This window comes from Phacochoerus africanus, chromosome 10, assembly GCF_016906955.1.
Source record: "Phacochoerus africanus isolate WHEZ1 chromosome 10, ROS_Pafr_v1, whole genome shotgun sequence".
Classification (NCBI taxonomy): Eukaryota; Metazoa; Chordata; class Mammalia; order Artiodactyla; family Suidae; genus Phacochoerus; species Phacochoerus africanus.
Genome location: NC_062553.1, coordinates 100,685,269 through 101,681,279, shown reverse-complemented (window position 1 = coordinate 101,681,279; position 996,011 = coordinate 100,685,269). Strand labels below are relative to the sequence as shown.

The 996,011-nt window shown below is 37.9% G+C and overlaps 9 protein-coding genes, 2 non-coding genes and 1 pseudogene across 29 annotated transcripts; 6 read left to right on the top strand and 6 right to left on the bottom strand.

The window, feature by feature from the left end:
• The first annotated feature begins 21,541 nt into the window (after window positions 1-21,541).
• On the top strand, window positions 21,542-61,576 carry ADAD1 (adenosine deaminase domain containing 1). Of its 2 annotated transcripts, none has more exons than XM_047799051.1 (11): window positions 21,542-21,721; window positions 22,455-22,643; window positions 25,417-25,584; window positions 30,831-30,899; window positions 35,162-35,287; window positions 43,038-43,161; window positions 45,177-45,347; window positions 46,645-46,874; window positions 51,069-51,306; window positions 53,776-53,908; window positions 61,420-61,576. In XM_047799051.1, exons 1-11 carry the CDS (start codon window positions 21,550-21,552, stop codon window positions 61,531-61,533), a joined length of 1,734 nt encoding a protein of 577 aa, XP_047655007.1. In that variant the 5' UTR covers window positions 21,542-21,549; the 3' UTR covers window positions 61,534-61,576. The 2 variants fall into 2 exon arrangements, with proteins under 2 accessions (XP_047655007.1, XP_047655009.1); XM_047799053.1 differs by having other exon boundaries at window positions 21,550-21,721; window positions 45,210-45,347; window positions 61,420-61,533.
• A 28,018-nt stretch (window positions 61,577-89,594) lies between these two features.
• IL2 (interleukin 2) lies at window positions 89,595-94,802 on the bottom strand. Its single transcript, XM_047798828.1, has 4 exons — window positions 94,374-94,802; window positions 94,224-94,283; window positions 91,812-91,958; window positions 89,595-89,985 (listed from the first exon to the last, which is right to left on the bottom strand). The coding sequence occupies exons 1-4, from the start codon at window positions 94,518-94,520 to the stop codon at window positions 89,875-89,877; spliced, it is 465 nt and encodes a 154-aa protein (XP_047654784.1). The 5' UTR covers window positions 94,521-94,802; the 3' UTR covers window positions 89,595-89,874.
• Window positions 94,803-193,753: 98,951 nt separating this feature from the next.
• On the bottom strand, window positions 193,754-203,319 carry IL21 (interleukin 21). Its single transcript, XM_047798773.1, has 5 exons — window positions 202,876-203,319; window positions 202,732-202,767; window positions 198,216-198,371; window positions 195,208-195,285; window positions 193,754-195,111 (listed from the first exon to the last, which is right to left on the bottom strand). Exons 1-5 carry the CDS (start codon window positions 203,041-203,043, stop codon window positions 195,088-195,090), a joined length of 462 nt encoding a protein of 153 aa, XP_047654729.1. The 5' UTR covers window positions 203,044-203,319; the 3' UTR covers window positions 193,754-195,087.
• A 64,555-nt stretch (window positions 203,320-267,874) lies between these two features.
• Window positions 267,875-267,978, bottom strand: LOC125110472 (U6 spliceosomal RNA). The gene has a single exon (XR_007130645.1). It is a non-coding gene; the product is annotated as a U6 spliceosomal RNA (small nuclear RNA).
• A 33,261-nt stretch (window positions 267,979-301,239) lies between these two features.
• Window positions 301,240-305,038, bottom strand: LOC125137660 (centrin-4). Its single transcript, XM_047798577.1, has 5 exons — window positions 304,901-305,038; window positions 303,270-303,416; window positions 302,754-302,882; window positions 301,973-302,110; window positions 301,240-301,777 (listed from the first exon to the last, which is right to left on the bottom strand). The coding sequence occupies exons 1-5, from the start codon at window positions 304,901-304,903 to the stop codon at window positions 301,688-301,690; spliced, it is 507 nt and encodes a 168-aa protein (XP_047654533.1). The 5' UTR covers window positions 304,904-305,038; the 3' UTR covers window positions 301,240-301,687.
• Window positions 305,039-305,235: 197 nt separating this feature from the next.
• BBS12 (Bardet-Biedl syndrome 12) lies at window positions 305,236-382,571 on the top strand. 9 transcript variants are annotated; one of them, XR_007137512.1, is made up of 7 exons: window positions 305,236-305,370; window positions 310,211-310,273; window positions 358,433-358,617; window positions 372,407-372,765; window positions 373,577-373,746; window positions 375,499-375,581; window positions 381,291-382,571. XR_007137512.1 is itself a non-coding variant. In XM_047798921.1 (3 exons), exon 3 carries the CDS (start codon window positions 312,110-312,112, stop codon window positions 314,252-314,254), a length of 2,145 nt encoding a protein of 714 aa, XP_047654877.1. In that variant the 5' UTR covers window positions 305,236-305,370; window positions 310,211-310,273; window positions 312,100-312,109; the 3' UTR covers window positions 314,255-318,561. The 9 variants fall into 9 exon arrangements, 1 of the variants encoding a protein (XP_047654877.1); XR_007137513.1 differs by lacking the exon at window positions 372,407-372,765; XR_007137519.1 differs by lacking the exon at window positions 375,499-375,581.
• An 8,482-nt stretch (window positions 382,572-391,053) lies between these two features.
• On the top strand, window positions 391,054-456,174 carry FGF2 (fibroblast growth factor 2). Its single transcript, XM_047798614.1, has 3 exons — window positions 391,054-391,589; window positions 436,441-436,544; window positions 450,492-456,174. Exons 1-3 carry the CDS (start codon window positions 391,412-391,414, stop codon window positions 450,675-450,677), a joined length of 468 nt encoding a protein of 155 aa, XP_047654570.1. The 5' UTR covers window positions 391,054-391,411; the 3' UTR covers window positions 450,678-456,174.
• On the bottom strand, window positions 443,470-493,722 carry NUDT6 (nudix hydrolase 6). 6 transcript variants are annotated; one of them, XR_007137478.1, is made up of 8 exons: window positions 493,307-493,621; window positions 488,887-489,090; window positions 483,392-483,447; window positions 455,559-455,613; window positions 451,091-451,514; window positions 450,555-450,692; window positions 450,243-450,346; window positions 443,470-446,776 (listed from the first exon to the last, which is right to left on the bottom strand). XR_007137478.1 is itself a non-coding variant. In XM_047798609.1 (6 exons), exons 2-6 carry the CDS (start codon window positions 493,533-493,535, stop codon window positions 451,117-451,119), a joined length of 942 nt encoding a protein of 313 aa, XP_047654565.1. In that variant the 5' UTR covers window positions 493,536-493,593; window positions 493,666-493,722; the 3' UTR covers window positions 450,850-451,116. The 6 variants fall into 6 exon arrangements, 5 of the variants coding, with proteins under 5 accessions (XP_047654565.1, XP_047654566.1, XP_047654567.1 ...); XM_047798609.1 differs by lacking the exons at window positions 443,470-446,776; window positions 450,243-450,346; window positions 450,555-450,692 and adding an exon at window positions 493,666-493,722 and having other exon boundaries at window positions 450,850-451,514; window positions 493,307-493,593; XM_047798610.1 differs by lacking the exons at window positions 443,470-446,776; window positions 450,243-450,346; window positions 450,555-450,692 and adding an exon at window positions 492,993-493,021 and having other exon boundaries at window positions 450,850-451,514; window positions 493,307-493,439.
• A 209-nt stretch (window positions 493,723-493,931) lies between these two features.
• Window positions 493,932-814,500, top strand: SPATA5 (spermatogenesis associated 5). 3 transcript variants are annotated; one of them, XM_047798608.1, is made up of 16 exons: window positions 493,932-494,232; window positions 502,033-502,154; window positions 503,177-503,334; window positions 507,365-507,423; window positions 508,069-508,713; window positions 510,175-510,304; window positions 510,749-510,805; window positions 512,604-512,727; window positions 515,249-515,504; window positions 537,830-537,984; window positions 554,601-554,810; window positions 572,967-573,020; window positions 574,928-575,007; window positions 595,413-595,539; window positions 746,799-746,963; window positions 804,310-804,821. In XM_047798608.1, exons 1-16 carry the CDS (start codon window positions 494,088-494,090, stop codon window positions 804,361-804,363), a joined length of 2,541 nt encoding a protein of 846 aa, XP_047654564.1. In that variant the 5' UTR covers window positions 493,932-494,087; the 3' UTR covers window positions 804,364-804,821. The 3 variants fall into 3 exon arrangements, 2 of the variants coding, with proteins under 2 accessions (XP_047654564.1, XP_047654563.1); XM_047798607.1 differs by lacking the exon at window positions 804,310-804,821 and adding an exon at window positions 813,294-814,500 and having other exon boundaries at window positions 493,935-494,232; XR_007137477.1 differs by lacking the exons at window positions 574,928-575,007; window positions 804,310-804,821 and having other exon boundaries at window positions 746,799-746,909.
• Window positions 814,501-871,041: 56,541 nt separating this feature from the next.
• Window positions 871,042-876,215, top strand: SPRY1 (sprouty RTK signaling antagonist 1). 3 transcript variants are annotated; one of them, XM_047798903.1, is made up of 2 exons: window positions 871,042-871,180; window positions 873,965-876,215. In XM_047798903.1, exon 2 carries the CDS (start codon window positions 874,020-874,022, stop codon window positions 874,977-874,979), a length of 960 nt encoding a protein of 319 aa, XP_047654859.1. In that variant the 5' UTR covers window positions 871,042-871,180; window positions 873,965-874,019; the 3' UTR covers window positions 874,980-876,215. The 3 variants fall into 3 exon arrangements, with proteins under 3 accessions (XP_047654859.1, XP_047654861.1, XP_047654860.1); XM_047798905.1 differs by lacking the exon at window positions 871,042-871,180 and adding an exon at window positions 871,404-871,501; XM_047798904.1 differs by lacking the exon at window positions 871,042-871,180 and adding an exon at window positions 871,589-872,157.
• Window positions 876,216-888,800: 12,585 nt separating this feature from the next.
• On the bottom strand, window positions 888,801-888,904 carry LOC125110434 (small nucleolar RNA U13). Its single transcript, XR_007130618.1, has one exon. It is a non-coding gene; the product is annotated as a small nucleolar RNA U13 (small nucleolar RNA).
• A 50,209-nt stretch (window positions 888,905-939,113) lies between these two features.
• On the top strand, window positions 939,114-943,053 carry LOC125137473 (60S ribosomal protein L35a-like; annotated as a pseudogene).
• The last annotated feature ends 52,958 nt before the right edge of the window (window positions 943,054-996,011 follow it).

Below are 996,011 nucleotides of genomic sequence, written 5' to 3'. Positions count from 1 at the left end.
AGGAACTCCAGGTACTGTTCTATTTCTTAAGCTACTGGTGAGAACACAGCTCTGTTTTATTACACTATATTCTTTGAGTATATGCAAACTGTAAATAAATTAAAAATTTTTGAAGAATAAGAAAATCTAAAATAATATTCAAAGGTAGCTATAATACTGTTAATCACAACTCAGGTCTGAAATCTAGCCAAGTCAAAACAGTTTAAAGGTGGGTGAAACAGAACTAAAGAACCATGAGCTAGAAAACACCTCAAGAAAGCCTCTGGTGCAAACTTTTGCACTTATGATCTCTGACAGATTAAAAACAATTCAAGATCAAGATACTTAGCCAAGGGTGTGTGTGTAAAGTAAATTTGGGTAGGAGAATTAACAATTGCTATCTATGTAAAGTCACAAAACAATTCAGTTATACAAATTAAAACTAAACCTAAAACCCTAGTCATAATTTTGTATTCTGCTAGACCATCTTATCCATCATCTGCCTGGTCTCTGTATTCCCCCGCCTAGTCATCCCTACAATTGGGAGCTATATGTACATTATTTCTATTAGTCACTTACCAGAGAAATAGCTAAGATAGTTACTTCATAAAACAAAATAACTAAAAACTTAATTCCTTGAGTTGTAACTCAGGTATTAATTCTCTGCTTCAAAGAAACAGTGTGCTAGTATATTCTAATTGTTAAAATTTTCCTATGGTTTTAAATATTACTGATATAAGATATGACCAAAAAATGACATAGGTATAAACTTAGCTACTTCTGACACATTGTGATATGCTATAAAAAGAAAAGGGCAATTTAAAATAAATCTGTTAAATGTTCAAAATTTAGGTGGCTTTACTGAACAAAGCTATGAAAATGAAAAAACCACATTTGTGCCGTGGTGGTAAGAATGTAAACTGACACAATTCCCATGGAGGACAATTAAGCAAGAGCTATTAAAATGACGAAGGGGAATTCCCATTGTGGCTCAGTGGTAAGGAATCCCGCTGGTATCCATAAGGATGTGGGTTTGATCCCTGGCCTCACTCAGTGGGTTAAGGATCTGGTGTTGCCATGAGCTGTGGTGTAGGTTGCAGACTCGGCTAGGATCCCGCGTTGCTGTGGCTGTGGCGCAGGCCAGTGCCTGCAGCTCTGACTGGACTCCTAGCGTGGCAAATTCCATATGCCACAGGTACAGCCCTAAAAAAAAAATTCTGAGGCAGTTTAATAAAAATCAATACATAAGCAACACCCATATAGTTTTGAAATATAAGATCATTTAAAGTACACTGAGATTTCTTAAACACTAAATTACTTAAACTTTATATTTAACTGTATAATTCTTTGGGAATTTTATGCATATTATATGTGTAATATGCCCCAGAGCCTAAATTAGGACCTAATTTACCTCTGGCTGTGTCAAAGTTTTAATCACTTAAAAATATAACAGAGCTTAAAGGCTGGGGGAAAAATGTAATTGTAATGTATACATGTAAGGATAACCTGACCCCCTTGCTGTACAGTGGGGAAAAAACAAACAAACAAACAAAAAAAACAAAAAAACAGAGCTTAAAACACCACGGTGTATCTCTATATGGTCAAATGCTAAACATGCTGATTTTGGCTGAAAGAAAAAGAAAATGCCAACAGGTATTTGGCAAACTGAGTAAACTTTGGTAATTATAAAATGGTCATTCCCTTTCTAACTTGCAGCAGGGCCAGAATCAGCATAGTTGGGTGTTACAGCACTCTTTTAAAATGTATCCAAGATATATACTAGGAGTTCAAGGCTCAAAATTACTCATTTAAAAATACATAATCTGGAGTTCCCGTCGTGGCGCAGTGGTTAATGAATCCGACTAGGAACCAGGAGGTGGCGGGTTTGATCCCTGCCCTTGCTCAATGGGTTAACGATCCGGTGTTGCCGTGAGCTGTGGTGTAGGTCACAGACGCGGCTCAGATCCCACATTGCTATGGCTCTGGCGTAGGCCTGTGGCTACAGCTCCAATTAGACCCCTAGCCTGGGAACCTCTATATGCCGTGGGAGCGGCCCAAGAAATGGCAAAAAGACAAAAAAAAAAAAAAACCATAATCAGAGAACTTAAAATTTCAACCTTAAAGAAGCAGAGACCTGGAAAAAGGCATTGTGCTCACCCTTAAACAGAAAAGTTGGACACAATATAAATGAATGATTTTTCTTGAACCCATCATAAAACTGAGGTCATAGTGTAAACAACCAACACAAAATTTGAGGAGACAGGCATAAGGACAAACAGGACCTGAGCATTTGCTTACTCAGGTCAAATGCTCTAACAAACGCTAATAATAAGATTATTAATAATAAGATTCAGCTAATAATTTGTAAATAATTGTACAGGCTGAGCATAGGCTTGAATAACATGTTGAGGCCTTTGCAGACTTAGAGGATTTTGTGCCTTCCTGCAAGCTTTCTCTCCAGGAATCCCACAAGATGTTCACAGGGTAAAATCAAGGTGAATCCTGGAAAAGCTTCCCCCATAGTGCTGGCTAGAGACTGAGAACAGCCACCACTGAACCTCTGCCCAGCCCCTTGTCCTCCGTATCTCCTAAGGAATACAAATCTAATCCGCAGAGCGAAAGGCAACAAAATTATTAGCCTGAGGAAACTGGTGGAAACCCACTGAAGCTGGAAGAGAATAAAACGAGAAAAAGTTCTGCTGGGAAAAGCAGCCCAAACACTACATCTGAAAAAGGGGCAGAAACACTTATGAATGAATTTGATACAATCAGAAACTTGGATCTAAATAAACAATGAATGTAAATGAGGGTAACAAATACCTTTTTTGTTTCTAATTGTTGTAAAAGATCATTACTCCGTAAAGTTACACTACACCTACACTTCAAAATACATTAGGCTGGAGTTCCCACTGTGGTACAGTGGTTAACGAATCCGATTAGGAACCATGGGGTTGGGGGTTCAATCCCTGGCCTCGCTGAGTGGGTTAAGAATCTGGCATTGCCTTGAGCTGTGGTGTAGGTCGCAGATGCGGCTCGGATCCCACGTTGCTGTGGGTCTGGTGTAGGCCGGCGGCTACAGCTCCGAATAGACCACTAGCCTGGGAACCTCCATATGCAATGGGTCCAGCCCTAGAAAAGACAAAAAAAAAAAAAACATGAGACAAAAACGAAAATAAAAGATAGATATATCCACAATTATAGTTGGAGATATCAACATGCTTCTCTTGGTAATTAACAAAACAGATTGGAGGGAGAAGGAAGATCAATAAAAATATGGATGAGTTAAATAACACTAAAAGCCAACCTGACCTAATGGGTATTTATAAAACAGTCTTCCAAACAACAGAGAATAGATTCTTCCCAAGTTCGACTGGAATGTTCACCAGGACAGACATACTCAGCCCAAAGACAAACCTTAACAAATCTAAAATAGAAATCAAAGGTGTTCTCTTGTGGCACAGCAGGTTAAGGATCTGGCATCACTGCAGTAGCTCAGGTTCCTGCTGTGGTGCAAGTTGTTGGCCTGGAAACTTATGCATGTCATGGATGCAGCCAAATAAGTAAAAGTTTAAAGAATTAAAAATTAGAAAAACTGGAGTTCCCGTCGTGGGGCAGTGGTTAACGAATCCGACTAGGAACCATGAGGTTGCGGGTTCGGTCCCTGCGCTTGCTCAGTGGGTTAACGATCCGGCGTTGCCGTGAGCTGTGGTGTAGGTTGCAGACGCGGCTCGGATCCCGCGTTGCTGTGGCTCTGGCGTAGGCTCTGGCTGGAGCTCCGATTCGACCCCTAGCCTGGGAACCTCCATATGCCGTGGGAGCGGCCCAAGAAATAGCAAAAAGGCAAAAAATAAATAAATACATAAATAAATTGTTACAAAAAAACTTTCTAAAAAATTAGAAAAACTGAAATCACACTATGTATATAGTCTCAACCATAATAGAATTAAACCAGATATCAGAAAAATTCTGAAACATTTCAAAGTTAAACAACACACTTCTAAGTAAGCCATGAATCAAAGAGAAAGTTCCAAGGGAAATTATAAAATATTTTAAACTAAATGAAAATATAATGTAGCAAAATTTGTAGGATGCAGCCAAAGCAGTACTTAGAGGGAAACTTAAAGAATGAAGATAATTAGAAGAAATCTGAAAACAGTAAACTATGCTTGAAACTAAAGAAGTTAGAATAGCAAATTAACTCCAAAGCAAGAAGAAGGCAAGGCATCATAAAGATTAGAGCAGGAATAAATTTCAAACAGAAAAATAACAGAAAAAAAATCCATAAAACCAAAAGCTGCTTCTTTGAAAATATCAACAAAATTTACTAACCTCTAGTCTGGCTGAAGAAGACACAAATTACCAATATTAGAACTAAAAGAGGATGTATCACTACTTATCCCACAGACATTAATTAAAAAAGGAGTTGCTGTTGTGGCTCAATGGAAACAAACCCGACTAGTATCCACGAGGGTGCAGGTTTGAACCCTGGCCTCACTCAGGGGGTTAAGGATGTGCTGCCACCCTGAACTGTGGTGTAGAGTGCTGTGGCTGTGGTTATAGGCCAGCAGCTGTAGGTCCTATTTGACCCCTAGCCTGGGAACTTCCATATGCTGCAACTGCAGCCCAGGAAAAAACAAACAAAAAAACCCCAAAAACTTATACAGGCATATATTTGACACAATCACAATTACACAAAACTTGGATGAAACAGACTCTTAAAAGGTACAAAATACCAAAAGTCATCTTAGAAATAGATAACTAGAGTTCTATATTGATTAAAGAAATTGAACTTATAGTTTAAAACCTTCCAAAACAAACAAACCAAAAAACCTCCTGGCCCAGACAGTTTTACTGAGAAAATCCTGAAAAATTTACTGGAAAATATAAAACATTTAAGGAAGAAATAAGATCAATTCTACCTAATCTCTCTGAAAGCAGAATACTGAACACTTCCCAACTAACTGTATGAGTAATCATCCTAATACTAAACCAAAGACATTACAAGAAAGGAACACTATAGTCCAATATTCCTCAGGAGCACAAATGCAAAAATCCTCAACAAAACAGTAGCTAATTGAACTCGGCAACATATTAAAAGGCTAATACATAACACCCAAGTGAAGCTCACCTCCAGAAATTCAAAAGGATGGTTCAGCAATTAAAAATCAATAAACATAGTTAATTGAATTAACAAACTAAATTTTAAAAGATCTCAAAAGGTACAAAAAAGAAAATTCAACAAAATTCAACAACCATTAATGATTTTTAAAAATCTTCATCAAATTAGAAACAGAGGAGAATTTCTTAAGCTTAAAAAGGGCTATCTATAAAAAACCTAGAGCTAACAGCATACTTAATGGTGAGACAATGAGGTCTTTCTCTTCAAAATCCAGAACAAGGCAATGTTTCACAGCTCAAAGGAAGCATACCATACTGGAAGTTCTAACGTGTGTTTTACGGAAAAAGAGTCTTCACATAAATACGCCAAATTATGTTTTTGACAAAGGTGCAAAAGCAACTCAATAGAGAAAAAATAGCCTTCTCAAATGGTGCTGGAATGGATGTTCACAGGCCAACAACAACAACAAAAAACCATAAAAAAGTCATTTCAACACAATCCTAACACCTTATGCAAAAAATTAACCCAAAGTGGAAAAATACATCATACACCTAATGTAAAAATTAAAATTATAAAATTGGTCTGGAAGAAAACATATGGGTAAATATGTGACGCTGGGTTTGTGATGAGTTTCTAGATACAATGTCAATAGCATGATCCATTAAAAAAAACAATACCCTGCTTTATTTTGCTTTATTGTGCTTCACATATACTGAGGGTTTTTTTTTTCTGTAACAAATTGAAATATTTATGGCAACCCTGCATTGTCAGACGATTTGTCAGAATTTTTCACCAAAAAAGTATTTTTTTTATTTTTTAATTCAAGTACAGTTGATTGACAATGTTCTGCCAATTTCTGCTGCACAGCAAAGTGACCAGTCATACATATACTTGAATACATTCCTTTTCTTATATTATCGTCCATCATGTTCTATCCCAAAAAACTGGATATAGTTCCCTGGGCTATTCAGTAGGACCTCATCACTTACACATTCTAAATGTAATAGTTTGCATCTACTAATGCCAAACTCCCTCTCCATCCCACTTCTCCTCCCATCCCCTTGGCAACAAGTCTGCTCTCCACATCTGTGAGTCTGTTTCTGTTTTGTAAATAGGTTCATTTGTGCCTATTTTATTTATTTATTTATTTATTGTCTTTTTGCCTTTTCTAGGGCCGTTCCTGCAGCATATCGAGGTTCCCAGGCTAGGGGTCGAATCGGAGCTGTAGCTGCCGGCCTATACCAGAGCCACAGCAATGCGGACTCCGAGCCACGTCTGTGACCTACACCACAGCTCATAGCAACACTGGATCCCCAACCCACTGAGCAAGGGCAGGGATCGAACCCGCAACCTCATGGTTCCTAGTCGGATTTGTTAACCACTGCGCCACGACGGGAACTCCATGTGCCATATTTTAAATTCCACATATAAGTGATATGATATGATATTTGCCTCTTTCTGACTTGAGACTCTCTAGTTGCAAGCATGTTGTTGCAAATGGCGTTATTTTGTTCTTTTTTATGGCTGACTAGTATTCTACTTAATATATGCACCACATCTTCTTAATCCATTCATCAGTTGATGGACATTTAGGTTATTCCCATATCTTGGCTATTGTGAATAGTGCTGCAATGAACACAGGGGTGCGTGTACCTTTTTGAATTACAGTTTCTTCCAGATATATGCCCAGGTGTGGGACTGCTGGATCATATGGTAGTTCTATATTTAGTTTTCTGAGGAACCTCCATACTGTTTTCCATAGTGATTTTACCAATTAACATTCCCTCCAACAATATAAGAGGGTTCCCTTTTCTCCATACCCTCTCCAGCATTTGTTATTTGTAACAAGATTTAATAATGATGGCCATTCTGACTGGTGTGAGGTGGTAACTCATCATAGTTTTGATTTGCATTTCTCTAACAATTAGTGATGTTGAACATTTTTTTCATGTGCCTACTGGCCATTCATACATCTTCACCAATAAAGTATTTTTTTTTCAAAAAAAGTATTTTTAAATTAAGATATGTACATTTTTAAAGACAAAATGCTATTGCACACCTAATAGACTTTAGTACACTGTAAATGTAACTTTCATAACCACTGTGAAACAAATTGTGTATCTCACTTTAATGTAATATCTGCTTTATTTCAGCAGTTAATAAACAAACCTACAATATCTCTGAGGTATGCTTGTAAGTTAGACTTTATCAAACTTAAAAACTTCTGGTCTACAAAGACACTGTTAAGAGAATAAATACTCAGCCACAGACTTGGAGAACGTATTTGCAAACCACATATCCAATGAAGGATTTGTATAAAGAATACTCTTCAAACTTAATAAGAGAGGAAAATTTCCAATTAGAAAATAGGCAAAGGACTTCAACAGACAATTAAGGAATGGCAAAGATATATGAAAAAAATACTCAATGTCATTAGTCATTAGGGAAATACATATTAAAACCACAATTAGATACCACTATATACCTACTATAATGGCTAAAATAAAAGTTAAAAAACTAACAATACCAAATGCTGGTAAGAATGAAAAGCAACAGAAAGTATCATTTATTGTTGCTGAGAATGCCAAAATGTAACAGTTACTCTGGCAAGTTCTAGCAGTTTTTTCTAAATTTAAGTATGGACTGCTATGGACTGAAGGTTTGTGTCTCCCTAAAACTCGTATGTTGACATCTAATTCCCAATGTGAGGATAACTGGAGGTGGGGCCTCTGGGAGGTGATTAGATAAAGAGCCCTTGGAAATGGGATGATGCCCTTATAAAAGAAACTCCAGATGGCTTTCTTGCTGCTGCTGCCAAGTGAAGACACAGAAAGAAGATGGCCACCTATGAATCAAGAAGCAGGCTCACACCAGACACGGAATCTGCCAGCACTTGACCTTGGACTTACAAGCCTCCAGAACTATAAGAAATATTTGTTGTTTAAGCCATCTAGCCTATGGCATTTTTGTTATAGCAGCCCAAACAGACTAAGACATTAACTTTATGACCCAGAATCCTACTTAGAATTAGTAGCTATATTCATAATTACCCCAAACTAGAAATAACCAAAATGTCCTTCGATAGGTGAACAGTGTTATATCCATACAATGGAATGCTACTCTGCAACAAAAAGGAATAAGCTAAATATTCACATAGGTGAATCTTAAATGTGCTTTTCTAAGTAAGAGAAGCCAGATTCAAAAGGTTATGTACTGTATGGCACTACAGAAAAGGAAAAAACTATACTGAAAACAGGCCACGGATTGCCTGGAGTAAAAGGAAAGAAGAGGAAATTACCACAAAAGGGCCACATGTGGACATTTTATGGTGATGAAACCATTCTGTGTAGAGCTGAGATGGTAAATATACAACTATGTATTTGTCAAGAACCATAGAACTGTATTTGCCAAAAGTAAACTTAATTTAAAAAACCAACAGGGATGTCAGGGAATCCTAGGATGAAGTGCAGACTGTAACAAATAAATATAACTGTGTTATAAAATTATGACATGATCTCACTGAAGGGGGTGGTAAACAACTGACTTAAGTAACTTTGGAAAACTGTTTTGACCAGATAATGTAAGACTACAGGGGGAAAAAAAAAGAGGCACTGTGCTCTAGCTGGTAAGTTGTTTCCCACAGTGATACAGTTAACAAACGTGCAAATACTTTATACTGTGAACAAATAAATTGTACACTTAGCCAGATTTCTGTCAGAGAAAGAAGTCACACATAAGCAAAGAGGAAAGCTAGAATGAATGCTGTGGTATTTCATTACAGACAAAGGGATAAATACAAATTCATCTTTATGTGCAGATACCAAAATACAAATGTGTCTGTATGTATCAATTAGTATACATAAATATTCTTACTAGCTCTGTTCTCTGTGTAGGCACAGAAGCAATGACACTTCAACAGCAACAAGTACAACTTGCTCCAAGATCTTAGTTTCTCACCTTTATCCAGAAAAAATAACCAGGGCTTCCTGGAGAAAGGGTAAGTTTTAGGTCCAGGGCATGGAAAATACAAGTATCTTTAGTCTCAGAAAATAAGGAAATGCTTTTATAAAAATGGGAAGATATCAAAAGGGCAGAGGAGGCACCAATGAAACAGCATCCAATGCTGGAATGATTTGAGCAACAAAATAATGACAGTATGGGATCACCCCCAAATAATAAAATAAATACTGATGAATCCACATTGGTATAAATGATCGAGTACATGTCAGGGAGGGGGATAAATTTTTCCTACAATGAATTCCAAATAATAAACATAAAAGGAATGAGGAAAATAGAAAATTGCCAGTAGAACACCACAGTAGAAATTCTGGTTCAAGATGGTGAAGAAGGAAGATCCCAAACTCAGCCTCCTCCCACAGACATACCAAATATACAGCTACGTACAGAACAATTTCCTCTGAAAGAAACCACAAAACTAACTGAGCATCTCCTACGCAACAGGCAACCAAAAAACCCCACATCAAAACAGGTAGGAGAGGCTGAGACATGATCTCGCCGTAAACCCCACCCCTAGCGTGGTGACCTACAATCTGTAGGAAACTTCCAACTCCAAGCTTCTACTGAGGAACAAAGGGTTTGATCTCCACATCTGGAAACTTTTAAGACCTGTACCTCAAAGATGAGCCCCCCAAAATCCAGCTATGGGCGCCAATAGGACTTGCATCCACAAAACACACAAGGCGATGGTGAACTAACAGTTCTGAGGACATCCAGGGCCCAGCACTGAGAGGGCCAACTGAAATACCCAGTCTTTCTGCAAAAGATGTCTATTTTCTTATCTTATAGATTTAGCCTAATGGACAGGTATTTAATTTAACACAAGTCTAGGGACCTCCTCGCCAAAGATCACAGAGGCCTTCAGGCACCACCTTTCTATTCTCCCCCTCCCTCACTCTAGGTCATAAGTTTCTCCCAGAAAAGAATTTGTGCACATGTCTGGTGTCCCCAGTTTTTGTGCATACCACCCAGGGGGCACTCCTTTATTACCTGGCTCTGGTGGAGAGAAGAACTTATGTTCACAGGTCCTACAGGTTTGTAACAGAATTCTTAATTGACTATCCCCCGGGGCATGGTAGAGAAGCAGCAGACTGAAATGCCCAATCTTTCTCAGAAAGAAGCCTATTAGTTTATCTTCATACCTGAGGGCCACGGGGAAGGCTTCTTCCTAAACACACATATAAGGGACCACTGCAAACCTCTCCAGAGACCAGACAGTCTGGTAATGCTATCGTCATGTCTTGCCTCTGCCCTACACCATGCCACCAGTGTCTCTTTGAAAAAGGAGCTTGCATACATGTCTTGCACTCCAGCTTTTGTAGATGCCACCCAGAGGACCCATCTTTCTGACTCTGGTGGCTAGTGAGGGTTGGGCTCAAGGGGTAAATGGGACGGTGACAAATAAAGAAAGAGTTCTTAAATGGCTATCACCCCAGGACCCAATGCAGAGGGAACATATAAAAATGCCCATTGCTGGAGTTCCCATTGTGGCGTAGTGGTTAACAAATCCAACTAGGAACCATGAGGTTGCAGGTTAGATCCCTGGCCTTGCTCAGTAAGTTAAGGATCTGGCGTTGCTGTGAGCTGTGGTGTAGGTTGCAGCTACAGCTCCGACTAGACCCCTAAGCTGGGAACCTCCATATGTCTCGGGAGCGGCTCAAGAAAACTCAAAAAGACCAAAAAAAAAGCCCATTGCTGAATCTTCCCCTGAAAGAAGTATATCTGCATTCTTTAAAAGCTGCTGCCTGGTCTGGCTTCCAATCAGTCTGGATGTAAGTAATGACTGAAATCTTCCCCTTTTGGACACTGAAAGATCTTGGCACACCCTCAACTACGTGGATGCACTAAGAAAAGCACAGACTACTTAGACAACCACAAAGGTCTGAGAGATAACCAAGAGGTAGGGCAGGGTTGAACAATAAGGTTTATCTGCTACATGAGGCCAACACTTCAAGACATGTAGCTGTTCTTTCTAATGCACAGAAATCAGAGTCAAGAAAAATGAAGAAACAAAAGGATATGTTTTAAATGAAAGAACAAAAGAAAACCTTAGAAAAAATTCTTAATAAAATGAAGATAAGTGATTTATCTGATACGCAATACAAAATAACAGTCGTAAATAGAAAAAAGCATGGGAGAGGTCTGTAAGTTAATGATAACTCAAGAACGCAGGATTGCTTAACAACAAAAACATGCAACAGAAGCACAAGACATGCCCCAAAACACTAAAACAATGGTGAAATGAGACCTGCATCCTGCCAGTAAGTTAATGATTCCTAGGACATGCTCCTCTGTATGCACTGAAAACAAAAATACAGAGGAAGGTAACATTATACTGAAACTGTCATAGTGGGCAGATAGCTAGGTATGAGGAGAGAAAGGCAGACATAGGCCAGGTGGCAAGAAACCAGGCGTTTTGTACACAATGAGGGGTCCATAGGCAGCCAAAGAAAACTAGGAACCTCCAGACTGATGGAAAACTAGCATTTTGGGGTAATAAGTGTCCTGGAAGCAGACAGAGAAAGGTGGGAAAAGGCACCAATCTCAAGCTTCTGAAGCAATCTATTACTCATTAAACCCTCATCACGATAAAACCAGTCTTGTAGATAAGAAGTTCCCATCATGCACTGACAACATGACACTTCCACTCAAGGCCAAATAAGAAGAAAAATCCTTCCTCCCTTCGGGAAAGGGAAACTAAAATGAAAATCAGGGAATGTGACCCTCCCCCCCACCCAACGCCTCCTTCTCAGTGAATATTCTGTCTATTCATTAGTATGCCCTTCATAACAGGCCAAATAAACACAAGCCAGATGCTCACCTGTCCGCCCACCTTCCCCTCTGGAGGCATATCTCTCACTTAAATAAATCCTCACTTAAATAAATTCTCACTTTACTTTCTCAATTTCCATCTCATTTCTGAATTCCTTTTGTGATGAGACAAAGAACCTTTGAGCAGGAACAAAATCTGAGATGATTTATCATATTTCAGTATATGATACCACATTATAACAATCTCGACCATGTAGGGACAAGAAAATTCTCCTGCCCAACCTGGAGGAGGAGTTGATGATAGAAGCCTGATGTCTACTCAAGAATGAGAAAGAAAAGTGGTCTTCTTCCCCTCCCCACTTTTTCTTTGGTTATAAAATCATAGCCCACTAAGTTCTTAGGGCGGCACTCCTATCCCTGCCCACTAGTCTCCCTCACAAGCACCTTATACTACTAGGCTCTTTCCTTGCCTGTCACTCTGCTTCTTGCTGAATACTTTCTGCATTGAGACAGAAGAACCTATACTCTACTATGTCCTCAAATGCGTTCTGCAGTTTCAAGCTCAGAAGAATAGATTTAAAATGTGAGAATTTTAACAAAGAACACATAATAAAGTACTGAATAGAAATCAGAGCTGAAGAATACAAAAAGTGAACTGAAAAATACAATAGAGGGGTTCATCATACAACAGAAATCAGCACAAAAAAAATCAGTCAACCTCTACCTGAAGACAGGGCAGTGGGATTCACCTAATCAGAGCAGCAGAAACAAAAAAAAGAATGAAAAGGGTGAAGATTGCTTAAGTGACTTACAGGACAACAACAAGTGGACCGATTTGCATTATAGGAGTCCCAGAAGGAAAAAAGAAAGAGAAAGGGACAGAAAACTTATTTGAAAAAATATGGTTGCAAATTTCTCTAACCTAGGGAAATAAGTGGACATCCAGCTCCAAGAAGCCCAGAGTTGGCAAAAGGAAGGAAATAACAAAGACCAGAAGAGAAACAAATAAGAGAGACTATACAGCTACAGATGACACCACAGAAATATAAAGGATCATAAGATATTGCTATAAAAATTTTATACCAATAAAATGGACAACCCAGAAGAAATGGAAAAATTACTATAATCTCCCATGAATGAGCCAGGAATAAAAAGAAAATATGAAAAGACCAATTACCAGTAATAAAATTGAATCAGTAATTTTAAAACTCCAAAGAAAAGTACAGGACCAGATGTCTTCAGAGGTGAATTCTACTAAACATTTAGAGAAGACGTACCATCTATACTTCTCAAATTATTTCAAAAAATTGCAGAGGAAGGAACACTTTCAAACTCATTCTATGAGATATTATCTGATACCAAAAGAGATAACCAAAAAAGTAAACTACAAGCCTAGTGAACAAAGAAGCAAAAATCCAGGGGTTCCCGTTGTGGCGCAGTGGTTAACAAATCCGACTAGGAACCATGAGGTTGCGGGTTCAATCCCTGCCCTTGCTCAGTGGGTTAACGATCCGGCGTTGCCGTGAGCTGTGGTGTAGGTTGCAGACTCGGCTCGGATCCCGCGTTGTTGTGGCTCTGGCATAGGCCTGTGGCTACAGCTCTGATTCGACCCCTAGCCTGGGAACCTCCATATGCCGCGGGAGTGGCCCAAGAAATAGCAAAAAAAAAAAAAAAGCAAAAATCTGCAATAGAATATTAACAAAGCTAATTCAACAAACATTAAAAGAATCATACACCATGATCGACTGGAATTTTACCAGGGGAGTGGGGATGCTTCAATATCTGCAAATAAATCAATGTGATACACCACATTGACAAATTAAGGGATAAAAATCATATGATCAGAGTTCCTGTCATGGTGCAGCAGAAATGAATCCAACTAGGAACCATGAGGTTGCAGGTTCGGTCCCTGGCTTTGCTCAGTGGGTTAAGGAGCCGGTGTTACCGTGAGCTATGGTATAGATTGCAGACATGGCTCAGATCTGGTGTTGCTGTGGCTGTGGTATAGGCCCTTAACTGTAGCTCCAACTGGAACCCTAGCCTGGGAACTTCCATACGCCCACAGGTGCTGCCCAAAAATAAAAGAAAATACAAAAAAGTAAGTAAATTAAAAAAAAAATTTTTAATCATATGATCATCTCAACAGCTGCAAAAAAATCCTTTTCAAAATTCAACATTCATTTATAATAAAAACAACTTCCAACAAAATGGGTATAGAGGAAACATACATTAACATAATAAAGGCCATATATGACAAGCCCACAGCTCACATCATACCCAATGGTAAAAAGTTCAATGCATTTTCTTTAAGATAAGGAACAAGACAAAGATGACCACTCTCACCACTTTTTTCAACATAGTTTTGGAAATCCTAGCCATAGCAATGAGAAAAGGAAAAGAAATAAAAGCACTTCAAATTGGAAATGAAGAAATAAAACTATCACTGTTTGCAGATGATAGACTACATAGAAATACATAGAAAATACTCAAGATAACATCAAAAAACTAGAACATATCAATAAAAATTGCATGATATGATGTTAACATGAATACAGTGCCTTTATAGACACTAATAATGAACTATCAGAAAGACAAATTAACAATCACATCATTTATAGTCACATCAAAAAGAATAAAATACCTAGGAATAAATCTAACAAAATAAAAGCCCTGTATTCAGAACTTAAATCTAAGATTAGAACCATACACAGTAAGCTCTTTGACATCAATGTTAGTAATATTCTTTTGGATATGTATCCTCAGGCAAGAGCCACAAAAGCAAAAATAAACAAATGGGACTACATCAAACTAAAGAGCTTTTGCACAGCAAAGAAAACTATCAACAAAATGAAAGGCCATATATTGAATGGGAGAAGATATTTGCAAATGACATATCTGATAGGTGGTTGAGCTCCAAAATATAAGATAACTCATTCATGTCAATGTCAAAAAAAAAAAAACCCAAAAAACCAACAACCCTATCAAAAACCGACAAAGGACCTAAGTAGACATTTTTCCAAAGAAGACATACAGATGGCCAAAAAGCAAGTGAAAAGCTACTCAACACCATTAATTATCAAATAAATACAAATCAAAACCATAATGAAATATCACCTCACACCTATCAGAATGGATATAATAAAAAAAAAAACAAGTAACAAATATTGGCAAGGGTGTGGAAAAGGAAACCTTCACACATTGCCAGTAGGAATGCAAATTCATGCAGCCACTACAAAAACAGTAAGAATATTCCTCAAAAAATTAAAAATGGAACTTCCACAGAATCCAGTAATTTCACTCCTGAGTATTTGCCCAAAGAAAGACATATGTTCACAGCAGCATCATTTATAAAAGCTAAAAACCTAAATGCCCATCAATAGATGAAAAGATAAAGATGTGGACTATATATATATATACACACACACATATACATATATACATATATATATACATATATACATATATATATATACACATATTGTCCACATATGTATACACACACATGCAGACACACACGTAATGGAATATTACTCAGCCAGAAAAAAAGAATAAAATCATTTGTGACAACATGGATGAAGAGAATATTATGCTAACTGAAATAAGTCAGGTAGAGAAAGAAAATACATGATTTTTCTCATATGAAATCTAAAAAACAAAATAAACATAAGAAAACAGAAAAAAGAATGTACAACCAGCCCATTTAAGATGGCAGTTCTTTTGCTCTCTGTACATCCTTTGCTCAACCGATCAGTACCTGCTTTAGTTACTCAAATAAATGACTTTTTTCATAATCGGACTCTAATCAGTAACTGCCTACATGCTTCCCACCCTACCCCTAGTTTCAGCTAGTGACTGATCTAATCTTTAGATCAGAACAGTTCCACCCTGCTAGTCTACCAAAGGGACTCTGAGGGACTAGCCCCTCTGCTGGTTTCCCTTGTAATCAATGAGCCAACCTGATGTCAATTCCCCCTTTCCTCAGTAAGGAAGACTGCTGCTGTGACTTGCCTGCTGTCTGCAGTACTCAATGGGATGTTACTCCAGGACCTCCTTGCTTCCACAGGTAAGATCCTCTATCCAATAAACCACTGATGTCTCTATCACTGTCTCTGGGCTCTTTCTTCAATCTTGAGGCTAGGCAACTACAAGGCTTGCAGGCCTGTGGGATGCAGCCCAACAAAGAGTTATATATACTTGAGAACAAACAGGTAATTACCAGATGGGAAGGAGTCCAGGGAGTGGAAAGAAATATGAAGGAGATTAAGAAGTAAAAACTTCCAGTTGCACAATAAATGATTCACAGGTATGAATATATAGTGTGGGGAATATAGTCAATAACTACACAATGTCTTCATATGGTGACAGGCTATAACTAGATTTATCCCGGTAATCATTTTGAAATGTGCAGAAGTATCAAATCACTATGTTATGCAACAGAAGCAAAATGACGGAGGTCAATTATACTTCAAAAACAAACAAACTCATAGAAAAAGAGACCAGACTCATGGTTGCCAAAAGTGGGTGGGCGGGTGGGGGGACTGGATGAAGGCAGTCAAAAGAAACCTCCAGTTACAAAACAAACACTAGGAATGTAATGTACAAGACGATAAATACAATTAAAACTACTGCTCGTTGCCTACCAAAGTTGTTAAGAGAGTAAATCCTAAGAGTTCTCATCACAAGGAAAATATATTTTTTTCTATGTCTTTAATTGAACTGAATTTCATTTTATTTTTTGGCTTTTTAGGGCTGCACCCACGGCATATGGAGGTTCCCAGGCTAGGAGTCAAACTGGAGCTATGCTGGCCTACACCACAGCCACAGCAATGCTGGACCCAAGCCACATCTGCAACCTACACCACAGCTCACAGCAATGCTGGATCCTTAACCTACTGCATGAGACCAGGGATGGAACCTGCACCCTCATGGATACTAGTTGGATCCATTTCCACTGCACCATGACGGGGATTCCTTTAATTTTATATCTATATGAGATGATGGATGTTCAACTCATAGCATATGTAAGTTCCCAGGCCAGGGGTCAAATAAGAGCTGCAGCTGCCAGCCTAGGCCACAGTAATAGCCATAATAACACCAGATCCAAGCCGCACCTGCGACCTATCCCACAGCTTGAGGCAACGCCAGATCCTTAACCCACTGAGGAGACCAGGGGTCAAACCCACATCCTCACAGAGACTATGTTGGGTTCTTAACTCACTGAGCCACAATGGGAACTCCTGTTCACCAAACTTATAGTGATAGTCAGTAGACCACTATCTCATACCATACACAAAAATAAGCTCAAAATGGATTAAAGACTTCAATGTAAGACCTGAAACCATAAAACTTCTAGTAGAAAATTTAGGTGGATAGCCCCTTAATTTCAGTCTTGGCAATGATTTTTTGAATTTGACACCAAAAGCAAATGCAACAAAATAAAAAATAAGCACGTGGGACTATATTAAACTAAAAAGTTTCTGCATAGGAAAGGAAACCACTAACAAAATGAAAAAGCAATCTATGGATTGGAGAAAATACTTGCAAATCTTTGCCAAGAGCTCATAAAACACAACACCAAAAGAAAAGAAAACAAACAAACAAAAACAAAAAAACAAAAAAAAAATCTTATTTTAAAAATATGGAGATCCCGTTGTGGCCCAGCAGGTTAAGAATCTGACTAGTATCCATGAGGATGCAGGTTCAATCCCTGGCCTGTTCAGTGGGTTAAGGATCCGGCATTGCTGCGAGCTGCAGTGTAGGTGGAAGATGCAGCTCAGATGTGGTGTTGCTGTGTCTGTGGCGTACGCCGGCAGTGACAACTTGGATTCAACCCCTAGCTTGGGAACTTCCGTATGTTGCAGGTGAGGCCCTAAAAAGAAAAAAAAAAAATGGGAAAAGGATCTGAACACACATTTTCCCAAAGAAGATTTATGAATGGCCAACAGGTACATGAAAACCCGCTCAACATCACTGATGATCAGGGAACCACAATGAGAGACTACTTCACATCTGATAGAGCAGCTATTATCAAAAAGACAAGAAATAGCAAGTGTTGGCCAGGATGTTGAGAAAAGGGGAACCCTCATATACTGTTGATTAAGAATGTAAATTTGCTCAGTGGTAATGAAAAACAATATAGAGGTTCCACAAAAAATTAAAAATAGAATACCATATGATCCAACATGTCCACCACTAAGTTATTCATCGTAAGGAAATGAAAATACTAACTGGAAAAGATAACTGTGCCCCCATGTTCACTGTAGCATTACTTACAACAACCAAGATATGGAACAACCTAAATGTCCATCAATGGAGAAAAGGATAAAGATGTGGTCTATAGATACAACTCATACTATTCATCCATAAAAAGAAGGAAATACATGGATTGACTTTGAGGGCATTATGCTAAGTGAAATAAGAAAGAGCAATAAAAATACTGTTATGATCTCATTTATATATGAAATTTTAAAAAATGAAGTCATCGTTACAGAGATTAGTTACCAGAGGCAAAGGGTGGGGATATCAAAAGGTACAAACTTCCAGTTATAAAATAAATAAATCCTAGGGATATTATGTATAATATTTGTGAAGATAACAGATCTTTAAAGTTCTTATTACAAGAAAAAAAAAGTGTACTGTATGTGGTGATGAATGTTAACTAGACTTGCAGAGATCAATGTGCACTATATACACATACCACCTGTTTCATACCTGAAACCAATACAATATTATATGCCAATTATATTTTAATTAAAAAGAAGAAATCGAACATAACTAAAAAAAAAGGACACCACAGTAATAACTGCTTTAGGGAAAATGAAAATTAGTGAGTCAAATTCTGGGGTGAAATAGGATATCTGCAGAGCCTCAAAATATTTACTAATATGCTGGTTTTAACAGATGTTCACAAACTCTGTGATACTCTTCTCTCTAGGTGAACCTCTCTTTCCCTCTCCTTTGTGTGCTGGACTTCCTTCTGAGTATAGAAACAGGAAAATAGTAGCTTCCTCGTGGGGAAACCTGGCAGACAACCTTAACCAGGTCATTAAGGTTAACACCATCACTAACAGCTGTTATCATGAAGCCCAGATAGGCCACAAGATGCACCTTTCGCCTTTGTAGTAGTCTTTGCAAATATCCTTAACTCTTGCATAACCATGGGAAAACATGAGGTATACGTAAATTGAAGACCCCAGTGTACAAAATATCCAACCAATACTCTTCTCTTCAAAACTATCAAGGTCATGAAAAACAAGGAAAGCTGAAAAACTATCATAGACAACAGAAGACTAAGGAGATGTGATTGCTAGGTGCAATGTGGTATCCTGGATTTAATCTGGAATAGAAAATGGACATTACTCAAAAAACGGGTGAAATCTGAATAAAGTATATTGTATAGTTAGTAGTATTGTATCAGGTGTGAATTTCTTAATTTGATAAATGTACTATGATATGTAAGACGTTAGCATTAGGGGAAGCTGGACGGAGGAGTACAGAGGAACTCTATCCTTACAATTCTTCTGCAAATACAAAATGGGTATTTCAAAATAAAACATTACATGTATATAAGCTTTAAGAGTAATTTTTAACCATTCCTTTTACGTCTTGAGCTTCTCTTTCCATTCCATGTTTCTACTCACATTTGATCCTAATGTAATTATATATATTTTTTTTACTTAGTTTTATTTACCATCCTTGGAGCACCTAGCAACAACATTTGAATTTAATGCCCTGTAAGCAAAAGTTTTAAATGTTAAGAAAAAGAATCCCTGGAGTTCCCGTCATGGCGCAGTGGTTAATGAATCCGACTAGGAACCATGAGGTTGCGGGTTCGGTCCCTGCCCTTCCTCAGTGGGTTAACCATCCGGCGTTGCCATGAGCTGTGGTGTAGGTTGCAGACGCGGCTCGGATCCCGCGTTGCTGTGGCTCTGGCGTAGGCCTGTGGCTACAGCTCCGATTTGACCCCTAGCCTGGGAACCTCCATATGCCACGGGAACGGCCCTAGAAATGGCAAAAAGACACACACAAACACACAAAAAAGAATCCCTAGACTAAGTTATCATTACAATTATTAATGAGGACTTGATCAAAGCATCATAATCAAGATATTCTGATAGCCACTAAAGAAAAATATGCTGCTTTTACTGAAAATGCATTGCTTTATGTGAAAAATGAGGCAGGTTTTTTTCGCTCAATTAGCCCATGTATTTGTGGATGGCTATTATTCTTGCTATAATGAGGTACAGTACCATCAATTCGGCTGTTATTTTTCCATTTTCTCTAAAGCCATTTAATCCTTGAGAAACCTTTCCCACATAAAAAAGTAGAAGGGCATTTAAATTTTGTCACAACAATGCCACTCAATTCCTTTAAGTCATTGTGGGCTCCAAGCCAAAACTTGTTCAGTAATTTACAATTTAAAATAGTTTCAATATCTATCTTCTATTACCTCCATTAGCCTTTGCTTCAACTTTCAGAGGAGCCAAGAACTGAGAACACCCACACAGTCTGTCGTGCATATATCATAGCTATTAGCTTTCAAAGCCCCCACCTGTTTTCATGATTCCCTGCGTGGCTCCAGGTGAGGCTTCAGCAAGAGTCCAGAGTGGTTTTTCGTAAACACGAAAGACACCGTGAGGTCAAACCTTGTCCACAGGCGCCTCTTCAAAATATACATGGGGACAAAGCGAAAGGTTTCCTTGAAACCACCCCCACACAGGTACCCCAGCAACACCTCCAGGCGCCCTAGATAAAGAGGCCCCATTACAGTGCTCTGTCGGGAAGGCGGTGGCTGCGGCGGGGGAACGGAGGGCAGCAGCCAAGAGGGTGAAGAAGCACATAATTGCACGAATTTACCTATCTACACCCCCAGGGAAGGCGGCCAATGGGCCTGGGTACCACGCTCAGTGAACTAGGGTAACATCACACGGCCTTGAACGTGTGCTACGTTCGGCGGCGTCAGCCGCGGGGCTTCGCAGGCGGTGGGGTGCGGTGGGCACGCGCTGGCTCAGGCGCAGGCGCAGGCCTGGCGCGGGCCTGGCGCGGGCGGGGGGCGGGGCACAGGCCACGAAGACGGTTGGCGATTGGATGAGGTAGAGCGCCTGGACAGTCGCGAGGCCATTTTTGAAAGAAGCGGACCCGGGCGCGTGGCTCTCAGGCTGAGCGGTCTGAAGTGGGAGGTTGAGGCCGGGAGGAAGAAGCAACGGCGTCGTCGGCGGCTGGCCGGCGAGCCCCCGGCCTGCGGCCAGGCCTGCGACTCGGCCAGAGCTGCCCGGCAGAGGCATCAGGCCAGCAGGGCAAGAAGGCCGATATTGGTGGGTGGGAGTTGGGCTGTGACTCTGGAGGCCGCCCACGGGCCACTGTGCGTCTCATGCTTCTGTTTTTTCTCTTTTTTCCTGACTTCCGAGTAAATGTAGGGGCTTTTTCCTACTGACCACCTCGTCCCTTCTTTCCTCTTTGTAGTAGTGCTTAGGGGAGGGATTCAGGACAGACTTCTGTTGCCCATAAAACTCTGGCCAAAAAGCCGTCATGACACATTAGAGATTTAGTGCTTGTTATGTGAATGTATGTGTAAATTTATGGGAATGTGGTGGTGTTTTTTAAATTATTATTGTATTTTTACTGCCCTTTTTTTTTTTTTAAAACAATTTGTAGGTGAGAAAATGTCTGGCAGCAATGACTGGTTTCAGAGTTCCCGGGTCCCTAGCTTTGCTCAGATGCTGAAAAAGAACTTGCCAGTTCAGACATCAGCCCAGACAGTAACTACACCCACAGGATATTCCTCGGAAAGTTACAGCATGTCGAACATGGCATCCAAGGTTACGCAAGTGACGGGTACAAACTTATATTTGTAATAATGCCTAAGCTCTTGAAGATTCTGGGTCAGCCAATGGGTTTTGTTGAGCCTCTGGTTTAAATGTTTCCTGGATATATATCCATTCACCTGTGGATGTCCCAGCTGAAACTTGGATTGGATGCCCAACACAGTAGAAATCCTTCCACTGGCTGCTCACTTAATTGTTGTTTACCACTTGAGTAGTCAACCACTTCCACTGTGTCTTGCCTTTTTTGATAATGAGGCTGTATTATCCCCTTAAGAGAAGGACTGGATTTATACTGGTTTGTATTCCACATATCATTTGGCATAGTGTTAAGTGCAAAGCAGGGATAGACAGCCTAAAAATTTGAACTCAGTGAGAAAGGTTATATAAAATAGTTAATTGGAAGCAGGAATTAAGTTCTAGTCCCAAATTTGTCTTACCACTTTCTAGGCCTTAGTGACATCATATGTAAAAATGGCTTAGAGTCTCTGAAGACTTGATTTTGCTAAAATTCTATGATTCTTTAATGTCACTTAATGACTTTACAAAATAGTTTTAGTACTCCAAAAGATATATGAAATAATATGAAATAATAGGTTACACTTCTTTAGAAGTAGAAACTTTTAATGAAAAGCTCATGACTATGTGTATCTGGGACAATCTTACATTTTAGGGAAGGGCTTGGTGCTTTTGCTTATTATTCTTTTAATTTAACCAGATTGACAAGTATAAAAATTTATTTTTAGGTAATTTTCCAGAACCATTGCTTTCCAAAGGTCTTTCATCGATTTCAAATCCTGTCCTTCCTCCGAAAAAAATACCAAAGGAATTTATAATGAAATACAAACGTGGAGAGATAAATCCTGTATCAGCCTTGCACCAGTTTGCACAGATGCAGCGGGTTCAACTTGACCTTAAGGAAACAGTAACAACAGGTAAGTGCAAAGTTGTATCTGGTTACCGTATTACTAGAAAATCTTTTTCCTGTTAAAAGCAGAGTATATAAATGGTATTAAATTTGATTAATTTTTTGTTTACCTAATGTTCTAATTGAATTTCTACTATTGACAATTATATTTCAATTTATTTATATATATATATATAGTTTTTTGGTTTTTTGAGGCTCTACATTTAACTTATATAAAATTTTTACAGTCACCAAATTTTAATTTTTGTGTATAGCTAGTTGAATGTAAATCTCGTCAGCTTTGCAGATTGTTTTCTGGTATGGATGAGTACTTTTGTAGTGTAAAGGTACTTTTGTAGTCATGGTAAATATTTGGACTATGATTATTTTATGAGTATTCTGTGATGATGACTCCCAACAAAAGTTTTAGTCAAATTTGGCTCATGGAATTTAAAAATTAGAAGTGAAAGTAGCACTTACATCCTTGATTCTCTCTCTGCAGACTTGTCCATGACTGTTTTCTCCATTTTCTTAAACTGCCCCTCTTCCCCTGCCAGCAGAAGAATCTGTTACACCATTCATTGGGCCTGTGTAAGGCTACAGGAGTACAGATTAGTAAAAGATAGAAAGAAGCTTCTGATAGCCTTACCTTATGACTAGTCTTTAGGAAAGTATAGGGATAAGAGGATAAAGTGCTTTTAAGAGGCATTAACAGGTTAAAGGCGTGGGAGTCACAGGAGCACAATCTTTAAAAATTTTGGAGTTCCTGTTGTGGCTCAGTGGGTTAAGAACCTGGCTAGTATCCATGAGGATGTGGGATTGATCCCTGGCCTCAGTGGGTTAAGGATCCAGTGTTGCTGCAAGCTATAGTGTGGGTCACAGATGTGGCTGCAGCTTTGGCCAGCAGCTGCACCTCTGATTCGCCCCCTAGCTTGGTAATTTCCCATATGCCTCGGGTGCAGTCCTTAAAAAAAAACAAAACAAAACAAAAACCCTTAACATGCATGTATATGTTTGTACACACACACATTATCAAGTAGTTTGGTTTCTTTAATTCTCTCTTCCTTATGTTAACTGTTGCCAATAGGGGCCTCAGAGATAGTATCTTTACAAAAGAATTTAAATCTGTTGAGATTTTAGTAAAAATGTCATAATGAAGCCAAGTTTCTAGTCACTATTTTGGATAAAATAACAGTAACAGGTGGTAAAAGTAAGGTCTTAATATCGAAGGTGGAATTTTTTTAGGTCCTGTCACTGTAGGTTGGATAACTTTTGTGGTGAATACTCCAGACTGAATTTCTGTGTTAACTAGTTAACTTTCCTCCATTCTTCTCAAACTCCTCATAGAAAATGTAAACTATTGGTTACAGTAAGAGAAAACTTATCAGGCTACGTCTCCACTGAAATGAGCAAAAACTGCTCAAAAACACAACCCAATGATTGTTAGTGGTATTCATTTTATGTGCATAGTACTAGTTGAATAATCTAGTTCAGTATATTAGGTAGAAAAACCAGTCTCGGTATTTATTTTAACAAGCTCTTTAGTATGGATTTAGATGATAAGTTTGAGAACCTGGGTTATAAACATGATGAAGCTTAAGTCTTAGTATTCTGACACAGAGTACTTGTTAACAAATTTGATGCATAATATCTCACAAGAATCATCTGGGCCACTTGTTAATATATTCTCAGGTCCATTAAATTTAGATTGGAACTCAGGTGATCATGAAGGAAGGAACTTGGGAAACTGAGGTCATATATGCTGGGAGGAAAGCAGTTTACCCTGATGCAATCTGGAGTTGCTTGTGAAATCTTAATGTACAGCTTAAAAGAAAAACCCAGAAGTTAATGTAATATGTGAGAAGATAATACAATAATGAAGCTTGGTACTCTTTAATCTGAGTACCAACAAATAAAACTTGTACCAGAAAAATCTTTGAACAGTAAATTTATGAGATGATTCCATTTCATTTTTCATCAGGTAAATATGAAAACTAGGTAAATGTAATTGTGTGAAGATAACTTTTCTGGGAATTTTGTCTGACTGGATGTTCAGATATTGGCATGTCTTTTTTTTTTTTTTTTTTTTGCTGTGCCTGTGTCACTCAGAAGTTCCTGAGCCAGAGATTGAACTCCAGCCAGTGATGTCAAATCCTTAACTACTAGGCCACAAGGGAACGCTAGCATATCTTTTTGATTATCATTTATGTTTTGATTTTCCTCTTGAATCTCCCCTGCTCCCCCCACCCCTGTCATCTCTGCCACACCAGCTACACCCCACCCCTGCCAAGGCCATGATGGGTTGGATTGCTTATCTTGACTCCCTGATAGAAGCACAAGGATATCTTCAAAGGAATTCCTTCTGTTCTGGAGCTTACAAGAGTATCAGGACACTCAGAGGATAGGAGAAATTCAACTGTATTGGTATTGAAATTTGAAGGAAGGGAGTTGTTGCCACATGCTGCACATTTTCCTTCTTGATGGTCCTTATATATTTGAATAATTATCATTGCCAGGCATTATGCGAGACACTGTCACTCCGGGTGTGACATGTACTCTAAAGCTGGAACTACTGTTCATGCTGAATCTGGGAAACCAGCTGCTTGAACGGTTCCTCGGAACTGGTTCAAGGGCCCACAGGCTTTACTTTTAACCAGTATAAGCCCTCAAAAAAAAAAACTGGTAGGCTAAGATGGTTTTCTACAGTTGTCCTGGGATGTTTTCTTATATAACAGACATTTTTTTTTTTTTTGCAAGATACACTGAAGTATTATAGTATTCATTCTGAGTTATTTTTCAAGGTAATGTTATGGGACCATATTTTGCTTTTTGTGCTGTGGTTGATGGAATTCAATACAAGACTGGACTGGGACAAAATAAAAAGGAGTCTAGATCCAATGCAGCAAAATTAGCTCTTGATGAGCTTCTACAGTTGGATGAACCTGAACCAAGAATTTCAGAAACATCAGGTAAATATTCTTGCTTATAAAGTAATGTTTATAAAATATGTCATTTTCCAGAAAGGATTACCTTAAAGATGTGTATTAATGAAGAGTTGCTTGGCAACTATAAGAAGTAGCAAAATTTGAATAATTTCCTTCCTGATTGCTGATTGCTGACTTACTAATAGCAGTTAAAATGCTCTTGTATGTTTCAGCATCACAGATGTAAACATGTTGCTAATCTCTGATAATTTGTCAGATTGTCATTGGGTTTGTGTCCTAAAACTTAGTTTTCTCTGTAATTTATTGAACTCTTATTATGTACTTAACATAGTGCGTTTAATACATAGATGTTTTTAACACAATTTTTATGAACTTACCCCATGTTAAATTCGGTAATGGTAGGGTTATTTGAGAAAATAAGGGCCTAAGATAGCAAATAGGTTGAGAGTATAAACTTTGGAATTAGATTGCTCAGGACTGAGTATTATTCCTGGACAGACAAGTTTTTTGCCTTCTAAACCTAAAGTTTCATCATTTGAAAAAATAAAGACAAGGATAGATACCTCCTGTGGCTGTCATTAGGATTAAATGAGCAAGGCATGCAAAGCCTTTAACCAGTGCCTGGTGAAGTGTAGCATAATCAAATGGCAGTGGTTCTTATTAAATATTAATCAATTTGAGGAGTATATATGTTAGTATAGTAAACAGTTTTGTCAATATTCATTTCATGTTAGATTACATTTTGGCTTACTTATAAATGAGGCAACTTTAATTAAAATACTTAAATTTGATTTAAACAGTGACAGTAACTTCTTTTAAAATTCACATCATCAATTTATTTCACTACAGGACTTTTCTTGTTTGTAGCCTATTCATTTCTTTTGTAATACTTTTCTTGATGTCATTTGTTCTTTCTCTAAGTTCAGTTCTTGTTTTATATATTTTAATTTGTCTGGTGTTTAATTAAAACTATTATTTAATAATTAAAAGTGATTTATTATGCCACATTTCTCTTTAATGTGTAGTCTTATTGTTTTTAAATAGCTTGTCATACTTTGTATTTAATAAGTACTTAGGAAATTATTTTGTTAATTTTCATGTTTCTGTTCACTGTTTTTTCTGATTAATTTTTAGGCCTATTTATGATGATTTTGGTATCTCATACATGCTGGCAGTTAATTAATGGAAATTCTTTATATATGATTATTTTATGAGCTATTAATCCACCTAGATATGTCCCCAGCAATGTTTTCCCAGTTTTCTTCCAACCATAACATGCATTCAAATCTGTAAATCTATGTTTTGAGGATATGCTTTGTTCCAGGGACTGTGGTAAATACTGGGAATCTAGAATCAAATAAAGCCCACCTTCTACCCTCAAGGAACTAAAATGCTTTGTTGAAATCAAGTTAAAACATAGCTGGAGAATTTTCCAAGCATCTTATTTAATTATTAGAAAAGGATATTTATGATTGACATCTCATGATAAATGCATTTTTTTCTAAGGGTTTTTGAAATGTTTTATGTAAGGCTAGCAAGTGTTTTCCTCTGTGGGCTACAATTTTTTTGTTCTAAACATTTTTTCTTTTTTTGTGAAAATTAAGGTAACATTTTCCCACCTCCACTGGCACCACTCCTTCACCATTGTTTTCTCAAAAAGTGCCAGTAATGCCTCAATTATAACTGAAAGTTATTTCATAAAACATTTTCTCTTGGCATAGAGCCTGATTCTTCTGTAAAATGTTTGTCCTAGTCTTTTTAGGGCTGAACTCACAACATATGGAGGTTCCCAGGCTAGGGATCTAATTAGAGTATAGCTGCCAGCCTACACCAGAGCCACAGCAACGCCAGATTCAAGCCGCGTCTGCAGCCTACACCACAGCTCACAGCAACGCTGGATCCCTAACCCACTGAGCGAGGCCAGGGATCAAAGACGCAGCCTCATGGTTCCTAGTCGGATTTGTTTCCACTGTGCCATAACAGGACCTCCGACAACTACATTTATTTACTTGTAAAGAGATGTGGAAGATAAATGTTGAGGACTTCTTTTCTTTGCTGTTAACATTACATTTGTTTTTCTAGTCTCCTCCCCTTTTACAATGTAAAATTTTAAAAACTTAATTTTTTCAAAATTCTGAACCCATAAGTACTTCTCATTATATTTTCTTTCATATTTTGTGCATGTTTTTAAAAGTATAGTCTTATCATTTTATTAATGATAAACTTTTTGCTCTGACTTTTTTTCAAGAGCAGTATGATTAATGGTGCTATGTTAGGTTTTGAAAATCTAACACTTTTTGACACAGTGATTAAAGAATCTGACTCTTCATTTTATTTCAGTACCTCTTAAGTCATTTAATACTGTGGTAAAAGAAACATGAACTTTTTATAATGCATGTGTTAAAACATAAAATTTACCAAGTTAACCATTTTAAGTGTACCATTCAGTAGTGTTAAGTACATTGACTTTTGCACATCTGATATCCAGAACTCTTGATCTTGCAAAACTGAAATTCTATACTCATTAAATAATTACTCCAGATCCCACCCAAACCCCCCACCAAGCCCGTGGCACTTAGCGTTCTACTTTCTATCTATGTGAACTTGGCTAGGCTAGGTAGTACCTCATATAAGTAGAATCATATAGCATGTATCTTTTTGTAACTGGCATATTTCTCTTAGCTTGATGTCTGCAAAGTTTACCCATGTTGTGGCATATGTCAGAATTTCCTTCCTTTTAAAGACTGAATAATAATTCTATTATATGGATATACCACCACATTTTGTTTATCCATTCATCTGTTGATGGACATTTGGATTGCTTCAGCTTTTGGCTATTGTGAATAATGCTGCTGTGAAGATGGGTGTACAATACAAGTACCTCTTTAGAACCCTGCTTTCACTTGTTTGATTCCAGAAGTGGAATCACTAGATCCTATGGTAATTTTATATTAAATTTTTTTGAAGAATTGCCATTTTATTTTCCATAATGGCTGTACCATTTTACATTCCACCCAGAGTGCACAAGGGTTCTAATTTTCCACATCCTTGTCAACATTTGCTATTTTTCATTTTTTCAGTCACCATCCTAATAGATGTGATATCATATTTCATTGTGATTTTGATTTGCTTTCCCTAATTATTAGTTACGTTGAACATTTTTGCATGTGTTTGTTGTCCATTTGTATATCTTCTTTAGAGAAATGTCATAATCAAGCCCTTTGCTCATTTTTTTTTTGTCTTTTTGCTGTTTCTTGGGCCACTCCCGCAGCATATGGAGGTTCCCAGGCTAGGGGTTGAATCAGAGCTGTAGCCACCGGCCTACGCCAGAGCCACAGCAACACCAGATCCGAGCCGTGTCTGCGACCTACACCCCAGCTCACGGCAACGCCGGATCGTTAACCCACTGAGCAAGCGAGGGACCGAACCCGCAACCTCATGGTTCCTAGTCGGATTCGTTATCCACTGCGCCACGACGGGAACTCCCTGATGTGCATTTTTATTCTGCTAATAGTGGTCTTTGATGCACAGAAGTTTGTACTTTTGAAAAAGTCCAATTTCTCTATTTTTTTGTTTCCTATGTCTTTGGTGTCATAGCCAAGACATCATTGCCAAGTCCAATGTCTTGAAGCTTTTTGCCCATGTTTTCTTCTAAAAGTTTTATAGGTTTAACTCTTATGTTTGGTTCTTCGATCCATATCAAGTTAATTTTTGTATATAGGGTTAACCAAGGGTCTAACTTCATTTTTTTGCGTGTAGATACTCAGTTTTCCTAGTATCATTTGTAGAAAAGGCAGTCCTTTCCCCCAGTGAACATATTGGCACTCTTGTTGAGAATTGTTTGACCATATACATAAGGATTTATTTCTGCCCTTTCTATTCTACTTCATTGGTCTGTTTGTCTGTTCGCCATTACCACATGGTTTTCATTATTGTCACTTTTGCACTAAGTTTTGAAATCAGGAAGTGTGAGTTCTCCAACTTTGTTCTTCTCAGCATTATTTTACGTGTTTGTATGTGATGTTTCTTATACACTCACATTTTCTAATTTATGAAAAGTATTTGCACTTGATGAACAGTTTTCATTATGTTTACTTTTCATTCCACTTGAGATCCTTACTGATTCACTGAGTAAAAGGAAAAAATCCATCTTTGTGTGAGTTTTTAAAGTTATGCTTTTTTGAAGTTCAGAGTATATATATCTAACTAGAGTCAATATTTGCTTAACTAATGTGAACTCCAAGATGACTTTGTCAGTCTTCCTTTGCTAATTTTTGTGTATTCAACTGGTTTCTCATTTTACTCAAAATGAAGTCCAGAGTGGCAGTTGTATTTACTTTCTTTGTCTTTATGGATGTTTCTTGAGAAATATTTGCTACTTTAGTTGACACTTTGCTCATGGAGTCTCTCTCTCTCTTTTTTTTTTTCTTTTTGGGGCCACACACATGGCATATGGAAGTTCCCAGGCTAGGGATAGAATTGGAGCTGGCAGCTGCTGGCCTATGCCACAGCCATACAATGCTGGATCCAAGCCACGTCTGCAACCTACACTGCAGCTCATGGCAACGCCAGTTCTTAACCCACTGAGTGAGGCCAGGGGTAGAACACGCATTCCCAGGATATTAGCCAGGCTCATACCTCTGAGCCATGACAGGAACTCTTGTTTTTTTCCTCCCCTGCAGTCTCTTAATTTAAGCTTACCTGATCTTTTTTTGTCTCTTTGGTTTATTGTCATGTTCTTTTATTGTTTTTCCTGGATTCCCTACTTTGGAAAGCCATTGCAAAAAATGGGAATTAAAAGCTTGGAAAATTTTGAAGTATTCGCCTGCAAAATACCTGGCAAAATAGCATTAAAATAGTTGTTTTTACTTGTTAACTTAAATTCTTGGTGGAATATTAAGTTTAAACATTTTTCCTAGTAATACTATACATATAAAACATTTTACCTAGTAATACTATAAATATAAAACTGTTCATAAGCATTTAAAACAGGGTTTCATTTTAATCAACTTTCAGAATGTTGTATCTACTACAAAGCAAGCTATATAGTAGCCTAAGAATAGGGAACCCAGAAATATGTTTGGTATTTGTATAGTTGACTTTAATATTTAGCACGGCTGAGCTAATGGATAATTGATGACCTAGAGTTGGCAGAAGTATACAGGAAAAAATAATCATTTTTGGATTGCTGTTTTATTACAGAATAGTATGATACCTGCTCTTTGGCATTTTGAAACTTCATTTTTTCTTATGTTTTGTTTTAATTACAGGTCCTCCTCCTATCCCTGCAGAACCTATTGTTTCACCTGAACCAGTATATGTTTCAAAAGTACATTATGGTAGGAAAGTCCTTTATGATAATTTTTAAAGAAGATTAACCCAATTAAAAATAACAGCATATAATTAAAATATGCATAGGTATGAAAATATACCTTAGTATTTCATTATTTAAACCTGTCACACTTCTACAGAAATGAGTGTTTCCTTCCATATATGCTAAAAATTAGAGAAATAATAAAGTTGGAGAGGAATGATTAAAGAAATGGCCTTTTTCCTATAAAGAGATGATTCATTGATATCATATAACTGCTTTTTTGACAATTCTTCGCTTTTGTGGGTGTCTCATGAATGAAAGCCAGTGGCTTTCTGGTGCTTGATGGTTGGGGAATGCATTTCATATAATTTATTCACTTTATTTTAATGTTAGTTATTTGTCACTCAAGCCCAAGAAAACTATAACTGCAGTTGAAGTTACTAGTGGTGTGAACTAGGACCAGTTACTTCTCTATGCACCTTCATTGCTCTGTCTGTAAAATAGCTGTAATAATAATTACCTCATGGGGTTAGTGTGAGGATTAAATTAATTTATACATCTAAAAAACTTAGATCATAGCCCAGCACACAATAAGTGCTTACTAAATAGTAACTACTCTTCCTGTAACATTTTATTATATTCAACATTATGTAGTGATTATTGTATGCTTTTCTCATTAGACTGAATCTTCCGAAAGGCAGGAAATCATCCTTAATTTCTACATTACAACATAGTAGTAACACTTTAGGCTTTCTAGTTTAGAGTGTCTGTAGAAGTAAAATGAAAAAGAACATTTCTTTTCCAAGTCCGAGGATCAGGATTTGAAAATACTTTCATGCCTATTCAGGTTTGGTTTCCATTGTCTTTCTGAGACAGAAAAAAACTGTACATTTGTGTGCTTGTTTGGTAAAAGGACCAAACCAGGGAATATTGGAACATTCAAAAGACAAAGTATAACAATAGTTAAATATAGTCAAATATAGTCACTTGACCTAACAGTAATAGGAACTGATTGAACAGAAGGGCAGTGAATGATCAGTCTAAGAGCAATTATCTCTTAATATGGAAAGTATCTCTAGTATTTCTTTTTAGCTTATGTGGACATCTTTAATGAATGATGAGATATTCATTGAGGTGAGTGTTTCACAAATAATATAGATTACTATCACCCTAAGAAAACGGATCAATTTATGAGAAGAAAGAAAATGTGGTTATTAGTATTTTTGAAGAAATATATGAGTAGAGTCATATTTGGTAGGTTCAGGTAAGGAGTTAAAAAGTTAAAAACTAACAGTTTTCTGTTAGAAAAAGTAGAACAATCATTACTCCCTGGGCTTATGGGTAAACACAGGAGTTGGATATTATCATTTTTTAAGGAAAGAAAGATCTGAGACACAAAAATCTCTGGAACAATTCTTGTTGGGCCAGTTATGGAGGGTGTCACTATTTCACAGCCTCTCTACTTTGTTATGTTCCTTCTGGACTGTATCTTCATTTAATATAGTGATATTTTGGCTCTGAAGATAGGTTCAGGATACTAAAGATCACTTGAAATTAGCAACTGGAAATAAAAGTGGTATTAATCAGTATTAAGTATTCTATGTTTTATCTTTCACTTCCAATAATTTGTGAGAACATTTTATTTCCTCAGCAACATACATATCTAGGAAAAATGGTATTGCACTTTGTTCCTTATTCCTTCGTATGCATGCTAATGAGATGCATTTAGTAACTAAGATTTGATCATAGTCACGATATTCATTATTTCCTTCAACGCACCGAAACATTCTCTTGCCAATTACATAATTCTTATTGTCAGTATTAATTGCTGTGTATTTTCCTATTCTATATCACTGCACAAAATAATTGCTAAGTATGCTAACTATAAATAGGACATGATTAAATAAATTATAGAACATTCATTCTGTGGAAGGATTAAGAGAGAAGGAGGTAGCACTAATGTCTACCCTTGAATGATGCCCAAGACCAAGTAAGTGCAAAGTGGTTTTTCTCATGCCTCAGTTTTTATTTTTTAAAGTGGTATATGTTTGTGTTTATTTGTTTAATTTTTTTGTGTATCAAAATGTCCTTGTAATCGTTGCATTTGCAGAGGGAGACTTCTGAAAGTTTATCTCTTGTTTTGCTGTTTCAGTGGGGAAAAAGTCTGATTTTAAAATACCATTAAATGATATGCTTCTTCTGTATCAAAAGTTTTTGGTGAAAGGGAGTTCCTATTGTGGCACAGCAGACGCAAATCCATGAGGATGCAGGTTGGATTCCTGGCCTTGCTCAGTGGCTGGGGGATCCAGCATTGCCATGAGTTGTGGTGCAGGTCACAGATGTGGCTTGGATTCTGCATTGCTGTTGGCAGAGGCTGGTGGCTCTAGCTCCAATTAGACCCCAAACCTGGGAACTTCCATATGCTGTGGGTGTAGCCCTAAAAAGGAAAAAAATGTTTTTGGTGATAAGCAGAGGCAAGTTGTTGAGTACTTCGTAGTTTTACCACAGAAACACCTAAAATTCATTTTTATACCACATGTTGATGGTTTTACCAATTTAAGTGAAATACATGCTAGCATGCAGTTCTAATAATTTGCACCTTCACATCATATGCTTTGGGGTTACATAAAAGAATATAGCCAGTAGTTCATTCTTCTTTTCCTCAGAGTTTCATTTTGTGATTAGATTTATGATAGTCTTTAAATTTTTGATAATGTGACTTCACCTGTTTTTGCCAAGAAGAGAAAGTTAACTATTAACAAAGAGAAATTCAGGTTTGGCAAAAACTTGGAAATGGTCGACCTAAATGGAATTTTATTAGCTGGGTCTATAAACATTAAATTTTTATCATTTGTGTGCCTTTTTAATGTAATTATTAAGCAGGTAAAAAGAATTTTATAAAAATATAGTTATTTCATATATATGCAACACATGAAAGCAAAATTATTTCATTACTTTTTTCCTCTGAAGATACAATGAACTATGACCCACCTGATAGACTACTTGGCAACCATCATCAAGAGCTATCAGTGGTTTAGTAAAAAACTAAACTCTGAGAAATATTGTATTAAATGATTCCACAACCTCTCATTTTCTACAATAATGGTTTTTCCATGGGGATATACAAACATACATACACAAAGCAACAGATGGCCAGGGCCCTATCTCAGACCTCAAGCTCTTGACATATTTTTTAATTCAATATGTAACTTTTGGTGTATATTCTTTTTTGGGAGGGTGTGGGGAGGTGCAGGTGTGGCATATGGAAGTTCCCAGGCTAAGAGTCGAATCAGAGCTACAGCTGCTGGCCTACACCACAGCCACAGCAATGCCAGATCTGAGTCACATCTGTGACCTACAATACACCACAGCTCATGGCAATGCCAGATCCTTAACCCACTGAGTGGGGCCAGGGATCAAACCCGCATTCTCATGGATACTGGTCCAATTCCTTTCCACTGAGCCATCATGGGAACTCCTTGATGTATATTCCTGGTTAAAACTATTCTATGGTAATCCTGATTACTTAAAACAATCTTTATCTCCTTTCAAAGTTTGGGATTTTTTTTTTTTTTAGGGGAACACCAAACTATATCAAGAGTGTAAGAATTTACAGCTTTGCAGTGGTTCTTAATGGGGCAGATACTAAAGAATGTTTGCATTTTTTTTTTTTCTTTTTATGGCCTTACCTGCCACATATGGAAGTTCCTGGGCCAGGGATTGAATCAGAGCTGCCAAGGCAACATCAGAACTGAGCTGTGTTTGCAGTCTATGATGTAGCTTATGGCAACACTAGATCCTTAACCCATTGATCCAGGCCAAGGGTCAAACCTGCATCCTCATAGAGTCACTGTTGGGTCCTTAACCCATTGAGTCATGACAGGAACTCCTTTAAGAGTGTATTTTGATTGTCCCAAGGACTGGAGAAGACTACAAGCATTCACTGAAATGTTGCTTATCAGGCAGTGTGGGACAGTCCTATACAACAGAGAAGTGTCTTGGGTCCTGTATGACTTTTAAATAGATTCATCAAGTAGGAATTAGTAATTCTCAAATATGTAATACCTAATACATCTTTTTACAGTATATCCAAAAAGCTTAATAACTTGTGTCCTTTTAGAATGGAATCTTTTAAAATCTTAGTCATGATGTAAAATAAATTTACTTACATATCTCTGTGAATTATTAACTCATTCACTTGAAAGGTTATAAGAGGAATAATAGAGGCCTCTGGGAGAAGGCACACAGTGTTCTTCAAATTCATATTGCATTTGATTTTTTTTCTAGAAGGGAGACATATTCAGTTTGCAAAGATTTCACAGATTGTTAAAGAAACATTTAATCAACTAATTTCTAATCATTCAGAGTACCTGAAATGTAGCAACTCATTAGCTGCTTTTGTAATTGAAAGAGGTAAGTGCGAGTATTTGGAATGTGTTAGTTTGTGGAAAACCTATTAAATTACTTAATGATCTGAACTGTACAAAGTAGCATTTTAATTAATTGTCTTCCCCCCTCTTGACAATGCTCTGGCATTGATTTGAGGTGGTCTTTTCTAGTAGGTGTGGGTCATTAAACACAGATTCTCAGAGGTCTCTAGAAGTAAAGTATACTGATGAGGAACAACAGAAAATTTCAGAATGGTAAAACATCTGGTAATTAAAAAAATAACTGTGTTAGAAACACTACCAACCTGAAATCCAACCCCCTCATGACAAACATTGAGAAGAATGCTATATAAAAATTAACTTATTTTCTTCATTTTTTAAGAAAGAGAAGATTAAAAAATGAAAAATCACGAATCAAGTTTTTCTTGTAAATATGTGATTTCAATTATATTTTATCTTTTATTTATCATTTACGGTTCTATATTCATCATTAATTAAAAGCATTTGAATTTTATATTAATCTCTGAGTAAAATTATAAATGATATAAAAAATTTGGTATTTTGTTCCTTAAGGATTTTTTGTGACATAAGTGTGAAGAGAAGATATATATGATTGTTCAAGGGTCAACTTTAGTTTGAAATCATGGAGCATGATACCTCCATGCTTTTTTGTTCTCTCTCAAGATTGCTTTAGCTAGTTGGGTGTTTTTGTGTTTTCATTTAAATTGTACAATTATCTGTTCCAGTTCTATGAAAAACACTGTCGATACTTTGATAGCAGTTGCATTGAATCTGTAGATTGCCTTGGGTAGTATAGTCATTTTAAGACTATTATTTATTCTGATCTGTGAGCACAGATATGCTGTCATCTTCAATTCTTTCATCAGTGTCTTCACAGTTTTCCTTTCTTTTCTTTTTCTTTTCTCTTTTTTTTGTTAGGGCCACACATATGGAAGTTCCCAGGCTAGGGGTTGAATCACAGCTGCAGCTGCTAGCCTGCACCACAGCCACAGCAACGCAGGATCCAAGTTGTGTCTGTGACCTATACCACGTCTTAACGGCAACTCCGGATCCTTAACCTACTGAGCAAGGCGAGGGATCCAGCCCACATGCCTATGGATACTAGTCGGGTTCATAACCCACAGAGCCACAACGAGAACTGCACAATTTTCTAAGTCTTTTAGCTCCTTGGTTGAATTTATTCCTGTGTATCTTACTCTTTCTGATGCAATTTTAAATGGGATTGCTTTCTTAATTTGTGGTTCCGATAATTCATTATTAGTGTATAGAAATGAAACAGACTTCTGTGTATTAATTTTATATTATGCAACTTTCCTGAATTCATTTAATAGTTGTAATCATTTTTCAGTGGTGTCTTTATGGATTTCTATGTATAGTATGTCATCTGTAAACAGTGACAATTTTACTTTTCTATCCAATTTGTTTTCCTTTTATTACTTTTTCTTATCTGATTACTGTGGCTAAGACTTCCAGTACTGTGTTGAATAAAAGTACTGATGGTGAGTATCCTTGTCTTATTAATTCTTAATATAAGAAGAAATGCTTTTAGCTTTCCAGCATTGACTATGATATTGGCTGAGGATTTTTCATATGACCTTTATTATGTTGAGGTATGTTTCATCTATCCCCACTTTTGTTGTGAGTTTTTTTCCTATCATAAACACATGTTAAATTTTGCCAAAAGCTTTCGGTGTGTTTTGAAATGATCATATGCTTTTTAGTATTCAGTTTGTTAATATCATATATAACGTTAAGTTATGAATATTAAACAATCCTTGCATCCCTGGAATAAATCCCACTTGGTTATGGTATATGATCCTTCTTTTAATGTATTGTTGCATTTGATGTGCTAATATTTTGTTGAAGATTTCTTCTTACATCCATGTTCTTTGTGGATATATGTGTGTAATTTTCTTTGGTATCTTTGTCTGGTTTTGGTATCAGGGAAATGCTGGCCTTATAGAATGAGTTTGGAAGTGATCCCTACTCTTCAGTTTTTTGGAGTAGTTTAAGAAGACTAGGTATTAACTCTTCTCTAAATGTTTGGCGGAAGTCAACTGTGAAGCTCTCTGGTCCTGGACTTTTGTTTGTTGGGAGTTTTTAAATTATAGATCCAATTTCATTACTGGTAATTGATCTGTTTATGTTTTCTATTTGCTCCTGGTTCAGTCTTGGGAGATTATATGTTTCCAGGAATTCCTTCCTTCCTTCTTTCCCTTCTTTCTTTGTCTGTTTCTGTCTGTCTATCTGTCATTTAGGGCTGCAACTGCTGCATATGGAATTTCCCTGCCTAGGGGTTGAATCGGAGCTGTACCTGCCCGCCTACGCCACAGCAACACTAGATTCAAGCTGCATCTGCTACCTGCACTGCAGCTTACTGCAACTCTGGATCCTTAACCCCTAAGCAAGGCCAGGGGTGGAACCGGCATCCTCATCCTCATGGACACTAGTTGGGTTTGTTACCTTTAAGCAAGAATGGAAACTCGTGGAATTTACCTTTTTCTTATAGGTTGTCCTTTTTACTGGCATATAATTGTTCATAGTAATCTCCTGTGACTCTTTGTATTTCTGTGGTGTCAGTTGTAACTTTCATTTGTGATTTTATTTATGTAGATCCTCTCTCTTTTCCTTGATATGTCTTGAGGGCTTATCAATTTTGTTTATCTTTTCAATAAACCAACTGTTAGTTTCATTGATCTTTTCTATTTTTTTTTTAGTCTTTATTTCATTTATTTCTGCTCTAATCTTTATCATTTCTTCTAACTTTTAGGTTTTGTTTCATTTATTTCTGCTATAATCGTCATCATTTCTTCTAACTTTTGGTTTTTATTTTTCTAGTTCCTTTAGGTATAAGATTAGATGTTTTATTTTAGATTTTCCTTGTTTCCTGAAGTAGACTTGTATTACTTTAATTTCCTTCTTATATTTGCTTTTACCATGTCCCATAGATTTTTTTTTAATTGTTTATTTATTTATTTGTCTTTTTGCCATTTCTAGGGCCGCTCCCGCGGCATATGGAGGTTCCCAGGCTAGGGGTCGAATCGGAGCTGTAGCCGCCGGGCCTACGCCAGAGCCACAGCAACGCGGGATCTGAACCGCATCTGCGATCTATACCACAGCTCACGGCAACGCCAGATGGTTAACCCACTGAGCAAGGGCAGGGACCGAACCCACAACCTCATGGTTCCTAGTCTGATTCGTTAACCACTGCGCCACGACGGGAACTCCCATGTCCCATAGATTTTGAGTTGTGCTTGCATTTTCATGTTTTTTGATTTCCTCTTTGCTTTCTTCAGTGATCCATTAATTGTTTAGTAGCATGTTGTTTAGACTCCACTGTTTATGTTTTCTATGCCTTTTTCTTGTATTTGATTTCCACTCTTATAATGTTGTGGTCAGAAAAGATACTTTATATGATTGTATTCTTCATAAATTTATTGAGATTTATTTTTGGCATAGCATGTGATCTGTCCTGGAGAATGTACCACAGACCCTTGAAAAGAATGTGTCTTTTGCTATTTTGGTTGAAATGTTCAATATAGGTTTAATTCCATCTGGTCCGGTGTATCATCTAAAATCAGTATTTTCTAATTGATCTTATTTCTGGATGGTTTGGCCATTGATGTAAGTGAGGTGTTAAAGTCCTCTACTATTATTGTATCATTGTCAGTTTCTCCTGTTATGTTTATTACTATTTACTTTATGTATTTAGGTGCTTCTATGTCGAGTGCTTTAAAATTATATATTCTTTTCAGATTGATCCCTTTATTGTTGGGTAATGGGCTTTTTTGTCTCTTGTTACCATTCGAAAGTCCATTTTGTTTCAAAGTCTATTTTGTCTGATAATAAGTATTGCTACTGCAGCTTTTTTTTTTTTTTTGATTTGCATGGAATACCTTTGTCCCCTTCACTTTAGTCTCTGTGTGTCTTTAGATCTGAAGTAAGTCTCTTCTAGGCTGAATATGTGGATCATGTTTTCTTACTCATTCAGCTACTTTATGTCATTGGATTGGATTCATTTACATTTAAAGTAATTATTGATAAGTATGTACTTATTGCCATCTCGTTAATTGTTTTCAGGTTGTTCTTGCAGGTTTTTTTTGTTTGGTTGGTTGGTTGTTTTTTTTTTTAATCCTTCTTTTGCTCTCTTCCCTTGTGATTTGATGACTGTCTTTAATAGATGTGTGTGTACGTGTGTGCATCTGTATTAAAGGTTTTTGGTTTATGTCTACCATGAGGTTCATATATAATATATGTGTATTTATGTATGTATGTGATTTTTTTAAGTTGACGATCTCTCAAGTTCAGATGCATTCAAACCACCCTATATTTTACAACCATCCCCCAAGTTTAATGTTTTTGGTATCTCATTTTTCATCTTTTTGGTATGTGTATTCCTTAACTACTTTATGGCTATTGATGATTTTACTGCTTTTGTTTTTTAACCTTCCTACTAGCTTTATTTTTTTTATTTATTTTATTTTTTATTATTTTTTGTATTACTCAAATGAATTTATCACATCTGTAGTTGTATAACGATCATAACAATCTGATTTCACAGCATTTCCCTTCCTACTAGCTTTATAAATGGCTGGTCTCTCGCCTTAACTGTATGTTTGCCTTTACCACTGAAAATTTTCCTTTCATAATTTTCATATTTGTGGTTGTGATCTTTTCTATTTAGAGCAGTCCCTTTAATGTTTTTTGTAAAGTTGGTTTTGTGGTGCTGAACTCTTTTAGCTTTTGCTTGGCTGTAAAATCTTTATCTTCAAATCTGAATGATAAACTTGTTAGGTAGAATATTTTCTACTGTAGGTTTGTTTCTTTCATTGCTTTGAATATACTGTCTCTCTCCCATCTGGCCTGCAAAGTTCCTTCTGAAAAGTCAGGTGAAAGTCTTACAGGAGTTCTCTTGTATGTAACTAGTTACTTTTTCTTTCTGACATTCTTTATTTTTATTTAATATTTGCCTTTTTAATTATAATGTGTCTTGGTTTGAACCTCTTTAGATTCATCTTGTTGGGATTCTGTGATTCCTGGACCTGGATTTCTCTTTTCTTCCCCAGGTTAGGGAAGTTTGCAGTTATTATCTCTTCGAGAAAATTCTCTGCCCCTTTCTCACTTCTCTTTCTGGGACCCCTACAATGCAAATAATAATTTGCTTGATGTTTCAGAGGTGTCTTAAACTATCCTCATTTTTTTTCTTTTTTTTTTTTTTCTGTTTGGCTTAGGTGATTTCCACTACTCTGTCTTCCAGATCTCTGATTTATTCCTCTGTACTAGTTAAACTACTATTTACTTTTTTCTAGTGTATTTTTAAATTTCAGTTATTATATTCATCAGCTATGTTTATTGGTTCTTTATGTTTTCTACCTATGTTGAAGTTCATACTGTGTTCATTCATTTTCCCATTTACGGTGAGCATCTTTATGATCATTATCTTGAACTTTATCAAATTTATTGGTTATCTCCTCTTCATTTAGTTCTTCTTGTGAAGTTATATGTTGTTCCTTGGTTTGAAATATAATTCTCTGTTTCCTCATATTGTCCAGTTCTCTGCATTTATATCTGTGTGTTAGGTAGTTCAGTTACATTTCCCCCTCTTGGAGAAGTAACCTTATGTAGAAGATGTCCTATGGGACCCGGCAACACATTCTTCTCTGGTCACTAGGAGTATTTGTTGTAGGGGTGCCTGCCCCTTATCTAATTGTACTCTTCCACCTTTCTTTATCTCAGTAAATGACATCCAGCCAGTTGCTAAAAATTTAAGTCTGTTATTTAGTGCTTTCCTTAACATCTTATTTATCATCAAGTCCTGTTTAATATATCCCCAAACGCTATTTCAGATCTGATCTTTTTTTTTTTTTTTCATTTAACTTTGGTCATTTGAGTCTTACATCATTGTCTATTACCTAGACTATTGCAGCAGGCCCCTAATTCAGCTTTTTGACTCTACAAAAAGTGTTTTCCACTTAGAGGAGTGAGCTTAAAAGGTAACCCAGTATGGTTTTTGCCCCCTTACTTTTCAGTAGCTTCACCATAGCTCTTGGGTAGAATCCATAAACTATTTCGCAGGTTTTGTCATACCTTTCTTTAACCTCATCTTATGCCTTTCCCTACATTCCCCTTTATTAGAGCAGCTACACCAGTCTCTCTTTGCCCAGAATCTGCCCAAATTATTTCTTTTGATTGTATACCTTTCATTTCACTCCTTATACTACTAACTCCTCATAATGACACTTAAATTTCAGTTTCACAGGGAGATATTCTGGAACTAATCTGCATGAGGCAATCTTTCCTTTTGTTACTCTTTAACCCTGTATTTGATTCCCTCAAAGCTCTTATCACAGTTTGTGGTTTGTTTGGTCTTTTCTTTTTCTCTCCCATTAGAAGCTCGGAAAGGGCATGTCTTATTCATTGTTTCATTCCTAGCATCTGCTTAAGTGTCTAGTGTTTGGTAGGACCTCAACAATTTTGTTGGATTAGTGGAAGTCCTTTCTTATATAGCTCCAAATGTGGAACTAAACTTTGAAAGACTAAGTCCAGAAATATTCTGAATCTCTAGCCTTAAAGGTAAAATATAAAATGAGATATTCAGAGAATATTTTTTAAAAAATGAGCAATGATCTAGCAACTAGGCTATATAAAGGCCACATAGTTAGAACATAAAAGGAAAAAAGAAATATCTTCTAAATATAGAATTTCAGGAGTTCCTGTTGTGGTTCAGTAGTTAACGAATCTAACTAGGAACCATGAGGTTACGGGTTTGATCCCTGGCCTCACTCAGTGGGTTAAGGATCCATCGTTGCCATGAGCTGTGGTGTAGGTCACAGACGCTCAGATCTGGTGTTGCTGTGGCTGTGGCGTAGGCTGATGGCTACAGCTCCAGTTAGACCCCTAGCCTGGGAACCTCCATATGCCGTGGGTGCAGCCCTAGAAAATCCAAAAAATAAAAATAAGAATTTCGATGAAATCTCACATGGAGTATAGCAAAAAAGTAAAAGAAGAAAAAGTAAGCATACAGTGCTAGTTTCTTTCTTTTTTTTTTTTTAATTTTTTTTGTCCTTTTGCCATTTCTTGGGCCGCTCTCGCGGCATATGGAGATTCCTAGGCTAGGAGTCTAATCGGGGCTTTAGCCCACTGGCCTACGCCTGAGCCACAGCAACACGGGATCAGAGCCGCGTCTGCAACCTACACCACAGCTCATGGCAATGCCAGATCGTTAACCCACTGAGCAAGGCCAGGGATCGAACCTGCAACCTCTTGGTTCCTAGTCGGATTCATTAACCACTGAGCCATGATGGGAACTCCAACAGTGCTAGTTTCTTAAGAAGAGCTGTCTCAGTAGAACAGAGAAAGAAACTATAATCTGGTTTGCAGAGCGTTTGAGTGGATTTCAAAAAATTAGGGACATTATATATAGATAGAAGTAGAATGGCAAGTCTTTTAGCATGGCAGATAAATCTAGATGTAGAAGAAATCAATCCATATTTGTAAACTAGTGCTATCTGTTGATTCTGTTGATTATAATAAAAATTTGAAGTATAATATTTAAAAAGCTTTTCAAATTGAGATGTTATTTAAGTACTTAAAAAATTTTGCTTTTAAGATTTTCAAACTCTTGGAATTATGGAATTATTTTTCAATCTTTTTGTTTAATACATTTTACTAAGTTTAAGATGTTAAGATAGAGATGGAGATGCAACATAGGGAAGAAGTTGGTGAGAATAACCTGCTTCTGTTAACCTTTTCAGCTGGACAGCATGAAGTTGTAGCTATAGGCACAGGTGAATACAATTACAGTCAGTGTATTAAGCTGAATGGAAGAGTGTTGCATGATACTCATGCTGTTGTTACTGCAAGGAGGTCTCTCCTTAGGTAAGTAACTATCAATAATTGTGCTCTTAGTCTAAAGTAATCATATATGTATTTATGTCTTTTATTTACCAATGAAATTTTACCCATTATTTTACCAAGGATGTGACCATCTCTTACTTATCCAAGCCCTCTGATTATTTCCGTGTTACTTTTGGAAACCTTATAGTAATTGCAATGTCTGTGAAATTTAGTGGCTTCTATGATCAAGACCTTATTAACTCAGCTTTAAAAGTCATATCTTTTTAAGATAAAAAAAAAAACCTGTCTTTTTTACTCATTAAATAATCAGAGAGTATAGCTTTATACCAAGTAGTCTTGATAATAATTCACCCCTGAATTAGCCATACATAACCAAAGGCAGTAATCAGTGGGTTTCTGTAACAGCAGAATGTCAGTAAAGTATTCTTTAGATCTCAGAAAGAAAGGGGCTGAGGTGAGCAAGCCTAGTTTTTTTCCAAACTTATCAGTCACTCTGCTCCTTAAAAGAGGCGTGAGTAGCAGCTAGTGGAGAGAGAAATCAGGACAGTTACTCTTTTGAAGTCCCTTTCTATTAAAAACATGAAAAATAGGAAATAAGCATTTCCTATTGTATCAGCTTTTGGTTATTTTAAATTATCGAGTTTACTTTTTATAAAACCTTTTCTTTAATTTTTCATATGTTCATAAATCAGATAAATAGTGCCATCATTTAGTTATCAGCATTCTGATACCAATATCCAGTGATTGTAGACAATTATTATTATATCCAGTTACTAGGATTCTTTTCTTATTTAATCTATGCATTGTCACTTTTTGTCGGTGGTGTTTTCTTTGCTGGAGTATTTTTTTTTTTAATTTAAACATTTTATCTGAATAATATTTTATCTCTAATAATAAGGATAGAATCCTATAATCTTGAAAGCTTTTGGGAAGTCTTTGAAGATAATACATCTTGATATCCTCCCATCCTCCTTGGTTCTTACTGAATTATTTGTCCTGTTGCAAGATACCTTTTTTGTATTTATTTCTTCCCATGCTTGAAACTATTGTATGTTACTGGTGCTTAATTTTTTATTACATATTTCTGACAATAGGATTAAAATCATGTTTTTTAAATAAACAGTATTTAGGGCAGCACATCTCAGAAAGAGAAAGAGGCTGGGGTGAGCATGCCTATTTTCTTTTTCTAGACTTATCATTTACTCTGCTTCATATCAGAGGTGTGAGTAGCAGATAGTAGAGACTACATCTGACTTGATAGTAGTTATCTTTCAGGAAGTCTGTTTCACTTCTCAATACAGCTTATGGGCTTAATTATATTATTCCTGTGTTCTTATATTTTTGTCTTCAGAACCAGTAAGTAGCAAGAAACAGTTGTTGTTTTTCAGCCTGTTTTAACAGGGAAGGGAAAATCGAAGTAAAGTAGAAAATAGACACTTTAGTTTGAAGGCTGGAAGCAGAACTGTCTGAGAAAGAAGGGAAGAATTAGAGAAGTGAGTCTTTTGCAGGAAGTGATAGTTGAGGACTTGAATGTGAAATGGGAATGGAATGGTAGTTGAAGAATGATTCTTTAAGGCAGGTCACAGGGCAGATTGGGATCTAGTTAAAAACTTCTCAGGGGACTTAATTCTTGATTAAGTAGGGCTAAGGTCATTTTAGAAGTTCCTAGGAATATCAAAACTTCTGACCTAAAGGAACATTAGTCATGACTGTTAAAAATACTTCGTTTTCAGGACGTTACTGTCGTGGCTCAGCCAAAATGAATCTGACTAGTAACCATGAGGATGTAGGTTCGATCCCTGGCCTCACTCAGTGGGTTGAGGATCTGGCATTGCCATGAACTTTGGTGTAGGTCACAGACGTGGCTCGGATCTGGCACAGGCCAGTAGCTACAGCTCCGATTGGACCTCTAGCTGGAAACTTCCATATACCACAGATGCTGCCCTAAATAGACCAAAAAAAAAAAAAATATATATATATATATATACTTTATTTTCAAATTTTCTTACTTGATAAAATTATATCATTTATTTTAGGTACTTTTATAGACAACTTCTACTCTTCTACAGCAAAAATCCTGCTATGATGGAAAAATCAATATTTTGTACAGAACCAGCCTCTAATCTACTCACTCTCAAGCAGAATATCAACATTTACCTCTATATGAACCAGGTGCCTAAAGGATCAGCCCAAATTAAATCACAATTGTAAGTATTATGAAGCTATTTTTTATTTTTTTATTTTTTATTTATTTATTTATTTTTTTGTCTTTTTGCCATTTCTTGGGCCGCTCCCATGGCATATGGAGGTTCCCAGGCTAGGGGTCCAATCAGAGCTGTAGCCACCAGCCTACACCAGAGCCGCAGCAACACAGGATCCGAGCTGCATCTGTGACCGACACCACAGCTCACAGCAACACTGGATCCTTAACTCACTGAGCAGGGCCAGGGATGGAACCCTCAACCTCATAGTTCCTAGTCGAATTCGTTAACCACTGAACCACGACGGGAACTCCATGAAGCTTTTTAAAAAAGTAACTAGGATGGTCATGTCATACATTCTGAATCCATACAGCAAAAGAATAAATAAATTCCTGTCTATCTATATTCTCCTTCTAGCCTTTAGGTGTTATTTGTAGGCTGTAAGAAGCCACATATTCTTCCTCTCTCCCCTCCATTCAGTCTGATCTGTTACTGCTACTCAAAGATCCCATGTTCTTCACCACTTTCTTTTCTATTCTGTTGAAAATCTTCTACTCCTTTTTTAGTTGTAAGACTATAAAATTTAGTAAGTATGAATTTATACACTCTTCACCTACTAACACAGGAGTTAAGAAATGCAGTCTATTCTTCTAGTCAGTCTGTGGCCAGACTTCATTATATTGATGAATGAGTAGCATCAGTTAGCATGAAATTTGAGTAACACAGACAAGCACAAAAAGAAAGTAAAATTCACTTCAATTCTAACCGTCTGGAGATAACTGTGCTTTACCGTACTTTGTTAAAAGTCCTTCCAGTAACACCTTTGAAAACCAGGGTAATGAGTGTTCCTAGAGAAAAAACTTAAGAAAAGTAATTTTAGATTCTGTTGTTTTCACATATTTTACTGTAAATGAATCTTGAATACAAATTTTTGCTTTTCTTTATTTCATTCCCTCATTTTGTAGTCTAAATTTTTTTTATATGGAGAAAGGAAATAATTCACAAACTATGATAGGGACAAAAATTAGATTTCCCTTTGATTTCAAGGAATGTAAAGAATGATAATAATATGAAATTTATTCTTGCCAAACACTCTAAATGTTGTTGTTAATTTCTCTTTGTTTTTAATCTTGTGGAATGAAGTCACTCCATCTTACCTTGCTTTGGGTTTGCATCCATTTCTGTTACTGAAATTAAATGTATACTGCTGAGTTAAATATGCTTGAGAACAATTCTTAGGTACATGTAGATTTTACTTTGTCAGCTTTGTTTTTTAAAGGAAGAAACTATTTTCTTTCTCTAGACGTCTTAATCCACATTCTGTATCTGCATTTGAAGCCAATGAAGAACTGAGTCTCCACGTGGCTGTTGAAGGCAAAATTTATCTGACTGTCTACTGTCCTACAGATGTTGTTAATAGAATAAGCAGTATGTCCTCAAGTGACAAATTGACAAGATGGGAAGTGCTTGGTGTGCAGGGAGCATTGCTGAGTCACTTTATACAACCAGTTTATATCAACAGTATGCTTGTTGGTGAGTGGAATTTCAGTACCTCTTGGCCTCTTTCAATAATTATGCTTTATCAGCATAAAATCAGATTTTGCATGCGTGAAGCTTTATATAATGTAAAATTCCGATCCACTGTTTTGTTGAGGTTTTTGTTGTATGGGTAACTTGTAATCACAGTTGGTATAATATGACTTTTGTCATCTCGTCAGGAGCCCGAGAATTAATGTTTTAAGTCAGGCAATTCACTTACATGTATTCTGTCTTGAACTTACACCTTTGTTTGCACAATATTCAGTTTGTCCTCTTTCTTTTGGAAGATGTTTATTTGAACTTGTCAAATTTAAAAGTTTATAGGAGTTCCCGTCGTGGCGCAGTGGTTAACGAATCCGACTAGGAACCATGAGGTTGCGGGTTCGATCCCTGCCCTTGCTCAGTGGGTTAGGGATCTGGCGTTGCCGTGAGCTGTGGTGTAGGTTGCAGACGCGGCTCGGATCCCGTGTTGCTGTGGCTCTGTTGTAGGCCAGCGGCTACAGCTCCGATTCGACCCCTAGCCTGGGAACCTCCATATGCCGCGGGAGCAGCCCAAAGAAATAGCAAAAAGACCAAAAATAAATAATTAAATAAATAAAATAAAAGTTTATAATATATTTAGTTATTCCTGAATTAATAAAAATATTAAATGCCCATTTTGGTTCTTTCCTAGTTTTATGCTTTTTTTGTACATTTGGTTATGATTTAGATCCTTTGGATTTGTGAAGTGAGTAGGAAATAATTAGAGCACTGTATCTGTTAAACTTGACACTCTTGAAAGGAGGTGCTTTGCCACACTTGGTCTGGTTTGTACTAGGAGATGAGTAAATGTATGAATAAATGCTTTGAGTCAGCATGTTTACTTTTGAAAATGCTTTTATTTTTCTTCTTAAACTAATTCTGCTGACTAGAACACTTCAAAAATAAATTTTAACTATTATTCTTTACTCTTGTTGCACTTCATGCTCAGCTAGAGAGTGTTTAACATAATGTGGGCAGTTCCCATCATGGTGCAGCAGAAACGAACCCGACTAGGAACCATGAGGTTGCAGGTTCAATCCCTGGCCTCACTCAGTGAGTTAAGGATCCAGCATTGCCGTGAGCTGTGGTATATAGGTCACTGACATAGCTCAGATCCTGCATTGCTATGGCTGTGGCGTTGGCTGGCAGTTGTAGCTCCAATTTGACCCCTAGCCTAGGAACTGCCATGTGTTGTGGGTGCGGCCTTAAAAAGCAAAAATAATAATAATAGTAATATGGAAATGGAATTGGTACTAATGGCCCAATTCCTAATGCTTCTAATGTGCATCCAAAGTTGATAATTACTGTTCTCTGATGATCTAGTCTTTTATATTCCTTTTTCATCAGGTGTTTATTGAGCCACTTACTATATGCTAGGTTCTGTGCCATGTTATTACATAACTCTCAGGGGCACCATTCATATAAAATACAGAATGAACATAAGGAATACAAAGATGAGATGATTCTTGCCTTTATGTCCTCTCCCATCTAGACATCATTTGTGTTTCATAGGCGCATGATTTGTTTTCTCCAGATATTCTGCAATATATGGGTGATAGTGTTAAAATGTAATGCCTCAGATCAAATATATGTTCCACATGTGATATGAGCAGTGCATTGTTCTACAATAATGTTGTATTCTTTTATTATTATTTTGCTTTTAGGGCCGCACCCATGGCATATGGAGGTTCCCAGGCCTAGTGGTCTAATTGGAGCTACAGCTGCCAGCCAATGCCATAGCCCACAGCAACACAGGATCCAAGCCGCCTCTGTGACCTATACCAGAGCTCACGGTAATGTCAGATCCTTAACCCACTGAGTGAGGCCAGGGGTTAAACCTGCAACTTCATGGTTTCTAGTCAGATTTGTTTCTGCCACACCACGATGGGAACTCCAATAATGTTGTATTCTTTGATTTAGACACTTTATTTTTATTAATGCAGCCTCAGTTTATATGGGCACACTTCAAAGATATTGTGGGTTCAGTTCAAGACTAGTACAATAAATTGAACATTATAATAAATGAATCACATGAATTTTTTGGTTTACCAATGCATATAAAAGTTATGTTTATGCAATATCTGTTAAGTGTGCAGCAATATTATATCTTAAAAAAGCAGTGTACATACCTGAATTAAAAAGAACTTTATTGCTAAAAAGTGCTGTCATCTGACAATGCAGGATTGCCACTAACCTTCAGTTCGTGAAAACCATAATATTAGTGAAGTGCAGTGAAACAAAATACAATAAATTGAGGTATGCCAATATTATGTGTTTCAGCAACTGTTTCTGTTGACTTCTATTAATTTATGATACACTAAGGTCCTGAGATGATCTCTGCATGAAAACCTCTCAGGTCAGGTTTGCAAAAGTCTTTGATAAGATTTAACCTTTGATTTAGTCTTTGACAAGATTTAACGTTTGATTTGGTCTTTGACTTTCATGTCATTATTTCAAATCATTTTAGATGAATCAAATAGAAATTATATGATATAATTTTAGAGATATATTTTTCTAGAAACAAGATTTATCCTCAAAATATAATCAGAATCATACCTCAGATATAGTTAAAAATTAAAGCATATACATAAAAATGAAAAAAGTAAAATTTCTAGTATAATATTAGCATACCTGATTTATTCTATTAAATTAACTTTTCTACCACCATGTTAAAACATCTAGGTGAAATAGTTTGATGTTTAGGGAGTCTTAACATGGAGTTTTACTGATAGGGTCTCTTTCTTTTTCCAAATGTGGTTTTGCTATTTTAGGCACAACTAGTGTCATTATCTTATTACAGTATTCCTTAGTCTGTTTGGGCTGCTACCAAAAAAAAAAAAAAAAACCATAGAGTGGCTGGATTAAATAATAAACATTTCCAATAGTTCTGAGAGATAGGAAGTCCATGATCAAGGGCCGACAGATTCAGTGTCTGCCAAGGGCTTGCTCTCTGGTTCAAAGTTAACTGTCTTTTCAGTGTGTCCTCATATGGTGGAGTAAGGGTCTCTTTTATTGTAAGGGCAACAATCCCATTCACGAGAGCTTGAACCTTCATGACCTAATCACTTTACAGTGACCACCTCCAAATACAATCACATTGGGGATTAGGTTTCAGTGTATGAATTTTGTGAGGACAAGTTTAGTCTATAGCACAGTGTGTAATACATGACATTTTCTTTTGAATCCATGTCTTCTGTTCATTATAGATACAATGACTAATCCTCAGACCTTATTTCTTACCTTTTTTCTGTGTCTATCTTTAATTTAACTAGCCTTCATTTGTCAGTATCTCTCGATTTGGAATGTTCAACAGAGTGCTTAGAAAAAAAGTGTTAAAAGCAAATCATATTCTTTTTACATCATTTTATAGTTCCCAAATAATCATAATGAATGTAAGCTATGTAACCATCTCAACAATTCCAATAATGTAAACACAAAACTTTGTGAAATGTATCTAGTGACATTATAAAGAGTTGCTTGTTAGAACTTCAGACCCTCTGAAGAGGAAAGAGATCTGCTTTGGAATTACTAATTTTTAAATAGGAATTGACTATTCTCTAACTTCTGTTTCAAGTTTGATGCAGCCTATTATTTTATACTAATGACACTGCATTTTTTTTTTTAGCTCTCTTCAATAGTTTAAACTGAGAACTCAAAGTTTTTGGCATTGGCCACAATTTTAATCAGAAATAGTCATTCTTTAGTTTGTGTTATGAAACTGTAATATTTGGTACTAGAACAGTTGCAATATGTGGCTCTCAGATGTGGAAAAATAACATACTTTAATCAGCTATCTCTGAGCCACATATATCTGCTACAGTATGTGTTGGTTTCATGCTGTAATTTCAGAAATCAAGACTGAAAGCCAATTCTCCTTGGCAGAACCCTGTAAAAGTATTGATTTGTTTCTGGTCAGCTCTGGCTTTTTTCTTTTTTATTCACTGGAATATCAATTCATTATTTTCTGTAGAAGATTCTTTTTCGAATGGAAGTTCTGTTATTACCTTGTCTTGGTTCTGGTAAAAATTCTAGAAGTGGCTAATAAGAGAATAGAAATAAGAAAGAAAAGCTTACCGGGTAAAGAAGAATATTTACAATTATTTATTTATTATCATATTGTGTAGTCTTTGATATTGAACTTCTGAGTATTTTGTTTTTGCTCTCTAGGTGATGGGAATTGCAGTGATACCAGAGGCTTAGAAATTGCTATAAAGCAACGTGTTGATGATGCACTCACTTCAAAACTTCCGATGTTTTACTTGGTCAACAGACCTCATATTAGTTTAGTACCTTCTGCGTATCAATTGCAAACAAACTTGGAATATAAATCCCTGAGTGTGAATTGGGCACAAGGGGACATTTCTTTGGAGATTGTGGATGGCCTAAGTGGAAAGATCACTGAAAGGTGAGCATTACTCATTTCTTCAGAAATCACATATTACTTAAGAACACATTTTAATACAATTTTTTAAAAAACTTTTAATTTTTTAATACAATTTTTTGAATTCTGAGTAAATAATAATAGTTATAATTGAGTATGACTATGTTGCAGGCATTATAAACTTTTTTTCTGTTAAGATGACAGGCCTGCAGAAGTTATATAACTTATCAAAGTTACATAGAAAGTGATGGAGCCAACATTGAACATCGGTCTCCAGCACCTTTGTTTCTCAAATGATCATTAGCATTAGAATTATATAATTTATTTGTTTTAAAAATTAAGTTTTTCCTACTGAATCTGTATGTCTGAATTTATGGTTTAGAAATCTGTATTTTGGATAACTTTTCCCAAATATTGTTTATGTGCACTTGAGTATGAGAACTGTTGTACTATGTTATACTACCTTCTTATTAAAAACCCTGTAGGTTAGGTGATACTGTTGTGTTTTTATAGAAAAAGAAATTGAGATTTAAGCTAGGTTAAATGTCTTAAAGTTACCCAACTATTAAGTGACACAGCTAGGATTCTAATCTGGGCATTTTATTTCCAAACCCTTTGTTCTTGTCCATAGTATGTTGTGCCTTTTAGACCTTTTTTTTGTAATATATCTGGCATTGATTATCAAGTAAAACTAAAATCCTTCTTTTAGCGTGAACATCTCTTTATAATGGAATAATGAATAATGTTAAAAATTTAAATGCCTGGAAATTCAAGGAAAATACCATAATAAAAATAATACCAAATTAGAAACTCTTACTAATATAATTGGTCTTATTAATTGATCTAGGGGAAAACACCATATATTCATCTCAGTAAATTCTAAGAAGGCATATAATACAACTCTACAACTATTCTAAATAAAAATACTCAATAAAAAAAGGAATAGATATTTTTGTAAAGGGTAAAATGTATCTTTATTAGTCCAAAAGCGTCATCATGATGAATGGTGAAATCTCAGTCATTTATACTAACATTTGGAACAAGGAATGATTGTTTACTGTTATTGCCATTAACATTTAATGCACTTCAACAAGAGAAAGAAATTAGAGAAAATATTGGAAAGGAGAAGGTGAAATATGACCCTTTATATATGGTATCATTTTATTTGTGAAAAATGCAAATTATGACTCTTTACACATGGTATCATTTTTTTGTGAAAAATTTCTGAAAAACCACCACCACAAAAAAAGTCATGATGGAAAATTGATATACAGAGATCAGAACCTTTCATTACAGGAGTGTTATGTTAACTATTGCTGCCGATAAACTATCTCAAAACTTAGCAGCTTTAAACAACAACCATAGGTCAGCTGAGCTGGATTTGGTCTGGCTCTCTCATGTGTCTGGAGTCAACTCTAGATCATCTAAAGGGCATCTTGGCTGGTCTTAGAGAGACAGCTGGGCTCTGGTCCATGTGTTCTCTCATCTTCTAGTATACCAGTCTCAACTGGCCCGACATGGCAGAAAAAGGGTCCTAAAAAAATGAGGACACAAAGCCTCTTGAGGGCCAAGCTTGGAACTGGCTTGGCATCTATTTTGTTCACCAAAACAAGTCACAAAAGCAGCCCAAATTCAAGGGGAGGAGGAATCAACTATAGTTAGTGATAGGAGAATCTGAAAAAATACATTCTAAAGAGCATGGAGACAGGGAGTGATACAGGATTTGGCAATTTTTGTCATCTGTCACAGGAACAACTAGCGAAAAGATATAATAAAGGGATAGAGTTAAAATAGCAAGAAAGCTCATGATCTGTGGACTTTTATTAGAAACATAAAAACTCAAGTTCCCTGGTGGCTCAGTAGGTTAAGGATCTGGTGTTTTCACTGCTTGTGGCACTGGTTGCTGCTGTGGCATGGGTTTGATACCTGGCCAGATAACTTCTGCATGCTATGGACGGAACCAAAAAAAAAAAAAGAAAATGTATATCTACATGCACGTACATACACATATATATATGGTGGGCAATGAGGTGAGTGTATATATTTTACTTTTTGTAGTGAGTCAGAATTTACATACAATTAAATGCACTGTATAATTTAATGAGTTTTTGATGTATTTATATACCTTTGTAACCATATACCTTTCTTCATCTCAGAAAATATTTCTGTGCCCTCTTCTGGTCAAGCCCTGTTAGAACCACTCTTTTAATTTGGATCACCATGGATTAATTTTGCCTCAAACAATAGAATTGTTCCAAATATCCATTTCTACTTTAATTTTAATGCAATATTTTGATAAATTATAATTTTATAAAAGAAATTAGCTTAGAAAGCAGTTAAATATTCAGAATAATTTTTTGTAAAGAACTTCATTATATGCACTGCACATAATTGAGAAATATTTGTAGATTCTGTGCTGATTTTAATCCCTGCAATTGCCAACATAAATCATTGAATAATGATTAGTGAATGTTTCATTCCTTTCTACTTTAGTTCCCCATTTAAAAGTGGTGTGTCAATGGCAAGTCGGCTTTGTAAGGCTGCAATGCTAAGTCGATTTAACCTGCTTGCCAAAGAAGCTAAAAAAGAAGATTTACTTGAAGCTAGTTCATATCATGCAGCTAAGGTAAGTCTCTAAAGAAATGAAGTTGATCATTGAAATAAAAATTTAAGAATAATAATGTAATATGATGATGATACATAGCAAAAGTTGGTTAAATAGTTGCTGAAAATAAGACACTGCCATGTAGTGATAAAATCAATTTTTAAATGAATATGCCAGAAATTGGATATGTTTTGCCACTTAAAGTAACTACCTCAGTATGGTATGTACCTTTTTTGACAATACTGCTCAAAATCTACTGTTATACCCAGAGAGACAAAATGGTAGTAAGATTTCTTCTGTGCATGAAACTGACTATGCTAATTGTAGCACTAAAGTATTCTAAAATAATACATTAGTATATTCATACATATTAATTTGCTTATTTTAAAATTGTGAAACACCTTTAATTTGCATATATGATTTGGGATTAATTGAGCGATGTAAATAGCCTTTTACTATCTTTAAAAATATTTTTATTCTTTTGTCAGTATTAAAAACATAATGCTTAAGTAGAAAATTCAGAATTTTTTAAAAGTACAGAAGGGAGGAGTTCCTGTCGTGGCACAGCGGTTAACGAATCCGACTAGGAACCATGAGGTTGCAGGTTCGATCCCTGGCCTCACTCAGTGGGTTAAGGATCCAGCATTGCCTTAAGCTGTGGTGTAGGTTGCAGATGCGGCTTGGCTCCTGCGTTGCTGTGGCTCTGGCGTAGGCTGGCAGCTACAGCTCCGATTCGACCCCTAGCCTGGGAACCTCCATGTGCCACGGGAGCGGCCCAAGAAATGCAAAAAGACAAAAAAAAAAAGTACAGAAGGGAAATAATATAATGTTACGTACTATTCAAATATAATACTCCTAATTTTGTAATGTAAGCATGTTATTTCAGTTTCTTGTCATGTTTTTTTGTATATGCATATATTTTAAAATATTAAGCTCATATTAGATGCTTTTAATCTGTCTTTTTTCATTCAACATACTATGACCTGAGCCATGTCATAAGATGATATATCCATGTTATCAAGTTATTAAATACAAATTGTTTCTGATAACCTAATTTCAGTTCCAGTAAACAGTATAATGTTGTATGAAAATCTCTTAATTTAACCAATATCTGAATGTTCAAACTGTATAATTCCAGCCTCTAAAGCAAGTGATATCACATACAGGTTTGTTTGTATGTATACATGTTTTTAAGTATAAAAGCTTATCTAAGCAATCTCTGGTTTTGATGACATAAAGAGGTTTCAAAGTCATCTCTGTAAAAAAAAAAAGTATACAGTTGGAAAAAATGTCAAAAAAAAAAAAACCCAAAAAACCTTTCCACAACTCTGGAAAACACATTGAAAAAACATATATTCTTGGGAGTCTTCTGGTGACCTAGTGGTTAAGGACTCAGTGTTGTCATTGCTGTGGCTCTGGTTGCTATTGTGGCTTGGGTTAGATCCTTGGCCCAGGAACTTGTGTATGCCATGGGTGCAGCCAAAAAAAAAAAAAAAAAAGTGTCTATTCTTGGAAAACTTGAAGAACTTGAGGTAAGAACAATAGGAGTTTCTGGCATCTTTGCCCAACGTTGTTCCTATTTTCTCTCCTTCCTCTCAGCTACTTCAAATGGCAGGAACTGTAGTTTTATCAGATTGGGGATACCACCAAAAGTAGTATATTTCCTACTACAGGGTTGAACTGAATTTGGGGGCAGAGGGTGAGAAATTATGGCTTTTTTAGCCAAATGTGCCAAATCAGGTAGGGAGATAAATGGGGGAAACAGTAACTTTGCCAGCCTAAAGTTTCAGTCCTCTTTGGGGCAAATGGTATACCAAATAGTAACTGAACATGTAGGTTTTGGAAATGAAAGAGCCATGGAAGAGGTGAGAGAAATTCTCGTTGTATCCTTGGTTGACTGAGAAATTGCATTGATGTGCAAGGGAGCCCAGTAAAGAGTGAAAGTGTGAAATAGAACTATCTGCAACATTAAATACACTCTACCACCTACCCTTTCCCAAACGAATTGATCAGAAGAAGGTGGAAGGTTTATAGCTATAAGGTGTTTGAGCATAATGTCTACTGAAATTATTTTCCTATCACTAAGCTACTTGCTTTATCACTATGTTATGCAGATATGTGGGGTAACCAATAGGAAGCCAGGCTAAAACATTAAAAAACTGGGAAAAGACAATGCACATCATAGGGAAAACAGAGGTCACAGTTTTAGCAAGCTAAAAAAAAAAAAAAAACTTAGAAAAATAAAACAGAATCCAGAGTTGCTATATCATCTTAAAAGTCATTTTCAACCAAAAATTATGGGATACTTAAAAAACAGGAAAGTAAAATCTCTACTTAAATGATAAAATTCAGTAGAACCTGGTTCTGAATAGATTCCAATCTTGACTACAGGAAAGTCTTCAAAGCAGCTGTTATAAATATGTTCACTAGTTAAAGGAAAATATAACAGTGTTTCAGTAAATAGGTAATCTCAGTAAAGAAATAGAAACTACAAAAAAAAAAAAAAGCCAAATGAATATTCTAGGATTGAAACAACATGTAATAACTAAAGTGAATAATTCTCTAAATGGGTTCAGTAGTACCTTTGAGATTGCAGAAAAATATCAATGGACTTTGAAGATGGTAAGAAGAAATTATTTTAAAGGACACAATGCAAACAAATTAAAGAAGAATTAACAGAGCTTCAGAGATTTCTGGAATAGCATTAAGTGTACCAACTAATGTATACTAGGAATCCTAGAGGAAAAGGAGAGAGAAAAAGCACCAGAAAAAAATATTTGAAGAAATCATTGAAAAAAATCCACATATTAGGTGAAAACCTTTAATAGATCCAAAAAGCTCAGGAAACCTCAAGAAATAAAATAAATAAATAAAGATTCACACCTAGATACATCATATCAAACTACTTAAGACAAAAAGAAAATCTTGAGAGCAGCCAGAGTGAAAACATCAACCATGCCCTATGCATTTGAAGACTGATTTCTCATTAGCAATAATCGAAGCCAAACCAAAATAGCCAAAACAATCTTGAAAGAGAACAAAGTTGGAGAATTCATACTTTCTGATTTCAGAGCATACTGCAAAGCCATAATAATCAAGATAGTATTATACCAGTATTAACATAAACATGTTTGTAGATCAATGAAATATAATTGACAGTCCAAAAATAAACTCTGGCACTTAAGATCAATTGATTTTTAACAAAATGCCATGATTATTCAGTAGGAAAAAAGTCTTTTTCAGTAGATAGTTCTAGGACAACTGAATATCTCTATGGAAAATAATGAACTTGGACCTCTGTGTCATACCATATACAAAAATTAGCTCAAAATAGATAGACCTGAATAAAAGCTAAAACTGTAAAACTCGGGGGGAAACAGGGGAGGAAATATTTGTATTTCTAAGTTAGGAAAAGTTTTCTTAGATCTGATAACACAATCCATTAGAGAAATATTTTAAACTTTATTAAAATTAAAAATTTTATATTTCAAAAACTATCATTAAGAAATCTGCAAATCAGATATTTAATAAGGGACTTGTATCCAGAGAATACAAAAAATTTTTGCAACTCAGTAATAAAAAGGCATTACCAAATTTTTTGAATGAGCAAAGGTTTTGAACAGACATTTCTACAACATTTTAAAATAGCCAATAAGCATATGATATTCAATATATCACTCATTATAGAAAGGTAAGTGAAGACCTCAATGATATACTTCTTTACCCACATTAGTATATTCCATAATAAATAATGGCACTTAAAAGTATTGTCAAGAATGTGAAAAAATTGAAAATACCATGCATTGCTAGTAGGAATGGTACAGCTCCTTTGGAACATAATTTAACAGTTCCTCGAAAAGTTAAATATGAGTTTATTTGTAACCTAAGGATTTCACTCCTAGGTATAGGCATAAAAGAATTGAAAACATTTATCCAACCAAAACTTGTACATAAATGTTCATAACAGTATTCATAATACAGAAAAGGAAGAAACAATCCAAATGTTCATCAACTGATGAATGGATAAACAAAATGTGTCATGTCCATACTGTGGACTGTCATTTATCCATGAAAGGAACTCTGAAGTACTGTTAGGTTCTGCAACATAGATCAACCTTGAAAACATTAAGTGAAATTAAGTTACATTAGGTGAAAGAAGCCAGACACAAAAGGCTGCATATATAATATAGAATAGGTTTGAAGTTAGACAGAAAACAGGGAAATCAGTAGAAAAATCTGTGAAATCAAAAGTTGATTCATTCAGAAAATTCAACAAAATATATAATCCCTTAGCTATACTGAGAAATGAGACAACACAAATGATAAAAATTTAGAATGAGAGAGAAGCCCCCAAAGAGCTAAACAAATTATAAGAAAATATTACAAACAACCTTTTGTCAATAAATTAGTCAAGTTAGCTGAAATGGACTCATTCCTTGAAAGACAAATTATAGAATTTGACTAAATAGAACATCTGAATTGTGCTCAAGTAAAGAAATTCAATTATTAAAATTATCTATATAAGGAAAAGCACAGGTGCAGTTATGGCTTCACTGATGAATTCTATCAAACATGAAAGCAAAAGTTAATAAAAATCCTAAAAATAACTCTTTAAAAAGAAGGAGAGAACGCTTTCCAACTCATTTTATGAAGCCGGTATAATAACCCTGATGCCAAAATTGGGCAGAAACATAGCAAGAATTAAAAACTACAAATCACTATCTCTCAGGAACCTAAGTGCAAAATTTTATTAAGAAATTGACAAAGCAAATCCAGCAACATATAAAAGGGATTATACACCATGGAATACAAGGTTGATTTAACATCAGAAAATCATTCGATATATTATGTGAATATATTCAAGTTCAGAAATGATATACTTATCTCAATAGATTAACATAATGTGTTTAACAAAATCTAACACCTATCCATAATAAAACACTGAACAAATAAGAAACAGAAGTGAACTTCCTCAACCAGATAAAGGGTATCAATGAAAACTTGCAGTTGACATGACAGTGCTGAAAGGCTTCTCCTTCCTCAGAGTTTGGGCAAGAAATTCTGCTCTTAACACATCTAGTCAGCTTTAGTCTGTAAGTCCTAGCCAGTCCAGCAAGGCAAGAAAAAGAAATAAAAGGCATCTGCACTAGAAAGAAAGTAGAAAAACTCTTCTTATTTCTAAGTGATCTTGTATGTACAATATCCTATGGAATCCTGCCAAAAACTACATCTTGTGTGAATTTAGCACACAGTTTTAAGAGTAATACAGAAAAATAAATTGTATATCTGCATACTAGGACTGAACACTCCAAAATTAAAATTGGGAAAGCAGTTTCATCCACAAGAGCATAAGAATAAATTTAGGAATAAATTTAACAAAAGAAGTCTAAGATATATACACCAAAAATGATGAAATATTGCTGGAAAAATTCATAGATTGGGAAAGTCAATATTTTTAGAACGTCACTTGTCTCAATAATCTGTGAATTCAGTGAAAACTCCTATCAAAATCCCTATAAGGTTTTATGTAGAAATTGACAAACTCATTTTAAAATCGATGTGTAAATCCAAATGACATAGAAGAACCAAAACAATTTTTCAAAAGAAGAAAATTGGTAAGAGTTACCCTACCTAGTTTCAACAAGTTATAAAGTCACAGTAATCAAGACAATGTATTGATATGATAATAGACAACTAAATCAATGGAACAGAGTAAGAATCTAGAAATAAACCCACACACTTATGGTCAATTGATTTTGTGCAAAGGTGCCAAAGTAATTTAATGGGAGGTCAAAACATCTTTTCAACAAAGTGTGCTGGAAGACTTGAGTATCTGTGGGCAAGCTAAAAAAATAACTTAGACTTGTATCAGTCATACAAAACTTCAAAATGGATCATCAAACTTAAGGAGCTAAAAACAATAAAACTTCCAATGATAATGGAGGAAGAATTTGTTTTCTTAGGCAAATTTTTCTTAGATATCACACCAAAAGCACAATCCATAAAAGAAAAATTGACAGACTCCAAATTTTAAAACTTGGATTTCAAAAGTCATGTTAAAAAAAGTGAAAATACAAGCCACATAATGAAAGAAAATATTTGCAAATCATACATTTGACAAAAATCTTGAATCTAGTATAAAGAACTCTTACAACTCATTAAGTGGGCAAACAGCCCAATTTTTCAAAGTAGTAAAGAATATGTACAAATGACTGATACACATAGAAAAGGTGCTCAGGAGATAAAAACTTAAAATCAAACCACAGTAAAATACTACAGTAGGATACCACTGCACACCTAAAATCCAAGAGCCTAACTGTACCAAGTGTTGTGAAGAAACTAGAAACCTCTCATGCTGTTGACAGGAATGTATAAATAGTATAAGGTGCTTGGGAAAGCAGTTTGAATGTTTGTTTCAGAGATAAACTTATGCTTACCATGTGATCCAGCACTTCACCTGGTATCTATCCAGGGGAAACAAACTTAGGTTCATACAAGACTGATTTATTAATGTTTACAGCATTATTATTTATAGTAGCCAAAACCTGGAACCAGTTCTGATGTTCAGCAGCCAGGAAAGCATAAACATTACGATATAGCCATATGATGAAATACTAATCAACAATAAAGAGGAAATAACTGGTAATCAAATAACATGAAAGAATCTGAAAATGTTATGCTAACTGAAAGAAACCTGATAAAAAAAGAGTACATGCTAGAGTTCCCATCGTGGCTCAGTGGCTAAAGAATCCGACTAGGAACCATGAGGTTGTGGGTTCCATCCCTGCCCTTGCTCAGTGGGTTAAGGTTCCGGTGGTGGTGTAGGTCGCAGACGTGGCTTGGATCCCGCGTTGGCTGTGGCTCTGGCATAGGCCAGCGGCTACAGCTCTGATTAGACCCCTAGCCTGGGAACCTCCCTATGCCGCGGGAGCGGCTCTAGAAATGGCAGAAAGACAAACAAGGAGTACATGCTGTGTTAATCACTTTTTATAAAATTTTTAGGAAAAGCAAAACTCTAGAGACAGAAAGTAGATTCATGATTGCCTGGGGCTGGGGCTAAGAATCCATAATGACAATATATGAGTGCAGAGGAACTTTTTGCAGGTGATGGTTGCAGACCTATATAAATTTAGTTTTAAAATATCAAACTAAATACTTTGCAGTGGGTGAATTTATGGTATACAAATTATACCTGAATAAACCTGTTTTTTTAAAGTTCATCAGTATGTTCATTTATTAAAATATGAAAGAGAATAAACCAAAATATTAATGTTGGTTATCTGTAGTTTGGGGATTACAGTGATTTTTATTTCTATTTTCTTCATTTTTCAAGTTTTCTGTAATGAGTATGATTAGTCTTTAATTTTAAATCTTTTTAAAAGAATAAAAATTATCTTTTAGAAGTATTGGGGAAAATGGGAATTCAAAAGAATTTTTATTAGTTTTTAACATTAAAGAAGATTAGGGTTACTTACTTTTCATAAGCCAAATTCTGCCTATATTCTATAATTTAATATTTTTTCTTTCTGTAGCATATGTCTGGATCCTATCAAGAAGCTAAAACTTTGTTGAAATCCTACTTACAGCAACATGGCTATGGCTCCTGGATTGTGAAATCTCCCTGTATAGAGCAATTTAGTATGTGAATTAAGCAATCCATTGTCATATTAAAAACCTTTTTTTTTCGTGTGTTTTGACTGCTAAAAGTGTTTTTTAAATATTAGTGTTTTCAGCTCTCAATATCAGATTCTTGCAACAACTGTTCAGAGATTGCTGAAAATTTGTAAATATGACAATTTACATTGAAACATTAGGGTTTTAAATTTTTTTATTTTTTCAAAAACTAATTACCTGCTTCATTTTGTAGTCATTTTGTATATATATTCTTATAGACATTATAAAGCTATTACTCTTGTAATTTAAAAAAATTCATTTTCTTTTAAGTTTTTGCTTTAGAGTTATTTGTTCAGCAAAGATACTCAAAATTGTGTCTTGGTATCTCAAGTTTTTTGTTTTTTGGTTTTTTTTAATTAAAAATTGGAATCTAAGGAGTTCCTGTCTTGGCTCAGTGGTTAATGAACACAGCTAGTATCCATGAGGACACAAGTTTGATCCCTGGCCTTGCCCAGTGGGTTAAGGATCTGACGTTGCCACAAGCTCTGGTGTAGGTTGCAGATGCGGCTCAGGTCCAGTGCTGCTATGGCTGTGGCATAGGCCTGGAGCTATAGCTCCTATTCGAACCCTACCTGGGAACCTCCATATGCCATGGGTGCGGCCCTAAAAAGAGAAAAAAAAAAAAAATGGAATCCAAGAATACAAATAATAATTCTTGCTCATTTGTTGATTAAATCAACAGACAGTTGATTTAATGCCTAATATTTTCCAATGATGATAGTAAAAAATAGTAATTAAAACATAATTTCTTTTTTTAAACATCGTTTCTTCTGTCATATAAGCTCATGAATGCAGACTGAACATTATAAATGAAAAAAATGATAACCATGTTAGGGAATAACTTGATAAATTAGTTTTTCTGATTAATAGAGGATTATAAATGCTTTAAGATTGCCTGTTTTCAGGTATTCTGTAAGAAGCATTCAAATGTTATTCCTTATAATTTACATTAATCAGTAGGGATTTCTAATAATAGATCAATAAAAGATTATTGACCTTGATATTTTGGTTTATACAGTTAGATGAAAAGGGAAAGTTTAGTTATTCTTGAATTGGGATAAATATCTTTAGTGAAATTGTGAGTCTGTTCATACTTTAGCCACTTCAGTCTTTTCCTTAGTTTCAGTCACAGGTGAACTAAACATTGGCTGTCTGACTTTGTCCCTATTAGCTTGGATCTTTTTTAAATTAATAAGTCTTACTCCAACTTCAACCCTTTTGAACTATTATAATCTCTAATAAGGTTAATTTAGGGTTTTTGTTTTGTTTGGGGGTTTGTTTTTTGTCTGTTTTATTTTTAGATTTTATTGGGGTATAGTTGATATACAGTGTTGTATTTGTGTCATGTTGACAGCAGAGTGGGTCAGTTATACATGTATCCATTCTTCCCCCCCCACCAATAGGTTATTGAGAACCTTGAGTAAACTTCCTGCACTGTGTAGTAGGACCTTGTTAGTTATTTATTTTATATATAGTAGTGTGTGGATGTTAATCCCATCCTCCCAGTTTATCCCTCCTCCCTGCCCATGGTTTCCCCTTTGGTAATCCTAAATTTAATTTTGAAATCTGTGTGTTAATTTGTGTTTTCTAAATAAGTTATTTTATATAATTTTTATTAAATTCCACATGTAAGTGATACCATATGATATTTGTCTGGCTTACTTAAATATGATAATCTCTAGGTCCATCCATGTTGCTGCACATGGCATTATTTCATTCTTTTTGTGGCTGAGTAATAATCCATTGCATATATATACCACATCTTCTTTATCCAGTCCTCTGTCAGTGGACATTTAGTTTTTTTCCCTGTCTTGGCTATTATAAATAGTGTGACAATGAAGTCTTTGAATAATTATTTTCTCTAGATGTATACGCAGAAGTAAGATTGCTGTATTATATGGTAGTTCTGTATTTGGTTTTTTAAGGAAACTCCATATTGTTCTTCATAATGGTTGTACCAGTTTACATTTTCACCAACAGTAGGAGGCTTCCCTTTTCTCCACACCCTCCCCAGCATTTATTGTTTGTAGAGTTTGTGATGATGGCCATTCTGACTGATATAGGGTGATACCTCATAGTAGTTTTGATTTGCATTTCTCTAATAATTAGTGATGTTGAGCATCTTTTCATGTGCTTTATGGTCATCTGTCTGCTTTGGAGAAATGTCTGTTTAAATATTCTGCCCTTTTGTTTGATTGGCCTGTTTGTTTATTTGATATAAACCTGCATGAGATATTGGTACATTTTGGAGATTAATCACTTGTTGGTTGCTTCATTTGCAATGATAGATTGTTGCTTTCTTTTGCTTATGGTTTCCTTTGCTGTGCAAAAGCTATGAAGTTTACTTAGGCCCCATTTGTTTATTTTTGTTTTTATTTTCATTATTCTAGGAGGAGGGTCAAAAAAGATATTGCTGTGATTTATATCAAAGAGTGTTTTGCCTATGTTTTCCTCTGGGAGTTTTACAGTATCTGGCCTTATGTTTAGGTTTTTGATTCATTTTGAGTTTATTTTTATATATGATATTAGAAAATGTTCTAATTTCACTTTTTTTACATGTAGCTGTCCAGTTTTCCCAGTACCACTTACTTGAGAGACCTTTTTCCATTGTATATTCTTACCTCCATTGTCATAGATTAGTTGGCCATAGGTGCATAGGTTTATTTCTGGGCTTTCTATCCTGTTCCACTGATCTATGTTTCTGTTTTTATGCCAATACCAAACTGTTTTTGTTTTTTTTTTGTCTTTGTTGTTGTTGTTGTTGTTGTTGTTGCTATTTCTCGGGCCGCTCCCGCGGCATATGGAGGTTCCCAGGCTAGGGGTTGAATCGGAGCTGTAGCCGCCAGCCTATGCCAGAGCCACAGCAACGCGGGATCCGAGCCGTATCTGCAACCTACACCACAGCTCACGGCAACGCCGGATCATTAATCCACTGAGCAAGCGCAGGGACCGAACCCGCAACCTCATGGTTCCTAGTCGGATTCGTTAACCACTGCGCCACGATGGGAACTCCCCAAACTGTTTTGATGACTGTAGCTTTGTATTAAAGTGTGAGGTCTGGGAGCCTGATTCTTCCAGTTCCATTTTTCTTTTTCAAAATTGCTTCGGCCGTTTGAAATCATTTATGTTTCCGTACAAATTATAAAATTTTTTGTTCTAGTTCTGTGAAAAATGCTATTGGTTATTTGATAGTGAATTACATTGAATCTCTAGATTACCTTGGGTAGTATAGTGATTTTGACAATATCAGTTCTTCCAATTCAAGAATATACATATTTCATCTGTTTGTGTCATTCTTGATTTCTTGTATCAGTATCTTGTAGTTTTCAGAGCACAGGTCCTTTTGCCCTAGGTAGATTTATTCCTAGGTATTTTATTCTTTTTGATGTGATGGTAAATGCAATTGTTTCCTTAATTTCTATCTCTCTTTGATCTTTCATTGTTAGTATATAGGAATGCAAGAGATTTCTGTGTATTAATTTTGAATCCTCCAGCTTTATTGATTTTGTTGATGAACTCTAGTAGTTTTCTGATAGCAAAAGTATGGTGAATTTAGTTGATGGAACATTGAGGTCATTCTGGAAAGACACACATGTCTTTCAGTAGACTAGATTCTACACTTATTAATAGGTTGAACTGTGTGAAGTTGCTATGGGGGTAGGATAAAAATGGTCAAATATGGGCAGTTTCCTATGGGTCAACATAAATATGCCATTATTAACAACTTCCGTTTCCATTAATTAGATGAAATTTATTGCTGTTCCTCTAAATTGGTATTTCCTTGTTAAATCATTTTAGTGTCTTTTCTGGATTGTTTCCTTCTGAAGCTAATTTCCATCCTTTATTTCTATTACTTTACGTCTCTTTGTAAATTTCCTTTGAAAATATAAGATCTTTCATATTCTCTTGTCTCTTCATATTTTAGATATTTTGCTTTTGGCTGACACAGAATAAAAAAAATCACCAGGTGGTCAATTTTGCCTAAATACTCAAAGGTCATATGTTAAGGCATAATTTATTGCCTCAGGAAATTTTTTGTTTTAAAAGTAATATAAAACAACTATACTGAACTATTTTACAGGCAGAGTCTACTATGTGCCATTTATTTATTCAACAGGTGTTCACTAAATGTCTCTGTGTAGTATGTCTAATTATATATGGTGTTTTAATTTAAAGAAAGGTTTTATCTAGAAGGAGATAAGCTATATAAAGGATAAAGGAGATGAAATTTAGTAGAGGTAGTCATTTTAGTAGAAGGGGCAGACTATAAATTTGAAACCCAACATTGGCTATTTAACTGTGTCAGTTGTAAATGTTTATTCTCTTTTAGCTTAGTTTTTTTATCTTTGCAAGGGTGAAATTGGTACTTGGGGTTGTTATTCTCTGTTCAGGGATGGAAGCTTGATAGAAAGGGCTCTGGGTTGCCTTCATCAAAAGTGGCAGTGCGGAGTTCCCGTCGTGGCGCAGTGGTTAACGAATCCGACTAGGAACCATGAGGTTGCGGGTTTGGTCCCTGCGCTTGCTCAGTGGGTTAATGATCCGGCGTTGCCGTGAGCTGTGGTGTAGGTTGCAGATACGGCTCGGATCCCGCGTTGCTGTGGCTCTGGCATAGGCTGGCGGCTACAGCTCCGATTCAACCCCTAGCCTGGGAACCTCCATATGCCGCGGGAGCGGCCCGAGAAATAGCAACAACAACAACAACAGACAAAAGACAAAAAGACAAAAAAAAAGTGGCAGTGCTTATTATTTCTTCTACATATGATTTATTGGGGTTGTACAAGATATTTTGCTTGAGGAAAAGAAAACTTCTTTTTCTTACCATGTAACATTTACTTTATAAGCATACTGAACGCATTATTTAATTTGTAAATAACATATATTTATGGCAAATATTTGTCAAAGATTTTTATAAGAAAGGTTGATAATTATGAAATACTTCATGGAGAAGGATCATGGGGTAAGGTGTTTTTCGATACGTAAAAAAACATTTTTTTGCAAAGTTCTATTTATTTTTAAATTTATGTTGTGGGAAAAGCAAAATTCTAAATTTAGACTTCCAAAGCTCTACTTCTGAAGTTGTTCAAAACCCATGAAACTAGTTGCATCTAAATTTAAGTCCTCTTTTAGCTCTAAAGTTCTGTTCTCTGAAGTAAGCATTGAATGATGGGTAAAATTTAGAAGACTGCAATGGGAGAGAGAATGCATTCCACTTGGAACTAATAAAGCAAAGGTTAGAGGGGAAACATTACAATGTTTGAGGCTAGAGTATAAAACACTGGATGGAAAATTTGACAGTTGGAGTCTTAACAGATGTTCGCAATTTAGTAGGCAGAAGGGAGTTCTTAAAGAATTTTGTATAAGGAAGTGACCAACCTTAAAACATGATTTTACAGCATTTTCTTTGTTTGCTTATTATGGAAATTTTCCAACATAGAAAGGTAGAGAGCAGAGTAAATGAATCCCCATGTATCTGTCATACTAGCTTATTTAACGTGGCGATTGCATTTGCATACATACCTCCCCAAAGTGGGTTATGTTAGAGCAAATATCAGATGGGTTCTTTTATTTGGAAGTACTTTGATACGTATCTATAAAATATGAGGACTCTTTAATACACATTTGTGTGTAACCATAATTTAGTTAATATACTTTAAAATTATAGTAATTTTCTCATCTCATAAATGTTATATACATTGTTGGGAAACAAGGTAAAAATTACAACCATATATAGGAATTTGAATTTTGTGAAGTATCTGTTAATCTGTAAATTTCCTCTCATTTTTTTCTTTTAATTTAGTTCTTGAAAAAACTGCATCATTTCCCACAATCTCATTTCGCTGCTTACATCTGTCTCCATGACATCTAACATGTTTGTCTGTCCTCTATATTTCCAGAAAATAGTAGATAATCTAGAGCTTTCAAATTTAGGTTCAGTTTTTTAGCAAAAATACTTCATAGGCAGTATTGTGCGTTTCTGGGTTGTCTTTCTTTTTGGGATATAGCAGTCATTGATGATTATTGCCTAAATCCATTATTTTATTAGGGGTTGCAAGTGATAGTCAGATTTTCTCATTAGCTGGAATGCTTCTATTAAAATAAGTGTTCACTTACAAATTAGTTGATTATCCGGAGTATAGTTGGGACAGAAAAACCTGGGTTATTTCTGTTCATGTTTTTGAAATGATTGATTCTGGGTAATCCTTTAACATTGACTAATGAGGATTTATTGTAGTGTCATCATGAATTTAAACATATTTGTGTTTCAGTAATTACAATTCATATTCAGATTTTTCTCTTTCACCGATAGGCACCTTTTCTAAATATATCTTAGTATTTTTCCCCAAGTTCAAGTCTTTGATGCTAATTTAAGTAATATCATTTTGTATATTTTATTTTGTCTGTTGCTGATATATAGGCACACAACTGATTTTTTTTACATTGACTTTATATCCAGTGACCTTTCTGAATTAATCTAATAGTTAATCTGTGGAGCTTTGGGGGTTTTCTTCATACACAGGCAAATCATATGTGAATTATTTAATCGGTCCCAATGTTTTTCTTCTAATTTCACTTTTTTTTTCCACTGGCTATGACTTTCCAATTCAGTGTGAATAGAAATAATGAGTGTGTACTTGTCTCATGTGGGAGCTTTGTAGTATTGGTGCCTGTGTCTTTTCAACATGATCCCAATAGTCTTTGTTGGCTCCTTTTTTTCTCTTAGGATGGAATGTTCTTGCCTCATCTTGTGCATTTGTCCCCCCATACTTGGAATTGGCCATTTCTCTCAAGACACCTCGTTCCTTTTTATGGAAGGTTGTGTTTGAAAACCATGGACTTCCCATTATGGCTCAGTGGTAACGAACCTGACACGTATCCATGAGGATGCGGGTTCGATCACTGGCACCCTGCTCAGTGAGATAAAGATCCAGCATTGCCATTAACTGCAGTATAGGTCGCAGAGGCACATTGATCCTGCATTGCTGTGGCTGTGGTGTAGGCCAGCAGCTACAGATCTGACTCCACTCTTAGCCTGAGAACTTCCATATGGCATGGGTATGGCCTTGAAAAGAAAAAAAAAAAAAAAAGAAAGAAAGAAAAGAAACCGTAACTCAGATGCTGAGGGTACCTGTTACTGGCTTGGTTATTTTTCCCTAGGTCTTTTAAGAGAAAAGAGCTTGGAAATATATGTATTAATTTAAGATAAAAATATATTTACTTTGTATTAATATTTCTGTTTCCAATTCAGGTCCACGGGGTTTTAGTTGATTCCTATTTATACCAACATAATTTCTTTTTTTTTTTTTTTTTGAGGACATGTTCCACATTTTATTTACAATTTCAGACTAACTTTAATCTCAGAATCACATATCCATACACCTATTTCCTTTTTGTTGATTTCACTTAAACATAAATGAACAGAAATTCATTCACCTCCCCCACAACATTTTTTTATTATAAATACAGGTATCAAAACAATCTTGAACATATTTTTTATATTATTAGTAGTCAGCACCCATACCGCTTCAAAACTTAACAGTTTGTGACAATATTCATTGTACCTGGTACTTTAGACAATTTTAAATAAAGCTCTTTCACTAAGCAAGATGGATAAAGCATGCCAATTCAGTTTTTACCCACTTGAGATTTTTTACTTTTCAGAAACACACATGCTTCCACAGCCATCTGATACTTCTTGCCATGCTTTCATGTATAAACCTGAGTTCTATTTGGAGTACTCCAGGTTTATGCTTAAATGACAGTGCCTTAAGAAAACAAATGTGCTTCATCTTCCTTCTATTACCTGAAAACATAATGGGTGTACCTATATTAAATATAATCTTAAAAATGTCCAGGTCATGTTTACCAGCTGGAATTATCTTAATGTGTGGGTATTTTGCATCGTGATACTTAAGACATTAACATGAGTAGAAGGTTATTGATTTAACAATAATTTAACAATATTGATTTAACAAGTTTGAGATCCGCTGAAATTAATTGTTGTATGTTTGTCCTTCTGGTGGCTGTGGAAGCTTCATATTTTCTTTGGACCTCATTAGATGTCTTAGCTCTTGAAGTACAACTTTAATACTATGTGAATTTTGTCACTTTGCTAAAACTGGTATGCTCTATGCAACCGCAATTCCACTGGAATTATTTATTCCATTCATGCTAATTTTAGTTACAAATCTAACTGATGGAGGAGCTTCTGGGTACTTAGGTCCACATTCTATTTTCAGGCTATATTCTGTTTTCATAATTTATGTATGGAGACCACCATTTTCTCTTGCAGCCCGATGCACCACCTGAACATAATTTCTTATTTACATTTTTTTAAATGGTTGCACCCTGGGTCAGGGATTGAATCTGAGCCACAGCTGCAACCTACACTGTAGCTATGACAATGCCAGATCTTTTAACCCACTGTGCCAGGCCAGAGATCTGACCCGCACCTCTGCAGTGACCCTAGCCACTACAGTTGGATTCATCACCCACTGCACCACAGTGGGAACTCCTTTATATATATTTTTTTAAATTATTATTATTTTTTTTTGCTTTCTTTTTTTTTTTTTTTTTTTTTTTTTTGCTTTCCAGGGCTGCACCTACGGCATACAGAAGTTACTAGGCTGGGGGTCGAATCAGAGCTACAGCCACCAGCCTACACCACAGCCACAGCAACGTGGGATCCAAGCCTCATCTGCGACCCACACCACAGCCCACGGCAACACCAGATCCTTAACCCACTGAGCAAGGCCAGGGATCAAACCCTTATATTCAAGGATCCTAGTCAGATTCGTTAACTGCTGAGTCACGAAGGGAACTCCCTAAAAAAATTATTTTTTCAATTGAAGTGTTAGTTGATGTACTTTATATTTTACATGTGTAAAATATAGTGAGTCATAATTTTTAAAGGTTATACTCCATTTATAGTTATAAAATATTGGCTACCTTGTGTTGTATACTGTATACTTGAAGCTTATTTTATACACAGTAGTTTGTACTTCTTAATCCCCTAAACCTCTATTGCCCTTCCCCATTTCCCTCTCCTCACTGATAACTACTGGTTTGTTCTCTATATCTGTAAGTCTTCTTCCTTTTTTATTATATCACTGGTTTTATTATTTAGACTCCACATATAAATGATAATGATACAGTTTTTATCTTTATCTGACTTATTTCACTTGGCATAATACCCTCAAAGTCCATCTGCATTGTTCCAAATAGTAAATTTCATTCTTTTTTTTTTAGTATTCTACTGGATGTATATATCACATCTTCTTTATCCATTTATCTATTGATGGACATTTAGGTTGCTTCCATATCTTGGCAATTATGAATAATCCTGCTGTGAACATAGGGGTGCATGTCTCCACACTGTCTTCTATAGTAGCTATTACCAATTCATAGCTACTGTGAGGAATCACACTCCCTGATTCAGTTTTATTACTGGTAATTAGTATGTTCATATTTTCTGTTTCTTCTTGGTTTAGTCTTGGGAAATTGTACATTTTTAAGAATTTTTCCATTTCTTCTAGACTGTCCATTTCATTGGCATTTAATCGTTCATAGGTAGTAGTCTTTTATGATCTTTTGTATTTCTCTTGTGTTGGTTGTAGTTTCTCTCCTTTTTTCAATTTTCGATTTTATTCATTTGAGCCTTCTCTCCTTTTTTTTGACAAGTCTGGCTAAAGTTTTATCAGTTTTGTTTATCCTTTCTTCTTTTTTCTTTTCACAGCTACACCTGTGGTATATGGAAGTTCCCAAGCTAGGGGTTGAATTGGAGCCACAGCCACAGGCCTGTGCCACAGGCATGGCGACACTAGATCCAAGTTGCAGATGTGACCTACACAACAGCTTCCAACAAAGTGGGATCCTTAACCCACTGAGTGAGGCCAGGCATCAAACCTGTATCTTCATGGAGATTATGTTAGCTTATTAACCACTGATACACAATGGGAACCCTCTTGTTTATCTTTTCAAAGAATCAGCTTTCAGTTTTATTAATCTTTTCTGTTGCTTATTGGGGTCTCTGTTTCATGTTTTTCTCCTCTGGCCTTTTAAGATTTCTTCTGCTAATTTTGGGGGTTTTATCTGTTATTCTTGCTGTAGTTCCTTTAAGGTGTAAGGAGATTTTTCTTGTTTCCTAAGATAAATTTGTATCACTATAAACTTTCCTCTAAAAGCTGTGTCCTATAGGTTTTAGGTCATTGTGTTTTTGTTCTCATTTGTTTCTTGGTGTTTTTTGATTTCTTCAGTGAATCATTGGGGTGTTGAGTAGCATATGGTTTAACCTCCATGTGTTTGTGTTTTATGTAGTTTTTTTTCCTTGCAGTTGATTTCTAGTTTCATAGCATTATGGTCAGAAAAGATACTTTTTTTTTGTCTTTTTGCCTTTTTTTTCTAAGGCCACCCCTGTAGCATATGGAGGTTTCCAGGCTAGGGGTCCAATAGGGGCTGTAGCTGCCAGCCGATACCAGAGCCACAGAATGGGGGACCCTCAGCATAGCTCACAGCAATGGTGGATCCCCAACCCACTGAGCAAGGCAAGGAATTGAACCCGCAGCCTCATGGTCTCTAGTCGGATTTGTTAACCACTGAGCCATGATGGGGACTTCAAGAAAAGATACTTAGTATGATGTCACTTTACTTAAATTTACCTACGCTTAAATGTTTTTTGGCTTAGCATGTGATCTGTCCTTGAGAATGTTCTACATGCACTTGAAAAGAATGTGTGTTCTGCTATTTTTAGATGAAATTGTTCTGTTTATATCTACCAAGTCCATTTGGTATCATGTGTCATTTAGGCCAACATTTGCTTATTGATTTTCTCTGTATGGTTTGTAAGTGGGATGTTAAAGTCTCCTACTATTATTGTGTTACTGTCAGTTTCTCTCTTTATGTCTGTTAATATTTGCTTTATGTATTTAGGTGCTCATCATCTTCTTGGATTGATCCATTGATCATTTATGTGCTGTCCTTCTTGGTCTCTTGTAATACCCTCATTTTCAGTCTATGTATGTCTTTAAATCTGAAGTGAGTTTCTTGTAGGCAGCATATAAACAGATCTTGTTTTTGGATCCTTTCAGCCACTATGTGTCTTTTTATTGGAGCATGTATTCCATTTACATTTAAGGTAATTACTGATATATGTCTTCTTATTGCCATTTTGTTAATTGTTTTGGAGTTGTTTTGTAGGTCTTTTGTTTTCCTTTTTTCTTCTTTTGTTTTCTTGTGATTTGATGACTATCTTTAGTGCTATGTTTGGATTCCTTTTGTGTGTGTGTGTGTGTGTGTGTGTGTATCTGTTTTAGATTTTTGGTGTGTGGTTATATAGTTTTAAGTTGCTCATCTCTTCATTTCAAATTCATTTCGATAACCTTGTATTTGTACTCTCCTCCACCACAATTTTACAGTTTTTTATATCATATTTTGCATCTGTTTTATGTATCCCTTAACCACTTATTTGTGGGTGTAGATGATTTTATGACTATTGTCTTTTAACTTTTCTATTAGGTTTGTAAGTGGATGATTTCCTGCCTTTACTGTATGTTTGCCTTTATGGGTGAACTTTTTAATTTCTTAATTTTCATGATTCTAGTTGTGGCCTTTCTTTTGTGCTTAGAGAAGTTCCTTTAATAATTCTTGTAAATCTGTTTTGGTGGTGCTGAATTCTTACAACTTTTTCTTGTCTATAAAACTTTTGATCTATCAAATCTGAATGAGAGCCTTGCCAAGTATTCTTGGTCATGGGTTCTTTCCTTGCATCACTTTAAACATATCATGCCCCTCCCTTCAGGCCTGCAGAGTTTCTGCTAAAAAATCAACTGATAGCTTTATGAGAGTTCCCTTGCTGCTTTTAATATTCTCTTTATAGCTTTAATTTTTGCCATTTTAATTACAGTGTTTCTTAGTATGTTAACTCTTTGGGTAAATCCCGTGTGGGACACTCTGTGTCTGGACTTGGATGTCTGTTTCCTGTCCCAAGTTAGGGAAATTTTCAGCCATTATGTCTTTAAATATATTCTCAGCACCTATCTCTTCCTTGTCTCCTTTTGGAACCTTTGTAATGCAAATATTAGTGTTCCCAATGTGATCCCAGAGGTCTCTTAAAGTGTTCTTGTTCCTTTTCATTCTTTTTTTTTTTTCTATTCAACATCAGTGATTTTTACTACTATTTTCTAGCTCTCTGATGCATTCCACTACATCATTTAGTCTAGTGTTGATTCCTTCTAATGTATTTTTCATTTCAGTTATTGTATTCTTCATCCTTTTTGGGTGTTCTTTATATTTTCTAAATCTTTTTTTGAAACTTCTAACTTCTTGCTCTATACAAACATTCTTACATACATCCCAAGTTCTTTGATCATCTTTATGGTCATTGTCCCTAACTTTTTCTCAAGTAGGTTGCCTAACTCCACTTCACTTAGTTCTTCTTCTGGACTTTTATCTTGTTCCATGTGGAACATGTTCCCTGTCACCTCATTTTACTCATGTTGCTGTTTGTATTTTTATGTATCTGGTAGGTTAATTATGTTTTCTGACCTTGGAAAGTGTGCTTTTGTGTGAGACGTCCTGTGCATCGCAGCAGCACACTCCTCTCTCATCACTCGAACTGTGTGTTCCAGGGGTTCCCCTGTGGGGGGATGCAGGTCCCCAGTCCAGTTGGTGTCCAGGTCTTGTCTTTTAATAACCTGACAGCTCCTAATTGTGGGGGATGGGTCACAAGGCAGCAACTGCAGAAGGCCAGGGAGCCACAGGGTCAGTGCTGGCTTACTGGTGGGCAGCATCAGGATCCAGAAGACACTTGAGGCAGTTGTCTGCCCACTGGTGGGTGAAACCAAGTCTTAGGGTTAGAGCCAGACTATGGAAAGCAGAGCCAGTTCCTGGAGTCTGGTCATAGGACCTAGGGGTCCCAGTGATGGTGTCAGATCACTGGCTGAGGGAACTGGTTCCTGTGACACAGCTGGATATAGGACCCAGGGTGTCCCAAAGCTTGTGCTGGCCAGTTAGTGGGCAGGGCTGTTGCCCAGCTGTTCGCAGGGAAATGTCTGGTCTGCTGATGGGTAGGCTGAGGCTGCAGGATTGTGTTTTTCTTGCCTCTGGTTTCTGCTACCTGGTGAGTGAGAATGGTCCAGAGGCTATAGCAGGTTTCCTGGGGGCAGGACTGGGGCTCAAGGGATTTAGGCCTGGTGCCTGCCCACTGGTAAGTGGAGCTGGGTCCTGGGCCTTCTGGTAGACAGGGCCATGACGGAGTAGCTATAGGTTCAACAGATCTTAAGGAAGCCTATCTGCTGATGGGTGGGGCTGTGTCCCTGCCCACTTAGCTGCTTGGCCTGAGGCATCCCAGCAGTGGCACCTATAGGCTATTGGAACAAGGCAGCTGGGTACTGGGGCTAATGATCTAGAAGGATGATTCTACAATGGCATCCACCAGCACCTGTGTTCACTGATAGGGCAAGCTTCCAAGCATGGCTGTTGTCAGCATCTGTGTCCCCATGGTGAGCTGCAGCTTCCTGCATCTCCAGGAGACCCTCTAAGAGCAGCAGGTAGGTTCCTTTCAAATTACTGCTTTTTTCCTGGGTCTCGGAATGTGTGAAATTTTGTGGGTGCCCTTTAAGAGTGAAATCTCTATTTCCCTCAGTCCTTTCAGTCTCTCTAAATTAAGTCCTGCTCCCTTCAAAGCCAAATGCTTTGGGGGGCTTATCCTTCTGGTACAGAACTCCTGGGTTGTGGTGTTTGATGTGGGGCTCAGACCTCTCACTGCTGTGGGAGAACCTCTGCAATGTAATTACTCTCCAGTTTGTCAGTTGCCCACCTGGGGTGTAGGACTTGACTATATATATCATGCATCCACATGTCCTATCCATCTTACTGTGGTTCCTTCTTAATGTCTTATGTGGTATAAGATCTTTTCTAGTAGGTTCTGGTCTTTTTTTCAATGATTTTTCTGCAAATAGTTATGGTTTTGGTGTACTCATGAGAGGAGGTGAGCTCAGGGTCTTTCTACTCCACCATCTTGGTTAATCTTGTCTTCTTTCTCTTATTTACTTGTTTCCACAACACACAGGCAGCAGTCTCAGAATAATAATAGCATCACTACCATCAATAATATGATTTACTCAAAACAGTTTTAAAATTGTTTTCGTCTTTAGGATATAGCCTGCCAAATATGTAACTTTTTTCTGTGAGATATGCCTCCACCCGCAAGACATATTTCAGATTGTTCATTTAATTTGAACTTTAGTATTTAAAAATTGCAATTTAAAAATTACTGTATAAAATAATAACATTTATAGTACATGCTATATGCAGAGAAGTCTAGCTATTATATTTCTTCCTTAGAATGTGTGTCTCTATCCATACAGACACATACTTAAGTACATATACTTTGCATGTATGTATATAAAATTATTTAGGTTTTGCATTTGTCCTTCCATTATTCTTAGTGTAATACTCTAAACATACACACACTCACACACACAGATATACATATCAACATGGGATTTTTCTCTTTTGATTTTTATTTTTTGCTTTTTTAGTGCCATACCTGCGGCATATGGAAGTTCCCAGGCTAGGGGTCGATTCGAGCTACAGCTGCTGGCCTACACCACAGCCGTAGCAGCACCAGATCCGAGCCACGTCTGTGACCTACACCACAACTCATGGGAATGCCAAATCTTTAACCCTCTGTGCAAGGCCAGGCATCCAACCTTCATCCTCTTGGATATTAGTCAGATTTGTTTCCACAGAGCGACAATGGGAACTCCGGGGGTTTTCCCTTTTCTTAATGTTATAAGGAGTATTCTGGCCGCAGTGTTTTTAGGTTGTTTAAAGAGGAGATTGGAAAGTCAGAAGACTATGACAGTAGCCTGAGCAAGAAGTTGTGGTAATTCTAACCTGGGTTGTGACCCATTATTAGGGAGAAGGTAAATTCAAGCAGTGGTGGGAAGGTAGGACTAGAAAATACAATATATGAGACAAAGGACGTGTATAAGTCACAGATGACTCAATGGATAACTATAGGTACTTTTTATTTTTTTATTTTTTTGTCTTTTTGCCATTTCTTGGGCCACTCTCGAGGCATATGGAGGTTCCCAGGCTAGGGGTCCAATCAGAGCTGTAGCCACCAGCCTACACCACAGCAACGCAGGATCCGAGCTGCATCTGCGACCTACACCACAGCTCACAGCCACGACGGATCCCTAACCCACTGAAGAAGGCCAGGGATCGAACCGAAACCTCATGTTCCCAGTCAGATTTGTTAACCACTGAGCCACGATGGGAACTCCAACTATAGATAGTTTAAATAGAAGTACAGGAGTCAAGAATTGAGTCTGATTTGTCTGAAAAGATTTCAGGCTTTGACATTTTTTAAGGTGTTGGTAAGATTGTCAAGTGGAGATACTCAGCAATTGTGAGAAAACATTCGCCTCTTCTAGTGTAAAGAGACATTAGGAGACATTAGGGTTAGAATCTGAAGGAACACTTATATTTTGAATTTGGAAAAAAAAGAGGAAACATGGAATTATTAGATAGGTGAAGAGTGAGGATAACAAAAAGAGGAATTTCAAAAATAGAATAAGCATTTTCAAGTGCTGCCACAGGGTCAATGAGAATAAAGACTACAAAAATGTTGGATTTGGCACCCAGGAGTCTGCAAAACTGCTGTAACTAAAACAGCAGCCCCCAAACCTGGTTGCTTAGTAGAGGCACCACTCCAAGTTACTTTGATTCAGCAGAATTGATAAAAGGCCCCAAATCTACATTTTAACAAGTTACTACAGATAATTTTATGTGTGTTGTACTTTGACATCACTTTAAAAAAATACCACCATACAGAATGAAAAATTGGTGGGATCAGGGATAAAATTGGCTACAGTCAAGAAGTAAATGGGAGTTGAGGATTTGAAGGCCATGACTGAATTCTGTTCTTTAATAGCTTGATGGTGAGAATAATATGGCTTTGGTTAGGTGGTTTTTCTTTGTTTATAAGACTGAGGAGATTTCATCAATATGCACTCATTTTATTTATTTATTTATTTATTTATTTAGTCTTTTTGCCTTTTCTAGGGCTGCACCCGTGGCATATGGAGGTTCCCAGCTAGGGGTCTAATCGGAGCTGTAGCCACCAGCCTACGCCAGAGCCACAGCAACACGGGATCCAAGCCACGTCTGTGACCCACACTACAGCTCACAGCAATGCCAGATCCTTAACCCACTGAACAAGGCCAGGGATGGAACCCGCAACTTCATGGTTCCTAGTCGGATTCGTTAACCACTGCGCCATGACAGGAACTCCAATATGCACAGATTTATAGTGGAGCCACCTAATGTTATATTTTTGGCTTGTTTAAGGGGATGGTGAGTGTTAGGTCAGAGAATTTTCCCAGTTGCATTTGGGTCAGATCTGCTTAGGGAACCTTGGGTGATGCACATGCATTGCTTGAAATGACTTAAGCCAAAATGGAGGAGAGAGAAAAGAAAGGAATTGAGTAGAAGTAAAGCAATTTCACTGAATAAGGGACAGATATGAGAGAACAAGAGATTGTGTTTAGAGTATTTTCAAAGTTCGAATTCTTAGGAAGTTTAACTCTGGCTTATATTTTGTCATGCTCTTCTCACCCTCACTCTAACTCAGTTATTAGTAGAAATAGTACAGTAGTTCAAATGTAGGCATAAATGGTGGATTATAAATGGAGATTCAGTGTTCAGTCTCTTCAGCCTTTGAGGAGTCTTTGTGGACCCAGAGACAGGTAGAGGCCTGGATAGTCAACTCTATACTTAGGCACCCTGTTATTCACCTTCATATTCAGTAATGCTAGTTTCTTATCTGTGCCATGATATGAAAAAGCTAGAAAGCAGTATTCTAAACTTTTTAACAAAAATATTAGGTGGTGTTGATTGTGAATTAAGTCATTGCCTATTGAAGTGGAACAGACAATTATAGCTGTTATAAGAACTTAGAGATTTTTAGTTGGGAGGTATTTTTAGATAGTTACATTTCATTTTGCACATGAGGTAAAGTGACATGACTGAGCATTATTTTAAGAGAGCCTTGGATGAAACTTAAAAATAATTTGAGAGGAATGTATATATGAAATAGGGAAAAAATGCTTTAAAAATAATAATGAGGGCTGGATATGAGTATTGTCAAGCTTCATGATAACAGTTAATGAAGGATCATTGTGACTCTCAAAAGTGAGTTTATTTTCTTTGAGAATGAACTGAAATTGATGGTTCCTAGATAAAGATATCTGTACTTTGATGTGAGAAAGGAGAAAGAATATTGTTAAGTAAACAGGAAGCATGAGAATTTCCTCTTTAGAAATCTTTTGATCCTGATACCATCATCCTATATATTAAGTTGATTTAAAATACAACTTACTACTCTGTTACTTCTTATGTTTTAGTAGATGTCAAAAATATTTTTCTTTAGTTTAATAGTTTTAATAGTACCAAAGGAGCATACTAACTACCAAAACAGTATTTGTTCCTAGAAATAATATACATGCTTCTATTGTTAAAAATTCTGCTGAGCATGAATTCCCTTTCTTTATGTATTTTAAATCTGGATTATTTTCTTATAAGCTATACTTTTTATGTGTTACATAGTGGTAGAGGTTAAAAAGGTATACTCCTACTAGAATGTCAGTATTACCATTTAAAATCTTTAAATGGGTTATTTCCTGAGAGTTGTAAATTGTTCTACATGTATTAATACGTTTGTCAGAGTTTTGATCTTGGTCATCCAAGCAGCCTTTTTTATTTTGTTAATTTTTTATTTTTATTTTTGTCTTATTAGAGCCACACCCATAGCATATGGAGGTTCCCAGGCTAGGGGTCTAATCGGAGCTATAGCCGCCAGCCTACGCCAGAGCCACGGCAACATGGGATCCGAGCCACATCTGTGACCTACAGCACAGCTCACAGCAAGGTCAGAAACTTAACCCACTGAGCAAGGCCAGGGATCAGAGCCGCAACCTCCATGGTTCCTAGTCAGGTTCAGTAACCACTGCACCACGACGGGAACTCCACCTTTTTTATTTTGAATAGCTTGCAGTGGTGTTCCAAGACCAGTTTATATCCAAAAGGGGAAGATCTTAGCATCTAGAATCTAGACTGATTAAAAGCCAGACTAGCAACTATGGAAGTATGCAAATATATATTGTCCTGTGGGACCTCAAGCCTTAAGCCCCAGTGGCTTCCAGAGCCAGACAATCTGGAGGTGTCCCCTGGGCAGCAGTCACAAAAATCAGGACTCCGGACAAGTGTATAAGCTCCTTTCTGTGAGATATCATTGAGCTGAAGTGAGACAGAGGGAGAGTTCAAAGATGGTATCCCCTGGCCTATGTTCCCTGAGAGCACCTTTGTATCCTTTAGATGTATGCCAAACCTGAAGCCTGCCCCTAAGGCCAAAGATCCAGGACTATCAAGTAGGCCTCATTCACAGAATGTCTGGGGATACTACTCTGCTCTCTGTGTAGTACCCTGGGGAGTGACCTGCCAAGAATTATCTTTTCAGTGTTACAGTTCCATGGTACCTAAGAATACAAGTTCCCTTGGTCATTAGAGCCAGGCATTCAAGGGCAGCAACTACTAAAACCAGAGCATCACATCAGAGAAGGGTATAAGCTCCTTTCTGTGAGACACCACCAGCAAGCTGAAGTGAGTCAGAGTCAGAAAGCATAAAGATTGTATCCACTGACATTCCCTGAGAGCACCTCTTTAGGTCCCTGTAAGTCTGACAAATCAGAAGCCCCCTCCTCAGACCAAAGCTCATGAATAAGGAAATAGACCTCTTAGAAAGCCTGGAGGTGTGTTTCAGTCGACAACCTGTACAGTGCCTGAGTGTGATAGACTTCCAAGAACCATCTTTCTGATTGTTACAGTCCCTTCAGACCAAGGAGTATAGGCTTCTGGTTTCTCTAGAGCCAGGTGATCAAGGGCCATCCCCTGGGGGGCAGCCACAAAAACTGGGTATAAAAAAGCAGAGCACCAGATATAAAAAAGCAGGGCACCAGGTGTGCGTAGAAACTCCCTCCAGGAGGTACTGGTCTTCCGAAGCAAAGCAGAGGAAAATGTGAGGTGAAGATGGTGCCCTCTGGCTTTAGCAAAGCAGTGCGAAAGCAAGATGGCACCCACCAGCCTCTATTCCTGGAGTGTGTCCCAACAGGCCCCTTCCCCTCAGACCAGTGCTTTAAAATTAGAACATGCATCTCCTTTATGTAAATTCTGGCACTTTTCAAAGGACTGCTTCTACACTGGGCCCTGGGACAGATAGGTCTGTGCACAAGCCCTCATTTTACCACAGCTCCACAAATCTCATGGGTGTGACCTGCACTGGTCTTCAAAGTCAGATGTTTGGAGGGCTGATTCCTCAGGTGCTGGCCTTAAGAGTTGAAGGTTCCTGTGTGGGGTATGATCTCTCTGCCACTCAGTGGAAAACTCTATGTTTTGAGTTTCCTCCCAGTTGTGGGTCACCTCGCAGAGGATGGGGTTTATGGTGTATTAGCCTTTCCTATCCACTTTGGTGTGGTATCCCGCTCATTTGCCCAATGTGAAGGGACAGACTGGTTTTGGTGGTTTTTAGTTTTGTTTCCAGAGCAATTATTCCTTATATAGCTATAGATTAGGTGTGCCCATGGGAGGATATGAGTTCAGGAGCTTCCTACATAGCCATAGCCTCTTGAATTAGAGCCTTTCCACTCTATCTTTTTCCAAATTCTCTCTATTTTAAGGATAGCTCCATTATAACTTTTCCATGAAATTTTTTCTGAAACCACCTAGTTTTAAATATTCTTCCTATCTCTGAACTCATACATCCCATCCCTCTCAATACATTTATTTTTCACTGTTATTAAATTGTTAATGTATTCATTTTTTACTTAATGTTTCCTGGGCAATGACTTTCCTAGTAATTAGTTAATAAATATTTACTTATTGAAAATTTACCAAGTTTTTATATTTTTCCCCAAGAATGAAAGATAGACACGTATGTAGGCACGTGTGGAAACAGCTAAATTTACCGCTACAGAATTTGGAGTATCTCTGTATCCTTAGATATATATTGTTATAGATAAATTATATTATTTGGTCATTTACTGTTAAAATTTTAATGATTTTACCTCACTTATAACTTCACTTATCAAGATGACTGGTAATTTTAAAAGCCAAGAACTTTCTGAATTAAGAAAGTATATGAAGGAGTTGCTGTTGTGGCTCATTGGGTTAAGAACATGATGTGTCCGTGAGGATGAAGGTTCAATCCCTTGCCTTGCTCAGTGGGTTAAGGATCTGGCATTACCACAAACTGCAGCATATGTCACAGATGTGGTTGAGATCTGGTTTTACTGTGGCCATAGTGTTGGCTGGCAGCTGCAGCTCCAATTTGACTCCTAGCCCGGGAACTTCCACATGCCTGCCACAAGTGGGCCCCCCCCCCCCAAAAAAAGTATATGATAGCAAATTTAATGTTTTTTGTGTATAAACTAGAAGTTTTATTTTTAATTTTTTATTATAGTTGATTTACAATGTTCTATCAATTTCTGCTGTACAACAAAGTGACCCAGTTATACATATATATATTCTTTTTCTCATATTATCTTCCATCATGTTCTATCACAAGTAATTGGATATAGTTCCCTGTGCTATACAGCAGGATCTCATTGCTTATTCACTCCAAATGCAATAGTTTGCATCTACTAACTGCAAACTCCCACTCCATCCCACTCCCTCCTCCTCCCCCTTGGCAACCACAAGTCCATGAGTTTGTTTCTTTTCTGTAGATAGGTTCATTTGTGCCGTATTTTAGATTCCACATATAAATGATATCATTTGGTATTTGTCTTTCTCTCTGACTTCACTTAGTATGAGAATCTCTAGTTCCATCCATGTTGGTGCAAATGGCATTATTTTGTTTTTTTTTTTTTTATGGTTGAATAGTATTCCAGTGTGTATATGTACCATATTTTTTTAATCCATTTATCTGTCAGTGAACATTTAGGTTGTTTTCACGTCTTGGCTATTGCGATAGTGCTGCAGTGAACATAGGGGTGCATGTGTCTTTTTGAATGAAAGTTTTGTCTGGATATATGCCCAGGAGTAGGATGTGTTTTTTACTAAAAAAAAAAAAATTTCTCTCAAGAATTTTAAAAACCTTTTATTTTGAAATAAGAGCCTATTTCTTATAGGCTTATAAGAAATTGCAGAAATAGCACAGAGAGGTCCTTGTGAACCCATCACCCATCTTCCTTCAGTTGTACATTTACATAATTAACATTATGAAAACCAGGAAATTGGCATAAGCCCAATAAAATTAACTAGACCACAGAACTTATATTTCAACAGTTTTCGTATGTGCTCCTTTTATGTGTGTACGATTTTATGAAATGTTTTCATATGTATGCATGAAAATAAATACCATCACAAAGGAACTCTCTCAGGCTTTATAGTCAAACCTTTTCCTCCAACATCGGGCACTCTGCTCTCTCTGTATATAAAATCTTGGCATTTTTAAGTATTATATTAATGGAATCTCATAGTATGATATTTGAATATTGGCTTTTTTTCACTCATTTATAATGACCTTGAGATAAGTCCAGCTTGTTGAAGGTTATCAATAGTCCTTTTTAAATTGCTGAATAATACTTCACTTCATATATTACCACAATTTGTTTATCCCTTTATCTATTAAGGTGAACCCATTTGGGTTGTTTCCAGTTTTGGCTATTATAAATAAAACTGCAGTGAACATTCATGCATTTGAATTGTGATAAAATATACATAACAAAATTTGCTGTTTTAATCATATTTAGGTGTACAATTCAGTGGTATTAAGTATATTTACAGTGTTTTGCAACCATCACAATTTATCTATTTCCAGAACTTTTGTATCATTCCAAACAAAAACTCCGTACTCATTAAACAATAATTCCCTGCTCCCTTCTCCCAGCCACCAGATAAGCATGAATCTGTTTTCTGTCTCTATGAATTTGCCTATTCTAGATACCTCATCTAAGTGGAATCATAACTATTTGTACTGTTGTGTCTGATTCATTCCACTTAGAATAGTGTTTGAGAGGTTCATTCATGCTGTATTATACGAGTTTCCTTTGTAGACATGAGTATTATTCCATTTCAGGGTATACTGCATTTTTGTTGTTGTTTGTCTGCTCATCTGTTGATGGATATTTGGCTTATTACTACCTTTGGGCTATTGTGATTCACGCTGCTATGAACATGCATATACAAGTATGTTTGAGTTCCTGCTTTCAATTCTTTTGGACATACATCTAGAAGAGTAATTGTTAGATTATATGGTAATTCTGTGTTTAACTTTGTGAAGTTAAACCACTGTGGCTACATCATTTCACGTTCCCACAGCAATGCATAAGGGTATCAGTTTCTTCACATTCTATCAACACTTGTTATTTCCCTTTGGGAGATGGGAGACGGAATGCTCAAGGATTTAAAAAACATATATCCAATTGTCCTGGCAGAATTTATTGAAAAGACTATTTTTTTTCCCACTGAATTATTTACAGTTGTATATCTGATGTAACTTTATATATGTTGGTCTTTTTCTTTGCCACTGTTCTGTCCTAATGTCAATACCACACTTAATTATTACGTAGCTTCTTACTGCTATTTGGTAAATATGAGCCCTCCGTTTTGTTTTCTTCAAGAATATCTTGGCTATTTTACATTCTTTATCTTAACATACAAATTTAAGCTTCATTTTTTTTATTTCATTCCACCCTTCCATCACAAACATATACACATTTAAAATCTACTGAAATTTTGGGAGTTCCCATCATGGCTCAGCAGAAACAAATCTGATGAGTATCCATGAGGACATGGGTTCAATCCCTGGCCTTGCTCAGTGGGTTAAGGATCCAGCATTGCTCTGAGCTGTGGTGTAGGTGGAAGACAAGGCTGGGATGCAGTGTGGCTGTGGCTGTGGCGGGCAACTGTAGCTCCAATTCGGGCCCCTAGCCTGGAAATTTCCTTATGCCACAGGTGTGGCCCTAAAACAAAAAAAAAAACTCATGAAATGTCAAATAGATTGCATTAACTCTATTGATCAGTTTAGGAAGAACTAAGTCTTAAGTCTTAAATTCACAAATGTAGTAGATACTTTCATTTATCTAGGTCTTTTTTTTTTTTTTTTTTTTTGCTTTATAGGGCCACACCCAAGCATATAGAGGTTTCCAGACTAGGGGTCCAATCAGAGCTACAGCTGCTGGACTTCACCACAGCCACAGCAACGTCAGATCTGAGCCGTGTCTGCGGCCTACACCACAGCTCACGGCAAGGCCGGATCCTTAACCCACTGAGCGAGGCCAGAGATCAAACCCACAACCTCATGGTTCCTAGTCAGATTCATTTCCACTGTGCCACAACAGGAACTCCTTATTTATCTAGGTCTTAATTTCTCTCAGTAATGTTTCTTTTCAAGATAGAGATATGTATATTTAATGAAATTTATTCCCAGTTTTGATGTTTTTTGGCACTATTGCAAATAATATTGTTTTAAAATATTCTCTGTTTGATTCTGGCATATAAAAATAGTTAACATTTTTGTATTTTTATCTTGTTACTAGTAATCTTACTATGCTCACCCATTAATTCTAATAGTTTGTAGTTGCAAATCCTTTTGGGTGTTCTATTTTGTACAATCACATCTGTGAAAAATGATAATTTTATTTCTTCCTTTCTAATCTTTTGCTTCTTTTCCTCATTAAATGGTGATGTATACCCTTATTTTAGTCTTAATTTCCATACTTCATCTTTAACGTATTGGCTGTGGTTTTGTGACAGAGATACTCAGATTAAGATAATTTCCCTCTATTCTAAATTTTATGCACTGTTAATTTTTATTTTATTTTTCTTAACAGGTTTTTATACACTAATTGATTCTGTAGTCTATATAGATTAGTTGATTCATGCAGTCAACAGTGTCAGTAGCCAGATCAGCATTTGTGAGTGAAAGGCCATGATGATGGGCTCAGACATATCTCTCTATACTTGCTACCATAGCCATTTTGTTCCTGGACCTATGGAATAAACATTGGACTGGCCAAGGAAAAGGCTTGCTAGCATCCTCAGGAAGGGTCATCATTTCAACCTTAATAATGAGAGCCTCCTTTGCTATGGGGCATTAATATCTTCAGATTCTCTCTGCCCATTCAAAGAGGCCCATTTGCTTACCTGTTCTCCAGACCTCCTTGTCTCCAGTTTTACATTTTCTTTTTCAGGTCCCCAATCATCTGGCAAACTCATTTGCCACCTCCCAAATCTGTGTCCATTTCTCCTTCAGTATGAAATGAACAACCAAATGTACAAATTTCAATAGAGTTGTTCTGAGATCATTCATTCTGGCTGGTACCAGCATCTGGTGCAGATCTCTTTGTGAACCAGACTCTTACTTTCCTCTCTAAATTTGTCATAGGAAACTCCTCAAGAAGCCAAAGGAGTGGGCTAAGGAAGAGGGGTTAAAAGGAGATATTGTGAGAATCTAAACTGTCTCCTTATGCAGTTGAATTGTCTTTCTTGGACCTGATTAGACCTACTCAACTTGCATTTTATAGTGAAATGCTGCTCTTTTGTCCAATATTGTGTTTCAGTACATCAGTTAATAACTCGTTCATGATGGGCAGTTCAGATTGCATAATCATTTGGTGTCCTATAGCCAGGCATTTTTCTCTACTAGGATTTTGTCACAAGTCAGGAACTGCTTTTAAATGGAGAATTATTTGCAGGGTAGAGCATGCTATTTTCTAAAAACTTAGGACTCTGTGGTCATTAACTTGCAGGGGCTTTGTAGAGGCTTTTAACAATATCCTTATCACAAACACTTTGAATGCCACTGGATTGGCTGGATCATATATCTCACGTGGCTGATGAATTTCAGTTGAGGCCTGGACCTGCTATATTGCCCCTTCTTGCTTCAGGCCTCATTGAAAACTGACAGCCTTATGCACTACCCCTCAAAAAAGTGTAAGAGTAGTATATGTAGTGTACTTTCAAATTCCAGAGGTCTCACCAAGATTTATACCCCTTCGTAGATTAGTTTCAAGGCACAGCATCTTGTGCTCCACTCTAAAGGAATCTCCTAAAATCCATGAAACTGCTGGACCCTTAGAAACTTCATTTTTGTGACACATCCCTAAACGTATCTCCCTTCTTCTGTCCCACATTTGCCTTACTCAGGCATGACTCCTACTTGTTACTTCTCAACAAATCCAGTACCATAACATCATCAATGTAATGGACCAGCTTGATCCTCTGTGAAATAGTAAAATGATTAAGTATCCTCCAGACTTATTAAGCAGAGAGCAGTAGAATTGATATATCAATAGGACAAGACTTTAAGGTATTCTGTTGCCCATGTCATGTAATTGCAAATTACAACTTAGAGACTGTCAGTCAACTATGCTTCCTGGAGATATGTTTTCTTGAAGGGCGTCTGAACAGAGCACCTCCCTGGCCACTATAGGGTAGGCTACCGGAGAGTCTGTGATCGCTTTGGGCTCTCCTGAGAGGGACTCAGGCTAATACGCCATTTGGGCTAAGTCCGCATTCTGACTGGTGGCTCACAGTGGAGTTTGAGAATTATAGGGTCCTTTAGAGCCATTATCTAATAGCCCTCAGAACATCTAGATATTTCCCATTCCTGAGTGAATGGTCTCCCTTGTAAATAGCTCTTCCAAAGTGTCTTGAGAAAATATTTACAGTATATATCTCTGGCTATATTACAGGATCTTTCCTTAAAGGAATCCAACATCCTCCACCTGAGGCAGGGATACCAGGTCTATGAAGTGGCTTAAATCCAGAAACTGTTAACAGGTCATGAATTCCAATTTTGTTGACTTTCACTCATTTCTACCCAACAGAATTAGAGCCTTCTAAGTTTTAGGGATCTTAGCCATCATTTAGGATCTTTTCAGATAAAATACTTTGATTAGCACTCTGCCCTCTGGTTTATTACGGTGATTGCTTCCACTTTGTCTTTGAGGGGTAAGTGCTGCCACCTTGCCTTTATCATTACAGGTTTATGTTATTCCTGGGGAGATTAGGGAAACCAGTTCCATTGCAGCAGCATCTATCATTTCTGGCCTAATGAAATATCCACCACAGAACTCTGTTGGATGCTAGTGTCCCCCTTACCCATGCATTTCTCAATATCTTCCTGGGCTAAATGAAAAGACTGCACATAATGGATCTATTTCAACACTTCCATTTCCCTTGTCCTCTGGACTCCCTCTTCCATAGGGAAGCTCTGGCATCCATTTCAACATCATTTAAAGAGGCCATGGTAGAGTCCAAGTATTTACTGAGCCTATTAATGCCATTTGCAATATCTCATTAAATTTGGAATATCAGGGAGTTGTATTCATCACAATTAGAGTAACCCAGACATGACTTATTTTTCACCCCATTGGTCTAAACACTTTTTATCTCATCACCCCAACAATGTTGAGATCTTAACTGCCATTTTAGTGTGTTTAAGAATTTTTTTTTTCCTCAGAAGGGATAATATTAATGAAAAGGAGATGCTTCTGTCAACAGGAAAGACAGATGTTTAAGGTTCTCAGCTTCTATGTCTGACAGAATATCCACATCCTATATCTCAGAGCCACTCCTTCCCTTCCTTAGTGTAAGACCCGGAAGGCTTAAGGTTGTAATTGGCACTACATCTTTGCAAACCTTACATCAGACCCTTGGCTTTGCCCTCTTCATATATGCCTTTTGACTACAAGAGATAAGGAATCCCTTCAGAACTGCCCATGTAGACTTCTGGTTGTCTGTGAATATTTCTAATTGTATATTCATAACTTCAATTTTTTTGCCTTTGTTCTCTTCCTGGACCACAAGAACAATCCAGGTAATAATCACAATTTTTATAACTACTATTGCTATAGCAATTAAATGTCACAGTCATTTCATCTCACAACATCTTGCTCTCCATCTGCATTTTATTCTATGATACCATCGGTGATAATTTGAATAATCAGGTTACTACTACATCCCATAGGTTTCTCATGTCCTAATTTCGTTGTGCTCCTTAAATATATGAACTACTTAGGCCCAGAATTCTATTCTGAGGATCTATTTCTTAGAGCTATTTCTAATACAATCACTGTGTCTGACTCAGAAACAGATGCATACTCAATTAAACTCAAGGAGAATCTAATAAAGAGACAAATTACAAAACTGTGATCAGGATACAGGGAAGCTTCAAGGGATAGTATAGTATCCTGGAGTTGCTAATATTACAAATGTTGCCATCTTTAGGCTAGAAGGGAGGAGTGGAAGGAAAGTGTAGCAGAACCCAGAAGGGAAAAGTCCAAAGAGAGCCACCTTGAGAGAAACTGGGTTCTTCGGTCAAGAGGCACAGCCATCAAGTGGCTACTCCACAGGGAGAGTCAGGGGAATATGTATACCAGTTTCCCTAATGCAGGACCCAATGGAAAGCCAGAAGGCTGTCATGCAGGTGAGCTGTCTAAGGTCAGAGTGTGATACAAGATGTTGGAGAATGGATAGAGAGAGACACCAATTAAATAAAGGGTTTCAAGAATGTTTTTGTTTTGCCATCTCGTGTAAATTTTAAGGCATGACCTAAAGAAACAAAATAGTATAATTTGATGGGGTTTTCTAAGATTAGAATTAAGAATCTAATTGGAACAACATTGTAAATCAACTGTACTTAAATAAAAAAAAAAATTAATCTGTTCAACTCATGAAAGAAGAAAGCAAGGACTTTGGAGAAGCCCGTTTCCCTATTCCTTATCTCTCTTCAGGGAAAGAGTGACTTTTGTAAGCATCTTAACCATCTTATGAGTTTACATTAGTAAATCAGAAATATTTTATTGCTTACTCTATGCTGTTCCCAGAGTAACAGACATTTGGGCTTTGAGTTTCCTGGTGGCCTAATGGTTAAGGATTTGGTGTTGTCACTGCTGTGGTTCTGGTTTGATCCCTGACCCAGGAACTTTTCATGCTGTGGGTGCAGCCAAAAAAACACCTGGACTTGTTTTTATTCATCAATTTTATTAAATACTTTTATTAACTGACCTACATAGACATTATATTTAATAATTCAATATAAAAATAAATACTTCAGGATAAATAATTTAAGTGAGTTTTTTAGAGCCCGTAGGGCTTACAGAAAGAATCTTAAAACGATCCATATTTATCATCTGAAGACTAGTATTACAAAAGTTAGAACACCATGCATCAAAAAATAAATATAAAATTTAAATATTTAAATAAATAGAAAGCCTGATACATTTAACATGAGAGGCACTTAATTATCAAGTCAGTGTTGAGTAGATGCTTTGACAAAAGGTAATCCATTTGTTCAGAAATTCAACAGCAGTTACTGTCTCATCATCATATTCACATTTGAAACTTGTTTCAGATCCCTGTAAAAGAAAACATTTTAATTTTGTTTAGTTCAGGGTAGTTTACCTTATATCTAATTATTATCAACTGCAGTCTTAAAGACTTAATGGCCCTTATTTTCAGTTGTGTTAAACATATTAATCATTTACATTTTCTTGAAATTGATCAAAATAACATGCCAGAATTGTTATGATACCCAGTGATAATGACATGCAAGCTGAACTTTTCCTCATTTGTTAATTCTGTCAGTCTCAGTGAACATTTTAAAACAGAGACAAGTACTTCATTAAGTGCTGCATGCAAAATTAAAGTTGTTAAACCTCTTTTCCTCTGGGAATGTGTATTATATATATATATATATATATATATATATATATATATATATATATGTAAGTTACATGTATGTAGTGATAAGCACATTATAATTTCTTCATTTCTAAACCTAAATCTCCTATTATTCTGCTTGAGTGAACCTCAAATTTTCCCCAAAACAGGATAGAACCAGCCCAGAGTAAGTTAGCATAAGCATTTGTTTGGGGAATAATTTGAACGTTTTCATAAATACTCATACCCACTCCCATCCCACCTAAGTATCAATGCAGTTAAGTTTACCAGCTTTTAAAAGTCTAAACATTAGACTGTGATTCTAAACCAGTGTTTAAACGTCTAAACATTAGTTCACTGTAAAATTCTGTGAACTAACTTTTTAGATGTTAACGTCCTCTGCTGATAGGAACTATTTCAACTATCCTTCTAGCTAATAAGCTAACAAGAAAATATTTTGATATGTAATGAGATTAAAAGAGAGGGCTTTTTTAAATTTGAAGTAATTCCTGTCCTGAAAACATAATTCAAGTGAGATAAAGTGTTTAATGAAATAAGCTATTGCCGTGTTATATACCCTCTTATAGATAATCATTTAAAAATTATAACCTCTTGGAGATTTAGATTTTTTAAAGTATCAGCTTTTGAAACACATTTTCTGATTTTCACGTTATTTTATCCTGATTTTGCATCTAGAATTTAGAATGAGTTTTTCTGATGTTGACTCGACATAGATGATAAAATGAGTCCATCAACAGCTAGATGACATTGATCTCAATGTATTTTTTAAATTAAGGGGAAAGAGACAGTCTACTAATAAAGAGGCTCTTATTTGGAATCAACTAGAGTTACATACTTTTAGAAACTTGGTTCCTCTGTAATTAAAATTATGCTGTTTATTTAGGATATCTATTAATTCATGAACTTTGTACTTTGGCAGATGGATGAAAAAATAGAGCCATGAATCTTTCACATCACCTGAGTTCCTTGTATATTTCACACTTCCTATGCGTTTAAAAATACTTACGTCCTGAAAGTGAGTATTATGTCTAAATAAAAAGTTAATTATCTGGTCCATTGACCATTTTACTTGTTGCCATTTCTTTTAGTCAAATCTCTTTAGTCCTTCCGTCAAATGATAGGAAACCCCATTTTAAAAAGCTTTCAGGTAATCAGAATTAGCTATTCTGGAAAATGATCTGAAGGAATTTAAAAAAATATAATGAAACTTGTCTGTTTTCTGTGGAATTCAATTCAGTGTCTTCTTCCACCCCCCAGTTTTGTGTTAATGTGAGAGGTGACAGAGTACAGGGGTGGGGGCTTGTCCCTGAGTAGATGGTAGGTGGAAACTCTCTAAAACACTTCCCAGCTCCACAATTTATCACCTAACATAAAAATAACTTAATGTTCACAGTGCGCTTAGAATACATGAGTACTTCACAAATACCAAAAATTTTATACCTCCTTGAAATGCCCTTCCATTTATTTTATTTCCAGGAGAGCAAATAAAGTAATATCTTACCTTTAGTTCCAAAACTGTTACGTTGATATTGTTCATTGATTCCTTGATATTTGCTGAGTCAGAGTTTTTGCTTTGACCTAAATTTAGCACTCCCTCCAGAGCTTTGAGTTCTTCTACTAAACACTGAAGGTGTTTCAATTCTGTAGCCTTGAATAGTAATAAAAATAATTAGCAAATTTATTAATAGTGGCAGTTCTCAGTATTCTTGGCACTATTATAAAAATAGACCAATATGGTTTACATTATACAACTGGAAAAACTAGAGTTTAGCTGCCCATAGTTAGCATTAACTATTAATTAACAAATAATGAGTCATTAATTTCAGCTTAATTTGGCCTTACAAAGTTAACGTTTCCACACCCAAATGCAGATCACCAATAGAGATTGAATTCTTTTCTAGTCTGCATAGAAATTATTAGAACCAGAGTAGCCATGTGGAAGTATAGGATCACATTTTATGATTCTAATATTGAATAATCTAAGAGTTGAGAATCATAGACTGTTAGAGACAGAGGGAGCTCTTGGATGCCATCTGTCACAATCCCAATATTTTATAGATTAGATCATTGTATCTATTTGGTAAGGGTTCAATATAGCAAGTCACATCTTAATTTTCTTACTTTCCTGTTATAAGTACATTAAGATGCATTTTAAAAAATTATTTGTCCCAGTTAAATAAAAACAAAATATATGAAGCATTTGGGGATGGGCCTCCTGATTTAGACCTACACACAAACACACGTGCACACTCATATATAATGATAATATTCCATACTAGTATGGTACATTATAATTTCAAAATAATTATAATTTTGTCCTAAACAAGCCCATTTTAGCCACTTTGGAGATAGATACTGCAGTGTGTTACCTACGTTTTACAAATAAGGAAACGAAATCTCAGAGTTTAGTGTCTTCCTCAAGACCACATGACTAGGTGGAGCCAGGACTAAATTTCAGTTCTTTTTTTTTTTTTAATATCATTAACATAACAATTTAAAGTAAATGTTTTTAGCTCTCCAAATTCTTTTGCAAACATAGGATGGTTGTAAAATGAACAAATGAATGGAGTTTATCACATTACTTTTGGTTTCAAATAGATTTTGCATTGTCATTTAGAAACTGGTTTCAAAGAATTCCACCACCCTTTAAATTATGTACATAATCTCATTATCTAACAGTTTTTAGAGGGAGAGGTAAGACTATGCCACATACTTCTTAGGACATTTTCATCTAATACCCTTTCAACTTGCTTCTACAAATTCAGGGTTTATGGTTTTGGCATGAACAACTTAAAGTTATTTCCCTCAAAAAAACAATCTAGTGTCTTTATGATTATGTTGGAGGAGCATCTGATTTCCTTGTTATCTTTCAGAAGGGCAGTTTGAAGCATAACTTCCTTGAATTTATAAGAGTTGGATCAGCAGGATTACATCCATGACCCATAAATCCCAATTTTTTCTGGGCTATTCATCCTGGGACATGCTCTTTCTAGCACCAAAGTTTTGCACATTATCTGTTGACTGGCACAACCACTAGGAAAATTTACATGCCTAAGGTAGCTCTGGGAGCTTGGATGATGCTTATCTAACTATCTGAATCCCCAAATGACCAAATGAAGTTTTTAGTCTTGAAACATAAATCACATCAGAAGCCTCTAGATCTTTTGACGTAAGAGATGTTTGTGAGTCCGAAGTTTTACTTTATACTCTCCAGGGGGAGTTTTGTCTTTATTATTACTACTCATACCTAATGCTTTATGGTATTTACCATATGCCATATACCAGACGCTGTTTTGAGTACTTTGCATTTACTCACTAAAGCTCACAAAAGTATAAACAATTATCATTTACATAAGGAGGTAAAACTGAGTCACAAAGAGAATAGGTAACTTGCCCAAGGTTACAAGAGCTCAGACATGGCAGAGCTGAGATTTCAGTTCAGATAATTGGGCCCTAGAATCTGTGCTGTCAATTACTGCTATGCTCCCTCTTGAAGACAGATCCTTAGGAATCTTTCCTAAAACAGTAAAGGATTTTTTTAAATGGGGCTTCTGAAATCAGTTTTGCTAATTTGAATGGTAAAGTGATAAAATCAGATATCTCTTTGTTTTACATATTTTAATTAAACAGTAAGTCAACACAATCTTTTTAAAAACTGTCCCAGCAGTAAAGTGAGAATACTATTCTTCCCACTTCCTCTACCCCTAAACACACACAAGTACATATAAAAAAAAATATTGGCAAAGGCATTTTTCAGAAGCCTCATTATCAAACTTGGGTTTTTTAAAAAAGATGCTGAAGTTAATAATTCTCTTCAGATGAGTGCTGTGCTGTTAATTCAGCCAGTGTGCATATTTTCATATTATTTTCAATTTTATTAAAATGTAAATTGAACATAAAAAGTTGTACTTACCTGCTTGGGCATGTAAAATTTAAATGTGAGCATCCTGGAGAGATCAGCATTCTCGTAATTCTGAGAAAGCATAACAGATGTTATTTTAAAAAAAGCTCCAGTTAGAAAAATTAAATGTAATAATTTTAGTAAGAAAGGAAATAAACTTACCTTAACTTCCTTCAAAAGCAACTGTAAATCCAGCAGCAATGGCTCCAGTTGTTTCTTTGTGTTCTTTGTAGAGCTTGAAGTAGGTGCACCGTTTGCCATGAGTGCAAGGGTTAGTGCAATGCAACACAAGAGCTGCATCTTATACATTGTGGCAGGAGTTGAGGTTACTGTGAGTAGTGATTAGAGAGGCTGATAGGAAGCATTTGAACAAGAGAAGCAATTTATACTGTTAATTCTGGAAAAATATCATGGGGGTGTCAAATGTTTTACATATTACACATATTTTCAAAGATTCTACCTGTGTGGCAAAAAGCATTACCTTTATTTTTCCTCTTCTGATGACTCTTTGGAATTTCTTTAAACCCCCATAAACTGACTGAATGGATGTAGGTGAAATCCCTCTTGGTTACATTAGCCCACACTTAGGTGGCAGTTCTAATTCATACAACTAACGCCTTCTGTATGAAACAGTTTTTCCTCCCTCTTTCTTTAAGGGGGTGGGGATACAAAAGTGGCTCATGAAAAATTTCTTTTGTCACAAACTATGGGGAACATGTGGAGCATCATGTTGTGGCGGACAAGAGCAAGAGTAAATAGTTGAAAAAAAATAAATGTTTAGATTTGTTGATTAAACAGGAAGAGTGTTGGTTTCCTGTTTCAGGATGGCTTTGCCTTTTTATCTCCACAATGACTGAGCTAATGAGTACAATCTGATAGATTATTTCTTACACAATCAGCTAGAGATATTGAGATTAGAATATATAGAATGCCCACTGAGCTTGAGGTACTATTTTATGCTATTTTAACATCTGTTTAAAATCTCTTAATGTCTGATTATATATATATACAATGTCTTAATGTCTGATTATGTATATATATATATCATATATTAGGATATGGTGTTTAACAACCCTTAAAAACCCAGAAAAGGCTTTGCATAGGAAGGACTACTAATGCTAGATTTGATGGGGTTTTGTCTCTTTTTTTGACAGATTTTTTTTTGGGGGGGTGCGGGGGGGCTCCTTTATTATTTTTGCTGGGCATCAGGTGGCTATAATGAGAGTTGAAATGTTGCCAGAACCGATAATGCTTTTTCTTCTCAGTCTCTCAGGAGCCGTCTGAGCTATGAGAGCTTTCTCCCTCTTCATGTCCATTTCATTTATTCTCTTTATTGGACAGATTGCTTTTATTTCTTTAAGTAAAGGCAGAAAATGACCATTACAGTAAGCACCCTCAAGTTTATTTGTTTATAGGAAGCTTACTGACTGGAATTTCCGGAATACCACTTGTATATTCTTTAGGAGAAAGATAATATGGCCAGCTTGAGGAGTACCAGTACTGGCCTAATTATTGTGAGCAGGGGTGAGAAAAGCAGGGTAGTAAGCAGTCCAGAAGGTCACAGTGAGCCGCAGTATGTTTGTGTGAGTATGTTTTGTGGAGTGAGAGCAGTTCTCTAAGCTGAAGTATTTGAGCTCAGTTCTTCCAAGATTACTCTTACAATTCAGAGACCAGAACTCAATCAACAGAAGTTACTAAGAGGGTTATCCATTGTACGTCTTAGAACATCGTTATGAAAAAATGAATAAAATACTACAAAAAACTTGTGACAGATACTCAGAGAAGGGTTTAAATCCAAGGGTAGTGATGCTAGTTTTATAATAGGCTTCATGTGTGTATCATTTATAGACCAATCCATAAGTTTCTAGTTTTTATGTTATTACTTTTTAACACAGCCTCTGGAGCACCTGCAACACTATGAATGTAACAATAATAATAATATTACATATGTATGAAATAATAATCAGATCAGTATTTTTCAGTCATTGGATCAGGTAGAACATTTAGGATTGTGTTCATTTTTTTCTTACTATGATGCCTGAATGATGGTATACATATATCTAATTTAAACTAGGAGGAATTGGGGAAATCCTTTTTCAAAGATATTTCTTGTAACTTCTCTGTTGTTACTGCCTTATTCATTTCTTGTCTGTTTTTTAAACAGATATTTACCTAGTACCTATGAAGCCATCAGGTATAGAGAAAGAAAAAAGTCTGAGCAGGCACAGTCTAGTTTAAGCCATACCTGTTAAGTCATAGTACCATTTTGTAGGTTAGAAAACTGAAGCTCAGGGAAGTTAAGTAATTTATTCTGGGTTGTTTGGCCCTTACTGCCAGTTTAGGGCAGAACAAGGATTTGAAATCAAAATATTCTGTCTCCAAAGTCCACACTCTGATCATTTGTATTCTTACTCAAAGAACCTTGTATGTAATAGAGGAGACATACATATAGACAAGTGTAATCCCGGGTAAAAGGTGATTGCTGCATCAAGAAAGGTGGTTATAAAGAATTTTGAAGGAGTATGTCTTTCAACTGAATTTTGACAACATGGTTTAAATGTTGATGTGTAATTTTAGAATTAAGATGAGGGTGGGTAGGCAGGAAAGGTTACACATTCTAGGGAACACTTAATTGTACTTAAAAAGAACGGAGAAAAATGGTTCATTGCTTTTTATCCATGCATTAGGGAATACTCTGAAGAATATAAAACATCTTCGTAAAATTTTAAAATAAGTATACAGTTCCTCAAGGGGAAGAAATGAAGAAAAAGCCTGATTAGAGGCAAATATTTTTTTTCTTTTAGAAATAGAGACAGACGCAAATGATCATGGTCTTTTCCCTTTTTTACTAAAAAATACAGAATGTCTCTCTGTACCTTTCAAATCAAAACCACAAATTTAGCATTAGTTCTAAGGGAAAGGCTATTTGGTAATCCGTGTGTCAACTTTATTATGCTTGTTTCGCTTCTCTAAAGCCTTCAGTGTCTCATCCCAGCATCATCAGCTCAGGCCTTTACCCTTCCAGAATGGAAGAATTCACACCCACACATTTTTCTGTGTGGGGGCTTTTCCAGTGAGGCCTTTGATGTTCTCATAGTCTTGATATTTATATTTCTCCAGCTAGTTCCATTAGAGAATGGGTCAGTATATGGCTATATTGATGGGACCCTCTAGAAAACTGAATTCCTAGGCCCCTGGCTTGTCCTTATTGTTGTGTAACAGGCATAATTATGGAAGTTGGCCTTATAATTTCTTTCTTGAAATACCTGAGGAGAAAGCTGCATGCACCGTGGCAAACTTTCACTTTTTAACATGTCTGACACGTCAGCAGGCTTTTCTGGCTATGGTGGTGTGATAGAGTCAGTAGTAGGCTGCTAACTACCATGTCTGTCACACCCCCTACTTCCCCTTTGAAAATTAATTTTACTCTTCAATAAGAAGCTATTTTAGTTGCTTAGCATTGTTTGTGAGTCAGCCTCTTAGACGCAGAAATAGCCCAAGTCCATTAAAAAGAAAAGCCCTAGTCCCTGAAGCTGCTTCCCAGAAGAGGTTGGTCAATCAGTTGCATAATTGTCTATCCATCAAATCCATCAAAGCTGGCTTTCAAGGATTCTACCTTCTGCAAGAATTTCTTCTTTCTGGGCCTCTTTCACAGCTTTGGGAGACTTTAATTTGGTCTGGAGCTTGAAGCCTGAGTTAATGCATCTCTTGTTGGTTTCTCTAAAGGCCTCTTCACTTTTCAAGATACAGTTCTTTCCCTTTGAAGTTAGGACATATTGTTGGATAATTTTCATACCACCTAAACAGAATTTAACTAGGAGCTCTGTGTTTCCTGTGAAAATAGAGCTTTTTTCAGGCATAGGTTGGTGTCCATTCTTTGTCTTTTTTCGACCTGTGATTCTCCGTAATATGATACCATTTCTGTATATCTGTCCATGGATCATAGTTAGGTCTCTGTGTGAGCTCTTCCATGTGGTAAATTTTAATGATGTTCATAACCCTTGGGGGTGGAAGAATTATTTCCTTGGAACTTTTAATTTTGCAGTGTTTCTTCAAATTCATTATCTTATTGAGTCACATTTTGCTGACAAAAAATTTGGCATATGTAGAGGTTTAAGTGACTTGCGCAAGATTACATTCTTAAATTAGTAGTGAAGTTAGAACAATACAAAACTCAATACTTTCTGATCTCTAATCTCATATATTTCCCATGTTAAATAGTCATGCCATGTTCTAGGCCCATTATACTATATAGAAAAATTTCAATTAAATTGTGCCCATCTTCCATCTCAGTTCACTCTTGTCAGTGATAGCTGATGAGTAAAAAGCACTGGAGCAGTTGGTATTTCCTGACATTTCTCCCATACCTAAAGTAAGAAAATGATGGTATCCCATGTGGATTTGAGCAGCATTGTACTTTTAGGAGTGCAGTGCTCTACAGTTGACATGCTATCACACAAGGCAGTTGTCTGCATTTGTCAACCAAGAAATGGGGTGAGAATGAAAGTATCTTCAGAATCTTTGGAAGTTTACTTTTTGTGTAATATCAGATCCCTGTGACAAGTCACATAGCAGTTTCTAGAGGTAAGTAGAACATGACAATTGTCTGATGGTTATAGTAATGGATTAGTAAAGCACTTCCACACCCATTTCACAGCAAAATTAAGGAAAGAAATTTTCTGGCTCGTATATATTTCATGAAGACATTTATTTTCTCTGTACATTAAGAATTAATTCGTACAACTTACAAATAAATATTAGCGTTCTTCTCTGCCAGGATAAATAATTGTGAAAATAAAGTTATTTACATTCACTTAAGCTCATCTTCATCTAATTACTTTTCCTCCCTAACTTTGTTTCTAAGTTCTCTGTGAACTATTTGTTCTGTTTTCTCCTACAGTGGTTTTGGATATATCATCGACAGTCCATTGTTCCATCATTCCCGATGTTGGAATATAAACTGTGGCATACTAAAAATTTTAAGAGTTTATTTGCCCAAAAGTCAATTTGAATCAGGCAATATCTAATCTAGCAGTTAGAAGGGAACTCTGGGGAGTTGTACAAAATGAAAAATTTTTATAGCTGGAAGGGAATGAGAATAAAGTTAAACTAGTGGTTTGGTTATTGTAGTGTTACTTTCCTTTAGGATTTCAGGGGTCTATCAGACAGATTAATTAATGCTAATTAGGCAATTCCTGACTGGAATTTCTGGGAAAGCCAAAACTGTAATTAAGTCTTGATTTAGTGATAAGTGACTCCATTTGGGGCCCGTTATTACTGTTTTTAATACAAATACATTTTTTAAAGGTTATAACCTGATTTTTTTGTTTAAAAGCTATAACATTATCTAATTACAAAATAATACATATTTATTATAGAAAATTTGGAAAATACAAAGAAACTGAAAAAAATTGAGAATCAGCTGTAATGTTACTAGGTAGATTTAACTATTATTATCACATACTGGTATTTATGTCCATCCAACCTTTTTTCTGTGGATCATGTGTTATAAATATCTCATATTAAGTGTTCTTCTAAAACATTTTTAATAGCTATATAGAATTATATTGTGTGACTGTATTCTGTTATTGGAATTTACATTAATTCCAATCATTCACAATTATGGATAGTGCTGTAATTCACTAAGATATTTTGCACATAGATATTTGTGCCAGTCTTTTAATTATTATTATTAATAAAATAATATGCAAAAGTTCCCAGGCCAGGGATCAGACTTGTACCATAGGAATGACAACACCAGATCCTTAACCAGCTGAGCCACCAGGGAATTCCTGTGCAAATTTCTGATTCTTCTCTTAGGATAAAAATCTTAGAATTGGAATTATCGGTTCAAAGAACATGAATATTTTAAGCCTTTTGATACTTATTCAAAGTTCTTAACGACGTAGCACCTCTTATCAGTGGGATAAACCTGTATTTCTGTATCAATTACATAGTTCCCATATTATCAAATAAGGGTGGAGCAAGAGGGAAAAAGGAGTGGGAATGATGAAATGTATGTCAGTTGGCATTTATATTAATACACTCGGGTCCATATTTAGAATTGGAATCAGGTAGACCTAAGTGCCAATCTTCTTTATCACTCACTGGCTATGTGACCTTGTACAAATTATCCTCCCTGAACCTGTTTTTTCATTTCTAAAATGACAGTATGGACCTAAGTGGACTCTTGTGTGAATGACAAAGTAGCATAAAAGAAAGCACACAACACTTACCTTTGAATGAATGAGTAATCCCATGACCTGTGTCTGATATGCTACACCCTCTCCCTTTTCCACTAAGTTATTTTTTTAAGTGACGGCATTTGCTTTGCAAACTTTTTTATATCATCCACATTTACCAATCTGCCTAACATGAAGGTTGAAAAAGAACCAAGTGGGGAGTTCCTGTCGTGACTCAGCAGAGACGAATCTGACTAGGAACAATGAGGTTGAGGGTTTGATCCCTGGCCTCACTCAGTGGGTTAAGGATCTGGCGTTGCCGTGAGCTGTGGTGTAGGTTGCAGATGCAGCTCAGATCTGGCATTGCTGTGGCTGTGGCCTAGGCTAGCAGCTATAGCTCCGATTATACCCCCTAGCCTGGGAACCTCCATATGCTGCGGGTGCGGCCCTAAAAAGACGAAAAGACAAAAAAAGAAAAGAAAAAAAAAAAAGAACAGGTGGAAATTTTTACCATGACAGCATTACCCAGATTAAATGCAGGTAAAATCTAATTTACCGAATATTTTTTAATCATTCCATTACTGGAGTTAAAGTATAACAGATATTATTCCATAATATGTCAGTCCCATCTAAGGAGATTTTTGTTCATTATAGAGGAGGAACAATCATGTTCCCTCCATCCTTCTCTTTGAGAGCCCTCCTCACCCTATAATAAAAGAGTAACAGGAGAAAAAATAAACAATTTTAAGTACACACACACACCTACAGGAGCCCTAAAAAGATCTGAGACTCAAGAGGCAGCCAGATGACATGCTTAGATACTATCCTTTTTTTTTTTTTTTTTTTTTCCCCACTGTACAGCAAGGGGGTCAGGTTATCCTTACATGTATACATTACAATTACATTTTTCCCCCAGCCTTTCTTCTGTTGCAACATGAGTATCTAGACAAAGTTCTCAATGCTATTCAGCAGGATCTCCTTGTAAATCTATTCTAAGTTGTGTCTGATAAGCCCAAGCTCCCGATCCCTCCCACTCCCTCCCCCTCCCATCAGGCAGCCACAAGTCTCTTCTCCAAGTCCATGATTTTCTTTTCTAAGGAGATGTTCATTTGTGCTGGATATTAGATTCCAGTTATAAGTGTTATCATATGGTATTTGTCTTTGTCTTTCTGGCTCATTTCACTCAGGATGAGGTTCTCTAGTTCCATCCATGTTGCTGCAAATGGCATTATGTCATTCTTTTTTATGGCTGAGTAGTATTCCATTGTGTATATATACCACCTCTTCCGAATCCAATCATCTGTCGATGGACATTTGGGTTGTTTCCATGTCCTGGCTATTGTGAATAGTGCTGCAATGAACATGCGGGTGCACGTGTCTCTTTTAAGTAGAGTTTTGTCCGGATAGATGCCCAAGAGTGGGATTGCAGGGTCATATGGAAGGTCTATGTATAGATTTCTAAGGTATCTCCAAACTGTTCTCCATAGTGGCTGTACCAGTTGACATTCCCACCAACAGTGCAGGAGGGTTCCCTTTTCTCCACAGCCCCTCCAGCACTCGTTATTTGTGGACTTATTAATGAGGGCCATTCTGACTGGTGTGAGGTGATATCTCCTGGTAGTTTTGATTTGCATTTCTCTTATAACCAGCGATGTTGAGCATTTTTTCATGTGTTTGCTGGCCATCTGTATATCTTCTTTGGAGAACAGTCTATTCAGGTCTTTTGCCCATTTTTCCATTGGGTTGTTGGCTTTTTTGCTGTTGGGTTGTATAAGTTGTTTATATATTCTAGAGATTAAGCCCTTGTCGGTTGCATCATTTGAAACTATTTTCTCCCATTCTGTAAGTTGTCTTTTTGTTTTCTTTTGGGTTTCCTTTGCTGTGCCAAAGCTTTTTAGTTTGATGAGGTCCCATGGGTTTATTTTTGCTCTAATTTCTATTGCTTTGGGAGACTGCCCTGAGAAAATATTCATGATGTTGATGTCAGAGAGTGTTTTGCCTATGTTTTCTTCTAGGAGTTTGATGGTGTCCTGTCTTCTATTTAAATCTTTGAGCCATTTGGAGTGTATTTTTGTGCATGGTGTGAGGGTGTGTTCTAGTTTCATTGCTTTGCATGCAGCTGTCCAGGTTTCGCAGCAATGCTTGCTGAATAGACTTTCTTTTTCCCATTTTATGTTCTTGCTTCCCTTGTCAAAGATTAATTGACCATAGGTGTCAGGGTTTATTTCCGGGTTCTCTATTCTGTTCCATTGGTCTGTCTGTCTGTTTTGATACCAGTACCACACTGTTTTGATGACTGTGGCTTTGTAGTATTTCTTGAAGTCTGGGAGAGTTATGCCTCCTGCTTGGTTTTTGCTTCTCAGGATTGCTTTGGCGATTCTGGGTCTTTCGTGGTTCCATATAAATTTTTGGATTGTTTGTCCTAGTTCTGTGAAAAATGTCCTGGGTAATTTGATAGGGATTGCATTGAATCTGAAGGCTGCTCTGGGTAGTATGGCCATTTTTACAATATTGATTTTCCCAATCCAGGAACATGGAATATCTTTCCATTTCTTTACTTCTTTGATTTCTTTGATTAAAGTTTTATAGTTCTCGGCATATAGGTCCTTTACCTCCTTGGTCAGGTGTATTCCGAGGTATTTGATTTTGTGAGGTGCAATTTTAAAAGGTATTATATTTTTGTATTCCTTTTCTAATATTTCATTGCTGGTATACAGAAATGCAACTGAGTTCTGAATGTTCATCTTATATCCTGCTACTTTGCTGAATTTATTAATCAGTTCAAGTAGTTTTTGGGTTGAGTCCTTAGGGTTTTCTATGTATAGTATCATGTCATCTGCATACAGTGACAGTTTGATCTCTTCTCTTCCTATATGGATGCCTTTTATTTCTTTTGTTTCTCTAATTGCTGTGGCTAGGACTTCCAAAACTATGTTGAAGAGCTTAGATACTATCCTAAGCTAAGGAAAGGGATCTAGGGGTCTGAAGCTTCAAAGAGGGGGAGGTGTTTCTTGAGAAGGTGAGAAGAGGAGACTTATGGTAAGCAAATGTTGCACTGCCATGCAGAGAAGTCTCTCAGGTAAAGTTGTCTTTGGTAATGGCTTTCTTCCTGATACAGACCCCTCTCTCATGTAAATTTCCTTTATCAATATAGGTTTCTCTTACAAAAGAGTAACTTCCACTCTGTTTTCAGAGATGCTCCTGTGTCTGCAGTTTCTCAAAATGATTAGCTAAAAATAGTCCTTAGGGCCAAGGCATATTTTGTGGTGACTTATCATGGTATGAATTGAACACAACCTCATTTCTCTAAAACAACTAAAATCCTGAAAGTTAATTTTTAAAAAGTCCTTTCATGTGCTGAATTTTTAGCAGTGTCTGCTTGGAGTGCTATATTGAGAATAATTCTGTGTTCAGTGGAGAAGTACATATGGATATTTAGTCCCAGCCCCTTGGATGTGGAGTTTTTAACATTTCTGTTCTGCTTATAATTTCTTTAGGCCTAATTCTATATGTTACTTGTTTTCAATACCAGGATAGATTTTAGAAGCAATTGTGGAAATTGGGCCGTCTGCAGAATAAACAATTATTGATAGTTTAAAAGGATGAGGCATAGGAGGTAAATATAAAAATAGAAAACAAGTGTTAAAAAGTTGCAGGGGAGTTCCCATCGAGGCTCAGTGATTAACGAATCCGACTAGGAACCATGAGGTTGCGGGTTCGATCCCTGGCCTTGCTCAGTGGGTTAAGGATCTGGCGTTGCTGTGAGCTGTGGTGTAGGTTGCAGACATGGCTCGGATCCCGTGTTGCAGTGGCTCTGGCGTGGGCCAGTGGCTACAGCTCCGATTAGACCCCTAGCCTGGGAACCTCCATATGCCATAGAAGCAGCCCTAGAAATGGCAAAAAAAAAAATCTGTCTTTGGAGTTCCCGTCGTGGCACAGTGGTTAATGAATCCGACTAGGAATCATGAGGTTACGGGTTCGATCCCTGCCCTTGCTCAGTGGGTTAACAATCCGGCGTTGCCGTGAGCTGTGGTGTAGGTTGCAGAGGCGGCTGGGATCCCACGTTGCTGTGGCTCTGGCGTAGGCCCGAGGCTGCAGCTCCGATTCGACCCCTAGCCTGGGAACCTCCATATGCTGTGGGAGCGGCCCAAGAAATGGCAAAAAGACCAAAAAAAAAAAAAAAAGTTGCAGGAAATATGAGGGAAGGGAGTGGATGGACTGGGAGTCTGGGGTTAATAGATGCAGACTATATAACATTTAGAATGGGTGAGCAGTGAGGTTATACTGCACAGCACAGGGAATTGGAATAGACCATGATGGGAAATAATGTTTTAAAAATAAGAGTGTTAAAAAAAAAAACCACTTTGCCTATGCAAAGTTAACCTCGAGAAACTGAGATTCTCATGTTTTAGATTTCTCACATTGTAAGTCTGCAAAATAAGGCATTCTTACAAAACAATTGAGCTAATATTGAAATATGCAACATACTAGAAAACCTAAGTATTTCTGGTATCCCTTCTTTTCTAAGGGGAGGGAGTGAACACTTGGTGCAACCCATGTACCACTTGACAGGCATCCTAGATGTGGGTATAATGAATGTCCTTAAAAGTTTTATTATTCTGAGTTTGGGTATGTTTTAGGAGAAGCAACACCATGAAAAATTCTCAGAGTTAACTACTCAGTTAAGATGCAGGTACAGTTCCTAAAAAGAGTAGCTGCAGGTTGGCTTCCTCATGGCCCAGAGTTATGAAGAAATGTTTTGAATGTAACAGGTGATAACATAATAATGTTCAAGAATTTTACTTCTTCTGGAAGTGAGGAATCATTGTTGTTTCACTTAGAACTACCTATAAACATGGTAAGAGGCAGTAAAGAAGTTCAAAAAAATATTCTTGAGATGAGGCAAAAGTGACTTATGTTTTCTGTGTAGAATATATAGAAGACAAAAATTTTTTTGTTGCCTCACATTGAAGGCAAACTGTGTAATCCAAGACAATATATATTCTTCTCCTCCAAAATTCTCCCTCTGATTGATTGTGTTGGCTGTGGTGGTTAAAATCCCAACTATTAGAAATAATTTTGTGTGGCTAAAACATCACAGAAAGTTCTGTGAACATGCTCATATACTACTTAGAAGAATAAATATAATAGAGCCCTAGTATCCTTTAGATTTCAAGATATTAATTCATTGTTCTCCACATGCGAGTAGGTTTGGGGGAAATGGAAATTTAATTTAATTTGACTAGGTATTTAGGGATGATTTTTATTTAGATTTTATGGTACTATTTCTTAGGGAATATAAATTCAAGTGCCAAATCACAATGGTGAGGATAGGACCGCATGAGCATCCCACACAGCTAGGGCATGAGAGCCTAAAAAATGAAGAGAAGTTTCATATCCATTCCAGGCTCATCTCAGTTTAGTCCTAGTGGGGCAACTATGAGACTCTGAAACACTTTGGCGTTTCCTAAATACGTCACTTTCTTCAGACACAAAGGGATTTTTTAAAAGTTACTCCACTATTTTTGTTGTAGAGAATGCTAATTTCCTCCTAATATCTAGTCTTCCTTCCTGCATGGAATAAGAATCCTGAGTTTTAGCTGGATGCAGTGCCATTCCCTGGTAGAGACCACATTCCCTAGTTTTCCTTTGCAAAGAAAGAGATGTCGTCATGCAGATATAATGGTGGCGCTCTAGCAAATACTTCTGGACCTAAAGACAGGACACCACACTCTAGGGATATTAGAGCTGAGAGCTAGGATACCAATATTTTCATGGAGCTGCCAAATCAGCTCTGATTTTGTCCTAAATTGTTTTATGAGCGAGAAATAAATTTCTTGTTTAAGCCACTGATATTTTGGGTTTCTCACTGTATCCCCTAATAGTACTGTATGAGTACATACATTATGCCTTGTTCTTTTTAGAGAATCCTATTTGGTTTTTTGACTGTGAAATATTTAAGGTACATTATTGACTATCATCATGGGCTATGAGAGTACAAAAAATAGTTTCTATCCCTAGCCTATTATAGAATTTTTATATTCTAGAGGGAGTGGGATGGATTAGGAGCTTGGAATTAATAGATGCAAACTTTTGCCTTTGGAATGGATTAGCAATGAGATCCTGCTTTGTAGCACTGAGAACTATGTCTAGTCACTTATGATGGAACCTGGTAATGGGAGAAAAAAGAATGTATATGTGTGTGTAACTGGGTCACCATGCTGTACAGTAGAAAAAAAATTGTATTGGGGAAATAACAATAAAAAAATTTTTAAAGAATTTTATATTCTATCAGGAAAAACAGACATATATAGGGATGCTACAATATAAAACTGTAAGTGCAAGGGGATGAGTAAGTAGTTAATTGCTAAGTATAAAATTTTCTAGCATCTACTGGCATAAGAATAGATAAAGAGATCAATGGAATAGAACTGAGAATCCAGAAATAATATTCTTTTTGTTGTTGTTGTTGTTGTTGTTGTTGCTATTTCTTGGGCTGCTCCCGTGGCATATGGAGGTTCCCAGGCTAGGGGTTGAATCAGAGTTGTAGCCACCGGCCTACGCCAGAGCCACAGCAACGCAGGATCCGAGCCATGTCTGCAACCTACACCACAGCTCACGGCAACGCCGGATCGTTAACCCACTGAGCAAGGGCAGGGACCGAACCCGCAACCTCATGGTTCCTAGTCGGATTCGTTAACCACTGCGCCACGACGGACACTCCAATAATATTCTTAATTTATGGTCAATTGATTTTTGACAAGAACGCCAAGACAATTCAATGGAGGAAGAATGGTCTTTTCAACAGCTGGTGCTGAAACTACTAGACACCTACATGTGAAAGAATGAAGTTGCACCTCTACTACATACCATATACAACCAGTAACTCAAAATGGACCATAAACCTACATTTTAGAGCTAAAATTATAAAACTCATAAAATATAGGAGTAAATATTCTTAACTGAATTAGGCAGTGGTTTCTTAGATATATCCCTAAAAACATAATCAACAAAAGAAAAAATAAATTATGCTTCTTCAAAATTTAAGACTTTTGCATTTCAAAGGATACCATAAAGAACGTGCAAAGATGACTTACAGAATGGGAGAAAATATTTACAAATCATGTATCTTTATAAGTGACTTATATCCAGAATGTATTAAGAACAATGAAAAGACAAATAACCCAACTTAAAAGTGGCCAAATGATTTGAATAAATGTTTCTCAAAAAAAAGCGTTTGTACATGGCCAAAAAGAATATGAAAAGTTGCTCAATATAATCATTAGGAAAAAGGAAACCCAAATCACAATGAGATGCCTCTTCATGCCAATTAGGGTAACTTAAAATTTTAAAAAATGCTAACAGTGTTGGCAAGGACATGAAGAAATTGGAAACATTATGTCTTGCTGGTGGGAATGTAAAATAATGGTCAGGTTTTTTGGGAAAAGTTTGGCAGTTCCTCAAAATATGAAAGAGAGTACTGTATGACCCAACAATTCCATTCCTAGGTATACTGTCAAGAAAACTGAAAACATATTCACATAAAAACTTGTACACAAATGTTCATAGGAGCATTAATCAAAATAGCCAAAAAGTGGAAGCAGCCTAAATTCCAATCAGCTGATGAATGGATAAATAAGATATGGCATCCCATATGATGAAACATTATTTGCCAATAATTACTGAAGTACTAGTACATTCTTCTACATAGATGAACCTTGAAAACATTATGCTAATTCCAAGCAACTGGTCGCAAAAAGTCGAATATTGTATGATCCCATTTACGTAAAATGTTCAGAAAAAGCAAATCTGTCATTGCAGAAAGTAGATTAATAGTTTCTAGAGGTTGGAATAAGGGAGATTGGGGAGTGACTGCGAGTGGGTTATAGGGTTTCTTTTGGGGGGTGATGAAAATGTTCTAAAATTAGGTAGTGGTGATGGTTTCACAACTTTGTGAATATACTGAAAACCACTAAAAACATACAGTATGTAAATTATGTCTCAAAGCTGTTAAAATTTTTTTTCTAGCTTCACAATTGTGGTTGAAACATATGCAATATGCTTTTGACTTGTGGCTAAACCGAAATAATATCCCCAAGTAAAACTTTTTATCTCTAAGAACATCATATATAACCAACATATATAAAGCAACTATATTATTACAATTAAGAATGAAATGGGTTAAAGTTTTATATCATCTTTATTGTTAAATAGAAAAGATATGACATGGTATTCAATCGTTACTCCTATTGCCAGTTATCATAACCTAATTAAGTTCCAAACAATGTAGAAGTGGTATGGCTTTCACTTTGAGTAGTAAATGAAAATGGTATCCTCCAACACATCAGTATATTTGAATATTGAAAAATACATTTTAAATAACTGCACAAATACTAAAGAAATGTGGCGGTAGTTTCAGAAAAGATGTTTGCATTTTTTTCCCTATCACTGTCTGTTCAAAACAACAACAAAAACAATGCAGTTATCTTTGTCTTCTTTCTTTCTCTTGTACCCCACATTCAGTCTTACAAAAAGTCTTGTTGGTTCTGTCCTCTGAATGTATCCTTATCCTTGATCCACCACTTATCACCACAGCTGGGCCACCACAGAGACAATGCAAGGTCATTAACTCACTACTGCAGAGGGAACTCATTTGCTTCGTATTTTAATCAGGTTATTCATTTTGTTTTGTTACTGAGTAGTAGGAGTTCCTTATATATTTTGAATATTAACTCCTTATCAGATATGAGGTTTGTAGATCTTTTCTGTCATTCTGTGTGTTGCCTTTCATTCTGTTGATTCTGATGCAGAAGCTTTTTAGTTTTGATTTAATGCTATTAATGTCATGTGCAAAAATCATTGCCAAGACTAACATTAAGAAGCTTCTCTTCTATGTTTTCTTCTTGAAGTTTTACATTTTCAGGCCTCATATTTGAGTTTAATCCATTTTGAGTTGATTTTTGCATATGTCTTAAGGGTCCAATTTCATTCTTTTGCATGTAGATATTCAGTTTTCCCTACATAATTTATTGAAGAGATTATTCTTCCCCATTGTGTATTATTGGTAGCTTTGCTGAAAAGTAATTGACTGTATTTGGATGGGTTTATTTCTGTGCTTTCTGTTGTGTTCTGCTGGTTTATATGTCTGTCTTCATACCAGTATCGTATTGTTTTAATTACCAGCAGGAGAGTGAAACTAGCTCCTTTTCCCAGAATCTCAAGTAGTCCTTGACCTAAATTGGCTTAGGCCTGCCTGGTCCCTAATTAACCAATTCCAAAGGTGCTAGTCTCATCAGGATTGGCTTACACTGACCTCAGACAGAGCAGAAATTAGAACATTAGCTTCAATATCCTCTAGCCAAGCCTTTTCTAATGTGCATTTATAAGCAAATGGGGTTTCTAACTTCCTAATACCTCTTCTCTCAATGCTAGCCAAGTTTCTCCCTGTGTTCTCCTACACCTGAGATCTTAGAGAAGATTGTATTGTGTATATGAGTAACATTAGCAGAAAAATTGATTGACAAAGCTATGCATTTGTCATTTCACTTTTGGCTTAAGTTACTATCAACAACCAACACTCTAGTCAGTAACACTAGCTGGACTCCCTGAATCATTTAGGAAAGCTTTAAGGTTGAAAGTACATAACCCCAATATAGTGCTTAAACAAACAGGCTATCATTAGTGTTATATAAGAAATCTGGTTATATGTTCTTGCTTATGTTGGCTCGGTAGCTTGACAATGTCAAGGTTAATATCTGATTCTAAGCCTTTTTTACATATATCCATCACCTTATGGTGACAAAATAGTTGCTGCGATTCCAGATATCACCTTTAAACAGAAGAGGGAAGGGTGATTTTACTTATATATTATCAGCAGGCTCTAATGACCCATGGCTACCCCGAGCTGGTAGGTGACTGTGAAGAAGGGGTCTGGGTAAGCCAAACACAATGTCTGCCACACACTGACAACTGGATAAAGTATGTAAGCATTTATAATTTAATGTAGAGTAATTTACTTTCTTCCAGAAGCTAGAAATGAGTTTATAGCTGGTGATACTCATAAGGATCTAGATATGCCCAATCCAGCTGCCTCATCCTGTCATGTAACTTCAGGCTGTCTACCCATGGTGGCTCTCCTGGACTTGGGAGGATATATGCTGTCCATAGCCCCTGCCACTTTGTAGTTTTCAGCTCATCTTCCTGAGTGCCTGTCCATAGGAGTCCAGTTGATTGGGAAATTTAGTTGCAACTGATACTACAGGAAGCTGTGGTGGACCTTGTTCTTGTTACCCCACAAATAGCCTACATGATCTATTTTTGTAATTCCTCACAGTGTCCATGTCTTGAATAAGGGATTCCTTGAGGCTCTTTTTCTTCCCATGCCCCCCAAAATAGCCTTTGTTCTTTTAGGACTGGTAAGCTCTGACAGACTATGGAGAGGACTTTGCCTCCTTGCCTAAGCCTCAAGAGTTGCTCTCTTCTTTCCTTCAACTGTCTTGTTTTCTCTATTGTTATCTTTATATCTCACTGTATAGAGGCTTCAGTAGAGGGAAAAAGGATTATAGCAAGGGGGACTTCATTTTGGCCTTCATTAAGTCCTGCTTTGTTCCTACAGCATCTGGGAGCTGGATGCTGAATAGGGTAAGACTGGAAGGCCTACTTCCCATATCTCCACCATTCCCAAGCTAGCCCTACTCTGAGCAGAGGAAAGGTTGAAACCTCCCTGATAATGTAAAAAAAGGTAAGCCCCCTTAGAATCCCAGAGCTACTTGGAACCAAGGCAGCAAATAGGAGGCAAATGTCTTCTGTTGCCTTCAGTTCCTATTCTCTGTCAGAACAGAGCATCACTCTATGAGCTTTTCTTCTGAGCCTGCTAAGTAAATTTTGTCATGAAATTCTGTCCCCTCCCACTACCACCACATGCACACACTAGTCCTATTCTACAGAAAACAGAAGTAAAAAATTATTCTAGATATCTGAATCTAAGGAACTGACTTATGGTTTTTCACAATTGTAGCCTGAGGGAAAATGGTGTTTTATTTGTTTGCTGAAACTGGACATTCATACAGAGAAGTGATGACAGCCTTTTTTATGTATCCAGGACTCCCTGTGCTCTTCTGCAAACTCTTCAGATTAAGAGGTGTAGGTTTAAAATAGGTATAGATTTTTGAAAGGGTAGAATTCTTATAAGAGTTTGTTGTTGTTTTCATCCCAGTGCTGAAATATATCTGTTTTGCTATACTCAGAAGCAGCCCTGTGTTTTCTGGATCCTTCAACAATTGTTGGTGTTCTAACAGTCTCCCAGTACTTGCTATTATAGGAGAGAAAAATTTAAGGGTCCTTGATTTTTTTTTTTTTTTTTTTTGATTTTTAGGGCCTCACCCTTGACACATGGAGGATCCCAGGCTATGGGGTCTAATGAGAGCTACAGCTGCCAGCCTATGTCCACAGCCACAGCAACATCAGATCCAATCCTCATCTGCGAGCTACACCACAGCTCATGGCAATGCCAGATCCCTACCTAACCCACTGAGCAAGGCCAGGGATCAAACCCACAACCTCATGGTTCTTAGTGGGATTCGTTTCCGCTGTGCTGCAATGGGAAGTCCCAAATATCCTTGATTTTAAAACAGACCCCTGATTCCCTGAATAGGTAATTAGCTGCTTAGGAATGAAGCTTAAAGACTTCATAAAGGTTAAGGGGAAGGAACTCTTAAAAGTCATTTAGTTTATTTTTGCTATTTCTGGAAAGAGACAGCCCAGATCTTTTCACACATGTGGACCTCCGAACCCCATATGTCCAGCAGTAGAGTCCAGAGCTTTTGTTTTCAAAGTGATTTTTTTCTCCTGATAAAAAAATATTGCATGTTCATTATAGAATATAGAAAGTACAAAGAAGACAAAAATTATGTGCAGTCCCATATGGCCAGCAGTTATCAACCCTGACAATTTGATGCATTCTTTCCAGTCTCCCACTTCTTTCTCTGTCTCTCTCAACTTATATGTGTTCATGCCCCTTATAAAATTGGGATGATAATCATATACATGATTTTATATTTTACTTTTTTTTCACCCAACATTGTAAGTATTTTCTCAGGCAAATAATTTTTAAAATCATTTTGTACTACTTCATCAAATGACTATCAAATTTATTTAATCATTCTCTTGATAATCTCTTTTCTGAGATCTAAATGTTGAAAGTACTTATAGCATTTAAATAGCAGGTATATTAAAATCAACAGAATTAAGCATATAAAGTGTTCAGTGTCCTCTGCTAAATGCTATAAAGCATATAAAGAATTTATTTTAAGGCCGGTTCTCTGCTCTAAATGAGGATTTAGGTTTATCATGGTGTGATTTTTTAAAAAATAAAGACTACCATGTAGCTTAATACTTAATACATATAGATTACAATTAAAAATAATCAGTATTTTAAATTAATTATTTTTATTATAGTTGATTTGCAATGTTCTGCCAATTTCTGTTAAATTATTTATTTTAAAACACTATGTATTTTACATTAACTTCACTTTCCAAAACTCTACAAGGCAACTTATAAAAGAACAGCTACGATAAAAGTGAAAATCATCATATGTAGAGAAAAAAGTTAAGAACCAAGACATAAAGGAAGGTAAAGGAAGAAAGGAGAAAGAGACTAATGAAGTCAGCCTAATCTAAGAAAAATTACTGTGTGGGCTGAGAGGCACCCAGCTTTTATCATCTAATTCATTTATTCATTTGTTCTTTCAGCTCAAAAATATTTATTTAGCACTTCCCATATGTCAGGCACTGAGCTAGGAGCTGGGAACAATGAGGAACAAAATAGACTTCTTATTCCGTTTTGTGAACCTATATTTCACAAAGAGAGACAAACTTTCTCCTAATTCCTAATGACAGTATCCTCAGCAGAAATTTCAAAGATCTTCCATACTTCTTCATCTCTTAAAGGTCCTCAGAAGAAGCAATGGACACTACATCAAAATGTTCAATATAGTTTGAAAAATATAGTCCATCAATGCAAGATTTGCAATAGAAATAATAAAGCTTGAATCATCTAGAATGTGAATGTTGAGTACATTCTTTAAGAGATTTCTTATGTATATTAATTATTCTAGCTAGTGTTTTGATAATGATAATACAGTTGACCTTTTAAAATGTTTCCTGTTGTGGAGTTCCTGTCGTGGCGCAGTGGTTAACGAATCCGACTGGGAACCATGAGGTTGCGGGTTCGGTCCCTGCCCTTGTTCAGTGGGACTGGTGTAACAAAATACCACCCATTTGTTGGCTTAAAACAGTAAAAGTTTTATTATTTTGGAGTTTAGATGTCTAAAATAAAAATTTTGGATGAGTTAGACCTGAGGAAGAATCCATTCCTTGCCTCTCTTCTAGCTTCTGATGGTTGCTGACTGTCCTAGGTGTTTCTTGGCTTAAGGATACATTACTCCAGTCCCTACCTCTGAAGTTATGTGGTACTTTCTTCTCTGTGTCCTCATAGGGCCTTCTTGTAGGAACCAGTCATCGGATTTAGGGCCCTCCCTGATCCAGTATGGTGTCGTCTTAACTAATTACATCTGCAGAGGTCCTAATTCCAAATAAGGTCACATTCACAGGTACCAGTGTTAGGACTTCAACATATCTTTCTAGGGGGACACAATTCAACCCATGGCAGGGTGTCTGGCTATTCCTGATAGATAGTGTCAAACTGTACTCTGAAGGTCTGTATTTATTTAAAATATGCCAGTAGGAGAGTTCCCATCGTGGCGCAGTGGAACAAATCCAACTAGGAACCAGGTTCCTAGGATCAAGGTTGCAGGTTCAATCCCTGGGTTAAGGATCTGGCATTGCCATAAGCTGTGGTGTAGGTCACAGACGCAGCTCGGATCTGATGTTGCTGTGGCTGTGGCACAGGCTGGCAGCTGTAGCTCAGAGTAGACCCCTAGCCTGCGAACCTCCATATGCCGCAGGTGCAGCCCTAAAAAGACAAAAAGACCAAAAAAATAAAATATGCCAATAAGGTATGAGAGTAATTTTGTTATATCTTACCAATGATTTGACTCTTTTATCATTTTTGTAAATAACACTTTGTCTCTCAAGTAAGCATTTTTGGCTGGGGCCAGAACTGCTGACAGTATTCTTGTGGTAGAAAAATGTGTAGGCTCTCACAGGCTATTCAGAGTGCTAGAATAGCCAGCAAAAAAGTTCTAGGTTACTCCAGCCCTTCCAAGTTGCAAGGAATGTGTGTAGGTTACCTCAGGGGGTAAGGGCATGCAGCAGATCAGGAGTAATTGGGCAGTCTAATGAAGACTTGAACATCATTCTGGAAAAAACTGCAGCTACTCAGTCAAACCTCAAGAAGTGGCATGGAATGCTCATTCAGGGTACAGTGCTTGCTCCAGTGGTTGGCAGTTTTAATTTTCTCTTGGTAGCATCTGTCCAATGCTCCATGGTAAAATAAGCTCCATCTAGTAGGTGACTTTTTGTCTGTGTTTGTGTGTCTTCTGCTGCTTAATTTCCTTACAGGTTCTGTTCTGTTATGGCTTATATTCTACCATAGCTTCTATTTTTTTGCCCCCTCTTGGTATCTCTTGCTTCCATCCATACTGTTTTCCCACTGATTCTCATGCTGAGTATTCTGAATTCAAACTCCCAAGAGAGAGGTTCCCGTCATGACTCGGGTAATGAATCTGACTACTATCCATGAAGATGCGGGTTGGATTCCTGACCTCGCTCAGTGGGTTAAGGATCCAACTTTGCCATGAGCTGTGGTGTAGGTTGCAGATGCTGCTCAGATCCCACATTGCTGTGGCTGTGGTGTAGGCTGGTAGCTGTAGTGCTGATTGAATCCCTAGCCTGGCAACTTCCATATATTGCAGGTATGGCCCTTAAAAAAAAGACCCTCCAAGAGAGTGATTCAGATTAGGTTGGTCCATCCTCACTCCTGTTGAGCACAGTTCTAAGTAGAGCTCATATGATAGGCTTCATGGGTAAGGGCCAGTCTGTTGGTGACTGTTTGAATCTGCTGGCTGTCCCTAGTGCAGTAAACCATGAATATGGTGGTTAATCCTGTATTTATAAATACGGTGACCCAGGCCAAGAAGCCCCTCTCCAAAGGGGTATCAAACACTGAGCTTTCCCAGTAGGATTAGTGCAATTATCAGGTTGTCGGCATGGTCTGTCCACTTGACAAGTAGCTCAAATCAATAGCTCTACATATGTGCATGGTTTGGGATAATTAACTCTTAGGTGATTGGAAGTCCTCTAGAGAAGACTTCCTTGAAGAGATGACAATAGAGCAGAGTCTTAAAGGATAGTTAGAGTTGTTTAAGGAGCGAAGAAAATACCAGGCAGGGAGTATATATTGAAGAAAGGCATAGACAGGAAACATTACGCCATGTGCAAGAAACCAAGTAGTTCAGTGTTACTAGAATACAAATATTGAGACAAGACAGTGTAGGCTGTATTGGACCCGATTAATGAAAACCCTGTTTACCAAGTTATAGAGCTTGGACTTTTGGTAAAAGGAAGTAACTGTAACGTTTTAAGCAGGTAAATATAATAGCTTTTTTCTACTTCAAGTGTAAAATATAGGTTTAAAGGGAGCAGAACTAACAGCATATTAACTGGTTAGGAAGCTATCAAAATAGCCATGCAAGAGATAGCAAGGGCAGTGGAAGTACGGTTGGATAAAAGGGTACAGATTTGGGAAATGTTCAGAAGATAAAAATGGCAAAAGTTAATAACTGAAATGATCCAGAGACCAAGTGTCAGGAATGAGTTCAGAATGCCTCCCAGGTTTCTAGCATGGACAACCTATGAGTAGTATCCCTTTAACTGAAGTTTAAGGAATTAGGACAAAAAACAGTTTGAGGGGAGGAGATGAAAGGTACATACTGTGTTCAGTTTTGGACATTTTGAGTTTTGAGTACACTAAGTACATATATATGGATATATACATCCAAGTTAAAATGCCATTTCTTCAAAGTTTTCTCACTAGTTATAGGGTCCAGATCTCTATCTCATTCTCTGCTTTTCTGTTGTGCCAATCAAAATTTAAGTGAAGCAGCAGAAACGAATCTGACTAGGAACCATGAGGTTGCAGGTTTGATCCCTGGCCTCACTCAGTGGGTTAAGGATCCGGCATTGCCGTGAGCTGTGGTGTAGGTCGCAGATGCAGCTCAGATCTGGAGTTGCTGTGGCTGTGGTGTAGGCTAGCAGCTACAACTCTAATTAGACCCCTAGCCTGGGAACCTTCCATAGGCCACGGGTGAGGCCCTAAAAGGACAAAAAGAAAAAAAAAATTAAGCAACCAATTGGGTGGCTAACTGTTCAATGTAATCTTTAGGAGGATGGGCTCCATCTCCCTGGTCTAAGCCAGAACTCTCTCCACAGTAGGCAGTCAATAAATATCTACTGAATGAATGCTAGGTGCATCTTTGTCACCTAAGAGTTATTGTTATCCTGTACCTTACATATATAGATCTGGAGATTCTGAGAAATAAAGCAGCTTGTGCATTGTCATACAGTGAATGAGTGAGTGTAGGGTAGCAAGATTTAGCAAATAAAAATACAGGATGACCAGTTAAAATTTGCATTTCAGATAAACAAGTACTTATTAGTCCCAAATATTACATAAGATAGACTTTCATAATTCAAAGTGAGTAGTGTTTGACTTGGAACTGTGTGACCCCAGCGTCTAACTCTTTCCCCTCTGCCCCTAAGAGTGAACACCACTCTCATGCTGAAAGCTTTGCTGGGGATTATACCAGCACCAGTCCTCTTCCCTGTTGATAAAAGTTTTGTTTTGCTTTGTTTCATCTTGTTTTGTTTTTTAATTCCTGCTTGGATGAAAAGTGAGTGAGTTTGTCCTGGATGCAAACCAGCAACCAGTGGATTCCAAAAGTTTTATTAGGGCTTTTCTGGGATGTCTTCTCCAAATGCAAAGGTAAACTAAAACAATTTGGACATTCTGTAGTATCAGATGTGGGGGAAATGAGTTAAAGGACTCTCCTGAGTAGAAGTGTTCCCCACCCACTTCTGTGATATTTTGAGCCACTTAGGGGCTGTGGCTCCTATCAGATGATTATGTACGTCAAAGACAATGCTTTATACTTTATGAGTTTCCTCACAGATTTTCTGAATTGTTCTGGAAACAAGATAACAATGTGGTTCTGGCAATTTTCCTGAGCGATCTTTAGGGCTGTCCTGTGTGGTTAATTTGATCTGTGAAGCTGCTGCGTTATGGGTAATTTTGAAACACGGGGTTTGCTTATCTCTCTCTCCTAGGTGACAGTGTTTAGGCATTGGTTCAAAAGACAATATCAGGCTTTTCTTGAAGGACCTGGAAAGTCTTTTGTGCCCTCTCTCTCCTTCTCTGTCTGTATCTACATAGAGAGACGCATGTAGATCATTTACTAGAACATTAATAGTGGTTATCTTCTGAATAGTGAATTTTTACTTTTCTTTTATATCTATTGTTTGAATTTTTGACATAAGTATTACCTTTATAGTAACAACAGCAATAAAGACTATTCTCCTTTGGGGAGAAAGATAATTTCAGCATTCCTTTTACGGGCCATTGGTTGGTCCTCATAGCTGATACTCTTCTGTTTCTTCTTCCTCTTTTCTACTTACAAAAGAAAGAGAAGAGAGAAATGAGGTAAATAAAAGGTAGAGAATCTTCTAAAACATTGTTCAATAAAAAGGAAAAATCAAAACAAACAGCTTTTTGAAAAGGAAAGTATAATATTGGTCAAAACCATTGCAAAGATACGTACATTCTTTGATTTTTCTGTTTTTTGTGGGGTTTTTCTCCTTTTTTTAAATGGCCATACCTACAGCATATGGGAGGTTTTGCGCCTTGGGTCTAAGAGGAGCTATAGCTGAGGCCTACGCTACAGCTACGGCAACACTGAATCCAAGCCTCTTTTGTGACCTATGCCGCAGCTTGAGGCAACACTGGATCCTTAACCCACCAAGTCAGGCCAGGGATCAAACCCGCATCCTCATAATGATAATGTTGGGTCCTTAACCAGCTGAGCCACGGTAGGAACTCCCATTCTTTGGTTTAATATAAGCAGTGAACACATGTAAGCTCGGGACTTGATGCAAAGGCTCTTTTCAAGAAAAGTTTATAAGCAAATATTCCCAGAAATTGACATTTTCACGTGGTAAAAAAAAATTTCCAAGCTGAGAGCACCTATTAGAACCTTGAGCCTCAAGCATGAATACATATTATCATGGACAAAACAACTTTCAGTTCCTAATGCTTGGGTTTTACCCAGAAATACAGGCCCATTTTCCCGATTGATTTCTCCTCGCTCAAGCCCCCAAGAAGCTGCTACCATTTATAAAGATTCCTGTCAAACCGTTTTGAAACATTTTATCCATAGAAAGCAAATGGAATACAGAAGACCTGGCAGGTTTCCATAGAGCACATTTTTATGCTTCAACTATATTTTAGGCTTTGTGTCCTCAACCCAGACTGGGATACAAGCAGAATCACAGTAACAGTCACAAAACAGTATTTCTTTTTCTATATTTCTACCTGCTGCACAGAAATTCCTCCCAGCTGATTCTGAAAGGCCGGGAGCAGGATCACTTGTGTTTGCTGACTTATACTCTGTGCATCACATGGAACAATTTTCCATTCCTACCCTCTTTTCCAGCTCACTGTGCTGATATCCTAAAGCTGCCAGTATTGTCAGGGTCATAGTGGCTTTGACCTAAACCCTGATTGTCGTCTGCAAAACACTGCCTAGAGTTTCTTAAGGTTTAAAAAGTTCAGTGAAATAACTCTTTTTGTTTTTATTCACACTTACTTCAGGATTACATCCATAGGAGTTGGATTGAAGGACAGTCTGGTCTACTCCCTCTCTTGACTTTCTTCCCTCCCCATTGCCAACTATGATCTTTTGTTCTTGGACCAAACTTGAGGATGTTCGGATGAGTTCTTGTGTATGTTTGGATGAGTTTTTTCTCTCCCAGAAGTCTCTTTAGTCCTTTGGGCCAATGTGCCCATTGTGGGCCCCCCTGCCAGCCTCTAGACATGCTCAAACATACTTGACTTCCAAGATAAATGTGGCTTAAGGCACCAAACCTACTCTGCTTCCCATGAATTTAGATCTGGGGTTCCAGCTGTAACAAAAGTGCTTTTTAGGGTAGAAGTATAAGAACTCCAGCCAGCACTTAAAGGCGACAGCAGTTCCCTGGCATAAGTGGCCACAGTGGGTCTTCTTTTTCAGGACAGTCATTTGAATGATCCCAAATGGTTATGCAAACAAAAGGTACACAGGAACGCATTGTTCTAGGAGGTGGATTCAAACAGAATCTCAATATAAGACATCTCTCAGGACTCCTTGGTGTGTATTGCCGGTTGCTGGAGAAGAGGTAGCAATTTGCACAGATGCCAAGATAGATAGCCTTTTACATGATCTATGCCAAAGTATAAAGCCATTTAAATTTCAGTTCGTTAGAAATTTTCTGATGGATTGGAATGGTACTGACTGAGATTTTCCTGCAGTTTGAAAGGATAATGGCTGAGAAGAGAGCATACCATAAGGGATGAGGATCCTAGGCTGATGGATTTATGGGGCAAAGGGGAGATCTATTCACACAGATCTTTGGAATTAATCCAGATTGTCTCCTCTTTGACTTGTGCCACCAGTTCTTGCCCAGTGATTCCTGGTACTTTGATTTGATTCCATCTGAATACCTCAGCTTTCCATGCCTAGTCTTCTTGGACTGTTCTGGGCTAAATTTTCTAGTCTGGCAGAGATACTCTTTTTCCAGCCAAGCCTTTGGCAAATGTTCACCTTTTTCCTGCTCTTGGCTCCCACAACTGATCTGCCTCCTTGTTAGTGGAGGAGGAGAAGTGCAAACTGGGAAACAGAGTTCACTCCAGTGCCCTGTATCTCTGTGCTGGGCACTAGCCTTTTCGAGCTATTCCACACTCTGCTGCCTCACCTGTGGAACGTAGGGTTTAACTAGATGGTCTCACTGTGCATTATAAATTAAGAAACAAACATTAATTTTTGTGCCAGTAGTATTCATAATAATTTTGAGATACATATACAAAAAATGTTTACTTCACATCAGATGTGAATTGTTGCACTTGGGTATTCGTACTTGAGTATTCATGCATTCAGAGCTCTCAGTTTTTGACAGGATCAAGATGACATGGTATTTTTCAAAAGTTAAACCCTTGAAAAAGTGGATTTAAAAAAAAAAACTGTATTTCCCCTTCTAAAGAGGGAAAGATGGAGGTTGATTAGGGGTTGATATAATGGAAAGAAATGCTGAAATCCTGGTATTAATTTTACCTTAAAAATCTGGAGTTTTTCACATCAACTTGGTAATATAAGCAAAAGTAATGGAGAAATTTGCCCAAGACTTGGTCTTCCCACCTTTATTCAAATTACTGTCTTTATTACTTTCCATATCTTAACAAGGGAAAAACTGAAAGTAAGGGAGGTGTGTGCACCACAGTGACTGCACTCATACCTTCCATCACTGAAAATGAGAATGAGCAAGCAATTTGTTTTTCCACATCCAGAATCATATTTAAAAAAAAGAAGAAGAAAAAACCCACCTCAGTTTTTAATGGCATTAAGATTAGAAGCAATCGGCAAAGGTAAGTAAATTCACTGTGGAGGAAAAGAAATTCCATCTTAAATCTCAAACCCAAGAAGGCATAGTCTACTGGTTTGATCATATCAGCAATCCCCTGCTTATACCTGAAAACAGTCCCTTCCCTGTAACAGATCGTTTTAGTCATGCGAGAAGGTGTGTCTCAGGCATATAGTCATCAAGGTATTTTTTTAAAGAAAATTTTAAGAGACTTGTTAAGTCAGAACTGCTTGTATCTATCTTACTTTGAGGTTGTTTTGACAAGAATTATCAACTAGAAAAACTTTCTAAGATTTCAAACCTGAAAAGATTGTGTTTAATTTTTCTTTGGGTGGCTCAGGGGGAGGCTAGTAGATAAACACAGGTCTACTTTTTATCTTTAGTGAAATCACAATGAGTAAACTGAAAGGAAGATTGGGTTGGGGTTTATGCAAACTCAGTTTCTTCCTCTCTACCCCTCTGCAGCTCTGCCTGCAGAGAGATTTACCTTTGCATCTCTACATTCCAGCTCTTCACTCTCAGAGCACTGCTAGTCAGTCCTGGGCAATTCTAGCATTTCTGCTATGAAGTCTTAGGTTGAATGAACAAGGTCAGCATTTCTTAGGATCAGCCTATAAAACCAGAGTCTCCAAACTGAAAAATATAACAAGACTCACTGTTCATTCAAATTGACATGAACAGGAATCATTTGGAGCTGTACAGCCATAACTGTCAAGAAATATTTTAGATCCCCATTTATGTATAAAACTGAATGAAATAAAATGTACGGTGAATACGATAGGCACAGTCCTGACCCTAAGAGGCACAACTTGATAATAACAGTGATGTTAAGAGAAATTAATACTTAGCAGGTACTCACCATATGCCAGACTTTTTTATTCTCATGTAATCCCTATAGTGAAATGGCTCTGATAATTAGATACTATTATGACTCTTTTATGGAGAAAGAAACTGAGGTTAGGAAACATAAAGCAATTTCCCCAAGGTTGCATGACATACACTATTCTCTCTGAAGAACACACCTACTGAATTGTATTTCCCTTGGGCCTAAGTGAAGATTGAGCATGTAGGACTGGAGATAGCCTCTTCCCCCCAGCTGTTTGCTGGATCATAAGTATTTAAGTGCATGGGGTCCTTGGATGGAGAGAGAAATAGAAAAAATAACAGAATTTCTTCCCCACGTGGCCTGATACAGGCCTCCTGGAATGACTCCCTAGAGAGAAACCAGGAGGAAGCAAGGTTCCTGTGGCCCTGCAGGTTAAGGATTCAGCATTGTCACTGCAGCAGCATGTTGCTCTTGTGGTTTGAGTGTGATGCCTGGCCTGGGGAACTTCCACATGCCGTGGGCATGGCCATAAAATATCTATATAAGGTTTTTTGGCGGGGAGGAGGAAGTTTACACAAGAAATATATCCTAGTTAAAAATTCAAACAATACAGGAATGTATAAAATAAAACCTCACCAGAAAAGATTGCTATTAATGGTTTATGTATATTCCTCTAGATTTTTCCCACATACGTAATTATTTAAAATAGGATCATAATAGACATTTCATCTAATAAGATGCTTTATAATTTGTCTCATATCTTTACCTCCTTTTTCCCCAGAAATACTTAGTATTTCACTGTATGGCCATACAAAAATTTATTTATCTAATAATTCTATTTATTTGGACAGTTAAATTTGTGTACAAAATAGCCGATAATAAATGTTTTTATGCACACATCTTTGCAATGTGTGTAAATCACTGGAAGCAGAATTGCCAAGCAAAGGAGAAGCATATTAAAAAACTTTAGGGATTATTGTCAAATGCCTTCCAATAAGATGGTATCATTTTGTATGTCAACTATCACTGTAGGGAGTGCCTGTTTCCCACACTTTTGTCAGTACTGAGTATTACTAATCTTTTTAACGTGTGCCAATGTGATGGTTGAAAATTATATCTTGTTATTTTTATTTGAATTTCTCTCATTGTTATTAAGTTTTAGCGTCTTTTCATATGTTTATTTAGCTGCTTGTATTTGTCTTCTGTGAATTCCTAATTCTGTCTTCTTTTGATGTTGGGGATTTAATGATTTTCATATTGATTTTGACAAATTTCTTCTATATTGGGGTAGTTTAGCATTCACTTGCTATACAGATTGCAAATTTTGTTTCCTAGTTTGTCTTTTGTCCTCATTTTCTTCTTCTTCTCCTCTTCCTCTTTCTCCCTCTCTTGTACTCTTTCCCATACAGATGTTTTACATTTTTATGTCAAAAGTTTTTCTAATCTTTGGACTTCAGATATTTATTAGAAAGCCCTTCACAGTTACAGGAGTATGCAAGTATCAATTCATGTTTTCTTCTAGTACCTTAATTTTTTTTGGTATTCAAATACTTGATCTAACCTTAATTCATTCAGATTTAGTTAGGAAAGTAGATATTCAGGTAAAATCATTTGCTTTAAAATGTGTATATTTTCAGTGTATGAGCTAAATAAAACTACCTCAGTGGCCAGATTTGGCTGTGGACTGCCATTTTGTGACTTCTAGTTACAGAGATTCCACATAAGAAATTAAACAAGGGCATTCCCATGGTGGCTCAGCAGTTAACGAACCCAACCAGTGGCTACAGCTCCAATTGGACCCCTAGCCTGGAAACATCCATATGCCTTGGGTATGGCCTCAAAAAGACCAAAAAAAAGAAAGAAAAGAGAAATTAAACAAGACCAGACTCTTCCTGTTATACCAGATGGATAAAAGGAGTATATATAGCATTAAATGCAGGGAAAAACTGTATAATTACCTGTTTGAAGAGAGATAGATAGATCTTCACCCTCTGTCTCCTGAGGAAGATTACTTAGTGTCTCTCAGTTTCTCCATCTGCAAAATGAAGACAGTAATAGATTTAAGGGAGCATTAATTGTGTCTGGCCTTGTATAGGATCTGGCACATGGGATAAGTCATTAAGTGGTGGTTATTATGAGATGTTTCAGTGAATTGCAAATATGATCTCAACCATTCCTGTAACCGTCTTTATGGCATGTTCTAAACTTGTTTCAGAAAGAACTGACTCAAGTAGAGATTCAATTCAAGTAGTGCTTATGGGTTCCAAGGTGTGTATCTTATAGTGATGGACTCTGTTGGCAATAGGGAAGAAGCATTAGATATAGTCTCCTCTCAGAAAGTCTCCAATTTGGTTAGGAAAATAAGGTTTTCATTCAGAGAACAAAAACTCAAATAAGGATACTATAAATAAACACCAAATTGATATAGGTATGTTTTAGCTCAAGAAGATAAAGTCGTAGGGGCAATGGAATTGAAGGCATTGAAGAATGAAGGATTTATGCGTCCTGAGAAAAGAGCATTCCAGCTTGGGGAACAGCATGAACAAAGACATAGATTGGGGGTTGCATATGTCATTGTGCTCCACTGCAGATGGTGGGGGGCAGGGAGAGGAGGTATGAATGGGGACAGAGAGGAAGGCGTCCTGGCCAGGGCAGAATTGTGGCAGTATGCTGGGGCAGACATGCTGAACTCAGTATACAGAGAGGGTCACAGTTGTGAACTGAGTATTTGGGAGGAAGAGGCACAAGAGTCTGTAACCATACAAAGTTTGTTCACAGGGCTGATCAGTACTTGGAAATTATGGGCATTTACATGGAAGTTGAAGTTGTGACTATGGGTGAGAATGTAAAATTAATAGCATTTATGTCACTAACATAGTCAATAAGTCACTAACATAAAAATGGTTTCAAGAGTTTTATCTTATTTAAGCTTATCACTTAACCATTGCAACAACTGTAATGAGTTGGGTGATATTATTCTCATTTTACAGATGAAAACATTAAGATGTAGAGAGGTTAAGAGAATTTCTCTGGAAGAGACAGATGTCCTCAGTAAAAGTGAATGAGATGATCTTTGGGATCATCTTTGGAAAAGCCACTCAGAAAATCAAGCCAGACAGAGGCCACATTTCAAAGGATGGATGTCAAGTTCTCATCCTTTTTTGAATGCACTTAGGACATAAGTTAAGATGTGGATGAGGTCACAGTATCTTGGTGACATCTGTATCCTCAGTATATGATATATCCAACAGCCTTTCAGAGGATTAGAAGTGTGAAACAAGGTTCACAGAGCATAAAAAGTCTGTTCAGGTGAGAAAGTGTTCATTTTTGACTCAGTGATTTTCTCTGGTCATTGAGTCATGATTGCTTAATGCTGTCAGGTGTTTCAATAATTCCCTTTTTCCTTTTTTGACTATTAGGTACTTTCTCTTACTTTTCCTCTTCAGTTTTGGGGATTTTTCATATTGTAATTTACTACAGGAGAGAAAACCATTGATTTTTATAATTATGTAACATTTAAGTAAATCAAGTCAAAGAATAACCAAAAAACTTGCCCTAAACAAAAGAGTTAAAGTTTATCAATAGGACTAAAATGTCTTAACATTCCTCCTTGGATTTTTATTAACCAAGCACATTTAAATATCACCTTCTGGGGTATTGTGCTAATTTCTTTCCTGAGAACCAATAAATGCAGCTTTTATAATTCTCAAGTTCCTAAAAGCAAAGCAAGTCACTTTTTTAATATCCATAGGCCAGTTAATTGACCATGTGGTTAAAAAAATTTAGAAGACAAGTATGACAGATCATTTGCCTAAAGTTTACCTCCTCAAAGGCAATCATGAGAAAATTCTTTCCTAAAATGAGCAGAAATCTGTTTTCTGAGAATATTGACTTGTGAATCTAAGGCTGAACCAAATCTAGTATTTAATAATGTGAACCCAAGATGAGCCTGGGATCCACTGTTCTACTCCAGGAGCAGAAGAGCATAGCTTCCATGACTATTTTGGATTGCACTTCTTTTCATCCATGTTTTCACAATAGATGGTACCAGATATTCCAAATCTGGAATATGAATGGCCACTTTCTGCCAATGCAAACAGAAACCCAGCTACATATTGTTTGGTTTTTTGTTTGTTTGCTTGTTTTTTTAAAGATGACAATAAATCAATTTATTTATTTGATGTGCCCATGGTTTCATGAAAATACCCCTTTTTGGTTTGTTAGAATTCATTAGTAGATGCATATTTTTGATAGGACATGAGCAAACTGTTGTTTGGACCTCCATAACATATATCAAATTTATCAACTTATCTTCAGCCCCACTACAAGCCACCCAGGTCCGAGCCACTCACTAGCAACTCTTGCCTAGAGCACTATAGTTGCCTCCTGGCTGGGTTTCCAGCAGCCAGAATATTTTTTAAATTAAAGCCACTTCTTAATTCTGTCTTGCTCAAAACCTCCATGACTTAACCGGGTCTTTGCCTACCTTTCCAGTCTGACCTTGTTCTGCTCTCGCCCCAGCCTTTGGCCTCCATTTGGTTTTAAAACTTAACCAAGATCTTCCTCCCTAACACTCTTTCACAATTGGTTTCCTCTTCCTGGAAGACTACTCTCACTTGGTACAGCAGTCTCTTTCTCCTTTTTCAGATCTCAAATGAATATCAGCGCCACAGGGAAATCTTCTCTCACTGCTCTAAGGGGAGCTCACTCTTTTTTACCCCATTTCTTAGTAATTTGTTATTTGTTTGTTTCCTTTTAATTATATGTTTTTCTTTATGGAAAAATTGAAAGCTCTTTGATCACAGGGGCTATCTATGTTAGTTCACCACCATACATTTAGCACCTGGTATCATGCAGGAACATAGTGGATTCTTCTACGTGTTGATTTCCATGTGTTCCAAAAAGGAACTGCAGTGCATCTTTGCTAGTCATTTTTTTGATAATAATAGTTTCAGATCTGCTTGTTGTTAACAAGCTCTACTTTGAGAAGACAACCAGGTTTGGGTTGATAATATTGGTAACTAAGACATGCCTATGTGTCATTTGAGACACTGGTCTCTAGGCTAAAATGTTAAAGTGTCCCAATTAATCAACAGATACTCTCATTGGTGATATTGCAGTGATACTTCCATATTCAGTTACCAAAGACTGTGGCAAACTCAAACGTGTTCAGAATAAAACAGCTAAGTTGAGGAAGAGTGTGCAGACCATGGAGATGTAGTAGAGGCTATACAGAGAAGGAAGAACAGAAAATGAGAATTTTAATGTTATCTAGGGATAGATTGTAAAAAAAAAAAAAGAGAGAGAGAGAGAGATGAACATTAAAGTGCTAGTATATGGAAGAGGTATCTGATTTACCCTAAGTTGTTCAGAGGAGACTAAGATCAGAAAAACATACTTCATACCATCATAAAGAAAAACTCTCATGGTTGCCCAAAAATGAACTTTCTTGTTTAAGAACTAAGCTTTTTGTCATGACAAATGTTCAGGCAAGACCAATAACATCATTGAATATATTGGTGTGAAAATTCTTACACATAATAACTTGTACAAAATAAATATCAATTCATGTTGATAAATAATTGCGACTAATGAAGTGATGAACATGTTAATTAGCTTGATTGTGGTAATTTCACAATTTATGCATATGTCAAAACATCACATTATGCACCATAAACATACACGATTTTTGTCAATTATAATTTCAGTCAAGCTAGAAAAAAATTCATGTTCGGTAAATGAATGAGTGTATTACTGTGCAAACTTACACCCGGTATACAAGGAAGTCTAGATGAACGCTGACACTCCTTGAGGTGTATCGTATCCACTCTGTACCATGTGGGAGATGCAGAGAGAGAGAAATCATCCCTTGTTCGTTGCCTTAACAGAGGGTTTTAGAGAAGGTAAAAACTCTTTAGCTGTTGTAGAAGTTTTCTTAGAGGTTTTGTATGAGTTGGTTCTCAAAGGATTAAGAACAGAAAAGAGCCGTAGCATTTTAGAGAATCAGTACAAAGGATCAGAGATAAAATTGAGCATGACATAAAGGACAGTGAGCAGACAAGCTTGTTTGAATGATGTGTCCCTCTGGGGCAGGAAGAAATGATGCAGGCCGGAGGCATATTGGAGCCAGACTGGGGAGTTTGAGCTTGATGCGGGTCACACAGGAAAGTTATGTAAATTATTGAGTAGAGGATGTACATCATTAGAATGCATTCGAGACACATTTGCCTGAGAGATGCTCCTCAGATAAAATAGAGCTGTGCTTTGTAAACTGGGTACACTTCCCTCACAACACACACCAAATTGTTCATTGAGCATTCATTTTACTCGAAGATTTGGGGGTAAAAGATAATGTAGCTGTAATTATTGAAGACATTGTCTTGTATTAAACAAATACAATAAAACCAAAGACTTCAGAGAAATGACATTCTCTGCATGTTGCAAAATGGCTATAGGTTCTGGTCCAGAAGCTAGCTAGCTCTCCTAGGCTCTCTGTGGCTGCTGGCCCTTGGATGGGAAAGTATGAACAGCCTATGAGAGGAGTTGAAAGAGAAGAGGACAGTTCCTGATTAATAAATACTGAGAATGAGCTGCTCTGGGCACTATGCTAAGTGTATGGGGCGGGGGGGAGGGTTGAGAGATGAAAGCAGTGCTTCCCTGGAGTAGCTGTCCATCTGTGGGAGGAGACAGCTAAATAGACAGATAACTTCACTATATTTTGGAAACCAATAAAAACCAATTATGCATAGGATGGGGCCTGAGGTATGTTAAAAGAAACAACTAGAGAATATAGTGGCACACTGCATGCACAGGCTCTAAGGGGGTGAAACAAAGACCAGACCAAGATTTCTCTTCTGAACAAATAATGAAGCTGCTTCTAACAGAAAAGATAGAGATGTGATTATTAAGTGCCCAAAGTAGTATCTGTTACTAAACAACTTCTGTATAGTATGAGAATTCATGTCTGGGAAGAAAACAGCAGATGAGAAAGACAAACACCCACTTAGAGAACATGTTTGCACCCACACTGTCTAACCTTGCTCTGCAGCTCTCCCACCTACCTGTGTACGAGAGCTCATTTCCATTATTGGTCCTAAGACCCAAGTTCTGATACTTTCCAATGTTTAACTTACCTTGCCTGTTGAGAAAGAAAGCCAGTTTGAAAACTCCAGAATAACCTTTTCAATAAAAAACCCAGAGGCCTGCAGGTCTTGATAAGAATTAGAATAAAGATTTAATATGTAGAAATGGAATATTTCTCGCTGAGGTTGGTATTTGAACTATATACATGACTTAGATTTACAGGTTTTTTTCAAAGAAAGAATTGTAATAAATTCAAAATACAGTTGCTACTTTTTTTATAGAGCAGTGTTTTACATTCACTGAATTGAACTGAGTTGAAAACCAGTGGCACACTGGTGTATGAAGTCATTTCTTACTAATAATAGTTTTCAAGTAATAACCACAAGTAAACAGCTATTGCTACTAGCTAAAACTTATTGAATGTTTAGTGCTTGCTATGGACTCTTCTAGCTCACCAGTGGTGCAAGAGATGAATTCATTTAATTATCATGCAGCAAAATTTAGGGGCTATCATTATTACCTGTGTTTTATAGATAAGATAAAGGAAGCAGGAGAGATGAAGATATCTGTCCAAAACAGTGTAGTTAAAAAATGTCAGAATCTGGATTCAGAACTCCACAGCGTAAATGCTTAAATCCTGTACTTGGCTCCCCTAACAATACTAATAATTTTTGCAAATGATTTATATTTTTTAAAAAAATGCTTCCCTGTGTGAGTCTCTCAGTAGACATTCCCTTGGCTAGGAAAGAGAGGGAGAGAATGAGCCTGTTACCTTGAGGACACGAGGAGTTGCACCCCATCTCAGGTAAACCTATGGGAGTATATGATACCCAGGTATGTCATGTTGGTATGCATCTCAGTGTGAGGGGGAGTTTCAGACTTCTGACATAGAGAATGAATTGATGTTCATTTAAATGCTGTGCTGTGCAGAATTTTCAAAAACTCAGCAACGTTTTATGTCCGTTGCCAGTACACAGCAGTGGATGCCGTATGTTTGAGAACATTTATCTCAAAGGATTTGAGAAATTATGAGCCAACTTTAGGTAGGTATCTCAAGCTATCAGCAGGTCACCCTCAGCAATCAGTCCTTTGGTGACTGCATCAGACCTGGTTTACCTTCCTCCCAGATTTACCCCACCCACTCACCCCCAGCCTCAGGGTTCTCACTGGTCAGTGGAGTGCCCTGGCCACCATTATGGTCACCCCATCACCTTGCACCAGGCTGTCACTGCCTCCCCAGAGTGATTGTTGGTCTCTCTGTTAGGCCTGTTGGGAACATAGATGAGATCTGCCCAGACCTACAGAAACTCTGGCCTCTCTGATCACACAGGTTGCAAATGAGGCATCTTACTGCAAGGTGTGGTATCCACCTTCTCCAGCAGCTGCCTGGACAAACCAGGGCTGAACAGCCAAGAACTGCAGGGGTGTGCATGTTACCTGTGGCAAACTTTGACCATTGAGGCATGGGAAATGGAAAGGGTTGGCTGATAATTCCTTTCCTTAATGTACTGTTTGAAATATTGTTCCAAAGAGCCTGTTTGAAATATACCCTTTGCAACCAAGCAGTCAATTATGTTTTCTTCTGAAACTAGCCAACTTGCTAATACAAAAACTTGTATTGGTTGTCTGTCCGTTCCTGACTCATGTCCTTTTCCCCTCACTTTTGCTGCCCTAAGATTGTACTACCTAACAAAGCCTTCACACTCTGGTTTCTGGGAAACTTGGACTAAGTCGCTTTAATTATCCACTATGTAAATGGCTGTTGATCTTATGGATACATGTGCCTTCAGATAATCCCTCTCTTCAATAAACTTCTTGCTCCTGAAATTCTATTTTTTTGTTTGTTTGTTTTTCTATTTTAGCCATTCCTAAAGTATTGGTTGTATAGGAGTTTTAAATATATAACATGAATTTTTGAGATAGCTGGGTAATGAATGAAGTTTGAGAAACATTTAGGCCTTTAGAAATCTGCTAGATTAAGAAATAAAAATGGTAAAAGTGGACATCCTTGCTTTGTTCAGGTCTTAGGGGGAAGGTATTTAGTCTTTTACTTTTGAGCATGTATGACATTAGATGTAAGTTTTTCATAGGTGTCTTTCATCAATATGAGGATGTTCTCATTTATTCCTAATTATGTAAGAGTTTTTATCATGAATAGGTGTTGAATTATGTCACATGTTTTTTCTGTATCGAGATTATCATTTGATTTATTCCTTTGGTCTATTAATGTGGTGACTTAATTAATTTTTGAATGTTAAACCAACCTTGCACTCATAGGTTAAATGCATTTGGTCATACGTATTGTCATTTTTATATCCTTCAGGATTTCATTTGTAAATATTGTATTCAGAGTTTTTGCATTCATATTCATGAGAGATATTGATGTGTAGTTTTTCTTTTCTTGCGATGCCTGTCTTTGATTTTGGTACCAGAACAATACTGGCTATATAAAATGCATGTGGAAGTATTCTTTCCTCCTCAGTTTTCTGATAGATATATTAATAAATATTTAATAGAATTCCCCAGTGAAGAAAGTATGCTTGAAATTTTCTCTATGGGAAGGTTTATAGTTATGAATTCAATTTCTTGTGTAGACTACTCAGTTTCCTATTTCTTCTTATAAGGGTTTTGGTAATTTGTGTCTTTCAAGGAATTTATCTCTTTCATCTAGTTGTCAAAGTTTTCGGCATGAAGTTGTTTATAACATTTCCTAATTACTCTTTAACATCTGTAAGATCTGCATTGTTGTTTCCTTTTACATTTTTGAATTTGGTAATTTGAATTTTCCCTTTTTTGTCTTGATTCTTATAGCTAGAGGTTTATGAAATTTGTTGGTTTTTAAAGAACTATCTCTTTGTTTCATTGATTTTTATCTATAGTTTCTTTATTATATATTTAAGTGATTTCTGCTCTTGTATTTATTACTTTCTTCCTTGTACTTACTAGCCAGTGAGGACACAGTTTTCAAAAGGGAGACTGGAGAACTCATTCACATCTCTAAGGAAAGTCCACCAGACTGTCTCTAATACTGCTTGGGTTTTCGTGATAAAAACTCGTATAGTTTTTTTTTTTTTTAAATAACCTAAGAAATTGCTTTTGATTACCTGATGGACTAGTATTCTGATTACTTTAACAGCTGTATGGAAGCTATTTTCTGATGTCTGTTTTTAATTTTTTTCCAGCTTTACTGAGATATAATTGACATATAACATCGTGTAGATTTAAGGTGTACAACATAATAATTATATATGATTACTACAATAAGGTTAGTTATCATATCCATCACCTCACATAGTTACCGTGTGTGTGTCTGTGTCATGAGAACATTTAAAATCTGCTCATTTCAAGTATACATTACAGAATTGTTAACTATAGTCACCATGCTGTTCATTAGGTTAAATGCTTTAAAGGTTAGAATTAGAGGACATGAGAAGAATTAGTGTGGAAGGGAGGGAGACTTAGGCAAATAATTTTCACTGGTGAAAACTGTCTCTAAATGAATTCTTTCTTATTTTTAAGTCCTACCAAAAAATGGTGCAATGGGAGTTCCCCTCATGGCTCAGTGGTTAACAAGTCCGACTCATATCCATGAGGATGCAGGTTCAATCCCTGGCCTTGTGCAGTGGGTTAAGGACCCGGCATTGCTGTGGCTGTGGTGCAGGCTGGCAGCTACAGCTCCAATTCAACCCCTAGCCTGGGAACCTCCATATGCCACGGGTGTGGCCCTAAAAAGACGAAAAAGACCCCAAAAATGGTACAACTATAAATATAAAAAAAATTCGTTGAGTTAAAAAAAATTGGCCTGTGAAAAATTAACAGTACTCCCCCTAAAAGTCCTGTATTTATCAGAGGAAAGATCCTACGTCACTTTCTCTGTTATTGTTACTTGCTAGAAAAATCACTTGACTATATCACATTTAATTGAAGTATCTTTTGGATATATAGTTTGTTTCCTCTAGCTACCCTTTCCCTCACAACCATTTTTGGCCAATAAGGAGAAATAGAAATTTACTAACAATAACATCAGGGTTAAAGGAGACATCTCCAACATGTACCCTGTGGCATTTTAGAAAATATGCTTATGACATGTTGTCAAAGGGAGATGTTGGTATTAAACGGTCTTCAAAGCCTAGCTCTAGGTCAATGGTCTTGGCCAAAATAAATGTCCTCAACTACAAAAAGGAAAAGATAATACCCACCTCAAGGTTATTGTGAGTTCATATATATAAAGTGCTTAATATAGTGATCACAGGGAATTCCTCTAGAGGCTGTAAATGCAGTCTGGAAGGGAGACATCAGTGTGGCAGAAGCAGAAGCCACAGATATTTAAGTACTTCTCACTTGCTTGTGTCTTCAGGGCCTGCTCAGATTTGATCCGTTTTGTACCACTTTCATTTGATAATGGAGTGCTGTTGTGCATGCCCAACTTAATAGTTTGGTGATTCAGAGAAAACCCAGTTCATGAGAGGCAGCCCAAATCACATGGTAGCTTGGTGTCACATGGTTAATCATTTAGTCCCTACTAAAGCCAAGAAGCAGGCCTAGGTCTGTTTCTCAGAAGAGTAGTTGTTATCTGCAGAGATTGGCAGGGTTTGCTCCCAAATAGAAGGGCCTGGGCTGTAATTCACCAATAGGGGCCTGGCAAAGGCTCCAGAAAGCATCCCTATTTGCCACCAACACTTTAAGCACCATTGGACATCTGCTGGGTCATGTGGCTCAAGTGGTAGAGCAGCTTGCACAGCAGCCTGGACCTGGTGCAGAGCCTTCTATTCTGGGACCCACTCAAAACTACCAACCTTTTGGGTCACCTGGTAAATAGGCCAAAGTAACAAATCCAGGTGAGTAGTATGTGGCCTCTAAAATTCAAAGGGGCTCATCAAGCACTGTGCTTCTCTTTCAGCTGTAGGAAGAGCCAGATCCAACAACTTATCCTTTACCTTAGATATGATAATGTGGACATGTCCTACACCACTGAACCTCTAGAAATATCATTAAGGCCCCTTAACTTTTGTCAGATTTATTTCTCACACTCTGGCATGCAAATGACTTACCAATAAGACTAGAGTAGTTGCTAGTTCTTGCTCGCTAGGTCCAATCAGCATTGTGTCATCAATCTAATGGACCAGTGTGATATCTTGTGGAAGGGAAATGTGATCAAGATTCCTGCAAACTAAACTGAGACATGGGGCTGGAGAGTTAATATACCCCTGAGGTAGGACAGAGAAGGTATATTTCTGGCCTTGCCAGCTGAAGGCAGTGTGGTCCTTATTGACAGAGATGGAGTAAAAGGCATTTCCAGATCACTAGCTGCATACCAGTTACCAGAGGATATGTTAATTTGCTCAAGCAATGAAGCTACATCTGGTTCAGAACCTTCAATTGGAGTCAACGTGGAAGCTTATGGTAGTCCACTATCATTCTCCAAATCTTCTAGAGGCCAGATAGGCTAGCTGAACGGGAATGTGGTAGAAATCACCACCCCTGTATCTCTCAATTCCTTGATGGCACTAATCTCTGCAATCCCTCCAGCAAAGCAGTATTGCTTTGGCTTACTATTTTCCTAGGTAGAGATAGTTCTGGTGGATTCCTCTTGGCCTTTCCCACAATATTAGTCCTCACTCCACAAGTTAAGGAATCAGTGTGGGGATTCTGTCAACTGCTGACTATGTCTACTCCAATTATGCATTCTGGAACTGGGGAAATAAACATTAGATGAGTTCAGGGACCCAAAGGGCTCACTGTGAGACAGACCTGAGCTAAAACTCCAATCATCACCTGACCTCTGTAATCCTCTGGTCTGACTAGTGGACGACAATGATGTTTTGAGTCTTCTAGAATTAATATCAGTTCAGAGCCAGTGTGCATTAGTCTCCAAAATGTTTGATTATTTTCTTTTCTTCAATGCAATTACTCAGGTAAAAGGCTATAGATCCCTTTGGGGAAGGCTAGGAGAAAGACTGACAGTGTAAGTTCTTGGCAATGTACCAGGGTCCTTCCTTAGGGGACCCAGCCTTCTCTTCATCCAAGGAGTTCTGAGTAACTAAACTTGCCCAAGTTTAGGAGTTGATTGAGGGTCTGTGACTCTCTGTTTTTATAATTCAGGTGAGACTTTTGTTCACCTGACCTAGAACTTTTCTGCTTATACAGATCAAGTTAGAATTTTGTTTGTTTTATTGGAGTATGGTTGCTTTACAATAAATACCATGTTAGTTTCAGGTGTACAGAATAGTGATTCAGTACTTTGGTGGATTATACTCTGTTATGGGTTATTACAAGATAATGGGTAGAATTCCCTGTGCTATACAGTATATCCATGTTGCTTGTCTATTTTAAATACAGTAGTTTTTATCTGTTAAGTCTAAACATTTTAAAATGTTCTTAGTCTGTGTGGAAGGGAAAAAAATAGAGAATATCTTCAATTTAACTTGAAGTTTAAATTGAATATCTTCAATTTAACTTAGTTTTACTCCAAACAATTGCTCGAAAAGTAATTCACCATTTGAGGGCAAAAAACTCCCTTTTGAAAATAGTACTTTGGGGTTTGTTGGGATTTTTGCATGACTTTTTTTCGGGCTTTGAAAAATGCTAAAAATATAACTTACTGAACTCATGGGAAAAGTGAACCACTATGATCAGATAGAGCCTGCTCAATCCATGAATGCTCTGGAAACATTTCTTAATTTGACAGGAAATAGAAAGTTTTTCAGTAGAGTCTCTCAGGGCTAATTATAATCAACTTATAGAACTGAAGGACTGGTAGGGACTTTGGGAGATCAATTTATCTATTCTCTGTCTTCTAGCAGGCACAATGTTTAAACCATCCCAAGAGATAATAATCTATTCTATTTTAAAAAGGTCTGTAAAATACTGGAAATCTTAAATCCTAAATACTTTTATAGACACTAATAGTATATCCCCCACAGGGATTTCCAGTAGCACAATTAATCTAACATATCAAGAGCCTGGGACATAAGTGGTCAATAATTATCAGCTATAATTATTTTTACATAATTAAGATGGCTAGAAAAACTAAGCATCTTCCTAAGGCTAAGAAAAAAATTAGCTTCTCTTAATTTAAAAAAGCAAATTGGGCTTACTTGCCTATGTAATTATTTTGTAACTGCATATTACACATGAAACACTGGAAAACGTATAAGCTATAGAGCCCCTTGTAGATGTGGGTTTAAATTCTATCTCCTGTAACTGCCATTTTTTTAAATGGGGACATTTATACAAACCTACCTTGCGAGACTGTTGTAGAGATTAAATATATTATTTGTAAAGTGTTTTCTACAGCACCTGCCCATTTGGTCCTTCCAAATATTTCCTGTTAATAGGGCAGGTACTCACTTAAGCATTAACAAATGCTTGCAGAAAGATTGAATGATGAAGTTACTATAAGATCAGTCTGTGAAGTTATAAGCGTCAGTCTGTGAAGTTATAAGCGTGACTACAGAGAAGGTCTCATTTCTTAAACTGTTCCGACAAAAGCTGGATGTTCACAAGACGAGAATGTTAGATATTCTTCCATCTGAAGGGAGAGGGAACTATATCACTGGATCAGACAGCTAATCCTCTGAATCACCTAGGGAAACTTCTAAAAGTACAGATTCTTGAACTCTGTACTAGTCAGAGCTAGAAAATCAGCCTCTCTGGGAGTGGGAAGAAGAAGGAAGGAATCCTTTATTAAAAAAAAAAAAAAAAAAAACAAGCTAGGTGATTCCCATGATAAGTCAGTGAGATGACCTCTCTATTCCCTTCAAGATTTAGATTCTGTGATTCTAATCACACCTTCTAAGTGAGTCAGAGCTCAGAATTATTGTGCAGAATGAGGTAATTTGTGGTTTCCTGTCTTTAGATTATGGTAGAGGGAAGAATCACATAATGGACATTATCTGATAAATTAATGAAGATTTGTTATAACAGAAAAATGAAAAATTGCCTGATCAAACTCCTAAGCTTTAGATCCCTAATATTCTGATGAATAAAATGAACAAAGCAAACTGGATTTGAACATGATATATTCTGTGCCACAAAAAACCATGACACAAAAAGGAAAATACCCAGGGAATACTCAAGCAAGCCACAGTCACAGGAGCAATGGAGAAATAAGCTGAAGGTAATGACAGACAGACGGACACCTAGTTTTACCTTATAACTGAAAAACTGCAGTCTCTAGGCTGAATCCATGAAGGAAAAGAATAAGCCTTCATTGAACCAGATCAATAGTTCATATAAAACTATGGAGCACGATTGCTGTCTGAGACCCACACGGTCAAGGGAAACATCGTTAAATTAGAGGTCACAAATGTATTTACTTCGATCAAAGGAAGAAATTTCCAGATTTGTAATGTGTCACAGACAAATGCAGTATATCATGACCCTCAGGATAAATCACTCTTCTAAGAGTGGACTGAGAACAAGCTTTTGTATTTCCAGCGCCGTGTCTGGCTTCCAGAAAGAAACTAGTATTTATCATGGCTCTTGGTTTCCAGAAAGCAGATAAAGTTCTTGGTTTAGTCTCCTTACTCTGGGAAAGAAACGAGAGAGTTGCCTTTCACTCCTGAATTGATACAGACAGAACTAAGATATGGGCAATTGAGGACACCACCCCTCAGAAAAATTTGCCAACTGCATTGACTTACATGGAGTCAGCTCCTTTGTGCCTGGGGGGGGGGAGGGTGCTGGTCACTCCATACACTGACCTTGGGAGAAAGTGGTACCCGAAAGACTCCAAGTCTCAGCAAAGCAGTAGAACCACATCATTCTTTCAACCAGGTGTGTAATTTTTTTAAATTCTCATTAGTTTTTATAATAGCTAAGTTTCCAGCTGCAGGGGTATTAACATATTCAGAAAAGGCAAGTACCCATGTAGTGCCATCTCCAGGGCCTAGATCAGAAAAATCAGTCATTCACAAGGTGAAAAGGAATCTGATTCTTAGATTCTGGCTATAACTCTCAAGCGCATTCTAACTTTCTAGTTGTACACAGTCTCATAGCTAGAAAACCCTCTCCTGTCACTTGCTAGTCCACATTATGATGATCTTCATCCACGTTGATAAAACTGAGGTCTGAAGGCCAACAGTGACTTCTTTACAGGAAGGGAGTTCTCGAGGACTCTATATCTTGTCCTGTTTTTAACTCTCTGAAATGTATTAACCTATTCACCCCTTGTGTAGGTGACACAAAAAAAGGAAACGATCAGGTTTTATAACTATTTATAACTTTCTGATTCATTCTTGGTCTCAGAAATCTGTGGGTGTTTACTACAGCTTAGCAACTTTCTCTCATAAAGTAATGCCCAGTAAACCTCCTTTTGGACCACAGCCAGGTACAAATTGTCCCAGAGCCCTATTTTGCATCAGTGTACTTGATTGCCTCCAAAAAGCTGAGAAGCACGCGAAGAGAAATTCCTCCCCCGGAGAGAACCCCTAACTAACTGGAAAGGAGTGTTGATTGCTAATGAATATTTTCGGTTTCAATTCCTAGATTCAGGGCTGTATTTAAAGTGGCCCACTTCATGGAAGAATTTAAGTTTACTTTTTGAGTGATTTAGGAAAGCTCTTTGCTTTCCTGAGTGTCATGTCTGAGGCAACAAGGAAAGAGGGAAAAACTGGCTTCCTTGGAGCTCTGTCTTTGGAACAGGTGCTGAGTTTTAAAATAGTCACAAAGTACTTGAATCAGCAATTCTAGCAGTATTTCCTCTCTACAATGAAATTAAGAGAGTTTGTCTTAGAGGCTTTCCTCACTTTCTCTTTCTTTTTTGCACTTACAGTACGTCCCCTTGCTTCACTGAATTTCCCTTTTCTGCTTCTTACCCATTCCTGCTTTCTTTTCTCCCTCATCCTTTAAGAATTTCACAGATGTGGTACAAATGGGAATGGCAGAAAAAACACGTACGTCTCACCTAAAAGCCAGATGGGAAATAATCAGGTAGATTCAGGGATTTCTGTTAGTTTTGTAAATTCAGGATCTCTAAGCATGTGAGGGGATTGTGGCCGCAGAAACCTAGTCAAATCAGCTGAACTACACAGAAATCATCCCCACAGGCTCACTGATGTTCTCGTCCATAGTCTGCCATTAGTTTGAGATTGGTTTGGGGTTGAACTAAATAAGACACCTGGCAGATGAAGGAGTAAAGAGCTAGGTAGACAGAAGCCCTGAAGGTGATTTGTATAGAATTGTAAAAACCTGATTTTTTTTCATACAAATGGCAGAAAAATCAGTCGGAAACAATGGTTTAGAATTTTACAGCATGTATGAGGATTTCATTGGAGGCTGAGTCTTAATGGTTGGCAAATGGTATAGAAATCCTTGTTTCACAACTAGGATCCTAAGGTGGCCTGTAGCATGGTTTTACTACCAAAGGACAGGTTAATGTCTTTTGTGTTTAAATTATAACAGAGCACTTGATTGCTTGACCCACGGCTTGTGCACTGCTGACATAAAACGTCTTCTTTTATCTTACCCCCTCCACTGTCAGCACCAATGTGTACATCCATGGAAAAGACAAGCGAATTTGGAATGGAGAATGAGGGAAAAGTTTTTCAGGGTCAAAGCCACAGTAGAATAAAGAAATTGGGGAAAATGGAATGATGGTATAGCATCTGTCCCCTGTCCAGCTCCTAGAACTGGTTTTGAGCCTAGGTGATGAAAAGGACTTGCCCTCCACTACTCTTTGGACTGAGGAAGAGGAGAATGCAAGTGGGCAGAGGGCTATACTTTGGATTGATTGAGTGACAGAGTACACTAAGTTAGGGCTGTTCCCCTCATGGAGCCCAGCATGGCTGTGGTGTCTTGAAGATTGTCAGCTTATGGAACACTAGATAAGCACCCTTGGCATGGGCCTTGATATTCTCACCAGGGACTTCAGTGATGCTCCTTCCAATGGTCCTTTGAACTTCAGACACCATGGAAGAGTGTACCAGACCCAAGACAGACCCACGTGAAGTACGCCCTTTGTACTTGTACTCACTGTGCTCAACTGCAGGAGATTTTGAGGGAGAGTTGAAACCTTCGATCAAGGATAGGGACATAGTAATTTGGAAATTTCTGATTAAGCCAGATGCGTGCCTGCCAAGGAAATCAGAAATGCCCTCTGGGTGACTCGTGTGTGTGTGTGTGTGTGTGTGTGTGTGTGTCTGTATGTGTGTGGGTATGTTAAAAGAGGTCTGAATTTAATACCTAGTGATATACAGTGAGGGGCATATTTATTTTATATTAGTAGATCTTCTTTCTGGCCTTCTTGTACTTATATAATATTTTAAACTTCCTTAGTCCTTGGTGATTAAAAATTGGTGGAAAAGACTAGGTCTAATTATTGTGTACTCTAGAGAAGATTTTTTTGCCAAAATCCATTTTTAGGAAAAATTCTAGTACCAGAGATACCTGTTTTTCTCCCTTAAAGCCTGTAATTAATGTATCCTTGTTTTGCTTTAGATACTTTACTCCTTTTTCTGGTGAAATAAAATGAATTATAACACATTTGAAATTATGGAAATTTTGAAAGAAGGAAAAATATCACAAATCATATACTGCCATAGGCCTATTCTGGAAAACACTAGCAGTATGTGCATGATCAGAGAAATGGTATCCAATCCACTCAGAGACAAGGACCAAATTTACCCCTCAGTCTGCCTATTAATGGCAGAAACAGGATTAAAGCAAGATTCTAACTTGCTTCTAACTACATTTTAATATTTAAAAATGTTAGTGGACTTCTAAAAACAATAACGATTTTGCTTTTATTATGTAAGCCTTGTAGTGCAGCTACCCTTGGGGATTTCAGACCACATAATAGGAAGGGCAACACAGCAAGTATTGGAGAAACACTGTAGATTGACTGAAGCCCTGCTGTGATTTGGACCTACATAACAGGCTCTATTGTTACGTGTATATTCTGGACCCTCCCAACCATATGTTTCTGCTCCTATTTCTGGTAGGCAAAGATGATATTTTTCTTTTCTATCACATTCAATCCAAAGGAAAATATCAGAAATGTCAACTTACTCCAATCTACATGTAATACCTCTTCCAGAGACAGCTTCAATTTTAAAGAAGGACTAAAGGTTTAAGTTAAGGAAATTAATTTCTAAATGTGAAGTTTCCGGTGTCACTAAATGTAGAAGCATTGACAGAGCATTATATTACACGGAAAAGGTAACTACCTGAGAAGATATCCTACATATTGAGTCCAGGGCAGTCTTTGGGCATTCTAAACCCTAAATGAGTCTTACTGAAGCAAGTTCAGAGTACTGCCATGGATTTTATTTTAGATACCAGAAACAAGCCCAAGAATGGCTTAGATTGAAGATATTGAATTTGCTCATTCAATATACATTCACTGAGCACATATATAAGGCTCAATCTTAGAATTTGGAGGAATTAAAAATATGTTTAAATTTTTAATTCTGGTCTTAAGTAGTCTTTATTGTAGTATAGGACCTAAAACATGTACAAATAACTTTAATACAAGGTTAAAAAGTGGTGTCATGAGAAAGTTTCTTCTTTTTTAAGACTGGAAGGTGCTAGAGCACCTTATTGAAAGGAGAAAATATGACAGAGTGAGGGGATGATTAAAGAGTCAAGAGAAAGAAATCTTTTGGGGAGAATGGTGCTCTTGGAGTGAAATGTGATAAGATTAACATGACAGAGGGGCTGGGAAAGAGACATAAAGGAAAGAAGAAAGAGCTCGTGTGTGTGTGCGTTTGTGTGTGTGTACGAGAGAGAGAGAGAGAGAGAGAGAGAGAGAGAGAGAGAGAGAGAGAGAGAGAGAATGTAATTTGAAATGTAATTGAGTAGGAAGAATGTTAGGGGGTTTATATGGAATGGTCTGTGTACACATTATCTTAAGGCAGGAAACTGTTTAATAAATGCGATTGTGGCAACAGTAATGTTGGGGCTTGATAGGAAGATTTAAGTAAGTGTCCTGAGACTTCTCTTGGTTCCTCTGTTAATGAGAGAGCCCTGTCAGGTAGAAGTGATGGCCCAAGCAGGTCGTGTCGCATGATTTTATTATGGCTACATATGGCCTAGGTTTATGTCTTTAAGGTTGAAAGCAAGTATTGAAACAGTGGATGGGGACTTTAACCTAATGGGGTTTGGCAAAGAAGGCACAAGTGGAGGAAAGAAAGGAATGGATGGAGAATGCCCACAGGAACATCACGAAGGGGATGGATTGGGGGGGGGGGTGTGGCAGCAAGAATGCACATGGAGCTAGAAGAGCCGGAGGATCTGAGAAGACGGGTGCCAGTACACTCATCTCAGCTCCACCTACTGATCTCCTCCACTCTGCCCTGCGGGTGAGTCCCTTTAAATCTAAATTGCTTCAGTGGGAGAGGAAGTGGGTGAGTGTGGGGCCAGCACTCCGAAGGGCAGAATCTTAATAATGCAGTGGCTGAATTTGAATGCAGTTAGACTTCCTGTAGATATAATTCATGGAAAAAAATCCTCTCCCACTTACATTTTTTAAAATGTGAATAAGACTTCCCTTGTGGTGCAGCAGGTTAAGGATCTGGCGTTAACCGCTGCAGTGGCTTAGGTTGCTGATGTGGTGCAGGTTTGATTCCCTGACCTGGGAACTTCCGCATGCCACAGGCACCACCGGGAAAAAAAAAAAAAAAAAAAAAAAAATTGAAATAAATGGTGAACAAACACTACAAAGCAAAAACATGTACCTATACAACAATAAGTTGTGTTGTTAAAAAATATAGAAAATGTAATATTAACCAAAAAACACTTTGGAACAGTGATGCATTTACAAATTCTGAGCTCTCATCAATCATTTAATCTTACTTTGTTTTCCCTGGGCTTGTGTGGATTTTTTTTCTCTTAACTTTAAATCTTTACACTTAGAACCAAAAACCACTTCAGAATTAAAAAATCTATACTAGGAGTCAATTATATCTTTGGCTGTTATTTTGCTATAGGCTTTAACTTCCCTGAAATGAGGATTTTCAGTTTTTATTTTTTTACTCTCATTTGGTTCTTTCTTTGGGTAAATGAAGAAAAAACTGTTTTTCTTCATTGCACTTCTGAAAGAGAACAGATGAAGTCACTAAGTAAAACCCTCTCTTCTCCCCAGTCAAGGTTTCTAGTTACTTTTTTCTTCTTGGAAAGAACATACTTCTGACTCCACCTCCCAGTCAACATCCTTTAATAATTATCCCCTAATGACCACGGTAGCTTCACATACATGGGTGAATTCTAAGTGGAATAATTTTTTTTCTTTTTAGGGCCACACCTGTGGCATATGGAGATTCCCAGGCTAGGGGTCTAATCGGAGCTACAGCTGCCAGCCTACGCCACAGTCATGGCAATGCCAGATCTGAGCTGTGTCTGTGACCTACACCACAGCTCATGGCAACACCAGATCCTTAACCCACTGTGAGAGGCCAGGGATTGAACCCACAACCTCATGGTTCCTAGTCCACTGCGCCACAATGGGAACACCCTAAGTGGAATTCTGGCTGTAAAATTAGACCTATCAGAACTTGAATTTTAAAGAGAGAATTCACCAAGTTCTTAAGTAGACTTGTCTTGGTGGAGGTATCCCTTCCACAGCTCTGGGCCCTTTAGGAATCAAAGGCTCTGGGACCACCTGGGATAGAACTTGTAGTGTGTTGCCCTTGGCACTACCTCCTCTTGGCTGATTTAACAGCGGTGGCCCTCACATTGCCCAAACCTGTGGTACCCATCACACTGTGGCAGGCCCCACTGAGGTCTCCTCTGTTACACCCTCAGTGCTCAGACTGATTGTGTAGTGACATTTAGAGGGAAAAAATCTTTATTTAAAAATTCATTTGAGAAAGTAACAAGGATAAGGATCACAACTGAAACCATGACTTTTCCGAGATAGCCCCAAGCTTGGATCCTTCATTCCTCACTTACTCTGCAAACCAGGGCTGGGTGCCAGGCTCATGGGAGTTCTCAACTCTGTCAGCAGCTCGTTTGCTTTTCTTCTTGGTGCCATCTTTGGAGGGAAAAGTGAGTAAAGCCCTGAGCATGCCAGCTTTGTGAAGTGAAATCACTTTGAGGGAAGGGAGGCAGAGAAGACTTTGTGCTCCACCCCTTGCTTTCCTCTTTCAGTCTCGAGGCAGGAGTCACCTAACTGTGGGGGACCCTCCCAGGGGCATGGAATTGCTGTTATGGTAAAGGCTCCTCCAGAAAGTGGCCGGGCTTCTCCAGGGCCCTGACCTGCTGAAGCTGGGGCGGCAGAAACTGAAGGATTAGAGTTGGGTTTCAAATGAGCTTTAGGAGAGGAAAGGTATAAAATAGCATTGGCTGGAGCTTGAGATGTGTTTAGTGCAGTGTCTCAACCCTGTCTGTACTTTAGAATCAACTTGGGGGCTTTTGAGAAAATGCCAATGGCTGGCCTGTCTCAGACTAATTGAGTCATTATCTTGGTAATGGGGTCTAAGCACTAGCATTTTTTTTTTTAATAGTTTCTCAGGCAATTCTAATGCAGAGACATGGTTGACAGCCACTGGCCTAGAGTCTTTCCTAGTCTCCCCTTCTTATCTTTGGGGCCTGCAGCTACAGACCCATCTCTTGAGAGAGGCCTCAGAGGAAGAAGAGGTTATCCTTTATTTGGGATGTGGTCACTAATGCCCCAAATGTTCTCCAGACTATTTCCCTCCGTTTCATTGTAAACCTCAGTTCATCAGTTATTGAAGGGTTATTTGATTAATTTTGTTTTTACAAATTCATATATTGTTTGTTTAGAGGCAGGAAGTATGGATAAAAGCATAGGCTCTGAAGTCAGCCTGCTGGGTTTCAGTTCCAATCCCCCCATTCACTAATTACTAGCTTTGTGATCTCTCAGTGCTTAAGTAACTATAAGATTGGGTAATGACAGTATCTTCCTTTAGTTCACGCTGTGTGTGTAGTATGTATTTAGTACGTTGCTATATATAAAGTACTTAGAATAGTGCTTGATGTAATGCTCTCTTAATATCGTTAGCTGGATTTTTTTTTTTTTTTAATTTTATGCCCTCACCCGTGGCACATGGAACTTCCCAGGCCAGGGACTGAATCTGAGCCGCAGCTGGGACCTATGCTGTAGCTGTGACAACAGCAGTTCCTTTTACCCACTGCTCTGGGCTGGGAATTGAACTTGTGCCTCTGCAGCAACCTGAGCTGCTAAAGTCAGATTTTTTTTTTTTTTTTTAGGGCCGCACCCAGGGCATATGGAAGTTCCCAGGCCAGGGGTTGAATCAGAGCTGCAGCTGCTGGCCTACACCACAGCCACAGCAACACTGGATCAGAGCCACATCTGTGACCTATACCATAGCTCACCTGGATAAGATAGTCATTAAATGTGAGATCGCTTTACTACCAAGCCCTACTAGTTAGAAGCAAGAGCCCACATTTAATAACTACCTTATCCAGAGAAGCGTTATTACTAAAACATTTTTGTAGCTTACATTTGCTGAGAAGCACATTTTTCCCCCTCAGTTATACATAGAAAACCATATATCTTTTTTTTTGTTTTTTGGGGGGTTTTTTTGTTTGTTTGTTTTTGTCTTCTTAGGGCCACACCCATGACATATGGAGGTTCCCAGGCTAGGGGTCTAATCAGAGCTACAGCTGCTGGCGTACACCACAGCCACAGCAACATGGGATACAAGCCACATCTGCGACCTACATCACAGCTCATGGCAACACCGGATCTTTAACCCACTGTGCAAGGCCAGGGATCGAACCCACAACCTCATGGTTCCTAGTCAGACTCACTTCTGCTGGGCCATCACGGGAACTCCAGAAAACCATGTTTCTTAAGTATATCCATTTTTGCTGCTTAAATCCAAATACACTGAATGTGATTTCAATTTCCTAGGAGGGATTTCAAGGAAATTGAAATAGAGAAAGATCACATGGCACAAGGAAATGGCCAGGCTGATATGACTCAGTTTTGATCCACATGGGATGTAGAATGTCAGGTCTTATGAGTTGTACCGCATCCCATACCCCTGCACCCACAAGCCAAGGAAGAATTCACCTACAGGTTTCAGAGGAAGCACTTAATGACATCTTGGCTTTAGACTTCTAGCCTCCAGAAATGTGTTCTCTTAAGCCTCCTAGTTTGTGGCACTTTGTTATGATTGTCCTAAGAAACTAAATAGTCAAAGATGTCAGAAGTTAATCAGTAGGTGTGAACAAACATTATCCAGTCACTTGCAATAATTGTTTTAGCTGGTAAGGGATTAACACTCGAATGTCGTGGACATGGCACTTACTACACATTATCTGTGCCCAGGGTATATGTATAACTGCATAAATTATTAGAGCTCTAACCAGTTTTCAGTCATAAGTTCATGGATTCTCATCGGAGCCTTTGCTATAAGTACTATCATCAATCTCCACTTTATAGGTGAGAAAACTTAAGCACTGAGAGTTTAAGTAAGGCCTCATGGCTGCTGAGTGACAGAGTCAGGAGTTAAGCTCCAGGGTTCATGCTCCTAATCATAGCCATCTTTCAATATTAGCAGAAATATGGAATTCCCATCATGGAGTTCCCATGAATCCAACTATGAACCATGAGGTTGTGGGTTCGATCCCTGGCCTCACTCAGTGGGTTAAGGATCCGGTGTTGGTGTGAGCTGTGGTGTAGGTCGCAGATGCGGCTCAGATCTGGCGTTGCTGTGGCTGTGGCATAGGCTGGCAGAAACAGCTCCAGTTAGAACCCTAGCCTGGGAACCTCCATATGCCACAGGTGAGGCCCTAAAAAGACAAAAAAGACTGAAAAAAAAAAATTAGCAGAAAGAGCAGCTTTGGAAGGGGAGGAGCAGTCGCCTAAGTTGCTTGTCTGCGGAGTTGGGCAGGGGCAGTCCATCTTGCTCCTTCTGGGAGTGAGAGGTGAAGGCACCTTCTGGGAGTGGGAGGTGAAGGCACAAGACTCAGCGAAGACAATGATGTGGGTTCCATCCTTCCTCCACCAGCTGTGAGAGGCTTCAGTTAATCAGGAAAGGAGTAGAAGTAAAGGCAATGACAGCCACATTGGGTTTTTGAAATTTTCGCTCTACTGAGAAAGTTAAAAGATAATTCAGACATTCTGTAGTATGGATGATTGAATTTTATTTTTTATGATTGATAGTCAAATATCTAAAACACGGAACTTACCGTGTTCACACAGGCATGCTTACTACATTTAGTATATTATAGGTGCAGTTCCACAAACAGGGATTCTGACCATTTCTGTTTGGTCCCTATAAAAATGTATGGTTATTTGTAATTATATATGTTCCTTTATCATGATAAGGAGAACTTCCATTTTTGGTTTAGTGTCTGTGCAAACTGAACCCTTCACTTATACATGTGAAGATTCTGGTGATGAGAAGAATATTTCATAGAGCAGCTTCTAACTTTGTACATTTCAAATACTTTTTCTCCTGTGCACCCCATATTTTCTGGTGCTGGACATGGCAGGACACATCCACATTATGATGCAACCTCTAGCCCTTTCTCTTCATGTCATTACACAGATAAGTTGGCACAGGGGGGTGGTAGGAGCATTCCTGGAGGCCATTCCTACAATAGCTTATTTGTAAACAAAAAGGTTACAAACTATATTAAGTATATGCCACTAAACCTAAATTAAATATATTTCCAGTGTAATTCCCCCTCAGCCCAGTGTTTCTCAACCTTATTTTTTCCCACTTACCACCTGCCTCCAAGGACCATTCTTAGGCATCTCTTAATTGCCTCCTCCATGATATTTGAATACCAAAGATACACTGTATATACAATTATGTATGGAGTTCCCATCATGGTGCTGCGGAAATGAATCCAACTAGGAACCATGAGGTTGCGGGTTCGATCCCTGGCCTCACATGGTGGGTTAAGGATCTGGCGTTACCATGAGCTGTGGTGTAGGTCACAGATGTGGCTTGGATCTGGCGTTGCTGTGGCTCTGGCGTAGGCTGGAGCTATAGCTTCGATTAGACCCCTAGCCTGGGAACCTCCATATGCTGTGGGTGTGCCCCTAAAAAGCAAATATATATATATATATATATTTATACATAAAAAGAGTAAGACGTTTTGCATCTGTGGGGAATACTGTCACCCCATTGAGAAAGCATGCCTTGGCCAAAATCCCCCAAATGTTATGCCATTCTCATGCTACTCAGCCCAAGGGGAGATGTGACAGAGGGTAAATTGGAAGAATAAGAAACATATGACTATATGATGAACACTTTGAGAGGAAACCTCCAGCACCCCAGAGATGAGTTCAAGTGAGGAGACCCAAGATATAACCTCCTTTTTCTTCATGATTAATACACCCCTGCCAACATATGTGACTTTTGTAGCACGGTAGGAAAATAAGAAAATCACAGGGAAAAATCAGAACATGCCCTTCCTTCAGAAAACTAGGTAAATGTCCTATTAGGGCTGCTTATCCCTTGGGAAACTATGCTTACTCTATGCCTGAAAAAGCAAAGAAACAGACTGATAAAAGTTCCCAGAAAAGATTGTGAGAAATCTGCAGATAAACTAATCTCTCCTATTATTTCAAAACCAAGTGGCTTCTCGGGCATAGTAACAATTGATTTCATGATATAACTGTGTATTTTTGAAAGATAAACTTTTATTGTAAAGAGTCCGTTGATTTAGCAATGATGACCGAAAACATTTAAAATAATTGAAATACTCATACATGTCAATATATTATTCTAATTCTCGGTTTTAAAAAACAAACAAGTTCAATTTAAAAATGTTTCTCTTGATAAGCAATAGGAAAATATTGAAACTGTAACTAGTATGTATAGGAGTTCCTGTTGTGGCACAGTGGAAGCGAATCCAACTAGTATCCATGAAGATGTGGATTCCATCCCTGGCCTCTCTCAGTGGCTTAAGGACCAGCATTGCTGTGGCTGTGGCGTAGGCCAGCAGCTACAGCCCCGATTCGACCCCTAGCCTGGCAACTCTATATGCCTCAGGTGCAGCCCTAAAAAGCAAAAAAAGAAAAAACTAGTATGTATAAATACTGGACATATTCTTATGTCGTGCACTGTGGTACTACTAGTAGAAGTCACTGATTTTCACATTTCTTTATCCTTTGAAGGAAAAGTTAATTTGAAGGATGTATATATTGATATTACTATGGTTATAAAATGTTGTGTTTTGAGAATCAGTAGAGTCTCGTATAGCTAGTTATTTAATCTCCACTGGGCCGTAAGGTGCTCCTTGATGCGGCTGTTTGCCTGAGAATACTAACTGCAGTGTAAAGGATCATTCAACATGTTTTTACAGACTTAAAATAGAAAGACAGGTTTTACTTTTTTCCCATGTAGGAGAGAGTGGAACATTTTAAAATTGAGACACTTAAAAAGAATTCCAAGATAAAAGAAAGTGAGACTTGAAATTTCTAAGTAGTTCTGGGTCTTTTAGTCACAGTCCCCAAGTCATTTCTCATAAGGTGCTTTTATTTTTGGTAAGTTGCGCACCTGTTTGTGTAAGAAGAATCCTTATTTACAATGTTTATGAATATAGGGTCTTAATTTAGAAAATGATAATAATTATCAAACAACACTCAGTACAGAAGATCCCCCTGTTAAGAGACCCATGCGCTATTGTCACTCAAACGTGAAAGTACTCCTTCAGAGAGACTTAGCTTCCCTAAGCCACAGGTTCCTCTTCTGTAAAGGATTGTAATAAAATCATTTTCAAAATGTTGCTATATGGATTAAACAAGATAATATGTCACGATGGTTTAGAACCTGTCCAGTGCTTTGCAAGTATGAAGAACTGTTGACATTATTATTGTTGTTTTGAGTTGGAATGTCAAGAAAAACACTCAACTTCTTGACAAAGCTCTTCTGATTACTGTGTGGTAGTCTACTTAGAGGTTATCATTCTCTTTTTTTTAAATATAAGGATTCCATAGGATTTGTTTTAACTCCACTTTACATAGTTGTCTATTAATTATATTGTGATTGAACTCTATTAATATTTCCTGTTTATTTGTCAGTATCTACTACTAGACTCTAAATTAGAAAGCCAGCTTTTCTATCTCATTCATTCATCATTCACCCCAATGTCTAGCATATATGTGGCATAGTATCCAGTAGGTGCTTAATTATGTGTTGAATAAATGCCAGAGTAGATGGTGACGATGTCATGATAGATAGTTATATACTTCAATTTCCTCAGGTGAAATGTTTTTCCCATGTGGTTTTTAAACCTGCCTCAATTATAACCTGAGGCCTCCATGACTCATTCAGCCTCCTAACCAAAAACACCAGGAGTGCCAGTTACTGTAAAAGGCAAATGTCTTCACAAAGAAAAGTTGTCTACCTACAGTAACTAAACAGAAACCACCTACCATCTAATTTCATGTTAGCCCATGAACCACCAAAGAGTAGGAATTTTCCATCCTCACCGAAGACGACTACTATTTAACAAGCGGCCTAAATCACCTTGGAAGGTGTTTGGATTAGAGTAAAGAAAGTGACCTACATACACTCATTAAAGCTGTCTTGAGTCTACAGTGTGAACTACAGTGTACTAGGTTCCCCATGGGTTACACGATGTCAAGGAGTGTCTCAAGGGACAACAGGCATAGAAATTATTGGCTCTTGTCTTGAGATTTCTGGGGACATTCTTGTGGAAGAAAAACAATAAGTCTGTGTTGATTTGGGAGAGAAATTTTAGCCTTAGAATTAAGAATTATTTCACTCTTAGTGGTATCTGTACAGGTGCAACATAAAACAGTTGGGATAGTTTCAGGAAAAAAAGCCTAGTAAACTTATTTATACCCCTTTTTGTATGGATTTTGCTTCTTCTACATAGGAACATAGCTGAGAACAACCTTTGGTCCAGGGTTCTTCCTGTTCCTTTGTGAATGTTTGTAAACATAATGCTGGCTACAAAAAGCCAATGTATGACCTCATTCTGGCCAGAGCTTGAGGTGGGGGAAATGGAACTGGGTCCTCTCGTGCTTTTCAGTGCTTTCTTTCCCCGTGGTGCTGTCTCTGTCCTATGTGAGCAGAACAGGGTAAGGCAAGTAGGATCAACAGATAGCAGTGTGGCCGACTGCAACAAGATGGCAAGGTAAGGGCGGGCTGGGAGCTACTGAGTGGGGACACCACTGAAAGGTGTAGGACCTGAAACAAAGTAGCTTCTGGAAGCAGTAAGATGATGAAGAGAACATGGATAGGTGGAGATCAAGTGATGGGTGCTTCAAATTCAAGCTAAGTTGAAAACAAGGTGTTGCCGGTAGGACTGTCCTGTAGGACTGGAGCTTGGCTTGAGCATTTTCCTTGAACTGGTCACCTGTTCATAAAGAAAATGTTTAGGTGGAGCAGAGGCTGGGGCCTCATGCACAGCCCAGGCTTAAAGGGAGCCAGTCCTGTTGGGATTTGCTTTGCCTCTCTCTTTCTTCCTTATGTGTCACTTACAAGATAGTGCAGCTCTGAACATCACATCCATGTTCATTCAAGACAGAAGGAAAGGGGGTGGAAGAGAGGCTTAATGTCAATAGATTTTCTTTGATGTCTTGTCAGGACAGTATCACTTGTTAATGCCTGGGAATTCTAGCAAGGAAGATTGGAAAACAAACTGTTTAGCTTTTGCACCCTCTCAAAAAGTCAATAGAGAACTGGATCTGGGTGTGGGGGAACCAGCATATGATGTCTGTCACTGGCTTTGAAACACTCCTCACCACTCGCTCGCTTACCACTGGAAACATCCATGAGTGTTTTCTACATAAAAAAATATTGTAATGAGTAGTATTTTTTTATGTAGAGAACACTCATGGATGTTTCCAGTGGAAATAGTCATCAGACTCACTTCAGTCCTCATCTTGCATCCACTCAGTCTGCTCAGATACCAAGGAAACCTGTTTCCCTTATCACCTTGCAGTCTTGTAGTGATGTTTTCTCTCAGCCCATCTCTGAGTTCAATTGCAGTCATGGTACACAGTTCTTTTCATGCCATTAATCCTCCACCTCAGACACCCACCATAGGACTTGGTGATTGATGAAGTAGGGGATGGAAACAAAAGTGATGTAGGGATCCTGGATGACTCCAAACTTCCCAGCCTTGAATGGGAGGATAGGACATCATTAACCAAGACAGAAAATGCAGGGAAATAGATGATTGGAAGAGAAAGGTAATATGTTAAGTTTTAAATATCTGTAGGTTGTTCAGGTAGAGATATCTAGTAGACAGAAGCATGTGGCTAGAGATAGAGAAATCAATGTTGGAATGTAGATTTGGAAGTTATTGATGTATAAATTTAACACTATGGGAATAAATTAGATCAGTAAAAAAAGAGAAGAAAAGCAAGCGGAGGATTAATCCCAGGAGACAGTGGGACTAGTAAATGGCCTAACAAACAAGAACCAGCAATGCGACTGAGGAGGACTGACCACAGGGGTAGAAGAATCAGATGGGAGTGTTTTTCAATCCTCTTAAAAGCCAAGGAAGGATATATAAAGAGAAGCTGAAATTTATAGTGACTCATGCTATATATGGAGAGGTCAGGTTGGATGGATAAAGACAAGAACCTTTAGCATCAACGAACTCAGAGATATCAATCTCAGTAGAGGGGTAGACCAAGGACATCCGGTACATTGCTTTACTCACCTCAACCTGTGTCTCCTTAGCAGCCATGAAAGTAGAACAATACCTTCTTGCACCTCTATTTATAATATCAGCTTCTGCGGACAACCAGCAGCAGATTTCTTCACTTTCCCTTTTTTTTTCTCCTGTCTCCTCCCTAAACATATTGAGATTTATCTTCCTTGTATGTGAAGTATTATTCTCTCCTCCCTCACAATATTGTTTACCATATAGAAGATACTTCTGTTTCTTGGCTTATTTGCACAGCAAATTCTGGTTAAAAAAAAATGCTCTAATTTTATCTGAACAGAAGCTTTCTGGACAGCTTCATTTGTATTAATGAAACAGCACCCCCATTGGACCATCATTCCACCAACAAGGCCATGTGGCACAAGCCAGATGATCTGATTAAAAATACTTTGATTGAAAAGACAAATTTGTAGAAACCCAGAACTGGTTACAAACTCATATTTCCAGTCACATGTTTTGCATCCTTTGTGTTTTGATGCTTATTTTATTTTATAAGAACGGCTCACATGAAGAGATTAGTGCTACATCTATGGGAGGCTTTGCTCAGTGCAGATAAATTACACCAAAAAAGGAAAGAAAACCCACTAAAAAAAATTTTTTTTTTTTTTACAAAATGGTTATAAGAATCATATAAAGTCAGAAGTAGATTGTGATGTGAAGAATGATACAGGTCACAGCAAGCTGTTTAGCCCAAGGCAGTAAACACTAGGAGACTAGAAAACTGTTTCTTGTGGTATGAGCTGGATCAATGTAGGCTTCAATCTTCAGAGAACTCTGTGCAAGTTGGTTGGGGACTTAGAAAGATGATTATAAATTTGGTCCTAGACATATTGAATTTGAGATTCTAATCTAGAGAAGTCTGGATGGAAAAGCTTGCCAAGAATGTGTAAATGGGGAAGGGAAAGCTGAAGAGAAATCGAGGCTGGAAGAGATTTGAGAGTCCATCCATGCAACTGTAGGGATTACAGGATTACCAAGGTAGAATACAGGGTGAGATAAAAGAAGGTTTGATGAGACTGTTAGCTACCTTCCCATTTTACTTAGTAATAGAATGCAAACTGCTAGCTGAGTACATCACCTCCTGAAAGCAAAGACCACATTTCTCAGCTCGCCATATAGCTGTTGGCCACATGACCAAGCTCTGGCCAATTACGTGTTGACAGAAGTGTTGTATGGGACTTCTAGGACAGAGCATTCCTAGCATTCCTCTTTTTCCTTCCCTGTGCTTGGAATGCAGAGGCAGTGGCTCACTCTGGCAGTCGTGCTGGCCATGGGGTGCCCTTGAGGAAGTCACATGAAGGGGCCAAACAGTGGAAGAACCTGAATTTTTATTGATTTCATGAGGCTGTTATAAACCAGACATTCTGTAAATTAGACTTTCTTTTATTGGAGAGAATAAACGCTTGTGTGTGGAAGCTACTGTGGTTGGATCTTTGTTACTTTCAACTGAACATCATCTAATAAAACTCAGGGTATAAAAAGGAAGAGGCGCTAAAGAAAAGACAAGGCAAAATCAGAGAGGTGATAGGAGGATTAGGAGGGTGTATCAGAGAACCAACAGGGAAGATGGAAGACTATGAAAGTATTAAATACTGAAGAGAGAATGATTATATTTCTGTATAAGCACATTAAACTTGTGGTGAGGAAGGCAAATCCATTTTTTAATCATAATTGATTATGCATCATTTATTTAGTGTTGCAAAACATCTAGGGCTTACAATTTTCTGTTATTCTAAAATACTTTATAATTCACTTTATATCTCTTAATTCTCTTTCAACTGAGGCTAATCTGAGCCATGGATCTTCACAAATTGTATTTCATGTTTCAGTGTGACAATACTGACTATATTATACAATAGACAGTAGCAAAGAGGCAACAAAAATTCTGTATGTGCATATATTTTGGATACTAACTCCTTATTGGTCATATCATTTGCAAATATTTCCTCCCATTCAATAGTTTGTCTTTTCATTTTATTGATGGTTTCTTTTGCTGTGCAAATGCTTTTAAGTTTAATTAGGTCCCATTTGTTTATCTTTGCTTTTGTTTCCTTGGCTGTAGGAGACAGATCCAAAAAAATATTGCTATGATTTATATCAAAGTGTGTTCTGCCTATGTTTTCTTCTAGGAGTGTTATGGCTTGGGGGTCTTACATTGAGGTCTTTATCTTGAGCTTATTTTTGTATATGATGTGAGAAAATATGTTCTAATTTCATTCTTTTGCATGTAGCTGTCCAGTTTCCCCATTGAAACTGGACAGCTTCATTTATTGAAGTGACTGTTTTTCCCCATTGTATATTCTTGCCTCCTTTGTCATAAAGTGATAATGAGTGCATGAGTATATTTCTGGGCTCTCTGTTCTGTTCCACTGACCTATGTGTTTGTTTTTGTGTCAGAACCATACTGTGTTGATGACTTTGTAGTATAGACTGAAGTCAGGGCATTACCTCTAGCTTTGTTTTTCTTTCTCAGGGTTGCTTTGGCTATTCAGAGTCTTTTGCTGTTCTGTGTAGATTTTAAGATTATTCTGATTCTGTGAAAAATGTCATGGGTATTTTGATAGGTATTGCATTAAATCTGTAGATTGCTTTGGGGCAGCTCATACAACTCAACATCAAAAAAAAAAAAGAAAACTAAAAAACCCAATTAAAAAATGAGCAGAAGACCTGAATAGACATTTTCCCAAAGAAGACATGCAGATGGCTAACAGGCACATGAAAAGATGTTCAATATCACTAGTCATCAGAGAAATATGAATCAAAACCACAATGAGATATCATCTCATACCTGTCAGAATGGCTATCATCAAAAAGACCACAAATAATAAAGGTTTATAAGGATGTAGAGAAAGAGAACCTTGTACACTGTTGGTGGGAATGTGAATTGGTACAGCCACTGTGAAAAACAGTATGGAGGTTCCTCAAAACTAAAAATAGAACTACCATATGATCCAGCAATTCCACTCCCGGGTATATATCCAAAGGAAAAAAAGCACCATTTGGAAAAGATATATGTACTTCAGTGTTCATGGAAGCACTATTTATAATAGCAAAGATAAGGAAGCAGCTTAAGTGTCCATCAACAGATGGTTGAATTAGGATGTGGCACATACATTCATACAGGAATATTACTCAGCTGTAAAAAAAAAAAAAAAAAAAAAAGAATAAAATTTTGCCATTTGCAACAACATGAGTGGATCTGGAGGGTATTATGCTCAGTGAAATAAGTCAAAAAAAAGAAAAATACTACATGTTATCACTTAAATATGGAATCAAATGAATGAATATAACAAAACAAAATCAGACTCACAGATACAGAGAACACACTAGTGGTTACCAATGGGGAGAGGGAAGGGAGGAAGGACAAGATAGGAGTAGAGAATTAAGAGGTACAAACTACTATGTATAAAATAAATAAGCTACATGGGGGGTGGAGGGATGATCTGGGGGTTTTGGATGGAAATGCTATAAAATTGAGTTTTAATGATTGTTGTCAACTATAAATGTAATAAAATTCATTGAGTAATTAAAAAAATAAAATTTAAAAGTAAGCTATAGCACAGGGAATATAGCCAATATTTTATAATAATTTAAATGGAGTATAGTATATAAAATATTGAATGACTATTTGTTTATACCCGAAGCTAGTATATAATATTTTAAATCAGCTATACTTCAATAAAAAATCTCTATGTCAGCAAGATGAAATTTATATGCTTCCATAAAAGTTAATGGTAGTGATTTCTATTGGATTCTGAATGACACAATAGAACTGGATTTTTTGTTTGTTTAGTTTTCACTGTCTTTGCTCTGAGACAGGAAATTTATATCCATCTTATTGAAAATGTTCATATCATAAAATGAGGATACTGACTAGAATAGAATTTTATTAAAAGTGAGTTTTCTAGCACTGGAAACTATGTCTGATCACTTGATGGAGCATAATAATGTGAGAAAAAAATGTATACATGTATGTATAACTGGGTCACCATACTGTGCAGTAGAAAATTGACAGAACACTGTAAACCAGCTATAATATAAAAAAATTAAAATCACTATACAAAAAGAGAGAGAGTTTGCAATCACTTAAAATCCAAAGTTGGATAAAAATTTCATGCAGACAGAGCAATGAAGTTTAAAAGATTTTTCAAATCAGCAAGAATGTTCCATAAAAGCATGATTTCATATTATTACTTGCCTTATTTTTTATTGAAATATAGTTGACTTAAAGTATTGTGTTAGTTTTAGGTATACAAGACAGTAGTTTGATATTTCTATACATTACACACAATAGAAAGTTATTTCAATATTATTGACTATATCTCCCGTGCTGTACATTAGAGTCCTGTGACTTATTTATTTTATAACTCATAGTTTGTGCCTCTTACTCCCCTTGACCTACTTTACCCATATGTGTTGTTTTTTATATTAATTTTATATTAATTACCATATTTTAAGTCCATTACACTAATAATGACCTGCTTCTAAATATGTATTAAACTTAATCAGCATATCCAAAAAGTAGAATATTATACTTATCTGAATTTTATGGACAACCCAGGATTAAATAAAAGGTTTTGATTTCAGTTACTACCTTTGAAGGGGTCATTTTATATGTGTATATTTTCTAGTCTTTGTAATTAGGGTAAAATATACTGCAACTGTAGTTGCATATTTTGATGCTTAATTTTCAATGCCTCATGAATAGCTTGTTTGGATAGCTGTAGAAAGAATGGGGATCATATCCTGGAATGCAAAGCTTTATATTATAGATAAGGAACTGAGGCTCTGAAAGTCAAAGGCATATGCACATGCATGCTTCCACATATGCATTCATAATAAGACATAGATTTATCCAATTATCAAATTAAACCACTGTTATCTTTTACAAGATCTCAAGGAGAATTCAAACCACCAAAATACAAGAATTTTAATTTTTAACAAACATGATCATCATGAATTTTTCCCTACACATACAAACAAGAGTCATACTCATTCTTTTTTACATAATATACTCAAAATTATCCACAGGTTGATCATTGTAAAACTGGATGTTCTAACCTGTAATATTTTGAAGTCTCTAAAGAACCTTCTTAGCAGGCAGAAAGGAGGAGTGACTGAGCAAGCCAAAGTCAGAGTTACTTCTGAGAGGACACTCTGTGGTAATAATGTTGGTACCTCAAAGCTGAATCTTAACCTATCCTTTTGGCAGGGAGGCGTCTCTGCCAGAGGTTTATACTTATCTCTCTTTTAATAAAGTAGTGTTATCAGTAGATTGCTCTATTTAACTATGATTACCAATTAGTAGAATGTTAAATCTTCAGCTTGAATTTGATCTGCTATTGTTTCTGCCTCAAAATGCACAACATTGTTGTATAGTGGTTTATATTTATGATAAAAGAGTTACTGATTTCTTTAGCAGGTGAAACAGCATTATTCTTCTCTTATCACTTCCCCTGGTTCTCCATTCTCCACATCTGGATACTAAGTAAGGCAGATTCCAATCTTTTCCAGTCATTGTGGGACATTAAAACAAAACATCCTATTTTCAGCTATAGAAGGACATTCAACCTAATATCAAAATTTAAATATTTTATCCAATTAAACCTTCCCCTTTCCCCTACCTGCCAGCTTGGTATTGACCCCTGGCTTTACACCAGCTGTGAGGAAAGAGGGAGTGGGGTACTCCACTCTTTTGCTTTCCTTTCTCTCTCCCTGCAAACACACATCTTTGCTACTCTTGCTCCTTCAGGGTCGTGGCAGAGGAGAGACAAGAAAGAAAGGATGGTGCTTTAACTAGTTGGTGCTGAATCTGCTCTCTCACATTAAGATTCCAAAGCTGGCTCCTTCATGGTACACACTGGTGAATTCCGCAGAGCTATCCACTTGCCTGGGTTCTTGACTTAGGTGATTCTACCTCCAGATGAGGTACCGCATCAGCTCCTGTCCCTGGTGGTAATCCCACACAGCCTTTTCTGGCAGGACTCCCTCATCCCAGTGGACAGCCTTTTGGGTTGGAGCCAAAAGGACTGGGTCTTCCGTGGCGTCCTTACTCTGCTCCATCCCACTGCTGTCCTCTTCCCTTGCCCTGCCATCTTGGGCTACTCTGGTTTCTTCCTCAAATATGCTCCTAAGTTCCTAAAAGTACACATGAGCTTGACCCCGAAACTCATCTGTGTGCATTCTGGTGGTGACAGGGCATTGTGAGTGATGCGGGTCAGCCCTTGACCTGGCCAACAACCCCAGTCTCTAGGAGGACTTCTCTTGGTGCCTCCTTCATGCACTTAGGGGAGGGTAAGGGAAATCCTTTCTCTACTATGAACTCTGAGCAAGAGCTCCTCTTTCCAGGGAATCCTAGTTTGCTTTTATACAGTGTGTTGGGATGAAGGTCACTGGGTTAGTTTGGATACTTCCCAGCAAGGCGTGACTTTAGGGTGTAGAAGGACTCCCCATCATTTTCCACTTTGTGCTTAAGCTGAAATTTCAAGACAATAGAAAAAAGTTCTGTTCCACCTGTGTTTAAAGATAGGCAGCAATTTTCATGAATTACATATACAGTTAAGAAGTTGAAGTAGTTCATCGTTCTAAGGTCTCCTCTTGGTAAAAAAAAATGCTAGGATTTATCCTGAATTCCTTTCTTTGCTGGTCCAGCTTCTTGAGAACAAAAATCAGGAAGTAAACACTAAAGGCCTCAGAGCAAGTAAAAATGGTACGTAAATCTTCCTTCTCTCCAACACACTTGGGGGAGTAGCTTGAGGACTTATTTAGCTTGAGTACTTATTTATTTAGCAGTACATTCCCTTGGATGTCTCCTCAGTACCTACTTACTCTGACCTTCATATACTGCTCAGATTTAAGTCTCTGAATACTACAAAGTTAGTATTCTTTTGTTAAAAGTGACAGAAATCACCTTAAAAGTGCTTATCACTTAGAGTTCTGTCAGTTGCAAGCAACCAAAAACATAACTCAAATTGCCCTTTAAAAGTAAAAGAAATGTGAGAAAAGAATCTGAGAGAGAATAGGTGTGTGTATATGTATGACTGGGTCACTTTGTTGTATAGCAGAAATTATCACAACCTTTAAATCAACTGTACTTCAATAAAACTTTTTTTAAAAAAGGAACCACAAAAAAGTAAAGGAAATGTATACCATCCATGACATATCTAGAGGCCTCAGGCAAAATTTGATCCAGGTTCTCACCAAGAAACCAGTTTTTGGGTTTTTTTCTGCATGATTTTGGCTTTATCTTAAATTCAGTTTTCCTTGTAGTTGTAAAATGCTTGTCAGAAGCACCTGACACTTAAAATCCTCTTTTTTATTTCCACTGAGCATCTTTTTTTTTGCTAACTCCTAAGAGCAATAAAGGAAACTTTCTTAGAAGCTCCCAGAAAAGTCTCTTAATAGCTCAGTCAGGACAAACTAGGTCATGTGTTTCATCTCTGCATCAATAACCCTGTCCAGGATGATGAGGTGTGCCAAGTAGTTTTAAGCTGGGGCCACTCTAGAACTGAGATTTAGGGTCAATTCTACTGAAAAAAAAAATATGATTGGAAATTTGGGGAACTGTTAGGAAGGAGAGAGTAAAGAGTGGGTGCTGGGGAAGCATCAACAAATGTCCACTCCATCAACATAAGGGGTAAAATGGGATTTATTATCAGAGTATGAACATGTCTTATAGACCCTAAGGACAGGAATGTTCTGGGCCTTAAAGAGGAATCAAACTGGTAATAACTCCATTATGGGGAGTTCCCATCATGGTGCAGCAGAAACAAATCAGACTAGGAACCACGAGGTTGCGGGTTTGATCCCTGGCCTCGCTCAGTGGGTTAAGGATCTGGTGTTGCTGTGAGCTGTGGTATAAATCACAGGTGCAGCTCAGATCCTGCATTGCTGTGGCTGTGATGTAGGCTAGCAGCTATAACTTCAATTCAGCCCCTAGCCTGGGAACTTCCATATGCCACAGGTGCGGCCCTAAAATGCAAAAAAAAAAAAAAAAAGAAGAAGAAGAAGAAGAAAAGGCCCATCCATTATGAATCCTTGCACACATGCACCCAAGGCATATAGAAGTTCCAGCCTAGGGGTCGCATTGGAGCTACAGCTGCCAGCCTACATTGCAGCCACAGCAACACAGGATCCGAGACGGGTCTGCGACCTACACCACAGCTCACAGCAACACTGGATCCTTAACCTACTGAGCGAGGTCAGGGATTGAATGCACATCATGGATCCTAGTTGGGTTCGTTAACTACTGAGCCATGACAGGAACTCCCTACTCCTTGTCTTTAAGCACCTACTTTACAGAGGGCCTAGAGGACAGGCTATATGATGGCTTAGATGATAGCTTCTCGGTTCATGTATGACAATTACAGACATACAGAGGAATGTAACATTCATTCTAGCTCCAAAATCCACATTACTGGGAAGGACCCCTGATTACCTACCTAGTCAGGTGCCTGGTCTTCATGCAGTCAGCTGTTACCAGGCACCAGATCACTATAGAGGACTTGGCTTCTTCTAGAAACCTGCTCCAGTGTATCAGGGAGGAGTTAAGGGAACCACAGGGAGCTTGGCAGCCTTTACACAAAGAGTCTACCACAGGCAGTAACCACTCGAGACAGACACTCACTGCACCCTGTATGCAATGAAAGAAAGAAAGGGAATTTACAAATCAGACACAAGAATCAAGACAGTTCCACATGGCACAATGGTTCATATTCGTGATAATTCCCTGTCATTTAATGTTACATTAGGTTCACTCTATTCTAGTTAAGTAGAGACTCTACTCTTGTGGAGTAAGTTCTGGCCATTACTATACTAGTTAGCATAACCTACAGCCACCCTATTCGGTCTTTTGTGATTTCCTTAACCTCTGTATTTTGCCCCCATTAATTAAGATTCCTTTCTTTATATGTATCTGCAGTTATTTCTGATACCAATTCTGAATCACTACCATTGTTTCTAGCATGAATTCTTTCCACAGATATTTCCCTCTCACTGAACAGTATGCTTGCCTCCTCCCATAATGTATGCTATTTTTTAAATATAATTTTGGCTGAACTGTTGAAGGTGGGGGTTATTTATCTTAGTTCCCAGAGGTGGACTTGCCATCAAACTCTTTATAGATTTCCTTATTCCCAAGTTTTGGTCACAAAATTCAATGTATTTACTGAATAATTTCTCTATGCTAAAGTCTGAGAAGTATTACTTGAGAAGTAATGCCATGTCTGTACTGAAGGACCCTCAAGCACACAGTACTGGAATAAAGAAACAGAGATTTATTATCAGAGAAATGGAAATAAATTATACTCATCCATCAGTGTGGCAGGAATGCTAAGAAGCTAGACCCAGGATTGCCTCCCTTGAGCCTTTGCCCTGCCTTTCCTTAACTTGTTCTAGATTCACAGACCCTTCTGGGGAGAAGACAGCAGCATGGTGAAGAATGCAGACTCTGGGCTCAGGAAGCATGGTAGCAATTAAGAACATGGGCTGGACTAGAAGCCCTTCTGTTTCTCCGAAAAACTGAGAAATTACTTACCTTCTCTCACTCAGTTTCCTTCTTTATACAAGGGAAATCATAATCATGATTATGATCATATAGCCTAGGATGGCTATCTAAGTCCAAGTTGAGCTTAGTACAGTGTCCATATTCTGTACACTCCCCTCTCTGAATTTCTTTTCCTTTCATATTCTTTCCTACCCTGTTGTCCTTTCTTTTAGAAAAAGGAAACAGCTTTATTACTGAATAAGCATTGAATTTGAACTTGATGCATATCACAGGCAATCTGCTAAGACAGAACTGCAAAGACAGAAAGAAATCTCACCCCCTTATATGGCCACACAGATAAAACCAATTACATACATGTTTACAAAATAAACAACAACTAGTCCTCAGGTAAGACAATCTAATAGCATTATTTGTCACATATAGTTGATTCTAACCTCACCTGGTACTCAGGGTGACCACCAATGTTAGCTAATAGACTTTATCTGGAGGGGGGAAAAAAAACTTCTTATCTCTTTATGACAGGAAGCAGCTTTTGTAACTTGGAGTAAGATACCATCTGAGCTAGGTTCCTACCCTTCTCTAAAAACTGAGAGACAGCAGTGCTATCTCCCTTGATCTTAACCTATTTTGTTGTTCTGCTTTAAATTCCCTAGCAGTTAATCCTTTCTTTTCCGCTTTTTTTTTTTTTTTTTTTTTAAGGAAGGTCAACATTTAAAAAAAATTGAGACATAATTGACATTATGAGTTTCAGGTGTACAATGTAATGATTTGATATCTGTGAATATCACAAAATATTTGATCACCACAGTAAGACTAGTTTTTTTTCAGTCTTAATGAGTCTTTGTATACCAATATAAGAAAATCCCACCATGCTTGACTATCAAATCATACATACACTTTCCTGGGACCCACGTATCTTAGTGAAATCATAAGTCTCTTGGCCAGTTCAGGTTCCTTTCTAAAGAGCAAAGGCCACATTCCTGAGTGACGACTGTTGCCTTCTTGTAATCTAGAGATGTGACTGCAAGCCTAGTCCTTCTCTCTGTTTTCTAGAACATATCTAGTAACCCTCTGGTGCTAATTAAGAATTAAATAGCCATTGGTTTCAATTAATGACTGAACAGTGACTGTGTGTGTCATAATCCATACCGTCTTCTAGCAATACCTATATTTATAGTTAGAAATTCTTATAATCAAAGCAGAGAAAATACTATATCCACATTGTAAAAACAGACACTTAGGGATAATAGGATAAAGCAGCTGCCCCTGAGGCCAGGCCTGGGGGTCACCATGTCCCACACAGCAACTAGAGCCTGTCAGAGCTGGCTTAGGGGGTCCGACTCACACTAACCAAACTCACAGCACACAGATAAAATACCCAAGAGCCTTTGTTTATAGTAAAGAGGAAAATCAATCAGAAGTCTCTGTTTTTGTAGGTAATTCTCAGCTTCCTTTCCAGTTCAGAGACCCCCTTATTCTGCAGTGCTCTCACAATGCTGTCTGATAGTTCAGTTCTAAGAAATACCTCAGCATCATAACTTTGTGGTTTGTGCCAAAGGAGGCCCTAGTCTAATGTAATGACCTCTAGGTCTCTGTTTTATTTGATATACATATCGCATCACTATGTATTAAGTGGCATCTTAAAGCAAAGAGGACTCTGACAGAATTTAAGACAACTAATTTATGAGAACATTGATGTAAATATAGATTTATAATGTGCATCTCACCAGAATGTGAGTTTAAACGTGGAGAGGGGATAGAAATTCATGGAGAAAGACAAGTTTCGGAAGCACAATGGATAGACCAAAACCTCAGTCTAGAGCAGCAAGGCCAGTTGGAATCATAGTTTCTTTAACTGCACTGCCCTCTTCTGGTAAAATGGCTCAGTCCATTGGCAAAAAGAGGCAGGTAGGAAATGAAGGAGACAGATGAGAGGCTGGAACAAAGCAAGGGCAAGAGGTCAGACAAGAAATAATATAGAAAAGAAGTCTCCTGAAAGAGTGGAGATCAGGGGATTCTGCCATTGAGAATGTTGGGAAGAGCTCCTGGCACCTGTAGAGTGCCTAACTATGATGGTCAGCTCTCCTAAATTCCTTAGGAAGACAAAGTTTTGCTTCGTTTTGTTTTGCTTGGAAGCCCTGTGTAGAGCTCGTGTTGTGATACTGAGCCATGTGGCTCATCCACCACTGTTCCCTGCACTCATCATCTTGGAGAAGTGTAGCCTAGGAACTTAAATGACCCTAGTCCACAGGCATACACTTGGCAGAGGAGATGGCATAGTAGCTCAGTGGCCCAGAGGAAGGCCCTGTGCAGGGGCATTTTACCCTTAACTATCTTGAAGGCTCACAACCAAAGGAGGAGCCTAGTGCTTGTTTCTAATTTATGCCCATCTAACTCCAGTGAGGTGGGGAGGCCTACAATGAATATGACATTCAGAGAGATGTTTGAAAAATAAAGGGGAAGACTCAAAGCAATGTTGAGGAAGGAGCAGAAAGTGCAGCAACTATGGCACCAGGTGGCTGCCACAACCAAGCATTACATTTAGTTCTAAATTTCCTCGTAGCCAAGGAAAAACTAGAAATACAAGGAATTATGTACTTTGCATTGCCTGGAAAGAGAAAAGATAATCTCCCTTTAGAAATACATAGTTTCTGTGATGAGATGGAGGTGTTAGCTAAGGTTGTGATAGTAATCATTTTGCAACATATATCAAATCAACATGTTGTGTACCTTAAGCTTAAACAATGTTATATGTCAATTATATCTCAAGGAAGCTGGACAAAAATGTTTAAGTGATTTTAAAGAGAAAGAGAGAGAATTTGGCATTGCATTCTAAGAGGAATTTGTCCCAGTAATTCAAAACCCATAAATAAGCACTGAATTAAAAATGCCCAAATGCATAGTCAATTCACTTCCAGGGAAGTTTGCAGATGTGTTAAGTACTAGACTTGAAGAGTAGTTCCCATTAATCACATGTTCCCAGTCTCTGGTGAGACCTCTAGTGAGCCATGCTGTTATTGCAAAGGGTTTGTGAATCTAGATTTCAGATACGTCATTTCAGGAGTGAAAAAATAATGTTTTTGTGCAAACATACCGACATTTTTCATAAACATGAGGATAACCAGCACTAGCAAAATATAAATATGTATGAAAGGACTACTGAACTCACACTAGCTTTTAGTTATCATATATTTTTAGTTACATTCTATTAACATTGCAATTATTAAAAAGTTGATATTACAGGTAGGTCCTTGGGCATGAAAAAGCTGTCACCTATTACTGGTACAGTCTATCTATTTGGTGTACTTATCTGAGCTGAGAGATCTCAACACACACACACACACACCCCCACACCAACCCAGTCACTATTCTCAACAACTGTTTTTAATGTTCTGAGATGAGCTCCAAGGAAGACACTCCTGTGCTCACGCTGTGGAGCTTGTTCAGTAATCAGCTTTGTGGTTTCAGGAGGCCCGAAAGTATTTCAGGGCTTTCCACTCTAAGTACTTTGTTCAGGAAGCTTGAGAGACTTGTTGTGGTTTCAGAAATGACGTGCTTGAAGTTCTGGAGTTGGCACAAAGTACTGCTCCTGCTCAAAGGTAGGAAGAAAAGCAGCCAGAGGGGCTGGTGGCCCAAAAAACAAAGCTGTGGTTGTCTCCACAGACAACTACTCATAAGCAAGCTTGCAACTTCTCCACACTCCTTTCATGCAGGCAAACAAAGAACTTTATCAGGCAGAATGTCTCTAGTTCTCTTCAAGTGTTGGGGTGAGAGTTGAGGAAGTTAGGTGGTAAATCAGGGCAGAATTTACAACAGTGAAAACCATGTTTTTGGTGAGTTCCCCCCATCACACAGGCGACCAGATGTCTCCTAGATGCTTGTGTGCTGGCTAAGGCTCCAACTGTAACCTGAGGCCCTCAGAGAGGGGAAGGCATGGCTCCTTGCAGCATGCCTGAGGTCTCAAGCCTCTGCACTCTGGATTACCTGGCTCATCTTGGACATTGAGGACAGAGGCCAATGGTAGCAAGATTCCAAAGTTAAAATGGGCATTGCAAAGCCTTGTGAGAGAAGCTGTCATACAGTATTTCAGCTTCTCCCATTGCAACAATGCCAATAAGCAAGACACCCAATTACCACCCAAGGACAGACTGGCACATCTGTTAAGGAAAGTACCAGGGTCACAGATTGTTTTTGTTTGTTTGTTTGTTTTATCTTTTTAGGGCCCCAGGTGAGGCATATGGAAGTTTCCCAGGCTAGGGGTCGAAACAGAGCTGCATCTGCCAGCCTACACCACAGCCACAGCAATGCGGGATCCAAGCCGCATCTGCAACCTACACCACAGCTTATGGCAATGCCGGATGCTTAACCCTCTGAATGAGGCCAGGGATTGAACCTCCGTCCTCATGGATACTAGTCGAGTTCATTACCAGTGAGCCATGACAGAAACTCCACAAATTGTTTTTTGTTATAACTCAAAGGATACATGTAGGCACACGCATATATGACTGTCTAGCCAAAAATGTCAATCCTACTGTCTATTGCGGTTCCTCAGTACTACTGGAAATTTATTTCCTCAAATCCAAGAGTCTTTTTGATCTCTCTTAGAATGCAAATATCTTGGTGGTTGTATCTTGTAGAAATGGGGGAAATGATAGGTATCTGAAGGTGGGGTAGGATACTGGGAAAGATAAAAGAGAGTAAAAAGTCAAGACAGATTGTTCTTATAGCTTGGAATGTTTGGAATAGAATCTGGAATATATGGTCAGAAACAAGGTGGCTGAAGGCTAAATCACAATCTGGGTAGAGTCTGCCTGGCTGTGGCCCAGGTTCTGTCCCCACCAGGCCCTCCTCTCCTCTGGCTGATCTGACTTCAAACTTCACACTCTTACCCACTATGCTCCAGCAAGCCAGTCATATAAAGAGTACTGAACCAAGGAAATATGTGTCCATACCTTGATACTTTGGGTAAGGCATTTCACTTCTTTCTCTTTTCTCAGGTAAAATGAGAGCTAGTGTTGTCATGGTTCCCCAATGCTAAAAAAATATTTTTTTTTCTTGCATTTCTGAAATCTGGAAACATTTTAAAATGTATGCATTTAACATGGTAGTGTTTTTTCTATAATCCCCCAAAACTTTTACTAAATAAATGGTGTACCTTTTAACTAATGACTTCATAGAATTAACAAATAATAGTATTTTTTGCTCTTTCTCACAAGCTAATGTGAGGGACAGATGTAATAGTTCTTGTAAAAACTTGGCACTGTATAAAGATAGAGAGTAAAATTCCATGGATTTTTCCTAGAGGGGCTGCTGTCTATTGAATTATGGTTCAAATGATTCCCAGTGACATCCTAACAGGTTCTTGCACAACAGACTCATGAAGCCCTTTTCCTAAAGGCACAGTGTTATAATGTTGAGTTCTGTTACTTGAAAACAATTTTCCATCATTAAAATGCCCTGATCATTAAAATAAAAGAGGAAAAAGAGAGAATGAAAATGTATGTTCTTATAAACATTAAAAGTAAACACAATATAACTATTGTATATACTGTATACCTGAATTATATACATGGTAAAAGAAGCATTACAAACATTCCTTTCGGGATTTTTCTGCATGGTCCGTATTGACCAAGGCTTCTTAAAATATGAATCCAATGAGATTTTGGTAGAAAACATCTTTTTGTTTTTCTAAATATCCCCTAGAAAACAAGAGTTGTTGATTACTCTAAGACTTGTTAAAGTACAAGGTTGCTATAAGATGAATTTGGGGCTTCTGGAAGATCAAGAAAGGAAGGTTTGGGGACAGGCTAGCCACATGGTACCTCTCGGTGATACCAGGTAGATGGCCTCTGCTCTCCTTCCCAGTCCAATCTTCAGCAAATTTTTACATAAGAGCTATTCCCTCTGAAGTATTGGACTGGGGGATGCATGAACTCAGGCCTGCTGAGGGTCTGACTGCCATCAGCATCTTCAGATTCTGAGCATTTGATTTTCCAAAGTTAGATAGAAAATTCTTGGTAGTCAAGACTGAAACTTAGAATGCCTGGCTTGTGGGAAGAAACATATCTTTGCAGCCAATGAGTAGGGATTCAACATATTTTTATTGAGTAACTACTGCATGTGAGGTTCTATACTAGGTATCAGATTTACAAAGATGAATACAAGCTCTTACAATTGACGCCAAAATATGCTAAGGACATGAACTAGAAATTCACAAAAGAAAATTTCAAATGGTCAATAAACATTTAAATGTGTAATTTACTAGCAATTAAATATAAATAAAATAAGTCTTTTTTTTATGTTAAAAGCAATGGCTATATCCACGGTTAGAGAGTGTGTGGGTGACTTTTCTATACTATTGGATAAAATAACACCTTTCTAGAGGAGTTTTGTATTATGTATCAAAATAAAAATGCTCATGTTTAACCTGGAAATTCCCATTTTAGGAATTTAAACAAAAGAAATAGTAGAAAAGGGACTCAAAGACATAGATACAGAGATTTTCATTAAAATATTGCCCACAGTAATAGTTTCAAATAAATATCATTTAACAGTATTTTGGTGTATCCTTTCAGTGGATTGCTGTGCAGTTGATGATGTATGCTTGTGTTAGTATAGCTACCCACAATATATCAAACTTTAATTCTATTTCTGTGTTGTTTTTAAAAGTACATATACTTATATATACAGAAAGAAATTGAGATCGTCCAAGATGATTAACAGGGACTGATCTTTCATTTCTTATGTGTACTTCTCTGTATTTCTTTCTTTATTTATTTTTTGCAATGAGCTTTAACTACTTTTACTGTCTGAGGAAAAGTATTAAAATATAAATATCAAGCACTCTGTACTCAAGGATATCACATTTTGTATAATGAGCATGTTTTTTGAGCTGACATATGAGTTGCTGACTCATTCTAGAATTTAAGGAATTGGCAGCATAAAGGAAGCTCTGAGTCTGAAGCCCAGTCCCAGGAAGATGGCTAAGGATTCAGACAAGTCCTGCCTCCCTTTGCTCCAGTGAGCAAGCCACTCCAGTCCTTTTCTCAGCCTTTTCCTGCTTGTGATAAATCAAATCTACATGATGACATCTCTCCTGAGCAGGAAGGGACCTTGGCATGGACATAACTCAAATTTAGTTCTCTGATTCCAAAACCCATATTATTTCCATGGATTCTTTAGTGTCTGCTTTTGTACATTTGTGTGTTCACCAAAATATAGATCCCCGCATTAGTGTAAATTAGGTTGCGCCCCCCAAATTTGCACTTAATTGTGTCTTCCTTACCAGAGGCCTAGAGTGGGTGCATTTTTCTCATGTTTTAGCCATTTTTCTTTTCTTTCTTTCTTTTTTTTTTTGTTTTTGTTTTTGCTTTTGTTTTTGTTTTGCTTTTAGGGCAACATCCATGGCATATGGGAAGTTCCCAGGATAGGGGAGCTAGAGCTGTTGGACACAGCCACAGCCACAGCAACACCAGATCCAAGCCACATCTGCACAGCTCACGGCAACACCAAATCCTTAAAGCACTGAGCGAGGCCAGGGATTGAATCTGCATCCTCATAGTTACTGGTTAGGTTTGTAACCTGCAGAGCCTCAATGGGAACTCCTGTCCTAGCCTTCTTTAACTGGCTATAGACATGCACACTCATCCACCCATCCATCCTTGCATATAGCACCTCCATTCATTCTTCCATCTAGTATTTGTTAAGAGCAACATTGTTTTTGTTTGTTTATTGTATCAAAGTATAATTGATTTACAATGTTGTGTTAATTTCTGCAGTATAACAAAGTGATTCAAAAAAAGTATATATATATAAAACACATTCTTTTCATATTCTTTTCCATTATGGTTTAATCATAGGATTTTGAATATAGTTCCCTATGCTGTGTGGTAGGACTTTGTTGTTATTCATTCCGTATATAATAGTGTGTACCTGCTGAACCAAACTCCCAACCCATCCCTCCCCCACCTCCTCTCCTTGGCAACCACAAGTCTGTTCTCTATGTCTATGAGTCTGTTTCTGTTTTGTAGGTAAGTTCATTTGTGTCATATTTTAGATACCATATGTAAGTGATATCATATGCCATTTGTCTTTCTGAGTTACTTCACTTAGTACAGTAATCGCTTGGTCCATCCATGTTGCTACAAATGGCATTATGTCATTCTTTTTTATGGCAAATATTCCATTACACATACATATACCACATCTTCTTTATCCATTTGTCTGTCACTGAACATTTAGGTTGCTTCTATGTCTTGGCTATTGTTGATAGTGCTGCTGTGAACATAGGGGTACATTTATCTTTTTGAATGAAAGTTTTGTCTGGGTATATGCCCAGTAGTGGGATTGCTGGATCATATGGTAACTCTAGTCTTTTGAAGAACCTCCCTACTATTTTTCCATAGTAGGTAGACCAACTTACATTTAATGATTTACCTTTAATGATGGCCATTTTGATCAGTGTGAGATGGTACCTCGTTGTAGCATTTCTCTAATAATTAGTGGTGTTGAGCATCTTTTCATGAAGTGTGACATAGTTTAATTGAGGGTTATGATCTGTAGAACCAAATTGGCCAGGTGTAAATCTGTGCTCCACTGATTACCAACTATGAGGCCATGGACTGTTCACTTAAATCCCTTGTTCCTGTGTTTTCTGTAAAATGGGGATAATAACAGCACTTAACTCATAATGTTGTTGTAAACATTAAATGAGTGAATCAGTGTGACGTAGTTAGAGTAGTGCCTGGAGTGTGATAAGTTCATCTCTATCATGATTAATACCATGCTCCAGGCGCTGGACTAGATGCTGAAATTTCAAAGTGGAACAAAACAGGGTTTCTTCCTTCAAGAGCTTACGGTTTAGAGGAAGAGACACATATACCTGTGACGGTAAGCGCAGAGTGCTGTGGCGGGGGGGGCAGTACTGAGAGCATGGGGGTCAAGGAGGCTTCCCAAGGAAGAGACTGTTTAATCTGATTGGAACTAGCCTATGATGGGAAGGGCAGGGACAGAGGCCTGGAAGCCAAGATGTGTGGTGAGTTTGAAGCCCCAGGATGGTTCTGAATGACTGCAATGCAGAATGTCTGGGGGGCAGGAGAGGGAGGAGAGATGGAACTAGAGAGATGAGATCATCTGCCTCTTGTTCTTTGGCAACTTTTATAAACGTCTCCTACATTTAGTGGAATACACCCCTCTCCTTTTACCTGCATTTAAAGCTTTCTATTATAATTATAACTGCCCTTAGTTACTAACAAGGCATCTGACCTAAAAGATAAGATTGGGGGTTGTTTTGTTTTTGTTTTTTGGGGTTTTTTTTAAGGCTGCACCCACGGCATATGGGAGTTCCCAGGCTAGGGGTCAGATTGGAACTGTAGCCTACACCACAGCTCACGGCAACACCAGATCCTTAACCCACTGAGTAAGGCCAGGGATCGAACTTGCATCCTCATGATACTCGCCACAGCGGGAACTCCAAGGTTGAGGGTTGTGGGTGAAAACTCTCCTTGCATTATCCTTGCTTTTTCTGGAATAGAATGACCAAGTGTTTCACCTGTGTCTGTGTCTGGAAACTTCACCATATTTAGATTCTCAGACTGTGGAAGTGTGATGCAGAGTGTCCCCAGCTTTGGGAAAAACTGACTTTCCCAGCCATCTGGGTTTGGCAGACTCTTCTGGTTGGACCAACTGCCTCCCAGCTCAGAGAGTGGGGCCATAGCCACGGCCCACACCCTGGCCTTCAGCGGAAATCACAGAGTATCGGTGGGGTGGGCTGACCAGCCTAGGTGGGCAGGTTTATTTTAAAGTCCAAGGATAGAACTTGAGTGCTGCAACTCCCACGGATGAGGAGTTTTATGACTGTCTTGACTATTCTCAAGAACTACTCACCTTGTTTCTTTGTTTACCTTTAAAGTATCAAGTATTAAAGTGTTTTCTGATCAGTGAGATTTAACTAATGCCTCATTCATTCTTATTCATTATTCCTCACAAAAATCGTGCATTCTTATTTTTTGTCTTCAATCAGTGCATTCCATAAGTTTTTATGAAATATATATCTTTGTACCAAAAAAGTCTTACTCTATTTTGAGATTCCCTTTGAGAGTAAAGGAAAGATGCTCACTGAGCTGATTGCTATTTTCCAAAGAAGGTTCAAACTCTATTACCTATATTTATCTTCAAAGGGATTTCTGTAGGTCTGTCATAACACCCTCTGTGTTTTTCTGTTGGCTTCTGCTTACTTTCTGTTATTTTAGTGTAACATCCTTCATAGGGTATTTTTGGCAACAGACCTTGCCTGAATCGGTCTCCTTTTCATTTGTGAGGCAAATTAGTGATTCATCTTTAGTACAGAGAGACTTTCACAACCATGGCCATTACTGTTTTGTTTCACTGGAGTTTGAGTTAGAGAGACAGATGGAGGAAGTTGTCTCAACAGGTTTTCAACTTTCCAATTAGTTCTGCACATTTGCTCCTGTCAACACCACCAGGAAGAGTGTGAGTGTAAGTTAAGATCTTCTTGGACTGCTTTTGACACCATCCCTGCTGGGAAGGTGGGTGGGATGGGTAGAGGGCAAAAGGCTGGGAGTTGAAGCTGCGAGTGCATTAAAGAGTAATAAAATCACATGTCTTCCAACGTGCTATTCTGAGAAGAGCTGAGCATCATCTATTATTGTATTCTTGCCAAAACATTTAATCTGAATTTAACAGTGAGGAAACAACTAGGTACATTGAAATTGAGATATTTTGCAATACACTTGGCTCGGGCTCTTCAAAAACATCACTTTAAATTTTTTTAAAAGCAAAAGATTGGAGAATTATCCTATATTGGCTCTCTAAATGTGGTCCCAAGGCGAACAGTATCAGCATCACCTACAAGCCTATTGGAAATGCAGATTCTTAGATCCACCCTAGACTCAGAATCCGCATTTTAAGAGTCCCTGGGTAATTTCTGTGCACATTTAATTTTGAGGGAATCTGATCACATTCAAATTTCCCAACTGGTCCCATCCCAGTAACGGCCCATCTAGCCATCCCCCACCCTATCTCCACCCCAAATTTAAATCTAGTCAAGTATCTCACATTGCATTCGGTTGTCAAGTCCCTCAGTCTCTTTAAATCTAGACCCTTGGCTCTCAAATTTTATCAGGAATCAGAATCACTTTGAGGTTTTGTTAAAACACAAATTCCCCCTTTCCCAATGCACACACTGTATGAAAGTTCCTAGAGGTGAAATCAGATGCTGCTGGACCTTGAACCACACTTTGAGTAGCATGATATTAAATAACAGTATTAGTTGAGTGTTTTTAAGTTTGATAATCATATTTGTATAGGAAAAAGCCTTTGGTTTTGGAGAGTCTTTTTTTTTTTTTTTTGTCTTTTTGCCATTTCTAGGGCCACTTTTGCAGCATATGGAGGTTCCCAGGCTAGGGGTCTAATCGGAGCAACAGCTGCCAGCCTACACCACAGCCACGGCAACTCGGGATCTGAGCCGCATGTGCAACCTACACCACAGCTCACGGCAATGCCGGATCCTTAGCCCACTGAGCAAGGTCAGGGATCGAACCCACGACTTCATGGTTCCTAGTCAGATTGGTTAACCACTGAGCCACGACAGGAACTCCCCAGGTTTTGGAGAGTCTTGATGGGCTGTTTAGAGATGAAGCATTATGATATCTACAAGTAACTCTCACATGATTCAGTAAAATAAATACTTGGCTAAAGGATGGATGAACCATGGATAATGGATAGAGGGACGAGTGGATAGAGCAAACTGTTAATAATCAGTGAACATAGATGAACAATGAACATAATGAACAAAATAAATAGTGAAGTAACATATAAACAAACATACTTCAGGGGAGGGAAACTAGAGCCTTGCAAATTAGACTGACAAGAGACAGATTTACAGAATAAAAGGCAAGCAAATTTTATCGTATGTTAATTTTTTATGACACATAGAGATCTTCCTAGAAAAGAAGTGAGGACCCAAATAAGTGGATAGTCCTGAGAGCTTATATACCAATTTTAGTAAAGAATAGTAAATTATGGATTTGTGGCAAGTCAAAGGAAAAGGGTTTGGGGCTTTCAAGTATGAAAAATTCTGGGAAGATAAATATAAGGGGGCAGTATTAAGAGATAAGGACTATCATTACTATCATAGCAAAGTTTATTCAAGCAGGTGCATTTCAGTACCAATGTTCCACCTTCTTCAGGGCCATAAAAGTTCTCTGGGATAGAAGATTTATGGCAGTCTTTATTTCTTAGGAATTTCTGCTTTCAGTCCAATAAGGGGAGATCTGGATAGCTTCCTTCTACAGCTGTTGAATCTCAACTGTCTTCTGTTCAAAATAATGTTTTTGCCAAAATGGATAATGAGTTCAGGACATACTACCTCAGAATATGGCACCTTGACACAAGATAAAGGAATTTGAGAAAATGGCAGGTGCAGGAAGGACTCTTTTACCTCTCTTGTCTCCCCTAAAGCAGGTTTTGAGACCCTCAGGTAAGCCACCCTCCCTCTATTTGGAGAAGAGGAATATCCTTATCACTGAAGACAGAGGCGTGCCAAGAGGAATCCAAATCAGCAGGCCTTGCTAAGTTTCCCCCAGGTTCCTACCCTTAGCTTTTTTTTTTTTTTTTCTTTTGTCCCACATTTTCCCATGACTTCCCACTTCATCAAACCTAGTATAAAAATGATCAGGCTTATCTACTTCTTCAGATCTTCATTTCCTTACGAAGGCTCCCATGTTATATAAAACTTATGTTACATAAGTTTATACAATATTCTTTTCTCTTGTCAGGCTGTCTTTTGTCAGTCTAATTTACAGGATCCTAGCCAGTAAACCTGTGAAGGAGAGGGAAAAGCACATTTTTTTCCTCTCCTACAGTGGCCTATTTTGGGGTGGCACAGTCTGATCTCCTTCAAAACAAAGTTTCTACCTAGAGATTACAGCTTTTATTGTCCCTATTAACAATATACCAGTGTGGAATGTGGAAAGAGTAGTCTTTGGGTGGATCTAATGTGCATCTCCAAGGCTGCTGGCTGAGCAGAGTATGATGCATGGCTCTATAACTGGCCCTCATGATTTTAACCTGAAAAGCTGAGTGAGAGAAGGTCTCATAGGTACTCGTGTTTCATGCCATCGTGACCAAAGGGAGTGGTGACCATTTGAACTGATTTCTTTTCATTGTCTTCAGCCGACATCATTTACAATTTCTATGTGTTACTGAACCAAACTCATTGTGCCTGCCAGTGTGCAATAAAGCCAATCTACTACATTGAGTTGTGGTAAAGGGAAGTGCAGCATTTATTGCAGGTATCAGGCAGGGAGTCTAGGCAGGTAATGCTAAAAAAACCTCTAACTCCCTGATGACTTTCAGGGAAAGGTTTAGAAACACAGGGAATGGGAGGGAGGTTGTAAGGTCCACGATCAGCTTGTGAACACACTTCTAATTGGTTGGTGGTGAGGTAAAATTATCAACCCTCTGATTCCAACCCATCTGTCTGGGGTCTCTGTGCAAATGAGCGGCATACAGTTAACTTCTTCCACCTGGTGGAGGTTCCAGTATCTGCAAAATAGCACAAAAGACATGGCTCAGAATATTATCTATAGCCTTAGAAAGGGAACTAAAGTCCTTGATTTTGATTAATGGCTAAACTATAATTTGTCTTGCTTCACTGTTTTCCTTTGTTTCTGTGTTTTTTCTTCTCTGATTAAATTCACTCTTTGGGATTTGGAGAAGTAAATTTTTCTACAAACCAGAGGCAGGCAGAGGACATGAGCCCAGGGGTGGGGAGGATCCTGACCCTGGAAGGGCCCATAGGGTCTTATTCAGTTACATATATGATGTCAGAAATATTTGACCCTTGCCTTCTGGATCCAACCAGTGGCTATCCCCAGGGACCTGGAGAAGAAAATATTTTAATCTTTGGGAGGGATGGTTCAAGTCACCCTGGACTAGATGAGAAAGGAATGCAGATTCTGGTTCAGGCAGTGTCAGTCTAGACATCTGTGGCCTGGGCAGGTCACTTAGGCCCTTTGGGCTTCTGTTTTCTTATCCATAGCCTGACCATTGGACTAGAGCAGGGATTTTCAAATTGTGCTACTCTGTGGTACCTTCAGAAATTCCCTGAACAGATCTTGGGCTGCTGAAAAGAGTGGGGAACATCCTTCGGATAGCCATGGGGGATGGGGGAGCTTCCTACCTAGCTCCAACCACACACATGTGAACCATCCACCCCTGCTCAGCAAACAGCAAAGTCCTGAGGGGCCTTGTAGGATCTCCAGTGAAAGGTGGGAATGGGCTGGTGGGTTGGGAACAGAAGACAAAGGAAAGCACAGTCCTCCCTCAGGACCAGGAAATGCACAAGAAAACCCCATTCTCATCAACATTTGTTGAGTGCCTACTCAGCAGGAGGAGGTGTTAGTTTGTTGTTCAGGCCAGGTATGCTACATAAGGGCTGAGGAAAGGGTAAAGGCAGCACTGGGTCCAACATGGTCAATACAGAGCTTCTTAGAGGAGGTGTTTTTCAGTCAACTTCCAAAAAGGCTGGCACTTGTCCTGCCTTTACCCTCCACAGAAATAAAAGAGGCCTCTTTTCCTATTGCCATTGTCAGTGCCCTGTGGAGCTCTGAGCCCCAGTAGGAAATCCCTGGCACCAGGCGATATTTGCCATAAGTTGTGAATGTAAAAAAAACAAGTCACCTTTGCTACATCATTTCACTGTTGCTTTCATTTAGATATAATTCTAAGCAAACAAGTTTGCCAGCAAGCTGTGACATTTATACTGACCATTACTTAGTCCCCACATGTCCAAGTGATTTCTTAGCAGCACCTCCTTCCACAGTAGACTGTCCCAGCAGCCAGGCACAGGTCTACAGGCTGCTTCCCCATCACAGTACACAATGGCAGTGCTAGCTACCATTTATCAAGTTTGGCACCTGCCCATGCCAGACACCTGCATGCACAGTCAACTGGCTAATTATTTGTTACCAAGGCATAAATCTTAGACTCTTTCTTTGAGAAATGAAAATAGACATCAGATTCTCGATCATTTCAGGTTAACTTCAGCAGTGAGTTCTAGTTTACCACACCAGGAGTAGGAAATAAACTCTTAGCACATTTGACTCACAGTCTCAAATGCTGCAATAGAAAAGAGCTTGGTATTATTTTTTCTTTAAAAAATACAAAAATAAGCCTCATGTGAAGACTTCTTCTGGATTTGCATTTGTCCCCATCACTTCCACTGTTGCACCAGTTTCTTATTAACACTGACCAGCTCACAGTCTAGCATGAGATGTTGAGCTTTCCCAAGCCTTAGTTTCTCTATTTATAGGGCTACATGGAGGGCGTAGCCTCCTGAATGGCCATGCTGTCTTTGATCAAGTTTCATGCTGTGGCCTCTTCCTAGAAGCCTGTACCCACCTTCTAGACCAACTGGATTCATACTTCCTCTGTCAGTCTTATCATCTCCCTCTCACACACCCTAGCATCCTCTCCTGCGTTAAACGTATAGATGCTATTTCCTTACTCTCTTAAAGGTTTCTGTTTTCCTACAGGTCTCTCTCTGCCTTACTGAGGCCCTCACCACTTCTTGTGTGGGGGCTTTTGAGAACCTGAATTCCCTGACCCTGGATAATGTCCCTTCCCAGCCATACCCTACTCTGCCCTTAGTTTGATCTTACCAAGATAAAATGCCTCAGTGGCTTTCTGTAGCTTTCAGGGTGAACTTTAACTTCTTATTCCTCAAGGCCCCTTCTGATTTGACCCTACGTCCTTTTCTAGACTCTGCTCTCCTAGACCCTCTTCGTAAAGGTGCTGTGCCATTTCACACTTCCATCCCTTTCCACCTTTATACTCTCTACTTCAAATTCCTTCCTCCAACTCTCACCTCACCAGCTCCTACTTGCTCTTCATACATCTACCTCTTCCAGGAAGCCATCTTTACATTCTAGACTTCAATTGTAGCTTCCATTTATTCAGAAAAATTTGTATGCAGTGAACACAGATCTTTATAATTCAAGGAGTTTTAATAAACTTATACATGTCCATGTAGCCTCTACTGTAATCAGGATGGAGAAAATTCCCTTCTTTTCCCTCCCAGTCCAAATCTACTTGCCCTTCCCATGCCAAATAGGCAATTATCATTCTAATTTCTATCATCACAGATTTGTTTGGCTGTTTTTGAATTTCGTTTAATGGAATCATATGGTACATACTCTTTTTTCCATATATGCCTGGGTCTATTTTTGGACTCTAGTCTGTTTCTTTAATCTATTTGTCTATCTTTAAACCAATACTATCCTGTCTTAATTATTATATCTTTATGGAATTCTTGAATTCAGATTATATGAGACCTTCAACTTTATTTTCAAGAACATTTTGGCTAAACTAGGTGTTTCGCATTTCCATATAAATTTTAGAATCAACTTGCCAACTTCTAGCAAAAAAAGAAAAATTCAGTTGGGATTGTAAATTTAATTGTAATTGCATTGAATTCATAGATCAATTTTGGGAAAAATTGACTGCAAAGAATATTCATTCTTCCAATCATGAGCATAATATTGTTCTCCATTTATTGAGATTTTAAATTTCTCTCAATATTGTTTTGTAGCTTTTAATTTAGAGGTTTAACATGTCTTTTATTAAATATGTTGCTAAGCATTTTATAATTTTGATATTATTATGAATGAGATTTAAAAATTTTCACTTCTCAGTTTTTGCTGCTGGTATATACAGAATTGATTTTATTATCCTCGTGTATTGAGACCTTGATAAATTTACTTATTAGCTCTAGTAGAGTTTTTTTTTTAATATTCCATGGAATTTTCTATGTAATCAGTCATTTCAATATGTAAATAGAAAGTTTTGATTTTCATTTCCAATATTTATACTTTCTATGTCTTTTGTTGCTTTATTACGCTTGTTTGGACTTCTAAAACATCTTTGAATGAAAATGAGAGTAGACGTCTTTGCCTTGCTTCTGATGCAAAATGTAAAGAGTTTAATAGTTCATCATTAAGTTTGTTGTTAGCATTTATCTAACTGTTCTGGGCGTTCCCGTTATGGCTCAGTGGATTACAAACCCAAATAGTATCCACAAGGATGCGGGTTCCATCCCTGGCTTTGCTCAGTGGGTTAAGGATCCTGCATTGCCCTGAGCTGTGGTGTAGGTTGCAGATGCAGCTCAGATCTGACGTTGCTGTGACTGTGGCATAAGGCCGGCAGCTACAGCTCCGATTGGACCCCTAGCCTGGGAACTTTTGTATGCCACAGGAGTGGCCCTAAAAAGAAAAAAGAAAAACAAAAAACAAAAAAACTGACCTTTATCAGAATAAGGAACTTTACTTCTATTTCAGTTTTCAGAGATGTTGTTGTTTTTGCTTTTTTAGGGCTGCACCTTCGCAGCATATGGAAGTTCCAGGTTAGGGATCCAATCAGAACTGCAGCTGCCAGTCTACACCACAGCCACAGCAGCTCAGGCTCCCAGCAGAGTCTGCTGAAGCTCACAGCAATGCTGGATCCTAAACCCACAGAGTGAGGCCAGGGGTGAAACTCATGTCCTCGTGGATACTAGTCTGGTTCTTTACTGCTGAACCACAATGGAAACTCCTGTTGTTATTTTTAAATCAAGAAAAATGTCCACTGTTATCACTTGCTTTGTTTGCACCTACTGAAATAATGATTTGCTTTTTCTTCTCTAAATCTGTTAATATGGTGAATTATATTGATTTATTTTTGAATATTAAACAATCTTTGCATTATTTGTACGAACTGATCATAGTCTAATGAACATATATATTGCTGGATAAAATACACCAATTTTAAATTATTTTTGCATTTATGTTTATGAAGAATATTGGTCCGTGGTTTATTTTCTCAAAAGATTTCTCAGGTTTTGGCATTAGAATTATGCTGACCTCATAAAATGAGTTTGAAAGTGTTCTTTCATCTTCTGTTTTCTGAGAGTTTGTATAAACTTGATATAACTTCCATAAATAATTGGTAGAATTCACTAGGGAAGCCATATGGGCCTGGAGTGTTCCCTGTGAGACATTTTTTTTTAATTATGAAATCCATTTCTTTAATGGATGTAGTTTTTCAGTATTCTATATCTTTTTGTGTCCATTTTGTTAAATTTATCTTTTAAGGAATTTTTCCATTTCATCTAATTTTAAAAGTTTATTGATATAAAGTTTTTAAAATAATATTTACTTGTTATGATAATGTCTGTAGACTCTTGTAATATCTCCTCTTCTATCTGTGTTGGTTATCTATACTTTCTTTTTTTATTCATCAGTCTTGGTAGAGATTTGTCAATTTTACTAATCTTTTCAAGGAACAAGTTCTTGGCTCTTCTTGGTTTTCTCTATTTATCTAGTTTCTATTTTATTGATTCTACTCTCCTATTTTCTTCCTTCTACTAACTTTGGATTTATTTTTCTCCTCTTGATTGAGCTTCTTAAGGTAGAATCTTAGATAAGTGATTTTAAACCTTTTCCCCTTAATATATGTAATGCTACAGATTTCCTTCTACACATTGCTTTAACTATGTGCCACAGTTTTGATATATTGTATTATTAATTCAATAATTAATATGACTATTGATATTTTCTAGTATTTCTTGTGATTTCTTCCTTAACTCATGGGTTATTTAGATGTCTGTTTCTTAATTTCCAAATATTTGGAGCTTATCTAGATATCTTAGTAGTAATGATTTCTAATTTTATTTCATTGAAGTTTTGAGATTCATTTCTTTTGAAATTTATTGAGATTTATATTAAGGCTGAGGATGTGGCCCATCTTAGTGACTGTTTCATGCACACTTAAAAAAGTATCTACTTTGAAGTTATTGGATGTATATTTTGTAAACAGCAGCCAGATCAGGTTGGTAGATAGTGTCGTTCCAATCTTCTGCATACTCAGTGTTTTATCAATTGCTGAGAGTGGTGTGTTAAAATATCCACTTAGAACTGTGGATTTGTCTATTTGTCTCTTTAGTTTTGTCAGTATTTGCTTTGCCTATTTCGAAACTCTAAACTAGATGAATACACACTTCTAACTGTTATACATTCTTGATGAAGTGATCTTTTTATTACTATGAAATAGTCATCTTTCACTGGTATTACTTTTTTAAAATCAATTTTTATATTAACATAGGCCCAACACTTTTCTTATACTTATTGTTGTTGTCACTTAGCTTTTTCCATTCCTTTACTTTGAACCTATCTGTTTCTATATTTACAGTATGTCTCTTGAAAGCATATAGTCTAATAGCCTCTGCTTTAAAATGTAAGGTTTAGTCCTTTTTCATTTAGTATAATTAGTTATAGATTGGTGAATTTAAGTCTGGCATTTTCCTGTGTGTTTTCTCTCTGTTCCATTTGATTTTTGTTCTTGTTTTCCTTCTTTCCAGCTTTTTCTTAGGTTAATTAAATATTTCTACTATTACATTTTAATTCTCCCAATTTTGGCTATTTTTAGTCCTTTTTAGTTGCTACTAAGATTGCAATGTGCATCCTCAACTTATCATAGTCCGTGTAGAATTAATATTGCACTAAATTTAAGAACTCTGAAACAATGCAATGTAATTCATTTTGCCACTGTACCATCTTGTGTGCTGTTGCTGTCATATATTTTCTATAATATCCACCATACGATGTTATATTTTTCTCATTAAACAAGTATTTGTCTTTGAAAAAAAAATTATAAGAAGAAAAATGTATTATTTTGTTACTCACTTATCTGTTAGTTCCAATGGTCTTTATTCCTTCCTGTATATCTGAGTTTCCATCTGCTATCATTTCTTTAATTTGAAGAATTTTTTTTAATCATTCTTGTAGGAATTCTCTAGACTTTGTTTATTTGGGAATGCATTTTTGCCTTCATTTTTGATAAAACATGAAAAACCACCATTTGTAGCTTGCTAAAAATCAAAAGCAGGCCAAAGTGAAGAAGTTTGACTCTTGAAAGAAGGAAACTACACTGAGTGAGAGCTATGTTTATATGGCATTTACTTGGAGGGTTCCTTCAATCCCTAAGTTGTGGTGCAACCAAAATTCATTCAGAAGACTTCAGTCTTTTGATCTGAGTTGTCAGAAGATATAATTTAGGGTGTTAGATTATCTGGGAACTGAGGGAGGGAAGCTCAAAAATGGGGGAGCCACAAGAATGAAACCTCTAAATTGGCACATAAACTGCCTCAAATCCTTGTTGGACGGCCTCTGAAATACCCACTGGGCTCTTGAAATCTCCTCTATGCGTGACAGTTCAGGAGCTATCCAAGGACTTGAGATAGTTATCTGTGGGAGGGTTTGTCAAGTAAAAACTACTCCACCATTCCCAGAACCAGAGCTTTCCCATTGTATTTTGAACATTCCCCTATCACAGAATTTGTCATCTTGAACTATAATTAATGAATTTAATGATATATCTCTCCCACTAGATTTTAAACTCTCTAGGGTATGACCTACTTATTCAAGTAGCCCTAATGTCTATTGCTGTGTCTGGCACATTGTACTCAATAAATGTTAAATGAATAAACCTAATACAATGTTAAGTTTGACAACCAGGATGAGAAGACCTGCCTCTTTGGCAGTTCTCATGTGGAACATTGGTTTTCTCAGAGCAGTTATTTGAAGAATGTCTATCCTGAGGTGTATAGGAGAAAAATTATCCTCCTCTTTTCTCTAGCCTTCATCATTTTGCCATTAATTTATAGTGATGTCAAAAATAAAAACCAGTTCTTTGGCAATTAGTCCCAGATTACGAATTACCATAGTAAATAGGAAGATGATGACACATTATTTCTTTTTTTTTCATTTTTAAAATTTTTATTGAAGTATAGTTGATTTACAATTTGGTGATAATTTCTGCTGTACAACAAAGGGATTCAGTTATACATATACACATTCTTTTTCAGATTCTTTCCCCATACAGATTATCACAGAATATTGGGTAGAATTCCCTATACTGTATGGAAATAGGGATACATTATTTCTTATTTTGTTTTATTTTTTACCTGATTAGAATAAACCCCTGACATGAAACAGCAGATGTGGTGGCCATGGCCCTTCTCACTCATGCAGGAGGGAACAAGGAAAAATAACATTCAGTCCAGCTCAAGTACATTTCCTGGCTCTATAGAACAGCAGTGGATTCCAGGCCAGAAAAAAAATGGAAGGTATGACCCCAGATTCTGTTCATTATAATATGCTGACCATCACTTGACAAAATAGTGTATCCTGATTGTCAAAGGAAACATAAACAGTGCAAATAATTGTAGGGTCTCAGAACCTCTTACTCAGTGTAACTTTTCTACATGGTTATTGTCCTTTCTGCTATTTATGTGGTGGTGTAACCTTTACTACAAGGCATGTATGGGCTGAGGGCTGGGGACAAACTCCACATTGGGCTCTGTGACCTGCGAGGGACCATCCTACTGTCAAGGGCTAGTGCTGACTGGCAGCCTTCATAACCTGACCAGACTTGTTTTCCAAAGTTAAGAGACAGGGTTTCTACATTTTTGTTTTCCACAGACGGTTAGCCAGAGGGAGTGAGGTTGGAGGGAGTTTCACACCTCAATTTCATCTAATGAGGGAGGGGGGGTGGGGGGGAGTTGGTGAAGATCAGGATACTATCCTTTATGAAGGCTATTTTTAAGGTAATTTAAAATGCTGGGATTCAGGAGCCTATTAATTTAAGGTTCTTCCAGTCATAAATGGCAAAAATACAACTGAAACTAATTTAAATATAAAAGAGGATTTGGTTTCGAGCTAAACCTTCAAGGAATATCTATCTCCCTCTTTTTCACTCTGCTTTTCTCTGTGCTCAGAAAGCACAGAGAAAAGCAGAGTGGCAAAGACAGCAATTGGCAGCTCCAGCCTAAATCCTGGAGCTCAACAACCCCAGTAGGCAGAGAACATTTCTCTCTAAATAATTACAGCAGAAGTCATGGGAAGGCTTCTCCACTCTCTGGCTTATGTTAGGTTCCCCCTCATGGAGCTGGAGAGGAGGTGTGACCAGCACCAAGTGATCAGAAGGACTGAGGGTTGGTCAAGGAAGGATTCCCCCTTCATAGAAGAGGAGGGTTCTAAGGCCAGAGGAAGGAGAATAGATGCTAGACAGACAAAAACAAAGGGCTGTGGTCTTCGTTGGTTGGTTTGTTGTTCCTCAACAGGGAGAAAGAAGTTTCAGCATTAAAAGTAGAAGCAAAAGAAGCCAGAATTTGTGAACCATTACTAGACTAGACCTGATAAATGGAACAGAAATAGGAGATGAGAAAAGCTTAGTAATACAGAATTGGTTGGAACACTGTATTGAGAAAGGCTATATTACACAGAACATGCTGATAAACTTTCAGAAGGAGGAGGCATGACCAGAGGCAGCTTAAAAAATTATTTAATTATTGTGTTTAATTAATGTCCTGCCACCTCAAATCTTCCTTGGCAACCACTGGGAACACTTTTCAACTTATTAAACAACTGTGAATTAAAATACCATTTGGTGAGGCCAAGGTTGTGGAAAAAAGGGTTCCGCCCTGAGCTACTCATCCTGGAGAAGTCCCCTGAGTAGTCTGAGGTACATGGGAATTCAGCACAAGCCAATTGTCGCTAGCAGCAGAACACATCGGAAAACAATCTCCTAGATCATCATATGTGTACACACGTTACAAGACACTTCCCTTCACCTTATTTGTTTTATCTTTGTGAGCAGTCTATGATGTTAGAGGTGCTGGAATTATTACAACTATTTCACAGGTGACAAAATCTGCAGTGTGTTTCTCACATCATCCTAAATGAAGGATAGGGATAACTGTGTCCTGGTTAAAGGACCTCTAAAGGCGCCCCCAGCTGGATCTTTTTCTTCTTTTTGTCTTTTGTCTTTTGTTTTTCCATTTTTGGCTGCCCCAGCGTCTGGATTTCCCAGGCCAGGGATCAGATTGGAGCTGCATTTGCAACCTACACTGTGGCTGTGGCAATACGATATCCTTTAACCCACTGTGCCAGGCCAAGGATCAAACCTCCCTCCCAGTGCTGCTGATCCTCATTGAGCCAAGTGGGAACTCCTCCCTAACTGAATTAAGGTCATTTTCCCAAGAGCCAGTGACCAGGCATACTGCCTATTTAAGGACCCTGCCAGCTCTCCTCTCAGCTGCTGTGTGTGAGCAGGACAGTGGCTAATGGCACCAGAGAAGGTTTCAAACACTCTTGTTCTTATTCACACTGAGTTCTGGAGGTCTAAGGAGAGAAATAGTCTTCCTGGTCCTGAAGCTCCTTTTAGAAATGCTCGCAAGAGTGAAAATCTTTGTCAAGTCCAGGACTGAAAGAGCTGGGAAAATGTTTCAGAGGTTATACCATTTGCTTTTGTGTGGGATGGGGTGACAAGGTCCTGACATTTTAAAATCTGGTTATCTGTATGTACTTGCATTGCTTCGATAGGTGGCAGCATGTCCTCTCATTTAAAAGGTAACCTTTTTAAAAGGACACACTAGGTGGAAAGCTCTGTGAGGAAATGAAGAGGTGCTAATAATCATACAGGCAAATAGAAAATGTTCCCTGCAACCCACCACGAATACATTGTTCATAGTCATGATTCAAGTCATTGATTAGGCTTTGATCCACCGGCAATAACTTCAGAGCAAAAGTTGTATAATACACTACCTTGAATTCTAATGCTATTTAGTTCTCTCCTCATCAGGCACTTAGCATTTCAGAAAAGATTTGCCAGATGACACTGAATTCTTTCCCACCAGCCATGTGGTGAATGATTGTTTCCATCCTGGTCACACCAGCCCTTCTCCACCCTTCTAAGTGACCAGCTCCAAATTCTTCTCTCTTTTCAGAAGTAGATTTATCCATCAACAGATATAAATATTTTAATTCCATTCATAATGGCATTTCTCCCAAGGGACCATGCAAGGATAGGATGATTTCAACTGAGTCAGAAAAGAAAGAGGGAGGCTGATTAGAAGCTGGGAATCCACCAAGTTTCCTACATTCTAAGAATAAGAATATCCTTATCAGGGAAAATCTATTCTGTTTTTGGCATGGAGTGATGGCTGTCCTGGGGCAGGGGTAGGTTGTAAGGAGGGGTAGCAGGTCCTCCAAGGATGTATGATGACTTGGGGTGCCCATCAGTAGTGTCAAAATCTTGCACTTGAGAGGTCACTCTTTGTGTTGCAAATCCATTTATCTCCAAAACTGGGCTCCTTCGGTTAAGTGGGCTTTTGAAATTTGAATTGTGCCCCCCTCAAAAGGAGATGTAAAATATATACCATAAATTTTTATAATTATATATAATTGCATATGGACACATGTACCCTAACTTTCCTGAAACTACCTCATTTTAATAATAAAATTAATCTTTGCCCTAAGTCTTCTTCTTACTTAAAAATAATTTTTCAAAAGAGGAAAAAAAAATCACCCTTACTGTAGTAGACACAGTTGGTGCTGCCCAGATGCCCTTGGATATCCTTTTCATCAGCTCCAAGTGCCCATCCCTTCTGTGCCCTTTGATGACATGGACAGAGAATGGTCCTTGGGCATTGGAGCAGCCTCACCTGTGTCCTCAAGCTCCACAGACATAATGAGTGGTTGCAGGAGTACAAAAACCCAGTCCCTTGTATTTCAGGAAAAATAACTCTGAGGCATAGTAGTTTATGCTCCAGGGCACATTGTAGAATTAAGCTAAATTTATTCCCAGGCCTCAACTTCACCTTCCCAATCCTCCTTTCCCCATTCCCTTCCTGATTTTTCTCATATTTCCTTAGTAAACCACCTTACTGGAATCTATGGCTCAGGGTCTCCTTCTGGGAAAACCTGATCAAGTATACTTAATCTTTTTTCTTTTCTCTCTCTCAGGCTATCTTTACTTCTCTTTCTCTCTTTCCCTCTCTCATGCTTTCTTTTTTCTTTTGTAATTTAGGTCTGGGAATTTTATGGAAGTCCCCAGACTAGGGGTCACATTGGAGCTGCAGCTGCTGACCTACACCACAGCCACAGAAACACCAGATGAGCCGCGTCTGCGACCTGCACCACAGCTCACAGCAACTCCAGATCCTTAATCCACTGAGCAAGGCCAGGGATTGAACCTGCATCCTCAAAAATACTAGTCAGGCTTTTAACCCATTGAGCCACAGCGGGAATTCCAGATCTTGGAATTTTCTTGAATTAAGATTATAGGGAAAAAACATGGAGCAACACAAAATTTTCTCCTCTAAACAGATTGTCTCTCAGCCCAGTAGGAAGATGGTAACATGATCAGAGTTAGTTTAAAAAGATAATTTTAAAGATGTTGTTTTAACTGAGGTACCACAAACTAGAGTCTTCCTTTGCAGCTGGATTTTTCCTTCACTTTCCTCCCTATTTAAAATTGCTCTCAGAGTTCCCTTTGTGGCTCAGGGGTTAATGAACCTGACAAGAATCCATGAGGATGCATGTTCGATCCCTGGCCTCACTCAGTGGGTTAAGGATCGAGCATTGCCATGAGCTGTGGTGTAGGTCATAGAGCAGCTCAGCTGTGGCTGTGGCTTAGGTCAGCAGCTGTAGCTCCAATTTGACCCCTAGCCTGGGAATTTCCACATGCCACAGGTGCGACCCTAAAAAGCAAAATAAAATAAAATACTCTCTCATCTGTCTCACACATGCCCTACCCACTTCTCCCCAGTCCTTCTCTGCTTATGTTTCTCCACAGCATTTCTCCACATTTTACCATCTCATTCAAGATGTACGAAAGAAAACTAAAGAAGGTGAGAAAAATAAAATAATTTGTATCATGCAAGGAAGCCTTCTTGAAAAGAATAATATTTCATTATGAATGGGAAGGTAGAAAAAGACATCTTTAGGAATCCACAAGTGGGTATATGAATGCTTGAATTTTCTATTTTTGTGAAGGAAAGAGTGTCATATGGAAGAGTTTCAGTTATATGATTTGAAATCATCAAGATGTTTTATCTACCAGCAAAAGAACTCTAGACATCAAAACTCTAGAAGCTTTCTTTAGAAAAATATTCTTGCTAAAATGTTCATGTTAAGTATGGATGTTTCCATTTTTATCTTCCAAATTTTGGATTGCTAAAGACCAATTTCAAAAATAAAGAAGAGGTTTGGTTATATCTGATAAGAGAATGGGTAAAATTTGTAGAAAATATGTGATACCCAGAGATCAGGAAGCTAAAGGGAGAAACAAAAGTTAACACACTTTAACTTTTGTGTTGGGAATTAAAACCCCATGGGAAACTCTAATGCCAACCATCACAGAACGCACGAATTCCTTCCAGAAATACTAAATGAATTCTTTCTATGTTCAAGGCATAGTTCCAGGTGCCAGATATATAGCAGTGAACAAAACCGAACAAATCTCTGTAGAATTGAGCTTACATTCTGGTGGAGGACAGAGACAATAAACATATAAATTATTAAAATATATGTCCAGGGAGTTCCTGTCGTGGCTCAGTGGAAATGAATCTGAATAGCATCCATGAGGACACAGGTTAGATCCCTGGCCTCGCTCAGTGGGTTAAAAATCCAGCATTGCCATGAGCTATGGTGTAGGTCGCAGACGTGGCTCTGAACTGGTGTTGCTGTGGCTGTGGTGTAGGCCAGCAGCTATAGCTCTGATTCGACCTCTAGCCTGGGAACCTCTATATACCACAAATGTAGCCCTAAAAAGACAAATAAATAAAATGAATGTCCAGGGTAGTGGTAAGTGCTATAGAGAAAAATAAAGCAAGAGTTCTTTGAGGGGGTGCAATTTAAAATACAGTGGTGGTCAGTAGATGATGACAGCTGAAGAGGACTGAAGGAGGTGAGGCAGTGGACCACATGGACCTTTGGCAGGAAAACCTTCCAAACTGAAGGAATGCAAAGTGCAGATGGCTTGGGCAGGAATGTGCCTACAGTGTTCGTGAAAGGAGAGTGCCAGTGTGGCAAGAATTGAGTGAGGAATGTGAAAATGAAGCTAGAGAGATGAAGGGTAGAGGGCACACAACCACGTAGATGCTGTTGTAGCACAGGTTTTCCCCTGAATGAAGTGGGATCCACTGGAAGGTTTTGAGCTGAAGGATAACATATTCTGATTAGCTTTTAAAAGACTCACTCAGGTTGCTTGGTTGCAGATGGATTTTGGTGAGGGGCAAGGACAAAAGCAGGAAGGAATTTAGGAAGGTATTACAATCATCTGGGTGAGAGATTATGGTGGCCTCAACAAAGTGGGAGCAACAAAAATGGTGACAAGTAGTTGGAGTCTAGAGATATTTTGAAAATAGCATCACTGGCTTTGGTGACTGAATTCAACATGGAAGAGAAAGAGAAACATCAAAGAAAATTTCAATGCATGAGTGTATATTTGTATTTAGTTCAATTTAGTTATATAAATATTTGTTTTCTGCTGTAGGTTATCTAGCACGTATGAGGCACTATGCTAGTGAAATTCAGTTCCATCTGCCAAATCTTTATATTCTAGAAAGGGAAACAGACATAAATCAACAAATTTGTGTATGCACATTAAATTTAATAATCAGCAAATGCTCAATTTCTCAAAGTAAGGAGAGACTAACACTGTCAGAGACAAAGATGATTGGAATTCTTCTAGAGGAAGTGATGATGACATTGAATGTTGATGGACACAGGAGGGGTTTTCTGGGTATTAAGAGGGGGTGGCGGAGAAGTAATATCCCAGGGAGAGTTCACTGCAAGTACAAAGGCACAAAGGAATAAAATGAATGTGGTGTGTCTAGGGAAGCAGAAGTAGATTGGATTGGCTGGAATGGGAAGTTCAATGTGAGGAGAGATTGAGAGCTGAGGAGAGCATAGGATAAAGAGTTTTACATGCCCTGCTTCATGGCTGGGCTATCCAAAGGAAAGCCAGTGAAAAATTTTAAATAAGGGAGAATTGTGATCAGACTTAAGCTTTAAAAAATATCACTCTGGTGGCCATGCAGAGACTGGAAAAGGGCTAGAAACCAAAACAGATGTTATTACAACCATTGCTGAGAACCTGAATTAAGGCAGTGGCAGACGGAGTGAAAAAGAAAGGATGGACTTAGGAGGTAGAAATAGCAAAACCCAGTGGTGAATTGGCTATATTGTATGAGAGAGAAGGCAGGGTCTTGGCTGCTGGGAGATCCATTCCCCTCAATTAAGATTAGAGAACCTACCATCATTACTTTGTTTATAATAACCAAAATATGGAAACAACCTAAGTGCCTGTCAACAGATGCGCGGATAAAGAAGATAAGGTATACAATGGAATACCACTCAGCCATAAAAAAGATGGAATCCTTTTTTTTTTTCTGCAACAACATAGGTGGACATTGAGGATATTATGCAAAGTGGAATAAGTCAACAGAGAAAGACAAATAACATATGACTTCACTCAGATATGGACTATAAATAATAAACAAGCAAACCAAAACCAAAATAAATGAGCAAATCAAACCAAACACACAGATACAGAAAACAGAATAGTGGTTACTGGAGGAGAAAGGGCAGGAGGGAGAGCGCAAAATGAGTAAAGGGGATCAACTGTATGGTGTCAGATGGAAGCTAAATTTTTTGTGGTGAGCATGCTATAGGATATACAGAAGTAGAAGTATATTATTGTATACATGAAACTTATAAACTCATTAAAAAGTAAATCAAAGGAAAATAAGATTAAGAAAACGATAGAAATAATAAAGACTAGGGAAACAAAGAAGGTCATGGAAGTAAGGGAAAGTGATGAGATCAATTTCTGTATGTGAAATAAAGGTGAAAGGCCTGGAGGATAAAGATGAAAATATCTAAGGAGAAGTTGGATCTATGGGTCTGGAAATAGCAGAGGGGAATAGCCTTTATGTGTAGATTTAGGGGTCCATTATGTGTACAGGCATATTTAAAACAAACGTAATTTATTGGATTATTGAAGGAAAAGGTTTCAAGTGAAAAGGTAGCCAAGGATGGAATTCTCAAGAGCATCATCTTCTAAGGGAGGCACAGGAAAGCAAACCAACAACTGACAATGACAATGTGTGGTCAGAGAGGTAGGACAAGAAGCAGGAGAGAGAGTAGCCTCCAAAGTCAAAGAGGGAAAAGAAAGGGTGTACTCAAAGGTAGCAAGGGTCATAATAAGATCAAATAAGATTAAGATTTAGACACATTTGTGAGTTGGGTAGTTTGGAGGTCATTGTTGACCAGAGAAGGGACAATTTTAATGATCCAGTGGTAGAGTGTGGGAGGGTTAGAAATCAGATTATAGTGGTTTGAAGTGGATAGGAGGTGAGGGAGTGTACACACACATATACACTATTCTTCCAATGAGCTTGACTTCACGTGAACATTCAAACCTCTTCCCTCTGCATGAGGTGAGGCCATGCCCACACTAACCTGTGGACTGGAATATACAGAGGCAGATGTTGAAAGCAGGTGAATGTTTAGACCTGAGACTGAAGTGGGGAAGTGACTCCAGTAAGTCAGATGAGGGAGTTTGGAAGTGTCCCCAAAGATAAGAGGCAGAACTAGCATCTGAAGCTGAATCAAGGGAGCAAGACAGACATCTAGGTAGGCAGTTTGTGGGCACATCCTCGAGAAGAATGGGATTGGGTCTGTGCCGGGTCTGTAGTTTAAGAGATTGATCAGGGACCCAGGCTCTGTGCAGGAGGGAAGGAATTTAATAAACTGGGAGAAAGGGAATGGGGAAGGCCTGGCTGTTGTGATGAAATGTCAGGATAGATGTAGTAGAAGGAGGGCAGTTTGAGAGCAAAGATCTTACAGGTGGGTTTTATTATATATGTAAAGATTTCAGGCAGAGAATGGTTCCAGGTGATAAAGTCTGGTGTACCACCATGAGAGTGATCTGATGAGGAGGTAAAAGATGCAGGTGTTTGAAACTGAAGCACTCGAGGTTCTGAGAAGCTATCATTTTGGCAGAATCCTCCTCATGGTCCTTGAAGTCACCCAGGCTGTTAGCAGAACTTGGACTCAAAGAAAAGAACATGCTTAAGTTTTCAATTAACATAGAAGAATGTTCAGGAGATAACAACCATCAGTAAGAAGTAAGGGGACAGCAAAGCTAGGTGGATTAAGCTTCAAAGCAGGAATGAATTTTGCACAAGATGTGCAGGTAATGGGCATTGATTAAAGGTATCTTCAACTCCTCTTGGGCCTACCATACATTTGGGAGGATGAAAAGAAAGTGGTGCCCTTGAAATAGGGACAGGAAATAAAAAGTTCCATTTTAGTGAAAGTATGTAAGGAGAAAAGGCCATCTTTACTTTACACATGTAAAAACTATATGCGTTCAGAAACTAAGGATCATCTTTTATTTTCTGCTAAAATTAATGAATTAAGAGTTTCCAGGGAATCACAAAAGACAGTTGTACTGACTGCATAGTATTTAATGTGATGAGGTCTTAAATAAGAAGCCATGAACATAAACATTTAAAATCAAATATATAATAAATAATAATTAAGTTATAAAGTACATAGTTCATATTAAAACTAAATTCTCAGATGCAAATGTAAATACAACAGACCAAAATGTAGAATAATAATGCTATAATTTTATATGTGTCCAGAGAAGAAACTTTCAGCTAAAACAGTAAAAATCATGATTAATTTTCCCTGAACTCTTATGACCTTTCTTCCAATCTTTCTTTTCTTTCTTCCTTTCTTTTCTTTCTTCCTTCCTTCCTTCCTTTCTCTCTTTCTTTCTTTTTCTTTCTTTCTTTCTTTCTTTCTTTCTTTCTTTCTTTCTTTCTTTCTTTCTTTCTTTCTTTCTTTCTTTCTTTCTTTCTTTCTTTCTCCCTTCTTTCTTTTTTCCTTCCTTCCTTTTTTTTTGGAGGGGGGGACATTTCCCTTGTTCCTGCAGTGAGTCTTGCTACAAATGCTATTGAAATAATGTTGATCAAAGGAACATCAGATTCAGTAGAAAGTTTTACTCAGAAGTACGGTCAGATGTTCCTATAAGAGCATCCAGAACTTTAGAAATTCATAGACACATAAATCTCAAAAAAAAAAAGGCATAATATTCTTTAGAGATTAAGTCCAACATCATCATTCTACAGATAAAGAAATGGAAACCCCCAAATTTAAGCAAGTGACCATGAATTTACAGCCAGCGAGATTTCGGGTCTCTTGTGTCAGAGTCTATTGATGAACGGCAATGTTTATGGGTCAGCCTCATACCCTTTTGGAGGGCTGGCCAAGTCTTGAATACAGAGTATTAAGATGGAGTAGTTTGAGTCTCATGTCTTCATCTTGTTTATTCTGATGCATTGCTTTCCTTGAGATGTGCTAGGATCTATACCCAAGTCTTTAAGCTCAGTTTAGTGAAGGTTCTTAGCCAACACCCCATTAAATTAATTTTACTTTTAAAATAGAATCTCTGGTCAAAAAGACCATAACAGATTTTTAACAGTAAACACGCCAAAATAAATACATTATTTTAAATATAAAATCACAGTGTCAAGTCAACAACTAAAAGCCAGGAACAAGAAATAAGGACTCTATCTTTCCCAAGTCAGCCTCATGCCTGCTTTCCACTTTTTTCCCAACAACCTGGTCCAACACCAAAGGCAGGCATTAGATGCATGTTATCATCATAATGCACATGTTTACGTGATTCCTTTGTAATGACATTTAAAATTTTTTAAATAAAATACATTTTTTCTGATAAACATTTCATTGGGATTTGACAAAAAAAGATTCCAAATATATATTTTAGAATCATAAATTAATCAGTATTGTTTTAAAAATATTCATAAGTAGATCATTTTTCTTTTCAGAGCATATAGCATTTTCCATTCAACATCCTCTTGCACACTCACAGCCATTTTAACAATAAGAAATTCTCAAATAGCTTATAATATTCTAGTGAAAATTTTATTTTTCTAGCGTTTTTAACTTTATATTTAAATAGACTGCTGGAGCTGATATGAAACGGCAGTTAGAGCAGGTTGCTTGTTTTCCTACCCATGGTTGAAAGATTGGGATGCTTCTGCAAAAGTCTGTTTTCTACTAGGACAGGAGTCCCGGACTCCTGATTTGTCTCCTGATTTTGATTTCATATAGGTGATGAATTTGCCTTATACAAAGCATGAAAACACAAAGTGTCTGTCAAAAAAGAATTTTTAAAAAGGAAAGGAAGAAAGAAGGAAATAGACATTTGGTGTTATTGGCTCGCTCCCATACAATAATTATAACAATTTGAGACGAGAGCTACAAGACTTTTTAAAATTCTGTTTGATTCCAGAAGACCATCTAATATATGACCCTCTACAGGTTTCAGCTGCCATTTCCACAGGCTTAGAATGTTAGCTTTTAAAGAAACTTGAATTGGGAAAGGTACACCACTTAGAGGAAAAAACAGGACTAAAAGAGTCTATTCCATAAATACATTCATATCTATAGGATTTAAATATTTGATAAAGCTCAATAAAGTCAGTCTTTTTGGAGACATTTGGTAAAGCTATTCCCCTGGTACATAAATAAACCACAGATTTATATGTTAGACATTCTGAGATAAGAACCTCTTCCTCTTCAGATACAGGTTTTAAGCACTCAGTTTTCATTTCCTTAAAAGAATAAAGGCTTCAACTTTGATTTTGACCCCATGCTTCTATATTTTTCAGGTCGAGTAAAGCTTTACAACTTTTAAGTTTTGATCAGCAGAAACCTCACTCTTGTCATATCAAGATCAAGGTTAATATAAGATCAATAAATTCCCAGTCTGTGTTTTTGCTTAATACTTTTGAGCTTCTCCAAGAAATTTCATAGTTGAGAAGTAAGATGAAGTAAAAACTTTAGAAGTCATAGAAATCTATCACACAGGAAATTAGACTCTAATTGAGGAGAAAGATTTTTCAAGTTGACCAAGCAGAGCCTGTGGATCAAACTGAAGTACTGCATAGTGATTTTGGAGAAATAACCCTGGCTTTGAACACTTATCTGAGTTTTTCCCCATCACCAAAATATTGTACTCCTCCATTTGGAATACCAAGAAGTGAGTTTCACTGCTGTGTTAGAGTGTATGATATAGTGTCCAGCTTCAAGTGAGATCTTCAGGAACCTTCATATTCCTTGTATTCTAGGAGAGACGCTGATGAATCATCTGCGGAAACAGGATACCGTGAGTAACCTCAACATAAGAAAGAATCTGGACAGATAAAAATGAAATAGAAAGTCAATTATAATTTAAGTAATATACCTTTTGGATGAGCGATTTCAGTCTTTCTAGGAATTCTTTGATTGGTTTTTTCTCATACGAATCACATGTAGGACATGTCTAGAAATCAATGAAAGAATAATATTCTTCTTTAAAACTTTTTTCCTGTTTAATCAAATATTCATTCAAATTTTATTTTTTCCAATTAGAGACATAAATCATGTTCACTGAAAAACTCTGAGAAGTGCATAAAATTGTTCAGAAAATAATATTGAAAAAAATCGTTTGTAATCCCCTCAGAGATAACCACTGCAATGTTTTAATTTATATCCTTTCAGAAATGTTTTCTTTGCATTTATGTTATCTATTTTGGTTATTAATTTCTCTTTTTTCTTTACACTTAACATATCACAAGAATTTCCCATGTATTCAATAGTCTTTAAAAATATGACCCATTAGGGTTGCTTTGTACTCCTACATAGGATTGAAGTATTACTGTTTTTGGACACATAGATTGATGCTAACTTTTCCCTATCATATACAATGCTCGATGAACATTTCTGAATAATTTTTCATATACATATCAAATTACTAAAAGTAGAGTTACTCAATTAAATTAAAGGGGATAAAAATATTAAGGTTTTTGATATACATTAAACTATTTTTCTTCTATTCACAGCATTACTGGGTATTGTTAAAAATTTTAATGGAAAAAAATAGGATTTCCTGTCTTAATTTACATTTATTTGGTTATGAGATTAAACAATGTTGCATCTGTGTATTGTCCTCTTGTATTTCTTTTTTAAAAAAATCCTTGGTTTATGTTCTTTATCCTTATTCTTGTTGAGAGACCAAAAACCAGGCCATTACTTGCTGTTCAGCAGCGCTAATGCCAGTTTGATGTTGTGGTGAGAGATATTTGACTGACAGGTAAGAGATATAAGTTCTAATTCTCATTCTGGCATTTAATATTTGTGGGGCTTGGGACAAGTTACTTAACATCTTTGACCTCGCTTTCCTATCTATCAAATGAAGGTGTTTAACTGAGTAGATATAAGTTCAGTGCCAATACTACCATTTCATGGATCTTTGATATTTGGTTTCAAAGGCACACTCAGCTCCTTTCTTCCTGAGGAAAATTTTAGAGGGATACTTTTACATTACAAGCTGGCCAAGCACTCAATGGAAATAAAAATCACTTTGATATTATAATTAAGACAATTTGAATCACATGTACAATTCCTTGGAGGAGAAATAACTGATTTTTAAAATGTTTAGTAATTTATCATATGTGTTTATCCACTGGTTTTGATTAATGCTTGAATTACTCGTGAGATTATCCACATTGCTCATGAGTTGGCATTAAAGGAGGTAAACAGGAGGGTCTCAGGGCCCCCTAGACTAGAGAATATTGAAATTCCTCAGACAAATAAAGGGGTCTACCCATTTAAATGTAGTACTGACTATGTAATTGCACAGGACAGTAATATTCTTTAAGAAAGGAAGGCAGTTTGAAATTTATCCTAGTGTCTTGTAGGCTGTTTTCTTGTAGGAAAACTAGGATCTAGCTCCTGTTAATCAGATCACAAGTTACTTATATATTTTGGAGATTAATCCCTCCAAAATATACAAGTAACTTATACAGTTCGATATCAAAACAAAACAAAACAAAAACCAAACAATCCAATCAATAAATGAGTGTAAGATCTAAATAGACATTTCTCCAGAGAAGACACACAGATAGCCAAAAACCACATGAAAAGATTTTCAGCATTTGCTAATTATTAGAGAAATGAAAATCAAAACTACTGTGAGGTACCACCTTACACCAGCCAGAATGGCCATCATCAAAAAGTCTACAAACAATAAATGCTGGAGAGGGTGCAGAGAGAAGGGAACCCTCCTACACTGTTGGTAGGAATGTAAATTGGTACAACCACTATAGAAAACAGTATGGAGTTTCCTCAAAAGACTAAAACTAAACTCGAACTACTGAATGATCCAACAGTCCCACTCCTGGGCGTCTATCCAGAGAAAACCGTAATTCAAAAAGATATCCGTTGGTACAGCCCTAAAAAGACAAAAAAAAAAAAAAAGATACACACACCCATCTTCATTGCAGCACTATTTACAATAGCCAAGACATAGAAGCAACCTAAATGTCCATAAACAGATGAATGGATAAAGAAGATGCGGTACAAATACAATGGAATATTACTCAGCCATAGAAAAGAATGAAATAATGTCATTTGCAGCAACATGAATGAACCTAGAGATTTTCATATTAAGTGAAGTCAGATAGAAAAAGAGAAATATCATATGATATCACTTACTTGTGGAATCTAAAAAAAAAATATGCATGCACTTATCTGCATAATAGACTCACAGACTTTGAAAACAAATTAATGGTTACCAAAGGGGACAGGTGTGGGGGAGAGATGGACTGAGGGTTTGGGACTGGCATATGCACACTAAAGTATATGAAATGATTGATCAACAGGGACCTGTTGTATGGCAGAGAGAACTCTACCCAATACTCTGTGATTATCTATGTAAGAATTTGAAAAAGTATGGATGTATGTATATGTATAACTGAATCACTTTGTTGCACAGCAGAAATTATCACAACATTGTAAATCAACTATACTTCTTATTCCTTTAAAAAATGAAAAAAATACAAGTTATATATGATCGTAAAATGAGAGACAATTTTTTTAACTCTTTAAATCGCAATTGAATTTTCTGCGAAATGATTTCCTCACTTTGAAAAGCTATATTAACTTATTCCAGCTACTGGGGACTGTTAGCAAATTCTAATTGGGTTTCCGGGCACTTTCAAGTCTGTGGACTTAGAAGAGATTACCTCACTTTTCAAAACACACTCTATGCAATAAGGTGTAACATGTAACTGGAAGGAAGGCACTGGAGGCTCTTGACTCTCTCTCTCTCTCTCTCTCTCTCTCTGTGTGTGTGTGTGTGTGTGTGTGTGTATAATGTAATAGACATAGTTAATAAGTACAAATAAGATAGATGACAAATGACAATCTTACTATCCCATGTTTCTGTCTTCTCCCTGCATTTGTGGGAGGTAGTTTCCTCTTCAGCTGTTTAATTAATACATTGATTATATTTTCATTGTCTCCCGTATTTGCTGACTTTAGTTCGACCTTCTGAAAACATGAAAAAGCTGACTGCTCACAGTGTCTCTGAAAGAGAAATAATTTGTATACATGTTAATGAAAGTTATTCAGAAAGACCTTCCCATTTCTCTTTCTACTTCTACTATAGCATCTTGGATCACATTCATTTCAGCAGACAAATGAGGAATGGTTTCATGCAGTACTTAATCTTTGCATTGAAGGGGAAGCTCTTGCAATGTACAATTTCCCTAAGTTAGGGAAGAGAAGATGTCTCCTTGTCTCACAGATAAGAGAAGGGAGCCTTGCTTTGCCACAGTTCTTTATTCCTAATGTTATTTTGAGGTCTGGGTGTGGGGCAGAACCTTAGTGTTTCATGAGGGAGAGTTATTTGGGTTATAGAACACACTTTATGAATTTTGAGACTCTAAGAGATATGCTATGACTGATGGCAGCTTTGGGTGAGTTACGCTATAGTCTGATTAGGAATCTTTCATTGTTTTGTATTTCTCTCTGCAGTGTTCACAGGAACATCCAACAGTGAGAATCACGTCTTGAACAGGACTTCTTCCTGTATAATACCTGGCATAATGTCTTGTTACTAGTGAGTGCTCAACAAATATTTGTGGAGTGGACCAATGACGTAAGTGAGTTAAAGCCCCTTCTTTGGGGCAAGTGGGAACCTACCTCTAGTGGCACATTCCACATTAGGATTCAGGACACCTGCCATAGACTAAGCATGACATTTCTAACATCCTATTCACACTCTCAGGTCGGTTAGGGTGGGATCTGCCTGAATCAAGCAGTCGAGGAACATAATTTGAGACGCGCCCCACCCAAGGGAGGGAAGACTGTCCCTTCAAAGTAAGAGTACTATCTCAAAGAATGGAGAAGCAGACAGAACAAGGATCAAGACTCAACTCTTGCTTTACTCAAATAACCAGTGACTAATGAATAAATCTTAGAAATTGTGCTGAAAATGAAATGGAATTTATTGGAAGAACAAAACTCATATTGACCTGTTGAAAACATTTTAATTCTGGTCTAAGAACTTGTATCTGGGTTACCTTTTCCTTTTAGCAAATGTGAGTATACGATGCTGCTTTTCCTCCCCTCAAATTTGCTATATCTTCATTTTGCCAAAATGTATAGAAGGACTCCACTGAGGACTGATGCCTCAATTTCTCTTGGTTCCTGCAAGGCCTATCCCATGAATAACGATATTACCTGAGTCTTCCCGTGGACAATCAGCTGAAAATAGCATTTGGCCTGCTTTGCATTTTCCAACCTATATGCTTACCCCATATGAATGTTGATTAATAACATGCATCTTTAAGACACAACCCTATCAGGTTTGCTTTGCATATGTAGCCACAAGCCGAGAACCAGCTTATCTGGTTTCCTTATATCAGAGCAGCTTGCCTCTTATAAGGGCGAGATAGTGTCCTTTACATATGTTTGCCAAAATGCTTATTTAATAGAAACTATTTATAAATGTTAATTATAGCACTTTTTTTTCCTTGAAAACCACATGTTCATATTTGTTGAAGTTTTTTCTTTTCTCTTCTTTTTGACCACAACCGGCTTAACTTACTGGAAAAAAATAATATTCATATTTAAAGAGGTAAATTTTCCAGCTGAAACTGAAAACACTAACTGCTTCATCCGTGATGATCTGAGAAACCAGCATTTCTCACAGAGGCCCATTTTGCTGAGTTAACATTTACATGTGTATGTTGAAAGAAAATTAGGTTCTGAAGAAGTATAGGGGCCTGTCAAGTGAACTCCCTTAAGACAGTATTGCCAAGAGTGGTTAAGACAATGAGCAGAGATTTTACACCTGGGAAAGCCTTTCTGAAAGCCTCTGAAAGACATCTGGATACTGATGCCACGTTGATGGGGCTGTGCTATCTCTCCTGCCCTTCCTTGCTCATCTGTGTCAATAGACAATAGAAATTTGCTCTATGCTTTCTGCAAGCAGCAGAGCTCTCTCTGGCAATCTGTGGTCCAGGGCAAATAACTCTTGCATTTGGCTTCAGATGCACATCAAAGGCAGCCTTAAAGAAAGAAAGAAGCAGTGGAGCTCTCCTTCTAACTGCCTTAGGATGTGTTGAGTAGAGGAGTGGAGAGATTAACCTCAATTCAGGTGGCTGCAGGTGCCCTGTCAGTCAGGATGCACCCAAGTTCATGTGCAGCACCATCATCTGGGAGCAGAACCATTGCTTTCTTTTGCTATGCCTTGCAGATTCAGAGGGTAAGGCTTTGTTTCCTTCATCCTTCAACACCTGGAAATCTGAGGAGTTAATCTGTTCTGCATTAGTTTTGTAGAGTAAAGGGAGCTTACAAACTACTCTTCTCTTTAGCCAGAGAACAGTCAAGTGCTGCTTCTTCAGGGAGGTGCACTTGGCTTTGTTGATTTGCAATTGAATATTTGAAAATAATTTGCCTTCTTCAACTTATTTTTGACCTACTTAATTTTTTTTTTTCAAAGAAAACCCTAGGCATTCACACTAAGCCTTGCTAACTAGGTAAAATTACCTTTGTGCTACATACAAGGTTTATATTAGGGTCTCTCAAAAGTGGCACTATTGACATTTTGGGCTAGATAACTCTTTGTTATCAGGGCTGTTTAGTAGCATCCCCAGCCTCTACCTACTAAATGTCAATAGAAACTACCCACCCCCCCACACACACACAATTATGGAAACAGATAAATTTTCCAGACAATGCCAAATGTTCTCAGAGGGCAAGATCCCCATCCAATGAGGACCACTGGATACATGATTAGAAAGAGAAAGAAGTACACCTGGTGAGGCCAGTTAGTCTTAGATAATCACTGTATATCAGCATTTATATGCAATGCTTAATCGAGTTCATTTTCATTAAACTTTTTAATCTCTTAAAATCTCTAATAGACTCTGCTTCTATGCTAGCCCTGAAGAGCTTATTATAATGCTACCATGGCCTTGAACTATTTTCTTCACTCCTGAGTTTGCCTGCCAGAATAGCTTAAATTTATGCCGTATTCACTTGTATCATAGCCAGCTAGCTAGTGTTGTTTGATCAGATACAGTGTCACCAAGACAAAATCCTGTCATTACAATATAAGATAAAAAATAGCTCTCTTTAACAAAGCATTCAAAGGAAGTACCCACTAGATCAACACAAGTTAGAAAATGGGCTATCTTTTCATATTTTGCAAGTTATAGACTGTAGCTAAGAAACTCCCAAAATGACTCTAACCACAGCAATTAGACAAAGAGCATGAGATACTAAAAAACATGTGTTTTGATAATTAGGACATTAAGAAATAGTCTAACTTATTGGAAAAGTCTTTCCAATAAGCTGAATGTGCTACTTTCATTTTAGATGCTGCTTATTAGAAAAGGACCCAGTAAATGAGAGTGGTTAGATTTAGAACTAGAGAGTGAGTTTTAAAGAAAAGCAATAGTTGTGACTCATTCACTTTCTAAACTTTTGCACATAGTCATTTACGATAATTGTTTTCTTTGCAATGTATCTTCCTAAGTCTCCCCTTTTGTAGTGTCCTAATTACTGGTAGCACTTCTATAGTTATTCTAATTTATGCACTTAAAAGTCTGTAACAGTGAAAACATTTCCCCCAATTGCGTTTATATCCTCAGGGTACCAAACCTGAAGACTAGATCGAAGTTACCAAGGAACAGATCAGCACACTGCACTCTTGAACTACCTGCTAGGCCTCTTCTTCCTGGGACCTAATGGATTTAAATGGCTTAAGAGGACGGGATGAGTTGTTGAAAACAGTCCTTTCAAAAGACTTCACGGAAGGCGAAAGACAAGACTCAATGAAGCCAAGGTATATGGGAATTATATTCTAAAGGACAGCCTTGAGTTCCACACTACCATTCCTCCATGCTGTTGTGTAGTCTGTTCTTTTTCTTTCCTTCTTTCTTTATTACTTCCTTTCTCTTTCTCTCCCTTCCTTCCTTTCGTTTTTTCTCTTCCTTTTTTCTCTCTTCTTTTCTGGTTACTAAAAGGTAAATTCTGCTTCTTATTGTATATGTCGATGTTTCTTAGATAGATCTACAAAGAGGGCTTAAGAACTTTAATGCACAAGGACTCAAAAATGTAATTAGTTGGTCATTGTTCAGAAAAATGATCATAGTATAGATTCATTTTCTAGTTTTATTATTCTATCTGAACAGTACTACTTAGGAATACTCAGAAATATTTGGTGATAGAAATATATCTTATAAGGTATGTAGTGTTTTATTGATTGGCTTGATGGTAAATCAATGAATATTTGAGAAAAAAAGAAATAACTATTTTACCAATTATTAAACCTTGAAACTAAGCATATTTCTAAATAATCATATTAATACCTTTCTTAATTGGATTTTAAAACTTATTAAAATATATTTTCACAAATAAATTCAATTGGTCTTACCTGTACATCTTCTGGAGCTGGCAGCAATTCAGGGTCCTAGAGCAAAATAAAATTAGTTCTGAGTTATTTTTATAAGTCAAAAAGCTCCTTTTGTAGTAATTGAAGAATATTATTTAAATTTTGTTGTGACAAGGATGGCCTTACCAAGTCATGAACATAATTTTTCAGCTGATCAACAGTGTCTATAAGTTGACGCAGTCTAATCAAGAGGCGATCTTGTCCTTGGAAGCTTGATTTATGGGCCACTGTGCCTGAGAAGATGACCATCAGGCAGATGACTATTTTCTCCATGTTGCCAGGACTGGATCTCATAAGTGCCAGTAGGGCAAGACCTTGGTCTTGGTTTTCACTTCAGTTTGTGAACAGGTTGTCAGTAAAGCTACCTATTTATTCATCCTTCAGGGAGAGGTAAAACCCTCCCATTGCAGCCTGGAAATCTTTGTAAAATGGATGAATGTGAGTAACTCTTTTTTCTTTTCCACTGGCTAGGTATACGTGTGCATGTGCTAATGCGTGGGGGCAGGGATTGATGGAGTCAACGAAATATGCCCCATCTGCATCTTAGACAGGAAAAGAGAGAAATGGGTGAATTCCAATTTTCAGCATGAATCAAGAAGGGTGCACAGTAAATAGTAGGTACTACAAGACTTCAAAGAAGTAAACAAAAACTTTGATCTCTCTTTCTCTGCCTCCCCTAGCATCTTACCTGTTCCCTCTGACAGTCATAAGGGCACTTCAATAATGAGTAAAGTGGCAATGTGTGCTTTCTTGCAGAAATTTTTTTAATGGTTGTAACTAGGCTTTTTGACTGAAATCATCCAGTATTCCATCATAAAGGTAGGAGGAGAGCTACCTTTTAGGAAATTTTAAATATCAGGGGTATTTTATAAATTAACAAGAATATTTTATAGTCTTATCAGGTTAAACAGTTTAAAGTAGAATTTGCTTCCAGCTCTTCTCCAAAGCATCTTTAAATAACATTAATCTCAGCTTCTAATGTTTTACTTAACAATCTGATTTACACATATTATCCCAGCATCCCAATCAAGATCTCACTCTACCTTCATTAAAAAAACAAAACTCTCTAATGTCTATCTCCTCTATGTAATGCATCAATTAAGTGAATGAGAAGTGCTAATACTAGTTTGCATCTACGGATAAGCAGTGAGGTCCTACTGTACAGCACAGGGAACTTATATCTTGGGGTAGAATATGAGAGAAGATAGTAAGAGAAAAAGAATAGGTGTATGTATGACTGGGTGAGTATGCTGTATAGCAGAAATTGACACAACATTTTAAATCAACTATACTGTAATTTTTAAAAACTGCTAGCTCTTATTCCTCTCCAAACCAAAATTTTATTTCAAACAGGAAAATCCAAAAATATCCATAAGTGACTCTTCTTCTCTTCGGTAGTGTTAACCTATTTCTGTTAGATATTATTTTCTCTGGGTATGAACATCTCTAACTATGACCAGGCAGAGGTTCATAAAAGACTGACAGTCATAAGTGGTTTTATCATCCTCATCTCTGCTGCTTCTCCTGTCCCTGCTACTCTACTCATTTGGGAAAGCTGAATATGATGTTCTAGTGTCATAGAAGAAGTATTGTACCACAGTCAACAAGGTCTTAACAAATAAAACACCTGTCTGTATATTTTATCTATCCATTTATTTTTTCATCTAGTTAATCACATGCTTACAGTCATACATTTTTCTAACATGTTAAGTGGCTAAGATAAATTGGACTTTGCACTTGATTTGCTTTGAACACTGTCGTCTTTTTTTTTACCATAGAGTATCTATTCAAGAATATTAAGATTTGATCTTACAGAAAACATAAAAATTCCTCCCATATGATCAAGAAGTCCTCCCTATAATCATAAAATTCTATAGGGGAGGTTACCTATGGACTTGGGGTTGCCATTTGGCTCCTCAACATTGCTCACATCAATCTTTGTACATGCTTTCTTTATTTGCTAAAGAGATGTGAGCCTCCTTGAAGACACTAACTACAGTGGTTAAGAGCTCCATTTCTAAAGCAAAGTGCTTGAATTCAAACCCAGGACCTCATAATTAATTGTACATATGACCCTGGATATGTTATGCAAAAGGAAGATAAGTATAGAATCTAATCATAGAGTTGTGGTGAAGCTTAATTAGATATCCCAGGTAAAAGGGCCAAGTACAACACATGATCCAATCCCAGGAGATTTGTGTGCTGACCACAGATAAGTGTGAAGAGAATTTATAGAAGCCTAGAGAGCCTCACTGAGCCATGGAGGGACAAGCACAAGCAGGTCAGCACACAGGGTCAAATGTCGAAGGTAAAATGTCTTTGATGCTGCTTAAAGAGAATCACTCATCCCAACTCTGGAGTATCTCACCACCACCCGATACACCCTAGTCTCCTCCCTGAGACATTCCAGCCCTCTGTGGTCCATCAGCCAGCACTCCAGGATCTCCATGGTCCACTCTAGCATCAGGACCCAAGACCTTTCTGAGAGTCAGATCCCCTGCTTTAAGGGGCATTTCGGTTGTTAAGTATTTTGAATATCACTGCTGAAGTGATAGTCTGAAAAATGGATCCTGAAGATGTCCACACGCAAATCCCTGGACCCTATGAATATGTACCATCACAGGTAACAAAAGGGCTTTAACAGATGTGCTTAAATTAAGGATCTTGCAATGAGAGATTACCCTGGATTACCCAAGTGGCCCAATAATCACCAGAGGAATGTCAGAGTCAAGGAAGATGTAATGACAGTATCAGAGTGATATGGAGCTAGAAGCTCAAAACTTCGGGTAGCCTATAGCAACTGAGAAAGACAAGGAACAGATTCTTCCCTAGAGCCTCCAGAAGGGAGGCAGCTGACACCTTGATTTTAGCCCCATAAAGCTCATTTTTGGCTCCTGGCATCCAGAACTGTAAAATAATGAATTTGTGTTGTTTTAAGCACTGACTTTTGTGGTAATTTATTGCAAAAGCAAGAGGAAAGTAACACACCTGGGTATGGAATTTTTGCTCCTGAGGAAAGGGTGGGAAAGAGAGAAATGGGTGATAAGGAGAGAACTAATAAAGACTAGAATTTGGTTGGTTGGGCTTTGGGGGATGCAGGTAGAGGGGACAAGGAATCATGAAGAGAGGGAAGGAAGATTAGAGTAGCTACTCTGGGATTTGAGATATTAGGGATAAGAACATATGATGAGGACTTTCCAGGAAGTCTGGGGTGTGTTGTAACAATTTTTTTCTGGTGCTGAGAAGGCTTGCTCAGGAGTGTTCCAAATTTATGGAGACCAATTTGCATTTCACCTGAATTTATCACTATTTTGAGATAGACCTTAGGGCGTATTTACCTGAGTTATGTGTTCTCTGTATAGAAATACTAACTTATCGCTACATTTACAGCATCATTTCATTGGGGTCTTAATGGCTTTTTATTTTTTTAATTGTAATATTTTTTATTATTTAGACTCAGTCCTACCATAACACTTGTACTGAAAATAAGAATTTATTTCACTGTGACTAATATACTAGGGCACAGTTAGAGTATAACAAGAATTTTGTGTTTCTTTTTGTATTATTTTGTCTGCGAGAAATGCTAGGTGAATGTAGAAAATGGCATCCAGCTGAACTGAGCCATATAGAAATGCACAAAATGCACACATGCCTCAAACACCTCAGTTCACTGTGTGTGTGATGAACCCCGCTTATCCACATCTGGTGGTAAAACGTTGCCATTTCCCAACAGCTCACAGCTGCAGCCCTTCCAACACTCACCTCCTCGAACAAACCTCAAATCTTTTTCTAGGTAAAAGTACCATATTTATTGTAGTATTTATGTACTTCTTAACCATTTAAAATGTGTAAGACTGCTGTCTTTTTTTATTATTTTTTATGATCTTTTTTATGTGTCATTGATGAAGTTTTAGAGTTGCGCCCCTAACCCCATTTTCCTCATGAGCTCTGTGGTTGTTATTGTGTGATCTTATGTAGCGCAGTTGATTTTTAGAAAAGCAAATGTGACATTATAGAAGAACTGACCATATTTTGTCTGAAAATGTCACACTTAAGCCTCAACGGCATCTTTTTACATCCAGGTAAAGAGCAAGACTATGATAAAGGACTGTTCCTAGAGAGAGAGGAAAAGGGGGGGATGATAGAGGAAGGGAGAGAGAACGAAGAACAATTTCTTATTTTTACCCATGGCCCATCTGAGCTCTGATGTTGACAAATGCTGGTGCCACTTCTCCCCTGGCCCTACCCCATTACCACAGGGGAGCTCATCTTGGCCCCCATAAGCCTCCTGAAATTACCTGTAAGATTTTGTGTCTATATTTGTGGGAGGAAGAAAACGTTAAATTTCATCCGCTTCTCTCAGGAAATGTCAGGCAGCTGCTATTTTTATTTTCTAGGCTCGCGAGTCTTCTGTGGAGGGCAGTGCGATCCATGCTCTTCAGCACACCCACCACACTGGGCACCAGAGTGGCAGCCCCAGACTTTGTGTTTAGGATAAAGTAAGGGGCTTCTGCTTAGCTTGTGTGTGGTACCTCGGAGTAAGGTGGTGGTTCTGCTAAGATACATTCTTTCCAAGAAGATAAGCCGTCTTATCACCATGAAAGCATGAAACTTCAGTCACTCCCCAAGGAGATTCAAGGACATATTTCTACAATTTTCTCAAATGCACTGTGGTTCTAGACCACCTTGTCAGGCCAGGGAACTTAAGAAAGACTTCCAGCCAGGGAGAGCAGGCTGAGGGTGAGAGGAATAAAGGGAAGGAGAAGTTGAAATCTGAAAATGAACACTACACATTCATGAGGATGGATGTGCCAGGTCTAAAACGGTGCTGGTGACTCTTTGTACTCAACTACTTTGCCCTGCCTTTATAGCTCTTCTTTGTGACAACTGGGGGTCAAATACTCCCTTTCTGCTTTCCCTGGCTTTGGCCCCTCATGGGTCGAATTAGATATCCCACCTGGCAGACTCTGCAAAGAAAGATCTCTTGTTTTTAGCATGATAGAGCTTATTATAATATGTGCCACTCCAGCATGACAAAAGTATTCAGACAAGTGGCCTATCTCTAGGCTGATTTCTAGGTGACTTTGACACCCATCATCGAAGCTAGAGATCTAGGATGTCCATCATACCATGACCTTCAGGCATAAAGGATGGAGAAAAAGAACTGGAGGATCCATATTATTCAACCAAGTTCCATCCTGACCCCACAGGATGAGGTGTGACAAGTTATACCAGCTTTCCTAGCCTCCTGTCCAACTTCTCTGATCAGAGAAATCCTGCTGTCTCTGGACTCAAGACCTGCACCTGTTTCCTTTCCTAGGGTGAGGAGCAGCTATAAATACCTTCTGTCTTGGCCTTGCACCTCCCAACACACTGTCATGAAAATAAAGAAGTACAACATTGACCTTTGCTGTGTCCTCTTCCTAAGGTGTCTACTGAGTTCTTCATTCATAGAAACCTCCTCCCCATGTTCTCCAAGGGGTGGGGGTGGGGGGCCCTCAGGATCTCAGAGAGAGGAGTCTGCATGCTGAATACAGCCCTCACTTGGGGCAGTTATTTCTGTTTCTAAGGATAAGGATAATTTGTGGAAAAGTACTGCTTTTCATCTTTGTATTTTAAAAAGTAATATGTGTGTCATAAAACTAAGAATTTGAAGAAAATGTAATCATGTAAAGTAAAATATAAAATTATTCCTTTTTATTCCCTAACTTTCACTTCCTGCGGGCACTCTTGAGAGTTTACACAGTATCATTACAGACCTTTTCCTACATACTTAAAACAGTATAGGGGAATATATAGAGAGATACATAGAGATTGAAGAAAATAGAATTATAGATGGAGACAAGGACATATAGAAAAAGAAACAAAGATACAGACATAGGAAAAATGTGCTTTTTTTTACATAAAAATTTGATCTTACCAGACATAGTCTACAAATTTCCTTTTTCACTCAATAATATTTTAGGGAGAGCAATCCATAAAGTATTCATGCATAGTGCTATCTCATTTAAATAGATGGATTGATATTCCATTGTATGGCTGTACCATAATTTATCCATTCATAACCCTGCTGAGAGACATTTAGATTGTTTCCAATTTTTATCTCTTACAAACAGTGCTGTAATGAATATCCTTAAACATCTATGTTTTTAAGCATATGTGAACTATATTTATTTTAGATACATGTCCCACATTTCATTTCCTGAGTGGAAAGATTATATCCTTTTAAAAATTTGATAGAAACTGCCAAGTTGCCCTTCAGCATGTCACACCAGTTTATACTCCCGCCAACAATAGTTTCCTTTCCTCCTCAATTCTCATAAACACTTTATATTGTGAATATTTTAAGTGTATGCCATTTTGCTAAGGCAAAAAAATTAGTATCCTATCATTGGTTTGTCTTTTTTGATCAATAATTAAGTGTGGAATATTTTCATATTTTTATATCAGTGGGTTTTTTTCTTCTATGAACAGCCTTGCTCATATTCTTTTCCCATCTATTGGGTTATTTCATACCTATAAAGGCTCTTTTTCTATTAAATATATGTTAAACATGTTTAAATTTTTTTCTCTATGATGTCTTTTGCCATGCAGAGATTTTACTGATCTGAAAATCTTGTGTTTTATGACATGAGCTCCTATTGAATCTCAAAACTGTCTTACCTTCCCTAACAGTAAATGGTAAAGTGTTTTAGTCTTCTTGCTTAAGGAATTGTAATGCCAGGGAGTCACTCTGAATTCAAGGATGCTTTTAAATGAATTTGTATGTAATTCATCTCAAGACCAGCTACATACTTTTTTGAAAGTATGAATAATACATATATGGTTGAAAATGATTTAGTCAGTTTATAAACAGTGGCTCACACATCGATGGATTCATGGGTCCCCTGAAAACCATTGTTTTAGAACAAACTTGTGTATGATATAAAATTATTATATACATATAAATCCAATCTTATACTACAGTCAGAGGGACAAGGCACTGCAGAATCCTAAAATGGCATCCAAGCCATCAGTTGTCAATTGCTACGGTTTTAGTGCTGAATGTTTTATTTTACTTGCACTCTGAATATGAATTCTCTGCATATAGTGTGTATGGTAACTCCATGAACAAAACTGACTGAATAACGAAGTGGAGAACAGCAAAGTACAGACTCTGGGAGCTTGGCCCAGGGAGCTCAAAGGGTGCCCTGAAATCAGCCTTTAAACTGAAAAAGTTATACCTGAGAGCCACTTCTGTCATTAACGAAGGGGGTGGGGTGTCACTTTCTGGAACAAAACTTTGGACCAGTCAAAAAGATAATAATATTGACACTTATTACAGCAAACACTTATATAGTTAAGTGCTTTACAAACTTTATTTAAAGCAACAATGTGAGATATAGGTACTATGATTATGCCTCCTTACAGGTGAGGAAACCAAGGCAGAAAAAAGCTGAGTAGCACACTGAAGGGATTGGAGGATAATGACTGCAGAGCTTGACCACTTCTCTCCATAAAAGGAAACTGCCTCTGGTGCCAGTGCCATTGGGCTATAACAGAATAGCTTCTGCCATTCTCAAGGCCCCATAATGGAATTAAACCACAGTGGTGATGCTTCTAACATGTGGATTTGGAGTGAGGTGAGGAATCCTTTTGCAAAATTATTCTTGGTGGTATCCAGAATATAAATGTTTATCTTGTTGGAATTAATTAAATAATCACCTTCCAATCTGGGTTGGAATATGCAATTATCTGTCTTTCGTTTATTTTACTCAGTGACACCCTGGTCCAGTGTAAGATTCAATACTCTTCTGGCATTTTACATCCATACAAGGAGAGAAAATTAAATCTATTAACCCTTCCAATCATTTGGATCATGAATAGCATAGACAACAATCAATCAGGAAATCAGCTACCTTGACAATTTAATGACCTAAAAATATGTGATTAACTTATTTACATTTAATCAGTTATTATTCATTTGCCATGTTTTTTAAGCCTTCTCATGCTAAATGAGATGGCCAGAACACTTATCTCCTGCTGCATTTAGCTCCCAGAACTTTAAAATAGACACTGGGGGGAACTCAGTACAGAAAGACAAAAGAAATATGCTTAGAAAGAGATCCAACAAAAATGAGATCATCATGACATTAAGGGATGGATGGCTCAGTGTTTTGGCATGTCCACAGTTAAGTCATCTCATGTCACATCAGTGTATCTAGCAAAAGTTGTCTTGTAACTTCTGCCATCTGAGTATGTATCAACTGGAAGCTTTAATGACATTACCAGGATGAGGGACTCCAGCCCTTGACCTAATTTTCACCGAGCTCTCAGAACCACTGCTCTGATCTTTGCTAATTTATTCAGAGAATATCTCTTAATGCAGTTAGTGATTCCCTCAACCTTTGGGATAGAGACCTTAGAAATGTAGGATTAAGGTGCCTGGAGGAGGTCGACTGTAGTCATGGAGAACAAGGAGCCCAGCAGCCCACAATCCAAATGAACCACAGAAGCTGTGAAAGCTGGGTACCCACCTCTTGCTCTTTGGTCTCCTCCTGGCTTTCTCTGTGGATCTCCCTGTTCCCCCTTGCTCTTTTGTTGCTCATTAACTCCAGATTTTATCTCCTTCTTTTCTCTCCCTAGCTTTTCTTTCTTTCACCCCAGTTTGTTTCTTGTTCAAATCCTCACATCATGAAATCAAAATATTTTTAATTCTGTTTTATTAAATAAGAATTTCTAGTCTCTACTTCAAATACCATTGGCCCTCTGTGTCCAAGAGTTTCCAATCCAAAGATGAGGAAGGCTGACTTTATTCATTGTACTGCACCTTTTTATATAAAGGACTTGAGCATCCAGGTGTTTTGCTATACTCCAGGGCTCCTGGAACCAAGTCTCCAGTGGATACTGAGGGGTGACTGTATTAATTTCAAGTAAAATGAATTTGAAATCCCCTTGTGGCACAGTGATTTAAGGGTCCAGTGTTGCCACAGCTTTGGTGCAGGCTGGATCCTTGACCCCGGGGAACTTCTACATGCCACAGATGCAGCCAAAAAAAAAAAAAAAAAAAACGTGAAATGAATTAAACAATATATTCTCTCTAAGGAGTGCAGAGAGTCCTTTTTAAATGGTCTTTCCTATTAGATCTTTGGGGTTCTTTTTTCCTTCTCATGAGCCAATGATCCTTTTTCAGAAAAAAAGACAATACTTTTGCTTTTTCCTGATTTATGGAAATGTAGGTCAGGGGAAAAGGTTAAAAAAAGGTAATATCTGCTTTGTATCTGGGAAAAAGATAATTTGGGAATGTCCTGTGTTTACTTTCCAAACTTCTACGGAGCTACAATTGTTATCACATGGGTTTTCTGTGGTTGGTTGAAGCTGGGGATGCAAAACCACAGATATGGAGGAATTGATTATAAATTGTAAGTGGAATTTTGACTCTGAGGAAGGTGCTTCCCCTAACCCATGCATTGTTCAAGGGCCAAATGTATTTTACTTTAGAAAGAGCTCTCTTGCCTCTTTTTTCTTTGTTTGTTTTTTGTTTTGCTTTGTTTTTAGGGCCACACCTACGGCATATGGAAATTCCCAGGCTAGGGGTCAAGTCGGAGCTACATCCGCCGGCCTACACCACAGCCACAGCAACACGGGATCTGAGCCACATCTGTGCCTACACCACAGCTCACAGCAATGCCAGATCCTTAACCCAATGAGTGAGGCCAGGGATTGAACCCGCATCCTCATGGATACTAGTTGGGTTCATTGCCACTGAGCCACAAGAGAACTCCATCTCTTACCTGTTTTAATTGTTGTCAGTGTTCAAAACTCTCCAAGCTGCCACAACCATGAACCTGTGTGGAAGCTTCCACTCAGTTCTTACTTTGCGTGTAACATGTACCAAACCTGGGTACTTTACATAGGTGCACACACACACACACACACATCCAACAGGTACCACCGGAAAGGAAACACTTTGAATAACTTTGTATGGGATATTGAATATTTCTACTTTCATTTGTTTCCTTTGTTGCTAAGTTTTATGTGGATAATCCAAGATGAGAAGGTTGTTGGAAATGTCTATGTTTCTCCTATATTCATAACTGGAACACAAGTTAAATTTCACTTATTATTGGGTAGAGGCTTTCTTTTTCTATTTTTTAATGATTTTTTTTTCCATTATAGCTGGTTTACAGTGTTGTGTCGGTTTTCTACTGTACAGCAAGGTGACCCCGTCACACATACATGTATGCATTCCATTGCGTGGAGGCTTTCTAAGACAGAACTCGAAGAGAGTTTCAAGGAAAAGACATTAGAATTGATAGTCCTTGATATCAGAAAGCTTTATGTGGAACAAAAGTGAGTCGTCCTTTATGGTCTGTCCTCTGAGAGCATTGAACTATGTCTGAGAAGGGTCATGAGGTGATTTGGTTGAGATGGAAGGACGGTGTCAGTCTCATGTGACAGACTGGAAGGAGTTTGAAGACTAACATGGAGGAAGACGGACAAGTACATTGAAAATGTGTTCTGTACTGTGCATGTGTTGGGCATTGAATAATGCCCAATAATAAGGTGGCATTTGGTGAAATGCTACAAATAAGGTGATATTTCAGTAAAATGAAATTTGACAGGGTTTGAAGTGGTTAACAAACATCCCATAGACGTTTTAGGAGACTTACTTTCTCGATTATGACAAGAATGAGATATTGCTGCCTTGAAAGGTCTCCTTGGCAGGGGCTACCCTGCGGCTACAGGGGGAGGGAAGGTGGGCAGAGTTTTGTGCCTCTCCACCCCTGCTTCACTCAGAGAAAACCTTCTTTTATTTGTTTTATACATGGGGTCCTGTGTAAATTTGAAGAAAATGTTTACCCACTCGGAAAGACACAGTTTTAAAATGACGATGGAATTCCCTATTGGAGAGCCCAGGGCAGTGGAGTCACCTTATTATGCCTAGGTCTTCTGCCTTGGATAAGGAAACCATGCCATGGTCCATGGCGGGTGAGGAAAGCCCAGTTTTGCAGTGTGATTCATGGGTTCCTAATAGATATTTACAGTTAATATTTATTGGGCACATACTACGTGCCAGACATTATTCTAATTTTTATACCTGTTCTATCTTTTAGCTATAACTATATAATCAATTCTTGAACAGCATCTATATATATTAATATCATAGGAGCCAGGCTGCCTCTTACAATTAATGAAAACTTAGAGTTAATGAAGTACAGTAACCCTCACATTTGTGAGGTAACTGCTATTGCCATCCATTTTAGAGATGCAAAAACTGAGGCACAGAGAGTTGAAGAAATTTCCCAAAGGAGCACTTAAAAGAGTGATGTGATGGCTACTGCTAAACAGGTTGCTATTGACTAGATAATAAAATAGCCCAGGATTTTACCTGTTAGTGCTGGGAATAAATGATTTGATTTGGGAACCACAAAGAGGGTGGCAATAAATCACAGCCATAACATAAAATTGTGTATAACTCTTTGGGAAAAAGAAGCCTAAGTCTTACGTTTCTGTATATTTTCTATTAACTCTGCCCCCTCTAACTTCATTATTCACAGTAAAAAATCATCTATTAATGAAAAATATGGCAAGAAGGTTTTTTTTGCCTTGAAAGGATATAATTTATATAAGTCCATCAAAACTGTTCCTTGCACATAACAGAGACTCATTAAATGAGAGTTCCCTGCTTTTTTTCCAGGGGTCAAAAAGTCTTTCTTGTGGGTCATACTTTTAAAATGTCATAGTGGTGGCCGCCACCTCTGATATTAAATTTATTTGCTAAATAGAAGTGTGAGCATTGGGGAATATTGTGGTTAGAGCTTTGTTGATTGCTAAGCAGATTTACAATGTGTAAAACAATTTTCCTGACTATTCAAGAAACAAGAAAAGCTTTGGGGCAAAAAAGGACCATCTGTAATTGTTTGCTGTTAAGTTCACTGGAGGACCAGGAAGTCAAGGCACATAGAATTAAAGTTAGTAGCTGTGATCAGGGGCAGAATGTCTTGATTGTTAGAAACGTGAATAAGAACAAGACCATCGGGGGTAGCTTGGTATGCTTCTGCTTTGTGTGTGCATGAGGTGGGGAAAATACACGGTTTCGCTGTCACCTAGTGAGAGCAAATGGGCAAGTGACGTGAATTTAGCACACGTCACCTAAGAAGTCTGTGGCTTAGGAACATGCTGAGTCAATTTGCTACTTGAGAATTTACATCACCTTGACAGTGGACTTCCCCAAAAGTGGAATTCTAAGCAAGCTCATATCCCTACCTGGGGAGAGCAGAGATTTCCTTTTTCCTCTGTCTCTGACAGTCCAAAGCATGAGATGGATACAAACCAGACCTCATTCCCTCCACCCACATTCTCCTTTACATCATAGCACAGAAAGATTTTTTCCTACAGCTTAGTCATTGGTAGGTAAGATAGCATTCTGAAAATTAGGAGGCAAAGAGACAGAACTGCTTTCAAGGAATTTTTTTAGTCTCTAAATTGAGGATTCTTAATTCATTATTCAGCAGTTACCATAAGAAGGTACTAATCTGAAAGATAAAATGGCTTGTGATTTAAAACAATAAATAGGAAGCATTACATCATCAGAAAACATTTATTGAGCTGGTGTGTATCTGATGTTCTCCTTGATGCTATCAGGTCACTGCTCTACAAAGACACAAGGCAAACCTTAATTATACACATGCTTGAGGAAATGAAAGCAAGCTGGGCTTTATGTGTGAAAATGACACTAAATATGATTAGACAAATGTGCGTTTGAGGTTTGTTTTTCAGTTGCACTGAGTTTTCTTTCCATAATTTCTGTAGCACATTTACTGCTGGTGACCTGTGTCATGATTCTAAGATGATTAGCACGCATTAGAAGTATAGTCTTTGCTCATAATATGGTTTTTGTCTTTGAGAATTTGATAGTAACTAAAACCATGAGCAAGTACTTATCATCATCTTTTGACTGATGCTTCAGTGAGAATCTAGACATATGAATTCAGGAAAAGTTTGTAAAACCTACTAACTAGTAGTAAAACACTAGTAAGCTATGAAAACTATAAAAGTACTAGTTACATATGAATTCATCTGTCAAAAACAATTAATTGGGGGAATTGAATAAGAACTTCAGCCACATTATATACTGGTGGGATTCCTTTATTCAGCTTTGCATTAGAATTCATCTTGATAATATTAGGTTAAATTGTTTGGTTGTTTTTTTGCCTTTTTAGACAGGAGAACCCCTGTTAACTGTCTCCTGCCACAGTGGAATATAAAGACCCCATGTGACTGTGTTGCCCACTGCTATTTTTCCAGGGCCTGGCACAATGCCTGGCACAGAAAGGCACTTAACATATTTGTTTCCTGAATACATGAATGGTTTATTGATTAAATGAATGAATTAATACATTCATTAACTGATTTTTGGCATGTACAAGAAATACAATTGGATACAGTAGGACACCAGTCATCAGCTCGGCCCGATTCTTGCAAACAGAATGAGACTTAGTGGGCAGCAAAATGGGAGGAGACCACCCACAGTCCATTTGACTGAGCATATCATGAAAACAGATAACTCAGGTTCCAGAAAATGATGCTGACTTCCCTGCAGTTACATCCACAGAAAAAAGCCAGCAAGTGCACCCTAGATAAGACAGACTCTTTCCACTCGTGAAACAGAGGCATTTGTTAATTAACAAAGAAGCGGTCACTTGAGCAGAGACAAATGCCTTGAGCAGTTAAAACAAATTTCCTGCAGAAAAGCATTTCTTTTTGATGATGACTTAAAAAAATAATATATGTAGTTTCTTTTTCAGTCGCTGTGCTCTATCTGTAACGTGCAGCACTATTAGCATTTGTTCACAACAGAAGTGGTAAGGAAATTACTCACCAAGATTGTTAGACCGGGTTATTAGAGGCAGAGAGTAGCCTTCATGGGTACTCAGTTCAGATGCTGCAGTCAGCAGAGGTGTGGGCCACCGTGGGGGAGGATGTGAGAATGGAGGAGGGAACCAGCTTGCCTAAGTTTCTGGTGAAACATTAAAATTTGTAATGCAAGCCACCCAGCCTGGCAAGCATGATTGGCTTCTTTTGTTCTAAAAGAGAAGTGTTGCTGGGGATAAATTCAGATGAATAAATGTGGCTCTCAATTTTTTTGAATGTGAATTTCATAAAGGCTCATTTATGACATCTCAGGAAATAAGTACATATACTGTTTTTATTTTTTTAAGTGTGCAAAATTAGTGAAATATATCCATCATTTCTCATGAATGATCTGGTGTCATGGATTCGGTCTTCAGTTGTGAATTTGCTTGCCACAGGCACTTTGGTCCCTCTATGTCTGTGTATAATGAAGCCATCTTTGTTCATTTAAAATTCATTCAACAAGTATTTGGTGAGCACCAACTAGTCACACTTTCTCTATTTTTTTCCATGTATGAAAAAAATAGGATGATCTTTAGCTATTTTATTGGGCACAACTTGCAAATGGTTTAGCTGGGACTTCCTAGCATATGTGGTACTTTTGTGGGAAAAAAAAAAAAAAAAAACCTCTCCCTCTGTGTGCAAAAGATAATTTTCGAAAGTATCTCTTCCTCTGGGAAGATGAAGCCCTATGCCACAGCACAGGGCTTGATGAAGTGGGCACTTGATGAAGTACACAAAAGGCATACCTTAGATAAAGCTCACCTTAGATAAAGCCGCACAAAAACAGACTGGGTTTTGTTCAGCTCTTTGTTGGTGACTTGGACCAAGAGTGGGGAGAGTTCCTTCAATCCATTTAGTCAAAGATTCTCTATACCAAAGACTCTATTCTTAATAATCCATCTGCTAAATGACAAAGTTAAACTAAGTGCATTTTTCCCCCTTAAAATATATATATAGTAGAGAGGTCAAAAGTGTGGGCTTTGGAGTCGGGCAGCTTGACTTTGAATCCTAGCTCTGTGATTTAAGGACAGTTTGACCTTAAAGAATGTCTCTGAGCCTCAGTTTCTTTATTTGTTTTTTTTTTTTAATTTTTTAAAATTTTTTATTGTTATTTCCCCCAACATGCTTTTTTTTTTCCCCCACTGTACAGCATGGGGACCCAGTTACACATACATGTATACAAAATTTTTTCTCCCATTTGTCGTGTTCTGTTGTAAAATGGAAATGATACTACCTAGTTTCTAGTTAGTTCCTGGAGTTATTATGAGAATTAAATGAGATAAGGAATGTAAAGTATGTTGTACAATATCTGGAGTAAGTGCTCAGTAATCTTTAGTTATGATTATTATTTAGTCACTGTGATTCCATATCTTCAGGATATCAAGCGTAGACAATCCCCATCTACCCAGCATCAGTTATCTCACTAACACTCAATAGTTTCTCCACATTTGCCACTCAGCCAGTTACAACACCTTTTGGGTCACTTAGCTGTAGTAAATAAGAGTACTCATTTGGTAGGCTTTGACAAAGCCACTGCCCTCTATCTCCTAATACTCCTGTAATAATACCCCTATAGACATTTTCAATCTTTCTAGGGGAGCACCAAGTGGCAAACGGTTTTTCCTAATTAAATAATGAGTATTTGTACTGACATTTCCACATGCTCCTAAAAGCAGCCTCTGAAGACTCTTAATAAGTAATCCAAGAGTGGGATTGCTGGGTCATATGGTAGTTCTATGTATAGTTTTCTAAAGTACCTCCATAGTGGTTGTACCAGCTTATATTCCCACCAACAGTACAGGAGGGTTCCCTTTTCTCCACACCCCCTCCAGCAACTGTTATTCATGGACTTATTAATGATGGCCAATCTGACTGGTGTGAGATGGTATCTCATGGTAGTTTTGATTTGCATTTCTCTAATAATCAGGGATGTTGAGCATTTTTTCATATGCCTGTTGGCCATCTGTATATCTTCCTTGGAGAAATGTCTATTCAGGTCTTTTGCCCATTTTTCAAGTGGGTTGTGGGCTTTTTTGCTGTTGAGCTGTATAAGTTCCTTGTATAATTTAGAGATGAAGTCCTTGTCAGTTGCATCATTTGGAACTATTTTCTCCCATTCTGTAAGTTGTCTTTTTGTTTTCTTTTTGGTTTCCTTTGCTGTGCAAAAGCTTGTCAGTTTGATTAGGTCCCATTGGTTTATTTTTTCTCTATTTTCTGTTGCTTTGGGAGACTGGCCTGAGAAAATATTTGTAAGATTGATGTCAGAGAATGTTTTGCCTATATTCCCTTCCAGGAGTTTGATAGTGTCTTGTCTTATATTTAAGTCTTTCAGCCATTTTGAGTTTATTTTGGTGCATGCAGCTGTCCAGTTTTCCCAGCAATACTTGCTGAGAAGACTGTCTTTTTCTCATTTTATATTCTTGCCTCCTTTGTCAAAGATTAATGGACCATAGATGTCTGGCTTTATTTCTGGGTTCTCTATTCTGTTCCATTGGTCTGTATGTCTGTTTTGGTACCAGTACCACACTGTCTTATGACTGTGGCTTTGTAATATTGCCTGCAGTCTGGGAGAGTGATGCCTCCTGCTTGGTTTTTGTTCCTCAGAATTGCTGTGGCAATTCTGGGTCTTTTGTGGTTCCATATGAATTTTTGGATCATTTGTTCTAGTTCTATGAAAAATGTCATGGGTAATTTGATGGGGATTGCATTGAATATGTAGATCGCTTTGGGTGCTATGGCCATTTTTTACAATATTAATTTTTACAACCCAGGAGCATGGGATATCTTTCCATTTCTTTACATCTTCTTTAATTTCCTTGATTAATGTTTTATACTTCTCAGCATATAAGTCTTTCACCTCCTTGGTCAGGTGTATACCCAGGTATTTGATTTTTGGGGGTGCAATTTTAAAAGGTATTGTATTTTTGTGTTCCTTTTCTAATATTTCATTGTTAATATAGGGAAATGCAACTGATTTCTAAATGTTAATCTTATATCCTGCTACTATGCTGAATTTGTTGATCAGTTCAAGTAGTTTTTGTGTTGAGTCCTTAGGGCTTTCTATATATAGTATTATGTCATCTGCATACAGTGACAGTTTTACCTCTTCTCTTCCTATTTGGATGCCTTTTATTTCTTTTATTTGTCTGATTGCTGTGGCTAGGACTTCCAGTACTACCATATGACCCAGCAACCGCACTTTTGGGCGTATATCTGGACAAAACTTTCCTTAAAAAAGACACATGCACACACATGTTCATTGCAGCACTATTCACAACAGCCAAGACATGGAAACAACTTAAATGTCCATCGACAGATGATTGGATTAGGAAGATGTGGTATATATACACAATGGAATATTATTCAGCCATAAAAAAGAAGGCTTTTTTATTACTTTAATATTACTCAGCCTTAATAAAGAACAAAATAATGCCATTTGCAGCAACATGGATGGAACTAGAGACTCTCATCCTGAGTGACGTAAGTCAAAAAGAGAAAGACAAATATCATATGATATCACTTATAACTGGAATCTAATATACAGCACAAATGAAGCACAAATGAATCTTACCACAGAAAAGAAAATCATGGACTTGGAGAATAGACTTGTGGTTGCACAGGGGCAGGGGGAGGGAGTGGGATGGATTGAGAACTTGGGTATAATGGTTGCAAACTATTGCTTTTGGTATGGATTAGCAATGAGATCCTGCTGTGTAGCACTGAGTACTATGTCTAATCACTTATGATGGGGCATGATAATGGGAGAAAAAAGAATGTACACATGTATGTGGAACTGGGTCACTATGGTATACAGTTAAAAAAAAATGTATTGGGGAAATAACAATTAAAAAAATTAAAATAGGAGTTCCCGTCGTGGCACAGTGGTTAACGAATCCGACTAGGAACCATGAGGTTGCGGGTTCAGTCCCTGCCCTTGCTCAGTGGGTTAACGATCCGGCGTTGCCGTGAGCTGTGGTGTAGGTTGCAGACGCGGCTCGGATCCCGCGTTGCTGTGGCTCTGGCGTAAGCCGGTGGCTACAGCTCTGATTCAACCCCTAGCCTGGGAGCCTCCATATGCCGCGGGAGCGGCCCAAGAAATAGCAAAAAGACAAAAAAAAAAATTAAAATTAAAATAACAACCAAAAAAAAAAAAGAAGTAATCCCCTCAGATAGATGAATTCCTGAAGTCCCTAAGTACAATGTACAGTTAGCCATTGCTATGTAACCAACAACCCCAAAACATGGTGGTTTAAAAACAACCACCATTTATTATTTCTCATGAGTTTATGAGATGGCTTAATACCTCTACTGACCTGGGGTAGGCTTGACTGATCTTGGCTGGTCTTGATCATGTGTCTGTGGTTGATGGCAGGTTGACCTTAGCCCAGACAACTAAGTTCTCCATAATGTGGCTCTCACATCCCTTTAGCCTAGGAGTATTCTGATCATGGTGGCAAGGGTCCAAGGGAAAAAGTGGAAACAGCAAATCTTTTTCAAAGTCTTTGCTTCTGTCAAGTTGACAACTGTCTCATTAGCCAAAGTAAGTCATATGGCCAAGCCCCTCATCAGCATGTAAAGATACAGGTAGGGGAAAGCATGAAAAATTGGGGCCAGATCCACTATCTACCACACCCAGTAAATATTATTTTAAGGGTTTCTAGGAGTTTCCATTGTGGCTTAATGGTAACAAACCCAACTAGTATCGACGAGGATAAGTGGGTTAAGAATCTGGTGTTGCCGTGACCTGTTGTAACTCAGATCCTATGTTGCCATGGCTGTGGTGTAGACCGCCAACTGCAACTCCAATTCAACCCACAGCCTGGGAACTTCCATATGCAACAGGTGTGTCCCTAAAATCTAATAGCTTCATTGTTTTAATATTCATTTCTAATATGTATACACATATATATATGTATATGCATATATATATGTATAATACTAGTATATATTATGTGTATACATGTATATATAGTTTTTTCTTGTTTTAGTCACAGGAAATATCTTGAAAAGCAATACAAAGTCCAGTAATAAGTTGCTAGTTTTCAATTAAATGATGAGATCATGTCTGAAATGTTCTGTTTGGCTTTTTATTCCCCTGAGTGGCTCAGTCAGGGTGTTCAGGGAAGTGGTCACCACAAATGTAATTGCCACCAGCCAGAGCAGCTGAAATACTTCCCTATGTCCCAAGCCATGTCTTATGGAGGCCTCCAAGAGCCCTGTCTGCTCTGAACATGAACAATGTAGTCAAAAACCAGAAAGAAAGCAGACAGGCATTTAAGGAATGTTAATGATTGGATGAAATATTGATAGTTCTCTTCATGAACTTCTACTTTGTTCTTTTAGAAATCAGTTGGCAAAGTCCTTCTAAGGTAGATTAAAAATTAAAAGGTAGGCTGAATTTATCCCTATTAAGACTAAAGCATTGAATTCTGTAGTTAAGTCACATGCTAGGGGATGCCACCTAGGATGGTGTAAAAGACAGAGCTCCCTTTTCATAACAGTTGGTTGTCCTAGCTGCATCAAAGAGCTGGTTCCAAATAGTTCACAGAACTACAGTTATTATGACGTGCAAGTCCTCCAAGATATAAGTTGTCTATGGAAATATTCATTTGGACCTTAACTTTAGGATCTGGAAAAAATCTCAAAATTGGCAAATACACCTTCTTATTTATTTATTTATTTTCCACGGTACAGCATGGGGACCAAGTTACACATACATGTATACATACTTTTCTAATTTAGCTTATATCCTCAAATTCTGCCACAGCAACACAATGGCTCACACCCTGAAATAAATTTCCACATATTTGAAGACTCCATGGCATCTTCTTTTCTCTCACTTATTAACCAAACCGGTTTAATATTTTCCTATAAGACCTAGTTTCCAACAATACTGTCACTTTGTTCCCTGTTTTTCTTTAGACGTTGCAGCTCTTTGCCACACCTGCTTTTAAATGTGGTGACAGTGCTGTCCCAGGTATAGTAAATTGGGACAGTTCCCAGGCCCTATACTTTGTTTCCCCTCGCAACCCCCCCAACCCGACCAGCACACACGTTATAACGACAGGTGGCTAGGAAATGACTCAGGAGGTGTTGTACGGAGGAACCAGAGGAGGCTTCCAGCACAAGTGTGGAAAAAAACCCTGACAGTTTCGTACATAAGTGTACTCAGTTGATAAACTCATCCTTCCTCACTATAGTGGATGGTTGTTGACTCCATCCCTCTTTCCACAGGCTCTTCAGGATGCATGGGTAGGATTCAGGCTCCTGTCTCCTTCCAAGTTTATCCTTGATACTCACTGGAATAAGAGGTTGCCTGTAAATGAGCAATCAGCACGAAACGTGATTTACCCTTACCTGGCTCACTGCACCCATCACAGTAACCCCAAGTGGTGACCAAAATCTATTGTAATTCTAATAACAACAACCCCCCCCAAAAAAACTCCAGCTTTTATGTCATTCTTCTAACAGTGCCACCTGATAGGTGTTTCTCTCTTCACCAGTACGCCAGTCTTCACTATATTCAGTTTGAACTACAACTCCCTGGGCTTTTGTCCTCCTTGTTCCTTTTTTTCCCCCTTGTTCCTTTTTTCTATCTTAACTACTCAAACCTTTGTATTTTCTCACAAAAATAACTGCAGTGGGTTGGCCAAATGTGTGAAGAGGAGAGTTACCCCCCAGGGTTCTGCTTTACATACTTGCCTCCAGTACTTCATGCTACCCTAATTGGAGTTTCTACAAATGTATTTCAAGTAAATAGTAAGGAGTTATGAACAAAAGTTTTCTGTGATAAAAATGCATGGGCAAAGTATTAAGCCAGGCTCCTTGATGGCAGGACTTTGCTGACCATTGCATACGCTGACAAATCTGTGACTTTCCAGCAGTGTGCACGTGACCGTGGAGACCCTTCCTGTGGAACATCAAGTGAGACAAGTAGTATAGGATCAACTCCGGTCTACCTGGTGAAGGAACATCCCCCAAACAGAGGTGGAGCATCCCTCCCAAGGGAGGCAGCTGACCAGAACAAGCCTCCCACCCAGGTTTAGTCACTGGGTCTCAATGGGATAAATTCAGCTGCCACCATGCAGAGGTAAACAGAGTGGAGGGGGGAGCTCTATAAAATACCCTTAAATTTCTCTGTTAGTGATCTAGCATGCAAGTAGGGATAATCTCCCGCTGCTGATTTTCGGAGTATAGAATTTTGGACCCTTCATTCAGTCAAGAAATATGTACTGAGTTCACATGGTGGCTCAGCAGGTTAAGGACCCAACATAGTGTCTATAAGGATGCATGTTCAATCCTTGGCCAGGCTCAGTGGGTTAAGGATCCCGTATTGTTGTGGCTATAGCGGAGGCTGGCAGCTGCAGCTCCAATTCAACTCCTAGCCTGGGAACTTCCATATGCCGCAGGTGGGGGTGGAAAGAAAGAAAGAAAGAAAGATGGAAGGAAGGAAAGAAAGAAAGAAGGAAGGAAGGAAGGAAAGAAAGAGAGAGAGAGAGAAAGAAGAGAGAGAGAGAAAGGAAGGAAGGAAGACAGATGTATTGAATACACAGTTTGTGCCAGCCGGACCAAGAACCCCAGCCTTTATAGAGATTATATTCTTATGGTAGAGACAGGTAATGAATGGGTAATAACATAAAATATAAGATATATCAGATACTGAGAATTGCTTAGGAGAGAAAAAGAGAAATATGGGGAATGTGGGGGTTGGGAGTAGGAGTTACTTTTCATCATGTGTCCAAAGAAGACCCCATGAATGAAGAAGGGAGGAAGTAAACCCTTTGAATACCTGCTGGAAGAACATGTCAGGCAGAGGTAATAGCCAGTGGAGTTAAGTCTGGAGTTTTGGGAGGGAGTTCAGGGCTGGAAATCTGAATTTGGTGTAACCAGCATACATGTTATTTATTTATTTATTTATTTATTTTGTATTTTTGCCTTTTCTAGTGCCGCTCCTGCAGCATATGGAGATTCCCAGGCTTAGGGGTCCAATCGGAGCTGTAGCTGCCGGCCTGTATCAGAGCCACAGCAACGTGGGATCTGAGCCGCGTCTGCAACCTACACCACAGCTCACAGCAACACCGGATCCTTAACCCGCTGAGCAAGGCCATGGATCGAACCTGCAACCTCATGGTTCCTAGTCAGATTCGTTAACCACTGAGCCATGACTGGAACTCCGCATATGTTATTTAAAACTAAAAATCTGGTTGAGCTCACCAAGGGAGTTAGTATAGATGAAGAAAGGGGAGGTATGAGAATTAAGTCACAAAGTTGAAATGCTTCAAAGGTTCAAAGTTTGGGGTGGTGAGGAGAAATCAGCAAAGGAAAATGAGATGGAGTGGACACTGCCAAGGGAGGAAACCCAAGAGAGTGGAAGCCAGGTGAAGAAAGAGGGAATGAGGGCCCAGTGAAATGATGATAAGTAAGATGTAGATGCACATTGACCTGGACAGAGCAATGCAGGAATAGCTGGTCAACCTGAAAAAAAAAAAAAAAGGCTGTCTTTCAGTTAATTAGTGGGAACAAAGACCTGGGGAAAAGTGGGCCGGAGAGAGAACAGGAGTAAAGAAAATAGAGTAAGTAGGAAGAGATTGTTATTTCAAAAAGTTTTGCTGTAAGGGGGGGCAGAGAAATGAAGTAGTAGGTGGAGGGGGTAAACAGTCAAAACTGCTTTTAAGGTGGGAAAAATAATAGCTTGTTTTTATGCTACCATAAATGATTCATTAGAAATAACATCAAAGATAATAGAGAAGAGGGAGAATGGCTGCAGTGGTGTCCTTGAGTGGTCAAGTGAAGCTGGGACCTGGTGTCCATGAGAGGACTTGTCCGTAGATGGGAGCACAGACTGTTCTTCCAGGACCACAGTAGGGCAGGCTGATTATATGGACACAGATTCACCAAGTGGATCAGTACAGCGCTGAGATCAGGGAGAAACTCTCTTCTGATTGCGTCCATTTCTTAGGGAAAATGTAAGCAAGGTCATTACCTGAGAATGCAGATGGGGGAGGAGGTATTAGAAGAAAAGACAAGATGTGAAACAATCACCTGGGGGAGTTCCTGCTGTGGTGCAGTGGATGAAGAATTCAACTGCAGTGGCTCAGGTCACTAGGGAAGCCCATATTTGGTTAAAGGATCTTGTGTTGGCCATAGATGTGGAGTAGTTTCCAACTGCAGCTCAGATATGATCCCTGGCCTGGGAACTCCATATGCCATGGGGCAGCAAAGAAAGGAAGGAAGGGAGGGAGGGAAGAAGGAACGAAGGAGAAAGAAAGGAGAAAAGAAAAGAGAGAGAGAGAGAAAGAAAGAGAAGAAAGAAAGAAGGAAGGAAGGAAAGAAAAAAATAAAGAAAGAAAAGAGGGAAAGGGGGAAAGGAAGAAAGAAAAGGAAAGAAAGAAAATCATATGGGATCATATGGGAGTAGAAGTAGTGAATGGACTAGGGAATTTAGTGAGATTATCGGGCAACTTAAGGTTCATAATCATGCATTTTTAGTGAGACCAGTTATCACAGAGGCATACTTTTCTCCAGCCCAGCTCAGCTGTGTGCATATTAGCACAGAGTAGGTGAAGAGGTGGATTTCACCATGGTTGTACTTTTGACAGCTGAAGACACTGAAATGAGGAAGAGAGTAATAATTGTAATGAATAAGGATGGAAGTGATGACATAGAAGGGAGTAAGGGACAATCCAAAGTTAGTAGGAGCAGTAAATTGTAAATGGTGAAATGAAGGATTGTTGGAGTTGGGTCACTAGAGAGAATAAGCTAGAAAGATAGGAGGTGGTCATCCAAGTGTGGGATGCTTGGAATTGAAGTTGTAAAGGGGTTGAAATGCTTGATAATGACAAGGTTTTGGTCTTGACGACCTAAATTCATGTGCACCACAAACACAGCTGCTAAAAGAATGGAAATGTCAGAGTTTGGAGCAGAGAAAGTGCATTGCATGGCAGAGCAAGGAGACAGGCAACTTATGCTCAAGAAGCCTCAACTCCACGGTTTTCAGGGAAAAGTGTCTATATATATACACACATATATACATATATATAGAGAGAGTTGATTTACAGTGTTCTGTCCATTTCTGCTGTACAGCAATGGGCCCCACTTTTACATGTCTATGTACATTCTTTTTTCACATTATCCTCCATCGTGTTCCATCATAAATGATTAGATATAGTTCCCTGTGTTATACAGCAGGATCTCATTGCTTATCCACTCCAAAGGCAATAGTTTGCACCTACTAACCACAAATGCCCAGTCCATCCCACTTCCTCCCCCTGCCCCTTGACAACCATAAGTCTTTTCTCCATGTCCATGAGTTTATTTTCTGTGGATAGGTTCATTTGTGCCATATGTTAGATGTCAGATATGAGTGATATAATATGGTATTTGTCTTTCTCTTTCCGACTTACTTCACTTAGTATGAGAGTTTCTAGTTCCATCCATGTTGCTGCAAGTGGCATTATTTTGTTCTTTTTTATGGCTGAGTAGTATTCCATTGTGGGGGGGCTACAGGATGTGTGACCTTTCTCTGATTGGTTGGTAGTAAGGGCACAGAGTTGTGTTCCAGGAATCTCAATCATCAGTCTTCTAGTTCCAGCCAGTCTGGGGTCCACATCCATGTGCTCAGCCAAAGTTACCAGCCTCCACCTGGGGCGGGGGATGGACTTAGTTCCCAGAGAAGAACTCAGAAATGTATTGTTATGTTGACCCCTTTGAGGAGGAACATGCTTTATTGCTGCTCTGGTTTCCTGACAGCTCCTCCTTTTTTCTGCATTCCCTCCCTTCCCTACTTAGTAACCATTTGAATCTGCCCTTTGAAACTCAGGGAGAGTAGGAGACTGAAGCCTTTTTCCCTACAGACAAGAAATGGGGGACATGGGACACGGAAAGTCTTTTGTACCCAGGGGGCCCCACAGGGTCCTGTATGGTTCCACTAGTAGGGTGTGACCATAGAAGTGAGTGGCAGAGGAATGGCGTAGGCAAGATCTTTGAAACAAATGAGGTTGAGGAACTGATGCAATAACTTAAATCACCAGGAATTATCCGGAGCAATATTGGAGGAAGTGAGTGACAGTTAACTAAGAGTTAAATTTTAAGGAAGGAGGGAAGGGACCTTGGTGGTGGGGGAGTGTCAAAGACTAAAACAAGGACACTGGCTAGTGGTATGTGCCTTATGGCCAGCAATTCAAAGCAGTGTTTTGTTTTGAAGGTGAAGGAAGCCGGAATAATGTGGAGTTCAAAATGAGGGGCAAGTCACTTGCCATCTTGACTCCTTTTCCGCTTCATCTCTTGTACCTTCTCTAGCCCATCCTACTAGTTAGATATTTTAGAGGCTTTTTATTGCTGTGTGGTTTTCTTTTCTCCTAAACTTGATCTCTTCTTGTGTTCACTTTGTGTCCCCAGGGCTCTAATCCTCAGCTCTTCCTGTACATCAGAATCACCTGAAGAGGTTTTTAGCCTTATACCATATTCGGGCCCTTCTGAGAGCCAGACTGATTTAATCCTTCTAGGGGGGGGGCTCAGGCATCTGTTTGGTTTTTTGTTTTTGAGATTTTAAGTTCCCCAAATGGTTCTAATGGACTGGCAAGTTGAGAAGCACTGCCCTAGGGTGCTTGAAAATTTGAAAAGATTTTGGGTCTTTTGAGGCATAAGCCTTGTTATGGAGAATTGTCCATAATTTTCCTTATATCCTGACTCAAGAAGATTAAGTCTAAGTCCTTTGTTTTTCTGATGAGAAAACTTAACCTGAATTGATTTTTTTTTTTTTTAACTTTTTCACTGGAGATGGTGATAGGAATTGGGCAAAAGGATTTTGTTAAAACCTTGGAAGAACAAGATCATATTAAGTAAAATGAGGGTGTCTTTTCCAAAACATCAGCAGGGCTCTGAAGCCTCCATTAAGTGGAATCCTTGAGGCTAGCCCATCACCCTGTGCATCCAGGATCCTCTGCATCTCCTTTCCTGCCCTCTAAAAATGCAAACGGTACCCGGGTAACCGATTCCGGGGCTCTCTCTCACTGCTGGTTTCTGCGTAGGAGTGTTGCACACAGCAGGCTCACTTAACACCTGCGTTTCATGCGGTGAAAACTGCACATCCATCATATGAGCATTACCTCAAATTGTATAATTTTTTCTCACAAAGTGGAAAAAAGAAGTTTCATAATATGCATTCAACCTCTTCTGACCTCCTGAAAGAACAAGGCAGGTTAAGAATGGGGTCATGAAGTTGGAGAGCCCTGGAGGCAGAAGCCCTCTCTGAGAGGCCGTGGCCCCCACTGTGCTCTGCCAGGCTCTCGGTCCTTCCCTGCTGCGGTAAGGCCAGCTGCCAGTGCACTCGATTTTGTGGATATACTCGTTTATGTATTAAAATGCTTGCCAAAGATAATTCAGTGGTCCTGGTTCCTTCATTGTAGACCTTAGTCCTTTGATAGGGAAGGCAGGAAAGTCATGGGATCATGCACTTTAATTATAGCTGTCATCTTTACTTAGCCATTCTTTATCAATTCAGTTGGGATTCTGAGATGCCCCAAATTAAGACATGGCATTTTTAAAATTTTTTTTCCTTTTTTTATACAATTTTTAAAGGTTACACTTCATTTACAGTTATTACAAAATATTAGCTATATTCCCTGTGTTGTACAGCACATCCTTGAGCCTACCTTACACCCAGTAGCTTGTACCTCCCACTCAACCACCATCATATTGCCCCCCTCACCCACACCCTTGTAACACTAGCTTGCTCTCTATATCAGTGAGTCTACCTCTTTTTTGTTATATTCACTAGTCTGTTGTATATTTTAGATTGCATATGTAAGTGGTATCATACACTATTTAAGACATGACATTTCTAAGCTGTTAGCACAAAGATAATAGGAAACAACTTATAACTTGTTAGGACAGAAAAGTCAGACGAAAGCCGTAGCCAGAAGAAATTCCTGAATGAACCTGCCTTGGCCATGTAACTGCCCATCTCTGGCCTAAGGAGTGTTAACACCTGCTCACCCCTGCACTCACTGGGGAAGATACACATTGGCAGATAGAGCACGTCTGCGAATGCACTGGGTGAAAGTGCATGTGGCTGCTCCCTTCTCTCTCCCTCTCTGCCTTCCTGCTACCATTGGCTGGCACCCTCCTCCCTCTACTCTTTTTGCTTATAGACTCACATGCATGCCTGCCTCACACCCCCACGTGTCATCCACTGACTCACGTTCTCACAGTCACCCACGCAGTTGCTTGCTTGTGCTCCTTCCACGTCCATTTCTGTTCAGATGCCTTGGTGGTAAGCTTTTGCCTGATTCTCAACAGCAGTAACCTATAGGTCTGCAGGCCTCTTGAAGTCCAAGCAGCCACACCAGCCACAGGTTGACCTGTGACACTCCCCACTCCTCTAGTATTTGGATCAACTTTTGGAGAACTCTGTGAGGACACACATAAATCCAGAGATTTTGACCTGAGATCTCCAGGGAAGGCTGCACGTTAGCTGTCCTTTGGTGCCTCTGATCAGTGTTCGGTTTAGTGCACATGTGATCTTAAAACTACTGGGGTTTTTTTTGTTGTTTTGTTTTGTTTTGTTTTTGCTTTTTCCAGGCCATACCTGCGACATATGGAAGTTCCCAGGCTAGGGGTTGAATCAGAGCTGTCGCTGCCGGCCTACACCACAGCCACAGCAATGCCAGACCTGAGCCTTGTCTGCAGCCCACACCACAGCTTACAGCAATACCGGATCCTTAACTCACTGAGCGAGGCCAGAAATCAAGCCCAAGTCCTCGTGGACACTAGTCGGGTTTGTTATCACTAAGCCACGATGTGAACTCCCTTAAAATTACTGTCGAGGCCACATTATCATTAACAAAAATACTGAGTCAACATTTAAAGCTGGGAGACACCATAACTTCTTTTATATAACACTGGCAATCACTGGCTGGAGTTGATTAACTCCTGCAACCCTTCAACAGGGTATCTCCCATTTGCCACAGCCCCCACTACTCCTCAGCCATCCCAGCTTCCTGCCTCTTCATGCATTTTACCATTCTTGGTCTGGTTCATGGAGGCACTTGTGCTGGTTACCTGCTCTACAGCTACCACAAATGGAATCCAACCTAGTCTGACAGGAACCCAAACCCAAAAAGATAAACTACAATTTATCTTTATTTTGGGTTGGGATCACCCAAAAGAGAGGGGCAGCCCAAGGGGCAAGGCTTCCCTAATAAAATACCTAGCCCAGTAAGTGCTATCTCCTATTATCATCTACTCTTCTTCTTTCTGGCCCATACATGTTCTTTTTTTTTTTTTTTTGTCTTTTTAGGGCCACACCTGCGGCATGTGGAAGTTCCCAGGCTAAGGGCCGAATGGAGCTGTAGCCACTGGCCTATGCCACAACAATGCCAGATCCAAGCAGCATTTGTGACCTACACCACAGCTCATGGAAATGCCAGATCCTTAACCCACTGAGTGAGGGCAGGGATCGAACCTGCGTCCTCATGGATACTAGTCAGATTCATTTCTGCTGAGCCACAACAGGAACTCCCCCATGCACCTTCTGAGTACTAGTGAGTACACATACACAGTACTAATGAGCATATGTCACTCCTCTGTACAAATTCCCTGGTGGTTTGGTTTTCCCTCAGGGTGAGAGCTAAAGCGTTTTGCAATGGCCAAAAAGACCCCGCATCCTCTGCCCTCCTTTAAATCTCTGACTCTCACTCTCCTTCAAATACACTGGCTTCCTTACTATTCCTTGAATATGCATGCATACTGCCTCACCAGGGCCTTTGCACTAACTGTTCCCTTTGCTTGAAACATTTGGCCAGCTTTCTCATTTCTTCAAGATTTTGTGCAGATCTTACCTTCTCTATGAGCCCTGCTGACTGCCTTATTAAATAGCAAACTGTCACCTACTGCCTCATTTCTGATCCATCCTACTCTGCTTTTTCTTTTCTCATTGTCATTATCACTTTTTAATATCCTACATAACTTACGTAAATGCTACAATTATCGTTTACTTTCTGTATCTTCCCCCTAGACTGTAAGCGCCATGTGGCAGGTATCTTTGACTTTTTTGTACATTGATGCAACCAAAGTACCTAGAATTGTTGCATATCATAGGGGCTCAAAAAATAGTTGTGGGGTTAATTGAATGCTCATAGTGGATAATGAGATTCAACAGTGGTAGTATAATGGAATTTATTATATGTACAGTTGACCCTTAAACAACAACACTGGATTGAACTGTGTGGATCACTTATAGGTGGATTTTTTCAATAAATAGGTACTGCAGTACTACACAATCGGTGATTGGTTGAACCCTTGAATGTGGTATCCAGGTTACGGAGGGCTGACTATTCAACTGTACATAGATTTTCCACTGGGCAGAGGGTTGGTGCCCCTAACACCCAAATTATTCAGGTATTAACTGTTCAGAATCAGAAGCGAGTATGCAGGAAGATTTATTTTAAAAAATGTGGTCGTAGAAGTGGCCCATCACATACAGCATGATATAAATCAGAATTAAAGTGCTTGTGGCTTTTATGTCCAGAGATAGTGGATGTTATTCAATGTCACACCAACACCAGAGCCACCCTGTTGTCCTAGCAATGATAGAAGCTGTCTCAAAATATCAATAGGCCAACAAAGTATGTTTAGGAGAGATACTCAAATACTAGCATCTGAAGTCGGTTACCCTTTGGGCAAGAAATTTCCTATAATTTAGATGTAGTAGCTTTTATAGCTTTTGAACACTTCCAACGTGGTTGGCACTACGTGAGGCGCCTTGTGTGCTTTAGGTCACTTAACCCTTTCACAAGCTGGCAAGTAGATATTATGATTTGGCAGATGAGGAAACTGAGACAGAGAAATGCTGCCCAACATTCCCAGAGTCACACAGAGAGTAAGTGGACTCGCCTGAACCAAGACTGCCTCCTGAGACTGGTTTCTTTGCTGAACATACATATTTTAAAAATGGCAAGGAATGTGTGAATTTGTTTGCTTATTTGTGATTGCAGCATAGACACTCTCACTCTCTCTTCCATGCTCTTCCCCTCTAAGAGGGGATTCTTTCCTTTCAGGATGACTCTTGGGTGTCCTTTTGTTGTAAAGAATGCAAATAATGAGAAGATGGGAAGCTGAACAGAGAGAGATTAATATAGAGCCACATCATAAAATAAAACACTGACGGAAGAAGAGAGTGGCAAAAGCCTACTTAGCTTAAGCTTATGGCATCAATTTTTGAGAAGAAATTAAAGATAAATTTTGGAACTAATTTGTATGAAAGCAATATTGAGGATAAGATAGGGAAGTGAGATTTTTTAAGAAATTTACCTCCTAAGTATGTACTTTGAAAGTAATCTCCCCATGGCACGTTTGGGAGGTACTATCATAAAAGATTAAATTGTGTTTATCTACTTTCCGGTTGCCAGACCGTTGTTTCTTTGAATGAAATTCCATGTGGGATTATATCACAAAGTGGCTTGCTTATGTGGGTTACATTTTGAAAGGAAGGAAAATGGATAATTAGCTCCACCATCACCCAAGCTTAAAAATCACAAAGTAATCTGATGCCTCCTCTATTAGGTATATGTTACTATACAGTAAATCACCCCAAAATTGAGTGGCTGAAAACCACAATAAGCTCTTATTATATCTCACAGGTTCATCCCCATGGGGACCTCCCTATAGGACCTCTGGGTCTCATGACCCAGTGGCTGGCTTCCCACAGAGTGGCCAACCGAGGGAAAGGAAGTGGCATGGCCTTTTATGACCCAGCCTTGCAAGTCACTCACCATTGCTTCCACCATGTCCCACCGGTCACACAGGTCAGTTCCAATGTGAGAGGGACTCACCAAGGCAGGAATACCAGGAGGTAAGAAAGGATCACTGTGGGGAGGGGGTCATCTTAGAGACTGGCAGCCAAACCTCCCTTTTCTTTCTCCCCAAACCCAAGTGGGCCCTGAATACTGACTATTCTTCCTTTATGGTGTGAACTAGAGACTGGCACTTGCCATCTGCTTCTACATGAGTTGAATCATGAGCCACTGCAGCTGCTGACCCTCCACACCCCCTGAAAGGAGCTCAGGGTGGAGATCAGGAGTGAGGCACTCTGTGCTCTGGGAAAACTGGCAGAACAGGTCTTCAAAGAGTTAGATTTGTTCAGGAGAAGATTTTATGAGCCCAATTCTTGCATCTCCTTGTATCTAGAAAAGGACTAAAATCCTTCATGGTGTCATCTGTTCCTTGTGACCAGCAGTAACCTTCATGAGACTAGCAGCAAACTTCTTTAAAATGTGTGCTTGATTGCATGACCTCCCCTTCACCAAAATCACATATTTCCTGACAATCCCCCTTACCTCTTTGGAGTGATATTTCAGTGCTATTCAAAATACTGCCTCCTGGGCAGTAGTCCTCATTTTGCCTCAAATAAAACTTAACTTTCAACTTTAAGGTTCTACATATTTTTCTACATATTTTTCAGTTGACAGTGGCTTCTTCTATTTCGGCCATCTCACTGTTGAATTCCCATGCCCCGTCTCAGTTATGCCCTGACTAATGTAATGGCCAGAAGGCCCTGACTCTCGAAGTTCTCTCTCTTCCACTTCCAGGGACCGTGTATAGGGTTCTAGAGCAGCACTGTCCAGTAGAACTCTCTGTGCTGTTTAGTAGGGTAGCCACTCAGCACATGTGGCTATTGAGCTTTTGAAATGTGGTTAGTGGCAGGAAGTGTGTTTTTAATTGTATTTCCTTTTAATTCATCCAAATTTAAAGAGCCACATGTGGTGAGTGGCTACCCAGAGTATTCAGGACGGTTCTGCAGTCTGAAGTTCTATAGTGTTATGGCACACGGTAGGCACCCCACTAGGCAGACCTTCTTTCCCTCTCCTCTCTGGGCAGCTGTGATGCCATAAAAGCTGCACTGTGAAAATCTGAAGTTGAACGCTTAGAGATAGAGCAAGGAGAGTGTGATAAGTCCCTTACTCGAGGAGCACAGACTGACTTGCACTCCTTCTGTGCCCATGAACCCTGCATGCTGGAGAATAAAAAGATGTGACTTCTGTCTTGAGGAAGGTAAGATGATCTAGGGAATTCAAGCTGCATAGACCCCAGAAAACATATTGGGTTAATATGCTAAGTGAGAGAAAATAATTAACATATAACTTCTATTTATGATTTTATTGTCAACTGAAAGCATTTTAATGTAACCCCATGTACATCATCCCACTGTCGTGAGCCCATCCCCAGGCCCTCTGGCTCATGTTGCATTTAATCCTCACAAAGTCTATGGACCCTCCCTACTTTTTTTTTTTTTTTTTGTCTTTTGTCTTTATAGGGCCACACCTGTAGCACATGGAAGTTCCCAGGCTAGGGGTCTAAATTGGAGCTGTTGCCACCGGCCTGCACCAGAGCCACAGCAACACCAGATCCGAGCTGCATCTGAGAACTACACCACAGTTCACGCCAACACTGGATCCTTAACCCACTGAGCAAGGCTGGGGATTGAACCTGCAACCTCATGGTTCCTAGTCTGATCATTTCCAATGTGCCATGACGGGAACTCCCTTACTTTTTTATAGATGGGAAAACTGAGGCTCTAGAAGCCTGAGAAACTCACCTAAGGCCCACACTATGAGTGAGTGGTCAGAAAGGGTTATAACCCAGGACTGTTATGATCCTCCAAATCTTGTTTTGTCAACCATTCTTCTCTACTGCCTCCGTCTTTATAACATGTCCTTCACGTTGCTTGTTTGGTTTGAATGTCTATGTGTGTGATTCCTTTTTCTCAATATGATTTTAATTATACAGTTACCTGAATAAATACAATTTGAATTTGGCATTAGCTGTAATGTGGTTTTCCCATTGGTGAGCATAATCACAGAACATAATTGACTGCCCAGCCTGTCTCCTTTAGGGACAGAGGGACAGCCCAGTGTGAACTGTATGTTTAACATTTCTTTACAGGGTCAGCTCCTTGTATTTGCTCACATGTACACAATGAAATGGCAGAGTCTGAGGGAATATATTGATTATCAAGGGATTCTAGACCAACTTTCTCATTTTCAGAAGATAGAATTGGAAGGCCCATGAGTTTAAATAACTTGCAATAATAACTCTCAAGAAGGTAAAATTGTCTCTCACTAGAGGAAAGGCTGTAGAACTTTTAGAAATCTGTCAATGCACATATGGATTATATTTCATTTTATGATATTCCTAAATCCATGTGTTCATATATTCAGTGACACCCTATAGGCAGCCGCTACTGCCATCTGTTGGTGATGAACAGAGCTGATGCATAAAATGGTTCCTTTCCATGAAAGTTCTTAAGTTAAAACTTCATTGCAGGAACTTCTGTATTCATTTAAGAAAAAAAAAAAAGTAAGGCATGTGGAATCAGATATACCTGGGTTCAAATCTTGGCTGTGTTTCATGCAAGAAGTGTAACCACTTTCATCCATGATTTTCCATTTGTAAAGTGGGGATAATATACAGTTCATAGGGATGCTGTAAGAATTAAGAAACAAATGTGTATTAGTTTGAGTAAATGCTAGCCAAAATCTCAGCAGCTCAACACAGTCTCCTGTTAACATCGCAGTTTCTTGCTCATGTCATGGTTCAAAGTGGGTGCTCCATATGTGTCACGACCAAGATACTTCCATCTTATGACTCTACCGTCTTCAACTCTGGCCTCCAATGTCCACCAGCAAAGAAAGAGGAGAGGGCATGGAGGTGAGCAAGTTTTCATGGGCCGGGCCTGGAACTGCACAGATTATTTCCATATCTATTCCGCTGGTCGGGGCTCCATCCCATGGTCACATCTCACAGCTGGGAAGACTGGGAAACATGATCCAATAATGCCTGCATAATTTTTAGTGATGGAAACATAAGCATCATTTTATGCAGTTGTAATTTTTCTTTGTGTAATATGTAACACTATTTTTCTCAGTTTTTAGTATAACATAGATCTGAAACTAAAAAGCAGCTGCTATGCTGAAATAAGCAGTGCTCTTGAAGATGTGGCTTTGAATCCTTTGTGATCTTGGATATATCACTCAGCCAATGTGAACCCTAGTCCTTATCTAGAGAAGAATGGGGGTAAAGCCAGCTAGTATCTGTGTAGTCTGTCTGTTCTAAAGGTTTACAGCTTTGTACACAAAGATAATGTGAAGCAAAACAAAACAAAACAGGCAGTGACTCTCAAGTAGACAGTGGTAGAACTCAAGTCTTGGATGTGCTTAGATGGGAAGATTTCTAAAAGAGAAATCACTCTAAGCCCATTCTTGGAGGATGTAGTGGTCCTGAATAGAAGGAATGAGATAAAGGATGCTATGCAAGGAAGACATGAAGAGGACCACAAATAGAAACTAGGGGGGAGAGCATGGTGAGGAGGAGCACCTGGCTGAGAAGGGGGAATGTGCCAGAGTGGGACTGGGGTGCATTAAAGATGTAGTTTTGTTTTGTTTTTTTCACTTTTTATTAGAGTATAATTGACTTATAATGTGTTAGTTTCAGGTGTACAGCAAAGTGAATCAGTTGTACCTATACATATAGCCATTTCTCTTCAGATTCTTTTCCCATATAGGTCACTACGGAGTATTGAATAGGTTTCCCTGTGCTATGCAGTAGGTCACTGTTACTCATCCATTCCATATATAGTAGTGTGTATGTGTCAATTCCACCTCCCAATTTATCCCTCCTCCCAGCATTTCCCCTTTGGTAACAATAAGTTTGGTTTTAAAGTCTTTGAGACTCTTTCTGTTTTGTGAATAAATTATTTTGTGTAATTTTTATTAGACATCTCATATTAGTCGTCTCATATATTTGTCTTTCTCTGACTTACTTGAAGGTGTAGTCTGGTAGGAGAGGGAAAGAAAACGTTAATGATGGGCTGCCAGATGCAGTGGTCGTATTGAATCCTAAAGGATCCCAATAGGAAGCCAGTTATGGTTTTTGTACAGGTAAGTGACATCACAAAAACCTGCTAGTCTAATCTGCAATCTGATCAGACCATAGCTTGGCTGTGACATAGCACTTGATGTGACAGTACCACTTACCAAATTGCTGAACTTCTAATGTCTAAATGCTCCATAAATAGTCTCTCAAATATGTTAGTTATCTGAATTATATACTCATTTCATGGAAAAAGAAGGAGTTTCACCTGGTAATAAAGAAAAGATGAGGATGTGGGAAAAATCAAGTAGTTTACATTGAAAAAAAGCCCTCATTTCTCTGCTTTATTTTTATTTTATTTTTAATCAAGGCTAAATATGTAGGTAAGACATGAGTCAGAACAGACTCAGAAAGTACCTAGAAGCCTGCAGCATTTGAAGCATGCTAGCTAGTTTCATGTGGGTGAAGTTTGGTTTTCAGGAAGACGAATTGAAAACAGAACTTGTTTGTTTAGAATTGCCACTCTTTAGGGGACAGACAGTCAAGGATGTTCTATGAATCAAGAGGGAAAAGGATTTCTTCTTGGGAACTGCTGCAGAGCCTTGTCTGGAGAGAGTCTGGCCCCAGGGCATCCCCTGAACACATTTCGGCCTTTCTTTGGTCCAGGTTTAGGAAGATGTGATCTTGGCGAAGTTTGAGTGGAAATTCAGTTCAGCCCTCCAACCAGGTCTCCAATAAAGGCCTCTGTCACCCTCTCAAGAAAGACTAGAAGATAGAAACATTCCATGGGAAAGCTCTTGATGATGTTCTTGACTCTCCTTCAGATCTTATAAACTCTCGGGAAGCACTATTTGTAGTTTTTGCTTTTAAGAAAAAGGTTAAATTTCAGATGGGTAACTCTTTGTTATTTACTACCTATGAATTTTTTTACACAAGTGAAATAGTACACTATTAAGTAACCACATGACCTTGGCAAGTCACAAGGTTTTTCTGGGCTTTGGGCTTTGGTTTTCTTTGTTAAACACAGAGACTAGGTTATATAATCTCCGAAGACTCTTCCTGATCTGAAATGATAAATTCTAATTCAAACAACTTCCTTTTTCTGGTGAAGTAACATGAAGCCTGAGGTTACTTTATCACATTGTTCTAAATCTCTGTCACTCTTGAAATGTACAGGAAAAAGACTGGCAGCCCATTGAGTGTGTAAGGTGGAAAGGCTCCTCGGTTCAGCGCAGCACCACGTTGATGGGAGATTGAGCTCAGAGCTGCTTGCCTCCCACCCCCACAACAGGGGGGTGTTCACACCTTCACGCTTCTTAGAAACACCAGTGTTTTTATTGTGGCTGTGCAATAGATTGTCTGATGGAGTGCACTTTCCAGTTCGACAGTACTTTATATACTTTCTACTCTTATTCTTTATCCCCTTTCATATTTTAAAATGAGTTCTACTTCTTTCACAAGAGGTAATTTCTCCTACAGCAAGACCATATCCTAAATAGAGCAATTTTATATACAGTGGTCAGAACAGAGGATGTAATGATAATATGATAGTCAATGATGAGAGCTAGAAAAATATCATAGGATTTTAGTGCTGGGCTAATCTGGGCTAATTTAACTACATAAAATTAACTAGAATTAAATTAAAATTTTAGTCTCTCTGTCATGCTAGACACATTTCAAGTGCTCAATACTAGCTCAATTTCAAGTGCACATGTGGCGAGAACTGTTTTAGGTTCCTTTTGTTTGTTCGTTTGTTTGTTTCTTTCTTTTGGCCACACGCATGGCATGTGCACGGCCCCTGGGCAAGGATCCAAGGGGAGCCACAGCAGCAGCCCAAGCCACTGTGCCACCACACCAGATCTTTAACCTGCTATGCCACAAGAGAACTCTAAATTCCTTTTTTATTATTATTTAAATATAATTTATTTACAATGTTGTGTTAATTTCTGCTGTATAGCAAGTAATTCAGTTACACATGTATATACACTTTTAAATATTCTTACCCATTATGGCTTATATGAAGGACATATATAGGAATATGGAATAGGAATATAGTTCCCTATAAGACCTTGTAGTTTATCCCCTCCACCTATAATAGTTTACTTCTGCTAAGCCCAGCCTCCCAGTCCATCCCTCTCCCAACCTCCTACCCTTGGCAACCACAAGTCTGTTCTCCGTGTAGGAACTACCACTTCGGACAATCTGGATATGGCACATTCTCATCACTACAGAAAGTTCAACTGGACAGTGCTGCCTTAGAGATCAATTAGTCATAGAATCATGTTCTTAAGAGATGCCAGGGAACTTGAAAATCACATAATACATTCTTCTATCCAGGACAGTTCAAATCTTTCCAGTACCAAAGAATTTGTCATCTTACAGAGTGGTCCATTCCATTTTGGGAAAACTTTATACTAGAAAGTTCTTCCTTAAATTTGGTCAAAATCCATATCCCTGTAACTTCTGCTCTCTTTCTATATACACAAAATAAGTATAATAATTCTTCTCCTTGGAACTTCACCAGAACATCAGTGCCATTATTGTTTCTACCTGAACTCTTCTTTTCCAGTTAACCCATGCCACTGGGGAGGAGGCTGAGGCTTGGTGCAGTTCTGCCTCACACCTTGTAACTCCACAACACAGCTGGGACTGAATCCAGGTTTCCATTTGGTATGTTCCAGTGAAATCTTACTGCTTCCAAGTCTAGCAACTATACCATTAAAAATGTGTATATATGAGTTTATAGAGTTGAAATTCTTGTTCTTTTATCTTTCTTTCCATTGTCTTGGTGTCATTCTCCCATTGCTTTATTCTCATTTTTCACTGCATAGTTCCGAAGAGACTCTAGGTTATTTCTCCCCCTGTGGAACAAAGATTACTGGAACTCTGCATGAATATTTCAGAACATAAAACAGTTGCTTCCCTGCCCCTAATAACCCCAGCTACCAGGCAAAGAAATCACATTGAAGGCTTGCTTCCGTCTGCGAGTTTGAAAGCAGTATGAGGACATAAGAGGGAGCTCGAAGGACTCGAGGTAAATGATCTACTTCCACATGGTGTCTAGAGGAGAGGATGTGCTTGATAACTTCAGTAAGAAAGGTCATCTACATCTGCACAGGCTTCTGTGGAGACTTTGCAGGTGAGATAAGGGTTAGTGCCATTTGTAGCTTCAGATCTGTTTGACAAATGCTTTTCAAAGTGTGGTGTTTTTGCTGGGGCAACAAAGATGATTAACACAGGGTCTTTACCCTCCAGTCACTGGCAGGGGGCCAGGTGGAGTCAATGAACACTCAAGGACCACTCTAGGCAACCCCACTGAGCCCTTGGATGTGTTATTGCAAAGAAACCAGCAGGACCTTAAATGGTCACAAGCAGTTGTCACAGCAAAACAACTTCTGAGAATCATTAGGTAAAGGAATCTTATAGACCAAGCTTTCTAGGGAAGAAGACTCTGACCAAACCAGCCAGGGCCCAGCAGGAGATCTGGCACTGCATAAACAGCTATCTTCCCTACCAACAAAAACTGCTACCTGATTCATTTCATTGAATTCTGCATACCATCAGAAATAATAATAATGTCACCAGACTCCACCACTAGCCATGCCCCTTAACATCCAGTTCTAGGTCCATGGTTGACTCTATATATGTATGTATACATTCTTATTATTATTCCTACATATATGTATTATTTGTGTATATGTACACACACATATGCAAATAATACACATAGGTAGGATTTTATATAGATGTTTTTAATGTATATGTATACATATATAGGCATAATTTTGTTATGTTTTATATTTTCATGGTCTTACAAATGTGTGTATGTGCACAAATGTATATTTATATAATCTTTCTAGTTGTGACACAAATATATACTTCTATGTAACACATACTATGTATGTGTATGATACATACACACTAAGGACATTTCTAAAGGGATACCCAAGAAATTTTTCGTGGTGGTTTCCTTGGGAAAGTAGGAATGGGGACCTTGTGGCTGGAATAGAGAAGTACACATTTACATTTCATTTTATAGCCTTTCCATGTTTTAATTTTTTACTGTCTCTTTATTACTCTTAGAACAACAAAAACATTTTTCTTAATACTGGGTTACACTAAAGACAACATCATCTATCTTTGCTTTGTTTTCCAACATGAGCTCCAAAATGAGATAGAGGTAAAAAGCCTTATTCCAAGCTGGGCTCCTCCAGGCATCTTACCTTAGATGATTGCAGTGGCTATTTTTTTTTTTTCCAATATGCTAGCCTGAGATAACTTGGCCCAAGTTAAGGTCAAATGAGATGATATATGTACTTATGTGAAAGTGCTCTGCAAACTGTGAATTTCTACATGCAGGTCCAAATATTGGATCCTCAAAGAATACTCCGAACTACCCAGCTTGACTAAAATCATCTAGGTCCTGGTCCTCTTCACCAGCCTATTTTTGAAAAGGGATGTGCACAGCATGGGGTGGGGCTTGGGGTGGGAGCTGTGATATAATGTGATGTAATGACAGGGAAAGTAGTGGGAGCATGAAGAAAAGAAAGGAGAGGGACAGTAGTACAGGCACCTTAGGCAGAGGGTGGGAGAAAAAGCCTCTAGGAGCCCTGATGTAATTCTGGCCTCTTTGTGGAAGGGTGCTCTGCTCTGGCCTGAAACCTGGGCTACCATAACTTGCCCCGGTTCCCAGCGGATGTGTGAAGGTCTTTGCTGGGACAACAGGTATCATTCTAAGTAGTTTCATGCGAATATGCTGAAGTCGTGTCTCTTCGTCCAAAAGCTGAGCTGCCTCTCACTGTCCTCTGCCAGAGGCCTTCATTGACTCTGCTGAATCCTCTTATTTCATTATTAATTCAACCACCATCTATTGAGTCTCTCCTCTGTGCTCAGTCCTGTGGATATGGGAAGAATATGCTAATAACCCAGCTTTCTAGATAGTCTCTGTTTGTAGTGGGTAAGGACATGGATTAACACTTGCAGTGCAGTGTGTTAACTGTGATAGCAGAGAGATATACGGAGTGCTATGATGCTGATCAACTATGAAAGGGACAGGGAAGAGACACTGAAGGGTAGGTAGGAGTTTACTACACAGGAGGTATTGAACAGAGAAGCTTGAAAATTCCTAAGAAATTCAGCGGAAAGTGAGTAATTGAGGTTAGCTGAAATATAGAGTAAGGGCAAAGTGACAGACAAATCTGAGAAGGCCAGGCAGGGTCACCTTGCAAATTTGTGTCATGCTAAGGAGTTTGCACTCTGTCCAGTAGACCAGAAAGGACTAGGGAAGATAGGATCCCATTCATTTGATATTACATCTTTTGTGAAGGAAAACTTATATAAGTACACAGTTATTTATATTTAACCAATTAATAATTTATTCAAAATAAGAACTTTTCAATCTACTTATGGTGTGGTCGCAAAGTGCAATTTGTCAATTATATTCAGTTTCTCTCAAATAGCTGATTGGCCACTCAATAGTAGCAATAGTAGAATAAATTCTAAACCTGCTTGGGAATCAAAATCCCCAGTTTGATGACCTGATGAAAGTTATAATTTTTCTCCCATAAAAATGTAGACACAAAATATTGCGTGTAATTCCAGGGACTTCTTGGAACTGTCAAAAAGTTCCTGAGTTCAGTGTTGTATAGACAATCAAATACCAGTTTTGTTGTGACAGTTTTGTTTTTAATAAGTGAATTATGTGCAGAGTCTTAGGTACTTACCTAAAGCCTCATACTGGGTTCAAAATAATGAATTCTAAATCTGATTTCAGTGATAAATATCTGAGATCATCTCTCAAATACAGTGTGGAATATTGAAGTATTTTGAAACCTTTTTGATTAAAAGAACTGTGACTCATATTTTATTAAAATGGAAAGGGTCATTAAGCTATTTTAGGATGCCCAAACAAGAAATAAAATAAGTAATAATCCTATAAAATAAAGTGAAAAACAATAATTCCATCAGATGTCAAATTTTCAGGTCTTTTATTTTGCTGCCATATAAATGCTAGAATGAGTTCATGACCATAAATAAAGATCTCTTCAATTTAAGGCTTGCTAATTTTCAGAGTAAAATGTAATTCTTTTATTGATTTATTAACCCAAGAGGCCCTTGAAATTCCATTCCCTTTTTCACGTGAAACAAGGATAACAGATTTGGAAGTGTATTACTGAGTTTTCCTGTTTAGGACCTGCAGAGAAGGGGTGGGTAGGGGGTGTGGGGGTGTATTGGAACTTTTTGTGGCAGAGCACAAAGAAAAAGATTCACTGTTTAGCTTCTGAAAACCAAAATAGGATTTGTGTGTGTGTGTGTGTGTGTGTGTGTGTGTGTGTGTGTGTGTGTGTAGACCAAAAACCTGGTTTCATTGAAAAAAAAGAGCGATTAATTCCTATTTGTCCTATTTATATGGGAAGAACCTGATCTGGTGATTTGGTCTTGAGGTCTGGTATAAGGAAGGAGGATTTGGAAGCTGGTGAAGGAATGTGGAAAGAACCTACGAAGGGGTCAGGGTGGGAGAAGAGAGACAGCTGAGGAGGGACTGAGCTCTGGCTTCCTCCCCTCTGCTGAGGTCCCAACAGACAGTACTGCTGGATCAGCTGAGCAGCTCTACTCCTCTTGGTAAAGGTGGGAGAGACTGGTTTGCAGTGCAGTGGGCTGCCACGCGCTTAGGCGGAGTCTGGGCTGGCCCTCTTGGCTCTCAGACAATGCAGCGAGTTCAGAAATTCCTGCTGGCAAGAGGAGGGCTGAGGAGGGAAGCAGATGGTGTTGGCTGTCCAACTGGGCAGAAGTCACCAGGCAAGAACAAAGTGGCTCTAGAGGCAGGTTGCAACCAACCTTCAGGGGCCAAGCCACCAGAGAGGAGCCTTGGACTCAGGCCAAGCTGAGAGACCACAGTCCAGTCACACTGGCCTCAGACTTCAGGAGCCGTCACCAGCTACAAGTCCAGGGGCAGGAGCAGAGCCACCAGAGCTCAGGGGACACCAGCCAGCACGTGGCCAAGGATGCTGCAAAGAGCACAGCAAAGCCCCTCACATACCCAGTGGCTACCCAAAAAGGAGAGAAGGAGAATTCTGAAAGTCTAAGCATTTCGTGAAGGACTGATTCACCCAAAAGAAACCATTTGAGCCAATTCTAATTCATGATATCATATCATAATTGAGTAGGTTGAAATTTAGACTGAAATAATGCTGTTTAAATCATCAGTTTTTTGTCATCTAAATGTTCCCTTCATCAGGAGGATGGGAATTCAAAAGAAGGATGAAATGTGCCATAAAGAAACAAAGAAACTACATTTTCTTTACACCATGTCAGTCTGCTCTGAGTGACTTTGGAATCCTGACCCATCGTTTTTCTGCTATACAGAACTACCACAAATTTAGGATTACATTATAATTACTTTTTTGAAAAATGAGGGAAAAAATCCAAATTTAATTAGCAAGGTGTATAATTGTAAACACATTTTGCAAATATAATGTTTACTACATTTGTGACTTTTCTGTCATGTAGAACATGTATTTTGTGTATGTGTGTGTGATACATACATGTATATATCTTAATATTCTCTATTTCCTTTTTTTTTGTTGTTACATTTCCTGTGTGCTGAGCTGGGGTATTTATTCTTCTGAATGATGCAATGGGTTAACAAGATAGTCTATCAGGAAGGAAATCTTTTAAGGTACAAGGACCTTGACACTACACTTTGTTTCGGTTTGATTAAACAGATGGAATTCCACGCAAGTGGAAAGTTGTGAAGGCGGACACCTCTAGCACATACAACATCAGTGAACAAAAGTGGTAGGAAGCCACTGAAATGAAAGGCGACAGAATGGTTTCTAGTATCTCACCTTTTACCAGCAACACTATGCTGCTTTGAGCCTTCATGTTCAAAATCCATGTTTTGTAACAATAAGAAAAAGTGATGTTTTTACCCGTGAAAAGCTAAAACTTCTAACCATCAGAGAATGGAGTGGGTGATTGCCTGGAACATTTCTCTCAAAAAGCAATTCTTTTATGAACGGGTAGAGAAAGCACTGGGAACTACAGTTAAGGTGGGAGTTTTTTTCTGAATAAAAACTACTGAAATTTATGATGAGGATTATTCTTCATTTTGCGCATGGTTGTTAGAGAGACGTCAAAAATCAACCAAAATTTTAAATGTAATATTTTGGAAAGCTTGGTATGACCTAATTTTAGTTAACTGGAAAATTTTCTGATTAAAGATGATATGTTCAAAGTGACACAATGCTTAAAGGACACATTCTTTCCAATTAATTCTGTAATGTTGAAACAAGAATTAATGAAAAACAATGATATGAAGATCCAAATTTAACTTTATTTTTCAAAAGGATATAAATCTTGCCAATTTAACCAGAATCTATTTTTTCCTGCCCAGTTACATTTTTACAGCACATGGAGTTGGAAAAATTATCAGGACTACACTAAGTATTTTAACAGCATATTAAGTTTAGATTCATTATTTCAAATGAAGAAAAAATGTCCAGTTTATAGCAGAGAATATATGCTCAATGTTTGCGGGTGCTGGAGGGGTGATGGTCTGCAAAGAAAACAACAAAGGGAGAGCATGTGTTTTAGCCGAGTATCCACCAGTCAGATAAACAAAGAAATTCTGATTTTTGGCATTTAGCACGTGTATCATTGTTATATACTTGATTTCCTTTTGTTCCTTCTTCTGTTTAGTGATACAAGTGGTTTGTGGCCAAAGAAAGTGCAGAATGCTTGATTACGTGCCATCACCCATATTCCCCAGCACCCTGAGAAACAACAAGCTACACAGCGATGGTAAACAACGCTCCCGAGGAAACCACTTCAAAAAACTCAGGTCAGTGTCCCCAAGAGGACAGTTTTACTGCAAAGCACTGTGTAGAATAAACATTGCTTCTAAGCAGAGAAACGCTTAGGAGATAAGGCTGTCAAGGAAGGGAGGGCACGAGTGCACTGAGTTGATGGGGCAGAAAAGGCAGGGATTCCAAGGACTGACAGCCCTGGGTTTCAATCCCAGATTCAGTTCCAGCTGCGTAGAGTCACTTAGGTTCTCTGCTCCTGTGTCTTTTCCTATATCCAATGGGAGTAAGGTTACAAACCTCTAAGATTGTTACGAATACTGGGTCAGTATAAAGTGCTGGGCATGGTGATTGCCTTTCTGGGGGATTTATTCGTTCTGTTCCTGCTAGTTCTACTTAGAACAAATTAGTGAATAAGTATGTGCAGAGTAAATGCCCTAAATGATCATCTCCTCTTTTCTGTGAGCACACGTGTCCACTGGTGAACATGGATGGATGTGGGGAGTCATCAGTTCCAAGCCTCTGGCAGCTCTAGAAGCCTCGCATCTCAAGGCTTCCCCACCCTACCCCCGGTTACCGTTCAGATAATTTGTGTGAATTCTCTGAGCTATGTCAGGTTTATGAGCAAGTGTTTTCTAATCCTTTCTAGAATAACTCAGACATAATCTACAGAGAGTCCTCCTTTCCCCGGGGCTTTAATTTCCTTCACCTTCTCTCATTTAATGTTAATAACAATGGTAACAGTAACCATAATGACAGCTGTCTTTAGTGAGTGCCTGCTATGTACCAGCCCTGTGCTAGGTCCTTTAAGTATATTAGCCTTCCAACAATTTAGAGAGCTATGTATTTTTATCCACATATGGGTTTCTTTTTATCAGGGACTATCCCTTATAAGACAACATTTCTGAATTATCTGGGACTCCCCTAGAAGCAAGGTTTCTGAAGTTTTAGTTCTATAGGCCAGACGTCCCCTTTGAAGTGATCGCTTTTGCCACCTGCCATCATAGAGACCCCGTAGGCCACATGGCCTTGTCCAGTGGTAACTTCTCATTCTGTTGACCCACACTGTAAGGCTATCCTTCCCACCCCTCCCTGACCCAGGGCGTGGGGGGGGGCGCAGGGAAACTCTGCTGGTCCAATGAGAGCCCTTCTTTTAGCCACGTGGGATCACTTAGTTCTTCAACTTAGTCACTCATTCTTAGCCCAGAGCTCCTGCGAAAGACTCTTGAATATCCTCTTGAGTCTCTCACCTCCTTCCACCATGCATTTTCTTTTTTTTTTTTTTTAATTTCCCCAGTACATTATTTTCTTTTTCTACTATACAGCATGGTGACCCAGTTACACATACATGTATACATTCTTCTTCCTCACATTATCATGTCCCATCCTAAGTGACTAGACATAGTTTCTGGTGCTACACAGCAGGATCTCATTGCTAATCCATTTCAAAGGCAATAGTCTGCATCTATTGACCCCAAGCTCCCAATCAATCCCTCCCCCTCCCTGTCTCCCTTGGCAACTACAAGTCTATTCTCCAAGTCCATGATTATCTGACGCAAATGAAGCTTTCCACTATGCATTTTCACTGTGTACAACATTATCAATTACACAGCTCCCTAAACTGCACTGTATGAAAAACCTCCCTCTGTACAAAGCATTTTCACAGAAAACAATCTCTCTCCCTATAATACTCATAATAATGTTCAGATATTGTGGATAAAGTCATAACGGAGGTTCTGAGAGATCAAATAGCTTTGCCTACGGTGACCCTGGTACTAGGATCTAGGTCTTTTGACTGCAAGTTTAGGACTTTTTATACTATACTAGTCTGCTTCCTGATCTTGTCAACGGTTGATGTATTTGTAGGAATGTCAGAAATAAGACAGTCTCCAGTCATATCTCATTTAAATACTCATTCAATTCCATGGAAAATGATGCTTTTATAGTGTTATTTATGATCATCCACATATAATATCATTTAGCACATTTATTAAGTGTTGAGTGCCAAAGGAACATTAAGTACTTAAAAATTTTTGAGTGATTCACTACCATTACTAAGAAAATGTGATGAGGATGATTCACTATAGAAAGTTTAAATGAGACTTTGAAAGAGACAATGTACAAATCACATATAAAATTTTTTTTTAAGAGAGAGAGAAGAAAAAAAAAAACCCTTTGTGGTTGCTTTTCTTACAACGAAATATCATTTTACTAGAAAAGGGCTTAGCCAATCTATTGATTCATCCTGGACGGATGCTGTTTTTTTGTTTTAGATTTTTTTTAAAAGACCCATTGTTCATTTTAATAATTTCATTTCTCTTTCTTCTTTTGCTCATTCTTGTTCTCCTCTGCCCCTCCTTCTCTTTCCCTCCCTCCTCTACTACCTCCTCATTTTTCTTTTTTTTCCATTTCTTTGAGTATTAAAGTTAGTTCATACAAAGAAATCACATATTTAATATCTATCACAAAGTGCAATATCTAATCACAAGATAAATGAATGTTATATTCAGCTTTATTTTTTTTCTCCTTATCTATAGATAATGCCTATTTTTCTTCAAGAGATAAAGGTATTAAAAAGTCTCCCTCAGAGTCCCGTCGTGGCTCAGTGGTTGGTTAATGAATCCAACTAGGAACCATGAGGTTGTGGGTTCAATCCCTGGCCTTGCTCAGTGGGTTAAGGATCCGGCATTGCCATGAGCTGTGGTGTAGGTCACAGACGTGGCTTGGATCCCACGTTGCTGTGGCTGTAGTGTAGGCTGGTGGCTAGAGCTCCAATTAGACCCTTAGCCTGGGAACCTCCATATGCCATGGGAGCGGCCCAAGAAATGGCAAAAAGGCAAAAAAAAAAAAAAGAAAAAAAAAAGAGGTCTCCCTCTAAGGGTAGAATAGAGAAAAAGTCAGTGTTGAGATGTTATGAACTCACTTGTTGGGGAAATTTCTAAGCTTATGTTAATGTATTGTCAGGATTCTTCAGAGAAACAGAATCAATAGGAGATCTATCTACCTATCTATCCATCTAACTATGAGAAAGGTTTATTTTAAGGAATTGGCTCACATGCACATTACTGTGGAGGCTAGCAATTCCAAGAGCTGGAGGGTGGGCTGGCAGGCTAGAGAAATGGAGAAGAGTCAATGTTGCACCTTAAGTGCAAAGTTAGTATGCTGGCAGAATTCCCTCTTCTTCAGGGGAAGTTGATTTTCTTCTATTTAAGTCTTCAGCTGCTTACATGAGGCCCACTCACATTATGGAGCGTCATCTGCTTTACTCAAAGTCAGCCAATGTCATCTAAAAAATACTTTCACAGAAATATCTAGAATAATGTTTGACCAAATCTCTGGGTACTATGGCCCAGCCAAGTTGATATGTAAAATTAACCAAAACAGATGGCCAGATACTCCCTGAAGAGAGATCACTGGCCCATGTCCTGCTTTCAACCTTATCAGAATAAGTAGACAGGTCCTTTAACTGTGCCAGACTTAGCCAGAAATGTTTATGTTTTTTACCAACTAAAGCCTGATTCCCTAGGTTTATAAGCATCTAGAAGAGAAATTGTTGCCTCAACTCCACTGTGTTGTCACAAATAGCGATTTTCATTACTAGCAAAGCTGGAGAGAAGCTTTCCTCCAGGCTCTAAAGATCTGACCGTTCCTTCCCTACTAGTCACTGAACAAGGGGACAAGTCTATTGTCACTACAGTCATTCTTCCAGAATGACCTAAGAATTAAAGTTCTCCAGTTGCTTTCTTCTAACTTCTAATGACTCATCCCCTACTCTGTCCGCCCCCCCCCCCAATTCTGTCTTATAGATGTAAGAATATCCAAGCAGCAGTTGAGTCAGAGCTGGGGAAAGCAGGGGAAGTTGTGGATCTTGACTCCCCATAGTCCTAAGTAATCCCATCCTCCCCATGGGTTTCCAGTTGAGAAAGTTGCTTGTGTGTGTGTGTATGTGTGCGTGCGCACGCGCGCGCGCGTGTGTGTGTGTGTGTGTGCGCGTGCGTGCACGCGCTCAAGCACAGGCAAGCATGTGCACACATTTATCCTTGAGGGCTGGAGAGCAAGAATTGAGAGAAGGATTCAGAGGACAGAAAGAGAGGATTGGAATTTTCTTTTTCTTTTTTTAAGTTTTTTCATTAGTTGCCCCTAACTGCTTAAAAAATTAGGATTGAGAAGGTATAATTACATTTAGAAAAGAGATGCTTGCTGTCATGTAAAAAATTCATCTAAGTTGTTCTTCATCAGGATCAGCTGGTTCTATGAAGAAAGGGGTACAGAACGTGGAGATGGAGGAAGAAAGGGGCATCCTGGGCTGGAGGTGTGTAGGAGTGTTGAGAGTTTGTGGGAAAGTGGGCTGACTAGACTGGACAGCAATAAGAAATGAGATTGGATAAGGAGCATAAAGCCACATTTTGGAGGGTCTTGGAAACCCCACTGAGATGAGACTTGTTACAATTGTGCTGTGACAAGTAGAGAAAGAGACCTGATGGACCCGGGCTGGTGAGAAGGAATGAACAGAGGGTCCAGGGGTGAGCTTTGGGAAAGCCCCACTCCTAGAGGGTGAAAGGAGAAGTGTGGAGGTGTGTGTATCTTGTCCCATTGTTACCTAACCGAACTTGGGTCTGCTTGCCAGATACACAGCAAAGCCAAGCTACTGACCCTGAGTTGTGGTGAAGGAAAGTACAGCATTTATTGCAGGCACTAAACTCAGAGAACATGTGGCTGGTGCTCAAAAGACCTGAACTTCCTGATGGCTTTCAGGGGAGAGTTTTTAAAGGCAATAGTATAGGTGTGGGTTGCAAGGTACCTGATCAGCTCATGGACACTCTTCTGCTTGGTTGGCAGTGAGGCTAACAGGGTGATGTCTCAGGAGTTAATATCATCAATCTTCTATTTTTTCTTTTTTTTTGTTTTTTGCTTTTTAGGATTGCACCTGCTGCATATGGAAGTTCTCAGGCTAGGGGTCAAATCAGAGCTGCAGTTGACAGCCTATTCCACAGCCAAAGTCACAGCAACATGGGATCTGAGCCATGTCTGTGACCTACACCACATCTCATGGCAATGCTGGATTCTTAACCCACCAAATGAGGCCAGGAATCAAACCCACATCCTCGCTGAACCACAATGGGAACTCCAACATCATCAGTTTTCTAATCCCAATTTGTCTGGGCTCCATGTGGTTATAGTCAGCAGTGTCCATCTGGTAGGAGTCTTGTTTCTGTAAAAACAATTTAGGAATATGCATCAGAAATGTGCATAGATGTTTTATCTATGTACTTCAGGGAGGAACAAAAGGTCCTATGACTCTGTTATATGGCTGATATATTGCTTAAATTTTTACCAGTTTCCTGGCCTAACAGCTCTTCTTTGTTTCCACATGTTCACATTTTCCTCATCATTAACGCTTGAGCCAGCCTTCTGAGAGCTGGAGGAGGCCTAAAGCAAAGACTTTTGCTTCAATAAACAGAGGAACTGTGGTGGAGGTGGGGCTCATATAGCCAAGAGGGTCCCAAAGGGTCCTGCTTGGTCTCACCACCATTGATTTCCTTCCTAAAGTTATAAAGGAGGTCATCTGCTGATGGAAAAGGCAAGAGGTTAGGATTGAGGGCTTGAGAGAAGGTCGTTCAGTTCAATTCTGCAAGCCATTTTAAGCTTCTTCTCTGGACTGGCCACAGTGCTAGGTGTTAGCACTATAGAGGTGGATAAAATACAGCCTCTCTCTTCAAGAAGATGCCAATCTTCTAGAAATCAATAAGAAAAAAATCATTTTTTTAATGAGCCAGCAGCACAAGTCAGGCTTGGTCTCCTACTTGACTCTGAGAATTGAGACCTAGCAGCCCAGTGTGGGATGAGGACAGTGTACCATGGAACCCAAGGCTGGTGTGGCCATGTCATGTCGTAGTGAGCTAATGACTGCAGCTGGATGATTAGAAGTGCCGGGGGGAGAGCAAGTTCCATACCTACAGGGGTGGGGAGAGGCATGCATGTTAGGGGTTATGGCTTGAGATTCAGTGTAGATTCTGAGACCTCATGGTGCAGGGAGTGAGCGTGCAGATGTGGGGCTGCTCTAAATAGGGATGGAGGTCAAGAACCAGAGCAGATGAAGAGCCTTGAGATCCAAGGGTGGGATGAGTTGTTAATGGACAGTAACATTTTGTGCACTTGTGACAAGGTAAAATTGCTCCTACACTCAGATTGGGCTTCGAACCTGTTTCTTTGTATCTCCATAAATCATCTCCATTTATTCATGACCCTCGAAATAATAAGGAAAAAAACCTAAATGTTAGTTTAGTCTCTAATCTTCATACATTGTAGTGAGAAGAATCAGCTATTTAATTTGCAGGGCTCCAGGCAAAAAGGAAAGATGGTCCCCCTTATTTAAAAATTAAGAATTTCTCAGCTAAGTCATGGGAGTTCCCATATAGCTCAGTGGTTAATGAATCCGACTAGGGACCACGAAGTTGTGGGTTCGATCCCTGGCCTTGCTCAGCAGGTTAAGGATCCGGCATTGCCGGACCTACATGTGGTGTAGGTCGCAGATGAGGCTCAGATCCTGCGTTGCTGTGGCTGTGGTGTAGGCTGGCGTCTACAGCTCTGATTAGACCCCTAGCCTGGGAACCTCCATATGCTGCAGGTGCAGCCCTAAAAAAACAAAAGACAAAATAAATAAATAAAATAAAATAAAAATTAAGAATTTCTGTCTAGTCACTTATGATGGAGCATGATAATGTAAGAAAAAAGAATCTATTCATGTATGTGTAACTGGGTCACCATGCTGTACAGTAAAAAATTGACAGAACACTGTAAACCAGCTATGATGAAAAAAATGAAAATCATTATATGGACAAAAAAAAAGAAGACTTTCAAGAGGGCAGCATTGGAGTATTAAAGCAAGACTGGGGCCCTTCTGGTCACACACCCATGAGGCTAGCCCTGGTAATAGATTCTACAGTCCATTTATTTATTTATTTATTTATTTATTTATTTATTATTTTTAATTCAGGGTTGCCACAAGCCTTTAATTTGTAAAAAAAATACAACATCTGGAGTTCCCATGGTGGCTCAGTGGTTAACGAATCTGACTAGAAACCATGAAGTTGCAGGTTCAATCCCTGGCCTCGCTCAGTGGGTTAAGGATCTGGTGTTGCCGTGAGCTGTGGTGTAGGTTGCGGACGCAGCTCGGATCCCACATTGCTGTGGCTCTAGTGTAGGCCAGCGGCCACAGCTCCTATTCGACCCCTAGCCTGGGAACCTCCATATGCTGCGGGAGCAGCCCTAGAAAAGGCAAAAAGACAAAATAATAATAATAATTATAATAATAATAATAATACATCTGTGAAGCACGGTAAAGTGAAGCACAAAGTGATGGCTCCATCTCTTTAAAGTGCTGAAAGTCTTTGTTTCCTCTTCCTCAGCCTGCTCCTGTGCAGGCAGGTACAGGGTATGGCTTACTCACCCACTCAGCAGGATGGAGACTGGGGGAAAGGACATGTTCCTAGCACTGCCACCTCTACCCTCACTATAGACAAATAGTTGGAGTTTGAGCTTCCTATACTGGTGCCCACTGAGGTGCGACTGCCTCATCTGGTTTTAAGGAGTGAAGTGCTAGCCCACCTGCTAAAGTCTGTGATTCCAACCCCTGCCCTTTTAAGTTAAAATCTAGGCTCCAAGCAGCCTCCTTACCCTGGCCCTGGGCTTAGCTGGGCCACCAGCACTTTTGGTGCCTCTGTGGTTTTGCATCAGGATACTTTGGAAATATCTAGGCCCCTGAATTCCGAGCCATCTGTGGGGCACCATCAGCCCTGCTAAGGTCCTCTGCCTCTATCCTTCTCACACTCTTCACTGAATCACCATCGCCCAGCATTGATGCGTGCTCTCTCCCATTCACCTGAGAAGGTATCATGTGCCCTGATGTTCATGAACTTCCTCAAACCTACTCGAATGTTGCTAGAGCTTCCACCAGGTTCTTTTAAAGGAGGTGCAAAGACCTGCCTATCTGGCCCATACCCATCTCCACCCACAGCTTCTGGATTTCTCCTTCCCAACATTTCTCTAGCTGAAAAAGAGATGGGTTGATCTTTTTGATATTCTCTATGTCATATCTCACTTTTCTTTAATGATCCTTAGGTGTACAGAATTGGATTAACTGGAATTTGGGGTTTATAGTGCATCATTTTCATTGATTTCTTATATATCCCTAGGCGTTTAAACACTGGGTCCTCTGGGTTGGCACAGGCAGGTCTGTGACTCTTTCTGATGTATTGTACATGCTGGAAGATCTTATAACTTTTTGTGGAAGTGAAAGATTAATCTTGATATTTTATGTATCTTTAAATGACTCTACAATCTTAGTTTTTCCTATACCCTCCCTCATTGGCAGAAAGAATCCTATGTGTTTCATTTTCTTCTTCCCTGGCATATAGGACTATATTGCCTACCTCTCTTGGAGCTGGGTTTGAGCCATGTGACTGGGTTTTGATTAATGGAAATAAAACCTGGCTATTCAACATCTACAACTAACCGTGTTCTCTGCTCCTTTTGCACTTGCCATCACTTGTTCAAGGTGGCAGTGTAAAAGGTGCTAGATCACTGACTCACCACGTGGAGGAGAGCCCTGAAGGGGAGTCTCCCAACCCATATTAATAAAACATGTTGGCTTAAGCCCCTGAGATTTGGTACTTGTTATTGCAGCCTAGTCAGTCCTATCCTGATTCTTATCTCAGGAACAACCTTACAAGTCCTAGGATTCATTCTGCTTGAACATTCATGGGTCATATACCCATCCCTGAAAAAAATATTATGGCCAAGGAAGAGTTGGCACATTGATTGTCCAAGTTTGAGTCACATGTTGTACTCCTAGAGTTGAACGTAGAACCTTGGCAGAAAAATTGATTGATGGTGGGGTAAGTTTATATGCCAGAAAGAAATCAGAAAAAAAAAATTAAGTGAAGGAGGCAGAGAAAGACAGGGAGTAGATGCTAGAGTCTAAGAACATCATGGGCTTTTAGGAATTTTGAATAGGATGTTTTATGTTAATAAACATTAGTGTCAAGAAGTAGTTGTAGACAAGTCTAAACTGGCAAATTAAATCCAGTTTTGGAAACTCAAACTGTAATATCCAGGTAGGTTGCCTATTTGCCTATAAAATTTACAAGTCAGTATGTTTTTGAGGTGGGCAGTTATTTGATGTTTGATGAGAGCAGAATTTTAAAGGATAGTAATTTGGTAGCAGTATGCAGACTAGATTGAGATCAAAGAAAGCAAGAGTTGAGAAGATTATAAATCTAACACTGCAGTGGTAAGTGACAGTAGCAATTATGGAGGGAGTGAAAAGGAGTCAACACTTGAGTTACATGCGAAAGGAAGAATCAACAGGTCTTCATGTCTCTCTGATTTGATGTGGGGAAATAAGGAGGAATCAAAGATGATCTAAAGGTTTGAAACTTGCACATGCGATTCTATTTGAGGAGGATGATGTTGAGTCTGAGATGCCTCCTAGATGGAAATTAAGCAATTTTACAGGTGGAATCTGGTGAACAATCTGATCTGAAAAGAAAAAGTGGGGAGGCATTTATATAAAGACATTTGTTAATAAAATTGCTCAGTGAGAGTGGAGACTATGTAAAGCAGAGGTCTGAGGACAGCTCCTTGGAGAGTAACCACTATAGGGACAGAGTTGAGGTAGGAGAAATTGAATGAAGAAACAGAGGAGTAGGAGGACAAGAAAGTAGCGTGTGACAAGGAGGGGGAATCCTCAATATCTCTTAAAATTGCCGAGCACTGCGAAGACTGACACTGAGTCACTGGGGATCTTTGAGTTTCGATAGAGTGAAGATAAAGTTGCTGGAGCGCCAAATTTTGAAGTGTTACTAAGATGGCCAATGGTAAGGAAATAGCGTTAGAAAGCAGGTCAGAAATAAAATGGTAGATTGAAGGCACATCATAGTCGCACCAAGGTCTCTCCAGAACCAAGGAGACCTGTGCATTTTTAAAATCAGAGGAGAAGAAAGCCAGGCAAGAAGAAAGGTTTTTGTTGTTGTTGTTTTGTCTCTTTGTTTGTTGGCTGTTTTTAAAGAAACTTAGTAACAATAATTAATAGCAACTTTTATTGCCACCTAATGTGTGTCAGGCACTGTGATAGGTACTTTTCAGTTGTTTTTTTCCAGTTACCATTTTATAGAAGAGAACATGAAAAGCGAGAGGATAAGTAACCTGGCAAGATCAGTTAAGAGGCCAAGCAGGAGTTCCTGTCATAGCACAGTGGAAACGAATCCGACTAGGAACCATGAGATTGTGGGCTCGATCCCTGGCCTCATTCAGTGGGTTAAGGATCTGGCATTGCTGTGACCTGTGGTGTAGGTCTCAGACGCGGCTCGGATCCTGCGTTGCTATGGCTGTGGCTTAGGCAGGCAGCTGTAGCTCTGATAACACCCTCTAGCCTGGGAACCTCCATATGCCTGCGGGGGTGGCCCTAAAAAGCAAAAAAACAAAAACAAAAAGAAAAGAAGCAGAGCAGAATCAGTCTCACATGATGTGAATTCAGTTTCAATGCTGCCCCACAGTCTCTGAAGTGCCCACAGTGCTGGCATGAGATGGTCACAGAGTTCTCAGTGAGTGGCAGGTGTTGTCTGAGAGCCTGGATAGAATATGAAAAGACTTCCTGGGATTTCTAGCAAGAGCCCCAGGAATTTATCTCAGCAAAGCAATCAAGCCCTGTTTCTGGAGGCCTCTCTTCTGTGCCCATTTAATAAATGTGATGACGTGGTTTGAATTATGTATTAAGAATGAATTGGTCTTTGAAGGTAAACAAGCTTACTTTCTTTTATCAGGTTAAAAAGAAAAAAGATATACTCTTTTTGCCTTTTAAATCAGGGAAAGCCAAGAAACAAAATAAAAACTCTGCTGAAGCCATCAACCCAAATACTTGAACAGATATATTCCCTCACAAACTTTTTTTCTTTCAGTTGTTCTTTTCTATTATTTTGAATTTTTTTCAAGTTGTTTGGGGGTCCTTTGGGAAAGTCAATGATATATATGTGGATTTAGGCTGTACATGCTCTTGAGAGATCTGAAGGATGGGTAGGTTTTAAGCAGGAACACGTGCTGGTGAGAAGGACATTCGGAAAATATCTGGGTCTTGTAGCACAGGGTATGTTGATGCTTCTGACTGGAGAGGAGTAAACATGGTCTCCGTCCATGGTTCCTATGACATATGCAGGGGAGTAGGAGGGAGCCTGGGGGGAAGGCAAGTGTGAGGACCACGAATGCCAGACTGAGAAATCTGAACAGCAAAAGCTCTCTTCTTGGAAGTCCAGTCAATCATCTCTGTAGATAATCGATGCTTCTTGTTCCCTCTGTAAAACTTGTTTGCTGATGCCTCCTGTGCCTGGACTTGGGAGGTAGTTGCTTCTCTGCACAGCTCCTGGCACTTCTGCTTCTGCCATCTGAGTTCAAGGCTTATCAAGAATTACCTTTGGTCCTAAGTCTGTTGATGCCTTCTTTATTTTACAACTGAAATAACCTAATTTAACTAAATGCCGTATGGCCTGATGAAATATGAATGTGAGGGGATCTTTCCTATGATGGCTGAATAGAATGCTTTGGAAAGAACTGATAAAGTGAAGACCTAACTTCTTCTTTTTTGGCTGCTCCACGGCACATGGAGTTCCCAGGTCAGAAATCAGATCCGAGCCGCAGTTTCATCCTAAGCCACGCCTGAGGCAACGCCAGATCCTTAACCCACTGTGCCAGGCTGGGGATTAAACCCACATCCCAGAGCTCCCAAAATGCCACTGATCCCGTTGCACCACAGCTAAGAACTAACACTTTTGATGTTAAATTAGCTGCGGGGGAGAAAGTTATTTTAAAAACTGGAGAAAATGTATAAAACTCCAGAAAGGTTCTGGGCTCAGGTTGCCTCACAGATGTCTGCTCAAGATCTGCCAACATTTCATGTTAAACTTAAAATATTATGATGTGTTTACAGCATCTTCCTCATTTTAATTGACTTCTTCAGTGGATCGCTTAAGGATCACTTAGGTATGAGTCAACAGGGACTGGAGATTTCAAAGAAAGGAAGTGACATGTTCAACACAATTATAGTAGAATTTGTTGCATTTAATAAGCATTTTAATCTACCTCTCAAACATGAAGTATTTTAATACACCTGCATGAAAAAAAAATCTATTAGTTTGAAGTATGAGTTTAACAGAATTCTCTCCATAACTTGATTTGAGATCAAGGTACAAATGCAATATGATGTCATAGGTCTGGAAGAAGACTAATGGTGTCAAGTCCTGGCTTTACCAACTGCTGATGGTAGGAATAGAGCCTATCTGAGAGGAATGAGATGTATATTGGCAATATTATCATTAAAGAAAGTTTAGGATGGGTACCTCTGCTGGCTTCAGAGTGGGCTGAGATTAGAGATATCCATGCCAGAGGCTCAGAAGTATAGGATAGTTTGCCTACTTGGGAAGATAAGGACTTTGGTGAATTTGTACTGTACCTTTCTAAAATATTATTAGAAAATAACTCTACAAATTGAACCTAAAATCCCTGCTTTATCCTCTTGCTGCTTTGTTATATACCAACCTGGCCAGTTGTCAGCTCCTCTGAGCATCTTCATGTATAAGGATGATCGAGGAGTTCCCTTGTGGCTCAGTGGGTCAGGAACCTGACTAGTGTCCATGAGCATGCGGGTTCAATCCCTGGCCTCGCTCATTGGGTTAATGATCTTGCATTGCTGCAAGATGTGGTGTAGGTCACAAATGTGGCTCAGATCTGGTGTTGCTGTGGCTGTGGCATAGGCCGGCAGCTCCAATTCGACCTTAGCCTGACAAGTTGCATGTGCCCCAGGTGGAGCCCCCTGCCCTTCCCCCAAAAAAGGATGATCCAGTCACTTGGGAGTCTCCTCTGTGACAAGTGAAACCTCAGCCTTCCCTTAGCTTCTTCTACTGCATCCAGTTTTCTCTCTAGTGCTATTTAGATACAACATGTTCTACGTAAACTTTAGCACAGAAAAAAGACTGAATAAGTCAAAAGCAGTTATAATCATCTCCCATTGATAGAAGATCATATTACAAATAAAAAGCAAAATTTGCCACTGTGCTACAGCTTTTGACAAGGCAGAGTGAATATCAGTTACGTCTTTAGTGAAGATGATAAGTACAATGAGGAGTTCCCTTTGTTGTGAAGCGGAAACAAATCCGACTAGCATCCATGAGGATGCATGTTTGATCCCTGGCCTTGCTCAGTGGGTGGGGGATCTGGCGTTGCTATGAGCTATGGTGTGGGTCGCAGACACATCTTGGATTCTGCAATGCTGTGGCTGTGGCGTAGGCTGGCAGCTGTAGCTCCAATTCGACTCCTAACCTGGGAACCTCTGTATGCCATGGATGCAGCCCTAAAAAGAAAAAAAAAAAAGTGCAATGATACTATATCAAAATACCAACTTTTCTGAGGACCCAATCTTGCTATCATTCTCTCCACAACTTGATTTGACATCAAGGTACAAATGCAATATGATGTCATGGATCTGGAAGAAGACTAATGAAAAGACTCAGAAAAAAAAAAAATTTGTTGTGTGTGTGTGTGTGTGTGTGCGCGCGCGCGCGCGCACACACACATACCCAAAATAAGACACATACTAAACTCAGAATTCTTCACACACTTGAGAAGATATTCTAAGTCACACTTCTTGCAGCTTTCATGGTTAAAATGGCTTTTGTGACTGTCCCTGAGCTGTGTGGGTGCCCATCCCGTTCAATCATAGTAGTTTTTACTAAGTTTCACAGTGAATAACAATGAGGAATTTCAAAGGAAAGAAGAAGCAGAGAGGGAAGGAAAGAAGAAGGAGAAAGAGAAAAAGGAGTGAGAGACAGAGAGACTCATTGCCAGTTGTTTCCATACGTGAAAAGGATGAGAAACCGTAGGTGGGGTTGGTCTCTCTGGGACATTCCTGCATAGAGTCCCCCACATACCAGCAGCCCACTTTGGGCACTTCTCCTTCCCTCTGGCTCCCTGCTAGCGGAGCTGGAGCTCAGCGCTAGGAAAGCCCCACAGAGGCAGGGCAGAAAAGGTGTGAGGCAGCCGGCATTTCCATTTCCCCTGTTGGGCTCTGTTTTTCCACCATACAGTTTGACCTGATTCAGAATGAAAAGGTGAAAACCTGCAAAGGGAGATGGCACCAGCCCCCTTCCCCACTGTAACCAGATCACACAACAGCCAAGCTTTGACACCAAGAAGTCCAGGAAACCAAGGCCCGGCCAATCAAGACAGGCTCATTTCAACCCCTGGTCGGGTTTTGCTCCATGAATGTTCAACTTTCCCAAAGGGAAGTTTGGAGAGGCTATTGGGCAAACTTCCTGGCAGCAGCAGACCCTGGATTCTGTAGTACACAGTCACAGCCTGCCTTCACAGACCCTGCCTCCCTTTGCCCTGCCTCCCCTGTCTCATGAGCCACTGCCAGTAACTCAGCAGGCCTCGTTTGCCTTTTACTCGTCAGCACCCAAATCCATTGGCTTGTGATGGATTAGCAGCCTATCTCATAAATAAGGAGCTGGTTAGCCCTGTGGCTGCAAAAACAAAATGAACCATGGTTAGAGATATTTATCTCCCCCTTCTCTTGGTATATATGATGCCATCATTTAAACCACCTAAATATAGAAGAATCTCTCCAATTCGTAAAACCCTGAAGAGAAAAGCTGAGTTTGAATCTTTCCTGAATTATGCCAGTTAACCATAAACTTTGCAGTCTTACCTCAGGGCCCAGTATATTCACTGACTTTCTTTTTTACATCAAGAGAAAAATACGTTTAAACTTCAAGTAAACTTTCATTAATAATGCCAAGGCTTAATGAAAATATAGATGTAATCTAAAAGTCTAGAATTGGAAGTTCCCATTGTGGCTCAGTGGTAATGAGCCTGACTAGTGTCCGTGAGGATGTGGGTTCCATCTCTGGCTTCACTCAGTGGGTTAAGGATCTGGCGTTGCTGTGAGCTGTGGTATAGGTCGCAAACATGGCAAAGATCCATATTTTTTTTTTGTCTTTTGTTGTTGTTGTTGTTGTTGTTGTTGCTATTTCTTGGGCCGCTCCCGCGGCATATGGCGGTTCCCAGGCTAGGGGTTGAATCGGAGCTGTAGCCTCCAGCCTACGCCAGAGCCACAGCAACGCGGGATCCGAGCCGCGTCTGCAACCTACACCACAGCTGCATAACGGCAACGCTGGATCGTTAACCCACTGAGCAAGGGCAGGGACCGAACACGAAACCTCATGGTTCCTAGTCAGATTCGTTAACCACTGCGCCACGACGGGAACTCCGGCAAAGATCCATATTGCTGTGGCTGTGATGTAGGCTGGCAGCCACAGCTCTGATTAGACTTCTAGCTCAGGGACCGCCATATGCCACAGGTGCAGCCCTAAAAAGGAAAAAATTTTTTTAATTTTTTAAAAAAGTCTAGAATCACTTAATATATTTACTGATTGTGTTTTTAAAGATTAAAAGATATAATTATAAGCAGAAAGTAATGTTATTAGAATTAATGTTGCTTTCTGCAATTGTCTGAAATTACTACTCAGGGGTGATAGGAATCTTTTATTTTAAAGTATTAAAGTTTGTGGGGTGAATGGGAAGGGTAGACACTTCTCCCTCACTCCTGATATTCCTTTCCATTTTCAGAGGGGCCCATTCCCATGGTTCTGCTGGCCTTTCTCTGCCACTTTACTGTCCCAGGAGAGGAAGTGGCCTTTGGGGAAGACAGTTTGCAAAGGTGGACACAGTTACTCTTCCCTCCCCAGTGTAATGTCCTTTGTAATGTGACATAGCCACTTCTGCCACTAAGAGGTGGAATTAACTTCCCCACCCCTTCCATCTGGGTTGGCCTTATGGTTTCCTTTCACCAACAGAATGCAGTGCAAGTGATGGGTTGTGGCTTCTGAACTTCTCCACTTCCAGTGGCCTTTCAGCTTCTGCACTAGGCCTCTTGAATGCCACTGTGTAAAGAAACCCAGACTAGACTTCTTAACAATGAGAGAACGCCTGAGAGAAAGGCCCAACCAACAGCCAAAACCAACCACCAGCTGTGTAAGAGGGCTCATCTCCTGATGACTGCGTGACCCAGACAAAAGCAGCACATAGTCCTCCTTCTGGGTCCAGTGCAAATTGATGACCCACAGTATTTTTTGAGATATAATTTATGTAAAACTTTGTGTAAGTTTAAGGTATACAATGTGTTGGTTTGATTCATTTATATATTGCAGTGTGATTAGAATCATAGCTTAAGCTAATGATTAAGCTATATGTCACATAATATTTCTTTTTTTTGTGGTGGGAACATTTAAGATCGAGTCTCTTAGCAATAAAGTATATAATACAATACATTTGATTATAATGGCTGTGCTCTGCATTAGCTCTCCAGGACTTTGGAGAGCTAATTCATCTTCTAGTTGCAAGTTTGTACGCTTTAACATCTCCCCAGTTTACCCAACCTCCCAGCCCTTAGTTACCACCATTCTGTGCTGTTTCTACAAATTCTGCCTTTTTAGATTCGAATATAGATGATATCATACAATATTTGTCTTTCTCTGTCTGGCTTATTTCACTAAGTATAATGACTTCAAGTCTATCCATATTGTGGCCAGTGGCAGGATTTCCTTCTTCCTTGTGGCTGAATAATATTCAGAGACAGTGTGTGTGTGTGTGTGTGTGTGTGTGTGTGTGTGTGTGTGTGTGTACCACAACTTCTTAAACCATTCTTCATGGACAGTCACTTACACTGTTTCCATATCTTGGCTATTGTGAGTAAACATGGGAGTGCAGATATTTTTTCAATATCCTGTTTTCATTTCCTTTGAATACATATCCAGAAGTGATTGATGGATCTTATGTTCATTGTATTTAGAATTTTTTGAGGAAGCTCCACACTGTTTTTCATAGAGGCTGAACCAATTTACATTCCTATCAACAGTGCACAAGGGCTCACTTTTCTCCACATTCTCACCAACAATTGTTATCTCTTGTCTTCTTTTTTTAAAAGTTTTGTTGAAATATAGTTGAGTTACAATGTTGTGATCATTTCTACTCTACAACAAAGTGATCCAGTTATACATGTACATATATCCATTCTCTTTCAAATTCTTGTCCTACATAGATTGTCACAGAATAGTGGGTAGAGTTCTCTGTGCTATACAACAGGTCCCCTGTTGACCAATCATTCCATATACCTCAGTGAACATATGCCAATCCCAAACCTCCAGTCCATCCCTCCTCCTACCACCTGTCCCCTTATTGGTTTGGCTATTCAGGGTCTGTTGTGGTTCTAAACAACCAAAAGTTTGTTTTCAAAGCCTGTGGGTCTGTTTCTCTTCTGCAAATAAGTTTATTTGTATTTACATGTAGAATCTCCTGTCTTCTTGAAGATTGCCGTTCTGATGGGTATGAGCTGATATCTTATTGTGGTTTTGATTTGCGTTTCTCTGATGATTAGTGATGTTGAGCATCTTTTCACATACATGTTGCCTATTTGAATATCTCTTTGGTCAAATGTCTGCTCAATTCCTCAGCTCATTTTTGATCAGTTTGTTGTTTTTATTAAGGTATATGAGTCTTTTATATATTTTTTATATTAACCCCTTATTCAGTATATGGATTGCAGATATTTTCTCCCAGTCCATATTTTGCCTTTTCATTTTCTTTCTTTTTTTTTTTTGGTCTTTTTTTGCTATTTCTTGGGCCGCTCCCGCAGCATATGGCGGTTCCCAGGCTAGGGGTTGAATCGGAGCTGTAGCCTCCAGCCTACGCCAGAGCCACAGCAACGCGGGATCCGAGCCACATCTGCAACCTACACCACAGCTCACGGCAACGCCGGATCATTAACCCACTGAGCAAGGGCAGGGACCGAACCCGCAACCTTATGGTTCCTAGTCGGATTCGTTAACCACTGCGCCACAACGGGAACTCCCTGCCTTTTCATTTTGTTGATTGTTTCTTTTAATGCACAAACTTTAGTTTGACATGCTCCCACTTGTTGATTTTTGCTTTTGTTGCTGGAGTTTGGGGTGTCATATCATATCCAAAAAATCATTGCCAAGACCAATGTCAAAGAGCTTCTTCTCTATTTTTTCTTGTAGGAGTTTTACAGTATCAGGTCTTATATTTAATTTTTTAATCCATTTCAAGTTAATTTTTGTGAGTGATGTAAGATATGGGCCCAAGTTCATTTTTCTTCTTGTGATTATCCAATTTTCCCAACACCATGTATTGAAGAGAATATCCTTTCCCCTTTCTCAGGATTGCTTTAGCTATTCAGGGTCTATTGTAGTTCTATACGAATTTTAGGATTGTTTTTGCTATTACTGTGGAAAATGTATTGGATTTTTGGAGTTCCCATTATGGCTCAGTGGATTAAGGACCCAAAGTAATTTCTGTGAGAATGCAGGTTCATCCCTGACCATACTCAGTGGATGAAAGATCCGGTGTTGCTGCAAGCTGTGGTGTAGGTTGCAGATGCAGCTTAGATCCAGTGTGGCTGTGACTGTGGCTGTGGTTAGGCCTCAGCTATAACTCAGATTCAACCCCTAGCCTAGGAACTTCCATATGCCACAGGTGTGGACTTAAAAAAAAAGAAAAAAGAAAAAAAATAGAAAAATATATTGGATTTTTGGTAGAGATTATGCTGAATCTATACTCTAGATGATTTTGGATAGTCTGGACATTTTAACAATGTTGATTATTATCCATGAACATAAGATATCTTTCCATGTATGTTTTTTTCAGTTGCTTTCATTAAGGTCTTGTAGTTTTCATTGTACAAGTTTCCTTGGTTAAACTTATTCCAAAGTATTTTATTGTTTTTGATACTATTGTAAATGGAAGAGTTTAACTTTTTTTCGGAGAGTTCATTGTTAGTGTTTAGAAACAACTGATTTCTGTATGTTGATTTTATATCCTGAAACTTTACTGAATTCATTTATTAGTTTCTGCAGTTTTTTGGTTGAGTCTTTAAGATTTTCCACATCAGACCATATCATTTGGAAAAAATGACAATTTTACTTGTTCCTTTCTGAACTGGATGCCTTTATTTTATTTTATTTTATTTTATTTTATTTTATTTTATTTTATTGTGTTTTTCTATGGCCACACCCACAGCACATGGAGATTCCCAGGCTAGGGGTCCAAACGCAGCTGTAGCCACCGGCCTATGCCAGAGCCACAGCAACTTGGGATCCGAGCTGCGTCTGTGACCTACACCACAGCTCATGGCAATGCCAGATCCTTAACCCACTGAGCAAGGCCAGGGATCAAACTGAAACCTCATGGTTCCTAGTCAGATTCATTAACCGCTGAGCCATGACAGGGACTCCAAGGATGCCTTCTATTTTTATGCCTTGCCTAATTACTCCAGTCAGGATTTCCAGTACTATTTTGAATGGGAGTCATGAGAGTAGGCACCCTTATCTTCTGTCTGATCTTAGAGGAAAAGTTTTCAATCTTTCGCCTTTGAGTATGACGTTAGCTGTGGTTTTGTCATAGATAACCTTCATCATGTTGAGGTATATTCCTTCTATACCCAATTTGCCAATGGTTTTTCTCATGAAAGGGCGTTGTATTTTGTCAAGTGCTTTTTCTGCATCTATCAAGATGATGATTTTTATCTTTCATTTTATTAATGTGGTGTACAACTTTTTTTTTTTTGGCTTTTTAGGGCTGCACTTGTAGCATATGGAGGTTCCCAGGCTAGGGGTCGAATCGGAGCTACAGCTGCCAGCCTATGCCACAGCCATAGCAATGCAGGATCAGAGCTGCATCTGTGACTTACACCACAGCTCACGGCAATGCCAGATCCTTAACCCACTGAGCAAGGGATCGAAACTCTGACCTCATGGTTCCTAGTCAGATTCATTTCTGCTGTGCCACAACAGGAACTCCAGCATTTATTGATTTGCATTATGTTGAGCCATTCTTACATCCCAGGGATAAATCTTATTTGGGCATAGCGTATGATACTTTTAATGTGTTGTTGGATTCAATTCGCTAATATTTTTTCAGAATTTTTGCATTTATCAGAGATATAGTTTTCCTTTCTTGTCCTTAATTGGCTTTGTTATCAGGGTAATACTGGCTTCGCGAAGCAAAGAAGCTTAAAACAGTTCCCTCCCCTTTAGTTTTTTGGAAGAGTTTGAGAAGGATTGGTGTTAATTCTTCCTTCAGTGTTTTGTAGAATTCACCAGTAAAGACATCTGCCTTGGGTTTTTCTGTGTTGGAAGGTTCTTATTTACTGATTCAATCTCACTCATTATTGATATGTTAAAATTTTCTATTTCTTCCAGATTCAGCCTTGGTATGTTATGCACTTCTACGATTTTATCCATTTTTTCTAGTTTAGCCAATCATTGGTCTTTAATAGTTATGGTAGTCTCTTATGGTACCATGTATTTCTCTGATATCATTTATAATGTCTCTTCTTTCATCTCTGATTTTGAATCTTTTCTTTTTTTTCTTAGTCTAGCTAAAAGCTTGTCAATTTTATCTTTTTGAAAAACCAGATCTTAGTTCCATTGATCTTTTGTATTGTTTTTCTGGTCTATATTTCATTTATTTTTACTCTGATCCTTGTCATTTCCTTTCTTTTGCTAACTTTGGTCTTAGTTTATTCTTTCTTTAATTCTTTGAGATTTTTCTATTTTCTTAATACACGTGTTTATTGCTGTAACCTTGCCTCTCAGAATTGCTTTCGCAACATCCCATAGGTTTTGGTGTGCTGTTTCTATTTTCATTGTTTTGAGGTTTGGGGTTTTTTTGTTTGTTTTGTTTTGTTTTTGTCTTTTTAGGGCTGCAGCTGCAGCATATGGAGGTTCCCAGGCTAAGGGCTGTAGCTGCTGGCCTATACCACAGCCACAGCAACGCCAGATACAAGCCGATGTCTGCAACTTACACCACAGCTCACAGCAATGCCAGATCCTCAACCCATTGAGCAAGACCAGGGATTGAACCGGCATCCTCATGGACGCTAGTCAGATTCATTTCCTCTGAGCCATGAAGGGAACTCCTGTTTTGAGATTTTTTTTTTAATTTCCCTTTTTGTTTCTCCTCAAACTACTCATTGTTTAGGAGTGTGTTGTTTAGTTTCCACAAGCTTGTAAATTTTCCACCTTTCCTCTTTTTGTTGATTTCAAGTTATATCATTGTGGTATAAAAAGATTTCAATCTTTTAAAATTCACTAAGACTCCCTTTGTGGCCTATAACATAATCTACCCTGGAGAATGTTCTGTGTGCACTTCAGAAGAATATGTGTTCTGCTGCTGATGGATGGAATGCTCTGTAAATGTTTGTTAGGTCCATTTAGTGTAGGATTCAAATCCAACATTTCCTTTTTGATTTTCTGTCTGGATGAGCTATCCATTGTTGAAAGTGAGGTATTGAAGTCCCTTAGTATTATTGTATAACTGTCTATTTCTCTTTTTAGATCTATTACTATTTGCTGAATATATTTAGGTGCTCTGATGTTGAGTGTATATGTATTTACACCTGTTATATCTTCTTGAAGAATTAACCCCTTAGAAATATGGAGCACTTCTTGAATTTGCATGTCTTCTTTGCTCCAGGGACATGTTAATCTTCTCTGTATTATTCCAATTTTAGTGTATGTGATGCTGAAACAACAAGGACTAATGGTACTGTGAACATTTAAAATTGTTGTTGCTTTATGTTACTAAGTCTCTTTTTAAATTTATTTTTAAGATTAGAGTATAGTTGATTTACAATATTGTGTTAGCTTCAGGAATACAAGTAAGTTATTTTTTATACACACACACACACATACACACACACACTTTTTCAGATTATTTTCCATTATAGATTATTACAAGATATTGAATCTGGTTCCCTGTGTTATACAGTAAATCCCTGTTGCTTATCTGTTAACAGATAATCCCAAACTCCTAATTTATCCTTCCACCCTCACCCTTTAGTAACCATAACTTCGTATTTTATGTCCATGAGTCTATTTCTGCTTTGTATATAGATTCATTTGTATTATTTTTTAGATTCCACATATAAGTGGTATATAGTATTGCCTTTCTCTGTCTGATTTACTTCACTTAGTATGATAATCTCTAGGTCCATCCATGTTGCTGCAAATGGCAATATTTCATTCTTTCTATGGCTGAGTAATTTTCCATTGTTTATATACACCGCATCTTCTTAAACCAGTTGTCTGTTGATGGGCACTTGGGTTGTTTCCATGTCTTGGCTACTTTGAATAGTGCTGCTGTGAACATTGGAATGCACGAATCTTTTTAAATTAGTTTTTGGGTGGTTTTTAAACAATAATAGATAATTGATAAATACTTAACCTGATTAAAGAGTCTAGAAAGTGACATTGAGGGTGCACAGCCCAACACCTTCCTCTCATTGTTCTTTTGGGAGGGAGCAGCCCATTGAGAATCCATGTTGTCTTTCTGTCATCTGGGCCATAAATCCTACAGAATTGAAATGCACTGATATATATTTTTCCAAAATGTGAAGCGGCCAGGGGTCAAAGTCAGTATTTGGCTGAAATCAAGTTAAAAACCAAATATTGCCACAAGAGAAAGAACTAGGAATCAGTAATAAACCTGTAAAATAATTTTAAAATGTAGAATTTTTATAATAATTTTAGTAATCACAGTTTAAAAGTTGATCAAGAAATTAAAATGATTTAAATATTTTTTCTAACAATGTATTCAGTTTCCCTTCTCTTCACATTCTGTATTATGTCAAAATTGAATGTAGTTTATCCAGATTTTGAATTTTTCTTCCTTCTTATATTTTACGGTGGCAAAAAGGATAATTTAATTCATCCTGATAAGCTGCGAAAATTTCTCAAGCAGGACTTTTTATTGAAAACACATGGGATCTTTGTATGGGATTTGGCTTGACACTTTTCTGTTGCACATTTTACTGTGAATTTAGTTTTCCTGACTATCAGAAAGATATTTTGTGCTAACAGCTCCTTTTGTTTCCATGTGGTATTAAGTATACATATTTTTTTAATTTAAAGGTGATTTTTCTGAGTATTTTTTGCTCTGTTTGCCTGCCCCAGTTTTATCTGGACCTTCTCTTTCCTTCACCTCTTTTGTTCTTTTCCAATCAATTTTAATTCAGCTCCGACCATTTTGCCTGAGTGTAGAGCCCTATGAAAGGTAGGAAGGGCATGCTGCTAAGCCCATCAGCCCCACTTACTGAAGGCCATTTGCCTCACCTGCTAAGCAAGAGGCAAACCCCTCTCCTGCTTGCTGCTGCCCTCAGTGGCCCACCTCCTCCTGAGTATCTGGCCATTTTGGTGCCTCCTATTGACAGGCTGTTGGTCATCCTGTGGCTTCTGTCTGCTTTCTCCTGAACACTTGCTGATTACATGAGGATCTTGTGGCTCTTGCTGGTTTGCAGTTTGGGGTTCACAGAATTCCTCATCACCTAGTTGTGTTGTAAATATTGTCCACTGATTTTTAAAATTTCACTGTCTTTCTTTCTATTGGGATTTAGGAAGAACCCAAAGCTCGCCATTCCCACCGCTGTCATCTTCCCAGAATTTGATAATAAGGGTTTTAATACAAGTTCTGTCTTGACTACTTGAACATTATTTGAAAGGGATTGCCCAGATACCTATTCAGATCAATGATAAATCCAAATGACATCCCTCGTTCACATCTGTTGTTTGCATTACTGTCACTGTTACCCTGATTGGCTATGATGATTACAATCACTCTCAAGTTTTAGGATGTGAGAAATGCTGTGAAAGTAGACATATGTCTGGGTCTTTTGGCAAAAATAGCAGGGCCAAGGTCACACACGGGTACATTTTTATTACATCAGTGACATGTGTTCTGGCTGCCCTGCCACTGTAAATCAGATTCTGGATGGAAGCCTACCTGCATAGAGACAGAAACCATGTCTCCAGCCCAACCCTTACCAATTCAAAAAATATACATATATATTCTTTTTTAAAAAAATTTGTTTTGTTTTTTATGGTTGCACCTGTGGCACATGGAGATTCCCAGGCCAGGGACTGAATCCTAGCCTCAGCTGCAATGTATGCTGCAGCTGTGGCCATACCAGATCCTTTAACCCACTACTCTGGACTGGGGTTGAATCTGCACCTCTGCTGGGACCCAAGCTGCTACAGTCAGATTCTTAACCCACTGTGCTACACTGGGAACTCCTTTTTGTCTTTTTCTTTTTAAGTTTTACTTCCAAATGCCAACCAACTCCTTATATCAGTTTTTATTTCCTCAGAACTTAGATGGGGAGAATTTTTCTCTTTATTGATTGAAAAATAAACTAAGAGTAGAATATTTGAGAACATCTTAAACACATGAAGCTCGAGACATCTGGCAGGGCCAGGGAGGGCAACTTTATGTGTTGGTGACTCTTACTATGTGTTATGCATTGAATTGTGTCCTCTCAAATTAGGTATGTTAAAATCCACCCCTCTGAGCCTCAGAGTGGAATCTTATTTGGAAATAGGGTGCTTGCAGATGTAATTAGTTAAGAAGTCATACTAGAATGGGATGGGGACCTATTTCAGTGTGACTGGTGTTCTTACCAGAATATGGCCTCAAAGACAGAGAGAGAACACCATGTGACGATGAAGGCAGAGATTGGAATTATGTAGCTTCAGTGTCAAAGATTTCCCACAAACCACCAGAAGCTAAGAAGAGGCAAGAAAGGATTCCTTTACAGGTTTCAGAGGGAGTGCAGGCCTGCTGACACCTTGATTTCAGACTTTTAGCCTTCAGAACTATTAGACAATAAATTTCTGTTGTTTCCAGCCACCCAGGCAATGAATACTCTAAGTATAAAGCTTTGGGAGGTTCTTATCTTTGAGTTCTACAGCCTGTATTGAGCAATGGAGCTGGGTTTTGCACTCACAAAAAGATATAGTACAAAGAATCTCGCTGAATCTACAGTGAACACAGAACACAACACTCAAGAATTTGAAAGTAATGTCAATTAACATCTCTCCGCAGGAAACCCTTTACTTCCATTGAATCTTTTCTTGAGCCACACCAAGAAAAAGCACCATTTAGGTAATTCAATATCAAATTAGAACAGTCTGTTACTTGCAGCAGAGAATACACTAAGTAATGTGATATAAATGAGTTGAAGGACAATGTTGTGGAAATCGAAACTTTAAAAATCTCCTGCAAACCAAGAAATTTTTTCCACAAAAGTAGGGGAGAAAGAAAACAGTTTTATTGTTGAATAAGCATTAAACCAAACAGTGATGTGCGTCACAGGCAATCCACTGAGAGATTGCCAAAACAGAAACAAACCTCACTCTTTTACATAGTGAGGCAGGTAAAACCCATTTCATACATGTTCTCAAGATAAGCAGTAATGGGTCCCCAAGAGGACTGGATGGCACCATTTATCACACATAATCTAAATGCATTTGGTAACTGGGGTGACCCTCTGCATTAGCTAATTGGCTTTATCCAGAGGAAAAACAAATTTCTCATTATCTTTATCAAAAGAGGTCCTTTTGTAATTTGGAGCAAGGTGCCCACTCAAGTTAGGCTTCTACTTTCCCACAGAACCTGAGAGATAAGTGTTCTGTCTTATGATTACATTTTTAAAAGATGCCTTCCCAGTGCTTGAGGAAACATTTTGCTTTCAAATGAATTACTGCAATCACTAGATGAAAATGAAATAACATTGATTATCCCTTTCATGCCTCTGGTTCCTGTTAGAATGCCTTGGTAAATCAGTTTGCCAGTCCTGGTTCTCTGGTTCTTCCAGTGAATTGCCTTGGATGTTGATTCTTAGCAGTTAAGAAAATACTGTGAAAAGTAGTTAAGTTACATCAACATTTCCACACCTTTATTTTGTGAAGTGCTCCATGAAATGAAAGTTTCATGGTTGTGGTAGAGACTGTTCCAGGTCCCCTCCTCTTCTTCCATGAAATAGAATTTTTAAGCAGGCATGTGGCTGCAGGGAGTAAAGACTAGCTTTTCAGTCCTCTTTTTCAGGTGGATGTGGTCATAGAATTAAGTTCTGATCAGCAGAATGTAATCTAAAGTCACTTTTCAACCTCTAGAAAGTGTCCTTAAAGGAAAAGGGGTTTCTCTTCTCTTTCCCATTTCCTCCCTCCTGCCAGATGGAATATGCAAGTATAGGTTGGAGCTGGAGCAGCCATGTGGGACCATGAGGTTGTCTTAACAATGAAAGCCTGAGTCATGACACCTTAAAGAGCCAAAGCACCTCTGTACTATCTATCTCTGAAATTTTACTTAAGAAAGAAACTTTTATCTAGTTTAAGACATTAAGACACTGATATTTTATATTTTTTTCTATCATTAAGATTAGTTGAACTTAATCTTAATTGGTACCATAGTCAAACATACCTGGAAAATTCTGCATATGTTACCTCCTGCACTGCTAGGAAATATTGGCATATAAAGACTTTTAAGAGACCGCCAGTAAAATAATATTTTGAATTGTGTTTAATCCTCCACTCCCCAGTGTTTTCTTTTTTTATTAATACACTGCAAGGAGATTTGATTTCCATCTTATTATTACACAATAAAGGATCCTGCCGTAAATCTAGTAGACTTTCATAACAATACAACTTTGCTAGCTTTACTGCCATTTGAACAACTAAGATCTCAATATCCCTGAGCTGTACTATGATGAATATTTAATGCCATACTTTGTTCAGAGAGGTCTTTCAGATCCGCATTATGCCCCTTGAACCCTAAGAGTAAAAACAGGTGGTTGGTAATGCTCCCGTAGCCTGAGTTAAGTCATTGCTTAAGTGATTAAGTAACTGATAGACATTTTCAGGCATTATGTACTGAATTCTTCTAACTCTGGTATCAAAAGCTTATACTGGGTTTATATTCATTCACTTCTATTACAAGTAGACTCACTGTCTAGGGTCTGTTCTTGGGTCAAGTTTGGTTCACTCAAGGGGAGTCACTGGAGGGCTTTATCATGAGCTACAGCTATAAGCCAACCTTATAATATTGTTTAAGAGGTACTCAAATTACAGTGTTAAGACTTAACCTCATTTCTTTAGTAAACATAGCTTTATATGTAGCTTTAGCCAGACCCACAAAGTGGAATTTTAACATCTGGTGTTACTGAGAAGAGTGTCTTCAATAATTCTACAAACTCTTCAATATTACTGTTAAACTAATGTGAAAGCTCCTTGAGGGCTATGACTTATTTTTCTTTTCAGCCCCTTCAGTGACAAACAGGAGACACATAGGGATTCACTTATTGTTAAGTGGGATGTAGTGAAAGTGTCTGGGTTACCTTAATGAGCACAAAGGCGGTTTTGCAGAAGCTGTTTCGATACTTTGCTTCAACAGTGCCTCCTTTTCTTGGCTTCTTGTGAAATGGTTAAGGTATTTTTTTAACACTGTTTCCCAGTATTTGAATTAGTCTTGATGCTCATATGCAGACATGAGAGACAGGAGTGTTTTGAATTATGCTTCTGTAATCTATTTAATTTTTCTGTAATCTAATTAATTTTGTTACTGGTGTTTTTAGATCCACTAAATCTAGAGGTGCGTTCAAAGTGTTCTACTAAGTCTATTGGGGCCCAAGCCCCAGAACAGCCCTGAGCCCTGACACAGTTTGCCTCCCTGCATTCTTCTGTAAGGATAACATTATTTTCTGCCATAGAAAAGTTTGCTTGGCTTCTGCAGCCTGGGTGAATTGGGGGTATCTTCTCTCCTAGAAATAGCATTTTATGTTTAAGTTCTGAATTACCAAAAAAAAAAAAAAAACAGATAAAATCTCAAAGAATAACAGTTTTTATTCATTAATTGTAAAAATGAGCTCATTCCCATTAGAGAAGGATCCTGACTTTAATTTTTCCCTACAGAGGGCTGCTTAGGGGCACACTGCAGCTATCATTAGAAAAATCATTGAAAATAAGGCCTTTTCGGGCTTGGAAAACCATATGAAAACACCCTCTGATAGTTTCTGGAAGTGAAATAGATGACAATCTTGCCCAAACTATCCTGACGTTTGAAGCCGTATACCATTAGACCTAGGGTATAGTTGTCTATGTATGGGTTACTCCCCATGAAAATTTGAACTAGAGTGGATTTGATGGGCTTTCTTTTCTTGCCTCATTTAATTCATGTTTTCCCTCCCTTTTTATAGTCTCAAACTTTTTCTTTGACTCTGGAACAGTCATTTTCAACCTGAGCATGCATGAATCTCATTTTCAAAGAATTGATTCGGTAGAACTGGGCTGGGTTCAAGAAACAACATGTATAATAAGACCCGGATCAATCCATCAATCAAACTATCATCTATCATCTATCTATCTATGTATCTATATATCTATTTATCTGTCCATCTATCCTTCCTCCCTTCCTTCCATCCTTCCTTCCCTCCCTTTCTCTCTCTCCTTTTCTTTCTTTCTTTCTTTCTTGCTTGCTTGCTTGCTTGCTTGCCTTCCTTCCTGCCTTCTTTCTTTCTTTTCCTATAACTGGCAGTGGGACCTGCTTTGGACTGTTGCTGCTGCTATCTTTCTACTTTGCCCACAATCATCTCGGGACAGAAAAAGGAAGTTCCCCTCCTTCCCCTTCATATCTGGACCTCGATAAAGTAAAACCCTAGAATCCATTTGGCCAAGTCTGCCCCTTGATATGCTAAATTGGGAGCTAAGATGAGAGCTGTGATTTTATTTAATACATTCGCTAATGAGGGAACCAGTAAGATAATACAGCCAGTTCAAAAGCACGCACATATTGGTCATTAGGAATGCCGAAAGGAATTTGCAAACATGTAGAAGACTAATCATTATCCACATGGCCATAATCAATTGTGTTTCTTGTGAAGATATTAATTTGATTTCCTATATACAAGAATTATTTGAATTACTGTATGTTTTCTAAGACTTACTGGGTTATAAAATAGTTCAAAGACTGGTCTCAGACCCCTGCGGGACTAGATGACTTGGAAAGATGTACTAGACAGGACACCCAGCAATTTTTTTTCCTGTTTAAGTATCTTTCAAATTTTTCCTGACACAAAGACCTAAATTTCCTTACCAGTAAAATGAGATTGGACTGGTGATTTCTGAGACCCTTCAATTCCAGCATCCTGTTATTCTGATTCCTTGACCATTGTCTATGTGTGGAAATAAAACTCATGGAATTTTTTGGTTGGTATGTCAGCACTACTGCAGTCATGTGTATTCGTCAAAATCAGCTGTAGTTATGAGTGCGTCTTTGTGCAGTCTCTGTCTAAAAATAGAGTCAAATACAAATTCTGCCTCTCTCCCAAATACTTTTAAGGTGTGTGTGTGTGTGCGCGCGTGTGTGTGTATGTGTGTGTGTGCGTGCACACTTGTAAATGAAAGCAGAACCTGAGCATAGGTATTCTAGGTATATTTTTTCACTGTCTTTACCAAATGCTGCTGAGAGAATACCCCAGTAACTTGCTCCGTGTGATAAGTCAAGACAATAGTGTACAGATTTTGCAGAGATTTGAGAAACAAGGAATCAAGTTTTCTTGTATTCTTATAGACATTCCTGTAGGGCAAATTTAGCAGATCATTTTAGGATTGTTTGTGATGGTGGAGGTGGTCATAGTACTGTTGTGGGTCAAAAATTGGTGGAGCTGGGGCGTCCAGTGTTAGGCGGCGGAGAATAGGAAGATGCCAAAGTGTGATTTGTAAGATGTACTTCATTTCTCCTGTATTAGACTAAGCTCTAAACTTTAAAGCAATGGAGAAAAGGGGCAGAGCCTCTTTAGCTTTGGACTTTAACAAATGTTTATTGAATGAGTAATTGAACTACCTTTCCTTTCTCTAAACATAGAGCCCAGGTATCCTAAAAAGCTCTCCACCTATTGAGCTTTTTAAAAATCTACCCTATTTGAAGGAATGAAAGTATGAGTAATGATTATGTGCAGTTGATATTTTTGGAGAATAAATATTCTGCTTTGTAGATTTTATCAGGTAAAACCCCATTCAGTTTAGAAATCATCATCAAAACTTCTTTTTTATTTAAATTTGTTTATTCTCATTTGAATGGTCTCATTTGAACTCAAATGATATTCTTGATGGTAAAACATAAAAACAATCACATTTCTTTGTTTCAGTCTTTCTTTTCTTTCATCCTAGTCATTTCTGTAGAAACAGAGACTGAAATGACTTGTAGCGTTATGGAGGGTTTCTGGTAAGAATACACCTACACAAATGTGCTGCAGGAAGTAGAAGTCCATGCCTGATACCCTCGTAACTTATGACGTGATGAGTCATATAAGAACTTAGGACTGCTGCTACTGAATGTTGAAAATTGACGTCCGAAATATATTTTTCTGCACCAATAACATAACATGGATTCAAGAGGCAAAAATATCAAAGGCCTAATTTTTATACACACACTCACACACATACATTTGTATTTGTATACACGTGGATAGAGCTGGTTGCAAGTAAGGTGAAGGAAGTGGACACGGACGATGAGATGATGAGAAAAGATAACTCATATTTTTTAACTCCTTTTATGTGTGAGCCAAATGACATTCATTCATTAATTTTATCATCACAGCAACCCTGAGAAGTAGTTTCTAGTAACATCACTTTACAAATGAAGAAAATGAGACTCAATCATAAGCAGCAGAGCCCAGTTTTGAAACAAGTTTTGCCTGATTCCAAAGCTAATAGGACATATAGTAAGACTCTCTTTTCTGTTGTCTCTGAATTGCAGTGGGGGTCTCAGACTAAAGCCAAAAATCAGTAAAAATGTCCACATTTTAAAATCAGAAAGCTGCCAGCACCTGGAGCCATCCACTTCCTGCTGGAGCTTCAAGTAGCAGAATTGCTCCCACCACCCATCCTATACTCCCCCCACCTCTGTTTCCCCCCACCACACACTCCAAGTACTGAGAGGAAAGAGATGTCATTTTCCTTGCCCCAAAGTTAATGGAAAGGGAAAGGGAAAAAAGAAGAGAATTTCTCCTAAAGATTGTATGCCTACAGGAAGATAGGCCCACATTTTTATCCCCATAATGGGATTTAGTTTAATAGTGGATGTGTTACGTGCCCCCCCCCCATGTGATCTGATTAGGGGCAGAGAGATTTGGAGAGAGAGGGCATGATGATATCCAAGGACTACTCTGCCAGTGATCTGTCAGTTCCCTTTAGAAGTTCCTATGTGTGCCTGCTGACCTGAAGTTTGCTGAAAGGTGAGACCTGAGGCTGAAGTTTGGAGCAATGTAAGCAATGTGTGTGCACGTGTGTGTTGGGAAGGCACATGTGTTGCCAGGTAAATGCCACAGCTGGAGGTCACCTAGAATAGAGAGACCTGGCAAATAGATAGCTAGAGCTGGCAAAGCTCCTAAGGGAGCTTCACCAGAATAAGCTCCCTCCCCATCACATCTGCAGAAGACACTGGGGCCTCCTCATCAGCCCAGGTAGACCTTGAACATAAGTGTAGTCATGGTCAACCAAGAAGAGGTAGTCTGCAACTCTGTCCCTCCTTCCCCATCCCTACCTGAAATACAGCTGGAAATGGGAGGAGGAGATGGATACAGAAGCAACCGTGGTCCCTTCAGGCAGATCTAGCCTAAGCTGAAGTAAGGAGAAGATGAAGTGTGAATCAAGTTTGAGAACAAGACTAAATCTTAAATGCCAGAATTAGACTGTTCTGTTAACAAAAATGGGCTGAAAATTGTTTTAAACTAGCCACGATGCTGTTAAAGATGCTAAGGGAGTTCCTATTGCTGCTCAGCAGGTTAAGAACCCCACATTGTCTCTGTGAGGTTGAGGGTTTGGTCTCTGGCCTTACTCAGTGGGTTTAGGATCTGGTGTTGCCACAAGCTGCCATGTAGGTCGCAGATACAGCTTGGTTCTGGTGTTTCTGTGGCTGAAGCGTAGGCCAGCAACTGTAGGACCAATTCAACCCCCAGCGTGGGAATTTCCATATGCTGCAGGTGTGGCCCTAAAAAGAAAAAGAAAAAGGTGCTAATACTCAAGGAAAAGGTTGGGGAGACAGGGCCATTTAGTACAACTGCCAAGAGAGTTATTGGAAAACATAACTTTTATATTTATACAGCCCCCCAACAAAAGTTAGAATAATCACCAAACCAATTACTCTATCATTTTCTCCTTTAAGTAATCCTCATTAGGATAGTGACCCAGAGGCATATTTCTAGCCCCTCAGAACCCCTCTTAAGACTTCCCCAAATAACTGGGGCTCTTCAAAGCTGGTAAGAAAGAGTATAAATTTCCCATAATTACTTACCCCTTAGGTGTTCCTGTCTCTGTTGCACATCTCCTTCCCACTAACCTTACTTGATGGGAAAGTTCCTGCCTGGCTCTATTTGTCACAGCTCTGGATGGAGAAAGAGGCCCCCAGTTTCTCTGCAGGACCAGCAGATTAAATACTTTAAAATACTCTTAGATTCAGGGAGTCTTGAATCTTTAAATGGCAGGTTTAGGCATTGTGCCTTTGCATTCAAAAGCCCGCCCTGCTCTCCTGTCCCTGATCCTTGGCCCCCACATACTCACAGAGACACCTGCATCTTCAAGGAGCAGTATCCATGTCTAATTTCAGTTTTTTGGCTCAGTGATCACTGTGGTAGCTTGCATCACTGCCTTCAATGCTCTGCCCCTTCCTGTGTCCACGCCTTTTGCCAGGGATCTTGCAATTCTTACCACTAAGGGAGCAGAATATATTTCCCCACCCCTTGACCTTGAGTTTAGCTATGTACTTGCCTGGGCAATAGAATGGAAAGGAAATGAAATTGTATCATTATGAGCACAGGCCTTAAGAGGCCTTGACTATTGCCTCTCACAAACATGTGAGTCATGTAGTATTTGTTTTAAGCCACTGAATTTTGGGGTGGGGTTTATAATGCACTAAAAGCTAACCAACACTGTCATTTTTATAGTAGGGTAAAGGAATGTGGTAGAATTTAAACAGAAGTGCTGTATTGAAAGATAATAGAGTAAGACAGGCCACTGTCTTTCAGCCCTGTCTCCTCCCACACGATTGTTTGGCTTCATGGACTTGGACCTTGCTCTGTAGTTTCTCTCTTTCTCTCTCTCCTTCCCAAACATACTTGAATCTACAGTTCCCATGTTTCATATATGCAAAGGCAACTGGAAATTCCACTTTAGTCTCAGTCCTAAGATGGGTTTTCCATCAGAAAGTACCCCAAATCCTTTAACGAGGGAATTTTTTTTTTTAATGCTTGTGCAGAATTCCCTGGTGGCCTATTGGTGAAGGGTTCAGTATTGTCACTGCTGTGGTCCGGATTTGATCCCTGGCCTGGGAACTTCTATGTGCCTCAGGGGCAGCCAAAATAAAATGCTTGTGCAGATGAATAAATGAGTGCTTACTTTCTCTCTTTTAGGTGGTGATCCCTCCTGAATACATCATCAGTCAGAAAGTTGGGGATACCAAGGATAGCTGGCATTTAGAAGTCCTAAGACACAACCCCTTTTGTTCATTATTCATTTTAGAAAATTCTTCCTGTATTCCAGTGAGGAAGCTTGGACACATCTTGAGTGCAACTTCCTTTCATATCTTGAAAAAGAGGCCCTTTCATTTCATAATGACTTAAGTTTTGGAAGAATCTCCAGTTCTTTCATGGAACAGGAAGAGTTATATTTTGTTAGAATAGGGACATAAAAGTTGATTTTGGAGAAACTAAGAGAAGTAGTTTAAAAGTGCATTGGGTTGCATTTCTTTAAAAATCACATAAAAATGCATTAACTTCTCAGTTCAGAGATTTAATTGTTCTCTGACCTTCCTGTCAAATGATACAAACTTATTCTAATACAAACTCTTAACATCATTTTCTGAAAAAACTCTGACATTCTTTGATCACTATTTTAAACTAACATTAGTCTTTTCTTCAGCTAAAACTCTGTGTTAATTTTGTCTCATATTTTTAAAAAAATCAAACTACTTAGAAGAGATATATGACCTTTCTGTTTATTACTAGAATTTTCTTCTTAAATTCATCAAAACTATTTCTCTCGGAGTTCCCGTCGTGGCGCAGTGGTTAACGAATCCGACTAGGAACCATGAGGTTGTGGGTTCGGTCCCTGCCCTTGCTCAGTGGGTTAACGATCCGGCGTTGCCGTGAGCTGTGGTATAGGTTGCAGACGCGGCTCGGATCCCACGTTGCTGTGGCTCTGGCGTAGGCCGGTGGCTACAGCTCCGATTCAACCCCTGGCCTGGGAACCTCCATATGCCGTGGGAGCGGCCCAAGAAATAGCAACAACAACAACAACAACAAAAAAGACAAAAGACAAAAGACAAAAAAAAAACTATTTCTCTCCATAGTCTATGTCTCGTAAGAGCCTCTCATGTGCTCTAAAAAAATATCATGCAAGTTATCATTTAACTATCTTCCCTATAAGTTTTATGGCCAGTAAGACATATTATTGTTAATCGTATATTTTAACTATAAAAATTTTATTAAGATTTTTTAAACTATGAGATTTTCCAGGCTTCCTTTAATATAGCTGGTATTTTTTTAAATGAGTTTAAATCTATGTATTAGGCCTTGCATACTGTCCAAATACTTGTTCAGGACATCATGAGATCTCACCTCTAGGTAAGATGTGTCTTGAGCCAAGGGCTTCAAGACTAAGTGAGGCCACCTTGTGAATCGACTGAGTTCCTCCCAAAAGCACTTTAAAAACCCCCTCAGGAATGTCATGCTCCTACACACTCTTGAGTGGATCAGGATTAACAACTCCGCCGCAGTGGACCAATGGAAGCCACCACCACTAGCCAGGCCAACCGCACTGGTCCTGGCCCTTCTCTGTGGTAGGGAGAGATGGGTGGCTTTGGTGCAGTGGGCAGCTGAGCTCCCCTGTGTGGAAGCAGCTCTCTGCTCTGCTGTGGAAGAGCACAAGCATTCCAAAAGAAGCAGGGACTGGTGAGCTCTGGTAGAATTTGATCCTGGCTCCATATACTTCCCTGCATCACCACAATTACTGGAGTGACTGGATTCTCTTCTTTTTTTTTTTAAATTAACTTATTCTGTTTTAAGTCTGGAGCAAGTTTGCTCTTGGGCCAGGGGTAGAGTCTGAAAGGGCATGAGGGCTCCTGGAGGCCAGGTCTATCCCCTTTCTTGATCAAAGTCCTGGTTAGTACGTGTGCTCAGTTGTGAAAAGTCGACTAGCTGTACTTATGTGCACTTTTCTGAACCTATGTAGTACTTCAATAAAAATCTTACTCAAAAAAAAATGCAATTGCCAGGTTAGTTGTTAACATAAGATTACGTATTTATTGTAACAGTAACTACTCTATAACACTTGGAGTCGGCTTATTAGTAAAGTTGGCAGAAAAAAATACTGGACACCCAGTTAACTTTGAATTTCAAGTGAACAATAAGTAATTTAAAAACATAAGTATGATCCCAAATGTCACCTGGAAACATATACTGAAAATATATACGTTGCTTCTCTGAAAATTGAAAATTTAACTGAGTGATTTCACAAATAAAAATATGGACACTCAATTATCTTTAAAACAGATCAAAATACTCTCTTTGGATCACAGAAATGAGGATGCGTACAGCGCCTGGTCCACTCCAGTATCATGAGCCACCAGCTGTCAGGACGCCAGGGAGGACGGGCTCCTAGGGTCAGGCATCCCCTAGAGAACAGGCACCAGCACACACTCTCTGAGATGTCTGTCCTTCTAAGCTTTGGGAGAGTAGGGGATGCTATCCTGGCCCAAGCACCCCTCAACTTTTCACCTGTTTCTTTTTCTGAGAAATCATAGCAAAACTACTATAGTGGTAGTTTACAAGTCATAGGAAAATCTCTTTTACATCATATAGAATTTGAGATGTAGTATTATGAATGTAAAGAAACCATCAACTTATAAATATTTCACCATTAAACTAAGACTTTCTTATTGTTTAACCATCGACAATATTAATAAACAAAAGTAAATCACTTTGCTGTTTGGGGTCTATGGACAAAGAAACATGAAACCAAGCTAGCAAAATAAAACCAAGAAAACATAGATCCAAATGATTTGTTTCATAAGTGTGTGTGTGTATATATTTGCGTGCGTGCACATGCGCATATATACATGTACACACGCAAATATACACACACACTAAACAACACAAATGTAATGTAGGGATTGTATACATATAATTCCTTTTTAATGTTTGAGCACTTAAGAAGGTGGTTTTTCATATTAGCAGCTTGATTGAGGACAACTTGGGGAGGAATTTTGCAACAATATTAGTAGGATTTCATGTTTTTGTAGGAGCTTATGTAGGAGCTTCCTTCAAAGACTTATTTCATGAGAAATAATTTTAGCAGTTATTCAGTGTTTTAAAAAAAGCACTTTAAATTGTGAGAAATGAAATATAGTCATCCCTCAGTATCTATGGGGCATTGGTTCCAGGATCCTTCTTGGATACCAAACTCTGCAGATGCTCAAGACCTATACATAAAATGGCATTAGTAGAGTTTGTATATAACCCGTGCACACCCTCCCTTTATACTTTAAATCATCTCTAGATGACTTATAATATCTAATATAATATAAATACTATGTAAAGGTAAGGCTACTTGAAACTTTCTAGAATTCTTTTTCCCCGATATTTTCTTTCTTTCTTCTTTCTTCTTCTTCTTTTTTTTTTTTTTTTTTTTTTTTTTTTGACACCCTGTAGCATATGGAGTTCCTGGGCCAGGGCAGGGATCAGATCCTAGCCACAGTTGCAACCTACACTCTAGTTGTGACCTCTGCCACAGCTGTGGCAACAGTGTATCCTTAACCCACTGTGCCAGATCAAACTGCGTCCCAGCTGCTACAGAGACACAAACTGTTCTCATTGTTCCACAGCACAAACTCCTCCCTAATATTTTCAATATGCACTTGGCTGTATCAACAAGTATAGAACCCACAGATATGGAGGGCTGACTATAAAGTAACTTGGTAAACAGGCACTAAGAAATAATAATGGGAGTTAAAAACATAGGTCAAATAGACAACTGTGTTGCAATAGTATACAGAGTTTCATTCTAACTGGATAACTGCCTTAATTCTCTGTCTCTCTTTGACCCTGATAAAGGAGTTGATGAATGACATGGATTCTAACAGGTTATTTAGCGACTTCAGAAGAGATGTCCTCATGGTGATCATACTAGTGCCTTGATTTAATTTCTAGCTAAAAAAAGTGATGCTTATTTGCCATATTATATATAATAATATAGATTATATGTTTACGAATATAGAAATAAAGCTCTAAGGTCCTTTTTACATAAAACAGCTCCTAGGGAATAAAAATTAAGACTGTGGCCATCAAAAGCCAAATGACCTGCTATACAGAAATGTTCAGGTTTTCCTTTGAAGGTGGCAACACCTTTAAACTCAAGACTTTTTTCATATGTATTATGTGTTTTGCCCAACAGGGTGGTATTGACACATTCATTCCTTCCTTCAAAAAGGGAGGCATTACAGTGATTTCTGCTAAAATAATGGTAGCTTATCTTTTAAAAATCTTATTTGAATATGAGAGAAATGCTCTAAAAATTCACATTCTTGAGATTAAATAGTAAATTCTAAGTTAGTTAGGAGAAACTGGAAAACTGTTCAACTGCCGCCATGATGACTCTTGCTCAGAGAACTTTCTTATTCCCCAGATAATGCAGGGAATCTGCGTAGCACTCCTTAGACAGGAATTTATGGTTCAACACTTGGAGAGCTATACATATGGATGAGATTATTCTTAACTGGTCACATGCATCACTGTTTAAGCATTTTTCCAGTCCCTGCTAAGTTAAAAAGGCATTACATTACAGTGGAAAGAACATAGAGTGGATAGACTGACAGACACGGAAAGAAGGAGCCAGGGACAGAGAAGGGGAAATGGATTCATTATGACACACAGATGTAAAATTCCCTAGTTAAGAACAATGCAGCTGAATTAAAAATACATATGTAAAGGTATGGTTTGGTACTTTTCCATTAATTTTTCAAAGGTCTTGACCTCCAAAATTTTCTGACTAAAAGGGGTTTTCCTCACCACTCAGTTCCTTCTTCTGGGTCCTACAGCAAAACAGCGATCCTGTATTTGGCCCTTCAGACAGTTGCCATGGAAATGAGAGCGGCAAACACTTTCAGCTTTCTGGCTTCACTGTGGGATCCAGCATAGAACATGATTGAGCTGTCAGAGAACCTCCTTAAGTCAAGTTTTACCTGATAACTAAGAGTTTCCAGAAAAATGGTGACACATACGGGAAGGAAAATAGATTGCTTAACTCACTCTGAAAAATCCCTTTTGATTCATAGACTGTCTAAGTGATTGAAACGTAAGAAACCATCTCTTTCTCTAATCAGACTCTTCTTAAGTCACAGACTAGTCCCTCAGGAGGCAAATAAAACTTGGTTGTGTTTGGTGAGGAGAGATCACATTAACAAAAGGAAAATTGGGCTTCTGGGTGCTGAAGAAATGAAAAGATGCTAAACTAGAAGAGAGGCAGTAACAGAGCAAATGAGAGGGAGGGAATCAAATGCTATTTAAACAGTTTTTAAGGAAAATTAGGATATCTTATTTGCAAAAAAAGAAATCACTGTGGAGGTCAAAGAACACTGACTTGTCCCAGATGAAACCAGAGACCACTGGGATCTTGAGGGGCTGTACTGGAATGGACTTGAAACTTTGCTTGTACCACTGTCCCCAGCAAACGAGACCTGGCTTTTCTGAGGAAACACTAGCTATTACTTTGAATCCACTGGGAAGTTCTCTTCTACATCACTGGCCCTTAATAAGCTCTTTTGGATTGTGTAAGGTCAGTGGTTTTCATATTGGATTAAAGAGAACAGACCCGCTCCATTTAGTACCATGGCTACAAAATAAAGAACTAATTGGCAGAAGCCAATTTTAGACAGCTATTTGGAAGATGTTCTAGACATTGGTGGGACAGGAAAAAGAAGTTGAGTTTGAAAAGGCTTTACCCTCTATCTATCATTTGGAATTGTTTAGTTTTTGTAGTTAAAAATATACTATCATCTATATACTCGCTGGTGAGTGTGTAAATTATTACAAGCACTTTGGAAATCAATTGGGAATTATCTAGAAAAGCCAAAGACGCAGATTTCACACAAAGTAGCAATTTTACTACTAGACTGCTACTAGGGACTGAATTGTGTCCCCGCAAAATTCATATGTTGAAGACTTAACCCGTCTGCTCACTGCAACCTAATGTGACTGTATCTGGAGATAGGACGTTAGTAGGTAATTAAGGTTAAATGAGATCATAAGGGTGGGGCCCCAAACTGATATGATAAGAGGCCAAAAAACAAAAAACAAAAAACAAAAACAAAAACACCTCTCTCCTCTCTGCCTTCAGAGCTAGAAGGTGACCACATATAAGTCAGCAAAAGAGTTTTCACCAAAATCCAACCATCCTGACACCCTGATCTTGGACTTCCAGCCTCTAGTATTGTGAGAAAATGATTTTTTTTCTTGCTTAAATCACCCAATCTATGGTATTTTTTTATGGTAGCCAAAACCAAGACAGTAGTGTAAACCTAACCCTAACCCTAACCCTAATTTTTCTATCCTAGAAAAGCTGTTAGCCATAGGTATGAAAGAAATGTAAGGATGTTCATTATAGTGTTATTCCTAATAGTAAAAATGTGAAACAATCTGACTTCCTATAGAGAAATAAATAAACTGTTCACATAACAGAACTCTACAGAGCAGTTGAAATGAAGTGACAGTATTAGCATGTGTCAATGTAAATAAATCTCAAAAATGTAATGTCAAGTAAAAAATTCAGGCTGTCAAAGGATATTTATACATACTATCAGAAATAATATTTGAAATGCCCAAGCCTATGAGTGTTTGTAATTTTTTAAATGTATATTATATAAAAATTTAAAGTTTATAATTTTAGAGATACATAACTTGTATAGTAAAGGCACAAACATGCCTGGGAAGTATACACACCAACTACTTCTGAGAAAGGAGGTGAAAATAATACTGGGAGCAAGGGAATGACTTTTGCTATGTTTGTAATTTTTTGTTTTGTTTCATTTTGGTTTTTTTGGCTTTTGTCTTTTGTTTCATTAGAGCCGCACACTTGGCATATGGAGGTTCCCAGGCTAGGGGTCTAATCAGAGCTGTTGCTGCCAGCCTATGCCAGAGCCACAGCAACACTAGATCCGAGCCACATCTGCGACTTATACCACAGCTCATGGCAATGCAGGATCCTCAACCCACTGAGCGAAGCCAGGGATTGAACTCACAACTTCATAGTTCCTAGTCAGATTCGTTTCTGCAGAACTACGACAGGAACTCCTGTAATGTTTTATTCTTTAATACAGAATGATATTTATGCCAGTTTCAGCAGATTGTCCACATCTTTTAAATCTAGTTGGTAAATGCATGGTACCTGTTAATTAATTTTCTGTAGGTTTCACATATTTCGTAAATAAAAGATGTTTTCCCTTATCATTTGGGTTTTCAGATAGTACAATAGTACTTTTTAGACAAATAGTGCGATAGCACGTTTTAGACAAATAGTTTTCTTATCTACCTTTTATATCTGCTGCTATAGAAAGCCCAGAGAATTTAGGTAACATGGCCAAAGTGTTCAATCTAGTTAAACAGTAATTTGAGGATTAGAAACTAGTTGTCTGCCTTTTTCCATAGCATCCTCAATATGTCTGTTAATTATGTGCTATATTGATACAGAGATTAGGACTCCAACTTTACCATCTAATCCAGAAATAATCTAAATCATGCCTAACTATGGAAGAGCATGTTTGAAGTTGTTGTATCTTTCCTGTACCCCCAAATCATACTCCATGGTTGATGGGTTACCTATTTGATTTACTCATAGCATCGGCCCTGCATAGGAGTGGTCACATTTTCCAGTTTTGAAAAAAAAAAAAAAAAAAAAAGGATAGAAGGAAGCAAGACTACTGATCTAGAAATTTTCTGAAACAGTTGAAAAGTTGGCAGAAGCTCTAAATGGAAGCTTTACTGAATATAATTTTGGCAACGAGGTTTTAATTAGAACATTTAAAGTCTTTGCAAGATAGTTTAGATTTACAGCATGAGAATGAGCAGTCATTTATACTGAATTTCCAAATTAATCTAAATAATTGGATTTTTAAATAATAGATGACACGAAGGATTCCACAATATGATACTGAAACAATAAGTAGAAAATACTCAGGGACATTAGAATAAGTTTCGTTTCTGCAACACCTAATATATCCAGACCAAAATATATATATATATAGTTTATCAGATATTCTTTATGTTTTACATAGTTAGGGTAAGGAATTTTGACTATGTTAATTAGGTAGTGTAAACCCACTTCAGACACCTGGTGGTGTTCTTTAATCTACATTTCATGAAAAATAAATAAGTAAATAAAAATGACTTGAAGGAAGACTGGACTTATTTTGAAAAATGGTGACTAAATATGCAACTTATGCATAGTTTCATACTACAAACATTTACCAAAAATACACAGTTGGGAGAGAGGCTGTATTATTCACATACAATGGCTGGTACACACAGACACCAGAGGCTTAGCCAGCCTAAGGTAAGAAAATGGTCTCTACTCTTGCTCAAATCAGATTGCTGATTTTTTTTTTTTTCATTATCTGGATTTTGCTGATTTTCCAAAGTGTGTCTCATCTGTACTTCCATCGTCAGACCAGCTTAGCTTCCTGCTTATCTAATTGTTCAGAATTTATTTTAAATTTTATCTTGATAATTAGTATTCCTAAAACACTCTCTCCTTTCCACATGCTTTGTAAAACTTCTGTATGTTCTGTGTCTTCTGGCTAGATGCCTCTGTCATAGACTCTTCTGGGTTGGTGGAGGTGATGTTTTAACCTTAGTCCTTTGGGCAGGAAGAGGACCCTTTTCACTGGCTTAGCAGTGAAGACATGAAGCCCTGACACTTCTTCCACCCACTATCGGACACTTCTCAGGGCATAGAAATTCAGGAGTGTTTAGTCAGTGATAGTATGGGGTTGCTACTTGCATTTATAGGTTTTTACTTCTTAATTTGTATATGGTTTGATATTGACTTATCTACAATATATTTCCTCTTTTCTTTCCGTTTTTTCCCTTTTTTAGGGACACGTGCAGCATATGGAAGTTCCCAGGCTAGAGGTCAAATCAGAGCTGTAGCCACTGGCCTATACCACAGCCACAGCAACGTGGAATCAGAGCCACATCTGTGACCTACACCACAGCCCACAGCAATGCCAGATCCTTAACCCACTGAGCGAGGCCGGGGACTGAACCGTCATCCTCATGGTTACTAGTCAGGTTCACTACCACTGAGCCACAAAGGGGACTCCTACAATATATTTCTAAGAGAAGTAAAAGGTACTTACATATTTCTAATAAAAATGCAGAAAGAAATGATGTAATCAGCGCACCTGTATCTTTTTCCAACAGGTTAAGGTTAATTGAAAGGACCTTGTTCCAGAACATAATTTATTTTGGCTGTGTATTTCTTTATTTATATATAGTTAGTTCTTTTGTATGTCACGTTTCCCAAACTGAATGTTACAGAACTGTGTTATTAACTCTTTTGCTAAGTGTGAAGAAAAAAAAAAGTGCTTTGTTCTCAACTAAAGTGGAGCTAGAAAAAATTAAGTGTTTTATCTTTGAAGATTTCAGAGCCTGATGTGACTATCCATTATGCAACCCAAGAAATGCTAAAGGATACAGTGTAACAACACCTTTCCTTCCTTTTTGCTGTTATAGTGTGGAATGCTTATTAATATTACTCGGTTACTATATTTATAAATACTTAAGATATATAAACTTAGGCCTGTATTTCTATTTTTTCTTTTTTCTTTTTTCTTATTTCTTTTTTGGCTGTGCCCACATGAGGGAGTTCCTAGCCAGGGATCAAACCCATGCCACAGTAGTGACAATACCGGATCCTTAACCTAATAGGCCACCAGGGAACTCCTCTAATTCATATTTATAGTAGCTTCCTAACCCAGTTTTAAATGCAATTGAATTTTTTTACTTTTTATTTAAATTGTAAAATTTATGTTTATAAAAATTCAAACCACGCATAGGTATGGTAAAGCAAATATCTTTACTGTTTCCCAAATCACACTCTCCTCTCCCAGAAGTAACCATTGTCAACAGTTTAGTGAGTCCCATTTTAGTCATTTGTACATGAAATAATTGAATTCTTGCTTCAATTGTCATAGGAAAATGCCAAACATCTTCAAAATTAGGTTGGAGGGGAAAAAATCTTTTAAATGGCTTAAATTTTGAATAGTGTGAGATTTGGTTTTAAGTGAAACGACTTTCCATTTTCATAAGTAATTTGTTACCAAGGAAGTGGGTTAAGAATAATACAATTTATATAAATTTTTTCCCAAATTGTACTAGATAAGTTATGTCTTTAACTGTGATCTTTCTTTAAATCCTTTACTAATTTAGGTCAAACTATCAGAATAAGCATAAATCAAACCACACCTCGCTCATCAAACTGAAATAAGACCTCAACGCCCTCTAGTGGAGGAACCTCCATGCTCCATCATGTGTGACCAACCCTCTGATTCCAGTGTGTGAATTGATATGATAGGAGCTCTAAATATTAGACTTTTACTTCCTTCTTTCATTTACTTAACAAATATTTAAACACATATTTAAATTTTTCTTGTATAAATTAAATCATCACCAAGAACACAAGGGAAAATATTGGGGGAGAAATGACCATATATAAAATATTAAGTAATAATGTCCAGTACTATAATTCGTTTCTAATCTCCCAAGTTATCTGCTTGTCTTGACTGCCTATTCATAGCCATATCGTGACTCTCTACTACTGAATCTACAAAGACTTAAGCCTATTGCTTTTTTTAAAAAATTATATTTTTCTTTCTTTCATTTCTCCAGATTCACCACTTCCCTTAAGTATAACTTCACTCACTTTCCAAACAATAACAAAAATACCACTGATCTCATTTTTCTGCCTTTCTCCCTCTGAGAATATGAGTTATCCACCTCTCCCACTTAAAAGATAACACCTATTCCAATGAATGATGAGAGCAGCCAAGCATGGTGGTTAGAAGCAGCGGGTAGAGCTAGAAGCCCTGACTTCACCCAGAGGAGCCATTTACTGTCCACATGATGTTGAGCTAGTCACTTAAACCCTCACAGTATCTCAGTTTCCTCATCTGTAAAACCCGAATGATGATAACAGTATCCAATAAGCATAGGACTTAAGTAAGAAAATCCATGTAAAGGAGGTAGAACAGTGCCTAACACATAGTAAGCCTTCAATGACTGTTACTTAATAGTGCTATTTCATCAGTCCTGTGAATAAAGAATAAGGTAGCATGAATAAAAAAATTGAATCTGGAAACATTGTAAATCAACTATAATTTGATAAAACAAGTTTTAAAAGCATGATATCACACACACACACACACACACACACACACACACACAAAGATTTGAATCCAACCTCTTCCCAAATGCAGCTGTTCACTATCTTATTACTCTTCAGGCTCTCACCATCTCTCGTTTACATGACTGCAGTAGCCTCCTATCAGTGTTTTCAGCCAGTAGTCTCTCCCAATTCCAGTCTACTGTCATTGGTCAGGTTACAGACCTGAACTTGGGTCTGCTCACCCACTGCACAGCAGATCCAATTTACTTAGTATGAGAATATCTAGTTCCATCCATGTTGCTGCAAATGGTATTATTTTGTTCTTTTTATGGCTGAGTAGTATTCCATTGTATCTATGTTTCGCATCTTCTTAATCCATTTATCTGTCGATGGACATTTGGGTTGTTTCCATGCGTTGACTATTGTGAATAGTGCTGCAATGAACATAGGGGTGCACGTATCTTTTCGAATTGTGGTTTTCTCTGGATTGATGCCCAGGAATGGAATTGCTGGATCATACGATAGTTCCATATTTAGTTTTCTAAAGATTCTTCATGCTGTTTTCCATTGTGGTTGTACCAATTTACATTTCCGCCAACAGTGAAGAAGGGTTCCCTTTTCTCCACACCCTCTCCAGCATTTGTTATTTATAACTTTGTTAATGATCACCATTCTGACCAGAGTGAGGTGGTACCTCATTGTACTTTTATTGGCATTTCTCTAATAATTAGTGGTGTTGAGGATTTTTTCATCTGCCTGTTACCTATCCATATGTCTTTTTTGGAGAAATGTCTCTTTAGGTGTTCTGCCCATTTTTCAGTTGGCTTGTTTGTTTTTTGTTGTTGAGTTATATAAGTTGTTTGTATATTTTGGAGATTACATCCTTGTAGGTTACATCATTTGCAAATATTTTCTCCCATTCTTCTTGTCTTTTTGGTTTTATTTTTTAATGGTTTTCTTTGCTGTGAAAATGCTTTTGAGTTTAATTAGGTTCCATTGGTTTATTTTTGTTTTCATTGTCATTATTCTAGGAGGTGGATCAAACAAGATATGATTTATGTCCAAGAGTGTTCTGTCTACATTTTCCTCAAGGAGTTTTATAGCATCTGGCCTTATATTTAGGTCTTTAATCCATTTTGAGTATTCTATCGTTACTTGACAAACCACCCTCAGAGTTTACCAGTTCAAAACAATCACAGCTTTTATTTTGCTTAAAAATCTGCAGTATAGGCAGGATTCATTGGTGACATCTTGTCTTTATTCAGAATCAGCTAAGATGGCTCAAAGGCTGGATGCTGGAACCATCTGAAGTTTTGCTAACTTGCCTGTCTGGTTAGTTGATGCTAGCTATTGGCTGGAACCTCCACAGGGCTATGCCCAGAACACCTACATGTGGTTGTTCCATGTGGCTGCCTGACATAGCATGGTGGGTGGCTGGTTGGATGCTTAGAAACAGAGCCAGGCAGAAACTACATCACTTTTTCTAATCTATCTTCAGAACTCATGCAGTGTCACTTCCATTATATTCTACTGGTTCGAAGCAAGTCACTGGGGACAACTCATATTCCCTGTTGATAAGAGGAATATCAAAGAATTTGTGGGTAGGTTTTAAAAGCACAAGAGCAAGTTTCAACAATTTTCAAGTAATTGATATTATACAGATGATATTCTCTGACAACAATGCAATTCAATTATTAATCATTATCAAAGAGCAGCATTTTAAAATTCCTCCTATATTTGGAAAATAAAGAACACACATGCATTAATAACCCATTGATCAAATAATGAATCAATGAAAATTTAAAGCTACTTCGGATGAAATCACAGTAAGCCTAATGCATATTCAAATGTACACTTAGAGGAGATATATTGAGGAAAAAATTTACACTTAGTAAAAAGAAAAAAGATTGAACATTAGTAAGAGAAAGAACCAACTTCAAAAGTAAAAAACAAAATGAAACAACAAAAAGAGAAAGAAACAGGAAATAATAAGGACAAAACTAAAATTAATGAAATAGGAAACAAAAATACAATAGGATAAACAAATTCAAGTTTGTTCTTTGAAAATTCTAATAAAACTGAGAAATCTCTAGCAAGATTGATTAAGGAAGAAATGGGGAATAAATAATGTTTGTGTTGAAAAAAAGGACGGAGTTCCCATCGTGGCTCAGTGGTTAACGAATCCAACTAGGAACCACGAGGTTGCAGGTTTGATCCCTGGCCTTGCTCAGTGGGTTAAGGATCCAGCATTGCCATGAGCTGTGGTGTAGGTCGCAGGTGCTGCTCGGATCCACTGTTGATGTGGCTCTGGTGTAGGCCAGCGGCTACAGCTCCAATTGGATCCCTACCCTGGGAACCTCCTTATGCCAAGGGTGTGGCCCTAGAAAAGGCAAAAAGACAAAAAAAAAAGAAAAATGAAAAAAAGGACATAACTAAGATGCATCAGAGATGTATTTAGGTGAAAAGGTTTTCATATTCATTACAAACACAGTTTCTTTCCAGTGTTGGCTCTGATGATAAATTAACAAGGTTCACTACCTCCTCTTGCACCTGAATGCTTGGCAGCCCTCTCTAGTCTAGTCTTGGCAGAGCCATCAGTGTGTTGGCTGATCAACTTCCCCCACCCCAGGACTATCTCCACATTACTGGCATAAATGACACAAAATTATGATGCCTAACAGTGTAGACATGAAGGTTTTTTTCAACTTTCTTTTATTGAAGTATAATGCTCACTCAAAAGCACAAGCCACATGAATAGCTCAATGGGTTAAGAGAGTGTAAACACTTATGTAATTACTACACAAACCAAGATGTATGAAGTTACCGACACTTCAGAAATCCCCTGCAAGCCCCCTCCTAACTGCTTCTTCCTCCCTTTTCCCCAAGGTAGACACTATCATGACCTCAAACTCCATAGTTTAGATATGCCTGGGCTTTGAATTTGAGAAAAATGGCATTGGTGCAGAACATATACTTTTGTTCCTGGCTTCTTTCAGTCAATGCCATGTTGGCAATTCATATATATTGCTGCATGTGGGTAATTTTCGTTTTTCATTACTTTATGCATTACACTAATATAAAAATATAACAATTTGTTTATATATTCTACTGTTGATGGACATTGAATGTTTTCAGTTTGGGGCTATAATATATACCGCTGCCATGAACACTTCTTATATGTCTCATGACCCACATATGCACACATTCCTGTTGGATCTGTACCTGGGGATATATGATGGTCATAGCATATGCGCATTCCTCATTGTTGAATAATGCCAACTGTTTTCAAAGTAGTTGAATTGATTTACGCTGCAAGCAGAGGTAACTGAGAATTCTCGTTTCACGTTCTTAGCGACACTTTGAATGATTGGCTATTTCCAATCTCTGTCTCCCTGGTTACATTGTTTCTCTTCTTCTATGTGGCAAATGTCTTTCTGACCATGTCTTATATGGACACTGGTGATTGTATTTAGGGCCTACCAGGTAATCTAGGAAACTGATCTCCTAATCCTTTACCTTCCCATATCTGCAGAGTCCTTTTTTATCTGATAACATTCACAGGTTCCAGGGATTAGAACATGGTCATCTCCAGGGAGACCACTACTCAGCCTTATTTTGATTAATTTTCACTTGTTTTTGATCATTTGAATATCCTCTTTTATGAAGTGTCTGCTTAAGCCTTTTGCTTATTTTTAAAAATTGGACTTTTTCTTACTGATTTTTAGGTTATTTTTATATATTCTACATGAAAGCATTTAGTCAGGTGTTGAAAATATCTTTTTTAACAAACAAAAACTATGTAAATCATTGAATTAGACTCTGTATCAACTGTAAACCAAAGGTAAATAAAGTACAATCTCCAAAAAAAAAAAGAAAATATCTTTTTCTACTTAATTGCTTATACCTTTAAGTTCTTAGTTATAGTCCATTTTGTCCATGTTTTCCTATAAAGTTAGTGCTTTTTTTTATCCTAATTAAGTCTGAGTCCAAGATCATGATAATATTTTCCTAAGCTACCTCCTGGAAGCTTTCTGTTCTTACCTTTCATGTATAGATCAGTAATCATTTAGAATTAATTTTAATGTGCAGTGTGAGTTTGGGTCATGTTTTCTTTTATTCCTTATGTCTTATTGACTTGGAATCATTTATTATAATGAAAATGTCCCACTGCTCTGCACAGTCACCATTATCTTTTTTTTTTTTTTTTTTGTCTTTTTGCCATTTCTTGGGCCGCTCCCACGGTATGTGGACGTTCCCAGGCTAGGGGTTGAATCGGAGCTGCAGCCACCGGCCTACGCCAGAGCCACAGCAACGCAGAATCCGAGCCGCGTCTGCAACCTACACCACAGCTCACGGCAATGCCGGATGGTTAACCCACTGAGCAAGGGCAGGGACCGAACCCACAACCTCATGGTTCCTAGTCGGATTCGTTAACCACTGCGCCACGACGGGAACTCCTCGATATATTTTTATAGTTTTTGGTGTAGAAGAGCCATGTATATTCGTTAAGTTTAGCCATAGACTTTTTATATTTTTAATACTCATAATTAGTCTCTTAAATTTTTCATTTTCCAATTACTTGTATGTGATATGTAAAAATACAATTGTATTTATATTTGCATTTGCACAACAACCTTGTATCCAGCAATCCATAAGTTCTTTGGAGGTATTCTTTGTATACATCATGTTATCTGCAAATAAGAATTTAATTTCTCCCTCTTTGGAGAAATATGCCTTTTTTTTTTGTTCCTGTTCCTTGCCTTATCGGATTGGCTGGCTCTTCAGTACAGTATTGAATAGAAGTAATGATAAAGGACATTCTGTTTTTATTCCTTATCTCAGAGAAAAATATTTGAATGTTTTGCAATGAGGATGATATTTGTAGGATTTGAAGATACTTTTATGCAGTTAATAGACATTCTCTTCCATCCCTAGTTTGGCACAAGTTTTTATAATGAATGGAGGTTAAATTTTATCTTGTGAGATTTTTTTTCCCTACTGAAATTGTATGATTTTTTTTTGTTTTTATTCTATAAAATGTGATACATTAATTACATTGATCCAAATTTCAAACGCTAAACAAATCTTGTTTTTCTGGAACAGACTTGGTTAACAATGCGTTATCCTTGTAGCTTCTGGTAACAAAGTTTTGCCAATCTCATAAATCCAGTTTGGAAGAGTTACCTCTTTGTCTATTCTCTGGAAGAATTAAAGATGCTCCTTTTTTTTTTTTTTTTGCTTTTTGAGATTTTTATTTTCTGTTGCAGTTGATGTACAATATTCTGTCAATTTCTGCTGTACAGCAAAGTGACCCTGCCATGTGATATATACATTCTTTTTCTCACATTATCCTCCATCATGTAAGAGCCTCTTTTTAAATGGCAGAAATCACCAATGAGCTATTTGGACCAGGGGTTTTCTTTGTAGAAACAGTTCAATTTCTTTAATAATTAAAGAATTAAGTTTTGCTACATATTCTTGTATCCTTGGCTTTCTGCTTATTCCTAGGTCTGACTGTGATCCATCCAATATGTATTTTCATCCATTTTGATATATTTGTCAGTCTGCTTTAGTAGTTGCCAAGATTCTATCAGCACTAACCTTGTACTCACCCCGCTTCTAATGCTGCCTGAATCCCTGTAATTTGTTACTTTCACTGCCAACAATCTGCTTGTTAACAACTAAAATATCAATCAGAACTCCAAGATGTTTATTCCAACCAATGGCTCTGTAGAATGGGTCACTTGAGTGCCGACTTCAGGGTTGCAGGAACTGCAAAATGGAACTTTAACAGAAGGTTTTACAAGTCCTCTCACTGGTGGGCTGAAGTCCCCATGACATCCAAGTGGTATGGTCTGAATGTTTACATGTTCCCACTCCTGCCAAATTCCTATGTTGAAATCCTCACCCCCCAAATTCATACTAGTATTAGTAGGTGGGGCCTTTGGGAATTGATCAGGTCATAAGGTTGGAGCCCTCATGAATGGGATTTGTGCTCTTCTAAAAGAGATCCTCTCTTTTTAGAGGGCCCTTCCAACATATGAGGACACAACAAAAAGTCTACAATCCAGAAGATAGCCCTTACTTGACCATGCTGTCACCCTGATCTCAGACTTCCAGACTTCATAGCTGTAAGAAATAAATTTCTATTATTCATTATGTGGTATTCTGTTATAGCACTGAAACAGACTAAGACACCAAGCTGCAGAGATCAGTCAGAAACCTTGCTGAGTTTCAGGTGTCTGAAAATAAATAGTCAGAGAACAGCAGCACCCTAATAAATGGTATTGCTGTTCAGCTGTATTCTCATGTGATAAGTCTACTTCATCTCCTCTTTATTTAGTATGGATAGTTGGAATTGTTACTTGGTTACTTGCATATCAAGCAACTCAACAGGTAAGAAAACACAAGTTTCAAGATGGTGTGGACTGTATGTTATCTATTGCTGCCTAACTAATTACGCTAAGATGTAGTAGCTAAAAATAACCTTTATTTCACAGTTTCTATGAAGACAATTTAAAAGTATTAGTGATTGAAGTGACTTTTCTTTTCCACCTTTATGGCATCTTCTTAAATTGTCCATATAAGGTTGGATTTGATCTTGCTCTGAAGAGAGAAAGGAAAATGTGGAAAACTAGACCAGTTTGAATTTATTTTAGGATTAAAGTGACTTCTGAGATATTTGGCTAAAATGATCCAAGTTTTATAAAATGATCCAAGCTTATCTGCCTTTATCTGTGAGGCCATGAAATAGTCATAATTTTCTGTTTTCTAATGAAAATTTTAAATCTCAAAAAGAATTTTAGTAGGAAAACATTTTGAGATGCAATTACCTCAACAAATTTCACCACATCTTAAGGAGTTAATTTCTGCCACAGCAGTTATAGAAGCCTGAATATATTCGAGAATAGCTCAAGAATTGTGGCCTGGTCCTGAATTTTTCCATTCCAGCCATATTCTTGGGGCCATTCTTACAGTTTGAAGCATTTTGGTTGGATTCAGTCAATCACAGAACTCAAAATAGATCTAATGCTTCTAAAACTTTTTTCCTCCAGTATTGGATTAAATCCAAATCATCTCAACTATGAAGTAAAGATGATTGTTTCTAATGGAAAGTTTGATGGCTTGATAAAGAACCACCCTCTCCCCTACTTTTTAACTCTCAGAATTAGACTGCAGTCTGGTACGACCAATATAGTTTTATGAGAAATACTATTAAAAGACAGATCATTGCCATCTTACTGTCACATAGTTTGAACATCTGTCGAAATGTCATAAAGTAAACTTTTTAAAATTTGAGGCTGAATCATAATCAAAAACAGATAACAGGAAAATGATTGCAACACATATGACAAAGATTAATTTCCTTTATAAATAAAGAGCTCCTACAAATCGATGCATTGTTAAAATCCAACAGAATATGCAAAGGACATGGATAGACAAAATACAGAAAGGTAGAAATAAATCCTAAATATGAAAATATGCTCAATACCTCTCAAACTAGGTGAACATTAAAACTACAATGAGGTATGACTTAGAACTTGTCAGATTGGAAGAAGTCAAAAAGTTTGGGAGTTCCCATCATGATGCAGCAGCAACAAACCCGACTAGGAATCATGAAGTTGTGGGTTTGATCCCTGGCCTCGCACAGTGGGTTAAGTATCTGGCCGTGAACTGTGGTGTAGGTTGCAGATGCAGCTTGGATCCCGCCTTGCTGTGGCTGTGGCATAGGCGGGCAGCTATAGCTCTGATTAGACCTCTAGCCTGGGAACCTCCACATGCCCCAAGTGCGACCCTAAAAGCGGAAAAAAAAAAATTAGTAATATTTTATCAAAAAATGGGTTATTTTCATACGCTATTAAAATTGTAATTCAGCAAAAATATTTTTAGAAACCAGTATCTATCAAAATAAAAATGTTTAAGTTAAATTGCATATAGCTTTTGACCCAACTATTTCAATTATAAGAATTAATTCTACAAATAATTTATATCTACAGATTCATATATATATTAATTTAAGGAAAGATTAGACATAAGTAAATATCCTTCAGTGATAGACTGTTAAATGAAATATAATCAGAGTTCCTATAGTGGTGCAGTGAAAACTAATCAGACTAGGAACCATGAGGTTGTGGGTTTGATCCCTTGCCTCTCTCAGTGGGTTGAGGATTTGGCGTTGCTGTGAGCTGTGGTGTAGGTTGCAGACATGGCTCGGATCCTGTATTGTGATATGGTGTAGGCAGGCAGGTGTAGCTCTGATTTGACCCCTAGTCTGGAAACTTCCATATGCCTTGGGTGTGGCCCTAAAAAAAAAGCAAAAAAAATAAAATAAAATCTATGCAATAGAATATTATATAGCCATTAGAATGAGTTGTTTTCTTTGTATGGCTCTGGAACTTTCTATAAAATATATTAAGTGAAAAACATAAGATATATATATAGTACGCTATCATTTGTGGAAAAAATATATTAATAAATATATTAATATGCATATGTATATATCCTCTGCAATGATTTCTTAGAAACTGGTAAAAATAATTATCCATGAGGATAACTGGGGTGTGAATGGTAAGGAGACTTATTTAGAACTTTTCAAACTTGTTCATGTGTATTTTTAAGTGTATTTCCCACTTAAAAATATGAATCTTTTAACAACTTAAAGGCCATAATTTTCACATATGAAGCATATTTAGTAGGTATACTTTTGCTTTAGCCTAGGAGGAAATGCTACATAATTAGAAATTAATACTATGAAACACTAAAGAATGTTCATAAGTATATGCTAATCTAGCTTCAGAGAACAAAAACCTCTCTTGTGCTGACAAAATACTTTAGTCTTCATTTCATTTGAGCTAAAAATAAATCAGCTGGGGCAACTAAAGTTACATTTTCTACCAGCTCTTCTTCCTCTAAAGATCATTGGTTTTAGGAAGAGTTTATGCCTGGCAAGTGGCGTCTATTGCCTATTACGAGGAGCCCAAGTCTGAACACTTCTGCCCACAGTATCTTGGTAACAAAGTGGCTGAGGAAAACACATTGTAGGTAAGTACTGGCTGGAATAATGCTTCAGGCATAGAGAGAAGAGACAAAAAAAAAGGGAGGGGGAGTTCCCTGGTGGCCTAGTAGTTAAGGATCCAGTGTTGTCACTGCTATGGCTCGGGTTCAGTCCCTGGCCTCAGGACTTCTGGATGCCACGGGCGTGGCCAGAAAAAAAGAAAAAAAATAAGGGAGTTCCCATTGTGGCACAGTGGAAACGAATCTGACTAGGAACCATGAGATTGCAGGTTCGATCCCTGGCCTCGCTCAGTGGGTTAAGGACCCGGCATTGCTGTGAGCCGTGGTGTAGGTTGCAGATGTGGCTTGAATCCTGCATTGCTGTGACTGTGGAGTAGGTTGGCAGCTGCAGCTCCAATTTGACCCCTAGCCTGGGAACTTCCATATGCCACAGTGCAGCCCTAAAAAGCAAAAAAGGAAAAGGAAAAGGAAAAAAAAAATGAGAAGAGACAGAATAAGATCAGATCCAGCAGAGAGCGTCAGTTTCCTATGGCCAACAGGTCCTTCCCAGGAACCAACAAGGGGCAACTGTCCTTCTTATGCAACAGACGGACCCCATCCTCTCCCCAAAGGGAACAGATAAAGCAATGAGGTTGGCCAGGTGCCATATATCACACATGCTTAAGCAGAATCAAGAAATACAAATTGAGTCTGTAACAGGGAGAGATATTCAAAGACAAGGCGACAAATCAGAAGCAGCTATAAGGATTCTTTCTCTGGGTAAGGAAGTATTCCAGGCCAGAGGCCCATTCTTATGCAGCCCAGTGGGGGTCAAAACACTGCATGCTGGAGACTGATTTTCCCATCAGTTTGGCTCTTTCATAGAAACAAAGTTAAATTATAAGAGGAATTATATGAGTTAGAAGATATACAATTATCCTGAGAGTTTTTATCCACAGGGAAACAGTATAATGAAGAGTAAAGTTATAAGATTTAGAACCCATATTTTATTTATCCATCTGTGGGCAACTAAGCAATTTTTAAATTTAAGCTCTCTGAACTTTGGTTTTCTTATATGTATTAAGATGGAGCTCACACCACCACTTCCAAGTTGTAATACAGTAACTGAGATAACATACGTAGAATCCCTAGCACCTGTCCTAGCACACAGGTATTAAATACCAACTTGCAGGGTCAAATGTATGGGAAATTTGGGTGATATCAGTGCTGCTTTGAATTTCTTTATAAGAAAATTAGCCCTGGGGAGTTCCCGTCGTGTCTCAGTGGTTAATGAATCTGACTAGGAACCATGAGGTTGTGGGTTCGATCCCTGGCCTTGCTCAGTGGGTTGAGAATCTGGAGTTGCCGTGTGCTGTGGTGTAGGTTGCAGATGCGGCTGGGATCCCATGTTGCTGTGGCTCTGGCGTAGGCAGTTGGCTACAGCTCTGATTCGACCCCTAGCCTGGGAACTTCCATATGCTGCGGGAGCAGCCCAAGAAATGGCAGAAAGACAAAAGAAGAAAAAGAAAATTAGCCCATAATGAAGTTGTTAGATAATTTATTTAATACTTTACATATCTGGATAACTGGTTAAAAAACAAATGTTCATCAGTTTTTAAAGGGTTGCACAAAAGTAAAATAATACAGAAAGTAATGGCTTGCTTGCCAAATTCATTTGATATGGAGCCAATTTCCTTAAATTAAAAAAAAAACTAAGTCTTTGGACCCTGGGGCTCTAAAAATAACATGTGGGATTAATACTGTTCTTGGATTCTTGCTTCAAGAAAATTATTACATTTGCTTTGTTTCTTGATGCTGTAGATTTAACAACATATTGTAGAGATATGTAAATTCTCACATGGATTAGATATCAAGAAACCAATTTGTGCATTTACATTAAAAACTGAAAATGAATCCATTCAAATTATTATGGAACTTCTAACAAATACAAATTTGTTAACAACTTTCCAGAGGGAACAAAAAACAGTATTAATAAAGAGTAGTCTTTTTCATCATTCTCAAAAATTCTTCCTCGTTTATTTCTCCATCCCCATCGCGATCAGCTTCATCAAGCATTTCCTGTAAAATGAAATTTAAATATATGTGAAGTCCATTAAAAAAGAATAGTAATATAAATGAACAAATACATACTCTAAACCAAATTTTCTTTAAAATATATTAATAAACTAAAGCAGGAATATAACTAAAAAATATATAAAAATTATACAAATTATAATTGTATATGTGTAAATTATATTTACAAATAAAATTTACCTGAAGTTCATCATCTGTTAAATTTTCTCCTAGTTCCTTAGCAACCCTCTTGATATTGTTTAGTGATATGCTTCCTGTATCATCATCATCAAATAATTTGAAAGTCTTCAGTATTTCTTCTTTTTCATCTTTTTCACTCTTTAAAAGCAGAAACAACTAAATATCATTAGTCTTTCATTTCTTTAGTCAGTCAGGCTGGATGTGTAGGTCTTTGAGGTCTAGAGCAGCAATTATAGCAGGTAGTTGAGCTCTGACTTTATTTACAGCTCTGACTTTTAATCATTATTCCGCTTTACTCACATCTGCCCTCAAGGCATTGAAACTCAGGGTTTATTGAAGTAGAAGAGCCACAAGGTGGTAAAGAAAACGTGTCTCTTATTAACCTCCGTAATTGAGATCTATTATCAAAAATGTAAGCTCCAAGAGAACAGAGGGGTTGCCTCATTTATGCTCCCTAGGATAGTGCCTAGCAAAAATAGGCACTCAATAAATTGTTTGCTGATTTCAAGTCTTAAAAATGCTGGCCCCATTCTCTCTATCCAGACATATATCCTTATTATTTCCTAACAACAACAACCACAAAAAGCTTCTTCTCCACACTGGACAGTCCTTTTTATATCTTGAAGACATCTTTAATCTTGTTATTCCTATCTATCTAAATCCTACCCATCTTTAAAGACCTAGTTCCAACTCTTCCTCTATGATTGCTGCAGCCAAAAAAAAAAAAAAATGTAGAAGGCTATTGCTTATATTTCATGGAAAAACAAAATCACTACTATACCATTTTTACACTCATTATGGCAAAAAAATCTTCAAAACTAATGGTGCCGATTCCTTCTTTGTCAATTTCAGCTATCAATTTTTTAATTTCTTCTTTCTTTGGTTCAAATCCTAAAGCCCTCATTGCAATCTGAAATAGAAAACATAAATTATAATACACCACAATCTCATTCCTAGTTCTCAAATTACCTACTAATTGCCTGATTCTTTTTTACTATGGACTAGGCTTAAACCTAGAAAGTCAAGTCAGCAGGCTTAGGTTCCAATCCTCCTGTACCATAAGACATCACTGTCACATTCTGGGCTTTGGCCCGTTCACTCATAAAACAAGAATAAAATGCTTAAGGATATATTGTTTTGTTAGTGCAGGCCAGGTATGTATACGGAAGGGGTAAGTGTCTGCCCTAAAGAGACTTTAAATCAAGCTTCCAGAAAGCTACTGTTAAATATTTAAAGATTGCCACAAATCAATGATAGGGTTTTTCAAATGTTTCAGAATTAGAAGTAATTTCAGAACCTTCAATTCTTTCACATCTATAGTTCCAGACCCATCAACATCGAATAAATCAAAGGCCTCTTTAATTTCTTGCTTTTGGGTTTCATTCAATTCAACTTTTGCTGCCCTTTTCTTCCATTGGTCTGAACTTGTGGGGTAGTTGGATGCCTGTAATAAATACACATGTGGGTGAAAGATAAACTGTGAAACTAGAAAAGATACCAGAACCAGAAGAATTAATGATGAACTAATTAAATATAATAAACATATTCAAGTATCCTATTCCCTACCATATAAAGACCTTCAAGAATTTCCCCCCTTCCCTTTTCTAACATTGGTGCTTTTAGTTATTAATATCTTGCTAGAAAGCGTGGTTCTTTTTTTTACCACGTAGGTTTTACCTTCAGATTCAGACAGTGCCTTCTGAGAGGGAGAAGAGGCAAAGAAGACATGCTAGAACAATAGATGTTATGTTGGAAAACTTGGCCTTACTTGGTATATCTGAAACGCAGTGTTTAAGGCATATTTACTTTCATCTATGCCTATATGTTTCATAATAAGATCTGTTTATTTTGTGAGATATGGTTGACATAATATCCTTTCCCGCTTTCTCTCATACTTTTCTATATTGCAGAGATTGAGAAATGAAAAAAATACATTTTCCAGGTGAAAAATTACTCCAGGGATCTGGTTAAGAATAAATATTAGACCAATTTACAGTATCCAGGGAAGATGGAGGTCATCTTCCCGCTATTTGCCATTTTCTGCTGGCAAGCAAGGTCATAGAGTTAGTCTTGGAATTCTTCTGAGGCCTCATCTCAGCATCTTGTCTCCAGCTCTGGGGTTGAGAAGTAGTGGCGACAGGGACTCCACGTTCCTGTGTGTCCAGACGCCAGCCTCACGGGTGTTAAGAGTTGGCTGTGGGGGCGGCAGATTCTTCATCTCTGGACTTTCAGATACACTGGTGCAGTCCGCAACGCCATAGTTCCAGGCACAGAGGTCTTGGCACCCCCCTCCCCCCGTCAGGTTTTCACAGTTCTGTATGTCTGTCCTAGAGGCCCAGGCCCTCCAACAGTTTTCAAGCATCTTACCCTCCATTTCTGGGTGAAGAGTGGTTTCTCCTTCCAACACCGAACTGTAAGTAGACCGTTGGTATTAGCAGTTGATGGGGTTGAGGAGGGAAAAAATGAGTGGCTGCCTGATGGGAGGGGGAGGGAGTGGGAGGGATCGGGAGCTTGGGCTTATCAGACACAACTTAGAACAGATGTACAAGGAGAGCCTGCTGAATAGCATTGAGAACTTTGTCTTGATACTCATGTTGCAACAGAAGAAAGGCTGGGGGAAAAATGTAATTGTAATGTATACATGTAAGGATAACCTGACCCCCTTGCTGTACAGTGGGAAAATAAAAAAAAAAATTAAAAAAAATGAGCTGGAAAACAGTTTTTCTGGCCCTAGAGCCACGAACAGTGCGCCTCTATTCAGCGACAAAAGGAGGGTAGTAATATACTCGAGGGTCATGATGAAAAGGCGAGTAATACATTTCATAAACTAAAATCAACTATATTTCCATTTTAAAAATAAAGTGCTTTCTTGCTCCGAGGATAAACTTCATCCCCAGCCCTAGTAAGGTGTTACAGCCCCGCACTCACCATGTCCCCAACCGCCGCCCTCAGGGGACCTCCCGGCTTCACCCGCCTGCTGCGCAACCCAACTCCAGCAGTAGCCTTCACAGCCAGCCAGCCGTTGCTATGGCAGCCTTCGCAGAGCTCGCATTCAGCCCTGCCCGCTTAGGCTTGCCCCACTGATTGACAGTCGTTCCATCCAATGGTCAGAAAAGAAGCCCTTAAGGCCGGCCCCCTCCTCTCTCTAGTCTTTACCAATAGCTTAACGCTCTTCCTTTCCCAGCCTACTGTTAAGCGGAAATTTTCCCTCTGGTTTCTTAGCGACCAAACCCACTGGCCCGCCCCACTCGCCCCGCCTTGCGCTTGCGCAAAATCCTGGCCTGGGAAGGAGGAGCTTTGGCCACAGTTGCTTGGGCGTCCTAGCGCCAGACAGAGCTTCACCTGGTGTTGAGAAGCCGGGGACTGGAGCGTCCCATAGGGATGGAGAAAAGAGCGAGGTTAGTAGCGAGGTGCTTCCACCAACTTCTAAGTCTTGAATGGAGACATTAGGAGACCTTGTTTGCTTTTCTAACCTCTTAGGGCCGGGGAGAAGAATGAGACTTTGGGACCTGGGGGCTTAGTGAATTGGTACAGCTTTGGTTTACCTTCCGGCTGGATTACCAGAGGCGGAGGAGACTGCCCTTTCCTTGCCCCGCTGGACATCCCTCAGGCTCCACAATTCCTGGGGCTTGGCCTTTAGCCGTGGTTCGCCGGGATTCTGGCAGGGTAGGCAGCATTTATTTATAGGAGGGGGCGTGGGGCGGCGCTGTGATCAGAAGGCAGTGGGCTTGGGGGCAGGACCCGTCTTGGAATGCACATGAAGTCTCCCTGCATAGAAAGTTTTTACCGTGTTGTAGCGTTTATTTGCGGGGTTGGACTTTGGAGCCACCCATAATCACTATCAGTCTTTTCTAACCCCCAGCCATTCCATTGCCTTGATCCCAAAATTTGGTCCGTTTCTCAACCATATCCAGCATAGATCCGAACTTTAGTAGCCTCATAATCCAGTAGAGATTTAGATGCGCATTTAACTGCTGCAAATCAGAGCAAATTCTTGTCCAGAGGGCCAGACTTGCTGGTTCTGCCCAGTGGTGCATCTGGTCAGGGACCAACTAAAGGATCAGGGAGAAGGACTGGGATAGCAAGAATGAAGAGGTAATAGTCTCTAATGCTTAGTTGCTTAAATATCAGGACTTTTTTTTTTTTTTTTTAATGCCTCTTAGGGTGCCTTCTCTAGAGTAAGTGCTTAGTTTTCGAAACAAATATTATACTGTGTTCTCCAACAATGGATTCAGGAAGAACATTAATTTTTGCCTAGTCTTTTCCCTCTCTCCCACTTATCTCCTTGAAGGTAAGGCAGGAAAAAATGTGCAGAGTACATTCTTGAAGAAGTGTCCCAAATCACTTTTCTTCCTTTAGTAAGTAGAAACATGGCACATTTTTCAAAACCATCATCCTTTCTGGTTCACATTATATCCCAGGGAGACACTCAAGCATTGCAAACATTGATTAAAACAAAAACAAAACAGGAGTTCCTGTTGTCGCACAGCGGAAATGAATCTGACTAGGAATCATGAGGTTGTGGATTTCATCCCTGGCCTCGATCAGTGGGTTAAGGATCCGGCATTGCCATGAACTGTGGTGTATGTCGCAGATGCGGCTCAGATCTGGTGTTGCTTTGGCTGTAGTGTAGGCTGGCAGGTATAGCTTAAATTCCACCCCTGGCCTGGGAACCTCCATATACTATGGGTGCGGCCCTTAAAGAAAATAAATAAATAAATAAATGAAGAAGAAGTAAACAAAACAAAACTCATTAGGGTTCTGGAAGATAGGTGAGGTCATTGTAACATTAGAAGTGATTTTTTTTTTTAATATAAAGTTACCTCAGTAGAAATTAAAATGATGCAAATTCAGGAAATTCCTTTTGTGGTTCAACAGTAACCAGCCTGACTCTTATCCATGAGGATGTAGGACCAATCCTTGACCTTGCTGAGTGGGTTAAGTCAGGATCCAGTGTTGCCATGAGCTGTGGTGTATGTCATGGCCATGGCCTGGATCCCTCCCTCATTGCTGTGGCTGTAGCTGTGGCCACCAGCTGTAGCTCAGATTTGGCCCCTAGCCTGGGAGCTTCCATATGCCACAGGTGCGGCCCTACAAAGCAAAAAAAAAAAAAAAAAAAGAGCAAATTCAAGATAGTTTGTGAATTAAGTAAAGTATTCAGTCATTTGATTATAGTATATTGATTTTTCAGGCCATTAATCTCACTGAGAAAGTTGCTTTTGATTAGTTTCTAGGACATATACTTAATCTTTGTTACTAATATTAAAGGGAATTGGAGACCAGAAATGAATAATGGCCAAATATGTATAAACAATTCTAATGTTTAGGCACTTGTGGCAATTAAAGAGCTGAATAGTGTGTTATGCCTTTACATCACTCTATGATTTAGGCGTTTGTGTTTTGGGATATTAGCTTATAGTGAAAATGATTTTTTAAACTACAGACTCAGATTGAAGTTTCTAGGTCTTGGGTAGAAAGTACTCAGTCTTTACAAAAATATGAAATAAAAAAAAGAAAGAAAGTACTCAGTCTTGAAAAATAGCTGTTACTAATCTAGTTTTACTGTAGAACATTAATAATAATGATCTGGAAAAATATTAAGCCCATTAGCACTTTTTTTTTTAGCACTCTTAAATCCACTAAATTTATTTAATGCTTTCTACATATCATGTACCATGCCAACTTTTGGGTGAGTTCAAAGGGAACTGAGTGTAGAATTATAAAGATGAATGAAAGCAAGGAACCCGCAGAGTAGTGGGAGAGATAGGCACAGACATAAATGCAGTGTTTTTAATTGAGGGTGCTAAGGGCTTCAGTAGTACTCTCTGGGGCATTGGATGAGGCCATATCAAAAATGTGGCATTTGCCTTCGGTCATAAATATAGCATTTGCCAGGGTGAAGAAAGGATAGTATATTAAAATTACACTAATTTTATAGCATGTGTATATGGCATGTGCCAAAATTAAATACAGACGAAGTTTGAAATAGCCCAAGACTTTTTCCTTTTGCTCTAAATTCTCTCTAACTTCTCCACTCATGTAGTGATATCTTGTGATTGATTGATTGATTGATTTTGTCTTTCATCTTTTTAGGGCCACACCTGTGACACATGGAGGTTCCCAGGCTAGGGGTCTAATCAGAGTTATTGCTGCCGGCCTACTCCACAGCCACAGCAACGCCAGAACCGATCCACGTCTGCAACCTACACCACAGCTCAGGGCAACACCGGATCCTTAACCCACTGATCAAGGCCAGGGATCGAACCTGCAACCTCATGGTTCCTAGTTGGATTCGTTTCTACTGCACCACATCAGGAACTCTGATATCTTATGATTTAAATATAGTATAGAAAGGAAATCATAAACAGAGACTCTGACACCTGAAAAAAAAAATGGGCATATCCGTATTAAGAGTATAAACAAAGCTCAAAAGAAAGCAGAAAGGCTTAGATGTGGGCAATGAATTGGAAGGTTCTGTAAAAGAGAGTGTGGATTATTATCATGCTGGATAGAGGGGCAGCCAAAAGGCAATATAGTATAGTAGTTAATAACATGGGACTATGGCATTAAATAAACATGAGTTTTAGTTCCTAACCTTTTACTTACTAGTCATGAGATTTTTTTACTCAATTATTCTTAATTTTCTATGTAATTAAAATAGGTTAATTATACATAGTTGTGTTAATTATAGTACAATGATGGGTTACTCATATTTTTGTTGCAAGGACTATATTACATAATGCATGTAAGCTTCCTCTTATTTAGTAAGCTCCCCAAATATGTTAGAAATTAAAAAACCAAGGAGTTCCCACCATGGCTCAGCAGTGAACAAACCCAGCTAGTATCTATGAAGACGCAGGTTTGATCCCTGGCCTCGCTCAGTGGGTTAAGGATTCATTGTTGCCATAAGCTGTGGTGTAGGTCGAAGATGCAGCTCAGGTCTGACATTGCTGTGGCTCTGGTGTAAGCCAAACGGTAACAGCTCTTATTCGATGCCTAGCCTGGGAACCTCCATATGCTGTGGGTTGTGGCCCTAAAAAGACCAAAAAAAAAAAAAAGAAAAGAAAAGAAAAAACAAAGGCAAAAACCAGTCTTGTCTTTTCGCGCTTATCTTTTCAAGAAATTATTCTGGAGCAACTGGCTATGCAAGAGAGAAAAAACAAGCCTTACTTCACACCATTTACAGGCATCAGCTTAAGAAGAATTAAACATAATAGTTAAAACTAAAACAAAAAGAGCAAAGTTAGAGGACTCACACTTTCTGACCTCAAAACTTACTACAAAGAGTAATCAAAACAGTATGGTCCTAGCTTAAGGATGGACATATAAATTAATGAAATAATAATGAAAGTCCAGAAATAAACCCGTACATGTGTTGCCAAATGATTTTTGACAAGGTGTCAAGACCAGTCAATGGGGGAAAGAATAGTCTCTTCACTGAATCCAAATTTGATATCCAAATGCAAAAAAAAAAATCAAGTTGGAATCCTACCTCATACCATATACAAGAATCAACTCAAAATGTATCAATTAATTTAAGATATGAAAAGATAAAACTCTTTGAAGAAGACATTGGGTTAAATCTTTATAACTTTTTTTGTTGTGTATTTTCTAGGGCCACACCCATGGTATATGGTGGTTCCCAGGCTAGGGGTCTAATCGGAGCTGTAGCTGCCAACCTACACCACAGCCACAGCAACATGGGATCCCAGCTGCATCTGTGACCTACACCACAGCTCATGGCAACGCCGGATCCTCAACCCACTGAGCAAGGCCAGGAATCGAACCCGCAACCTCGTGGCTCCTAGTTGGATTCATTAACCACTGAGCCACGACGGGAACTCCAACTTTTAGAAAAAATAAAGAGGAGTTCCAGCTGTGGCACAGCAGGTTAAGCATCCGGTGTTATGTCATTGGTGGCATGGGTTCAATCCCTGGCCAAGGTAAAAGATCTGGCATTGCCACAGTTGTGGTGTGGGTTGAAACTCAGATATGATCTCTGGCCTTGGAACTTTCATGTACTGTGGGTACAGCCGAAAAAGTATAGAATACCCTTTGTACTAAGGGGTAGACAAAACTTTAAAACATAGAACCCAGTAACCATTGGGGGAGGGGGAGGCAAATGAACTGGGAAAATAGATTGCCAGGCATTATTAAGGGCACTTGCAGTTAAGAGTCCTAAACATAAAATGACACCAGTCAGCATGGCTGAGTGTTTTTTTTTCTGTTTATTTTCAGCTGCCCCAGGGTAAGCATGAAATAGACAGAGCTGAATTTCATCAGGAGTAGTGGCTTTGCAAGGTGAGTAAGACGAACCAAAAGAGACAAGGGTCTTGAAGGTGTATGTGCAAGAGAGTGATTGTAATAATTGTCAACGGGAATTTAAACTGGATAAGTAGAGAATTGATACTATGGGGTGAAGGACAACAAAGGTAAGATGAGATCAGAGAGCCTTAAGACTCGTTGGGTCTCAGGATTGTTGGAATCTAGAGTATATGGTGATCTTGTCTAGGTGGTATGCCTGAATATATCAAGAATTTTTATTTTACAGAATTGAACATTTCGCAAAAGAGGTTTTGAAGCTGTGTTCAAATAATTTGTTGTATGTTTTCCTAGACTGTACTGGCTTTTCTCCATAGTCCTTGAAATCCTTTGGGAAGCTACTCTTGAGCACTAGTTGTGCTATAGCTTCCTGCTGATGCTAAGGTGTGTCTCGAACTGTGGTACTCTTCAGCTTCAAGGATGAGTCTAGGTATTATTGAAACAAATTTACCATTGCTGTGGTCGGTATTAGAGGAAAAGCAGAACTGTGAGAGTCGTTTGCTCTTTGATATTTTGAATTTAAAGGTTGTGATACAAATATACTTGAATAATTATAAAGCCTTAGAGTTGGAATAAAAGCATACATTGTCTTCAGTTTTAATTCTAGTACCTTAAGAGCTCATATCTCACAAGACAGGTTATTTTATTATAGAGAGCTTTTCATTTAGTGGGTACTTTGTTTAAAAGTTCTTTTTATTGGGCTAAGGCCTTTCTCTTATAACTTCCTCCTGTTAGTTTTAAAGGTGAATTCTGAAATATTATGTGGAAAAGTCTAATTTCTCATGAGCTTCCTTTTAAGTAATACATCCCCCCCTTTATATTTTGATCAATAACCAAATCCATCCTTTTAACCTTCATCCTCTACCACACTTCTCATATAGAAACCATGGGCTCTCTGCCTCCAGTGAAGCACTCATCCAATCAGTTCTCTACACTGTTATCATAGTGGTAATATATCCAAAATACTGCTACTAATAATAATTTTAATATTATTTAATTTTATATTATAAATTGATTATTATTATTACAAGTACTGATAAAGCACTATCAATGTATGAGGCACTGTTCTAAACAGTGTACTCATTTACTCCTTACAATAACCCTATGAAGTAGATTCTGTTATTATCCTCATTTTTCAGGTGTGGAAACAAGGCAAAGAAGTTAAGAAACTTGCTGAAGTCTGCACAGCTAGTAAGCATTAGAGACAAGTTCAAACCCAGACCTCTAGATTCAGAGTATGTGCTATCAAACACTACACCAAGCTGTTTCTTCTTCATATCTCCCACCCCCCATAAAAACCCTTCCATGGTTCCCATTATAGATAGGATCAGGCTCAACATGGCACATCCTGCCCTTCTTGATCCAACTCCTTTCCTCTTCTAAAGCTTCATCCGCTACTATTCCTCACTACTTGCTTTATAGTCCCATGAAACTAAATGACTTGTATTACCCTAATATACTGTGGGTTTTTTCACATATGTGTATTTACTACTGCCTCCTTCAACTTGCTCATTGTTTCAAATTATTCTTCAAGATTCATTTCGGATGTCGCATTCCTCTGGAAATACTGCTTTCCTGGGTGATCCACTTCCCCTGTTGGATGAAGTGTTCCTCCTGCACACACCCATATCTTTATCATTAATACCGTTATAATACTGTATCACTGCCCTGACCATATGTAATGGAAACTACATATACCAGAAGCTTCTCAAAGGCAGGAACTATATCTTATTTGTCTTTTCTAAGCATCTTTTATAACCATGAATTACCCTGAATAAAGTTCCAAGTTTTAATTTTATTTGCAGATGATGATTCATGGTGATGGCTTGCAGGGTCATAAACAAAAGAAGGCACATGGGACTTCAACAACTTTCATCATTTGCAGAAACAGGAAGAACTTTCCTAGGCCCAGTAAAATCCTCCAAATTTATTCGAGATGAAGAGTGTCACGAAAGTGTGTTAATCAGTTCAGCAGTAAGGCTTCTTGAAAATTTGGATTTAACCAATGCAGTGGGACAACTTCTCAATGAAGCAGTTCAAGCACAAAATAACACGTACAGAACTGGAACCAGTACTCTCTTGTTTCTTGTTGGTGCATGGAGCCGTGCTGCTGAAGAGTGTCTTCATTTGGGTGTCCCCATTTCATTGGTAGTGTCTGTAATGTCAGAAGGCTTGAACTCTTGCATTGAAGAGGTCGTTTCCCTTCACGTGCCTATCCGCAATGTATTTGACCTTACAGACAACACGAAGACATTTTCTGGTCTTGAAACATCCAATGTCAGCTTGTTCCCTTTTCTACAAATCCCTTCAGGTACTGGCTTGAGGCAGGAAGAGCATGATCTCAAAGATGTTACCTCTCAGTCCTTGGCTGTCTGCAGTCTTTCTGGGAGACCTGTTAAATCACCTAAACTCTTTAGGCCTCAGGCTAAGGTCGAAACAGATAAAAACACATCACAAACTCCTCAGGTTCTGAAAAACAGTCTGCTTGCTGACACCCGCTGCAGAAAGTCAGTCCTAACCCACAGTAGACATTTTAGTAGCAGAGATGATAATCATTGGATAAGCAAACCAGATGGATTTCTAGAGCAACGTGGTGCAGCTGCTCCTAAGACTTACAGATGTGATGAGTTGGTAGAGTTGGAGGTGGGTTTGAGTCACGGAGATCACAGCAGCATGAAACTGGTGGATGAAGCAGTACGGCTGCAGTGTCAGAGCTCAGGAATGCAGCATGGCAGCAGTTCAGGGCCATTTCTGTTGGACATTTCAAGACTCTTCACTTGGTGCTTACCAGGTTTACCTGAAACTTTTTCTTGCGTCTGTCCAGGATATATCACTGTTGTATCAATAACTAGTACCGCTGTGATCAAGGAATTGCAGCATCAGCCTACCCGGGTAGTTCTCATTGAGGGTGACCTCACAGAGAATTATCGTCACCTAGGATTTAACCAGTCTACAAATATTGTCACAGTATCAGAAAGCACAAAGTTTCAGCAAGAGAGTCTAGAAGAACTGTGGACAAGTCATGTTTTACAGGTATTAATTAGGTTCAACGTGAACCTTGTCCTGGCACAAGGAAGTGTATCTGAGCGCTTAATTGAAAAATGCACACAAAGTAAGCGGCTGGTAATTGGGTCAGTGAACAGCAATGTGATGCAGGCTTTTGCAGAGGCTTCAGGAGCAGTGCCAGTGGCCTACGTTACACAAGTGAAGGAAAACTGTGTGGGCAGTGGGGTCTATGTGACCTTCTGGAGAAACTTTCCCTTCGATGCTGCAGTGCAGATCCAAAGAATAGCAATCATGTTAAAAACAGAGGGAATGAATTTGGTGACAGTAGTGCTGACTAGCCCAATCCCTGCCCAGATGCAAGCCAAAGAAGATAGGTTCTGGACTTGTGCCTATCGCCTGCATTGTGCTCTAAAAGAGCAGAAGGTCTTCCTCGGAGGGGGCACAGTTGAATTTTTATGTCTTAGCCATCTTCAAATTCTTGCAGAGCGATCTCTGCATAAAGGAAACCAAGGCTGTTCAGAATGGCTTCGTAATACTTCCTCTTGGCTGGCCTCATCTGTGGCACTATACAGACCAACTGTGCTTAAATGCCTGGCAAATGGATGGCACAGGTACCTTTCAACTCTCCTGTGTAATACTGCCAGTTACTCATCAGAATGTGAAGCCAGCACATTCATTCAGCAGCATCTGCAAAATGCAGTAGACTCTGGCTCTCCTTTGTCTTACATCTTGAATGAATATAGTAAACTAAATAGTGGAATTTTTAATTCAGGCATTTCAGATAAACTAGAAGAGATTCCAAGAGTTTATGACATTGTTACACCAAAGATTGAGGCATGGCGCCGAGCTTTGGATTTAGTACTGTTAGTACTTCAGACAGACAGTGAAATTATTAGTGGACTTGGACATACACAGATAAATTCACAGGAATCAGAGGGCTTTTTATTTTTGTAGTATTACTGGCTAAGACTTCGGAAAATAATCTTGATAACTTATCATGCTAACAATAAGTTTTCTAGTAGCCAGGTCGTAGTATATAAAATGCCAGCTTTTACCAAGAAGAAAATAATTGATATTTGTCAAATAACTGTACAGTGTCTGAGATTTCACCCTACTTGTAATCTAGCAAGTTAGCCTGTTACTGTTTCATGGAGTGCTGAAGAATATTCAAGATGCTTGGATCAGAGACAAAAGACTTTCATTATTCTCAGCAAAAGCAGTAGCCAGAGCTTCAGGTTGCTTTGTATCAGTTCCCCATTTCTCTGAGTCCTACAAGAGCAACGCCAAGGGCCAATGATGGAAGCCTACACATGCTGTGTGTTGTGTTCCAGAAGAGGAACACTGAGCTTTGGGTACCCTCTGCTTCTCTCGTAAGCAGAAACAATCTGGTTCTTTGTTCAGGGTAGTTGTTACCTCATGCCTCAGGGTTGCTCAGTACATGCAACCCAGAGGCACAGACTGGGTAAAGATAGGTCATGGCTTACTGAGAAGATGCCATGACTGAGATAGGTCATGACATGCAGTGTCACTCACAGCCCATAATGGATAGCCTCTTCTGGCAGTTTATTCCTCAGCCTGCCATGTTCTTGACCAGTCTTGAATGTTCATGTGAGTATGCCACTCTATTGGCCACTGTAATTAATCTGGCAAGCAGTTTGCTTAGTCAGTTCCAAGTCCATTCGGTTGGTCTCATATTGCAACTAAATTAAGGCTACTGAAGCAGACTCTGAGCAGCAGGATGAAGCCAGTCTGCAGTGACTCTCAGTCAGGTCCCCCAGTGTCCTAAATTTAGTCACATGTAAATTCCAGGAGAGGATCAATAGGTCTGTTTATTAGCCAAAATGTAGTCCAACAGCAATTTATTATCCATTATGAATCATGCAAGGGAGCTTTGACTGACTTGCTAATCTTTGGTGTCATTGGCAAAATTATAGGAGGCAGTAGATGGGCCAAAATGCAACTCCCGTCTGTAGTGGAGAGAACTTTGTGGCCCATTTTCCCTACATACAGACACATAACCCCAACAGGCCCAGGTCACTGTATCTCAGGATTTGTTGTTAAGTCTGATTTGAATCACCATTGTATCAATTTGATTAAGTCCCATAGGTCGTGTCATCCAGTAGTTGCAGCCTCAGTTTCCATACATGGCCAAATGCAAGACCACACCAACACTAGGAGAAGCATATCAGTTGGGTTGAAACAAAGTTGTCCTGCTTCCTATGTATGTGCATGTTCACATCTGGGAGCTGCCATTAATGGCACATCCTGCTTCCAATGCTGGAAATGAGTCTTACTAAGTATTCAGCCTCCTTTATGATGGTGGGTAGTCAGGGAAACAGCATCTCTTTTTTTGACTTCCAGAAGGACTGAGTGCTATGAATCTCTCCAGATGGTCTCAAGGAACTTTACTTGGCAAACAGTGTTGTGAATTTTGTTTGGGTTTATGAGTCACTCCTGTTGGTAGAGGTAGATAACACTACAGCCAGGAAACTAATGGTCCCAGTCAGGGTCATTGAGACAGGCTACTAACTTGTCAACCACCAGAACATCTGCTTGTCATCTCTATAGCGAACATTTGAGGCATCAGCGCATAGAGGCGCTCACTCTAAATCCTAGCCTCTGAATGGGTTAGGATAGCTTAGGGCACGGTGGTGGATGGTATGAAGTTTGTCTCATTTCTCTCCTTATAGCAATACCCTGAGAAAGAGGATCACTTCTGGCACTTTGTGAGCATTTAAGTTTAAGCATACAACCACCTTGATACCAGTTTATATTTTCATAGCAAGAGTTCATTGAATTGGGCCATTGGGCCCCACACACAGGGTCACTTTTTTTCTTTATCACACGATTTGCTCCAATCCTGTTCGTTTACTTTAGTCACTCCTCCCCGCACCTCCCTCCCCGTGGAAACATGGACCAAGAAACTTAATACTTTCACAGTAGGGGCTTTAATAGCCACTGAGGCATGGTCTTCCTGGCTGGTAGCTAGGAAGGAGCAGAGGGAGAGAAGCAGGCAAGGAGGGGCTTAGTTTTTTTGGTTCTTCATTTCAGTATTGATGCCATCTTCTCCCCTCCCATCCCAGTATCTAGAGACCACCCAGGCTCCAGGGATTTTTCTTTTTGCCCTCCACACACCACTGTGTCTCCTCAGCCCTGCAGTCCTGGGTACCTTTGGCCACCCTCTGGTCAGTGCCCACTTCCCTGGGTGGGATGGTCACTTGGGCACCTGTATCTAGCAGAACTATAAAAGTGAGTCACTTTGTTCTCCCAAGTGCCCCATCACGCTTGGCTTTTTCCTTCCAGCAGCTGAGGTCAGGGGGGAGGATGAAGGAGGTATTAAGTGTAGGGGGAGAGAATGGCTCCGTCCCAGCAAGCAGCGCTTGTGTTAACTTTTGGTTTTGATCAGCTGCCCAACTATTGCCCAAAAAAACTTGTATTTATGGTCTACTCAGAGTTGTATTTCCTCATCGCTGACAGCATTTCTTTCTGCTTTGGGGACCTCTTGTCTTAGCAGCCACAGCTAGTTTCTCCTCAGCTAGTGCAGGGGGGCACACCGCCTTGCTGTCGTGTTCCGTCTTCCTCCCCCAACCCGAGGCAAGTGAGCAACAACCAAGGCACTGTTTGGGTGGCTTGTTTTAATGCTATGGCACCGTTTGGGTGGCTTGTTTTAATGCTGTCTTTCATACTTAGTCTCCAAGTGTTCATTAGCAGGTAAACAGTAGGAGACCTGCATCCCCTCCCGTCTTCCCGCTACTTGAGCGAAAGCCCAAGTGAAAGCTCTTGGAGCCAGCAAGTCATATCTCTTAACCCAGCCTACCAGGGCTCTCATCTTCTCCAGAGAACCATGGCTCTCTCAAGTCAAAACTGGCAAGAACTAGGCAGGCTCTCAGGTGTTGGCCAGTTTACAAGCTCACAAGTTAGCCTGTTAAAATTTCATGAGATATTGGCAGAAGACTCAAGACAAAGACTTTATAAAAGTAACCAGAGCTTCCTGTTGGTTTATGTTGGTCCCCGGTGTTCCCAAGTCCCACAGGGCTGACATAAAAAGCCCATGATGAATGCCTGCACAGACAGTAAGTTTGTGTTACAGGAGAGGAACACTAAGCTTAGGCAATACCCAGCTTTTATAATAAGCACGAGCAAGCCTATTCTTTATCTGGAGAAAGATGGAACATCATCATCATTCAAGGGTGCTCACTGCAAACAGAGCCTTGAGAAATGCCCTGGAAAAGAGAACTCAGTACCCACCAAGAACATGCAGGGATTCCTGAGCCAAAAATTAAACATTATAGGGCCTCAATTATGTGTGAAGTTTTGGGAATTGAATATTAGCAGAGCTCTGATAAATTAATAGTTGTATGTAAGTTACTGATTACCTACCATGTTCCAGGTAACATTCAAAATTCTTTATGTGTTTAATTTGTTAAGAGTCACCACAACAAAGTACCACATACTGGGTGGCTTAAACAACAAAAATTGATTTTCTCACAATTCTGGAAGCTAGAAGTCTGAGATCAAGATGTGGGTAGGGCTGGTTTCTTCTGAGGCCTCTTTCCTTAACTTGAAGATGACTGTCTTCTCCCTGTGTCTTCACAAGGTCTTTCTCTGTACCTTTGTCCAAATTCCCTCTTCTTGTAAGGACACCAGTCATATTGGATTAAGGCTCACCCTAATGACCTCGTTTTAACTTAATTGCCTTTTAAAGGACCCTTTCTCCAAATACAGTCACATTTTGAGGTGCTAGGGTTTAGGACTTCAACAAATGAATTGGCAGAGGGACGCAATTCAGCCACTAACACATATGTAGTCTCAGTCTTTGCAACATCTATTCCCTCCACTCTGTAGATGAGGAAATGAGCTTAGTAAAGTTAAGAAACTTGCCCAAAGTCTCAAAGATACTAGGTAGTAGAGCTGGCATTTGAACTAAGGTTTTATCTAGCTCCAAAGTCTGTATTTCTAAACAATAATTGTTATGTGAAGCACTTTCTTCCTGCAAGGTAACAACAAAACAAGAAAAGAGAATGCCTGGTTTATTTACAAGACTAATTTAAATGTATTAGAAAATATAATTTTATTATCCTCATGTTTGGGTAAAAGAATATCATTTTGGGGTTTGTCTTCTATGTGATAACCTGAGAACTTTGCACAGATGTCATTTCAATTGTACATACTGTCATTGTTCAAAGAATAACAAAGTTGAGTGTAGAACTGTTTTTAAAAATATTTTCTTTTACTTGAGTAGATACTGATATTTTTTTCTCCCTCTGTATACTATTAACACTTAGTTTTTGTTAAAATATTTTGAAGATTATGAATGCCATTGATATTAACATAGGTGTTCAGCTCACTATATAGATTTTTTTTTTTTGCTAAGCTAGTATTTGCATGTATTTGTACTCTTAAGTACTGAGTACATCTTGTAATTTTACTTTGAATATTTTACTTTGAAACTAGAAGTCTCACTCTAATAGAGGTTTTGTAAGTTTGTTTTGTTTCCAGATTAAAAAAAAAACAAAACAAAACTTTGTATTATCATGTGGTTTATCAGCTATTTTTCTAAATCTTATAATCATAAATATCTTTAAATTTTAATTACTCAAGAAACTCTTCTGTCCTTGTAAACTGAGGACAGTCCCTCGGATAAACTCAGTTCATCTAAGTAAGTGAAGTTTTTAAGAAACCCTATCTACAAGCAGGTATAGACATTTTTTAAAAGACCAGTGTTGACATCTTTGTAAGACCAGTCTACCTCTTGAAAAATTGTAGATTACAAAGAGATTTGTAGTTACCCTGCATCCATATTATAGCTCATTTTCCCAAAGATAAATAACTTCTCCTGGACCAGGGGTTAACTAGTTCTTCAAAAAATAATACTTAATTCTAGGAATTCCTGTTGTGGCTCAGCAGTAATAAATCCGACTAGTATCCATGAGGATGTGGGTTCAATCTCTGGCCTTGCTCAGTGGGTTAAGGATCAGGCGTTGCTGAGAGCTGTTGTATAGGTCGCAGAAGCAGCTTGGATCCCAAGTTGCTGTGGCTATGGCATAGGCCAGCACCTGTAGCTCTGATTTGACCCCTAACCTGGGGAACTTCCATATGCTGCAGTTGCAGCCCTAAAAAGCAAAAAAAAAAAAAAAGGAAATTCTGGCAATGGAATTCCTACATATTCCAGAATATGGGCAGGTGTGCCTCCCCACCTAGAGGCTGGATTGATGAAGGATCAGCAGAAAAGCAGTGGGAAGCAGGAAGGGTGAAGGGGTTACTGTGAGGGGTCATTGTGAGCTACAGTCCCCCAAGTTGCTAATAAGTACTTCCAAAGGAAATGAAAAATAAATGGAAAAAAGTGTAATCCAGTTTGAGAACTAGCCTTATAGGTATCACATTCTGGGTGAGTGTAAAATAACCAACAAAAAAACAAAACCTAACCCCAAATCTATGTGTTTATGTTGTCAATCTGAAATAAACAGATATTTATCAGCAAAGATGTGTTTATTCAGATCAGCAGAGAACTGCAGTTCAGGGTCTGCAACCATGGCGAGCCACGTGCAAGTCCGTCCCCACATGGCAAGGGTAAGAGAGGACTTCCATAGGGAGGAGAACAAAGTTGGGAGGGTTATAGAAAAACAACCCATGGCTTTTCATTGCTGAGTCCTTGCCAGGAAAGAAGTTGAGAGAAGAAGAGTTTCTCAACTCTATTTAATTGAGAATTCTGTATTAATTTTTTTTTTTTACATAGTGGATGTAGGACAATTGATATTCCTGTGATGATCTAAACTGCTCTGAAGAATAATCAGAAATATTCAGCATGTGCTGTTAACCAAGCAAAGAGCTTGTGTGCCTGTGGCACACAAAGCCAAACTGGCAATAAGAGTTTTCAGCAAAGTAAGGATTTCTTGCAGGGCACCAAACAAGGCAGTGGGAGGCAAGCCTCAGATCCTCTCCAGCTTGGTCTTTGAGTTAGTTTTTAAAGGGGTAGAACAAAGATATTGGGATTAATTATTGTCTTCTGTCTTTTTTTTTTTTTTTTTTGTCTTTTTAGGGCCACACCCATGGCACATGGAGGGGCCCAGGCTAGGGACTGAATCAGAGCCGTAGCCCCCAGCCTATGCCACAACCACAGCAATGCCAGATCAGAGCTGCATCCATGACTTATGCTGTAGCTCGTGGCAACGCCAGATCCTTAACCCACTAAGTAAGGCCAGGGATTGAACCTGCATCCTCATGGGTACTAGTCAAGTTCTTAACCTGCTGAGCCACAGTGGGAACTCCTCTATGACATTCCTTAATTAATAATTTGGGGAGTCTAGATGTCTCTGGTTTACGATTCTCTGGCCAGGTGGCTTGGGGGTCTGTTAGCTTGTCTTGTCCTGGAGAAACAACCTGAGTTTGCACATTAATGATGGTAACTAGAGTTCCTGCTGTAGTGCAGAGGAAATGAATCCGGCTAGTGTCCATGAGGATGTAGATTCAATTCCTGGCTCTGTTCAGTGGGTTCAGGATCCGGCATTGCCGTGAGCTATAGGTCACAACTCACGATGTAGGTCACAGATGCGGCTCAGATCCATCATTGCTGTGGCTGTGGTGTAGGCCAGCTGCTGTAGCTCTGATTTGACATCTGGCCTGGGAACTTCCATATGCCACGGGTGTGGCCCTTAAAAAAAAAGATGATATCTATAATAGTGAGTTTAAGTCCATTTAGTGATATTATCAACAATAGTAATTTTAGTCATCTGACTCTGGTTGATTAATGTTCAGTTAGCACAGGATTGAGATCAGAGGGCATAAGAACAGGAATAAAGTTTTAGAGAGATTAATCTTAAACCTAGTACCCTTACTTTGTTTTAGGGGCGCTCAGTTTCAATGCTTTCTTCCAGGAAAACTGAGTTACACTCTGAGGGGAAAAAATGTTGGATGCAAGTAAAACAAAACAAAGCAAAGCAGGCAACATCTGGAATAAGGGAGAGGGAAGAGTTACATTGGGAATGGTAAAACAATGTCATTTTGTATTAGACTGGGTGGTCGGTAGACTCAGAGGAATAAGCTCTGAAAATAAATGTGACCTTGAAGGCAAGGTCCATAGACCTTTCGGAAACAGCTGGAGGTCGAAAATCTTCTGAACCAGATTTAGCTTTGACAGGCAGAGAAGGGCTACACAGAAAGGCTGTGCCAACAACTAGAATGCCAATCTAGTACAACCTTGCTTAATTTGGGGTTCGAAGGGAAAAGTAGAAACTCATACTTTCTTAGCATCTTTCTTGACCATGTTCCTCCTCCCTGGTCCAGTTTAGTTGCCCCCTCCTATGTTTTCTCAGCAACCTATTTATAGACCTACCACATACCTTGCTCTGTCGCCTACTTACTGTCTCCCTCAGTGGACTGACTAGGCTCCTTGCAGGTATAGCCCTTGTCGGATCATTTTGTATCTCCAGGTTCAGGGGAATCAGGCGTTGGTATTTTGAAGGGCTCCCCACTGACTGGAATGTACAGCCAGGATTGAGAACACTGACATAACAGCGTGATTTTTTTCCCCTTATTCAGTGGCCCTCAATCCCTGGCTGCACACTATTATCACCTGGAGAGCTTTTGGACAACTCAGAAGCGCTATAGTTGAGGCTGCGTATCTGGACTTTTAAGGCTCCACATATCATTATTGCGAGCAGCTAGGATTGATCATCACTTCTGTAACTTAAACAGAATATGAAGATATTAGATAGATTATGAAAATGTCTTTTTCATACAAATTAACTCGAGCTTTCCATGGGAAAACTATGAATTCATATGTTCAGGGGGAATACACAGTTGCAACTTTGCAAAAAACTTTAAAAATCATGCACTTAGCTCCAGGCTGTGGAGGATAAAGTAGGAAAAAGGCACAGTATTAAGAAGGAATAAGGGGAGTTCCCGTTGTGGCGCAGCAGAAAAGAATCCGACTAGGAAACCATGAGGTTGTGGGTGCGATCCCCGGCCTTTGCTCATTGGGTTAAGGATCCGGCATTGCTGTAAGCTGTGGTGTGGGTTGCAGATGTGGCTCGGATCCCGCATTGCTGTGGCTCTGGTGTAGGCTGGCAGCTACAGCTCTGATTTGACCCTAGCCTGGGAACCTCCATATGCCTCAGGTGCGGCCCTGAAAAGACAAAAAGACAAAAAAAAATAGTGGAATAAGGGAAAGTGGCAGATCTTCATACATTATTGTATATGAAACAGCTGGAATTCCTACAATATCAGATATAACTTTAACTCTGCAATCATCTAAAGAAGGATTGCTCCTTGCAAAGCATTGATCATAGATCATGGGTACCATTAGAGAGCATTTTTTCATGCCAAGTGATGGGGAACACTTTACAGGCACTAGCTTGCTTAATCATCACGGCAGTTCTGTGGGTCAAGCTCTGTTATTATCTTCTTTTTACAGATAAACTGAGACACAGAGTTTTGCCCAAAGTACACAGCTTTTTAGCGATTACAGTCTGGCAGTGGGACTCCAAAAACCCTACTGACCTCCAGTGGACTCTGAAGAGGGGCAGATGCAAAGAAAAGGAGGTCCATTGGGGTAGAAGAAGAGTGTATTAGAATTTCTACTTTTGCTTGTTTTTATCTTCTGTAGTTTTAATGTTTATGTTTATAATTTACATATCAGTTTAGTAGGGTGTATATTATTTATAAATAAGTAAATGTGCATAAATTGGGTCATATGATCAGAAAAATTTGAAGACCATTTCTCTAGAAGCTAGTGGGCACACAGATAACACTTGGCAGAATAAGAGTCTGCTTTAGGGGGATTTCTAGTGGTGCAGCAAATTAAGGATTCGATGTTGTCACTGCAGCAGCTTGGGTTGCTGCTGTGGCACGAGTTCAATCCCTGGTCTAGAAACTTCCACATGCCGAGGGTGCAGCCAAAAATAAGAAAAAATTTTAAAAATTAAAATAAAAAAAAATTAAACGAGTCGAAAGTAACCTAGGAGCAAATCTTCACTAAAAGGTTAAAATCAGATGGGTTTTGGTTAGCTCTGTCTTCTTTGGTAGGTAATAACATTGAGACTTAAAAATGTGATATATTTTAGTGACATACTCTCAGATATTTCGAAATACTTTTCAGCCTAGTTTCTTTCTTACTTTCAAATGAGTTTTCACTTGTGACCACCTAGCAGGGTGGTTTTGTGGAGCTTTTTAAACAGCGTGGATCTTTATTTAGACTAAGGAATTTATTAACTCTGTTAGATTGACTCCTAGGGTAACAAAATCCCCTCCGTACAAAGCAGTGGGCATGCCTATTTGCCTGTGCTGCTGTGGCCTCAGTTCCAGGATCCTGGATCACATCGTACAAACTCTAACTTTGCATCTGACTTTATCCTTGGCCAATTTGATTACATGTTCTGGCACCTCCCTTCTTCCTAAATACTTTTATTATTCTCCTTATATCCAGGCCCCATTCTTTTTTATCTTTAACTATGGTTTGTCTTTTCTTCTGCCCCATATTCACACTTTTATGCTGGGATTTTTTATTCTTAACATGAAATTATTTTTTCCATTATTCTTCAAGAGCATGTTTAAAAGGAAACTCTTAGTCTCTTTTTTCCTACACACCAAGGTAACCATTATTAATATTTGGAGTTTGGTTTTTCCCACACCCCTTTTGTATGGATGGATATAGACATGTTTTTCATAATCCATTGGTGGAATCATATGAAATACATTGCCATATAACCTACTTCTGTCAAGTAATATATCAAGAAATTTCCCCAGTATTAAGTAAAGTTCAGTAAAATAGTTTCAATGGCATCGTTATTCTAGCACAACAACCTACTATAATTTATTTAACCCATATCCAATCAGATATTTAGTTCATTTCCTGCTTGGGTACTATTATAAACAAGGCTATAAAAATGTATTTATAGCTGCATTTTTCCTCTTCATGATTATATCATTTGAATAATTCTTAAAGGTGGATATTGGCTCAGGAGGTAGATGGACATTTTGGCTTTTCTTACATATTTTTGCCAAATCGTTCTTCCAAAAGGCTCTGTAAGTGACAATGTCATTTCCACAGCCGTTGTCAACACTGGATATTATTATTAAATCTTTGTTTGACTAATTTGGGTGAAAATCCAATCTCAGTTAACTTGATTATTACTATGGAAGAAAGAACAGTGATTTTTCTTTATATTTTTTAATGTTTGTAAAATGTTTATATTTTCTTTTGATTTTCTTCCTTTGGTGTTAACATTTAGAAAGGTCTTCCCACCACGCAATTACTTTATGATCGTCTGTATAAACTTATAGTAATTTTAAGGTCTTATTCATCTTTTATATTTAAATATTTAATCCCTCTTGAATTTACGGTATTAGGTGATACAAGATTCTAAAAGAAATTTTTCTAAATTTCTAAATTTATCCAGTTGTCCCAACATCATTATAGGGTTTTTGTTGTCCACTCAGATATTTCTTAGCAGTGAAGAAGACATACCAACAGAAGAGGAAGATACCATGTTCTCAGTTGCTATAAAACATTTTCATGCCCTTTGTGATTATGGATTCAGTGTTCCATCTTTCTTTTCTGCTACTGTAGCACCATATACTACTGAAAAAAGAGTAGAAACTTGCACATTAACCTTGATGAGAATGAAGGCAGGATCCCCTTATAAAAGTCCTTCTGTGCCATATGGAGAGCTTCTCAAAGAATTATTTTTAAAACACTTTTGCTTCATCAGGGTCATCAGAGCTTTACTCTAAAAACTCTAAAACATTTCTTTCTTTTGACCTGTAGGTGGCAAACTTCCACTCTTATGCTCTTTCAAATCTTGGACCTGCCTGTTTAAAGTTCTCGAAAAGAAAATTGAGATTGTTTTGGTTTGGGTTAGCGTAGATATAAAGGTAAGGAGATTTAAAGTAAAAGAGCAGTAAACGTAGAAGGCAGTTGTTTGGAAATTATTACCTGTTTTGAGATGGTTAGCCAACACCTCAGTCAGAGTCTTGGCTTTTCCATTAACTAGCTGGGACTAGGGAAGGTGAGTCAAGTTCTCTTAGCCTCTGTGACCTCACCTTTAAATCTCAGAGTTCAGTGAGCTTGTCCCTATTATACTTTCAAACTCTAAAATGTATGGTTCTCATTACAAATTTAAATCCCTGACCAAATTTGAATGATAGCGAAACTCATTTGAAAGGGGGCTAGAATGTCCAAAATTGCTCCTTAAGAGATAATGAGAAAGACAGACATTTAATATGTGATGTATATAACACTGGGCCTTCAAAAATGGGCTAATAGATTCAAACCATTGTAGTGACTTATCTTATTGCAAACCAGGAATAATACAATAGAGTGAGATGATTTTTACAATGATATGAAAACAAATTAACTTAGATCTATTGTCAGTGCAGCAAAATCAGTAAATTACAATGAGTTCACAAGTAGAATGTAAAATATAAATCTGGAAGAAACCAGAATATAAAATATAAAACCCAAAGAAGCCAGAATAGTACAGGTATCCATTTTGCGGATAGGAGATAAATTAGTGGATATTGAAAAAAAGAACATCATGACAAGAAGTAAATGTGACACACCATTACAGGCTTACTATTTTAAATGTATGAATATGTATAACCTGGGCAGCAGTTATGATATCCCTAAGTTAAATCTAGTAAGTGATATCAGAAGGTCCTCTGAAAATTTTGTTGTGCCCCCCAAACACTGAGTCTTTGCTTGTATTTTTTCTTTCTTTTCACCACCATTTACTTCTCCAGTCATATCGTCTGCAGCTGATCTACTCATTCATATTAAGCACTTTATGGGCTTTTTAAAGTATTTTGTAAAGATCTGAATAAGTTACAGAGGACAGGCTTCAGAACATGGAGTGCTGACCTTTCACTGTGTCCTCATTACGACTGACTTTCTTGCTTTTCCCCTTTCTCCCTCCCCTCTTCCTTAATCAATAAAATCATCCCAAGTTTCAGGAAGAGTTCTCACATTCACCCTTGGCTGCAAACTTCCATTGTCCCCAAGGGGCAGTTCTTCCCAAAAGGCATATTAGTAAATAAAATTTTCTTCATCTAATTTCATCTCTAAGTTTGGCATTTAAATTCCACTTAAAAAAAGGTGAAACAATTTACACAAGAATATGTGACAAAGGCACAACTTGCTTCTATAATGTGGTATACAGCAAGGCCACTTTAAAACAGCATTGCACACTAGTTAGAACGGAAAATATGTGAAAGATAAAGCTCTATTGATGAACATGTGGGAAAGCATGCATTTATATACATTGCTAGAGAAAATGCAAATTGGCCCTATTTTAAATTGTTCCTGTACAAAAATGTTAATAGTGGTATGATAAAAAATGGAAACCAAAAATTCCACAGTGGGAAATATTTAGACAAGTGTATTAATATGATGGAATGAGTACAGTACTGCTTTTTTTTTAGTATCGAAAATGCATTTTCCTGGAGTTCCCGTCGTGGCTCAGTGGTTAACGTATCCGACTAGAAACCATGAGGTTGCAGGTTCGATCCCTGGCCTTGCTCAATGAGTTAAGGATCTGGTGTTGCCATGAGCTGTGATGTAGGTCGCAGACTCGGCTCGGATCCCGTGTTGCTGTGGCTCTGGCATAGGCCAACAGCAACAACTCCGATTCGACCCCTAGCCTGGGAACCTCCATATGCCGCGGGTGTGGCCCTGGAAAAGGCAAAAAAAAACAAAACAAAAAAAGAAGAAGAAGAAGAAAATGCATTTTCTTTCAACACATATACAAGTTTATAAACAGTGACAAATTAAACAGAACTCAAGCTAATATTAACTATATGACTGTGAAAAGAATAACAATGATTGGAACTCAGAAGAATGTAAATAATTTCAATTCTTATTGTGTAGTTCCAATTTTTAGAAATGACTGTAATTCTAACTTCTATTCATAGTTATGCCTTTTTTTTTTTTTTGTCTTTTTAGGGCTGTGCCTGTGGCATATGGAGGTTCCCAGGCTAGGGGTCTAATCAGAGCTGTTGCTGCCAGCCTACTCCAGAGCCACAGCAATGCCAGATGTGAGCCTCGTCTGTGACCTACACCATAGCTCACGGCAACGCCAGATCCTCAACCCACTGAGTGAGACCAGGGATCGAACCCACAACCTCATGGTTCCTAGTCAGATGAGCTTCCACTGCGCCAAGATGGAAACTCCTATTATAGTTATTCTATCTTGTGTTATATCTCTTTATACACTAAGACTAGTTATTCACATCTACTTGAGTTGATTCTAATAGTTTGAACCTCCTCCCAAAGATTTTTTCCTTTTAATATTTCTGTAAGTCCATTTTTTCCTAGTACATTAATTCTGTATAGGAATAAATTAGGTATCTTTAAAACTCTATTAGTGTGTGACAGTCTAAAAAAATTTCTGACCAGAACTGCTCAGAACAGTCCAGGTTATGACAAAACAAGGAAAATCTGAGAAATAGGCATAGAGGAGCATCAGGAGACATGACGACTGACAGTAATGTGCTGTCCTGACTGGAACCCTGGAAGAGAAAAAAGGACATTAGGTGAAAACTCAGGAAATCAGAGGAAAGTATGACCTCAACAATTATGTATCAATATTGGTTCACTAATTTTAATAAATGTACCATACCAAAATAAGATGTTAATAATAGGGGAAACTAGATGTGGGGTGAATGGGAATTTTCTGGGCTATTTTCGCAATTTTTCTATATCCAAAAATTAATTTTTTATTTAAAAAATATGTTAATACATTCAGACAACTTTAACATAATCTCATGTATTGAACTCATGCAATAAATAATAGAACCTCTTTTCTGTGAGTGCCCCGCTGATAAAATGAACAATTATGTAGTCAGTATCTATAATCAGGTGGTAGATTCAGAGAACACTTTAATAACAGAATAAAAAGAAGATACATTATTAAGAGCTGAGGAGGCAGAAAGTACTGTATAAAGCACCCAAGTATACGAGTGTGTATAAGCCGTCTCCCACAGGAGCAAAGGATAGGAATACATTACAAAAGCCCAATGCAAACTCTAGTTTTCTAACAAAATGTTCTTACCAACCTATGAAGTTGTCGCTATTACACTTCAATATATAATGAAGTCTATTTCAAACTGTTTTGAGGTTTCTTGCATGATTTTTTTTTTCCTTTTCTATTTCGTTTGCCATTCTTCTTGGCAATTGCATCTTTTAAATTCCTCAATGTGTTTATCTGGTGATGTGAAGAAGATTCTTTGTACTCTGTCCACTACGAATGAAAAGCAAATTGGGAGTTTCACAGTCTGTTGACAACATTGAGACTGGTTTGATGCCTAAAAAAAGTAGACCTGTTTTCCTGTGTTAACCTCAGAACAGGAGGTAGAAAAGGCTACTTCCCAATAGATTTACATTTTGGACTAGTAGCAAAATAAAAGAAATGAGACAGATGTAATACATTTTTCTGCTCATCACTTTAATTAAATTATACATTAGTTTCTTTTTTAAATATTAAAATGTTTTAAACTAGCGTCTGTGTTTTCTTGTTTAAGGCAGTAGAAACTAGTGTTGATGAAGTCGTTTATTTGCTTAGAAATAATTATTGGTTTCCTGCAGCATTTCTTAAACTGTCTTGAAAGAATTACATGGGCTACTTGTCAAAATGCAGATTCCCAGACCCGCCCTCTCAAGATACTAATTCATTGTGCCTGAGGGCTCAAGAGAATCTGTTTTTGTTGTTGTTGTTGCTTTTGCTTTTTAGGGCCGTTCTCATGGCACATGGAAGTTCCCAGGCCAGAGGCGAATCAGAGCTGCAGCTTCTGGCCTATGCCACAGATCCAACCAGATCCAAGCCAAGTGTCTTTAACCTACACCACAGCTCATGGCAACGCCAGATCCTTAACCCACTGAGCAAGGTAAGGGATTGAACCCACATCCTCAGGGATACTAGTCAGGCTCATTACTCCTGAGCCATAGAGGGAACTTCTGAGAATCTGTCTTTTTAACTAGAGCCTACTTCTGGTCAGGTGAAGTCTTCTGATTAGTCACATAGTTGTAGTAGTCCTTAACCCTGGCTATACGACAGAATCATCTAGAAAACTTCTAAAACTCCTAATGCCCAATCTACCCCTTCTACACCCTCAGATCATCATTTATTTATTTGGGATGAGGCCTACACATCCATGATTTTTAACTCTCCCTGGTTGATTCCAGTGTGCAACCAGAGTTGAAACCACTAGGCATTATATGGAACCGAAACTAATTTTTAAAAAAACTGAGTTGTCAAGAGAAGATTAAAAGATACAGGAGTTCCCTGGTGGCTCAGTGAGTTAAGGATCTGGTGTTGTCACTTCGCTGGTCCCTGCACCAGTTCGATCCCTGGCCCAGGAACTTCCACATGACATAAGCACAGCCAAAAAAAAAGATACAGGAAATAAAATAGAGGAAATGTTGACTACAAATCTGTCTTAACCTATGAGAAAAGCAAATCTGATGAGACATAAAGATAATGTTTGACAGTAGAGGTCTTTTAATATTGTAATTGTTTACCAAAGACGGCTATAAAATCTCTGTCCTCAGAACTCTTTGAAAAACACCCTTGCTGTAAAATCAGTTCTATTTTGAGATGGTATCTTGTAGTAATTGGCCAGATAATTTACTGAGACTTAAGCCAGTTCTTTCAGTCTACCTTTAGTTTATATTTACTTTTTATTCTGGGAAATTTGAATTCCAACAATAGGATACTTGCCAAAGAGAATTAGCTAATTCATGTATTTTTAGTTAGAACAAACCGTATTGCGATGTTTCACTAGTTATCAACCTCAGTTTACCTAAGCTCAGTTTTGTTTTCTTTTATACTGTTGCCAAAATAATTTTTTCTTAATTGCTATTGATATACTGACAATTCTAGACTCTCCTTCCCTTTTTTTTTATTTGTATGCCCCAGAGTTTCATACCTCTTTTTATATTTTTTTAGCGCTACTCATAATTCTAAGACCTTTGGTTTCCAGAAATGACTACAATACTGTGAGGTTCTGGAAAATTTCACTTCCTTTTGCAATAATGTTTGTAGGCTAAAACAATATGGTTCACCACTGACTCCTCCAGTTCCAGGATTACTTCTTTAGAATTGAGTCAATTTAACATTGCCACTAATTTCATAAGCTCTGTTTTGCATGCAATATACTTCCTTTGAAACCTTTTGATGAATTTCCAGAACTACTTCTTATTCCATTAGCCACTTGTAGACTATGCCTTTGTGTTCTTACATCTAAGGTTTTGTTTATTTTACAAAGAAAACAAACATCATCTCAAATTTACTTTGTTCTTAATTGTCTGAGGACATATTATAAGCACTTGTGATATTAGCCAGATTCAGAGACAATTTTTTGTTTTGTTTTGTTTTTTAGGCCTGCACCCGAGACACATGGAGGTTCCCAGTCTAGGGGTCCAGTCGGAGCTGTAGCTGTCAGCCTATGCCACAGCCACAGCAATACAGGATCTGAGCTGCTTCTGCGAACTACACCACAGCTCACAGCAACACTGGAGCCTTAACCCACTGAGTGAGGCCAGGGATCCAACCTGCATCTTCATGGGTGCTAGTCAGATTCATTTCTGCTGTGCTACAACAGAAACTCCAAGGTTTTTTTTTCTAATTCTAATTTTTCTAAGTTTTTCTTTATTGACTCTCATATCTTATATCAACTCCTTATTAATCATGTTATTTGTTTGACTTAATAAAATCACAAAAAGAAGAGTACATCTTATTTCTTAACTGCTAAGCAAATATATTAAAAACATATTAAATATGTATATATCTATATCTATAAGTATAGATATAGATATATTCCCCTTTTTGAGAACCAAGTCCCTGGGATAGCCATAGATAATTTTCTGGCTAGAAGGAATTTTCTAAATTCTTCTCCAATCTTCTTCTTTTATAGACGAGGAAACTGAGGCCCAGAGAAATCTATATAATTGCTAATAAAGCCGTTTTTCTTCTACAGTCTTATTGTTTCATTTTACTTAACTTACATCTTTTTTTCAAAGCAGTATTTTAACATGTGGGCACACTGAGACGTTTTCGCTTTTATTCTCTTGCTTCATGTATTTAAAACTTTTTCTTAAATCATTTAGCTTCTCTTTAGTATGAGGTGTGCAAGCTATTTCAGCACCATTTAATACGTTATTATAAATATCTTAGCACAATTTTAACAACTTCCTCAGAGCAAAGTATTTTTCTTTATCTTTTTCCTCAGAGCAAAGTATTTTTCTTGGTGGGTTTTCATGTATTTTTTTCCTCCATCCTTATTAAATTTTCAAAATGTAACTAGTCAAGAAAACATCCATCCCTTTACATCCTCATTCCCTATTTCCTTCTTTAGAGACCCCTTGGATAATGATAACAGCTGATAGATGCTGAACTCCATGTTGATTGTTCCCATTGTACTGACAAGATAACTGAGGCACAGAGATGTTCTTCACAGTAGGGAGGGATGAGACTTAGGCTTCCTCATTTCTCATTAGATCTTGTATTTAACTTGTTATGTATTGCTTTAATAAGTTCTACTTCTAGGTGTTCCCTAATATTCATTGTGTGCTTGCATGTAGTACTTGTGTATAATTTATAAATTTATAAAGCTAAAGAATTATCCTCATCTAAAGAGAGGCCTGGCCTTTTCTCTCAGCAACTGGGAGATGATCTCTGAACCCTTGGAATATCCTGTCTGGTGAGAGTGTCTTTGTTTACTGGGGGACCTTTGGTTACACTTGGTGGTTTAACAGTGTGACTTAACAGTAGGGACTTTAAGCAGAGTCATATCAGCTTGACCTTCAAAGGGTCTAGAAACAAAAGACAGGACCAAGCTCTAGTAAAAACTCTGGGCACCAAGGCTCGGGTGAGCTCCCCTAGTTGGCAGTACTCCATGTGTAGTATGACACATCCTTGCCAGAAGTTAAGCAGCATTTATGACCCTATAGGGAGAGGACAGTTGGAAGCTCCACCCATGGGTCCTTCCTGGATTCTGCCCTATATGCCTCTTCCCTTGGCTGATTTTATTTATTTATTTATTTATTTATTTTGTCTTTTGTTGTTGTTGTTGTTGTTGTTATTGTTGCTATTTCTTGGGCTGCTCCCGCGGCATATGGAGGTTCCCAGGCTAGGGGTTGAATCGGAGCTGTAGCCACCGGCCTACGCCAGAGCCACAGCAACACGGGATCCAAGCCGTGTCTGCAACCTACACCACAGCTCACGGCAATGCCGGATCGTTAACCCACTGAGCAAGGCCAGGGACCGAACCCACAACCTCACGGTTCCTAGTCGGATTCATTAACCACTGCGCCACGACAGGAACTCCCCCTTGGCTGATTTTAATCTATAGCCTTTCACTGTAATAAATCATAACTGTGAGTATAACAGCATTTAGTGAAATCTACACATCCTTTTAGTGAAATCTACACAATCCTTTCAATTAGCAAACCCTCTGAGAGTGGCCTTGGAGACCACCTAAACGTGCACTGTCACAAGTGAGTATGGTCCTTGAGGACCCTCAAACATGTGGTCAGAAAAGTTTGGAGCCCATTAGTGTAGGCCACATTAGCAAATCATTATCCATTATCTTCTTAAACATCTATGGAAATGTACATTTCTTCAGTGATGTATATTATGTTTATGGTATAGATGTAAAACCACTTATGGCAGTAACCAATAAAGGTCAAATTTAACCTGCTCTAAAATTGTGAGTGCCTTCCTTTTTTTTTTTTTTTTTTTTTAATCTCTGTGGATTATTTTGTTCTCATCTTTCTGCTTCTTCTGACTGCATTAGAAATTGTTGATGGCTCCATCCCTCTTTAAAAAAAAACTTTCTCCTGGCTGATCCCATACAGTCAAAGGCCCCTGAGGGCTGAGACCATAATTTAATCATTTTTTAGTCCCACACTTAACATAATGCTTGTGTTTGTCCTAGTTAGGAGAAAAAACAAAATCGTGTCTCTAATGTAGAGACAGTATTAGAGAAAAAGCCTGATTTCTAGTCCATATATATATATATTTTTTTTTTTTTGCTTTTGCTTTGTCAACAGTGAGCAAGTCACCTTCTCTGAACCTCTTTTATCATCTGTTAAACAAAGAATATGGTTCTCTTTTCAAATGAAATCTGACGCAGAAGCCCAGTTGAAATCCAGACAGGTTGAAGAAACTGTAGGAAGCCACCTGGGCCTTTCTTTCCAGAATCCACCCTCGCCTTCCCTACTATGGCCCCCAAGCCCTTCAGGACCTTATTGGCCTTTAGAACAGCACCAGAAGCTCACTGGGGTAGTCAGTTTCCATAGTCCTCACAGACTCTAAAGTGCAGTATTGCAAAAGCAGTATCAATATTTTTTTTTACAGCATTATCACCTCAAATGTTTAATGACAGTGGAAATTTTGTTTGATGCAGTTTTGCTTTGTATTTTTAACATGATGTTTACATTATAAAACAGATTCAAGGTGAACTCTTAAAGAGATGGAACAAAGAATAAGGTAAATTGGAAGCCAAATTTGTCCTTTTCCTTCTTTTCCAACTTAAGTCCAGTAACACTCAACAGATGGTAAGTAGCTGACAAGGCCAGAAATCTTCAATGACATGGGTGCTTAATCTTGTCAGGAGGCTGCCATTCTTGGTCTGCTGGGAGAAAAAGAAATCATTAAATGAGAGGCAGTTTTGCAAAGCTGAGTACTAAACTTTCCAAATGCTTTGGGAGTTGTCATGCTCCATCACAAGGGACTAGATATAGCTCCCAGATCTATACAGCAGGATCTCATTGCTTAACCATTCCAAATGCAATAGTTTGCATCTATTAACTTGGATATTCCAAGTCCATCCCATTCCCTCCTCCACCCCCTTGGCAACCACAAGTCTGTTCTTCAAGTTCATGAGTTTCTTTTCTGTGGAAAGGTTTATTTGTGCCGATTTCAGATATGAGTAGTATCATATGGTTTTTGTCTTTCTCTTTCTGACTTACTTAACTTAGTATGAGAGTCTCTCATTCCATTCATGTTGCTGAAGACATGTTCTTTATTTCTTGGTTTCTTTTTTCTTTTTGGCCGCCTCATAGTATATGGAGTTCCCAGCCACAGTTGCACCCTATACCACAGTTGCAACAATGCCAAATCGTCTTAACCTAAGTCCTTTTAACCCACTGTGCCAGGCTGGGGATGGAATCTGCATCCTGGTGCTGCAGAGATCCTGTTGCACCACATTGGGAACTCCTCTTTTCTTTTTTTTAAACTGAGGTGTGGTTAATGTACAATATTAACTAAGTTTCAGTGTGATTTCATAGTGATTTGCAGTTTCTAAAGGTTGTATTCCATTTATAGTTATTATAAAATATTGGCTATATTCTGTGTTGTTCTATATATTCTTGTAGCTTATTTATTTTATACATAGTAATTTGTACCTCTTAATCCCCTACCCTCTGGTGCCTCTCCCCTCTCCTCACTGGTAACCACTGTTTTTTCTTTTTTGTTATATTCATTAGTTATACTTTTTAGATTCCACATATAAGTGATATCATATACTACTTGTCTTTCCAAGTCCAACCATGTTGTTGCAAATAGCAAAATTTCATTCTTTTTGTGACATAGTATTCCTTTGTATACACACACCACATATTCTTTGTCCATTCATCTCTTATTGGATATCTAGGTTGCTTCCAAATCTTGGCAATTGTAAATAATGCTGCTGTGAACATTGGGGTGCATGTATTCTTTCAAATTAGTGTTTAGGTGGTTTTTTGGATAAATATCTAGGAGTGGCATTGCTAAATCATGTGGTAGTTCTGTTTTTTGAGAGACCTCCATACTGTTTTTCATAATGGCAGCACCAATTTACAATCTCACCAACAGTATAAAAGGGTTCCCTTTTCTCCACATCCTCACCAACATTTGTTATTTGTGTTCTTTTTGATGCTAGCCATTATGTTCTGACACATGTAAGGTGATAGCTCGTTGTGGTTTGATTTGCACTTCTCTAATGATTAATGATGTTGAGCATCTTTTCATGTGCCTGCTGGCCATCTGCATGTCTTATTTGGGAAAATGTCTATTCGGTTCTTCTACTCTATTTTAAATCTGTTTTTTTGTTTTGTTTTGTTTTTTTGTTTTTGGTTTTGGTTTTTTTTTTTTTGGTGTTGAGTTGTATGAGCTACTTATATGTGTTGGATATTAACCCTTTATCGGTCATATCATTTGCAGATGTCTTCTTCCATTCAGTACATTGTCTTTTTGTTTTGTTGATGGTTTCCTTTGCTATGCAATAGCTTTTAAGTTTAATTAAGTCCTGATTGTTTATTTTTGCTTTCACTTTCTTTGCTTAGGAGACAGATCCAAAAAACTGTTGCTACAATTTATGTGAAAGAGTGTTATACTATATTTTCCTCTAGAAGTTTTATGGTTTCTAGCCTTACATTTAGGTCTTTACTGAATTTTGATTTTATTTTGTATATGGCTTTAGAGAATGTTGGAAATTTATTCTTTTACAGGTAATAGTCCAGTTTTCCCAGCACCACTTATTGAGGAGACACTCTTTTCTCCATAGTATATTCTTGCTCCCTTTGTCATAGATTAATTGACCAGAGGTGCATGGGTTTTTTTCTGGACTCTATGCTGTTTCATTGATGTCCCTTTTTGTGTCAGTTCCAAACTCTTTTGATTACTATAGCTGTGTAGTATAGTCTGAAGTCAGAAAGCCTAATTCCTCTAATTTTGTTCTTCTTTTTCAAGATTTTGTTTTGTTTTGCTTTGCTTTTCAGGGCCGCACTCGAGGCACCTGGAGGTTCCCAGGTTAGGGGTCTAATCAGAGCTGTAGCTGCCAGCCTACACCACAGCCACAGCAACACAGGATCTGAGCCATGTTTCTGACCTACATCACAGCTCACAGCCACACTGGATCCTTAACCCACTGAGCAAGGCCAGGGATCAAACCTGTGATTTCATGGATGCTAGTCAGATTTGTTTCCACTGAGCCATGACGGGAACTCCTCTCAAGACTTTTTGGCTATTTAAGGTCTTTTGTGTTTCCATACAGATTTTAAAATTATTTTTTCTAGGTCTGTGAAAAATGCCCTAGCTATTTATATAAGGATTGCACTGAATCTATAAATTGCTTGGGATAGTATGGTCATTTTAACAGTATTAATTCTTATTTTCTTCTTTACTATCCATCACCAACCTACTAGAAAAGGAAAGTTAACACATTATTCCTATTTGTTTGAATGGTTAATCTTAAATTTTAAATGTGTACTAATTTAATAAAGTTTAGTCAATATACAATCCTTCTACCAAACAAAAAGATCCTTAATATGCAATGGGCTTTCTTCCACGGTTAGATGTTTGAGTTTTCTGGGCCTCGTTTTATGGCTAAACAGTCATCTCTGAGTCTTTCGGGCCCCTAGTTTGTGAAGGAACTTCTGTGTAGCACATAACATGCGTGGGGCCATACATATATTAACTTGTTTCTTCCTATTATTAGATTCTCTAGCCCTTTAGTTGTACATCTTGTTCTAATGCTCCTGTGAGTGTTTTTAGCTCTTTCTCCCCCTCTCTGTCCTGGATTCTTGTTTCCTCTTCATTTCATTATTTGGAGAATAATTTCTTACATTCAAGCCTGTTTTAAAACGTCGTGGAACAAGCAGATCTCCATGATTGGTCCAATCACCGTAATAACTGGAAGTCTCAGAGACACTTTATTAACTTATTTCAGATGTGGAAGCAAGCATAGAGAAGTTATGACTAGCCTATGCCAGTACCAAAAAAGGATTAGCAGACTTCAGATCCAAGCCCTGTATTATTTCCATGATATTGGGGTTCTCTCTTTTTCCCTTTCCTCCTTACTTATCCCGTAAAGTCATTCCTAGGATCCTACTGACTCTTAGCACCTCAGTCTGTTTTTATCTTTCCAAAGAAAGCCCTGTGCATTCATATTGTCCTAGAAGCTCTAGCCCCATCTTTGCCAGTATAATTTTTTAAAGTGACATTAAGCATTTTTTTTGCCAAGCTTGATATATCAGGAAAAAACTAGAGCACTAAGGCCTTAGGTGAATCATGGAAACTAAGATTTCCTCGAGTCCTCTGGCTTTTGCCTCTCTTAGACTAATACAAAACCATGTGAACCTTGTCCTCTTTATTTGTAAGTCCATACTTTCTTTTACCCTCACAAGTAAGAACCAGTCTCTGGATTCCTGTGAACCATGTATGAGAGAGTTTGCATTTATAACCATCAGTGTAGTTGACTTTTGAAATATTATACCTCCATGCCATTTTAAAAACTGTATTCTTTCTCTGAAGAATTATTCTCATCTTTACTATAACAAATATTTCCACTACAAATATAGCTCACTGTATATGAACACTTATTTTAATGTTCACTATTCATTCAGTAAACATTTTTGGCATATTCTGTGCTAAGCACTAGAATGACAAAGATGAAAGAGAGAGAAGTTACACAGTGAAATCAGTACTATATAGAAATGTGTAGATCATGCTATGGCTATGTAAAGAAGAAACAGTTACTCCCTGGAGATGGAACAGGTACTGTGGATAGAAAGAGGCTACAGCATGTGTGAAGGCATCAAAGTCAGGGTACTTTGGGAACCTGCAAATCTGTCTGGGGCTGGGAATCTAAGATAGGAAGGAAGACCGGTGGGGAGGCTAGCCAGGGGCTGGGCTGTGTGCCCCTGATACACAGAATTTCATTTTGGAGGCACTGGGTAAACTTGGGATAATTTTAAGCAGAGAAATGGATTAAAGTAGGGAGAGCTGGCCCCAGAGAAGCACATGGGATAGCCACAGTGCCTGGCTCGTGGTTAGCACTCAGTGAATGTCAGTTAAATTGGTATGTTTTTATTCATGAATGAGTACTCCATCCTCCACATTGGCCTGCACAAATTTAAAAAGCATTCACTGTGGAAGAATGAATGATGTCTACATAAGGTAGAAACTAGTTTGGCTAGACCACTTTCATTGTTGACATTCCAATTGTGATAATATCCTCTTGATAAAAATGGCCCTGGAGTTCCCTGGCAGCTCAGAGGGTTAAGGATCCGGTGTTGTCACTGCTGTGGTATGGGTTCATTCGCTGGACTGGGAACTTCCGCATGCCTGAAGCACGGCCAAAAAAAAATAAATTCATTAAAAAACGAGCTCATTTAGTTTGCTGTTTACTTGGAGCAGAAGTAGAACTCTGTGTTTTCAGAGTGGACAGAATCCTTGCCTAGATTTTGAACATAGGATGTGCTCACAAGTACTTTTTGGTTACTCAGTACCTCTGTTATTCTATTTATAATTCAGGTCCTTTGCTTTTCTAATGTCCAGTATTTTGCTTTTTAAGGATTTTGTTCACATTCAGATAGTGGGGAGAATGAAAGAAGAATTTAAGTTTATTTTTATAAACATTTTTAGAATAGCAATTTTCATAGTAAGTTTCCCTAAATTCTGTGTGCTTCCCTAAAGACCTTAATGATATCAGAGGTGTATTTATGCACTTCTGAAAATCAGGTTCTTTTGTAGAGAAAATACCTGTTTCACCCAAATTTTGTTTATATGGAAAAATATTTATATAGTAGTGAAATTAAATTGCTAGTATTACTGATTTATTTTTATTAATTTTTTTTTCTTTGTGGACAGTTAACAATGACCAGAAAAAAAAAAAGAACCCATGAATTTTGTCTTAAATATTTCAACAACTTACTTCAATTTATGCCCACATATTTACTTTCACTGACATACGAGTTAAAGTTTCAAATATTTACTGTACCTTTACATCTGAGCCAACCCAAGGGATTTTTCAAAGCATAGGTTTTTCATTTACTGAGATGCATTTATTGGTGGTACAAATGAACTTGTAAAGGTCAATTAGGGACATAGAGAGCAAATAATTGAAGTGTTGATTCCATGTGTTCATTACTGGAGATGAGATTTGGGATAGTGTGGGCGACAGAGAGTCTCCTAATGGTAAATATACTTTTTAAGTTTATAAAATTATAGTATTTAAAACAATATGATACTGGAATTGGATTATCAAATAGATAAAGTAGTAGCAAATGAATCAATGGTGCAGGAAAACAGCTTAACAATAGGCCCTATCATATTACAAAAATCAAATGTGATGAGGCATTAAAATTCAACAAACAGGAGTTCCCGTTGTGGCGCAGTGGTTAACGAATCCGACTAGGAACCATGAGGTTGCGGGTTCGGTCCCTGCCCTTGCTCAGTGGGTTAACGATGCGGCATTGCCGTGAGCTGTGGTGTAGGTTGCAGACGCGGCTCGGATCCCACGTTGCTGTGGCTCTGGCGTAGGCCGGTGGCTACAGCTCCGATTCAACCCCTAGCCTGGGAACCTCCATATGCTGTGGGAGCGGCCCAAGAAATAGCAACAACAACAATAACAACAACAACAAAAAGACAAAAAAAAAATTCAACAAACAGTGGACATTCATATTGGAAAAAATGAACCTTGATGTATACTTCACACCTTTTATAGAAATTAGCCAAAAATGGACCACTGGCCTAAATATAAGGGATAAAACTATAAAAACCTTTAGAAGAAAACATAGAAATCATTATGTGTGTGGATTATGCAAAGAATTCTTAGATTTGATACCAAAAGTGATATCATTTTTTAAAAAGTGATAATTGGACTTTCAAATTTACAAGGTTTTGTTTTGAATGTTTCGTTGAGAGTGAAAAGACAAGGCACAAGTTACAAAAATGTTTTTAAATCCCATATTTGTATTGAGAATACTCAAAACTCAACATAATTAATTTGTGTGGTGACCATTACACACCTCTTTGAGTAATAGTAAAAACCATCGAGTTACACACTTTGAGTGGAGAGTTGCATGGTATGTAAATTGTATCTCATTTAAAATGTTATTAAGAGGCAGAGTAAGAGTTTGCACAAGGGATAGCACAGGAAAACTTTTTTTAGGGTGATAAAACTTGATCCTGGTGGTGATTACATAATTCTCTGCCTTTGTCAGACTGCACACTAAAAGAGTGAATTGTAATGCATGTAAATTTGATAATTTTAAAACTTTAAAAAAATTCAATGGAGAAGTTAAGGTTTAAGAAATAAATGGTCCTGGGACAATTCATTACCTAGTTAGGAAAAAATGTTAAGAGGCTGACCTTGCACAATCTACAGAGACGCATTCTGGAAGGATGAAGAACTAAAATTTTTGTCAAAGAAAACAAAGACGGTATTTATCAAGACTTTGGAGTAGGGAGAATTTTTTAAATTAAAAAAAAATGAAGGAACAAAAAGATTTATGAATTTGGCTATACAAAAACGTGGAAATCTAGATATCAGAACTACCCCAAAGTAAATGAATTGGGAAAACATATATATTCAACAAATATGACAAAGTAGTGTCTACTATATCAAGAACTCATACAAATCAATCAAGAAATGACTTAAACCTAAATTGGTAAAACATAAAATTCCTATTTAATTCTTCAGTGACTATTTTTATTTTCCTCAACTATACCTGCCATATTATGCTCTGTACATTTTGAAGAAGATTGAAGGAGGAAAATGTAACCTACTTACTCATACCTCAGAAATGTGTCAAATCTTCATCCAATGTCAACTACAGAAATGAAAGGAGTTCCTGTTGTGGCTCAGCAGGTTACAAACCCGACTAGTATCCATGAGGATACCAGTTTGATCCCTGGCCTCACTCAGCAGGTTAAGGATCTGGCATTGCCTTGAGCTGTGGTGTAGGTCGCAGACAGCTTGGATCCGGTGTTGCTGTGGCTGTGGTGTAGGCCAGCAGCTGCAACTCTGATTCCACCCCTAGCCTGGGAACTTCCATGTAACATGGGTGCATCCCTGTAAAGAAAGAGAAAAAAAAAAAGGAGCTGCTAATAAAGAGAATAAAATCAATTAAATACATACATATATATATATATACACATACATATATACATATATATATACACACATACATATATAGATATATATATATATATACACATACATATATAGATATATATACAGTTTGGGTTTTTTTATTCTTTATGACAAGTTCTTTTGATTTCATTACTCACCCCATGTCCAGTACATAGAAAGTGAGGTCAAGGCCTACCAGATTTGGCCATTAAAGACAAAATGAGCCATTATTAGCTTTAGACGGTTTATTACTTACATAGACAATGAAAAGAAGAGTAGACAAAAGTGTCAGCTCCCCTATGGTCCTTGTTTCACAGACCAAAAAGAAGGACCCTGAAATAAAAGCCAGATGATAGCAAAGCCAAGTCGCAGTACACTGGTGCTAAGCAGAGACTTCTAGATTGCATCTCAATGTTTTGTAGCCTGCCCTTTGTCTAATGGGGCGAGGCAGAAAGCCTCCCACTTTCTCAGAAGCCAGGAGGCAAGTCCAAGAGAACCTCTCTCCTGTCGGTGTCCCTGACCAGTAGGGAAGTGAGTGGGAAGTGTCCTGGGAGCAACTCCTCGCAAGCCTCCATGCCAGCATGTTCCAGGAAGGCCGTGAGGAGGATCAGCCAGACTCAGGATAGGCTGCAGTCCAAACCTGGCCTGTTGGGATGTGTGAGGTCACCAGGGCGCCATGGCAGAGTCACCCCCTACATCTTGCAGCATACCTCCCCATTGGCAGTCACTCAACTCTTCCAATATGCAATGATACTTTCTTCATTTCCCCCTTTCTTGTCTATGAAGCAAAGCTATGTGATCCATCTTCATAGAACTTACAGCCTGTTTGCCTTAGTTCACTACCTTTCTCCAAATTATCTAATATTTTCCACTATGATATCAGGAAAAAGAAGAAAAACTATGAGTGGTGTATTTCTGTGTAATAAACTGCTCCAAACCTTAGTGGCTTAAACCAACAGCCATTTATTATTTTCATGATTCTGTGCATTGGCTGGGTGCTGCTCTGCTGGCTTTGCCTGGGCTTGCAGCTGGAGGTCAGCTGGGCTGGAAGGTCCAAGAAGGCCACAGGCACATATCTGGCAGTGGGTGCTGGCTAGCAGTAGGGGGCACTTGGTTCCCCAGTAGCCTCTCATCCTCAGTAAGCTAGACTGGCTGTCTCTGTGTCAGTCGCAGGGCAGCACTCTCAGAGGACCAAGATGGAAGCTGCTTAAGGTCTAGTTTGGCAGTCACACAGCTTCACTTCTATCACCTTGTTTTGATCAAAGCAAATGATGAGAACAGCTTAGGCTCAGGGGATGGGGAATAGACTCCTCTTCTTGATAGGATGTGTTACAAAGAGAGCACCCAGGTTTTTCAATCTACAGCAATGCAGAAAGTCAAGACTAAGTGCCTTCAAGTGGATAGGTTCTTTGAAACCCAAACAAAACATGACTTTACTTTTCCTTCAGGTAAGTAAGAATGACAATTGGCTAAACATCTTCACTTCTGGTCACTGCAATAAAAACATTGAAACACTGACAAGTCACGAGGATAGACATTTAAGGAAACTACTAAAAACTATCATAGGCCCAGAAAATGTTTGTAAGAGGAAGTAGAGGTACGAAGTCTTATTTCTGCAGGCAAACTGACCCGACAAGTGTTCTTTCCAGACCTTAGAAAGTTGCGCCAACTTGATTCTGAGCCTCTTTAGTTAATAATAGAATGGAGAATACTAGCCAAAGGTTTTGTTACTTAAAGAAATTTACAAATTAACTCTTTTAAGTAACTTTTGGTTGTCCAACATTTACTATCTACCTTGTGTAACTGATGAAAGTAAAATGAGATAATTAATGTAATGTGCCTAGTGTAATAACTGGCTCATGTTTGCCTCTAAAAAAATAACTGCTACTATTATTTTATTCAAGACTTTACCAAGAATTTGCATTGTATAATGATAGTCATTCTATTAGTGCTTTCTTAATATATTTTTATGGCCAATATGAATGTTTGATAAACTTGCCTCAAGTTTTTCCAAGCCAAAATTATCATTGCTATATTCCACGTGGTAAAATTTAGAACCTCCATTTTCTTTTCTTTTTTTCCCAGGCTAGGGGTTGAATCAGAGCTGCAGCTGCTGGCCTGCGCCACAGCCACAGCAACACTGGATCTGAGCCATGTCTGCGACCTACACCACAGCTCACGGCAATGCTGGATCCTTAATCCACTGAGCAGGGCCAGGGATTGAACCTGTGTCCTCATAGATACTAGTTGGGTCCATTACCACTGAGCCACAATGGGAACTCCTTTTTTTTTTTCTAGGACTGCACCAGTTGCACATGGAAGTTCCTAGGCTAGGAGTCGAATTGCAGCTGCAGCTGCTGGCTTATACTACAGCAATGCCAGATCCAAGCTACTTCTGCGACATATACCCCAGCTTGTGGTATCACCGGATCCTTAACCCACTGAGCAAGGCCAGGGATCGAACCTGCATCCTCATGGATACTAATTGGGTTCTTAACCCACTGAGCCACAACAGGAACTCCCAGAACCTCCATTTTCTATTTGTTCATATATTGGAAACTGATCTAGCACTATTGCAACAGTCAGCTATTGCTGTGTAACCTCAGAAATCCCAGTGGTATTTAATAAATGCATTTATTTTGCTCATGGATCTAGGAAATGGCTAGGGCAGTTATGCCTCTGCCTGCAGCCCCTGGCTCTGCCTCAGGCTGCAAGCTTGCTATAGGCTGGACCAGCTCTTCTCAATGCATGTTTATTCTGAGGCCCAGACTAAAAGGGCAGCAGCTACCCGAAGTAAGTTCATCTCACAGTGCTAGCATAGGTACAAGAGAACAGCAAAAATATATAGGATTTCTTAAGGTCCAGATTCAGAATTTACATACTATTACTTCTGCCCAAGCCAGGGGGATAGCAAACTTCACATTTAGTAGGAGGAACTTCTTACTAAGTCATGAGGCAAGCTCCAAGTTACAATAAGAGATGAAGAGCTGATGCCAATAGTATAGTCCTCCACAATAGTGATTTGAGAATCTTGGCCTGTTCCCAGGCAGTCCTCAATCCTGCCTCCATAAAGAGGCATTTTGGGGCACTAGGGTTCTCATACTGTCTCAATAGGATAAAAATCCCCTGCCTGGCTAACCTCTGATGGTTATGATTGTTTCCTCAAATAATAATGTGGGCTGTCTGCCTGTTCGTTACCTAGCAGTGTATACCTGTGAATTCTATGCTGGCTCATAATTATAAAATCTCAGTTTGGAAAATCATCAGGATTTCCTCACAGATTACTCATCCCTCAGAGTAAGCTAAATTTCATATCTTGAGCAAGACAGGTTACAGAAAATTTCTCTGTATAGCATGGGATGTCGGCCTCTTGTAAAATTGCTTTTACCTAACTAGGCTTTGGTGTTAAGTGCTCTGCTTACATTGTAGGAAGTTATAAGGAAATAGTTTATAGATCTAATTATTAGTTAAGTTTGACATTGGTGTGATCTATGCATTCTTTTTTTTTTTTTTTTTGGTAATCATTCTTGGCTCACAGAAACAAGAATTTTCCATACTCTTCCTGACAAATCGGCTTATTTTTATCTTGCAGTCACTGTGATGTAACTGATCATCTTTCCATTTTTACAGTGGCCAGTAGGAGGAGGTTCTGATGCAGGCGTACAAGCCATTTTTGTTGGATCACAGAGCCTTATGCTTAGCACAGCCGTAGTGTGTCAGGCTTTAACACATGTGAAGTCCTTACAAGTGTTTGTCACGTGGAAAGTGCCATATGTATTTGTTATTTTAATTATTTTCACATAATGGAATAATTTTGACATAAATAAGAGAATGGGACCCTAATATTTGACCTTCTACATCATTTTTGAATAAAAAGTCCAGAATTTATCTGTTCCTTTTCAAGACTTTTGTAATCAAATTACCTAATAGATAAGCAGACCAAGTATTGGATGGCGAAATTTTCTTCTCCTTCCGCTTAACTAATATTTTACTGATTGAGTTTGTACTGTTTGGACCAAAATAAATTTTCACATCTTGCCAAGAACACTTAGAATGGAATAACTCAAAGTTTCAGCAAAGTATACAATAAGTAATATTAAAGGCTGGACTAGAGATTGAAACTCTCTCTTATTGTTTGGTGGGATGGGGATTAGGAAGGATAAGAAGTCCATCCAATAAGGAAATCTCTTCTTCACAACAGCTAGTTTTTGGTCTAAGCTGAGCCACTAGAATTTCACTCTGCTCCCTCGTTCTGTGGTCTAGGTGGAAGTAAAGGGCCCTGTTAGGATTGATAATTTCTTTAGCAAAGGCACTGTTTCCCCAGGATCTTCTGTGGGAGGAACAGACGGGAACTGCAGTGTTCTCTCCATTGAGTTTGATGCACCCAGCAAGTGTGATGCACAGTCTAACAACACAGAGAAAGAAAACAGCTGTTTTGCCTACACCCAACGGGCAAAACAACACAAACTGTCAACCCCTAGCCCTCAAACTCTTGACCACCAGACGGAAGGGCTCAGATAGTCTCCTGCTAAATAGAACAAGGAGTCAGGGATAAATTTTCCCCACCCACTTGGGGCTAATTCTTTTTTTCAAAAGAACAGCATTTCACAAAAACAGACACATAAATCAACAGAACAAAATAGAGAGTCCAGAAATGAACCCGCACTTATATATGCAAATGATTGATGACAAAGGAGGCAAGAACATACAATGGGTTAAAAACGGCCTCTTCAATAAATAATGCTGGGAAAACCGGACAGCTGCATGCAAAAAAAAAAAAAAAAATTAAACTGGACTATCAAAATCCTACCATATAAAAAATAAGTTCAAAATGTATTAGACTTAAATTTAAGCTCTGAAACCATAAAACTCCTGGAAGAAAACAGGCAGTACACACTTGACATCGATATTAGCAATATTTTTTGAATCTGTCTCCTCAGGCATGAGAAACAAGAACAAAAATCAAGGCAAGCACATCAAAATAAGTTTTGCATAGTGAAAGAAACCATCCACAAAATGAAAAGGTTGCCTATTGAATGGGAGAAGATATTTACAAACAATGTGTCCAACAAGGGTTTAATATCCAAAATACATAAAGAGCTCATACATACAACTCAACATAAAAAAAAAATCAAACAAGCTAAATAAAAAATGGGCAGAAAACCCGAACAGACATTTTTCCAAAGAAGGCCAACATGCTCATGAACAGAGGCTCAACATCACTATAAAGGAAATGCAAATCAAAGCCATGATGAAATATCACCCCACCCTTGTCAGAATCACTGTTATCAAAAGGACAACAGATATCAAGTGTTGGTGAGGGGGAGTTCCCCTTGTGTCACAGCAGAAATGAATCCTACTAGTATCCATGAGGATGCCAATTTGATCCTTGGCCTTGCTCAGTGGGTCAGGGAGCGTTGCTGTCAGCTGTGGTGTAGATTGCAGATGTGGCTTGGATCCTGCATTTCTGTGGCTGTGATGTAGGCCAGCAGCTGTAGCCCTATTCAACCCCTAGCCTGGGAACTTCTATAAGCTGCAGGTACATTCCTTTAAAAAAAAAAAGCAATAATAATAATAAGAAGAAGAAAAAGTGTTGGCGAGGATGTGGAGAAAAGGGAACACTGGTAAGCTGTTGGTGGCAATGTAAATTGGTAAAGCCACTATGGAAAACAATATGGAGATCCCACAAAAAATTAAAAATTGAGCTATGATTCAGCAGTTCCAGACATAGGTATTTATCCTAAGACAACAAAAAAACTAATTGAAAAGATATATGCACCCCTATGTTCATTGCAGCATTTTTTACAATAGCCACGATATGGAAACAAGTGCCCATCAACAGATGAATGGATAAGAGTACCCTTTGTGGTTCAGTGGATTAAGGACTCAACATTATCTCTGTGAGGACGTGGGTTTGATCCCGGCCTTGCTCAGTGGATTTAAGATCTGGTATTGCCGCAAGCTGCCACATAGGTTGCAGATGTGGCTCAGACCCAGTGTTGTTGTGGCTGTGGTGTAGTCTGCAGCTGCAGCTCCAATTTGACCCCTGGCCTGTGAACTTATGTAGCTGCAGGTGTAGCTGTAAAAAGAAAAAAAAAGATAGATGAATGGGTAAAAAAATGTGTATATACACATACACACACACAGGGATATTACTTGGCAATAAAAAAAGAATGAAATATTGCCATTTGCAAGAGGGCAGTATGCTAAGCAAAGGAAGTCAGAGAAAGACAAATACTATATGATTTCACTTCTATGTGGAATCTAGAAAAACAAACAAATGAATAAACATAACTAAACAGAAATAAAGTCATAAATACAGAGAATAAACAGGAGGTTACTAGAGGGAAAGGGTAGGGAGAGGAGAGAAGTAACTGGGAGAGATTAAGAGGTACAAACTTTTGAGGTTCCCATTGTGCAACAGAAACAAAACCAAGTAGTAACCATGAGGTTGCGGGTTTGATCCCTGGCCTCACTCAGTGGGTTAAGGACCTGGTGTTGCCATGAGCTGTGGTGTAGGTCGCAGATGCGGCTCGGATCTAGCATTGCTGTGGCTGTGGTGTAGGCTGGAAGCTACAGCTCCAAATCGACCCCTAGCCTGGGAACCTCCATATGCCACAGTTGTGGCCCTAAAAAAAAAAAAAGGTACAAACCTTCAGTTATAAAATAAATGAGTTACAGGTATGAAATGTACAGTGTAGGGAATATAGTCAGTAATTCTGTAATATCTTTGTATGGTGACAGATGGTAACCAGACTTATGGTGATCATTTTGAAGTGTATAGAAATATCGATTCACTGTGTTGTATACCAGGAAGTAACATGGTGTTATAGGTCAATTATGCTTCAAAAACAAACAAATTTATAGAAAAGGAGATCAGATTTGTGGCTGCAAGAAGTGGGGTAAGAGAGAACGGGAAATTGAATGAAAGTAGTCAAAAGTATAAACTTCCAGTTATAAGATAAACAAGTACTAGGGTTGTAATGACAACATGATAAAGAGAGTTAACACTGCTGTACATTATGTGTGAAAATTGGTAAGAGAGTAAATCCTAGAAGTTCTCATTGCAAGGATTATTTTTTCTATTTCTTTAACATGGTACCCATATGAAATGATGGATGTTCATTAAACCTATTATGGTAGTTGCTTCCTGATGGATATAAGTCAATCTTTATGCTATATACAAACTTATATAGTGCTGTTATGTCAGTTATATCTCAATAAAACTGGAAGGAAAAAAAGAAAAGCCTTTAGTCAAAGAAACAAAGCTGAATAAAAAATTTTAAAGAGAATAGACTAGAAAGTAATATGCAAAAGACCTATGAAAAAGTCTATATGAGAAGAAGACATTCAAGACACAATTTCCAGGTAATAAGTTAGAAAGATTTTATACCCTCAAGTAAAGAGTGTATCTATAGTGAGAAGTCATCAAGTATTTTATACCCCAATGAAGAGAGTATAGGGAAAAAGCAGTTAAAGTATTAGATATTAAAATATACACTAATTGAATTGTAAATAAATTAGTTTAATTGTAGAGAGTTTGTTTTTTAACAGACAAAAATAATACCATGCAGGTTTTGCGGAAATCAATTTGACAATATCTATAAAAATAGCAAATGCCAGTCAGAGGACTTTATCCTCTGTGTCATGTGTGTGTAAAATACTTGTAGAATCATATGAGTATAAAACAATGTAAGCGTGACATTATTTACTGCAAGATTGATAGTAAATTATTGGAGATGACATAAATACCCATTTGTTGGAGACTGGCTAAATAAATTATGACAATTCCCATACACTGCAATATGCAGCCATTAACAGGAATGAGGCAGATATTTATATCATGATAATGCAAGTTCTCCAAGGTTTATTGTGAGGACCATGTGGAGGAAATGCAATAGAATAGTAATGTTCATATAATAATATTTATTTGCATTTACTCGTTTTCACATTCGTATCTCTGGAAGGATCCACAAGAAGATGGCAAAAGTGCTAGTTCCCGCTAGGCAGGAACCGGGTGTCAAGTGCAAGGGAGTTTTGCTTGATACGTTTGAGTTCCATTGCAGTCGATGTCATTCACATTTAAGTTCATTAAAAATGATATCATTAAAGAAATAATCGGAGTTCCCTGGTGGCCTAGTGGTTAAGGATTGAGCGTGGTCACTTCTGTGGCTTGAGTTTGATCCCTTGCCTAGGCACTTGTACATGAATTCATCTGAAACAACAAGGAGCAGAATTGACACAGGTGCAAGCAATCTGTGATGTGGTGGTAAAGCTTGGGAAAAATCCTACAGAATGCAGAGAAGAAAGTCGGAGACTGTCCAAAGAGGTATGGAGGACACATCACAAAGGTTCAACCTATAAACAATCAGTATCACCATAGTCTGTGTACTGTGATCCTAACTTTGTAAAGAAAAAGCTACACCTAGAGATTCAATGTCTGGTGAGACTTGCTTCTGGTCCACAGACTGCCATCCTCTCACTGTGTCCTCTCCCGGCAGAAGGGGCAAGATACGCCTCTGGTGTTTCTTTTTTATAAGGGCGCTAATGCAATTCGTGGGCTTCACCTTCATGACCTAATCACCTCCTAAAGGCCTTACCGCCTAATACCATCACACTGGGGATTAGGACTGCAGTTTATACATTTTGGAGAGTTAGAAACATTTAGTTTAAAGCAGGCAGCATAGCAGATTTATGGAAATGAGCCTTATGATAGCAATTGCAACACTTACAATAACCCCAGACTTTGGAGACGTTCCAGATTAAAAACAATTCTGTAAATAACCTTTTCCTGCTTACAATTTCTATACTATAATGTAATTTTATAATACTTTAATTCCTAAAATAATATACTATACTATTATAAATGTACTGATATATAATATATATTATATAACACGTAATATATATGTACTGATATATATTATATATAATATTTATATGAGTGTATATACATAATAGTATGTACTGTTGTTGCCTATACTTGGCCTGTGTCCACCAGTGCCTAGTAGAAACATGGAGACAAAGTTTTGGATGAAGGAGAAAGAATAGCTTTTATTGCTTTGCCAGGCAAAGGAGGCCACAGCAGGCTAATGCCTTCAAGTCTATGTCCTCCACTGGGAAGAATTTCAGAGAGTTTTATAGTAAAAAGGAGAAAAACAGGATTTCAGATAAGAATCATGATTGGGACAAACATGCATTCTTCTTTCTTTGCGGGAATCTTAGTCATCAAAGCTGATGTCAGGAGATTTCAGCTGAATCAAGGTGCTAGTCTTCTGGGCTATTGCCCAGAATAACAGTACTTGCAAAAAGGGCATATTGATCAGAGATTAGAACAAACTAGGAAAGTTCCTGAAAAACATTGTGTGTTAATAATCTTTAACCCATAGGCATTTGTGCTCAGGGTGCCTAATCTGTAGCTTACAGGTGATTGTGTTTAGGGTGCAGTTGAGACAGGGATAAGCACAAGGAAGGACTCTAAGCTGTTCAGTTTTAAAGTATTCGTTTCTAAAAGAAGCGTAAGGAATATAACTCTTCTCTTAGTTGTATAAGATGCCTACATCATTATGTGTATCCCTCAAGGGAACCAGGATCCTGCCCAAGGCCGTGTGCTATTGTTTCTTAACTGCTCCTCCCTGGTCTCTGAATCTCCCTCCTTCCCTGATCAACCACTGTCTGAACCTGCCCCTTAGAACTCAGGCAAGTCCATGGAGGCTGAATGTGGCCTGTTCCTAAAAACAAGAAATGGGAGACACAGAAAGGCTTTTGTGCCCAGCAGCCCCACAGGGCCCTGCCTGGTTACACACACACACACACTCGATAATTGAGTCTATTTGAAATTTAGCCTTTCACCAGGACATTGTTGGAATAGCTGTGTTCCTTGTATCTTTTTTTTTTTTTTTTTTTTGTCTTTTTAGGGCCTCACCCACAGCATATGGAAGTTTCCAGGCTAGGGGTCGAATCAGAGCTGTAGGCGCAGGCCTACAGCAGAGCCACAGCAACACCAGATTCCCAGCGCTGTCTGTGACTTACACCAGAGCTCACGGCAATGCTGGACCCTTAACCCACTGATTGAGGCCAGGAATCAAACCTGCTTCTTCCTCATGGATACAAGTCGGGTTCATTAACCTCTGAGCCACAACGGGAACTCCCTCCTTGTATCTTAAGACTTCTAGTGCTGATGGCATTTTCTCTTTCATGACAATGAGGTATATTGAGTAAGAAGCTAAGGCTTATATATAACATTTAAAATTATTAAGAATAAGCAATTATAAAATATTAAGAGCATCTTTCCCACTGAAGAATCTAGATATCTGTCAAAAGCTTATATTGCCTTAACAGTGAAGATGATCATGGAATTAACAACTTGTTCCTAGTCTCTGTCAGGTTTATTTAGATATAATAACTCCTATACATGGGCATACAGTGAGAAATAGATACGACAAGATGTAGTTGTAATAAATGTAGGTATAATAACAGCTTCTATATATCTGTGTGGAGTGGGGATCCCAGCTTGAACTTAAAGCATGTCTGCAGTTTTATTGACAATTCCGACCCTCTTCCAGCTTGGGATCGCCAGGAGTCTTGGAACAAAACCAGTCTCCTAAACATGCCCAGACATGTTGGAACGACGTGTGCTGCTAAGAGATTAGAAATCATGAAAGTCTATGGGACAGAAAATAGACCTAGTATTTCAGACTAATGAGTTAATCCTGTATTCCATCTTTTTAATTTATTGTTCTAACTTTGGAATCTAGTGCTTACTTAACCATCTGACTACTAGGAATTACTTTTGAAGTATAATATTACAAGAAGACAAAGACCAGAAGAAAGTATTACACACAGGATTTCCTGTCTATAGATTTGCAAAATACTTTAGGACCCTGATTAAATGATTAATGAGGGGGAATGGAATATATCTAAACAATGTACTCACTAAAAGTTCCTGCATAAATGCCATGGATAGGTTGCTCCAATGTCTGACTCAGCGGAAAACATTCTAGTGCTCTCATGTCCACAGAGAAGAAATCTGACAATAGCAGTGTTACCAGAAAAATGTTACCGGAATCCACGTTCTTGTTCACAGAGCCGAAAATTGAACTTCTCAAGAATACACAGGTGGCAAGCAAGCCAAAGTCTTTATTACAGGAAAGCAAATAGTTCCCAGCACAGACACTGGGAAGGGAAGGAAGAATCCCCCTTCCCTAGTTTTCTAAGGAGGTTTTATCTCTTAAAGATGGGGTACCAACATGAGGTCCTGTTATCATTCCTTTTCCCCATTGGCACTGTCCAGTCACCTACATCAGGCCTTATCCATAGGGGTCTTAGAGATGGATATGCCCCATAAGTTTCATGGTTGCTTTGTTCTTCTTTCCCCTAGACTGGGAGTTGCCACTCTTTACATTCTTTCGCTAACAATCAAATGCATAGGTCAGGGGTTAATGTCCACCTTGACATAAAACAAATATACTTTCAATAGTTAATCTTCCAACAAGCAAGGCCTGTTCATCTAGATTTGTCTTTACCAATCTTAAACGATGGATGTTAATCAGGAAATATATCGAAGCCCCCATTTCTACACTAACTAAATCATTATTCATTACTCTGCCTCAGGAGGATGCAATTGTTGGTGTCTGTTGGGAATGAAGTGGCAGGATTAATACTTTATTTAAAAGACCACATCCAAAATATAATACAAGGATGCTGAATTTTTTAATGACAGCATATTCTGCTGTCAAATTGTCCAATGACACTATTCAGTTTCTTTCCTTATAATTCAAAGTCTCTATTCTGGGAGTTCCTGCTGTGGCTCAGTGTGTTAAGAACCCAGCATAGTGTCCATGAGGATGTGGGTTTGATCCCTGGCCTTGCTCTATTTGGTTTTTCCACCAGTTTTTGAAAATAAATATGCAAGAAAATCACAAAAAATAAACTGACATCATTTTCATCTTTTTAACCTCCAATAGTGCTGACTCTGCTCCCCCATTCCACAGTAATTCTGATGTGTGGAGAAAAGGGATTTTCTGATTCTTAACAGAAGTAATAATACTTGAAATCTCAGCACTTTGAGGTTTTTTTTGTCTAAAGCACAAATTAATCTTTTGTATTTTCTCCAAGAATTACTATGATAGTTTCTAATCTGATTGAGACTGTTCTATCAGAGCAAAAGGAAGCCTACATTTTTCCCCCATATTTACAGCAAATATAGCAAGAAGTTTCTCAAGGCATTTAAAGAAAAAGGAAGCATTTTTTTAAAGGAAAACAAATAGCAAGGTGAGGCTGTTATTGGAGCTAATTCCTGCTTTTAGAGCAAATCAAAAAATCATCCGTTACCAGTCCCTTACCTAACCTGCTCTATTCCAACTTCAGTTTTGTGGTATATCCCAGATAAAAAAGCTATCATCAAATGAACATTAGATATACTATTTCCCAACTAATTTTTTTTCTTTTTGCCCAGTTCCAAGGATAAACAAGTTGTTTCTTCTGAGTTCCATGTCTGAAAGTCTTTTTCATAGGTGATATTATTATAAAGCTCAGAAAGACACCGTATATGAAAGTGCTTTAAAATATATGAAGAATCATATAAATGTAAGTCAACATCATTACAAAATCACTTTGTGATATGTCCATTTTTTTCTTTCGTTTTTACTTTTATCCCATCGTTATTTTCTAAATAATCAAAACTGCTATATTGGAATTATAATTTTTGGTTTTACTTTTCAGTAAAACTCATAAAAATACATTTCAAATTTTTATTTTAGATTGAGGGTGATATGTTTTAAAAGTTTGGAAAACACAATCTTAAGAAGTCATTTTCTAAAAAGTAGCCATAAAACTTATGGTTAACCAGCTGCTTTGGTTGTTGTTGTCATCAAAACTGCCATGGAAGTCAAATTTCATAGCCTGGGTATGCAGCCCTCAGAAATCTCGTCTTATACTTCAAGGTAATACAAACTGTTACAAAAGTCATTTAGGGGAAAAAGATTAATAGTCCTAATAAGTTAGCTCTTTCTTTTCCTAGTGATTATAAACAAAGATCTCCTCTGAGAAAGAGAATGCATGCAAAAGAAGGCAAAGAAACCAAGAGCAAATTCTTAGATGGCTCCAAACAGAGGGAGAATGCTCTGTTTGGCCCATGTCCTGTTCCTAGGGGTTCTGCTTAGACCAGTACTACAGCAAGCACACATTTTGTGTATTAAACATGCAAGAAGGAAAAACTAAAACCTGAAATGCCGTCTGCTTCCAGTAAACTGCATGCTTTTTTTTTTTTTTTTTTTTTCTGGTTTATCGCAGATGGAAGATCTGGCTTCCTTCTCTGCTGCTTCCCCTGACTATTGCTTTAGTGTTTACTCTAGTATCATAACTTAATTTTTTTTATTAGCCCAAGTAAAAATAAGAAGGAAAGGAGTAAGCCCATTCATTAAAAACAGTATAAAATAATGCATTGCAAAGAAAAAAATGGGATTTGAGTGTTAGCTACAGTTCATTCTCTAGAATGGATAATTTTAGGGGCTCTCAGGTCAGTGAACACTAACCAGAGCAGAGACCTGTGCATGAAACTGTCCTACTTCACTGTTATTGGTCCTTAGTTCATCTTCCCTCAGTTTTCGCTCATCTAGAGACTAGCATTAAAGAGTCAACTCCAATAAAAGAATGTTCTACATTCTCAATATGCCTTCTTTAAAAGTGTCCCCCTTGGGCCACACCCACAGCATGTGGCAGTTCCGGGCCAGGGATCAAACCTGCACCCCATCTACAACCCAAACCACAGCAGTGACAATCCCAAATCCTTAACCACTAGGCCACCAAGGAACTCCTAAAAGCTCTTTTTTACTGAAGCTTGGTCATTTTGCTCTCTTCATCTTTTAAAACCCTCAAGATGTGGATTGAGCCTGAAGACTGGCAGGATATACCTCCCCAAATATGCCACTGGACATAAAGATAATTCCTATCTAAAGGAGCTTGAAAAACAGCAGATTCAAGAAGGGTGCTCTAGTCACCTCTTTTCTTCCTGAAAGCAGAAGATAAAACAGCCTTGTCAAAGATGCCCTCCCTGTACCAGGAGGAAAAGCATAGTCTTACCACCAGAGACGAGGAATGAAGGCCGAGAGAATGTACAAGCGAAGCTTGTTAAAGTCACTCATCTTCTTTTTTTCTCCCCATATATTTTAGTTACTGTTCCACAACTTTCTCTCTTTGTTCAACCAGGGGCCTTAAGCCTGGCCCCTTCTCTGGGGCTTCATTTTCCTGTAAAGGCTCCCATATACATGTAAAATTAAAATGTGTATGCTTTCTCCTATTAATTTGTTTTATGTCCACTTAATTCTCTGGCCCAGCGAGAGACCATAAGCAAGGAGGGGAGAAGTTTTGCTCCCCTTCAAGGCTGAGTATGTTATACACAATGGCTCAGATTCTTTTAAACTGCTTTTCATTAGAGCTTGCTGTTCCTCTCGTCCATGTGGAATGAGTATTCTTGGGACTGGAGTTGTGGTCGTCATAAAGTTCATCTTCCAAAGATTCTACTTACTTTCCAGTTTCTTGCTTTTTACTTGAACTGTCTGCCTTGGGTAGACATTAAAGAGGGAGGCACTTCGGCAGGAAATGAGATAAAGATTTCCAAATGGCACACCTCCATAAAATGAAATACACACATGTTTTCCCATAGGGACGTTGTATATTTTGATAGTTAAAATTTTTGTTAGTAACTCCTGATGACCTGCTTAATATTTTTTGCTATGCAGAAGCTTTTCCTCTTGAAAAATAACTGAATAAAAAGGGAAAATACTATATTATCCATATATTTTAAGCAAAAATTTTTATTTTGTGAGCAATTATTTTTAGCAATATTAAAAATTTTGTGGAATACCAATACTTACTTACTTTTTAAAAATGATTATTTAAAGGATCAGGTTATCCGGAAATATGTTTCAAAGGGGAAATAGATTCATTGAAAAAGTAAGTAACGCATGTACTGTATAAAACTCTGAATTTCTAGTCATCACTTGATAATTAAATTGAGTATGCAATCAGCTAAGCTAATACGAAACATGGTTTGAAACTTTATTGATTTTGACTAAAAGCAGATTACATTGTTAAGAACTGTATATAATCCAAAAAAGTATGCTTTAGATTACCTTTTTAGGTTGGAGATTGAGTTATAAATTCATAATACTTTTTTTTTTTTTTTTTTTTTTGCTTATTGGGGCCGTACTTGTGGCACATGGAGGTTCCCAGGCTAGGGGTCCAGTCAAAGCTACAGCTGCTGGCCTATGCCACAGCCACAGCAATGCAGGATCTGATCTGCATTTGCAAACTACAGCACAGCTCACGGCAACACCAGATACTTAACCCACTGAGTGAGGCCAGGGATAGAACCCACAATCTCATGGTTCCTAGTCAGATTCGTTTCTGCTGTGCCACGAAGGGAACTCCATAAAATCATAATACTTAATAAATATAGAAAACATAGAGTCTTAGAGAAGAATTATATGGACTATAAACTATGGTTAAAAAAAATTTTAATCTGGAGTTCCCTTGATGGCTCAGTGGTTAATGAACCCGACTAGGATCTGTGAGGATGCAGGTTCAATTCCTGGCCTCAAGCAGTGGGTTAATGATCCGGCATTGCCATGAACTGTGGTGTATATTGCAGATGCGGCTTGGCTTGGCTCCTGCGTTGCTGTAGCTGCGGTATAGGCCGGCAGCTGAAGCTCTGACTCAACCCCTAGCCTGGGAACTTCCATATGCCATGGATGTGCCCCTAAAAATAGCAAAAAAAAAAAAAAAAAAAATTAAATCGGTTTGCCATAGTAACAAACAGAAATAGCAATACCAGGCAAAATTGGCATCACTGGCCAAATTGTATGCATCTTGAATTCATTTGTGGTGTAGAAGTTAATCCTGTTCTTCAGATATGTCTTTCTCTCTCTCTGTCTCTCCCAACACATGCATGTGCACACACATAGACACATACATTCAACTTCTTTGTCCCCAGTCTATCAGAGAACATTATTTCTTGATTCATTTATCTTTAAAAAACGTATTATGCCTCTACATAGTAGCATGGCATAGTAGTAGCTATGTAGTTGCAAGTTAAGTAGACACTGGTCTTACAGTTGCTGATAGTCAAATGGAAGAAATAAATTCTGACACAAACAATTACAGTAGAAAATAGAGTCACACATCATAAAATGAGCATTCGATGGTTCAACAGATGTCATTTTGCTTTGGGGAAGCCAGAAAAGTCTTATGAAAAAGAATATCATTTAGCACAGACTCTGCAGGATGATGAGGTTTTTTATAGAAATAATGGCAGAAAAGCTGAGAGGGCTGATGGAAACCAGCAGCATTCGCAATGACACAGAGAAGGGACCCTGAGCATGTCGTTCTATTTAGCTGTAATGTAAAAAGTGGCAAGTAGCTGGCAGGGCACTGAGTGGAGAGAAGCCTGAAAAGGTAAGTAAAACCACCAGTGAAAAATATCCTTTATTGAGAAGAAAGTGCAGATCCCTTGGGGTTCTGGAGGAAGAGCATGGTTAGACTGTAGCTAGAGATTGATGAGCAGGTTTCACAGGACCCAGAAAAACAAAGGGGGCAGTGGAAATGGACAAGAGATCCAAGCCAGGGATAGTTCTGTATCTTTAGGACCTGGTAATCCGAAGAACTTGGGAGCTAAAGATGTTAGTTACTCTTGGTTACAGCCAAGTAACAGCAGGTTAAATTGAACTAACTTAGGCAGAAAGAGTTCACAAAACCCAAGGAGGGGCTGAAACCCAGCCATGGGAGTAGTTAGAGCCGTAGACGCAGGGACCCAAATGCTTGCCTGTCTCTTATCTGTCCTTCCTGTGAGCTGCTGCCAAGCTTCCCTCCTATAGAAGAAACATGGCAAACGCGGTTGTTAATATCTCCTGAGGTTTGTATCTTTTACCTTCTACCACTGAGAGGAAATGACAGATAGGCATTGCTTTTTCTTCTCAAATCCAAACCTCCCAGGAAATACCTATAACATTTTAAAGTGCTTCCTGTGTACCAGGCACTGTGCTAAGCAATTTACATGTTTTATCTCACTTGATGCTCATGTTTAACCGTCCAATGAAATAGGTCCTCTTATTAACCTGGCTGTATCATTCAAGAAACCATGCCACCTAGCTCGAGGAGAGTGGAGGCTAGTAACCCAGTGATTGAAATCCTGCTATTTACTCCAGAGTAAAGCTCTTAACCACAGTACACTGCCACTCTCCACAGGCACACTCTGTGTGTGGCTCGCCCTCGAGCCAGTCATCTGAGGCCAGAGAAGGTAGACCTATGAGACCGTGGCCACATAGTCAGGATGGAACAGTTCTTGAAGAAACAGGACTGGCAGAGAAAAAAGCCTCTAGAAAGCTACTGAACAAAGAGAAATCCAATGGATGGAGCTAGTGTGCTGACAGGTAAGTCATCAGGAAGTAATCATTTGCAAGAGAGCATAATGAGTTTGCTAAGTTTAGTCTGGGCTGGCTGATCATGTAGATACATATAGCCACCAGGTAAGTGGGAATGAGTCAGCTCTGCACTCAGAGACTAAGTTTATAATTTAGGAGTCACACTCAAAGCCGTGGTAATGGGAGTTCTTCCCGTCGTGCCTCAGCAGTAACGAACGCGACTAGTAGCCATGAGGACTCAGGTTCAGTCCCTGGCCTCGCTCAGTGGGTTAAGGATCTGGCGTTGCTGTGAGCTGTGGTGTAGGTCGCAGATGTGGCTCAGATCTCGCATTGCGGTGGCTGTGATGTTGGCCGGCAGCTGCAGCTCCTATTCGACCCTTAGCCTGGGAACCTCCACAGGCTGGGTGCGGCCCTAAAAAGCAAAAACAAACAAACAAACAAACGAAACGTGGTAATTTAAGCAAAGGGAGTGGATGTTTGTTGAGGAAAAAGTATGGAGAGGGTTCTAAAAATGAAAGAGAGAGTGGGATATCCTGGTGGAGGAGCAGGGGAAAGGAACTTGGGAAGTACCTCCATGTTTGGTGAGCAGGAAAAGGAAAAGGTAGTAATGATGGAAGCAGAGAAGCAGCCACCAGGAAAAGAGGAAAAGGATGAGAGAGAAGAATCCAAAGATAAGAACATTGCAAGATGATATAATGACAGTGTCATCTCACAACAGAGAAGGAAGGCCTAAAACAATCTAATTAGACAGCAATCACCAGTGTCCACTTTTCAGCAATGCATGGGAGGAAATATTTAAACTAATAATAATGGTTTAAGGAGTGGAGAGAGCAATGGGTCACAAAGTGGGTCGCAGGTGTAGACAAGTCTTTCCTTCATCTTTGGGGGGTGACGGAAAGAAGAGAAGTAGGATGGAAAAAAGTGTTTTATGACATGGGAGCCCCAGGTCTGCTGTAGGCCCAGGGGACAGAGCCAGTAGAAAAGGAAGAATCACACATGAGCAGCTCTGGGAAGGAAGGCCTTGTAGCACCTCATCTATCTGGAACCTAGTGAACCAGCCACCTCCACTATCCAGAATACAACCAAACAAGCAACAAGCAAAAATGGTCTCAACAGCCTAAATCAGTACCATTATATTTTTTAATTAAGTTCACAGGTTTCAAGTAAAAGAAAACTCTGATTCTTTTGCAAAACCGAATTAGTCTTGGTCTCCTCTAGGTCCAAGATGGAGAAATGTTTCTCCTGGGCTCCAGTCTGATGGTAGGAAACCTACCCACATAGACATGTGATAAAAAGTTAAATTCCCATTTAATTAGCTGAGGATACGCAATCCCACAGGACATTAGGAGGCCACAGAGCAGGAACAGATGGAGTATATTTCCTCTACCCAGGGTCCTTGGGGACAGAGTTGGGATAGGGACAAGAAGATAAAACTGACACCGTCTGTCGGGAGTAAGGTTTTTCTACCTGGAAAAGGAATTCTAGCTAAAATCCTGTTCTCATGCTAGGCGTTAAATCCCCACTCTACACTGATACCACTTGTCATTCTATTTAATGGAAGGCTTACAAATACAGGTTCTCCTGGTCCTTGAACCATTCTCAGCATCAGCAGGACACATCAGTGTGTAGTCAATGCCCAGGTATCCTCACATAATAGCTGTGCTTGCAGTTCTTCAATGCCCCGGAAAGTTCATTTTCCCTCTGGGCCACAGATCCTCTGGTGCCTCTTACATCCCTTCCCCACCCATCTGCATCCTGCCCTGTGCCCCAAGAGGGGCATCTCTAGGAACTGCATCAAGGAGATCTACCTTACCTTGCAGGTTCCAGTTGTAGTTAGCCAATAAGAAGCACTGGAAGGACACTGGGCTATAGGAGGTAAGTGAGGTCCGGGTTTATTCTCACGCCTCCCTCCCAGCAGGGTCTTTGTAAGTTAGCTGCAGCCTCCCACCCAGCAGTTAGATCGAGACCCTAGTAGCTGCTCCCCCTGCTTGTTCCTCGAACCTAGAGGTTATAATGGCTCCCACTGTTATAACTCAGGGTTAGCAACACAGGGTGTAGCCAGGTACAGCTTATTTAAACCCTACTTAACCTCCGTAAATAGAGTATTAAACTCTCTTCAAATCACCCAGTTCGAGGTGCCATTTATTTCTTGCAGGACCTGACTGCTACCACCATCCCATGGCAGATAGTTTTCAGCTCCCAGGCTGATTCTGTCGATTGGAAGGAGCTACTTGGAGCATTTTTTGTGAAATATCCTAAGACCTCATCCAGGGGTTTGGTGATTGGTGGGTTGTGATTGACTGGGTGCATGATGGAGAAGAGTCATTCTCAAACTAAGTGTTGGCAATCCCTCTTCTAGTTTTTAACCATCATCCCATGCCCAGATTCTTGGAAGATTTAAAACCAAGCAGAGGAGTTCCCGTCGTGGCGCAGTGGTTAACGAATCCGACTAGGAACCATGAGGTTGCGGGTTCAGTCCCTGCCCTTGCTCAGTGGGTTAACGATCCGGCGTTGCCGTGAGCTGTGGTGTAGGTTGCAGACGCGGCTCGGATCCCGCGTTGCTGTGGCTCCGGCGTAGGCCAGTGGCTACAGCTCCGATTCGACCCCTAGCCTGGGAACCTCCATATGCCGCGGGAGCGGCCCAAAGAAATAGCAAAAAGACAAAAAAATAAAAATAAAAATAAAACAAAGCAGAGAGAGATTTGTTACAAGTGGGCAGTCTGACAACAGGACAGAATTGTGGTTGACAGACTAGCAGAGAGGAGCCTGAAAGGAAAGCTTGAAAAGAAAGTGAACATACAAGCAAACAGAAGCCACACTGTGTAAATGATAGCAAACTTCAGGCCAGTCTAGTGTTCGATCTGCCCAGATAATAAAGGTGGTCTTCAATTTAAAAAGGCTGGGAGGGAGTTCCCATTGTGGCACAGTGGAAACAAATCCAACTAGGAACCATGAGATTGTGGGTTTGATCCCTGCCCTCGCTCAGTGGGTTAAGGATCCGGCATTGTCGTAAGCTGTGATGTAGGTGGTAGACACGACTCGGATCCTGAGTTGCTGTGGCTGTGGTGTAGGCTGGCAGCTGTAGCTCCGATTTGACCCCTAGCCTGGGAATCTCCATATGCTGTGGGTTCAGCCCTAAAAAGCAAAAAAGTAAAAATAAAAAGATAAAAATGTTAGAAGCTCCTGTTGTGGCTCAGTGGTTAATAAACCCGACTAGTATCCATGAGGACATGGGTTTGATCCCTGGCCTTGCTCAGTGGGTTAAGGATCCAGTGTTGCCTTGAGCTGTGGTGTAGGTCGCAGACACAGCTTGGATCTGGAATTGCTGTGGCTGTGGTGTAGGCCAGCAGTGGAGTTCCTATTTGACCCCTAGCCTGGGAACCTGCATATGCTGTGGGTGCAGCCCTAAATAAACAAAAGACAAAATAATTTTAAGAATTGAAAAAAAAGGAGTTCCCGTCGTGGCGCAGTGGTTAAGGAATCTGACTAGGAACCATGAGGTTGCGGGTTCGGTCCCTGCCCTTGCTCAGTGGGTTAACGATCCGGCGTTGCCGTGAGCTGTGGTGTAGGTTGCAGACGCGGCTCGGATCCCGCGTTGCTGTGGCTCTGGCGTAGGCCGGTGGCTACAGCTCCGATTCGACCCCTAGCCTGGGAACCTCCATATGCCGCGGGAGCAGCCCAAGAAATAGCAACAACAACAACAACAACAATAACAACAACAAAAAGACAAAAAAAAAAGAATTGAAAAAAAAAATAAAAAGGCTAGATATGTTTGCCCTACTTTCTTTTAAAAAGGCAGAAAGTGTTTCATACATTTTAGAAAGATTTCCAACCCAAAGGGCTAGAGTGGATATTAATGATCTGAAAAAACTGTCCCATAGCTTGCTGGCCAGTTCATATCCCACGTCAGTTCATCAGTATCTGGAGAGACTGCATAATAGGTCAGTTACCCACTGCTGCCATTGCCAGAATTCCTAAAATTCCTGTCTGTCACAATAGGCAGTGACAGCTAATGACTGCAACCCTCTTAAAGATCAAGAGCCAATGATGTCAAATGAGGGCCAGGGGTGGGGGTGGTGGGCATGTCTGTTTCTGCCCTGGCCTTGCTGTACTGGGCCCTTGCCTTCTCTGTGCCTCCCAGGTCTGGTTGCTACCCTTTTCCACTGCAATGGAACTTACTCCTTGTCTAGACTCTGTTTTGAACAGTGTAACACTGATCATTTCTCCAGGGTTTACAAGCTAATGGGAAAAGCCATGTGAGCCTTCCTCTGACCCCAGAGAACAGAGGCCCCAATTCATAGCAACTTTCTGGGGCCACGTGGCAGCCACTGCTGAATCTGTGTCACGCACAGACTAAACAGCTAATGAGCGATTCAGCAGCTTCCTGTGAACAGACCACTGTGCTGAGCTTTGTAGGGGGACATGAAGGGGTGTGAGGAGTTGGGGCCCATCTGAATAAGCTCCCAGTCTGGTGAAGAAGGCAAGCATGAGCACTACTAACTGCTGTTATAGAAAACATTTTGCCAAACTAGTCTGGCCACCATGCAACCTGAGCACGCTAGAAAGGTGCTCTGGACCTGGGCCTCTCGGAGAGTTGTGAGGGCTCCGGACACTGGACCCCGCTTCCCATCCAATGTGATGACCAGCTGGAAAGAAGAGTTATACTCTTGCCTTGTCAGCCAGCTAGATATGTGCACCCAGAATCTGGCTTCATTTGGTGACTCTCCTCTATCATGCCCTGTATCCAGCTCTTATCTAAATTCCTGCTCAGAGGATTTCCCACTGTGGATCAACGGAAATGAGTCTGACTAGGCTCCATGAGGATGCAGGTTCAATCTCGGGCCTCCCTCAGTGGGTTAAGGATCCGGCCTTGCTGTGAGCAGTGGTGTAGGTCACAGACACAGCTTGGGATCCCAAGTTACTGTGGCTATGGTGTAGGCCGGCAGCTGTAGCTCTGATTCAACCTCCGGCCTGGGAACTTCCATATGTCCCAGGTGCAGCCCTAAAAAGACAAAACAAAACAAAACAAAACAAAAAAAACTAAATTCCTGCTCAGAGAGACCTGCTGAGAGCATTTCTTGAGCGACATAGCTCTTCCTCATTTGGCAAGGAATACACTCAGTTTTGTTTTGTATTGCTTTTGCCCAGCTCTCCTGGTGTTTGTACTTTGGCACTAGAAACAATGCCAATAAATGGATGCTGTGAAGAAGTATCTGCTGATCTGGACTTAAGAACGAGAGGGTTCTGACAGGCCAAGCAAGTAGAACAGTCATCTTATGCTCAAAAAGCACCCACTCCCTGATGGTTTTCTGAGAAGAGTTTTTAACAGGTGGGAGGTCGGTAGGGTGTGTGGTCTTCCTCTGATTGGCTGGTGGTGAGGTAAGAAGGTGGTGTTCCAGGAATCTCAGTTGTCAGCCTCTGGTTCCAACCAGTCTGTGGTCCCTCTGATTGTGTTCCAACGTTATCCTTCTTCACTTGGGTGGAGGCCTTATTTCCTGCAGAAGACGTCAGAGGTATGTAACAGATGGTTAAATGTATATCTTGAGAAGGACACAGGACCCTGCCCCATCACTGCAGCTACTGTTTTTTTGATTGCCTTTCCGTTGTTTCTGCGTTCCTTTCCTTCCCTAATTAGTAACTGTTTAAATCAACTCTTTGGAACTCAGGGGAGGTCTAGGAGGCTGAAAGCCTTTTACCTACAAACAAAAAACTGGGAACACAGAAAGGGTTTTATATTCTGGAGGGGACCCCACAGGGTCCAGCTCAGATTTGCCTCTTTCTGTGATGCCCCCATGCACATAAAATTAAAAATTAACAAATGTGTATGCATATTCTCCTCTTAATCTGTCTGTTGTCAGTTTAATTTCACAAGTACCTGCCGCTAAACCTTAGAGGGTGGAGGAAAAGATTTTCCTCCCCTACGTCTGTCATCTGATCTATCAAAACATAATCTAATTGGCCCCAGTCAATTCGGTTATTTCAGTGAGTTTCAAATGTCAAGTTTAAACTTGGTCAGTCATTCAAGAATTTTCCCCAACTTCTCAATTCTCCCAAAGTGGCACCTGTGTTTGGGGGAATGTCTTTGATTCCCTAGAAGCAGAGCCTGAGGCAGGTAATCTTTGGCAAGTGATTGATTGAAGAGATGCTTTCAGAAAAAAAGCTGTAAAAAGACAATGAGGGGGAAAGGATACTGCAGGAAAAAAGCTAAATACAGTGAGATTGCTGCTGAAATCTAGCCTCAGCTTGCTGGGGAGCCCTGGTGTCTGAATGGCACCACAAAGTCGATGTTCCTTGTAACTGCAGAACCAATCCAAACTGGCCTTATCCGGTTTCTAAAAAAAAAAATACTGAGTTGTTTTTAGAAACAGCAGTAACAGGTCATGTGGCCAAAGCATGTCCAGAAGAGGAAATTTTAACTAAAATAACACCTGCAACCAAAGTTCCTCACCACGGAACCAAAGGTCTAGACACGAACGGAACCTGAAGCCAGAACCCTTTCAGAAGCCAAGGGTCCAAGAAGTTCCAGTGCTGAAGCCCCTTTATCATGCCTTATAAATGGCCAAGTTCCAAGGCCCTCCAATGGAAAGCTGCCCTGCCAGTGCTTCCACGTGACAGCCCTCCTCCTCTAACTCATAAAAGCTAGACTGAACACCCTATGGGGGGGACAGATCTGAGCTTTGCCCCTGTCTCCTTGCTTGGCAGCCCTGCAATAAAGCCTCTTCTGTCTGCCAAAGACCATTGCTTCGGTAGTTGGTCTTTCCGTTACCCAGCAGCCAACAAGCCCACTTGCTCTGTTAAACCCTGAGGCAAGGAGCATAGGTTTTTGTCAGTCAATCATTGGTTCCCTGGTTGGGGTGAGGTGAGTTAAATTCCCGGGTAGCTGTGGGCAGTTCCCTGGTGAGGACAAGTCTCTGGAAAAGGGTCGATCCACAAGCTACCATCTGACGACAGTCACAACAGCTGAGGGTGGCATCCTGGTCAAACCAACAATGTCTCCTGGAGGGAGCTTCCCAGGTATCCAGGCACTGGGCCCGTGTCCTGGGTACTTGTCTTCTACCACTGTCATCCGGTGGTCTCCACTTATCAGCACTTGCTGATACGGGTGGCGTACAGGTGTGCCAGCCCCTGGGGTCTTCAGGTGGCCACCATCAACTGAGCTCTGAGAAAGCATCTGATCCCCATGTGTAGCTGATGCTGTAGCCCTTCGGCATCCCAGCCCTGAGAGCCCTATAGCCCTCCTCTCTTCCTTTCTCTCTCTCATTCTTACCCTCTCCTCCCTCCCAGGGCTGGGGAGCACTGCCTGAGCTCTGCACCTTCTGAGATGAGCAAGGGGGGTGAGGCTGCCCCAGGATCTGTGTGGGTCTTAGTAGACTCGGTGACATCCTGGACATCAGACCCCCTTGTCTTGGCATTTTGAGAACTTTTCAGGAGATCTCTTCAGCTACTTCCGGGTTTCAACCCTGAGAAAGCAGGATGAGCTCCTTCCCTGACCCACACGCCAGCCCCTTGCTCTAGGCGCCTTCCTTCCCTCTGCTGCAGCAACGCTGCTGCTCTCGTCTCTGGCCTGGTAGGTTCTTCATCTACTTTCTTTACAAGGTACTTTTTCTGTTAAACTTCACTGGGGGATTTTTCTGTTGCTATTTAAAAGTAAGCTTTTGGAACTCAAAAAACCTCTCTCCCTCAAAAAGCTCTGACTTTTTCTTTTTTTTCTTTCATAACTATTGTCTCAGCTCTGGGTTTCAAAAGTCTATTCTTGAACTAAAGCTGGACGATAATTTTTTTCTTTGTTTTTCATTCCTGCCTTAATAATGCTTATCCTCCCTAAGGCAACGGATGCCTCCCACTAAATAATAAGGCTTTTGAAACAAGGAGGATTTCAGATGAGAGGGCACAACCTCACCACCGCCGTAAGGGAATAATAAGACCACAGGCATTGAAAAGTTGGGGGCCAGTCTTGGAGGTACAGGAAGGACAAGAATTTTGCTAAAGAGGAGGAAGCGTGCCAGAAAGGCAAATGGAAAGAAATGTGGGAAGAAATCAAGATGAGTTTTTAGAGGTTTCAGTTTCAGGCTCAGTAGGGGAATCCCGAGATCATTTGATTTCTTTGCCTCTCCTGGGGCTCGAAGGCATGTCCAGACTTGCAGGATCTTGACCCTGCAGAAGAGGCTAAAATGGAAGAGAATAGGAAGAGAAGCCCCTTTGAGTCTGTTTAAGATATTTAAGTAGGCAGCAATGAATATTTGGCCTTGGTCCAGATATGCCAACAAACATCCCCAATGTCTGCTCTTAGAGAAGAATTTAAAAGACACAAGATTTTAGTTCAACATTATGTCTAAGAGCTAACTAAAAAGAGTAATATGGAACTAGTAAAGGGGGAAATATTAGTTTTCTTCATTTTAGGAAACACAGATGAAGAGGGAATATTGTTCTGGTTTAAAAATTAGAATTAGTGGTGTGGAGTCTGGGTCAGCTGGCCCCAAGTATGCCAAAGTGGCATATTGATTATTTTGAATTAAAGTTACTTAAGAAATAGCCAGTACAGGAAGGACACTCTGACTCTCCTTCGTCTCTCTGAAAGCAGGAAATAAATCCCCCGTGTGAAAGGTGCCCTTCCTGTGCCAGGAGGTCAGGAGATGTTCTTATCATCAGAGAAAGGGAGGGCTGTGTAAGCAACACTTGTGACTCTACAGTTTTACTAGCCCAAGCCCAAACTTCTTTGTCTTGTCACTTCATAAAGGTATTGTTTCTTGGTCTAAAAACTATAAAAGCTGCCTGTTTTGGGTCATTTCTTTAGGTTCCCTATCCATGTGAGACCTCTGTACATACAAAATTAAATTTGCTTCTCTCCTGTTAATCTGTCTTGTGTTAGTTAGACCAACCAAAAGAACCCAGAAGTATAGGAGGAAAATTTTCCCCTCTTCAACAATGGCCTGGTTGAAAACAGGCCTAGTAATTTCAATAAAATGTACAGCTATCCAATGAGTTCCAGCAACTTACCAGAGTAAACTAAGGCTTGGCCACATAATTCCTCTTGGTTTCAGATATTTGGGTCAAAAAAACATTTGCAAACTTTTTAAAAAAGTATTTTTGTCCATTTATAAATAACTATTGAGAGTTTGTTTTTTTCACTTTTGGGTCTTTTAGTTGATAATTTATAATCAGTCATCATCTCTGAATTGGTTTATAGTTGATAAATCATAATGACATTTACTGAGAATTTATTAGATGCACTTTACATATAGTGTCTCATTTAATCCTCATTTAACCATGTGAGATGGAGTCCCCTTTTATAACTGGAAAAATTATTAAGAAAACACTATACACAGGTGCTAAGTACTTTGGTTTTATTTGCTTCTGTTTTCATTGTATTGGAGTATAGTTGACTTATAATGTTCTACATATACATATATCTATTTTTTTCACGTATAGGTTATTACGGACTATTGAGTAGATTTCCATGTGCTGTACAATAGGTCTTTGTTAATTATCTGTTTTATATACAGTAGTGTGTATGTGTTAATCCCATCCTCCTAATTTATCTCTCCCCCAGACGGTTTCCACTATGATAACCACAAATTTGATTTTGAAATCTGAAGCACTAACTGTTTTGTATGTGGCATCTCATTTAATCCTTTAATAAAATATATCTAGTATTATTGGGATTTGGGTCCACCTGCCTGCCGTGCAACAAAGCCATCTACTAACACCATGTTGTGGTGAAGGAAAGTACAGTGTTTATTTGTGAGGTGCCAAGCAAGGGGAACAGGTAGCACACACTCAAAAGACTGAAACTTCCTGATAGCTTTCAGGCGAGGGGTTTTTAAAGGCAACATTTGATGAGGGTTATATCTCATGAACTTTCTTCTAATTGGTTGGTGGTGAGATAACAGGGTGATGTAGGAATCTTAATCATGAACTTTCTGGTTCTGGTTGGTCTAGGGTCAACCTGCTTGTGTTCAGCAAGTAGTCACCATCCTCCACCTGGACAGGGATCTCAGTTTCTACAGAACAACTCAAAGACATGCATCAAATTATTATGTATATCTCCTGATGAGGAACTGGGACTCTGTTTTATTACTACCTATTGCTTTCTTGACCACTTTCCCTTTGTTTCTGAATTAATTCCCTTATTTCCCTAATTAGTAACTGCTTGAGTCTTCTCTTTGAAACTCAGGGAAGGCCTAGGAGACTGAAACCTCTTTCTTTTCTCTCTTTTTTAAATTTATTTTTTATATTTTTTGGCCATACTGTGACATGCAGAAGTTCCTGGGCCAGGGATCAAACCCACTCCACAGTAGTGACAATGCCAGATCTTTAACCTGCTAGGCCATCAGGGAACACCCAGCCTTTTCCTTTAAACAAAAATGGAGTTCCCGTTGTGGTTCAGTGGTTAACGAATCCGACTAGGAACCACGAGGTTGCAGGTTCGAACCCTGGCCTTGCTCAGTGGGTTGAGGAGCTGGCGTTGCCGTGAGCTGTGGTGTAGGTTGCAGACGTGGCTCGGATCCCACATTGCTGTGGCTGTGGCATAGGCCAGTGGCTACAGCTCCGATTAGACCCCTAGCCTGGGAACCTCCATATGCCACAGGAGTGGCCCAAAAAATGGCAAAAAGACCAATAAATAAATAAATAAATAAAAATAAACAAAAATGGGGCACATGGAGGAGCTTTTGTACCCTGAGGGCCCTGCAGGGTCCTGCTTGGTTTCAGTCCCCTCTTGTCTTTGATACTCCTCAATCCAGAGGGAAATAAGAGTGTGATAAGTAAGGGGGTAAAGTTTCAGATAGAGAGATGAATTATAAACTTGGCAGGGGACCTTAATTTTGGAGGGACTCAGTTTCACTCTGAGGTTCTATTATTTTCCCCATTTTATAGATGAGGACATCGAGATTCAGATAGATGACTTTTAAGGTGATAAAACTAGTATGTGATGCAAGAAGTGTTTAAACACAAGCCTATCTATTAACCCAATGTAATGTAAAAGATAGAAATAATCTGTATGTTCAATAATAAGTAATCAGTTAAATAAGTTAGTGATACATTCCTGTAATTGAATATAATGCAGCCATCAAAAATGATGCTGAACATATACCACAGTGACTTATTAAAAAAAAAACTTCAGCTAAAAAAAGCAGGTAACACATTATGTACATTGTGATTTCATTTTAAAATATGTAAAAATATAAACATACGCATACTTTCTTAGGAATTACAGAAGCAAAATGAAAATGCAGGGACTCTTGTGAAGGGTAGCAAAATATGCCCTCCACCCACCCCCAAATATTCCTCTTTGGCATAGGATTATTATGCTTAAGGCAGTTATTTTAAGAACTTAGCAGAAACAGGAGAAGCTCTAAAATAGAGAAGCTACCCTTTTATAAGGGGCATTTACATTTATAAGGGAAATCTCTGTTTGTGTCTCTCAGTACCAGGAATGTCAGGATGACTAAATAACAAGAGAGTCTTACTAATAGAGAAGGCACAGACTTCAATCTGTGTAACAAACTTTACCCTTGTTTACTATGCTTTTCCCAGTAACCTCCCCTAACTAGTATATCCCCGATATCTTTCTTTTGTCTTTAACCGAAGATGGTATTTAAGGTTGTGTCTTGGCCATCTGGAGAGTTATTCATTTTCTTTGGGTATCTTCCATGTATACATGAGGTACACATGTTAATAAACTTCTGTTTGTTTTTTTTCTCTTGTTAATCTGTTTTTTATTATAGGAGGCCTCAGCCAATGCCTCAAAAGGGTAGAGGGAAATTTCTTTTTCCTCCCCTACTCTTGTTCAACAATTACTAAGAATTTCAAGATGGTGACAGCAGAGCATAGAACCAAGTACAAGATCCTTGTGAGTGTAGGGCTCTGCATGACTGCACAGGTCACATGCCCAAGCAGCTGGCCAGTTATAAGCACTTTTTATTTTCTTCTTTTTGCTTGTGAAGGAGATCAGAACATACCACCCACTTTGGCATAAGGATTATTTTGAGCTGAAGGCAGTTGAGAAGAAGCTGACATAGGAGCCACTCTCTGCCTCCCTCTTTCTGCCTAAAAGCAAGACATGAATTTCCATTTGTAAATGTGCCCCTCTGTCCAGGAAGAGGAGAACTATGGCTCTTCTCTGTGTAACAAACCTTACTAATCAAGTCTTATCTCCCATATATTTCCTAGTCATCTTTCCACAATTTACTACCCATAGGAACTCCAACCTCCTTTTCCCTTTGCTGACTTCTCCCGTGTTCATTATCCTTTGTTAAAATCCATGCATAAGTCCACAGGTTTAGCTGCTTCTTTGGGTTTTTACTTCTTTTCTATGAAGCCCTTGTGCATGTGAAAATATTAACAGCTATAAAGAAACACATGGTTTTTCTCCTGTTAATCTGTCTCTTGTCAGTTTAATTGTAGGCTCCCAGATACAGAACCTGAGAAGGTATAAGAAAAAGTTTTTTCCTTCCCTACACTTATCAGTATTGTATTACTTGTATGTTTTTCTTTGGTAATATGGGGGAAAATGATAAAACAATAGAAGGGCATTGAGTATGGTGATGGGAGTTTTAGATTATATGCATATAAATATAGGTGTTCATATACATACATATATAGAAAGATCTTTTTTTTTTTCTAATTGCCTACTTCCTTCCATCTGCCTTGCTTAAATAATTTAATCCTAAGGCTAGTAGATAGAATTGAGCAAGAGGAAGCATCCACACTGGAAAGTGGGTGCTAGTGGCCCAGCACAAGGTGGAACCCAAGAGGAATGAGAAAGGCATTTGCATGGGGTGGGGGTGGTAGCAGTGGTCTGGCGTGTGAGCCCAAGCAAGATAAGGACAGCCTCCTACATGGGGGCAGCTGCTGGCCATGGGATGTTGGAAGCAAAATGGGTGTGGAGGATGCCCATTCAGGGGGCAGTGATGATGAGAAGAGACTGATTATACTGGGATTTGATCCAACAAGCAAATATATTGAGGTAATGGGGGCCAGGCTTCTCACTGTTAGAAAAAGGAGTTACAGATATGGAAAGGGAGAAAACTAAAATAAACCCTGTGGTTCATAAAACTAGATTTGGATATATCCATGATTTTGTGTTTTCAATAGTAAATGCGTGTGCGTGGATATCTCTATGTGTGCACATGCACATATGGAGTTATATATTCCCTAGCTCATTCCATTGAGAAAACCTAAGAGCAATGTCATTGCAACAACATTACCTACTATTCAGATCTAACTAGGATTCTCTACAGAAAATAACAAAAGAAAAACAAACAAACAAAAAACCCCAGAGCTCCTTGAAGAAGTACTTAATTCCAGGGCAGGGGCTGAAAAAGTATAAGATAAGCCTGAAAGATTTTTGTGTGTGTGCTGGAAGGTAAAGAAATAGTCAAAGAATGATGGGAATATGTCATAAGAATATAAAAGCCAGCCTGAAAGACCTCCCACTAGCCAAATCTGGAAAAATTTGAGCATCAGTAAACAATAGTAGAAGCAGATATTGCCTACAGAATAAAACAAGCATCCACAAGTTCATACTAATATACATAAATGAATAAATGAATGAAAGAGGAGAAGAAAAAGCTTTACCTTATGTAGCATACATTATATTCCTCAGCGCTGTATATATAATGCAGAAGGAATGACAGGTTTAGGAAATCACTCCTCAGCATCATAGTAGAAAATTTTATAAGGCTTCTAGACACAGAATAGAACTTTCAAAGGCAACTAATAAAAGATAACTAGACTAGTAATAGACTTGTTATCTACAACGTTGGTTGACTCAGACAATTTGCATTTGTATTTACAGACCACTGGCACTACCCCTCTACAAAGGAAAGTTCTCATCCTCATGTGAGAGCAAAGTAAAGAAGTTTTGGCCTGTCGTCAGGGCTCTGAAAATTCTGTATACCTTTCGAGAAAATTCTGTAACCAAGTGAAAATCAAACCTCATGATAGGGAAGATGAAAAGTTCAAGAAACATTGGTGAACAATAAATGTCATAATATTTACAATTAAATCTAAGTGGATAATGACGGTTAACTGGAGATTATACTCTGTTAAGAATTTTGAAACAGGAGAGAAACTGTGAGGAAAACCTTGATAACTGTCTGGGATTGAAATCCTATAATCATCTCTTACAAGTTGAAGATTTGGGCACTAGGGAAGGTAAGGGCTGTTAAATGTTCTAAAGGTTTTATTTCAGTGGAAGGGGTGCAGAAGGATTAAACTAGTAACACAGCACGTAGAAAGGCAAAATTGTTACTTATTTTTTGATGTATCAATGGAAAGATTTAATTTTGACAGCTGGGAAGACAAATGTTAGTAAAATAGAAAGATCTATGTCTGATGGGGAATGAGCAAGTTGGAGGACATTATTTAATTTTTACTTATCCATAGAAATAGTAATATAACTGTTAATATTAGGAAGGTTATGAGTAGCGGAATGGAGATGCATAATGAAAATTCCAGTTTATGAGTAGAAAAGGAAAAGATAAAAAGAAACCTTATTAATTTAGTAAGAGTAAGAAAAAGAGAAAAGCAGGTACAAAAAATGTACAATTAAGTGCAAGAAAAAAATTAAATATGTAAATTTTCACTACAACTGTAAAATTGTCCCATCAAAAAGCAAAAACTCTCACATGGAGTTTCAGAATTAAATTCAATTGTATTCTGTATGAGGCAAGGCCTCAGTAAGATGACACATTCAAAATAGGAGAATTTGAGAAAGGTTTACTTAGGAAGTTGTGGGTGGGGAGTAAAGAATTACAAGGCATCGTGTTATACTGGGAGAATACCAGCAGGGCTCATGCCACTCCCAGGCCCAAAAGGGTGAAGGGAGGATAGGGTTAGCAGAACCCAGAAAGAAAGAATCATGTAGAGAATGACACCCAGAGAGGAGCAGTGACTCTCACTTGAAGGTCACTGTGGTGATATCATAGGAAGAATTAACTACAGTCTCCTCCTTTCCTTGCTTTAGCCAGAGAGCAAGAGGAGAAGTTGGTGTGGTCCATACAGGTCAGCCTCTTTGCAAGGGCTGGAAGAATGAATGGTGGATGCAGAGAAGCCAGCAAACAAGGTACCTGCCACACGTACTGTTTACAACAGCTGCACCTAATTCAAAGCAACAAAACTTCAAAGAAAGGAAAGGTATGTAATTGGAACAGGAAGTATGGGGCATGCCAGAACATGGACACTGTGTCTACTTCCAGCCTAGAAAGTCTTGAAGATAGAGGCCACCGAATGGTCTGTGCCTCAGGGCTTGAGGGCACAGTGGTGAAGCACAACTAGGAAGAAGATGAGGCAACCATCCTCCCATCCAGGTCCAACTTGATGTTACCCTATATTATGGGGGATCTCAAATTTTTCCCATAGTAGATAGAATATGAGCCACTATATCATAGACAGTTATGACGCACTTTAAATGGCCCCTCTACAATATACATGGACAAACAATTCACACTAGCTCTTAATAAATTATGGAGTTCCCGTCGTGGCACAGCAGAAATGAATCCGACTAGGAACCATGAGGTTGCTGGTTCGATGCCTGGCCTCGCTCAGTGGGTTAGGAATCCAGTGTTGCTGTGAGCTCTGGTGTAGGTTACAGACACAGCTCAGATCTGGCATTGCTGTGGCTATGGCCGGCAGCTGTAGCTTTGATTAGACCCCTAGCCTGGGAACCTCCATATGCTATGGGTATGGCCCTAAAAAGAAAAAAAAAAAAAAAAGCTCTTGGTAAATTAGGTACCTGAAGTGCTTAACCACAGCAGTAACAGTGGTAAAAACCATCTAAATGGCCCAAACAGTGAATGGTGAAATGAATTATATGCATATCAACTAGATGAAATTCCTAAAATACAAATTCTCTAAATGGTGTAGCAAGATAGGAAATTAGAATATCAAGCAAGGAGAATAGCATAGAAAAATATTCCTAGTCTATGATCACAACAGTGTGAAAAAGGACATTCACCAATGAGCAAATACAAGAAGGGAGCACAAGTAAAACAAGAAGAATTGATGTCTTAGGCTAGTGGAATGTGGGTGAAGTCTTTTTTGTAGTCATTACTTTTGTTGTCATGCAGTTGCTTAAGCAATAAATGAAATCGAAGGTTTGAAGCAGAGAAACAAATGGGTGGAAGTAGAAGAGACAGCAATTAGGCAACTGTTGAGGAATTTTGCTTTAGAGGGAAGCAGAAAATGGAGTGGTATCTGGAAAGGGCTGTGGGGTCAAGGGAGGGGAAGGGCTTTTTTGAAGATAGGAAAGAACCACATATTTTTATGCTGATGGGAATGATCTACTAGGAAGGAGCAAAATGAATGCTGGAGATGGCCCTTCGGCAAGGGAAAGGAAATGTGACCCCTGTCCCTGCTCGGGTCGGGGTGGGCAGAGGGCAGGTCAGGGGCCTCGTGAGCATGTGAGAGCGGATGCAGGTAGGCTGGCTGTTTGATGGTGGAAAGCTGAGGAAATTCTATCCTGATGGACTCCATTACCGTCAGTGAAACAAGCACAACAAGGAGTCAACCAAGAATGGGGATTGTTGGAAGGTGCAGATAAAAGGAGAAAGTGTGAAATGGTCTCAGAGACTGAAAGAGTTGAGGAACCAAGGCAATATGGTAGAAATTCCTGAGAAAACTGAGGGTCCACTTGAGGTTTGAGCGGTAACAGGTCTTGTTGACATATCCTATGTAAGACATCCTGTCTTGGTTATTTAGCGTCAATACCCTGATCACACTGTCCTTTTTTTCCCGTGTCTTCTAAGAAAGAGTTCAGTTCCATAAATTGCCAGTAGCCTCCCTTTTCATTTTATGTGTGAACAGTGATGTTGAAAGTACACTTGCGAGAGCAACTGTTTTGAAATATCAGCTTACGTTTATACTTTGAATGTTTTATTGTTGTACCAGAACATCTTCTGGAAACATCAGGATGATCTGACTCCAGGCACTGACACCATCATCCATCAGAAGTCATGACCTGTGATTTGAGGGTATGAATTAGATCTTAGATTCTCAAGAGAATTGATGCCCTTTGGCAACTGTAAAATGAAGAACTCTGTATCATTTTGTTGAGGATGAGTGACGTAGTTTTTTGGTTTTTTTTTTTTAATACGATGGCTTTAAGTAAAGACAGGGCCACACAAATTGCAAGACTAACTCCTCTCAAAAGTTAGATATCTTTTGCAGCCTACACACTGAAGTCATTTACAGTTCTTAATACCAGCGAAGTGGATATAATTGCACAGTGGGATTTATTCTAGATGAATCAGGATATGGGGGAGAAAAATGAACACATTAAGAAGAAAAATTAAATTGAGCACTTAAAATAATTGACCAAAGAAAATGGTCAATGTATGTTTTATCTTTTCTTCCTTTAAAAATACATGTTGTGTGGAAATTGTGATGAGAAAAAAAAAAAAAAAAACCCACACGCAATTAAAAGGGACAGGTACCTGACTGGGTTTTCCCATCTCTTCCCCCAAATGTCCAGCTCACAGGAACTCCTGTGGTCCACCTCTGTGCAGAGATGAAAATCTTTCCTTTCCAGACTCAAAGTCAGCTCTCTGAATGTTTATAGCCTAAAATTAGTGTCTGTGAAGCTGGTAAGACTGTTGCTTTGAACATTGGTGTTTTAGGCAGTTTCCAGATAACACTGAAATGACAGTTTCTTAGCACTTGCCAAACCTATGAACAATTTTTAACATCTAAATTAAACCCATATTAAACTGACTTTTTTTTTTTTTTTGACATCAAAGTGATGCCAAGATACCTGATATGATACCCAGAGTGAGTATGGAAAAGAGGGACTCTCATTACGCTTTTGGGAAAAGTGTAAATTGACACAACTTTTTCAAACAAACTTGATAAAATGTACTTCCAAGTCTTAAAGCAGTCATTTATTTAATCAAGAGTATTTATTGAGTGTCTTCTATATCATGGGCTGGCACTTATATTCTATCAGTGAGTGAATAGACATTACACAGATAATTACAAGTGCAATGAGCCCCATGAAAGGAAAATCAAAAGGACCTGAGAGAGAGGCATCAGTCCTGCGAAAGTAATTAGTCTACAGTAAGGTATAAACAGTGAGAACTACCTAAATGTCCCCAGGCACTGGATTAAATAAATGGTGGTATATCCATGCAATGGAATAACATGATGGCGTTAAGAATAAAGTTATAGAAAAATACTTAACAGCATGAAGAAATGTTCACAATGTACTGGGTAGTCGAAAATAACTGGGTAGTGGTAGTTATAAAAGTGTGTCCAGTTTGACCCCATTTGGTAAAAACTAAACAAAACAAAAACTATTTATTTCTAGATCTCTATCTGTATCCATCATCTATGAAGGATATACCAGAAAATGCCTCCAGTGATAATTGCTGGTTGGGGATATTACAAGCAATACCTTCTTCTTTGTGCATATCTTCATGAACATTCTTGTAGTTGTAAGAAATAATAATAATAATTAAGGGAGTGGTTTCCTCAGGGTTCCCTGAGATGCTGCCTCCAAAGCTTAAGTCCTCATTTTGCCCCAAATAAAACTTAACTCTCAAAAAAAAAAATAAATAAATAAAAAGCATATAACTAGGCATAGAATAACTGACTTTTGAGAGAGAAGACCTAAAGAGTATATTAATCAACCATTTCTAATTTATTTAAAATCTGTTCTTGTCTTAAATTAGATCAGCAGAATACAATGTTCCTGAAAAATATTTTTAAAATCCCCCGCAGAAGTGCTTTCACAAAGTTATAACTGAACGTTGAACTCAGCTTTATTAAGGCAATCTGAAGAATATTTTCTTAATCTTTGGCAAAGTTACAGTTCAGGATGTTGGCTTTTATGTTACTTACTGCTCCTTTTATAAAGAGCCACTTAACGGGTTTCTAACAGAATTGACGCCAGGAAAGGGCATCAATTACTTTTCATTGAGCTCGTATCAAACAGTACACATTTTGGAACACACCTTATTTTCCTTACTGCCTTGTCTGCCAGGTTTAGAGCTAAATTTAGTGATCAGTTAATGTAAAGATCTAGCTCTTGGTACAATGAGTTCTATCCTTTTAAGTGAAATGAACTACTCATTTTTATAATTTTTAATTCTTCTGTCTTTAAATAGGCAAGTCACCTCAAATTGTGTTTCTAAATAGATATACAAGGAGAGCCATGTCCAGATGCTCTATAATAAATAAATATGAGAAACTGGAAATAACTATTTTTCTGCTATTTTATAAAAAAGTAATGTTAAAGTTTTAAAATAGTTGTCCTTTTAATAATCAGTGTTTTCCTAACTTGTTTAGCCTTTTACATGGATAGTGAATACATTTATTTTATCTCAGCCTTCTTAAACTACAGTGGTTTTAAATATAATCTTTACTATAACTTCAGTATTCTATTCGTAAACTTCTGGTCAAAACATTAGCTTTTCAGACAACATATTGTTTTGGAGAGTTTAAACTGATGAAATGCATTTTCCTATCATAGAAGGAATTATTGAGAGAACATCTGAAATTTTCAACTACTCAATTGCAGTTCCAGCTTTTTTTAAAAAATCAACACTCATTCTTTCTGTATTACTTTTGTGAGAAGACCTTAACCTTAAGAACACTAATTTGAGATGAAGTTTTGTATTTGCCTAATGACTAGGGGCTGAAGTGTTTAAATGACCTTTTTTATCCTCAGGGGGTGATTGCTTTGGGGCAGGTTTGAGGTCATTGGCTGAAGAGTTACGAAGAATGTCATAATTTTGGCAGAAGGTGTAGTAAACTTGGACTACAGACAAAGCTGAGGCTTCCTCTGTGATGAAAGAAAAAAATATTCAGTCTTCTCTGAACACAAATAAACACTGGCCATAATCCGCCAGTTTTGATGGGTTGGAGTTTAAAATATTTCTAAATTTAGTACACATTATCATATATGGTCAAGTTGAAGGGAATATTTCTGGGGAAATAGGAGTATTTCCAAGGAAAGGTAAAGATCATAGAACTGTAGGGATGGAGGCAGCCTGTGGAGGTCCATTTTCTGATGAAATGCATTTTCCTATCATAGAAGGAATTATCTAGAAAGGCTAACAAAGTGTCCATAGTAAGTAGACACTCTCTTTGGAGAGCTGAAAAAAGTGTTTCTGTAACTTTCTGCTGTAATGAGCTTTTATTCAGTCTTTGCATAAAAGAACCTAATGAAAATTGGGAATTTACATGATTACCGCAATACATGATTATGGTAATAAGCATTGCCCTATCTTAAAAACTGTCTTGTCAATGTCCCCTTAAGATATGAATGTTCCATATGTGGTCTGTTCAAAGTTCAGAGAAATTTTACACTCTTAGCATCTGCTCACTAAACATCTGTTAATGAAGTCTAGTCATGGTAGCTTCCTGAGCAATTACTTACCCTATTGGTTTCTACTAACCATGTGATCTCTCATTTTTATTTTTCAGGATGCCAGCAAAAATTACCTCCTTTATTTTCTAGAGGTATAGATTTACATGGGAATTTTAGGCCTGGGATTAGGCCATTGAATTTTTAACTTTCATGTGATCTTTTTTACATGACTTTTTTTCTAAGCCAGATTTTGCAATGCTATACTTGCTCAATTTATTCTTTTTTTTTAACTTAGAACTTTATTTGGATCTAATAATTTTATCCTGATCCAACTTGTAGAAAGTCTTTTAAATTTTAATTTCATCATCTGTGCTACTAATTAGCATTCCCAGCTTTATGATGCTAGAATTTTGGCAAGAATGGCACCTCTGTGAAGGTATGAGCACTGCTGGTCAGAATATAACTCAGTACAGTTACTTGGGAAGTGAATTTGGCAACATCTTTTAAAATTGAAAATGCAGAAGCCCAACAAACAAATCCATCACTAGGTAACAACTTGGAGCACACAGAGGCAAAGATAGTCACCGCAGCACTGTTTGTAATGGCCAAGACCTGTGTACAAACTAAATGTATGCCAGTCAGGGAATGGTTAAGTAGTATGGCTATATTACCAGGGAATACTCTGTAGCCATTAAAATGAACAAGGTAGATCCGTGCTTAATTAACATGGAAAGAATTCTAAGACATACCATGAGTGAAAATACATTACTGGAAGCTAAGGACAACATAATACCATTTATGTAAAGACACATATGAACACTCATACAAAACAATACTATCTTTTCTATGGGCACACATGTGTATGTAAATACACAAAGAAAAATCTGAAATGATACACACCAAACCAAGAAAAATGATTTCATCTGTGGAGAAAAGGGAAGTGACTGAGCTTCCAAGTGGAGTCCAAAGGATACTTTCATCCTTGTCTGTAATGCTTTCATTTTAAACAAAAATACTCTATATGATTACACAAAGTTAATTTTTTAACTAATTAAAAACCAGTAACAAAAAATGAAAAGAAACAATTCAAGTTGCCAGTAAAAATGTTTAAAAGGAAAGCATCCTTAAGCTCATAATAAAAAATATTCCTCCAGTTAACAGAAATGCTAAGTTAAGAAATAAGAAACTAGGTGTTCTCGTCTTGGCTCAGTGGTTAACGAATCCGACTAGGAACCATGAGGTTAAGGGTTCGATCCCTGGCCTTGCTCAGTGGGTTAAGGATCCGCCGTTGCAGTGAGCTATGGTGTAGGTCGCAGACGTGGCTCAGATCCCGTGTTGCTGTGGCTCTGGTGTAGGCCAGCGGCTACAGCTCCGATTAGACCCCTAGCCTGGGAACCTCCATATGCTGAGGGAGCAGCCCAAGAAATGGCAAAGAAAAACAAAAAAAGAAAAGAAAAGAAAGAAAGAAACTAATTATAAGGCTTTAGCTGCATGAGAAAGTCCAGGAACATCTCATTGGAAGATTTTCAGTGTGCCTTGTAGATGTCTGGGGAAATGTTCACTACATCAGTCCACGCTCTCTCCTGTGTGATGCGGCTCCTTTCTGGGCCCTCATCCCTTCATATTCAGTGTGACCATTGGTTTTAATTCTTATGATGGAATCAAAAATGAAAATATCTGAGAGTCCAATGTTGAGAAGCAAGGCAATAAGTGGATGAAGGGATACTTACAGAGATCTTCTCTCAAACTATACCTGCAGCCACTTTCCAGCAGGGTCATAAAATGGATTGCAGAAGTCATCAGAGAGCTGGCCCCGGAGTCCCCACAGGCCATAGCCAGAGATGACACGTGGTGTCTTTACCTATGGACCCTCGGCATTTACTTTCTATTTTTTATTGAAAAATCATGCCTCAAATTATCATATTTTTCTCACTATATGCTTTTTAAAATAAGTTAAGTAGGAAAACGTAGTACATGCATATTGTTAAAAAAAAAAGCAAGTAGTGCAAAAACTATACATTGAAATGTCTTCCTTAACTGCAGATTCCTGTCCCCAGAGGCAGACATTTCTGAATTATCCTATGTCTAAAAAGACACAAAGGCAGGTGTGTATGCATGTTTTCCTTTCATGAAAATGCACCATGCTATACACCCTGCCATATGCCTTACATTTTTCACTTGTTTCCACTTTTTCAGTATATCTAGATCATTCCATAGCCATACCCAGAGATCGACTTCATTTTTAAAAAACTGCAATAGCTCATTATAAAATTGCATATGATAATGTTAGGCTCTCAAAAAAGTTTAAATGAATGACTCTACATAATTTCTTCTGCAAGCCTTGACTAATAACTATTTTATTGTTTATTTCTAGTCTTTTGCAAGCACAAGCAAAGCTGAAGTATACCTGTCCATACATCTTTGTGCACGTGTGACTATGACTACAGGATAAATTCCTAGAAAAGAAATTGCTGAATTAAAAGACACATTTATCTCAAATATTGAATGTTATTAGTGATTGATCTCCCACCAGCAGTGAAAGAGAGTAGGTTTCCTTCTACTTTAATTGTATGTTATACTTTTTGACTAAGCTCATCTGAGAAATAGAACAATGTATCTGCTTCTAGGTTTGATTTGTATTTCTTTTACTCATATGTTTTATATTTTATATATTCTAAAAGTTTTCTTTATGTAAATACTATGTATTTATCTATATATTTTATTTATATTTCTTTTTCTATGAACTACTTGTTCATGTTTCTTTGCCTGAGATTCTTTTCTTACTGATATTTAAGCTCTCTTTATTTTTTTTTAGATTAACTTTCATGTCATAGACACTGTGCGATTTCCCAGTTTGTCATTTATCTTTTGACTTGGTTTAGAGCAGGGAGAGGCAACACTGGTGGTGGGTACTTGCCTTAAATTTATATAATCAAAGGGTTCATTCATACAGCTTTCCGCAAACCAAAGAGCAGTCTGTCCCAAAGGTAAATTCAGCTTCCCACTTCTTGCACAGTTGCTTTAGAAAGACAGGGGTTTTGTTTGCCCTGTATTTTGCACCTAAAAAAAAGTGCCTTGAACTGAGGATCAGGATGCCACCTTTCAACTAATGTCAACTAAGAACAGATGGACAAGGAGATTTGAATCTTTCTAATCTGAGCAGACTGCACAGAAGATAAAGAATAACCAGGCCTTTCTGTAAGGGGCTATCTTTGAAATGTATTCATTATTAACAATAATTTATTTGAATGAAATTAATATAAGGAAAGCCGAGCTCCTCTGACTCAACAGTTTTTCCCATCCAACTCTTACTACAGTGTTGAGCTAATTAAAAAAATACAGAATATATGAATAAACCTAATTACTTCCAGCATCCCTTTCTTTAAAAGGTAAAAGAATGGTTTCTGGTGGTTGTCCAGTGACCCTCAGGGAAGCCTCAAAGATAATTTAAGGGTAAAAGACCTCATGAAGTTTTCATATTTTTCTGAATTTAGGAGTTGATCTTAGGAAGGCAAAATCAGAGAGTCTATAAGAGGAGACTGATCACTTGATTAATGCAGATGCCTGAAAACAGTGCATGATTGTAGCTTGACTATCAATTTAGACTGACAGTACAATATTTTAAAATAAAATGCCCAAATGTGACATAATTAAACCTTGGCTATTTTATAAATTCTGTGTTTGTTGTTTATGTGTTTTTAAAAGTCAAGGAAACACAGTCAACATAAAGTACAGATGTTATTTTGGGTGAAACCAAGATCTGCATAGATGCATAGAAGGTGTATAGAAGGCTTAGGAGGTAAACGGTAATTTTTTACTACCTCTCACGGAGATAAACTAGAGGCACTGCTCTATTATATTACAGCTCATGGGCATAATGATGACTTGAGAACTAATTAGATGATTTTTGATGTACTAGTCTTTCTGTATCTTTTAGGGTCGCCCTTGTGGCATATGGAGGTTCCCAGGGTAGGGGTCAAATCGGAGCTGTAGCCACCTGCTTATGACAGAGCCACAGCAATGCATGATCCAAGCTGTATCTGTGAACTACACCATAGCTCACGGCATTATTGGATCCTTAACCCACTGAGTGAGGCCAGGGATCAAACCTGCTGTCCTCATGTATGCTGAGCCACAACAGGAACCCCAGACGTACTAGTCTTTAGAAGAAAGTGATTTGTTTATGGGCTTAGTGTGATTTCATTAAAAATGTTAACATTTAGGGTTCCACAGTCATTGGCCTTGCCCATATATAATGTAGACGAGTTTGGTTTTCAAAAGCAACTTTCTAAAATGAAATTAGTGCATGTATTCATTTTAAAAAATTACCTTTCCTCCTTTGTCAAAGATTAATTGACCATAGGTGTCAGGGTTTATTTCTGGGTTCTCTATTCTATTCCATGTGTCTGTCTGTCTGTTTTGGTACCAGTACCACACTGTTTCGATGATTGTGGCTTTGTAATATTGCTTGAAGTCTGGAAGAGTTATGCCTCCTGCTTGGTTTTTGTTTCTCAGGATTGCTTTGGCAATTTTGGGTCTTTTGTGGTTCCATATAAATTTTTGGATTGTTTGTTCTAGTTCTGTGAAAAATATCATGGGTAATTTGATAGGGATTGCATTGAATCTATAGATTACTTTGGGTAGTATGGCCATTTTTACAATATTGATTTTTCCAATCCAGGAACATGGAATATCTTTCCATTTCTTTACATCTTCTTTATTTCCTTGATTAATGTTTTATAGTTATTGGCATATAAGTCCTTTACCTCCTTGGTCAGGTGTGTTCCCAGGTATTTGATTTTTTGGGTGGATTTTAAAAGGTATTAGTATTTTTGTATTCCTTTTCTAATATTTCATTGTTAGTATACAGAAATGTGACTGATTTCTGAATGTTAATCTTATATCCTGCTACTTTGCTGAATTTGTTAATCAGTTCTAGTAGTTTTTGGGTTGAGTCCTTAGGGTTTTCTATGTATAGTATCATGTCTTCTGCATAGAGTGACAGTTTTTTCTCTCCTCTTCCTATTTGGATGCCTTTATTTCTTTCGTTTGTCTAATTATACTCTCAAGGCAACAGATATAAGAGCAAAAATAAACCAGTAAGACCTAATCAAACTGACAAGCTTTTGCACAGCAAAGGAAACCAAAAAGAAAACAAAAGGACAACTTTCAGAATGGGAGGAAATAGTTTCAAATGATGCAATGGACAACAGACATTAATCTCTAGAATATGCAAGCAACTTATACAACTCAACAGCAAAAAAGCCAACCACCCAATGGAAAAATGGGCAAAAGACCTGAATAAACTGTTCTCCAAGGAAGATGTACAGATGGCCAACAAGCACATGAAAAAATGCTCAACATCCCTGATTATTAGAGAAATGCAAACCAAAACTACCATGAGATACCATCTCACACCAGTCAGAATTGCCATCATTAATAAGTCCACAAATAACAAATGCTAGAGGGGGTGTGGAGAAAAGGGCACCCTCCTGCACTGTTGGTGGGAATGTAAACTGGTACAGCCACTGTGGAGAACAGTATGGAGGTACCTTAGAAATCTATACATAGAACTACCATATGACCCAGGAGTCCCACTCTTGGGCTTATATCCAGACAAAACTCTAAAAAAGACACATGCACCCACATGTTCATTGCAGCACTATTCACAATAGCCAAGACATGGAAACAACCCAAATGTCCATTGACAGATGATTGGATTAGGAAGAAGTGGTACATATACATGATGGAATACTACTCAGCCATAAAAAAGAATGACATAATGCCATTTGCAGCAACATGGATGGAACTAGAGACTCTCATACTGAGTGAAATGTCAGAAAGAGAAAGACAAATATCATATGATATCACTTACAACCGGAATCTAATATAGGGCACAAATGAAACTTTCCACAGAAAAGAAAATCATGGACATGGACAATAGACTTGTAGCTGCCCAGGGGGAGAGGGAGGGAGTGGGAGGGATTGGGAGCGTGGGGTTATCGGATGCAAACTATTGCTCTTGGAATGGATTTAAAATGAGATCCTGCTGTGTAGCATTGAGAACTATGTCTAGACACTTACATTGCAACACAACAATGTGAGGAAAATTATGTATACATGTATGTGTAACCTGGTCCCCATGCTTTACAGTGGGAAAAAAAATTACCTTTGTTCACACTGCTTAGTGACACTAAGTCCAAAGATACAGCCATGTTTAGGGCAAAAAGATCTCTCCTTCCAGGGACTTTGTATTATATTTGAGTGAGGGGACTTATAATAAATAAGGAAACAAGTAAATAGAGAAGATAGAATTTTGGATACTAAGTTTTATGTAATAGTAGCCAGAGGTTATTTTTATAAAAAAATTTTGATCATCCAAAGTGATCAATATTAACATTTTAATATATCTCATTTTAATATCTGTTTGGGAGTGTATTTAACAAACAGGATATTACTCTACAGTTTTCTAAACTGCTTCTTTAAATTAACAATATATTGCAAGTATTTTTCCATGTTACGCATTCTCCCACAAAACTATCTATGGAACACATTAGTTTGTATAAATATAACATGCTTTATTCAAATTAATTTGCTCACCTTTATTTAGATTATCTTTCATTCTTTCCTCAGTGTAACCAATGTTGTAATGAACACCAAGGTCACTAAATATATTTGTCTGCAGTTTTTTTTCTTTACAGTAAATTTCTTGCTCAAAAACTATTGGCTTAAATGACATTTAATTTCAAAAATTTAAGGACTTGATGCACATGTTTTTAAACTGCCCTTTCAAAATGTTGCAGTAATTTATCCTCTTTCTGGCAGTTCCTGTAATCTCCAGTTCTCCTTGTCCTTGATACTGGGCAGTATCATTTCTTTTTTTCTCTCAACTTTAGAGGAGAAAACTTTCATTTTTAGTTCAGCATGCATTTCTTTATTTTTTCTAAGATATAATTCACATACCATAAAATTCACCATTTTCAAGTGTACAATTTAGTGGTTCTTTACCATATTCACAAATCTAATTTCAGAGCTTTTTCATCACTCCCCAAAAAACCCTACACCCACTAGCAGTCACCCCTCCAGTCCTCTCTTCTTCCAGCCCTTGGCAACCACTCATCTGCTTTGTATTTCTATGGATTTGTCTCTTCTGGACATTTTGTATAAATGGAATCATGCTTTTCTATCTGGCTTCCGTGACTACGCATACTTTTTCAGGGTTCATCTATGTTTCAGCATGTGTCAGTACTTCATTTCTTTTTACTGCCAAATAATATTTCATTGTATGGATATACCACATTTTGTTTACCATTCATCAGTTGATAGACATTTGGGTTGTTTCTACTTTTTGGCTATTATGAATAATGCTGCTATGAGAATATTCATTGACATGTTTTGTGTAAACATAATTTTCATTTCTTTCATATATATGTATGAATGGAATTGCTAAGTCATGTGGTGACTATGTTTAATTTTTTTTTTGAAATGCCAGATTATTCTCTATATTGGCTGTACTATTTATGTTCCCACCAGCAATGTATGAAGGTTACAGTTATTCCGCACCCTTGACAAACCTCATTATTCTTTTTTTTAATCTTTTTTTTTTTTTTTAGGGCCATACCCAGGGCATATGGAGGTTCCCAAGCTAGGGGCTGAATCAGAGCTGTAGCTGCCGGCCTATGCCAGGGCCACAGCAACATGGGATCCAAGCCGTGTCTGTGACCTACACCACAGCTCACCAGCAACGCCAGATCCTTAACCTGCTGAGTGAGGCCAGGGATGGAATTCACATCCTAATGGGTGCTAGTCAGGTTCATTAACCACTGAGCCACAATGACAACTCCTGTCTCCTGTCTTTTTTTTTTTAATTATAGGAATCTTAGTGGGTGTGCAGTGATAGCTCATTGTGGTTTTGATTTACACTTTCCTAATGACTAGTTATATTGAACATCTTTTCACGTACTTACTAGCTGTTTTTATAGCTTCTTTGGAGAAATACCTATAATAATTTGCCCACTTTTAAACTGGGTTGTCTATTACTATTGAGTTGTGACAGTTCTTTATATATTTTAGAGACTAGACTTATCTTATATATGATTTACAGATATTTTCTTCCTTTTTCTGAGTACCTTTCATTTTCTTGATACTGTGATTTGATGCACAAAAGTTTTTAATCTGGATGAAGTACAGTTTACCTATTTTTTCTTCTTGCCTTTAGTGCCCTTATCTAAGAAACCATTGCCTAATCCAAGGTCACAAAGATTTACATTTAACGTTTTCTTCTAAGAGGGTTTATTGTTTTAGTTCATACACTTAAGTTTATGATCTATGTTGAATTAATTTTTTGATAAGGTCCAAATTCATTCTTTTTCATGTGAATATTTAGTTGTGCCAACTAAATTTGTTGGAAAGACTATTCTTTCTTCATTGAATAGTCTTAGCACCCTTGTTGAAAATCAATTGATCCTAAATGTCGGTTTGTTTTTTAACTCTCAGTTCTGTTCCATTGATTTATATGCTTATCCTTAATTCTGTACCACACTGTCCTATACACTATAGCTTTGTAGAAAGTTTTGAAATTGTCTTCGATTTCTCTTCTTCTTATTCAAGATTGGAGTTCTTTGCCTATCCATATGAATTTTAGAATTAGCTTGTCATTTTCTTCAAAAAAAGGAAGTTGGAATTTTGACAGAGAATGCATTGAATCTGTAGATCAACTTTAGTATTAGTTACCATCATAACAATATTGTCTTCAAATCCATGAATATAGATATCTCTCCATTTATTTATACTTCCTTTAATTCTTCCAAATAATGTTTTGTAGTTTTCAGTATACAAGTCTTGAACTTCTTTGGTTAAATTTATTCCTAAGTATTTTATTTATTTTGATGCTATTGTAAGTGGAATTGTTTGCTTTCTTTCTCTCTTTGAATTTTTCTTTTTTAAATTGGCTGCGCTGGCTAGGAACCGAACCCATGCCACAGCAGCTCCCCAAGCTACAGTGACAATGCCAAATCCTTAACCTCTGCATATAAGAGGACTCCCAGAATTGTTTTTTTAATTTCATTTTTGGATTGTACTTTGCTAGTGTAAAGAAATGCAACTCATTTTAATATACTGATCTTGTATCCAGCAATCTTGCTGAAATCATTTATTAGCTCTTATAGTTGTATGCATGTGTACATATGTTCTTTAGGATTTTCTATATTTAAGATTGTGTCAGAGTTCCCATCGTGGCTCAGTGGTTAATGAATCCAGCTAGGAACCATGAGGTTGCAAGTTGGATCCCTAGCCTCGCTCAGTGGGTTAAGGATCCAGCATTGCCATGAGCTGAGGCGTAGGTTGCAGACGCAGCTCGGATCCCGAGTTGCTGTGGTTCTGGCGTAGGCTGGTGGCTACAGCTCCGATTCGACCCCTAGCCTGGGAACCTCCATATGCCTTGGGTGCTGCCCTAGAAAAAGACAAAAAAAAATTGTGTGTCATCTGCAAATACAGATAGATTTACTTCTACATCTACAATGTGGATCCCTTTATTTCACTTCTGGCCTAATTATTCCATTGTAAGACTCCACCCTTACGATCTCATTTAAATTTAATTGCCTCCTGTAAAGGTCCTGTCTCCAAATACAGTCACATTGGAGGTTAGAGCCTCAACAAATGAATCTGAAGGTCACACACTTCATTCCATGACAGTTACCTACAACTTACACGAGTTGTAAAGTTGCTCAAAGATACTGGGACCCCATAGAATCAGCTAATTTAGTTCTACTAACTCCTATTCCATTGAAGATATTTAGTAATCAATTTTTTCTTTTCGATTTAAAAGTCTTTCACATTTTCCCCTACATTAAAAAAAGTATTTGCTATTCTTATATATTTATCCAAATGAATTTTACATATTGTTAAATAGTTTTAAAAACTGTGCTAACATTTTGATTATTGTTTAAAAATTTTAAATATGGTTAGAGGAATTTGACACTGTTATTTTACTGTATGTTTCCATCCAGGAACATTTGAGATTTTTTTTTTTAAGCTCTCATTAAGTCTTTGTACTTTTCATCATTTATATTCCGAACAATTCTTATTAATTCCAAGGTAATTTATCTTGGTATTGTGAGGAAGTTCTCCTTCTGTTATAGTTTCTAAAGCATTATCTAAAGATATCTAAGGTATCTAAAGCATTGAGGAGTAAGTCCTTCTTTTATAGTTTCCAAAGCATTCTCACTGGAACCTAATGGTTTTTAAAATTAATGTTTTCAATTCATCATCTTATAGAATTCTACCGTTGATTCTAGTTATTTTTCAAAATTATTTTTTTATTTTCATCCTTATAGTTGGGTGAATTGAGAATTCAAGTAAGTCAAGTGCTCCTGGTGCAGCTGAGACCAAAATGATTGTATGGAAGAATATTGTCTGTCTCTCTGTGTCCATACAAGTGTGTGTTGAAAAGGCTCTGGGTAGGAACTTGAGACAACTTTCTTAATGATGTCTTCTTGGAATTAACACTATTTGCCTTGGAGACCTAGATTCCTAGAACTGGCTTAACCATTTCTTGTGATATCCTGACTTTGAAGGAATTAGAAAACAATCAGTTATTGTACATGGGATGCAATTCTACAAGACCTGTGGTCTATTAGCATACAAATTACTTAACTGCTTGTAGCTGTTCCCCAAATTTCTGGATACTACTATTTAAAAATATTTTGACTTAGCTTTTATCCCTTTGGTCTTGGAACACAGGTTTCTGTGACAGAGTTCAAGACTTACTCAAATCTAACTTGATTTCAAAGTAAGGGGCAACCTGAAGAGTGCTGCGGTAGCTTCAGGCATTCCCTGGGATACCTACAGAGATCATCTGAAAGGGAGCTCTTTGTTATAACAAATTTTCGGTGCAGACTAAACCTGTCCATTTTGGAGAGAGATGTCAGAGAACCGGAACTGGCCCAGATTAAGCCTGGTTTTAAAGCTCCAAAGAATTGATGCACACTCTTATTTAACAGCTTAGAAATGCACCTGGAGTTAAACCTCTCTTGGAGACATGAACAAATGCACTCATGGATAATCTTTCAAAAGCAAACATGTTCTTAAACAGAGGAACTTCTGTATTCTCACCTCTTCCTAGAAGCTTTCCCTAGCCCTGACTACCCTCAAGCTGATTTTGTTTGTGTTGTTCATGCTCCCCATTGTCGCCTTCACTGTGCCAGAAGATCCCATGCAATGAGGCTTTTCTCACTGCATTTACTGAAATGCTTTGCACACAGTAGGCGCTCAGTATATGAATTTTATGGACCAGTATTTTCCTTATCTGTAGTACCTGTTATATTCTACTGAAAGTTAGCGAAGTGCAATTAACTTTAATTTTGTAGTTTGGGATTTTCAGAAAACTACCCTCCTTCCAAGAAATGCCTAACAGTTTAGCTAGAAAAAGACATTAACATGCTTCTAACGTGATAAGGATTTGAGACCCATCTTCATCTTTACACGTTGTCTAATTCAAGTTAAGTTAGTAAAAGGAAAACTCTTTCCTTTTAGCAACCCAATCCTCTCCCCTTCTCTGGCCTCTTTCTTTCCTTCTGTTAGTAAACTACTTCAGCCTCTGCCTTCAATTTTAGCAATTTGTGCCTTGCGGGTACCCCTCATCTTTCGGTGATTAGAGAGGTTCAAAACCTACTGTGACACACAATCCTCCCTCGCTTCCGATTCCTCTTTTTTTTTCCGGGATGGAAATAGTTTCTCAGCTTTGAAGAGCTGGCAGGGAAAAAGAATGGGGGAGAAAATTGCATTTAAACTTTGAAAAGTTGAGTCACGACTGGTTGCACAGCAAAAGCTCCTCACTGTGGAGAAAGACTAAATGTCGTTTGGGTGGCGCGGGGTTGGGCTGGGGCGCCTTCTGGGGAACCGGCGGGGTCGAGGGCTCTGGAGCTGCGGAGGCCTTGGCTTTGGCCTCCTGCCGCGCCCCCGCATCTCCCCCGCCCGCGACTGCCTTCCAACTCCCTTTGGATGTCGCGCGCTTGCGTGAGGCAGCCGGAGCGGCGGACCCAGAGGCCGGCCCCAGAAAACCCGAGCGAGTAGGGGGCGGCGCGCTGGAAGGGAGGAGGGCCGGGGGCGTGGGGGTTGGTGGGCGTTTGGGGGTGGAGATGTAGAAGATGTGACGCCGCGCGGCTCGGCCGGTGCCAGACCAGCGGACTCAGAGCCGCAGTTGCAAGCCGATCCCGGGCGCTGCAGTTTGGGGAGGCGGCCCTGCCGAGAGTGGCAGCCGCCGAGAAACCCAGCCCTAACCCGCAGCTCCAGGGCCGGCAGAGAGCGAAGCGGCCAAACAGCACGAGGCTGGGGGCCCGCGGGCGCGGCCGCGTGCCGCGGGGCGGGAGGCTGGGGGGCCGGGGCCGGGGCCGCGCTCCGGAGCGCGTCGGAGGCCGGGGCCGGGGGTCGGTGGCGGCGGCGGCTCCCCGCGCGGCTCCAGGGGCTCGGGGACCCCGGCAGAGCCCTGGTGGGGCCATGGCAGCCGGGAGCATCACCACGCTGCCCGCCCTGCCGGAGGACGGCGGCAGCGGCGCCTTCCCGCCCGGCCACTTCAAGGATCCTAAGCGGCTGTACTGCAAAAACGGAGGCTTCTTTCTGCGCATCCACCCCGACGGCCGAGTGGATGGGGTCCGGGAGAAGAGCGACCCTCACAGTGAGTACTGGCCCGCTGGTCCTCCCCAGCGCGGTCTCCATCTCGCGCGGTTCTCTTGCCTGCCTTCCAGTCCCCGCTCTCCTTCTCTCCACTCCGACCCCAGTGGGACTTGTGGTTTCTCTCCGCGCTGCCCTCGGCGGTTTCAGGTTCACCGCTCGCCCCCTCCTCCCCCGAGCTGCGGTGGCGGGTAGAAGCTCCCCTACGCTTTGGAGTGTGCCGCTTTCCCCTGGTAAACCAGTCCTCTGGGCCCGGAGCCGCAGGGCGCCCCGGCCTTGCCGGCGGCTTGCTGAGCGCTGACAACCTGTCGTATCCGGGATACCCCGCGGCGGAGCGGAGGTGAGCCGCCCGCCAGGTGCCGCCCGCGCCCCCAGGCTTGAGTTTCGACCCCTTCTCTCTGGGATGCACGCAGCCCACTCCCCGCCCCCGCAAAGCCGACCGCAGCCGAATTAAAAGGGAAAATACTATAAGAGCCATGCCTTTAAATTCCAATTCGGTAGGATCCGAGGTGGCTGGCACACTGCTCTCGTCCACCCACTTCTGTTTTTTCCTCCGAATTTTCGAAAGCTGAAAGAAAAAAACGAATGGGCTTTGTGCTGTAGATTTTCGTTTCAGTTCTGAAAAGAACTGCAAAAACTTTAATTTTCCGTTTGCAGTTATTAGGTTTGGGACCTCGAGAGATACTTAACTTGTGAACCCGTTTCCTCTTCCCGAAAGTGGGGATATTATTTACCTTGCATCGGGTTTGAGGATCAAATAAGAATTTATATAAAGTTATATAAAGTGCTCAGAGGATTCAGTTTACTAGTCTACACTTTGGTTTACTGTAAAAAAAAAAAAAAGAAAGTGTTTGTGGTTATAGAAATAAGTCTGGCCTGAGTTACTAGTTCTCAAACTTTAGGAGTGCCTTAGAATCACATGGATAGTTTGTTAGCAGGCATGGAAGAACTATCTCCCACAGTTTGATTCCTTAGGTCTGGAGTGGGGTCTGATAATTTGCGTTCCCTGGTGATGTTGAGGCGGAGCACACTTTGAGACCCACTGGTCTAGAGAAAAGGGAAGAAAAGGGCATAAAATGAGCTGGTTAAAAAACATTGATGAATTTTAAGTGAAAGAAAGAGGATCAGATGTATTTTTAACTGTCATCCTGTAAGTGTAGCTAAAACATCTGTTTTAAAAGCTGTTCTGCCAGGCCTTTCTCTATGGGTTTCAGGTGGAAATCTCATCCTCTTTTTGCATTAGACCCACAGGAGTTTACCTTTTGATGCTAATGGTATGTCCTTCACCTGTGAGGGAGGGGTTAGGAAGAGGAGAAAGTTCTGCAGCCAAACCTGAGTTGACAAATTCTAGAATGGGAAATGTCCTTTTGTAAAAGTTGGGTCTTAATTGATTCCGAAACAGCAAACGATGCAGGTCTGTAATTTTTTTTTCAGGTCTGCCATAATTTAAAAATTTTACCAGCTGCTTACCTTATCCAGTAAAAACTGAAAAGATGCTTGTAGCCCAACATATGGGTTAATGCTCTTACTCTTTTTTTTTTTTTTTTTGTAGCTTAAGTAGGTTTCACAAATTATCTTTGGAGTTTGTTCTTCAGTTGGCTGCCAGACTAGCCCAGCTGATTAGGGCAGGGTGCATGCATATATACCAGTTAATTTTGCTCTTTTCTAGGAGTTTAAGAAAGACCATGTTGTTGTGAGTAGAAGACAGAACTCTTCTCCAGATCAGATTCATGTTGGGGCTTCCCCTAGTACTCTTTTTTATTTTTTTTCCAGTTATCTTATTACATTTTTTCCACTTTGAAGCTTCAATACCCTATTTCCTTTAGAATAAAAGTGTATAGGGACTAGCAAGTGAGGATAATTCTGAACTGCACACCACATTACCATCCTTGTAAAGACAGCCATTAACGTTAATTCTCAATTCTGGATTGAGTTGTCATTTTTGTAATCTGATTTTAACCCAGTGGTAATCAAATGGGGTTGATACCCATCCCCATTCCTACTCCCCCCATTTGGCAATGCCTGGAAGGGTGCTGCTGGCATATAAGTAGAGGCCGGGGATGTTGTTAAACATCCTACAGGACACACAGTACCTCCTGCATCCCTCAGCAAAAAATTTTCTGACCCAGGTGTTAATGGTGCTAAGGCTGAGAAACTCTGCCAACTTGATAACCAGCTAAAGACAAGATGTTAAAAGTGAAGAGTTTATGGAGATGATTGATTTTTTTAAATCACCTTTTACCAGGCAATAGACTGACAGGAATGTAAATCTAAAAATGATGAATTTGGACTACTTTTATGTATCCCAAGCTGGACATAAGTTTTAATTGCAATATTTTTTTCCCGGCATATGGAATGTGTCCTGATGGTTGACCAAACCAAGAGGAAACTTAGGGGAAAGAGATAAGAAAAAAATGAATATGGACATGACATAACAATATACTTTCAACCACATCCTCTCCATTCTTCACAACAAACAAAACTGATCCGCAAACTTGGAGAAATAAAGCAGAGTTAATGGTTGCTACAACTTCCCACTGAATTAAGGCTTAGGTGTCTGGACTGGTTTGAAATGCTGACAAACCTAAGGCCCCATTCCTCAAGCTGTTTTGCTCAATGGACCTGAAAAATCTACCATTTGAGGGTTATTCCTTTGGTGTTAACACCTTCTGTCCAGCTGTTTCTAACATGCAAACACAGTCTGTGCCCCATATCCGAGGGTTCCCCATCTATGTATGGAGATGGAGGGCCAACAGCTATGCCATTTTTCATGAGGGACTCGAGCCTCCACTACTGTTGGTATCTGCTGGGGATCCTGGAACCAAACCCCCATGGATACCAGGGGAAGACTGTACCTCTGAAGAGTTCAACCATTATTGGATTTTACCACTTGGTTTGAGTTAAGTTGTGTGCAATTTCTTCCCCGAAATCTGACCAGAAGGACTGAAGTTGAGGGAGGGAAGCTTTGAAGATGGCGGCATAAATGTGGGGCACTGGTTAGGTGTGGGGGACTTGGCTCAGGTTGTGAAAAGATGTAGGGCAGGAGGAAAGTGGGAGAAAGGAAAGGGAATGTAAGGTAAGGTGACTGAATCCCAACTACTCAGTATTGCCAAAGATCACCTGTGCTTCTCATGTGGGTTCTTGCTTGAGTTTTCCCTTGAAAAGCACTGTTTTCAGAGTTCCTGTTTGGGCTCAGCAGTAACAAACCCAACCAGTATCCATGAAGACATGGATTCTGTCCCTGGCTTTGATCAGTGGGTTAAGGATCTGGAGTTGCCGTGAGCTGTGGTGTAGGTTACATACAGATGCTGCTTGGATCTGGTGTTGCTGTGACTGTGGGTTAGGCCAGCAGCTGCAGCTCTGATTTGACCCCTAGCCTGGGAACTTCCATATGCTGTGGGTAAAGCCCTAAAAAGAAAGAAAAGGGGCGGGGGGAGGAAGGAAGGAAGGAAAGAAAGGAAAGAAAAAGGAAGGAAAGAAAGGAAAGAAAAAGAAAAGGCCCATTTTCCTGCCCTTGTTTCATGATCCTGGAATAACCTTCATTTGACATGAGGTCTTGATAAAAGCAAGGTAAAAACAGAGTCTGCTTCCCCAGTGTGTGTGCCGCACCCTCACCTTCCTTTTGGCATCCTGGTTACTTTGCCAGCCCCCTTCCAAAGGTCCATGGGACTGTGTAACATTAAGTATATGCTCCAAAGTAGTGAACTATGTGGAAACATTCAGAAGAGAGAACATTTTCTCCCAAGTAGCATGTACAACAAGTGGTGGAGTATAGCAAGGGAAAAGTATGCTGCTTGTGTACATTTTAGCATTAAATATATTCCAGATGTTCTTATTTTGGAAAAAATGAAGGTAGTTAGAAGTGCTGGATCTCCTCCTTGGGCTTCTCCCAGAAGGTGACTGCCTGCTTGCCACACTGCTCTGCTTCCAGGCTCCAGACAGAGAATGCTGAGCCTTGAGGAGTCAGGGGGACCTGTCCACTCCTCTGTGGAGCAGGGATGGGATCCCCATCTGCTTCCTGTCCCCTTTGCTACGGCACAGACTCCATGCAAGCCCCATCATTAAAAACACAAACTTGTGAAATTGAGAGGGAGGCATCAGAACATTGAGTCCACCAGTCTCATTTGGCAGAAGATATTGAGGTTCAGAAAAGTAATTGAATGTCTGTCTTTACCTGCCGATTCTTGCCCACCTGGCCCCTTGCCTCCTATCCCTGCTGTCCCTCAGCCTCCTGGATGGATCTCTTCTGTTCAGTCACAGAGAGCCTTCTGGGTCTTCTTTTTAGGCTTCCTCTCTTTCTGGGTATTGACAGAACCTGCCCCTCTGAGGAGTTCTTATCAGTTCATAGGCTGCCCCTGATTGTTTTCCTGGAGGTGTTGGAGGAAAACACCTTTCCTTCTCTTCCTTTAAGTAAGTGGAACTTTTGATTGAATGATACCAGATTCTCTCCTCACCCACCCTTTTTGAGTAAGATCTGGCAAGTGGATGCCACCAATTTACCTTAATAAGCATGCTCTTTACTGTAATGCTATTTGTGTGCAGTAAACAAATGAAGTAAGAGTCTAATAGCTCATTTAATTGTGGAAGTCATGTAGTTGGTACCGCAATGAAAGGACAATTCATGAGTCATCGGTATTACAACACCTTAGTAGCCTTTTAAGATGCACTTGATGCCAAGTGACTTCAGCCTAGAAAAGGCAATAGCCTCTGTGACAGGCCCTGAGGGCCTCAGTTGTGTTTATAAAATGGTCATCGTGTAATTAGACGTTGACAGTGGTGTAACAAGTAGGTTCTAAGTATTCTTGTTCTGATTTATGATGGATGCTATTTTAAATAGATGGCCATGATTTGTAGGTTTAATTTGAACATAAAATGTTTCAGATGTAATAACACCAGAATCATTCTTTATACATTAGCATTATAAAATGACTTTACTCATCTATACATTGATTCTTAGAAATCACTGTCCATGATACTGAAAAAGGCTGTTAAAGGTCTCACATTGTAAGAATTGTTATTTTCAAGCCACAAGATAATCTGTATAGCAGGATAGTAACTATGCATGTGCCATTGCTTTTGCTTGTTTTTCCAATTCCAGTGCTGATTTTTGAAACACCCCGCTTGGCCCCCTCTGTCCTATAACACACATCTGTAAGAAGGCTGGGCTAACAGTGCATGACAGAGAACAAGACAAATCGGCACATTTGGGGAACAAACCCCATGACCTCATCACCATATTCAGTCCAAACAAATATACTTAATTTTGTTTTCTTTTTTTTTCTTTTTTTTTTTTTGTCCTTTTAGGGCAGCACCCGAGGGATATGGAGGTTCCCAGGCTAGAGGTCGAATTGGAGCCATAGCTGCTGGCCTGCACCACAGCCACAGCAACACAGGTATCTGAGCCAATTCTGCCACCGACACCACAGCTCACAACAACACCGGATCTGTAACCCACTGAGAGAGGCCAAGGATCGAACCCACATCCTCATGGATACTGGTTGGGTTAACCTGCTGAGCCACAAAGAACTCCTTTGTTTTGTTTTTGAGCTTGTCATTTTCCACACTTTTAAATCAGGGGTCTGGTCTTAACTTGCATGTTGTCAGTGTTTAGTTGTTTCCAAAATAATTCAGAATAACCACTATCAATGTAGAATTTTCTGTGTATCATTGGGAAATGGAGTAGTGGCACCATGATTTTCATTGTTTCCTTGTTGTATCCATTGTTAGGGGTTAGCTATTGCATTCTCCCTCTAAGCTAGGTTATTTATAGCCACAGGAATTTAGGAGAGGACTAAGCCTAAAGTGGTGACTCCTGGGAACCTCACCCATTGACCTGTAGACTGTACTTTTTAGAAGCTGGCTTAGTCCCATTCTGAATTCCTATGGGATCTTTTTAATTTAAAGAAGTTTGAGGGGTCTGGCGGCAACAGATAGCCAGTATTATTCAGTGTTTAATTTATGTCTCATCCTAGCTGTCCTCGGTCACTCTCCCTGCATGGGGTGACTTTGAGTTGGTCATTGCATCCTTAATGCTTAATCATTCATTTATAGAAATCAGGTGTGTGGAGTTCCCGTCGTGGCGCAGTGGTTAACGAATCCGACTAGGAACCATGAGGTTGCGGGTTCGGTCCCTGGCCTTGCTCAGTGGGTTAACGATCCGGCGTTGCCGTGAGCTGTGGTGTAGGTTGCAGACTCGGCTCGGATCCCACGTTGCTGTGGCTCTGGCGTAGGCCAGTGGCTACAGCTCCGATTCGACCCCTAGCCTGGGAACCTCCATATGCCGCGGGAGCGGCCCAAGAAATAGCAAAAAGCCAAATAAATAAATAAATAAATAAATAAAATAAATAAAAAATAAAAAAAAGAAATCAGGTGTGTGTGTGTGTGTGTGTGTGTGTGTTGACATTTCTGTTTTTAAAGTGCTACTTACTTCCTCATATTAACTTACCCTCTGAATTATTCCACGGAATTCTTAAGAATAAGGTTCACAGATTTTTTTTAAGGTATTTGAGGGGAAAGGGTTTTTTTTTTTTTTTTTTTTAAGGGGAATTTGTATAGTGTAGTAATGAATTGGCTAGATTCTGTGAGTAGATTATTCTCTAGTCATGACTTAGGCACTTTGAAAAGATGATGGTACCTTAATGTAGGAACAATGACTTTTCTACAAATAAACATCATAAAAGGTTTGTACCGCTTACTCTGGGAAGTGTTCAACTGCTGAAGAAAACAATCTTTGTGGACCTTCCTATGGAATAACTACACATGCTCTATAAAACCTGGTCGAGGTCCGTAGTTCTCCATGTTTAGACACATGGTCAATGTCTTAATGAAAATGATTATGTGTAAAAAAAATTGTATTTGGAAAATATTTTGTAATCTCAAAAGCTGACTGTTAGCATTTTTTAGGATAATCCATAGGTTATCCTCTCTATACAAGTTCCATAGAAAGATGAATCATTTCTCAGGATAATTAGTCTAAAGCTCTCATTACAAATTCTGCTTTCTTTCAAAAGTACTCAAGATTTTTTATCATATACGGTATGTTATAAAATTCCTCAGGTATGCTGTATATTGTTTGTTCATTCTTTTGTGGCCATTATCCTAGAATCCTGTGCCATCCTCGTCTACTTCTTCTCCTTTCCTCTTTTTAACTCTGGATTCTGTCCCCAGGTTCTCATTCTGGGCCCCAGCAGTCCTCCTGTTCAAGCACCTGGACTTGTACGATTTGTCACCCTACTTGTAACACTGGACACCAATGACTGTCTCTGTCTTCTTGAAAATTCCTTGGCTCCTGGTATACCCTATCAACCTGGTTTGCTCTCACCTACTCAGCTGTCTTCTCTGGTCTCCGCTTTTGCTCTTGTGCTCTCATATTCCCCAAGGCTCTTGTTTTGGTCCTCTCCCCTTCTTGCCATGTACTTATGCTCCTGCAGCGGATCATTTAGAGTCTTGTTTCTGATTTCCCATCTCAGTGTTAGTACTGTGTCTCCTCCTGTCCAAAGGATGGATGTGCTGCCACAGCCTCAGCTCAGTCCAGCCCCCATAAAGCATAACATCATTTTCCAGACTAGCACCCTTCCTACCAAATGTCTGTTTGGAGTGAAATTCTTCTAAGTCTCCAAAGCTAGACACTTTGGAGTCTTCCCTGCCTCAGTGACTTTTCTCTACGCTGTCTCCTGATTTCCTCTGCCCTTTACTCACCTAGAACCATACCTCCCAGACTCCCCGTCTCAAATATGGGCTGCTTGATCAATCTTAACTCCGTCTTTACCACCCACCCTCCCCTGTTGCCACTGTGCAGAGCTTTAATCAGTTTCTAATCTGACAGAACCCATCACTAATACAATGATTGGCTTTTCTGCTTGTGATGCTTATTTTTGAAAAATCGTGGGGCTTTTTTTGTTTTTTGTTTTTTGTTTTTTTTTTTTAAATCAATTCCTTTCTTAAACCTTGTTCCCATTCCTGCCTTTCTCTGGAAAAATCTTTTAAGAGCCAGCTGAACAGTCTTCGCCTTTATGAAGCTTTCCGCTACTGTCCCAGGGAGAAGTCAGTGTTTCTACCTCTGTTTTCGCCAAGGACTTGGTACGTATTCTTCTACCGACTTAGTGATTTTTGTTGTTATTAATTGTGTACATGTTTGTCTCCTGCACTGGGACTCTGAGCTCTGTCTTCATGCAGTGTCCCCTCAAAGAATGTGTGTTAAGTTTGATGTGTACCCAACAAGTTAGCCAAGTCCTCTAACTTCCTTTCCAACTGTCTCCACATATCCTTCTCATCCTCTTAGCCTTTAATTGGGCTGTTTCCCTGAGCTGGAAGGTCCTCTCAATCCTCTTACCTTACCCCAGTCCTAGGCCCATTTCTTTCATACCATACTGTACTCATCTTTCCTCTCCTGAATGCGATCCAAAAATTCTAATACCTTGGTGTGTTTTAACTTCTTGTCCCTCAGTTTTATTGGAAATTCCTAATCAGAAAGATTTTTCAAAATTCAGGCAATATGGCTTAGCAATCCTTTACTCTCTTTTCTACTCAGAAGTCTGGGACTGAATTTACTGATCCCAGAATCCCCTTGGCCCCATTGTGAAATGAATGAACAGGTTCATTCATCCCCTTGGCCCCGTTGTGAAATGAATGAAGAGGTTCAATCGGTATTGTCCTATGACCTAGAACTTTAAGTAAATGAGCATAAGCACTTCGACATGAGGCATGTAAAATGGATAAATCGAATGTAGCATCACTGTATTTCCTGCTGCAGACACCTTTCACATTATTCAAAGGGAGCAATAAAGGTAAAACACAATCATTTGTTAGGATTAATTTTTATTATGAAAGGTTTTCTTTGCAGCTGTTGAATAACATGTGAACATTTCTAGCCAATTCAAGAACTAGTTATAATCCTCTAATTAAAGAGTGCAGACCTGAGAATTCATACTTGAATCAGATATTTTAAGGCTTAAATGTCTCAAGTCTGAAACCAGTGAATCATTTTATAAATTAGGATTAATAACTGTCTGGTACCATTGTTTATATCCCTTTTGGCTGTGAGGAAATGGCACAAATAGTTTCATCCTAATATTCATTCAGATTTATGAGCCAGTATTCATCACAACAATCTTAAAACTCCTTAAAGGATAGAAACTGTATGACAAAGTGAGTCATAGTCTTTGTGATGTGATGTCTGCAAGGGTGGGTGGGAGAGATTGCTGAATGACCAGTCTCCTTCTACTCCTTTCTGAGCTGAATCATTTTGCACACAGAAAACAATTCATAGCTTTTTAGGGAATCGTAACATAAATAGAAAGTGGAAGAGAGTAACAGAGTCAAATAATACCTCCATTTAAAAAAGTACTTTTTGAAATACAACACTTGATCAACAACCTTTGTTTTGAATTAGAAATGAAATTAATCTACTACCTAATAACATATCTTTTAATCTAACACCTGTTACATGTCTTCTTTATATATTTTGATTTTTTCTATTACGTTTCTTCCCTTGCCTAGTTTTTTTGTTTGTTTGTTTTTAATTCTCCTGTGTCATTTGACCTTTCTCTCATAGCTTTTTCTAGCTTTGGCTCATTTGGAGATTGTGTGTGTGTGTGTGTGTGTGTGTGTGTGTGTTAGAAGAGGTGTCATTTATTCATAGCTGGATGACTACTTGAATTGGATGAGGACTCAAGAGAAAAAGGTTCCATTCATCTTGGAAATTCTGATTCTGAGATGGTATAAATTGCATTTTGCATGGTGGGTCCTCTTTTGTTACTTTGCGTCTTAACTAGAATCAGAAATCTGGAGAGCCTATCTAATTTAATCTTTAAATGTAAGATTGATTAACTTTATTTCCTTATCTTTGAGGCAAGGTGAAAACAGTTATGTGAAAGGGAAACATTTGATTTTTAGTATATTTCCTAGTTCTAGAAGTTCTTCTTATATACTTAAATTTATACACTACTCTAAACTCAGGAGTTTAATAATGGGAATATAATGGAGATACAGTTGTCAAGTCATTCTTGCTAACTGGTTTTGTGGAAGACACATACATTAGGAATTGGGTTAAAAAATAATGAATTATAGGAGTTTACATCGTGGCTCAGCGGAAATGAATCTGACTAGGAAACGGAAATGAATCTGACTAGGAACCGTGAGGTTGAGGGTTAAATACCTGGCCTTGCTCAGTGGGTAAAGGATCTGGTGATGCCGTGAACTGTGGTGTAGGTCACAGACATGGCTCAGTCCCGCGTTGCTGTGGCTGTGGTGTAGGCCGGCAGCTACAGCTCCGATTCACCCCTTAGCCTGGGAACTTCCGTATGCTGCAGGTGCAACCCTAAAAAGCAAAAAAAAGAAAAAAAGCAGATGTTCTTGGACCTATTTTAAACTTCTTCACCAAGCAAGGTTGTCAGTCAAACAATAATTGTTTGTCTACTATAATAATTGATTTATATGTAATAATTTGTCTGCTATAATTGAGTGTCTACTATGTGAGCAAATAAAGTCCAAGATAGACAAAGAGATATGAAGAAAGTGCTTAGCTGCACATCTAAGAAATGTATTTAAATGAAATGCCTCTTTCCCTGAAGCCACTTGCCTCTCCTTTTTAAAAAAATATAAAATACATTCGGTTTCTCAACAACCAGGCCCATCTCTTGGAGTAAATTTCTGCTTATCCTCTTCCTCAATCCCCCCATCACAATCTCAGGTCCTGTTCAGTTTGGTTCTGCAATATTTTTACACTCACACTGGTTTCCAGTTGTTGCCCAGCTGCATTAGTTTTGTCCCTGAATTGCAGCTGCCTTGTAACCAATCCCACCTTAACAAGTTTGCTAGGACTGCCACCACAAAACATTGTGGATTGAGTGGCTCAAACAATAGAATTTAATTTTGTCATGGTTTTGAAGGCTAGAAGACCAAGATTAAGGTATCTGTATGTTTGGTCTTTCTGAGGCCTCTCCTTGCTTGCAGACAGCTGCCTTCTTGCTGCCCTTTCGTGTGGTCATCTCCCAGTGCACACATATGAATGAGCTCTTCTTGTGAGGACACCATCAAGACTGGGTTAGGGCCCACCTGCAATGGCCTCGTTTTAACTTAGATACCTCTTCAGAGTCCCTGTCTCCAAACACAAAGATACAGTTCAGCCTATAACACCATCTAATCAGCTGGATATTGTTCTTTGGCAGAGCAATCTTTCCAAAGAGCAGCTCTGATCTCATTATTCCTCTCCTCAGAAAAACATTATGGACTTAAGAGTCTAGTGCCCTGGTACCCACATTGCTTACAGATGTGGACGCTGTTGAAAGTCTGTGAGAACCTGAGAACAGTGAGGTTACCAGCAGGTGGGTGGTTGTCTTAGATATCAAAATGTGGAATAAAGATATTTTTCTGGAAACTCTAGACAGGTAGTAAACTTGAGGTAGGTCTTGGGAAAAAAAAATTCCAAGAGACTTGAGAATACTGAGAAAAGAAAATAATTCAGAAAGTAGTAAATAGAGTCCTATATATAATGGAATGAGGGTGATATATAAATAGAGTAATATATAATGGAAGGGTTGAAACATACATAGGCTGATTTGTTGATTTCAGTGGAATGTCTGACCAAATTTCTCATAACTTCTATAAAAGAAGTACATTTACTTCAGAAGAGGATCTAGAGTTTTTCCAGTTTTGGGCTTCCTAGGCCAAGACCCAAGGAACAGTATCACATTTCATGAACTGGAAGTATGCTCTCTCTCTAAAAGGTAGAACACTGATGGTAACTAAAATCAGTGATGTGGGAGTTCCCGTCGTGACGCAGTGGTTAACGAATCCGACTAGGAACCATGAGGTTGCGGGTTCGGTCCCTGGCCTTGCTCAGTGGGTTAACGATCCGGCGTTGCCGTGAGCTGTGGTGTAGGTTGCAGACGCGGCTCGGATCCCGCGTTGCTGTGGCTCTGGCGTAGGCCGGTGGCTACAGCTCCGATTCAACCCCTAGCCTGGGAACCTCCATATGCCGCGGGAGCGGCCCAAGAAATAGCAACAACAACAACAAAAAAAAGACAAAAGACAAAAAAAAAATAAATAAAATCAGTGATGTGTATTAATTATCATGATCTAAAAGTATTTTTAATAGACAGCTAACTCTTGGCTAATTATCCACCCAACAGTGAAGCTTTAGATTCTTATTCTAATTCAAAGTTATAATTTTTTGCTAGACCCTGTACCCAACTTCAAACAGCAAGGTAGCTAAAATCCTCCTATAGCAAGTGAGTTATTCATTTAGTAATTTACATGTATGTTTTGCAGCTCAACAAATTTTTCTTGGAAGGTGTTGGAGGAAGTTACATTCCTCAAAAAGTAGATAGTCTTTGAGTGTTTTAACGAGATTAGGAGAAAAAGCATTTGGGATATCTGTTTGGCTACACTTATGTTGAATATTTTCCAGACTTAAATTATTTTTGGCCATGCTCAATGATGTAGAACTGTAGAGCTTTTATGTTATAGAATCGTGGAGAGCTTTGCTTTGCCCAAGCCATCACCTCCTGATGTGGGAAATAATATCTCTGAAAGCCTGACTCAAGGATGTAGAGTACATCTTTCTTCCAGGTTGAGGATTTTAACCTGGGTGGTCCAGACAAGCTTTAGGTTTCCATAATCCCTTGAAAATTGATGCAAAATATTATGTTGGGGTGTTTTTCTGAGGAGAGGAAATGTCCATGGTCCAAAGTATGTTAAAGTCACTACCACTAATAACTAAAGTATATCTTCTCATTAACCTGACTGACAGTGAGGACAGTGAGAGAACCAACTTGCATGTGTTGGTGTGAGTGAGCCTGTGGTTTATGTCAGTGATTTATCTCTGGAAACTCATGTCTCTGTTAATTCTAAGAAATATTTAAGGTCGTTTATTTTATTATATAGTGTCCACTTTGAAGTCTTTTGAGAGACATTTCTCTCTGGTAACCATGTCAGGACTAGTTATGCTTCTCCTTAGCAGCCAGTTTGTTTTAGCCTGTGGACTCTGGGAAACTTGTTATTGCTACTGGCTTGTGGAAAGCAAAATACATGGTTTCTTTCTAGCAGATGTAATAATCTCGGTCCTGGCTTCACCAATTTTCAGCTCTTAATTTCTAATTGCCTTATTTAAAAGCCATTAGGAAATTTTTTTGACTTGGTATATTGTTTGTTTTTTTTTTTTTTTCCCCACTGTACAGCAAGGGGATCAAGTTATCCTTACGTGTATACATTACAATTACATTTTTCCCCCCACCCTTTGTTCTGTTGCAACATGAGTATCTAGACATAGTTCTCAATGCTACTCAGCAAGATCTCCTTGTAAATCTATTCTAAGTTGTGTCTGATAAGCCCAAGCTCCCGATCCCTCCCCCTCCCTCCCCCTCCCATCAGGCAGCCACAAGTCTCTTCTCCAAGTCCATGATTTTCTTTTCTGAGGAGATGTTCATTTGTGCTGGATATTAGATTCCAGTTATAAGTGATATCATATGGTATTTGTCTTTGTCTTTCTGGTATATTGTTAATATCATTGTGACTCATCTTAAATATTTGGGAACAGATAAGTCGTACCTTAATAAAAACATCGTACTTACTGATTGGTTATTTTAACCACAAAATGCCTACTGTGGTGTCATATATAGCATTGGGTACTGGGTATTAAAAGTCAAATAATATATGCACATAACACCTGAAACTACCACAATTTTATAATTCTACAATACTATAATTAAAAAAAAAAAAAGATAGGTGCTTGCCCCTTAAGATGTATGTTGTCTGGCAGGACAGGAAGAGATGTGAATCAATAAAGGTGCTGAAATGTTGTGGCTGTTTTGCTTATGTTGTGTCCTGGGGGAAGAGTGGGGTCATATCAAGGACAGCTGATTCTAACAGGAAAATCAGGAAAGGCTTCAACAGGAGTGACTGCTGCGGATGTTGGGAGGCAACTAAATTGGTTTGCTGGACAGCTGACTCTGTTATCTTAATTACCACCAAAAGTGATGCTTTAGGTTCTTATTCTAAACAATATTCTAATTTTTGCTAGACTCTGTACACAAATTTTAACAGCAGTGTAGCTAATATCCTCATACAGCAGGAGAATTCATTTGATTATCTATATGTATGTTTTGCAACTCAACTAATTTTTCTTGGAATGCTAATAAGGGCATGAAGGTCAAGGAAGCAGCAGCAGGTTTGGTGTGCTTTGGGAACTGCAAATGGTTTGGCATGGCTGGGGTGTAGGGTTATGGTAAGAAGTAAGCTCAGCCACACAGGATTCTGGTGGGACTTGTAAACCATACTAAACAAGGCAGTGGAGAGTCAATGAAAAATTTTAATCAGGGGAATAAGAGTATCAATGTAAGAGATTTGGGCTTTTGTAAAATCCCTCAGGAAGGTATGTGGAATGGATTGAAGGGTATAAGGCTGGGAGTAGGGAGGACAGTTAGGAAATTACTGCAGGAGTCCAACTGAGAAATATAAACCCCATTGCCTGGCACATTGTAAGTGATGTGCGTGCACTAGAAAGGAACGGTCTCCATTTTGACAAGAGAAAAAAGGAAATGATTGGAATAATACTAAAAATATTACCCCATTTATAAAAAAGCACAAAAAGAACACTAATGGAGTATATTAATGGAGTTAAGATACAGACTAAGATCTGAAAAGGATATATGCCAAACTGCTAACAAATGCTTATAACTTTGGAGAAGGGGATAGAATTAAGAGACAAGAAATGAAGGGGAATTTTCACTTCTTTACCTATGTATTTGGAAAGAAAATTTTAGAAACTATATACCATATATTATTTCCATAAAAATTTCTGAGAAGAATGAATGGGAATGGGGAGCAGAGGCAGATGTTGGATACTGTTCTCTGAGGTACATGTGTATGAAGGGACAGAGAGAGATGAGATAGTAACTGTATGTTCCTGTACTGGCTGGATGGAACTGTGGGTGGGTCTTTGGCTATTGGTGGACACCACACCTAGTTGACTGATTGTTGGTGAGTAGTGCTCAGGCCTATTCCTGCCCGTTAGAAGGAACCCACTTCTCACTCTTTCATCCCCTGGCTTATTTCCTCAAAAATTCTACTCAGAGATGCATGGCCTTGATCATTATTAGTGCATTTGCTTTACTTGGCTTTGGGAAATGTTGCCTAGTTAGTACCTGAAAGTAGAACTATTAGAATTATTTCTAGTTAGACTTATTTCTAATTCACTATATATTCTAAGTCAAAACACACTGAAAATCTAAACCTAAACATATTCTGCATAATGTATTTACTTTCCTAAGGTGAATCATAACCATGTTCTTTGGGAAACTCCTATACTGGTGGAACAGTGGCTTGAGAAAGAAATGAGGGGACTGGATCAGATCACAGAGGGATGGGTTAAGTTTAATGGAAGCAAAGAAATTAGGTTGGGAAGAGACCAGTGTGGGCGTAGTTTGCACTGATCTTGTTGGCTGGGTCTGATATAAGAGCAGCAGCACTCACTGAAGGTCAACCTGACTTTGGAGTCTTTTCACAGAGGCTAGCCCTTCTGTGTGATGATGCTGCCTAAGGAAGCAACTAAACAGATGCTTATCTCCATATGACCTAGCAATTTAACTTTTAGGAGGACTGTATTAGTCATGGTTCTCCAGAGAAAAAGAACTATTAAGAGATACATACAGGATGGAGAAGGTAGGAGAGGGAGTGGGGGAGAGGAAGGAGAGATTTATTTTAAGAAACTGCTTTAGAAAACACAGCCATTCGAAATCTATGGGATGCTGCAAAAGCCATGATGAGAGGGAACTTCATAGCTATACAGGTCTTCTCAGAAAAGAAGAAAAGTCTCAAATCAACAACTTGACTTACCACCTAAATGAATTAGAAAAAGAAAAACAAACAAAACCTAAAGTCAGCAGAAGGAAGGAAATCATAAAAATCAGAGAGGAAATCAATAAAATAGATATTCAAAAAACAAAAGAAAAAAATCACTAAAACCAAGAACTGGTTCTTTGGAAGGGTAAATAAAGTTGACAAACTTCTGGCCAAACTCACCAAGAAGAAGAGAGAACCCAAATAAACAAAATAAGAAATGAAAAAGGAAAAAAATCTCAATGGATACTGAAGACAAAAAAATCCATATAATTATGATCAATTATATGCCAACAAATTTGACAATCTAGAAGAAATGGACGAGCTTTCTAGAGACATACAGCCTGCCAAAACTGGATCAAGAAGAAATAGAACAATTGAAAAGATTGATCACTGGAAGTGAAATTGAACATGTAGTAAAAACATTCCCTGCAAACAAAAGTCCAGAACCAGGTGGCTTCACAGATGAATCCCACCAAGCATACAAAGATGAACTTGTACTCCATCCTTCTTAAACTTTTCCAAAAAGGTTGAAGAAGGAACCCTCTCAAAGACCTTCTTTGAAGCTACCATCATGCCAGTACCAAAACCCGACAAAGATAAATTATATCTTTAATGAATATAGATGCAAAAATTCTCAACAAAATTTTAGCCAATCGAATCCAACATCACATAAAAAAACATCATACACCATGACCAAATGTGATTCATCCCAAGTTCACAAGGATGGTTCAACATTCACAAATCAATTAATGCCATACACCATGTTAACAAAAGTCAAAAACCACATGATCATCTCAATAGATGCAGAAAAAGCATTTGACAAATCCAACATCCATTCATGATCAAAACTCTTACCAAAGTGGGTATAGAGGGAACATAACATAATAAAAGCCACTTATGACAAACTACAGCCAATATAATACTCAGTGGAGGAAACCTGAAAGTCTTCCCACTAAAATCAGGGACAAGACGAGGATGCCCACTATCATCACTTTCATTCAACATAGTATTCAGGGTCATTGCCACAGCCGCCAGACAAGAAAAAGAAATAAAATGTATCCAAATTGGAAGAGAAGAGGTAAAACTGTCACTCTGTGCAGATGACATGATACTATATAGAAAATCTAAGGAATCCACATAGAAACTACTTGATGTGATCAACAAATTCAGCAAAGTAGCAGGATTCAAGATTAACATTCAGAAGTAAATTGCATTCATGCATACTAACAATGAAATATTAGAAAAGGAATATAAAAAAATACCTTTTAAAATTGCACCCCTAAAAATTAAATACCTAGGAATAAACCTGACCAATGAGGTGAAAGACTTATAGACTAAGAACTTTAAAAGTTAGTCAAGGAAATTAAAGAGGATTCAAAGAAATGGAAAGATATTCCATGCTCCCAGATTGGAAGAATTAATATTGTTAAAATGGCTGTACTACCCAAAGCAATCCATAGATTTAATGCAATCCCTGTCAAATTGTCCATGACATTTTTCACAGAACTACAGCAAATAATCCAAAAATTTATATGGAACCACAAAAGACCCAGAATTGCCAAAGCAATCCTGAAGAAAAAAAGAAGCAAGCAGGAGGCATAACTTTCCCAGACTGTAGATAATATTACAAAGCTATAGTAATCAAGACAGCGTGTTACTGGCACAAAAGCAGACTTATGGACCAAGGGAACAGAATGGAGATCCCAGAAATAAACTCAGAGACCTATGGTCAATTAATCTTTGACAAAGGAGGCAAGAATATAAAATGGGAAAAAGACAGTCTCTTCAGCAGGTGTTGCTGGGAAAACTGGACAGCTGCATGTAAATTAATGAAACTAGAACACACCCTCACTCCATGCACAAAAATAGAGTCAAAGTGTCCAGGACACCATCAAACTCCTAGAAGAGGACATAGGCAAAACATTCTCTGAAATCAACCATACAAATGTTTTCCTAGGTCTGTCTCTCAGGGCAATAAAAGTAAAACCAAAAATAAACCAATGCGACCTAAGCAAACTTACAAGCTTTTTGCACAGCAAGGGAAACCATGAAAAAAAAAAAAAAAAAAAAAGAAAGAAAAGATAACCTCCAGAATGGGAGAAAATAGTTGCAAACGATGCAACTAACAAGGCCTAATCTACAAAATAATACAATTCATGCAACTCAAAAGCAAAAAAACCAACAACCCAATTGAAAAATTGGCCGAAGACCTAAACAGACATTTCTCCAAAGAAGATACATGGATGGCCAGCAGGCACATGAAAAAATGTTCAATGTCATTAATTATTAGAGAAATGCAAATCAAAACTACAGTGAGGTGTCACCTCACACCAGTCAGAATGGTTATCATTAATAAGTCAACAAATAACAAATGCTGGAGAGGGTTTAGAGAAAAGAGAATCCTTCTACACTGTTGGTGGGAATGTAAATTGGTAGAACCACTGTGGAAAACAGTATGGAGTTTCCTCAGAAAGCTAGATATAGAACTACCATATGATCTAGGAATTCCACTCCTGGGCATGTATCCAGATAAAATTTTGATTCAAAAAGGTACCCCTATGTTCATTGTAACACTAGTCACAACACCCAAGACATGGAAACAATCTAAATGTCCATTGACAAAGGAATGGATTAAAAAGATGTGGTACATATACACAATGGAATACAACTCAGCCATAAAAACAAAATAATGCCTTTGCAGCAACATGGATAGAACTAGATATTCTCATACTAAGTGAAGTAAGTCAGAAAGACACATACTGTATAATATCTCTTAATGTGGAATCTAAAATATGGCACAGATGAACCTACATACAGAACACAAATAGACTCGCAGATTTGTGGCTATGGGGGAGTGGGATGGACTGGGAGTTTGGGGTTAATTAGGTGCAAAACTATTACATTTAGAATGGATAAGCAATGAGGTCCTGCTATATAGCACAGGGAGCTATATCCAATCTTTGTGATAGAACATGATGGAAGAAAATATGAGAAAAAGAATGTGTGTATATATATGTGTATATATATATATATGAGAATGTATACATATATATATATATGACTAGGTTACTTTGGTGTATAGCAGAAATTGTTATAGTAAATCAACTATAATAACAAAAGTGAAAAAAAAAACTGGTTCATGTGATTTTGGATGCTGGCAACCTGTCTGACTGGAGACCCAGAGAAGAGCCCATATATGTGGTTCAAGTTCAAAAGGCTGTCTGCTGGCAGAATTCCTCTTACTCAGGGAAGACAAGTCTTTTATTCTACTCAGGTCTTCAGGTGATTGGATGTAGCCACCCACAATATGAAGTTCAGTCCTCTTTATTCAAAGTCTACCAGTTTAAATATAATTCTCATTCAAAAATACCCCCATGGAAACATCCAGAATAATGTTTGACCAAAAGTCTGGGCACTGTGACCCAGCCAAGAAACACATGAAATTAACAATCACTGGGCCCTAATTGGCCTAAGTCCTAGACTGGCCCGCATGTCCAGTCCTGGCTTGGTTAGGACCACATTATTCACAGCAGTAGCCCATGATATTGGGTGAAGGGTCTTGATAGAGAGGCTGGGCTGGGCCCCTATTATTTTTGAGGTTTGCTCTGGTCCCCAGCTCACCACTGAGACCCCAGGGAGGCTCCTCCTTCCATGACTGGTGCTGGCCAGGAAACATGGAAGGTAGATTCTGCCTTTTCCTCTAAATGGAGCTGTAGTTGACATATGGCATTGTATCAGTTTTAGTTACACAGTGTAAGGGTTTGATATATTTTGTGAAATGATCACTACAGTAAGTTTAGTTAACATACATCTTCTCACATAATTATAGTTTTTTTTTAATTTTAATTTTTTTTAACAGTGGGAACTTTTAAGATCTACACTCATAGCAACTTTCAGTTATATAACACATTATTGTTAACTGCAGTCACCAGGCTATACATTACATCCCTAGAACTTATTTATCTTATACTTGGAAATTTGTACATTTAGACCACCTTTACCCATTTTGTCCACTCCCAGCCTCCCGCCTCTGGCAATTGGTCAATCAGTCAATCAATTCTCTGTATCTATAGGTTCAGTCTGGTCTTGTCCGACTTACTTCGCTTAGCATAATGCCATAAGGTCCATCCTTAAGGATGTTATCACAAATTGCAGGATTTTCTCCTTTTTAATTGTTGAATAATATTCCTGTATGTGTGTATTTCTCATTTTCTTTATCCATTCATCCATCCATGATGGGCACTTAAGTTGTTTCCATGTCTTGGATATTGTAAATAATGCTGCAGTGAGCATGGGTACAGATTTTTTCAAGTTAGTAAATTTGTTTTGGTATAAATACCCACAAGTGGAATTGTTGGATCATATGGTAATTTTATTTTTAATTTTCTGAGGAACCTCTGTACTGTTTTTCATTAGCATTTTTCTTCTGGTTCTTTTTCCTTCTCCCAGCATGTGTGGGTTAGTTTTGCTTCTTTAGGATTCCTGAAAACAAAAATATTGATCCTATTCCAGAAGGAAGGGTATTATTAAATTAAGCAAATAAACAAAAAAGGATTCCCAACAAGATTACAGTAATACTTACATGTGGAGATGCTTCAGGCTGCTGATGCCTGTGGCCACAGACAGGGTTACTGCTGTCCCTGGTCTCTGTCAACTTCCATCTGCTCCAAAGGCTTCTCTGCTTGTCCCTCATCCCAGGAGGGAACTGGGCCTCAGATGCCTGTTCCTGAGGATCGATCAGCAGAGGGGAGTTGAAGCTGCAATCTGATAAGGAAGAATAGGTACTGTTTGTTTTTTTTTTTTTTTAAGTCATATTCTAGTCTGTGTTTGCAGATGTTTATTGCTTCTGTCATAGTGTCACCCTCTTTTCCTTGTGGAGGAAAATCAACACTGATTAGAAGCAGAGATAGTAGCATAATTAGAGGCACTTATGGTGCAAGTTGTCTGTGCCTCCTAAGTCCAGCATGACACAGAAGTAAGGGAAAGGGGAAATCAGGTGCCCTTCTATTTAACAGAATAAGTCCCTGGCAGTGCTGGGAGAGAGGTGGGTGTGTGATGGGGTACGATTAGGTGGTGGGCCAAGAGCAGGGGAGTTTTCCAAGTACTGCTGGTCTCCTGGTCCTGTACCCTGGACAGTTGGGTCCCCTTGAGTGGCTCTCTTATCTTTATGTCCTCAGGGACCAGGTACAGAGACTAAAAGGCCATGCCAGACATTATCATCAGATACACAGAGATTTCAGTGTGCTGATTTGGTGGCAAAATGGAGCAAAATGACAAACCCTCTTTGGTGGTTTAGTTGCTATTTAAAAAAAAAGACAAACATGTCCACTAAATGGTGAGCTTGGCTTGGCCAGCACAGTGTGAGTGAATGATTTTTTTTTTTTTTTGGGGGGGGGGGCTATGGGAACACTGAGGGACTTTATGTCTGTGATAGTTGTTTTTTTCTTTGAAGTAAGAGGCAGGTTTATTTGTATCGGAGAGAGGAGTGTGGCAGTGGGCTTGGGCCTGTAGAACGTGGTGGAAGTTTCATGGCTGTTGTAGGGAGTGGGAGAGGACAGAGGCCGGGGATACGCCCACTGTTGCTGAACACTTGCTGTAGGCTAGAGACCCACCTTCCTAATGACACCAGTCTGGGTGGTTGTGTTACTTCCAGGTACGTTTCCATTGTGTGTGTTCAACAGTGCAGGTGCCAGAATGGAGAAGCCAGTTGGTTATATTGATCCAAAAAAGTGCTAGAAAGAAAAAGCAGAACTAATTGATGCCCCACAGAGTTTAGAGTGATAAGGAAGGGAAGCCCAAGAGGCTGTGGATGGGTAGATAAATGTGGAGTCAGTTTCTGTTAAGTCAATGAGGCTGAAAAACCATCTGAAGGAAAGGGGGTTACCCCATTTTGGAGTTTGATTACCCCATTTTGGTGACATGGCCATGAGAGGGGTGAATGCAGGTTACTAGACTCAATAAGCCAAGGATTTTTGAGGCTGGGTTGTTGGACAGTGAAGTCTTTCTGGATGATGGCAAGATCTGTGGGGTGCCAAATTCCAAGGTCGACAGTGGCCACTCAGTAGATAGCACTGACAAGGAGGAAGAGAGAGTATGGACCTTGGAGGAGGAAAGACTTGAGTGTGGTGACGGGAAATTAATAGTGTAGATGGTAGGGAGCCAGAAAAAGGCTTCATACACTAAGAGGGGAAAGGCCTGATCCCAAATGAAAATGGCTGGACCCCGGTGTGCGTAGCTCCCAGTGGTGTTCTAGTGGCCTGTGATATCCAGCAGGCCTTAGGATTTCAGTGTTGCAAGGAGGGAAGTCTGGATGGGGTAAGGAAAACATCTTTTGGTCAAGGCAACCATTTTCTCTTTTTTAAAACTTCATTGTTGGAATAGGTGATCTATAAAGCACCTTCCTGGTTTAGAAGTACTTTCCATGAATCTGAAAAAATGTAAATCAGGAATACGATTCCCTTGTATTGCCCAGCTGGAAGAACATGGCTAGAGTCTGAATAATCTTTTTTCCATGTGAAAATCACCATTCCCATAGAGATAAAAAATAGAATACTTTAGATATTCTTGGGGAAGAGTAGACAGTTACAGTAAAAGGTGTGAGCTGAGCAAAGTGAGATATATTTTGCGTCTGGTCTTGGAACAGTTTATTTGCTGGGTGACTCCCTTCGATGCCTGAGATAAAAGGTTTCAGTTCAGAGCATCTCAAGCAGTGCCTAAAAGCTTTCTTTATACATCCAAAAATAATGCTAGGACAGTCTTGGAGGACTTTATAGATGTCTGATTTTTTTTTTCTTTTCTTTTACGTAGCCTCACATATCTTTTGGAGGAAGCAGAAAGAATAAATCAAATCAAGGGAGCAGACAGGGTAAAGAGGGGAAGGAAGAAAGAGAAGAAATAAACACACATCCGAGAATATGAAAGAGAAGATTTAGGCTGAAACAGACGTTCATATTAAAAACTTTTGAGTAATTAGTAGTATGAGGCTCTTGGCATTCTCTCCAGAGAGTGGTTTCAAATCTGAGAAGCAGAAAGGAGCAAAAGAAAACAAAATGACGACTTTCCGTGGCACAGGGGAAGGAAATAGGTTTAGTAATTGTGATTTTAGGCTTCTTTTTTGGGATGGATGTGTGAATGCTAGAGCCAGATGGTATTTGCTTTGCTATTTGTGTACTTTTGTGACTTTTTTTTTTTTTTTATAACTTTAAACTGTAGCAATTAACCCTTTTTCTTAAAAGGAATAACAAGACGTAGTATAAGATTTTCTTTGGAAAGATAAATCCCCTTCTTGCCATTTTCCTCCGTCTGCCTTCTTTCCCCCACTCTTTCCATCCTCACACAACGAATTGCTTGGAACAAGGCACAGTTTCAGCATGATTTCAACCACCTATTCCTTGAAGAATGGCAGATGAGGGAATGGTAGAGTGACACAGGGCAGTGATGCTCAGCAAGAGAGGAGGATTGGGTCTGCTGACCTTTGACCCTGGGCCATTAGGTACCCTCTGGCAAAAGCAATTCAGCAACCTTGGACTTTGCTTCCTTATCTTTATTTGTTTATTTATTTAGGGATGCACCTGTGGCATATGGAGAGTCCCACGCTAGGGGTCAAATCAGAGCTACAACTGCCCACCTATACCACAGCCATAGCAATGTCAGATCCAAGCCACGTCTGTGACCTACACCATGGCTCACGGCAATGCCAGATCCTTAATCCACTCAGCGAGGCCAGGGATTGAACCTGGAACCTCATGGTTCCTAGTCAGATTTGTTTCCACTGTGCCATGACCGGTACTCCTGTCCTTATCTTTGACTGAAAAGTCTGCACTAGGTGATTTCTAATGGCTGAGCTCTAAGGATTTTTGACCCAAATTCTGCTGGAGGGTCAAAGAATGAGTTTGGGAGAAGGGCTGACAATGTCCTCAGAAATAGGTCTGGCCAAAGGGAGAGTGTACGAGCCCAGAAAAGAGAGCACCTCATTATGGAGATGGCCTGACAGTGATGATCCTGGAGTGAAGGATGTGTGAGGCCAACAGGTGACTCGAAATATGGCTGTAGGAGATGCTGCTGTAATCAGGGTTGAAGTACACAGGTAGATCGACAGGCAGGAACTGCCTTTCTCACTAGGGGCTAGTCCTTAACCAGAATGTGGTGAACAGCTGTTCTTGAAATTAGAGAAAAATGCAAAGCTGTAATCAAGTCATTCTTTCTGGCCCAGCTCTGTCCTCAGCCCCCATTCCCTTTTATTCTCACTCCTCCATGGAGGTCATTCTCATGGCTTCATCTTTCACACTTGTACAGGTAAAAGGTAGACCCGAGTTTAATGTCTCAGCTGTACCTTGCTCGTTTTTTTTTTTCTTTTCTTTTCTTTTTTTCTGTTTTGGCCACCCCCATAGCATGTGGAGATCCCCAGTCAGGGATCAGATCCAAGTCACAGTTGCAACCTACACTACAGCAGTGCCGGATCCTTAACCCTCTGTGCTGGGGATCGAACCCATATCCCAGTGCTCCAGAGATGCTGCCGATTCCATTGCGCCACAACCAGAACTCCTGTATCTTTCCAGTCATACGATCTTGGGTAAATTACTTCATTTCTTTGAGTATCAATTTCTTCATCTGCCAAGTAGGAATACTAGCTAATAATAGCTACTGTGTTAATATTGTTGTATTAATATGGCTGATAGTAAGCCCTTAATGGATGTTAGCAGTGACTATCGTTATTCTTCCTAAAGCTTCTTTTGCAGACTTCTATCTCATTTGTCCTACAGAGCTTCAGTTATCTCTTGCTGTGTAACAAACATCTCAAAATTGAGTGGCCTAAAATTATTATTTTATTATTTCTTATGATGCTGTGGATTGAGTGTAGTTCAGCTGGATGGTTCTTCTGTTAGTGTGGTTTGGGATTCCTCATGCAACTGCAGTTAAATGGTGGCTGGAACAGAAATATGTAAAATGACTTTACTTACATGTCAGTGCCTTGGCAGGGGAACTGGAACCCCAGTGATCTCTTTCTTTCTTCATGTGGTCTCTCCATGAGACCAACTTGGACTTCTTTACATATTGCTGGATTGTAAGAGCAAAGCTCCAATGTGTAAGCACTGTTTACATCATGTTTGCTAATATCCCATGGACCAAATTCAGTCAACGCGGCCCAAGACTAGAGTCAATATGGGAGGGGCTACACAAGGTATGACCATCAAGAGGTGTGGTTCATTGGAGGCACCCAAATAAGTCTCTACCACATCCAGTTTCCAAACCCCAACTGTCTGGAAAACATCTTCACTTGGATGTCACTCTCTTAGCTTGAACCTAAGTAATTCACTTCCAATCAAATAAGCAATTCATTGTTCCCCTTGATGAGCATGGAGCTGGTGCTGGGTCATTGTACCAACTTTCCCCCCACATTATTCCATCAGTTTTCATATTTCCGAGTTGAAAACTTAGACAGCTTTTCCCCCTTTGTTGTTTTTGTTTTTTAACCAAAATCCAGACTTCATGAAACCCTGACATTTATTCCTTTATTCTCCACCCTCACTTCCACTGTGGAAGTCCACAGCCTTATTATCTCACACATAAACTGTTGCACTAGTCTTTCAGTTAGATTTTCTTTAAACACTGCTTTCAGTCAGATACCTTTCTTTCTAAGAACATACAATGTATTTGTAGTTCTTAATGCATTAAATCTAACCTATTGCATTAAACCTGCTTGTTTTTCTGAAGCCCTTATCTATCTGACCCCACTTCATTTATACAACTCTTTTTTCCACAATTGTATGTTTATCTATCTTTGAGAATCAGATAGGGAAGGAGGGAAGGTACTTAATGAAAGAGTTTAAGTCAAACTCTCAGATAAATATCTTTGAGCACAGAGAACGATGGAAGAGGTAATGTGGAGACAGAACAGAAATCCTGAAGATAAAATGTACAGTGGAAGGGATTTTATTGTTGGTGTTTGTGTTTTTCAGAATTAAGTAGAAGGACAAGGAAGAAATAGGTATTTCAGGAGGTTGGAAATTAGATCCCTTATAATGGATCTTAAGTTTCCTTAAGTTGAAAAAATCTGGAACTTTTTGTTGCACTACTCCTGGCTCAATTGAGTTTTATATCCATGCAGTCAGATTTGATTGTTCAAAGTGGTGCTAGATGTATGTCTAATGCTGTGCTTGGCACACACTGAGTGCCTTATAAAGGTTTGTTTGTTGAAGAATGTAAGCAAAAGGAGTTCCCATTGTGGTTTGGCAGTAAGGAACCGGAGTAGCATCAACGAGGTTGCCGTTTCAATCCCTGGCCTTGCTCAGTGGGTTAAGGATCTGGCATTGCCATGAGTGTGTGGTGTAGGTCACAGACGAGGCTCAGATCTCACCTTGCTGTGGCTGTGGTGTAGGCCAGCAGCTATAGCTCTGATTTGACCCTAGCCTGGGAACTTGCATATGCCATGGGTGCAGCTCTAAAAAAACAAAATAAATACATACATACATACAAACACATTGGTTAAGCACTCAGTGCATGTGCTCTGGATGCTGACCAAGGCTTAGCTGACTTCACTGTACAGTGAAAGCACCTGTTTCTTCTGTAGATGGAGCATACAAAATGTGTCAGGAACATGGGAAGAAAAACTCATTATAATTTTTTCTTTGTTAGCTTTATAAGCCTATTGGATCAGATAAAATTTAAAAAATAGGACATTGGAAGAATAGCTTTCTGTTCACATGAGGAAACAACATTTTGAAGGTATAAACATAGAAAGGCATTAACCTAGTGGAAGTTGAACAAGCCTATTCAGTTAGTCCCTGATATTATTCTGACACCATTCATTTTCATTCCGAAGGCCTGTATTTTTGTGAGACCAGTGATAGTACTGAATGAACATCAGTAATGGAGCTGCCGTGTAAGGAAAAGGCTAACTTTTGGGAAGAATCTCTCCCGCTCCACCAACTTTCAACCACAGTTTCAAATACCGTATTTTAAAGAACTTAACTCCAGAGTATCCACTTAACTTTATTAACTTGGACTTCAAGGCAGCTGCATTCTTTGGGGCGGAGCCATGCTCATCTTTTACTGTGACCCTCTTTTATTCCTTTAACTTCTCACCACAGCCGGAGGGGCCTTGTTCCTTCCTGGAGACTTTGAGGCCGAGGAACCGTTTCCAATTTCCTCCTAAATCCACCCAGCGATGTCATGCAGGGGATGCAGTGGAGAGTTTTCCTTGGGAGGGCCTCCTCAGTTTTGGAGATGGGCCTCGAGCTCTTGGCTGCAAGCAGGGTTTTCCAAAGTGGAGGCCGCAGAAATGCTCGTCATTGAATGAGAGACGTGCCGCCCAGGCTATTTTCATGAAGGTCAAAGAAAACTCTCTTGTCTTAAGCCTGCTTTGAAAGGTGTTTTCCTAATGATTTTACCAGTCAAATAGAATGACTGTGTGGGAGAGTGTAGTTAAATAACTGGAACACTCTGGGCAGCTTCCCTTCTCCACCCTGTGCCCCTACTTGCCTTTCCCCCGAAGCTCCTCCTTTCCCAGACACACACTTGCTGCTCTGTTTTCTGTTCTGGAGCTGCCTGAATTGTGTGATTTTTGTAGATGAATGTGAACTCTTCAATCCAGAAAGAAGTGCCAGGAACACAAACAGCTAATTGGCATTCACCCCTAGGGGAGGCGCATGACCAGCCAAGCTGGTTGCATTATCTCCGTGGGGCACGTAGCTTTGAGAGAGACCTCAGATCTCTCAAATCAGCCGAGAAGCATTTTCGAAAGGTAGACAGAACTGCCAGAAAAGGCTGTAATCGGGAGGTGCTCTATCTTTTGCGTATGTTGGACTGGTTGCGAAAATACTTGCCTGAGACAGTTTGTATTTTTGCCATTAATCTGAGTTAATTTGCTGTTTATCTGAGCTGCTTGTGACTTCAGGGTAGTCTGGCCAGGTCAATAGTCTTTGAAAGAGGGATTTCAGATGGGTGATCCACAGGCCAATTTCCAATGACAGCAAACTGAGTGTGTGTATGTGTGTATGTGAGAGAGAGAGAGAAAGAAAGAGAGCGAGAGAGCGCACTTGGCTGGTGCTGAGTATTGGCTGCCCCATCACTTCGGGGTGTATGTTCTCTGGTTTATCAGTCCCCACTATTCCCTTCTCCTCCTAGTCTTTCTTATCACCAGGCTGCTTCTCTCTAGTATGGTATTCATACGGCCCCTAAGCCTTTGAGTTTGCTACTCTGCTTTTAGTATAAGTATTTTCAGTGGTCCTTGAATACTGAACTCCATTTACTCTGAGACAAACCAAAGGAGTTGATAAGCATTTTTCAAGAATTGATTTGTATAAAATTTAGAAATATCAACTCTTGTTTTTTAGTAAAAATATTTCTTAGCTTCTAGCAGGGGCCAACCCTGACCGAAGGCCTGTCTGAGTTTCAACAGTTTGGTCCATATTAGGCTGTGGACTCCCCCAGGGGCCTGTCTGCTGTCCATCTCCTCCGACAACAGAACAGCTCTCCTGAAACTTGGTGTTTCCACCTCCAGCTTTGGAAGGCCTCTGTTGGAAGACGTCTTCTCATAAGTAGCACAGATGCCTGCTCCAGGAGCCCATGTGCTTCCTGTTTAGTCGGTAAACATTAGAAGAAATATGAAGAAATGTGAAGGGACCACATGTTTTGGAGTTACCAGCGCAGTTCTTAGCATTCTTTTACTGATGAAAATTATGAGAATCTCTAGTATTCAGCTGTCTGAGGCATAAAAAATCTTTTTGTCTTGCCTTTACATAACCCCTTTCTGCCGCCTAACTTTTTAATATGGCAACAAATAGCAAAAGTGATATTTGAACATCATCCTTCTCTCCTCTGCCTCTTGTACCTTCACCATCTAGTGGAAGTATTCAGAGGCTATGAATAGAAACTGGAAGAACTTGAGAACCCTTGGAGGCAGAATAGCCCATAGACCATGTAATGAGCCTCTGAATAACTGCGAATTTGATGAGTATAATAAGCCATCAAAAAAGAAGAATTTCCAGGGAGTTCTCGTTGTGGCTCAGCAGTAACAAACCTGACTAGTATACATGAAAATGAGGATTCCATCCCTGGCCTTGCTCAGTGGGTTAAGGATCCGGCATGGCTGTGAGCTGTAGTGTAGGTCACAGACATGGCTTGGATCCTGTGTTGCTGTGGCTGTGGTACAGGCCAGTAGCTGCAGCTCTGATTTGACCCCTAGCCTGGAAACTTCCAGATGCTGCAGGTGCAGCCTTAAAAAAAGCAAAAAATTTAAAAAAAGGCAAAACAAAAAGAATTTTCAAATAATGATTCATCTTAGAATCATTTCATATTTTCCTCATGATTATTACAGTAAAATCGTTAAATTATAGTGTTAACTGAAATTGTGCATCAGATTTGATACTGTATTGTAATGTGTTTCATTCCACATACCCAGATAGGACTGAGCACATAGTGAGCCCACAACAAGCTGTAGAATAGAAAAACCTACATACATCGGAAGCTAATTATTTGGTCTGTGGTCTATTCTACCTGTGGATTCTTAATTCTGTCTATTCTGTTCTACCGTGGAAAGGGAAGGTACAGTAAAAATAATGTCTAGAGGAGTCTATCTTCTTCACATTTCTTGCTTTGATTTTTTTCTCTTAATTTTTTGTATCTTAAAGCACATATTTCTAGTCTTAGTATTAAGCCAGATGATTTGAACTAGTTGGCTGACATTTTTAAAAATAATTTTTTTAAAAATGTGAGGTAATTGGAGTTCTCATTGTGGCTCAGTGGTTAATGAACCCAACTAGTATTCATGAGGATGCAGGTTTGATCCCTGGCACTGCTCAGTGGGTTAAGGATCCGGCGTTGCCGTGAGCTGTGGTGTAGGTTGCAGACACAGCTCAGATCACAAGTTTCTGTGGCTGTGGTGTAGGCTGGCAGCTGCAGCTCTGATTTGACCCCTAGCCTGGGAACCTCCATATGCCACGGGTGCAGCCCTAAAAAGACAAAAGAAAGAATGTGAGGTAATGGTAGATTCACATGGAGTTTTCCCCAAGTGTAACATCTTGCAGCTCCTTTTACGATATCACACCAGGGTATGGACACTGACACAGCTGAGACCCAGAACACTTCCATCATCACAAGGGTTCCTCAGGTTGTCTTTTTATAGCCACATTATTCCCCCCAGCCCCTCCTCTGGCAACTACAAGTCTATTCTCCATTCTACAATTTTGTGGCCAACTTATTTTTAGAAGCATTTCTCCAACACTTGGCTTCCGGGAAGAAAATAGCCTTGAACACTTATATAGCGTTGATGACTTTTGTAGGTGGGAGCTGGTATTTATCCATGCATACTCCCAGTGCTGCTTTGGGTTGCTGTGCCAAGAGACAGTGTTGGGTCCTGAAATCCAGATCACTGACATGTTGGTACTGCAACTATTCCTGCCAGAAAATGCCCCTGCCAAAAGTTGATGGAATTTTCCCTCCTGAATTACACACCTCCACCACGCAGGCTGAGAAATGCCCTGGGTGGCAGGCCTTTCTGGCCTCTTCCTATCACTAGAATAGTCAGATGCTGTCTGGGATCCCTGGTAGCTGTGGAAAGGATGAGGGAAAGTGTTTTCTCTCCCTGTCAACCTGTGGTGATTGTTTACTGCTGAGTGTTGAGGCTTTGAATGCTTTCTTTTTCTTTTCATCTGTGAAATTATGTTTGCTGCTGTGCAGCTCTGCATTAACCCCAGTTGTGCTTAGAGATTCTGGAATGCCACAAGGTGCCGAGTACTCTTTCCCCCTTTCTTGCTATCAGTCTGACTTCATTATCTGATGCCACTATAAAGTGAAAGCCATTGCCATTCTCTCTTTCTTTTTTTGTGTCTTTTTAGGGCCACAACCATGGCATATGGAAGTTCCCAGGCTAGGGGTCGAATCGGAGCTATAGCTGCCAGTCTATGCCACAGCCACAGAAACACCAGATCAGAGCTGCATCTGCAACCTACACCATAGCTCACAGCAATGCTGGATCCTTAACCCTCTGAGTAAGGCCAGGGATCAAACCTGGGTCCTCAGGGATGCTGGTCGGAATTCTTTCCACTGAGCCACAACAGGAACTCTGCCATTGCCTTTCTTAAACAGCTGTGTTGCTAGAAGAAGCAGGAATCACCTATGTCTACAGCTTTTCAAGCCTGTGTTACACTTGTTCTTATCTGTAGCCCACCTTGCTCAAACAAGTCCACTTTAGGATTTGAAGTATGAGACCCAGTAGGGGAGATAGTACAGAGAATTGATTTTTGTAGGTTTTTATGGTTTGGAATTCCTGTCATAAATCAGATGTACACTTTCACTTTTTTTAATTGAAGAAAGTAAATGATACGGCTTAGATGTAAATGGCAAGAAACTTGGTATTTCAGACATTATATTATACTTACTTTGATATGAACAGTTTCGAATATTTTGAGTTTTGTAACCCTAATGCCTAGCATAGCATCTAGTACACTGTATACTTGAAAAGTGTTGGCTATTCTTGAAGAGGATTCTAAAATTTATTCAGTTACAAAAAGGAGTGAGCACGACTACACCCAGAGTTGTTAATTATCCTGCAAAAATCACATAACATAAGTATATCTATGTCAGATAATCAGATGGTTAAATATTCTTCAAGTCTTAAGTCCCTTAATTTAAGTAGACACAATTTCTACTTTGTGGATGTAAGAATTGATACAGAGGAAGCTTTAATGGACTCCTAAAGTCATGTCCTGTGGAGTAGTATGAAGGAATTGATGGATTTCAATGGACCCTTCTCTCTTTTGCTTTCTTCCTTCCTATTTTTTCTCTCCTTCATAGTATGTCCAATATTAACCTTTTTTTTTGTAAACTGAGGAGTTGCTAAGAATTTTAATGAATTACCTTTCAGTTGTTCTTATGTATTAACTTTAACCAGCCACTTGAGTTGTGAAGAGAAGGGAATGCGTGGTTTTTGGGTTCTGGGTTGATATATGGAAGGAAATAAAAAAAAATGAGGGTTTAATGACAGGGACTGTGTCAAACTTGTTAGTCAAATTTGTGTTTTGTCCTCACAAAAAAGGAACGAAGGAATAAATAAATTTAGGTTGGTGTTCTTTGTTATCTGATTATTACCTCTGGTATTTCATATACATATGGAGATTTAAAGTTTTTCATTTTCAGCAGATGAGTTTCCTTTGCTATGTAGGTTCTTTTGTCAGTTATCTGTGCATTAAAAAGTTTTCAGTGCCTCATCTTCAGCATTACCTTGGACGATTCCTGATAGAAGACTAGGAATGAGTGGGTTATGCCTTGGAATTCAGTTATCAGTTACTCGTGAATTCTGGTTCCAAGAAGACTCCTGAACCTGACTCAGTTACTTTTTAGCTCCCAAACATAATTTTATTGGAAAGTTGACACCCTCTATCACTAAGTTTTAAATTAATATATTTGTTTTGAATGAGTCAGTAAGAAATTAAAATGTGTGCTATGTTTTAGATGAGGCTATCAGGAAGATGAGTACTTGTCATCTGTAAACCTATATAGTGAACACTGAAATATAGTATTAGCTGCTTTCCGGCTATTTTCATATACTAAATTAAGTTTCTCTTTGCTTCGGCTTCAGATTATTTAAATGAGAAGTAACAGTAATGCTGGCCCAACTAAAGAACCACCATGCAGTTATCGCCAAGATGTAAGCTCCATGAGGACAGAGACTTTGTTGATCTTGGTTACTCTTGTATTTCTGTCTTTTAGAGGAGTTCCTGACGCATAAGGCAACCAATACCGTTTTGTTGAACAAATGAATGAACAGAGGATAATGTATTGAGAAACTGTACTCTTAGTTTTCACTCTCCCCTAGTTTTCTACTTCTGACCACTCTCTTAGGGAGTCATTAAATTTATAGACTATTCGGAAGGAGAAGTGACATCTTAACTATATTGAGTCTTCCCATTTGTATTCATGCACACCTCCCCTTCTAAGTCTTTTCAAAATGACTTTCAGTAAAGTTTTATAATTTTGTCCAAAAAGACCTAGTTACCTCTATTTATTATATCAAATGGTATCTTTTAAAAGATATTAATTACATGTTCTACCAGTTTGTTGTAGGTTATAGAAACTCATTTGATTTTTATGTATTCTTTTATCAAGCAACCTTGCTGAAGTATTTCTAGAAGTTCATTTGTATTTTATTTTGATTTTTAGAAAACTTTTTTATTTAGGAATAATTATAAATTTATAGAAGAGTTGCCAAGATTTTACAAGATCCCCCTGTACCTTTCGCACAACTTTTTTTTTTTTTTAGGGCTGCACCTGTGGCATATGGAGGCGCCCAGGCTCGGGGTCATATCATAGCTACAGCTGCTGGCCTACGCCACAGCAACGCCAGATCCAAGCCGTGCCTGTGACCTACAACCGCAACTCATGGTAACGCCGGATCCTTAACCCACTGAGCAAGGCCAGGGATCAAACCTGCAAACTCATGGATCCTAGGCAGATTTGTTTCCACTGCGCCGCAACGGGAACTCCCACTCAACTTTTCCTAAGTTTAGCTTCTTATATAATTGTGGCACTTTTGTCAAAAATTAAAAAACAGAACAAAACAAAAAGACACCCGAAAAACCAATACTAGTACATTACTGTTACTATAGACTTTATTTGGATTTCACCACTTTTTCCAGAATCGTCCTTTTTCTGTTCCAGGATCGAATCCAGAATATTAGGTTGCATTTAGTATCTTGATTTTTAATGTAGAAAATTGTACCATCTGCAAAGAACAACAGTGTTGTCCCTTAGTTTCCAAATCTGTGTGTGCCTCTGAGTGTGGTGTTGGTAATAGGTGTGTCTATAGTACGTAGCTGCTGGAGCTGGCGTGGACTGACCACTGCTTTGCAGGCTCTCCTTGCTGTGCCCCCGCTACTCTTCCTGTTAAGTGATGCTGCTTCCCAGGATTCCATCCTTTGCCATTTAATTTGTGCCTGCTACACACTGTTCTGGAACTCATTTTCTATCTCCCTGAGTGGGTGAGGGGCAGGGCAGCCTGTGTGCCCAAGATAGCCACTGTTTGCTAGGACTACCACATCTTTATTTCTAGAATAGATTTCCTTTTGAGCCCCGGATTTGTACAGCTGCCTATCTTCTGGATGTCTGTCTGGATTTTCCACAGGCTTTCAGTGTCCTAAGGGGACATATCTTATTGTCTTCTCTCACCAACTTGTCCTTCTTCCGTATTTCTCATAAGAATCACCCAGTTATCCAAGGCAGAGAAACCCATGGCTGAGAGAGAAACCATTCTTTCCTTCCTTCCCTCTTTTTTACCTCTATTACTTTCATTCTCATCTCTACTTTTGTTGCTTTCCTTCATTTCTCACATTGATCAACTTCTCTCCATCTCAACTATTTCATTGAAAACTCTCATTCTTCCGTCATATTTTTTTTTGTCTTAAAATTTTTTTTTTTCACTTTTTAGGGTCACACCTGCAGCATTTCAAGTTCCCAGGCTACTAGGGGTTGAACAGAAGCTGCAGCTGCTGGCTGACACCACAGCCACAGCAACATGGGATCTGAGCCTCACCTGCAACCTCTGCTGCAGCTTGTGGCAACGCTGGATCCTTAACCCATTGAGTGAGGCCAGGGGTAGAACCTGCATCCTCATGGATGCTAGTTGAATTCTTAACCTGGTGAGCCACGATGGGAATTCCTCATCATTTTTCATACTATTGAACTCCTTAACATAATTTTCCGAGCCTCTGGCCTCATTTTGCCCTTGATGCCCTCTCCCACAGCACACACAACACCCTCACCTGTGCTGGCTGCACCCGTGTCCTTGATGTGTCTTGGCTGTGCCATTCTTTCTCTTTCTCCTCTGCCAGTTTTGTCAGAATGCTTTGGTGGTGGTTGTTTTCTCTTTTCCTAACTCCTGCCAATTCCTTAGGTCTCCATTCATTTGTCATCGCTTCCAGGAAGTCTTTTCATCTCTCAGGCTGGGTTAGGTGTACCTTCTCAGGGAGCTTCCGTATATTTCTCTCATGGCACAGTATTAAGCTTGTTTAGTTATTTATCTGTGTACCATCCCTCTTCTCCTTGATTAATACTGTATGTTCTTCCAGGTCAAAGACTGATGTATTTTCCTTTGTGCTTCCTATTGCTTATCACAGTACCTGGCACATAGCAGTTACTAATAAATGTATATTGAATGAATGAATAAATGTATTCACCATTCTCAGAAACACTTACTTGTCTGTTTCCAAAAACCATATTCTTTTACCAGGAACAAACCTTTCTAAGTGTCAGCTTCCTTATTTATAAAAGAGAAGAGTATACTGGGTGATCTCTGAAGTCCTTTACAGTTTTAACGAATTGTATTTATAATTTTAAGATTTATTGTCCTTGAGCCTATTCAAAAGAAAATGATGCAAATTCTGGATGCAAAACTGAGTTGCAAAATATTTTGAGCTATGCTAGACACGCTGAAATAATAATTTGGCTTTTTGGTTATACGGTGTAACTACATGTGTCAGGTTCTAATGGTCTGAGCACTTGAACATTTGAGTAGTTTACTTTGATCAGTTTCTGTCCCTTTGCTTATATATCTAAATCATTGTAGAAATACTGTAAATTCTCCTTTGCTAAATATTTTTAGGTAAAAATTAGACAGCTGTGTCTAGTGGATATTGTAGATAGGATTTAAGATGTGATTATATAATGGTGGAACCCAGTTGACCACTAAGATCTTGCCTAGTAATGAGGTTTCTTCAATTTTGTGGTTTACAGTTTTTGTTTTTATACAACAGAGAAAAAAAGTTGGCTTTTAAGCTTAGATAACACACATTTATTTTTCCAAGTTCATCTCTTAACTGGATTTCATGTCAACATTAGAAAGCCACCACAAGTCTATGTTTATCAAAATTGTTGACTTTTGTGCATCCAAAAACTATATATAGTGGGTGTTCTCCATCTTGCTAAAATGACTTGGGCTGCGTCAGTGTCCATGGCCCAATAAAGAAAGATCTTCACCCTCATGAGGGTGTAGACCTTTTTTTTTTTTAAATTTTAACAACTTTTAAACTGTAAAATATGACAGAGGTACGGAGAACCACGTAAAACAAATTTGTACTTCAATGGATTATTAACAGGTAAACATTCTTGTAACTGTCACTCAGGTCAGAAAAAAGAACTTTTCCAGTCACCCTAGAAGCCTCTCTTGTGTTGTCTGTCCCAGTCACAGCCCCCTGCCTCCCCAATAAGTGTACAGAGTTTATTTTAATCACTTCTTTGCATTTCTCAATAGTTTCATCACACTGATAGACATCCTTAAGTATCTATTCTAAATAAATAGAAATTAGTATTTTTCTATTTCCAGAGACTAGAGGATAATAGCTTCCCTAATTAGGCACAGAAGGGAATTGACCATTTTTATGGTTCTGAAGAGTTGATGATAAAGTTATTCTTCATTTTTCAGAACAACCTTTTTGCTATCCTGTTTATCTTGTTTCATTTCCTGAAAAGCATGGGAAATTTCGCACGGGAAATTTCACTTTGTACTCTTTAGGTGGACATTTAATTTCTTTCCCTATCTTGAAGTACTTGATACTTAAAACTACTCCTTTAAAGAACCTACTCTTCCCTCTCTTCTCCTAGCAAACGAAATGTGTCTTTGGCTTAGACTTTTCGAATGTTGTAAGATCCAGTGGCTTTGCTTATTAAGAATGTTAATGGAAATCCTGTGAAATTGGACTGTGATGATCATTATACAACTACAAATGTGATAAATTCATTTGAGTAATAAAAAAAAGAATCTTCTAAATCTTAGGTATGGTTATTTTATTGTGTTTTTCCTCCCTGTGAAGGCAGCCTAACATGAAACAGGGACAACGAAAAGGCTGACTGTTATGTAACTAGATTTAATTTCACTGGCCTGGACTGTCCGGTATACCTGAGTACCGGCTGATATTGTGTAGGATCTACAAGTATCTGAAAGACTCTCTCTAGAACATTAACACAGTTTTTGAACTTGTTATGGACTGAATATTTGTGTTTCTCCCAAATTAATATGTGGAAATCCTAATGCTCAGTGTAATGGTATTAGAAGGTGGGGCCTTTGGGAGATGATTAGGTCATGAGGGTGGAGCCCTTTATGAGTAGGATCAGTGTCTCTGCAAGAGACCCCACAGAGCTCCCTAACCCCTTCATGTGAGCACAATGAGAAGTTTGGCTTTTATGAACCAGAAAAAGAGCTCTCACTGGACTCCAGATCTAACACCACCTTGACCTTGGATTCCTTAGCCTTCAGAACTGAAAGAGATAAACATTTGTCACTTTAGTTACGCAGTCTATGGTGTAAGACAGTACTCTTTAATAAACTGCATCTCAAATTTAACATTAATTGCCCAGTGATTGTCTTGGTTACCTTTTGTTCTTTTATAGTCCTCAAAAAACTTTTATTTTTGGCCATGCTTTAGGCACGTGGAAGTTCATCAACCAGGGATTGAACCTGGGCCACAGTAGCAACCCAAGCCACAGCAATGACACCAGATCCTTAACCCACTGAACCATCAGGGAACTCCCCCCCAAAATTATTAGAGTTTCAAATATATACAATAAAAGAGAAGGACCAGTTTATTTATTTTTAAATTTTTACAGCTGCACCTGCAGCATTTCTGGGCTAGGGGTTGGATCAGAGCTGCAGATGCCAGCCTACACTACAGCCACAGCCACATTGGATCCAAGCTGCATCCGTGACCTACATCACAGCTTATGGCAATGCTGGATCCTTAACCCACTGATCAAGGCCAGGGGTTGAACCTGCATCCTTAGGGAGACTGTGTCAGGTTCTTAATCTGCTAAACCACAATGGGAACTCCTAGAAGGATCAGTTTAATGAACCCCATGTACCCATCTGAGCTTCAGCATCACATGACTAATCTTGTTTCATCTAAACCTGCCTTAGCTCTTTCCCCCACCTCCCTACTACCCTACTACTGGACTGTTTTGTTTCCTAGACATCATATCATCAAATCATTTAATAAATGATTACACAATTTTTACATAAGCGAGAAGTATGTATTAGTACATGCTAGATATATATCTCTAAAAGATTCTTTAAAAATAAATACCATTCCATTCCCATGCATAAAAATTAAAGAATTCCTATAGAAGCATAAAATATTTGGTTAGTGCTAAAATTTCCCCTATGGTCTTATAATTTTTATAGCTGGTTTGCTTTCATCAGGATTCAAACAAGGTTTACACATTGCTTTTGACTGATATGTTTCTTATGTGTTACTGATATGTTTCTGATACGTTTCTTTTTTTTCTTTTTCTTTTTCTTTTTTTTGGTATTTTCAGGGCTGTACCTGTGGCGGTACCTAGGCTAGGGGTTGAATCAGAGCTGTAGCTGCTGGCCTATGCCACAGCCACAGAAACGCCAGATCTGAGCCGCATCTGTGACCTACACCACAGCTCACAGCAATGCTGGATCTTTAACTCACTGAGCGAGGCCAGAGATTGAACCTGCGTCCTCATGGATGCTAGTCAGATTCATTTTTGCTGAGCCAAGATGGGAACGCCATGTTTCATACAGCTCGCTCTCTCTCTCTCTCTTTTGTTTTTGTTTTTGTCTTTTTAGGGCTGCATCCATAGCATATGGAGATTGCCAGGCTAGGGGTTGAATCAGAGCTGTAGCTGCCAGCCTACATCACAGTCGAACTGCATCTGCGACCTACGACTTACACCACAGCTCACGGCAACGCCGGACCCTTAACTCACTGAGCTAGGCCAGGGATCAAACCTGTGTCCTCATGGATACCAGTCAGATTTGTTTCCACTGAGCCACAACAGGAACTCCCTTTTCTTTCTTTCTTTTTTTTTTTTTTTATATCTCTTGAGAAATTTCCTCTCCCTTCATGGAACTCACAATTCTTTTCATAGTCATGTTTAATATGGCGTACACTTGGTATTTCAGTCTACAGTATTTAAAAATTCTGACAATGCTAACTTTTTATGTTCTTGTTATAAAAATAATTAACATATGTTCAACCAAGGAAACAATTTAAATATCAAACAGTATGTGAAATTATTATTTTTGTTTAATCACCCTGAAAATAACTGTTAACTCTACTGATCTGTTAATTCAGGTGTACAGTTTTTACATAGTAACTTTAGGCTTTACTTTAGGCTTAATTTGCTTTTTTCCCCCCCCAGTTCCTAAGGTAGAAGCTTAATTAGGCTTTCCTAATTTTTGCTTTTCTAGCATAAATATTTAAAGCTTTAACTTTTCCTTTAAACATGTTGAGGATTATTATACAACTGTATTTTCTAATTTTCCCTTGTGATTTATCTGTGTTTTGTTAGAAATGTATTGCCTGATTTCCAACTCCTTGGAGGATTTTCTAGATTATCGTATTGTTACTAATTTTGTTGTTGTTGTTGTTGTTATTGTTGTTGTTGCTATTTCTTGGGCCGCTCCCACGGCATATGGAGGTTCCCAGGCTAGGGGTTGAATCGGAGCTGTAGCCACCGGCCTACGCCAGAGCCACAGCAACGCGGGATCCGAGCCGCGTCTGCAACCTGCACCACAGCTCACGGCAACGCCGGATCGTTAACCCACTGAGCAAGGGCAGGGACCGAACCTGCAACCTCATGGTTCCTAGTCGGATTCGTTAACCACTGCGCCACGACGGGAACTCCACTAATTTTTAATATAATACTCTGTATGATTTTAGTCCTTTTGTTGTTCCCATCGTGGCTCAGTGGAAACAAATCTGACTAGCATCCATGAGGATGCAGGTTCAATCCTTGGCCTGACTCAGTGGGTTAAGGGTTTGGCCTTGCCACGAGCTGTGGGGCAGGTCGCAGATGCAGCTTGGATCCTGCGTTGCTCTGGCTGCGGCTGTCAGGCAGAGGCTACAGTTCTGATTCAGCCCCTGGCCCAGGAACCTCCATATACCATGGGTGAGGCCCTTAAAAAATTTTTTATTTTCAATCCTTTTAAATGTATTAAGACTTGATTTTTGGCCAGTATATAATTTATTCTTGAGAGTAATCTTTAAAAAGAATATATATTCTTGAGATGTGGGTGTAGTAATCTTTAAGTGTCAATATAGGTGTATCTACATGTAAGAGATGCATATAAAAACTCAAAATGGACCAAAACCTCAATGGATGAGGTAAAACTAAAACTCTTTAGAGAAAAGGTATAAATCTTCATTACCTTGGATTAGGCAATAGTTTCTCAGATATCATAACAAAAGCATAAGCAATCAAAGAACAAAATGGATAAAGTAGATGTCATAAGAATTAAAAATGTTTGAGCTTTAAACATCAAAAAAGTGACAAAAACAATAGCATGGGAGAAAATATTTGCAGATCAGATATTTGATGAGAGGTTTGTGTCTAGAATATATGAAAAACCCTTACAGTGATCAAAAGACAACCTAATTAAAGAATGAGTCAAAAATCTAGACATTTCTCTAAAGAAAATAGCCAATAATCATATGGAAAGATGCTACCTACACATCATTACAAGCAGAAAAACGAAAATCAGAACTATAGAGGTATCACTTCACACCGAGTTAGGATGGCTATAATGAAAAAAACACATTATTACAGCAATGGTTTGAATGTGGAGAAACCAGAACCCGCAGTTTCTAATATGAAAATGGTTACTTTGGAAAATAGTCTGACAGTTCTTCAAATGATTAAAATTTACTATATGACTCAGTAATTTGATTTCTTGGTATATACCCAAGAGAAATGAAAACATGTCTACATAAAATCTTGTATGTGAATGTTTATTCATAATAGCCAAAAATTTGAACCCAAGTGTCTATCACCTGATAGATGGGTAAATTAAATGTGGCCTATCTATTCAATGGACTGTCATTAGGTAATAAAAAGGAATGAAGTACTGATACATAGCTGTAACATGGATGAACCTTGAAAACATTATGCTGAGTAAAGGAAACCAGTTATAAAAGACCGTATAATGTTTGATCCTATTTTTATGAAATATCGAGAATAGGCAAATCTACAGAGATAAGAAGTGGTTTAGCAGTAGCCTAGGATTGGGAATGGTGTTACCAAGGACACGGGATGTGTGTGCTAAAGGGTATGGGAAGATGAAAATATAAATGGATTGTGGTGATGGTTACACAGCTCTGCATAAACCAAAAAACCCACTGAATTGTATGTACACTTTGAATGAATTGTGTTGTACGTGAATTATATCTCAGTGATAAAAACAAACAAAGGAACCGGGACACCAGCCGTTTAGGACAAGAACTCTTGATGTTAAACATCATGGCGATTTTGGAAAAAGAACTTCTCAGCTGGAGTTAACTGATTTAAAAATTTAAATCCACTAGGCAAGTAAGTATAGGATGGCTTACTATGCTGGCGGTCAATTTTTTTTGCACAGTCTTTAAATGACTGTGGTGTTAAGAGTGAAATGAAAAGTCTCAGGTAAATGAAACCTGGGTTGCCAGGAAAAAAAAAAAAAGTCACGTTGCTTGACGATGTTATTCATATATGCTGTATTCTTATGGATGTTTATTTCTTTTGTCAGTTTTTGCTCTAGGTGTTTTAGAGTTCTATTCACTGCTATACGTTTAAGCTTGTGATGTCTTTTTGGTGTATGTGACCCACTTATCCTTATGAAATAACCTTGTTTATCTCTAAGTTATACTATGTGCCTTCAAGTCCACATCATCAGACATTCCTGTAGCTATACCAGCATTCTTACAGGATATATTTTTTCCCACATTTTTACTTTCAACGTGGCTGTATGTTTGTATTTAAAGCAATTTTCCTGTAAACAGTATGGTTAGGTTTTTTCTATCGTGTTGACAATTTTTTCCCTTAAGCGGAATGTTTAGTTCATTTACCTTTAGTGTAATTATTGATATGTTTAAGTTTAATCTCCCACTTTGGAATTTATTTTATTTCCCCATCTGTTCTTTGTCCTTTTGTTCTCCTTTCCTGCCTTCTTTTGGATTGATTAGTTTTTTGTATTCCAATTTGCCTTATAGTCCAGCTGTTAACTATTTGGGTAGGTCAGAAGAAAACCTTGCTCTTGAACTCTGCCCTTTGGTTTCCTTGTCTTGGAAGATCTCTGTTCATCTGCTTTGTATTTAGTGAAGGCTCAGTGCTTCTCAGAGGGCTTTCTCAGCTCTCTCCTGTTCCCAGCCTTCAGTGGACTGCTGCTCAGCAAAGCCTTAGGACCTTCGGGAGGGTTTCTCAGCCCTTTTGTTCTGTCCCTTGCTTGTGGTGTATGGTGGCTGTGTACTCAGTGCAAGCTCTGTAGGAAAGATCCGACAGGTGGGTATGGAGTTGCTCTTAGGGCTCCTCAGGGTTCTAATTCCTCACATTGGCAGCTATTAAAAGTTTGTAAAAGTTCAGCTGATTTCTCCAAACTCCTCTTTTGTGGCAGGTTTAGTCTAACACCTGTCAGAAATGAAAGCAGCTGTTTGTGACTTTTTTGGGATCATCTGTATGTGGAATTAGTTCATTTAGATCTCGTTAAATCACAGCTCTGATTTTTTTTTTTCAAGAAAGTTTATGATTTTGTAGTGTATGTATCTACCTTATTTTAGGTTCTGGATATTTTTAAAGTTTATATTTTTATAATTTTTCAGCAATGGAAATATTTTCAAGCATCTGCTATTAATGCTTTTTTAAAGTGACTTATTGAATGATGATATCCTAATGTGGAATAGCCAAGAAATCTTTAGAAATCTGTCAATGAATAAGACAGACATTTACTTTGGGTGTTGTCAATGGTATTTGTCACATGTAAATATTCAATCTACCTTATGACCAGTAATACATATTTACAAGATGGTGGGCTAGAGCTGGGCAGCATTTATTGATAAAGCACCAAAAGAAAGTATAGTGATTGATGGAGTTCCCTGGTGGCCTAGTGGTTTAGGATTAAGCATTGTAACTGCTACTGTGGCTTGAGTTTGATCCCTGGCCTGGAGGTTTCTGCATGCTGCAAGGGTGGCCAAAAAAAAAAAAAGTGATTGATCATGCAGTATTGGCTCACGAGCATTTATATAGCCTCATGAATTGAAAAGAGATGTAAATGGCTTATCTAGATCACTTTAGAGCTATATACAAGGATTTTATTCATAATCATTAAGAGAATTTTGGTTATTTGTTAAAAACAAAGCTGATTTTCTACATTCTCCTATAATGTGAAAAAGACTATGCCCTTCTTTGTTTAGTTTTCTTATATCAATTATATTCCTTTAGCTTTGTATTACCTTTTAAGACCCAAGAAATTATAGAATTTGACCTGGGGCGACTGGTACATGCGAGAGTCAGATATTAATTTAAGTGTCCCGACAAATATCTTTTTAAAAAAGTGTGAATTGTGAAACATTCATAAAGCAGTGAGAATAATGAACTTTCATGCTTCTAATAACTACTGACCTAAGTTTAATCAATCTCATTTTTTTTCTCCTGACGACAATATAAAAAAATAAAAATCAACTGATTGCTGGAGTATCTTTTTTTTTTTTTTTTTTAAATTTTATGGCCACATCTGTGGCATATAGAAGTTCCTAGGCCAGGGAAATAATCCTGGCTGTAGCCATGACCTGTGACGCAGCTGCAGCAACACTGGATCCTTTAATCCATTGGCCAGGGCATTGAACCCTCACTTCCACAGCCACTGGAGCCACTGCAGTTGGGACTGTGCCACAGCAGGAATTCCTCTTGCTGAAATATTTTAAAGCTGGTCCCAGATGTATGTCTCATTTTACCTGTATGTTGCTCTTCCTGATAGGAAAAAATTTAAGCATCATTACTATAATTGTATCTAACAATGTTAGTAATTCCCAGAATCTTTCAAACATTGCTTTTTCTTGCCATGTTGCCTAGGTACCTGGAGATTGCTGGGATAATTATATTTACTTTAGAATGTTATCCAAATAATGTTATGCTGATTTCTAAAGTTTTTGGATATTCATTGCTTTTCTTCTGTTATACTCAAGAATGTCCTAGATATGCTCATAGGCCATAAAATGGCCTTGTTCTGGGACCAAGCACATTTTACAAACACTGTATACTTGATCCCCTTATGGTGATTTACAATGCAGGCAGGTTATGAGAAGCAGAGTTCTGAAAAGTTTGACCATAAAGGGTTAGCTTTGCTTAATCAAGAATTTCCTAAATTTATTTGGCCTCAGAACCTGTTCTTTTTTAGTGATCTTTGTTAGCCAGAGTATATTTTGTGGAGTGCTATTCTAGGCAGGAGAATGCTGCCTGTGAATAGTGAAAGAGAAATTTTAAACTCTTTTTAACTGAACTAATCAGATAATCATTTGTCCATATGGTATTATGGTCACGATCATATAATGTCTATTTTTTTGTTTTCTGACAGTCTGCTTGATGTTGATAATGTAGTGTAACATACAGGTTATCCTCTTTAGGATCTTACATTCTGAAAGTATTTCTTCACACTGTATAAGAAAATTAAGTATAAGCAATTTGTTTTTCCACTAGATAGATAATTGCAAAAAACCCTATGCATCACAATTCCTCCATAAAAAATAAATGAATTGGTGGGAAGCTAGAAATAATATGTGTAGAAATTCAAGGAAATTCAAACTAAAAGGTAATAGTGAGCAATTAATTTTATTTGTGAAGAAATGGTTAAAAATAACTTTTAGAGAGCATAAACTTGGGCAGTACTGTAGAAATTCTCACAAGTGGTTTACCTATGTATGGACTATTGAAAAATTTAAGTAGTTAACAGGACCAAGTGGAGGCTAATAACACATTAAAGGAAAAGGGTTCCTCATCTCTCACTCTTCTCTGCTGACACTAGAGTAGAAGGGAGTCTAGTGGCACTTAAACTCCAATAGGTCTGCCTCCCAGCTTCTGGAATAGAATTTAACTGATAGCTGGCCCCTGTCCCCCAGCCTGCTCCTTGCCATTCTACGTGAGCTGGTTGCTTACGTGTCTCTTATCTTCTTTACCCTGTATATTGCATAAGTGTGTAGATGGCTCTTTTTTCTATGATGCTACAAAGGTAATTTTTTCCTCATTACTTATAGTCAAACTACAACTTCAAGCAGAAGAGAGAGGGGTTGTGTCTATCAAAGGAGTGTGTGCAAACCGTTATCTTGCTATGAAGGAAGATGGAAGATTACTGGCTTCTGTAAGTAATGCTTTCTGTTTTTGTAGTTTTTTTTGTTAGCTTCTATTGCTGTGAATTTACTGTTATTGGTATTTATTAAATCCCTTTTTTTTTTTTTTGCCTTTTTAGGGCTGCACCTGTGGCACATGGAGTTTACCCAGGCTGGGGGTCAAATCAGAGCTACAGCTGCCAGCCTACACCACAGCCACAGCAATGCCATATCTGAGCTGTGTCTGTGACCTCACCGCAGCTCATGGCAATGCCAGATCCTTAACCCATTGAATGAGGCCAGGGATCAAACCTGCATCCTCAAGGATACTAGTCAGATTTGTTTCCACTGAGCCATTACGGGAACTCCTATTAAATCTTTACTAAGGGTTTTACAGGTATTATATTACTCAATCTTCATACTCACCCTATAAATAGAGTATTAAACTCTATTTCACAGATGCAAAAACTGAAGTTGTGAGGGATTTAGAACTCCCTCAGAAAGTCACCAAGAAAACACTGCTTATAATGAAGCACAGCCTGCGTGGCACCTCAGGCAGTCCTGACTCTAGAGTAGGAACTCTAACTCACTGAAAAGCTATTAAACTATAGTTTTAAAAAGTCCTTATATTATGCAGCTGTCTGAAGATCACTGGGGTGGAAATATAAGAATCCTGAGTGTGAGTTTTTAAGCTTCTTTCATATTTGACATACAAAAAACACCTGCTGTATTTATAGAACACTAGTTGAGAATATGGGCTCTTAGGTACAAATGCTGTCTCTTCCTCTTATCAGTCTTGTGTTCCAGGTTAGTTCTCCTACCTATAAAATAGAGACAGTAATGATCCTATCTCATAAAGGTTTTGTGTGGATTAAATTAGGTAATTTATATCAAGTACCAAAATCAGGGACTTATACATAAATACTCAAGTTGTTACTTCCCATTTATATATAAAGTCATTAAGGACAAGGACTTTTTTTTTACTTTTTATCATAGCTAGTCAGGGGTCCTCATTCCAGGTTCTCTGTCACTGTCACCATTATTACTACAGTTGGGACTATATGTTTCTGGAGCAGAGAGGGTGTGTGGGGAACGATGCGCAGAAAGAGAACAGTATGAAAGACCAGACCCTTCTTCTTTCTCATTGGGACAGTAGGTGATGGCGTGTACCTGAAGTGTGTGTAGATACATCTACAAACCACAGCCATAACACCAGTACCAGGAGCCAGTTATAAGTACTTTCTCTTTCCTCACAGAAGGGATCTAGATCTAATAGTGCTTAGCAGCTGTGGTGTTCTGAGCTATATGGATAGTTTTGGAAATTTTTTTTCTGAGTTGAAGATCTTTGGATTTCTGAAGGGAATGAAACAGACTTAGGAGAAACGGCATATTCAACCACCTGACCATCTGACAAAGATACATTTATAATATTTATGTGATTTCTGCAGGATAAATAGTAAGTCTGGGAGTGGTGGTACTCACTTGCTTCTCCTTTTACAAATGACTAAATTTTAGAATCCTCAAGAATAGTCAGCATTTTTGAGTGTACAGTATACTAGATGCTATACTAAGCATTAAGAGCTACGAAATTCAAATAATGGCCCATGCCTTTAATGAGTGACAGTCCTGGGGAGACAGAAGTGTAAATAATAATGTTTCTAATAACGTGTATGGGGTTTGATGTGTTCCTTCTGTATCTTGCATTCATGTATAGTAATATAGGAAAGGAAAGTAAAATGTATTATGATATAGGAAGTAATATAGGAAAGGAAATGATTAAACTTGTTTAGATTGGGGATTCCCCATAATGGGGGATTTTAGATAAAGTAGAGGAAAGAGTTTATCAGGTGGTTCCGAAGTAGAAGAATGGACATGGGAATGTAGATAATTCTAGGATGTAGCATAAGTAAAGGCATGGATGCAGAAGGCTTACTAGGAGTTTCTCTAGGATTACAAGTAATTCACTACTGCTGGAGTGTAAAATGCAGAGATTCAAGGTCGAAGGGGAAAGATGAGGCTGGAGAAGCAGAGAGACTGCCTGCCGAAGTGCCTTATACGTCATGCTGCTGTCAGGTGGGAAGCCCTGAAGAGTTTTAAAAAGAGACACAATCAGATTTGAACTCGAAAGAGATCTCTCTGGCAGCAGTGGAGAGTCTGGATTTGAGGGGGCCAAGGCTCCTCAAAAGTGTAGAAATAGTCTAAGCAAGCGATGAGAACCTGGCACTAACAGGATGGAGAGGAAGGGGTGAAGTGTTAGCACTGAGGTTGATCAGATTTACGAGTAGAGTAGAAGGAAAAGTCAAAGATGGCACATAGGTTTCCAGTGTGGAAACCAGATGAAAAAGGGGGAAGAGGAAAAGAGCCAGTGCTAGGAAAAGGTGATACAGATTCAAATGTAGCCTTCTCTAGTTTGAGCTGCCTAAGAGAAATTCAGGTGAAGACCTTCACTACATAGTTGGAATTATGGGTGTGGAGTTTAGAGAGGTCTGTGTTGATATATAGATTTGGGTGTCACCAGCATATAGGTATAGTGCGTATAATGGGAATGAATAAGATTTCCTAGGTAAAACATACAGCTCTGAAAGACCAATTACTTGAAACTTGCACTTCTTCCCTGTCCCTGTCTTTTTTTCTACCAGTCTGTTGTCAACTCAAGGGGTGATGTAATACTCTGGGAATCTACTGAAGTAGCATTTAAAATATTTCCAGGACAATGAATCAATAGGTAATTTTGGATGACCTTGATCTTATAGTCAGAGGAAGGGTTGACCCTACTCTTACCTCAGGATGTGACAAAACATATACAGTATGAATCACACTGTCTTCTGCAATGGTTTGATGTGGCTACTGTCAGACAATAAAGGTGATGGAGAAAAGAAAGGAGATACAACATTTGCTTCTATCATAACTATGAAACACCACCAGTCAAAAATGACACTAGTGAGAATGGTTTTAAACCTCTAGATTCTTCTGTCTTGATTTGACTCAGTGAGTATATTGAGATCGTTATCCTGTGGTATCCACTTACTGAGATTAGGAGATCCAGTAACCTGGTAATCGTAGTGGATCTGTAAGATAGTCATTAGAGGGGTTATTTATCTTGAGAACACAGGCTGGAATATAGTTTCACTTGTAATGACCAAAAGCTCCATAACTGTCAAAAATGATGAAAACAGAAGCTACTCTAGTTAAAAAAAAAAATTTTTTTTTTTTTTGGCTATCCCCATGCCGTGCAGAAATTCCTGGGCCAGGGATTGAACCTGTGCCACAGCAGTGACAATCTGGATCCTTAACCTGCTGAGCTACCAGGAAACTTTTTTTTTTTGTCTTTTTGCCTTTTTTTCTAGGGCCGCATCCTCGGCATATGGATGTTCCCAGGCTAGGGGTCTATTAGGAGCTACAGCCACCGGCCTATGCCACAGCTACAGCAACGTGGGATCTGACCTGCGTCTGCAACCTACACCACAGCTCATGGCAATGCCGGATCCTTAACCCACTGAGTGAGGCCAGGGATTGAACCCACAACCTTGTGGTTCCTAGTTGGATTCGTTAACCACTGAGCCCCGAAAGGAACTCCTAAATTTTTTTTTTTTTTACTGAAGTAGAAGTTGTATAAGTTGATTAATAATGTGTTAGTTTCTGATATATAGCAAAGTGATTCAGTTATATATACACATATATTCTTTTCATATCTTTTCCATTGTAGGTTATTACAAGATATTGAATATAGATAGCTCCCTGTGCTATACAGTAGGATCCTGTTATCTATTCTTTAACAGCAGTTAGTATCTATAATCTCCAACTCCTAATTTACCCCTCCCTCCCCTACCCCCCTTCGGTAACCATAAGTTTGTTTTTTATATCAGTGAGCCTGTTTTGTAAGTTCATTTATATCGGTTTTTAGAGTGGTACTTGTTTTTCTCTGATTTACTTCGTTTAGTTATGAAAATCTCTGAGTCCATCTATGTTGATGCAAATAGCATTATTTCATTCTTTTTTATGGCTAATGCTCCATTATATACAGCACATCTTCTTTATCCATTCATCTATGTTGACAGACATTTATTTGAGAAGCTACTCTACTTTTGCATCTCTGAAATTACTGGGGTCTGTAAAAGAGGAGGCAACTTAAGATACTAGACCTAAAAACTGAGCTTTCTTCTTACTCTTCCAGAATTCTCTACAAGTTAGAATTCAGAGAATCCTGACCTCTTCTCTTGATACATAGGTACCAGACCTTCCAAACTATTGATTCTGTACCATGAAAAGAAAAGGGGCTTTAAAATAAGCAATGTTTTGGAGTTCCCGTCGTGGCGCAGTGGTTAACAAATCCGACTAGGAACCATGAGGTTGCGGGTTCGATCCCTGCCCTTGCTCAGTGGGTTAACGATCCGGCGTTGCCGTGAGCTGTGGTGTAGGTTGCAGATGTGGCTCGGATCCCGCGTTGCTGTGGCTCTGGTGTAGGCCGGTGGCTACAGCTCTGATTTGACCCCTAGCCTGGCAACGTCCATATGCTGCGGGAGCGGCCCATGAAATAGCAAAAAGACAAAAAAAAAAAAATCAGTGTTTTATAGTTTCTTCCCTAGCAGGACCTTTGGTAAGATTAAGGTCATAGCATTTTATTTAGTCTTAAATATATTCCTTTTCCCTTGGATGTGTATTGATTCTTTCTGACTGCATCAGCTTGAAAGAAATCTGTTGTATAAGAGTTAATTTAGCAATGCTCAAAAATTTATCACAAACACTTAGGGACAAAGCAACAGCTGTTCCACATAAATGGAAAAGTCAGGATTTATCAGTTTCCTTTGAGGAATGGCACCAGCCAAGATCCCGTTGTTCCAGCTCCCATCATAGAATCTATTCCTGCCAAGTTCACGAGTTAATCTCTAGTCTTACCATTAAATTTGTGTCGCTTGCTGCCTTGACTTTTCAGCAGCAGTCCTCTTTCACATTAGTTTGGGTGGGCTGTGTTAATTTTCAGATGAAAAAGTAGTGTTCCTACCCCAAAAACAAGGAGGCAGTGTTGGTGGTTGGTAAGTGGCATATTTCTGAGTCAGATCCATAGGTATCAGACTGTCAACAACAGCAACTTTTAGGAAGAAACTCAAAATCTTGACCCTTGGCTTTTAATATCATCTGCCAACATTTAATGCGTTGAAATGAATCACTGATGGTGAAAGACATCGTAGCGGGGATATCAGCAGGGACCTCACTGAGGTGACAATGAGAAGGGACAACTGGCATGTAAAAGAAAAAACAAACAAAACCCATAGTAACTTTTGGTATAAGTCCAATGTTGTGATCATTTGGGGATGTGGGGGGTTCCTTATTACCTGGAGAAACTGGGGTGTATGAACCTGCATTTGCCAAAGGCATAATTCTCCCCACTCTATTTCAGACTGCTGTGTTATGGCACTTCCCTGGGTTCTTCTGCATTTTTACCTTGTGTGCAATTCCCACTTTATAGGAAAACATTATAATTTCTCCTCAGAAAGAAGAGTAATCTAGACATATAACCAATTTTGGTTTCTAATAGTCGATTACTAGTTGAGAGTATAAGTTGTGTACCTTTTTTTTTTTTTTTTTTTCCTCCAACAGCTTCACATATTAATGGAAGAAATGCATTCAGGCTAAGCATTTCTCACTGAAACATTTAAGGGTCTTTTCCCCTCTTTGAAGCTAGAAAATATGAAAGTTCAAAGAGTAACTATATTTATCTGCCAAAGCCTAAATTTAGAGGCTAAAGTTGAGTAGTTTTTTAATATGCAACAGACTCCTTATTTCATTCCACAGCAAGATAAATTTTGTTGCTATGAGCAACAGAACCCCAGAACAAAATATTAGGATTTATGATTTCTTCAGTGTTCAAAAATTGCATATAGTGAGGTTAACTATAGTTTTAAGTTTAAATCACTATATAACCTTTTTTCTTTCTTTCTTTTTTTTGGTAAAGCTTTTTAGGGCCTCACCCACGGCATATGGAGGTTCCCAGGCTAGGGGTCTAATCGGAGCTACAGCTGCCAGCCTCCATCACAGCCACAGTAATGCAGGATCTGAGCTGCGTCTGTGACCTACACCACAGTTCATGGCAAAGCTGGATCCTTAATCCTCTGAGTGAGGCCAGAGATCGAGCCTGCAACCTCATGGTTCCTAGTCGGATTCATTTCCACCGTGCCACGAAGGGAACTCCACTACATAACCTTAATAGTAGCACTGGTATGAAAAAATCTGCCTGGTCTCTATCTGCTAGAAAGTTACATGTTGTTTTCTATGTTATGTGATAGATTATGATAACTTGAACAAAATATCTTAGCATTAGAATTGTGTGTGATTTGTGTTGACCCATAAGAGTGAAATACAAAAAATTATTCATATTCTGAGGATATACAGTTACTGTAAAATACTTTTTAAATTTACCAAATAGGTTTCTTAGTTGAGGGGCCTTTAAAAGTGAAACACACATTAAGTAGGGAAAAATTGATTTTTGAGGGTTCACTTAATTCAGACTGGCAATATATGCCGATCAAATTTGTCAGAAAAAGGTAGCAATCACAGAGGAATGTTTTTCATTTTTAAGAGACATAATTCTAGATTAAATGCTAAAGTTACTGCTTAATAGGAATTACTGCTTTCATAAATCAATCTTAAATTTTATGCAACTTATATATATTACAATATTAAGATTAAATTAATTTTTCAAAATCTGTATGTCTTTGTTTTGAAATAGTCAACACTGATACTTACGTCATGTCTGTTTTTAATTCTCAGAAGTGGTGTAAGCAAAAGCATTTTTGGATTCATGTTGAGCAAACTCCCTCATAAGCCAAAACTGCAAAATCAAAGTACTGTAAAAGAAACAAACAATCCAAAAAGCAGAGCATGGGGGAATGGCCATAAGGGTCAATCTAACATTTAGCAGTGCATGAGAATTTTGAGACCAGTGCAAAAGGAGGGGAGTTGGGGGCAGGGAGAATTTATTCAAGTTCTTTTTTCCGTATAATATGCTAGGGCTTAAAAAGATTATTTTATAGGCTTTCAAACCTTAAAAACTGTTAAGATTGTGAGGAATCTTAAAGATCTAATCCAATCTTATTTTACAGGTGAGAAAAATAAGGCTCAGAGGTTAAGATACTTGCTCAAAGATAACAAGTTAGTTAAGGATCAAGACAAGAGTGGAACCCAGTTTCCTGGCTCATCAAAGATCCTCACAGATGTTGTTAGGACAGTCAGATTCTTGGAGTGGTCCAGCTGGCTTAGTTTCCTCAGGGACTAAAGAGTCCATAAAGTTATTCTGTATTTCAAAAGTTAGTCTGGGTTTTCCTTGGTCTTAGTTCTCCAGTTCTTATTTAGATTTTGCAATGCCAATGAATGGTATTTTTACTGTAGCCTATCTAAAACAGTTTCATTTATTCATATAATTTAGTATATTTTACTCATCACATACTATGTGCCAGGCATTGATGCAACAACAGAAGAAAATCTCCACCCACATGACATTTATAGTCTAGTGAAATAAAGTGGATATGTATATATAAATAAATGATCTGTATTTGGATGTCATAGAGCACAAAAATAAATGTTTTTGTGGTCAAATCTGTAGCCAGAGGTCTTTTTTTTTTTTTTTTAAATTTTGATTTCAGAATAGTTTTAGGTTTACAGGAAGGTTGTGAAGATGGTACAGAGTTTCTATATACTCCACACCCAGCTTCTCCCATTAGCATGTTACATTAGTATGGTACAGTTGTCATGACCAACAAGCCAATACTGAAGCATCAATATTAGCTAAAGCCCAACTTTATTCCTATTTCCTTAGTTTTTACCTCATGTCCTTTTTTGTTCTAGGATCTCATTCAGGATACCACATTTAGTCATCGTGTCTCTGTAGTCTCCTTCAGACTGTGACATTTCCTTAGATTTTCCTTTCTTGGATTACTTTGACAGAATACTGGTCAGGTATTTCTCAGAATGTTCTTCAATCTGGGTTTGCCTGATGTTTTTCACTCATTACACAAGTAATGAGTGTTTGGGAAGTAGATAACCTTGGGAGAATAAAGTACTGCTTTCATCCCATCATTAAGGGAACATGCTTTTCACCCTTATTAACCCTCATCACCTGGCTGAGGTAGTGTTGTCTCCACTGTCAAGTTACTCCTATCTCCCCTTCCCATACTCTATTCTTTGTTCCATCTCCTTGAGGAGGAAGTATGCACATAAATATGCGGAATTCTTTTGTATGAAAATGTCTATCCTCCATTTATTTATTTAATCATGTATATCAGTATATACACATGGATATTTATTTTATACTTGGGGTTGTAATCCAAAACTGCGGTGTTTGTTATTCAGATTGTTTCAGCTTTGGCCACTGGGAGCTTTTTCAGTTGTCTCCTGTACTCTTTGACATAAACCAGTCAGTACGGGGTGTTTTGAGTACTTCCTTACTTTATAGCCTCTAAGAATGCGCCAGGTTTACCCTGTATATTCCTTATGCCAGCCTAAAATGAGCCATTTCTCTAAGGAGCCTTGGTTCCTTCTATTGGAAAACGGTGTTAGAAAACAAGATCTGCGTGTACGTACTGCTACTGAGGTGTGTTTGCTTCTAGGCCCTCTTACCTGAGAGGGCAAGGAATATAGACATATAGCAACCTGGGTATGTACACATTTCTATAAATATTTCTATACTTAACCATCTGTATTAATTAAGCTAAAAATGAGTACACACCGATGAATCCAACCCTAATCCACCAATATCACATGAGCCATTTTAGCCTTCCCTGCTGGCTTGTCTATAACCACCCACTGCAACAGTGTTCTCACTGGTTCGTACCATCTCCTAGGATCAGTTTTTTTATTATGTATAAAGGTATCACATCAGTGTACTTTCTTTTTGAAATTTCAAAGTAATTGTCTAGACAAAAATACAAATTCAACTATTGAAAATGTTGATTATGCTTTTTCAAACTTTGATTCTTTCCTATTCAGATATCCCACTGAGGGGTCAAACTCCCAGCACCATCTTTAAAATCATTAGCATCATTGTTACCAGTTTCAGCAAATGGTTACTGGGCCCCCTACAGAGAACCCTGAACTAATAAGCTGGTTCAGATGTATGGCTTTCAAGGAGATCTTTAGGTGTGGCCCACCACTGGTACACAACATATTTATATTACTCTCATATATGTAAATCTATATTTGTTAGATTCCATACCTATTAGAATTGTGAATAATGGCTTAATGGAATTAGTGCAGCTTAACACATTTTCTAGCAGTGCAAATAAATTAGTACTTTTCAAATTCCAATTCTCTGGTTATTAGCATTAGTGGGAGGGAAGAAAGCTTAAGTGATGTGTCTGTTGCACAGGACATGCTTAGTAAATACTCATTATCTCCATTAGGATATTGTTCATCTCAAACTCAGAAATGTCCAAAATTGAATTTCTAACCTATTACCCATAACACCTGTTTGCATTCATAGCCTTCTCCATCTCAGTATGTCTATCACCTGGAACATAAACTCGTGTCATCCTCCATTCCTTTATTTTTCTCACACTGCACATCTGACCTGTCAGCAGACTTTGTCAACACATCCTTCAAAATATATCCAGAAGCAGACAGCTTCTTACCATCTCTGTGACTGTCACTGGCTCTGAGTCTCCATTCTCTGCTTAGGTTACTAAGCAAGCCTTTAATGGGTGTGTCTGCCTCTGCCTTTGGCCCAGAGTAATCTCGGCAGCCAGAATAATCCTGGAAAAGTGTATCAGATCATGCCACTTAATCTGCTCAAAAGCCTACAATGGCTTTTCATTATCTCAGGATAGAAGCCAAATATTTACAATAGCCTACAAATCTCTAATCTCATTACTTCTCTGACCTCATTTCCTACCTCTTTCCCCTTCAGATTCTCTGCTTCATCCACACTAGCCTTCTTGCTGCCCTTCACACACTCTGGCCTGATCCTGTTGTGGCTTACCCTCCCTTTGCCTGGAAGCTCTTCCCTGAAATCTGGACGGTTAACTCCTTCACCTCCTTCGAGGTCTGGTTAAATTGTTACTTGCTCAGTGAAGCCTGTGGTGCCTATACTATTTAATACTGCAACCTAATCTGTACCCCCACCATTCCCGATCCCTCAGCTTTACTTTTTTCCATAGGATTTACTATGTTTTAGCATAATAGAATTTACTCAATCATGCTTATTGTTGCATCTTCTCCCGTGAGAATTTGAGCGGAAAGGCAGGGATCCTTGTTCAGTGATATATCCCAGTGCCTAGAAGAAAAAACATACATAAAAATGAATAAATGCGTTAGTTGAACTGTGTGCTTTCCTTATCACCAAATTATTAAATTTAAAAAAAAAGGAAAATTTAAAAGGTGTCAGATACATGGGCAAAGGGTGCTCACAGTATGAAATAAAGTAATTTAGAGCCTAGAGTTTTAAACCCCTCATTTGTTAATGGGTATATGATAATTATGTCACAGGATTATTGTGGTATTTAAATAATGTGCATAATGCATCAGTAACTGTGAGTTAAGAGTTTTCCCAGCTCCTGGGCTTAAGCTGTTGAAGGCAAGGTACAGGTCATTATAAGCCACTTCTTCTGTGGCTTTTTCCTCTGAAGATCCCCTTTTAAGTCTACAATGATGGGCAGTTAAAACACTGAGAATAAGAAAAAAAGCTCTTAATAAAAATTACATTGCATCAATAGTTAACAGAACATTGAGATCACAGGCAATGAAGATGAATGTAAACCCAGAATAGGGAGATGGACACAGTACTTAGAACAGGCTGTTAAATGCCTGCTTTTATTGAGACTGAATTTTGACCTTACTATCAGTTTAAAAAAATTCAGTTTGTTTTCAAGGGCATAATAGCTATTTAGTCAGTTTACATGTTTGAACATTCACCACAGATACATGGTTTCCTTTTCTCCCCTCTCTTTGTATAAAGGTACAAGTAACTTTAAAAAAAAAAAAAAAAAGTGGGTTCCATGATATCTTATCCACTTAACCCCTACTTCTTTTCTCTAAAATATTAGCAATTGGCTGAGAAGGCAAATATTATAGGCATGGTATGGATTCCAGTTGGCTAAGCATTGTAGGAAGTGTCAGCTAGCAAAGTGGGGCACCCTGGAGGCTGACTGAGGGTGGCTGAATGGTGTGGTTTAGGTCTCCTTCTGGGGAATTAGCCCATGAAGCTCTCTGCCAACCTTTCATGTTATCTTATGATTCCATGACTTTTCCTTTCACTCTTTACTCTTCTACTCCTGATCTTAAACATGGACTAGGGAAAGAGGAAGATTTTTATTGGTGGCTGAAAAATGACCAGATAAAGTATTACAGGTTAACTTCAGTTAAAGACAAGAAGCACAATATTCACCAAAGGTAAAGAGAAAGTATTGGCTATAGAATTTACATTATAATGTACATTATGCATTTTGTACAGACATTACCTAGTATTAGTGTTCCACTTTTAGCACATTTGAATCTTTTTGAAAGCCACAAGATAGTCCTGAGTATCATACAGCTGGGTCCTTGTGCAATGAATGCTTATCTGTAAGGCTACCTGTGATATATTTGCATTAGAAAGTCTGAAGCTGCTTTCCAGTTTAAAAAAAAAAAAGAGCAAATTAGGTAAGTTTGCATTTCAGTTTTTATTTTATTTTTTTCATTCTTGTTTTTTCTTTTTAGGGCCACATCCATGGCATATGGAGGTTCCCAGGCTAGGGGTCCAATCAGAGCTATAGCTGCCGGCCTATGCCAGAGCCACAGCAATGCGGGATCCGAGCCACATCTGCAACCTACACCACAGCTCACGGGAATGCCAGATCCTTAACCCACTGGGCAAGGATCGAACCCACTACATCATGGTTCTCAACTGGATTTGTTTCCTTTGTGTCACGATAGGAACTCCTCCTGCATTTAGTTTTTTTTTTGTCTTTTGTCTTTTTTGTTGTTGTTGTTGTTGCCATTTCTTGGGCCGCTCCCGCGGCATATGGAGGTTCCCAGGCTAGGGGTCCAATTGGAGCTGTAGCCGCCAGCCTTCACCAGAGCCATAGCAACGCAGGATCCGAGCTGCGTCTGCAACCTACACCACAGCTCACGGCAACGCCGCATCGTTAACCCACTGAGCAAGAGCAGGGACCAAACCCGCGACCTCATGGTTCCTAGTCGGATTCGTTAACCACTGCGCCACGACGGGAATCCTGCATTTAGTTTTTAAAAGTTAACAGTGGTCAAAACATTAAAGCCACGTAAACATCCTGTAATACTTGTATCCCAAAAAGCCAATGGCAGGAACACCACATCCTTACTTTAGATGACTGAGACACATGTTACTCGCTTTTAGGTCTTTCTCAGTCCTTTAAAAAAGAATGTATACATGTATGTGTAACTGGGTCACCATGCTGTACAGTAGAAAAAAAACTGTATTGTGGAAATAACAATAAAAAAATAAAAAAACCCACTTTGGTTATTATGCCAGCTCTTTTCATTATTTTGCTTACCGATTTATGTTTTTCTCACACTTTGTGCCATTATTTATCTTAGAACCAAAGTATCTGGGAAAAGATTCACATCTTTTGAATGTGGATTTCCCCAAACCTGAAGTTTCGTAGACTTGAGTATTTAAAAGTTAGCTGAAATCTGGTATGCTTGTTAATACAGAATCATAGGTTTATGTCCTATATCTACGTATACATGTACATATAAAGATATATGTGTGTAATTTATAAGGTTTTCTATATGAGCTTATCATTCCACTCTACTTACCTACCTACCTATCTAATTGTAACAAAAAAAATTTTTGCTTTTTTTTTTGTTTTTTTGTTTTTTTTTTTGGCTTTTCAGGGCTGCAATAGTAGCCTGAGAATTCCCAGGCTAGGGGTTGAATTGGAGCTGCAGCTGCTCTCCTATGCCACAGCCACAGCCATGTGGGATCTAAGCCATGCCTGTGCTGAGCCACAATGGGAACTCCTCCTCTCTTTTCTTAAAGTAAGCCACTGCTGACTTTCACCACAGTGGTCAATAAGTGACACTAGTACTACCCTGTGAAGTAGTTTATCTGAAATAATATGACTGCCTAATGGACTCCGTAACTTGGAATAGCAAGTTAAACATTTATCTGAAATAATATGACTGCCTAATGGACTCCATAACTTGGAGTAGCATTTCCAGGTCTGGCTATTTGTAAGGCTAGCTATTTCCCCGACTCTGATAAATAGTTCAATTAAAGTAAAACAGCAGAGTAGTTTCCCTGCCCACAAGAAAGAGACTGCCAAAAATCAATGTGGTCTACACTGCTAACTACTTACTATCAGTGTTTTGAGAATGTAAACCATTTATAGTGTTCCAGTATAATTTTTTGACATTATATACATCAGCTATTTTTTTGTACAATAATGCCTTAGAATTAATGTCAGTTACTACAAAACATTTGTTATAATTTGAGGAATTATTTCTGTTTCTGTGAGTAAAGTACTAAAATAAAGCCCATCTCCTTCTTTTTGGGAAGATTACCCCGGGTTGTAATTCCAGCACTGTTTCACTGGACTGCAAAGAGATGGAGGGACCATACCTACTAGAAGCCCTGCTTTCGCTTTCCCCAAGTGCAGTGTGCTTCTTGTTACTGGATGTGTACCTCTTTGTGGGAACCATTGAAATCTACGTTCATGGGATGGTTCAAGTCTGAGCCAGCGTGGTTCCTACACCACCTGTGTGCTCTTGCTGCCTGATACCTGATCTGTCCATTGTGGAGCTGGAGAGTGGTTTTCGGGCTGTTCCTTTGAAGAGATGTGCTTCAAGTTGTCCCACTGCTGCTGTGTTCCTGTCCTGCGTCTTTCTGCAGAAATTAGATTTCGACAGATTTTAGCCTGAGTCATGCTAGTCTGATTGTCCTGCTAACCCAAAGCACTGTGCACTGTTGTTAATTATTTAATATGAAAAGTGTTACAACCACCACCACTAATTTTCCTTTTATTTTTCAGAAATGTGTTACAGACGAGTGTTTCTTTTTTGAACGACTGGAATCTAATAACTACAATACTTACCGGTCGAGGAAATACTCCAGTTGGTATGTGGCACTGAAACGAACGGGGCAGTATAAACTTGGACCCAAAACAGGACCTGGGCAGAAAGCTATACTTTTTCTTCCAATGTCTGCTAAGAGCTGATCTTAACGGCAGCATCTGATCTCATGTCACATGAAAGAAGAGGTTTATTTTAGAAACTTGTTAATGAAAGAAAAATATATACAGCTATCTGCTCAGTTTGGTAACTGGTCAGATAATCTTTTATCTAATAATAAAATATTTAACCATTGCCTTAGTAAATAACAAACAAAAATTCCTGGAAAATGTATATACTTCTGCTTTTTATATAGCATTTACCATTATCCAGTAAAGCTTACTTAGAGCTATAATCTTTTCCATACATTTGAAGAGAGGCTTTTAAAATGTGCACACTTACAAACAAGTTTTCTTCATGAAAATCACAGGCATTAGAAAATTAACATCAGACATACAGTTAACCCAAATGTCTACTACTTATTATGGCAAACATTAATCTACGTGTACAATGTACTAACATTTTTTTAGACATGTAAGTATGAATTTAATCCATTCCTGTCACAGTTTTGTAATTGTCTGGCAGTTCCTTGTGATAGAGTTTATAGGACAAGCCTGTGTAAACTGCTGGAAGTTCTTCCATGGTCAGATCAATCTTGTCAAACCCTTCCCTGTACCCATAGAGCAGCAGCCGAGCAACCCTGCTAGTGATGGGAGTCGTATTTTCACTCTTGACCAGGTCACTGAGATCCATCCACTCACACCTTAAACATTCATGCTGGCAAAAATTTATGGTGAATGAACGTGGCTTTAAGCGGCATATAATATACATATCTGACTTCCCAAAAGCTCCAGGATTGGTGTGCTGTTGCCGAATACTCAGGAGGGACATGAATTCTGACTTTATACCAGTCTCTTCAAAAACTTCTCGAACTGCTGTATCTCCTACATTAAAAAAATTATACAGACGCTAATCAATAAGATCATCTTTTTGAAATTTAATTGAAGATTTTCAGATGAAGTAGCATTATCTAAAGGTTCAAAAGCAGAACTCTACCCTAAGAAATGAAGTTTTCAATGTAAATTCGTTGCCTTCTGGATATCCTGAAATATCAAAGTATTTTCTTACCACCATATATCTAAGGCTGCTCTTTGTGTAGGCTTACCCATCTGTTTATTTTGGGAGTCACATATTTTTAAACTCTTCCTGCTGTATATCCCAAAAGGTGAAAACATACGTTGTAATGTTGTAGTTAATATTCCTACATATTTTTTCATAATTATCCTGTTTCTGATCATCAAACCTGCCTAAATTTATACACATTAGTATTGAGGAAAAAGTGATACATTTGTCTTTATAAAGTGTGTAGAGCTAGAGACTCTACTGAACTATGAAAAGATGCAAATTTCCCCTGGTTTCTCCTGGGACTGTCAAGCCTCTGAAGTCAGAACAGATTTCTTCTGAGTCATTTTGTTATGCTCTTCTAGTTATCCTGTTAATGGAACCCTAGCATGGTAATTTTTGGCATTTTCTTTTGTTTCTTGCAATTTCAAAGAACTTGGATTCATTTCCCCAGCACCAATACGCTGTAATCATCTCATACGAAGTTTTCAAAAAGCTTGTTGGAATTTGCAGAATTTTATAATACGACCAGGGTTTTCACATTTTACAAGGGTGATTTTTTATTAATATGTAAACTTCTGGGACAGGATTTTTATTGCCATTAACTTATTTTTGTGGCTGCTTTTTCTAAATATCCAGATGAGCCTCCTAGGTGAGATTTCCCTAATTTTGTGTTGCTCTGTCATTGTCTCCCAAAGTGTTTATGAGAAGCCCTTTAAAAAGCCGCCTTCCTTGCCTATTTACAGAGAAGTTTCACAACTGCCACAGGTATAGATTTCTGTTCAACTACCCTTAAATGCCTCCACTTATTTGTCTGTCAAATTGTAGATTATATTTGCCTTCTCAGTAGCCCTCCTTGTGAGGTACAGGCAAGGAAAATAAAGTGAAGGAAAAAGTCTCAATGTTTTTCTCATACAGAGTTCTGGAAATGTGCACAGGAAGAGAGGAAAGTGTTAAAATGTAAGACATTTGTTTGCCATTTTTGAATTACATGCTGACTTTCCTTGCCATAGAGTAAACATGGTTAGAAATTATATTTTTTAAACCAAAAAGATGAAAAAAGAATTTATGTGTTAAGGAAAACTTGCCTTAATAAGAAAAATAACATGGTTGTTGTTAAACTTGTTAAAGTGGCACTAGTCATAAATTTTACATGTTATTTGTTGATCGGACTTAAAAATTGTTTAAATGTTAATTTTTATTTTGAAACACTTTGAAAAATGACCATGGGGTCTTGTTTAGCTTTTAGTGACACTAACCAAGAATTTGGCATTTAGTTTACCTGAGTCTTGTTTGTATTTTATGGATGCACAGACCCGGCTAGTGAGCTAATCTGTCCTGCTCATTAGTCACCACAGTAGTTGATTCAAAATAAGTGTTACATGAGTAGTTTGATCAGTTTAATTTGAATCATGACATCGTTGACTTGACTAAAAATTGAATGGGCAAATAAGTGCTTTTATATCTAAAGGAACCCCTTCTATCTCAAGATTGAAATCTCTTGCCCAAGGATTTTACTATGAATTTAAAATTTTTATCTAAAGTGCTTTTTTCTTGTACCTTTCCTATTTTAATGTACTGTAAGCTAAACTGAAATAACATTTACTGTTTTATAGGTTTGAAGAATATAGGAAAAACCAAGAGGGTTTTGTTTTTATTTTTGCTGGTTGAAAGATAATGTTTAAATAAGTCAATGAAATGGAGTTTATATTTGTTAATTCTATTTTGTAATATTTAATAATAGGATTAGGTTGAAATAAAATAAAATAATAGGAAAAACTGCAGAATGTGGGTTTTCCTGGTGTTCCCCTCTGACTTGGATATACTGATGAACTTTGGTCAGACCCCAACTGCTTTACAGTCCTTTAAAACTATGCAGGGAGATTCTCTTCTAGTCAGTGGAAATGAGATTTTTTTTGAGGAAGGCCGCTCCTGCATTTTTAACCTTGTAGATACCTTTGTATAGGGTATTATATTAGAGCTTGAGGATTGCATTATATTTTGTATATGCCCCCTTAATGTTTTTTAAAACATTATGGACAATAATGCTTCATTTACCTAGTATTATCAAAGAATGAGGAATTCCAAACAAATGTGCTTCTCAGTCAACTAGTGTTTACTACTTAAGAGCCAATATGAATGTTTGCACACACTTCCCTAAAAACAGCCTAAAGAAAATAATTTAAATAATTCTTGGATGATTAGGCTTCATCATTAAGAATAATCTGTTATTGTACTGTGTTACAAAACAGAAATGCCCTTGTATAGACAGTCTTTCAGATTTCTACTGTCAGTTATCATTTCTAGCTGCTTTTAGGGTTTTATCATTTCTAAAGCAAAGCTCCAATTTTTATTACTCTTAGGCAGTATAGATAATGCCAGTTGCTGTTTTTTTCTTAATTCCACATAGCTGAGGTGTGTATGTGACCTCTGAATAGGTGGGTTGTGACAACCAAAGATTTAAAAAAAATGTAGTGAATTTCTTACTTATGTGGACTTGGAGGTTCTGGAGTACAATCAGACCTACAGTTTATACTATTTGGCTTGGAAATGTGTTTCTTCCTTTATGTTTAAATATATCTGAAATTCAGAAGATCCATAAAAACACGAATGAAAACATCAATTCATTTGAGAAGGCAAGACTCGGAAGCAGAAGCTACATAAACCTTTTCCTATAAATTGTTGTTTATATGGATTGGCTAAGGATATAAAACCTAGACTTAACTAGTTCAAATGACCTCATATCACATAAGGATAGTGTGAGATAATCAGATGTTCTAGAATAAATGGCCTTCTCTTTTAGCACTCCCACCACTACAAAATCCTCTTATTTCAACAGAAGACCTAGCAGACTCTGAGCAAAAGGTCAGTAAGTTTAAGTACCTAAAACCCAAAATTTGCTATGTATATATCTGAATGTAGTAAATTTACTTATAAGTTGTTAGGCGTTGGCTCTGTACTATGTATAGGACATTTTAATCTGTGGAACATTAAAAGAAAAGTTGAGTATATATATATATTCAAAATTTTAAAAAATGATTTAGGAAATTGCCTTCATATAAATGATGGCTAAAGAGAAATAAGGGACATACACTTTGAGGAAAAAGTCAGAGAAATAGTATTGGTATCAAATGAGTTACCTCTTGATTTATTATGGTGGGGACTGCATGCATCTGACCTTAAGGAATAGGTAGGAAAACTCAATTTCTATTCCTTCCTCTATTTCCTGTAAAATTGGTGACATAAGAAATTCTTAGCTTATTTTGTATTTCTCTGTCTTAAACAATGAGCTCAGTAAATCGTTTCAGAAAGTTATATCTAATTTGATACTTTTTCATGAGGCATTTTACTATAAAATACAGGCTTTCTGACTATCCCAAATAAAATAGTAGATAAAATTTTCATAAAAAGAACAATGTCACCATTGCTCTGTAACTGACTTTATAAATAACACTTCTCAGTTCATTTAAATATTATTATTATTTATCCTTGTGTGGTAAAATAGTCAAAAATTTTCTCACAGTTTAGTTACAGTAATTTTGGTTATATTCCAAATAACCTTTAATGATAAACTTGACTGATGTATATCCAAAGCTTTTCATTTTCAAACAAATTAATATAGAAGCAGTCCTAAGCAGAAAAACAGGTGTTATACTCCTAAGGGTATACCTTATATTAATGGGATAAGTTGTAATGTTATAAGATTTGCCACTAATTTTATATCAGCCCTGAAGTAACTTCACTGAAATTTTCTGACTTAGTAGAAAAGTTGAAAATCCTATTCTCGGCTCTATAGCAAGAAAAGTAATAAACACATGAATTTCCTCAACATTTTCAAGCCAGTTAAAGATATGTAAGATACACACCAATATCTTCTCCAGGCTCTGACAGGCCTCCTGGAAACTTCCACATATTTTTCAACTGCAGAATAAAAATCAGAAAATACAGTTAATACGGCTTTTATTCATTAACACACAAACATGGAGATGCCACAAAATCTACTCAAAATTTGTCAAGTTGTTTGAGAATTTATTTTTTGGTAACTGCACCCCAAGTTTTTCCAGCTTCCTTCCTCTCACTCCTTTTTTGGAGAAATTGGTGATTTGTGAAGTCTTTTCCCACCTTTTTCTTCAGGAATATAAGTGGTTTTGTTTGGTTAATGGGTTAATGTGATAAATTCTGTATGAATAAAAACAGTAGGGAAAGGGGACATCTACTGAATTTGTATAGTTTAAAAAATCTTGCTGCTACTTTATTAAAAAAATAGAGGAATCTTACTGATGCTGCTATAAGTAAATAGAAAATATAGTATAATTTTAATCACTAAAATATGCTATTTTTAATTTTCACTTATTTTCTATATTGTGTGTCTAATCAGATATATTAACCTTAAGATTTCTCTTGTTCTCTGTGTTAAAGATCTTATGTAAAAATGTAATTGCTTTTCATGAGAAGTTGTGAATAAAACTGATACAGTTTTAAGTTTGTGACTTTTTGTATACCATTTCCTTTTTTGGTGGGAAGGGACAGTTGGGAAGATCTGATCTTGAAATGGGGATGAATATGGAAAAAGATGATTTAAAATAATTCTGGAATGGAATGGGACAATATTCTTATGGCTGCATGATTCTTTTTCTTGTTAAGAGTTCTGTTGCATCAATCCATCACCATGATAAAAACTGAAGAATGACTGAGAAATTATGACATACTCATAAAGGTGCTGCAGCTTGGAGCCAGTATACCTCATACTATTTTTTCATTCATAAAACAAGTTTATGGACCTTTTACTGCTGTGCTTTGTGACCCACTCATTTCCTGGACAAGAGCTTCTTAAAGAATGTGTCATTTCCCAGCTATGCTAGGTTGGAGACCAGTGGCATGGTTCCCAGAGTTTCCACAGACTGTTGATTATGTGGGTACAGAATTCAGGCTTTCCGCCCTTCCGTGTCTGGCTCACACTTGAGATTAATTTATGAAGCATATTATGTTTTACTTTAATGTAGAAATATCTCTACCTCTACATTAATGTACTGTCTTTGGGGTTGCATTTTGAAAATTTTCCAGAAGCTATGTTTCTCCAGAATCTATGCAGTCTTTTGTCTGCTAGGATATTAAACTTTACCACCATAAATTCTATTTCTAACAAAAGAAATGTTATAATGGAGCAAACAAATGCTTCTCCAAAACAATAAAAATATTTACCTAGAGTTGATTATAAGTGATTGGAAATTGTTGATTAAATCTGGAGATATGAATTTATTAGAAGGGGAAAAATGCTAGATATAAGGGAAAAGCTCACACAAACTTGATTTTATTTTATAAACTTAGGGAAAGATGAAGTACATTTTTTTTTATGCTGGGGAGTACTCTGTGATATTTTATGGCATCACTTAGATTTAAAGAGCTTATTTTAAAAAAGCTTCCCCCCCCTCCCCCCACAAGCCTTGAGGTTACAGTTAGTTCTAAGTGGTAGAATGTCTAAGTTACGGGATTTGAAAAACCTGGTTAATGTTGTGGATATGATGATCAATGGAGGGACAGGTATGTCTTCTCACTTTTTATATTAAAAAATACTCCCATTAGCTGGGTTTAGCAATATGATAAGTAATAGTAAAAAATACTAGGCAATATATATTGAAATGTCCAGTATTTTCTAGATGCTCTAAATGTTTTAGTAATTATACCCATTTAAACTTTATAGTAATCCCATGTGCAACTATTACTATTCCCATTTTAGATGTGATGAAAGCAAGGGCAAAAAGATTTAATAACTTGCCTAGAGTGACAAAGCTAGTGTGAACTCTAGGTTAAAATCCAGGCAATTTGATGCTAATCATCTAAGATACGTAAAAAATTAAGTTGCTATTTTCGTGCTAATCCTTTACTTCTATTTGTTGCTTTTTCATATACATCTTGATCTTTTCTTCAGATCTCACTGGAACATTCTATATAAACCCAACCAGAATCTGTATCTTAGTCTTACACCTCTCCAGGGTTGGTGAATTGGAACTAAAACTTAGTTTGGTATCAAACATCCTTCTATCTCACATTGCCTAGAATGTTATGATTAGCATGAGATTTATTACTTTGCTAATGATTATTACTCTAATATTTCTAGTACAGTGTTTCATAGGGAAAAATTACTGAGGAAGGAGTAAGGCTGAGTTTTGAATATTTCGCCTTTTTTGTTTATCACTGTTTTCATCATTGTTCTCCCTTCCAATAAAAGACCAAACATCTCCATGCTTCCAGTGAAAAATTCCTTGATCCTTTTTCCCAATCATAAAAAAAAGAACTTTCCACTCTCTTCTAAAAGAAATATTCTGCTCAAAACATTCTCATGCCTCCTTGGTTGTTGGGTGCTACCCAACATTCGCATATATGACCCCTCCCTACTTTGAGTTAGTAACATCATCTAGTTCCTGAAGCATATCTGATTTTTAATACTACAAAAGGGAAATTACCCTAAGTGATAAAAATGTGATTTTAAACCATATTTAGAGTAATTCTGTCATACTGTAGAATGGTGATTGTGATGACAAATTTTTCCTATACATTTGCCAATTATAAATCTAAATGTCTGTGTGTGTGTGCCAGGACGTGCATGTCGGGATGAAAGGAAAACAGAGTGAAGATTATATGCAGTGGTCCATCGATCAATGGAACCTCTCTCCTTCCTCACTGTTAGGAATTGCTAAGGACATTTTAAAATAGCATTTTAGTTTTGAGTTTGTGCATTTGCACATGGTGAGGGTTAAATGTTCCTCTGCCAGAAATACTTGACACTAAAGCCTGGGAGAAGTGAATCACTTAAAGGAGAAAAACTGGCTCAGATGTCTGAAAATAATGCCAATTTATTATTTACTGTTAGTAGCTATCACTTATGCTTAAATTCCACCTAACACCAAAATAATTACAGAAATTAAATATGGTTAACTGTCTCACTTATACTATTACGACATTGAGCTATGCACTAATACTCAGTTTTCATATTTTATTGTTCCTTTACATATCTATTTATAACTTAAAGTCAAAACCGTTTAGTAGTAGTATCGCTTTTATTTACTCCATAAAGAAACCAGAGTCTTATATAATTGTTGAGGAGCATCTACAGAGTTAGAGTCCTCAGGCCTGGGGTGGGGCAGAGGTGTGAGAATGTGAGAATTTCTAAGAAGAGGATGCTATTACTGTCTCTGAGCTTTGGACTTGCCCTGTGTGCTCTGTCTAGTGATGCTGGAGCTGGGACTGCTAACCAATTTATGCTTTGTCAGCTGACTCCCTTTTAGACTCCACCAACAGACTGCAAGGCTGGAGGAGGAAGAAGGGACCAGCTCCTCTTGTCTGCTTACTGTGGGCTTTCCATGTACTTCTGGTTTCCGTATTGCCTCAGTATGCTACTTCATTTTGGCAGCAGCAGTTCCTTCTCATAGCAACAGCCAAATCCAGTCTCCACTTTTTTTAACATTTCCAACATAAGTATCACTGTACTCCTCCCCAAAGACACCAGGCAGCAGATGGCTCATTTTCAGAGCTCTAGGTGCGAGGCTCTCTCAATTCTGAGACATCAGCAGCAGCTGAACAGCATTTATTGGAGATCTGATTAACTATGTGCAGTCACAAATGAAGGGGTGCACAACCTACCAGAAAGGCATAGAAATGACATTAAACTGAAGATATTTGAGATATGAGATGCAGAAAGAAGCCGTTTTTGAGATTCCCTTTATTTGATTAAAGGTAGAGCTGAGAATGAAGTTGCCAGAAGTCCCTTCCGAGGGAGCTTCCAACCAGGAAGGAAATTAACCTTCAGCACCTGGTGAAAAACTGCATACACAAACTATCTGAAGCTGCTATACTTCCCCCCTCCCCCATACCTTCTATAATTACTCTTTATCTCCTTCACTTAATCATCTCCTTTTACTCCATCATACCTATTTTTATTTCACACTTTTGTTCTAACTGCTTTTTTTAGGCCATCAAATATATACTTAGTATTACTGCTGGAATCTGCACTGAATGAATTGTTAACCTCAGTAAAAGACAGTAACATTTATACATGTATTTTAAAAAAGCAAAAAACTCTACCTCCCTAAAAACAAACCCCATTCAAGTGACATGTTTTCCTATGCAACTTATGTATAGGCATTGCCACACAAAAGTGGGGAGTGGGCGTGGCCCACTGCTGCTGGGGGCTCTGCAACAGGCCCTGACACCCTGGGGAGCACCTGTGTGGGCTGCTGCCACTGCTGTTGCCGAAGAGGTCCCAGCCCTACATTTGCCCTCGCTTGTGGCCCACAGCTACCACCTAAGGGGCTGTAACCAGGTGCCAACCACTGGTTGTTGCTGGGCTCTAGGAGGGGTTGCACAAGCCACTGCCATCTCTCTGTAGCCTCATCCCTAACTGCTACCCAGCTCGAAGTGCCCATATGAGCCACTACCACTACAGAAAATTCCAGGACTGGAACCAGGTTTGGCATCTGCACACCTACTATCAAGGGGATAATATCCACGAGCTGAGGAAAGAAATGACAGGCAGCCATACTAAAAACAGCCCTGCAACTTAGGAGGAAGAACTCTCCTTCCAACTGCAGAAATCACATATTTACATCTCCACTGCCAGCCTTATGAATCCAGCGCTGGTGGAACATCTGAATGAGTAATGAGTGCTCCCACACCTAAGATGGGTCTGGTTTTAGCAACTGTGAGCTTTGTGGGCATGTATATACAAGGGTTGGACCAGGCCCAAGTCTGCACTGCCTCCATAAAGCCCACAGCAGGCTCGGGGGCATGAATACTGCAGTCCTGAGTTCTGGCCTCAGTGGATCTGCACTGGTGACCTGGTGAAAACAACGCCTGAGAGATACCAGGGCCAATTACAGACATATGGATGGTTAAGGTGGTGCCAAGAGCAATGCCAAGAACAGTATAATCTGTGATCACACACTGATGAAAAGGTGACACAAAAGAGCACACTCACAGGTGAACAGATCTAGAGGAGGAATGAATACTGAGTGGCTCCTCTCCTAATGGGAGTGCTGCAAACCTGCCTACCTCGTACTGCAGATCAAAAACCACAGCTCAGAAACAGATCTGGGGGAGGGAGAGGATCAAGATGCCTGAGGAGTAAGATGTGGTGTTCACATTCTCCCCCGAACACATTAAAAAAAAAAATCTGCATGTATAACAATTTTCACAGAACATTTACTGAATGCTGGCAGAAAACCTTAAATCTCCAAAAATGGCAAGAAACCATTTCTTTTACCACATATCTGGGTAAAAGAAAATGAAAAAAAAAAGAAAAAAAATCAGAGTAGGACTAACACTTTTGAGAGGGAGCTATGAAAGAAGAAAGGAATCTGCATTCTGGCAGGCCACCTGAGATCAGCTAGGATGGAGGGACCTCAAACCCTCTGGGAAAAAAAGTGCTGCAGCCATACTGAGGAGGGCAAAGCAGAGAGAGCGCCACATAGACCATCAGTACCACTGCCTGGGGGCTGAGACTCAGGTGCTGGAGGTCAGTTCTGGGAAGAGGACTATGGTTGGCTGCATGGAGACAGCTAGGGAGCAGTGCACTAAGGGGAGGGAGATAAGCACCACAGCTGAAGGAACCCAGCAGGAGGTCTGGGCCCTCAAGAGAAACAAGGCGCCATTGTTGGGGAGGGCAAGAGGAGGAGGGGTAGATCACCATAAGAATGTTTTTCTCTGTACACACACAGACTCTCACAGGGCAGTGCTATGGGTGGCAAGGTACCCCTTGTGTGGGCTATGGGCAATGGGTCACAGGGGCTTCTTGGGCGGGTGGTCTATGGGCAGTGGTGACTTGTGTGCAGGCTAAGCACGATGGGGTGTCTCTTGCACGGTCTACAGGTGGAAGGGACAAACTCAGTCATCTCAGACTCCAGAGATGGGTGTGTTTCCCCACCACTAGGGGTCTGTGAACAGGCACCACCCAGGGCCCCCACCTGTCACTTTGGAGGTCGGCACAGAGAAGGGCACTGCAACTAAGCACCATCCATTTTGGCTCTCACTCCCCTGGGAATCCACATGCCCTGCCCTGCTGCTGTCAGTGCCAAATGCTCTGGGCACCACCTACAACTGGCCTGAGGGTCACTGCCACTTCCCAGGGCCCTGCAATTAGAAGCAGCCTGTGCCAACTTCCTTGTGGGTCCTTGCTACTGCTAATGGCTTAGCAACCGGGCACTTGCTACTAGTCCTGCCCATTGCCTCCATCTCCCAGGAAACATGTGCAGCACCCTATCAAGGGGATAAGAGCCTGCACACACTAGGAAAGAGGACAGCAAACATCTGAAAAAGCAGCCCTCATGCCAGAAATAAATAGTAAGCCCTCACAAAATACCCAGGGGGCTCTGTTGCATATAAATAGCCCTCCAAGAATACAGCAGTTGTTTTCCCTAAACTCACAGAATAAGAAAAATATAAGCTAAATAAAGAAGCTCAGGAATCATTTGCAGTTAAAAGAATAGGAGAAATCCCATGAAGGAGCAAACAATGAAACAGACCTCTGCAGTCTAATAAGACACCGAGTTTAAAAAGGAGATGGTGCAAATACTGAAGGAATTAAGAGAGGATATGAACAGTAAAATATATTACTTTAGAAAGGAACTAGAAAATATGAGGAGCCAAGAAAAATTAGGAAATTCATTTAAAGAGTCACAAGCTGAGTTAAAGGCACTGAAGAGCAGAAAGAATAATGCAGAAGAATGAATTAGTGACTTGAAGGATAGAGAAATGGAAATCACCCAAACAGGACAGCAGACAGAAAACCAAATGAACAAACATGAAAGCAATACACGAGATCTATGGGAAAATATAAAGTGGGCCAATCTATGCATAATAGGGATTCCAGAAAGAGAAGGAAAAGAAAAGGGGGGTAGAAAATATATTTGAAGAAATTATGGCTGAAAATTTTCCAAAGGAAACAGATATCAAGATACAGGAAGAACAGAGGGCGCCAAACAAGTTAAACACAAACAGGCCCACACCAAGACCAACATTTTATCATAATAAAAATGGCAAAGGTCTAAAAAATAGAGGATTCTAAAGGCAGCAAGAGAAAAACAACGAAATTTAATTATAAGGGAATCCCCATAAGGCTGTCAGCTGATTTCTCTACAGAAACAATGCAGGCCAGAAGAGAGAGCCAAGATATATTCCAAGTTCTAAAAGGAAACAATCTGTATGCTAGAATATTCTACCCTGCAAGAATTTCATTTAAAATAGAAGGAGAAATAAAGATTTTCTTCAACAAACAAAAACTTTCTGAAAGAGTACAGCAATACTAAACCCATTCTCAAAGAAATACTGAAAGGGCTCCTCTAAATAAAAAAGAAATAAGAAACAGGATGGAGGAAGTCACAATTGGAAAGCAATCCCTTAAATAAGACAGTATACAGAACTAAAAGGGGGGTAAAAACTATTGTAAAAGAGATGATAAAAACAAGGAATAGCAAAAGGCTAAACATGAAGTTAAAAAAGGACATCAAAATCATAAAATGAGGAAAGAAAGTAAGAAAATCTCTTTTTTTTTTCTAGAATGTGATTGAGCCTATATGACTATCAGGCTAAAGCAAGCAGATACAGGAAGGGGACAAGATACTTGAAAAACAGGGGAATTACAAATCAAAATAAAACAGTACAGTCAAAAAAAAAAAAAACTAAAAAGAAGAGGACACAAGCATAAAATAAAAGTAAATCATCCAACCAATGAAAAAAAGAAAGGGTCAAAGGAGAAACAGAATCAACTGGAAAACAAGACTTAAAATGGCAATAAATACACATTTATCAATAATTACCTTAGGTCAATGGACTGAACGCTCCAATCAAAAGACACAGAGTGGCAGACTTGATTAAAAAACAAGAGCCTACAATATGCTGCCTACAAGAGACCCACCTTAGGGCAAAGGACACATATAAATCGAAAGTGAAGGGATGGAAAAAGTTATTTCATGTGAATGGAAATAACAGGAAAGTGGGAGCTGCAATACTCATATCAGACAAAACAGACTTTAAAATGAAGGCCATAAAATAATACATAGAAGGACACTATTTAATGATAAAAGGATCCCTTCAAGAAGAGGCTATTACACTCGTCAATAAATACGCTCTCATATAGGAACACCCAAATATACACACCAAATACTAACAGACATAAAAGGAGAAAGTGATGGGAATACAACAATAGTAGGAAACTTTAACACCCCACTCACACCAATGGACACATCCTCTAGGCAAAAAATCCATAAGGCAACAGAGATCCTAAATGACACAATATAAAAGTTAGACTTAATTGATATTTTCAGGACATTACATCCAAAAATATCAGAATATACATTTTTTTTTTCAAGTGCACATGGAACATTCTCAAGGACTGACCACATACTGAGGCACAAAACTAACCTCAAATTTAAGGGTACAGAAATTATTTCAAGCATCTTCTCCGACCACAATGGCATGAAACTAGAAACCAACCACAGCAAAAGAAATGAGAAAAACTGTCTACATGGAGACTAAACAACATGCTACTAAAAAACCAATACGTCAACAAGGAAATTAAAAAATACCTCAAGACAAATGATAATGAAAACACAACCACTGAAAATCTATGGGATGCCACAAAAGTGGTGCTTATAGGGAAGTTCATAGCAATATAGGCTTTCCTCAAAAAAGAAGAAAAATCTCAAACTGACAACTTATCCTATCACCTAAAAGAATTAGAAAAAGAATGAACAAAACCTAAGTTCAGCAGGAGGAGGGAAATCATAAAGATGAGAGGAAATCAATAGAGATTTGAAAATAATAGGAAAAAAAATCAATAAAACCAAGAGCTGGTTCTTTAAAATGGTAAACAAAATTGACAAACCTCTGGCCTGACTCACCAAGAAGAGGAGAGAAAAAACTGAAATAAAATAAAGAAATGAAAAAGGAGAAATTTCATTGCATACTGCAGAAATAAAAAAAAAACATAAGAGAATACTAAGAAAAATTACATGCCAACAACTTCAACAACCTAGAAGAAATGGACAACTTTCTAGAAACATACAGCCCATCAAAATTGAATCAAGAAGAAACAGGTCAACTGAATAGACTGATCACTAGACATGAAATTCAATATGCAATAAAAACACTCCCTATAAACAAAAGTCCAGGACCAGATGGCTTAACAGGTAAATGCTACCAAAAATACAAAGAACTTATACCCATCCTTCTTAAACTCTTCCAAAATGTTGAAGAAGAAACACTCCCAAAGACATTCTATGAAGCTCACCCTTATACCAAAACCAGACAAAGATACTATTAAAAAAACAAAAAAACAAAAAACACTATAGACCAATACTTTGATGAAAAAAGACCAAAAAATTCTCAACAAAATTTTAGCCAACAGAATCCAACAACAAATAAAAAAGATCACACACCACAACCTGGATTCATCCCAGGTTCAACAGGTTGGTTCAACATATGCAAGTCAATCAATGTCATACACCGCATTAGCAAAAGAAAAATCAAAAAGCACAAGATCATCTCAATAGATGCAGAAAAAGCATTTGATGAAGTCCAACATGCATTCATGATAAAATATTCTCTGACATCAACTGTAAAAATGTTTTCTCAGGTCAGCCTCCCAAAGGAATAGAAATAAAAACAAAAATAAACCAGTGGTACCTAATCAAAATTACAAGTTTTTGCATAACAAAGGAAACCATAAAAAAAAAAAAAGGCAGCCTAAGGAATGGGAGAAAATAATAGCAAATGATGCAAATGACAATAGGTCTAATCTCCAAAATATACAAATAACTCATACAACTCAACAGCAAAAACAACAAACAATCCAACTGGAAAATGGGTAGAAGACCTGAATAGACATTTCTCTAAAGAAGACATAAGTATGGCCAACAGGCATATGAAAAAATGCTCAACATCACTAATTATCAGAGAACTGCAAATCAAAACTACAATGAAGTACATCACACCAGTCAGAATGGCCATCATGAATAAGTCCACAAATAACAAATGCTGGAGAGGTTGTGGAGAAAAGGGAAACTTCCTACAGTGTTGGTGGGACTATAAATAGGTACAACCTCTATGGAAAACAGTATGGAGGTAACTCAGAAAATAAAATATAGAACTAACATATGATCCAGCAATCCCACTCCTGGGCATATATCTGGATAAAGCTTTCATTGAAAAAGGATACATGCACCCCTACTTTCACTGCAGCACTATTTACAATAGCCAAGACATGGAAACAACCTAAATATCCATCAACAGATGAATGGATTCAGAAAATGTGGAACACGCACATAATGGAATACTACTCAGCCATAAAAAAATAAAATAATGCCATTTGTAGCAACATGGATGAAACCAAAGACTCTCATGCTAAAGTGAAGTGAGTCAGAAAGACAAATACCATATGACATCACTTGTATATGGAATCTAATATATGGCACAAATGAATCTATCTATAGTAAAGAAACAAAATCATGGACATGGAGAATAGACTTGTGGTTGCCAAGGGGGAGGGAGTGTGATGGACTGGTAATTTAGGTTACTGGACATAAACTATTGCATTTGGAGTGGATAAGCAATAAGATTCTGCTGTAGAGCATGGGGAACTATATCTAATCACTTGTGATGAATCGTAATGGAGGATAATGTGGGAAAAAGAATGTATATATGTATATGTATATCTGGGTCACTGTGTGGTGTAGCAGAAAATGAAAGAACATTGTAAATCAACTATAATTGAAAAATTAAAAAAAACCAAACAAACCACAAAGTCTTTCTCACGGAGGTTGCCAATTCACCAAGCTCTTTTCCTGGAATTTTTCCTTCTTCCTTCATCTAGGTCATATTTCTCTCTCTCTCTCTTTTTATTAGGGCCATACCCATGGCATATGGAGGTTCCCAGGCTAGGGGTCCAATCGGAGCTTCAGCTGCCTGGCTACAGCACAGCCACAACACCAGATCCGAGCCGTGTCTGCGACCTACACCACAGCTCACGGCACTGCCAGATCCTTAACCGACTGAGCGAAGCCAGGGATTAAACCCACAGTCTCATGGTTTCTAGTTAGATTCATTTCTGGTGCACCATGACAGGAACTCCTGTCTTTTCATTCTGTATAGCTTTTTTGTGTGGTCTCCCTTTTTGTAGGCTACAGAGTTGCTGCCTCCCTTCCTTCTGGTGTCTGCCCCCTGTGGATGAAGTTGATAGAGGGGCTTGTGGCCAGCTTCAAAATGGGGGGGCCTGATGCCTGCCCACTCAAGATGGAGCTGAGTCTTGTCCCTCTGGTGGCAGGGGCTTAGTCTCTGCATGTGATTAGAGGTGGGTAAGTGCCTAGGACTTTAGGAAGCCTGTTTGCTGATGGATGGGGCTATGTTTCCATCCTGTTTGTTGTTTGGTCTGGGGCTTCTTGGCCCTGGTGGGTGGGGCTAGATTTTTCAAAAATGGCAGCCTTCAAGGGAGCTCATGCCAATGAATACATTCCAGGACCTCTGGTTTCAATGTCCTGCCTGCACAGCAAGCCACAGCCATTTTCATCTTTCCCAACAATGGCATCCTGCGAAAGACCATCCCAACTTTATAAAGTATGGACAGAACTACAGGGAACATGGGAAACTGAACATAATTAACAGAGACAAGATTCCAGAGAAGGACTCAAGATCAACAAAATAGAATGGAAGCTACCAAAAAAGATATCCTATATCCAAGGACAAAGAAGAAGTCACATCAAGACAGTAGGAAGGGTGCTTTCATGATATACACAATCCCATAACTGCCAGGTGGGTGACCCACGGATGGGATGCTCTCCCACAGGAGTGAGAGTTTAGAGCTCCATGTCAGGTTCCCATGCCTGGGAGTCTGGCACTGGCAGGAAGAGCCCCTGGAGCATTTGGCATTGAAGGCCAATAGGCTTAAGTGCAGAAGCTCCACAGGACTGGGGGAAAGAGAGACTTCACTCTAGGAGGGCACATGCAGGGTTTCATGTGCACTGGGTCACAGGGCAAAGCAGAGACTTTATAAGAATCTGGATCAAGCCCACTGGCAGGTCTTGGAGGGTCTCCTGGGTGAGGGTGGGTGTGGCTCACTGTGGGGGCAGGACATTGGACAAAGAGGTCCCAGGAATAATCATCAGTGTGAGCTCCCTGGAGGCTGCCATTATGGAAAAATCTGGCCCTATCCATCAGGGCTGAGAAGCTCCAAGCCAGACAACAAACAGGGTGGGAACACAGCTCCACACATTGGCAAATAGGCTGCCTCTAATCACACCCAGAGACAAAGTCCCACCCACCAGAGGGATAAGAATCAGCTCCACCTACCAGTGGGCAGGCACCAGTCCCATCAGGAACCCTATAACAAGCCCCTGTATCAACTTCACCCACATGGGGGCAGACACCAGAATAAAGAGAGGCTACAACCCTCTAGCATGCATAAAGGAGACCACACAAAAGCTATACAAAGATAAAAGTAAGAGAAATATGAGTCGGATGAAGGAACAAGACAAAGCCCCAGAAGATCAGCTGAGTGAAGTGGAAATAGGAAATCTGTTTGAAAAAGACTTTAGAGTAATGCTAGTAAAGGTGATCCAAGATCTTAGAAAAAAAATGAGGAAAAGATCTATGAATGAGAAGAAACATTTAACGAAGGAATACAAGACTTAAAGATTTAACAAGCAGAGATGATGAACACACAATAGCAGAAATAAAAAATTCACTAGAAGGAACCAATAGCATAATACAGGAGGCAGAAGAACAAAAAAGAGAGGTGGAAGACAGACTGGTGGAAATCACTAATGTGGAACAGAATAAAGAAAAAGAATGAAAAGAACTTAGGACAGTCTAAGAAAACTGTGGGACAACTTTAAACACACCAACATTTTCCTACTAGGGGTGCCAGAAGGAAAAGAGAGAGATAAAGGGCCAGAGAAAATATTTGAAGAGATAATAGCTAAAAACTTCCCTAACATGGGAAAGGAATCACTCACTCAAATCCAGGAAGCACAGTGAATACCATATAGAATAAACCCAAGGAGGAACACACCAAGACACATATTAATCAAACTGACCAACATTAACGTCAAAGGGTGAATACTGAAAGCAGCTTGGGAAAAGCAGCAAATAACATACAAGGGAACCCTGATAAGGTTATCAGCTGATTTTTCAGCAGAAACTCTGCAGGCCAGAAGGCAGTGGTATAATATACTTAAAGTGATGAAAGGAAAAAACCTGCAACCAAGAACACTATCCAGCAAGGCTTTCATTCAGATTTGAAGGAGAAATCAAAACCTTTACAGACAAGCAAAAGCTAAGAGAATTTAGTATTACCAAACCAGCTTTACAACAAATACTAAAGGAACTTCTCTAGGCGGAAAGAAAGGGCCACAACTAGAAACAAGAAAATTACAAATAAGGAGGTTCACCAGTAAAGGCAAACAATAGTAACGGTAGGAAATCATCCATACACAAACATGCCACCAAAACCAGCAATTGTGAGAAGAGGATTGTACAAATGCAGGATCCTGGAAATGCATTTGCAATTAAGAGACCAGCAACTTAAAGCAATCTTGTGTGTATATATAGACTTCTATATCAAAACCTCATGGTTATCACAAACCAAAAAATCTACAATAGATTCACATACAAATAATAAAAGCAATTCAAACACAACACTAAAGATAGTCATCAAACCACAAGAAAAGAGAACAAAAGGGAAGAAAAAAGGCCAAGAGATAATAAAGGGCCAGAGAAAATCAACAAAAATAAATCTAAAACAATTTACAAAAGGGCAATAAGACTATACGTATCAATAATTACCTTTAAGTGTAAATGGACTAAATGCTCCAACCAAAAGACATAGACTGGCTGAATGGATACAAAAACAAGACCCATATATATGCTATATAAAGAAGATGTGATATATATGTGTGTGTGTATGTGTGTGTGTGTATTACTCAAGCCATAAAAAATAAAATAATGCCATTTGAAGCAACATGGATGGGACCTAGAGATTATACTAAGTTGAGTTAGTGAAAAACAAACAATGGAACATTACTCAAGCTTAAAAAATAAAATAACGCCATTTGCAGCAACATGGATGGGACCCAGAGATTATTATACTAAGTGAAGTTAGTGAAAAACTAACATCATATGATATCACTTATATGTAGAATCTAAATAAAAGATACAAATGAACTTATTGCAGAACAGAAACAGACTCATAGACTTTGTACACAAACTTATGGTTACCAAAGGAGATAGGTGGGGTTGGAGGAGGGATGAACTGGGGATTTGAGATTGGCACATGCACACTGTGGTATATTGAATGAATGGCCAGTGGGGACCTGCTGTACAGCACAGGGAACTCTACCCAACCAATATTCTGTAATAATCTACACGGGAAACGAATCTGAAAAAGAATGGATGTGTGTAATGTGTAACTGAGTCACTTGGTTGTATAGCAGAAATTTTCACAACTTGTAAATCAACTATACTTCAATAAAGTTTTTTAAAATGGGGGAAAAAAGAATCAGTTCTAACTGTTCTGAATTATTGGGATAGTTATCCATTTAAATAGAGACAAATTACAAGATGATTAAGTAGGTTAATTTAATTAAGCTAAAGGACATAATTCCTTAGATATAAGGATTTTTAAAAAAGTGATGCTCAGTCTAGGATCAAGAAGGTGGTAGAGTAGGATGTGGAGCTCACCTTCCCCCAAAAATACATCCAAAAAACCCTATCTACATGTAGAATGATGTGCACAGAATGTCTATTGAAAGCTGGCAGAAGACCTTGGACTTCCAAAAGAGGCAAGAAAACCTCCACATTACTTGGCAGAACAAAGGAAAAATGGAAAAGAGAGCGAGAGGGAAGAGAAACAAAGGAATCAGGATGGGACCAGCACTACTGAGAGGAAGCTGTCAAAGAAGAAAGGAATCTAGACACTAGAAGGACACCCAAAGGACTGAAAGATCAGCCGGGATGGAGGGGGAGCCTCAAAGTATCAAAAAAAAAAAAAAAAAACACAGAAGCATGTTTGAGGAGGGAAGTACCACCATCCCTGCACACCAGGGCCTGAGACACTTGGGCAGGTCTGGGTACTGAGAGGGAGGGTGCTCAGGTCCAGGAAGAGGACCAGGGTTTGCTATGCAGAAACAGCCTTAGGGACTAAGGAGCAATGCACCACAGTGAGGAAGTGTGGGAGGAGGCCTGGGCCACCCAGAGAGGCAAAGCACCATTGTGGTGGAGTGTGAGAGGAGGGAGAGGGGGCAGGGGCACCATAATAACTTCTTTCTCCACACATGTGTGGGATTCTCAGGACGCAAGGGGCCTCTTGTGTGGGCTACAGGGGTAGCTACAAACTGTCAGGGCCATCTCAGACTCCAGAGATGGGCACATGGCACATGGCCTACCACCACTGATGGTCCTATGAACAAGCACCACCTGCCAGTCACCCCAGAGGTCACCACCACAGAGTGCCCTGCAATTGAGCACTGCATGTTGCTCCCACCTCCCTGGGAAGGCATACGCCCTGTTGTCTCTGCCAAGGGCCCTGGACACCACCCCCACCTACCTGGAGGTCACTGCCACTGCCGAAGGCCCTGCAACCAGGCATAGCCTGCAACCCCCAACTCCCTCCATTGCCAAGGGCCCAGTGACCAGGCACCACCCTTGCCCTACCTGCCCTGAAGCATGGGCACGCCATGCACACCTGTATACCTCCTATTAAGGGGAAAATGGCCTGCATACACTGAAGACAGAGACAGCAAGCATCCAAACAAAAAGCAACCTTCGCACCAAAAAAATTGTAAACCCACAAACTACCCATGGACATATAAATAAACCATCAAAGACTACAACACACAATTGTTTCCTCTAAACTCAGAGTAAGAGAAATATAAACAAAACAAAAAAGCACAGGTACCATTCCAGGTTAAAAGAGGATAATTCACCTGAAGAAGTAAACAATGAAACAGACCTCTGTGATCTAAAAGACACTGAGTTAAAAAAGGAGGTAACTGAGAGAAAACAAACAAATGGGATCTAATCAAATTTATGAGCTACCCCACAACAAAAGAAACCATAAGAAAAACAAAAAGCCAACCCATGGAATGGGAAAAAAATAATTATGAATGATGCAAGCAACAACATATTCAAATTTAATTAACATATACATATACTTAATCTCCAAAATATACAAACAACTCATACAACCACCAAAAACCCCCCACAAACAAACAAACAAAAAAACCAATAAAAAAAATGGACAGAAGACCTAAATAGATATTTCTGCAAAGACAAAACAGTATGGAGGCTCCTAAAAAAACTAAATATAGAACTACAATATCATCCAGAAATCCCACTCTTGGGCATCTATCTGGACAAAAGTACAGAGTACAAAATTCAAAAAGATACATGCACCTGTATGTTCACAGCAGGAAAAAAAAAAAGAAAGAAAAAAACAAGAGCTATTTCTTTAGAAAGGTAAACAAAATTGACTAACTTCTAGCCAGACTAAGAAGAGAGAAAACCCAAATAAACAAAATAAGAAATGACAAAGGGGAAATCTCAATGGATACTGCAGAAGTCCAAAAAAAACAAAAACAAAAAAAGCATAAGAGAATACTACCAACAATTCTATCCCAACAAATCTGACAAGCTGGAAGAAATGAGTAAATTTCTAGAAATATACAGTCAATGAAAACTGAATCAAGAAATAGATCATTTGAACAGATCAATCACTAGAAATGAAATTGAACATATAATTTAAAAACTCCCTATAACAGTCTAGGACCAGATGACTTCACAGGCAAATTCTACCAGACATACAAAGAAGAACTTATATGGATCCTTCATAAATGCTTTCAAAAGACTGAAAAAGGAACACTCCCAAAGGCAGTCTATGAGGCCACCATCACCCTAATACCCAAATCAGAAAAAGTACAAAAAAGAAAATTACAGACCAATATCTTTGATGAATATAGATGCAAAAATTCTCAACAAAATCTTAGCAAACCAAATCCAACAACACATAGAAAAGATCATACACTACCACCACACAGGATTCCTCTCAAGATCCCAAGGATGGTTCAACATATGCAAATCAATGTCATACACCACATTAACAAAAGAAAAGTCAAAAACCACAGGATCATCTCAATGGACGCAGAAAAAGCATTTGACAAAATCCAAAATCCATTAATGATAAAAACCTATGCAGATGATATAATACTACATAGAGAAAACCCTAAGGACTCCACACTACTACTACTTGATCTGATCAACAAGTTCAGCAAAGTAGCACGATAAAAGACTAACATTCAAAATTCTCTGCATTTCAGTATACCAACAATGAAATATTAGAAAAGGAATATAAAAATACAATACCTTTTAAAATTGCAACAAAAAGAATAAATACCTAGGTACAAACCTGACCAAGGAGTTGAAAGACTTATATGCTGAGAATTATAAAACATTCATCAAGGAAATTAAAGAGGATTCAAAGAAATGGAAAGATAACACATGCTCCTGGATTGGAAGAATTAATACTGTTAAAATGGCCATACTACACAGAGTAATCTACAGTAATCTACAGATTTAATGCAATACCTATCAAATTATCTATGGCATTTTTCACAGGCCTAGAATAAATTATCCTAAAATTTATAATTATCCCAGAAATGTCAAAGTAATCCTAAGGAGAAAAAGCAAACAAACAAACAAAAACAAGCAAGAGGCATAATGTTCCCCAAATTCAGACAATATTACAAAGCTATAGTAATTAAGACAGTGTGGTACTGGCACAAAAGGTGACACATGGACCAATGAAACAGAATAAAGAGCTCAAAATAACTCAGACAACTATGGTCAATTAATCTTTGACAAAGGAGGCAAGAATGAAAAAGGAGAAAAAAGACAGTCTCTTCAACAAGTGATGCTGGCAAAACAGGACAGCTGCATATAAATCAATGAAACTAGAACTTACCCTCACACCATACACAGAAATAAACTCAAAATAGCTTAAAGACATAAATATAAGACACCATAAAACTCCTAGAAGAGAACACAGGCAAAACATTCCTTGGCATAAATCGCACAAATGTCTTCTTGGATCAGTCAATAGAAATAAAAGCAAAAATAAAGTGGTATCTAACCAAACTTACAAGCTTTTGCATAGCAAAGCAAAGCATAAAAATACAAACAAAACAGAAAAAAACCCCGAAAGGACAACCTATAAAATGGGAGTAGATGTTGCAAACGATGCAACTGACAAGGACTTAATCCCCAAAATACACAAACAACTCATATAACTCAACAACATAAGAACAAACAGCACAATCAAAAAATGAGAAGACTTAAGTAGGCATTTATCCAAACAAGACACACAAGTCAGAACGGCCATCGTGAATAAGTCTACAAATAACAAGTGCTGGAGAGGCTGTGGAGAAAAGGGTACCCTCCTTCACTGTTGGTGGGAATGTAAATTGGTAAAACCACTACGGAAAACAGTAGGGAGGGACCTCAGAAAACAAAACATAGAACTACCATATGATCCAGCATTCCACTCCTGGACATATATCCATACAAAACTTTCCTTGAAAAAGATACATGCACCCCTATGCTGATAGCAGCACTATTCACAATAACCAATACATGGAAACAACCTAAATGCCCATTGACAGATGAATGGATTAAGAAGATGTGGTACATATACACAATGTAATACTACTCGGCCATAAATAAGAATAAAATAATGCCATCTACAGCAACATGGATGGACCTAGGGGACCTCATATTAAGTAACTCAGAAAGAGAAAGACAAATAACATATGGTATCACTTATATCTGGAATCTAAAATATGGCACAAATGAACCTATCTACAGAAAAGAAACACACTAATGGACATGGAGAACAGACTTATGGTTGTCAAGGGGCAGGTGGAAGGAGTGGGATGGACTGGGAGTTTGGGGTTAGTAGATGCAAACTATAGCATCTGGAGTGGATAAGCAATGAGATGCTGCGGTATAGCAAGGGGAACTATATTTAATCACTAGTGATGGAACATGATGGAGGATAATGTGAGAAAAATAATGTAAATATATGTATGACTGGGTCACTTTGCTGTACAGCAGAAATTGACAAAACATTGTAAATTGACAATAACAAAAAATGGTTAATTGATAAAAAAAATCTTTGACAAAGGAGGCAAGAATATAGAATGGGGAAAAGACAGTCTCTTAACCAAATGGTACTAGGGAAACTGGAGAGCTACATATAAATCAATGAAACTAGAACACACTCTCACACCATGCACAAAAATAAACTCAAAATGGCTTAAAGGCTTAAACATAAGACAAGATTCCATAAAGCTCCTAGAAGAGAACATAGGCAACACATTCTCAGACATCAATCATACAAATGTTTTCTTAGGTCAGTCTCCCAAAGCAATATAAATAAAAAGAAAAATAAACCAATGGGACCTAATCAAATTTACAAGTTTTGCAGAGCAGAGGAAATCATAAATGTGGAATCTAAACTATGGCACAAATGAATCTATCTACAAAATGGAGATAGATTGACAGACATAGAGAATGCACTTGTGTTGCTGTAGGGGACGGGGGAGGGAGTGGGATGGAAGGGGAGTTTGGGGTTGGTAGATGCAAACTATTACATTTAGAATGGATAAACAATGAGGTCCTAGTGTATAGAACAAAGTATATCCATTCTCCTGGGATAGATCATGATTTAAAAAAATATTTTAAAACAGTTATAGACTGGGCTGGTCTGGAGTGGGATAGAGCTTTTAAGGAAAAATAAAAAATATGAATCCTTCATATTAAATAAAAACATACCATCAAGGATCAGAGACTTTGTCAAGGTGGAAGTGATGACTCAGATGAGTCTGACTCTTGTCCATTTTGTTTATACCATCATTCTCATTCAACATATTGTTCAGATTAATCTGCATTTTGTTATTAATCCTGTCCATATATCATCTTCATAATTTTGTCATCTCCATAAAAATCTTTCATTAATTGGTGTTGTTTCTATGTCAAATCTAAACTCTTGCTGATTCTCTGGCCCCCTTATAAGTAGACCTTATTTTTAACATTTAATCTTGCTTCCCACACTCAGTTTTATCACATACATATGTTTTTTATTTTTATCCTATATATGTAAGTTTTTTATTTGAACTGGAGAGGAGAGAGTATGTGTGTGAGATTTTATATAATTATTATATTGTTATATATATATAAAATCTCACACACATACTCTCTCCTCTCCAGTTCAAATAAAAAACTTATTGGAATTCCTGCTGTGGGGCAGTGAGTCAAGAATTTGACTGTAGCAGCATGGGTTGCTGTGGAGGTGCAGGTTCAATCTCTGGCTGGGTGCAGTGGGTTAAAGGATCCAGTATCATTACAGCTGTGGAATAGGATGTAGTTGCAGCTCAGATTCAATGTCTGGCCTGGGAAATTCCATATGCTGAGGATGCAACCATAAAAACAAACAAACAAAAAACACCCCCTCCAAAAAACAACCAAATATAAAACTTACTAATGGCTAGGCACAATTCTATTTTAGGTACTCAGTAAAATTATGTTGCAGATAAACTTTAGTTTGAGTCAGAGTTCCCACCTTAACGAAAACTTTAAAAGTTTTTTTAGACTATGAGGATGCTTTTATTTTAGATAGATTTCTGAGAATGTTTGATACCACTTTCAGCTATCAGTATGAATGTTATTACTATTACTGTTATTTTGCCTTGTAGGGCTGCACCTGCATCATATGGAAGTTCCCAGGCTAGGGGCTGAATCTGAGCTACAGCTGCCAGGCCACACAACCAGAGCAAGGCAAGATCTGAGCCATGTCCGCAACCTACACCACAGTTCATGGCAACGGGAGATCCTTAACCCACTGAGTGAGGCCAGGGATCAAACCCACATCCTGATGGATCCTAGTTGGGTTCATTACCCCTGAGCAATGACAGGAACTCCAGTATGAATATTATTTTAAAATTAAAAAAAAAAGTATGATAGGGAAAATGTTTGATTCCATCCACCAGTATTTATTGAAGTTTCAGAAAGTATCAAAATGATTATTCTCGTTCATTTTTAGTTATACTCCTGAGCATAAAAACATCTGATTTCTAATCAAGGTACTCCTCTTAAAAATCTTCCTTGCTTCTAGCTGCACATTATTTCTTATTTGGGTACATGAAGCTCTTTAATTCCGTTCCAAATTTAGCTCTCAGATCAACTATTTTACCACTCCCATGGCTAAAGGAGAGAAGGTCCATACAGGCAGTACCTTGCCCTGGAGAGCTCTCCTGCCTGTGGCTTAGGTCACAACTGCAGCTTGGATTTGCTCCCTGGCCAGGGAACTCCACATGTCACAGAGTGGCAAAAAAAAAAAAAAAAAAACAAAACTAATCACAACTAGACGATTCAAATGCTGTTATAAAAACCAATCTAGAAGTTATGGATAGCAGACTAAATGACAGAGGAGGAATAAGTGATCTAGAAGAGAGAATAATGCAAAGCATGCAATCAAAACAGCAGAAAGACAAATGAAAGAAAAAAAAAGAAAGAAAGCAACATACAAGTTCTACAAGATAATATAAAATATGCCCACCTGTATTTAGTAGGGATTCCAGAAAGAGAAAAGAGAGAAAAGGGGACCAAAATATATTTGAAGAAATTATGCCTGAAAACTTTCCAAAACAAAAGAATAAAACAGGTATCCAGAAAGAAGCAGCACAGAGGATCCCAAACAAGATGAACCCACACCAAGACACTTCATGATTAAAATGGCAAAAGTTAAAAATAAAGAGAGGATTCTAAAAGCAGCAAGAGAAAAACAGAGAGTCAGTTACAAGGGAACCCTTATAAGGCCATCAGCTGATTTCTATGCAGAAACCTTGAAGTCAGAAAGGAGTGGCAAGATATATTCAATGTCCTGAAAGGGAAAAATCTATAACCTACGAAAAGCAATCATTTAGAATAGAAGGAGATATAAACAATCTCTCAGCCACACAAAAACTAAAAGAATACAGCAATACTAACGCTATCCTAATGGAAAGATCTTCTCTAAATAGAAAAGATGCAAGAATCTACAGGAAAGGGAAGATCATAATAGGATAGGCAAATATATAAAAGGGTTGAAGATCATTTAAATAAGCCAATACAGAGATTAAAAAAAATAAAAATTTGTAAAAGTGATTATAATTACAACAAACTGTAAAATAATAAGTATAAAGATGTTAAATAGGGCATCAAAATCACAAAATGTGCGGAAGGGCAGTATAAAAATGTACATCTTGTCAAACATGTTTGAACCTGTATGACTATCAGTTTAAAGCAAGCAGACATAGATATGAGTAACTATACTTGAAAATAGGGTAACCACAAATCAAAAACATAAAACAGATTCACAAAAAAGAAAAAAAGAAAGGATCTCAAGCATACTATAAAGGAAAACCATCAAACCACAAAAGGAAAAACAAAACCAAGAATTGAACAAAGAAGTACTACAAAAACAACCAGAAAGCAAGTTTTAAAACGGCAGTAAGTGCATACCTATCAATAATTACTTTAAATGTCAAAGGACTAAAATGCTCCAATCAAAAGACAGAGTGGCATATTGGATTAAAAAACAAGAACCTACATTATGCTGCCTACAAGAAACTCACTTCAGTGTGAAATACACACACAGATTGAAAGTGAGGGGATGGAAAAAGATATTTCATGCAAAAGGAAATACCAAGAAAATGGTATTATCATATCAGACAATATAAACTTAAAAAAATTCATAAAGACAAAGGACAATATATAATGATAAAGGAATCAATACAAGAATAGGATATTATACTCATTAACATATATGCACCCAATAAATGAGCACCTAAATATATAAAAGTAACAGACATAAAGGGAGAAATTGACAGGAATACAATAATGGTAGGAGACTTTAACACTATATTGACATCAATGGACGGATCATCAATAAGGCAGCAGAGGTCCTAAAGGACACACAGACCAGCTGGACTTAATTGATAGTTTCAAGATACTACATTGGAAAAGAACCCAGAATACATAGTCTTCTCAAGGACACATACAACACGCTCTAAGACTGATCACATACTAGGTCACAAAACAAGCCTCAACAAATTTAACAGAATAGAAATTATTTTGGGCATCTTTTCTAACCACAACAGTATTAAAGTAGAAATTAACTGCAAAAGAAGAACGGGAAAAGAATGAACACATGGAGACTAAACAATTTGCTATTAAAAACAATGGGTCAATGATGGAATTAGCAGAGGCAAACTGGTATTTTGTAAATGCGATGGACAAACAACAGGGTCCTACTGTATAGCACAGGGAAGTTTATTAAATATTCTGTGACAAACTGTAACGGAAAAGAATAAGAATACACACACGCACAAACATATTAAGTGAATCACTTTGCTCTATAGAAGAAACACAAAAATGTAAATCAATTATTCTTTAATAAAACATACTATAAAAATAAAATACATAAATAAAAGTTAAAGAAACTTTTTTCAAAAGTTTAAAATAATTAAAATGACTGAAATATAATATTGGAGAGAATATAAAACAATGAGCTCTTTCATATATAGAAACTGATACAACCACTTTGAAAGTGCAAATTGAAGTTGAAAATATGCTATGACATAGAAACTTTACTCCAACTTTTATACTCCAGAAATGGATACATTTTTGCTCTAAAAGACATGTAAGAGGAATGTTTATAAACAATATTTTTCTTTTTTCTTTTTAGGGCAGCATCTGCGGCATATGGAGGTTCCCAGATAGGGGGCGAATCAGAGCTATAGCTGCTGGCCTACACCACAGCCACAGCAATACCAGATCTGAGCAGTGTCTGCAACCTACACCATAGCTCATGTCAATGCCAGAGCCTTAACCCACTAAATGAGGTCAGGAATGGAGCCCACAACCTCATGGTTCCTAGTCAGATTCATTTCCACTGTGCCACGATGGGAACTCCAACAATATTTTTCTTAATAGATAGATGAGAATGGAAACAACCCAAGTGTCCATTAATAAAAATCAATAAATTATGACATTCTCATGCAATGGAATCATATATAGAAAAGATTATGAACAACTAATGCTCCAACATAATGAGCTTCAAATAAAAATAATGCTTAAGACTGGGGAATGGAAAAAGGGTGGTGATTAAGATGGACACAATGGAGAGTTTTGGGCTGCTGGAAGAGTTCTATTTCTTGAGTTGGGAGGTGTTTCCTGGGTATACTTATTTTTCTGTGGCTTATCAAGCTATGCACATATAATTTCTGCATTTTTATATGTGTGTTATGCCTAAATTACCATTTTCTTAATGAAAAGTATATATGCATAACAACATTCATTGCGGCATTGTCTATAATGTCACTGGATTCATCAGTTATGGTATCAGTTAAATAAATTGGGGTATATTGAGAAAAAAAAAAAAAAGAAACCATAACCTTACAAAAATCTATGGGATGCAGCAAAAGCTGTACTTGGGAAGTTCATAGTGATACAGGCTTTCCTCAAGAAACAAGAAAAATCTTAAACCACCACGCCTACCACCTAAAATAATAATTAAAAAAAGAACAACAACAGAAAAACCCCCAAAATTAGCAGTAGGCTTGGATTGCTGCAGAGGCATAGGTTTGACCTGCAGCCTGGCACAGTGGGTTAAAGGATCCAGTGTTGCCGAAGCTGTAGCATAGGTTGGAGCTGTGGCTCAGATTCAATTCCTGGCTGGGAACTTCCATATGCTACCCGGGTGGACATAAACAAAACAAAAAGCAAAAAAAAAAAAAAAACAAAACCAACCAACCAAAAAACACCCCATAATATAGATCAATGGAACAGAAACAGAGACCCCAGAATTAAACCCATATGTATGGTCACTTAATTTATGAAAAAGGAGGCAAGAATGTTCAGTGGAGAAAAGACAATCTCTTCAACAGGTTGTGTTGGGAAAGCTGGACAGGTAAATGTAAATCAGTGAAATTAGAGCACTGCTTCATACCATATGCAAAAATCAACTCAAAGTGGTTTAAAGGATTAAATATATAAGATATGACCTCATAAAACTCCTAGAAGAGAACATATGCAAAACATTCTCTGACATAAATCACAGCAATATTTTCTTAGACCATCCTACCAAGGCAAAAGAAATAAAAGAAAAAAATAGGCCAACTGAGACCTAATCAAACTTAAAACCTTTTGCACAGCAAAGGAAATCATAAACAAAATGAAAAGACAACCCACAACACAGGAGAAAATATCTGCCAACAATGTTACTAACAATGGGTTAAAAATGTTCAAGCAGCTCATATAACTCAATATTAGAAAACAAATAACCCACCTAAAAAATGGTGGGCACAAGACCTGAACAGATATTTTTCCAAAGAAGACATTTAGATGGCCAACAGGCACATATAAAGATGCTCTTCAATGCTAATTATTGGAGAAATGCAAATGAAAACTACAGTGAGGTAGCACCTCACACATCAGAATAACCATCTTTAAAAAGTCTATAAATAACAGGGAGTTCCCGTCTGGCACAGTGGTTAATGGATCTGACTAGGAACCATGAGGTTGCAGGTTCGATCCCCGGCCTTGCTCAGTGGGTTAAGGATCCGGTGTTGCCGTGAGCTGTGGTGTAGGTTGCAGACACAGCTTGGATTCTGCGTTGCTGTGGTGGCATAGGCCAGTGGCTACAGCTCCGATTAGACCCCTAGCCTGGGAACCTCCATATGCCGCAGGAGCGGCCCTAGAAAAGGCAAAAAGACAAAAAATAAAATAAAATAAAATAAAAAGTATATAAATAACAAATGCTGAAGAGGGTGTGGAGAAAAGGGAACCCTCCTATATTGTTTGTGGGACTGTAAATTGGTGCAGCCATTATGGAAAACTGTATGGAGGTTCCTTAAAAAAGGTAAAAACAGAGTTGCCATGTGATCCAGCAATCTTACTCCTGGGCCTATATCTGGAGAAAACTAATTTAAAAAGATACATGCCCCTCAATATTATAGCCAAGTTTTTGCCCATCAATAGATAAATGGATAAAGAAGATGTGGTATGTGTACACACACACACAATGGAATATTAGCCACAAAAAAGAATGAAATACTGTCATTTGCAGCAACATGGTTGGACCTAGAGAATATTAGTGAGGTAAGTCAGACAAAGACAAATATTTTAAGATACCATCTGTATATGGAATCTAAAAAATAATAGAAATATATCTATATACAAACAGAAACAGACTCAGAGACATGGGGGAAAGGGGGAGGGATAAATTAGAGGTATGAGATTAACATACACAAAATAGCTACAGAAGAGAGATAAACAACAAGAACCTACTGAAGAGCACAGTGAACTACACTCAGTATCTTATAATAACCTATAATGGGAAGTAATCTGAAAAAAAATACATAGAACAATTCCTTTGCTATATACTTGAAACTAACAAAATACTGTAAATCAACCATGCTTCTATAGGAAAATACTAGAAAAAAAAATTGTGCCACTCCCCGCACTCCTGGCCACAATGAATTTTTACATTATTTCTACTCTATGTAGAATGGGCTGAATGTCCCCCACTTCTGTTGCTCCCCCATCCACCCCCCTGCCACTACCAGTTTTTATGTTGAATTCTAATCTCCAATGTGATGATATTATGAAGTGGGGCCTTTGGGAGGTCATCATGTCATGTGAATGCCTTAGGAGTGGGAGTAGGGCTCTTATATAAAGATCTCAGAGTTCCCTTGGCCTTTCTACCAAAGGACACAGGGAGATGGACCTCTACAAACCAGGAAGTAGGACATCACCAGACACCAAATCTGTCAGTGCCTTCATATTGGTCTTCAGAGCCTCCAGAACTATGATAAATAAATGTTTCTTTGCTTTAGCTACCCTGTCTATGGTTATTTTTGTTAGAGCAGGCAGAATGGACTAAGACATCATGTCTGCCCTTCTGAACTCCGTGCCTTTATATATACAATTCTAATTTTCTCAGTCTGTTTTTCTACTTCCCCACCCTGTCTTGTTTTGTCTTTTGCCTGGAAGCTCCAATTCATTGTTCAAAACCCTGTTTAAATGTTACCTGCAAAGAGACATCTTTAGGGGCTTTTTAAAGGCAAAGTTAATTGCTACCCATCTGTTGTACGACTGCTTTCCCAAATGCGTAAGTCACAGGACATCAGGAATACTGTCTTACTAATCTTTGTATTCTCAACACTGAGATCAGACTAGGAAGGAGTTTAATGAATGCTCAATGAATGGAAAAATATCTTTTTTTGGGGGGGGGGGGCAAACTTGTGGCATATGGAGGTTCCCATGCTAGAAGAATATCCTGATGGCCTGTTAGAAACAAAGTTGTCTTCCCAATTAAATACAGCCAATTATAATTTTCCTGTAGTCAAAAATGATAGATAGTGAGCATCGCTGAGGTTACTCTGACATTTTCAAGGCCCGAGTAAGTGCTTTTTGGATTAAGTATCCATATGATCTATAACTGCTTAGAAAATGACTTTCAAAATATCTTTCTGTAATCCTTGAAGCATATCCAAATTTCTACATTTTTCTCTAGAGAGAACTAAACATTTAGAAAGCAATTTATAAAGCAGAGGCAACTTACTTTATTTCGATCTTGTACAACCAGTATTTTTTTAGTATTTTCATCGAATACAGCTCCTGTAAGGGGAAAAAAAAGATAATTAAGAATCATGAATTTCATTCACCTTAGACTCCTCCTACACTATTATCATTGGTCATCAAAATCCTACCCATCCTCGAAGGCCTAGTTCAAATAAACATCTCATCCATGAAGAGTTGTAAAACCTCTACAGCAAGAAGCTGGTTGCTCAGTTGTAGAGGTTCTTTTAATGACTTAAGTGTACCAATGATGGTGCTAGCATGTGCTAACTTGTAGGATAATCACCTGTATCTCCTTCTTCAGAACATCTATTCCTGATGATACAGTTAATTAATTTATCCTTTTTTAGTACTTAAGTGTCCAATTTTAAGTGTTTAAAAATATTTACTGAATGATTTTTCCATTCTCATTTTTATTTCTTGAATCACAATGTTTAAAACATGGATTGTGCTCCCTGTTGATCCTAATCTCAAATATCTTAATATTCAGTTCCCTAAAGCCACTTCAATTTCTTTACCATTTTAACTTTTTAAACACACAACTTTGTAACTTACTAATATATTGCTTTGGAATACTTATGTTATATTTTTAAAGTTCTAGCCTATTCTTTCATTTATTCATTCATTATATACATTGCCCAGCCCAGTAGGCATTTTACTATATGTTAGGGGCTCAAAAATAAACTTTTTTTTCTCTTTGGGTAATCCTGGGTCAAAAGCATAAATGATACTTCAATGATTTATATTGGGCTCCTTCAAATGCTACAATTTAAAAATATTTGTGGGAGTTCCCATTGTGGCTCAGTGGGTTAAAACCCGACTAGTATCCATGAGGATATGGTTCAATCCCTGGCCTCGCTCAGTGGGTTAAGAATCTGGCGTTGCCATGAGTCGTGGTACAGGTCACAGACATGGCTCAGATCTAACATTGCTGTGGGTGTGATGAAGGCTGGCAGCTGGAGCTCCGATTCGAATTCCAGCCTGGGAACTTCCCTTTGCCACAGATGTAGCCCTACAAAATCAAGAAAATAAATAAATGAAAGAAAAATATTTGTATCCACGTAATGTGGGAAGATATTGTCGAAAAGATATTTTTTTACTTATTCAGCCATTCTTTTAATATTAATTGATCTCCTTATATAATACATGTAGGTTTTATATATAGTATATTAACTGAGATCCTATTACTCATTAGTGGTGAACAAAACGAAATTCCCTATCCTTTTGTGGCTCACATTCTGGTGTATGTTTGAGGAGGCGACAAGCAAATAAAAAATAAATGATATAGAACAATGAGATGATGAATGCTACGTAGAGACAAAATTTAGAAGGGAATAGATATGTGCAACACAAGGAAAAATAACTTTCTCTAAAATTAAAACACATTTTAGTATTTCAAAGCAGGAAGGAAAACCACAAAGTGAAATATAATTAACATTAATGTTGGCTTCTATCAGAAAATAAAAACTATAATAGAATTTACAAGGGATAGAATGGATAGCATGCCAAGGAAATGCCAAGGAAACCTACTCCTAAATTTTAACAATTTGAACTTTTCCCTAATTCAGTATAAACATGAGCCAAAATCAACTGTTAAACACAATATGAGCGACCCCTGCTGGTCACACCATAAAAGTTAAATAAACCCAAAGAAATCAGGGCTAATATTACAGGTATTGTACTAAGTGCCTTCTCTGCATTATCTCAGCTATTCCTCGTCATAATCCTATGAGTGGTATAATTTTGAGCACCCAAATTCACACAGCCCTAAAACTGACATCTCGTCTGGCTGGATCCCAAGCAGGCATTCTTCTCACTGTACAACACTACACTTGCCTTTTCAGAGGCTGTTTCTACTTGAAGATCTATCCCAGCATTCATTCAAGAGATATTTATTGAGCACCTACTTTATACCAGACACTATGTTTAGCCTGAGGATAAAGTGGTCGACAAATCAAATAATTGCCTTCAGGGAGTTTACATTACTGTGGGAGAAATTAAGTACATTATTTAATTTCAGATTGTGGTAAGTGCTATTAAAGAAAAACAGAGCTGGCCAAAGGATGATGGGATTGGCATGTGGGAAGACCCTATTTTAAGCAGGAAGGTTAGGGGCCTTCCTTTTTTTTTTTGTCTTTTACCTTTTCTAGGCTGTACCTGCGGCATATGGAGGTTCCCAGCAATGCGGGATCTGAGCTGTGTCTGCGACCTACAGGACAGCTCATGGCAATGCCAGATCCTTAACCCACTGAGCAAGACCAGGGACTGAACTCACAACCTCATGGTTCCTAGTTGGATTTGTAAACCATTGAGCCACCATAGGAGCTCTGTGAGGGACTTTTCTGAGGTGGAAATATTTGAGTAAAAACCTCAGCTCTAAAGAGCTAGATAAATAAAGCCCTGGGGAGGGGCACTGAGGAGGAGGAGCCAATAGTTTAAAGGCTCTGAGATAAATGCTTGCTGTTTGAAGAACAGAAAGCAAGCCACTATATTCCCATGTAAGGGAGGAAATATTTTTTTCCTCTATCCATTTAGGTTCTGTCTGAGACCTGTGAGTTGAAATGACAAAAAACACATTAATGGATAAACTGTATATAAATTTTATTTGATGTTAATGTTTTCACGTGGTCCAGTGTAGGGGTGGAGGGCTCTATAGAAAGAAGTGAAAATCCTCCTAAAGTAGTTAGGGGCTTATGTATCACTTTAACAAGGAGGGATAAATTGTGGAGAAAGGACAAAATAAAAAGAGATATATGGGGAAAAAAATAGAATATAAGGGTTGTTTTATTTATTTATTAATTTGGAGGGGGTATTTTTAGGGGCACACCCAAGGCACATGGAGGTTCCCAGGCTAGGGGTCAAATCGGAGCTGTAGTTGCTGGCCAACACCACAGCCACAGCAATGTGGGACCAGAGCTGGATCTGCGACCTACACCACAGCTCATGGCGATGACAGATCCTTAACCCACTGAGCGAGGCCAGGGATTGAACCTGTGTCCTCATGGATGCTAGTCAGATTCATTTCCGCTGAGCCATGACAGGAACTCCATGTGATTGTTTTAAAAAAGTTTGTACAGACTCATCTCAGTGTCAACTCCCCATCTCCAGTGGTAAAGAATGTTCTCCTCTTCATGGTACAACAAATTTATGCCCCGCTTTTAGGTAGAAACAGGGAAGCAGAGAGCCTTTCCTGCATTTGCTGTTTCCCGTTGTCTTCAGGTCAAAATAATCGATATGCCAAAGTGGCATGATTTGGGGTATAATGTTCTGACTTACTTCATCAGCCACACCTACCTTCTGTTCCTAATAACAACAAATGTCAACTATTTTTTCTTCACCTAAAAAAACTCCTGAAACTTTCCAGAACAATTTCTTACATTATCTTCCCAGTCCAACAGCCACTTCAAATCTTAGTTATTCTTCAAGACTCTGGTCATAGTTCCAGATCTCTCATTCCCTGAACTCCTATGGTATATCTTAACTGTAATATAAAATACAGTACTTAGGAGTTCCCCTAGTGGCTCAGTGGTTAACAAACCCGTCTAGTATCCATGAGATTGTGGGTTCGATTCCTGGTCTCACTCACTGGGCTAAGGATCCGGTATTGATGTGAGCTGTGTGTAGGTCACAGACGCGGCTAGGATCTCGAGTTGCTGTGGCTGTGGTGGAGGCCTGAAGCTATAGCTCCAATTCAACCCCTAGCCTGAGAATTACCATGTGCCACAGGTGTGGCCCTAAAAAAGACAAAAAATAAAAAATAAAATAAAATACAGTATTTAGTTATAAACTAAATAGCCCTAGTCCTACATAGGACACTCTTTATGCATATATTACTAATTCTGTAGTAATAACGTGGAACTCAAATTTCAAAGTCTATACCAATGAATTGATAATTATTTGGATGACTTTCCAATGAAGTGGGAGGCTGTCATCAAATTATCAAGTTGCCTTCTGAGGTAGAGCTGAATGGAAAGTTTCCCAAATGCCTCTACTTGCTATAGGGGAGTGAGCCCACAAAGAAAACATTGGAAAACAATGTTTTCTAATCCCTGAACAACTTTTTTTTTTTCTGTCTTTTTTAGGGCCACACCCATGGCACATGGAGAGTCCCAGGCTAGAGATCTAATCGGAGCTGTTGCTGCCAGCCTATGCCAGAGCCACAGCAATGCCAGATCTGAGCCACATTTGCGACCTGCACCACAGCTCACAGCAACGCCAGATCCTTAACCCACTGAGTGAGGCCAGGGATCGAACCTGCAACTTCATGGTTCCTAGTTGGATTTGTTTCTGCTGCTCCACAACGGGAACTCCTGAACAACTTCTTTAAAAGATTTCAAAGATGCAAACTACCTTTTAAAACTCTTGTAAATTACATAAAGGCAAATAATAGTGTTATTATTAAATTACTAATTGATACATATTACTGCTCTAAGTTATTTAAAATCATAAAGATTCTTTCCCATTTTTGTTTTTCTGGAAATCTAGGTATTTGCTTAACCTCGTTCTCAAACAGTAGTCCTAGGACAAGCTGTAAGCAGAGAACTTGTTAGAAATGCAATTCTTGAGCCCCATTCCAGACCATCTGAATAAGAAACTCTTGGGGCTGGGGCTCACCAATTTGCTTTAACAAGCCCTCCAGGTGATTTTGATGCACTCTACAAATTGATATCTCCTATCTTAACGTAAAGCAAATCTCTCAAGACTATGTCTCTGAAACTAATCGGTGTTCTCAAAAATTCTATATTTAAATTAAGCTATTTTAAACAACTGTTTGGCACAATGACTTAATGTAAATGTCTAACGAGTGATGTTCAAATCACTGAAAAACTGGTTTGCTTTACATTAAAAGTTCTTTTATTAATTCATATAATTAGGACTAACATGTTTTACCGTAATGAAATGAATCTATTCCCTGATTCCAAATTGGTGTTACTATTTCAGTAGTTAAATTCACATATCTGTGTAAAACATAGTCAAACATATTTTTTGGAAAACTGAACACTAAACTTGCTTGTTCTCTGTGATTCCCTCTGCTGACTCATAATGCAAACTTCATCTATTTGAAAATACTGTGTTAGGAGTTCCCGTCGGGGCTCAGTGGTTAACGAATCCGACTACGAACCATGAGGGTGCGGGTTCGATCCCTGGCCTTGCTTAGTGGGTTAAGGATCCGGCATTGCTGTGAGCTGTGGTATAGGTCGCAGACGCGGCTTGGATCCTTCGTTGCTGTGGCTCTGGCGTAGGCCAGCGGCTGCAGCTCCGATTCGACCCCTCACCTAGGAATCTCCATATGCCACAGGAGCAGCCCTAGAAAAAGGCAAACAAACAAACAAACAAACAAACAAAAAATACTGTGTTAGAGTTCCATGGAGGAGAATAATTTAATCAAATTGTTCATTCTACGTAACACTGCTCAGCTGTAAAAAGAAATTGGGTGAATCTCTAAGTTATTTTTGTTTATCATTAGTTTGAACTGACCTGCAACTCCCACTTGATGTGTAGCATATCCTGGTAACCTGCTGGGCCCTTTTCCCAGCCACAGGGTCAGGGTAGATGAATCTGATTCTGCGTGGTGAAAGCAGAAGCCCAGGGAAGCGGCAGGGGCAATAAATCGGCTTTGGAAGATGGGAATATGCAGCCATACCGCTACCCTACCTTCCGATCTCCATTTCTGTATTGCAGCTAAAACACAGAAGATAAACATTTGTGAATATTTTCCAGTGAGAGAAGATTAAATTAAGACTTATCTTCCTCCTCTAGGAAGCCATCTTTAAGCTCCATTTCCCTTATTAATTCTTTTGGGGCTGGGGAAATCCCCCATGTTTTATAATATTTAGTATTTTGTTCATTTGTTTTTCCACCAGACTGAATTCCTTGAAAATAAATATACTGATGATCTTCATATTCACATCATCTGACACAATACTTGGCACATAATTGGTACTAACTGTAGAATGAACAAACGGATTTAAATAAAATACCAGTTCAATGCTGTTCCTTTTAATAATCTTAGTTTTAATCTTTACAAATGACTTACGTGCTTCTATTTTTTTTTTTAAAGTCCTGTCATTCATATATATGCATGCGTGTGTGTGTGTGTCTATGCATACACATTTATTTTCTTTTATATATTTCAAGGTAGTTAAAAATATACCTTTGTTTTTAAACAATGTATGGTAGTTCAAGAAAATTTTGAAAGCAAAGTATAATGAATAAGTCAAAATTTCACATTAGGACACAGTAATAAAATTTAAAATTTTGATGTTTTTCCATAAATATAATTTTGGAATTGAAATAAATCCAAATAAATCATATTGTATTTAATTTACATATTATATTGTAAACATTTTACTGTCATTAAAATTCTTTAATGGGAGTTCCCGTCGTGGCGCAGTGGTTAACGAATCCGACTAGGAACCATGAGGTTGCGGGTTTGGTCCCTGCCCTTGCTCAGTGGATTCATGATCCGGCGTTGCCGTGAGCTGTGGTGTAGGTTGCAGACGCGGCTCGGATCCCGCGTTGCTGTGGCTCTGGCGTAGGCCAGTGGCTACAGCTCCGATTCAACCCCTAGCCTGGGAACCTCCATATGCCGCGAGAGCGGCCCAAGAAATAGCAACAACAACGACAACAACAACAACGAAAGACAAAAGACAAAAAAAAAAAAACTTTAATGAACATTTTTAATGACTGCATAATATTCCTTATATAGATATATCATAATTTACTTAACCAACCTCCTACCCTTGGATATTTAGACTGTTCCTAATTTTTATTTATCATAAATAATACCATGATGAACATGAAGTAGACTTTGTCTTTGACTTTAAATTCTCTTACTCTGTCAATTAAGATTGAGCCAGGAAAAAGGACGCTAGTATTTATCTGACCCTTACTAAATTCCAGACATTTTAGATACACTAGTTCATTAAATTATCACAATAAAAAAGGGTAAGTATTATCATCTAATTTATAGGTGAAGAAATGAATACTTCACAGTTTTAGAAAAACTTTTCAGACCACTGTCTCTATCTAGCATCTCACCTAATCTTAACAATAACCCTAAAAAGTATGTGTAGAGAGATGGGGAAAGATTTGATTATTTACTTATTAGATTCCTTTCTCTTGTGTTTTACATCCTCTGCAGTAAGCACCTTCCTGTTAAGGACCATGTTTCTCTACCTGACAAGTCGGTGTGCCTAACACAGTGACAGACAAGTTGGGAGCCTTAATTTAACAGACTTCTTAATTTGGGCCTATGGCATCTCCTCAGATCCTTCTCACCTGGATCTTTCTCTGATCAAATCTGTTTTAAAATTGACATAGAATTACATAAAGTGAAATGGACAAGTCTTAAGCAAACATCTGATGAGTTTGGACATATGCATACACCTCTGTGACCCACACTCATGATTACAGAGTATCTCTATTATTCCAGGGAGTTGCCATGTCCTCCTTCCCAATCATGATAATCAAAAAACTTGAAGTTCTGAACCTACAGTCACTTTTTTACTGTTTTTTAACTTTACACTGATTGACTCCATCCGCTCCCACTGTTTCAGTTAACAACTATTCAAGGATGTTTGCCCAATCCTGACTTCACTGAACACTGAATTTTTCTGCTCTCCAGCTGCCCTCAGACATTACTTGAAGGCTGCCATTGCAAACTTCATGCCTATGTTCAAGACTGACTCCTACACACTCCACCCCAACCTCATTTTATTTATAGGCATATTTCTGGCACCAATGCTTCAAGTCTCAGAATCATTCTTTTAATTCATTTTCTTTCTCTGATAAACTTCTAATACTTTTTCCTTCTCTATCCCTCACTTCTTTGATAAGCTTTCCCTACATGCTCTCCACAGAGAACCTAAGGATTCTGCTCTAGATTTACTAGAGCTTATTATACATTTCCTAATGATATCTCTTGTTATCTATTTCTAATCCTAATTAATATTTTGTGTATTTGCAATCCTGAAGGTTAACATAAGATTACACACTGGGGCTCAATTCATATTTATTAATGACTGGGTTTGTTTAAAGCCACACAGCTAATGAGTGACATAGCAAGGAGCAGAACCAAGGTTATTTCCTCACTTATGCAGATGTATATGAAGCTCAACAACATATTACCTGTTCATTCATCTAACTTTACAGTTATCAATAACAGGAACAATAAAGCAACAGACTTCATGTGTAAAGGTACTTAACAACTCTTGCTATTATATACAATCAGTCCAATTTACTCAAATAGACTTAGATTTAATGGGCTTTCTTCTCAGGTTATTTTAGTTTATTTTTATAGGCAATACGATTCAGTTTTGTTTGACTCAATGACAACTAGCAATGGCACTTAACGGTGCTGTAAGAACACATTCTAGAGCCAGGGGAAGTTAATCTGTCTCAGTACCATCATCTCTGAAATGAGGATAATAGTACATACCACACAAGTTGTTATGAGAATTAAATGAATCTGTATTCATGAAGTTTTAAAAAGTGTCTAGCACTTAGAGCAATTGCATTAAAAAGTTACAAAAACATATGGTACTTCAAAGTTTATAAATTAGTTTCATATAATTTATCTCTGATCACATCTATCCAATAAAGTAATTAGAGCTAGCATTATTCACATAAGCAACCTAAGATAAAAATATTTTCAGTGGTGATTTGCCTAATGGCTGGCTAGCTGTGTGGCAGAATCTGGGACTTGAAACTTGGGTGTGGGACTCCAAACCCAACCCACTTTCTGCTTTACCTTCCTGAGATAGTGCTTTGATCACTTGTTTGGCCACTTACGAGTAACAAGTGTGTGCAATAAACACCTGTGTCTACCCACACATATGACACACATTAGAGGATGAACACCGATTTGATCTGCTGGAGTTAGCAACTGTCCCAAGTAGGAGAGAAAACAGGTGAAGAGATAAGTAGCTTGGAAATGAGGATGCTTAAAGATTAAACTAACTAGCTCTACTCTATTTCCATAGATGCTCACTTGCCATATGCTGCACAGAATAAAGATTATTTGAAGTTTCCTCTTAGTGTGAGAGGATATTTTTCCATGGCTAAATATCCTCTCTCTGCTTTCAATTTGATTATGAAGACCCTCAAGGGCAGTTTGAAAAACAGGTTGCTCCACCAAATCGAGGGCTCTCAAAGTGAAGGCTCCTCTTCACAAGCTTTCTTTTTTTTAATCATTGAATTCAAGGTTCAAAGAGAATAAAGAGAATGGTGAGTTTTGCTCCTGAAGACTGAAACCATTCACCAATCTCCCCCGCTAATTATAAAGGGAGTGTTGCTTTATAAGTAGAAGAAACTCTCTAGTTCTGGGCACCAGAGCTCCTGACCCCACTTGTGTACAAATACGACCACTCGGAGCCTCTTCGGCCCACTTACGGTCCACCACCTGTATCAGAAAACGCGATAGGGTTTTTTTTGTTTTTTGTTTGTTTTGCCTTGGGCAAAGTGCCGGGCAGAACCAAGTCTCGGTAAACGGCAGTAAATAATTATGAAATAATATTAAACGCGGAGCACTAAGTACGTGGCAGATATAACGCTAAGCACTTAATAAGCATTGTCCAACTTACCCCTTAACAATCCCATGAGTTCCTGTTACCTGGTTTTACAGATGAAAAAAAGGTGATTTACAAAACTTGCCCAAGGTCACACACTAGAAAGAGGACCAGAAAGTAGGGCTGCAGACCTAAAGTTTGAGCTCGTCACCATTTCACCCAACAGCCTCGGAAACCTCCCAGCCAAGGGCACGAGAACGAAAGGCAGAAAACGGGTGCGGGTCACACACGCCCTCTCTCCTTCCCTCCAGAGCGACTAGGGAGTGGGAACCGCAGTTACTTGGTAGAAAGGTCGGGAGCCCGGGGAGCCTTGATCCAAGCGCACTTGCCCTGCAAAGCTCTCTGGAAGGCGACGGTGTCCAGGCGGTCCAGAGCGTCTAGTTTCAGCGAGACGCCCCCGAATCTGTCCAGCTCACCCCTCAGCTCGCCAGCTACGGAAGGGGGATCCCGAGAGCAACCCAGGAAACTCGAGGCCCCACGGAGCCCTGCATAAAGCATTGCGTGGCGCACCCGAGCCAGCACAGTGAGCCAGTAGCGCCCGCTCCGCAGCTGCGGCATTTCCACGCAGGCTCTCGTGGCCTCAAGCCTCTGCTTCCAAATTACCCTGCGGGTTTGCCTTAGAACGGAGAATGCTACCGTAAGTTTTAGAAGAGTACCACCCACCCCCTCAGGGTTGAGCAGACATTACCTCTTTGCAGCTCTAGGTAGAGGAAACGGCAGTCCTGTTGACTGACTCCTCTCAGAAGTTTGCCTGGCTCCCGCCAAGCGGGGAGAAACTCCCACAGCTCTCCACCCTCCCGGAGTTCCCCCCACCCATTTTAATATTAAAGGGACGTTTGTTCAGGGATGGAGAATGCGGTGGAGATAAGAAAAATTCCTGTTTTTCAGGAATTTACAATCTAAAGGACAGTTCTGTCCACCTAATCCTTGGCAGAAGTCAGAACCTCTTCAACGAAGGATCCTCGGTTCTCCCGCTCCGGCTGCGCTCCACTCCGGGGATTACGGCGCGGAACAGAGCCTTGCTGGCCTCTGCCCCGGAAGTTTTTCTCTCAGTGAAGCGCGCACGTTGAGCCGGCTTCACCGCTGCTTCTCTCAGGCAGCCTTGAGATCATGTCTTCCAAGAAGAACAGAAAACGCCTGAACCAAAGCACCGAGAATAGTTCGCCCTCGGCCTCCGCTGCTTCCTTTCCTGAGGGGGCCACAGCTTCAGCCGTGGCGGCCGGGACTTTGGTGGTGATCAACTTCCTAGAAAAGGGTAAAGAGTTCTGAGAGGGAGGTCCGAGGCCAAGGGGGTGCTGCCTGAGAGGACGAAAGCCTAGCGGTTCTACCTTGAGGGGAAGAGGTTTTTAAAAAGTTGGTCGAGGCAGCGATATGAGCGCGCCACAGAAGTCCTAAAACACCTGAAGCTGCGCCTGCATTGGAAACGTGAGGCAGAAATGACTTAACCATGGCCAAGTCAAGCTGCATTTTTTGTAAATTACTTTGAATTTCTAAGTTTCACTTGAAACAGCCTAGGCTTGTTTAAGATTAATGGCATATATAAGTGTAAAATCGCTCATATCTAGCGAACTTTGTATACAATCACCCAGTTCGGTGACCATGTGGACCCGTCCTTCTTGAGAGAGAGGTCGATGTGCCTTTAAGATTGATCAGTGGCTTTTCCCCTGTTACGCCAGTTCTTGTATTTAATAACAGCTGTTAATTGTACACTGGCGTTAGCAGTAGTTTGCGCATTTCACTTACGTCTCTCATTTACTCTTCTCAGAGCCTTGGGAGATGGTATTGTGTTATGCCCATTTTACAGAGGAAGAAAAGTTAACGTGATCGCCCCAGGTTACACAGCCTACTAAATAAATAACAAAGGCTTATTTGAGGCCAGAAGTATTTGACTCTAAAGCCATTGTTTTAGATCAGGGCAACCTTGACTTGAGAGAACGGATTTAACCGAAACGCATTTAGTTGGTAAAGCTTCTAACAGTCTTGATGTTTTGTGGCTTTTAAAAATGGTTCATATTAACCTTAGCGGCAAGATTTTTATTTCTCTATTGCAGACCCTAAAGACTATCTTCAAGTTAACATTGTGTTTTCAGTCTCTTTTGGGGATCAGAGGGCAACTAGTTGGGTCTTGCTGTCTTGCACAATCTCTTTTTCTTTCTTTCTTTTTTTTTGCTTTTTATGGCCGAACTCTGGGCGTATGGAGGTTCCCAGGCTAGGGGTCCAATTGGAGCCACAGCTGCTGGCCTACACCACAGCCAAACAACAAGGCAGGATCCAAGCCAAGTCTGTGACCTACACCACAGCTCAGGGCAACGCCAGATCCTTAACCCACTGAACCAAGTCAGGGATAGAACCCACGTCCTGGTGGATGCTAGTCAGGTTCCTTAACCACTGAGCCAGGATGGGAACTTCTCTCCAAACTATTTAAGTGGGGCAGTCTTTGCCTGCTCTTCTCTCACTCCTCAGCCTCTTCCTATTTGACATCCACCCTATTATTCCATCAAAATGGCACCTGCCCTGGTGGCTGATTGTGGATGTGGATAAATCCAATGGATGGTATTTCATTATTTGACCCCTCAGCAGCTTTTGGTATTGTCAGCCATTTCTACCTTCTTTAAACAGTTTTCTTCTTGACTTATGTATCATCACTTTCCCAGAGTTTTCCCCTTCTTTGGTTGCTACTTAATCAGTTTGTTTTGCAGGCTCACCCTTATCTACCTAACTGTCCAAAGTAGAAGCTTCTTAATCCTTAGTCCTAAACCCTCTTTTTCTCTATATGAACTTTCTTCAGCAAGTTCATCCACTTCCCAGAGTTTCCCATTTATACCCTTATTTTCCAGATTTGTATGTGTAATTTATATTGTTTCTGAGTGGATTCAATTGTCTTCTAGACCAATGCGTTTCAAACTCTGTAGGGAAGATTTTGAAATTAATGATGTGGCACAGTAAGTAACACTGTTGTAAAATAAAATAGAAGTAAATTACTGGCAAATAAGTTAGAGATTTTTATTAGATTCAACATATGTAAAATTACTTTGTCAAAATGCGATAAAAGCTTCTAAATGCATATCATTTTTTTGTTCTTACCTCATCATGAACAGTAACAAATAGTTTGTGGACTACATTTTTTTTAAATTGGAATATAGTTGATGAACAATATTATGTTAGTTTCAGGTGTATGTCATTGTGATTCCTTTTTTTTTTTTCTTTTTAGGGCTGCATTGGTGGCATGTGGAAGTTTCAGACTAGGGGTCCAATCAGAGCTGCAGCTGCTGCCCTACACCACAACCTACACCACAGCCATAGAAATGCAGGATCCGAGCCTTTTTTGCCACCTACACCACAGCTCACAGCAACGCCATATCCCTGATTGAGGTCTGGGAGCCTGGGATTGAACCACATCCAATGGATACTAGTTGGGTTTGATTACACTGCACAACAATGGGAATTCCCCACTTTTACTGCACCTGTTGAGATGATCATATGGTTTTTGACTTTTGTTAATGTGGTATATGATGTTGATTGATTTGTGTATGTTGAACCATCCCCACTTTTAAATACATTAAATGATTACCATGATAAGTCTAGTAACCATCTATCACCATACAAAATTAATACAGTATTATTGACTATATTCATTATACTGTACTTCTCTGTGACTTTTTAATCGGAAGTTTGTACCTCTTAATCCCTTTCACCTGTTTTGCCCAACCCCCTCCACCCTTCTCCCAGCTAGCAACCATCCCTTTGTTCTTTGTATCCATTTGTCTGTTTCTATTTGTTTTGTTTTTTAGATTCCACATATAAGCGAAACCATATATTTGTCTTTTTCTGACTTACTTCACTTATAATATCCTCTAGATCCATCCGTGTTTTTGCAAATGGCAAGATTTCATTCTTTTTATGGCTGAATAATATTCCATTTTACTATATCCATTATATATGTATAAAAGTTCTCTATATATTTTGGATATTAATCCCTTATCAGATATATCATTTGCAGAAGTCTTCTCTCATTTAGTAGGCTGCCTTTTTGTTTTGATAGTTTCCTTCACTGTGCAAGAGCTTTTTATTTTGATGTAGATTCATTTTTTTTATTTTTGCTTCTGTTGCCCTTGCCTTAAGAGACAGATCCAAAGGGAGTTCCCATCATGGCGCAGTGGTTAACGAATCCAACTAGGAACCATGAGGTTGTGGGTTCGCTCCCTGGCCTTGCTCAGTGAGTTAAGGATCTGGCGTTGCCATGAGCTGTGGTGTAGGTCGCAGGCACTTCGGATCCCTTGTTGCTGTGGCTCTGGTGTAGGCCACCGGCTACAGTTCCAATTGGAACCCCTAGCCTGGGAATCTCCATATGCCGTGGGAGTGGCCCTGGAAAAGACAAAAAAAAAAAAAAAAGAGAGACAGGTCCAAAAATATATTGCTAAGACCAAATTCAAAGAGTTTATGTGTGTACTTTCTTCTAGCATTTTTATGGTTTCAGGTCTTATATTTATAAGTCTTTAATCCATTTTGAGTTTATTTTGTACATGGTGTAAGAAAGAGATCTAGTTTGATTCTTTTGCTTGTAGCTGTCCAGTTTTTCCCAGCACCATTTATTAGAGAGGCTGTCTTTTTTTTCCCCTTATATATGTCGTAGATTAATTGCCCAGATAGATGTGGATTTATTTCTGTGTTCTTTATTCTGTTCCATTGATTTATGGAACTGTTTTTGTGTCAGTACCATATTGTTTTGATTACTGTAGCTTTCAGTGTAGTTTGTGCTACCTCCAGCTCTGTTCTTCTTTCTCAAGATTACTTTGGCTATTTGGGGACTTTTGTGGTTTTATACATATTTTAGGATTACTAGTTCTAGTTCTGTGAAAAATGTCATTGGTATTTGTTAGGCATTGCGTTGAATCTATGTTTCAGGTAATATGGGCATTTTAACTATTCTTCCAATCCATGAGCAGAGTATATCTTTTCATTTATTTCTGGGTTTTTTTTTTTTTTTTTTTTTGCTTTATATTAATGGTTTTTATTTTTTTTCATTACAGCTAGTTTACAGTATTCTGGGTCACCATGCTAATCCCGTATACAGCATGGTGACCCAGTTACACATACAAGTATACAGTCTTTTTTTTTTTTTTTTTTGTCTTTTTAGGACTGCACCCGTGGCACATGGAGGCTCCCAGGCTGGGGATCTAATCAGAACTGTAGCTGCTGGCCCATGCCAGAGCCACAGCAACTTGGGATCCGAGCCACATCTGTGACCCACACCACAGCCCATGGTGGCACCAGATCCTCAACCTACTGAGCAAGGCCAGGGATAGGGATGGAACCCGAAACCCCATGGTTCCTAGTCAGATTCGTTAACCACTGCACCACGATGGGAACTCCAAGTATACATTCTTTTTCTTACATTATCATTCTCCATCATAAGTGGCTAGACATAATTCCCAGTGCTACACAGCAGTATCTCATTGCTAATCCATTCCAAAGGCAATGGTATGCATCTATTAACCCCAAGTTCCCAATCCATCCCACTCCCTCCCCCTCCCCCTTGGCAACCACAAGTCTATTCTCCAAGTGCATGATTTTCTTTTCTGTGAAAAGGTTCATTTGTGCCATATATTAGATTCCAGATATGTGATATCATGGTATATGTCTTTCTCTTTCTGACTTACTGCACTGAATATGAGAGTCTCTAGTTCCTTCCATGTTGCTGCTAATGGCATTATTTTGTTCTTTTTTATGGCTGAGTAGTAGTCCACTGTGTGTATATACCACATCTTCCTAATCCAATCATGTGTTGATGGGCATTTAGGTTCTTTCCATGTCTTGGCTATTGTGAATAGAGCTGCAATGAACATGTAGGTGCATATATCTTTTTCAAGGAAAATTTTGTCTGGATATATGCCCAAGAGTAGGATTGCTGGATCATATGGTAGTTTTATGTATAGTTTTCTAAGGTACCTCCATACTGTTCTCCATAGTGGTTGTACCAGCTTACATTCCCACCAACAGTGCAGGAGGGTGCCCTTTTCTCCACACCCCCTCTAGCATTTGTTATTTGTGGACTTATTAATGATGGCCATCTTTGTGTTGTTTTAATTTTTTTCATCAGTGTCTTATAGGTTTCAGAGCATAGGTCTTTCATCCCCTTGGTTATTCCTAGGTATTTTATAAAATTTGATGCAGTTGAAAATGGGATTGTTTTCTCAATATGTGCTCCACACGTTGAATATAGCACTGCAAAATACCTCTTCTTTTGGATTTTTCAAAGGTACTTCAAGACTGACCTCAAGAACTCGTATTTCCTCCAACAAAACAAATGACCTGTGTTAGTTTTTCCCATCATAAAATTCAGAAATCTAGGATCCATCAATGATACTTGTCTCTTATATCACATGTTGTCCAATCCACCACCAACTTCTGTTTAATACCTAAATGTTTCCCATATTCCACTTCTGCAGTCTGTCCCCACTGCTTCAGCCTTAATCTTAGACACAGTCCTCTTTCACCTGGACTGCTACACTAGCTGCTCCCTTCCAATTCCTTTTCCACTCTCCAGACAGAATGATCTTTTAAAATAAAAACCATGATCCTGCTTTTCACCATTAACTTGCCTGCAATCACTGTCAGATTAAAGACCAGGAGCTTGATACATCTCCACTGCCCTGGGTGGTCTTGACCTTTCTTTTGTAGCTCTTTCTTGTCTTCCACCACTCTGTACTTTTATCCTTAGATGCACAATGCTTTCTTCTGTCAAGGATCTCTGTACATGCTCTTCACTTTGTTGAAAATTGTCTTTTTTTCCCCTTTTCATGTAGTTGATTTTACTCTTCCTTCAGCTATGAATTTAAGCATTATTTCTTGGAGAAGTGTGCTTTGATTTGTCTAAATTAGATCCTGCATTATAGGTTCTCCTAGCACTCTTAGTTGTTCTTTCATTGTATTAATCTTAAACAATCACTAAATAACTGCATAATGATAATAAACTAATACTTCTCTTTATTAAGTCATAAGCTTTGTGAGGCCAAAGACTGTGTCAGCTTTTATCTACTTTGTATCCCCAGTATCATATCTGCCATGTAGTATACATAGGAAATGTTTGCTGAATGAACAAATGAAGGGTGGATGGTTGTTTTAAAGTACCTTTACTATGTCATTAATTAATCTGGTACATAGCATGCTCAATAAATGTGAAGTTAGGTGTTCCTACAGTAGCACTGTGGGTTAAGAATCTGGCTTTGTCTCTGCAGCAGCATGGGTTTGATCACTGGCCAGGTGCAGTGGGTTAAGGATCCGGCGTTGCCACAGCTGAAGAAAGGTCACAGCTATGGCTTGGATTCGATACCTGGCCAGGGAACTTCCATATGATGCAGGTGCGGCCAAAAGAAATGTGTAGTTAATTGGCAAGTGGATGTAGAGATAACATGTTTTTAAAATATTGGAGGATTGAGGTCTGGTGAGGGGAATTGTGCAGAAGACAGCTTGAGTAGATTTAGATGTGTAAGCAGGGACAACAATGGAAATGTATTAGGAAATAAGGCCCGTGAATGGGAATTTGAACGTGATCTCCATTGGTGATAGGGAGAAAATGGAGGTATTTTGAGAAGTCTGTGAATTATCAAATCTCAGTGCAAGATAAGATGGAGGGAAGAGAGGAAGAAAATCTTGTGAAGATTTTCATGTACACCTGTGAGGTAATTATCAAGAGGGAAGTGTAATTCATTGAGGTTTCCTTCATTAGGAAGAAAGAAATGACAGAAACTAAACATTATGAGGTAATCAAACACACTTTGCTGTTATTGATGGGCACCTTATGTAAGAGACCTGCTGCTCATAGGAATGTTGAATTTCTTTTAAGCCTCTCACATTATACGATATGCTTATTTTATATTCAGTCCTGCTAATCCTAGTCTTGCGAAATGCTTTATTTTTCTGGATTTATTCATCTGATGACAGGGAAAATAAATTTGTTGGGAAATTATTTTGTGGTAGAGACTGATGTAAGTCAGACATACCTTATAGTTTTGTTTAGTTCCTTTTTAATTACAATAGATGTTTTTTTCGAATTATGAAGCAATACTAAGATCAGTCAGAGTTCTTTGGTTATGGTATATGTGGCTATAATACATTTTATAATAAAGTTTATGAAAGACATAAGTGTTACATAGATTTTGTTTTGGAAAAGAAAAGTATTGGGTACTCATCTACTGCATTCATTCATTTCATGGGTATTTATTATGCAACTGCTGTATTTAATGCACTCCTAGGCATTGGAGTTATGAAGATGAATATGACCCGATTCCTGCTCCAAAGCAGTATACAGTTTAAAGGAAAGTATAGTAAAACAAGTGAATATTATGGTGATAAATGCTAGTATTTGGCAACATGGCGTGCTGAGAATCAGAGGAGGGATACTAAGGACATGTAGAGCTCAAGGTGGCGGGGGATGGGGGTGGAGATGTTAGCACATCATTTTCAGAGGTTTTGTAGCTGGACTGAATTCTGGGCTCCTTTGGCCAAAAGTTGAAAGTGCTAATGGTCATTTGAGTCAGTGTATGTTTGCCTAAGGAATAAGACCTGTGTTACTGTTATCCATGTATTCTTGGGAGTAGAAAGGAAAAATGTCTGATTGCCATCATGTGAGTCAAAAGTGGAAACATAATCCTATAAAACCAGATGATGTCCCATTTCCCCAGTTCAATACTTTGAATACTAATAGCCAACTCAAACTAGAATCTATAATATGAAATTTCAGAATGTGAGCACGAAAAGCCCTCTCGCAGCTATGTTCAGTTAGCCATGGTATTAGGGATTTAAAAAAAAAAAGACAGAAAACCAATACCTACCCCATAACACATGCTTTTTTAGTTTGCATTCACAATGTCAGTCGACTCTCCAAAAGGTTTGGTTTGCTAAAATAAGGAGGGCTAGAACAGTAGTGTCTCCATTGTATGGCAAGCATACTCATGTGGTCATGTGATTAGAGGATTTTTATTTACTTCAAAAGAAAGCATGCTTTAATTTTAGTTACAAAATAGTGTTAAAATTTTCTTTTCCTTCTTGGTAGATGACAGAGTTCCTAAAACATTCCAGAATTCCCTTGTTCAACTTGGACTCAACACCATGAAGTCTGCAAATATATGTATTGGTCGACCAGTGTTGCTTACCAGTTTGGATGGAAAGCAAGAAGTAAGAGTCCTTTCTATCTCCTTACTTTAGAAAGATTTGACATGTTTGTGGTTTTAATTTTCAACACAAGCAGTAATAAATGAAGAACTGTATTTTATGAGTCACATCTATATAAACTTTTCCTTCCTTTGATACCCTGGGATTTATAGCCCCTAAATGTCCTAATGTAGAGAGAAGCCTTTCCTCCAGTGGTAGTGACCCACACACTAATAGCCCTGTTTCTCCCAGTTTGTTAGTTGTATTTCTCCATAGAAATGTTATTTTAGGGTTATGAAGGTCATCTCTTTTTGTACATAAATTTTTGATTATTCTCCCTATTTTTAGCTGTTTATCCCTCTGCCATTCAGTATACCTGAGACTCTCAGCCCAGAGTCTTTCCTGGATCATTTTTGGTAGCTTGGCTTTCTTCCTCTGCCTCTGCCATGTCTTCTGCTGTGCTCAGTCAGTGTTCTCTCATCAAGTGGGGTCCTCTGGAACTGTTTTGCAGTCACATCTGCTGATGACATGCCTCCATTCTTTTAATTGTTCTGGGTTTTATACTGTAAAAAATCCTTTACTGTGTCTTGTGGAAGAGAAGACTATAAATGTGCAAATTCAGCCCGCTATCTAGAGCTAGAAATCTTCACATTGCTCCCTGAGCACTTAAGCCTGGTGAGATCCCTCACTACTTCCTGGTTGTTGTTTATGCTCCAAACAGAATTGCCTTACAGTTAGTTTGTCTTTAGTATTTTTTTCTTGTTTTCCTCTTGTCACCTGTTAATGCCTTTTTCTCTATTCTTAAATCTTCCTTTCAGCCTTTTTACCATTTTCACTGTGGGATTGTTCCTAATCTTCACAAAAAAGATGTAATATTAAATTTTTTTTTTTTTTTTGTAACTTGTGTGAGGTCATAACTCTTTTGGGGTAAGGACTGTGTTTTGCAGATCCATGTACCTGACTGTACTTAGTTTTCTTCCTTATAAATTAGTAATATACTATGAATATTTTTTTCCTTATGTTTTAATTTTCTATTTTCTGGACAGGTCTATACGGCTTGGCCTGTGGCAGGATTTCCTGGAGGGAAGGTTGGCCTGAGTGAAATGGCACAGAAGAATGTGGGTGTGAGAGTTGGTGATGCCATCCACGTCCAGCCTGTTTTGGGTGCTGTGCTGCAAGCTGAGGAGATGGACGTGGCACTCAGGTTTGACTCTTTGGTGACTGTCTAGATCAGTGTTGCCCAGTAGAAATGTAATGAAAGTCACAAATGTGAACCACACATGTAATTTTGCATTTTCTAGTAGCCACATTTAAAAAGCAAAGACAAAGGAAAATTAATTGTAATAGTATATATGTATTTTTTGCTTTTTAGGGCTACACTTGTGGCATATGGAAGTTCCCAGGCTAGGGGTTGAATCAGAGCTGTAGCCGCTGGCCTACGCCACAGCCACTGCAACGCAGGATCTGAGCCATGTCTGCAACCTACACCACAGTTCATGGCAATGCCAGATCCTTAACCCACTGAGCAAGGCCAGGGATCAAACCTGCGTCCACATGGATGCTAGTCAGATTCGTTAACTGCTGAACCATGACGGGAGCACCTGTAATAGTATATTTTATTTAACCAATACATATAATAAAAATCTTATTTGAACTTAAAATGACTACAGAAAACTATTAATAAAATTTTTCATCTATTTTTCAAACTAAGTCTTCAAAATCCAGTGTTTGATAGTACACTTGTAGCATATCTCAATTTGGACTAGCCACATTTTAAGCACTTGATAGCCACATGTGGTGAGTGGCTAGTAGCCTGCTGTATTAGCACCAGCTAGACCAGTGCTAGGTATTTATGGACTAGACACTCTCATGTCCTATGATAAGAGTATGCTCTAACATTTTAGGTGAGAGGAATTATTATTGATGGCTATTTAACAATAATTTTTGTCTTGGTTTGCAGTGTAATCAGGGCTTCTTGTCTTTTTTACTGTCGTAAAGAGGAGCAGGCAAGAAACAAGTTTTAATTTAATTAAGATTGCTTAAGCAAAGTACCTGATTATGTATTTAAACTCATTGATTATTCAATGTAATAAAAGTTGTATCTATCAGATTTTTAAATAGTTCCCTTTCACCAATGACTGTCAATATGGTTAAAGTATAGTGCCTATCCTCTTGGATGTTCTATATCTAATACCGTATTTACTGAGTTTGGATCTATGAGTCTTGGCAAAATTTGTTTTAAAGTTTTTGGTTTTTTTTTCTTTTTCTTTTTCTTTTTTTGTCTTTTTGCTATTTCTTGGGCCTCTCCTGCGGCATATGGAGATTCCCAGGCTAGGGGTCTAATCAGAGCTGTAGGCTATGGCCTACACCACAGCCACAGCAATGCGGGATCCGAGCCACATCTGCGACTTACACCACAGCTTATGGCAACACCGGATCGTTAACCCACTGAGCAAAGGCAGGGATCGAACCCGCAACTTCATGGTTCCTAGTTGGATTCGTTAACCACTGTGTCACAACGGGAACTCCTGTTTTAAAGTTTTTTGATACTTTAATGTCATATTTATAACAGTTGGGCATTTTACCTTATATACAAGAATCACAAAACATTTTCTAATCCTTAACTTGATTTTAAGATATTTTCTTCACTATTGGTACTGTTTTTAGATTCCAAGCTTGAGCTTTGGCGTGTTTTTTCTTTTAAAAACAGGAAATGTTCTTAGTGCATTTAATAACAGTTTAATGAGCAACAAACTAAATGGCAGAAAGGAAAAGAGAACACATTATAGGTTGAGCACCAGCTGTGTACTAACATGCACAAGCACACAGTTTCCCCTTTTTCTTCTCTCGTTTAATCCTCTCAACATTGGTATCCATATTTAGTCCTTTTTTACAAGTGAGGAAATGGGCTCAGTGAGGAGAAGTAACTTGCCGATTATTTTATGGGTTAGTTAGTGGTACTGCTTGGGTTAAATCTTCAGACTATTTTAAAACTGGGGCAGGTAGCGGTGATCAGTTGATAATTTACTACCTACTGTGACCTCTTGAGGGCGCAGCAGACTTAGATGATGACTACCTACTGTAGAGGGACTATGTATATTTTAAATGGAAGCTTGGTTTATTTTAAAGAACACTGTGATTTAAATGTGGCAACAGAGCTTAGATAAGAACTTTAATTTCCAGTAAGAAAAATTAGTAATTTTAGTCTGCTGCTTAAATCCTTTAGTTGTAGCTGAAAAATTTTATTAGTAATGTTAGAGCTCCTTCTAGTGGAAATGATTTTATGTGTACACATTCTTTTTTATAGCAGAGTTTGTTATTTTTATGTATTTGTGCCTATTTGCAAATGTCTTCTATTTGAAGTTTAATAAATAAAAACAGTTTAAGTAGTTTCAGAGTTCTATAAACAAATAAATTTAAGTATTTAAGGAAATATGTAGACTTTTCTCTTTATATACATGCTAGATTCATGAAATTTTCTTTTTTCTTTTTTTTTCTGTTTTATATGACTTCACAGTCGATTCTCATTATTTGTGGTAATATTCTATGAAGTTATATTCTATGAATTTGCCATGAACACTGAATTAACAAATGCTGAACTGTTGCTTCTAGGGGATGTGTGTGTGTGTATATATATGTATGTATATATTAATATGTATATATGGAAAATACATCTTACATAGATTATAATCTTAAGTTCTTAAAACAACTCATTTTGGTAGATTCTTTTTTTCTTTATTTTGCAAAAATTAAGAGGTGGCTCAGAAGTATTAAAGGATTTGTTTGAGGCCATCCCACTAACAGATGCTAAAGTTAGAATTCAAACTTTCTCCGTCTGGTCCCAGAGCTGAAACTTTTCACTCAGTACTGTTTTGCCCCCTACCAACTCCCAACCTCTGATCACTTCTGTTTGAGTGTTGAAATAAGAGGCCTTTTTCACCCTCAGCTGGCAAAGTGTTGGGTGACTCACATTTTTTTGCCCACTCTGCACACATCCACAAATGACTAGGGAAGCTCTGCTAGTATTGATTTTGGGGTTTACAAATACATTTTAACAAGTAGGTGAATTTGCATATGGTAACCTCAGTTAATGAAATTTGACCGTATTGGTTTTGTTACTGATTAAGTGATTGGGAACAAAGCTTAGGTTTGGACCAGATGGTCTTGGTAACACACCTTTACCCGACCTAAACCATTCTCCCTCTGTGATCTCTGGCAGAGCTCACAACTGTAGGCCTCCTTTGTGATATGGGCTGCTTATACATTGAGGAAGAGGGAAAACACACATTCTGAGAACTCTCCAAGAACATATTTCTTTAAAAGTGTAATTTTTAGGTGTGCATACTTCCTGTAGTAAGAGAAGCAGTATTCCTGGAAGACACAGTTACTGGTCAGAAGAAGGCTTTTTCATTTTTTCATAGGTGTACTCTTTTCTCTTTTTCTTTTTTTTTGGGCCACACACACAGCATATGGAAGTTCCTGGGCCAAAAGATCAAATCTGAGCCACAGATGCAACCCATGCCACAGCTACTACCATAATGCTGGATCCTTAACCCACTTCACTGGGCTGAGGATTGAACCCACACCTCAGCAGTGACCCAAGCCACTGCAGAGACAATGCCTGGTCCTTAGCCTGCCACACCACAGAGGGAGCTCCTTAGACATGCCCTTTCTCTTGAATGAACTTCCATTGTACCAGTACCCTGCTTCCTTTTTCCTGTCTCTTCAGATAACATACTCTATAGGATTTAATTTTCTTTTTGTGTAAATTGTACAAAGAGAATAAAGTAAGCGATTACTAAAAGCCATTTTTCAAGCTGGGCAAGTTCAGAAAGGGAATGATTAATTGAAACCATTGTTTTTCAAATCTTTTTGACTGAGATGATAAAAAATACTTTATTTGTTATGGTTTATTGCACCCACAGATGTATTGCTAAATGCACATGTGTTTACCTGTATACACCTGAGCATATAGGTCTGTGTGTATATGTGTATAAGATAGTAAAGAATATTGATTTAGGCCACTAGGACACCAAATTGCAAATATTTTTATGGCTGTAAAAAGTATCTGAGAAGTATATAAATTATTTCAAAATTGTATAAATAATTTCCAGATTGTAAACTAAGGATTCATTTGATTAGGTATACATTACAACTGTGTTCATGTGACTTTATATTACATTTTAGTTTCTGGTATATTTAATACTGGTTTTTATTTCTCCCACCCTTCACAGTGACAAAAATGCAGATATTAATGAAGAACAGTTGACTGGTTGTCTTCTGAGAAAACTAGGTGAGATTGTATTTTAAATAATTTTCTAAATTTTAAAAAGCAAGGAAGCTGCAAATAAAATAATGTGTCTTTTAGGTTTTATATACGTAGTAGTCTACCTTAAAATGGTATAGAGAATACTCTCCTCAGTGAATTAACGTCCTTATAAGATAGGTATGTAGCATCCTTATCCCAGCCCCAGCCGTGGGCCCACAACTGCCCAGTAATTGATTGGCATTTCAGCAGTGGAGCGGATTTATGACTTACCTATGAACAGAGTCAGTGGTAGAACTGAGACTTTTAACCCTTGAACCCTTGCTCCTTCCAGTGAGAAGTGTCATCTTGGAGTGTTGATCTAGGTGTGCTATTTTAGGTTAGTTCATTATTGAACATGAAATGTCTGACTGTGGATAAAATTGATAGAATCCTAAGTGTGTTGAGTGTAGAGAATTTCAGAGAATCATCTTGTCCTTCTGTCTCCAGATAGTCCTATATCGTAGAGGACTATTACATCCTCTGTTTTTTAGGATAGTTATTTATTAATACTTCAATCTTTGATTTAATCTTTTCAGTCAGTTTTGTTGCTAAATGAAATAAATTGCTATTTAAACTTAAAAATTGGTGGAAAATTGTGCTAATGTATATATTTAATAAATTGTCTTCCAGATGGCAAGATTGTTTTACCAGGCAATTTTCTGTACTGTACATTCTATGGACGACCATGCAAGTTGCAAGTGTTGGGAATAAAAGGGGCAGATGGCATGATGTTGAGAAAGTCTCAGAATGGCCCTGACACTGATGCCGGTGGAATGGCTTCTGAGCCATCCAGCATAACAACCAGTACCCTGGATTTATCCTTACAGCTAAGTCAGTTAGATCTGGAAGTGCCCCAAAACCCAACATCAAGCAGTACTCCTTATAAACTAGTAGATGACAGAATGATCAATAAAGCTGGTGACATTTTGTCAGATGTTACACAGAGTCCTGGGAATGGCAGTGGACTTGGATTAGAGGAAGTCACAGGTCTTAAATGTAGTTTTGAGTCTGCCAGAGAAGTAAATGAGCAACCTGTTAATGAAGAGAGATTGCTAAAGTCACCCAGCGTGGGAGCAAAATGCAACACTGATACCTTCTATTTTATTTCTTCAACAACAAGAGTTAATTTTACAAAAATTTGCACAAAATCAAAAGATCAAGACAACCAATTAAAAGTGACTTATGATATGATCGGTGGCTTAAATAGTCAGCTGAAAGAAATTAGAGAAATAATTGAATTACCTCTCAAACAGCCTGAACTTTTCAAGAGTTATGGTATGATTTCTTCAGTATGTTACAATCAGAATATTATGTTCAGACTAAAATGCTGTTGGTTCATCCCACTTATCTAATAACTGTTCACCCTCTGTTTCTGTTTTACTTTCCTGCGTGGGAGGTATCATGGGAGGTGTGAGTTGCTTTGGGAGATGCCAGTTAAGTGAGCCTTTTTCTGTGCTTAAATCTCTTTAGGTGTAATATGAGTTAGTTGCATACTGTCTCTTCCAATTGCACACTTCCAGTTGTTTATACTGGATCTGGAAGAAGAATCTTGTCATGCTAGATTGACTGTGACAACTAAAGAAATAAACCAAATATTTAAATAGGTTGGATAGAACTTCTTTGTTAGGAAATATAGCTGGATGCAGATCTCTTTGCTTTGAAACAAGTGGTTAAGGGAGTGACTCGGTGCTTAGGAAACTCAGGGCTTCCTCTGCATTGTTACTGCTCAGATCCTCTGCATATATTTGGTGCATTCCATCTCTTCTGTTTTCTCCTTTTTCATGAATCTTTATATATAAAAAGTTCCTGTTGTGGCTCAGCGGATCGACAATCTGACTAGCATCAGTGAGTATGTGAGTTTGATCCCTGGCCTTGCTCAGTTAAGGATCTGGCATAGCTGTGAGCTGTGATGTAGGTCGCAGACATGGCATGGATCTGGCATTGCTGTGACTCTGGCATAGGCCAGCAGCTGCAGCTCTGATTTGACCCCTAGCCTGGGAACTTCCATATGCCACAGGTGCAGCTATAAAGATTAAAAAAAAAAAATCCCTTGGATTGATATTTTGCTAGTATTGCTTGTATTCTCTGAGATGGTTAGTTGGGATAAAAATTGGGATTGGTGGCTTGTTTTGGATGCCCTTGTTGTTTGGGATGCCTTTGTTGTTTTCTGATCATTGGACTGTGCTGTGTGGGATGGGGCATGACAGTAGAGGGGGTGTCCAGTCAGTTTTTTACTAATCAGCTTGAGTCTTCAGACACAGAAAAATTCATTGCTAGAGATCACTGTTTAGGCAAGTTACTCTATCTTTCCAGGAGGAATAAAGAAGTTCTCACTCTTAACTTTAGTTTTGATGAGTGGTAAATTTATTTTATAATTTTTTTTTTTTTTGTCTTTTTGCTATTTCTTTGGGCCGCTCCCGCGGCATATGGAGGTTCCCATGCTAGGGGTCGAATCGGAGCTGTAGCCACTGGCCTATGCCAGAGCCACAGCAACGCGGGATCCAAGCCGCGTCTGCAACCTACACCACAGCTCACGGCAATGCCGGATCGTTAACCCACTGAGCAAGGGCAGGGACCGAACCCGCAACCTCATGGTTCCTAGTTGGATTCGTTAACCACTGCGCCACAACGGGAACTCCTATAAATTGTTTTTGAAGTCATGGAGTAACACAAGAATTATGTTGTTAAGAACAACCTAGTAATGTGGAATCCAGTGTTCCCTGCTTTTTCTTCTAGGAATTCCTCCCCCTAGAGGAGTGTTGCTCTATGGCCCTCCAGGTACTGGAAAGACAATGATTGCCAGAGCTGTTGCTAATGAAGTCGGTGCCTATGTTTCTGTAATAAATGGTCCTGAAATTATAAGCAAGTAAGTGCATAATTTAATAGAATAAACAATATTATTAGATACACTTTTCTTTTTAGATATACTTTTTAAATGTGGTTTTTAAAAAATGGCTACATAATATTCTGTCTGGGTATTTCATATATTTAAATATTTTAAATTTGCTTTTAATGTGTATAAAAATTAAGTTTGGAAATTCCTGCTGTGGTGCGGTGTGTTAAGACTTGACAGCTGTAGCTTGGGTCCCTCTGGAGGCACAGGTTCGATCTCTGGCCTGGGAACTTCCATATGCCATCCATATGGCCATCAAAAGAAGAAAAAAAAAGAAAAAAGGAAAAGATTAAGTAGGAAAATTTTTGAAAGTAGTTTCAAGTGTTCTGGGAATATTTGGAAAGTCAGATGAGCTTTTATAGATGGAGCTTTGAAAACAATAAGAGTGGATCCTTAAATGTATTTTATTTGTTACAGATTCTATGGGGAGACTGAAGCGAGGTTACGTCAGATATTTGCTGAAGCCACTCTGCGGTATTCTTTATTTTTGGACGTTTGGAATTAGTAGTCAAGGCTGTATTAATCAAAGTAGAGACAGTATCTCTTTATACGAAGCATGAAAGAAGAGAACAAAAATAGTAGTCATAGCACTGGAAGTGGATTGTAAATTTAAGGAGGTTCTCTTTAATCTATTTCTAATACTATTTTGGAAATGTGATAAATTATTAAATTACATAATGTAGCAAAAATGTACAAACTTACTAGTTATAACTCATGGGGATGTAATCTGTTGTGATGTAGTTAATGATACTGTATTGGATATTTGAAAGTTTCAAAGAGAGTGGATTTTAAAGTTCTCTTTACAAGAAAAAAAGTTTATAACTGTAGGGTGACAGTGTGAGCTAGACTTATTGTGGTGATCATTTCCTAAATGCTGAGTCATCATATTGTATACCTCAAAGTAATATTATGTCATATGTCAACTATATCTCAATTTTAAAAATTACGTAAGATAAGAGAATTAAGACAGCGCTGTCTGATACAGTGTGTGACTTTGCCTGCCAATGTTAATTTATTATTTTCTTTCTTTTGGGTACTCAGGCATATCCAGTGTATCTAGTTCCCAGAGTAGACTATTACAGTTGTCCTTTAGACTTAAAACTTTGTCTTGGAGTTCCCGTCGTGGCGCAGTGGTTAACGAATCCGACTAGGAACCATGAGGTTGCGGGTTCGGTCCCTGCCCTTGCTCAGTGGGTTAACGATCCGGCGTTGCCGTGAGCTGTGGTGTAGGTTGCAGACGCGGCTCGGATCCCGCGTTGCTGTGGCTCTGGCGTAGGCCGGTGGCTACAGCTCCGATTCAACCCCTAGCCTGGGAACCTCCATATGCCGCGGAAGCGGCCCAAGAAATAGCAAAAAGACAAAAAGTAAATAAATAAATAAAAATTAAAAAGACAAACAAAAAAAAACTTTGTCTTATTACACTATGTTTTAAAGGGACACATTTTTTGCTTTAAAGATGATTCTTATTAATTATTCCTCAATTTAGGCTACCATTGTTTCATTGTAAGGAATATTAGTGGATGGTCTATAACTTGGTCCTAATGTAATTTATTTATAATATAGCTATGTCTCTTCCATTATTTTGGTATGCCACTTACCAGAATTACTGCTGTCTTATCAAAACTTCCATTTATAAAGTCACCCCCCCCAGCAGTAGTAGATGAAACAAGTAGTTTTTATTCGCAATATTGAAAAGTTGAGAACAAGTGGTATACTTTATTGTTTAATATGTTTTTATTGTCCTATTGCTATGTTCCTAGCAGTTGAGGTTTCCTCTTATGAGAGAATTCACGTCTTTTTATGGGAGAATGATCATCTTGAAAGTTGTTTTTTCAGTAAATTTTAAAAGAAGAGCATTTCTACTTTATATTTATTGGACTTTAAACTGGCTCCAAGGAATGGCATTATGGGCTCAACTTTTGAATTGATGCAGGCATAGTAATTTAGTGGGTATTAGTGGGAAGGTTCTGTTTGGGTGTAGAGTCTCATCTCATAAGCAGTACATGTTCTCAGTACTCTACTTTTTATTGAGGACATATCAACTAGAATGTGATGTTAGTGAGTTAATTTGAGCTAGAATTTAAGGTTTTTCAGATTAACATCCTATTGCTTTTATCTTTAATAGTATTAACTAAGTCCTAAATTTGATGCATTTTGCATTTTCAATCAAAAAATCGAAATGACTTAATTTCAATTTTTAATTGAACTGCAATGTATCACATTTAAAAATTAAATGTGTATTAGAGAATTCATTTATTTGCTTATTTTTTAGGCACCCATCAATTATTTTTATTGATGAGCTGGATGCACTTTGCCCTAAAAGAGAAGGAGCTCAGAATGAAGTGGAAAAAAGAGTTGTAGCTTCACTCTTAACACTGATGGATGGTATTGGTTCAGTAAGTATAGCACCAGTATTGATTCCTGTAGGTGGGGGTAGATTCTTAATAATATGTTTGTTGTGGCAAAAACTATCAAATAATGTCTGAGTTTTGGGGATTGTCTAGGGTAAGGAAAAAATATTAGCTGTAAAAACTAGAGGATAGACCCATAAAATAGTTTTCTTTATTGATTTCTTAGTAGCAGCTGGGACAATATAAACTAGCATCTAAAATTATATACAATGATAGATTCCTTTTGTAGTAAATGGTATTAACCTAAAAACCTGAAGCAAAAACCAGTAAGGAAAATTTAGCAGTTCAGTTTAGGAAATTTTAATAAGAAATGTCGTAAGTCTTATTAATTTTGTAAAAATTATGAGTTCCCACTGTGGCAGCAGGATCAGCAGTGATTCTGCAGCGCTGGGATTCAGGTTGGATCCCTGAACCAGCATAATGAGTTAAGGATCCTGCATTGCCGCAGCTGTGGCATAGATGGTAACTGTGGCTTGGATCTGATCCCTGGCCTGGGAACTCCATATACCATGGGGTGGGCAAAAAAGAAAAAAAAAAAATTGATTCCCTGGGATCTTTAAGTTTGGCAAGTGATTGGACAGAAAGTGAGAAAATTGTGTTTGTATAACATTTAAAAAGATTGTAAATAACTCATTATTTAGAGTCATAGTATCTTAGAACCAAAAGAAATTTTAGAAATCACAGAGTCCCAAGTTATTCTTTTGTACATTAAAAAACTGGACAGTTACAACTTTCTTTTGTGCTGCCCATTGGTAGAAACTGAATATGTGAAAATACAGGAAAGTTTGGTATTGTCTATTTTATCTGCTAACCTTGTTACAGTTTTAAGAGTAACACAAGGGAAGGGCTGTTAACTGGGGGAAGCTGGACCACCACCTGTTTCTCAATCTTAGCGTAGTACCTAGGTGTGATCATCATGTCCCTAGTTCTCAGCTTAAAAAGCTGGAGAATTCAGTATTGTTAGTGTGTTGGAGATAATAGGGACTCCGAGGATAGACCATGATAACAACACTCAAGACCATAAATTAGGACACCAGTTTGTCCATTTACAATAGGAAATATAATTATTAAGCTGACCAAATTTTTAGATGAATGACTTTCTTTTCACCTGGAAGACAGATATACGTGGAGAGTTGTATTATAATTAGAATGGATTTTGGTAAGTAGGAAATCAGATGGAAGGCTGTGTGTTGGAGGATTTTAATCACTATGTCATTGCCCCCACTTTCTCTGCCACTAGGATAGGCCTTCTGTGAACTGATGTTCTTGCCTTTGGGCAGGACTGAAAGATTGTTACTGATGATTTAGTCTGAAATATTTAAGTGCCTGTATTTTTGCTTTCTAAATTCACAATTCCTAGACTCTTATAATCCATACATTTTCTATTGGTGCATCCAGTATAATTGATTAGGTTTGAGTTTTCTTCAAATCACATTCCAGTTAAGCTTCTCTGTTAAGATTACACTTGGGTCGAAGTTCCCCTTGTGGCGCAGTGGTTAACGAATCCAACTAGGAACCATGAGGTTGCGGGTTCGGTCCCTGCCCTTGCTCAGTGGATTCATGATCAGGCGTTGCCGTGAGCTGTGGTGTAGGTTGCAGATGCGGCTCGGATCCCGCCTCGCTGTGGCTCTGGCGTAGTCTGGCAGCTGCGGCTCCGATTTGACCCCTAGCCTGGGAACCTCCATATGCCGCTGAAGTGGTCCAAGAAATAGCAAAAAAAAAAAAAAAAAAAAGACGAAAAAAGATGACACTTGGGTCATTTGAATAGAATGTTGGATAATTTCTACAGGTGGCTGATCATGATCATAGGTCTTTGTTGTTACAAAGTTTATTCTCAGACCAAAAATCCATATATATTCAAAGATATCTGGTACTTGGATATTGGTTATATTGTTGTGTATATTCTCAAGAATTTAAAAATTTAGCAAAATAAAAAAGTTCATATATGAAGAAGATTTCTGAGACAACTCTGTGATAAAGCTTTTTCTGTTTGAATCATATGTAGGTCATAATCTTTGCTTTCAAGTAGGGGAAAAGTACAACTTAAAATAGTTAAACAAATTAATGAGTCCCCTGGTGGTCTAGCAGTTAAGGATTCAGTTTTGTCACTGTTGTTGCTTGGGTTCAGTCCCTGGCCTGGGAACTTCTGCAAGCCATGGGCATGTTCAAAAAAATAAAAAAAAAAACAAATAAAACAACTATTTGGTATAGGGCATATCTGTTATTATTCATGAGAATTGTGTAGTTGAGATGCTAGACGTGGAGAGACCATTATCACTTATAGTAGATGGAGAGGAAATTATTAGAAAACTTTCTAGATAAGAGAGCATTTAGACTGACCTTTGGGAAATGGGGGATGAATAATAAAATTTGGAACATAAAGGATAGGAGTTAGCAACCTGTACAGTTAGATCTATCCTTGTCCACATAGTCAGTGCATATTTGAAATTTTTTTTTTTTTTGCTTTTAGAAGAATATGTAATATATTTTTATTTTATTTTGTTAGGAGGGAAGTGAAGGACAGGTGTTGGTCCTTGGGGCCACAAATCGCCCTCACGCTTTGGATGCTGCACTCCGAAGACCTGGACGATTTGATAAAGAGATTGAGATTGGAGTTCCAAATGCTCAAGACCGGCTAGATATTCTCCAGAAACTGCTTCGAAGGGTACCCCATTTGCTCACTGAAGCTGAACTGCTACAGCTGGCAAATAGTGCTCATGGTTATGTTGGAGCAGACTTGAAAGCCTTGTGTAATGAAGCAGGTGGGAGTGATTTTGCTATAGTGAGTTTGTCCTGCTGTACTTACTAACTCTAATATTTGCAAACTGGTAGTTTATATCTCACTTCTTTCCTAATGGAAATAGCTAATTTTTTCTAATCATAAAATATATATATTTTTTAAAATAAGTCTGGATAATTCAGAAAACAAACAAAAAAAAGAAATAAGAATCACTCTTAATCCTACTTCCTAAAAATAACCACTGTTTTAGTGTCTATCCTTTCAGACTTTTCCTAAGTACAGACATACACACACACACATATGTAACTGTATGCATTAATGACAGTACTGATGATGACAATATTTATTGATATTATGGTACGGAAATAAGGGAGAAGTGTCTGTGGTAGAATGAAAAATTTTCTTAAGGAATAGCTTTGTATTTGTTGCAGCACTAAAAAAAAGTACTTAGTGAGACCTAAGAATTCTATGTCTCAGAATAATGTTATAGGGTTTTTTTTTTTTTTTTTTTTTACCCGAGGCCTATGGAGGTTCTCAGGCTAGGGGTCAAACCATAGCTACAGCTGCCAGCCGCAGCCACAGCCACAGCCACAACCACAGCCACGCCAGATCTGAGCCGTGTCTGTGACCCACACCACAGCTCATAGCAACGCCGGATCCTCAACCCACTGACTGAGGCCAAGGATCGAATCCGCATCATCATGAATCCTAATAGGGTTTGCTAACTGCTGAGCCACGACTGGAACTCCAGGGATGTTTAAGTCTGAAAATGTTTAAGAGCTTTTATTAATCAGTTGACTCTGACTTTAAGAACTTCGCTATAGCATAACAGTAGTTACTTTGGAAACTCTTGGGACTTTTTAACATTTTTGCAGTTTTTAGGGTGATATTAACTATGAAAAATGTAATCAAATCAGGGCAGTTTTTATAACCTATGGAAGTATTTGATTAGGCAGTAAGAATTTATTGAAAACTTTTATTGTTCTGAGAGTATTCATTTCTAGAAAAGTTTTCTTTCCTCTGAAGACTGGGCATATATCTCATAGCATCTCTAGTTTGCTAGTAATTTACATTTCTTAAATTTGTTCTCTTGTATGGGTTTATGTTTCTGCGGTTTTTTTATATTTCGGAGGAACCTGTTTTCAGTTGTGTCATTCCGTTGTTTTAATTTGTTATCTATCCAATATCTTAACAAGCTGCTTTAAGTAAAGTTTAATCCTTTTAGGTAGCAGAAGAAATTGAATTCTTGAGTTGGGAATTTATACATAAAATACAGTAATTTTTATCTCCAAAGCAGTGATTCACAGTTTATCTAATTTAGTAGGTTCCGAATACTCTTTCATTAGTCCTTTGAGCCTTCTAATCTGGCCTAATGTGTGCAGGACAGGAGGTTTGAGGAGGAAGAACAGAAAACTTGTAAGAGATATTTAGGAGTCTTTGGATATCTTATATTTTGTGGGGGAAAAAATCAGTTTTACTTCATTCTATTGGGTCATTATCACAATTTCCATTTTGGAGGACTCAAAACTGGCAGAGACTACAGATTATGTAAACTATGAGGCAAACACAAACTGTATTCTTGGACATTATGGTCCAGGACAAAGTCCCTTTCTGTCTAGTTTCTTGTGTTTCACAAGAAATGGCAGGTTTGGTCATAGAAATGAATTCCCTAGTGATCAAGATGCTGAAGTATCAGTGGGTAGATAACTTTGCTTCCTTTATTCTACTGGATGATAAGGGAGTCTGGATGACTCTTTAGGCATTGCTTTCGACTTGCTTATCTAGGCAAGGATTCATTCTTCAGCATCCTTTTTCAGTCATTTTTCAACTCTAAATACATTCTAGAAGGTTCTGGGATTCTTGCTGTACAGAAACACACAGTTTGATGAGGGAAAGTAATTTGTAAACAACTAATTATGCAGTGAGATACATACTCATAATACTAGGGATAATGTAGTGACTTCTATGGAGAAAGGAAATCCTCTGGTTATATAGAAAAAGTGACATCTAAGAATCTTAAAGAAAAAGTCGAAGTTGTAGTCAGATTGAGGACATGAGAAGGTGGGAAAGGAAAAACAGTCTTTCATCTAATTCTCACACCAATCCTGTGATATACGTATCAGACTCAAAAACACATCTCCCAGCTACTATGTGGCAAAGCTGGAATTTAAACTCAAGGTCCAAATGGATGCCCTTAATCATAAAAAAAGGTATTTTTCAGAGTGATGTAATACTTTTTGATTTAATTTTAATCTATAAATCTAAGCGTAGGATCAATTTATAATGTAAAAAATACCTCCATATATTTTCACAGGTAAATGTAGTCCAGAAATTAAGTTGTGTCCTTAGACTTTTGGGAAAAAGTGATGATGTAACTCACGTTTCTAGATATAAATAGGAGCATCCATTTGCATGGGCACTATAGTACCCTCAAGAACTTTAGGAAAATGGCAAGAAAAATTCAATTCTGCTGGTTATGTTACATTTAATTGAAAAGTTGTGAAAGGCTCAGAAGGTGGGATGGGGAGAGGCCTCTAACTGAAGGCCTTTCTCAGTTAAAAAAAAAAAAAAAAAAGGATGTACATGTTAAAATAAAAAAGGATGTACTTGGAACATACAAGCAGTAAATAAGATTTTTTAAATAACTTGTTGAAGTATAGTTAATTTACAATGTTGTCTTAATTTCTTCTGTACAACAGGGTGATTCAGTTATGTATACCCACACATATCTCTTTATTATATATAGATACATATATTTTTCATATTTTATATGTATATATATTTTCATGTTCTTTTCCATATGGTTTATTATGTATTATTAAATATAACTCCCTGTGCTATACAGTGGGACCTTGTTGTTTATTCATTCTGTATATATAGTTTGCATCTGCTAAGTCCAAACTCCCACTCAATCCCTCCCTCATCCTTTCTCCCCCTTGGCAACTACAAGTCTGTTCTCTATTTCTATGACTCTGTTTTGTGGATAAGTTCATTTGTGTTGTATTTTAGATTCCACATATAAGTGATATCATACGGTATTTGTCTTTCTCTTTCTGACTTCATTTATATGATCTTTAGGTCTATCTATGTTGCTGCAAATGGCATTATTTCATTCTTTTTATGGGTATTACTCAGCCAAGTAATATTCCATTGCTTATATATACCATATCTTCTTTATCCATTTGTCTGTTAATGGACCTTTAGGTTGTTTTTATTCGTGGTTATTGTAAGTAGTGCTGCTATGAACATAGGGTTGCATGTATCTCTTCAAGTTTGAGTTTTGTCTGTGTATATGCTCAGGAGTGGGATTTATGGATCATATGGTAGTTCTGTTTTTAGTTTTTTGGGGCACCTCTGTACTCTTTTCCATAACAGCTGCACCAGCTTACATTGCCACCAACAGTGGAGGAGGGTTCCCTTTTTTGCACACCCTCTCCAGCATTTCTTCTATGTAGACTTTTTATTGATGGCCATTCTGACTGGTGTGAAGTGATACCTCATTATAGTGTTGATTCAAGCAGTAAATATTAACTACTGTTAATATGACTTAATAATTTCAGATTATCAGGTATTTAACGGATCTTCTGTTTCCTCTGATCTGGCAATGAATCAGATTATGAGAAGATAATCATTAAAAGGTTTAGTCTTAAAATGAAAGTGTCTAGTAGGGAAAATATGTGGTTTGTGTATACTCTCTTAAGGACTAGGTATATTGTACTATGTAGTATTTTTCTCTAACTTTATGTAGCAGAATAAAGCTTAAGGACATTGCGCTAAAATTTTTTGTAAGGGATTTTTCTAAAGAGGCAGGGGCGTATAGTAGAAAATGGATTTTGATAGTTGGACAGACCTGCCTTTAAAATCAGGCTTGTATTCTTGGTCAAGTACTTTGCCTGAGTCTTAGTTTTTTCCATTTGTAAATTGAGGGGGTTGTGGTAAATGATATCTAAGTGCCCTTGTAAATATGACATTCCCTGGATATAAGGGAGAACAAGAAAGAAATGGAAAAAAGAAAGGAAGAAAGGAAGGAAGGGAGGGAGGATAGGAAGGGTTGGATGAACTAGAAAAGGGGGAAAATAACAAGGAACTACCCAAGTCCAGCATTAAATCTGGCCTGGCCTCGTAAGCTACTTTCATAAATGGCCTTTCCACCCTTCAAAAGAGATTGTCTTCTCTTTTGTACTTGTTTGTCTGAGTGATTTTTAAACTTAGGTGGTTAGTCAGGGCTTTCTTCCATAGTATTCTTAGAGATAATGCTACAAAGCAGACTAATGTTGATTATGAAGTTAACTGCATTTTCTCATTGAAACAGTTCTATAGTTTCTAAGAACTTGAGTAAACTATACATTGGTTAATACTGTGACTCAGAGGAAAGATAAAAGAACTTAAACTCTGTAAGCATTAAAAATAGTAAGAATTAGGAGTTGTTTTATGGCACAGCAGGTTAAGGATCTGGTGGTGTCACTGCGGCTTGGGTTGCTGCTATGGTGCGGGTTTGGTCCCTGGTCCAGGAACTTACACAGTCCATGGGTGTGGCCCCCCAAAAATTAGTATGAATTATGCTCCAAGTGCTACAGACTAAGCATAAGGGTATTTCACTTACTGCACACACAAAGGGCATCCCTAATGTGTGCACTGAGTATAGGAAAAAAAAAAAACAAAAACAAAACTCAGCCATATTATAAATTTGAAGTATGTAGTACTTTCCTAGTTCTAGATTTAAAAAATTGAACATTTAATGTCACCTCTTAACTAAATTTAGAGGAGTTATTAGGGGAAAAATTGAATGGCTCTCACTGCACCTGCACACATGGAGGTTCCCAGGAGTCCGATTAGGGCGTACCCACTGGCGTACGCTATAGCCAAAGCAACACAGGATTTGAGCCGCGTCTGTGACCTACACCACAGCTCACTGCAACACTGGATCCCTAACCCACTTAGTGAGGCCAGGGATCAAACCTCTGTCCCCATGGATGCTAGTCAGGTTTGCTGACCGCTGAGATAGGATTGGAAATCCTGATTTTTTTTTTTTTTTTAACACAGTAAGTGTCCTTGGACAAGTAGAAACAGTCACACTTAGTACATTGACCTTAGAATTAAACACAAAGTTAGAATTGTAATTTTTACAGAAAGAGTCATGGTAAAAATCTTAACATTTGGAGGCAGTACTAATGATTTCTAATACAAAATAAATGCACATTAAGTATTTGATCCAAAAAATATATGTGAAAACTGAGAGACATAATGAGACATAATTACCACTACACTCCCCTTGGTAGAGTAATAAACATTATATTTATTAACCTCAGAGTTGAGTTGAGTTTTATCTTTAAATCCCTGGCGAGATTCATCTCTTCCTGTTCTCTGTTGGCTTTCAGAAATCCCTGCTCTGTGCTGAGGATACAACTCCAAGTGGTTACTGCTATCTTTATAGGTAGCAGTAGACAAGGTAGTGTTCTGTGATGCACTAAGCAACTGTTGCTTTTTTTTTAAAAAACATTTCCAGTCTTATCTTTATCTTCCCACTGAGGATTTTTCAACTGTGATTCTGACAGTGGACTTTATATTGCTTAAAACCAGGGCTTTTTAGGAGGCAGTTTCATTGCTTACCATTTCGTTATTTACCAGCTGTGTTTAAGCAGACATCTTAACAGTTCCCACTGGTGTATCTGGGAAGTAAGGCACCTTGACCTCCAAATTTGTGAGGACAGTGAGAGACTCCAACTTCAGGAGATGTATTCCTGGGTACACAAGTTAATTGTCTCTATTATTTATTCTTTTCTGCAGAATTCAGATTCATTTCACATGTTTTCAATTCTAGACGCATCACTTGGAGTTAAAGTTCTCAGACTTTATCATGTATCAAAATCAGCTAGAGAACTTAGTAAACTATAGATGGCTGGCTGTACCCTATTCCTAGGGTTTCTGATTTAGTAGGTTTGGGGTGGTGTCTGGAAATTCTTAACATGTTTTCAGCTGATGCTGATGCTGCTGGTCTGGGGACCACACTTTGAGAACCACTGATAGGGGACATTTGTTCCTATATCATTATGCATCAGATTCATCTGGGAAGCTACATCTGTGCATACAATGGATACGTGATCTCTCTTTCTCTCTCTCTCTCTCACACACACACACACACACACACACACACACACATTCTCTCTCTCTCTCTCTCTCTCTCTTTCTATCCTTCCTCATACTTCATTGAACAAGGGAAGTGGGAAACTGGAATCAGTATGTGTTTCCCAAGTGATTTTGAAGTAACCAGTCTTAGATTTGCCTGTGAACAGGTATTTGTATCATTGAATTAGGCCAGTGATTCTCCTGTGTTAAACCTGTGTAGTAGAATTCTCTTGTAGAACCTGTTAAAACACAAATTTTTTTTTTTTTTTTTGGTCTTTTTAGGCCCACACCTGCGGCATATGGAAGTTCCCAGGCTAGGGGTCGAATTGGAGCCATAGCTGACAGGTCTATGCTGCAGCCACAGCAACACCAAGATACAAACTGCGTCTGCAACCTCCACCATAGCTCACGGCAACACCAGATTTCTTAACCACTGAGCCAGAGATATGTCCATTTCTATCCAAAGTAAAGCAAAAGAAAGTTTTGATATGCTTTCACCAAAAAAAACCCCCAAAACCAAAAACTGCATTAAGTTTAGGTAATATAATTCTCTGACTCTCTTTGACAGTGTTGAGTTTTTTTCTGGAGTTTTTAATGTGATAGTAACATACTATTCTGAACTACTGTATCATTTCATTTCCCACTCTAGGAGAAAATAAATGTTCAGGTTTGTCTTGTAGTTGTGTCTAATGGTCCTGAATAAAACTTAAAAATGACAAATAATTCTGAAAGAGAAAGCCACAATGAGGTAAATAGTTAAAGATTAATAGTGAAGAATACAAATAAGAATATAGACTTGTGTTTTTCCTACAACATTTGCTTATGGTTTGTGAACATGTATCTTCTTTGAGCTTTCTGTGTGTTGGCTATCTGATGGTTTTCCTTTTCCTGGATGGCCTTCTAGCCAAGGAACCTCTGCCTTTTTAACAAAAAGTGATACACAGATGTCTAGTAATTGCATTCACTGAAGTGATTCAGAATTTCATAAAACCTAAGTGAACCATCTCCCTAATTGTTTTGGTAATCTTAAAATTATTGTTTGTGGGTTATTAATACAAAAGATTGAATTCCCTGTAGCATGTATGTTTGCTCATGCTTTTCCAGAAGACAGAAGGTTTCAGTTTATCCCAGAGTTTGTAAGAATGATAGTGTCTTTCACAGTGTGCTTATTCTCAACTTTTCTAATCATTTATTCCAGTGTTACTGAATATTTTCCATATTATTAAACTTTGTCTCCATAATTAATAAGAAAGTCAGGAATACTATAGCAGTGTTTCTTTCAACACTTGGATCTCTTATTATCTGAGCAGATAAAATATTTAATGTCGAGGGTTGAGTGTGAAACTGATTTTCAAATGTTGTTTTCTTTATAATGAATTTTTGAGCTAGAGTGTGATTTGATAAGTTGTGACTTGTCCCAAACCTAATGTTTTGTAACTCACCTTTTTAAGCAGAGAGCAGCTGCATTTTGAAATGTTTTATCTCAAGTAGACAAGCTGTTTATAAGCTCAACTCTGACACATCCTGACATTTAATGTCTATGTTTGTATCCCTCCTGGGATTAGGCTGCCTTTCTAATTAATTAGTTGTATAGCCTTTTATTAATTCCCTCAAAATTTATGATGCTTTAAATTAACAACATAGATAAGCATACCACACTTTTTTAGAAAACATGAAATGTTAATTATGCAGCGGAGACATGAATTATATAAACTCTGCTGAATGTTAGAAGATGCTTAGCAACAGTGTTTTCCAAATGCAGGGATTTATTATAAACTTATCCTTCTAAGGCTGCCTGTGCCATTTCAGGAGAGTGAATATAAATAGAGCTTGATTTCTTCAAGAAGTGGACTCAGTCGTTTTGTTTACAATAGAAGGAAGTATTTGCTTCACATCTCTAAGAATTTATCTTTAGCATCCTTGTTGATTACACATCATTTCAACATGTACTTTTCAACCAAATACTTGTGCCTTGATAAGATAGCAGCACAGAACAGGAAGAATTAAAACTCTTATTTAAACAATGATTTTGTCATCATTACACTTACGTAGGTCTAGTAAAAATACTGAATCTAATTACTGTAATGTAACTTTTTTTGAAATGGAAAATTTTATCTGTCTTGTACCAGCGTTCTGAGATATTTATAGCTGTTAGTCCTCCCTCCCACCCTTCACTAGCTTATTTTAACAGGAATTTATAGAGGATCTACTACATACAGCTCAGCTCTTAAGAAAGATTCTTTTTCTAACATTTTCCATCTTTTTGAATTATGCCTATGTTGTTTCTAGGATAGAGTTAAAATATTGATTCTATAAAAATACATATTTTTAAATAAAGTCCAGGGAAATAGTGGGGTTTAGTGGAAAACTCATGGTGAGCTCTAGTTTCAAATGTTAGTACTACCCCTTATCAGCTGAAAGTCATTGAGCAAACCATTTAACCTCTTGAACTGTTTCCTCACCTGCTAATTTAGGGAGTTCTTAGGAGGTTTAGAAGTATAGCCTGGCATGGAGTTCCCACTCTGGTGCAGCAGGTTATGGATCCAGCATTGTCTATAGCAGCTCAGGTTGCAGGCCTATTGCAGTAGGTTAAGGACCCAGCATTGCTGCAGCTGTGATGTAGGTCACAGCTCCAGCTCAGATTCAGTCCTTAGCGCAGGAATTTCCAATTGCCATGGGTGAGGCTAAAAAAAGAAAAAAATGAAGACGTATACCCTAGCAGCATTGTTCATGGTGTTTATACAGGTCCTTGGTAAATATCATTTTCTCTTTTTTAAAAAAAAATTTTCTTGTTTGGTGTGTATTTATGCAGTTCTCTCGTAAAAGCTTATTTGAATTTTGGCAGTATTTCTTGTTTTATTAAGTTTCTTGATTATTCTAGTATAAGAGATAAAGGGAAATCTGACAGAATTCTTTGCCTTGCTAGACTAGTGATTTTTACTGAATCTGTATTCAGTAAAAGTATTGTCCATATTAGAAATATGCAGACTAGAGTTACGGTTTGTTTTGGGGATGCCTCCCTGACAGATTTTCTTGCTGAATTCTGTCAGGCACAGTCAAAATCACAGTCTCTTCTTTCCCCTACCCACCTTGTCTCACATGTTAAGTCCACTGTATGCCTGTGGTACAGCAACAAAATTAAACTGATGTGTCTATCATGATTATCACTCTAATATATTTTATAAGGGATCATATCTTTATTCATTATTGTAGCAGGATAAATAAGCAGTAATTATGCAGTATAATATCTCCTAAAGCAAGAATTACCCTTATTTTATATAATTCTGAAATATGATATTTATGTTTGTAATGTTAGGATTTTTCCTACTGCATAAATATTATGGATATTATGTAAGAGATGGAATTTTTCTTTTCTCGATAAGTGAATTGAGTATCTTAATACTACTTTTGCTGTTCGTTTGAAATGACTGGAGCTGAATGGTTTGTTTCAGAAAAACAGGTGGTAGTTTTGATTCTGTTTAAGCTCTAAGTGATATATACCATTTACTTCACTAAGTGGAAAATTTTCTGAGTTGCCCTGCCAAGGCTATAAAAGTAGAAAACTTGAGGAAAGGTTTTCTTTCTAATTAAAACAATCACAAAAATAAAATCAGTCTTTCTAAGTGAAAGTTACTTTTAAGAGTTATTCTTGATTCCTTTTTTTGTTACTCTATCAAATCCTGTTGGCTTTATTTTCGAAATTTATTCAAAGTTTGATCTTTTAAAACATTAAAAAGTTGTTTTAAATCTGTTTTCATCCCTCTTGTCTGGACTGCAGACAATGTTTTCTTTCTGCCTGCTCTACTTCCACTTCCTACCGCTCTTTATTCTTTACATTATCTAAGCTACAGGACTTTGAATTGCAGGTTTTGGAGATGAGGAGTGTTGGTTAGATATATGGATTAGGGAGCTGTCAGCATTTAGATGGTGACTGAAGCCGTTGAAATGAATGGAATCACTTAGAATGAGTAGAGTGACCCAGACACTGAAGTGGGTGCTGGGCTTACCTCAGGAAGAGATGGACTTTGGACTCTCTTTTCCTAGAGCTCAAGATGCAAAGGGAAGTAGAGCAGTGTAACAGGAAAATCACAGCCTATTGTATTTGTGTCTTTAGGGAGGTTTTAGCATGCTAATGAGGAAAGAAGTGCTCCTGGGAACACCACCATTGAAATGAGTTATGTTGTTAGGAAAGATCTGGTATAGGACTGAGGAGTAGGCTAGAGATAGGCGAAGAGAACCCCCCAAAAGTGGTAATTCTAATGAGGGAAGATTTCAGGGAGGAAGTATTTAGAAATCATATATTATTAGTTACCACCAATTGAGTACTTACAGTGTGCCAACCATTGTTTGAAGTGCATTAACACGTATTAATGATTTCTTACTCATAGCATCCCTTATGTGTTTAGTTTCATTCAATAGGTGAATAAACTTAAGTCAGAGAAGTTATGGAACTTTACCAAGATCACACAGGGAATAAATACTGGAGCCAAGATCAACAGTATAGAGACCACAGTGACATCAAGTGCTTAGTACCTGAAAGGTCATGGGGGCCTTGGAAGATAGTAGTGCTAATGGGAACTTGTGGCTAGCTGCTAGGTTGCAATAAATGGAAGAGTGATAAAAGTTGAGGGAACAGATAATGAATGTGAATTATTTTTTCAGTTTTAATGGTATGTTGTTTAGAGTTTTTGTACTTTGCAGAAAAAGAGATAAACATAGTTGGCTTGCCTTCCCCCTTTACCATATCTGTCCCCTCTTCCCCCTTCCTCCTTGAGTCAAAACCAGATCACACTATATTCTTTCATTATTTTCCTGGTTCCTCTCCTCTTATCTGGGCCTTGCTCTAGTCCTCCAAGCCATAGATCTTCAACCTCTGTTGGCATAAGAATTGTGCTCTAATCAATTATTCCTTTTTTTTGTTGGCATTTTAATAGGGTGGTAAGAAAGATAAGTAAATAATTTGATATTAAAAATTTGAAACTAAAGGCTATAATTTTAGGAAAGTTTGTTAAAAATTGGGACTGGTGAAGTGGATCACTTCTGAGGTTTTAGATCTAGATGACGTATCAGAAATCATATAGTACATTCCCTTATTTCACATATGAGGGCAGACTCTGTGATCTTTCCTAGCTCTAGCACTTAGTGAAGTCTTGGCCCAAGATTAGGTCTTGGGACCAGAGTGCATTCCATAGTGCCATTACTTTTAAAAGCAACTTTTAGGAGTTCCCATCGTGGCGCAGTGGTTAACGAATCCGACTAGGAACCATGAGGTTGCGGGTTCGGTCCCTGCCCTTGCTCAGTGGGTTAACGATCCGGCGTTGCCGTGCTCGGATCCCGCATTGCTGTGGCTCTGGCGTAGGCCGGTGGCTACAGCTCCGATTCGACCCCTAGCCTGGGAACCTCCATATGCCGCGGGAGCGGCCCAAGACATAGCAACAACAACAACAACAGACAAAAGACAAAAGACAAAAAAAAAAAAAAAAGGCAACTTTTAAAAGGGATAGGGGCTTTAAGATAGACCTGGCTTCTGCAGTTAGTTTAAGTTATACCCACAACACCCTCTTTGAGGATATTCAGTTTAATTTCTTCTCTGTGAATGAGGAGTAAGAAATGTAACTCTCCCAATGATATATCAAATGATACAGTCACCTAATCTATTCTTAATACCAAGTTGAGAAAGAGCAAGGCTGCAGATCAAACATTTTCTAGAGTTCTAATGTTTTGAGAAATGTATATTTTAAAAAGGGAAACTTAGATTTTATTACAGTTGCTTTCAGTCTTTGTGTGCCTGAGTATACTATTTGGAAATTGTACAAATAACTTTTACAATTCATATCTGAGAGACAGATGCCCATGTTTCATGTCACTTCTTTGTATAATTGTTTATAGAGTAGATAGTAATTCTAGAAAAACATTATTACCTCTGTGATTAACTTAAGCTTAGTTTCTAATGAAGGAACTTAATTGCTGTCTCAAAAGATACCATATTTTAGCAAGCATTAAGTATAAAAAAATGTGTTGGGCAAGATGTTTATTGATTGACTCTGGAGTAGATGGTTTTGAAGAGCATGCATTTAGAGGAACTGATCTTGTCCCGCAGTGATTATATCTGGATAGTGGTGTGGGGCTTGAGAACATGTCATACACCAGAAAGAATGTGTTGGCATTAGACTTGCCTGGGGCGTTTTGCCTTTTCTTCTTTTCCTTACATCTTGTTTTCCATTTCAAAACTTTTGAGAGCGTTGGAATATAAAATAATGAAAACAGAATGACACATTTAATTAGCTACACCTGTTTTTTGTTTCAAAGTTGTGTTTCCTAAGAACATAAAAGTATGGCTTCTGTTTTTGTTTACATTTTTAAAATTAACTTTAAACTTAATAAGGAAAGGAAATGTCATAGTCTGCTTTCCCTGAGCTATAGTCTTTGAAGATGTGCATGTGTCCATTTGCTCCTCTAGTTAATTGTTTACTTCTGGTTTATAAAAACATATGTATTTTAAAATTTTAATTTTTTGGCATAGATTCTAGGATGGCCTTATTAGGAATGGTGATGTTGGATGATTTAAACTTAGCACTGTAGAATTTTAAAGCTGAAAAAATGATTTAGAAAAAATATGTCATTTATTAAATGGAAAGATTAAAATATAACTGATGGCCAGAGCAGCCAAGTTTTAGGTAAAGTGACACCTGAGCTAGTGGCCTATCTAGGACCATGGAGGATTGGTTGCATTAATATGATAGCTCCATGGGTCTTTATTTTTTGCAAGCTCTGATATGCATTTAATTCATATAAATTGTTTCAACTTATTACTTTCAAGAATAGCATTTATATGAAATATACTATCTCTGTATATACTCTGAAATCATAGAACCTCATATTGGAAAAGAATCTGAAGGCCTGTGGCAGGGATTTCCAGGATCCCTTGTTTTGTTGTTTTACAGCTTTTGCAGATATGTGATCTTGCATGTTTTCTTTTTCTCTGACAGTCTGCTATGCTTTATCTTCACACATATCTACAAATAAGTGAATAGAGTTGGATTTAGGTTTGTTTAAAATATTTTCTTACATATTTCTAAGAGTGAGCTTTTATTAATTTATTTATTTTTGCACTGCACCTAGAGCTTGTGGAAGTTCTGGGCCAGGGATCAAACACGTGCCACAGCATAGACCCAAACCACTTCAGTGACAACACCAGATCCTTAACCTACTGTGTCACAAGGAAACACCAAGGGTGAACTCTTTAAGGACAGAGATTTTATCTTTTATTGTTCTGCAGGGCTGCATAATCTTTCAAGTGTTAATGCTCATTCTTGTCCCTAGGCCTTTCTGTGCGCTCTTCGGTCTGTCTACCTCAAACACTTCATTGCTTCTTCACCTCAATTATGTTAGCAGTTTAACATCAGCTCATCTTTCAAGTCTAACTACTTGAGCTTGTACACATGTTTTAGTCTCCATTTTCATTTGTAAAATGAAGGAATATACTAAATGACTTTTCTTATGGTTATCTAACTCTAAACTGTCACTAATCCTCCTAAACTGAGTTAAATGCCCCTGACATGTGTTTTGTGCCTCTTTGTTCTTTCCATGTCATAATACTTGGCATGGTTTATAACAGTTTGAAGAACTGTTCTTCAAGAGTACTTTCAGATTGGAGTTCTTGTCGTGGCGCAACGGAAGCAAATCTGACTAGGAACCGTGAGGTTGCCGGTTCAATCCTTGGCCTTGCTCACTGGGTTAACAATCTGGTGTTGTGGTGAGCTTTGGTGTAGGTTGCAGACGTGGCTCAGATCTGGTGTTGCTGTGGCTGTGGTGTAGGCTGGCAGCTAGCTGTAGCTCTGATCCATAACCTGGGAACCTCCATATGCCACAGGAGCTATATGTAAGGAATCTATTATTTCTCCTCAAATGCCTTTTTTTTTTTTTGCTGTTTTTAGGGCTGCACCCACAGAGCAAGGCCAGGGATCAAACCTGCATCCTCATGGATGTTAGTCAGATTAGTTTCTGCCTAGCCGCAGTGGGAACTACTGATTTGCTTTTTAATTGTACATTTGTTTTCTATTTCATTAATTTCTGTTCCTGTCTTCAGTGCTTCCTTCCCACTGGTTTTTCCCATTACTCACTTACAGCTACTAAATAGCCTGTCCTTTTCTCATTCATTTATGATATATTGTAACAAATTTATTTTATTTTACTGTTACATATGTATGGATTATTTCTGAAATCTATTCTATCCCAGTGTGGTCTGTCTAGTCTTATAACTTACTGTTTTTAGTACTATTAATTATATCTTAATATCTAGTAAGGTAAATCTTATTAATGCATTACTGTTGACTTAGTTATGTATAGACCTTTATTCCACAGTATATTTTAAGAGAAAATTTATTCTAATTTAGCAAAAAATATATATAGCTGGCATTTTGTTTGGGGGTGGCATTTAGAATATGTAGTTTTTTTGAATATAATTGATGTTTTCATGATATTGTCGTCTCATTCAAGAACATAGGATGTCTTCCTTTTATTCATTATTGATTGATTGATTGATTTTTTTAATGATTTTTACTTTTTTTCATTACAGCTGGTTTACAGTGTCTGTCAATTTTCTACTATACAGCAAGGTGACCCAGTCACACATACACATAAACGTTCCTTTTTCTCACATTATCATGCTCCATCATAAGTGACTAGATATAGTTCCCAGTGCTACACAGTAGGATCTCATTGCTTATCCATTCCCAAGGCAATAGTTTGCATCTGTTAGCCCCAGATTCCTAGTCCATCCCACTCCCTTCCCCTCTCCCTTGGCTTCCTTTTTTTCATAGTTTCCATTAGCTTAGAATTCTCTCCATAGAGGTCTTATGTTCTTAATTAGGTTAATTCCTAGATACTTTATTGTTTTTGTCATTGTTGTGAATGGTATCTTTTTTTCTTAATTATATTTTAAAATTCCTTTTCTAATTGTGAAGAAACCTTATACTGATTGTTTTTTGTTGGTTATTGACTTTGCATATCTCATAATTCTAATAGTTTTTATTTTATTTTTTTGGCTTTTCTATGTAGGTGATTGTCATATAGACAAATAATGACAGTTTTATCCCTTTTCAGCCTTTACCTCTTCCTCAATCTCTTTTTTTCTATTCTTAATAACCATGCCTCCGCAATTGAATTATCCAGTACTAGTGATAGTGACATCCTTGTCTTGTCATCAGTTTTCAAGAGACTGCATTTAAGTTTCTTCATCAAGTATAATGTTTGCTAAACTTTTCTGGAATATAATTTTAAACACACTTTGTTAAAAGTATTTTGAATTATTTTTATCATTATAAATAGATATTGAATCTTATTAGGTATTTTTTTCTGTATTATATGATTTTTCTCAGTTTAGTCATTGTGGTGAGTTAATAGTTTTTTTGATGAATTGGTATTTCATTTCTGAGATTAATTCTTTGGTGAGTATGTGATTTTTTAATGCACTTTTAGATTTATCCACCTCATATTTTATTTAAAACTTTTGTCCCATGCCCATAAGTGAAAAGCATTTTTTTTTCTTGTTCATATTTGGTTCTGGTGTCAAGGTTGTATTTCCCTCTTAAAATGTTTGTGTAGTTTTGCTATCATGTATAAATCCTAAGTCTGTATATAATGGAGAAAACAAGTTTTTTCTTAAATATCCCATAGGATTGTTATTTGTGCCGTGATCCAATTAGGAGATAGAACCTATATCAGTAATTTTACAGAGAGAATTTAGCATGAAGAATTGATAATAAACTATAAAATTGTTAACAAAGAAACTACTACTACCCCTAAGGCTGGGGAAACAAAGAGTTTGGGATTATTAAAATCTAGAAGCTATAACTCAGACTTCTGAAGAGCAGCCTGATATTTGAAGGCTGACTCAGACCTCTGAGAATATGGCACTGGTAGTAGATTGGTGCTAATGTCTCTTAGGGGTTACTAGAATGATAGTCACAGGAGCAGCAGACAGACAGCCCATGGAAGTAAAGAGTCCCTTTTTCCCATCATCTGCAGTCTCTATCTAGAGTTTTGCTCTAGAATTGGCAAAGCTTATCATAGAGACAGAATGTAGTCTGCAGCATCTCAGCACCAGTATCACAAAACCAAGTTTAGAAGTGTGGTTTTAGAGCTGAGAGTCAATAATTTAGTAACTGGTACAATTGAAAATAAAATCACATAATGCTCAAATAATCTCTGTGTGAGCTAAAAAACAAATTATATAGGAAATAAATAGAATGATAGCCAAAACTCTGTGTTAAATTTTCTGTAAGAGAGAATTATAACAAATATGTTTTATCAGGAAGCAAGAAGGGTTAAATTAAATGCATTCAACTTAGTAGTTGGAAAAGATCACAGTAAACCCAAAGACATGGGAAATTTAAAATGTTTTAAGTTAGAGCCAATAGAATAGAGAACAAAACAAAGTAAAGTTTAAAGTAATCTTTCTTTGACAAAAGAGTTTTTAAAATTATGACATCAGTCCAAGGGCAGTTCAAGAGGCAGAACCACAACAGTGGAAGATTTTGGTGAAAGAGAAAAGTAGATGTAAATAAAATACAGAATGGACTAAATAACAACATGGTAGAGATTTAAATACAAGTGTTTACTCTGGATGTTTAAAAACTCTCTCTGCAAAAGAATAATGTGGAGGTCTCTCTGTGGCCCGCCTGTCAATTTCCTTGCAGCCTTATGATTAACTTTACTTTGATTAACTAGACTTAATTAAAGTATGTATATTAACATTTTTTTCCACATAATTAAAACAATGGAAATAGAATGTATAACTTTAATAGAAGGCATGTAGAATGTGAAAGCACAAAATAGTCTCACAGAAAGCAAGAAGAGGAGGTGGTAGGGATTAGAATATAGCCAGGTTAACATTAGACCAAGTAATTTTAATGTAAAAACCACTCCTAAAGATAAGGATGAGCATTGTATATTGATAAAACATCCAGTTCATTGGGAAGTTATAACTATTTTAAAACTGATGTACTTGATAGGATAGCTTTGAAATATATAAACAAAAATTTCTATAACTACAAGGAAAAATGAACAGAATAGCCATTTTATTGTTTTAACACATTTCTGTCAATTGTTGAGGTTAGAAAAGGTTTGAACATCACTATCAGCAAAATTGATTTAATGAATATGTAGTCGAAACACCGAACTGAACAATATACGTATTCACACACATAGAGAACGTTCATGAATTTGCCATTCAAAAAAATTCATCTTATATAGACTTGTCCTCTGACCAAAATTCATTTAAAAATCAGTCAGCCAAAAACGTTCATACTTGGGAAATTAGAAAATTTTAATTCATTGGTTGAGTTATAATAGGCAAATTTAAAACCTCCTTGAAATTGAATGATGAAAATATATCCCAATGTGTGGTACACAGCTAAAGCAGTTCTTAAAGGGAAATCTACAACCTGATATTCTTATGTTAGAAATGAAGAAAGATTGAGAAATAATAACCCCTAGAAAACAGAAAGATTTAATAATTGGGCAGGCATGAATGGAAGAAGAAAAAATTATAAGAAAGAAGTAGAATGATTTTATATGTTATTCCATAGTATCTGCCCCACCCCTATCTCCACTACCCTGTGTGGTTATTGTGATCTCTGGAGTTATCACAGTCTCTGCTGAGCTTGTCTTGTTGATTGCAGTACTTCATTAGAAGCCTTTGAGCACATCTTTTACTTTATTTAGAGAATAATTCTTCCTGATGGAAAATGGGGGGATAAATGGGTATTTGTGTGGCTGGGTTGCTTTACTGTACAGCGGAAATGGAGGAACATTCTAAATCAACTATACTTTAGTAATAATAATAAAAAAGAACAGTTCTTGGCTTTATTGATGAGCGGGGGCAAAACTACTGCTTTAGCTATTCACTAGGTCCCAGGTATTTAAAGCTTGGTGATTGCCACTGTTTTGTTTTCCAGCTTGCTGATCAGTTCTTCTGTATCATGTGATCTATAGTTGATTCCTTTTGGTTTATTTTTTTATTGTATTTTTATATTCTTTTTTTAATTGAAGGATAGGTGACTTAGGATATTATGTTAATTTCAGGGGTATGGCATAGTGATTCAATATTTTTGCTGATTAAGTTCTATTATAGGTTATTACAAAATGAGTATAATTCTCTGTGCTGTATAGTAAATCCTTGTTGCTTATTTATTTTGCATATAGTAGTTTGTGTTTATTAATCCCATCCCCCTAATTTGACCCATCCCACTTCCCTCTCTACTTTGGTAACTACAGGTTTTCTGAGTCTCACTCTGATTTGTGTATACATTCATTTATGTTAATTTTTAGATTCCACATAAAAGTGATATCATATCATATTTGTCTGAGTTTTTTCACTAAGCATAATATTCTCTAGGTCCATCCATATTGCTGCAAATAGCAGTATTTTGTTCTTTTTAATGTAGCAGTAATATTCCGTTGTGTGGACACACAACCCCCCACACTAACCATATCTTCTTAACCCAATCATCTGTTGATGGATACTTGGATGGTTTCCATGTCTTAGCTATTGTAAATAGCTATAAACATTCATAGTGCCATTATGAACATTGGAGTGCATATGTCTTTTTTCGAATTAGCATTTTCATTTTTCCAGATAATGTACCCAGAAGTGGGTTGTTGTATCATATGACAGTTCTAGTTTTAGTTTTTTTAAGGAGCTTCTGTACTGTTTTCCAGTGGCTGCACCAATTTACATTGCCATCAACAGAGTATGAGGGTTCCCTTTTTTCCACATCCTTGACAACATTTGTTGTTTGTAGACTTTTTGATGGTAGCTGTTCTGACAGGTATGAAGTGATACCTCATTGTGGTTTTGATTTGTGTTTCTCTAATCATTAGCAGTGTTGGGCATCTTTTCATTTTCCTGTTAGCCATCTGTGTGTTTTCTTTGGAAAAATGTCTATTCAGGTCTGCTGCTCATTTTTTGACTTTTTTGTTTTTGTTATTACTGATTTGTATGAGCTATTTGTATATTTTGGATATTACCAGTTATTGTATTCTTTAGCTCTGTTTGGTTCTTCATTATATTTTTTTTCTGTTAAAATTCCCACTTGTCCATCCATTCTATTCCTGTGTTTCTTGAGCATCTTTATTATCTTGAACTCCCTATTTGGTAGATTGCTTATTTCCTCTTTGTTTAGCTTATTTCTTGAGGGTTTATCTTGTTCCTTTATTTGGAACATAGTCCTTTGTCCCCTCATTTTGCCAAATTTGCTGGGGTTTTTTTTGTTTGTTTGTTTTATTTTGTTTTGTTTTGTTTTCGTTTTGTGTTTTGGGCAGTTTGGTTATGTTGCCAATTTTGGACAAGTGGCCTTTTGTAGGTGAAGTTCTGTGGGTGGGGCCTAGTAGCACACTCCTCTCTGGTCGCTAGAGCTATGTGCTTTAGGGAATACTCCCTTCATGGGCTGCTTGGGTCCTTCTGTTTGGGTGAGACTGACTGCTGTTGTTGGACTTGGAGACAGGGCTGTCCCCAACTCAGTTGGCTGCCAGTCCCTGCCTCAGGAGTGGCTGCTGGCCTGGTGGTCTGTGTGGTTGGGTTCTAAGCTGCCAGGCTGTGTAGACCAGGGTGTTCCAGACTGGTGCTGGCCTGTTCATGGACAGGACAATGTGGGGTCCTGGGGGGATAGAGTCTGCTACCAGCTCAATGGTGTGTGGGTAAGCCCCTGGCACTAATATCCTAGAGGAAGGACTTCTTAAGTGGTGCTTGCCAGCACCACTGTCCTCATGGTTGAATGATCTCCTCAAAATGTGTGTCTCCAGCAGAAATTCCATTTGCCTCTTGCCTTTCCAGGAGGTTCTTCAACATTAGCAAGTGGGTCTGACTCAGGCTCCTTTGAAATTACTGCTTCTGTGCTAGACCTGTAGTGTGTGAGATTTTGTGTGACCCTTTTAAGAGCAGAGTCTCTGTTTCCTACAACCCTCTGGCTCTCCCATACACAAGCCCTGTTGGCTTCAAAGCCAGATGTTCTGGGACCTGTCTTTCCAGTCACTGCAGGATCCTCAGGCTGCACTGGAGGAGCCTGATGTATGACGTGGACCCCTCTTGCCTTGGAAAGGACTTATGCGATTGTGATTATCCTTCCATTTGTGGGTTACCCATGTAGTGTATGGGTCTTGACTATGTATGATCTCTGTCCCTCCTACTATCTCATAGTTCCTTCTTTATAGTTTTAGTTGTGGAAATCTTTTCTACTAGTCCTCAAGTTGTTCTCATAGATAGTTGCTCTGTAAATTTGTAAAGTCATAATTTTGTTGTGCTTTAGGAGGAAGTGAGCTCAGGGTCTTCCTACTCTACTATCCTGTGACCCCTCCACCCTCAAGACTCTAGGCTTTCTTTTGCCTTTTCATCTCCTTGGGGAATTAACTGCAGCAGCATTTGCACCTGCTCCTGGAGTCTCAGTTTTCATAGAGATACAGAGTCCATACAAAGTGGCATTACAGGAGAGGGACCCTGAGCTTAGGGAACCTGAATCTTTTGTAATGGGCAGTATGTTTGTCGTTTGCTTTGGAGGGAGTCACTCTATCTTTCTGTGTACAAACATCTTTGAAAAGATAGTCTACAATAGAGGCAGTTAGTGCTTCTGCTGAAAAAGATAAGCAGAAATGTGAAGAATTATCTCTCAACATTTTTGGAAGGCAGAAAACCAAATGTGTATTTGTCAGATAGGCTTAAATAAGTGACTTAATAGATTTTAGATTGCAGAGGATGGCCTAAGAATTTTTTTTTCTAGAAAAAATATATCCTCAATTTCCTCTTTTCTAGCTTTTTTTTCCTAGTTAGCCTACTATCAGAGATCTCTGTGAATATTAGTTTTCCTTGGGAGAGATTGCTATGCATCTATTTTTTGAGTAGTGATGTACTATCATGGTTTTTTCTTAGTAGTCAGAGATACCCAACTCTCTGTTCTGGGGAGTTGTGTCTGCTTTCCTTGCACCAATGCTTTTGTTTCAAAGTTCAAATAGAATGAAAGCAAGTAAAATGACAGTTAAAGATACTTTAATTTTGTACAAATTCACTGAGGTGTATCATTTTAGACAAAAGACATTAAAAATGATTGAACTAGCTGGTGTTTTAGGATAAGTTCAGATATTCAGACTGGATTTCTAAGAGGTCTTGAGACTAAAATTCTTCAAAGTGGAACTTCATCCATCTTGCACTAGGATACAAATATAGCACTTCATTACAAAAGACCTTAAGGCAAAGAGCACATAGGGACTTGGCTGCCCTCTAGGCTAGAGGTTTCTGTCACAGACCAGAGGGCTCTAAATCTGGCAGCTTAGATGCGGGGGTAGAGGTTGGGGGTTGGGACATACAGTCCTGTCAGTGTTTAAACTCCAAGCAAATAGCAAAAACAAAGAACTTAACATCTTTAACTCTCTAGGTCAGCATGATCTCTTTAAGTTATTTTGCTGGTCTCTGAATTTGATTTGGTTGATCATCTTTTTGGCTCATGTGTTTTACTATTCTAGTTCTACTTATCTACTCTGCCTATCAATTTTTTTCTGTTTTTAAACCATCATTTCCTCCTATGCTCTCCGTTGAGAGGCTTTCCTAAGATTGAGACGTCAGCCCTCACCTCATTCTTCCATCCCTGATTCCCTTTTAGAGGACTCTTTACTCTTTTAATATCAGATCTTGTGTGTATACTCATAATTCTGAAGTTTGATTCTCTCTTGAATTCCAGAACCACATTTCTAACTGCTAAATATTTCCTTTGAGATGTTCTGTCAATACCTTATAAGACTTGTAACTCTGCTTTATATACATTAACAAAAAGGGCAGAGGCAAAAAGTGTTAATGTTTTATTTTACTCTTTTCAGAGAAATCCCTGAAACAAAAAAGATTGTGATAAACCTTTATGGTCTTTTTTGTGGATAAAGTTTTGTGAGTTTTATTTCACATATGTAAAATATCTGTCTTCATATTTCATACAAGTTTGTCATATTTTCATCACCAAAACAAAGCATTTATAGTTTTGCCTTCATCCCCCGCATTATTCCATGTTCCTCCCCACCCTCCCAGTGCTACACATTCACACACACACACACACACACATACAATTTGAAATACTATAATGTGCATGAGGTTTGGGCTTTTTGTTATTTTTATTGGTAGTGGTTCAGTCTCTATTTATGAAGTAAAAGATAAAGCTTGTATTACTTTTCTCTTTGCAGGTCTCTATGCCTTGCGAAGAGTCTTGAGGAAACAGCCTAACCTCCCTGATAGCAAGGTAGCTGGGCTGGTGAAGATTACTCTGAAAGATTTCTTGCAGGGGATGAATGACATCAGGCCCAGTGCCATGAGGGAGGTGGCAATTGATGTCCCAAATGTAAGTTATTTGTACCCTCATGCTAGCCACACTATTTGAATTAAACTCCAAAAGAGACTAAGACTATATGGAAACTACTTTCTTACACTAAACTTAAAAAACAACTTTTTTAATTGAAATTTTTTTGAGGTAATTGTAGACTCAGTACAGTTGTAAAGACTGCTTTAAGGAGATCCTATGTATCCTTTACCCAGTTTCCCCCAGTAGTAACATCTTGCAAAACTCTAGTACAATATCACATGCAGGATATTCATATTGATAGAATCACTGATTTTATTCAAATTTCCCCAGTGTTACTTGTACACATTTATGTTTGTGTTGTGTGTGTGTATGTGCCTGTGCAGTTTTAATACATGTAAAGGTTTGCGTATCCATCACCAGAATCAAGATACTGAGGAATTCCATCACCACAGTGATCCCTTGCTTTACTCTTTCATAACTATACCCACCTGTTCCTGCATCCATTTCTGAAATTCTGTAATTTCCAAAATCGTATATAAATGGAATTATACAGTATGTAACTATTTGCAATAGTTTTAGTTTTTTTTTTTTACTTAGCCTAATTCCCTGGAGATTCTTTCAAGTTGTTATACATCAATAATTTGTTCCTTTCTTTTTCTGAGTAATAGTCCATGGTATGCATGTACTATAATTCATTTAACCATTCATCAGTTGAAAGATATCTGGGCTGTTTTTAGTTTGGAACTATTATGAATAAAGCTGCTATGAACATTATTGTGCAGGTATTGTGTGAATATAAGTTTTCATTTCTCTGGTACAAGTGCCCAAGGGTACAGTTACTGTGTTGTGTACTAATACCTTGTTTAGTTTTACCAGAATATATCAACTAGGGTAATTTTAGAACAGCAACAGAAAAAATCTTCTCATTATGATACTTGCTATTAATGATGCCTGATGTTTCCCTGGGATTTTTTTTGCATATACTTTATGATTGACTGTCTTTGCACAGTTTTCAGGCAGATCACTACAAGGGCATGAGAAGTTTACCTTTTATATGTGGACCATCTGTTATGTCACCCATGACCCATGTGGGCCTGATACTCATGAAAAAAAAAGGCCTCAATTTTCTTTGAATGTATTAATATTTTTAGAAAATAAACATTGAAACAAGTATTAGCAGTGCATCCTGCATTATATTATCTTGTAATTATGTATTTTGAAGTGATGAAAAGGAACTATTATTTAAACTTAGACCATGTGGAGCATTTTGCAACGTGGTAGATTGTAAAAAGTGACCACAGATTCTTTCCATGATGGCATTTGCCCTGCACAGCAACCTTGTAGCTCATACTGTAAAAGATAGGGAGTCAAGTTTTTCATCCTCAATCTGCCCTTGGCTATGTAACTTGGTTTGGCCAAAAGGATGTTGGCAGTCATGATGTAGCAGGCTTGAAAGTGCTCAGGGTTTGCCTTCTCTTGCTGGTCTTTGACCTTTCATTAGCTTTGTTGAGAAACTCTACTAGCTTCCTGGAGGATGAGGGACTGTGTGGAGCAGAGATGAGTTCTCCTAGTTGAGATCCCTTCAGTCTAGGTACACCAATTGTCAAACCTGTGATGCCATGCCAAACTATTCCACCCACCCCAATCGAAGTTTGCTCAAACCAGTAGAAATCACCCAGTTAACCCTCAGAATTGTCAGAAGTAATAAATGTTGTTTTGAGCCACTAAATTTTATGTAGTTATTAGCAGAAGCTAAATAAAGCAGACTTTTTTTTTTTTAGCTTCTTATAGAACCCAGTTGATTTGCAAATTAGCTGGGAAATGGTACCCTGGAGATAAGAACATCCTTAAGGACTAGCTGCTAGCTTAGGACAGGTTTTGAATTCTTTTTGAAGCATTTTCAGATTTACTACTGAAAGCTGATCTTTTGGGATTTTTCACAAGTTATGTGGCAGAACATACTAATTTCATGAGAATAATTTAACAGATGGAATTAGAGAATAAAAAATGATTGATCTTGGCTTAGTAGGGAAACTTTTTATATTTTTGGTGCTTATTGTCTAAAGTTTGGGCACATTGCATTGATTGGTATGTATACTTTTATTTGCAGTATTTATCTGTATTTTGTTGGGTACCATTACATAATACAATGGTCAGATACGAGCCTTGTCATCAAATGCCACATGTGAAAATTTTGAGGCATAGAGTTATAAAGCAACTATACCATTCAAAAACATTTTAGTGATTAAAAAAGTTTAGAAACTAAAGAAACATACAGTAGGCCTTTAAACTTAAAGTTAACTGCCTGTGGAGAATTGTGTTTAAACAGTGGCTATCCACTCTCGGAATTGCTGTACTGATTTATTCATCACAAGAACTGGTACTACAACTCCATTTTTAATTACTCTAATAAAAGATTTTTTCCTTTATTTTCTTTTGATAGAGTTTTTACAATCCATGGACTTGTGCCATTTTCCATTTGGCACTTTATTATTTGGCCTAAGGCCATGGTGTACTGTGACGTTACTCATGAGCTCCAAAGTGATTAGCCTTGGTCAGAGTACTTTCTTACATTGCTTTTCATGCTGACTTCAGATTGTAAAAATTTTCCTAAGAAGTCAACATTTCTATATTTGAAATTCTAATCTTCACTCTTCTGATTTCTGGCTGCTATACCCACAGTATATTTGCAAATTAATTCTGCAGAAGGTTTAATACTTATTCTGCAGAAGGTTTAATACTTATTTTGCTTCAAGTAGCTAGTTAATTGCAAACATTTTTTAAATAGTAAATTGAGCATTAAACACCTTTTGAGAAAAGATTTTAGTGTATGAAATTAAACCTTCTAAATCACACTTGCCTAAAGTTCGAAAGAAATGTCTTAAGGTGGGAATGTTGCCAATTATAATATAACGTGTTATTAATTTCAGGAGACCACAGGTGTTAGCCACTTACTTAAATGTAATGTTTCCATTTGGGGTGCTTTTCAAATTGGTGATTATACCAATTGGTGTAATAAAAGTCAAACGTATTTTACAATTAACCGGTGATGAAAGTCAAATGTATTTCTTTTCTGGAGGAATCCTTAGACCCTTTGAATAGGCTAATATGCATTGAAATTTCAGTGTTTCACCCAGAGATAACTGTGAATATTTTGTTAACAGTTACTTAATTCTAATAGATTTTTAAAGAATTTTATAGGTTTTTTGTGCATATAGTTATTTTAATATGTTTAATTTTAGGGTATGTATAGTTTTATATTCTCCTTTTTTTCACTTAAAATTAAATGATAAACAATTTTACTCTAAAATTTCGTGTCAATCATTTTTTTAATGACAGCGTAATAGACTTATGTAGATAAACAGTATTTGTTTTATCCTTTTTCTATTCTCAAATATTTAGGGTTTTTTTTTCTACTTTTTTCTTATGTGGTTATAAATGTATTTGTGTCCAAATTTTTGCATTTATTATTCCTAGAAGTGGAGTTACCAGACTAAAATGTGTTATTTTTAAAGTTTTTGACATATATCATTTAGTTATTTTTCCCCCAGATTTTTCTTACTTATAATCATGTGGTAAAAATATAAAGTTACAAAGAGTGTAAGCAAAATCTCATTTTTCACCTTGATCCTTTTATCTTTTTGCTTTCTGTTACTTTATTTTATTGATTGAAAAGTTCTTTATTACAGGAAACAATGCTGGATAAATTTTAGTTGAATAGGGATTTTAAAAAGGAAATGAAAAATAAGTATCACTTATGTATCTTCTCTTCGCTATGAAAATGATAAATTTTTAGATAAAGGGTATAGCTGAATGGATATTTAATGGAGTTTAAGTTCCATAACAGCAGAGGTTCTTATTTTTTATTTTTATTCTTGGTACTTGGAATAGGGCTAGCACATAATAGATGTCTAATCAATATTTGTTGAATAAATTAGTGAATAACTAATTTTCATGAAAAAAACAAAAAAACGAAAAAGAATATCTCATCCTTTACTAAAGTACATTATTACCCTCATGTAACATTTTTCAAATTTTTCATACTTTATTTTTTTTATTTTTTATTTTTTTGCTATTTCTTTGGGCCGCTCCCGCGGCATATGGAGGTTCCCAGGCTAGGGGTTGAACCGGAGCTGTAGCCACTGGCCTACGCCAGAGCCACAGCAACGCGGGATCTGAGCCGCGTCTGCAATGTACACCACAGCTCACGGCAACGCCGGATCGTTAACCCACTGAGCAAGGGCAGGGACCGAACCCGCAACCTCATGGTTCCTAGTCGGATTCGTTAACCACCACGCCACGACGGGAACTCCTCCAAATTTTTCATACTTTATAAAGCAACTGATTTCTTTATTGAATTTTAACCCTACTGTTGATGAATATAAGTTTTGGAATACAGCGCTAAGCTGTATATTCTGGAAGGATATATAAAATAACACTAAATATTTTCTATAGAACATTGTGCTTCCTTAAACGTTCTTGTTTTATAAAGTAAAAATATAGTGCTTTTCATATTTGTATTTATGTGTTATCTTTGCAATAAATCATTGTGTATCCATCATAACAGTCATCACTGATAAATGGCATTCTTAAATCTGTACAAATTAATTGCCTCAAGTTTATATAATTCATTTATGCATCTTAACACTTCCCTTCCCTCTGGCTTTTCCATTTTCATTTAATGTAGTTTTAAGTTGTCCTTTATTATTTGGAAATAATCCGTCTGTATGCTTTTGATATTACCTTTGGATTGCGGTTTTTAGAATTTGGACCTTTGGTTCAGAATAAGCTAAAAGCCAATAAAAAAATAGGACTTTACTTTCATCTGAACCTACTTTTGTAAAGTGAACTGCAGCTAGAGCTTCAGGACTAACTATATAGCCCCAAACCTGTTTATAAACTTGAATCCATGATAAATGTAGAGGTAATTGGTGGTCAGATTGAGTGTCTACCTCAATGTCAATAGTTAAACATTTTTCATTTATTTTCATTTAAAAAATAGCAAACTTATTAATTATATGAATAATCAAAAGGCTCTCTGACTAATTACATATTCAAAATTAACCGATGTATTTTCATTTTATGCTTTCTCAAATGATTCTAGAACATCAGAATGTGACTAACAAGTTGAATTCCATAGGATGAGCTCATTACTTTGCTGGTGCCAAGATTTGAGTTAAATAGTTTAATTGACCATAATTACATTTCATTCTTCTTGTATCCTCAGGATATTTAGAAGGAATTTGAGTTTCTGTTTTTTAAAAAACAGCACTGTATTCTCTATTTTCTTTATTTCTTACACATTCAAAGGATTGAGAGTTTCTATGATCCTTTACTAAATAACAGATTACTTTTTTGGAATAGATAGTATAACCTGTGGAAATTCTATTAATTCCATATTGGTTCTTGGCAGGGCTTTTGAATTTGGTTTCTTTTGATTTTGCTTCTTATTGTCTAGATAGAATAGTGTCTTCTGTCACTCCCAAGATCCCAGTCTTCCTTACTAACTTCTCTTATGCATTTTTATAATTTTAAGTAATACCAATTGAACAGGAAAGCACATTTGGGAAAATAAATTACTTTTAACCAGGAAATACTCTGTGCCAAAATCAAGACTGTAGTTTTTTAACATTATTAAGTATTGTAGAAGTTAAAAATCTTGCACTCCACTTTTCTTTTTGTACCTTACTTTTCTGACGCTTCTATAGGAGGAATGAGGAGATACAAAAGTTAGTGGAAAGATCACAGTTTCTGTTCTCAGCTCTGATCCTAATTAACTCTGATGAAATTAAATACTTTTCCTTCCAAAATATGAATAGAAGACTGAATTTTTTGTAGTGAGTGTTTTCATTTGAATCTATAAATAATGTTGAGGTTGTCCTAGAGGGATATGCCACACTCTTGTGTGTTAATAATAAATACTCAGTTCAAGAATAGTTCACTTTTTTGTTTCACTTTATTACACTTCACAGATACTGTGTTTTTTATAAATTGGAGGTTTGTAGCAACTCTGTGATGAGCAAGTCTATCAGAGTCATTTTTCTAACACTATTTTCTCACTTTGAGTCAGTTACATTTTGGTAATTATTAAAATATTTCAGACTTTTTCATTATTACTATATTTATTATAGTGACCTCTGATCATTGATCATTTATGTTACTATTGTAATTATTTTAGGGTGCCGCAGATTGCACCCATATAAGATGGTGACCTTAACTGATAATTGTTGTGTGTGTTCTGTCGTGTGTGTCGGTGTGCTCCACCAACCAGCTGTTCCTCTATCTTGCTCCCTCTCCTTGGGCCTCTATTCTCTGACACACAAGAGTATTGAACTTAGGCCAGTTAATAACCCTACAGTGTCCTCTGAGTGTTCAAGTGAAAGGAAGAGTCATGTCTCTCACTTTCAGTCAAAAGCTAGAAATGATTAAGCTTAGTAAGAAAGCCATGTCAAAACCCAAGATAGGCCAAAAGCTACACCAGTTAGCCAGGTTGTGAATGCAAAGGAAAGGTTCTTGAAGGAAATAAGTACTACTCCAGTGAACATATCAATGATATGGAGAAAGTTTTAATGGTCTGGATAGAAGCTTGGATCAGCTACAGCATTCCCTTAAGCCAAAGCCTAATCCAGAGCAAGGCCCACATTCTCTTCAATTCTGTGTTGGGTGGGAGAGGTGAAGAAGCTGCAGAAGAAAAGTTTGAAACTAGCAAAAGTTGATTCATAATGTTTAAGGAAAGAAGCCATATTTGCAACATTGAGGTATAAGCAAGATCAAGCAGTAAGTGCTGATGTAGAAGCTACAGCAAGTTATCCAGAAGATGTAGCTAAGATGATTTATTGAAGATGGCTCTACTAAACAACAGATTTTCATTGTAGATTGAACAGCCTTTTATTGGAAAAGGATTCCATCTAGGACTTCCATAGCTAAAGAGAAGTCAGTGCCTGGCTTTAAAACTTTGAAGGACAGACTGCCTCTTTTGTTAGTGGCTAGTGCAGCTGATGACTTTAAGTTGAAGCCAGCATTTATTTACCATTCCAAAAATCCTAGGACCCTTAGGAATGATACTAATTCTACTTTGCCTGTGTGCTATAAATGGAAAAACTGAGAGTGGATGACAGTGCATCTGTTTACAACATGTTTTACTGACTATTTTAAGCCAACTATCGAGACCTAATAACTCAGAAAAAAAGATTCCTTTCAAGATATTACTGCTCACTGTTTACGAGAAGAGGTAAAAATATCAACATTCACAGGATTTTGGGAGAAGTTGATTCCAACCCTCATATATGTGTGAGGGGTTCAAGACTGTAGTGAAGGAAGTAAATGTATATATGATAGAAACAGCAAGAGAATTGCAATTAGAAGTGATTGAATTGCTGCAGTCTCATGATACAGCTTGAACGAGTTGCTTCTTAGAGGTGAGCAAAGTGGATTTTTGAAATGAAATCAGAGGAGGTGCTGTGGAAATTGTTGAAATGACAACAAAGGGTTTAGAACATTGTATAAACTTAGTTGATAAGAAATTCTACTGTGGTTAAAATGCTATCAAATATTGCATACCACAGAGAAATTGTGAAAGGAAGAGACAATCCATGTGATAAACTTCATTGTTGACTTATTTTAAGAAGTTGTCACAATCACGCCAGCCTTTAGCCGCCCCTCTGGTCAGTCAGCAACCATCAACATTAAGACATGACTTCTACCAGCATAAGATTATGACTCGTTGAGGGCTCAGATGATGATTAGCATTTTTTAGCAAGTTTTAAAGAAGTTTTTTTAAGTAAAATATAGTTGACTTACAATGTTGTACCAATTTCTGTTGTACAACAAAGTGAAACAGTCATACATATATACGTATTCCCTTTTATTATCTTCTGTAATTCTATCGTGTGGTCTATCCTAAGAGACTAGAATATAGTCCCTGTGACAAACAGTAGGACTTCCTTGCTTATCCAATCTAAATGTAATAGTTTTCATATAAATTCTCCAAACTCCCAGTCCATCCTACTCCCTCCCCCCACTCCTTGGCAACCACAAGTCTGTTCTCTATGTCTGTGAGCCTGTTTCTGTTTTGTGGACAGGTTCCTTTGTGCCATATTTTAGAGTCCACGTATAAGTGATAACATGGTCTTTGTCTTTCTGACTTATTTCACTTAGTATGAGAATCTCTAGTTGCATCCATGTTGCTTTTTAAAAATTTTTATCAGCAGGTATTTTTTAATTAAGGTGTGCTTACTATTTTTTTATACATAATTCTCTTATTACTTATTGGATTGCAAAATAGTGTAAGTATAACTTTCATAGGCACTGGGAAACCAAAAAATTCACACGACTTATTGACATAATTTGCTTTATTGAGGTGTTTTTGTTTTTTGGTTTTTTTTGGTCTTTTTGTCTTTTTTTTTAGGGCCACACCCATGGCATATGGAAGTTCCCAGTCTAAGGGTCAAATTGGAGCTGTGGCTGCCGACCTGTATCACAGCTACTGCAATACAGGATCCAAGCCACATCTGCAACCTAATACTACAGATCATGGCAACACTGTATCCTTAACCTACTGAGTGAGGCCAAGGATCAATCCCATGTCCTCATGGATACCAGTCAGGTTCCTTACCACTGAGTCACAATGGAAACTCCTTATTGAGGTAGTCTTGAACTGACCCCGCAATATCTCTTAGATATGTCTGTAATACTTGATGAGTGCTAGCTAAAAACATGGATTTTCATTTAAAGCAAGGGAAATCATTTGTAGGGTTAATGTGATTCTTTTGTGGTACCACCTTTTTCACTTCACCTTATATAGGTATGGAATAATTACAGACTTAATCTGATCTTGCTCATTAGTCCTTCTGGCCCAATCTGTCTTAAAAGGCCATCTGCTTAATTATGTATTGATAATCTCTAAGATGAAGTCTAAGCTTTTTTTTCAATTTGGTGTTCATTACCTGGCTTATTCCGCCTTCCTCACTTTCATCTTATGTTGTGCGCATCTTATTAAACCATTTCATATTTTTGCACGTTGTTCTATCTTCTGCCTGAAAGTTTACTTTTTGACCTCTCAGTTACCAAAGATCTTATAATATGATTCCTAATATGCACAGCACACAAAGCATACACGTATATGCCTTGCGGACCTTTTGTCTTACACATCTTTGAATCCCCTCTGTTTAGCAAATAGTACCAACTAAATAAAAACTTGCTGAATGATTAAATGTTTTTTGCTTTGTCTTCATTAAAAAAGCATCTGAAATTTTTTTTTGTTGGAGGACATCTTGGAATCTTTTTGTTTTTATGTAGTATCCCTAAGTAATTTGGTATATTTATGATTTCTTATCAAAATAAATGTACTTAAATATTTGAAATGTTAAGAAGCTCCACATCCTTAACCCAGCAGAGAATTTGGAATAGGTGCCAACTCATTTGCTTGTACCTAGCTTCTTGTCCTTATGTTGGTACTTGTTAGTATGAAAGAACAAAAGGAAAGGTACTCTTTGATTCAGTATTTTCTATAAAAATAATACTTTCAAAAGAATGTTTGTCCCTGGCAGTGTAAAACCTAGCACCTAGCAAACAAGAGGATCTTAACTCACAGGTGAATAAGGGCAGTGTTAGCCCTTCTGGAGCTATTGAATCACTCTCATAGTAATTCTTCCAGTTCATTAATTTTTATATTGTCTTCCTCAAACTTGTCCATAAAAGTTTTGTTTTAACCTGATCATCAGGTCTTTTGGATTCTGTGGGTGTGCAGTTTGAATTGAGTTTTCGGTTTTTGTTTGATTTGTGTATTGTTGGATGCTTGTCCAGAAAGTATTGTTAAGATATTTGTAGGGGGCACTTCCCTTGGGAAACTTATCTCTCTGCTCTGTCTGTGCATGTTTGACAGCTGTTCCTTCACTTCTAATTTTATTATTAATTCAAAAAGTTTATAAAGACATATGTGAGCAGCTGTTCATTATTTTCATCAGGACAAAATAGGAAAGGTCCCAACTATTATCAGGAGTGATTTGGCTTAGATAGTAGGAATAATTTTCTGACAGTTATGATATAGTGTAGCTTATTTAAAAGAGAATTACAGAATTAAAAATAATTTTAAAGAGCATAAAATAGTATTTGCTGAAAGATGAGTTGAAAGGTGAAGTGCCGACTGAAGATAGGATAGAGAACCAGCTAGTTTTTGAATTCCAGTTTTAGTCCTAGGATTTTGTGATTTTATGTTGATGTTTATGAAAGATGAGAGGAGTTGAAAGATGAAGTACTGACTAAAGATAGGATAGTGAACCAGCTAGCTTTTGAATTCCAGTTCTAGTTCTAGGATTTTATGATTTCATGCTGATGTTTATTCTTCTTTTACAGACTAATTTTCTCATGACTTTCTGTGCTTTGAGACTCTTCTATGCAATCATTTTAAAGGAAATTTATGTTTATTTTTTAGCTAACATATTAGCTGTAGACAGACTCATCATTTATTTAGCATTCAGGTGATAGATTAAGATGCAAAATTTGTTTGCTCTTAGTTTAAGAAATGTAGTAATCACACAAAAAGGAACAGTATAGAAAAGTTACGTTTTTTAAATTTTGTTCATGATACTACAAATGTAGTGGCTTGATTTTCCTCTATCTTTTGTCACCAGTCCTTCAAAATATAACTGTTCATTGAGATCATCTTTCAGACATTTAAATAAAATATCATATTTTTTAGTTACCATGTGCCAGGCAAAGTGCAAGTAGTGTAATATATCATACTGTTTGACTCTCACGATAATCCTAAGAATTTAGGTTTCTTTGTCCTATTACAGATAAGAAGAACCTTAGAGAGATGAAGTTAATTGCCCAAAGTGACACAGTAACTAGGAAGATATATATGAAAAAAAGCATGAAGTTTTTAAAAAGCCTAATATAAAATTGTGTGTACTTTATGATCTCAGTGGAAACACATGCACAGGAGACTAGGAGGCACTACACCAAAATATTAATCATGGTTACCATTAGGTGTTGGGAAAACAGTTAATTCTTACATTGTCCTTCATAATTTTTTATAGGCTGTACTTATAACAGCTATCCTCATAAACAAGTGAGGTGGGAATTGCTGTTATTATTTTCATATTCTAACACCATGACATGTCTTACATATATGCAACATTTTTCAAATCTCTGTCTTCACCTTCTCACATATTTAAGAACTGTTAACCTATTTTATATTTTTTCCAGTAGTTTTTGTATTAATTTTTGTGAAGGCATATTTTATGTCTTTAGACAAAAACTGTGTCTTTTAGGATACTTTTCTTATTCCTCTAGTTAGAAAATTTTGAGGACATTATCTTACTTACCTTTGTGCCCTTACAATCTCTAAGACAAGCTGAATACATAGAAGACATTTCTTGAAGTTTATTGGATTTATTTCCCTTATAAATTCCAACCACAGTACAATAATTGGAAACTAATTCCCTAATTTCTGAATAAGTTTCTTTTTCTCTTTTAATATAGCTTTCAATTACATTATTGCCCAAGTCTGAATCCTGACCATTACCCTTGATTTAATTTTCCTTTTACCATCTCCTTTCAAAATCTAATTAATTATCAAGACTTGTTGATTAGCCTTATTTAATATAGTTTAATATGGTTTTTATCTTTTTCTTCTTCTCTACAGCCCCATTGCTACTACTTTAGTTCAGATAGCCACAGTCTCTTATGGGAATTACTGTAGAAGTCTTTCTTCCCCATCCTCCCAATTCTGATCCTCATTCTACTTTGTAATCACAGTGATCTGCTAGAAATCTGATCATGTCATTTCTTTATGCGCATTGCTCTTTTAATATTTTATGAGTCTTCAAGTTCTCATAGCTCCCTATATTGGCTAAACTCCTTTGTTTCTGCTCCTCTCTTGGCTCTCTAAATTTTACCCCTACTGAATTACTTTTAGTTTTCCTAATGTATAATGTTTTTTTGCTCTGTCTTTTCCATGCCATTTGCTTTTACTTTTAGCTGACTATTTTCTGTATGTTTATCAGATCCCACATTGTATGACACTTCTGAAAAGCTTTTTCTGACCATCCATTGTAAACTCTGTGACCACCCTTTTAGCATATGCCGGGCTTTAGAGTAATTGCATAATTATAGAAGTATGTCTTTTTTAGGAAATATTCCATCAGGTTAAAAACTCAGAATGGGCAAGAAATGTTTTTTTCTCTAGGATCCAGGATAGTGTGAAATAGGTATTTAGTCAGTATTTGATAGATTGATTGATGGTTTTTTTTTTTTTTTTGTCTTTTTAAGGGCACACCCATGGTATATGGAGGTTCCCAAGCTAGGGGTCGAATTGGAGCTTTAGCTGCTGGTCTACACCACAGCCACAGCCACACCAGATCCAAGCCGAGTCTGCGACCTACACCACAGCTCACAGCAACGCTGCATCATTAACTGAGTGAGGCCAGGGATGGAACCTGTGTCCTCATGGATACTAGTCAGATTTGTTTCCACTGAGCCGTGATGGGAACTCCTTGATTGATGATTTTGCAGATGACTTTGCTTCATATTTTCCTGAAGCTAGAGAGCTCCTGTGACAGTTCCTTTAACTCCCTGCTTTCCTGCCAGTCTTAAACTTAATATCTTTATCTTTTTACTCTCCTTTCCTATCACTGTTTGGGAGGATAAAATGTTTTAACTAAAATGTAGAGTGAGAAATAGAAATGCAATAGAAGTAGAGGGGTATTAACTATCTTTCAAGAAGTTTAGTCGTGAGAAATAGATACAACATTTAGTAGAAAGAATGTCAAAGTAAGGTTGTTTTGAGGGATGGGGGAAATGAAATATTTGTAGGCTGAGGAAAGAATGTAGTGAAGAATATAATTGAGGCAGAAATAGAGAGAGACAGCTTGCTTCATAATGAAGCTAGAGTCCAAATGTCAGGAGATAGGAAGAGACAGGATTGTTTCATTTTTCTTCTGGTTCTTAAACAGCCTTCAGGATGATGGACCAACTTCTCAGTATAGACTACTAGTCCATGCTGTGGCATCAGTGTTTTGGTCTTTCCATGTCCAGTGAACATTCACATTTCTGGTGAGAGCATCTTAATTTCTCTTTCTCCAGCCCCTTATCCAGCAGACACTGTTTGCTGCTTTTCCCTGATCCCTAACTAAAGGGATCATCTTTTATGATACGGATTTCCTTTTATTTTGGTGATTTCTATGTTTGTTTTATGGAGGTGTTTCAGGGGTTTAATATCTAATATTAGATTCTTTTAAATGGCTCTTTTTAAAGACTTAAAAAAACTGATTAAAAACCAAACACACTCAAATGTTAAATGCCAGTGTTTATCATATTGAAGATTATCAGGTGTTGCCAGGTTTATTTAGTTTCATACAAATCTAAGAAAAATATCCTCCTAGCCATTTATAGGCATAACATTGAACTTTGTTTTAAATGTTATTGATTAGGAAGAATACAGTTCTGTGCTGATATTTAAGAAAATTTTATCTGCATATGTGTGCTTATGTAGATTAGCTTAAGTGAGTATTCCACTACAGTATTCAAGGTATAACTCAGACATGCTCCAAGGCGTGGAATATCTGCTCCTCATGGAGCATGTTCACAGGATGCTGTACTCATTATGTAGGCATAGTAACTGCATCGTAACAACTGAAGGAGAATCATGCAGCATCATAACAATAACATAGTATCATTTTAGTCTTTATAAAAGTGTAAGGAGTTGCTTCTTTAATTTGTGTATTTATCATAGTTATAAATATAGATTTTATCTGTTACCTGTTATGCACATGCTGTCCCTCTCTATATGCATGCATGCATGTGTGTATGCATGTATGTGTGTTGTATGTATGTACATATGCCACTGCTAAAAGACGTAAAAGCAAAAAGTACTGATTTAATTAAACCACTATTCAGTAACATCATTGCCAGATCTACTGAACATTTCTTCTTAATTCTCTCTACTTTCTCATCTATTTAGTTTTTGGTAGTTGTTGACTACCCTCCTTAAAAATTTCTTCCCAGGATGTTTATTTTTATGAGAGGTATGCTAAAGTATTTAGAAGTGTCATGATATCTGTAGCCTCTTTTAAAAAGGTTCAATGGGAAATTTAAAGTATTTCTACTTTTGTGTGTCTTGTTTGTGTATGTGTGTAGAGAGAGAGAAAGTGAGTGCACATACTAAAGCAAAATTGGTAAATATTAAAAATTGGTGAATTTTGACAAGGAGTATATATTCATTTACAGTACTGATTTTTCTTCAGCTTTTGTTTAGGTTTGAAAAATTTCAAAATTAATTAAAAAGTAAAAGTAAAGGATAAAGAACAGATCAGAAACACCCAAGAATATAAGCAGGAGCACGTCAGTATGTCACAATGCTGCTGCATGTCTGTCTATAATAGGCCTGGTTATACAGATAACAGTCACCTTCTGTGGTAAACAATCACTTTGATACTTCCGATACTAGCTGGGGATGTTATTAGGGCCATGAGCTCATGTGCATTGATCTCAGGTTTAATTTTAACTTTATTAATTGGTGAAATCAGAAATCAGGAAAAAAAAAAGGGAAAATGAAAACCAAGGCTAATCATGCTGCAGAGAAACATGCATATATATAACTCATGCCATTAAAATAGATAATGTTGTTGAATAGCAAGCTGGCATTGGGTATTAAGAGACCAAAAATGTTCATGCCTTTTAATCCAGTAATCTCACTTCTTAAATCCCAACAAAGCAATTTAGAAAAAAAAAATTAAATCAGATCTCAGGGTTATGGTTGATAATACATCATTCTTCTGGTTCTGTGAACAAAAACCAAAAGCAACAGAACTCCCCCCCCAAAAAAAATGCAAGTTCATTTGGAAAAAGTAATCTTTTCCTGATAATAACAAACAAAACCTCTTTTTTTGGGGGGGCTTGTAGATTATTTGATTTCTGATTTTTTTCCTCTTTTCCTCTTGCCTCTCACTTATAGGTAGTGCTCAGTGAACTGCCTTTCATCCACGTCTTCTCATGGTTGGCAGTTTTAATCATGATCTCATGATTTCTATTGTTTGTATGTAGATATATCTGAAATCTAAAATTTTAGAACTGTTCTCCTTCCAGAGCCCCATTCGTGACATATATTCTCTGTTTTTTATGTATATTTAATTGTGAATGTATTCAATTCTGAGTATCAAAAAAAAAACCCCTATCTTATTTATTATCGCTCTGAAAGATCATTTTTTTCTGTGGTCCATATTGTTATTCTTTTTTTTTGGTCTTTTTAGGGCCGCATTTTTGGCGTACGGAAGTTCCCAGGCTAGGGGTCAGTTTGGAGCTGTAGCTCCTGGCCTACACCACAGCCAAAGCAATGACAGATTTGAGCCACGTCTGTGACCTACACAACAGCTCGCAGCAAGGCCGGATCCTTAACCCACTGATCGAGGCCAGGGACTGAACCTGCATCCTCATGGATGCTAGTCAGATTCGTTTCCACTGTGCCACGATGGGAACTCCCATGGTCCATGTTCTTATCAACCAGTCTTAAAATCTTTAGCTTCAGATTCACCCACTTTCTTCCTCTGTCTTCAAAACCCTCAGCTGTAGACCTGCAGTATCTTTCCAGTGTATCTTCATCATCTCCATGTAATTATCCTAGTTCAGGCTTGCTTTTTTTAAAAAGAATGTTTATGATAGATCCTTAATTAGTCTCCCTGCACACTCTCTCCCCTCTAATGAATCTTGTCAGAAAAGTCTTTCTAAAGCATGATCAGACCGTATTACTTTCTAGATTAAAAATCTACAAAGACTTCTTAAAACAAAAGAGGTTTTTTGAAATCCATCTGGTCTTCAGGGTCCTCCATTATATGGCTTGAACTTTTCCTTTATTTATCTGCCTCAAACCTTTTCTTTCGTCTCATCTTCTTCACACTTCCGTTTGAGCCTTTCATAATTTTTTTTGCCTCTTCCTATTTCCATGTTTTCACATTTTTGGACGTCACCCATACTTCAAGAGTTGACTTTCAGATTGCCTTCAAGCAGGGAGTAATCTTTTCTTCCTGGCAACTCCCAAAGGCTTTGTCTGTTTCTTTGTTATTGTAGTTAGTATCCTTTCCATTGTAATATGGTTATTTATGTGCATGTTACTGATAGTTGTTAAGTTCTTTAAAGTCTGAATTTGTGTTTCATCTAGTTCCTATGTACATTATCTGGCACATGGTTATTAATGAATATTTATTCAGTAAATAATATGTAAAGAGCTTTCTTGTTTTGGGGACATTTTGAGGGGAAGAAAATTTAATATACCAAAGTAGGAAAGAGCATATGTTCCATAAGGACCTACAGAAATATATATGGAAGTAATTTTACTTAAAAAATATATAAGAAATTAGATCTGTAGATGAGATTTTGGATCAACAGATGAAAACTAATTTTTAAAGCTTTGTAGAATATATAGACTTAACAGTATGTTCAGTCACTTGAACAGTAACTTATACAAGACTTGCAAACAGAAACATTTTGATTTTCTTTAGTTATTTCTATAATATGGAGCTCACATTTTATAAACTCCTAATTTACTTCTTGATATTATTGAATTTTTTTAGGGTATTACTGATTCTTAAATAGTTCTGTTTTCCTTCTTGCACATTTTCTTTAAAAAATTTTTTTATATATATTTGTTTGTTTTGTAGGTATCCTGGTCAGATATAGGAGGGCTGGAAAATATCAAACTGAAATTGAAACAGGCTGTGGAATGGCCCTTGAAACATCCAGAGTCTTTCACTCAAATGGGTATTCAGCCACCTAAAGGAGTTCTTCTATATGGGCCACCAGGATGCTCTAAAACAATGATTGCAAAGGCTTTGGCTAATGAGAGTGGGCTGAACTTCCTAGCTATAAAGGTATGGTATTAAGTTTGGGGTTTGTTTTCTTTTCGCAGATGTACCCATGGCATATGGAAGTTCCCAGGCAAGGGATCAAATTGCAGCTGCAGCTGCAGGCCTACGCCACAGCCACAGCAATGCTGGATCCAAGCCACATCTGCAGTCTACACTGCAGCTTGTGGCAACACCAAATCCTTAACCCACTGAGTGAGGCCAGGCATTGAACCCGAACCCTCACTAACACTATGTTGGAATCTTAACCCACTGAGTCACAACAGGAACTCCTGGTATTAAATTTTTAAATTACTACTCTCTCTTCCAGCCTCCCTATCATCCATCCTCTGATACCTGTCCTTTAGGAGAACATGAAAAATTGTCTTAAGGGGTAGTTGATTTTTATTTGAGATTGATGGCAGTATAATACAGGATGATGAGAGAGAAATAGTATCTATGATCAGCAAATCATGGTGGACAATAGAAGTCTGCTTTATTTAGTTTCTTCATTCTCAGTACTTCTTAACCATGTGTAATAGAAACCAATTTTCTTTAGTTTCTGCATTTTTAATTATGCCAATCCCTTTTGTTTAACCATGACTTAATTATAAATTTGATTGTGAATTTAGTTGTTACATATAGCGTATTTTAAAAGAAACCAAATACTTTATATGGTAAAAATAAATTCCTTAAAAACATTTTTCTAGTCAGAGGCTAAATGTACATTATTTATATACTGAAACACATATTTTATTCACTGCCCTGCCCTATTACTTGGGATAGATTATCTTACCTGTTATGTAGTTTCACATTTACTTTAGGACCAGATATTAATTTTGTTATAACTTCTATACAACATGATTGTATATCTATTTACTACACACACACACACACACACACACACGCATATTAAAAACCTTATATCCATTTCTGTGGACCTTTTCACAAAAACATATATCTAAATATGTAAATTATCAAAATCATTTCAGAAAAGGCACATGATTTTGATATTGTCAGGGAATTTTTTGCAATAAAGTGTTTTCTATCTTAGAACATTGAAATCATTGGCAGTTTGAAGGTGTAAAACATTTCAGAGTATCAGATTTTTAGTTTACTGTTGACTCTTGAACAACATGAGTTTGAACTGGGTGATTCCACTTATACACGAATTTTTTTCTATAGTGAATACCACAGTATTACATTATCTGAGGTTGATTAAATCCAAGAATGTGAAGGAACTATGCATATGGAGGGCTGACTATAAGTTATACTCAGATTTGCTCAGAGGATCAGAGCCCCTCACCCTTGTGTTATTCAAGTATCGAATATTTAAACTATTTAAATTTTTTGAGGAATGATATTTAGATGTATTTAGGCTATTTGCTTTTTAAGAATTGTTATCTTCACAATTACTAGTGTTTGCCCATTTTTTATTAATTTTTGCCCATTATGTTTGCCCATAGTTTTGAAGGCTGCAGGTTTAAACGGTGGAGTAATGAGTGATTTTGAAACTTCCAGAGACATCTTGATTTCTCTTTGGCCCTTGTCCTCTTGTAATGGACATGGCCATTTTACTGGCATTACTTACACTTTTTTTCTGTCATCTCCATTTTTCTCTACCTACCTTCAGCAATTGTATATTCATAATATTTGAATTTTTCCTGTCTAATGAAAGTCTGAAACTTATTTAATGAGGTCTTAGCTCAGAGTTACACTTGAACATCAAGGAAGAGCATGTACATTTTCTTACAAATTAGTGTTGGATTCTTTTGTGATCCACGATAACAGTTCCAGGCTCTACCAGGACTGCTTTCTGCCAGTCCTGGGATTACTTACAAATATATTACTACTGCTTTTGAATATGAAAACTTTCATAACTTTACAGTTTCATTTTTGTCTTTTTTCTTGGTGAGAAAATGACAAAAAAAAGATTTTTTGAAAGGTTTATCTTGGACACTCTTCACGTGTAAGTAATCATCCATGTGTGAACTTATATGCACCTTTTCATTAAGTTTATAATTCTTTCAGATCGTTCCAAATATAAGTGATGTTAAGAAATTTTCTTAGTAAATTGAGAATGTACTTGCGTAGCAATTATTGCATATCCTATTTACTAATTTTTATTTAATGTGGATTTTTATTCATTATACAATTTAGTGTAGTTTGACAGTATTACTCAATTTTTGTATCTAGGTGGAGGATATAATTAATGAACAATGTGTCTTCATTTTACTATTCTTTCAACTTCCCTGTATGTTTAAAAATTATGGAAGAAAAAGTTGGAAACATAAGAAAATGATTTGCTTTTCTGTGCATTTTCATTGGCCCTTTCATCTTTACACTGATTAATGCTTGGTCTAAAGAGTTAAAGTAGCTATATCATATAGCTTATGTATGGGGAAGTTTAGTCAAAGAAGTTAGAATTCATGTTGTATTCTTTTTTTCTTCGTAAGAAGAAAAAGTTATCTTTTGTTTCCAAGATAGATGTTTGTTTTCTATGAGATTTGTGTTATAAATTTGAACTTCTAGAAATAACAAATCTTACATATTTTGAAAGTGATTAGAAAAAGATGACACTGGTATTGGGAAACAGAAGTATTTTGGGTGTATTGAAAGAATACAAAACAAACAAACAAAATGAAAAAGAATAAACTCCCTAACACTTTTCACAATGATAATTACCTTTAATTCCCGAAATAAAGAATTTTAAAACCTTACTTTAGCTTCCCCTATGCATCTTTTCTAAACAGTGATTAAAATATTGATACTCTACTGAGAGTTAAGACTTTACCTTGGCTTGCATGGGCTCTTAATATCCTTTGGCAACTCTGTGTGTTTTTGTGCAGACTGTAGCACTTGACATATGCTTAAGTTTAGTTTATCTGGGTCAATTACGTCAAAATATTTTCCAGTTGAAATTTCCTCTCTGCTTCTCTCTTACTTTTTGTCTGGAGTGCTACAAAAGATTAATTACCTTTGTATAGCTGGGCAGCTTTACTTTATGAAGAGCTGTTACTGATTCTGGAAAAGATGGGTGGTTAGGCCCCTGATAGGAATTTTTAGCAAGTTCTTTATTAGCTCTACCAGTGAATATAAGAATGTAGTGAGCTTAGTATGTCTTTGACTTTTTGGGGTGATTTCTTCCAGTACATGTCTCAGAGACGAATTGTACAAAACACATCCCATTTTCAGGGAAAAAAACAAACCTATTTTATTCAAAACAGTGCACAGTTCAGAGTAATTACTATTGTTCATTTAATTAAATCCCCTACTATTATTTTATCAAAGGTACATGATAATCTGAATTTGGTAACTTCCAAGTTCATCTTTAAGCTTTAAAAAAAAAAATTGCGAAGGCTAGTCTATAAATCATAGAGCTTTCATTCACATGGAAAACTGCATAGGTATATCTTTTGAATGCTTTAAGGTTAATTTCTAGGATTACAAATAAGGCTAATGATGTTTAATAAGGTGAAGTGACTTTTCCAAGTCAAAATGGTGGTGATGGAATCTTAATTTTATCTCAGGACTTTCTGACTCCAGAGTCTAAGCTAGAGCGAATCACTGTGTTATACAATTTTCCATTTTGCTTTACTTTTCTTTCTTTCTTTTTTCTTTCTTTCCTTCTTTCTTTCTTCATTTTTTTAAAAAATAAAACTAGTGTCCAGTGCTTTTTTTCATTAATTACACCCAGTTACTAGAGAAGAAGTTAATTCAGGCAGTTTCTGTAGGGAAGATTCAGAGATGTGGAAAGATGTTTTTGGCGCCTACTTTAAAAAATAATTTTATTTCTTTAGGACAAAGAAAACTGAGGAAAATAGCATGACCTTGGAGTGGAAACTGGTAGAGTTAATGAGAGACAGTAATCACTGCCAAAGACACAGGAACCTGATGAATTAAGTGGAAGTGTGTCGAAAAAGACTGGTAGTTGAATAATGTAGAGCTTGAAATTTACCCATTATTATAAATCTGTGCCCTTAAGATTGAGTGTGGTAGAAGGAAAAGAGCACTAAGCTAGGATTCAGATAGCTTTGGTTTGATTTCTAACACTTTTTAGCTCTGTAACCTTAAACGAGTTCTCTAAGACAATTTTTTTTTTTCTCATCTGTATAGGCCTTTTGAGAGGCTTATATTAAAAACAAGTGAAAAATTTTAGAGGGTATAACTACTTAACTCCCTCAGTGTGGGACCTCCTACCAGAGAGTTTACTAGGGAAAAGTGGGAGGTGCAGAGTTACTTTGTAGTGGAGAAACCTACCTTAGCCAGGTCATCATGGTTAACATCATTAGTTATTAGCCATGTTGGTAGCATGTACCCTTGTATGATGTGATGAGAATGGCACTTTATTTTTGAGGCCTTCCTCCCAAACACTCATAATCCATGTCTAACTATGACAAAAACATCAAGCAAACCCAAATTTAAGGACATTCTATAAAATACCTGATCGATTCTCCTGTAACCGTCAAGGTCATTAAAAATAAAGAGTCTGAGAAACTGTCACAGTCTACCGGAGCCCAAGGAGACAGGATAGCTAAATATACTATTATGGTTTCCTGGATAAGATCCTGAAACAGAGAAAAGACATTAGTCAGAAACTAAGGAAATCTGAGTAAACTGCGAACTTCAGTTAATAATAATAATAATATATTGATTCATTAATTTTAACAAATGTACTGTTACTGATATATAGTAAGACTAGGGGACACAGTGCATGTTAGGGGTAAGAGTGAATGTGTGGGCACTCTGTATTAGATACTCAATTCTTCTGTACACCTTAACTTTAACCTCCCCCCTCAAAGAAATAAAGGTTTTAAAGTTAGTATCACAGATTGAAACATATTATGTTGAGATTCGAATGTACCTGAAGTTAAAAAGGCCAGCTCAGAGTTCCGTATTGCACTGTACATGATGAGCAGCAGGGAAGGAGAATCATGGGGAGATTGTTGATTGCTTGGGTGAGGGCTTTTGAGGAGATCATCTTTCCCACTCATCATCATAGTGATAGTGGAGAGTTACTGAGAACAAAGCCCTGAGAGGAAATGGGCTGGAGAAACTAGGTTTGGGGCTGCCCTGAGCTTGCCTGTTTCACTGTAGTTCTAGTTGAAGCCTGCAAAGATGTGTTGGTTCTGGCCCCAGACCCAGATCCCAGTATTATAAACAATACTTTCTTTTAGTGTTTTGGTTATTTTTCTTTCACCTTGGGTACAGCTTCTAATTTAGAGTCTCATCAAGAACTATGTCCTGTTTCGTGCCTTTTGTGGACCCTCTTTATTCTCCTCCTATAGGTTTATTGCTACTTGGACTTATCTAGAGTCTCAAACCTTTTGAGTTACTATTTAATTTCCATTAGGGTTTTGTTTTGACTTCTCCAGATAGTGTTGTCTTAAGTGCTCCAGCCTCTTAAGTTGTTTATCACAGTTTGAATGGCTATTAGGGAATAACTAATAGTAATCTATTTGTCTTAGGACGAAAAGTATAGTTACTGTGCCATGGTCAGTATCACAGTTTTGTAGTAGTTTGCCAAGTTACTTAAATTTGGCATTATTGGTGTATGTATCAATATATTTTTTGAGTTGGGCTTGTATCAGGTAACACTGGTATATAAAAATGATGTCTTAACCTGAAAGTGTTCTATAACATTTTGCTACAAGTAAAAAAAAAGAATATATATCACAAATAACAAAACCTTTAGCATTTGAAAATCCAGAAGACGTGAAGAAATTAAGAAGGAAAAGAATAATTTTGTACTTCTAAGAAGTTTACTTAGTCATAGAGTGTTGGTATAATTTTTTATTCATGAATTTCATTTGAGAAATTCTTTTTTCCTTCTTTTTAAATAATATTTTTCCTTTTTAAATCTCTTTTGAGTGAAATTTAATTGGAATTGAAATAAACACTACAAGATCATGTCTATAATACTTTAAAAATATTAGTAAATATTTTACTATTACAACAATAACTATATTAAGCACCTTCTATGTATTGGGCACTGTAAATGGTAAACAAAGTGCATTAGATGGAATCTTGCTGTCTACCAACTCATAGTTTAGTGGAAGAGACATTTGATACAATGATATGGGTAACATTTAGAATTTGGTGATTAATTGTATGTGCAAAATGAGAAAGAAGTTAAAGGTGATTAAAATTTTTACTTTTAATGACTGGCAAATGGAAATAGGAAGAATTAGCACTGAGGAGGAAAAGTAGGTTGGAGCTGGAAGAGTAGGTACCAAATTGGGATTTAGATACGTGGAGTTTGAAACACCTTTAGAACAATACGGCAGATATGTCCAAAAGGCTGTTCAATACAAGTTTGTAATTCAGTAGAATGGTCATTTCTAGAGATGAAAACATGAAAGTTGAGACCTAATGTTTAAGTTTCTGCGTGGTAGTCAGTGAAGGAGATTGAGAGTGACGAAAGCAGTCAGTAATAATGTAAGGGATTCTTCCAGGGGCGTGTTCACATGCATACTTTACAGCAGCGTAAGTGTAGTCAGCATGGTGCCCACAGTGTAAGTTCTAAAATAAATGTTTCATTTTCTTTTCTTGAATGAATGAATGAATTATGGGTTAAGTTTGTACTATACTTTTTGAGAAAACAGCTTTTACTCTATTTCCTTGCCTGCCAGCCCCTCTCACTTTTAGGGTTTTTACTTGCCCACAGCATTTCTTACCTAGTACTTAATTCTTATTTTTCAAACCCTTTGAAGTGCTTTCCCAAAATGGCTTTCCCTATGTGCCGATGCTGTACTTTTTATTAATTTTCAAGATCCTTTACTCATGTTGCATCTATATAATTCTATCTCATGTGAGTTTGGGTTTTTATGAGCTTATTCCGTAACATTTAACCATAGTTAACACTTGGGGTAACTTGCCTTCCCTAGACATTTTGGAACTTATAAAAACTTAATTTGAATCTTTATAGCCAAAAGCAACAGGCAGGTGTCAGACATATTTAAAAAGCCCTGGGAAAGATTGGGAAAAAAACAGTAGTGATTAAAAGGGCAAGATTGCAAGAGCATGAGATATAAATATTATACTTGAATTTATGACTGATAGGCTTTGAAATACTGAAACACAGTCAAAGATAAGTCAGGTTTAATTTTCATTAGATTAATAGAACGGTTGTACAAAAATTACATTATGTTGTTTTTGTTGTTTTATAAATTTGAAATCTTGGGCATGGAAATATTATAAACAACACTGCTGCCTAATAAGCCAATTTATTGCACCAAACTTACTTTTGGTGGTTTTCTTGGTCACTCTTATCAATGAAGCACTTATCTAGTTGGGTGAAATGTGGCAGGACTAACATAACATAGTTATTTTGATAAATTAGAAGAGAAATAACTTTATCCAGTTTCATCAACCTTACCTATTCTAGGGAATTTATGTGTTTCTTTTTAAAAAAGTTAAATAGCTTATGAGCAAATATAATATTCATAGACCATTTCATATGTACCTAATCCTTAAGGTTAGATATTAATGGTCTCTTGCTTATAATAGTTACCAATAAAATTCTTACTTTCAAATTAATCCATTCTGGCAGCCCTTTATTGAGGGTTACACTTTGCCCTTGGGTTTACACTTGATGTGTTCCTACAGATACTTTTGAATTTGAATTGCTGGTACTATGTACAATATTAAGGGAGTATTTCCTTTTCTTTTTAATATTTATATTTTTTTAGACCCTGGAGAAAACTGAGGACATCAGTTTTTAGAAAGAAGGTAGTTGTCTGGGAATCTAAATCCTGCATTCTTAAAATCATTTCTGTCATTTAACTTATTTAGGTCTTGCGACATTTCACCTAACCCCTGTGCTTTGTTCTCAGGTTTTAAGTGAGGTAAGTTAGAGTAAATGACTCTCCTAAAGCACTTGCACTAATAAATTTCTATGAATAGCTCACACAATGCTTGTATTCTAATATGTTGTTTATACTTTTTGTCTGTTGGTGGTTAAATATTTGGGGCATTTCCTCTAACAGTCAGGTGTAACAGATTAAGAGACTTGAATTCCAATCCTTCATTTACTAAGCCATGTGACTGTGCACTTTAACCCTTTTCACTTCGTTTTTTTCCTCAAGTTATGGTAATAAGAGTATTCACTTCAGAGGATTGTTTTAAGCAGTAAGGGAATAATGCATACCAAGCATTTAGCAAGGTTTCATAAATGGGCTGATGCTAGTTGCTGTTTTCTTCAGTTTTTAAGAATTGGATACACATGTGACATCAAGTAGGACAAAAAGTGTAGTAGTATAGCTTATGATTCCTTCAGTTTTCTGTTAGTATTAAAATAAAATATATATCTTTGAAACTGAATTTTTAATCTTTGCAACTTGTACCAGAATACAGTGCTTTTTGGCAATTTGGACTTCAAACATAAAAAAACCTTTCTTGGTGATGATATTGTCTTAACTTCATATAGAACTCCGGATTCATGTGACACAGGAGTTTAGCTGCTGGTGTTGCATTTGTAGGCCAGTCATCTAGGTAGGATTCCTCAACATATAGTTCTGTACAAAATCACATCTCTAGAAGCCTTTCAGAACTTTTCATTACTGCTATGACTTGTTGGTAATATTTGACTTGAATTCTTCTAAGCCAGATTTTCTTCATAATGCTAAATTCTTAGGTTAGACTTTCAAATCTTTGATTTTTTTCCTTTTATTTTGTCTTTGGAGCAAAAGCATTGTTTCTAATTAACAGGTTTTCTATAGCTCACCTCTAGGTAGTAGTGGAATAGTCCTTCACTGATTAAAGCTAGAGTCAGCTCTATGAAGAACAGTAATCATTTCTCCAGATTCTACCAACTGTTTTCCTTCAGCTAAGCCACATAATTAAAAGGCAGTATATATGCACTGAGTTACAGTCTAACATGTGTCTAAAAACAAGCTTATAAAATTGATTTGGTATTTCTTTAAAATCTTTTAAGAAGTGAGAACACTGCCTCTCAGCATAACTAATGTTTCATTGTTTGTCTTTTTTTTTAACCATTAAATATTTTATATAGCATAGTAAAAAGAATAACTTAACTGGTAAGAATAACAAAAATAATACACCCTCTGAAAATAAGTAAAATATAAAATGCATAAATTGGTTAAAAAACAGTGTAACTATATAAATATGTCCTCACAATTTGTTACATCTTATTGATTCTTCAATAAAGGCATTACACCATTCTAGATGATGTGATAAACAAGACATTATAGACTTTACATCGTATCATGGAGAGAAATGGTTATTAATAATACAGTTGTAGACCTATATTATTTAATTGTACAGTTACATTAATTATAATTATCATAAAGTCTTTGAAGGAGAGGAAATCAGAATCAGATCTAAGAAGACTTCAGCATTCCAAGAATGATGTCAAATGACCCCCTTCATGGTAGATTATGCACTTATTTACTATGAGATATATTTCTTCTCGAGATTCCTTGTTTGTGTATCAAGTGTAGATTTTTGGTTTGCAGTTATTCTGTGAAGTTTTGATATAAGAGTCTATATGTATATGAGATTGTTTTAAGTTGTTGTTCTCTTAATTGCAAGTTCATCTCCAGTGTCCAGCATTTGTACCCACCTCTTCTCATCATTTCTGATTTTGGTGGTTTAATCGTGCATGGATGATTTCATGTCTTTACTGTATATATACCTTTACTGGTGAGCCTTGTCATTTGTAGAATTTTTGTTTCCTGTTGCTGTGTTTTCTTTTCTGCCTAGAGAAGTTCCTTTAGTATTTGTTGTAAGGCTGGTTTAGTGTTGCTGAATTCTCTCAGCTTTTGCTTACTGTGAAGGTTTTGATTTCTCCTTCAAATCTAAGTGAGAGCCTTGCTGGGTAGAGTAATCTTGGTTGGAGATTTTTTTCCTTTCATCACGCTAAGTATATCATGCCACTCCCTTCTGGCCTGCAGAGTTTCTGCTGAAAAATCTGCCAATAACCTTATTGGGGTTCCCTTGTATGTTACTTGTTTCTTTTCCCTGGCTGCTTTCAAGATTTTCTCTTTGTCTTTAATTTTGGACAGTTTGATTAATATGTGTCTCAGGGTGTTCCTCCTTGGGTTTATTTTATCTGGTACTCGTTGTGCTTCCTGGATTTGAGTGAGTGGTTCCTTTCCCATGTGAGGGAATTTTTTGGCTATTATCTCTTGGAATATTTTTTCTGTCCCCTTCTCTCTCTCTTTTCCTTCTGGCACCCCTATAATATGGATGTTGTTGCGTTTCACATTGTCCCAGAATTCTCTGAGACTCTCTTCATTTGTTTTCAATCCTTTTTTTCTTTTCTGTTCTGCCTCCGTAATTTCCACTAATCTGTCCTCCACCTTGCTTATTCGTTCTTCTGCCTCCTGTATTCTGCTGTTGGCTGCTTCTAGTGAATTTTTTATTTCATTATTGTATTTTGCATCTCTTCTTGTTTAAGTTTTATATCTTATATCTCTTTGGTTAGTGTTTCCTGTAAGGTATCCATCTTTGCCTCCAGTTTATTTCCAATGTCTTGCATCATCTTCCACCTCAAAAGTGTAAAGTCTTTTTCCTGGAGGCTGAGAATCTCCTCCTCGCTTAGCTGATTTTCTGGGGTTTTTCCTTTCTCCCTCATCTGAGTTATATATAGTTCCCTGTCTTTTCATTTTTATAGGTTTTTGGTGTGGTGACCTTTTTACAGATAACAGGGTTGTAGCCTCTCTTCCTTCTGGCGTCTGCCCCCCTTGTGGCTGAAGTCAGTATGGAGGGCTTGCTGTAGACTTCCTGATGGGAGGAGCTGATGCCTGCCCACTGGTAGGTGGAGCTGATTCTAATCTCTCTGGTGGGTGGGGCTTAGTCTCTGGATGGGATTAGAGGCAGCTGTGTGCCTGAGGGGTCTTTAGGTAGCCTGTTTACTGAGGGGTAGGGCTGTGATCCCACCTGGGCTGTTGTTTGCCCTGGGGCTTCTCAGCAGCTGACTGATGGGTGGGGCCAGATTTTCCCAAAATGGCCACCTCCAGAGAAAGGCATGGTTGCTGAATATTCCCAAGAGTTTTGTCTTCAGTGTCCCTCCCTCCCAACAAGCCACATTCACCCCTGTTTTCCCAGGATGTCCTCCAAGAACTGCAGTCAGGTTTGACCCAGATTTCTATGGAGACCTCACTCTGCCCTGGGATCCAGTGCACGTGAAAGTCTGTGTGCACCTTCTAAGAATGGGGTCTCCATTTCCCCCAGTCCTGTGGAGCTCCTGCGCACAGGCCCCACTGGCCTTCAATGCCGGATGCTCCAGGGGCTCTTTCTCCCAGTGCTGGGTCCCCACACGTGAGAGTTTGATGTGGGGCTCAGAACTCTCACTCCTGTAGGTGAGTCTCTCTCTGTGAACCAGTTAGTTTTCAGTCTGTGGAGCTTCCCACCCAGGAGGTATGGGGTTGTTTATATCGTGAAATTGCCCCTCCTACCTCTTGATGTGGCCTCCTCTTTTTCTTCTGGAGTAGGGTTTTATCATTTTTAAGGTTTCTGGTCCAGTTGGGTGGAGATTGCTGGGCCTTTAGTTGTGAATTTTGTTGTTTTTAGGAGAGAAGTTGAGCTCCAGTCCTTCTGTTCCACCATCTTAATCTTCTTTCCATTGTTTGTCTTTATTCAAATTAAAGGTATTTTGGATTGTATTATTTAAGAAATAATACAGTAATTAAATAATTAAATCATTGATAGTGAAGTTAGAGTCTCTGTAGTGAAGATCAGGTCTCTGTAGTATCTTTGGAGAATTAAGTATAAAACCAATTCTGTTGTGTAAACATACTTGATTGGAGACAGTTAAGTATCAGTGTACAAACAATTGATATACATATCAATTTATATTAAATATAAATAATATTTAGTTATCATAAGCACTGTTCCAAGCAAGTTTTCCTAATAACTTTGCTTACATTTAGTTTATCGATTTCTTGGCTGTTGCTAGATTTTAGTCAGGTATAGAAGTACCTTTAAATATTAGATAATATTTTGTAGTATGTCATAATTATACTTTTCATGCATCTGCCCCCTAATTAGACTCAAATATTAATTTTTATAGTATGTATAATGTATTACTCTGAAATAATTTTGGGAAGATAATTTTTGTTTTGTTTTGTTTTTGTTTTTTTTTGCTTTATAGTTCCTAGGCCAGGGGTCCATTTGGAGCCACAGCTGCCAGCCTACACGACAGCCACAGTAATGTGGGATCTGAGCCACATCTGCAACCTACACCACAGCCCGAGGCAATACCAGATCCTCAACCCTCTGAGTGAGGCCAGAGATCGAACCCACAACCTTATGGTTCCTAGTCGGATTCATCGGATTCATCTCCACTGCACCACTATGGGAACTCCCGAGAAGATTGTTTTTAAAGAAAAGAGGAAATAGACATAAATAGATGAGAGATTTCTTGAGGGGGAGAGGGAAACATTTTCGTTAACCTTGTTAATGTTATATAAAATTTACTGAAATCATTTTAGATCACTCAGATCAGGCGGAAAGATAAAACTGTCCCTCCTCCCAGAAATACTTAAGGATATCTGTGTTGATGCTGTCAGATAACTCATCTTAATTGCAAATAATGAATGGCAGTATCTTTGGAGCAGCTGGATTTTGTCAGCCTGACTTTTTTTTTTTTTTTTTAGGGCTGCCATGGCATATGTAAGTTCCCAGGTTAGGTGTCAAATTGGAGTTGCAGCTGCCAGCCTACACCACAGCAATGCCATATCTGAGCCACGTCTGCAACCTGTACCCCATAACTCACAGCAGTGCCAGATCCATTAACCCAGTGAGTGAGGCCAGAGATCAAACCTGAATTCTCCTGGATATTAGTCTGGTTCATTACTGCTAAGCCACAAAGGGAACTCCATGTCAGCCTGAACTTTGAGTTATTCTTCCTATCCTTCTCTTATTTTTTTCTGGCCACGCCATGGCACATGGAAGTTCCTGAGCCAGGGATTGAACCAATGCCACAGCAGCAGCTTGAGCTATTGCAGTGACAACACTGGATCCTTAACCCATTGTGCCACAAGGGAACTCCTCTTTTCTTATTCATCTCTTTGACTATTCTACCTTGAACCCTATGTGTTCAAGGTATATATTTGTTACCATATTAATCGTATTTCAGTATTTTTAAAGCACTCATTGTGGAGGTAGTATAAAAAGCAATATTAAAAGATTGTCTTCCCTTCATGAGGCATGTTTGTAACTTGAACCTAACTTTTGTTCATTTGTCCCATCTGTTCTTTTTTTCCCCCACTTTTCCTGCCTTCTTTTGGATTAGATAAGTATATTTTGATATTCTAGTTTATCTCCTATATTTTCTTGATTGCTAAACCTCTTGATTTTACTTTTTAGAAAATACTTGCTCTAGGATTTATAGTATACAGACTTCATTTATAGCCTAGCTTCAAATAATACTATACCAGTTTATGTATAATGTAAGAGTCTTAAAGCAGTTTATTTACCTTTGGATGGAGAATTTAAAACTGAGCTCTGAGTGTTAGGTGTGTCTATTACTCTTGTGGTATTGTTGCTCTTAGCTTCTCCTAGGGAACAGCATTCAGGAGAGAACTCTGTACCTTCTCTCCTGAAAATGCATGTACATATATATGCACACACATTTATATCTGTATTTATTTACTTACTCATATGTATTGAAAATCTTTTTTTTTTGTCTTTTTGCCATTTCTTGGGCTGCTCCCATGGCGTACGGAGGTTCCCAGGCTAGGGGTTGAATTGGAGCTGTAGCCGACAGCCTATGCCAGAGCCACAGCAATGTGGGATCCGAGCCACATCTACAACCCACACCACAGCTCACAGCAACGCCAGATCCTTAACCCACTGAGCAAGGCCAGGGATCGAACCTGCAACCTCATGTTTCTTCGTTAACCAATGGGCCACCACGGGAACTCCTACCAAAAATCTTGAATTAACACTATTTCCAGTTTCAGTTCAGTACAGCAGAATTCATTCTTATTTTCTTCCTTTATTTTTTTATAACTCTTCTCTGTTACTGAGACACCTAGCTACTATTATACTTAATATATTTACTTATTTAATCAGTTCTTCTGAATATAACCTTTCTTGTCAGCCTTCTGCCCCTTTTTTCTTGGGCTGAATATGTTTCTCACTTACTCAGGCTCCTCACCTCCACTTCATGAGGAGGAGGATGGTACCAGGCCATCTTCTCTCTTGGGTGTTGTCCTCATCCTGCTCTGCCCCTCCATGTTGCCCTTCTTTGACATCCTCCACATCCTACATCCTGATACTTCCAACCTCTCCATAAGAATACCTGTCTTACCCCGACTGGGGCTGCAGTATTTTATATTGGGCTGCTCCCTCATGTGAACACCTTTCTCAAACTGCTCACTACTCTATGCTGTTCCATATCCTTGTGTGGGAACTCTCCATGCTGGTCTCCTGACCAGCCTGCACAGGAGTACTGTCCTCACCCTATTTACACCTCATCGTGAGCCACTCCTCCAGGGAGAAGTTCTCTTTACCGCTCTTGATCTTTGACTTCTCAGCTAGGTGACTGCTAGCCACCACTGACTCTTGACCTTCTGTCTTATCCCTTTACCTCCTCATGGCTCCGAAACTCTCCAACTCTACACTGCCTGCTCTCCGCCCCTTATGCGGTTGCTCTTCTCAACCTACACCTGGTTATTCCCAATGTGTTGACCTTTTTTTTTTTTTTTTTTCTGATGATAAACTCCATTTGCTTCCAAAAATTTTCTTTCCGTGTTCTGTTTTTTTCTGACTGTTTCCTTTATGATGATTATAGTTTTTCTGTTCTAGTTTATTAACTCCCTCTTTCCATTCTAAATGACCTAACATAGTAGTAATGTCATTGCTGTTAAGGAATATTCCTTTATTCTTTTACCTGGAAAGAGTCTTTGTGTTATTTTTCTCTTCATGGCTTTCTCTATATAGTTGTGATTTTTTTCCTCAGTGTATTTTTATTTGTTAAGAATATGCGTAATCTATTAAACCATAGACTCATTATAGACACTTAATAAATATTCCTTGAATGAAAAAAAAGAGTGATTCAATGCTTTTATATGTCAGCAAAGAGATTAAGGTGCTAGCTGTTTTTTTCTGATCTTTCATGCCTTCGATTTTGTGTGAATTGTTACTCACAGATGGAAAGTCATGATAGTAACTCTGCATCTCTTTGATATTTTCCATGGCTGAATTAGAGCAGTTCATGGCACATAGGAAATGTTTAATAAATGTTAGCCTTTAGCCCTATTTATGGTTATAAAATTTTTAATTTTAATCAATTGGGATAAAATATTTTTAGTGAGAGGTATATTTCTGACCCTTGCTGCACTGAATATATTGAGTATCTTTTTTTCTTCATAAATTAATTCAGCATTATGAATGTCAAAAATAGTATAAGTCAAATTTGAGTTAGTGTCCTATATACCTCTTATTCTCTCACTTTCACATCTTGCTACTCACAACAAATTAAGTTGATTTTATCTGTTTAATTTGTGGCTGTGTTCTTATTTCCATTCCATTGTTTTACCTTAATCCTGCGCCTCATCATTTCTGATCTTTCCTGTTTTAAGAATTTCATAACTGCCATCTCTACTTCTAGTCTCACATGTTCCTCTAAACCATCTTATTATCATACCCCTGTTGTCAGTTAACTCCCCCAAGACTCTTTCCATTGCTTACAGGATAAATTCTAAGCTTGTTTTTGACATGCTCCTGACCCTCCCTGTAAGTAGCTATACTGTTACTGCCTTCTCTCAGCACCCTAAGCTCTACCTGTTCTAAATTCTTAGATCAGTTCAAACTCAAGTTTGTTAAGATATATAACTGAAAAGTCAGTGAGTTCTGAGTCAAGCGCTCTTTTGCAATTAAAACACATATAATTATGGAGTTCCCATTGTGGCTCAATGGTAATGAACCCAACTAGTATCCATTGAAGTTGAGCATTGGATCTTTGGCCTTGCCCAGCGGGCTAAGGATCCTGCGTTGCTGTGAGCTGTGGTGTAGGTCTCACTTGCAGCTTGGATCCCACATTGCTCTGGCTGTGGTGTAGGCCAGCAGCTGCAGCTCTGATTCCATTCCTAGCCTGGGAACTTCTATATGTCATGGGTGCAGCCCTAAATATATATATACACACATCTATTTTAGCCTATCGCTGACCTTTTCCATTTCTTTCCATGCCTTGATGTGTTTTATATTGATGGTAGTAAATTAACTGCAGACTCACCTGAAATGTTGCTTTCTTTAGAAGCTTCCTTGACTTTAAGCAGTTCCTTTTCTATGTTTCAGTGGCACTTATATATGCCTCTATCTTAGTACTTGCCATACCATGTGGTAGTTATCTTTTTAATATGGTGTCTTAACTGAAGCTAATTATAGCCCACACCGATCTGTGGAGTTGATATTATGCTGGGGATTGCCATGAGCTTCAGTCAGTCTGATTTATATTTGATTGGTGTAAATGTTTAAGAAATACTCAAACCGGTGTCTGGTTACATGCTCTGTGTTGTCTGGACCCATACTTTGCATGGGATCAAACATGACTCTTGTTCAAAATAAGGTATTTGTGTAATATGTGTGTGTGTGTGTGTGTGTGTGTGTACACACATATGTGTACATGTGTGTGGAGAGAGACACATACACATACATGTCTGTTGGATTTGGAGTTGTGTGGGGAAGGGTGTCAGCAGAAGCCAGATGCTGGGAAGAAAAATTCAAGAAAGTTCCCATAGCCAAGAAAAATGTTTGTGGGGCAAACTTTATACCAGTATCTGAAGGGAATAGTTGTGGTTCTCAGGACAGCATCATCATCATCAGTATTATTTAACCCCGTGACTTCTTGTGATGCAATGACTGTGTATCATGATAAAGTAGATAGGCATGCTCTAAAAATGAAAGCCTACCATTTCATACAATATATGATATTTTAGGTACTTAAGAAAAGTCTTAAAATTCAGAAATGTTAAATGTCAAAAAAAATGCATCTTTGAATCAGTGATAAGCAGTCTATTGCTGGCAGTCCAGCCACTTTTTTGAGGATTCTTCTTTTACTTCTTCATTTAGTAAAAGTTGATAGAATTTTATTATTGGAAGTCCACATCTTTTATCCTTGATACTCCTTCTAAAATAGCTGAACACAGGAAAGGAGAAGTGATTTCTCATCAACTGTATGAAATGCTGAGTAGCAGTTATCTGAAGGGAGATTGAGGCAGAGGCTGAGTAAATAAACACTTTGGAGGGTAACAAGTATTATTGTCATTGTGAAAATGTGAAACTCTGACTGAGGGTTAGCAGTGTTGCTGGTCCTAAGATTTTGCCTGTGGGAGTTATCTCCTTTGGCTGGCACAGTGGCTAAGAAGAGCTTGTTTGGCTCTGCAGATCTATAGAGTCACTGTCTACATGGCCAAACCAAATGAGAACGAAAAGCTTGAGAGCAGCATTTATATCAGAAATACTTAGGGATTATATGATAATGTCATTGATTTCATGATTCCCAATCCATTTTCAGGAATTATCGTGGAATCGTAAAAATAATAGCCCTGAGGTCTTGCTTCTTGTCAGAGAGGGCTGTTGATCTAGTATTAGATTTTCCCGTCTTCAGTGCCTAGTACCATGCCTGATACATAGTGAAAATATGAATGGATGAGTAGGCAGATGTTGAATAAGATGTTAAACTATTATGTTTAGTCACAGCCATTATATGTATTGATATGTAGTTTTTGAAACATAGAATTACTTTAATTTTTGAGATGTAAATAATACCCATTGACAATAAGCCAACTCGGAGTTCCCTTTGTGGCTCAGTGGTTAATGAACCTGACTAGGATCCATGAGGATGCAGGTTTGATCCCTGGCTTTGCTCAGTGGGTTAAGGATCCGGCATGGCCAAGAGCTTTGGTGTAGGTTGCAGACACATCTCAGATCCTGTGTTGCTTTGGCTGTGGTGTAGGCCGGCAATTACAGCTCCATTTCAACCCCTACCTGGGAACCTCTATATGCTGCTGGTGCGGCCCTAAAAAGATAATTGACAAAAAATTTAAAAATTTAAAAAATAAGTAAGCTCAAGAAGCTAATTTAATTAAAGGAACGTTTTTGTTTATTTTCTTTTCCTCTTTTTATTTTATGTGTATTTTTTCTATTTTATTGAAAGACATACATGTAATTGAATTTATAAAGACAATGAAAAATTGTTTTCTTTTCATGCAGGGACCTGAATTAATGAATAAATATGTTGGTGAATCTGAAAGAGCAGTTAGAGAGGTAAGAAGATTATCCCTTTAAGTGAACTCTGCATAGGAGAACCACAGTTCTGTCCTGTATGGTTTCCATTTTGTTGGGTGTACAGATTTTGAAATTTCCAAATCCAAATCCTAGTGGTATATTTTTTATTCAAGCAGATATTATTATTATTATTATTTATATAATTATTTTAATTTTTTTCCATTATAGCTGGTTTACAGTGTTATGTCAGTTTTCTACTGTACAGCATGGTGACCCAGTTATACATACATGAATGCATTCTAAGATACTATTTTAAAATGTAATTTTGATCATGTACAATACATTGTTTTTGTTTTTAGACATCAGAATATTACCAGCCTTTAGTTTTACCAAAAAAATAACAACTATCAGCATTTCATTTAAAAAAAAAGAAAGGGATCTATCTATACTTAACAAAGAACGCGTGATCTCAGAATGAGATTTAGGTCCTTTTAACTAAGTAGTCCTTTAAATCAAATAGGCTTATTAGTATATGAAAATTTCACTGTCCTCTCCTTATTTTATTTATTTTACCTTTGAAAGGTGATTTAGAAAATACATTCCCTCCTCCCTCTTAAGTTTTAAAGCCAGTGCCTGATTGGCCTGTTGGCTTTTCCATATTGCTGAAGCTACACTATTGGGACATTCATGCCAAGTCAAGGCACTGCAGTGGGGTGACTATACCAGTTTGAACACAAGTCTTGGCTTTCCTAAGGAGAGATTGGCCTAATTAATACAGACATCCTGTATCATCACAGAAGCTAAGCAAGGACAATGGAATGGATGTCTATATTTGTGAAATATGTGGTACCAACCAAGAGTATTAGAGATTGGAATCTATTTTTTTTTTTTTTGCATCTGAGAAATTTAAGTCACTTTTTAAATACTTTTTCCTTTGAAATGTAGATGTTGATCTGTATAAAACATTAACTGATAAGGATAGCACCATCATTGATTAAAATATGAAAAAGGAAATATTTATTAATATTAATATTTTAGTAACTATTATGTATTTGTGGCCAAAACTGGGGGCCTAGCTTACAGGTAACATACTTGAATTTCTTTCTGTCTATGCTGACTTTTTCCACAGTTGCCCCCATGGCTGTGTAGCTAGTCTTTGTTGTTGATCGTCTGACTGGTGGTCTATCCAATTTATGCTCTTCCAAGTTTTGACTATTTTTCCCATACAGTCTTCCAAGAGATGAGCAGTGTGTTTGACTTTTGGGTATATGGGTATTTTACATGCTAAACTTTGGCTGATTTTTTTTTTTTTTTTCTGTACCCATGCCATGTGGAAGTTCCCAGGCCAGGGACCGAATCCCCACCACACTAACAACATAAGCTATCGTAGTGACAACACTGGATCCTAAGTTGCTGCACCACAGGGGAACTCCTTAAACTGTGGCTGATTTTATACATTTATGACTTTTTTAAACATATGTTCATGATAGATAATAACTGTCATTTACTGAGCTTTTACTGTGTTCCAGGCATTATACTAAATGCTTTGCAATCTTTTTTAATTCAGTTCTTAACACAACTTCTGAGGCAAGCATTTATCATAATCTCCATTTTAGAGATGAGGAAATTGAAGTTTAGAGAAATAAAGTTACCCACTGAAAATCACACTGCTACTTCGTGGTGGAAGTGGGATTTTAATTGAGATTGTCTGATTACTAACCAAACTGTCCCCTACACACCTCTAAGATTATGTGACATCTTGTGTCTATTTGCAGGTAAGCAACATAGAAGAAGATACTTTTACATCCATAATGAAGTGATAGGTGTATACAAATTGATTGGTTTGTTGACTTGTACATAATAGATTTGGTTCAAATATGGTTTTCAAACTAAAACCAGCTATGGAGTTTGCTGATTTTTAGCTAATGTGCCATTTTTTACACCAGATCTTCCGAAAAGCAAGAGCAGTGGCTCCTTCCATTATTTTCTTTGATGAACTTGATGCCTTAGCAGTTGAAAGGGGCAGGTAAGAAACATTTAATAGGACTGCTAATTAATATTTTCAGTTATAGTGTAGACAAACTAGCAGTTCTTATACAGATTTTATGTTTTAATTCATTTGGATTAAAAGAAAAAAATTTTCAATTCAATGTAGTTTTTTTTAGTATCAAGTAAATTGTTCCATGTCATCACTCTATAGTATTTTCATATACAATTTTTTTTTGGATGGTATCCATTTGGGGCATTTGAGTTTTTTTTTAATAGTTTACTATCAAGAGAGAGCCCCCTGCATTGCCTATCAAGATTTGGATTTTTATTGATATATTATTAAAACTATAAGTGAAGCTCAATTAAACATAATTATATGACAGAGCAGTACTCAATTGTAATAAAAACTATTTTTGTACAGATTTTAGTATTGTCTGGATTAAATCACGTTTCCTAAAGTATAATTAGTTACAGTAGAATTAAAAATTAGTATTAATAATTTTTGAATCTCAATCAAAAGGATTATTTATAATATAACAAATATATATATAATATATATATATACCAGAACTGTTTTCAAGTATGACTTTTTTTCTGTACAAATGTTTACTGATCCTTTCAGAAATATGTTCTACAGGTACTTCATTTTGGAGAATGTTAATTTTATGTATTTCTTTCATAGCTTCCTGATTATACATTGGTATATATATTGATCATAAAAGTTTTGCTGATGGTAATTACAGTGATGGTAAAAGGCACCTTCTAAGTCTCAGTGTTAAATTCAATAAGAGGCATTGCTGCTCTTTTCTTTACCAAGTAAAGCTGCCTAATCAGATAAAAGTATAAGCTGTCGCTAGGCAGCATTAGGAGGTAGCTTGCCTTGCTTTCTACCCTTCCCATTTAATATCCTGTAAATACCTATCTTGTTATTTAATGAGTTGAAATATATGAGTCCTTTTGTTATCTCTGAAGTAAGATGGGAGCAAAAGGTTACAAATTGCTTAAGTTCACCTTGTCTACAAGAAAAGAAGAAGCCAGAGATCTTTGCTAAAGTAGGGTGATCTGCCACATTTATATGACATCAGAGACATCTGTTTTTGGACCCTAAAAAGGGACACGGTGGGAAACATTGTTAAATATGAACTAGATGGGAGATGAAAAAATGTCACAGAGTTCTCATAAAATGCTTTTGAAATATAATGGTGTGAGAAACTAGATAAGGCACTTGCTAATAGTAACCTGTATTTGCAGGGAGTTTAGCTCAGTAGGAATTTGCAGATTTATTAGAGATGCTAATAATTTGCAGCCTCTAGATCTCATTTCCTCTAATAGTCTTCATATTGTGTGAGCCCTTCCTCGGTGGCTCGTTCAAATAAAATACAAATAAATTCTACGTAATGTCCTTTGTATAGAAAAAAATCTTGGTCAAGTAGGTTGACATTCCAGAAAACAAAGATAAGGCTGACTAGCAAATGAATGTTAATAGTCCAAAGTAGAGAGTTTTAGTGGTGCTTTAGTTGACCTGAGTCTTATATAATTTGGTTTTCATAGCCATGACAATTTCATAGAATGATATTCTGTTTTCAGTTGTTTTTTCCCCATAATTGTGTGAGGCCAGCATTGCCTAGAAAGTGATTGTTTTATCTAGTTACAGTGCTGTTACCTGAAAACTAAAACAAATAAAAGCTTTACGCATTTATTTTTGTTCTTCAGCTGTTTGAATTGGACACAGTTTCTAGAAAATGAAAAAAAACAGCTGTTGATAACACACAAATACAAAATTCCCCAAATACTAAACCAATTTTATGTGGTGTTAAAGAAATAGAAAACATGAAAAAATTAAAAATTGTATAAACTAGGAATTTTCTATATAATTTTGGCCTGTAGAATATTCATTGCTTTCATTTCTTTAGTTATTATCTGTTTTCTATGATAAAATTCAGTTCACACTCATATGACTAGTCCCAAAATGTCAGTGCCTAGGAAGACTGTTTCTTCTTATCAAGATTTTAACTTGCACACTTAAGGTGTGTAACAGATTGAGCTGTGAATTATGATATATGCTAATCCTTACTATCCAGTGCATTTTAAATCAATTATTTTGACTATTTGAAGTTATTCAAAGGAGCCATGAAACTGAGGACTGCAACCTGCACATTGTAGATAATAAACATACTATTTGCTTAGCTATAGAAATATTTGTGCTTTCAGAAAGATATTTTTCATGTTTATCAAAGTGTCTACTCTATTTTCTCCTCTTCCCTGCCCCACTGAGTTTCTGTGGGACTTGAAAAATAAATAAGCCTGATATTTACTTCTGTATTTTTTTTAAATTATGGATGTTTTAATAAGTTTTTTTGTCTTATTTCATATTGTGAATTGGAGGAAATGTTATAAGTTTCCCTTTAAAAAATGCTTTAATCTTTATTGATCTCTAAAACATTTGGGGACATTGAAGATACTGTTAAAGTAGCACAGCTCTTTAGGAAGTGGATAATATGGTAGGGAGTAAGGCACCAAGTTAAGAAAGAAGCTGGATTATACCAAGCTAATAATAATAATGTTGGATAATATTCATTTAGTGCTTATCATATACCATAAGCTGTTTTAAGTGCTTGATAGGTGGAAAAGGAAATCACAGAAAGGCCCCTGCATTAATGCTAAGTAGGACATTATGCATTTGGTTCCATTATTCTGCCCTGCTTCTCAGCCATCTTAAATTTTTACCTTTCTCAGGATTATAATGGGGAGGAGAGAGCAAAATGGGCAGTAAATCATCAGTCTTGTCTGGGCAACATTTCTGTCCACAGAAATAAAGACATATGGGGTGAATTCTCTTGGTTTAGTCTCCTCTGATTGAGGAAATGACCACTAGACTAAAGATTCCTGGAACAACTTCCTCAGTCTAGGACATTCCAGCTAGTGACTGGATCCTGAATCATCCTCATCAGCCAACATCAATTGCCTGGTAATGCCAAACTTTGAGCAGAACTAGAAGAGGTTTGGAACTAGGAACACACCTCTGAAACTTAGAGTCCAGAGGCTCATCTTGTTTATATCATTAACTTCAATTAACGTCACTGATTTTGGATCTCACTCACCTTGTTGTGGTCTTGGTTATGGCCTTTTTCTTACCTTCTGATCTTTACCACAACATCAGGAAGTGTAGGTCCTACACTCATCTCTTTTAACAGGTGAAAAAACTTAGGCATAGAGATATATAACTACCTTATTCAACATCGTGCATCATAAGTAGCAGAGCTAGAATTTGAATTCAGGTATTTTCACTCCAGAGCAGATACTCTGACCCACTTTTTTTTATTGACTACCATACCACAATTGCAGGATTCCATGTCTAAATAGTTAATTAACTAACCTTTCAAGGTCATATTTATTAAGCATTTTCTCTGTGACTTATATTAGTAATAACCCTAACTGGGCTGTTGTAAGACTCCTTTGCAGGCATTCTTTCATTCACTTGTTTAGCAATATTATTGAATGCTCTTTCTGCTCTGCATTAGGGATAAAACAGAGAATAGAACCTAAGACAATTTCCTTAACTCTTTCAGCTGTAGTTTTATTTATAAAATGGAGCTAATAGTAGTAATAAATTGTAGGTTGTTGGAATTAAGTACATGTAAAGTGCTTCATGTAGTACCTGGCATTTAGTAACGGCTATAAAAATTTTAGTGTTTCTCATATTTTCTGCATTGATATTCTTATAGTAATGATTATTTCCATGTAAATAGAGATATAGTAACAGTTAGAAATGAGTCTAGTCCCATCAGAGTTTGCATTCTAGTGAAGTTATTGAAGCAAGTAGAAAATTAGAAAAAGTACTCTACCACATGACAGGTGCTATGACATTTCATCAATCTAAGTTACTATTAGTTTTAAGTTATGTCATTATTTTACATGCCATCATCTCTAAAGAAGAATGCAGCCCTAAAGTATGAAATGGTGCTGAGAAATTACCAATTCTTGAGACATACTGATTTAAAAAATTTGAGATATGAAAAATGTTTGTATTTTAGAAATAGAAGAAAGACGTTGTTTGGGAAACAGTGAAAATGGTCTGTTTTATATAACTAATGCTATCACATCAAAATATTTAGAATATTATTTTATGATTAAAATGTAAAAAAGATGATTAAATATATGGAAAATGAAGTGCTCAGTTAAAAGCTGACTAATCTGTGAGGTATTAGAGAATCTGTGATATTAAATAACTATTTTCTTGTGTAGCTGTTTCTGCACTAAATAGTCCTGAATGGTTTCCACTTGAAGTGATTAGGGGGAAAAGTAAGACGTTCTTAGCCAGCTTTCATTGAAAATGAAGACTCTAAACTTAGTAACATTCTGAAAAGAGCTCTGAGTTTTAAGGCAATGATTGGAAATGGGGTATAGCGTTTTTTGCAGCATATCCAGATTTCAGGTAAATTCAGTGAATTCACAACCCTGAGCACTGTAAAATAAATTTTTGTAGGCATCATTTCTCTAAATGACGCTTTTTAAGGGAGGTTATGAATTTTTTAAATGTGATTTTTATGGTGGTTTTTAAAATTTTATTAAATCATAAAATTTTATAGCTGGAAAAGTTCTTAGAAGTCACCTAGTGCAACTTCTTATTCTTCAGAAGGCCCTAGGATTTAAGAAGAGACACATGTAACTTTTTTTGGCCTAGATAAGACTAGAACTTGTGTCTTCCTATTTAGTGCTCTCTGAACTATACTCCTGCCTCTTGGACTGTCAGAATTTGGGATAGAAAAAGTATGTTCATGTCAGGGTAAAAACTCTCATTTATCTAAATATTTAAAGAATATTTTTTTGTGTTTAAGAAATTTAAAGAAATAGCTTATTAAATACATTAACCACTATTTTGTATATCTGTGTTTCGAGTTGCTAAATTCAGTGCCTATTTCATGGTATGCAGTTTTTCCTAATTTATCCTTCATTCTCTCATAGTTTTTAAACTGCTAAAACTTTAATATTAAACAGAAGTGCTGAAGGAAATTGGACAAAATAAATGGAAAATATGTAACAGATTTTTCATTATAATAGCTTTGTAGAGTATAGCAGAGTTCTATGAATATTTTTCTTTTGCATTTGGCCTGTACATTGTGGCTGAGTATTATAGCATGGATTAAAGTATGACTTTGCTTAGAGAGATAGCCTGTTGCAGCATTTCACTAGGAATGGGGAATTGGTTTTTGTTGTTATGGGACGCAAAGGTCTCTTGTTGTGGCTATCTTGCTTTTAAAATGAAAGATTGCATTTTACATGCACTGGAAAATTATCATAAGTAATGCTTGTGTTCAGATTAATGTACGTTTGGCTAGCCTTTTTTAGGTCTCTTCCAGGCGTGAATATTGACTATGGGGATGTGGAAGGTAGATTTTAAGAAACAAATTCAGATGTCTGTCATTTGAAACTGAAACCGACAGCACTTAAGACTTGAATCTAACCAGCACCCAGATTGGGACTTGAACCCACGGTTTTTAAATTAGAGTCACTCACCTGGTGTTTGGACATAATGAGGTTTAAGTTCTTTGTGCCTCAGCACAGAAGGAATTCAGTGAGAGACAAAGTGATAGGCAAAACTGGACAACTGCCATGTAAAAGAATGGAGTTAGAACACTTCTTAACACCATACACAAAAATAAAGTAAAAATGGATTAAAGTCCTAAATATAAGACTGGATATTATAAAACTCTTAGAGGAAAACATTGGAACACTCTCTGACATAAACCACAGCACTGTCTTCTCAGATCCCCCTCCTAGAGTAATGACAATAAAAACAAAAATAAACAAATGGGGCCTAATTAAAGTTAAAAGTTTTTGCACAGCAAAGGAAACCCTAAACAAAACAAAAAGACAACCCACAGACTGGGCGAAAATATTTGCAAATGAAGTGACTGACAAGGGCATCTCCAAAATATATAAACACCTCTTGCACCTCAATACCAAGAAAACAAACCAACCCATCCAAAAATGGGCAGAAGATCTAAATAGACAATTGTCCAAAGAAGACATACAGATGACCAAAAAAAAAAAAAGAAGAAAAGATGTTCAACATCACTAATTATTAGAGAAATGTAAATCAAATCCACTATGAGGTACCACCTTACACCAGCCAGAAGGCCATCATTGAAAAGTCTACAACCAATAAATTCTGGAGAGGGTATGAAGGAAAGGGAACCCTATTACACTGTTGGTGGGATGTAAATTGGTGCAGCCACTATGGAAAACAGTATGGAGATTCCTCAAAAAACTGAAAATAGAATTACCATTTGATCCAGCAATCTCACTCCTTGGCATCTATCCAGAGCAAAGCATGACTTGAAAAGGTACACATACTCCAGTTTTCATTGCATTGTTATGTGTAATAGCCAAGACATGGAAGCAACCTAAATGTCCATTGACAGAGGAGTGGATAAAGTAGTGGTACATATACACAATGGAATATTACTCAGCCATAAAAGGAATAAATAATGGCATTTGCAGCAGCATAGATGTACCTAGAAATTATCATGCTAAGTGAAGTTAGACAGTGAGACACAACGTTCATATGCTATCACTTATATGTGGAACCTAAAAAAAGAATACAGTAAACTGCTTAGCAGAACAGATACTGACTAGACTTTGAAAAACTTAAGGTTTCCAAAGGAGACAGTTTGGGGTGGGAGAATGGGCTGGGGGTTTGGGATGGAAATGTAAAATTGGGTTGTGATAATCCTTGTATAACTATAAGTGTAATAAAATTCATTTTTTAAAGAAAAATACTGTTTTAAAATTAAAGAATGAATCAAGAAAAAAACTTTACCTAGTTGGTAAATAATTAAATAAATAAATAAGACACTTGTGAGAGATGCAAGTGGACAGGCAAGGAGACTGCCCTGAGATTAGGTGTGCTACATTTTTATAATCCAGGGGAAGTGGGGAGTGGGAAAAGTCTTGCTCTTTCTTCAGTCAGGCTTATAGCATTTCGCTGTTCCTTCTATCTAGTAAGAGAGTATTTGACACTGTAAAGTCAAACTAGGACTGTCATGGTGTTTATTCAATCAGCAAAAGGGCAGTAACATGCTAAAATATTGTGAATCATCTCAAGGTTTCTGTTAAGAGGGTTTAGTACTTTGGCATGTCATTTTTCTTAAACTCCTCCCCTTGGTCCTAAGGGAGATTGTCTTGCTAAACTTGAATGCAGGCCTCATTTTATCTTTCACTTAATGACCTGAGGCATATCTCTTTTACTTGTGGTTTTGTAGTTGAGCAAGACTGCTTTGTTCTGATGGCTTTCTTGAGTGATTATTAATTTACGGTGATCTCCCAAAGTTCCCAAGATTTCCCTCTCTGTCTATGGTTCCCTATTGGGACTTCTGCAACTACCTGGGTAACTATTCTACTCCATTCCTATCAAAACTATTTATGACATTTAAAAATTATACTAGAAAAGAATTTTTAAATATATTTTTTAAAGTATGAAAGTGTAGTCTGTTTACATTGTTGTGTCAATTGAATTTTAAAATTGAAATTTAATACATAAGATATTGGTCTGTAATTTAGAGACCATATGAAATAATGATAGGAAATTATATCTTAATGAAGGAGTGACAGGAAATACATACATTTTGTGAAATTTTTACTATTGAAAAATATAATCAGTGTAATAATTATGGTCATGGTAGTGAGATATGAGATAGGTGTTTGCATGTCTTTTCTGCAGCAGGCCAGTTAGTAAATATTTTTGGCTTTTGGGGCCATACAGTTTATTTATCTCTATTGCTGTAGTGCAAAAGCAGCTATAGAGAATATGTAATCAAATAAAAAACAGTTGGCTGGCCAGATTTAGTGTGTGGCTGTAGTTTGCTGACCTGTCTTAAGATATCATAAACTCCCTTCAGTCCTTGGCACTATGAATTTTTAATAGGGATAATTCTGAAAAGGGGGCTTGACTTCTAAAGGAAAAAGAAAATTAATCTTTTGGGAAAGTCTAATTTCAGTATTTTCTATAGCTGAACTTTTTTTCCATTGTTGTGTTGCCTATCTCTAGCAGATAATAAAGTTTTATAAAATCATTTCATTATGTTAGTGACCACACATTTGTTCTTAAACTTCTTCTTGAAGTTGTTTTTGCTTTCCGAGGATGTCACTTATGAATTTTGTTTCCTACTGCAACTTTGAAAGTCAGCCAAGAATATTTCTCAGTCCATAAAACATTTTCTCTATGCTATTCTCCACCAAGCTCTCAATGATCTGTGGAAATAAAGGGCAAAGGCAGTATGGCTAATGGGAACCCAAAGAATTCCCTTCACCTAATCTTCAACATTAATTATAGCCACCAATTCCTCTATAACATGTGAGAAATTGGACAACTATGAGTTTCTCTTCTTTCCATTAAGAAGCACTCAACTAGAGGTATTAATAAGTTTCTGAATACTAATGTTTTTATTAAAAATAATGAATTAAATAACTTAGGTGCTCCATATTACCATCACACAATCTTAAAAAACTCGAAGGACCTATATGTATTATATAATTCAACTTTCTCTTTTATACATGCCAGTAATTATGAAATCTTCAAGGCAACAATAACGTCTTTATCCTCTTACTTCAGATGTCCTTCACAGTGCCTAGAAAAGAAGCACCCAGATGTTTAGTTTTTGAATAAGGGAATGAAGGCTCAGAGAAGTTAGATACTAGGTTCACTCAGCTGGTTGTTAGCAGAGTCTGATTTCACCAGGTTTCAGTGCATTTGTGAACTAATTTTCTTTTAAAAATTAAACGCTGAGACCATCTTTTGAAATTTTGTCACCTGTATTACATTCATAGAGGCATCATCATCTTCATTATAAAGAATCACTTGTAAGCTTTGGGATACACTGACCTGTCGAAGAGCTCCAACAAGATTTACTCAAGTGCCACGTGATATGTTTTTCAAAAATATTAACTAGTTTTTGTGCACACTCTAAAAGTGAGTCTGTACTCAGAAAACTTTGTCAGTTGTGCTAAGGGAACAGAAATGATAGATGTTTTTAATGTAGCTGATAGCAACAGTATTCAAAGGATAACAAAGGATGGCAGCAATAATGAAGATTATATTTATTAGATCAGTGAGAAAATATCTTGAAAGACTGTAGACATTCTTGGTATATTAATTAATTTTGTAGAAGGAGCACCATTGTTACCCTCTGCCAGAAGGCCATACAGTCACATTTATTTTATTGTAGGGGAATTAAATTGAGTCTTAGGTAAGCAAGCATGCAGGTCACTGGGTTCCAAATCCTATGTGTCTGTAGCCACACTTAGAGCATTGCAAATGAAGATCCTGGATCAGTATCCATTTATCCCCTCAACCTTCCTAAAAAGTTCACTTAGAAGACACAAAAAAGAGGGTAGAAAAAAAACAATGAAGTAAACTTCTTTTGGTACAGATCCAAGAAACCAAGAAAGTGAGATTTCCTTCTCATTCTGTTTCTTAAGCCAAGCTTTCCTGCATCTGAGCACACAATCATATAGTATCTTCTGGATTTTCTGTTTTAGAAGGTTTTCCATTTTTTTAAAAAGTCATTTTTAAGGTATAAAAATACCTGATAAGTATAAAGATCTCCTTATGTGGAAATTTTTGGTATTCAAAATAAATTGTTCCTTGAGGACTCTGAGGAGCCAAAACTATTACTATATTTTTTATGGCCATGCACAGGGCCATCTGGAAGTTCCCAGGTCAGGGATAAAACTCATGCCACAGCAGTGACCTGAGCCCCAGCAGTGACAACGCCAGATCCTTAACCCACTAGGCCACCAGGAAACACCTACATTTGACTATTCATGTGTAGTTAAAACTAAAATGTAAAGAACTCTCATTGCCAATGTATAGCAATCTCCTCTAATACATCTTGTATAAAGAAAATGTCTTTTAGTATTTTATTAGGCTCACTATTCGGGGCATAGTTATGAAGGACTTAAGAGGAGAAGTTTTTATCTTAAAATTATGTTGGTGGTTTTCATGACAAAATTTAAAGAGGTTTGATACTTTGTCCTATGTTTTAGGTAAAGCTTAGTAGGGACCTGGAATCATGAATCTGCACATTTCTACTGACCTGTGCTGTCCTAGCTTCTGAAAATCTTGTATCATACATCACATTCGTGCTTTATTTCAGTAAAGTTTATGTGCCAGACATACCTTTTCAGTTTAAGATAACTTGTAAAAGGCTGCAGATATCTTCAGTGAGCCAGGTGATAGTTATAATAATGATAATGCTTATAACTACTGTGTATTGACATTTCCTTTGTGCTAAGTATTATGCTCGATCCTTTATATGTTTTATGTAATTTTGAGGATAGTCTGGGTCTTTCCATGTTTTTTGGGAAAACTGTGGCTCAGAGGTTAAGTAACTCTTCCACAAGATTATACATAAAAATATGTGGTAAAGCTGATATTTGAACCCAAGCTTACTGAATATCAAAGCTCTAATCTCAAATCCAAAGCAACCTTCTCAATGAGTACTAATCAGTGAAGATTTCACTGGAATGATTTTCATTTTTTGGAATGAAATCATTCCTTCTAATTACTATAGAATTTTATTTTTCTTTGTCATAATTAAACTACTACATCTCTGCCAGTTAAGAAAATGTGATAACATGTTTAGAAGCATTTTCTCTGCCTTGATGTTTAGCTTATTGTCAGAAACCAGTTTGACCTGACATAGGTTAATTTTCCTTATTTTTCATTTGTTGGATTATGTTCATAACAACAGCATGCAGAGGTTTAGGAGTGTGAAAAATTCCTTTCAAAAAAGTTTTTTTGCCAGAGTGTAAATTGAACCATAAGTTTAAAAATTGCTTGTTTCTTGATGTTCCCATCGTGGTGCAGTGGAAACGAATCCAACTAGGAACCATGAGGTTGCGGGTTCAATCCCTGGCCTCGCTCAGTGGGTTAAAGATCTGGGGCTGCTGTGAGCTGTGGTGTAGGTCATAGACGCCGCTCAGATCTGACGTTGCTGTGGCTGTGGTGTAGGCTGGGACCCCTAGCCTGGGAACCTCCCTACGCCATGGGTGCGGCCCTAAAAAGACAAAAAGACAAAAAAAAAAAGACAAAAAAATCACTTGTTTCTCTAACACTGTGTTTTGAGTCAAAACTATACAAGTGTAGTAAGTGTTGCTTATGTTACCTTGGAATTTTTTGTTGGGAAATTATGGCAAAATGGAAAAATACATAATTTTATGTCATTGTCTATGTTAACAGTTTATATAAAGCTGCAGTTATTCAGAGCATATGCAGCTTACACAGCTATAGGACAGCTGGAAAAGATAACTCATAAAATATGTCTTTCTACTTTTATAGAGTATGTTGTTAATCTAAAATTATTTATTATTAGGTTCAAACTGAATATCGATCATAATCTGACAGCGTAGTTTATCATGTGGTAAGCTAGGAAATTCAAGGTGTATTGATTCTTGATGTTCATTGAACATTTTTGCTTTCATTTTCTGAGATTTTGGTGGTTATTTCTTAATTGGCATATATTTCTCCAGTATAATTGTTTTTTGTTTCAACTGTAAGAAATAAAACCTGCCCCTCTACCTTCATTCAAGTGCTGATTTAAAAGATGGCTATTGTAGATAATTTCAACTTTACTTTGGCATGTTGGTGTTTTTTGCTTTACAAAATTCTTTATTTATGCTTTATAGTATTATGAAATACTTTATATTATTATTATTTAGAAGATGGACTCTAGAGTCAAGTAGATGTACATTCAAATCCTGCCTCTGCCATTTACTAGTTGTGGAATATTGGGCAAGTTAGTCAGCCTCTCTATTGCTTCAGTTTCCTTATCTATAAAAATGAGAATAAAAGTAGTATCTACCTCATAGTGCTGTTATTGGGCCTAATGGATTAAAACATGTGATGCATGGCATAGAGTAAGTTAAATACAGTGTCTGGGAGATGGATAGTCTATGGACAGTGGGTATTTTTTTTATAACTATTTATGAAAGTTTTTCCCTCAAAGCATTCTGTGAGAGATTAGAATTTTCCATTTCCTTGAGGCTATAGGTAAGGTACAGATAAACTACCTTATGTAAACAGAATATATACTAAGGTTTAATAATGCTCCAAACAAATGGTTTATCATAAATGGGGAGGTTGATTTTATTTATGGGAATCAGAAAAGACCTTGTTGAGATTATTTTTAAGTAGCTCAACAAGGTGAACAATCTAAGAAATTTCTGATTTTGATCATAGACTCGATTTAATTATCTAGATGTTATTGTATATGAATAACACAGCTGGAGTTTTAAGCACACAGAATGTTATTTAGGAAATATATAATATGTAGAATGTACAATTCTGCCTTTTTCTAGAATTAAAAAAAATTAATCTTCAGTTTAAGAGTTTGGTGGTATTAGAAATGATTTATTAAAGACAATGAATTTTCTTTTCTTTTTTTTTTTTTTTAGTGCTGCATCTGCAGCATATAGAGGTTCCCAGGCTAGAGGTCAAATCGGAGCTCCAGCTGCCAGCTTACACCACAGCTACAGCAACGCAGGATCCAAGCTGTATCTGTAACCTATAGCACAGCTCATGGCAACACGGGATCCTTAACCCAGTGAATGAGGCCAGAGATGGAACCCACAACCCCGTGGTTCCTTGTTAGATTCATTTCTGCTGCACCACGATGGGAACACAAAAAATAATGAATTTTTTAAGTGAAAGAACCAACATCTTTCTGATGGACAGAGGTGTTTTCTGTAGATAAATTTATTACCGTAATATCAACAGATTTTATTTGGAGTTACATAAAAGGTTTCTGTTCAGATGTTTTTAATTATTTAAAATATGAGTTCCTACACTTTTTTTTTTTTTTTTTTTGCTATTTTAAGGCTGCACCCCCAGCATATGGAGATTCCCAGGCTAGGGGTCAAATTGGAGCTACAGCTGTCAGCCTATGCCACAGCCACAGCAATGCTGGATCCAAGCCGTGCCTGCGACCTACACCACAGCTTATGGCAATGCCAGATCCTTAACGCACTGAGCAAGGCCAGGGATTGAACCCACATCTTCGTGGATCCTAGTCGGGTTCGTTAACCACTGAGTCATGAAGGGAACTCCCATAGACTATTTTTTTTTTAACTAAAAATTTCTCTAGTTACCCTTCCTGGCCTATCTCCTTTTTCTTTCTTACTTTTTCCTTATAAGAAAAGACATTAGTAATTTTAGTGTTTTCATAACTTGCGAGCTATATTTTGTAATAGATATTTATTTTTTGAAACAGAATATTGATACAATTAGTTTGCCATGTGATTTTATTTTTCATAGATAACTTTTTAAAGTATCCACATGCTGAAATTTTTTAAAAATATAAAACTCTCTCCATTAAATTTTTTTTTATTTTAAAGAAATGTCTGTCAAAGAGCCAGAAATGTAATTTTGTTCCCATAGTGTTATCATCTTCAAAGGCTTTTATTTGCTCAAAATGTATTCATATTCTTCCTTAACTTTACTATAAAACAGGGGGGAAAAAATCTTTTAACTGTTTTCTCCTGTCCCAAATTCGTTTGCCTTTAGGTGGTTATACACACTTCCTCATTAAGGAAATCTAGTTCCTTCCTAAATATAGAAGTTTCCTAATCATGGTAATTCATTTAAAAATAAGTTTAAATTGGTCTTGTTAACATCAGGTAAAGAAAGAAAAAGCAAAATAGGACATGGGGCAATTGTGTGTATTATTAACTTTTTCAGTGAACAGTTATTGGTATCTATACAAACAAATGATCTCATAAATCTGTAATTCTCTTATTAGGGAAAATGGTACTTAGGACTCAGAAATATCCAACTTGTAACTCTTTTTACTATTAACAACTGTGTAGAAGTCATTTTGCAAAGAAAATTTTGGAGTATACTTAAATGTTGATCACAGACTTATTGAGTTAGCAATACCTTTATTGACTTCATCATTTGAGAATCCTGAGTCCATTCTTGATATCTTTGATTTCTTTTGATGATTTTTGGAAATTCTTAGATTGCATTTGAGATATTGCTTCTACGAAAGTTTTTATGAAACTAAAAACTAAAGGAGGATTTAGCAGTAAATCAAGAATAGAGTGCTTGATTGAATAAGGCCATTCTGTTTCATTCTCTCACTTCTCTCCTTATGGGACTGCAATTACCTGTTTCTTAAGCTTTCCACTGGATTCTTTATGCCTTTTATATTGTTTTCATTCTCATTTCTCTTTGGGCATCAGTTTGGATATTTTTACTAACCTGTCTTGCAGTTCAAGAATCCTCTGTACTGTTGTATTTAATCAAATATTACATTCATATTTTTAATTCTTAATTTTAATTATTATAATCTTTAGGTTTAGAGTATTTTCATGTATATTCCACGTCCCTGCTGAAATTTTTCATTTTTTCTTTCTTTCTTTTTTTGGGGGCTACAATCCATGTGAATTTTTGTTTTTGCTATCTCAGTCCTATCCTTTTCCAGATTACATGATAATTTAATGTTAACTCCCTAGCATCTTTTCTTAAGAGGAGACTGAAAGGAAGAAGGGATAAAGGCTAAATAATAATCTAGGGAAATCTTTTCCTATTTGTCTTTTTATTTGTAGGCTGTAGAGTTTTAAGGAATGAGGTGAATCAGGGATATAGATATCTATCTATAGATGAGATAAATAGATCAATAATGCTTTTTGTTGATGACAGGTTATTTTAGGCTTAATTGTCCCATTTCTTTTGTGGACTCCATACTTAATGCTTGGTGTTGGGTTCAGTGTCTAAAGCAATTATGGTAATGGTGATTTTTCTATTTGAGAGATGTTTTACCCATTCTTAAATTAATTTTAGATTAGTTTATGTTAATAGAAAGTTATGGTGTGTTAGTGAGCTTTCACAATCTGAGAATAGCATTTAAAAAAACCCTTAAAAATGTTTTTTTTCTTACCTGTGACTTAAAATAGATTCAAAATGAAAAACAGTTATATAGTTTTGGGATTTTTCCCCCCCCCTGATAAACTCTCATGTAAAAAGTGCTTGTAATAAAGTTTATATGTGGGATTCTTTCATCTTTAAATCTGTTATTTTGTGTAATAATTTATGTTCAAAACATTAATACATGGTTATGAGATACTGAAATTTTAGTTAAATTATATGAGGAAAATTTACATAAATTTGGAGTTCGTGCTGTGGCACAACAGGATCAGCAGCATAGCTACAGCACCAGGACCCAGCACAGTGTATTAAAGGATCCAGCATTGCCGCAGGTGCAGCTTGGATCTGATCCCTGGCTCAGGAACTCCATAGGCCACAGGGTGACCAGAAATGAAAAAAAAAAAAAAATTACATAAATTTGGAATGCCTTTAAATGTATTCTAATTTTTTACTTTATAAAATTTGAAAACTTAAAGCCAATGTATAGATTTTTAATAATAATAAATCTATATTGTTTATTAAAATAACTCATTTTCTTGGCCTCTAACATCATTGTTCAATTTTTCTTTCAAGTATTACCTCTTAAGATCTGTATTGAATGGTCCTCAGATTCATTACTAGCCCTGGCTAAATCTAATTTTGATAATAATGAGATTGCCATCTTTTCTATAAAAGATTCAAATATGATATCAATTATACATATATATGTAGATTATATCTATATGGTATAATCATTCATGGTTATAAGTTAGAGCCGCTTCATTACTAATGGTGTGAATCTGTCATCTTAATCTAGTTTTATTTAGTTTAGTTTATTCTATCCAAATTCTTTATTTAAACTAAAAGCAAATGTAATCCAGTATTCTTAAATCAGTCTTTGAGGAACTGTTCTGTGCTTTATTTATTTTGGAAAAGCAAGTGAATGTGGAGTTTTCTGTCTCATTACTAGGCTCCAAGGCCCTTGAGGGAGTAGGGACTGCCGTCTTAATCTTTTCATTTTTCCTAAAGCTCCGCCTGGTTTGCTAGGCAGTTAATGTTTATTGAATAAATGACTTGAATTGGATGAATTATTGCACTTCCTAATAAGAGTATCCCCCTGTTTTTCCTCTTATCCTTATCTCACCATACCACAATGACCTTTGACTAATCTGAAACAAAACCTAGTAGCTGTTTTGTCACTTCTCAACAAGCTTAGTGAATACATTCATACTCACCAGTAAGATGTCTAGCATCTTATTGACTCATTGGAGGAAGAAGGGAGGGTGTACAGGACATAGCTACAGATGAGTTCTGACATTATTTGAGTATAGTTCCTATTAGGGATAGGCAGAGTAAGCAATAGCATACGTAAGATTAGATGTGGAATGAGCCCAGGACCTTTTCTTTTGATGAAAGTAGACCGTTCACTTGAAGCTATTTAATGTTGCCCAGACTCCTCACTCCTCAAGGTAGGGCAAAAAATTAGAATTTTACCATTATCTAGTAGTGTAGTTAGGTTAATATTTTTTGGTGTATGTATAGCTCTTTCCAATGCTTGGTAGTGTAACCCTCCTATGGGGGTTCATCAACTCTCCTTACTTGCATGGTTTCTGAGGAGTCATTATATTCAATGTAATTCTTATCTTTGCATCTCTAAAGTTAAGTGTTTTTGTCCTCTAGCTTCTTTCAAGCTTTTTTATCTTTGATTTTTCTATAGTTTGAATATTATGATTTGCCTAGGTATAGCTTTTTGGCATTTTTCCTACTTGACGTTTTCTGGACTTTTTGGATCTTGGTGTCAGACATTAATTTTGGTAAATTCTCAGTCATTGTTGCTTCGAATAGTTTTCTATTCCATTCTCTCTTCTACTTTTGGTATTTCAGTTATACATATATTAAATATTTTGTTGTCCATTGTTCTTGGATATTCTTTTCTATTTTTTTCTTTTCTGTTTTCTTCAGCCTTTTTTTTTCCTTGGCGTTTGGATTTTGGATGTTTCTGTTGACAGGCTCAGAGATTCTTTCCTCAGCCATGTCTGTTCTCCTGATGAGCCCAGTAAAGGCATTCTTTATTTCTGTCACAGTTGTTTTATACCTAGCATTTTTTTTCTTCGCCTTAGAATTTCCATTTCTCTGTTTATGTTGCCCCTTTCTTGCATGTTGTCTGCTTTGGCCACTAGAGCTCTTAGCATATTCGTCATAGTTTTAACAAATTACTGGTCTGATAATTCCAGCATTCCTGCTGGTTCTCTGGTTCTGATGTTTGCTCAGTTTGTTCCAACTGTGTTTGTTTACCTCATAGTATGCCTTGTAGTTTTTTCTTGATAGACATGATGTACTGTATAAAAGGAACTGTGCCAAGTTGGCCTTTAGTAATGTAGTATAAGTGAGGTAGGGGAAATGTTCATACCGTCCTGTGATTATGTTGCAGAATTCTAGTGAGTCTGTGTTGCTGGACTGTGAACTTCACAATTGGATTTCAATAACTCCCCCTTCCCTTAGAATAGGGCTGGCAAAGGTTTTTCCCTTCCTCTAGCTCAGCTGGGCTCTGATAAAATCCTAATATAGGCTCTGGTAAAATAGTTTCTCTTGGAAGCAGGATTTGTTGAGAAGTACAGAATGTCCTAACACATTTCAAAATGGCTTCTTATGACCCCCCACTCACCCACCAGAAGTATGAAGAGGTTTTCCTCAGAACTTCTCTTGAGAGCCTGGTGTAGCTTCTGAAGGTAAAACACAAAAATGTAAGAGTTTCCATATGATTGGGTCTTCCTGGAGTATTTAGCTCTCAGACTTGTCTACACTGGGCCTTCAGCAATTCATCAATTACATTTCAGGCTTTACTGCTACAGCACTGCTTCCTGTGGAGATTTTTGTTTACTGTTTTTTTCTGTATCCAGCCTATCTGTCTCTTCAGTTTTGGTGATGGTGATTTGGCTTATTGTTTTGGTCTATAATGTTTGTTTACTTCCAGAATTCATGTGTTGAAATCCTAAGAGGTAGAGCCTTTGGGAGGTGCTTAGTTCATGAGAACAGAGCCCTCATGACTGGGATTTGTGTCTTATTTTATAAAAGAGGCCCCAGTCCTGGAGAGCTTGCTGGCCCCCTTTTATCTTGTGAATACACAAGTGAGAAGGTGTTAGTTACCATCCAGAACAGTCCTCACCTAACCATGCAACCCCTTTGATCTTGGACGTCTCAGCCTCCAGGCTGTGAGAAATGAATATCTGTTATTTAAAATACCACCTGGTCTGTGATATTATGTTATAGCAGCCTGAATGGATTAGGGTACCTGTGATCTCACATCTCTGTGGGATATAAGAAAAACTGTTAATTTTTCAGTTTATAGAGCTTTTTTTTATTGTTAGGAGGGAGTAAAAACTTCTAAGATTCTGGACTGGAAAATGGACCAGTCTTGCCTTTTTGTAATCTATTCTCCATATTTTTGGCCATTGCGGTCCTCAAGAAGATAAATCTGACTTTGTCATGTCTGTACTCAAAACTTCCCATTAACTTTAGGATAAAATTCATACTCCGTTAATTTGGATAATAAAGCCTTTGTTACCCAGCCTTGGTTTATCTTTCCCTGCCAGTCTCTTACATTTCTACTTTGCTGTTATGCTATGCTGTTCTGAACTGTTTTCCAGTTTCATTGTTCTGTATTCTCTCTCTCCCCCATCTTTGTCTGGTCCGCATGCATTTTTCAGGTTTTAGGTTAAAAACTATCTCACCTGGACAGACCACCTTGACTTTCCCAAGACCTGTTCATATGACCTTCCTTATTAGCACCTTGTAGTGTAGGATCACCACTAATTAGTTAAGTAAATACAATTAAAGGCCTTGAATGTAATCTGTTTCCATCCATAAATATTTGTATGCTTGTAGTCACCTTGAAAGAGCCTTTAGAGTTTTTGCTAGCAATGTCCCTATGTAACAGCTAAACTCTCGTTTGGAATAGTTATATTATGGAGGATTTTTTGAAGAATATGTAATCCATTTATCCAAAATGTTCAAAGTTTATTCTTAGATAGATTCAGATCAGCAAATTTATGCATTTCCCTATTAGTTATTTGAGGAATTAGTGCTAAACAAAACAAATCTCAGTGGCTTTCCAGGTATTCCTTGGTCCTAAGCTTTTTTGACATTGGGAAAGACCATTTAATTTAGTAAATTGACAATGTGATTGATATAACAACCTGGAAGGACCAAGCACTTAATTTAATTTAATTAATTGATAGTACGGTTTGTATAACAACTCATTTGTGTTTGATTAATATGAATTAACTTAGTCACTGAGGTCTAAATTCTTTTCTTTAGAGATCCTGATTACCTTACTATTAAATATATTACATGATAATTATCCTAAGTTGCACTTGCTGTCTTGGATGCTAAGACAAAGTTACGGGATGTGTCTCTTCTATTCTCTTTCCCTTTTCCCCCAACACTCAACTGCAACTGATTGAATTTATATATTTAATACACTTAGAATACTGTCACTTTATAATTGTCCATCCAGGTGTTTATTATATATTTCTCAATTCTGAATAAGTCTTAGTAAATCCAGTTAGTGCTAATGGTAATTGTTATTGTGGGGCCTTAAATGTGTAACATCAGGGTTTTGTTAACTAGTAAGACTTACTGGGTTTGCTTCTTATAAATTGATATTCAGCAATTTTTTTTGTGTGTGTGATCAAAGGAAATGAGATTAAATTAAAGTATAGTTTGTTCAGGGGTAGCTTTGTAATTGACCTGTTACATGAACAAAAGGAACAAAATAAAATGAGTTTTTTTTTTTTTCTTATTTCTCCAGATATGGGTATTGTAGTGATTTCCTACAGGCTGATGTGTTTTAAAAATATTCTTAATATTTTAAAATATCAAGATAATCAGAAATATCCCATTTGTTATAAACATATAAGGAGTTTTCTATCACATGTATGTTCTTAGTTTCATGTGAGGATGAGTTTGTATCTTATTCAGTTTTTTTATTCCCAATTCCTGTCAATATATTTGCTTTGTAAAATGTAAATATTAAGTTAAATAATTACTTGATAGTATTTGATTAACTTTTGAAAATAATCTTATCTTACTTTCCAAATCTTTTTGTATTTCAAACTCACTGAGCACTTTGTTATTAGAAAATAATCATAGTTTAAGGAGTTCCCATTGTGGCTCAGCGGAAATGAATCTGACTAGGAACCATGAGGTTGCCTGGCCTCGCTCACTGGGTTAAGGATCTGGCGTTGCTGTGGTGGTGGCGTAGGCCAGCAACTACAGCTCCAATTCGACCCCTAACCTGGGAACCTCCATATGCCGCAGGTGTGGCTCTAAAAAGCAAAAAAAAAGAAAAAGAAAAAAAAAATCATGGTTTATGATGGAGGAAAAGAAATTATTTGGAAATAGTTCTAAATTCTGAAGCATATATCTTATATTTTGAAAAAGGCATAGTGTTTCTTGTTATAGCATATATAGTCTTTGAAAAATAATATTAGGGTTATAAGTAAACAGATTTTTAAAATGGTATTTTTAATACTCAGTTCTTCAGGTGCTGGGAATGTAGCCGATCGTGTTTTGGCTCAGCTCTTGACAGAAATGGATGGCATTGAACAGTTAAAGGATGTGACAATTTTGGCAGCTACTAACCGCCCAGATAGGATAGACAAGGTAAGAAAGAAGGCAGTATGGGCTTTGTAATATTAAGAACTGGATCATTTGATTATTTGGAGATTTTGTTTTTTAAAATGTTTTCTATCAAATTACTTTCTAATTAGTTTATCATTTAGAGGATACTGAAAAGATCTTAAATCAAAGGAAATGAAGAGAACAGAGTAAAGCTTTTATTTCTGTTTTTATTACTTACAGTTTGGTATTAATGAAACTATTTTATAAGCCCTTGAGTTTCCCCTCCCCCAATGTTGCATCCAACTCCCAGTATATATCCCTATAGAAGTGAAGTTCTGAAATTCTTTTTTTATATGATTTATTTTGAGAAATTTTAAACTTTTTTATTCATATTAAGATAAACTTCTGGCTGTTTACAAGTAGTCAGACTCAAGTTATTATCAACAACTTTCTAGCATTCTTGGCCTAGTAGTTGCTTTCAGAATAGGTAGAATAAAAATGACAATGGATTTTATTTCTCTTAAGAGTTACTTAGGCTGTAGCTTTAAATTAAACTTTATAGTACAGAATTAACACTTTCAAGGTATTGCTACCATTATCTTTCCCTAGATTGTAGTTTAATAAAGGAGTTCACTAAGTTTAAATGACTAATTTATACTTAATACTTTTTTTTTCTTTTTTTTTTTTTTTTGTTGTTGTTGTTGCTATTTCTTGGGCCGCTCCCGCGGCATATGGAGGTTCCCAGGCTAGGGGTTGAATCAGAGCTGTAGCCACCGGCCTACGCCAGAGCCACAGCAACGCGGGATCCGAGCCGTGTCTGCAACCTACACCACAGCTCACGGCAACGCCGGATCGTTAACCCACTGAGCAAGGGCAGAGACCGAACCCGCAACCTCATGGTTCCTAGTCGGATTCGTTAACCACTGCGCCACGACGGGAACTCCTTAATACGTATTTTTTTAAATAAGAATCTAAATGGAGAGTAAAAATTTACCCCTGCAGCATAAGCCAGTTTCTCTTTTTTTGTTAGTGTTATTGCCTCATGTTCATGGCCTTATGATCTCTTCCCTCCCTATGCATGTATACACAAATTTTCAGCTTTAAAAATAGGATTTTTTAAAAAATTATCTTTCTGAAGATTTGAAAGGAGCTTTTATGTGGGAAGAAAGCCTTGTTTTTGTTCACTTAGGTATTTTGCTATGTGATAAAATCCCTTGGTTGAATGTAGGTAAGAAAGCTTTGAACCTTAATAAATTAAACTGTTCCCTTTCTTATGCAGTGTTTCATAAGAAGCTAGGTGAGTTATGAGCACTTATAGGAACTGGGTTGGTGCCCAGACACCTCTTACGTCTATAAAAAGATAGGACTATACCTTAACAAGAGTTATAAAAAGTGCTGAAGGAGACTTTAAATGTTACCTAATCCCACCTTTTGGTTTCACTGAATCCAGAAGAATCCTTTTTCTCCTGGTAAGAATACTTTTTTGTTGTTGTTGTTGTTTTAGGGCCTTACCTGTAGCACATGGAGGTTCCCAGACTAGGGGTCAGATCAGAGCTGTAGCTGCCAGCCTATGTCACAGCCACAGCAACTCAGGATCCGAGCCGCGTCTGCAATCTATGCCATAGCTCACGGCAACGCCGGATCCTTAACCCACTGAGCGAGGCCAGGGATTGAACCCACAACCTCGTGGTTCCTAGTTGGATTTGTTTCCACTGTGCTACTATGGGAACTCCAAGAATATATTTTATTTTTGTAACATTTGTCTCCTGGTTACCCCATGGCTATTAAGTGCTAAAATTTCTTTTATTTCTTTCTCTACAATGTCTAATCTAATAGTGGCTTCTTTGGTTTCTTCATATTATATGTCTTTGATATTAAATATATTTCTTGAAGTAGGGCTTTGGGCTTACTATAAACTTCTTTGGGTTCTTCAGACTATATGATTTAGCCTCTTTTGTCTTGCTGTGTAACAAATTACTTCAATTTTAACAGCTTCAAGCAATACTCATTTTTTTAGTGTTGCTGTAGTAGGTCAAAATCTGGACATGATCTGATGGAATTTTCAGTTCAGGGCTCAACAAAGTGTTGGCTGACGGTGCTCTCATCAGGAAATGGTATTCCTCTTTTAAGCTCATGTTGTTGTGGTAGAAATTGACATTTTGTGACTGTAGACCTAAGGGCTAAGTTTCCTTACTGGCTGTCAGCTGGGAGCCAATCTCAGCTCTTAGAGACCCTGATTACCCTTCTGTCTTCAAAGATAGCAGTGGAGGTGATGCATCATATTTTATTCATCTTACACTTTAAATTTCTATTGCCAGAAAAAGCCTGGTTTCTTTTAACATCTTACTTGATCAAATTAGGCCTACCAAGGAAAGTCTCACTTTCAAGTTAATTGGTTCAGGACGTTAATTAAATTTGTAGAAGCCCTTCACAATATCATCTCATCTAGCATTTGATTAACTGGAAGAAGGTATGTGTCTGGCAGAGAACCAGCATCTTGTGGCTGAGTAAGAATTCTTTTTACCACAGTGCCTCTTCAGCTTCTTTCCCAACCCCTGCATGAGTCCTCTTTTGGGCACTAAGAATAACTTCTAAGTTTCTCAGAGAGCAACTTAACTTTGCCTGTCATATGATTACTTACAAAGATGTTCCTTTGAAATGTCCTTTTCTTTGGAGACCGTCTTTTCTCAAAGCATTTCTCTGCTTTGCCTTGTCCAGATATATCTTTCTTCAAATTATACATATAATCTCCCTTAAAATAGAAAAGGATGCGTGAATTGAAACTCCTTTATTAAACAATTCATTTTTTCACATTCTTTTGTGTTTAACAGTTTGTGAGCCTACTATTTAATATATTCATTAATTTATAATCTCTAATGCTTACTTTTTCCCTCTATAAAACCTAGATTGAATCCCAACTGTTGTGTTTTGCACTAAGGTGAAATTTATCCTAGTTTTTACCTACCCTGGTACGAAGGACCTCAAGAGATGTTAAAGATAAACCTAGAGATTATAAATTATTCTTGGGCTACTCTAAGGTTTTAGGCTTTTTTCAACCTCATCTTAGAATAAGTCTTAGAACTCCAAAGATAATGGCAGATGACTTCCATCCTCTTTAGGGTATTTTAGTCTGAATATCTTGGCTCCCTTCTAGAAAATGCTTAACCAGATTTTGGGCAAAACTTGTCTCCAAAGATAGGAGATTGAAGGGTTGAAAGAGGGTTCTTTTTTGCATTTCTTTTTTTTTTTGCATTTTTTAAATGTGTTTCTTGCCTGCTAATAATATTTGCCTTAGGCAGATGCTCTGTTTCATTAATGGCAACTTATAAGTGACAGTCTTCAACATCACCGAGTTTGAAAAATTAAAGTTTGGAAAATTTCTTGATAAAATTCTAGTCATATTTTCGATCCTTTATAAAATGTTATCTTTAATACCTTTGTTCTGAAATCACCTAAGTGTCCAAAATAAGTATTTTAAATACCAATCTACACACTGGCAGTACCTTTTGATTAATTAATCTTTGCCTTAAGCGGGTTCGGAGAGAAGTGCAAACATATACAAACACACACATGTATATATGTGTATTTATATGTCTGCTTGTATGTTTGTGTGTGTGTATACATCATATATATACACACACATGCTTAAATATATACTTTGATTTTTAGAAAATTAGAAATCCAACTTTTTTTAACCAACTAATCTTGGATGAGCATATTTAGATTAAGCTATTGTAATTAGATACAAAGATTTAATTTTCACTAGGCCAGAAGGAGCTAAAAGTCTTTAATTTACTATACACATTTTTCAAAATTTATAATGTTTAATTTGCAGTAGATGAAATATAGTAAAATTATGACCAGCAGCAAAATATAAAATTGGTAAATGGAAAAAAGTATTTTTAAGTGGTATAACAATGGTTTCAAGATCATCAAATGATATGCTATGCTTTCAAGTACAACTTTAAATTTTAATAAGAACAATTATAGGCTTCAAGTCCCCTTCATGGAGATTAAATCCAAAGCCTCTGGCCCTGTCTCATTGTAATACCCCTTCCCCCACTTTGACCAGCCTGGACTGCTCACTCCCAGCTAGAGAAGGAATGTTGCCCATTCCTCACCCTGCCTCTATATGACCTGTTCCCCATGCAAATAAGGTGTCCTACCCAAGACCAGTTAGAAGATCAAATATGCCCCATACAGAGATTGGGCAACACTCAGCCCTTATGCATGACATAGGGAGCTGAGGCAGGAGAAGGAGAAATTGGGTCTCCATTCAGGTCTACCTTGTGGGGAATAAAGACTTGAAGAGTGAGTCAGGCCGTGTCTTTTAACCTCCGTGCACATGAATTCTCCCTCTCTCTGAAAATGTACTCTTGCTTTAATAAATTTGTAAAACATCCATTGTTCCAATGCTTTGCTACAGCAGGATGAGGACCAAGGAAACTTGTAAGCCTATCAGAACCATGGTCTAACTGTTCTGCATATGTTCTCTAGTTGTGCAAAAAAAAAAAAAAACCCTAAATAATCAGTGATTTTTATAAAAAATATTTTGTTTGCCATTTCAGGTAGAATTCCATATTTATGTGTAATATATTTTTTATTAACTACTTTGTTTTTACTCAGGTGATAAGCACTGTATCAAAAGTGTATTTTCCATATTTTTTCTGGAAAATATACCTCATTATTTGTTTATTGTTTAATAGTACTGTAAAAAAAAAAGTTTCAGCACATGTTTGATCAAAACATGGTGTTCAAAATGTGCCCTGAATGTTCTATTAGAAACAAAACAGTCTTAAGAGATGTTTGAAAAACAACAACTTCCTGTTATGAAGTGAATAGACATAGTTTTCACCACCTGTCTTGTCTGGAGGAAATGGGAATAGGAAGAGAAGGTGACAAAAGAATTAAAGTAAATTTCCTGTGCTGATGCTAAAAGGCAGAGATTTTGTTTTTAGCCTAACATGGAAAAGAAAATTAAAAAGGACTGTTCTAGTGTCAGATATTGCATTTAATCTAATTTTGGCTACATTTACGTAAATATTTGGCCTTGAAAGTTAATTAGAATACTTTACAAGCTGTGTCGTGATGACCTTAAGTTAGTATACTTGAATGGACAGAATTCTTAGACTGTTGGAATTGTGAAATTAATATCATTATGTGACCCATTTGTTGTGCGTTTTTAGTATTTTGGGGGCAATATTTCAGTTTCATATAGTCTGGGGAAACTAAACTGGAGTTTCCTGGGGATTCTGGTGATTCAGCAAGGGGAGCAAGACACAGAGCTCAAGAATCACATTATTCTACTTCCTTCTGCGTCATACATGTCAAACACATTAACTGTGATGGAGCACACTAGTCTGAGTAAAGTGATTGCTTGGGGTCTTAGGTGGTATCCTGAAGTCTCCATAGAACTTTTATCCCCCTACCCTCTTCCTTCAGCTTAGAGATGAGTGAAGAAAAGTTATATTCTCAAGAGTCCATTTTACATAATAATGACAGGATGTGAAGGATGATTTTTGAGATTGTGATGGCAAATAATTACATTGTTTTTAGATTGATGATGGCCTGGATTTACACACAGCATCAGGAGACTTTAGACCAGCAAACAACTAAATTATTTTTGATGCCCAAATAATAGTTAAAAGCACAAACTCTAGGAGTTTATATTGTTCTTTGTTATTGCTTATGTGGCCCCTTTTAGAAGAGTATAGTGTTTCATGTATTTGTGTTGAATATCAAGGAAGAAACAATTGTATCTTCTTACCCTAGTGTTAAACAAGCTTCAAAATTGTTTATGTTTTAAAACGTAGTCCTTTTATTTAGTAATGAGTAATGATGCTTACTATATTAGGCTCTCGATAATGATTATCATTATAATTATTATCTCTAGCCTAAAACATAGTTTTCTTGTAGTAAACTTTAAGAATTTTAAAAATTCTGCCCTATGCCCTCTGTCAAACAGATTGCTCAATTAAGGAAATTTTGTAAGTAATATAGAGGTCTTAAGTAATTAAGTGTTCAGAGTTATTTTCTAACTTAGTATGTTTAATTCATAGAAGTTATAAATTGGTATTATTTTTCTTTTGATTTTTTTGGAAGATGGGTTAATGGGTTAAATACGACAATATTTTTATTTCTTAACTACTGTAAATTGAAAGTTGATTTTACTATACCTTTGTAACATGGAAAAATTAGCATATTTTGAAGTGTCAGCAAATGAGAAACTATAAATTAGATATTGACAAGGTAAGGAATATCTAGCCCAGGGATTAGCAAACTATGACCTGTGTACCTAATCTGACCCATCACTTGTTTTGGTACATACCATGATCTAAAAATGATTTTTAATATTTAAATGGTTGAAAAAAAGATGATTTTGTGACACATGAAAATGATGTGACATTCAGATTTCAGATTTCAGGCCTCATAAATAAAGCTTTATTAGTACAAAGTAACACTAATGTATTGTCGGTGACTTCATTTGCACTATTGTAGTAGAATATTTACAGTAGAGGCCTATGGCATGTAAAGCCTAAATTATTTACCATTTGGACATTTGCAGGAAAATTTAACTGACCATTGATCTATCCTTGTAAGCTCTTAGCAGTTTACTAAAGTCTCTAATATCTAATGTTTACACATGAGCCACAAAGTTTTTCTAGAGATTGTTTAAATATATTTGTTGCATATATTTTCTGAAGATAAATTATGTATGAGTCAATAATATCATGCTAGACTTAAAATAAACCAATAATATTAGGAAGGCTTTCTAACTTCTTGTTCTTTGAAGTGACTTCAGTCTCTTCTTGAACATTTTAAAAATATTTAATCTTTTAAAATATGTTTTCATGGAGCAAATAATTATTGTTTCCAAATGAGTGTCTTACTATAAAACATAAATATAGAAATGAAGTTTTTATTATATGAAAAAATAGTAAATATTCATGACATCTCAATTTTAAAGTTGCATTGGTTTTTGCTTTTTATTTTGTTTTATTTTATTTTTTTTTGTCTTTGTTGTTGTTGTTGTTGCTATTTCTTGGGCTGCTCCCGCGGCATATGGAGGTTCCCAGGCTAGGGGTTGAATCAGAGCTGTAGCCACCGGCCTACGCCAGAGCCACAGCAACGCGGGATCCGAGCCGCGTCTGCAACCTACACCACAGCTCACCGCAACGCCGGACCGTTAACCCACTGAGCAAGGGCAGGGACCAAACCCGCAACCTCATGGTTCCTAGTCGGATTCGTTAACCACTGCGCGACGACGGGAACTCCGGTTTTTGCTTTTTATAATTGTGAGTTGAATCACCTTTATAGTGTTTGTCATCATTGGGATTTTCAGGCAATATATTTAATTTTTAAGGAGTTAAGAGTCTATGTTTATACATTGCTTTAGTCAGTAATACTTGATGATGTAACTATGCAGATGGGAGTATGTTTAATCTTGTATTAGAGTAAGAGTAAGAGTAATAACATAATAAAATACATATTGCCCTTGATACTCAAGTTCTAAGAGAAATTAATTTTTTTAAAGATCGGAGAGACCGTGGAAGGTATGTTAGTCTACTTATCCTTCTGCTGCACTGACCCTGTTATAAAATTTCTGCCTGTTGTTTCTCCTTCCTTTATTTACCCACTTATACTGATAGAGAACCTGTTAACTCATGAAATAAACCACTTCATCTTTGTTGCACACTGTCAGAAGGTCTTTATTCTCCTGAATCAGCAGCTTTTTTTCTGCCTAGAGCTTCTACATACCCATCTGATTCTATTCCAAAATGCTATAAAGAACTGTTTTTAATACCTCTTCTCTATGGTTCTTTATTTTTGAAAACTGTGTTATATGTCTTATCTTTGCATTCCACCTCATCAACAAGTCTTTTTTCCTCCAGGCTTTGCATCTGATTTTATTTCATATGATACTCTTATTCCATCTTCAGCATTCTTACCTTTCTTTTTTTCCTGAACTGTTGTCCATTTGTTTCTTTCTCTCTGACATTGTAGCATCCACAAATGTATATACTATAATTAGTTTTTTAGTGTGATTAGTACAGAGCTTACTGAGTCACTTAAAGCCTTTAATATGAATACTATGCTTCAGCTAATACATTCCAGGATTGCATGAGTTTATTTGCCAGCTCAGTCACACAGTGGATTGCTGTTGGATTTAATGTCATCAGAAACAAAAGAAAAACAAAACTAAAATGTCCAAGTCTTTCCTCAAAGTCTTTAGTTGAGTAGTAGCTTCACTGCTTTGGGCTTATGCTGTTGATTTAAGTCTTAGAAGTTGAGCCCTGGGACCCCCTGGCTCATGTCCCCTCTAGCTCCAGCCATCTAGCCAGATTAGCCCCAATGTGGTATACCTCAGAATGCCTGTCCCCTGCCAGCCTGCACCCACTCCAACTCCACCTGGCCTGCCAGAGATGCGCAGCACATTCAGCCTACACAGGGGATGCTTCTACACGAGCCAGGAGAGGTAGCTGTTTCACCTAATTCACAGAAACAAAATCAAACAAAATGAGACAAAGGAATATGTTTTAGAAGAAAGAAAATGAATAGGGGAGGAGCCTAATGCAAGGGAACCTAATGCTCATTTACTTGGGAGAAGAATGGAGGACTACAATGAAAATTTTGACAAAGACTTAGAAAATATTAGAAGGAACAAACCAGAGCTGAAGAATATGGTAATAGAAACGAAAAATACACTAGAAAGAATCAACAGCTGATGAGACAATGCAGAAAAATTGATCAGTGATCTAGAAGACAGAATAGTGGAAATTGCCCAATCATAACAACAAAAAGGGAAAATAATTTTTAAAAGTGAGGGTAGTTTGAGAGACCTCTGGGATAACATTAAACATACTAACATTTGCATTTAAAAGTCCAAGAATGAGAAGAGAGAAAGGGACAGAAAACGTATTTGATGAAATAAAGGTTGAACACTTTCTTAACCCAGGAAAGGAAACAGGTATCCAGGTCCAAGAAGCCCAGACAGTCCCAAAGAAGATGAATCCAAGAGATCTAAACCGAAACACATCATAATAAAATGACATAAGTTAAAGATAATAAATATTTTAAAGTCAGCAAGAGAAAAACAACTAAAGTTGATCTATCAACAGTGTGGGTTTGAATTGCAAGGGTCTACTTATATGCAGATATTTTCTAATGGTAAATACTACAGTGCTACATGATCCATAGTTGGCTGAAATCATGGGTCCAAAGGAACTGTGGATACTGAGGGCTGATTATAAATTATATGTTGATTAACTCCCAAGATGTTCAAGGGTCAACTGTAGTCACATATATGGGAATTGCCGTTAAGACTATCTGCTGGTTTTTCAGCAAGCATGTCGCAGAACAGAAGGGAGTGGTATGATATATTGAAAATACTGAAGGGAAAAAACTTAGTACCCAAAGAATAATGTACCTGGCAAGGTTACTATTTAGAAGTAAGGAGAGATAAAGAGCTTGCTGGACAAGCAAAAACTAAAGGAGTTGGTCACCACTAACCTGGCCTTACAAGAAATGTTAAAGGGTCTTTTTTACACAGGAAGGGCATAACAAGAAATAAAATATGTGAAAGAAAAAAAAATCTCGAAGGCAAATATATGCTAAATGCAACGTGTCAACCACTTGAAAAGCTAGTATGAAGGTTAAAATTTAAAAAAGTAGTAAATTCAGCTATACCTACAGTAAGTAGTTAAGGGTACACAAAATAAAAAGTGTAAATATGACATCAAAATCATAAAACATTAGAGTGGAATAAAAATATAGTGATTTTAGAATGAATTTGACTTAAGTGACTAATAGCTTAAAACAAGTAGCTATATAAATAGGTTGATATATAAGAACCTCACAGTAACCACAAATCAGAAACTTACAATAGATGCATAAAAATAAAGAGAAAGGAAATCAGACATAATCAAACCACAAGGCAAGAGACCAAGAGAAAAAGACTGAAACAGAGGACTATAAAAACAGCCAGAAAACAATTAAAATGTTAATAAGTACATATCTATCAATAATGTCTTTAAAGGTAAGTGGACTAAGTGCTCCAATTAAAAGACATATGGTGGCTTGATTAAAAAAAAATGATGCACACATATGCTGCCTACAAGAGATTTACTTCAGATCTAATGACACATACAGACTGAAATTATAGGGATAGAAAAAGGTATTCCATGTAAGTGGAAACAAAAAGCTGGGCTAGCAAAAGTGATATTAGAAAAAGTAGACTTTAAAACAAAGACCATAGCAAAGGACAAAGATGGGTATTACATAATGATAAAGGGGTGAATTTAAGAGAAAGATATAACATTTGTAAATGTTTATGTACCCATCATAGGAACATCTAAAATAACAAGTATTAATAAGGATTAAGTAGAACTACCATATGACCTAGCAATTCTACTTCTGGGTATTTATCTGAAAAAATGAAAACCCCAAAACAAAAAAATATGTACCCCAGTGTTCTTTGCAACATCATTTACAATAGCCAAGATAAGGAAGTGACCTAAGTGCCCATTGATGAATAGTGCATATATACTCTTGACATTTGGAACAACATTGATAGACCTAGAGGGTGTTATAGTAAGTGAAAGAAATCTGACAAAGATAAACTACTATATTAGCTCACATGTGGAATCTAAAAAGCATAACAAATGAACAAACAACAAAACAGACTCATGGATACAGAGAATAAATTACAGAGTGGAGGGGAGTGAGGGGATGGGCAAATTAGGTGAAGGGAATTAGGGGTACAAACTTCCAGGTATAAAATAGGTCACAGGAATGTAATGTATAGCACAGGGAATATAGTCAATAACATTGTTTTAACAACTTCGTGTGGTGACAAATGGTAAGTAGACTTGCTGTGATGATCACTTCATAATGTGAAAAATGTCAAGTCACTGTTTTGTACACCTGAAATTGACATAATATTGGAAGTCAGTTATACTTCAGTAAAAAAAATGGAATGAATAACTATACCCATAATAACATGAGTGAAATCCAAGGACATTTCTTTAAGATATAAAAGATTACATATTGTATCATTCCATTTGTATAAAATTTCTAGAAAAGTCAAGCCTGTAGTGATAGAAAGCAGATTATTGATTGGCGCTAAGTGTGGGAGTGGAGATTGACTACAAATATGGATGAGGGAAATTTTCCAGATGATGAAAATATTATAAAACTAGAGTTTGTTGATGGTTATATGTCAGCCATTGAACTGTACACTTAAAAATGGGTGGATTTTATGGTATGTAAATTATACCTAAAAATAAAATGAAATAAACCTATTTGGAGAAAAGGGAAGGAAGTTCCCCTTGTGGTTTAGAGGTAACGAGCTCAACTAGTATCCATGAGGGTACGGGTTCGATCCCTGCCCTTGCTTAGTGGGTTAAGGATCCGGCGTTGCTGTGAGCTGTGGTGTAGGTTGAAGATGAGGCTCAAATCCTGTGTTACTGTGGCTGTGGTGCAGATTGGCAGCTACAGCTCTCATTTGACCCCTAGCCTGGGAACTTCATTTGCCATATCTACGGCCCTATAAAGCAGGAAAGAAAAAAAAAAGCAAAAAGGAAAATGAGACAGGCAAAGATGAAGGGATGGTGTTTTCTAGGTTTGTTGCTATCAAACTGTATTATTTGAAATTATTTAGCCTCTCTAGGCTTCTGTTTCTGTACCTGTAAAAAATGTACTCCATAGTCTCTGATACATCATTAAAGTTCTGTAATTCTTGTATTTTGTGACAGAGAGATATATAGTAGTAGAGATTCTAAATGCTACATAAAAGGATGATATTTACGAAATAATTTTCTGAGGTTTTGTTTTTGTTTTTGAAGGGTTTGTGGGATGATTTTTTTATTTTTTATTTTTTATTTTTTGGTCTATTTAGGGCCGCACCTGTGGCATATGGAAGTTCCCAGGCCAGAGGTCAAACTGGAGCTGCAGCTGCCAGCCTATGCCACAGTCACAGCAATGCCAGATTCAAGCTGCATCTGTGACTTACACTGAAGCTTGTGGCATTGCTGCATCCTTAACCCACTGAGCGAGGCCAGGGATTGAACTCACATCCTCATGGATCCTAGTTGGATTCTTAATCCTCTGAGACACAGTGGAAACTCAGGGGTAGTTTTTTAAGAAAAAATTTTCAGGTATCATATTTTTAAACTTTCTTGTTATTGAAAAGTGCCTTTCTTGAAATAGGTTGTAAAGAAAGTAAATATCATCCAGGTGTGCAAAAGTGACTTTTCTTTTTAACCACTTGATTGTCAGAAAAGGGGGCGAGAGCCATAAATCAGTTTAAAGCTGCTGTTGTGTAATAGAAAACTTAGTTGACAGTTGAAAAACACCTTAACTTCTTCCCTGAAAATTTATTACTCTGTGAAAAAGGAAAACTTGTTGAGCTGCATATTTTCTCTATTCACAGTTGTCTGTTCAGCCTGTAGTATTTTGGTCTATTTAATATGCTATTTTTAAAAGCTTCTGTTAATATAAAAATAATTCTGTTAGAAATGTCTAACTTTATGATTATTTTAAATTGAGTTACTTTTAGATTTGAAAAAGCTTCCTCTCTTGGATTATTAATGCTTAATAGAATCCCATATTTGAGAACTAATGTTCAGTGTAGCCAAGAACTAAATCTGAAGCCATGTAATGAATGTTTTAAAGTCATTAGTAGAAGAGCTAATTTGGGAGTTGACGTTGTGGCTCAGCAGGTTAAGAACCCAACATGGTGTCTATGAGGATGCAGGTTTGGGCCCTGGCCTTGCTTAGTGGGTTAAGGATCAGGCCTTGCCACAAGGTGGGGCATAGTTTGCAGATGAGGCTAGGATCTGCTGTTGCCATGGCTTGGATGTAGGCTGGCAGCAGGTGCAGCCCTAAAAAGAAAAAAAAAGAAGCGTATTTGATGATTAGTTTTAAAGTGCACAGAGAATGTTAACTGTAATATTTCTTTTTTTTTTGTTTGGTATTATATTCAGTGTGTGTGTGTATTTGTGTATTGGAAGGGGTTGCCAAAGTATCGGGGGGGGGGCATATAATAGGAACCTCAGTTCTTAAGATATATGCCATCTAATTTAAAACACAGGTGAATTTAAAAGTATTATAAATCATGAACAGTTTAAACTTTGTTTGCAGTAATATATGGCATATACATCAGAGTAAATTTTGAAAAGTGGATTTTAGACCTCATACTCTCTCACCTCTATCATCTATGTTCTCTGACAATAAATTTGGTATTGCAATTACTCTTTTTGGACACAAGATGGTGATACTCACCTGAAATGTTTCCTGTGTGCAGGATCTGCTTTCATTTTATTTTTTTCAGTCATCAATTAAATTTTTATTCATTTAATTTATTCATTGAAGTAGAGTTGATTTACAATGTTATATTAGTTTTAGGTGTACAGTGTAGTGAGTTAATTATAGTTTATACTTCATTAAATGTTATTACAATGTAATGGCTATAATCCCCTATGCTTTACAGTATATTTTTGTTTCTTATATATTTTATACATAGTAGTTTGTATCTGTTAATCCCATACTAATGTGCCCCTCTCCTTTTTTCTCCCCCTACTGGTAACCACTAGTTTGTTTTCTTTATCTATGAATCTTCTGCTGTTTTGTTGTATAAATCCATTTGTATTGTTTTCTAGATCTCATATATATTTGTCTCTGACTTATTTCACTATATATAAACAGCTCATACAACTCAATATAAAAAAAAACCCAAATAAAAAATGGACTGAAGACCTAAATAGACATTTTTCTAAAGAAGACATACAGATGACTAATAGGCATATGAAAAGATACTCCATATCACTATTTAAAAGGGCAATGCAGATCAAATCCACAGTGAAATATCACCTTACACTTCTCAGAATGGCTTTCAAAAAAGTCTTTAAATAGCAGTTGTTGGAGAGGATGTGAAGAAAGGGAAGCCTTGTACACTGTGGTGGGAATGTATGTGTTGCAGCTGCTATGGAGAATAGTATGTAGGTTCCTCAAAAAACTAAAAAATAGAATTGTCATAGGATCCAGCATTCCCACTCCTGGGTATATGTCCAGAAAAAAAAAAAAATCGAATTCAAAGACACATGCACCTCAGTGTCAGTGCAGCACTATTTACAATAGACAAGATATGGAAGAGATCCAAGTGTCCATCAGCAGACAATTGGATAAAGAAGATGTGGTATATATATCTATGTATAATGGAATATTACTAGGAATCTTCTGCTTTTAGAGGCTTTCCCTCGTACAGCTGAAGGATAAACAGCTTAAGCAAATACATAGAATTTGCTTTGCTTTTAATAATAGTCATTGCAATTGTATGTGTGTTCTACTGTATAACTTATTTAACAAGTAACGACTTAAGTTTAAATGTAGGTTTATGTGAGTTTAGTTCGTGGAAGTTGGGAACATTAAGAAAAGGGGAATTTGAACAGTGGAGAGAGAACTAGCAGTCATTAGGTATATATAATGCACCAGGCATGTGCCAGGTGGTTTACATATGTTATCTAATTGATTCTAGTCAAATATAAATAAGCAAGCACTCTGTATTTTATACAACTCTATTGTATTCTTAATTTTGATAAATTGTGTAGCATTAGCAGTCTGTGTTCTCTCCTAAGAACTATAGTATACCATCAAGTTAAGATCTTTTTTCAAAGTTTAAATGAAGTTATGTCTTTGTTTTTTTAATGAAAAGTTTCTTGTTAAATATATACTCATAACACTACATAGCAATCCTACTCCTAGATATTCATCCAAGAGAAATTAAACATTTGTCCACAAAAGACCTGTAAGTAAGTCCTTAAAGCAGCTTTATTCATAATTACCTAAACAGTCCCAAATGTCTATTAACTAATGAATATGTAAAGAAATTGTGTTATGTTCCTACAATGAAGTTACTGTTCAGCTGTGAAAAGGGATAAATTACTGATATATGCAACATGATGGATGAAATCCTAAAAGGTGTCATTCTGGGCAAAAAAAGCCAGATGCAAAAGGCTACAGAATATAATGACTGATTCCATTCATGGAACATTCTGGAAAAGCGGGGTGATAGGGATAGAAATCAGATTTGAGAGTTGGAGGGAAGTTTACATATTTGATGACATTTGATGACAGACTTATTCAGAAGTATGTTTTATTATGGAAAAAACAAGTATAAACAAATTATAATTATACGTTTTGGAAATCTTGATTCTGGAATTTTTTTTCTATTAAAGTGCAAAAACTATTTGATGTAGTAAGATATAAACAAGAGTTATCATTACAGTTTATGTAAGTAGAAAGGTGAAGAAAATTAAACATTAATGTGTGAGCAAAGGTTTGTTTTTTTGTTTTGTTTTGTTTTTTTGTCATTTCTAGGGCCGCTCCCGCAGCATATGGAGGTTCCCAGGCCAGGGGTCGAATCGGAGCTATAGCCGTTGGCCTACACCGCAGAGAGCCACAGCAACTTGGGATCCAGGTGTGTCTGCAACCTACACCACAGCTCACGGCAACGCTAGATCCTTAACCCACTGAGCAAGGCCAGGGATCGAACCTGCAACCTCATGGTTCCTAGTCGGATTTGTTAACCACTGAGCCACGACGGGAACTCTGCAAAGTTATATTTTTAAGCACAGTTAGTATACTTTTGAAGATTTAAGAGTTCTCCTTCAGTAATCCCTTGTGTTCAGGCTTAATGATGTACTCATTTCCTCTTCTGGATAAAATGTAGATGTGCTTTTTCAAAGGCCACTAGAAAGCTGATATTTTATTGACTGCAGTGACTTTATTAGGTAGGCACTGCTATGGCCCCTGGTTTACAGCTGAGGAAACTGTTACTTAAAAAGATTAAGTAAACTGCCTAATTCTTTGGAGCTGGCAGTTAAAAAAATTTAGGCAATTTCAGAACTCACACTCTGAACCACTAAGTTAAATCTTAAATTCTATGTCAGACTTAATGTCTTTGAATTGTTTGCTTATTTAATACTTTGACCAGCATCTGTTTTTGCTTCATAAACTTGAATTCACTCTCAGACATTTGCGTTGTATTACCAGATGACTGACAGTGCTGCATGTATGTATATTCTCCTTTGTTGAAATTATGGTATAACATCAACTAATGAATAGCTTTTGCCACAGTTTAAGTTATCAAACTTCACTTAAAAAAGAGAAAAGAAAAGAGAAAAAGAGAAGAAAGAGGGAGGGAGAAGTGGAGTTTGCATGTGTTGTTGTAATTATGTTTTGTTGAGTTAGTTGATTAGAACTGAAAAAGTTAACATTTGAAAGTAGATGATAAATTTACCTTTATACTCCCATGAAAATTAACTGAAGACTAAGGCAATTAGATACAGAATAAACTAAGCAGAGATTGGAAAACTCCTATGCTCACTGCTTGTTTTTATAAATAAAGTTTTATTGGAACACTGCCACACTCATTGCTTATTTGGCCAACGATATGTAAATATTTACTGTGTGACTGTTTAGGAAAATCCCTGAAAAAATTTTGTGACCAAAACTGTTCAAATAAACTGTTTATTGAGTCATTTACCACACATCTATTGAGCATCTGATATATGCCAGGCAGTGTGCTTAGGGATGGAGAGGCAAAATCAAACATGTCCTACAAAAAATATTTGACTCTCTTTTTATTACTAATTTTAACACCAGTTGCAGAAAGCTAATAGAATTTATAAGAGCTAGGAAATACTCATAAGATAGATCTCATTTGTCTGAAGCAGTAATAATACTGCCTCTCTTAGGCAATAATTGTATCAGTTGTCTGACACCGTAAGTACTCCAGCTCCTTTTCTCTGGTACTCCTGATTCCCTTCTGTGCTACTCAATTATTTTTTTCTATAGCATTTATTACCATATAGTCTGCTTATTTAAAACATTTATTATTGTCTATCTCCCCTTGTTCCAGTGTAAACTCTGTAAGGGCAAGGATTTTTGTTCTGTTTACTAATATATCCAAGTACCTGGAACACATAGTAAGCAGTTAATATGAAGGAAACCTGTCTTACATACTTTTATAATGAGCTACATTAATAAATTTGGAAAGCATCAGCATTTTTGTGTCGGCTGTAATTTTATTGTAAAATGAAAAGAATTTCTTGAGTTAACTTATGTATCTTTTTAATTTGTTTTGTATGTAATTCATTGAGGAAACTAGTATTTCTTACATTCTTACCTCTTTACTTTATCACCAGTTATATCCTGTTTATGTAGCTTTTTCCTTGGGAGTAGTAGAGAAATGTTTAGTAAAAATTGTTTTGGGTAGTTGAGTAATACATTTATTGAAAAGAAAGGCACACACTAAGATGAGACCGTATGTTAACTTTTCTGATGATCTTGAGGAAGTAATGTGGTTGCATGTTTAATTACTATTAAAATAAGAAATATTTCTCCTAAAATTTCTTTTCCTTCTAGTTAGATTTGTGAGTATGTTTTGGTGATAGTTGATTACCCTGCCTACATAGTTTGCAAAATTAGTAAGGAGAACAGTATTCTGAAGCCAAGTTTCCATGAGTTGATATTTCACATTCACGTTTGTGACCTGAACCTGTATTCCTTCACAGTGACAAAAGCCAAATGTTCTCATAAGCAGCAAGGATTTTCTTCATGGAAAACAAAGTAAAAGTGTAGCCCAAATGAAAGTGTAATGTATATATTGAATATTATAGGTAAATCTACCTATATAAATATGAATAAATGGTTTTATGCATTTCAGTGTAGGAATTTTTTTTCTTGGTATTATTTTTTAAAGTAAAAAATAAAAATACATGAAGGAAATCAGAAAAATCATAAATATTACCACTTTTAATTGAGCAGGCCACATCATCTGTAATTCTAATGACCCTGCAAAGTAGTGTTTCTGTTTACATTTTGGAGATGAGAAAATTGATGTTCAGGGAGATTAATATCTTGCCATGGTTCAAGAACTAAGTGGTAAAGGCAGGGCTTTCTGTCTCTGAATACTTTATTCTTTATCCTCCAGTGTGTCAGTTTCTCATGTTATCATGACGTGCTTCCAAATGAGTATACTCTATATCAATACTTCATTTAAAAAGTTTATTTTTTATAAAATTTACATTTACTTTTAAAATTTAAATTTTTGTAATGTAGTATTCTAAATAACCTGAGAAGAGTATTCTATGAAAAGAAATGGTTTCCTAATTCCAGGGAGTAGTGCATGTTGGGAATAAATGCCACCTGGTCTTATCATTTTATTTTATTTGCTTTTTAGGGCCACACCCATGGCGTACAGAAGTTCCCAGGCTAAGGGTCAAATCGGAGCAATAGCTGCTGGCCTACACCACAGCCATAGCAACACCGGATCTGAGCCTCATCTGCGACCTATACCACAGCTCACGGCAATGCCAGATCCTTAACCTACTGAGCGAGGCAAGAGATCGAATCCACATCCTCATGGTTACTAGCTGGGTTTGTTACCACCAAGCCACAACAGTAACTCCCCTTTTCTATCATTTTAATGTTAAAGCCATTGCTTTCCAATTTTAAGCTGACATATATTCTTTCATTTTATCTTTCTCATCTCATCAACATTTATTGGGCATTATATGGCCACATATACACATGCACATAATCACAATATGATTTCCAAGGTTTGTTTTTATTTAAAATAAATAATATTTCAGAAGTTTTTAATTGAAAGTATTCTGTATAAAGGCATTACCCAAATAAATCTTTATATTATATAAATTGACTCTTGAAGAGATTGGGATGTTATGTGGTACTTTTTATGACTGTAATTTATATCATTAACTGGAACTAGCATGCCATGTTAGCCAAGAAATTGAGATAACTTTATTCTGTCACCCTTCACATAAGATTCACTTCTAGTTTTCCTAAATTCAGATGTTTAGCTGTCTAAGAATAAATACATTAATGAAGTTTTCTTAAAGCATTAGGAAATAATTATTGTCTTTACTGTAATTTGAGTATATATATAACTTTTGAACCCTTCTATTCTGGTTTAGTATAGAATTTGATATCTTGTTAGTATTTATAGACACCTAAATTTTAAGATACCCCTCAGATTGTACATTTAATAAGACAATAAACGGGGCTCATTAAATTTTTGATTTGATGGAAGACTGGGAAACCACAGGACAGTGAAGGAATTAGCATTTCCAGTAAAGGTTATGTATTTAAGACTTATGGTGGCATAGGACAAAGAACATTAGTCTTGAAAAATCCATTCTTTTTTTTTTGTGGTCTTTTTAGGGCCTCACCTGTGGCATATGGAGGTTCCCAGGCTAGGGGTCGGAATGGGAGCTGCAGCTGCTGGCCTACACCCACACCACAGCCACAGCAATGCCAGATCCCAGCCATGTCTGTGAACTACACCACAGCTCATGGCAACACCAGATCTGTAACCCAGTGATCGAGGCCAGGGATCAAACCTCATGGTTCCTAGTTGGGTTCGGTTCCACTGCATCACGACGGGAACTCCTTTTTTTTTTTTTTTTTTTTTGCTTAATATATATATTTTTTCCCACTGTACAGCATGGGGATCAGGTTACATATACATGTATACATAATTTTTCCTCCCATTGTCATGTTGTGATGTAAGTATCTAGACATAGTTCTCAATGCTACACAGAAGGATCTCATTGTAAATCCATTCCAAGAGCAATAGTTTGCACCCGATAACCCCATACTCCCAATCCCTCCCACTCCCTCCCTCTCCCTCCCTCTCCCCCTGGGCAGCCACAAGTCTGTTCTCCAAGTCCATGATTTTCTTTTCTGTAGAAAGGTTCATTTGTGCCCTATATTAGATTCCAGTTATAAGTGATATCACGTGGTATTTGTCTTTCTCTTTCTGACTTATTTCACTTAGTATGAGAGTCTCTAGTTCCATCCATGTGGCTGCAAATGGCATTATGTTGTTCTTTTTTATGGCTGAGTAGTATTCCATTGTGTATATATACCACATCTTCCTAATCCAGTTGTCTGTCGATGGACATTTGGGTTGTTTCCATGTCTTGGCTGTTGTGATTAGTGCTGCAATGAATATGTGGGTGTATGTGTCTTTTTTAAGAATATTTCCTCAGGTCATTCTCCCAAGGCAACAGAAATAAGAGCAAAAATAAACCAATGGGACTTAATCGAACTGACAAGCTTTTGCACAGCAAAGGAAACCATTTTTTTTTTGTCTGAAAAATCTATTCTTAATTCCATAATTTTCAATGACTCCCTACAGCTGCCTCCTGTCTCTGCCTCTTATTCATCACAAATTTAACTTTTCCCCTTTTACAGTAGATCATAAAGCCTTGAGTGAAAAGTTAATTATAATAATGTAGTAAAAATGTTTCATACGTACTCAAAAATTATAGAAATGTTAATTATTATCATTTTTATAGAGGACCTTATGAATACTGTTTATTAATACCAAAGATTAAATTGGTATTTGTTGAATGAGTACACCACCAAATGACTGAGTGAATTCAGAACTCTGGGCTCCAGAGTGGCATGTCCTTCTCCTTGGTTTTGGAAACATTAGTTTAAAAGATATTTTAATGTTGTTAGTTATTTTCTGTAAATGCCAAAGAGAAACTATAGAGTCCTCCTAAAGACAAATAAGGAGGTAAAGAAAAACCAAGAAAACTGATGGCCCAAGTTATTAATTTTTATTTGTTTTATATGTTCTCAAATCATTGAGATCAAATTCAGGCATGGATGCACTCCCCTTGTGAATTTTTTGTTAGAGTCTATTGCATAGGTTCCCTCCATGTAAGAAAATAATACTGCCCCAGATGGTTCTTGATTTAAGGATGGCGTGTTTTTTTAATAGTCCATATTTGTTTATGTATCTTTTAAGTCTTATGAAACTTAATTACTTCCATCATTAAAATTTCAGCTTCTCTTCCATCAGAAACATAGTAACATGGAATCATTTTGTCTAAATAAATATCTAAAAGCATAAAATGTGGACAGTTAGAATACTTAAGTATGGAATAATGAATTTTGTTTCTATTCTTCTTTATCCAACACTCAGAGTAGTAGCATTTTTTTTCTTCTGTTGTGTTTTAAACATTCTTCCGAAGTGTCCCAGGCACAGAAACTCTGTTTAGATTTTTCCTGTTTTATTTCCTTGATTTTTTTTTTTTTTTTTTACTTATCCAGAATGATTTTGCCATTTCCTTTGGATTAGGTTACATATTTTGATTCTTATTTCCTTGATTTAGATGACAATTTGAATGTTAAATTTTTAAAGTCTTGGGCATAGATGGCCAGTGGTGGTTAAATCTGGTTTGTAACTAAACTACTGTAATTTAGTTATCAGGTACTGGTGGGGAGTCATTCACATATTTAGATTTTCTGTTTCATGTATTTACAAATAATTAATGATTGTCATTGGCTTTTTCCTCAAGGAATGAAGACTGTGCATAAATACTCTGTGTGTGCACTTTCTCCTGCATTTATTTTCATTGGTTTTAAGTAACCTATAATACATAAAAATGTACATTTAAAAAGATGTTTCTACCAAAAGCTTTGCTTGGGGTCTTTGCTGGGAAGATAATTTAGAGGGATGGAGAGGGTCGCTTGCTTTACTGTTTATCATTTTCCCAGACAAATCCATGGAGATAGGCTGCTGATAGGATAGGAGAAAAACAACAAAAACAAATACAGTGCTTTGGCCTGGAACTGAATTGTATTATCTGTGCCATCAGCTAGAGTCTTTGCTTACTTACCCAGATTTCTATAGGGATTAAAACTTCCCTCTGCCTTAGTAATAGCCTTTAGTATGCTTCAGCCTCATATCCAGTTTTTAAAAAAATCCAGCTATAAACAGTGTTTAATAGCTTGCAAAATCCTCACCAGTTCAACCTTTGGGAAGGGTGCTTATGTTGATGAATCAAACAGAAGTGTCACTTATTAAATTGCTAATTATCTCTACTTCATTTTTTTAATTTCCATGTGTAGCTCCTCACAGCCCCCAACTTTGACCCTGATCTGGAACTTCTAGGTTTATATTTTGTCATCTTTGTCAATCAAAGTTAAGAAAAACATGGACAAGTACAGTAATGGGTACACTGGCAATTCAAAAATTATTTTGAGGACATTTCTATTTGTTAAAAAAAAAGTTATAAGAATTTTGACTCTGCATGAAATACAGAGGGATAAATGGCAATTTGGAGTCACTTGTGCATTTAACGTCTCGAACACTAAATTACTTCTCTTCCCTTGTTGTTTTTGGTTGAACTGTTTCCTAAAGCAAAGCAAATCACTCCTTGATCTTGGACCTTCTTGTCAGAATTTTGTGCACTGTAACATCTTTGGTCGTGGTAGTTAAGTTTTCCTAATAATTTTGTTAATGTGCTGTGAAAGACTGAACATGTGAGTACATAGTGTATATGATATTAAATTGTGAATTAGTGGAACTTATGATATAACAACACATCAACATTTGAAGATATTGGTACTTGATATCTTGTTAAGGAAAATTTGCCTCCAGATTTTAAGCTGTAAAGTCACTGGAATAACAGTTGAGAAAAGAATCAAAATTATATGATTTTTTTAGATTTTTGGTACATATGCTAAAAATTGTGTACAAATTGAAACGTCTGTGTTCTGATCCTCAAAACAACCAACAAAATCTCAGTTATGAAAGAAAAAAAAGAAAGTTTAGAGGGAGAAAATTATATAAACAACAACTAGAAGAAAAACTTCAAGAGATTCTATAAATCAAATAAAAACTATTAGAACCAGTTTCTGTATCATTATTTGAGCTATGCTGGAAGCTGATTCTTCTTTTCTTTAAAAATTCTAATTATGGGAATTTTGCAATCTTCTATAGCAGTGGTTTTCAACCTGCTGATTCCAACCAATCCTTCAGGACATTTGACAGTGTGTGGGCACATTATGGGTTGTGCAAGTGGAATGATGATATTGGCATCCAGTAGGTACAGGTCAGAGCTACTGCTGAATGTCCTATAATATACAGGAAAGCTCCCACAACAAAGTATTATCTAGCCCAAATCAGTCAGGTTGAGGTTGAGAAACCCTGCTCTCAAGCAATGGATTTTTACCTTGTTGAGAGTTTTTTCAAAATGAATAGTGACACTAATATTTACAGTGTTTTATAGGGGGATTTTGTTTCATTTGTTTGAATTACTAATATGAGAGAAAAGAGACTTTAGATATTGATTTGGGTGTTTATGGGTATGGTAAACACAAACAAACACTCTTTGAAAAATGTTCATGGAGACAATATGGTTGCCTCATGATACAGAGAAATGAAAAGCAATCTTTTTTTTTTTTTTCCTTTTTAGGGCCGCACTTGCAGCATATTGGAGGTTCCCAGGCTAGGGGTCTAATTAGAGCTGCAGCTGCTGGCATACGCCACAGCCACAGCAACACAGGATTCAAGCTGCGTCTATGACCTACACCATAGCTCATGGCAACACGGATACTTAACCCACCGAGCAAGGCCAGGGATCAAATCTGCATCCTCATAGATATTAGTTAAATTTGTTACCACTGAGCCACATGGGAACTCCAGAACTTTTTTTTTTTTTTTTTTTTGCTTTTTTGCTTTTTTAGGGCCACTCATGAGGCATATGCAAGTTCCCAGGCTAGGAGTCCAATCAGAGCTACAGCTGCAGGCCTACGTCACAGCCACATGGGATCCAAGCTTTGTCTGTGACCTTCAGCGTATCTCATGGCAATGCCAGATCCTCCACCCACTGAGCAAGGCCAGAGATCTAGCTCTCATCCTCATGGTTACTAGTTGGATTCGTCTCCCCTGTGTCACAATGGGAACTCCCCAAACAATCTTATTTTATTATAGAAGAATATGAGAAATTGTGTTATTTTTTCCCTTCAGAAATATGAAAGGAAACTTCTATTTTGTAGAATATGGAGTTGTATAGAATTACTTCTCTATTGATGAATCAAATCATTTCATAAAAGAGAATAATTATAATGTGTAAAGTTAATTATCTTAGCAGGATATTCAACAGCCTGAAACTCTGAATTTACTTCCTAGTTATGACTGTGGGTAATTTATTTAATGTCTAAGCCTCAGTTAACACATCTGGAAAGTCATGTGATAATTTTAAACCTGTCAAATGGCTATTTCCTAATTTGTATTGACACTAAACTTTTCTCGGATGAATTAAAAGAATTGTCCAACCTTTAACTAATCGATTGCTGCACCCTAATGTAAGAAGTAGGCATTCCCTTGTTCATTCCACAAATGGAACTATTGTACCTCCATTCATTTTCATTATCTACTCAAATAACAATAAATTGCAATAGAAGGAGTATATGTGGCCACACATGTATAAACACAAACAAACCTAGCAACTTAGTGGTAGATTAGTTAGAGACTGACAAAAAGTGTTTATATTGCCTTCCAGAGAGCTAGGTTTTTGGAACCTGGCCTAGGATCCAGGGCATGCCTATTACAACCACTGACGCTAATGGAAGTAGGACATGGGACAGAGCATATAGCCTTTAAAGAGATTTAGTAATATTCCATTCATTGCGCTAAAACCAAAAAAATACATTAGGAACCAAATGTGAGTCATCTTCTTAACTCCACAATATTTAAAAAATTACAGTTGACCTTATTTTCCTCATTAGGTTTCCTCTGTATATTTGCATTTTCTTTTTGTTTCCTGGGAATTCTTTTATATTGCCTTCACCTTTAAAATAGACAGTTCTTAAATTTTGTGTTTGATATTTTTAGGTGTTGATAACCTAGGTTTTCTCTTTATTGGGAAAAAATACGTCTAATTTTTAAATTAGAAATATTTGACACTTTCTTCAACAATATGGGACTTTGTTTAAAGCAATTATAAAAATATTAAGGCAGAAATAAAGACAGGGTGTCTTGGAAAAAAGGAAATATTTATGAAGGGTTATAATTGACTGATTTATTGCTGAAAGTGCTAAGGTAATTCTAGGTGTGAGCAAGTTTCTTGTATCATTTAGACACTTTATTTGTTCTGCCATTTCAGTCCATCTCCTTCTGTCTCTTGCTCTTATCTCTGAGGAGCCAGAAAATCATAACCTTGGCTTCAGAGAGATGAGTTAAGCAGTAAATATCCTTGATCTTTTGGTTTTTTCTTTTCCTTTTTACGGCCTCATCTGCGGCATATGGAAGATCCTGGGCTAGGGTTTGAATCAGAGTTTCAGCTGAGGCCTACATCACAGCCATGGCAACAGCAGATCTGAGCCACATCTGCAGCCTATGCTGCAAGCTTGGGGCAAGGCCAGATCCTTAAGCCACTGGGTAAGGCCAGCGATCAAACCTGTATCCTCATGGACATTATGTCGGGTTCTGAACCTGCTGTGTCATAATGGGAACCTCTTCCTACATCTTTTCCAAAGAGTCTAGGAAGGTATGTACTTTGCTTTCCCCTTTCCACACTTCCTCTTCTTAGACATAAAAAATTCAGATGAAATAGAGTAGGAAGCAGGTTAGATATATCTTCAGTCCCCATTTGATTTTCATTTTCTGATTTGTTTATTCTTGAAAATCGTAACATTTCCTACAAAATTAATGAGCTAGATGTGCTGGGGCTTACAGAACTTCAGAGGAGATTACAAAGATAAAGGTTCAGTTTAGATAGTATTGTGTTAATGAGGCCATAATTATGGGATATTTCCTTATAGTGATTTTCATCTCTTTCAAACTCACAGAATTTATCAACCTGACCAGCCATTTCAGTTTTGTCTTAACTGTTGCAAGTACTGGTCAGGGGAGTGTGGATGGGTCCCTGCTAATTAATCGCTCCTGTGAGTCATTAACATAATGCCCATATTTAAAGGTCTGCCTATATCTTTTTTGATATCATCTATCTTGCCTTTATCCACTTCTCAGACAAACTCTGAAAAACAAAGACAATAATAATTAAGGGCTAATAATTAAGAAAGGACTTCAGTGTGTTAGTGACATCATTTTATCTGTTTTATTTATAATACAACTAATAATTAGTATTAACTATCCTTTCAACTTATATATACATAAATCACTTTTCTTATTGTGTGTGCCGCCATCATATATAGTACCTAAACATGTCCCTCAGGCAAGACTAAGTCTTGGTGAGTGAGGATTGTTACTCAAATTCAGGATACTTCGTTTGGTAACCTTCTTGTCTAAGTAGACTATTTCAATTGAGTCAAATGCTACCTATCTTTTTGTACCCCCTTAGATCATATTGAACCTTTCTCTCCTAAGTTCTTAAAAGATGAGTATATTCAAGGCTGATTATTCATAAAACCTTTTAGGGTGCATTTTTTGTTTGTTTTTGGTCTTTTTGTCTTTTTAGGGCCGCATCCACGGCAGACAGAGGTTTCCAGGCCAGGGGGTTGAATCTTGGAGCTGTACGCCAGAGTCACAGCAACACTGGATCCGAGCTGTGTCTGCAACCTACAGCACAGCTCTTGGCAACGCTGGATCCTTAGCACACTGAATGAGGCCAGGGATCGAACCTGTGTCCTCACGGATGCTAGATGGGTTCGTTAACCGCTGAGCCACGACAGGAACTCCTAGGGTGCAAATTTAACTTTTTATTTTAAACTAGCTTTGTCAGTTTCAAGGATACCATCACACTATATTCTTCATTGCTAACTCAGGAGCCTATGTACTCTCTCAATTTCCTACTTGTTTTTTTTTTTTTTTCCCCACACATGTCCATATATCACCCCCTACTTCCAATCTGTAATGTTCAAAACTTACTTGTTTTAATGTCTAGCATAATATTTAGATAATAAGGCAAATAGTTTCTCAGGATAAGCTAATGGAAAAGAGGTATATTTGCTCTGGGACATATATATTCTTCTCTGGACATAATACTGCTACTTTTGATGTTTACTGCAATAATAACTAATGAAGGAAAATACCAGAAAGAAATATTTTTGATGTTGTATTGATAAACTGTTCTTTCTATACATAGGACTGTCTTCTTGCATTTATATTAATCAACTTTAATGAATATAGTATACAGTTATTATATTGGCCATGTCATCTTTTTTTGATTACACATGTTAGACAACAGTTCAGTTGTGGGTAGTGTTTTTAAATCCACCTCTTCTCTTCATCCAGGTATGTCCTATGTGAAGTGTTGATTAAAGTCCTCAGTTTAAAATTGTCATTCCTATTGTTTTATCATATATCTTTTACTTTCTAAAAATTGACCTTTTTTTTTTTTGTCTTTTGTCTTTTCAGGGCCGCACCTGCGGCATATGGAGGTTCCCAGGCTAGAGGTCTAATCGGAGCTACAGCTTCTGGCCTACACCAGAGCCACGGCAATGCCAGATCCGACCTGCTTCTGCGACCCATATCACAGCTCACAGCAAAGCCGGATCCTTAATCCACTGAGTGAGGCCAGGGATCGAACCGGCAACCTCATGGTTTCTAGTCAGATTCGTTTCCGCTGTGCCACGACGCGAACTCCTAAAAATTGACCTTTTTATTTATTTATTTATTTTTCAGAGAAATCTCTTGTCAAAGGAACATTTATTTCTTTTTCAAAAGGCAATTGCCTTGAAAAAATCCATTTTTCACTGAGTCTGAAAATGAAAAACTGACATTTTTAAATTGCAAAAGATGTTTGAAATACCTAAAATATAACTATTGCTAAAAAGAAGTGTTCATTTATATAAAGACTAGAGGATAATATTCAAAGAACAAAAAAATGGTTATTTTTTTCTTTTTCTAATATTTTATTTAATCAACTATGAAATCTTTTACAACTTTAAGAGAAAAAGGTATTATCAGACCTCTGCCTGTTTAACTTTAGAGAGAACTTATCTGGTCTATTATATAGATGTGTAATCAGTGTAGTACTTTCATTCCTTGTACAAATATATATGAGTTCTTGATTTTTAATCTTTTCTAGGAAGTATCAATTAGTGTTAACATCTCATATCAATTTTATTGCAATATTCAGAATATTTAGTCATGAAGAAGAATAAGACCTTGCCTCAAAACAGCTGGTGTCCTCTTCAATTAAAAAATATGTTCTTATGAAACCTCTTCATATCCTGAGGTTTGTCGCATCATTTTCTGAATGTGAGTTTTAAGAGGAAATTTTATAATTATAATATTCATTTTCTTTATCACATTACAGTGATACAAGATAGTGAAATTGGGCCAGAAATATTACAGATAATTTGCTCTGTAAGCAAATAAATTACTTGAAATCTAACTCCAGTATTGTACGTCTTTTAACAAATTTCTTTGCAAAGAAAATGTAACATAAAATTCAGAAATTATGATTTCTCATGGGTTTTGTTTCGGTTTTTTTGGTGATTCTAAAATAAAAATACTGTTTTATCTTAGGAGACACATTACCATTACCACTTTTACCTATGGCATATGAATAAGGTCTGTTACTGAGTTGCATGCCTAATTCTAGATGTCTTTGCATAAACCATGTTCAGAAAGACTATGTTTGTATGTGTAGGAAGCAGTGTCATGGGTGGGTCAGCTTTAAACTTTAAAAAAAAGTAGCATATAGATTTTTCTAGACATGTATGGAAAAATGAGAAGTCTTGGCTAGATGAAGCCATCCCTTGAGATTGGATATCTACAGTAGAAACTCTCCTCCTGGATAGAAAAGTGATATCAAATATTTTCCAATTTTTTTCCTAAATATTAATCTTTTATTCTTTTTTTTTTTGAGAAATGAACTTAGAAACTGATTTATAGAGATAATTGAGACCACTCTCCATGGAATTCCTTGTGTAGCCCATTTTTAACTATAAACATAGCTTTTTCCTACTGTTTACATGTTCCATGTTCCACTTTTCCTCTACTCTGAGATGGATGAGTTCTCCCTAAAATGAATTGTTCTACTAAGTTTGTGTATCTCATCTCAGTTTGTAAAGTTTTAAGCTCTCTAGTTCCGCCTGAGTATAAGTGAAATGTAAAGGTCACCATTGATTACTGTGCAAAATATATGGCTTCTTAAGGGTTCTTATTTGGTCTTACTGACTACACATATCTTTTTGAAACTCTGTATCCCATTAGCTCCAGTGACACTACAGTTTTCCTTTCTGTTCACTCATTGTCCACTACTCCTCTTATATTTCAGTTGAGCTTAACAGTCATTTAATTTGGTATAAGAATTGGGCAAAAATTTGAATGCAGTCACCCAGTTTTGTTTTTAATGCTTCAAAAATGTATCTCAATTTCCTTTTCCTTTTCCTTTCCCACTGCTTCCATTTCTGGTTCACTTCTCCCCTTGGCTTACTGTACTTGTCCCTTAACAAGTCTCTCTGCCTCTAGGTTCTTCTTCCTCCATTTTGCCTTCATTCTGTTTTATAGTTCTCTTCCTCAAGGATTGTCTTTAACCATGTTATTATGCTGCTTTACCTGATTACAATACTGCTTTACCAGGTTACCGGATTGTGGAACCTTCAGTGGCTCCCTGTTGTTTGCCTCAAGTCCAGCTCTTCATTCTGACCTTTTCAGTTTTAAAAATTGGATCCCAATCTCTCACTGTTTTCTATTCTCACTAAACATTTATCCATTTGTTCTGGCAGATAGGGCTCCTGTGTTCTGTGCATTCTATAATGCTTATTTCCTCTAGGCTTTTGCTTATTTTGTGTCTTCTGCATCTGCCTAATACCATCTCTTTACTTTTACTCAGCTGTCTCAGTCTTAACCTTTTTTTATTAATTTTTAAAAACAGTTTGGCCCTACCAGTCTCTCTAGCTTGCTTCTCTTCAGTATCACTTAGTTCAGTTCTTGATTTTCTCTAATAGTTTATTCTTTTCCAGGTTTTTTTTTTCTATCCATCTAATAACTTCTAAGTATTTTGGGGTCAGAAAGAAATCATATTTTTGTGATGCCACACAAAGTCATGTTTTTGTGAGTGCCAGGTTATGCATATCCATAAATGTTTGCCTGTTTGAGTGAAAGTAAGAGAAATTAAATATTTAAATCTCCATAGTTTTCAACAAGAAATTGAAACAAATTTCTGATTAAAAACAGTTGTTTAAAAAAATCACAGTTTTATCAACTTCTATAGTTTTGAGAATTTCACATCAGCAGGGGGCAGTCAAACCAAAGTTCATTTTGCTGTCATATGGAAAATTAAAATTAATCTCTGTAATATTTATTCTACTTGAAATACCAACTGTACTTTATAATCTATTTGTAAATAAAATTTAAAACTCTTTAATAGTAGGGCTGTAGAATTAATGTCTTTATGGGAGATAAATAAGTTTTTGTTTTTTAATGAAAAAGAGTTGAAAAATGTTTTTTAGAACATGAAGTGTTTTATTTGGTGTTTTTGATGGGTGGCTCTTTTACAGAGAAATTTGTTTTTCTGCCTCTGAATCAGTATTTCAATTAAATTAACTTATTACTAGGCTGTTTTTCATTCAATAAAATATTGACTTTTATAGAATACTTTTATTTTCCTCTGTGAACTTGAGAAAAATGAATTTTTCTTAGAGACTGTAGCATAACACTTACTCAAACATAGTTTGGCAAATTCTGAAAGTTTAATTGAGTTTTTCTTCCTAAACCTTTCCCCTGGCTAGCTCAAACGACTTGCGGTTTGTGTTTATAGATGTGCTCATTTTCACCTACTTCTTTTGGAGGTTAACCTAGTACTTATTAAAAGAGAAATACCGTTTATACTAAATAGTGTTTAACATATACTGACGGTATTACTGTATTTCCTGTTTTGTGTTCACAATAAGAAGTTTCTGAAAAACTGCCTTTGTATAAATACTTCACTGACATTCCAGACAAGTATAATCTTGTCTGCTGGTAGGCAGGAAAGAGTGATGTCCTGGAATGCTGTTAGAGAAGGAAATCTCTTTGTGTTCCACAAATGATACCCCTAAACCTTTTAAGAATATAATTTAAAAATGACAACTGTGTATTTGCTTTTCCTTCCGTTTATTAACTCTGTATGCTTTTGGTTCAGAAATGCATTTAGTCAGGGAAAAAAAAATCCATTGTGTCTGAGAAACAGGCATCCTACTGGTAGTTTGCTGGAAATTGGTAGAAAGTCAGAGTGTAAATATTAAATAAAGGTTTGGTAAATAATTACTACTTTTTTTTCTTAGCTTCAAACTTTTTTTGATACTTGAATAAGATTTTTTTGATAATTCTGTGCATGCATAAAAGATGCAAGTTTCCTACTCCTTTCCAAATTTCCAGTAAATAAATAATTTAGAGATTGTTTTTAGGACATACATTTTAAAAGAATTAGATTTGAAGTTTTTGTGTTATTCTGTTATTTAATGTGTCATTAAGATATATAAAAATCAGTTGTGTAACATTAACCTTGAATATTCTAATGGTAGATTTTCTTATACTTAATTATGATGACAAGAATTCAATTAAAGTTGTACCAAAGTTTCTTTTCGGTGACTGAAAAAAAAAATCACAGTTGAACTTTTAAATAATTGTTAAAAAAAAAAAAAAGCGCAGGCTAAACCTATGTCTAATTTTTAGATCTACAAGGTTGAATATGCTTAGCAGTTTCAGTTTCATACTGTAGAAGAGTATCATATGCTTTTTATGATCCAATACTTCCTATAGTATTAATGTAATGTATATGTCATATGTTGTACCTTTTGTTCAAAATATGTTGACAGTATTCTTTGTACATACCCATCTCATAAATCTGCTGTGATGAATTCTGAAATATTGAGGCTACTGCATCTTCAGTTAAGCGTCTTTTAAAGGGAGTAATTTAACCAAATAGAACCACTTGCTGATACAGTGGTTCCATAGAAACTGTTAGAAACTGTTAGAAACTGTTAGAAACTGTTTCTTTCTAACTTGCTGTTGTACCATCCCTTTGGCCACATGGTGAAAATCCTCACTGTCATGTCACTTGCTTTTCATTAAGGTGAGGAGATGAGGTAATAAATAGGAAGCACACTCCCTCACTTTAAGGGCATAGCCCATAAATTGCACGTATCATTTATGTGCCATTTGATCTTAGCTATATGACCATATTCAACTACAGGAGAGTCAGGAAAATAAATATCTTCTGTGTTTTGAGTGGCTGGGTGGACAGCTTGAATTAAAGGGTTTTGTTACTAAAGGAAAAAGCAAAACTACAAGTGTCAGCCATTATCTGTTAACTTTATTCACTACTGTGCTCTCCTTCTTCTTGAAACATTCTCTTACTTTTATATGGCACAGTAATGTCCTGGTTTTACTTCTATTTCTGTGGCCTCTTGACTTCTTTACATGTTGCAGTTTGTGACGACTTTCTTCTCTCTTTTTTTTTTGTTTTGTTGTTTTGTTTTGTTTTGTTTTTTGTTTTTGCTTTTTTGGGCCGCATTTCTGACATATGGAGATTCCCAGGCTAGGGGTCCAATCAGAGCTGTTGCTGCTGGCCTACGCCACAGCCACAGCAACCCAGGACCCCAGCTGCATCTGCGACCCACACCACAGCCCACGGCAACGCTAGATCCCCAACCCACTGAGCAAGGCCAGGGATCAAACTCGCAACCTCATGGTTCCTAGTCAGACACATTTCTGCTGCACCATGACAGGAACTCGAAGTCTATTCTCTGACCACGGGCAATCTCATCTGCATCTATGGCTTTAGGAATCAATATGATTGTACCCTGGTTCAGCTAAGAAATTTGCTCTGACCTGTTTAATGAACTGACTACTTAGATATCTCCAAGGCATTTCAGATTCAACATATCCTAAATTTAAGTTTGTTCTAAGTATTTTCCTCATTAAATCTTCTTTATGAGGTCAATACATTTATCATATCCAATCCTACAGGTAAGAAACTGAGATATAGACAGGTTAAGAAACTTGGCCAAGATTACAGAGCTAGTGACTGGTGTATAGTTCTATGAGTTTTGACAGATGTGCAGAATTGTATAACTACTTCTCCAATCACAATACAGAACAATTTCTCACTCCAAAATATTCCTTCATGGTGCCCCTTTGTAGTTACACCCTTTTTCTACCATTAACCGCTGGCAACTACTGATCTCTTCCCACAGTTGCCATTTCTCATATGTCATATAAATGAAGTTATGTAGTATGTAAACTTCTAAGCTTGGCTTTTACTTAAGTTTTTGAAATTTATCTGTGTTGTGTGTATCAATAATTTGTTCCTTTTCTGTTGCTGGATAGTATTCCACTGTGTAGAAGCAGTATAGTTTGTTTGTTCTTACACTTGTTGAAGGACATTTTAGATTGTTTCCAATTTTGCTATGAATAATGCCACCATTGTCATGCATGGGCAGATTTCTCTGTGAACGTGTTTTCATCTCTCTAAGGTAATTACCTACGGAGTCATAGATTATGCTTATTTAACTTTTTAAGAAGCTGCCATATTCATGTTCAGATTGTTGGAACTTTGTTGCATCCTTGCCAGCAAATATGAGATCAAGGCGCTCTGTATTCTTGATAGCACTTGGTATTGTCAGTTTTTATTTGTTTTTTTTTTCAATTTTAACCTTTCTCAGTTGTGTAGTGTTAACTTACTGTGGTTTTAACTTGCATTTCTCTAATGATGAATGATACTGAGCATCATTTATGTGCTCATTTGTTAGAATATTTTCTTTAGAAAGGTGTTTTAAATTCTTTTGAACTACTTCAACTTTTTTAGTTGGGCTGTTTTCTTACTTGCATTCTATGTATGCTCATTAAAAATCCTTTGTTAGGGATATTGCAGTTCTTCTAGTCTGTAGCTTATCTTTTCTTTCACCTACCAGTATATTACTAATTTTGGGCAATTCCCATTGTGGTTCAGTGAGTTATGAAACCGGCTAGTATCCATGTGGATGTAGGTTCGATCCCTGGCCTCACTCAGTGGGTTGGGGATCTGGTGTTCCTGTGAGCAGTGGTGTAGGTCGCAGATGTGGCTCGGATCCTGCATTGCTGTGGCATGGGCTGGCAGCTGCAGTTTCAATTCAACCCCTAGCTTGGGAATTTCTATGGGCAGTGCGGCCCTAAAAAGGGGAAAAAAAAAAGGTTTTAATTTTGAAGAAGACCAGTGTCCTTATTTTTTTTTGTTTTTGTTTTTTTTTTAAATCAACTCTTTGCTTAACCCAAGATCATGAATAATTTTAAAACATTTTGTAAAAAAGAAAGACACAACATAAAATTTACTGTCTTAACCATTTCTGAGTGTTCAATTCAGTAGTTTTAAGTATATATTATTATATACTATTATTAATATTATATATTATTAATAATATTATATATTATTGTGCAACCAAGCTCTAGAACTTTTTCATCTTGCAAATATGAAACTCTATATCCATGAAATAACAACTCTCCATTGCACTCTCTAGCCAGCTCTGACAACAACCATTCTACTTTCTGTTTGTATGAATTTGACTACTCTATGGATGCTTTCTGTTTGTATGAATTTGACTACTCTATAGATACTTCTGTTTGTGTGATTTTTTGTGACTGGCTTATTTCACTTAACATATTGTCTTCAAGGTTCATCCATATTGTAGCATTTTAATTTTTTAAGAGGCTGAGTATTGTTCTCTTGTATGTGTTTACTACATTTTGCTTACCCATTTATCTGTCAGTGGCTGCTTGGGTAGCTTCCGCCTTTTGATTTTTGTGACTAATGGTACTGTAAACATGAGAATGAAAATATTTCTTTGAGATCCCACATTCAGTTATTTTGGATATATACCCAGAAGTAAAATTACTGGATCACATGGAAATTCTATTTTGAATTTTTTGAGGAATTCCCACACTGTGTTCCACAGGACCTGCACCATTTTACATTGCATTCAGCAGTGTGTAATACAAGTGTTTTAATTTCTCCAGATCCTTGTTAAAATGTGTTGTTTTCTGAGTCTTGTTTTGTTGTTGTTTTTAAATAGTATGTATGAGATTATACCTCTTTGTAGTTTTGATTTGCATTTTCCTAATTAGTGATGTTGAGCATCGTTTCATATGCTTCTTGGACTTTTATATACCATCTCTGGAGAAATATTTGAGTCCTTTGCCCATTTTTTTAAATTTGATTTTTTTGTTGTTGAGTTGTAGAATTTCTTTACATATTTTGGATATTAGCCCCTTATCAGATATATTATTGGCAATTATTTTCTGCTATTCTGTAGGTTCTCTTTTTACTCTGTTGATTTTGTCTTTTGATTTTATAGAGGCTTTTAATTTTAATGTGGTTCAATTTGTATATTTTTTCTTTGTTGGCTTGTTTTTGGTATCATTCCAGGAAATCTTGGCCAAATCCACTGTCATGCTTTTTTTCTAAATTAAAAAAAAATTTTATTGGAGTATAATTGACTTCTAAGAGTTTTATAGTTTTGGCCTTAAGTTTAGATGTTCAATCCATTTTAAGTTAATTTTTATGTATAATTTAAGGTAAGGCTCCAGTTTCATTCTTTTGTATATGTTTTCTAATTTTCTCAACACCATTTGTTGAAGAGACTCCTCTTTCGTTAAAGTTTTACAATTTTACAATCCACAGTTAGATCTATAATCCATTTTTGACATTTTTTATCTAGTGTGATTTATAAGTAGAGGTCCATTTTTACATGTGAACACAAAATTGTTACAGCACCATTTGTTAAAAAGAATATCTTTTCTCCATTATATTATCTGTATACCTTTGTTAAAATCAATTGACCATATTTGTATGGCTTATTTCTGTCTATCCTTTTAGCAAACCCCACTTGATGATCACAGCTTTATAGGAGGACCTAAAACCAATGTGTCTAACTTTGTTCTTCATTTTCAAAAAAAATTTTAAACTATTCCACTTCCTTGTCCTTTCCATATAAAATACTATCTCGGGATGTCATTATCTTTGAAAAATCCTTTTAGGATTTTGTTTGGGATTTTTTTTTAACCTGTAGAACAATTTGGGGAGAATATATAAGTTAACAGCATTGAATCTCCAGTCATGAACATTGTCTATCCATTTACTTAGATGTTCTTTCATTTCAATGTGTTGTAGTTCACAGCACAGAGAACTTGCACATATTTTGTTAAGTTTATAATTAATTCCTTTTTTTGGAGGTTTATTATATACGGTATTATTTAATTTTGGTTTCTAGTTGTTTATCATTAGTAACTAGAAATATGGTTTTTTTTTTTTTTTTTTTTGGTATGCTGACCACTTTTTCTGTACTCACTATTGGTTCTTTGTACTTCCTGGTACTTTGCGGATTTCTTGGAAGCTATGTACTTTATCATGTTGTCTGTGAATGAAGTTGGTTCTACTTCTTCCTTTCCAATGTGTATGCATATTTTTCTTTCTCTTGACTTATAACTAGGATTTCCAGTCCCTCGTTGTGTAGAAGTGGAGACAGTGGACATCCATGTTTTGTTCCTGATCTTAACGAGAAAGCATTTAATATTTTGCCATTAAGAATGAAGCCTTGTTAAAATAAAAGGCTTAGGTGTTTTTGTAGATGCCTTTTAACAAGTTGAAAAAGTTCCCTTATATTCCTAGTTTGATCAGAGTTGGGGGTTTGTTTGTTTGCTTGCTTTGCCTTTTTAGGGCCATGCCTGCAGCATATGGAGTTCCCAGGCAAGGAGTCAAATCAGAGCCACAGTTGCCAGCATCTACCACAGCCACAGCAATGCTGGATCCGAGCTGCGTCTACAATCTACACCACAGCTCAAGGCAATGCTGGATTCTTAACCTACCAAGCGAAGCCAGGGATTGAACCCACAACCTAGTTCCTAGTCAGATTTGTTTCCGCTGAACCATGACGGGAACTCCCTAATTGACTTGAAAATGGTAAACTGGTGTTGCATTCCCAGGATAAACCCTGCTTAGTCATGTCGTATTACTCTTTTTGTATATTACTGCATTCTGTCTGCTAATATTTTGTTAAGAATTTTTCTATCAATGCTCATGCTGGATGTTCGGGTATAATTATTTTACATTTTATTTGTTTTTTAATGGCCACACCCATGGTGTATGGAAGTTTTGGGCCAGGGACTGAACCTGAGCTACAGCTGTGACCTACACTGCAGCTGCAGTGGCATTGCATCCTTTAATCCACTGTGCCTGATGGGGGATCAAACCCATACCTCTGCAGTGACCTGAGCCACTGCAGTCGGATTCTTAACTCACGGCACCACGGAAGGAACTCTGCTTTATACTTTCTTTTGTTTTGTATGAGAGTAGTACTCACTTAATAAAATGAAAGAAGTATTTCTTTCTTCTAGTTACTGGAAGAGATTGTTTAGAATTACTATTTCTTCCTTACAAATTTTGTAGAATTCTCCACTAATACCCTCTGGGTCTGGAGTTTTGTTTGTTGTAGTTTGTTTTTGTTTTACTATGAATTCAGTACCTTTAATAAATAAAAAACAATTCTGGTTATTTCATCCCAGAAAAGTTTTGTAAGTTTATAACTTGAAGGAATTTTGTTCATTTCATCTATGTTGTTAAATTTATACCCATAGAGTTGTTCACTGTTTTATCTTTTTAAGTCTTTGAAAGTCTGGGTAAAATTTTTTTCCTTCCTGATATTGGCAATTTGTGTGTTTTTTTGTTTTTCTTTTTTCATATGTCAGTCTTAGTAGAGGTTTATCAATTTTGTTGATCTTTTCAAAGACCCAGGTTATGTTTCATTTATTTTTCTCTATTGCTTTTTGGTTTTCAATTTAATTGATCTCTATTCTTGTACTTATTTCCTCCCTCCCTTCCTCCTTTCCTTCCTTCCTTCTTCCTCCAGGTATTGTTTGGTCTTCTTATTCATGTTTTATAGGCGAAAACTTAGATTATTGATTTGAAACCTTTCTTCAGATACCATAGATTCCCTTCTAAGTACTACATCAGCTGTATTTCACAAATTTTTGATATGTTTTATTTTAATTTTCATTCACCTCAAATATTTTCGTTTCTCCCCTAAGATGTCCTGTTTGATAATGGATTATTTAGAAGTGTGTTACTTAATTTCCAAATATTTGGGAACCTTCCAGATATCTTAGTGTTTTTAACTACTAATTATTAAGGTCAGAAACACACTTCATATGATTTCATTTCTTTTAAATTTGGTAGATCTGTTTCATGATCCAGAATGCTATCCTATCTCACTGAATGGTCCATGTGGTTTTTAAAAGAATGTACTTTGCTACCGTTGAGATAGCTTTTTCCATTCTTTTACTTTTAATTTATCTATTGCTTTATTTCATTTCAGTTTCATATAGATAATATTTAGTTAGGTCTTATTATACATTCTGAGAATCTCAGGTTAATTGGTATGTTTATACCGTTTACATTTAGTATAACTGTCAGTATTTTGGGGTTTAATTTCTGTGTTTTAATTGCATTTCTGTTTTTCATTCCTGTATTTTCTTTTCTTCCTCCTTTTTAATTATTGGACCGTTTTCAATACTCCATTTTAATTCATATATTGCTTTATTATTGTGTATGCTTTTTTTTATTAGTCGTCCTAGTGATTACAATATTCACACTTCACTTTAGCGGTTCTACTCAGAGTTAATATTTTAGAACTTAAAATTAAGTGTAGAAAACTTAACAACTGTCTAGGTCAAGAAAATAAAGTGTATATTGCTAGGTGTGCGCCTCAGAAGGCATCCTAAGGTTAGTTACTCTTTAGTCTCTTCCTCTTTACTTAATCTTTTCTGTACTACCTATTACCCTATTACCTTTTAATCATTTGTTTTGTTCTATAAAACTTTTAGCCTATAGTGTATAAGTATGTGGAAAATAACTTGAATGTTCATGCCTCTTTTTTCTTCCTCTTCTTCTTCTTTTTTTTTCTTTTTTTTTTCTCTTTTTTTGTCTTTTTACGGCCCCACCCATGATATATGAAAGTGCCTGGCTAGGGGTTGAGTCAGAGCAGCAGGCATATGAAAGTGCCAGGGTAGGGGGTTGAATCAGAGCCATAGCTGCCAGCATACACCACAGCCACAGCAATGCCAAATCTGAGCCACATCTGTGATCTACACCACAGCTCACAGCAATGCCAGATTCTTAACCCACTGAGCAAGGCCAGGGATTGAACCTGCGTCTTCATGGATACTAGTCAGGTTTGTTACTGCTGAGCCACAATGGGAACTTCCTCATGCCTCTTTTCTTGAAATTATTTTCTAAATTCAATTTGAGATTATTGATAACAGATGAGAAATCTGAGATGCAAAGTGATTTATGATTGCCCAAGATCACATAGCTAATATATGGCAGAGCTGGGATTTTTACTCTGGCAAGCTGGCTCAGGGTAGGCATGTTTGACTGTAATGCTACTGTGTTTTACTTCAGACAGTTGTAGTGCTTAAGACAAATCTCTTATTCTTTTAAGCATATGGTTTTTAAGTCTACTTATTATCATATCTTTGGGGTTCTAATTTAGTTTTTTAAATGTGCTTTTTTTCATTTTCTTAAGGCATCTTCATTACTTCTTAAAATAGCTCATTAAATATTTATTCTAGAAATTTTAAGCTTTTTTGAGTTTGTGGAACTAGTTTGTCACATCAAAACAATTTGTGGATTCCCACATGATTGCAATTAAATTTTCTAAATGTAACTGAAAAAATATTTTCTGGAAAAAATACCGAGAACTGTGTAACACTTTTAAATGATTTTGTTTATGTAATTACAGCACTGTGTACATATATTAAAAAAATAGCATATATATATGCAAAAGTCATTATTTATTCATTTTTTAGATAATGTTTGGTATTCATGGAGAGTCTTAAAACACAGATGTCTGCAGTCTACAGACTGGGAACCATACTTTAGCTATTAGTGAGTAATAATAACAAAAATAAATTTTACATTTTTTTCTAGTACACTAGAGTTGAATAGATTCAAATTTAGGGGAGATAGGTAGATAGATAGATGCATACATCAAAGAACTCTTATTAATTTTTGTCAAACTCGAACCTTACCATTAACATGGAAATATCTTTTATTTCCTAAACACCTAAAAGTTTCCTGTTATCTGTGAGGTATTATAACAGGTATAATTTTGGAATTTTTAAAGCTACCTTTTCCAGCTTTGATTGAATTAGTCTTCTCAAATGGACAAAACATATTTTTCAGAAATTAAACAAAAATTTGATGTCTATTATGAAGAACGTTATTTCCAGGAATATAGAACTAAATGATCTAAAAATTATTTGAGTCTGGCAGCTTTCTCTTTGCTGTCTTTTTCTTTCTTCTACTCACAGTCTTTCAAAAAGATTCATGGAGTTCCCTGGTGGCCTAGTGGTTAAGGATCCGTTGCTATCATTGTTTGGGTCACTGCTGTGACGTGGGTTCAGTACCTGGCCTGGAAGCTTCCATATGCTGCAATCACAGCCAAAAAGAAAAAATTCATTAAAACCAGCAATGAGATGGTTCTGAACAAACTTCTTTTAAACACCGTTTATTTTGTGTTTTGATTTTTTTAGCCTTGGGCACAATAATCTTTTTTCTTTCTGGAGTCAAATGAGTTTAAAGATCTGAGAAAATCAACACTGACATTTGAAGGTTCAAGTCTGATCCATTCAACAGCATTATGATTCAGAGAAACTGAAAGTATAAATGTAGTTTTACAAATATAATAATGAAGAGTATATTTAGTGCTGGCTTAATCTTCATATTAAAGAATTAAGATACTCGGTGAGTTTGAAAATATCAGATTGATAAAATAACACTTGGATTAATGTACTTTATTTAAAACTTTAATGAAGGAATGACTAGTCATTATGAAGTGAACTTTTATCTTCCATTTAGGTAAAAATTTGTGTTGTATTTTATGTTCTGTAAATATTGACACATTTTTACACTGCTTGTAGGGCATAAATAAGAGCAGTTTGTGAACAACTTATCCTGTGGATGGTTACTAATTTTCTGAATCATGTAGCTTATATTATACATTCTATTCAATTTCTAAGCTTATTTTTTTACTATAAACTTTTCCATTTTCAAATTGAGATCCATTGCTTTTCAGCCATAGCAGAGGAATAGATTTCCAAAATAAGACAAATAGTTTATACTGTGCCCACAAAGAAGTAAATAAATATCCCATAGGGATTGGGCTAAAGTTGGATAACTACATTCTCTTTTCTTTTCATGACGCACAAAGCATAAAACATGGTAATTTGTCCTGTTCATTGCGATCGTGATGTGTCAGATTTACATATCAGAATAATAGTCCCACTCTGTCAGCTCTTTGTGGAGTATTCTCCAGAATACTGTGGTAAATCACAGGTGGATTGTTCAGGTGCTCAGAGAGCCCTCAGGAATAGGCAAATAATCAACTGACACATCACTGCTGGATTGAGGAATTTACCCTTTTCTTTGGCATATCATAGCTCATGAAGGCTAACATTTTGGTAACTGTTTCAGGAAAATACTGTACTATATTTTCTTTCTTCCCTTCAGTCTTTGTTATACAAAGCAAACAAACTTGTTTACAGAACATCCACCATTTGAATGAGTGAATGACAGGTAGGAAATTAAGCTGTTAATACAGGAGGATGACTAAGTGAGGAAATCCGTCTTTTGTCAGCCGCTCTTATATTATTATTATTTTTAAAATAGAATCTGTTTTCAGTTTCAGTGACTGGGAGTATTAGATGTACATGATTTAATGGATTTTGTACTTAGAATTCTGGCTTCGCTTTTTTACTTACAATCCAACATCATAGTAGAAAATAATGCAAATAGTCTTCCAAATGATTGATATAGGATGATGGTTCAGGTTTATTTATTGAGTCAGAACTCTACACCTGTCTGTGTCATACAACTTCCTCAGAGGATGAATTAAAAATAAATAAATAAAAGCAATCCTCTCTTGCAATGCCAGAGGCATCGTAAATCTCTAAATTGAAAAATTGCTGAATTAAATTTGGGTTTTATTTAAATCTGTTTAAATTAATCCTTTGGATCCTTTCTCTTTAAGTGGATTGCTGATTATTACATTGCTCCATATATGTATTTCTTTTTTAAATAAATCTTGACAAGGTATTAATCTTGACATTTATGGTAGTATGAAAAATAATCCTAACATTGTATATAACATCCTTCCCCTAAATGAAGTTTACTGTAAACAACCATAAATTTTACATTTCAGTTCATCAAAGTAAACATATAGGATGTAAAAGATTTTATTTGTTTGGTGTTAAATGGAAATTTGAGCTCACATTTAATGTAAGTCAACATTGTCATGAGCCTACCTAAAAGTGCTCATGCTGCATTAATTATGGCATCCAGATCATATAAACTAATAGTTTTGCGGTACTCTGTCCTGGTCAGATCACATCTAGAATATAATATACAACTTTGGCATTCTTCACAGTTTATGAATAATTTTAGACATAGCAGGAATGGATCTGAGCATGATTTTACCCTGGAGAAGAGAAGAATACATGCAGATACAGTTATTGCCTTCAGGTATCTAAAAATTTATCCTTGGGAGTTCCTGTTGTGGCACAGTGGTTAACGAATCCGACTAGAAACCATGAGGTTGCGGGTTCGGTCCCTGCCCTTGCTCAGTGGGTTAAGGAGCCGGTGTTGCCGTGAGCTGTGGTGTAGGTTGCAGACATGGCTCAGATCCTGTGTTGCTGTGGCTCTGGCATAGGCCAGTGGCTACAGCTCTGATTAGACCCCTAGCCTGGGAACCTCCATATGCTGCAGGAGCAGCCCTAGAAGAGGCAAAAAGACAAAAAGACAAAAAAAAAATTATCCTATGGAAAGTTCTGGCAAAACAAAAAGAATAATTTCCCAATGAACTAGAACTGTTTGCTTATTGTCACCCTATTATTGCAGGTGTTTTAAAAATGGTTGATTATGCTAAATGTCTGCTAAATTGATTAGGAAATTGGAAAAGGTAATTTCTCTTCAATTTTGAATTGATAAGCAAGCATAAAATTATTTTATTCAGTCACTTAGCATATATGTTAGTATTTGCAAATTTGGAGTTGAGATTCATCATCGACTATTACCTTTGACCCTATGAACATTCCATGTACTTTTGCCCTTCTATATGTATTTTTTTCTTTTTAAAGCTAATTCCAAATATTTATCAAAAAGAAAAAGAAAACACCAAATTTTGGCCTGGGTCATATGTAAATGCAGTCTGAAGTTAGAAGTAGGAATGAGAATGAAAAATACAGGTCCTCTGTTTAACGAGAACCCCACTTACCCCAGATATGTGAAAGCTGAACATTAGGAACTTAATAGCACAGTTCAGTAACTTGCTGCTTTCTTTGAAGCAAGCATAGTCCCTCCTCAAAATGGAGGGAAATGTATTCGAATATCATTCCTAGGCAGTATTGTCCTTTGAACTTTAGGCTATTTGGATAGGCTTTTTGACTCATCTCATCACCCAAAACTTCTTGACATTCTTCCCCTTTCTTTAATGTTTTCAATAGTTGGGAGAGGATACGGCAAATATTATACGTTTGTGCAGAATTCAGAAAGAGAGGTTGGTGTTAGCATTAAATATCTACATTACTATAAAGTTTAATTGCTTCTTGATACTAGTTAGCACACAGAAAATACCTGTTACATAGAGTTACTCATTTGTGGAATATAAGAATGAAAGAATGAATGTGATAGATGCATGCATCCTTGGTAGTTGCAAGGGCAGAAATCATGTTTTATCCATGGCCTAGCCTTAGGATGGTTTTTAGTACTGTCAAGTTGTAATGAACATTTGTCATGTAAATAAATATATTTGATTTGAATAGCTTTAGATAGATGTTAACATTTGGACAAAGCAGATATATATGTAATTTTTTAAAATTATATATGTAACTTATTTCAGCATTAAATTATGAATTTTCTTGAGACTCTATACATATATTGATTTCATATCAGTCTAAAACAGTGTATTGTATAGATATATTAATTTTAGCAATCTGCCATAAATTTCACTCCATTCTCATGGCCATTATTGTAGAAGAATGGCATTTCTTTAGGTGCCCTCTTCATATTAATCTCCCAGTAGCTGAAAAAACAAGAGCGGTTTACATAACACAGGATAGCATATCTCTTTTTTCTTTGTTTTTCCCTTAAAATAATCTATAGTATAAATGGGTCTTAAATAATTTAAAGCTGGATTTGAATTCTCTTTGGCGCTTTATTGTGTTATGAGGCACTGTTTGCTCCTTTTCAGAAATGTTGATGGATTGTATGAGGTAACTTAGCCTTGAGCCTGTTACAGAGTGAGCCCTTAAGATGCAATAGATATTACTACAATTTCTCTAGGGAAAAAAAAAAGATTAAAGCATCATGGATAAATATCTGACTTTAGCACTTAAAATTTTGTTTATAACACCTTCAATTGTTGTATTTTTTCTTTTCAATTCTAATGTTGAAATTTTCTTCTCCTGTTACATATAATGTATCGGCAGTTTCTCATTAGTCATCCCTATACATGAAATGCTTGTTTAACTCTAAGTATTTCTTTGGGAAACCTGATGATATCTCCCTTTTCTTCTTCAGTGTGATGGCTGATGCACGTCATGTCTATGACCCTTCCTCCATATTCTATTGCGCAAAAATTTCTGAGATCTCAAAGAATCTAAAATGGTTGTATATGTAAGGTCCTTACCCATGGTCAGGAATCCAGTTTCTTCAGAGCTTTTCCAGTTTTTTGGCTAATACCTAAATAGAATCTTCTGATTTCCTCAACTTGGTGACTCACCTTTTTGTATTTTTAAACTGGCCTGGATTGATGCGAGTCTGTCTGGAGAAGGGTAAGCTGGAAAATGTCAAACCAGAAACTAGAAGATTAAAGATTGGAGCACCCATCATTCATTGTACACACAATGCCTTATTTTCTCCAATGTTCTTATTAAACTCTATTCTTAATAAGCTTAAGCTTATTAAGTATCTATGGCTCAGTATTAACCCAGAAGCAAGTTTCATTTTTCCCTCTTCTCCCCCCCCACCATATGATTTGCATCATGTACACTGAACACACATACATTTGCCAATATAGTCTAACATATATTGAGTAAACTACACCATCTGTATCTTTCTGTCTATTTTAGTCTTGGTCAGCATCTACATAGCACTTCTAATAGAAATGCATAGAATTTATAGCTCAAAATAAACACAATGAAGATTTAAGCTTTTTGTCTTTTTTTCTAGGAACATTCCCCATTTCTAAAATATTTATATTGTCATGGTTCTACTGTGGAATCATACAACAAAAATTGTGCCATCCCTTCAAAGAAATTCAGTTTATAACTCTTCTTGGAATAAGAACAAGTGTTTAAAGAAGGAACAGTTTTGGAGTTCCTGTCATGGCTTAGTGGTAACGAATCCAACTAGGAACCATGAGGTTGCAGGTTCAATCCCTGGCCTTGCTCAGTGGGTTAAGGATCTGGCGTTGCCATGAGCTGTGGTGTAGGTCACAGACATGGCTCGGATCCCGCGTTGCTGTGGCTCTGGCGTAGGCCAGTGGCTACAGCTCCTATTAGACCCCTAGCCTGGGAACCTCCATAGGCCGTGGGAGCGGCCCTAGAAAAGGCAAAAAAGACAAAACAATAAAAAATAAAAATAAACAAATAAAGAAGGAACGGTTTAAGTATCACCAGGGGAAAATAAGAAAAAAATTGTTATGTTAGTAAATTTGCTTTGTATGCATGGTGTCAGTCTGCCAATCTGTAGAAACATGAAGAGTAGCATTCATGTTTTTCATTTCTTAGGAAGGGAAAGACCAGTAAGATTTTATAATTTCATAAATTGAGTAGAAAAGAAAAACACTTTTGAGCCTAAAGCCTGGCTTCATTCAGAAATAAGTATAAATTTTTCTTCTTCTGTCTTTAACCTGAAAGTATATTCAGAAAAATCAACCCTCACCAGAAACATTACTGATGCTCTGTAGGAATATATATATATATTTTTTCATCTTAAGTCCTTTTGTTCAGAATTTGTCTAGTGCCAGGAAGCATTCTTACCAATATTGAATGAATGAATTTATGTGAAAATCCATGCTTTTGATATGTAGTACTGAGTGGTTTGATACAGTAAGTGTTAAAGATTTGGAGAACAGAGAGGTTATGGAAATTCAGAATAGTAAAGAAAAGACACCCATTACTTGTTTTTAATTTAAAAATTCATTTTCTATGTGTCAGACTAAGTAGTTTCCATATGCTCTCTCATTTCAATTTGCACAGTAAACCAGTTAAAGTAGATATTTTTCATATTGTTTTGTAGGTAAGGAAACAGTCTCACAGAAATTAAGAAACCTGGTCCCTTATCTAACAGCTGGCAAAACATTCTACAAGGAGTGTCACTTTATTTCATTTGGATATTCTTCCCATAAGTCGGTGACTTCTGATGGCCTTTAAGAAATCTAAATAAGTTAACAGGGTTGCTTCAGACCTTGGGAGTTTCTGGGAATGGATTTAAAGGCACTGAAAAAATCTGATGATGGCTGTTGAGTGGGAAGTTGAGTAATCCACCTAATTCTATGTACTGAGAGTAAAGTCAGTTGCAATATGTTCCTTTATCGCCCTGAAAATTTCCTCAGTGTATAATCCTGTGGTGAGTGATATATATCACCTAAGTTTGTTTTACTTTTGGTAGGTACTATTTGGATCAAAGAAGTACCTGCTTCTTGTTCACAAGATTTTAATTTTCTTAAGAGACAAAAAAATATATTTTCAGTTTGAGGGATCTTTCATGAATAGGAGTATTCATTAATACCTTTTTTACAAGCATGCTATGGTATCTTATTAACAGTGATATTTATTAATTGAAGTAGAAGTCGTTTCAAAATAGACACTGTTCACTACAACATTATTGGCATATGTCTTAGCATACAGATAATTATTAATAGGGAGCCATTTTGTGTGGTAGTTTAACATTTTTTAATGTATTGATTGATTGGATCTAAGCTGCTATATCATGATATGTGATGGTTAACAGCATAGACTCAAGCCATGAGTTTGAATTCCATTTACATCTTCTGCCATATGTGTGACCTTAGGCAAATTAGTGAATCTGTATGACTCTTTTTTCACCTGTAAAATGAAAATAATAGTAGTACCTGTTGTTTTAAATAACAGAGAGAGAGTTGTTTTGAGGATTAAATGAATAGTAAATTTTAAATAACTTAATATAATGCTTAATAAATATTATTTGTTATTCTACTTTTTTAAAGTTTGCCTCCATTTATATTTGATTGAACCAAAGCCCATGAAAAAAAATCTTTGTGGATTTTTTGTTCATTCTGGTACTAAAATACGTTTTTAATTTTGGTTGATTTATACGTAATTGGTCATTGTGTATTCATTAAAATATATCATTTTTATATTAACCTGATAGCTAATACAAATATATTCTTTTTGAAAATTATTTGCACTTTTGGAAATCTGATTTCCTTCCCAATATTTAGGTATATTGAATTTCCAAAAAGATAACCTAAGTGTAATATACAAAATTGAACATCAGATTTATGGGATACATGAGAAGGTTCTATTCCCAGAGAGTTAATAATTATTATGAAATTTCTGGTTATATTTTGCCTTTGATAAAATATTTTTAGTAGGTTAAGGATCTGGCATTGCCATGAGCTGTAGTGTAAGTCACAGACGCAGCTCAGATCTGGCGTTGCTGTGGCTATGATGTAGGCCAGCAGCTGTAGCTCTGATTTGACCCTGAGCCAGGAAACTTCCATATGCTGTACCTGTGGCCCTTAAGCATATATACATATATATATGTTTTCAACATTTTTGTTTGTTGTTGTTTTTAGCTACTAAAAATGTTTATTTAGGTCCTTAGTCTGCATAATGTCAGGTGCTGGGAATACAAGGATGAATAAATAGCTAGAGTCTCTTCTGATAGGCATAGAGTTTGGTGGTGGTTACAGACAAGCAGGAAGCTATAGTAAAATATGCTAAACTCTGATGGCAGAAATGCAGAGCACTCCAAAGGGAAGAGGTTAGGACAAAGAGAACACTAAAACTAGATTTAGGAAAAAAGAAAAGTTTCTTTGAATGAGCCTGATAAGGGGGCTAGAAGTGATAGGGTAGAAGGGGTGAGATATTGCAGCAAGAGTGTAGCATTATGTGGAAAAGTCTAATATGGAGGTAGCACAGGATGCATTTGTAGTCCAGTAATATCTTGGGCATGGAGGAAATGATGAAAATTACAGAAGTGAGGCTGAAGAAGTAATCTGTGGCTTATCTAATACAATCTTTGAATAACATGGTGAAGAAGTTTTCTTTTATCCTGGGAGCAAGAATAATCATTAAGGCTTTTAATTTTAAGTGGGAGGTGACATAATCAGATATCTATTTTATAATTCTCTGATTATAGTAAGAATATGGACAGAAGTCTAAATTAGGGAATGATAAAGGTGGGATGAAAGGAAGTAGTTGGTTTCAAGAGTTTCTTAGGAGTAGAATGTACAGGACATCACGGTTGATAGATGATGGCCATGTATCTGCTTTGACAAGGATCAGCTTCATGAGCATGCAGTCTGTACAGCTGCATGGGGCCCTTTGCCCAGAAGGGCCTCACTACTGCTTTAATGCTATTGTTCCTATCTTTAAATTCTTTATAGATTTTTGAACAAAGCAATCCAGGTTTTTATTTTAAACTCAGCCTTGCAAATTATGTAGCCAGTCCTGGCTTTGGGAACTAGCTGGATGGTGGTATGTTTCACAGGGAGAAGGAAAACAAGAGTACATTTTGGAGTAAAGGTAAAGAGCTCTATAAGGGATATATTGAGTTTAAGGTACCTAAAATATTTAATAGCTTTTTGATCCTTAGTTAAGCTGTACTGATGATAGAAATTTAAGACAGCATTTTAGTGATAATTGAAGCCATTTCAATGGATAGTATCCTCTAGGATAGGTATATAGCAGCTGAAGAAAAGATTGAGTAGGAAAGAACAGATGCTCTCCAGTATTCAAGGGTGGGGAGAAGAAGAGGAGTCCATGAGTGCAGAAGGAATTGTATCATGGAAGAATTTGAAGATTCAGAAGAAAGAGATTATATAAAATTAGAATTTGTAAGTGTATTGATGTCAAGAAGTTAAGAGATTTCCCCTCTAATGTCTTTTATTTCCTCTGTTACGTTGGAGGTTAGGTCAACTGCTGAGAAGAAAGGAAAGTGGTTAGGTTAGGGATTTGAGGAGAATGGAAAAGCTTGAAATAAATTCTGAGAAAAATGAAAGAACTGTCTAAGGAAAGAAGAATGCCAGGTAAAGTTAAGGGTGAAAACTGAGGGGTTATGCAACTTGTAGTTTCAATGAATAAAGATCCTCCTAACCATGTGGATAGTCTCTGAATTCATTGTAGGTATATTTTTGTCTTTGTGACTATTATTTTTTCCATTTTACCAGAGGCAAAATATTTTCATTGATTTTTTTTCTTTAACAAAATAACACTGCTACATAATACACATCAAGATCCATATGCAGAAATCAGACCTTTATAAATTAACAAGTAGAATCTTGACAATGAGATGTTATAAAAATCATGACTCTAATTTGTACGGAACTTTTAATAATCATTATCTTATTTACCTTTTATAATCCTATGAGTTGGTAGAATTAGATTGTTTATGCTAATTTTACATGTAAAGTAGAACTATTAGATTCATTAAACCCTCCAATGTCATTTTGCAAATACATTTTTTAGTGATTTAAAAATTGAAGTTATGAATGCCTTTCTATTTTTACAAATGAATACTTTGAATAATTTAATTTCATTTTAACTTCATTAAGTGTTCTTTTGTAAATAGGCTGCACTTCATATTTGGACCTGCACATAATGTCCACATTTCATTCAGTCACATACATGTTCATGAATAGACTGGGGAGAATTAGCCCTTCATTTCCCTAGAAATTTTCAATATAATTTAAAATTTTATAATATCTGCTATATATGCATAACTGCATATACATTTACCTTTTTGTTTACAGAAAAAACCCTGAAAAGATATGTATGTTCTAACATTAAACGTGGTTATCTGTAGAAATGACGGTATATATCTATTTCCCTGCTTTTTACATTTTCTGTAATGAATATGAATTTCTCTTTAAATTATTTTTTAAATTTTAACTATATATATCTATGTAAAAACTTTACTGCCATAAAATTTTGATAATGTCTTCAACTCAGTCTCCTGAGCTAAAAATTCTCTACCATTTCTTACCATAACTAGACTTACATCCTTAATCTCAGTTCCACAGTGAATCAAGACAAATTCAACAATCATTGGACTATGAAAAGCTCACTTAGATGAAGTAAATAATCTTATCCTTAAATGCCAGTAGATAACCTATTTTATATAGGCATACTATTTTTCAGAGAGTACTTAACTGACTGTAGCTTGTTATAATTGTGCCCACTGATGATCAAAATCTCTGATGGTTGTTATAAGAAGACTCTAAGGACCTGTATCTCTTTAGTAAAATCTCTTACCAACACAACTGAAAATGTATGGTAACTTTATTTTGTGGTACTAAATAAACCAAGACTTATGGATTTTGAGAATTATAATGAATTCTATAATTCCTATATATGTTATACTAAAAATTAGAGCTAGTAAGAGAGTTTCAAATATTATATCATTAAAATTAAGTTATGTGAATATTCATGGTTTAAAGGGTTTTTTAACTGAATTTTCCGTTATTTTTTTTGTTCCTAAACCAAACCACAAAAAGTAGTTACTATTAATTTGAATAATAAACACATTTAATCGAAGTACTTAGAAAATAAAAAATCTTTATTACTCCTTAGTGTTACTCCAATCTGTTCATTTCAAAAAAGTACATTCTATAAATACATATCCTCCCAGGTATCAAACTGTGTCCTATTTCCACCCCCGGGTGAGGCCAGTTTACTCTTTCTCACCAGTAAGACCTGACCAGTTGTCTTAATTAATTTGCTAATACATAATATAAAAATTATTGTGTCAGTTATCCCCTTTTTACAAAAGACTGAGAGACAGAAAGCAATAGGCAGTTTGCCAGCAGGCGAGTAGTAAATTCATAGAAGAGTTCAAGTATCCTCTAAGCCTATGAAATTGACAATTCTAGTTGCTATAGGAATCATTAAAATCATTTTATCTTTATACCATGTCATATAGACATGACAGAACTTTTGGGAAGAGCACGTCCTTTTTAGAGTTGGTTTCTTTAATTTTTAGTGTTCTAACATATTTTTCTGTTTTGCTCAGCAAAGTGCAGTTAATTTTAGGATAAGCTGTATAAATGATCTAATTCAATTTCTCTACATGCTTCAAGAAATATAGTCATGCTAATTATGCTGTTCCTTTTGTTCTATTATCATCCGAAGCCAGGTTATAGTTTTATATACTATGTTCTGCACTGGATGCCAGATGCAAGGGAAGCCAGTAAATAACTTAATAATATCCAAAGAGATCTAGCTTTAGTTTAAAAAGGAAGATGTCTTGTAAGTAGGACTGTTGTAAACTACACAGTAATTATAAATCTCCGTAATTATAAAGGGGCATTTTCTCTTCTTTCTTTAACCTGTCTTAAGTATTAGATACGATTAAACAAAGGAGTATTTCTCTAAATAACGAGGAAAAAAATACTTGTTTTTATATTCAATTTTTGAAACAAAAGGAAACGCTCTACTGGGGTAAAAATATGTCCAAACAGACCTATCATGTAAAATTTTCCAGGCTTATAGGGCCTCGAACCCTATTTTTTGGTAATTTGATAATATTGCTCATACTGCTTTGTGAATGGTTCTGAATCAGAGTTCCCTTTGTGGCTCAGTGGTTAACAAATCCGACTAGGAACCAAGAGGTTGTGGGTTTGATAATTGGACTCGCTCAGTAGGTTAAGGATCCAGAGTTGCCCTTGCCCTGAGCTGTGGCATAGGCGGCTGGCTACAGCTCTGATAAGACCCCTAGCCTGAACCTCCATATGCCGCGGCTGCGGCCCTAGAAAAGACAAAAAGACGAGGAGGAAAAAAAAAAGGCTCTGAATGTTCTTGTATTCTTTTTATATGAAAAATTTAAAAATCTGTCAGTTTTGGTTTCTCCATCAGTAGATGGACCTGTGGGAAGTGGGACTTGCTTACAAAATGCATTGAAAGTGGGTACTTTCCCCGCCTCGAAAAATTCATTTTCTCCTTCCAATCTTCTTCCACATGTATATCCAAAGTGGCCACTGAACATGTAATGCATATAGCTTTAGACTGCTATTTAACTTTTTATTTATGCCTACATTGCAAGCTCCTCAAAGGCAGAGATTCACTCTCTTGCTTGTGATATTCCTAGAGCCTGTTCTTACATGGAGTTAGTTTTTAACAAATCATTAATAAATTATTATTCTGGTAGTTTCCTTTACGTATTACACAATTGGAGGAATAATTTTATCTTGCTACATGGACAGAGCTTTCACATATATGCCAGCTCTTTTATTCAGTTGCTTAGTTGTTTAATGAAACTGAAGCTGGAAATAAGTCAGGGAAGGGGACCAGTGCACTGAAGACACAGAAGCCTTGAAGATGACTGCAATTTCTTCATTTAATCTTGTTAGTGACATAAAGAGTTCTTCAGATAACACTCATTGATGGCAATTTGAACAGTTGGTGATATTGCACATCAAATAGTAGCAAATTATGCACTTTCAATTTGTTGATATGCTAACTAAGCACTTTACATTATTTCTTCCTTTTACAAAACAGAAATCTGAAGCCTAGAGAGTTTATAAACGTCCATGGAGTAATGGTTTGTAGTGGCTGGATTAATATTCTGTTTTAATCCAAAGCCAATGGTTTTAACAACTTCCAAACAATTTTAATAACAACAAAAAATGAGAAAACGAAGTAACATTTCTTGAGAATTCACTGTATACATACATTCAATGGGACATAAACTATTTCATTTAGTATTCCCAACAATTCTCTGGCAAATACTTTCTCATTTTATAGATAGAAAGATAGATAGATATCTTTAGGAGTGACATACTAGTGACTGATGGTTAAGCTACTAAATTTTAAAAATTTAATTAGCAGTAATTTAATTTCAGGTGCTTTTATACATTTTTTGGGTATTTTTTTGGCCTCGCCTGCAGCATGCCAAAGTCCCAGCGCCAGGGATTGAACCCCCACCACAGCAGTGACAACACCAGATCCTTAACCCACTCAGCCACCAGGGAACTCCCTATACAGTGTTTCTTAATCTTTGGATTTTTTGTGAGGTTGCATATGGACTACTCTTAATGACTTACAGCAGTGCTTCACACTAATTTAGAAAAGTCCCAGCCTAGAAATGTGTGAAATATTTGTAAGGAGTAATGCAATGTTATTTAGAATCTTGCTAACATATGTAATAAGTGTCAGTAGAAAAAAGTATATTTGCTATATTTTAAATTTCATTTTGTAAAACAAAGCATTCCCATTAAGTTAGAAAATAACCTGGATTTCTGGTTTGAAAAAAATCATGTTTAAATTACTGAAGCTTGTAGCTTTATATGTCGTATAATATATTAATTGTTCTAGCAGCACTCAGAAACCCTAGTGTTTATGAGTATGACCTGCCATTTAGATTCCCATAGCCTTTCACAGCCCCAGGTCCTAGAAACAAAGAGGACTGAAACTGAAATGACATCTTTAAAATCTTGCAGGAAAATAACTTTGAATCTAAAATTTTATCCAACTCAACTTTCACTTAAGTGTGCGGGAGAAGGAACGACATTTTCAGAGATACAAGATCTCAGAAAATTTACTATACAAAAGTCCTTCTCTGAAAGAGTTCTCAGACCATGCACCCAGGCAAGAAGAGAATTGTATCCAGCAGGAAGTAGTGAGATACACAGATAATAGAGAATACAGAATCCAAGAATGTGCTTTGTAGATAAGCAATGGCAAAGGCGTGGGTGGGAGTGGGAGTGGAGAGAAATACTAATAACCAAGTAACTCAGGATCTAGAATTAAAACTCCAGGTAGTATTAATATTTGGGTAGTTATGGGGATAAGAGAGGTAATGGGGAAAGAGGGGTTAGAGACCAGAAGTGGTGAAACTGTAGTAAGGTTCCCATCTTCTTCAGGGAAAGTATATATATGCTGATTAACATTAGACATTTACATTAACATTAGACATTTACAGTGAAAAATAAGCACAGTTATAGAATCAAAATTAGTCTCCTTTCTTGATAATAGACATGGTATATAACAGGAGCAGATCATGATAAATTAGAAAAAGATTTCTAATATCAAACAAAGCAGAGACTTCTCATTTCCAGATGATTTGTCATTTGACCCTGTTTGAGAACCATTGTATCACTTAAATTAGGGCTCTAATATCTTTATTCTTTGAGCTGACAAGGGGTGAATACCAAACTTCTTGTTTAACCTTATCATTATATCCCAAGTCCAGTACACAGAATTTAAACAGCTAAGACAGTTTTATCATGTTGGTATGTCATATGGTTTGTAGAACCTTGTGTAAATCTCACATGAGCACAGATCTGCAATTCTAGGCCCTTTTCTATCCTGAACCATTTTTCCTTCCTTTCAGATGGAAGCTCCAAGATATATGCCATTTTATGAAATACTTGATCTTATTTTATTAATATTGCATCTTTGTGTTACAATTTCACTCTTCAGTTGTCTTGATTCTAATACTTAAATGCTACATGACCAATCTTCCAAAAGTTAATTTCTTTAACTAGCTTCTTTAAACCAGGAGATTTCACATGTGGGGATGCATGGTATACAAAGGAATGATAGCTGAAGGACATCCAGTTTCAGATCTTTTTTTTTCTTTTTCCTTTTTTTTTAAGGGCTGTACCCATGGCATATGGGGGTTCCCATTCCTAGGCTAGGGATAGAATCGGGGCTGTAGCCTCTGGCCTACACCACAGCCGCAGCAACGCAGGACCCGAGCAGTGTCTGTGACCTGCACCACAGCTCATGGCAATGCTGGATCCTTAACCCCACTGAGCGAGGCCAGGGGTCAAACCTACATCCTCAAGGTTACTAGTCAGATTTGTTTCTGCTGAGCCACGACAGGAACTCCCAATTCCAGATCTTTAATGCTTAAAATTGGTGTGCCTGAGAATCCACTTGTGATGAGAGTGGAGATTTCCCTATCCACTCTATTCCCCTGCTTTATAAACCTCTGAGTAACCAAACAAGAAGACAGTAGGAAATAGAAGTAGGTTATAGGTTTGAAAGAATGGATGACTCTGAAGCACCAGTTTTCTAAATGTGGTCTGGAGATCATAATAATTTCTGTTGACCTTTTTCATTCTCATTTTCTCAAGAGTTGCAGTTTAAAAGGACTTGCAGTTGTTATTGTTTGTCATCTTTTCTGATACATAATTCAAATTTCAAAGAAATCGAGGGATGCTATTATAACAAAATTTCTTGTATTCTTACCTACTTATTTATGTCAATAAAGTCTCTCTGTACTTTATTCCATTAAAAATTAAAATAGAATTAAAAAATAATTGAATTCTAGCAATAAGTAATGGTCTTCCATGTTTACAAGAATGCATTAGGGAGGAGGAGACTAATGAGATAATTTCCTCTGTCTCATTAAGAAATACATTTCCAGTAAACTTTAGCCTTTTATAATTAATATTTTGCCTGAATCTATAATATATAATGATGCATAAATAATTGTAATGCTAATTCAATCCAGAAAAAATTTAATACTTAGAACCATATGCTCTTGTGAATTGTTTAAATTTAATGTATATACATATTTTTATTTATGAAAGTTATTAAGTGATTAGTGAAGAAAGTAAATTCTCTTAGGGCAGTGGAATGGAAACAAATTTAAGGAGAAGAAAAAGCAATTTGAAGTTACTCAGAGCTAGTTTTTTAAATGGACGGCAGTATTAAATCACTTAAAAGCTATTAAATACACTGGAAGGAGTTGATATCGAAGTTGTATTTTTAAATTTTAGTATTGTTTTCTGGACATTACATCATTTACAGCCATGTGAGAAGGCAATAAACTGAATTTTCTTTTTAAAATATATGTACAGTTCCTTTTTAGCACTACTAAGAGCTACCTGTGCACCCAGAACTCTCTACATTTTTGGAGGAAGGGAGAGCGATGAAGAGAAAGAAAACTGCTTTTAAAATTAAACAGTGAAACTTTTCCAGGGAGTAAAGAGAAGGTAATCATAAAATGATGTTTGGAAACAGATCATCCATATAGGTGAAAGGATCAGAATGATGATATGGCAAAAGATAATGGTGTTGTCCCTAGCCAGCCTGTAGCAACTACCTTATTATATTTTAATATGTGCTATTGGCTGTATATCTTGATTCCTTCAACTTTCTGCCTAAACAAATGACTCTTATCTATAGTAACTAGAATTGGGTTGTCTGGTCTATTGATACCACCACAGCCTTTTGTAATCCATTGTATATTTTTAAATGTTGGGATTTAAGTAAAAGGATTTTGCTTAATTCCTTTGATTACCAACAACAACAACAAAAACAAAAAACAAAACAAAAAAAAGGTACCCACTGTGGCAGAAATTTATGACATGGTAGAATTGAAGTCAACTTAGAACACAGACACACATGTGAATGCATATGCCTGAAGTGCTCTGTCTCCTTTACTTTACCCAAGTTGTAACAGAGATGTCACTTAGGTTAGTAATTAGAAGAGTTTCATGCTTAGAAATGGAGAATAGAGAATTAGATGATGAAAGGGAGCTGGCAGTAACACTAGATAAGATGAATTATTTGCTGCAGATCTTGACAAAATCCTAGGCTAAAGGATTGGAATCATCTAATTCAGAAAATTTACAGCATCACTGGAGCAAAAAAGGGAAGAAACAAACACAGGAAGGATATTATGAGAGAAATAGTGGAGGGAAAAGAAAAAAAATGGGGGGGGGCAGGAAATAAAATCATAAGAAATGGGAGTAGGATGTCTATAGTAAAAAAAATAGAAAATGAATTTTTTCTGCTTCAGTTCATACCTTTCCATTTAATAGCTAATAGTTATGAAAATTAAGTTATTTGCCTGAATCAGTGATTATCAAAGGAGCTTCAGGGCGTGCATCTGAGGAGTATGCATGTACATCAAAGAATGCAAATGCTCTCTCTTCTTCACCAGGTTCTGATATGACCTAATGATCTTAAACAGTGCTCCCCCTATGTACTTCACATATATAAAAATAAAAATAAAATAAATAAGTACCTGATTTTGCATGTGGAAATATGCAAAATTTCATCACACAGCAAACATGTAAAAATTTTAGATTTTAGATTTCCTAAGCATTATTACATTTTAGATTTCCTAAGCATTATTTTAGGTAATAAATAGTGGCTTTTTGGGGGGGGCACACCCACAGCATATGGATGTCCCCAGGTCAGAGATCAAACCTGCACCACAGCAGTGACAATGCCAGACCCTTAACCACTAGGCCACCAGGGAACTCTGTAAATAGTTGGGGGGGGGGTTAAATGCTTTTTAAAAAAACAGTTTAGTGTTGCTGTGGCTCTGGAGTAGGCCTGTGGCTACAGCTCCAATTCAACCCCTAGCCTGGGAACCTCCATATGCCGCGGGAGCGGCCCAAGAAATAGCAACAACAACAACAACAAAAGACAAAAAACAAAAACAAAAACAAAAAACAGTTCAGCTAAGTAATTTTGATACTCCTCATTTAAATGAGTTACAAGTAAAATATTATTGAAGAAATATAGCAGTCATTTAAAATATGTAATCCCCAACATTTCTTAAGGGCAAGTCGGTGATTGGTGTATATAAGCACATTTGAAAGAAGAAGCTAGGATTAGCCAAATTGCCTACTCTGGCAAGAGGATAGCTGACATCTGAGGGGTAAAACAATAAATAATGAGGAAACTCAGGGTATTTCTTTGACAGTAGTTATAATAGCTAACATTTTTAAGAATTTATTTTATTAAGGAGTTCCTTTTGTGGCTCAGTGGGTTAAGAACCCAAACCCAATATAGCATCCATGAGGATATGGGTTCAATCCCTGACCTTGCTCAGCAGATTAAGGATCCAGTGTTGTCACAAGCTGTGCTGTAGGTCACAGATTGGGCTTGGATTCAGTGTTGCTGTAGCTGCGGTATAGACCACTAGCCCAGGAACTTCCATATGCCTGTATGCCACAGGTGCAGCTTTAAAAAAAAAAAAAAGAAAAAGAAAAAGAAATAATTTGAAGTATAGTTGATTTACAGTGTTGTGTTAATTTTCTTTGTACAGCAAAGTGATTCAGTTATACGTACATACATTCTTCTTCATATTTTCCATTGTGTTTTATCACAGGTATTGAATATAGTTCACTCTGGTCTACAGTAGGACTTTGTTATTTATCCATTCTATACGTAATAGTCTGCATCTGCTAATCCCAAACTCCTAATCCATCTCACCATCTGCCTCCCCACCTTGGCAGTCACAACTCTGTTCTCTGTCTGTGAGTCTGTTTCTGTTTCATAGATGAGTCATTTGCATCATGTATTAGGTTCCACATATAAGTGATATCATATGGTATTTATCTTTCTCTGACTTGGTATGTTCATCTCTAGGTCCATCCATGTGGCTGCAAATGGCATTATTTTGTTCTTTTTTATGGCTGAGTAATATTTCACTGTATGTATATTTACCACATCTTTTTTGTACATTCACCTGTCAGTGGACATTTAGGTTGTTTCTATGTCTTGGCTCTTGTGAATAGTGCTGCTGTGAACATTGAACTGCGCATATGTTTTTGAATTGTAGTTTTGTCTGTATATATGCCCAGGAGTGGATGCCAAATCAGATGGTAACTCTATTTTTAGTTTTTTGAGGAACCTTCATACTCTTTTTCACGGTGGCTGAACCAATTTACATTCCCACCAATTTACATTCTCCACACCCTCTCTAGCATTTGTTACTTGCACACTTTGATGATGTCCATTCTGACCAGTGTGAGGTGGTACCTCATTGTAGTTTTGATTTGCATTTTGCTAATAATTAGTGAGGTGCTAATTATTAGAGCATCTTTTTATGTGCCTGTTGGCCTTCTGTATGTCTTTGAGAAATGTCTGTTTAGGTACTCTTCCCATTTTTCAAATGGGTTGGTTTTTTGTTACTGAGTTGTATGAGCTGTTTGTACATTTTGAAATTTAAGCCTTTGTCAGTCACATCACTTGCAGATATTTTCTCCCATTCTGTAAGTTTTTTTTTTCTTTTTGTTTATGGTTTCCTTTGCTGTACAAAAGCTTGTAAATTTGGTTGATCCCATTTGTTTATTTTTGCTTTTATTTATCTTGCTTTGGGGGACTGACCTAAGAAAACATTAGTGCAGTTTATGTCTGAAAAAGTTTTGCCTGTGTTTTCTCCTAGGAGTTTTATAGTGTCATGCCTTATTATTTAAGTCTTTAAGCCAAATAATAGCTACTATTTACTGAATACTTGTGGTGTGTTGGGAACTAGCTTAAACTTTTACACATGTTAATTGTCACAGTAATAACCACATGTGTGTTACTATCATAGAAATGGCCCATTTTCCTCTTATTTATTCTTTTATCATTCAACTAATTATTGGCATTCCCTTGTCTGAGTGGGCAGTTGAGCCCAGTTCTAACTTTTTCTTTTTCTTTCTTTTTTCTTTTTATGGCCACAACCACAGCATCTGGAAGTCCCCAGGCCAGGGACTGAATCTGAGCTGCAGTTGTGACCTATGCCACAGCTGAGGCAATGAGGGATCTTTTAACCCACTGTGCCAGGCTGGGGATTGAAACTGTACCTCCATGGCAACCCAAGCCAGTGCAGTCAGGTTCTTAACCCACTGTGCCACAGCGGGAACTCCCTAGCTTCCTCTTTTAAATGGAGGCTTGACTGGCCTAAAATGTCCACATTGGCTCAACCCTGTGTATGGCTCATCTGGGATATTCTCCCAGAGCACCTTGGAACTCTTCCACATGGCCTCTCAACAAGTACAGGCTTGTAAAAGGCCTGGCAGCTAGGTTCTGAGATGGAGGTTTCAAGCCCAGAAAAGTAAAAGTTGCAGGTCTCTGAAGGCCCCTCTCTGAAGTTATACTGTGTCATGTTACTTGATGCTTTTGCCCTGCATCTTGGCCAGAGCACTCATTGGGCTAACCCAGATTGACTTGGAGGAGAATAGATTCATCCTCTTATTGAGAGGGATGGGAAAATTTTGCAACCATCTTTAATCTATCGTTAATAATATGCTAGCTTCCAGTGTTATTATTGTTAAATTCTGTTCATGAGAACTGACCACATATTTTACTTATAGTAACATAAGCTATTTATAAAATATCTGCCTATAACAGTTTTCCTAAAGATATCTCATAGTTGGATAAGATTCTGACCTGTGAGACTGGAAAGGAAGGGGACTGAGTATGCTTGTGCACAGTTTCACTTGTGCATGACTCTACTCAGTTTCAGCATTCACTTAAATCACTCTAAGCAGTACAAAGTAGAGAAAATTATCCCAATACTTCCCAGAGCGCAAAAGTCTCTATTTTGTGGGGAGACAGATATCAAGAGGATGGTTTACATATAAAATTATTTTATATGTGTATATTTTTCATTTATGTATCTATTCCTGTTTAGTTTTGTCATAATAATACCTGCTCATATTTTTAAAAGTCAAGAAAAACTGCAAAGCTAAAAAGAAAACAGAAATTTCCTGCACTTTCCTCCCCATACTCATACTTTTACTCCCCTAAACAAACCACTTTCTAGTGATTTAGCTCCCCCATTGCCTTTTTTTTAATAATGATTTTTATTTTTTCCATTATAGTTAGTTTACAGTGCTCTGTCAATTTTCTACTGTACGGCAAGGTGACCCAGTCACACATACATGTATACATTCTCTTTTCTCACATTATCATGCTCTATAAATGACTAGATATATTTCCCAATGCTGTACAGCAGGACTTCATTGCTTATCCATTCCAAAGGAATAGTTTGCATATTAACCCCAAATTCCCAGTCCATCCCACTCCCTCCCCCTTGGCAACCATAAGTCTGTTCTCCAAGTCCATGAGTTTCTTCTCTGTGGAAGGGTTCATTTGTGCCTTATATTAGATTCCAGATATAAGTGATACCATATTGTATTTGTCTTTCTCTTTCTGACTTACTTCACTTAGTATGAGAGTCTCTAGTTCCATCCATGTTGCTGCAAATAGCATTACTTTGTTCTTTTTTATGGCTGAGTAGTATTCCATTGTGTATATATAACACATCTTCTTAATCCAATCATCTGTCAATGGACATTTAAGTTATATCCATGTCTTGGCTATTGTGAATAGTGCTGCAGTGAACATGTGGATGCACCCCATTGCCTTTTTAAATAAAATGTTTATATTCTTATTTCTTGAAAAAGAACCATATGAAATTTGTAGATCTGAAAAATACAAAATCTTAAATGAAACATTTAATGAATGGGATTAACAGCATATTAGACATTGCAAAAAAGAATTAGTAAACATATCAACTATTGACAAATGAACCCATTCACACCAAAGCCTTTAGAGAAAAAGGCAAGAAACAAAACCACACACACAAACAACTATACAAAATAACAGAGCCTCAGTGGAAGGGACTTATTAGGTGATCTGTCAACCCAGCAGAAAAAAAGTACCTCCAAGAATAAGTAGCATAAATAGGCAGAAAGCAATTCAAGCAAGATAATCATAAGAAAACCACATTAGGGTATATCGTAATGAAGTTGCTGAAAACCAATGATAAAAAGAAAGTCTTTAAAGCAAACCAAAAAAGAAAAAAAAATGTGTTAAATAACAGGATCACAGGAATGTCAAGAAACAGTGCAAACCAGGAGACAGTGGAATAATATCTTTAAAATGCTGAAAGAAAAAAATCCATCAATATTGAAAAACCAAAACCTCTTCCTCTTAAATAATGAAACACGTTCTTATTGAAGGAGTCCTTTCCATTTATAGAGTCATGGAAACTGATGCTAGAAAGGACCTTTGAGCTACTTAGTCTGTAGCAGTGGGAATGGGAATAAGGAAGAGAGTAGACTAATTACCACCATGAACACATACAGGGCTTTACGTCTTGTCAGCTACAGCTAGAAACTTTTTCATAGACACCACCACCACCACCACCCCGCCCCCCTTAAGCATCTTGAGGGCAGTAAACCTTTGTGTATGAGACTGAGTAGGATCATCTCTGGTGTATTGGGGCAGAAAATAGATTGAAAACCACTGACAGTCCAAATCCTCCCTTTATGCATATGGCCAGTAAAGCTTTGAGAAGATAAAATGACTTGCCCAAAATCATTTTTGACAGAGAAAATAGTAAGCCTGAATCTCTGATCAGGTGTGTCTCTATTTCTTGTGGATATTTAAAAAGTTTGGAGTCCTCTTGGAATTGCCTTTGACAGTATATTTGCAAATGAGAGGTGAATCTCAGGAATTTCAGAGCAAGGTTATGTGTATGTATGTGTTTGCAGGGGAGACTTATAGTTTTCATATCAGTGCAATTTTATATAAACTCTCAGTATACAAAGACTAGAGTTTACTATGCTGTTAATTTACTGAGGCATAACAGTAATGGAGATGTGTACAAAATCTTTTCAGTGTTTCATCTCTCTCTTGACAAGTTCAGGGTGTGGTAATACCTATTATGTAGTTGCTCCCCAAAGAAGTTTAAGTCCAGAAATACAGAGTATGTAGGCAGTATATAAACATGCTTATTGTTGTATCATGTCACTGGAGGAGAATACAGAAGGAACATTTGAGCTCAATAAATCTCTCCTAAAGAGAGCATTACTTGCTACAACCTGTCTGAAGCAATCAGAGGAAGGAAGTCAGCAAAAAGGGAAAGAATGCCAGTTGCAAGTGCCAGATTGTCTCATCACTTGCAACTCAAGAGAAAGAACAGATTCCCATAACTCAAAATAAGGTTCAAATTCAGCTGCTAAAATTACAGTGCTATCCTAGATTTTGAATCCATTTTCCTCTTACCAATAAAGGTGATCTTGATGCAAATATCAGGACTGAAAACCACTGAGGACCAGTGTTGAAAGGGTCTTATTAAATCATGTCAAACCCTCCTATTTTCAGATGAGGTAACATGGATCAAAGAACATTATTTGACTCCTACTCTAATGTTCTGTTCATTAGACTCTGTTATGAAAAATAATTCTAACCAAATCACCTTCAAATTCCAGGGAAATCATGCCTCAACCAAAATATGTCTCTTTGTTATTTGAGTATAGCTGTTACGTGGTTCTGAGGAACTAATTCTGAAGGATTTACTGATATTATTTAGATATCTTTTGTAAAGATTTTGACAAGTTTTTAATCTGATATTATGATGCGTCTGGGAGCTACCAACTATTGCCTTTAAAAGTTTCATTTTGGAGTTTCCGTCGTGGCGCAGTGGTTAACGAACCCGACTAGGAACCATGAGGTTGCGGGTTTGATCCCTGGCCTTGCTCAGTGGGTTAAGGATCTGGCGTTGCCATGAGCTGTGGTGTAGGTTGCAGACGCGGCTCAGATCCTGCGTTGCTCTGGCTCTGGTGTAGGCCCGTGGCTACAGCTCTGATTAGACCCCCTAGCCTGGGAACCTCCATATGCCTCGGCTGCGGCCCTAGAAAAGACAAAAAAATAAATTAAAAAAAACAAAAAATAAAATCTCATTTCTCACTCAAGTACAGTTTTGATAAAATAGGCATGATTCTGTAGGTGTATTTTGGTACATGGGAACCAAGTCAGATGGAAGTTCTGTAAGTGTTAAGATGTCATTGATTGTATAGACTACTAAGAAAGAAAATGCAAGCAGTTAAGTTATGTGCATTGATTCCAAGATACACACTCATTTTTATGATGTTAAATGATGAAGAAATGTGCTCCTTAGAATCATTGAAATATTGGAAGTAGTTGGTTAGGAAAGGTAAGTACCTTTCTGCAGGAGAGGAAGCAGAATGGAAGCAGGAGTGCAGAGTAGAGCCTGGGTTACAGAGTAGATGAGCCTGGCTGAAAGACTCCCTTGGGAACAATGGGAGATAACTGCAAGCCAGATAACCAAGTCCCTTGGTCCCGAGCTCAGCTTCCTAGTTCAATTCAGCAGTGAACCTAGAAATGTGTTGGAAATTGAGTCTTAACTATTTAAATGGGAAAGCAACTCTCAGAATATTTGAGACTATCCTAGGATTTAGAAGACAAGTCAAAGGATTGAATGCTAACCTAAAGCATTTGAACCTTAGTTTTTAGTTTATAGTGAGCCTCTGAAAAGGATCAAAATAGAGTTCAACAGTATTTTAGGAAGAGCAATCTAACTAACAAAGGTGTGAGTAATTATAATCTGCCAAAAATCTTGTCTTTTTTTTTCCCCCCTCAGCAAGTACTCTCTCTGGAGAAGCAATAGTGGTGTGATGACTAGTGGGGTTTTTTTCTTTCTTTCTGGGGTTCGTGGTTTAGGGATCTTTGATCTAGTGATGTAGTTTTGCTTTGCTGGCTTCAGGGAGGCTTAGGTTCAGTCATGTGAAGGATGGCAGTGAATGCCTTAAGACATGCAGTAGTCATTACTCATTGTCCTTCCTTCTTCCTTCCTTCCTCTTCCTTCCTTCCTTCCTCTTCTTCTTTCTTTCTTCTTTCTTCTTTCTTTCTTCTTTTCTTTCTTTCTTTCTTTCTTTCTGTTTTTCCAAGTTGTACTACTTCTTGAGAAAAATCCAAGTCCTGAACATGGCAGTAAAGAAGAAAGTAGTTATTTACATTCGATTTTAACCTACTCTCACCAGTAAACTAAAACACAGTATTCAGTTACATCCTTCAAAAAAAATGATTCACTTTGGGTGGAGTACAAACTTGCCCATAGTCAACGGTTTTACTGCAGGCAAAATAAAGACACACCTCTTCCTGAAAACATAGACAACACAAATTACTGTGGCCAGCTCCTTGCATTATCACTTTTACATCAGCTCAGCCCTCACCGCTAATCACCTAACACTGCTAATGTAAACACCTGCCCTTTCCAAGCACCAGGCCTCCTTTGCTGTATTCTGGGATAACCTCTCATTCTGAATGCACTGTCTTCTTTGACATTTCTTTTTCCTACAAGATTATCTAATTTCTGGTAGTGTATTTTATAACCTCCATCATATCACTATGAATAAGAAATCACCTTCCTATTTGTTTGCTTACTAAATTCCTGCTTCTTTTAAAAATCAGATCTCTTGACCATTCCTAGCAGAGATTTGGGCGTCTTATACATAAAATAGTTCTTTCTTTCTTTTTTCCTCCCTTTCTTTTTCTTTCTCTCATACTTGAGTTTTCTCTTTATATTTACACTCTTGGAAGCAGGAGTCGTATCTCTTCTGATTTATATCCTAAAAGCTTAATTAGCACAATGCCTTGTACATAACAGATAGTCACTGCATATTTGTCGAATTGATTAGTTAGTTGATGGAGTTACATCATCTGCTAGCTATAAAGTTTGTATTTACCATGCATAGTATTGGCTTAATAAGATATATTCGCTAGCCTCAAAATCAGAATCTAACATGAAACTTTAGAAGCACAACTAATTTGAAGATAGGGAGCATAAAATCTTGCTTTAAAAAGAGTGTCAAGGACATCTAGGACAGATCGCTCCTAGCAGGGGTGACTAAGGGATGACAGTCATTCTAAGTCTTAGGGGAAAGGATATTTCAAGAAGCAGAGGAGAGGAGTAGGTCAGCATTCCATATGGAACTGACACTATAGGCAGGGGAAATAGACATGAAAACAAGGAATGTATTTGGAGAATGGTAAATATTCTAATTTGCATAGTTCAGAATAAGTACAAGATCACTGGCTGATACAGCTGGGCCAGTAAGTTGAAATCACATCTGGGAGAGTTCAGACTTGAGTAGTCTGTGAAGAGACATAATTTTTGAGTAGAAGAAAAATACAATCATGAGATTTTAGGACGATTAATCAGTGCTCAGGCTGGATTAGAAAAGGCAGAAACTACAGGCTGGGTTAAAGGGTTATAGTATTTTTTTAGGAGAGGAATTCAAGGTTAGACACTAAATCAAAACAAATGAAGGTCATATATGAGTGATATTTTAATATATAAAGAGAAAAAGTGGAGTTCCCATTGTGGCTCAGCAGTTGAAGAACCTGACATAGTATGCGGGTTCTATCCTTGCCCTCTCCAGTGGGTTAAGGACCCAGTGTTACCGCAAACCGTAGTCTGGATCACGGATGCAGCTCTAATCTGGCATTGTGTGGCTCTGGTATAGGCAGTTCCAATTTGACCCCTAGCCTGGGAACTTTATGCCAAGGGTGCCCAAAAAGAAAAAAAAGAAGAGGAAAAAAAATGTCTCACTCTATCGCATGTTGGTCACTTTACATTTGGATCACCATATTGTATGAGAAACACTGGCAAGGCAAGGCCAATCCAAAAGAGAGTAATCAGGATTTGGGTGGGAGGGAGGGACAAGGGTCTGCAAACTGTGAGACCCTGATTAATCAGGAGGGGAAAAAAGACTCTGAAGGAGAGGTATGATAGGCGGCTTCAGTTAATTCAAAGGGCTGTCATCTAGAAGACACTCCAGAGTGGCAAGGAGTATTCAGAAGGGAATTACCTAGATGTAGAAAGATTTGGAAACCATATCTCACAGGAAGAAGAGTTGAGGTATTTTGAGAAGTTTAATATATGATTAAGGAAATTTGTAAGGAACTTGAGCACTGTCTTCAAATACGTGAAAAGTTGGCCACATGGAAATGGGACTTGTAAACAGGTTAACTCTATACATCAGAACCATTTGTAAATTATAGATAAGCAGCTTCATAGACACAACATGGTAAAATGAAAAGAACATGGGCTTTGAAGTCAGACTGGCCTCACTTTGACACCTAGCTCAGTCACTTCATTAAAGGTGCATCCATAGCAACCTATTCAACCAATATGAACTCAGGTTCCTTATCTGTAAAGTGAGAACAATGCTTATCTACCCTACAGGTTCAGAATAATAAATCAGGACATATTATTTTTGTGTTTAGCAGAGTATTGTATTTAGTAAAACATCTGTGTTCACTTCATTTCGTTTCCTCAAATGTATGAAGAGCCAGTATCCCACTCATGACCTGTTAACAGTATTTTACAGACTTAGATGGACTGGAAGCCCTGACTAGATTCCATAGTTCCTGAGGGAAGAGGTATTCCTGTTTGCCAGTGCGAACTCCTAGGACTGATTCACCTGATGAACTGCCCTCTATTAAGCAACTCTTAAAAGGGAATGTCTAAGTTATAATAGGTTAAGAGGGGGCAGAGACTCAGATCTTATTTCATACAAAAGTAAAGAGTTCGTTACTAACATCTAGGCACATATATAAATCCTCTATTAGATAAGGGTTAGAGCCTTATCTAATACTCCTAAAGCTTTACCTTTACCTTTTCTAGAAATGTATAGTGATCAGAGGAGAGATTTGAAATCGGCCACTTATACCGAGTTTTTTACCCTCTGGTCTTCAGCCAAATGTCATAGTCAGCTTATATTCACTGTTCCTTATTATTGAGGTAATTTACTTTCTTCTTCCTTTCTGCAAATTTACCATAGTATTCTTCTTACTTGGAAACCCACCCCCTTTGAGCTCTTATTTAATTGAGCCACACCTTGAGTTATCCTAAATTCTGCCTCTTTTGTGGCCTCTAGGGATCCTTCTAAACCCTTGGCATTTTCCCCCACCTTGATATCTCTCAGCCCCAATTCTGATTCACATTTTGACACTTATTTTCTATTTTGAGTTCTTTTCTAATCATTTCATGTGTGTAATTTTTTTTCCCCAACATAAATTTAGACCCCTGAAGGGTAGAAAGCTATATTATCGTATTTTTATTATGTCCCCCATTGTGTCTAGCAAAATGTAGTTATGTATGGTAAATACTTGATTAAGATTTATTGAATTACTTTTAGATATTTATCGCAGTTTCTGCCAACAATTAATTATTTTGTTCAGTTAATTTGCCTTTGAAGTTTTTCTTAGTATTTCTGATTTATTTTCATAATTGGAAAAACTTTGAGGTTTTATGACGAGTGATCACTTAGTATAAAAATATAAAAAAGTGTTCTAATTCCTAATCCAATTTTCTTTCTTCTAAATATAATACTGATGAGAACAACAAATGGCACTACTACTTATTTAATGATTCTGTAATTCTGAATATATGTTTAATGGCCAAAAGAGTATAAAGTTTAAAAGTTTTTTTAATATAAAATTTTCCTGTTCATGTTAAATATAGATGGTTATAATCACTGATAAACATTTGGGATTTTCATTTTCATTTGACTTTAAGGATAGCTTTATTTGGAGAGGCCTATAAAAGTACATTGGGCTTTAGCAAAATTTCGCTTAAGGTAAAAATAACTATTAAATTACATGACTTCATTTATATGAAATATCCAGGTAAGGTAAATTTGTGGAGACAAAAAGTAGAATAGTAGTCTGGTGCTGAGGTTGGGATTTGCCTGGGGGATTAACTAAAAATAGGCATAAGGCAAGCTTTGGGGGCAATGAAAATGTTCTAAAACTAGATTGTGATAAAGGTTGAACAGCATGATAAATTTACTAAAAATCATTAAATTACACACTTAAATTTGGTGAATTTTATAGTACATGAATTAATTCTTCAATAAAGTTGTGAAATATAACTTATGAGATTACATAATTAAATTTTATTTTATACTAAATTGCCCAAAGTAATTATATTTCTATTATGAAAGGCAAATTATTCCATAGGAAAAACTAATTATTCGAGTTCCCATTGTGGCTCATCTCCATGAGGATGAAGGTTCTATCCCTCGCCTCACTCAGTGGGTTAAGGATCTAGCATTGCTACAAGCTGTGGCATAGGTCACAGATGGGGCTTGGATCTGACATTGCTATGGCATAGGACTCAGCTGCAGCTCCTTTTCAGCCCCTACCCTGGGCACTTCAGTACGCTCTAGGTGCAGCCTTAAAAAAAAAAAATTAATTGTTGGTACTTTGTATTGATATATGTAGTATTCATGAAATTCAAATGATTCATTACCAATAGCTATAATTTTCTTTCTTTTGTTTGTTCGTTCTTTCTTTTTGCTTTTTAGGACCGCACCTACAGCATATGGAAGTTCCCAGGCTAGGGTTGAATTGGAGCTACAGCTGCCAGCCTATGCCACAGCCACAGCAAGGCAGGATCCGGGCTATGTCTGTGACCTGTACCACAGCTCATGGCAATGCCGGATCCCCGACTCACTGAGCGAGGCCAGGGATCAAACCCACATCCTCATGGATACTAGTTAGATTTGTTTCCACTCTGCCACAGCAAGAGGTCCCACTGATATCTATAATTTTCAACTCTGAAAATAGTATAATTATTACTTGCCTTTTTAAATAAATATATACTACCAGGGTTGACCATAACATCATTTTTTTTAAGTAAATCTTAATTTTTTCATATATTTCTAAGATTAAATTTGAGAGATGTTCACATTGGGGGAAAATTCAAATTTAGTAAGCTGTAAAATTTTGACAATAAGGATGAACCTACTGTCTTAATTTTTTGCTAATCTCTGCTTACTGCTCCATTCTCAATCATAAGAACTTCCTTTATGCCTGATATCTTTTGGCTTTATGCTTTTACTTTCTGTTTGTAGAGTGTTCTTATGTCCAATTGAGCAGTAATGCTTTTTTTTTTTTACTTCACAAACAGGAAAATTTGAAGCTGCAAGGAACCATAGAAATCATCCAGTCCAACTTACTAAACAATTTATTGGATGTGAGATCCTAGGTGATGAATGGATTTGTTTGGATATATGAGTTAAATAGCTCTTAATTTACAAGGACTATTCACAATAAACAAGCATAATTTCTTCATCTAGTCAAGGAGAAGAGAGACTGATTTGGTCAGTTCCTTCAACTCCATAAATTCCCCGAATTTGAATCTAGCTCTGCCAAACATTTATTTACTCTGTGACCTTCAACAAGTTTTTCTCCCCCTCAGTGTGGGGAGAATAAAATTCCTCATAAACTTGTGGGGATTAAATGGGTTAATATATACAAGAAGCACTTAGAATAATACATTGAATATAGTATAGTAGGAACACACTATTATTACCATAGTATTAATAATATGCTGAACAATTAATATAAGTTGAACACATTGGTTGGAATGGGTAAAAAGACACCCATATACTAGCTTTTTTCCTTTCCTTCTTAGCCTCTTTCTCTTTATACGTTTAACTCTGGAGCTGTGTTTCTTAAACGCAAGTAATATATGGTCACATTTTAAAATAATCCATTTAGCCTTTTAAGACTATACCTAGAGATTCTACCCTGAAAGCTACATTAATTAAATGCTGTCATTTCCGTAACTCGGTGCCAAAGCCATCAGAAATACAAATGCAAATTCACATGCTGAAATCAGGTCAGCAGTAGCCTATTGTAAATATGGTGGTTTGTGCAGGTGGATTAGAAAAAAGAATTTTCCAGCATAGCGAAGTGAAAAGAAAGAAGAGTTTGTTGAGATAAGAGATGCTGCTAGTGCAGTGGGATGATGAGCTGACCCTGAGGCCTGTGGTTGTATTGTGTCTTTTTTATAGCCTGGGGATGGGAGAGGTCTTAGGATACACCTGCTGATTGGTTGGGGAAAGAGGGGTCTTATGATACATTTGCTGGTTGGTTAGGGGCATATAGGGCCGTTATAGGGGCAGGGTGAGGAGTGGGCCACATGCCTTTCCTAGTAGAGGGCAGGAAGTATAAGGGTCTGGTAATTCTTGTCTTAGCCAGAGGCTTTGCGTTTTGTCTCCTTGAAGGGGCCTTGAAGTGAAACAGTAAGGTATTCAGTTGATCTAGCATTTTAATTTTTTGAGATTATCTTCAAAATGAAAACACAAATTTAGACTTTTACAGTTTTCTTGAGACTACTTCAGCAGACCTTAGTATGATAACTATTGCATCAGAGGCAAAAATAACCCACCTTACACACAAGTCTGTTGTTTTATATGTATCCAAGGCTCTATTACTCCTATTTGTTTTGGTCAGTTGAAATTACTTCAGGGTACCACCAGGCTGGGCTGCCATTGGTAGTAGCAACTAAAGTTGACTTTGGTTAGATCATGGGAGTGAAGACAGTGCCAGCTCTAAGGCTGCTAGAATTGCTAGTATTTAAAATAATTGGTCCTGCTCAGTAATAATAGATTAACATTCAAAACCTAGGGTAATTTTACAAAATACAAATAAAGCTAAATTTTAGAATTTGACACATTAATGTATACCAAAGTTATTAATTCTACTAGGAGAAAAGGCAAAGAGGTCTTTGTTTTCCCCTAAGTAAAGTTTAACTATAACATTTAGAGTGGATAACTAGTGAGGTCCTACTGTACAGCGCAGGGAACTATATCCAGTCTCTTGGCATAGAACATGATAGACAATGGTATGAAAAAAAGAATGTATGACTGGGTCACTATGCTCTACAGCAGAAACTGGCACAACACTATAAATCAACTACTTTAATAAAAGATAATGATCATAGGGAAGTAATTGAAAACTACTTCAAATGGAGGATAATTATACATGGAATATTTGGGATTTTTATTAAGATAGAGGTCATTTAAAATATAATAAGCATTATATCATTTTGTTGGTCTCTTTCTTTAACTTTGCAAAGAGAAAAGCCAAAGATTCCCTTTGTACATACTAAAAGCTATAAATGTTGTTAATTTGTGTTTGATAACTCCCTATAGTAAAGGAAAAATTGGTTATTACTCTAAATATACTCTCTTCTTTGACCAAGTAGTTGAAGCTAATTGTAGGTGATTGGGGTTTCATTTTGTTTCTGGTTATCATGTTTAGAATCTTTTCTCATGACATGGTTTGTTTTAGAGTAATGCTTGCTTGCAGTTGAGTACATCCATTAACAATAAGTTTGGTTAAATAGAACCTGTCCCAAGATGGTAGAAGTCTACTTGGATAATAATAATGCAGTAACAATCTGGATATAGCAACCACAATATTAAATCTGTGATGATGAGATAGAACATTATCAGATGGTTGCATGTTTAATGGGGGTGGGAGAGGACAAAGTAATGGCTTCTTGCTGGAAGTGAAGTGGAGGCTTATATGACGATCTCTTACATTCCTTGAATGATCCATTAAAGGCCGATGTTTATTTCCATCTTTGCTTTCTGTCCTTGCCTATAGAGTGAAGATAAAGTGAGGACCCTAGAAATAATGGGTTGAGTAAATTCTCATTTTTATATTCATGTCCTATAAGGTCTTAATGATTAAGTGCCAAATGGAAGAGAGAATTAGTATTTAGTGCCTACGTATGGTATGCCTGTATTTTAAATTATTAATCCTCAGAATAATAGTTCCATAAATCCAGGAAAGATTAGTGACTTGTCCCACATAGGTAGAGCCTACCCTTGAGCCAAGTTCTATCTGTCTGTTCAAATCTGACTCTTTTCCTCTTAAATAAGCAGATATGTATGATATATGAAGCATAATATAAAATAGATATGGAAAAGGTGACTACCACTATAGTATAGCTTCTGGTTAGTGCCAAATGAGTGGAATAAAGAAGGGAAAGATTGATCCAGAATGAAATAATCAGGAAAAGCTATGTGAGGATACAACTTGAATTGGACTTGAATTGGACTGTGAACTCTCTCGGTAGATTATTCCTAGATAGAGATATTGGCCATAGGTGGACTGAAAACTTTTGGAAGATAATTATTAGTATGTATATAAAGACAAAAGGAGAAGATGGTCTCTGGGTTTTTCAAGGCTACAGTCTCAGTTATTGGTATCTCAGTACTTAGCACAGTGCCTGATACCCAGGTAGATGCTTAACAATATTTCAATAATGCGTTTGTTAAATTGAAAACATTCTGAGAGATGAAAAACATAACAGTGTGTATAGTCTTGCATTGTTGGAGGTAAGAGAGTTAAGAGCTCTTTCTCCCAAGTTGTTAGTCTGGTGTGGGGTCCAGGAATGGGAAGGAGTGGGGAAAGGAAGAGAATGAGCACAAGACAGCTTTTCCTCTGATTTGGAATAATGCATCTAAAAAAGGAGGACCAGAGGTCGTGAGCAAGATTGATGAAAGAGTGATCCCCTTAACCCACTTTGAGGGACAGGAGACTTCCTTGAAGCTTCGAGGGAGTGGAGTTTGGATTAGCCGTTGAGGCAAGGGCAGATGGGTTCATAAAAAGAAAAGCCATATTGCAAGCAGCAAGGACCAAATTGAAATTTGAGAACTAAGTTTAGATAGTTTATTTCATAAGGTTTTTCTGTTTTCTTCTCAGAAATTCTAGGTGTAGTACAAAACAAATAGTTCTGCCTTAATATTTACCATTCCAAATCTCTAACATATGCAATCATATTGGGCTCGTGTTTTTGTTTTTGTTTTCAGGCCATAGGATCCAACTGCAGATGTACCCTAGGCCTTTATATAGAGTTGAAACAGTGTGCAGGCACAAAATTAAAATATTCTCCTAAACAATTTCTCTCAAGAATGCTTTAAAAACCACACATGGCTCAAGTAGCAGAGCAGGAAAAAACGATTTGGTGGGAAGGCTAATGGGTTCATTTTTGCAGTTCTCATGATTGTATTATTTTTAGTAGTCAGGATATAGAGCTCTGCCCTTCCCATCATTTAATTATAGCATGCAAGGACTGATTGCATGTGCTCTTTGACTACCCTCCTGGCACTAAGAACCATAAACAAAGCTGCAGGCACTAATTACCTCCTTTTCCTAATCTGAATTTTGATGTGCTTTTGAACTAGTAAGTCTTCTAGCCTTCTAAGAGGGCTTCTACCACTATTGGAAAGACTTTTCTTCCCCTGAATTCAGGGAACGAAATTTTGAATGAAAGTTTCTGATGCTTATAATTTTATAGTGGCAAAATAAATGTCTTTATTTGTTTTTATATATCCAAACCAGCACTGCCTGCATATGAGAAGATAATTATAAAAGTTTTCTCTAAGATACTCAGGCGATGTTTATGCTTTTTGATAGAAAACATGGAGACAGGGTTCATTTTGTATCTTGATTTTCATTTTCCATCTGTAATAATCAACAATGTGATTCTGTATCTGTTTTGGATGAGCCATTACCTGAATTTCTTGTGCTGATACTAAAAAAGTAGAAAGAATAAAAATCAACTTTGGGTTTATGTTGGTTTAAAGGAAGACAATTCACTGATTGCTGAGCAAATTTGAAAAATGATAAAGCAGGGTCTATTTATTCCTTTTTGGTTAAAGAACCAAGAAATACTTCTGGCTAATGGCATTGCAATGAGTCAGATTTATTAGCTTGAAACACGGAGCTATTATTTTTCTCCAAAGTCTTGACCAAGAGAATATGGTCTTATATAAAAATAATTTAGTTTATGATTTTTCTTTTTTTTAAATTTGTTTAAATTTTTCTTACTGTTTTTATAATTATTATTATTATGCTATATGGCAACTCACTCTACTTCAATTTCCTTATCCTTAAAATGGGGTTATTAATTTACCTATTTAGCAGAGCCATTGTGAGGATTGAATAAGGTCAGATCTGTATAATGGTTAGAATGACTAGAACAGTACCTGATGATTACTCAGTGAATATTAGCTATTGTTTTCAATTAAACCAGTATGGCTTCAACCACACTGGCATGGATAGTATTTCAGTTCTGCCCTTTATTAGTTATGTGACCTTAGGACAGTTACTTACTCTTTTTGTACCATATTTCCCATATCTGTAACATGGAAGTAATATTTATGCTGACATTATAGGTATTTGTGAAAATTAAATGAGTTAATGCATGTTAAAATGCTCATAACAACCTGGCACATAGTAAGCCTATTATTGTAATTATTTTCAACATTTTTATTGTTTTGCTAGAATAAATTTTGTAACAGTCCAAGAAAGTGCTATAAATGTACATAGTTCTGCATCATAGCCAAGTAGGGAAATAAAAATAGATAAGGTAAAAAGACATAAGGGAGTAAAAAGAATGCAAACTCAGTAGGGTGGATTGGGAGCTTGGGGTTAATAGATGCAAACTATTGCCTTTGGAATGGATTAGCAATGAGATCCTGCTGTATAGCCCTGGGAACTATGTCTAGTCACTTATGATGGAGCATGATGGAGAAAAAAGAATGTATACATGTATGTGTAACTGGGTCACCATGCTGTACGGTAGAAAAAAAATTTGTATTGGGGAAATTACACTTAAAAATTAATTAATTAATTAATTAAAAGAATGCAAACTAATAGGAGTAGGCTCATATGAGAGTAAGTACTATAGAAGTAGACAGTGTAAAAACATGTACATCAAGGGAGAAAGAACTGCTAAGATAGGAAGGTTCCTGAAAGTTCTCTCCACTTCTAAAATTCATTTATTTGTTCTCACACACATGCACATACGCACACTCACACACACAGATATTATCCTAGACTGAGTTACCTGCCCTGTGGGCTACTATCTCCCATCACTTCATAGCATTTATTACACTGTATTCTGTTTTCTTGGTTAGTTGTTCATCTTTCCCCTCAGACTGCAAGTTCTCTGAAGACAGGAAACATGTATGTTTGTTCATCTCTGAAATCATTGTGTCTTGTACATAGGAAGTAATTGATAAATATTTAAATTTCAAAAATAGGACTTTGCAGAGTTCCCATCGTGGTGCAAAGGGAAACGAATCTGACTAGGAACTATGAGGTTGTGGGTTCGATTCCTGGCCTTGCTCAGTGTGTTAAGGATCCAGCATTGCTGTGAGCTATTGTTTAGGTCACAGACAAGGCTCGGATCTGGCATTCCTGTGGCTCTGGCGTAGGCCGGCAGCTGTAGCTCCAATTAGACCCCTAGCCTGGGAACCTCCATATGCCGCGAGTGTGGCCCTGAAAAGAAAAAAGACAAAAAAAAAATAGGACTTTGCAATACTAGCTGGTATTTTTCTGTGAACTTTCCTGTAATATTTCCTATAAATATGCCTTAAATATTAAATAAAAGTGTATATATATTTTATGTATCTATAAAATCCCCTGGCTATGTGTAACATATTTGCCCTTACTGCATGTAACTTTTTTGTTTATACATTTTTTTTTCACTTTGAAGTCTCAGTACTTAAAATTAAATACCTATGCTTTTTAACATCATAATTCTTACCACTCTTTAGGAAAATGCAGTTGTCTTATTCACCACATTTATGTCATGTTAATTTTTCTATTACTTCTTTCCTTTTGGAGTCTATTGTTCTTTTTGTTTGTAAAGCAGCATACTTGATGCTGCAACCAATGGCTTTTTGCCATGCATTCTTAGTACTTCTTGGAACATTGGTTTAGGAAGTAGGGTAATTAGTATATAAACATTGTGTAGCAGAACTACTCTAATTAGTGCCTTTTGGCCTGGGTTCAGTGATAAACAAAGTAAGATACACGTCAGCATTCGTCCTAACAGCTTATAAAAATCCTATTACAGCCCTATGGGATAGCATACTCAAGATGTAATAAATAATGTGGTAGTTGAGACCATGAGAAAGGGTTCCATCCTGTCAGTTTAATAGTCTCAATATAAGTTAGCTGCCTAACTTTGAAGTCTTTCATTTGTCTTAGTTATTCAGAAATCCTAAACTTAGACATCAAAGTATATCCCTAATAACTTTTCACTTATTTAGTGAAACATTGCCTCTTTAATCTATAGCTAAACCAATTTCTGTTTTCCTGTAATCTAGCAGGAGAAGAGAGTTGATTTAGACCATCAGAATGAAATAGACTTAAAAATCAGAGGGAGTTCCTGTTCTGGCTCAGCGTGTTACAAACCTGACTAGCATCTAAGAGGATGCGGGTTCCATCCCTAGCCTTGCTCACTGGGTTAAGGATCCGGCATTGGCTTGAGCTGTAGTGTAGGTCACAGACAAACATGACTTGGATCTGGCGTTGCTGTGGTTATGGGTTAGGTCGGACAGCTGCAGCTCCAATTCAACCCCAAGACTGGCAACTTCTGTATGCCTTAGGTGCAGCCCTAAAAAGAAAGAAAAAAAAAAATTCAGAGGCAAAACATTTCTCACTCATTTTATGGGGCCTTCAGCACATTTTCTTTGGTTCAGTTCACTGTTTCTTAAGTCCCCTACTTCTAAAAAGCACTACTTCTATTTTTGAAGTATAAATGCTCAGAAGGTTTTTCCTATTAAGATGTTGTCCCATTAGTCCGCATTATTCAAGCTGCTATTATTCACATAGGGACAGATAATTTTTTTTAGAGATTAAGAACAGAACTTTCTACTAGACAGTTTATTTTTTAGAGACACTTTGAGTTTAAAATTGGGACAGAGTATGAAGTCTCAATGCTGGTTTTTATCAATCTCATTTGTACTCAGAATGTTGGTTGTCAGAAACCTCTTTGTGATTAATTTCCTTGTATGAAGCTACTGAAAATGGAAACTAAATATGTAGAAAAGTAGAAAACTTAACAGTGAAATATTTGTCACAAAAATGGAAATGATAGTCAAAGCTCTCCCTGAATTCTCTAATAAACAGACACACCTACCCAAGTTTGTAAAGTATCAGTTTTACAGGATACTTTTACCAAACTTTTTGTAGCTCCTGTCTCATGCAGGTATTTTTCTTTAAAAAGGGGATGGAGGTTGGGAGAATGTTGCTTGACTAATTTTGTAAGATTATACAACTTTAATTCTAAAAGAATAGTACAAGAAATGGAAATAATAGGTCCATCTCACAATGTCAAGTTTGGGAATTCTAAATGAAACATTTGCTACATAAATCTCAACAGCAGATTTTTTTTAATGTAGTATTTATCTCTGGAGGGTGAGGATGGTTTAATATCAGAAATATCAATGAAATCTATTGGTGAAAGTACATAATAGGCAAAATTTCACACCGTTATCTCAAGGAATGCTTAAAAAGTATTTGATAAACTTTAACTCAAATTTATGACTGAAAGTCTAGAAAACTAGGAAAAGAAGGAAACCTTACAGGCTTAATAAAGGTTGTATATTAAAATCTATAGCAAACATCAAAACTAAACATAGATAAAGCAAGACAAATATACCTGCTAAGATTGATATTCTTGATATAGATCTGCCTAATCCGATAAGAAAAAGAACAAAGTAAAATAAAGATGAATGGGGGAGGAGAGAAAAAAATAGCAGATGAAACAGCCCTTTTTTGGAGTTTATATGATGTCTACATAGGCAAAGTACTAGAACTAGCAAAAGCATATATATATGCTTTCAGAAGTCAGTCGTTTTGTTTTTCCACATTAGCAGTAACTACATTTCAAAGTTCACAGCAGTTAAAAAAAAAAATTACGGTGTATTTACACATTAACCTAAAATGCATAAAAACCTTATAAAACAAATTATAAAACTTTATTAAAGGATGTGAATGAAAACTTAAATAAATGAAGAGTTACAACATATTCCTTTGTGGAGGACATAATGACATAAAGATGGTAATTCTCACCAAATGCAATTCCAGTTAAAATTATAATGGGATTTTTTTTTGAGGACCTCAATAAAATGACTATAGTGAAGAACCAAAACCTTCAAATAGCTAAGTCTATTTGAAATATATCTGGAAAAAGATTGATTTTCTCTTAAATCATGCTTTAATTCATATTAATAAAATCAGTTTGGAACTAGCACAGAAACAGATAATCAAACTAATGATGCTAAGATGCGTTCTCAAAAATAGACCCAAAGTGGGGAAAAGATGTGTTACTTTGTAAGTTCTTGGAGAAAATGGTTTATTAGATTAAAAAAAATTAAGTTGGGCCCCTATCTCACATCATGTACTGTGTGAGCTCGAGAGAGAATAAAGACCAACCTGAAAGTAACAGGTAAAACTATAGAGCTGATAAAATATTAGAGAATATCTTTGTGACCTTGGTATATGAGAGAATTTCTTAAACTGTTTCCCCAAAGCACAGGTTATCAGGGATACATTGGTAGCTTTACAATGTCAAAACTAAGGATTTGTGTTCAGCGAATTATAGGGTAAAACAAACTAACCCGTAACAGTGTCAGGTTGGAAGAATATATCAGATTGCAACATCAGAGCCTGAAAAGAGATTAAGTGAGCTATATGAGAAATGCTTGAGAATTCAAGAGTAAGAAGAGGATAACCAATGTATATAAAAGCAAAGGTTATTAAAAGACTGTTCATGAAAGGAGGTTCCTAAGCAGCTAAGTGTATGAAGAGAGATGTTTAACATTATGAGTAGAGAAATGCTAATTAATAACAGTAATATATCACTTCATACCTGTCTAAATAAGAGGAAGTTTTTGAAAAATCAATAAGTAAATCAAAATGTAGGTGAAATTTTGGGGTAATAGGGACACTTAATGACTAATGATGAGATTCTAGACTAATGTAATCCAATGTGAAAAGAACTCTCTTACAATCCTTAGTTAAAAGTATATGTATAATTTGTCTTCTAGTAGTCTCGTATTTGTGTACATCTTCTAGTGAAATACAACTCAGATCTGTAATGAAGTATATAGCCGACATTGTTTATCGCAGAATTTATTCTGGCATTATAGAGTCGAGGACAGCTTAAGGGTCTATCACCAGGGGAATGGTTAAGTAAAATATGTATAATGGATGCATCCCGTAAAACACTGTGTAGCAATCACAAGTAATGAAATAACTAGTAGCATTGCATTCCAGCCCAGGACCCCTGGGAACACACAGCAATAGTGGGAGAAAAAAATGGGTTTATTATTCATCATAGGAAGAGGATAACACACATTGTGGGGAGCAAGAGAATGTTTGGAAGGATTTACAAGATATGAACTTGTGTGAGATAATTTGAGAGAGGGTTAGAGTGGGACTTTGCTTTGACTTGGATACTGTCAGGAAGAAGTAATTCTATGATTGGTTATTTTAATTAAATATTATCTATAGGAAGGTAAGAATAGACCAAAGCAAAGCTGTAACTGGCAAAGAACTTGTAGTCACTCTTACTAACCAGGATAGGGAATGTTTGGTTATTTTTGTGGCTTGGACAGTGTTCATGTGTCTATATTCAAACATGATTATGCAGTTGGTCTTGTGTTTGTCTTAATCCATTATGGTTACAGAGTGGCCTTGTCTGATGTTGATGTTCTGTGAAATTGTTTATGTTCAATAGAACACTTGACTGTTAGGCTCATAATAACGTGAAGTCTTTGCTGATAAAGCCAAACCAGTTCCCTTGTGTGCTTTTCTCTTTCACAGTACTGCAACAACATGAAGAGAACAAAATATGAACAGATTATTAAAAAGGGCTTACAACAAGATCTATAGCATTAAATGCATAAGTTAAACAAGAGTATATACTATTCGAGGATGGATGCACGCACGCACACACACACACACACACACACACACACACACACACACACACACACACGGTTCTATACCAAATACATAGGTTCTCATCTTTAGTGGAGAGAGGGAATGTAGCCAGTGCTGGGGGTAAAAGGAAGTATTAAATAAAGGAGGAGCCTTATGAGAATGACTCAGTTTCATGTGTGTGTGTGTGTGTGTGTGTAAAATATCAGATGTATCTGTTCTTTTTTCATATTCTTTTCCATTGTAAGTTATTACAAGATATATTAAGTATAGTTCCCTATGCTATACAATAGATCCTTATTGATTATCTATTTTATATATAGTACTATGTACATGTTAATCCCAAACTCCTAATTTATCCTTTCCCCTTTGGTAACTATAAGTTTATTTTCTACGTCTTTGAGTCTATTTAGTCTATTTATGTTTTGTAAATACATTCATTTGTATCATTTTTTAAGATTCCACATGTAAGTGATACCATACGATATTTATCTTTGTCTGATTTACTTCACTTAATATGAGAGTCTCTAGTTCTATCCGTGTTGTTGCAAGTGGCCTTATTTCATTTTTATGGCTGAGTGATACTCCATTGTATATACACGTCTTTATCCATTCTACTGTCAGTGGACATTTAGGTTGTTTCCATGTCTTGGCCATTGTGAATAGTGCTGCTGTGAACATTGGAGTTCATGTACCTTTTTGAATTATAGTTTTGTCTATATAGATGTCCAGGAGTAGAATTACTGGATCGTAGAGCAGCTCTATTGTTAGTTTTTTGGAGAACCTCCATACTGTTTTCCATAGTGGCTGCACCAACTTACATTTCTCTGAACAGTTTAGGAGGGGTCCCTTTCTCCATGCCCTCTCCAACATTTATTATTTGTAGACTTTTTGATGATGGCCATTCTGACCAGTGTGAGGTGGTACCTCATTGTATTTTTGATTTGCATTTCTCTAATAATTAACAATATTGATTATCTTTTCATATGTCTGTTGGCCATCTGTGTATGTCTTCTTTGGAGAAATGTCTATTTAGGAATTCCTCTTTAAGCTTTTTATAAATCTCTTTCACTTTCTCTAACTATTGTAATGATAGCATATTGATACTTGTTGAAGTAAAAATTCCCACTAGTATAAAATGAGGGCATTAATATTTCATTTGGGAACTTGATTTAACTTTAAACATAACCCAAAGCTTTGAAAGTAGAAACAACAACAAAACAACAACAACAATAAAGGCCACCTCATTTTAGCTGCAGAGAAAGCTGGTTTATTACATCTTAGCTAAAAGATTTCTTCATGAATGTTAAAATTAATGTCTATAATCATATTATAGTATCGTTTACTTTCTAACTATAGAAAAGAGCGTGTGCTTTTAAGAAGCAAAGAGACTTCCTATCCCCACTCCTGGCATTTGATCAGTGATTCTTTAAATGTCCTAGTGTATTGGGTGAGTTCACTTCAATTTCTTTCGTAAGTATTTAGAGGTAATTAATAATAGGTATTAAGAGCATAGATTCTTTAATTTAGGAAGAAAAAACTTAATTTTTATTTTACCACTTTTCTACTCAACTCTAAAGTGAGTTAGAGACAGTAGGTCTCTGTCTCCTGGGGTCCTCATTATGCTTTGTTTTGCCCTTTCCAGTTTCCATCACATTGGGCCCTTTGGCGTTTTAGGCATGTTAACAAGATAAGGCTAATGCATCTAATGCCTCCCTGTTATGTATTATTGTTAGTTCTTATTCGTCATTGACTATGCTGGAAAGGATGTCTTGTTGGTTTTTTTTTGAAACATTCTTTCTCTGGAAGTTTTTCTATAAACATTCAAAACCCTGAAATTAGTTTTTAAGGATAATTACTCTTTATTACACTATCTCCACAAATCCATGGCAGATCCCTGGTCTCTTTTATGTCCATTAATAAATATAATGAATTTTGATTTAAAAAAAAAACAAGCATACCTCCATTCACATTCTTGAACAATACGTAATTGATGAATTCCTCTGAAATTTTGCTTATGAAAATATAAGTTATATTGTATAAGACCGCTCTTTCTTGAGAGAGGCAACATTGTTTCTTATAGAACTTATTCATTCAGATTCTTGAGGATCTCTTGAAATTTGTAGGAGTTCCTGCTGTGGTGCAGTGTGTTAAGAATCTGACTGCAATGGCTTGGGTTGCTGTGGAGGCATGGGTTTGATTCCCAGTGTGTATAGTGAGTTAAAGGATTTGGCATTGTGGCAGCTGCAGATTCAATTCCTGGCCCAGGAACTCCATATGCCCCAGATGTGGCCATAAAAAATAATTTTTTAAAAATGTAGTTTTAAAAAAAAATAAAAGAAAATCTCTGTGTTTCATCTCTAAAAATATTTAGCAAATTCCATGTTTGTTTAATCTAGATAGTATTAAGGGGGAACTATGTTCTCAAAATTATGTTGTAAATAAGTTGTTGAAATTCACGTTTTCCTATATGACGATATTAAAAATGATGGCTCCCACTTTCTTTTAAACCCATAACATGGCTGACATATTATGTTTGCAATAAAGACTACTAGAAAAATATTACAATTGAATTCTATATTTTCAGTATAGAATTGTCTTTAGTTCCACCCACCCCTGTGCTTCTATTGATACTTGCATATAGGCTTCCCACAGCTGCGTTGGTCTATGCCAGATTTTGAAACTCATTTCCACTAAAATATAAGTGAAAAATGCTTGATTTGCCCTTGATCTTATGAAGTGGAACTAATAAACAGTGTTATTATTTTATTTCTCCTTTCCCCCTAACCAGTTTTCCTCCTAGACATATTTATTTGTTTCTATATTTCCTACATCCTTGGGCCCAAGATTGTAAAGCATAGTAAGAAGCCAAAAAGAATACTTTTAGAGGAACTATTCTCAAGTTAGTGTACCTAAGCAGACTAGGACCTTAAGCAGTTTTTCCTGCAGATGCTAACAATCTGGAAGGAGTAAAATGGGAGCAGACAGATTACTTCAACTGAAGGTGTTTTTTTGCAAACGCTTCAGATTGTCAACTCACACATACTTTAAGTAAGACTATATTTAGTATCTCCATATCAAGAATGGAACTTGACACAATTATCCATATATGCAGGTACACATAATAAATGTCACCCTCTTGTGACTGCTGTAAGAATTAGTGCTTATGGCATTTGATGTTCTGTTAAAATCATTAACTTGGTATAGTGTTCTTTATAGGGGAATTTTATCAGAAGGGACATAAGGTGTCTTAAGCATGTGATTGCAAAGGAAAGGGAAAGCTAATAAAGAACTTGGTAGTGTAACTATTGATTTAGCTCTTTTACAGGTACAGTTTGGAACTAAAGTGAATTTTTTAATATTTCTTTAGCCACTGGTGGCAGGAGACAGATTTCACATTATAGAGGTACATATTTCATACTTACATGTGGTACATTTGGCTTAAAAAGTAATTGTGGTTGGTACTGTAATAGGAAGTCATGTAGGGTCACTGCTGACATCTAATACACAGTGTTTCTGGTAGGCATGGGCCACAGTTTGATTTGTTTTTTAATGAGGGGATTATATATCTATTTATGCAAGGTAAATTCTTAATTTTGGCATTCATATAGAATTCCCTATTTTGGTTCTTATGTTTTTGCACGTTATACACAAGTGGTAAATCCCATGATTCTCCAATCAGATAAATTACTGAGAATACAGGTGTTTAAAACCTGAAATTAATTTACCTTAAAACATTTCAATATTTTGAAGGAGAAAAGGATATTGTCTTAATTGCCCCTTGGCAAAGAAGTTTTGACTACATTTTAAAATTGTGCGTTATTACCTGATATACCAAAGATGTGGGGCTGGTATTCATTTGTTCTTAGATCTCATTATGTCTGTTTTTCTTTAACATGAGGGTCAGTAAACCTTTTCTGTGAAGGCTCAGAGAATAAATATTTTAAGCTGTGCTGGCCATGTATGGTCTCTTGCATCTCTCCTGATTCCATTGTCCTCTTCCCCTTCTCTCTTCTCTTCTTCTGTTTTTTACAACCTTCTAAAAATACAGAAACCATTCTAATTTTGAGCAGCCTACAAAACAGATTTGACTCTCTGGCTGTTTTAAGTGAGCCTTTCCTTAGTTCTAGACCCATTTCTGCCCCAAACTCAATTTATGATTTTGGGCAATTGGTATAATTGGCTTCTCTGGTCCTTTTATGAAGATAACCTAATAGTCTTTTCCAGCTTGCAGAATCTATAAGCTACATATGCACTTTTGTTCTGTCATTTTAGATGTACAGTTTAATTTTTTTATTTTTTTATTACTCAAATGAATTTATCACATCTGTAGTTGTATAATGATCATAACAATCTGATTTCACAGGATTTCTATCCCACAGCCCAAGCACATCCCCCCACCCCCCATACTGTCTCCTCCAGAGACCATAAGTTTTTCAATGTCTGTGAGTCAGCATCTGTTCTGCAAAGAAGTTCAGTCTATCCTTTTTTCAGGTTCCACATGTCAGTGAAAGCATTTGATGTTGATGTCTCATTGTATGGCTGACTTCTTAGCATGATAATTTCTAGGTCCATCCATGTTGCTAAAAATGCCCGTATTTTGTTCTTTTTAATGGCTGAGTAATATTCCATTGTGTATATGGACCATGTCTTCTTGATCCACTCCTCTCTCGATAGACATTTAGGTTGTTTCCATGACTTGGCTATTGTAAATAGTGCTACAATAAACATTGGAGTACATGAGTCTTTGCGAGTCGTGGTTTTCTCCGGATAGATGCCCAGGAGTGGGATTGCTGGATCAAATGGTAGTTCTATGTTTAGTTTTCTGAGGAATCTCCATACTGCTTTCTGCAGTGGTTGCACCGATTTACAATCCCAGCAACAGTGTACTAGGGTTCCTTTTTCTCCACACCCTCTCCAGCACTTATTGTTTGTAGACTTTTTGATGATGGACATTCTGGCTGGTGTAAGGTGGTCCCTCCTAGTGGTTTTGATTTGCATTTCTCTAATAATGAGTGATGTTGAACATCTTTTGATGTGTGTCTCAGCCATCTGTATGTCTTCTTTGGAGAACTGTCTGTTTAGATCTTCTGCCCATTTTTGGATGGGGTTGTTTATTTTTTTGGTATGGAGCTGCAGAATGTGTTTGTAGATTTTGGAGATCAATCCCTTGTCCATTGATTCACTTGCAAAAATTTTCTCCCATTCTGTGGGTTGTCTTTTTGTGTTGTTTAGGGTTTCCTTTGCTGTGCAGAAACTTTTAAGTTTGATTAGGTCACATTTGTTTATTTTTGTTTTTATTGTCAATACTCTAAGAGGTGGATCTGAGAAGATGTTGCTGTCGTTTATGTCAGAGAGCCGTTTGGCCTGTTTTTTCCTCTAAGAGTTTTAGAGTGTCTGGTCTTATATCTAGGTCTTTAATCCATTTGGAGTTTATTTTTGTGTATGGTGTTAGGGAGTGTTCTACTTTCATTCTTCTCCATGTGGCTGTCCAGTTTGCCCAGCACCACTTAATTGAATGGGCTGTCTTTTCTCCATTGTATATCCTTGCCTCCTTTGTCATAGATGAATTGGCTGTAGGTGCGTGGGTTTAATTCTGGGCTTTCTCACCTGTTCCACTGATCTATATTTCTGTCTTTGTGCCAGTACCATACAGTTTTGATGATTGTTGCTTTGTAGTATAGTCTTAAGTCAGGGAGCCTGGTTCCTCCAGCTCCATTTTTCTTTTTCAGGATGTCTTTGGCTATTCTGGGTCATTTGTGCTTCCAAACAAACTTTAAAATATTTTGTTCAAGTTCTGTGAAACATGTCCTTGGTAATTTGATAGGGATTGCATTGAATCTGTAGATTGCCTTAGGTAGTATAGTCATTTTGATAATATTAACTCTTCCAATCCATGAGTATGTTATATCTTTCCATCTATTTGTGTCATCTTTGATTTCTTTCATCAGTGGCTTATAGTTTTCAGAGTACAGGTCTTTTGTCTCTTTAGGTAGGTTTACTCCTAGGTGTTTTATTCTTTTGGATGCGATGGTAAACAGGATTGCTTCCCTAATTTCTTTTTCTGCTCTTTCATTGTTGGTGTATAGAAATGCCATCGATTTCCGTGTATTAATTTTGTATCCTGCGACTTTGCCATATTCACAGATGAGCTCTAACAGTTTTCTTGTAGAGTCTTTAGGATTCTCTAGGTATAGTATCATGTCGTCTACAAATAGGGATAGTTTGACTTCTTCCTTTCCAATTTGGATCCCTTTTATTTCTTTTACTTCTCTGATTGCTATGGCTGGGACTTCCAGAACTATGTTGAAGAGTAGTGGCGAGAGCAGACATCCTTGTCTTGTTCCTGATCTCAGCGGGAATTCTTTCAGCTTTTCACCATTGAGAATGATGTTTGCTGTGGGTTTGTCATATATGGCCTTTATCATGTTGAGGTAGGTTCCCGTTATGCCCACTTTCTGAAGGGTTTTTATCAGAAATGGGTGTTGGATTTTGTCAAAGGCTTTTTCTGAGTCTTTTGAGAGGATCATATGGTTTTGATTCTTCAGTTTGTTAATGTGGTGTATCACAGTGATGGATTTGCGGATTTTGAAAAACCCTTGCATCCCTGGGATAAATCCCACTTGATCATGATGTATAATCCTTTTAATGTATTGTTGGATGTGGTTTGCTAGTATTTTGTTCAGGATTTTTGCATCGATGTTTATCGGTGAAATTGGCCTGTAGTTTTCTTTTTTTGTGGTCTCCTTGTCTGGTTTTGGTATCAGGGTGATGGTGGCCTCATAGAATGAGTTTGGGAGTGTCCCTTCCTCTGCAATTTTTGGGAATAGTTTCAGAAGGAGACGTGTTAGCTCTTCTCTAAATGTTTGATAGAATTTGCCTGTGAAGCCATCTGGTCCTGGACTTTTATTTGTTGGAAGTTTTTTAATCACAGTTTCAATTTCAGTTCTTGTGATGGTCCATTCATCTTTTCTATTTCATCTTGGTTTAGTCTTGGAAGATTGTACTTTTCTAAGAATTTGTCCATTTCTTTTAGGTTTTCCATTTTATTGGCATATATTTCCCTATAGTAGTCTCTTATGATCCTTTGTATTTCTGTGATATCCGTTGTGACTTCTCCTTTTTCATTTCTAATTTTATTGATTTGAGTCCTCTCTCTTTTCTGCTTGATAAATCTGGCTAGGAGTTTATCAATTTTGTTGATCTTCTCAAAGAACCCGCTTTTCATTTCTTTGATCATTTCTATGGTTTTCTTTGTTTCTATTTCATTGATTTCTGCTCTGATCTTTATGATTTCTTTCCTTCTACTAACTTTAGGTCTTGTCTGTTCTTCTCTGTCTCGAGCTGCTTTAGATGTAAAGTGAGCTTGTTTATTTGAGCTTTGTCTTGTTTCCTGAGGTGGGCTTGTACTGCTATAAACTTTCCTCTTAGAACGGCTTTTGCTGCATCCCATAGGTTTTGGAGTGTTCTATCTTCGTTGTCATTTGCTGCCAGGTATTTTTTAATTTCCTCTTTGATTTCTTTAGTGATCCATTGGTTGTTTAGTAGCATGTTGTTTAGTCTCCATGTGTTTGTGTTTTTTGCAGTTTTTTTCTTGTTGTTGATTTCCAGTCATATAGCATTGTGGTCGGAAAAGATGCTTGATATGATTTCAATTTTCTTAAAGTTACCAAGGTTGGATTTGTAGCCCAGGATATCAGTCTTAGAGAATGTTCCATGTGCACTTGAGAAGAATGTGTATTCTGTTGCTTTTGGATGAAATGTCCTATAAATATCTATTAAGTCCATCTGGTTTAATGCATCATTCAGGGCCTGTGTTTCCTTATTGATTTTCTATCTGGTTGATCTGTCCATTGCTGAAAGTGGGGTGTTAAAGTCCCCCACTATGATTGTGTTATTGTCAATTTGTCCTTTTAAGGTTGTGAGAAGTTGCCTTATATATTGTGGTGAACCTGTGTTGGGTGCATAGATATTTAAAATTGTTATATCATCTTCTTGGATTGATCCTTTGATCATTATGTAATGTCCTTCTTTTTCTCTTAAAATATTCTCCATTTTAAAGTTTATTTTGTCTGATATGAGTATTGCTACTCCAGCTTTCTTTTGATCCACGTTTGCATGAAATATTTTCTTCCATCCTCTCACTTTCCATTTGTATGTGTCCCTAGAAGTGAAGTGGGTATGAGTATTGTTTTTGTATCCATTCAGCCAGTCTATGTCTTTTCGTTGGGATGTTTAGTCCATTAACATTTAAGGTAATTCTTGATATGTATGTTCTTATTGCCATTTTATTAATTGCTTTGGATTAGTGTTTGTTGCTCTTTTTTCTTTCCTTCTTCTCTTGTTCTTTTCTGCCTATAGAAGTTCCTTTAGTATTTGTTGTAAGGCTGGTTTAGTGTTGCTGAATTCTCTCAGCTTTTGCTTACTGTGAAGGTTTTGATTTCTCCTTCAAATCTAAATGAGAGCCTTGCTGGGTAGAGTAATCTTGGTTGGAGATTTTCTCCTTTCATCCCGTTAAGTATATCATGCCACTCCCTTCTGGCCTGCAGAGTTTCTGCTGAAAAATCTGCCAATAACCTTATTGGGGTTCCCTTGTATGTTACTTGTTTCTTATCCCTAGCTGCTTTCAAGATTTTCTCTTTGTCTTTAATTTTGGACAGTTTGATTAATATGTGTCTCAGGGTGTTCCTCCTTGGGTTTATTTTATCTGGTACTCGTTGTGCTTCCTGGATTTGAGTGAGTGATTCCTTCCCCATGTTAGGGAAGTTTTCAGCTATTATCTCTTGGAATATTTTTGCTGTCTCCTCCTCTCTCTCTTCTCCTTCTGGCACCCCTATAATACTGATCTTAGTGTGTTTAGCATTTTCCCAGAATTCTCTGAGACTCTCTTCATTTGTTTTCAATCCTTTTTTTCTTTTCTGTTCTGCCTCCGTAATTTCCACTAATCTGTCCTCCACCTTGCTTATTCGTTCTTCTGCCTCCTGTATTCTGCTGTTGGCTGCTTCTAGTGAATTTTTTATTTCATTATTGTATTTTGCATCTCTTCTTCTTTAAGTTTTATATCTTATATCTCTTTGGTTAGTGTTTCCTGTAAGGTATCCATCTTTGCCTCCAGTTTATTTCCAATGTCTTGCATCATCTTCCACCTCAAAAGTGTAAAGTCTTTTTCCTGGAGGCTGAGAATCTCCTCCTCGCTTAGCTGATTTTCTGGGGTTTTTCCTTTCTCCCTCATCTGAGTTATATATAGTTCCCTGTCTTTTCATTTTTATAGGTTTTTGGTGTGGTGACCTTTTTACAGATAACAGGGTTGTAGCCTCTCTTCCTTCTGGCGTCTGCCCCCCTTGTGGCTGAAGTCAGTATGGAGGGCTTGCTGTAGGCTTCCTGATGGGAGGGGCTGATGCCTGCCCACTGGTAGGTGGAGCTGATTCTAATCCCTCTGGTGGGTGGGGCTTAGTCTCTGGATGGGATTAGAGGCAGCTGTGTGCCTGAGGGGTCTTTAGGTAGCCTGTTTACTGAGGGGTAGGGCTGTGATCCCACCTGGGCTGTTGTTTGCCCTGGGGCTTCTCAGCAACTGACTGATGGGTGGGGCCAGATTTTCCCAAAATGGCCACCTCCAGAGAAAGGCATGGTTGCTGAATATTCCCAAGAGTTTTGTCTTCAGTGTCCCTCCCTCCCAACAAGCCACATTCACCCCTGTTTTCCCAGGATGTCCTCCAAGAACTGCAGTCAGGTTTGACCCAGATTTCTATGGAGACCTCACTCTGCCCTGGGATCCAGTGCACGTGAAAGTCTGTGTGCACCTTTTAAGAATGGGGTCTCCATTTCCCCCAGTCCTGTGGAGCTCCTGCACACAGGCCCCACTGGCCTTCAATGCCGGATGCTCCAGGGGCTCTTTCTCCCAGTGCTGGGTCCCCACACGTGAGGGTTTGATGTGGGGCTCAGAACTCTCACTCCTGTAGGTGAGTCTCTCTCTGTGAACCAGTTAGTTTTCAGTCTGTGGAGCTTCCCACCCAGGAGGTATGGGGTTGTTTATATCGTGAAATTGCCCCTCCTACCTCTTGATGCGTCCTCCTCTTTTTCTTCTGGAGTAGGATTTTTTTTTTAAGGTTTGCAGTTCATTTGGGTGAAGAGTGCTCAGTCTTTAGTTGTGAATTTTGTTGTTTTTAGGAGAGAAGTTGAGCTCCAGTCCTTCTATTCTGCCATCTTAATCCCATCTCTGATACACAGTTTAATTATTGTAGAAAAATTTGGTTGTGTTTCAATTAAATTTCATAATGCTTATAGATTAGTATTATCTAGGGCAGAGCCATCTGATGTGAACTCATTGTCAAAAAGTCTGAATTTTATTCCTTTTTTCAATTTTTTGGCCACTTGTTAGACTCTTGTGTCTCAAGCAAACAACCAAACCACTCTGACTTTTACTTTTCTCCTCATCAAATTGAGGAAATGACACCAACTCTGCCTACCTCTTAAAACTGTTTAATTTTCTTTTTTTTTTGCCTTTTTCCTTTCTTTTTTTTTTTGCCTTTTCTTGAGCCGCTCCAGTGGCACATGGTGGTTCCCAGGCTAGGGGTCGAATTGGAGGCGTATCCGCCAGCCTACACCAGAGCCACAGCAACGCAGGATCTGAGCCACGTCTGCAGCCTACACCACAGCTCAAGGCAACGCCGGATTCTTAACCCACTGAGCAAGGCAGGGATCGAACCCGCAACCTCATGGTTCCTAGTCGGATTCGTTAACCACTGCACCATGATGGGAACTCCAAAACTGTTTAATTTTGTAATTGAAATGTGAACGCTGAAAATGCTTTGTAACCTACAGAACATAAAATGATCATTATACCTCATTCTTTTAAGCAACTTGCTTTTATAACTGTGAATTTCCCTTTGTACATTTTAGTATAAGAGAAATGTTTTTCTGTTAAAACTACTAGCTTAAATAATATTCGCCAGTAGGGCCAATAATTCTTCTTATTGTATAACATCTGGAAAATGGTAGATGACCAATGCCTAGTTAGTCAAGGCAATAGTAGCTTTTTCCAGCCAGAACTTACACCTAGATTTTGATTATATTATTTCTTTTCCAATGATATCAAATGCTCTCTAGAATATAGATAACTCATTTCTTAATATGGAGCTTTACACATAGTAGCCACTCAAATATTTGCTGACTTTCTTTAGGGCCTTAGTCCACAAAGGTATCAGATGTACCTATTTCCTTTTCAGCTGTAAATAATTACATTTTTATACTTAGAGTGTAAAACTGTTGGCTTTCTTTCTATCATAGTTGTTGTTAAAGAACTTCTCCACAGATGTTTGCTCCATTCCCTCAGTGGTTCTCTTTTTTCCTTCTTCTGTGGCTGAAGAATGAAAAGAATATTCCCTGAAACTGGGCAGGTTTTGTCCAATTAAAAGGTAGTTGATTTACAGTTTATTTTTTTCCTTAACCCCCCCCATCAGTTATTTCCATCAAAAGCCTCCTTAAACCAATTTTCATATAATAAAAGCTATGCCATGGTAGTGCAAGTTGATCTGGGTAGAGGTGGAAATAGGTGGGAAGGAAACTCCCTAGAAATCTGAGATAGGTTTGTCAGATTTATTTGGTTTTGTGGTATATACAACTTAAAGGAAAGGAAAGCAAGATAACCTAGCATAGTACTCCCCAAATCTGACTGTACATCAGAAACCAGAGGAACTTCAAAAAACCAAGGATTTCCTAACTCCGTCACAATCTGAATTAGCATCTTTGAAAGGGTCATGCCTAAGAATGCGTATTTTTGAAAAGCTCCACCCAAGTTTGACAACCAGTGAATAGTTACTACTGTAGTCTGTAGAATAAGACAGATATGAGTATAAATTCTGTTATTTGTTTACTGTATGAATATGAGCAAGTTTCTTAACCTCTCTCCAAAAAAGTAAAGATGATAATTAAATTATATTTGATAGACATTTTCAAAGATTACATCAGATAACATAGCATTTAAGTACTCGGCATGTAACATTCAGTAAATCATTTATCATTGCTGTATACGACTGTATTATTATTTTTCTGACAGATACTAGATTCCTTAATGAAAACCCATCACTAAAAATAGCCAATTATGTAGATTCTTCAGTTGGAACGAAATTCCCCGGGGGAAGCCATATAAATGATACCATTGAATTTGACCATGTCATAGCTCTAGTCTGTAGCAGAATCAAGCTTAAAACTCAGGTCTCCTAACACTCTTGGAAACCAGCCATTTATTCAATAGATGAGCCTAGGCTAAGCCAATTTGGTGCTCATCCCCTTCCCCAAATCTGCAAAATAGATTCTTAGAGAGTATTTATTCAGACCAAATGTCTGAAGAATTGGAATAGTGTTAATAATAATAGCCTTTATTCAAGCACTGAATTGGTGCTTTACCTGTTTTCATTTAATTTTTATTCTATCGTCCTATGAGATATATATTATTATTATGTCCATTTTAGAGTTTATTATCTGCCTAATATTCATAATTTCATAATATCAAAACCAGCCATAATATTAACTATTATTAGAGTAGCCACTGTAGGACCTTATTTTTGACACTGCCCTTTACTTTCTCTTTTACACATTATTTCATTTAATATTATGGACAACCTTATGAGAGTATAGATGTGAAAATTCACATTTTACACTTGTAGCACCTGACACTAAACAGGTTAAAGTAACTCACCGAAATTTGCACAAACTGAGGTTTGAACTCAGATTGTATTCCAAATTTCATTCCTGTCCCACAGCTTTACCTCTTCAAAGCTATAGTTACAACTTTTATTAAGGTAAGATTGATGTTACTTGGGAAGTAGGGAGGGCATGTCAGAGCAACATCTTCTCTTAAACTAGGGAGTTCTTACAATATGTATACTTGAATTTTCCAAAATTAAAACATGTTCCTATTCATTATTATCAAATTGTAGATCAGTTTAGTGCCACAGTATACTTGGAAGGTGAGTGTTGTATTAATTCTCTTTGAATTGTCAGAGATCTCCAAATATGTTTCAGGGCGACTGTAGTGACAACACCAGATCCTTAACCCACTCCACCACAAGGGAACTCCCTGAAGGGCACTTTCATTAGTTGAACTTTGAACATAGATACTTATGAGATGTATCATAGTGTAATATGTGTTATTATTTTCTTTTGGAAGATAGATTTGGAAGATGATTGGAACTGAAAGGAGCTTCTGGCATGTGAAAGGAGTGTGGGCAGGCTGAGCTACCTAAAAGACTATTATCATTGCAGTGGCTTCTAGACATTGCTCTTTGAGGAAAGAAAAAAGGAAGTGTGTGCATATGAAAGGAAGGACTTGGAAAAGAAGAAACAGGCATAATTTTCTTTTTTCTATTTTTATTTTTATTTTTTTGCTTTTTAGAGCTGAACCTAAGGCACATGGGAGTTCCCAGGCTAGGGGTCAAATCGGAGCTGCAGCTGCCAGTCTACACCACAGTTCATGGCAATGCCGGATCCTTAACCCACTGAGCAAGGCCAGGGACCAAACCCACATCCTCATGGATACTAGACGGATTTGTTACCACTGAGCCACAGCTGGAACTCCCATAATTTTCTAAGTGCCTCTTTTGTCATCATTGCTTTGTAAATAAGACAGAAAATGGCAAATATAGTTATGCAAAAATACAAATGACCACAAAAGAGAGAAGTCAAGGACCAGCCTACTTTGGTTTTTACTGCTGTTCTTTATGGTGTGCATTTGTATCTACAGTGCTCTCTGAAACAAACCTCCCACAGTCACTTTTTCTATGAGTTCTTTACCACGCATCTCCTCAGTTTAATGAAGTTGTTTGCTTTAATTTGTATCTGTAGTCATTCCCTAAGTTTATTCTGGAATGGCTGAAACCACTTACAAAGAAGAAAATATTAAGGATATCTAGTGGCCCAATGTGTTACTTATGATTGCTGAATTGAACTTTTTACCAGGAATATACTGACATTTTCATTCAAAAATGCATCATTTTCTCTTTTTAATTAGAGTATATGGAGACAGTAGAGTCTTTAATTTCTTTATTAAGAATATTAATAAATACTATTTTGAATATTTCTCTCTGAAGCTTAGAAAACGTTTGCATCAAAGTTATATTTACTGCTGATTATATATAATAATTGTATCATTTATAGCAATTGTATGTGAACTAAAGTGATCTTCCATAGCTCTTTAGGCTCTGGGAGAAAAAAAAACTTAACTCTAGCCTTTAAATTTATGTTTCGATTTCTAAGAAAAAAGAAAGGAAAATTACTCATTTATTCTTAATCTTTTTTTATTTCCTGTTATTAAATATATAAGCACAATATTGTTTAGTCCAGGTATGTGTAATAATCTGTATTTAGGGGGATTTGTATATCCTAGTATCTATTCTTCCATAGAATAGGTACATTCCTAAAACGTTTGCTATACAATAGCTTTATATTTATTATAGTGACTTTTCCCTATGATTTTCACTATAATATTAATATCATAGACCATTTTTCTAGTTCTGACATCTCTCATAAAATCATATTTATTTTTAAACATCTGGGTCTTTAAGAGAAAGCAATAGTTCTCCCATAAAATATTAATAATCTTGAAATATTAACATTTCTGCAATGTACTCAAAATAAGAACCAGAATCTTTGGCAGGAATGTCATTCGCATTTTTCTCCAATCATAGATAATCACAAGAGCTTTAGTGATTAAGCTACCCTGTTTGCTAGTGTGGAACTGCACTACCACTTCGAATATTTTCTCCCTGTTAACAGTATTTTTTCCTCTTGGCCTTTTCCGTCTTTAAAACTTACCATCTTTTCCAGAAGTCTTCATTTAGATCACTTCTACATTAACATGCTGATATAAAAAATAATTCTGTTCTGATAGCATTTCTATTATATTGCAACTAATAAAAGCATAAGTTTATAGGCAGACATCTGAACAGTCATAGGTGTTGTAGTTGGCCCCAGAAATCGGTAATCAGTTAGTTCTTGTTCTGTAATGTTGAAGATATTGACAAATGCCTGAAATTTTCATGTTTAACAAGTGAATTTCTATTTATTATTTTTAAAGGTCTCTTAACAGTGCTAAGTATATGAGATATACTGAAACACTAAAGAACCAAACATATTTGGTGGTTATGACTGCCACTACTACATAGCAGGCTTCTTCCCTGGATCACATTTTCCCTTTTCTCCAAAGAGTTTTTTGCGTTTTTTATCTTCAGCTTCAAAAAACATTTTGTGTTAGTTCAGGTTAACTCAGCAGCCAGTGAGCAGAGGTGATTGATGAGCAATTGGATAAAAGTTAGGAAATAATGGGACTCTTGTACAAACGCTTTTCTAATCCCTCTTTGTATGAAAAAAAAAATCTTGTCATTGTCTTTCTCGTTGTCTCATTGTGACTCACTTAATAACATATGAAAAAGAAGCATCATTTAGATGATAGAAATAAAACATGCAGCAGCAGAGAGTGGAAATTGCTTACGACTTCCCAACTTTTCTTTGCACGGTATCCTGTGTCAAATCAGATTAATGTAAAGTAGCAGAAAAATGTAATATTAAATATGAAATACCTGAATAAACTTTCTGCCACTGTTTATTTCTCTCTACTTCCTGCTCACTTTGACTACCATTTCAGCCTTCATTCCTGATCCATGTCTTCCCCTTGTCTGCACTGACCTGTTGCCTGGACTGCTTCTCTTAGTTTTATCTGAGTTAATTTGGATATTATCCATTGGCTAAGGTCAGTTGAATATAGGAAATGCCTTCTTCCTAGGTTGTAGTCTCAGTGATTTTTCTCTTTCTTTTTTTTTTAAATTTAATTTTATCAGAGTTTAGTTTATTTGCAGTGTTATTTGAGCTTCAGGTGTATAGCAAAGTGAATCAGTCATACATATAAATATATCCATTCTTTTTTCCTATATAGGTTATTACAAAGTATTGAGTAGATTTTGCTGTAGATTTTCATTAATCATCTATTTTATATAGTAGTATGTATATGTTATTCCCACCTTCCCAATTTTTCCCTCCCCTCAACAGTTTCTCCTATGGTAACCATAAGATTGGTTTTGAAATCTGTGAGTTTTGTTCCCGTTTTTTAAATAAGTTCTTTTGTATCATTTTTATTAGACTCCGCATATAAGTGATATCACATGATCTTTGTCTTTGTCTGACTTACTTCACTTAGTATCATCATCTCCAGGTCCATCCTTGTTGCTACAAATGGCATTATTTCATTCTTTTTATGGCTGAATAATATTCCATTGTGTATATGTACCACATCTTCTTTATCCATTCCTCTGTCGGTAGACATTTAGGTTGCTTTCATGTCTCGGCTATTGTAAATAGTGCTGCAGTGAATATTGGGGTGTATGTGTCTTTTCAAATTAGAGTTTTGTCTGGATATATGCCCAGGAGTTGGATTGCTGGATCATGTAATAGTTCTATGTTTAGTTTTTTTAAGGAACCTCCATGCTTTCCTCCATATTCTCTTTTCAAAAATACACATTAGCTTAAATGTTTAAGAGATGGGAAAGAGATGTTCCTGATGATGTTGTAGGTTCCAACGTAACAGCTGAAGTGGTGGCTATATATCTCTGCTTCAGTAATAGCTATTTTGGCATTATACCAGCATCCAAATTAATTCCGGAAAAATATGTGTCACAATTTGTTTCATCAGTTCTCCATCTCAGCACTAAAAATTAAGGCAAAAAATAAAGCAGTGTGCTTTCTGTATCTAACCTCAGCTGATTTCATAGTCATGGCCAGATTTCACAGAGATGAATAGAGGACTTTGAGGTATCACTTTTCTAGTTAGATGTCCATCTTTCCTGTGTAAGTTTAAGAGAGCCAGAAGAATGAGAAAGGGTCTGAAGGGTACCTCTATCTTTTCTTCTTCCTCCAGTGAAGGGACTTCCTCTCATAGATTAGTGGACAGAGATTAATAATAGTGGTATTCACAGAAATAAGAGAATTGGCTATAAGTGAAGGAAATCAGGTGCTGCTATAGGTGGGTTTATCAGATAGAATCATGACTTCTATACTCTATAGTAGCATTAGGAACATTTTGTTGTTCATGTTTTTTAGCAAAATACCCTATTTCATTGTGTGTTAAGAATGTTAATACACGAGTGTATAGGTGAAAACTGCCTCAGATTTCAAGATCTGTTCTTATAGCCAGACTTCGACCCTTTTCACTTTGATGCTACAGAGGGGCTTCATCTATTTATCACCTGAAAATTGTCTGAAAGAATGCAGAAATTTAAAAAACTGCTCCCATGTTGGAGTTCCTGTTATGGCTCAGCAGATTATAAACCAAACTAGTATCCATGAGGATACGGGTTCAATCCCTGACCTTGTTCAGTGGGTTAAGGATCTGGAGTTGCTGTGAGCTTGATGTAGGTTGCAGACACTTCTCAGATCCTGTGTTGCTGTGGCTGTGGTGTAGGCTGGCTGCTGCAGCTCTGATTTGACCCCTAGCCTGGGAATTTCCATATGCCACACATGTAGCCCTAAAAAAAAAGCAAAAAGGCAAAGAAGCAAAAGAAAAAACAAAACAAAACAAACTGCTTCCATGTAAAACTTGGCAGAGATGTTACTTTCTGCCCATTACTCTAATAAATGTCCTCATCCTGCTATGTAGGAATCACTTTTCTTTGGACTGCTAACTTCTGGTTGATATGTATAAATCACATACAGTGGACAGAAAAATTCAGAGAAGTGGGGACATTGTGTTCACTTAGTCATTTTAAAAGTAAAATTACTCTTTGATTGATACAAGCGATATAAACTCTGTCTTTAGATATTTCTGTCAACTGTTATCAGCTCCACAATGTGTCACTTCTGTGAAAATGTCGTAACTGATTGGTTGAGCATGCCCATCTCAACTCATCCTGGGGGCTTTTGTTCTGTTTGGAATTGCCTGGAGGCGGAGAGGTTTCATGGTGCCTGCTCTACCAGGCAATATTTGCTCCTGAGTGGGAGCCTGCATTTAGCTTAGGTGACTGAATAGGTAAATGTATCTAATTCGGAGGTGAATTTTTAGGAAGCCATATGACTATACCATTAAGCTACTTCCTTGATAAAATGCGTGTTTTAATGTGTCGATCTCCATCTCTCTTACTCCTCTGGGTTCTTACTCTCTCATACCTCTCTCCCCTGCTATCCTCTTCCAGACCTCTGCTGAAGTCAGATGGGGAAGATAAGATTATTTTGTGACCTTTGCCCCCTCCCACCCACCCCCAGCCTAAAAATGTTAACAATATCTTTTGCCATTTTGGGAGGTCTTTTTCCTGTTACTTTCTAGATCATCATGTATTTTGTTACTACTCCATTGTCAGGTGTATGTAACTCAGTGTCCTCTCCCAGTCCTATCCCTTGTCTCTACACTTTATGTTTTATATAGTCTTTTACTGCAGAGGAGTTTTTCACTTTAATATAACCAAATTTATCAGTCTTTGCCTTTTCGTGTTCTTGATATCTTCTTTAAAGAAATCCTTCTGTACATCCAAAATCATATTTTTTATTAAATGCTCTCAAGTTGTACCTTTTATATTTAGGTCTTTAATCAATTTCAAGTTTTTGATATAATTTTCAGTGCTGCAATAAATGCAGTCATGCGTCTCTTCATATAGACATGCACTGTCCAATACAGAGATGACTGGCCACATAGTTATTTAAATTTAAATTGATTAAAATTGAAGAGAGTTTCAAACCTAGTCCTTCAGTCTCACACTAGCCACATTGCAAGTGCTCAGTAACTCTTTGTGGTTGATGACCTCCTTATGGGACAGGGCACATATACAATACCTCCATCCCTTTCTTTTGCTCTTCCTTGCAGTCTTTATCAAGACTCTGTTCTTAGTGGGCTTTGATTCCAGCTTCTGGCCTCCTGAACTGATAAGCATGTTTGAAAAGGCAGCTTCTTATCTCTCGATAGCTTCTTCCAAGAATTAGAGCTGTTCCCAAGGAAAAAGGTGCCCTAAATCAGGACTCAACCCAATAGTCCTCCTTCCCCCAGATCTTGGCCTCATTATTACTTGTTAGTTCCCTGATTTCTTCATCCAGATGTTTTTCTATAGTTTTTCTAATTATTCTCAGTTGGAGGGTTTGTTCAAATTACCCAGACCACCATTATTAAAATTTTAACTATCCAGCGTTCAGGCTTGCATTTCTTAACTAAAATATTGTTCATCTATATAAATATTCAGTTCTTTCACCCTTCATTTTGAACCCATGATATTTAAGTATATTTTATTTGTAAGTCAATATATATATATATTTATTTTTCCTAAATCCAAATTTAGGTTTCTATTCTCCCTTTGATTAGGCCTGTCAAAGAAATAAACCAGTCCATTTAAAGAGGTCCTATTTGGAGTTCCCGTCATGGCTCAGTGGAAACGAATCTGACTAGGAACCATGGGGTTGCAGGTTCGATCCTTGGCCTCACTCAGAGGGTTAAGGATCCAGCGTTGCTGTGAGCTGTGGCATAGGTTGGATCTGGCATTGCTGTGGCTCTGGCGTAGGCCAGCAGGTACAGCTCTAATTGGATCCCTAGCCTAGGAACCTCCATATGCCGCGAGTGTGGCCCTAAAAAAGACAAAAGAAAAAAAAAAGATGCCATATTCAATATTAACTTTAAACAGCATAAATCAGACTATTTACTTACTATTTCTGAGATATTAATGTGAATAAATAAGAAAAGTCTGGGCTTTATCTGAAAAAAGTACATTTTCATTTTTTTAAATGTTTTGTTTGCTCATTGAATAACTTTAATTCCTTAATTCTTCTGAGGATACCAGTAAATTCCATGTAAATACAGTCTTGGAAACCTGAAGTTGCTAGCAAAACTTTACCGATAGGCAGTTTTTGTTCAGGAGAATTACAAACTTTGCATATTAACACAGCAAGAACAACCCAACTTAAAGCATGAAAATTAAACTGTCTGATACCACTTTCACTAAGGCTATCATTCATTCAGCTACACATTAACATACTTAGTGACATTACTTAGTGACATACTTACTTAGTGACATTACTTAGTGACATACTTAGTGACCGTAAAATAATACTGCAGACTTCAGTGCACGCAGAAAGCATCTAGGAAGTTGAAAACAGCATCCTGAAGGTTTCTGTTTTTTAAAACACTCCCTAATTTTATAAGATTTTTATATATTTACCCACATGAAATGTTGACCTACAATAAAATATGGAGAGAATATAAGTTGAAGATAACTGTTAATATTCATTTTCCTAATAAAATTTTAGTTGCTGAATGTTATAATAAATAACAAGCTTCACTTTAAAGCACTACAGATAAAAGCATAATATTCATTTAACAGCCAATTAGTAAATGATTTGACATTTTAAAGCATTTAATAAAATTATTAATAACAATATACTATAAAAATAATATAATGTAAAAGTATAATATAATAAAAAACCCACAGCAAAGCTGTTACTGGTGTACAATTACCAGAGAAGTTCACTAGGTCAGAGAAAAAGCAAAGAAGATTGATCTCAACATCTAATATGAAGTATACCTTTGTTTCTTAATCAAAATGTGGAAAAGCACATAAAATACAGAATTGTATTTTCATCAAAATTTAATCCAGACTTGACATCTTCAAAATACACCTCAAAAATTAGAAGTATAGATCATATTATCAGTTGCACAAATAAGAAAAAACTAACAAATGCATAGTCCATAAAACAGTCCTAAAAACAGACCACATTACAGACTTAAATTTTTAAGCCAAGATGGCTTTAAAATGCGAAGAGGGAAAAAGGAGACTAAATGGAATCAGAACTAATGTCCCGGGGGTATTGAACGGAAAGATCTAGTGCAATTGGGCAAAGTATTCTTCCATCAGCCTCTCAGTTTATTTTCCCCTGTTTGTTAGGGTGAGAAAATAATAAATTCTCTGTACTTTTTTGAATCATAAGGTTTTACTAAGCAACAGCTTGAAATGACTAATGTAAAATTTCTTTTTATATGGATTTTAGTCTTTGAGGAACAAACTCATCATCAAATTTCTTTTTATAAGTTAATTTGTAAGTTAATTTACAGGGTTGTATAGTTTCCATGTTAATATGTAACTCATAGGCTGCTTCATTTTATGTTGGCTCTTAGAAATTTTAAAGAATTTATGTAATTCAGTATTTGTTCAGTATTTGTTCTTGGGTGGCTCTGGGAATTTGAGGACAGGATAATACCAAAGGAAATCATCTGCTTTTCTCCCATAAGAAACATTGGTATTGGCAGGGAGAAAAGCAAGTTTGAATATAAGGGCCAGAAAAACTCATTGAAACCTCAATATCACTTTTTATAGTAGTTTTTCTTGGGGATTAATTAAGACTGAGCCATTTAAAAAAATATATATTTTCTCTCATAAGAAAAGGCAAATCTTGGGTTCCCATTGTGGCTCAGCAGGTTTCTTAAGAAACCTACATAGTGTCCATGAGGATGTGGGTTCGATCCCTGGCCTCGCTCAGTGGGTTAAGGATCCAACGTTGCTACAAGCTGCTTGCTGTGTAGTTTGCAGATGCAGCTCAATCCCATGTTGCCATGGCTGTGGCATAAGCCAGCAGCTGCACCTCTGCTGAATCAACCCCTAGCCTGGGAACTAGGTGAGCCCTAAAAAGAAAAGGCAGATCTGTTTTAATGAGTAGTATAAAATCTAAGAGATTTTAAAAATTCAAAAAAGTTATAAAGAAAATATATCAATATTTTGATTGCATTTTGATTAATAAGTTCATTTATTTATATTTTTGTGTATTGTCAAATTTTAAATATTTAAAATTTTAAATTTTAAAATTGATGATCGGGAAGTTCCCGTCGTGGCTCAGCAGTTAACAAACATAACTGCCATCCATGAAGATGCAGGTTCGATCCCTGGCCTCAGTGGGTGAGGATCTGGCATTGCGGTGAGCTGTGGTGTAGGCCACAGATGCAGCTCAGATCCCGCGTTGCTGTGGCCCTGGCATAGGCTGGCATCTACAGCTCCAATTGGACCCCTAGCCTGGGAACCTCCATATGCTACAGGTGCAGCCCTAAAAAGAGAGACAATAAATAAATAAATAAATAAATAAATAAATAAATAAATAAAATTGATGATTGGAGTTCCCATTGTGGCTCAGTGGGTTAAGAGCCCAAATAGTATCCATGAGGATGAGGGTTTGATCCCTGGCCCTACTCGGTGGGTTAAGGATCTGATGCTGCCACAAACTGCAGTGTATGGCTCAGATCTAACGTTGCTGTGGCTGTGGTGTAGGCTGGCAGTTGCTGCTCTGATTCAACCCCTAGCCATGGGTGTAGCCATTAAAAGAAAGAGGAAATGAAAAGAAAGAAAAGGAAAGGAGGAAGAAAGAAAGAATAAACAAATAAAATTGATGATTAGCGCATGACTTTAAACATGAGATTTTTCTAATTTTGTGGTGATGACAGAATCAACTGGTACTTACTAGCAGTGGTAGAAGTAGCAATAAAAATTACAATCTCTTATAATCAGAATAATAATCCTTACTTAATTACTGTAGATTCACCAATTTTACTCTAACATGCCCCCCCCCATAATAGTGTGATTCTTAAATAGCAAACAGAGAAAATAAGGCAAAAACAGGTCAATTTTAAATCATCCCGTTCACTCTTTCATTCATTCTTTCATTAGTTTATTTGTTCCCCTTTTAGTTTCTAACATGATATTAAGCTAGTAATAGCTTAATGATAGACATATGGTGACTCTTAAACAAGTTGAAAAGTAAAACAAAAGCATGAAGACCTTACACATTTCTCTCATCACTAAGGCACTATGCCAGTTAATCAAATAAAAAACAAACAAATACATATGTCAGACCAATTTGTTTTATGTAGAGAAGACATAATCCAAGACATTCCCTTTTCTCATAGTTATTGCTGTCTTGAGAATCCAGTCTGAATCATGCTGAAGCTAATTTATAAAATACACATCAAAATTTATCACAAATGTAAAGCTCCATGAGGTCTTTGTTATAAATTTCAAATGTTAGTTTTTTTCTAATATTAAAATACATTGTTTAAAACTTCCATTAAGAAATCTTAGATTCAATTGAAAGTTAATACTTTGGATGGAAAAATTTTAGTAGTAGATGTTTCAAAATATAGTTCATGTAGAAAGAGGGATTATGACTTTATGTATGTGCAGATATACAGTTATGTTTTTAAAGTCTAGATTAAAAAACATATAAAATTCAAGCTTAACAACATATCTCATTAAGATAAGAATCTTAATCCTCTATGAAAAGAAAACCAAAACAAAGCCCAGATAACAGGTCTCTTTTGGTGGTGATCTACAAAGTATTAGGGATGTGATTTCCCTCTTGTTCTATCTCCATGTCCCTCAGTCATCATAGGTCCACCATCACTCCAATAACTCTTCCTGTCAGTATTGGTGGCGACAGCCAGTCTGACCTGAAAAGAAACCAATACTTCTTCACCATGTGGAAATGTTGGTAATTTATTTCACGAGCCCCCACCCCCAGCAGCAGTCTTTGTTTATTTAAAATATAGAATACTGCTTTCACATGTAAGCTGATTGGAATCTTCAAGTACTAATACTTGAAAAACTGTGTATTTCCTATAAAAAGAAAAAGTATATTTTTTTCCCCACATTAGACCATTACTACTTTTCTAAATTTTTATTTTTTATTATAGTTGATTTATAGTGTTGTGCTAGAACATTACTTCTAAATCACTTTAAAGAATTTCGTATGATGGACATTGTAATATGAATTGTTTTATATGCTATGTGTTGGTGAGGGAAAGTAAAAAGATATTACAGCAAGAAGCATACTTCTGAGACTCCCCAGGTTTGTTACTATTCAATAGTGTTAGAGACAGAGTCACTAATTTCCATCTCTAGTCCTATGTGCAGTGTTAGTAATATTCTTGTCATGGTGTCTTTACTATTTATGGATTTATGGGAGCCATTTTTCTGGCAATCCAAAACTCTTAAACATGAAACATGAGTTGAAAAAATTGTTAATACTATTAGGCAAAAATGCTCTTCATTAGTTTCAAAGAAGATGATATCACCATTATTAACAATGGCACTTGTTTGAAAAGGATTAGTATCCTGCTCCTGTGTTTTTTAGAAATATAAGCAATAATATTTTTAAAAGTCTTTATTGCCATAATCAGTCCTTTGAAAGAGTTGTCTAAAACTCTTAGATATACACACTTTATATTGGCCATACCTAAGTTTATTAGTAGTAGTCAAATACAGTTAAAGTAAATACTACAACCCATCAGTTCAGTCAGTAGAACAATTTAGGGGAACATTGGTTCTCTTATTTTAGACGATGTTAGCTGAAATAATATGACCAACCATTAATGTTTATTATAATTCATATTTTTCCCTACCCAGCCCTCATATTCGTTTCCGTTATATATTGGGCTGGTTGGTTTGTTTTTAGGGTTGCAACCACTGCACATGGAAGTTCCCAGGCTAGGGGTTGAATTGTAGCTGCAGCTGCCAGTCTACACCACAGCCACAGCAACACCAGATCTGAGCCACGTCTGCGACCTACACCCCAGCTCACGGCAATGCCAGATCCTTATCCCACTGAGCAGGGCCAGGGATTGACCCGCATCCTCATGGATACTAGTTGGGTTCATTACCACTGAGCCACAATGGGAACTCCTGTTATTTTTATTTATTTATTTATTTATTTATTTATTTATTTATTTATTTATTTATTTTGTTTTTTTGCTATTTCTTTGGGCCGCTCCCACGGCATATGGAGGTTCCCAGGCTAGGGGTCAAATCGGAGCTGTAGCCACCGGCCCACGCCAGAGCCACAGCAACGCAGGATCCGAGCCGAGTCTGCAACCTACACCACAGCTCATGGCAACGCTGGATCATTAACCCACTGAGCAAGGGCAGGGACCGAACCTGCAACCTCATGGTTCCTAATCGGATTCGTTAACCACTGCGCCACGACGGGAACTCCTCCTGTTATTTTTAAAATCCACCCCTTGGTTAAGAGAACATAGACATTTGCATGTAGCAGCTAATGTAAAGACAAATAAGATTAAAAAGGAATTATATATTAAATTCCCTGTTAGGCTCACTGGCTGTACTCACTAGTTTCACTCTAGATAGATTTCTTTTTTATAAGCATGTGTACTTTACTTTCATGGATGTGTTAAGAGGGAGGCAGTTGTTAACTTACATAAAATTCAAAGTGTTTAATTTATTAAGAGTTTTGGGGAGTTCCCATCATGGCGCAGTGGTTAACAAATCTGACTAGGAACCACGAGGTTGCAGGTTCAATCCCTGACCTTGCTCAGTGGGTTAAGGATCTGGCGTTGCTGTGACCTGTGGTGTAGGTCTCAGACACAGCTCCAATCCCGCGTTGCTGTGGTGCTGGTGCAGGCTGGAGGCTGTAGCTCTGATTAGACCCCTAGCGTGGGAACCTCCATATGTCGCGGGAGCGGCCCTAGAAAAGGCAGAAAGACAAAAAAATAAAGAGTTTCTGAATGCTCAATTACAAATTCCTTTTAAGCAACATTAACAATAGAAACTTTGGGATCTTGGAGCCCCCTACATAACTGTGCATTAAGAGGATAATAGAAACCAAGTTAAAGGTATCTAGCATACAACTGCCTGAGCGTCCTCTCCTGCATCATGGGCCCATTGTGCTTGGTATTGTGGTGTGAGTGTATGTGTTTTTGTCTTTATGTGTGTCTGTGTATGTATGAATGTGTGTACATCTGTCTGACTAGAGTGTTCTTGTCTCCCTTGGATCTCGCTCCCTGGTTGAACCTTGGTGAGACCACTGCAGTGTTGGAAGGGATCCTTACCAGCCTCTTCCTAGAATTGTATCTCTGCTATTGAGTTTGTATCTTTTCAGATAGACATCACTCACTGAAGCTAGGACTTTACAAAGCTCTAAAAATCACGACAAAGTAAGACCATTAAAAGCCAAAACAGTTTCCTACCACCTGTGGGGAGATTGGTATGTGCTAAAATTGACTTACATTTTAAAATATGTTTTTAGGAATTCCCATCATGGCTCAGTACTTAACAGACCCAACTAGTAACTATGAGGTTGCAGGTTCAATCCCTGGCCTCTATCAGTGGGTTAAGGATCCGGTGTTGTGTTGAGCTGTGGTGCAAGTCACAGACACAGCTTGGATCCCTCGTTTCTGAGGCTGTGGCTGTGGCGTAGGCCGGCGGCTACAGCTCCAATTAGACCCCTAGCCTGGAAACCTCCATGTGCCGCGGGTGCAGCCCTAAAAAAGACAAAAAGACCAAAAAATTAAATAAATAAAATGTTTTCTGTTACTTGTAAAACAAGACAGGGGTGGGATAAAGAAACAGATTAGGGACTGTGTTGACATTATGGGAATTAGATCTAGGAGACGAAGGGTGAACTGGAATTCTAGGCCTTCTTGTGGTAATCTGACATAACATAGATGAAGGGGAACATGAAATTAGTATTGGTAGACTCAAGGCATAAATGTCAGTGGTGTCGCTGTGAATGATGGGGGAAGGGAAGGTCAGGTGTTTGGGGCTCCCTAAGTCCTAGTTTACAGAGCTCATGCTTAACCTCTCTGGAGGAAGGCAGATGCCTCCATGTCAGGGCTACTCTTCCTCTTACAGGTCAGGGCTACTCCAGTGGGTTATACCTGTGGGTAATAGATATTCTGGATCAAGAAATAGATGGTAGATATAGATACAGAGCCTGGTTAGGTATATGAAAGATCCAAATTCTGATCTCTCTAGGTAGCAAATATAAAATAATGTAGTATTTACATTATACAAAGGGGCTTTTAAACAATCTGAACTTGGAGAGTTTAGATGACCCACAGAGATGTGATTTTTCAGAATCAGTAATAACGTCATTATTTTGAATTTATGAAAGGAATTGTAGTGGTAAATAAAAGACTAAAATATAGCTCTAAATAGATAATGTCACATTAGTTTTTCCACATTAGAATTTTAAATTTGTCATTTTATAAGCACTAGATATGATGAATTATAGACTCTTCGGTAATATACCCAGATTTTTAATATTTTGTCTATTGTCTCTCCTACAAATCTACTTATAGATCCACTAATCCTTATGGGAGAGTATAAAAATGTCTCCCTTTATGTGGTCCTTATTTTTTATGGAATATTTACCTAAACCAGGGTCTGATTTTCTTCTGGACTAAATTTTTTAAAGGCATTTTGCATATATACATTTAACATTGTTCCAAAGAAATGAAAAATATCTTTAGATTCCTTAGAACTACTTTCATTAATTCTGTGTCATTACAGCTTTCTTTTTTTATTGATTTGTTGAGTAAGACCTTAATTTTTCTCTTATCAACATTTTGAAATAAGAGGTATGTAACAGTTCACATGTTATGATTATTTCAGAGATGAACATAAATTCACAAAGCTTTAGTTCCCACCAGCCTTGAATAAATGAATAAGTAAGACATTAGCACCAATTATTCTGTTCCAAAGGAAAGCCCACATTGTGTATGTTAATATTTTTCTACCATAGCCTTTTCATATGGTACTCAAAATTATGAGAGGAATTACATTTATTTCTCCACTCTTCCTGTACATCATCTTGAAAGCCCAAAGAAATGTCTTATTCAGAATAGCAATTTGTGCTGTTGTTCAGTGCATACTGTTAACGTACTGTTAACAAAGCTATGGGTACCTGAGGGGATGATGCACGTGTAGTGTTAAAACATTTCTTCCAAGATAAAATTTGTTTTTGCCCACGGTTACCCAGTTGGGAATGCTTCTATGCATACTGTAAGTTTGGACCTCAGTTTGTCCCTGCTCATGGTTTACAGTGGCTCCTTTCATTGTTTGAATTTGGTTGCACTGAGAAAGCAAGCCTGTTACTTCATTGTAAAAAGAAAGTGCTTGTTCAAGCACGTTGCATGTTGGCAGTTTAGAGGCTGCTCTTTTGCTGTCTGGAACTTGGACAACTTTTTAACCTCTCCAAGGCAGGGTAGCTGTGACAAGGTGTCAGTTACTTTAAAAAAGTAAATAAATCACAGGCTTCGAGTTTCAGTATAATAATAAAGATCCAGTGTCCTCACATGAGTTTCTCATTCCATGATTTTGAATCGTATTTTTAGTTAGTGAATGCTCTACCTTCAAAGTCAACCTTTTAAAAAGCATAGTTTAGAGAGCCAGGCACCCTGAGAGGAAGATTTTTAAGAATTCCCAATGAAAGAACAATGAGTTAACTTTAATAAAATGAACTGAAAAACCAAAAAAAAAAAATATATATATATATATATTTGAAATTTATTCTTTTCTTGTCTATTTTCTTTACCAAATGAGGAAATACCGGGATAGCTGTAGTGTGAACATCCTTGTGCTTGAGGGAGTGACTTTAAATGTTTGAAATATTCTGTAAGCTAGTTAACCATGCTGTAAGTTCACCTAAGACTTAACAAATTTCCATAAATAACTCTAAACTTACTCTATAGAACAGTACCTTAGAAATTGACAAATACAAAGATAGAAGTCTTTATGACTCAACTCTGTGACTGCTAATATCAGACAACAGTCTGTATTTGCCAGATTCCCCTCCAAAACCATAAATTGTACTTCTTTTTTGGAAGGGTGATAAAAACACTAATCATTAATCAAATAAAGAGCCTGATTGATAACAAACGGTCTGCAAATATATGAAGCTTGAATTTGCTTATCTTTACCAAGTGATTTCTAGAGCTCTTCAAGTATGCATAGTAGAGGAAGCATAGCTTGCTGAACAAAAACTGTTTCTTTTTTATTTGTATTTGTTCTTAAAACCTCCAAAATAATTGGTAGAGTTAATTGTGAGACACAGATTCTCTAAAAAGAATGAATAAGAATATACAAAATATGAATAACAATAAAACAACAATATTGGAGTTCTCTTGTGGCACAGTGGGTTAAAGATCCAGCATTGTCACTGCTGTGGCTCAGATCGCTGCTGTGACTTGGGTTTGATCCCTGGCCCAGGAGCTTCCACATGCCAGGGGTAACGCCAAAAAAGAACCAACAGCAACAACAGCATCATCCATAAATTATATGAGTTAAAAGGGTTTTTACCAATGATTGAAAGTATATTAGGATTGCTAAAGCCTTTTCCAGAGAGAGGTGATATAAATGACTAGTTGCCAGAGTTGTTGTTGCTTTATTCTGTTTCTACTTAGCATTTTTTCTAGTTTATTTTTAGTATTTCCTGCTTTTCCTATTTAATGCTAGGTTAATAATCTGGAGATAATATTATGTCAGAATGTTACATTTTGGTTTTCACTATTTAAGAAAGATATGCTAATAGTACTTCAGAGCATTGGTCTCTAAACCTTTTAATTGTATGTTCCTATAAGTGCTTTTTAGCCAGTATATGTTTGTTTATTTATAAAGTAGATATGAGTACACTATACAACATATTAAAAAACATATAAACATAAAAGGATAAGATTTTATGTCTATTGTCTCTTCTAATATCTTAATTTTATACCCAGTGGACATTTTTTTAAATTTATTTTAACATAATTATAAACCTACAGAAAGCTGTAAAAAATAGTGCATATAATCCCATGAACCTTTCCCCTACTTCTCCCCACCCCCCAGTTGTGACATTTTGTATGACTGTAGAACAATATCAAAGCCAGGAAACTGTCATGGGTATAATAATGTTGACTACAGGTGTTACTTAGTTTTTGCCAGTTTTTACATGCACTCATTTGTGTTGGCGCACGTGCCTCTGTGCATTTGCATGTATATTTGTGTGTGTGTATGTTTGATCATTTTAGATTCATGTAATCACTACTGTAATCAAGATACAACATTGTTATCTTGGATCACCACAAAGAATTCTCTGGTATACTCCTTCATAGTTGAATATTCCCCTCTTCATCTCTGACCTTTGACAACCACAAGTCTTTGTCCATCTCCACAGTTTTTTCCTTTCAAAAATGTCATATAGCTACAATCATATAGTAAATATGTAATCATTTGAGATTGCCTTTTATCAATAAACATTATGTTCTTGAGATCCATCCAATTTGTTTGTATCAATGGTTATAACTTTTTTATTGCTGGATGGTTTTCCAGTGTATGGATATTTCTAAGTTTGTTTAATTATTTACCTGTCCAAGGACATTTAGGTTTATTTCCAGATTTGGGCTCTTATGAATAAAGCTGCTATGAACATCCATATAAAGATTTTTGTGTGAACAGAAGTTTTCATTTCCTTGGAATAAATGTTCACGTGTAATTGCTGGGTAACATGGTATATTAATTTTCTATTGATGCTGTAAGAAATTATTACAAGACTTGCAGCTTAAATTATACAAATTGACTGTCTTACAGTTCTGTAAGTTAGAAGTCCAGTATTGCTCTTACTGACTAAAATCAAGGTGATGACAGGGCTGCATTCCTTTTTGGGGGATTTAGAAGAGAATGTTTCTCTGCCTTTTCTGGTTCCTCTTGATGTCCTTGCCTAATGGCCCCTTCTTGCATCTTCAAAGCCAGCAAAGCTGCCTCTCTTCCTTTCTTCAATAGTCACATCATTCTCTGCCTGACTCTTTTACATCTCTCTTCCATGTTTAATCCTTACGTAATGTTAATCACCCATTTTTAGTCAACTAATCAGCAACCTTAATTCCATCTATAACGTTAATACCTCTGCCAAGTAAGGTAGCATATTCCCAGATTCCAGGGATTACGGGATATAGGATAGGGATTAGGATATAGGCAACTTTGAGGTAGAGCAGAGCAGGGTATGCACTATTCTACCTTCTTCACATGATCTATTTTTAAAAACTGTTAAGCTGTCTTCCAGAGTGGCTGTACCATTTTGTGTTCCCACCAGTAAGTTTGAGAATCCAAATTTCCTATATCCTTACCAGCATTTAGTGTTCTAATAAGTGTGTAGGGATATCTCATTGTAGTTTTAATTTGCATTTCCCTAATGGTTAATGGTGTTGAACATTTTTTTTCATGTGCTTATTTGCCCTTAATATCTCTTCTGTGATAAAATGTCTGCTCATGTCTTTTGCCCTTTTTCTAGTTGGATTCTTTGTTATTTTACTGTTGTTTTGAGAGTATTTTATGGTCTAAATACAGGTTCTTTGTTGAATATGTAGCTTACAAATATTCTCTTTCAATCTTTAACTTGTCTTTTTATCCTCTTTAACAAGTCTTTTGCATATGGAAAACTTCGTAAAACCTCCTATCTCACTTTATGTGGGTGATGCCACATGCTACAATCATGAATATTTCATGGGATTTCAAAGAAATTTTCATGAAACAGTAATCATTACTTAAAACTGAATTTCACGTTAATATTTTGTGTTGATTTGGATGCATTTAGAGTTGGACCCAGTGATGTGCTAGAACTGGCTCTTACCAGTTTTCAAGAGCTGCTTTAAATTTTTTTCGCAAAAGTTGCAAATCAGTTTTTAAACAATCAATACCCACGGTGTGGTATGTATACCATAGAAATTGCCAGTCACTGCAATTCAATGTTTAGAAGTGAGGTTTGAACCAAGACTGATTCTGAAGTTTATAGTCTAATCCATACCACTAAACTATACTACTTATTACTGCCTGATACAAGACAAAGTGGATGAAGCAAATAAATACAAAGCAAATTATTTTAATCTGGTACAGAGAATGGCCTGACTTGTTTATTTATGATAGATAGATCAATGAGTATTGATTTACTTTTTAAGAGAAGAGAAAAAATTTCAATTTCTTGGTAATTCTTTGCCTAGTTCCACCAGTGGTATGCTAATAAATATTTAACAGCCTCTTCCAAACAATTTAGTAGCTGTTTGACCCTGGGCAATCAGTATCATTTCATATGTAAAATTGTGAGTGTGATAATACATACTTCATAGATTATGAAGCTTATATAGGATGATGTTTATAAAGCATTTAAGAATAATGGCTCAATAAATGTTAAATGTTATATCATTATAATCATCACCTCTATAATCTCTGTAGGGTACACCTTTTATAGTCACACAAATTTTACCACATGACATTCAATAAATTATGTGTACAACAGTACTAAAAACATAGCCACCTCCATATGTTAGTGCAATTGAAAAGACGAATAAAATTGAAAAGATGAACCAACAGACTACACATGTGAAAAGCTGATCTTCATGGTATGGCACTGGACATAAAAATATATAACAATACAAATATATGTAATAGAACAGGATAAATATATTTCATTCCCTATTTACTAAGTACCTACTATATGCTGTTGAATACAATTCTGTTCTCTTGAGAGAAAAAGCCTTGGGAAATATGGAAAGGACAAATCTTTTTCTTAGAAAATAAAATTAAAGACATAAGATGACTTAAAAATTACATGAAATGAGCTTGTTTTGCAATTAAACTAAAAATGACTTGTTGATATTAGAATACCTTTTTGGTATTTAAGCATTCCCTAACTCTTAACATCCTAAAAAAAATGAGACATCCTACTTGAAAACACTAACCAGAAGCCCATTCCCACAAACCCCCAACTGGTTTCTTAAAACCTACTAAATCTGTATAACAAAATGTCTTTAAATTAACAAATTATGATCTTAGGATATACAATTCTTAAATCACGCTACCTGCTGACCTAACAATCAAATTTAAGTTACTTGGTTGACAGAGGGCTTTCATAATGTCTACACATGATCTGCCCTTTTCACCAGTTGTATTTGGGTTGTAACATGAGACTTTCCCCTCATACATCCTTTTGTTTAAAATGTTATATTAACTTTGAGAAATGTAAGTATAAATTTTTTCCTATATAAACATCAGCTGGAAAATGTTGAATTAAGAGGCATATATTCTCTGAAGTATGAGTGTTAAAACTAACACTAATAGGCATTCTAACCAGGAAGATGTTAACCATAGAGCGTCTCTTCAGGTATCCCTGTTTTTGTATTCTGGCTTACTTGTAAGATGAAGTTCAGAATAACCAGGTGTGCTTATTTAATTCTCATACAACCTTTGATGAGGAAATGGGGGTTCAAAGGCCTTAAATTAATTTCACAATTCCATATAATGCCTCAGTTTCAAACCTGGGATTTAGATCTACTTCCACAGGTGATATTTAGGACCACTTTTAGAAAACTTGTAAAGCAGCAAGGAAAACACACTAAACATGTACCTCAGATGGCTCCAGTGTCATGTTGTTTTAGAATAAATGCCCTTTCCATACCCTCTGCTTGTATAGGAAGTTTTGAGCCTTATTTCCAAATATCATTATATGAGGTACAGTTTGTAAATTTTGACTTTCTAGTCTAACAGTAGCTATTTTCCAATATGCTGTACAGTTACCCCAGTAGTATTTTTTTACTCATCCTTTAGTAAATATTTCTGAAATCAGTATTTGCTGCAAAAGAATTAATAAAATGTATTAGGAAGTTTGCTAGAGCTTTTTACTTTGCTTATCTCGTGGAGCCAAGTGAAAAACTTGGTTTTCTTATTATATTTCTTTAACTCCATAAGTCACAAGAAAGCCAGCCTCATGGAACCATGAGGGTATTGAAGCAGTGAGTTTTTAAATTTATGTTAGAAAAGAATAAATGAATTAATGAGAAAGGAAATCATGAAAAAAAAGTTGAAGCATTCCAGAGAATTCTATTGAAAATTAGCTGTGAAATGACTTTTGCATCAGTTGTTCTACATAGTGTCGTACTTGCTCAAATGTTAAGTCACAGTCTGGCCATTCTCTTCCTTAGGAAGCACTCAAAGTATTTTAGGTTTTGTTTTCATGTACCAGCAGTGAACAGTCAGAAAATGAAATTAAGGAAGCAGTTCTATCTATAACAACATCCAAAAGAATAAAATACTTAGTAATAAGTTTACACAGGTGAAATACCTGTACACTGAAAACTGAAGAACAGTCATGAAAGAAGTTAAGTAAATAAATGGAAATAATGTATTTCCTTTCCTAAATAAATGGAAAGATATCCTGTGTTCATGGGTTGAAATACCTTGGTTAAGATGTAGTTGCCACTCAAAAAAATATGCAGATCTAATATAATCTCTATCAAAATTTCAATATTTTTTTTGCAGAAATAAAAAGATTGATCCTCAGATTCATATGGAATGCAAGGGGTCCCAAATAGCCAAAACAATGTTGAAAAAGAAGAACCAGTCAGAGGACTTACACTTTGTTGATTTTAAAACTTATCACAAAGCTATTATAATCAAAACAGTGTGGTACTACCATAAAGATAGACTATTTATAGGTCAGTGGTATAGGAATGAGCATCTGGAAACAAACCCATGAATATAAGGCCAGCTGAATTTTGACAAGGTGGCCACAACTGTTACTGTTAGGAGGAGAATAATAAACTTTTCAAACTGAGACAACTGGATTTCAGTGTGCAGATGATGAAGCTGGACCCCTACCTCACACCATATACAAAAATTAATTCAAAATTGATCAGTGATCTAAATATAACAGCCAAAAAATCATAAAACTTTTAGATAAAACCTTGGGGAAAGATCTTAATGACTTTGGATTTAGCAATGATTCTTAGGTGTGAAACCAAAAGCATAAGGAAAGAACAGGTTTAATGGAACAGCTTGGCTTATAAACAGTAAGCCCAGACCACAATGACAAAACTGTTATAAAACAAAGAAACTGGTTAGAACCATTAAAGTAGATTATCTGTCTATCTACTGATTTTGATAATATGAAACCTTTTTTTTTTTTTTTAATTTGTTGGCAGTGAACCTGCATATAGTAACTAACCTCCAGACTTTCAGTCTGGAAGCATTGTCAGAGTTTACCAAGCCAATTGTCAATGGTGTTGTGGATAGAATATAGCAGAATCTTTGGGGTAACATATATAGATGATGAAGACGGTTAGGGATATTCTCTAGAAGGATACCAAAGTGATTCTTATCAAAAAAATATTAAGAAATATCTATAGTTCTGTAGTTCATTATGCTGATTGTTATCCTCCCACTCCCCAGATCTACTCTTGCCTTTCTCGGTGTTGCATATGTAGGGTGGAAGGGAGGGTGAGGTGACCCCTATGGACTGTAGAGGCCTGATTTCCATTCCATTGGGTTCAACCTGTGAAAAGTATCAACAGGAGATTAGAAGGCAGGAAGAGAAGGGAGTCAGGATATGTCTTTCCACTCCCTTCCTGTGCAGCACCACAGTTCTAGCATAGTATGTGTCTCTTTATGACTGTACTTTCCTGACTTTGAGTAGCCACTCTCCCTCCCCAGCAGCTTCAGCTATACTTAGGTTTTGAAAATTTTTCACTTTCCCATTACTTTCAGGCTCCTAAGCAGTAATAGCGTCCTATAGTTTCTGGATTTTGGATCCCCACTGGGTACTCCTAACCTTTCCCACTCTCCTGGAAATGTTTCTTAAAGTGATTTATCTTGAAAATTCCTGCCAGCACTCTGGCTAATTTACTAATCTTCCAACACAGTTATTTCAGAAAATATTTACAGAAGCTATGTAGAATAACATGTATCTGTTTAGTTTTTATGTAATTTAATACTTTTTTTGGTCTTTTTTTTTTCTTTTTTTGGTCTTTTTTGTCTTTTTAGGGCTGCACCCGTGGCATATGTAGGTTCCCAGGCGAGGGGTCAAATTGGAGCTACAGCTGGTGGCCTACACCACAGCCACAGCAATCTCGGATCCAAGCTGCCTCTGCAGCCTATACCATTGCTCATGGCAATGCCAGATCCTTAACCCGCTGATTGAGGCCTGGGATCGAACCCGCATCCTCATGGATCCTAGTTGGGTTCATTAACCGCTGCACCAGAGGGGACTCCCTGTAATTTAATACTTTATATAAACTAATTTACATGTAACAGGTCCTTTAAATAGTTGAAATTATTAATAATTCCACTGTATTTACTCTTACTTTGTTGTCTTCAGTTTACAAATATGTATAAGTACCTGTGGGTATTTTGATGCTAGGTCAGGGATTTAAACTGTCAGTGTATTAATTATTATTACACACAAAGGTTTCAGGGATCCAAAACAGCAGATAAAACAACTAAGGAAAAGCATATTAGTTTTAATATCTTTGCCATTAATGGGAGGTTTAGTAAGCAAAGGAAACAGATTATGATAGGTCATAATTATAACATATGTACAAGAAAATTTAGAAGTGGGATAACATTGGTCTTATTGAAATTATTTGTTTTGGCTGAATGTTAACTGCTTATTTTTTAAGGCAGTTTTTAAAAATTTATGTAGATACAAAAATATATGTTAAACACTAGTTTTATTTTAATTAAACTTTGAAATAAATTAAAATTAAAAAATAATATTCTTCCCTGCTTATTTTAGACATTTAAAAATATGTGTAATGATTTCATACATAGAAGCCGGTCTGGAGCCGAACTAGTTAAGACAAAGTTGACATAGCAGATTTGCCCACTTTTCTATAAAATATTTTTGTGCTTTAATCAGACCCTAAATTTATCTTCTAATGCTGATTATATTGATGTGGATAATATAGGTGAGTAATTTTATTTCTTAAATGTTAGAAATTATTGGATAAATTGTGGATGTTTTAATGATTTCTAGACCATTTGTAGAATAAAATCTGATCAGAATATTTGATCTAAAGAAGATACTAGATATAGTGTCCAGTCCCTCTCCTTTTACAGATGAGAAAACTGAAGCTCCAAAAATAAAGTGAAAATAGCTTCATGAATGTCATAGAGAGGATGAGAACAGATGTGCAGATGTGGACTCCAGTCTGTCAGTTCCCTTTTTTAAAAAATTCTTGTATCAAGTTCATTAAGAAAGGTTTACGATGATCACTGTTTTACAGATGAGAAAACTAAGAATATGAAAAAAATTAGAAAATCATCTTTTCAATCAATTGGAAGCTTTAATCAAGCATAACCAAGTTTAATTTTACTTTTAAGCCCTTTATTTTTATGTTTTTATTTTTGGCCCTGCCTGCAGCATGTGGAAGTTCCCAGGCCAGGGATCAAACTGGTGCCACAGTAGTGACTTGAGCCACTGCAGTGACAGTGTCAGATTCTTAACCCATTGAAGTGAATGAATGCCTTCTCAAAGGTGCCTTCTCAAATGCCTTCTCAAAGGTCAGATTTCTCATCAGCAACTTCCTTAGCACGAGTAATGCTGTCAGAGAAATGGAAATGGGTGGAGGGAAACTGAGATGTTGACAGAATCCAGAAGAGAAGTCAGCTGATGATCCAAAGTAGTATTGGCAAAGATGAGAATTATGTGGCAATTTTAAGGCTATGATGGTTTATACTTACTGTTTAGAGCTCAGTCATGTTTTAAACATCATCTTGGTGAATTTCGGGAAAGGACGACCGTCCCTTATTTGGACTCAGCAATTTTATTTTTAGGTATATATAGAGAAGTTCTCTTGGTCAAAAAAAAAATGTTTTTAAGGAAAATCTTTAGACAGTTAGCTGAAGTGAATGGTAATCTGAGTGTATGTGTGGAGGGTGTAATGAGTGACAGTGTTTCATCCCCCTCCCCCACACACACCAGAATCTGTACCTCAAGATATGAGTGCTTTTCCCTGGCTGTTTTTAGGAATAATCACATTTTTTGAGTACTGTGTGACCCAGTCTGAGGGGATTAAAAATAAGTAAGACAAGGTGTCATATAGTGCAACATATGGCTCTTTACAGTTTTTTTTCTCTTTATGTCCCCATTTATAGTTAACACTAGGCAATAAACTCATTTCAGAATTATTTACTGAGAAGGAAATGGCTTAACTACTCACAGCTGTAGCTGCTTAAGTCATCTACATTTCCCTGGGATTTAGGATCAAATCTGAGTTGGTATTATCAGACTACTTCTGCCCAAGATAACAAAATTTGAAGTGCTGGCTGTGTTTTAGGAGTACTGAAATGTGTGTGAGTACTTGAGGTCTGTCCAAAGTATTCCTTTTCGAGAAGAATACAAGCAAAACCAAGATAGTGTATTGAGAGTTTTAGTTTAAGATTCCCTTTACACTTTCTTCCCCTGAGGAATTTTAGTTCTCTTTCGCAACCTCATTGTCAAGTACAGTAGGGAATCTTACAGAAAATCTTACAGAGAAAGGAAGAAATTAATTTCTTATTTGTACTGGATTATGTGCAGTGTAATAAAATCAGATGTCTGATACAAGAAAAAGGAGAATTCTGCTTTATTGAGCTGAAGTGAATCCCCTCTCTTTACATAGTCTGAAGTATTGAGGGGCTTTTGTTATGATTATTTTTTTTGTTTAGAAAAGTTGTACCAGTTTTGTTTAAGAACAAAATTTTCAAATCTGAGTTCTCATCTTGAATTGAAATTATTTGTTTACCTGTCATCTCCATTCGGTAGGTTTCTTTGCAGTAAGGGTGATATTATCTTTGATAAATCCAGTACCAGACATAAATATTTACTTGGTGGGCTAATTAATTAATTTTGCACTTTGACACAGGTGCTTCCAATTTAAAGAGTTGGGGATGGGAATAGTTTTTGCTACAGTGATTTACCAAGTTTTAGAATTAAGGGATTAAATTGCGATATATTGAGTGGGAATTGGAAAGAACAATAATATCAAAGGCTGTTTTGTATTTTAATGTTTATATGCTAGAGGATAGGAGATGATCAATTGTGCCCTTCACTTCATTCAAACATTAAAATCTGTTACAAAAAATGAACTAACCACTACCCCTCATATATTGGCACTTATATGAGGAATGACAAGTCAGTGCAAAATGTGGGACAATTTACATAATTTCTTTTTATATTTTAATTCCAAGGATAATAACTGTATCCATAATTTATGTATATGTAAATATAAATATAGAAAAACAAACTGCATAATATTATCTATTTCTGGAGTTAAAATATAATTTTACTTCTATGTGTGGTATATGTGTGTTTATACATAAACACATATAGACATAATATTTCTAAAAGTAGTACCTAATAAGAAACCTTAGTTCTGTTTCTTAAAATGAATGCAAGCTCTAATTAATAGACATTTTTCATATCTCTGAACTCACATGTATTGAAATCTTGAATCTCTACTAAAAGTCTATGACAAGAATTTGGGACCCATTGTCATAGAAAGAATACAATTCCATTACATATTTCTCTTAACAAGTAAAATCTAAATAGTTTACAGGATTGTTTTGCTTTCTAACAGTGCCTCTAGTAGAAATCTAAACAAGAGTTAAAACTGAGTTCAGCATATAAGTGAACAACAAATTAAAATTTTACTTTGAGCTGAGTATTTTTCAGCTGATGATGGTCAGTTTTTTTAATGAACTTATTTTTTTAATTTTTCTGTTAAGATCAACAGAAGTCTTTGGAAAAGAAGAATGCTCTCTCATGTGAAGGAAGTTGATGAGACCAGTTAATGCTTTTGTAAGGTTAATTTATCTAGTGTCCTAACGATTTAGTTTGTATTTGGGAATAGTTTTATCAGTAAAGGTCTCCACAAACCCTAGAACAGCCTGTCCAACTTGGTAGCCACTGGCCACATGTTGCTGTTAAGCAAGTCAAAATGTGCTTTAAATATAAAATATATTCCACATTTCAAAGGTTTTATACATTTAAAAAATATAAACTATTTCTTTAATAATTTTATACTTATATTTAAATAATACCTTGGATGTATTATATTAAAATATATTCTCAAAAGTAAGTTTACCTTTTTAAAAAACCTTAAACGTTAGCTACTAGAAAATTGGACAGTTCCGATTTTGAGTCTTACCTTTTTCACTGTCAGAGTTTAAGTGACTGATGACCTGTGATGCCACAGGTATAAATTAGAGTGGAAATCTCATGTTTTAGAGCTAACACATCCTGGGTCAGAAGTGGTCTCTCTCTACCTTCTACTTACTTTCTACTGGCCTCAATTGTGACCTGCTTTTATAGGAAATGTAACTTTTTCTGAGCTAATCGAGTATCAGAATTTTTCTTCACGAGTATCACATCTGGTGAAATAAGTTAGAACGTCATGACAGGCCTGGGTCTTTCTAACATATAACACTTTCTTGTGTGTCTTTTATTTTAAATTTCAAATTATCCATTAAAGGTCTGGGATGGGTTTGTCCATGTTTCTCCTTGCTCTGAAAGGTGTCATTTTCGAGCAACAAAAGTTCTTAAACACTAATATTCTGATATGAAGTTGCTGTCTGTTTTATAAAGTTACTGGTATAACAGCCATGTATGGTTTTAATCTTCAAGAGAGTATTATTTTTATAGTTTTGTCAAGGGACTTTCCTCATAGTCGCATCTTAATATTGTTGCCGTGATGCAGGTTAGGGATTCATACTGAGCAAAAGCAAGCTCCCAGATTTTAGAGATGTTTAAACTACTTCTCACAGCCTCCTTACTTATTATGCTTACAGATTATTTAGTGTTGCTTTTTTGTATGCAGATTGTTGAGGAGAGGACTTAGAAGAAAGAATAATTGTCAATAAGTCTTTACATTTAATTCTTTTATCACATGGTTATGGAGTGGGGAGATGGGTGGAGAAAGAAGGTAAGACCAGGAGTTCCCGTCGTGGCGCAGTGGTTAACGAATCCGACTAGGAACCATGAGGTTGCGGTTCAATCTCTGGCCTTACTCAGTGGGTTAAGGATCCAGCCTTGCCGTGAGCTGTGGTCTAGGTTGTAGATGCGGCTCAGATCCCGCGTTGCTGTAACTCTGGTGTAGGCCAGTGGCTACAGCTCCGATTCGACCCCTAGCCTGGGAACCTCCATATGCTGCGGGAGCAGCCCAAATGGCAAAAAGACAAAGAAAAAAGAGGGTAAGACCAGATAGGTAACTGAGGAAATTTGAGCGAAGATAATAGTCAGCTTAAGATAAAAGCAAAGTAGACCCATATTTTGTCACTGTTTATGTTGTACTCCTCCAAGTTATTTCCTTCTAAAGTTCTTGAAGTTTCTATCAAACTTGAACTAGAAACAATTATTTCCAAAGTGATGATAATTTGCTTCCTAGATTTGTAAAAGGAAGACTACATGTAATGTACCCTTTTAGCAGAGATCTGGCAGAAGTTTGATAAAGGGTCATGGAATCATTAAAGGCCCTAAAACATTTATAAAACTGGATTTCTTAGTCTGAGTGCCTGGGCCAACATAGTTTCAGTAAACTATATCTTATCATGAAAAGATATGAAAGGGCAGCCCCTGTATTCTCTTTGGCTAGGTATCTAGAGATACAAAGGCAATTTCATTCATGTACATTGCTCATGCTTCCTTTACTCTATCTGCTATTTCAGAACCTCCTCTTCAAAATAATCTAAACATTTTATTGAAATTCCTTGAAGTTATTTAAACTGTAATTTCCTACCGACTTGTTTTTCATTATCAGTTTCTTCTGGATAACATCATTTCATTTACTCCTAATCTATTTATGCTCTCACTATCCCAGACAATAATCTAATATGTTCTTTCTCTTTAGACTTCTAAGTACCATCTCCTCTATCCTCAGTCTCACCTGATGTATTTTTAATAAGAAAACTGAATAATTAGAGGGAAAAGCATTCAACACAAAATAGGCCAAAGCTAATAGGAATGATAGAATCAGCAGACTTTGAAACAACTATTATAAATGTGTTTAAGAATTTAAAGGTAAACTTAATGAAGGGGAGATAAATGGAGGCTATGAAATAAATGAAGTGAAAATTCTAGAGCTGGAATATGTAGTGTCTAAAGAAAAATTCACTGGTTGGACTTATCAACAGATTAGCTACTACACAGCAATAAAACTGTCTAAATTAAAGCACAGAAAATAAAAAATGTGGATGGGGAGTCATGGAAAATATAGAGGCCTCAATATCCTGTGGAATGATATCATGTAATCAGAGTACTTAAACAGAAATGAGAGAGATTAGGGCAGAATTTTTTTTCTTTTTTTTTTTTTTTTGGTCTTTTTGCCTTTTCTGCGGCTGCTTTCTGTGGCATATGGAGGTTCCCAGGCTAGGGGTCTAATCAGAGCTGTAGCCACCGGCCTACGCCAGAGCCATAGCAACGCAGGATCCAAGCCATGTCTGCGACCTACACCACAGCTCATGGCAACGCCAGATCCTTAACCCACTGAGCAACTCCAGGGATCAAACTCACAACCTCATGGTTCCTAGTCGGATTTGTTAACCACTGTGCCACAACGGGAACTCCTAGGGCAGAAAATTATTTTAAAAAATTAACATTCACAAAAATTTCCAAATATGATAAAAAAATATATATCTTAATAAACCCCAACAGGATACACATAAAGAAAATTACACCAGATAGACTATAATTAAATTGTGTAAAATTAATCATAAAGGAAAAAAATCTTAAAAGCAGCTCGAGAAAAAAGAGATTTTTACATACAAATTAACAAGGTAATAATATTACTGATTACTTATAGAAACAATGCAAAGCAGAACACAGTAGAATGACCAAGTACTGAACAAATGAATGCTCGAAGTCAAACATTTCTGAGTAAAGATAGCTTCCACTTACTTAGTATATATTATATACCAGAAATTATATTTGGTTTAATATACATTATGTCATTTTGTCCTTAGAACAACCCTGAAGGGTAGTAAAATTAACACATACTAGAAATGAAGGGAATGAGCTTAGAGAATCCAAATGACTTAGTTAATAAATGTTACACACTTAGGAAATTAAGGATTTGAAACCAGATGTAACTGACAAAAAGCCACTTCTTTCACTACAAGTCATAAAGAATAGAACATTTATATAGCCTGATTTACTAGGTAATCTGATTGGAGGCTATTTGTTGTGGTTTGTGTGTTTGAAAACTATTATCATTCAGAGTTCCCTTGTGGCACAGCAGGTCAAGAATCCAGCTTTGTCACTGCAGTGGTTTGGGTTGCTGCTATGGGGCAGGTTTGATCCCTAGCCTAGGAACTTTCACATGCCTTGGGCACAAACAAAAAAAAAAAAAAAAGAAAGAAAAAACTACTATTAGTCAATGAGTATTTACTGAATACTTAAGATATTCCTGGCTGAATATTGGAATGGAATAGTAAATGATATAAATATGATTCCCCATTCTCATGGAGCTTATAGTCTATCAAGAAGAGAAATGTGGTGAGTCTAGCTACCTCTCAGGTTGCTCTAAGGATTAAACAAAATAATGTATACCATGAGAATTAGCACAATTTGGGTATATAGCATCTCTTTTTCAATATTTCTATTAAATAATTTTAAGAAAATAATTATAGGTATTCAGAAGGCTTTGAATAAATACAAAATGCCATGGAAGCATGTAGGAAAGAAACTCTAACTTAGTCTGGAATATTAGAGAAGGCTCCCAGAATTATTTATTTTTAAGCTGAATCTAAAAGACAAATAGGCTTTTAGCCAGAAAAAGAGGGAGTGGGATCCTGAAGACCATTCTCTTCAAAGGGCTCAGCATTTGAGGAGTTCCCGTCGTGGCGCAGTGGTTAACGAATCCGACTAGGAACCATGAGGTCTCGGGTTCCGTCCCTGCCCTTGCTCAGTGGGTTAACGATCCGGCGTTGCCGTGAGCTGTGGTGTAGGTTGCAGACACGGCTCGGATCCCGCGTTGCTGTGGCTCTGGCGTAGGCCGGCGGCTACAACTCCAATTCGACCCCTAGCCTCGGAACCTCCATGTGCCGCAGGAGCGGCCCAAAGAAATAGCAAAAAAAAAGCCAAAAAAAAAGGGCTCGGCATTTGAAACAACAACAGAGATTAAAGAGAGCATAGTATGTCCTTTATTCTAAGGACAAGGGGAAACAATTGATGGTACTGAGGATGTGATTGGAGAGTGGCTGACAATCATCACATTTGCATTTTAAAAAAATCTTTTCATCATTCCAGCACTCTGTATGGACAGTATTTGGGGGATGTGACAAGAATGGACACACAATAAACATGAGAAAGTGGTTCAAGCATTGTGAATAGATCAAAGAATCCACAGAATCTGGCAGTTTTGAAAGTGGGAAATGAGAAAGAAAATACACAGTTCCTAGGTTTCTGAGTTGATGGAAAGACTATTTACTGAGAACAGAAATCATGGAAATATTGTAGCCTTGGAAATGAAAATTATGAACTATGTTGGATTTGTTTATATGGATATGCCTGTGTGACATCCAAGTAGAGATGTCAGGTAGAACTGGAGCTCAGAGAAGTGTGGATACGTAGATTTGGGGAGTCATTTATTTGTACATGATAACTGAAGTCATATACTCCCTGGTGGTCTAGTGGTTAGGATTTGGCACTCTCTCATGATAACTGAAGTCAAAGAAGTGGATGAGAAAGTGAACAAAAGGAAGAGAAAGTCAAGTATAAGTTCTGAGAAACTTCAGTCTTTGAAGGAGAAGAACCAGCCAGCAAGGGTGGCTGAGTAAGAACATCCAGAGAAATGAGAGGTATAACGTAGTGCCAGAATCCAGGAGAAGTCTTTTAAGCACAAAAGAGTAATTCAGGTTTTTTTGATTGTTTGTTTGTCTTTTTAAGGCTCCATTCATGGCATACGGAGGTTCCCAGGATAGAGGTTGAATTGGAGCTGTGGCCGCTGGCCTGTGCCACAGCCACAGCCATGTGGGATCCAAGCTGCATCTGTGACCTACAGCACAGTTCATAGCAACGTCTGGGTCCTTAACCCACTGGGCAAGGCCAGGGATCGAACTTGCGTCCTCATGGATACCAGTCAGATTCGTTTCCCCTGAGCCATGACAGGAACTCGGTAATTCAGTTTTTTAAATCCTGCTGGAAGTTTAGGTAAGATATGGACAGATCTTCTTTAATTAAATAGTCTAGAAATTGTTGATAATCTTAAGAGTCATTCTGGTGGTATGATAGGAACAGATTGGTGCCAACTAAGAAAAGAGTAATAGGTGAGTAACTAGAGACAGCTAGAGCTTAACCTTTTAGCTTTGCATGGGGAAGAGTTTGAGCAGATCTCCAACAGGATAACATGTTGAACTAGGGTTTTCAGTAGGCAAAAGGTATCTGAGTATGGTTAAACCGTGATGGAAAAAGCAAATAGAATAGAATTTGAAGTTACCCCAGAGGGGGCATAATTGCAATGCTCTAGTCCACGATGGCAAGGTGAGGTGGGGTTTGGAGGGAATTGCTGCTAGCTAGATAAGGAGAATAGCTGGTCTGATATAACCTTGGAGAAAGTATGTAAAAACATAGCATCTCGTCTCAATGTCAGTTCTTAGTGTCACACTAAATCCAGGTGAGGACTTTGCTTGCTATTTCTAGAGGAAATCTTTCTTGTTACAACAAAAAAAAAACAGAAATAACAAAAAAAGTAAATGAAGATAATGAATTGACATGAAGAAGTAATATGAAGTAATGAAAACAAAATTCATTTTTTAAATCATTAAAGCAGAATTGTCTATTTGAGCACTTTTGTATACACAGTCCTATTAATTTTAATGCCCAAGACAGTGTTAACCTATGACATACATGAAAGATTTTTTAAATGCTTTGTGGTGGACTTTAGTTGCAACTTTCAAACTCCTCTGGAAAGGTTTGTAATATTTGGCTAGAATTCCTTTTTTTTTTCCATGCAAAGGAATCACTGCCCTCCCCACCTTCAAAGTAAAATTTGAGATGATACACCCACATCTGTCAGAGCTATTGCTAAACTCTGTCGTCTAGCTGTTCTGGTAATAATATTTTCTTTCCCTTTCCTTTCTTATCCTGTTCTCCCAAATCTTATAAAAAGGTTGAGAGAAAAAACAAATTGTCTCTCTTTCATATTGATATTTAAGATAGAATAAAAGTGGTTATAAAAGCATCTATCAACATAGCACTGTCTTGCCAAGCTAAGTATTTGGGTTGGAAATCATTCCTTCCCAACTGTTTAAAAACAGGAAATATCTTTGTTAAATGATAGATAGCTCCCTGATGCTGGAACGGAAGGTCTCTTTCATTTCTCTTTACATCTTTGAGCAATAAAATGAGTTCTCCAGTTTTATACATGGGGTCAAATACATACTTACACATTTTACACACACACACATATATTGCAGAAGTCCATTTGCAGTAGTGTGTACGCACACACATCAGGACAGGCATACCTCATTTTATTGTGCTTTACTTTTTTGTGCTTCACAGATACTGCATTTTTTTTAACAAATTGAAGGTATGTAATAACCCTGAAAGTTTATCAGCACCATTTTTCCAATAGCATTTACTCATGTTTCTGTCACATTTTGGTAATTTTCACAATATTTTAAGCTTTTTGTTATTTATATTTGTTATGATGATCTGTGATCAGTGATATTTGATTTTATTACTATTGTAATTATTTGGGGGCACCACAAATTACACCTGTATAAGATGGTGCGCTTAATTAGTAAACATTGTGTGTGTCATGACTGGTCCACCAACCAGCCTTTCCCCTGTCTTTTTCCCTCTTCTTGGGCTTTCCTAGTCCCTGAGACACAGTATTGAAATTAGGGCAAATAATAGCCCTCCAGTGACCTTTAAGTGTTCAAGTGAAAGGAAGAATCAATTGATGTGGCAAACTTCATTGTCTTATTTTAAGAAACTGCCACAGCCACTCCATCCTTCAGTAACTACCCTGATCAGTCAACAGTCATCAACATCGAGGCAAAGACCCTCCACCAGCAAAAAGATTATGACTTAATGAAGGCTCGATGATAGTTACATTCATTTAAAAATACCTTATTGCTAAACAAGTCTAGGCACATTGGGGTTTTTTTTAGACATAATGCTATTATTATACCCTTAATAGAATACAATATAGTGTAAATATAACATTTATTATATGCACTAGGAAACCAAAAAATTTATGTGACTCCGTTTATTTCAATATTCGCTTTATCGCAGTGGTCTGGAACTAAAACTGCAATATCTCTGAGGTATGCCTGTATGTGGAAATATATGTTAAAATACCTTCAAAGGCTTTAAACATAGAATTTCTTTTCATAAGCCAGCCCAGGCACATCTTATCCAACAATTCAGGCAAAGCTCTTGGATCTGTCAGAAACAGCCTATAGGTTTGGGCTGGGTGATTAATTGCCAGGAGAATCTGGTTCTATATTTCATTACACATAATTGTTATCTTTTCTAAAAGTGTTCTTTTACTAAGCTCCTACCTTAAACAGGGGAAAATACACACACATAACTTACATTCCTGATGCTTAGCATTTCTTACAAAAAGAAAGAGGAAAGCTTTAGCTTAATGTAGAAACAAAGACCTATTTGTCTTGGTTCACAGAGAGTTTTTCCCCATTTTTTGCTAAAACTGTAATAATATTTTAAATTGCTTGGAAATTTGTCTTTGGATAGCAATACAGAATAGTGGAATATAGTTTAGTTACCATGATCTGAGGGTATGGAATTAAACTTTAGTTCAAATTCCAGCTTTAGTGCTTAATGTTCCTTTGACCTTTGGCAATTATTTAACCTCTTCAAACCACCACTTCCTGTTTTACTGGAAAGTGATATAAGAATACCTCCTTCTGAGTGTTATTGTAAGGATTGTACAATTACCATAATACTACACTTATCACAGTTGTGAATATATAGTAGGAGCTCAATAACATTATCATTTTAAACATTACTAGATTACTTCTATATCTACCACTTAATCATGTATGACTCTTGACATTAAACTGTGCACTTAAGTCTTCTCAGCAAATGCAGGAATAAAGAAATCTTTATTATACTTATATTGTGTAATTTTCTAGTTATCTTAAAGTTAAATTAAGAAAAAAATGTTTTTGGAGTTCCCATTGTGGCTCAGTGGGTTAAGATCCCAACTAGTATCCATGAGGATGTGGGTTCAATCCCTGGTCTCACTCAGTGGTTTAAGGATCCAGCATTGCTTTGAGCTCCAGTGTAGGTCATGGATGCAACTCGGATCTGGCATCGCTGTGGCTGTGGCATAGGCCAGTGGCTACAGCTCTGATTTGACGCCTAGTCTGGGAACCTCCGTATGCCATGTATGCAGCCCTAAAAAAAGAAAAAATATATTTTTCCTTTAGGTACAAAATATTCTTGTTCCCCCCACCCATAACTGACGAAGCAGGGAACCTAGCTTCTGTTTTCAGTGTAATCTTTGCATTACTTCCAACTGTGAGTATTCAGTAGGATGTATTTTGCTGTAGTGGTTGAGTGTGGACTCGAGAAGAGTCTACCAACATTCCCCCTTACTTCACTATTTACTAGTTGTATGCCTTCGGACAAGTTACTTAACCTCTCTACGTCAGTTTTTTTTTTTTATCTATACAGTGGGATTAATAATAGTACCAAACTCATAGGGTTGTTAGAATTAAATGAGTTATTTTTTGTAAAGAGCGTAAGGCAGTGTCAGGCATACAGTGACTTCCATGTACAGCTCTCCTTTATTGTTACCATCATCATTCTGGAACAGCTTCTCCATTGCCTTTTAACCGTAGCATGAGAATATTGTAATAGATAGATCAGGGTTTGATTCTCTGAAAAACAGAAATAGAGCCATAAGCTTTTATATATGCTATCTCTTATTTAGGACTGAGGTCTCTGAAGATGGACATAAACACCAAGAATAAAATATTAGAAGCTTATATTCATGATTATTTTACATACCATTTTTTAAAATGTACATTTGTATGTTACATAATATATACAATATGGTAACACAGGGATGCATGTGTAGACTTTCTGAATAAATAGAGGAATACTTGGAGAAAGTGCTGAAACTTATTTCAATAGTATGAATGAATGATCAAAAAAGTTTGTAAACAACATTCCCAAGAGCCAGTTGTCAGTCTGAACTGTCTACCCTGTATTCGTTGGAGATTAACATGTACTAAAGAAATAAATCAGACTTCTTTTTATATCTCCGATTTGGAAAGACTATGGCCAGTGAGTGGATCTTTGCTAAAGACAGAGTAAGCACAGTGGGAATTCAGGTTATTCTGGGTGTGTTGACCACTAATGTGACTTCATAAGGAGGTGTCTGAGAGATATCAAAGCAATCAGTTATTTTCCATACTCATACTTGGACTTGACCATGTAAGAAAATTCTGCTGTTCTCAGTACCCAGGAACCATAAAAACACACTTTGATAGGATAACCAAATTCCTTTTCTGCTTAAGTTTAATGGTAGTACAACTGGGGCTTTTCTGGCACATTTAAAATTTTTGATTATAAATATAGTTACCACCATAGAAATGAGGAAATTATTATTAACTTCTTACCTACTCTATTTAGAAAGCACCAGGAGTAAATAGCCAGTAGATTTCTTTCTCTCTTTTTTTTTTGTCTTTTTGCCATTTCTTGGGCCGCTCCCACGGCATATGGAGGCTCCCAGGCCAAGGGTCGAATCGGAGCCGTAGCCACTGACCTACGCCAGAGCTACAGCAATGCGGGATCCAAACCGCTTCTGCAACCCACACCACAGCTCATGGCAACGCCGGATCCCTAACCCACTGAGCAAGGCCAGGGATCGAACCCGCAACCTCATGGTTCCTAGTCGGACTCATTAACCACTGAGCCACGACGGGAACTCCGAGATTTATTTCTTCAATGGATTCATTTTAAACCAGGGCAAGAGCATTTGGAAATCACTCTCAAAATGGATTTTTTTTTTTCTCTTGATAACAAGGTTTCATAATGGGTTGATAAGGCCCATGTCATAGGACATAAATACTTAAGGGTAAGTGACTGCCCTAATCTCTTTGCAGAGTGGATTCTTTTGGGAATATACTCTCCTGAAAAAGGTACATACAAAGTTTTTGCATGCAAAATTTAGCCCACAATTTCATGAGTTTACAGGTACTCCCTTCCCTAAGACTATCCAAGAACCTTTAGGTAATTGAGATCTTCTGGACAGTGAAGGGGATATAGCTACGTTTGTACTCCAACCTCTGCACCACTATGTAATCATCATAGTATTGACCAGATTTTTGTAAACCCTTTATTTTACATATTTGACTTCAGAAAGTCATTGACACAGCTCTTAGTTTTATGTCTTATTTTTACACTTGAAGTAGTGTTTAAATATGGTATGTACGTTACTGCTTATTACGTGATATCTGCTTATTATCTAAAATTTTTAGAAGACCATATCATTTATAATCTGAATCTTCCAAAAAACATATCATCTTCGATTTGACCAGAGAATTAGACTTGACAGAGCACTTCCTATAGCAAATTTATGAGATAGGCAAGCCAGAGAAAGGGAGAGGTCTATTTTACAGACGAAAAAACAAAAACTAGAGCAATTAGGGTGATGTGCAGTTGCAGCTGCACAGCTTTACTGTCCTAGAGTGAAAACAGCCATAGGTAGTACTAAAGTGACTAAACATGGCTGTGTTCCAATGCAGTTTTATTAAAAACTGGTGATGGGGGAAGTTCCTGTGATGGCTCAGCAGAAACGAATCTGACTAGGAACCATGAGATTGCGTGTTTGATCCCTGGCCTTACTCGGTGGATTAAGGATCTGGCGTTGCCATGAGCTGTGGTGTAGGTCGCAGACACGGCTCGGATCCTGCGTTGCTGTGGCTCTGGCGTAGGCTGGCAGCAACAGCTTCGATTAGACTCCTAGCCTGGGAACCTCCATATGCCTTGGGTGTGGCCCTAAAAGGACAAAAGACAAACAAAAAACAGATGATGGGACAGATTTGGCCCATGGGCTGTAGTTTGCCAGACTCCACAGAGGTGAGGTACATGATTCTTCACATGCCTCACTCAGCCACTGTTGGTCTGTGTTCTGTATCTCAGGTGCTTTGGGTTATTTGATATGAGGGTTGGAAATTGCTGTATTAAAATTCAATTGGTAAGTAATAGAGCCAAAATTTTAAACTATGTGAAAGAAAGAACAAGAGGAAGTAAGTAATGGAGGGAGGAAGGAAGGAAGAAAGGGAGGAATCTTGTATGTGTTATCAAAGATAATATCAAAATGAAAAGGCACCAGGTACTAGGAAGAAGAAAGATGCACTGAACAGCCAAAGCAAAATAAAGTAGATGTAGTATGGATGGTCATGGAACTCGGAAATGGGCTGGGTTGGCCTGATAGTTAAAAGGAAAGGAAAAAAAGACAAAAGGATAAAGCAGTTCTATACTTTCAGAAGGTGAGATTGATAAGAAATAGCTTCCTACACATTTTTATTTTTTTACCTTGAAAAATTGAGGTGTTGGCAGAAGTGGAAAAGAGAAATGATTATTCTCTTTGTGGTGGGAGGCAGAGTAACATTGTTGTTGAGCTCAGTGACTGTACAACAATCATGAACCTGGTGAGTGAGAGCAGGAGGCCCTGTACAGCTCTGTAGTGCTGCTCTGCAATACCCATCAATCCTGTGGTACCCATTCAAGTCACACTGTATGTGTGTGACTTGAATATATATAAATCTGCCATGCTGCATCTCTATGCTTGACAACTACTTTTAGCACAGAATAATGTTTAATCATAAGAGGGAGAAAACTTAAGTCAACAAGAAAAGCTTTATTTACATTTACCATACCATCTGTTGTGCATAGCATATATGAGATTTCTATTTTACATTTTAAAAAATGATTTGGAAGTAATGGGTTAAATACCCCAGCCATCCAGAATGTTAATATTCTCAGCAATTTGTTTGTACCACCTGATATTTCTTATATGCATGCTTCTGCATCTGATAGTTACCTGTAGGTAAATCACCTTACATGGTAATCAACTGACCTTCTTTATTTTGAAAAAATATGTATCATTTGAATACCTTACAGTCTAGTGGGAGCAGTAGAACATATAAACAAATACTATAGTATAACATACACAACAGACATGTGAATAATGTTTAGAAGTAATACAGAGAATAAGTAATAGAGAATAAAATGACCATTTCTTTATGTATGCAGAAGTGATATGAAGGAAGATCAGAATTGTCACGAAGTACGAGGCATGTGGGCAGGTAGAACTACTCAGATCAGTATGTACAGAGGTGTGAAAGATGTGCTGTTTTCAGGGAACTACAAGGAGTTCATTATAGGTTGAAAGCAAAGGGCAGGGAAAAGCAAATGATGGGAGCCGATGGCTGGGAAAATAAGCAGGGGACAGGTAAGTTCTCTCCTGACCACCACCTCTCTCCCTTCTCCCCCATTAACAACCTGTGGGTTTCACTTTTTACAACAGGAAGGATGAGGATTAGTTCTAGATAAATACTGATTTGTCATTGCAAAAGTGCTCTTTAAATAGAAGTAAGTGAAGGATGTATCATTCTAGTAAGAGAACCTAAGTACATGTGTGTATTTGTGTGTGTTGAATTATTTTTGTTCTGTTTTCTTAACTCTTTTGTACTCGTCACCAAGTACTGCCATTTACTGTGGCACATTCTTCCCAAACACTTGCTGTCAAATGCATCAAGTCTTTTCTTGCACAGTGCTACGGGTTTCTACAGAACTGAGCAAGCCCGACATTAGACAGATAGCCTACAGACTGATTGATTTATTTGTTTTAATACAAATACATACTCAGATGTTGTCATATAGAAATCCTTTTTAGAAGAATTATTTTTCAAAGAAGAAAGAATGTTGTAACCCTAGCACCTAATCCTGTGCCTGGCACCTAGTAGATATTCACAAATGTTTGTGGAATTGAACTTTTCTGTGAAGCAAAAAACTCCTTCAAAATTTTAGTTCATATTAAAGCTATTTAAGATTCAGTAAAGTTAAGATTCAGCTGAATCTTAAACATCTTCAATATGAATTGAAGTGTTTAAAAAGCATTCCCAGTAGTTGGGAAATGAAGTTGTATCATGTTTTGAGATCCAGATTTTAATTTGGCAGGAATTAATCTGTTTGCGGGATACCAATACAAATCTTTATCAAAGAAATCCTGCTTTATCTTTCTTTGCAAAATGGGAAGGCATTGTCACAAGGGGGAAATGTGTAATAATAAGTTGAAAAGTTTGGGAAGTTCTGCTTCAAAGATAGCTTTTAAATCATTCTTTTCAGGTACACTGCCTCTGTTATTATTCCTGTTCTAATTTAAGACCTCAAGGTTGTATTTGCTTCCTAACTGGAAGTTGCTCTTCATTTCTACACTGCCTCCACAGTGTAGAAATGAATTATTTACTTCCAGAATTATTTACTTCCTTAAACAGAAAATCGAGCCTTTCCTGCACCTCATTAAAATCCTTTCATAATTTTCTGTAGACCTTATGAAATTGAAAACCATAGTCACTGGCATTACCCATCATTTGTAATAGAATCATACCTATGGAGGATTTTTTTTTTTTTGGTTGTATCAGGTTTTTGATTTTTTTTTACTTTGTCTACCTCCATAGTCCCATGATTCAAAGAAGCCTCCACCAGTGCTTCCCAAACACTTCCATGGAATGTGATACATAATAATAAACAGACAAAGTTGCTATCTGACTGCTTAGAGCCTCTGGCTTCTATGGGCTCCTGGCCCTCCAGAGAGCTAAAGGAGGCAATATCCTAAGCACACATGCAATCCATTCCTGGTGCAACTGTTGGAAACATCTGTCTCATACTGTAAGCACAGTAAACCTTTTGCCTTCCAGGAATGGTTCGTACATTGCTGCACCTTTAATACTTTGGACATAGTATTTACTTTATCTTTTCCCATCTTCTCAACCTGGTGAATTTCCCCTACTTGTCACTTAAGGCACATCTCATTTGGATCAGGGTAATGTTTCTAGATTTTTCAAGGAAATTTTAAATTCCTCATTTCCAGTATCTTAAATCAATTAATCTTGACTCTGGGAACTTTCCATTTACTGAACCAGGTGTAGTGACTATAACTATACTAATAATGATTTTATGTTTTAAAAATACAAATAAATAAAATTTTCATTTCCTTGGCTTTTTTAAAAAGTTTTTTCCCACATAGATTATATTCTCCTTGGTTTCAAATATACCCATCTCACATGTTAAAAGGGTTATTTATTTAAAGGATAAAATGGATAATACAAATATATAGTCCCAGGTTAGGAGTCAAATTGGAGCTGTAGCCACAGGCCTATACCACAGCTGCATCAATGCCAGATCCGAGCTGTGTCTGTGACCTAAACCACAGCTCACAGCAATGCCGGGTTCTTAACCCACTGAGCAAGGCCAGGGATTGAACCCAGGTCCTCATGGATAGCAGTCAGATTCATATCCCCTGAGCCACAACAGGAACTCCTGGAAACAGAAAATTTAAACAGACCAATTACTAGAACTGATATAGGATCTGTAATTTAAAAAAAAAAAAAAAAAAAAAACTCCCTGCAAACTAAAGTCAAGGACAGACAACTTCACTGGAGAATTCTATCAAACATAAAAGAGGAACTTATACCTATCCTTCTTAAGTTATTCCCCCAAAATTGAAGAAGAGGGGATACTCCCACATTGATTCTATGAAGCCACCAGCACCCTGATACAAAAACCAAAAGACACTACAAAAAAAGAAAATTATAGGCCATTATCTTTGATGAATATAGATGCAAAAATTCTCAACAAGTATTAGCAAACAAGATGATCTCACTAGATCTTGTCAACAGCAGAAAAAGCATTTGACAAAATTCAACATCCATTCATGATAAAATCTCTTATCAGGAGTTCCCTTCGTGGTTTAGCAGTAATGAACCCGACTAGTATCCATGAGGATGTGGGTTTAATCCCTGGCCTTGCTCAGTGGATTAAGGACTTGGTGGTGCTGTGAGACATGGTGTAGGTCACAGACATGGCTCGAATCCCACAGCATTGCTGTGGCTGTGGTGTAGGCCAGCAGCTACAGCTCCAATTGGACCCCTAGCCTGGGAACAGCCACGGGTATGGCCCTAAAAAGCAGAACAAAACAAAAAACCCTTACCAAAGTGGGAATAGAGGGAGCATATCTCAACGTAATAAAAAGCCATTTTCAACAAATCCGCAGCCAATGTAATACTTAAAAGTGAAGGGCTAATAATAACCTTCACATTAAATTCAGAACTAAATAAGGATGCCCACTCTCACCACTTCTACTCAACATAGTACTAGAAGTCCTAGCCACAGCAATTAGACAAGAAAAAAGAGATTAAAGGTATCCAGATTGAAAGGGAAGAGGTAAAATTCACTATTTGCAGCGACATGATACTATATATAGAGAACCCTAAAGTTTCCACACACTATTAGAACTGATAAACGAATTCAGTAAGGTAGCAGTGTATAAGCTTTTAATATGCAAAAATATGTTTCACACCTTTACAATAAGAATGAAATACTAGAATGGGAAAGTGAAAAAGCATTTTTGTTCAAAATCATATCAAAAAATAAAATAGATACCTAGGGGTAAATTTAAACAAGGAGGTGAAAGACCTATATGCTGAAAACTATACAACATTGATAAAGGAAATTGAATAGTTCAAAGAAGTGGAAAGATATCCCATGCTCTTGGATTGATAGGATTAATATTGTTAAGATGGCCAACTACCCAAGGCAATCTACAGATTTAGTGTTAATTCTTATCAAAAAATACCCATGACATTTTTCACAGAACTAGAACAGTTTATCCTAAAATCCATGTGGAACCACAGAAGACCCAGAATTGCCAAAGCAATTCTGAGATAAAAGACCAAAACTGAAGGAAGATGTAACCCTTCCAGACTTAAGACTATACTACAAAGCTAAAGTAATCAAATCAGTTTGGTATTGGCACAAAAACAGACATATAGATCAATGGAGCAGAATAAGGAACTGAGAAATAAACCCACATACCTGTGGGTCACAATGTATAACAAAAGAAGCATGAATGTGCAATGGAGAAAAGACAGTTTCTTCAACATGTGGTGTTGGGAAAGTTGGACAGCCACATGTAATTCATTAAATTAGACCACTCCCTCACACCATATACAAAAACAAGCAAACAAAAAACCTCAAAATGGTTTAGAAACCTAAATATAAGACATGACCCCATAAAACTCCTGGAAGAGAACATAGACATTTTTTGACATACATCATGGCAATATTTTCTTAGATCATTCTCACAAGACAAAAGAAATAAAAGGAAAAATAAACAAATGGGACCTAACCAAACTTAAAACTTTTTGCACAGCATAGGAAACCATTAAGAAAACAAAAAGATGACCTACAGAATGGGAGAAAATATTTGCAAAAGATGAGCCCAACAAGGAGTTAATGTCCAAAATGTACAAACAGTTCATACAACTCAATATAAAAAAAAAATAACCCAATCCAAAAAATGGGCTGATACCTGAATAGACATTCCCAAAGAAGAAATATATGGTCAACAGGCACTTAGAGAAATGCAAATCAAACAATACAGAAAACATTTCCAGAAGTCAACTGTGTTTATCTGAAAATATTTAATAAATAATACAGGTGTGTCATGGGGCCTCCTCTCTTAATGATTCCTTTATCAGATTCCTATTGAAGAAAGCAAGCAGGAGTTCTTATCATGGCTCAGTGGTTAACGAACCTGACTAATATCCATGAGGGCTCAGGTTTGATCCCTGTCCTTGCTCATGGGTTAAGGATCAGGCATTGCCATGAGTGGTGTAGGTTGCAGACTCGGCTTGGATCCTGCGTTGCTGTGGCTGTGGTGTAGGCTGGCAGCTATAGCTCAGATTTGACCCCTAGCCTGGGAACCTCCATATGCTGTCGTGCAGCCCTAAAAAGATTAAAAAGAAGAAGAAGAAGAAGAAAGCAAGCATAGTTCTTTAATGTCTTCTTTCTCTATTATAAAAAGAGTATGAATTGAACCTGTCCAAGGCCATATATGAAAAGAAGCCAGGAGAGGAAGAGGCAAGTAGAGAGTTGTTAAGTAGTGGTCTTTTTTTTTTTTCTTCTTTCTTTTTTTTTGCCTCACCCTTGGCATCTGGAAGTTCCTAGGCCAGGAATTGAACTCACACCACAGCAGTGATCTGAGCCTCTGTGATGACAATGCTGTATCCTTAATCCACTGTACCACAGGAAGAATTGAACATTGAAATTTTAACATTGAAATTTTAACATTGAAATTTTATTTTAATCTGACTTGTCTCCCATTATTCTAACCTCCTGGTTTTGGGACATTTATTCTTTCATCATTCAAAGAACATTAATGTCTACCATATGCCAAGTATGAGGATCCAAAGGGTAACTATCATTCCATATATTCAAGGAGTGTGTTCCAAGTACTGGGATAATTATACAGGAACGGTAACGATGACAGTAGCATCTGAATTGAAACATACATGCCATGTGCCAAGCACTATGCTGAGCCTTTTATATGGATTGTATCATTGAATACATACAGTCATCTTCTGAGTAGATACTAGCACTGTTAAGGATATTAAAGTACCAAGAGGTTTAAATGGTTTATTTAAACACACAGCTAAAAAATAGTGGAACTAGAATTTTAACCCAGTTAGGGTGATTCTTTTGCCTTCATTTTTTAACCTGTATGCCAAATTACAAATTATACAGAAATTGAAAGAGTTGTAGAAGGTTGTATAAAAGAGAAGAGTTTTAAGCTGAAAGTTGAATAAGAGGTGGGGCTTGCCTAACAGACTAGGAGATAAAATGTCATTCAGAGCAGAGAGAATTATGTGTGAGGACAAAGATGCAGAAGGCAGCATGAAGCTTCACTACCGGTAAGGGCGTAGATGCTCTTGGAGCCACAGAGTGAGAAAGGAAAAGTGGCTGCATATAACTTGGGAAACTCAAATCAAAATTATAGAAGCCTGAAACACTATACTTGAATTTGACTTTTTCCTTTGAGGTGCTATTAAATGGCTAGAAAATGAGAAGTTACAGTATTTGCAATTAGAATGATCATTTTAAAGAAGATGAAATAGAAGTGACAGTTTCAAGAGAGATTTAAGAGCTACCTTTAACATACCTATTCTTCAGTTGAATTTAAAGGAAGTGGGAAATGTCTAGAAGAAGCACAAGATTTCTTTGAAATAAATCAGAAGTGTTATCAAGGATTCACCTCTCTTCTCTAGTTTCAGGAGCAATTTTCTCCGTGAATCATGATATATTGATATGTTTTCATTCAAGTAAAATGTAAAGGCTTAATGCTGCTTTTCTTTACAGAAAAATACATTCCCTGCACTCACATACACACCCTTGATGATCATTTTAAATGAACAGGAGCCAATGGTAGTACATTTTCAATAAAGAGCATTTAATATATTCAGTGGGCATTGCCTTGGGTAATATAGTATATGGAATTGGATCTGGAAAGCCCATTTAAAAGGTCATCTAATAGAGTCATTCTTAGTCTGGGGTACACAAGCAGATTTCAGCTGAACTCAATGGAATTACTTGCAGAATTGTGTGGGGTATTTTCTCATCTTGTGTACTTTGAGAAGAATTCTTGTCAGAAGTACATAGGCCTCTCTGATTAAAGGACCATCATTTTCACACATGAGGGAACAGGCTGTTAGAGATATAAAGACTTGCTAAGGTCTTGAATAAGTTCTCTGGTGAAGGCAGTTTGCCCAACAATTTTTTAAACAGAGTTAATGTAAGACTACAGTGTCTATGACCTTGCGGCCAGAAGTGTTTCTTCTGGGGTTATTTCTTCATTGAGAATTGTTGTATGGTTTTTTTAAAAATAACAGAGCATGCTGTCATTCAAAATACATTCTTCCACCCTAATATTGCAGAACAGTATTTTTAAAGAAATTCTAGGAAGGGTGTTAACTCATTCAGGGTTTTACAGGAAGGAAATCTCTTTCCTACCGTTTTTTTTAAGCTAACTTTCACTGACAAGATCAGGCCAGAAAAAGCCTAGTTTGGCTGTTGGCCCAGACAGTGTTATAATCATTGAAGTGTACTCAACCTGCATTGCCCAGGGACAGCTACAACTTGGGGTGGGGGTGGAGGGCAGGAAGTACAGATGCATGCTGAGTGTTGTTCCATTGACTTAGATGACGTGTATGCCCTATATCCTCTGCCGTGTTGTTCTTTCAACTACTAGAAAGGAAATTTTAAAATAGCCTAGAATGAGTTTTCCCAGAAAGGTGAAAAGGATAACTTCAACTTAAAAAAAAAAAAAAAAACAAGCCATTTGCAGCTGTATCCCCAACAACTAATAAAATAGAGGCTGGTACATGTAGAGGTGTTATAATTTTTTTGATGATAATTTTTTATATAATTTTGGTAAATTTTTAAATAATTTTTATACTTGTATCCTATTTCAGAACAAGATTTTTTTTTCTTGTCCCCTGATGCTGAGTATCATATTGTACTGGCAGGATAGTAAAGTAAAAAAGGTCTGATTCAACATTCAGAGACCCCCTGATTTCAGTTTAGTTTCTGCCATTTATTGTATGATCTTGGGCCTCATTTTCTTTTTCTTAATGGGGATATATGAATACTTAATTCATAGAATTTAGAATAATATTAAATGAAATATAGTACTGTGTGAAAATTGCTCTATAGATTCTGAGGAGTATATAAATATTAATTTTATTTATCTTAGATAATATTTTTAATAATTTGAAAAAATATGTTTACTTGGAGTTTCCTGGTAGCCTAGCAGTAGTTGAGGATCCGGCATTGTCACTGCTGTGGCTTGTGTTTGATCCCCAGCAAGGGAACTTCTTCATGCTGAGGGCATAGCCAAAAAAAAAATATATGTTTACTGATATCATCCTAATTTCCTGAAGCCTGTATTTGTTTTAGGTAGGGAAGAAGTAATTCCCATGATTGAAGTACAGTTTTGAATTTTATGATAAAATACATATCAAGGAAGCTGATCATGCGTCATTTCTACCTAATGAACTAATGTTAAATGTAGAGAATAGTACAAAAATAACTAAAGCATTCATTTTTAAATAAATATACTATATTTACTTTGTTAATTAACTTTTTGCTTACTAATTTGTATATGACTTAAGAATTAATAGATACTTGATAAACCAATTAACATCATATTCTAGGTATTGAGACATGTGAAAAAGTATACAGCAGATTTTTCCAAAGTGAAAATGTGATATTAGTTTTTGGGATGTTCTATAATTAAAACCTGGGATAGAATTTCTATATACTACTGAAGATCCCTTTTGGAGATTTTTAATACTCATTAATATAAGCTCCAAAAATTCCTGCATATAGAAACTTGTTTAATTTTTTTTCTACCCAAGTGTTTCCCTAACTTATTTAACAAGAAAACCCTTTTTTTTTTTCATTAAGATGTGAAAGTTTGGCTTATATATAAGAATCTAACTTAGACAAGTTCTTCTCAAAGCTGTTTTCATCAAAATCCAATCATTGGGTGAAAAGAATTTTTTCTAAAAGCAGGAAAAAAAATTCGTATGTCTATATATACATACACACATATATATACAAATATATGTATATATATGATTACTCCCACTTCCTGAAAACATGATGATATTCAAAAGCAACATAGTAACATGATTAAAATGCAGTTATGAATATAATCAGAAATTCTAACCAAAAAATTCTGTTTTATTGCCTTTTTTTTTTTTTTTTTTAATGGCCACTTCTGCAGTATATGGAAGTTCCCAGGGCAAGTTTGAATCAAAGCCACAGCTATGACCTATGCCACCACTGTGCTACACTGGATCCTTTAACCCACGGCAGTGGGCTAGGGATCAAACCCAGGCTACTGTAGCAACCCAAGCCACTGCAGCAGACTCAACCCACTGTGCCATAGTGGGAACTCCAGAAAACCCCTTTTCCTATTACATCTTCTAGCATTTTATGAAGCACTAGTATAAGATAATAGGTATCAACTCCATGAGTTTTAAGATTCTGTTTAGGACTCTTAAAATAGAGATTTTTATGGAATTGGAATGGTTGTGATACCTGTCTTCCATATTTGTAGCCAAATCATTAGAATTTGACCTGTTACAGCTTGTTATAAAAATATTCTTTCTTTTATTGACCACTCATGTGACTTTTCCCAAACTGCTTAATCCACTAAGATAGTCTTTCCAGATAGAGATATGAAGTTTACTGATTTGTAATACTGAGAACCTAACAAATGCAAGGTTTTTTTTTTCTTTTTCAGATTATTTTCCCATATAGGTTATCACAGAATATTGGTAGAGTTCCCTGTGCTATACAGCAGGTCCCCTTTGACCATAAATTCCATGACAATCCTAGACCGCAGTCCATCCCTACCTGCCTCCACCTGTCCCTATTGATAACCATAAATTTGTTTTCAAAGTCTTTGAGTCTGTTTCTCTTTTGTAAATAAGTTCATTTGTATCTTTTTCTTTTTTTTTTTTTTGGTATGATAATCTCTAGGTCCATCACTGTTGCTACAGATATCATTATTTCTTTCTTTACTGCTGAGTAATATTCCATTGCATATATGCACCACATCTTCTTTATCCATTCTTCTGTCCATGGACATTTAGGTTGCCTCAGTGTCTTGGCTATTGAAAATAGTGCTGCAGTGAACATTGGAGTCCATGTATCTTTTTGAATTACGGTTTTCTCTGGATGGATGTGCAGAAGTGGGATTGGTGGAGCATATGTTAGCTCTATTTTTAGTTTTTTGAGGAACCTCCATTTTGTTTCCCATAGTAGTTGTATCAATTTACATTCCCACTGACAGTGTAGGAAGGTTCTCTTATCTCTGCATCCTCTCCAGCATTTATTGTTTATAGACTTTTTCATTATAACCATTCTAACTGGTGTGAGGCGATACCTCATTATAGTTTTGATTTGCAGTTCTCTGATAATTAGTGATATTGAGCATATTTTCATGTGTTTTCTGGCCATCTCTGTGTCTTCTTTGGAGAAGTGTCTATTTGTGTCTTCTACCCATTTTTTGATTGGGCTGTTTGTTTGGTTTTGATATTGACCTGTGTAAACTGTTTGTATATTTTGGAGGTTAATTATCTGTTGATGACTTCATTTACAAATATTTTACCCCATTCTGTGGATTGTCTTTTCATTTTATTTATGATTTCCTTTGCTGTGCAAAAGCTTTTAAGTTTAATTATGTCCAAATTGTTTATTTTTGTTTTTAATTTTCATTACCTTAGGAGGTGGATCTGAAAAGATACTATTTTTTTTTTCCCCACTGTACAGCAAGGGGGTCAGGTTATCCTTACATGTATACATTACAATTACATTTTTCCCCCCAGCCTTTCTTCTGTTTCAACATGAGTATCTAGACGAAGTTCTCAATGCTACTCAGCAGGATCTCCTTGTAAATCTATTCTAAGTTGTGTCTGATAAGCCCAAGCTCCCGATCCCTCCCACTCCCTCCCCCTCCCATCAGGCAGCCACAAGTCTCTTCTCCAAGTCCATGATTTTCTTTTCTGTGGAGATGTTCATTTGTGCTGGATATTAGATTCCAGTTATAAGTGATATCATATGGTATTTGTCTTTGTCTTTCTGGCTCATTTCACTCAGTATGAGATTCTCTAGCTCCATCCATGTTGCTGCAAATGGCATTATGTCGTTCTTTTTTATGGCTGAGTAGTATTCCATTGTGTATATATATCACATCTTCCGAATCCAATCCTCTGTCGATGGACATTTGGGTTGTTTCCATGTCTTGGCTATTGTGAATAGTGCTGCAATGAACATGCGGGTGCACGTGTCTCTTTTAAGTAGAGTTTTGTCCGGATAGATGCCCAAGAGTGGGATTGCGAGGTCATATGGAAGTTCTATGTATAGATTTCTAAGGTATCTCCAAACTGTTCTCCATAGTGGCTGTACCAGTTGACATTCCCACCAACAGTGCAGGAGGGTTCCCTTTTCTCCACAGCCCCTCCAGCACTTGTTATTTGTGGATTTATTAATGATGGCCATTCTGACTGGTGTGAGATGATATCTCATGGTAGTTTTGATTTGCATTTCTCTTATAACCAGCGATGTTGAGCATTTTTTCATGTGTTTGTTGGCCATCTGTATATCTTTGGAGAACAGTCTATTCAGGTCTTTTGCCCATTTTTCCATTGATTGATTGGTTTTTTTGCTGTTGGGTTGTATAAGTTGTTTATATATTCTAGAGATTAAGGCCTTGTCAGTTGATTTATGTCAAAGAGTGTTCTGCCTATGTTTTCCTCTAGGAGTTTTATAATATCTGCTCTTACATTTAGTTCTTTAATTCATTTTGAGTTTATTTTTGTGTATGATGTTAGTATTCTAATTTCATTCTTATACACGTAGTTGTTCAGTTTCCCCAGCACCACTTATTGAAGAGCGTGTGTTTTCTCTATTGTATATTCTTGCCTCCTTTGTCATTGATTAGTTGACCATGGGTACATGGGTTTAGTTTCTGGGATTTCTATCCTGTGCCACTGATCTATTTTTCTGTTTTTATGCCAGTACCATACTGTTTTGATGACTGTAGCTTTGCAGTATAGCCTGAAGTCCAGAAACCTGATTCCTCCAGAAACCCGATTCCTCCAGCTCCACGCAAATGCACATTTAATCAACTTTGTTTAGTTATAATTTACATGCAACAAAGTATATGATTCAATTAATTTAAATACATATATATGTAAACCTGTGAGAGCACACAAGATATAATAGAATGTTTCAGTCACCCTAAAGGGTTCCTTTTGCTCCTTGACAATCCATCTTTCCCTCCACCCTGGGCTCCAAACAACCACTTGTCTGCTTTTTGTAAATATAGACTAGATTGGATTTTTAATTATTTTATATAAATGGAATTTATAATATGTACTTTTCAATGTCTAGTTTCTTTAATTCAGCACAATGATTTTGAGACTCATGCAAGGTATTGAGTGTATCAGTAGTTTGTTCTTATTGCTAGGTGGTATTATAGTACAGGTAAATACATTTTTTTTCATCCATTCATGAATTTGTAGACATTTAGATTATTTACAGTTTGGGGCTATTGTAAATAAAGCTGCTATGATGGATGTGTGTATATGTGTAACTGAATCACTTTGTTGTACAACAGAAATTATCACAACATTGTAGATCAACTATACTGCAATAAAACTTAAAAACATAAATATATAAATAAGTACATAAATAAATAAAGCTACTGTGAACATATTTGTACAAGTCTGCATGGATATGCGTTTTTGTTCCTCTTAAATAAATACCTAGGAGTAGAATTGCTGGATTGTTATGGTGGGGAATGTTAAACTTTCTAAGAAACTGCCAGTTTCCAAAGTATGTTCCCATTAAGAGTGTGTAAATTCTAGTTTCTCCATATCCTTGTTCAATCTTTGGTATTATTAGTGTCTTTAATTTTAGTTATTCTTATAAGAATGTAATGATATTTCATTGTGGCTTAAATTTGCATTGAACTGATGATGACCAATGATGTTGAGCAGCTTTTTACCTAACATATACTTACTTGCCAACTCTGTATCTTCTTTGATCTAGATCTGTTCAAATTTTTTTGCCCATTTTCTGCTGGGTTGTTTATTTTCCTATAATTGAAATTTAAGAGTTCTTTATATGTTTAGATACATGTTCTTTGTCAGATATGCCTATTGTGAATATTTTGTCCTGTGTATTGCCTTTTTATTTCCTTAAAGGCATCTTTATAAGAGTAAAAGCAGTTGTTTTACAAAGACAAGTTTACCCATTTTTTTCTTCAGTACTTCTAGAAATTTGTATTTTTAGCTCGTATATTGAGGTTTATGATCCATCTTAAGTTAATTTTTGACTACAGGGCGAGGTAAGGGTCAATGTTCATTTTTTTAAACATGAGTATCTAGGTGTTGCAGAATAATTTCTTAACATACTTAACTTTCCTCATTAAAAGGCTTAAAAATCAATATGGGCTGCTTATTCTGTTCTATTAATCTATATTTCTATATTCCAGACCTTATCACACCGTCTTGTTTCTTTAGCATTGTAAGTTTTGCAGTCAGGTAGTGTAAATCCTTCAACTTTCCTTTTTTTTTTTTTTACTTTCCTTCACTATTTAAGTCATTTGCATTTTCAGATAAATTTTATGATTAGTTTATTAATTTTTTTGAATGTCCTTGAGGAATTTTGATTGCAGTTGCACTGAGTCTATAGATAAATTTGGAAAGAGAGAATATCTTAATTTTTTAGTCTTCTAATGAAAATAGTGTGTGTGTTTAAATAGGTGTTCAATTTCTCTCAGCAGTGTTCTGTAGTTTTCAATGAAGTATTTTTTGTTAATTTTATTCCTATCTTTTGTATTTTTATATGTTTCCATGAAATAGATTTTTTAAACTTCATTTTCTGTTTAGTTTTCCATTTAATACTTTTTTTCTAATCCTGTAATCTTGCTATTAGTTGCTTTGTAGATTCCTTAGGAGTTTTACATAAATAATCCATGTTACCTCCAAATGACGATAGTTTTACTTTTTACTCTTCCAAGTTCTATTTTTCATTCCACCATACTCTCCCCACCCTGGTTTTGCCTTATTGGAAAGGATAGTACCTCTATTAATAATGTTTGATAGAAGTGGTGAACTTTTTACCTTGTTCTTGATCTTAGATAGAAAGCATTCAGAATTTTTATGTTAATTATGATGTCACCTATAGGGGTTTTTTTAGTTCCATTTATTATATTGAAGTTTCCTTCTAGTCCTAGTTTGCTGAGAGTTTTCTTATCATGAGTGATTTTACATTTTGTCACATGCTTTTTCTGCACATATTAAAGTGATCATATGTATTTTCTCCTTTATTCTGTTACTATGATGAATTATACTCACTGGATTTTGAGTGTTAAACTGACTTTGCCTTCCTGGGATAATTCTTACTTGGTTTTAATGCTTTATCCATTTTATATATTGTTAGATTCTGCTTACCAATATTCTTAATGGATTTTTAGGTGTGTGTTTATGAAGGTGTCATTAATCCATAATTTTCATTTTTTATAATGTCTTTGTGAGGTTTTGGAGTTAGTATTATGCTGGTTTTATAAAACAACTTTAGAAGTGTCCCCTTCTATATATTCTAAAGTGATTGTATAATTTCTCAGAGTTCTCATTGTGGCTCAGCAGGCTAAGGACCCAGCATTGCCTCTGTGAGGATGTGGGTTCTATCCCTGGCCTCACTCAGTGGGCTGTGGATCTGGTGTTGGCACAAGCTGAAGCATAGGTCATTGATGTGGCTCAGATCGGGTGTTGCCGTGGCTGCAGCTCTGATTTGACCCCTGGCCTGGGAACTTCAATATGATACAGGTGTAGCTGTAAAAAGGAAAAAAAGCATAAATTTTATGTTATTTCTTCTATGGTAGAATTCAGAAGGGAAACCATCTGAGCTTATATTTTTTCCTAATAAGAAGGTTGGTCATAATGGGTTAAATTTTTTGAAGAATTCAGTTCCATTGAAAAAATTAAATGTAAAGCTATTCTGATTTGCTGTTTTATTTTGTGTCCATTTTGTAACCGAATGTTTTTAAGGAATTTAGTTCTTTTTTATTGTCATAAAATTGTTTATAATATTCCCTTATCATTTTACTATCTTTAGGATCTATGATGATAACCCTTTTTAAATTTCTTTTTCAAAAATTTTTAAATTGAAGTTAGTTAATTTACAATGTTTTGTCAATTTCTGTTGTACAGCAAAGTGACACAATCATGTACATATATATATATATATGTATATTTGCAATTCTCTAATAAATGATGCAGAGCATTTTTTCATGTGCTTGCTTGCCTTCCATTTGTCTTCTTTGGAAAATGTCTGTTTAGGTCTTCTGCCCACTTTTTGATTGGGTTTTGCTTTGTTTTCTTTTTGCTATTGAGTTGTATGAGTTGTTTGTATATTTTGGAGATTAAGCACCTTGTCAGTTGCGTAATTTGTACCTAGTATCTATTTTCTCCCATTCCGTAGTTTGTCTTTTTGTTTTTTGTTTTTTTATGGTTTTGTTTCCTGTGCAGAAGCTTGTAAGTATAATTAGGTCCCATTGGTTTATTTTTGTTTTTATTTCTATTGCTTTGGGAGACTGCCCTGAGAAAACATTTGTAAGGTTGATGTCAGAGAATGTTTTTACCTGTGTTCTCTTCTATAGTGTTTGATGGTTTCTTGTCTTATGTTTAAGCTTTAAGCCATTTCGAGTTTATTTTTGTGAGGGTATGTTGTAGTTTCATTGATTTACATGCTGCTGTCCAGTTTTGCCAGCACCGCTTGCTGAAGAGACTGGCTTTTTCCCACTTTATGTTCTTGCCTCTGTTGAAGATTAATTGACCATAGGTGTCTGGGTTTATTTCTGGGTTCTCTATTCTCTTCTGTTGGTCTGTATGTCTGTTTTTGTACCACTACCACACTGTCTTGATGACTGTAGCTTTGTAATATTGTCTGAAGTCTGGGAGAGTGATGCCTCTTGCTTGGTTTTTGTTCCTCAGGATTGGTTTCACAATTCTGGGTCTTTTGTGGTTCCATATAAGTTTTTGGATTTTTTGTTCTAGTTCTGTGAAAAATGTCATGGGTAATTTGATAGGGATTGCATTGAATATGTAGATCGCTGTGGGTAGTATGGCCATTTAAACAATATTAATTTTTCCAACCCAGGAGCATGGAATATCTTTCCATTTCGTTGAATCCTTTTTAATTTCCCTGATTAATGTTTTATAGTTCTCAACATATACATCTTTCACCTCCTTGGTCAGGTTTATTCCTAGGTTTTTAATTTTTGGGGTGTGATTTTAAAAGGTATTGTTTTTTATATTCATTTTCTAATATCTCATTGATAGTGTAGAGAAATTCAAATTATTTCTGAATGTTAGTCGTGTATCCTGCTACTTTGCTCAATTTGTCAATTAGTTCAAGTAATTTTTTTGTGTGTGTGGAGTCCTTAGGGTTTTCTATAAAAAGTATCTTGTCATCTGTATATAGTGACAGTTTTACCTCTTCTCTTTTAATTTAGATACCTTTTATTTATTTTGTTTTTCTGATCGCTATGTCTAAGACTTCCAATACTATGTTGAATAAAAGCAGTGAGAGTTGTCTTGTTCCAGATTTTAGCAGGAGGGCCTTCAGCTTTTCTCCTTTGAGTATTATATTGGCTGTGGGTCTTTTTTCATTTCTGATGTTGCTGATTTGTTCTCTCTTTTATTCTTGTTTAGTCTAGCTAGCATTTAATCAATTTTTTAAATCTTTGTAGGGACCTACCCTTGGCTTTCTTGATTTTTCTCTCTTGTTTCCCATTTCATTAATTTTTGCTCTCATATTCATTATTTCCTTCCTTGTACTTACTCTTGAAACTTTGATTTTAGACTTCTTTTCTACTATAAGCATTTAAAGTTATATATTTGCCTCTAAGCACTTCTTTAACTATATTCCACAAATCTTAATAGATTAGATTTTCATTATCATTCAACTTGAAACATTTTCTAATTTTTTGATATCTTCTTTTTCCTATGATTTATTTAGAAATATGTTGTTTAATTTCCATGTGTTTGAGGTTTTCCTATGTCTTATTTTTAATCATGTCTAACTTATTCTTAAAATTCTTCTCTGTAGGATTTCAGTCATTTTAAATTTGTTGAGTTTTGTTTTATGGCTTATCATATGGACTGTTTTAGTGAATATACCAAGTGTACTTTGAAGGAATGTGTATTCTATAGTTGTTGGGTATAGTGGCCTGTTAATAAGTATCAATTAGGTCAAGATGTTTGGCAATCTTATTAGATCCTCTTTATCTTACTGATTTGTTTTCTAGTTCTATCAGTTGCTAAAATAGGAGTGTTAAAATCTCCTATTATTATTGTGGGATTATATATTTGTCCTTTTAATCCTATCAGTTTTGCTTTCTATATTTTGCGTCTTCATTATTAATTAGCAACATATATGTCAAGAAATAGAACAAGTTTCTGAGACTTTGCCCTATTTGAAAGCTAACAAGTTAGCCTGAGACAGTTTCCTAGAGTCTGACAAAAGACGTGAGACTCCTGGGTAAGAGATGGGACATTTTATTACTCACAGAATATCATCATTTTTTCGTGCTAGTTTCCTAAGAACTAATTCCCACAGAGCAAATATGAGATTTCAATGTTTATATTTTCTATACTGTTCTATGTATGGTCCCAGCTGCATTTTCAGGATCTGGGAGTTTTGTTTTAGTTTTTATAATTAAAAAAAGTTAATGTCTGAGTTCTTTTTTACTTTATGTATTTACTTCTATCACACTTTCTTTCTGGATACTCCATATTCATTCTTAAGTACAAATGTGGAAATGTGCTGTTTTTCACCATTTGTAAGTGAGTATCTCCTAAATATTTAAGTGCTATTTCTGATTATGTCAGCAAAAAAGAATGTATTTGGCAATATAAAGAGTCTACATTTTGGGGGTATTTCATTCCTGATGCTCTTTTTTTCTTCCTGAAGATTCAGTTTTTCATCTCGTGTCATTTCCCTTCAACCTGAAAAACTTCCTTTAGCCTTTTCTGTACTGTACATCTGTTGGAAACAGATTTCCTTGGTTTTCTTTTATCTGAAAATGACTTTTTTCCCATCATTATTTAAGGATATTTTCACTGGGAATAGAATTTTGAGATGATGTTTTTATTCTTTTAGCATTTTAAAGATATTCTGCTGGTTTCTGCTCTTCATTGTTTTGACTGAGAGTCACTGGTGATTCAAATCATTGTTCCCTGTATTCACCTCTGGCAGCTTTCAATATTTTCTTTATCCTTGGTTTTTAGCAATTTAACTGTTATGTGTTCATGTGTGGTTTTCTTTGTATTTCTTTTGCTTGAAATTCTTTTTTTTTTTTTTTTCCGGTTTTTATTTTTTTCTATTATGGTTGATTTATGTTTTTCTTGAAGTTCACTGAGCTTCCAAATTGTATGATTTATTCATTTTTTACCAGTTGGGTGATTTTCAGCTTTTTCTTTAAATATTTTCTACCCCATTTCTCTTTTCTTTCCTTCTTGGACTCTAATTACGCATATGTTAAGCACTTTTTGTCCCACAAGAATGATCTTTTCCTGTAAATCTTATCATTTTACCTTCCTATTTAAAACCTTCTGATTGCTTCTCATTGCAAATAGAATTCAATCCAGACTCTTTACCACCTTGTTTAAGGCCTTATAATCTGCACATGTCTATCTCTCTAACCTCATTTCCTGTGTCTTTTCACTTTATTGTTTCTAATACATTGGGGTTTTTTTTTTCCTTTCCCTATAATGTACCAATGATCTATGTCTTTTCACTTGATGTTCCCTTTACCTTGAATGCTCTTTCTCCAGATCTTTGTATGGGTGACGGTTTTGAGTATCTGCATACGTTACCTCCTCAGAGAGGCTTTCTCTCACTACCCCAACTAAAAGCTACCCTAGCCCCTAACACACAAGCACTTTAGGCCCATGTCCCTTTAAATAGCTTTTACTGAGACAAAATTCACATGCTACAGTTTTCACCCACTTAAAAAATACAATTCAGGAGTTCCCGTCATGGCTTGGTGGAGATGAATCTCACTAGTATCTATGAGGATGTAGGTTTGATCCCTGGCCTCGCTCAGTTGCTTAGGGATCCAGCATTGCCATGAGCTGTGTTGTAGGTCACAGATGTGGCTCGGATCCTGGCATTGCTGCAGCTGTGGTGTAGGCCAGCAGCTACAGCTCTGATTCAATCCCTAGCCTGGGAACTTCCATATGCCGTGGGTGCAGCCCTCAAAAAACAAAAAATAAAATAAAATGAAATAAAATTCAAAGGTTCTTAGTATATTCACAGACATGTGTAACTATCACAACATTCAGTTTTACATATATCTACCTTATTCATAGATACTGCTATTTCCTAGTACCGAGAACAATGTCTGGTATATAATGCATGCTCAGTAATGTTTTTCTGAATTGATGATTTCATTAGCTCTAAGATAATTTAGGCATTAGCCTCCAGTAAAATATTAGGAAAGTTCATTTGACTACCATCAGCTCTAGAAGTATTATTTGATCAGAGCTGTGCTATTTTGAGGGCTTTCTGAAACAGCTTAGCACATATTTTAAGAGTTATTGCAGGAAGTTACCAAAAAAAATCTTTTGATATGGTGAATACAAGTCATATACACATTTCCTTAAAAAAGAATAGCCATCTTTTACTAACCTGACAGTTGTTGAGGAGCAAAAAGCCTTTCAGAAATACTGTTTTTCTATTTTCAGAAGTACTCTGATGTTGTTTATTTGTTTGAGTCTTTGAAATAGATTATAGAATCTGTAGTATTTGTTTTATTTACTAATTATGAGATTGGTAAGTTATTCATGAGATTCTAAACATCGTATTTCCTTGTGTACCTTTCATGTGGAAGGAATGTCAAGTCTGAGCTTGGTTAATCTATACTGCCCCATCTTCCTTATAGGCTTTGATGCGGCCTGGAAGAATTGATAGAATCATCTATGTGCCTTTACCAGATGCAGCAACAAGAAGGGAAATATTTAACCTGCAGTTTCACTCTATGCCAATTAGTAAAGAGGTTGATCTGAATGAACTCGTCCTCCAAACAGATACATACTCAGGAGCAGAGGTAAGATAACTCCCTTCAAAATACCTTGGTGGAAGAAAAATGGTGGTTTGGGTGTCAGTAGTGAAAAAGACTCCTTGATGCCAGCTGTTTTAAATAACTATATATTAAGAAATATTGGCGTTCCCGTCATGGCTCAGTGGTTAACGAATCTGACTAGGAACCATGAGGTTGCAGGTTCGATCCCTGGCCTTGCTCGGTGGGTTAAGGATCTGGCGTTGCCGTGAGCTGTGGTGTAGGTTGCAGATGCAGCTCAGATCCCACGTTGCTGTAGCTCTGGCGTAGGCCAGCGGCTACGGCTCTGATTCGACTCCTAGCCTGGGAACCTCCATATGCCGAGGGAGAGGCCCTGAAAAAGGCAAAAAGACAAAAAAAAAAAGAAATATTAAAACAGGATATATGCTATATGACAAGTAATCACTAAATGAAATTACACTTCACTTGGCCTCTATTATATTTTGATTGTTTTTGCCTAGCTCCTATTATTTCTCAAAATGCGTAGCATAATATAAAGGAGAAAACACTGAACTAGAATTAGAAGTTTCTTCTTTTGGGCTTCTTGACACAGAAGCTTCCAACCAGTTACACACTTCACTGAACTTTGATTTCTTCACCTATCAAATGGAAATGATACACAACTTTCCCTACTGTTTTCTTATAGAGATCATAAAAATGAGATTAAGATATCCTGAAAGCACTCTGAAGTACCAAAGAGTTGGCAAAGAGATTTTGTTATCTTTTAAGATTTTTGGAAAATTGTCTTAGTCTACAAATATTCTCTCATAAAAACCATAGAAGAGATAGCTAGTTTACCCTTAATAGTAAAAATATATTCTCAACAAGAACAGCAAGATCTCTGTGAGAATATGAAAATTTTAAGTATGGCAGATAAACATTTTTTCTCTCCTTAGCAACTCTTTACTTAGGCTGCTTTTATTTATAGAATAAAATGCCATTAAAATAATTTTGCAGCTTTTGTACATGTATTTCTTAAGAAAAAATTGGACTATACTCTTCAACACAAAAATATCATTTCAATACCACTGATACAGGTTTGTACTGGGAAATTAATATTTCTTAAGACGTTGTAGATTCTTTTCATTCTGAATTATCCAGCAGACTGAGACTCCCCTTCTGTTTTGCTTGTTACTATTTTTATCTGTCTTCATTAAAACCAAAGAGATCGATGTGTAATAGATCATCAGTGGTACTCAGAGAGTCTTGTAGGTAAGTTTACATGTGGAATTGGGTTTAGTATAGCATGCCATCATAGCTAATAGCAACAACCAAAATAAATCTCAAATTTACTCATTGTTTTTTTTTTCAACTATGAATTATGTATATTTGATTTTTTCCCCCTTTAAATTTTTTAATTCTCTTTGTGGGGGAGAGACAGCAGGGAGATCCACATAGAAAGTAGATTGAGAAGCAGGTAAAGTGCATTCACCTTTAAAGTCCTGACTGAAATGATAATCTTTATTACCATCTCATTGGCACGACCATCCATTAAATTGAAATGAACATATATTTACTGCTAACTGACTGCTCTAGCATTTCTAGAATTTAGTTTTTGATATGAGACCAAGGGCTGGTATCCTGTACATATGTCGGTTTACAGGAAACAGCCAGGAAAAGAAACCATAAATCTTTCACTTGAGTGAAGTGGAAGAGCAGTTAGTAAGGTATAAATAGGCCTTTCTCACTTTGAAGTAATTCATGGTAGTAACATAGAAATGCAAAACAAAAATCAAAGCCAATGAGGTCCTGTCTGGCTGAAAGGAAAAAACTCATTTGGTGCCAGGAATTATTGTACCAGCTTGCTAGTTCTTATGTAGTACATGCCTTATTCAATCTGAAATATAAGCACATTCATTTTTATTAATTTCTATGTCAGATTTTCTAAAAACAGTCACAGAGAAAGTAGCAGAAAATTCTATCCCTGGACTTACAGCTTTGTGTCCCATAATGCTTTGGTGAGGGAAAGGTATCCTGCCGTGATCCTAATTATAATCAGTGTGTTCTTACAGCTTCAGAGACATTTATTCCAGAGCCACATCTTTGTAGTTCTAGGTTTTTCAACTTGGGCATGATCGATTTGTTCCACATTTTTTGTTTTGAATGAAGGCGTTGGTCTGAATATTTAGGTAATTCACACAGGTGCCTTATTGTTTGAGAAGTATTTTTTAAAATCTTAAAATTAATAGGAAATTTAAGACATATTAAACTTCACATAAAGTATAAGATCTCTCTTGTCTTATTTCCTTCTATGAGAACAAAAATGGTGCTATGATGTTTGAAAGGTGAAACTGGTTTTGATAGGTTTTTAAATAGAACATATTCAAACTTGAAACACAGTCGCCTGACTCCTACAGGCCCAATTCTTTACCACTAATGTAGCTAATTATTTCATCCCTCAGCAAGGCCATATCCTTCAGCAGAGAACTAAGTTAGCAAATGCTTAATAAACTGAAAAATATACATTTAGGAAAAATAGACTTTCTCCTCATTTATCATAGAGGAACCCTCTTGTAGCAGTGTACCCTACTATAGGCATAGCCTTTTTTTCAGAGTTGGAGTGTCTCTATGACCACTTTCGGTATAAAAATGAAACTGTTGACTCTGTTGTCTTCACAGGAGAGTAGTATATTCAATATTACATTAAATTAATTTTATTTGATGATACAGTAGTATCTATATCAATAAGAATTTATTCAAGTGAGCCAGAAATGAGGAAATTGCTAACACTGTTTTTTAGAAAATAAAATGTTTAACTGCAATGAGTATTTTTTTCTTTTCAATTGAGAGGTTGTAAGGGTGGAGTTCCCATTGTGGCTCAGTGTTGTAAAGAACCCAGCTAGTATCCATGAGATTGCAGGTTTGACCCCTGGCCTCGCTTAGTGGGTTAAGTATCTGGCATTTCTGTGAGCTGTGGTCTAGGTCACAGGTACACTTGTGACCCTAAAAAGAAAAAAAAAAATTGATTGAGATGGAGATGATACTAGCACTCATTAATAAGAAGACTGGGATGGGGGGTTACTTTTTTAAAGTATTTTCTGGTGCTTTTGCCTAGTCAGCATTGTTCCATAGATGCTTACAGAGGCCTAATGTTTGAAATCTCTCCTTATACCCCTCTGAGTTACTCCATTTTCCCTCCCTGGAGAGGGTGTACAGAGAATTGAGGCTTTTTTTTTCAGTCCTCAGGAGAGTCCTAAGAGGAAGTTTGTCGCCAGCTGAAAGGGGAATGTGGTCACTAGGGAGCAGCCTCTAAGGAGAGCCTGAAACAGGCAGCATCCTTCAGCCATCTCTGCCGTCTGCTGCTCCCCCGTGGCCAGAACCTCATTGTCTTTGGCCTCTTGGCTGTAGCTACCAGTTAATGGAAAAACACAGTTCAGGAGGAAATAAGCAGTCTTTTTTGGTTATAGCTATTGTTTTATTTTGCTTTGATTTTTGTTTTTTAAGTTATTTGTAGCAGATTCCACTTCATTTATTTGTCTTATATCAAATTATCCTCATTACTTTAGGGAAACTTTGACCCACCAACAGGACATCAAAAATCACAAAAACTTGCACATGAAAGCCATAACTGGACCCATTACCCATGTGCCATGTGCTTGAGAACAGAGATGATAAATAAGATACATCATTTTTCCTCCCTGGATAGGAATTTACTGACAATATCTGTAAAATTTGGGTTGAATGTTTATTTGCATTTAGATGTTATCCTTCTTTTAGTGATTACTTCATTAAGTAAAACTGACAAAATACCTAAGAGCCAGGTGTTAGCTATACATTTTATAAATAATAGAGGCAATCACAGCTTTTCAAATATCAAGATTTGAGAAATCAACTTTCAAGAGAGACACTAAAATAGGGGAAAAAAGAATTTTAATGTTGCAGTTGAGTAGTCTTTTAATACAGTTTTCAGTCTTTTCTTTCAGGTGGGTTCAGACTAGTTTATTTAACTTCTTCAAACCTCAGTTTGCTCATTTGTAAGACATCTATGTGACTGAAATTGTTTTGAGGGTTAAGTGAGAAAATAAATGTTATTTCCCTTCATCCTTTCCTTCTTTTATTATTCAGTATTTATATTTACTTGTGCGGTATTGGATGATGCTGCTATAAGACAATTTTACATTGTCTCAATGACCAGATAATTTATCCAAAAGCTAAATAATAATTGAATTTGCCTCTTACCCTTTTCTTGAAAATGTAAAAATCTACTTAATCTGGTGATTTTTATGGTCATCTTATGAATCTAGCTTTAGAAAGTCTTTCTAAAGCAACTTGTTAGGGTCAAATACATTTCCCATTAATTTTTCAAAAAGCTTTAACTTCATGTAAATTTAGTTTATCTCTATTTTACTAAAGTGATGTGTCTTGCCCTGAATTGTTTTGTAGTCTAGGCCCTCCTGGGTCTAATAAATAGCTCAAGGTCTTCATGCCAGCCTGACATTAAAAAAAATCACTTTCCAGGAGTTCCCATCATAGCTCAGCAGTTAACAAACCCAGCTAGAATCCATGAGGATGTGGGTTCGAGCCCTGGCCTCACTCAGTGGGTTAAGGATCTGGCATTACCATGAGCTGTGGTGTAGGTCACAGACGCAGCTCAGATCCTGCATTGCTGTGGCTCTGGTGTAGGCCAACAGCTCCAGCTCCAATTAGACCCCTAGCCTGGGAACCTCCATATGCCACAGGGGTGGCTGTACAAAGACAAAAAAAAAAAAAAAAATCACCTTCTAGTGTGCCTTACTAATTAATTCGAGAAAGGTTCTATTCATTTTGCTTGAGCTATTATAGCTAATAAAGGGAGAGACTTAAATTACTTTTCTCTCTTGCTGATTAATATTCCTTCTGAGATTAGAGCTCTCTCTCTCTTTCCTCCTACATAGTGTAAGCAGAAGGAACAGTTATAACCATGCTGGATATCTGTACTCTTCCTACATGAGGCCTCATTTTTTTTCTTTTTTTTGTCTTTTTGCTATTTCTTGGGCCGCTCCCACGGCATATGGAGGTTCCCAGGCTAGGGGTTGAATCGGAGCTGTAGCTGCCGGCCTAGCCAGAGCTACAGCAAGCAACACGGGATCTGAGCCGCGTCTGCAACCTACACCACAGCTCACGGCAACGCTGGATCGTTAACCCACTGAGCAAGCGCGGGGACCGAACCCGAGACCTCATGGTTCCTAGTCGGATTCGTTAACCACTGCGCCACGACGGGAACTCCTGAGGCCTCTTTTGACTGTTTAATTTAATCTAAAATCAGTATCGGTGTACTAGAATCTAGCAGCATTGACTCTTTATATGACCAGCCTAACAACACATCTGTGGTAGGACCAAAGATCCTAGAACTGGACTCCTTTTGGTCCGGCCTCAGGCTCTCTGTGTAGTGCTCCTAGAGAGCAGCTAGCAGCAGTGTTCCCATCTCAAGTGAATCAGGGCCCTGCAGGCCTTAGCAACCTCCTATAGACATACCTGCAGTCTGCTTGTCTCACCTAATCAGAAACTGCCCTATGAAAACGTGCTCTTATTGCCAGCTGGTCTATTCTTATCTGAGATCTTTGTTCTCTCTCCACTCTTTCTTGTGTATTCACTCTAAAATTTCTGTATCTGGAGTTCCTATTGTGGCCCAGTAGAAATGAATCTGACTAGCATCTATGAGGGCACAGGTTCGATACCTGGCCTCGCTCAGTGGATCAAGGATCCAGCATTTCTATGAGCTGTGGTGTAGGTTACAGACGCGGCTTGGATCTGGCGTTGCTGTGGTGTGTGTTTTTATTTGTAAAATAAAATTCTGTATCTGTACCCCTGAATTTCAAAGTATTCTTTGCTTATACAGCCTACTGGAATCACTGCTTTGCTATAAAATCATCATGATAACCCCACCCAGAAATAGCTTCCCCTCTTGAACTCCTTTAGCTCTTAGGATATTTTTCCTTGCAGTTATTTTAACATAAGCAGCTGCCTCTTATCCCCTCAAACAAACTCTAAGATTCTCTATGGCAGAAACCAGGTTTTGTATTTTTTGGAGTACAGCAAAACAACCGATATGTCCACTGAATCAGTGGCCATTAATGTTGGATGGATAATTTATGTGTTGATTCTAAGTAATTGTAATGAAACAAAAATGCAATTTAACATTTGCTAAAGTGACACTTCTTTTTTTTTTTTTTCTGCCTTTTGTCTTTTTAGAGCCTCACCCGCGGCATAGGGAGGTTCCCAGGCTAGGGGTCTAATCGGAGCTGTTGCCGCCGGCTATGCCAGAGCCACAATAACGCTAGATCCAAGCCGCATCTGTGAATTACACCACAGCTCACAGCAATGCTGGATCCTTAACCCACTGAGCCAGGCGAGGGATCAAACCCGCAACCTCATGGTTCCTATCTGGATTTGTTTCTGCTATGCCACAACGGGAACTCCTAAAGTGACACTAATTCTAAACTTATGGGGGGATTATCTATTTGGGTACATAACTCTATGGGAATACTGCTGTAGCAGAAGAACTAGAGCCAAGCAAAAGCTGTAGATTTGTCTGAAGTCCCAGTGCAAATAAGTGACAAACCCAGGACCAGAAACCAGATCTTTCAACTCTTCCCGAAGTACTGATCATACTCTTCAACAGAAAAGTCTTTTAAATGTTTCATAATTCCCTTTGACATATCTGAATCTTTGATAAAGGTTTGCCTGCTCTTGTGGACAATAACTTAGCAAAGTAAACAGCAGATATGAGACATCTTTTTCGTGTGCATGTGTACTTTTCTTACAGTTATTATGTTTAGTTACCTTGATGTACTTCTTGAAGATTACTTCACAGAAATTGAAGCTACTTGAAGTTAAGAACTATGTTTTTTCTTTATTCACTCAAAGTTACTTCCTGGGTATTGTGAATAAGATCTTCAGTTAAGTGAGAAAGACATATAAACACTAAGTTCTATATATGTGTTTATGTGACATGACATAATGATGTGAGGAATACTATAGGAGAAAGAAGAGGAAGTAACCCATGTTTACTGGAATTGAAGGAGGAAATAGTTGATCTGAGTTTTAATAGGTCAATAGAAGTTTCCCAAGTAGAGAAGGATTTGGAAAGGGAGCTTCCCTGACATATAGAAAGGCAGAGATGCATAAAAGAACATAGTATGTCCTAGATTCAATTAAAGGTAGAAATATGAATAGAAAGAATCTGCAAGTGGAAATAGTAGGTGATAAAGCAGGAGAAGTATGTCAGACAAATATGTTCTTGGACATCATCTGAACGTGTTTTTTCCTTTAAGAAGTAGAGAGCCATTGAATTTAGTAACAAATATTATCAGATTTGTGTTATTGAAAGATGAATGGCAGAGTTCCCATCATGGCACAGTGGAAACAAATCTTCCCATCATGGCGCAGTGGAAACAAATCCAGACTAGGAACCATGAGGTTGCGGATTTGATCCCCGCTCAGTGGGTTAAGGATCTGGTGTTGCCGTGAGCTGTGGTGTAGGTCGCAGACACGGTTCGGATCCTGTGTTGCTGTGTGGCTGTGGTGTAGGTCAGCAGCTGTAGCTCTGATTTGACCCCTAGCCACCACATAATTCCCCTTCCTGTGAATTAGAAAAAGGTGCCCCTTTACACCACTTGGTGACAGATTCCTGCCAGGGCAAAAGGCTTGTCAAGCAGAACATGAACTTTCATGAAATTCCCTGGTTCATTAAGTCCTTATTCACCCCCTCAGCTGGGCATCCTTGTGTATGTACAACCCTCACATCTGTACAGGGTTGTTTCATTTTTGGCTTATGTACCCTTAAATATCCTTCATAGTACCTACAAGCACACCTCATATAAAGTTGACATGTATTCATCAAACTAACAAATTTAGATTTTAATTCCAAGTAGATAAACGTTCTGTGACTTGAAGATTTGCTTATGAGCCCTTGGACAAAAATCTTCAGTGAAAGAGAGAAATGGGGATTGTTAAAGATGCCTTTTATACAACATCAGCACATTAAACCTGCCATGAGATCCAGCACCTGATATGAATGGCCAGTATATTAAAAGTCAAGTGGATTATGTCTTCTGAGCCATATTATCACTTGTAACTTTGAATATAAGCTCCCAGAGCAGGTACCTTGTTTCTGCAGCTTGGTTTGTGATGGCTGAAATGTAGCTACCCTGTTGTATATGAATCATGATAAAATCCTCCCAGAGCAAAAATCAGAATATACTAAAAGTAGAGATTTAGACTCTTTGAGCCAGCCCTCCACCCCTCTCCCTTCCTCTTACCATCTGATAAAGACTGAAACCTAGACTTCAGTCCCATCCTGACTACTTACTACAGTATTAGTTTGGCCAAATCAGTTGCTAATCTCTAGAGTCAGTTCTCATATTTTCATAAGGGAGTGGGATTGTGGTCTATGATCCTTTCTAGTGCTAAAAATCAGGGTGATTATATACTTGTCATAGATTAGATTAATTGTATAAGGAATTCCTTAGGGGCTGGACCTCCAAGGATATATAACATGGTTTTGTTTTCCTTATAATGCTTCTAGAAACCTAGGATCCTGGGATGGTGGTCAGTGTCTCTAAACACATGCTATCGTAGCCGAGCAATGCTAATCATGGCACTAGAGGAATGGGAATCTTGAACACTTCTGAAAGTACTTAGAATTCAGATTTTAATAAAATTCTCCTTAGTAAACTTTAACAATTTTCCATTGAACGGAAATGAAAGTTTTACTTACTCAGCAATTGAGGCCCAGTGATTTTCTTTTTTTTTTTTTTTCTGATACCTTTAGTTTTTCTGCTTTTCACCTTCCTAAAGAATAGCTAGTCAAGTTCCCTATCTATAATTCTGGAGGTATTAGGATTAAAAGTCTTAGAAAATGGAAATAGGCCTCAGCACATTTTTCCCTAAACTCTTTGTTAGGAAAATAAGTAAAGTTACAAAACTCATGTTCATTTTAACTTCTAGTGTTTAAAACTTCCAGTGTATGGAAACATAACAGTCTCTATATTTCCAAACTTGAACTTCTACTTAAATTGGCAATAAAAAGAGCCTTAATTCAGCTTACCTGAAGGCTATTCTAGATAGGATGTTTACTCCAAAGTAAATTATCCTCCAGAACACCTTGTGCTGCCATACCTGTAGTACTGACTCCTTGCCAGGTGTTTAAAACTGCTATCAGATTACAAGAAGTATTAGTCAGAAAGGAAATGGATGTTGAATAGGAGGCTGGCTGGCAACAAACTTAATATAGCATTTTATTACTGAAACTATAAAGTACTGAAGCCCCTTTATAAAGAGAAGCAGTATATCAAGGCAGCAAATTCATCAGAACCTACTTGATAATCTGGTCCCCAAGCCTGTTATCCAGGCTAAATATGTATCTATGAAAGATTATTCGGGCCAATAGTAATGCTGATTTGAGCATTTTAACATTCCACCTTGTTTCTCCTCTTCCAAATTCTCAGTCTATTGACTTAGCCTGGTTCTCCAGAATTTTTGTATAAACATTTAATCTATGCTTCTTCATCTTCAAAAGAGTAATAAATTTGGAGAGTTCTACCAACTTGAAAGGAGCTCATGATTTTAAGAAGATGTGTGAAGTATGCTATTAATTCTGTAGTGTAGATTCTAGTAGAGTTGGATACTTTTGTTTGGTTATTTGAGGCAAAGATAGGCCAAATTTTAATAATAATCCTAATCTGTACATGAAAAGTATGCCACCGGTATAAGTGAAAACTTTCTTCTTTTAGGAACAGTTTATACTATGTGAAACAGCACTATGGTTAAGCAAATGGGTTATGCAATGAGAAAGATGTAAATCCAAATGCCAGGTCTGACCATTTCCTAGCTTGTGACCAGTTTCCTTAAATGTTAATGATGATAGTGGTCTATACTTCATAGATATGTTTTCCAGAATAGGTGAAATGATTCAGATAAGTACATGTGTGTACCTATCCTAGTACACATGGTAAGTGCTCAATAAATCATTTTGTTTTGTTTTTTATAAATCAGCAAAATCAATTTAACTCATCTCTAATATAAAGAATTTATAATGTGCTTTATTTTTCCTTATTTTGTTACCTTAGATTTTATGAATACTCATGAGTGTTTCATGTGTGTGTCATGTTTTTAGTTTTGATGGTGTGTTCTTTAAATTCAAACTATATTTCGTAGTTACATGTAGTATTTACTTTAGCTGATTTATATTTATAAACATCTGTAATCCCTGTTTTTATTTTTCCCTTTTAAAAAATGTATAATGGAGTTCCTGTCATGGCTCAGCAGAAACCAATCAGATTAGTATCCATGAGAATGTAGGTTCAATCCCTGGCCTCACTCAGTGGGTTAAGGATCCAGTGTTGCCATGAGCTGTGGTGTAGTTCGCCGACGCAGCTGAGATCCTGCATTGCTATGGCTGTGGTGTAGGCCTGCAGCTACAGCTCCGATTGGACCCCTAGCCTGGGAACTTCCATATGCTGTGGGTAAAAAAGCAAACAATAAATAAAAATAAATAAGTTAAAATGTATACTACTTGTTATTTTCACATATATAAAACTAATGTTTCTTTATGAACTGTCTACATAATATCCCTATTTTGGTATATTTGTTAGGGTAATTGTTAGTTCCTTGAATATAACTTAATTTTAATGTAAGTTTTATTAATAAAAAATAAAAATATAGTGAACCTAGCATTTCTACTAGAATGATCATTTAGAAAATAAGCATGTCTAATTACTATGCCCTTTCGTTTTAACTTTGGACTGAAACTGAGTGTTCAGGCTCAGAAATCTAACATTAAGGACAAAAGCACTGAATATTTGTCATTCAGTGTTTGATGATGACATAGGGATGGTCTCATTCTTCATCCCCAAATAACAGTTATTCCAAGTTCTCAAAGGTATCATTCTATTAAAATGTTACTAAAACTCTATAAAATAGTTGTTCAGAGTTGCAATGAAGTCGTTAAATTTTTCTTAAATATAACTTCTACTATGATTTAGAAATTTAAAAACAGAATCTAACCTTGCCTTAGACTTGAAAAAAAAGGTAGAAAAAATTAAATTTTTCATGTCTCTCTTTTGTTTTGTTTAACATATGTTTTTAACCTCCAAATATTATTTCTGGTGTTCTTTAATAATAGGTCTCTTTTTGCTTAAAATCTGGAAAATATACAAATACAGAATTTCCTTTTATATTTGTAGGAAAGTTCTTCTGTTCATTTAGAAGCAAAAAAAAAAAAAAAAGTCCTTAGGTATAAATCTATGCTACTTTTACCATTGTGGATATACCAAATCATAAATTAGTTATTTTTTCTATTCAGAATTAAAAAAAGAAAATAAGATTGTTTTGGCATTTGGACAAGACCTTCTTTCAGTAGTAGAAAAGTAGCCCTTTGGCATATTTTTATTCACTTCAAAAGAATCCTTAAGGAGTGGTTTTATACTTAAAACCAAGAATTGTATTTAGTTTGCTTAGCATTAACCTCTTAGCAGAATTCTTAAAAATATAAAAAGTCAGACAAACACTCTGAGCAATAGTAGTCCCTAGCATTTCTTTCTTTCTTTCTTTCTTTTTTTTCCCCTCTCTGTATAATAAACCTGAGTCAGAATAAGAGATAGGGAGAGATGAATACAAAAGTTGTCATTTCAGAGTGAATTTTCTTATTATACAACTGAAATGGTCATAATGGGCGTGAAATATGCACATATGCATGGGTTCACAGAAACTGATCTACCATTTTTATTTATGGGCTCCTTATAGTGTAATAAATGCTGTGAAATTAATATTGTGCACCTGCTGTGTCCAGCACATCAAGACTTTTTGCCATGTCTAGTTTGTACCCTATTGTGATAGTTTCGTGAGTAAATTATATCCTCAGTGTTTTTTTTTTTTTTTTTTGCTATTTCTTTGGCCCGCTCCCGCGGCATATGGAGGTTCCAGGCTAGGGGTCGAATCGGAGCCATAGCCACTGGCCTACGCCAGAGCCACAGCAACTCGGGATCTGAGCCGCGTCTGCAACCTACACCACAGCTCACGGCAACGCCGGATCATTAACCCACTCAGTGGTTTTAAATTATGTATTTTAAAAATTTTTTTACAAAATTTTAGAACATTTATTATATAAAACAAGTTACATTAATATGTTTTCATTCATATGAATATAAAACTGGAAATCAATAATTGAATTTTAGGAACATAATAACTCAAGTAAGTAAAAGACTTGAGTTATGTAACATTATAATTTATAATGCAATATTATAAATTGTGTGCAAGTTGAAACACATCAAAGTCCAGCTTTAACTGATCTCCAGCTTTAAATTCAGTTTAATGTGGGCATAACTTGGACTCTTTCCCAAGTGGTTTATTGTAATCAGTACCCTCAAGTCTCATTATAATAAATTTTTCTATAATATCTTATAGCATAAAGTAGTATGTACCTAGGTTCTCTGTTGTTTTGAAGTTTTATTTTTGTACCCCAGTGGTGATATATCCTGAGGACCTCTTAGGGCCCTAAACATAACTTTTACAGGTGTGTGAAGAATCAGTTGACCTGAACCATCTAGGTCTATAAAGCTTTGTTTAAATACAGATCCTATGTAAACTGATTGTGCTTTATAAGCTAATCACCAGTAAGGTTGTATGTTTTCTTCTTTGATAGGCAATACTTTAAATGATCAATATATAATTCAGGAGTTCCCGTTGTGGAACAGTGGAAATGGATCTGACTAGGAACCGTGAAGTTTCGGGTTCGATCCCTGGCCTCACTCAGTGAATTAAGGATCCGGTATTGCTGTGAGCTGTGGTGTAGGTTGCAGATGTGGCTCGGATCTGGTGTTGCTGTGGGTCTGGCGTAGGCCGGCAGCTGTAGCTCCAATTAGACCCCTAGCCTGGAAACCTCCATATGCCACAGGTGCAGCCCTCGAAAGACAACAAAAAAGCAAACAAACATATAATTCACACTTATAGTCATAAAAAAATGCAATGAAAGAGAATACTGCTCCCTAAACAACAAGGTCCAACAGTATTGCACAGGAACAATATTCATTACCTATGATAAGCCATAATGGAAAGGAATATTTTAAAAAAAGAATGTGCGTATCACTGAATCATTTTGCGGTGCAGCAGAACACAACATTGTAAATCCACTATACTTCAATTAGAATAAAAGAATGTTGCTCCCATTTTATGTTCTTTACAGAGGAAGCCACAGGTTGACTGAAGAAAAAAGATCGTAGTACCTAATAAGTTTGAAGTTTTCTTTCCTCTTTTTATTGATAGTAATTGCTTATAATTTTTTTCTTTCTTTCTTTTTTTTTTTTGTCTTTTTAGGGCCACACCCATGGTATATGGAAATTCACAGGCTAGGGGTCAAATCAGAGCTGTAGCTGCTGGCCTACACCACAGACACAGCAATCAATGCCAGATCCAAGCCACATCTGTGATCTACATCAAAGCTCTACGTGACAACACCAGATCCTTAACCCACTGAGCAAGGCCAGGGATTGAGCCCACGTCTTCATGGATACTAGTCAGGTTCCTTACCGCTGAGCCACAATGGAAACTCCCCGCTTTTAATTTTTTAAAGAGTCTACTATGAACTAAATTCTGTTCCTGCAAAATTCATATGTTAAAGTCCTAACCTCCAGTGTGATTGTATTTGGAGATAGAGCATATAAGAAAAGGAGGTAACTTGGGATTAATGAATAGATGAGGTGGGCTCCTAAAAGGCCTGCTGCATATACAGAGGAAAGGCCATGTGAAGTTACTGTGATACTTTCAACTGTCTGCAAGACAAGAAGAGATGCTTCACCAGGAATTTCCTGTAATGGTACATGATTAGCAACTTAACAGCCTCCCGGCTGTGAGGAAATAAGTTTCTATTTCTTTAGTCCCCCCCCCCCCCCAGTATTGTGCTATGGCAGCCCAAGCTGACTTAAGAGAAAAACTATTTTTTTTTATTTGAATTTTCTTTTTTCCGCTGTACAGCACAGCGGTCAGGTTACTCTTACATGTATACATTTTTTCCCACCCTTTGTTCTGTTGCAATATGAGTATCTAGACATAGTTCTCAATGCTACTCAGCAGGATCTCCTTGTAAATCTATTCTAAGTTGTGTCTGATAAGCCCAAGCTCCCGATCCCTCCCACTCCCTCCCCCTCCCATCAGGCAGCCACAAGTCTCTTCTCCAAGTCCATGATTTTCTTTTCTGTGGAGATGTTCATTTGTGCTGGATATTAGATTCCAGTTATAAGTGATATCATATGGTATTTGTCTTTGTCTTACTGACTCATTTCACTCAGTATGAGAGTCTCTAGTTCCATCCATGTTGCTGCAAATGACATTATGTCATTCTTTTTTGTAGCTAAGTAGTATTCCATTGTGTATATATACCACATCTTCCTAATCTAATCATCTGTTGAGGGACATTTGGGTTGTTTCCTTGTCCTGGCTATTGTGAATAGTGCTGCAGTGAACATGCGGGTGCATGTATCTCTTTTAAGTAGAGTTTTAAGACAAAAACTATTGCACCTCACGGGTCATGTTTTATTTGGGTTTTTTTTTTTCTAACTAATATAGATGATTTCTGTTAATTTATAGTCATTAATATCATCCTGAATTGTCTTTGAGAATCAGATGAGTATAAGCAGTTCCTCGTTGACAAAAATTTACTTAATTTGCCTCTTAAGAATTCAAAGTACATTGATTTCTGGAACTGTTTCCAGAGCAGTGGTGGATAGTTTCCAAGCTAGTCCCCTAAAATGTATTACACCCTAGTTTTAGATCCTGGAAGCAGAAGAATGTACATTATTAGAGCCAACCAAAGGAAAAAGGGAGGTTTTGTTTTTCCTTTTCTAGGCACGGAGCCAGTCCTTTGCAAGACTATATTATTAGACACTTTGTCTTCACTTTATCTCTTAATATAACTTTTTACCCTTCAGCTTCCAAGTTTCCTGCCCCACCCCTAGCATCCTCTAGACTTACTTTTCTGAGCCCTTTTTTTTTTGACAGTCTCAATCATTTGGTTGGAGAACCATCTGACTAAGTCAATTTACTGTATAATGACAAATAATCAAGATCACTCCCAGAAGTATCTGCATTGTTTAAAAAATTACTCCTCCAATGAATCTCTTAATTGGAGGATTTTTGGGTTATATAAAAAAAGTAAAGAGAAAAGAAAACATAAGTATTCAGGTCGGCTTCCTATAGTTTGTCTTGCTCTTTAACACTTTACCTTTCCTCTTCTGCTGATTTTCAAGATACTTGAAGATCTCAAGGTTCCTAGTAAAAAAGATTTATTCTATACCAACAATTTTTGCATTAAAAAACATCCAATGAATATAAATATATTTACAGTTTGCTAAAAGGACTTCCAGTCTTTTTATTATATGCAATTACATTTTCATATGGTTAAAGTCAAATCACATGACACATTTTATTGACTCTATTACATTAGTCTACCCTCAGCTTAAACACTGCTATTCCATTTTACTGAGCCTTATTAGCATCAGGGACTTTGGAGTGGAAGCTGAAAGATAGATAACTGTAACAGAAAATTTGATGGGAAGTGATTTTCTAACTGAAAAGTATTTCTATTTTAGAGAATAATTTAAAACTGTTTCTAAAAGCAGCATAGTTCCTCAGGGTTGTCTCAAGGTCAGGGCATAGGAGTACACAGTAGGGAGAATCCTAGGGCCCCCTCAACTGCACTTCATTGGGTGGAGCATCTCCATTTAATCTGTAAGTTTTTTTGATAACAGGGATTTTTTTCCTAAAGGAATCTTAGTTTAAGGCCCCAAGTGAAGAGGATATTCATAGTTAAAAATTTTAAAAACTGGTAATTTCCCATACAAGCGACAAAAAGAAATGAATTAAAGAATAAAATTAATAACCAATTTCTGCCTCTTGAGACATTTTTATTTTTTTATTATGTTTTATTATTATTATTATTTTTGTCTTTTTGCTATTTCTTGTGCTGCTCCCTCGGCATGTGGAGGTTCCCAGGCTAGGGGTCAAATCGGAGCTGGAGCCACCAGCCTACGCCAGAGCCACAGCAACGCAGGATCCGAGCCGCGTCTGCAACCTACACCACAGCTCACGGCAACGTCGGATTGTTAACCCACTGAGCAAGGGCAGGGACCAAACCCGCGACCTCATGGTTCCTAGTTGGATTCGTTAACCACTGCGCCACGACGGGAACTCCCCTTGAGACATTTTTATACAAAATTTTTGGAAATGTATTAGAAGATATCAATTAAAGAATTTCTAAAGAAAAATATTTATAAATAGTTGGTCACCAATTAAAACATGACCCCTAAAACTAGGGCATACATGCTTAAGACCCTATTTTTCTAGTATCTGTGTACAAAATTTTAAAAGTATCATTTTCTATTATCAAAGGACTAAATTTGGAAATCTTATCTCCAAACATTTATCTCACAAGAAAAGTTAGGACTTTTTCTTCTACATTACTGAAATGTCAGCTTTAGTATTAGGAATTATCTCATACACAGCATTTTTAATTATATGTATATTGTATTAGTAGATTTTATTTTTTGAGAGATTTTAGACCTACAGAAAAACAAATGGAAAATACAGAGTTCTCATTTACCTTCTCACCCCCCTTCCAGTTTCCCTTATTATTAATATCTTGCAGTATTGTGATATATTTATTAAAATTGTTGAGCTAATGTTGATACAATTTATTATTAACTAAAGTCCATAATTTCTATTAGGGTTCACTCTTGGTGGTGTTCTTCCTATGAATTTTGCCATTACTGTATCATATAGAATAGTGTCACTGCCCTAAAAATCCCCTATGCTCTATTTATTCATCCCTTCCTCCCTCACCCCAAACCCTTGATCTTTTTCCTATCTCCATACTTGTGCTTTTTCCTGAATGCAGTATAGTTGGAATCTTCTTTCACTTAGCAGTATGCAGTAACTTTCCTCTATGTGTTTTTGTAACTTGATACCTCATTTCTTTTTATTGTTGACTAACACCCTATTGTCTTTTGGTACCACAGTTTATTGGTTCATCTGTTGAGGGACATCTTGATTGCTTATAAGTTTAATGAATAAAACTGTTATAAACATTTATGTGCAAGTTTTATTTATGGGTGGAAGGTTTCATCTCTTTGTGATAAATACTTAGGAGTATGATTGCTAGATCATACAGTAAGAATTTATTTAGTTTTAGAAGGAACTTAGCAAACTGTCTTCCAGTGCAGCTGTGCCATTTCACATTCCCAACAATGAATGAAAGTTCTTGTTGCTCCGTATCTTCCTCAGCATTTGATGTTGTCAGTGCCTTAGATTTCAGCCATTCAAATGTACGTGTAGTAGTATCTCATTGTCAATTCCCAGTTCCCTAATGACAAATGATGTTTAGCATCTTTTCATTTGCTTATTTGCCATCTAGATATCTTCTTTGGTGAGCTGTCAATTCAGATCTTTTGCTCCTTTTTAAAAGGTTTGTTTTCTTTCAAAAAAACTTATGGTCTCCTGAGGAGACAGTTTGGGAGGTGGGGGGATGTGCTTGGGCTGTGGGATGGAAATCCTGTGAAATCAGATTGTTATGATCATTATACGACTACAGATGTGATAAATTCACTTGAGTAATTAAAAAAAATAAAGAATTAACCAAAAAAAAATAAAAATAATAAAAGGTTTGTTTTCTTATTTTGGATTTTAAAAGTTTTTTTTTAATATTTTGAATACCACTCCTTTATCAGATTTATGTTGTCCGAAAGAGGTTTTTTCTTACTTTGTAGCTTATCTTTTCACTCTCTAAACAGCATCTTCTATAGAGCAGAAATGTTTAATTTTAATGAATTACCTACTTTTTTCAAAATAAATGTTTAATGAGTTATTAAATGTATTCTTTCTGTAAATATCTCTTTGGAATCAATTTATGTTTTGTAAATGTTTTTAGATAAAACCACCATATTTACTCAGTAGTTTATTTTTGCCCTCATTTTATAATTGTGAAGATTTATAACTTTTAATAGCAAGGGAGAATTATTCCCTCAAAGAACTGTTAGCCATGAAGAAAACCATTGTCTTTTGAACATTATGCTACTGTATTTGGATCAGATATTTCTGCCTGCATGAGTAGAAAAACATTCTTCTCAGAAACTAGGACTCAGTACTTACCATGAGTGCTTTTAGCTTGGGAACATGCGGTTTTTTACATGTAGATCACATACTACACAATGGCAGTACTATATGGCCATGTTGAAAACACAGGATAATTGTGCTAGGAGGTGATAGATGAGGGGAGCGACCTTTTAAATGAAGAAGTACATTATAGAAAGAAGTTTTTACATTCTTAAAGTTTTGACTGATTCGGAGTTCCCGTCGTGGCGCAGTGGTTAACGAATCCGACTAGGAACCATGAGGTTGCGGGTTCGGTCCCTGGCCTTGCTCAGTGGGTTAACTATCCGGCCTTGCCGTGAGCTGTGGTGTAGGTTGCAGACGCGGCTCGGATCCCGCGTTGCTGTGGCTCTGGCGTAGGCCTGTGGCTACAGCTCCGATTCGACCCCTAGCCTGGGAACCTCCATATGCCGCGGAAGCGGCCCAAAGAAATAGCAAAAAGACCACAAAAAAAAAGTTTTGACTGATTCAAGAACCTTGTCACATCATCACACTTTAGCAGTGAGGTAATGGAGTTTATATATCCAGTGATCTCTTTTTAATGACAATTAAAAAATATCCTAACAAAATACAAATAATACAGAGCAGTCTGGAATAATTTTTCTTTTGATATTGACTTAGCTTACCTGTATTTTGTGGGTTTTTCTGTTGCCACAGTGCACATATGTTTGTATGTCTACCTACACACTGAGCTCATACACAGATCATGGAAATTAGAACTTCAAACAGCTAAAACCAAATTATTTTTCTTTATTTTTTCTAATATCTTCAACTTTTTTTTAAATTCTTTTTTAAAATGATTTTTATTTTTTCCGTTGTAGGTGATTTACAGTGTTTCAATTTTCTGCTGTACAGCAAGGTGACGCAGTCACACATACATCTATACATTCTTTTTCTCACATTATCCTCCATCATAAATGGCTAGATATAGTTTCCAGTGCTATAGAGCAAGATCTCATTGCTTATCCGTTCCAGAGGCAATGGCTTGCATCTATTAATCTCAGATTCCCAGTCCATCCAACCCCCTCCTCCTCTCCTCTGGCAACCGCAAGTCTGTTCTCCAAGTCCCTGAGTTTCTTTTCTGTGGAAAGGTTCATTTGTGCCATATATTGGATTCCAGATATAAGTGATATCATATGGTATTTGTCTTACTCTTTCTGACTTATTTCACTTAGTATGAGGGTCTCCAGTTCCACCCATGTTGCTGCAAATGGCATTATATTGTTCTTTTTTATGGCAGAGTAATATTGCATTGTGTATATATACCACATCTTCTTAATCCATTCATCTGTCAGTGGACATTTAGGTTGTTTCCATGTCTTGGCTATTGTGAGTAGTGCTGCAGTGCACACACGGGTACATATATTTTTTTCAGGAAAGGTTTTGTCTGGATATACGCCCAAGTGTGGGATTGCTGGGTCATGTGGTAGTTCTATATTTAGTTTTCTGAGGTACCTCCATACTGTTTTCCATAGTGGTTGTACCAATTTACATTCCCACCAACAGTATAGGAGGGTTCCCTTTTCTCCACAGCCTCTCCAGCATTTGCTATTTGTGGACGTATTAATGATCACCATTCTGACTGGCATGAGGTGGTATCTCATGGTAGTTTCGATGTGCATTTCTCTAATAATCAGGGATGTTGAGCATTTTTTCCTGTGCTTGTTGGTCATCTGTATATCTTCTTTGGAGAAATGTCTGTTCAAGTCTTTTGCCCATTTTTCAATTGGGTTGTCGGCTTTTTTTCTGTTGAGTTGTATGGGTTTTTTCTATATTTTGGAGATTAAGCCCTTGTCAGTTGCATCGTTGGAAACTATTTTCTCCCATTCTGTAAGTTGTCTTTTTGTTTTTTATATTGTTTCCTTTGCTATGCAAAAGCTTGTCAGTTTGATTAGGTCCCATTGGTTTATTTTTGCTTTTATTTCTGTTGCCCTTGGAGACTGACCTGAGAAAACATTTGTAAGGTTGATGTCAGAGAATGTTTTGCCTATGTTCTCTTCTATAGTGTTTGATGGTGTCTTGTCTTATGTTTAAGTCTTTAAGGCATTTCGAGTTTATTTTTGTGCATGGTGTGCAGCTGTGTTCCAGTTTCATTGATTTACATGCAGCTGTCAGGTTTCCCAGCACCACTTGCTGAAAAGACTGTCTTTTTCCCATTTTATATTCTTGCCTCCTTTGTCAAAAATTAATTGACTGTAGGTGTCTGTCTATTTCTGGGTTCACTATTCTGTTACATTGGTCTGTATGTCTGTTTTGGTACCAGTACCACACTGTCTTGATTACCGTGGCTTTGTAATACTGCCTGAAATCTAGGAGAGGTATACTTCCTGCTTGGTTTTTGTTCCTCAGGATTGCTTTGTCAATTCTGGGTCTTTCATAATTCCATATCAATTTTTGGATTATTTGCTCTAGTTCTGTGAAAAATGTCATGGGTAATTTGATAGGGATTTCATTGAATCTGTAGATAGTAGTATGGCCATTTTAACAATATTAATTTTTCCAACCCAGAAGCATGAAATATCTTTCCACTGTTTTGAATCCTCTTTAATTTCCTTGATTAATGTTTTATACTCCTCAGCATTTAAGTTTTTCACCTCCTTGGTCAGATTTATTATGAAGCATTTGTTTTTGGGGGGTGTGATTTTAAAAGGTATTGTGTTTTTGTATTATTTCTTAATATTTCATTGTTAGCATACAGAAATGTGACCAGTTTTTGAATTTTAATCTTGTATCCTGCTACTTTTCTGAATTCATTGATCAGTTCAAGTAGTTGTTGGGTTGAGTCCTTAGGGTTTTCAATATATAGTATCATGTCATCTGCATACGTGATAATTTTACCTCTTCTCTTCCAATTTGGATACCTTTTATTTCTTTTATTTGTCTGATTACTGTGGCTAGGATTTCCAGTACTGTATTGAATAAGAGTGGTGAGAGTAGGCATCCTTGTCTTGTTTCAGATTTAATGGGAAGGCTTTCAGCTTTCCTCCATTGAGTATTATGTTTGCTGTGAGTTGGTCATAAATGGCTTTTATTATGTTAAGATATGTTCCCAAATTATTTTTAATATGATGCAGTTTCCCACAATTAACAAAGCTACCTTATAAATCATGTAGTAAGCCAGAGCTATTTATTACACTGTTAAAAATGCCCATAGAATAGGTTGTGCCCTGTGTGCTATAACAAGACTATAAAATGAGGCTTTGGCAGGAGAACCAAATACACAGTTATGTTTGTGTGGCAATAACAGACTACCATTTGGAGTTTAGAATAGATAATAAACATTCACCTTTGCTTTTTCTACTCTCCCTCTCAGCTTTCCTCTCTTTCTTTTTCCTAGCTTTATTGAGATACAACTGACAAATAAAATTGTAAGGTATTTAAAGTGTACAATATGATGATTAGATATATACACTGTGAAAAGATTCCCTCCACCAAGTTAATTAACACATTCATCACCTCCAATACTTTGTGCATGTGTGTGTATAAGAGAGAGAGAGAGAGAAAGAAAATTTGGCTTCTACTCTTACCAAATTTCTGTTACATGGTACTGTATTATAAACTTTAGTCATCACGTTATACATAAGATTTTTGGACCTTGTATTCATCTCATTACTTAAAGTTTGTACCCTGTTACCAATGTCCTTCTATTTCTCCAAACCCTTAGACTCTGGCAGCTACTTTTCTACTCTCTGTTTCTATGGTTTTGACTTAACTTTTATTATTATATATTTTTAGATTCTACACATAAGTGACACCATGAAATATTTATCTTCCTCTGTCTGTCTTAATTTCACTTAGAATAATACCCTCCATGTTTATTCATGTTATAAATGGCAGAATGTCCTACTTTTTTAAAAATGAATTTTAATTTTATATATAATTATATATATATAAGTATTTTGTATATATACATATATATATATGTATATCACATTTTTTTATCCATTCATACAGTGACAGACACTTAGGTTGTTTCCATACCTTGGATATTGTGATTAGTGTTCCAGTGAACATGGAAGTACAAGTGTATCTTCAAGATAATGCTTTCATTTCCTTTGGATATGTACCTAGAAGTGGGGTTACTAGATCTTATGGTAATTTTATTTTTAATTTTTTTGAGGAGCCTCTATACTATTTTCCATAGTGACTGTATCAGTTTACATTCCCACCAATAATGTACAACGGTTTCCTTTTCTCCACATCCTCATAGCATTTATCATCTCTTCTCTTTTGATAATAACCATCCTAACAGGCAATAACTGATTGTGGTTTTGATATGTATTTCCCTAGTGATTAGTCATTTGAGCACCTCTTTATGTACTTGTTGGCCATTTGTATGTCTTTGGAAAAATGTCTGTTTAGGTCCTTTATCAATTTTTAAATTGGGGTTTTTTTTGTTTTTTGGGGTTTTTTTTGGCTGTTGAGTTGCATATTTTGAATATTTTGTGTATTTTAGATATTAATCCTTTCTCAGATACATGATATGCAAGTATTTTTCTCTGATTTAGTAGGTTGGCTTTTCATTTGTTGATGATTTCCTTTTCTGTGTAGTAGCATTGTCCCACTTGTTTATTTTTACTTTTGTCACCTTTGCTTTTAGTGTCAAATCCAAAAAAAATTATTGCCAAAACCAACATCAAGGAATTTACCTCCTACGTTTCTTCTAGGAGTTTCATAGTTTCCAGTCTTACATTTAATTCATTTCAAGTTGGTTTTTGTGTGTAGTGTAAGGTATGAGTCCAGTTTCATTGTTTTGCATGAGGATATCCAGTTTTTCCAGCACATTTACTGAAGAAACTGTCATTTCCTCAATGTATATTCTTGGCTGCTTTATAAAAATTAATTGACTATATATGTATGGGCTTATTTCTGGGCTCTCTATTCTGTTCCATTGATATATATGTCAAATTTTATGCCAATACCATGCTATTTTGATTATTATAGCTTTGTAATATAGTTTGAAATCAAGAAGTGTGATGCCTCCAGCTTTTTTCTTCTTTCTCAGGATAGCTTTGACTATGGTCCTTTGTGGTTCCATACAAGTATTAGGAATGGTTGTTCTATTTCTGTGAAATATGCCATTGGAATTCTTATAGGGATTGCATTGAATCTGTAGATCACTTTGGAGAGCATGGACATTTTAACTATACTAATTCTTCCAGTCCACGAACACAGTATATCTTTCTATTTGTTTGTGTCTTCTTCAGTTTCTTTCATCAGTGCCTTATAGTTTTCAGTGTACAGATCTTTTATTTCTTTGGTTAAATTTAATGCTAAGTATTTCATTCCTTTTGATGCCATTACGATTTGTGTTGTTTTCTTAATTTCTCTTTCTGATAGATCAAAGCTGGGGCACCAGCTGTATGTACAAGCTCCTTACAGGGAGAAAACTGGTAACTTGGTTTTATTGCTTGGACTGGCTAAAAAGAGGTGGAAGAAGTGTCTGTTGGCTTCCCCAAGGATTGTAGCCAACTCTTAAATGCGTGCTATAATTAGAAGCTGATCCCTTGGGCTGCAATTTATAAAGTATGCATTTAGAGCTCTTTCAGAAAGGACTGGGAGAGATAGGTTTTTTTTTTTATTGTTTCCTCTCTGCTAAGCCCTGGGGAAATAACTTTAGTAATTACTTATGCACCCATGAAGCACTGCTTCTTTGTTTACTATAATCTTATGGGTTTGTGAACACCAGCTTTGACTTTCGGAGCAAAATATTTTGGAAGCCCATTCTTCAGGTGGAAGTTGAGGCCTGAGTTGTGCAGTCTAAACCCTTTGCTCCACAGGGAGAAGCTAAGAATTGGGAGTTCTCTTCAGATTTCATAGCTCTGTTTCCAGAAATAGTATTTATGACAAGAATGCATCTCAGTCTTTCCTACCCATTTCAATGTGGGTATTTTCTCATTTATCCTATGTATATGAGATGCTCTATATTTCTGGATTTCTTTCATAGGTAATTGCTCCACATATAGTTCTACATTTAGTGTGTCTTTGAGAAAAAGGAAGTTCAGAAATCTCCTGTATTGCCATTTTGGCCAACTCCTTTCCTGCTTACCTTTTTATAATTAAAATCAAAGTTCTTTTAATGGTATCAAGAAATGTAAGGGATCAGGTTCTGTTACCTATGTTTAAAAAAAAACTTAACAGATGCCAAATAGAAGATGTAATAGAACAAAATGTAACTTATGGTCTATGTTCATCTTTTGCATTTTTTTTTAAATGAGTAACTTGGAGGCTTTGTTTGAGAATAGGTGAGCTTAAGCAAAACTCTAAGATATAGTGTTCTTTTTTTAATTTGGGAGACTTTGCTTAAGATTTTCATTTTCTTATTTCTCTGAAGAAATCCATGGACTTCATTTGCCGACCTAATTACAGAAGTCTTCATCTGCATTAGCATGTTGAAGGTTGGATATTCACCTGCTGTGTTTCCTGTGTATTACCTTGTCTTTAAAGCATTATGCTTTGCTTTTCCTGCTGCCTATCAACTGCAGAGCTGCTGTTGTCTCCTTTGCTTTAAAGGACACATCCTCCCCACCCATAAGTTGGATAAATTATCTTATTAGATAAGGAAAACAAGCATATTTTGGAGCATTTTGTTGTATAGCTGCAGATTCATAGAACTATTTTTGAGTCTTTTGTACCCATTCAGCTTAGATAAAACTTCTTCCAGAAAGCCATTTTCTAACCACCTCTAGTCCAGATTAGATACCTTTACTATGTATCCCATAACATCTTGCACTTTCCCTTTCTTGTCTAGATTTTTTTGGGATTTTTTTTTTTTTAACCTTTGTTGAGATAGAAAAGAAGTAGTTGTTGCTGGTTTTGAGCATCTCGACTCATGAATCGGGATCCACATAGGCCAGGTAATTTTGTTAACTCTAAGCTAAAATGGGTTCCTCAACTTAACACTTGGTGAAGATGGGAAAAGTTGTTGAAAATATTTTAACACATAGTGTTATAAAGCTCAAGCAGATTTAACTTTCATATCTTTCTTGTAATAGTTTTAAGAGTTTCTTATTCCTCTACTATGAACACAGTAAGTATTTTGGTTTACTTTGGAATCTCAACAACATGTCTTGGTGCTATTGCCTCATATTCTCTGTGTCCACAAGTCCTCTTTTCATTTCGATGCTGTTATTGTAAAGTCTTAGAATGTTTGCTTCCTCGGCGTAGCCTTTAAGAACAAAGCCCTTAAAAATTAATTTCCAAAAAGGGCTTTAATTCTCTAGCTTGCTCACCAAAATGCTTGTTACGCCTGTATGGTGCTACAGTCTATAACTGAAACCCTATGTCTGGGGCCACTTTGGCAGCCAAAGCCTCTTTTCAGGCCAGCGTTCATCTGAATACTATGGCAAGGAGTTACCATACCTGTCAGCAAAGAATTCCTTCTGTGGGCTTGAAACTGAAGTCAAATACCACTACTTTACAGATATATGCAGATCATGCAACTTGCAGTGTGATAGTATCAATTATGTCCCAAGAATCAGTTTATCCAGCTATTAAGAACTTCAAGACTTCTGTTACATGGGCCACAAGAACCCACTCAACTCACTGTATCTTACTCATCTTTAACGCTGAATCGTAAGCTTCCCCAAAACAGGATCTCTGTCATATCTTTGTATCCCCAGAACTTAAGCACTTAAGAGATGCTTCATAATTTTCTAAATAAAAGAATAAATTAATGAATGAAAAATGGAGTACCTCAACAGTCCAGATGCTGTGAATTTCATACTGACTCTTCTCATCTTACTTTCTTCAGAAAGTAGCACATACACAACAATTACACACACACACACAAACACACACTTTAAAAAAAAAGGAATGAATCAGCAACTCATTATATGCTGTCTGTTGATTTTATATACTTTATGATATATGAACATATTAACCTATCTTAACAGAATAGTAGAAAAAGATTAATGGGAAAGTATTGCATCATGCAGAACCATATTGGAAAAACTATTAAGAGCAACTAAAATATAAGCACTTAATATCTTAGCCACTGTTCTTTGTTAAAGTTTTATAAGCATTATCTCATTTGTGTCCTTCAACAACCCTTTCAGATAGGTACTACCTTATACCCTTGATTCTAAGATGCCATCAATTTAAGAGATATCATCAAATTAATAATAGCTTTACAATGACTCTGTGTGTTGGAGACATAAAGACTGCCACTTTAATGTTTATTTTATGACAGATTTTAAACATTTAGAAAAGCATATCTTAGTAACATCCTTAGGAACTTAAGAAATGAAGGTCCAGGCCACAAGATACAGCATGTTGGTATGGTTTTACATGCAGCTGGCTCTACATGTTGAGGCTAAGTTCTGAGACATTGATTTGTTGAAGCTGTGGGGTGACCTGAAGAAACTGAACATCATTAAATAAATTTATGAAACTCGGAGTTCCCTTTGTGGCTCAGAGGTTAACAAACCTGACTAGCATCTGTGAGGATGCAGGTTCAATCCCTAACCTCGCTCAGTGGGTTAAGGATCTGGCGTTGCTGTGGCATAGGCCAGCAGCTGTAGCTCTGATTATGGGAACCTCCATATGCGGAGGGTGCAACCCTAAAAAGACAAAAAAAAAAAAGTATGAAACTTCTCATTAAACATGGTAACCTAAACACACTCATTTATATCTGCTCCCTCCTGACTCTCACCAAAAGAGAAGTAAATAATAAGAGTTGTATAAATCAGTTACCGACAAAGAAAATGAGAAAGATGACATCTGATGAAAAATATAAATAAAAATTTTGAAACTAGACAATAAATGAGCAGGTTAAGGAAATGCTGAAACCTGTAGGCAAGAGAAACAAGAAACAGCTAATTGAAATTCTCTGGTGGCTCAGTGGGTTAAGGATCTGGCATTGTCAATGTTGTGTGGGTTTGATCCCTGGCCCCGGAAATTCTGCATGCTCTGAGTGAGGCCAAAAAGAAGAAGGAGAAGCTACTTTCCACAACAGAACTCAAGACTCAATACAGGAATTAGAATACTGGGCACCTCTGAAGAAAAAGGGGGAGGGCTGAGAGCAGAATTTGCTGCAGGTCTTTACATATAAGTGGTAGACTCCTAGACTGTTTTCCAGGCTCCTCACAGACAGATGACCCCAGTAGAAAACTGGAACTTTATTTTCAGAAAAGTTGAAATGAAGAGATCCTGGACATGAAGATATGTATTCCATCTGGAGATGAGGGAGGGGTCACATGTCAAATCAAAACCAAGATATTAAATGAAAATCTTTATACTTTATACTGAGTCTCCAGGCCCTTTTCCTTATTCTGCTCCTGTCAGGCTGGCAGCCAGGCAGATTACTGGAAGATTGCTCTGTGGACAAACTGACTATTTGTCTAATAGAACACCTCTACAGATACTTACATTTGGGGAAATTGCAGTAGTGGAGATGACCAGCTGACAGGCCTCACCAGTACACACTGAGTTTCCAATTTAGTCTCACAGTGTTAAATATGAATGGAAAACTATGGATCACTGGTATTTGAAGAAAGCCCCCAATATGGAAAAGCCCTCCAAAAGAAACAAAGGGAAAATAGAGGCAATGAAAGAACAGATTAAAAAAGAGAGAGCGAGAGAGAGAGATTAGAAAAAGATAGTACACCAGGAAACAAGCAGCAAAGGTTCTAAAGAAGAATATTTAATTGCTCCTTAATTGAAAATTTAAAACGTTCAGGTAGAAATTGTTTTAATGCAATAGAAGCCTTGAAAGTGAAAGTCAAGTAAGTCTCCCAGACAATAAAACAAAAAGACAAGGAGGTGAGAAATGGAAACCTATGACTCGTAGGAGTCTCAGGAAGAGCAACCAAATCAGATGAAAGAAGACTATCAAAATTTCTGTCTACGAATGGAGGAACGTAAGTCTCTAGATTGAAAGGCTCTACTAAGTGTCCAGTCCCAACCCATCACATACAAAGGACTAAGAATTTGGATTGCCTCAAGATTGTCTTTCAGCAGTAGAAGCCGTAACACAGGAGAGCAACTGTGGTTTTAAATTTCCAAGAGGAAATTATTTCCAACCTGGAGTTCTTTGTCAAGCCAAACTATACAATCAAATGTAAACATGAAATAAATACATTTCAGACATACAAGGTCTAAAACAAATGTATCTCCATGGACCTCTTTTTAGGGAGCTATCAATGAATGTGTTTCAGCAAAAACAAGGAAAGGTATGGGATCTAGGAAACAAGCAGTTCCACACAGGAGAGTGGTGAAGGGAATTCCCAGGGTAATGTTAAATAGAAGTTCCAGGAAAAAAATATTTTTAAGCTTCTCTGCATAAGCTGGCAAGGAAAAGTCAGTCTTTTCAGGTTGTCACTATTTGTCTGACTTGGCTTTTCAATTGAGAATAAATAATGAGAAGGACTAGTAGGTGAAGACTATATCAGTTACACTTGGAAATTATAAAAGCAAAATGTTGTCTCAAAAAATTATGTTCTTTCCACCTCTTCATTCCAGTCCAGAGCTGTTTCTCCATGAAAGCTTTATCTTAGAATTCAGTTTTAATCTTTTTCTGTCATTGTTGAAACTAAAGAAGAGTAGTTTCTGAAAGATTTTAATAGCCAATCCTTTTTCCCTCCCTCAAATAAATCCTTATATAGGAAGACCATTATATAAAAAAGATAAAAATGAATCTGCTTTGGTTGAGGCCTCTCCCACCTATGTACTTCCCCCTCCTACTCCAGCTGTGACCTCTGAGGCACCTTGGAGACTCTGCAGAGCAGTTTCAAAACTATTTCACTAGCTGAAAAAGCTGCCGAACACATGGCTTATTTAATTTCTGTTTCTCAGAATTATAACCCGAGTACTCATTATCTTTAGGAACTCAAGAAGCAGAACATTATTGTGAGGTTATGTACCTGTGTATGTGTGAAAAGCACACTAAAATTTCATCCTGACAAGTTTGCACCTATCTAATTGTAACAGTCTTGTTTTTAATAAAATGTCTTTGCTTTACTGTCAGATAAAAGTTGGAACTTCCAATTTTTACATTCCTAGAATTTTTAAATTTGAAATTAGTAACTCATATTTCTTCTCCATTGTAACCATGAGCTGAGGCAAACATTGAGCATCCAAATAATACTGTATTTGGGATGGGAAAGCCTGCATTTCAAGTACTCTTTGTACCACAGCCTTTGTCGCTCTTAATACTGTCCTTTCTTCTTGCCATGTCACCCCCGTAAAAGAAACTGTTGACAGATTTATAGTTTTAAATAGTTTTCCAGATATAATCTTCTCTGGTAAATAAAACTGAAAGATGAGGTTGAAGAATAAAAACAGATAACTTAATGCTATAAGAATCTGGGTTTTTGTATAGTGTAGTCATTATGGGATGTCTTTCACATCAGAGTGGAACTTGCCTACTTACCTTGAAAATGTAAAACACAAAATAGTAGAGCCTGGCAGTAACTCTTCAGTTTGAAAAATGATTTATCATTGGTGAATATTAAAAATGTCAACTTTAAGGAGTTCCCATTGTGGTGCAATGGAAACAGATCCGACTGTATCCATGAGGATGCGAGTTCGATCCTGTCTCGCTCGGTGGGTTGGGGATCTGGCATTGCCGTGAGCTGTGGTGTTGGTCGCAGATGCAGCTTGGATCCCGCATTGCAATGGCTATGGCGTAGGCTGGCAGCTACAGCTCTAATTCAACCCCTAGCCTGGAAACTTCCATGTGCCTCAGGTGCAGCCCTAAAAAAAGCAAAAAATAAAAAATTTTTAAAAAGTGAACTTTAGGAGTTCCCGTCGTGGCGCGGTGGTTAACGAATCCGACTAGGAACCATGAGGTTGCGGGTTCGGTCCCTGCCCTTGCTCAGTGGGTTGAGGGTCCAGCGTTGCCGTGAGCTGTGGTGTAGGTCGCAGACGCAGCTCGGATCCCTCGTTGCTGTGGGTCTGGCGTAGGCCGGTGGCTACAGCTCCGATTCGACCCCTAGCCTGGGAACCTCCATATGCCGCGGGAGCGGCCCAAGAAATAGCAAAAAGACAAAAAAAAAAAGAACTTTATTGTTTTTGTTACCTGTATACCTTCTAGGGGAAGAGTAGTCCTTAACCAAACATTCTGTGAACTGGTTAATGTTTAATATATTTATTTGTAAAGCTTAGAAATATAATGAAGAAATAGCTGTAAATCTGGCATGCTTTGTGTATCAAGGAATTTAGGTTTATGTTGCTTTCCCATTAATCTATTCTTTTGGGATTCTTCAACTAAATAATGCAGAAAACATAGCTTATGAAGTTAAAAGACGAAAATAATATTTTTAAAACTCCACCTTTTATATCCCTATCTATAGTTTTGGGAATTAACTTTTAGTGTGTATCTTGGCAAATTATTTTAAACTGAAACTTGATCAAAGTTCAATAGAAGAACACTGTGAGTCACAGCTGGATATTATTATGCTCAACCTAAAAAGCAGATGCACAGATTGCCATTTCAACTCAGAGGATGTTTTTTTCTTAAAGACTGTGAAAAGTAAGCTACGTGAAGGGGGATAGCCCATCATTTTTAGCCCTCGGTCATTCTCCAAAGGTAGTTTTTGTGACAGCTGTGAAGAAGCAGTACAGTGGAGTTATGTCCACAAAGATAATAAGCTATACTCAGATTTAACGTGATTGATGAGATCCTTGTAGTCTACTGCAGCACAATGCTAGAGAGTGACTAGCACTCCAGAAAAGCCCCTCACTTAGGAGCTACTTTCAAGGCCAAAGCATTACTTAGACATACCTTTAAGGAATATTGTGCCTTCCCAACTTAGCAAGAAAATAATAGTTGTAATGGCTTGAGAATGTTCTTCAGTTCTTTATCATCTTCTGGTTTTCTACCTGTAGAAACAGTTTTTTTAAAAAGCCGTCTATTGTTATTTTTCTTCATCTTCATTTACTTAAATGAGGATCTTTTTGTTATCAAGAGTTGACAGCACTTGTGAATTCTTGCCAGCAGGAATAGTGCACAGCTCCAGGGGGCCCATGTGAATATTACCCCTTGACTTAGTCAGGACTCAGTCACTATGGCTTTTATTTAGTGCCCTTGCCCACAAACCTCATTTTATATAGCTTTTCATGCAAAGTTTATGGCTTGAAGGATGTCCTGATCCCTGTGGGTTAAGCTGTCTTATTCTCCTTTGGTTTCTAGCTGGCTTACCCACTCCTAAGAACAAAGATCCCTGGGTAATTGAGACTCATTTCTCATCTGACAGAACCATGACGCACATACATTTGAGTAAATAAGCTTTTCAGTGCCACTTGTAACTCATTCTGAAAAATCATTCTGGTCCTATAGTTAAAATTCTACCCTGAGCATCCTTAATATTTCAGTGGCTATTTTCATGCCCTAAGATGATATTGATAGCTTTGGTTTGCTCATTGCAACATGAATGATTTACCCATCCTAATTTTGAAAGGTTTAGAATAAGCACTATTTCACATGCTAAGAATCACAACTTCATTACCTATAATGCACTGTAGTACACAGTGAAATTCTTTGGGGTGTAGGCAAGAATGATCTTTCCTATCAATTTATTAATGCTTCTACCAGTCCGCAAAGGCAGTGCAAAATTTCATCACTCAGTCTTGATGCTCAGGTAATACCAGTAGTCAGGCTGACATTGTTGAGCTTCTAGCTGCTAGAAAATGTTTTGCTTTTTGTTTTCTAAGACAGCTATTGACAGATAACTCATTCTGTATGTGTACAGATGTAATGAAGATAGACCACTGTGAATTTAGTAGACCCACACAAACTCCATCTTTAGGATTCTGCAATATACTTGGAAAATTTGGTTATGCACAACTATGCCTCAAACCTATGAACTTCCACTCCTCATTCCTTTATGTCATTTGCTGTTTAACAGGTTTTCCCCCTCAGTCTCCAACATTGTATACTAAGTGGCTGTAAAAATTAGTTTGGGGTTGCTTTGTTTATATTCATCTCATATCAGAACCCCATATATCAGCCTCAGTTGTTCTCTGGAAGATTTCCAGAAGAACTGGAACTTTAGGAATTAGAGAAAAATTACAATCAAATAGGGAACATACCCACCTGTAGAAACATATGAGGACGTGTGAGATAGAAGCCTCTCACCCTGAATTCCACTTGAATTAGGTTTAAATAATTTTTGTTGAGGAAAAAAAATGGTAGATAAATCCATAGCCGCCAGATTCTCTATTGACCTTCATTATATATTCAGTAGTCAGGTAATATATTAATGATATCAGTAATGTTTGCCACAATTTTTCTGAGCACTTACTGTGTGCCAGATATAAGTACTTTACAAACCTTATCCAATTTAATACAATAAGCCTGTGAGACACAAAATTAGTACACTCATTTTACAGAGGAGGAAACTAGCTTAAAATAACTTTTTTAAAGCCTCACGAGTAACAGTAGATCCAAGATTTAAACCCAAGTGTGACTCCAAAGCCTATGCCCTTAAATCCCAATTTCCTTGGATATCCCTTGTTTCTTTAGAATGGTTTTGAATGTTTTCAATAAACATGTGTGTGGTGGGGTTTGAAAGAAGATAAAGAAACTGACAGTGGAAGATTTCCTTCAAAATCTTGAGAATATTTAACCTAGTATGTAGGCCAAACCAGGTTTTAGAAATGTGAAGATTGGGAGTTCCCGTCGTGGCTCAGTGGTTAACGAATCCGACTAGGAATCATGAGATTGTGGGTTCGATCCCTGCCTTTGCTCAGTGGGTTAAGGATCTGGCATTGCCGTGAGCTGTGGTGTAGGTTGCAGACGCAGCTCGGATCCCGCGTTGCTGTGGCTCTGGTGTAGGCTGGTGGCTACAGCTCTGATTGGACCCCTAGCCTGGGAACCTCCATATGCCACGGGAGCATATGGAAATGGCAAAAAGACCAAAAAAAAAAAAAAAGAAATTTGAAGATTGAATGAAGCCATTTTCTAAGTTTCTAGAAGGGACTCAGCATGTATTCTTTTTTACAAATTTACTTAAGATTGTATACCAGCCAAACAAACGAATAATTCAAGAAATAAGATATGGAAAGAGTAATAATGGAAAGTCTTAAGATGAGAACTTTGCTGCAGGTCTAGAGAGCAGTTAGTTCATATAGAACAGACAAATGTAAAGTTTCAGGAAACAGGTTTCGGGGTAAAGGGAGAATGGTCTCCATAAGTTAGATACCATGATTGAGATGCCGGAAGAACCCAAATTTTGTAGAAGGAGAAAAATATTAAAAGTGTATGTTAGGAAGAGTCATTAGATAATATACTTAAACATTATTTATTGCTTTTCAGCACTAGAATCAATCTGTAGACAAAGCTTTAACTATGGTTACAGAATAGAAGGTAAAATTGAGAGGTGGAAGGGGACAGAAGTACACTGAGGAAAATGACATTAATATCCTGATCTTGCAAAGTAGGGAATCAAGATGTATACTGTCTGTAGTTAATGGAAAAAGAAATAGAAGTTAAAGTAAATTGTTTAATGTGACAAAGTAAAAGAAAGTGGAGGTATAAGTACATTAAATATACACATATAATAAGGTATCGCAGATGTCTAAATAAGACATCAACAGAAGATTTAAAGATAAGCAACCACCAGAGGAATTTTTTTTTAAGTGTTATAAATTGTTAGTCTGGGGAATAAAATGTGGGAGAGCAAGAGGCTATTGCTTTTTTTATATCACCTATTTTTTATTCATTCATTTTAGCCATGCTCTTTTTATATCACCTATTTTTTATTCATTCATTTTAGCCATGCTCATGTATTACTTTTAGAGAAGTAAGTTTTGATTTTAAGAAAAACTGAAGGAAAAAAATGCTGCCAAATTATAGATATGCTTCATATTGTCTTCATGTATTTCTAGGGTAATTTGAAGTACTTTGACCAGTACAGAGCAAAGCAGTCAAAACCTCAAGTTGGCAAGCTCCTAGTTTATCATGAGTAACCCATGGAAAAGTTCACTTTGCCTCCAGAGGTTTCCAGGATGAAATCTAATCCTCACTGAAGGATAGATCACCGAAGTTTATACATAAATGGTGAAGGAGGAGATCCCGTCATGGCTCAGTGGTAAATGACTCCGACTAGGAACTATGAGGTTGCGGGTTCGATCCCTGGCCTTGCTCGGTGGGTTAAGGATCCCGCGAAGGACCCCACATTGCCTTGAGCTGTGATGTAGGTTGCAGACGCAGCTCAGATCCAACGTTGCTGTGGCTCTGGCATAGGCCGGCGGCTATAGCTCCAATTAGACCCCTAGCATGGAACCTCCATATGCCATGGGAGTAGCCCTAGAAAAGGCAAACACACACACACACACACACACACACACACAAACACATAAATGGTGAAGGAAATTATGAGAACCATTGAGAAAATCCTGAAAAGGAAATAAAGGCAATGAAACTTAAAAGGAAGTAGAGGGAGTTCCCGTTGTTGTACACGGGAAACAAATCCAACTAGTATCCAGGAGGATGCGGATTTGATCCCTGGACTTGATCAGTGGGTCTGGGATCCAGCGTTGCTGTGAGCTGCGGTGTAGGTCTGCAGACATGGCTCAGATCCTGTGTTGCTGTGGCTGTGGTGTAGGCCAGTGGCTACAGCTTCCATTTGACCCCTAGTCTGGGAACCTCCATATGCTGTGGGTGAGGCCCTAAAAAAAAAAAAAGGAAGTAGAGAGTTTGTTCCAATGGAATATCAGGAAAGCTTTATAGAAAAGCTAACATTTTGATAAGCTTTTTATAAGGAGATTATGGAAGAGAATACATTTTAGGCAGAGGGAGGGGCAGAGAAGGATGCAATTTAGTAAAGCTGGGATATACACAAGAAATGATCTGTGTCAAAGAGTATTTGGAGGTAAGGTTCTAAAGGTAGGTAAGGATTGTATCATAGGAAACCTAGAAAATGCACATGCCTGGAAGTTTGTCATTTACTAAGTAAACAGCAATGAACTTTTGAGGAGTTTTAAAGTGATATCAGAGCTATAATTTAGGAAATTTAAGAACAAGATTGCGGGTCAGGGAGCTGTTACAAGGTAAAAGTAGTATAATGTAGAAAGAAGACAATGTAAATGAAAAAAGAAAATGAAAATAACACAGAAAAAAGTTAGGGAGTTCCCGTCGTGGCGCAGTGGTTAGCGAATCCGACTAGGAACCATGAGGTTGAGGTTCGATCCCTGTCCTTGCTCAGTGTGTTAATGATCCAGCTTTGCTGTGAGCTGTGGTGTAGGTCGCAGATGTGGCTCGGATCCTGCGTTGCTGTGGCTCTGGTATAGGCTGGCAGCTACAAATCCAATTAGGCCCCTAGCCTGGGAACCTCCATATGCCGCAGGAGCGGCCCAAGAAATGGCAAAAAAGACAAAATAAATAAATAAATAAAAATTAAAAAAATTAAAGTACAGTAGAAATTAACAGAACACTGTAAATCAACTATAATGGAAAAAATAAAAACCATCAAAAAAAGGAAAAAATGCAAAAGTTAGTAATTGATGAATAGAAAAGAGTGAAAGTCAAGCATCAAAATTGATTAATGTTTTCAATCTGATGACTGGGCAAACAGTATTTTTATATCAGTAAATATAAGCATATAGTAGTGATTTTCTACTTGTTTTAAGTAAGAGAAAATAGCTGGAACTGACATGAGAAAAACAAACCAAGAATGTTTTCAAAATAGACTATAATCTCACAGTATTAAAGGAATAGGCCTTTGTAAGATTAAGAGCTAGAAGGACTGCACAGTCCTCAACAGCAGGAATTATAACTACTCTGCAGCCATGAAAATGAATCAGCTACCTGAAACTTTTTTTCCTCAAAGTCCCTGGAGAAAGAATCTGATTGGTCCATTCTGAGTCATGTGTTTGCCCCTGGGGTGGGGGTGGGAGGTGGCACACAAAGTCATTGCTTACAGATATGGCTACTAGAAGACTAATTTCCTAGGGAAGAGGAAAGTATTATGGGATAAGCTATATATAATTGACTAAATATGTTTATTCTTTTCTTGAATGAATGCATAGATTAAGCATACTTACCTTCCCATACTTCCATCTGTTTATGAAACATAATACCTTGTTATCCTATAAACAACTATAAAAGTACTCTCCCCTCCCTAACTAAAGCTAACATCTAGAAATGATACTATATGACCATTGTTTTCCAAGTCCATAATCTCCTAGTGATTTCAGTTTTTTCTATGGTTTCATTTCATCATGATCTTATGTTGCTTATGGTCTTGCAAGTTGCAGTAACCTAGGGGTTAAATTGCAAACTTAACTATCACCAACATCCTTTATATACAGTAGTCATGGAAAGGAAGAGAATAGAGGAGAGGCAAACTACAAAAAATGAGTATCATTTAAACAGAAGAAAGAAAAAAGGCAGTTTTTGTTTGTTTGTTTTTGTTTTAAGATACTCTAGCTTTAAGCAAGGATGAAGTGATAGAAGCTATACTCATAGTTTTTGCACTTGGTTTCTCCACTGATACTTTCCTCTTTGCCTTTGATTAGTATTTCACCAAGGCAGAGTTCTTACTGTTGACATGACTCAAACTTACATTCCTGAAGAATCTGAGCTCTAGATGGAATTGTTTGTTTACTGTGGTGATGGTTATCCAGTAGTCTTAACCAATTGGTCATGAAAGCACAAGATGTTCTGCCCCAAAGGTTACTAGTGTTCCACTTATACCCTTCCAAGCTTCTATTGTGCATTATCAGTCTTGTGCTACCAACACTGTGACCTTTCTCTTCCTTCCTTCATTCATTCACTACTTTCTTCCGGTGGTCCTAAGGGAGTAACATAATCACAAAGCGGTACAGATGTACGCATAATCATAGTCACAATTTAAACTGAAAACAGATGGGGAGGCCAATGCTAGCGATCAAGAAATCGTTAACATGTCTCTCTCAGACTATCTGATCAGTCAGCGATTACAGATGTAGTCAGACAAAAGATGTTACTCGATACGGTTAATGAAAGCTAGCTCTGGAATCGTCTAGGAGGAAGGCTAGTCATCGAGCAAGTAGTGAATGTCATCTCACTGAAGGAGCATGACATCGGTCATCTACTTAATACATCTCATTTTCTCTGTGTCTGGGGACACATACGTACTCGATTATCATGCACACTCAGTCATTAGCTCTGGAACGGGGCATGTACAGTGGCAACTCTAGTCATATCCTTCTGGTGCTCTGCAATCTCTTGTCTTTCATGCATCATATCTCTGGTTAACATCTACTTCGGTTCATGACTTATCTCTCATGCACCTATTAGTAACTATACATCAATTCTCATCTGATCGCATGCTTTCCTCTCATTTCATCTCTCTCTCTTCTCTGCCTTTGATTGCTCTTCAGGAATGTAGTCTCTGACGTCATTGTCACATAGAACTCTCTTGTCTCGTCTGTTTACATACTCATCTCATCTCTCTCATCTCACTCCGGTCTGGTCTGCTCTCTAAGCAAAGTTGTCTCAATCTGCAGGCCTACAAGAGCACGGGGGGGGGGAGGGGACTAATCATCGCACGATTTTCATTAAGTCTCAATCTTATATTATTTCTCTCTTCCTTCCTTCCTTCCTTCCTTCCTTCCCCCTTCCTTCCTTCCTTTTTCTTTCTTTCTTTCTTTCTTTCTTTCTTCTTTCTTTCTTTCTTTCTTCTTTCTTTCTTTCTTTCTTCCTTTCGGGGCGGGCTCCAGGTCGGCGCCATGGCGGGTCCTATTCCCTCAGAGAAGAAATTCACAATGGCCAGGTAGCAGGCTCAGCTGCTGCTTCGTTGGAATCTTATATGCAAGTGAAAGCACTCCTCCTTTGGAAACTGAAACTTTTAGAATGAAAAGATCTTTTGTTAAGAGATATGGAGTCAGGTAATGCAAATTCAGAATAATTCTCTTTCTAGTGAGTAAAAGATCAATCACTGTAAATGTAATCAATGTAAATGACTTACCTCTGCCATTGATTGACTCTCTGAAGTGAATTAACCCAGTGGCTACTTATCTGCTTAAAACCCTTCCCTGGCATGCATGCAACAAGGCCTGGAGAGGTACAAACCTCATCTATTAACACTCTAAATCTTTTATTTCAGTAACAAAATGGTGCTAGATTTCCTTGACATCTTTTTTTTTTTTTACTTGTTTTTACTTGTCCTTATACTGTTTCTTTTTTGTAGAATTTTCTAACCCTTTTCACCAAATACCTGCTTCTTCTTGACTTAGGTATTCTTGTTTCAGGAAGCCTCTTGACCCAGTCTCTTTAGATTCTTTCTCAATTCTTCCAGAAAACTCTCCCTGGTGTTGTACTTATCACAGTGTCTTATAAATGTGTTCACATACCTTTCTTCAACTAGATTGTGATTTCCTTAAGCACATAAGTAATCAGAGTCTTAATTAATAAAAATTGACCTAGAAATCTCGTGTGAGTCTTATCTGCATGAAGAGGGCTCCTGCTATTTTTTGAGTAGAGAGATAGATTGGGCTAAGCAAAGATCAAGTTTGGGGATAGTGTGTTTTCTCACACTGGAGCAGGAATGAGTCCAAGGTGCTGTTTTTGCCTTATGTAGCTGCAGAATTGTCAGAGATCTGGATGGAGGTTACAGTCCAGTCTTGTGCTCCCATATAGGGTCATCATTAGCTCAATGTTGTCCTTTTTGCCTGTAATATCTACTACTACTCCCATCCATCTCTGAGAATGGGTCTCAGAGTGAGCCTCAAATGATACTTGGCTTAATTTCACTACCGCAAGTTTTAAGTTTTAACTAAATACCTCTGGTTGTGGTGTGAAGGGTAGCTTTTAGATAGACATGACTAGAAGCCCAGGTAATAGCCCACATGAAGGAATGTTAGGGCCTAAACTTGTATTGGTTAAGGATGGTGAAGTGAGGAGTGATTCGTAAAACATTTAGGAAGCGAGACAAAGTTTAATTAGTTAGGAAGATAATAAAAAAAAAATCAAAGGTGACTCTCAGGTAGCTACCTTGGTTGATGATAGTGCCACCAAGTAAGAGGGAAAAAATATATATAGGTCACTTGGGGTGTAAAAGTAATAAATCGAGTTTGGGACATGTTCAGTATCAAGGACTTTTGAATCAACTGAGAAGAGATGTCAGTAGGTGGTAGTTGAATATACAAATTAGAAGATGCAACCAAGAGAATAAAGGAAATTACACTGTAGAATATATAAGATGAGAAGGGTAATTGGTCCAAGAAGGAGACCTGAGAACACCAAAATCTAAAAGGTGGACATAGGAAACAGAAGTTATTGGGGACCAGAAGCCAATGAGATAAAGAATGTTACCAAATGTAGCTGAGAGGTTCAGGTCTATTGATTTAGCAATATGTGATTCATTAGTGACTTTATTGAGAGAAGTATCAGTGGTAGAATGAAAGCAAAAACTAGATTGTACAGAACTGAAGTGAAAAAGGAAAGTGAGATTATTATAGATATCTCTTTCAAGAAATTTGAATGAAAAGGGAGGAGAGAGATTAGATTTGGTATCTAGAGAAATATTGTTGGGAGTGGGAACTAGGATGGAAGAAAAGAGCATGTTTCTAAGCTGAGGAAATAGAGTCAGTAGAGAGGGAGAATGAAAATATCCAAGAGAAAAATGAGGAAGGGGACAACTAATAAAGGAAGGTTACAGAGGGTTGGGGTCATGGCTCCAAAGAAAGATTTGACCTTCAGCTGAAGGAAGGGAACATACTGAATTTGAGAGGTCTGTGGAACACCTTAATAGTTACTACCCAGACTGGTTTTCATTTTGTTTTAATTTCTACCCATTCCATTGAAAATGGGATCCAAAATGTAAAATTGTAATTAATATAGATCTGTTGCATAAAAAGGAGTTCTGTGTGTGGATGGTCATGTACTTATGGAAGATTTTTGACTATAAATTAATATAGTTTTCTAGATAAGAAAGTAAGACTGAATATACTGAGATACCAAGTAATTCCTTAGTCTCCTGGTTTTATATAATTACTCTTTTTAGGTCAGGATATATCCCTGTTTCTGGTCTTGTCTATGTAACATTTTTGCCCATTAAGCTAGAAACTCAAGCTTTTTCTTTCTGATCTGCTTGATACTCATCTCATATTCACTATCGTAAAGAATTAGCCTATGTAGTATGTTAGTTGTAACTCAGTGTCATTTTAAAGGGTTTTCTGAATTATTTTAATAGTAGCCATTCTGCAAAGATCTGAGAACCATTTACATTTTCCAGAAATAATGCACTTTGTAATACCGTGTCAAAGCTTCAGTACCTTCCAATGAACTGATTGATTGAAGAAGACTATCAGCGCCTGGCCCACAGTTTGTACTTAGTAAGTGTTCGATGAATGAAAGACTGAATGCAGGCACTGTTATTTTTGTGTAAGTTTATCACACTGAGTACTCTCCCATCTTCTCTGGAAAGAAACAGTATATGTTCTTTTTGGGATATCTGAAACCACTGTATCTTAACTATAGTTAACAAGTGCTTTTGTGAGCCTCAAGCACTCAACAAGACAGTCACTGGAGATAAGGAGACTTCCCTCACTTCATTTTACCTTTGTTTTGAGTTTTGATATTTGATGATAGCAAGTTTGGATCAGTGCTTGGTTGGGCAAGGTTCCGATTAATTATTTAAAGAATGCATAATTTTTTAAACCCTATCTGTTCCCCATTTATCTAATTCAAGTGCTTTAGCATGGATTTAATCTGGAAATGATAATTGGACTTCTTGCTAAAATAGTCCATGTGTTTTTAGAGGCTGTCTGGTAATGAGGATGTCATCCTTAAATGAAAACTTGAGGCAAGAATCTAGAATGAAGAACTCTAGTTGATCTCACCAAAGTACTGGCAGCTATGCGATCTGAAACATTTGGTCAAGCCACATTTACCAAGGGTCATAATTTTCAGTAAGAAGAATCTCAAAGTAAGTTGCTGGATAGGTCAAAATTAAAACACAACTCACAGGCTGCGGGATGGAGCACGTTTGCTTTTATTTCTTGAGTTTTGCAGATATATTAGCTTTCACGTCCATGTGTACTGGAAACAGTTTGTATTTTAATTGAATTATGTTCACCTAATTTTCTCTGCAGTACTTTTTCCTCAGATAGACCCCTGAATGATTATCTTTTTTTTTTTTAACCCCCTCCAATTTCCACCACTCTCTTGCTCATGTGTATAAATGTCAACAACAACAAACAGCCACACTCTGTAAAATATCCCATGAGTAGACCCTTGAGTGTACTCATTCACTTTTCTGGTAAATGACTTTTGGGTCTTAAAGAAACCGTGTGATAAAACCCTTAGAAGTAGTATAGGTGGATTTGCAAGCAGTATTTGCATAAAGTTGTGGTAGCCTCTTATGTCCATATTTACTGTTTTAAAGTGCCTTACCTAACAGCTGGGTTTTTGTTGTTTATTTATTTTTATTGTAGTCACTTTAGACCCAGGGAAATGACTTGAAGAGAAAGGAAAGTCCTGTGGCAATCCGGCTTATATTCTTAGCTAACTGACTTAATTGGCTTAACATATAATTTTTGTTTATGAAACTACAAAAATAAAGCGTATGAAAAACCCATAGTTACAATACTGATATTTTTTTCTTGAGTATGTACATTGCAGAAATGAGTTATAGTTCCACATTAGGGTGAGTTATATGCTAAAGTTTTAAAAGGAAATTTTAATCTATGTTTCTTATATAAATGGCACCCTGCATTTTTTTGGACACTGAAAGAGACCCCAGGATTTCACATGGTAAAGAATTGTGAAATTAATTAATTTTTCCCTTTCTGTGAGTTCACGTTATCTCTGGTTATAAAGATAGTTTTTTTTAAAACTTTAACTAGAAGAAATGTATATAAAAATATATACAAATTGGAAGTGTAGCAGAGAGATGAAGACCTCAGTCTATGGAATTAGGCAACACTGGATTTGAATCTCATCTCTGATATTTACTAGCTCTGTGACCCTGGGTAGTTTTCTCGTATGTATAGTAATTCTAATAATAGTACTTACTTCCTAGAGTCACTGCGAAGATTAAATTATTACCTAAATAGTTTGTCTCTGATATTAGCAAGCAAATCACTGGCAAGGTTTTTAGAAACTGTGTAAGTCATATTTTTTTATAATACTGGATGCAGCCAAAAAAAAAAAATTTGTGACTTTTGGGGTATTAAACCTGGATTAAACATTCTAATCCAAAGACTAACAGATGTTTAGACCTGCAGGCTCCAGTGAGGAGAGCAGTACCTTTAGGTAATGATAGATGTTGGAGGCTAGACTTAGATAAATGCACAAGGAAACAAACAATGCCATAGGCCAGTCACTTACCCTCTGGGCCTCAGTTTTTTCATAGCTGTTTTTGGGATTGTATGGGTTGCTAATTAAGACCCTATCTGCTTTTGATGTGCTTTGACTTTAAAGCAGAAAAAAAGAAATTAAAATAAAAGAATGATTATAAAAAGTGTGGAAGCAACCAAGACGTCCTTCAGTACGTGAGTAAATAAACCGGTACATCCAGATGGAATATTATTCAGCACTAGAGAAATGAGCTGTCAAGCCATAAAAAGACATGGAGGAGGAGTTTCCTGGTGGCCTAGCCGTTAAGAATCCAGTGTTGTCACTGCTGCTGCACGGATTCAATCCCTGGCCTGGGAACTTCTGTAGCCTTGGGTGCAATCAATAAAAAGACATGGAGGAGCCTTAAATGCATATCATTAAGAAGCCAATCTAAAAAGGCTGCGTACTACACAATTCCAACTATATAATATTCTGGAAAATGCAAAACTATGGAGACAGTAAAAAGATCAATGGTTGCCAGGGGTGAGGGGGAAAGAAGAATAAATAGGCAAAGCACAGAATGTAAAACACCAAGAGTGAACCCTGATGTAAACTGGACTTTGGGTGATAATGATGTGTCAAGGCAGGTTCATCATTTATAACAAATTTGCCACTTGGTGGGGATGTTGGCAGTGGGGGAGGCTATGTGTATGTAGGGATGGAGAGTGGCTGTACTTTCCGCTACATTTTACTGTGAACCTAAATAAGGAAGTGTACTAAAAATAGTAATAACAATACAGGATAAGAGGAAAAGAAGAAACAGAGACATTAAAAAGCTACTCAGTGAGGCTGCCCTCTTTGCCACTGCCTGTTTTACACACTGAGCCTTTCCGTTCTGTGGCTCTCCCTCTCCTCCAGCCTCAGTCATTTCCATGTGGATGGATGCAGTACCATGTTTCTCCACAATGAATTCCTAGAAACAGTGCTATAAAGCAGACCGTCACAAAACAGATAAGTGAAAGAATTATATTTCCTTATACAAACAATATTATAATAGAGGATTGCATTCCTGACCAGAAATCACCTTCAAATAAAAAAGTATGTTCCAAATTCTCTAAAACGAGCATGAGTATATGCCACACATTTGTTGGGATCCTGTACACCATGAATGATTGGTCCATAAAAATACAATTCTGGAAATAATCATGTCTTACAGCTATTTGGGGGTAGTATATTCCTTTCAAACCTTCCTTGGATCATTGTTACCCTTTAGGATACAACCTGTCTAGACCAGCTGGGTGATGCAGCTACCCCTGTGACCAGCTTCTAAAGGTTTGATGTGGCTGAGGAGCAGTTCCCTAAAGAAGCAGGTCTCATTTCTTCAGATTACTAAGGAAAGTACTAGGGATATCCAAAATGAACAGACAAACAAAAATAAGAGGGAGAAAAAGACAGAAGAATGCTATGTTTCCTATCAAGGTAATGAGACACCATCCAAGATGTTTTATAAGATCTCTCGTAATGCAGAAAGGGAAAGTCACTGTTCTATAACAGAACATTTACTGTATAAAAATTATTTTGCTTCACAGAAACTATGAACATAGATGCCTTGTACTTATATCTTTCCTTTGTTTCTAGAAGTCTAGGTCAGATACTCCATAATTTTTTTTATCACTATGTGATCTGTAAAGCATATGTTCCACCAGAAAATCCTTCTAGTCACCGGCTCTCTGGTTACCATAGAGGCAATGATGGAAATTTGTGTGTAATTCTGAACTAGCATTGTGCTAAAAAGGATGTTTATAAAATATTAACTTCTGATAAAGGGGATATTTTAAGACATTCTTGATTCCTGAATAATGTTGTACATAGCATTTGGCTTCAGAATTTCTTACCACATAAACTTTGATTTTATACTTATGTAAGTTTCATGCTAGAAAAAAGTAGAGATTCTTGTCTTTTTCATAGGGTTAGAGAGAATCTGCTTTGTCTTCCCAATAAATGTTTTCAACCATTACTACCACTTTTTTTTCAGCTACTGACAAAAGGAACAGTTTTTATTATCCAGAATCCCAAATTTGTGTCACACCCAAGTTTATAGAAATATTTATCTAAATCAGGGGGTCAGCAAACTACAGTCTGCATGTCAGATAAGTCCCACAATCTGTTTTTATAAGGCCCATAAGCTAAGAATAGTTTGATGTTTTTAAGTGATTGAAGAAAAATCAAAAGAAGAGGGAAAATACATGAAGTTCTGATTTCAGTGTCTGGAAAGTTGTACTGGCACACAGCCACAACTCATTCATGTGCATACTGCCTTTGGCTGCTTGCACACAACAAGAAAGATTTGAGTTGTTATAGGAGAGACGGTGTCCTCCACAAAGCCTACAGTATTTGCTCTCTGGCCCTTTACAGGATAAAATAACTGATCTAAATAATTTTTTCACCATCTGCCACTCTACCCACACACTTGTAGTCATTCATTTTCTCTGTCCCTTTCTTCCCCTCTCCCTCCCTTCTTACCTCCCCTTCCCCGCCTTCCTTCTCTTCCTCTTCACACAAATATATCATTTTGAATCTGGCAGTTGCAATTACAAAGAAATCACATTGTGACTACAGTAAATGCTAAACGGAAACACGTTTTAATTTCCCTTCAGCTTGTCAGCTCTGTCCTCCCCCTTACTTTCCCTTTCCTCTACTGCCTTTATATAGAATTTCTAAGGCCATGTCATTTTCCAAACATATTTTGTTTTTAAGGTGGGGGGTTATATCTTGATACATTTTTTAACTTCCATGGAAAGTTCCCTGTTAGTATGTGGTCCCATTTTTAACCTATTTGTAGACACCCCCGATTATATAAAATCACTTTCACATGGGGCTGAGGTTAAGCTTTATTTCTCTTGGCATGCCCCTGCCATAGCAGACACTTCCTCTTTGCCTTGAAAGGACAAAACGATGTTCAGCTGTCTGGGCTTAGGCCCAGTATTTGATTTATACATTATTTAATTTCCTCCTGAAAATTGGAAGCAGGACTTTTAGGAATGGAAGTCAGTATTTTTCATTTGTTTAAGAACACTTTTAGGTCTAATATAATCATCAGTAGTAGATGTCAGCATGATTAGGGGGTGACTTAAGGTAAAGCAAATAAAAGATGAATGCAAAAGAAAATTATTTGATAATGGAGATCTGAAGTTTTTGAATAATCGCTATTGTATTTACTAGGTTTTTTGTGTGCTAGTGTTCATTCAACAAACTTTTCTGTGCTACATTTTGGGCACCTGTCTTTACCCACTGGAGGAAAGACCTTTAACCATTGTGTTTTTGAAATTGTTGGGGGATTAGGAGTTTGAGGAGAACTTAATGTAACCATTCCAGTAATTTTACAGAGGACATTTGATTTCTGTCTGCACTGCTACTGCATTTATCTCTGCAATTAAGTTCATACACATGCCAGAATATGAATGCCAAAATGGTTTGGAATTCCTATAGCAGTGAACTCAGGAAATTAAAAATTAACTCTGGAAATACCATTTCTTGTTTTACACCCACTTTGGGAGAGTGTGTTCTTTTTAAACTTTCTTTAGATCATTGTTACTCTTAGGTTACAACCTGTCTCCTTTTTCCCACCAAAGTTCTTAAAGGTCTGGCACACCTTCTGCCTCCACTTCCTCATTCCTAATTCACTTTTCAAAGCCTGGCAGCCTTGCCTCTCCCTCCCTCCACAGGCTGATCTCGCTATTTCCTCATCTCCAATCCAGTCTAAAGCCTTGACTTCCCTGGCCTTTCTGCCCCATCTGCCAGAGTTCAGACCCTTTTCCAGTTTTCATGTGAACTGTCTTAGATTCTTTGACTTCCTGTCTCTCCCAGACTCTGTCCTATGGCACTAAGCTGAGTTGTTCCCTTAGATCACTTCTGTTCCTACACTTTTAGTCTTTTCCTTCCCATCCTTCCTCGGTGCCTAAGATACTTGAGGAGGAGACGGAGGCTGTAGGAGCACAGTTTGGAAACCTCTCCAGTCCTTGGAGACTACATTCGTGTCTCTGAATACAGCCCACCCTGTCTGTGCCACATCTGCGCCTTGCTCAGGAGTGTGCCTTCCTGTGGAGTGCCTCACTGCCGGTGCCACCGTCTTCACATTCTCATATGGCTTTAAAGCTCATTACTAATGGTCTACTCTTTGGTGTTACTGAGCTCCCATTAGGCGTTTTCTCTTCCAAACCTGAGCTACATCGGTGGGGGGCAGCCTGATATATGGTTATTAAGCAAAGGCACTGGAGTCATGCAGATACAGAATTAAATTTGGATTCACCACTTTCCCGATTGTGTGATAATGGGCAGATTTACCTAAATGCTTCATATGTCAGTTTCTTGACTTAGAAATGGGGGGGGGGGGAGGGGGAGGAGAATGCTGCCTACCTCACCGGACTCTGGTAGATTAGACCTGTGAGGACATAGAACACTAGATTACTACATGGGAATCAGCCGGCGGTGGAGGAGGTGGTAGTAGTGATAACTGTTATTATCATCAGTATTATTCTCCCACCCCAGCATTTTTTGTTTGTCATATGCCAGTTACTTCATTTCACTTTTTAAGAAACATTTATACAATTGTCTTATTCCTCCTTTTTTATTTTTTTTTGGTCTTTTTTTTTTTTTGCTATTTCTTGGGCCGCTCCCGCGGCATATGGAGGTTCCCAGGCTAGGGGTCGAATCGGAGCTGGAGCCACCAGCCTATGCCAGAGCCACAGCAACGCGGGATCCGAGCCGCGTCTGCAACCTACACCACAGCTCACGGCAACGCCGGATCGTTAACCCACTGAGCAAGGGCAGGGACCGAACCTGCAACCTCATGGTTCCTAGTCGGATTCGTTAACCACTGCCCCACGACGGGAACTCTTTATTCCTCCTTCTGAATCCTTCCTACATGTTGTCTTTATTTCCCCTCTTCCCCAAGAACATGGAACAATGGCTTGCTTGTAGGTTTTCCTAAATGAATTGAGTTCAATTGAGTAGCCCTTCTCCTTCCCTAAAGAAATACTGGCTTCACAGTATTCTTAGGATTCAGAGCTGGTGTATTTGTAACTATAGCTTCATATTTCAGTCAAATATTAGCATACTGAAAAGTCTTTATTGTTATATTTTGTCACACTGAATCTTGAAGCTAGCCTCTAAAAGTATATTTTAATTCCTCAAAAGCTTAAGGACCTATACTTAGAGCTTGATAGTCTGAAGTCATTCTTATTTTGGAAAAAAAAAAAAAAAAACTACTAAATTGATACATAAATGCTATTAAATAAGGTAATGTATAAAGTTCTTACATTAAAATGTATCTATCATTTAATACTTCCTGAATTATAAAATCAAAACCAACTGCAGCTTTTTCTTAAATAACTAGCAATTTTTCTTTTTTACATAATGTTTTTTCTTACAAAACCCTTACTTTCTTTTCCCCCTTTTTTAAAATTAAAGTATAATTGATTTACAGTGTTATGCCAGTTTCTGCTATACAGAACCCTTACTTTCCATCTCTGAACATATTTCTGGAAAGTAGATTTTTCTGCTTCTCAAAGTGTCATTTTTTTCACAAATCACACATTATCCTGCGTACATACAATAACCTGTAACTGCTTTGTTTGTTGTTCAGAGGACCAGGAATGCAGATCAAGTGCTGCTGATGTTTTTTGAAGAAAGTAGAAAAGAAATGTTGTACTGTTGCTGATCTGAACTTCTGTAACAGAGGAGTCTAAAGCTAATGGATTTGACTGACAGACCAGGCAGTCATTGAGGCCTTGGGAAAACAGTGTAACTTTACCTGGAGTACTTTTTTAAAGTACCAGCACCCCTGATCAGTCATTCATTAGTCAGAAAGCCTTTTTGGAGCTGTAGTTTTGCAGAGCTCAGTGTTGGATGGTGTTCTTGGAATCTGAACTAGCTATGCCTCACCTGAATTAAAGATACCTCTGCAGAGAGCCCTGGGTTAGTGTGCTCCAGGGTAGTTGATGGGGTCAGGAAAGAGAGGGGTGGCCAAAGGACAACCTGAGTTTACACTTCGAATACTTTCGGGAATTATTTGCAACCACTCTGGAATATAGAATAGTATCACAGCTGAGGGCTTTGTTTAACATTCCATTTTACTCTAATCTCTACTTAATCTCTACTGTTTCTATTTGGTTACTAGGTATTTAGTGCAACACCATTTTGTGAAAGGCTAGCCTAAAGCATAGTTCAAATCAGTAGTAGTCAAAGCTAGCTCTCCTGAATCTAGATTACAACATGAGCATATAGTTTCATTGGTTCTGAAGCTTGTGGGATAGTTTTTTTATTTGTTTGTTTTTGCAGTTTCTGGTAAGTCTTAACAGTCTGCGTAAGCAGTATATGCAATGTAAAGTTAAATATAACACCTGCCTGAAGGTGTAACCTCCACTTTTGGTCAAAAACCAAATAGTTAGGACTGAAGTCCTAACTTTAGTTAACATTAAGTCAAATATCAGACTTGCCCTCATTCATTCATTCAACATATATTTATTGAGCACCTACTATTTGCCAAGTAAGTTTCTAGGCACTAGTACACATTAGCAAACAATTAAACAAAAGTCTGTACTCTTTGTGGGCTTCATTTTTGTGAGGTGGAGGGGGGAAGAAAATCAACAAAATAAGTTAAAATGTAATACTTTAGATAGCAGTAACAGAGAGGGAGCAAAATAAAGCTGGAAAGGAAAAAAGGATTATAGGGAGGCACAGCAGATTTAAATGAAGGTGGCCAGGGAAAATCTCACTAAAAAGGTGACATCTGAAGTTGGCTGTGCTCCTGAAATTAAAACAACTTTGCGAGTTAACTATATTCCAATAAAAATTTTTTAAAGGGGGGGAGGGGTGCAATCTGAGTGAAGACCTGAACTGGGCAGTTAGCCAAGAGAACAGCATTCCAGAAGGGGAACAATAAGAGCAAGTGCTCTGAACAAAACAGAGCTTTTCATGTTTAAGAACAGTCAGGAAGCCAGTGCAGCTGGAGTAGAGAGTGTGGGGTGTTCTCCTGTCCACTGAAGAAACTGGCAGAGGGTGACTGATAATCAAATGATAGATCAAGTAAATTGAGAACTGAGGACTAACCATTGGATTATGATTTTCACAGAGCGGTTCAATGGAAGGTCAGAAGTCTCATGGGCATGGGCTTAAGTGAGAATGGGAGAAGTGGAGAATGGTGAATAAAGACAACTCTTCAAAAGAGTTTCACTGATGCTAGGTTGAAGCAGATATGGAGATAAGGGAGGGTTGTGCTTTAAAATGAGTAATTGCAATATGCTCTTATGCTCGTGGGAAAAGTTGATTATATGTGGGGAAATAACTGTGGCAGCAAATCTCCATTTAAGAAAAAGGGAAAGGAAACCAGTGTATAAATAGGAGGACTGATCTCAGGAACCCAGGTAGTTCATTCATTAAAACAGAAAGGAAGTATGTGTGCAAGTACAAGTAAAGGAAATAGGGGAGATTTGACAGTGGTAACATACTCAAAGTTATTTTCTGCCACATAAACAGACTTTCTTTCCAGTATTTGAATAAAATCTACAGTACCCCTGTCATGTGATCATTTACTCACTATCTCTTGGAGCTATCTCCATATTTGGTTGGCTTATAAATTATTCATGTATTTCTTTATTTTACTGAGCAAAAACCTGTCTCCTACTTTCTAGAGGCTCACAAGATCAACAGTTCTAATCCTGCTCTGTGAGTGCCTTTCAAGTATTAAAAGTGGACATGATTTCTCACTGTGGACTTCATTCCTTCTGGTTATCATAATACCTATCCCTTTAGTGTTTCTGCTGGGTCGTGATTTAAGCCCCTCTCACATCTATCTGATCTCTCTTAAGAGGAGCCAGGCTTATTTAATCAGTTTCATTTGTTAATTGGGACACATTTTTCCTGGCCCTTGGGGTCTTTTTTTCTCCTAGACTTGTTTTTTGTTTTTTGGGGTTTTTTTTGCAAATATTCACTAGTTCTAATAAATGTTCGCACTTGACCAGCATACCAGCAAAGTTTTTATCTATTGTGTGTATCCATAGGATGCAGCCATAGCACAGCACTTAAAGAATCCCCTCCAACCCGACCATAACCCATTAGTTAGCTCCTTCTGGGTAGGATTGTCATTTCCCATGGCTCAAGGTAAATCAATATCTAATCCAGGCCAGGTGGTTAGATTAAGTGTAATGGGACAAAGAAAGAGGGATATATTATCAATGGATTCAAGCTTGGATAACTAGGAGAATGGTGTATCCTTGAAAATGAGTTAGTAAGGCAGGCAGTTTTCAAATCAAGATGACACATGGTATGGAGTTCCCTGGCAGCCTAGCGATTAAGGATTCAACATTGTCATTGTTGTGGCTCAGGTTTGAACTCTGGCCAAGGAACTCCCACAAACCACAGGCATGGGAAAAAAAAAAAAAAAAAAAGGCAGGTGGGTGGTAGGTGCCTGGAGTGATGTCTGAGCTGAAGATGAGCATTTCAAAGGCATTTGCATGATTTTGATATTTCAGGACCTAAGAGTAGATTCATTTTTGAGAGAGGATAATAAGACTAAAAACCAGGAGCCAAGAATAATATCTCTATATTGGAAACCTGTATGGCATGTAAGCATGTGATCTAAAAATCAGAAGCTAGTCCTAGCACAATACCATGTACATGAAAAATTGATTTTGAGGACCACACTGGTTTGAATCACTAGGATAAATGAGAGTCCTGATTTTCCTCTTATCACTTCCTAAGGCCATGACTGCTGCTAATGTGAGCTGACCTTAGCCCAACTACCAGCCCCATTAGTGCTGCTGCCGCCCTTACTAATACCACATTAGTGTTAACAGCGGCAGTGATCACCAGAGTATGAGTCAGCTCCAGTCACCAGGCTTCAGAGAAGAGCCAGGTGAGTTCTGTAGCATGAAACCCCTTAGAGATGTGGAGAGATTGAGCTGTGACTACAGCTGCTAGAGGCTGGGGGCCTTTAAAGGCTGGTTAAAGCAGAGCAAGATAAAAAATGGAAAGAACAGAGGCAAATACAGGAAGCAGAAAATATGATTTTGAAGACTCACCTTTTCTAACATTTTGAGCATGAAGTAGTTGAAAAAACAAGATTCTGTAATCATATTCATGCTTCAGTGAATAGGAGCATCTTACTAGATTTTTTTTCCTTTGGTAAAATTTTACTTTTGTCCTCCATGATTGTCTTTAGATGATGATTGACATATAAATAAATCCAAAAAATAAAAAGGAAGAAAAGACGGGAAACAACACCAGTGTACATTACTTGGGACCTGGTTGGATAAATATGCAGCCGTAAAAGGAATGAGATACAGTTCTTTATATAGTTAGGAGGTGATTTCTTGGACATATTGTTAATTGAAAACATCAAGGCAGAGAAAAGTTTGAATGGTATGCTAACATTATCTAAGACAGTAGCAAGAAAGGGGTAGGAGATCTTCCCTTTAGAAATAACATCCCAATCAACAAATGAAGAGGGAATACCAGAAATAGGATAGCACCATTTTGCAACCCTAACGAAGTAAAGGACTTAGGCTATCATAAGTGACTACTAAATCATAAAAAGAGGGACAACCAGATATTATGTACATGGCAACATCCATGAAATATTTGCTCCAAAAAATCAAAACCTGAATCCTCTCAAGCCTCTAGATCTTATATGAATTTACAGAAAGTAAGGAGACGGGGGAACATGTTAAATCACACTACAGAGATGCTGTCAGGAAAGTGAAGAATGTAGGAAGCTATGTAGGACATATATTATAAGGGGAAAGAGGGAGAGAATCCTTTAGATATGAGACATATTAACTAAATGCAATGTGTCTTATTTTGATCCTAACTCTAACAAACTAGCTGCGGATACAGTTATGAGTAATGGGCAAATTTTTAACACTGACTAAATATTGATAACATTAAGGAATTATTACCATGTTTTTAAGGCAAAACAGTGATGGTGTGGTTATGGTTTTTAAAAATCTTTTAGAGCTATATACTGAAGTAGTTGTGGATTAAATATGATTCTGGGACTCACTTCAAAAAATTTAGTGCAGTGTTAGGGGTAAAGATTGGAGTTTAGATAAAACCGGGTTGGCTGTGAGTTGATCATTGTTAACTGAGTAACAGATGAATGAGAGTTCACTGTACATTATTCTCTCTACTGTTGTATATGTTTGAATTTTCCCTGGTTAAAAAAAGTTTGAGAGGAGAAGAAATGTAATATTACTCTCTCCCTAAATGTTCACTAAGGATCTCAGTCTCATCTATCTCCCCTTTCTCCGCTATTCTCAAGAGAAAGAGTTGGTCAGATTTACAAAGTGGGGTAGAGCTGGTGTCAAAGACACTTAAAATCATTTTTCAGACACTTAGAATGGTAGAATTAATGCAAAGTTTTCCAACCTTAGAATGCTATCCACTTCATTCTTCTTAAGTCTTATCAGATGCATTTCTAGTTACATGCACAACTTTAGTTGAATTTGGGGACTGTCTCCAAATAAAATTTCCGTCAACTGCTAAACTGAACAGCTCCAGACTCAAGCTTTATAATCTACTAGCTATAGATTATAGCTACCCCTCACAAAAGAAGTTGAGGTTTTGTTTGCTTTCTTTTCTGATTTTCACTGAGATTTCTCCCGTTGCTAAGAAAGAGAATGGATTCAGCACAAAGATAACATGTCTTTGATCGTGACCCACGTTAGAATCATCATTCAAAAAGAATAGCTTTAATTTTTCCTATGTATTCCATAATCATTGCCAAGGAAATTGGCTCTTGAAGTTTTTCAACTTCATCATATTTTGGATGATAACCTCTGACCTGAAAATCAGTTGCACAGAATGTTATCTGGATGCCTAATGAGCAGCATAATCTAAGAAAATAGCAGCTGTAAGCAGCTGGCCCTGCTGAGATATGCTGAGCACTGTTTTGTGGCAGTATGGCTGGCAGGGAGCAGGAGGGCAGTTGCCCTGCTGGGCACAAGATCCAGTTGGCACCTTTTCAGCAGAACACTTTGAAGTATGGTGTTACCAAGACAGCATTTGAAGCAATGAATAAGCAGCACAAGTTTACGTATACACAGGGAAGGGCAGTTACTTTTTACATCCTCTCTCTCTTTCCCTCAACCACCACCATAGGCCTGCCTCCAGTCATCTAGACTTCCAGCCCTCCCAAGGATCTTCACCTTCTCCCCCCCCCCCCAAAAAAAAACTACAGAGTTGTCATGTCATCACACTGTGAAAACACACACATGATTGGCATCATGTAGAGGAAATGACCTACCTCAGTGAGGCCCCATCTTAATACCTTTTCCCCAGCCTCAGTGACCAGGCCAGGCCGTTCAAAGACTTCCCACAGGAGTTTTGGTTAGTGGAACTGAGAAAATGAGGACTTTCTGGGGACTAAAGCTGTAAGATATGGAACATAGAAACTAGGCATTGCCGTATTTTCTACTATGTGGACAAAGCCACTCTAATGAGAGAGGAATAAAGCCAAAGTACAGAGAGAAGGACAGGTCAAAATTACGGAGAGAAAACCAGTTTTTGGTTCCAGTTGGTCTGCTGAGGCCAGACACCCTACTGTCCTCGGGTTCTATTAGACCCGGTAATAACCTTATAATAACTTTTCCCTTTTGATTCAAATTAAATTCTGTCCCTAGCAGTAAAGGACTAATGTATAGCAGATGTCACAAATGATTGCACATATTTGGAGACCTAAGAGAGGCTGAGGCAGAATTTAATCCTCCTTGCTAAGAGGCGTTCACATATGTAGTGTGAAAACTGCTCACAAGTCCCCTTTGATTAAAGTTAGCCTAGTCATGTTTGTTACAGCAATTAAAAATATATGCCTTAAAGTCTTCAAGACTTGGGTTTCTCCTTAAAGAAAATAAATCAAAAGTGTTCATTTTAAGAATGATTTAAAAGTTGATAATTCTGAAGTTAACCCAAAACTTAACATGATCTTTTGTGGGAACATTTGTATGTATGTGTGTGGGTTTTAAATTCCACAAATATTACTAAAATGAGCAATTGGGAGAAAGATATTGTAAAATATTTTGTTTCAGCATGTAAAATCTCGTTTTATTACAGAATTCTTTTGTTAAAGGCACAGCTATTTTGGGTTGCTGCCAGAGTGACGGGATCTTAACAGCCTAGTTAATTTTAAAAGATTCACAAATTCTGGGCTTTGAACTACTGTGGGTAAAATATACTTCACAGTTTAATATAGTGCTTAAACTCCTGCCACATCTTGTGAACTTAACATTGCATCTGCAAATGACAGAGCACGTATGAATGTAGATATTTTTATTTCAAAGAAAAAAAGAGTTGGTTGGAGGAAAGCAGGACAGACCTATACAATAACTCAGAATTTCTCCTAACTTTCATATTCTTCAGTGTAATTATAAAGTATGTACAAAAGATATCTTGAACACACTGTATCAAAGGTGGTATGAGTATATTTCCAGTTAGATGCCAACATAATGAAACAGAGGTGCTTGTTACCAAGGCATAGCCTAAAGTGTGGTGATTAGATCTCCAAAAAGTACAGCCCTTAAGAAGAAATTCTTGGCACTTGCTCCAATTTTCACCTCTTTACAACATTGTAGGGTGCTTTTATGTATATAGTTTATCCTTCATAATAGAGAATATCTTGACTAAGGTTGCAAAATAGTTTCCATTGTATCGTAATCCCCTTGCATCCAGTTGACTCATCTCCATGAAAAAGATTTCTCTTCAGTTAGAAATACCTACTTGTCTCTTTCCATTAATACATTTTAGATGGTTAGAAATCTGATGGTTTAAAATGATGAGATAAAATGTATGGATACAGTCATGAGATTTACTAAACACATAGAGTCATATTCACTCAATTTTACATCTTTAGATTTTACTAGGTGTATAATCTATACTTTAAAAATTCACCAAAAGCTCTTTAAATATACCAACTGCTGCATTTCTGTTACCAAACCAATCCCAACAAGTGGTAATTTAATACATCTTTTAAATCTAAAAAAATTTACAAGGTCTCTTGCAGCACAAGAGGTTAGGGATCTGACATTGTCATTGGGCAGCTTGGGTCGCTATTGTGGTCCAAGTTCAGTCCCTGGCCTGAGAACTTCCAAATGCCTCAGGCATGTCCAAAAAATATTTTAGACATGATTTGTTCATTATCAACAAGTAGTTTCATCTATCCTCCCTCTCCATAACCCTTTCTATATCTGTGGATTGCCATTATGGCGTTTCTCATATTTTTAGTTTACTCTTTACAAGTAGACGTTTTTCATTCTTTTCTCTGGCTGTTTTCATTGCTGAACTTGTCACAAGACTTTTTCTCTCATTAGACTTCTTATAAAGGAGTTGGGTCACATAGTTAAGAAAGAGTGCTTAGGTTTCATAGGCCATTAAGTAATGGACTTAATGATCGAAAGAGGAAAAACGTGAATATTTTGGTTAAAACCCTTCATAAAATGAATCATCTTTATTCTTCACCTTGACCTCAATTAAAGGTAAATATAAGGAGATTGATTAGCTGATGTGGCTTTTACATGTATTTGTAATTTATTTTTAAGTGATAACCCATACATAATTTTTTCTAATTTTTAAATTTTGTTAAAATTTTTAAAAAAATCTTAAAAAGGAAAGTGCTGTATCTCACTACTGGCTTTCAAATCAGTAAAATCAGAGATCCTTTTTATTTTTTCCTTTTTTTTTTCTTTTGCTTTTTTTGGTCTTTTGGCTTGTCTTTTTAGGGCCGCACTGGTGGCATATGGAAGTTCCCAGGCTAGGGGTCTAATCAGAGCTGTTGCTGCCAACCCACACCACAGCCACAGCAACACCAAATCTGAGTCGCGTCTGTGACCTACACCACAGCTCTTGGCAACACTGGATCCTTAACCTGCTGAGTGAGGCCAGGGATCAAACCCACAACCTCATGGTTCCTAGTAGGATTCGTTTCCGCTGCTGGCCTACACCACACCCACAGCAAAGCCAGATCTGAGCCACGTCTGCAACCTACACCACAGCTCTCAGCAACACTGGGTCCTTAACCCACTGAGCAAGGCCAGTGATCGAACTCACGTCCTCATGGATACTAGTAGGGCTCATTACTGCTGAGCCACAATAGGAACTTCTGGTTCCTTTTTAGAATATGGTGAAAATTTTGAACCATCTCTTTACATATAAAAGTTTCATAGATTTCAGTATATTATTAGACCCATCTAGCTATCCAGAGACACCAAGTTAAGAATCTTTCTTTGTTTTTCTTTCTTTGTTTCTTTCTTTGTTTCTTTCTTTCTGCCTCACCTGTGACATGTAGAAATTCCCAGGCCAAGGATTGAAACTGCACCATAGCAGCCATCCAGGCCATGGCAGTGACAACACTGGATCCTTAACCTGCTGAGCCATAAGAGAACTACAGGATCTTTCTTATATAGCTAATAAACACACAAAACTGAAGTAATACTTGAAATAGCATCTAGTTCATGTAACAAACAAGACAGTGTTGCTTTATTATCATTTGAGTTTAAAATAATGTAATGTGAGCTTATTTTAATGGTTTGGGGAGTTCCCACTGTGGCTCAGCAAAAACAAATTCTACTAGTATCCATGAGGACGCAGGTTCAATCCCAGGCCTCGCTCAGTGAGTTAAGGATCCAGCATTGCCTGAGCTGTGGGGTAAGTCATAGACTCGGTTTGGATCCCAAGTTTCTGTGGCTATGGTGTAGGCTGGCAGCTGCAGCTCCAATTCAACCCCTAGCCTGGGAACTTCCATATGCTGCATGGAAACTTCTATATGCTATAGGTGTAGCTCTAAAAAGCAAAAAATAAAAAAGAAGAAAAAGGTTTATAAACAACATAAGCATTATCAGAGGAAACAGAGACCACCTTAAAAATGTAAAAGTAGAGAAGCTATGTGAATATATACTGTTAGGTGTTTTTGAATGGTGATGTTATTTCATTTAAATCCATTTTTATTTATTTATCTGCTATTAGGAAAGAAGAACTTTGAGAATACTACCATCAATGAGAATGACATCTGTAAAATAAGTGGATAAATATCATGTTGTCTTCCCACTCCCTGTCATGAGCTAATGGTATACTTAGTGTTTGCTCACTGGGACCTGTCTTCAGATGCCCCTTAGCTAGCTAAATATTGTCAAGTCATTTTTTTCTGTTTAAGACAGATAGCCACTAACACCATACCATATTCTTTAATATAAATTTAAAGATGGCAAGCAAGGCTGCTGATTGGGAAGGATTGGTCTGCAGCTCCTCAGAGAATAGGCGAAAGGAGCTCATTATAAGTCAAAACCCTGGGTTTAGTGTGTATGAAATGGGTGAAGGTGGTCAAAAGGTAAAACTTCCACTTATAAAATAAATAAGTCCTGGGTATGTAATGTACAGCATGGGGACTATAGTTAATAACGCTGTATTGAGTGTTTGAAAGTTGCAAAATGAGTAGATCTTAAAAGTTCTCATCACAAAAAAAAAGAAATTTGTGACTGATTATGGTGGCAGATGTTATATTGTTGTGATCATTTCACATATACATATATAGTGAATCATTATGTTGTACTTCTGAAACTAATATAATGTCATACGCCAACTATCTTCAAAAAAAAAAAAGTTGTAAAAGGTTCTAATTCCCAAAAACTCCATTCTGCAAGACCTCAGAGTCCAGAATCCCAAGCTAGACAAGATCCAAGGAAGGCTACCCAGGGCATCCCTGAATCTATAGTTTCAAAGAAGGCATTTTTATATTGTATGTTGGTGGAGCCCAATCTGGGAGCTGGCAATGAAGACATTTGACAGATGATGAAACACAGGGTATGTTAAAATTGGCTTAACACCCCTGCCTTATACTCTCCCTCAGCCACTGCTCCCCAAGCTCCCATAGCACTGGCAGGGAGGATCAAACCCTCCAGACTTAGAGAGGAGTCCTAGAGCTCACTAAACTTTGCTTGGTCTCCTCTCCGTAGAATATCCCCTTGTGTACTTCTCTCCTTTTTGCCCAAGGCCAAGCTCTCCCATTACTGAGTGTTTTTACCCAAAGTTTGGTGCCTCTTCCTGGTCTCCAACAGCTTTCTGGTCATAGCTTGGTCATCACCCCCCGAGGGTTCACAAATACACACCTGACTTAGGATGATCCATTGTGCCCCAGGCATTTTTGCTTTTTTAGTCCACAGTAGACAGTTATCTTGGCTGCAGTTGTCACAGTTCTGTGTACAGCTGTCACGGAGTTGTGTGTGTGTGTGTGTTTAAAACAAAAAAATGTAAATCTAGTTTGTATCTCTGTTCGGAAATGCTCAGAGAGGACCTCAGCAGTAGTTTTGTAGACTCTCAAACGTCAAAGTATATGCTGACTTAATATGTTTGGGGAGAAGGACAGGGCCAAGGCCAGAGAGCCTTCATGAGACTTCTAATCTAGTGAGGGAGACAGACATTTGCCACTAATAACTCTTATATCCTAACAATTGCAATATGACAGAACCGTAGTCCAGACTGCTGCCAGACCATAAAACAGGTGATCCTAAAAGCATTCAGGCATGAGGAGGTAATGAAGTTGCCTCCAGGAGCACCTCCCTGAAAAACATTCACACTAAGCCTTAAAGAAAAAGTACATTAGCCAGTACTTTGCACATCTTGTTCTGTGAAAGCAGGACTTTGTCTTCTTCACCACTCTGTTCCCCATGGCCTGGTACCTTGTAGGATATCAATAAAGATTTCCTTAATAAATGAATGAATAGGGGGTCCCCAACATCTGTTTGCCTTCTCACCCCGTTCCTTCCCTACCACGTGGTCTTGTTTTCTCTGTACCCATACCAGTTGGGGTATTCTTTTCAGAACCAAAAATACGTCTTTTTATCTCGTGATTCAGTTAATGTTAGAAATATTAAAAATTCTCACAGCTGCAGATGGTTGTAGAAACAATAAGAATAAAAACGCCAAATCTTTCCCACTGGGGGATGATTAATCCATTTGTAAATTTTTAAAAAACAAAAACCATTTTGGGTTTCTCCATGCAAATAATAACGTCTAGATGTGTATATACTTCAGCTATATATTTTAGAGAGTTCATAATAACTTTAAATCGGCAAAATTAAGCAAAATAGTTTTTCCCCCTTCTCTAATGTCATTAGGCTTTGAATGTGTCCCTACAGAAATTCTTTTCTTCCGATTCAGTACTGTGTATGGCATTCTAGATAATATGACCTTAACATAAGCCCAGATGGATTCGGTATCATAAAGCTTATTTTGCAGAGAGTCCAAAGGCTATAGTTAGGTAATTCCTTAGTTTGACCTCCAAAAGTCTCACTTCCAGCCTCCATAAGTAAAAGTATGTCGGTGAGGTGGCATATTAAAGGACTTGAAATAAGTGCCCCTTGCGTCCCTGGAATTCCCTTCCCTGGTGCTATTTTCTGCTCTGATCTGTGTTCCTGGCAGTTTGGGGCGCGCCTGGCTGTGCGTGCCTGTGACAGTCTGACTCCATCTGCTGCTCTGTGGCCAGGAACCTGCTGCGCGCCCTTCATCACATCTTTCAGGCGGGGCCATTCAACCACCTTTCAACGCTTCTCAATGGGGCCGAGGAGAATGGTCCGCGGCGTCCACATGAGCACATAATCTCCCAGGTAGCCTCCTCCTTGAAGCACCTCCAGTGCAGGCTATTCGCAAACAGCAGGACACCACTCTACTGGGCTCCTAATCCCTCAGACACACAGGGGAAGGAGGTCGCGGACTGTGAAAGTGAAAAGAAAAGCTAAGGGGCGGGGGAGCGGAGCGCAACAATGTCCCCCGCTGCCGCTGCGCCACAATCAGCGCCAGCTGCAGCCCAATTAAGCTCAACAGGTCACAGGTGTTCCAGACAGAAGATGCTTTTAACAAAACCACTTTCTTGAAAATACCTAAGACTCTCTAAAGCACTGCAGCCCATTTCTTTTGGTAGATTCTTTAAAGCTATTTAGTACACTTGAAATACAAAGAAGCTGAAAAGCACATTTAGGCCTCACTGGAAGGCGCGCTTTCTTCCTGCCAAATGGCAAGAGCCTCAGCTGGGCCGGTTGTGGCTGCAGGGCCAGCAGAGAGGAGCCCTGCCTCTGCCTGGATTCAGCGCACAGTCTCCCAAGAAAGGGCTATAGGCATTTCTCTTCTCCAGCTCCACCTCGCCATATAGTCTGCTCTGTACTGTGCAGTTCACCTACTCAGATGCTGCATGGCCATAACCTTGGACCCATAAATTACTGTCCCTTGGATAGGTTGTAGTTTCCCTATGAACTTTATAAAGCAGCCCTTCCATGTGCTGATTAAACTAGGTAAATTCAGGGAGCCACTTTTCTCATCATCTAAGGTCACCCTGTAAATGAGCCTCCTCTTCTGGCACATTTAAAATTACTGACATCCTTTTTTCCACAGTTCTGGATTCACTCTGTGCCTGCAGGGTGGGGCGATGGGAACCAAGCAGAACTTTGGTTGGTGTTTAAGCCATCTTCAGAAGTTTGTTATCCTTCCACTTTTTTGGAGAATACAGATGATCTCTGAGTGGTCATTAGGAGCTGAGGGGTAAAGGTTATGTTAAAACATGAGCATCCTTTCTTCCCAACCTTACATGCTGCTCGAGGGTATGTGCTCCTGTTGTCATTCTCATAATCTGTTTATAGTCAATAGAAAAGAAGTGCGGACACTACCCAAGCCTTATCTGGAAATGGCAGTAACTGTGCTTAAAGTTGCTCTTGGGTTCCTCATTTCTCAGTGCACCGGGAAGGAAGGTAGTGCTGCTGTGAAACTGAAAATAATAAGGAAAGGCTTATGGCACAGGAGGAATGAATAGTCAAAACAGTGTCCAATTTTTTTTGCATTTTCCTTCCTGATCATTAGTTTTTGGTAAACAGTTTTTGCCTTGACTATCATTCTTTATCACATCATTTTAAAAAATTGCTGCTGCCTGTTTAGAAACCACGTTGGTTTTGATTTTCGCAATACGCCTGTTTCTGTTTTACTAAGCTGAGCCACCTGTTTAAACTCTTCTTGCCTCATGGATTGGGGGGAAAATACTGTAGACTATGTATAAGAGGTTTCATTTTTTTTTTCCCCCAGTGAAGTAAGACATTGTTCTTATTCTTCGTGGCATTCAGAATTCTGCACAATTGCCTCTTTTGCCCTTTTGCATTTAAAAGTGAGGTAATTAGATTTCCCAAGGTTCAATGGTCAAGAGCCTTCTCATCCTGGGAAGTTGCTTCCCCACACCCCGCACAAGTGGAGTTGTCTCACGTAATCCAGTTATTGCTTTATTGTTGTTCTGTGCTTTCTCAGAGCACAAGCATAGCATGAAAATTCATACTCATATGTCCTTTTGCTTATATTGCTGTTACTTTTTTCCTGCAATTGAAAACAATTACTGTTTTCTCTAGTGACTTGAGAATTTCTAAATATTTTCATAAAAATCTTTTCCTTTCCTACCTTTTAAAAGCTCATCTCAAACATGCCTCAGTCTTTCACATAGAGATTTCCTGCTTATTTTATGTTATTTTTCAGATATCTGATGGATCTATTACCACTGCTGAAGGAATAGAAAGAGGAATTGTGACATGTTGGCACCAAATAAATGGTTGTCACGGCCACTGAAACACAACCTTAGTCTCTCTGACAGAGATCTTGGGCTCACTCTGCTAGTCTTTTGTCTTGTTTACTCATTTTCCCAAACAGATGATATTTTTACCTTTCAGCAAAGCACGTATATGTGTTTTGAGTATTAATTTTTTAGTCAAAACTGTAAAAGAACACAGAATACACACGCTCAGTTTTACAGAGCTAGCCAAAACAGCCTAATGGCAAAGGTAACCTTACTGGTAGTTGGCTAATAATCCATTTAAATAATAAATAATCTAGTCTGCAGCCTATGGGGGAAGAGGATGAGATAGTGAAGGGATTAAGGGAAAGCTTCCAAAATCCTTTTTGCCAAAGAATTTAAGGGACTCAAGTGTTTTCTATCTAAACGGGTTAGTTTAACATTCCTGACAGTTTGTGACTTAAATTTGTATGTTCATGTACACTTCTTCTCAGTGAGGTTCTTCTGTGGCCTTATGTGGAAAAGCCATCTGAGTTCCCCCATCACTGAAACAATCACAGACTCTGTGTGATTTTGAAGGAGATGCCAGCAGAATAATGAGCTGTGTGGTCCCTGTATACACTGTAAGGAGATATATACATATACATTCACTCTTTCAGTTTTCTTACAAACTTTAGTGAGAGTGGAGAGAAAGGCCCTAGTTTAAATTGAAGAGCCTTCTCAGTTTCTATAGTATTCATTCTCAAACAGAGAGGTGTGTGGGCAGATTTATCTCAAAAGACCTCACCTTTCCAAGCTTCATACAGAAAAGAAAATCCTTCAGTAATTAATTGATGCCAGATTACTGTCATCAAGAGACAATAGGTAACTATTTGCACAATTTTTTAAAACAAATCTTCCATTTTAATTCTCTAAACCAATATGTATTACTTCATTGTCGGTAAATTTGGGGGAAACTTTCTCAATTTAAGTGCAGTTTTTCTCCCCATGACAACACAGGAAAAAATTTCTGTCTTTGTGTAACAAGTTTTGACACCGAAGGAAGTATCCCTCAAAATAACAGGCATGCTTGTATTCTTGCTAAAATTTCCAATTTATGTTACCTCTAAGGAAAGAACTAGATTCCAAGTAGTGCCCCAGACTGAAACTTAAGAGGAATATACATCACAGTGTTAAATAGTTTTTCTTACTGAGTTTATCATTCCAAAAGCTTAAATGTAACTGACAAAGTAGAGGTCATATGAAGCATAAGTTAAAATATTAGAGGATATTGGCCAAATAGTAGAAAGATATATACAACGTATACTTTTTATTTATTTATTTATTTATTTAGTTGTCTTTTTGCCATTTCTTGGGCCGCTCCCGCGGCATATGGAGGGTCCCAGGCTAGGGGTCTAATTGGAGCTGTAGCTGCGGGTCTACGCCACAGCCAGAGCAACGCAGGATCCGAGCCACGTCTGCGACCTACACCACAGCTCACGGCAACGCCGGATCGTTAACCTACTGAGCAAGGGCAGGGATCGAACCCGAAACCGCATGGTTCTCAGTTGGATTCGTTAACCACTGTGCCACGACGGGAACTCCTAAACATATACTTTTTTAAAGCTCGTTTATAGTTAAGGAACTGTTCAGGTCAGTTCAACAAATGTACATAGATTATGTACCTGTCCAGAGCACAGTCTCTCTTACTCAGCCCTTTCCCTCTTCTCTCTAGTCTGGAATAGGGGAGAGCAAAAGAACCAAACAGATGTAAGATAGGCAAGAGACGCATTGTGCCTGGATTGAGTTGTTGGGTACAGATTAGCATCTCTGAATGTGTGCTGAAGACCTGCAGTAACCCCAAAGATAGCCACTTATAGGTGTTCTGCCAGTAACAGGACAGGTGCAGAGTTCTCTGGGAAACATCAGGCTAAAGTAAATTAAGCAGATCATCACTGCGAGGCTTCGCAGAAATCTTTAACATTCTACTGTGCATCGTGGGAATCAGCCTACACACTGTTTTACTGTGTGAATTGTTACTGTGAAATGTTAACATTTACCGGAGGCCCCATGTTACTAATATCCAGCCCTCAAATGGCAGTAACGGCTCTGAACACCACCAATGTCCCTTCTGTCACTGCCAAGGAAACTACCACCTAAAATCAAAAAGTAATTTATGCTTAGAAGAAAATCTATAGATGCAGATATGAAGGAAGCAAAGCTGATTTGCAAAGAGGAATTGCTCAGGAGAGCTGGCCCCAAGGACAGCCTTCGAGACCTCAGTGACCTCACTTCATTGCCACGTAGGCCACCGGAGATGCCAGTTATTAGGGGAGTGCGTATGATCATGTCTTCTTTTCCCATTTTGATTACTGTGTGTTAAGAGAGGAAGACCGTTGGTTTACTTTCTCGGATGTGCCAGTAGTATTAGCCACCTACCATCTGGCCACATGAACCAAATTCCAGGAATTTTGAGAGATTCCAGGCAGCCTTGACCTTCCCTTCTTTCCTCAACCCAACCTAGCCTCCCTCTGCCGCTGCCACCACCACTCCATTTGCCATGCTTCCATCAGACCTCACAGGTATCTCTAATAGGGGATCACTGTGTTGTACCAAACTAGGGACACTAATCACACAGCAGTTAATTACTAAAGTAACTGTGGTAATTGTAATTAGTAATTGCCTGGCATGTGGTAGGTACTCAGTAAATGTTTGTAGCCATTATGCCCTGGGTCTAGTGTTCTCTGAGCTAAGTGTCAGGTATGAAGTGTGCAAGAAATAGCATTGGTAGTAACTTCTCTACTCCACTCAGCCTGAGGAGAGAGAAACACAGTGGAAACATCCCTGTAGGATCTCAGCGAAGAAGCTAGAACTATAACAGTGAGCAGGAAATTCATTCCTCTCTACTCCTTCCAGTGATTCTTCTTCCAGCTTTTCAGCTTTGCAACCATTGCTTCAGATTCATGTGTGGATGAAGGAAGTGCTGCTCAGATGGAGGGAGCTTAGGGGATTGAGCTCTCCCCACTGGGTCCCTTCACTTCCTTACGGAGCTCTCTGGGGTCCCTTTGGAACACAGTGGAGCTATCAGATAGCCAGTTTACCAAGCTGGGTGTTTCCTGTGCTTTTACTGGGCTTATTGACTCTCACATCTGATTTTCAAAATAACTCTTTTGCACCAGAATATGTGATGAGGTGGTTTCGCTAACCCCTAGAAGTTTTGTTTTTTCCTTCAACAAGTTGGTAGCTGTTCTTTCTGGAAAAGCATTAACATGCATAACCACTATAGTCGACTTCAGTGCTCATTAATGAAGCCCAGAACTAACAGTTACATTGTCGTAATTTGACAAAGCCATCTAAATCTATGCAGGTTTTTTTGAAAGCTCCCTAAACATGCTGCTAAATCCCCTAAAAAGCTACTAAACTGCTTTGGCAGCCATTAGCCCAGCATAAGCAGAGGAACTCTTTTCAGTAAGTGAACAAACAGAGAAAATATGCTGAATGGCTGGACAAATGTGTTTCAGCTGGCCCTTTCATTTACCGATATAAGGGTGCAGTCAATATCAATCACTGTTTTCCCTGTTGCCCTGAAAATCACAATATCTCTTTTCATCCCACAAGCTCTTTTCACCACAGTAATGTGTCTTTAGAATGACACTGGCATCAGTCTGCTTCCGCTGTCTGAAGTCCAGAGCGCCTGAAACACATTTCAGGATTCAAGACTTGAACCTTCCTCCCTTCCGTTTTTCTACCGCCCGCGCTCTCCTCCCTCCCTCTGCGGCCACAGGGCCCCTTCCCCAGATGCTTTTCTATACTCCCAGCTTTCCTCACCGAGTAAACAGGATTCATGTCTCTGTTCTAATGCAGCTCTCCAAAGTAAACGGAGACAACGCTATCTGATATTCCTAAGATTTAAGGACTCATTAAGGAGATACACATAAAGAAATGCTCTTACATGTTGGTAACACATCAAAGGTTGAAAGGAATGCGGAAATGCTGTGCTGTGACAAGGTGTGCTGGTGCGCTGGGGGCCCCCTCATTATCCTCCCTCCCTCCTGGTTCTTCCCTCCCTCTCCCAGCACAGGCACACTCTTCCTTGGTCCCCCTGTGTCAGAGGGCTGTGCCTGCACAGTCTGCTCCATCTTTATACTTGTAAGCTCAAGGGCCAATGCCATAGCTTATGTATCTTTTTGCTGCTCCTGCATGGAAGTACTCTCTTGTTTTGAAATGAAAGTGATTACTTTTTGACCTTTTGAAAACTTAGGTGGAATGACTCTTGAAGGTAAACTTTAAGGATATGCATATAGTTTTAGAAGTTACCACGGATGAATATTTTAAATGTTAACATTTCTAAAAAACAGTATTGATTGTTTTCTCTCTCCTTTTTGGGGGGAGGGGGTGGCTTGGGTTTTGTTTTTATTTATTTGTATTGTTTCAGATTATAGCCGTCTGTAGAGAAGCAGCCCTTCTGGCTCTGGAAGAAGACATTCAAGCCAACTGCATTATGAAAAGACACTTTACTCAAGCCTTGAGCACCGTGACACCCAGACTTCCTGAGTCATTGAGACGTTTCTATGAAGATTATCAAGAGAAGAGTGGGCTGCATACACTCTGAGAAAATACATATTCATTATGCTAAAAATACTTTCTAGAGAAAACTTGTTTCTGTTTTAAAGCATGTCAAAAAAGCCCTTAATAAGCATTGTCTGAAATACGTTAACTGGATTGAGGAGCTTTGGTTTTCATAGACATTTTAAATCATATGGCTACAGTGAAAATATACATGAAAATCTCTGAACAAGAGTTTAAATCATTTTTATCTGGAAATGTGGGCTGAGTTCTACAAGGCAAACTTAATTTTTTCATTTTTGACTTGGTTCATTCATCCCATGAAATGCTTTTCTGACTCCAAAATCCATTTCAGTGCATTTCCAAATACCAAAAATGTGGGCATCAGTTTTATACAAGAACATAGAAAATGCATGTAGATGAAAGCACAGTGAAAAATATTTACAAATCTTTAATTTTGAAGGCCAGCCAATGAAATGTTTAAATGCACCCAACCAGGCTTGTATGAAAAGCAACCAGGCTTGCTTCAAAATATGTATTTGTTCTAATTATGTTTCGGACTTACATTTTCGATTTAGCCTTCCTAACCTGTACTTATGGCAATTTTTAAAAATTCAGAATTATTTCATATATTATTATGCCCCTTGGAAGTTTAAAACATTGGAAATATAAGCTCAGTCCAGGCCTGGAGAAGTAGAATTGAGGTTTTTTTTGTAAAATGCCATAAATAAACCATATGTTCATGTTCAAACTTTTATACGTTTCCAGGTTACCAATAAACTTTTTCAGTTCAAAGATAAACCATGTTGTACTCTTAATCATATTGTCTAATATTTCATTCTAAATCTCTGTATTTATGCTCCAAATTATTTATCCTTGAGATTTCTTGACACTTTAATATTCCATAAATATCCTTGAAAAAGCTGTTGGAAATTGATCACTTGACTTCTATTTCAGAAGTTGGCGACGGAAAGAATGTGCACTTAAACCCAATCACTGTAGATCTTCGAAAATTCCCAGAAAGACAAGTCAGGCGAGAAATACCTGATTATCCAAATAAAACGGTTTTGTGGTGATTGATATTCTGAACTGTTTCATCCTTTGACTATTCGAACTAGGTTTGCAAGGTTTTTCCCCCCCAGGCTACATTGGTTTATTAGTACATAAAACAACCCAAGAACTAAGAATATTACTAATATTTAGAAATGTACTGTCACATATAATAGAAACTCATCACATGTGGCTATTTAAGTTTAGATTTTAATTAAAACTATGTAATATTAAAAATTTAGTTCATCAGACATGTTAGCCACATTTCAAGTGTTAAAAGGCCACATGTGACAAGTGTCTGGTATATTGGAAAGAATAGATTGCAGAACACTTCCATCACTCAGTTCTGTCAGACTCTGCTGCTTTAGAAGATAAGACTTACACATTAAAATAAATAGGACCTCAAAGTTACTTTTTTGCTTTGCATTATCCCTTTAGTTTTTAGAAGACCATAACTTCTTCCCTCTCAGTGCTGGGGCACAAAAAATAAGAGAAAAATTTATCCCCAAAGGCCTAAACAGGAAAGTTAAAGAAATCGCATTGCCAGTAAACTAAAAACCAGAACAGTAAGCTTGAACATTGAGGCTCTCAGCCTGGGGGCTGAGTGTTGGGGAGCAGGACGGCAATCTGAGTCACCAAGGAGTCAGATGTTAATGGCCACTGGACCATTCAGCCTGTATTATATATGAAGTTGTGACTGAGCCTCATACATAATGTTCATATCTTTAAAGATCATTACTTTCAATGGAAGGGCAAACTAGAAATCCTCCTACAAGTCAAGGAGACCACAAGGAACTTCTCTTGACTTGATCCATTCGTTTGATTTAAAAAAGAGGATTCTAACTATGGAATCCTATAGTCAGGATTATTTTCTATTCTGACTACCTGACCATGGCTTCAGTTTTAAATTCACACAAACTCTGACACAGAGGCTCAAAACCTATAAGGTAATATGAAAACATGGATACAAACTAGAAATATCCTTTAGATGACGCAGTTGCACTAATTGGAGGAATATAACCTCACCCTGGTCACAGAGGATGCCAACAGCTAAAACCCTGCTTACAGAGTTTATAATCTCAAAGGATGTGGAACAGTGCAAACTCAGGCCCTGCTGGTATAGTAGAGATTGGTTCAGTCACTTCAGAAAGCAGCTAACATATCTACTCATGTTGGAAAACCCTGTAATCCCAACAGTTCTACACGTATATCTCAGAGCAAGTTTTGTTCAATAAGATGATGAAAAAAATCATAGCACCATTATTTGTAAGTAGTAAGAAACTGGAAGTAATCTAAATATCCATCAGTAAGAGGATGGATTTATATGGAATTCTCATATGATAGAATACCTATGGCAGTAAAAAATAGAGTTCTGTGTAAAACAGGAATCTCAAAAATAAGAACAACATTTCAGAAGGATACTTAGGATATTTAAAGTTTAAGTCATGCAAAATAAGATGTCGTTTTGGGGAATACGTGTAGTAAAAGACTACATGGATGGAAACAAAAAGCACCAAGCACTGGGGAGGAATTCTTTCATGGAAGAAAAGCTGAAATGTTTCATATCTTTTTTTAAAAAAAAATGATTTTTATTTTTTCCATTATGGTTGACTTACCATGTTCTGTTAATATCTTCTGTACAGCAAAGTGACCCAGTCACACATGTATATATACATTCTTTTTCTCACATTATCCTCCTCATGCTCTATCACAAGTGACTAGATATAGTTCCCAGTGCTATACAGCAGGATCCCATTGCCCATCCACTCCAAATGCAATAGTGGACTCCCAGTCCATTCCACTCCCTCCCCCTCTCCCTTGGCAACCTCCAAGTCCATGAGTTTCTTTTCTGTGGAAAGGTTCATTTGTGCTGTATATTAGATTCCAGATATAGGTGATATCATGTGGTATTTGTCTTTCTCTTTCTGACTTATTTTGCTTATTTCACATGAGGGTCTCTAGTTCCATCCATGTTGCTGCAAATGGCATTATATTGTTCTTTTTTATGGCAGAGTAATATTGCATTGTGTATATATACCACATCTTCTTCTTAATCCATTCATCTGTCAGTGGACATTTAGGTTGTTTCCATGTCTTGGCTATTGTGAATAGTGCTGCAATGCACACACGGGTACATATATTTTTTTCAAGAAAGTTTTGTCTAAATATATGCCCAAGTGTGGGATTGCTGGGTCATGTGGTAGTTCTATATTTAGTTTTCTGAGGTACCTCCATACTGTTTTCCATAGTGGTTGTACCAATTTACATTCCCACCAACAGTATAGGAGAATTCCCTTTTCTCCACAGCCTCTCCAGCGTTTGTTATTTGTGGACTTATTCATGATGGCCATTCTGACTGGTATGAGGTGGTACCTCATAGTAGTTTTGATTTGTATTTCTCTAATAACCAGTGATGTGGAGCATTTTTTCATGTGTTTGTTAGCCATCTGTATGTCTTCTTTGGAGAAATGTCTGTTCAGGCCTTGTGCCCATTTTTCAATTGGGTTGTTGGTTTTTTTGCTGTTGCATCATATAAGTTGGAAATGTTTCATATCTTAAACTGAGTGATGGGAATACAGCCCTTGATTGTGATACAGTACACTTTTTGTATGCCTAAGTATTTTATGATAATTTTTTAAAGATGAGCCTTAAAATGTCATATTGTGGTACAAGGACAAAATGTATTTATAGCAGTATTCCCGTTTTAACTAACATTACAATCATAATCACCACATTCCATGGACTTCCAGTGCAATCCACAATGGCTACAACCCCACGTGTCTAGAAAATCAGGAATACCAGATATGGTGGCATAAAATTCCAGGAGGCAAATAAGAGATCAGGCTTTAGGACCCAGAAAACAAGTTGAAAGAATTTTTTGTTTTTTTCTAGCTTTTTTTTTTTTCTTCCAGTTTTGTTGAGATATAATTGACCTACAGCACTGCATAAATTTAAGATGTACAACATAATGATTTGACTTAACATACATTGTGAAATGATTACCACAGTAAATTCAGTGGCCATCCACTGTCTCACGTTGATACAATATTAAAGAAATAGAAAAACAACACTTTTTCCTTGTGAAAATGGAAGAAACTTGCTGGTGAAAGTTAGTGTTTAGGTGATACATACATCTTGCAGTGGGTGAGAAGAATTAAATCTGGGAGTCAGACATCTGTTTCCATGGCATTGTGATCATGCCAAGAGTTGAAATTTAAGAATTTTAAAAGCTTTTAGAGCACTACATCTTTAGTCAATTCCAAACCAGTTTTTGTTTTTTTTTTTGTCTTTTGTCTGTTGTTGTTGTTGTTGTTGTTGCTATTTCTTGGGCCGCTCCTGCGGCACATGGAGATTCCCAGGCCAGGGGTTGAATCGGAGCTGTAGCCACCGGCCTACACCAGAGCCACAGCAACGCGGGATCCGAGCCGCGTCTGCAACCTACACCACAGCTCACGGCAACGCCGGATCGTTAACCCACTGAGCAAGGGCAGGGACCGAACCCGCAACCTCATGGTTCCCAGTCGGATTCGTCAACCACTGCGCCACGACAGGAACTCCCAAACCAGTTATTATTTTTTTTTTAATATCTTTAGGTAGCTAATTATTACCATTGAAAAGGCATTGATAGTCCTTTATATGAAGTTTGTGCCCTTTCTTCATTGGTAGCAGTGAAGATCTGAGTCACAAAAAAGAGCAAGTCAGGTGTTGCTGGCAAGAGTTCACCCCAGCTTTATCTCCATGATGGTTTGATATCTAATTCTAGAGTCTCATGGTTATGGATTTAAAAATAGTGTATGATCCTATTATTTGGGATTGTCTATAATTGAATACATAGTATATAATTCATGGAAAATTTAAGTTCAGCAAGGAAAGGAAATGTCCAGCTTCCTGTCTTAAAGGCAATTTGCTTTTTTTAGCATGTTTAGTGAAAAGTTTGTTGTTAGTTCAGAGTCTTTCAGGGTTTGGGATATTGACATTGACACATTTTTTGCAGTGTTCCAAGGGATATTTGAATAGTGCAATTAATGTTTCTTTCTAACAATAAAAATTAGAAGAATAGCTTCTAACCTCTACTTTTTTGTGACCAAAAAAATTTATTTATAAGCTTAATCTTGACTGCCCCAACATAGCTTTAAAAGTCTTCAGTTCTGTGTTATTTCTAATGTGTAAAACAGGTTTTAAAAATAATGTATAAACTTTCCATTTTGGAAAAATAATTATTGAATTTATGGAAAAACCAAACCTGAGTATATGTTTAATATATGTTAATCAGGAGAAGGCTATGTAGAAAAGTTGCTTTAAAGATAGAATAAAGTGGGGTTCCCATCATGGCTCAGCGAAAATGAATCTAACCGGCATCCATGAGGACACAGATTTGATCTCTGGCCTCTCTCAGTGGGTTAATGATCCGGCGTTGCCATGAGCTGTGGTGTAGGTCGCAGATACCCCCTGGATCCAGTGTTGCTGTGGCTACGGTGTAGGCCAGTGGCTACAGCTCCAATTCAACCCTTAGCCTGGGAACCTCCATATATAGCAAGTGTGGCCCTAAAAAGACCAAAAAAAAAAAAAAAAAGAATAAAATAATAAAATGACTTCCCTAGCCTGTTTCTACTTAAATTCCTGAATATGAAGTTGTTAGACTCTTGATTCATTTTGTTGTGTTTCCTTGAGTCCTCCTGTCAAAGATGAGTACACACCAGAGCATCTATGTGGATTGAATTAACATTCGTTTCCAAATATGGTGCACATAGAAATTATAATTCTCCAAATTGATTTGCTTTCCTTCCTTCTGTTTTCATTATACCATTTGTTTGCATGGATAGTCTTCTTACCTAATGTCTATGTCAGATATACCCCAGTAGCCCATATCTTTTGGGGCTCACTTTTGAGGAACAGAATTCACTAGCAAATTTAAGCAGAAAGAGATGGGTTACAAGGTTTTTAATAGTTTACAAAATCACTGGAGAATTTGTAGACTCTTCTTTCAGGACTTAATGATAAACATTTCGGAAAACATGTTTAAAGTGTCATATAGAATAAAACCCAAGGAAATGAAAAAGAAAAATAGAGCTCATCTTTGCTGACATTAGAGATCAGATGAACCCTGTGTTAAATATTTCAAAGGCTATCTGTCAGGTACAACACATTTTGGACCAACTTGAAAAGAATCCAGGAAGTTCAACATACACTCTTCTTGAGCGCACACATGATGTGATAGAAAATACCTTATTCACTTGGTTTGAAGATATCAATTATAAGACTGTTTTTTTTGGGGGGGGGGGTTGTTTGTTTGTTTTGTCTTTTTAGGGCTGCACCCACAGCATTTTGGAGTTCCCAAGCTAGAGGTCCAATCAGAGCTGTAGCTGCCCAGCCTACACCATAGCCACAGCAACGCCAGATCTGAGCCACATCTGCAACCTACACCACAGCTCACAGCAATGCCGGATCCTTAACCCACCGAGCAAGGCCAGGGATGGAACCCCCATCCTCATGGATACTAGTTGGGTTGGTTACCTCAGAGCCATAACGGGAATTCCAAGACTGTTGATTTTAAAACATCTTTTGGGGAGGGAAATGTACTGTAATTTTAATAATATTATTTCTTGATTTCAGAAACATTAAAATGTGAAAGACATACATATTAAAAATCAGTCAAGGAGTTCCCGTGGTGCAGTGATAACGAACCCAACTAGTATCCATGAGGATGCAGGTTCAATCCCTGGCCTCACTCAGTGGGTTAAGGATCCAGCATTGCTGTGAGCTGTGGTGTAGGTGGCAGATGTGGCTCAGATCTGGCATTGCTGTGGCTGTAGTGTAGGCCAGCAGCATGTCCGATTGGACCACTAGCCTGGAAATTTCCATATGCCGCAATTGTGGCCCTAAAATCAAAAAAATAAATAAAAATCAGTCAAATACAGTTAAGTGAAAAGGGAACTGACATGCTCATACATTTATCATAAGTCCACAGCAATTAAAATGCTATTTGCACCAACATAAAACAATAATGAAAGTATTAACCAGATAATAGAAGAGAAAAGGATATAGAGCTCAGATTTGGAAACCAGGAATAATCAGATTGAAATATTCCTAATAGAAGTAGAAGTAGCAGCAGGGGAAATATGCCCAAGATCTGGGAGTGGAAAGTTTGGGAGTGGGGGGAGAAACAAAGTATAGAAAAATAAACTTGGGGCACATTAAGAGGGATATTATTTGTGGAAAGCAAAGAAAAATTTAAATATAACTTCTTTGAATTTTCAAAAAATGTTAAGAAAACCCAGATAATATGGTTTAGGAGATAAAACACCTTAACAAGATTCAAATGGAACAGAGCTAAGGAAAGGGATTTATTTTTAATTTATTCCACAGAAAGTACTCCTGTGGGTACAAAAATGGCATATTATTTACCATGTAATAATATTCATTACAGCCTTATTAGTTGAAATAGAAAAATATTAGAAACAATTCAAATACCATAAATGAGGCTATTTAAGTAAGTTATGGTACATCCATACAGTGGAACATTACAGTGCTGTAAAAAAAATAAAGAGGTTCCTTATAAACTGATCTGAAATTTATCTCCAAGATACAGAGACTCTAAATAACATGGACATATGCTTAAACTCTGCAACAGAGTGTGCAGCGCTCTTATTGTATACACAAGGTGCATACACATATACACACAACTACAATATATTTGCAAAAGCATAAATGGTGCTGAATGTGCTCTATGACCACCATGTAGTAAATCTAAAAATAAATAATGTGGAAACAACAATAACAACAGAAAACAACTGCTTGGAGGTTCAAAATTCATTTTGAAATAATTCTTTGATCAAAGAGCAAGTCAAAATAGTAGAATATCTGGAAAATAATAACACAAACACTATATATCAAAATGTATGGTTGTTTTCCCTATAGCTATCTCTCAAAAATTCTTAAGCATGGATAGTTTTACAGGCAAAAATTCATTTAGATCTTCAACCTGATCATCGTTATTCTATTTAAACTGTTTCAGAGCATAAAGAAAAAGGAATTCCCAACTCTTGTTATTATTAATAACAACTAGGTTGGCCCTAAAAAGCAAAAAAAAAAAAAAAAAAAACCGATAATTAACTGAGGGATTATTATGTAACTAATATGTCTTCAGACTTTACTGGCAAAATAAAGTCACATTGTCTTGTATACCTAATTTATGTCTTTAAGCCTTCGTTCCCCAATAACCAGAAGTCCATGCTACTGATTTTACCCCTTCAGATACTTTCCAGGACTCTCCCATCAATATATTTCAATGTTTGCTAAGTACACAATGGCAGTAGCCTAATACCAGCTCTTCACTGTCTACTCACCCCACCCCCCAGCCGAGAGCCACTCATCACCCCTGGCCCTAGTGTTCTTCTCACAAGCTCCTCCAGGTCACCACTGCTCTTCGCTTTCTCTTCGCCCCAAGTTAGGCAGGAACTTCACTGCAACTCCTCTGGTACATAGGCTAAGGTTAGGATGTAAATTTTTTTTTTTTTTTTACAAAACTAATGAGAGAACATTATTTTTAGAAAACTAATGATGAAAACTTAATGTCATGTCAGATATCAGGGTTCCTAGAGGCTGCATCCATGTTCCTTCTTGGGCATGTGGTCTCTCTCTACTACCCTGTTGAAAGAACCAGCCTATGACATACTAACTGTAGTGTCCTTCACTATGTGCCCCAACTGAGACACAGTAATTTCTTCCATTCTGCCCACCATGAAAGCTGACGTCACCTTTGGTGCAGTCATTTCATTCTAGAGATTTAGGTTATTTCTGTATAATTGAAATTCACATTTTTAACCACCAATCTTTCCTCTAAAGATAAATTTCTCTTCTACCTTGAGAACAGCAGTGAATAACATGAGGAAGTTTTAAGACTGCTTTTAGATTATCAAGTTTCTAGAAATATATTCCAGGCTTAAAGGAATATCATATCACCTTTCCAAGCCCTAGAATTCAATAAGATGGATCTTGACTGGTGTTGCCATGAAGGGGACAGGAAAAGGAAGAGAATATAGGGAGCTGAAGAAGATACCTTATAAGTGGAGAAAGAAGACATTTTCAAGAAGCAGCAACAAAGAGTCAGTGAGGAGGATCCAATTCAGAAAACATCATTGGATTTAGTTCCTAGTAGTTCATGAACGAACTTTAAGGAAGCTATGTCAATGGAGTAATAAATAGAGGTTAATAGTGATTACGCTATGATGTTACATGCATTATGTGGCTTTTTTCAAAAAAAAATATTTAATACAATAAGTGTGCCAGTTAGGTTCTTTTCTTCCAACTCCAAACCAAACCTTCTAAATTTTGCCCTATGGTGCTACGGCTGGTACTCCGCCTACCACTGCATTGCTTCATTGCCAGCTGATGCCCTAATAGGCTGTGCCAGTAGGAGGCGCTAGAGGAAGACTGCAAAGCTGGGGTAGAAGACAGGACTGGCTCCTTTCTGTTTCCTGTGGGCTCCCTGTGTCCTCCCTGCCTGCTTCCTGAGCATCACCTGAGCATAACCGTTTTTTTAACCCCAACAGTGGAAGTTCCTTTCCACAGCAATTGAATCCAACGTTTGCAAATGCAGCCTCATTACACGTTCCTTTTGCTCAGAGATGCTGAGCACCAGGAGCATGCGGGGAGAGTCTAAGGACAGTAGACCAAGGAGCATTTAATGTAACAGTGGGTTGAGCTGGATGTATGATCTAGGTACATTTATCATAGATTTGGGATTAAATGTGTTAAATTTGTTTAGCTGCAAGTGACTGTAATAGGTGCTACTTCTTTATTTTACTTGTTTATTCATTGTCTGTATTGCCCCCATTGCTTCATGTATGTGCAGGAGTTTATCTCTGTTTTGTTCAAAGATGTATTCTCCCCAATTTCCATTGTAAGTGAAGGAAGATTTTTTTGGCCTCTGTTGCAAATTAAAAAAAAAAAAAATCCTTTAATTTGCATATTTCTACCAAAAAAAATTTTTTTGGTAGACTTCTGTTCTTGGCCCCTCTGTATAACTTCTTGGTAGGAATTCTTCAGAAAACTTGTGATTTTTCTGTGATTGAATAAAGGCAAAAGAGCCTATTGGCTGAGAGTGAAAGGACAGTAGTTCTCCATTTCAGCTGCTCCTACTAAGCTTCTGAGGTTCTGTCAAGAGAGAAATCTGGTTCTTTATCTCCTGCTTTCACCTTTAACAGTTTACCACTTTATTTCTCCATGTAACTCCCCTTTAGTAATAAAATATCTAGTAGAAACTAGGAGTTGGTGAAAACATTCAAGTAGATACAGAATTATTAACACACATTTTTAAACACTTTGTTCACAAAGGCCCACGCTTCTGGAAAATGTTGAGATTTTGGTAGGTTTTCTCTCAAAAAAAAAAAAAAAATCTGGTGTAGCTGAAAAATATTACAGTGAAGTTTTAGCACAGAGCCAGGTTGTACCAACCCAAGAAACAGTAGGGAGGTTTCCAGTGACTTCTGGGGTACTTTGTATTTTTCACCTCTGAGGGCAAGTTAGAGTTCATTATCACAGAGCCCACCAGCCCCAGAATCACAGGAATCACAGCTCAGAACCACAGGAATTAGTCCAGAGCTCTGGGCAGAAGTTGTGTGTCACTGCTGCGCAGGGTCGAGCTTTTCCTGAGGTCTCAGCAGAGAGAAGGTCCAAAGGCTTCCCCCCTCCCTTCCCTTTACCATGGTCTTAACTGGCCAGCTCCGGTGGACTCTAGGTGAACCCATTAGGAAGCACACTGGGGAAGAGGGCAAGAGAATTTGGGCAAAATGTGGATAATAATACACCAATTGCATTGGAACACTCACCCATCTCATGGGGGTGCCGTGAGAACCAATTAATGTTTGTAAAGGCATTTGAGTTCCTTGGAGGGAAGGTGCCACCAGAGCGCTAAGCATTATTGTGAAGGGATTATGTGCACAAATACAATACCAGGAGCCAGGATATTACTAAAAATAAAGCAGAACTTTCTGTGAGGAAGGTAAGGAAGGAAATGCCTCACTGAAAAAAGCTTAACTGTCTTTTAATACAAATGCTTAGGCTACCGGGTAATGGAACAGCAAATCTGAGATTCTATTCTAGGTAAAGGATTATGTTTTCTCGGCATTGTCAAGGTACTGTGGAACAAAACAAAATGACTGCTTTACCAGAAAGAAGGTTATAGTCTTTGAAAAAGAGATTAAGAAGATATTTGGCTATTGCACTGTGTCCATCCATGAGGAAAAAGGCAACAGAAAAGCAAATGTTTGTTTGCATCTGGGGCGAAGGGGTTTTAAAAATTGGAAGAAAGGCAACTGCTTCAAATTAAAATAACTGTTGATGGTGGCTCCCAATAAATCTAGTAATGAAGATTAAAGTGTGTTAGAAACCGGAATACATTTTTCATTTGCTTCTCTTTCGAACATGTGCTTAAAAGCCCTAAGTTTGAAAAAAAAAAAAAAAAAGCCCTAAGTAATATATTCTTGCTTGTGCATTTACAGAGACCGACCACATTAGCTATGTTAAAACAAACAAACAAACAAAAACACCTGTATTTCATCTGTATGATAAGTGCAATATGCTATATTTATGAAATAAGTCATGCAGTGTTTTCAAAGCCCTTGTTAGGCACTGGGTTAATAAAACTCACAGCAGAAATAGGAATAAAAATGCTGTCTCTTCCCAACCCTTCTTTCTGACCCTTTTCTTCTCCTCCACCTGCTTATTTTATAACAAGGCCTCTGGAGTCTGAAGCAGATTAACAAACAAATAAATCCTTTAATGTCATGGAATACTTTCCCCAGCATAAAGGGATTAATCTGCCAACCCAGCAAATTCTACATTTCAAATACCTCAGCTGCATAATAAGCCATTTATGCCAACCCCCTAATTTATGGCACAAAGGTCATTTTATTTCAATGTTTGCGCTAGTTAAATTTTCTTTCTCCATTCTTGCCTTTCATTCCATCTCCCACTCTGTCAGTTTTCCACCTTTGAAAATGTCCCAAGTGTAGCCTTTAGAAAAGCATCAAAGAGAACAAATAATAACCTGTGGCTCCCAGAGAAGTCGGAAGAGTGGAAAGAATATAGAACCTGAACAGCTTTCCACTAGCGCCAGAAGATCCATCTCCAGAACTTCTCGCGCTGGCTCTGGCTGTGCAGCAGCCCGTGAGGCTTGAACATCACAGGCAAACACAGGCCTCTATACCTGCCAAACCTTGGTTCCCCTCAGTTTTACCAAAATAACCAGGAAAGGCAAGGCTGCTTCTGAAGACCCCCCTCAGACATTTTAAGAACTGGAAATGGGTTGAGATTTGTATGAATGGAGAAGTCTCTGATCTAAGAATGAGAAGGAATCTCCAAGCGCCATCAAATTCAGTGACTGGCTCGAGGGCACAAGGAAAGAGGTTAGGGCAGGTGGGTGGTTTATGGTCACCCGTTCTTCACCTCCCTGAGCCATGCTCTTCCTACCAAACCACACTGCTTCTGTGAGCCAAGGATCACTATGCTGCTCCTGTTCAGGAATCTAAAGGGGAAAAGACTATTTGGGGAGTTATTTACTCAAAACCATTGGATAAATTCTGAGTCATATTAACATTTCCCTTTATTCACCCTTTGAAACTTGAGCGACATGAGTCACCAAACTAGTCTATCCTCTCAGTTGGTGACCAAAGGGAAATGCTTCATTTAAGAAGTAGGTCCTTAGGGCTGTTGTGGATACATTGCTGAGAGTCACAATGAACAAAGTTATGACGAAGAGGGAGGCCGGAAGATCCCTGCAGCTGTGAGCCAGGGAGGATCCTCTTTCCTAAAATACAAGGTCTCCTTCAGGCCTTTAGGCTAAAATAGTAGGAACAATGGGGAAAGGAAGAATGAGAACATAAGTGTGTTTCTAAAGAACAGTCAGGACATCAGGCCCTTTTATTGCAAAACAGAAAAGGGGCCTAATAGATGAAGTACCAGCAGGCAACACGATGGAGGCATCTTAGCAATAGGATGTCAAGTAAAAAAGAGAGGCCCCAAAGATTAGATACCATATGACACCCTTGATGTAGGTTAAAGCAACCAAAATTATTTAAAGCCATGAGCAATTTAGGAATACAATAAAACAATATAGAAAGAAAAGCAAGAAGTTGATGAGACCAGGATTCAGGATGATGGTGGGGAGGGCGGGTGATGCTGGTGGGGAAATGTATGGTTAGACGTGAGTTATTTTCCTGTCCTATTTTTGTTTTGGGAGATATGTTCCTAGATGCTAAGTACATTTACAGAAATTATTTACATACCTCAGATTGAGCAGGTATGCTATTTGTACTTAAAATATGTACTTAGAAGATATGAATTTATGTACTTAGTTATGTAATAAAAAAGTAAATAACTGAATTCAAGCTGAACATTCACAGCCCAGTGATAACAGTGTACCGTGAATCAAGGGCCCTTGGCTTGTAGCTGGCCATCCTCTCTCTGTATCTGCTTACATCATCTTTGCTCCACTCTGTCACTGTGTCAAATTTCCCCTTTTTAATAAGACTCTGATCATACTGGATGAAGAACTACTCTAATGCCTTCATACTCTTGATTACTTCTCTCAAGACCTCTTCTCCAAATGAGGTTACATTCTGAGATACTGGGGGTCAGGATTTCCATATGCCTTTTTCTGGTCAGACATATGTCAGCCAATATCAGCAATGCCCAATACTTGACTGTTAGGATTGGGAAGGGAAGAAAACAATTACTTTAATTGCATATTTGCAACACAGTTTTCAAAGCTTTTTCTTAATTTTGGCACTGCTGCCTTAAACACTGTGAATGGAAGAAAGCTTAGAAAGACGATTGAAATGCTCCAAACTCATTACCCAGAGAGATAGAGAAAGACAGAGAGGAATTTCATTATCTGAGTCTTTTGTTAACTGAAGTATAATTGATTTACGATATTATATTAGTTTTAGGTGTACAAAATAGTTATTCAAAATTTTTATAGGTTATACTCTAAAGTTATTATAAAGTATTGGCTATAGTCTCTATGCTATGCAATATATCCTTGTAGCTTATTTTATACATAGTAATTTGTACCCCTCCCCAGCTCACCCCTCCCCACTTCCCTTTCCCCACTAGTAACCGCTAGTTTGTTCTCTATGTCTGTGAATTTGTTTCTGTTTTGTTAGACATGTTCATTTCTTTTACTTTTTAGATTCACATATAAGTAACAAAATAGAGTATTTGTCTTTATCAATTTGACTTATTCCACTAAATATTCTATAGATTTACCCATGTTGCTGCAAATGGCAGAATTTCATTCTTTTTTTATGGCTGAGTAATATTCTATTGTATATATGTACCACATCTTCTTTACCCATTCATCTGTTGCTTGGCACTTAGGTTGCTTCCATATCTTGGCAGTTGTAAATAATGCTGCTATGAATATTAGGGTGTATGAATCTTTTCAAATTAGTGTTTTCATTTTCTCTGCGTCTTTTTAATTAATCACAGATATTGATCCCAAAACATTAAGCCAACTTTGATCCATTCTCCTCCTTAAAGCACCCCCTCAATCCTAGTTATATTTTCTATCATGCAACATCTATCAAGATTTAAAGACATCAGCTTCTTTCTTCCTGGAGTCTCTTTACAACATGAATTTGTAAAAGATGTCCAAGGCTATTTATGGAAAAAAAAAAAAAACCCACAAAAAACAAAAAAGAGGAGTTCCTTTTGGCACATCTGGTTAAGGATCCAGCATTGTCACGGCAGTGGTTCAGTCACTGCTGTGGTATCAGTTCACTCCCTGGCCTGGGAACTTCATGTGCCCCAGGCACAGCGCCCCCAAAATAGCAACCTTATGGATACTTGCTCATATCCAAAAGCATAGACAGCCTAGACTGTCATAGATCTAAGGTAAAATATAAAGCATAAATATTGCTCCGGAGTAAATCCTGACCTGTTATTACACCAGTCCCTCCATGATTAGCCTTCTCATCCTTGAACTGAACCCCCTCCATGGCTGAAGCCTCAGACCAGCTGCCGGATTCTCTGCGCCACCACCTGCTCAGCTGGACTTCTACCAGAGTGTCTACCTAGACACCACCCTGGGGACTAGGTTTGAATGCTTACTTAATGGCATTTATTTTGCGTGTACCCTTTCCTTATATGGATTTCTCTCCTGATGTTATAACTCATTCAGGACGAAGGATTATTGGAGTCTCAAGTCCCGCATTTCTATCCTTACTTCACACCCAGCACTTGAATCGTGTGCTTCTCTGTGAGTTTGCCCAGAATACCATCCCACTGTCCACAACCCAACCTTTTGCCCCTGAGCCTCTCTGGACAATTGCAGCTGGAAACCATACCTGTGCTTCAGTGATACTGCAGAGGAAATTGAACAACTAAAAGCTTTTGAAGATTGAAAGAGAGGTTGCTAAAACTCCTTGAAAAAAGATAGACAAAAGAAATCTGCCCCGTACAGAATGAGGCCATGATCAGAAGGGCAGGGCTTGGTCAGAGAGTTTATCTTGGTGTGTGAGGTAGTCTTGACCCCACTCACCAAATTAAAGTGTAAACTGACTTGTTTACTCAGTGTCACATCCAGTCATTCAAAAATTTTCAAAATGTTCAAGTGTATAGGCTCAAGATTACAGGAGGTCTTTTCTTGAGGACAGGTCATTAAGGGAAGATAATCAGAGTCAGATTAGGGCACACGGTGATAGGAACAGCAATAGTGAGAAGGGAGCAGATGCCAGGCCTTGGCTTCTAACCTGCAGCACCAGGATGATGGTGCCCTCTGCCTGGGCAGCCCTCACTTTGATGACCACGACTCTTGGCCTTCTAGGCCTGCCCATCCTGTCCGCTAATGTTGATAGAATGTGAAGAGAACACGTTCTAGCCTTCTAATAAGAGGGACGAAAATCTCTGTGTAGCCCCAAAAGCATTCCTGGCCTTCTACTCCAAACACTCAAGATCAAGGTCATTCTGCTGAGAAGGCAGGCAGGGCTGTAGTCAAGAGCAAGCTTAGAGAGTTCCTGTCGTGGCTCAGTGGAAATGAATCTGACTAGCATACACGAGGACACAGGTTCAATCCCTGGCCTTGCTCGGTGGGTTAAGGATCTAGCGTTGGCATGAGCTGTGTATAGGTCACAGGCTCGGCTTGGATCCTGCGTTGCTGTGGCTGTGGCGTAGGCCAGCAGCTACAGCTCCAATCCAACCCCTAGCCTGGGAACTTCCATGTGCCGAGGGTTTGGCCCTAAAAATATTAAAAAAAAAAAAAAAAAAAAAAGAGCAGGCTTAGACTTCACTTTCAGACAGCTCCGGCTTTGAACCCCATCTCTACTGTCCTCTCCCTATGTGATCCCTGGTCACACAGCCTTCCCAATACAAATTTATTAGTCTGTCCTACTAAGAGTATTCTGTTTTTACCCACAGAATATTTTTGACACCAAATGTGTGAGCTTTCCATACCAAGCAATTCTCTGTGGATACCAAGTGTCCTGTAAGTCAATTAAATTTGGACACTGACTACCTGGAACTAGTCCAAATACTAGAGGTGAAGAACTTGTCCAATAAGACTACGCCTCCTCTCCTTGAGTTGCCAATTGCAAGTCTGAGTCACTTGCACTTCTGACTGATGGGCTCTAGATCAGAGGTTCCCACAAGCCCCTCCTCAGGTGTGGTAATTTGCTGGAACAGCTCACAGAACTCAGAAAGACATTTCACTTACCATTACCTGTTTGTTATAAAGGAAACAACCCAGGAAGAGCCAAGCGGAAGAGCTGCACAGGCAGGGGAGCAGAGCTTCTGTGCTCCCTCCAGACACACCACTCTCCCAGCGCCTTGATGAGCTCACCAGGCCTGAAGCTCTCCAAACCTGGGGTTCTTGGTGGTTCCACTATGTACACATGATTGATGAAGGCATTTGCCATGGACAATTAACTCAACCTCCAACTCTCTCCACTCTCCAGAGATGAAAGGTTCCTCTAGCAATTGGCCCCAATCCCCAAGCCATCTAGGGGACCACCCAGAGTCCCCTCATTAGCAACCATGTCAGGTATGGTTGGCAGGAGCTTGTTAAGACACTCACCCCTAATACCCAGGAAAGCACGAGGGTTTAGGGAGCTCTATGTCAGGAACCAGAGATGAAAACCAAATACACGTATTTTTTTTTTCTATTTGTTGTTGTTGTTGTTGTTTTTACGGCTGCACCGCAGCATATGGAGGTTCCCAGACTAAGGGTCAAATCAGAGTTGTAGCCATCAACCTACACCACAGCTCACAGTGACGACAGATCCTATCCCACTGAGCAAGGCCAGGGGTTGAACCCGAGGCCTCATGGTTACTAACTGGGTTCGTTACCGCTTAGCCACAACAGGAACTCCCACATATTTCTTATTACATCACATTATCACACTCTGAAACACAAAACACTGCAACATCTACCTTTTAAGGTTGTGAAGGATAAAATGAAATAACGTGTGTAAAGTGTGACGCAGCTCTCATTCTTAATGAGAGCTCAGGGCCCTCGCACCTCCCTCCCAGCCCTGGTTCTCAGCACAGGGCACAGCCTCCCTGAGTGTACATCCTTCTGCCCTTTAAACACATCCTGTGGAAACTCAAACAATTCGGAGAAGTTTTTCTGCACAGCCATCACCTGTTCTTTTTCACAGGGATTATTTATGAGTGTTCAATCTGACATTGGGGTGGGTGTTTCTTGGTCGGGTTGTTTGTTTTTTGGGTTTTGGTTGTTTTGTTCATTTGTTTTTGGTCTTTTTCTTTTCTTTTTTTTTTTTTTCCCCTCAGAATTTCCCTTTCTCGTGAATCATATTCCTGGCCAACAGGGGCATACCTATCATTTTTCTGAACTTTCTAAAGCCTGTTTCCCTAAGTTCAGACTCACGTCAGCACAGCCTGATGGTCTCTTTCCTCTATTTAACCAGGAATGACACAGTCATTTTTTCTCAAGTTTCCTGGAAATTACACAATAGCCATCAGGTTCTTTTTCGTCAGAATGAAGTCAAGAATAGCAGTTCCCTTGTTGTTTCCTCTGTCTTCTTGGAGTGAGGCTGTCTTGGAGACTGGCAAGGACTTACCACACTGTTTTCTTTTCCAGTACCATTTTTTCAAAATTGAGGTATAGTTGACATACAATATCCCCTGGTTTAACTTTCAGTGGAAGAAGCCTTCTAGTACAATCTGAACCTTTGAAGCTGGTTCATCATCATCATCATCTAATTTGCTTACTTTATACCTAGTATCGATAAGGCATTTTTTCACTTCACTTTCAGAATAATAAACAGAGAAGGACAAATACTGTAACACTTGTATGTGGAAACTTTAACGAAAAAAAAGTCAAACTCATAGAAGCAGAGAGTAGAAAAGTGGTTGCTAGGGAATGGGGAGTGGGGGAAATGGAGACTGGGAAAGGATATAAACTTTAATTTTGACTCTAGTTAAATAACACTGCATGTATAATTGAAATTTGCTAAGAGAATAGAACTTAAATAGTCCCGCCAATTTTTTTTTTAAAGGCAAACATGTGAGGCCATGGATGTGTTAACTTGATGGGGGTAATCCTTTCACAATGTACACATATGTACATCAAATCATCACATTGTATACTTTAAATATCTTGCGGTTTTATTTGCCAATTATACCTCAAAGCTAAATAAAATACAATAAAATAAAATTTTTAAGAAAGCCAAAAGGAACAGGTAGGTGCTATTAGCATTTCCCATTTTACAGATATGGAAACTGAAGCAAGAAGCGAGTATGTAATTTGCCTAAAGCCACGTGGTTTGCAAATACGGGGGGCGGGGATTATTACCTGCCTGCCAACTACTCTCTACCTTTTCTCCTGCTTGGTTCAAAGACCAGCTCCCCGGGGTTCCCACTGTGGCTCAGCGATAAAGAATGCGAAGTATATCCTTGAGGGTGTGGGTTCACTCCCTGGCCCCGCTCAGTGAGTTACGAATCTGGTGTTGCCAGTGAGTTACATACAGTGTAGGTCACAGACAGGCTCTGATATGGCGAGTTGCTCTGGCTGTGGTGTAGGCGGATAGCCGCAGCTCAGCTCGGCTCCAACCCCTAGCCTGGGAACTTTCATGTGCCACAGGTGCAGGGCTAAAAAAAAGGCAAGCTGCCTAACTCAGCAGCTTCCCACCTTGGGGAAGCTGCTTAATGTCTGTGTCTCGATGTCCTCATCTGCAAAAATGGGAATAACAGTCTCAGATTCCGAAAGATTGTTATGAAAATGAAAAGGAAGCACCACTTGCGGCAGCAGGTAGCACCAGTCCTGTCCTGGTAAGCGGGGTGCACGTCCCGCTCCGCCGTCAGTAGTCAAAACATCCTCACTATTCCTGCCGCCCCGCGTCTCCTCTGTTCTCACGCTGCTCCCACGCTACTCGCTCTCTTCACACGTTCATAGCTCTGAAGTCAGATTCCGTCATATAATCAATACATACACTTTAGCTTTTCCCCTGAAAAGTTATTACTTGATGGTGTGCCTTTTTCTAAATGGCATCTGTGAATCAAGGAGATATATCATTTCCGTGTGTGCTTATTTTGTCCGGCTAGTTTATTGACAACTTAAGGGCAAGAGGCAATCTTGAACTGGAGTTCGCTCAACGCCCAAGACCGACACATTCTAAACATTCAATAAATAGCCAGCGGCACATTAGTATTTGTCAAAAGCGAATTCAGCAGCTCTGCGCCGTGCTGAGTAAAAGGTGCCTCTTCCCCCGCCCCCCCACCGTCCCCTACCCCACCAATGCAGGAAGCGAGTCGGGTTGAGGCGGACAAGCTGTATTTTCCTCCAGGGTCCTTTTCCCTTACAATGGAGAGGGGCCCCCGGCGCTTCCTGGAGGGAGCAGAGACAACTGCTGCCCGCAACAGCTGGGGTCTCGGCAAAGCCCTCCCCTGGGCTTTCCCAGGAGATGCTGTCTCTAAAGCCGAGGAGCCGAGGAGCTAGAGGGCAAGGGAAAATGCGTTTGTCTGGGCCACGTTGCTGAGCTCCAGCGCTGAGACGTCCTCGGTAAGAGGACAAAAGGAGAGCTGGATTCTCTTCTCCGCGGTGGGAGGTGTGCCCGCCGGCGACTGGGAAGACGGATGCAGATGCTTTAGAGGGACTGGATGGGAGATTGAACGCGCTTAGGAGGCGGCGGCGGTCAGAGGAGCACCTGCGGGGACCAGCTGGGCAGGAACTACAGGAAACAAGGGCACGGAGATGGTGTCATTGGTCTGCATCAGCAGAGTTCATGCCTTGCCTTTTCAAGACTTTGATGCTCCAGAGCAAACAAATAAAAACAAAATAATTCGTCTGAAGATTGGTCTTCGAAACCTCAAGCTGGAGATCTTTTTTTCCCCCTGAAATTAAGAAAGTTTGTAACTCACTGATTTAAGAACAAGTGAAGTTACGTCCTGACTCTGGGTACATTCTTACCTGCTCTTTAATGGTTTCGAAATTAGAAAGAGTAGATTGCCCGTTATATCCTCCTCCAGGATCACCCTTCTTTTTATTTAAAGGGGTTACAGCAACAGCGTATGTGTAGCACAAACTTCTGTGACATATATACTGGTTCACAAATATTTTACAATATTTCACTGTGGATTTGAAAAAAAAGTCGACTTGTCCAGCTTCCTGTCTACACAGAGAAATGTCCCCTTGGGTTTCCAGGGGTTTTCTTTGAGTTTTTTGGTTTTTTTTTTCTTTAGTTTCTGTTCTGACTGACAAGGCCCAGTGCTGGAGTTGCATATTGTGGAACGCTGCTTTTCTTTGTGTCTTTGTGTACTCATAGAAACTGAAACATGCTTATGGATGAGCTCCCTCTCCTAATGAAAGGGAGCTATATGTTCTGCTTCTCCTGTCACTCAGCTCATGTTAAGGGCAGAAGTGGCCCAGTCAGTCCCCACCATGGGAGTGACTTGTGGGGGAAGTGCATCCTGTCCCCCCATCTGCTAGGGATCATTTTGGTAAATAATAAAAGATAAAATCTTTTTCTGCACTTTTTGCTAGAAATTTAAAATTACGGCTCTTCTCAAATGCTTACCTCAGCCCTCTTCCTGTCCATTCTGCAGGGCGACTGTATTGCCAACTCCAGGGGCAGGATCCCTCTGGGCTCCAGGCTGGAGTCTCCCAGCTCTGCAGCCCCTGGAGGAAAAAAATGATATGTGGGAGCAATTGCCTTTCTTCAATCCTGTGAGGTGTCTTTTCATTTGGTCCCATTCCCTCAGGTCCTACAAAGCCCCTACAGCTCTTCTTTCCTCCCCTCTCTGGAACTTTCCTCCTTCTGCCATAGCCATCCCCAAGGCCCAGGGATGGACATTTTTGGAAAAGTTTCATAACATATCTTACTTTTGGATAGTTTGTTAACCTCTTTGGTCAAGGTTAAAATATGCCTGGAGAAGTCCTGTGCTTAAAAAATAAGGAACAAAAAAACCAATCAACCAACTTATCAACAACAGCAAAAATAAACTCAATTTAACTCTGTTTAACCTTGAATTTCCCAGATGATCTGTGCTCGTTTGTTTCATGATACTGGTAGCCTCCAGGACAGGCTTTGGGAGTTGCTGTCCTAGAGCTTCCTGGCCACCTTCTAGGCCCAAAGAAGTCATAGCAGTTTGGTAGAACTGTTTAATGAGGTTCCAGGGAGCTATATATGATCTATATTATGTCTAAACTTTTTTATGTTGTTGTCCTAAAGTAGGTAACATCTAGAAATCCAGTTGGATTTTTGTTCTTCGAGCCCCATTATGTAGAGATTATTCTGCCAGTGAACATGAAAAAAGACAATTGCTACACCTGTCCAAGTCTAGGAGGTGAGAATGGAGACAGACAGATTAGAAATGTTATAGACTAAAGCCATCTGACTCAAGAATGGCCTCTTAAGGAAACAATACCCAGATCTGGTTCTCAATTGCATTCACGTAAAGAAATTGGATTTGGTTAATACACTCAGGTGATCAGGAGCAAAGCTATTGACTCATTAAGAAACCTCACACACCATACCAAATGCTGGTATGGACTGGAGCAACAGGAACTCCCATTCCTTGGTGATGAGAATGCAAAATGATATCGCCACTTTGGAAGACAGTTTGGCAGTTCCTTACAGAATGTGTTCTTATGCTACAACCCAGTAATTGCATTCCTTGGTGTTTACCTAAAGAAGTTGAAAACCTTTATCCCACAGAAACTTGCACACAGATGTTTATAGCAGATTTATTCATAACTGCCAATACTTGAAGGCAACCATGATGTCCTTCAATGGGTGAATGGATGCATCCAGACAATGGGATATTGGTAGAATGGTCTCTATATAATGGGGCTTGAAGAACAATAAGGTTCTGCTTATTCACCCCTCCACCCCAAATCCTGGCAACCATTGACCTTGTTACTATCCCACCCCCACTTGCAGTTTTTGCCTTTTCCAGACTATAATATAGTCAAAATCATACAGCGTGTAGCTTTTGAGAATGGCTTCTTTCCCTAAGTAATAAGCATTGAAGTTTCCTCCATGTCTTTTCATAGTTAGATCATTTCTATTTAGTTCTGAATAATATGGCGGGGGGCAGTAAAACAACTGTGTATGACAGTATAATGATGGCTACATGTCGTTGTACATTTGTCCAAACACCAAGAGTGAACCCTAAGGTAAACACTGGCCTTAGGGTGATTATGATGTGTCAGTGTAGGTTCACCAGTTGCATCAAATGCACTGCTCTGGTGAGGGATGTCAATAATGAGGGAGGCTCTGCATGTGTGAGAGCAGGGAGTATATGGGAAATCTCAGTATATTCGTTGCAATTTTACTCAGAATTGTCTTAAAAAAATTGTCTTAATGAAAAAGAATGCAACTCAGGAAGAAAAGAAAAAGAAAGAAACTTCACACAATATCAACATATAAACCAGAATGCTGACGGTCACTGTTTAGTAAGAATAGCAATGCTGGGTGTTGCCATATGGCCACCTTGGCTGGTCAGTACACTGTCTTCCTGTTGGAAAGCCATAACTATCATCCTAAAATTGCTTTGTGAGCCAGAAATGTGAACAAAGAATATTCATTGGATAATGATGTTCACTAGAAGATAGACTTACCAAATAGAAGACTGTGGGACAGACCCAGACATACTTCTCCAGTTCTTCCTGTGAGAGTCCACTTTTCACTGCCCTCTGAAGACTGAATCTCTTGGGAAAACAGAAGGAAAGTTTCCAAACTGGACACCAGGTCGTCTGACTTCGGGCCTCCTTGCTCTAGTTGTCTGGGTTGCACTTGGTTCTTCTCCAGATCACCTTGACTTGGTATTTCCAGAGAGTCTTCCAATGGTAGATGGCTGATCCCCATCACCACCCTCACTTTCAGAGATTATATCCATGTTGGGGCTACCTTATTTCACCCCATGTGTCCTGACTATTCTATAGTCCAGCCTGAGTGGTCTTGTCTGATAGAGACATGAGCAGAGATGGCGGCATCTGAGTGGATCATGCTCCTCATAAATTTGCCACCATGAACTTTTCTATACAAACAGCATCTCCCCCCCACCCCAGTCTGTTAGGCTTCCTGGGCTAATTCAAGGTAATTCAAATCAGTAAATACAACAAACATCTGTTTACCAAATGTAATGGGCTAAATGTTTATGTTCCCCTCAATAAGTTGAAACCCTAACCCCCACTCCCAAGGATGCTGTTAAAAGGTGGGGCCTTTGGGAAGTAATTAGGTCAGAAGGGTAGAGCCCCCATGATGGGATTAGAAGAAGAGAAGAGAGCTGACCCTGTCTCTGCTCTCCACCACATGAGGATACAAGGGGAAGTCGGCCATCTGCAAGCCAGGAAGAGGACTCTCACCAGACACTGGATCCACTGACACCTGGATCTTGGACTTCTCAGCCTCCAGAACTGTGAGAAATAAATCTTTGTTGTTTAAGTAACCCAGTGTACTGCATTCTGTTACAGCAGCCTGAAAAAGACACCAAGTGCCAATTATGTCTAAAGCAGCATGTTTAGCGCTATTGAGGAACTGGAAACAGAAAGTCAGGCATTCCTGGGAGTTCCCGTCGTAGCTCAGTGGTTAACAAATCCGACTAGGAACCATGAGGTTGTGGGTTCGATCCCTGGCCTTGCTCAGTGGGTTAAGGATCCGGCATTGCTGTGAGGTCGCAGACGTGGCTCGGATCCCTCGTTGCTGTGGCTCTGGCATAGACTGGCAGCTACAGCTCTGATTCAACCCCTAGCCTGGGAACTTCCATATGCCGAGGGAGCAGCCCAAGAAATGGCAGAAAGAAAAAAAAAAAAAGAAAGTCAGTAATTCCACCCTATATTCCAGGATTTTGCCCACTTACTGAACTGAGCAAATAGTTGTCAAAACATCTTCAAGTGCACACAAATTCTATTTGTACTGAAAAATTGTAACTGCTGCCTCCCATCTGTCATCTGTTCAGTTCCAGTCTTGTTTCATTTCTCTCATAGCACGCGACCTCATGCTTCCAACTTTTACCTTTAACTTCCATGACAGCCCTGTCTAAAGCAGTGTTCCATGACTCCTTGTCCTTATTTTATTTTTAGAAGTACTTATCATTATCTGAGATTATTCTGTCCATTTGTTAATGCTTATTTCTCTCTCTTACCCATCTAGAAAATTCGAGCTCCATGAAGGTAAAGACTCATTGTCTGGCTTATTTATGATAGTATTACCATGTCCCTAGTCCCCGGAGCAGCCTTAGTACACAGTAGGAGCTCAATCAATACACACTGCAGAGGAGGAGGCAGTCAGTCGCTGAGGCTTGTCAGGTCATCAGCACACCTGAAAGCTTCCATCAGAACCTGATTAAATGCAGAAGCAGGGCTTGCACATTCCCTTGAGTCCTGCTTGCTAGCAGGTGGTAGCAAGGGTGCTCTCTGCTCTGTCCAGGAGATGCGCCCCCAGCCTCCGCTGTTTCTCTGGCCCTGGCAGTGATGGATGGGACCTGAGGGGGAGGGGAGCTTAGGGGGAGGATGAGTGAGAATGTCCCTGTGCCTCATTCAAGGTCAGAAAGGTGTTAACAGGAAAGTGAGGAGGGAGAATGACCTAAAGGTAAGGAATAGGTAAAAGGGTAGGAGCAGGGTTAGAATAAAGAATTATAAAATCGTCATTGTCAAGAGTCTTCGGGACTCCAAAGGCAACCCTCTCTCTACCTTTGCCATCTACAACGAGCCTGAGAAGTGGCTGCCTTTTCTTAGTACAGGTTCGCCCCATCATGGGGAGTTTCATACACAATTACTAACAGCAGCTGACATTTATCGAGCACCTACTGTGTACCATACTGAGCCATCAGCTCCGCTGTACAGCAAATGCCCTGCATTTGCAGCGACCATGAAGTAAGCTGCGGCTCCTGAGAGTGGGCAGCAGGGCTCCTCACCTGGCAGTGTGATGCAGTTCAAGGGCCCAACCCAGTCAAACAGGCACCTGGTGATTGGTGGTAGGGCTAAACCCCAAAGTCAAACCTCCTTAAAGTGGAAATCTGAGCCCTGACACCCACTGCCTCTTCACTTCTACCCAGTGGCCCTGACTCTGCCCTCTGAAGACCCCCAGAATCCTGCCATCCCTTCCCTTTGCTAGACCCGGGCTCCCACCACCACACACACACACACCCGTCTTGTTGATCCTTGACTTACCCTGCCCAGCTCCCTGTATCTGGCCTGAGCTGCCCTCTTCCTCACTTGCTTCCCTGAAGCCACAATATTCTCTTCTACTCTTGGACCCAAACACAGAAAGCCTTTGCATTCTTGGGCCCTCTCCCTAGCGTGCCCTTAACCTCCTTCTTCACCTGCTAGTTTCTACTGATTGTTTGTTTGTTTGTTTATTTGTTTGTTTGTTTTTTAGGTCTCAACTTAATATCACATTCCCCCCCCGGGGGGGGGGCCTTCTCTGACCACAATCCCTAAATATTCTTATGGCCTTTTCTATCTCCTATGTCTATTCTGTCTCATTTTCTTCTTTCCCTCCCAGGATTTTAAAGCTCATGTGTGCTTTAAAAAGAATAATCTGGGAGTTCCCTGGTGGCCTAGTGGTTAAGGATTTGGTGTTGTCACTGCTCTGGCTCAGATTTGATCCCTGGCCTGGGAACTTCCACATGGCAAAAAAAGAAAAAAAAAAAAGAAAAAAATCTGCTCATGTGCTGTTATCATTCTCCTCCACCTGAACATAAACTCAGGAAGAGAAACACTGCATCATCTTGTTCATCGCTGAATCCCCACTTTACCCATAGACAGCATTCTACGAATATCTACTGAGTAAATAAATGAATGGATGAATGCCCTTTAAGTATTTGTAGACAGTTTTTCTCTCATGAGTCCATTTTTTTCCTACGCAGGACGTGCTCTGTCATTTCGAGTATTTTTCATATGCCATGGGACTCCCTGGGCACAGAGTAACTCTTCTCTCTTGTCCTTAAAGTACAACACACCAGGTATGACTGAACTTGCCCAGAACACAGTGGGATTGTCTCCTGGCCCTTCTATCCGTGGTTCTATCCAAGCCCAAGAATTACCTTTTTGCGGGGAAGGTAGTTGAAGGAGTTAGTGAACTACACCCACTGAATGTACAGTCACTCCAGATATTGCCTAGACTCCTGCTCCAGGGGGCACTAGTTAATAGTTAGTAATCAGCTGTTTTCTCACACACACACACACACACCCCCACACACAGCAAAAGCTCTGTTCTGAAGTGCTTGCCAATTCGGGGGTGTAAATACTCCCCCCAAGTCTGATTTCAGGCCACCCAAGTGAGGTCACTGGGTATGGATTTAAGGAGGTGGCTAATTCTCAAAGAGCCAGTGGACACATCACTGCTCCTCCTCCAGCTCCTGCCCCTCCACCCACGCATCCACTCACCACCCCCCACCTCCATGTTAATGGAGAAACATCACCTAAGAGAACCTACACATCTGCCTCTTGCAAACACTGCGTTCCTCCATAAAAGCCAGAGTTCTATAAAAACCAGACATAAAGGGAGCCGGAAGGGAAGGAAGGAATGTATTCAGTCTCTTTCAGGTCTGCCGCTGGCATCTCATTAGGCCTTTGGGCACATGGACACGTGCCTATTTTCATGGCTTCCCTAAAACTTGTCGACTTATTAAAATTCTTTGTTTTCTTTTTCCGACCAAAACCAGTGGGCAAAAGAGAAGCAGTTCTTTTGTTGTTGTTTTGGTTTCTTAAAGTCATTCATTTCTTCCCCTGCCCCCCTCAACTCTCACAACAGGTGGTATGACTTAAAAAGACATAATTCAGCTTCAGAGAATGTGTGGAGGTGAGGTGTTCCTCACAGAGGGCCGTGAATGTCAGGTTGTGTGTCTGTGTGTTTTGAGAATATGCTTCAGAACTGTAATTTACTTACCATGTTTTTATTTGGGTCAGTGGGAAAAGACGGGCAATTACTTATTTTGGCAAAGGTTCAGTTATGCCTGAAAAAGGAACACAGACTTAACATGTTATATAATCACTCTTAAACCACCTCTGGGAAGTTCTCCAAGCCCTGTGTGTCAGTCTGCATTGTGCATGTCTGGACACGGCCTCTACAGGAATTCTTATTTTATGAAGCAGGGTGGGGAAGTGCTGTGAGACAGAGCTGAGTTTAATTGTGAGGTTGGCTTGTTATGGGACAGCCCAAAGGAAGAGCTTAGCTTATCCTAAAATCCACCACATGAATCGTTTGGCGATGCCAGGGACAGACTGTCTTCCAGACCACTTGACTCTACGTTGTAAAATAATTTGTAAAATTCCGAATCAAATTATGTCTATGGGTGATTTTTCATTTTGGGGTGGTAAACTTTTTATTTAAGCGTAAATGCATACAGAAAGCACAAAGATCACAAATATACAGCTCTATGAATTACTACAAAGGGAATATAGCCATGGAACCAAAGAAACGAACATTAGCCAAAGCTCTCATCTGCTCACCCAGGCACTGCCTCCCAGCTCGCCCCCAAAGATGACCGCTTACATCCCTAGGGAAAAGTTTTCATTTCACTTTTTCTGATTCTAATTCAAAGTTCTGATTTTTTTTTCCCCTAAAATTGTGTAGAAGGGCTCTAACTTACTCATGATGTTCAGCTAGAGACTGGGTGTCGTGAAGCATGTGTTGGGGGCATCACCGAGTCAGATGCTGAAATCTGTGCAGAGGTCAGGCCCACCCCTTGAGCAGGCAGAGGTCTGAGCAGGCAGAGGTCTGAGCAGGCAGAGGTCTGGGCAGACATTTTTTGCTAGGACCCCATCTTTGTAAACACTTTAACTAAATAGTGTATTAGAAAATTTGTGGTGCCACATGAGGTATAGTGATTTATCATGAAGATTTACAGCAATGGTTGAGAAGAAGTAGTTATGTGTTTGTTTATCATCCAGTCAGTGCACCTGGAGAGTTAGTACTGTCCAGACGCCAACTATTCCTCTTCAGGTCCAGGAAATATCTCTTCCTGTTCTTTATTGTCAAATGCCTTGTTTCTGGCTCATTTCATATCTTCCACTACAAGAAAGGATAGCAGTGCTGCTATTCCTCACAATTTGCATGGTTCTTCTGAACCACGAAACAATGGAACTCTTCTTGTTTTTTCTAATTCCATTTTTTTCATTCTGGCCACGTCATTACTTGTGACCTTGCGTCATCCACTATGCCATCCATGAATACTGGCTTCCAAGGATGCTCTGCAAGTGCTTTGTTGATAATGTCCGTAAATGCAGCTCTTTCCCAAAGTGTGCAGGGAATTGTGAATGATGATGACCGGTTTTCTGATTGTGTTAACTTTGCCACTAGGAATTTTACACCATTCACATACAACAACACATCTTCCAACCATGCCTTTGGGGGAGGGGTGTCAATATCTCTTCTTCTTTAATGTCTTTCCTTCCCCCTTTCTCATTCCTTAAAAGACAACTTCAAAGAGCATCTTAAACATCATTTCCCCTCACCCCACCCCCAAAGCTCTAATCATTATCTAACATACCCTATACTTGTGCTTCACTTCTCTATCCTGTTTATTGTCTGTCTCCCTCTGTAGACCTGTAAGCGTTATAACGACAGGGACTTTTTACTGTTTTGTTCACTGCTATCGTCCCAGGATCTAGAGTAATGCCTGGCACAAAGTAAGCACTCAATATGTATTCGAATTAATAAAATTCCACTTACTCTATAAAGTTCTCCTGTACACTACCACTTTTTTTTTTTCACAAATACCTAAACATTTGGTCTGTTTAGCACCCAATCAGGCTGTAATTATTCCATGTGTTCTAGTTTGTTGCTCTGAATTGTAGGAATATTTGTGTCCATTTGTATGTGTCCAACTTCCTTTCTTCCTTGCTTGTTCTGGAAATATACCTGCCACCCTATTCCACCTAACTCCACAGACAAGGACAAGAGAGTCAGTGTGGGCAGAATCCCATTCCCCTGACCATAGGGAACAGTCAAGGGATGATCACCAATTACAGCGGGTGGGTAGCTTTTCTCCAAATCACCAAGCAATTCTCCAACACCAGCTGAGTGTCCTACAATTCAACTCAATACTGATGCCATTTATCTGGAGATAACATCAGATCTCATGGGCTAGGAGCTCAGTCCTACAAGACTACCTCCTGCTCCCCCAGCCGCTTCAGACACCAGTTACAAGTCCAGGTTCTCACCTGTTCCTCTGGAGAACCAGCTATAGATTGGAGGCTTCCATGACTTCCTCCTTAGAGTTGATTAATTTGAGGAACTCTGAAAAATAAATTACTTGCTAGATGACCAGTTCGTTATAAAAGGATATAACTCGGGAACAGCCAGGTGGAAGAGAAGCATAGGGCAAGTATGGGAAAGGGAGAGCTTCCAGGCTCTCTCCATAAATCTTTGCATGTTCACCAGCCTGGAAGCTCTCCCGGAGAGGTCTTTTGGGTTTTTGTGGAGCCTTCATTATGGAGGCATGATTGATTGGCCCATGATTCAATCTCTAACCTCTTTCCTCTCCTTGGAGGTCAGGGGATGGGACTGAGAGTTCTAACCCTCTAATCACAGGGTGGTTCCTCTGGCAACTAGCTGCTATCCTTAGGTACTTTCCAAAAGTCATCTCATTAACATAAATTCAGGTGTGGTTCAAAGAGATTTGTTATGAAAATCAAGCCCCCTTTATCATTCTTATCACTTAGGAAATTTCAAGGGTTTTAGGAGTTCTGTGCCAGAAGTGAAAGGAAGACCAAAAACATATTTCTTGTTATAAATCACATCACACAGCACACCCCATCCCACCTAACTCCAGAGAAGGGGCTCTGGCTGCGTCAGTTGTAGAAGCCGGTTCCCCTGGCCACAGTCAACGGGTGGGAGTAAGACTCAGGCAAGGAGAATTGGAGGCCTTCCCATGACTTCACTATTCAGGCTCTTGTGAGCTTTTCCTTCAATTCCACTAGATACTCTGCAAGAAATTCCCTCTTTTTTTTTTGCTTAAGTTGGCCTGAGTTAGGTTTCTGTCATGTGAAAATGGAAGACTCTGTCTTTTATATATCTTGTATTTTTCAACTTGCAGGCCAATACATGCATTTGGTTGTATACTGATGTCTACTATATTCTAAATTATAGGTTATTTAATACAATATCTTTCTCCCCTTGTTTTGCCAGCAGTGAATTACCGTAATGAAAAAGTGTACCTAAAACCTGATTATGAGGTCCAGCATATTCTATGAGAAACATAAGACAGTAACAATGGCAATAATGATAGAGGAAAAAAATAAATGCAAAAGGCTACTCTTAAGTATATTGTAGATAGTACTTTTTATGGTTCCATTTTCCAGATAGAAGAATTTGAATTTCAAAAAAAAGCAAATGTAAGATCTGGTTTTGTAGGTACTTGTTGCAGCTTTCTGGGTTCTAGAAGAGTGTCATTCCTGCGTGAATTTTTGGTTCAGCTTTTTAATAGCGTGGCTAAGTTATTTACCACCAATATTCTCATTTTCATCATCCGTATAAAGGAAGATGACAACCACAAATTTCACAGGGTTATTCAAGTTTTTTTTTTTTTTTTTTTCCCCAAGGTAAAAAATATACCAGATTTAGCCTAGTTTCCCTAAAAACAGAGCTTGGGGCAGCAGCTTACATACTAACACGTTTAAGGGGAATGTGGACCCCCTTAAAGTGTTAAACGTGGTGTTTAACATGTTTGAGAGGAAAAGGACAGAGAGGCCAGGAAGTTAGGAGACCCAGCCGCCAGCTCCATTATCAGGAGGCCACAGCTTTGAACCAAAAACAGCTGACTGCTATCCTCACGATTCCACTTCCCCACAGTAGGCAGCTCTTGGGAGAGCCTGTCTGGGTGGGGTAAAAGAGGAGAAATTAGTGCTGGTTCCCACTCCCTCAGGTCAAAGTTTGCCCCCAGGGCGTCTGCGCCCTGCACTTCCAGGGCGCCCCACCTACCCCCTCTGGCAGCTGACACCGGAGGCTCCGTAGTGCGAGCCACGAAGAGTCATTGGTGCCCCCATGTGCCAATCTGAGTGCACTCTGCAGCCTGGAGGGCCAGTCAGGGGAGCTTTGCCAGCGTGGGCATGGAAAGGGCTCACAGAACCTCACATCTCAGCAACAGTGAGGGGTCCCAGAGCAGGAATCAGGAGGTCCATGCAATGTGTGACACCCGGCCAGCGAAGCAGGTTAGTGCTAGCCTCATTCCCACTCCCCAAAATTAATCTCCCCAAATTCCACATGAGATGCCCCAAATCCGGCCAAATAGTATGAATTACCAGCTTTTCCCGTAACTTAGAATTATTTTTTGTAGTTGTTCTAAAAACTACCTCATGTGTGATGTTCCTTGCTGAAAGAAAACAACAGGACTTAAAAGTTGCAGCTGTCTGAACAATTTCTACATTAAAAAACATTAAATGAATTAGGAAGATAACGGTACATGACTCATGGTAAACAAACATCAAACACATACTAATCATTCTGTACAAAAATCAGGAAATTGCATGAATCTATAAAGGCATTTTCCAGAAAGGAAAATGAAGGATATCCAGAAGACAAATTTAAAGGTTTTATTTTTTTCAAATCATCAATTTGTGTAACTTCAAAATCCACATCGATCAGAATCAGTCAGAAGATGAATATAAGAACATTTTGGTATTTTGAGGTCCACCCCCGTTCCTCCAAGTTACGTTTTAGTGAAGTGTCTATTTATGACAGTCTCCATTAACTTTTTGCAGTCCTATCAGATTCCGAATGGTTTAGAATTATAATGCATCACTCCTAAAATAAGCAACATTACTAAAGTCTGTTGAGTACAAACTGTATCATTCATTCTTCTAGATGATGTGGCAAACAAGATGTGTAAGTTATCCTTGCCAAGACAAAGTGTAGTTAATTACATTTGCCTTGAAAATTTCCCGAAACTACAACTATTTTGGTCAAATAATTAGCAATTCAATGTACATTTAGGGAGGGCCTAATATACATCAGGTAGTGAACTAGACATAGATGCAGTTGTGAAACGAGTCAAAATTTTACTTATTGAAAGCTTAGGTAGGAAAAACAATACTCTCAGAGTATATGCATTCCATCCTCTAGAGCAATGATTTTTCAACATCATTGTGCATACAAATCATCTGGAAGGCTTGTCAAACTGCAGATGCTAATTTAATAGGCCTGGGGTAGGGCCTGAGCTTTGTCCTTTCCAACAGGCCCCAGGTGATGCTGATGCTGCTAGCCTGAGGACCACATATTGAGTAACAAGGCTCTAGAAAATTTATTTAAAAAACCACCCCCTAACACAAGTGTGTGGGCCTGGGACTTGATCTCGCTGAGATCTCCACTCGGCTCTCCTCCTCGACATCCACATACCTGTAGAATAAACTACTTCCTAAAGGTTTTGTGGGCTCTCATTGACATATATTAAGAGAGAGCAGTATTAGAAAACAGGCCTAGAAAACTCACTCCTGTATCTACTCTAACAACGTCTTCTATAGGGCGTTGCTCATGACCTCACTTGCTGCCTTCTTCCACAACGGAAGAAATTCCTCTTTGCTCTTCCTCTCAAGAGCAGTTTCACGTCTAAGCACTTGGTATATTTTTACTCATGCACATTGTGAGTTCAGACATAACTGCCTGGACCTCCCTTTTGCATAAGTATTAGAATGCTTAAGGTCTAATTTTGTCACCCATCTAGAGCATCACTAAATACACATTTTTGCTCTCACTTAATTCCTGGTTCTAATTTTGGACCTATCTTATTTTTCGTCTTTCAATGTATTTGCTTTTGTATTTTATGCAACATTACAAGCTACTTAAATATAACTATATATTACTACAAACAAGAATCCTATGTGAGAGTTTTCTATAACTTTGAGCAACATTCTGCCGTAGTTCTGTGTTGACCACCATGACTCGTCTCTAGGAGGGGATATGTCAGATTATCTCAGGATATAGGAATTCCTTCCTTGTTCCAAGCTAGCCCTCCGCAACTTCATGAAACATGGAATTTTCACATTATCCCACTTATTTAACTAGATCAAGAACTTTCCAACTATCACAACCATCGCTGTTATGATCTTAAAAGCAAGACTTTTGTCTTACCTTTTTTCCTAACATCTAGGACAGTGTTTAGAACGTAATAAACATACGGTAAATATTTGTGGAATGAATGGATAAATGGGTAAATTCCTTCATTGAAGAATCTGGGCTAGAAGACAAGCCATCTCCTCAAGGACACCGAACCCTACAGCCTCTAGTCTCACCAAAAATTGAGAATGTAGATCAACAGAGAATCAAGAAACCGAAAGTATCGCAAACCATTTTTAACATAACTCATGTGAGACTCGTCAAACTGATCATCAGAAATTATCAAAAGTTAAATGAAGCCTTAGCCAGATAGAATGATTTACGCATTCACATTACTGATTATGAGAAATTCTGGAATAGATTTTATAAGGCTGCACAATGTACATGTTATAACTGCAGTTAGCTAGAGCACTTGCAGCTTGGGAAGCTGACCTCTTGAACGTTTGGCGCGGCCTCTAAGACAGGCATACCTAAAGGGCGGTGGAGAGAACAGTTTTTGCAGAGCCGAGTCACTGCATCTCTGGGAACATGGTGCTGCCCACCCTCACAGCACCCCGTGAAGGCAACCTGGAGGAGAACCATGCCACTCTGACATTTTCTGGAAGATTAAAGGGCACCTTCTGCAAAGAGGCCACTGAAGGCCTTGGTGGAAGGGCAGCAGGGCAGGGACAGATTTGTGTGCTTTCTGCCCGTGTGGTTAGTGACAGAGGCAGACACCTGGAAAGAGGACAGCTTCCTTGCCTGGAAATCCTAAGGGATGCGAGTCCCCAGGGTGGTGGAAACCAGGAAACACAGAAAAGTCACAGAGAGGCAGAGAGGACAGACTTGAGAGGAGGCCCTGTTTTATCAGCATCATATAAGAAAACAGCCTTTGGTAAACGTCAGGGGGAAGAGACGGGAGAAGACTTTGCTAACCAATGGCATCTCTTCAAGGCCCCACAGCCCAGGAAAAACTCCAGAGACTTTCCCTAAAATACCAAACCAAGAAAGGCATCTGGAAGCAGCAAAAGTGGATCAAAAGGTCGTTAGAGTTGAGTGTGAACCCTGAGGCCATGGAGAAACCCAGCAGAGGACGGGGACAGAGCTCGTCTCACCGCAGGAGAGAGTTCAATGCACTTGGGGGAGCAGTTCCTCCATTTTAGGGCTGAAAGTTCACGAAGCTCCTGTTTGAACTGAGCATTCCCCCAGCCTGCAAGATGCACTTGTGGAACATCAAGCAACTCTGACTGTTGTCGCACAAAATCAAAGATGGAGTGTTTTCTTCTCTTTCAATAAAACCACCCTTTGCCCCATTGTATACATTATGCTGGCAAGCCGAGAGTTAGTGCCAGGTACTTACTGAGATCTTCAGGGAGATAAGTTAAAGGGTTGCTAACCACGGGCCAGCGCCAAAAAATTGCCCCATCCTTGTAAGGGGGCCTGGACCCACAGAGGCGTTTTGTGCAATAACTTTAATATTAGGAGCAACGTCTTTGAAATTGCTACATGGCGGGGACACATTGATAGAAATGCCATCTCCTCCACTTGTCTGAGTCACACACCTGTGGCCTGTGTGTCAAAGTGTCTTCTTTGGCATGCACAGTGTTTTGAAAAAGAAAATGAGTCTTCAACATTCAAAAACCAGGGGACTTGATGTTAAGAACCCTGATGTAGGTTTTTCCTGCAAAGCTGGGAAGAGCTGCCCACACTGGGCCCGTGTTTCTGCGGTGACATTTGGCTGGAGCTGAGGACCAGCTGCCTCCAGATTCGGAAACCGACCTTGAGGCTGAGTGGGCAGCCATTCCTCAGAGTGTTTGTATTGTTTTCTTAGAGTGGAAAAGTTCTTAGTGTCCATATCTCCAAGAGAAGAGAAGAGAAGAGAAGTAAGAGCAAACTGAGAACCACGTGTTCCTTACCCCATGTCCACCCCCTGCCTGGGCCCCGTAGCCTAATTTGTCCTCAGAATAGTTCTCCCCTTCAATATTTTTAGCATTACTACCAGCATTCTCTAGTCTTTTCTCCTTACATTTGCTTCCTCCTACCCCAGAAGAATGCCTAATTATTATAAAAATATATTTCGCTAACCAACAAACATATACTGTGGCTCCTGCATACCCAAAGACCTGTCAGAGTACCACAGATTATTTTCTCCAATTGGTACCTGAAATCTGAGAGTAGGATTTGAATGATAAACGTTTGGCACCCCCAGTTTAGCCTGTAAAAAAGTGATTTAGCAAAAGTCAAGGGTCTCCAGGGTGTGGTGTGGGAGCAGGAGTGGGGGACAGATGCACTGAATCATCTTATTTTCCACAATCTGTGGCATTATTTTCATATTTATGATTTGCCAGTCATGATTTTTAATGCTTTCACGTCCTGGGAATCTTTTCTGTTGGCTTGGATTATTGCAGCAAAGTGATTCAAGCCAAGAAAGAAATCTGGATCCATCTCTGACTTTACCAAGCTCTGAAGTTTATCTTTGAGAATGAGCTGGAGATAAAAATTTATTACCTTTCTTTTTATTTGACATTAAATGTTCTTTTTTTTTTTTTTTCTTTGAATATCTGTCTGCTTGTTGTTGTAGGAGAAAGGTAGTCGCTGGGGAAATTAGGCAGAGGATAAATATTTGTTAATTGAATGAATGAGTGAACATCAGAGGTTATATCTAGAAGATTGACTCATAGCCTGGAGCATATTGGCAGCTAAGGCTGAGCAGCAGAAGTGGTGTAATGAAAGGCATGCAGGTGTTAGGATGGCCCAGGTGAACTATGCAAATCCAGTGGCATCAGTTACTAAAGATGGAGGAGGGGGGAGGAGGTAAGACAGTAAAGAAATGAGAGAGAGGGACAGGTGACTGACTTGGTCAATTCTATGGTCTATACAGAGATATATCCAAAAGAAGATTATTCAAAAAAATATTGAAAATAAAGGATAAGGAAAGGTATGTGAGGCAAATGCCAGCAAAAGGTAAGCAAGTACTGTCACTGCCTGATTGTAATCATCAGGTAAGTTGGGGTTCAGAACAAAAACATTATTTAAGGCAAATAAAAATGTTGAAGATCACATTTCACAACTACAGCCGTAGAAGTAATGACTTTTATATACCAAATAACGTAGAAACAGTCAGAGAGCAGAAATCTTAGAGAAAGCAAGGACAAATTGACAAAAAAAAATACTAGAAGTAGGAGTTCCTGTTGTGGCTCAGTGGGTTAAGAACCCAACATAGTGACTGTGAGGACGAGGGGTCAATCCCTGGCCTTGCTCAGTGGGTTAAGCCTTGCCAGAGCTGTGGTATAGGTCACAGATATGGCTTGGATCCTGCGTTGCTGTAGCGGTGGTGTAGGCTGGCAGCTGCAGCTCTGATTCAATCCCTAACCTGGGAACTTCTTATGCCCCAGGTTCAGCCATAAAAAGAAAAAAGAAAAAAATGCTAGTAGTAGATTTGTTTTCTTTCAGTTCACAAAAGATCAAGGGTTCAAAAAATATGATATAGGAGTTCCCGTCGTGGCGCAGTGGTTAACGAATCCGACTAGGAACCATGAGGTTGCGGGTTCGGTCCCTGCCCTTGCTCAGTGGGTTGACGATCCGGCGTTGCGGTGAGCTATGGTGTAGGTTGCAGACGCGGCTCGGATCCCGCATTGCTGTGGCTCTGGTGTAGGCCGGTGGCTACATCTCTGATTGGACCCCTAGCCTGGGAACCTCCATATGCCGTGGGAGCGGCCCAGAGAAATGGCAAAAAGACAAAAAAAAAAAACACAAAAAACCCCCAAAAATATGATATAGAAGACCTTGATTATGTCATTAAGAAGTAATTCTATAAGATGTATCAAGTTTTCTCTAATAATGGGGAACATAGCTTCATTTTAAACATCCCTGAACTAATATCTTACATTAGCCCACAAAGGAAACCTGAATGTATTCCCAAAAGTTAAAAGGGTATAGACAGAATTCTCTGATTACAATGAAAACAACCCCAACATTAGTAACAATAAAAGCCCCTGCAATCTTGAAATGAAAGGCAGAAAACAAACCACAATACAATCTGCAATTCTTGGATCAAAGAGGAAATATAAACTGAAATATATAGAAAATACGAGGAATAGAAAAACTTAACAAACCATAACATAACAAATGGGATATAACTAAAGTAGTTTTTAGATGAAAACTTCTTAGCTTTACATGGTTTTATCAATAAACAGAGTGATAATAAATTAAACATCTTTAACAACAACATAATAGGTTGAGAAATACAAAAGGAAGGAATGGAAAAACGAAATAGAAATTAATAGGAAACCGAAAAACAGTAGCAAATATGAATACATTCAAAGTAAGTCTGGAAATACAATAAAATAGACAGATAGCTAAACAGCTAGTTCACAGGAAAAGAAATATACACATAATTTAATGTATACATATAATTTAATATATATATATACATATTCTGAAAAGATATTCAACCCTATTACCATTCTTAAGAGAAATATGAAATAAAACCAAGCCTAGGTACTATTTTTTACTTATCTGATTGGCAAACATTCAAAAACTTGATGACACACTGTGTCAATGAGGCCTCGAGGAAATAAATTCTTTAACAGATCTAATGGGTGTGAAAATGTGTACCATGTCTTTTGATAGAAATTTGAAAATATCTAGCAAAACAACTCTATATATCTGGCCAGTCTATTTCCAGGATTTTATTCTGCAGATACTTTCATGTGAAGATGAACAAGTTTATCTTTTGTTTCCCATAGCAAAATATTGGAAAAAATTTAAATCTCCATGATTTAAAAAATTATATTCATTATGTAATAGTATACTGTGCAGCTACCAACAAGAAGGAGGAAGTTATTTCTACACTGATATTAAACGATCTCCAAAATATAATGTTAAGTGAAAAGGGCAACGTAAAGAGCAGTAAGTAGAATATTTTATCATTTATATAAAAATGGTAGACTAAATGGAAAAGAAGTGTATTCTTAATTCTTTGTGCAAACATTAGAAAATTCTAAAATGGAAATCCAAGAACCTAATAGCTGTGGTTACTTGTTTGGGAAGGGTTAGGAACCAGGTAGATAGAGAACATACACATTTTTATACTTTTAGGTTTTGAACCATGTAAAAATTTATCTAGTCTATATATATGTAATTTTGGCCCTGTCTGTGTCATGCCAAAATTCACAGGCCAGGGACTGACCCTGAGCCACAGCAGTGACAACTCTGAATCCTTAACCACTAGGCCACCGGGAAACACCAGGTCAAAAATTTTTTTAATAAATTTTTTTTTAACTGTAAAGTTTTTTTTCCCCCCAGCCATGCCTGCAGCATGTGGAAAACCCAAGCTACAGCAGTGACTCGAGCTGCTGCAGTGACAATGCTAGATCCTTAACCAGCTACACCACAAGGGAATTACTTAACTGTAAAGTTTTGAAGTTTGATTTGTTATGTTAGATTGAAATAAAAATTAACAACATTTTGAGTTCTTGCTGTTAAGCACCCACAGTCTCTGAGTGGCTTGGATTGCTGCTGAAGTGCGGGTTTAGTTCCCTGCCTACCACGGTGGGTTAAAGATCTAGCATTGCTGCAACTGTGGTGTAGGTTGCAGCTGTGGCTCAGATTTGATCCCTAGCCTGAGAATTTCCATATGCCACAGGTGCAACCCAAAAAACAATATTTTTTATGGCAAAGGAAATTTCCATAGCAAGTCATTTTGCAATTTATTTCTTCCACAATCAGAATCTCTATGACTCAGATATACTAATTCTTAGTAATAATTTAAATAACTAGAAATTTATAGATATGGACCTCTCGATGCAATACAAAGATTAGAAATTATCTCAAGATAATTTTGAATAAACAAGCATTATGTGAAATCTATTATCCATATCTACATTTTAATAAGTTAATATCCACTCCCATGGTATATTTAGAATACATATATAAAACAGACCAGCACCAGGCTCTGCAGTAAATCAACAAGATGAGTCTCAAATTATATATGAGTGGAGTATGGGCACCATTAAACGAGTTGTGTTTTTAGCCATTAACCTTCCTGAGAAGCAGCCCAATGCAATGGGTTTAAAAGAAAAAAAAAACCTCTCTGTAAGGAGTAGAAGGACTAATGCTCGCTACCTGGAGAATGGGAAAGAAAATAGATGGCTGATGGCCATGCTGGGCCCCACTGCATAAGAAAAGTGGCAAAGTCCAGCTCTAAGACAGACTTGGCCCTCTGTCTCAAGAGGTAGACTGGTAGACTACCCTCCTGGCATCGATGTGTGGAGGTACATACAGTATTGCCAACTCAGGAAGCTCACCTGCGCTCTGCTGTTCAGGCTTCATTAAGTAGGTGTCATTAATTGAATCATTGCCCTTGTGTTTGAGCTTGATTTCCAGCCTCCCTTCCTTCCTCAGAGATTGGGCTGATGCCAAATGGTTCGAAGCTCAAACCCCCTCACCATATGGTTGGTCTTTCTTTTCTTCTTTTCTTTTTTTTTTAACAGCTGCTCCCACAGCATATGGGGCTAGGGGCTAGGGCCTAGGTGTTGAATTGGAACTGCAGCTGCAGGGCTACACCACAGCCACAGCAACGCAGGATCTGAGCTGCATCTGCGACCTACAAGGCCGGATCAAACCCACTGAGCGAGGTGAGGGATGGAACCTGCCTCCTCACCATACTGGTCAGGGTCCTAACCCTGCCCCACAAAGGGAACTCCATGATTGGACTTTCTAGCTTAGCCCATCCCCTACTCTAAAGACAATGGGTGTGGCTGGCCCTACCCTGACTGTTCTAGTTAGCATAAACTGTGAGCCCACTGTGAGCCACCTCCTTAGTGTATCTTTCAGATATAGTCTCAGGGGCCCACCATGAATAACAGACACTGCTGTTATCACTCAGGAAATCCCAGGGTTTACAAGTTACCTCCCAGGAACTGGCAACAAAGGTCAGCCAAATTCCTCATCATACATCCTCTGATTAGAATTCTTCACTTGGCCTCTTACCTTGAAAGTGAAATGCAAACTGCTTGGTAGGATAGTCCAGAACCTTCCTGAGACGCAGCCCAATACAATGCGTTTAAAAGAAAAAAACCTCTCTGTAAGGAGTAGAAGAACTAATGCTCACTACCTGGCTTATAGTAGCTATACAATAAAATCTTTTCAACTGAATTATTGACTGGCTGAAGAGAAGACAGAAGGAAAAGTATAAAAACAAACAAGATAAATTGCTGAGACTAGAAAACTATCAGAGTACTAAGAAAATTCAGATTTTGCAGATGAGGTGGTGGGGAGAGAAATATAAAAATAACATTTATAGACTAAAGAGAGTCAAAAAATTTTCAATAAAAGAAGGGAAAAATAATAAAACCTAGGTCTCTTTTGCATGGCTCTTGGAAATTGAATGTTTTAATTAGTCGTTTCTTATTCTGGTTTCTGGGTTTAGCTTAGAGTATATGATTTTGTATAAGCCAGTCTCTTTTGTCCTTTTATGAAGTGACTCTATCTAAATGGTGTGAAGTAAGATCACTATAAAATATTAAAATAAAAGTTGAGTCTTGAAATAGATATCCAGTGTATATAATAGAGATAGGAATTAGAAATGTGTGTTTATTAATACACTGCTAATTTGATATTCTAGATCCCCTATCAAGACATAAGAATAATGTATATAATGTAAGACTTTCAGATGATACTCTCTTTGCAAAAGAATTTTTGATGCAATTTCAATTCCTTACTCCCACTACTACATACACAAATAGGAAGATGTCACTTATAGTTTTGCTACAATCACAGTTATGTTGTTTGATTCTATATCTTTGTGTAGAATAAAAAGCTATTAACTATGGAATATTATGGAAAAGAGAATACATACCTAAGATACTTGACAAGAGGAAATTATGTAGTATAGATGTTATAAAATGAAGAATACAATCTATATTTTCTCTTGCCTTACCCAGAGTTAAAGGATTTTTATTTTTAAAGGAAATAATTTCTTTTTATATAATTGTTTAAGGAAAATGATATTCATATCTAAACAAAGAGTTTAAGAATTTTCTTATAGCTCAGGCCTATCTAGGGTAGATTTGACAAAATTACCTCTTCCTATCTTAATACTGGAAAAGGAGGCAAAGTAGGGAACCAGCCTTGTTGGTAGATGAAAATGAAGAAGCTGGGTCCTTCTATGTATTCAGCCCCCTCCCATCACAACCCCATACATTTCCTTACAAAATATATAAACCTGATGTCAAAAGAACATAATATGAACTGATTTGTGCAAATGATTGCAACTACTTTATAATTAAACATCTAGGGAATTACACATGTGAAATAGATATCTCTGTACATACCAGGGATTTAATTGCATCCTGGATTAAAAGAAATTTTGACCCACTATTGAAAACAGATGGTCAATCACCTCATGTCCCAATGGTTGCTTTGTCAGCAAGTGACACTGTGCCTTCAAGGACATTTCCCCCACCTCATTGTTTTTGTGGAATATTCGCTAAAGAAAAAGCACAAAGAGCTCCACTGTTAGATTCTGCCTAGGTTTCTTGAATGGTAGAAATCAACAGAATTAGCAATGTTTGATTGGAAAATTGTCTTAGGCATTTACCTTCATGATTTGTCTCTAACCTGGAAGGAAAGAGCTGACATTAAATTACCATGTTACGTCTTGTTCTTCCTTGTGAAAATCCAAAATGTCAAATTTAGATTGTTTCATCTCATTTTCTACCTTTATGTTAATAGCTTTATACAAATGAGCAAATAATGTGTGATGGGGATATATTTGATATTCTTCTCCCTCTTTTGTTGATGAGGTAATGAGTCTTCACCACCCCACCTCTACCAAAAGACAAAAAAATGTATTTGAATAAAGAAATATACAAGCAGTTCTTATTACTAGTTTGTTGATTGGATTGTTCGAGTAAACAGAAATAATTTGAATTTTCTCCCTCAGTCAATGAATTAGGCTTTTCTCTGTAAGCAAGTGAGTCTTTGTTTAATTGCACAATATACATGGATTTAGCCTCAGGCACTATATGGATGCTTGGGATATAACGGTGAGCAGGACATACGTGTTGTGGAGGCCCACAGTCTAGAAGAATGAGAAGAGAAGATGTTGCATCTTCTGTTTTAGAGTTATTGAGTAGCAGGTACTTATAACATCCAAGTGGAATAAGTCTTTATCTACATGGGCCTACTGCTCAGGAGTGAAGTCCAGGTTGGCCAGATATATGACTGTCATTTGGATAAATATGCCAAAGAAGCTGTGGAAGTGGCTGAGATCATTTAGGGAGAGAGTATAGAGTGAGAAAAGAAAGCCCAGGAATAGGATGACCATTAATCCCAGTTTGCCTGGAATAGTCCCGGTTAACACCCGTCACCCAAGTATAGTTATTAATTGGATCCCTTTCACTCTCCAGAGTGACCTAGTTTGGACAATAAATAAATATATAGGCATTCTATTAAAGGCAGAGCCAGAGGAATGCCAACATTTACAGCTCAAGTGAAGCAAAAGGAGACAAAAGAAAGTCAGGAGAAAGTGATGCCTCTGAAGCCAAGGGAGAACAATGTCAAAAAATCTTACAGAGGATGTTGAATAAGCTTTGCTCTTGTGTTCTGTAATGACTGCACTGCAGGATAGCCAAAATCTCAGATAGGACTGAGGGTGGAGCAAAGATTAGTTCAGGAATTCAGGAAGAGGTGGAGGTTGAAAGTGATCAGTTCTGGAGTAGGTGCCTTTGGTTGCCCACCTTTCCCCCTCCCCCCGGGGGGGGGGGGGAAACACAGAGCTTAGATATCAAAAATACAAACTAATTTTCTCATCTTGTCCACCATATTGGGGAGACTCTTAGGAATGTTAATGTCAACTATCTGGAATAATACTACATTACTTTTAGCTGCTCACTTAAGCTTCGCCATTTCTTATCTCCAGAATTTTGACTTATCCCCAGCCTGAAAAATCCTTTCCCTCCACCTTCCTGTTTTCTCTTAAGATAAGCTTCTAGTGTCATCCAGGGACCCTCCTTATCTAGGTCCTCTTCTGAGCCTGGCTTCTGTCCTCTAGCTCAGCTCTATCCTTACAGCTCTACTAAGGCTCCTGCCATTTTACAGTGAAATTTACTTGTCTCTCTTCGTCACCAGAGTATAAATCCTCCTTCTCAGGCTTTAAATTTCTTAAAGTCAGGGAGTGGGTTTTATTCTTGTTTATTTTTATATCCTTGGCTGCTACCTAGGATTTTGTATGTAGAAACTCTATGAATGTTGAATAGAATTAAAGAAAAATGTGGAAGTCAAGTCAAATCATTTTCTTTTTATTGAAATAAGATTCACATAGAGTGAAATGCAGGGATTGTAAATGTGCAATTACTGACTTTTGATAAATGTATTTCACTGTAATTACTGTTCTAATAAATAGACTATTTCCACCATGCCAGGGTTCCTCATGCCTCTCGCCAGTCAATTCCTACTCCCTATCATAGACAATTAGTATTTTGATTTCTGTTCTTACAGATTAGTTTTTGCCTATTCTAGAATGTCATAAAAATGAAACCATATGGTGTGAGCTCTTTTTGTCTGGCTGATTTCTTTTAGCATTATGTTTGTGAAATTGATCCATTTTGATTTATGTATCAGCAGTCCATTCCATTTTATTATTGAGTGTTATTTCACTGCATGGCTATGCCACAATTTGCTTAAACATTCTCCTGTTGATGAACATTTAAGTAGTGTCCAGTTGGGCTATTATAAACAAAGTTGTTATGAATTATCATGTAGAAATCTTTTTGTGGGCATATGTTTTCTTTCTTTTTAGGAACTACTTAGGACACTTGTTGGGTCATAGGATGTATGTGGGGGGAGGGTGTAAATAAGAAAATGCCAAAGTGTTTTCCAAAGTGTTTGTGCCATTTCTAAATTTCTTCCAGCAACATATGAACATTCTATTTGCTCTACTTCCTTTCTACCATTTGGATGGTCAGTCTTATTTATAACTTTAGCTGTTCTAGCAAGTGAGAAGTGGTATGTTTCTGTGGTTTTATGCCCATTTTCTTTTTTCTTTTTCTTTTTTTTTTGTCTTTTTGCTATTTCTTTGGGCCGCTCCTGCGGCATATGGAGGTTCCCCGGCTAGGGGTCGAATCGGAGCTGTAGCCATTGGCCTACGCCAGAGCCACAGCAACGCGGGATCCGAGCCGCGTCTGCAAACCTACACCACAGCTCACGGCAATGCCGGATCGTTAACCCACTGAGCAAGGGCAGGGACCGAACCCGAAACCTCATGGTTCCTAGTCGGATTGGTCAACCACTGCGCCATGACGGGAACTCCTATGCCCATTTTCTTTATGAGTAAATGATGTTGAGCAGCTTTTGGTGAGCTTATTGGCCATTCACGTATATTCTTTTGTGATGTATTTAGGTCTCTTGCCTATTTAAAGATGTGATTATTTGTCTTTTTGTAATAGATCTATAGTACTTTATATATTCTAGGTACAAGTCCTTTGTCAGAAATATGTACTTCAAATATTTTCTCCCAGTTTGTGTCTCACCTTTTTATATTCTTAAATAGTATCTTTTGATGAGCAGTTTTAAATGTTGATAAAGTCCAATCTAATCTACTTTCTTATGTTTAGTGCTTTTTGCGTCTTCTTTATGTAATCAGTGCTTTCTCCAGAATCATATGATATTCTGTGTTTTCTTCTAGTAGCTTTAGAGAGTTAACTTTTTTTAAAAATTGAGGTATAGCTAATTTACAATGTTGTGTTAGTTTCAAGTGTACAGTTAAGTGATTCAGTTATACATATGTATTCTTTTCCATTATAGATTATTACAAGATATGGTCTATACAGTAGGACCTTGTTATTTATCTAGTGTTAGTATTTATATTTAGGTTTATGATCCATCTTGATAAAATTGGTGTTAGAGACATTTTTGATAATTTAGAGAGAGCAGTGGAGTCATACTCCATTTGGTTGACCCTAAGGAAAAAAGGTTATTCTCTTATAAAGACTTTGATCATCATTTTGAATATTGTGTGGGCCTTATATTCATAAAATATAATTTATCCACTTTTAAAAATATATTAATATGCCTGGGCAGATAAGCAACAAACTGGAAACTCAATTACTGGGTTTTTTCCCCCTAAACCCTTGTATTAGTAAGACTCGACTGAGTTCATTTTGATTTTTACATCTCAATTTTTAAGTAAAATGTGATGCTCCAACCAGCTTACTTCATACCATTAAAATGAACATAGAAAATGATAACAAATCTTTTCTGAAATATAAAATTATGTTATAAATCAGCATCATGTAACAATGATAAATTGTGAACTGTGTAACAGTTGCTTACTAAGTAATAGACTGTCCATAAATGAAAACAAGCGGTTTATGCTGAATATCTCTTAGGACTCCAATGTAGACGAAACTAATATATTTTAAACCAACATGACTGCATAAACTTTCTCTGACAGGACTGCATAATGAACAGTTTCAACCCTCAGTCTTCTGTAACAAAGTAAGAATGGCTGTAGTGCTGTATGCTCACAGTCTTACTGTCACAGTGAATTGAGAAGGAGCCCGACTGGTGATGTCTGCACAGGGCCTTATAAAAATACACCCATCAAGGGGCACATTGTCACTGTAGAGCCACTCATTAATAAAACTCCTACTCCAGCATCAAATTTCTTATACAGTGTAAAAAAAAAAAAATCTCAGTTCAAAATCCATTTTGGAGCTTGTAATAATTCGGACCTGGTACGCATGATTCTTGTTCAATAGAAAGTTCATAGTTCAAAAGAGAAGGCGGAAACTCAGGATGACTCTATTAAACAATGGCAGGAATATAAACAACTTGGAGATTAATTTTACCTTTTCAGATCTTATTTTTTAATATGTGGTGTACAAGCCATACATAATTTACTCTTTAGACTTTTTACCAAGACACCCTTCTTCCTCTTCCTGCATTTTTCTGCCTCTCATTTCCCTCCCTCACTTCCTTCACCCCCAAACCCAGAGTTCCAGAGCGCATGTGACCTCACAAACTCACCTGTACCCAAAGTGAAACAAATTAATGTGGCTGGGAGGCTACTGTATTAATGAGATTTTCTGTATAAAGTTAAAGCTTGAGGAATTCATGTGTGGCTCAGCTGGTTAAGGATCCAGAGTTGCCACTGCAGCAACTTGGGTGGCTGCTGTGGCATGGGTTTGATTCCAGGCCCAGGAACTTCCTTCCACATGCCGAGGGTGTGGCCTAAAAAAAATAAATAAATAAAGCTTGAATAAGATGACAATGCGTGTTAAAAAGTTAAACCACACACTCATTTAAAAAACATCTCCTGGATTTCCCTTTGTGGCTCAGTGGTTAGCAAATCCAACTAGTAACCATGAGGTTTCAGGTTTGATCCCTGGCCTGGCCCCATGGGTTAGGGATATGGTGTTGCTGTGAGCTGTAGTGTCAGCTACAGATGTGGCTCAGATCCCAAGTTGCTGTGGCTGTGGTGTAGGCCAACAGTTGCAGCTCAGATTCCACCCCTAGTCTGGGAACCTCCATATGCTGTGAGTGCGGCCCTAAAAAGTGAAAAATAAATAAATAAATAAATAAAATGTCTCCTGACATTTGCTTTTTCCTCATTTTTAATAAACCTTTTACTTGGTAGACTCTTTATTATTCAACATAAATCCCTTATTAGAGGCAGGAAATCCTTCTTGTTTGACAAATCCGTAATATAAAACATTTCAAGGCCAATGCAATGGTTTTAAATACTTAATGATTTTACTTTGGTGAGGATGTAGGCACTTGAAGATGGGAGAGGAGAGGTCTCTGTCACAGGGATGATGAACATTCCATTTCTTCCGTCACATCTTCATGAAGACACCATCAGTGGCATGGCACAAGAGAAAGGGCTTGGACAGTGTACCTTTTAGTCAAAAAAACCCCCACAGATTTCTCATGCATTTTAGTCCCACATGGCAAAAACTTTTATAGCAGCTCATAATTATCATGTTTGGGTATACATCGTGCTTTCTTGGTTATATCTGTTAAATGGAGCAAGAGCAAGCAAATTAACCACCTGAGGATGAAACCCCTTCGGGAACTGCAACCCATACTCAGGTAAACTTCATTTGTTCCTGGTTTAGGTTTCATATCATCTACCTAGGAACTACATTTCCTGTATCTTATTATCAAAGCTGCCCTGTTTTTTACACTTAACGTGTGTGTGTGTGTGTGTGTGTGTGTGTGTGTGTGTGTTTGGTGGAGTGGAGGGGAGGGTGGTCAATAAGGAGAGGAGCTTCTTTTGTTTTACTTCCATGTGTCACTTGATTGAAACCTTCTGATTTTCTCCTGTATTGGGTTTCACAAAAATAGTATTGAATTCAAAGGTAAATTTAGAATCTTAAGTATAGTACTTCAACCACCACCACGCATGTGTACATGAAGGGCCCTGAACGGGAATCACTTATCTTCAGAAGTGTGGGGTGTGCTTGGGATCTGCCTCACAAGTATGCTGCATATGAAATTCCCTGCAAATCCCCTATGATGCACAGGGTAAAAGAAAGAGGTATATGGGAAAAGCCAGAGACGCTAAAGCTCCAGATGCACGATGTTTGATGTGAGAAATTTCCCATTCCCAGTGACATCATTGTTTCCACTACTTGTGGCTTACCCAACAAGGGTTGGGAGGGGTGACACCGCACAAGATATTGAAAATCAGTCTTATGAAATCTTGAAACCAGAGTCGAGACCCAATAACTTGGAAATTTGTGCTTTTTCTTTTTAAAATTTGGAACTGGAATATTTACATAAATTGTAATATATCCTTACTGTGGAATACCATCAGCATTTCTTTAAGTAATTTATAGGAGCATTTTTCAGTAATGTTTTTGGAGGGTTTTGTCTGTCTAGAGTCCGACAAATCTATTTGCAAACCTGAGCTTTGTCACTTGCAAGTTGTAGCTCTAGTTCACAAAATAACTATCACATTCTCTCCATAATAACCAGACTCACGCAGCTCATTCTTTTTTTCAACTTGTCCTCTCCACCCCACCCCCCGCCCCGCCACTCACCCAGGACATCTTTAAGGCCATGGCTATGCTTACATCCTGAGCCTGTCCCTAATCCAATTGACTGTGGGGAAAAAGTCATGTAGTAGAGAACACAGCTGCAAGGGCTTCCCCAGGAATTTGTTGTCACCTTTGTATCCTCAGCATTCAGCATAATACATGTTTGTTGAATGAATATATAAATTGATCTTGCAACAGAGGGAAGCCCATGATCCACTTATCATATACACTTTGATGATAAATTACGAAGTTTTCTAAAAGTTTCTTAAGAAATCGCAATAGCATCTTAAACTCACTTGCTATTATAAATATTTGATCTCAATTTTCTTTTTTTTTTCTTTTTATGGCTGCACCTGTGGCATATGGAGTTTCCCAGGCTAGGGGTGGAATCAGAGTTGCAGCTGCCGGCCTATGCCACCCAGCCGCAGCAATGCCAGATCTGAGCCACATCTGTGACCTACGCCACAGCTCGCAGTGACACTGGATACTTAACCCACTGAGCAAGGCTGGGGATCGAACCCACATCCTCATGGACACTACATTGGGTCCTTAACCCACTGAGTCACCATGGGAACTCCTCAATTTTCTACAAATGTAGTATTTGACATCTTTCATAGATTTTTTTTTCTAGCACCTAAACACTCTCCTGACTTGGGAAAATTTTCAGTTTTCATTGCTTTGACCTAATTAACTCTACAATGGAGGATACATGCTACTTGACATCTGTATGATATAGCAGCATAACACAATCGATATCCATTCCTTGGGTTGTCCAGATAGAGCTATAAATGTTAGTGACCTCTTATGAAACATTTCTCCATGAACATGCTTTTCTGTATTCTGTTTCAACATTGAACAGAAGAAAATGGAAGAGATAAGTAATACCTCTCTAACTTTTCTGATCAATTGTGGATTCTTCTTTTATTCTGAAGGTCTCTAACATTGGATAAATCCTATAAACTTTGCGTGCAAGTCTCCTTATGTGTCTGGCTTATTGCCAAGTAAGTGTTCTTAGTATGACTGACTAAATTAGGTATATCTTACTATTCTTTAAGGTTTCCTTAAAGCTTCGTGGGCAACACTTCAATCTATTGTCATCATATCATTTAATGAATATGCATGCAATGGATTTTTTTTTTTTTTTTGGTCTATTTGCCTTTTCTAGGGCCGCTCCTGCGGCATATGGAGGTTCCCAGGCTAGGAGTCTAATTGGAGCTGTAGCTGCCAGCCTACACCAGAGCCACAGCAACACGGGATCCGAGCCGCATCTGAGACCTACACCACAGCTCACAGCAACACCAGATCCTCAACCCACTGAGAAAGACTAGGGATCAAACCTGCAACCTCATGGTTCCTGGTCAGATTTGCTAACCACTGAGCCACGACGGGAACTCCTGCAATGGATGTTTTTGATCTGGTCCCTCCCCTCCTCCATGGCCACCCCATCCAGGGTTTCTCTGCTACCCACTTGGATTACCATACTCATTTCCTAGGCAGTTAATTCGCTGGCACCTGCCTTTTCTTGCTACAATCCATAGAGTCAGATGAATCTTCTAGGAAGAGATTCTTCAGGTACTTCCTTTGCTCTAAAACTTCATTTTCCTTGGGATCAAGACCAAATCCTCATCATGGCATTAAAGTCCCTCTGTAATTTGTCCTTACCTTACTTATCCAATTTTGATAATTGTGATTTTATAAAATGTCTTCCTTTCCAGTATGCCAGTCCTGTAAATCAAGTCAGACTGTGATGTGCCAGTTGTCTATTTCTTTCTACCTTCTAGTGTTTCCTTGTCCCATGCCCTAAGAATACATTTTCTTTTTCTTTTTTATGATTTGTATTTATTTTAGCATGAAATGCAAGTTCTTCTTCCAATTATAATTAATATTCAATATTTCATACTAGCATATACTTCATACCATGTGCCAACATAAATAATTATTTCCTTTCACTCTTCATTCTCCCCAGAGCAGCCAGTGATCTTTTAACAATTTTGAACAGTTTTGTTATTTTTATGTTGACACCTTGCTTTTCTTCCCAGACTTATACTCAGCTTGAGCACTCATCTTACTCAAGACACAAGGCTCTTACGGACTTATGAGTTAATAAAATCCAAATTCACCTTTAAAAGGGAAAAATTTTCTAATATTGATATTATCTGATATATACACATACAATATACATATACAATATTTGCATAAAAGATTGAGATTATTCAAACAAGCATAATGTTTAGACCCAGATGATATTTTACAATCAAGGATTTTAAAGAAAGATATATCCAATTGCAGCATTGTTGGTTATAAGTGTACACCTTTTCTAAGTAACTCTTTGAGTCAGAAAACATCTTTTTGGAGCTATTAATTTTAATGTGTTGGTTAAAAGTCAGTGCCACTTTATTATCTTTACCATTGATATTATAACTTCAGATACAGTGTTTTCATATCTTTTAGATTCTTCAAAAAGCATCTAATGTATATAATGCATATTTTGCATTTTTATTGAAAACAAACACCCTAACTCATATCATAATATTGTAACTTAAGGGAAAAAAATGTAAAACACTGACCAATGTGAATACCCAAATCTGAGACTCAAGTGCATCCAAGTTTTGATTGAAATTTGAAATGACTTATTTTCAACAATAGGTGGCGCTTTATGAGTTTTTTGTTTGTTGAGTTGAAATGCATTGGCTGTATGATATATATGTGCTATTAATTTAAAATATTAATACAAAACATTATGATTCTAATAGTACTTTGGTAATTGACAGGACTATATCTGCTACCAAATCTACCGTATTTATTATCAAAAGTAACATTCTAAGAGATTATCAAAAAGAAGCAGCAGTAAACATATTTTTTGAAAATATGTAGAATGATCATTCTTTTTTACTTTTCTACTTATTTTCAACTCTTTAAAAGTTATCCTTTTTTAAAACACGAACTGTCTTTATTTACTCCTAATGGTCACAAAGAGTTTACAAATTTTATAGAAGGGATTTTTAATATTTGCAGTGACATTTATCTTAATGGGAAGTAAAATGTAAACAATTTAAAATTCTAGATAAATGTTAAGGTGATCAGGGCTCATTAAGTTCCTTAATATGAAATTATTAGCAGATAGCTTTTCCAAAAATCCCAATATCCTGGTACACACACACACACACACACACACACACACAGCAATACAGTTATTCACACCTGAATTCAGCCTTAGAAAAACAAAAGTAAAACTGAATTAACTTGAAACAATTATAAGACAATTAAATTCATTATTTAGGGATAAAGCACCTGGAAAGAGGGGGCCTGAAACACTTCAGCATGCAATATGTTTGAGGCAATAACACACTGTATGGCAAGAATTTATACAGGGCTTTAAAACTTACAAAACACTGCATATACATTGAGTCTATAGTAGGACTATAATTTGGGAAGTTGAAGTATTGTTATTAATTTCAAGTTATTGATGAGAAATTAGGCTGAGAGAAATTAAGTGAGGTTCACCAAGATGAAAAGTGGCAAAGCTGGGACTTGAGCTTCATATCATCTGACCCCATATCAGGTGCTCTTTTGTCTATGCCATTTTCATACTGTAATACTGGACATGGGGACATTATGGGCAAATATGGCATATTAGCTAAATTAACAGATCATGACAGAAGAATGACAGAGTCAAAACAGATTTTTCAGTATGTGTAACTATCAATTATTGTAGACAAGGTGAAATATTTTTATAAATGAGATTTAAATGCTCTAAGAAAACTGCAAATCAAGAAAATTTTAAAAAAAACTTCTTGTAAGGTTTTCTGTTTTTTTTTTTCAAAATTAGACATTCTTATAGAAGGCGTGCCTAGAGTAATTTTGTCAAATAAATATTCTACTTTTATTTTTCCAAATAAAGGAAAGATAGACTATAGCCTTTGGCATAGGTTATATCAATAGGAAATAAAGATTAAAGGAGGCAAGCCCCAGGAGATGTTTTAAGTTGTTTTTGTTTTAGTGAAAACATGATTTTGTTTTCTTCCTGTTCTATCTTTGGGAGCAGTTAAAGGTTTAAATTAACCTGGATTCTCCTGCACTTGTCTCTGAAGACGAAATTAGCAGTAGATAGCAGTGGAAATGAGAGCTTAAGAACTTTTGCTGACCAGAATCAAAACTAATACCAGGTGATCATTCTAACAGCCATTCCACTCCTAGTTTCAGAAATCAAATCAGCAGAAGAGATGCTAATCTTCTTTTCTAGTGAAAATGAAGAGCAACCTAGGCTCAAAAGGGAACATTTAATAATATGGACAAAGAAAGAAGAAAGGATTTATTCCTCAACTGGGTAGATAAGAAATGAAGACCATTTTGTACTAGGGCAAAGATGTTTCCTTAGATGACCTTACCGTGTGGATTTAATTAGCAAAATCTTTGCTATGTAGTAGTCATGCAGTTTGAACTCTTGTCACTTTGATTCTCTGTAAAGGAAAATGACACTTAAGGAATGAAGGGCACCAATTTAGAACCCTTCCATGTGCATTTCTTTCTTTCTTTTTTTTTTAACTTGTAGAAAAAGAGAATCATTTGTGACAAAGTACACAAGTGGTTAGCTGTAGAATTATAGAGCTGACAGAAACTACAAATCATTCAGTGTAATTTATTCTATGTATTGATTTACCCACGTCCAGAATTTGAAACCAATACAGAACATTAGTATTTCAAATAGGGCAGAAGGATGAGAATTGCATTTATGAAAATGAAAAAGAATGTTTATGGAAAATTTACAGAATAGGTTGGTCTATTTCTGTCAACTACAAAGATTGTTTACAAAAGGAAACCAAAAATAAAATGGCTTATCATTGCCAGCTTTTCTTGGGAAGTATAGTAATATAGTGACTATTGCCCTAAACGGAAAGTAGAGGCTTAATTTCCATTATTGGTTCTTCATTAATTTATTAAATACTTATAGAGTAACTCATCAATCTCTGTGATTGTTTCTGAACAAGGTAAAAGATTATTATCATAATTTCACAGAAACATTGGGAGGATTAATAACGCATTATTTTTCAAGAGCTTTGAACACACTATGATTCTCTTATTTTGGCAGATAAAGTAGATAAACAAACAAGTTAAGCCTCTCAGTACTACATTTTTTTCTTCTTTTTAAAATCACTAGCAGTTGCCAGGAGTTACCAGACCTTTTTTTTTTTTTTTTTAACTATATTATTTTCTCAAAAATCAAATCCCCTGAAGAGATAGCTAAACTTGTTTTCACATGAAAATGAAGAACAAGTTAGGGTTCACTTTCCATTCCACCTTATTCTTTTAGATACTAATATAGTAAACTGAAAATTATTGCAGCATTTTCCCATGGATATTTACATTGTTTTTCCTTTTCAGGAAAATTTCATACTCTAGTACTTTGGCTATATTTCTAGCCAAAGTACACTGTAATTAAACTTTCTAAATAAAGAACAATGTCTATTTTAAGCTAAAATCTAAGAATTTCTACCAAGACTTATAGTTGTAGGCAATCAAAAGGGGCAGGTTTTATTGAATGTCTCCTAGATCCAGGGTGGCAAGGCTATTCCTATATTTATTTGTAATGTACTATTTAGACAAAAACATATAGTGCTAAAGGATGTAAAGGGTCATTGGTCAACTCTGGCAGCATAATATTTGATTTCTAAATAGAACATGACCCATGCATAGTGTTATGGAAAAATTTTCACTGATTTTATTTTTGTAATTTAAAAATAATCTCACGCAAATTGTAATTTAATAATACATCTGTGGTTGAAATAGTTTAGGGTTTACTTGTAATAGAAATCTTTCAGACATATTGTTGTAGGATTTATGGAAGTAAAATGTTTAGTGCTCCCTCTCCTGGTTTTATCATATTGGTGAACTGACCTTTCATCCCCAAACTGTAGTGTATCGGAGAAGACAATTTTAAAGAACCAAATAAGATACTAGGATGTGATATTCTATTTCTGATTTGATTATTCCAAATCCATTCAAAATGCTCAAGAAACTTATTCATCATTGGTTAAAGTTCATTATATCTCCAAATATAATGAGATAGATAAAAAATAGAAAATAAATAAAATAATGTTGATTTTACCCCTTTAAATATCCTATTTTATCAGAGTTTATATTATTGAGTGACTAGGTAGCTTCTTGGTTTAATTCTTGTTCTGTGTTATTTTCTAGTAATGCCTTCTTCTTATTGTTTCTGGTCTTAGCAATGTCCTAGGATCCTGAGAGGTAATTCCAAATGCAACTTTTCTTTTTTCTATTCTAGGCTTTCAAATGTTGGAGCAGTTTAAAAAGTTAGTTTCGAAAGAATCACTTGCTGTTTTAAAGAAGGAAATTAAAAAATTATTTTGAACTGAAAATTTCCATACTCATATTTATATATGATTTTGTTACTAGAGTTTTGTTTGCTTTATTTTATCAAAGACTTTAAGCTACTTCTGATATGTAGTATGTAGAAAAAAATATTTCCTTTCCACTTAACCATGTTTTTGGATTTTTTTAAGTTATCTTTTAAAATTCTGTGGATACTTCCCATATAGTTACCCTCACTGCAGCATGAAGTACATGATTTTGATAATAAATGTCTAAAATCCAATAGCTTGTAAGGAAACAAAAAGCAAGTTTCCTACCGATTAAAATGCTCTTTTTTTTCCAGTAGCATATCATCTATGCTTAAGAATTACAAAACTTCTTGGAAAATTATTTCTATTTTAATTGACTGCTATTTAGCTGAGTTTTTAAAATTATTTTTTTAAATTATACAAATATATTACAAAATTTAAGGAGTTTATGATTTTAAAATTTTGATTTGGGGAAATTATAAATCAAGATAAAGCAATTATCATAAAATCTACACCTTTATGATATATTGTTACATACCTTTGCAGTAAGGAGTGCCACCTTTTGAGTTTTGAGATTTCATATATTCTGAATTTTGTTTTAAGTAGGAACTGTAATGTTATATTATCATCTTCTGTATATCAATGTACATTTTCTCGGTAACTGATCAGAAGCAATGGCGGGATATACATCTTTTTAATCTTATTTTATTCTTTAAAATTATTTTCTAATTCAACTGTAAGGATAGATTCCACCAATCCTTTTACTGAGATTGATATCTAAACATTGTTAACTAAGTTTAAAGGCATTCCTTTATGACAAACGGCATTTGCAAGATTTTTAGAGGCAATCCACATTTTTAGAGGATGTTTATGACAGGAGCATACGGGGCAACATTTCCAAGGGGGCACTCATAAACGAAAGAGGAAAAGACTCTCGGGGAAATCCTGTTCCAGGTTTTCAGGCAGCCCGTGTGATTGACACATGATATCACTGGAGGCGTGTCCTGGATTAGAGGTGGAGGTGGAGGCAAGGAGCTGAAATTCTGCGGAGCCAGAGTGGGACTGCTCTGTAAGGCACGCAGTGGTTTGCAGAGTGATAGCTGCAGACAGAGCTCCCTGCCCTGGATAAGGAACAGCTACATTCGCTGTAAATGTGCCTGAAGAGCAATATCCAATCTTTGCGTTAGGTAAGAACTGTTTCCTTCCTTTTCTTCTGTAGACATTTTAGGAAAGATTAGCTGAGAAATGTTGGCTTTTGCAAGGAACTGATTATTTCTTTGAAGTCGCTTTAGATGTAAGATTACTGGTTGAATTTCAAGTTACCAGTAGCATTCCCACTGCTAAAACTAATGTTCTTTAAGTAAATGATACCACTGAAAGAAAAAACAGGGTCTCTTTCCATCTTTTTCCCCCCTATATCCTAACAGTGACAAATTTAGTCTGAAATGGTCGAAAGTGTGAAAAAGTGGGTGGTTTATGCTGAAGAGGAGCTGGCACTCTGTGTGTGTACCAAATGCATGTTTGTTTAGGCATTGTTGGCGACCGAATCCCGAGCAAAGCGATTGTTTAAAACCTGAATTTCCCGTCTCTGTGTATTGATTTCCAATGAGCAGAGGCGTCGCTTGAACGTTGTTTGAACTCCTAAGCATTCCAAGGGCCAAAAGCAGTTCGGCAAAAACGTGCAAGACTGCATGTTACTTTGCTTCGCTGCTGACACGCCGACTGTACGCCCGCCTGTCAATCACTCGAAGCAGCAACAGCCAGCACATGGCAGTGGGTGCGGGCGGCGGGCTATCTGGCCAACCGCCCGCTCCGCTCCACTCTGCGCCCCGGCGGCGGAGCGCGCTACGCGTCCAAGTGCCTGTAAAGAAAGGGAAATTAACGTGTTTTTATCTTTAACCGTCTGCAGCAGGCATTTAGCCCGTGGAACAGGAGGCTCGGAGGACTGGGAGTGAGCGCTGCCCGGGAGATACTGACCGCCAGGACCGGAGTTCCCGGGGACGCCGTGCCCCCACTTGCCGGGCTTGCGGGATCCGGAAAGTGCCTGAACCTGCTCGGGGGCCAAGGGACGACGCCCCATCTCCTCCCGCGAGGAGGACCCCCAAACTTCGCTCCCTTCGCTGGCACCCCTAAAAAAGCGGGTAAAAGAAAAAAAAATCCCACCCACCCCCACCCACGGGGAGCGGCGGCTTGGCCTCGCCCGCTTGTATTCCCGGGCCCTGCGCGGCTCTGTGACCCGCCTGGGGCTGCCGGTTCGAGCCCAGTCTCAGGCGCCACGGAGTCTCGAGCGTCCGTGACGTGGATTTTCACGCGTCAGAAGCCGCCACTCCCGCCCTTCCCGCGAAGGAGCGACTGGACCCCGAGAAGCACCCTCGTTCTTGCTCAGCGGCGGGTCGGCGGGGAGGTCACGCACTCTTCTCCCACCGCTCCCTAGATCGCTATCAAGAGAGACTCGGAGAGCCCCCCGAAGGGAATTTTTTCCTGGCTCTTGGAAGGAAGCAGGACGAGAAGAGCCTGGGAGGTAGATGTTACTGAGCTGCGCGGCGCACGCGAGCCGTGAAAGATCTGCACCCGGCCGCGCGGAGTCTCTGGAGGATTGTTCCCCGCAGCCGGAAGGGGGCCGCGGGGAGCGCTCCTGCCCGGCGGCGGGGGCGGAGGAGGCTGCGGGTCGACCGGCCGCAGCTCAGGCCATGCCTCTCCGTCCTCTTCGCCACGGTTGATGCGGCGCTTGGTGCGTCGCCATCCGCACCAGGACCCCCGCCGGGTTGCAAAGCTTGGACCCCCGCCCCCGCTTCGGCCTAGGTGAGTGCGGGGCGGCAGCACTAGGCGGCCTAGGTCGCAGGGGCGGGAGGCTGCTGGCTGGGCGGGCTGGGCGGCAGGTGCCTTTCTGGGGAGCTGCGCGGGGGCCGCGCCGGCGCAGGGAAGGGAGGGGGAAGAGGGGGCGCCCCCAGCGTGCGGCGCGGCCCCTCCCGCCCGGGCGCTCGGGGCTGGGCAATCCCGCGGGCGACCTTCCGTCGCGCTAGACCGCCAGGCGGGGTTCCCCGTCCCCAGTCGCCTACAGCGGTGGCGCCATGACCCGAGGTGTCCTCGCAGAAGCACCCTCCACGCTAAAGACGCTTTCAAGTAGGCTTTTGGAGGGTCCCGGCGGGGGGCGGCGGGGCGGAGCTGCTCGGCGGGTCCTGGGGGCCGGCTTGCTGGGGGCCTAGGGCCCGAAACGGCGTGTGCCGCAGCACACCCCGACTTCTCTGGTGACCCCTGGGCTGAGTCGGTGTGCGCCCGAGCGAGCTGCCACTTTATTCCCCGTAGTGAGAGTGGTGGAGCGGCAAGGGGAGGGGTGAGGGCACTGCCACTTTAAAAGCGGGGAAGTCCGCCCTCCTGAGGTAATGGTAACCTCAGCCTCCTCCCCTCCTCCTGCCCGAGAGAGAGAGGGAGCAAAAGAGAAAACTTGTTTTCATTCATAACTTTTTCCTTTTCCTTCCTCTCCGTCAACTATTTATTCCGCGCTGCTCTCCGCGCGGATCGCAGAGGGCGCAGCTCTGCCGCGGTAACTGGCAATGTGGCGACACCGCTCTGCGGCTCCGGCTCTTTAGGAATCCGTCTTTTCCTTTAAAGTGTAGACAGATATTTATTTATAACCCTCCCTGCCGCGGGGCTTGCTTTCCGCCGGCCACGTTCTCTCTGAAGGCTGTTCCTGATTTGTAAGCATCTTTGGTGGGATACGCCAAAAGGTTTTGGAAATCCGCGGTGATCCTTAGGATGTGATGGGATTGACCGAAAAGGTATTCGACTTGGATTTGGGGTTTCTTGGGGCAAACAGGCGATCGAGAACGTGTGACCGTGTTTGGGACTAGATGGAGGACTGTCACTGCTTGAAAAGGGGCTTTACTTCAGATCAGAGGTGGCTCTTTCTCTTTGCTTTCTCCTTTTATCTGGTAGTCTCCTTTACCGCCCAGGATGATCTTCGTTACAACTAGCATTTAAAACTCAGATTCGGTTGTGCCTGGTGTTTTTTTCTACCTTCAGATCCACGGGTTTTTATGTGGGTTTTTTTTCGCTTGGAGTCTGACTTAGTACTTTTAGATTATTTTTGTTTTAAAAATAGTGGGTTAAAAAGTTTTTTGCGAGGCAGAATGATATTGTGCAGAATAACGATGGAGTATTTTGAACAGCCCTTAAGAAATCCAGGGCTGGTTGTGAATGTGTTTCTCCTTAAATTCAGAGAAGGTATAAGAAAGTGGAAACGTGAAGATCTGCTTTGGGAGAATGAGGGAGGGGAACTGCAAGAAGTTAACGTGTAAGACAGTACAGCGACACTCAGTGAAGTTGATAGATGAAATGGTCTTCTTTCCGATTTATTCCTTAAGCTGATGTGTTTGGCTCAAGGTAGAAGTGGAGAATGGATTCTTTTTTTTCTTTTCTTTCTTGAATTGGATCAGATCTGTAGACTTTGGGAGGAATTTGTATGAAAATAATCTAATTTACAACCTTGAAAACAGAAATGTTTTTAAGTTCGATAGTTTGTTTTATGGAGAATACATTATAAGTGAGAAATAATTTACTCTTGGTATAGAAACGCAAATGCTTATTTTCATCAGGATATCACTGTACTTTATTACAAGAAGCACATTGATTCGGAGTTGGCAGTGCTTTTGAAAATCAAGATCTGGCACATAAATACAGATTTTTAAATTAGAGGAAATACAGATAATTAAGATGGCCAGGATTTCCCAATACTACTTTAAAGGCCTAACACTTATTTGTGTATGAAAGTTATCTCGTTAGGTGAGTGAGCCCTTATTTAAACTTACAAAAAATCTTTTCATGATTTCAATTGTGAATACTCTTAACACTCACCGAACTGTATGTTGAGTTTTCTGTGTGTGTTTAGAGACTGTAGAACACCAAGAACTGTTGTATTTGTCTACGTTCATTTTTGCAATTTGTAGATTAATTAGCTAGTTTTAAAATTTTGGTTTCTGCTGTAAATGACCTTTTATTTCGAGATTCCATTTTAGTTTAGAATCTCTTGAATTTTTTTTTTTTAGTGCATGGAGTATACCTTGACTAATTTTTCACCATTAATCTAATGCTTGTTCACATCAAATAACAAAAGGCAATGGCACCAAAACCGTTCTTAATTTTTTTTAAGGTGGATGTTTTCCTTTTTGGAAAACACCCATGAACTGATACTGAGCTTTCTTTAGATGAGAGCTGTTTATTAGTGCTTATACTCAGTATTCCCCACAAGGGCGTACTCCACTTTAATTGTTTGTTAGATTCACAAACAGGAAGACATTACTTCTTGATTCTGCTTTTTAAAAGTTGAAAAAAACTCCTAATTCTTATGGCATGGGGTCTCTTGCTTACATTCTTCTTCTATGATGTGGTCCTTAGCCTCTCTTGGAATTGGACTCTGGCCAGGACCCCAGCATCATTGTAATCCTCTGATGAGGGAGATCATTACCAGGTGGTTTAGGCAATTTGTGAGTTGATGGGATTTCTCGCCTCCCCCACTTCCCCCAAATGCTTCTTGTCATTTATTTTTTTCTCTCTCTTTTTTTTTTTCCATCCTTGATTTCCTTTTAGGATTTCAGATGCATGCCAGGTTTCCACTGATTGGCAGAATTGAAGAGCACTACACATGGATCCCCAAAATCAACATGGCAGTGGCAGTTCATTAGTTGTGATCCAGCAGCCTGCTTTGGATAGCCGTCAGAGGCTTGACTATGAGAGGGAGATTCAGCCTGCTGCTATTTTGTCCTTAGACCAAATCAAGGCCATCAGAGGCAGTAATGAATACACAGAAGGGCCGTCAGTGGTGAAAAGACCTGCTCCTCGGACAGCACCAAGACAAGAAAAGCATGAAAGGACTCACGAAATCATACCAATTAATGTGAATAATAACTACGAGCATAGACCTACCAGCCACCTGGGCCATGCAGGACTCTCAAATAATGCCAGAGGCCCCATATTGAGCAGATCAACCAGCACCGGAAGTGCAGCCAGTTCTGGGAGCAACAGCAGTGCCTCTTCCGAGCAGGGGCTATTAGGGAGGTCACCACCAACCAGACCAGTCCCTGGTCATAGGTCTGAAAGGGCAATCCGGACCCAGCCCAAGCAGCTGATTGTGGATGACTTAAAGGGTACCTTGAAAGAGGACCTGACACAGCACAAGTTCATTTGCGAACAGTGTGGGAAGTGCAAGTGTGGAGAATGCACAGCTCCCAGGACCCTGCCATCCTGTTTGGCCTGTAACCATCAGTGCCTTTGCTCTGCTGAGAGCATGGTGGAATATGGCACCTGCATGTGCTTAGTCAAGGGCATCTTCTACCACTGCTCCAATGACGATGAAGGGGATTCTTACTCGGATAATCCTTGCTCCTGTTCACAGTCACACTGCTGCTCTAGGTACCTGTGTATGGGAGCCATGTCTCTGTTTTTACCTTGCTTACTCTGTTATCCTCCTGCTAAGGGATGCCTGAAGCTGTGCAGGGGGTGTTATGACTGGATCCATCGCCCAGGGTGCCGATGTAAGAACTCCAACACTGTCTATTGTAAGCTGGAGAGCTGCCCCTCCCGGGGTCAGGGTAAACCATCATGATTCCTGGAGGTGGGTTGAACCTCCTGGACTGCTCAATTTCAAGCTGTGGCTGTTTAAAAAGATCCTATTAGATACTGGTTTTGTTTTCTTTACTATTCTTCCCTGTTTTCCACCTTCTCTACCCCTCTTCCCAAGGTTTGACTCATGGATTTTATTCTTCTCTAATGGATGATCTTCAGTAAGAGTGAACTGTGAAACTGCACCTGGCTCCGCCTTATGACAAGAGCCTCTGCCATCCACTTGAGAGGGTATTGAAAGCCAGTGGGCTTCTGTGTAGCCTTTTTGTTCTTCAAGCAACTTTCCAAAGTTGTGCATGTGAACACACACACACACACACACACACACACACACACACACACAGAGGCTACAGTGATTTAGAGCTGTTTTTGATTGGGTACTCTGGGAGCAGGGAAATTGGTTTTTAAAGAAGCAGCCGTTGAATTGCTTAAATAAGCTATGTATTAAATCTCTTCAGTTAGGGCTATCTTCATAGCATTGGACTCTTACGTAGCATGGGGGATGTGTTATAACAGTAAAATTCTCCTTTAATCACTGCCCTCTCCTTCTTGCCCCTCAGCATGCTCTCCCCTCAGTGCTGGCATATTCTGAATCTAGAGATGCCAGGGTTTTGTTCTGGTTTTTTTTTCCCAGTGTAATTTTAGATTTGCTTTACAATGTAAATCTTCACATTGGAGGTATATTGGTAATATCTTGCTCATCCCTTTTCAAGCTTTCATATTTGTGAAGGACTCAACTCCCTTCCTTTTGTACCCCACGCTATTTCACCAAATTTCTCATCATTGAGGGCACTTGGATAACTGAAGTTGGTATTTATAGCTGATCAATCTATAGGTGTCACAGAACTATGCTGCCTAAAGTGATCTTGGCTCCTTAATGCTTTTTGGCCCCTTGGTTAGTTAACAGCTGAGTAATTCTAACTTTCCTGTGTTTTCATTGCCTTAACCACAAATTGTGGTGCTTTTGTATATTTTATGTATAAATCACAAAGTTGAATTCTGACTATTTTTAAGACAAAAGTCTGTTAAACTTTTTTATTGTAAAGAATATTTATTATGCGAATCTCTATTATTTTATGATATTTATTGCAAAAGACTGTTGAAATGTACTCATGTCTGAATATAACAAAATATCAATACGTAACGGAAAATAAGGTGACACGAAGAAAGTACATATGTTAACTATAATGCAGAAAATATATTAATTAATGAAACTGTCTCTCGATTTCTTCATTTATTAGCCTGTACTATTGTGATTTTTGGTCATTTGCTTTGACTCTTCATGTATACTCATTTTCTTTCTCTTATACTGAATCTAGATGTAGGAAGAACTCAAATTTTGAACTAGATGTTCCCTGGAAAATGCATTAATCAGTATTTTGTAATCCAAATTATGTTTCAACAAATGCCCTAGGAAATCACTTTACAAAGTGAAAAAAAAATTTTGTAATTAATATTAACAATTTCTCCCTACTTTGGGTATTTTGTAAGCAAAGGGTTTTGTGTATGTCCTAGTTTCTTGGAATGGGACAAATCTGTAAGTTTTTTAAAATGTTTTTTCTGACTCTCTTAGATTAGTCAGAAATTACTTCTTATCAGCAAAAGAAAGAACTTAGTTCTATAGGTGTGCTAGGAGTCTCTGGTTACTGTCACTTTAATAAAACATTCTAAAAGTTAAGAATGCACCAGGGAAATAGTTAACATTACCAAAGATGTTTTAAAAACATTCCAATCCTTACCTTTTATTTCCTTTAATGTCTTTAATGTGACCTGATCAAGTAACATTTGGTCATGTCTTATGGAATAAGAAATCTGAGGGCCTGCAACTTTATATAGAAAAAGTAATTCTGTTTAGTTTTTAGTCTGCTGAAGTCACAACATAATTAGAATCTTTGGGTCTGATAAAATTTTGTTCATGTGACTCTTCAGACTCATTTTCACTAACTGTTCCATATGCCTAACTGGTATATCAACTCTGAGTAATCCGCACTTGAGAATAAGGATGTTGACATAATTTGAACCCAGGATTTAGGGCTGTCAAAACTCTTATCCAGCTTTTTTGTTTCAGCTAATGTCTCTTACATGACTTGGCTTCTAGTTTTGGTGTATTTATTCCTCATAAATAGGCTTTGATTTTGTTTTTATCAGACAAGACATGAGTGATAGAAACTTGTTTTTTATGCTTTTCCTTTGGGCCACTTAACCTAGTAGTTGGCATTGTGGCATTTGATATAATCAAATATTTTCTCTATGCTCTGAAAACAGGAACTTTTTTTTTTTTTAAATGAATATTTGCCTTTTGGAAGCCATTTCAAATTGTGGATTTATTTCCTCTTGTATTCAAGTCCTGTGATGTATTATCACTGGTCCCTTAATATTGAATATTTCCTTGAGATTTGGCTCCTTAATGAAGTGTATAAACAGGACACCCTCAAAATACTGTGTAACTTTTTTCTGTTATTTAGACTTTGGTGTAAATAGGAATTGGTGTAAGAGCTATAGCTGTACCAACCAGACTAAGAAGCTATAGCTTTTATTGAAACTTAGAACTTTGGTAAGAATGAGGTATGCCGTGGAGTTTTAACTTCTGGCTATATGGGGAGTACATGAAAATTTACAATATTAAGATGGTAGTCTACTGCTGCTGGGGTTCTGTATGTTCTCTGGCTTAATGTCAAATCCATATTTGGGAGTAGCAATAGGTTAGAGGTTCAGACTACTAACCCACTTGTCGCGTGCAAAGCATAAGCGTTTTGATTCAAAACTTCCTCCTTTGTGATGGTTTAAACCTAGAAGGAAAAAATACTACGATGTGTCTTTATAAGTGCTTATGAGTCCTAAGCTTTTGAACCAAATACTTGATGATAATTTTAAAATACCAAGACTTTGAAAGCATCAGCAAAGCTAAACTTTCTTAACAGTGCCACTGCCATTTATTTGATATTGTCAAGTGAAAAAACAAAATATAGATTAATTTTCCTTTTTACTCTACAAATTTATCCCTCTTCTTCAACCACTACACCTTGACAGAATGAATATTTTTGTTAAATAGTTCCTTTCCAGCGTATTTTCTGACTGTCATTGTTTTCATTCAAAGTTTTATTTAGATACTTTAGTTGTGAATAAAATTAATACAGGATTTCTGTAATTGAGTAGTTTCCAGTCAATGGTTTATGAAGTATAACTCTGCAGAAAAATGACATGTAGAAAAAGTAGACCTGCTTCTTTTTGTTAAGGCCTAAGGTGAATCCTTAAATTATAGTCTGTTATAATTATTGTATGGTTTTCAAAATCCAAACCATAGAACATTCCAGTCATTATTAAGAAAAATCTGGAGTTCCCGTGGTGGCGCAGTGGTTAACGAATCCAACTAGGAACCATGAGGTTTCGGGTCTGGTCCCTGCCCTTGCTCAGTGGGTTAACAATCCGGCGTTTCCGTGAGTTGTGGTGTAGGTCAAAGACGTGGCTTGGATCTGGCATTGCTGTAGCTCTGGCATAGGCCACCAGCTATAGCTCTGATTAGACCCCTAGCCTGGGAACCTCCATATGCCATGGGAGCGGCCCAAAGAAATAGCAAAAAGACAAAAAAAAAAGAAAAAAGAAAAATTAGGAGTTCCCGTCGTGGCTCAGTGGTTAACGAATCCGACTAGGAACCTTGAGGTTGCGGGTTCAATCCCTGGCCTTGCTCAGTGGGTTAAGGATCTGACGTTGCCATGAGCTGTAGTGTAGGTTGCAGACGCAGCTGGGATCTGGTGTTGCTGTGGCTCTTGCGTAGGCTGGTGTCTACATTTCTGATTAGACCCCTAGCCTGGGAACCTCCATATGCCGTGGGAGCGGCCCTAGAAAAGGCAAAAAGACAGAAAGAAAGAAAAATTAAAATTAGAGACAGTGGTTTTTGAAGTGAAAGGAAATGGAGTTAAAAACAAGTTTTTTACCCTAAAGCTGATAATGGACTCAAACTCAGAGGATTCATTTCCAGAGGATTGAATTAATTTTTGAAACTCTCCTTTTCATAAATCTTTCCTTTTTGTGTTGAGTGATGTATTTCCTGGCAGTTTTTATGTATCGCTCTTCAGCAAAAAAAAAAAAAAAAAAAAGACCTCATTTTTAAACATTGAAATATGGAAATAAAAAAAAAGAATGTCTAGACAGTTCTCATCTTAAACTCTACCCCACCTCCCCCATATATGTGTGTATGTGTATTTTTTTTTTTAATTGCAAGAGAGAATTTGGTATTGTTTTCTGAAACAAAACTCTTTAAAACTCCCTTTTGCCCAGTTGACAATTGGAAAACCTTTTTCCCATTATTTCACTGATTAGATAAGATAGTCATGTACTTAATTGATGAGTTATTTATTCTAATGTCTTTCAGACTACTGCCAAGCCCTATGAGCATTATTACATATGCAGAATTCTAGAGCTAGAAATACCTCTCAGAATATATCTCAATTTATGTTTCTCAACCATATGTGAAATTAGGTCACTAGTTAAAAAGCTAAAAATCAGAAGTCTGTGTCATAGCTCAGACTTACTCTATCAGAAGACTCCTGGAGAGGATCTTGGTATTCTTAATTTAAAAAAGCTTCTTAGGGGAGTTCCCCCAAGAGTCGTGGCTCAGCGGTATTGAACCTGGCTAGTATCCATGAGGACACAGGTTCAATCCCTGGCCTCGCTCAGTGGGTTAAAGGATCCTGCATTGCCATGAGCTGGGGCCTAGATTGCAGACGTGGCTTGCATCCAGTTGCTGTGGCTATGGTGTAGGCCAGCAGCTGCATTGTAGTTAGTTCCAGCTCTGAAATGACTCCTAGCCTGGGAACTGCCATATGCCTTGGGTGAGGCCCTAAAAAGACAAAAAAAAAGCTTGGGTGATTTCATCAGGCGATTTTGGAGTCTATTCCATGTCTTCATTTCGAAAATGCAGAAACAAAGGCGTGGTTTAAGAAAAAAGTGTTCATGAGAGCTAGCATAGAACCAGGACCCTTCAGGTACAGTTTTCTTCATTTCTCAACCACAAGCCCAGTACCTTTATGTTGTGCATTAGCTCTTACCATTTCATTTTCTTTACTAGAAAATTCTTCCTTCATAATTAATATACTTTACCATAATTTTAGGAAATGGATTTTTTTCTGCATATATTATTTGCACTTGGCTATCAGGATTAAGTAGCAAGTGACTCATTGCTATAATTATTTTTCATTATTAAGAATTTCATTTGAAAATAGCATGTGTGCTTCCTGTGGCCAGGTTTATAAAAGGTAATAGTAACTTGGCATCTAGATTGAAGAAGAACTTGTGTGATGGCACATCTTACCATTATTCTGGCTGCATCAGATTTATGGTGATTAAAAAGATTTGTGTTCTATTTTTTACTATTAAAAAGATAAGGTGTAACCCGTCAGATAATTGAATTATACTAGATAAGGCAATAACTAATACCAAAACCCATCCGAGAACCTAGAACTGTTTTGAAGTGGGTAATTTGAGCAAATATACTAGAAGCTTCTATCATGCACTGGTAAGTAGTCCAAGAGCTTGTTCTGAGAAACCAATCATAGAATCATAATTTTAGTGGTAGAAAGAAACTTAGAGGTCATCTATTCCGTCTTCTTTAGAGATGAGAACCTCAGGTTCAGAGAGGTTCCTTACCTAAAGTCATGATCTAGTTGCCAAAATAAACTTAAAAAAAAAAAAAAAACCTGCTGCACATGTACATACAATAAACAACTGGGGCAAAGGGAGGGTTTGAACCAAAGTTTTAGATTAATTTATGTTATAAAATTTAACATATTTGTTAAAGCACACAGACTAATGATAGTCCAAGGAAGAGAAATAAGTGCCATAAGAGGAATCAGCTCAAACTCACTGAATAAATTTGATGTAAGAAAGCATCGTGTATGTTGGAAAAAACTGAGTTCCAGTTTGGCTAGCAACTGTTCTCAGCTTCAGCTGTACGTTAAAATCACTTGGAAGTAAAACAACAACAATAAACAAAACCTGTGCCCTGGGTGGGGCTTTGGCTTTGTTTGTATTAGAAGCATCCCAGATGATTCCAGGGCACAGCCATGGTCAGAAGCCTCTGAATTAGATTACAGGTATGTGTAGAAGAATTATGGGAGATTAAAAGTGCAGATCCTAAAGTAAGGAGGCCAATTTAGAAAAACAAAGGCAGAGATATTGGGAGCAGAACTACCAGAGTTCCTATTGTTGTGCAGTGGAAATTAATCCTACTAGCATCCGTGAGGATGTGGGTTTGATCCCTGGCCTCGCTCAGTGCGTTAAGGATCACGTTGCCATGAGCTGTGGTGTAGGTCACAGATACAGCTTGGATCCTGCATTGCTGTGGCTGTGGTGTAGGCTGACAGATGAAGCTCCAATTTGACCCCTAGCCTGGGAACGTCCATATACCGCAGGTTCGGCCCCAAAATAAATACATAAATAAGTAAATAACTAACTAGGTGGTTAGTAGAGATGAAAAGAAGGAATTACAGTTGGTAAATCTAAAGGACTTTGCAGTTATTTGTATGTGGGTTTGAGATAGAGGAAATAATTGAAAATGATACTAAAGTTTTGGACCTAGGTGAATAGGCAAATGGTAGCTCTGTTAAAGAAATGTGTGGAATTAGTTTAGCAGGTATATGGGGTGGGAAAGTTATGAGTTCTATTGGGATAAACTCTTAGTAAAATGCAGATGAGTTGCCAGAAGCTCACTGAGAAAAAAGTCCAGAGTTTGAGAGGTTGGTAATGGCCTGTCACCCACATGGGGGTGAGAGTGAATCTGTAGCAGAGAATCCTAAGGGAAAGAATTTCTAAGGCTAGGGACAAAACCTGGAGGGACGTACCTACATTTGGGGAGCAGAGAGGTACTGAGAGCCAATAGAGGGGTGGTCAAAGAAGCATAGACACTGAGAGATGCGTGTATTTTAGAATCCAAAGGAGACTTTCAAAAGGGAAATTAGTAACTGTCAAAAGCTATGCAGACTCCCAGCTAAATTTGGTGGGTGATATTTGTGAAAATGTGGTAATAAAAATCACATTGCATGGGATTAGGAAATGAATGGGTGGTAAGTGCATGAAGATACCAGCTTTAGAATTTCTAGAAATTCTGAAATGATAGGAAAGTAGAGGCAGGTAACAGCTGAGGAGGATTTTTAGAATAACAGAAACCTGTGCCTATTTGTAGGACGAGAACAAGGGCAATTGAGAAGGAGAGATGGGGCAGAGCAAAGAGCAGAAGGAACACAATTCCAGAAGAGGAAGGAGGGAAGAGAAGAGAGAGCACAAAGGGACGCTTTAACCTGGGTAAGAATGGTTTTTCTCCCAGAGGAAGGAATGAAAGAAGAAAAGACACAATGGCATTTTAAGAGGAAGAGGGAAGCTGTAGAAATGCACTGTGATTTTGGTAAATAGAGGATGGTCTTCTCTTGAAAGTTAAGACGTACTAGGAGTTGAAACCGGTTCTTGGTGGGAGTCTGGATTGGCTAGAGGTGGGGGAGCTAAGGTATAGTCAACGGGAACTGATGAAGTGAAAAGCTCACCTCACATTGAATCTGGAATTTGGCGGGGGTGGGGTGGGGGGGGTGCCGATAAGCGGGTTTTTGGATTCTGTCAAGGCATTCCTTGCAGCTGGTTAGAGGGGCAGTTAAGGGAGAGAATAAGGGACCATTCAGAAGTGATGAATTTGAAAGATGTCAGGAATTTTAGGACAGTCGTCTGAGCATTTGCTGAGATGACCAGCCAAAAGAACTGGGTGATTTGTCCCCATGAGGATGAAGTATAGGCTTACAGAGAATATGAAAACAGCAAAGCTAGACAACTGAGGACAGAGAGGAATTTTCAAGTCAAGACCTTAGAGGATGGGCCATTTTCAAATGCTGAGCAAATCAGGAGGTTGTCTATGCTCTTGGGTAGCTGAAGTAGAGATTTCTGGAGCAAGGGGATGAAGAGGAGGATAAAACAGAGGCCAATGTGTTAGAAGAGTTGTTAATTTAGCTATTAAAATGCCAGAAGCAGAGAGGAAAATTTAGAGGCTGGTGTTTATGTTTGGGAAGGATGTTATTGGACACTTTAACTTGTTCTTAAACTAATGGATTATAAATTAAGTAATTAAGATCTGATAAAAATGTTTTCTTAAAAAGGGATGAACTGGTGGAATAGAATTTATTTCAAGTGGTACATGCTCCATTTATAGCACAAATGATCTGTTAACAAAATCTGTTATTGAATAAAGAAAATATCTTCATGAAAATTGATTGACCAGTCAATTCAGTCAAAATAATACAGAGCCAAGAGACCTTCTGCTTTCCACATTCTCTTCTTTAAGCTTTTGCACACTTCAAAGGCACTTCGGAAAGCAAAGGGATTGGGTCCAAGATCTTAGTCCAGTCTATCTCACAGAGTTTGCATGTTGCAGATTTGCAATAGAAGCTGTGAGCGAATCTGATTCCCTAGCAGAAATATATTTTGTTTTTCTGGGCCACCCAGAATTTGCCTTCTACTTCTACTCATAGGCCTATTTTTATAAAGAAAACTGCTGGTTTTCAAATTATTTACAGACTATGTGGAGTTCTAACTGGTTCCTTTGTGGCTTATAAACCTGCTTTTGGAATTACCTGTAATTTCCTCTTTGTATATGCCATTGGCCCTTTCTGGCTTTTGCCCTTTAGTAGTACTGGAAACACAATCCAGTTAGGGAAGACAGCATAAAACAAAGATGAAGCTAAAAATTTTCAGGTAATTTCTTGTTATTTAACAGCTAGAACAGGGCTTGCTACAACAGAGTAGGAGCTCGGTAAATATTTGTTGCCGATTGTCTTGGTAGACTTATTTGCAAGAGCTTCAGAGTAAAGAAAGATGTTTAGGTTAATGACCAAGTCGAATTTTCATTTTTGCAGAGCTGATACTGTTTCTACAGTAAACAATATTGGCAATTTTGAGAAAAAATAGAATTGCTTGGCTCTGTTAACCCATTCAATCATTTATTTAACAATAATATTTTAGATGCTGAGGATCCCAGGTTTTGACTATTAATTCATAAATTTTTAAGCATGTGATTGGCATTACTGTTTTGGTTGGTAACTATGGAAACACTCAGGAGGCAGCCACAGCTGTTTTTGCAAGTCAGAGAGGCTTCATGGAGAAGACGGGAAGGATGGGTAGCAGTTAATCAGGTAGACAAGGGAGAGAAAAGCCCCCCCCTTTTTTTTTTTTTTTTTTTAGGGCCACAGGTGCCTCATATGAAAGTTCCCAGGCTAGGGGTCGAATTGGAGCTACAGCTGCCGGCCTACCCACAGCTCACAGCAACACCAGGTCTGAGCTGTGTCTGAGCCTTACACCACAGCTCATGGCAACCAGATCCTTAACCCACGGAACGAGGCCAGGGATCGAACCCACATCCTCAAGGATCCTGGGTGGGTTCGTTTCTGCTGAGCTACAATGGGAATTCTGGAAAAGCATTTCAAATAAGTACAAAGGATGCTGGTGGTAATGATCACGGATGACATGATGGGAAAATTTCGAGTAGTTTAGATGGTTTGGATGGAAGGTGTCTGTGGGAAGGATAGAAGCCAGTCATGTCACATTAGGAATTTTTAGCTCTATGCTGTGAGTGAGAATGAGTCATAGATAAGTCAGCTTATAAACAGGAGAGTGACATGACCACATGAAAGTTTCAGAACAGTTCTCCAGGAGGTGCTTCGGAGAACAGACTGGAGTGGAAGGGAAGGCCAGCTAAATGGCTGGCTAGTTGATATTATGGTCACGGTGATTAATGTGACGGAAAGATGGATTTGAGATGATTGGTTGAGGAAGATGACGAAGCATCTAGGTGACTATCACTGGACCACCTCGTAAGTGGCCCATAACTGGTAACATAAGGTAGAGAGAATGTTTATATAAGTAAAATGCATAAGGAGACCAAAAATTTCCACACTGAACATTCTACTAATTGTGCTGATTTGGGAATCTTTTCCCCGCCTAGAACACATCTCTCCCAGAACAGTTAATGAGTAATGAAGTGGACTGAAGGCAGGAAACAAGAAGGTAGAGAAGAGAAACAAAGTCTTTGAAAATCAAACCAACTAAATTAATTCATTCTTTCTTGCATCCCCACTCCCCAGACAGAGTTCACTGTCTGTCGATAACTCAGAAGGGTGAATTGTTTATCTGATCTTTGTTGTCAGAAGTACCAGATTTCAAAGTTGACAGTTTAGCAAGTCAACCATTTTCTCCCAATTGTATAAAAACACTAAACCCCCTACTCCCTCTCTCTGTAGCCTCCACCCCAAGAATTACATTTTAAATCATTGAAGTATCTTAAAACTAATGTTTGCAACTTCAGTGGCCTGGTTTTCCTTACTCTCTGTATGTTTTGTCTGTGGTCCACGTCAGAAATGGCAGTGACGATGATGGAAAACAGAGAAATGTGGGTGGGGAACATGTGTATTAGGGGATTGAGAATTAGGATTAGACGATAGTTTGAAGCCACTCAAAGTCAAATCTGGCAGGGATCTTAGAGGTACTTAGTTCCTTTCCTTCATTCTAAAGTGAAGAAAATTGGACCCCAGTGAGATGAAATGATTTACTCAAGGATAAACAGCTAATAGGAAAGAGAACCAGCTGCATGAGAAAAAGATGTGAGAACTACTTTTAAAATCCTATATTATTGCCATTATGTAGAACTTATCTATCTTTTTTTGGGGGGGGGGCTATATCCACAGCATGTGGAAGTTCCCAGGTCAGGGAACAAACCCTTGCCTCAGCAGCAACCAGAGTGGCTGTGGTGACAACACTTGATCTTAACCCTCTGTGCCACAAGAGAACTCTGATCTTATCATAACAATAGGCTGAGTTAGTAAAATTGAAATTCTTGCAGAAGTTATAAAAAATGAATGACAAAATAATTTGGGGATTGGAATTTTTTTTCTTGTAGTTTGAAAAGCTTGTAGATGAGAATATTGGAGTTTAACATTTTCTACATTTTATAGATGGTATGTGGTGCATGTAGAGACTTGGAAATGCTTTTTTGAGAAGTGATCATTCTAAAGCAGAATAACTTGAATTTGAGGGAAGCTGGCATTGCTTGATTTCGGAAGTTTAGTTAAAAAAAAAGTCAAGTGTGAGAAGTCCCCATTTCTTCATGTCTTATGTAGGTAATGGGATGTTTTTCTCCTTGGCACTGGAATAGGTAAAATATAGTCCCTTAATTTCTTAAAAACTTCAGTCAGGGGGAGTCTCTTAATCTTTAGGGAAAATATGCTTCATATGATTTATAAAATCTAGCAAATTTTGGAAAGAAGAAAAGCAGGCAGTACTCTTGAAAAAAAGAAAATGGTCTGCTTGAACATGCCTTTCTTGAAAAAAACAAAACCCAGCATTCTTTCATAAAGCATTTTTTTTTTCAAAAGTATTTGCCCTTGAGCATTTTTTCCTACTTACCCATGCTTATCTTTCAAAACAAACATTTATTCCTTTCTACTATAGAGTGTGAGGAAGTTCCTCTGAGGTTATGCCCTACAAACATATCCTAGCAGTAACTGTCACCTCCTTCCTATGGCACAACAAATGACTAACTCAACCGCAGGCGGCACTGAACATAGGGTGGTGATTTCATGACGGGGCCCTTCAGATGTTACCTATGGGACCGTTTCTCAAGGGGAAAAAACACAGAACTGTATTTTTGTGTGCAAATAAAAATTTGGGTCCTTTTGACCCAATGGAAAATGTGTGTCTGCTGGTGGCTGCCAAGTTGGAATCTGATGATTTACACTCGGAAACATTTGTGTCATTTATCATATGATGTTCCTGGCCTACAGCATGACTGCATAACAAATAACCATATTAAAAACGAATCTTTTCCAGTTCATCAGACTGTAGGTCTTCTGCAAGCCCCCAATGTTCTCTGTCCCTTCTGCCCTCATCCTCTTTTCCTGCCTTCAGCCTTTCCGTTCACTATAGGATTAAGTTGAAACACCCCATGCTAGGTATTTATTCATGACGGTGCTTTCAGACTCCCAACCTGCGCCTTTCGCCCTTCTTTCCTGCTTTTCCGCAACATAAATCTTCTATCCCGGGGGAATTAGTTCACTCTCTGTCCCTAAAACACACCTTCAAATCCTGACCTCAGGGACTGCCTTTACCTTTTTAATCCTGTTCTTTTATAGCTGGGTTTAAGTCCTACTTCTCTGACTAAATCAAGCCAAAATAATCTCTCCCAGAAATTCTTTAGTAACTTCATTGTATAAACTGCTCATGGCTTTTAATGTTTCCTTTTTAACGTTGGAGAGGAGGCAAAACTTGACTGCTACCTTCTTAAGGTCTCTGGCTGGGCCTGAGAATTAAATTGGCCTAAAATGGATTAACAGGAGAAAAGCATACAGATTTTTCATGTATCTGGGGAAGCGCATAGGAAAATGAAGCCCAAAAGACGTGGCTGAGCCTTAGTGTTCATATACTAAGTTGAACAAAGAGAGACAGTTCTGGAAAAGTCACTAAAATACACGACTAAAGGAAGTTGAGATATTTTTACAAGGTCTGTTTGTATAGCATTCTCTAGGTTCCACTCCCCATCTCTGGTGATAAGAATGTTCCTTTCCTCCTGGTATGGGGAGGACATCCTTCATATGTGAATTTTATCTTCTGCTTTCAGAAACAAAAGGGGAGGTCAGAGCACCCTTCTTGTACCTGCTGTTTTTCAGTGCTTTTAGCTCAATATAATCCTTAGGCTATGGTGGCATATCTGGGGGGGAGTGGGCATTTTCTGCTGCTCTTCAGTTTATGTCTTGTCTCTCCTTTGATACTGTAATTCTTTGAGACTGAGATTATTATTGTAGATTTGCCTGCACCACAAAGGTGCTTTGCCTATAGTAGGCACTCACTAAATATTTAGATACATTTTCCTGCATTTTACAATTGAGTCATAAAAGCCCATATTGGGATCTTGTTTTTTTGACAAGAGGAATATTTACTGTATTAATAAAAATATATATTCTGATAGGATCTATAACTTTAAGCCATTTTAGTTTTGCACATGCTAGTAAGTACAGTTCTAAAAATATTACATGATTATATACCACAGAGAATTTTCGTAGTATTGTGGATACTGTAAAAGTTTTCAGAAGAGGATTGTTTTAAGAATTGGTTGGTAAGGTTTTGGCACTGGAAGAGACAGATCGTAGAGGTCACTGAATCATATTATTCTCCTTTGTCCTCCTGCAGTAGTGCATTCTCTCTACAACATCCCAACTAGACACTGACATGGAAAGGCCTAGAATTACTTGCTCCTTCATTTTACTGATCTATTCTTAGTTATTCATAACGCAAACCACATGGTCTTTTTCATTAAGAGTCAAAAGTATCCTTAGGAGTAATTAATATTGAGTTGACCTGGGTGTCTTAGAGGATGCCAGATCCCTTCTTAGCTTCTTAGGTGCTAATGCACTTTTTCCTGGATACTCAGCTATTACTTACTCTTCTTGTTGAACTTGACATAGTCATGAAACTCTTCAAAATGTCCCTCTTTTCACATTTACAAAGGCTACACATGCTCTTGACAGCTCTTGGGATAGATCTCTGTTAATACTATGTAATTCAAGTTATTGCTCAAATGGAATCATTATTGTTAGTAAATACAGTAATACCTCAAATGGTACATTTCATGTAATAGTTTTGAAAGTACCTACGTATATAAACTTTTGGTATTTCAACAAACTTGTGAGTTAAGGAGGGGCCAAGTTATTAGCCTAGTTTTATAGATAATGAAGCTTGACACAAGGAAGAAATAGGATTCCCCCCCCCCTTTTCTTTTTAACGTCATACAGGTAATGTGCTGATGTCAGAGCAAGGTTTGAGGGAGGCACGTTTCCCACAGATGCGTGAACACCCAATCATCGTGCTCATGAACTACAAAAGGATCCCCATTTCTTGATAAATTCAGGAGTAGGACTTCATGTTCCTGACTGTTAGTTGATTCTACTGCCTTTCCCGTGACCACTCTGTAGGAACAAGTGGTTTTGCCACACCAGCCAATGAGGCATCCATGTTCTGCCCACGATGCTAGCTGTGGTGAAGCATCCAGTTGAAAAAACAATTCCTACTTTCGTGCTGGGGTTTTTCATGGAGTTTCATTCTGGATTGTGCTGTGTTTTATGTAAGATAATCTGGCCAATTTCTTAATTGCATTGCATTCCTATGGTTTAGAAAAAATGTTGTTGCATTTACAAGGAATGTATATAGTCCAAACACACAAAAGCAAATTTACATTGCTTTAGATTGTGATTATTTTAGTATACTGGTTTACCATAACTCAGCTATCTGTAGTGAACCATTGGCCTCTAATTACGTTGTCCCCTCCAACTCTATGCCTGCTCAAATTATTAAGTGGAAAGGATTCTAATTATATAATCTCATTTTGGGGAAAACTGGGAAGACTAGGTAGAAATCTAAATGATGCATGTTACTCTCAGAACTAGGAAACTAGAGCCAGGTCCCATGGCGCTCTAATTAAAACTTTTATTTCTGCAGATTTATTCTGTGGTCCTAACTGAACAGATCTGCCTTGGGTTTCTGCTGGTGAGTTTTTCAGCAGGAATGCAGGCTTTGTTTCTTTGAATAGTTGAGTGCAGATTAGTGGTATGCCAATTTCCTGTGGCCTTTCAGAGCTGCAATTTGAGCCCTGTTTGCTTCTGGCCCTTGCACAGCGGAAAACAATGGGTGACTTCTTTTAGGTTTCACTTCAGGGCTCTTAGAAACAGGGGAAGTGGCTAAAGCCCTACTTTACAGGTAATTAACAATAGATAATGTTTGCTCTGCATTTTTTAGAGCCGATAAAAGGTAGAAGAACATATTCAGCTCCTGATTTAGACACTGCAGTGGTTTTATGGATACAATAGCTGTCTTAGCATCAACAAGGTAGCATTGAAATCTGTCATATATATAGGACTGAGCACAAAACTTTTTAAAAGTAGAAAAATGAACAGTATTAAAACACTAATGGGTAAGCAAGAAAGTATTCTTTAGAGATGCTAAAGAAACAGTGACTTTAAGCCATGACTTTTAGATATAGATTTATTATATCTATATCTGTTTTATGAAGTGAACAGTTTTCATCTCTTGATACTCCTTCAAGATAATTTTTTATGTTCTCTACATTCAACTCTAGAAGCCACCTATTTGTTAAAATAAGAAGGTTTCATATGCTATCACATTCACCCATTAGCCACAGATATTATTATGAAATGGTCTTATAGAGGCCTAATATATAATACAAAACAGTGTATCTTGTCCTTGTATTATATATTTGGCAGTGGTAGAGTTTTTATTTTAATATTCTACCCTGAATAAATAATATACATATTTGATAAACTACTTTTTCTCCCTGAAACATGTCTACTTCATGACAAAGTAAGTTGGTAGCTGTTCTGATAGATTAATTGATTTATTCAATCTTCAACAGTTATAAAATACCTACTCTGTCCCACATCCTGGACGAAGCACTAAAGATTAAAAAGATGGTGGGGGCCCTGTCCTTAAGGAGATTATGGCTGTCTCTTTCTCAGCATTGTTGTCAAAAGAAGGTGGAGGCTTCTCTTTGGGGGGGGGGGAAGAGTCTCAATTTTAATACGTAAACTTTACATCTACAGTTGTATTGTGTAGGCAGCACTCTTGATAAAAATCTCAAGACTGGTCGTGTCTGAGATCCAAAAGTAACTTATTTTTAGAATGAACATATCTCTAAACCCAAAGTTAGTGGCTTTTTGTTCCAAGCCACTTCTAGCTAGCAACGTGAAAATGTCACCTTACTCATCTGCTCTTTAGAGATGATGAATATGGAGAAGTAGCTTTAGCAGAGAATTTATATACCATTTTAAACCAGAGCAGTTCTTTCTAAGTGTGTTTAGACACCCTGGAGAACAGTGTTTAAGTACAGAGGTGTACAAAGGTGAAGGGGACCTACATCAATTAATAAGTCAGTCCAGACTTGCTGAACGCCCAGACTGCGTGAAAGCACCGTGACAGGGGTGTGGGTTTAAGGAAAAAGTATAAGCTCTTGATCTCCACTAAGAGCTGCTTCAGGAGGCTGACCTGGCAACCGGAAATAGGAAAGCACTTAAATCTCTTTTTTTGCTGATAAAAGTAACATATTTATTGTAACACTGTTTTGGAAAATTTAGAAAAAGCATAAGGCAGAAAACAAAAACCACACACAATCCTGCTACCCATTTTTAGTTACGAAGGGGTTTTAAGAATTCTCTGGGTATTCTCTTCATCTATCTCCTCACCTGTCTCCTATTTTCTTTACCTTCTAAAATTAAAAAAGAATAAACAAAACAAAGAAAAAAAACCCTGAGACAGATGCCTCTACTTTTGTTCTCCCTTTGTTATCCTCTATTACTCATTGGATCTTTTAGGATAGAGGCATTTGTCCCAAAATATGGCATAGGCTAAAGCAATCTTTCAGAAAACAGCCATTCTGAAATGAACCAGAATTTGTATTTTACTTCATTTTCTTTCCTCCTATCTCTCTTCTTAGTGGGGCAGAGCACTTTTCAGGGAGTTGAGCAAGGGAAAAACTCAGATCATCCTTTTCAGCTTTCCAGGACTTCATCAGCTAGGCACATTTATTGGAAGAAAACTAAGATACTCCAAAAGAAAAAGAGAACAAAGAAAAATTGAATTGCCAGTGACGGTGTAAAGGCTCAGTGACAAGAATTCATGATTCTTATTTAAAATAAACTACAATTATTTGATATGGCCAATAGCTACAGTGAAATAATCTCGTCAAGAAAGGACTCTTTACAAAATGTCAACTGCGGCTTTGTGGTGAGAGCTAGGTGGCTCTTCCTTCTCTCCCCCATCTCCCTCTTTTTATGTTAACCATATTAATGGAGCTAATAATTAATTTCCCTTAAGAAACTGTATCTCTGAAGGCTAACGCTCCTCCTTTTCCCCACAGTGACTGTCTTGGAATTACATAACTTTATCATCACTGTCATTAAAGTCAGTGTATATTTCATTCCGGTTGTACAGGAAGTGATTACTTACAAAGTATCCATTTTAAATATGACTTAATGTTTAGATAGTGAACTTGTATGTTTATCATGTCAAAACCTCAGAGAAATATTTTGTTTTCCTTAAGTGCTCTACATGGCTGCCCGGCGGCAAACAATCGTGATTAAGTGTGTCCATGCATAAACTTATCGATATTAAAATAGCGCTGCCATAATGATACCGTTAGAATGTTCAAGTTCTTTTGTTCCACAGATGGCAGCAACTTTTGGGGTTGTAAGCAAATTAATTTTTTCAGTGTACATCATTCTCCTACTAGAACTCTGACATCTTTCATCTTTTCCGATGGAAGAACTCATTTGCTGAAACAACTGATGCACTTAGGAAGAAGTGACGACCTATTTTGATTTTACTTAATTAACCTTTTACAATGACTCCTAGATAGGTAAGTGTTCTGCCAAAAATTAAGGTATTTGAAAGCAGCAATGAGATCACTTAATTTCTCTATTTTAAACAGAGTGCTTTTGATGGTTTACTAGACACGACATCACAGTTTCCTGTTTCATGTTTGAGTTCAGCAGAGTTGGAGAAAATCATTTGCCCTAAGTTTTGAAACTCTAGGGACAAAAAGCCCCTGACCAGAAGCTTCAGAAGCACAGTAGCTTTTTAAAGTTGTAACAGTATTGAAACCAAAGACTGAGGAACCAAAGAAACAGACAACCTCTCTCCTGCTTGCCCTCCAAAAAGCAGGGTAAAAGTGAAAATAGGAGTTTGAATAATGCAAATGATTAAGCTGTTCCCTTTTAAGGGCTCACAGGTTTTTTGTTTGTTTGTTTGTTTTAATGTTTCTTCTTCCTAATCACAGCTAGCCTAGCACTTGGCATGTTGGCAAAATTGTTTTGCATTCTCAATTGAGAAAGGGACATTTAAGGGCAAGTCAAGCTTTCAGGCTCAATAAATCACTGGAGTTAGAATTTAGTGCTGATGGCATCTGCAGGACTGAAGTGTTTAATAGTGTGGTAAATAAAGAAAAATTATTGACTCTCTCCTGTTTCTTGGGGAGGGGGGGAACATATTTGGCATTATATATTGCTCTTATGCACGCTTACTTACAATTATTTTATGACTTTTAAAACAAAAAAGGAACATATTACAGAAAACAAGCCACTTCAGAAACCTGCATAAACTACTGAAAACAAGATTCCTAGAGAGGAAGTTCTACTATGTGACAGAGTTATAAAGTATGATAATTTTAAATGACAGAATACAATAATTTTAAATAATTGAGCAATTCAGCAAAACTGTTTAGTAAGCCCAACCTCTACACATCCATAATGAGGAATTAGAATGCACTAAATTCTCTCAGAGAAGCAAATTGAAATACCAAATCTCTGGAGAAACAAGTGATTACTTCCTGAGGTAGGGATGAATGAGCAAACATGGGTAGGAGATGGGAGGTGGGCCAGGTTCCCAGGTCACGCTGGTGAAGACAGACATATTGCTTCCAGTTTGGTCCCTTCTTTCTCCTCTTTTTTTTTTTTTTTTTCTCCACATCCTTGGCATATGGAATTTCCCAGGCCAGGGATTGAATCCACGCCCAGCCGTGACCTATACGGTAGCTGCAGCAACCCTGGATCCTTTAACCCACTCACTGTGCTGGACTAGCGAGATTATTTCACTGTAGCTATTGGCAATAGCAAATAATTGTAGTTTATTTTAAATAAGAATCATGTATTCTTGTCACTGAGCCTTTACACCTTCACTGGTAATCCAATTTTTCTTTGTGCTCTTTTTCTCTTTATCTTAGTTTTCTTCTATGACACTCAAGAAGACTAGCCATTTCTCCTTTTCCATACAGGTTACAAAGCAGTGGAACCCTAGGCTGGGGTCCTCATCATTTCAGCTCTTATTACCTAATATGGCATTTGAACTCTTTATTTTGTGGTTGACTTCTCTACAGTGAAAAACTACTAGTATTACTCTGATCTCCATTTCTTGAATTTTTAGTTTGGACACTGTATATTTATTCTTATGTAGTTAATACTCATTCCCAGATAATTTATTTATGATTTGTTTTTCTCACTGTATCCTAAGTTCCTCCAAAGGATAGATCTTTTTATATCCTTTCAATATATTCCTAGCTCAGATTTATTGAGTCCTTACTATATACTAGCTGATAACTATTCTAATACTTTACTCCAATTAATTAATTCGATCTTCTTAAAACTTGTGTGAGCTAGGTACCATTATTACCCTCTCTTATAGATGAGAAAACCCAAGCAAAGGGAAGTGAAGTGAATAGCCTAGGTTACCATGGCTAAAACTTAGGGAATCAGGGAATTCCCTCATGGCTCAGCAGGTTAAGGTTCGACTATTGTCACTGCTGTGGCTTTGGTTATAGCTGTGGCATGGATTTGCTCCCTGGCTTGGGAACTTCTGCACACTATGGGCGTAGCCAAAAAAAGCTTAGGGAACCAGGATTTGAATTCTGGTTATCCAACTCCAAAGCCTATACATAATATGTGAGTGGAAGATTTTCCTTTGATTGTTTTAGCTGCAGGTTTCTAGGAGAGTGGCCATTGCTATTTTTTTTTAGAAATGTTTGTATTCCCTCCACATTCCTTTGTTAAATCCTAATACCCAATGTGATGGTATTTGGAAATAGGACTTTGGGGAGATGATTATATCATGGGGTTGAAGCTCCTTGGAAAGAAACCCCTGAGAACACTGTTGGTCCTCAGAGTATTCTCACCCAAATAAATGGACCCTTCAGTCTAACTGAATGAGATAAGACAAATATACAGAAAACAACCAATACATGCCATGGTATGAGATCTAGTGAAGTATCATTTTAAAATAAAACTCCCCAAGTAATTCTTGTGATAAACCAGGTTTAGATTCCCTGGTCTAGTTCCCAGGATGTCAGATGTATTTTCTAGTAGAACTTTTTTTGACCAAATAATGTTACTTGAAAGTCAGTTTATAAAAAAGATTAATATGTAAACACTTCAGCTGAAGACAGGAATGCTGAGCAGTCTTTCTCTCTACACGCCCCCCGCCCCAAGCCTTTCCTTTCCTCTTCTTCCATAACTCCCCATATAGTTTTAAACCATGGATTTAATGACCGGCTGAATAGTCATCCATGGAGAGGCTTTGGGAACCTATAAACTTTTGAAATGATAGGCAAAACTCTGTGTGTGTGTGTGTGTGTGTGTGTGTGTGCGCGTGCGCACATGCGTGTGTGCTTCTTTCTTGGGGAAGAGTCCAGGGTTTTTTCAGATTATTAAAGAATCTCTAGGAGATCATGCTGAGTAGCATTGAGAACTTTGTCTAGATACTCATGCTGCAACAGAACAAAGGGTGGGGAAAAAAATGTAATTGTAATGTATACATGTAAGGATAACTTGATTCTCTTGCTGTACAGTGGGAAAATAAAGAATCTCTGTCTCAAAAAAAAGGAAGAACCCACTGCCCCACGTACAGAAAATATACTTTATTTTCTATGCATACCCTCTTATTTGAAGTGATTAGTGAAGATTAGATAATTTATAACATATAAACATAAGGTTTTTTGTCTTTTTTTTTTTTTTTTCTATTTCTTGGGCCGCTCCCTCGGCATATGGAGGTTCCCAGGCTAGGGGTGGAATCGGAGCTGTAGCCACTGGCCTACGCCAGAGCCACAGCAACGCGGGATCCGAGCCGCGTCTGCAACCTACACCACAGCTCACGGCAATGCCGGATCGTTAACCCACTGAGCAAGGGCAGGGACTGAACCTGCAACCTCATGGTTCCTAGTCGGATTCGTTAACCACTGCGCCACGGCGGGAACGCCCTAAACATGAGGTTTTTAAATGCTGCCCCTTAGCATTTGGAAATAGGGAGGGGGCATTAAATGATTCCACCTGGATTATCATCATATAGTATCAAATGGTAATTCATCATCTTTTCTGTGGCTGAATTTGGGTCCAGGAGTTTTGTTCCTGATCTACCTGAATCTCCAGTTTCCAAACAGTCCTCTATTACTGAAAAAGAAGTGAAATTTGGAGACTTTTTTATATAATAAGTGCAAGGCATCCTGCATACTCGAACAATTGTGCCTTTTTAAAAAGTTGTCTTTACCTGTAATTTTCCAAGGTTCCAACCCAAATAGGTATTTTAAAAGCTTCATATACTTTGCTGTATAAAGGTGCTCAGAAGTTGCTTAGCTGAGCCTTGGGTTTTCTGTATTGCTAGATAAAAGAGTACTGCAAAAATACAATTTGATTCTTTTCAAGTTTCTGTTTGAAAGCTATTCCAAAATTAATATGAATATGTATCTTAATTTGATACACTTGTATTCCTCCTAGTACTAAACCACTATGTTAAGTAGGAGTTACTAACTTTCTCTGGAGGATAGTAAGCTAGGTGATGAGCTCATTTGTAAAATGTTCACTTAGCTTACTATGGTGAGCGGAGGCAAGATGGATACAGGATGTACTGATGCTGTGCTCACTCTTTCAGATATGACTCTTACCTCACCACTTAAGTTGGAATTGAGTCATTCAATTTGACACATTGATCAAGTTTTTGCTAGAGTTCTGGAGATACACCAGTGACCAAGGGTAACTATAATTTTTCCCTCGCAGAATTGATGGTCTAATATGAGAAACAAACAATTATAAACAGGCAATACTAATATGTTGTTATAAGTGTCATTGTGCAGTGGAAGTAGAGTGTGGGGCAAGAGTCTGCTGAACAGATGAATGGCAGTCTTTCTGGGATTCTTGGTTTTTCTGTCATGGCAGATGGAAAAATAAACTTACATATTGTCTTAGTCCATTTGGGCTGGTGTAACAAAAGACCATAGACTGGGTGGCTTATAAACAACAGACATTTATTTCTCACAGTTCTGGAAGCTGGGAAGTCCAAGATCATGGTGCTGGCAGATTCAATGTCTGGTGAGGACCTTCCTCCTGGTTCATAGAAGGCTGTCTTCTCATCATGTCCTCACATGATGGGAGGGGTGAGGGAGCTCTTTACGGTCTTTTTTTAAGGGCACTAATCCCATTCACAAAGACTCCACCCTCATGACCTAATCACCTCTCAAAGGCCTTCCTTCCTATTCTCATCATGTTGGAGATTAGCCTTCAGCATGTGGATTTAGGAGGCACAGAAACATTCAGTGCATAGAAGTAAGTTTATGTATAACCTTATAGGCAACTGCTAACCTTTCCCACAATGCTGCATTATTTTTGCATTTCCACCAGCAATAAGTGAGAATTCCTATTTCTGTAAATTCTTGCCAGCATTTGGTATTCTACAAATTGTAACCTTCCTTGTTTTCTAATATGCTTCAGGAGTTATTCTGTCCCATACGATCTCTTCTAGTCTTTCAGAGGTCTTTGGATAGGGCAGGTAGATAGTTGTGTTCAGTCTCCATCTTGATCTAATTTTCCATATGGGGTTTAGTCTAGCCATTTTCACCTGCTTTGTAAAAACTTATTTTTCCAAAGACCTCCTATTACTACTCATTGAGAATGTAAGTTGCTTTACTTAATTTTTTTTCTCATTTAGTTGAGACACAATACAAGATAGACTTTTAATGGAGGTCTGTCCTATTTGTGAAGAATTTCCAGAAGACCTTATCCAGTTTTTGTATTGGTTATCTTTCGTTCAGCAGATCCAAAAGCATATTGTTTTCTGACATCCACACATGATTGACAGATTTTAAATATTACCTTAACACATGTTGCTGATATTTTGTAAATGCACACTCTGGACTTTTACAACACGTGCAAAACACTTGCACAACCTAGTATAGCATGTTCTCCAAAGGCACTGTTTTCATACCATGATAAAGTAACTAAGTATTTTTGTTTCTGATTTCTTTGACCTCTCCTTTCACAAATTCCCTTTCCAGAAACTACAGTTTCTATCTAAAACTCAAAAAGCAGAGTTCTCATAGTGGCCCAGTAGTTCACAAACCCGCCTAGTATCCATGAGGATGTGGGTTTGATCCCTGGCCTCACTCAGTTGGTTAAGGATCCAGCATTGTGAGCTGTGGTGTAGGTCACAGATGTAGCTCGGATCCAGCATTTCTGTGGTTGTGATGTAGGCTGGCAGCTACAGCTCTGATTCGACCCCTAGCCTGGGAACCTCCATGTGTCGAGGGTGAGGCTCTAAAAGCAAAACAAACAAACAAACTTAAAAAGCTCAGCTTTTCCTTAGGCATTAATCTTATCAGCAAGAAGCCCTGAAGTCACATCCCAGCACATGTGCAGACACAGAAAGGACATCTGTCCTTTGTTTCCAGGATGCTCTGCTGCTGTTTTCGTTTAGTTTTTAAACTGCACTGTCCAGCAGTGGACTGCCTCTTATGTAGAGGGCCAGTGCGGGAAAACTGTGGGCTCGCATCAATAGCAGGGAAGCTAAAATAATGGTTCACTTTAAAAGCTACCAACCAGTGTGAAAATTAACTTACGTATAATGGCTCAAAACTATCCATTTACTTTGTTGAAAGCTTTGTGTTCTACTTTTAAATGTGTTTTGCTATTTTTAAAGTTTTATTATCATGTTCATTGCTTGATACTCATTTTCCTCGGCATGATGAGTGAAAACTTAAGGGGAAATCAAGATTATCTTTTTTGGTGGTTCCTTTTTTTTTTTTTTGAATTTTCCAGTTTTTTTTTTTTTTTTTTCCACAGAATTCAATAGCTGCCATTAGATTTTTTTTTTTTTTTTTTTTTTTAAATCTGGCTTAATCTTATGAAGATACTTATAGTGCCAGGGGTTTACTTTAAGGTGTTTAAACACTGCCTTTTTCATGAAAATGTGCTCTTTTGAGCCTATTAAAAAGCATAGTGAGAGAATTGCTACTAAAAGAGAAGTAAGAGGATCTGAATAAAAGCAAAAAATGTTGAGGATGACAAATAGAACAAATATAAGCAGTTAATGAATTTGCTCTATTCAAGCTTTCAATATGATCGAAAAGTTTCTGCCAGACTAGAAGAAAAAGTAAAAATGTCATAGTATGAGGTTCTTGTAAATTTTTAGGAATTAGGGGAAGTTCTCACGGAAGATAATTTTTGCTCCTGGCACTAAATGCTAAAAGACAATTCTCAGTGTTTCCATTGTGGCTCAGTGGTAACGAACCTGATGAGTATCCGTGAGGCCGTGAATTCGATTCCTGGTCTTGCTCAGTGGGTTAAGGATCTGGCATTGCCATGAGCTCTGGCATAGGTTGCAGATGCAGCTCAGATCCCTCCTTGCTGTGTCTGTGCTGTTGGCTGGCAGCTACAGCTGTGATTCGACCCCTAGCCTGGGAATGTCCGTGTGCTGTGGGTGTGGCCCTAAAAAGAAAAATAATTTAAAAAAAGACAGTTCTCACACAGAGCTTATGTAGAGGGAATTGAATTTTGGGAAGGGACATTATCCTCCAAAAATGTAGGAAGATTTCATGTGGTTATTTCTTGTAGCAAACTTCAATAAAAGCCAGAGATAGCAAACTAAACTGTATTTTGGTGAAGGGTACTGATTTTTTTCCCCCAGGAAACTTACAAGGACCTCAACTTTGTGAAGGAAGTCATTCTCTTTTGGTGGTTTTAGTCTTCTATAAATCTCTAAACTTAAGGTGTGTGTCATGGACTGAATTGCATTCCCCCCAAAGTTGTATATTGACATCCTAACCCCCCGTACGACTGTATTTGGAGACAGGGCCTATAAGAAGGCAATGAGTTAAGTGAGTAATAACAGTGAAGCCTTAATCTAACAGGACTTGTGTCCTTATGTGAAGAGGAAGAGACACGAGAGCCGTCATTCTCTTGCTCTGTTTCTTTCCGTCTCTGTCTCTTCTTAGCCAGCACAAAGGAAAGGCCATGGGAATACACGGTGAGAAGATGCCCATCTTCACACCAGGAAGAGAGGTCTCACCAGAAACCAACCCTGCCAGCACCTTGACCTTGGACTTTGAGCCTTCAAAAAAGTGAGAACATACACTTATGTTGTTTAAGCCTCCCAGGCCGTGGTCTTCTGTGATGGTGTTCCTATGTGACTCATACAGCATGGTTTTTAGATAGAAGATCATTCTTCAAACATGACAGTAGTGATTTCTTGGTCTGCAGGTACTTTAGTGACTTAGCTGCATGCAGCAGTGAGCTGTAACTTTATAGCAAATGCCCAGTAGGCAGCTCCATGACTTTCCTAAGAGGTTGTCAACCCTACTCATTTTCCTGACTTCCAAAGCAAATGGACTACCTCCAGTTGGCCATGTATGAATTACTGTCGGTTAATTCTGAGTCTCTAACTAGCCTCACCAGTGGCTTTGGGCTGTGTAGAACTAATCTTTATCTTTTTTTTTTTTTTGGCCGTGCCTGTGACATGTGGAAGTTCCCGGACTAGGGATCAAACCGGGGCCACAGCTGTTACCAGAGCCACAGCAATGACAATGCTGGATTCTAAACCCACTGAGCCACAAGGGAACTCCTAACTAATTTGATAAACACTTTTTTTTCACTGTTTGGCAGGAGAAATATTGTTGAGCTGCTTGTTTTCTGTGTTGCTGAAGTACTAAGATGGTGAATAACATATTTTTCCTCCTATATTTTCATCAGTGTAAGTAGTTGGAGAGACCAAAGAGTAGTAGATAGGAAAAAGAAGCTTGTGGGGAAAAAAGTTTAACTTCAATCTTCTGAATTCTCCTCTAATCTTTTGAGTAATAGGTTTACGGTAAGGAGTCCCTGCTGTGGCGCAGTTGCTTAATGATCTGGCTTGTCTCTAGAAGTGCAAGTTTGATCCCCTGCCTGGTGCAGTGGGTTAGGGATTCAGCATTGCTGCAGCTGTGGCATTGGTCACAGCTGCAGCTGGGATTTGATCCCTGGCCTGGAACTTACAAATGGTGTGGGGGGAGCTGAAAAAGCAAAAACAAAAAAACAGATTCAAGGAAATAAGAATAAATAGTATACAATAAATCTCATATTACATTTTTTAATCATATGATTTGCTGTCACCTTTACCATTTTGCATTGCACATATAGGCAGTGGGATAAAATTTCCCAAGTTTACCCAGAGTAGAATTTGAGTCCAAAAATATACAAACCTGAAACTTAAAATTGTGTTAAATCTGGCAAAATTTAGACAAACTCAATGCCAGGGGAGAAAAATTAATGAAATGGACTTTAGCCAGTACTTTATTAACTTTGTGACTATCAGACATGGCTTTTTCTACATAGTAGTAGCTATTTTAAATGTGCAGGTTGTAAATTTTTGGCCTGATGGGTAAACATGGGTGATCTATGGGAAGATTATACCCTAAATCTCATGGTGGCCAGAGGCACATCGATCAGCTGTCTGTCTGGTGATCTATCTTCCCTCTCTAGCCACTTACCTATCTATCTATTTCATCTGCAAAATTCTTATTTCTCGCTGCAAGATGTTTGGGTCCAAGTATTTGTGCACTAGTAAAATATCTCACAGTGTGAACTGAATACACATGAAACACAACAAAAGTTCTTCAAACTAAACCTGTTATCAATGAGATAACGGGGGGAAGGAAAGGAAGAGGTGCTTAGATAAGCTACTAAGTTTTTCAGTTTATAGCAAAATACTTTTTTAAAAAATTTTGCTAGGATGTTGTAAGTTATTTGGCTGCCCTGCATTGATTGGCTTAGTCTGATTTAACAGGTTTGTCAATGTCTCACTCGGTGGATTCCAGCAGATAAAATGTAAACCAGAAAAGAAGGATATGCTTGCCTTGTCTTATGGAATGAGAGTAACAGGACTGAGCCATGCCAAAATCATACCTCTTTTTCTAGACTCATTTTAAGTTGTGAAGTGGCGTGATGCAATATGAATGTCTGGACAAGTATCCCTTTTGTTGTTCTCAAGGGGGTTATGTCCTGGATTTGTTCCTTTGCAAACTCTTTGCAGTTTACATAGCTGTAGAGACTTAATGCCTTGGCAGGGGCACAGGTTTTAACTTCAGGTTTACTCTCTTAGAATGGCAGGCAGTTAAATGTACGTAGGAACTGCATTCTTTTTGCCTGTGGGTTCATCTTGATGTTTGATCACTTGTTGCGTCTTTTCATCACATGACAAAATAATATTTTCTATGCCTACTAGGCTTTCAGAAGGAGCAAACAAGGAAGAGAGCTTTTCTGAATTTCTCATGTCTTCCCTGACTTCCCTTCAACACATAGTTCCTCCTTTCAGAATGTACCATCACTGATTTGACTGAATTCTTTAGGTATTTGAGCATTTGCTACTAAAAATGCGAGGCTACGTACTTGATGTTTATGGGTGAAGGAGGATAATATCACACATCTTTCTGAAGATTGTGAAACAAGTGAAGAGGGTACACCTGTTCTTCAGGATCCTTCTTGGCCATTCTCCTTAGACACATGGTTTTTTTGGATTGTCTTTATAGGGCCGCACCCACAGCACATGGAAGTTCCCAGGCTGGCGGATGAATCAGAGCTACAGCTGCCTGCCTACACCACAGCCACAGCAATGCAGGATCTGAGCCATGCGACCTACACCGCAGCTCAGGGCAATGCCGGATCCTTTGACCCACTGAGCAAGGCCAGGAATTGAACCGGCATCCTTATGGATACTATACTAGTCGGTTGGTTACCGCTGGGCCAGGAGGGGAACTCTGATACATTGTTGCCATGATCATCAGTACTTTGGTCAACAGCAGAATCAAAGTCCCCTTAGAGTGAGACTGCAGAAATGAATAACTGTCGATAAGGTTGCTGTATTGACTGTGAGAGATTTCTCTGTTTGTCAGTCACTTTAATGATTTGTCTTAGAGTCAAGATTTTCTTAATCTGGTTGATAGGTCTTCAGAAAAATCTAGCTGAGAAATTCAAGAACCCAGATATCCTAGGCCAAATAAAACCACTTTGCAGTTGTTTTGATATATTTCTTCTGAATTCCTATTACGTATGCAAGTTTAAAACTTGGCGATACTCTTTACATTGTTAATTCTCATAAAATGTTTTTCAATAACTAGATTAAAAATTTTGAGTGTCTCAGCGAGCTTTCATCTCACCCATAAGGTTCAATATTCTGAAGTACCTGGACTTGAGGCAGAGTTTGCCTTCTAATTTTCTAAAACACTTCTGTGAACCCAAAGAACAAATCCTCGAACTCCTGTAATAATTATTTGGACCAAAGCCAATACACTTTTCCCTATAAAATAACTTCCTGAAAATCTTACTTTACTCATAGTCACTAATTATCTAGATGTTCAATACTTAGCAATTAGAAGCAGGATGAAGGAAGGAATTGTTTTTTTCATTTTTAAGTTTTAGACATTTTCCCCTTTTTAAAAAATAGTTAAAATATAGTTGGTTTACAGTGTTGTGCCAAGGTGGGAATTTTTTGAAGCAGAAAAGTGAGAAGAGTGAGAAGTAACAAAGATTGATCAAATGATGACCTCTGTGTCTTGAGTCCTTGGGTTAAGAAGTTCTAAGCACCAAAGTTGTTCCTGAGAGTATTAGCATATTACCACACAATATATTTTATGTTCACAAGTGATCTTGACTTTACCAAAAAATTGTTTTTATATTCTATCATATAAAGAATATATTGGAGTTCCCGTCTTGGCACAGTGGTTAACGAATCTGACTAGGAACCATGAGGTTGTGAGTTTGATCCCTGGCCTTGCTCAGTGGGTTAAGAATCTGGCGTTGCCGTGAGCTGTGGTGTAGGTTGCAGACATGGCTTGGCTCCTGAGTTGCTGTGGCTCTGGCATAGGCCGGTGGCTACAGCTCCGATTCGACCCCTAGCCTGGGAATCTCCATATGCTGCGGGTGCGGCCCTAGAAAAGGCAAAAAGACCAAAAAAAAAAGAATATATTTTAGATAAAATACAAAGTAAAAATCTTAAAGAGTTTCTGTTGTGGCTCAGCAGTTGCAAACCTGACTAGGGTCCATGAGGGATGTGGGTTTGATCCCTGACCTTGCTCGGTGGGTTGGGGATCTGGCGCGTGAGCTGTGGCTAGGCTGCAAGCTATAGCTCGGATTGGACCCCTAGCCTGGGAATTTCCATATGCCTTGGGTACGGGCCTAAAAAAAGCATTAAAAAAAATTCTTAATACTTGAGAGTCCGTTTCAGTTATTTGAAAAATTATCCTAAATACAGTAACTTACCATGAGAGTGTCATTAAGTGAACAACTGAATCAATTATTTCAAAATAACATAAAATACGTATTTCTTAGATAAACTGATATTTACTCAGATATCTAAGGTGGCTTGTGTTTATGTTGTATATAAAATCTGGATTACTAGTTCACGAGTTTGCTGATGGCTACTTGGTTCATGCCTGCTCTTCCAGTTGGTGTCTTCATCTTCCCGCTTTAATTTGTGCTTGTAATGGGGGCTTTTTACCTTCCACAGTGATTGGTCCAGGGGACGGGTGTGTGACAAAACATGGTCCAATCAGAGTCTTTCAAACAGGACTGAAGGAAGACCTCTTTTTTGTCCAGTTGTGGAGGTGTAAGAATGTGTGCCTGTAATTGCACTGATTGTGTTCTCTAGCAGTCAGAGCAATTACCATGCAGAAATGACAGGCCAGATTAGAAGAACCTGATAGCACTAGAGCCCTTCATTGCTGTTGTTCCTAGGACCAGCTTCCAGTCTTGACCCTTTGGCAGTTTGCTTCAATAAGCCAATAAATTCCCTAAGCTGTTTCATTTGTGATTCCATTTCTTGCAATCAAGAATCTTTGTTAAGTCATCTTCTCAATGTTAGGCATTTTACATTATTTCTTCTATTTATAAGCCTGGATTGTAGGTCTCATTATCCTTGTTCTGTAGTTGAGGAATTTGGGTTTCAAAGAGGAAGTACCTTGGCCACGCGCACATGGCTAAGTAAAGGTCATCTTTTCATCTTTTATCTTAATGCCTTTTTTAAAAAACCATGGTAAAATATGCATACAACTTAGTGTAAACATTTTAAGTGTACAATCCAGTGGCATTAGGTACATTCATAATTTCGTGCACTCATTGCCACCATTCATGTCCAGAAAAGTTTTTATCATTCCAAATGGAAATTTTATACTCTGCTATGAACGTGGATGAACATGGATGCATATTTCATGTCATTTTGAGTATAGTGTACATCTAGTGTACATTTCAGCTATTTTGAGTATATACCCAGAAGTGGAATAGCTGGATCATATGATAATTCTATGTTTAATTTTTTGAGAAACCACCATACTTTTATAATGGCTGCACCATTTGACCGTCCCACTGATAGTACTTAAAAGTGCCACTTTCTCTACATCCTTACCAACCCTTCTAATAAAAAAAATAATATCCATCTCAATGTGTATGTTCTGGTTTCAATTTGCATTTGAAGCCATAAGTTTTATTTATTTATTTTTTGTCTTTTTAGGGCTGCACCTGAGGCATATGGAAGTTCCCAGGCTAGGGGTCAAATCAGAGCTGTACCCACTGAGCGAGGCCAGGGATTGAACCTATGTCCTCATGGATACTAGTTGGGTTCATTACCACTAAGCCACATCAGGAACTCCAAAAGCCCATGAGTTTTAAACAAGATACTTTTGGATGCCCACCTCTCCAGCAGGCCCTCACACTCTGAACTGTTACCATCTATTGCATGTCTTCAGTTCAGATGCAGTTGACCAGACTCAGCTATTTCTCATTCCCCCTTTAAACAGCCTTGGCTAGAAAAGACCAATGTCTTCTTCACTCTACCAAAGCATGAGTTTAAAATTCTGTATGAAATTCATCTCAAAGGTCCTCAAAGGAATCTGGCTTAATCCAGTGTGTATTTTATTCTAGTGTCCCTTAAACATGAAGGGCCAACTGGTGTTAGACTTATTTATATACTTTCTTGCATGTTTTCAGGTGAGTGTATCCCACCCACTTTCAGATTGTAAGCTCCTTGAGGTAATGGACCCAGGGTACCGTTCTTTGGCAATGTCATCATACCTGCTGTTCAGAGATCAATGTGCAGTGAACACTTGATAGAGTTGCTGACCACCAACCACCACCAACTTCATCATCATCATTATTATTATTGTGTGTGTAAATTTATGGCATTTAAATTTTCTTATGGTTTTTTTCCCTTGGGTAGAAATCTTCATAAATACATCTTGAAGTTATAATTTTTATAATGCCATTTCAATGTTTTTTGCAATGTTTTTCTCATGCTTATGTGGATGTTGAAAAGCAAGTTCCAGTTTTCTTATCTATGTTTCTGTTTCCTTCTTACATGAAATTTCCTGTAATTTCATGTTGACCATTTTCTCAATGTGTTCCCTTGGGATAAAGATTTAGCTGTCCTAGAAGAAGTAGACATAAATGCTCTATTTCCTTTGTAGCACTACTGCTGGAGTGGTTGGCAGATGCTTAATACAAATCCCAATTCTTCTTCACAGCCATTTTTCAAAAGATGTTCACTTTTAGAAAGATGAATGTCATCCTGAGGCCCACTCTGAGCTGTCTTAGATCAGCTGGTCCGTTAGCCATGCTGCACCCCTCCAAAAAAAAAAAAAAAGGCTGAAAATGATTAGGCTTCCTGTCCTGTGGACTTTGAATTACTGTAATTAGGATCTCATGTTTGCAGCTACACAGCCAGCAGTGTCCCTCAGCCTGGACACTTTCTATTTCAGTTGGTAATTACTCAGTGGTTAAAAAAAAAAATCACAGATGGGGGAATTGAGGACATAGTTTACTTGGTACTGATTCTTTGGGGGGATGGGGAAAATAGGGTACACTGTCTGTAATTCTAGCTTTCTTCAAACCAAGGCAACTAGGCTGAATGTAATAGGACCCTTGACTTTTCTTGCAACCTTTCCAAGGTCAGTAAGAACTAGGGAGAACACTGAAGAGGTTGGAGGGGATTGGGAGGTGGTAAAATGGAAAGAGGAAGAATTTAGGTGTCCTGGGAGGTTACAATGGTCCCATAAAAAACGATTTGATATTCTTTTAAAAATGAAATGATGTGTGTCTGGGTATGTGTTTTAAATTAAGGTTAACTTCAAATAATAATTAAACACCAGTTGCTGGATTATCTACTTAGTGGTATCTAGAGGGTTTACTTACTAATCTGATGAGTTGAAAAGCAATGCATTTTCTAGTTAGCATTTGCCAAGAGGTATCCTGCTACTTGGAAAACGGTTTCTTCCCTCCTTCCCATCTCTCTCTCTCACTCTAATTTTTCTGTGCCTGAGAAAGCTGGTTTTAGATTATTAAAAAGAATCACACAGCCCAGTCACTGGCCCCTTTAAAGGGGACTTTCTCTCTTGTCTTAAGAACAGACCTCGAAAGGAGCCAGATGGTTCCCGTCTGCTGCCTTGAGTCAATGCACTTCCTCCCACGGATGGGAGCCCTTTTGCCCTCCTTCCTCCCCAGCTCCTCCCTACTTTCTACCCCCCACCTCTGGGCCTCTCTGTTTTGTCACTAGAAATAATCTTTTATTGCCCAGTTGTTCGGAAGTGACCTTTTGCCCTTGATTAGATAGCACCAGGCTCTATCACCGGATTGCTTTTGAGCTGGCAGTTGCTTTTTTGTGTCGGCTGATCCGGTGTCAGGGAGAACAATGCAAGGCTTTGCAAAATTTTAGTATAGCTCAGGCCTCGGTGGAATAGGTGGGGGTGGGGAGATTGGGGGTTATACAAAGTAGTCTGGTGGATCCTGGTTACAAAAATGGCTTTTCTTTAGTAAACTGAAAAGTAACTGGTACATTTTAAAATTTGTTTGTAGATATTTAACTCCCTTCTGTTTATTAACCATGCAGTTCAGAGGACCAGATTACTTAAGGATTTCTCTGTACAGTATTTAATATATTAATATACTATTAAACTGACTGGAGGGTATAGTCTTACATTAAAATATTAATCAAATGTACTATTGAATTTCTCAGAGAGCAGTTTTCCAGAAGGTCCCAATTATTCTAAGTAACAAGTGTAATAAACCATGAAATAGAGAATGTGCTTAATCACTAAAAGCTAACTCATTTTTTATCTTAAAATTAGGGAAAATGTCCATGACTTCACTTTCTTCCTGGATTACATAAAGGGATTTGTGATTCTGTATCTTTCACAATAGTTCTCAAATTCTTTTGATTTCAAATTCCCAGGAATATCTGCTAGAACTAGTAGAGTGGGTGAGTGTAAACTTCTTGTTTTAAAACTTTGACTTTCACTGTGAATTCTTGTTTGTGAATTCTTGCTAGATGGGTACGGGGAAATTTTGGAATTCTTTTTGAAGTGTATTGACATATTATTAATATTTGAACTTGTGAAGTGTCTTAGCCCTCAACCTGATGTGGGAAATGTCTTCCCTCCCTCACCCCTACCTTCCTGCAATCGATGCTACCCTAAATTTTTATTGCAGGTGATTCTTAACATTAATGGCCCTACTAGTCTTAACCCATGGCCTGCCGGTTGTGGTGGCTGAAAATGAATGCTCCCTCTCTGCTTTATTTTGGGTGGAATGGTCCATTTCTTGTTTCAGAGATTTGTGGTGGTGGGTGATGATACCTGAGAAGTTATTGCGGCAGTTTTCCAGTGTCAGTAGAGGGACTGTCTTTCTATACATTGTGGAAATATGTACATCAGCATTCACCACAAAGAAAGTTCAAGATGTAAAGTGCAGAGTGAGTAAGTATTACCAGTTCCATTTTATAGATGAAGCAGTAGGAACTCTCAGTCATACAAATAGTCTAGAAGGGCCCAGATGAATGCCCAGGCTTATTAATCGCCTTGTTTCCATGCTGTCAGAATAACTGTTTGCATAAATAATTGTGTATATGGATGTCACAAAGGAAAATGATTAGTGTGTCCTACCTTTTTCACTTTTGTTATATGTGCTTTATTGATTAAATATGTTTATCTCAAAAAATTAACACAAAACAAGCAAAATTTACCAATGATCATTTTGAGAACATGATGATACGCATGTATAGGGGTGTGTGTGTGTGTGTGTGTGTGTGTGTGTGTGTCTGTCTTCCTGTTTTTGAAAGGGCCATGCATATTGTTGATTAGCAGACAGGATAAATGGTTTGCCAGCAAACTTGTCGTTTGGTGGGCTTCCCTGGTTGAGCCTAGGGAATGACCAAGGGAAAATGGATGTTGAGACATTGAGGGAAATAAAAGCATGTCATTCACATATTTGTGCTTTTCTTTTGATTTCAATCATCTGTAGCAGGGGTAGACCTCTGAATATCTCTAGAGGGGTGATAGTAAGTCTGCTTGGTAGCACTGAGTTTTTAAAAAGGACTAGTAGATGGTTCTGTGACCTTTCACTTTTGTTGTTTTGAGGAAAGAAGAGCAGCTCTGGTATTGTTCTGAGAATTGGTCAGATTGTGTGAATGACAGGGGACACTATTGGAAGGTTCCTTTAGGGTGGGTAGCAAGGGAAATGCTGAGTCTCTTTTTCGCTGTGGCTTACAGATAACAGCCAACCAGTCATTGCAGTGCTTCTTGTACTGTATTTTCTTTAAACCCCTCCTGTCTGAAATAAAGACACTTCTCTTTTTATTTATTTAATGGGGATGTTATAGAAACTAATAGTTTCATAGATAAAGTAGTAAAATTTGTATGGGAGGAATTTAGCTTACTTAGGAACTTGAAAAAGAGTAGAGAGACTAGGAGTTAGCAGACCAAGATTCTTCTGTTGATTATCTTTTAAAAAGACTAAAAACTTTCCCCTAACTTACCCTGTTGTGAAAATGAGTGAGATGCATCTGCTCTCCTGAGTGAGATGCATCTGATGTCCCTGTCAACACCCACTGTAGCAACAAAGGAGCAAAGACAAATAAGCAAACAAAAAGAGCTATGTAGTAGTCATAAGTGTTAGTCAACAAATATTCTTAAATTATCTCAATATTAGTAGAGCAATGCTATAAAAAGTTTAAATATATGTTAAAGCTGTAAATGGTACTCTCCTGCTGCCATGCACAAAAAGCTGACTTTTTGCTCACTTCCCATAGCAATGTCTACTTTTGACTTTCATAGGGAATGCTGTATAAATGCAAAGATAAAATTAAACTTCCACTGAAAAAAATAATGTACTAGCAAATTATTGATGAGGTTAATTTTAAGGAGGGCATAGAGGCTTGGTAATAGAGGTCACAGAGCAGATTTGCTGATTATTATATATGTAATTACAAAAAGTCATTAAATTAAGGCAAAGTAGATTCTTTTGATAAGAAAATAAAAACCCATTCTTAAAAATTGATTGAAAGTAAAAGCATGAATTAAAAATAAAGTCATGGTAAAATATCACACAGAAATGGTGACCTTCAGCCAATTAACTGGATATTAGTCTTGTCATGAAATAAAAAAAAACATTTGTTGAAGGATCATGATGCCAATATCTCCTAATATTTAATTTCACCCATGTCACTCTACAATTTGAGTTTCATTCCCTTCGCTGAACAGGGTGTCTAAAGTTCTTCTAAATCCTTGTGCTGGTGCAATTCTAGATCTCTCTGTCTTCACCCCTCTGACCTTAGTCTCAGGGACACTAGGGTCTCTGCCTCTTTATATAACTCAGTCCACACATTCACAGGGGTCTTTCTTCAGTACTGTACTTTCTTTCAGTACTATACCCATTCATGCTAATGACTTCCAAAGCCCCAGTCTTTTTTTGCTATCTCTCCTTTGTAGAATTCAGAAAAAAGGTCTGTTACCATCTTAATTCAAATGACTGAGCTTTCCTTCACTCCCTTGTCTTTCCAAGTGCCTTATATGTTACTCTGCAAGAGAGTACTGCTCAGATAATCTACTGATGACCAAAAGAAAACATCTTTAAACTTATATCTCCCGCAAGAACCTATCCTTACCACCAATAGGTGACTTTGCAAAAGGGTGTTAAATAACTCGCTGGGTAGAGGTGGAAAGAAAATAACAACACAAACTTGTTGACTCATAGATTAAAAAGCCTCAGAAGATTATAGAGAACTCTGTAGGTGATAAAACTTAGGGAAAGTGAAAAAGATATAGCTCCTCAGTACACCTTGTTCCAAGCGATGTCCTCTCATTTAATGGAGAGAACATAAGATGAAAGTGGTGGGTAATAGATTTCCTTTGTTCAAGCCTAGGTTGGACCACTGACCATGTAAAACCCTCTCAACCTCAGTTTCTCCTTTGTCAAAGCGTTTTGCCCCCTAACTTCTGTGCTAACGTGAAATGGAATACATGAAAACAACTTGAAGTACTAAGCAATATAAATAGAAGGTAGTTATACTTCTATAATGATCAGTTTGGGGATGTGGGGTTGCTACAGTCTCAGTGAGAATATGTGTACCATGATTGTAGTGAAGTGCTTATTTACTTGTTCACTAGCTTATTGCTGTTCTCCCCAACTAAATTGTATACTCCGGAGTTCCCATCATGGTGCAGTGGAAACAAATCTGACTAGGAACGATGAGGTTTCGGGTTTGATCCCTGGCCTCACTCAGTAGGTTAGGGATCCGGCGTTGTTGTGAGCTGTGGTGTAGGCCGCAGCTATAGCTCCGATTGGACCCCTAGCCTGGGACCCTCCATATGCCACAGGTGCAGCCCTACAAACAAAAAAGGAAAAAAAACCTGTAAACTCCATTGGAGTCAGGACTATCTTTGCTTTATTAACCACCGTAATCCTCTTATATAGTATAGTTTCTGGCTCTGGGAGGCAGTCCACAAATATTTATTGGGTGGACAGATGGATTATGACTAATAGTCCCAAGAACATTAACTTCGTGAAGTCCTAAAGGATATCAGAACATCCACGGGTAAAGCTTAAGAATGTTAATAGCTGTAGGCTTTCTCAAACCTTCACTCCAACTCAAAATTTATTTTAGAGACCATCCTTACAAACCTGGCTTTCTGGTTTCCCAAGTTACGTAAAACCGGAGGCTGACAGTTGCTAGGAAGGCATCCAAAGGAGACACTCTGTTACCAGCAAGAAGTGACAGTCAGCAACCTGAGGGAATTAAAAAGCAGGAAAACTGCCGTAGACCTCAAAAAAGTGGGGCAGTCAGTCTGGGACCACTTAAGCGCTCTATCAAAAGGAATTTTGTCTCCATAAAAGCTTTGTGAACAGGACAACATCACACAAATGCATGCTTTTCTGTAAGGGGAAAGCGTGCCTACCTGCTCTGTTGTGTAGTGGTGTGTGCTCACAAGGCTATCCCTAAGCCATCAAGAAAATCAAATTGTATTTACTCTCCTTAAGAAGGGAAGGGAGTATGAAGGTCACTTTTTATTTTTTTTTCACAGCTGAATTTTTTCAGTTGATGTATGTATGTAATGATAAATAGCATTTTGGAAGTTTAAGGTGTCCGGTGTTAGGATTTGATGGCACGGATGGCGTGAGAAATGTTAACCGCGGGAAGGTTGGTTAACATGTCATTCACCTCACATCATTACCATTTTGTGGTTGTTATGGTGAGGCCACTGTGCCTCTACTTTTATAGAAACTTTCAAGTATACAAGACAGTATTGTTAACTATAGTGATAATACTGTTCATTAGCTCTCTAGAACTTACCCATCTTAGGAATGAAAGTTTATACCCCGGACCAACATCTCCCTGTTGACTCTACCACTAAGCCCCCAGCAGTCACCATTCTATTGTCTGTTTCTATGAGGCCAGTGTTTTTGGATATAAGTAGGTCACTTTAGATTTAGAAAGATTTCTCTCAAAAATGGGCAAAGTAAATAAAATTGAAATGCTTTATTTCTGATAATACTGTATATATGAGGTATTGCTTTATTGACTAAACCAGTGTTCTTTTCTAGATATATCCAAATCAACCACATTCTACAAGTTAGGAAGTTATATTTTCTGTTATTAAAACCATGCTGAAGGCCAGATGTAGATGCTGAATAAATTAGAACTACCATATTAAAAGAATCAGTCATTTTGCAAAGTCAAGCTGGCAAGCAACTGAATTGGTTTAGGTTAGTGATGCCTTTTTTTTTTTTTTTTTTTGACTTCACTGATGGCATGTGGAAGCTCCCTGGGCAGGGACTGAACCCGTGCCATAGCAGTTACCTGAGATGCTGTAGTGACAACACTGTATCCTTAACCTGCTGAGCTACAAGGAACTCCAGGCTTTTTTTTTTCTGCTGTAGCTTTAATTTTGCCACACATTATATCCTTTGTTATCTGAGTTATGCCTTAATAATAACTCAGGCATTTAAGATGTTAAACATAGCTTAGTGGTGCTAAGTAACTAGATTTCATAGGGAGAATGAACTTTTATTTTTGATTCTTTAGTCAGATATTCACAAGTGGCATATTTTGAGAACTTAAAGTAGATTTTAAGTTTCATAAATTTCAAAATACTTATATATTTATATTAAATTTATCACATACTACAAACCAGTGGCATGGGTGACAGATGATGTGGAATACAATATTCTTTCTCTCAGATTTGAATACTCTCAAATGGAGAAAAGCACTCTCTGATCTATGAACTTTAAACTCGAAGGATATTTGGGGAAGAAAATGACAGTCATTACAAGATGAAAATAATTGCAGAAATGACAGTCGTAGCACAGTAATTTCTACCACACATTTACTTTTTTTTTTTTTTTTGGTCTTTTTGCTATTTCTTGGGCCGCTCCTACGGCATATGGAGGTTCCCAGGCTAGGGGTCAAATCGGAGATGTAGCCACCGGCCTACGCCAGAGCCACAGCAACTCGGGATCCGAGCCGTGTCTGCAACCTACACCACAGCTCACGGCAACGCCGGATCGTTAACCCACTGAGCAAGGGCAGGGACCGAACCCGCAACCTCATGGTTCCTAGTCGGATTCGTTAACCACTGCACTACCACGGGAACTCCACATTTACTTTTTTAAGTTTAACTTTCATTTTTCTTTGTTTTGAATCGTTAAAGTAGGTAAATTCTAAGTGAAACTTTTGAAGGTCTTTAAAAGAAGGCAATTCTAAATTTTTTCTTGGCTTAGGTTTTTAATGTCCAGGGTTATGGGAATCCAATCAGTCAAGGGCAAAATAGAACCATTTAGAATGGAGCAAACTGTGTCTGATAAAATAATTTCCCAAAAAAAAAAAAAAAAGCACTGCTACATCGGATGGTAGGCAATACCACTGCTCACTCACACATGCGCCTTCCGGGAGAGCTGCCAACCTGCAGTCTTCCCTCATAGTGAGAAAAAGGCGTGATTAAAAGATTTGCTGGTAGTATTGCTCATCATTAGTAATGTGTATATCCAGCAAACAGACATAAGCAAAAGCAATTCTCTCATTGGCACTTTTGTCCTCCTCCAGTCTCCCTGATCCCCTTAACTTCAGAGGTGTGCTGGTCTGTCAGAGCTGGTTTTTCAGTCTGTGTAGACATTTTCAGAAGCTTGGCTTAAGTGCACACCCCCTGAGCGCCTCCACTCCTCCTGACTGGCTTGGCTGAAACAAACAAGAGGCTCCCTCCAGCCTCTATCACAGCCTTCAGTTGTCTCCCCCTGAAATGTATAACCTACCTTGTGTGAGAAAAAGTATGTTTTAGTCACAAGGTAGGTGGAGTGGAGAGATGACCATAGTGAAAAGGCCAGGTCAACCGACAGTGTCAAGTGTTGCCCTCTTAGAGGTGAGCAGAAGAGAGGAATATTGTAGGAATATCCCAAAGGAAAGACCCACACAAAGGAAATGGCTTTGTTAATATGAATAAAGAAATTGTGACTTTGGAAGGGCAAAAGTACAGCATGACTTAAAAAAAAAAAGACATCTGAATGAAAATGAAAGAAAAAACTGACTGAAGGAAAGAGGGAAAAAATGAAATGAACACAGGCTCAAGGAGGAATCGAGTTTACTCTTGGCTCAGAGGAGGAGGCATGTGCTAATGACCCATTCATTTTGACATGTAAAATGCTGAGTGACGCACCAGGGCACTGCTGTTAGTTACAAAAGAGAAATTATGGTACATCTTTCCGGCTCTGAAGGTCCCGCTGGAGCCTACCCTCTGTGCCAGGCTCCCTTGTGAGAGGCAGTCGGCAAACCTATTTAGAATCAGTTTTGTGCTGTGAGACCTTGGCCCTGTAGGACAAGGAATTCCTGCGCCTCCTAGGCACCCTGGAGGTCAACAGGGAAGTGGGGAGTGGCCGTCAAGAACCCTTGTGTTTCTGTTTCCAGCCATATCTTCTGACACACGAGGTAACAGGGACACTTCTGAGTCCACTAAAGTCTCCATTCCTGGGGGGACCTCTAAGGGGGTTAATTACATCTCATTCTAATGAAAGCAGATTCAGTAGCTCAAAGTTCTTGCTCAGCAAGAGAATGCAACCATTCTGAGGAGAAGTTATCTGTGTTCCAACATCTTCCTTTTTAGCTTCAAGAAGCTCCAAGTCTTTTCCAGAACACCATAATCCATCACATGAAACCACCGTACCTCTATAATGCACAGAAGTTAAAAATAAGTAATAAAGACAACACGCATGGGTTTAAGATTGGCCACATTTAATTTCAAGGCTAGTCTCTGGCACTTGCAGGGGACAATATCTATTTCCAATATCACCCTTAGACCTGGGCACCTGGGACCTTATCCTAGCTCAGTGTCCCTCCCCACCTTAGAGGGCCCTACTCTGCTGTTTCTCTGACATCTTCCCATTTGGCTTTGGCTGGGCGTCTGTGGGCTCCAGGGAACATAGCCACACTCCTGGTGCCTATGCCTCCCTGTATTCTGGGTATCCTGGACCCAAAGAGCAGGCCTGCCTTCAGGCAAGGACTGGACTCTTTCTCAGGGTCTGTCCTCAGAGGGTAGACAACGGTGCCACAATGCTGCCATCGAGGGAAGGGGTAAGAAGAAGGGGTTGAAAAAGAGGCAACTGAGATGGAGCGGGTGCAGTGTTGGCATACATGTGTGAAATCCCCGTGGCCTGGGACAGAGCTGGGTGTGGGAAAGACCCCTGCATGTGCACCCTGACGAACACGAGGATGGTAGGCTGGGCTTTTCCATCTAAGAAAGTTACTGTGATGTTTAAATAAGCTAGTGTATGTCAAGTGCTCAGTACAGAGATTGGCAGACCATGGACATCCAGCATGTTTTTGTTCTGGAGTGGTTTCTGTTTTAAATTAAACCTGTCTTAGTTGCTTCTCAATTCCCTTGGGAAAAAAATGTATCCAGAGGCTCATAATAAAATGAAACCTCTGAGTTCCCGTGGTGGTGCAGCGGTTAACAATCCAACTAGGAACCATGAGGTTGTGGGTTCAATCCCTGGCCTTGCTCAGTGGGTTAAGGATCCAGCGTTGCCGTGAGCTGTGGTGTAGGTTGCAGAGGCAGCTCGGATCCCGTGTTCCTGTGGCTCTGGTGTAGGCTGGTAGCTACAGCTCCGATTAGACCCCTATCCTGGGAACCTCCATATGCTGCGGGAGTGGCCCTAGAAAAGGCAAAAAGACAAAAAAAAAAAAAAGAACGAAAGAAAGAAAAAGAAACCTCTAGGAAGTTCCCATGTGGTCCAGTGGGTTAAGGATCTGGCGCTACTGCAACTGTGGCACACAGGTTGCAACTGCAGCACCGGTTAGATCCCTGGCCTGGGAACTTCCACATGCTGCTGGTGTGGCAAAAAAGGAAGCAAGGGAGGGAGGGAGGAAGGGAGTGGGGAGAAACCTCTATAGCAACACCTAAAGATAAGACTAGTAGTCATTCAGTTGTCAGAGTGTGGGAGGAATTTACAAACAATATAAAACCTGTGGCAGAATGAAAGGTCACAATGGGGGTTTTGAGTCATTGATAAAGAGCATAACCCATTCTATGGAAAAAGATATAAACCTGGATAAAAGGCATTACATAGATACTGCAATTAGGAATCCAAATCAATATATGAAGTAACAAATACTAGAACTATATAGCACAATGAACACATCTACAATTATAGCTGGAAGGAAATACAGTTTTCCAGCTTTTGACAAATCAAGGAGGTAGTATACAGACAGAAAATTTGAAAAGGTGAATTTACAGCTAATTGTTGTACTTGATGTGATTCCAACAAAGAATATACTTCTTGTTACATGTATGTGAAATACCTTCAGAAATCGAGAATAGAGAAAATCTCAGTAAGTTCTTCCCAAGTAGAAAGCACATGGGCCGTATTGTCTGATCTGATGCCATAGTAAAACTAAAAACTAAAAACTAATAACGAAAGATTAAACATATTGACTAATTGGCCTGGACATTAAATACCACATTTTCATGAAACTAAGACACCTCGATTGTCATACACAAGTCAACCTGAGAGTTGTAGAATGTGTAAAAAAGTGTGTTTTACAATTAATTGCTTCATATAACCCAGCTTATCCCTTGAGGCATATTCATAATCTTAAATTACTTTTGTTACAAGGAAGAAAGAAAATAAAGAACGGAGTGTTTTATTCAGAAATAGTTTCTTTTTGTAGCGGAACTACCACTCCATTTCCTCAGAGACTGTTGTTTAAATGGAGCCACCACGACAGACCCTCTTGTGAGTTTCCTTAATCTTAGGAGCCCCACTATCTCTCCTTGAAATCAGATTTCTGTTGTTTATCTTTCCCTTCTTCCAACTCTGTCATTCAGGTGTGTTTCAAATGGCTAACTTCAACGAATAAACAATTTTAATATTTTAAAACGAGGCTCCTGGGCCTGGTACAGATCAGAATGGTGTGGTTAGATTCCATCATGAACCAAGTGTTGCTTATCGCCACATGCTGACTTACCTGAGTCTCAGTCCTAACTCTATAGGATCACTAAATGATAATGTCCAGCCCAAACCAAAGGCATGGTAAAACTTAACAGTGGAACACAAATTGCAAAATCAGGAAAAAGACAAGAATGCTTCTATAACTGTTTAGCCTTATTCTGTATGACGTAGAAATGGGAAGTATAACTCACAGAAGAGGAGAACAAGTTGTTGTTATTTATGGAGAAAATATAAATATAAAATATAAGGGAATCAACTTTGAAACAGTGTAGAAAATATTCTGTAAAGAGGCTAGGTAATAGTTCAATAATGAATAAATTGTGAGATAAATGTCCCCAGGTCAATAGTTTTCCTATTTGGCAGCAAAAAACAAAGGAAAGCAAACAACAACAACAACAAAACTAAGAAGATATAATGAAGGCAAAGATTTAATAATAATAATACATTTTTACTAGAATACTAGGAAAAAGTAAAGACTTTGCTTCTAGATGTAAAGACTGAATATGATAAAATTGATAGTTATTTCCAAATTAACTTATAGATTTAACACATTTCTAATCACAAGACATAATTTCCTTTAGAAACATGAAACAAATTATTCTAAAATCTATCTGTAAGACTAAACATGTGAAAATGTTTATGAGATTTTTTTAAAAAGGATCTATCTCTTCTAAGAGAAGTGACAAAAATTAAATAGCATGGGACCGAAAGAAGAATAGACAAACAAGCCAGAATAGGGAATTCTGGAAAAGTTCCTCATCTTTATAATAAAGTTTCATTCTTTAAAAAGAAAGTCTTGGATAAAGATCAAGTTGGGTGGGAGATCAGACCAAGAATTTGGAGAAAAAGTTAGAATTTCATTCTTTTACTATAAATCATAATAAGCATTAGGTGAATTAAAACTAAAAATTTTAGAATAATTTTGAAACGAGGATGAACTTTCTAAGCATAAAACCATGTAGTAAATGCAGTGGAATAAATTATAAAGGAAAACTTTTTCAAAAAGTATAAATAAAATGGTGAAAATAATATTTACAAAAAGCATTTTCATCACAGGTTAGTTAAAAAAGCACTTTTAAAAGGGCTTTTATAAATCAATAGGAAAACCATGATTATTCTACCAACAAAAAACTTCAACATCATTGTGATCAAAGCAATATTGATATATTTAAAAACGTGTAAATAATATATATTTTATATATCTAAATATATTAAAATATCTAATATTTGCTATTAGCAAGATAAATACATTGCTTGTGGCAGTATACATAGATAATCCTTTTGGAAAGTGGTTATGCTTTAGGTAGCAAGATACTGCAAATGTTGATATATTTTAACTCAGTAATCTCTAAAAACCAGTCCCAAGGAAATAACTAGAGACGAACTAGAAAGTACATAGGCTTGTGTAAACAGTGTAGTCTTCTAATAGAAATTTTTACATTTATTAATGCATGTACACATATGTATATAATAAAGCCCTACAACAGTAATTATTTATAGATGTTAAGATTTTGAGTGTATTTTTCAAAGTTTACATAACCAGCATGTATTACTTTTGTAATTGGAAAAGCAATTGAACATTATATCTGGAAGTTAAAAGTATTCTCTTTCCTTTCCATGTCATCTTAGAGTTGTGAATCAGTGATCTGGTCTCTTTTTCTGGTCTCCTTTTATCTCCCAAGACTCACTTTACATTTTCTCAAAAGTCCTATAGCTCTTTAGTAAGGAAAAATAAATGATATTCTTGAAATTATGAATTTTTGCTTTAACTTCTTTATGTAATATGATCATCAAGACTTTCCAATATCAGTTTGATATTGTATCTTCAGCTAAACAATTGATCCCAGGGGTAACAGTACTGAGGTGAGATTATTTCGGCAAACAACCCAAGGTAAAATTAGATACTGCTGTGAGAATATTTTTAAAGGTCATTTACACAAAGTCTTTCCCTTGATTTGTGAATCCCAATAATTGCAGCAGAGGGGAAGATTTCCAAAATTCAGCTTAAGGTCAAGTCCATTTCTCACTTTATTCAGTCTTCTTCATTATGGTTGATATCCACACATTCTGAATATCACATGTGGTTTAAAAAAAATCCTGATGGCAACTGTGACCTTAAAGTTGATCTTTAGTAAAGAATATTTTCAGCAATGACAGACTCTTGGATTTCACTAAGAATAAGGAGCAATTTCGATTATTAAACTCAACTCATATGAGATGCGAATGTGGTAACGCATGTTCCAGGCTAAATTCATCAGACTTTGTGGGCAATGCTTCAGTTTATGGAATCTCCCTCAGGCTGAGATAGGGGGTCCCTAGGAGCTAACATAGGTATTTATGAGGGTCCTCAAATTTATTTGTAATTTCAAATAACTTAATGGAAGCATACCTTTTCCCATGGGGAGGGTTGCTTTTTTCTTTTTTTTTTCCTGCTTTTGGTTGAAGCTCAGTTTTTTAACCCAGGAAATCTTGTACCAGTTAGATGCTGTGGCAGGTGTGTATAACTGACTGATAAAAGATTACACAGGACAGCGTTTGAGTTTGACAGACAATTTCAAAACCTGTGGTCACTGGATGGAAGTGCAGTTTGTTCCTGCTAATTCAGCCATTGCCCCATGTCTCACCACAGAGGTCAGGATAATTCTTCACTTGAAGGGTTTTAGGTTCTATGTGGTAGAATTGACTCATATGCTTTCCATAAACAAATGTGCAAGAACTGTAGTAAACAATTTGTGTGCAGATGACCCTCCTTTAATATATACCTAATATGTTAAAATCTGAATCTACATAGCAGATACACTTTTCTTGGACTGTAAACATAAAGATCTCTAGAATTTATTTGTTCCTCCAAGAATTCCTTGTGTCGTGAACAAATCTATGTTGGTCTGGCTTATTTGGGGAGACCCATTAATGAGCTCATATGTCTCAGTCTCAGTGGCACCAATGAAGGCATACATTTTTGAAGCTGGAGGGTACATGGGTCCTTCTCTGAATAATGCTGTGAGTTCAATGGAGAATCTACTTTTGGTGAATGATTCAGAAATCTTCAGGAGGTGTTGGTGAGTCTCGAAGCATCTTGAGACAGACTTCCTCCTCTGGCTGCCTCTTAATTTTACTTTGGTCTTAGATGCTCTGATCTACTACTTTTGAATATACAGATTGAAAATAGAAAAAAATTACTCATCTATCATCAATTATGTGGAAGAAAAATGAGACAATTTTCAGATAGAAATGGGATTGATATGAATTAAATTTTTTAAAAAAATTAAATGAATTTGAATACAGCATAATCAAAGTTTCTAATCATTATGTCATTTTCCCCATCAACTCCATTCTTACTTTTCTTCCCATGATAAAGAACAAACCCTTAGAAATCACAAATAAGTAAAAGAGAAAAAAATTTTTCCAAGTGAGTTTTTGGTTATTTGCTGTTATTGTTGAGCCTTGTTTCCAATAGTTGCTTTTTTGAGCTTTTAGGGAAATTATTGAAACACATCACTTTTCTCTTGACCCTATCTAAAATTGTATATGTGTGTGTGTGTGTGTGCGCGCGTGTGTGAAAAATGTTCCTAGGATCAGCTCTATTTGCATTGGTATTTCCAGTGGAAATGTCAAGTGTGACCTTTTTCTTGTTTGGGTGTCTAATCCTATTTTAAAGCCCTGTCACGCCCCTGCTGAGGGTCAGTGCCCTTGTGAATAGAACTTCTGCACCTGCTCCCCCTTTCTTCTCCTCTTCTTCCCCTCTGCATGGAACTGGAGGATGTTCCAGATGGCAAACAAAACAATAGTATGCTTCAGTGACTGCAGTGTCAGAAAATAACTCCAGACTTGGGAATTTGGTAGACTAAGTTTTGCAACCATGAGAAAATAAACATGAAAATCAGAAAACCCAAAAAGAGGAAAAGAAAAGAAAAAATGTGCAGGAACATTGCATTTCTCTGCTGCAGATATCAGGGCTAATATATCCTTGACCTTTTCAATCGATTACATAGAGGCTCTGATAAAAGCTCAGCTCTTGCAAATACAGGATGCTAAAATCAGGGTCATTAACATTTCACCTGTAGGGAAAAAAATTATCGATGTGAAAGAACTGTGGGAAATATAACTTATTTAATTATGCTTAGGAGAGCTGAGTTAATATAAATGATTTGATTAGTAAAAGGATTGTATCTTCAGGCTTAAGAACATGTAGAGAGAGTGTTCTATAAAAATCAGTTCTTTTTAACAGTGCTTGGGTTAAATTATAATTTGCCATTACAGGAATTTGTAGGGAATAAACAGAATTTCTTATTGGATCCTCACCAAGTTGAATGTGTAATTTGCCATTATACTGCATTTGTTTTAAAGTCAACCAGGAGAAGAAAAGCTGAGATCCCATGGAAACACTGCTGAAACAATAATGTTTGATATCAACAGTTTTTCTTGAAAACACCTTCACCACAAAATGTCCAAGTAAACCGTATTAATGTTCATACTATTTTTCCCTAAAATCCTGTGAATTTCCACTTTTTTCCTTGTAAAATTAAGCTTTAAAGGTGTTCTCCAAGCTTGTAATACAAATGCATTTTATCTTTCATTTTGCGCTATGCTCCCCCGTCCCGTGTAGGATGCGGCTTTTCAGGAAACGTATCTCTATCCTTCCATCACCACCTTACCTCCTGACCCTGAGACAGAGCACTAGCTGGTGTCCTTGCCTGCAGCCTCTTATCTCCTCCCATTGCATCCCACAGGCCACCACAAGGATCATCTTCCTAAAGGGGCTCATGACACTCTTCCTCAAATACCTCCAAACCCAAGAAATATAGTAAGGATTTCACAAGGAGTAAGCAAACTAGTTAAAAGGTGAGGGATAGAGACGGAGAGTGCCAGGGCTCAGAATGCTTCGGAGGTCACGGGAAGTGGGAATGATCTTAGAACTGGGGGGGAGGTGGGCTTGAAACAAGTTGGAAGAAATGGGGAGTATTTGGCTAGAGGAAAAGTGGTGAGGGGACAGTGTCCAGAGACACAAGAGGGTGTTGGAAAGGGGCCGGTACAGCACGCGCACCAGCAAGGAGAGTTGTGGAAGGTGAATCTACAGAACAGGGTAGGCCCTGATGAGCAGACTGTAAGTATTTGTCTTTAGGTTCAGGGAAGCTCTGGAAGATGCTTGGGCAGGGCGGTGACATTGCCATGTGAGAAGACTCCTTTGCAGAAAATGCACAGGCCGGATTGGGTGGGGAGGGAATATTTGAGGCAGAGAAACTGGTTAGGAGATAGTTGCTGTGACCTAGGTGTGTCTAAGGCCCTGACCAGGTGAGAAAGGAGGCAGATATGAGAGATGACAGCAAGGAAGTACTTACAGGATTTGGAAATTAAATGGTAATGAGGGCACAGACTGAAAAATGACTCTAAGATTTCAAGTTTCATGAACAGGAGAAACACAGCAGCCAGGAGAAGAATCTGAGGTTTTGTGTGCCTGTAGTGAGTTTTTTTTCAGATGTGTTATTTGAAATGACTGCAATTCATTTCACTAGGTGGTTTGGAATACAGAATTTGGGTTCCAGAGAGAGCCCTGGCTAGAGATGCAGATTTGGGAACTATATTGAGTGCTAATTGAAGCCTTGGGAATGAATAGGATCATTCCATAACGACTAGATTTTGGCAAGTACTCATTTTCTGAGATGGGAAAGACAAGGAGAAGGTAAGGTAAGAGATCAGAGGTAGGCGGGACCCCGGTGAACATTGTCTTATTAAGGAAAAAAAGGAGACAGTGGCAGAAAAGACAGTGGCCCAGGAAAAGACCAAAATAATAATAATAATAATAATCATCATCATCATCAGAGAGATTCAGCACAAAGGAAAGGACACCTGAGAATAGACCAGTGCATTTGTCAACTGTCAACTGGAAGACCATAGTTGGCTTTTGAAAGCGTGGAGTTAGAAGCCATGTTGTGAATGACTTAGGAGAGAGCAGAGAAGCAATCATGAAAACTCATGAGCTTTGGTGGTAAATGGAAGGAGAAGGGGTCTGGATAGGGCCCCCAACTCATGTGGAGGCGACTGGAGGGGACAGGCATATTGCCATTTGAAGTCAGAAAATTGAAAGCCACAAAAAGAGAAGGACTGAGGCATCCAAGAAAGCAGCATGGAATTGAGAAAGGTGGTATGGATGGATGACTGTTTCCTGTATCTGAGTGACTGAATGAATGTGGTGTGACCCTGGGTACATGCAAGGTTTGAAGTGACTATTGAAGTTTGCCCCTGCAGGGGTGTGTGTGTGTGGAGGAGGTAGGGATGGATGTCACTGCTGAATATGTCAGAGTGGAATGTTCAGTGGCGAGTGGGCGGGCTGTCTAAGCATGGAAAGGGTAGGTGGGAGTTCCCATCATGGCTCAGCAGAAATGAATCTGACTAGCATCCATGAGGACGCAGGTTCAATCTCCGACCTTGCTCAGTGGATTAAGGATCCTGTGTTGCCGCGAGCTGTGGTGTAGTTTGCAGACGTGGCTCAGATCAGCGGCTATAGGTCAAATTCGACCCCTAGCCTGCGAACCTCCATATGCCTCGGGTGTGGCCCTAAAAAGACAAAAAAAGAAAAAAAAAAAGAAAGGGTAAAGTGTTCATTTGTGCCCACAGGTGCTGGTTCCCAGTGCTTTGGGACACTGGTGAAACTGTGGTGGTCTTAAACTGTATTCAGAATCCCAGTGAGGAGACCCTAGAAGACCAAAGTTTCACTTTGAGCCAGTTTTGCTTTTGGTGTGATAGGATGGAAGGATAGAAAATCACGTTGCATTGCTGGCTGGTTTTTTGTTCGCTCTTCGTTTCATTGCTGTTGCTGCTGTTGGTCTCCTAAGTTCCTGTTCTTCTGCAGGCAGACCTCATGATGTTGTCATCATGTTTGTGTCTCCCCCACAGCTAACTCCGCAAGGGCAGTGCCTAGGTCTTTTATCTCCAAATCATTGGTACCTTGAATGGTCTTGGCACAAAATAAGCAACAGTAATGCCTGTGAAATAAATTAGGGGGCAGTGGAGGGGTCAGCTCTAGATAAGAGAGAGATGTCTTCTTCCAGGGCAGAAGGGAAAGGAAAGGAACATAGAGACAGAGTTTTGAATGTTTAAATCAAAGGAAGAGACCATTCGTGCAAGATGATTTTCATTCCCTCGGTAAAGTGGTACCCAAGAGGGTTTTCTGAGTGGGAAAGATGGCAGGGCCTGAAGAGAGCCACTGGCTGTCTTCTGTGATCAAGGTACTGTGCAGGCACTTTACATGCACTTTCTTTTAAACTCCACAGCAGCACTATAACATCATTATTCGCCCCATTTTGCTGATAAGAAAATTAAGGCTTAAATAGTAACACACTTACTTATAAGCTCATGTTGAAATCCAAATCTCTCATTTGCAAAACCCCATTATTGGAGCAGTTTTGGAAAGTGTGAAAAGGATTCAAAAGATGAAGAGAAATATTATTGAGCAGCAGCAAGGGTCTAGCAAGGGTGAATGAATTTGAACTTGCTTACAGTCAAGGCAGAGAAGTTCCACGATTGAGAAAAATAGAGGAAGTGGGAAGCTGTGGAAATCCAGGCTTTGTACCTGGTGTGGTAGAGGAAGGTTAGGTGAGGAGGCTATGACTAAGGACAGTGTTGAATTCATTAATCATTTCAGGTCATTAAATCTAGTCCCTTTAACAAGACTGGAAGCCTCTGGCATGTTGTCTCATTGTGTCTTGAGAAGATTTAAGAACTGATTCACAATGCAGTAACTGCTTGTGGCCTCATCAACATAAAACAATATGGAAACTGAGATTAAAATGTGTGCTAAATAAATCCAACATTGTTTTATAGCTGTGTGCTTTGCCTATTAAGATGCTATTAATCCAAACAGTGATTTTAATAATAATAACAATAATAATCACGACAATAAAGCTCTTTGTGAAGGTAAATCTGGCTGAATGGACATGTCTGGATCAGACTAACTATGAAATCAAAGAGCCCATCTTTGGTGAAACAAGACTTTGGCAGATGTGTTCCTTTACCTTGTGTTGTGTCGCTCTAGGCAAGAAGATAATGATAAAGAATATTTTTGAAAACTTATTTGTTCTAGGCAGTGTTCTAAGTACCTCATATCCACTTGTTGATTTAATCTTCATAATGACTCTGGAGGTAAGTATTATGATTCTCATTTTACAGATAAGGAAACAGAGGCCCCAGAAGTTAAGAGCCCAAGAGTACACAGCAAATCTGTAGCACATTTAGAACTTGAACTTGATGGTTGCTCCCAAGTCCACATTCCTCACTACTTTGCCATTCTTCAAATTATGACATTTTCTATTTTATGGTACAAGCAGCTTCTTTGTGTTTGATGAGAAACATGAGTAACCTCTGACAAATGTGAAGTGCGTCCTTCCTTAGCAGTTGGATAAATTCCCTTTTATCCAGCACCTGTTCTGTCAATTGTGTTCAGAAGGAAATCCTCTTTCTTACTCATTTGTGTGACATTTGTATCTCAGTGATTCTTTGGCAAAAATGTTCAAACCTAAAGAAAAGGATGCCTTCTTGTTTTTCTCCATAAATAACAGCAAGACTGAGTCTGTGAATTGTCAGATTTATTGTTTCTCTCAGTTTCGACCAGTTTGCATGCATTTGGCTTTAGAAATGGTATTTGAGAAATCTTTAAAGAGAGGAAATTAATCTGATGACCATTGTGAAGTAATTCTTTTAAAATCAATTATTTTCTCAGCTTTATTGAGAGAAGTTATTGTGTAAGTTTAAGGGGTTCAACATGATGATTTCCTACACATCTATATTGCAAAATAATTCACACTGTAAGATTAACATGCCCGTTTCCTCACATAAGTACAATGTTGTGTGTATGTGGTGAGAATATTTAAGATTTACTCTCCTAGCAACTTTCAAGTGTGTTGTACAGAATTGTTAACCCTAGTCGCCATGCTGAATATTATATCCCCAAGACTTATTCATCTTATAACTGGAAGTTAGTACCCTTTGATCAAAAGGTAATTTTTTATCAGAAGAATAGTGACGTCTGTCATGTTTATTAGGATTTCAATTGGGGGGAATCATACATTTGGATTGTTTTTATATTTATATGCCCCAGAGATAGATCACATGTTGTAGTTCTGAAGGAGAGGATTTGGCTTATGTTTATTTGCTTAGAGCAATAGGTAGAAATCAAGGAATGACTCTTTTGGCTTTTTCCAATCCTAATCCTAAATGTATTACTCAAAGATGACAAAGAGAAATTTACATTAGGTTTTGAACATTAATATGAAGTGTGTATTTTATCATCATGGTCTGTCAAAGTATACCTTTCTAGACTAGACAGTGGGATGCATAATATTAATAAAAATGTATGTTAAAGAATAGTTCTCAAACTATTTTAAAGCTATTGTTTAAACTCTTATCAAATGCTCTTAAATATCTCATTCAGTGTTAGAAATTCAGGTTGAGATTTATTTAAGGAAACTGTGATTTGAGTTGCTCATACTGCCTTCCAGGATGATTAATACATACATAACAAACTTATTTTCTAGGCAGAATTTGCTTGTCGAGTTTTCAAAGCAGAGCATTATATCTGACATAAGTAAAAGGATTTTGTCACAGCTGTTCTCTAGTGAAGAATTTGTAGAACACATAAAATCAAATTCTGTTGGCCAGATCATTGCCCAACAGAAAAGTATCTTGATAAAATTTCTTGTTTGGAGTTCTCGTGATGGCTCAGTGGTTAATGAATCCGACTAGGAACCATGAGGATGCGGGTTTGATCCCTGGCCTCACTCTGTGCGTTAAGGATCTGGCGTTGCCGTGAGCTGTGGTGTAGGTCACAGATGTGGCTCTGATCTGGCGTTGCTGTGACTCTGGCGCACAGGCCGGTGGCTATAGCTCTGATTAGAACCCTACCCTGGGAACCTCCATATGCCACGGGTGCAGCCCTAAAAAAAAAAATTCTTGTTTGGCTTAATGTGTATTGCTAAAGTTATCCCCTTCTAAGAAGAATGGTCTAAGACAGATCCTCTTAACAATACAAATGTGCCCACGCCCAGTGTGCCCATGTGTGCAAATGTGTTTCTATACTTCTAATAGGTCCATGTGCACAAGCAGAAGTCTCTCATTTTGCATCATTAACACATACATTTGCTTATGTATGTGCAACCTTAAAGTATGATTCATAACATCTGCATGCTCAAAATTTGTCATAAGCAATGTTAAGTTGTACACATATTTAAAATTTTTTTCAAAAATTCATAAAAACACAAAATGTTTGACAAATAGTGCTGAGTAATTGATAAAGTAAACATTGAGTTGCCTGACAAGTAGGATTCCTCCACCCCAAGTTTCTTAATTTTATACTAGAATGATTTTAAACACATGTGGTTATAAGCTTATCAGATTTCCAAAAACGAACCTTCTATAAAAATCACACTGGGCCCCTCAGCTATGTTTTCTTTCATTATTTATAGACAAATCAAAAACAAATGTTCTTTAAGAAAAAGTACAATGAACTGAAACCATCTGTCAGGGTGCCCTTTTTTCCTGAATTCATCTGTAATACAGACGTGTAGTAAACCGGAGCCTAAGTCTCATGAAATTATACCATATTTAATGGTAGTTTTAATGTCAATTCAGAGACAAAAAAAAGTGCTAATGTCTGTTGCAACAAGACCTAAATGGCTTATTAATTCAGTGACTGTTATGATTAAATAAACCAGTGACATGGGGCAAATGCAAATATTTTCATTTTGGAGGTCTTAATTTCAAGTATATTTAAAAAAGTAGGCAGTTTTCGAAAACCCACTTGAAGAAATCGAATGACTATTATAAAAATGCTTCTGGACATTTTCCTCCCATAGCTATTGTAGGCCATTGATTAGCCTACTGCTATTGAATGTTTGATCATAAAACAAGATCACAGAAAATGTGGTGAATGAAAAGTCTCAGAAAATATATGATTAAGATGTTGGCTTGCTTACTTGTTCTAGACATAAAAAATTCTTTTATGTAATAAAAACATTTCACTTCATTAAAAACAAGCCTATTAAATTAACAGGAGATTATTTTTAAATTGAACATTTTGTCTATTAAGACACTGGGTTTTTTTTTTTTGTTTTTGTTTTGTTTCTAATTAAACGGTGTCATCCTTTCTAGATGTGATACCTTGAGAAGAACATAACATCATTTATATAAAATTCCTGCCAGGAAGGAACAATGTATAAGTTTAATCCTGAGGGAACATCAGACAGCTCTAAATGAGGACCACTCTATTTTTAAAAAACAGAATGAATTCTTTAAAAATGTCTATGTCCTAAAAGGCAAAGAAAGGCCAAAGGAATTTTAAAAATTAAATGACACTAAAGGAATATGAAAACAAGACTTGATCTTAGACTGGATTCAGTTCTGAAGGAAAAAAAAATGTTATCAAAGACATTTTGGAGGCAAGTGACAAATTTGGAATACAGATGATAGATTAACTAGAAGTATTGCATTAATGCTAAATTTACCAATACCAATGTTGATAACTATACTGTGGTTATTCTTAGGAAACACATTCTGAAGCATATAGGGTAAAGGGCCATGATGTATGCAGCTTAGTCTCAAACGTTTCAGAACGATGGAGAAAATGAGGCTAAATGTTAACAATAGGAGAATCTGGGTAAAGGGCATAGGGTGCTCTTTGTACTACTGCAGCTTCTTTGTAAGTATAAATTTATTTCCAAATAAAAGTTAAACATTAAAATTAAACAATTACCTTATGTGGAAAAGAATGATTTCTGGGGAACATGAATTCTTTTCTAGATAAATGTTATTGAGGAAATACTATGCCTGCAACCACTAGGTGTTATCAAACATTGGTTGAATGAATCTGGGACTCAAAGAAGAATACAATTGGCATGATTGAATTAATACAGATTTTGGTCTCAGATTCCATGGTAACTGACATGAAAGAATAAGCAGCATCCATTGACTCAGTCTTTTAGTGACCAAAGATCTTATTGTACTGTATCACTCCTTTTGTTGTGCGGTGAGTTTCAAAGGACCTTTCTTTATCATTTCACTCAGCTGATCATCAGGTTCTGAAGGCGTCTAGTAGTCCTCAAATTTCTTTCCAGGAGATGTGTATAGATCTTTTTTTCCATATGGCTACATCTTCTTTACAATTTTATAAAAAGGGTTTTGCTTACGATACATTTCATGAGAGCCAATTTTGGGTACTTTTAATTACATTGGATTTGCCACTTGAGAAACCCAAAGGTCCTTCTCCTGGAAAGCTATCGTGGAGAGTATTGTCCCCATTCAAGATGTAGGAAGCAAAGGGCCACTCTACCTAGCTTCCTGATCTTTGTTTCACCAACTGTTCCGTGCTCAGCTCTCTCCTCCCATTTCTTTCCTATTACTTTTTTTCTTGTTTGTGGTAGAATCATGTTAAAAATACAGAATATTAAAAATATATTTTATGCATTCTATAAAATCAGCTTGTAATTAATGATGAAAGGACTACAGAATGGGGAAACATTATTGGCTTTGCCCATGTGATTTAATTTTTTACATGATTGGATGGGCAGACTAATGATGTAGTTTCTCCTAAAGCTTCCTACACAAAATGTGGTCTAGGAGATAGCAGTTCCAGCATTACCAGGACCTTTTTAGAGATGCAAAATCTCAGACCCCAACCCAGATGTATTACATAGGAATCTACAGTTTAGCAAGAGTCCCAGATCTCCCATACGAAGGAATGCTGATAAAACTTCAAAGATATTCCTTAAAAAAATGTTCCTAAAGAACCTAGAAGATCCAATGACCCGCATTGCTATTAGCTGTCTCAATGCAGGGACTACTTTAGGAAGATTAAAAATAATAGCTGTTGTATCTCCTTCATAGAACCTCTTTTTTTTTTTCTAATTGTTTACTATCATTTTTTCCCCTAAGACTTCACAGTCTTTTTAGTTCTTTTTTTCCTCATAAATCAGTTTTATTGCTCATCCTAATCTTGATGATTTTTTTTCCTAGACAAAATTATCTTGAATAATTTTTCATTACCTGCCCATTTAAGGACTCAATGATACTTCTTTTCCATTGTAGCCAGAAAATATTTGCTATAAGATCGAAACCCTTTGAAATTCATTGGATTATATACTATGGCTCGGCATTTGGTCTTTCTGGGTGACCATTGTATGTGCTCTGGAAAACAGTAGTGTATTCAGCAGTTGTGGGGGATAGAGTTCAGCAAATGTTAATTAGGTTAATGCCATTGATTGTGTCATTTAGATAATCTATATCCATCATGATTTTGTTTATATTTGTTCTATCAAGTACACTAAGAGTATTAAAATCTCTATGTGGATAGTTTTGTTTTTCATTTTGAGGCTGTCAGTTTTTGCTTCATGAATTTTGATGTTCTATTATTAGGTACATACATATTTAGGATTGTTGTGTCACTTAACAAACTTATATAATATCCTGCTTTATTTCATATAATACTCTTTTTCTTGAAGTTTACTCTGTCTGATATTAACATAGCCACCCTAGACTTTCTTAGATTCACTATTTACATGACTTTTAAATTTCCTTTTATATCCAAGTTATCTATTTCTTTATTTTTAATATGTATATAGCTAGATTTTACATTTTTATCTGATCTGACAATGTTTGCTTTTAAATTAGAGTATTGTCCATGTACATTTAATATGATTATCGACATGGTTATAAAGACTCTAGATTCTGTTATCTTTCTGTAAGGAATGTTAATTCTTGTTTTTGTTTTTTTTTTGCTTTTTAGGGCTGCACATGTGGCCTATGGAAGTTCCCAGGCTATGGGTCGAATTAGAGCTGCAGCTGCTGGCCTATGCCACAGCCACAGCAATGCAGGATCCGAGCCACCTCTGTGACCTACATCACAGCTCAGGGCAATGCTGGATCTTTTAACCCACAGAATGAGGCAAGGGATCAAACCCACATCCTCATGGATACTAGTTGGGTTTGTTACATGCTAAGTCACAATGGGATTCCAAGAATGTTAATTCTTGAGTTTGCCGGCAGTTCAGTGTTGGCCAATTACTTTGCATTTGTATCTTTGGAAACCTTAAAGTATACATGAAGCGCTTCTAATTTGGTGAAACTGAATCCCTACACTCTGTCTTCCCTATAGATCTTGCCTGGGCTAAATTTTATGTTGGCTAGGGCCAGTTTATAGTAGGTCTTACTAAGACAGGAACTCCCATTGCCTCAGATGAATTCCAAGGGTGTTCATAGGGTGTTAATTAGCTCTCTCCATTCTAGTAGGAGGCTTTAACATCTCCCATCAACTTTTCAACTGCTAGTATCTTTATGTTCTCTGTTTTAGCAGCTGGTATCTGGGAAGCCTTGAGTGAGGTCACTCACTCATCCTGTGTGTGGACCACACAACCTTCAAACACAGACTCATTGGAGTCACCCACACAGACTTCCAGAGCCCTCATTCTGCACAGATCCCTCCTCTCTAGTTGCCTTCGCCTGAAAATCCCAGCCACTCTAGCTTCCCTGACTCTCTGATATCTGCACACTCTTCTTGGACTCTTTCTCTTCACCTCGGTGAGGAAATTTTGAATTCTCTCAGGGATTATTGTTTTTTTTACCGCCTGTTAACCATTTCCTGGAAACATTTATTTTGTTCAATTTTTATAATTGTTTTGGAGAGAGGAAGGGCTATTTTGGTTCTACTTATTCCACTATGGCTGAAAGCTCGTCTAGTTTTTATATTGAGGAAGAGGAGAGAAAAACTCCTTACCCTGTTATTTAAGGATGAGTGACCAAAATAATGGCAGAACTTTGCTGATTAAAGCCCATGTTTGATGTCTAAAGTGTAATAATTATAAGGTAATAGAAATAACAGCTTCCTATTATTAAAATGTGCACTCCATTTAGGATTTGGACTTTTTAAAATTATTTTTTAAGTATGTTGTTCTAATAAAAGTAGTGTTCTCTCCAGGTTATTTTTACTGGTGTCCTCATTTTCTTAAAATATTAATAAATATTAAATATTTTAAGTTAAACATGATCATTTCAATTTACTGATACCAAGGAAAAATACCACGCTTTTGGAACTCTCATAGAGGTGTTAGAGGGTAAGGGAATGGCTAGCAATTTGCATATGTTTTCCTTGTGATCCTATCAATGGTTCTATAAAGGCTAAGCTCATTCTTTTATGAATAAAGGAGTTCTGTAATTGAATATATATATATTGCAATGTTTGCAGTTGAGTAAGATTAAAGACTTCTGATGCCACAGTACCTAAGGACCTCTCATCAATTTATCTTTCCATTGTTTCAGGGAAGATATGCAGCCTCACTGTGAAAATGGGTCTGTTTTAGAATTCAGCTCCCCTTTCCCCTACTTCCGGGATTTTCATATTTCTAAGGAGAACTGAAAAACCTGGTGTGAGTAACTGGTATCAGACCTAGGAAGAAGAGGGCTGAATCTTCATAAATTACCGCCTAACTTTGATTTCTGACAACTAGGTTTGGATGAAGACTAATTGCCAAAGAGTCCCTGCAGAGACTGATCAGTAAAGGACTCTTTAAAAGGCTGGCTTTATTTAAGTCTTTTAGGGTAAAGCAGGTGTTGTGAATGAGCTGCTTAAAAAAGTTTTTCACCTCACTGGTTGTCAAAGTTATGCATATTAAAATAGCAATGGGAAGAATTCCCATTTTGGTTCGATGTGTCTTTGTGAGGATGTGGGTTAGATCCCTGGCCTCACTCAGTCGGTTAAGGATTGGGCTTTGGCATAGGTCGTAGATCTGATGTTGCCTTGGTTGTGATATAAGCCTCAGCTGCAGCTCTGATTCGATCTCTGGCCAGGAAACTTTCATGTGCCACAGGTGTGGCCGTAAAAAGAGGAAAAAAAAAAAAAAGCAACGGGGTACTGTTTTCTTTCTAAACATAAGGACAAAGAGGTTTTGCTTGCTGGTCTCAGAGCAACTGAGGGTGAAGTGAACTGCTAACTCAGGTTAGATTGTAGTTTGGTACATTTTCTGGAGGGCAATAGACAAAGCGTTGTTTATAGTAAAGAAAAATCTGAAACAACCAAATAAATAATGAGGGACTATTATATTTTCAGAGACTATTAAACAACATGGGAAATGCTTTTGGTACAATATTGATTTTTTAAAAAGTTCAGATCTAAAAATTGTTTAGCATTAGAATTTTGATGAAGATTCAAAGTAACATTTTAAAATGTTATGTCATATACAGCTACCCATAAACCCGTGCAATGCAGATCTATCTACATCTTTAAATAGATAAATATTTTTTAATCATAGAATTTTAAAAGGATTTATTTATTTGTTTAGCAAAGAATACTCCAAAATATCCAGGATAAATAATATTACATTTGAAGATCTCCAGGGTTGGAAATTCCATAACTATTTGTAGTGGGTTTTAACTCTGATGGTCAAGATTTTCTTAAGTTTAACTGAAATCTCTTTGATTTATTATTATTATTATTATTCTTTTTTTAGGGCTGTACCTGCAGCATATGGAAGTTCCCAGGCTAGGGGTCAAATTGTAGCCACAGCCATAGCAACACCAAATCCACGTCTGCAACCTGCACCACAGCTCATGGCAATGCCTGATCCCTAACCCACTGAGCAGGGCGAGGGATCAAACCTGAGTTCTCACAGATGTAGTCGGGTTCTTTTCCACTGAGCCTCAATGGGAACTCCTCTTTGATTTAATTTAAATCAACATCTATTTGCTCTGGGCTTCACAACTATAAGAACATTTTTTGACATTTTTTTTTTCTTTCTCTTTTATCAGATTAAATATCTTTATTATAATATTTTCCTCATTATTTAGCATTTTACTGTTTTGTGTTCCTTTCTCCCCTGAATCTGCTTCAGTGCTATAAACTCATTGATAGCCTATACCTTAAGAAGGCTTAGGAATCTGTGGTAAAAGGAAATTCATATATTTGTTGTGAACCCCTGTCCTTTCTTACTCCTTCACATTTATTTCCCTCCTTTGCTGGGATGTTGAAGGCTTTAAGGGGCCCTCAGGAGTAGTTGCGGTAATAATAATCTGGTTTCTTTTGAATTTCTTGTTTATCTTGTATAATTTAACTCTCTGAGGGTTCAAGGTATGGATTTATATTTGCTGGAAAGATGCCACGTGGCAACTCTGTGCAATGTGCTTTACGTGTCTCACCTGGAACAATTCTGCAGCACCCCTGCTGAGTAGCAATCATTGTTCCTTTATTAAGAAAAGGACATTGTGACTCACACAGCTTAGAGATAATTTGCCAAACAGCGAGTCTATATCAGGCTGGATTCTATCTCTGTTCTCTCTGCGTTCTTGCTGCTATACAATGTAAGTTTTGTTTTGTTATTTAAAGAATAAAAGCTCAATTGGTTCTTTCTTAGCTTGATCTGTCATATTAATATTAGCATTTTGGGTATATCATTAAAGCTTTCAGTTAGAATTTACTTTTTGTGGACTTGGTTTGCCATGAGTTGAAAACTCTTAAAACAATAAACTATTTATTTTGCCATGTGTCTGTCCTGGTGGCTACATAGAACCTTGAGGTTCCCACAGTTACCTACAGCTGCCCTCCAGGGCAAATAGCAAACTATGGGCCAACTAGAAGGATTTGAAATAAGACTTCTAGATCAGCCTGGTTCTGGATCCACCAGGAAGGTCATGGTGAAGTTCAAGGTCAGGGACATCACAGATACCAGAGCTCAGGTTTCTCCACATTGTTCAGACGGGGGACTTAGTGGTGAGGATGGCAGTGAATGATGGGGTCCCTATCTTTAATAACTGAGGATGATACTAAAGCTGCCCAAAAAATACTTTAAAAATTATTTTATAAAACTTGCTTTTATGAACGAATTAAGCATACAGAAAAGCACAGTAATACAATATTTGTTGGCATTCTAGCATTCTGCTTAAGAAATAGAGCATTACAAGTGCAACTGAAAGACTTTCTGTCTTCACCCCAACCCTATCCCCAACTGCCATCTTTCCCCAGGGGTAGGTAATATGTGTTTGAGATTTATGCATGTTGATAATTATAGCTTTAATTCATTTCCTTTCACTGATGTGTAGTATTCCACTATATAAATATTCCGTAATTTACTTACTTTTGGATTGATGGACACTTAGGAGACCGGGGTAAGTTTGGTGGGGGGAATATGTGATTAGAGATGTTATTATCTAGTTTTATTTTCGTTTTGGGAGACGGATTCAACAGATATTTATTATGTTATTAAAAATAAATAAATACAAGCTGGACGTATGTCATGAACCAAGGATCATGATTAATCCAGTTAAGATACAACTGTATTAATTTGTTAAAGATGCCATGCAAAGTACCATGGACTGAGTGGCTTAAACATCAGAAATTTATTTTCTCACAGCTGTGGAGACTAGAGGTTCAAGACAAAGGCGTTGGCAGGGCTGGTTTCTTCGAAGGCTTCTCTGTTTGGCTTGTAGATGGCTGTCTTCTCCTCCCTGTGCAGCTCCGCCCAGGTCCTTCCCCTTTGTGTGTGTGTGTGTGTGTGTGAGATTCCTAATCTCTATCTCTCTTTTTTTTCCTGTCTTTTCGTCTTTTTAGGGCTGCGCCTGTGGCATATTGAGGTTCCCAGGCTAGGGGTCTAATCCGAGTGGTAGCTGCCGGCCTACACCTGAGCCACATCTGCGACCTCCACCACAGCTCACAGCAATGCCAGATCCTTAACCCACTGAGTAAGGCCAGAGATCGAACTCGCAACGTCATGGTTCCTAGTTGGATTTGTTTGTGCTGTGCCAAGATGGGAACTCCCCTAATCTCTTTTTCTTAAGAGAATACCAGTCATACAGGATTAAGGCCCACACTAATGACCTTATTTTAACTTAACTTCCTCTTTAAAGACCCTTTCTCCAAATACAGTCACATTCTGAGATGCTGGGAGTTAGGACTTTAGCATATGAATTTGGGGTCATGTAATTCAGCTCCTAAGAACCAATATAGACAATGCTTCAAAGACATTCCAGGAAAGTTCTCCTTGTACAAGTAAGTGCAAGTTCCCCTGGGGAATCCACTTAAGTATGGAAGAGCTAGGTCATATAACAGCATACTCCTAAATAAATGATGAGGAGGATATTTACAAGGTGAAAGGCTGAAGAAAGAGCAATAATAGTACTATTATTTTTCAAATGACAATAATTCTGGATTATACAAAATTTACAAAGTTTTTACATCTATTTAAGGTCGCTATCATTATTCTCATTTTACCAGTAAGGAAACTGAGGCTTAAGGAAATGAAATAATTTTTCTATGGGTCCAGAGAAACCCAGCGATAGAGCTGGGATCCTAACCCAGGTCTGTTTGATTCCAAAGCTTGTGTTTGGAGTTCCTGTCATGGCAAAGCAGAAACAAATCCGACTAGGAACCATGAGGTGCAGGTTCAATCCCTGGCCTCGCTCAGTGGGTTAAGGATCCAGCGTTGCTGTGAGCTGTGGTGGAGGTCAAAGACGTGGCTTGGATCTGGCATTGCTGTAGCTCTGGCATAGGCCACCAGCTATAGCTCTGATTAGACCCCTAGCCTGGGAAACTCCATAGGCCGCAAGTGCAGCCCTAAAAAGACAAAAAATCGAAAACAAAAACAAAACGAAAAAAACAAAAAACCAAAGCATGTGCTTTTTATACACTGTAGCGTCACTTGGAGAAAACACACACACACACACACACACACACACACACACACACACACACACGCACGCACTACCTCTATGAAGTGTTGCCCTGCAGCAGTTAGCTACTAGTTCAAAAATCCCTTCATCAGGAGGCACTAGATGTGGCTGGAAAATGAATGACGGCCTATGTGAGGACAGCCCAGGAGAAGAAAGGAGGCACAAATTCCCTGAAAAACAACTCCCAGAAAGGCACATCTGTGTCGATTTATAAAAATAGCAAAGCGTAGACTCCGTATGGCTGTGAAGCCCTTGCCGTAGCAGCAGGGGCACGACATCCTGTGACGCCAAGAAACGGCCGTGGAAGTCGCTGCGAACAATGGCCACAGATGCCAGCCGAAGAGAGATGGCTGCTGGGGGAAGAAGTGTGTGTCACCCGGCAGCTGCGGAACGTTCACAGGAAGGAAGCGCGGGGACCAGCGGGTTGCCTTGAGCACACAGCGACCTCAGCAATGCAGGGCCTGTGAGCCGCCCCTGGCCCCTGCGAACGGTCAGTGCAGGTGGTTTATTATCAATGTCGTTATTCCCTTCACGTGGCCCATTTCCCTCAGAGGCACACAGGACAGAACAGTAGCTTCTTTGAAAAAGGAGATAAGAATTAGATAAACAAGCCCTCCATTAACATCCCACTGGTGGGGTTGTCTGCATTCACCTAATTAACCCAACCTTTAAATAACACTTGTGCCAACAGCCCCTGGACAGCACTAGGGAGGGAAATGTGCTATCCTTTCTGACGTTTCATAACATGGAATGTCAGAATATGCCAGTCTTGTAAGCCAGGAAGAAATTCAGATTTCACTTGAAGCCTAAGCAGAAGTGATCGTGAGTGAATGAAGATCCAGTTCTTAGGCTGAGGGTACTAGTTACACGGATCAAGTGATTTGAAAAGATTTTTACTCTTTCTCTCTCTCACTCCTTCCATCCCTTCAGCCCAAAGGGAATTTCCTCCCTGGCAAAAGTTCTGAAGGATCACAGAACTAGGTGTAGGGGAGATTAGGTCGTGGGAGCTGTCTTTCTGTTGCTGAGCTATTCGTGTGGTACAACCTGCAACGCTCTGCTTAGTGTGGCTTTGAACAATGTGGCTTTTATCAGATGACCCGCCAAGGAGATGGAGGCCTTGTTTCTGTCCAGAACAGGTATGGCCCAGGGAGGAACGAGGAAGAGGCACACCTCCCACACCCGCAGCCGCCTGACCTGACCTGCCGGCGGGAACTCAGAAGGGCAGAAGGGTAGTGTGGACTCCACTTTGATGTGGTTGGCTTTTAGGATGACTGCTGTGTGGTTGTGTGTTTGTGCACTGGGGGCAGGGCCAGGGTAATAAATACCAGGGAGAATGTTGCAATCGGTGCCTATCAGCTGAGCGCTGGACAAACATTTTCACCAGTGGCTATTTCCCCTGGGCGGCTGACAGTTTGTGCAACTTGTATAAGACATTCCTGAAAGAGAGGAACATTTGTTCAACTTATATAACTTCTTTTTCTATCATAAGACTCAAGCAGTCCTTCCGGGCTCATGTCCTGTTGAACAGAGTCCAATTGAAACTTCTTTCCTTTCCACACTCAGAAACCTGACGACCTGTTTCAATACCGCCTGATAGCAAAGCTTACTGTTTGCCTGCGGTCCTTCTCTGGCCCGCCCATACACCTAGATTTCATAATGACATTCCTTCTTCCTCTTGTAATTCTATCTAATTGTTAAAAAAAAAAAAAAAAAAGCAGCAGTAGCAGCAGCCAAATCTTATGATTGAACAATCTCTACAATGTATTCTTAAATTGGGTGTGTGTGTGCGTCAAATGTATATGTTTTTAAAGCATAAGGGACATTATGTGATTCTGGAATTGCAAGGTAGGAGTTTTAACTAGTAGAATTTGGGGGCCACTGTTGCTCAGGAATATGGCGGAGCTACATTCACACACTTCCTGCCCCCAGTCAAGGAGTTTAAATAAAGCATGTGCAACTTCTTGTATTTGGTGTGGCCTTTCGTCCCCCTGCCCATTTCCTTTTTTGATAACAATGCTGATAGATTATGATTTGATTTGTCTTAGAGGTTTTCAATATAAACTGGTTTAAGACATCATACTTGAATAGAAGTTATCTGATAATCATTATTCTACCCCAAGTGCTTTGCAATCCTTCTAATTCTGTGGCCTTATAAGATTTCCAATTCACCAAAGCAAGCTTAGCGGGTAAGGGAGTGACTTAACACGGGCTGTTCTTTTGTTTAGGGGTGTACCATTCACAAGGCACCCTCACATAGGTATTCTCACTTGCCTTGTGCAACAACCCACAAGGAAGCAGCACGAATGTCCAGATCCATCAGACACCCCAAGGGCTTTTGCCCAAGTCACAGTTGGTAAGTGGCAGAGCTAGGCTCTTTCCCCCCAAAGCATTTATTGCTCAGTCCGTGCTAGTGTCCTCCAGCAGTGTGGTCCCTGTGCTTGGGGGCTTCATGCACGAGATGGCAGTTACTACTCACGACTGCTGCTAGAGTTGGCCTTGATCACAAGAGAAGAGGAATCTGAGACTCATGTCACCCAGAGTCTTCTCATCTGGAATCAGGTGACTTGCTGCACCTCTGGCACTCTTTAAACTCTAGCACTCTCAGGAACATCACCCCAGGGGCTCACTAAATGTTCGGATCCCTTTCCCCTTTCCATCGCCTGCCAGGGCTGGGCCTTGCTGTAGGATAATGAAGATGAAAGAAAGTGGACGCATGGGCATCACACATCCATGGAGATTTAGCTGTCCCAGGGGTGCTCAGTGAGGGGCTCTGAACTGTACACATGCGAAGCCTGGTGGACGCCAGTGTAGCCTGGGACAAGAAGTGAGGAAAACAAGAGCCGTCTATGGGCAAAAGAGCAGCTCCTGAAGGAAAGAGGCTGGTGTGAACCCCAGAGAAGTCTAGGCTCTCAGAGCCATATGTCTCCATGCTTCTAACACCCTGATGTTCCCGATATCCTGCCTGGAGAAGCCTGTTCCATAATGCCCAAAGGGAAGGGTCATTCTGCCCTCGACTTGGGGCAATCTTTCAAAAAATTACTATTTTTTTGATACTGTTGCTACTGCTGCACCCTTGGCATTATCTGTGAGCAATGTGGTAGATCTGGCAGACATTGGGGCCAAAGTGCACTGGGAAATGCCAGAGGTGGAAAATTTGAGTCAAAAACTTCAAGAAAATACAATAAAATGTTCCTGAGAGTTAAAATTAATCACTTGAATATGTGTGGCTTATATTCTTAAGTTTAAAGTTAAGTTTCAAGATGTGGGCCCTTATAACACTCATAAAAATTACCACTATTTTTGAAAATTTCTATTTCAAATGATGTTGGGTTTTTAATATTATTGCAGATTAGCTGTCCTTTTGTATAAAAAGAAACCAGTCACATAGAGAAAATACTTGATTTTTATATAAGAGAGTTCACTTTTCAGTCAATGCATCATTAAGATATCAAGCTGGTTCTGCTTATAGAGTAGACATTCAACATTTCTGAATAATAATGCGTTTTAATTCATGATGGTAATTCTGTTGGGTATCACCAATAACTTAAAACTAATCTATACTTTCTAAAAGTGTTGCAAATAGAGGTGCTCAATAAAAGCCTAACTAAGTGTAGCAAGTTTTCAGATACCTATATTTCTGGTTAAAAGAAGGATTTGGAATTCCCTGGTGGCTCAGTGGCTTAAGGATCCGGCATTGTCACTGCTATGGCTTTGGTCACCGCTATAGCAAGGGTTTGATCCCTGGCCTGGGAACTTCTACATGCTGTGGGAATGGCCAAAAAAAAAAAAAAAAAGAAGAAAAGAAACAATCTTCGTACCCAGGATTGATTGGGGAGAGTGAGTTGCAAATTTGGCTTCTATTTGTAAACAGATTGTTAAATGCAGCTCGTTAGAAGGCAGCTAATTCTAGGAGCCTTTCTGTGGCTCACCATTTCCTTTTCTGCTTCCCAACCTCCCCAAACGATTAACAACACATTTTGCCCCAGCCTGTGTTGCCTCCGATGATAAACAGATGGATCTCAGCCACAGCGTGAAGATGGGAAATTTGCTTGGGACAATATGTTTCATATTCCTACCCAGCTGCCTCATGCTTCCGTCTCCATAAATTCTGCTAAAAATGTAGGACTTCTCATTGTGATCTATGAAGGAGTGTTCTTTCCCACCCATCCCCTTCCTCCTGTGCCACTATGAATTATTTCTCCAGTAGTGATTTATGTAGTGCCTTTAAGGAAGAAAGTCTGTGCCAGCAACACAAAGAGAAAGATGCTCCGGATGGAGAAGCATAGGAGCTCCCTGTAAACCAGCAGTGTGGTGCCCCAGAGCGTTAAACCAAAGTTTTCTTTGATTTTTTGACTGTGAAAAGAGAAAAAAAAAAAAAACTTATTTCCTCTCCCACATCCTTCTCCTCACTTCAGACCAAAGTGCATTTAATTACCTCTCAGTGTCCTGTTAAATGTGCTAATAATTATTTTGAAAAAGATCAGCTTAGGCCCAAGAGCAATGGTTACCTGAACAGGTTCTTGTATCACGCACGGCCTGCCTCTCTTTCAAACATGTTGAGCCATTTAACCTATTAATTTGGCTTGACTTCATTTGTCTCTTCTAGGTATGTAATGAAAGTAATATGGTAAAGAAACATTTCTGGGGAATTTTAATATTTGAAAATTATGGCTTGCTATGTTTTTATTTTATTTGCTGTGACAACCAATCAATCAAAATGTTTATTGGGTGCTACACTAGGCAAAGCTAGTGCCATATGCTGTTGTGAAATCTACATCATACCCTAGTGTGGCAGTGATCACTTAGTTATCTAGTAGATTCTTTTTTTCTGAATTGTGTGTACAGACCCACCCCTCCTTCTGCTTTAGAACAATGTTGAATTCACGGTAGGTAATTCTGATTGGAAAGTATCACATAGGATGGAGAAATTATCTTACTTTATAAAGATTAATATGAGAAGCTGAATTTCCAATCAGGATAGTGAATAAACATGGAATTGGCACAAAGGGAAATCATTTCAGATGATAGAAGGCTTCAAATGTGACAAACTAGAAAAGGTGCTACCTGAAGAAGGTTGGGTGGTTGTCTGGCAAGTGGCTTTACAAGACGGGATTTACTTTCATGAATTCATAATGATCTGAACTTGTAGGATCAGAAACTTGACTTTATCACTGTAGTGCAAATGTGTCCTTTCTGTAGAAGCTGACTCTTCTACAAGTTCATAGAGACGAATGTGTAATCATAATGTTAGTTTATTAATTTTGATTAAGAAATAGCACTTTTAGCCATTTTGGAGTCTGTAGAGGCCTGCTGGGAACAGGCTTTCTAACAGGACAAATAAGTCAGGAAGGTTTTGGTCCAAGGCCATTTTTGCTGGCTTTCACTGGGGTCTCCAGACCAGAAGAAGCACATAGCTTTTCTTAAAACTGAAGGTGATTATGCTTGAGATGAAACTGAATTCTATCTAGGCAAAAGATGTGCTTATGTGTACAAAGTAAAGAACAACACAGTAACTCCTGGTGGAAAACCTAACAAAACCAGAGTAATCTGCAGAATGGAAACAGTGCTCATGGAAACAGTGGCATGGTTCCTGCCAAATTCTGAAGCAACCTTTCTGCTAAAGCCACTGGACACAGAATTTGTGTGATGCTGTACCCTTCAAGGATTTAAACTAACTGAAAATACGAGTTCCCATCGTGGAGCAGTGGAAACAAATCTGACTAGGAATCATGAGGTTGCGGTTCGATCCCTGGCCTTACTCAGTGGGTTAAGGATCTGGCGTTGCCGTGAGCTGGGGTGTAGGTCACAGATGCGGGTTGGATCTGGCATTGCTGTGGCTCTGGTATAGGCCGGCAACTGTAGCTCCGATTAGACCCCTAGTCTGGGAACCTCCATATACCATGGGTAGGGCCCTAAAAAGACAAAAAAGATAATAAATAAATAACTGTCAGGAGATCCAGATGCAAATGCTTTGGTTAGCATATTTTCATCTTTTCTCTTTAGAGGTAGATATACTTTTGTTATGTGATACCAATAATACCCAATTGATTTAAACCATTGTGGATGATTTTTGTTACTTTGCAATCAGATGTGATCTTGATAATGCTTGTTGTTTAAGCAAAAAATGTTTCTGTTGGATCTTTTCCATGCGGACTTCAGGGTCATCTAACAATTTAAATGCATATATTTTGAGAAAAAAGAATCTTGTGTGACTTTTGAATTTGCATTGCATGGTGTTTAAATATGGAGAAAATACATTTCTGATATTGGGATTCCCATTTATAAAAATTATATATATATATGTAACATTTTGGGTTTATTTCATATATATATATAAATATAGGTATTTTAAAAATCAAGTCTTATTTTGTCTTTCAATAGTTTTCAATTTTTTTCGAATGTCTTGCTCATCTTTTGTAACATTTATTCCAGTCTCTTAAATCATGTTTCAAAAAATTACATTTCTTTACTATTTATCATTGGTGTATTGGGATGCAACTGATTTTTATACACTGTTACAAGTAGCTTTGCCACTATATATATATAGTTCTAATAGTGTATTCTATATCAATTTAATAGTGTACAAATTCTCTTACATTTTCTGTATAGTCATATTATCTGCAAACCATGACAATTTATCCTTTCCTTTCTATGATCCCTCTCCCTTCTCACCCCCACAGTAATTAGAGAAACTGCATATCATCCTATCATCACACCTATTAAAATTTACTTGTGTTTTCTTTAATATTTCTAATACTCAATTATGAATATGACTATAATACGGTTACCATAAAACCTTTATGATTTATTCATTAAAGTATAGGCTAGGCTACTGTGAAGCAACTGTATTGATTACACTAGGCATACTGCAAATAAATATGAATTGCCTTTTCATATTGTCTTTTCATTTTTGATGTCTAGTATTAGTAATACATATAATGTCTACAGTGTTTTGTATAATATAAGGCAATATTGATGTAGGTCCTGACAGATAATTCATCTTGCAAACAGATGAGGTAAACTTACTATATGGATAAATACATTATAGTACCATAAATGTATTTTCTCTTTCTTATGAGTTTCTTCATAACATTTTCTTTTCTCTAGTTTTATTTACTATAAGAAAACAGTATATAACACTTGAAACATACAAAATATGTGTTAATTGATTATGTTATTAATAAGGCTTCTGATCAATAGTAGTGATTACTAGTTAAGTTTTTGGGGAGTCAAAAGTTATGGATTTTCGACAGAGTAGGTGTTGGTGCCCTTGTTCAAGGGTCAACGGTGTTTTCTAATTTGCACTGTAATTTCTTCTTAAGCCCATGATTTAGAACTATTTTAAACATGAATTTTAAAAATTACTTTTTCTTCTTTTATTTTATATTTCTTCAGCAAACAAGGTCTACCAGATGTCAAATCTTTCTTATCAGTGGAGGTTTACTTTGTGGTTCCATGGGAAGCCAAATTTTTTAAATATTCCATTTGTGCTTGATTCAGTAAAATTTTCTATATCCTTATGGATTTGTTTTTAATAGCTTTATGGAGGTATAGTTTACATACCATAAAATTCACCCATTTAAAATTGTAAAATGTAATGATTTTTAGTAAATGTACAAAGTTGTGCAAATGTCTTGAAGTTAGATTTAGAACATTCCACCTTAAAAAGATCCCTCCAGCCCATGTGCAATGACCACTGTTCCCATCCTTATTGATCAATCTGTGTATCCTTAATCCACCAGGTTCAGAGAGGTGTAAATGTGGGGTGGTTTTGTCAATTTCTTTTTGTAATACTATAAATTTTTGTTTTACACATTTTGTGGCTATTTTATTAAGTATATACAAGCTTAAAATTATTATATTTTGTAGGCAAAACTTTCACTTAACTATTATATGGTATCTATCTCTAAAAATTCCTTTTGTCTTTGGATGAATATTTACTTAGTATATCTTGTCCATCACATTAGTTTAAATATTCATGTCTTTAAATTATAGGTATGTCTGTTGGAATCAACATATAACTTGGTCTCTTTGTTTAATCTGAAAAATCTTTTAACTGAGATTAGTTTAAATTATACACATTCAATGTGATTGTTGGCATATTTGCCTTTATTTCTGCATATTATTTGGTACCTTTTATTAACCACACATTTTTCTTTCCTTTTCCTTCTTTCCTCTGCCCCCTTCATTTCTTGCTTTTTTCACTTGACTGAACTTTTCCCCTAACTCTCTACCAATTCTGGTTTGGAAGTGATGCCTTCTATGTACCTGCGTAGATGCATGCATACATACATACATACATGTTCGAATATATACTTGTGTTTATAGGCATTTAAATGCATGTGTATGTGTATATAAAATCCTTGAAAAGTCTACTTTTACTTTAAAAGTTATTGTCATGTAGCATTTTAGTTCCATCTTGATTTTTAGTCTTACATACAAAATATTTTTGATTTGCAAATGTTTACTGTTTCCTGGCATAAAACTATCTCTTGCATCTTATTTTTTCCTTCTGAGTTTCAATCTCTTCTTTCTGAAGTACATATTTTAGAAGTTTTTCAATTAGACTAATAGAAAACATTTTGTTTTTTTGTGTGTCTGGAAATATCTACTTCATCCTTACTCTTTTTTTTTTTTTGTTTTATGCCAGGCCCACAGCATGTGGAAGTTCCTAGGCCAGGGACTGAACCCACACCACAGCAGGGACCCAAGCCACTGCAGTTATAATGTTGAATCCTTAACCCACTTGTCCCTACTACTGAAGAAAAATTTGGTTGGGAATAGAATCCTGAAATATCTGGTCTTTTCTCTCAGCATGTTGAAATTATATTCCACTGTCAGCTGACTTTTTTGTTAAGAAGTCTGATATGTCTGCCATTCCCCATCAGGTGTTTAATCTCTGCCTGTTTTAATGATCTCCCTTTATTTAGATTTCATTTGTATTTATTTCCTGTGTTCAGCATGCACCATACTTTCTGAATCTGAAAATTCGTATCATTGATCCATTCTGGAAAAGGCTTAGCCACAATGTCTTCAAATTTTACCTTTCTCTTCTCCTCTCATATTTCTGAAAATACTATGATGAGTTTTTGCATTCTCTATTCTATGTTCCTTAAACTCTCGTATTGTAAAATCTCTTTCTCTCTGTTGAATTCTGAGTAGGTTTTCATAGAATTTTGTTCTTCTAATGTTCCTATTCCTTCTATGTCTTTAATCAGTTTAAAATATTTATTTAATAGTGTCTTTAAGTTTTCCATTATTTTAATCTTGTTTAATTCTGTTGTCTGTTGTGTTTGCTGACTCCCAAATATGGTAGATTCCTTAACTACTTTGTAGTTGTGAATTGGATAAGATGATTTTAAGTAGGGTGAATGCGGTACATCTTGAGTTGGGGTGTATTTCTCCACAGAGTTTTCATTTCCCCTGCCAGAATTTCCAGGGATTTAAAGGATTGGGGGCAATTTGTATGTTAATTTGATGATCTGAGATTCTGAAACTGTATCAGTAGTATATACATCCCAATTTCTAGATATGTGGGATGTAGACTCATGGTTATTAGTATCTGGGATAGACCTTGACCCCCAGTTGAGCCAAACAGGTATCTGCCAGTTAATGGAATTTTTTTAGTCCATCCAGACTTTTCCAGCTATTTTTATTATCTTTTTTCCCCCTCCTTCAACCCAAACCTCATACTGGCTATTTCCACCTGGAGGTAGAGACCCTTATTCACATTGCTGGCCCAAAGTAGTAGCCTCCTGGCCATGTTCTGGCCTGTGGCTCTCTTCTTGCATTCAATGAACATCCAACAGCTAAGATTAGTGTCTGACTGAATATGTGGGGACTGCTGACACATAAAGCTGAACATCACTAGTATGTATGTCCCATGCGAGAGCCTATAGGACATTATGTTACCAAAGCAATTAGGTATACACTGCTAAGGGGGCACTACCATCACCTTAGTGATGTCTTTTTTCTAAAGGGGAGGTTCATGAGAGGAGGTGGCTTTATAGAATTGGATTCTCTGAGAGCAATGAAGATGACAGATCTAAAATCACAGAGTTTAAGCGGTGATGCCGAACAAGTCAAAAGCAAGGTGGTTGCAAATATAGAAGAGTGGCAAGATCAGGGTGGCATCCAGGGGTCTGCAGGTAAATGTTTAGGAAACTTTCAGTTCTGTGCCCCATCCTCTGATCATAATCAGATCTTCAGTGTCTTAAAATCTAGCCAAGTCAGAAAACCAATCTCAGATTTCTTCTCCCCTCACCTGAAAAGCCACCTCTGTTACCAATTACTTTATGCATCAGAAGTCATTCTAATCAGTTTAAGTCACTCTTAATCAGCTTCAGGAAAGCCAGAGAATGAGGCTTGGGTGATCTGATCGTTACATAGCAAGGAACAGAGAAGCCTTGAGAAATGCCTAACTCCTACACAGACATGTTTTGAAGAAAACACTCCTGGTATTACCTTCTTTCATTTGGAACCTAAAACCATAGGAACTATACTCCAGAAACTCTGCCATAGTTGTCCTGGGAAGAATTGGATATTTCTGCTTTCCAGAAGATCTGATTTCCCCCTTCATGTGCACTGCTCACATTGTTTACCCTCACCTTTGAGTTTTGAGTGGTATCTCCGCTTGGCAGAAGTTAGATCTCATGAGGACCCCTAAGCTGCAAGGGAGTCTGCAGTTCAGCTTTTGGACTCCATAGCACAGGAAGTCCAGCTACAAGGAGGTTATATAAATGCTTAAGCACTCAATTTATAGTTGTTGTTCACACTTGTCAAAGGAACCATCAAACCTCTGGCCCTTTTCTCCATTTGATTAAACTCAGCAGATAGCATAGGGAGGTCACATGGGAGTCAAAGTGGCTGAATCAGCTGTGGGTCATTTCTTCTTAAAGGCTAAGGATGTTAAAGGAAGAGGGGAACTATCAATAAGGTACTAGAATTATGATATAAAAATAGCAGATATAAAAATGCTACAGCAGGGAAAGAAAAGAAGTCAATATTTACAAAACAAAGAACTAATGGCATTTTTTCCCCAGTCTTCTAAAGTATGACAATGGTACAGCCAAGAATAACAAAGAACAGGAACTAGAAAAAATGAACTGCAGTTCTTTTCATTTTCATTCATATCTAAATCCTCTGTTCTTATATTTTAAAATGAGAACAGGGCGTTCCCATCGTGGCTCAGCAGAAACGAATCTGACTAGGATCCATGAGGACGAAGGTTCAATCCCTGGCCTTGCTCAGTGGGTTAAGGATCTGGCGCTGCCATGAGCTGTGGTGTAGGCTGCAGACGAGGCATGGATTTGGCACTGCTGTGGCTGTGGTGTAGGCCAGTGGCTACAGCTCCAGTTCAACCCCTAGCCTGGAAATCTCCATATGCCTTGGGTGTGGCCCTAAAAATACAAAGACATACATAAAAAAATTAAGAACAGCAACAGGAACTTAGCTTTGGGCAAAAATTGGAAATAATTCAGGTGGTTATGCTTCTTTGAAAAACAAGATTTAATTTTTTTTTCAGATTCAAATAAACACAATTCAAAAAATGTAATGATGATCATGAATGAATGATAAATGGGAAGGGATGATGTAATATCTTAAATTGATGATAAGATAGTCATAATTTAGGACAAGCTCCTATCTGCTATATCTAGAATGTTAGAATCATAAAATCAGGAGATGAAAGTTAAAAGGAACCTTGAAACTAGTCTAACTTTTCACTGCAAGGCATGCTTTTATCCACTACCCCGTGACACAATTTGTCTTCCATAATCTATTTGAGTATTTCTGGGAAAGAAGAACAAATTGCTTCATTGGTTATCAAACAAAAAATCCATTTGATTTGGCATAACTTTTTCTTAGTAAAGTCCAGTGATTTGTTATCCAGTGATTATTGTTTTCTAGTTTCTCATAATAAGACCTGCTCTTTTATTTACTGGTGTAGTTAGTAAATTTATTAAACTTCTCAATAGGTGTGAAAAGATTTTTAAAAATCAATTTCAACGTGTCACACATCTTCTACTTATAATCAAACATGTTAAGAGGATTAGCCCCTCGGGTAGTTTTCAACCTTCCCACCTAAACCCCCATTTAGTTCTCTAACTGTATGAAACAAGGGCCACTGCTAAGACAAAAGTTTTCAAATCCTCAAAGAAAATAAAAATCCATTCATGTATTTAATCTTAGTATGTATTACATACTGAAGAAGAAAAGGCAGGGGAAGTGGAATGGTTGTTTATAAGGTTGCTTTGTAATGATTTACCTGTTACTGAAAGAATTATGAACTGCACTGATATCAAAACCTCAAATAAATTCAGTTACATAATAATAGTTGTGAGATTTACCTCTCCCCACTGTGGCAATCATTCTGGTCTAGATGCTTTTGGATTGCAAGCAAAATCATTAAGCTGGCTTATTCAAAAGAAAGAATTTATTGGCTTTTAAACTTAACTAAAAAGGGGACTAATTCAGACATGGCTGAATCCAGGTGCTCATATGATGTGATTAACAAGCTGTCACTCTGATCCTGTCTTGTGTACCTTTGGCTGACTCTTCCTCATTGATGACGGTGATAGTCAAATGAAGCTCCAAGTCTACATGCCACAATTTAATTGCTCCTCTAGAAAGAATGCCTCATTTCTAATAATTCCAGCTAAAGTGCTCTGGCTAACTTTCATGAGTTCAACTTGGTTCATACTCCTCTTTCTAAAACTCGTCACTGTGGCCTGAGAAGTTGAACAGGCTGATTTGCCAGTATGAGTGAGTTGCACTGCTGGAAACAGGAAAGATTGAGTGTAACTGTGAACCATACAGAGCTTCCAGCCTATGGGGTACTGCAGCCCTGGCTATTTGCTGGGCAAGCCTGGACTTTTGGTGCCAAACATGGGCTTCCTCTGCCTGGAGGAATGGATGTATTATTTGAATTTGCACAAAGGTATCCTGTGGACTAGCTGTGGCCTTGGAGCCCTGGATGTGAATCACTTGCACTGTGAGGAGGGGAGGGTAGTCCTCTGGTTGAAAATTAGGTGCTGTTTTTATGCTAAAGAAATGGACAATGGGCAAACAGATACACACCACAGAAGAAATGCCATCACACTACTGCCATTAGTGTAAGTTTGAATGTACTGTAGGTTCAAGTCAATTAAATTTAAATCTAAATCTACTCAATGCAGCTCAATCCAATCCAACAATTATCAGTCTCTTATTATAGGCCAAAAAGTGTGTGTCTCTGTGTGTTGGGTAGGTAGGTAAGAAGGCTTTATGAAAAACAAAAACAAAAACAACGGCAAAAAAGCAAAAGATGGAAAGACCTGTTCTTTAAGGAGCATGAAATATTCTAACATTATGTCAACTATGAAATTTCTTTTTGAATTAAAGTCTACTTTGCTTTAACAAATAATTCAAAGGTTCTCAGGCAAAATCAAAGATGGTAGAGTGTAAACATTCCTTTAGTTTCTTTTTAGGAAAATAATATGTGTACTTATATCTGTGAATTATACATCTATTGTATGTTCAAATATGATTATAGCCTGGTAAACTACAGAACTGAGGGATTTAAAAATAAATATTTACTACATTATATTTGTTATGCCAGTTCCTTACTTCCTAATGTTACCAAGCCCAGGATCATACTGCTCACCACATGACAGGCCAATTAAGTCCAGAGATGAGATGTTGGGGAAAGGAATAGGGATTTTATTTGGAAAGCAAACAAGCCGAGAAAATGGCCCAAAGAACTATCTTAACCAGTTGGAATCCAGGCTTCTTTTATACTAAAATGGCAAGGAGTATGGCTGGTTGTTGCAAACAACTTCTTTTTTGTCTTTTTTTAGGGCTGCACTGCGGCATGGAAGGTCCCAGGCTAGGGGTGCACGGAATCAGATCTACAACTGCTGTCCTACACCACAACCACAGCAGCACCAAATCTGAGCCAAGTCTGTGACCACCACCAGAGCTCACAGCAAGGCTGGCTCCTTAACCCACTGAGCAGGCCAGGGATGGAACCCCCCCCTCCTCATGGATACTAGTCTGGTTAGTTACCGCTAAGCCACAAGGGGAACCACAAGTTTGCAAGTGGTTGTTGCAAACTTCTTGATGTAAACTCCTTTGTTCTTGTAGTTGTCCCTGTAGGTGCGATCACAATGCTATAAACCTCAAATGACAATCTTTAGTTTCTATAGGCATTTTTTTTTCCTACATAGGAAGGGTAAAGTGTTATAACTTTAAAGGTCAGAGCCTTGAGAACAGGCAATCCTCTATATTTCAGGCTTTAAGCAACATTGTTTCACAAAGGTGCAGAGTCACCATGACCAAGCACAGGCAACAGAGCCCAATATTGGAGCTGAAGGAATAGATCCAATATGGAGACAGGTTTGTTCTTTGTTACAGGAACTGTCTGAAATAGCAGCCAAATATGTATCCAGTGCAAGGTCATCTTTTCAAGTGATATTTAAGTACTATTGTTTTACTTTAAAATTATTGCTAGTAACTCAGAGTTGCTTTAAACATTGAATTAGCCTTTTAAAATTTCTGTAAAGAAAAAACTTACCTTTACTCCTCCTTTTAAGTACTGTTTAAACAGTGCAGGCATTATTTTTCAACCTTTAGGAAAGCACAAAATAGCAAGCTGATAATATTATCTAGTCAAAGTAAAACAAGGGGCAGGGGTCTGGGGTGAGAGGCAGTAACCAAATGCCAAATGAGATTTGTTTTTATTTCAGCATTTAGGGAGCAGAACTATTTCCTTCCAAGCCAAAAAATATCTAGCACCCGATAACTTTTAAGTCTGGGACTTTCTGGATAAAAAAGAACAGGATTTAAGTGAGTACATACTTAAGGTTAAGTGAGTAAATACTTGGGGGTGGGGTGGGGGAGGTAACCACCACAGTGAAACTTATTTTTTAAATGCAGCAGTGGAGTTTCCTTGGCCAGTTAGGGGTGGACCTGAGTTGAAGGCTAGGGACACCTTGTTGAGCCCGGGAGGGAGAGCGATGATGATGCAGATGAAGTGATGAAGATGTGCAGCGATGGAAGCCCAGAGAAAAGCTTGAGAGGCCCGAGTGCGTCCGCGGGCGGGTCCCGGGCGGACAGCCCCGGGCTGGGCCGCGGGCGGTGGGGCGGGTAAAAGCGTCAATGGGCCCATTCAGGCAGGCGCAGAGCGCGGGGGTTGAGAAGTTAAGGGGCGGGAGGTGGCGCGCCGGGACCACGGCCGCGCCATTTGCATTTCAATGAAACCCGCCTGTTGACTCAGTGCCCGGCACTTCCGCAGCTCCCACCAGAATCTGCCTTTGTTGGTTTTAGCTCCGGTCAAGTCCACTTCTTGCAACGGGGGAGCCGCGCGCATTGAGTTTGTGTAGTCAGGCAGAACACTCGACAGGAAGGAAGGAGGAAGGGGTGCTCCGCGCGGCCATTGTCTGGGCAACCGGGCTTAAGCAGCCGAGTGACTATTTAATCTATAAGGTGCACTTGAATCCCTTGCAAATCCTGTCAATGTGGAGCAGGGGGCACCCAGACAGGGACAGATGGTGCCGAACCCCTTTGTTTAAAAATATGGAAATGCGCTTTTTCATTTACTTAAGGTAGTCCAGCTCTTTTAACTGTTGCTATTCCCTGGGTTGCATTGTCCAGGAGAGACCCTAAGATGCTAATGGGTCTGGTCAGCCCTGCCGCAGTGGCCCGCTTTTTTTTTTTTAATGTAATCGCTGGAAGTGAGTCTGCTATGTTTGGTAAGGCATCTTTACAGTAAAAGGACCCCTCCTACCTTTTTGGTGTTTTCTGACTTTAGGCAGAGAGTACCAGAGGGAAATTTGTTTAAGAGTTTTGCAAGGTCTCTTTTCATGGGCCCCTTCCCTTTATTTCTCTCACATTAAGCATCAAATTCAGAGGGCTCAGAATGCTTTCACGAACATCTTAGGGGGAGGAGAGAAGGTCGTCTACTGAGTGTTCTCGTCTGCTTTGCAGTGGCCTCTTGGGCTGTGAGGTATGGTGAAGGGTGACCCACTTGGGTTTCCACAGCCGGAAGGATGCTGTGGCTGGGGCCATACATGTGTTTTTGCTTCCACAGCTGTAATTTAGAGTATGTTCAACATCAGCCTGTGGAAATGTACACATATACTTGGAGTCTTAGAAAAGTTAAGATTCTACCCACCAAGCCCTTGAGCTTGCTGACATGTCCCAAGATGGATTTTCCCATTGTCCTGACAACATCAAGGACTCCCATTTTCAGCGGGCTGCACTTGGGAACATCAGAACCCACCCCAGATCCTCTGAAATGAGGTCAATCATCTGTCCATACATGACCTATTTTTCCTGTTCTAGCTTTTTGTTTAAAACATGGCAGTCATGGTCCTGCTGGACTCTTCTAGCCACAGTTAATACACATCAATTCAAGGAAAACATTTGAATGGATAACTGATAAAAAAAAAAAAATCAGAGAATTTTCCATTTCAGCACAGGAAGCAGATTATTGTTTTGTGGTTTTGCAGGTAGGATGAAGCTGACATATTAGAAAATAGATTGTTGAGGTATTTTCATCTTGAGGTGTTTAAGTCTTGAACATGTTAATACATTTATATAGAGACAAATGTCTGTTTGGTCTCTAATTCTAATGCAAACATTAGACTGAGAAATGCTCACAATCCATTTCTATTTTTCTTAAAAGGCACTGTCTCTTACCTGCCATGTGGCTACAGACTCACTGCCTTCAAGTTGTTCTGATATGCTCTCTCTAAGAACATAGACAACATACACACAACACCTGGATCTGTGAATTAATTTCTACCGAGGCCACCACCAAAAGGCTTTCAGGATCTTCTGTTTCTTACCCAAATATCAAAGCCCTAAGTCCCTGAATTGACCCTTGACTATGAATTCCTGCTTCATTTCCACTTCACTCAGCCATTTCAAAGCAGGAAAGAGCCAGAATCAGGTGTCAACCAGCAGGTTTAGCTTGTAATTCATATTTTTTGAAGAAAAATCTGTGTAAGCTGTTTCAGTTTTTTGTTAGAAATTAATTAAAACCACAGGGGTGAGAGGGTCAGTGTTTTTACATGCTTAAGCATTGTGCAGTAAACAATTTGTTTAAAAAGCTCAGAAGTTAAAAGAGCTTTGCTCGGAATTTTAAAATTTGATAGGTTGTCCTTCTAAATGGTGAAAAATGGAATAGAGTATTATCAGGTGTGAGCTTGAACATATTAAGTTTCTTTGTTTTGTTTTGTTTTTGATTTTATGTAATGAGTCTTGTTGGTCTTCATTGCAGTGATGGTCTCCCTCTCTGATTCTGATTAAACCATGAAACCCCACATACTCACTGATATTTGTCATTTTACTTTGGTTGGTAAGTGAATTTCAGTGATAAAACTGTGAAGCCACAAGTTCTGCCAAAGCACTGGAATGCTGTTAAAAGGAAACTACCCCATCCAGCAGAGAGTTTTGGTTTAAGTTGAACCTGTGGCTTCATGCTCTTTTGTGATTCACAAATGATGCCCATTCATCCCACCCAGGGAACAAGATAGGAGGCAGCCACATTCGATTAGGTGCAGGATTCTCAGGACACTCCTAACACGACTGTGTTGTATGGGACCAACCTGGGCCTCTCTTGAAGATCAGAGAATGAGACTATGTATTTCTCCTGTCGAGAAAGGCAACTTCAGCAGCTGACCCTATTTGTGGGAGAGGATTTGGCCAACTGGGACATGAATTCAGAGACTCTTGTTATGAATCAGTTCCTGTAAGACCATCACACCTGGGTTACACGTGTTCAGATTGAACTGGCTGCAGCTGCATCCCTTGGGGATTGTCCAAAATGAAAGTGTTTATGGTGACCTTGCATGCCAGACAGAGGATTGTTTAGAAGTGTGCACCAACATTTCCATTTGGGTGTGGACTTAGTTTAGGAAAGTTCTCCAAGTTATAAGCTATTTTCCCCAAAGGCAAGACACACTCCCAGCTGCTAGTGGTATAGGATTTGTGCCGTGTCTGAGCTGTCCTCTGCAGCACTTGACAGTATTGACTGCTTTGTCTGGAGAAGCTCCTCCCGGGCTTCGGGCCTCGGTGACAGAACTCTCTCCTGGCTTTTCTTCTGCCTCTCTGGCCTCTCCTTCCTGGTCTTCTTGCAGGCTTTTTGCCCCTTTGCTCATCCTTATTGCTCTCTCTCAGGGGTCCTGTCTTTGGTTCTCATCTCTTCTGTACTTTCTCCTTGGTGAGGTTTCTGGGAGACTCTTCTTAATCACACTATATGTCCTCCTGCCTAAGGGCCTTTACACAGGTAGACTCCTCTGCTTAGAAAGTTCTTACCCCAGATACGGGGATACCTGGATTGTTTCTTTATTTAGTTCTCTACTTAAATGTTACCTTTCAAGTGAATCTTCCCTGGTTATCCGTAGAAAATAGCAGGTATCCACTTGGGTCAGGAGTAGGGTAAGGCAAGCCAGGAGCCCAGGGCACACAATTTAAGGAGGCAGGCTCAGGGTCAGCACCTAAGAATGTGTGCTTCCTAACATTTGGTACCCTGGCCATCTTGCTTACCTTACCTGTCCTGACCCTCTACCTGCTCTCAGTCACTCTCTGGTCTCTTAGTTTATCTTTCTTCACAGATACTTTTTTTTTTGGCTTTTTATGGCCACATCTGTGGTGCATGGCAGTTACCAGGCTAGGGGTCAAATCTGAGCTGCAGCTCCTGGCCTACACCACAGCCACAGCCACACAGATTCAAGCCCCGTCTGCAACCTACACCACGGCTCATGGCATGGCTGGATCCCTGACCCACTGAGTGAGTCCTTGGATGGAACCTGCATTCTCGTGGATACTAGTCAGATGTGTTTCTGCTGTGTCACAATGGGAACTCCTCTTCACAGATACTGTTATAACTAACATATAATTGGTAATTGTTCATTTCTCCCCTCCTGTCCCACTCACACCATTAGAATATGGGCCAGTTTGGAGCAAGGCTCTTGTCTGTTTTGGTTTTTGCTTTTTCTCCAGAGCCTAGAACAGCGCTCAGAATGTAGTAAGAATTCATCATGTGTTTATAATTAAATGACTACCGCTCATTATTGATGACTCTCGAAGCATGAAAACAAGGTATGTAAATGGACCTCTCCCCTTGGATAGCCCACAAAGTTTTCAAACTCAGTGAGTTTGAGATTGCATTTATCTTACCTTTTGCTCCCAAACCTACCTCCCACCTAGATTTTCTTTTCTGATAAATAGTAGTACCTTTTCTGATGAATAGTAGCTCAGATTAAAATGCTAGAGATGTGGTAACTCAGGCCTATCGAATTTACTCCCTAAATACCTCCTGCCTTCCTTGCCTCCCTCCCTGCTGCCCTGCTTTAATTCAGGCTCTCCTCCCTTCCTCCTGGAAAAACTGCCAATCCCCTTCCAACTGATCTCACAGCACGTAGCTTGTTCTTCTCTGCATCAGACTTCTGGCATACTGCTGTGACGGGAGCTCCGTAAACCAAGTATCTGGTCGTGCCACTTCCTTAGTGTAAAGTCCTTCCATGTAGCCCATAGGTCTGAAGACACAATTCAGATTTCACCCACTAGAAAGGCCCTTTGCCAGGGCCTGGCTGTGCCCCCTCCTCCCTGCTCCTGTTATCTGCCCTCTCTCCCCGCTCAACACACACATTTGGTGCCCAGTCACAGAGCGATTGGAATTTGGCAAAATCTGTCCACCTAAATGCTGCTCACCATTGCCTGGCTAACTCTCCCTGTCCGTTCACCCTCGGTGGAATGGTCAATCTATTAGATTGTTTTGTAATTTTCTATTTACTTACCCTTTTCCGCATCATACTGAGAACACCTTTGGGACAGGAACAGGGTCCTTCATTTTTGCATACCCAGCACAGCGTTGGCCCTTCATGTCATTGGTTGGATGAATGTATAAATTCATTTGAAGATTATTTTGTTACATGGGGTAGGGCGTAGGTCTCAGTGACATCTTCCTTACTTGGTGTCTATTTATTCCAACATTATTTAAAAGAAATCTTTTGGAGTTCCTGTTGTGGCGCAGAGGAAATGAATCCGACTAGAAACCATGAGGTTGTGGGTTCGATCCCTGGCTTCACTTGGTGGATTAAGGATCCACCCTTGCTGTGAGCCTTAGTGTAGGTCGCAGACGCGGCTTGGATCCTGCATTGCTGTGGTGTAGGCTGGCAGCTACAGCTCTAATTAGACCCCTACCCAATTTTGTGGGCCCTAGTGCGGCCCTAAAAAGATAAAAGACAAAAAAAAAAAAAAAAAGCTTTCCTTGAGAAGCTTACTTTTCCATATATTACATTCTCAAAGAGTTGGATGTAATTCTAGTTTTCCATTTGGCCTGCATGATGTACACATCCATTCCTGCATCAGTATCGTAACAGTTTAGACTTCCTCAGCCACTTTTTTACCAGAATGTTCTCTGGGTTTCATCCATGTTAATTTTCCTAAATACATTTTGGTATTGAATGTTTTATTGATTTGTAATACAAAAATCCAGTTAGAGTTTTAATTGGAGTAGTTATCTGAATATTGAATTTTTTTTTTTTTTTTTTAGGGCCTCACCTGAAGCATACGGAATTTCCCAGGCTAGGGGTCTGTCTAATCGGAGCTGGAGTTGCAGCTGCTGGCCTACAGCCACAGCAATGCCAGATCTGAGCCCTGTCTGTGACTGACACCACCACAGCTCATGGTAGTGCAGGCTGCTTAACCCACTGAGCGAGGCCAGGGATGGAACCTGAGACCTCACGGACACTAGCCGGGTTCCCATAATGGGAACTCCTGAAAATTAATTTTGAAAAAAGCAGAATTCCTCATTTTATTGTTATCGTGAAGTTGGCTGGTTGCTAGCTGAAGAGTAATCAGATAACAGAAAAACCACATCAAAAACTGGCGTCAAATGATAGCCAGATTTTTAAGCTCATCACTCTACTTCCTCATAGCAGTATCCATAGACTCATGTTTGTCCTGCCATTTTATGCTTTTTCCTTCCCATGAATGGATGACCCATCCAGTAAGCTAACATATTTGTGTTTTAAGACTCCCCTAATGGAGATAAGCAATGTCTCATGTACTGTTTCAATATTAGCTGGAATATTAGGGGTGGAAGGTCCTTCCCTTTGCTCAATCCTAGTATCTGAAAACAAATTCAGCTGATTTGCTTGGTGGAGATGTAGAACAGCTGGCCACCATCCCGTTTTCCCAAACTCTCCTTATACTTTCGACTGGTAATGGGGAAATACATCTTTAGCTCAGTTTGTCTGAAAATTTATTTTGTGGGACCTTCTAAACATCCATAAATTTTACACAAACCATTCGAGCATTTTACATGATTAATCTTGTGTTGTTTATCTAATGCAAGATGCTGCACACTACCCAAACCTCCGATTAGAAAGAGAGGGCCGTGACCTTGGGGGAGTCTGGGCTTAGTGTTCACTGTATCATCAGCCTTTCTCATCCCCTTGTTTGTATTACAGGATTAAAATCGGAGTCATTTTGTTTTTTGCCTTGCTTATTTTAAGTCTCTAGTGTCCCCCACCCCCTTGGTCCCCTGCTGGGAATAGAGTCTAAACTTTCTAATTTAAGCCAAGGGGTTTATGAGCCCCCGGGGCAAAGATTTCATTCCATAGCCCTGAAGTTGGAAGCAGGGAGATGATTTGGTTCATTGATTTCTCTTCTGAGTCTGTTTCTTTCCAGTTCTGTAGCCCCTGATTCCTATCTGCCAAAGGGAGTAGTTAATAATTTTTACTCATATCCTCTGGCTTTCAATTAATAAGTACTCAGGTGATCTGACTTAAGGCATGCTTTAAGTTTGTTCAAGCCACTTCCATGAGCCCACAGCTACAGTGTATTTCAGGTAAAGTTATTGATAGTGTATAAAGATGACAAACCTTGGTTTACATTATCATGAGATTAATTTTTAAACCTGGTTAATTTTATAAAAATAGATATACTTTTTAAAAAGTCACCTAGAAGTATAGTCACGGAAGTCCATTCTCACTTCGACGTCCATGCAGTATATTTTTTAAACTGCTCGAGATAGGTGAATTTTAAACCACTGTCAATCAAAAGCAAACAACAAACAAACTCCTCTTCACCAGTTTTTGCCCAGTTTTTATACTCCTACAGTTAGTTCTTTGTACTGTTTGCTAAAATTATCTTTTTTCTCCAACCATAGCCTTTAGCATGGCATTCAAGGCTTTCCACAGTCTGGTCTTGCTCTGCTTTTCTAGCCTTTTCTTTGTCCTCTCTAGCCGATTTCCAGGCAGTTGTTAAAATTTGGACTGACCCTGCATTCCCATTGCCTGAGACAGTCTGGGTTTACACCTGGGGTCCTGGGGTCCTGTCTGGTTTAGCATTTTTAGCACTTTCAAAGTTGTCCTCATTTAGATGATAAATTATATTGTGACTTCCTTGTTGTTGTTTTCTTTTCTTTTTTTTTTTTAGGGCCACACCAGCATGTGGAGGTTCCCATGCTAGGGGGTTGAATTGGAGCTGCAGCTGCTGGCGGCCCATGGCACAGCTACAGCGATGCGGGATCTGAGCTGAGTCTGTGACCTATGCTGCAGCTCACAGCAACACCAGATCCTTAACCGTCTGAGCAAGGTCAGAGATTGAACCTGAATCCTCATGGATACAAGTAGTTGGGTTTGTAACATGCTGAGCCACAAGGGGAACTCCTTATTCCTTTCTATGACCAAATAATGTTTATGGCTCTACCACATTTTATTTACCCATTTATCAGCTGAAGGACATTTGGATTGTCTCCAGCTTTTGGCTACCATGAACAATGCTGCTATGAACATTAGTGTACAAGTCTTTGTGTAAATACATGTTTTAATTGCTCTCGAGTATATGCCTAGGACTGGAATTTCTTGATCAAATGTTAACTATATGTGTAACATTTTTAGAAATTGTCAAAGTGTTTTTCCATTTTCCATTCCTGCTAATTTTAGCATTCCAGGTTCAATCCCTGGCCTCACTCAGTGGGTTGAGGATCCTGTGTTGCTGTGAGCTGTGGTGTGGGTCACAGATGCAGCTTGGATCTCATGTTGCTGTGGCTGTGGCATAGGCTGGTGGCTGCAGCTCGAGTTGGACCCCTAGCCTGGGAACCTCCATGTGCCATGGGTGTGGCCCTAAAACAAAAAGACAAAAAAAAAAAAAAGAACGTTTTGTCCAAATCTATGCCTGAGAGTGGGATTGCTGGCTCATATGGTAGTTCTATGTATAGTTTTCTAAGGTACCCCCATACTGTTTTCCATAGTGGTTGCATCAACTTACATTCCCACCAACAGTGCCGGAGGGTTCCCTTTTCTCCACACCCCCTCCAGCATTTGTGGACTTATTAATGATGGCCATTCTGACTGGTGTGAAGTGGTATCTCATGGTAGTTTTGATTTGCATTTCTCTAATAATCAGGGATGTTGAGCATTTTTTCCTGTGCTTGTTGGCCATCTGTATATCTCCTTTGGAGAAAAGTCTCCTCAGATTTTTTGCCCATTTTTCCATTGGGTTGTTGGCTTTTTTGCTGTTGAGTTGTATAAGTTGTTTTTATATTTTAGAGATTAAGCCCTTGTCAGTTGCATCGTTGGAAACTAGTTTCTCCCATTCTGTAAGTTGTCTTTTTGGTTTCCTTTGCTGTGTAAAAGGTTGTCAGTTCGATTATGTCCCATTGGTTTATTTTTGCTTTTATTTCTGTTGCTTTGGGAGACTGACCTCCGAAAACATTTGTAAGGTTGATGTCAGAGAATGTTTTGCCTGTGTTCTCTTCTATAGTGTTTGGGGTGTCTTGTCTTGTATTTAAGTCTTTCAGCCATTTTGAATTTGTTTTTGTGCATAGTGTGAGGGTGTGTTCTGGTTTCATTGATTTACATGCAGCTGTCCAGGTTTCCCAGCAATACTTCCTGAAAAGACTCTCTTTTTCCCATTTTAAAATATTTTGTTCTACTTCTGTGAAAAGTGTCATGGGTAATTTAAGAGGGATTGCACTGAATCTGTAGATTGCTTTGGGTAGTATGGCCATTTTTACAATATTATTTTTCTGACCCATTAGCATGGAGTATCTTTCCATTTCTTTGTATCTTCTTTAATGTCCTTGACAAATGTTTTATAGTTCTCAGCATATAAGTCTTTCCCATCCTTGGTCACGTGTATTCCCAGGTATTTGATTTTTGGGGGTGAAATTTTAAAAAGTATTGTATTTTTGCACTCCTTTTCTAATATTTCATTGTTAGTATACAGAAATGCAACTGATTTCTGAATGTTAATCTTATATCCTGCTTATATCTTTGCTGAATTTGTTGATCAGTTCAAGTAGTTTTGGGGTTGAGTCCTTAGGGTTTTCTATATATGGTATCATGTCATCTGCATACAGTGAGAATTTTACCTCTTTTCTTCCTATTTAGGTGCCTTTTATTTCTTTTGTTTGTCTGATTGCTGTGGCTAGGACTTCCAATACTATGTTGAGTAACAGTGGTGAGAGTGGGCATCGTTGTCTTATTCCAGATTTTAGTGGGAAGGCTTTCAGCTTTTCTCCATTGAGTATTATATTTGCTGTGGGTTTGTCATAAATGGCTTTGATTATGTTAAGGAATGTTCCCTCTATAGCCACTTTGGTAAGAGTTTTGATCATGAATGGATGTTGGACTTTGTCAAATGCTTTTTCTGCATCTCTTGAGATGATCATGTGGTTTTTGACTTCTCCTTTGTTAATGTGGTGTATGATGTTGATTGATTTGCATATGCTGAACCATCCTTGAGAATCTATGATGCACCTGGTCATGGTGTATGATATTTTTTATATGTTGTTGGATTTGGTTGGCTAAAATTTTGTTGAGAATTTTTGTGTCTATATTCATCAAAGATACTGGCCTATAGTTTTCTTTTTTGGTGGTATCTTTGTCTGGTTTTGGAATTAGGGTGATGGTGGCATCCTAGAATGTCTTTGAGAGTGTTCCTTATTTTCAACCTTTTGAAAAAGTTTAAGGAGGATGGGTATAAGTTCCTCTTTGTATGTTTGATAGAATTCGCCTGTGAAGCCATCTGCTCCTGGACTTTTATTTGTAGGGAGTGTTTTTATGGCATATCCCATTTCATTTCTAGTGATTTGTCTGTTCAGTTGATCTATTTCTTCTTGATTCAGTTTTGGCAGGCTGTAAGTTTCCAGAAAGTTATCCACTTCTTCTAGGTCATCAAATTTGTTGGCATACAATTGTTCATAGTATTCTCTCATGCGTTTTGTATTTCTGTAGTATCTTTGTGACTTCTCCTTTTTCATTTCTTATTTTTTTTATTTGGGTTTTTTTCTCTCCTCTTCTTAGTGAGTCTAGCCAGAGGTTTGTCAATTTTGTTTACCTTTTCAAAGAACCAGCTCTTGGTTTGATAGATTTTGTATATTGTTTTTTCTTAATCTCTATTTTATTGATTTCCTCTTTGATATCTATGATTCCCTTCCTTCTGCTGACATTAGGTTTTGTTTGTTCTTCTTTTTCTAATTCATTTAGGTGGTGGGCTAAGTTGTCAATTTGAGATTTTTCTTTTTCTTTTTTTTTTTTTAGGAAAGGCTGTATTGCTATGAACTTCCCTCTGAACATTGCTTTTGTGGCATCCCATAGATTTTGAGTGGTTTTGTGTTCATTATTATTGTCTTGAGGTATTTTTAAATTTCCTTCTTGATTTCCTCTTTGACCCATTGGTTTTTTAGTATCATGTTTTTTAGTATCCATGTAGTCAGTTTTTTTTCATTTCTTTTCCTGTGGTTGATTTCTAGTTTTATGCCATTGTGGTCAGAGACAATACTTGAAATAATTTCTATACTCTTAAATTTTTTGAGGCTAGCTTTGTCCCCCAGTATGTGATCAATCCTTGAGAATGTTCCATGTGCACTTGAGAAGAATGTATATTCTGATTTTTTTTTTTTTGGATGTAATGTCCTGAAAATGTCTATTAAGTCTAACTTTTCTATTGTGTCATTTAGGGTCTCTGTTGTCTTATTGATTTCCTGTCTAGAGGATCTGTCCATTGATGTGAGTGGGGCCTTTTCTTATTTTTAAATCAGGTCATTTGTCTTTTAATTATTGAGTTGTAAATGTTCATCATATAGTCTAAGTCTCTTATCAGATGTATGATTTGCAAATATTTTCTTTCAGTCTGTGAATTACCTTTCAACTTTCTTGATGATGTCCTTTGAAGTACAAATACTTTTCATTTTAGTTTAGTCTGTGATCCACTTTGAGTTAGTTTTTGTGTGTGGTATTAGGTTCAGGGTCCATATTCACATTTTGCTTGTGCATTTCCTATTGTCTTAGACCATTTGTTGGTCATTCTTTTCCCATTAAATTGTCTTGCCTCCCTCCCTCTATGCATTTTTATAGTTTAATTACTTATGTTATTGCCTTGACCTAAAATTGTTTTATATTATTCTTCTCTTCCTATTGACATCTTCAAGATTATTAATTAAGTCCCTCGATTCTATGCATATATATATATGTATACACACACACACACCATATCTTCTTTATCCATTCATCCATTGTTATGTTGTTTCCATATCTTGATTTTCGTAACTACTGCAGTGAGTTCCAATTGTGGCTCAGTGGGTTAAGAACCCAGCTAGTATCTACGATGATGTGGGTTCGATTCCTGGCTTCACTCATTGGGTTAAGGACTTGGCATTGGTGCAAGCTGTGGTGTCACTCACAGAAGTGGCTCAGATCTGGTGTTGCTGTGGTTGTTCTTTTTTTTTTTTGTCTTTTTGTCTTTTCTAGGGCTGCTCCCGCAGCATATGGAGGTTCCCAGGCTAGGGGTCTAATCGGAGCTGTAGCCACCTGTCTACACTAGAGCCTCAGCAACATGGGATCCGAGCTGCCTCTGCAACCTACACCACAGCTCATGGCAATGCCAGATCCTTAACCCACTGAGCAAGGCCAGGGATCAAACCTGCAACCTCATGATTCCTAGTTGGATTCGTTAACCACTACGCCACAATGGGAACTCCTGCTGCAGTTGTTCTGTAGGCTGGCAGCTGCAGCTCCCATTTGACTCCTAGCCTGGGACCTTCCATATGCCTCAGGTGCCACCCTAAAAAAGATAAAAAAAAAAGTTAAAAAATAATTCTGCAATGTACATAGGAATGCATATTTTTTTTCAAATAAGTGTTTGTATTCTTTGGATTAAATATATCGAAAAGTGGGATATCTGGATCATGTGATAGTTCTAGCTGTAATTATTTTATTTATTTATTTATTTTTTTGAGGAATCTCTACACTGTTTTCTGTAGTGGCTGTACCCAATGATAGCATTTCTGAAATAATTCCTCCAGGTTCCCCTGCTGAGAACTGCATTTCAACAGATGAATAAGGGCTAGTATGTTTGTTTAAAAGCTTCATTATTAATTGTTAATTTTCCGCCCAAAGATATTTATCTTTTTGTCCACACCCATGGCATGAGGAAGTCCCAGGTCAGGGATCAAACCTGCACCACAGCAGTAACCCAAGCTCCTGCAGTGACAGTGCTGGATTCTTAATCGGCAGTGCTGCAAGAGTACTCCAGAGATATCTATCTTTGACCAGGGTAATATGAGGTGCAACATTAGGGTAAGAGTTATAATTGAGGGATATTGCAGACCTCTGCTTAATCCATTTCCTTACTCACATGTCATGGTGCTTGCCTTCCTACTCTTTGGCTCACGAGCCAGGGTTTAGTGTCCGTATTACACATGAGACACGAAAAGCTGAGGCATCACCTCTAGAAGATCTCATTTAGAAAACCAAGCCACTCCTGGGAGAGTACGTTCTGTTTGGGCTTTTCCTTGGTTATTAGCAGAATTTAGTTGATCATACTTGGCTGTCATTATTTATTTAATTTTTGTCTTTTTGCCATTTCTTGGGCTGCTCCCGTGGCATATGGAGGTTCCCATGCTAGGGGTCTAATCAGAACTGTAGCTGCTGGCCTACACCACAGCCACAGCAATGCAGGATCCGAGCTGCGTCTGCCACCTACACCACAGCTCACGGCAATGCCAGATCTTTAACCCACTGAGCAAGGCCAGGATCGAACCCGCAACCTCATGCTTCCTAGTCAGATTCATTAACCACTGCGCCACAACGGGAACTCCTTTTAGATTACTTTGGAGGACATGGGGTGGCAAAAGTCTGAGGTGGTTTGTACTAATAGACTTAGTGTTCAATATGGATGTTATAAAAAATACACTGCTCTTTTGCAGGTGTCTAGGATCTCCTGGTCCACAGCCAAGGCAAATCTAAAGAGCTAATGGTCAGGAAAATCAGGTTCAGCTCTAAGCCTCTGCTTAAACAGGACTTGTAGTGTTAAGGCAACTAGTGCTGAGATTGTAAAATTCTCTTGTAACCTATTGTCCTGAGATGCGGAAACACCCATGTTGTTGGGTCCCAGTGTCACAATGAGAGAGCTCACTTTACACCACCATGTACTTGGGGGATGTGATTTAACCTACAGTACCACCGAATCCTTGGAAAAGTCATATGGATTTTTACTGTATTTATTCCAAATAAAAACAGCAGAAATTAATACAAATCTTTTGTGGATTATCGAAAGAAGTGTTAGGTAAGTGTCAGCACTGTATAATCACATTCTTCTCAAAGTATTTGTGTGGCTTCCGAACATTGGCAAAGCAGCATTACAATGTGGCGAACTGAGGGGGTTGCTGGTGTTTTGGAATGAGTGAATGGCAGCCAGATAACGTAAATGGCAATGAAAACTTTCTGCTCATAGATTCACAGATGGGCTCTTGGCTGAAAAGACTAACAACTGTTGTCAGATCAGCAAGAAGTAACAGCAAAACACCTGTTTCATGTGTTTAAATACACATTTCTTAAGTTAAATAGTTGCTTATTTACATAACAAAAATTTACTTCTCATATTTTTCAGAATTGATACAAGGCTCACCATGGGCAAGAACTATAGTCTCTTAAATAACATAATTTGTATCAGAATTAAAGATTAAATGCTAATTGTTACCCACAGGTGGAAAAAATAATTGGAAAATTATAAAATTGTTTAGGATTCTACTGTTAGGCTAATTTACATAAGTTAGAATGCCCAAGTTGATTAAAAGCATAGAGTAAATAAAAGCCTGAATGATTTTCACAAATCTTGCTATTTATCCAAGTATGGCACGCTTGGCAATCCCTAATCAGGGAAGAAGTTCTTATGCAACAACAGATGTGCCTCGAAAATAAAATAAAACCCCAAACAGTATATCCATTTCCTATTCATTTCAATTATAATTTTCTATTTATCTAATCATGGCTAGAAGATATGGTTAGAAATATACATACATTGGAAGAAATCCTATCGTGCACATTAGGTTGTTTTCTGAACTTCCATTATTTACCAACTATCGAATATTATTTTCAATGAAAATATAGATGTCCTGGCCCCAGAGCATCTGTACTTTGCCCAAGCTTACCTCGGTGATTCTAGTGTGCATTAGTATTTGTTAAATGCTGATACAGGGGACCTATAATATCTTTTTCAACTCTAGATTTATATGAATTTATAAAATAGGCAAATACAGGACTTCCCCTGTGGCTCAGCAGGTTAAAGATATGGCAGTTATCACTGCTGTGGTGTGGGTGGGCTCCCTGCCCAGGAACTTCTGCATGATGTTGGTGTGGCCAAAAAAACACAAAAAAAACCAAAAAACCAACAACAACAAAAACCTGGCAAATACTATCATGTCATCTCTCAGTATCAGCAAAGGGATTGTAGGGGGTGGGGAGGAATTGGTTCTGAGATTTTTCTTTTTCTGACTTACTTCACTTAGTATGAGAATCTCTAGTTGCATCCATATTGCTGTAAATGGAATTATTTTGTTCTTTTTTATGGCTGAGTAGTATTCCATTGTATATATGTATCATATCTTCTTAATTCATTCTCTATCAGTAGACATTTAGACTGTTTCCTTGTCTTGGCTATTGTGAATAATGCTGCTATGAACATATGGGCACATCTTTTTGAATTGTAGTTTTGTCTGGATGTATGCCCAGGAATGGGATTGCTGGATCATATGGTAGTTTTATATTTAGTTTTCTGAGGAACCTCCATCCTGTTGTCCATAGTGGTTGTATCAATTTACATTCCCATCAACAGTGTAAGAGGGTTCCCTTTTCTCTACACCCTCTCCAGCATTTGTTATTTGTAGACTTATTAATGATGGCCATTCTGACCATTGTGAAGTGGTACCTCATTGTGGTTTTGATGTGCATTTCTCTAGTAATTAGCGATGTTGATCTTCTTTTCATGTGCCTACTGGTCATCCATATGTCTTCTTTGGAAAATGTCTATTTAGGTTTTCTACGTACTTTTTTTTTTGTCTTTTTGTTGTTGTTGTTGTTGTTGCTATTTCTTGGGCCTCTCCCGTGGCATATGGAGGTTCCCAGGCTTGGGGTTGAATCGGAGCTGTAGCCACCGGCCTACGCCAGAGCCACAGCAACGCGGGATCCGAGCCGCGTCTGCAACCTACACCACAGCTCACGGCAACGCCGGATCATTAACCCACTGAGCAAGGGCAGGGACCGATCCCGCAACCTCATGGTTCCTAGTCGGATTCGTTAACCACTGCGCCACGACGGGAACTCCTCTACCTACTTTTGATTGGGTTGTTTGTTTTTTTTGTTGTTGAACTGTATGAGTTATTTGTATATTTTGGAGATTAAGCCTTTGTCGATTACATCATTTGCAGCTGTTTTCTCCTATTCCGTAGGTCATCTTTTCTTTTTTTTTATGGTTTCTTTTGCTGTACAAAAGCTTGTAAGTTTGACTATGTCCATTGGTTTATTTTTGTTTTTATTTCTTTTGCCTTGGGAGACTGATCTAAGGAAACATTTGTACAGTTGATATCAGAGAATGTTTGCCTATGTTATCTTCTAGGAGTTTTATGGTGTCTTGTCTTGTTTATGGTCTTTAAGTCTTTAAGCCATTTTGTGTTTATTTTTGTGGATGGTATGAGGGTATGTTCTAGTTTCATTGATTTACATGCAGCTGTCCAGTTTTCCCAGCACCAATTGCTGAATAGACTGTCTTTTCCAATTTTATATTCTTGCCTCCTTTGTCAAAGATTAATTGACCACAGGTGTCTGGGTTTATTTCTGGGCTCTCTATTCAGTTCTGTTGGTCTATATGTCTGTTTTGGTACCAGTACCATACTGTCTTGAGTACTGCAGTTTTGTAATATTGTCTAAAGTCTGGGAGAGTTATGCCTCTTGATTTTTTCCCCCCCTCAGGATTGCTTTGGCAGTTCTAGGTCTTTTATGGTTCCATATAAGTTTCTGGATTGTTTGTTGTAGTTCTGTGAAAAATGTGATGGGTAGTTTGATAGGGATCATATTAAATCTGTAGATTGCTGTGCTTTTTAATGATATTAATTCTTCCAATCCAGAAGCATGGGATATCAGAAACCAACATTTTAGTTATTCTTTGTTCCTGGTTGTCTGCCCACTGACTTTTATCATCCTACACAGTCTGTTTTTCCTGCAGGCACATGATACCCATGCATTACACAAAGCTTAAGGGATAGAAGATAAGCTTTATAAGATGGTTCAGAGTTTCAGGCTGTAGCCCACTCCCCTCTACCTGAAAAAGAATGAGGCTAATCCACTGACAGCCAATCTGAAAGTTTCTGTGAAACAGGAAGTGTTCCTTGCTTTGTGAAAGTATTGGTTTCCTTGCACTGAGACCTAATTGTGGCCATAGCAATCCTCAGGGGCTTCAAATCAGAGACCTTATGAGGCTGAAGGTCCCAGCCTGAGCAAATCCAGACCATCCTGCCAAGGCCCACATGGAAGGAGATTTAGTTCCTCTATTTGCTCCTTTCCAGAGGGCGAGGACCTGTTTTCCATATTAGTGGAAATTAAATCCCTAAGACATGGCAGTGTAAAATAAAACTCCAGGAGGGAGGGTCAACTTAAGCAAACACCCTTTTTCTAATTTAACATCTATTGCCTGAGCAATAAGGATATAACCCCAATGAAGCTGACAGTGCCTCTGGAATGAACTTCTTTCATGAACCTTGGAGAAGAGACTGTTCCATTATATAATGTTGAATATGTCATTGCCACATGAGTAAGACTTACCCAGCTTTGCTAGAAGGAACAACGTTGTTGTTAGTTTTTAAATTATTGGCGTATTAACTCTATGAGGACTTGCTGGCAGAGGAAAGGAAAAGAGCTGATTCTGAACAGGCCAGTGCTTTAGCATCAAGTGGTTCACATACTCTAAAGTGGTTAGTTCACTGGTAGAACCAGAACATTATGCCTGCTTCTCTTGCCATCTCCATCACAGCTCATCATTCACCTCTTACTGCATTTCTGTTAAGGCATTAGGGAATCTCTTATGGCACAAATCTTTATGTGGAAAGTCAACTTCCCAGAAGACAAAATCATGTGTGTATATGTGTGTGCACATAATTCAGAGAGAAGAAGAAAAACAAGGCTGAAGTTTGTTTGCTAAGAGAGGATTACACTGGCTCCGTTTATTATCTTAATTTCTGCACCTATGTCATTGACAAGTTGGACTGATTCAACTTATAAGAACATTCATCACAGAAAGGAAATACGTCTAGCCCATGGCTGCTCAGCTAATGAATAACGAAAACAGGATAATTTCAAACTGGTGAAAGAAGGCTGTATATAACAAGTACGCTAGGCTATATGAAACATCTGAAATCACCCCAGTCAGCCCATGAACCTAAAACATCACCCTATTCTTTATTCTCGTCTTATATCAAGTCTTAGAATGAATCTGCTAGTACATTAAATAGAGTACAGTTGCATGAATTTAAACAACTTTGATATGACTAGTAAAACCTATTGAAAAAATGTTTTTAAAAATAGATAAAATGGACTGCATAAAAATGCTTTACTTATTCCTAAACAGATATGAGCCAGAACACATTGGACTTAATTTTTTTTCCTAAACTGACAGTCCTCCACCCTCCTGCACCTGGTTTAGAATCACTGCCAGGTTAGCTGATTACTGATGAGAGTGTGTCATACCTGCTGTTGGGTGGGGCAGGAAATAAGATTGGAAACTACTGACCCAGACCGGAAGGTCTTAGACATCTTCCAGACGATCTTATTTGTACCATTCAGTTTCTTTCTATGTAGTAAAAAGAAAGCTTCAGCTGATTGCTGAACTAAAATTGTTAGCAATGATTGGAATTACAGATAATATAATTTTATTTAAAAGTTCATTTTAGCTTTTTGTTTTTTAAGCATAGTCATAAATATGATATAATGTAGAACATTTAGGAAAGTGAAATAAAAGAAAATATATTTCACTCATAATCCCACCACTTAGAGTCTCTGCGGTCATTTTGGGTTGTACATCTGTGGCAGCTAGTCTGAGACTAACTGTCCCAGTTGGTCCTGGACTAAAAGGAATTTCCTAGAAATGGGACTGAGTGCTAAATCTAAGAAAGTCCTGAGCAAAGCAGATGAGTTGGTTGTCTATAGAATCCTCCAAAATGAGACTAATACAAGGAACTGCTTGTTTTATAGGCCAGTCGTCTCAGGTAACCAATGGAAGAGAAATAAAGAACAGACTAGTTGTTTTAAGCTACTAAGTTTTGGAGTAGTGTGGTTCTATTTATCATCTCTCTGTCTCTCTTAAATTGTACACAGGGCTTTGTAACAGGATTTAAAAAATAACAGTATATTATGGACATGTTTTCATGTTTTACAGCATCCATCTTAATGGCTGTATGGAACTCCACTGAAGGGGAAAACACAACCTATTTAACAACTCCCATGCCGCTGGACATTCCTGTTGCTTCCTATTTTTCGCTCTTTCAAACAACGCCCAAATATCTTCATAGCTAAATCTTTGTGTACAAACTCCATACCTACTTTTTAAAAGATTCTTAGAAGTGTAATATCAAGAGAGGTTATTTTGAAGGCTTTTGGTGAATATTGCCAAATTGCCCTTCATTTTTAAATGTTGTGCAGATCTACTGACCACATATGAAAATACTTGTTTTGCAGACAGTGGGTTTGCCATCATGAAACAAGCTCCCAAACTCTGTCAATTTGACAAGGGAATGAGACTTTGTTATATTCTACAGTTAGTCTTGGACACATCACAGTGAGATTCCCTCTGATCAGCTTAAAACTGTGCCATGAGAATATGTTCTATGCAGCTGCTCCTGATATTTACATAAATCATTACTTAAGCCCTCAACATCATCAAGTATTTATTTAACATCCACCATGGTTAAAAATTGCAACCATGAGCCCTGGTACAACTTAGAGTCTAAGGGAGAGAACAGAGGCATAATTCATTATCTTTGCCTTAGGAGAATTTTTAGTAACTTCTTTTTCTTCCTTCTCCATAACTTTATAGAATCAAATTATGGGAAAATCATCCTGCAATTTAGAAAATTAAATATTTTACAGTGTGAAATACAAAATGCTTTCATAAATACTATATATCTCTATCTATCTATCTATACACAACATATATGTTAACAAATGGTTAGACTTGAACTTCTATGTTACCACCATCCAACTCAAGAAATAGCACATTACCAACATCTGAACCTCCCATCCCCCCTCTTGTGTGCCCTTATGGAATTTCAATTCTCTTCCTGCTACCAAAAGGTAACCGCCATTTAACACTGAGATAATTATTGCCTTTCTTTTCTTTCTTTGGGCTACCATTGTTTCGTTTTGCCTGCTTTTAACTTCCTGCCAAAAAAATCATAGTAAGTTATTCTTCTGATTTTCTGTTTTTACTGAACATTATGTAAGATTCATCTGTTTTATTTTGGGTAGATGCATAATATTCCACAGTATAAATATGCCATAAGTTTTAATCCATTCTCTTGTTGATGGATTTGGGTTGCTACTAATGTTTGGCTTTTGAGCCCATTGAGGGTTCATGATGTAACCATGGATACTTGGAGGTAAGAGACTTCAGATTAGGTACATATGTAAATCTAATTTTTACAAGGTATTAGTACCTTTTTTGATATATTTTTTTCTCTTTCAGTGCTTTTAGCTTTGATAATTTGCTTAATTTACAGTTTTGATTATGAATCCTATTATTTTGAATCCTCTTTAGTGATAGCTGTTTAATGAGGATTTTCCTTCCTACCTATGGATGTGTATGTACAGGAAACACTTCTAGTGGATGGATGGCTACCATTGCGACTACACGCATGCTTTACTTCTGCCACAGTTCCTGTTCTTGGTGAAAAACTTAGATTTCCTGGGGAAATGTGGGTTAAGAAGTGGGATGGTGTTAAAGGAACTGACCTGGGAAGAGAAAGAAGATCCATCAGGTCAGAGATTTGTTTAGATTAGAAAATTTATTATTTATGATTGTTTAGATTAGGAAATATTTTAATGAAGCAGCTGGTTCTTGGAAGGCTGGGGAATCATCAGCATGTAGGAAAAGCAGTTTTTCCTAATTCAACCTGAATTCAAATCTGTTTCCATCATCTAATGGTTCTGTGATGAGTAATTTTACTCACTTGAGAAATGTAAAACTAGGATAATAAAACTTTTACCTTTTCTTTCTTTCCTTCCTTCCTTCCCTCCCTCCCTTCTTTCCTTCTTCCTTTCTCTCTTTCTTTCTCTCTCTCTCTTTCCTTCTTTCTACTTTTTAGGGCTGCACATGCGGCGTGTGGAAGTTCTCAGGCGGGGGGATGAATTGGCACTGCAGCTGCTGGCCTATACCACAGCTCACAGCAATGCCAGATACTTAACCCACTGAGTGAGGCCAGGGATCGAACCCGCATCCTCATGAATACTAGTCGGGTTTGTTACTGCTGAGCCACAACAGGAACTCCAATACAAACCTTTTTAAAACCTTAGGGAGGAAGATCCCTTGTGGCACAGCAGGTTAAGGATCAGCATTGCTGCAGGTCTTAAATGCAGCCTGGTTTCAATCCTTGGCTTGGGAAGTTCCACAAGCCAAGATGTGGCAAAAAAAAAGAAAAAAATTAGGGAGTGAATACAAGTGGTTAAGATGTAGTATTTATGATTTGTAGTATAGCATGTTAATAATATTCAGCTGTTGGCCTTTAAAAATAACTTTCAAAGCTTAAGGAACTGTAGATATAAAAATGACATAACTTGGGCTTAAATTCTTATGATTAAGCATTTGAAAGTGCTTTTAAATGTCACATTGAAAAGACTATTGCTCTGTGCTTTTTATTTTTGTCTCTTTAGGTTGAATATTTTACTTATCATTATGTACTTTAATAATTCAATAAGTAGATTCCCCACCAGAAAATGATAGAATATAAAATTAAAATACAGCACTAAATACAAATCAAAACTTTGTATATAAAAGTTAGTATTATCCATTTTGTTATACTTATTTCTTTCCCTGCCTTAAAAATATACAGATTTAGGAATTCCCTGGTGGCCTAACAATTAAGGACCCAGTGTTGTCACTGCTGTGGCTTGGGTCACTGCCTTGCCATGGTACAGGTTGGATCCCTGGCAGTGGAATCTTTGTGTGCCTCAGGTGCAGCCAAATTTGTACAATAGTCCTAAAACTAATGTAAAGTTAGCGTGGTGATAGGAGATGTGAAATGTCTCAAATTTAAGCAGTTATATAAGAGTGAAATTTTTCTTTCTCCCTCTTATTTGTGAGATGATTAAATGTAACTTAATTGTATTTATTTTTTATCTTAATCCTTAAAAACTGAAGAAAGACTGAGGTACTATAAATTTAGAAATTCATAACAGCTGGAATGAAAAAACCAGTTCTATAGTTGTAACTTACAAATAAATGCTTAATGTAAAAAAATGAGGGAGGTAATTAAGTATAGATGAGGCGATTGGGTATGTAGGGCTTTGTTTTAAATAAATTGAGGAGTTCCCATTCTTGCTCAGTGAGTTGGGAATCCAGCGTTGTCTCTGTGAGGATGTAGGTTCAATACCTGGCCTCACTCGTGGGTTAAGGATCTGGTGTTGCTGTGGCATAGGCCAGAGCTGCAGCTCTGATTTGACCCCTAGCCTGGGAACTTCCATATGTTGCAGGTGCATTTAAAAAGAAAATCATAAAAAAAATAAATAAAAAAAGCAATTTACTGTGAAGGAGAGTGGAGAGAGGAAGGGATACAAATACAGTACTGGACAGAGGTTGATGATCTGGGAGAGGTATGATGTGGAATTTAGTATGGCTGGTTCATTATGTTATTATTTCTACTTTTGTGTATATTTAAATGTTTTTATAAAAGAAAGTAAAAAATTAATTAAATAAGATAGTGCATTTAAAACGTTAATCTCATTTCTAGTACAAGTAAATTTAGTATGTATAAACCACCTCACCTTCCATTACATCTAAGTGAATGACATGTCATCACTGAAGGAATAGTAGATTTGATTGTGGAGAGTAGAAATGGAAGTAAATTTTATGGTGTGCTAGTGACTATGGTAGGTTTTAGGGTTGCAAAAATAGATAACACTTGGTCCTTGTTCTTTTTTATTTTTTTCTGTAGCTATATCAGATAATGGATGTTAATTAAACTTACGTTTTTAAGCAGCATATAGTTGACTTTCAATATTATATTAGTTTCGGGTATACAACATGATTCAGTATTTTATGCATTATCATAAATGAGTCTAGTCACCATGTCACCATACAAAGTTACTACAATATTATTGACCATAATCCCTGTTCTGTACATTGTATCCCCATGATTTATTTTATAACTGAAAGTTTATACCTCTTAATTTTCTTCACCAAATTTTCCTAACTCCACCATCCTTCTCCCATCTGGCAGCTATCCATTTGTTCTCTATATCTTTAAGTATGTTTCTGTTTTGTTTCTTTTTACTTTTTAGATTCAACATATAATGAAATCATACAGTATTTGTCATTCTCTGACTTATTTCACTTAGCATAATATCCTTCAGGCCCCTCCATGTTGTCGTAAATGGTAAAATTTCATTCCTTTTTATGGCTAAGTAATGTTCCTATGTGTGTATTTGTGTGTGTACCACATCTTCTTTATCCATTCATGAATTGATGGATTCTTAGGTTGCTTCCATATCTTGGCCATTGTAAATAATGCTGCAGTTAACACTGGGGTGCATTATGTCCTTTTGAATTAGTGTTCATGTTTCCTTTGGATAACTACCTACAAGTGGAATTGCTGGGTCATATGGAAGTGAAAAACTTTTTTTTAAAGAAACCTCAATGCTATTTTCTATAGTGGCTGCACAAATTTATATTCTCACCAAAAGTGCACAAAGTTTCCCTTTTTTCCACATCCTTGCCAGTACTTGTTATTTGTTGTCTTTTTGATAGGTAATAGCCATCTTAAGAGGTGTAAAGTTGATGTCTCTTCATGGTTTTGATTGGTATTTCTCTAATAATTAGTGATATTGAATGTCTTTTCATGTGCCTTCGGCCATCTGTATGTTTTCTTTGGAAAATATCTTTTCAGGTCCTCTGCCCATTTTTAATTTTTTTTTTTTTTTTGCTATTTAATCATATGAGTTCTTTATATATTTTAAGTATTAACTCCTTATTGGACATATTATGTACAAATATTTTTTTCCCATTCATTAGATTATCTTTTTGTCTTGTTGATGATTTACTTGGCTGAGCAAAAGCAACTTGGGACATGATGTGCATGTGGAGGAAGGGCAAAATAAAAGGTGACAGTAAGAAAACCACCTTTCCTTTCCTGCAGTCTGGCTTAGGGTTTTATAAACTTCCAGGAAGGTTAAAGTCTAATTTAGGAAGGAAGCCAGCCTGTACTGAGGGAAGGCTGTTCCAGCATGAACCCTGCAGGCACCTGGAGCTAAGACAACCTTCAGCGTTAGGTTTCAGAATCTTTAATCCATTTTGAGTTTATTTTTGTGTCTGGTGTAAGAAAATGGCATAGTTTAATTATTTCACATGTTCAATTTTCCTAACACCATTTTTTGAAAAGACTATGTTTCCCCCATGGTATATTCTTGCCTTCTTTGTTTTAGATTGACTATATGAGCATGAGCTTATTTCTGGGCTTGCTATTCTTTTTCATTGATCTCTGTGTCTGGTTTTGTGCTAATGCCATACTGTTTTGACTACTATAGCTTTGCAGTATAGTTTGAAATCAAAGACTCTTTCTTCTTTTGCAAGATTGCTTTGTTCTACATGTGCAGCCCTTAAAAGAAAAAAAAGCCAAGATTGCTTTGTTTTTTGTAGTTTCACACAAATTTTAGGATTATTTGTTCTAGTTCTATGAAAAATGCCATGTGGATTTTGATAGGGATTGCATTAAATCTCTTTCTTCCTTCCTTCCTTCCTTCCATCCTTCCTTCCTTCCTTCCTTCCTTCCTTCCTTCCTTTCTTTCTTTCTTTTACTTTTTAGGGCTACACATTGGGCATATGGAAGTTCCCTGGCTAGGAGTTGAATTGGAGCTGCAGCTGCTGGCCTACACCACAGCCACAGCAATGTAGGATCTGAGACTTTTCTGTGACCTACATGACAGCTCACAGCAACACTGGATCCTTAACCCACTGAGTGAGGCCAGGGATCAAACCCATGTCCTCATGGATACTAATTGGGTTCATAACCTGCTGAGCCAAAACAGGAACTCCTGGGTTGCATTGAATATTTACATTGCTTTGGATAGTATGAACTTTTTAACAGTATTATTTATGATCCATGAGCAGAGTATATCTTTCCATTATTTGTATTGTCTTCAATATTCTTCGTCAGTGTCTTAATAGTTTTTGGAGTTCAGGTCTTTCACATCCTAGGTTAAATTTATTTCTAGGTATTTTATTCTTTTTGATGAAGGTGTAAATGGGACTTTTGCCCTGTAATTTCTTTTTCTATTCATGATTAGTATATAGAAATGCAGCAGATTTCTGTATATTAATTTTGTATCCTACAACTTTACTGAATTCATTTTTTAGTTCTAATTAGTTTTTCTGGTGGGTCTTTAGAACTTTCCATATATAGTATCATGTCGTCAGAAAATATGATAGTCTTACTTCTTCCCTTCCAGTTTACATGACTTTTAATCCATTTTCTCTCGTCTGATTGCTATGGCTTGCTATGGCTTGGACTTTGAATATTATGTTGAATAAAAATGGGGAGGGTGGGCGTCTTTGTTCTGTTCCTGATCTTAAAAGAAAAGTTTTCAGTTTTTTATCATTGAATATGATGTTATCTGTGGTTTTGTCATATATGACCTTTATTATGTTGAAGTTTATTCTTTCTATACACATTTTGTTGAAACTTATCATAAATGGATGTTGAATTTTGTCAAATGCTTTTTCTGCATCTATTGGCATAATCATGTCACCCTTCATTTTGTTATTTTGATCAGTTTGTTATTGATCAATGTGTGGATATTGAGTCATCTCTGTATTCCTGGGATAAACTTCACTGGATATGGTGTATGATCCTTTTAATATATTTGATTTGCTAATATTTTGTTGAGAATTCTTGCATCTATGTTCATCAGGGATATTGGGCTTGTAATTTCCTTCCTTCCTTCCTTTCTTCCTCCCTCCCTCTCTCCCTCTCTTCCTCTCTTCCTTCTTTTTATTTATTTATTTATTTATTTATTTATTTATTTATTTATTTATTTATTTTTAATAGCCACACCTATGGTATATGGAAGTTCCTTGGCCAAGGATTGAATCTGAGCCTCAGTTGTGACCTATGTTCCAGTTGCAGCAACACTGGATCTTTAAGCCACTGTGCTAGGCTGGGGATCTAACCTGTGCTTCTGCAGCAACATGAACTGCTGTAGTCAGATTATTAACACACTGTCACAGTGTCTGTAATTTTCTTTCTTTTTTTAAAAAAATGATTTTTATTTTTTCCATCATAGCTGGTTTACAGTGTTCTGTCAATTTTTTATTGTACAGCAAGGTGACCCAGTCAAACATACATATATACATTCTTTTTCTCACATTATCATGCTCCATCCTAAGTGACTAGATATAATTCCCAGGGCTACAGCAGGATCTCATTGTTTATTCACTCCAAAGGCAATAGTTTGCATCTATTAACACCAAATTCCCAGTGTAATTTTCTTTATTTGTAGTATTTTCTTCCCTTTTGGGGGTATCAGGGTTACGCTAACCTCATAGGATGAGTTTGAAAGTGTTCCTTCCTCTTTACTTGTTTGGATTAGTTTGAGAACGATAGGTATTGACTTTAAATACTAAATATTTGGCAGAATTCCCCTGTGAAGCCAGTAGATTCTGGACTTTTGTTCTTTGGGAAATTTTGACTATTAATTCAATTTTATATATATATGTGTGTGTGTGTGTATATATATATATATATATATATATATATATATATATATATATATACACACATAGGTTTTTTTTTTTTTTTTTTTTTTCTGCACCTGTGGCATATGAAAGTTCTTTGGCCAAGGACTGAAACTGTACCATAGCAGCAACCCAAGCTACAGTGACAGTGCTGGATCCTTAATCTGTTGTCCACAAGAAAACTCTTATATTTATTAATTCAGTGTAGTCTAATGTGTCATTTAATGCTGGTTTTTTCTTATTTTGATTTTCTATCTGGATGATCTATCCATTGCTAAAAGTGGGGTATAAAAATTCCCTATTATTACTGTATTACTGTCAGTTTCTCCCTTGATGTCTGGTAATTTTTGCTTTGTATATTTAGGTGCTCCTCTTTTGGGTGCATAAATGTTTACAAATGTAATATCTTTTTAATTGACTCCTTTATCATTATGTTATGCCCTTCTTTATCTTTTGCTATAATCTTTGTTTTAAATCTATTTTGTCTGACATGGGTATTGCTATCTCCAGATTTCTTTTCATTTCCATTTGCATGGAATAGCTTTTTCTATACTTTCACTTTCTGTCTGTATGTGTTTTTAGCTCTGAAGGGAGTCTCTTGTAGGCACCATATGGGTCTTGCTTGTTTATCCATTCATCCATCATGTGCCTTTTGATTGGAGCATTTAGTCCATTTACATTTAAAGTAATTACTGATTGGTGTGTTCCTGTTGCCATTTTGTTACTTGTTTTCTTGTTGTTTTTGTAGTTCTTTTCTACTTTTTCTTCTTTTAGTGTTGTCCCTTATTGTTTGATAAATCTTTTCATGTTATGTTTGGGTTCCTTTCTCTTTAGTTTTTTGTTTATCTAGTGTAGGTTTTTGGTTCATGGTTACAATGAGGTTCATATCTGTCTCTCTCTAGTTATCTGTTTTAAGCTGATAGTTGCTTAAATTTGAACATGTTCTAAAAGTTCTACATTTTTTATTCCCCAACTCAACATTTTACTTTTTGACAGCATATCTTACACCTTTTTGTCTATCCCTTAACTACTTATTGTGATTATAATTGACTTTGTGATCTTTGTTTTTTAATCTTTATACTAGGTTTTTAAGTGATTGACTTATTGCCTTTACTATTTATTTATCATTACCAGTAAGTTTTTTTTTTTTCTTTCACACATTTTCTCATTTCTAGTTATGGTCTTTTTAAAATTTTTTCATTTAAAGAAGACCTTTTAACATTTCTTATGAGTTTCGTAGTGTGAACTTCAAAATTTTTTGCTTTTCTGGGAGACTCTTCATCTTTCCTTTAATTATGAATGGTAACCCTGCTGGGTAGAGGGTTAAATTCTCTCTTTAACTTTTGACATTTTAATTATGATACAGTTTGATATGGATCTCTTTGAGTTTATCTTTGTTGGGACTCTTGTTCTTCCTGGACCTGGATATATTTTTCTTTGCCCTAGGGATTTTTTTCAGTCATTATTTAATCAATTGTTTTCTGCCTCTTTTTTCTTTCTTATTTTGGGACCCCTATAATGTGAATGTTATTATGATTGATACTGTCTCATAGGTCCTTTAAAATATGCTCATTTAAAAAAAATTATTTTTCTTTTTGTTCTTTTGATTGGGTGATTTCTACTATTTTGTCCTCCAGGTCTCTTATGTATTCTTTGGTATCATCTAATTTTCTGTTGATTTTCTCAATTTGTGTATTTTTATTTCACTATTGTTTTCTTCAGCTCTGATTTTTAAAAATACTTTGTAAATTTTTCTTAAAGTTCTCACTCTGTATACACTCCATTCTTCTCCCAAGGTCACTGAGCATTTGAATGACCATTGGTTTAAAAGTTTTATCAGGTCAATTACCTATCTCTCTTTCATTAGAATTATTTTTCCTCATATTTTATCTTGTTATTTTGTTTGGTACAAATTCCTCTGTCTTCTCATTTTGTTTGACTTTGTATTTGTTTCTATGAATTAGGCAAAACAGTTGCCTCTCCTGGTCTTGTGTAGGAGGATTCTATGTAGATGTATGCCTGGCAGCTTTGGCAGAAGGGCTGGACCTGGGTGGGAGTGGGCTACAGCTTTCCTCAGGGTGAACCAGGGGCTTCTGCCTTGGCAGGAGGGTTGGAGGTGGAACTAGGTGTAGGTCAAAAGATATGCTGGGGCAGTCTTGACAGAACAGCTAGAGGGTGAAGCACTTTTCAATCTGGTTGCCTCCACACTGGGACTTGGAGCAAGTGAATTTGTGTACAAGCCCTTGAAAAGCAGTCTTTGTTTCCAGCAGCCTTTTGGCTCTTCTGGTTGTAAGCCCCACTGGTTTTTAATGCCACTTATGGGGACCTGTTTTCCGGTGTTTGTCCTGAGGTCCAGGGTGCCCAATGTGGGGCTGTATAACTCTTTGGGGAGGACCTCAAAATTTGTGATATCTCCTCCCACTTGTCACCTGCGATATTGGGGGTATAGTGCCTGATTAAATTGTGTCTCTGCCTCTCCTACTTATCATCAATGTGGTTTTTGTTTTTAATATCCGTAGCTGTAAAGTGCTATTCTGCTACTCTTCAGGTCATTCCCAGAGAGAGCTGTTCTGTGTAGCTGTAGTTTTTGTATGTCTGTGAGAGGTCAGTTAAGGATCTTCCTACTCCACCATCTTGATCTTACCCTCTTGCTTGATCCCTGTTCATAAGGAACTCTGAGTTAGTGAGAAAGAAAATGGAACTTTTGGAGAACATAGCAGCCTCAGAGTGAGGAGACTTACTCTGGTATTCATGAAGTGGGCAGTGTAGTAGAAAGGATGATGTATGGCTATTGAAGCAAGCTTTGCCATCTTAGAATTTCTCTTTGAATCAGTTGCATGTCCAGAAAAGAGGGTGAGGAAAATTTATTTTCCTTTTAACATTTGTTTTTTCTTGAGTTGTGTGACTTTAGTTCTTTTTCTTTTTTTGGCCTTTTGTTCTTTTAGGGCCATACCTGTGGCATATAGAGGTTCCCAGGCTAGGGGTCTAATTGCACTGGCCACAGCCACAGCAACTCCAGATCTGAGCCGCGTCTGTGACCTACATCACAGCTCATGGCAATGCTGGATTGTTAAGCCACTGAGCGAGGCCAGGGATTGAACCTCATGGTTCTTAGTCAGATTTGTTTCTACTGCACCACAACGGGAATTCTGCAACTTTAATTCTAAAAGTAAGGAATTCCTGCTATTACTCCTGGTTTCCTTGGATAGGTAAATTATGGATTAAATAGGAATTTAGGAGCTAATCCCTAAATCTCCCATGTCACAGAAGAAGCTCTAATTGCCATATGAATTCTCCATGAAAACTGAAAAGCTATCCAGTAGCAGCTGAAAACAGGCCAAACATCATGGTAGATCATCATGTTTGGGCAGCACACCACTTGCATGGAGATGCACGAAGATTTAGCATGCTAGAGTAAGAAATGGACCATGCTTTCAGAATGCCGAGTGCTGTTCAGATGTGAATATTGATGTATGTCTGTATATGAGAAACAGCAAACACGGGGTGGGTCAGTGGGTATTCACTCAGATCCACCAGCTACTGGTCTTAGGTCTCCTTTCAAAGTATGTAAGAAACTCCAATAGTTTGGTTCTGGTCCTGTGTTTAATTCAGTTTCTTCTGACTTCCATTTACCGTTAGGCATCAGTACATGTCTTCACTAGGAGGTCAGAGGAACATGGGCTTTTAAATCATGATGCAAATAGCATTTTCCCCACATTTTTTTGTGGTCTAGTAGCTTTCTAAACTGTCCTTTCCAAAGATAGGAATAACGGAAACCATTTCTAAATTTTATCAGATTCCATTTCTGGTACTATTCAGGATTCTTGATGGAAAAATCTGTCACATAGGATCTATGTGCAATGAACGAGGCAAGAAGATTGACGTGAATCAGTAACTGTTTCAATGAGATGTACTAAACTTACTTCAGATGGTTTCCATTATGTGGGGTGTGCCACTAAAAGTCCTTGTAAAATGAGGATAGCAATGTCTGTCTTATTGGAGGCTTAAAGGACATGATATATAGAACACTTAGCACAATGCCTCAAACAAAACCAACATTTGTTACTAATATATTTGGAACCTTATAATATATCTTCACTGTTGGTAAGGATAGGCAGGACTTGGATAGTTACTCACAGTAACCATCAAATAAATGACTGATAAAACTAACTAAAAAGCTAGACAAAAGATGGACAGTCACGCTCCCATTTGCTGGCATTCTCTTTAGTCCAGTCGTAACCCGAATGGTCTCAGTTTTGGCTGTAGGTATCCCCAGTGTGCACCAGCAGCTGGGTTTCTGTTCCTTTTAATTCTTCCCTTTCGGTGCTATTGTTAAGCAGTGTTGCAGTCTAGCAGCAGTGCTTGCTGACCCCACTTGTTGATGAATATCCTGTGTGTGCAGTGTTCATATATGCGTGTTGGTACCCGAACTTGATCTTTGGAAGGCCTGTACCCCCTTATCCAGAGCAATGTGCTGACTGCTAAAAAACATCCCAGTGATACCTGAAGGGTTCTCCAGCAGAATGTATTTATGTGTACAGTAAGCCCAAATTCTTAAATGACATGCGTGTGAATGCTAGACAGTGTTTACAAATTGAGTTGCAAAAGTTTTACAGATGGACTTTTTTCATGTGCCTTAGATTCTCAGGGAATGACAAACTTTTTCTGTAAAGGACCAGATAATAAATGCTTTGGACTTTGCCAGCCATGTATAGTCTCTGTCTCATATTCTTCCCTCCCTCTTTCCTTCGTTCTCCCTCCATTCCATCCTCCCTCCCTCCCTTCTTTGCTTCCTTCCTCTCTCTGTCTCTCTTCTTCCTCCCCCCTCCCTTCTTCTCTGTCTCTTTCTCTTCCTTCTTCCCTCCCTACCTCCTTCCCTCCTTCCCTGCCTTCCTTCCCTTTTTTAAAAACAATACTTAAAAAAACCTAAAAATCGTTCACCAGAAAGTAGAGGAGTGGGGAGGGGGGCAAGTGAATGTTCGCATATAAAATTGAGGCTAGAGGCCCCCAGGCTATAATTTGCCTATCCCCCTGTGACACCGCTGTAAGACATAATGAAAAAACCTGATCATGCTAGCTGGGCTTTGGGGAATCAGTATGGACTGACTGACTGATTTCTTATTTTTGGGTCATCCTTTTGGTGATGGGAGTTGAATTGGTCAAGTCACCCCCACCACTCCCTTGTAGCCACATCATTATGGAGTAAACTTGAGGTGACTGTAAATTTCTGTGCTGGACTGAGAAGTACATCATGAGTGAGTGTCATGGGTCCTGTGGTAACAATTTGTGAAGTCCTTTGAGGTGAAAGGTAAAATCATAAATTTAATTATAGCCATTGTTTTGATGAAAGGAGGATTACTGGAGGCACAGAAGCCTCTAAATCTACCTCTTAAAACATACTACAGCTCTTAAGTTCTTGAGTGAAGGGGTTAAATTATATTAGAAAAAGGGTCCATGGAATTGTTTTCTGGTCCGGAGTCTAATAAAAAGGGGACTTTTCATACGATATTTTAGAAATGCCTTCCAAAGCTTTCAGAGTCATTTTCATGAGGAAAAAAATTCAATAAAGAAACATTTTAAGCTATTAGTGCTTTTCATCAGGAATGCAGTAATAGAGTCAAGTTGTTGGTGCAAAGTCCCAGACTTCAGTGTTAAAAGGAACCTCATCTAAAGAGTGAAATTTTTAAGGAGGTATAAAACACACTTAAGGCCCTTTGAAATAGTTATGAAAGAAGAGAAAAAAAAACTTGAATAAACATATTTTTCATATTTTATATGTGTTACTATGGAGAAAAATAATTAGAAAGTTACTGAGTGATTTCATTTGGATCAAAATGTTTCTTTTGTGCCTGGGTATACTAGCCAAAAAGCCATAAACTATGCTGGTGGAAAGTGCTGATTATTTACCATCCTTATAAATGTCATCTTTTAAAATCCCAATACTTGAAAAAGAAAAGGAATGATGTGTCACCATGTTAAAGGAAACTTATTTAGAAATAAAGAGGCATGGTAAAACCTAAAGTGAATCAGTGGTGATTATGTATAAATTTGTAATAGACCTGTAAAAAGATTGGACCAAAGGTTTGGTTTTTAGTATACTTTTTCTTATTTTAAAAGTAAAAATTATAAAATAAGCAAACTTATTTTAAAAATTTGTATGTCCCAACACTCAGAGAAAAAGCCACCATTGAAATGTTTTTATTTGTTCATCTATTTTGAACATAATTAGTTGATACTGTGAATATTTTTTTATAACTAGCTTTTTTTCACTTAATATAGCAGGTCATTTTTGCATGATATCTGTTCACTTAATTTTTTGTTTTTGTTTTTAAATTTTTTGGCCACACCCATGGCATGTGGAAGTTCCCAGGCCAGGGATTGAACCCATGCCTCATCAGTAACCTGAGCTACAGCAGTGCCAATGTGGATCTTTAACCCACTGAGCCATGAGGGAATTCCACTATTCATTTAATTTTTATTGAGTTACACTTTGGTAAGATCGTTTTTAATGGCCGCATAACTTTTGAGTCTGTGGTTTGCTTAAACAATCCTGTTGGACATATAAGCGTATTGGTCAGAATGCACTTGGTTGCAGTGACAGAAACTGATCTCAAAAAATTTTATCCAAAAAGGGGAATTTGATGTCTCTTGATGTAGGAGAGGAGGAGGTGGTGTTGGCTTCAGAGTCACTTGGATCCAGAAGTGGAAGTATCTTGACCGTCTTTCCATTTCTTTGCCTTAAATCTTGGCTGCTTTTGTGCAGTCACTTGTCATCTGTCACTTCAGATGCTTCTGGTATGGAGGTGACCACAGACAGCTCCGGAGTTACAGGACAGTCCTGGGGGAAGGCTTAGCAATGCCAAGGGCAGGAGAGCTCTTTCCCTCACCCCTTCAGTTAGGGGAATCTCTGGAAAAGAAAGGCTCAGAAAGGCTCACTTTTGGGTAGGTGCTTACTCCTAGACCAGTTGTGAGGGCCAGCAGGCATTACCCCAATCACCTGCCCCTTGGTCATGGGCCTCCCTCTGGTCAAGGGGACAGGCAGCCATCTGGGATTTATAGACCCATTTAAATCAGAGGAGGCACAGCTTTTCATTGTGGGGAGTTGCAGGAGGCTGGTCCCAGAAGACTGAAAAATATGGTGCTATGTAGGCTATTACCAGTTTATGCAAATAAATGTCCATGTGTATAGTTAAATCTTGAGCTGAAGTTTAAAAATAGAAGTCAGGTTGGTTTCTCCAGATCTCTGTTGCATTTTTTCTAAACAACTTCAGAGGATTAGAACAAAGCATTAGAGTGATAGTACAGTGTAAAAACTGAAGAGTTGTATTTCCCACACTATTCTGTTTGAAACTTTAAAAACCGAGTGTTCTAGCTTCAAAGTACTTGGCCGTATCTGCTTTTGCTTTTATTTAATAAATTGGTTTCAATTTTACCAATTCTTGTTTCCTGAATTAAGAACTTCCTGCATTAGGAAGTTCATTATCTGAATTACAACTTTCTATAATCATTCCACGTTGAAGCCAGCAACACTTTAAGTTGTCTTGGAGTCTGAGCAAGACTCCTTTCATCTGGTCTCTTAATGTTGTGTGTTGATGAAGCATACACTGTTGCTCTCATCTTCCCCATATTATTAACTCAAATGTCTCTCAAGATAGTGCAAAAGCCTATGAGGAAATTGGGTGAGACCCAGAAGTCTAAAAGAGCTGTATCTTTTGAAGAAAGTTTCCCATGGTGGGGCATGGCTTTCCACCCCTTCTCACCTTCTTTTACCTACAGCAACCACACACTGACTTCTGACCTTGCCTCCCAACCTTCAAGCAGTAGCCATTCCAAAAGAGTTATCTTGTTCATTTTCTTTTGCTGAGTCTTATTTGAACTCTTATGTATCTTTAACATATCACTTCATTGTTTATTTAGCTTACAGTGCGTGTTTGTGGCAGTGCAGAAGGAAAACGTAGCTCATATCTGATTCTGTACATTATCATTAAGTACTGCATACAAATATACCCACTAATGAGCTCACAGTGTTAAATAATTAGACAATTGGTGTTTTGAATGATTCATGGCAGGCAGGAATCCTTGATGCAGTGTTATGTAGATGTCTAAGAGTGTTTCAGTGATGTTTGGGAAAATGAGTTGGGATTTTCAGAGACATTGGGAACATATTATTATTTTTCACACCAAAGATAATGGATTTATAATTCACATTATCCAAAAATTAACTAACCCATTTTGGAGAAAGGATTAAACTTGCTATGCAACATCTTTTTTAGAATTGGATAATTAGGCATTCCTGTATAAATTAATTAATTCGATATTATTTTGATGAAACCACAGCAGATGCCTCCTAACTGAACTGAAGTATAGTGCATTATGTGTGGTACCCCTTCACCCCATAATTCTTTCTTCTTGACTATCCAATTTAAAGGAACGTAAAGGAGTTCCCGTCGTGGCACAGTGGTTAACGAATCTGACTAGGAACCATGAGGTTGCAGGTTCGATCCCTGGCCTTGCTCAGAGGGTTAAGGATCTGGCGTTGCCGTGAGCTGTGGTGTAGGTTGCAGACATGGCTTGGATCCTGAGTTGCTGTGGCTCTGGCGTAGGCCGGTGGCTACAGCTCCGATTCGACCCCTAGCCTGGGAACCACCATGTGCCGCGTGAGCGGCCCTAGAAAAGGCAAAAAGCCAAAAAAAAAAACAAAAAAACCCCCAAAAAACAAAAATAAGGGAACATAAAGATTTCACTTGTTCATAAATTCTTTGAGGGTAAGGCCAGCATGCTATGTATATCTTTGCATATTGAAGGGGGTCAGAAAATGCCATCTCTAAATATGCTGTTTTAGCATAAGGATTATTTTGAGCTGAAGGCAATTAAGAAAGAGCAAACACAAAAGCACTCTCTGCCTTCCCCCTTATGACTAAAAATGGCATAAATTTCCCTTTGGTAAAGATAATTTACATTCGTAAAGGAAATTTCCATTTGTAAAGTTATTCTCCTCTTTTATAAATCTCTAAAGATAACTTTTATCACCTCAGATAACTTGAGTCTACATACCAAACCATCCTAAACAACTCTTTATCATTCATTTCCTAGTCTTCTTTCTAAAATGTACCCCCAGGCTAGAGGCCAAACTGGCCACCTTCTCCTTTTCTCTGTCTAGTCTCTTCATCCCACTGTATCACCCTTTGTTAAAATGGTATATAAGACCATGGGTACAACTGTCTCTTTGGGATTTTCACTTCTTTTCTGTGCATACGAAATAAAAAACTTTTTCGTCTATTAATCTGTCTTTTGTCAGTTTAATTCTCAGACTCTAGTCATTGAACCTAAGGGAGTACAGAAAAGTTTTTTTTTTTTTTTTCTGCCCTACACACACCTTGCAATGTGTGACATCAGCATATGCCCAGTATGATATTTAAACATTTTTTTAAAATTAGAGTGTAGTTGATTTACATCATCGTGCCAATTTTTGCTGTACAGCAAAGTCACCCAGTCATATATATATATATCTACATTCCTTTTCTTATATTATCTTCCATCATGGTCTATCCCAAGAGACTAGATATAGTTCCCTGTGCTATACAGCAGGACCTCATTGCTTATCCATTCTAAATGTAATAGTTTGCATCTACTAACTCCAAACTCCCAGTCCATCCCTCTCCCTCCCCCTTGGCAACCACAAGTCTGTTCTCTATGTCAGTGAATCTGTTTCTGTTTTGTAGATAGGTTCATTTGCACCATAGTTTAGATTCCATATTTAAGTGATATCATAGAGCATTTGTCTTTCTCTTTCCGAATTCATTTAGTGTGAGAATCTCTAGTTGCATCATGTTGCTACAAATAGCATTCTTTTGTTCTTTTTTATGACTGAGTAGTATTCCATTGTATATATATATATATGTACCACATCTTCTTAATCCATTCATCTGTTGATGGACATTTAGGTTCTTTCCATGTCTTGGCTGTTGTGAATAGTGCTGCTATTAACATATGGGTGCATGTATATTTTTGAATTGTAATTTTGCCCATATATATATACCCAGGAGTGGGATTGCAGGACCATATGGTAGCTCTATATTTAGTTTTTGGGGAACCTCCATACCATTCACCATAGTAATTGTACCAATTTACATTCCCACCAACGGTGTAGGAGGGATCCCTTTTTTCCATACCCTCTCCAGCATTTGTTATTTGTAGACTTAATAATTACAACCATTCTGACCAGTGTGAATGGTATCTCATTGCAGTTTTGATTTGCATTTCTCTAATAAAAATGTTGAGCATTTTTTCATGTGCCTATTGGCCATCCATCTTCTTTGGAGAAATGTCTATTTAGGTCTTTGGCCCATTTTTCAATTGGGTTGTTCGGTTTTTTGTCATTGAGTCTAATACTATATTTTTAAAGAGGTGTTTCATTTAGCCAATCTTTTTTTTTGTTTTTTGTTTTTCCCTTTGTGGCATGTAGAGGTTCACAGGCCAAGGACCTAACCCCTTCCACAGTGGTGACAACACTGGATCCTTAATTGCTAGGCCACCAGAAACTCCCCATTTAGCCAATCTTGATAACAGTTATATCTTCACTACTCTAAATGGAAATCTGAAACCTCTTATGCTGTTTTTTTAGCAAGGAAATTGTCATTTTAGAGGATGTATACACTGCAAATAAATTAGGTTTTGAAATTTTGTTGCCATATCTGGGATACTATCTGAAACTATCAATACCTATTGGCAGTTCCAGGAAAGCAGAATCTTGGCTTTGCTTAAAAACCATGAGGAAATAGAGTGACCCATCCTTGATTAGGAATGAAATGGGATTGGTCTTAGTTATATTTTTGCTAATGTTGTGACTGGTTTTAGAAATGTTTATGCCAAAATTGGTAATCATCTTAAAGGAGATGATTCCCAAAAGTCAGAAAAAAAAAGGGAGATTAACACCTGAGATAAGGGGTTTGAGGCAGGTAATGGTGGCAGAGTGGCTAGAGAGCAGAGCTGGGAGCAGACTTGGAACTTGCGGAGACATGGTGTGCCAAGAGATGGCACTTGGAAGCCGTGGAACAGGGGCAGCACATGGTGACAGGCCTGGAATTCTATTCCTGAAACATGAGGGAAAGCCACAGAATTTTGACTTGGAGGTGGAGGTTGCTGGACAGAAGGTGGTTTCAATTGGAATCAGGAGGAAGGCCTAGAATTGGGGTACAGAGTTATCCCTCACCCCAGTCCCTGCAGAGGCCGTGAGGACTGAGAGAACTACCAGTTCTTGGGAAGCAGATTTGAAGGTGAGCTGGTATCATTACAGTCTTGATCTGGGTCCATCTATGTCAAGCTCAATAAGCCCTGATACCTGTAGATTACCCAATTTCTATCCTATGATATCACCTCAGTGTTCAGAATTTTCTCTATGCAGTGGCCATATGTGCTGTATTTCAGAGGATACAGAACGGGGTAAGTACTGTAGGAATGAGTATATTTCAGGGAGATGATCTATGGAGAAGAAACCCCTCAATTCTTGAAGTAATCATGGTATAGAGTTACTTAAAAGTGAACATTCAGATCAGGGCTTCTTTGCAGAGGCTTTAAGAACTATAAGTACTATGGGTTCTCTTGTTCAGATAATAAGACTCAATTTGGAGAGGAAAAAAAAAGCTAAATATATCTTGTTGGGCAAAGGAGATGGAATATTGAAACACAATTTACTTGAAGATTGCTTAAGCAGGACTTATTTCTGAGTGAGTACAGAGGGTTTTGATTAGTTCTGAGAAAAGAGAGAAACCTTTTTATTAACTCTAACAGAATCACAGAATAATGTTAATTGGCTCTTGGACCAAAGCTGGGCTGATTTAACCTACTCCGTTTAAAGCTGTTTCATTTTGGGCATATAATCCCTGATAGGGTTTCAAAAAGCAAGGTTTCTCAAAGGCCATGAGTTTTGAAGGATAAGATTTCTTAGTACTATGTCCCTGATAGTAAATGCCAGCAGATGCAGTTTTATAGTTTTGAGCATATACAGTCAGTCAAACCAAAAAAAAAAAAAGAGTTTGAATTATGTGGTCCAAACAGGTTTACTGATCAAATTCACTGGAAAATGAATTCTCTTATTCATTTTTTGTGTTAGGTTTACCTGAGTTCCTGTTGTGGCTCAGCAGCTTAAGAACCTGACTGGTATCCATGAGGCCTTGGTCAGTGCGTTAAGGTTCTCGTGTTGTCATGAGCTGTGGTGTAGGTTGCAGATGCAGCATGGATCCCACGTGGCTGTGGCCGGCGGCCTCAGCTCTGATTTGACCCCTAGCCTAGGAACTTCATATGCCTCAGGTGCAGCCCTAGAAAGGAAAAAAAAAAAAAAAAAAAAGGAGAGTCTCAAGTGGGCTCTGTGTCCTACAAGTAAAAGCCATGGGTTATGGTGTTACTGTTACCATTTTACAAAGGAAAAATCTGGGGCTTAGATAACCTGTCTAAGGTCATCCAAGTGGTAAATGACTGAATGAGAAGTTGAACAAAGGTCTGTCTGACTCCGGATTCCAGGATCAAACCTCTGGACCTTGCCCACACTTCTCTTACTCTCCATGTGAATCTATTACAAATGAGTGCCAAGACTGCCATGGGGTTATTTTGAAGAGTGTTTTTTTTTTTGTCTTTTTGTCTTTTGTTGTTGTTGTTGTTGTTGCTATTTCTTGGGCTGCTCCCGCGGCATATGGAGGTTCCCAGGCTAGGGGTTGAATCGGAGCTGAAGCCACCGGCCTACGCCAGAGCCACAGCAACGCGGGATTGAAGAGTGTTTTTTTAAAGACAGGTAATTCATCAAGAAACTATCACTGTCCGTTTCAGGCCTCGATCAGGATGCTTACTGTATCTTTAATTTTCTAGTGGTAGCTCATGGGACAAACTCATTTCAACCAAATCACTGAGCCACTCCAGCACCATCTGTGCTTTGGGGTGGGAAAGCACTGGAGTGGGAACACTGCTCAGGACCAACCTGTGGACTGAGTGAAATGCTGTTGAAAGGTTTCCCCTTGGAGTTGTGACTTTTTATTCTAACTTTTGTTTCCTTCTCCTCTATATTATTTTCAAGTACATCAGTACTTCCTATCTTTCTATCAAGAATCACCAACTGTAATCATTCATACTAAGGTTTTAGTGACTAAGAGCATCACTAAACATTTTTTCTTTTCAAAAGAGAAAAAAAAAGAAAAATAAGACAAGACAATGGCTAATACAGAGACAGCACCCATCAGCAGCACAGATCTTTTTGCATTCTTTAGTCATCTCTATCTAATGCATAAATGCCCTTGGTACTGAAGGATGGCAGAATGTGCTCCCCCAAAATATATCACTAGGGCAGAGGGATTATTTTGACCTAAAAGCACTAAAAACCAGCAGGTGCAAGAAGGACGCTCTGATTTTCCCTTTTCTTCCCCAAAGCAGAAGATAAAACTCCCTTGTGAAAGATGCCCTCCCTATACCACGAGGGAAGGAACATTCTTATCACCAGAGATGGAGCGTGGAGGCCAAGAGAACTCTGTATAAACAGACCTTGTTAAAATAACTCTTATCTTCCTTTCCTCTCCCCATATATTTTAGTTATTTTTCCACAATGGCCTCTTTGTTCAACCTAGTATTCTGCACTTCGGTTCTGCCACCTCTTTGGGTCTTCATTTCCTTATGAAGGCTCCTGTGTCCTGTAAAATGTATATTAAATAAATCTGTATGCTCTTCTCCCATTAATCTATCTTAGGTCAATTTAATTCTTAGGCCCAGCCAGGGACTCAGGGTGGAAGAAAAAAATTTCTCTCCCCTCCAGTGCCTGGGGTACTGTGCTCAATCTTTTAAGGTGAGACCAACTAAAATTCACTTCCTGCCCTCAGTGAGCTTGTCTTCCATCACAGGAGACAGACAGATCAACAGAGCATGGCAGTGGCATCACTGGAGCCATGCATAGGAGCCCTGAGAGCAGGGGGCTGGGGAGGCATGCATCAGTGTCACAGGGAAGGTGTAGCTGCCCTTTGCCTAGCCCTCACGTTCGTGAGAGACTGACGTTATTCAAACTGTGAGATGTGAGGGTTAGTAGCTGTCACAGTTTTCTGGTATGTTAGCAGGTGAACCAGCATGTCCAGGTGAGCTCTCAGGGGTGTTTCCTTGGGGGCAGGACTGGGGATGAGAGGTGGTGTTCTAAATGTCAAGAGAGTCACTAGCCCTGCAGTGGAGGTTTCCAGAGGTTCCTACTCATCCTAGAATATGGATGTAAGGGTAGTAGTAATTTCGTTTTAAAGAATTTTCCAATAAATTAGGGTTTGGGGTCAAGGTGAAACCTTCTGGCTTCAAAAGAATCATGTTAATAACCCCTATGGAATTTAGGGGTGTGGAAATGACTTTTGTCGAGTTGTCACTTCCACTTTTTGCGAAGGACTGTTTCTTGTGGTTCACAAGACACACACATTCTGATGGTGCTTACTTTAATTATTTTGATGGTGTTTCTCCATTATTTAATAGATGGCTTTTAATTTCTTTGAACATAGTTAGAAAGTCTTATTATAAGTATGTAATTCCTTGCATTGTGCATAAATGCAGAGATTCTAAGGATTCAGGGCTCAATCTACGTGTAAACTATTGTCATTTTCAGGGCCAGAAGCCACATCTGCCTCACACATCTTCTAACTGTCCAAGAATCATTCCTTTTAGGTCCCTTCCCCCATCTCCAATTTTTATAAATATATGTTTGTGTTATTTGGCCATGACAACATTAGCCCATGAAGATCCATAGCTAAGGGAGTTGCCGTTGTGGCTCAGCGTGTTAAAGACTTGACTTTGTCTCTCTGAGGATGTGGGTTCAGTCTCTGGCCTTGTTCAGTGGGTTAAGGATCTGGTGTTGCTGCAAGCTGTGGTGTAGCTTGCAGATGTGGTTCATACCCAGTGTTGCTGTGGCTGTGGGGTGGTCTGCAGCTACAGCTCTCATTTGAGCCCTGGCCCATAAACTTCTATGTGCCACAGGTGTGGCCATAAAAAGAAAAAAAAAAAAATCCATAGTTCAGTAACATGAAATTATTATGGTTTTTAAAGAAATCAGAGAGAGAGAGAGAAGTCAGAGGGAGCATGTGGTGAAGGAAAATTTGAGAAAAGGTAATCTACTGAGGGCTTCTAGAAAGCATTGGTCAAGTCATGGAAGTAACTCTGTGAAAAAATAACCAAGACTAGGGGGCAAATTTGCCCATTTTAAGGTTTTGGATTGGGTGAGCCTTTTAAGGCTCAAAAGGGCAGATGATTTTCTTTGCTTTCTTAGGAAGATGCTAAAATTACAGGAAATAGCAACAAACTCAGTGCTAGTATAGTCAGAAAGTGAAAAAAATTTTGGGATTATAATCCGTCCTAAAATGTTTTTAATATTAAAAAATGAAACAGTGCGTTTAAAATGAGTATATTTAGTGTTCTTTTTAAAAATGTGTAGACTAGGAGTTCTTCTGTGGTGGAGTGGGGTTAAAGATCCGGTGTCGTCACTGCAGCAGCTTGGGTTGACACTGTGCTGTGAGTTTAACTCTTGGCCTGGGAACTTCCACATGCCATGGGTGTGGCCAAAAAACGTTTTTGAACTCTTCTGAGGAGGCAAAATAAAGAAATAAATGAATAAAGGAAAAAATGTGAAGACCAATTTCTTTTTCTTTTAGGGCCACACCTGCACCACATGGAAGTTCCCAGGCTAGGGGTTGAATCAGAGCTGTAGCTGCTGGCCTGTGCCATAGCCACAGCAGTGTGGGATCTGAGCTGCGTCTTTGATATACACCATAGCTACAGCAACACCAGATCCTTAACTCACTGAGCAAGGCCAGGGATCGAACCCGAGTCCTCATGGATACTAGTTGGGTTCGTTGCCCCTGAGCCGTGACGGGAGCTCCCTAGACCAATTTCTCTTAGGGAAATAATTGGACTGTATTAAATTCTAAGTGCAAAAAAGTATTCACTGTCATCTGCCGTCTTTTATCCAGCCAGAAACTCCTCCTAACATAACTTAGAGCTGTGGTTCTCACATGTGGCCAATGATCTGAAGACCATGGAGAACACAGTTCTCAGATGCTATCCTAGACTTACTCTATCAACATCCAGGTCTGGGGTTCCAGAGAGCTGTATTTTTAATAAAATCTGTCCAGGTGACATGGATCCTCTGGCAGATTTGAGAACCACTGCCGTAAGACAGGGATTTAAAACTTCCAGTCTTATCTCAGCCTCTCACTGAATAGGGTCCTGTAATGGTTTAAGGTAATAATGACCTTGTTGTAGGCTATTTCCTGTTGATTAATGACCAGCTGGAAGAAGTTGTCTCTAGGATCTTTCAATTCAGACTGCCAATAATTACCCAACTAAAGATATGCCTGCAGTTCAAATGTGTAAATTTTTCCTCTTGGAGGAACATTGCACTCTTAGGTTGCCTTAATTGCATTCCTTTCCTAATTCATCGCTCAAATGCCACAGTTGCTCCCAAACGGAAAAAACAAACAAGAGGATCAAAGTGTATGTCTCTGCTGGAACAAACAGAAGCAGGGAGGCAGGGGAGAAGATTTAGCTCTTGGGTGGATTTTGCTGAAATGTTCTATTTGTGTAGCAGTGATTTGTACCAGGTAATGTGAAGGAGGTTGCCCTGGGTCTCTTTACAGATTACACCCCATTTCCTTTACCGGGCTGCTAAGTAATTCTTAGGGAATTATTCCCCCTCAAACTTCTCTCTGCTAACAGAGGGATCTGCCACATATGCTTCCACTTTATGTACCGCAAGACAGCCGGTGGCTTCATAAAGCTGCCTGCGTTTCAAACCGTTCAAGCTGGAGCTGTGATCTTTCCACCCACCCCTTTCCCGAGAGGTAAAGAGAATGTTCATACCTCAGGTCTTGTTACCAAGCAACAGAGTTCCATTTGCCAATTGCCACCATTTCCTTCTCATAGTATTACAGGCCTTATTATTAACATTTAGTTCAGAGAAATTGCTGTCATTATGTGAAGTAACTTCCTTTAGAGGTTATTCATTAACCTTAGGTATTTTACTGTGTAATTATAATTGCCAAGTGCCGCGGGCTTGGAAAACCTTTGAACTCCTGAAGGTATTAGGGGATGGCAGAAAGGATATTATCTGATTTTTCTTCCTTTTCTAGTTGTTTTAATCTTGAAGGTGCTCCATTTCCCCTGTAGAGGTGTCTGTCTTCCTAGAGGGTAAACTTTCAGATTGCTATCAATTCAGAAGATAAAGATGGAGGAACTGGTGCGATAGCATCTGATTTCCCCAAATACTGTGGACCAAACTGAAACAGTTCTTCCCTTGCCTTAGGGAGGAATCATGGGGATGTTCAGAAGACCCACAGAGGTGATAACGTCCTACACTTGTGTGTACTTGAGGCTCCGGGACGTTCTCCCTCAGTACCTGGAAATGTATATTGCTCTGACACCATGGA

Bases quoted from the DNA above. Each gene is read 5' to 3' on its own strand.
- FGF2 (XM_047798614.1), top strand. From the start codon at position 391,412: ATGGCAGCCGGGAGCATCACCACGCTGCCCGCCCTGCCGGAGGACGGC. The intron at 391,590-436,440 runs GTGAGTACTGGC...CATTACTTATAG, and splicing joins GGAGAAGAGCGACCCTCACA to TCAAACTACAACTTCAAGCA. The intron at 436,545-450,491 runs GTAAGTAATGCT...TTTATTTTTCAG, and splicing joins ATGGAAGATTACTGGCTTCT to AAATGTGTTACAGACGAGTG.
- IL21 (XM_047798773.1), bottom strand. From the start codon at position 203,043: ATGAGATCCAGTCCTGGCAACATGGAGAAAATAGTCATCTGCCTGATG. The intron at 202,768-202,875 runs GTAAGGCCATCC...ATTTTGCTCTAG, and splicing joins AAAATTATGTTCATGACTTG to GACCCTGAATTGCTGCCAGC. The intron at 195,112-195,207 runs GTATATTACTTA...CTGTTTCCGCAG, and splicing joins TGAAATCGCTCATCCAAAAG to ATGATTCATCAGCGTCTCTC.
- BBS12 (XM_047798921.1), top strand. From the start codon at position 312,110: ATGGTGATGGCTTGCAGGGTCATAAACAAAAGAAGGCACATGGGACTT.
- LOC125137660 (XM_047798577.1), bottom strand. The intron at 302,883-303,269 runs GTTCTGAAATTA...TTTCTATTTCAG, and splicing joins TAGATGTGAAAGAATTGAAG to ATTGCAATGAGGGCTTTAGG. The intron at 302,111-302,753 runs GTATAGTAGTGA...CTGCTTTTAAAG, and splicing joins CCATAATGAGTGTAAAAATG to AGTGAAAAAGATGAAAAAGA.
- IL2 (XM_047798828.1), bottom strand. From the start codon at position 94,520: ATGTATAAGATGCAGCTCTTGTGTTGCATTGCACTAACCCTTGCACTC. The intron at 94,284-94,373 runs GTAAGTTTATTT...ATGCTTTCTCAG, and splicing joins TGCTTTTGAAGGAAGTTAAG to AATTACGAGAATGCTGATCT. The intron at 89,986-91,811 runs GTAAGATATTAC...TTTCTTTTACAG, and splicing joins TAACAGTTTTGGAACTAAAG to GGATCTGAAACAAGTTTCAA.
- NUDT6 (XM_047798609.1), bottom strand. From the start codon at position 493,535: ATGCCGCAGCTGCGGAGCGGGCGCTACTGGCTCACTGTGCTGGCTCGG. The intron at 489,091-493,306 runs GCAAGTGCGCTT...TCTGTGTTTTAG, and splicing joins CTTCCAGAGAGCTTTGCAGG to CTGCAATACAGAAATGGAGA. The intron at 455,614-483,391 runs GTAAGTTGCCTC...TTTATTCTGCAG, and splicing joins TTGTACAAGATCGAAATAAA to TTGAAAAATATGTGGAAGTT.
- SPATA5 (XM_047798607.1), top strand. From the start codon at position 494,088: ATGTCTTCCAAGAAGAACAGAAAACGCCTGAACCAAAGCACCGAGAAT. The intron at 554,811-572,966 runs GTATGGTATTAA...CTTTTCATGCAG, and splicing joins TGAACTTCCTAGCTATAAAG to GGACCTGAATTAATGAATAA. The intron at 575,008-595,412 runs GTAAGAAACATT...TTTAATACTCAG, and splicing joins TTAGCAGTTGAAAGGGGCAG to TTCTTCAGGTGCTGGGAATG.
- SPRY1 (XM_047798903.1), top strand. From the start codon at position 874,020: ATGGATCCCCAAAATCAACATGGCAGTGGCAGTTCATTAGTTGTGATC.
- ADAD1 (XM_047799051.1), top strand. From the start codon at position 21,550: ATGTCTGGCAGCAATGACTGGTTTCAGAGTTCCCGGGTCCCTAGCTTT. The intron at 30,900-35,161 runs GTAGGAAAGTCC...TTTTTTTTCTAG, and splicing joins TGTTTCAAAAGTACATTATG to AAGGGAGACATATTCAGTTT. The intron at 46,875-51,068 runs GTGAGTGGAATT...TTTGCTCTCTAG, and splicing joins TATCAACAGTATGCTTGTTG to GTGATGGGAATTGCAGTGAT.